General features: G+C 43.9%; 14 protein-coding genes, 3 long non-coding RNA genes and 1 pseudogene across 87 annotated transcripts in view; 11 read left to right on the plus strand and 7 right to left on the minus strand.

Annotated features, from left to right (window-relative positions):
* The first annotated feature begins 10,823 nt into the window (after positions 1-10,823).
* On the plus strand, positions 10,824-81,488 carry WNT5B (Wnt family member 5B). Of its 2 annotated transcripts, none has more exons than XM_080593417.1 (5): positions 10,824-11,072; positions 65,697-65,845; positions 66,492-66,739; positions 72,643-72,935; positions 80,942-81,488. In XM_080593417.1, exons 1-5 carry the CDS (start codon positions 11,067-11,069, stop codon positions 81,398-81,400), a joined length of 1,155 nt encoding a protein of 384 aa, XP_080449543.1. In that variant the 5' UTR covers positions 10,824-11,066; the 3' UTR covers positions 81,401-81,488. The 2 variants fall into 2 exon arrangements, with proteins under 2 accessions (XP_080449543.1, XP_080449544.1); XM_080593418.1 differs by lacking the exon at positions 10,824-11,072 and adding an exon at positions 63,461-64,830.
* On the plus strand, positions 11,102-44,622 carry LOC308195641. Of its 2 annotated transcripts, none has more exons than XR_013951688.1 (2): positions 11,102-21,861; positions 21,978-44,622. It is a non-coding gene; the product is annotated as an uncharacterized lncRNA (long non-coding RNA). The 2 variants fall into 2 exon arrangements; XR_013951689.1 differs by having other exon boundaries at positions 11,102-21,287.
* On the minus strand, positions 44,699-46,570 carry FBXL14 (F-box and leucine rich repeat protein 14; the record flags this gene model as incomplete). Its single annotated transcript, XM_080593407.1, has 1 exon — positions 44,699-46,570. One exon carries the CDS (start codon positions 46,568-46,570, stop codon positions 45,368-45,370), a length of 1,203 nt encoding a protein of 400 aa, XP_080449533.1. The 3' UTR covers positions 44,699-45,367.
* Positions 81,489-90,136: 8,648 nt separating the features above from the next.
* ADIPOR2 (adiponectin receptor 2) lies at positions 90,137-135,769 on the plus strand. Of its 4 annotated transcripts, none has more exons than XM_080576103.1 (8): positions 90,139-90,292; positions 112,353-112,588; positions 125,924-126,043; positions 127,895-128,066; positions 128,707-128,893; positions 129,967-130,154; positions 131,386-131,579; positions 133,044-135,769. In XM_080576103.1, the coding sequence occupies exons 2-8, from the start codon at positions 112,421-112,423 to the stop codon at positions 133,173-133,175; spliced, it is 1,161 nt and encodes a 386-aa protein (XP_080432229.1). In that variant the 5' UTR covers positions 90,139-90,292; positions 112,353-112,420; the 3' UTR covers positions 133,176-135,769. The 4 variants fall into 4 exon arrangements, with proteins under 4 accessions (XP_080432232.1, XP_080432229.1, XP_080432230.1 ...); XM_080576104.1 differs by lacking the exon at positions 90,139-90,292 and adding an exon at positions 90,371-90,570; XM_080576105.1 differs by lacking the exon at positions 90,139-90,292 and adding an exon at positions 91,152-91,302.
* Positions 135,770-139,877: 4,108 nt separating this feature from the next.
* On the minus strand, positions 139,878-260,526 carry CACNA2D4 (calcium voltage-gated channel auxiliary subunit alpha2delta 4; the record flags this gene model as incomplete). Its single annotated transcript, XM_080576086.1, has 39 exons — positions 139,878-140,016; positions 140,403-140,485; positions 140,920-141,032; positions 143,099-143,216; positions 147,708-147,728; positions 149,015-149,070; positions 150,101-150,153; positions 151,993-152,068; positions 152,757-152,827; positions 156,060-156,122; positions 157,003-157,047; positions 158,389-158,403; positions 159,515-159,576; positions 202,324-202,404; positions 205,354-205,481; positions 207,174-207,269; positions 208,142-208,235; positions 210,085-210,182; positions 211,660-211,705; positions 211,841-211,908; positions 212,554-212,615; positions 216,566-216,637; positions 219,967-220,053; positions 221,456-221,530; positions 223,636-223,716; positions 224,814-224,891; positions 227,521-227,654; positions 229,549-229,627; positions 230,681-230,794; positions 239,997-240,086; positions 241,244-241,318; positions 242,851-243,001; positions 243,606-243,666; positions 244,164-244,295; positions 246,478-246,640; positions 248,360-248,419; positions 249,892-250,008; positions 255,620-255,701; positions 260,420-260,526. 39 exons carry the CDS (start codon positions 260,524-260,526, stop codon positions 139,930-139,932), a joined length of 3,294 nt encoding a protein of 1,097 aa, XP_080432212.1. The 3' UTR covers positions 139,878-139,929.
* On the plus strand, positions 145,237-147,316 carry LOC308187780 (annotated as a pseudogene). Its single transcript has one exon. The product of its transcript is annotated as an uncharacterized misc_RNA (transcript).
* Positions 161,767-183,397, plus strand: LRTM2 (leucine rich repeats and transmembrane domains 2). Of its 4 annotated transcripts, XM_080576109.1 has the most exons (6): positions 161,767-163,619; positions 163,719-164,475; positions 174,858-174,988; positions 176,429-176,591; positions 180,259-180,849; positions 182,700-183,397. In XM_080576109.1, the coding sequence occupies exons 4-6, from the start codon at positions 176,525-176,527 to the stop codon at positions 183,152-183,154; spliced, it is 1,113 nt and encodes a 370-aa protein (XP_080432235.1). In that variant the 5' UTR covers positions 161,767-163,619; positions 163,719-164,475; positions 174,858-174,988; positions 176,429-176,524; the 3' UTR covers positions 183,155-183,397. The 4 variants fall into 4 exon arrangements, with proteins under 4 accessions (XP_080432235.1, XP_080432233.1, XP_080432236.1 ...); XM_080576107.1 differs by having other exon boundaries at positions 161,767-164,475; XM_080576108.1 differs by lacking the exons at positions 161,767-163,619; positions 163,719-164,475 and adding an exon at positions 168,998-174,378.
* On the plus strand, positions 205,894-209,035 carry LOC308187789. Its single transcript, XR_013944907.1, has 2 exons — positions 205,894-205,972; positions 206,334-209,035. It is a non-coding gene; the product is annotated as an uncharacterized lncRNA (long non-coding RNA).
* Positions 260,527-275,894: 15,368 nt separating the features above from the next.
* DCP1B (decapping mRNA 1B) lies at positions 275,895-320,425 on the minus strand. 2 transcript variants are annotated; one of them, XM_080576093.1, is made up of 9 exons: positions 319,675-320,109; positions 319,557-319,597; positions 317,105-317,232; positions 297,179-297,245; positions 294,750-294,885; positions 287,187-287,315; positions 285,601-286,440; positions 278,854-279,102; positions 275,895-277,002 (listed from the first exon to the last, which is right to left on the minus strand). In XM_080576093.1, the coding sequence occupies exons 1-9, from the start codon at positions 319,726-319,728 to the stop codon at positions 276,922-276,924; spliced, it is 1,725 nt and encodes a 574-aa protein (XP_080432219.1). In that variant the 5' UTR covers positions 319,729-320,109; the 3' UTR covers positions 275,895-276,921. The 2 variants fall into 2 exon arrangements, with proteins under 2 accessions (XP_080432219.1, XP_080432218.1); XM_080576092.1 differs by lacking the exon at positions 319,675-320,109 and adding an exon at positions 320,207-320,425 and having other exon boundaries at positions 276,046-277,002.
* CACNA1C (calcium voltage-gated channel subunit alpha1 C) lies at positions 297,254-791,751 on the plus strand. 50 transcript variants are annotated; one of them, XM_080576033.1, is made up of 50 exons: positions 297,255-306,948; positions 381,567-381,888; positions 385,298-385,403; positions 587,347-587,486; positions 595,554-595,693; positions 615,365-615,526; positions 618,014-618,210; positions 640,145-640,248; positions 646,945-647,117; positions 668,323-668,397; positions 670,403-670,493; positions 679,251-679,277; positions 681,361-681,521; positions 682,323-682,548; positions 688,727-688,934; positions 689,738-689,858; positions 691,820-691,934; positions 693,032-693,152; positions 693,272-693,341; positions 700,463-700,595; positions 701,926-702,055; positions 705,959-706,018; positions 709,789-709,895; positions 710,926-711,013; positions 711,457-711,564; positions 712,249-712,301; positions 712,409-712,555; positions 713,339-713,540; positions 714,025-714,183; positions 716,390-716,500; positions 734,169-734,252; positions 754,362-754,394; positions 757,354-757,482; positions 761,040-761,105; positions 764,594-764,685; positions 765,484-765,649; positions 766,528-766,655; positions 768,350-768,446; positions 769,759-769,861; positions 771,607-771,708; positions 773,736-773,863; positions 774,954-775,103; positions 776,127-776,479; positions 777,364-777,390; positions 778,780-778,908; positions 779,381-779,490; positions 781,442-781,545; positions 784,334-784,657; positions 784,927-785,059; positions 785,289-791,751. In XM_080576033.1, exons 1-50 carry the CDS (start codon positions 306,819-306,821, stop codon positions 785,318-785,320), a joined length of 6,477 nt encoding a protein of 2,158 aa, XP_080432159.1. In that variant the 5' UTR covers positions 297,255-306,818; the 3' UTR covers positions 785,321-791,751. The 50 variants fall into 50 exon arrangements, with proteins under 50 accessions (XP_080432185.1, XP_080432148.1, XP_080432159.1 ...); XM_080576040.1 differs by lacking the exon at positions 297,255-306,948 and adding exons at positions 350,472-352,157; positions 365,949-366,092 and having other exon boundaries at positions 784,927-791,751; XM_080576059.1 differs by lacking the exons at positions 705,959-706,018; positions 734,169-734,252 and adding exons at positions 706,155-706,214; positions 733,462-733,545 and having other exon boundaries at positions 297,254-306,948; positions 784,927-791,751.
* Positions 791,752-792,441: 690 nt separating this feature from the next.
* Positions 792,442-813,048, plus strand: IL17RA (interleukin 17 receptor A). 2 transcript variants are annotated; one of them, XM_080576087.1, is made up of 13 exons: positions 792,442-792,656; positions 797,824-797,848; positions 800,043-800,189; positions 801,425-801,549; positions 802,674-802,800; positions 804,724-804,771; positions 804,863-805,020; positions 806,145-806,222; positions 806,652-806,727; positions 806,813-806,827; positions 807,699-807,800; positions 808,891-808,932; positions 809,484-813,048. In XM_080576087.1, the coding sequence occupies exons 1-13, from the start codon at positions 792,531-792,533 to the stop codon at positions 810,995-810,997; spliced, it is 2,583 nt and encodes an 860-aa protein (XP_080432213.1). In that variant the 5' UTR covers positions 792,442-792,530; the 3' UTR covers positions 810,998-813,048. The 2 variants fall into 2 exon arrangements, with proteins under 2 accessions (XP_080432213.1, XP_080432214.1); XM_080576088.1 differs by having other exon boundaries at positions 809,487-813,048.
* An 818-nt stretch (positions 813,049-813,866) lies between these two features.
* On the minus strand, positions 813,867-818,399 carry TMEM121B (transmembrane protein 121B). Its single transcript, XM_080576096.1, has one exon. The coding sequence runs from the start codon at positions 818,382-818,384 to the stop codon at positions 816,837-816,839; it is 1,548 nt and encodes a 515-aa protein (XP_080432222.1). The 5' UTR covers positions 818,385-818,399; the 3' UTR covers positions 813,867-816,836.
* Positions 818,400-821,425: 3,026 nt separating this feature from the next.
* LOC308187788 lies at positions 821,426-838,156 on the plus strand. Of its 2 annotated transcripts, none has more exons than XR_013944905.1 (2): positions 821,426-821,586; positions 835,762-838,156. It is a non-coding gene; the product is annotated as an uncharacterized lncRNA (long non-coding RNA). The 2 variants fall into 2 exon arrangements; XR_013944906.1 differs by lacking the exon at positions 821,426-821,586 and adding an exon at positions 831,187-832,079.
* On the minus strand, positions 824,565-833,375 carry HDHD5 (haloacid dehalogenase like hydrolase domain containing 5). Of its 2 annotated transcripts, none has more exons than XM_080576101.1 (8): positions 833,245-833,375; positions 832,885-833,085; positions 832,678-832,790; positions 831,051-831,180; positions 830,566-830,599; positions 829,994-830,168; positions 829,501-829,689; positions 824,565-828,928 (listed from the first exon to the last, which is right to left on the minus strand). In XM_080576101.1, exons 1-8 carry the CDS (start codon positions 833,338-833,340, stop codon positions 828,583-828,585), a joined length of 1,284 nt encoding a protein of 427 aa, XP_080432227.1. In that variant the 5' UTR covers positions 833,341-833,375; the 3' UTR covers positions 824,565-828,582. The 2 variants fall into 2 exon arrangements, with proteins under 2 accessions (XP_080432227.1, XP_080432228.1); XM_080576102.1 differs by having other exon boundaries at positions 831,087-831,180; positions 833,245-833,369.
* Positions 838,157-841,077: 2,921 nt separating the features above from the next.
* On the minus strand, positions 841,078-859,206 carry ADA2 (adenosine deaminase 2). Of its 2 annotated transcripts, none has more exons than XM_080576095.1 (10): positions 858,756-859,206; positions 857,463-857,788; positions 854,452-854,677; positions 847,681-847,891; positions 846,017-846,144; positions 844,820-844,910; positions 844,354-844,462; positions 843,423-843,580; positions 842,357-842,559; positions 841,078-841,473 (listed from the first exon to the last, which is right to left on the minus strand). In XM_080576095.1, the coding sequence occupies exons 2-10, from the start codon at positions 857,773-857,775 to the stop codon at positions 841,365-841,367; spliced, it is 1,548 nt and encodes a 515-aa protein (XP_080432221.1). In that variant the 5' UTR covers positions 857,776-857,788; positions 858,756-859,206; the 3' UTR covers positions 841,078-841,364. The 2 variants fall into 2 exon arrangements, with proteins under 2 accessions (XP_080432221.1, XP_080432220.1); XM_080576094.1 differs by having other exon boundaries at positions 858,760-859,201.
* Positions 859,207-869,212: 10,006 nt separating this feature from the next.
* On the plus strand, positions 869,213-875,684 carry LOC308187782 (uncharacterized protein). 7 transcript variants are annotated; one of them, XR_013944899.1, is made up of 6 exons: positions 869,394-869,517; positions 869,914-870,021; positions 870,326-870,445; positions 873,000-873,096; positions 873,186-874,150; positions 874,475-875,684. XR_013944899.1 is itself a non-coding variant. In XM_080576114.1 (5 exons), the coding sequence occupies exons 1-5, from the start codon at positions 869,476-869,478 to the stop codon at positions 873,395-873,397; spliced, it is 579 nt and encodes a 192-aa protein (XP_080432240.1). In that variant the 5' UTR covers positions 869,394-869,475; the 3' UTR covers positions 873,398-875,684. The 7 variants fall into 7 exon arrangements, 1 of the variants encoding a protein (XP_080432240.1); XM_080576114.1 differs by having other exon boundaries at positions 873,186-875,684; XR_013944898.1 differs by lacking the exons at positions 869,394-869,517; positions 870,326-870,445 and adding an exon at positions 869,266-869,376 and having other exon boundaries at positions 873,186-875,684.
* Positions 875,685-877,431: 1,747 nt separating this feature from the next.
* On the plus strand, positions 877,432-978,509 carry CECR2 (CECR2 histone acetyl-lysine reader). Of its 2 annotated transcripts, XM_080579628.1 has the most exons (19): positions 877,432-877,988; positions 925,166-925,260; positions 945,867-946,050; positions 946,781-946,920; positions 947,404-947,508; positions 948,165-948,214; positions 950,619-950,788; positions 951,506-951,583; positions 956,361-956,517; positions 960,685-960,814; positions 961,105-961,142; positions 961,244-961,335; positions 961,607-961,733; positions 963,144-963,577; positions 964,800-964,928; positions 965,152-965,962; positions 968,076-969,459; positions 970,361-970,466; positions 970,728-978,509. In XM_080579628.1, exons 1-19 carry the CDS (start codon positions 877,797-877,799, stop codon positions 970,731-970,733), a joined length of 4,428 nt encoding a protein of 1,475 aa, XP_080435754.1. In that variant the 5' UTR covers positions 877,432-877,796; the 3' UTR covers positions 970,734-978,509. The 2 variants fall into 2 exon arrangements, with proteins under 2 accessions (XP_080435754.1, XP_080435755.1); XM_080579629.1 differs by lacking the exon at positions 951,506-951,583 and having other exon boundaries at positions 877,433-877,988.
* A 10,469-nt stretch (positions 978,510-988,978) lies between these two features.
* Positions 988,979-997,541, minus strand: part of ATP6V1E1 (ATPase H+ transporting V1 subunit E1) — an 11,154-nt gene continuing 2,591 nt past the window's right edge. Inside the window, exons 2-9 of the mRNA XM_080600606.1 lie at positions 997,089-997,154; positions 995,493-995,602; positions 994,937-995,003; positions 993,015-993,104; positions 991,720-991,788; positions 991,146-991,240; positions 990,177-990,264; positions 988,979-989,589 (exon numbers count right to left, since the gene is read on the minus strand). Coding sequence (XP_080456732.1) covers positions 989,527-989,589; positions 990,177-990,264; positions 991,146-991,240; positions 991,720-991,788; positions 993,015-993,104; positions 994,937-995,003; positions 995,493-995,602; positions 997,089-997,154 — 648 coding nt within the window. The 3' untranslated portion in view covers positions 988,979-989,526. The remainder of the gene's footprint in view (positions 989,590-990,176; positions 990,265-991,145; positions 991,241-991,719; positions 991,789-993,014; positions 993,105-994,936; positions 995,004-995,492; positions 995,603-997,088; positions 997,155-997,541) is intronic.

Raw genomic sequence — 997,541 nt, forward strand, 5'->3', positions numbered from 1 at the left:
CTGTGCTTCAGTGCTTATCTCCTCCTCTTGGCAGAGGTGTCTGACCCTTCTCCACCAAACACCTAGCAGGGATGTGCAAGGCTGCAAAGCCCTCCACAACTCAGCAGTGCTTGTGAGCAGCCCTGATTCTGCCTCCACGCATGGGCACCTCCCCACCTGATGGGTCTTTGAGAGTGAATTGCCTCCACCTGTTTCCAATGGGTCTGGTAACTGAAATCCTCCTCTAGCAGATCAGGTGTTTGAGTCTTGCTAGGGAGGCAAGGACTTAAAGGGAGAGTTGACTTGATGTTAGTGTGGTGGTAGTGATGTGCTTTCTCTGGTTTTCCTTACTGGCTTTTAAATGCATTGCCTTTCTCAGCCAGGCTATTCCAGGTTACTCCATCCTCCTACAGAGTCCTGCATAAGATATGTGAGGCTCTGCCTGCTGGAGTGACCACTGTCCCACAGAAGGGGCAAATTTTTGCATCTGCTTCTACACTGCTGCTGGTAGGAGCAGTGGTATGTTCTATCAGGTGTTTAATGACTTGGAGGACATGTGAAATACATGCACGTGTGACTTAAAGCCTGAGTGTGGAGTGCAGAAGGAGGTAAGTGATTTCAGCATCTTATTTTTCGGTCCTTGTTTGACTTTAGTCTGCAGTTCAAGCCACTGTGGTTTGGATTAATTTACCATTAATAGTTTCTATTAGTATTTTGGTGGTGGTAATCATTAAAGTTTGAGCAAGCAAAGCGTGGCTACCAAGGTTACCTGGAATTATTGCTATGTTGAAATCAGGAGTATGTTGTACTGATACCTTTGACTGCTGTAAAGTAGCACACTTCAGCTTCAGGGATGTTTTCCCAGTCCAAGCAGCAGCTGTGTGAGGTTGTTTTCACAGGCACTGGGGCTCAGCAGCACCCATCCGTGGCACCCACCGGAGTCAAGGTATGCTTGGCTGTTCACAGGGAAGGCGCTTTGTGTGTTGCTTACTGTGGATAAGATCAAATGTGAACGCACAATAAAACTATCACTCCACCTGGACCAGGCAGCCTGCAACCTGAGCGTTATCAGCAGTTGCTTGATATTTAATAGTAGACACTTCCAGCTGTAGCAGAAAACACCACAATTTTTACCAGAATGTAAAAATCATTGCTCTCTTCTCCTCTTAGAAAACATAGCATTGTGTTGGGTTATTGTGGGTGGGGATTGATCCAAAGCTCTGGCCAGAGAGTGCAGTTAGTGGCTGGTTTTGCCTGTCCTGGGCAGAGCACACCCAGAGAAGACTGGCTTCATCAAAGTTCAGTGCTCAGTACAGGACAGGAATCTTTACTGAAGACAGGAGTGAGATTGCTTGGCCCTCCTTTAGCTTCTTCTTTTTTGTTGTTGTTAAGTGGGGTGGGTTGTTTTTTTTTGGTTTTGTTTTTTTTAAATACTTTGCTACCACCTCAGTTGCATTATGCTACAGAGATATTAATGGGCTTGTGTGGGGCATGGCTCTGTTCCCAAGATGTCCTATTCACTGTGCTTGGCGTGACTGGTGAGTACTGGTGTTTTTGCAGAGTCTCAGGGCTCCCAGAGATGTAAAATGAACCGGGATAAGCAGGAAGTCATGCTGTTACCTTGATTCTCTGCATATGAGTGGGTCCTACAACAGAGGATTGTATGGACAAACGAATCTCCACTGAGAATGATATATGACCGTGGCAAGGTCTTTCTGCTACTCAGCAAGTGAGGAGAGGACAATGGTAGCTGGCAGCTACTGTTCAGGCTGACGTACTTGACTTAGATTAGCACTGGGGTAAGAGCATGCATTCTGCCAATTACTGAAGCTCAGCTAACTTGCAGCAATTTGTGAAGGGGCAGTAACTCAACTGCTTGCATTGTCTGCTCAGATGACAGGCTAGCAAAATGCTCTAAGGCGGTGGCTTCCAACTCTTCAGTACTGTCAGCTTTTGGTGTGTCTCAGAAAACAGCACTTATTTTTTATCTTAAGTTTAACAGTTTTGAATTTTAAAATGGAGGGGTTTGCCGGTTGCTTTCGAAGTTATCGGATGGGCATGACAAATAGAGGAGCTGCTGCCCCCCAGCAAATGGTGCTGCTGGTGGTTGAAGTGAAAACAGGAACCAAACTGCTCAGCCCTCTCTGGTTTCTGCAAACTCTTCTGTGACCTTTTTTTTTTAGTTATATAGTGCTGTAAGGCCCCTATTTTTTCTAATGATTTTAGAGGTGTGAGGCATTGTTCTGAGCAGACATAAAAGAAACTGGCCTTTGAAGTTCTCCATCACGGTTATGACGTTGTGCACCACAATCTGTACTTCCTACCAGCGCCTTCCAAAGGGTCCTCCTGTGTTAGTTTGGCAGGAACACCTCAAACCCAGAGCAGGTCCTTTGCTGGACTGGGGTGCAGCAGCTTGGAGTCAGCCCAAGAAAACAGGGATTTGTCAGCAAAACACAACAAGTTCAGAGCTTCCATGGGGAATCTGCATCCGCCACCAACCCTGTGCCTTCAGACCCCTGCCACCTGTTTGTACGCCCACAGCTCTTCACCACCCAGCCTGTGAGCCCAGGAGAGGCAGAGGAGCACCAGTGGCAGGACCGAGTGTTTTGCTATGCAGTCGGTGTCAGACATGGAGCTCCTGGTGCCACATCAGCCCCTGCAACCTTCCCTGGCCTGTGAGTGACCCAAGTGGGGCGTAATGACTTCAAGGTGGCAGTGAAAGGCTGATCCGCGCCCTTATGGTTGGAGGCTTTAATTTGATCCCATTGTGCATGAAGTGATGACTCCTGAAAACAACAGTGGCAGCACAATTATTTATGTTCATCTGTCACAAGAGTAGATCAAAGCTATCTATAGAGCTGCAGACAAATATCACCGCGGATGACCCAGAGGCTTCCTTTGTGTGAGGTGACAGACTGGAGCGTGACTTCATTGGGAAATCAGTCTTAGACCCACACAGCAAAGTCATCCCAGCTAATGCTGACCCAGAGCTTTTCTTTGCACTCGCTCACAGCTGAGTAGCGACAGGGGTTAGAGACGATGACGCCAACTTTCCCTGTTTTTGTTTTTCTGGTAAGAGACCTTGTTCAGCACAACAATATCGCTTGTGCTCATCATTACGTGTGCAATCTTAAGATGATATCTCGGCAAGTTCAGACGCGATGGAGACCTTTGAGCTGCGTGGCGTGTTGCAGCCTGGCACTATGCAGCGAGTCTGTAAGGGATCATCTGGGAACCTCTGACCGTGTGAAGAGTAAGGGGAGCAGCAATAGCTTTGTGCCCAGCTTAGAGCCAGGCATGACCAGGTTCCTGCCTCTCAGGTGTCTCAAAGCACATCCTCACCAAAATGCTGACACCACTAACTGCCGACATCTTCTCAGTAAGGAAGAGCCAAGGAAATTGAAGAGGATAGAGAGCAAATCAACAGAAGCACTTGAAGGTCACTTTCCCTCCTTGCCTTTGCTAGGGTTCTGTCCACACATACCATCTGCAAGTCAGGCAATGAAAAGGTGACTGATCCTTGGAGTATCGCTTCCATGTGCTTGGAAAGGTTCCTGTAACCCTCTGACAATGAGTGATGCAGTCACCCCTGCAGCCCAATTTTATACATTCATTAAATGTCAATAGAGATGGATCTGGGCCCTCTGCACCACCCAAAAGCCCATTCACTCTTTATAGGTCTTTGTGTACAGGTTATTCATGCTTCTATAAAATGGATGATATACCAGCCAAAAGTTGAAAGTGTTGAATGTGATGTGACGATCTTTCGTGATGCTTGGTTCCTCAAAAGACAGCCCCAGTGCCCCGCAAGGGAAAGAAGGTCCCCATCTGCATGTACCAAAAAATTAAAGAAAAATTCCAGCTCTCATGGCTGGAGAGAGGCAAAGAAAAACGGAGCTTCAGTGAACTTGAAAGCCTCAGAAACAAGAATCAAATCCACCAAACAAAAAGCCTCCCAAGTGAAAACAAGATCTTGTGCATGTGAGCAAGCATCATGTTTTGGGGCATGAATCACAAGATTTTCTTTTTTTTCCTCTTTGGCAGGTGTATATAATTACAGTCCCAGGATCTGTTGAAGTATTTAGTGATTTTGGCTCAACTTCAGATGCCATGACTTGTGTTAGCCAGTAGGTGTTCTGTGCATCCTGGAAGATCAGTGCCTCAAGCTGCAAATTCATTCATGACTTTCTTGAGGAAGTTGACCAGAGAAAATATGGAACACAAAAACAATTAAACTTAAACTACATGGGGCAACTCTGTCTTTAGTTTTACCCTTACAAGCATAAATGACTGCAATCTGAGCTGGAACTTGTCTTATGTCTTTAGTTCATTGAGTGCATAAATATACACCGTGGGCACTATTTTTCTGACTGAGCCCTTGAAATGTGCCAGGGAGCACCAGTATCTGCGTGCGGCCCTTTGTCTAGTGCCTGGGCCCTCAGACCACAGTCAACATAACATCTGAGTGCCTATGAAGAGAACCATCTTCTGCCACGTGGTTTCTTCTCCTTGTATCTTGTGGCTGCACTGCTGCTTCAGTTGTTATATCACACAAAATAGACAGACAAGGAAACTTTAATGCTGATGTTTGTGTAAGCCCAATATTACCAATGCTATGCATACTTGTTTAAAAACCACTGTGTCTAAGAATTGTTTTTATGTTCCCCTTGGGCTGAGCTGTGAAGGTGAGACTATTAACCAAAGGCATGTGTTATCAAAGGGTGCTCTGGAGCCAACAGAATGCAATGATTTTCACACAAAGGCTTTATTGTCATTTGTTTGGTTTGCAAGCAGCCAAACCAGCAGCTACAAAGATCATCCCAAGCCTCGCTTACACTCTTCAGCTCATCTCAGGGTTTTGTGGGACCCAGAAATAAAAGCAGGAAGGGTGCTGTGGTTTTGCTGGCTCTAAATAGCGCTTGTCCTGAGGCTGTATGAGCTCTACCCATGGGCAGTTGTGCACCCAGGATACACACATCGTGTCCCTAGCAGCCACCCCCTGCACCACCACCCCAAGTTACCCTCCTGCAGGGTGATGCTTCCCACCCTGAGCAGGCACTGCCTGCTTCCCCAGCACCCCAGTGGCACCGGTCGCACCCTCCTGGCTTGATGCTGTCAGCACATTCCTGGTCACCTGCCCAGCCAGGAGCGTGTTGCCTGCCCCAAAAGCCAGTTTGCATCACCCCATGCCAGCAGCGGCGTGGAGAGGCTCTCAGCAAGGTGAAGGGGAGGATGAGGATGCCCACTGACCTTGTACACACACAGCTGAAGCAATGGGGAGGTCCCTGTGGAAAGGAAACCTCCATGGGGCATCAGACCCATGACAGGTAGACCCAGGGATAGATAGACCCAGGGATAAGGCTGGGTACAGCTGCTGTGAGCTGTGACATGGGGCTTGGGGCCTGGGCAGGGAGAAGGGGCTGCCCCTGTTAGCCCCGACCTCTGCCGCTACCCACTGATGTGAGCCCCTCTGTTGTCTCTGACAGGGCCCCACGTGTCCTTTCCCCCAAACCGGCAGTGAATGCTCAGCTGTTTGGGGACATCTTCTTGCCACATCCATGGGACATCAGCATCGTGGCACTGATCTGGATGGAGGGCCTGGTGGGGTGGCCACTCCCTGGGGTTGCTGCTGTTGTGGCAAAGTGATGCTTGCTCCCCCTGCACCTCCTGCATGCCCCGGTCTGCACACGCATGTGTGCACACCCACGTGCATGGACATGTGTACATGCACACACATGCACTGCTGCCCCTGCTGAAGCCATTGGCACGGTTGCTGTCACAGACCACGTTTAATTATGCTGTGGAGCTTGTTACCACAGGAAGCAGCTGGGGCCAAGAATTAAGTAAGACTTGAGGAAGGGATTGGCCATTCGAACAGACAACAAGAATATCCAGAGTTGTCATAATTCATGCCGATAAAAATTTTGGAAAGGATGCACAACTCTTCGCCTCGGGGTCTAAGCCAAGTAGAAGAGACTGGGAGACTTGGTCCGAGAGGAGGGGGCCGGGGGCAGATTACCTCACTGTCTGGCTATGGCCGTGGCCATGGCCTCACGCCTCCACTAACCACGTAGCCCCGGGCCCCCAGCACGGGCTCGGTGCCCCACGGTGGCCCTGGGGGCACCTGCCACCCCCCGTGTGCCATCCCACAGCTGGGGCCTGCCCCACATCCCTGCCCGAGCAGGCAGTGGGAGCTGGCAGGCCCGGTGTGGGGAGCTGGCGCCCGTGGTCACACGAGCCGGGGCTCCTGGCCGGGGGCTGCCAAGGGGGGCAGTTACACTTTAACTTGCCGAGCCCACGGAGCCCGCTGTCGGGAGCGCCTGTCTAATGATTAAAGCGCTAAACGAGGAGGCATGAACTCTGCGTGCTCTCCCCAGCCTTGCTGCCGGGTTACGTGGAGCCAGGCAAGTCAGGCCTTCGCCGCAGCCGCCAGGTCCAGCTGGTTATGACCGCATCCTTTAAATCCTTGTGTTTGGCAGAGGGTGTCTCACTATTTGATTTCTAGGTATTTAAGACCTAATAAACGTCTCAGTTCGCCCCTTCGTCCAGGGACCAGGGGAAGAAGAGAAAGGAGCCAAAAGGAGAAGGGCTGCAGCTGTAGGAGAAAGCCCTGATGCCCTGACTTCTCCTCCAGCCTGTGGAGCTCGACGTTGCGAAACGCAGCTCTGGACACTCAGAGACATTGTGGACACCTGAGGGGCGCACCGTGATGTGTGTTCAAGGACTCCCCGGGACCCCACTATCACACTGCCGAGGTGAGGAAAGGCAAATTTGCAGCAGTTGCTGCGTTACTCTTTGTGCCCTGCGCTGGTGGAGGGGAAGAGCACGCTGAGTGTCCACCTCCGAAGGCAGCAGCTGCTGTCCATCCTGCAGAGCCCCTGTTCAGCTCCCACCTCTTCTCAGCTGTGTGTCCCTGAGTCCAGGATGGATTTTACTTGGTGATGTCAGGCCAGATGAATCCTGGTTTAATTGACCGTGGGTGAAATCGTGCTTTGATGGTTAATGTTATACTTGAGGCTGGGAAAACTACTGCACGATCATAGCAATTAGAGCTGGAAATGATTCAAGTCATCTAATTTATTTCCTCTCTCCCCCCTCATTGTCTCTCCCAGGGACGGGGGCAGTAATGTTCCCAACAATGTGTCCCCCCCGTGCCTTGTCCGGTCCTGTCTCACTGACTCAAGGAGCCTCCAGAGCATCCACGTGTCCCCGGGGGGACGATTCCGCAGCTTGAAAGACGTCAACATGAGGAAATGTTTCAGAAGTTTAGCCTATATTTCCTTTTGTGGACTGCCACAAATTCTCAGGTCGTGAGCTTTATGCCTCCGGGAAACTGGCTGCTTCCCATGAGGGCAGTGCCTGGGAATAAGGTGGTGGTTTTCTTCGGGGTTTGCAGGGGCAGGTAGAGAACATGGGGTGGTTCAATGAAGGTTTTCACACCTGCGAGGCAGGTCAGATCAGGTAACTCATCTGGAATAAGCCCTCCTTTGGCAGGAGCTGGAGATATATTTTTTTTCCGTTTCCAGATTTCTATTCCATGAATTCCACCTTGACTCATAAAAATCTCACTGCAGGAAACTTGTTCAGCTCCTCTGAACAAATTCACCTCCTTTGACTTGCTCCTACTGCTTCCACTGATGCTACCCCAGGAGAGTGGGGCGAATGTTAATTAAAGGGCAGAAAGTGTCCAGTCCATCCCAATGAAAGAAGCGTAGAAAGGAGAAGCAGCTACTCCTTGAAAAGTGCCACAGGATGGGCATCAGCTTGGTCTTCACTCTGTCCTGCCTGCAGAGAGGACACAGGACCTTCTGCCTAGGGGGAAGCTGGTTGTGAAGAGGCAACAGGGACAGAAGAAAATTCCCAAGGGATAAGGGCTTATGAGCACCATAAATGCTAGACTACACCTACATCAAAAGAAAGTTGGAGCCATGTTGCTTATTTTCTGGTGATAAGGTCTCCAGCTTCTGAATTGCAGTCATTCTGCAGGGCTGTGCCATTAACAGAGAGGGACCTACGTGCATTTTAAATCACTCTTCTCCTCTGCCAACCGAGCTGAGGATGTCCACATCTCAAGCTGTTCCAGCACCTCCCTGCCCTCCTCCTGCTCACCAACAGCGGAGGTCAGCCAGGTGAGAGACACGACACCCGCTGCTGTAGGAGAAGAGAAAGAGTGTTGTGAGGGTGACCGGAGCCGTAGCAGCGCTTGTGGTGTCCAGGGAGCTGCGTGGGTTAAGGTACTTTTCGCAAATGCTCAGATGTAAGAGCTTCCCTGGGCGTGCTGTGACACCGTCTCCCACCAATATTAGTCACATCTGAGACTCTGGTCATAAAGTCCAAACCGCAACCAGCTCCAGTTGTGGACACGGCTCATTATTAAATCAGTGAGGCTTAATCATATCAGGACATCTTGCAGAGAACATCTGGACGACATCTTCAGCAACTGAGGCTAGACAGGGGCCCCTCCTACCGGCAGCTATTGCCCCCGGTACCTCGTGAGGATCAGCTCTGGCCAGGAACAAGTGCCTCTTTCCTCTTCTATCCTCCTAGGATAAACTATGATTAGATATTCAAGGGTTGGTGTTTTTGTGGAGGATAAAGAAGACTTTTGGGGAAAAACAGATGAAAAATAGACAACTATCTGTTCTCCTGGAAATAAAATTAGCAGAGTGATTTCAGCAGAGAAGACAAGGTGAGGTAAAGCAGTAAGTGACCTGCTGTCCTCACCCAGCCCCACAGGGAGCTGTGACCAATTCATCCATGATTTTTGCCCTCAGCCCTGGCAGAGAGGGATGCCAGGTGTCCCCCCCCTTTCTGAGTCCCCCAAGACAGGCCACACACCTCATTGCTGCTGGCTGGGGACCTCTTTCCTTTCTTCCAGCCCTTCACATAGTCAGCCAGGGGCCTGCTTTTGAGCCGCACAGCTTTTGAGGCACACACACCCCCAGCTGTCCCTCCTGCCCTTCCTGGCACCCAGCACCGCCACCAGGCTGCCACACGCCTACGTGCCCTCCTGCTCTTCTCGTCCCACCAAAGCAGGCGTGGAGACAATGAGGATGGAGTAAAACTGCAAGAAGTCCCATCCTCCTCATGGACTGGACTGAAATCAGCATGGTCTTGCAATAAATCAAGATCTTTCTGAATAACCCATGTAGCTCCTAGCTGCAGGTTTCAAGGAGCACATCTATCCAGTCCTGCCTGTCCGTCTCTGTCGCTGGTCCTGCAGCAGCTCTGCCCTCCCCCTCTGTAACCCTGAGGCATCTCTGGGTGTGAAGCAGTGCCGGCCCCAGGATTCCCGTGGCCTTGTACCAGACGGTGCCGATGAGGACCTCAGGCCTTCTAACCCACTGTGGCTAGCTGTCCCTTGTAAGGCCAAAACCAGGAAAGCACATCACTCGACAGTGTGTCACCAAGCCCCGTGTTGTGATGCTCCTCCTCATGCCACCAGGTGCCCAAAAGAGGACCCTGGTGTTTGCTGGTTCCCCACAGGAGCACCCTGCACCTGCCCTGCAAAGCCTGAACATGCAAGCTAAAAGCTCAGCAGACAAGCATCACAAAGCAGCTTTACCTTGGAGGGAGAAAAGCTGGCACCTAAAATTTCCTGCAGCCAGCTGCAATTTTGGGATGGCATTTCCCCTCTAATTAGTTGGTATTTGCTATACCAACTATTATCTTCCTGGTTACGTAGTGCTGGGGACAATGGTTCCTTATTTCCTACCACAAACACCAGGTTGCTATTTACCTCCAGCTGTACCTCCTCTATCCCCTGCTCACATTAAAGGGAAGTATCACTAATGACTACCGTGATGGGAAACACTGCAATAGCAGGTTGTAAATTAAGACACTGAGAGCCTTCAATTAGTTGCACCGGGCATCCTGGAGTCAAACCCTCACCTGCTCCTCTAAACACGCTCACACAGTGTTTCCACTCCGAACACCAAGGGATGCTCAGAGCTGGCTGCAAAGAGATGCTCACCTACGGGTATGCGCCTCGAGCTGCGCCGACTGTCGCAGCCTGGCCCAAATTAGAGGAGCTCCAGCGGGCCAGCTGCCTCCCAGATGTAGCCCCGACACCCGTCCCTCCGTACGCCTGCGGAGGAGCAGCGAGGCGGGGGCTGGCTGCTCCTCACACTTTGCACCAGGCTCCGCAGCTCCAGACCTCGGGTTGCAGACGCCGTGGGGGCCAGAGATGGGGACCCCAACTCAACAAGTGCAAATCGTGGCTTCGTGCACGGCTGCGGAGCTGCCGCCCGGCTCACGTCAACCCTGCCCGTGTGCGTGTGCTGCTCCCCAGGCCGCCCCGAGGGCTGGGCACCGCTCTCCCCCACCAGTGTCAGTGTGCACCCATCCTGCCCGTGCCCCTGCGGCTTCTCCCCGCTTCTCTCCTCCAGGAGAAGCGGGAGCAGGACCCGGCTGTGAACCCACCGAGTTTTACGGGATCAGGGGGAGGCAGAGCCCCCGCCGCGATTCCCGGTGGTGTGAGCCAGCCCCACGGAGACCCCCCCCCCGAAATCCGCTCTCCTCCTGCCTCCAGCGGCCTCTCCACCAGCACCCGGGCTCCTCCTCGCCCCCTTCCCCACCCGCGCCGACCCTCGGGGAAGCAGCGGCGGCAGCAGCAGCGAGCCACCTCCCCTCGTCCCCTCGCCCTTTGGCAACCCCATTGCTCCGTGATCCACCCCCCCGGAGCCCCCCGACGGCAGCAGCCCCCCGGACCGGCCCCGGCGAGCCCCCTCCCGGCGGCGGGGCGGGCGCAGGGCGCGGGGGGCGGGCGCGGGGCGGGGGGGAGGCGGAGCGGAGGCGGCCGGAGCCCCCGGGATCCGCCGGCACCTCCCGGGCCCGGCACTCGCCGCCGCCGCCAACTTCGGCCGGGAGGCGCCCTCGGAGCCGCGGCAGCCCGGCACCGGGAGCCTGCCCTATCCCGAAACCGCCGCCTCCGCCTCCGTCCTTCCTTCCTTCCCCGCTCCCCTCCCGCAGCCGCCGGCGGGGGGCTCGGCGCGGCGCGGGGCCGCGGCCCCCGGGGCAGGTGCGTCCCCTCGCGGTGTCCGGGGGGCGCCGAGCCCCGTGCCCACCTGCCGCCGCCGCCCGGGGACATGCAGGTAGGGAGGGGGCGGCCCCGGCCGGCGGGGGGCGGCGGGGGGCTCCGAGGAGGGCCCGGCGCGGTGGTCCCCGCGACCCCCGCCGCGGCTCCGCGCAGCGCCCGGTGAAGGGGACGGGGCCGTCGGGGGGCGGCGAGGGGAGAGCGGGGAGCGGGTCGGGGACGCTGGTGGGGCTCCGGGAGCCCCTCGGCTCGGCCTGGAGGGTCGGGAGAAGGTGCTCGGGGGGCTCGGAGGGGTTCCCGTGGTGGGACGGGGCTGGTGCGGCGGTGGGGGGAGCTCCGGGCCTCGCCCTGGCACGAGGGAGGCTGCTGTGGCGTGAGGGATGCTCCTCGGCGTGGCAGCCGCGGCCGTGCTAAGGCAGATGGTCCTCTGACGTGAGAGGAGAGGCTCTGGCAAAGCATATGCTGCCCCGGTAAGACGGACCTTGCTGGCGGGTGAGGGTCTGCTCTCTCCCCGGGGTGGGCACCAGCTGCCCTGCGAGCCCCCGAGCCCCCTGCCCGTGCTGTCGGTCTCGCCCCAAACCTGCTGTGTGGCACCCGCACGGGTGCTGGCACGGCAGAAGGTGCTCGTGCACCCAGAGACACAGGCGAGCAGCGACGGCCTGCCTGGTCCCACGGTACGGGGGCGCGAGCATCCCCGCTGTACCCATAACAAACATCGTGTTTCGTGAAACTCGTTTTCTTTTTTTTTTATTTTCTGGGAATTATGGTGCAATACTTCCCTTAGCGGTACCGGCAGAAGAACTTCCCCAAACATATTGTCGTGTGCTGTGACACGCTTTGTTACCTCGTGTTTTCCCTCTGCCACCAGTTGAGCATCCCTGTCCGTCTCTCTATCCAACTTTTTCCTTCCACTTAATGCCTTCCTGCATGCACTCTCCAGCGTGTGTTCATCGCCACTCTTGCTCTGCTTTCTGCACACATATACTCACCTGTTCATCTTTTTTTTCATGACAGAGCAGTGCTGTTGCTCACCCGTGTGCCAGCATCTGTGTTCTTGCTTCATTTTCTTCGTAGCCAGAAACTCTGGTGCACACACATCACGTTCGTGGTTTGCACGTTTCTCATAATGTGCTTTACCACACTTCACCAGCACGTGGGGACTGCCTTTTTGCACCAATGCCTCCTCTGCTGACTACATATCAAGTGCTCTTTCCCTGTGCTCTTTATTTGGGCTCAGGTATCTCCTTCCTTTACGCTCATCTTCTTTGTGTCTGCCTGTTCTGCGCCCTTTACCCCATCTGGTACGTGCATGTTACGAGGGTCTTCCCCATCCTTCTCCCCAGGCCTCAGGTCTGCAGGGGGGCACCAGCACTCACACCTGAGCCTGGCGTTGCCCTCCCTTCCCACATTCGCCACGGTGCACCAGCACGCGGTCTGAAGCAAGCCCTTTTTCCCGTGGTGGCAGTTTTAACACACAGGTGCGCTCCTGTCTTGTGTCGCATGCACCGTGTTTTAAAAGCAGAACAAAATTTGGTACATGCTCTTCTTCCCAAGAGAGAAAGAAGAGGATTCTCCTCTTCACACGAGGGACAGACTCCTCTTAAACCAATGTCCCATCCATGGGCACACGGATTTGTAGGTGAAGTTTGGGTGCTGAAGGAGTTCAGGTGGAATTTTTTTACTCCTAGTGTACGCCGTATGGAATAAGTTACCACGTGTGGCAGTAAAGCCAGCCCGAGCACTCTTTTTTTCCTTCTTGAAAGAAATTAGCCAAGTATATGAAGGGAAAAGCATGAGGCTCAACTGCCAGCTGAGGGTAGGAGGCAGAGTTGGACAGGAGAGCTGGCCGCGGCCCAGCCATGGATTTCCTGTGCTCCCAGGCTCCATCCCTCACTCGCGTTTCTGTGCCCAGGAGTGTCGGCGAGAGATTCCTCCTTTTTGGAAACGAGTCCCTCCCCAGCTCATTCGGTGACTTGGGGAATGTTTCATCTCTCCTCCTGGTAGCTTTAAGCAGCCCTTTTGTCCTTTCCTCTGTCTCTATTGTACGTAAAACTAACATGCCTCCGTTCGGGGCATGTTGAAGCTGAAATCGTTGCTGTGGGATCCCAGCACCAAGAAGTCTTCTTTCTCAGCCCCTTCCCTCCCAGTCTGCAAGAACTCGTGAGAGCAGTTGAAAAAAAATTGAAGTCTTGAAAGAGCTGGGTCTGAAAAGTTGGGTTTTCTTGATTTATTGCTTTTAGGGAGTAAGGTATGCCCCTTTTCAAGAGGACATACCTCTCTTGAAAAGTCTTTTCAAGGCTTATTCTACAAAGGCCAGAAACATAACTGTTTAAGAAAAAATGGAAATTCTCGTGTACTGAAGTTTCCAGGAGTTTGGGCTATTAGCGAGCAACCAAATGTTGTGAAATTTACACAACAAATAAATCAGCACAGTCACCTTTAATGCTATTTGTCCTTTTCTCTAGCCCAGTGGGCCTCTGTGTTTCTGGACTGCTTCAGATCTCGAGTCTTTTGTCCTGAAGTTGTTGGGCTTGGGTTTCAAGGCGTGCAGGGAATCCAGTCTTTTCTGAAGACTGCATGATTGCTCATCTAAATGAATATAAATTGTTTCTATTCATAAGATCTTTTTCCTAATGGCTGATCAAAGTTCAAGTGAAAAGCATTTCATCATTTCAAAACTAATTGGACACACACACAATAAGTGTTTCAGAGAGACTTTTAAGCACAGTACTTTTAAAATCAGGATGCAGATAGCCAAGGCATGTTGTCATGTAAGACCGCACAGTCCATGATTTGCTTCCATTTTTACAGAGAAAGGGGTGTTAGCTTGATGGAAAAAGGAACACAGGTCCATTAAAGTTAAAGGCAGTGCAGACGGGAGTCATGGGAATTGTTCCTGGGCAGGAAACAATCCTTTCTAATGGCAGACCTAAGGAATGTGGGCCTAGGAAGCGTTTTAGAAAGAGCCGAGCGGTGGCTCGGTGCGGTACCTGGGTGCTTTCAGTGGTGGGAGGTAGCTGGTACTTGGAGAGCTCTTTCGATTCAAGAAGAGAACTGCACAAAACCAGCATGTTGCTGGCATTTAAGCAATATACGTTCGTGTTAGCAGTAGGCAACGTTTTTAACAGCGGGGTGATCAGCCATTGGAACCAACTACCAAAAGAAGCGTTAGCTTCTCCAGCTCTTAAAACCCTCAGATAAAGACCGACCGTCTCTTTGGAAAACACGCTTTACTTGCGTGTGAGTTGTGGGGCTGGCTGCAGAGATAACTGGATGAAACACACGTACAGAGCCACGGGCGGCACCGGGCCCTGCGATCCGCTGCCCCTTCCAAGCCTTGGCTTGCAAATCGACGAGGCTTACGCAAACCTTCCTCCGCTGTGAGGGAGGTAGAGCAACAGGGTCATTGAAAGCAGATTGCCACTTTGCAGCACAGCTGCTTCACAAAGTAGGGATGCTCCCGTGTCCCTTGTAATTACGCAGCCTTTCTTCGCAGAAGCACTTTGCAAGCTGAGACCATTGTACGGCGCAGCCTGCCCTTCTGTGGGGATCCTTCACTTGTCCTTGGACGCTGTAAAACACGCTGTGAAGCCTGATGGCTTGCAGCGAGGCTGCAGACAGCCTGGGGAAGGCAGTGCTGTGTATCCCCTCGAGCCCTCCGGGCCGGGAAGACTCAAGTTAAAATTTGGCTGAGTTTGCAAGACTTTAACTCCTTCTTCTTTCATTAAGTGTCACAAGCAATTGCAAAGCCTCTTCTGTCATGCCTTTTTCCCTCAGAAAGGTAGCTCGGCAGGGCTCTGGCACCTGGATGACTACACCAGCCCTGTGGCCCCCTGGCTTCTCCTTGGGTGTTCTCTGGTGCCTTCCCTGTGTGCGCAGCCCCAGCTCTCCTCCGTTGGTACCCAGCTTGTGGGGCTGTGGCTCCACAGCTCAGGCTGCAATTGTGCACGCTTCCCAGCACGGCTGCCCAGCTTCCCTGGGGAAACAGCATCCATGCCAGCAGTGCTCCTACACCTGCACGTCCAGGCAGCCCATGTGGAGGAGCCCCCGTCTGTGGTTGCAGCCCCCCGGCAGGGTTATTGGGGTGTCCTCCCTGGGGCCGGGCAAAGACGGGCAGTAGGAGCTCTGTGATGAACCCTGCCTCTTCCCCTCGGTCTGTTTACCTGTCTAAATTTAACTCCCCAGCCAGCTGCATCCCTCCTAAGCCGACCTGTTCTCTTGTGGCTGAGCTGTGGGTCTGGCTCGTGCTGCAGCGTTTCCTGGCGGCCTCGGGCTGGCGGTTTGCTGCTCAGTCCCTCTCTCCAGCAGACGCTGGTTCTCTCGAGGTCCTGGGCAAGCCAGTCCTCCCTGCTCCTGGTTTTATTTTTAATTCTGGCTGTGCAGAAAGCACCTCAGAGCCCTCGGGGCTGGAGGGTCTCTTGCTCTGTCATATCTAGATGCTCTGTTGATGCTGCGGTGGGCTTTGGGAAATCTCCCCTTGTTCCATTGCTGCCCACAGCCGTTTTCATTCTAGCTGTGGTTGTTCCCAGCATGCTGAAGGGCTCCGTGGCCATCTCTAGAGCGACAGTGCCTCTTTTGGCCCCCGTCGGGACCGAGACGGGTGGTCAGTCGGTCCTTCCTGGTGGATGCATCTCCCTTATTTTGCTTGGTACAGAACTGGGCTTCCCTGGGCTGGCGTTGGTCCCAGTTTGTTTGGGAACCTACTGATGTGCACCTCTGCTTCAAAGGAGCTGGCGAGAGGGCAAAGCTGAGGAGAGGAAGCGTTCCTATTTCTGTCAGGCTGGGCAGAATTAACTTTCTGTAGAGTTTCAGAGCTTGGTACAGTAAATATGGCCTGACCTGGCAGCCTTATTCATCTAAATGAAAACGGCAGGATCAGACCATTAGCGTCCTGCATAACCCTGCAAGAGACCCCTAATTGATCTCTGCTTTTCCAGGCATGCCTGGTTGTCGTGCAGTTAATGCTGTGGTCTACCACATGAGAGAGATGGTTTGAATCCTGGCCTCCTCTGTCACTCTTTGAGCTAACCCGGTGGCCTTCTGTTTAATGCTCTTGTATTCAGAAGAAAGGTATTGAAGGCCAAGGTTTCCAGCAGTGACTAGTGATTTGGGGTATCCGACTTGAAACGCTGTCAAAGGTCCCGATTTTTCTTCCGAGGCTCAGCTGTTTCTGATGCTTGGGCATGCTTAAGGAGTCAGGGATTGATTGCTCAAAGTGGCGAGTCAGTTCTGCAAAGCTTTGTCTCAGGTTCTGGAGTGGCATTAAGAAAAACAAAATTAGATAAGATAACTCTTTAGGTAACTAGCAGGGATACACAGATGGGGTAAATCATCCCAGAGTGAGCAGCAGTTCATGGCCAGAGAGCTTGTGGCACAGTTGTGTACAGACTTGAAAAAAGAGTTCTGGGTGTAATCTTTGGCTTTCAGTAGGTCATACGAAGGGTTTGATAGTTTTTCTCTTTGGGAAAGAAAAGGAGACCAGCATTGTATCTCTGTGTGTGTGTGTATGTATATATATATATATATATATATATATATATGTATATTTATATATATATATTATAATATTAAAATATATATACAGTGTAAGTTTTAATTTGTTTGAAGGATTTGGGGAAAATATAATGTGCTTTCTCTAAATCTTCTCCCATCTCAATTGGATGTGGAGACTGTGGATGGTCTCAATTGGATGTGGTTGGGTGGAGCATGTGTTTGGGGTTTATTTTAGTCATTAAGGGCAGAGGGTTAACAAAAGTCATACCAATACTGGTATTTCAGTGGTCTCCCTAAATTTATCTTCCAATTGTTCTCTGTTCAGTTTCTTGGCTGTTTCAGCATCATTGTTTCACTGAGTCCCAAAGCATTGTAGCACCTCTATTATGTGCAAGTCAGTTTGAAAGCAAATAAACTGAGAATATCCCTCGCTTAGTTGTTAAAACCTCTCTGAGCTTTGGTACACATCAAAGAATGTCGAGAAAAACATGTGAGCCCAAATATGTCTTCATTAACAGAATCTTTTCCGGAAAACGTTGTTTTGTGGCTGTCAGGTTCACTAGTCTCTGAGGTGCTCCTAAGTACTCCAGAGTTGGCTGTAGTCAGAAAAAAATGATACTGTGCGAAAGAAAATGAAGGTGTTAAGGTGGTTTGGTTTTGTTTTGCTTTTTACAGATTGAGCAGTATAGAAATTTCCTGATTATATTCTGTGGTCCAGATTTGCTATAATTATTGTAAATATCAGAGCTGGCAGAATGCCAGAGTTTTGTTTAGAAAATAAGTTGCCATTATCATTTCTGTGTCACAATTGGGAGGGTTTGAGTATCCTGTGACCGTCACCACCGTTGATTCTGCCCATCTTTGGATGCTGAAAAACTAGCTGGAATCCTACTGTCGTGCATCGAGGCGATATTCATGGGGTAGCCCCATCACCCTGCTTGCTGTAGTGGAGGCTTCAGGGTTTGAACCACATTTGAACTGTTGCTTCTTGTTCAAGCGCAGGGTGTGTACAGACCAGGTTTCTCCCTGACATCTGCAGCCCTGTGTGTGACTGCAGCTGTTGTTCCACCTGCGGAGACTTCGCTGCCCGCCACGCAGGTAGCGCCGCGTTAGTGCTTGCGTGAATTATGACCAATTGCCTGTCATGACTTCTCCTCTGTTTTTCTAACTATTCCCCATTTCCACCCATTCTTAACAAGCTTTTTGGGAGTTTTGCCAAAGGACAAAATGAACTTCTAATAATTCTTTATTAATGGCAAGAAAGTTTTCAGCTGGGTGAGCTCGGTGAGTGCAGCGCTGTTTATGTGCAGTTTTTACTGGAGCTGCTCGGGCTCTTTCAGCATCTCTGGTGCTTTCCAGGGAGTCTGCGCAATCCTGAAAGACTCGAGAGCTGGCTGTCTTCTCCACAGCACGCTGAGATGATCTACGAGTCTGCGTTTCTGCATAACTACAGTTGTACTCCAACATCATAATAACCCGCTGCACATAATAGCCACTTTTTTTTTTTTTTTTTTTTTTTTACTACAAGACATGTAAAACTTCTGTATTTTCTAAGAAAATGGCACCATTTTAGGTCAGACCTGCCTAGATGGAACAATAGACTCCGATCAGCCTCTGTGTGAATTTGACTGCTTTTGTTAGGTCCCGTTCATGGCAGAGCAGCACCAGCACTGGTGACATGGGAGAAACAACACCTCCTGCTGTGGCCTTGCTGGGATCTCTGTCAGAATAATGGTGTTAACTGGGGTGTACAGAGGCATGGGACTTTTTTTTTCTTCTTCCTTCATGACCTAATGAAGTTTTATGGGGTAAACTTGATAGTCTGGACCAGGCCATAGTATAAATGCTAGGTGACGCTTCAAGTCGAGCATAAAACGCAGCTATGAGCAATAAGAAAGGTGGTTATGTATGTTTAGACAAAGTTAGCTTGTTAGTTAAGCCTAACTTTGGCTTATGGACAAGGTCAAAGTAGGAAATCTATTTTAAATATGTTAGAGATAAGGCTCTGTCAGTTCCTTGCCACTTTCGGTAAACCTTCTTGAGATCTGGGCTGGTGAACCTTGTGGTTCATGCAATCCTTCCTGAGATGGACAAATTGAAGGTGCCGCTCACCATCACAGGATGGAGGGATAAACAGCTTTGCCTGGCACCTGTACAAGCTCCTGCACCTCCATGATGTAACATGGAAGATGATCCTCTTATTTCCCAGCTGGTCTAGTAACTCATTCTCCCACCTGGTAAAAGGTGGTGATCTTCAGTGGGCCCCAACCCCTGTTCGGGTTATCCATTGGGCCTGTGTGCAAGAGGACATTTTTATGCCTGCCGTCAGGGCATGCTGGAGTTGGGCCAGGGATGGAGAAGTCCCAGGAGGAGGATATATTCCTGTGGGATTGCAAGAGCTCAGAACCATTGCCCGTTCCCAAGTCACGAACTGTCATCCAGAAGGTCCATCAACGTAACAGATGCTGGTCTGATGTTGAAAGCCACAGAGTCACCTTCACATGTTTGGTCTCAGGCAGTCACCATTCCCTGTTTGGTCTCAGGCAGATGCTGCTGCCCTGCTGAGCACTGTCGATCTCCTGCTAACTGAGCCTTGCTTATCCTGTCAGCTCCTCTGCCCAAGTGGGCAGGAGCCTTTGGCTTTTACTGCCAACAGTGTTAAATTCATCACTTGATCCTCTCACTCTTTCCTTAGTAGTGCTTTCTCTCAATACACCTCTGCATCATTCTAGCTGCACTTCCAGACTGTCTTGATCCCATGTAATTTGAAATCCTGTGTCTGTGACTGGTTGCTGTGAATTGACGCTCTGTGTGGCTTTTACGCAGTACAGACTTGGTGTTCATGCCCATCATCCCATTTGTCAGAAGCAGCAGACATTAGTGGTGTGGGTGCCTTTCTGGTCAAACTTCACAACCCTGTGTTGGTGATACACTGCTTTCTCTTATTGTCCCGACTTCCACAGAAAACAATGGTTGGTTATTTCTGCATGGGGCAGAAATCACTGTTGGTTGTATGTATGCTTAGAGATGTCTTCAGACAGAATGAACACATCAGAAATGTTCTGGATTTTTAGAGCTTTTCCTTGTGTTTGTATGCAAAGAATTAATATTAAATAAATAACAAATGATTAGAGGTAATTTCTGGAGTCCCATTTGCCTTTTCCTTTCCAAAGTTTCACAGTACGGACCATTGGAAAGTGGTCTGTAATCCAGTATGCTGAATAAGAAGTGGAGCTCTGTAGGGCATCTAGGAGTATCCTCAGACCCCACCCATCATCTGTGTGTAGAAGTGGGTTTCTGTTTGTCCAGTGCCCATCCAACACCATGGACCTTTTCCTTGAAATCAAAATCTGCAATTGCTCTGTAATATTTTGGAGCATAATGTTCCTAAACAAGTCTGGGTGAAGGTGTGCCATTTCCTGAGCTTCTGTGAGGTACCTCTGGTTCCTGGTGTGTCCCCAGAGTGAATATGCCCGCTGGGACCTCCATATGCATGGAGCAAATGCCCAGTCCTCAGGCAGCAACACAAATACGGAGCAGGCAAAGTAAAGAAGCTTTCATTAGAAAACATGCTTAGGTATAAAATAAAATTTCCAGAAGAAAAACATATTTTTCCATAGTGATGTTTCAAAACTTAATGATTTCTGTTTCCAATTGACATTCAGACTTAAAATGATATTTAAGTTGAAACCTGAAACAAGAGTTTAAATTTCAGGTCAACACACTGAAATCTCTTGTTTTGGATCAACATTTCATGTTGAATGTTTTGTTTCTATCAATAACATGTTGTTTTTTTCCGCCGCATTTTCAATTCAAAAGCATTTGGAATTGTTCATGGCATGAAATATTATAATATTTTGACCTTTCATCTCTTTTTGGGATGAAGGCAAATGTTGAAATCCCAGGCCTTCTTGGGGAACAGAGATTCCATTCTCTGACCAGATCCACAAAAGTGTATTTCCACTGGTTTTGCTGGCTGGCTACTTCAATACTTTGTGTGTGATGACTTGTAATTCACTGCAGATTGAATCTGCAGTGCGTCCACATGGCTGATCTGGAGAGTCTGAGGGCAGTTAATCTTCCTTGCTCCGTTTTGTGCTTTCAAATTAATATCCAGATTTCTTGCCCAAGATAAATTTTCCTTTCTAACCAGTGTTTGGTAGATCAGTGCAGTTTCCTGATACACAATCCATGCACAAAGTAGGACTCTGATGCTCTCTCAGTGCAGCTACGAGCTCTATGAAATCAGGATGTTTTAAAATTTGAGACAGCTTCTTGGTTGTCTATTGTTTGCAATCTTGCAAGCTGCCATATATCTTTCTGCTCAGAAGTTACTTTTTCCCCTTCCCACCACTATGGGGAACATTTTCCTGCCGGGCTCTGCGCGCTGTGTCTCTGAAGCAGTTTTATGGTGTTCCTCAGAAGCATGCTTTTGTAAAGTTGCCTCAAAGCATAATCCAGAGAGAGCCTCAGAACCAAGAAATGTTGTTTTTTTGGTTTTTTTTTTTTTTTTCTGTTTGGCTTTGAGGTGTTATCTCCACTCTTCCAAAATGCAATTGGCTCCATCTACATCCCTAAGCTGTTTTGTTTGGAGCAAAGAGAGCTCAGAAAATCAGGGGAGGCCACACACATAAACAACTGTGTGTGAAATCAATTAGTCTAAACGAGCAGGAGATGTATTCCTGAAGGAGAAAAGAGCGGTTCTCACAGCAGCTTCCCCTGTGTATTGCCTTGGCGGGCCTGCTACAAACATTACATCACTGGAACAATGATGAGCTAGGTGAACATTTTAAACTTTTCTTGTGATCTTGGCCAGTATTTACAGGGGTGTTTGATTGTGTTTGAAGACTCTTCTGTGCCCTTTGAGAATATTTTAACGGAGGAATTTAATAACGGAAATTCTCATAGAAACCACGTTAACATGCTAAAGCAAACGTTACTGAAGGGACCTAACTGTTGATATCTTAAATTGCAATGTTTGCATCTGAAATTTGAGTCTAGGAATGGCACTCATCCATTCTGGGATAGGAATCCATGTCTGTTTTTCTGGTGTATTCAGTTATCAGAAAGTTTCAGCAGTGTGCACACAAACAATCTATGGGAAAAAATTACTTGCAAGAGTTCTCATAAACAAGTGTTTATCTCAAATTAGAGGAAAAAAACTTGTACTGCTTCTTAAAAATCTGGGAAGAAAAAGAAGTTTCCTCAAGTTGTGTGTTTCAAACTACTGTTCCTCTCTTCGGTTGCACGACTTTGAAACAGGACACCGATGTGGAAGGATTTCTAAACCTGGTTAACTCTTGGATCGTTGTCATGTATAGTGCGAGTGCCCAACTTTCCCTGCCAGAGGAGAGGTATTCATGTCTCAGCATATTGTGGTCCTTTGCTCTAGGATACCCAAGGGTCAGTGATTAAGATCACATCCCAGTTCCTCTCTGCACCTCTTTAAATAAGTCTTCTTTCTTTGCAGGCTGGCCTGGGGCAGAGATAACTTGTCCTAGGAGCAAAAAGCTATGTTCAGCCATTGTTGACTGAAGGAAGGCCATGGAAAGGAGCCCCCAGCAGAGCACTGTTTAAGGGAAAGGAAAGAAAGACTGGGAAATCTAGGAGACAGCTACTCTACTCAACCTCTTAAGTTGTCACAGGAGAGGATGAAGCAGTTCAACTCTGAAAAATCTTTTTATCTTTATGCTTGTGGTGTCATTCAGACATTTAAGACTTTTCATGGCCATGAATGTTCCCTGGCCCTATCCACCTCCCATCTGGGGCTGAAGAAAATAAGATAAATGACTTTGCGTTTTGCACTGAGGTCTCCCTAATGAATCACTCTCTGCTTAGTCCAACCCTGAACTGAAAGTCCCTCTTTAAACAAAAAAAGGATCTCAAAGGCTTACAGAAAAACCACCCATGTTAGGGAAAGCTGCAGGGTAAGGGTTTTGACTGGGTTCTCCTGTCTACGCAAACTGGGAGTGAAGTTTTGGCCTAATTTCTTGTTTAATTTCTAATATGTAATAATAGATTATTGTCCTGATTTGAAAAGAAAGTCCTTTACAGCTAAGGTTTTGGTGTCTGATTTTGTCTGATTTGGTGTCAGATTAGTTTGAGGCCAAGAGATTTACTAGTGTAGAAGTCAAGAAGACACCATGGGCTACTGCACTGCAGCTGGGAGCCCTTCTTGAGAGGGCAAAGAGCTGTCCCTATAGCTCATAGGGCAGGAGGGGGTCACCATATATGACATGTTGTTGCCAAATCCCAGTGGTTGGTGGATGCTTATGAGTAGCCACTGCCTTTTATCGCTCTGACCACCTTCACATGTTTTAGTGGCTACCTGATTTGCCCAAGGAGATCACCTCTTGGGGTCCTCAGGGCAAAAGTGGGCTTCCTAGAGCTAAGCTGTCTTTGTGACCACAGAAGGAGAGACCACCACAGCCCTTTGGTCACCCCCAGAAGCATCTCTCCAGGGAGGTGTCTGCTGAAAGGCAGAGTCACTTGCAAGTTAGCCAGCTATACACCGCTGAAATCCATCTTCCTCAGGCAGTTCTGTAGGTTCCAAAGCAACCAGTGTGCTTCTTCAGGCACCTAAATATCGCTGTTAAAGTGGTTTATTGTCCCTTGGTTTCACACCTATGAAAGGGGAGTCCCAGCATGCTGCTTCTGTGATGCCCATGTGGTCCTTACTCCCTTTTCTCTTGCAGCAAGCTTGAGAAGCAAGTGTAGATGGTGGTCTTGTCCCCTGTGTTCCTTCTTCTTGTGGGAAACACAAAGAACGTTCAACCGCACAAATAAATTCAACTGCTAATTTCCAGGGCCTAATTACACTTCTTGGGTTTGCTGCCTGACCTGAAAATAAAACGCCTCTTCCAAAGTTGTTTTATTTTGTTTTGTTTTAGCAAAGCAAATAAACAAAAGTCACGCTACCGAGTGCAGAGGATGGCTTGCGCGGTTCATTTGCCTTTCTTCCTGCCTGGGTTCTGCTCGGCCAGTTGTGCCCCAAGCTGCGCTTTGGGAGGGGCATCCCACGCTAAATATATCCGCGCTGCCTGTGAAATGCAGTATGGGGCACTGCGTCATTTGGTGGAGTTTACTTGGAAACTAAGGTGGGAAGCCAGCTTTTATTTTCAGCCTTGGGTCAGATGCATTGGTCAGTTGTCTCACCCGGAATTTTAGTCTCGATCAGGAGCTTGTCCTTGTAAAAGAGATACAGAACCAGCTCTCTAAATAAAAAAACAAGCTAATTGCAGCAACAAAATAACATTGGAGCAACCGTATTTTTCTTGTTCAGCAACCAGATTTAAGATCCAAGAGCTTCTTTGGATAGGTCACATTAAAACAAACAAAAAAATCATAGCTCAAATATCATAGTTTACTGAGTAGAGGAGTTGGTGTAATGCTGAACGCTCTAAATATATCAGGAAGGACTCCAGCTCTGGCAGCACACCGACAAGTGAAGTCTTGAGCTTTTGATAATGTTAGGTCAGAAATACATACCTACAAGAAAATACATGATGAACAGATTCAACTTGGCATCTAAAGAGGGTTCAGATTTGCAATTTCTAGTTCTGACTTTTGGCTTGTCTTTCTTCCATGCTTCCAGAGTGTGGAAACACCAAGGTGCAGGTCCAGCACCTGAACTAGCTTTGGTGCATTTGCCCTCAGCAAGGCAAATGTAGCATTGGTGACACAAATCTGCTGGGGACTCTTGGGGACTTGCCCAGGCAAGTAGGAAGGTGGAAACCCTCACTGTCTGTCCAGAGCTAGCCAGGAGCTCCTGCCTGCATGTGTAACACGTGGCAATCAATCTCTGGCTGACGTATATATTTTTCTCTCTCTTGCCTATGCCGTTATAAATGAGAGGAAAGTCAGTGTCCGTATACGGCTGTCTTACTAAAATAGGAGATAAGTGGACTGTTCAGTTATATTTTTCCAGCAGGATAATGATGAAGTAACTCCTGTCTTGTGCTTTATAGTGCCTGGCACACTGGGGCCTAGGGACATTCCTACAGTGTGAGCTGTGCTTTGAAGCCCAAGGCCATTCAGCTCTACCTATGTAGGGCACCGAGCATGCTGGGGTCCTGACCTGCAGCGAGGGATACCCCATCTCCCTGATGTGCATTTCATGCCAATGACAATAAAATCTTCCTGATTTCTCTGGGAGGATTCAGTTGTGAGGATGAGGGCTGGGATTTCTGGGGTATGTCCCTGGCTCTGTGACTTCTGCTAAGATGGAGTGCCTCTTTTCCTTCATGGGCTTCACCTGGCACTAATGGCTGTGGGCAGCAGGGAGGGCAGAGGATTACTACTACCACCCAAGCCTGCCCAGGTGTAGTTTATCCTCTCTGTAACAGAGGAGTGCTGAGAGAACAGTTGAGAAATACTTCTCTTCAGGTTTTGTTGTGGGTTCTTTGTCTGTCCTGCTTTTATGGCTGCCCAATGTTCCCTAGGAAGGAAGTAGGTAAATGAACAGTCCTAGCAGATATTATGGTAGATATCTGACAGCTTTATGTTTCTTCAGATTTCTTGTGCTTTGTTCAAATCTGCATGGCTTCTGAGGCCTTGCTGTATCAGGGAAGGGCAGGGCTGGGGGTAGAGGGTTTCCTGGCAGTGGCAGGGGGAAGTCACAAGCAGCTGTCCCGTGGCCGTGTGCTCCACCTGCTGCACCACGGGCTGTGGTGTGGGCTGAATACTCATGTTTTTTGTTCAATGGTTATGTGGAAAGTAAGCCTGTCTGCGCAGTGTGTCAGAAAGTTACGTTTATTTGGTGAGGAGGTACATATTGGATAGTGTCTGCGTCTCTCTAGTCCACCTCAGGTTATTAACTAAGCCATAATAACGTGTAATTAACCCTTCAAAAATAAGCACTGCTCCTGTATGAAGCTTGCTCCCTTCCCTCTTTCCCCCTTAAGCCCTTCTCCCTACCCTTGTAACCCTTCAGGACAACTGGCTGTGTCCCCCCGCTATCTAGTAGCGGTGGGCAGGCCGAGGCCTCGGTGTCTGGTTTGTGAAGAGGCAGCCGTGGCTTTGTCCTGAATCCTGCCTGTGGACAGCAGCATCGGCTGAATCCGCTGGCATGCCTGTGTGGAGGGCAGGGTGTGTGAGCACACTGAGAGATAACGCCGTGCTCCGAGGGCAGGGCGTTGTGTCCTGACAGAAAATCTGCTGATGCTCCAGCAGGAGAGACTGAGGGTGGCTCTTGGAGCACTGAAGGGTTTTGGTTGGTGCTTTGGTACGTCAGTGCTGCCACAGGGGCAAGAAACATCCTGCGAAGGGCAGCCAGTCTGGAGATTTTGAGTTCCCAAACTGCAGGGTCCCAGTGTGCCAGAGGATGTGGTGGGCAGGAGAAACTCACATCTGCTCCTATCCGCCAGTTCCACTGCCCATTGTGAGTGTGAATGTAAAACAGCGGGGTAGATGCTGGCAGCCTGGCTCTCCCTTTGCCTTCTGTGTGGCTCTCGTGTTTCCGTGCCTTTGAAAGAACATCTGACAAGTCGGGGTTGCAGTTTTTGGGAGCGGTCTGGCTTTAAAGCAGCAATTCATTCGGCTGTGCCAGTGGGAGTAAGCATGAGCTTCTCCTCAGTTTGCAGACATTTAGTGCCAGGGGATGAGGAGGGGGGTGAAGGAAGGAAAAGCAGTCTTGGGCTGGAAAGAGCAGGGACAGAGGAGGAAAAGAACAGGGAGAGGGGAGGTGGTAACCCACCTGGGATGTGGCACATGGGAAGGGTGCAGGTTTGGTCATCCCTCTCCTCATACCTACACCATGCTGGCAGGCTGTGGTGGTGACCCCAGTGTGAAGTCCCATGTAACCAACAGGCAGTGCTTTTGTGGGGAAGGAGGGAATGAGATAAGACAGATGGTTAACCCCACTGCTATGAGCTCTTCTCAGTTGTCACCTACCTCCTGTTCTGTATTTTCTCACCCATACTTACCTGAGGGCTGTCATCTCTTTAACTAAAACAGGGCTTTGCTCATATTCTGTTTACTAAAGCTGCAAAGAAACCCTATAGCTGCAGAAGGCAGAGCAGGAGATATTTTATATTTCCCTCATCAGTACTGAACCAGTGTTCCGGGAAAATGGAAAAAAAAAACGGGTGTTGTGTCATGGGAGAAAGTCTTATTTAGGGGATATAAAACTTTGTGTGCAACCAATGAAGGTCTCCTGGCACTCCTGCTAATCCTGCCCAGGTCTTGCTGTGGTGCACGTAATGCAAAACATATAATAATTCCTTCTGTAGCTTCAGTCAATTTTTTTTGTTTGTTTCCTGAACTGGTGTGCTGTGTTCATGTGTCCTGCTCCAGCAGTCCTACCTTAACGGCTTGACTGGTTTGCTGGGTGGTTTGGAGCCTTTTGATGGAAGGCGCTATTTAATTATCAGCGGTGTTATGTTCCCAGAGTTCACTACATGAAAGGAAAATACCGGCAGTCTGTAATTAATCTAAGCTAATGTGCCACTGTTTACACTCCATCTCCCAAACCAGACAGATGTAAGAAGACACCCAGCCTTCATCTGGGATCCTCCCAGGTTATTTCTGAGCTATCTTTGGAGAACCGCCGTGAACATATCTGCCCACCCCACAAGTCCCTCAGAAATGAGTACCTTTAAATTTTTTGAAGGAATGAGTGGGAGACTTTGTTCTCTAGTGGGGAACAGGGTTTAATGCCTTTTCGTTTGCATTACCACAGCTGACATTGGCTGGCATGGCGCTGGAGTACAGAACCTCTCCAGAAGTCGTGAATTTTGCAGCGTGAAAGGGTCTGATGTAATAGGCGTTGCTTCCTCCATCGCTCCCCTGGCTCTAGGCGACTAGAAGGCTGCTGAGCATGGGGATGTGCTGGCTCTCTGTGGGTGCAAGACGTGTGATTCTCTGCTAGCCTGGCCTTTGGTTTTAAAATAAAATATCATATGTTCGTTTCCGGTCACTCTGCTACAAATATTTAGCAGAAAAAGGTGACGAAAATGCTTAGAGCTGTGGAGAGACTGAAAAGATTATGCATCTGTAGTTAGAGTGAAGGGTAATAAAAAGCAACGTGACAGACATATATAAACTTAGAAGTACAGAGAAGTAAACCAGGCATTCCTGTGTGTACTTTTACATAGTACAAGGTTTTCAATTGAAACAAAACATCTGACATAGGTGAAACTTACTTTTTTCTTGCAGCACATAAATAATTGAGAGCAAGAATTTAGTAGAATTCGGAAAGGATTAGACATTCATATGGATAAGACTCTTACAGTTTATGAATTTTACTCTAGCTGTTTCAGAAGGTATCAGGCCTCCTGTTCCTGGACAGTCTTCCAGCTGTAGTTGGTTTAACTGGCTCCATCGTGTGTCGAACCTTCCTTTGTCTGACAGTGGACGCTAGTTCAGAGTCTTGCATTCCCGAGCATCTCCGCATCAAACGGTCACTATAAATGTGGCTGGAATCAGAGGTGACCACGAGTTTCTAATCACCTGAAGGCTGATATGCAGCACATGAGGATGTTGTTTTTCGCAGACCATAGATTTGAGATGATAATTATCCACCATGTCAAACCACCAACTCACTTGGCTCCGCTACCTCTTTGCCCGTCATCCATCCCAGTGCTGCAGGGGATAGGTGACCTCTGCAGATCTGAGGCGCAGCAGAAAACTTGATGACAGCAGAACCTATGCGTTCCCCTCCTCTTGGGGGATGATGCATTTCAGGTGTTCCATCAGCACCTTTTGTCAGCAAGCTGTTTCATTCAGACTGAAACGAGCTGTAAGCAACTTAATCATGTAGCAAAGGCTCTCCCCGGGTTTACCTTTTTGTTATGTCTTTGGGCTCTGTGTCTGATGCACAGTGACTTATACTGCTGCAGATATACCGGTGCAGAGTAGTCCCCGCAGTGCTGCTGCACGGGGCACTGTGTACAGGGGGACACTCGGGGTAGGCTCATGCTTCCACGCCCCAACCTTTTGCTGGTTTAGCCCAAGTAGCCTGCTGGCATGGCTGGCCTGGAGGGAAGAAAGCTTTGTAATATCCAGCAGAGGGTGCTGATAAACAGCCTGAGCAATCGGGTACCTCTGCACACTGGTTCTCCTGCATCTGAGCCCCAGTTTTGGGTGGGTGCATCCAGGCTAGCAGGTGGAGTGGGCCAGTGGGAGCAGGGCTGCAGAGTGAAATGGTTGGTGCCAAAGACCTGGCAACTGCACAGCAGCACAGTGAAGTGAGGGGCTCCTGTTTTGGTCTGGCTCCGTTCTGGTCCTATGGGTATGGAGGAGGTGTGTGAGGTGTCCTCCTGGAGCATGTTTGCCAGTTCGGTTTGATCTGAAGGGAATCCAGTTTGCCAGCTCGAAGGCTGCTCCAAGTTGCAGATCAACGCATGGGTAGTGGGAATGATGGAGGACTGAATTAGGAAGTGAATCCTGGTTTGAACTAGGCTACTGGCGTGCTCGTGGCTGTCTCGCTGTTGGTAGAGGTCAGGTCTGCTATGGAGTCCCCACCTCCAGCGTCAGGCTGACCCTTTTTGAAATGCAGGTGACTGCAGATACTCCATCTGATCTCCATTCAGTGCAGTCTGCAGCCCCTGAGTTTTTGAACCAAGTTTATGCCTGAACTGAACTCAAACTCTCCAAGTGCATCTCAGTCAAAGCTTCCAAGTTTGATCAGATCTTGCCGTTCAAGCCACAAGGTATTACGCAAAACTGTAACTTGGTCCCAGCTGTGCTCAGAAGGGTCACAAACCTTTCAGTGAACCTGGGCTGAGTTTGTGCCAAATCCCCAAACCAGGTGTATTTTTCATGTGCTTTTAGGACTGTGTGTTGTAAATGTCACGTGGCTCTGAAATTTAGTCCACAGAGCAAATGTAGTATGTGATCGGGGCACTGGGATCAGGGAAGAAGAGGAAGAATTCTTCTTCAGGTAATTATAGGCAGCTGAGTTGCCTGTGGACAAAAATGCTGCTAATGCTCAGCACCTTTAGAGTACTTACTTGCCTCGTAGTGCAGGCATCCCTGAAGTCCTGTACATCAAAGGGTGTAATACCAGTCCGGTCTGTAATCCAGCACACTCTTGCATTATACAAAGATCATAGGTCACAATTACATCAAATGCAGAAAACTTCACTGCTGTCTTTAGAAATCTCTTATTTTCCCTAACGCCTTTTCTACTGGAAAAAATCCCAGAATATTTAATAAACGTACCTAATTAACAGTACCATCTTGCATAACTCATCCTTAATGTCTCTTACATGGAGTTTTCCATCAGTAGCTCTCAAAACACTTTACAGAAGAGATTCTTCTCACGATGCCTGTTTTATAAGTGGGGAAAACAAGGTAGAAGGGCAAGGTAGAAGGGCAAGGTTATGTGGCCAACCAAAGGTGGGGTCTGCAATAAAATTTCAGGTTCTTAGTTCTGTGCTCTGTTGGAACTGCTTCTCCAACCGCTGAAGTGCCTTTGGGTCTGGGTGAAACACAGCAGCCATTGAAACAATTTGGGACAGAAAGTGGAGGGAGGCAGAAATGCAATTATGCGCATAGGAGCGGTCACGTAGCCAAATGCCAATGTTTGTGTAAAGCGACGTGTTGTCTTTAATAACCGCAAGTGTGGTCAGGCACCCATTTATTTCCTCTGAAAGACAACACGCCGAGCGGGTCAGCGCCCTCTGGCATTATGCTGAAACACTGGGGCAGTGTTGACTCAGAGGAAAGAGTTACACTGACTAAGTCACCCGCATCGCTTCCTGAGGGACCCTGGGTTTTCCTGGGAGTATCGGCGAGACCCAGCACTGCCGTCCTGGTGAGATCAGATGAGCTCGTGACCTGAAGTGGTCTGGCTGCAGTTAAACGGAAAGAGATGCTGAAAAAAAGCACAGCTCGTTTTAAGGGCTAGAAGGGTGTTGGTGTCATCCCCCCTCCCCTTTTTTTTTTGGTAAGATCTGTAATTCAAGATGAAATCACTTAAAAAAAAAAAAAAAAAAAGCCTTCTCTAACTAACTTGGTAATAATAGTATGGTTTTAAAAGTACTTGTTTAGCCAATGCTGACTATATGCTTACACAGCTACCTCTGGCCTGGGAAAGATGAAAACCACAATGGCTAAGTATAGAGGCCTCTAAAATATCTTCACGTATACAGTGCCTGAATACACAAACAGCACTGTTCTCTTCTGTCTACAGGAGCAATATTTTCCATAGGGTCTGTATTGACAGAGGTTTCCCCCAGAATTATGCTTATTTATTAAAACAAAATCCTGTAGAACTACATCCATGTGCTGAACCCCATTTCACAACCACCTTCAATCTGATACAAGGAATGTAATCTCTTCCTGAAGAAAAGTAAGCGCTTTTTTTTTTTTTTTCATTCTGTGGTGGAGGCAGGCTCCTGAGTAGGAATTGGGTTTTGTTTTTTCTTGTTTTGTTTTTAACAAGAGTGGGGAACTATTGCCTGGATTTCAGCCTTGGCTCCTGAGAACAGCTGGTGCATGGTGGAGAGAAATTCTCCCATCCTTGAAGCATGGTGGGATCCACAGGGCTGCAGTGGATGCTGGATGCATGGAGACGATGCATTTGCCTTTGCAAAGAAAGCATGTCTGTACGCAGTGTGAAGCTTGCCGCTGGGATAAATTCCTGCTTGCATTTAGTATTTTGCAGCCTGTTTTCTGGAGTACAAATCTGTGTCTCTTGTGGAGGCTGATCCCTCGCTGCTGTGTGCCTTTCTTTAGGTCTTTGACTTAAACTGCCACGGTTGCTTTTGGGCAGTTGTGGGCAACGCAGCTTTCTGTTCCTCCTCTGTGAGTGTTATACCTCAAATATGTTCCTGCTGATTCCCAGCTGTGGGCTAGTTTTATACTGACACAACATATTCTTGTGTAAATGACAGATTTCTCTGAGCTGGGGTTAGCACCCCTCGGTTTGCACGTAGCTGTAGGCAGTGCGTGACATTGTTCTGGTGGGAGCGACATCCCGTCTGAGGCAGGAGGTGGTAGGAGTGGCACACTGAATGCATGCCCAAATTATGTGCTCCAGGGAGCAACACCTGGTTTGTGAGACATGTGCAGATGTTGCGTAGGTGGTCCTCAGATGCCTGGAGATTTTCCTATCATTTCTACCGTGATTATCTATTCTGGCTCCAGATCACTTGCTGGCATACTAGCAACACTGGAAGCCCCCCAGCTTTCATAATAATAAGAACTTGTCCTTCCTTTTTGGGTAAAGCAGCTTCTTCAAATGTTTGTAACAATACGCAGCTGAATATATAGACAGTTCTTTCAACACAGAAGCCCCGTCTGACACAATTTGTCTGCAGTTACAGCACTCAAGCTGTGTTTTGAAATACTTATTTCTACAAGGACCATTCTTCAGGGAAATGGTGTGGAAGGGGAACAGAAATGAACATGCCCCAGGACCTCCTCCAGGGCTGTTGGGAGGTTCTGACAACTTTCTGAAGTTGTGTCCTGGGCACGGGGATACCGGTGATTATATTTGAGTTGTCTCTGATGGCTTCCTTGCAGAGATCTGAAGTAATTTTTTTTTCTTTTTTTGAACTTTACAGTTCTCATAGATACATGGTGGTACTCTCAATCTATGCACGAAGCAGCTGAGGTGCAGCCAGGTGGCAAGACTTCCCTGCAGTCAGGCAGTGAGCTTGGAGCAGAATCTACAGTCTTATTTTTCCTCAGAGGTGCAAGTCACCAGGAGCTCCTGTGGCACTCTAGCATCTCTGAACACTTAGACTTTGAAAAATTCAAGCCATGAGCCCCTTCACTTACCTCACTCCACTGCTGCTGATGCCTAGTGCATTCCATAGCTACATGTGAGGGCAATACACAGTTCAAGACGTGCGGTTGTAAGTTCCTGGGTAAGCAACAACACTTCTGTATGGTATGTACTGTACTGTATGGTAGCCCAGTACCTCTGTTCTGCTGCACTAGCGATGAGACTGGAGATGCAATTGTGTCTTGACAATAGTGGTGATAGCACAAGCAGCAAACAGGTACCAGTCTGTGTGCTGTACCTCCTTAGAGCACGGTGACAGTCAGCACATCCTCTCTGCTGAGAGCTGGAAAGGAATTTTTTGCCCCCTTCTTTAGGACTGCAGGACATCCTATAATGGTAAGAGAACTGGCAAGAGCCTGTAAAGCTCAAAGTCTGTAATGCTCGTGGTAAGACAGTTTTGGTGCTGTGTACAACTCCAGTGGTTTTAGTCATCATGGCCCATCAGTCTTCTCTTTTCATTTATGTTATAGAGCTACCCTAGGAAAGTAAGTTCCTTCAACTTTAAACAGCTGTATGTGACATGCTGGTTATCTTCAGTTTTTACTGAACTGAGCACATCATCTCGTAACCACTAGCAGCCCCTGGGCAGGGGACAGAAATACTGTCTCTGGTGATTCCTGTGGAGACCACCGCAGTTAGATTAGTGGGGAGCGGTATGAGAGATCACCGAAAAGAAAGATAAAGGAGCAAGGCTTGCAGGAATCTGTAAGAGAAGGTAGTAGGAATGCTGGGATGGAGGGGGAATACTGAGTTACCAACATGTAGTAGGAATCTTTAACAATTTGCAATGGCAAATTGTGTCTTTATAACATCTTTATATAATAATACAGTAATATATGAAATCTTTGCAACACCCCTGTGAGGAAGTCACTTTACATTGTTGGGATTCTGGATTTGGAAAGACTGTAATAGTTTCCAGACATGTTTATCATATATCTAAAGATCTACCTGTGTAACGTAACACAATAATTAGGCTCTTTGCAAGGCAGACCCAGCACAGAGGTGAAGCATGTTGCATTTGAAGTGCATCAGCAGACAGCTGAGAAGGGAAGGGAGTAGTGTGCAAGACTGTAAGAGGCTTCTCTAAACAGAAAGAGTGGTAAAGTCTTTTCTGTTGTCAATTGTGGAAAGCATTTAAAAATAAATAGAGCTTAATCTGCAGGAAAAATGAAAGACTTAAGATGGGCTTGGAGAAGAATTATTAGAAGGAAACTGGAAGTGGTTAGGTAGGGGGCTGCAGGCTGTGCCTCGACAGCAGAGTTTTAGGAACAGGTGAGATAAACTTTGTTAGGAATGATCCAAGTATACTTGATCCTGCCTCCGCGCAGGATGTTGGACAGTGATCTCTGGAAGTCCGCTGTGTTTCAGTGACCCTGTAAGGAGGGCTTTCTAAGGTTATCCGTGGACAACGGGCTGTGTATAAATAGACTGGGAACTCCAGGAGGAAGGCTTGCCTGTGGTGCTTAGAGCAGCAGGCTGGGCGAAAGATTCACCTTTTAGGGAGTAGTAGAAGATGGCTGTCTTGTGGTGTTATGCCTGGCGTTCAATTCATTGGGGTAAGAACCAGAGCCGATTCCTTACCTGACCTTACTTTTCTAGTAAACCTAGTGAATCATACAGGTCACATACTATACTAGTAGCTACTGGTGATTCTGGATTCCTTATCTTTGGATGTTGAAGCTGTCAAGCTGTCTTGAAGAGTGGACTCATCTGTCTTCTGAAAGTTAGACACATACGGACTATCTTGAAGCACATCAGCCTTAATGAGCAATTTTGAAAATGCTAGGCCATTAGCCTTTTTCTTTATCTTACCATCTTGAAACTCTTCACAAAAACAGTATCTGTGTGGATAGAGAGAAGGAGAGGGAGGTGAGAGACCTCATCCAAGAAAAAAAATAAAAAGGCAAAACAAATGACATTTAGGCAGTATTCAAAATTGCAAAATCAAAATCCCCAGCTTAGGCACCACCTAGCTCCTGGGGGCATCTAAATTCCACAAATGCCTCATTTGCCTTTTCCTCTGTGTTTGTTTGTCTGTCTGTTTTTTATTTTAACGCCCCTCGGGTGCTGAGAGTGTTGTACTTAACGTGCCTGCCCAAAACTGCTTGGGTCTGATCATGATCCAGGAGGAGAACACCCTGGCCCCTCAGCCTCCCCAGGCATTTTCAGAGCACACCTAGCACACATGGATGTGATAAGATCTGAGACAGTGGCGGCTGCAGCTTTGTACTGAAACATCTTATGTACCAACCAAATGGTTGGAAGGCTCAGGGATCAGAACTTGCTTCTGTTTCGCTCAACAGCTGCCTTACGCAACGCCCAGAAAGGTTTCCACAAGGACAGACTGAGAGTAAATGTTCACGGTCTGCAGCCATTCCTTTCCTTGTGTACTCTTCTTGCCACGAATCCCAAATGACCATCTGTACCGCAACGTGGCTTAGAGGGGAAAGATAAAGAGTGGCCCTTTCTCCTGGCCCTTGCCTGAGGGCCAGTGCTTAGTACCTTCTCTGGGAGGTGTAGGTTTGGAGTGCCACAGACGGAGGAAGGAATTAAAGCAGGTCTCCTGCTTCCTTAGGCTATTGTTTAAAAGCAGGGCGCACTGCTGCTTCCTCCGGGTTTGTTTTGTTTGCTTGTACACAGGTGTGAGCGCAGCAATTTGACAGCAGAGGAGAAGCACCTAATTGCATTGGTTTGGATCGCGTGTGAGCGAAGGCACTTGCCCAGAGCTACCGGGAAGGTACATTGCTCCTCAGGCAGGAGAGCCGGCAGCGCTTCTCCTCTGGCTGCCCCACGCTGAGTGTGCTGACAAGTGGCTCAGTGCCCAGCAAGAAGTTGTTTTGGAGCCTCTGAAGTGTCTGGCTTGTGTGTCAGCTGTGAAAGCACCAAGGACCCTAACCCTGGGTCCCACCCTTGGAGCAAGGCTCTGGAAAGCTGGGTGTTGCAGTGCACGCATCTTCAGTGCCAAGTCTTTTTTGGAACTTGTCTTAAGTAACTTGTGCAAGACCTCCTGCATAATGGGTTTGCAGAGCCAACGCCTAGCCTTTACAGCCTGTCCAGAGGACCATATCACTGCCTGCTCTTTGTTGTTTTTTTCTTTTTGTTTGTTTGTTTGTTTTCAGTTCAGCGAGGCTCGCAGAACTGAAATCGGTTGCTTTTTCTTGAGCTGTTAAAAAAAAAACAAAAACTTTTTGTGTGCAGTGTTGCTTCTGTGAAAAAGAATTTCTGTTAGGTGCACAGCGCAGGAGCAGGACTCTGAGCCTGGGGTCTGGCTGTAGGACTGGGAGGAGGCTTGCTGCTGATATGAGCGGTGGTGGTTTCTCTGGATCCAGCTGCAGTGGTTTGGTTTCTGGCTGAGTCTGTCTGAAAGCGGCACAGACCAAAACACAAAGAGAGGGAGGGTCGTAAGTCCCCCCATTCTCTCCTGATAATCCCTTAAAAAATAATTGCAGGCCTAAACCTCTGGCCTCCAGCAAATTTTCCACTCGATTAGAGGCTTTTGTGAAGCTGGGGAAAGGGACACGCAGACTTGCACATTGTGCCGCTGCCCGAAACTTCCAGCTGGGATTTTTTCCATCAAAAGGGGATTTTAGTAAAACCATTATAAGGGGCTTAGTCACAGAAAAGCAGTTGAGCTGAGACAGGGGTAGATTAGCTTTAACATGCTTGTTTTTGGCACTAGGGACAGGGTGGAAGTTACACCCAGCCGCTCACATGCAGCCTCCCCCTGTCTGTCTGAGCTCCTGGCAGGTGTGTGAGGGAGATGTCATCCCGGCACGCCGCGTCCAAATGGACGGAGACAAGGGGAAGGGAGCCAACAGCCCAAACGCAAGTTCTCGCGCAGTGTGGTCTAGGTCTCTAAACCAAAAGCTGCTGCCATTTGATCGGTCTTTGGTGTGGTCTGTGCAAGTGTGCTAATGGACAGGTGCCCCTAGGGATGGAAAATGGTGATGGGCAATACCATTTGCAGCCTTAAGGACCATGTCCTGCCTGTGCCTTTGATCCGCATGGGTGGTCCCTCTGAGTCACTGCAGAGACAGTTGTGGTGAAGATGTAGATAGAGCAGCTGGTACCGCTGCAATCCGAGCTGTACCTGTTGTTGTGACTAGACGTCTGCCTTCAGGACTGTCAAGGCACCGCTTCTTGTCAGCTCTGTCTTTGTTTTGTGAGCCGAGCTGTTGCCTGAAATAAAAGCTGCAATGACTGAAGAATCTGAAGAGAGGGATATTTTGCCGGAGTAGTTCCTGTTGCTGGGAGCTCTTCTACAACCTACGTTCATACATCAGCACTTCTGGGGCTCTGGGTGGCAGACCCTGTTATGAGAACATTAGAAAGGTGCCATGTGCACGTAGTGTTCTGTCCTCATTCTCCCTCTCCAGAGCTACGTTAGGCTGGAAAGCTCATTTCAGGCTTTGCTTCTCCAAGTGCCAGGAGCGAGCAGAACTGGAGGCAGAGAGTGGACACCAGATGTTGTTTGGCCACTCGCTGATTTGGGACATTACCTTAGTCAAGTTGCTTCCACCCCTCCTTCCCATTAGTGACTATACTTCCTTTTCTGATGTCTGTGCATGGCGTGAGCCATGCAGAAGCTAATTACTTATTCTAGTAAATTATTGGCTACAGCTGTTTCTGAAAGTGACACCATAACTCTATCTGTAGCAGCAGTGTTAGAAGTGGGAGGGTGAAAAAAAAAAAAGCAGTTTAGGTCCTAAAAAGGTCATGTGCGTACAGCCCTTGATACCTTAATCACTAAGGAGGTAAGCCACTGAGCAACTGCCAACAGCATAACCAAGCCCTGCACTGAACTAAAATAATCCAACCATTATTTTGATCCTAATCTGTTCGTATTCCCATACTTGCACACTTTATAAAAATAATCATAATTTTCTTAGTGTGAAGCTACAGAGGTCAAGAGATGCAGACTGTCCTGGGTGGTGCTTTAGACAGTGCTACACTAGACCTGGAGCCAGCGAGGAGGCTCGCTGGTGGCTTGTGCTGTGGCAGAGCCTCCAGCCTGGCTGGGATGGGGCGAGGTGGTGCTGGTTCTGAACCAGGCCGGGCTTTTGCTGTGGAAATTAGTTTTTTTCCAGCAGCAGCCAACCCGGGCCCGGACACACAGGACTCATACAGGGGCAAGGTGTGCTGGTGGTTGACCTGGCGGCTGTCTCCACAGGAGCTGCGGCTTCCCATTTGGTTTAAGGTGTAAACCCACAGCAGCCTCATCTGCTGGAGGCGCACGCCGCAGCTCTCGCTGGAACGAACCCCGGGGAAATCAAGGGTTGGTGACAACGATGACAAACTCCGTTTCGTGGCAGAGTGGCGCCCTGATGGCGGCCATCTCACCCACAGCACCGGTCATGCCCACACGGCTACCGGGCTGTCCGGCGGGCACCCTCAGCCCGCGGGGAGCCGCAGGTGGCTCCCAGGCGGCAGGCGTCCCCTCAGAGGGGACAACGCGTCCCTGACACCTTCAGCCTGCCGCGGTCACGCGCGGGCTTTGTCCGCGCTTGGCACCCCACCCGCGCTGGGGAGCGGCTTCGCCAGCGTGTGCTAGTTAATTAATTAATTAATTAAGCTGCGAGGCGCGGGGAGCCGCGGGGGCCTCGCCCGCGGGCCCACGAGCCGAGGGGCGGCCGGGCGGGCCGAGGAGGGCGGCACTCGGCGGGCAATGCTGCCGCCTGGCGGGGCGGCGCCGCGCCTGCAGCCGGTGGCGGCCGGGGGTGGCCGTGAGGCGGCGGCGGGTTTGAGCCCCGAGCTGGGGCCCTGCCCTGCTGCCTGAGCCGTCCGAGAGCCGCCTCGGTGGGGGCAGCCCCCCCAGGGCCGCCTGGCTGCCCCAGGTGGCCGAGGCACGGGTGTCCGCGGCGTGTCCCCGCGCTGAGGGGGCTCGCTGCGCAGGGAGGGTTGTGCTGAGGTGGGGACAGCGCACGGCCACCTGGCAGGGCATCTGAGAAGAGGCTAGGGCCTGGAGGGGCTTGTCCCAAAGCTCTGGAGAAAAGCATGTCTGTAGCATGGGCTGCCTTTAGTTTTCTGGATTATCGTTTCATCCCATCTGCTTTACTGGGTGTTTGCCAGGGGAGCGGCGCCATCGCTGCCACCGCGCCTAGGGATCGGTGGCACGTAGGGCGCCGTGGGCAAACTGCCGAAGGTTTGCCGGAGCGGGCTTTCCTGAGCAGCAGGCGTCACATCTCGGACGCCGCCACGAGCCCGGAGGAGAGGAGGAAGCCAGCTCCCCGGTGGCACGAGCAGCCTTACGGGACTTCCCTTTGACATGTGGCAGGGGGAATTTATAGCGCTGAAGGATGCGTGTGCTTTACTCTGAAGCTGGGGCGCCGGGAGTGCAACTGTAGCTGTCATGAAAGGAGATAATGGCAGGTTTTTATTGCTGCTGAGTGCTTGGCGTTTTAGTTCACTGAACAAGAAGAGAGGCCGCTGGCTACATAGCTGTGATCGGTGTGGCCTCGTAGTGCTGTCTGTATTCCTTTGGTGCCAACCTGCCAGACCGCTTAGGTTACCTGGGGGTTGTAAAGTTTGGGCGCTTGGGGAAAAGGGGAGGAAGAGGGTGAACCTCAGATAGAAAGATTTTATTTATAGGGTTTTGTTGGGTTTTGTTGTTGTTTGTTTATTTATTTTTTAAGCTTGGAGGGGGCAGGGGGAATTGTTTCATCTTCAAATCCTGGAGACACAAGAATCAAGGGGAGGAAAATGACAAGGAATTGCCATTTCTAAATCTGACCGCCTTATTTTCTATAGCAGAACAGGAGCTTGGTTTATGTCTCAGAAACCCTCTTATGGAAATACGTGCTTGGAGCACATGTCCCTGATATTAAACTTCTGACACCCCTTCCAAAACACACCCAAGATTTGAGGAAGTCTTTTAGGAAAATCCCATTTCCGTTCGTCGTTCTGTCGCAAGGACAGATCGGACTCAGATCTTTTGAAATCTTTGCAGTGCTGTTTCAGGTTGGACTGGCATTTAGCTAATGCGTTTGGTAGATTTAATTAAAGAGGGGGAGAAGCACTTGTGTCACTGCCAAACGTGGCTGGAATCTAAGTTCTGGCATAGGAGCCCGGCAAACCCTCTCCAGCTCTTTATTTCATGCAGCTTAGGGCTGGGGAATTCAGTGGGACGGCCTTTCTGGCTGGCCGCAGCAGGGAGCATTATGCAACCCGACCAGCAGCTCTGGCATGGTGCCTCGCTGATGTCCTTAGGGGTCCTCGAACACAGCCAGAGCCACCCAGTTGGGTTTATCGATTATCTGTTCTCCACAGAAGGCGCTGTTAAATTGCTGCTGGCTGAAATACTGGGATTTAAGGTAGAGGATCAAGATAGAGAAGACAAAGAGTCTGCTTTGCTAGAAGCAACCCGTGCACATATGTAGAGATGCCGGCAGACTCAGGGGACGCTTACCTTTGAGCTGTTAAGGGCAGCCTCTGTGAACTTCTAGCTTTGGTTCCAAAAACTTTGGGTGTCTCGGTCACCCAGCTCTCAGTTTAACTCTTCCCTGACAGTCCAAGGGCAGGTTCAGTAGCTATATTTGCATGGAGACAACCTCTTGTCCTAGCACAGACCCCAGGCAGTTTGCATTACACCTGTCCCCAGTCCCCTATGATTTATTAACGGGGAGACAAAGGACCCCAGAATCACCGCAACAAATGGATTCAGCCGAAACTGTAGCGTGGGGCGGGAGGGTGTAAAACGTATAAATCTTCCACGCACAGGCCTCCCATATGCTAGTCCAAGGGCAGTAGGACCCAGGTGGAGCCTCCTTTTCCTCCCCATCTCCCCCTCCCCACATGTGGCCTTGGAGGATGGACAGGAGAGGAGCCAGCCACAGGCTCTGGCCAGGGGCGCAGCTGCTGCAGCAAGCAGAGACCCCACGAACACCAGCGCTTCGCTGCAGCTCATGAGCCAGCATCCTCTGCTGCCAGCCTGTGCCCATCTCCCCTCCATGTCGCGCCTGCTCCACTTTCTGCCACCACCTTGCAAGCGTGGCTCCTCTGCTCCCCGGAGCCGTGGTGCTCGGAGCAGGCTGGCCCCGTTTCAACGCCCAGCTTGCACAGCTGTAGGTGCTCCAGGGCAGGGCCGGCCGCCTCAACCAGCGAGGCTGGCTGCGCTGGCAGCGCTTTCGCTGGGCTCAGCATCGCGGCAGGCAGGGGCCAAAGGGTTGGGGCAGGCAGGGCAAAGCCGGTGGGGCTCTGAGGAGCGTGGGGGCACTGTGAGCACGGCGACACAGACGGGAGACTTCCAGCTCGCTTCCAAATAGCGTTTTTATGGCTTTCTACCTCGGTTGCCAACTGAGTCGTGTTCAAAACTTCAAGAGTGGCTGGAGAGTGAGAATTAAGTTTCCTTGTTACCCTAAGGAGTCATATGGTAATTGGTCTATGGTTGTTGGCAATGGATTATTTATTTTAAGAAACCCTTCTCTTCACTAGTAAACACATGCATTCTTCCAGCTCTGGCCTCGCCAGACAGTAAGGCTGCATCTGTGCCCGAGGAAGTGTCATTCCCGGGCACCAGAGCACGGCAGTCCATGAGGAGCACTTGCTCCTTCTGCGGGAACAGCCCGTGGTGTCTCAGCGCTGGGCCTCAGGGAGGCTTCGGTTTCAGCAGTGTCCTTAGGCTTGGCTTCCGTTTAAATAGCATACTGAGCCATGTGGGCAATGTTTTGGGCTGTTTGTTTTTTTTTTCTTTTTTTTCTTTTTTTTTTTTTTTAAGTGGGGAAAGGAAGTTTGGTTGTTTCTTGTTTGTTTTGTTTTTAGGGAAGGAAAAAACCAAACTGTCCTATTTCTGATTACAGAACTCAATTATTAGGCATTTTTGACATGGATATCCAACCCATGTGAACATGGTCCTTAATAAGGAGATAGCGTTTTCGGTCAAATCCAGCAGAAACAAACCATACAGGGGATCTGTCGTGAGAGCTCTATCATTCTCCATCCCTCGACAGAACTGCTGACTTCCCCTATTAGAATTTAAATTTCAGAGGTAGTGGGAACCTGATCTTGAATTCCTGTTGTTTATAGTGCTCGTACATCCTCTTTTTCAGTCAAGAAGTTACTGTAGACTTTTTTTTCTTAACGCAGGAAAGAAAGACCCCACACCTCCCTGCAAGTGAAGGAAGATGGATATAGTGTCAGGCTCAATTAGATCCAATTGTGGTGGCTTTCCCTACAGCGAACAATGCAGCTTTTGTGATGAACTCCCAGCAGAAAGCTTGGAAGTTGGGGGGGGGGGGGGAACAACAACAACATCCCCCCCAAAGCCCAAATCTCAAGATAGCCTAGGTGCCAGCCCTTCTCCTCAGGGTGGGGAGGAGACAGTGCGCAGCTGTGGCCCCCTTAAAAAGAAATGATTTTCCCCTTTGAAATGAGGCACCGGCACACGAGGGGAGAGAGAGGTGGCTAGAGCTGGAGACAAAGAAGTGCGTACAGTCCAGCCTCAGCCAAAAGTGTCTGCGGACGAGGAGGTTGGCACGGAGGCCAGGCCGGCCCTGGAGGCGCAGGGGACCTCCTCTGGTGGGGCGGCCGACCCACCTGGAGCAGCACCCGATGCGCCGGGGCTGCCGGAGCGAGCCGGATAGCGCAGAGGGAACAAAGTGGCCTGCTCAGTGCTGGAAGTGCTTAAAATGCAAATGTACAGGAACTTCAGACCATCCCCCTCCCTCCTCGGCATAGAGGAAAGCAGCTTAAATACAGCCAGGCCTGGAGAGGAATGTTAAAAAGAGGGGAAGAATCACCCTCCTCCTTTCCATAGGGACCCTCACACGGCAAGATTCAGTATGCATGACTGAACAAGCAAGCAAGGACAGCTCCTCTTTTAACTTTCCTGAACAATGGCTCCAGCTTCTTCCACCATTTCGCATTCTGTCTACCCCAACTCCTCCTTTTAAGAAAGGAAGGGGGCAGCGGGGGAGAGAAAGCCCTGCTGCAGGACTTAGAGGGAGAAAAGCTTTGTTTCGTGCCCTATAAACACCGCTTAAGCTCCATCTCAAACAACAATAAAAAACCCACATCGTGGAAGTCTAAAAGGGACCCTGTCAGGTTAAAAGTCATACATTAAAGAGAAAGATTATGGTATAGTACAAAGGATACCTTAGGTTTTTTTTTCTTTTAACATCCCCACTTTACTTTCTCTTTACTTTCATCTTTGCTTGGGCAATGGAAACCAACCGAGCCATTTCAGATTTCCCAGGTTCTCGTGCGCTTGCGAGAGCAGAGTTTTAGGTGGTTGTCATCGCTGGGAAGTGTTTTTATTGATGGCTCTTCCACAGGGGATGGCGAGGGTGGGCCTCAATGTAGGCACAAAAAACCTCTGCCATCTTCCTGGAGCTTTAAAGAATTAACAAACCTAGTCCTTCTGCTCCCCCTTCCAAATGTCAGGCTTCCCCTACCACAAAATATTTAATTCGCTTGACAGCAAACTTCAGCACGTGCAGCTTGTCCGACCTCAGACGGAGCAGACGCCTCACACCGAGCAGTCCTACTCGGTTTCTCTCTAGATGCTGAACGCTCCCGCAGACAGCGCTGGTCCTACCAAAACCCTTCCCTAGAAACTTTTAATTATGATGTTACTCAACATCCTGCACAGGAGGGACCAGACTCTCCACTTCCTTTCCCTCAGCGGTCACTCACTGAACTGAGAGCAGCCCCAACCCCTCTGCACAAGCTGCGCAGCACGCTTACCGAAACCAAGACAGGTCGATACCTCTTCAAAAAGCACAGACAACACAGATACGGCTTTTTTTTTCAAAAACATACTTCATATTTCCTCTTTTATTATATAAATATCAGTTTAACCTTTTACTGTAAGAATATAAAATGTTTTAAGAGGATCTTTGTTATTTTTATACAAATTCACAAACAGTACAATTAATCCATAGGGGTCTCTGGGTTTGCGTTAACTCCGTGGTCTGGCCTGTTACTGTGGAGGATTTGAGATTTTGAACACACAAGAAAAAAAAAAGCCAAGATATTTTTCTTAAAAAAAAAATAAAACAAAAAAACTTACTCTTCCTCTTTAAAATAATAATAAAAAAAAAAATCTAAAGAACCAGCTCCATTTTATTGACAGAACAGAGATAAGACAGATGAACTTCAGTCTCCTCCCCTTCACATTACAGCCTCGGGGCCTGCAGGCCTGCTCTGCTCCTCTCTCCACTCACAAACAGGAAGCCTCACATAGTGACCTTTTGTAGGTGATTTGGGAGGGGAGGGGGAAATATTTGCATATATCTATATATATAAATTTTTTTTTAAAACCAACTTGCATTTTTACACATTTCCGTTAACAGTAGCCCAATCCTCAGCATGGATTCTCACGTTACATGTTTGTGCTAGAAGAGTAAAAAATGCAGATGCACAGTTTGGGTCCCCGATCCCCAGTGAAGAGGGACGGAGAGGCACAACCAGAATGTGAGGGTGGGACACAGCAGGGTAAGCTTAAAAGCAAACAAAAATTAAAAAAAAAAAGGGGGGGGGGAGAGAAAAAGAAGAACAAACCCAAGGGGCATTATTCCAGTCTAGGCACAAAAATGTTTCAGTCTCAAAATCTCTTTCCTGTAAGAATTCCAGGGTTTTTGAGGAGAAAAAAAAAAGTAACAAATTAAAACGAGGTAGCCAGACATCATATATATATTTATATATATAGAATATATTCAGCAGAAAAAAAATGTACTTAAAAATCCACAAGAACAGCAACTTCAAATGTCTTTAAAAATAAAACCATGTGAGAAAACGAATACTGTAAAGAGGAGAATGAATGAGGAAAACTGGGATCAGTTACAGGATATAAGCAAGGGATAGATGGGAGAGTAAGAGGCTGTTTTTGTAGCAGTAATTTTTTTTATGCATTTCAAAATAAAAACAGGTCACAGTATCTCAAATGAAGCAGAAATGAAGCTGGAGATTCTTCCTTAAGTCCCCTGGGCCGAGGGCAGCTAGCCACCCCTTCCACCCACTCGCCCCCAGTCGAAGAAGAGGAATGGATATGTAGCTGGATATGTCTATCCCTGTTGCCAAGAAGAAGGAGGGGAGAAAGAGAGAGAGAATGATGAAAGGGAAGACGAGTCTCTCGGTAACTCTCAGTGTCCCCCAGTACATGGGAAGGTCTAAGAGACCGGGGCCTGTGTCCAGTCCCTACAGAAACAGGAGTAGGAGGAAATGGTATCTTCCTCTCCAGTACAGAGAGATGGGGAGAAAGAACAGAGTGCCTAGGCTTCTCCCTTCACCATAGTGCAGGATGACATGGAAACATAGTGACAAAAGGAGAGGTTGTAGCTATCCCTATTCTCAGTGCAGTGGAGAACTGGAGTAGTGGGAAACTGTATCCACCCACAGCAGAGAATAACACAGAACTGGAGATTAAAAACAGACCAAAAAAAAAAAATCAATGTACCTAGGGAGCAGTATTTCTGTCACAATTCCCAGTTGATGGGGGAGGGGCAAGCGCAGAGGTGGAATGGTTGTTGTTTTTTTTTTTTTGGTGGGGATTTTAGCTTTTTTTTTCCTTTTAAAAAACAGAACCAAAAGCAAAAGCTGTGTCTGTGCCCAGTGCAGGACGACTGGGTGGCCGGGTATATTAGTGTAGCTAGGAAGCCTTTTCTGCTGTTGTTTGTTCCCATCTCCATTCCCACTCTCCTTTACATAAACCAAAAATAAGCTATTCTCAATACATGGCAGAACAAGGGTCTCAATCTTTATCCATCCTTAGTGCACGAGGGGATGGAATCAGGGAGTGGGGATAAAGAGGGGTGTCTCTAGCCCCAGTGCATAAGTGTGGGCTTCTACCTCTTCTGTAGGAGAGGATGCTGGGGGGTGGGTGTGGGGGAGCTCTGTTTCCCCACTGTGGAGCTGGAGGCACGACCTGGAAAAAGGAGAGGTGCTCTCTCTCTTTCCTCCTGCCCCCCCTCTTCCTCTTCCTCCAGAGCAAGGGTCATTAGGCAGCAGAGAAGGGTCAAGGACATATACTCTTTCTCCGTGTTCCTCCCTCCAGTGCCAGGGTGCGTGGGTAGCATGGCTCTGTGCGTGCCCCTCTCTCTCTTTCTCTCCTCCGTTGCAGCAGTCAGTCAGTCAGTCAGTCTGTCCGTGAGTCCCTCCAGAGGAGACGGAGGTCTCGGGGCACCCCCCTCCTCTCACCTGACCTTCTCGCTCTCAGTCATTTCCCAAAGTCCCAGGTTGAGCACCTTGAGGCAGGGCAGCTGGGTGATGCGCTCCAAGCCCCGCTTGGTGATGCGGGTGCAGCCGTAGAGATCGATGCCCGTCAGCTGGCTGAGGTGTTCGGCGATGAGCTCCAGGCCCTTGTCGGTGATGCGGACGCACTGGCCGATGTTGAGGGTGCGGAGCCCGTGCATCTGTCGCACCATGCGGTTGATGCCCTCGTCGCTGATGTGGCAGGAGCAGAGGGAGAGGGAGCGCAGGCCGTCCAGGCCCTGTGCGATGTAGGCCAGGCTCTGGTCCCCCACCTTGTCGCAGAAGGAGACGTCGAGGCCGGACAGCCGCAGGCTGCCCATGGCCAGGTGCATGATGCCCGTGTCGCTGATGTTGTCGCAGGAGCGCAGGTTGAGGCTGCGCAGGCTGCTCATGTGCGACAGGTGCAGCAGCCCCGCGTCCGAGATGCCGCCGCAGAAGCTGAGGTTGAGCTGGCGGAGGCGGCCCAGCCCGCGGGCCAGGTGCTTGAGCGAGAGGTCGCTGAGCTTCTGGCAGTCCTGCAGCGTGAGCTGCTCCAGGCCCAGGCAGCCCTCGGCCGCGCTGCGCGTCATGCCCGCCAGGTGCCCGATGCCCACGTCGGAGAGGTGCCGGCAGGAGCGCAGGTTGAGGCTCTTGAGGCGCTGCAGCCCCCAGGCGATGAGGAGCAGCCCGGTGTTGGTGATGTTGCTGCAGCCCCCCAGCTCCAGCACCTCCAGCCCCTTCAGGTACTGGGCGATGCGGCCCAGGCTGCTGTCCGTGATCTGCTTGCAGAGGCTCAGGTTGAGCGAGCGCAGGGAGCTGATCTCCGCCACGAAGGCGTGGCCCAGCCCGTTGTCGGTGAGGTTGTAGCAGCCGCTGAGGTTGAGGCTCTCGATGTCGGCCATGCCCTGGATCACGTAGCTCAGGCTGCGCCGCAGCGACAGGATCTGCACCCGCCGGATGCCCCGCGCCGCCAGGCTGGGGAAGAGCGACGGGTTGGCGCGGCGCAGGTGCAGCTTGGCCTCCACGCCCCGCCACACGGAGCGGTGGTAGGCGGCGTCCCGCCAGGCCGTGCACACCTGCGCCGCGCGGCCCTTGTCGCGCACCTCCAGGTACCCGAAGATCATGGCCAGCAGCTCGGGGAACAGGCACGAGATGTGCGTTTCCATCGCCCGCCCGCGCCCGCCCGGCCGCCCCCGCCGGCGCCGCGCTCCGCCGCCGGGCCCGGCCCGCTTCCGCTCGGGGCCCGCCCGCCTTCCGCTGCGCTCCGCTCTCCTCCTCCTCCTCCTCCTCCTCGCCGCCGCCGCCCTCACATCGCCGGCCCGGGCGGCGCGGCCCGGCCCGCGGGAGACGCTGCTGCGCGGCCCGGCCCGGCCCTGCGCCCTGCGGCCGCCTCTACCGCCGCGCCGGGCGGGCCGCGCTGCTGCTGCCGCCGCGCCGCTGCTGCTGCTGCTGGTGGTGGTGGTGCCGCCGCGCCGCGCCGTGCCGCATCGTGCCGCCTCCCGGCGGGCGGGCCCCCGCGCTCCGTCCCCGGCGCCGGCCGCCGAGCCCCGCCGCCTCCCTTTGTCTCCGCGCTGCCGCCGCTCACAGCCCGCGGCCCCGGGCCGCCCGCATCCCGCGGAGGAGGCAGCGAGGCGGGGAGGGGAGGAGAGAGGCTGGGCAGCGGCACGGCTCGGCGCGGCCCGGCACGGCCCCGCCCCGCCGCTCCGGTACCGACTCCGCCGCTCCGGGCCCGGCCTCCGCCTGCTCCGCTGCGCCGCGCCGCGCTCCGCCGCTCGCTGCTGGGCCCCGGCGCCGCGCTCCGGCCGGGAGGGAGGGGGGAGGAGGAGGAGGAGGAGGAGGAGGAGGAGGAGGAGGAGGAGGAGGAGGAGGAGCCGGCGCTCCCCGCGCCCCTTGCGCAATGGTACGGTCCGGAACACTCCGAGCCGTCGCCCCGGCAACAGCGCGGCCCGGCCGCTGCGCCCCCCCCTCCCCGCCGTTAACCGTTGCGGCGCCGCCCGGCGCACAAAATGGAGGCGCTCCCCCCCCCCCCCCCCCGCCCCTCAGGGGTGTGTGGCTGTGAGGGGACCGGGGGAGCTTGGTGTGGGGGGGGGGGGGTTGGTGGCCCGGCTGCTGCGGCCTCCGCGGAAATGGGAAAGCTTGCGAAAATGGCTGTCGGGTGACGGTCTGCTGCGGCTGGAAGCGGTTGAAGGGCTCGCGTAAACGGGGCGACTTCAGGGAGTTGCAGCAGTGTCAGGGGAGAAGTGTCTGAACCTGCAGCCTCGAGTGGTGGCAGCCCCGTGTGCCCGGCCCTGGGCACCGCCGCAGGAGCGTAAAATGTGGGTCGGGTGCTGCTACAGACCGGGTAAGGCTTTACAGGACAGTATTAGGAGGAGCGGTGCTATGCCAAAGAACTTGCGTGCCCAAGAACAGTAAAGAAAAAAATAAAATTTGTATTTGTTCAACACTGCAGGTTGCATCTTTAATAATGTTTGGATTACCAAAATACTCAAATCAGCCTAGTTACCAGCATGTTTTCTCTACCAAGACTTTGACTAACCTGAAAGAACGTGCTCGTCATCTAAATCTATCTGCCACAGAAACACCTGCGGCTCCATCTTCACACAGATCCCACATTAGTAGACTCTGTTGACCACCTAGAGGTTAACTGCTTTGTTTTCATTCTGCCTTCTTTCCTTTCTGCTTTAAGTTGGAGGCCACAAGAGTTGAAGGACGGCTAGGCCGTGATCCGGCAGCGAGATCCCACTGCGTATAAGCATCGCCACTGACATTAGGCTGTGGTTTGGCAACGCACGCGATCCAGCGGCAGAACTCCCGAGTATTGGCTCAAAGACACTCTGGCCACATGATGCAAAGTGCTGACCTGGTACTCATTCACTCTGCCTGCTCAAGTCAGTTCACAAAGTTTTTGACAGGTTAACATTTTACTAGCAGACTTTATGCTGGATCAGGTATCGCTGTACACAACTCCAGCCAGATCAGGTATCGTCTGCACCCCTGCAGCTGGCATAAAGCCAGCATAAAATTGGCGCTGGCTCCATATCGTGTGCTCTGGCTCGTTCAGCAGAAGTGTGATCATGTGCCTTGGCCTGATCCCGATCAAATTTGTACTCCTGGGTGATCCAGCGAAGTGTAGGTCTGGTTTTAATGATCACAGAGACACGGCTCCACACAGACACTGCACCAGGTATCACCTGATAGGAGTTTATCTTCGTGGTGTTATTTATATATTTTTGCACTGTCAAGGGTGGTGGTTAACCACCGGGTTAGTATGAAAATTATTAGGTGAGTATTGCTGAGCAGCAGGACGGTAAATCTCAAACATTAAAAGGGAATTTTTGCATCCCAAAAGGGAAAATTTAGGTAAAGTGAGGAGCAGGCGAGAGGTGCGGCGTGTGCTGCACCTCATGGGCTGCGTGGGGCTGACACGGGGGGAGTCATTCAGCTGAAGATGGGGATTGCTCGCAAGAAGGATGAGTCCTGTGGAGATCAAGCAACACGTGAAAAGAAAGCAGCACAAAGGTGGTGTTGGTATCTCTCAGTGATTGGTGCATTACTCATAACTGGCAAAGCTACAAGCAAGTTATACAAGTCATTCCGAGAGAGAGCTAATGAAGTCTTTTACCGTATTATCCCGAATTTGGTTGCAGAATCTTAGCATGGAAGTAATGCTGTATTTCCCATCTCTTAACCTTTTACTTTGAAACCACATTTGGGGGAAGCGGGGAAGGGCATACTGTAAGGCATAAAAGTTAACGCAAAGTACTTTTTTCTTTATATCTTACCGTGTTGTGTCTTTAAGTGCCTGTTGTGCGTAACCAGCAAGGATTAGAAATAGATGACGCGTTTTTTGGAGACCCTGAAGTTCCCTTTCTCACGTTATACTTCAAGTGCCTTTGCCTCCCTGTGAGCAGTTAAGATTTACGTGTTAAATGGAATTGCCCTGGAATTTGGATTCCTAATCCTAATCTACATTTTTTGGGGGGGAAGGAAGACAAAATATTTTTCTAGTAGATTTTTGTATGCTTTCTCTAAGTGACAGATGTTTGGAAACAGAGACATAGAAAGAAAAGTAAAAGTACATGAAAAGGGGCAATTTATCATATGATTGTTCAGTTGATTTTGCATTTCCAGGAGTAAAGAAATAAGTGCCATGTTTATCGTGGTCTCATGGTACAAATAGGAGGTGGTAATCAGCATGTGATAAACTGCATTTTATTAAAAATCTCTGCCTGCCTCATACGCGCTCTGACAGCTAATCTGTCCCGCTGGAACCATGTCTGACATTCCAGCCCCTTGAGCAGCTCCCAGCAGCCGCTTTCTCTTTTTGAAAGCACTTGCCAGATAAATGTTTCATTCTTTTTTTCCCCAATTACACCGGTGTTCAGTGGAGGCTGGACAGTTTTCCTTGGCGTTGATTCAGGAGGATCTGCATAACTCACTTGTGGCTTCAATGACTGGGAGCAATCGGTGCCGATAAAGCTGCACCATCGTCTGTCCCGTATCTTTGATTGCATGGTTGGCGATAACGTCCACCAGGGCTTTCTGCAGTTCCCATCTCAGTGTCTCTCTACTTGTTTCTTTTGCTTCCCAGTTCGCAGGATGGCATTTTTTTTCTGTTCTGCACCTAGCTGAAATTGATCATTTAAGAGACAACAAATACATATTCCTTCTCTCTCCTTCTTTTTCTTCTGCCACCCTATTCCACACGCTTTGTGCATTTTTACAACTTCATCCACAGAATGGAAAACTTGTGAATTTATTCACAGGAATCATGTGGCATTTGGCTTTTCCTTACCAATCAGTGATGGCCACTGGGACTGCAGGAGAGAAATGACACAAAACTGCTTAAACAGTAAGGCCCAGGGTCTGCTAGCCCTTCTCCGGGGCTAGCAGGTAGGAGCTCCAAGGTGATTCAAGGCAAGTAGGAGCCCCAAGGTATCCTTTATTCATGCCGGTGGCTTTGGAGATCTAGGCTGTCATTTAAAATGGCTGTGCTTTACTTCCCACCCTTGAAAAAAAAACGAGGCATGGATGGCCTCAGCCTCTATCGTTTTGTTGCAGAAGTTGCAGGCTTGTGCTGTTTGGGGTGTAGCCTGATAAAATCCGTTAGCTAATTTCCTGTGACTGGCAGGCGCTGGGTTTTTCAGTCTTTTTGTCCAGCCCACCGCTACACTTACTTCTCAGTTTAAAGTGTTTCTCCACAGCCCAAGCTACAGGGGGGAAATTTCTTCTTTCCAAAAAAAATTTGTACCTGGCTTAACAAGTAGTTCAGCTGATGCTGGTTTGGGACCGGTTCAAGTTCTAATGTCACTGGTTCACTGTCAAATGTCCAGGTGGCTGCAGTTGTCCTTCACAAGTTGGTTTCCAAAACCTCTTCAGATTTGAAGTGTGTCCACAAAAATCAGCTAAGCCTGGGACAACCCGTTGTCTTAAACTGGGTTAAAGTTGATCTAGTGGAACTTCTTAAGAGTTCATTTGGAAAATGTCTTTGTTACAAGGATAAGATCAAACCCATCCTTTTGCACTGCTGATAACTAAACCATGATACTCCGGCTCAGCAAAATGAGGGTGCCAGCTCGCCGTGGAGAGAACATGCTGCTGTCAGTGTTACACGCCGAGTCAGGCTGGTTGCTGCTACAGAGCCCTTCTGCACTTAGCAAAGTGTCAGAAAAGTAGGTGGGTGACTTAGAGGTTCCTTTCCTTTCTTGAACGTGAAGCAAAAACGATCCCCTAGAACTCTTCTGTGATATAACCAGTAATTACATGACAAAGACCTCTATTAAGACTTGCACATTTAAATGTAGGCAGAGCACGTGTAATGTGCACACTTGAGATACGTAAGTATATATAAATATATTACTGTACTCATACACACGTTTATAAATCAGGATGGGGCTGTTAGTGAATGGATTCCCTTTGGGATAAAGAAAGTGTAACTAGTTAAGGGGTTATGTAGAACTTGTAGCATTAGGATCCGCTTGCATTGCAGGGCTTTTTTGTGAAGCTTGGGTCATAATGAAGCTTCCCCTAAAAACAATTTTAAAACAATGTTTTTACTGTACAATTGTCGTGTCTCTGATATGGTGAGGTGCTATATGAGTCTGCATTTTAGGATTACATGGTTCCTCCTGCACAGGGTAATTCTGCTCTGCCATGTATTTTCTGGTGTCGGGGATGGCTACACCAAAATACAGTGTGCTGTCAATATGTGGTTAGGTGCCAGGGCAGAATTCAAAGTTGTCTTCGTGCAAACACCAGCTGTGAATTTGAGCCTATGGGATTAGTTTTTTTTTTATTATTATTTAGGTTTTGATTTTACTTGTTAGGCAGTAGCCAACAAGAATATAACTGTGCTCATATGGGGAGGAACGCTCAGAGGATATAAAGCATGGGATTTCTGGATTATATTCCCAGTTTTTCATTAAAGTATAAATGAAAGGATTGCATGAAGAAGCAAAATAATTATGGTCCAGGCAGTTGCACTCGAATGTCGTGTACCTGTCGTGCACGTCTCATCTGCCCTCGTGTGACAGGGCTGCCTGGTGGTTGGAGGAAGCGGCTGGGGCGCTGGCCACAGCTCCGCCACGCATGTCACACCCTGAGTAGCTGCTACGCACCTCGGTACACGGCGGTTAAATCATCAAAGGGAAAGTGCTCTGGGAGGGCAGGATGTAAAATCTCAAACCTCAACACTTCCAGTTCCTTGCACTGGGTGCTGTTGCAAGTGCTGGGCTTTGTCGTTCCTTTATTAGCAGTACCAAAGACGATCAATATGGCAGAAAGTATCCGATGTGATCATTATTATTAAAAGCAGTGGCAGAAAAACAAAGAGGCCTTTCAGGTAGTACTTGCTTTCGTAAGCCATTCCTGGGGATTGAACTCTGAGACCTCTACAACTGGAGCTAAGCCGGCAGCCCCCGCAGCCACAGCGCAGACGTGCACGTCCAATGTGCTGCGCTGTACCTGTTACAGCAGCGCGCTTGTGAAGCCTCCCCCTGACAGCCCTTTTGTCCAAAACCCAGCAGAGAAGGCCGAGTGCTGTGTGACTCTGCTGACATCCAGCACACGCAGCCTGGGACGGAGGAAACGCTCCGGCTGCTGGCAGAGATGGGAGAAAAGTGGGTGCAACCCAACAGGTTTGCACACAGCCAGGGCAGAGGCAGCAGCACTAGCCAGCTTGTAAGCAAGGGTTATGTGGCCATCAGGGAGGCTGGGAGCTGGTTCCCCCCATCAAAAGCTCCAAGGAAGGGAAGGCATCGATACCTGGGCCGGTCCCTCTCCAGGGGCACCTGGGAGCAAGGTCCAGGGAAGAGTAATGTATGTTCTTGCGACAGGCTTAGAGGTAACCTCACAAGAAGGTAAGCTCGGCCTGGGGAAGGTACGCCTGTAGCTGTACGGTTCTTAAAACACGTTGTTTCTGTACCCAGGGATTACTGCAGTGTTGATTTTAACTGTTAACTCCTCCCTCTCTGGACTGCGGCCACCAGCACATTTTCAGGTAGTAAATAGCCTTCTAAAATTGGCAGTTCACTAGAATTGGACAAAGTTATGTCACCTGCCCTACAAGCATTGGCTCTGAAGTAAGGTTTTGGAGGAAAACTGAAAAATAGGGTAGTACTGTTTTGGAAAAATGCTGTGAAAATCAGAGTCACAATGTTAGCCCCGCATAGAACAGAAACTGCAGGTGAGAGTTACAAAATAAAATTTCATACGGAATGCAGGAGAAAGGTGAAAAATAATGTTTTATACAGAATGAAGGATTCGTATTAGTCCTGGCCAAAGGAAAGTTACTTTAATATCATATTCCTAGAAGTAAAAGTGCAGAAACTGTTGGTGCTAAATTTGCCTGATTTTCTGAAAGTTTTTTTTTTTTTTTTTCCTGCAACCCCAGTAGATACACAGAGAAGTGGTAGCAAAAGGAGGTGCCTTTCAGAACCTGCATTCACTCTCGCTTCCACCCCTGGGTACGTGCAGACACTCTAAAAACTCATTCAAGCCACTAGAATTACCAAAACGCATTATCTAGCAGTGCATGACAAAAAATCTTGAAAATCGTCTCTGCAAAAGTGTGGGGGTGAAATTAAGGGGAGACATGAGCAGGTTGGGGGGAATGTATGGAGTTCATGGTTTTGGAGGTGGAAAATCAACGGGTAAAGCAAAGTCTGTTTTTTTTTACCTGTTCTTCCAACTTGTTTCTGTACCATTCAGAAAAACACCAGAATCCTTGGCCTACCATATATTCATTCTGTATTAATTAATCGTCTATGTAGCCAGACTCTGTCATATACAATGAGAACACAACTTTCTTTAATCCAGATGGTTCCCCATTAAAAAAAAAAAAAAAAGTACGTGCACAGGAGAACACAAGTTAGAAATACTGCTTTTAGTCCTTTTTTTTTTCCAGCATACAAGTGGACTGAATTATGTGGAAAAGGAGCTTTCTTTCCACTATTTCACCCCTGAGATCTACTATTTTCCTAGTCTTGTTGGTGTTGTTGTTCCATGCTTTTTGCCAGCAAACCCAGGCTGTATTCTTTACGTTCCTCTTGGAACAGGGAATCTTTTCGTCTGAAGATTATTCCTTAATGCCCTGAAGCAGGAAACATAAACAAAAAAAAATCTTTAGATATATTGAAACCTGTGAAAATATTTATAGAATGGCAATGGTTGCCAGGACGTGGGAAGCAGCAGGTAACTAAATAATACTCCTTTGCATATCCACAGTGCCTTTCGTTTGGCAGGCTCGGAGCTCTATGTAAGCGCTTAGTACCTTGAGTTTCGTCGTGTTTCTGGCTGCTCTGAGCCAGTTTTAGTCCCGTTGCATCTGCGGCGAAACGGAGGCCCCAAAGGTATCTCCACGTGGATGGGAGGTGCGTACCTGCTTGCTTGGGTGCTGGGTGTTTGGGCTCGCGCTGCCTGGCGTTAAGTGCCCAGAATTACAGGCACGAGATCAGGTTTTGGAAATCCAGGCCCCAGCTTCACGTGCTTTGCTCCTCGCAGGACCAGGGCTCCAGCCCAGATCTGCTGGCTGCCGACCCAGCGCCGAGCTGCAGGGCTGGTCCTTCGCTGGGTTTCAGTGGATCCTAGAGAGCGCTGGCATTTTAGCAAGTCAGCTGGCAGCCTTGCCGTGTTTTGTTTCGAATGGTTCACATTCTTCCATCTAATTCCCACACTGAAAATTTCCAGCTTCCTATTTTCCCCTAGCTGTCCCAGCAAGACGTATTGAATATGCAGATGTGATGGCACACACTCACACACGTGCTTTTCCTGAAGCAACCCCTCAAAGTTTGTTCTGCATGTTTGTTTTACTCCAGTTCCTCTAATCCCCAAAGTGACATTAAACAGATTTTTTTGTTTAACCTTTGTATGAAATGCTCGTTCTCCCTTTATTTGCAAGTATATGCGTTTTTTTTGTTCTGTTCCCTTGTGCGTGGAGGAGACACTGCGTAAATGAAAACATATTATAATTGCTATGCACCACACATAAATTTCTTTTCAAACATCTCCCATGCATGTTTTCTCTTGAACATATTTGTGAACGTGCACATCACTATATTTTCAGACACATTCACATACTAAATAACTCTGCTTTCGATGTATAAGTGTTTAGCAATATAAGGGCCACTCACTCAGAGCCATTGAAATGCATTTCAAAGGCTGTGAGCTCTTTGGAAAAGCAGGGCCAGTGGCAGAGGAGCTGGGGATGCTGGTAGGCCATCTGATAGTGATGAATCTCTCCGTACAAACACGGCACTGGGCTTGACCGAAGAACTACACCCTGTCAGCACGAGTGAAGTAAAGACAATCAGAAAGCTGGCTTCTGCTGGAAGCGAGGAAGTTATTTTGCTGCAACAGCATAAATCCTTAATAGGATTTCTTGCTTTCCCTGCAATATAGAGACTCAGGCAATTCCTTTTCTCCTCCTACGCCCTGCCCACCGCAGGGGTGGGTGCGTATGTCCTCATTCACCAGCTTTCTGTGGCCCACGCCTGCCAACGAGCATACAAGACAGCACACACATCACATCAGCCTCCCGTGCAATGCGGCGTGCTCTCCTCACCCGCAGGACAAGCAGCCCTTACCTTCTCTGCAAATGCTCCGTTTTTTTGCAGAACGCACTGCAAGGACGTCGTATTTGTCCAACAAAAGCAAGATTGCATTCCTGATGAAAGCCGTTCCACCTATAGTACTGTGAATGTCCTTTTGTATGGTAGGATAAAAGAGGCGGTTTTAGTTTTCTCTCTTTGAATGGCAATTGGAAGGCCTAAACCCACTTAATTTCTCCTGTTGGGTATATGCTTTCCTTTTAGCTTGAAGGAAAGAGCAAGCACATTCCTTTCGTTGGAAAAAGCTGTCACCTATAGACTGTTCTCTTGCATTTGGAAAGTTCTGCGAGGGGTGTCTCTGTGAATATGGGGTCGATAATAACTGTTTACATGGTGTCGCTGAAGGATCTTTAAAGGTACTAGAGCCTGTAGTGTATCACAGCATCCACAGGCAATATCACGATACTGGTCTGAAAGAAATCTACCTCCCCTTGGTCAATGAGGAGAGCGCATTTCGGAGTTGCAGTTAGTTAGAACCAAAACGGCATGGCTGAGCAGGTCAGCAGCAGAGCTGGGAGGACGAGGTCCCGACCTGGCCCCGTGGGCACCAGCCTCAGGGCCTGGGCCCCACCTCTCCAGCCCAGCCGAGCTCCAGACGGAGCCACCACGGTGAGGGCTGCTCGTGCCAAAGTGTGGGCTCTGTACGTGCTCCCTGCTGGAAATGCCACTGCTTTCCAGTTCAGTGCCGCACATTAGGCGGTCACAAGCACCATTAGCGTACGGGTGTGACGCAGCCTTGACGTGACCGGGAGGGGAGGCAGGCTGTCCCAAGGGACCCGGCCTGATGGCTGCGGGAGAGGACTTCAGCCTCCTCCTTCCAAGCTTGGTCTGCTTCTGAAGACCCTGACAAAGGAAGGCCCCCCTTCCCTCTGATAAATCGGCACATAATCATGTAAACACGTGGATTTTCACTGTGAATGATAACCATGCAGTAGTAGCTTGTTGCCTTCTACCAGTATGATCCCAAGAGCTGGTGACAGCCACGTGCCATCTGACGCTCTAGTGGTGTGGTCATTCACAGATGACATCGACCCACATTGCATCGAAAGAAGCAGTCCTGCCCTCCTTCAACTCTTGATAGCAAACTGTGTTGGAAAGCCAGTTGGTGGTACAAGAGAAAGATCCAGGTGCCTTTCTTAAGTTTGCAGGATCACAGCCATCCAGGCAGGGCGTCCTTCTCCAGCCCAGCCACAGCTGCTGCAGGCAGGGTGACTTGGAGTTCAGGATGTCAAGGACTGCTAAGTGTGGGTGCTGCGGATTAGATGCTCAGAGCAGCCTAGGGTCAAATTCCCCGGGGTACATCCTGCACAGCACTTTCTGAGAAGATGAGGTGTTAGATAAGCACCCACGTTTTCCAGAGGATTTAACCCTTGGAGTTTTGGTTCTGGTGGTTTATGGCAATTTTTTTGTGTCAAAAGCAGGAAAGGGAAGGCTCAGTTTTCCACAGGCACTTCTGAAATCGGATTCCTCATTTTGAAGCTGAGCTTTTGGGAGGATAAAGCCCCCACCAGTGGAGTGCAGGATGTGCAAAGGGTAGCGCTGCGCTCAGAAACACTCAGGATGGGTGGAGAGCCAGCCTGGTGGCAACTCATGCTGGCTTTTTTGTTGATACAAAGCAAGTTTTTGCTTTTGATAGCCCTGCTGGGCCAGCAGAGCTGTGGGAGGAGAAGACCGGTTCTGCTCTAGTGTCTGTACCAGCAGCAAAAATGTCACATTGCAGTTCATGCTGAGGAGAGAAGCAGAAAGAAAAAAAAAAAACACATAGCTTTTTTTGGAAAGCTTTTGGATAGCTTTGGCAGTTAAAATATCTATATAATATGCTTTGAAAACTGAGTCAAATTCAAAGTCATTGAAAAGGAATAAACTCGAGTAAAGTGCACCAGTGGTTTTGGTTACTTTTCCAGTTCTGTTCTCTTTCTTGCTCAGGAAAGGATTTACAAAGCAGCAAATGCTAGTTGCTACACTGGAAACCTCGTCTGTTCCAAGTAGGTGATTTTACAGCAGCGCCTTCCAGTTGAATGCTTTGTTACTATTTTTTTAAGATTTATATTTAATTATTTTTTGTTGGTGGTGTTTACTATCATGTTCTTGCACATCAGGCCTAGGACAGATACCACAAAGGGCTTTGGTAGCAATATTGGGCTAAGTAGCTCCCGTCCAAGATGCTGGTGCTCAGCCTCTCTGCAGTGCCCTTTCCAAAGGCACTCGGTTGTGCCTCAGCCTGGCTGTGTGCTGTGAAATTGGTCAGGGATTGGAGCCACAATCCCCAAACCTCCAAGGAATACAGCTGTCCTTGCAGTCTCGGCACGGCTCCATGCGAGTACATTGGGTGACAGTGGCACTGTCACCGTTCAGGCCCCCAGCCACACATTCCTGCCCCACTCTGTCAACCAGCCAAGGCAATTAAATTAAGTAAAAAACAGTGTTTTCTTTCTGTAAGTTCAGTTCTGGACCTTTTTAATGCCCTGTCCTTGCTCACTGTGGGGCAGATGAAAATCAGTACCGGTACAGGAACAGGGGCAGGCAGACGGGAGCCTGGGACTAGTGCTGATGTAGATCTGTGTATATAACTGCAGATCTGCTTCTATCTGCTTATGCCATCTCCTTGGAAGAGCAGTGTCCTGCGGCACAGGGCTGGGATGAACTCCCGGAGGTGGGAGAGAGGTATTTATTGCCCCGGTAATGCCGCCAGCAGGACCATATTGTCAGGCTGCAGCCTCAGTCTTGGCGTACTGAGCTTGAAGGGACGAGCTGGCACACGAACAAATGGGTGTGAGCTGACCGTGAATACATTCAGACTGGAAACTGGAGAAGGAGTCACAGCTTTTTCGCATGGTGAGATTGCAGACAGGGACCCCACATAAAACAAGCAGCTTTCAGGATGCTCAAAAGGTTTGTATTATGGGATCACACAATGTATTCCCAAAAAGAGGCACAGCTCCTTGTTCCCAATATCCACTTAAAGTGGAAAAAAAAAGTAAAAAAAAAAAAAAAGTAGTGATTTAGCTCAACAGTTTAATTAAATCAGTGCAGATCTTACTTTTGAAGGCTATGTTTATGGTTTAAAGGGTAACTAACCTACACAACATTGATGTACTGATACAACTTTTTCAGATTAAGTTTGCATGAATGCACATTTTGCTGAGCGTTTTTATCTGCAAACTCTTTCTTTAAGAAGGTAATGATGTTAAAATAGCATTTTAGAAACAGTCCTAGACACGACACTTTTTTTTTCCTGCAGTTAGAATTGTACATGTGTGACTGGTGCTAAAATAATGGTGAGATATAAAATGATCTTTACCATACAAATGTATATGCAGTCTAGTCTATTTCTGAGACAGTTTGAGCAGGTTTAGCTTAAATCTGTTGCATCCAGAATTAACAGGATACCCTGGATGGAAATGTGATGTAGAGAAGATAGATACATTCTGAAATTGGTTAAATTGGTGTAATCTTCTGATATAGATAGTGCTTTGTATATAGTTTCAGCATTTTCTGCATTTTTTTTAATACTCAAACTTAATAAGCATGCTTGGAAAATGTTTTTTTCTTTGTTTTGGAAACAGCGATAACTAAGTAGATGATTCAGTTCACTGGGACATTATTCCCAAAATGTTTTGTTTATTACTTGTGGCTTTGAATGCACTGCACTTGAGCAGGAACAATGATTAATTGAGGGCTGAAGTATCTGGTGGTCTGAGGAATGGAAAAAGAAAGTATATTTTAATGTTGCCCCTGGTTCAGCAGAAGGGGTAGGTGTGTGCTCACCTCTAGGCGCCTGGTTTAAAGCTTTGCTGAATGGAGATAAATCTGCACCAGACAGACTGGTTTGAACCTCTTAGCCAGCCCTTCCTGCACCTCTTTTGCCCCTCATATAAGCTAAGGGAAAAAATAGTGTCTGCTAGTGCTGTGGGGTCTAATATGTGGTGCCTGGCAGTTCTAGAGTGGAGGAAGAGCTGATCATTAATATTATTCTCATTAGACTGGACTTTATAAGAACATCTTTGAAGATGAATAGGAAGGAGAGAGAAATTAAATCTGATTAGAATTTATTCCATGGCTTACTGTTTCCTTTGGAAAGGTGTATATCAAGCTTCACTGGTAATGATTTAATAAAAGGGGCTGACAGGAGGCTGTTGATCCAAGTCGGATGGATCCGGTCCCTGTGACCTATGTTGAGGTCCAGGGCTGAGCAGTAACTGTGTTTTCCCCTGGCCTTTCACTCCGAGGCAGCTGAGAACCACTGCAGCAGCAGCTGATCTGTGTTTTAAATTCTCAACTGCCTTTGCCAGTTAATGTAATTATTCCAGAGCGTGGGACAAACTGAAAAGGAAAATATACTCGGAGCAAAAACGAGGTCCAGACCTGTGGGATGCAGAGACATAGATCCTTTTGGGAGGGACTGGGGGAGCTACACACCGCCTTGGGGAGGGTGAAGGGTGCTCTGGGCTTCGCAAGGTCAGGGTGAGGAGGAAAATACTTAAAGTCACCCAGCTGTTGCCTTCCCCTGGCCTGTTCTGAAACCTCCGCAGAGAGGTGGCTTTGACTTGTCTTGCCATTCACTGCTATGTTGCTCATGCTGATGGAGAACTTTGTCCTGTTGTCCTGCCTGACTTTCAAGAAGGACCAACATACCTGTTTGTGGGTACCATAATCTGAGCCCAGACCTCTCTGCTCTCTTGCAGATCCTGCAGCCGTCACCAGCTCCCCGAGCTGGCCCCTGGCAAACAAATAAAGGAGGGATGCACTTTCCTCTCTTTGCTTGCCTCATGTCTTCTTCCATCTAAGATGGCTAATGCTCCATGTAAATTGAACGCTTGTGGAAGGTGTTGTTGGTTGGATGGCCGCAGAGGTTGGACTCCTTCATTCCTAGAAGCCTGCAGAGCTGGAGAGCACCAGTGTGAGCTTCCTCACCCTGCCTGGGCATCCTCACCCAGGCCTCCTGGGTCTGCTCCGAGGAGCCTGGGGAGCTCTGAGGGAGAAATTATATATTTGTACGAATTAAGGAGCTGAGATGGGGTGTCTATCTGGCAAGTAAACAGTGACATCGCGTGCATGGTAAATAAGCCATGGAACAGCCAAGCCAAGATAATGCTTGCTCTACTTTATTTAAATACATGCATTTGTAAGATTATGGCTATGTGTAGTGGAGCTTGTCTAATTTCATACAGGCTTGTCCATGTAAATAAATGACAGTAGGAAGGTTTTGGTTTGACATCAAAGGCTGCAGCACTATACACCCTGGGATTGTAATAGTCATGGGAACAAAAAGGGCAAAATTTGGGCCAAACCCAGTCTCAGGCACGAGGCATTACAGCAGAGTGAAGCTGATCTTGCTTCAGCACAGGCAGCTGCTGCGGGTGCTCCACAGGTTGTGGCTGAGTCTCCTGCACCTTCCTGTGGACCACCGGGTGCAGGTCTCCGGCAGCCAGGCTGGCTCAGCACGGGGACTTCGCCTCTCTAAGAGTACAGAACCACCTTGGGAGATAGGACGTTCATGTCCCGGCTTATCCTTGGATTTTGCCCCTTTTTTGTAGCAGGTGTGACGGTCTTGCTCCAGGTGAGCTCGTTGCCTGGTGTGTGAAGTATTGTGGGGTGAGCGGCAGCGTTCATAAGGATTTACATATGCTCTGTCTATTTTGCTAATGAGAAGCTGTTTTATTTGTAGAATCACCATCCTTTTAAATATGGTTTCAAATGGTAGAAAGATTTAACATCTGGCCTCTTCTGTTGTTTTTAGTACTTCTGCTTTTCTTGCTGCCTTCCTCCCTTCTTGCTCTCCTTGGTCCGGCCCTTCAGGGACGGCTGTCGCCGGGGCTGCTGAGACTGGCAGGTATATCTTGGCGTTTGTGCTCTACACGGCGCGGTGGCAGTGGGACCGAATGTCATTGGCCAGGGGAGGAATGGAAAAATGAAAGAGCAAGGTAGCGGTGAAAGGAAATCTGGATCTGTCAGCAAGGGTGACAGGTGATGAGATGCAGAAGAAGGTAGCACATGAGCACATCAGAAGATAAAACTGAGCTCATAAAGACCAAAAGAAACAAGCGGGACATAGACAGGAATAATCTGCCCTTCCAGCGGAGACAGACAGTGTGCAACAAGTCAATGTCAAGACAAAGAGGCAGGCCTGAAGGACTGATGTGCTGGGATGCTTTGAGGAGGTTTTATCACACCACCTGTAACGCCCCAGCTGGGCCTGGGCCTGCGGAGGTGACTCTAACTTCTGGTTTTAGTAATAATCGTGATACAAATGAAATAGCACATTTAGGTCAGGAAATGTGGAAGAAATCAGCATGGTGGCACAGTGCTAAGGGTCAGCAGCAGGGGAGCAGCACAATCCCAAACAAGCGTGGGGTGGGGGATGAAAGATGGTGTGGGCTCCTGGGTGAAGGCTGCAATTTAGCTTCAAGGGATTTCTTTTAAAAAAAAAAACAAAAAACTACACTCCCTTTGAAACTGGTTGAGCTGAATGGGCAGGTGTGTGACATTAATGAGATTCCTGAAGTCTTAGTAAGAACTGTGGTTAAAACCAAGCCTGGCTGCCAGAAGCAGACGTGTGGTAGGGCAGTACGGTGCATCTCTCAGTGCTGTCAACGCGCGAGTCAGAGGGCAGGGACTGACACATGTAAACCCTCCTTCCTGGGAATGGTTCCCTACGCATCTCTACTGAGATTACTGAGAGTATTACTGAGAGTAGAGGAGACTCTACTTAAGTGAATATTTTTCCCATCTTGAGTAAGTGCCTTATGTCAGTCTAGAGGGAGAGAGCAGTAAATGTTTCTGGATGCACTGGATGTTGCAAGGCATGAGAAACAGGCATTGAACCACAGTCAAGTTGCAAAAATAAACAGGAACTTGAAAGAGGCTCTTGATCATAACAGGAAGAATGCATGTCCAGTTCTCCCCAGTCTGGGAGAAACTGGACCAGATGCAGAAATGGTGAGCGTTTAAGTTGCATGGAAAGAGACTTACATTTTCCTTCAACTCTCCTTACGGCACTCAGTAAAGGTCTGTGTCGCACTTGGGGACATCCCAAACGTTTAAAAAACAGTAAGTATAGGACAAGGAGTTTGCGTGAATAACTCTCCGTTTCCAATTTATCGGGGCTGTCTTCCAGCCAGGGTTCAACTTTTTCACAGTCTGCCAAATCTTTGGGAATGATCTCATGGACACGACCTCCCCTTCTTTCCTGGAGCCTTGCAGCTTCGCTCCGGCGCACGCGGCATGAACCGCGTTGGGAAAGTGGCAATTGTTCTCCAGCCGCATCAGCGTGACTTTGAAAACTCGATGTGCAAACTTCACACACGGTTGTCACCTCTGAAAACTGGGGCACTAATTTTCGGCAGCACAGGAGACAGTTGCCTAGGGCAGCAGGGGCTTGAATGCTGCAGGGTGCCAGGGCTTTGCTGAGATGCAGGCTTGCTGCCGCTGCTGCTTGCTCTGAGAGGGGATCATCAGACCTTTACCCTGAGGGCTGAGGTTCATGTCCCCTCTGCGGGTGACAGCTCCCTGTTTGATGATCCTCAGTGCTCTGGGTGCAAGCACCAGATGCAGAGTGGGTTCGCCACCACCTTTGAGTGTGCCAGCCCTCCCCCCCCGAAAGAGTGGGATGAGGCCTTTTTCAGCAGAAGCAATAGCAGCCAGTGGTTTTGGAGTCATAGCCTTCTTCCCCTGAACCCCCGAGTCCTGCTGGCCCTCCCAGCACCCCAGGCAGTCGTGGAGGATCACCACCCTCTCCTGGCCAGCACTTTGCTGACCTTCTCCATCTCAGCCCCCCAGCAGCCCCCTGCCCCTCAGCCCTCTTCTGCGCAATATTTCACCGACGTCGCCCACCCAGCCTTGCTTTGGCAAACACCCTTGCCAAAGCTGTTTGAGTCAGCCCTGCTTTGGGGCTTGAAATGTAACTCAGGCCTTTTATTTATAAAACCAAAATCTCATTTTAAAGACTTGCAGGGCGGGTAGAAACAAAAAGTTGTGAGGTAGGGGGATCAATGGCATTCTTCAGACCACCGGCCGAATACTTTGCAGCTTTTGGTTTTGGTTTGGAAGTTGCTGGCTGAGGCAAAACGCCTGCAACAACACCTCACCTGCTATTACCACTTTATCTGGAGTCATAAACACAGTCAGTGAAGAAATTATTTCCAGGACCTTGAAGACGACTCACTTCCGTAATCCACAGCCACTCTCGCCAGCGGCAGACTTGAGCTGGAATTCAGTTTCAGACATTTTCCACTGAAGCATCTCCTTCAGTTGCCGCCTTTGACAGGATATTAGCTTGGCTGGATAAGTGATCTTATCCAGTACAGCAATTTTTGTGTCTCGTGTTTCAAGATAAGATGAAAATGTGCCTTGCTTGTGCTTGTTGGTGGTCGGGGCACTGCTAGTAGTATTCACAGTGCTTAGCTGTCATTAATCATCAGCTGCCTTTGAATATTAATAACTGAGATATTTATTTAATGCTGTGTGTTTCTAGACCAGGCTCCACGTGAGCATCTCACAGGCTTTACTGAAGGGGGGGGGTTCCAGTTCCATGACGCCTCGGTGCCGTGGGCTGACCGTGGCAGCTGATGGCACATCCACGTTGTGCTCCGTGAGGATCGGGAAGCACATCGGCAGGTGCCATGTGGCATTCCTGCCCGGCAGGGACACGGGACGCCTTGCTGCTCCTCACTCCTTTCTCAGTACCCACGAGGAGACGTGGTGAGGGCGAAGCTCGGAGGTACGCCTCTCCCATCATGTCATTCATTTACATGGTGCGTGCCTTGTATATGTGTGTGAGACAGTGAGGTCTTTTTCTGTTGTTTTGTTTTGTTTTTCACCCTAATCCTTCCTTCTGGCTGTGTTGAAATGGAAAGGTGGCACGTGCTCTTCTCTGCCAGCGAAAAGATTTTCTGTATCTGAGGCTGGCTTGGAAATTCTTTAGGTGACATCACGCCGTGTCTGTGCAGACTCATTGTTTGTCATGGAAAAGCCATTCATCCATACACAACTTCCTTCCTCCCCAGACTCCCAGAGATAAACTTTCCATTCTGCCTATTCCCTATAGAAACAGACCCCAAACACGTATGCGTGGCTATGCACACACACACCTCGCCATCCCTCCGTCACGCTCAGGGGTGTGGGAGGAGGGAGAGGGAGGCTACGGAAGATGTGAATAAAGTCACCCTGTTTTCCTCAGACGTGGATCCTGCTGTGCCCGAGCGGCAAAGCTCCCCTCCCGTGGAGGCAGCGGGTCACACAAGGCTTTTTTTGTCCTGCGGCTCATTCTGGCGCTCGCGGCCGCACATCTGCCTGCCAGGTGAGGCGGCCACCAGCTGCAGGTACAGCACATCTGGACGGGGCCGGCAGCGGAGCGTGCTGCAAACAAACACCGCGATTTCACCGTGGCGGGCGCGAGGAATTCGATAGAAAATATACTTCGGCGGCCTGAGCTGCCGAGTCTGGTGATTCACGTCTCGGGCGGTGTTTATGAGGCGAAATGAAGGAAAGGGCTGGGTGCTGCTCGCCGCTCTCGGGCCACGCGGGAGGGGACCCCCGGGGGCCCCCGCGTCCAGCCTGCCTGTGGGGTCACCACGGCGGGGGGAGGCCGCGTGGGGATGGAGCGGGTGCAGCTGCGTCCCTCGCGGTCCCCGGTGGGATGAGTGGAGAGGGGCGTCGGGGCGAGGGGAGCCTTTGAAGCCTTCCTCTCGCCCACCTCCCCAGCCCCTTCAGCCATCAGGCGGAGCTGCCAGCCCCCGGCTGATGACCCCCCCCTGCCCGGGGGGCGCGGGGCTGAGGGTGGGCTGCTTTTGAAGGCCACTTCGGGGCGCCGTGTGCGTGTGTGTGTGTGTAGGGGGGCGACATTTCCGAGCCGCCCCCTGCATTACAAAGGCGGCGGAGCCGCTTTGATGCGCCCCGACGGCTCCACGCACACCTGCCGCCGAGGGGCACCGGGGGGGGGGGGGCACATCAAAGCCGGGCACCCCCCTCCCCCCCAAAAAAAATAACCCCCAAACCCCACACATCTCCCCCCCGCCCCGCACGGCCCCGGCTCCTCGGGGGCTGCCGTCGCGGGGGCGCGGCCGGGGGAGGGGGCGGCGGGGCGGGCCGGGGGGCGGCCGCCGGCGGCAGGGGGCCGTGCTCGCCGCGCCCCCGCCGCACGCAGGCCCCGCTGCAGGGCTTCTCCTCGGCTCCTCTCCCTCCGCAGGGCGCCCCGTCCCGGCGGCAGGCTCCGCGGGGGCCGCCCCAGAGCCGCCGGAGCCCCCCGCAGCCCACCATGACGGGGCCGAGGCTGGCGCTCGCCGCCGCGCTCCTCTGCAGCTGCACCTCGCCGGTGGCCGACGCCAGCTCCTGGTGGTGAGTTTTGGGGCGCCGGGCAGCCCCGAAAAGCCTTTGTCCCGGGCTGGGGGCCGGGGAGGGGGCCGGTCCGGGGAGGGGGCTTGGCTGGGGAAGTTGGCTGCTTGCTCCGTCCCGGGCTTCTTTCGCTGCTGCTCGCTTCTTGCGAGGTCCCCCCCTCCCTCTCCTGCCCCTTCCCTGGTTTTTGGGGAGGTGGGACGCGGCCCCTCTCCCGCAGGAGTTTCAAGGGGGGCTTTGTGCGGGGCTCTGGGTGAGGGGGGAGGCGTAAGGAGAGGCTGGGTAAGGTTTCCGATCCGCTGCCAAAAGCGGCCGCGGAGCCCCTTCCCCTAAACAGCGGGAACCTCCCCGTGCTGGAGGCATCGCCCATCGGCGGTCCCGCACGAAGCAGCAGCCCGCTTTCTCCTCCTGCGGAGAAAGAGACGAGCTTTCCCTCTGCTCCCACTCCCCATCCCGGGTGGTTAAATTCGGGTTTCGAAGGAGCCCCGTTCCTCCCGCCCGAGCCCTGGAAAGGGCTCGTGTCTGGCCGAGCACCGAGGGAGGGAGGCAGCTGACAGGCGAAACGCGTCCGGCCTTCGGGAGCGAGGCCGGGGAAAGGTGCTCGGGCCTCCCGCGGCAGCCCCTGTTGGATGCTCTTCTCTCCTCGCAGGTCTTTGGCCATGAACCCCATCCAGAGGCCCGAGATGTACATCATCGGCGCTCAGCCCGTCTGCAGCCAGCTGCCGGGGCTCTCCCCCGGGCAGCGCAAGCTGTGCCAGCTCTACCAGGAGCACATGGTGTTCATCGGCGAGGGGGCCCGCAGCGCCATCAAGGAGTGCCAGTACCAGTTCCGGCAGCGCAGGTGGAACTGCAGCACGGTGGACAACACCTCCGTCTTCGGGCGGGTCATGAAGATAGGTAGGAGCACCCAGCGTGGGGCAGCAGCGGTGGGGGCACGCTGGGTGTCCCCCTGCGGCTTTCTGCCTTCCTTCAAATGTGTGTTTGGGAGCCAAGCCCCGTTAGCGCTGCTCCTAAAACTCCCTTTAATGAGCTTTTCCATCCCCTGGTGCTGCCCGCACCTGAGTGGAGGCAGCAGCGCACCTGAACCGCAGCTGGGGCAGGGGGCATCCCCCTGGGGGGGCCGTGGGGAGGTCAGGACGAGGGGGCTGCTTTTGTTCCGTGTGCTTGCTTAGAGGTAGGGAGGGAAGAAGCTGGAGCCAGGAACAATGGACCCATGTTATCGTTCCCAGCATCTGGAGTGCCCTTGGACAGGGAATGCAGCCCTGAGATGTGGGAAATATGGACTCCCTGGCTTGGGATCTCCCCCCTCCTCCCTTTTCTTCTGTTTTCTGTGTAAACCGAAGGGATTTTTATAATTCCTGCCCTGCTGGCCAAAAGAGGCGCATTGACAGGCCATTGCTGCACTTGAATTGAGGTGTGACCTAGCCGCATTGTCCCAGCTCCTTTTGAAATGCAATCATCTGATGGCAAGAAACTGAGAAATCCGGGCTCGGTTTGATGTGTCCGACAGCCAGGACAATAAAGAAAAGGTGTTAAAACAGCCGCTTACACACACACACGCACACGCACCAGCCTTTGTGTGGTGGGGTTTTGTTTCCCACCCACAAAGCTCTCAATGAAGAATCCAGGGCCAGCACTATTCCTCATTTGTAAGGTCGGGGAAAACACTTAATAGGGGATGGAAAAAGACCTCCTGCGGCCCCAGCTGCCCCCAGCGTTGCTTACACCTTTCTGGCCTCACTCTCAAAAAGCTGCACGGGGAGCAGAACACCAGGAGATGCATCTTTAATGCCTCTGGGGTGTCAAGGCAATAGGGCACTGGGGTAACTGAGTCCTGTGATCGCTTCCATTCACTCCTGAAATTATGTGGCATCATCCTGGAGAATTTCAGGGACTTTTCTGCACGTGCTGCTCTGTCTCTCAGAATCCCTAATCCAGCCCATCAGAGCCATTCAATTCCTCCCTTTCTGCCCATCTGTCCGGCTCACACCCCAACAAATCCCTGCTTCCCTGGGATGCTCCCTTGGGAAATGCTGTTTCCTGACAGATACTTTCAGCTGCTGATGCACATCCAAGGCATCTGCGCATCCTTGATCTCTTGCTCTCTGATACCAAGAGTGGTGGCCAGATGAGGCTCTGTGCAATCCCAGGCTGTTAAAACTCGTGCTTCAGGGTACAAACACTGAAACTTCAGCCACCAAAGGAAAAGGACAGCAAATACCTCTCCATCTCTCCCTTCTGGCGTCCCTCCCTCCCTCCCATGTAACTTAACATCCCAAAGAATGGGGCACAATTCAGATTCCCAAAGAGATCCTAGTGATCCCACAAGGATGCATGAAAAGAGCAAACCTCATCCTCTTCTTAAGTACCTTCCTGCAGCCCCAGCTCGGTCAAGTGGGTAAGTCCAAACCTGAAAAAAGAAAAAAAAGAAGTGTGATCTGAAGGGAAAATAAAGATCAGAGCTGGAGGATGAAAAGCAGCCAGGAAGGATCAGCGGGTGTATGAGAAGAAGGGAAGAGCATGGATATTAGAAGACAGATGATACTTCCTTTTTAAAACTAATTTGATGCCGTTAGCTTAAATTGAGAGTAGATTTGGGGTTTGATGAGGAAAGAGGCGTTGTGGTTATGTGGTGGTTGTGTCCAGTAGTCCTGCTGTTTGGTTTGTGTGTGTACACGCCTGTTAGGAGTACTGTTGGACCTCTGGTAGGGATCTGCTGATGGTGGTGTCTGTGAGGCGATGGCTTGTGGTTGCCCCTGTTCAAAAACCTATCCTAGCAAGGAGTTTTGAATCTGGCTCCTCTAGACCCCCTACTTTGATCAGTCAGAGCACATTCAGAAGGTGATGTTTGTTCTCCAGTGCAAGAGAATTGTCACCAAAGGTGGCCTGGAGTGTTACAGGGCTTATGAAGTACACCGCTGTTGTCTAAGTCGGCGATAAGGTGCTGCAGAGGGGGATGCCGCCTCCGGTTTTACTTTTTGTGAGTTTGTAATGAGGCAGTGGTCATCACTTCAGCAAGTCCGTTTTCCATGCTAGAGAAGAAAAACCCTCTCAGTCTCTCAGGTCATGTCAGCTATAAAGTCATTCTTCCCCGGGTTCATTCACACCGTGTGCCTGTCTCTTGTTTTCAACCCCTAAGCCCCAGTTCTGGACCACAGCCCTCTTGCTGTACGCTGTGCCAGCAGCACGAGAAGGGTCTGGAGACCAGAATATCTGCGAGAGTGCAAAGGCATGCCAGAGAGACGTGTTGGGGGGGGGAAGGAGATAAGGACCCAGAAGGTGTGTAGTGTGCCAACAACCTTAGGCTGCCCACCCACTGATGCAGGCATGGCATATGTTACGTGATTTCTTGAGCTGCTCTAGATTATGGGAGGGGAGGAGAACCTGCCCTGGCCAAGTCCAAAGCCTGGGAGAAATTCGGGAGAGCGTTCTCTCAGAAACCTAGATGATTCGTTTCCTTTCCACCTCACAGAGCTTGGCTCAGCTCAGAAGCGGGAGACCTGCTTGGTCTGTGTTTAATCATTACACCTTCATTTTGTGCGTTTTATAGAGGTGAGGCAGGCCAATGGTAGAAAAATTTTGCACGGGCATCTGTAGCACAGAAGTCAGCTTCTTTTTAACAGATATTTCCTAGTGTTTGTATTATCGTGAGAATTGCCCTTAGCTTTTGGACATGCCCTCTGCCTTATTCAATAACAATACCTGCTGATGTACAAAAATTATCCTTCTGAAGTTGCTTCTTGCCCTGTCAATACGGATTTTAGACCGAGTATGTGTGTATATATACATCTGTAAGTTACATACAGATACAGTCCTAAATTCTATGCTTACGTGGGAGAAGACAGAGCATCCAAAAAGGTAGTGTTAGTATTTTCTTGGGGGAGAAGAGAATATACAGCCTGTAATTTCCTTCAGCACAATCCTAAGTGCAAGACTGGGGTTTCCAGGTTAGTCCAGTCCTTTCTGGAGCCAAAGATTTTTATCTCTTCTGCCTTTTCAAATGCAAAAAGGAGAAAAGGAGTCTTAAAAGATGAGAACAAAGAGAAATACTTTTCCTCCAGACAGGAAAACTTTAGGGAATTAAAAAAAAATAATTTGAAACTACATTTTTTCCATTGAAAAAAAAGTTAGAGCAACACATCTTTATCTCTTTCCCTTTGGTCTCCCCTCTGGGGTCAGTCCTCCCCTTTCCTTCTCCCAGCTCTGGAAGGTCAAGTGGCTGGGTGGATGCCCGGCCGGCGGCAGGCGGAGGAGGGCAGCAGAGCCCCGCGCTCAGCCCCACCGCCAGCCTCCCACACCTGGCAGCACCAGGGCTGCAGCCCCCCCGGGGCATCGCCACCCCCCCAGGGCACCCACCACACAGGAGACCTTCGCTGTGACCGCAAGGTTAGGGAAAAACACAGCACTGAGATGACAGCGTAGCGGTGTGGAAGTGGGGTGAGTTTTGAGAAGTTGAGCTAACATCCTAACACTTTTTCAAGGCTGGATGTGTGGTGGGAGAGCAGAGACAAGACAGTGAGGGATCTAACCGAAAGCTAGGATGTGTCAGCCCACAGTTGCCAGCTACAAATTTGCTTTGTATTAGCATGGGATTCCATACACACATCCGATCCTGCCTCCCAAACCAGAAGTACATCAGCTGAGCACCGTGGTTTGTTCCGCTTCGAGCGCAGCGAGGAAGGAAAACCACTGCTGCTCGTTTCAGCCTCTCCCACCGCCAGCCTGAACCCCTTACGCAGACCCAGGGACTGCAGGCAGGGTTGTGGTGCTGCTGCGTCTGAAACACGGAGGTGGTTAAAGCACGGGCAGTGAAAGTGCAGATCCAGCCTCCACGTCTGGTACGGGAATCGCAAGCAAGCTGTGAGGATCCTAAGCACCTGGAGTCGTGCAGTCTCTCTGAACAAAGTGCAACCCTGGGAGCTCCTCTGTGTGATTCAGGTCAAGTCAGTATGAAGGCTGGTACGGCCACAGGGCTCCCGCCACATGGGCACAGGCCAGTAGTGGTAAAGTGCACATTGGGTGTTACCTTAGCACTGCATGTAATGTGCAAAAACTCGACACTGTTTGCTGCAGAAGGACCACACGTCCCCTCTGAGCTGAATTATCTTGACTAGGAGTCACTCCTCTTTACTTCTTGGACCAGGAAGGTTCTGGGGGCATAGTCCTCTTCCTTATGACCTGCTAGGGAGGCCCTCCCTTCTATGCTGTGTGCCCCCTGGCATTTTATCAGTCCTCGTGCACATGGCAGAAGCCCTTAGCATACAGCCCTCATTTAGGGAAAAATAAATAAACCACAAGTTGTTCTGCAAGGTGGGTGCCATTCACAGCCTTGCCTTTGTCTTGGGTCATTACCGCTAAGCTGGTGATAAGCTGCTAATAATTGCAGGTTGTCGGCACATGCAAATTGGAACAGGAGCATACCAAAAGCATCAGCTGGGTCCTGCTGGGTGAGCTGGCATTGAGCACTGGTGACAAACTGTTCTTGGGGCATCTGCCCTCTGAAGTCAGCCTAATTTGCTCGAGAGCATCCAAAGGTCACCTCTTGCTGGGATTTGGTGTTATGTAGCTCTTCAGGATTGGGCTGCTTATTCCAGTGAAGCTTTGGCAGTTGTTTCCTTTATCACCTGGAAGTGTGGTGACGCACACGATGACTCTGGAGGTGTTGGTTTAGGTATTTATTACAGCATGTGGTGATAGTGCAGGTGTGGGTTGCCTCCCCCCTCTCCAGCCGGGGCACTGTGCTGCACGCTTGGCCTCGTGCCACGTTCTCGGCTAAGCTGGTGCCCTGGTCAGGCTGGGGCTGAACCAGGAACGGAGCAGGAGACCTGCTCCAGCTGCTCGGCTTGGCCTCCGAGCAGGGCAGCCTCTCATACACGTGCAAGCGGAAAGTCTTTTCATTTATTACTGGCTACATGGGAAAGTTTTACTCCTTCCAGCGCTGCGGTTCTGTAGGTGTCGGGAGAGCCTCTGCCTTGGCGTTTTAGTGTAAAAATGGTTTCCTTCAGTTTATCTTGAATCAAGTCTCAGCTGGACATATTTAACCCAAGTGAAACTAGTTGAAGGTGAGGTGCCCATAAAAAGCACTTGTCCCAGTTGGATTGAAACAGTTATAGAGAGGTATCTGGCTGGCGGGGAACGCTCCCCTTGCACTGCTCCAACCTCACCAGTTGTTCTCGACGATTTTTGGCAGGTTCAGTGGCAGCAGTTGTATTTTCAGCAAATGAATAACCCTCTTGTTGCTTGAGAGGTTCCTCCGGGTTAGAATCGGAGCATGCTGAAGGGTTGACCTGAGGCAGAAAAGGGAAAGAGGCTGAGCAGTCCTTGCCAATGGTGGTGCTGTTTCTTTTGGGCAAGGCTCAGGGCTTCCAAGGCTCTTAAATGGACAAACATAAAATTAAAAAAAATAATAACCTTTGAGGAGCAGCACCTAAAAATTCACGGAGAACATGTTCTTCCCAAGGATACTTCTCCAGGCCATATCAGGAATCTCAGCCCCTTCCCTGGTGTGTGTCAGAATTGGTTTTTGATCTTGGTCACACACAAACTGCCAGCACTGGGCAGGCAATTGCCTGGGGCTGTTACTGTGGAATGAAAACAAAAGAGAGATGTGTTACGGCAGTTCCCCCTCTACCAGAGCAGGGTGGTTCTCCTGTGCTTGGCCACCCAGTTAGTTTTAATGCACTTTCTCAGGGCACAGCACTTCCCACTGTCCTGAGCCTGCTTGGTTACATCTTATAGCGCGTTTTGTTTGCTAGAAGGGATTCGCCTGTTATTAATTTCCTCCTCACGTCCTCTTGCAGGTAGCCGAGAGACTGCTTTCACCTACGCCGTCAGTGCTGCCGGGGTGGTGAACGCCATCAGCCGGGCTTGCCGCGAAGGAGAGCTCTCCAGCTGTGGCTGCAGCCGGACTGCCCGGCCCAAGGACTTGCCCCGAGACTGGCTGTGGGGTGGCTGCGGGGATAACGTGGAGTACGGGTACCGCTTCGCCAAGGAGTTTGTGGATGCCAAGGAGCGGGAGAAGAACTACGTGAGAGGCTCAGAGGAGCAGGCGCGCATGCTGATGAACTTGCAGAACAACGAGGCTGGTCGCAGGGTAAGACGAACGCTGACCCTTCCCTGTTTCTGAGGGGCAGATGCAGAGGTTGTGAGGGAGCTGGATGTCACGTTCCTTGGAGGTTTGGTGAGGGACAGTCCAGACGTGCCCCAGTAACTCCCTTGAAACAGTGTATGGTCTCATTTCCTCTGTTTTTACGGATAGCACAGACAACGCACAATATGATGTTCCAGCTCTAAAGGCTGGCTTCCATTGACAGCTAAAGCCAGTGAGTTTGGGGTCTTTTGAGATACTGGATGGCACGTGTGCAGACATGTAAGCCCTTACTGAATAAACCAGGTGCTCTAACAGCCCACTTCCCAGGTCTAAGTCTCAGAAATGTGCTTCCCAGAGCTGCCAACAGGACAGGGTGATGGTAAAGAGGACAGTCTGTTGGCATGTGGAGTTTTTTTCTACTGCCATCATTAAGATTTTGGGGAATATAAGGCAAACATTGAATCAAGCTGCCTGGCTGTCTCTTAAACTTACACCTTGCTTAGACACCTTGATATTGGGCAAAATAAATAATTTGCACCAAGGCAACAGACCTTTTCTGAGAAGATGCATGGTTTTGATCTGCAGACCTCTAGAGGTGGAGAAATCCATCACCTCTTTTTGTAGCATGCTACTGTCATTAGTCACCCTCACTCTTTCAACAATGTGCATCATTGTAATTTAAATTTATCCAGCATCAGCTTCCAGTCAGTTCTTTTTCTGACTTTTACAGATAGATTGAAAAACCCCTTAGTAAACAGAATCTCCTCTCCATAGAAATATTTAGCTACTGCGGTTTATTCACCACTCTTTGTTTTGACAAACTAAGTTGAGAACTTAAGTGTTTCTAGCTTGCAGATGTTTTCAACAGTCATCAAACCATTTTTGCATCACTTCAGCGTACCCTTTCCAGTTCCCGTATCCCTTAAAATTCAGGTACTAAAATTACCTGTCGAGTTCTGGTATTGGTCTCACTGATGCTGTAAACATAGGTGAAGTTGTCCCCTTGTAATGCATTCAGTGTCTGTGCATCTGCTTTTCATGCAATTCCTCCTTCGGTGATTAATAGCCTGGAAGGTGTAGCATCATTCATATGCCGTACAACTCTATAACCCTGCTTCTTTCCAAATGTAGGAAGAAATGCCTGAATGTTTTTGCTTTCTTCCCAGAATGTTTAAGAATTTTATCGTTCCTCTCTAGTAGCAAGCTTTTCTAAAGTTAATTTTGTTTCTAATCCATATTAAAAAATCCTATTAGATGTAGTTAGCCTTGCTCTTTTACACATTCTTAACTAATATCCTTAGTTTCCTTAGCAATTTTATGCCATTTCGAACTTCTAATTGTTACTGAATTATCTTCCCCTTTCCCATTCATGTGTTGCTTTTCTGCATATAATTTCAGCTTCCTTTTACCACCAGATATGTTTGCTCTGGTTTTTGATTGTGGAATTGATGTGTCAGGTTGAGGCTCTGCACGTACTCCATACTCCTTTTGCAAACTCAGACTGAGGTAAACTTGCAGGAGGTGGAAAATGGTGGACTTGAAAGCTCTGGAACTCAGTGGTTTTTGGTTAGGGTATTTATGTATTTATTTATTTAGGCTTGGGAGGGCAGAGGGTCAGCGTTTGCTTAGAAAGGATGACCGTCCCTCCATGGAGTAGTAGCCTAAATGGGACGTTCTTCGCCACATTACGTACTTTGAACATCTTGTATATCTGGAGTCATGAACTTGGATTACTACAAATCCAAGTCCTGTGTAAAATAGGAAGTGAATGTGTTACCAGCATTTTTATCAGCTGGCCCTATGGCCTTGAGAGAACCACAGACAGAAAATGACCAATAGTTTGATGGACGGCTGAACTGTAGCAACGTCTTAATTAGAAGATCAAGTTAGAAGATAGTTGCTCTGCAGCGTGGCTAAAACGTCACCATGTCGTGTTATTCTTGTTATACGGGGAAGAAACCGAGCTGTGAGTTCTAACTATGGCATGGTTTTAGATGGAAGAAAGCTTTGTCCTTTTTTAGGGATGCAGCTAAAACCAGTTCTGTCCTGCCTTTACGACAGTGCAGAAAGTTGAATAAGCTGTGCTTGGAGTGCTACAGTGCACATGCTTCTCTGGGCTCTGCAGATGAGACCCTCAAGGTGATTTCTTTGTCTCCAGTTAGTGCAGGACCTGGACAAAAGCTTTTCTAAGGGCCCAGCAAAAGACAATGTTATTTCAAGGTTGGTTTTGGTAGACGCTGAGAACAGATGGCCTTAGAAAATAACCTTAGATTAGGTGAACAGAAGTCATTTTAGATTAAATTGAATGGAACTCTAAACCAGTGTGTAATTAAGCTTGTGGATTAACAAACTCTGATAAACTAAGGGAGCCGGTTAGTAAACTCAGCTGAGGAGCTCAATGTGGAGGAGGTCTGGAACTTTTTCAAGTCAAAGATGCTAAAGCCATTACAATTCTGCATGCCAAGCAAGAGGAAAAAGCTTGTAGGAAGAATATCCAGACCTCACTGAATGAATAACTACCACAGAGAAGCTATTAGGAATAGACTGAGAGCTTACTAAGAATGGGAAAAAAAAAGAACCGATAGCAAATAAATAACAAAACGCTCTGTCTTAGAGTTCAAGAAGCGTAAAGATGAAGTGAGAACAGTAAAAAGCAAGCTGAGTCAGACCTTGCAAAGGGTAGTAACAGAAATAGCAAAAGTTTTTTTTAACTTAGTGAATTGGAAAAGATGGGAAGAGAAGAGACTGCTATTCACTGAGAATGGGGCTGAGTTTAAAGACAGAGTAGTTTTGGTCCCTGAAGTAAAGGAGTGCTTTACCTGGGGCTTCAAGGCAGAATGGGGTGTTGCTCATGCCATATGTCTGCTGCACAGCGGAGATGTCTTCTGTCCTCAGCACTCCTGCCTAGGGGAGTCGATGGTTGCGGTGTAGATTTGTAAATCCCCCTGGGACTGTATTTTTGGGGAAAGCCAGGCACGGTGCTCTGGGGGCAGGCAGTGGCTGATGATGCTGGTACCCTGTGGAGGTGAGGAAGGCTTGAGGAGGCAGCTGTTGTGTTCAGACAGGTAGAGAAAGAGGAGCTGAGCAGCGAGTACTGAAGTTTGGGGCCAGGAGACCTGGGATGGGTGGGATTGTGCAGGGGGCTGCTGACAGAGAGGTGTTTAGGATTGGATTGAATGATTCAGATGGGAGTCAAATGGTGGCAGCAAAGGTTTGGAAGAATGGAGGGCTCTGGAGTAAGTGGCTTTGGAGTGGGTTGAGTGGGTGAGGAATTGGGGGTAGTGAGAAATGGAGATGCTGGGATCAGGAAAGGAGATGAATATGAATCGACCTGGCCTGAGGCAGCTCTGAGATGGCACTGCTACAGGTTCCAGGGCTGTCTGGTCAGGATCATATTTGGCCAGTACAGGGCAGCCTTTGCTCTTGTCTCTTAAAAATATGTTGACATGGCAGTGAAGGGAAATTGAAATTATTGCCACCAAGATGGAAGCAAAAATCAGGAAGCCTGAAGCCCCCAAATCACAGGGAGTGCTCATTTTTTTTCTCTGGCTCTCTGAAAGAGCTGGCACCTGGCAGCACAGGCAGTGTGACCTTGGCAGCATTTACAGGAGGACGTGGGGGAAAGGACATCTCAGGCAAAAAGGAAAACAATCTGACAAGAATTTCTCAAAGGTTGATCACTTGGTCATTTAGAACATCACTGATTTCCTGAAAGGCAAAACAGATCCAATAGGTCTCGTTTAGATGAACTTCTGTGAGACAATTCATGTATTTCCCACGTGGAAACACATGGTTAAATTGGAAAAGATAAGGAAAAATACGGCAACTGTGGGATGAATGAGAAACTGGTTTAAGGGAAGATGTCAGTAAGTTGTGTGAAAGGATGCATATTGATCTTGACAGAGCTTAATTAGCAGAATTCTTCAAGGACTTGCTTGAAGGCCAGTGCTTAATATTTTTGTTTCTTGGCCTTGACACAGGAGTTGGAATGGGCCGATGAAATTTGCTGCTGACGGTGCAGAGGTGGCAGGTATTATGAATATAGAGGAGAATCTAAATTTTGTACAGCACCTAGTGACATCCAATAAAACAACATTAAGACCGTCATTTCAAGGTCTTGTATGCAAAACGTTTTTAGTCATTAGGAAATAAGTAGAAAAGAGTTGGATGCAGCAGCCAGCTGCAGATGTAATGTGGCTCATAAGGTGGCAAATATCCTGGAATGTACTAGGGAAAGTCTTTTTGAAAGACATAGGGGAATATTAATGCCATTGTTTTAAGATCTTGTAAGGCCCCAAAATATTGTGTGCTCTCATATTCCCAAGCAAAATGACCTCAGACTAGAAAAGGGTTGTTTTGATTGACCCAAGGGATAGGAATCTTTTCCTAAGAAAGCAGGCTAGAATAGCTTGCCATGTTTAGCCTAGCAAAGTGAAAGCTGAGAGAGGATGTGACTGATGTCTGTATTAGTGGGAGAAATAATAGGGAAGGAAAAGTACTTTTTAAGCAAAAGGCCAATTTGGCACAATGGCAAATGGGCATAAAGTGAATACATTTAGGCTGGGAATTAGAAAAAGATACTTTATCATTGAAACAGTGATCAGAATAATGGTGCCTGAAAACCAAATTGCTTTTAAAAGGGCACTCAATACTTTTAAGGAAAACATTACTTGAAGTGGTGCCTACAATAGCAAGAGATCGTACTTAGTAACCAAGAAGGCCCCGTCTAGTCCTACATTCCTAAATGTTAAGTTTTCACTTCTGAGATTCTGGTTTTGGGAGTAGGAAGATGCATGTGTAACTCCGTACTCCTGAAACCGGTGCTGCAAGAAAGGGGTGAGGGAAGGAGACACAGCAGTGAGCATTTGCTAAGTGACCACCAGCTGCTGTCCCTCGTGCAGCCTTGCCCTGACTTCCTGGCCAGTGTTTGAGTTGACGATGTCTTCTGATTTTTGGCAGGTGCCCCCAGTCGGTTTCATCTAGGTGAGATGGTTCTCCTTGAACCCAGAGGAGCTTTAATGGCAGGAGAGAAGATTGTCCCTGCTCTCAGTGCTTCTTGGAAGGAGCCGACAGGGCTCGGAAGCAAGCTGAGCCCTTGTAGCTTTCAGGCACTCCTGACCCCATCACCCTTTCACTCCACGTCGCAGTCCTTGTAGTAGTGCTCCTGGCTTTATAGCCCTTGTTTATTTACCTTGGCTGTTATCTCAATATGCTCTTTCCTTCCATCTGTCTCTTTTTTTCCAGTTGGGCTCCACTACCCTCTCTTCTTTCCCCCGCGTTCCTTATCTGTTGCCCTTGTCTGGCGGGCTGTGGCGGTCAGTCCTTCCGCGCTATTTACCCAGTCAGCATATGGCAGGCCTCAGTCATCAGTCACTCAGCCCAGTGCCAGAAAAGCCTGGAAGGGGGTCTGGCTAATTGACCACATAGGAATTCCCCATTAATTCTCTTCCCGTTCCCATTCTTGCGAGAAAAGAATTGGAAGAGAACTTGGGCTTATGGGAGAGGGCTTTAAGCCTTTCCATTAGAGGCATTTTCAACCTGCTTAAGTGGCACAGCCATCGATCAGGCCCTGCCTTCAGAACTACACGTGGGGTCTGTTATTCTTTACCTTGACCCTCGCCCAGTCAGAAAGGAGTTCTCCGGTTTCCTCCGCTTTCTCCCCATCCAGGCAGCCGAGGGGGAGAGCCGTGTAGAGGGTAAAGCTGCGGTTACCTCCGCGGGACGTTGATAGTGGGAGCTGTGGGGGGCTGAGCGGCACCATGCTTACCTGTGATAACTGGTAGGGCTCGCGTTCCCCCGCACGGCTATTACCCACATGGGCCAGATGTTTTGAGCATCAGTTGCTTAAAGCCAAGCCAGAGTGAACTCAGTCCCATGACATTAGCTGAGAGGGATCGAGTTGCAGTGTTTTTCTAAAGGAACAAAGCCCAGGATTAGGAAGAATCATAATACTTTATAAAAACATATGCAAGGGCAAGGGAGGCATGAGTGGCCTGGGATTTGACAGAACCATAACCGAAAAGTGCTAACACAAGCTTATAACGAGCAGGCTGGCAATGCAGCGAGGATATAGTAAGTGTCTGGGCCTCGGGAAATTCAGCTGTAGCTCTGTCTGGTGGTAGTACAGCAGGAGTCCTTAAGTAACGGCGTGGTTGGTCCTCTGCAACTACAGTTCAGTCCAAGGCGAGCGCTTAACTCCCAGCCTGTAGCTGTTACACTGTGCTGTGAGGCATTGCCTCAGTAAATTGAGCTCCAAGGAGCAGAACTAAAGCTTCTCTGTTTTAAGGACTCAGCCCATTGACTTCCTTGGGAGCTGGGTTGGCCTCCATGTGATTTAGCCATTAAGCCCAATTGAATCTTCACTAGCTGTCAAAAGCACTAGGTGTTTGTTAGACCGGGAGCAACCAGTTGTTTCAGGAGAACTCTGACCTCTCCCTGCTGGTCCAGAATGCAGTCATACGCAGAAGGTTTTGTTTGTAGGATTGCCTTAATCACCCACTCCTTGGCAAGTGAATGCAGAGAGCTGGGAAACTTTCTTTGGTGTCAATGAGTGAGACAGAAAAGGAGCTTCAGTCTTTGGCTATCTTTTTTTCAGCAGAAAGCCTGCTAGATGTATTGCCGTCTCCTTCAAAACATCCTTATTTTTCTCACGTTTCTTGATCACCCCACCCCAGATACAGCTGGCGCTAATTTTGCAGCCGATGCCAAATAGCTCTGTTTGGCATGTGGGATCTGGCAGAGACGCTGCCCTGCAAACGTGCAAGAGGCAGGATGGCCATGGGAGAGCAGATGTGAGCCTCATACGTAAAGCATAAAGAGCTCTGGAAGTCAAATGCTGTAACACTTGGTAGCTCTGATTGAATGTGGGTGCCAGCTCTTCACTTTGTAAACTCTGGAAGTTCCTGTTGGTGCTGACAGGATCTCACATAGTCTGTAGTGTGGAACCTGTATCTGAAATTAATGGAAAGAACAAACCTGACCTGCACTTCAGTTTGTTTTCGTAGGTTTTGAGCTTTGTTGTTCTAAAATGTTTTTTTATTTTCTCTCTCTCCTACCAGCTAGTGCGGGAGGAAGGACTGTTTTCCTTTACATTGCATACTTGCTCTACTGAGGGTTTAACACTCATTAGCCTGAATTCTTGAGACTCTGTTAATTTTGGTTTTCTGCCTTGCTGCACGAGATGCTGCCTTTTCAGGGGTATGATGCATCTACAGCTCCCATAAACCTCTTGAAAACGGAGCTTAAAGTATCTCAGAAAAAGATGGCAGTGAAAGGTTGTGTTTGCTTTTTGGACTTGTATGTCCTCCTGTGTAGCGCTGGTGGTTGTAGTGTAGTGGAGTATGTGGACACGAGATGGCGCAGATTTGCAGCCAGGGCTTGCTTCTCAAGCAGAGGGACCGAAGAGCTGTGAGTGGCCCTGTGTCCGTGTGAAGGCGTTCATCTCTCACACCTCCACTGCCATCTCTGCTCCTTGCTCTTTGAAAAACAAGGACTCCCCTGGGAACCGCAGGAGAAAAGATCCTCGGCAGAGAGAGGGGGAAAGGCTCCATGGATTTGTTTCAAAAGGATGCAGATGTATTTCTAGAGCGATAGCATCAGTTCCTGTTTTAGCTGACAGGAAATGAACAGGTTCCCAGGTGTTCCCTTGTATCAGCTATGAGGGGAAAAACATGCAGTGTGGTGGTCCATGAGATGTGGGGAATTTCCAGAAACACAAGTATAGGGCTTTCCTGTTCCTGGCCGTGCCATCAAGCTAGCAATCTGCCAAAGGAAAAGGTGGGGGAGTTCTGGTTAGAGGCAATGTGACCACACATAGAAATATTTAGCAAACGGGATCGCAGCAGGAGGAAGAGGAGACTTTTGTCTGTGCTGAAGGGCGAAACAACAGAAATGGGGGGATAATCAAAGCAGTTATGAAAATGTGCTGATGAATTCGTTATAATGAATGCCAGCTGCCGGCGTAGCGCGAATGAATGCAGCGTTGCCTGACCGCGCTCCTTTCCCCGCAGGCAGTGTACAAGCTGGCGGACGTGGCCTGCAAGTGCCACGGCGTGTCAGGCTCCTGCAGCCTCAAGACCTGCTGGCTGCAGCTGGCCGACTTCCGCAAGGTGGGCGACCTGCTGAAGGAGAAGTACGACAGCGCCGCCGCCATGCGGATCAGTCGCAAGGGCAAGCTGGAGCTGGTGAACAACCGCTTCAACATGCCTACGCAGGAGGACCTGGTCTACGTCGACCCCAGCCCGGACTATTGCCTGCGCAACGAGACCACCGGCTCGCTGGGCACTCAGGGCCGCCTGTGCAACAAGACCTCGGAGGGCATGGATGGGTGCGAGCTGATGTGCTGCGGACGGGGCTACGACCAGTTCAAGAGTGTCCAGGTGGAGCGCTGCCACTGCAAGTTCCATTGGTGCTGTTACGTCAAGTGTAAAAAGTGCACAGAGATCGTTGACCAGTACGTCTGTAAATGAAAAGAGCCACCAAAGCAACAAATCTATATTATATAAATCTATATAGATATATTTTATATTTGTATAAATAAACAGATGATGATAATAATTAAAGAAGCTTATTTAAGAGACATTTTGGTTTTGAAATTTCCCCCCTCAGGCCGGCAGGTTTGCCATCCCTCCCATTCTGCTGGGGAGTTTGTCTTTCAGTGCATCTCCCCTTGGAGGCTTCAGGCAGGGCAGAGAGGCTAAGGAGGTGCTGACAAATCGAACTCCCCCTGCACACACATGTGCACACACACACACACACACACATACCACCGCCATTTCATTACAGACACAAAATCAGCAGGAAGGAGAAGGGTGGGTGCTCTCTGCTATCTAGGCATTGCATCTCAGTATTTTGTGTTGTTACTGGACATCTTAGATTACAGCCAGGCATGGCAGACCTGGCAATCTGAGTTTCAAGCCCTGCTGCCCCACTAAACCCACTGGGGATTTTGGAAACAATTCTTGATCCTCTGAAGGGCTTTGTCACATGAGAGGGAAAGTTAGCCAAGGCTCATGCACAAGAATACAGCTTAAAATGCAGAGTCTTGTAAACCATTCCTGGATGCTGGACAGCCAGCAACGTGGTGGTGGAAGGTTTGCATGCTGCTGTGAGGAAGGACGGTGTGATCTGTGGCTGGCTGGCGCACAGCCTGGGAGTCCACCTGAAGCCATCCCCTAGCTCCTTGGTGCCGCCTGGACAAAGGGGAAATCTGTCCAGCTCAGTCTACATGGCTATATACAAGAGGGAGAACATTTTCTCCTTTAATCCCATGCTGAAACTTAACTTGTCATTGTAGAGGAGAAGCTGCTGGTGCCCAGGGACATTTGTGAAGGAAATATACTTCGTATTTTTTCAGTGGTCAGGAGTTTTGCACGTGCATGACTGCATAAGCACGCCTCGTGCTGCTGCCGTCCTTCCTCTTTGAAGTGGATGCGGTGCTCACCTTGTTCGGTTCTGTTAAATCCTCCTCACCGCCGTCCCAGATGTATAGTTTTTCTTTAACATTAAACACCCCTCCATGAGATTTCTTTCCCTCTGTTGCTTGTGTATATGTGTATTTTTGTTTTATTCTTTTGGGGAGTCTTTTATTTTGCTGCTTTGTATTTCAGAGTCTGGAGGCCATGCTCTTCCCCAGTATAAACTATCCGCAGTTAAGTATGATCCCAGAATGTGGGCATATGGCCGCCAACGGGAGTCTTTTCTGTGCTTTTCGTTGGTACTGTGAGGGTATAATAAAATCATAGTAGGGCAGAAGCCATCACCAAAGCCTGCTAATCAGTGTTACCACTTTGGAATTTCAGCAGAATCCAATTCATAAAGCAGGGAACAAATGCTGTTCCTAGCACAAGACGTTTCCTGCGCCTCTCAGCATCTGCAGAGTTCATTTGCAGTCAGAGAACAATCAAGAGAAGCCAGTCCCAAAAATACAAGAGTTTGCTAATGTACACCCTCTTTCTTACTGACATTCCAAGGTGTTTTTTTTTTTAACTGTAAATTTTAAAATGCACAAAATATGCCAATAAGCAAAGAGGCAGTCATGAAGATTATTATTTTTATATTAAACCTCTGTTTCTTATAAAGCATTGCAGTTTTACAGATTCCACCATTTCAACCACCAGAGAAGAATTTATATGTACCTTTCATACTTCAAATATTTGAGGACTCCAGAAAAGCACAAGGAAGAAAAATTATGTTTAATAATTAGGAGCTGTTGTTTTTTTAAACCAATGTGTCCAGTTTTTATTTTATTTTTTTTACTCCAACAGGCAATATATTTGCTGGCATCCCAGAATGCAGTTTCTTGGAATATAAACAGTGGCTTAGATTTATTTTATTATATAAAATCCAAAGCCAGTGGTATTGTAATTCAAAGTAACGGAAATAGTTTTCCATGCATGGAAAAAATGTGAGTGAAATGGCCTGATCCAACTCCCATTAAACTTCAGTGGGAGCTGGACTGAGCCCAAGATCAGATCAAATGTGTGAGCTATTCACTCCTGGGATACTATACGTTTCTAGCCCAGTAATAAAACTTGCTCTACCTTGGATACATCTAAAAGGACCTTTCCTCCCACCACCCTCACCTCATGTTCTTGTCCATCCTCATTGCATCAGTCCTTAAAGGTGTCAGCTATTTGTATATGGCACCCTTAGGCATTGTTAACGTGTCTAATAATTCAAAATGATTTCATTTGGCCTTCCCAATAAAGACCACACGTTTAAGGGAGTCCCAAATCTCCTTGCAGTTTGGCACCACAATTAATATTGTGGGTGTAAACAACTTTGGGAGCGGAAAAGTTGGCATTGTTAAGGCTGCTATTCATCTGGGTGTCCCTGGACATGTCCTTCTTTTTCCACCTAAAATTTTGTCTGGATAGAAAAAAAGATGATTTTGGCTATTTGTCCCAGAACTCTGGATCTCTTGCAGCCTGCCTGGAGCCAGTAGCTCCTACTGGACAGGGGCTATATATCAATACAGGAGAAGTGACTATCAATTCCTCTCTCCCACACACTTTATTTATTTATTTATTTTTTACAAGATCTAGCTTTCAGTCTTCTCAACTTTCTGTCTGTTTTGTATCAAAAAATGTGATTGCACTATGCTCTAGCTTAAACCTTGATTTGTATGGCACCCACACATCCGAGAACCTCCTTAGGGTGGCAGTAAGTATAAAATAAGTCAGAGCACGGCCAGTTGGGTTTGATGCAAAGCCAGAGAAAGTCAAAGAGAAGACTCTGGCAAAACTGCTGCTTTACCATGAGAGTTAAAAAGTGGTGGGTTTGAAGCTGTGTATTGTTAGATACACAAAGCGGTAGGGGGATGTGGGGATGGGGAGCTAAGCTTGATTGTGAGCTCTGCCAATTGCCTGCTCTGTAATCTTCAACACGTTACTTAATTTATTTGCATTTTAGTCTCCAACCTCCTCCTATATAAAAACAGGAGCGGAACACCTCCTTTTTCTGTAAAACTCTTTGAGAAATACAGATGAATAAAGGTAATTGAAGGCCTACTCCATACACTCACTAACTCTGGCAGTCAGTACGTCCCCACGGTGAAGTGATACGGTCAGTCCTGGACGAAGAGGCTCGGCGGCACCCAAAAGGTCGATGTGCAGAGGTGATTGTTGGGGGGCTCTGTGGGAACCCCCAGAGAGGAAAGGCACAGTTTCACAAAAGAGAGGTGAAAAAACTCAGGACTTGTTTATTTACGGCTATTGAATGTCCTGTAGTAAGGGTAAGGCTTAGGGAAGGCAGCCTGGTTTCTGAATCAAATACCCGTCTACTTAAATTCTATTTGCAGTTTCATATGGATAAGACATTCAAACAATATGCTGTTTTATAGCGTGTGCTGGTTACTGACTGCCACATTCCAACCCTGAAGTCACTGCACTTCAAGGCTGATAGAAATGACCACCCGTAAGTCGTGTAAAACTAAAATATTTTGGAGTTAAAGGCACTATGCAAATATACGGTTATTGCAAGTCAGTGCACATCAGCTCCTAAACGGAGCAGAACAGGATGCAAATCTGTCATCATTTTCCAACTGGTTAGTAATATATAAGTTATAAAGTGAATGAATGAGGCCTTAGTATACTCTGCTGCAAGGTAAGCTAAGCAATAGCTGACCCCAGAACAAACGGAAACTTTCATTTGATAGTAATTATAGCAAAAAGGTAATGGCAGGGCTGTGAGAAAAATTAAATGCACCTTTTAACACCACTAAGGCCGAGGTTGTTTGCATTGTTTGGAAGTTCCTATTCTTTGTCTCCAAGATGTCGAACAGAGAGACTGCTGCCTTTGCAGCTCAGGAAACAGCAATGTTGAACCCAGACGTGTCGTTCAAGTGTACCTCGTGCTGCCTATGTGGACCCAAGCTTTATAGCCCTGACAAAGCACAAATGAAGCAGATCTTGGTCGCTCATACAATCAAACATGCAAGGGTTTCTCTCTGCTCACTTGACCCTGTCCGGGGAGAAGCCTAGTAGGTTTGAATTACGCTGTGGGAGCAGTTCCTAATCACCTGTGGCTACAGAAATACAGACAGTATTTTCATCAGCTGACACATACACAGAACATCCCAAGGAGGCCTTGGGAAATGCCTTCCAGCAGCTAAAGGGCATTTCTCAAGTGTCTGTCACAAGGTTGTCCAGAGCCAGCTGCATATATGGGCATTCATTGTCATTTGTTTAGCTTGTTTAACTACATTAACTATATTCAGCTTAAATAGTTTCTAGAAGGTATTCTAGGAAATAAAGTTCACCGAATGGCAGGCTCTGAAGGACCTGTCGTGTAACAGACGGGGCAGATGTGAACATAATACTGTTCCCACCAAAGGGAACACTTCTCATCAAAGGTAGACTCTAGCTATATCAGAACTATGGGACCCGGGGGTGCATGAACCTCCTTGGTCCAGATGTGTATCCTGGCCATGCCCTCCTTGCCAGGGCCGTGTGGGCACCAAAGCCTCGTGCACAAAGACTGATGGATGCACAGACCATTGAGCGTGTAGCCTGTCCCAGCTCCAGCACGGATAGCTGGTGGATTAGGGACGAGGCCGTTCCGTGAGCATGCCAGCTCTGAAGTGTAAATATAACCAACCTCAAAGATAAGCAAAACAGATTTCTGTGGCCAACAGGACACATACCAGAAGGGACAAAAGGAATCATGATCAGCCGTTGTAAATCCCAAAATAACAATAATAAAAGCCCACAGCGTAATACAATGATCACAGTATGCTCATGCCTTCCTGCCGAATTCCCCATTGTCAATCTTCTGCAGGGCCTGAAGCTGTTACTATTCCCTCTTCTTTCTTAGCTCTGTTTAAATGACAGTTGAAATCTATTTTTGCATTAGGATACAAAAGGGCACGACCTACTCATAGAATTTCCTCAAAGAAAGAACGAGGGAACAAACAGTAGGGTCAGGAGTTCTCCTGCCTCTGTGAGATGGGAGAAGCTGTTTCTCTATTTTTTCCCCATGCTGGTGGGCAGCCATGAAATGGAGCAGCAGATACTGCCCTGTGCTAGGGTAAACCAGCCCTCTCCAGGGCATTTGAGCTTTCTATAAGACCTAAAGGATTTAAAGGATCTATTTGTCTAGTTGGACTTTGCCACCTGTCCTCTACAAAGAGTCAGAATTTCCTTGCAAAATGGAAAGCCAAAATAATTTTTAAGCCTTTTTTTTTTTCCCTCTGAGCAGATGTAACACTCTGCAGCCATGTCTCTCCATCACGAGCATCCCTAGAAGAAATGCTCCCCAGTGAAGTACTGATCTCTGAGCACTGCCTCAGCCTCAGGGAGCGCAGTGAGAGAGTGCCTGCAGCCCTCTTTTGATGTGATGTGACGTGATGGGAGGCCAAATTGTCACAGATGCAGTTCCAGCTGGTGATGCCAGAGTCACTTGGACCCAGGTCTTTCATATGGCCAGCGAGGCAGCGAGGCATCTGCCCTGGACACCTTGGGCACCCTGGGGGTTCACCTGAAGGTACTCCTGGGGCTAGTGATGCCAGCAGTTCTGTACTGCACCAGCAGAGAGCAGGGCTACCCACTGGCACACCTACGCCAAGGCATCCCCGTAGCACGTATAACAAGGGGAATGTTACGAAAACGTTTTTTTCCTTGATTTATTTCCATTGTTTTATAACTTCATTTTGGAAGAACACCATAGATAGGCTTATCTTAAGGAGCTTGTTTTTTACATTTGAGAGAGAGACCGGCTTTAATTTTTCCTTCCCAATAGGGAGTACATGTTGGGAGGTCTCAACAGTGCTTAGGAAGGCACTGGGAAGCCTCTAAGACATCAGTTTTCTCTCTCTCTCTTTTTTTTTTTTTTTTTTTTTTCTTGGTAGAGTACCATTACTGGTTGCAACAGTGGCTCTTCGGACTTTTTAGGAAGGCGTCACTGCTGCCACCTTCTTTTACCCTCACTCCTGCTCCACCACTCTTGCTTCCCTCCTCACTGAGGGAGTTTATTAATTGGGCCAGAATCCATCCCTCTCTTCTTTGCATTTCATTTTTAAAATTATTCTCCTTGCATGGGTTGGGAATGGTGGGCTGGATTTAGACCATGCTCAGACAGCAGGCTACCCCACCTGAGATGGCCCAGTGGTGCTTCAGGGGCCCTGTTAACCTGGAGGGAGAAGCGTGACACTCAGGCTGGCCACAAAAATGTCACAGTTACCTCTCCATGCTGTGTGCCCAAAGGTAGCCAGGTCTGATGGTCCCGTGGTGCTGCCAACAGCCGTCATGCTGGCCGTTTTGAACTTGGCTCCTGCAGCAAGCACCACCCTTCGGCACTGTGCCACAGCATGCAATGAGCATGCCCTCGTGCTTTGAGAGGGGAAGGAAGATCTGATAGCTAATTAATTGTCGTAAGGAAATGCAAAGAGAATGAGCAGGCACAGCTTCACTGGGGGATGGGGAGATTGTGACACCTGCCCCCCACCCCGGGCCTTGTTGTCCCCATTAGCGCTGCCCCACGCCGGTGTCACACGGATGCAGCCCGCCTGGGGAATTCAGACAGCAGCCTCTCAAATATGTTTGCCAATAGATGAAGCAGTTTAAAGGCTTGCAGAAATAAGGCATATCCTGTAAAAAAAAAAATGTACAGGCTCTTCCGCACCCTAGGGCAGTTTTATTCTGAATCACGATTTGTCTTCGGCTGTTACCAGAGTGCCACATAGTTGTGTCAGTCTCCTGCATGACGGCCGGAGCATCGTGATCAGGGCAGGATGAGCAGGGTGGGGCATCACCATGCAAGGGCCCATCGCAGTTACGCCTTTCAGGGGAAAACAGAAGCAAAACCAAACCAAAGCAACGGAGGTGGGGTGGACCCAGTGTCGCTTACTGAATGACACAGGCACTGTGCTAGAGCTGACTGTAGCCCCTGCCTGGCTCACAGCCTGCAGGAGCTGCCCAAATAGCCGGTACCTTTCTCTGGCTGAGAAAACACCTAGGTGAGGGTTTTAGAGCGGCAGCCGCTCTGCAATTCACCGTGGTTATTCTGGCCGGTCTGAGTTTCATTTACCACAGGCAAATTTGTTCCCTCTTGCTCAAGAACAATAACAGCGTTAACTAATGACCTGCCAACTTTCACAAAGTGCAAGACTGCGTAGTTAGGACTAAAACAGTCAGAGGAGGAATTAAGGTGGTGAACATTTTATATTAATGCTGTGAGTTCTAGGAATTATCTATAAATGCCCAAGAAGTGCATAACTCAATTTTTAAAAATGTGTCTTTCCAAACGAGTAGTTTGCCCTGTATGGCAGAGCACAGCTTTGCTTTTTGATTTACAGGCTTTTGAACCAGAATAAACCACTTTAATTCAGTTTATTTAATATTTAATGAAACAGTGTTCCTATCTCAATTTCCCTCTTAACTGGCTGAGTACGCATTAAGTTATGCTGACAGGAAATGACAGATGAAAATGACATGTAGTTTTTACATACATTTTTAGTCGCTGGAGCTCAAAATATTTTAAAATCATTAGCGCCATTTTACAGATGAAATACTGAAACACGGGGCAGGAAATGCTTCATCTGACAGGCAGGGGTGGAGCCAGGAGCAGGCTCTGCAGCTGCTGCTTGCTGTTGTGCAGCCCTAGGGCTGTCAAAATACATTCTGATTGATGATAGAAACTCTAAATACATGCAATAGTGCCATTTTGGTGCTCAGTAACTGCCCAGATGCCTTACAGTCCCTCAAGATTTTAATGAATGTGTGAGTTGGGAAATATTTTAAAGGAGGCAATAGGGAATCATGTTTTTGTAAACAAGGTTTTAAGGAATGGGCGATATTTATTTTATGTTGGTAGGCATTTGGGGCCAAAGTGTTTCACATACTAATTTATGGGGATAATTTTGCTTCCATTAACTATCTTGTTTACACTCAATTGTTTGCGATTAAATTTCTGGGTGTGGATCGGAGTTTATAGGAGCACGCCTCTGAGGATCACTGAAGCGAGTGGAGCCACAGAAATTACAGCTAGATGAGTCCTGCCAGATCATCCAATTGTTCTCTTTGACAACGCAAGATCATCCTCTGGCAGGCCTAGTGCTTTGACCAGTCTGGACGTAAAACATTCAGGCTTAGGGTTTCCACTATTTTCCCCAAGGACTAAGCAGTTATCTTAACATGGGTTTTCCTGCTATTCCGCCTGTACTTCCCATCACCTAACAAAGACACCTCGTGTCAGGCATGCCAGCACCACCACAACAGCCAGGCTTTCCAGAAGCCTCCAGGAACCAGCACCACGTTTAGTTGCGTGTTTGGTGCGCTAGCGGCTGCGGGTGCACGCGGTGCTGTGGTGGCACTTGTTCAGCACTGAACCCACACCTAGCCCGGGTTCCCTTGGAGGAAGGCGCCCCAGAAATGCTCCCACCACGCCTCTCTTTTAACTTTCTCCGCGCCCGGTGGGACCCGTCGCAGGCCCCTTTCCGCCCCACCACGGGGCAGGGCTGCGTGGCCGGGGGGTTTCTGTGGCAAAGCCCCCGCGGCAGCTGTGACAGGAGGCGGCCCCCCCGCCCCGCCCCGCCCAACCGCCCTGCCATAGCAACGGCGCGAGCGGCGAACGGAACCCCGCCGCGACGTCACCGCCCCCCCCCGCCAATCAGAGCCGCGTCCCTCCGCCGCCCCTCGGCCGAGCGCCTACATTTCCCGGCATGCCCCGCGGCCGGTCCAAGCTCCCCCCCCCTCCGGTCCTTCCGGCGCGCGGGGCGCGTCCCGCATTGGCGGCGGCGGCCTCGTGCGATGCTGACGCCGTAGGGCCGGGAGGAGGCGGCGGGGCCGGGGCCGGGGCCGGGGCCGGGGCCGGGGGGCGGCGGCAGCGGGGGCCGCGGGCGGGCGGGCGCCGGCCGTTGCCAGGTGAGCGGCGGGGAGACACGGGACGGGCCCGGGGGGGCGGCGGCTGGGCCCCGGGACCCCCTCAGTTACCCCTCGGTCCCCCCTCGGTCCCCCCTCGGTCTCCTTCAGTCCCCCCTCGGTCCCCTTTCGGTCCCTTCTCGGTCCCCTCCCGGCCGGGGCCGCTCGGCGAGGCGGGTCTGAGGCCGCGGGAGGGCTGCGGGCCCGGTAGGGGTGCGGGAGGCTCGCCCTGCCTGCGCAGTGATACAAGCCCTAGAGGCCAGCCCGAGCGCGGATCCCGGGTGAGAGCGGGTTAAATAAAGTTTCTCGCAAGTTTTTTCGCTCCAGGAGGCGATGGGGCGCTCGTCCCCAGTGTGCTCGGGACAAACGAGGGTGTTGGAGGGTATGGGAGGCAACCGGGAGACAACAAGATGGGACAGCTGCTGTTTGTGGCGAGCTTCGTGGGCGGCGTGTTGGTTTCTTCTTGTGGCTGTTTTACTCCTAATTAAAACCTTTGGCGGTTGGTTTAGTGCCTTTAGTGGGTGGCTGTGTTGGTGTATGTGTGCGAAAACCCTTAACATTAAACTTCAATGTCTTTGACATAAGGTCATTGTAACTCAGCGTAAGGTAACGTGCACCTGTCACACAGCAGAAAAACTTGTAGATATTGTTCCTTATCTAAAGATACTTTTCAGTCCTAGCGCTGCGTGGAAGCTCTTCAGGTGGTTGAACTGTCTCATAACCGTAAATATTTCGTTTATTTCTTAAAACAGGCCAGGTTTTATAAAGTCGGACAGGTCCTCTGGGCATAATCTGGTTTCCAAGAGTTGAGGTCCCAACATGTAATTTAAACTCTCGCTTTCCCTCCCTTGCTGTAGTTGATGTCAGGGAGTGTTAAGTATCCAGGCTGTGTGCTGGCTGTGCTCCTCGCCTCTCCTGGAGGTCGCAGAACTGCGCCACGCAACCACCCGCCTCTTTGGAGTTCTGCTGTGAGATCCGTCGGCTTCCAGGGGCCGTTCTGTGGCGTTTCAGAAGTGAGACACTGTCTTTTTTAACGAGACTACTGCAAATTTGGGCGGTAGCTGCTGCAGCAGAGGAAAATATCTTTATGACTGACAGAGCTAGGTGTTGTGTCACGGAATTAGGGTGCAGCGCGGTCATAAAGCACAGCCTGTTTTCTTTTCTTATCTTCAGCTTGGAACTGTTATTCTTTATGCAGAAAGGGAAGTGATCGTATTTTGGGTTTTTTTCTTTTCCTGTAGGGGTACCAGCCAGTTCCAGTTACGATGATGTTAGGCTGTGGTTCTTGCTTCACAGAGAAACCTGTTATGTATGCAAACTTCAGCTGTACCGTGACACCTCATCCTGTGTGAGGACTGCGAGTGGGGGTTAGCAGACAACTTGAAAAGAAGCTTGTTGTTGTGCTGGAAGTGTAACGTTAGGTGATTATATGGAAGCAACTCCCTTGTCTGAGCTGACAACTAAATATTGTTAAAAAGCCCGTGGATAAGGCTGTTGGCAGCTTCATAGTGAAAACTTGTGAGAACAGTCACTAGTGCAGAAGCTGAATCAGAGCTGGTGATGGCAGAGTTAAAAGCTGCTTCCAGACTTTGCCCAAGTTTTCAAAATCATGCTTTCTGTGTATGTATCAGATATGAAAACATAATCTAGCGTGAAGGAAGAGAGTATATTTTGGCATAGTTCTTAACAAAGCCTTTCATGGTGAATATTCCTTCAACAGATTTTTATTTATGATGCGTATGTTCTCAATAACAAACGTAAAATGTGTAAGTATAGGAGCTTATACTCTGTCAGGTCTTTAACTGAGCCAAACAAAGGGCTCTCCCCACCCCTGTCTTTGCACCGGTGGAGTGGTGTCGGTGCCATTGAACTGGTGGCCTCACTGCAAGTCTGCCCAAGTGCCTTGTGAGCCGTGGTTTGGGCACTTGTGGGTGAGGTTCGGACTTGAAGCCTGACTCCTGGATGCAGGATGGAAAGGCTGGGCTTTGAAAAGCCTGTGCTCGCTCTAGGCGAGCGGTTCTGTTGATTTGTCATGAAGGAAAATTAATGGGAATTGGCAGGGCATGTAATGCCAGTGATGTTAACGCTTGGATCTCTGTTGCCATCTTATGCTTTCAGTTGAAGGTTCAAGGAGCTGTGTCAAGCTTTCCCGTACAAAGATGCTCAATGTGAGGCAGTTAAAATTTTGCAAGTTTTACAGGTTTCTGGTTGTGTAACTGTATTGTCCGAGATGCTGTGCAAAGAAACCAGGCTTGCTTTCGTCAGTGGAGATGTTGTCTGTACATGAGGAAAATCTTGATTAGGAAACTTCAGGCGGTTGTTGGATTATTATGCTGTTATGCCATCGTCAATTCAAACGCTTAAATAGCAGTAGTTCTGAAATGGAAATAGCAATTCTGAGTATTTATGGTCTGAAAGTGTCTATGTCTGAGTCATTCAGTGAATTTTCTGGCAGACAGTGTTGGTAGATTTTAAGACGTTCTTACACAAGATAATGGTAGTGATTGCAAAAAAGTATTTAGGACAGAGTTTACAGGGAAGGCTATTACTTTGAATTGTATTATCTTCTGATAAATCTTGTTTTTAACAAGCGCCCATCCTTTCTGCAACACGTTGTGTTTCACTGGTTGCACCGAGCGTAGTGACTGGCTGCCTTTGCTTTTTAAAGCAATACATTTGTCAAGAGAAGTCCAACAAAGAAGTTGGTTTGTAAAAAGCAGGAATCCAGTGACAAACTTAGCACTAGTTTTGCTTCTGCAGAAAACAGGCTTCTGAAAATATCTTTAACTTCTGCTTGCTTATTTGAGTATGTTCCGACTACCAGAACACTTTTTTTTTCTTATTCTTAGAAGTAGGATGCTGCAGGTCAAGATGTAAAATAATAAAAAGCAGAAGTTATTTCCACGTAGTTCTGTTGCAGTACTTTGAAAAAAATAACCTTCTATGTGTGGCAATAGCTTGGTGTATAAGCTTCAGACTTATACCATTAGGTAATTGTAAACCTGAGCCGGACTTCATCTTGCCCAGTGAGTACATATGCTTTCTGGAAAGTTTGTCTGATTGTTTTGATGTAAAAATGCTCATCTTAGCCCAGTTTGAAGACAAACGTCAAGGTTTCCTTTCAGGGCTCAGTGACAGTCTCTTTGAATGCAAGCAGCTGCTCTCCCCTTCGCAGGGTGGCAGTTGGGGTGGCGATAAGCAGGCAGCCTCTCTTGGGGAAGGAGGTGCTGCAGCTTACACCGCTGTGCTTTGTTGGAGAAGTAGCAAATAACTCGAAGCGAGGAAGTGTGGGCAAAATTAACGTGTTTGGAATTTGGAAGAGGAAATACATGTTTAATACCAGTTTGTCATCTGGTTTGATATGATTTCAGTTATAACTTCTTTTGAATTTTCACCCCCGTATGGAACTACCTGTCCCTCGCTGTTTTTTTTTTAAGTGGCATCTGTTTGAGTCGTGATATGGTCAGGGTAGGAAGTATTTTGTAGCCTTTTCAGTGTGTGTGCATATTAACGATCTCTTGAGCAGATGAAATATGTTGTAGGGGTGACAGGTATAAATTAAGTTAATATTTGATTTGTTGCATGTAGTCACGATTACTCTTGTATTCCAGTGTCACAGACCTCTGCTGCCCCGTTAGTGGAGGAGGGGGTCTCTTTTCCTGGCCTCAGCTCTCTTTGGCCTTACGTGAGATGTATTCCCGCCACGCTGCTTCAGGACTTCATTGCTGCAGACTTGCTTGCAGAAAGGTGTCTTCAAAGGTGTAGGTAGGAATAAGGCTCACAGGACATGTAATTGTCAGTGCAGAAAACTTGCAGCATGGTTCAGCTGGATTTCATTAGCTGGGAAAATGCAATGGAGTCTGCTGGGGTGTGCCAGCTGCTGTTGCTCTGAACAGGACTAATTAAGCTCTTGTGAGAACAGAAAATAGGCACTATTAACAGGAAGAAAGTGTTGGAATAGGCAGTGCTGTAATCATCAGCTCTCAGATACCTTTAGATAGCAGTAAGCAAGACGGCAGACAATTTACTGGCAGAGTGGGCTGGAAGTCCGTTCTGAATACCTAAAGTGGGTATTGCAGTGTTTGGGGGGCAGATCTAAGCACCCTGTGAGCCTCTGCGGGGTGCTGCTGTGGGGAAAGCTACTTCCTTTTTTTTGCCCTTCCTTACTCTCTCCTTCCTGGCAGGGCTTTAGCTCAAAGCAGTTAGCGCTCATGGTGCTTCATGTGATGTTGAAAGCTGAACGTACGCTCGATACAGGTGTTGTAATGTTACAGCGTTGCCTACGGTTGTTGTCTTTGCAACGTGAATTGTTGTTTTGCTGAATGCAGTCCTGATCATTTGCATATAGTCAAAGGCACGGTTAGATTGACTTACAGGTACATGAAAGCTGTTTTTAATACATTTTTCACTCCATTCACCCCCCTCTCTTAACCAAATTAAGTGCTATTTTCCCCAGCCTGTTCAGTTCCATTTGATTAGGGGATTGCAGCGACTGCTGTTCATTGTTTGAAGGGAAGGTCAGTTGTGCTGCCCTGTTTAGGTCTAGAAGATAGCAGCTTTTATGCTATAGATTCAGTTAGGTGATCACTGGATACGTTGAGCAGGTCTGGTGCAGTTTTTAGTGAAGGGTCATTTTGTTGGTGGGAGTCTTTTGTGGGCTTCTGTTTCAATGACGGCATTCTGGTGAGGTTGCTGTTCTAGCTCTTTGCTTGTGGATATGCCTGGTGCTTGACGAGTGCAATTTCCTCAAAATGTTGCTGTGTGAGATTTAGTAAATGGGATGTTTATGGATATCTGAATAAACAGTCAAGCTTTTTGGAGGGAACGTACCACAAACCTTCATGCTGTATGAAACTTTTTCTTGATGTAGTTGTGCAAACTTTGATTTCTCGTACAAACTGCTTGGTGGGCGATGCTGTTCTGGGACCCATCGCCATAATAGGACCTCAAGCCAACACGTCTGTATGCTGTTCCCGAGTTTTTGAAAAATGGAGAACTTGTGATGAAAATGGAATAATCAAACTCAGGCAGTAAAAGCAGTCTTCTGAGGGCGAATGCACCTCTGGCTTCTTAGATTTCATCTGAGTGATAAAACTCCTGCCTCCACTAGATGTACTGATACCTGCCTCCCAGTCTGCAGTGGGAGCTGCTCTGAAAAGCCACGCGATGCAGAGTTCAGTTAGCGGTCTTGAGGGCATTGGCAAGCTTGTACCTTCAGGAGAAGTGATTTCGCTTTTGGATCGAGGAGGTGGATACCTAGTAGGACTTGAGCTGAAGTGCCACTGAACGCGCACTCCAGCTTCTCTCAGCGGGCAGCTGAGGCATGCTCTTGTTGTGAGAAATACCTCGCTGTGTTTCCTAGCGGGCTGCTCCGTGACCCTCGCTGGTTGCCCTTGCCTGGCGTAAAGTGAAGGATGTTCTTCTCTCTGTGTCCCCCCGCCTCTCTCCTCTAATGCTTTGTCTCATCCTCCTCAGCTGATGGAATTTGTGGGCAGGTATTATGTAGGCAAGTGCTAGAGCTGTGGGGTAAGGTCGTGGTGGTGGAGCCTGGTGCTTCCCGGCATTTGGGGATGTGACAGAACAGTGTGTTTTGCAAGCAGTGGTTTTATTTGCTTTCGTTTAAGCGATTGTTTATGTCTCCTTATATATTCCGGAGAACAACATTATAGCTTTGCAAGGTCGATAACAGCAATATTGTGCTGTTCTTGGTATTAATCTTTTAGGCAGTTTTTAATGGAATGTGACTGTAGAAATAAAAAGAAGGGCCTATTCATAATTATCGTTAAAGTAGCTATGTGATGAAGTGCCAGCTGTTGGCTTTCTGCCTGCTGTACCTTCAGTGGGGAACAAAATGGATTGTTTTCCAAGGTGGATGTGCTGAGAGTTGAGGAAAAACATAACAAAGTCAACAAAAGCTTTACATAGTGGCTTTCTGACCTTTATGTGGTCTGAGCTAAGAGGAGAATGCTGAAAAAGGCTTGTGTCCTCATGCACTTAAGCATGGACATGAAGATTAACGGCTCTTTGACTTCCTGCTCTGTGACCTTTTTAATAAATGGCAACCATATTAATTCTGCAGCGTTATAGAAATAGTTCAATAATGAGTGGGTTATAAAAATCGTTCCTTTTTGTGGACTTCACTAATGCAGCGAAGGAAATTGCTGGGTCGCTTAGATTTGATTTTGTAAGATATTTATTAGGATTTTTTTCATAGCTGCCTTGGCGTTCTTGTATCAACTGGGACTATAAAGAGGGAAGATCGATAATTAAACGTTAGATTTTTGTAACCAGAAGGATGTAATGGTTGATTCAGTAAGCAAAGATGTAGTGCTAAAATAACTGAGAGAAAAAAACGCCTCTCTTCTAATTTGGACTTGGTTCTATACTCTGAAGTTTAAAGGCAGGGTGTTCCCTGTGCCCTGCCATAAAGGCAAACTCAGAATTTCAGGTTGAGCTGATCCTTGACGGAGAGCAAGAGAGGCTGGCCAAGTTTCACAGCACTTGCAGAAATGTTTCTGTCCAAAATATCTAAGCAGCGCGTGATGCTGTTGAAAATGCCAGTTATGTCAACTGATTTGGAAGGACTCCAGCGTGCGGGTCAGTGTGGGGGAAAGGAGATGACACAAGACCGTCTGAGGTGATACTGAAAAACAAACCTAAAAAAACTCAGGTAAGGTCAGGGCTGATGTAAAAGTACTGCCCTGCGTGGCTGTAAGTAACCAGGTCTGCTTTGGATTTTGAGCAGCAGAGTCTTGAAGTGCTGTGGGACGGGTGGTACAAGATGCTCTCAGAAGGACGTTGGTTTCTCATTCTTCTGTGTAGGCCATTTCCAGCTGACTTTTTCTGTACTGGTTAAGCGGTTCAAAGCAGCCCCTTGTTACACATCACAGTAAAGTCATTGTGAAAAACAAAGCATGATCACAGAACTCATGACTGTTTTCCTCTGAAAACTAATGTCTTGGCTCTGTTTCAATAGTTCATTATTATGTAAGTGCCTGAGGGCTTGTGTGCCTGCAAGACTCACATGAATGTTTTGTGCAGGCTAAGGTCATCCTTGAAAAGGTACAATTCCGCATTGCTGTGCCTTTAGCAGTCCGTGCTGTGTGTGCAGTAGTGAGATTTCAGGTGGCACTAAAAGAGCTACCTTTTGGGAGGCTTTATTCTATGGAGGGATTGAAACCCCCTTCAGACTCGGTACTCCCTTCTTGTAGGTGCTGGTCTGAGCTAACAGGATGTATTGAACGCTTTCTCATTTCAAGCCAAAGGGACTCCTGAATTAGATAATAATTTAAGCTATGTTTTTGTTCTAAATGAACACTGAAGCATATTGTTACAGCACTCAAAGTCACAGGTGACAGTGGTGGTATTTGGGGTTGACCAAAGCATAGCTGCATAACTCCTGTTGTAGAATGACATTTAGTCATACCAGTGATGGCGTAATTGCAAATTACTGGCACTTAAAATTAATTTCTAGGCAGCCATAAAAAGGAAAGGTGCAGAAGATATGCATTACTGCTGCTTGCATTTGTGAGGCTGCTTCTTCAGGGGATGTGACAGATAATAGAGGAGCTGTGTCAGCACGTGGTGTGGCTGGCCACCCAGGTGCTAAGCTGACATGCAGGATGTATTCACTAAAGCTGCCTCTCGTCAGTGACTGTCCAACGCTCTCTGCCTCTGAACTTCTGGTTGGACCGTGCTGAAGACCGTGGATCATCTCGTAAGTGGTCTAGAGAGTTGATTGCACTAGGAGGCAAGTGGTCTGTAGTGAAACCAATTCTGCTTTCCGTGTGAAATATTGAAGGAAGCCATGCGATGTGAAGGCTTTAAACAAGCTGCTGGGGATTAAACTTTGTGCAGGCATAGGACCAGCACTTACTGAACATACTGTAATAAGTGTAATGTTTGAGCCAGCTTTTCTGTTCTGTGTACGATGTGAAGTATGGGTGAAGTAGGTTGGATTAACTCATAAACATTCCCTCCTCTGCTGGAGCGCAATGAATGTCAGTTTGAAGCTGGCTTGGGAGTGCTGTGTGCTTTACAACTCCAGTGACACAAGATGCTAAGATAAACTCAGACTTCATTTAGTGATGTTTTTAGGCTCTAACAACATGCCATCAAACAAAGCAGAGAAGAATGGAAGTGAATTACAGGAAAAGCCTTGTGCATTCCTCGCTGTTTTCATGCTGCAGAATTTGTCATAGATCTCTCCCAAGCTATGATTTCAAACTCCCATGTGGGCTAAAAGCAGTGTTGCATAGGGTTTGGTAAAACTCCTTTCTGTCTCATTTTGTGACCTGAAACAGGCTGACATGTGGTTTAATGTAATTGACAGTAATAAATCAGTTTTAACAAGTACTAGTTTAGCAAAAAGTTTGGATAAAATGATAGTTACACTGAACATTTTATGGAGAATGCTGTATCTGAGATGGTGAAAAATTTCTTGCTTTCCTTGGTTTTGTGCTGATGTGTGTGTATACTTATTTAGCCGTAACTCTAGACAATGTTATTTAAGTCAAAGTTGTTATCGTGGTTGGCAAGCCTACAAAAAAAGAAAGGATTTTAATGTAAACAGAATGCATGTGTTTCATTATCCAGTGTAAATGTTTGATAGCTGCTCTGCAGCACACACAACCTAAGGATTTTTTCCTAAGTGTAAACTTGTTTAGGTTTAAGTTAACTTGGAGAGACAGCCTTCATGTTGCTTTCACATCCTTCTTGTAGGAATTTCTGACTGTAACCCACCCCAGCTTGAATACAAAGGCCAAGAACCAGTGACAAATCTGAGGTGAGAGAAACTGATCTATGCTTCCTCATAGGTAGCACAGCTGTTTGTCAGACGGCAGCAACAAATTTGAGATCAGGAATACTGGGTGCTACACTCGTGTTTTGAGCAAATGTGTTTTAGTGCTGTGTGTTACCCCACAACAAAGGTGTCAGATCTTTTTGTTTCATTGTGTTAAGTTGTATTTCTCAGGACTGAGGCTTGCAAGAAATGTGTACATGTTCTGAAATGAGGTGACTTTTAATAGAACAAGTTTGGCTTATAATGTGGAGTTGATAGCTGAGGTGAATGCTAGGTATGTGTATGAGAGTATAAACCAGTCAGAGGTCTTGAATTAGCCACTCTTTTCCATTTCAGGAGGGAAACTGCAGCGATGTGTCAGATACTTGGTGGGGTGTTGAGTTCTTGTATTTTTGTTTTCTTTTACCTTAAACCTTTGCTCCCACTTTGAGTGGCCATGGAAATCGGTGACATCAAATTACAGAGTGACAGTGTGCACACTATTCATTGAAGTTAAAAAATCACAATTAGGTGACTGTCTAATCTGCATAAAAGAATCAAAATCGGGGCACGTTGAGTGTTTTGATTCGAGTCTCTGGAAGAAGGTGAGTCATTCCAATGAAACTTGGAATTCCAGGATAGCTATAATGTAAGCCAGGCTGGGTCAAACCAGAAATCCCTCTGCCTCAGGATCCTACCTTGCCTGCGGAGCTGCTGCTTAAGCTTCTCAACTGTGAGCCTCTCCTCCCACCCGCTTGCATGTAGCCTAAGCATGCCTCTAACCTGTGCTGCGGAAACATCTCTGCAAGCTCATGCTCTGCTTGCTTGGTTTTCTTGCACTCGTGTCCCACCTATGCCCAAAGCAACAAGACCTCCTGCTTGGAGGGGGGAGACAAGAAACTTTGGGCTGGCCTGTGTGCAGCAGCTTCTCACCTTCACTGGAGATGAGTTGCGGGTGGTGCTACGGGTGTGTTTGTGGTACGGTTCACTTGGTGCACCTCCCTGCTGCAGTAAGAAGTCCTGGCAAGCCTGCCTCTTACTGAGGGTTTGACTGCACTTTGTCCGTAACCTTTTCATTTATACCTTTCGTGTCTGAAGCCCAGCCAAGTCGTAGGATCGCCTCCTGGTCCCAGCCAAGCTGACCACTTAGGGGTGAAGGAGGAAATTTGGCAAATGAGATTCTGGCAGCTATAGGGTTTTTCTGTTCCTTCGTCCTCTTAACATCTCTGGCCAGAACATCGTAGGATAGTGCCTGCTGGTTCCTTGGATGCCTTTGGGGAGCTATTGATATTGGTAGGGTGCTCTGCCCGGTGTCCCTGAGAAATTTCCTGTTTGACCCTCATCCTTTCTTCAGTGGGGTTTTTAATTTCCTGTTTTGTAATCATTTGATTTCTTCCTATTTTGTTGTTGTGTGGTGGTGGTTTTGTTATTGTTGTTTGGTTTTTGTTTTAAATTAGGCCCCTTCCTGTTCTTTCACAGGGAGAGCTCTAAGGTTTTAGTAAGCATGCCCATTCCCAAAAAAAGAAAATAGCTTCTAAACATGAATATAAAAACAGTGCGTAGAAAACATGCACTGACATGGAGGGACTTCTGGAGCTAGTGGCGACTTCACGTGCTTAACAACCCCTTGATGGATTTGACCAGTCTGCTGATGAATCCAATTCTGGAGCAGGGATTTCAAAGGTTTACCCATTTGCTGCACCAAGAACAGCTTTCTGTGTTTGAGGTTGCCATGTGCTAACTCTGTGACCTTTGCTTGTCTACAGAAAATACTTGGTGTTTTGGATGGTGCCGGTGGTGTTGTAGACGTGAAGATTGAGAAAGCTTGCACTGTGTTGCAATCTTACTGTGCTTTTGAGTGGTCAGCACTGGTTTTAAAATAAAACTTTCCGTGCTATTGCAGAGCAAGTCCTCTCCCAAAGTGTTTACCAAATGTATAAAATGTGATGCAAAAACATTTGAGCTATTGCCGGTTAGCTAGGACATGATAAAAATAGATTTCAGATTTTGTATTTCATACGTGCAAGGCTTGTGTCACTTCTTACTCCTGTTTCCCTAGCTACAACTGCTTGCTTGTCTATGTGGGTCAGAGCATGACTGTTTATCAGGGCAGGTCGGTTGTCATCCAGGATTTTACTTCTGTTCTGATATTACTAAATTCACAACGTGGTTTGCTGACTCTCTTAGGATTTGCATGTCTCTCAGTGCCTACTTTTTCCCCTGAAAGCATCCATAAAACTACTGTCAATGCTGTTGATATGATAAGAACCCTTCGTACCTTTCCTAACAGTATCCCTGGAGACTTTAGAAGTGGATGAGGCAGTTTATCTTCTTTTTTTATACCTGACCCCCCTATATGGAGTTCTTGGCTGGGTTTCCATGTATGTCTCTGGCACACTGACTAGCGTTTGGATCCTCTGTGTAGCACTCAGCCTCTAGTGAGAAGCTTGGCCTGCGTTCTGTCGGTATTGATGATGGCTGGCTGGCTGTATTGCCTTTCAGTCGCAGCTGTGGATGCTGTAGTTAGTCTTTGCATCAAAATTATATTAAATGCCTTATTTCTCTTTTGGAAAGATACCAAGCTTATACTGGAATGGGATCCCTCTTTTAGGTGTTGAGCCAGTATCCAGTACTTGCACCACTTTCCAAAACAGTTTATCTGAATAGTTCCATGTGTATTAATACCCCGGACAGATGCAGTTGGGCTAGAGTAAGAGTACCTTCAGTGGGTATTGAAAAACTAGGACAAATAACTATTCAGTAGTTTGCTGACCCAGTTCTTGCTCTCTGTGTGTGTTCCTCCTTTCTGGGCCTTGTCCAGAAAATCAACCCAAATTCCTACCCTTCCTATTCTTAAGAGTTTGTTTTTGTCAACTTGGCCACGTTTCCTTCCTTTTCATAGGGTTTCTTAAAGAAATTGGGTGTCTGCCGTGTTGTCTAGAACTTCTTTCTGAAATTAGAAAGTGCAGATAGTCAGTGACTGCTTAGCTCACTGTTTTTTGTGTTTAGGTGCTGTCATTGGAATACATACAAATGTGTGGAAGGGCCTTTGGTACAAAACATTGCCTGGGTCACTCTGGTACAAGGATTTCCCTGTGGGGTTAGGGTATTACAGTTTCAGATGGCCCACTTCGGTGCTTTTCCTGGGGCTCTTTTGGGCTTTGTTATTATATTGTAGTTCTGTAGTGCTTTAAAGACAACTAATGCTCTGCAGAATTGCAAATGGGAGAAGGAATGGAGGACTCCACCCTCATTGGTACATCCTTGTTTATGGGCAAAGAGGAAGCTGTGTGTGTGTAAGTAAAGCCAAGAATGTGTTAGTAGTTTAATGGAAATAATCTTAACAGTCTGACTCAAGATTCATTAGTCTAGATAGATTTCTTAAAGAAGGAAGAACAGTGAAGGAAGAATACTTAGCTACAGGAAAAAGTTGTCAAATGTGGAAACGGGGCTATTTTTTTTCTCCTTCTCTGGTTTCTGCCACTTCTCTGTTATGCTCATGCTTGCACTGCTCCCCTGAGCCTTAATGCCCACAGCTCTGGGCTGCTGGAGAGGATACCACGAAGTCATCAGCTTCCGGAGTCCTCTGCTGGGAGGACTATGGTGTTGCCTGTTTCTTCTTCCTACCTCTAAGATCCACTTGGGGTTATTTTCTATATGTTTGCTAGCATGGTTTTACACCTTTTTCTTCACTGGCCTGCGTGTCTCGGTTGCATCTAAATTTACTGTATATGGTGCCCCTTCTGTGTGTTAGTTCCTGTTTCTTTGTAGCCCCTAAAGCTGGTTTTGTGCAGCTTCAGGTCTGCCTTTTTTAACTGACCTTTAGAGAGTTGTTTATAGCTGGGGGTCTTCGGTGGCAAGCCTGTGCCCTATCTCTTATCCTGTGCCTGTGTTTCTCTACACTGCATCCTGTCTGTCCTGCTCACAGCCTCTGCTGTCATGCTTGTCCTGCATTTCTGTACGTCCGTGTAAATAACTCTACAGACAATAACTGCTTGTTACTGCTCTCAGTTAAAAACTGCGTTTTTATCACACAAAGATGAGCAAAAGGAACATGTACTAGCCTTAGTCAGTTAGTGAACTTGCTGTCCCAGCTACCAAGTAAACGAAGCTATGAGGCAGGACAGGTAGGGCTAGGGCTAAGCTGCACAGCCGCACGTCCCCCCTTCTGACATCCTCAGGCTGCTGTCTATTGCTCACGCATCCCGCCAGGGCATTGCATGCCCTCCTGTGCCATAGGGCTCCCGGTCGGGGCCTGGTAAGGGGTCATGGAGGCAGTCTATTTTCCATTGTCTCTTGCCTTGTGAAGACCTGTGTTGGTCTGAGGGCGGCCCGTAGCACTTTACTGTGATTTATAGGTCTCATTACTTAGCATGAGGTGCTTCAGGTAATAGTTTTGTGAGTTGCAATTACAGTAATGCCATGTTCTGTCCGCAGCAAGGACAGCCTGGTTGTCTTAACTCCAACTTCTCTGTTTTATGTGAAATTTATTTCATTTTTATTTTAAAGTAATACATTTTTATTACTGTAAATACTAGCTACTTCCTCTGAGAATTTTTTTTCTTAACCTCACAACAGAAGATATAGATTCAGTGACAACAGGGAGGTGTCTACTGTAGGTAGATTTGACAGAACAAAATTTTCTTTATTTTGCTTTAATGGTGCTGATTGTCATCCATGCAGTGTTACTCATCTTACTAAACAAGTAACGGAGCTCTGTGAAAGGGTGGTTTGCAATTACCTACTCTGATGTGTGGACCGTGTATTTTTCATTATATAGATCTGAAGCGCTCCATATCACCAGAGCTTACCAGCAGCACTTTTTCTTTTGTGAGTTGAAAGAGACTTGGATTTTTTTCCTGCCCTGTATGGCTATCTGGGTGTATCAGTAAGTGATGTTACGTCACATCTAATGTGTCTACTCCCCAGTGCTTCCTGGTTACCTGAAAATTAGCTTAGAGCATGTTCATGGTTTCAAACTTAAAATTTATGTTAGTGTAGCTCTGCTGATTAGACTGCAGACCACAGCTGTACTAGCAAAAACCTCTATGGCGAATACAGTTATACCAGCTAAAATTCTTATGCCAAGATGGTAAAACAAACCACAGCAAGATGAGGTTTTGTGAGACTGCATTAGTTTAGATCCTGACAATGTGTTTTGAGTTCAAGCTCCATCTCTACTTTAAGGCCTTGCACATATTCAAATAATAATTTTGATTCTTAGAGTTTTAGCAGTAATCTCATGGAGTATCATAAGTAAACTGTGGTCTTTTGCTCTCTCTCTCCTTAGTTATAGGACAGTAGAAAATAATAAATGATTAACTTAACCTTTCTGCTTTTGAATTATATCAGTGGTGTATTGGGATGTTAGTGTCCCTGGTCTTGTTCTGAAATTTGAGATGATGTCCTGCATTTCTTTCCTGGTAATAATTTTCATCTGAAAGAGTGCTACTAGATAATAGAGTGTACTGAAGGTTCACTTAAGCTTATTTCTTAACTCTCAGCTGTGATGATCTTCTCAGAAAACAGGCTGCGTTCTCTGTCTGTTGCATTAAGTACCTTAAGGTACATAATTAATGAGTAACTTCACCTGGTCTTGGCTAGAACTTTGCCTATTTGACTAAGTCTGCTTCTAATTGATGCAAATTAGGTGCAGTCTAGTTGCAGTAGATCTTTTTTTTCTTGGGTTCTTGGTTGTTAAGAAAGTGTCTGCAAAAAATGGTGTGCTGCTTTTTTGATCTTAGACTGATTCGGTTCTGTGGGTAAGGAGGCTGGTTATTCCTGCGGTGTTCTCCTAACTTTTTTGCTGTGGAAAAGTAGCAGATTTTTAGCATTGTTTTACTTTTTGCAAAACTACATTATATTTTTAAAGGGTGATGAGTATGTGCTGTTTTCAGCTGAAGAAATGCCATTGTTGAACATAAGCAAATAAGTAAGGTTTTTCATATTTTTTTTAAATCCAGGAATGCGAACATGTTTTGTAGACCAAAGCAGTCAACTTCAAAAAAAAACGCCGATGAGCAAGCTCACAACACCATGAGAAAGCCTATCGAGGTGGTCAGCAAAACTGGAGAGCAGCTGCTTCCAAGAACTGGGAAGAGTGGTGGTCAGCATTTTGCAAGCCAGCTTTTGAGGTCCTGACCAATATATTAAAATGGGTAGCCTTGGTCAAGTGTCTGGTTTGCTGTGCAGCTGGCCAACAGGTTATAGTAAAGATTGTGGTTTGTGTGTATATGACAATTAAATGGTTTGGTCAACAGGTAGCATTTTCCTAATCAGTTACAGACTGACAGCTGCCTATAAAACACAGATTTAACATCCTTGGTGCCTGGTCTTAAATGTGTCCTGCTTGGAGTGTGCAGCCTGAAACACGTGTATTCCTCTTGCTTTGTAAAAGCAAGGTGGTAGTGTTTAGTTTTGTACAGTTGCTCCAGGCGTTAGTGTGTTTGCTCGAGTTGTGAAGGATCTCGGTTCAATTTCTGGAGATTGAAACCCACGTGTGCTGGGAGGAGAGCGTTGTACCTGGCAGGGTGGAGAAGTGTTTGCTCTCGGGATTGCTGCTGCTGATCTGGGCCATTTACGTTCTCATGCAACATCATCCCCTCTGTAGAGGGGAGAAATGAATGTCACTTAAGCTTACTACTAGTATAGCTGTGGATTCTAGTGCCTGCTCCAAAGACATTTTTTTTTCATAGTCACCCAACAGCTTTTCTGTGAATTGGGTGTCCGTGATGCAGGAGTTCAAAGGCTGTAGTCTAGATCTTTGCTGAAGATGAAAAGTTGTGTCTAATTTCAGTCTTCCACCTGTAGACAGCCTGCGATCCCAAGTGTTACTAACGAAAACCAAGTGCATCTTTTTACTGTGGGCAACTGTGAAGCAAGTTGGTGTGTGTTTGTAAGATGTCTTCAGAATAAAATCATAAAAGGGCACAAAGACTGAATGTTTTTTCCCGTGGAGAAACTAAACCATTTAACAGAAAATGAAACAAAAGCGATTTTTCCAGGCCTGGGCTGTGGCTTTTTGTGGAATGCAATGTGAAAAGAACTTGAACTTCTGTTCCTCATTTTATGGAGCTTTTGTGACAATTTTCTTGGCTTTGGTTTATTGAAGAGTCAAACAAATTTACAGCAGCCATCCTGTCTGTAACAACTGGACCCTGTGCGCTGGGGGTGGGCCAACCTCTGACATAACACTTTAACCCAGTTACAAAACCGGGGCCCAATTCGCAGTACAAATTGGGCAAACGTTGTAAGGTTGTAATAGGATCTGCTGAAATGGATGCGTTTAGTTAATGTAGGCAGGCTCTTGGCTTGTTCCCTTTCTTTGGATCCAAATGCATCAGAATGTGCTTGATTGTTTGCCTCTGCAGCCTGCTGTGAAATAGCTTAGGCCACAGTGTCCAGTGACAGTTTACAAGTCACAAAGACGGCTTTTTGGCCACTGACCCTCGGCGGGAGTCTAATCTTTGTGTTGTAGATGCCCCTTTATCTAGGGAAGTTGCATCTAAGAGAAGAGGAGTTGAATTGCCTCCTCATTGTCACTTTTGAAGATGACCCCCAAAGAACTTTTACAGCCTGATTCTTACATTTCTTTCAGGGTACATTAAGAAAACAAGGTTTCCTGTGATTTTTTTCTTCATTCCTCTCATTCATATGCGCCTTTGTTTGGTTTATTTTAAACCTTGTATTTCAGGAGAATATTTGGAAGGCTGCAGATCTTTACTCCTTAATTGAAAAAGACATGGCTCATCATCAAAAGGCTTTTTATTTTTTTAAAGGAAGGGATAAGAATAAAAAAAAATTCTTTATTTCAAGTAATACTCTTGGATCTTTCAATATTACTGCTCGTAAACTTTCTAGTCATGGTCTTCCAAGGGGCAATTCACAAATCTGCTTAAAATGTATGGAATTTGTATCTCTTCTGCTTTGCTCTATCCATGACAAAGAAAGCAGCCAACCAGTGGATACCCCGTACAGTTAGTAAGTGACCCAGCGTGGGTTTGCTAGGCCACACATATGGGTGAAGCTCAACAACAGCAATTCATCTGACACAGATCTTTTCTGACTTCCTCTCCCTCTCCCCCTTTCCTAGATTGTGTGCTTTCACCTCCACCAAAAGAAAAACCCATGCACAACCAACCGAAAAATCCTACAACCCTAAACAAAAAACATGCCAGCAGTTCACTGTTGATAAACCCAGCTGAGTGCTGGTGCTGGGAAGTGAGGGAACCTGCTGTATGACTTGGGTGATAGGGTGATGCCAGTGTCACCTGAGAGTAATTTAAGCCATTGTGTGATGCTGCTACTGAGTGCTGTTGGTGTTGCTGCATCCTTTGGGAGGGGCTACTCCTGTCAGAACCTCTCTAGCAGGTTATAGCTTTCTTGACATACTGCATTTATACTGTTTTATTTAGTGTACCATATTGCAGTTAAAATAGCCAGAATCAGCTATATTATAGGCAGAAATCCCCTCTGTTCCCCCTTGTAAGCTGTGTTCTTAGCACAGTCTGCCCATAGGTTGTACTGGAAGCACTTTGCCTTTTGTATCTGTGCTAACAGTTCTGGAAGTGGGCTTGGACCTATTTTTTTGTCAGGGCCTAGACTGAACAATTTAGGATTTGCAAGGTTAGTCAGCCCATAGATGGTTTGCTGTTCAATTAGCTGTGCCACGTTGCTGCTGTGGATGTAGCTAACCAAGTAGCGATGTTCTTGTAGCCGTGACGGTACAGGGACGCAGGCGAGGCCAAGTTTGTAGGTTGAAATAGCACCTTGTATGAGACTTTTCATGCGCTTAAGCCCTTCTTTAAAGATCAATTGATGTTGTGAGTAGTGGTGTAGCCTGAGATTTCATGGTGACCTTTCATTCTTTTAATAACTAAGCTCTGTTGGGGATAATGAACTAATATTATGAAGATTAGTCCTGTGTTGCTCATTAAACATTGCTCATGCTAGTCTAAGGGTTGGCTGGAAGAGGACGAGCAAGGAAAGAACATAGAGTGGATGTCACCGCCTTCCCAAACAGGAAGGCTTCTATCAGGCTCTTGATCAATGAGAGAGGAATGGAGAGGGATGACATTTTCCTTGTTTCAAATACTAGCTATAGACAGAATGAAATGGCTTGTAAGGGATTTCTGTGCTGTTTATAGGAGGAACATGCTGGGAGGAGCTGCATGTTGGAGAGGTTGTTTTGCCTTGGTAGTGGGAGGTAATGTGACCATCTGGGGACTGTTTAAGAGATCTGTAACTCCTTGTGATAACATTTAGCTACAAAACTGCCCTTAGAGTGTTTGCTTGCTACCATGTGGTGGTGTTCAGCTTAGGTAAAAAGCCAATCCTTGTGCCAGGCAAAGTTTGGGAGCTTATAAGGGCTGTATGACTTATCTTGGGGAAGGTTAGTAAGCTGTCACAGGCTTTTCTCTTGGGAATATCCAGGAAGGGCTTACAAAGAACAGCATCATCATCCTGTGGCACTCAGGCTTGTGTAACTACTCTTTCCTCGTCATCTTGAGGAGTAAGGCAGCGTCCTCAATATGCTCTGTAGCTCTGGATGTTGACGACTCTGCCATTGCACAACTGCGGTGAGCTGCTGCAATAGATTTGCCTTCTGAATTTGTTTCCAGAATGATGACAAGTTTCTGTCTCCAGCCTGAAACTGGTGCTGACTGTTGTTGCTGTAGGGATGACCTCTTTTGAGCTGGGGAGGAGTGAGCAGCTGGGAGTGATAACCACTTGGGCTATTATGGCTTGGTGGTGGCAGCAGCAGCGTACTGAGGCAACGGACTAGTGGAGTGCTGCGTTTTGCTTTAGAGCTTAGGGTAGTATTAAAGTCTTAAGTCCTTTCTAAAAGCTGACTTTGCCTTTAGAAGTCTTGTATATTTTAAAGGAAGTAATATATATACACACCAAACTCTGTAGATGCTTTTCTCAGCTGATCTGAAATGCAGCAGGAACTGACTAATTGATCTAGATGCTGATATTATGCTTATTATATATGCAGTCATTAAGTAGTTTTAATTGTACCTGGCAACTTCCTTTTTAAATAGGAGCTAATTTTAATGAATATTTTTAAGTTGTTGCATGCTGCAAAAAAATTGAAGGCCTTATATTTGAGACTTAAGATCTCAAACACAAAACAACCTCTTCCAGCACCTTGAGTATTCTATAGTTTTGTCTTTTTTTTTTTGATTTTCTTTTTATGAACTGCCCAGTCTGAGAGGCAGAATGGAACAACATGCTGCCTTCATTCATTCACAGTGTTCTACCTGTCATTTTCTGGCTGGGTGCTGCTGACCCCCCTCAGACTTCATGCTTAGACTTGCTATTTTTCTTAGGGAAAAAGTCATCCCAGGCATTCAAACCTTTCACTGAGCCATGGAGTCATAGAAATGCCAACAGAGATTGAAGACTGTTTATGCCTTTCTTGTTTATAATCTCAGCTTGCCTTCCTTCACCTGTAAACCAATAGTTTTTGGCTGTTAGCACTCTTCCGTTTGCAATTCCATGTTGCACTCAGGTACTTGTTTTTGTTTTTTGTAGTACAGGTTCTGAAGGGACTAAAAACTAGCAGTGATGGGTTTGGACTATTGTTTGACTAGCTTGCTCTGCATACCCAGTAAGGCCAAGCATATTCAGCACTGAAATGACACTGCATCAAGGGCAACGTGGAAGCAGCTTAGTTGGACTGAGCAAGTCCACTGTAATGCTGAGACACGATGACTTCTATTCACGTGAAGCTCTACAGTTCATCCCTCCTGCTGAATGCAAATCTCCCCAGCAGGAGGTGAAACGCATCTTTTATTTTTAACCCTAGTGATCGCTTGGCAGCGAGTGCTGGTTAAGTAAGTCTTCAAGGCCTGAGTTAGGCTGTCTCTTGGAATCCTTACATCTTCTTGTATTAGAAGAACCTTTCGTAAGTACGTTGGCCAAGCGTGGCTAAGCCTGCTGTGTTGATTGGTGTGCCTTTGAGCGTTGCTCCCGCAATGTCATAGAGGTGTAGGCGAAGTAAGGACATGCTCTTAGGCAATATAGCAGGTAATGCAGCACGCTGGTGGTTCTATTGCTTAAAGCTGGTAGAAGGAAAAACTAGTATAACTTGCTGGTTAAATGGCTAATGCAAATTGAATAGTTTGAAACCAGCTGTGGTCTACCTGTTTGAAGTGCTGTGTGGAACTCAGGCAGGGGTGCGTGTGTGCCCGTTTGTTTGCAGATGGCCATTTCCTTTTGTAGACTTTTTTGCTTTAGCTACGGCTTCAGTGGTACAGAGTACTGTACTGAAATTAATCTCTTAAGTTACCTTTTAAATTTAGCTACCCAGTAAATTTCACTTTTAAAATGTAGCTCTTATTGCATACTCTTCTCTCTTTCTACCCTAGATCAGTTTTGGCAAACTGCAGTGTGACGATGTCCCCGTGTTTCTCGCATAAAAATAGAATTGTGAATTGGCTGCTTGAAGCATCACAAAAGATTTCAGTTGTTCTGTAGCTGGCTAAATATTTGTTCTTGTTCTTAAAATCCACGTGCTCAAATTCTTCATAGGGCTTCCTATATAACGTTGTTAAAGCCTTGGCTTAATTCTCATGGGGTGAGAAGTCCCGTGGCTCTCGAGTTTACCAAGCAAACAGATGTGACCGTTTTAGGTGTTAGCTCTCCGATGGAGGTTACGGACCCTGTAGCGGAGCTAGCAGAAAGGTGGGCACGCCATCTGCTCTGCTGGCACCCTGTGAGCTCCCCTTCCTGGGTGACGAAGGCAGCATGCCGTGCTGCCCTCCGACAGCTGAGCTGTGCCGCGGCTCTGCAGGCTGTTACCTGCTCATTAGCAGCTCTCTCCCCTGGAGACTGCCAGGCAGCTGCAGGGATGTAAGGTTACAAAGTGCTACAGCAGAATTAACTATAGCATGTTTGACAGAGCTGAGAATTATCTTGCCGTGGTCGTATGTAAATGAGATTGATCCCTTAGAGGAAGGGGGTACTTGGTTTATTGGCTTTTTGGAGGTGACATTTTACTACAAGACAGCCAGTATCAACCCCCCAGCTTATCTTTTTAATTTGTTCTCCATTCTGACAAAGTTCAGCATCTTTTATTGAATGCCAAAATTCCAGTCTAATTATGCACTCTGGCAAGGTAGAGCTTGTTAGATGGGTTATCTTAATGTTACATTAGTCACGTCTAAGTACTTAAATGCTACAATAATAGAATGATACCAAGTGAGTATTAGTACAAAACGAATAGTTTCTGATTCAAAGTGACTCTGCAGTCTCAGCGGAGCACTAACTCATCCTGCTGGTTTCTGGCATTCTGATTGCAAAGTGCCCTGGCTGCTGTGCCTCCCAAGACAGCCAGCGCCACTTTTGGCTGGCTGCTGAAGTGACTGCCATGCAGTGATGTACCAGATAAATAGGTAACCAATAATGCTCTTAGACAAGGGCTCAGATTAACAGGCTGGTATCAGGTAGTTTTCTGCAATTTTAATTAAATCCTTGGCACCTTGAGTTAAATTTAACCCATATTCTTGTTGCGGTTTATAAATAAATTTATAAAATATAGTTTTTTTTCTGAGTAGATAGTATGACTTGTGGTTTTCTGGGGGAATTTATCGGTTTCCAATAGGTGGGATGGGATGGGATGAATGGTGTCTAAAGCTTTCTGGCGTAATTCCTTGTACAGGTAAAGGTACAGACCCACTCCTAGCAGTAACTGTGAACGTGTTAGTTTAAGCAATGGGAACAACATATTCACTGTGTGTACTACTGCCCTTCTTTCAGTCTGGCTATAGCTAGTTGTTCCTTGAGCTCTGCTTGCTTGCTACCAACCACGCAGCTATACCAGTACTTAATGTCCTGATTTTAGTGAAACCTAGCCCAGATGATTTGAAATGAGTCTCATAGCCACAAAAAGCTGATGGCTCTAGAATGCCTGTGACAAGTAATTTATTTATAAATAGTATCAACAGTCCAGTGTTTGCAAGTTAGTAAAAATAAAAATAATTTGTAAAAACACTATTGTGCTTTTGTGAATTTACTGTGAATCTCTGGAGCTCACTCTGTCATCTTTCAAAGGTGTGCTTAATTTGTGTTAGGATACTGAAGTGTTAGTGGTCACAAGATGAGAATTCACTTTACAGCAGCATAAAAGTCTAGATAGATGGTTTTGTGGGGATTTGGGCACATGTAAAGGCAATCATCGTAGCTGTCTGTCAGCTTTTCGGCATGGTCTTCTTCCAGCCAGTTTTTATGATCTCCATTGTAACTTCAGTTTAGTTATACGAACTGTTTGTCTTTCAGCGTCAGCACATCATCAGCCGAACTGAATCAAGAGGAGGCAGAATATTTGAGACGGCTCCCAGCATCTCATGAATGAACTAACGGAACTCGATAATGCTGGTTCTCCAGAGCCGGTTCTACGGCTCAGAAAGGGACACATGTCTGACTCGACAACAACCCAGGCAGCCTTTGAAGATGACAGCTCTGAGCAGAGGCTTCTTTTAGTGGAGCCACCTTTGTCTTCTGACCAGGAAAATGTAAGTTATGTGACTGTCTGTTAGGTTTGCTGAGATAAATGAGTTTTGATACAAGTGCTTCATTGCTTTAAGTTGCAGGACTCTGAACAGAGAGTTTACAACCACTTTATGCCTGTTAATTGTAGTAAAACTAGAAGGATGCCAGAAATACTCAGCTGAACGCATGAGAATTTAGGTGACAAGCCTGGGCATAAGTGTAAGTTTAGCAGCTTTGTGTTGCGTATTCTTGCCTCAAAGAACGGAGGTCATACTAGTTTGCTCTCTGCTGAGATGCTGCTTATATCAACAGATTTTTGTTCTGCAATTGCCAGTTAATTGCAAGTGAAAGGCGAAGATAATATTGACTCTAGCTGAATATAATCTGAACCTTGACTAATTGCTATCCTCTTGGGGATTAGGGTAGAAAAATCTGCTTGCAAGCAATCTTGTTGGAGGAATGACTGTACTGGATTAGACCAAAACTCCAAAGTGCTTACTATCCTGTCTCTGACAATAGCCATTAACAGACTTCTAAGGAGAGTACAAGGATAGAGAAGCATGCAGTGTTACTCCCCAAGGACGCTCTCCCAGCTTTTAGCAATAGGATGTTTGCAGATTTTCTGAGCCAGTGGCAATGTTTTTGAATTTTCGGTGCGTGAGCCTTTGGAAAACTTAGTAGCCACAGCATCCTGTGGAAAGGCATTCCACAGCTTAATTAAATGTTGTAGGAAGGTAATATCCGAGTGTTGGACAGAAGTACCTTCTGGTTAGAGAGTTTCAGAACCGTAATTAGTGCTTCTCCCAGGATATATACAGATGAATATCGGGTCAGTTAAGTAGAAGAGGCATTCATCTTGGACTTACTATTACACTTATCGTGGCTTAATGAGCTGACAGTATTGGTTTAGTTACAGCAACTGTGTGCTGTTTAGCCAGCAGCAAAAACATGCTGATGCTACGTAACAGTCTTCAAGGCAGAATAGTTGGGCTGTTGCTGTAACTGCATTTGCCACAGATTCTGTTTGTGTGCATGGACCGCAATCATGGTTTAGTTGACATGGTAAGTCTGTGTTAGGCTGTCTCAACGTTAGTAGTCTGAGAGCCCGTACTGAATTGAGCTTAAGGTGTCTGTGTAATGAAAGCCAGGTATTCATGGCCAAGAAGCTGAGTCAATGGTTGTACAGTGCAATAACTTCTACAGACCATTCTCAGTATCATGATAAAAGGAAATAAACAGTCTTTGTATTATGTGGAAATGTATAATATGCAAAGTGTTAGTCAATAGTTGAATTTGCTAAGGTTAGAAAGGAAAAGTTGAGCTGTGCTAGCAGGTATCTTGAACAGATGTACATTTCTCTTACAAAGTGTTTGGTATCATCCTTCGTGAAGTCTGTTTTCATTCTTATCTCTGACTTTCCTGATTGAATAATATGAGTTACCTGGAGATGGAATAGACAAATGTGAAAGTGCAGTCTGCAATTCATTCAGTACATTTGCTTAGCTAAATAGAAAGTATTTCAATGAGTAAGTATTCATTTTTTTTTTTTTAGAATTTGAAGTAAAATGGTTGAAGTACTTTCATTCTCTCCTCTACTTTTTCAGGCATTCTTAGTATGATTTTGTCCTTATGACAAAAGTATATGCTGCTTTTGTTTTAGTTCACTAGGAATATTTAGCTTTTTTGTTTGCTGTCTTTCCTCTTTCCCAGTCTCTTAAAATGCTGCCACAGAAATCTGTTTTTGCCTCTTGGACCTGGCTATTCTGTCTTGAACTGCAACACTTTCTCTGCCCTGTATGGCCTAAATTTTATTTTTATATATATAAATATACCTTTTTTCAGCTTGAAGCTGTATTCCTGTTCTTTGTGACTTCTTGCTTTTAGAACTGTGGTGTCTTTTAGACTTTTTTTCCCTTTTAAAAAACTGTATACTTGACGCTTCAGATGGAGCATCCCAAAACTCTCTGCTATCAAATGTACCAATGTTAGCTTGCCAAATGGCCCTTATTATGTGACAAACTGCAGTGTTCTAAATAATCTGGAAAATGCATTGTGCTATGTATCTTCCTCTGTCTTCAAAAGCTGTTGTTCAACACAGCTGTTACTCAGAAGCACTGATGTACAAGCTAGGATTTACTTTTTCCACTCTACTGTACCTTCTGGCTATGTGAAACTCTTTTAGAGAGGACTTCAAAAAGATGAGCCTCTTTAAAACCAGAGGAAAATCTAGTTTAGAGAACAGAACTGTAAGGTTACTGCTCTGCTGTAGATGGAATAGTAACCCATAAGGGTTACAGGCACATAAGCTAAATACAGCCTTATAAAGGGACTCAAGTGGTGCCCAATATGTTAGTATTTTAATTGCCAAATACTTTCTGCTTCGATGTGGTTGCAGCAGTCTAGGAATTCCTATGCTGTTGAAGGAGAGTGGATGAGAGCTATATAGCATGTTCATCAGAACATCCATTGTATTTTAAATGTATCTACTTATGACAAGCTAATGATATTGGCTTTCTTTAATACTGCCTTGCAGGTGTATATTAACCGTTATATTTCCTTAAAATTTACTGGGCATAAAGCTTGAGGCACTAATGTAAAATACTTGTATTTTTGTCCTGTGATTAAAATTATATTGTTTCCTTTTTCTGTTGCTTGAATGCTAACTGTTGATCCTGTTAGCCTATTTATTTCACTGCAGCTCTGTTATTTATGTTAAATCCGCCACAAACTCTCCTACAGGATTCCATTTCTTCTGCCTACTTGCATATTCACTTTGTACTCCACTCGTAGGAGGAAACTATCTGAGCTCATAAGAGGTGGTAATTGCTTTTAATGAATTATTTTAGTAGTCTTTCCTTAGAAAAGGAGGTTTATGGATGCATGTCATGTATTTTGTGCAGAATTACTTTCCTACCTCCTCCACGGCTTGCAGTGTCTGTCTCTTTATAATTTTGATGGTCCAAAATATTGGTCCTCTTTAGAATGAAGCATCTTTATGGAAAAAAAATAGGTGGTCTTGCGAATTCTGACATAGTCCTAAAAGCTTTTCTTGAGGCTTTGGTACCGGCAGATGTACCTGGGTGGCTGCGTGGCTGTGAACTGAAATAGTACTAAAGATCCTGCTTCCTGTAAATCATGGCATTCACTGAGAACATGTAGCAAAGATTTATCACTGTACTGAGCATGCCTACCCAAAATAATAGTAAAACAGCTGCATCCTTTTACCAGTGCTGTAAATCTGCCAGTTTTATAGTGATGCTTACAAGAAGATATGGATCATATAAAATTAATATTCTTTACACAAGAACCTCTTAGTCTCCTTCATCCATAGTTCTGTTCTCTCCTAGAGTGCTTACATGTTCATAGATTATCTATTCTTTGAAACAGATACTTGAAAGGGCGGTAAACTTCTCACTAACTTGTTTAAACGTGCAATTAGTATAGTGCAGATGAGTGGTGTATGCTCTGTACCTTTGAAAAATAGTGACTGTACCTGAATGTTAAGGATTTGGTGGTGAGAAGAGGATCAGGCAAGCTGCAATAAGCCTTCTCTTCCTTTCAGCAATGCAAAATTTTTGCATGTGCTCTGTGTGTGTGCAACGAAAGCATTTTTCAGCAGGTGCTTCCCTCTTGTCGCATGCTGGATTGCCTAGCCTTCCTGACAGCATCTTTTCTCCTTTCCTAGTGTGTGTTTCAACTGCCTGTGTAATTCCAGCAGTGATAGTTCCTAAAGAAATCCCTCTTACTGTGGCTTTGTTACGCTGATGTAATCAAATATGGGTGACTTTTTATAACCTGATGAATGGGCTCTTTATGCAGCCCTAGAAACCTGTGCTTGACTTTCTCCTTTTCTACTATAATCTGTCAGTGACAGGAGGTGAACAGAAGAACCATTTTCTCTGCCTTTATTCCATCCATCAGGCTTTCATGTTCCTGAACGTTGCTCCCTTTCAGGCAGTTGGGCTGTGTTGTGCGGTTGTGCTGTGCAGCGCAGAAATGTACTCTTGAAGTTAGGACACAATGCCCTGAAGTGTTTGATAACAAACAGTAAGGGTTTGGGAGGAGGTATGCATAGCTCTCAAATCATCTAAATGGGCAGAAGAAACTTGGGCAAATAATCGTCTGTATTGCTTCTCAGGGAGCATGGGTTTTGGCTTCAAGTGGAACTTACTTGACCCCTGACAAATTCACGGTACCAGCATGTGGCTACAGGAGCCTTTCCAGGGTGTAAAGACTGAAGTGAAGGAGGAAGACAGAAGGATATACCAGGTTTTCCGGGTATAAAAGAAAAGGTTTAGAATAATTGGAAGGTGAGCAAATAACTTGGGGTTTTAACTTGAATTGCAGAACTTAGAGCTTTTTCTGTTAAAGAAGTGTATTATCTACAAAAATAGACTACAAAAATAGTTTCGGTTAGTGACAAAACCATGCATGCATATTCATGGAATTGTTAACTTGTCTTTATGATGGATGCTAGTTGAGTGAAAATGATTCAGATAGTCTTGCAGGCCGAAGCTAGTCTTAAGAGTAGTCTTTCTGGAACTACATTCATAAATTCTGACTGCCTTAACTTTTTTTTTCCTTTATAGACTTGCTTGCAACTTTGCTCAATTTGAAACCACTTTATTTTCCCTCTAGCATTTACTGTTGTTACTTGGAGTTATGATTAAAAACTTGGCTGCTGCTTCTGCCTTTGCTTTCTTCCTGCATTGTGCTACAGGTTTTGTTGTTAGAGATCGTATTTTGAGTGTGTATGGGAGAGGCCTGGCATAATAGAATTTGAGGTCCTACCAAAATGTTTCTTTCAAAACAGATCATACTCAAAATTTCTCATTCTGCAGATTTCTTTGACTTCTCGTGTATGTCCATTTTTGCAGCTCTTGGGTAGGAATGCTGCTGTTTGAAAGCACGTGAATTGGCATTTTATTTCAGGTCAAAAGATCTTAACGTCTGAATTCTCCTTCAGTTGCTGTTCTAAGCACTGGAAGTAATGCATATTTTGCTCAGACTGCTAGTCACTGAAGCAAGTACTTGAATCTAGTATCTGTCCCTACAAATATGCCCTTTTTTGTACAGCAAAACACTTCTGGATATACAGAGCGGAGTATCTCCGAGTATCCCTGTTTGAACAGTATGAAGACATGCGATGCATCTATGGAGATGGTTTCCAGGCACCACAGGCTTGAATTGGTTGGATGCTGATGTATCCTTCACTGAGAGTTACTAATGGGCCTGGTTTATTAACAGGCTTTTAGAGCTTGAGTGTCGGCAGGGGGAAGAAAAAAATAGAAATGTTGACTTAGTCAACCATGAGTAGACAGGTTTCTGCCCAGAAGGCTGGTAACACGGGAAAGAGCCTTGACCGTGTGCCTGCCCTATCTTCCAGAAAACTCTCGTGAGTTGTCGAGAAGGTTGCAGTAGGTTATGCTAGCTGGGTTCAACTGTCTCCTTCTAGTCTGGGGAGCCTTAGCTCTTTGAGAGGGGGAGTACTGGCGCTCTGCTGAGTTTGCTGCCTGTCAGCTGGGATTGGAACCATTGCTTGCTGTGTCGTGTGTTGAAACTAGGAGAGGGAGGGAGGGAGTGGTTTTATTTATAATTCACTGGTACAGCTGCTTTCCTGGACAAAGGTTAGATTCCACAGTTTTTCCCTTTGTTCTCAGGGAGATTGTATCTGCCTGACTTGGGCAGTAATGGGGGAAGTGGCAGCCCTTCAGAGTGATAGAAGAGAAAATAGTATTGTACTGGTGGCTTAAAACCTGCATCTTAAAACCTGACAACTGTTTTAAATTGCTTGACTTTACTTTTCTGTTAAGTTCAGCAATACACTTTCAGTCGTTTTTTTTCCTGGTAAGCCCAGCACATTTGTTTTCTTTTTTCCTGCTGTCAGGATTAACATGATAAAGGAGCAGAAAATGGCACACAAGAATCCTCTGCAGTAGATACAATTTTTGCAGGCTTTTTTGTGAAGCGTACTGATGAGGAGGTGTGGGCACTGAGGTCTTTGGTCCATGTCAAGTACTGAGCGTTGATATAAAATCAGTAGTTGCTAGAGCTTATACATTCAACAAATCCTATTCATCTGAAGATATTTAATGAGGGAGCTAGTTCGAATAAGGGTGTGCTTGCTGAAGCCACTGTGACTTTGTCCTGTTTGCTAAACAAGTGTTAAATGTTGGTGCTTGTTTTTAATAGGTGCCAGCAAGCAGTCACCCATGACCAATTGTATAAAACTGTTTCCAAGTGCTATATTAAATGGAGTGTAGCTTTTATAGGAAGGTGACCCACAAAGGAAAAATACCAAACTACAGGAACCTCCAATTTAATATTTTGACCAGTAGTCTGCAAGGGTCTTTGGCACAGAGCTAATGAATGACTTTTTTTTGGTTCTGTGACAGCAAAAACAGCTTAGAGGGTGATGGTGGTTAGCCTTTTTGGAAACTTTGTTGTGTGGATGTTTACAACCCTGCCAGATAAAGAGAGATGCAAACTCTAAATGACAAAGCAGTTTTAAAATAACCTGGTAGGTACAAAAGCTAAGGGAAGTCAGGGAAAAGTGCTGTGCTTTTCCAGTTAATTACTTATAATCCAAAGAACATAAGCTGACAAAACTCTGAAAAATGTGCAGCAGCTTTTTTAGGAGAAATTGCGTGGCACTGCCTATCGCTGCTTTCCCCTTTCAAAAGGCCAGTTGGTAAAAGGTCAGCTGACGGGACAGGCACACAGGAGTTGCTGAAGAAAGCAGTCTGGGTAACTGAAAAAAATGTTACAGGGCTGTGATCAGAAAAAAAATAGCTTTTTTTATTATAGCCTTCAACATATCTTGGCCATTATGCTTAATGCTCTCGAGTTACTGAATCTGGCATGTTGCCCCAAGAAACATTAAATGACTTGAATGTCATGTTAAACACTATTAATCATTCATCCGATGAGATCAAGATAAACAAGAGCGAGATCTCCAAGTTCATGTCTAGACTTTGTGACTTCAGTTTAATATAGGAGATAACAGTGGTATTGTAAATGAGGCAATGTATGTTTTCTGACTTTATTTTAAGAAGAGAATTGTATAGAAGTACTGAGTTGTATAATGTCCCATGACTGAGTGTTACTCAAGATGTTTGCTTTTTTTTAATTGTCTTGCTCATGATACAATGGTGTGTTCATACTGAGGCAGGGTTCTGGCTGGACACAGATCAAGAAGAGTGTAGGGGAGCATCTATCAGCTGTTGAACGAAGCAACAAGAACTTTAAAACAGATTCAGACAGCATTGTGCCTTGGAAATTCCTGTGATAGTAGTTTTAGGGCACCAGTGACATCTCGATAATGAACTGACATAACAAACAATTGAGCTTTGAGACATGGGTTTTCGTTAGCTCCAGACCTTAATACCTGCACATTAAGGTATGTGTGCAGCCCTCAAGTAGCTGAGGGGTGACTTTGTCTGAAGAGGAACCTGTCACAGCAGAGTCCAGCCCTTTCCAGGGTCTTGGTGACTTGTATTGCAATTATTAGTATTGCTGCTTAATAAACAAACAAACAAAAAAACAATTAAAGCCATCAAATTTCTCAAAGTGCAGTCACAAAAGCTGCTGGAAGTTTTGAGAATATAACAGCCTGTGGAAGTGGGTATTAGTTTAACTTTCTGTAATCCATGCTTACCTAGGTTCTTATGCTTCTTTCTAAACTGGTTAACAGCACAGGAGGGAATGGAAATCATCTGGCATTCAACTAATATGTATTGAACTGAAATATGGCCATGAATATATTCAACAGAAGGTATTTTTTAGTGGATCTTGGCAAAATGTTGTTGCTGCACTAGCTTGAACTCCTTAAATCTCTTGGTTATCTGGATCAACTTAATTATCTAATGAGAAGCTCACCTAGAAAAAATGTGAGCAATTTCTGCCAGATTAATATTGGATCAGCAAATCAACCCAAGGGTCAGAGGAGTGCCAGAAGCAGTGTAATGGGAGATGGAGGTGAGGGGGATCATCACTTTTGGTAGAAAAAGTTTTTTTTTGTTGCTTTAAGTCTGACTTGTTTCAGTTTGCACACTCTAATGAACAGATTGAGGTTTTTCTAGCAAAATTAAGTCTAAAGTGGTGAACAAGAGCTTTCTTGTCACCTGTGCAAGGTAGTAGACGTGTAAATTCTCAAACTTTCAGTAAATCTTTAAACAGACGTTAAGAAACTACAGACCTCACTAAGCTATACTTTTACCACTTGAAGTCTGGAGAACACAACTTTCTCAAAAGTAGGTAAAGGGTTTCTGAAATCTTCTACCATTGCAGCTTGACTTCTGACAGGCTTTCCTGTAGTGAGTGTATTAATAAACAAAGTATCTGGTAACAGTTATGAAGGGGATAGTACAGAAAATGTTAATCTGTGTGAGAAGGATAAGCTGTTGTAGTAGACAAGAAGTATATTGACTTTACCAGAGCAGGTTTTACTATGTTTCTCTGTCTGTAACAAGATCTTTGGCTATGTGAACTGCCTTTTGGAAGGTGTTCAGGCAACAGATTCTTGTCCTTAATGTAAACTTCTTTTAAAAAACAAACAAGCAACTTTGTGCTAGGGCTACAGAAGAATAAGATTTTGATGTTAAAATAAACTTACTTCAGGATAGGCACTGTGCATTTGAGCTCTTAGTGAGGTTTCTTGCTCTTGTTTGCTCCGCTGCTCTAAGTCTTGTTTTTAGCACTAAGCCTTTTCCATCCCTAGCAAAGCACTTTGAAATTCTTGTTTAGAAGATGATCTGTCTCTGGAAGTGTGCTGCCTCGGCTTCTGGACAAAGCAGTATAATCAAATCTAATTTCCACCTCTTTCTTTTGCCTTCTTGTCCATCACTGCTATCACAAAAAGAATCTGGAAAGCTTCCCAAAATAAAGTGCATATGGATAAACCAGTAAAACCTTTTTCTTCCAACCATTGTCACTCATCCTTCAATTTTAGTTTATTTTCTGGTTCAATTTATTCAGCTCAGGATGCATTTAGACTTCCGTTACATAATTTATGTATCATTAGGTATCTGTACTATGTAGGTAGGTTTAACACTATGAATTTGCAAAGGTGGTCATTTTAAAATTGGAAGGATTGCTTAGTATTTTCATAGAAGTAAGTGTCTGGGCCCTCTCAAGTGTAAGTATACAGAAGCCATGATTTCAGATTTGTGTGAAAGACTGATTCTAGGCATTGCTGTGCATGTGTGGCAGAAGAATGACAGCTGATAATTACTCATTCCAAGAGATTGAGGGGTTTTGTTTCAAAATCAAATATTTCCAAATGCTCTAAAGACTTCACAGAATTACTTACTTAAAGACTTGCTTCTTTTAAGAGCATTCTCAACTTTTGACTAAGTTAGACAATGCAAAAAAGCATCTGAAATGTCACCCAACTAGAAATCCTCCTAAGCAACAACCTGGAAGGTACAAAGGCAAAAATGATTCTACACGTACTTGCTTCAGGTTATACCATACTGCATTAAGAAAGCTTTTGTTCTGGGTTCTTGTATAATGTAAGGTGTCAGGCAGGTGGGATTATTTACCTATTGTTTTCTCCAGTTTTAAAATAGTGATTCGGTGGGCAGAATTTAGAAGTAGTTGAAAACGGGTCCTAAAGCATATGCTTGCTTATGTTATGTTCTAGAAGTATTTTTGAATTTCTGATATGGTCTAAAGTTATTTTTGCATTTCTGATACGGTCAGCCAAAGGAGAGAAAACATGGAAATCATAAGATACAAAGGAGCTCATCCTGTTGGAAACCTTGCAACGATAAGCCCTCTGAACAGAGAAATTGTATCGTTTTCTTCAGTTGCTGTCTGAAGAATGAAAGGTCAATAGACTCCTTCAGACTTCCAGATGAAAACTGGCGTTGGTGTTGCACTCCAACTATACATTTCCAGCTTCCAAAAAGTGCAGTTTGCTGTTCTTCCTAATGGCACATGGGGGGGAAGGAGTTGAGAGAGGACAGATGTTCCAGAACAGACCTCATTTTTCTTCCTTACCAAGAAAAGGACTAAGAAGCTGAGCTTTAGCTTTTTCCTTGAATGCTAATTTTGCAGCTTAATGGCAGGAAGGAGATAGTAAAATCAATTCCATTTTCTGGCAGTAATCTGGACTGTATATATATGATACGAATTCTTTTATCACTAAAAAGCTCACTAATGATTTGTTTGTAGGCATGTTGCCAAAATGCAAAGATTTTGGACTAGTTCATAAATAGCTGTGCTCTTCGAGCTTTACAGTCTGTTCAAATTAAACCTTCCCATCATTCTAGAAATGTGAGTATATGGAGAGGGGGAAATGAACATTTTTTTGGCTTTGAGTCACTGGACAGACTGCAATGAATACAGGCTTTGATTCAGTAAGGGAATGGACCTTTTTTCCTTTAGTCCACCCGGTTTTGTAAGTTGAGGATTATTAACTCGATCACTCCGTTCCAGCTGGTCATTGTGTGGTGCTGGGGGAGAGACTTTTAGGGCAGCTGAAGCCATACTAGTGCTTCTTGTATCAAGTGCCTCGGGCCGTGGATACCAGCCTTGCTTTTCTATAAGGGATTTTCTTGGAACCTGAAGATTTCTTTGATTTGTAAGATTTCACAGGTTATCATAATGAACATCTAATCCAGACCTTGAGTAAATTATTTACGATGTTGAAACTGAGAACCCTAACAGAAGAGCTCCATCAGCTGAGAAAGCCAGTAGGACTGGCAGTGTGGGAAATACGTCTTTGAGTCAGAATGAAACCAAATTTGTTTTTTAATAATATGCTATCTAGCCCAACAGGATTTGTGCCTGTTTTAGAAGGGTATTAAATGTGATTGCATCCATATTGCCTGATGGCTTTCTTACTAGAATTAATGGCATAATCTAGGCAGTGGGAGTATATCTACTGCTGCTTTATACTGCTCTAGGATTTGCCTAAAGCTGATCAATATTTATATCAATCATTTGGTATAAGATAAGAATCATATGATATAAAATTGTCCAGACTTGCTCAGAGGTGGTATTGGCTGGAATGATAAATGAAGGTAAGTAAACAGTAAAAGTGACATGGCTTTATGTGCAAAGATTCATTTAGTCAATGGAGCTGTTCCAATGTGGACAAACGGGAAGTCATACACAGCATACAAAGGATGTATACTACGTATTATATAGTAGAGATCTGTGTTCTGGATAAACAAAACTGTGTTAAGAATGATGTGTTCAGGGGACCTCTTTGAAAGATGAAGCTTCAGTGGCTGCTGCGTTGCTCGTGTCCCAATACCCCATGCTGGTGGGGATATGAGCAAGTAATAGCATGTTATTCCTCCCTCTGGGGGTGGGGGAGAGAGAAAATCGAAGACTCTCAATAGCTTTCTGTAGGTTTAAAGAAGTCCTATTTATTAAAAAAATAAAATTTTAAGAGGCTTACTCAGTTTGCTCGTTGATGGAAATAGTTAAGAATGCCTTACTCTAAGAAGTGTAATGTGTGACAAATGCACACCAAGATCTCTTCACTCAAAACTCAGGATGCTGACTTTAGTGTTACTGGTAATAATTCATTGGTTGTGTGAGGTTATATACTAGATTCCCAGTCACTTTAGACTGCATTATTGATAACGAAATGTTTATCGTGATATGGGAATAGGAGGGAAAATAAGTGTTTAGTTTGTGGTATAGGGGAGGCCAGTCTCCATAGGGGCTGTGGGGCCTTTTTGGCTTGATCATAAGATGTGGTGGCTTTCTACGTCAAGCCTGAAGTGTACAAAAGGCTCATTCTCTCTTTTCTGGCTTTTCTTGTTTACCTTGGAAGCTGGAGCGTTGAATGGAATCTTTGATGGGCTGTGAGCATTGATGAGCAAACAAGAGTGTAGGACTATCCCATCCCCACCCAAAAAAAAGAAAACTATAGTGCATCAGATGTTGTGACAAGTCAACATAGGGTAGAAAATTACTATACTGAATAACTCTTTCCCATATAGTTATTAATAGCATGTATCGACTGACTATCTAGGCTTGGTGGTTTTGTTTGTTTTCACAAATCTCGTGGTATGCCTTCGGGATATTCCATGAGCCATCGATGTGCCCTTGTGGGCAGGAAGGCTGATGGTATTCTGGGGTGCATTAGGAAGAGTGTTGCCAGCAGGTTGAGAGGGGTTATCCTCCCCCTCCACTCAGCCCTGGTGAGGCCACCTCTGGAGTCCTGCATCCAGCTCTGGGTTCCCTGGTACAAGAGAGACCTGGAGCTCCTGGAGAGAGTCTGGTGGAGGACTATGAAGAGGATTAGCAGGCTGGAGCATCTCTCTTAGGAGGAAAGGCTGAGAGAGCTGGGCCTGTTTAGCTTGGAGAAAAAGAAGGCTGAGAGGGGATGTTACCAATGTACGCAAATATTTGAAGGGAGGGTGTCAAGAGGATGGGGCTGGACTCTTTTCAGTGGAGCCGAGCAACAGGACAAGAGGCAGTGGGCACAAACTGAAAACAAACTGAAACACAGGAAGGTCCTTCTGATTATGAGGAAAAACTTCTTTACTGTGAGGGTGACACAGCACTGGCACAGGTTGCCCAGAGAGGTTGTGAAGCCTCCTTTTCTGGAGATACTCAAAACCCACCTAGAGATGATCCTGTGCAACGTGCACTAGGTGACCCTGCTTGAGCAGGGGGGTTGGATCAGATGATCTCCAGAGGTCCCTTCAACCTCAACCGTTCTGTGATACGGATGTTGTGTATTCCTCTTTAATTTTGCTTAAAACTTGGTCTGTTATTGCATTTATTTGATAACTTGCCTTTGCATAACTGGCAGAAGTAGCTTAGTAGTTTCTAGAATACCTTGAATTTCAGACAAACGAGTAAATGTCCATTGCTGGATTATGAGCTGAACAGAAGTTTCAGTTAAACAGAATAGATCTTCAGATTCAAACTAAAAACTGAAGTAAAAACATTTATAGCAAGGTAAATGGATTCCTTTCCTTGCCTTGCTTTTATTATCTTAAAATGCCAGATATGTTATAGTGGTATTAAGGCAGATGTAGCAGCATTGAAACATAAAATAGGTAGTAATCCTTCCCTAGGGGTGGGTAGATGGCAAGCCTCAGGCTCCATATCTGGGCTTTAATGAAGCATAACTTAGAGGAACATATACTTTCACCAGGTTTGGAAGAAAGCAGTATAAAATGGATCAGGCATGTGAGTTGTTCTCAGATATATGAAAATGCAATCTTGTTTTTTTGGCTGGTTATTTTGAATTCCTTCCTCAGTGGAGGACAAGGAAACAAAACTTCTTTATTTGCCAACACCTTTAGTAATCATAGTTTTGTATGGAAAACAACACCTTTCTCTGTTCGTTTTCCCAAAAGCATTTTTTTCTTTTTTTTTCTCCCCAGAGTTCTGAAGATAGTAACCACAATGATGAGTCACCTCAAGAAGAAGAAGGATTTATGGGTATGTCACCTCTTCTACAAGCCCATCATGCTATGGAGAGAATGGAAGAATTCGTGTGTAAGGTAAGGGCATGTGGAAACTGCCAAGGTAACTTCCTTGTTCAGGAACTTCCAGTGGACAACAGACTATGCGTGCAGCAACAGTACTGCTAATGTGAGAGCAGGTACACACCATCCCTGAATGGGCATCTCTCGTTATAACTAGTAGCATTACAACTTTGTGTGATCTCAGTCTATCATAAATGAATAAATTGTAAAGCATGGAGCAATAGGGATTATAAAAGAGACTCTAAAGCTGATCATGCAACTGAGGAGCCTCTCTTGAGAAACACCTGTGAGTGCAAAGCAAAATAAAAGCCTTCTGCTTCCACTGTTTCTGGTTCAAGGCACTTTCATTTACAAGGTCATTTTTTTCCAGGCTTCTTTAGACTTGCAAATATTTTGCTTTCCTGGCACCATTTGCATCCATTGTAGAATAAGCTTTGTCCCTGACTCGAATAGAAAATGAGGATGTATTAAAACTATATATAAGTCAATCCATTGTAGATTTTGTAATTGCTGACCTTGGCTCAATTTTTGTTACTTTTTAAAGCCACAGGGTGTGGTCTGTATCAGTCCCTGGACCTCCTTTCTTGGTAAAGGAGGTGCTATCCCTTTGTATACTTATTCCTACTGGTTTTATGAACTACTTTAATATTTTTACAGAGGGACCCAAATTACTTGTGGTGTGTTTTTGTCTGCTGTGCATCTCTTTTCCTTTTTAGATGCTTTGTAGGGTGGATTGTGTAAAATTAATTCCCTCCTGCTGTTCCTACCTCAATTGAAATACTTGTTTCATAAAGTAAAACAGTTATTTTTTTCTTGCTGAATGTATGTAAGCACCTAGTCTTTAACTGGGATGGTTATTCTAAGTATTTTAGTCTTCCTTTTGTGAAGGAGTGAGGAGAATGGATTTAAAAACTCTAGGCTCTTGATGTTGAAACTGAAATAAGAATGTAGTTTTTTAAACTTAGTGTTGCAGGATTCTTCAGGCCCGCACCTGTATTACTAGCCAGACGCCAAATCCAACGAACACTGCAGAAACAACCCCGGTACATAAAGCACTTCCCCGATACCCCTCTGCTTGGCGGTGCTGCTTCTGAAGCCAAACTGAAGACTACATGTATCTTAAGTCACTGAAGCAGCGCTAACAGCCATGCACACTTACCAGCTACAAGAATAGACGTGTGCATTTACATTATCTCTTCCTTTAAAGAAGAAATCTGATGGAATTGAGAGTCATGGATCTGTTGCCCTAACTCACCTGTCACTGTTTGTTCTGGGAGTGTGGGAGAACTTTTTTTCCAACTTGGACAGGGGTTTGGACGTTTCTTGCTAGGCTCTTGCCACTTCATGTGTTCTGCCCTATGTTAGTGTTGATGGATAGACTTTTTACTAGGCTACCCCCAAATGCTAGCAGATACATAGTCAGGTTGTCTTGTGGTTCACAGGACATATTTTCACTTGTATTTATTTTTTGGAGAGAGCTAGGTGTAGGCTTCTTTAATTAAATGGAGAGGTTGATATGTGAAAATCTGCTTCATAACTGAACATGGAAATGAATTAAATGCTTTCCCTTCATTAGCAGTAAAAAAAAAAAAAAGCCCAATAGATTTGTTTTCTGAAGTACTGCAGTGCTTTTCTTTCTGATGGTGCAGCTCAACTTCATGATACTGTTTTGAATAGGGAAGTGTGACTTAACCGTTATGTTTCAAGAGTAAAGCCTTTTCCCCAGAGACATCCCATCAAACCCTTTTCAGTTTATTGCATTCCTACATTAACTCTAACACTTCTACTAATATGGGTTTTCTGACTATTTCCATGCCTTATTTGAACTCAGTTTCCTGCATTTAATCAAAACCTTCTATCCTCTAGGTATGGGAGGGCCGATGGAGAGTCATTCCCCATGATGTTCTACCTGACTGGTTGAAGGACAATGACTACCTGTTGCATGGACACAGACCACCCATGCCTTCCTTCCGGGCTTGTTTCAAGAGTATCTTCAGAATACATACAGAGACTGGTAACATCTGGACACATCTTCTAGGTATTTTCAATTTGCCTTAATGCTTTGAGAGCAAGATAGAAGGGGGCATGGGGTGGTCAGCATTATCATTCCTTTAGGAACCTGTTAAATCAGCTTGGTGTCCCTCTCCTTATTTTCTTCCACCAGGGCTGGATGGGGTTTGTTAATGCATTCAATTGTACTGAATGCCATATTTAAGGAATTTCCTGATCACTAAAAAAATTACCAGTAGATGCTCTTTATTTCCAAGAGTGTAAGTGTTAACTGAGATCCTCCTTGCCACAAGAACACACTTAAGTTGCAGCTTATATGAGTGGTTTTCAGCTTGCAAGCAGCTTTGAAGGGAAAGGATTTCTTCAAACTATACCGTTCTCATTCTGCAGCAGATTTTTTTCATTGTTTGAGAATGTGCAACTAGTTGTCAGGCATCTTGCAAAATGAGTGAAAATACGTAGTCCATGCAAGTCTGTATGGGTTCAGTTTGAGACAGATGTGGTTGGAATGCACAACTGAAGTATGGAAGAACTTTATTCTGCATGCGTGCTACTGGTTGCCATGTAGTTCCCCTCCTTCGCACTCCTGTACGTTAAAGTCATGATTTTTGAAAGAAAAGCTTTCAGTATGCACAAACCTGACACCTTTCTGCCTTATGTTTTTTCAGGATGTGTGTTCTTCCTGTGTCTGGGAATATTCTACATGTTCCGGCCAAACATGTCCTTTGTAGCACCTGTGCAGGAGAAAGTGGTTGTTGGATTGTTCTTCTTGGGAGCCATACTCTGCCTCTCCTTCTCATGGCTCTTCCACACAGTTTATTGCCACTCAGAAGGTGTTTCCCGGCTCTTCTCCAAGTAAGTGCCTAGAGGACAGAGCAAACCAAATAGGAAACAGTTGGGAAAACAGGACTGGAATTTATGCCTGGCTCCCCAGTGTAGGAGTGGTTCACTGCATGACTGCTGTGAAAATTTCGGAACAGAATTGAGCAGAGATTCACTGCAGTTTCTTCTAATTCTTTGTTTCAGCATGGGGTTTCTGTACTGTCTCTTTAGTCTTAAAACTGTTTCCTTTTCTACTGTTCAGCAGGTGCACATGCATCTTGCTGCTGTAAGTAATACACCCGGAGCTTAGTTGTAGGACTTTGGATTTTTAATGCAACTGTCACTGCTTGTCACTTCAATTATTCTGGGTATCTCTGAATCTTAAACTTTCTTATGTAAGACAGCTGTGATATGTATCAAGATATCTTGGTCTTTTGGTTTTACTACACATTCTTCCATTGACTAGCTGCTAAATATCTCTTATTTCTTAAGATTACTCAACATGGGATTATGTAATCTGCGGGACCACCTCTAAAGTAACCCAGCAGTTAAAATCCCATACTAGAGAATTAACTCAATCTTCTCTTGTATGAGCATTTTATCAGGGTGTGGTAATAAGCAGTGGCTGTGGGAATTCCTTTGTTCATTGGTGTCTAGAAAAACAGCTTGGTTGAAAAACTGACATTATTCCCCAGCGGTCACTTAAGCTGATGCCTAACAAACTCTCATTAGTCAGATTCTAAAGAGTTTGTCTTGGCTGTGCTCTCACAACATATTGTGCCCTTCTTTGTGTTCAGAGCACTTTGTGCTGCTTTTTTTCCTCACCCAAAGCTTAAATTTTGAGTTTCCTTCAAAAGGCCTTGATCTAAAGGCTGCTGTATACATTTCTGATGACTGTTCAAAACTGACCTTACGTGCTCTCAAGATGATACATTGCTGTAGGAGGGCACTGGTGGAGGAGCTGCAGTCAGGAAGTTAGTTTGCAGTAGTGAGAAGAACTTGCTTTTGTGGTGAGTAGTTGTCTGTTGGTCTGCTAGAAAGAGTGGTAGTACAGGAACTTCGAAAGGCTTACGTTTCCTGTCAAACTGATTTTTGTTTCCTTCTAGGCTGGACTATTCTGGCATTGCACTTCTCATAATGGGCAGCTTTGTACCATGGCTGTATTACTCCTTCTACTGCAACCCGCAGCCTTGCTTCATCTACTTGATTGTGATTTGTGTCCTGGGCATCGCAGCCATAATTGTCTCACAATGGGACATGTTTGCGACCCCTCAGTACCGGGGTGTAAGGGCAGGTAAGACCTGAAGTTAATTGTCTTGCTTCTTGTCTGCCTGCCTTCCTTGCTTTTTACTTGTCACTTCAAAAAACAGTCTTCTGAAGACTTAGAGATTAATTTTAGAGAGAGATAATATTCTCCGATTGGGAACTTGATGGGTTTTTTCAGTGTTGCTTATAGCCAGCTGGATGCACAGATAAGGGCTGGTGCGAGTCCTGGAAGTGCATTCCTGAAATGGACAGTAACACATGCAATGAGAAAGGTAGTATGAAGCATTTCTAGCTATACCTAGCAACTTTGCTCAAAAAATGGTTGACTGCTTGGTGTGTGTATGTGTATATTCCTTCTGCTATTTGTTTTTTTCCATAACACCAAGCTCTGACACTAGTAAATCATTCAATGATTTTTATTAATCTGAATGATTTGCCTAGGTAAAATACTTATTTAAGACCAAAAGCCTAGTTTTTCTTGTCACAGGATTGAAGGAATGAAAACAAATTTGTTTTCCTATTCTGGGGTAGGGAGTGAGAGAAAGCTATCATGGGCAGTTATGGAATATGAATACAGCTGGTTTGAATAGTAATATTTCTTGTTGCTTAATCTGAGTGTCAGTAAATCCAGTTTTCTTGGACAAGCTGTTGGTGTACCTTCTGAGAGTTCAGCCTTCTATACTTAAACCTTCTATACTTAAAATAATCAGTGGATGATGGGTCATGATTATTTTCCCCCCTATTCCCCCTCCCAACCTTTTTTCACCAAGATTTCTGTACTTGCTGATGAAATTTGAGTAAACAACATTCTCATATATGACAGGCGAGGCTCATATGATGTTTTTCTGTTTACTGGGATCATTTGCACAGAATATGATAAATAATGTCTTTGTTTCTCCTTGTTGTCCTGCTCTTGATTTGGTAAAGTGTGACATAATTCATGTAGTCTCAGTGCCCTCTACAGTCCCAGCTGTGTAACTGGTGTAATATACGTTAAAGCTGGCAGACACAATCATTAAATGAAACATTTTAATATCTGCTGGAACATTTAATTAAGTAGCTTCTGGTATATGAAAGAAATCTGTGCATTCTTTAACTTCCCTCTGTTAAAGCTACCTCAGGGACCTCCAGCTTCAAGAGTTGTCACCTTTCTTCTGCTTTGGCGAATACTGAGTTTTCCTTCCACTGCCTTTTTTTTTGTCTCCCTTCACTGCCAGTGTGTTCAAAGCTGACTCTCCCACATTTTCTTTACCTCCCAGGAGTATTTCTAGGTCTGGGTCTTAGTGGGGTTATTCCCACCCTGCACTTTGTCATCTCTGAGGGGCTCCTGAAAGCAGCCACTATGGGGCAGATAGGCTGGCTGGCACTCATGGCATGCCTGTACATCACTGGTGCTGCACTCTATGCTGCCCGCATCCCGGAGAGATTCTTCCCTGGCAAGTGTGACATCTGGGTGAGTCTACGGAATGACTGGATGAGGAGACCAATGTGAAAGCTGGTTCCCCTTGAGGCTGGAGGATGTTGTATCAGTGGTGTTTTCTTATTATTGCAAGTACTAAACAACTGCACCAGACATACAGATCTTAAGGGGCCAAACAACTGTGGGCTCTCTGAGCCCAGCTTACCTAGTGCCTCTCGTGTAGAGTTATCACAGGCTAGCTGGTCTGAGTTAACTGCTGCTATACAAGTTCAGCCCAGCACATGTGCTAGATAGCTTTAATAGGTGGATAAGAAACTTTGCAAACCTTCTTGTTTCTTTCATATCTTCACCATGTCTGGCTTCTCATTTTGTGAGGCCAGGGGAAACACTGGATAGAACCGATAAAACTTTGGAGGGGATCTCTGGCCCAGAAGAAAGAAAGGTGGTGTGGGCAAGTGGGTAGGGAGTAAAACCTGGGAGGAGGGCTAGGGTCATGAAGACTGTCATAGAGATCTGTGGGAAAGATGCGAAGAAAAATTGAGTGGAATATGAGTAGAGATGAGAGGGAGGCGGACCTTTGGGAAGAGATGTCAGGTAATTGTGCTTCCATTAAAATAGTTTAAGGCCCTTAAAGACTAGAAGTGAGAGTAAGCCCTGGGTTGTTAGTAACTTTTGCATGGCCCCAGTTTGCTAGGTGTAAACATCGGTGACTTATAATTTAAATGGCCAAACTAAACCTTGTTACAATAGTAAGATATGATCCAGGAGCACTGGTGTACCACCAGCTCTTTTCCAAGCTTCCCATGGAGCCTACAAATACACGTTTATGGAAATTTTTGGAGCATTATCCATATTGGTATGGCTTCCCTAGAACAAGGCTGTGCTTTGTCATGTAGCCCCTTCATGGTTTTCATTTTGCTGGATTACAATCAATAGCATCCTGGGCATTCATTGAGAACATCTGGTTGTTTCTATGTTTTCACATAATACCGTTTTTCTGCTCTGTTTCTTTGTGGCAGAGAAGTAAAATAATGTTCTGAAAATCTAGTTGGTAAAACTTATACCTGTGACCAGAGCAGAGTTTGTATGCGTTAGCTGTATGAAGTAGCCCTTTTTGTCAACAACCAACCAGTGTTGTTGAGGAGCTAATTAAAAAAAATAGTATTATTTTTAAGACTTTTGCCCAAAACTTTGAAGTTACTCCTGTCCCTTAACAAAGATACGCTATAGCATTTACGTAGTGTATACGTTGATTGATCAGCTGATTCAGATGACTGAAGGAAAAAGGTGTGGGGATGTGCGTGTGGAGAATTTGATCCTTTTGCTAATGGTAGGAGAGGGATGGGCTTAACACACAGCTTACTTCTGCAGCTTGTGGTTTGAGGTACTGCTACGTGTTACTGTGTACTTCAGCTGAATGTATGGCTTTTTTGGAGACAGGGTAGCCCCTAGTACTCAAAGTACCCTGGCTGAACACAAGTGTTTTGTCTTCCACAGTTCCACTCCCATCAGCTGTTCCACGTCTTTGTAGTGGCTGGCGCTTTTGTGCATTTCCACGGGGTTTCGAACCTCCAGGAGTTCCGTTTCACGGTCGGAGGAGGCTGCACAGAAGAAGAGGGGATGCAGTAAAACTAGGCTTCAGCCCAAGGTCATAACCAAAACAGCACCGCAAGCGCGGTTGAAGCATACAGGCTAGTGAAATGAATACCTAAGAAGAATCCAAGTTTCAGCTGATGGAGCACGGAGCTTCATGGGGATTCTGACTAATCAAGATAAATTCTATACCTCAAGCAATGGAATGAATCAATTTGAAGACCAGGAAATTCTGAAACCCTAATTTATTCTTGGGATCTACAGATTGAGCTACAGAGGACCCTTTCCAAATCGGCTTCTGTTCAACGCCATATTTATTTGTAGAAGTGGGGAGGGATAGCTTAGCAGTTTCCTTTTTTTTTTTAAAAAAAAAAATTGAGGTTAAATTTATATCCTCTTGGAGGGTTTGGGAGTTGATTTTAGATGCTCTTTTGGGAGAAAAGCAAATTGTAAATAAGATTTCTAACTTTCTGTTTAAATAAATTTATATAAATGTTTTAAACAATGGGTGGGGGGAAAAGGGTTTTTGTAAAGAATGCAACATGCAAGTACCACACACTGTTTCAATTTTGCACAAAATGAATGATTGCAGGAGGACCAGGTAAAATTCCCAGGAGTGAAGCATGTTGGCCCTGCGTTTTTGCCAGCATGCCCTGGGCATGCCCCTGGGCAGTGTGGGGTCCTGGCCAGCACTTGGAGTAGGCTCAGTATGTGTACACAAGGGTTGTGAAGGCTGGATTAATCATGTTGTCATTTGGGTCACAGTGTTAGCCAGTTTTACTCAAGTAACTTGAAAGATCCATCTATGCTCTGCTTAACTGTGTGGGACAACTGCCTTCCAAGCTTGCTTGGCCAATATAGTTTTGGATCTTACAGTAAGTTGTTTTGGTTCTCATCATATGAATCGGAGCATGATGGGATAACTGCACGCGAAATGGCAAAAGGTCCGACTCCATCAGTGCCTGCCTATACCCAAAGACCCCTGTTGAGTAGATGGCTGCCGTCTGAGTCCTGCCCTGTTTTGTCTGAACAAATGATGGTAATGCACTTGTCAAAAGATAGTTGAGCATGTGAGGGGAAACAGAGATGGGGTTAAGATTGACTGGAAAGAGGAAGCTGTGTGCTCCAAGGCTTGGAGTTAACAGTTACTGCAGACCTCAAGCACATTACCTTCTCATGTGTCAGGCTCCATATGCCAAGGAAGTTTTTGCAGGTTTTTCTTTTTAGGAGGAAAAATCCACAATCAGCCCAATGCAGTACCATTTTTTTTCCTTAGGTCTGCTTCCCATCTGTGCTTTAGCAATGGGACTGCTGGTATTTCTTAAACCTGAAACTAAGAGTTCAGTTGGATTGCTGTGGAGCAGACACACCTCCTATATAAGGGGAGGTATATACCCTTCTCTTGCTTAATTGATGTAGCTTGATCTTTGGAGCCTAGTCAGAAGCCAGACTGAAGGAGAATCTTTGGAGTTGTAAGATGAAACTTGAACGTTTTGTTTGTTATGGCACAGGTATTGCTTGGAGCGTTTAGTTGGAAATTCAGAGCAATTACATCTCGTGATGAGTTAAACAGCTCATAAAATGCTGTAGTTCACAAAGAAGGGAGGTAAAAGGGTTGTTTTTTTTTTAATAAAATACAAATTTGATTTTTTTGTCCTTCAAGGGGAAAAAATGTAGATTGTGAAGATCTTCTAGTATGCTGGGTATTACTGAGTGTTTCGGGGAGTTACTTTGCCTAATGGAGTCAAATAGAAGCAGAATGCCTTCGTAAAGTTGACTGGTGGATATTAAGGCTTCACCCCTCGACTGGAGTCTTTGTAAAGCCTCTGAGAGCAAGGTCGGCTGCAGAAAGAGGTGCTGCAGCAGAGTCCGTGAGCTTAGAGGGACGTGTTCTCAGTAGGATCACTACGCTGGATGCCAGTAGGGCCAGAAACAGCTTATCACGGGTCTGCGTGGTACTAAGATGAAATAAAGAGCAGTATTAGCTGGATGTAAGGGCTAGCAGCACTGGCATCCCTGACAAAGGTGTAGAGTTGCCTGGCAGGAAGCAGTCTGGTGCCTGAGGGAAGCACGGTATGGAAGCATATCCCAATCAGACCTGTCCGTACGGCGCTTTGGGATACCTCTGTAACAGTACCAGCAGAAGCGGCAGTCTCCATCCTGGATCATCCCACGTTCACTCCTTGAAGGGTGATTGTAACCTGGTCCTACACAGCACAGAACTACTACAGAAACACAGTACTCCACCTGCTATTCTTAACCCAGTCAGTCTCTCCCTTCAAGAAGTTTGTGTGTTCCAATAAAAGCAACCTAGCTGTGCACTTTTCTGTAGCTCTTGCTGAGAACTCTTCCCAGGTTGGCACCTGAATGCCTTACTCTCAGCAGTCAGAGGCTTGCTTGCTCTGTGTGCAGGTTATTGCCATAGAATAGTTAGGACCTACAGCTTCTTTCCTTCCCCATTAAATAGTGGCCTTGTTCAGTATATTTCTTTTTAAAAATTGCTTACTGTTGAAGCAATGAAGCACATTCTGGGGTTTTGATGGTTGGGGACTCCGGTGATGGTTCCATGTAAGATGGGATCTTATTACTTGCTGTATTCTTAACTTCGCTAATAAAAGAACCAAATGGAATATTGTCTAGCTTGGGTCTGTCTTTGCTCTGTGTGAAGCTTGAAAGAGTTGTGCTGGCTTTCTGCCCTCCCACTGTTTACAGGTAGAAGTCCAGAAACCAAACTGATGCCTAAGGGCGTGTTCACATAGTGCTGAACTGCTGCTCGCTGTGTGCCATCATGCCTGACAAAGATGTCCGTGGACCGTGCTGCCTTTTAGTTAGTATTAATTGGCAGAGGAGCATGATTTTTTTTCTAGTTTAGACTCTCATTTTGTGCTCTCTGGAGTCGCCAGCTATAGTACAGTACTGGCAGTGGCACGGGGGAGGGAGGTGTTACTTGGTGTGCCTGGTGCCACCATTTCATCAAGCTGCTTGTCATAAGATATCCCCTGGCACACAGCTATTCTGAACTTCCCAAGGGAAATAGCCTGGGGCAACATTTCTCATGTGAGCACCTGACAGCTTGTGAGGATGGGGTGGGGGGGTGGTGGGGGGGAAGAGCTCTCCTGGAAGGCTGGGCTGGAATTAGTGGTGCAGAGGAAATGTCTCCCAGCCTGTACCCACGTAAGGGACTGATTGTCTCCTCCTGGCACGCAGATGTGGGAAGGAGCCGTGTCTGGCTGGGGATGGAGTGAGGCCGACCAACAGCCCCGTGCCTGGAGCAGAGCCTCGTGCTCCTCCTGGTGCTCCTGAATCTCCCTTCCTCAGCTGTCAGCAAACATCTGCGAACTGCCTCAACAAGATACGCCTAATCCTCCTCTTGTGGTGGTTCACATTGAGTCTGGGCATCCACAGCGGGGCTGTTTATCAGTTACTTGACGCGAGATACATGTTTTGCAGAGGCTTGTATGAGAGCCAGCTCCAGTAAATAACCTGTGTCAGCTTGATGTCTCAGGATGGATTTTTTTTATAAAAGCAAATTCAAGGAGCGTGGAGAACTTCAGCATCAGATTACATGAGTTGGACTAAAAAAGGCTACCGCATTTGAAGATGAATTGGGTTTATTTTGTTTTCAAAAATTGGAATGATACTTGAAAGTTGCATAGGCAGTCCTAAACTTTATGCCCTACCTCTTCTGCGTGTAGTTGTGGCCATGCGTTGCCATCTCCCTGGGATCACTTGCTTCATTCACTGCAAAGGGTGAACTTGTCCTGAGCATGGACTGAAGCACTGCAATCAAGGTGAACATCTAAGGCCATTGCCTAACTTTTTAAAAGGAGCTGGAAATTAAGTTAAATGCATGGTCAGGATGAAGGAGCTGAGTTTGTTTTGGTTGAAGCTGTTAGAGGCTTCCCTGCAAAACCAAGTTTTTTTTTTTCCTTTTATTATTTTATTCCCGTGCCTGCTGTGTGCCATCAAGCAATCTGTTCGAGCCAACCTCTCCTGCTGGTCAGTACTTCTATATTTGTCTTTAGTGCTCAAGTCCCAGTTCTCAAGGCTGATCTCCAGAAGTGCTGAGCGCCAGCTGATGTGCTTTGAATAAAGTTCCCTAAAAAAAAAAAAATCAGCTCCTTCGAGGAGATCCGTAGATTGGAATTGCTACAGATGAAGGAATACCAGACTTGATCTCATGGCAGCACCACGTGTGGTCATCCTCGAGTATTTCAGCAAAGGGCAGATAGGAAAGGCGCAGCAGGATCTCCTCTGCCCAGCATCATCTGGGCAGCCTTGTGGGGCCGGTTCCTTGGTGTGGACCATCCTGTTCACCCCAGGAAGGGAGGCCTTGGGGACGGGGGCTGTTTGTGAGTGAGCAGTTACCCTGGTATACCTTGTGTGCACACAAGACTTTGCCTGCTCAGCCTTAACTCTGGTGATTCCAGAACTAGCTCAGAACTTCGCTTTTGCCTTTCTCCCCTCATGTAACGCTCGTGTTTGAACACCAGAGCTATTGCTGCTTCCGAGCCCGGAGGTGTTTGCCCTGGAGATTCAAGCTGATCTTGTTTTTTAGCAGCTTCAGCGCTGGCACATAACAACTGGGCACAGAGGCTGTAAAAACTGAACTGCTCCGGTTGTAAACGAGATGAGAAAAATCATATGCCTGGCTGTGTTCCCAGAGCAATGATGTGTTTCCCTGACAGAGGCAAATTGTTATAGGTACCTTTGTGTTTGACTCCAGCCATGCTGGACCTGTGCGCGTTCGAGTTTGCCTTGCAGCTGGTCGGAGCTGGGCTCCCCTGGAAAAAGCATCCTGGAAAATATCCTGGGGCTCTGGCCTAAGAGGTGTGCGTAAAAGCGAGCAGGGCTGTCAGATGGGTCCTTCGCCTGCCCTTCTGGCACATACCGCCCCTCGCTGCCCCCAGTCTGGGATCTGCCTGGCCCTTGCTACATACAAGCTGACTCAGGCCAGCCTGCTGGAAAGCTGCTGCTTCTCTGCCCTCTCCCAGCTGCAAACAGCTGATGTAAATGATTTTCTGTAGCATGAAGTCACCCGTGTCTGGTCATACCTGAAGGTCCAGTCACCTCCTTCACTCTATCACGAGCTTGGTAGCGTGACTCGAGGTGGGGAGCGCGTGCTGATGCTCACAGCGTCTCTCATGGCAGGTGGCAGCACCCAGATGTGGCTGCGGGCACTCGATGGGACGTTTCTCCCGTCTCCCAGTGCCGCCATGGGTTTAAGGTCAGGTCTTAAAGGCAAGCCTCCACCCTTAGTTATTAGTTAAGAAATAATGGGGTTCTCACCTCTGTCCTGTTCCCTCCAGTTAAAACCCATGCACTGTCTGAAGAAACCGAGCTGGGTGTGATTCACGCCTTTACTCTCCCAGCGCAGCTCTGTTCATGGGACCGTGTTTGCTGTGGATTAATGCACCTGAAATCAACCACGGCAGGGCAATGTGTGCTGACACAAATTTGTTAAGCTGCGTGGAGCTGGGGCCGTTATCCCTTCTGACAGCGAGGTCACCCTCGCCAAGGGCAGCAGCACCGAGCCCTGGGTAGCTGGTCCTGCCAGCAGGGAGCTGAGCCTGAGCTCTGAACAACTTGGGTTTGACAGAGCCTCTTCTCCTCCCGCACTGTCTTCATTTTCCTCGGCTGCGTCTGACTCTGATAAGGTCACTGGAGCTGCAGGATGGAAATCAAATCTCCCTCCAGAGCCTGAATCACTCCCAGTACTGCAGTCGCTCCTCTCCTCTTTGTTGTGACACCCCTCTGGGAAAGCAAAGCCAGCCACCCACTGGCCTCAGAGGGCCCCGCTAGGAGCCACTGGTAGGAGGGGCAGCGTCCCATGGCCCCAGCACACCTGGGGGTGCGTCTGGGGGTTCCTGCCCATGCAGCTCCCTCCACCTGCACCTCATTCCCGTAAGTTTGGCAGGGAGAGGGGTTCCTGGGATGTAGGGCTGCATTTAGCACCAAACGTGACGTGATGAAACTTCAGTATCTATATAAAATACACTTTTTTTTTTTTAATGAGGTGGTACGGAGCGGTTCATACAAAAAGAGAAGAAAAATGGGTGCTCCCCACCCCTTGTTCATAAAGCTCTGTGACAAAGGGCCTGTGCACCCCAGCCGGGAATGCCAGGCTCAGGGCAGGGGCTGCTCACCCCCGGACAACCACGGGCAGCCTCCCCGGGCAGGGCAGCGCTGCTCCGAGGGAACAGTGCCCATACCCGAGCTGCTCCTGCCGTGAAACCAGCAGGCAGGGGGCACCTCCTGCTGCTTCGGCAGGTCACACACAGCCCCTTTCTCAAGGCAAGCCCATGCCTGGAGATGTATCTGGATGCTGCGAGTGCAGTGTTCCCCTCAGCAGAGCTGCAGCTCCAGTCCAGCTGTGCCATCCCCCGTGGTCCAGCTGCGGGTGCAGTTAGTGCAGCTCGGGGCTGGAGCCATGTCCTGAGCCTGGGGTCCTGGTTGATGAACACCCCAAGACCAGGAGATGTTGGCCCCCACAGCTGGGTGCTCAAAATCCCGGCAGCTCTTATGAGCAGCAGCAACCAGGGTCTCTTGCCCGCCTGCTCTCCTAAGGCAAGAGCTGCCCGGCAGAGCCCTCTGCCTCACAGGGCACACTGCTCCACCATGGCCATGAGACAGGCAGGGCCACAGGGACGTGCGACACGTGTCTGAGCCGTGCTGGCCACCCCTGCTGTCCTTGGAGCTGCAGGGAGTCACACAGGGCGTCCCCAAAGGTGGCCCTGTCTCCTCTCCTCCCGCAGCCCTGTCCCTCGCCGTGTCCCTGCCGCGGGCAGTGTCACCGCAGGAGCAGTGCCAGGGGCAGGAGGAGCAGCGTCAGAGAGACAGAGAGCTCGGCAGCGCCGCCGCAGTCCTGGGCGTTTTCCTGGGGGACAGAGAAGACGAGGTATCAGCGTGCCTGCTGTCATGGTGGCATGGTGGGAGTGCCCCCCTCGCTTTTGGGAGGGAGAGCAGGGGCTGCAGAAGCTATGTAGCACAGCCTGAAGGAAGGCGTGCTGAGGGATGGTTTGAGGACACCCAAAAGCCCACCACCACTGGAGCTCAAGCCCTGCCCAGGTGTCACTAGTGTGATGTCCTCCTGTGAGGAAGCCCCTTGGGGATCCACCAGGCTGCATCTTGGGATGGGCACAAAACAGGCACGATGCATGCAGGAAGAGGGGATGGGACATGTGTGCACAGCCACGGTGCCCAGGGTCGGGGGAAGCCCAGCCCCTGTGTTCTCCCGCCTGCCACGATGCCCTGTGGCCGTACCTCGGGGTGAAACGCGTGGCACGTGTCCGGGCGCCGCCTCAGCTTCTGGGAGCGCATCCGGTCGCACTTCACGGAGGCGTTATGTGCGGGGCGGTTAAGGACACGGGCAGGGGAGAAGGAAGGGGCATGAGTGCCGCACACAGAGATGGGGCCCTGGGGCATTTCCCCTGGGGAAATGGACAGCCTCGGGGACAGGGGAGGACCGGGGCCGGGCAGCCACCTCCCTGCTGCGGTGATGCAGGTACATGGGCGGGGGATGCCGCTAAGTGCTAGAGAAAGGCAAGGAATGGCCGGCAGCTACAAATGGCAAAATAGCACGGAGCTGGGGGCTGCCCCGCGGTGGGAGGCTGGGCTCCAGCAGCAGGACTGTTGCCTCCTCTCCCTCACACTGGCTCCATTCCCCTGCCTCCTGGCTGGCCCACAAGCCGAGCTATGCCCTCCACCCCTTTCCCTGTGGGAATTACCACACGCTTTCCACCCTAGCAAACCCAGAGCCCCAGGGCAAGCAGAAGGATATATTTGACTTCTTTCGCATCCAGCAGGACAGGTGGGAAGATGTTGCAGTCGCAAGCAGCATCCGTGACGAGGAGCAGCAGGTTGCTGCTGGCAATCTGCTGTGCCACAAACATCCTGTGGAAAAAAGAGCGCACCAGAGAAATCGCAGCCCTCCCCGGCATGGCCCTGGCATTGCCTGGCCCTGTTCACCCTAGCAAATAAGGCCAAAGGAACAGAGAAGCTTGGAAGGGGGTGTCAGCAGAAGGCAGGAGAGGAGCAGTGCACACCTTCCTGTCCTCAGGAAGCACCCAGCTGGCTCGGTACAACTCTGCACAGCAGAAAAGCCAAAATCGGGACCAAAAACCCAACCAACCAAAAAAACAAGCAAAACCCAGTAGAGGCCCTCCCCAGGCACACCGGAGTGGGGCAGCACGTCTCAGAGGATCATGTGTGAGAAGGCCTGGCTTCACGTGGAGGTGTGCCAGTGCCCAGCCAACGTGTATGTACACATGTGCCTGCAGAACGTGAGGCTGTGTGCACGCTGTGATCCTCAGGGGGCAGAGTTCTGCTAAATTTCATGTTAAGTGAGAGACAAATGGAGGAGCTCGGTAACATCACGCATTACACCTGCGTGACAGGACTGGCCACCCGGTGCTTAGTCTCCCTGTAAAGCTTCAGTTTGCAGCCAACAGTCTGTCTTTCCCTTCCCCTCCCCATGAGACAAACAGAAAGGCCTGGTGATGGGCACGTGCAGGCGAGGATGTTCCTGGATGCAAGCATTTGCCCCAGGGCATCCACGTGAGGGCCTGCATGAGGGGCTGCAGGCTGTGTGGGAGCTGGAGGGCTCCTGTGGGCACGGCAGAAGGGCAGCCACGTGTTTTGGCCACGTGTGTGGCTTAGTGCATGAGTGTGCACGCACGTGTGTGTGAGTGGGCAGCTCAGGCGTGGCTCTGCACACAGGAGGCTGCTGTGCCCGTGGCCACGTGGTTGCACTCATCGTCCTGTGTCACCCCTGCCTGATGACTCATCTGTGTCTCTCCTGTTCCTGCTCTCAGCCAAGGAAGAGGGCTTCTGGATCAGGCTGCGGCTATAGAGGTTTGTGAGGCTGCCCTGACCACCCCAACCACGCTGGAGACCTGCCCTGTTTCCCTGGGTGCTCACTGCCCAGCCTCTCCTTCTAGCTTACAGGGCTCTTTGTGTTCACCTCTAGAGGTGAATACGAATCAGGCCGTGTGTCCGCTGGGGCAAGGCACCGACCTGTGCCCCGCAGCAAGGCAAGGCTGGTCTGTGCAGGGACAGTGTTAGGCACAAACAGGTCTGCCTGGGGCATGACTGCTCTGGCTCTTCCCAGAGGTTACAGCACCGACACAGCTCCCTTTGTCACCAAACCCACTCTCTGCTCTCTGACAACGCACAGCAAGGCCCATTTTTCATAAAGCAGTGCTGACTAGCACAGGCTGTTTTCTTGACCTTTAATTCTTTCCTGCAGTCGGTCCAAGACCCAAGGCAGGTAAGGCTTTTCTTTTCTTTATGAGGGATTCCAGTCAGATCTGTTTGGTCTCCTCTGTGCGGGTCTACGTAACAGCACGTTAGGAAAAGCTGGACCAGTGGAAATTTCATCCTCCTTTCACCCTTCCACGCATGATTACTGATGGTGCTACGCAACTGCTGAAAATGGCCTCTTTTCACAATGACTTTTCTGTTAGTTTTGACTGCTCGTTCTCTTAAAATGAAAACGGAAAGTAAAAAAGGTTCCCCTTGTTTTGCTTTCTTTTGGTTTAACACTTCTTTTTTTCCCCTAATCCCTCCTTTTTTTTCTGTAGAAAAACAGAAAAGAGGGAAAATAAAAAGGGGAAAGGAAAGCTGAAAGCATTGCAAAAAGGAAAATCTTCTAAGGAGAAAACTTTTGCCAGAAACGTGAAAAAACAGAAACAGCTCCTTTCTGAAATCTGCAGAATGGAAAAGAGACTTTCTTTTTTTAAACACTCTCTCCCTCCTCCTGCAGCCACCTCTGCTTATTAACAGATGGCTTTAATCCTTCCTTCTCTATCGAGAAGCTGTAACGTGGTCGTTCTCCCTTTGTGCTGCCCCCAGCCCAGGACACGGGAGGCACAGCAGCAGGTGACTCTTCCTGGGCTGTGACCAGGCTGTGGTGCCGGCGTGGCCCGGTGCCTGAATGAAAGGGAAGCTGTAATTCTTACTTTTGGCAATCTCCGCACTCGATCAGCCCGTTGGTCTCCTTGATTGCCGGCTCGTACACGAAGACGGGGTACTCCGTGTCGCAGGGCTGCAGGGTGTCGTGCTTCTTGTGCTTGTGAGCTGCGGCAGGGACAAGAACAGGCAGGGTGAGAGGACCATAACGGGGACATCTGCCCTGAGACACGGGACTTTGGCAGCGGTGACAGGGGCCCGAACAGGGGCAGGTGCTTACCAGGGCTCAGAGGAGCAAGGAGCAGCACCACGGAGCGCTGTAGTGATGCTGGCTCCCACTAGGTGGTGTGGGAAAACCAGGCTGTGCGAGGGATGCTCCTGCTGCTCCCCATCCCTTCTCCCTGCAGAAACCGGGGTGTGGGGCCGCTGGGGGGGGGTCCTACCACACCTGCTGCCTTTCGGAGTCCCTCCTGAGTCCCTCCTGCCTGCCCTGCACTGGGTCATGTATTTTTGTACACGTCAGGTCCACGCACAGGCTGGTCCTCGGTGCCTGTGGTTGGAGATCTGCACTGGTGGGGACCCCCTGTGTTCAGAGGGCACACGGAAAATCCTTCCCAGACACTACCAGTGAGGGTGCCCCCCCTCGCCGGTGAGGCCTGCCAGCCTGTCTAAAACGGGTCTGCAAATTAATGCAACCTCACGCGTTCCCACTTCTCCGTCAGCCTCCGACCTTTTCTGAGTCCTCCGACGCTTCAGAGAGATCCCATGGCAGGCAAACGGATGGGCTGAAAGCGTGTCGCATCTTTAAAAAGAAAACACTGCCAGCAGACAGGGCTGGCATGTGTCCACAGGGGAGCAGAAGGTGGCTGTGAGGGCCTGGCCGAGCCTTGGCGAGCGCGCGGGGCTGGCTGTGGCAGGGAAGGATCCTCTGCCAAGGCAGAGCCACTGCCTTGCTGCTCCCCAGTCACACTCTGTGGGGCTCCCACACTAATTTTGGGATGAGGGTGAGCTGAACTGCCTCGCTGAGCCTCCCTGGAGAAGCAAGGGCATCATTTCTAGGCGTTCAGCAAAGTCCTCCTTGCCTCGCTTGATCGGGCCAGCCGGCAATTATTTTCTGCAGTCGGAGGTAGCAAAGGCAGCTCCTGCCTCCGTGGCACACAGGGGAACGTCTCCGATCGAAATGTGAGGCTTTGTTGCTAGGGGAGAAGCGGCTGCAGTGCAGACAAGAAGCATGAGGACTGTTTCCACACCAGCTGCAGGCGCTGGGCACAAAGGCCTCACCTCACGGCCCCCAGACCCAGGGGCTGCAGCCCCCCTGACCTGGGGACCACCAGCTTGTCCCTTGCAGCTGCTGCAGGGAATACTGGTAGAAAAATGCAGCCACAGAGATTTTGATCAGTCAGTGCGTGGTAAGAAGGCATCGAGAGGGCGTCCGTGGTCCTGAGGGGTAATTGGCACCATGGTCAAGGCCTCACCAAGCGCTACGGACGCCTCTCCCCTCACAGTGCTGAAGTGCACAGGAAGAGGAAGGCACACCCCACGGAGCTCGCTGTCTGCACAATGGGGACTATGCAAGAGACAAAGGCAGGATGATTTTCCCTGGTTCTTCTCTCTGCCTTGGCAATCCAGAGATATAAGGCATTCATCAGAAGCCAGGGGCTGCAGCCCAGCCTTCCGTCTAGTGCCCTCCCCAGGTGGATGTGAAGGGGATTTAAACACCTCCCTGCAGCACAGAGCCCCTGTGGCTGTGCCTTGTGCTCTTCTCCTGACCTTTCTGAAAACATCCCCCATGAGGCAGCCTCCTATTTAAATCCTTTCAAGCTGTAGGAACCACCTCTCAGCACCATGTTTTAGTTCATTGTTCGCCAATCCAAAAGCACAGAGGGCTTGATTTCAGCATCAAGATTCAGCACTCCTCACACTATCTTCATTCATGCTCTGATGACAAAAGCTACCAGTGCTTTCCAGCTCAGAGCAGCTACTGGATGACCATAAACTGGCCAGCGAAGTTCCTGAAGGACTAAAGGCGGTTGAAGAACGGGATGGGAGCCCTTTCCTTCAGCCTTAATTCGCTGTACTAGTGGGAAAACAATGCTTTAACTCCGTAACCTGCAGCCAGACTACCACGGGTACAGCCCGTCTTAGGGACATGCGTGTGGCAAGACCCCACATCCGTCCTTGAGCCATGAGCTATCACGGTCCCGCTGTGTCAACCTCTGGAATCTCATGGTGGTGTTGACCAGGGCTGTCACAGCAGCAGACATCTTTTGAGGCAGGCTGTGGTGTTTCTTTCTCAGAAGAACAGCTGTGACGACCACAAAGGTGACCTGAGAAGGGGGGGTCTTAATGAGAAGGCAAGTGAAGAAGATGCCCAACCACCAGGGCACACCTGGAGCCTTGGCAAGCCCAGCCCCGCTCACAGGCCCGACCTACGCCAGCCCTGCTTCAGCTACCGCGCAGGACCAGGGAGGTAAGAGATGGGAAGTGCACCGGGGCTGGACCCTGCAGGGGCTCTTCAGCCCCCGGCAGTGTGGGCTGAGTCCCTAACAGGAGCTGCGTTTCTCTGCAGCCTTTCACAGACGCCAGCAATTAGGCTGGCTCTGGGTTAACCTCATCACGTGCACTACGCGGTTAAATTGGCACACGTTTCCCCTGCACAGACCATCTTAAATCAGTTTCTTGGCACAGGCTAAATGAAAATAAGCCACTTTAAAATCCCTGACTTCTGCACGGAGACAAGACCTGAGACAGAGATTATGCTTAAGCCCACTGCCACTTAATTTGCCTGGAAGCAATGCAGCTGCAGCAGTATTCGGGAGCTCAGAGGAGCCCGGCAGCATGCACACTATCAGCAGCTTGCTGGGGCTGAGCCTCTGTGCACACAGGCTGGACATCAAAACCTTATCAGCAGCTCTGAGAGTCTGGTGGTCAGGGATTAGTAAACAGTCAGAGAAGCTGATAACAAATTGCAAACTTTATAGCAAAGCGTGAGTTAATTCCTGGCTGTCATTGCTACCATCTGCACTTCCAGAAAGACTTTGTCAGACAGTTGGCAACCAATCCTTCTGAGTAGCAAAGGCAGCCGCCGCTCCTTGCTGCACACAGTGCAGCCCAGATTGTGAACTCTTTCCCACCACCATAAATCATGAATATCTGCACCGAGTCAATGGACTTACTCGGGTACGAATGAGACAAAATCTGCCACTGACAAATACAAAATGGAGATTTCAAATGACTATCCTCTGTGTGCTTTACCATGCAGTCAGAAAGAAACTTTTCTGAGCTCCAGAATTCTAGAAATATTCCTTTCTAGGCTGCGTGCCTTGGCTGGAAGTATTTCTGGCTTAATTAAAGGCCTTCAAATCTGTGGTGATGTCCATAAAAGCAGAAGCCCTTACAAACACAGAGGGGAAAGAGACGCTGAGAGCAGTGAAAAATCTGTGGCAGCAACATGTCTTCTCACCATCTCTGAGAAGCAGATTTGCATGAGGAATGCAATCTGAATCAATCGTGCCCATACTCCAGTGGCAAGCCTCACATTTCCAGAAAGCACGAGAATTTGGGAAGCAGAAATAGGACCAGTGTTGCAGAGCCGGAGGTGCACACAGCAGGGGTGAACATTAGATCCCCAACTGTTAATTCCTCTGTACATAACCTCAAATAAACATATACTTAGTTTCTCTCCCAGAAAATGTCTCCTCTCCATACGTTTTGCATTCGCCAGCCTTGGCAGGCAGTCAAGAAAATGTTAACATCCCTGGCAAAAATCTTCAGCCTGTTCTTAACAACACGTGCAACCCATTCCTTCCAGCCCCAATGGTTTCCTTCCACCCTGCCACTCCCTCCCCCACGCATGGACCCTTGTTTCTTCATCTACAGCCACACTCTCCTCCTCTTCCTCTTCTTCACACAGCAAGGCACATTCCAACTGTCTATTTCTCTATCTCTGTCTCACACATACGTCTTGCTGGGCAGAGAGCAAACCAGTGAACACGAGCTAGATATGGAAGCAGTGAGATACAAACACAGCCACAGTCTGGACTCTGTCTGGAGGGATTTCTAGCTTGCCTGCAAGAGTGGATTTATGAGCTACAGCACATACTTATCAGTTAAACTGCTTGAAAGTAATTCTGCATTATCCTGGAGCTGGGCTGGTATTCATCAGAGGGGCTAAGCCATGGGGTGTGGAAAAGAAGACTTAAATTGCCTCTGAGTATCTGAAGACAACAAGACCCAAACAGATTTTTTTGCAAGAAGGCACAAGTTGCTTTTGGTTTTGGTGTAACGCCTGAAAAGATGGGGCCAGCAGGGAGCCAGAGAGAAGGAAGAACCACGTTAGAGTGGCTAACAGCCCATCTGCGCTATAGCCACGAGTGATGGTCTTGTTTGGGCCTGCGGTCACTAAGGAGGCTGGCGTGTCCCTTCTTGTGTTGGCCTCTCAGTGACAGACCTTTAACATCACCAGCTCAGCGAACTAAACCAGCAACAGCATCTCCTGATTCCCTGCAGTGCAGGGAAATAGAGCCAGGCACTGCCGTGCAACCATGACACCCTTCTCCAAGTTCCCCGTTGTCCAAAAGGTGGAAAATTGTCGCTAGGAGTGAGCCTGGGATTTCTAGCTAGATCCTCCTCTTTTGGCTACATGGTGGTTCTACTTACAGTGATGGAAGACAGCCTTGGCTGGAGGAGCAGTATGCACACACACACAATGAAGATGGAGCCACATGACAGTTTCACACGATGGCAGCACAGCGAAGAGATGAGTTGGCACGCAGCAGCCATGGAGGTGATGCAAGAATGATGAGGAAAGCACAAAAGGAAATGGTGATGAGTAGTGTAGAAGCAAGAACCCCCTCCCTTTTTCCTCACAACTCCTCCAGCAAAAATTAAATCAAATTGCAGCCATCTAGCATCCGTAACAGCTCTCCACAGGAACACCACGTCTGTCTGTGTCCCTCCTGCACTATAGAAGAGCTGTACTTGCTCATCTATCTCTTCCTCACTGATTTCTGCATGGGGACACTCCCTTCATCCTGATACAAGTTAAAGCACCATCCAGGGCCACACAGAGGAGATCTGCAGCTTCTAGTGCCGTGTCTGGAGAGCCTCTTTGGAGGAGGTAAGTAGGATGGACAGCACCCAGACACTGCGCTGGCTCTCTGACTACAAGGACTTCTTGCTCTCTGAAAACAAGTGGTTCCCTGTTACATCAGGAGAACTTAAGGCAGAGGACTCAACCCCACTGTTAGCAGGGAAAGTTCCTCTGTGTCCACTCAAAGTACCATTAATGCTGAATAGTTAGCGAGGAAGCAATAATTGCGTCTACACTGCTACGTAGATGTGCACTCTTCACCTGTCCCTTACAGTCACCTCAGGGCCATTGATGTCCCTCGCCTGTAGGAGCATGTGCCACCACCTTCTGCCTTTCAGAGAGAGTCCAGTGGGAAAGTAAAGACCCTCAATGCGTTATTTGAGCCATCCAGCACAACTCAGTGGGATGGCTGAAGGAAAGGATGCAAGGAAGCTGTTCTCAGCTGAACCTTACAGGCTTTCTGGCTAGCTCTGCAGAGCCTGCTGCTCCAGCCCTGCTCTGTCCTGTCCCTCGGGCCATCATCATGAAAGACTGGAAGTCTTTCCAAGTGAAGGGCTTTGCGACCGATGGACACACAGGGTGGGGTGCTCGGAAAGAAAAACCTCCCCATGTTACCGCAGTTACGCTGAGGAAAGCACGCTCTGGGCTGCACAGGCTTCCCCCTGATGGCTCTGATGCTTGGGCAGCTTGAAATGGGGTTGGGAGGGAGACAGGTGGTGTTGGGACCTGGAAGCTGGCTTCCAGTGTCCACAGAGGGAGATGTGGTGGGATGGCAGCTTCTTGCACGAGGTTCGGCTTCCCCATAGAGTTTCTGCTGCCACCAGCAGCTGTGACACTCACGTGCTACGGGGTGGCTGGACTCCCGTGTACTCACCGTCTGCCAAGTTGTCTGAGTGCCAGAAGCTACTCATGTTAAACTCCAAAAGGAAACTGTCAAAAGAGCAAGAACAGAGGATGCTTTTTCAGCAGCCTGGAAGGGTGCAGGTGGCAGTGAGATGCCTCCGTGGCCTGGCAAATATCAGCTCTAAAATGTTTATTGTGGATTTTCAGGCAGTGGAAGTCTGAGATTACTTTTTTCCCCAGTTTGTTTGTTTTTTGTTTGTTTGTTTTTGTTTTTGTTTGCTCAACGTGACATAGTATGTCTCCGTATCGTGGGATCTATACTATGGAATAACTGAGTGGGCTTTTCATGAAGGGCACACTGTCTGGGTACCTCGCCAGTGAAGGGATGAACGTGGGAGCCCTGGAGGCTGAAGCTGGATCCAGTCGCTGCAGACACACCCGAGTGGGCACAGGCGGCTTGCAGGGAGCTGGCACTAGCTGCAAGCCACGCTGAATTATGCTGTGCCAATAAGCTCAAGGCCCAGGATCTGGGTCTTTTCAGCCTCTCAGGCTGAGATGCTCAGGGTCAGGGTTTCAGCCTGGGCCCAGCAAGCTGAGCAGCTTTGGTCCCAATTTGAGCTTGCTCCTAATTTGAGCTCTAACTCTTATTCCCACCCCCCCAGTTTGAGGTGAGCCTGAATCCAGAGCTTGATACAAAGCATTCCCTCTCCTCCCCTCTCTTCTCCCTTGCCTGCCACTCAGATCTGAGCTTCCTGGCTTCCTCCTGGCAGCCCTCGCCCCTGTGGAGGATTCACATATCGTGGGAGAATGAGACAGGGAGGAGGACGCAGCATGGAGGACCTGCACGGGGCCTCCAGAGACCCAAGTCCTACTTCTGACTCTGCTGCGTTGTACTGAGTGACTTCAGGTAAGTCCCAGACCCGCTCAGGGCCTCTGCCTCTGTGTTTGTGAAATGGGAATAGTAATAGCTTTCTGCCTCCCGGGAGCGAGGCACCGGGCTGAATGTCACAAAAAGGCTGACAGCAGTGTCCTATGTGGGGGCCTCTGCTCATGGCCTTCTCGGCTCTCACCCCGGCTGGTCTGAGCCTCCCAAATACCCATATCTTTTTGTACTCACATGAGGAAATCACTTATCAGCCATTTCACTGCAGCTAGAAAGGCATAAATTGGCTGGAGAACAAAAGAAGAAATGAGAAACATCATAAGGACCTGGTCAGAAACTTTACAATTGTTAGGCAGGACCCCGCGTTTCAGACCAATTCCCTCCACTACTCAGAGCTCTCCTAAAGACAGGCTGGAAATTCAAGGTCTGGGCATCACTGGAAAATGCTCAAAATACATCAAAAGCCAGCGGAGCTGCCTTGCTGCTAATAATATTTTCTCACCCCTCCCAGTCAGGGTCAGGGAGTTTATCACAAATGCGTGAAGGACTTTGAAGATGTAATTGCTTGATGAGTTCTCTCCAGTATGGATGACCTTGAGAGCTCAGAGCAGGAGAGAAATACAGCTAAATGGGACACCACCAGTGTAGGATGCTTTTATATTCCAATTGCAAGTGGTGTTTCTGGGACAAGCTACAGCATTGTCCAGGAGTTAGTGTTATCTCCTATTGATTGATTATGCTTAACTGTGCTTTCATCCAGCTTTTCCTCAAGATGGCATGACTTCTATCATTTTTCTTCTTTTCAGCTACAAATTGGAAATCCAGCATAGTCCCAGGGCCAGTTACTCAGCAGAGGATCCTGCTGGTTCTTCTCTTGGTAACCATGGCTGAGTTTCATCTCTCCCTCTCACAAATCACTACCATGTCCTCGAACCCAAAACACGTGCATCAGTCACAAGACACAAGAGAATGTTCAATTACTGCTAACTGGCTTATCTTCAACCAAAATAAGTCAGCAAATAGTAAAATGGTTGGGGATATGACTGATTTTTCCTTTCAACAATGTATATGTAAAAATGGACTTCTTCCTTTTTAAAGATTTTGTTAAGACGGTGAAGAGAGAGGTGAAGTTTGGAGGTTCACCCTTTTATTCTCTTCCCTGGTCACCTGGTTTTGGTAGCTCATATTTTTTGACTTCTTTTTTTTTTTTTTTGTTAACGAAAATTCTCAAGGATATGATCAAGCAAATATTTTAATTAATATCACATTATTTTATCTATCCAGATTCAGTATAGCCATTGCCAAAACTGACATATTGTTAAAAAATGTGAAACATTATTGAAAAGGAGTATTTGCTTGAAAATTCTTTTGCTAGAAAAAATGGTGATGTCATGCCATAAGATGTGCTTTCAGCACAACACATTTTAAAGAGTCAAAAAAAATGATCATAACAATAAGAAACAGATGTCTGTTCAGGGTTACTTTAACTAGTTTGAATTGAGCTGAGTTTTGATTAATTACTTAGGTCTGCCTGCTTGAGGTGAGGTTAGAAAGGTAGAGTGGGATTAGATTATCAGTTTGTATCAGAATAAAGAGAGGTTGTGTTTGGGTGCTGGCAAACCTTCCCCTCTGACAGTTTGTTCTCTGGGCTACCAGCTCTTCTCATCAGCTTTGACCCCTCTTTCTGTTACTCCCAGCCCACTCACGCTTCCCTCAGAGGATGACAACTTTCTCCCAGATGTTCTGTTCACTTTCAGGTCAACTCTTGGGCTGCTGAGAAAAACTATGCCCTGTGAAAGTATTTCTGCTGATTTCAGCTGCAAGCTGGTGTCACAGCTTATAGCAGAAGAAGCCTGGCATAGTATGGTTCCTGTCCTCCCCCTGGTCCTTCCAATTTTCATTAAGATCCTACAAGCCAATAGAGAGCCAAATTGGAAACCTCTGTCAGTGGCCACCACTGCCTCAGAAACCTGCCTCAGATGAGTCTGGACTTTCCCAGCATTTGAAGGCAAACAGCTATGAAGTTTTTGGGAGGAGTATGCTACACCACAGTGTTGGGGATATCCTAAAAGAAAGCCTCCACCGACAGTCCCAGCAGGGAAGGCTGTGTGCAGAGAGATACATACACTGAGCAGCGGCCGGGCACCGCTGTGGTGGTGGTAGGGTATCTTACACATCGCTTGATAGTCATACATGGTCACCCTAGGATCAAAGCAAGACAAGCAAGCAGTCAAAATTGAGCAATGCAACCACCTACGGGGCAACTACGCCAGCCTGCACTGCTTTTTCCTACTTGGGCCCAATTGTACAAAAAAATTTCTGTGTGGAAGAACTAAAGCAGTGGCCTGCTTAAATGTGTCTTGGCTGTTTGGCCAGGGCTGGACAGTGAAAAGCAAGAAATACAGGCCTTGGATTAACGTAACTGGGTCAGTACAGGAGGAAGTATGTCCCTGATTACAGGTCATAAGTAAAGCAGAGTCTGAAGCTGAAGAATTATAATTGTATCTACTTCAAGTCCCTCTAGTTCCTAATTTCAAGCCATCAAAAATCTGAACTGTCTTTTGACATGCGCTTGGGGAGTGGAGTGAGGTGACCAGAGGTATTTTAGGAGAGAGAGAAATGTTCTCAGCCAACTGCAATGCCAGCTCTGGAGGCCTCTCAGGCAGCCTCTCTTGGAAAGGCTTTCCAGCTGGGAAAAAAACAGGGTATGGGGTGACGATGGTCAAGCACATCAGGGGAGAGGGTGGGCAGCTAAAGGAGCTCTGGATGCAAAGTAAGAGCCACATGTGTCCGCTCACTCATCCTGCCCTGCTTACAGAAGGAGCCTGACATGCTCTGCCCCACACACCAGCTGAGAAAGGAGAAGCACAGAGCAGGGACCCCTGCTTACTTCTTGAACATGCCCATGTTCAACAGCTGGGTCATTACTGAGCCATCCACTGCACCAAGAAATTTTCCAGTCTGCAAACACAAGAAAGGAAAAAAAAAAAAAAAGCAAACAAAAAAAGAAGCTGTTAGGCATAAAAATTCCAATTTTAGAGTAAAATTTCTCTCCTGCTCCAGCTGATCCAGTCTGTCTAGATGCCTAATATACACCCCAAATCCTACTTACATGCCTGGATTAAAAGAGGAGTTTGTGGCCCTCTGGACCTATTTATGTTTCAGAGTCAATAACCTCAAATACAGTCCCAACCCTAGATCCAGGAACCACTGCTTTAGAGACTTCTTCAAACAAATGAGAGTTCTGGCTTTCCTGATTACTAAATCATGACAAATCCATTACAGAATTTCTCAGAATCTGCTAACTCTACTGCCTGGTTTACAAGCAAGTAAATAAAATACTCATAAATAATAAAAATTAGGATATGAGCTGCCCTCTGTCTCTTCCTGGTTCACAGCAAATAGCTCCCATATGTGACAGAACCACCCATGCAGTCTGTGGGGACGTTTTACTGTTCCACAGATAGGTCTCCAGTCATTTAGCATGCATTAGCAGATGTCAGAGGACTTCATTTTTTGAAGCAGGCCATTTCCACTAAAAAAAAGCCCAAAACCAACAAACAAAACTTAGGCAAGTTTACCTAAGATCATATGGTAATCATCTATCAGTAGCCTGGCATGGTTATGAGCCTCTTCTAACAGGCCTTAGAAGGTATTCCACTATATAAATCAGTACATAACACCAACTCCCCTTTGAGCATTTGGATTTTAATCATCCCAGACATAGCTGAAGGGGTCTGAGCAAGCACTAGCTCTTCTGACCCCTCAGACAAAGTCAGCACTTGATTTTCCACAACCTCCACTCGGCTCAGTGGGATCTTGGTCTTCTAGCTGCCACCCCGCCCCTTGTCCCTGGAGTCCCACCAGAGCAGAGCTTGTAGAAAAATCCTGTAAGATGCCCCAGGGAGAAGGCAGCAGTCCTGAAGCTTTTCAGGAGCCAGTTCCCCATCCCAAAGGGTCCCCAGCGGGCAGGGAGTGGCAATTAGCCCCATGCAGCATCATTCAGCTTTCAAGGCTATGGAACACAGGCTACTGATTTAATGCTGCTGCTGTCTCGAATTCCCTACAGGGTTTAAGAGTCTGGACACTAGTGGTGCCACTGGGAAATAAAATCAGTAATTGGATCAAGATAAAGAAGTCATTTGGGAAGAAAAGCAGTGGTGAACTCTCCAAGGTCAGGGGAGGTAACAGCTGGAGAAGATGACAGTGCTGGTGCCTGCCCAAATGTCTGATCTCAGGGGCATGTGGATAATGTTTGTAATTTACCCAAATCCACTATAATGCCATGTTTCTGCTTGTCAGATCTTTCAGAGATGGGCTTTTTGAAAAACCCATTTTTCATAAGATGCAGGAAAAATAGAACCCAGGAGGACGAACAGTAGTTGTGGTACCTAAAGGGTGCAGTTGCCTTTATCTATGGACACGTGATAGGGCTCAGTAAAGCACCTTTGAAAATGCCATGGAAGTCAGTGGACAAAACAGTGACTACTAACCCATGCTGAACACACAGCGGGACCTGGCCTCCCACAGTAGGGAGCCAATACATATTTGCAGTATTTTCCTCCCTTACTTTTCAAGTTTTATTTGCTTTTTTTTGGCACAACAAGTTGTTGACGGGGAAGCTTTACTGAAATATTCACTGTGCCAGGCAGGTCACCATCCTGCCAGAAAAGAGACTGGTTATTCCTTGCTACGTGCCCCCTTTATACGTCTATATCACCTTGCTGCTACCGTGCTGCAGATTCACTTTGTTTTGTGAGCCTCAGCAGTGCCCATTTTGGCCTCTCTGAACTTATTGTGTAGTGTCTGCAGGATTCACAGTCTCACTTGTTTCTTTTGCCAGCCTGTTATGGGTGTGCTAACCAAGATAAGTTCAGATGTGAGACTATGGGACTCGCAGATTTTAATTCTAAAAATCCTGTTTTATTCCTCTTCTTTCTTTTCTGTCCCAGCTGCTTTGAGACCAATGATGCTACTTCATGTTCCACTCTTAACTACAACCTCTTGAATAGCCTCTTGTGAGGGACCTTGCTACAGGTTTTTTGAAAAACTGCAATATGGTAGGCCATTCATTCTCTGTTATCATTTTTTGCCGACACTTTCAAAGAACTACAGCTGATAAGAAGATTTTCTACCTTTATAGAAGCTGCACTGCTTGTCCCAATCACATCCACCAGGTGTTTTATTATTTTATTTTTAATTACCATTTCAACTTGTTTGTTTCATCCTGAAGTAGGTAATTTCTAGAATCAGATGTACTGCCTTTTAGAAATATGCACACTGTATTTGTTAACTCCAGTACTACACAATTTCACTGAAATTCACACTTCCGTTAGGAACAAAATGCTTCATTTTCCATTTGTTCTGTAAGCCCATTCTTGCCATTGACATACTGCTTTGTAGTTTATGAGACTGTTCTCACATGTCACTTTTCGACATCCAAATCCATGGAATTTCATTACTTTGAAATGAACAGGTTTGTGGTGCATTTACCAGAGAGCAGAAAAGTATAGCTAAACCATGCAGTGACCGGTGTTGATTTTGCCCAAGGTGAACAGGATGTCTCAACACAAACTGCACCCCTTGAGCACTCCAGAACTGCTCATGGACGCACTGGCAGCAGGAAAAAAGGAAGCAATTTCTGTTGCTCATATTTTTATTAATATTCTGAGTAATTTTCCTTACTCATTTTACCTCCACGAGTCCACTAAATGCCCCAATTCTTTAGGTGTACTCCTGTTTCCAATTTGCTTAAATGATGCCGTTTTCACTTTTGCCTTTGGCATTTCACTGTTACCATCCCCTCTGCTTCCTTTGCTGCAGAATGACTGTTTCATCTTCACTAGGGCTCAGAAGTGCCACTTCCCTCCCTGTCCCTTTCAGATCATGCTTGCCTCCTGGGGCTGCCTCAGATCATCTTCAGTAGCATCTGCAGTGAGGGAGCGGATTTTAATTTCCTCACTTCTGATAAAAAAGATAGTATGACTAGTTCCTTCCTTATCATCGCAAACTCCTTCCTTACCTAGGATATGCTGTCACCGTGCCTGGAGGCGTCCCCTCACCACGCAGCTGAGTTTCATCGTACCCTGGCCACCTTTGTCACACGATTGGACTTGACTGGTTTTCACCAGCTCTGGTGTGTTATTCAGGCACATGCAAAGCACCCTCCCCTTCTTCTCCTATGCTCTCTTACCTCTGCAGGTCTTTTGGAAATGAGTATAAAGCCATTATTATCAATGAGGAAGCAATTCAGAACCTGTGGAGATGAAAGAGAAGCGACATCAGAGATGGCATAGTGGTGGCTTCTGCTGTGCGCTGCTGTCTGCAGGGTGAAGCGCGCGGCCTCGGCCCCGGCACTGCCACGCCTCACCCCATCACTCAGCTAACACAGGCTTTGGACCATTGATTTTTCCCTCTCTGCCTCCATTTTGAGGTATTTAGCTGTTTGTGACAGAGATGGTCTCTAGCAAACTTCAAACCATATTTAGGGAGACATCCTGCAGGCAGTGACAGGATATTTGGAGAGCACCCCTCTTTAATAATAAGTTATCAACTATTTTCCACCTTCAGGTTTCAGAGTTTTATAAACACTTATGAAATAACCCTCTCCTCTGGTGTTATCATTTTTTATTTATATATTATTTTTGGAGCAGGAATAGGAGGCACAGAATTAAATGAAAATCTTCAGGCCTCACAAGGAAAAATCAGGATCCTAGATGAACACAGGAGGATAATTCTCTGGGGGATCCCACCATCCAGGACACAGCATCTTGTGTCCTGACTACGCCTGAGACATACAGAGCAGTGGCATAAATACACGTGTCACACTGCCAGCCACTCTCTTTGGCAGACCAGAACACTGGTGGGACAGCCTTAGAAGAGATGGACTCTCCTTAGAGTCGCTGGTTGGAGTCCACACGTCCCCGCTGGGCTCAGCTGACATCTCACAGTTGACACCGCTTCTAGGGGAAGACCTAAGCTGCAGGTTTGTCTCAACAGCACAGGGTCCTACCCTAGCAGTGCAACGTTTTGAGAGATGAGGGGCAACACCTGATGTCTGGGGAGACAAAGACCTCCACCAAGCAGGTGGTCAGTCATTCCATCACAGATACGGAGAAGACATCTGGGAAACTTACGTCATCCTGACAGCTCAGTGGACAGGCACCATCCAAGGCACTGCACTGGAAAGAAAAAGCAGGAATTGAATCACGGCATGCTCTCATCTTACACGCTCCCCCTTGGGACTGCTAAGGAAAAGCACCCCATAAAGCCCTGCAAATTCGCTGGCATCTTGAACAAGACAAGAAGCAGCCCCAGGTCGGCCAGTCAGTGCCTGTGCACAGTGTCTGTGCTTGGGAAGGAAGGGGGCAGCATCCAGCTCTCCAGCTGTGCTAACAGAAGTTACTGTGCACTGGCAAGAAAACAGCATGCGTTTCAGCATCTGCTAGTATCTGGTCTGAGTACATGGCACGGTATTTTAGATCAGGATTACTCTCAGGCGGTGATTTTTTGTTGTTGCTGCTGTTGGTTTCTTTATTCTCCGGACAGCTAATGATAAAATAGGATGTGAATGGTGCTTGTGTAGCCCCAGGCACCGTCCATTTGTTTCATTTAGGATTTGGGTACCGGATTTGACATCTGTTTCACAACACTGAAGTGGGTGGGGACACGAGGGGTTAAGTGGTGAGTAACAAAGCCCTTCAGGTGCTTATTGATTTCATAATTGTTCTGGGTTTGTGGTGGCTGCGTGTGTCTGTCTCTTTGTGTTATTTCTCAATATTATTTTCCCTGGCAGCTGAGGAAAGGAAGCTGACACGGTGTTGCCGTTTCTGTACATGGGATCCCCTTCCTGCCAGAGGTTTTCCAGGGTCAGGGGAGGATGCTGATGTGTGGCACAGCCTGCCTGCTCTCCCACAAATGTCCTTTCTTTCTGCAAAACCCTCACGCAGAAGTCCCAGCCCCACTTCTGGATGATTCTGAATATGAAGAGGTGAATTTGCCATTTCAAACCACAACAGAGCCATTACTCTAAGTTAGGCTTTGTTTCTCATTTTAAGTTTTGCAGAACAAACTCAGTATTTTCAGGTTTCCATCCCTCTGCTCGATTTCGAAGGAGGGTCAAGTCTGTTTGCAGTATCGCTCACACTCCAGCTTGCTCTTTGAGGCTCGAGGGATGATGTTAAAACCCATCCCTTTGCCCACAGATGCAAGCACAGCCTCTCCCCCGCCTCTCCACAAAACAGCGTTGGGTTGTGTCTCCCTGGGCATATGCATAGCGGTGGCTCTGGACTTCATCCCCAGTGGGATCATTTCTTCAGCGAGCAGAGAAACATGGCTGCAACGAGGCAGCATTACTGCCTGGGGGGTCACACGTACAGGCTACAGCAGGCTTGGGCTGTCTCCAGTGAATGTAATCAAGGGACAGTGCCTGCACCATGCTGGCACACACACCGCACAACCACAAAGCAGAGCTGCGGCGAGGCACACCACGATGCCCCCTGTCCCAGCTTGTGCCTACTTACATCGGTGTCATTGGGCTGGGGACGGGGGAGCAGCGTGGACATCCAGAGCGGCACGGCACAGCAGGTGTGGCAGCAGGAGAGAAGAAACAAAATCTGTTAGTCACCCCCCGTCAGGCTGCGGTCACGTCCTAGGAAGCCAGGCAAGGGATTTTTTTCATACGAGCACCTCTCAGGACCGCGGTGTACAGGCACTTGGCACACAAGCCTCCTTTCAGCTTCTGTATTAAGCATCCCCAGTTTCAATTAACACCTGAAACAAGCCTGCGCGTGTGTTTGTGTGAGAACTGCCTGGGCATGGCCCTTAGGGGATTTTTATATTTAAGCTAAAAAGGAAGTCTTTTAGCTCAGGCGGTGTTTACGTGAGGTCCCTCTGCCTCCCTCCTGCCAGGCTGCCTCCTCCTGCCACCACGCTGGATGCTCCTGCTCCTCACACGTGCTCTGTGCCTCCGAGCATCCTCCTGGTCCCCTGTCTGCACAGCCCCCATCTGCTGGCAGTTCCCTCTCCTGACCGCTGAGAGCTGCTTCTGCTGTGTGCTTACTCCCACCCAAAAGCAAAACCTCTCGGGAAAGCCCCCGGGTGGTGACAGAGCAGTGTTTCACCCTTCCTGCCTCTCAGACCAGGGGGCTGCTTTAATTATTCCACTTCTCGTGGTCCACCAAGCATTCAAAATTAGCACAGCACTGAAAGTTTATCCCCGGAGCAAATCGTTTTTATTTTGGCAAGCTAGTAGCATTTCATTACCATTACCAAGATGATAAAAGAAGGCAGTAGATTTTTTTTTCCCATGTGCCCAAAATTTCAGATTTCCATGAGGTTTCTGAAAGGCTGACCGAGCACAAACATATTTCCACAATTAAATGCGTCGTATGCAGCGGAGCTAATGCCAGGCCAGGATGCTGAGACTGTCAACACAGCATTTGCGGAGCAGACTCACAGCTCACGTGGCACTAGTGCCATCGAAGGATTAGGGAAACGTGAGACTTCCGGCTAATCTACTTGAGAAATCTTTTAATATGAATTTCACTAAAGCCCTCACCAAAACGGCACCACACATGATGTAATGTAGCATCGACCTCGCTGACAAAGAGCATTAAACTGTCTCTGCGTGATCGCTGGTGCTCCTACCTGTTGCATGGCCATCCAAAACTTGCGTTGGAGTAACTCCAGCTTAATTTGCACACCCACCGCTACGGGAAATGAAAGGGGCGAGGATGAACAGAGGAATGTGCAAGAGAGAGAGAGAAAGACAAACACAAGTTAGGAAAGGAGGGGTAAATATTTGCTCGAAGTAATGGGACGGAGCTGCAATTGCGACCTGCTTCTGAGTGCAAATGCACTGCCGGGCCAGCACTGAGTCAGGCTGCCAAGTGAGAGTCAGAGGTTTGACAAGGCAGGGGGGAAGCGGGCACCGACTGTACCGAGGTGCTGACACCTCCCTCCCACTGAACACTACGGAGCTACAAACACATTAACAGCAACAGCATCACCCCCCGCACCCTCCCCCCAAAAAAAATTTACCAAAAAAACCCCAAACCCAAAAAAACACACAACAAAAGAGAGAGCATGTGAGCTTTCATCTTTGAATTTTGTGGATTTGTCCAGCCAGAACTGACTTTTTGGATCATCCCAGGCTCATCTACCCAACCCGGTATCAATCAGACAAAAGTAGGGCAGCGTGAGGAAGGGATTTGAAAACCCACTTGTCTCAAGGGGAGACCGCAGTGATTTAGGCTGCTTTTAAACCACCTCAAAAGCACAAAAATATCAATGCCCCTTGATGGGAGCACGTAGGCTAAAACTGCTCAGGTACCCCATCCAGCCTTGTGCACGCTCCTCTAAGAAAAAGTGCATGCGTTTCTTAATGAAGTGTGTCCTAATTTCTCAGCTTAATTTCTCTTCTATTCCCAGCATCGTGTTCTTGAAGCAAGACACAGCTCCACACCAGCAGGAGCCGTGCAGGGTCTCCCTGGCCGAATAACACAGCTATTCCCTGGGTCGGTTGCCTACAAGCACAGATAATAACCAGTGCAGTCGTGCGCATCCCGGTGCTGTGATGGGGAACAACGGGGCTGCGTGTCAACTAGTTGAATCAAAGAGCTTTGCAGGAATTACAGCCTCAAGCAGGACCTCGAAATAGAAAATGCAGTGGCAGTGAGGGAGAAGAGGAAGTACAGGGAGGGGAGGTTTGGGCTCTTTTTCACAGCCACCAATGCTGGGCGGGTGAAGCGTTGCTGGTTGCTGCAGATTTCCTCTGAATTAGCTTCAAAGCGGGGACGGAACCTAGCTAAGGAGCTTTTAAACCTGAACCACACTACGCACCGTGTGGGTGCTTTTAAGTCAACAGTCTGATCTGATGTTCTCAATCAGATGGATGTGAATTAAAACCGGAGTATGCAGTGGTGTACTTCCGTGCCGCACGCACAGAGAGCCTGGCACCAGCTGGGATCACAGCCATGGTACAGCAGCCCTGCCTTTTGTACCAGTGTCGGTGTCCTTCCTGTCACATTCCCATCGCTGGCATGTCTTATGAAATCCCAATCACTGGCATGTTTCTTATCCAGCCCTCCCTGCTGTAGGATGGATCTGACTGCCTGTGAGTGGGGGAAAGGAATTATTTTGTACTGCTGCCTTGCCCTAAGCCTCACAGAGCACAAACTGGACGAGACACAACGCTCACCTGAGATTCATCTGTATCTGTTTCCAGGAACCTAAAGAAAGGAGAAAGTCCAGCCCTGGTGAAGATTCATCATCTCCAGTGGGGCTATCACAGGCTATCACAGCTTGGCATGGTGCTCTCACAGACAAAGCGGCAGTCCATGACAGAAGGCAAATGGTGCTGATGCTGCTGAGACCATCTGATTTGGTACATAGCTTTAAATAAATTCACCATTGTCCTTTCCAACATCTTAAGAAAGAGCTATTCCCGTTATCACAGCAGATCACATCAGTGGGACTGAGCATTACCCAGGCCATATAGTTTTTATGAGACCTGAAGAGGAGCTGACACCTAGATAAATAACCTTGCAAAGCAGAGACTAACCGAGTGGCTCATGTTTTTGCCCAAGGGAACACCTATCCTCAAATTGATCTTCAAAGGTATCTCAGCCCCTGCTTGTCAGTCCTTGCCTCTGCCCAGCAGGCACAAGTAGCATTTGCTTAACTTGGGCAGAGCTGCCCGCAGCACGAGAAGGGAGAGTAGCTGGGGCTTGCACTGGTGGCCAGTGGCAGGGACAGAAAGCAGAGTCCCCAGTTCTCTCCTTCCTCTATCCACGTCACCCACAGCCACATCTAACCCTTCTGCGCCACCCACCAGCAAGCCTTGTCCTTTGGATGCCATCTCTGCAGCTCTAACCTCTCTGCAGGGCTTGTGCACCAGCCCTTTCCTTCCTTTGCAGCGGTCCTGCGTGCGGTTCTGGCTGCTCCTCAGGAGGCTGCGAGCACCATGCTCCTTGTGCCACTGCCCTGTCTGAAGGGGTCCTTGAAAGCAAATCTTGGGGCTGTTCTGACTTGCAGTCAAGTTTGCCTGGACAACACCCATCAGAGGGAACCGTGGCAGAAGGATTGCCCCATGCTCCTGCCTGACACCACGGCTCCTCGCCATTGAGGGGGTAAGGACTCAGAGTCTTCCGTGCATTCAGTCGACCTGAGGAAGACACATGAGCTCAGGAGAAACAGGCCATGAGCAGCCTCCCGGTGCTAGTCACAAATGGTTGGGTGCCTTCGGGCTTCTGGTGAGGATGGGGAAAAAGGAGGACAGCAACAGTTCAGTTTGAGGAAAACAATGATTGCACAGCTCAGATGAGAAGGGAGAAAACTGGAATAATCCCCCTCTGCTCCTCCAAAGTACAACTGACTGTTCATGGGCCTTTCTGCTCCCGTGGCAAAGTGTGTGCTGGAAGAGAGACCAAGGTCCATGAAATTATGAATGGCCCCAGTGTGCCGCACAGCAACAACCGTAAAGTCCTCGAGGAGACCACGGCTAATTGTTTTATTCCCACTAATGTGCAAATAACCTGTGCGACCGTAGTTCCCCAGCAAGGAAATAAAACACGAGGCCAAGCAATGCTGCGTGCCTTGCATACAGATCTGTTGCTACACCATGCAGACGAGCTACCCAGACCCGTGCACGGCTTCCCAGCAAGTGGCACCCGCTGCACTGCCGCAGCCGGCTTTCTCCGGCGTCGCCCGCTGCCATTCAGCACGGAGATAATAGCCTTCCCCTCCACCTGTTCATGCCTCCGTTGAGCATGTCTGCCTCATTAGCTCGTCCTCTGCTTGTCTCTCGTTCTGTCTGCCTTCCCTGGCTTGTCTCTTTGATTATCCATATGCTGTTCTCATAAGGAGCTTTTCTCAAGATTTAATTCTCTGGCCTGCCGCATCACACAAAGGCGTAACAAAGAGTTGCAAGATTACATCCTGTGGCCCGCTTATCAAGATGTACCTTGCCATTCAAAACCTGTTTTCATGGTGGCCGCTCTGATGTTTAAATAAAAACTGTGGTTCCAATGAAAGAACGTGCCAGAGCAGCAGCACAGCCCCGCCGGTACTTGTCGTTTGCATTCCCTGCTCCCTGTTTCTGAAATATTCCCATTTTCCTGCTCAAGCCAGCAGTGGGGCTACCCCTCTCAGTCTAAGAAGCCCGCTGAGAATGTTACTTAAAAAATAACTTTGAGACACATTAAAAATAACAAGAAGCTGAAATCCGAGGCAGCCTGCCTATGCTACTGAGCCACGCAGAAGAGGCAGCTGAAGCGGCTCAGCAAAGTGGTAATTCTTGCAAACGTTAGCTACCGAGGTCCTCAGCAAGCAGGAGAAAGGCAAGCGAGGGGTTTGAGTTCGTCAGGGCAGGCTGTGGGAGCCTGAAGGAGAGCAGGGACGCCTCGCAGAGGCAGTGGCTTGCACTGGGGTCCCTCCTGCACCCCTTCATCAGCGGGCAGTGTCACGGCGGGCAGGGGATGTCCCTGCCCCTGCGGTGAGGGGAAAGAGCGTGCGACACCCTGCACATCCTGGCTGAGCACGCTCTGCCCACCACTCACCAAGCCCAGGGGAGTAAAGCGCAGGTGTAAACGCTCCCCTCTCTCACCGTTCCCCTCACTACCACTATTCCCTGCTCCCTGCCAGCATCCCTCAAGTTCTCCCCGAATCCCCAGGGGAGCGGAGGCCGGGATGTGCTCCATCCAAGCACGGAGGTGCTACGGCAGCCGGGGCAGGGTGCATCCAGCCCGGTGGGGTGAGGTCCCCGTGTGACCCGCCCTGCCTCCTGCTCCGTCTCTGGAGCACGGATGGGAAGGGGGTCCCGCTCCCCGGCCCCACGCTTTCTCCCCTGCAGGGTTCCTCGTCCCTATAGGAAACGCGGCAGACACAGCGGCGCATCTCTTCGCCCGCCTTTCTCTCCGGGCTCATTGTGATCAGCCATCACATCAGGAGGGAGGCGGGGAGGAGGCAGTCCGGCTCGGCGGCTCCTCTCCAGCCTCAGCGCCTAGGACCAGTCTGCCTGGCGAGGGGCTGGGGCAGCTCCCCCCACCCCAGCACCTCCTCGCCCCCCTCGGTCCCCTCGACCCTCGTTCAGCGGGAGAGGGAAGGGAGCAAGGGGGGGAGGAGGGAGATGGAGAGGCTGAAGGCAAGCGACTGCTCCTTCTCCAGGATGGGGTGAGAGAGATGAAGATCTCCCGAGCCCCTTCCCCCGGCCGTTCCGGATCGGACCCTGCCCGCCTGGCGGGGTGATGCCTCGGCACTGTGGGTGCGCGTTCCCGTGCGCGCACCGCTGCCGTCGCAGATGTCCCCCCAGCCACCGCTGCCCTGCGCTCAGCCGCTCCCGCCTCTCGCTCGCCACCCCTCTCCCCCTATTTATTATTTACAGGGGATTACGGCCCCTTGCCCACGCCGCCACCTAAGCACGCAGCTCCTCGGCCCCCTGCGTGGGCCGGCCGGCTGGCCAGCGAGCCAGCGAGCTCGTGCCAACTAGAGTCCTCCGGGAGCTCGCCGGGTGACGGAGGGACTTTCTACTGGATTTGGCTTTGGGATTGTACAGGGTTCACTGGAAGAGCTGCCCATCTCACAGGAGGGTCCATCCCAGCCCGAGCACGGTAAGTAGAGCCATCTCCCCGCCGTGTTTCCACCCCAGCCCAAGTGAGAGCAGGGGGGCTGCCCGCGGGGAACCAGCAGCCTCCCTGGGGAGGACCGCGAGGTCCTCAGTGCGAGGCTGAAGGGCAGCGATCCCCCCGATGAGGCAGAGCGACCGTCCTGCCGCGGAGGCTGACGGTACTGGTCCCAGTCCAGTTTCAGGGTGGGCAGCTGGAAGCAACTTCTCCCAGTTGTGAATGGCACCGGCATCCCTCGCGTGGCTCTGACAGCTCGGGTGCAGCCTGCGGGCTACGTACGGTGTGCTGCGGTCACCAGGTACCGGGCAGGTCCCGGTGAGCCCTGTTTCTTGTGTCCCCCCTTGGTGCTGTGGGTCCAGCACAGGAGGTGCCGCTCACCCCAGCTGCGGTGGCTTGGCTGAGTATCATTTAGGTCTCAGCTGTCTCAGTAAGAGCAACCTAAAATGGAGAAGGGAATGAGGACCAAAACTGCATAGGTGACTGGTCCAGCATTCAGTAAACAGGCTTCAGGATGAGGGGGTGTGTAAACGTGTGAGAGTGCCTGTGTGTGTATATGCATGTACAATTTCACAGACAAAGCTCACAGACATCACCACAGGACATGAAGCGAAGGATGCCCTATCACAAGTGGAGCCAAAAATAAGTCCCCAAGCTGTTTCCAGAATCCCCGCAGGCTGAGCGTTTGATTTCTGAACTTTTAGGAGGAAGGGGGAAAATACAGCACAGGGAAACTTCACAGCCTTTCCCAATGTTGCCACAGAGGGCAGATCTGCCTGGGAGAAAAGAGGGAGAACTGCATACATCCCGAAGGAGCTGACGTGAAGCCTCCTACAGATTTCAGCTGAGGCGGGGAGCATATATGCGAGCGTTAGGGTGTGTGTATGTGCCTGCATATGTACGCGTGCACAGACACGTGCACACATCCATACTGCACGGGGCATCCTGCCCCCCTCCTCCCGCTGCCTGCCCAGCTCATTGCTGCCACCGCATCTCATTCTAATTGAGAGAGACGTGTAAAATCAGACCTCTCCTGGGCCGGGCAGAGAGGATGCTTGGCGTTGTCGCTACAACCAGGTCACAGCTGAGGAGCCAGGCCCCAGGACCACAATGTGCATCATCAGGTAGACCAAACACGCCAACCCCAGCTCATCCCTGCTGCGAGCTGCAGGTAGCAGGGCGCAGCATTGCTCTGCGCCGGTGCCTGATCTGCCAGTGAAGGATGGCGAGAGAAACGAAGACCTCGTTTTGACAGAAGCCGGGGCAGCTGCTCTCCAGCATGCTATCGCACCATGCTAGGAAGGAAACCCCGAAAGACAGGGGCTCCCTGAGAGGCACAGAGGGACTTGTCACAAAGCAGGGGATGTTTCCAGCAGCGGTGAGGAGGGGGTGCCTTGCCGTGATCACAGACCATTTTTCTTCTGAGCTTTGTCACTTGGGTCTTTTTCGGGGGGAGGATCTTCCTCTAACCGCTCAGGGCAAACAACATTTTCAAGGGAATTATTCCACATGAGCAAAAGGCTTGAGGGAGTTGTCTCCCCATCAGACATCAGTGCTGCCTCTCTTGGTGTAACTTGTCCTCCCGGAGAAATTATGGCAAATCTCAGCAGAGGGGCGGTTTGCAGGGAGAAAGGGGGGAAGCCCTCTTATGTAAGTTTTATACTGGATCACAGCTTCACCCTTGCCTCTAGCGAAGCAAATGCCACATGCTAGCAAGGTGTACTCACAGCTTGGGTATCTCCATCCAGCTCCCTGCCCATCCCATGGCTTTTCTAACCCTGACGCAGGAAGGGTTTTCTAAGCTCTCCAGAAGCAGAGGAGCCTGCTGGAGGCAGAAGTGTGACCCCAGCATGGCAAGGAGGGGAGATTCAGCAGCAGCACAGGGTCACGAAGGCAATTGAATGTGTTGTCTCAGAGAATGGCAGAGGCTGGAGCTGAGCAAGGGACAGCTGGGGAAAGGCTCAAGCCCATGGCAGGGTATTTCTGGGCAGGTCTTCAGTGACTCTTCCACACTTGCCTGTTGCTGACTTAAAAGAGAGACCAAGCAGCTTCCCTCACTTGCCATGTTTGGTTACAAGCAGCTGCTTACAGTGCTTGACATCTGTCCCAGTCCTGGGTGGCTCAAGCAGTAATTCAGATGACCATACTGGGATGCTCCTGGCAGCTGGGTAACGCTCAGAGTGCTACACCACGACACGTGCGCCAGTTCGCAGTGGGAAGGAGCTGGAGTCAGCACCCTGGGCTGTTTCTGTCCCTGCTGCAGGCTCTCCAGCATGAAAACATTTCGTAATGCATACCTGATTCCTGCCGTGGCTTTTCTGGCTCACAAAAATGCTTTGTGTGGCTCCGGAGACCCTAATACCAAGAAGTAGCATTTCTTTCTATATATCATTTCAAATGCAGGCTGGAAAGACTGAAGGGAAAGTTGCTTCTTTTACCTGTGAGGTGTGGGTTTATGTAAAATATGGTTTTATTCCCACTGCAAAAACAAGCACTTGAAAGTTAGGAAATGTCAGGATTCAGGGCACCATGCCGCTTGTGCTGGGTTGCAGTCCTGACTGGTTTGATCTCTCTTTATTTTCATGAGTCTGCCTCATTCAGGGCGCCAGATCCATGGTGCTCAGCGAGTGAAGCAGGGGGCTGTTATTTTTTTGGTACTGAAGCGCGTGCCTCTTTTATTTGTTTACTGCCTGTCATCCCAGCCCCGCGGGCAATACATCAGCGTGCATCGTCTTGTGGTGTTCTGAAGACATTTGCTGCTATAGTTGCCTCACAAATGATAGAGAATTTGTGCTCCTGATGAGGCAAGAGAGAGTGGTTGTTTTCCTCGCTGCTGAAGGGGAGAGAGACTTCTCCCCTCGCCAGCCAGTGAAGGAGCAGCAGGTGCAGGACTCGAGCTTGGGGCCTCTTGGCTCTCAGTGCCACTAATTCCTTCAGACCGTACCAGCTTACTGGCTAGGCTGCCAGCATTTTGGAAAACAGCTGTGAGTACTCAGCAGTTCTGGAAAATGGCCCCTAGGGTCTCGTGTTGGGCACCCGCAAAATTAGGAATGTACAGACTGTGGCCAGCTGCCAACGCTGTGGTTTAGTATCTTATGCTGACCATATAAAAATAGCCTTGTTTGTTACAACATCTTCACTGTTAGCCTGAGTATCATGTGTCGTTTGCTCTGAGGATGGCACAGGGCCCTGAGCAGTACCTGCTCGGGTAAGCAAAGGCTCTGCTGTAACGCATGAATTAAGGCTGTGTAGGTATTGCCTCACTTTTAGGTAACTGCCTTTGCAAACCTAGTGGCATATTCTTTCAGGTAGCCATCTTTTTAAAAATGAAAATAATAATTTCTTGCTTCTTTATGAATGGGAAAACAAGATACTTTCTGATATTTATACATTGCAACACCTCACAGCCACCACGGGAAGGATGAGACCTAAATTTACGTCAGGGCCATACAGGTCTGAGCTCCACGACGGGCTGCGGGTGAAGGCTGCCACCCCGACGTCAGGCCCTGGTATCACACTCCTCCTCACTCAGAGGAGGCAGGGGTGCTGCCTCTGGGTGCTCCCCAAAGTAGCGTGTGCTGCTGCTGCTGAGATTTTGTGGAGAGGAGCCTCTGTAAGGACAGAGGGTCTGCAGTGGGCCCTGCTCTGCATCCAATGATTTTGATGGGATGTGAATGTTGCCATGCCTGTACCTCCTCTGTGGCTGCAACCCCCCAGAAAACCTAAAGTCCCCTCAGATCTGAAGACATTTCCCAGGCTCAGCAAGCGCTGTAGCATGGGGCTGTGATGTGTGTGCTGGCCCAGACGCATCTGAGGATCCTGGCTGGAGCTCTGGGCTGTGATAGCTGTCACCACATCTCGTTGAGCTGTGGGCAGTGTTCCCAGCTTGTACAGAGTGTAAGCGTGTCCCAGCGAGCCTCAGGCACCCTTGGAGCTGCAGGCAGCAGACTGGACCCTGTGCAGATTGCATGGACTTTTCAGGGATGCCCCTCTTGGATGCTCTGAGAAGGTGATGGGGGATGATGGGGTAGAGGGAGAGGAGCTCCCGGCTCTCTCTGACAGGCAGCACCACGGTACTCAGGCCACAGTGGCAACCAAGTGAAACAGATCTATGCAACTCACTAGGGCAGAAAAAGAAATCAGCGAAAGGTCTCATTCAGAGTTCAGTATAAATGCATCATGTGTGAACAATGAGAGTCAGCCTTTCCTTGGGAGGTTTGCCAGGAGCCGTGTGTGTGCTGGGTCACTGATCCCCTTACGGTAAGAGCAGAGAGGATTTTTACTGCTGGCGTCCCGTGCTCTGCCCCACCACTGCACACGCACAGATGACCCCCAGCCCCTGTGAACACGCCAGGGGCACAGGCTCGTGGAGTGAGATGGCAGTGAACTTCCCTCATCCCAGTGTTTTCTACCTCCTCTCCCTCCTGCTCCAACTGCCAAGGTGGGAGGCCGCTACCCTTGCAGCCGATGGTCTGATTCTGAGGAACCAGCAGCCAGGGATGCGCAGCCAAGGTGCTGGGTGAGGAAGAGTGGGAGGGATGCTCTCGCTCAGCAGCTCAGGTGGCAGCAATCCTGCATCACGTTGGCTTCTCCACCAGGCACTATCTCAGCTCCCAGAAGCAAAAGTAACAAGAGTCAAGCACTAGGAAGGCTAGTGCTTGGGGGCCTGACACATTTCAGAAGACAGGCTATGAAAAAAGGCAAAACCAGCTCCTGGGCTACTGCATACAGGAATGGTAGCAGATAAATAGGTGTGGGACACTTCGCATGCATGGCACCACGTAGGCTTGCAGAACCTCACCTGACCGTAGGAACTAGGAGGCACAAGGAGAAAGCCCTGTGTTTGAAGCACTTTGGTCCAAATAAGACTTAACAGGTGTCTTGGCATTGATCTGGAAGACCTCTGATTTGGCACTTTGGCTGTACTGTTTGACAGATGTCTGCCTCTCCAAGGACACAACTGTGAATGGAGAGCTACTCAGCACTTGATAATGAAACTTAGATTTTCGTATCTGGCTGTTAAATCGACGCACCTCCATTTACTACTCTGAGCATGTAAATGTATCTGTCATCTCAGACTGGCTGGTACCTTCCCTGTTAGGATCTGCTGCACCCTTTGACCCTAATAAGGGATCCAAGGAGAGCACTGGGTCATCTCAAGATTTCTGAGCCCTCAGAGAACCCTTTGCGAACATGGGCCCATACTCTTCTTCTTGAACACAAACCAAAAAAAAAAAAAATCCACACAAGAAAGAGATTAATTTTGGTTCCAGAGCACCACCCAACTAAGAAGTGTGAAAAGGATCTGCGTGTGGGGCGGGGAGGGAGATGAGTACCACCGAGCTGGGATTCTCCCACCGAGCCGCCTTCTCTCCCGCAGCCTGTCCCTGGGGTACGCCACCCACCCAGCACCCAGCCACAGGGGAGGCTTGGCAGGAAGGGGGGAGCAGCATTTTAAATGCCAACAAGCTGAAGGACGCTCGTGGGGTGTAGGAGAGGGACTGGGAGCCGAACTGTGCCTCCCTCAGATGTGCTGAGCTGGGAGTGGCCGCAGTCCTTCTGCCAAGGGCTGTGTGGAAGGATTAAGGGTCTGAGCTACTGCTGGCCACGGGATTAACCCCTGTAGGAAATTAAAGTTGTAGAGAAGGCTCTTCGCAGCTGAGAGAAAAACTGGGATCTGGATTAGAATTGGCAGAGCTGGTGACAAGCCACCACCCACAGCCAACTGTTCCCGGCTGGATCAGAAAATGTTATCTCAGTCTTCATGCAGAACCCCCCTCCACATCTCACTTGGTTATCAATTTTTGCCAACAGCGTGAGAAGAACAAAAACATCACTCTGTGGCAAAAAAAAAAGAAAAAAAAAAGAAAAATAAAAGAAAGAAAAAAAAGAGGAGGAAACTGGGTAGCCAGCTCACGTGTCTCTCCTCTGAGGCCCCCTCCCACTCCCTCACCCGCTTCCCTTCTCATCTGCCTCCGTTTTGCTGAAGGAAGCAGGCACGTGGTCTGTCGCATTCAGTAATACTCAGAGAAGATGCTGGCACACACATGGCTGGATTTCTTCCTGTCAACTGCCCCCTCAGCTCTCCTCCTGCTGCTGCTCTGGGCCTCCTCCATATGCCGCGCTCTCGCTGTGCTGGGACTTTCCTGTCACTCTCGCGTTGGATATCCCGGTCTCCCCACCTGCTTCCACAGCCTCCCAAGGAATCCCACTTCTCCACAGCAATCTGGGTCTTTCCCACCAGTGCTACCCCCTGGGATGCTCTGTGCTTTCTCAGAGGCTTCCAGGAGGACGGATGCCCTTGGGATTTCCAGCCCCTCTGACCTTTCCCAGTCTTGTTATTGTATGTTGGTCAGGGAGACTGGGGATGCAAATAATGTTTCCTGGTTAAGGTACGGGATGAGGAATCAAGACACCTGGCTCCTCTCCCGATTTCGGTGCAGCCCAGTCAGGCAGCTTTGGGGAAGCCCTGCCAAAACTCCTTTATTTTGTGTAACTTTGCTAAGCCCTACAAATTTCTGCAGGATCGGAGAGCATTCTCAAGCTCATATGATTCTGCGCAAGCACTGCACTTGGCAGCTTTGAAAATCTTGAGCTGGGAACTGATGTGAGCCCACGATGAAGTATCAAGGGCTGGGCAGCTGATATTTCAGACAGCCAAATTCAGCAGTCATTTTTACTTCTAACATAGTTTACCCCTACATGAAATGGGGATAAAGTTGACCTTTCTTGGCAGCGTTTGGGGAGGGAATGTTTTTTTTTTATCACCAACCACATTTGCATTTTAGAGGTGCCTACACATTGTCATTTCAAAGATCAGAAGCTTTTTGACCCCTTCACATCCCAGAGAATAGGGTGAGGTTTATTCACACCGAGTCAGGAATGTGGCAGATTCCCTTACAACACTGAGTGGGTTTTGCATGCTTTGTACTTACTTTACAGCTTTCTGTATGAGGTGTTCTGCTTTGCTGCGATCGATTGCTGCAAGTCAGATGGCACCATTTCTTGTGCAGCTGGGTTTCTGGTGTGAACTTAAAATGTGCTTTCCATTGATTGTGACAGCACAACACTAATAAATCCTGAACACACGTGTTAATAAATCAGCAAGCATTGGAAATGAATCCCCCAGCTATTTAGCTTCCAGGCTCACTTGGGGCAGTGACACACACTGTATGTTTCTACAGTGCTGCTGAGCTTGGCTGCCACGTCTGGGTGCTTCTTTTGCAGTCCAAATAAACAACAAACGAGGAGCTACTGCTGAGACAGTGAGGTTCAGTGTGAACTCTTGTGGTCAATAATTTGCTGGACTGACCTAGGTGTGCTGAGGGACCAAGAATGGGCATCTTTTCCACGCCATCTAAACCCTTATGTGATACTGCAGAAGAGTACAACTGCCTGCTAGGGTTCATCAGCCAAGTTACTTAATGAAATTCCAGTTGCTGTAATCAGGTGACATGGCTGATGCATCTCCCTTCCCTCTGTGTACAGACTCTTGCCCTCCGAGCACTGATGTAAGAACAGACATACAACAACATACTTTAATCACTGGGCTCTGGGGTACCGCTCTCCCCCTCTATTATGGGCAACGGCAATAAAACAGGAATCCTAGAAGCAACAAGAAAAGGGGGGAAAAAGAATAATCTCCTTTAAATGTCCTCCATGCCCTCCCTTGCACTGGTGGTTTTCTGATAAAGGCTAGAGCAATTCAGCACTGGAAAGGGACTTTACCATCAGTCATCAGGGAGAGCATGGGGGAGGGATGAACGTCTGCTTGTACTCTCTCATAATTTATCACTGGCATCTGTTGCAGCCTCTGTTACCTACCCTTTTATAATATAGGTCACCCACATGCCCTGCCGATGCTAGTAAGCCAGACTGTTAAAGGAGTCTGATCCACAAGCCGTGATCCAAGCATTAGTGCAAAGGACTGGGAGAGAGAATCAGAGACAGAGGTTGCCGGCTGGTTGCTGACAGAGCCCTGCCTGTGACTGTGGCTCATCCCAGTGACACGCTGGGACAGTCACCTGGCTCCATACCTCAGTGTCCCTGCTGGGAAAATGGGATAATTTTGTCCACCTGCCTAGTGCAGAGGCACTACTGGCTACCACCGCAGCTTTACTTCTGGGGGTCATTAAACACAAAATAACAGCAGCAACACCTACAACCATGGTAAAAGCCATTTGTAAAGCAGATGGAAAGCTTTGGATAGAAGGTGTCACAGAATTTGGAAGTGTTACTAAAGCAGTATGTGGATGCAGTAAACAGTAAACCCTCCCCACCCTCTCAGCATGCTCCTTGGGACCCTACTTACGAAAGCTAAGGCTTTAGAGTGATACCGCAAACATTACTGGTGTCTGGGCAGGGAGAAGGGAAGAACACGACACTGATAGTTCCTGCTGTACCTTTTATGCCCTGGCAAGTGCTGTAGAGTCATTACAATCTTCCCAGCATCCCCCCCCCCAGTAAAGTTCCCTGTTTAAGCTAATTAGGGGAATCCTCATTAGAGTCCTCTGGGAAGTCTGACAGCAGGCCGAATGTCCAAGTGGCACTTCAGCACAGAGTATTTTTGGCCACTGAAGCCAACGGCAAGAAATGGATGATTTCATTCTGCTGCTTTGAGCTGAAACTAAAAAAGTTGTGCTTTACTGTCCTATACCAAATGGCAAGAAGAAAAGGCCATCACCAGCCCCACGGGGTACTCTGTTCATTTCTCCAGAATCTGGAAGAGAGATTCAACTCCAAGCATGTGGAAGAAAGCTCTGAACTCCGTGTCCCACGGATCATAGGGCATTCAGCTGAGAAGTTGTTCCAGGGAGAAGGAACCATCCAATAAGCCCAGAAGAAAGATTAACGCTGGGTTTGTAGAGCCCCTGGGAGAATTCAGAGCATTTGGAGCTCCAGCCCTGCGTGTTGGCATTAAGCTCCCAAACACATCAATCCCACACTAGTTCAGAATGGATGGCATGGTGCCTCTCCGCTTGGGCTGGGGCACTCCTAGGTCTGGCACAGTCCCCACTGCTGGAAATGTCCCCAGCTCTAAGGCTGAAGGCAGCCAGGCAGCTTTGGTGATGCTCTGGAAAGCTTTGGGTTGTGGGCAGGTGCTGGTTGGCCAAAGGGCTATGAGGTTCCCAGTGCTGCATTTGCATCTGGCTGGTGCTCTGCAGACCAGAAAGCATCTCTTGGACCACCTGACAACAGCTAATTAAGTCAGAATTCAAGACAAATTAGAGAAAACCTTTCTACTTCAAGGTAAAAATGCAGAAGCTCGCTGGCCCTTTCAATTCAGCGTTCAGGAACCTCCACCTATTCCAGAGCTAATGCCCTGCCACCTGAGCATATGCTAAGCTTGGAGAAGCAGGCAGTTCTGTGCAAGACATGGATCTCCATAAATATGGGTCACAAAACTCTAAAGTATGTGTGCTAGCCCAACTCTGCAGACGTATTTGTAAATGTAAGCTAGATTAGCAACTCTATCTGCATATGTGTATGACGCTACTTGGTTTTAAGCCTTAGAAGCGTGTTTGAGTGCACAAACGCGTGGATGCTATCTATGGGGCAGGGAGCGCTGTGTTTGTGTGACACGCTTTTAAAATAATCATGGGCTTATCAAGGCACCTCCATCTTTGTGCATGTTGCAGCGCAGGAGACAGCATTAAAGCCTGAACAGGTGTTAATCACTATGCACTGTAATAAATTCTAAACATAGGGAAAGGGCTTATTTATACACGTCTGTTCCTCCCACCCTGCACTCGGTGCTTGAGCCCTGGCACTGCTTCGTAGGAAGAGGCGCCTGCGAGGTACCAGGGATGAGCGCGGGAGCTGGACTCTGCCTGCCAGAGCAGAAGGGAGCAGGGGCACAAACCCTGACTCCTTCAGCACCCTCGTGCCCGGGTACGCGGGTGCTGTCCTCGGTTCCCCGGGGATGGCGTGGCAGAATCGCGCAGAGCAGCAGCAAGCGGGGGGAAAACACCAGCCCCGGGACCGAGCGGGGGCCTGGGCTGAGTGAGGGGGGATCGCAGAGGGAAGCGGTGTCACGAAGCACCCAGAGGAAGCTGTTTTTATATATATTTTTTTTCAAAAGCTTAGCCCCCCTGCTTGGAGCTCAGCCAGCTGATACAGATGGGGTGTTACAAAACAGAGCCAAAAGGCAAGAGCGCGAGGAACAGAGCTATCTATAACCCAGACAAAGTTAGATGGAGCGAAGGTGGGGAAGAGGGAAAGGCAGAGCGTGGCAGGCAGCCCCTGATGCTGAAAGCCAGGACGTGATGGTTCGGCAACAGGATTTGGAAGTGAGCGACTCCCGCTATCCAGCAGCCAGATAAGGCTCCGTGGCTGTCAGCTTAACTCTGCCGTTTATTCCTGTGCTGTAGGGAGTTAAATAGAGCACACGGAAAGCCTGCTGCCGGCAGTGAAAGTCACGCAGGGAGAGGGAAGGAAGAGGCAGTAACTGTGCAGTGCCCGGGGAGCCGGGTGGAAGTGGCAGTGGGCAGAGCCCCTCCAGGTAAGTGCTCGCGGCTTTTCTTTGCCCTTGTTGATACCGGCAGCCGGAGAGAGGAGACTTCAGGGTGGCATTCAGGGCAGAGCCATCGGTATGGGGGAGGCTGGAAGTCTCGTTCGCAGCCGGTGCGAGCACAAGCACTGAATGGGGACAGCTATTTGTTGAGGCTTCTCCTTCAGCAGGAGCTGCAGGAAGGCACCCAGCTCAGTTTTGGGAGCGGGGGGCTGCAGTGGCTGAGGGGGAGATTGGATTTGGTGCTGCGAGAGGCATGCCTCTATCTGGTGCACTGGCATTTGGGTAAATGATCTGAACAGCCTCGCAAAATGTACTAGTCCAGGCACCGAACCTGCTCATCTGTCTCACCGAGATGCTAATGTAAAAATCTCCTGGTAGTTTACCAAATAAATCAGTCACAGGAGCCTGGGGGAGGGGAGCAGCTGGCACGTGTGTGGGGAGAGCATCCCGGTGGGAGTGCAGTGCCCATCTAACATAATGGCTACGGACGCTGCCAGAGCCCCTCAGAGGGGATGGAGGATGGTTTATTTCTGTGCCCTGGTTGAAATGTGTCCATCCAGCTGCTGCTGTGAGGGTGGGTGGCATGTCAGAGACTGCCCGTGGGTCAGGAGGGTCTGTGGTGTTTCCCCTTTTCCTGCCTGCCTGTATCCAAAAGGGAAGCGGGAGGGTAGGAGGGACCTGTTGTCAGTCACTTATTGTCAGGGGAGAGTTTATGGTCTTTGGGTTTCTAATTAGACTGAGCATTTTTCCTTCTTCTAATTAAGCTGTAATTCCTCTCTTTTCAACACTCCCACTCAGTCTCCCCCGCCCCAGGTCCTCCCTTCTCCTCGGAGGCTCGCTCGCTCCTCAGCTCCTGCAGTTGCTGCAGTGCGAGATCCCCCAGCTGAAGCTGTGCTCTGCTCAGCCCTGCTCTAGGCACCACATCCATTTTACCTGGAAGCAGAGAGGGAGCACTGGTGGGAGATACGAGGGGGGGGAGAAGCGGCTTGGCAGCCGGTGGTAGCCAGACCTCCTGAGCCCGAGCGTGCGTCAGGGCGCGGGGTGCACAGGTGGCAGCAGCCTGCGTGGCAGCGAGAGGGAGCGAGCTGGAGATGGCAGCCCCGGCAGGGTCACCTCAGCCGCTCGTCAGGCTGACCTTGAGCATCAGGCTCACCGAGCTACCGCAGCAGGCTGTTCAAGCACAGGCTTGTCTCTTCGGCACATATGAGAATTAGGCCTTACTTCCGTACTGCGCGGGTAGAAGTGAATTCGTGTTGCGCCTTCATCATGCCGCGCCTCCTGCATCATCCTCCAGCTCTCCTCCCAAATGGGGATTAGGCCTCAAAGGCAAAGCTAGCTGGGGAGGGGAAAGGAGAGCACCGAGTCCAGCCCTGGATCCTGTGGGCAGGAAACTGAATCCCACCCATTCTGCTCTGCTCTTCCCTCTAGGACCAGGCAGGCAGGCTACAAGGTTCACTCCTCCGCTCTGTGGGGCCGTGCGCCAGGCTGGCTGGTGGATGTGAAGACACGCTGGAGAAGACAACAATGCTGCCTGCAACTGCCGGCCACCGGTGGAGGAGCAGGTTCCTCATGAGGTGGCAGGAGGCTTGCCGTAAGTAACGTCTACTCGGGTACTAAGTACAATGATCCTCTTTGTCAAGGGAGTGGGAAGAAAATAGGTCGCACCAGGGTTAAGAATAGGGGAGAGGGACAGCTAAGAATGGAGATGTTTGAACTAATTCCTGATTCCTTTAGAGGCCAGGCTAGCTGGGAGGGAGAGTGAGACTTTAAAGCTGAAGATGGGCTTAAAGTGGGACAGTGAGTGATGATTGCTTCTGAATTCCAGTGGGCCTGACAGGTGAGAAACAGTGAGACAGATACCACCGCACAAAGATCTACCCTGAGCGTTTCTCAGATCGGCATCATGTAAGCTGCAGCCTCCTCTCTGTGCTAGGGCTTTGCACGTAGGCTGCTGAGCAAGGCTCCCAGCTCTCCATGGCAGAAGAAGTCATGACAGATTTTCGAAGGGAATACAGGATGCAAATGCAGAATTCTCCTACTAGGCACTGCCACTTGTAGTGAAAATCAAAGAGTAAATTAAGAAGATATGCTTCAAATTACATTGTAAACCTTCAGCCTCTTCCCAGTGGACCAGGGCATCTGCTACAGCATTCCTGAGTGCAGAGCAGAACTGCTAGGGTGATAAGGGCCTTCAGGGGATGTACCCGCATTTCAGAGAAGCACCTGGGGACTACAGCAGAGGAAAGGGAGCACTCGGAGAGTGCACATCACTACTGCATGGCCAGGCAGCTGAGCAGACCTGTGGTTTCCCTTTTTCCTGCAATCCCATCAAATTTGGGGCTGCCACTGTAAGAAGCTGGGTGAATTATTTCCTTCTCCAGAAAACAGGCATTTCTGTAATCTATCCTCACAGACTGGGCTGCTGTATGAATTATTTACAATGAATGCTACTGAGTCTTGACTTAATCTGATATTCCTGGATCAGCTTTCTGCCACCTACTAGAGTCACCAAACACCACACGAAGTAACTTCATCTTCTCCTAACACAAAAACAGACACTACTCATACTTCTGCAGGGCTGGAAGAGAGCTTCAAGTTCTGCCTATTGCTTCCCTCTCTTCCTTGTAAAGCTGAATCCTCAACAGTGCAATGAATTTCTTGGTCTTAGCTCATATTCCAGAGGATGCATCTCTCACAGGGACCTAAAATAAAATCAAACATTCTCCTCTCTGTGATTTTAGTACAATATTTTCAAGAGCACAGAGCAGTATATGGGTAACAACAAGACAATTTTTGGCACATCCTTTATGGCTGCAGAAACTTGGCCTAAGTCCAGTTCCCGAACATAACCACAGCCAGATGCCTGAGACTTTGTTCCTACCCGCCACTGGTGGCACCCCACAGCCACGCAGCCGGGGGCCAGTGGCAGGTAGGTATTTTGAGAGATAAGCCCTGAACAGAATGCCACCTGTATTGCATTACACAGTCTGCTCTTGCTTTTCTCAGTATACAAAGAAGCTAAGTGTTATCTCATCATCACAGCTGTCAATCTATTATTAATACTGTACTTTTGTTAAGCATCTAGGAAAAGATGGGGTCACTCGAGTGACTCATGTCTCTCTCTCCCCTCCCCACTCTAGCTCTCATTCTTTTAATTCTTTTCCTACAACAAGAGAGCGATGTATTCTGAATGGAATTAAATATCGCCCAGCCAGCCAGTACCTGCACTGCACCAGTTCACAGGCTATCATCTGCTTTCATGGAAATCTTTGCTGTTAACCCCAACTTTTGCATGACAAGAAAGCACAGAGGTGCCCAGGATAGGGATCTCTCTTATATTTCACTATAACGATCTATAATTATCATTAAAAGAACAGATTGGCATGGCCTGGGCTGATGTACACCTGAGATCTCAATTGTAGGCCAGAAAAATCTCTTGAAGGAACTGTGAAAGATGGATGAAAAAAAAAAGGCAGAGACATTCTCTCTGAGCACTTATCCCTTGGCCCTTAATAAAGTCATATATCTCAGGATCCAAACTGTGTAGCTCTCCTTAGGCTACCAGTCCAAAAATCTGCCAATTCTCACAAGGATCACTGGGAACACAAAAAGAACTGACATAGGATGACAGGACTTGAGGCAGACTAAACTCCAGAGACAGTGGCATGAGGGAAGGGAGAAGAACCACGACTAACTGCAGAGCTGTTCCAGCCAAAGCTTCTCCACAACACGGGTCTCCACCAGCTCTCTCTCCTACGACAGTCTTTTCAGAATTCTCCTTGGGTCAAGAAATGAAACACTTGTTTATTGTTTCTTGGGGAAAAAAAAAGCAGGAATGCAGGCAGGGCAGAGGAATCTAGTTTCCAGTCCAAGAAGGAACAGCAAGACAATAAATGCATCTATTTTAGCCATGATTCACCCCTAAAGATTACCAAGACCAAATGACTGCCTTCTCTGAAGAGGAGTGATAGGGCGTGAAGCAGAGACAAGCCTACTTCAGTTTTAGTCAAATATTCAAACTCGTCATCTTAAAAAGCACAAGGGAGCTGAATTTGCTTCCCACATTGAAGCAATTAATCTCAATTCCACAAAAGGAATTAGGATGAAGGATGCAAATGTTTTACATAGTCTGCTTAAACAGAACTCCCACTCCTCTAATGACAGGAGGCACAAAGCTTGCTTTCTTGTTGCTGATGTTTCCTTGTCACAGAAAGGAAAGTTTTAAAAGCTGCTGGCTCCCAAGGAGGGTTGACAATTAGAGCCCTGACACTGCTCACAGGACCTGAACCCATGTCTGGAACAGTGATCCAGAACAGCTCTAAAAAATGCTGTCTTGTGGATTGTCCAACCTTACACTTGAGGCACTATAGGAGAAAGAGGATGTACGCTAACCCTTTTCCAAACACCCCTTTCTTCAATTACAAGCCTGCAATGTTTTCATCATTTCTCCCTTGCTATGGGTAATTTTGGGCAGAGGAGATGGTTGTGGGGCTACTGCTGTGGGACTCAGAAACTACTTTGAGAGCAATGGCAAGTACGAAGTGTTTGGTGGCTTAGGATCTCATTGGTACTTCCTAATAGCTTTCTTGATCACACCTTTGTAATGTAATCTAATTCATAAAAAAAAAAAAAAGTTTTTTGCCACAAGACCCACATAAGATGTTGTAGATATGGAGAGCAAATGATTTAGTGGCTAACTTAGACTTGAACTTGACATCACAAAGGTTGTGATCCAAGCCACAGGATTAAAACTGAGATGTTGGTTGCTTAGTTTTGATTTTTCTTAAAAGTTTTTCATTCATGTTTACTTCTTAAAAAAAATAATAGAGCTTCTTAAACACGTACTAGTGACTTGTCTCTTGACTCTGACTTTTTAGAAGTAGCTGTCCTTTATCAGAGGTGACATCTCCCACTGCTCTCTGCTCCATCCTCTTCTGACAGGATCCAACGCTCCAGCTCTGGCAGCAAAGTCATCTGGGATACACTGTCCTTACCTCTATGTGAAACTAGGAGGATATTTATTTACTTGCTCATAAAAAAAGGCTCACAGGAAACTTGTGCTCTCAGGGTGCAGGCTGGCAGTAAAAGGATCTGTCTGTGAGGAAGCTTATTTCACTCGGGGCGCTGTGGCGAAGAGTCCTCCTGTGAGGGTCGTGTTGTAGCCACAGCTGTGTGCAAAGAGGTGATGGGTGAGGATGGGAAAGCACTACTCTAACACGTGCTCTCTCTCTCCCTCTCCCCTGCTTTTCACCTACCAGTGCTCGGCTGCTGGCTGTCCCTGTGTGCTGCAGAGTCCTTCTTTGCTTGCCCTTCCTCCTGCAAGTGTAACAGCGGTAACCTGGAAGTGGACTGTAGTGGCTTGGGCCTCTCCTCCATCCCCTCAGACATCCCCACAAACACCAGGACCTTCCTCTTTCTCAACAACAAACTCAGCATCCTGCCGGGACCGGTGTTTTCCAACCTCTCTGCCCTGCAGAGGCTGGACCTATCCAACAACTTCTTGGACCAGCTCCCTCAGAACATCTTCAGCGACCTGGGGAACCTGACGGAGCTGCAGCTGAGGAACAACAGCATCCGGGCCTTGGACAAGGACCTGCTACAGCATACGGCCCTGCTGCGCCAGCTGGATCTCTCCATCAACGGCTTGGCCCAGATACCCTTGGGCCTCTTCGATGACCTGCCCGCTCTCCGCTCCCTCTCCCTCAGGTCGAACCGCCTGCAGAGCCTGGACAGGGTGACCTTTGAGCCACTGACCAGCCTGCAGCAGCTCCAAGTTGGGGATAACCCCTGGGAATGCGACTGCAATCTCCGAGACTTCAAGCACTGGATGGAGTGGTTCTCCTACCGAGGTAGGTGCTCGCGCAGCGGGAGCGGAGCTGGCAAGCGCTAGTTGTTCATGGAAAGGGAAGAAACACGGGCTGACACGTCCGGCAGATCAGGCTGACCTGAATTCCAGACCCTAGCCGAGGAGGACAGTGCTGTAAGGCTAAGAGACAGCGCAGTGCTGCTGCACTTCATACAGTAACGCTGCCAGGTCCGAGAAGCCCTCTACAGCCTCAGACTCCCCGCCTCCTTGCTTTGTTTCTAATCCCAAAGACCACTCTTTTTAAATTATTTTTTTTTGAGGGGAAAGAACTTTCCTCAAATAACTTCAAAATTTAGAAGTATAAAGTCCCCTCACCCTTTATGCCTAAAGAGAAAAAATGCTTTTCAAGCTTGGAAACAACTGTCTGGTTCTCTTCCTTGCGCTGGGGGAAATAAAAGCTGGATTTGGCTGCAAAGCATCAGGTTTGCTTTCAGCAAAAGGACCACAGGAAACAGTGCCACTTGGGAAAATATTACAACTAATATTGGCAAACCCAAACACTCAAATTAACAAGTCAGTCCCTAGGTCAGACTGGCTATAAAAGCCTTATTTCAAAACAAGCGTATTTTGACAAGTTTGTATTTCCAGCTTTCCCCTGAAGGCTAGGAAGGTACCTATCGCGGTGCAGGAATTCTGACGGACTGACACGATTTCAGGACCTGCAACTCAAAGCAAAATAGCACATTTTGCAGGAATGACGATTGAAGGCCTGACTGTCCGTCACTGCACCAATGAGTAGGAAAGGGTCTCAAATCATGTGGATAGCAGCAGTCAGCTGTCACATCCCTGCTGATCACAGCCATGCTGAGAAGAAATTATCTACGCCTATGGCTAGACTGCAGTCTGAAATATGCATGTGTGAGAGCAGAATCACACAAGGATACGAGTGCCACTTTTCTCTTTTTTTTATTTTTTTTGACTCTCATATCCCACAATCCATAAAAAGCATAGAGTTAATTTTTTTTCCCCTTTCAAAAGAAATTGCCCAAACTCACTCAAGCATTTGTTTCAACATCTGTCACTATTTCCATCGGGGGGAGGGTGGATTAGTTGTTAGAAGATGGTGCTGTGTGTCCATTGTTATTCTGAGAAGATAGAGCTCGGTCCTACCTTTTTGCTTTATTTTCTCCTTTTCTAAAATGATTCTGCTGACACTTATGTAATTCAGTAAATAGCATTAGGCTGACTTAATAGATGGTTTCAGAGGGCTTTCAGGTCTTGCCTGAAAGATGTCTACACAGGTATCATGAACCATGAGCTCTACTGTCAAGTCCCACCTAGGTAGAAGTATCCCAGCCAGCTGCCATGGTTCAAGCCATTCCAGTAATGGAGGACTAAGGCACGCAAAATGTCTCTAAATCAGGCAAAGCAATCATTTTAAAGGATACCATGTGCTCTTTCTGTCTGGTGCATGGAGGTGCAGCCATTCCTCCCTCCCTCCACCTTTCACAAGCACTGTGGATCTGGCAACACATGGAGGTCTGCAGCACTTCTTGACTTCATTCTTACCCCTGAACTCTAGAAACACCCTGTGCTAGGTCATGGCTGCCTTTTGGGGTAGGGAGAAGCTCTCTGAATACTCTTTTTACTCAATAATGCATTCACACGTGAGGCACTGGATTTATGGCTCCAAGGCTATAACAAAGCAGTTCCCCACTTGAAAATCGTAATGCTGCTGTGCCTGGCTTGTGCAAGGCAAATCCTTGCCAGGTACGAATGGAGTCATAGGAACATTTCGCACCTGAGGATCTAGCTCTGTTGTCTTTAAATGCTTTACCATAGCACTGCATCAGGATGAAGCTTGGTTCACTCCTGTTATCTCTGTTGGGACAGGTGGGAAAATCGACCAGCTGGCATGTACCCTGCCCAAGGAGCTGAAAGGGAAGGATATGCGAATGGTGCCCATGGAGATGTTTAACTACTGCTCACAGCTGGATGATGAGAACAGCTCTACTGTGCTGGACAATACTGGCCCACCCTGCACAAAAGGAAGCCCAACTCCTTCCAAATCTAAATCGGGCCCAGAACCAGAGGTGGAGCCCAGTGTGGGATGCCCTCAGAAACAGAGATATAGGCCTGTGAGCGTGCGCCGAGCTATTGGCACTGTGATCATCGCAGGCGTGGTTTGTGGCATTGTTTGCATCATGATGGTGGTGGCAGCTGCTTACGGTTGCATCTATGCCTCCCTCATGGCCAAGTATCACCGGGAGCTGAAGAAGAGGCAGCCGCTGATGGGTGACACAGAGGGGGAACATGAAGAGCAAAAACAAATCTCTTCTGTGGCATGAAACTCTTCGAGGAAGGAAGGGACAGCAATGAACAAAGGTACCTGAGAGCAGTCAAGCATGGGGTCCTCCCAAAATGCATCTTCCCAGACAAAAAGACAGACTGTGCTATTGCTCCACTCACCCAAGCAGTGCAACATGCTTCTGGGGGGTCAGGGCACCTGACTCTAATCTCTGTTCCTCTGCCCCAGGCCCATTTTGTGCCCTTTCACCCTTGGGCCCAGACAAATAAAGTAGAGTCAGACCTCGAGTGCTTGCTGTGCCTCATGCTCTCGCACAGAGCTTCCCTCACATGCCTGCTGTGGAGGCAGCTGGCACCTTCTGGGAACCTGTGTCATCCTCTCAGCTTCAGTCTTGAGTTGTCCTGTATCCTGTCAAGAGCTGTCTGCAAACAGAGAGAGCAACTCTGTGAAAGCTTGCGTGAGGAGCGGGACACCAAAAGTGTCCATGCCTCATCGGTTAGGGTAACTGCTGCTGTGTGATGGTAACTTGCTGCCCACAGTATGGCTAAGAGCACATCGGAAGGGAGGGCAGGTCCCTTGGGGGTGACAACAGGCAGAGGGAGATTTTCCTTTGCACTTTTAAAGGTGGAGATACGTACATCACTAACACGCTGCCAGAGAGCACAGTGTCCCTCTTGTTGCTCCTGGCCAACTCCAAATCTGCCAGCGGCCACATCATCCATTACAGGTGCACAGACACAGAGCCATCCTCCTGTACACGCTTCCTGACTCATTCTGATCCTAATGCACACACACGGCCTCAGCTCCACACATCCAGACACCTCATCTGTGCGTGCAGAGCCACATGTGCACATGCTGATCTGCCCTGTGCATGCAACCATGAACACATTTAGCCACTGTACCTTACTCTTATCGTAACACTGCACAGTACCTTCTGCTTCAGATGAAATACATGAACTCTACCACTGAGGAGCTAACACAAACATCTCACCATAGTGCAGAGCCAGTGGAAATGGGCAGGAGAGGACAGAGAGAGGCAGAGTTATTAAGGTTAGAGCATGAGTCAGTGGAAATGACTACACAGCATGAAAAAAACGGCATTTTTGTTATCTTTTTTATGTTTTCTGTGATAAAAAGAGAAGGTAAAGATATGAAGCCTCCATTTGGAAATGTTTGATAGGCACAGCAGATGTAGGCCATCAGGAAAGACACAGAGGAGAACATGGCTCACCAGCCTAGCTGCTGAGGGGTAGTGTGGGCCCAGGGGGAGGTGGCAGGAGAAGAAACACAGCCTGAGAGCCAGCATTGCTGGCAGAGGGGCAAGCATGGCGCACAGAGTAGGGTAATGCAGCTGGGGTGACTTCTAGAGGGTCTTGAAGTGAAGGCTGAAACCTGGACCGCAGCGTGGCACAGGTGAGAGAGCCCACGATGGGGCTGACACGGTACGCAGCACAGCCCACATACGCTCAGCTCACCACCGCTGTGCTCACTGCCATCCACAGCTGCACGAGTGTGCCCATGCACATGACTGTGCACACTGATGCTGTGATGCAGGGTGACTTTCCCCAAAACAGATTTTAAAGCCCTCAGACTGCAGTGCCTCCTATTAGTCTCAGCTCTTTTCAACCTGACAGGAAAGGAAAAAAAATAAAGAAGTTAGAGGGGAAAAAATGAAAGGAACCCAACATAAGGACTCATTTTGTATCACTGGAAGTGGGATAAAATGCTGTCTCCAGGGGAGAGCGCACATTGCCATGGTAACCTGCTCTAACCCGTCACAGTGGGTATTCCTGGGCTAGGAAGATGACACCGGAGGTCGTGCATCCGCAGTGCCTGGGGATGGTGTGATGCTTGCCGTCAGGAAACAGGCTGGCAGCGAGCCCAGCTTTGCAGGGTGCTTTGCGAGTCACCTGTGCTCAGAGGCCAGCAGGCACTGCAGGTGGACCCTGCCAGGGCACGCCACCTCTTCCTCCTGCTCCAGCTGGATCCAGAAGCCTTCGGACACCTCACGGCCCTCCTGCTCGCTGCTGCTGGACCCCTGTGGAAGCGATACACGCTGGCTCCTCACCCCTTCTGGTCCCGGACAGGTTGTTGTACTGACCCACGGGCACGCCAGCACAAGTCTTTAATCAAAGCCTGGCGTGGCAAAATCCCTCCTGGCCTACCCAGGGCCACCAGAGGCAAAGAGAGAGGATGCTCTGGACTGTTTTATCGTGACTTCCCTTTGACAGAGGGCTGCACGGGACAGAGGAGGATGTTATCAGGAAGCAGAAGACCAGGCTGCCCTGGAAGAAGGACTGGGAGAAGCAGTCCACCCACGAGTGCGTGCACACACCGCATCCCCCTCTCCCGGCACACCACTTGTGGGGAAGAGGAGGAGGAGGGGGGCTGGCAAGATGTGAGGAGGAAGGACTCTTCCCCCATGCACTGTATAGGCACTCAAACCATCCCATCTGCTGCAACCATAGCCCGCTCTGAAGGGCAGAACTGGTGCACTGCAGCCTCCTTATGTGTGTTACTGCTGCTCCACATTCCCAGCAAGCTGGGACTAGACTGCCTGCTGGATCCAAATCCCCCCACAACCTCCCTCTCAGGGGAACTTCTCCCTTTACCATACTGGACTCAGCAATCATACTTGAAATGGGACTTGAGTCAGAGCGGTATATTTATAGATCTATATTTTACTTGCATCAAATAATGGTGAAACATTGCACAAAACCAATGGGATCTATATGTGTGTGTGTGTGTGTGTGTGAGTGAGTGAGCAAGAGAGAGAGTGAGAGAGATTGTTTTTAAGGAGATAGACTAGAGGTAAAATGAGTAGGAGGGACCCAGGGGACAATGCAGGGGTTGGGGAAGGGGGAATCCTCCTGACTCCGCACCTTCCCCGTGACGACCTCCTGTCCCGACCAATTTTTCTTTGTTGCTAATAATATTTTCTATATCTTGTGTTGTGGGGCTGATGATGACCTCACCCATCCTTTCCTATTTGTTTTCATTTCTAAGGCAGAAAGTCTGGATTCATCTCAACCCTAGACAAGGGACTGCTATGTTTAGAAACCCACCCAGGAAAGAAGAAGACAGGGAAGGGGAGAAAAGAGTTGCTGAGAAACATGAAGGCTGGATGCTATGGGGAGTCCCACTGGAAAGCAAGTGGAAGGACAAGGACCTGTCCTCTTTCATGCAGAGCAGAGTAGCAGGGTTCACCGGGAAATGCCCTTTTTGTACCACTGCTGGCAAACAGGCTCTTACTCTCTTTCCTAGCACACCTGCGAAGCTGCCACCCTGCCAGCATGCACATCGGGAACACGACGCCTGACGTGGGCAGAAATGAGTGTTTCCTGCAGGATGCCAGATACAGAACGAGCCCTAGCACTCCCTGAACGCCCAGGCAACGGGTTCCCCTCTGGCATGTGGGATAGGGGCTCCCAGTGCCCCTGCAGGCATGGCTAGGCATGGGGGAACCCCCAGTAAAACCACCCTTTGCCACAGGCAGGGATACCGATGCCAAGAAGAGGTACCTGCCCTCAGGAAACGGTCTTGTGGAGCAGGCAGGTCCAACCAACAGGTCAGGGCCATGTGTCCCTTAGGCGCTGGCAAGCCCACCAGAAACACCCCTTCTGCTCCCCGCCACCCTCTGGCCCCACACACCCACCTGTGGTACAGGCAGGCACATTTCTTGCAGGGAACAGATGGCACTTGTAATTTCTTTTTCTTTTTGTTACTGTTTGAGGAAGAGCAACAAGATTTTCTAAAATGACTGAATGGAGGTTTCTTTGGCATGAGACAGATCATTTTTAAAGGTATATTATATTTCTGGCTTGTTGTTACAGAAGAATAATAAAGAATGTATTTTCCTATGCTCCTTCTTGTTTAAATGAGATCTCTGCTAGTAACTTTCCCTCTCCCCTGCTCCCTGCTAAAGCAAACACCGCAGGGATACAGCCAGCTAAATGAAAAAATTCTGAATTTCCCCATATGCCTATGCTTGCCTATACATAGTGCCTGAACGTAGAGTGAACATGCACATACACTGACAGCGTTCCCATGTGCGTGTAAGTGCCAGGCAAGCATCTGCCCGTAGTCAGGGTGAGGCTGGAGGACTAAATATGCAGTCAGTCAAGGTGAGACCCTGGATCTAGAAACACACAGGCACGGCTCCAGGGACACAGCCAGGCAAGGGCGATTGTGTAACAAGGATAAGATACTGTGGCAATCAGCTCATTACATAAAAGTAGAAAGGGCCAAATTAATCCCTAGTGTAAGAATGCGGAAGCCAATGGAGTTATATTCAGGTCATATTTGATTCCAAAAGCTTTTTTTTTTATTATTTTTTTAATTAGAGCATAACGTTCAATAAAACTTGCTGTAACAAATAGTGAGTGATGGGTTCCTACCTCTCCAGATTTCTTACCCTCCTGAGCAAGGTTATTTTAAAATGAGTGGAAATCTCTATCTAATCCTATTGCACCCACAAGTACACAAGCTGTCACCCCTAGAGCTAAATGAGTCTCTCCACCAGCTGTTCACTAGCTAGGTTTATCACACGCAGCTAAGATGTTTAAATTCCCTACTCGTCCACTCCCAGTGTTATCCACACACAATTCATCACATACTATTCCTGCGAGAAGAAGCTCATCCTGAGGCACGTGGAGTCACAAAAGATGTTAAACCCCACCGCAAGCAAACCCTTGTGCCACCACACTCGTGCTGTTATATTCAGCCACATTGCTATGCTCAGCCTGATCTTCAGAGAGAAACCGGGAACAGAACCCCGATACTCCTCATCTGGTAGCAGCTGAGGCATCTCTCCTGCTGAAAAGGTATGTGCCGTGAGAGAATCACCCCTGTTGTTTAACAGTATGGTGTCTATGACGCATAGTTTAATCTAATTTTACCGTGCAGGTACAGGAGCGCACACAGATACCACTAAGCAGTTCATATAATACCAGAAATGTAGAGCTGAAAAGGCAAAGCCAACATACTCATCTGATGACTCCAGGCTTTTTTGGTTCACAGATCATCTGGGAGCAGCCTATGATTTTCTGCAATTTGATTATCTTTCATTTGGCAAATCTATTTGCCCCCTATACATATCTACTCACACACACATATAATTTAATATAGATAAACATGCAATTATGTATATGCATATATAAAATACATGGAAAATATATAAAATAGAATTCCGTCTCAGTATCTTGATCATCGGCAGCTTGATCTGGAGGCTTGCACAGCGCTTGCTAGCACTGATTGGGAGCACAGGTCAGAGGGTCAGTTTCTCTCTACTGATTAGATAAGGGCAAGTCCTAGCATGGGATTTCTGAAGACTGAAAAGCTTTCCCTTGGAGAACACTGTGTAATGCAGACAAAGGATAAGCATCCCCTGATGATTAGACTTACAGAACACAGTTGAAGTAAATAAAAAATTTCCTGTGTCATTTTTGGGGAGCTTCCCACAACAGTAGCAGCCCTAGAAAGACAGGGACAAGGCAGCATCCTCACAGCTTTTCTCCCTTTAGAAGGTGGGAGAGAAGAAACCAAAGGGATAGACCTCTCCTTCCCATGGTGGCACAGTGACGCTGCCAGGCAGAAGCCACTTGCAGGGCACCTGGAGCCAAGGAGAAAGCAAAGAGTGATGCTAAGAATAACAACCTGTCTTGCACGGAGCTTCTGAGCCAGGACAACGTGCAACTCCTTGCTCGGGGCGCTAGGTCGAGATCTGGCCCTTCAACATTTGCTTTTTCTGTGCTCTAACTTGGGAATAAACTTGTTTGCTAGAACATCTGCAGAAAGTCAACATGTAAAGGGCACAGAAAGAGTGACAAATGTAGGTATTTCATTTGAGAAAAAATGCACAGACGATACACTGAGATATTCACCCAGCTCTGCATAAAGCTCAAGGGAAATATCCAGAGTAACAACAATGCTTTGCATTTCTATAGTGCTTGCCTTTGGCAGCTCTCTGGGAGCTTGCAAACATTGTATGAATTCACAGAGGCAGAGATTCAGAGAGTATAAAGGCCAGAAGGGACTTTAGATCATCCAGTCTGACCTTCTGTGTATTGCACGCTACTGGGAAAGTGTGCAGAAAAGAACCACAAACGTTATTTGAGGGTGGCAGAAAATGCCTTGCTGTGAAAGGCTTAAAGAGCTCGATTTGTTTAGCTTATGAAACAGAAAATAGAGAAGTTATCCTGTATGAAGTCCAACAGTGTGTGTTTACATGCAGCTAAGTCGAATTTTCCAGAAAGGCATCTACATTTGATTTGAAAACATGCAAGAGATGAAAAAATAAAGCCCTCTTCCTTTGGTACCTTACTACAGTAACTACTCATGCTCATTGTTAGCATTCATGCTGAATATCTCACTTGAATCTGCTTGGTTTCAGTTTCCTGTCATAGGTTTTTGTTATGCTTCTCTCTGGTAGATTAAAAAACATATGTTTAGTAACCAGCACCTCTCCCTGTGAAGGTACTTTATACACTAATCAAATCACCTTCCAATCCTCTTTTTGGTAGGATAAGCAGATTTTCATTAAGTTCATTTTCACTATAAAGCACTTCCTCAGCTCTGGAACAATACCGTAGCCCTGTGTTGCACTGTTTCCAATTTTTCCCCCTTTTAAAAGTACGCTCCTCACCCATTAAAATCTGTGACCTGTCTTGCAGATAATACATAGCTATTGCCACACAATAGTAAATATCACCTTTCCCTACACCTACCCACCAGCCATGTCTCACAACACACTTGCTAGGCTATGTGAGCATTATTCCTACTTTAAAGATGCCAGCAGAAGGAAAAGCTACTGCAAAACCCTGTAAGTCATTTTGAGGGAGCTAGTTAATTGTAAACTGGTTCTGATCCCACTCGCAACCACCTTTATTGTAGCATAGATTCACAAAACTCTCCAGATTTCTACAATTCTTGGCAAGAGGAAGACCTAGCTTTTTATCTAAACCGATGGTCCCCCTCCAGCAGTCCCCACTTTCTCATTCACTCCTGGTCTCATATGATACCTTTCAGATCTCTCCCACTGGACATAAATGTCTTTGATCCCCCGGTTACTCCTCCTCCCTCCCGCTGATTTTCACTCTCTTGTGACTGATCATCCCCTTTCAGCGACTGCCTCTGACCAGCTGCTTTTCAGATTCGCCCTTCTCTGATCTCCTCAACTGTCACTTCTCAGCTGCCACACACACGCCAGCCCCCACATCCCCATCTGCTTTTTAAAGGCTTGTTATCATAAGCTGGGGCTTCTCCGCTCCCTCCTTTTTACCCTGCAAAACCCAAATCAATCAAGAGAAACCATCACGCTGTCAAAGGCTGAGGGAGGGTTTTAGGTCAGCCCCGTCCAACCTGCGACCTTCCTGGCACTGTGCTGTGGCCTCCAGCTGCATTAGCAGGAGTATTTTTATTCAATCATGACCAAAATCATGGAATACGTGAATTATATGGCAAAAAAGCCCAGCCTGGTACCCGAAGGGAGGGCTGTGGTGAACGGGGAGTACCACGAGTGACTGTCCCGTGGCTCGCATGCTTGCTTGTGTCTGTGTTGCTGAATGGTGAGACAAAGGACTTCAGCTGGTCTTCAGTGACAGAGAAGGGGCTGCAAGCTAACGTAGTCTTACCTCTCCATTATAAGCACCATCACCCTCTTACAGACTTTTCAAGCTTCACATTAAACCCATGTGGCTTTTTACCTCTGATTCTGTCTGGAAAGCTGTTCTAAAGCTATATTATCCTAATGGCTAGAAACCCTCCACGAGTTTTCCACCCTAAATAATTTCATGGCTTATCTATACCACACTGTTTTCATACTAGCAGTGCCCTTTAGTTTAAATGTTTCCTCCAGGATGCATTTACTACATCTGCTGAAGCCCTGGTTCCACTTGGTTAAACAAGCTGGGCTGTCACAGGCCACTCTCATGAAGACAGGCTTCCCTTTCCTCTCCTTCTGTCTGTACCTGTCTGAGCCTGTACTCCTCTGGCCGAATTGTAACAAACCAGAGAGGTCTCACAGGGCTTTGGGCAGTAGCACTAATACTTGAGTTACTTCCCATTGGAAATAACTCACCAGGTGCATTCTAGGATAACCTTTCCTTCTTCCACAACTGCATCACTTGCCATCATCCTTCTATGACCAAGTGACGCGCTTGGTGGATGAGGGAAAGGCTGTGGACGTGGTCTACCTTGACCTCAGTAAGGCTTTTGACACCGTTCCCCACAACATTCTCCTCAAGAAACTGGCTGCTCGGGGCTTGGACTGGCGTACACTTCGCTGGGTTAGAAACTGGCTGGATGGCCGGGCCCAGAGAGTTGTGGTGAATGGAGTCAAATCTGGTTGGAGGCTGGTCACTAATGGTGTCCCCCAGGGCTCGGTACTGGGGCCGGTCCTCTTTAATATCTTTATTGATGATCTGGATGAGGGCGTCCAGTGCACCCTCAGTAAGTTTGCAGATGACACCAAGCTAAGTGCGTGTGTCGATCTGCTCGAGGGCAGGAAGGCTCTGCAGGAGGATCTGGATAGGCTGGAGCGATGGGCTGAGGTCAACTGCATGAAGTTCAACAAGGCCAAGTGCCGGGTCCTGCACCTGGGCTGCAACAACCCCAAGCAGAGCTACAGGCTGGGAGATGAGTGGCTGGAAAGCTGCCTGGCCGAGAAGGACCTGGGAGTATTGGTGGATAGTCGGCTGAATATGAGCCAGCAGTGTGCTCAGGTGGCCAAGAAGGCCAACGGCATCCTGGCCTGTATAAGAAGCAGTGTGGCCAGCAGGTCGAGGGAAGTGATTGTGCCCCTGTACTCGGCTCTGGTGAGGCCGCACCTCGAGTACTGTGTTCAGTTTTGGGCCCCTCACTACAGGAAGGACATGGACGTGCTCGAGCGAGTCCAGAGAAGGGCGACCAAGCTTGTGAGGGGTCTGGAGAACAAGTCTTACGAGGAGCGGCTGAGGGAGCTGGGCTTGTTCAGCCTGGAGAAGAGGAGGCTCAGGGGCGACCTTATCGCTCTCTACAGTTACCTGAAAGGAGGCTGTAGAGAGGTGGGGGTTGGTCTATTCTCCCACGTGCCTGGTGACAGGACGAGGGGGAATGGGCTAAAGTTGCGACAGGGGAGTTTTAGGTTGGATGTTAGGAAGTACTTCTTTACCGAAAGGGTTATTAAGCATTGGAACGGGCTGCCCAGGGAGGTGGTGGAGTCACCATCCCTGGAGGTCTTTAAAAGACGTTTAGATGTAGAGCTTAGGGATATGGTTTAGTGGAGTACTTAGTGTTAGGTCGGAGGTTGGACTCGATGATCTTGAGGTCTCTTCCAACCTAGAGAAATCTGTGAATCTGTGAATCCTACCATCAGCTAATAAAGTTCTCAGCATTTTTCCTTTCAGCTTTCTAAGGACATATTTACCAACTCTTTCCTGAAGAGTTTTTTTTTTTTTTTTTAAATCCTCAATTTGGAAGACAGATCCTCAGAACACGAACTTTTGAGAGCCAAAGGTTGTTGATGAACAGGGTTGAGAACAGCAGGACATTGCTGAGCCCTGGCTAAAGCTGCTGGGAGCCACCAAGTCTGCCTGGTTGCCTTCTGGCAAGGATCTCAGATCTTGTGGTAGGCAAAGGTTCCCTAATTTTTTTTGTGGGCATCAGGGGGCAAACACAGCATAAACTGAGGATCCTTACTGAGACTTGTCAAAATGGACCCAGCAGTTCCCAGAAGACAAGGGCTGCCTCTAGTCCTGCTTGCTGTGCTCTCTGCCAGATCTTAGAGAGTTCCCAGCTCACGGATTTCTAATATTAGTTCTCAAGCATATGACCTTGTCTGTCGTACTACTGAAATTCATTCTGTTTCTGGTACTCCTGCCAAGGTCAAATAAGGCTTTCTCTATGACATCCTGGTCCTTCCCTGTACTAGCAATGCCTTCTAGTGTTGAGTCTTTGGGACACTTCCTCACTACCTACTCCTATTAGTGTCAGGGTCTCAGGTTAATGCTGGCAAAGACTAATACCACGGCTGAACACGGGGGAGTGCTACAAGTAATCTTGTGCTAGATGGACAGGTGATCTTGCTGTTGCCATCATTCCAGACTCAATTCTACCTCTCTGTCCCTTACAGCTCCTCTGTCTTTCCTTATCTTCTCTAGTTTAACAAATTCTTTCTTATGGGGCACCATATCAAGTGCCTTACTGATACACAAAGATAAGACCTTCGAAATTTCTTATGCCTTCCAGGGAAACAATCATCTGAAAGGAAGCTAATGGGTTAGTCTGGCATGAGCTAGCATTGTTGAACACATATTGCCTGACTGCCTTTTCCCCTAACCACATGATAATAATTGCACTTTCCTTCCAGATTTCCTCTAAAGCACTACAAACATTACAGAGGTCACACTTACAGGTCTGAGACCGACAAACTTACTTCTCCCCCTTCCTTAATCCTGACTGCTGAATTTTCACTTTTCCAGCCGACATGGAGTCACAACTGTGGACAGAGTTGAAAAAAATCACCCTTGCTATAAGCCTGTGTTTCCATATGCCAGTTCTGCCAGGGAGAGAGAGCATCCAGGCCCCAGCACTGAGAGCACTAAGCAGCTTGAGCGGCTTGTTTCCAGCACTCAGACTGCTTCTTTCCCCAAGGACGATACTGCTGTCCTTATCAATAACTCGGGTGCAGAGCCCTTTTGGGTTTTGGCTCAATCTATAGTCTCCTTAATCACCCAGAAGCGGCCCCACTTCTTACTCTCTTTTTCTTTAAATAGCTGAAGAATCTTTTGCTGTTTGTTTTAATCTGCTTTGCAAGGTCTAACTCAGCTTGATTTGTAAGCAATCTTCACTTTATCCCTACATTTCCCGACCTCTTAGACACAGCTTTCTTCGCTGTCTCTTCTTTTTTCCATTCCACATAGGCTCTTCTGCAGAGCCAGCTTAAGCCGCCTAAGCAGTTGCCTGTGGTGGCAGACGGATGGAGGGCAGCAAAACCAGGCGCTGCCATTTGCTGACTCTTCCCAGAGACGTGGGCTCCACAGTGTCCCGGAAAGCAGGCCAGCTCCCTCCCCGCACCCCAGACATTGCACTGCTGCCTCTTGCAGCAGTGCCAGGAGCCAGGGGCAGACCGCCCCTCCTCACCCTCCGGGAGAGGCTGTCTACAGCCGGCCTATCTCCTGCCCACCCCACCGCCCTCCTCTGCCTCCTTGCTGCCTCAGGAAGGCCAGGCCCTTCCCAGGGCCTCCAGAGAAGAGCTCCCACCCAAGCTCTCCTGCAGACTCTCTCCTTTCCTCTCACACCCTCCAGGCCTCACCACCCAACGCTGGGCCCGTACCCACTGCATTCAGCACCTCCACCGCCCCTAGTGAGCCCTTGTACGGGGCAAGGACAGGCAGAGAAAAAGAGAATTGCTGCCAGTAAAGCCTCTCTACAGACTGAGACTGTAGTGTAACTGCATTAGGGAGGAATGAGGAATATTTTGGGGAACGTTATCAGGAATATTCCTGCGATGAAGCCCTAAGCAAATCAGTCTGGCCTCCTAGTTGACCCTGCTTTGAGCAGGAGGTTGACTAGAGACCTCCTGAGGTGCCTTCCAGCCTGAAGTATCCTATGATCCTGCAAATGGGACTTCTGTATCCCAGTGAGAGAAACAGAAGAAAAAGGTCTTATGAGGGAAAAGGCCTGGCAGCGGGAGTCTCATTACATAGCCTTGTGGTGGGGAGATTTGTACCTTAAGGGGATGGCGCAGCAGAAAAGGAATTTAGGAAGGAAATAGGCTGAGTTTGGTGGTAAAAGTCATACATCTTAGGAATAGACTGGAAATGCCTCAGACCTGCTAAGTTTCCATGTTTATCAACCCACAATGCTTGTTTGCTTGTGCCTTGGCTGAAATTAAGCCAAATCACCTCACAAAGTATTTCTTATAACCTGCTGTACTGTATTTACCACCCTCATTCCCCACATTCACAGACCGCTTCTGTGACCCTTTTAGCATCTTCTCACACGACTGTGCTCCTCTGCTGAACTACAGGCCCTAACACAGCTCATGGCATCAAGTCACGAATGTGCCAAAGCTATGATCCTTGCATGGGTAACACCACTTCACTCCAAGCACATTAGATGTGCAGACATGGGTTGTTGTGGGGGGATAGGGGTGAGTGAGGCAAAGCGCTGGCCTTGCACTCACACAGAGATTCCGGTTTGCACCCTACTTGGTCAGAGGTGTTAATGTCCCTTGCTTGGTAGCCTCTGCATCTTCACACAGCTCTGAATGAGAGGCCCTGGCCCATCCATGACCTGACGGACTGCTGCCACCCATCTCTGCACACCTGCATCTACTACACACCAGGTACACTTCCACATCCACATGGATTACTGATGTACATACCTCTGTGTACACACAGAAAACGTGTGCAAGTACGTAGCCCCACCACAGGCAAGTATATATGCAAATCACTCCATGAATATAAGCATCTGTGCATGCTCATAGCTATATGTGCAGACAGGTATCGCAACCACACAACACGCTGCAGAGAAACTGTTTGCATATGCAAAAGCACACACATATGCACAAATTCCCTCGCACATTGCGCATCTCCACATATTCTACGTGCGAGATGCTCCCACGGGCTCACGTGGCCCTGGGCAGAGATATAGGTCCCTGATGATCCTGGCTAGGTAGGAGTTAATGCAAGAGAGGATGGGAAAGAAATTAAAAGCAAAAAAAAAAAAAAAAGTTGAAAACCCAGCACATGATTCTTCTCCTATCACATCTGTGAATCCTGGAGCGCGAGAGTAATTGTCTGCAATGAGTCAGACCAAAAGGCACAAGGAAATGGTTGCTATGGCAACTCTCGCACTGCTCTAATTCGGCTCAGAATTAAAATGATATCAAATAATTTGCAAGCAAAGGGAACACGGCGAAGGCGCCGGGTGCCAATCTAAAAATCCAGCTATATGCAAGCCTCTCCTGAGTCAGTGTCAAGGGCTCTCTTCCCTTCAAGCGTGACAACCATGGCAATCAGAGGAGCTACAGAGGCGGGGGTGATGGATAACCTTAGGCTAGAAGATTTCTGCTACACACAGGCAAGAACAGGCTCCTGGGCTGGAGCTCCAGCCTGGAACAGGCTCCACAGCTGGGGTCATTTGAGGGCTGGATGTCCCAGAAGGGCTTATTCCCAAGGCAACAGGCAATGTCCACTCACACCGGGAGGCACAATCCCTGCACTGAAGATCTCAAAATCTATGCAGAGAACATATACAGCATAGAGGAAAAGGAAATTGCTGATGGATGCCCAGCCAGAGTAGGCAGAATGCTATGGAAAATGTCCCACATTACTATTTTTTGCATTCTTCTGAGGATAAAATAAAGATATTTGGTCCCACTGGCATACTGTTTATGTGCAGAGATGTGGAGTTTTGTAGGCAGATGCTTCTCTTTCTGCCTGTTCACTGATCTGGCTGGAAGATAACTAGCTCTGAGCACGGAACTATGCGGTTCCAGCACTGATTCCAAACCTTGGCAAAAAGCTGACTTTGTAAGAACAGTCCCCATGAAAAATAAGGCAATCACCTTACTTTTGTCTGGCTCATACAGTAGCTGGGGTCTGCCCCAGGAACATTGAGACCCCAGCCTTTTTGTTTACAGGTCTCTTTGCACAAGGGCAAGGAAGCAATGTGAATGGAGAGAGACTGGTTTTGGCACACCAGTGGCACTGTGTGAGGTTCATAACCTGGCCTGCAGAGGACTGGATCAACTCTTAGACCAGTCAAGTGTGTACTCACAGCCTACAGATGGATGTCGTGACAGCGGGAGAAGGCACAGCTGCTGGTAGTACCAAAATCCTGAGTGTTTCTGCCTGAGTGCCTCTGACACTTTTTATGACTGGGCTCCAAGGTACTGCCCCCTCAGATGTCTCTTGGTTTGTTAGATCAAAGGGATGCCTGAGCAACTGCTTGGGCTTCAGGGATTGCCAGGAGGGAATGACATTAGGCAGCAACCAGAAGTAGCAGGTAACGGGCTGAAAATGAGCTAGGTCTTCCTTCTTTCTACCCATTCTACCACTGGATGCAAGGGAGATCACGCCCCTTCCATAAAGGCACCCAGGTGATGCCCTGGGAGCTTGCAGAAGTTTCTTGCAAAGTTCCTGCATTGGGAGGATGTTGGCACAACATCCAGCATTAAAAGAGGGACAGCGTTCCTTCTGTATATGGCAGCACACCCTCAAGAGATCAGCTGCTCTCAGATTTTGTATAGGCAATATCATGCTGGCTTTCAAGCCAGTGTAGTAAAATAAATTTAATTCTCTAGCTTGGATGCAACTATTCCAGTGTAAAAGGTGCTCATGTTATTTCAGCTTATTTCCATGCATTTTACATTGCTTTTACAGGTGCAACTGTCACTTTCTGGAGAGGAATAGAGAGGAGGTTGAAATGTTTTATCCACCCAAACAACAAAACCGTAGGAATACAGAATTGTGTGTAGATTAGTTTGAAAAGATGCCACAGCAACAGAACTGCTGAAAAAGACACCTGCATCTCTTCTGTCTGCTTGCTGGTAACAGACAGCAGGTAGCCAAAACTGGAGACCAAGGAAGAGGATGGAGAGACGTCAAGCTGGCCAGTAAACGGTTTTCAAATGAGGAGCTTCCGTCAGACTGACAAAGGTTGGATTTTAGCCAGCAGTCTAATGGCAAAATTACTTTCCATTATCCATTTTCAGATTGGCTGATTTCAAATACTTCTGAAAAAAAAAGTCTAAGCTTTTTTGGAAATCTGCTCCTGCTGTGAGTACAGAGTTCTTCTGAAAATACTGGCCTTAATACTGTCCTTACTCAATGTCCCCAAGCCCTCTCTGTACAGTAGGAAAGATACTTCTCTTCTTTCACCCTTCTTTGGGCTTGTCTTGGGCTCTCCCCATACACATCTGGATATACTGCTGTCATCATGGGGTAACAATTTTGGAGTGGTCCAATCGTTGTAAATAAGAAGTAAAATTAACTTTGAATATAAACAGAAGAGAGTGGTAGTGTATAAAATAAACCTGGATCTCCCAAGTGCCTGTTTGGATGACCTATTTGTTTTATCAGGCACGTTGGAGCCTGTGCATGCCATGCCCCGTGGTTTGCTGGTATCGGCCATCTCCTGTCCCTGAGACAGCAGCAGTGACAAGGAACCTCACAGAAAAGAACGCCCTACCTGTCCCTGGTCTGACCAGCAGCCAGCCGGCTACCACATAACTCAAACAGGGAGAAGGTCAGGCAATAAAAGAGACGTCATACCCTGCCCAAAGTGACAGCTAAACTCCTGTGCAGATTCCAGCAGTTTCACTGGGGCCTTAAATCACTAAAAGCTTCTGTCAGCAACTACATGTGATTTCTGCAGCGCACCCCCTGAGGACCATAAAGCCCCAGGCTACTGACTCAGTGGAGGGAGCAGATGACAGTGCTATCTGGGGCAGGACTTGGCTTGCAGAGAGTACCATTGCAATTCCTTATTTTTCATTTCCAACGAAGTTAGCGCTAGAGAAAGGCACTGGACTGACATCCCAGGAGAATAGCTGCAAGCTAATTAATTATAATTAATCATCCAGGCATTACTTAATGTTTGCATAGAGCTTTGAACTGCCAAAGCACAATATAGCAGGTAGATAATATTAACTCAAAGTAACAGCTATAGCATCAGATTTGCCTGCGTGGCTTCCCCAAAGCCCCAGCAGCTCTGCGAGCACCCCAACTCAGCGTGCACAAGCAGCTCCGTGGCGTCCTCTGCGGGTTCCTCCAACCCTCCAAAAGTCTGCACGATGCCCTGGCTGCAGGGGCTTAGGCTGGGCCATGCCAGGCCTCCGGGATGACGGAGGCCCCCGTGCCCCCCCTCCATTGCTGCCCTCAGCCCTCCAGGCCGGTTGCTCTCTAATCCCAGCTGACGTCTCCCTTGCTGTCTGACAGAGCCCAGGCCTATGTCATCCTCCTGGCCGCTTGGTTTTTGGAGCTTGCCTTTCTCCGCCTTGGCCGGGGACTGCCATTCAGCTGCCAGAACGAAAGGGGCCCTGTCACCGGCGTCCTCCTGGCAGGGGCACGGGGGGTGCCCCCTCCCCACGGGCAGAGCTGTAAATCCTAGAGCTTAATTCTTCACTGCATGCATAGCGAACATTTCAGAGTGCTTACAAATTCCCCCCAAGCACCATCAAGTCAAGCAACTGACAGTAACAATCAGTGGCAGAATGACAGGCCAGTTCATTCAAATTACACTTTTATAGGGGCACTTAAAAAACCTTCTGCTGTCCCCCCTTTACAGAACTGTGACAGCATTTATCCAGAAACTGCAAGCCTACCCAGGTATTTGGCTTCCTATGAACCTGTGCTGGGAATCAAGCCGATTTCTGGTAGTATCCCAACTCTAAATGAACACGATTATCATGCCCTCTGAGGGCTGATGCCATCCAAATAACAACAATAATAATAACAATCTGCATCCCATTCTGCTCTGATTGCCTCTTGCTGTGTCTCCATTCACTCCCCTTCCTTCGCCTCTCTCCTGTACCTAGCATGGGGGTAGGATGGTATTGCAGCACTGCCCACCATCATTTGAGCTGCAGCCTATACCAGCGGGTAAAGTCCCCCAGAACCAGGTCCTAGCTACTCACCATGATTACGTTAGTGTGAGGGGGATGAAGAGAGGCCTTCATCTTTCCTCTTATAGTTGTTACCCTCAAGATCAAATAGTATTGCAATAGGTAGCATGAACACAATATATTTCTTTTAATGGCTACTGCTATTATGAAAGATTCCGATGATGAACCTTGTCACTACTAAAAAGTCACTACTAAAAAAATGCAAAAGGTAATATAGATACAGAACCACTTTACTCCCTGATGCCCCAAAACCAAGTTGTAAATGTACGTCCCAATCCAGCAGATGGGATGTACCTCAGCAAACCCTTCCACTCCCACTGAAGTCAAGAGGGGCTACAGCTGGGGCCTTGAAGGATTTTGGACCCTTTGGGAGAAATTAGTTCTCTTAGTGTTGTCATGCAGCCCATATTTTGGATGAAACATGAGTATTTTTCATCAACATATAAGAAACAGAGAATGGAGAACACCCAGTTGAATGTATCACGTGTGGAAACAAGCAGAAAATGCTTATGGTCAAGTCACCTAGCATGCCGACTAGCGACAGAGGCCATGGTACCTCTAAGGAATGAAAGCAATTGAGAATTCATTTCTCTCAGCTTCTGTGGTTACATGTGAGGAAACTGGTTTGTTCTATATAATTTCCACAAATGACAGAAACTTTACTTTAATACCACTGTTTTGACAGGATTTTTCCCTATCCTCTGCTGCTTTTCCCACCCTCATCTTCCTACAGCAGAGGATTCTGCCCCTTCACAGCATGTCCACACAGAGTCTATTCCGCATTCAGCATAACTGAGAGGGTGGAAATCTCCACAGGGGTTTTGAAAAGTGCTGCCGACAGAAGAAAAATAGCTCCATCAGGGGCAGCTCCTCCTGTCACTTGTTCTTGCTCCAGCTCTTCCACACAGAAGTTTCCTTCCTTGTATTTATGCTGAGTGCCGAATCAACTGTTTGTGTGCCTCTGCTCTAACTCACAGCTCAGGAAAGGAAACAAAAAGAATCATGAAAAATGATTTTTTTTTTAAAAAAGTGTTTGTTTCTCCTCCCAAATCGATGCCCAGAAAAATGCCCCAGTGTTGCATAGTCTCAATGCTATTTCGTTCTCGTAACAGTGCCAGCTAGTATCAGTTCTGGGGGCAGTTTCTGTGACCCAAGCACCTACTTTAAATGAACTGTACAGAAACCTCTTCTATTTCACACGGGTCCCTGGACAGGCTTCACTTCACAATAAATCTGATTGGATTTGAAAAGGTGTTATAGCAGTTAAAAGCACTATTATATATCACCACTCCCTCAGTTTGTAAGTACTCTCTCAATCCCCAGGTGATACATAGCACCACTCTCAACTGGAACTTATTGAAAGCCTGGAAATTAAAGAATGGTTCATCAGATGAAGTTAAATTGCTGTAGTTTAACTGAACAGTAGATTGAAGACCATCCATTGTGTCTTACCTAGCCTAGGTAAAAGCAGCGGCTGACTGTGATCTGAAGGTATCTGTAATATGACCTTCTCTCTACTGGATATTTCTTTAGCAATTGGCATAACCTCATGCTGAGATAAACATTGCACAGTTTTTCTTTAGAGAACATCTATTGTAATGCTACTCAGTATAGAAGAAAAGTCTGAAACTGATTTTACTGTTAAGAATTAAAAGACAGATTCCCACATAACTGGAAATTCAAAGTTGTTGTTCAGCATCTGCTGTATGCAGTCATTCCTTCCACCGGATGGGACTCCATTAACACTAACCATTCCTTCACAGGTAGCTTTGCATCTCTGCATGTTTCTGCTAATAACTGCTCCATTATCTGTTCTGCCAACCTATTCCCTTACTGTTTCCACATCTAAAAAACAAAATCCACTCACATTTAGCTACATTTTTGTTCACACCAGTACTCTTACACAGTGATTTTAGCTTGGGTATGAAGCCAACACTATTGATTAAAGTTGCTTTGTTTTGTTAAATGGGTACTCTGATTCACTTCTGAGTTTATTGTACTGTTGTAAAGCCTGAAGCAATTGCTACTGAAAATGGTAAAGTTTCAAAAGCTTTGAGGTTCAGAGGGAAACAATGTCCCCTACAAGTATTCCAAAAGTAGACGCAGAGTCTGGTGAAGGTCTGTTAAACAGGGTTCAAAGCTCAGATGCAAAGAAAAGTTTACAAATCTGTATGTACGAGTTGGAAATCCAGCAGCAAACCCACTTCACCAGCAAAAGTTATTTTTCAATGGAGAAAACAACAGAGATGCAGGAATGTGCTGTTCTTCCAAAACCAAAAGTGCGTCCTGAAAGTGGTTCAAAACCTGCATTGACTTCTTAACCAACTCATGCTCCAAGGAAATAGGCAGTCTCAATCCACAGAAATCACTTGTGCTGAAGATGGAAAGCTTGCATTCAAACAGCCCATTTCCCTTACAAAGGCATGTCAGCCATTTAGTACCTTTTCCAATGTTCTCTGTTTTGCCTATTTTTCAACATGACAATCTATTGTGGCTCCCATCACCTTCTTTGAATGACAATCTAACAGCTCTCAACTCCCACTCTCAATATAAGACGCTACCATTTCATTCAAGATAAAAGAAAAACCAGAATTTCCTACCTGCAGCAATACCCATCTTCCCATCCACAGATACAGCCACTGCTGTGCTCACTGTCACCACTTTTGGAAGGCCTCCTCCCTCTGTCAAGACACAAAACCAGCAGGCTTGGTTAGTTTACATGCAGCAGGATTCACATCCAGATCAGTGCATACTTATGCCTCAGCCCTGAAGGATCCAAGAATTCGGAAGACTGCATCTTTCAAACCAATAAGCAGCCTAAAAGGCTAATGAGTAGACTTGTTTCTCTCATGATGAAAGTAGCATCCTTGGCATAAAATATAGAGGACTGGCCTCCTGCGTTTTGGGCAGGTAGAACTCCTCTTAGGCTGGAAGATCACTTTGCTTCACTCACCAGCTAAACTCTGTAGGCAGAGAAGCAAGACAGGGAATTCTGGCATTGACCCTTGCACAACAAAGGCCAGGCTAATGCCCAGCTCTGTTGCCCAAGTCAGGCTACCACTACAAACTGGAGACAGACACGATACTCACGGGTACTTCCAGAGTGCACTCCATTTTAAAAACAAAGTCTTCTGGGATAGATTCAGCTACCTAAACTTTGTTATGCCCAAGGGCATCCCTTTTATCATTTAGCTGCTGCTTCAAGTGTCCCTGTAGGTCCTGTGTCACATTTGCCAGCCCCACGCAGATCTTTTGGATCCAACAAGGCATTTAAAATAGCACAAGTGGATAGATTTAAGCAACTGAACCCCACTTGCTGTCTTTGCTAGTGCAGTTGTTTCATCCTGCAATTGCCCATGTTACATTAAATAATAATAATACAGAAATGGAAAGTGATTAGATTAGCTTCAGCTGGAGCACCTCTTTTGAAACTGCCAGGGGACAGTTTGAAGGTCAGCACAATCAATTTAGCCTACAACTGACTCCTTGCTTGCATGCTGTATGGAAAACTCTTGCTCAGACGGATGGATCAGGGATTCTTTCCTCTCCCAGAGCTACAGCATTTTGTTACTGTTTTCCACTTCTGCCGTCATCACTCTTTTTGGTACCCAGCATGTCCCGAGCATGATTCAGTGGCTACTGCAGTTTAGCCTGGAGTCTCTCTTTTTTTTTTTTTGGACTGAAGCCAGATTACCTTGCTCAAGGATGTCAGAACTAGTAAAGCCCTTGTGAAACAAATACCCAGCCAACTTATGCTCACATGTCTTGAGCCTGATCCTGCCTTTATGGTGAACCCCAAATTTCTTGCTCACCCCTATGATGAGACAAATAAGCAAAATGCACATATTGTCCCTTAGAAAAACAAAGGAACAAACAAACCCAGCACACACAAAAAAAACACAACAAACATCACATGACACATCTGGACTGCATGAACAGTTTTATTTGACTTGCAGAGCTTTCCTTTCTGTCGTCTTCTCTCTGGGACTTTTGGACACTGGATGGAGGTACTCTGAATAAATTTTTCTGATGACCTGCAGCCATTCCCTGCTGGACTCCTCACCAGCAGGGAGGTCTTTGGGCTCTTCCCTCTTATGTGACAAGAAGAGCATCGGCAATGAACCCCCCGTCACCGTGGGCATACACTGGCTCATGCGGAAAGCATGGAAGGGGTACTTTGGCATCTAATCAGCAAGAACTTCTTAAGAAACTGGGTGGCCTGTTCTGACCAAAAGGTGAGGCACCTCTGCTTCTAAGGATGTCAAGTGAAGGGCTCAGAGTCTGCTCTGACAGTGGAGCACAGTGGCTCAGAGGAACTGAATGTTATTTCCAGGCACTTCACAGCCATCTTGTATGATCTCATGAATCAGTCTCACTAAGCCCAGCTGCTCACACCTAAAGAGACTAATAATCTCCTGTACATTTTAGAGAATAAGGTCTTCTGAGGCAGGCATTACTTCTTATATAGTGCCTGGAGGGTTTCCCGGCAAATGGGGTCCTGGACTTGATTGAAGTTCCTGACCAATAGCAATGTCACACAAAAAACATAGACAGCTTTTATTCTGCCTTTATCTATGCAAAACTACCTGCGACTGCAAATAAAGCCACATCAAGCCACAATCCCAATGTTTAGCCAGCAGTGACTACTAGGGCCTGGATAACAGCTATCCTAGGGAGTCCCACAGGGTGTTCCTGCCTGTTTTTCTAAACTGTATTCCAAAGAGCAAATGCTGTTGCGTGCAGGGGAGTAAAAGGTCTCTCCTGCCATGCCTCCTCCTCCTCCTCTTTCTTCACTTGCCATTTGAGGGAGATGTAAGGGTGCTGTGCAGAGAGAGAGGCTTTGGTGGAAGGTTTCAAGTACTTTCTCTTCCCATCCCTCCCTCTTTACATCCTGGTTCATCTCCAGCCTCCCAGTCTGGTTTTCTCTTTGCTACTTGCTTTCCCACCCACCAGCCTCCCACCACTGTGCCACAAAAAGCTTTAACAGCTAAAGTGCGGAGCTCCGTGACAGAGCCTGAGTGCTAGGGGCCAGGGAGGGCACAGAGGGGATTTCGCCTTCTGTGTAGGAGTCTCACAACAGGGTCTTGTTTTGATTTTTTTTTTTCTTTCTAGGCTCTTCTGCTCTCTTCCAGCCTTTGAGGAAGTCCTGGCAGGCTCTGCAAGCTCACAGGAACCAACACCCTAAGCAAGAGACACTGAAAAGCCAATCTTTGCTTTTTCTCTTGTGTTTGAGCTCCTTTGCTAAGGAGGAAATGCCATATTTTAGTAGTGTGATGGAAAGAACATAGGGCACCAATGAGACACCCTCACCGAGAGAAAACTGCGGATAAACACTCCTCCCTTTTCCCTAACAAACCCATCCTTTCCTGTCATGGAAATCAGTGATGTAAAAAAATGACATCCTCTAAAGTCACTTCTTCCTGAGTCCCTGCTGACTCATCAGACCTGACTGTGAGTCTGATGGTTCTGTCCCTCTGCCTTTACGCAGGGTATACCAAATGCCATGAGGCTGGACCTCAGTAATTCCCACTGTGCAAGAGTGGCAATAAAGGGATTGGGATAAGCGTGGCATTGGAAGCTATACGGGAAAAACTTTCTCTTCTCTCCTCTCGTGTTCAGGCTGAGGTTACCTGAATCATCTTCTGAAACTATGCTGTAGATGAAGCTCCCAGGGGGGTACTCAGCTGCCCGGCGATACCACAGAGGGAAGTGGTCCATGGTGAAGATACTCTCCTTGTCCTTTCGAGTCAGAAATTTCCTGCCAGAAGAAAGCAGAGAGCAGCTTTTTGCACAGGGCAGCTCTCCTCGGGGCTACGCTGCAGGCAGCCCCCCCGGGCTGGACACCCCCTGGAGGCACCTCAGCACCTGCCGCTTCCCCTGCAGGGAACATCTAACCACATCTAACCCACAAAGGCAGGAGCCAAGTTTCCCGCTGATAACCGCTGGGGCGCCTCAGCCTCCCCTCAGGCAATTTACAGCGAGGGAGAACCCCCCCCCCCCGCCCCCTTGAGCCGCCATTTTCTGTTAGCACCCCCGCCGCCCCGGGGCCGCCGCGGCCGCCGCTCCGCCGCCGGCTGCCCGCCAGGTGCCGCTGTTGCCCAGGCCGAGGCCCTCGGCGCCGCCGTCGCCACCGCCCCCACGGCGGCCCCGAGGCCGGGCGAGGGGAGGTCGGGGCCCCGCGGGGAGCCCCACGGCCCCCGGGCTTGGTGGCTGCGGAGGGCGTCCGGGGGCTCCGAGGCACGGGAAGAGGTGTCCCCCCCCCCGTCGCTCTCTCCTCCGGGGTGCACCCACGGGTTATGCTGCGAGGGCACGGGGCAGCGCTGGGAGTGAAGAAGGAGACGCTAAGGGCACGGGCAGCCTTCCTGGCTGACACACCCCCTTCGTTTTCAGGCTCTCCTTTTGCTATGTGTTTTAACATAACAATAATTACTCATTTATGCAGTTCCTTCCTTTCAGGAGATTCCAAAAGTGCCTCTCCTGTGACAAGCAGGGATCTGTCATTGAAATGTAGTGACTGCAACCATTCAAAAGCACTGAACAACACTGTGTGGGGTAGGGAGTCATCATGTTAGCTTCCTTTAGCACGTGTTTTTTTCTTCCTTGTCACCAGATCCTGGCTGTGCTGAGCTATCCAAGACTTCCTCAGAAACATGAAGACTGTGGCTGTCAGGGTGTGCTCATCAGGCACAATGGAGCTCTCTGCCTTGAATATGCAATTTGTATTTGGAGAACTGGGAGACAGTGAAACACCTACCAAAAAGCTGAGGACCACCACCATCCTGTTTTGTTCCATCTGCTGCTGATGCCTTTGCAGCCTGTCCTTTTTTACAGAAGCTTGGACCAGCCTGCATGTTCAAAACTCAACTAAAATGAAAACTGTGCCCTTTCCACGTCAAAAACCTCCTCTGAATATGTACTTTTGCCTTTAGGGAGAGGACAAGAGAATGAATCATATGTGACAGATGTCAGTCACATCACTTAATGCATCACTGGAAGGCACTGGGATACTATGATGGGAGCAATGTAAGAGTCAGAACAGAATAAAACTGGGAGAGAGGAGGTGAGACAGAAAGATCAAACCTAGCCAAGCCGGAACATAACCGGGGCACTGGAGTGCAGAGCCTTTACACTGCAAAATGGTCCAGGGGATATAGAGTAATTGTGGACATTTCCTCTCTTAGCTGGCTGAATTCGGGCCATAATCAAAGTTCTTCATTTTACAGTGAAATTAATGCACTTTGGGACAGTATTTCAGGAAAAAGTCAAGAGGACCAGGGCAACACAAAGGGCCCCTTCCCTGCCTGCATAAATCAGCACCCAACCCACCAAGGTCTTGCTCCTTTCCTTTCTGTTTCTGCATCCCCAAATACATTGCTAAGCCTGGTGGTGCTTTCATGCTGCCCCTTCAGAGACACTGAGAGAAATCCCTTAATGTGGATTAGGGACTTACCTGTTGGAAAGTTTCTCAGAGCCCACATACAGGGCACTCCTCATGAGTCCAGCTCGAGTGCCCAGAAATGCCATCTCGACCCCTGCCTCAGTCTCCCTGTGGAACAGAAATATATGAGCAGAAGCAAACAGTTCTTAGAAGAGCCATCCTTCTGCCCGAGTGAGGACCTTAGGCTTAGACCTGTGCCTAGATTGACACCTTTGAAATTTGCTCATTGCTTTCTTTTGAAAGGAGGATGTGAGCTGTTCTCCTCTTGCTAGCCCTGCTCTAGGCTGCCTGCACGTAGGCTGAAGCGAGGGAGAGGGACCGCAGGGAGAATATCTGTCTCAAGCAAGCACAGGATGGGCAGGGTAACAGACTGACTCTGTAGATTGATTTGGATGTGCCTTGCTGGAGTTACTAAGGGCACAGATGGGAGAGCTACATGGTAGAGAGTCTGCTGCAGCGTGGTGGTATGGCACAAACTTAAAGTAAGAGGTGTGTGTTGGTGTTGGCTGTTTAAGGGTGTGTGCACTGGTATTTGGGTATCCTAGCATGATTGCTCCTGGCTCAAGCTCCATTAGTAGTAGGGATACTGGTAACTGAAACAGGGACAGGATTCCCATAGACACACATCTGTGAAAGTTGCATGTCATCTGCTGAAAGAAGATCTTTGTTCACTGAATCACTGCTGACCTCCAGTGGAATTCAAACATGGGTGGCATTAATATTCTGTTACCAAAAAAAACCCTCACCAAGCTAAAGGCTTACCTGAGGAGGCCCAACCTGCTGGAGTCCACTCCTGAGAGACACTTTTTGAGCTATCTATAAAGCTATTTAGCTATTTCTAACAGAATTCTAAGCTATTTCTGAAGTTTCTTATATACTTTGAAAGAATCCAGGACTTTTTCAGCCATTACGTAAGCCCATAGCATCTGGAAATGCAGCTTCAGTGGTGTTTTACCCATACTTGCTTCTCATAGACTTACATGGACATATTGAGGGCTAGTGTTGTCCAGTAGGCTTCCATGGGTGCAGTGACCACGGCATCAAACAGCACTTCCTGGACCAACTCCTCATCACCTAAGGAGGAAGGAGAACAAGAATCAGGAGAGAAATACGTATGTCCCACTAGATGTCTTAGATACGGAGCATCTGCCTGGACCAGGGCACTGGGGCTACATGGCACAAAGAGAGACCACCCCTTGCAGGGCCGAGAACACGACCTGCCATCCTGGATGGAGGAGAGCAGAGGAAGAGATGTAACAGCTAAGATCGCAACAATGGTTCCCCTGTAAGCTCAGTGGAAGGATTTAGGTTTGAAGGTGTCGGCAAATGAGAGGCTTTCAAATGAAGTTACTCATCAGACTTTTGCTCCAGCCTTCTTGATTGAACAGTCTATCTATAGCCATTGCCTCAGATCCCTCCCTTGACCTTTCTTCTGGGTGCCCCATAGTGAGGATACCAGCTACCCCATTCCACTCAAGGAGCTTTCTTCAAAGCCCCTGGTGACTTCTTGATGGCCTCTACTCTGTTTACCTTTCTCGAGATACCATCCTGTGCTAAATGGCATACTCAAAAATCCCCCTTACTCAACCTGCTTCATTTCTATACCACCCTGTTTCCGTTTGTCTCATGCTGTGAGAATGCAGTGGCTGTCATACTGCAGATAGGGATTAATGCATGTTGCAGGCCCTTTCAGTGCTGTTCTAGGCAGAGCCATCCCATCTGTTTCAGTGTTTCTGGCCCTGGTTTCTGGGTTGAGGCCCCAGGTATCACCTAATCCCAACTTCCTTTTGCCTTTATTTGTCACAGCTGTCAGGATCCCTTTCTCCGTCCTTGCTATCATTCAGAACTCAGAACCAGAGGTCACCAGCAGATCTTTCCTTCCTCAGGCCCTGTATGCCTAGGATGTGTCCTAATTCTATTTCTTTTTCCTCCACAGCACTTAAAATCTGCGTGGTTCTCCTAGTCAGCTCTTCCAAAACTTTCTTTCTCCTTCCTGTCTTCTTCAACTGCTACAACTCTTTTCAGCCTTTTCAAAACTCAGCCAGGAGTGGTCTGTTCACATGGTATAATAAAGAAGCAATTATCGGATTACATTTGTTTTTAGTTTTAAGAGATCCAAATCCTTGTGTCAGAGGTTTCTGAAGCATTATACACAAAATCTTGATTCAGCACTTGGCACAGCTAAGAAGGCTGAAGCCATGGAGAGTGAGGTGAACCTAAGGACATCCTAAAGCTAAATTCCTGCAGGGAGTTCCCATGCACAGCTGCCCACCTCTGCCCCTCAACAGAGGTCCCGCTCTGTAGTGGTGCTGTATCAGCTGCTTGTATGCCTACACTTCACCTGGAGAGTGGGACCTGCTGCAAGGGGTGAGTAGGGAGGATAATCATTCTGTAGCATTTTTTCTCCCCCCCCCCACCCCCCAAATAAAAAATCAATTACTGATTGTCTTTGGAAAACAGAATTAATAACCTTTTTGTGAAAGAATCCATCTGTCTACATGGCACAGTGCAGCCCACGGAGGATGCTAGCTGGGGCCCTGGGGAGCAGAATTGTGACGGCAGCTTTCTGCCTCCTCCTGCCATCCTCTAGCCCAGCTGGTCGGTCTGTCTTAAGCATGGTGTGCAGCCCCCACCACACCCCATTCAAGCCTTTCGTCCTTCGCTATTTCCTGTGCTGAGACCTTCAGTGAAGTTAAGTTATGTGACAGCTTTGAAATTGAAAAAAAAATCCTCTGCTGGAGACAAGGAAGTGGATCCTCAGCTCATTTCCACCTGTGAATTAAGCTGGGTTTGAGTTCAGCCCTGCCTGTGGGAGCAGTTGCCACGGGAGCTCAGTCTGACACCAATCAGTTTCTCACAGTCCCCGCTCGCCCATGAGGTTACAGAAAACCCCAGCAGGGCCCTTCTGATGGCCAGCACTCACATTCCAGGTCAGGTTCCTCTCCCGTGAGGAAACGGATCACAGCCTCCAGCTGGCTGAGCTTCCGGTGGTCGGGATCGATGTCCGTGATGCAGTAAATCCTGGTGGGGGGAGAAGAAGCCCAAAAGGGCAAAAAGAATCACAGTCAAACGCTCCATGACAATAACAACTGCAAACAAAAATACAGTGAAAAAGCTTGGGCTGCAAAAGTTTTGCTGTTGCTGCATGCCACGGCCACACAAATCCTAACAATGTGGCTCTAAGTCAAGCCCTACCAATAACACCAAACATTAATTAATCTAACTGCTGCACTTAGTAGGGCTGCTGGTATGTTCTCCAGCTTAAGTTCACAATGCAACGTAGTTAGCATTCCCAAATCCTTTCTGCAAGGTTATCTATATTATGCACTGAGTAGTGTGTGTACCTGTGTATCTCTACACAATAACAACGTGATGCAGAGACCTGAAAAGCAGGAGGCCACATGCAATGCGAGTAACATTGGTTTGGGAGTGGAAAAAAGGAGACAGAGAAGCAATGTGAGATGAGGAATGAGCTTGCAGTATGATACGGTGTCAGCAAAAACTTTCCCAAGGGGACACAGCTGTAGGACACAGTCTGGGGAGAAATGGGAGAATGTTTTTCAAGTGTGGGTCTCTGTATGATAAAATAAACCAGTCTTCTAATCCTGCTTCAATTTTGACTGCTTCACTGTCAGGACAAGGGAGAGGAAGGGGTTATGAGAGAGAATTACATCTCATTAAGGGACTGAAAGGAATGATTTATGAGCAAGGCCTAAGAGTAATGAATATGTAAAATGTGGTAAGCTGACACCCCAAGTTAGGAGTAGAAGGAGAAGTCACTGCATGTGTCTCAAATGCTGTGCCTATGAAACTTGACAGTGTAATGAGAGGTGTGAAGGGCTGTGGGGCTTCTTGAATGTAGTTATTTTGGCTTTGATACAGGCTGGGTTCATGGGCCTGAGTGTAACTGAATGTTGGGTTCATGAAAATCCCAAACCTCACAGCAATAAATGGAAAGTGCCATGCTTTACCCTGTTTCATATCCAAACCAAGCAAAACCATAAATTATGCATGCTCTTGAAACAGCGGTCGTAAATCACCCCCATGTTCACTAGAAATTAGGTCTAGGCTCAGTTCAGAGGAATGCCAACCAAAAATAAGCTAGGATTTTAAAACATGTTTCGGTGTCTCGCTAACCTTGCTACAAAATTCACTGACAGGTCTGACATACTGTGGGTTTTGTAGCACAATTCAGAGCAACACGAGGAAGAACAAAATGAGTTTGAGTACAGAAGACTGAGAATAAATCTCAGGAGACGTTTCCTACCGGGGGATGTCCCAGGCCTTGGTGGGAACTCACAAAGGAAGAGATGGAACTGAGTTCTGGAGGTACCACTATCGTACCCTGAGGCCATCAGCTCTTTCCAGGTGCAGTCCCTGAACAGCACTGCTTTTCCTCTGGGCCACTGAGGGTGGTGAACTCGAGCAGAGCTGCTGGGAACTTTGACAAAAGCTCATGACAAAGTCCAGCGTCTTTGACAAGATTTCCTCCACTTACCATTCATTCGCTAAAGACAAGTCTGGCTGGAGCAGGTCGTGCAAACCTGAAACCAGATAATACACTGAGTATTAAATTTGGTAGCAGACAGACAGATACAGGCTGTGAAGAAGTAAAGCAGTAAGTTTCAGAGCAGCTACCTTGACCTTTGGGACAGCGGGGCTGTTCCAAATTCACCTACCTTCCTCCACAGAAGTGTTCCCCAGCAGAATGTACTCCCCGTGTCCCCTGGACAGCACAACCCCCAGGCTGCAAGCAGGAGGGAAAACAGAGGGTTTGTCAGCAAGGGGAGGTGTAATCCCAAAACACGACACTGCATTCCCTGTAGTGACAACCCTTAAAGATGTTAATTCCCTCCACAGCTATTAAAGAAAAGAACATCATCGAAAGAGGATTAAGTGAGATCTGATTGCAGCACAAGAGGCTAAGGGACCTGTCTGTAGAGCTGTGAGACGTTTTTGGTGACAACATTTTTGGCCAGAGTTGTAAGGTTCAAATCAACAATAACATGTATCAAATCTATGACAATTTCAAAACATTTTGGATGTGGAAAAAAACACAAAAAAGTTTAGCTTGATTTTTTTATGCGATGTTTTAGCATTTTCAGTTTACAATAATGTTCTGTTTAGAACCAATACCAGCATATCAAGCATTCAGTGGAAATGAAGATATCTCATTTCTCTGAAATGAAATGATGTGCTTCACCTAAGGTGTTGCTTTTGGACTCTGAACTTCAGATAAATAATTTTTTAATGATTATGGGAACAAAGAAATCAGTTATTCACACTGCTCTACTCATGAGTCACGTTTTATGACCATTTTAAAGACCATTTTCCCACCCCTGATGGCAGACTTCAGATGCATTGTATTGGTGACGTGTGAGCCCATGCTCACCTGAAGGGTGTGCCACTGATGTCCGTGAAGAAATAATCATTGGTGAGGAAGAGAACTCGTTTCTGGAATGAGAGCAGGAATAAGAGAGTGAGAGACCGTCTGACAGACCAAGGCCATAGCGGTGATGGCGACCTGGGATCTACATCCCCAGGGATAAGCAGAAGCGGGTGATCATCACCAACACTTTGCACTCATCTAGGACTGTCCAGAGACAGGAATGAATATGTGGTATTCAGCATATTCAGCAACTCATGACTTTCAGGGTCCATGCAGCCACCCTGTCTTTCCATCTAGGTCTTTGGTTAAACCTTTCGTTTCTCTAGAGGTGAGGTGGGAGGAGAGGCAGGATGGACACCCTACCCACTGCATGAGTGGGCAGCTGGGGACAGCTCTCACCACTCCTGTGGGAAATGCTGAGATTCCTGACACTTCCTTTCATGCCAAATGGGGACAAAACATTAACATATTCCAATTTTGTTAAAAAAAAAAAGAAACAATTTACATTTTCAAATGAAAAAAGTGCTGATTCAAATCCAAGACATTTTTATTCACATGAAAATATTTGTTTCAGCCTGACATTTCAACTCAAGACATTTCAGATTTTTGAAAGCTGCTTCAGAACTTCAGCTGCTTGCCAGACTGGCCTTTTCCTGTAGGAAAGTGTTGATTTCAGTGGAAATCTTTTCCAAAGGAGAAAAGTTGTTGGAAAATTTTTATTCAAGCCTTATGGCAGTATATGAACCCTAATATGTTTGAAATCCCAGCCCCAGCCTGAAAACGAGGTGAGAGGATGTGTGTGGGAGACGGAGTGAATACAGAAAGCTCACTGTTCCCCGGGGAAAGCCGTGCCTGCTCTAACCTGCTTGAGCCGTGCAGCTGCAGAAGAGGCACGATGCACAAAGGGCAAAGCCAACACCAGTTTCGCAGTGTGCCCCGAGTTAGTGCACATGGCAGATGGGAGATGGAGATGGGGTTATTGTTTGGTGAGAAGGTGGCAGGCAGCTCAGCTCCTTCTCTACCCTCTTTCCCTGCATGGCAAGTGTGTACTGCAACAACTGGAGCAGCAGGGGCTGAGTCTTTTGCTGAGCTGAGATGTACCAGCATTGCCATGGCACCCCCAAGCAATATGTCATGGTGCTGTTTTGGTGGCTGTGGGGAAGGTACAAGGGGTACTGAGCCTCCATTTCCTTGTTTCCAGAGTGATCTGCTGGGGGGGAAGGCAGGGTGAAGAAGGAGGGCTTCAGCAAGGCTTGCTCTGCTCTTCCTTTGCTCCGCACACACTGCCCCTCTTCTGTGCATGCAGCCGCTCAGCACTGGTGCTTGTGGGAGGCTGGCAGAGCTCTCCTTCTGCAGGATGGGGAAATGCACAGCCTCCCTAAGACAGCTGTAGGCATCGCCACTCATCCGTGGGAAGGGGGAGCAGCAGAGCACCCTGGAGCCAAGGAGGGCTGAGGACAGCCAGGCAGGACTGTGCCACATAGCACAGAGCGAGGGAGAAGAAGAGGACATGGGCACGCAGGGTGGCTCAGTACCAGCACCAGCGGTCTGGGAACACGTGTAGGTCAAGTGTTGGTATTGCACCTGTTCTAGGCAGCCACTCCTGACTAATGGTCTTATCACTGGTTTGCCACAGGCCTACCCATTTGTCCCCTAGCTGAAAGCAAAAGCAGGTTTTGCCACCAGATTTCTCTAATGACTGCCCTTTGTCTTTGGACTTTATTTTTCCTTCTCTATCTCACTCTGCTCTCAACACCTCCCCGAGATCAACTTGTGGAATTTCTTTTAAGTGGCTGACAGAATAATTCCTATCCGCTTCACTCAGCCCTTCTCTCTGCTGACTGCCTCATGCTCTCTGTTTCCAGGCTCTGTCAGCAATTTCTTTGTTTCGGCTCCTGCTCTGCTTCATCAGCTACCACAGTACTGGTGGGAATTGCTAAGTTTCGCTTCTTGTCCCTGCTCCGTGTGTATTCAGATAATAGTAAAATTGTGACTTGCTCAGCTTCAGTCTCCTATTATGCTTCATAAAGCTTGCAGAGTTGCAGAATAAAACAGGTAATATCTCTTACCAAGGCCACTTTTTGTTGTCTTTTTTTTCCTGGGTAGGGGAACAGAAAGATATCCCTAAAATATTGAACTAAAAAGCCATCTTTGGATGACTCAGAAGGTATGCTATTGCGGGTGCACAGAGAAAAGGTGAGAAAAGAGATTAAGTTAGAGAAATAAGCAATCTAGACTTACAAAGAATAGATCTTGCTTTTCTGACAGAATAACAAAGATAATGGATGAAGGGAATAAAGGACATGAAATGTATTTGGGTTTATATAAAGCACTTAAAACAGCTTTTCATGAAATTTTATTCTAAAGACTTAATTAATGTGGACTTAAATAAGATATGAAGTGAAACAACTGCAGTATTGAAACCAGAAAGAAGCAGTAAACAATGGTGCATCAGGAGAAAAAGATCTATTGAGAGGAACAGACAGACTGTATCTTAGGAGCCATTACGTACAGTGATGTGTAAGATAAAATAAATCATTGTTTCTCTGTATACTGAGAAAAAGTTCCAACAGCTCCAAAAATTAGAAAGATGGGACAAAAAGAAGTGAGATTCAGGTTAAAAAAAAAAAAAAAGGCAACTGGAAAAAATAGCTAAGAAACATGGAAACCTAAAAAACAGGTAAGAAACATGGAAAATGGGGGGTTGGAACTAGGTGAAGGAGGGTCGGAACTAGGTGATCGTTAAGATCCCTTCCAACCAAGCCATTTTGTGATTCTGTGAAACATAGGCAGTAATTCTGGGTCAACTGTGTGATGGAGAAAAATTTGAAGGGACAGCAGAAATGAAGTTTGGGGCTTCCTGCTCAGAAATAACCAACTGCAGAGAAAAGAAGCTCTCTACAGAACAATAGGGAAACTGTGCTCAAATAATTCAGTGAAGCTCTGGTACTTGTGTAAAAGAAATGATACAAGAGACAGAGGGAACAGAAATAATTGCTGAACTGATTGGACTGAAACGTGTGCAAGTATTTCAATTGCAGATGTTGGGGAAGGGCAAATCCATTGACAGTTAATAGTTGTAAACACCAAAAATAGAGACAGATAATTTAGTTATAAAGTCTAGCAATACAACCATCCAGGGGAAACAGAGGGGTATCTTCACTGGAAAAGAGCATAATCTCAACAGTGGCTGAGTGCTTGCTTTATTGGAATTGGTGCTGACTGTGGCTTAGCATGGGAGCAGCTCAGCCAGCCTCATGGCTGAAAAAAACCTGTCTACAAAAGATGGAAAATTTTCCTCAAATTTGGAAGACTTCTGGGCAGCTAAACTTGCAGGACTCTGGAATACTTCCTAAGAGGAAATGATGGAAGCCAAACTCTTTGAGAGAATTAAATAAACCTGAATGAAAAAGTACCAGTGAACCTAAATGTACAAGTCCATTTTGCACTGATTCCAGGGGAAGATGTATAACCCTACATTAGAGCTGGTAGGGAACCTTCAGAAGTCTCTATTTCACTAGGAGTTTCCATAAGATGCTTGTAAATATTTGCATAGAAACTTAATCCCGAACTTGGATAAAGAAAATCATTCTGACAGAGTGAAGGACAGTTTTCTTGAGTACTTTTGGGTAAGGAAAGGGAGACAAAAAAAAGCCTCCAAACCTTTCTGTCTAGATCAGCTCAACATGTCTTCCCCTGCTCTAAACTCTTGAAGATCTCAGATTCACTTCACAGCCCTATAAACAATGAACAACTTGCTTTTTGGCTTTGCCTGGACAAAGCAGGGAGCTGTGAGGCATTTCCAGCACCTTTGCACACACGGAATGCCGGTAGGTATACAGAGCACTTCTAACGACGTTCTATTTTATGCCTTTAGCACGTGTTATATATGCGGTGAAACAATAAAATCCTCACACTCTGAAATGCTGAGCATTAAAACCACATCCTTCATGGTTCTTCAGCATCCATTTCCCCTCCCCTCCCTCCATGTGACCCAAGCCTGATAATTTCTTACCCCTTTATCCACAGGGACCTTCACATCCATGGAGAGGTAGCCCGTTTCCCCATTGATCATGGCAGTTCTCAGCTGCAGAGGTGAATGAGATCAACATTAGCATCTCTGGGCAGAGCAGGACAGGAATTAATAGAGCTGCTTGACATTAATATACAGGGGCTGTGACAGGAAAGAGTGGCTGTCATTTTTTTTTTGTCTTCACAGCTCTTTCTTGCTTCTTTTAAACTGAAAACCTGTTCTCAGTGGTCAGGATCCTTGTTCAATCAGTAACATGGAATAATAATGGCTTATGCTGAAAGCTTGTTGATATGTCTTTTGAGCTAAAGGAAAGGACCTGGAAGCTATGAAATTGACAGTCCACATTTCAGACTTCACCATTTGGCAGCCAGAAAGTCATTAGCACCGTGCTCTGAGAGCCTGAAAGAAGAGACACCTGAGAAACCCGCTGGCTCCCCCAGACCGAGTACAAAGCTCTTTGGCATCTTTTAAAACTGATTTATAAATTATAGGCTGCATTCAGCACCACTTCTGAGTTCAGCAAAGCAGCTGTTTAACACAGCAAAGCAAGGCTGTGTGATAGCCAGGGAGGCTGTGAGAAGACCACTTCATTCAATTCAGGTTCCAAAGGCAAAATGTAATTTTCACAGTGACTCCCAGCCTCTTGCAAGAAAGAGCCAGGGAATTTTTCCATAAGTGCAGAGGGTTTGACTTCAGGTCCAGCCTGCCAGAGCATATCAACCTATTGCTTCAGCCTGGATAGAAAAAAAGGTGGGAAGTAGCTTATTCATTCACACAAATTGCTTCCGTACTTCCAGAGACAAGCTTCCATTCAGGTGCTGGCCAGACTCAACTGCAGTTGCTTTACAAGGCCACAGCTCTATTTCTTATGGCTGTTTGATGTGGGTTATTTACAGGCCTAGAATATAAAGCTTGTGTTTTCCAAGGCCCATGTCTTGGAAATCAAAACACTGACTAGTTCTGTAACTCCTTTCTTGCTAAAAGAGTTTGACCTCCTGCCAGAACCACGGCATGCTCTGTTCTGGTCTGAGAGCCTGCAGCAATTTCTCTGGGTTCTGGGTTTAGTTCGGTTATTGCTGTTTCGTCCATATCTTCTCGAATGCCAGCTGTCTTTCCTTGCCCCATGAGGCAGTGGAGAAGTAAACCAGCGGATATGAGATCTCCTTGGATCTCCTCACCTCCAGCTCCAGGCCTTTGCCCAGCGCTGAGGTGACAGTGTCTGTAGATCAGTGCCACAGCCCAAGCTTGCTGCTTCTTCCTTGACAGCTTCTCCTGCATGGAGAACTCAATCAGCCACAGTCCTGGTGTCTGGGAGTCCCTGTAATGCTCAGTCCTCATTATGCTGGACACTGCTGGCAGCAGCCGGCCTTCACTTTGACAAATGCCTAACCAAGTCTGGATGGAGGAGTTGTCTGCTGCTGACTCCCTTTTCCCATCCACTCGTGTGGTTTCAAACCAACACAGACATACGGTTTACCTGGGGGCTCTCATAACATCTAGGTGTTTGGCCACTCAGTCCCAACTTCCTTGCAGGCTAATTTCTTCTTCAGATGCTCTGTCAAGGCTGAAGAAACTTGTTCAGGTGTCAGCTCCCAGACTGCTGGGCAGGACCCCGCGACCCCTGTTCCCCTCACACTGAGAATAACCCTGTGTAACTTTAAAAGCAACCTCAAACTTCCTTGCTGCCCAGCTGCAAATAGCACTGTTGTACATGAATTTCTATTTTGCAGACAGTGCCGTGTTCCCTCCCTTTTTCTTTTCAGCAGCTGGCTGTATTACACATCATTAGCACTTGGGCATATTTTTCCAGTCTGATTTTGCTGCTTATCAGTGTTGCTGAGATTATACTGCAACTGATGTTGAGTCTGTCATTGATCTAATACCATAGCTGCAAATCTGAGTGTTGAAACGTTGGCATCTTTCTGCTGCAGTGGGTGTATCTTGAGAGACTCTCAACTTGCTGAAGTCACACTGCAGATATCAGTGACTGCAACCTTTCTTTCTTCTGGAAGATGCAGTACAGGAACACAAAGTGGCTTTGTTTTGTATGCCTCTTTTGATATATGTATATATTTCACTCTGGATAGTTTTATTCTGATTGCCTAAGGGCAGAAACCTTACACTGCATCATATATACATTCAGGTATCAATGCTTTTTTAAAAAATTTTGTTGTAAAATAGCAAACTGTAGAGAGGAGTATCTCTAAAAGTGTCTTCAGTGACAGAGCTGCTAGAAGACATTAGTAAACCCAGATAAAGCCATAGATAACCTGTCAAGTCCACTGCATGTAAAATCTCATATTTTTGTCTTACTTTCCACATCTCACACACAGTCCTGCTGTGCTTTCTTTCTCAGTCTGCCACCCTTCCACTTGCTGAGTTCTGCTGGCACGACCCTTTCTGCTTGCCCTGTGCTTGCGGCAGTAGCTGCTGTAATCCTCTTGCTGGGCACTTCGTTTGTCCCACCTGTTTCTGTGATATCTATAGCATCAGATCCCTTTATCTCAGCGGTCTCCCCTGTAATCCAGAAGCATGCATCCCACAGCTAATTCTGTCTTACTCCAAATTATTTTCTTACCTTAGCATCTTAAGTAGCTATTCTCTCCTAATTCTTCTGAGTAAAAGAAAGCCAGCTACAGAGAAACCTCTCTGCCTTCTCATTGTATCTGGGTACCCAGTTCTGAAACACTGCAACATGCAGCCGTTGAGGTACACGCTGTTTCTTGCTTACCACTTTTTAATAGTTTCACTTGAGAGAGTAAAAAGGGGATTTTCTATTCATTTCCCTTTGTCAGCTATTGTTTTCAGTGCTTCCAAAGATGTGCAATAAGGTGTTTCCTGGAAAACTGTTTTTATTGAGTGTCTAAGTTCCTTATGCTCTTTGTCTATTATCAGAAATGACTGCAAAGCTTAGTCTCTTTTGGAATTGCACTTTCTTTCTTGTTGCAGATCTCATTAGCTGAGTGGTTTCAGCTATATCTCACATACTACACATATGGGCAACATCATGGGATGCCTCCATACTACTGAGCTATTTTGGCTTTGTGTTAAGCTATGTCCAGAGGTGCAGCTGCTGCCACCAGCATGTGGGTCAGGTACAGACAGACCAGCTCCCTGGAGCATCCTCCGACTACTTCCTTCCTCCTGCCAGCACTTTCTCTCCCTGTTCCATGGGAAGGAAAACTGGTACAGAGAAGGAAGGCAAGCACTTTGTAGGTGAGCATCGGTCTTGTCCTCTTGTAGAATACCAGTCTCTCTTAGTCAGGGCCAGATCTGCACAGAAAAAACAGGATTGCCCCTTCCCTCCCCCTCATTCCATGAAGGCACACTTAGTAATAGAAGGAAGGGGCTACAAAAGCCTAAATTCACTTTCTGATACTCACTATTTCGTCCTGGTCTTCCCATTCCACTTCTGAGAGATCTACGCTGTTGTAGTTTGGCTTAGGCTTCAGTTTCTTTCCTTCTTTATACTGGCATTTATTAAAAAAAAAAAAAATGATAAAATAGGAAAAAGAGAAAAAAACACCCCAGTAAGTGACTAGATAACTTTTTAAATTAACCCTTTAAGAATTTAGTATTAATTTCTAATTTGAAAAATAAGGATTTTTCAGTCTCATTTATTCTCTGACTTGGAAGGAGGTTTTTTGGTGCAGATAATTTCTCAGTCCCGTGCCACATATTTCTTTATGTGAGTGGTGCGAAGCTGGGAGAGTTCAAGCGGGAAAGTTTGTTCCAGGAGCAAGGGACAAGCAGGAACATAGGTGAACTTGCAGGTAAAAGCTACAGCCTGGTTTGCGAGAATATTCAGCTAAATGTGTCAGTACAGTATGCTTACCTCCAGGAAATATTTTTTTTTTCCCCACAGCTAAGAGTGTAATCCCATTAACACTATAATACCAGCAGGAGATCTTTCCTGATGGGAATTAAGCTTTGGCTTCACTGACAAAAAGTAGGCTTTTCACCTCAGGTTAACTGATGGAAGAGAGCTATTTCCCTCTAATCTTACTGGTGAAGAAAAAAGTGTGAAGTAGACTAAGAGAGGCCAATTTCAGGTGGAGGATAAAGCAATGACCTTGCCTAGCTTTGCTTTGCCTCATCCTGGCAACATGGTGTGATCCTTCTCCTCACATAGTGAAGTAACTACCTGTGTCTGAGGTCTCTCTGTGCAAAGCTGCCTTTATGAAGACAGCTGGTGCGAAGCCCTGTGGTGGCAATTCCTCTTGCCAGTAACCACATTAACACCTATAAGCTGTGCACATGGAGATTTGTGCAGACAGGCACGTGTGTGAAACAGATGATGTATTGCATGCCCGGGTAAGAAAGCCCATAGTGTGGTTGCAGGTACGTGCAGTCTGGAGTTCCAGGTGGCACCATGAAGGAGAAACGTCCTTGTGTCCACTCTGACCCTCAAGTATTTGCAGCACACTGGTCCCTAAATTGTTTCTGACATCCCATGTTACCAGGATTTGTGTTACTCCACCTCGCTAGCCTCAAATTCCCCAAATTTCCAACACTACAGCTGCTGGGCAGCTATTACTGGGGAGATAGCCATGCTGAATCTTCCTGTAGGAGATGTGCCCGAGTGAGGGGATTTGGTTCTCCAGTGGAGCCTCACAAGCATGAGCATACATGTGTGCCCAGAATACAGCAAGTGCACAGAAACACAGCACCCACGCGCACTCCTACAGAGAAGACAGGCGGGTTACCTCCCACTTCATACACATGTATACATATATGCACCTAGGGGTGTGACATTGATTTCTCTGTCCCTCATGTTCCCAGGGCCCGTATATCAATAAAACATGAGAAATCAGGATCATCCCTAAAAGCCGGTGTTCCCAAGTCAGCAAGGATCTCCACAGCTATACGTACCAGAGGACGGAGGTCTGGGTGAGAAAGGATGTAGCCGTTGTTGGTGTTCAGAAAGGCGTATCCGTGGACACCCAGCTGGAGAAAGAGAATAATTAGCTCTGCTTTAGCTAGAAACACCGCTGTGTAGTGGGTGCTGCTGATATCCTGGCCCCATCAATATTCAGAAGTATTTTCTTTTTAAAGGTATTGACCAGCAGAAAAGAGGCTCCATCCCAACCTTTTTAACCCTGCATTTCTGGCTGCTCAGAAAAGACTGGCTGTGCTTGGGTGCACACAGGGATGGGCAGGTAGTCTGTCTCTGCACACAAGCAGGGAAAGACACCCCCTTAGAGCCTGACCAGCCTCGCTAGCAAATACCAGCAAGAAATTTCCACGAGAGCAATTGCTCAGATCAAGCCCATACATAATACAAATTCCAGCTAAAGCCTGAGTTGCTGAAAACTCATAGATAGCCTGTGCTTGCCAAAATATGAGGTGTCTCATGGAAAACAAGAACGGCTAAGTTTTCTATCTTCAAAAAAACGTAGCAACTTTATATTCCTATAGAGTCAATCCTGGAGGGATAACAACAGGGAAGCAGAGAGGTAAGTCTTTCACAGTCCGCCTGCACCTTTTTGGAGGGAATGAATTACTTATCACACATATCCCAGATCAAAACTCTGGACTTTATACAAAACATTTTTTTTTGCAATCACATAGAGCTCAGCTCAGCGTGGCAGAATGAATCCAAGGCGTTGGATCAGGACTATGGCAAACTTCCTTGTTGGCCTATTAAAGCTGAAATTTCCCAGCCCAATAAGTGGGATCATAAATGTATGAGCTCTCACGGGCTTTGGAGCTGGTCCTTTGCAGCACATATGCCAAAGGATTCAAGCTGAGAATATGAGGTTTATGAACCGGTTTGGAACTGAAAGAACTTCTGGGAAGTCATGTCCTGCCTCTGATGTAAATAAATCCTTCAAATAATTTTCTCTTCTTCCATGACACTACTTGGAGGAAAGGACAGTGTCCCTTCTTGGCTCAGAAGAAAGATTATTGTGACATGGCTTTTGAGTGACATGGGAGAAGGAAGATGAAAAGGTATTATTAGTATTCTACAGAAAATAAACGTGTATAAGAATTGAAGCTCCTAGACAAGACTCCCCCAAACCTAAACCAACTAGCTTTTGCCTGCTGAGCACTTGCACCCTGATGCTCTCGGTTCCTGGGTTGCCTGAAGGGCCATTTTCAGCAGCTACATGCAAATGGTCTGCCAATCCTGCATCCAGATCTGGAAGCACTGCAGAGATGCATAGCTTCTGACAGCACTTCCAGTCCTGCAGGTCTCTAGTGAACAGATTTTGGACAACTGCCTAACTGGTAGTTGTTTAATAGTTATTTAAGAGAAACTGAAAACTTGAAATGATGGCTCAAACTGCCTGATAACTTTGGCAATCCTCAGATGTGCTTGATGTCGCCTGGTATGGAGAGTGATTGAACAAAAGGTCACTGCACACAATTCGCAGCAGAAACCAAACTAAACAGTGCATCTCTGGGGTGTTTTCCTATGGATGAACATGAACATTTTTTTTTTTTAAGATATATTGATTACAGAGATAGAAGTAACTGTTGGACTACTTTCTGGAGAGCAAATACACTGTCTAGGTACAGCATCAGTGGGTGAGAGCCAACCTCCTGTACACTGTCCTGCCAAGAAGTCTTCATGCTGATGTGGAGAAAAAGACTTTCAGACATGGCAGAACAGTTTGGTCTCTGAAATGAATTTAGTCCTCAGTTTTTCTGCCAAGAATACTGACAGTGAAGCTTGTTTATTTTTTGCCAGCTGGTATGGCAGCTGTTGTCCACTGGGAACTGGCTATAAAACATTAATTCTTCTGAGACAGGCTATCAGATCCATCTCATCTCTGAAGGATCTAAACTGGTGACCACAAAGGCGCAAAGACTCCACGACTAGTTGTGAATCCACTGGATCATCCAGTCCTTGTGTTTCTGAAGCAGCCTAAGTGCTTCTAGTGGTGAATGATTTTGCATGTATTATATGCATCACCACATCTGACTGCCCTTGCTTTATGCTCATACTTCTTCCTACAGGAAGAGGAATGATTTTTCAGAATCATGCCCGTGGAAGAATGACTAGTGACTTTGCAGTGTAAAATAAAATTGCTTTATTTCAGTCTTACCTTATACCGTGGAGCAAGTTTTAACAACTCCCTCAGGGGCACGTCAGAGCCCACCACACCCAGCAGTATGCCGTGAGATCTCTTGAAAACAAAGGAAAACCCGTTTTCAGAAGCAAAACTTCAGTAGTGTTCTGTCTGAACACACGCTGTTAACTTCCTACTGACCTTTCTTGTGTTCTCTTTAAGCTTATGTACATTCATTCAAAACCAAATAACATACTGTTTGTGGAGAGAAGTATTTCTATCCAATACTAGTCTGCATTTTTGATAATGATTCAGAAGTAATATAAAATGACTGGCAACAAGATTTGAGGGCAAAAATCTGCATTCAGTTTGTGTAAATAACAAAAAGGACAAGGCAAGCATGCAAAGAAATTTAGCAAGTAATTGCTCACAGGACCTAGATGAAGACTTCATTCCTCATACAGCAATGGTGAGGTACCAGATGTCATTTTAAAATGATGTTGAGAAGCTAGAAATGGTACAGAGAAGACTGTCTAAAGGGTTTCAAAATCCAGAGAAAATGCCCTTATCAAAGACACCAAAAATTTTCAACCTTTTTATCTTATCAAAAGAAAGACAGGTTTGACTTTATTGAAGTGCAGAAGATGCTTCCCGGGAGAAAATACCAAGGGCTACAGGGTTTTCAATCCATCAGAGAAAGTCATTATGATAGGAAAGTGAAGCCAGACAGACTTGAAGTGGAATTTGGACACCAGTTTTTAACAGGGAGTGAGAAACCACAATGGAGAGCTCAAGGCTGGATGCCTTTCTTCAGTGACACTTTTGCCAAACACAGGTTATTGGGCTCATGAAGGACTGTCTATATGAAATGTAGAGGTCTGCAATAAAATGCACAGACTAGACAAGGTAATGATCGCTTCCAGTCTGAAACTTTATGGGTCTGTGAATTAGGCTGGGTTTGAAAATGGGAGGGATAAAAACAGGGAGAAGTGTCATATTTAAGAGGTATTTGGAAGAAATAGCATTCAGAGGAAATGGCAGGCTATCATTTCAACAGAAAAATTATCATCTGCACATCCTGTCCAAAGTCTGCCATGGTCCCTGATGGCCATGAGGTCTGTCAGAGGTGCTCTGGCTCTAATACCCCACAAAGGTCTGCTGCAGCCTTCCACCTCTGCTGGCGGGAGGCAGAGCAAAGCCCACGTTGCACTCACCGTCTCGTTCTTCTTGCTGAAGACTGGCATAGCCACCGTTGTCATGAGCAACAGACTTTGAGCCTGAGATGCAAAGAGCTGCCACAGAACAACGAGCCGTGTGTTAGCAGGTGCAATACCACAGATAACCCGAATGAAAGGCGCTGGAATTCCCAGGAAGCCCAGATGTTGGGTACAATCAGACACCTCCTCGCCTCCCACGCCCCTCTGAAAACAGATGGCAGCACTTTTCAGTACTCTGTATCCAAGAGGCTCGTAGGATGGATGCTTGCTCATGTGGGGTGATGAGGATGGGCTGAAAGCCAGTGAAATGTGTTGAGAACCTGTAGAAATGGTGGCACCATGTATACCCACCATGAGCAGGAGACATTAAAGAGCTGTTTTGAGGAGGAGACAGTAATGGGTGTGTAGACATGGGCGCTTATGCAGCAAGTGTAAAAACCACCAACACATAGAGCACAGAATGAAGAAAAACAACACAAATATGAGCAAAATCACAAACAACATATTCTATATTGCAGACACATGAATAGCACGAATGAGAAACAGCACAGGCAAATATTTAAAGGGCACAAATACACACACAGCCTGCTTATATAAACTTGTCACTCAGGCATCTAAGCATAGGAAAGACGGAGGCAAAATCATGATACAAACAGGTACAACACAGTGAGCTGTCTCTACAGCAGACACAAGACATACACATGCATTGGGGTAGCAGAGGCTCCCAGTACTGCAGATGCTCTAAAAACACACAAGAAAGGAGGTAAAACAGGCAAGACACATGCACAGAAATCTCCCAGATCTGCCTAGCATTAAAAAGGGCTTATTCCCTCAATGCCAGTAGCATCTCCCTTCCATTTCTCCTTTGGTCAAGTAAGTAGCGAGGCCAGAACTGATCTACTGTCTCCATTAGTGTGCATTCTAGGAGCCATAAAGCAGCCAGCCAATGATCTGTGCAGTTGCCTGATGGAGATTTGAGCCTGGTATCTTGAGTTATTGGTCTGGATAATTCTGAGTGGAAAATTCCCATTCACAGCAACACTCTTGCTAACACACACCAAGTACCTGTGTCCAGCATTTGCCAGACGCATGGAAGAAGAAATCCAGTGATCTAAGCTACTGCACAACACGGACACCCCTACTTTGGACCCACAGCACAGCTCTCCAGTACATCCAGCATTGCCTCTCCTCTTGCTGGTGTAAGAGGGCTCCTCGAGAGCTGCAGCCCCCTGCCCCCAGATGTACAGGCCAGCTGTGGCTGTGAGCGCTTGCACCGACACACCAACTGGCACAAGGGGAGCGGCACGCTCACAAAACACAAGAGAGCAGTTACCTCCTCGGACTGTGGCAGCTAGTGAGAGACATGGATGAACAGATGAATGAGTACATGAATGGAGGAATGAAACAAAAATGGAGAGGTTGGAGTGGAGGAAGAGAATGGCAAGCCAAGCCAAGAAGAAATGCAGCAAAAAAAAGCACAAAAAACAAATCCCTGCTGCTGCCTTGGTAAGTGTGGCACCCCACACCAGTGCCAGGGATGGCATGTTTACTACTAGAGTAAACTTGCTGGGTAGCTGGCAGCATTTCTGGAGGTTTTGCTTAGCACACTCAGGTACCAAGTTCCACCTCTTGCTTGGGACCACTCCTGCAGCAGAAGGCAACCCCACATCACCCTCACAGAGCCAGTGTGCCATGACTGCAGCCGCAATGGTCAGCCACAGCACAGAGTTTGGGGACAGCCTCTTCCCACCAGAGTCTCCTGAAAATATTTTTCCCCCCTAGGAAAGCATACAAAGTGTCAAGGTTTGTTTCTGGAATAGGGGAACCTGACTTCTGGTCAGCTCTGTCACAATTACGCGGAAACCTCTCTGTGGTGAAGATGCCAGCATACATTTCTGCAATGTAAAAGGGGATGGAGATGGAGATTGAGGAGCACCTTCTATGTGGGGAAGTGCAGGGGAAAGCACCTTCAGTGATGATCCCCTTTGTCCTTCCCCTTGTTCCTTTGGATTTCAAAGCTGCCTTGGCAATATAACACCACGATGGCACCAGTTTGTGGTCCTAAGGCCTGAAGTCTTCCCTTAGGCCAGGCAAGGGGCATTGAGAGCCCTGACTTCCTGGTCCCGTTTCCCTCCCAGGAAGCGAGATGTGCCCTTTACACAGGGGCTCTGCCCTGGGTGACCTTGCATCTTGCTAGCCCAAGGAATGAGGGAGTGACAAACTGAGACCTGTATTTCTGACTGGCACTGTGCAGTTAGCTACTGGGCTGGGAGAAATAAATCTCTGTGACCCATATCCTGAGCTGTAAATAGTCTTTCCTGTGAATAATCCTTTAGAAGGTTAGCCTCCTTTCACAGGAGTACTGCTTACGTTATGCTGTGTCTGTGTGATTAGTCCTGGGCTCCTGGGTCACTTCAGGTCCAGACCTCAGTCTACATATACATCTCAACTCCAGGAGCAAGCAGAAAAGAAATATTGCCTGTCTCAGCACAGCCAGAGACCAGTAATTTCTATCAATCAAACAGCTCCTGGTTTTACATACATTTCAGGATTTCATTTAGGTTCTGACACACACAAGACATTTAGATGGGAAGCTGGACTAAGTTATGTGCCTAACATACTAGCTGAATGCCTAACACCTTTGCCAGTTTGGCTCATAGGCCCTCCTGTTTGCTGACTAAAGACTTGTGCTGTCAGTTCTTACCGCACTGTCCATGTAGGCCTCAGTCCAAATAATGTCATGGTCGTGGTTGATGACCATGGGACGGCTGAGCACGTGCAGGTACTCCATCACGTTCTCCTGGACGTCTGCCAGCGTGGAGATCTGAGTGTAGTAGCCTTCACGGAGAAACAGAGCTGTGAGTCACTCTTCTGATATATCTCCCATATTTATAAATAAGTGTCCACACAAAGTCAGAAAATCAGGTGCCAAAGCCTGTATCTGCCCAGACGGTTTAATCTGCTCTACAAAAAGTGCCTTGATATGCTTTGTATCCACACTTTTCTATGGATACAACTTTCTGTGGAAATCTAGAGATTCAAAACACTGTCTCTGTTCTTCTCAGCACACTGGATCAATGCTCAAGACCGGCGTCTCGATATAATCACAACCATGACACACAGATGTAAAAGGCTGGTTTAGGTATTAGGCAAAAATATCCACTAACCAGGCTGCCTGTGGTCCCAAAATCCAAACATATGCAAAGTATTCTACCAGGCTGCCTGCTCACCCTGTCCAACTTCTCTTCTTGAGTTAACAGTCTAACGTACAACAAGGAGTACAACGGAAGAATGTCTTCGAGTTATCAAAAGACTGTCAACAATAGCTGCTTAACTGGTAAGAAATGTTAAAACAATGCAATGTCCCAAGGACTCTTGTCCTGCTTCTCACCAGATGGATCTGATTGGTTGCACTTGTAGCACCGAGTATGCCAGATATGTGGAAAAATGATGTTATCACTAGGAAATCACTGCCATGTGAAAAGACTCATGATTTGATAAGCCTTGTGATGTGGAAACATTTTGTGTGCTTGAAAATGAGGACTACAAGAGCTATAAAATGTGTTGAAATAGAGGAGCCAAAATCAGTGAGCCTTCCTTGGAGATCAAGTTTGCTAAGTGAGAATTCAAGTGCTAAGAGCATATTTTTTGTTCTCAAGGAGAATCCATTCTCACATTTTATGGTGAAACAACGGCACCATGAAATCCCTGTCACAAATGTTATAGCTGCATATGCTATCTGAAATCCAAGTTTTTGTTTCATCTAATAAAAAATAAAAACGTTACATGTGATTCATAGCACTAACAGATGAACCTTGGACATCCCCAGCTCATGTACACACAGGCCAGCAATTCTTGTCTGTCAAATATTTTCAGTAGCAAATGCACCAATGCCTTTCATAGTATGCTGGAGACACTGCTGAGACAGAGAGCCGATATCCCTAGCTAATCAGCCCCCAACTTCTGTCTCCCTTGCCTTGCCTTGCCTTGCCTTTCCCTGTTGAAGAAGGATACTGACAAAGGAAGCATTGCAGGTCACTGGCCATCTACAGAAGCACCAAGGCCAAGTCATGCCCAAACAGGGAAGACTCTTTTATCCCCCTCTTCTTTCACACTTGTGGACTCCGGTAGGGCTAGCTGGACTTTTAAACTGGCCCCAAATGCGTAGGGATGATTCACCTACTCTGAATGGACTTTCCCATTCATGCCAGCTACAGAGGATATTGGTTTTGGGGCAGGAATAACAAGCTGTCCTGGTACCTCAGTGAAACCACTGGCACAAAAAGAATTTGGCAGGGGTACAGGGGTTAACCCACAGACATTGTGAAAAATGCTGTAAAACCCTTAAAAAAGATGTTTGTTTTACATCTCAGCCAAAAGACATCAGGCTTGCTGACAGAGGTTTAGACAGCTTGTCAAAAGCCAGCAACTGGGACACAATAAGCACAGGGTCTTAGGTGGACTACAGCCAGCATGGATCTCAGGCACAGTGTCCCTTGGCACCAAGACAGGAAAATGTGGTGGCTCAGCACTAAGGACTTGTGTTAGTTGGACACAGGCACACTCCACACAGACTAGCAGGGCCTGCTTTTTCCCTAAGACATCTTCCAGCTGAGGGAAGCTATGCAGAAATGGGCCCCAGTTATGGTGGGGAAGACTTGGAGGGGCCCAGGGCCCTGTGGCTGCGGTCCACACGTGACGCGAGTGATTGGGGCTGATGCCAATACTGCACCTTTGTTGTTGCAGGCAATCCATTTCACGTTGGGGGCAAAAGTGACTTCCCGTCCGATGAGGTAAGTAAAAACCCGGACCTGGGAACAAAAATGCAAAGGTAGCCTCAGCAGGCCATCACGTGCTACCAAATCCTAGCGGCTGAGGTTTGACTCCCTGCCATGCGCTGGTGGTGCAGGGCAAGAGCTCTGCCTTCACGCAGAGATGGAAGCTTCTTGCTCCATTTGTTTTGCATTTTCTGGGCTGGAACTTCATTTCCAATTACAATAAGCTCGGAAAGCCAAGTAGCACCCGGGATCATCTGCATAATAAGCCAGAACTGCAAATTCTGTTTGATTTTATGATAGCAGCTCTGCCAGGCACTCAGCAACCACATGCAGAGAGGTTTATAGCTCACACGAATCCTTCACCCAGGGGAACAGCTGGCCACGTGAATCATTTAAAGCAAGCTTCACCATTTCTCATGTTTGACCAACAACAAAGGAGTGAATCCTGAAATAAACAGCTCTAACGGGCCTGCACTCTGGTCTTTCAGCAGGTTGCTTCTCTCCCTTTGTGCATTGCTGTTAGCTAGGATGAATTAAACAAATAAATCAGGAAGGTTTAGGATGAGCCCGGTCTATCCCACTTTCACAGTCTGCTCTGTTAATACAAGCCTGTAATCGCAGACCTCAAAGCAAATAGGGCTGGAAGTTACCTGGAGAGATTCTGTGGCATTCCCCTACCCACCATAAGGACTGGTAATAGCCAAACCTTTCCCAGACAGGACCAATTACACACAGTCCTGGATGGGATTAAAATTCTTTGCAGAAGTGTTTTGGTTTTGTTTTAAAATACTCAGTTCAGTCTTTATAATCTTATCAGGAGAACGCTTTGCTTGCCCACACCTGTGGCAAATGATGCGTATGAAAAACAACCTGCCCTGCCCTACAGATACCCATTTGTGATCCCAGCACCACTAAAATCACTGCAGCAGGCTCCCGCCTGGCTGCTTTTTATTGTGTTTACAGCAGGATGCATGCGGGTGCTGGATGCTCAGCTCCGCCCAGTATCCTGGCCCACCCTCTTCTACTCCCAGCATAGCAGGGTAGCATCTTTCCTCGCCCTTTCTATTTGTCACTTCCCAGACAAACCTTCCGATCTGGCCAGTTGTACTTTTCAAACACAGCTTCATAATCCTCCACGGCTCCGTCCGTGATCAGCATGATGGCTTGGTTACACAAGCCTCCTTGACCGGCGTCTCTGAACTGCAGAGTGGAAGAGCATTAGTTATCTCAGCACAGGCCCTTTCTGTGTCACTGCAACACATTTATTCATGATGGGCCAGATCCTGATTTCCTCTTGAAAATCTCACACTGTGCTCAGAAAGAGCTCTGCTTGAAAAAGGACAGTGTTTCGATGCTGCATATATTATTTTTTAATATTATTTCTACAGCCCTTCCTAGCACATGTGGACACAGGAGGCTTTACAAAAATAAAATAAGAAAAAAAGAGCTGTGGAGGAAGGGTTCGATTCCCTGCTGCCTCACAGCTTGCGCAGTCACATTCATTTATGCAAAATGGCTGTAGACTGACCATAAACACTGCCGTTCTGATTTGACAGCAATAACTGTCATTTTTTATGGCAGAAAATGCGAGAGGAGGGGGGAATCAGACTCTATTTCAAGGTAAATCCATCAATCTGTCAAAAAGAGCAGGGAAAAGCAGGAAAACATGAAAAAGGAAGGCTGCTGCCATCAGCACCGAAGTAAGTTATGAATGTATCAGACAGAAAGACCACACGCTGTAATAAGAGAGGACGTTATCTGTGCATAAGTGGCATTTAAGGTAGAGGTGTGCTGGGACTCTGGTGCAAACACCAGTGCTCTGTTTCCAAAGATGCAAGGGGAAGTTGATTGGGTGCGCTCCTAAGCGCAAGCCAGAACCAGCCTGGTTAGCTGGGAAAAACAGCCTTTGGCTGTTGCTTATCTACAGCTCCCAAACACAGAGCCTGTGCCTCTCGTGCCCTCGGGTACACTGGCTGTGGAGATCTGAGAGCCTCATGCAGCACCAGCACAGGTGTTGAATTAGCAGCCACCAGAGGAGGTAGCAGAGGGCATCAAGGAACAAAAGTGAGGACTTTGTTGTGGCTCCTAGCTCTGTGTCAGCCTGCGCTCCTTTCCCTTGCGCAGAGCCTCACTGTTTCCGTGAGCAAGGGAACGAGATGGAGAGCGTATGGGAGACTAATTGAAGGGTGACTAGGTTTACATCAAACTGCCGCAATTTTATGGGGAGAGCATAGACGTATCTTATAAATTAGCAAAAGGCTTTCAAGTGGCAAGACCAATTGCATAAAATGAAAGCAAGCACTGGACAGAACAGATGCAGGGTGTGAGCTGGGACTTATTAGGTGTTTCAGGTTTCAATTCACAAATCTCATCCGGTTTTGTAATGCTGTTAGGACAGAAGGCAAGTGTGATTGCCAACATGGATAGCACTGTGGTTCATCTGCAGATTAACGTCATAACCATTGATACCTGGAAGCCTACTGCAAGTCCAAATTTCCCCAGTCACTTCACCACTCCTATCATTACCTCTATGTTTATTCCTCTTTATAAAATAGGAGGTTCAGTGTTAATGTCACCACAATGTCTCCATCCACTGCCATTTATGTCAGCAGTCCTGCCTTCTTCAACATTACACTTACTGTCAGTGAAGTACTTGTCACTCTACTCCAATGATTATGGATTCAACAGTTTCTGTAAACCCAGTATTAGTTCACATGTATGATCCCATCCTTCCCTGTTGTATAATAATCCCATTATTTGTATCACTGACCAGAGTTAGGACAGATGATTGTGAGAGAAAAGAGTGATGCAATGTGGTCATTTCCATGTCTTTCTGTACATAGCCCCCAAAGTCTGAAATTTCCAGTGGTACAGAAAGCTTCCAAACCTTGTACCACTGAAAACAAAACAAAACAAAACAAAACAAAACAAACAAACAAACAAACAAACAAAAAGTGCCAGCTACAGGGTAGCTGGTACCCCAGGAGTGGTCAGAGCAGAAGTGTCCCCAGCTCAGCAAGGAGATTCAAGGCAGAGGCTGGGGGTGCAGAACAGGAACAAGCATAGGATGTCTTTAGGTGCAAAGGAAAGGGGAAAAACTGTTGACAGCCACGTGGGATTGTGCTACAGACCACCAGATAGGAAGATGACAAGGAGTCTCAGGTGAGCTATTCCAAGGCACATATCAGCTGTGTCCAGATTAGCAGGGAGGACAGCCTAGCTAGCATGAGCTTCCATCACAGAGGCGTAGAGTTATGGTGGTGCAGGAGGTGCTGTCAGAATGAGGTTCAAATCACAGATACGCAAACCTTGAAATTACAAAACCAGCTGTTTTCATAACAGGAACAACAGGCTGTTGCAATCTACAACATGCTTTGTTTAGGTGATTATTAAGTTAACGCTTAATTAAGGTCACCCACCATTTTATCAAACTACATAAGACATCTCTTCATGTAGCTTGCTTTAGACCTCATAATACTGAGATACTGGAAATTAGATGCTGTATCAGAACCAGCAATCTCCTAATTACAGGAGTAGATGATATTTTCAACAGGGAAAATGAGATCATCAGTGTCATAGAAATAGAGATTAAAAAGACAGATTGAGAAAACAAATGAACAAGAGGTAATCCCTGATTTTTAGGTCCTTTTGTGGCTGGCTGCAGCTGTAGCAAATGATCTGGCAGCACTCACATGAAGCTCTGAGAATAATTCTCTGCTCTGATTGAAGTCTCAGGAGCATGAAAGAAGAGCACGATGAGGAACAAGATGCCCACAGACCAGATGTCTGAAGAGGTGTGGGCTAGAGCTGCGGTTGGAAAGGAGGCAGGGAGCTGTGTATTCCCCTGTATAGCTTCAGTCGTGTTGCCAGGAGTAACAGACATGATCTAATTCATTCAGGGTCATAGTCTCTTGTACTCCCTGGTTTGCTCATTGTCATTTACATCGCAGTTTTAGCCTGGCAAAAGCAACGGTGGAGAGATACAAATGTCAGCATAGCTCTGGCATATACGCATCCTGTACCTGTCAGAGTCCTAAGGGAACAGGCTGATGGAGTTGCCAAGCCTCTTTCCATCATATTTGAAAAGTCCTGGCTGTCAGGTGAAGTCTTTGATGACTGGAAAAAGGGAAATATCACTCCTGTTTTTAAAAAGGATAGAAAGGAGGACCTGGGAAACTACAGACCAGTGAGCCTCACCTCTGTGCCTGGGAAGATCACGGAACAGATCCTCCTGGAAGCAATGTCAAGGCATGTGCAAGACAAAGGGGTGATCTGAGACAGTCAGCATGGCTTCACCAAGGGCAAATCTTGCCTGACCAATCTGGTGGCCTTCCATGATGGAGTGACTGCATCAGTCAGCGAGGGAAGACCAGCTGATGTCATCTACCTGGATTTCTGTAAGGCCTTTGACACAGTCCCACATGACATCCTGATCTCCAAATCGGAGAGAGGTGGATTTGAAGGGTGGACCATTCGGAGGATAAGGAATTGGCTTGAAGGACGCACCCAGAGAGTGGTGGTCAATGGCTCAATGTCCAGGTGGAGGCTGGTGTTGAGTGGTGTACCTCGGGTCTGTCTCGGGACTGGTACCGTTTAATATCTTTATCAACAACATTGACAGTGGGATTGAGAGCAGCCTCAGCAAGTCTGCAGGTGACACCACGCTGAGTGGTGCAGTCAATACACCAGAAGGAAGGGAAGCCATCCAAAGAGACCTGCTTGAGAAGTGGGCCCATGTAAACCTAATGAGGTTCAACAAAGCCAAGTGCAAGGTGCTGTAACTGGACCAGGGCAATCCCAGACAGGAGTACAGACTGGGAGAAGAGCTCATTGGGAGCAGCCCAGCGGAGAAGGACTTGGGCTTCTGGTGAACAAAAAGCTCAACGTGAGCCAGCAGTGTGTGCTTGCAGCCCAGAAGGCCAACTGTGTCCTGGGCTGCATCAACAGAGGGGTGGCCAGCAGGGGAGGGAGATGATTGTGTCCCTCTGCTCTGCCCTTGTGAGGCCCCACTTGGAGTACTGCATACAGGTTTGGGGTCCCCAGCACAAGAAGGATGTGGGGCTGTTGGAGTGGGTCCAGAGGAGGCCACGAAGATGATCAGAGGGCTGATGCATCTCTCCTGTGAAGACAGGCTGAGGAGTTGGTGTTGTTCAGCCTGGAGAAGACTAGGCTCTGGGGAGACCTCAATCCAGCTTTTCAATCCTTAAAGGGTGCTTATAAAAAAGACGGAGAGCAACTTTTTGCTTGGGCAAATAATGACAGGACAAGGGGGAATGGTTTCAAACTAAAAGAGGGGAGATTTAAATTAGAGGTTAGGAGGAAACTCTTCACTCAGAGGGTGGAGAGGCTCTGAAACACTTTGCCCAGAGAAGCTGTGGATGATGCTCCATCTCTGGAGGTGTTCAAGGCCAGGTTGGATAAGGCCCTTGGGCAACCTGATCTAGTGGGTGGCATCCATGCCCACAGCAGGGGGCTTGGAACTAGATGATCTTTAAGGTCCCTTCCAACCCAAGCTGTTCTATGATTCTATGATACTCACACACTGAGTGATGATGCACACACCTGTCCAGAGGACCAAGTGGCCCCCCTCCATTTCCTTTTGCCTCATTCACACAGACTTGCCTCCAGAATTTTGAGAAGTTCAAACTTAGAGACAAATATCCCCCCTATGAGAAAATTAGCAGTAGAGAAAGAAATGGAAAACCATTGAAGAAGAAATGAGAGATGACTTTAGGCAAAATGGCATAAGCTGGTATATAGGAAATTCTGCACTTTCCATATCCTGATAGATAAGCTGCAGAATCCACATCCAGAAAGATGTCAGTGGAATCAAGAAAAGACTTATAAATGTTCAGATAAAAAGCAATAAAGTGGGTAAAAAGGGCACGTTGACGGATGATAAAAAAGCACAGGGAAACTGCCAGGCAGAGATGCTTTACAACCTCCATGCTTCGTCATCAAAAGGACAATATTGTATTGGCTGGGTACAGCCTGAAATGATAAGAAACAAAGAAAAGAAAGGATTACATGAAGGATCACAAACTAGTAGGGTTAAAGAAAGTTAGTTGAGAGCATTCAGATAATCTGTGCTCAGCAAGAAGGGAAAAGAATGGCAGGAGGTGTTGCTGGACTACCTGTCTTGTGGGCTGGGACTTGATTGGGACTCTATGAGATCCCAAAGGAAAACAAGAAATCAACAGAAAGTACATTTTACAAGAAGGGAATAAACTAGATGGGTAAACTCTCCTTGAGCATCTGTGTGGTGCTAGAAGATTGACTAAGACTGTCCTCTCATGCATACACAGAGGGAATGTCCCACACAAGTTGAACATAAGAGGCTAAAAACTCCTTTGACTTCTTACATCGGACAGGTTTATTTTTTCTGTGACATCAGTTCTGCTCATGTTATGCAAATCTTTACATCTCACCAAAAGCCAGTTTGTTAACAGTTTCACCTTTTTTTTCCACCTATAGCTATTTTGGGTTGACCTAGTCATTATTAACCTCACAATTTATGTCACGTCTGAGTTCAACAGCAAGTCAAAGTACCATTAAAACAAGCTGGTGTTGAGAGCAGAAACCATTCTATGGTGGCTTCAGAGAGCAAAACCTGGGGTTTCTTTTCTTCCACAGGGTCAGAAAAACAACAGCTTTCAAATCATCTGCTTACCGAGTTGGCCATGAGAAAGGAGGACCCATGAGAGTTGCAGATTTTGTACTGCCTTACCCTAAGAAGTTCATATATAATGAATATATGAATGACTCTCCCATCTAGAATTAGGGGTGTGTGTTTGTATAGGTATGTATGTACACACTTGTATATATGGCATGTCTATAAAAATGTAAAAATATATTTACAATTTGTTTACATTGGAAAGAATAATCAGAGGCTGAAATAAGGAAGAGGAGGCTGAGCACTGGCTGGAGAGGAATACCACAGAGGCAGATCAGCTGGACATGAATTAACAATGTGACAGTGTCTGAGGAGAGGTAACTGTTGTCTTATGTTGTATTAAGAGGACTGTGGAGTGTAAGACAAGGAAAGTAATTATTCTGCTCCGCTTAGCACTTGAGAGCTCTCAGCTGCAGCACTCAGTACTGTTGGGAGCATAGCGTTTGAGGGAAGGTGGAGCAGAGCAGTGGCCAGAACAAAGGGGTATAAATCCTGCCAGAAAAGAGTGAGAGGACAAGACATGCCCAGCATATAGGAACAAAGAAGAGAGGGCAGTAGCGAGATAGACTAAAACTTGATAAACTAGAAATCTTGAAAGACTGCACTTGGCACTCGAGAATTTGGAAGTGCTTTGTGAACGTATGCTCAGCGCCATCATTTCCCTGTGATGCATATTTCATCAAAACTACTCGGTGTGTGACTAAATTGAAAAAGAGTGCAAGTGGCTTACGGAGCATGGCAGAGAGAGGCAGGGGAAGCTGGCTAGCTGTGCTCCTGGAGCTGTCATGCAGATTGCGTCAGAGATGAAAATACACCCTGCCTATCCCGGAGCATAATAGAGGAAAACAAAGACAGTGAGAGGTTGCGCTCTTCGTCAGCCCCTTTCTGCCGCTCATACCTCGCTGAATAGGTCTCTGCTGGGCTATTAATTCTACGAGCAATTGGACTAAGGAAAATTACCAGGGAAATTTTGCAGTCACTTCCATTACAGATATTATTATTGGTTGTCTGTTGTAATCAGCAAAGCCTGTTTCATCAGTGTGAGGTAGCAATTTTCATTCACTTGCGTACGCTCCCATGAACAGCAACAGGACAGTCTGTGAAGAACAGCTACGATTACAGGCTGAGAATGTGAATTTTGTCTGATGGGAAGGGGGTGGCTGATTCCTTCTCCCCACTGCCCTCCAGCCCCACTGCTGTGGGCCTTACCTGCATGGCTGCAGCAGGATCATGGGGTTGTTGCAGGACACACTGATGCAACCCCTTTTTCTCCCCTTTTACTGATAGGGATCTAACAGGCTCTAGGCGAAGATTTCAGAGAGTCCTTAAAGCATGCATGCACTTGCAAAGGGTGCCCGTCTGCCTCAAGAAGGCCAGCTGAGGTACTTGCATAGCCTGGGGTCCCCCAGCCCTCTGTGATGAGCCCTTACTAGGACACTCACAGTTTGTGAAGGATGCTGCAGGACAGCAGGGGTGCTTCTACCCCAGCATCCTCGGTGCACACTGCCTCTAGGGCTGCTGTATGTGCACTGAGACATGATCTCTGCCTCTTCTGAATGTTATTAAGGGAGACAGAAATCCTGGGATGAAGCTGAAAGTGGCTGCAGGAGGTCCTGCAGACCTTCTGCCACATGTGCAGCTCTTCCACAGCTGGTTGAAGACAAGGCTCCCAGCTGATGGCTTCTGTGGCTGTGGATTTAACCCCATGTTTGCTTAAGAGGAGGCAGCCGTGGTCCATGCTAATGAATGAGCTCCCTTCTGTCACACTGTGAGAAGGCTGCAACCAGTGTTACTGAGAAAGGAAAACTGGGCAGCGGAGATGCATAGCCCTGTTTCACACCTTTCTTTGACAACAAATTCATCTGAACCCCTATTTCATGGACATTCATGCTGCCACAAAATGGGCAACAGCACCCTTCTGCTTGCTGAGGAGCTTCTGCAGTCCTGCCTGCATGACAGTGTCAAATTCTTTAGTCACTTTAATTCAAGTCATAACAAGAGACAGCACCTCACTTTCTGAGTAATAGACAGACGGTGGTGTTTTGTGTTTTGTTTTGTTTTGTTTTTAATCACCATTGGGTGCTGTACAGTCTAGGAGAAATTTTGACCTCATTAGCTGAGGAAGAATCAACAAGGATCAAGGTAAATGATGGCTACCTAAATCGTTGACTGCATTTTTGGTGCTGAATAGAGAGGAGATCCTTCTCTACCTGCCAGCGAGTTTCTTCTCTGTTACCACCATGGAATTGTGTTGATCCACTGAGCTGCATGGACACGACTCTCTGAAGTATTTTTGTGCCACCTATGTCAGCAGAGGACTGTTTTTTCTCAGTCTTAGCTTTCCTTGTGTGTACCTTCTACTTCCCAGGGGCACGCCTGGCTCAGACTGTGACGGGTTTTGTAATGGTTCTGCCTCCTGCAGGCTTGAGGATTGCCTGCACTAGTGGGTGAGCCATACAGGCCAGGAAGGAGGCATGAATTCTCCTCATTACTGGGACCCGACCAGTGCCTGTACCAGTTGCTATTTCAGCTGAGGCAAGCGGGCTTCCTTTGGGGCTATGCTCCATCCTTCTCCACTGAGATCTTCACAGCTGTGCTGGTTGAGAGAGCCAGCAGTTGAACTGCATTAAACTTCTTTAATCTTTTGTCACTCTACATAACCAGTGGCATGTTAGACATTAAGAAACCAGTTTTCCTCTGGTGGAACAACTGTTTTAATATTCTGACTTATACTACTCAGGCCCACATTAGCTCTGCATCTTTGGTTTTGAAGATAAAATTGATCGTGCCATAAAATGCAAGGATACATTTAGATTAATCTAGCAGAAATTCTGTGGTCATCTAAGCAATTATCTTCCCCCAAAGATGTCAAACCATTACTGCTATGCAAGCTGCCACCCTATGACTGCAGTGACAATGCTACATTACTCTTCTCAAGTTGCCATTAAATCCATTATGCTTCTATTACCACTGACAAGTCAGCTCAGCCACCACCACTGCTGGGTTCAACTCTGATCATGCTTGCCCTTGTATAGATTTGGAACGCCATCACTATAGTCAATTAAACTTATAGTCTGTAAAATGAGTGAAAGTGGAGAAATTTTCCCAGGATGCCAAGTCCTCTATTACAGCAACTCTAACGTCATCCCAATCATTATGGCCACTAACATTGTACTGCACACATATTTTTTCCAGCATCCAAGGCATGGACATCTTTACGCCTACACCACTACAGATGGGTGATTGAGGAGATGGGGGCATCCAGCGACTCTCAGACCTTTTTTGTTAACATTCTTTCAGAAACAGAGTTAAGCCACCTATCTACCTCCAGGCAGAAGTCGAAATTGTTTGCATACAGCAATTAATTATTTTCAAATCTTATCACAGCCAAAATCCTCCTGGCCCACGGCAAACTGGCACAATACAGCAATAATGGTGAGGAGAGGCTGATTGCTTGGGGCCAGATGGGACCACCACAGTGGCACCCATTGATGGGGTCCCCACACCCAGAAGCGCTGCCATCCTGGGCAGGTTCAGCAGCTCCAGGGCATCGTGCACAAGCCAATACCTCCTTGACACCTGGTCACTCTTGCACACTGCTTGCCACAGGTTTGAGACCCATGAATACCACTGATGTCCCTCCTGTGGCTGTGCTAAGCCAGAAGGGGGAAAGCAGGGGTGGGCAGGGACACATGTGCCCAACGTGGGTGTTGGCACCGAGCCTCTTACCTCCCTCAGGATTTTGAATGACTCCGTCAAGGCCTTGTTCACCGTCCCCACTCCTTTTGCCTGCAATTCATCCACCAGCTGCTTGAAGTGCTGTAGCGAGAAGACAGAAAGGCAGCAGTGAGCTGCAGGCAGGGATTGTCCTTGGAGGGGGGAAAAAAGAGTGACCTGGAGAGCCTGACACATGGGCTGCCCATCCTGCACTGATCTGCTGCACTGCGATGGATGGAGATGGGGAAAGGTCAAGTGGCTGCTCTCTTGGCAGTGCCATCGAGTTGCATGCAGCCACAGGACTGCATTTCTCAGCCTGTGGGCAGTGAACCATTAGTAGTCCATGAAATATCACGCAAGGGACAAAACTATTAGAAAACAGACTTTTCCTTTTCCACCCCTTCAGGAAAACAAACAAACAAACAAAAAACAACAAAGCATATTCTTGTGCACGTGAGAGCAACAGGATGGGGAAAGAGGAAAACAAGCACTCAAATTATAAGTGGCTTTGATCTGGTTGCAAATAAAACACCGACAGAGCACACTCCGCAAGACGGACCATGTCCAAAAGGTTTGTGGATCCTCTGGGAAACACTGCAGGAGATGTCACCCTCTGAAGTCATGCTTCATGACCCAGAGCTAGGCTGGGAAATATTTGGAGAAAAAGCTGGGTTTTGAAGATGCAGAGGGATGTGTTACCTCTGTGGTATTAATACAAAGATGACAATGAAGAAAAAAGCGAAGAGTAGGAAGAGCTAAAAATACTGTTTGGCCCAGCGGGTGGTGGAGCAGTCAGATGCAGGCTGACCACCTCTGGGCTGCAGCTGCTGAGCCCTGCTGGGCCAGAGCAGCAAAGCCCCCTAATCAGAGGCTGTTTGCTGGAAACACACCCTGGAGAAGGCTCAGGCTGGGCTGAGAAGACATTCATTGGGAGAAGGCTGAGGATGCAGGGTTTCAAAGGTGGAGAGCCCTTGCCCTCTGCGCGCTGAGCCCAGTCCACTCGTGCTCGAGCAGTGATGATGCAGCACATAGCCACCAGCTAACCCTTATGTCATGACAGCTTTGTATAACCAAAGATGAACCAAGGAGCCAGCACACGACTGAACTGGTGGTGCTTGTTTCTGAAACGCAGACCCATATACCTCTAGGAGACAGCTGTTTCTTGTCCCTAGAGTTTCATGTTGCAACATCTTAAACCCACATATTTATCACATTAAGGGAGCAGACTGGATATACATCAGCAGGAGCCTGTTACTCACCTCTCTGTTATCTCTGTCTGCTTGCACCAGGATACCCTTAAAACAGGGTTCAATAAAATGAACGTAATCATTGTACTGCAAATACAAAGTGAAAAGAAAGGTGTTGTAATAGGAGAAAATTCACAAAGTGGGTTCATGTCCTAGCTGGACGTTAAGAACAGTATCAAGCGTTATTGATTTTTATAAAAGTTTCCCTTTAGAATTGTTTGTAGTGATCATGGCAAATCATATTTTTGATAAATCCCATATTTGTTTAAGTATTGTGTTAATTATAGCATTTACTGACTTCCATTTGGGCGTATCCACACATACAAAATTATTTTTTTCCATTCAGACACTCCAGAAATCTCCACACTCTACAAGTTTGTGCCCCTAGCCTTGCTTCTTAAACTGTTTGCACTTTTTTTTTTTTTTTTTGACTTCTGGAGACTTTGAATCCCTGGTCATCAGCTGAACCTTGTAAATGGTTTTGTAGCCTGATATCTGATGCCTCTGGCACACAGCTGAATAATAACATATAAAGTTACCCCACATCCACTGAACTGTGATAATCAGTGGTGTGTATGCTTCCAGCCTGATACGTACCTGAGGTAAGAGATGTCATTGTAAACCTTTTTCTCTAAGGTTCAGATGAACATGTTTTGCCATGGGCTAAGAGGGTACTGATGGTTACCGAGGCTCAGCTGATCAATAGGAGCTTAGGTCAGGCTATAACACGTCTAAGCCAGAAGGCTCTTGGTGTAACAACAGAGTGTATATTGCTTGCCTGATCTTTCTGTGATTTTTTTTTTTTTTAAACAGACCATATCTACTACTCCTTAATGAATTCCCTTCCTTTCTCTGCCAACCCAGTTCACTCCTCCATCCATCCAGACATATGAAGCCAGAGCTGTCACCGCTAGAATTTCTGAACATCTCACACAATGGGAAGTTACGAAGAAAAAATAAGCTTTGTATCTTGGTGATTGTGCCCTTGCAAACTTATATGGAAGGGCCTGAGAAAGAGGTGGTGCAAGAATTCGTTTTAAGGAGGCCAGCATACACACAGGAAAGTTTTGCTTTCTGTGGTCAGTGGTACTAGCTCTGTATGGGCAACCAACCCATCCTCATCCTGGCAGGGTTGTGAAAAGGGAGAGAGTAACACCAAGACCCCGACCCAAGACCTTTGCAGACTGACTGAACTGGATTGCAGCCTTATAGGATGCTGGGGCACAAAAAGTCATATGGCAGTGATTTTCTAACCTGGAAATATTATCCTGAGGATTGCACTCCTACTGGACCCAAGCGCAGTGTTCTGGTATTCTCTGCTAGGTGAATTTATTGGCTCAGGTGTCTCTCTATAGCACTTCGTTATCTGCTGCAGTCACATGCCTAAGCAAGCCAAAAGATGCAGCTGACACCTTCCACAGGGGGGTGAGATGACTTGACAGTCACCTTGCTGACCACACAAAGCTGACTTCCAAGGGGTAATTGGTTTTAATCCCCCATTCAACATGGGTATTATGCATTGTCATGCCACCGTAATGCCTGCAGCTTGCTAAGTGGACTGAGGGATCGATACGAGGCACAAGGAAGACAGCTCTGCACTAGGAATAGGACATACTTACTGCAATGATGTTCACAAAATCGTTTTCCCCCAGAGTATCTAAAATGGTGATGATGGTGTGTTTGGCAATGGTCATCCGCAGGCCCTTCATGCTCCCACTGACGTCCACAATGATGACGATGTCCTTGGGAGAGGTGGCTGCTTGGATGTACCTTTATAAAAGAGGAATGTGGGGAAGCACAGTGAGTGTATGAAGAGGAGGATCTCTGGGTGTACTGCTGTAACATGATGCAAGCCCCAGCATAACACATGCTGTGAGCACAGCTGTCCCACCGGGTCCAGCTGGGCACTCGATGGGGTCCTTCCCACCCACCTGCCTCTCCTGCTGGCCCCAGCCTCTCTCTTCCCACATGGACAAGAGCTGGGACAGCTGCAGACATGCTTCAAGGATCAGCCAAGAGTGACGATTGTTAACGCATCATTTAGCCGTGCAGAACAGACTGAACAAAAGCCCTGAATTTCTGTTTGAACAACCTCATCCCTCTGGCTGCAGAATTCGGATGGATAGGACAGGGGGAGGATGCACAGGTGGTGTTTTCCATGTGGCACATCAGATGCCTTATGGAAAGCTGGCACTGGCCGGTGGCAGGGCGGGTTCGCTAACTGGGTATTGCCTTTGCTTATGTACCCCTCTCCTGTCACAGGAGCAGCCTGGTGCAGTGACTGCTGGCTAGCAGCTCACCAAGTGTCACCTTGGAAAAGAGGGAGAGGGGAAGAGAGATGGGTGCTTTGGCCACGTCCCTCCGGTATGCTTACCAGCCGCGATTCCTGCAGTCGAAGGAGATGACCCCGTTCTCGTCTGGTAGCCACTTTATTCCTGAGGGGAGCAGCAAAGGGAGCAATCAGCACAGGCACAAACAGGCATTGGCTCCCTGCTGATGTATTCAAAGCACAAACAGAGCTGCATGGCTGTTGACAGTTCTCAGCAAGCTTTATTCAGTTTCTGTTAAAGAATATACCTCAGTGCTGGCTGGTGTCTCAGTATAATCTGGTAGACTTTGGGGAGCAGTTGAACTTACTATAAACGTTTTGTAACTCCCCCAATTTTTTCTCTCCCTAAGGACATCTGAGAGCATAAGGAGGCCAATGCAGAGAGAGGGATGTGCCCCACGTTCCCTGCTCAGTCGTCCCCACGTTCCCTTCCACAGCATGTGGCAGGTCACAGAGCTAGGGACCTCAGCCATCTGACAGAGGGGCCACCAGGACGCACAGCAGCTGTGGAAGATCCCCAAGCTTCCCAAGTTGGGCTTTGGCACGGCTCAGCCCCTGTCCTGCTTTGCGCTGAAGGAGTGAGGCTGATGGCTGCTCTCTTACCCGGGTAGAGCCTGAAGAAGCCCGTGGAGCTGCCGAAGTACTGCCAGGTCAGCGTGGGATCCCTTTCAAAGTTGTCCACGAAAATAGGATTCAAGGCTTCTGACATATAAACGCCGTTCAGGATGTCGGGGTCTTTGGGGGAAAAGGAGAGAAAATGGGCAAAAAAGCATGCAAAAGAGGGGAAGACACCCCCCAAACCCCTCCAAGATGGTGGGGGGAACGGGAACAAAGAAAGCTCAGGTAGGAGTACAGCCTTCTGTGGAGGTGTTTCCTCCTGTCCTGCACAAAGGTGCATCCCTTCATCATAGTGCCTCCCTTCACAGTGACTCCTGTCCCCTCAGCAGCAGCTTTCAGCTGTGGCCCCTCAGCAGCAGCTGTGGAGGGAACTGAATGCATGGTTCAAGTAGACCTTGGAGGGCAGATCATGCCTGGTGGCTACAGGTGGTCCCAGTTTGGCCACACATCATTATGCCCGATACTCTTACATCCAGGTGGAAGAAGGCTCTGAGAGACTCAGGATGACCAGCAAGCACTGAGTACAGCCGGTGCACTATGCAGGGAGGTCTGAGCTGCTGGAAGGCAGCTGCCTGACGCACCACTAAGTGGAACAGCCTTTGTATGGTGCTTAAACGTGTGCTAGTCCCCATGATGCAATTACCAAAGACAGAGGAGCCCTAGGCTTCACATGCTGTTTCTGTTTCTCCTCTTTTTCCTCATGTTTCTTCTCTGTCTGCCCTCTCCTTCACTAAGCTTGAGCTGTCCTCCCTTGCCCCTGGTCTCTTCCAAACCAATATACAGCTGCAGACTTGCATGAGCTTGTAGGAGGCAGTGTACATGCAGCGTCTGTTTTGACTCATTGCCTCAGGGGGCCAAAAACAGCAGCAGCAATAGAGAAGGGAATTATAGGAAAGTGGTCATCACAGGATTAACTGTATTAATGTCAAACGGGATGGGGCTTTGACCCACCACTTCCTGCTTAGTCACTTCAGTAAATGCAGTTTTGGTCAAAGGAAGGGCAAAACTGAGCTGTGGCTCCCCAGCGACGAGGCCAAAGTAGCCCACACAGGAATGGAGCCAAAAGAGCTGCTGAGAGCAAAGCTTGCTGCTCCCATGGCCATGCACTGCCAGACCTGCTCCCAGGAGGAGCCCCGGCACATACGCAGCCTCTGCTGCTTGCTCCGTCTCCTGTTTGTCCTCCAGCCATAGCAAGAGCAGCTGGACGGTTTGTGTCTAGCCATACAGACAAGAAATCAGATAGCAGGGCACTGCGTCCCTGCTGCCTCTGACAGCAGCCATTTGGCCACCTTTCTGTGTGTCACTGCAGGCAGCAGCCTACCTCGTTCAGCCACAGCCAGCTCTGTTGCGCACAGGGTTTTAGTGTCTGTGGCTCTCAGACCAGATAAAATTAATCTAAAATCTGGCAAGAAATAATGCTCCCTCTATTGTCCCTCTAAATAATGTACCAGTTGTGAGATCAGTCAACAGCGCCTGCCCCGTCTGGTCCTGAGGCTTATAAATGAGCTCCATCTATGAAACAAATAATATTTTTTTTTTTTGGCAGTAAAGAGCAGTAAACTTAGAGCAGTTGCAACTGACGCCTCAACCTGCAGCTTATGCAGTGCGCCCACCAGCCGAAAGAGGGGTCAGTTTCTGGTATGTGGCTGGAGCAGTGTGAATGTACAAGGGGGAGAGGACAGACTGTGTACAAGTGAGTGCCTCCCAGGCTCCTGCAGCTGCCAGAGTGCCAAAGACTTGTTGAGATAAGAAGATATCCCAGAACAGTCGTGTCCCAGCAGCAGTTGTGAGTTGCATCCCCTTGTGAATACAATCACTTGGAGCTTAGAGTGTTCCCATGAGGTGTTAGGGCCTCAGAACACAAATGTTTATTTCTCAGCTGAAATCAGTTTTATCATTAACACCTAAAGACCTTGATAGATCCGACCCTTCCTACAGAATAGTAATTTCCAATAAATTCACATCACAGTTCATTTCACAGCTCCTTTGTTTGAGTGGATGGACCCTAACAGACTATGTTGCCTGCCTAAAACAGAGGACTGTCCATCATTAGAGGTCTCCCAAGAGCAAGTTATACCTAAGCCCTGTCACAGTGATAGTCTGCAACACAGACATGATCATGCCTTGAAACAATACCTTTCCAGATCTACGTGTTTTTTTTTTCCTTTTCTTTTTTTTTTTTTTCCCTTCACTCAATTGTCTTTTTTCCTTCCCATCCTTCATTTTGGTATTATTACTCCCTGGTAGTTTCCACAGCAACATATTAGCAGTGTGAAAGTAAAGGCCAGTGGTCTATTACCTTTGTTGTAGACATTGGTGGGGAGCTGGATATCACTATATGTTGTGTTCACCAGCAGGTTATTGAAATGCTCATTTGGCTCCAGAATGAATTCATCTCCAAGCTCCACGTAATTGTCATTTTCATCCTTCTCATTAATCAGGAGGGAGTTGTAGTAATCAAACTGTTGATGAAAACAATGGGAAAGGGAAAGGCAATGAGAGAGAATAACAGACATTATTATCAGTATTACCTGGAAAAAAAAAACAAAAACCAAAACACACCAACAACACAAAAACCAAAAGAACACTTTAAACAATAAAAATGGGACATCTGGAGAATTTGGGCTTTGAATAGGATCAAGATGAGCAACAAATGATAGCCATTACCAAAGGAAAAGTGTAAAGCTGCCCAAATGATGGTTTCTGCCCAATTTCTTATTGTCAGGTACCCATGTTACTTGCAAGCATGGTCATAGCCAGCAGCCGAAGAGCCACCTAAGAGCAAAGGGACACAGTGACAGATTCCCATGGTCCCTCAGCACTATTTGAATTTCTAGCTGGAGAGGTGGAGTTGGACTTGATGATCCTTATGGGTCCCTTCCAACTTGGGATATTCTATGATTCTATGATTCTCGGTGTATCTGTCTCCTAGGTTTGCTACAGGGCATGCCTATGCTGATTCTAGTTGCCCTGTCTCTACTGTTGTCATTTACTGGAGTTAAATCCTGATGCACGTCCAGCCAGGGGTATCCCCTCACTGTGACTCCAAGCAGCAGGAGGACATCCAGAGCAAAGGATAGAGCAGAAAGTGCTCAAAGACAGCACTTTTCTCCCCTGTGAAATCCCAGTGGGGATTTACCACCTACGGATGTGTTAAGGTCTCCAGGATAGTCTCCACCGTTGGATAGCAGCTGAGTTTTAAAGTGTTTTTTATTCAGTTTACCTGAGAGAAAGTATATTTAAGGATATTCAAGCAGTAACAGTACTCAGGGGTGTGAATGGTGTGTGAATAGGGCCATGTGCCTTGACTCACACAAAACCCTTACTGTGAACACAGCTGACCCAAGTGGTATGACTATAATATGATTCTTAAACAAAGAGGTAAAAGAGGCAAAACTGATAGGTAGCTTGGTTTCAAGGATTTTCATTCCTTGCCTTTTCCAACATTGACAGCTGTACTTGGAGGGGTAGCTTGTACTTCTGCTACATGCTGGGCGTTTGTAGTATGGATAATGGACTTCATTAATCAGAGTTTTCACTCCAATTTCCTTCACGAGCAATAATCCCTTAGCTTAGTTACAAACAGTTATTAAGAGAAAGCCAATTATCTTAATTGCATGGACAGCACCGAACTGTCATCCAGTGGGAAGTCCTGATGCACGCATGTCTGCAGGGTAGAGAAAAGATGATTGGAACTGGTGAGAAATTCTTCTCACTGGGATTCACGGTTTGCTATGGGTATTTGTAACATTATGGCCTTTGCAACAGCACCTTTCTCATTGCTCATACACCCTTGATTTTTAGCTCATTCTCCAGGGAAGTAACTCAGGAGACACCAGCTAATTTGCACTAATGTGTCATGTAATAACAATGCTGGTGTGCAATAAAGGTAACGCCAATAACATCGTGCAACCCAGTGTCTTCCCAAATCCTTCCCATTCCTGAGCCAAAGGGACTAACCTCCTAGGTGTTGCTAGGCTTGGGATCTGCCAGGGGAGTTGAACTGGTTTCTAGACAAGCAGAATGTCCTGAAGACAAAGAAACCCCTAACCTGGCTCCTAGACAGAGGTTAAGCATGCCATGCCAAGTATTAGAGGTGAGAGGGTGCTTCTAGGCCAGCCTTTTGGCTGGTCCCTCTGAGGATATGAGCCATATTTTGTCACTGACAGGGATAAACTTACCTCCAGTGAGGAGTTGTACTCATGGTTCAGATCTGCATCCTCTGCTGCTTCCACCAATCGCTAATGCAAACAGATAAAGAAAGAGGAGGGTTGCTGTGGGAAGTCCCCAGAAACTTTTTCACCACTACCAGGAATTCACATAGTGAGAAGACGTGACCACCTCCCTGCACTACAACACAGTCATGGGGCTAAAAACCCTCTTTTCTACTTCCTTTCCTGGTGACCTGCCATCCTGTGCCGCAGTTTTACAACTTGGAAGGTATATTCACAACTATTTATGGCTGAGTGCATTAACACCTGCTTACCCTGGAGTCCCTAACAGGTCCCAAGCGATCTCAGGCATCACAGGACATGTACACACAAACAGAAACATGTCCAATTAGACAAACAACAGACATATCTCATTTTCCATGAGCCTTTCCAAAAAGCCATGGGAAAGGCATCCCAGACCCAGCCTGATGTCAGTATCTTGTCAAAGAAAAATGGCTTGTGGGAGTCTCAGCCTGCTTTTGTTACTGAAACACCATGACTTGATTTCATAGAGGGCTCAGCGATGCTAGGGCCATTTATAAGCTTTTACCATCTATGGGTGCCAATACAAGCACTAGTATTCTCCAGTATGATACTTCAGGGCACCAATTCTCACTTCGCACAGACTGGGGAGGAATCCAGCTACACATGCACATGCACAATTAGTGACTGTCTCAGCAAAGCTACTTTTTGTTCCTTCACAAAGGGTAAGGCAATCCAAACACTGGAAAGGCCTGGCTGTGAATTTAATGTTATGGGCCAAAGCCCTGACTCTAAATATGCCCACATTTCACTTTGAGAGTTAAATGATGTGTTTCTGGATGGCTTTTCCACATTAGATGCCTTAAACAGTCAAGGCTCTGTGACTACAGAAACAGGCTTTTTACAGTGGGTAAATACAAGGGAACATGATAGATCCTTAGATGCAAGAAGTAAGAGGGGCCGTAATGATTACCTGCTCTGGCCTCCAACACAGCAACATCCTAAGTCCACTTGCCACCTTCTCCGTGTTTCCCCCTGTATGCAGCTGGAAATCCAAGCGCCTTCCTTGCAGATCGTGTTCAGGGGCTGCAGGAATTTCCCCTGAGCCACACACACAGCCGAAACAAGCTACCAGTCTTCAATGGCCATAGGGCAAGGATGAACTTTATTCCCATTTGCAATAGGCTTGTTTTCCCCCGCTCTTTAAACAGCTACAGAATTAAACATCTTTTCTCCTAAGAGCGTTCATTCCCTCATATTCATTCCTAGACTTTGTTTTTATCTTATTTCTTACTCTGGGCTGACGGAGAAGCCAGCATTCCCTTGTCTGAACGCCCACGCCCTCCCACCAGTGTCTACTTAAAGCTCAGAAGGAGCCAGCTGCACCAGCAGGCGCTTGCTTGGGCGAGGAAGTCCTCGTGCTACCTCTGCGCCCACACGCTCCTGGTGCAGGCAGGAGGGGGTGACTGCTGTGGGGCCACCACGAGGGGACTTCCTTCCCGCAGCCCCTGTGGTCGTACCTCAACAGCTTCGACCTTCCTGCGGAGCATGCTTTCCATCTGCTCCGAGAACTTCTTCACCAGCTCCAAGCCGTCCACCTCTTTGATCTTCAGAGTCGGCTCCACGTCTTTGTACTTCTACCCAAGGGAAAGCAGAAAATCCTGCTGAGCAGGAGGCCCATAAGGAGAGGGTGAGACTGTTATTGTCAGCTGGGTATTGTCGTGGGTAAAGAAAGGTGCCTTGAAGGGTCCAGCCTGATTTACCACCTTCTCCCATCCTTGCATTTCCTCTTTTATACGCTGTAATTTGAGAGCATGCAGATCATTGACCAGAACATGAAGCATTCTAATTAAAAGCAACTGATCCAATTATGAGCTTGTGGCTTTTGAAAAAGTGGTGTACCTAGGAATTATGAGCATGGGTACTTCATGCTGTCTCCACCGGGAAAGACACCATAAGGAGGACGACCTGGATCTGATCGTTTCAGAACTGAACAGTTTCTTCTGGCCATGTTTTGTATAATGTAGGCACAAAAAACCTGAGAGTACTCCTAAACTGGATAATTGTAATTTACTTCCCTAAGCCTGCCCTTTCAAGACTGCATACAGTGATCTTTAATTCTTCTTTTTTGAAAAAAGTCCTAAGGCTAACAGGGATAAGCAGAAAGAAGGGGGCAAAAAACCTGCAATGGACACTATTTGAATAACACTAAAAAAAAAAAAAAAAGACAGAGCCTTGTCTCGCCGGCAATGAAACTGTTCAGTGGAAGTGTAGAGGCAAATGACTGGATTTCCCTGGTCCCTCATCATCACTTCTCTCTGCAGTATGTACACATCCCCTCCATCTCCATGTTGCATTAGCAGCAATCTCAGCCAGGGCTGCGCTTCTTGTGCTGGTACAAAGTGAGGAGGTGAAAAGGGTGAGGGGATGTCTGGGGCTTTAGCAGCACTTTTCAATTTAGAAGTGTGGGCGGAAGGACTTTGCATGTCTTGAGGATGAGCACACAGAGCTCCTTTTGTTCAAGCAGCTCACTGACCATCAGGGAAGGCAGCTGAGAAGCAGAGTGAAGAATGCCTTGAGGATGGGGCAGGCTGAGGATGTCAGACAGAAATAGCAGCAGCATCCAGCCTGCAGCATGCATGGCAGAGCTGCTAGCTCTGCCTGGTGTGATTAACAGCGAGGGTTTTACTGGATTAAAAATGCCAGGCCTCACATCCCCTTTGCTGCAGCTGGGTAGCTGGGACAGCAGGGGATGAGGAGGAAGAGGTCAGGATGAGCACAAAGGTTAGCCCAACCACGCTGCTGAAAGAGGGATGTGCAACAGCCCCCTGAGCGAGTGCCCTGGCTGATGACGAGACCGCAGCACACACCCCAGCTGCTGCTTGTCCCACTTAGCTCGTGTCATGGTTTCATCGGGAGGGAGGTGATCCCTGCCACGCCACACTTTAATCGGGCCCTCCTCGGGGGGAGGAGATTAATCTCTCCTGGGTGAGCTGGCGAAGGGGAGGCTACACCACTACACGCTTTACAAAGTGGCCTGCCATCGTTTACTTTGGGTCATGTCTTGAATTAAAAGAAGCAAAGCTTTTGCCTCTCAATTATTTTTAATGTGCTTTTGACACATTGACAAGTAGAGGTTAACAAGGAAAAAGCAATCACAAGCAAGCATGAACAGCCTGCTAATATCATACACATCTCAGCCCTGGGAACTAGCTAGTGCTGGGAAGATGTGGCAAAAGAAATTTTCGCTGCAAAATTTCAGTTGCCTATTGTGAGGGATAAACCAGGTTTGGGCTCAGATCCCCTTTGAGCTTTTTTCCTACAGATGATCCAGCAAGCTATTTTGTATCTGTATTACTTCCACTAAAGTCTCCTGCTATTAATGAGTATTTATTGCAAGAGTTCCTAGAGGTAGGCAACAGGATACCTGTTATTTCAGCACCGTCACCAGATGCCATGGCAGAAAGATGGCGAGCATCAACACTGACACTTGTAAACAACCAAGCACAGCCCAAGTTTAGGGCTCTGGTTATCAGATCACTGTATTTTATGGTATGGGAATCAGCCACAGGCTAGGGAGAACCAGCTGAAGAGATCTGATGTTAAAAAGGGACCAAACATGCAACTGAAATAACAGATCTTCTCACATACATCTAGCGCTTTACTCCCTTAAAAGAAGGAGGACAATTCATTACGCTTCTCCTTCCGTGGGGGTGGTAATTTAAAAGCGGAAGATCCAGAATTCAGAATCCAAAGTTTTATCTGTGAACTGAGATGTCACCAAATATATTTTCTCGTTCCCACCTCCATGAAATTAAGACCATTGAAGTATGTAGTGTTGCATTACTCACTGCTAGTGAAACTATATTAAGAGTGTGAAAGACATTCCTTTCATCTTTACCCAGAAAAATGTCTTGACTGTACTTATTTGTCTGTTCTTTGCCATGTAGTTATTTGTAGTGCTTTCTAGTAATCACACAGCTGGAGCAAAGCCCTACTGTCCTTTCTCAGCCCTATGCACCAGGGAAAGCAATTGGCACTTCAGCCTCAGGAGGAAGCAGGAGTTAATTCTCAGAAACATTTATAATACATCATTAACATAGCAGGGGAAAAATTAACTTTGGGGCCCGCCGAGGCCAATTGGTGTTTGTTTCACTCAGAGGCAAGCCAAGCCCTGGGGAGAAGAGGAGAACCACCATGGGGACCTCCTTGTGTGGCTGCAGTTGGTGGCCCCAGGTCTTTGGTGACTGGCAGCCAACAGCAGCAGCAGGACAGAGGTGAGCAGACCTAACAAGCCACAGGTTCAGGCTCTGCTTCACTCCAGCTGTGTTGCCCTCTGCTGTCCTAGAACCCATCCGACATTTTGCCACACATCCATGATCAGCAAGGCAGGCTGATATGCCAGACAGGTGCACAAGCTTGTCTTGATCCCTGCTGCACAGTGGTCAAGAGAATGCAACAAATGCTTCAGCCATCAAGTCAAAGCAACTCTTAGGCTTTTTCTACCTCTGTGAGGTTTAATTTGATGATACCTTGTCTGCTTGGGACTGAGAGCCACCGGGGGGCTTTCTCAAAACTCCCTGGCCCAGAGAACCCACCCTTGTAGATTCAAAGACAGCTGCTGGCTCACCAGGACTCTGTGAGCAATAAAACCTGGCAGGAAACGGAGTGTTTGGGTTTGCAGTGTGACATTTAGTTTCTTCTGAAGGAAAAAAAATTAACACAAAACCCCCATAGGAATCCAAACAAACTGTGTAAACCACAACAGGAAATTTATGCTAAATTAAGAGAAGGTTTACATGCAAAACATTCAGGTAACTGAGGAATTATGACTCTCGGAACAATAAACTAGTTACTTCATACCTATCAGGCACAAGGGAAACATGAAGTAAAATTTGAAAGGTACTGTTTGTTTGTGTTTTCTCAAAGAGAAAATACCCATCGATTTAAACAAGCCCCAAGGAAAGAGCTGTCTGGCACTCTGCGCTGCATTCCCCACCCCTGTGCCGGCCTGCACATACTAACCCACAAAGAAATATTTCATGTGAGCAAGAGGCAATGGCCTAAAAGTGAGAAAGGCATGTGGGGAGAAAAACCATTTGAATTTCCAGGGTGCATTTGGCTCCCCTGGCTGGACTTGTCTGTAGTCTGTGCACCAGGGCAGTGATCTCCATAAAGACATTTGGGGGTCTGCAAAGGTTCATCTGTGAGAAGCATGAGGCATGGAAAAAGTTGCCTGTTAGTAAGAGGTTAGTCTGCAGAATTGTATCAGGGGCCCAGAGGGAGCCCTTCAGGACAGTCCCTGGTTTGAGAAGCTGATTTGTGAGGTGTCCAACTCAGTGCTTGCTGAGGCTGATAGAAGGATTGAAGACGTGGGTGTTGACTGTTCCTCCCCTCTTTTCCATTATCCCATGAAAGCAGGGGGAAATGAAAGCTTAAGGAGGGGGGACTTGAAGGGTGAAAGGTAAACCTGACCTCTCTGAACTGCTTTGGCCAGGGTAGGGCAGGATGTGCATTTGGGAGATGACTCTGCTGGAGTGTAGACAGAGCTAGGCTGGATCAAGCTCATCTGTCGCCCCTGCTGGAAGTGGTGACAGTGACTCACTGGAGGACATTTTCTCTCTGAGTCATGGGTGACACTGTCCCGCTCTGTGCTTTGCACAGCCTCTGGACACCACTACCTGTCTGTGCTGCATCCAGGCCCCAAGATATGCTCTTGCAATTCAGACACCTTCAAATCTACGAGAAGGAACCTGGACTAGGGCAGGCACATGTCATTTTGTAAGGCCAAAAGATCTGTCAGGTCACCAGGGAAAATAGCTCTGCCTCAGCTCCCCTCAGGAGGAATGCTAGATTGGATTTGGCTAGATTCAGACTTCTTTTTCATCGGTTTTCTTCTCTTTCAGTGAATTACACCAAAAGCTGATAGTTATGATTATTATTATATTTTTTTCTCCAAGATCTGGTTGCCATGACTGTCACTCCTAGTGGTTCTGTACCAACCTCTACAGGTCTCCTGCAACCCCTACCTCTAAAAAAGATCAAAATCCCAAGAAACAAAGCATGCAGTGTGGTCAGAGGGAGGTAAGAGGACCCAGTGCAACATCTCCAGAGGACCAATGCAGCACAGTTATCTATCTCAACACCCACCTCTCTGTGCCATGGCTGCCATCCTCGGCCTCCACAATTAACTTTCAATGATGCCAGCATTTTCAAGCTATAACCTGTTCTCCACCTCCCCACTGACTTTTGGACCTTAAAGAACATAAACTCTTAATCTGTTAAGAACAGTACCCACAGAAATAGCGCAGACTAGCTGTATTGAAGCAGCAAGGAGAAGACAGTGACGGCAGTGTTTTTTCCACACTATCAGGTAGCACCCCTGACACCTTCCAGAAAAAAATCTGGAATCTGCAGATTTTGCTGGACAGCAAATACTGATCCAGCACCAGGCACAGATATCTGACTATCAGATAACCCTAATTTGGGTGTCTTTGTTGATTAATACAGCCTGCCGCAGCTTTGGGCAGTGATCACAAAGAGGAAAAGAGGAGCAGCCGTTCAACTCTGACTTAAGGAATCAAAGGCTACAGGGCAGATTCCCTATGGGTGCAAACAGGAAAATTTAATTAAAGTCCCTGGAGTCGCAACCCTCAGTGCTGAGAGTTTAGCACAGCAGTGTGTTTTTCAGGACATGTGCCTCAGAGACCCTGTCCAAAGGGTAGTTTTAAAGACAATTCAAAGAGAGGAAAGTGCCTTGATGAGTCACTGGAGGGAGACAGAAGAGGAAGCAGAAACAAACAAGAGTATCAGCTGGAGAGCTACAGGAGGGGACAGTGGGGTGATGACGAGCAGATGAGTGATGAGCAGGCAGAGAGGGACTGATGTGCAGTTAGGAAGGGAGGACTGAAAGGCCAGTATGAGAGGGAGTGAAGTGATCACAGGGAAAACTTGACAAGTACTGCTAATTTTTTTATTTTTTTTATTTAAACGATTGGACAATTTAGGTGGCATTTGTCCATAGCTAGTGAAGGCAGGAAAGGCATGAAGTAGATCACCCTCTCTGCAGTTCAGCATAGCTATGGGACATCTCTTATCATGGATATGAACCCATGTGGTTTTAAAAGTTAGCTAGAGAACTGCATGCTTATCTTCTTCCACCCCAGATTTTCTATGGAGGGAATTAGGTTGGAAGGCTACATGGGGAGAAGCAGCAAGGCCAGAGGAATCCTCACAGCTGTTGCCTACCTTCTGCAGCAGGAGAGATCCTGAATACTTGGTCACAATGGAGTACAGCTCCCCACCAAAGGCATCCGCCCAAGACTTCACCCTAAAAAGAGGAAAAAAGGGAAAATCAATAATAATAATTCAAAGGCAAGAGGACTGCTTACTTCTTCAGTGACAGTTCCATTTTCCTAAGTATGAAGCTTCCCATATTTCTCTGAGCCTCTACAGTGAGAATGATAACACTTTCTCTCCAGCCTGCTTGTGAGACAAGCAGTAATAGAAGCAAGAGATGGTGGTCTTGAATATTCAACCTCAAGACACTGGCCAGCAAGTAGCAGCAGGGAGATCTGCTGGTCTTGGCCACTGCCTGTTGACTCAGAGTGGAATCTGTCTCACCTAACTTTAGAGGTGTTAAGGTAAAAGTTGCACATTTAGTCTTAGATATCATCTGGTCTCCTCTGTTGTAAGTAAAGCAAAATAAATAGCTCTCTTGAGACACTTGTCTTCTCTGATTACAGACAGAACCTAGAACGAAGGGGCAGACACCAAACGTCAAGCCAGCTGAACAGAAATAAGCATCAGTGCTGAAGGAAGTTGTCAGGACTCAGCCCTGGATTCAGTTGCTAGAGCTGTGTGGGGCAGAGGCTAACGAGCCAGATGAATTCACTGCTCTCAGAGGAGATACTACAGCTTCATAATGCCAGAGGAGATTATGCACCTCCTCATTGTAAAACACTACTCACATTTGTGCCATCCTGTAAATAACTGATGATAGCAATACCACATGGAGAACATAAGGATGCTGAAGAGCAGCCTGAACACTCAGCCATCCAAATGAAAATAGATGGCTCTCATAATTGACAGAGCACTTCATCAGAAATCTGTTACATGATTCACATTAGGCAGTTCCACCTACATGCAGTTCCTTCAGCAAGGATTCACTGAGGAGAGATTTATTTAATGGAATAAATGGCCTTCTCCACTTACCAGAAAACACAACTTATTTATGGGCTGCAGAGTCTTACCTAAGGCTCTAAGTGGATGCCTCCTGGCTCCCAGCAGGCTTTAACCCCAGGGCCTGATGGTCCAGCACATCACACCATTTTTATGGCAGAATAATACACAGATATAAAGATGAGCTCCAGAGCAAAGCCAGCGCAGCAGTGGTGGAATAACCACAACAGCTAGCCTTAGCCTAGGGAAGTCTGTCTGCTTAGGGTCGTCAATTGCAAATGCAGGTTGACGGGCAGCCATGGGTTGAGATTTAGAGCCTCTGTAAGGCTTCTCTTAACAGCACTTCTCTTCACTGTCTACAAAGGGACCACAATGCAAGTAGGTGCCCTTTGTAACTATTCCTTAATTGGCAACAAGGTGTTCATTTCCAGCTGCTGAGTGTGAACGAGCACCAGCTAAAGCCAATAAGTACAACTCCATCGTTTGGACATTGTGAGATGTATCTTACTTTGACAGCCAGAGCTTTTATCTCTTCATTTCATTCTTAGAGCAAAAGGAATACAAGCATTTGGTAGGAGACTAGGATTTATTGCTGCTTATAAGACTTATTCTACCATGCCCAGAAAAAAAGAAGAGGATAACACAAAAAGACACCCCATGGGATGCTCTCCTGACTGTTGTAGTAATTGTCTTATTGCCTGAGGATCTATGAGCCAACATTAACTTGATGCCCCACCAGCAGATGGTTTTACAGCTTTTATATATGAGATATTTTGTGCTGATATTAACTAATATTCTCCAGATCTTTTCACCTTCTACTGCAGAAAGAGAGAACCTAAACATGAAGTTTGGGATAGTAATTTTTTCAGGGAGATTTATTTTGACCTGTTTTCAAAATTAAAAATAAAAAATCAGGGGTGTGTGGTCATGCCTTTTTTTGTTTTGTACTGCGTCTGTGGCCATGCATGTGACCCTCTTCCTACTACCCCTAGTAATTTTTCTACTCCACAGGGTGGAAGACTCAGAGATATTAGGTTCTGACTAGTGGGTGTAGTTGGGCAGCTGCAGCAGAACGATGCAGTTATTGAGGCAAAAGGTTTGCAATATGAGCTTAGCAATTAGTAATCAGTAGAGAAGCCAAGCACAAGGCACAGCTTCATGGAAAACCAAGCCCCACTGCTCAGGGAACTGCTTGGCTGTAAAGTCGTCAAGTCCTGGTGCCATGCAATTACATGGGATTCTCAGCTTTCATAAAAACAGGAAAGGGGGGTTTGCGTTTTAGCCTTTGAGGCTATGTCAAAAGAAGCGTAAACATGTGAATGTTGAAACACGCAGTAACTGCAGAATTCAAGGGAAAGAAAAAAAGGAAGAGTTCAGGATTGACATAATGTCTAAGCCAGTCTCCAAAGCGTTAAGTGCTAGCCTGAGCATTCAACTCAACAGTGTCGCCTGTTTGTGACTTTTTTTTTTTTTTTACATAAATGAGAGAAAAGGTCAGTCTACAATTCTGCTGACTCCATGAGCTCAGGAGCAAATGGATAGAGGTGGTTGGGGCAGCCTCAAGAAGCCGAGCCACACTGATATTCACCTCTCCCACCAGCATTTCCTGATGTGCCCAGCAGGCACAGGCTGAGCATCCAGCCCAAACCATCCTCATGACTGCAAGCAAGCCCATGCCATGGCCAGCTTATAAAAAAAGCTGTGTCTGGAAGACAAGAGGAGGTGATTTGTATGGCAAACTTGCACCCCAGAAGCATTGCTGGCAATTGACCCAGCAGAATTTTGCACCCCTGGAGTTAAAGCCAAGAGATCTTTGCAAAGACATGAATAAGTTGGTGATGAACCGAGTGAGGTGCCACAAAGCCAGGCTTAGGAGCAGAAGAGGCTGAGTTAGCTTTGTGTTACTTTACAGCGATTAGACTCAGACGGTGCTTAAAAGCTTTTAGTTTTATGTCTTCAGAATGTCCTTGTGCAATCTATGAAGCAGGTCCATTTTCTGCTGATTTACTCCCTTTGCTCCTCTGGTCAATGTGCACTTCTCCTGAAATTTTATTTGAAAAGGGCAACTTTTGTGTTGCAGTCAAATTCATGAGTGGATTTGAAACACCAGGGATTAATTCAGCTCTTGGTCTGGTTTCAGTACCAGGGGAGAAAAGCTCTTTTTCCATTGTTTATTCTTTAGTCTTGTACATGAGTAAGTTCCAGATTGTGCAAAGTGACGCAACTGTTTTCTCAGTAGTAAAGGGCTATCACATTATAACCAAACACATCAGAAAAGGATTTGGTCAGAGATTGCCTGCCTGTAATCCCTGCACTTGTATTCAGTGGCAAAAACAGCAGAAAGGACAGGCTGTCTTCTTAATGCCACAGATTTCAAGGCTAGAAGGTATTTCCATGCAGCATTTACTCTGGGCACAGAAAGTCTTTTTTTTTTTTTTTTTTCCCACAGTCTGAAATTATTAGAGATTGAATTTTATTCTACAGCTGAGGTAGTATTTTAATTTTATTCTACAATAGAGGCTGGATTTTATTCTATGAAGCAAAGAGAGAGAGGAATATATGGATCTCAAGGTCCTGTCTCCAGGCCCCGTTGAAGAGCACAGGGACACTGCTGCAGTTTGAAGGCCGTCATCCCTGGCTGCACAGAGAGGTGGAGGTGTGGGGTGGGTTGGGCACCACTCTGCACAACCTGGGCATCCCTTCTGCGAAACCCAAATGAGAAGAATTTTGCTGAGGCAGGGTTTGGTAAGGGCAGCCAAAATGAAGGTGGTGGCAAAGTGTCCTGAGAGCCCCTCGGTGCAGCGCTTGGTAATCACGTGGGCCATGCTGGTGAGCACACCTGCAAGGGTCTTACTGGTACTTTTTGAACATAAAATGCTTTCTCAAAGTGTTGACTCTGGCTCCGGAGGACTTGGGTTGGTCTAGAGGACATAGCTCTTTCTGAAACTTGATGGCAACATTGTCTCCTCCCTGCGCTATCCCCCTTCCCTGTGCAGACCAACCCATCCCAGCCCTAGAGAAGATGCCCCCCAAGCACTTTTACCAACCACCTTGCTGACGTTTTTAATCCTTACAGGATTTAACTTGCCTAAATCAGCTTAACAAGGTGAGGTTTCCACAAGCTCAGCTTGCTGGGCCCTGCTAGCCTGCTGGCGGGCTCTGAGGTGGAGCAGAGTGGCAAGACAAGGTGCCGTGGTCCCTGTCCTCTATTCAGCCTCCCCCTTTAGCATCCACTGACACGAATTAAAACACACAGATAAATACGAGTGTGTATCACGCAGGCCGCGTGTGTGCACCAGTGAACCCTTGCTTTTTTCAGCCCCCATCACAGCAGGCTAGCACAGGGATCAGTACCAGTGATATATAACAGTAAAAAGAGCTGCAGACCTTGCTCTGCACAATCTGGCTCAAGGGTTGAAGAGAAGGGTCATCGTCCTAACATGCCACACCTATGGCTCCCCAGGCCGTATCCTGGCCAGCGCTGTGTCCCCACAGGCTGCACGCCAGCACCCGCGAGAGCAGCCCTCAGCACAGGCTCTGAGGCTGCCTGTGTTTGCCTCCATGGCCGAATTACCTGGGCTGGGGGCTTGTGAACGTGCCTGTGCTCTGGCTTTGCCTTCCACCGCCCAATGCAGCAAGTGGAGCATTAAAAGATGTCCAAGTGCTCATCTAAAGCAGATGGGTGTCACTGCCCTGCTTGGCGAGTAGGGAAAATGAGGCTTCAGCGTCAGCACTGGAGCTGGGAACCGAATCCATGGCTCCTGTGCCCGTGTCCTCTCCAGGGGTCATCACTGCCACCTTTCACAATGCCTCGGGGAAATGCCAGTCCCCTCCCACCCCACGCCGAAATGCGAGGGAAGCACTCACGTCTCCAGCGGTATCTTGGTCTGGGGCCGGGTGGAGGGCAGGAGGCAGAAGAGGCAGAGCAGCAGCGTCGGGACGGCCCCGCGCCCCATCCTCCATGCGCCAACCATCAGCGAGGGGACCAGCCAGCAGGATGCGGGGGGTCTCTGCTCTTCTTGCCACCCCAGGGGGGTCCCCGCGCGGTCCCCGCCATGCTGCAGGCCCGGCACCCCGAGGAATGGCCGCACCGGGAGGCAGCTCCGTGCCCGGAGCTGCAGCGTCTACGTAATCCCCTGCCAGCCCCTTAATCCCCTGGCCGAGCAGCAGCCGCCGCAGATTTAGGGAAGTGGAGTGGGATAAAATCACCCGGGATTACTCTGATTCCTGAAGACAGGTCTCGGCTTCTCCAGCCGGAGGTCAGGGTGGCCTGGTTTAAAGGGGTTGCATCCACGCTCCTGAACCCCCCCCAACCTTTGATCTCTCCTTCCCATGCAACGGGGTGCTGAGTGCCCTGCTCGGGCACCTTGGCAGTGTCCAACACACACCCAAGACTGGTTCGTCGTCTCATGGTGTCTTGAGGCCTCATTCAGGCCAGCAGAGGGGACAGGAATTGGGCAGCAAGGAAGGACTCTGCCCATTAATCACCTCCTAATGTGAGTGATTATTTATTAATAGCCGAACCTCTTCATTTGGGCAACACTCAATTGAGATTGCCATCCCTTGATCTGTGTCTGGGGACCAATGAATTAAAGGAGGCCGACAGCTGAACTTGATGAACAACAGAGAGCAGCAAAGTGCACGCTCAGATGAGGGGCACGCTTCAAAAGCTCATTATCATCACGGGGAGTATGAATTATAAATAACTATAGATAGAGCAGTGGAAAGATTATAAATGATGAGAGCGATCTGTTGAACAGCCGGTGGCTATGTTTTCACCCGTTTGTTAGAATATCTTCCAATCACCTTTTGCACCTTTAAAAATGGTTTGTTTTATATAAAATGCAAAGCCATAATAGATTGTCAAGTTTCTGGTAAGAACGTGAATGGGTTAGCTGCCTGTCAAACTACTGAAGTAAAACCAAGACCCCTATTATAGATGTGCTACTGAGTGCAGCTTTGGTGCCACACATTAAATGGGACAATAGAAGTAGCAGAGAAAATACAGAGAAGGAAATAAAATGGTGATACATGGAATCGAGGTTAAATTGTATGATGTAGAGGCTTGAAAGCCCAGGGTGAGCAATTAAATAATTACAAGGCTGACTCACCCCAGGACAGTATGTTTTCTGCATTTATTGCAATCTTTACTCCAGACTGAGTGTCTTTTAAGTTACAATCTTGTTCAAGCACATATTGTGGGCCCGAAGGGCTGAAATTTCCAGATGATGGTCTTAAATCTGTGCTGTGCAAAGGGTTACATGGGAAGGCTGAAATGGCTCTTTTAGACCTTAAAATCTACAAAAAATCAATTTCTACACACACAAACTCACACTCTACAGACAGTGCCTTCAGGGTACCATGTGGCTGTACAGCAAATGGCATCGTTAGCAGACGAAGGTAATAGACAGACAGGTCTGGATCTTACCAATGCATTTCTCAAATGTCCTAAATGTGCTGTGGGGGCCCTGCAGTGAACAGGGGCCAGCACAGACACGGACTACCCAAGAGGACCCTGAAGATGGAGAAACATCTTCCTCCCATAAATACTCATTGCAGACAAGGGGTGTGAAGGCCTGTGAGAATGGAAGGAGCTGGTTGCTCTTCCCTGGACTGTGATCGTGCTGCTGGCACTGGGGGCCACAGAACCAGGCTTCTTTGGCTTTTCCTCCTCTTCTTCCTCCTCCTTCTCTTTCTCCTCTCTCTACATCTTGAAAAGAAAAGAAGGTTTTTCTAGGAGGGTCTATGAAGACCGACCCCTCAAGGTCTCATTTCTCATTTACCAGGATTAAAAATGAAGGGTAGAGTCCAGGCCTAACAGGACATTTTTCTGGATACTTCAGGGAGGACATGATAAAAATTCACATGCTGGAAAAAAAAAAAAAAAAGAAAAGAGACAGAGAGAGATCTGAAGGCAGGAGAATCCACATTTCAGATGGCATTTTCTCTCCACTTTGCAAGGAGCCATAAACAAATAGTTATTCTGAGTGATTTTTGCAGCATCTTTTTGCTAACCCTTCCAGTCATTTTGTGCTATTTGCAGCTGGGACCCAGTTTAATCCAGATGGGTTCTGGCAAGAGCCCTGCTCTGTGTTTGGAAAACCAAGGAGATGCAGCAACACGCTGAAGTGGGAGACCCAAATTCTTTTATTTGGATTGATCTCGTTCAATGGATATCAGTTAATGGGTGTATCTCACTTAACTCCTTAATGGTCTAAAATTGCAAGGGAATGGGATTTGAAGGTGAAATGAAAATAGCACGGAAAGCTGGAAGACACTAGGTGACCGAGAGCCCTTAATGGGATTAGTGTCTGTCGAGATGCTTCTGCAGAGCTCAGGCGCTGCAGCGTGAGCACAGCTGGAGCACAGGAAGGAGATAAGCGACAGCAGGGTCACCCTGGGAAGGAAGAAAATGAATCCTGTGAGAAAGAATGAGAGCAAATATGTAACAAGGTGTGGGGATCTGAGGAAGGTTGCAAGAGATATGGGGTGAGACAGTAGAGAAAATGAGAGCTAAATTTGCAAAACCACAGGGCAATAAAAAGTGCCAGTGTGATTTTGTGCAGTATTCACAGGCACAGGGAAGATTTACCAGCTCTGTTCATTTCTGATTTGACTGAGCCCAGTTTGGATTATCTTGTTATGAGAAGGTGCTGGCAAATGTCAGGACCAGCGAAAGAACAAATACAGTCAAAACTCTGGTGTAAGCGGTGCATGAGGACAGTTTATTAAAGACACCAGGAATCCTCATGTCCATGTACTGGTGCTTGTGTTGCCAGCTTTGTCTGACTGGAGCTGGTCACCAGACACTTCTTCCCCCTGTGCACCTCCCAGGTGGCCCATGTGGTGAGGCAGGGATGAGCCCCCATCCACTGGGCACTCTGCAGCAGTCACTTGGGGCCCACAGGGAGCAAGAATCAGGGACATTTTCTAGATATTAGGACAGGGAAGAGGGTGTAGGATGTGTGTGCTGAGTTGATTTTCATTCTGGAGACACTGGGATCTTGCTGCGTGCTTGCCACCACCTCATGCCTCAAAGCAAGTCTTCCTCCATCATCATCCTGAACATAAAGCAGCATCATTGCTTAATAATAATTGTTTGTTTTTATTTTCTATAACTTAAAGCAAGGACTGATGGGAATAAACTATGTGATCTTGCTCACAGCAGATGCATTTATCTGAGATCATAACCTCGTGCCTCTCTCTGTCTCATGGCAGGACCTCTTAGCTAAGTATCCGTGTACAAAAGCTCCTTTCTACCCTGCTCAAATATTGTGCTTGTGAAACTGCTCCCTCAGCTTGTGCTGAAGCCTGTATCCTGTTTGTGAGATACGAGGACGATGTCTCTGGCCTGCCTGAGTGGGTTTAACTGTTCTTTGGAGTGGTTTGGAAAGCAGCCGTGCAGTGTTTTGCCAGTAGCAGAGAATCTGATCTGCCTGTCCCATCAGCAGCCAGGAGGAGGGGACCCTCGCCAGAGCCAGTGGAGGAAAAGCACTTTTTTTTTGTGGTTTTACTGGCTGGCCGTGCAAATCTCTTCTGATCAGGTTTCAGAGCTGTGGAGGGTTAGTACTCGTGAGCCAAGTTTGTGGAGGTGTGGATTCAGTGGGCGAAAAGGGCTGCAGACTTGAGGCAGGCCCCCAGGCTGGGGTCTGGAGAAGCATCTCTGTCCCCATCCCCGTCCCCTCCATGTGCTGCCCTGCCTCTTGGCCAGACCACGCCAGGGCCAGCTGAGCCCCGGGGAGGTCAGCACAGTGGGGTGGTGGATGTGGGTCTCTGGTGTCTGCCCAGCTGGCGGCCTACCTGGGCGGTTTGGGAGATGGAGAGCTGGAAGCTGTGCTGGCTGGTGGTGCTGGCTGAGCCATCTTCCTGAGTGCCCCTTTCTCACTGCTCTTGATGGGAAAATGACAACCCCCTCACTCCCAGGTGTGTTCTGGGTTAAACTAGCTGCTTTTAGTACCATCTGGCTGCAGGGGAGATGCTGGATACCCTCTGACGTGGTGCGGGGAAGGGTTCCTCTGCTGTTGGAGACCAGGCTGACGAGCGACAGTGGTCACAAGGGGACCCTGATGTCCCTCCACAGAGCAGGTGCACTGATACCTCACTGAGCCCTTTGCAGAGCAGGACAGATTTACCCCTGGTGTAACCCCGGGGGTGTACAGGCAGGTATTGTATCTGATTTTCTGCATTTCATGGAGCAGCGAATAATGGATGAACGTCAGGCCTACAGAGCACCATCAGATGTCTGGCCAAACATGGCCCTTTAGACCTCCATTCCACACGGCTGCTCTGTAAATATCTGCCTGGAAGTTGTTCATCAGCAGGCTGCATGCTCTCCCTGTTGTTTATAGAAGCAGCCATGTAGGTGTCATATTAATTAATGCCTTTGGCTGGTTACTTTGCCTTTTCCTTTTTTTTTTTCTTTTTCCCCACAGCTCTTCTCTAAATTTAGACTTGTTTAAATACCCCAAGATGAAACTAGATTTAAAAAAAAAAAACAACAAAAAACCTCTGCGCAGTCTCAGTGTTCAGAGCAGCAGGACATTCAGGGCACTCAGGGAGACACCAAGGGAGAGAAATCTGGAGAAAAGGAGCACTGAAGCATCTCCCACTGTCTCTGAAGGCAGAGCAAGGCAAGAAGAAGAAGAAAGAAAAAGGAAAAAAAAAAAAGGAAGTATTAAGTGAAAGCAGATGCTCAGTTTGGGAAGAGCTGTGAGCAGACAGCAGCTTTCCAGGGTCCTGTCACAAAGGTAGCCATAGTGAGTCAGCTTTATCTTTCTCCCTCTTCTACCAAAGGGTTAAACTTAATCTTTTCCATTTCGAATCCACATGACCTGAAGGAACTTGATTAGGAGGAAGGGAAACCCCATTTTAAAAGGGTTTAAAGCCTCTCCTGGTAAAGCGACTGCGCTAGAACAGCTTTTTCGAGGGAGGAGGCTTCGCTTCCCGGGGAGCCCCAGGAACTGCGGTGCATCAAGCGACTAACCAAATGATGCCACTTAATCTGCTAATCTCCACAGCCACAAAAACACTTGACTCAGTGCGCGTCTCACAACATCCTTCATGTTGCCAAATCCTTTGTATTAAACGCATGATGCAATGACCCTGCTCAGAGGACATGCTGCAAATACCTCCTTCTCCCCACTCAGTGTGTCAATGAGGATTTGGGACTTTGCAAGGTTAACAGCACAGCGGTGTTTGGGCTAAATTAGGGTTGCTCCAGGCTGGCTAGGCTAGAAGAAAGGAGGGTCCCTCCTCTCCTTTCCTGTGTCCCCGTCAGGGTCAGCAGATGTGGGGGACAGAGATGAGTTACCTGCCCTTGTGGTCTGATGTTACCACCTCACCTATTTTCTGAAATCCTGATGAGGATTTATGAGAACGGCTGCAGGCTGCTTTGGGAGTGCAGGATGCTCACTGATTCTCTGTGCTCTTGCAGGGCTGGGGGCTGCCTCCTCACTCAGCAGGTTATCTGTGGTCACAGCCAGCAATCCACCGTGTTTTGTGTCCCTCCCTGATTTATTTGGCCTGTGTTGTCAGCTGGAGCCCTGGGCAGTGGTGTCCCTGCTCCAGCAATGGCAGCGGGTTGGGCTCGGAGCAGCAGAGCTGGGTGCAGGGCTCTGCAGACCTCTGTAGCAATTTGGGCATCAGCACCAGCCTGTCTGGGAAAATAGCATCAATAAACAGGAGCCGGCTGCCCCCCGTGTAGCATATAATGGCAACGGGCTCTGAGGCTGTGGGTTTGCACAATAAATACAGCTTCCTTGCCTGATCCCCAGAGAGCTGCAGCATGCGACCATAGCACAAATAAGGGGCAATGACTATGCAGAAAGCCTCCTTTAATTGTTTTGTAATCTTTTAAAGTTTTCTGGCAATTTTAATTTATTTTCTTTTGCTTCTGATACTGAGTGTCTGGACAGGAGCTATTGTAGAAATGTACATCAGCATGGCTGGAATATTCAGAACTCAATTAAAAATCTTAAAAGCTTGATTACTTTTTTTTTTTCCTTTCATTTTGATTTCACACAAGGGAGAAGCTTTGCCAAAATTCTAGGTCACAAATTAAAACATTTCATGCTTTTCCCCTTTGAAAACAGGACTATTTTTTTTCCCCATAAAAATCGCAGGCGATCAAGTTTTGGTGCGATTAAAGATAAAAGCTGGGCTTTGGATACATTTTACCACACGCTGATGTAAGTGTAGATAAAAACAGTCCATTCTTTCATGAATATTAATGAAAACATGTTTGTGAGTTTAGGCAGCCATCAATTGTTATTAAAAATATCCTGACAGTCTTGAGGAAGAGAAAGGCTGGGAGAAGCTTTCCGCATCGGATTAGCACCATTTCGAAGGAGCCTGCGTTTTGCTCCGCTGTTCCCCTGCAGCGAGTGGAAGGTGTTTCCCTGATTCACGACTGCTGACATGACCGGGGGGAATGGCCTTCAGCCCGTGGGACGGGGGCTTCTCTGAACCCCCGGTGACAACTCCAGTCACTTCCCGTCACCCTAAATTGCCTCCGAGCCCGTAATTAGCTCAGTCACCTGCCAGCTCTCGTAGCACACACTCACCCTTCCTTCCCTCACTGCCTGACAGCGTCTCACTCAGCGAGAGGCTTTCAAAGAGATTTTCCCCTCCACTCCAGAGGATTTAATGCTGTGAGTCTGCCCTGAGAGGATGGAGATACAAATCATGCTGAGCGCAGAAGAATCATTAAATGCCTCCCCTGATTTCCTTCAAGGAGCTCAAATTAGCTGAGGAAGCAAACCAGTGCACTCCTCGCTAGCAGTTTTTGTTGCTTTTTTAACCCCCTGGACACCGTCTGACAGCATGGGACCCCCATTGAGGGTGAGGTCTCTGCCCACAGGGGTGCTGGGCAGGCAGGAAAACACGTGCAAGAGGGAAGAGTGACTCGCCAGGACACAGACACATGTTACGAGAGCAAATCACCTCTCTCCTCCTGCCGGAACACGTAACAATGTGCAAAATCTATGTCTGAAACAATCAATTTCTAGCAGCCTCGCTTATTCTGCTTCTTCCTGCTGTTGTTGGCAGCTGGGCAGCACGTGTGACACTCGACAGAGAGGGCGGCACCGCGGCAAACCGTTTAGCTGGACTGGGGACAGGGCAGTCTGCAGCACGCTGGAGATGAGTTTGAGAAATGCATTCACTTCATGTGACAAAAAATGGATTTTAGGTTTACCAGAGCTATCGATAAATAGATAATGCATGCATAAGGAACAAAAAAGAAAATCCTTATTCCAAGCCTTGATGTCTCTCTAAAGTCATTCGCCGTTTCCTAAAGACACACTCCAACTGCCTGCCTTCTGGTTAGCACAGCACGAAGGCTGAAGCTAACATCTCTCTGAGCCAGAGGCTCCCAGGTTTCAGACCAAAGCCAGGCACAGTCGTGCCCTGGGGATTCCTGCACGGGAAATCTGATGTGCAGCAAGTAGGCAGACCCCTGCTGAAATCTCGTTAGCAATGGCTGCTTGCTGCAGCTCTACCCCCAGCTTAATTTGTCTGAGTGATGACGGAGTTAATTGGTGTTCCCGGTTTGGAGTGATTCCCTTTTCTAGCTGCAGTTTAAACCTAGGTCTGCTCTGCTTGCCAGGTCTATAAATCCACTGGAAAGAAGAAGCATTTCCTGTCTCCTCCTGTACTCCACTGTGCAGCATTACGCTCTGACAGCCACTGAGCTACTTCATGTCTGTGTAAGGGCCAAAATGTCATAGCAGGCAGCAATGAAACACGTGTGATGTTACAGCTTGCCGCCGGTAATGGTGATGGAGCACTTCTGCCCTGAAGAGGTACTAGACCACAAGGTCTTTGCCCATTTTCAAAGCACAGCATTGCGAGGGATGAAGACCACAGCCGTGATGGATGGAGCCAGCAGAGCCAGCCCGGGCACACTGGTGACTGCTGGTCTGAAGGGGCAGGTCCCCAAGGAGGCTCTCACAGGGTACATGAGAGCTGTGCTAGTTGCTGCACCTAACCGGGACCCCCAGGACACCTCACCTGGACACCTCATCAGGACACCTCACATTCCCCTTACACAGCTCATACCCCAAGCCTGCAAGCCCCAGGACGTTCAGGAGCTGCAATGCTGAGGCTGGCAGTGGCTCTGTCAGCACCAAAACTGGAGCCCTGGTGCCCCTCATCACCCCCTTGAGATGGACACAGTGCCTGGGACTCAGCAAGTCCTCTGCTGGGGCAACTCCAAACCCTGCTATTTGCAAGTCTTTGGTTTCTGGTCAGCTTTGTCCTGTCTTTAAAGTGCCGTAAGCTTTCACTTGTCATCTAGAGGTTTTCCAGAGTTGTGCTGTTTTTTTTTTTTCTTTTTTTTCTTTCTTTTTTTTTTTTCTTTTTTTTTTTTTCCGTGTGCTAATGTCTGGCTTCACATCTGCCAGCAGCTGCTTTCTCCTTGTTTGCCCAGGCAGCAACACAAAATGTGGAGGTTATTCACTTCACTTCCAAAGCCTTCCCTCTGAGGATGTCTCCAGCAGCAAGCGGCAGGCTGCTGCTCTTCCTCCTCTTGCTGACACACATATGCCGAGGGTGCTCAGCACAGGACAGAGCTCGCTGCTTTCACATGCTTCCCAAAACGCTGAGGGGAGGCCAGCGTGTTCTGAAGTACTACACACTGCTGCTCAGGTTCGGGCTAAAACATAAAAAATAACCTCATGCATCCAGTATGGAATAAGATGGAAATAGAGGAAGTATTTTAGGTTGATGCAACTAAAAATTCCCTAGGATTAATTGTGTAGGACGGTGAGGAAAGCTGACGGGGTGGAGTAGCTGCGGAGCCCTTTCCCTGCTTTTTGGCAGGGACAACAGCGATCAGCTGGGTTTAGTATGGTGCTGCACACACTAACCGAGTAGAAAATTGTTATTAGCACTAGAAAATTGCAGGTTGTGCAGATGGCTGTTCAGGGCCAATAAGCTGTGGAAACGAACACAGACACTGTGCTGGAGAGCACGCAGCCAGGCCAGTCTTTGTGCCGCAGCTCCGTGCAGACAAGGTGAACGGATGCTGTCTTCAGGAGCCGGGAGGACATTTCGTCACTCACAGGGGTTTCCAGCACTGCTGACCAGTGCTGTATGGGGCTGCCAGGCTTCTCTGAAGGCTGTGCTGGCCAATGAAAGGGTCAGCAACAGATCTCGACAGCCCGACAGTCCAACCTGTTCTGGCAAAGTTGTGTTTGTAGGGGAGCAGCTGACAGAGGGGATGCTTTTCGCTTTTCCTCTCCCCCTGAAAATGGACTTTCTGTTAACCCTGCTCTTTTCTGGAATGCCAGCAGCAATTGCTCACCTCTGGCAGGCCATCAGAAAGCCTTTAGGACTCCCATCGCGCTGCTGCAGCCATTTGGCAGAAGAAAAACATTTACAGGGAGGAAGCGCAGCAGCACCTCACAAATCACAGCGGAGGCTCCGAGACAAGAGCCGAGCGAGGAGCTGACGCCAGTGGGCCGGGAAGGACAACGGGAGCCCTGCTCTGGGTGGCCTCTGGCACAGGCTCTGCCGTGCAGCTGGGAGAGTACATCTCGGAGCAGCGGTAATTCATTTTTTGATCGATGCAGGAACTGCATGTGGAAACGCCATCGCTGCTTGGTTCACTCCTGCTGGTTGCATCAGTTCTGCCCTACAGGAGGCCACCTCAGCAGCACAAGCTACCCAGCCTGAGGGATGCTGCAGGGAAGGGGAAGGGGAAAATGTAACACCTGAACCCCCACGTGCCTTGGGGCTCAGTTTTGGCCACTGTGCTGCTGCCTCTATCTGTTCCTTGCTGTTTCCAGCTTTCCCTGCCCACACAACCTGCTGATCCCTTATGAAGAGCTGCTTCTGGGAAAGAGAGGTGTTTGGGCTAGACGTAGAGATCTCTCTGTTTGCCACAAACAATTATGGGATGCAGAAAGGAGCGAGCCCCCAGTGGTGTGCAGCTGAGTCTCTGGCTGTGTCTCTTGACTTCTTCTGCGACCACCATAAACCCATTGTAACCACTCATCACCACAATTTTAGGTGGAGATAATACTTCTTTCTCTCTTCTTTGCAAGGATAATTTGTATAAAAAGCACTTTGTGTCATCTGGCTATTTTTAGAAGAACACTCTTAGAGCAATGCTGAAGACAAACAAAATGTACGTAAGAAACAGAAATCCTTTAAAATCATCCAAGAGCTCTCATCCCAAGATGTTTAAGTGGATTATGAAATCACCACTTTTGTCATCCTCCTGAAAATGAGCAGACCACTGTGAGTTAAATATTGACCACAACTTTTGTGTCCCTCCATCCTGTACCTGACCCTGCCAATCTTCCTCATCCCACCACCTCTGTATTGAGACCTGCTCCCCCAGCACCAGTGTAATGAAACATGTTGTTATGTGTGGTGTAACAAGAAGAAATCCCAACTTTTCTCTTTCTATCACCTCCTAAACTGGTGTTTTCTCTCTGAAATCTTCTCATTTTGGTAGCTGATTTCTTCAAGGTATGCACAGCAGCACTTGCAAAGTGCCCTTCTTTGCAAAGCCTGCTCTGCTTTGACCGCCTGCTGATGGCTCAGAAGTAAGTGCTTACTCTCTTCATCTTTGGTCATCTGGCTGGTTCAGGGGACTTTACACTGAAGAACTTTCGATTGCTGGATTTAACAGCCCCCTGCAGCCAGGGATTAGCTTAGTGTCTCAGGTGTGAAAGCAGGAAGGAAAAAGGCTATCATAAGAGGATGAGACAGTGGGAACAAATGGTGAATTGTGCATATAAACACAGCTCTGAAAAGAGGTGGCAATTGCTACCTCTATTGCCAAACAGTAAGCACTAAGCATGGGATCCCAGACTTCGGCTATGATACTACACCCTGACTCATCCTCTAATTCAAACTCTCTTCAAACTCTCAGCGACAGCTCACTGCATCAGTGGGAGAGGCCAGGGAGTGCAGGATTTGCCTGGTAAGAACCCAAGGGGAGATCCTCAGGCATAACAAATAAATAATAAAAATTCTAGAGGAATGAGAACCACAGACACTTTTACTAAGTGGTAGGTCTGGGGCTACTGCTCTAAGTGGAAAGAAGGAGACCGTCAGTGAGTCAGACTGCTAAGCAGCAGTAAAAATGAAGGAAAGCAGAGCTTTTGTTCCCAGCCCAAGTAGCCCTACACTGGGAGTGCTGCCAAGAGCCTGCATGTTCCATCCTGCCTGCCTGCTACATGCCGTGTTTACAGGCAAGTGCTGGAGAAAAGCACATGGGGTAGGTTTTGAAGTGACATAATAATGGTATCCATCTCTATTTCAGTAGGTTTTGTAAGTAGATTTCAGGTACCAGGTGAAGAAATACGGCACTGATAGCCATACCCAAAGCTATTTGCAGTAAGAGAGATGCACACCAGCAGAGTTCAAGCCAAAGCACAGGAGCTCTGCACTCAGCTGATGGGCCTAAAATGCAGGGTGGTGATACCTGGGAAAGAGAAGAGTTAATAATTATGTAGGATCTAGCCACGGGTTTAGCATCCAGCTGTGTACAGGGTAGCAGCTGCAGGATGTTGTCATCGTTTCCCCTAGTTCCCTCACGGCTTGAAAGCAGGCTGCTATCTTACTGATAGTAAGGGAAATTGTGATATTTTCAATTGCTTGACTTTTGGTTAGCTACCACACAACGTGAGGTGTTTTTTTCCTGTCTCTATTGAAAATATTGTTAGTGCGCACACATTGTCATGAACTCAGAACTTACTTTGATTTTGTAGAATTTGTGCCCTAATATAAGAAGGATTTTAATCAATGCACGACCCAAATAATTTCAATTATTTGTTTATTATGTGTGACTGAGGCTGTTACTCCCAAAACCCATGTAATGACTTCCTATTGTGTATACCAGATGCTTATTCTAAATTCATTCTTTGGAAGCCTTTATGGTGTTACTCAGCTTTAAAAGTAAGAATGTAGATTACTTACAACTAGAATTCTTTCCATGAGCTAAAATGTAAAGGTGATCATATACAGGACACACTTTTTCTCAAAAACCTGTTCTTTAAAATGACCTAAAATATATATACTTTTCCCCCTTCCCCCCTTTATCTTACCACTGCTCATTTCCTGTTCGTTTCAGTAGTTTTCTCAGCCATACACACAAAAACAATCTGTTTCTTGCATTTCTCATTCACTTCCATACCAGGAAGATTTGTATCTGAACAGTCTGTTGAGGCTTGATGGTAGTCTCCATTAAATTAAACAACAACAACGAAAAATAACAAGGGAAAATTCACCCAAAAAGCTGCTGTATTGTGAGGAGAAGTAGGGGCTGGCTCAGCTGTCAGTAGTTTCAGTACAAGACAGTGGTGGTGCTGTGGAAGGTGCTTGCAGAGGCTAACTTTAGCCCACTCAATCTAATCTCCCTGGCTAAATTAGGTTTGTACTCAGGCTTGCCCTCAAGAGGATCCTGTCCTTGCACTGCCTCTACGCAGAGCCTAGAGAGTTTAGGCTTACAAACAATACTTAACCTTTGTGGAGGTATCTGCAAACACTTTCATGACTTTCACAAACAGCCAAGGTAGGGCACAACAATGAAGTCACATTTCGATCTTTGTGGCATCTTCTGAGTACCACATGAAGAGGCAAACGGCATTTAGATCAGTTTCACAGAAATTCAAATCAGTTTAAGGCAACAGAGCAGCTCAACCTTCCCACCTCACTTTCTTCTCTGCAGATCCCACTCGTTTATCCACATGCCCCACACCCACATCCTCAGACCAGTGCAGGTGCCTGTGCTGCTGCCCACTAAATCCATCTACGTTTAAACCAACCTCTGAGCACAGGGAGTCTTAACCTCAACTCTTCTGCTGCAACACATTTTACCACGTAGCTGCCTTAATCAAAACAAAAAAGGAGAAAAATAATGGAAATGGAAGGAAAGACCAGTGTGGGAGCAGGAGTAAGCAGCCAAGAGTGGGTGGCTGGGATGTGATGCCTCTTCAACAGCACAGCCAGCTTAAAGTGTTTATAAAACTACAGCCTTTGTTTCTTCAGTATCTTGCAGGACTGCATTTTGCTCCTGTTTGCACATATCAAGTTCCCTTCTGTACTCCCAACTCCACTCCATGCAGATTTATGCTCAGAGGTCAGAACAAGCCTGTTGGAGATAGCCATAACAGTTTGGAAAAGGCTGGCACTCACGAGTCTCTTAAAAGTCCTTAGTCAGGACTAGCAGTAAAGTTATTTGCATGTTGACTGAGGATTAATTTTTTAGTGCATTATTTACTTCAATGACTAGAATTTTGCCTTTACTCTAGGTTTCAGGAATCCCTCTGGGTAAAGCTGCTGCCTTCTCATAACATTTGCAACATCAGAGCCTCAAATGCTTGCTGAAAAATCTCTTTTGTCTTTTCTGTGGCAAATTTTTCCAAGTTTGCTAAAATATTAAACTATTGTTTTAATATCCTAGAGGGACAAAGATACCTAGAATACCCACTGCACTTGTGACTGAAATTCAAAGCTCAACACAACGTAAATAGGCTGTCAGAGGAGACGAAGCACCCTGCTTATTCAGCTGCATCCTGCTCCTTGAAAAATTTTATTTTGCTGTGCAATTTTAATTATCCCCTTTGCAACTACAACAAGGAAGAGAAGAGAGAGAAGCAATAGAGAGCTAATGAATAAAAATCAAATTAAGGATTTGATTTTTCTGTGAGAAGGGCCTGAGGAAAGGTTTGGATGCTTTCACTGAACATTACGGATTTCCATGATAAACACCGACAGAATTAGTTAGAGATTATGTTCCAGCATGTCATTGACTTTCTACTCCTCATCTTCTCTCTCTAGTTTAATAGGTATGGAATTTTGTAAGGAAGTGGGCAGTAGTTAAGTGGAAATACACTGAGAACCTTGATGCTGAGACTGGGATTAATGCATAAAGGTGATAAAGGTCACACTGGTATGAATCCAGTTCCCAAATGTCTCTGAAGATGCAGATTCGGCTATCTGAAATAGAAAGCTAGGCAACAAATTTGGCTTCGATTCAGCTCTTTCAATGCTCTTCCCCTTTTGATTGTTATCACAGAATTGAGAATATTTCTTTATGAGCCTGTTCTACATTCTTACCTCTGTTGTTTTTGTAAGTATGCAAGTCAACTAAAATGACATCTCCTTCACGTAGCAACTACCCTTGTAAACCTCGCAAAAAGCAAGTTTACACCACCTGAAGAATCCCAGCTACCCCTTAGAGCAGTGAGAATGTGAGAAAAACAGTTCCATCATTGTTATTCAGTGTAGCCATAACCAGAAGAGAGGGCAGCAAGTAGAAACCCTGAACTAACTTTACCCTTGTCTGCTTTAAGATATGCCTCAGCTTGTTCAGTGTAGTGCCAATACTACTGTCATCATACATGTCAAGAGTTAACAGGTATTTTTTAAAAAAATTCCTATAAGTTTTTTAAAATGACGCCTTACTCTGAAAAGCAATAAATAAGGATGTTCTTAAAACTCATGCATCAAAATAGCTTTTTTTGGTAAATAAGTGTTTCTCCCGTAAGTAGAAAACCAATCACAAACACAGTCAGAGATACTAAGGGATTATTTTTACCCGCCATTTACAAGAAGTTCTACATGTCAAATGAGGTCTTAACTATGCATCCCCATCATCTCTAAATTGTACTGTCAAATAATCCATAACCACAGACATTAGGCACGTATTTATGTATCTCAAAAACTCCTTTGTGCAGATTCCAATTTATTTCACACCAGTTCATTCAGAAGTTATTCGAATTAATTCAGTAGAATCACATAAATCATAATGGCTACAGGGCTTCCTGTCTTTAAGGCCTGCCCTTGCTGATACCCATGCAACACGTTCTTTTCACTGAATCTGAAAGAATTGTGAGCAATTTGGTTACAAACGGAACCAGAATACACCTTGCTTTCTATGAGCTACTTCAGGTAGGAAAAGTCTAGCATTATCACAGGCACGAGTCTCTTGGGATTCTTCACTTGTGTTGTATAAAGAGAGTAGTTCTTTATTATTATTATTTTTTAAAATTTAGTTTACAGGCTTTCCCAAGGAACGTGAGTAATACCACCGCCATCCCACCCTGAAAAAGGCATGATATACAGGTAATAGGGGCAACTATTTACCACCATAGTTACATATTAATTGAAACCTACATCTTAATTTACACTGAAGAACCTTTTCTTCACAGATAAAGCGAGTGAGTTGTACCTACCTAAAGCCAAGAAGAACATATACTCATTTATGCATTACATGTCAGGCTCCTGGCACCCATAAAAGAAACATCTCCTCAGCAACAACTTGGGGTTCCTAAACTGTAGTAAACTCACACTTCAGCAATAGATGTTAATAAGAATATACAGCAAATTTCTTTCAGTCATTTATTCTAATTGATTTAAGGTCTCATTAATGTCTCTTCTGCCAAGTGTAAAAACATTTCAGAGTCAAAGAAATACAAGTGATCCCAACAAATCTAAATATATAGTCCATGGTACAATAAAATAAAATCACCACATTGTAGGGATTATCCATTTTATTTTCTTTAAAAATGGGTCAATGAAATCACTGTGCTCCAGGAACGCGCTAAAAAATTAACAGGACTTTTACACCATGTAGTCTCCCCCTTAACAAAGTTGCACATTGCTTATAATAATACAGATTGGATCTAGAATAATAGAAACATGAATCCAGTGCCCCCCCCCCCCCCAAGCTATGCTGATAGCAAGTACATTCACAAACAAAACCCTCCCCCCAATTCTTTAAAACACCTGCAGAGTCCCATTTCTATGGCTAGCTAAAAATACTCTTGTTAAAATAGAAAAAGATTTTTCTACAAAAATCTGGGGAAAAGTCATGACATTTCTTCTAAATTGCTCTGCAGACAACTAAGTAAGATGACATAACAGTTTACCTACGACTTTCAGTTCCAGAATTTCACCATTTTCACTTTCCTAAAAATAGTCCAACATTGCCACCATGTGGTCAGAAATGGGCATAGTTCACTGTGAAAGTGGCGTATGACTTCTCAGAGAAAATTCATGTCAAATACCTTGTCAGTAAGTGACCATGCTATAAGTAAAAAAGGAAAGTGAATTCTGAGAACAGAGACTTTATGCAGGAAAACCAATTCTAACCATGGGCCGCTCTAAGAAAAATAATTTAAGATATTTTTTGATTAAGTCTTCAGCATTGTGACTCTCTCATCCCTGAAGGCACAATCCGTTTCTGCCCACTTCTTTCTCAGTACAGCATGTACCTGACAACAAGCAAAATCTATGTGTATGCAAAGTGCCTAAGACCACTCGTTTCTTTAAACATAGCATCACTCGAAAATTTTGAAACCTTTTTCCTGGGATTCAGGAAATAACAGAAATTTAATTTAAAAAATCATCTTTCACATAGACTTCTTCATTGCCGCCTTTCTCACACTGAAGAGATATGCTTCATAAATAATATTTAAGAAGTTGTCATCGTTCTGAAAAACAAAACACAATTGTTACTGCAAGGCAGACATCCCTGAGTATAGATTTTTGTTTTGTTCTTTTTTTTTTCCTCCAGTTTTATGTACAAAACGCCTTTCAACCTTGCTCTGTCTTAAGAAGCGACCAATAGGAAGTCTATTTCCTTTACCAAAAATATATACATGTACTATTTCCAAGACTTTGAGGAACTACATGGGTATATAAATTCTGTCGTGGCAAGCATGAATATCTCTGTAAGTAGTAATGAATACACAGAAAGCAGACATTCCAAACTCTCATTGGATTTGAGTATACTATTCTTGCATGATATTGCAGTGATTATACAACACTCTCATTTCTTCTCTTCTCATTTACCTAGGGATTTCCTTAAGTAGTTTCCCCAATTAGTTCAGCGATAATTCCAAGTATGTCTGAAGGAACAGTGAAACACCCTGGGTACACCAAATCCTACCTGAGCCAATCCTTGCACCTGGTTTAGCTCTTTTAGACTTAACTCTCCTAACTGATGCTGCTCCTTTTCCTCTGATGCTTGTTTAACTTTTGCCTTCTGAAGATCATTTTGCAAGAACTGGTCAACTCACATTAAGAGAGAAAGTCTTATGTAGCTTACATAAATATATGAAGATGATTAAAATCAAGATACCCCTTGAAGAAAATCATGAGCATCTGAGATTGTAGTTTTATACAACTGAAAATAACACCTAAACAATTGGCAATCAGCATCACATTTTTAGACTTTAAGTAATTTCCAGATAATGCAGTTAATCCTAACTATTATCAAGAACAGCAGGATCGAATATACATTTTACAAATACAGTTTCAGAATGCAGAATCTAAGTTTTCTTGACTAATTTCTTTTTTAACTTTATATATGGTTTTCCTACTATCCAGATATTCTTAGTATGTAAAGACAGGATAATGTGATATTTTTGGTTTTTAATTGCAAACTAAGAACACAGGAGAAAATGAGAAAAACCTCTGGTTTCTTAAAGATACTATTTTCTTTCTGGGTCTATAATTTAAACTGCATTTTAAGCGAGACAAATCAGAATTCCAATAAAGACTTTTATGTTAATGCCAAGCCATATAGGCACAGCTTTGGCCTACAAGTTGGACCCTTAAACCTGTGTCTCTATTCATTACGTGTTATAGCCAGTTCTTTAGCTATACAGCCTCTCCTCAACCTCTGCTCTTCAGGTATTCATCTCAGAGCAAGTCACAGAAAATAAATCATAATCATTCATACCATCTCAGAGCAGTAACAATCGTCTCCTATATGTTGACATGTTTTGTTGGATTTGAACCTGAATAACTGCAGCAAGAGGAATTTTAGCATTTGAAGTAGAGAATTATACTGAGTAGACTGAACTAGTATATTTTTAGGTTATCTAACCCATATTTTAAAGTTGCTTACACTTCCCATCTTAGTTTCTTTCACTGCTACGCTGCATCTCTGAAGTGTCTGGCAGGTAGAATAATCACCCTTTATTTATCCTTAGCTAAAAATATAACAGGTATCTCTCTGGCTCATAGGCCAGCCTTATGAAGCTTTCAGTCACTTTTATCCTTTTCCTTCAAATTTACTATCTTTCCTGATCCCCAAACTACGTTCATTAATCAAAATGCAGTTAAGCCAGCAGTGTGCAAAGAGAGGTTACTACCTCCCCTGTATATGTCATAGTGCTCCATTAACGCACAGCCGTAAGTAGCACAACTTCCAGCATATATTTTAATTATCCATTTAGCCTCTAGACAGATGGATGCAACTGATTAGGTGTCCAGGTGCTTACAGCAAAATAGGAATAAGGATTTAAAGCAAAGCAGAAGAATTCCTGGCATTTTACCTGGATCAGGTGTAAAAGTGTTTCTTGCAGCTGTATCTTTGTCATTGAGCTGCTGTTGACCACAGCTGGCTCTGGGGTTTGCAGCGGCAGGAGAAGGCTGGCTGAGCTAGCAGCAGGTTCTTGGTTTGATGCTGCTAACCGCCCACTTTCATTTGCTTTTGCTGGAGTAGGTGTGGACTGAGTGAACACCATTGGGGACATCAACAAAGTAGGAGTCACAGTGGCAGGAATGCGCTGAGGTGAGATTACCTGTCCATATAAAAATCAAGTAACCAATTAACTTATCTAATTAATTCCAAAGGAATTAAGATGATTAAAACTGCAACAGGTACAGAAATTGCTGGAGATTGGTCCAGTTACATGAAACTCTTGTTCAGGACCCCTATATGGTCCAATTCCCAATTAAAAGGTCTTCCATCCAACTCGCAGTAAAACGTAACAATGGATTCAAATATGATACAGTCTGATAGGCAAATAATCTGAGTACAGGAGCATTTTATAACAGAAATCAGGCCACTATTAAATAATCAGCATTCTTAGAAAATGCAGACGTAAAGTTTTCCACATAGGGACAGTAAGTCCTTAAGTTTGATCTTCGAGAATATGCTTGCCTACATACAAATACCAATATTAAAGACTAATCTTTGTACCCAGTACTAGAAAGCATTTGCTAACTGTAACTTTCAGATTACTTTTTATATGTGGATACACACATATGTATGTACATATAAGCACACGTATATACATACAAACACACACATGTCCTCCTTTTATATAAGGAGAGTGGAAAAGAAAACAGGTAAGTGATTTATAAGAGCTGCAGTGAGCTGGTGGCACTGTCAGAAACAAAACTGACTCCTAACCAACATTCAGCTCAGAAAGTCAAAAAGGCCCTAAAAGAGAAGGAAAACCCAGATGCTGCTGTAGTTCTGCAAGTTCTCTCTGTGTCATATCCATGCCAACCCGCAAATACAGATGTCAAAGAATTTTTATGTTTATATTCTGTGATACATCTTGCAACTCTAAAACATGCAGGACTGATCAATAGTAGCAGATATAACATATGACATAACAAAGTTTATTCACTAAGTTCGTAGATGTTGGAGCTTTCTGCATGTAACTAGTAATAAATCCTCACCTAATCAGCCATCTCCTCAGTATTCAAGTACCCAATCTTCATTTTTTTTTTGTTCCAAAGAACAAAAGGTACAAAGAAATTCCACCATGCTTGGAATTGAAGCATGATTTATTGCTGCTCCATGAAGGTAAAAGCCTATAGGAGCACTCTACTTTGTGTCCCGGATTTCAAACATTGCAAGAAAAATTAAAACTAAGGAAATAAATCTGAGGTTGATTTCCTAGGTAGGCAAAACAATGTAGTTCAATATTAAAAAACATTTTTGGGGGTAGCTCTTCTTACCCCTAGTTGAATGCTCTACATGAGACGTTTCTGAATAATATTAGTTTGGCTGCAATATAAAAGATATAAAAAGAATCAATGAGCATCAATGAGATCTCACGTTCATTTATGCTAAATTGAAGGAAGCAAAAAGACTAGGGGCCTGGAAAGACTCACGTATATAGAAAGCATGCAATATGCACCTTATGCAAAAATCTTCAAGTTCGCTTTTAAGTTAATATTTTTTCTCAAATACAGAGTACTACTTAGAAATGAAACTCTCTACCCACAGCTTTTTTTCTACCCCATGACATGCAAAATCATCAAGTCTGCCTTTCAAGTTCCTGAATGAGTTAAGATATTCCTAACTTATTGCAGGTTTGCTTCCAAAACAGTAAGGTAGTATGTACGTTTGTGCACCTATGCTTCAAAACCAATGTTCATTTTAAAAGAAAACCATCACAAGTCCATAGAGACATACTTCTGCAGAGCGAGATCTTCAGGCTGTGCACACATATTTTCCTGTAAAAGTACCCGTGGAAGACTGGCTGCTTCCAGACACTTACCGCAACACTTCTGATCTACTCATCCATGCAGCTCATGTAACTCCTCTTTAATTTACCTCAAGTGAAACTGGCAGGGTTAGCTTAAACCAGTTGATTTTTCCTAATGGGATTTAAAGAATGCGTATACAAACTGCCCTGCAAGGGTAGGAACCTCCAGCAAAGGAACGGTGCTGAGCAGCTGGAAGAGATAAGGTCTGTCTTATACTAGTGAGACAGTTTAAGACAGACTATGTCAAAGACCTAAATGACATGTCCTTTGAAATCAAAGGACACTTCTCTCTAGTCTGAGACAAATAAACAAAACCTGAGACAAACCACGTTCTTAGTACTAAATGGTTACTACTGTCAAACACACGTCTGTTAAACCACAACACATATATCAAATATTATTTGCTTTTCCTGGATAAAAACAGCTTTTTGGTAGAACTTGCCAACCATATGGAAGCTATATGGAATAAGCAATATTGCCATCTACTGGTGACACAGCTAGTGTCTACAGGTTACTGCTATACTTGGAGCATTTGCCTCAGGAGACAAATAGAAAATACAGGCGTTTTTTCAGTGCATACTATTTGGTTTTGTGTTCAAACATTAAAATGTACTTTTTTTTTTTTTTCCTAAGAGATTGTGCTCAAAGCTTCTGACACTTAACAAGCTTTTACATAAACAGGATGGTTGCTTTTTAAAGCATAAAGGCAAAATTTCAGTTCAGATTCAGAGTTCAGATCACCTTTAGTCACTTGGACAACTGATGCCCATAAGGAAATGTGGGACGCTAGAGTGACATTACTAGTGTAATTCCTATAGCAGCAAGCTCTTGCTGCATGCACTGAAAATGCTCTGTAGGAGCATATGGCCTTCAAGCCAATCTTTTAGCTTTGAGCAATTTTTCACAAGACATAACAGCCCTTCCAAAACAGTGCTGATCAACTCCTTTCTCACAGAATCTAACCCGAGTTGCTTGTGGGTTGCAGCCTCCCTGGATTACTTCCAGCTTTATCAGGTCAATACTTAAATCTCTGAGTCACTAACAACAGCGTAGCAGTCTACCACCAGTTGTGCCATAATGAAGTAAGAACAATGAAAACTGTGCAAGATAATTGTTGCAGCACATAGTATACCTTCTCTGAAGCACAAATGTTCACTACGATATGTTTGATATTCTTCATGGCTGCTGGCAGCTAGACAGAATTAGAGCTGACAAATTCTCCTAACACTATGAACTAAGAAACGCATGGATCTCCTGTAATGGAGACTGGGACCTGGTGCGTGGATCTCCTGTAATGGACACTGGGACCTGGTGCTGCTTCCCACATGTGCACAATTCCAGGCGCATCAGGTGCTCCTCTGGACCATCAGCACCCAGTGGATGCTGTGGGCCTCTCACTCGTTGTAGGGCCATTATTTAGAACTAAGAACATTTTATCTAGGAATGGTTCAGGAACTTTAAAGACAGCTGCTGTTAAAATACAGCTGACTATAATGCTAATGTTAACGTTGCTTTGTCTCTCCCAAGTATAATCCAAACAATTTTTATTGATGCTTAACTACAGAATCTTAAATTACTTTTCAAGACAAGTTTAAAATAGCTACTGTATTCCTCCTGCACACGTTTATAATCTCATGATGAAACAGCAGTTAAGATAATAGGTATCTTTGATGAGAGCATCATATCATTTTAGCTACTATGTACCATACACTTGTTCAGAGTACGTAACATACTAGGTAGAAAACACATTTTTGATGGAAAATGCTCCAAGAAATGAGATAAGTGGTAAGCAATGTAAGTGGCAAGCAATATAAGTGGCCTTCTGAAGAAAAGATAGATTTGTGTCAAGGTTATTGCAAGCACTTTTAAAACTAATTCTGATTAACATAAACTCTTAAGCACGCATGTATCTATAATCAAGATAACTTATGCTTAATACTAAGAACATGTTTAAAAGCCCATTGCAGATTAATGCTTTTTTATTGCATCCTAAGCACGCGTTACTCATCATCTGCATAAAGAATACTTCTCAGAATAGGGCTGGCACCAGAATGAATGCTTCCGAGTATTATTCCTTAGTTTGCTTTTTTTGTTGTGTGTTTTTTTTTTTTTTTTTTGTAACTGGTCTCTTCCTCTCCACGTGGGAGATCGCAGTTCTTACACCAGATGGAGATGCAGAAGCCAATTTAAAATTGGACTTGTAATGTGTCAATTGTGCAGAAGACTATTGCTTTAATTTTCTTAGCACTGCTGATGGATCTGGGATGTTCCTTTAATGTGATTTTTCCAAATAACAAAGACACTGTCCAGATACATTTCTATTCCTGTCAGACTTTTTAGAATTTGCTTTTTCTGTATGCTAAATTACAGTAAAAGATGCAATACCAAAAGATAATTACGGAGAACAAACCTTTTGCTGCATTTGTCATCAGAATTTGCTTTGATCAATTTTGCATGAGCATGTGTGGATATATTTGTGCCAACTCAATTTCACTCAAATGTCTGTCTGCAGGCATGGCAGCACTTAAAGCCTTCGGTCTACAGCGAAGATGTAATTATAAAAAGATTAATGTTGGTTTTAAAAGTTTCAAATTTTTACCTTCATTTTTTTTTCATATGGCTAATTCATTGCATTCTACAGAAATAAAGACTCATTCCTTCATTGCCAGGTTTTTGTTTTGTTTTGTTTTGGGGGTGGGTGCATTCCTTCCAGATTGCAGAGCTTTAGGTGTCCTAAACAATGCTTAGTCACACGTTCATCATTTTTATTCTATGTATTAAGTCTTACAAACAACGCTAAATATGTCAGAAAAACTGCACCTAATACTGTTTTATAGCAGCTGTGGCTGTGTCAGTAAAGTCATTCCAAGGCAATCCCAATCTTCTTGGTCTGCTCACAGCCTTGCAAAAGGGGACTAAGAGTCTCTCTATTTTTTTTACTTGTTTGTTTGCTTGTTTTTTTTTTTCCTGTTTTGTTTGTATGTGTTAAAGCAAAATTGCAGCAATAATCCCAGTGGATGATGCTTCTTCCACTGAAAATTGTTCTCTTCTCTCAAGCTATTGTTCTATTTATACTCAAGCAGTAAAATTATTGGAATTGCAGTACCAGTCAGACCTCTAATTCCCTTTCCATATTGCAACTAATGCTGGAATCAGTTTCTTTTTCAAATATACACAAAGTCATTAACCTCATCAGCATCGATATGGATTTTTCATTCGAAAGTACAACAAGATTTCTGCCACTTTTTATTCTGTGTACTGGCTTATATCCTGGCAATTGCCTCATTGCACTTTTACCTTCAAAGTAGGAATGTCTTATGCCTCCATGCTACGCATATTTACCAGTGAATCAGAAAATTTTTTTCACTTATAGCAGGCAAGTTCCATTCCCCATGAAAACAGTAGATTATTGTGACTCTGGATCCTCTTTCTTTTCCTTAGGACTCCACTGGAAAGTCAGATTACCATCCGTGAGCAACCAATCCTGAATAATTTTAGTGACTAAACCACGAAACACTCTTTCACACAGATTCAACATCATACTAGTTTAATTAAAAGAATAAAAATAATGATAGCTATTTGCTCTATCAAATTCATTTTTCCCTGACCTCTCTCATGGAATTAGAAATTTTGACCTGTCAGTGTTTGTGCTCATGTGGCCCTTAATTGTTAAATGGCTGTTTCAGCCTCCTCAGGTGTAGAATAACTTTCTACGAATAAGAAGGATATTGAAGCATTCTGTAGTTTTTCATTCCTCAGTAAAAGTAGAAGAGCAGCTTTTGAATTTTATGCTGAAAAGATGAATAGTTTATCATTTGGGTAAGTAACTTCTAGACTGCTTTACAATGTCAGACTCCAACACAACATAATGCTGTGGATAGTCTTCCACAATAAAGGAAGTTAAAAGGGGCTTGCATGTTCATCTCCCCAAAAGACATAGGAAGACATTCAAGTGTGGAAGCTCCTACAAAAAATGGAATTGTAAACAAAGATATTAGTTGTCTAGGATGGAGGACTTTGTAATTGCATTTGAGGTTCTCCTGAAAAATAGAAAAATGTACTCTTTTGAGACACAATCTCTTGTCATATCCTGATTTTTCTGTGACACCAATCTTAGGGTCACAGTCAACAGAATTCAGGGTTTTGGGGGATTTTTTTTTTTTGAAGACATTCAGATACAAGGCGACTTTTCAAAACAATACATATCAAGTGGAAAAACAAAACTACTGAATAACTTGGAGTAGCTGTTATGGTACAAGGTAATTCAGCAATATAAAAATACTTTCTAACAGTAGTTTTTTGAAGTAAGTGTCCTTTTAGCAACTGGCATACAAAGAAAAGCATACCTCCACAGAAAAACTTGACTAATTTTATAAGAAAAAACATTATTAAACCCAAAACATCACACTCAATTACCTGCAGTTACTCACAACAGCCTGAGACAAAGTATGGCAACTGAAAACTAAGCGACTTTTCGAAATATGTCTGGATAAAAAGCACACACACACACACACACAAAACAACAAACAAACAAAAACTAATTTTTGGTCATTAGTGATGTACAACAGACATACCCCTTCGTATTTGCAATAATTTACAATTAGTAAATCAGAACTTACTTGATGTTGTTCTTAAATTGTCACTTGCAAAATGAAAAATGCATGTTAGACAGCAAAATTTAGTAAGGCAGAAACATGAATATACTGGCCAAAAGAAACATAGAATAGCCTTATAAAGTTCAAGTTTAGAAAGCTGCTATTTTTTTTTTTTTAAATCTGAACTTGCTTACCTACCTGAAAGAGAGAGTTTTGTTTTTCTGTACCCGGTGCCTTTTCTATCCAGGAATCCAGTGGTTTCAGTGTACTGGTGTTCTGAGTAACAACAGGAAACTTAGCTGCCAATGTTGGTCTGCTGGATACATGCAACTGCTGTTCTTGTTGCACTATATGGAGCTTTTTCAATAGCTCTTGAGGTGATATCACCCCAGAATTGGCTGACTGATTGCCAGAGAGAGAAATTGGCTGTCTAGGAAGTTTGGGCTGTTCTTTACCAAGTGTCTGAGACTCTAAAGCCTGACCTGGCAGGGTACCATTGAAATATACCAAAGGTGGCTGGGTCATATTATTTATCTGTGCTGCTGGTGCTCCAACAGCAGCAGGAGTCCTGCTGAACACAGAAGCTGTTGAGTTCACAGATCCTGTTGCACTGGGATCCATTTTCGTCACTGAACCTGACTGACTCTGCAATTTCTGTAATAAACTCTGAGTACCAGCAGCATCCTGTACTACATGAGATGTTGCAATACCACGAGAAGTCACAGGTTGGAAAAGTCCTGTGAAAGTCTCACCCACAGGGTGGATATTGCCATTTTCACAGAGTCGGTTCTCAGGAAACTCAGCAAGTGGGTGAAGGTCTGTCCCACGCACCATAAGCTTTTGAATGGCAGGGCAAAGCTGTTTCTCTGCACAGGGAGAATGTCTGCTAGGTTCTTCGTAGGAGAGTGAACGTACCACACCCTGCCTAACAGGAAGGTTCTCTTGATGCTGTTTATTAAGAGGTTCTGAGACATCTGTTTTTTCTTGTTTTCCAAACAGCGCTGTCAAAGACAAGTGTTGTGGTTCAGGATCCACGTTCTGTGAAGGGACAAAGAAAAGAAGTAAACATAGTTGTCTCATGCATGAAAAACCACATTTAGTGGAGACAATATTTAGCCAGAAGTATTAAAGGAAAAGCCAAGAAAACTGCTCTTTTCTCCCAAGAGAACTTTTAATAGTTCTGTCACATCATAAGGGCAAGAAAACAGTTGTCAAGCTGCTAATGTGGGAGAAAACCAGTGAATCTGAAAGATAGCAGTGGTTTCACTTTAAATACCATGAAAGAGCATCTTTCCTTTCAGTCATCCATACAATATTAATAAGAGACAAAAATTTCCCCTTGTACAAAGTAGGGCCACTCTTAACGCATCTCCCTCTCACAGTTGACTGAATTCAGCTTTTAGGATTTTGCAATGTGATGCAGTTTGAAGATATATCAAAAGACTTTATTTAGATTACCTGAATTCCCTTGAAGGCAAAGAACACAAAAAATGTGGTTCAGCAATTGACCAGACCGGCTTGGGATCAAAGCAGCACCCCAACATCGAAAGACTAGTGTTTTTTCCATTGCATGAGGACAGTCTATCTGTAATTTAAGTGCTTCTACGTCAGATGGTGGGGATGGGAGCAGATTTACAAAAATAGGTTTGTTTTGCATTAAAAAAAAAATCTTTACTGTGGTTTCACCTCAAGTTCTTGCACTGACCTCCCAACCTAAGTAAGTATTCCTAGTTTACTACATGATTACAGTGACACTGGTCAGAAGACAACGCAAAACGCTTTACCTTGTTTTGCTGAGATATTCGTTGATGCTGATTTTCACTAGGCTTCACAGGAATTGGTTTGATTAGGTTGGGGTTGTTACAGATTGCAGAGGAGCTGGTTATTTGTTTTGGCTCCGAACAGGTCTTACACTGAAACAGAAAAGAAGTATTTTCTAGTTAAGTGCAACAATATTTTTTCCCTTAGTTTTCCACCACAGTAAAATCCAGACATAGTTAGGTAGTCACTAACCAAAAATAACAGTTGTAGCACTGACTATGAAGTGTTACGCCATTGAAAGAACTATATCTACAAGCTAATTTTCTAAAACCACAAAGCATATGTAAAAATAAACACTTCATTCCAAGATTTCCTGAGTATGAGGCTTCCTTTAATTTAAATCTCAGTTCTCATCTTTTGCTTTTCCTGCACTTAACACAAAATCAATCTGACAACTCAGAAACCAAGGAACCAGGCATGCTTTTCCTGCATCAGTAGTCAGCTAGTCCTTCAACAGCCTTAAGTAGTTTTGATGCATAAAGGATTTATGTGCACTCGAAGAACATTTAAAATGCTTTTTACTAAAAACTGAAATTCTAACTCAAACTCTTCTATATAAACATTCCACAATTCGGGAACTTGCATACCCACATAGAACAATAATTACACAGTTAATTAAGTGGCCAAATTGGTATGTTACCTTATTAAACATGACAGGATTAAAAACTGTATTTATAAAGTGATTGGCAGTCAGAGACAGATGAGTAAAAGTCAGGGACACGGAATGACTGATGTATGAAGAGAGAAGGGCATAATTCAGAAAGAATGTGCAGAAACACCGTATGAAAGAGAAATGGAAAACATGAATGACTAAGTCCTATTTACGCTGTAGCAAAAATAAGGATGTAGTCAATGAAAATAGAAAACAATGGGTATACAAGGAGTGCTACTGTCAATAGAAAAGAAATACTATGCTGGAAGTTGTTGTCGTTAGGTATGACTGAAACCAAGAAATGGAGAAGACCTTCTTTTTTAAAGAGTTACTTAACAAAAATCTAATACTATTTAGCAAGAATATTCACTATTAAGTAACCGAATTTGAAGGGCTCAAAATTTTATGCCTCGGGACTAATGACTGGATAAGGAATGATCAGTTCCAGTTTCACACCCCTTCCAGCTAAGAGCCCCATCCTGTGCATCACTGAACTCTGCTACGATTTGGATACAAAGCAGAGCCACTGCTGTCTGGATATAAAAACATCAGTGCCCTCTCCAGAACCTTCCGAGAAAAAATCCTTAGAATTCAAATATATTAGGTGAGAAAATAATTACTTCCTCTATTCCCCCAAATATATCAAACTTACTGTTAAATCCATTTCTAATACGTACCACAACAAAAAATACACACTGGTTCCAGGACTGTTCAGTAAAACCAAAGCTGAATCCTTGAAGGGACTCAAGGGGTGCTGTCCTGACAGGGTCCTGGGGAGGTGCTCAGTGCCTTTTTGCAACATTTGTGCTCAGGAATCCCAGGCCCTTGAGACTGGTGGGAAAGTTTGGAGTGATGAAGACTTACCCTCAGCACTGGAAGACCAGGTTAGGGAGCATGTGGAAAAACAAATAAAAAAAAGGACACAAGTCCATGGAGCCTGTAGGAATGCACCCTGAGAGCTGAGCTCGTGAGACTACTCTTGATTAGTTTTGAAAGGTAATGGTAGCTGAGGGAGGTTCCTAAGGACTGGAAGAAAGCAAGTAGTGCTCCTGTCTTCAAGGAAGGGCAAGAAAAAGAATTTGGGGAACTTCAGGCCAATTTTCCTCACTTTAATACCTGGGTAGTTGATGGAGCAAATCCTCCTGGTAGACATTTCTAACAAACACGTTAAGGACAAGAAAGTGTTTGGGATTAGCCAGCATGGATTTAGAAAGGGGAGATCACGTCTGATCAACCTGATAGCCTTCTACAGTGAGATGGACTGGCTCAGTGGATGATGGGAAAGCAGTGGATATTGTTTATCTTGACTTTGGCAAAGCCTTCAACTCTATCTCCCATAATGTACTCTAAGAAAAAATGATAAAATGCAGGTTAGATAACTGGAAAGTGAGGTGGACTGAAAACTGTCTGGTCTACTGGACTCAAGATATGTTTGACATGAAGCCCAACTGGCGGCCAGTTGCTATCATGTATCCAAGAACTCGATGCTTGGGTCCATACTGTTTAACATCATTAATGACCTAAATGATGGAAGAGAGGAGGCTTGTAGAGGACATAAAATGGGAACATACAGTTGACAGACCAGATGGTTGTGCTGCCATTCACAGGAACATCATGAATTTCAACAAAAGGAAACCAAGGAGGAATAACTCTATGCATCAGTACAGGATGGGCCTGACTGAAAAGCAATCTTTCAGGAATGTACCCAAGGCCCTTGCCAGACAACAAGTCAAACATGAGCCAGCAAAAGAAAGCCAACTGCATTCTGGGCTGCATTAAGCACAGCATTAACAGCTGGTCAAGGGAGGTGATCCTTCACCTCTACTCAGCACTGGTGTGTGCTATGTCTGCTGAGTAATGGAGTACTATGTCCAGTTCTGAGCTTTCCAAAACAAGGAGGATATACCAGCAGAAGTCCACTGAAAGGCTATGAAGTTGTTTGAGGGAGTAAAGTATCTGTCATGCCAGAAGACCCTGAGAGAGCTGGGACTGCTTAGCATCCAGGTGAGAAGACTCAGGGTATATTACTGTGTACAAAATACCTGATGGGAGGCTGTAAAGACAGCCAAGCCAGACCCTTCTGTCCACTGAGGACAAGAGGCAATAGGCAAAACACAGAACATACAAAATTCTGTTTAAACTTAAGAAAAAACTCTACTGTAAGGATGTTCAAATACTAGAACAGATGGCCCATAGAGATTGTGGATTCTCTGTCCATGGAGATACTCAACACCTGAATTAACATGGATCTGGGCAACCTGCTATAGCTGATACTGCTTTAATGCAACGGCGCTGGACAACACTGGCTCCACAAGTCCCTTCCAACCTCAGCGATTATGCCAGTCTCTGCCCAAAAATCATTTTATGGGTGTTTGATCAGTCTCAGACTTCTGCAGTGAATTTGATTCAAATTTTGCTTTTAGAAATAACTTTAACACATGCACCAGACAATCATGCCACAGGGTGGTCTGCTTTTCAATTTGAGTAAAAAACAAGCACCTGTATCTTCTTTCCAGCTGTACCCCTACTGCATAATGCAAGAAACAACCTCAAGCACTAGGTTGGAAAAAATGAGTAAAAAGTACTGACTTTGCCAGCAATGCAAAACCGAATTTCAGTTAATACAAAATCGCATATCAAGTGCTTCTTCATGGCTAATCTGAGTAGACCGCATTAAACATGAAAATATATTTAAACTCAGCTATATTTTTCTGCTCTCTGGAAAAAAAAAAACAAAGTATTTTCTTAGGTTCTTGGTTCTTCAGAGCTTACATGTTGTTATCCTTGAATTTGAGGAACTTTATTTTTTTCCTCCACCCTTTATTGTTATTTCCAGGCAGTTCGCAAGGACTCACAACAATATCAGCCTTAGTATCGAGCTTTTAGCAACTCACTAACATTTTTTTTTTAAATACACTAGGACAAATGACTGAATTATCCTTAAACCACTTTCTTACCTCACTGTCTCAGTCAATTTCTGACTGGTGACTTTTGTTGTCTCTTATTCGCTTAATGACAAATAGGCATCTTACCTAGTTAATTATCAGATGAAAGTTTTTTCATAGTTCAAATTAAGTGCTTCCTGTAGCCACTATTTGACCTATACTAGAACAAGTGGAGATCATTTTCTTTTTTTAGTTCACACATAGCCTAACTCATTATGTTGTTACATAGGACAAACACACACTTAGTAAGATTAAATCTTTTCTCTCCTGAATTTTCTCTTTCTACAGGATGCTGCCTTTTCTTCAATATGCCTCCTTCTCATTAACATTTTTCAGCATAGCTTTTTGGGGAAAAATCATATAAAGACGTATTTAAACTTCTTCAACATGACAGATAACATACTCTTGTATATTTCATTATGAGTTCAGCAGAATTTAAATGCATTAGGACCTTATTTCTCCAGGGTATTTTAATAGGCTGAATTCTTCAGAAACCATAAGTACTTTAGATGCCACTGCCATACTTTACAGGATGCCAGACCTAAAGTAATACAACTGAGGAAAGCAGTAGTAGAGTTCAACCATTAAGAACATTAAATTCTCAGCAAAATGAAAAAATACTAACTATACACAAAGGTGTATAATGAATGACTTGAACCTGACTTGGTATCATTCCCATGATTTGCTAACATGACTAACAGGCTGGCATCTGATATAGGGATGCATACTGAAGAACAGTACACACATACACTGTGCTGATTTCAAAGGAACCTGTAGCTACTAGAGCTTAAAATATAAGGTCATTTTGGCACACTAGTAGCATGGCCTAGCTGACAAATAAATTAGGCAGCATGACATTTTAGCCACTGTTGCATGGACAGATAAGGAAAGATATCATCTGCCATCATCATCAACAAACAGCAAAAAGAAGTATGAAAGAAATGTCAATATGTTCTTTAGTCCTAGAACCAGCAGAGTACTGATCAGCTAAAATACTTGATGATTACTACATCTTGCTTCACAGTTCAGTCCTTTAGTCATGTACCTTGTTCAAAGCTATGCTCCTACAAAGGATGCGTAAGAGATTAAAAGGTTTTAAGATCAAGTGAAAGAACGGCTAAGCAATATTTAAAAGACACATTTGAAGAACATTCATCATAATGAACAAAACACCACTGAGGATGTTTTAGGCAAGTCTGGTATAGTCAGAGACATTTAAGGCAAACAACTGTTCTATATTGTAAGATTTCAGTCCACCTGTACAATATGCTCAAGCTGAACAGGATGTTGCCAAAAGGAAGGACAATGGACAAGCATGGGACCAGAGCAGCACAGATTTCCTGACACAAATTCCACATCATATCCTCATGTCATGCTCTGTAGGAGAAACCTGACTGAGAAACGTGAGTTGCAAAGACCTATCAAGTACAAAAAGGAGATGCTAGAAGGCCTGATATGAGTAAAGAAGGTTAGCCAGTACTTGATAGGACTTAGTAGAGCTTTATAGATAGATGGTTATGTTGAAAGCAACATAGAGAATTTCAAAGCTGCTTGAATTCAAACGCAGTTAAGAAGCTCTGGAAATGTGGGATTTCAATCTAGGTGATCTAAAGGAGCCACATGGAAACATTATTGAACAGACAAATGAAAATGCACAAAGTGCTCTCAAAGACAGACACTGGAGAGGACAGCAACCACCTCAAAGCAAGCAGTAGCAGAAAGGATTTCCAGAGCCCTGCTTAAGTGAGACATTCAGACAAAATTCAGACTGTACAAGAATAGCAGCACACAGTCTGTGTCATCCAGCCAGAGTATGGCACAGTGCCCTCAAGAAAGAGCATCCTTCTGGGGGGGTGATAAGGTACTATCCAGTCTTTCATACAGTTAACAAACCGAAATCTAAGAGGACACCTGCCATCTTAGAAACTGTATTTCTGTTCAAGCAGGGCAGTACCACTGGAACTTTTTGCTTGAAGACAGTGAAAAAGCAGTCAACAGAAATAAACGCCCAGAGGCCATGCGTGCCCTATCAGAAATTATGTTCTTATCAAACGTCTGTGTGTCTTCAGTAATGAAGCAGGAAGCTTCAGTTACTCTGGTCTTATCAACGAGACAAAGGATGTTCCCCTAATACAACCTCTAATAGACCAAAGGACAGTGCATTAAATGGGTGATCATTAATGGACTTATCCTAGGACTTGCTAGTTGAGCAGAATCCCTTAGATGCTTCAAAATTGATGTTCTTACTTTATGGTTCGCAACACTTTAAAATATCTTATTTTATGAAGCCACACAGAATTCAAAAAGGAGAACAACATAATTCATAACTGATCTCAACACGTTAGCAGTGTAAGTTGTAAGACGTGTGCCGGCAAGGAAATACTTGTTATAAAGCAGCCAAAAAGCACGATTGCTCTGAAACATATTGACATAAAATACAAAAATGGCTGTCATCGCCTTTATTTCTCATGCCCTTCCTAGTTTTGTGTTACCAACCATACAAGAAAAAACACAAATCCAGTTCTTAAGAAGTCTGATACTCCTAGCACACATGTCCTGGACAAGGAGGAAGTTTTCCCGTTATTTCCTTAGCAATCACTCATATGCAGAAAGATTAAAGATGAGGTAATAAGCAAATTTGCTAAATATCTTATCTGCAGAAAAAAAAATCAGGAAACTATTAAACAACAGATCTTCTAGAATCTTTTCCTGTCTTGATTTGCTATGTGGTCATGTAGAAGTGGAAGGTAACTTTTTAAAAATGCACTACATCCATCTCATAGTATCTGAAGACAGCCTAATATTTTCCAGTTTTCCATTTACAGTATTTTAGGGGTATTTAATGAAATTATTTTATGAAATGTTTAAGCAATCGAATCACACTCTTAGTTCAAGATTTCATACTGGTCCAGTTTTAAAACATAACAATATACTAGGATTTGGAAGTATTTGTTGATTATAATACATTAAATCCATTGCATTATTACAGAAAATATGAAGGTCCTAGCTTCGAAAGAAGCTATACCAACGTGAAAAAGGCATACATTTCACCATAACTCAAATATTTATTATCTTTCTGAGGATCTTATTAGTAGCCACATTTCAGAAAAAATAACTTTTTCCTCTCTTTAGATTGCTTAAGACATATGTATTTCTAGCCTCAAAACACTTATGTAAGGAGCTTTATTACTGCATGACAACACATATGAAATACAGGAAACAGCAGTAGGAACCTGCAGGCTCTGAAACAATTTGCAGCATATATATGAATGGTTAAAATTATTAAGACTTTTATTCCCTAAAGTAAAGCATTTTTGATTGCTCAATAATACAGAACATTATTAGTCCATTAGTTACTTCTTTGTTTAGAAGCTTCAGAAGACCAAAGTAGCACATGGGTTGAAATCATGCTAGGTTTCAACCTTTTCATTTCCTTCCAGTAGTGTCTGAAGTAGAGAACAACCACAACAAAAATGGTAATTTCTATGTTCGATGTTTTCCCTAAGGTAAATTATTCGTGCAAACCACAGAAACTAGTAGCAGGTTTGAATACTTCGCCCAAAAAGAGGACACAACTTTCAGGTACCATTCAATAAGCAATAAGCACAGGAGCCCTAAGAGTCAAAATGAAAGCAAATTTACACTTGTTCTTACCCCCTAGCCTCCAGCAAATAATCAGTCACACACATGTTCTCCTTTAACAAGTTCTTATTGACAACATTCATTTCTTTCGAATCTTTAGAAAATTCTGACAAAAAACTTTTTATACCCGCTGCTCTTTCACAAAACAACAGATTACGCTGTCATTTTCACTGAGTAAAATTATTTTACAAAAAATCTTTTATGTTCTAAAATGTGATGCTAATTTACTCAGACTTTACAGTATCACCAAAAACAAATGTCCTCATTTTATAGATAGCAAATCTCACCTTGGTATACTCATCTTTGGCCTTGGTAAGCATCCGTAAGATATCCACTTCTTTGTTATTAGCAGAATTCATGATCATTGGGGACACTCCTGTTCCTGTGCCCTGCTGTGCTTTGAATTGTTCCTGCTGAGTTAGGCTGAAAGTAGGAGACGAGAGAAGAATATACAAGACAAAACAAAAACAACAACAACAAAAAAAAACAAACCATAAAATATAAAAAGTTTAACTACAGCTACTTTACAATAACTAAGAAAACAAAACACCCCGATTTTCACCCCACAACTATATTAACAAACAGTAAAAAAAAAAAAAAAAAAAAAAAACACTATTTAAATATCTATATCAAAAAATAATTTGACCAGGTGTGAGAAACATTTTGCCCAATCTTGAATACTCTAGGTCATAGACTAAAATTTCCATTTCTCGGTCACAATTTCTATTCCCAGAAGAAGCAGGGAATTTGTAATGTTATTCAGTTTGGCTGGTGGTGGAGGATGGCAAACACACACAAATCAGTCATTAACTACTAGCAAATGACCAATTTCCTGCCCCAGCTGTTTTATTATTATTGTAGAGTGCTGAGAATTTAGAGACACAGCCAATTGGCTGAGCGACAGGTTTTGTGCGTTTTTTTTCTTTAAATCTATATGCAACACTGCTATTATAAACCACTACACATGGTTTACAATAGCATGAACCCTCTGAAAACTAGTTTTTATTGTAGTAAATTACCAGTTTGAGAGTAGCTAATCACCACCAACTGCAACTTGAGCTAGTTAACTAAAATTAGCTGTCAAAAAAACTAGATTTCCTAGGGTTCATTGCTTATTTCTGTAAATTCATCCCCATCAATTTTTTCTTGGGTCACAACCGACTCATTTTAGAACTGCAGAACATACAGCATAAACAACAAAAAACCCCAAACAAAACCCCATCATTGTCACAGTCTCTGTTTAACAATGTTTTGTCACTGCAAAATGAAAAGCAGCGGGTAATTCTTTAAAAAGAGACAGAGAGGAAACATGACTAACTTTCCATCCAGTAGTTTGTAACAAATCCAACCTGGATCATACTGGTAGAAGAGTTAAAGCACTTTGCTATGGATCAAGATGTGTGAGGATGAGCCTTGGCTGGACTTGTACTGCAGGACATCTAAATGGGCACTTGATACTTTAGCAATCAGAATTGACGTCGCTTCCTCAGCACGCTTCTGGCTACAGAAACATTTGCTAACCAGGCTATTAAGACTGGTACAGATGACCTGAAAAGGAGAGATTCACAGCTCTGTGCCTTTGCGCTGCACTCTGTTTCTACCTAATGCTGTTGGCTTGACAGCATCAGTCTCCCACGGCTTTCCTTGGGATGGTAAAGACCTGGCTATACATCATTGTTCCTCCTATCCCTTACAAGAATTGTGACACAATGGTATGTCCAACCCTACATACCACAGACAGCTAGTAAATCTAACGTGCCCATTCCTATCATGTCCCTTTATTATATCCTCCATATTATACCTCTGAAAAAATGTAGATTGTACATGTTGATAAAACCTTCAAGATTTCAGCTCCTTCCTCCTCCAAACAAACATAAAAACCTGCAGAATGCAGTCATAAGAAAGGAATCACTGCAAACAAGTCAGTTGTTAGACCAAGCAGAGGGTAAAGCAGAAGGATGAGCCCTTGATCCTGGACATGTGGAGAAAGCAGTGGCAGTGAAAAAAATATCCATGATAACGTTCATTAAAAAACTATCCATGGTGCTGTTAGATTAAAATACAGCTGAGAGTACAGTTTTTTACGAAATGTTAATCTCTCTCTGATTTCATTGCAGAGTTAGACCTGTATAACATATATAAAATATCCTTAATATGTATATAAGAGTCATAAATTCAAAGCTAATTGAAGTCTTGCTTTATACTCCAAAACCAAGTGAATTCTATATATATTGCTAAAAAAGCAGGAAGCAGGAACTGAGCCATGGCGTAGAAAGAAGATAAACACAAACTGTATTATTGTAATATGCTTTTGTAATAGTCCATACTTACATTGATGTGAGAAGAAAAAGGTAACAGCTACATTGAAAAAGAAAATCTCCCCAACCTGAGAAACTCATTACCACCACCACCCCCCTCCCCACCTCCCAAAGAATTCAGATATCTGTTTTGTAGAGTTGGATCATCAGGAAACATATCAGTTGAACTGTTATATTATGATGTAGCTGGAAACCTGTGTAGCAAATTAGGGAAGAAGTATTGCAGTACAGTGACTTATTTCTGTATATATAAAATGCAGGTGTGTGACAATTTTACTTGCAACAAATTCTCTGAAAATAGGCTTAAAGTAGAAACCATCCTAGTAATATAATGTGCATGTATGTACAGAAATACATACATAAAAAAGCACAAAAAGTCTCGTTTACCCATCACTTACTTTTTCATGAGCTCTGCAATTCTTTGGCATTCTTCCTTATCATAAAACCAAATCCCATATATGGACACTGCAAATGCACATCAAACACAAACTATGAGAATCTTCTCAAACAGCAATTCTACCTGGTAGATATTTAAAAGTGACCTGTAAAGCAATTTTTAATTTTACTTCTGTCTTGTGTTTTCCCCTTCTAAAAACATGACAACTCAAATCCTCCAGTATAATCAAAAAAGATCAAAAGGTGTATCTCTACTGACATACGTCACCAGCTCTGAACCTTTGATACAGGCAAAGGTGTTTGATCCTTTTCTTCAAAACACTAAACCAGAGGTTTGTTTTTTGTGTGTTTTCTCCTTTAAAAACTTTACTTCTGTCAATTTTCCAGTTGTCATATCATAAGCATTGGACCCCAGTGGCTAGTGTACTACAGGCTGTGTTGCACGCAAACATAAGCAGGTAAGATTTGTTTAGTTTTCAACAACGATCAGACCTATCTTACACATCATCAAAGTTGTTACGGTAGTACAAACCAACCTCTGCCTCCTTGCAAGTTTCCTGTAATGATGTCCATTAGTTTCACCCCCAAAGAAGTAATTACCTGTAGCCAACCCCAGGATTAGAAAATCCCCATCTAAATTCAGACTTCAGAATCTGTCCTTCACAAAGGTAAGTGCCTGCAGTTTTGCCCAGCAACAACAGATTTGAATCAACCAGTAGTTCAAAATTCTCAAATGCACGCACTGCTAGTGAAACCACCATGACGGTAACAGGCATAATGCAACTGTAGTCAGTGCAGCCTCCACAAACATCATAAACAGGAAGCTTTTTTCCACTCATAACTGTATAATACAGTTCTGGTAAGATAGCCTGGGAATCAATCTGTAACACTGTCTGGCCGTATTTTCACCAATGATCCATCCACGGTTTTCAGTTTTAACCTCTCGCACAAATTTGCTGTGAAGGAGAAGGAAGAAGTGCTTACACGGTAAACATGGATCTTCCCCTCTGTACCCTGCAACCCCTCTGCAACATTGTGCAACGTCCAGGTTCCCCTTGTATGATACGGTAGCAAATGGGTAGGCACCACATTTCTCCCCTTCTTCCCCTCCTACAGCAGCAAGAGATTTCCCTTAATCTTCCTAAGATAAGGCAATTCCTAGCATGCCTTCTGGCACAGTAGGGGCTGGATTCTATTTGAAAGTGGCGTAAATGGATGGAGTATCCATTTTAAAATAATTGCAACACTGACCCTGATCATGTAACATTTCCTTTAATCACAGGAGTCCAAGAACAATCACCTCTTCTTCACTTCCAAAGAACTGAAACTATGACACACAAAGCACAAGCTGGCTTTCTTAACATCTGAAAAGAAACTGAATGTGCAGCTGTTTGCAAGACGCAAGTGTAATATTTATCTCTATCCCCCTTCAGACTTTCAGCCATGTGTTGTCTTCTATACAGCTAAAAATGGTTCAACTAACTACTTAATATAGCATCCTGGTGAAAAGCCTTAAAAAACATTTTTTCTTTTTTTTTTTGTATGCCAACACATAAAAACCCAGGACCAGCAGGGAACCTGAGATGATTACAAACTGCAACCATCAAGCTAGGAACCTGTCATGCTCTCCACTAATAAAAAACATAAATATACATAGAATACAAATTTCACTGCAAACTTCCTACCAGCATGAATACACCTTGTGTTTTATTGGTATTAAACAGATTATTTTTTTCTTCACCTTCCATCCTTAGGCTGTGTGTGACAAAAATAGAAATTCAGATCTAAGTATCATCTGTAGAGTGGTAATGGCAAACGTTTGCATGTTAAAACTGAATGATTGAACAGCAGAGGTACAAAAAGAATTCTTTCACTGCAGCACAGAAGAAATACTGTCTCACTTTTAGGCCCAGATTCAGCTATCAAGTTATCCAACAAGAGATTACTGTCAAAAACAGAGAAAGAAAGAACAAATCAAAATCAAGTATCTTCTGCTCCCCAAGTGAGCCAGCTACATGAAAAGTAGCCAACAAAACACCAGTAAGGGGAGAGAGTTTTATACTGACAAGATGGCAAGCATCTAGTCAACCACATTCAACAGTTCCCAACTCATTTCATTTACTAAAGGAAATGAGATTTAGTAATGAATTGATCCCATTAAAGGGAAAAAAAAAGGCACAAAAAGTTATGATGCTGTTAACAAGACTGAACAAAGTTATAAAGATATAATGCAGCTATCAAATCAACAAGATGTAGTTAATATTGAATTGGAGTAAGCTACATAGGTTAAATCATCTAACTGCGATCACTTAAAGAGCATCAATCTTTAGAATTTTTAGATTTTTAAACAGGTAGGCGGCTTCTGCTGGTACACATTAAAAAATTGCAGCATCCGTTCTGCTGGACCTACTGAGAAAAAGAAAAGACCAAAAGTAGGTTATACCCACGATAGTATTTTTAATCTATGCCTTCTTAACTTAAAGCATGACTTAAGGCATGCCATATTAATTTTGTACCATTCTACTCTAATGCAAATGTGATCCCTTTGTCCACAATTAAGTCTTCATAATAATGATGCAACCACAGGATGTTCCTTCCACTTTACTCAGGTTCAAGTAGCGAAGGTGGCCTGTCTGTTCAAGTTTGACATCCTGCTCTACAGGACAAAGCAAGACAGGATTGCAACAAAGGAAAAATCTGCAGTTAAGACAGCTGCATGCTATCTTAGAAAGACAAATACCATCTCTGACGCTGTCCCAGAGATATTATGCAACGATTTGCGAATTGTGAAATGTCATCTTAAGTGGCTGTCATTGAGTGTGTACATTTCATGTCCGGTTCTTGATTTGAGATCCCAGACCTGAGTGTAAGATTTGAGTGCATGACCTGCAAAAACGCCGGCTACTTATAATCACAGCTGAAGTCTGTAGGAAGTGTTTTTGAACTTATGAATGATAAATATATTGGATAAGTTACGCTGGAGTAACTTGAAGTCAGACACTCTGCATTTAACGGATCTTTGTAATTGTAACCACTCTGCTCCAGGATCCCAATTTGTAAAATGGGAAAAATAATATTTCTAATCTGAGCAAGGTGCAACAGTTCTGCTTATTTTAAGTCACCAGCTATTACATCAGTGAGTATCACACAAAACAACATGAGAAAAACAACAATGAAGAGTTCTGCCGCTCCTGCAGAACTTCTGCAGTGCCTAAAAAAGCAAGAGGTCCACACATAAGTAATGAGGAAAAGCCAGAATACCAAGTAGCCACTGTTTACCTGAATGTCATTCAGACTATTTGATGACTGAAGCAAAGACTGTACTGCAAATGATTATGAACATGTAATTAAAAATTCTATGAGGAAAAAAAAAAAAGATTGCACAAGCAACCTTATCTTTGTTCTTTGGTTGTTCAGGAGTGCTCAATTTTGCAGCCTTTTAAACACAACATTTTGCTTAGCTAAAACAAAATGCTAAGAAAAAAAATAAAATTGCATTATTTAACTGCCATATTGATAGTGATGTGATTCATCCACAGGACTGAACTTTCATGTCTCTTTTATCTCTACACTGTAGAAAGCAGAACAACACTATATATATATATGTATGTATGTATGTATTATGTATGTATGTATTTCTAAATGATGGAAATTCAGATTAGATATATCCTGTTATCTCTGGAGGTTCCCAGAGAGGAATCAAAATTTTTACGATGTCCCAGGCACAAAAATGCCAACAAACTAAAACAATGCAAGAATTTTCCAACCAACGTGAAACTGTATTATGATGTGAGCTTAACTTTTCCTAAAAAGCTGGTAAAAGAAACAAACCTGTCAAATCAATGAATACTTGCTCCTTCATTTACAGGTTGATAAAGCTTCTGATCCCATTATTTAGGTATCTTTTAACACAGACAAGGAAAAGAATGGCTTGGTCTTTACATTATTTCAAATGTTTAAAACTTAATATATGAAACAAGCAGAAAAAAAAAGCAATTAAAAAGAAAAGCATTCTGCTCAGAGACATTTTAATGCAAATAACCACATCTGGAGAGTGAAAAAAGCTGTTTTTTAGCTTTACAAGTCAAATTCAAGCAAGGAGGAACTGTTCAAGTAACTTTCTCAAAAAAAGACAAACAAAAAAAACCAACGCACATCATGTAAAAGCCCCTGAAAACCTCTTTCCCCAAAAAGGGATGGTTAGAGAGTGGGCAGGGACTGGCAACGCTAGAAGTCAAGAATAGGTTCCTCACCACCATCTGTTTAATTGTACCTGGAACTATGCCTTAAACACGTGAAACTTTTTTTTTTTTTTTAAATGGACCCTGAAATAACCTTGTGATCTTCTACAGTCATGAAAGTTGGCTGACCAATTCACAGACTTCCAGATACAGAGCCAGCAAATATTTCTGATCTCATGAGGCAAAAAGGGACAACTCCGAGACAGCGGATTGTTTATAAAATCATGTCTGCAACTCCACGGTGACAGCCTGACTTCTGGCAGATTTTAAATCAAAATATATAGGAAATGCCTTAAAAAAAAAATTAACTCTGTAGCAAACAAACAAAAAAGAGACTGTCTGACAAGAATATCCCCTAAATAGCCTCAAAGCTAAAGTTACGTTAGCCTTGCAGGAAACTTCAAGTCCCACTGATGCATTTATTTCCATAAAGCCTAACAGATGCAAGCGTCCATCGGCAGGTTATTTTTTGGAAAATATCCCAAAGGCAAACTCAATTTGCAAGATTTCCTTTAATATTACATTCTGTTGATACAACAAGAATTTTTAGTCCCTACGCAGGAATAGTGTCTATGTTATGATCCATCTAGCCTAGTGATCTTTTTCCCCCTCCACTGGTTTTCCAATTGCATGCCCTGTCATTTCATCATCAGTTCCAAATACTTTTAAAATCATGATGATGCATGATTCTGAAATTAAGACAAGACAACCCCCACAGGGGCCAGGCTATCAATTTTTAAATAACAAGTTGTTCTTAATAAATCCGCTACTGTTAAGTTGTTCGTAAGTAAAAAGTGGTTCTTATTACTGTTTCACAGTGGACTTCTAAAACATCCACATCAGACTGGATCTCCACTGCCTTTTACGACAGAAATGATTACACAGTCTCACTCAAGGAACCTAACAGCTAAGTGAAGAGATAGTAAGATAAACAAATTGTGGGTGAAAGTACCATTCATTCCATTTTTGATAAAGAAAAGTGATAGATGCTGACTTTGAGAAGTGAGGAAGTCTTTAGCAAGGCTGAAAACAAAATCCATATATCCTCAGCCAACAAAAGTATCCTTCCTGTGAAAAAACTGTCAGAGGATGGCTCAGTGGAAAGGAAGTGTAACTCCTCAAAATCTGAAACTATTACCGCTCCCAGCTTACCCTATTATCTCTGCCAATTTCTACTACAAACCATTAAAAAGGCCTTCAATGCACACTGAAATGAAATCAGGCCCTCGTCTACATGAATGATCTGAACATAATACAAAAATGACATCATGCAAATATAAGCTAAATATATATAAATAACTTCTTAGCAGAAAAGCTTACACCAACATAACACTGCCACAAATGAAAGAAGGAAAACAAGAAAACACGCTCTCTTCTTGATGCTGAGTACAAAATTATACCTCGTAGCTAAAAGCAATGAGAACACTCCACAGTCAAGGAGGCAGCGACAATGCTCTCCCCATTCTGAAGGATGAAAAAAAGCTGTCTTTTATTTTAAAGAATAGGAAGGAATTCTACCCTTGCCTTCTCGGTGTCCAGCCTTTATATTTACATCCCGCTTTTCAAGGTTAAGGAAAGTGGCAGCTTCTGTTATGTTTCTTGTCAAGTATCTGGGGTATATACATACAAACAACTTAAGACTTTTGTTGTTGCAGGTTAACAGCTAATTCCAGATCTGTAAACACACTTCTATTACTTCCCATTTCCTTATTATCATCCCCATTATCTGGGGATACAGCCTCCTCCATTGTAAATGGCATACATGATTGTGTGGTAGAGGACTCAACAGGATTTGAATATTGCAGTTCTCATTTATAATTTAGTGAAATGTAAGATTATGTTTCCAATGATTTTAAAGTGCATCTCTGACATACCTGCCATGGGTCTAAGTACATCTTTAATACCAGAGCTACAGTAAAAGTTCAAGGGCAAGCAATTTTCCAAACTCTGCTGGTGTCAATTACAGTGCATTTTTTTTTCTCCCAGTAAAAAAGAAAAAGAAGGAAAAAAAAAAGGAGGAATATTTTAGCTGTTATATATTCAGTGTTATAGCTGTATTATGTATTATAGCTGTTTATATTTAGTGTTCAATAGCACGTATTTTTTTCCTGAACTCTGTCTTTTTACTATAATCAGTCTGATGAGCTATTACTCCAAATGGTTTGATTCCAGCAAAAAGAACAACTTGAAAATGGGCTTCATGAAGAAAATAAGCAACCTCAACTATAGGTATTTGTAATTCCGACAATTGTGATCTCATCTCTTATCTCTCCACTGCATAGCTTCACATCCCAAGTAATGGAAATACATTTGCAGATCTGGAATAAGCTGTTAACCTGCAACGACAAAAATCTATGTTGTTTGAATGTATATTCACACTTGTTCTTGTAGTAAGTGACACCTAAAAATACCGTAATATTAACATAATTTAAAAAAATGTATTTTCCCATTTTTACACTCTGTACGCTCTAACATTTTGGAGACAGACAATTTCTTATTGTTTCCTACACCATCTCTTTACTACTGAAATGGTCAGAAAAAAAATGTAAAATAGGCAACTGTAAAGTGAACTACTCTTTCTGACATTTCAAATGTTTAGTTCATATTTACAGCACCGCTTACGTATTTTCTCTTGTTGATTTTCCACAGTCTCGTAACATGTTATATTAAATACATTAAAAAAATTCTTCTTCTGTTATAGTCAGATGTTACATTGACTTCATGACATCTGCTCACCTGTAGAGCGAGCTGCTGTTGGAAACTAAGTACCTATGATTTTTAGAAATACAATACAATTCCATTGGAACAGAAGGGACATTTACTGTTCTCATTAATTGCAGGTGAACAGTATTAAGTCTATTCCAATTGAGAATAGGTTCATGCTGTTAAGTTAGTTAACTTAGGTTCATGCAGGTTAAGTTTCAGTGGATAGCTGTACCTTTTATCATTCACATACTACCACTGTATTTTTACTTGCTTGAAAACTGAAGGATCATTACATTTTATCCTTTAGATTTTAATAAAAGTGTTTAAAGCATATTTTGTGACCTATTTTTTCTTGTGAAAGTTGCAACTTAGTAACTTATTTCATAAAGATTCAAATATCTTTGAGCTACCTTACTTATTTCTTTTAGTGTAATTATTTTAAAGTATTTGTATATCTTTTAAAATTAATTTTAACTACGGAAGTTAGTGTTCTGATTACTATACACATTAGCAGTTTACTGACTTTTCTTCCACCACAAGGCATTCTGTGTGTTTACTTGAACAGAGGGAGAAACAGAATGTACTTCTGAGATGAAGTGTGTCACCATGAAAATTAAATGGTAAAAAAATTTGAATGGTAAAAATTTCCTTATTTTAAAACTGTAATCCAACACATGAAAGCATCAGAAAATTTTGTATTTATCAAATTAATTTTAAATAAGAAGCTAGATGTTTCAAAATACTGAAACAGCACTGGGACATATCCTGCAATTTATGAATTGCTAACTATAGAGATACATTTCAATACATATCAAAATTTGGAGTTGTGCGCTGTGCAATTCTCATTACAACTGCATTATTCTCACACAAAGTGAAAGTGCATCGTTACATTTTGCTTCATAAGTCAGCAGTATTTTACCATATGCATGATCCTTTAGGAATAAAGCATTAGTTATCATCTTTTGCTTCCCTGTTCTCTCCCCTCCTTCCAACTCTCAGTGCAAATTTGAACCTCATTTTTTTCTTTATGATAACAACATACAAAATATTAATTTGAGGGAAGACATAAAAAAACAACAGAAGAGAGATGACAACTAAAAAAGAAGCAAAGCACTGCAAGAAGGTATGCAATACTTTACATAAAAATCCACTGTTGCTTCTTTAATTATGAAATTTCATGAACCTCTCCATTGAGAGATGCTATACATTCCCGTGAAGAAGATTTAATGCCGTATGTTGTTATGCAAATTATCTTGAAATTTTACAGAAAGGCAGTTCGTTTGACAGAGACAGAAGAATTGGTGTAGCTCATCAAACTGCAAGTCCATATCCTGTTTAAGACAATGACCAGCACCAGATGATTCACAGGAAGAAACTTCCTAGTCCCTCTATTGTTGACTTCTGACCTGAAGCATGTGTCTTATATCACTTTTTTTTTTCTTGGCTACAGGATCTCTGGCTGGTTTTATTCATATAAATAATATCTCTGCTATGCAAAAGGATTACTGAAAGAGGCTCTAAAAGACTTAAGAGTACCTGTGTCCAAAACAACAAAGCTAGCAGGTACAAACCACATTTTTTGTGGAGAAAAGAAATATATTTAAGAAATATATTATTAATATATATTTCTTATATTAATGTACTTTAAGAAATATATTATTATATGAAAACTTTATATTTTATTAAATTTTATTACAGCAAGCTCTGCACTGCAAAACCAACAACTGGGCTGCAACTATAACCATTATTTGCAGAGCAGATACCAAATATTAAGCCCAATGCTGTTAGCAGTTTCTATGCCACTTAAGACAAAAAAGCAACACTGCATTTGCAGCCCTAGTGGAATTCCACTGGAACAGTTACACTGCCTTTCCGTATGTAACACATTCCTTGTCCTTTAAAGGGTATGCTATCTTATACTTCAGAAGGATTTCTTTCTTTTTTCCTCCTGTAATTGAAGAGTATTGTTTACTGCCGATTTAAGGCTTGTTTTGATGAAGACAGAGCTGATGAGGCACTCAAGAGCTTGTCTTAAATCAATAATAGACAGAAGTGGGCAGCTTGTATATGCACTGTGGGATACACTTGTTCCATATTTATCTTTCATGTTTTGAGAGAAGGTTACAAATATTTTTATATATATACACACACACATAAAAGAGTGTGAGCGAGCAAGCTCACATTCCAAGAGAAGTTTTCTGGCTATGTCAGGACCGAAGTCCACCCCTTGCTAGACAAACCTATTTTTTTCAAACACAAGAGGATATTATCAGAGAAGTCTGTGCTGATATACAGAAACCAGAGATCGTCATGGCTCGGTGAGGTGATGAGCTGACGGGTGGATGGCGCCCATTATCGCCACTTCTCAATCCAAGTTTTCCTGAAAAACCACAGGGGGAGGAGAAGGCTCCAACTGAGCATAAAGCACAGAGGACAAGAAAGGACCAGGAGTGAAGAGCAAGGAAAGGAAGGATAATGCAAAAGATATTGCAAAGGTTTCAAAGAGCTGGAAAGTAGTTTCTAGATGAAAGGACAGAGTTGTCAGTAGTTCTGGTTTTTGGTTTTAACTTCTGTACAAGGCTATTACATAAAGTAACTGTAAAGTAAGAAACAATTGCTCAAAAGGAATTTACTTTCAGTATACATAGGAAATATACTCAAGTTCAGCGGTTTCAACGCTCCAGGGAATTTAAAAATGTTTCAAGCCTTTGTTCGGCAAGCATATCAACCACTATCCAGCCACCAGCAAGGGGAACCTGAAACGAAGTATAAGGGGAAGCTGGTGCATGAAACTCAGCTTAACTGCTTCTACATCAAACCTGGAGGTAAGACAGCATTATACATTAGTGTGCATGCAAACTGTACTGGTGTCTATCTGCTGGGACAAGTATTGCATTTCTATTTAAACAGAACAGTTCGTATAATGTATGAAATAACATCAGTAACAAACTAATAGTTGGGGATAATGTACTGTGAAGCCCTGTATGTGTTATCACACTACCGCAGGATTCAGAGAATTTTGGTAATTCTCAAATCTGTGGAGTTAAGCAGAAGGACAGCTTCTCTCGGTAGCATAACGTCTTTTGAGCATATACTGAACATTGCTTTCCCACTTGGATTTTGACAGTGGAGCAAAAAATAAAGGCACAAGAAGGCACACAGGTATAAGAAACAAGAAAGAAAAGACAAAAAGAGGCTAAGAAGTTCAGAACATACAAAAGCTCAAAATATTAAATGCATATGTGTGTGTGAAGGGACTAATTTAAAAAGGGGGTTATGTGAGTGATTTCTAAAAAGAAACTAGTTTTGCAATATTTGCAGAATAAATATGTAGGCATTCACATATATATTCACACTTGTCTGGAAACATCTAATATTTTATGCTGTACAAGAGGGTGTGTATGAAGGAGAGGGTGTACAGGTAGTCACATGAAGATAACCCTCTTTAAAAATAAAAAATCTGTTCCAACTTTAACTCCTGAGCTTTACCACATCATATGCCTATCTTATCTCGAAGAGATGTCCGGAATTGCCAGTGCTGGCAGTACACTCTCAGCAGTAAACTTCCAGACAAGCTAATACGTTGCTTATGTGCCGACATCCATAAATGGGAAGCAAAGACTGCGCTTAGCAGATATACGCAGTATTATATTCCTTCCATTCTGCTCAGAAACCCCTATACAGCTGCAGGTTGCTTGAGAGATGCCTTTAATTCTATTCCATATACTTTTCCTACCGATTCACTTGCCCAGGCTGGGATATGGTTCCACCATACTCAAAATAACTACTAGCCGCAAAAAAAACTACATAGCTTTGTTCTCTTAGCTCCTTAGGCTGTTTTTTCCTCACATGACATATATTCAAATTGAAATCCATCATTCCACATAGCTGAAAATCTGTTATAACTACTGCATTTCTTTCCCTTGTATTTTTTTTACCACCTTCATCACAACTGAAACTCATCGTTAGAGCAAAGAGATGGTTGCAGTCATCATAGTTAGAGTTACAAAATCTGCCACCCTTAGAAAATCCACTTCACAAACACGAAGCATTCTATGTCATTTGCATTTCTCAGTCAAAGATTTCCAGAACTGGGACCAAATCCTCAGGGTAGGAAGGGCGAGGAGGAAACAACAAAAGCGTTCTTTTAGGCAGGTCTGAACCGAAACCTTATATATCCGTACTGAACTGCGCGGGGCAACAAGGGACATGGATTTACTCATCAAAACTGGTGTCTTAAGATCAAGGCCTTTAATTTCCACTCAAAAACATATATTTTAATTAAAGACACACATGAAGAATAAGATTGAGCTGGGAAAAATAAAAAGGATTACTTTAGAAATACTTACCAGTACAAAGAGTTTTGCTTTAAAACAGAAAAAAAACAAAACACATCGGAATACTACAGTTCCTCCTCTTTTTTGATCTGAACTCTAAAAACTTAAATCTAAAAATCACAGAATTACACTTACTCATCACAGTAAGCACAAACAAATCTCAAGTACCCTAAAGAAGAATTAACCAATACCTGATAATCCTAAAATCTCAATCAACAATTTAGTTTGGCTGGGGCCTCCGCAGGTCAGCCGCTCCACCCTTCTGCTCAAAAGAGGGCTAAATTCAGTAAGATAAAGAGTTAGGAAAATAAAAGAAATTATGATCAACTACAAGTTACCAAACAAAAGTATATCCTACTGCACTTTTCCATTTTATTTAGTTTTACAGTGATTTGCATATATACATACCTTTCTCTACAAAAAGAAAAGATCCTGTCCCCTTCAGAAATCACATTGTGTTAAAAATCCAATCCTATTTCCAAAGAATCAAGCAGAGTTTAGTTACAGATCTCAAAACCAAACGCACTACAACATGCAAACTAACTAACTGCCAAACAAAAGATCAGGATTCCCAGTCTTAAAAATCTCCTGCCTTGAGCCAGCTTTTATAAACCAGTCTAAGAACACATAATTTCTGCATATAGGTACAAAGAAGTCACCCAGCTGAACACTAGACAGTATTTCACAGGAAAAAAGAAAACATAGCCACTATGCATCAGATAAGTAAATAACTAGAAGCAGGAAGGAATTTGCTTCAAGAAAATTTGCACGTGACAAACTATAAAATATTTAAGCTGTACGCAAACTAAAACAGGTTTTGGAAAACATGCATGCAACCCGACAAAGTTAATTGTCAGTCAATTTTATTTGCTGATTTTAGAATCAAGTCTTACTACAACATTGATGCATTTTCAGTATTTATATTTTCCTTTTAAATTTAAAAAGGAAAAGTAGTATCTGTTCTTAAGAGTATTAGGATTAAAATGTTCTCAGCAAATTTGAGGTTTCAACTAGAGGTGAATAACATCCAGGGAAGACAATCCTGACCTCTGCTGCTGTTCCTGGCTAGCTAGAGGCACGATGAATTTTTATCACGCTGATTAAAGGAGACATGGTGGAAGGGGAAGAAGGAGCAGCTACTTGTTTATTTTTGTGAGACAAAAATTTCTCCCAAGGACAGCACCTCAGGTAAAACATGTGCATTTGTATTCTGAACAAATGGCAGCGGTTGGTGCAGACAAGCTTTTAGAAAACCTTTAGCCAAATCTGGTTAGCAAGCAAACTAGCTGACAAGAACATACCTCTAATGAGGGCAGGCCCCTCTGCCAAAATTGCTTTGAATTTGTATGGTTTGAGCTTTCACTTCTCAAACACTTTTGTTCCAAACTGATAAACAGTTTTTCAAAGATTTACACTACAAAAATATTTTCTTCAGCAGAACCGACAGATTCCAGAAGGCCAGAATAATAATTCTGTAACCAAGCTTAGTCTCAACAACATTGTTTTTAAGTTATTCAGCTGTGACAGAAACATTGCATTTTGCTTACTGATGCAGTAACAGAAAGCCACAAACTATTTTTCTTTAAATCAGCAGACCACTTAGTTTAGAGGAAACTAATACAAATTGAATGAAATCAAAAACGTGTAATGGTATTTGTTTCAAAATGTCCAATGACCATTTGGAGAATAATCAGCTGAATACGTATTTCAATTTACTGTGTTCAGCTTTCTTTTCTTCCCATGATTGGACCAGATACCATATGTTGGCAGGTAGGAGACTGATAAATTAGGCTCTCTATTGTAAACTGACATTTTTACCAAAACCCAAACAGAAACTGTATTACATCGTAAAAAGAAAGCCCGAAATACCTGTTTTGCCCATCTCAATGAAAATAATTGAGCAAGTAGTTGTCTATTGATCAATACGCATAATACTGAATCTAAACATGCACATGAAGTAAATTTAACAACCAAATGCTGGCTTCGTTCTTAAAACACTTGAGAGAAGAGATTTTAAATAGCGAATTATAGAATATATAACATGGGATAGACCAACAAACAGGTTTCAGGATAAAAATAGACACTTTGGCATCTAAAAGATCTTTTTCATGCCATGTTGTTTTTATACATTGCTCAAACTATCACTGTTGTTTCCTCATTTCTCTTGAAATGTAAACTTCTTCTAACTAAGATGCTCCTTACAAGAGAAACGTTACTATTCGTGTACCTGCACGATCAATGGGTCTTCCGACATGCCCACAGAACTGCGACATTATTTAGTATATATTTATATACTATAAATAAATTATTAGAAGGGTAAACCAAAATGAACCCCTGTCAGTCTCCAAGAAGACGAGTTCTTCTATTTGCAAGTACTCTAGGATGCTGTAACAGAATCTAGAAGTGAAAAATAATAGTTTTAGAAAAATATACACCATTATCTTTTCCTAAACATTTTACAATCGTCGCCAAACATGTATTTGGAAAAATAAAATCATACATAAATAATTATGGGAAAAAATAGGAAAAAAAATACACTTAAAAACCACATAACAAACTTTAGGCTACTTCTTTGGACAACTGGGAAACTTTTCTTCCCCTCCAATCCCACCTACTGGAAGTCTCTGCAGCGTAGAAATCTGGGAAAACGATATTCCCTGTTCACGGTTCTGATGAACACAGGGTGGCAGGTTAAACTGGACAACTGAAATTAGTATGAGGTTATACACGTACCATGTGTCTAGACAGCTTTACCAAAAGCAGGCACGTCTGGGCTGCTTGCGTAGCAACTCCTGAACCTCTGCAAAAGCTCATATTCAGTAGAATGTGTCATATCTGGCTAGAAAGCTTCATTCACTTTCAGTTTTAGGAGATGATGTGATCAAAGGTCTTGTTACACATGTGGCACAGAAATGAAAAACAAGATCTATGCACAAACAGGTATAGAGCCTGGTCAGATAAAGACTATTTGTTGTGCTTTTACGCAGTTTCTTTCTCTACTTCCTGTACCATAAAAGCACCCAATTAACCTGCATCAGATTGTTGTGGTTTAACCCGGCCGGCAGCTAAGCACCACACAGCCGTTCGCTCACCCTCCCCGCTACCTCTCTGGGATGGGGGAGAGAATTAGAAAGAAATGAAAGCCTGTGGATTGAGACAAAGACAATTTATTAGGAGAGAAAAGAAAGGAAAATAATAATAATGACAGTAGTACTAATAATGATAATCTGTACAAACAAGTGATGCACAATGCAATTGCTCACCACCCGCTGACCAGCCTATCCCCAAGCAGCCGGCCCCCCCACCCCCTATTAATTGTTCAGCATGATCCCATATGGCATGGAATACCCCTTTGGCCAGTTTGGGTCAGCTGTCCTGGGTCTGTCCCCTCCCAGCTCCTGCTGCTCCCCCAGTCTGCCCGCTGGCAGGACAGAGCGAGAAGCCGAAAAGTCCTTGGCCTGGTGTAAGCACTGCTCTGCAACAATTAAAACATCAGTATGATATCAACATTCTTCTCATCCTAAATCCCAAACACAGCACCACACCAGCTACTAAGAGGACAATTAACTCTATCCTAGCCAAAACCATGACACAGATTGTTGTGAGAATTAGCATACTAGCTCCTTATAAGCTAGGATCTTGTATTTTTTTCTGTCAGCTGAAATGCACAAGGTGTACTGAGCTCTAAGATATGCAACTTAATTTTCCTCGAGCTCTCCATATCCTATAAACACGAAAAACAGCTAAGTGATGTTGATCACAGTGGTGATGAAATGATAAATCAGTCAATTCAAGAAATAATTAATCGGCCCAGTACACATTCATATACTTCTGGTACAAATACATCGTTGGAAATAGTTGCAAGTAAATTATTATACAGCTGACCATTGCTAAAGAAGAAACTGAAGTTATTTTAACCAATGTTTTACAGTTATGCATTTCTTCTGAACTATTTGATATTAACCAGTGTCAAGCTTTAAACAACAGATTCCAAACGGTGCTTTTCACAATAAATACAAGGGAATAAATATAAGGGAAAAAGTATTAATTATGTAGTTAGGATTACTTAAATATAAACCCAGGAAATTTTTTGAATTTTTAAAATCACCAGATGATTCAAAAAAGGAGAAGTACTGTCTTGGTCACACAAAGAAAGCGCCTAAAACTGCAGTTAAATACAGAAGCTTAGAGATCACATTGAAAATACTTATTTAACCGATAAGCCTTTTGTTTCTTGGTGTAATTAGACATGGATTTCTGCTGGCATTAAGCACACAGCAATTTGAGCTCCCCTCCTGGCTTTCACACAAATAACCCTAGTGCTAGCCAGACAAACACATTTCCTAAACTAAGCTTTTCTGTGAAATAGGGGATCAGTGCAAACATTAACTGGCACGGAACCCAAATCTAGCCCCAGACTGTGGGAACAGACTGTAGGTATCTGCATAAAAGGTTTTTAGGCATTATTTTGATTCTAGATTACCAAGATCATATGGAACTACAGGAGAAATATGAAGAACAATTAAGTAAAAAGATCAAATATTCCTTTTATAAGTATTCATAAAATTTACTTTTATTGTATATAGGTGAGGAAAGCTTTTCCTGTTGTAATTACGTATTGCATGCAAAGCAATCTTTGCAAAATGATACGTATAACCTGAAAAGATGCTGGTGGACTTGTCCAGTACACAAGTACCACCTTTTGCTGCTCAGAATATTTATTTTAGATTGTGTAATGTAATCAGCCACACATATTCAGCTGTACTAAAACCAAGTTGCTTTCAGCAAACATCCAGAATATGAGAACAAACAAAACACTGGGCAGAATGTCTTTACTCCTCCAAATGCTTTTTTTTTTTCTTCCCTGAAATTTACACTACCACAAAAAACAAATACAAGTCCTCTTATGTCAGAAAGCAACCATACCAGTTAGAAAAGCAGGGAAAGCTCTGTTATACCTAATTATGTTATACTTATTAATTTGTACAAAAAAATAGAGTAAGAAGTAACATCAAGCAAACAGAAAAAGATAACTACTTTCCAGATCTAGATTAAGTATTACTGGCAACCTGTCGACTGTTTTGCCACAAAAGCAGCTATTACTGAATCCTCCTTGTTAGTATCTAGAAGCGGGAAAATAAAAGCAATATTACAACATTAGTGCCTAAAAAATTTTGGGATGAAAACCCCAGAAAGAAGTCTAAGGCCTGTGTTTTGTAAAAGTGATAAACAAAAGTATAATAATGCAAAACCCAATGAAAATACTCATATAGACAGTTCAAGATAGATATTCAGCAACACGTTTGGATAAGACCCTAGTGGAAACAGATCCATAATGCTGAGGAAGTTATTTTATGTAGCAAAGGCTTTGAAATACAGGGTAAGGAAGGAAGGGCTAGAGTTATCTGCGCCTTGGTGGAGAAATCACCATGTAAATTATTTCAGTGGGCCCAGTAAACGTGAAAAAGTCAAATGAGATGGTAAATAACTTTTCTTTTATGGGTTTGTAATCCAAGTTTGCTCTGAAAACAGAGATGTTTCCATAAAAATCTATGAAAACAACAGTTTTTCCTTTGAAGTACCAAGAGCTTCATTGGAGCTGTTTTTGGAGAAATAACAATTAAGCATTTATAAGAATATTTCATGGAAATAAAATCCTTATTTAGGGGTAACACAGAACACATCGGATACTAACAAAAATCCTGAACTAGTAGATTTTTAATTTATTTATTTATTTATTTTAGGAAAGCAGATATGAATCTTCTCTTACAAAATTAAATTATCCAATTAAATTGCAGATATAGGTTTCTCCATGATTAGATGGTGCAGCTAACACTGGAAAAAACAGACATACAGGCCCAGCTGAAGACTTTTAAAACAAGAAGTACACTGGCTGAAGATCTTGTAACACCCTTTTTCATGCCTGCATTCAAGGGAATGATACAGTATAGAGTGCCACGAGGCCAAAAAGCTACTAGACCTTGTGGATGAGAGATCCTGAACTGAAAGAAAAATTCTGTTACTTTCATGCTGCTGCTGGAAAATTGTCCATGTGGGTGTTGTGAGTTAGCTGCATGGTGCAAGCTGCCTGCTGGGGTTACTTGTTTGTTCCCCTCAGTGAGGCCGGGGAGAAAATTAGAAGGGCAAAATTGAGAAAACTTATGGGTTGAGATGAAGAAAGGTTAATAGGTAAAACAAAGCAGCACACATAAGCAAATTAAAACAAGGAATTTGTTCAGTACTTCCCAGCAGCAGGGAAGTTAGCCCTTTGCATCAGGAAAGCAGGGCCACATCACGTGTAACAGCTACTTGGAAAGACAAATACTGTAGCTCCAATCATGTTTCTTCCACCCCCTTTTCTGGGGCTCTCCCCCAGCTCTTGTTGCTGAGCTTACCACCACATGCTGGGGACATCCCTCAGCCAGCTGGGGTCAGCTGTCCTGTCTGTGTCCCCCCCAGCTCCCCGTGCAGCCCCAGCACCTTGCTGGTGGGGCTGCACAAGAACAGAGGAGGCCTCGATGCTGTGCGAGTACTGCTCAGTGGTAGCTGGTGCATCCCTGTGTGATCAGCACTGTTGCAGTCGCAAATCCAAAATGCAGCACCATACCAGCTGCTATGAGGAAAATTAACTCTATTCTAGCCAAAACCAGCCCATTATCTTGGCTCCAAAGACCTCCTTTTTACCACCCTGGCTCCAGTCCTCCTGCCCCTAACTCCCCTAGTTCACTTGTTACACTTGTTGGGTTTGTTCTTTAATGCAGTCAAAATTCTTTATGGTAGCGCCTCCTAGTATAGATCTACACAGTCTCTAGCAGAAGTGAGTGTTATTTTTTCTAGGCAAAGGGGAATCTTTTGGTGTGTTTATGAACAAAGGAAGGTGTGATAAAATTCTACTGCACAGAAATGCAAAGAGGCACCAACAAACCACTCTAAATTTCATAAAGATGGACGGGCAATTAATTTTTCAAGAAAATCCATCTCTGAGTTGCCAGATGGAAATCCTACCCTAAAAGAACCACTGTCTAGACAGAAGAACCCAGAAAAAAGCTTTTTGCATTTTGCTGTCGCACAATTGGCCAAAAAGCCCCAGACGTGTTACTTGAACACAGACTTGCTGCTCAGAAGCACGTTAGTAACTGTATTTGAGACACTGCAAATCTAAATTCTGACATCTCTTATTGAACAAATGGCTCACGCTCCCACCTCCAAACACCAGATTCCTCTCCCAAATAAATCAGTTTATGTAGTATTCAGACTAAAGACTATCTTACTTCATGTCAGTATAGTTATGACAGCTTCTAATTACTCTTTATACCAATTGTCTCAACAAAAGTGAAAAATTAATAGATCAGACTTCAAAAAGCAGATATTAGTATATACATAATTCCTAAAGGAATTTCAAAATGAAGTAAAAATAAATTACATATACATAGGAAAGACTCTTCAAAAAAAGACGGGTGAAATAAGTCTCATGGTACTTAAAAATCCTAATGTCTGGTCTAGCCTAGGCTAGTTTGGACAGATCTGTATTTCTTTTCAGTTTCTTATGGATTTTCAAAGAGAGAAATTTCAATTCTTTTTCAGCCTATCTAATACTCTCAAAAATAGAAGTTTCATTTAGATTATTTAAAATGGTATCTCTATTGTTTCTACCACATAGTGTGTGTGAGCAACAGAATTCCCTCTTGATATAACTTTCCAACTCCAAATTAAGTTTATAAAATAAAAAGGTCTAGCAGATTATTAAACTGTGCTGCTTTGTATGCCATGAATTTTCTCTGCTTTTACTTCATCCAGAGGGAACACTTCTGCAACACAGTATATATACATAAAGAATTTTTGCAATCAACTTTTATGCATCAAGCACAAAGTACAAATCATACTACAGCTCTACTTCCAAGTACAGATATAAAACTGCATATTTATAAATGTTCATTCTTACATAATTGCACATTGTAATGGTGTGTGTGTTTATCTGCATGAAAAGTACAGCTTTCATGGCTTCCACTCATGTCTGAGTTTGCCTGATGCATGCTAATTCTCAGATAGAGGACAAAGACAAAACTCAAAGTAGTATCTTCATCTTTCATCAGGGTTTAAATTAGGCTCAACACTATGGCGTTGGAGTTTCCCGTAATAGTTGAGAAGTTACACACCTTCCAGTTTGCTGTAAGGACAGCATACCAGAGCTGAAGAACAAAGCAGGGTTTGAATTAGCTGCATTTGTTTAACTTTATGCAGAACAAACACTGAGATCACAAGTATTATTCTAACCTTTGGTGGATTTGCTTTATGACGAGACTTCCCAGCACTGAACAGGGTATATTCAGAACACACAGTTATCTCCCAGCCTCTACACCCATCACGTACACATGGCCATAAAAGTCCACTATTAGCCAGTTAAGTGATGAGATTACTGTTGAACACGTTCTAATACTTTCTTTTGAATAGTGATAGTTCAGGTAGCACTGAACAACTTTTTCAGCGTGTCAAAGAGGATGTATTCTTTCAATTGTAACTGTTTAACCAGCTAGTTTCAGCCCTTGAAATCTGCAGTCTCATCATTTGTACTACCTTAACCAAGAACAGACTCTGAAGAAGAGTTCACCTCTTTAGCATTTAACCCAACATATCACACACTTACATCTGGCATTTCTGTAAAGTAGAAAAGGGTCCTGCAGCTGGAAATCAAGGTCTTTAGTAATTGGTTCTGTTCGATTTTCCATGCTCAGCCTGTTCATAATTGTGAAGCCATGCCTTGGAGAAGCTGATCTGAAAATTATCAAGTAGAAATCACATCAAGTCAAGGAAAAAAAAATTACTATTTTTTGTCGTTGCATAGTTCTCCAAAATTATTTTTCTTTTCTCAGAGACACTATAAAAATCTAATTCTGTTGCCAAGGAAAGTACTATTGAGTTTCATAATCTTTCATACAATCCTTTTTAATTTTTTCAAAACCCTATACTCTACTTGAGAAACGACAGAAGCACCACGACAGTCTCACAATAGCTGCAGAGAGCATGCAGCAACTGTGACACTACCATTTGAGGTGCAATGCTTTAGCCATAGCACTAATCATATATGCCTGTCCAGTTTTTGTTTCAAGTTATAAGGCCTACAAAACTTCTGAACAGGCAAGATGTAACTAAGTGCCACTTAATTCCAGATCACTAGCACCACATTTTCCAACCACCATCTACCTGATAGTTTCCTGCTAGTGTAGAAAACAGCAATTAGTAAGATTCAGTCATGGGCAAAGAGTACAGTATTTTATTACTTCTAACGTTCAGCTAACAATTGAGAATGGTATTGAAAATCCTATTTGGGAATTACATAAGTATGTACATCATAATGCTTGTTCATGAGGGTTACACTTCAAGCCAGTTAGATGATTTTTATTAATGTGAGCTGTTAACCCTATCAGCATCCAGACAGGAAACATTACTTTCAAACAATGTTATGGCAATAAAGAAAATGATAGTTGAAATTTTGGTAATGTTGCCATCTCCAGTAATTGCGGGCTGGTGGACATCTCTACAAAATCAAAAGCACAGGGACCTGCATTAGAGGGTAGGAAGCAACATGAAATTAAACACAAGTGGGACCCTTAACAAGAATCCTTGTTTGCAACAATCAGTACTTAAAAAAAAAAGTCCACTTCCACTGGTGTTAACTCAGTGGGAAGTCTGATTTTTGACTCTTCCTCAGAATTTGCAATTTGTGATAAAATCAACTCCAGTGAAAGGGCAGCATTACTTTACATTGTCGTAACAGTAATAAGAAGTGACAAAAACACCAGTAGACTCCAACCTGCAGTCTGTTAGCAATGTTTTTTTCTACATGATTTTATGACATTGTTCAAAGCCACAGGACATAAAGTTAAAATTGATGGGGAGGGCCCTGTATAATGTTGCTCACAGCTCACAACCTGTTCTGTATAGTTGCCTACATGGCAGGAAGGGTAGCTATCTCTGGCTGTAAATGGAAACTTCCTCAACCAACAAGAATAACGATAAAAGATCACAGATACTAGAAGTGCCAGGTTACATGCTGTCACTTCTGGAGTTTTAAATCCAACATACCAGAGAAATACTACCTCTGTTTTGCAGCACGGAACTAGCTACCTCTGCCTACTGCTAGCACAGCCAGGGGCCAGTTCTTTAATTTTGTAGTGGTAATTGTAACAGCATCTTATCTCACCTTTCCATTCTTTTCCGCTTACCTAAGAGAAGCTTAGAAAAGTTATTGATGATTATTTCGACTGCTGGCACAAAAGAGCTCAAAAATATTAAAACTGGCTTTCCTACTTCACACAAAGCTCACAGTCTCTTGGGCCTCCCTGTCCATTTGTCACTTCACTTCACACATGCCTCTTGACCACTGAAAACAATCTTCTGCTTTCTCAGTTCTCCCACTGGATCCTCAAAAGCACGAACATTGAAGGATAAAATTTCTACTTCAGTGTCCCATCCGAGCAGCTAGTGCATGATCTGCTCATCAAGTCTTTTTCTGATTTTAATTTTAGTGACATGGAAATGCTAGGGTACTACCTTGGAAACCCAAACATAGGGCATGCTTTACAACAGAGGTAAATGGTAGAGTAAGTGATCAAATAAAAGCTCTGAAAAGTTACAGCCAGACCTCATGCAAAAAGCGAGCATTGAAAAAACACAGCGTGCTGGATGAAATATACACAAAAAATTAGTAATCAGAGACAAGAAATGTGAACTCCTACATATGGAGCACAATACTTCAGAAATTCTACTATTCTTTTACTTTAAGGAGTATCATTATTTATTTCACTATTTGTTTTTTTGTTTGGACACCTTAAAACTGCAAATGTCGTGTTCTATTTAAGATAGCTGTGCAGATTTCTACGGTTCACCCATATCAAGATTTAGTCTTAACCACATAAATGGTGATGCCTACTTGTGTGTGTTTTCTTCCCTGCATTTGTCTTTGCTAGTGTCAGTTTCTTTTCACCTCTGACTATGACGTGATTCAGAGCATTTTCCTTCATTCAGCCAAGCTCCGTCCCAGCTAGCTTTTCCACATCCACAGATTACTTTCAGATGTTAAAACGTAACACTCTCACCTTGTGTAAACAAACAGCGTTCCCTCCACATCTGTCTTCTCCTGAATAAAAAGACATCAAAAAAAGTTCAAGCGAGGGTTTGCCAAACATAAGCAAGCCCCCTTTTTCTTTTACTAACCCTGACAGTGTTACATCTCTCAGTGAAGCCATGAAACAAGCCCCACAGCTCCATGGGCTGGTGGTGAGCAAGCAGTGTTTGTGGGGGCCAGTTTCGTGAGGAAATGTGGACGGGATAAAGGCTGGATGATGTAAGATTAAACAGTGGGGCTGCTCTGCTGCCAGACCCCAGGAGCAGCCGGGATGTAGCCAGGTAAGGGCACAGCACATGGGTGGCAGCCAGCACCCAGCCTTCAAACCCGCAGCGCTCAACCAAGAGCCAGGTGCTGACCGCCCCTCAAGGAGACCAAGACGACCCCCCGGGCCACCTCCCCGTCAGCAGCACTTTTAATGCACACAGAGCCCGCTGGGGCACCCCAGGGTCCCTCACAAAGCCCTCACACCTCAACATGGCGGACACCCCCTCACCCCCCCCCCCACTATCCCCCCCTCCGCTGCGAGAGGGGCGGGGCCTCCCCACCCCCAGTGGGCGTGGCTCTCTCTCGCCCCGCCCCCTCCTCCCCGGGGCAGGGGGGGAGCGGCCCCCGACGTACCCACTCGTTGGCGCGGTGCCCGAAGGTGTAGAGCGCCACCTGGCTGGCCACGTCCACGATGCTGCTGATGTAGGGGTCGTGCTGCTGCAGCGCCGCCAGGCTGATGTCCAGCCCCTTGCCCAGCAGGGCGGCCCCGGACACCGCCGCCGCCATCTTGCCCCCGACAACAACACAGGGCTCCTCGTAGGCGCAGCCAATCCAGCGCCGAGGGGAGCGAGCGGAGCTCCCCTCGCCCTCCTCCTCCTCCCGCCCACAGCCGCCTCAATCGAGCGCCGAGCGCTTCGATTCGTCACGGGGGGTGCCCCGCTAGCCTGAGGGGGGAACCTTTTAATAAATATACATATACATGTATATATATTTACACACACATACATATGACATGAGCAGAGGAAACATAAACAAGTGTGCCCTGACACGGAGATACGCAAGCTGCAGAGGAACAGATGGACAGGACCACGAGTTTAGTCACCATATTTTCCTGTCAAATGTACACATTTATTATCAGTCTATCGATGCCAACAGTTTACAGCGGGTATATCAGCTTTATGTGGCGTGCAGATACGCTCAATACGTACATTTATACTTAAAGGACTTGCTTAAGAGTCCAGCCTGAACCTGCTGCGACAGCAAATATTTTTTTCACTACATGACCCATGTAGCAGTTTTGGAAGGAGTTACCACCATGTGTACCTGGAAGCAGTAGGGCAACATATTTCCCTCCAGAGATAGGATAGCCTGAAATACTAAAGGCCAATGTAATGGATGCTATTTTGCTTGTTTGCAGTATCCCATATGTGACATGTTTAAAAGGGCACTTTTGCACTCCAGGCCAGATGGAGGTTGTGGGTTAGAGTGAGCTAGCCCTGGCATCTGCTCCAAGAGCAACTGGGTCAGCCCAGATGTAAAAACTTCCAGAGTGTGAAAGTGGGGACAGAAGAGAACTGAGAGGCAGCAAGCTGGGAATACACAGTATGGGAATTCACAGTATGTAATGTAGGGACAGCGAGTCTCTTAAGTGGAGTCAGGAGCGGACATGTTCTCAGAGAGGACAGGGAGAAAATGTTGTTCTCTAGGACCCAGGAGAGAATGCGTAGGTTTTGCTGCAGCCCCAAAGGCTGCTGAAAATTGTCTTCCTAAGAACAAGGACCTACAGCTTGCCCGACAAGTATACAGCAGGAGAAGAAAACTCCTAACATACCCTCTTATAATAAGGTCTCACGCCTAGCTTGCCTTTTCTAAAGCCACCTTGTTTCAGCTGGGCCTCTAATGAAACACAGCTGTGGAGTTTGGAAGTTTTCAGGTGGTTTTGGTATAGATGTGGCAAGAAAAAGGCTCTAACCAGTTCCATTACAAAGCTCCAGCTGGCTTATCCTGTAACAACAAGGAAAATGCATAGGCCTATGGTAGACAAGGGAAACTGTTGTCCTTGGTCTGGAAAGGAACAGGGTAGGATGGCAAAAAGAGAAAAATATGTAAGTGGGAAAGATAATTCACATTGATCAAGTAGTGTACAGATGCACATTTTTTTTTTTAAATTATCATTCTTAAATAGTTTTCAGTTACCAGTTTCCAGGCACTCATAACCACATTCCTCTTCATGTGAGAGAGAGAGCCTGACTGGGTCAAGTGCATCTCCTGTGCCCTTCTCTTGACATATGAAGATTGGAGATGGTTCTGTTTCCTTGAACTCTGTGGAAAAAACAAACAAACAAACAAAAACACCTGTGAGGTTAAATATCTTGAAGTAAGCCTGACAAAAATTTTGGCTGTTTTCAGTATCCAGCTTGTGGCTTTTTTGGTACTGCCTTCCTCCTGGATTACTTTCTGACATAGCTGGGCAGACGGCTCCCCAGCCCTGCGCTTTGAGCCAGCAAACCCGTCAAGCTTCTGATCATGCCTTTGTGTATTTTGTTGCACTGTGTGGTCCTTTCTGCTGGTTCCAACTGTTTTGCTGTGTAAGTGAGCCATAATTGCTCCTTTCATTTTACCTGAAGTAAAGGTAATTAATAAAACCATTAGTTCTGGCATGCGTTATGGTACCACTTGATAGGGGACTTAAAAATTTTCCAGTGAAACAAAATCTTGTTAAATAGAGAAAGACTGTGAATTCTCACCGCATCTAAAGCTAAGGACTTTTTAGCAAAAATGTCACAGGTTGAAAAGGTTGATTCCTTAAGCTGTAGTTATTTGCTTACAGTCAGTAATTCAGTAGTCCATAATAACTATCAAAGTTAGAATGATTTTGCTGTAACTTGTTTATGAAACAAAGTCATTTTCTAGCTTTGAAAATGTCATAATTTCATGAAGTATATAATTAGAGTGTCACATTTTTGTCTCCCACCCACCTGGATAGTACTCTGTTAAAACAAACAAACAAAAAACTTTGATTTTGCCATTGTATAAAAGGGCTTTTGCGTAGGTAATATCCAAACTATTTTTAAGGCAAAATCCACACAGCATGCTGTTCTTAAGGTCTCTTTTAAGGATAAACATAAACATGCTTAGTTCAAACCTTTTTGCAAGGATTCTTCAAATAGACGTTAAGCCTTTGCTTCTCATTCAAGAACCTATGCAATTGTAAGAACTAAGGCTTGCTTCCTACAGCAAATTATTGACATTGAGGGTGTGATTTCATGTGAGTGTGTTTGGTGTCAGTGCTGGGTATACGCCACCCCTGTCCCAGGTCCCAGCCATTCATTCCTGCTATTCTGGCACCTCCGTGTGGTACTGGCCTGAGTGTGTTTGTGGCCACAGCATGAACCGGTCAGACCAGGGAAGTGAACTGATTGAAAAACAAGCCTTCATGTTGCTGCTGTGATCACAGCCTCGACTGACCGCTTTCCTGTCTGTTCACATTCAGGCCTTCCTCTGAGCAGCAATTCTTAAAATAAACAGCAGGACTCACTTGAGAAAATGTAGTGTTGAGCACTTCATTTGCTCCACTTCCTCATCTCCAGCCCCCTTGGAGTTGTTATTGCACAATAGTTGCCTTTTCCTTTTTATTCCTTCCCCAAGGCTGCCATAATTTTTTCTCGCTGTCTGGCAACAACTCTGCTGCCCCCCTGCTGGCAAGAAGGGTGCTGAGGTAGGATTGGTAGGCTCCTCTTCTGCATCAAGAACTACCTGAGGATCTTCCAGTGGATCTTCATCGGGTGCTTTCCAGTGTGCCGTCTTCCTGGGAAGAGCAGGTAGCCCTTGTGGAGCCAGGCTGATCCCGCAGCACTTGCTTACCCGTGCTCCATATACTGCTGGGGACGTGCTTGCAGCTCCGCAGCCCGGTACCCCTCACACCTGGGAACCCAGTGGTTCATGCTGGAGGCTGTCTGCACCTCTTCCCAGGCACAGTAGAAAGGTAGTCTTTTTAGCCCACATTTATTATAGGCTTTCAGAAGGTAGCTCTTGAATACTTCCCTCATGCCCAGAGGCTGAAATTTCTGATTGTATTTTTGGACCACTTTTTAACTCCAATCCTAAATGGTTTAAGCAATTTCAGTCTTTTTGTTAGCAACATATTACTTCCTAAAAGTTCCTTAATGAGCATAGGGTGTGACTACCTAGTTTCATCTGGTGCAGTTATTCAAAAAATCCATCTCTAGATTAAAATTAAATCTGGTTACTTTCATTCAGATTCAAAACAACTCTCCCTCTGCCCCCAAATAAACCCCAGCACATGTAAGCTATTAGCATGCACATCTGTGTTTGTAACATTGCTCCCTGGTGAAGTTTGTGAGACCATCTTGAGATTTCCTGCAAAATGTTAGTCCACAGAAAAATGGGATTGTATTCTTTGGCATTGTTGGTTTTGAAGTTCTGATATTATACATACTGTGCATGAAATAATTACCTATCACTTATTATGATTTTCAGTGGAAGTTTTTTGTTGTTGTTTTTCTTTTTTTTTTTTTCTGTGTCTAAGAACCTGGGTTTTTACCAAAAGCGTGTTTCTTTCTTTGACACATATTTTGCTAAGTTGTTCTGTTACCTTATTGCTGTCCTAATAAACTGATTTGATCCATCAACTTCATTCTTTACACTGCTGATTGACCAGACAAACTACCAAAATACCAATGAGGTTAGGACACACCTGCTATGCCCCATAGGTTAATAACACGTAACAGTATTTATATCTTGCCTAAGAGAATACCTTTCCAACCACATCTTTGTGGTAATCACCGTTTAATTTGGCAGAATCAAACACCTGTAGCTCTAAAAGGGTTATTTTCCAACCAGCTACAGAGAAGATGGCCTCATTTAATTAATTCCTAATATGAAAAGTTCCATTAGGTAATTACATTAAGCCAAGACCTCATTTTTACACCTCACCTGGCATAGTAGCTCTTGCCATATTAAAAAAATGGAGTCAGCAGAAGGATGTGCTTGTGTTGCTGCTGTTAAGAAGGTGGTAGTAAGCCCAAAGGAGCACTGGGGCTGGTCAGCGTGATAGAAGTGGGCAGCAAGTTTGGGAGGAGGGGAATGTGTCCTTAGCACCAAAGCATATTTTTGTGAAAGCGTGCTCTGCATCCAAATAATCTTTTTTTAAGAGTTAACTGTTGAAAAAAGAAGCTCTGAATTCCTACTATGTATTTATAGTAGTATAGCATATATGCTGCTATATGCATGTATATCTAGTAGCAACAGCTGCTATACATGTAGCTGTTGCAGTATTACTTTATGAAGGAAATTTGTGTTATTATATTGTTGGCTGGCAAAAATGTTTATGTATGTTTCATGTTAATTAAGAACATTGGTGCTTATTAAGGATTCCAATAAAGGATTTTCTAGCTTTTTTTAGATGTAGCATGGGTGAATAAAGACAGTCAGTGTTATAACACATCTGTTGTAGCTCTCTAGAAGTCAATACAAATGGTTCTATAATCACAGATCCTTAAAGCTAAAATACTTGAGCAATAAGGTAAGTCTTCTGCTTTAAGTATCCCCCCTAGTTTTCTGTGGATTTGGTAGCTGCTTGCAAAAATTCCCATAGGTAGATGCTTGTGATACTGATGCTACTGAATACCTGCTATTGCAGGTGGTAAGAGATTGTAAAGGTTCCCCAAAATGTATCTTCTGTATTTAAAATTAGGTTTAATACCTATTGTACATGTTTCATAATATGAGATCATCTGATCTATAACAGTGTGATCTTTCTACTTTGTTTACCAGTTTGGGTGATCACTTTTATTTGCTACAAGCTTTATTTGGCTGGCATATGTAAATGAGATGTTTTGAAGTAGACTTGTTTTCAAATTGAAAATTATTTTTTCTATTTTTTCTTTCATTAGGCAAGATCCACAATTACCTCTATGCTTTAAATGCAGCTACTTGCCTCTTAAAGCTAAGAATGTTTTGTTGTGATTTTATTTCTCCATTTTGTGTTGATCTGGAGTTGTGGGTATGGGAAGAAAGGCCTGTGTAGGAAAAGGAATTCACGTTTGTGTAACTGCACCAGACAATAAAACTCAGTAACATTTGAAGCGTTTCACTCGGAAACAATGAATGCAATCTATCCATTTTTTTAGGAGGGATGGATCTGGGCAAAGGCAGCTTCCAGCAGGCATCCAATAGAAGATATAAGCACTTTGAATGAGATTTTTGAAGTGGAAACTAAAGGTATTAGCGCCACAAAACTCCAGTGGGTATCTGAGTCTAGGCTTATTACACTTCTGTGAATTTGTTTCCCCTGGTGAATTCTGAGAGCTCTGAAGGTGTTTGGCAGTCCTTCTTCTACAATCTGATTTTGTCATTTTCTAGTGACGCTGTGCTATGTCTTCTGTCAGATTAAATTTAGAGGCATATTACCTTGCTTGGCAGAAATGTGAACTACAGAATTTCTCAACAAACTCCTTCCATAGGAGTAGCGAGACAGGGTTTATTTCTTCCTCTTATTTTTCCTGCTGGTTTGTGCAAATTTGTCAATTTTATTATCATCCCAAATTAATCCTGCACTGTTCAGTTGAATTTGCTTGGTGATGTATACAGGAATTGCTGTGTCATTTAAACTGTAGTAAACCTAACAAGCCCAAAAGAGATTGAGGACACCTTTGTTAGACTTCTCTAGGGTGAGCAGTCCTAACTCTCAGCCTTGCATCACAAGGGAGATTGTCCCTTGACCACCTCTGTGGCCCTCCATATGGCTCTCTCCAATATGTCCATGTCTCTCCTGTATTGAGGAGCCCAGCAGCAGACACAGAACTCCGAGAGTGGCCTTAGCAATGCTGAGTGGAGAAGGATCACCTCCCTGACCTGCTGGCAATGTCCTGCCTAATGCAGCCCAGGTTACCGCTGCTGGCTCATGTCCAGGTGGTGCCCACCAGGACCCCCAGGCCCTTTTCTGCCAAGCTGCTTTCCAGCTGGGTGGCCCCCAGCATGTCCTGGTGTCTGGGGCTGTTCCTCCCCAGGGGCAGGGCTCTGCACTTCCGCTCGTGGGACTCGATGAGCTTCTGTCAGCCCATTTCTCCTGCCTGTTGAGGTCCTTCTGGGTGGCAACAAGACCTTCTAGTGTATCAGCTGCTCCTCACAGTTTTGACATCTGGAGGAGCACTTTGCCCCATTGTGAAGGTCATTAATGAAGGTGTTAAACACCTGTTAAACCATTAGGAAACACATTTGGTCCTTGTTCTGATCAATAGGATTTTTCTTGGGGAAAAAAATGGAAAAACCAGCACATCTCTTTCTGAGTCTGAAAGAATCTTAGTCCTGAGCCCGAAGGAGAGGGGAAAGGAGAAGTTAGTGGGAGGGAGGGAGGGAGGGGGAGGAAATGTGTGAGACAGATTAGCAGACTGGATTATATAGGGGAGAGCATGATTAGAAGTAGAGATAGTACTGTGTTATTGTTGATACAGTGCCCAAGCATACAGCTGGCAGTCCCAGCTGCTAAAATGAGGGGACAGGACATGAGGGAGGAGCCGGCTGGACTATGGGAGGCAGAGCTGAGGTGGAGTGGACAGCAGGACTAGTGTGGGGGCAACAATGAAGGCGGCTTGTGGCAGGGGAGAGACAACCGAGGAAGGAAATGCAAAGGACAGAGTTGGTAAAGGTGTTGGGTTAAAAAAAAAAAAAAAAAGAAAAGGTAGGTTTAACTCTGAGTAAGAGGGATGTTTTGGGGTCTAGATGGAATGAAATGCTGAGCACAAGGATGGGTAAACAACGTGTTGTCACTACTGGAAGCTGCCCTTCTGCCATGACCATTTTTTAGGTCACTTTAATCACTGCTTGTAATATGACCTAGTTGGAAGCAGTTGCTGTTATGGAACAGGATGTATGGAGAGTCTCTCCTCACTCAGAGCTGACCAACTAGGAGACAGCTACTGCATCACGTATGTTTCTGTCTTTGTGTCTGAGTGGTTTCTGAGGGATACAGAACAACAGGCATTTGCTCTGTCAGCTTGAGGAGGAAAGGGACATAGACTTAATGGTTGTAGGAGGAGTTGGATCATCGAGAGAAATGTTGTAATGATGACTGGGGGAGCATGTCAAAGGATAAGGCCTGCTAGAAAGCCTCTCTGTCTTTCCTACTAGTTGGCAACAGTTGCCACAAGATGTAGAAGCCCCCTGCACGATGTCAGGAGACAGTTCTGCATTTTTCAAATATCATAGAGTCATTAATTCCAACTGATAAATAGCAGTTATATTATGTACTAAAAGTAGCTGTGTATCAATTCAGACTGGAATTTGAAATGTGATTAAGGATGTAAAGGGAGAAAAAAGTGGAAGATACTATGTTTAATATCATATCTTGGTTATAACTTTTTACAAAAATATATAAACAATATATAAACCAAGTTGTTTTGTCTGAATTTTAATTAGTATATTTGTGTTTTTTAATCAAAAAGAGGTGTGGGGGTAGGGGGTGTTAATTTTACCTGTCCTTAAAGCACATCAAGTAATTATATAAAGATTTTTCTGAAGTTTGATTCCTTCTAGGACTTAATTATATGCATTAAGTCCACAAATGATGACTCCAGCTTCATTTAATGTAACTATGTAAGATGGCTTGGCTTATGGGTTTTTCTTCTCACATTGCAAATCCATCTTGCTATGTTAGAATTATAATTGTGTTAAGTTTGTAGTTCCATTGATTCTCAGGTCTTAAGGTGCTGAGGAATATCATCTCTGTTCTGTGAATGAGAACACCGTATATGAGTTGCTAGAGCAACAACAACAAAAACTTGCTTCCACACTTGCCCTTTCCATATAATTGAATCTGAACAGACCTTTGATTTAAAGCAAAAATAGTAGCAATAGGATTCACAGCCTTTCTGGGCAGTCTGTTTCCGTGTTTTATCACCCTCCTAGTGAGAATTATTTTCTTTGTCTAATTGAAGTTTCCTCTTTGTGACTTGTCTGTTGCTTCTTGTCCTACTGCTCCATGCCTTTGAGAAGAAGCTGGCTCCTGCTTCTCCATATCCTTCCCTTGCGTACTTGAAGATGGTGACAAGGTTTCCCTTAATCACCTCTTCAGGCTTTAACCAGCCCAGTTCACTCAGCCTGCCCTCATATCTCTCCTGCTTCAGCCTCCTCATTTTCTTGAAGGCTCTGGACTTCCTCTGGTGTGTCAGTGTCTTTTACTGTGTCTAGTTTTGGCCTCTCCAGTTGTCTCTCAGAAAAGCTTCCCTGTGACCTGATGGCAACACTTGTGCTAATATGGTCCAGGATATCGCTGGTCTTCTTCACAGCAAGGTCCTGCTGCTTGCTTACGTTCACCTTGTTGTCTACCAGGATCTGCCAGTCCTTTCCTGCAGAACTGCTTCCCGGGCTCTTGTTCCATCCCAGAGGCAGTATTTTGAATTTGCCATTGCTGAACTGTGGCTCACGTGGTTCCTGTCAGCCCGTTTCTCCAGCCTGATGCAGTGGTTCTTCTGAACAGCAGCTCTGCCTTCCAGCACAGGCTGCTCTCCCAGTCTGGCATCTTCTACAAGGTAGCTGAGAGTGCACTCTCTGATAAACCTGATTCTTAATAAATGTGTTACACATTATTGGCCTCAATTTCAGTACCTTAGGGAAATGTGCTACTAGTTTTCCTGCTGCATTGAGCTGTAGGTCCACATTCTTATTAGTGTTCCTTTTGCCTCCCATGTGCCTTATAGCAGTCTTCATGCCCTTCACCTCTCCCACTGTTTCCAGCTGCCTCTAAACGTTGGCTTTCCTGACTCTATCCCTGCGTTCTTGGGCAATGACTGTATATTTCTCTTGAACACGCTCTTTCTGCTTCCACCCTCTGCATGCTTCCTTCCCCCCCCCCCCCCTTTTGAGCAGAGTCGTGAGCTCCTTGTTCATCCATGTTAGCTTTCTGCCACACTTGCTCAATTCCTGCCTATCAGAATGACCTGTTCCTGTGCACTGAGAAGGTTGCCCATGAGCACCAACCAACGGGCCTGGGCCACTTTGCCTTGCAAGACAGTCTCCTGCAGGATCTTGCCCAGCAGATTGATAAGCAAGCTGAAATTTCTCCTGAAATCCAGAGCTGTGATTCCACTCTGTCCCTTGCTCACTTGTTGAGGATTTCAGACTGCAGAATATCATGTTTGCTACAGCCTAGGCTGTCCTTGACCTTTCACAAGTAATGGGTTGAATGTTTGTCCTAGTCATCTCGTTGATAATCTGCATCAAGAAATTGTCATCAGGATCTTCATGTGATTATTCATGAGGAGGCTTTCATTTCATGAAATGTATAGCTCAAAATTACAGATTAAAGAAGTTTGAATAAGTCTGCAAAGCTACTGGGTAATTAGCCAGACCGAACTGTTTAAAGTTCTCCCACTCTTTATATTAATAGGAGCCACAATATTCCCATGCTGACTATGAGGGGAAAAATCGATATCAGCAAATGTACATTCATATTGATTTATCTTCCCTTTTGGTTTTCTAATTTAGTAAAGGCTACTAATGCAGCATTACATAAAGATTCTCAGGAGAGTAAAAAGGCTAATAAGATCAGGTATTGCTGTCACTTCTGTGGAAGTGAACTGACTTTACTGCTCATAGTCAACGGTTGAGTTACCCAACAAAGGAGTAACTTAGCACCTGCTTTTGAGCCATGTATCAGTAGGCATTATCCCAGGCAAGTGGACTACAAGGAGACATCCAAAAGGTGACTTTCTGGAGTGCAGACCCAGCATGCTGTTAGGATAGGAGCCTTAGAGAAGAGAGGTCCAAGGAATCAAACACTAAGATTTTTTTTTTCACATAGTGTTCTAAGAAATGTTGTACAATTATATAAATATCCTATTATACACATGTGTTCAGAGCAGTTAGTAACCCTCTTTCAACTAGATTAGAAATGTTTCTCTGGCCATGTGCTAGTTTTCATGCAAATATTTGTTTCTTCAAGATATTTTTTCATGTGTTGTATCAGGGAAAAAGGAATGCATTATGAAAATGATCAGTTTGCTTTGCTTGTTCATTCTAAACAAAGTAGAGAGAAGCAAATGAAGAAGGGGTTTGATATTTTGAGTTGAAAAATGAAGTTTACATCCCCCCGCACTCGAGAAAGTTGTTTTGTGGGGAAAAATGTCAACTATACACATGTGTTATATACTTCCAGATAAAAAATTAGGACATGATATAATGCAGACTAGCACATGTTTATAATGATGTAAAGCTTCAGGAAAAAAGCTTCTTAGATTTACTAAGTGTATACTTAACAGAGCCATATCAATTTTGTAGTGCTATTTCTTGCACTGAATATTAAATTTCCACATTCAACATTATAACTGAAATATATACTCATTTTAATGTTAAAAACTTGAAAGTATATCAAGATATAAAAGGGAATCAGCATTCACTGTATTACTACTGTACATCATCTATATATGCATTCACGATTGGAAGTATTTCCATTTTTATTTTTTATCCCTCTTTGAAGATAGGACATTCATGAGGGTACTGTTGAAAAGTAGGACATTTTCTTATCCTACCAAAGGACAAGAAAAACAGCAGATTACTGAAAAATATGACTGAATTAATTAGGTCATAAAGGCGCAGGCTCATAGAGATATTTAATGTCCCAGAAGAACAGCTGATAATCTGCAAATGACAAGTCACATTTTCAGGATGACTGTAAAAGTTGAGTTCTGTCTCCCAAACCCTGCATTCCATTTTTTTTCAATGTTTAATGAACTTGTCCATCATGATGCCATTCCAAAGAGAGAAACATGCTCTGCTAGAAATATAAAGGCAAGAAAAGTCTTTATCACACTAAAATTGATGGAGAATTCACTGTTGTTACTCAGTTTCATTAGAGGATCACGAAGATCTTGCTTATGGAGAAGGATGACATTTTGATTTGCAGTATCAGAGGATAGGGTGGCTATCTCCAAACAACCATGTCATAGTTAAAAATAATTGTATACAGACTACTTTTGCTTGGTCATCCATCAACAGAGACTGTGATGTGATGTCTGCCTGGAGCTACAATAACACTAGCTTAGTTCTGTGTGGAGATGCATCTTTTTCGTAGGGGCAGAGATTTTGCTGGAAATATGACCTCTTTGCTCAGTCCTTTGGTTCTAAAGGCAGAGAAGATAAATCAGTATCACAGAAGAAAGGGATTCCTCTGGTCCTGTCAGAAAGTAGTACTTGAACATAATATAAATATTGTAAGACATAACTCCATGGAAACAGAATTACAAGGTTACTCAGCCAAGCTTAATTCTCGTTTCTTTCATGGAGTCTTTTGGATGTAATTTTCTTGGTATGCATCTCCTAAAACATGCACACTTTCACCACCCCTAAATTAAAATATATGGAATGCTATTGCAGCATTGTTTATTAAAACAGCTGAAACATTTCTATTCATAGCACCTATTTTGCCATTTGGAAAACGGGGGTAACTGATAACAAGTGTAGGTGATTATTCTGTTATGTCAGTCCTAAAGAGAAAACACGAATAGCACCTGCACAGAATTCTGGAGCTATTCTCTCTGAGCAGAGGAATGGTAGAGATCTGCTGCTCTTCTAGGCTAGCTTCTTAGGTCAGTGACTCTTGATCTGGGATGTTTCTGGCCCCATATGTTGCTCTTTTTCCATCCTGAGCATATGGAAACCACAACTCTTTCATATAATTTTAATTTGACAAAAAATAAGTTGTATATACGACTGAAGGCCTTGAAATCTGGGCTATTCTGCTTGTTGGATTGCAAGTTCTAGCTCTGAAGCATGTATTACCCATTCTTGCTGGGAATTTATAGTATATGAATTTTTGAACATTGCAGGAAAAAGCACTTTTCAGCCTTCCCTTAGAAATGACTGATCTTTTTTTTTTCTACCCTAGAAACTTGCCGAACAAATTCAACCTGAGAAATTTAAATCTAACAGTTTAAAACTTTGCTATCAAAATCTAAAATGAATGTCTTAAGGTAGCGTTGCCTTTTTTTTTTTGTGTAGAACAGGCTTATTTTTGAATGAGAATCAAATTACAGGGAGACATTTGGTAATACCTTAGATGCTGAGTGCATAGAGTACTAGTATGGATTTTAGTTCTTTTATTACAAGATCGAAAATAATTTCACAAACATTCTCAGTGAGATGCAGAAATATTACACTCATTAATAAGTTTAAAAAAAAAAAGGTGGGAAAGAAGACACAATTATTCAATATGAATGAAGAGGCAAGATAGCTTGGAGGTTAGAGATGAAACAGTTTACCCAGTCTTCCCTGTTAACCTCTGAACTTGCAGCCGTTCCTTCTCAAAGGATCTCCAGAAAAATTTGGTAGTTCCCTATTTGTTTAGTGCTGCTGCATTAGCCACTGAAGTAAATGTGACTTCAGAAAGTTTTGAATTAGTTCTCTTACAGTTGCGATATCTTGCTTAGTGATAAGAATCTGTGTTTTTTTTCTCCCCACATGTTCCTTTCTAGGTAGTGCTGTCTATGGCCTGCCCAGAAGCCTTGCCAGTGTATCTACAAGTAGTTTAGGATATTTACTTCTAACATTTTGTGTGGTTGGTACAAGCCCATGAACACCTGTGACTTTTTTTTTGTCTGGAAAAGCACTTGTCAACACACAGACTAACTTAGAAATAGTTCTGGGTACTTCCTAATAGAGGACAGTTCTGGTGCACTTTCTTTGAATAGAATCCAATGACTGTAAGTTAATGTTATCAGAGAAAAAAGTGTATGGAGAGAATCTTTAATGTATTTTGGCCATAGACCTGCATCTTTTAGAAATAATTAAATAATAATAATAAACAAAACCTCGATACTATTTACCTTTTGCTTTTCTCTCTTATTACAATGATCAGTGCCATTATTCATTTATAATCACTTCCACCTTTTATTTCTTATGCGCTTCTTCATTCCATGTAGTTTGAAGTTATTTAACCTCCCTGCAAACATGGATTTGCCTGTGTTGGTGAAAAAGCTCTCAAGAGACTTAAAAAACATCATCTGTCTGGGCATTTTTCTGCTGGTGTTAAAATAACGAGGAAAACATCCAAAATATTTTCAGGATTCAGGAAGGCAGTATTTCACAGAAAAATAAGCTTTATTGCAAGTATACAATGCAGCTTCCCTCAATGAGATGTTAGTGATTTATTGGAATTTGTGGGGATACTATTTTTCCCAAATCATCCTTAGATGCCTTCAAAGATTTTTAGGATGTATGTTACTTTACTGAAAAATCTATTTTCTCATCATTATTCTTCTAATCTGAGGAAGGGAGGCGTACTTGCGTGGAGCTTTCCCCTGTCATTGTTTATCCAAATAGCTGGGTGATGTTAGCAAAAAGTTACAAAACTGGTAAGTCAAAACTCAGTCTCAGAGAGGAAGTGATGGATGGGAAAAGCAATACAAAGAGACTGCGGTGCTCTTTGCATCCGGTCATGAGGAAATCTGCCTGAAGACTAAGAGTGCTCGAAGCCTTGTGTACCACATTACGTTAAAGAGCCTTAAAACTTTTACAGCAAACCAAATCTCTTCCACCTGAGGTTAGCAAAAAGACTGCACGTCCTCTAGTGGAGCATAGGCTTAGCCATAGAAAGCCACATGGATGCTGTGGTCAGGTTTCAGTCCTGTAATTCTCCTTGGTGCTCTCCTTCCCCTGAAATGTAGAGACCTGGGTCTTTGGGGAGAGGAACACAGAGCACAGTGGAGAGAGAGAAGTTGACTTGATTCAGTGTTACAAGAGACTAAAAAGCTTGGGGGTGTACCTAGGCAGAGATGCAGTTAGCGAGGAGACATTGAGTGGTTCTTTTTCCCATTTCTGCACGTTTCAATATTAAAATTACCTTGCAGTGAGCAGTCTGCTTCCCAGCTTATCCCAGAGGATACCAGCTTCCACTGTGCCTCACAAAGGGAGGAGAAAGGTGCGGAGATGGTGGCACAAACATCCTTAGTGGCTCTGTGTGGTGGTTGGGGAGGAACGGGTGGAGGACATGGCAGTACCTAAGTCAAGGTGTGTCTTGAAACCAATATTTAAGGAAGAATTTGTCCTTTCTTTAGGGTACTTTGAACGTGTTTTGAACCCGGAAAGCTAAGTAAGGATAAAAATGAAAGACTAAAAAGAAAGTATACAGAAGATGCAAACATTATGGTACCTTAGTGTCAAGTACTGAAGAAACACACAAATAAAATATATCGAACATTCTTTTTTCCTTTTTTTTTTTTTTGAGGGGAAGGAGGGATGTCTAGTACATCTCTTTTATTCAAATGCACTGACTGTATTGTAAGATATACTCTGGCTTATCCTTTGGAACTTTGGCAGTTTCCATGTGTTTGGTAAGCTACAAAACGAGAAGGTGTCTGTAATAATGAAGGTCTTAAGTAATTCAGAGGTCATTGATCTTTGTCTGATTACTTAACGGTAGTTGTCACTTGGGTATTAAGGATGACCATGCTCTGCTGCCTCGCTGTTCTGTTTTTAATTGAGTAAATGATTCAGGAGCACCTTCTCTGTACTACTTGTAAGTAACTTCAATGTGTTGGCGCTTCATAGGCCAACATTATAGTTAGTGAATTCTTGAGTACCCAGTGTTTTCCCCCAGTATTTCAGCTTTTAACTCATGGCTCGGTTTGCTTGGTGATGTTTTTTTTGTTGCTGTTGTTAATTTTTTCCTGTTTGTTTGTTGTTACTGTTTTTGTTTTCCTCCATTCAGAACTGAAGATAGCTTACTTAGAGGAACATGGAGTGCATTTTTCTTTATCCAATATTCTGTGACACAGCTGTGTTGAAAGTGGTCCCCTCAGCCACATGTAACATTCAGAATAAATAATATTCAGAATAAGAATAAAAATCTTTAGTCCCACCCTGCTTATCTATGTGATTTCCAGTGGGAGATAATTCAATTGGTGACATGTTCATGATGTGCATTTTTAGTTTTTCCATGTCCAGTTTTGCCAGATGTGCAGACCATGACAGGCAAAATAGTCTTTACTTTTGTCTGAAAGAAGCTGAATTAGTCTTTGGCACTAGTTCTAATTGTTTTAAGTTACAAAACAACTCTTTTCCCTTCTTTTAACCCTATACAAAGGATGGGGCTGCTAGTGTTGCAAAATAATTGAGTCAGAGCCTGTTGCAATTGAAAGATGATTAGTTTCTTGTGTTTGTGTGTGCTCTGATGTGAATTAAACCAATCTATTATGTCTGTTTTGTGTTTTTTAGGGATGCACGATTTTTATGTGAAACTTGCAAAAGCAAGCACAGTTCACTGATGTTTATTAGTGACCTTGTCTTGTCCTTTGAATTATGGACAGTCTGCTTTGAACATGGGGAAATGCTACTAGCGGTCATTATGTGGATGTTCGTTTTTTGTAGATGTTTAACCTCTCAAAGGCTCTGCTGCGGTTATAGATGTTAAAAAAAAAAAAAAAAGATACTGAGTTATGGGTGTTTAAAGCTGAAATATTTATAGAAGCAGTTTTTATTTAAAAATAGCATTTGTGCCTGAGAAGATCAGATGTACCACTTCAGTATGAAAAACAAAACCAGATTTTACTTGATATTATTAATAGAAATTGCATGAAATTTGATAATGTAATTTAGTTAAAAATATTTTATTCCAGTCTAGGTTTTGGAGTGTTTTTGTTACTAAATGGTGTAAAAAAAAATAAAAATATAAAGATGTGATTCTTTTTAAATCTTTATAAAATCTTTATACATTTTTTATTGTGTTTATAGTTACAGGTTACAAAGACAAATTTTTGGCTTAGTGTTTACAAAAGAAGAAAATATGCTGAGTATCAGAACATATACCATAGACATTAAATCTTTCAAATTAAAACATAGGGAAGTGATATTAGAAAAATAATATTGCTTACTATGGGCAGATGGCATTGCCATCTACCACCAATGAAGTGCTCTAAATTAAGAAGAAAATATGTCTTAGAAATAGATCAAAATTTAAAACTATTATTTAAGATCGAAAATTTCCTTGATTGCCTGTAGGAGTTGTTTACGTGGACTTTTAATATTAAGGATGGATTTTGAAAATGGAAAATAACACAAGAAATCCTGAAGTCATCATGGATTTGAAGTCACTGTTGAAGTTGATTAATATTTTATCTGAATGATTGCTAAGCACTGAGGGATTGGCCCAATTCATTTTAAGATAGAGCTGTAGTATCAAAAATGTATCCAACTTTGAGTTGCTGTTCATCAGAATGGATGTTCAGTAAGTGATGACAGGAATGAAGGTCTGAGCCTTGGTATATTCTTCACATACAGCAGATGTAATGAGCAAGGCTTATACTCTAACAGGGTTTTTTTCATTTTCCCACAATTATCCATTATTAGTGTGGTTCAATCCAGAGGTGTGTTAAGGCTTCGTAGCTATCCATTATTAGTGTAGTGCAATCTAGATGTGTGTTAAGGCTTCGTAGCATAAGGTGCTGCTGATTTATGATATTAGAAATGCTTCCTGACTGAAGCAGTCGGATGCTGATGGGACTGAAAGAGTTGAAAAGAATCCTGTATTTCTCTTTTAAGGATCAGGTGAAGAACATAACATACTGTGTTTGTTTCCTGCACAATGAAAGAAACTCCTCATCCTTTGTGAAGTGTCAAATTGTGATGGGGAGTAAAGTAGATGACTGTTGTGAGTTCTGCTTTGGCTTTCCAAATACTGCCTTAGAGCATATTTTGGAGTTTAGAAGGGAAGTGCCCTTGAAGCAAAGATCCACGACCCCAAATAAAAAATTTAAATTGGAATCTGTTTTGAATAGGGTTTTTGCTCCACTTTCTTCAATATTTGAAAATATTCCCAGTATTACGATAGCACTCTCAGAAAAATTCTGAAGGAAAGAGTCTTTCTAAAACTTTAGGTACCAAGTATGGACACCAAAGCCTATCTGAATACAGAGAAATTCCCGTGTCAGGTTTCCTTAGAATGACAGAGCTCCTTGGCTCTGCAGCCCTATCCTCAAAAAGAGTGAGGCGCAGCGTTCTTGATTAGTCAAGAGAAGGCAGCATGCAACCATTAATATTAGCTGCATCACATCACACCATCTGGCTACACCAGCTTGGAAATGATGGCCTGTATTCTTTAGTCACTGCTGACAGGAAACAGCAAATTAATTGGAATTACAACTGTGATTTACCTTTTACCCCTTACTCTTGAATCTCCATCGTCTGTCATTCATTTTGTCTTTGAAAGTCTTAATACTTCTAACTGTATTGATTTATTAAGCAAAAAGAGAATATTTTGTTGTATGCTGGAGCATTAAGTATATAAAGAACAAAAATTAGTTAGATGATGATGCAGAAAATAATTTAAAAACACACACAAAAAACATAGACACCCAAGTGTTTGTCTCTTTAAACTACAGAATTGAATAAATGAATGACTTTCTTCTGTGAGGGTCCATCTAACATTTATTCTCAGAGGTAATTTATGGACACGGGAGTGTTAGCAGATAAGAGTACTGCTAGGCAGCCACCTACTCATCTGTTCATTTCCTAACACATAATCAAACTGGTACCCAGGCTTTCTTTGAAAATACATTTGATCTTACCATCATAAGTGTGGTCTTGTTATAAGCAATTTTTCCATGATCCCTGCAATTTGGTCTGGTTGAATCCGAACATGAAGAACAAGATCTTATTCACTGTCTTCATAGGTGCTGTAAATTAATAAAGCATTGCAAGGCACGGGCTAAAAGAGTTAAAATACTATATAGGGATTATGATTTGGTTTTCCACTCTAGCGTAGTCCAGCTTTTTGTTTCTCTGCTTGCTGAATTACCTGGAATTGTACTCTTGCAAAATAAGCAGTTTAGACTTATTAATCAGATGAGACTTCAAGTAGGATTTAGGGTGATACCAGGTGTAGTGAAGCTAGTGAGCAGGTTGCATTTTCTCCTGGAATAAGTACTGAGCCAACAGACCTATATGCTTTGGTTTCCTCTGTGCTCCCTAATGTGCTGCCTTTCAACTGTCATATACATCTGATAACTCAATTTATGGTCATTATAGACCTCACTGAACTTTTTAGTCAAGTTTAGAGGACCAACCTGATTTCCTGTTCTCATAATTATATTCTGACTAAATTTTTGCAATAGCTAAAGAACTTCACAAGGCATTCTCACTTCCAAGTCTCAAAGTACCATGCGGCATTAATACAAAAGGAAGCTGTAACTCAAGTGTCAGTTCTATCTTTATGACTAGTAAAATGATTTTAAACATTTTTTTGCATTTTTGAAGTTTTTTTGGATGCAAGGCACTGAATATTATTAGTGACTGTATATGACACTACTGCAGTCTATGGGAACTATGAAGTTCCCATATCATCATCTTTCATCATCTTTTTCATCTTTCTCTGAAAAACTGAGAAACCAACAACATGGGGAATCACGAGTATGTTCTTACTAGTGCCAGAACATCAGCTCAAGCTGATTGCTCCTTTGTGTCACTCTTAGGGCAGGAGCGTGATTCATCACTTCCATTTTGCTGAATACTGAAGTGCAGATGCATCTTTATGGGTTAGATTTTACTTCCGTTGAAGACTAAAAAAGGATCCTGATCTCATTTATAATAAAGTAAGTTGGGAGTCACTTGGTAGATCTGATAGACCTACGTCAGTGTCACTTTGTGTGAGCTCTTGTCACACTTGACAGCTTCACTGGAAATAGGTTTGCTCTCAGCAAGCATTTATTTAGTTCAATTGAAAAGTACATATATTTCCAACGGATTGGGGAACAAATGTGGATCCTGACTGTTATTCTCCAATAAAATATTTGCAAAATAATTTAATTGAGCATGTTTAAGCCAAGTGTTCTTCCTGTGTGAAAGTTCAGGCACAGTGTTGCTGTCGGTGAACAATCAGGCTTGACCACCAGCCCGCTTCCATTTTGACACTAATACCACCTACTATAGTGTGCTCAATCCTCCATCTTTAGAACTGCCTTGATGACTACCTTGTTTTGATATGTTAGGCCAGTTAAGCTGCAAAAATCTGGCTTAAAAATAGCGATATGATTTTAAAGTGATTTTTGAAAACTGGAGTAGCACAGAAGAAAAAAAATGTTTATATATGGTTACAGACCTATTTCTGTAGAGCTATTTCTGGTAAACTGAAGTTATCTGATACCCTAGAGTAGCATAAAAGGGAAGATTGATGTAAGTAGACAGTCATTTCTGGCTGTGGTCAGGATAATCTTACTGCCATGTCTTTGGGTCACTAGGTCATACAGGTTTTTTTCTTTAGTATTCTTTTTCTATCCACCGATTTTGAGAGCAGAATTTCCCTTCTAGCTTCTTCCTTCTTCAACTAATTAGTGTCTTTCACTTCTAGACATCAGTCAGGCTGCAAAGCAGCAGTACAGTAATGTACTGCTAAATACAGATGTACAAAATGTGAAATCTGTCAGTCCATCCCTTGGGCACCAGTCTATACCTGCTCATGTTAGAACAACAGTCACATGTCTTATTAAATCACGTACACTTTGTGCATCCCATGTACTGTGGATTTGCTCCGTTATATACTGCGTAAGCTTCGCTGGTGTGCTTGTGCTGATAAGCGCTCCTTCCTCAGGCTGCAGGGAAAACCAGCAGCCCCTGTTGTGCATGGCAGCTATTGCCATAAGCACTACAGACTTGAATGGAAGACAAATGGAATCAAAGGGACATAGTAGTCCCACAGCATTTAACTACTCATTTTCTATGTCCTCAAACTGTACCAGCCTGGAACGCGCAGGCGATACTTTTCCTTTGGGATGGACAGACAGCACTGACTCATAAAAAGTTCAGAGCACTGATAACTCCATCTTCTTCCAAAGTTCAAGCTGTGTTTCTGCAGGAGATGGCAGCAGATGATACAGTAATTGTAAAAGAGGCTCTCCTAGGAGACTGAAAAGGAAGGGGGGGGAAAAAGAAAACAAACCGCCAAACACACCCTATTTCTGCCCAACGGATGCTCAGTTAAATAGCAGAATGATCAAGACTTTGCATTATGATACAGACGGAACTGAGATTTTGATGCTTTTCTTACTTTAATGTAAGAGAAGCACCCTCCAGACTAAAGGAAGATAGTAAGGTCCAGCTGAAAGTGAATGAACCTTGTTTCACTTGTTCTTGTTTCAGAATCACAGCAAACCAATAGACATTTTGTACTGATCATGATAAAATAGACACCAGCAGTGTCTCCTTAAAAAAAAAAAAAAGGCAGTTTTACCACCTTCACTAAATAGAAAGAGAACAGTTTGTGTTGGAAGGGACCTTGGGAAGTCACCTACTCCAAGCTCCCCTCCAAAGCAGGAACCAGCTTGCTCAGGGTTTTATCCAGTTGCCTTTGAAAACTTTCAAGCATAGAGATGCTACAGCCCCTCTGAGAATCCAGTGTCTGACAGTCTTCAGGGTGGAAAAAAAGTTTACTTTCTGCTGGCTTGGACCGTGTTGTGTTTTTAGTTTATGACCGTTGTTGCTTGTGGCTAGTGTAAAGAGCCTGGCTGTGTTGCTCTGGAAATCTAGAAAAAGAAACTAAGGAACTGGATAGGGAGACTTCTTCAGGGCTTTCGTCATTCAGGAGCTACGCCCGAAATTTTCATCTTGCTTTCACTTGGTCGATCTCCTTCTGAAGTTGGAAGACTCAGACTGTCTCATAAAAGCACGAACATATGGGATATAAAGGACATCTGGAAAGGAAGCAATAGGAGAACAAAGTGGGAAATTCAACTTTTTGTTCCTGTTTTCTTTGCAACTTACTCCATGTGCAACTTCAAGCTAGACATCCCACCCCATTTGTAAGATTGCAATGATAAGCATCACCATAGTTTATCAGGTTATTGGTTTAATGCCCAAAAATCTGAATCAGGATCAAGGTCTGAATTCTTTACAAAAGTATAAGATGTGACTCCTATTTCTTTTGATTTAAAAAAACAATGTAGAAAATGGAGGAGCATGGACTGGGAAGGCGGGATAAAGGCAAGGAATGAGGTAATGCATTTACATGTGTATGTTATATATATGATTGGCATAATCTTTTAATTCTCTTTTGATTTCTATTTTCCTTAGGAATTTTTTTCCCAAGGTCTAAAAAAGGAAACTAAATAAGGACTGAAAAATTCTATGGTGCTCTGAAAAAGGTTTTGTTATGAGTAATAGCTCAAGCAGCCTTAGCTGTTCATGTAGCCTAATCTGAACCCTGCCTATTTTGATACTTTGCAGAATACTGTAGTCTTGATTAGCTGGTGAGAAGGCAACGAGTTTCACCCCCTGTGTAAAACTCTTACTATTTAAGTTCCAGCAGAAAGTGGTCTTCCTCTACCTCTTGCTTACTCTCACCCTAAAAGCACTGCTCATAGATAAACCTGCCTTCTTTTGTGTGTGTGTGTTAGGAACCTGGTCATTCTTGGTCTCATGCAGTTCTTGAGAAGCAACTCAAACTAGTGTACACATCTGATGGCATTATAAAATAACTGAACTCTTAACTATTTATATTAAGGAAATATAAATATTTCCTTCAGACCATGTGGAATTAGTGAGTGAGTGAAGATTTTAGAGAAGAGTTGTTTATTTGTTTCATTTTGCTTGTCTACATGTTTTAGCGAAGATGGGAAGAAATGAAAGGGGAGACATAAATAAACTCTTCTGCTTGCATGCTGGAAGGATCGTTTAAACAATAGTAGAACATTTTTCTCAGCTTCTAAAGTTACAGATTTTTTTGGAGAAACTGTAAACATAACAAACATCTCTTATGCTGTGTTGATTCAAAACCTACCTAACTGTGTTATTCCCCAAATCAAATAATACTCTCAACTTTGCTGCCTGGCAATCCACCTATTTTACTGCTTCTATTCCGTTAGAGTTCCGCTGGAGCTAAGGAAGCTTTGGAGGACGTATATATATACATACATACATATATACGTATATATATATTCAGGAGACCACCCATTACATATTGCTACAAACATTTGGAATATTCTGCAGCAGTCATAGAGTTTACAAACAGTGATAGCCACACAATCAATGTAAAATTAAACCCATTTGAACAACTGTTCTGTGCAAGCCCAAATCCATGCTGTTGGGGAGGATTTAATTTATGCAGTGTTCAGGAATCTTTCCAGGATGTCTTTAATATCTCTCCAGCAAGATACACTTTAAAACACTTCGTTTTACACTTTCAGAACTTCTGTAATGCTTTAATAAAGTCCCACTAAATGAGCTTTTGGATGTCCTAGGAGAACAATTAGTTAAGATGAAACCATAATGAAATGTACAGTTATATAGCTGATGATTTAACCAATTCAGTTAAGGTCTGTGTTGCATTTGCTTGTGGTGTTTTGATGATGATTTTTATGGAAATAGAGAGAGCTCTTCTGAGCAATTTATTGGAACTAATTTTGTTTTAAAGAATGGTTTGCAAGGAAAGGCTTTTGCTCACTTCAGTGCAAGGCTTAGGTAGTACTGAAATAACCCTGGACTGACTATAGTCTGTAACCATACGGTTCTGGAAAACGGGATTGAAATCTCACAGGGCTGCCTATGGAATATACCTTTAGCTTAGTGTTGTTATTCAGCTAAATGTGATTACCGATCATTTAAACAGGATGCAGTAGGAGAACTGTTTTAGATCAGGTTCAAGATTACATGAGTTAAAGGTGCCACAGTTGAAACAGACTGATTGCTGGGTGAGTTATGATTGTCTCCATTTTCGAAAGAAACAATTTTTTGGGGAAAAAAAAACACACAGAAGAACACCGCAAATGCTGCAGTATAATCGCATTCATTTACAGAACAAATTCAGACCTTCAATATAGAATAGAAAGATCAATTGTACAAAATGAAATGCTTGACATTGTATGTAAGGCCAAAATCTCAGTAACTGACTATACTAATAGATTAATCTAATCACCTTCCTTGCAGCTGATACATAAGACCATGTATTTTTAGACCATTTCATCTTGTTAGCGACTATTGAAGATCCTCCAGAATCTGTCAGAATTCCCAAGTCTTACCTTCTGCGAGTCTGTCAATGACTTCCTTTGTTTGACAAAGAAGATTTAGGAGTTCCAAAAATCTACTTTTGATGCTAAAAAGAAGGAACCTGGTGTTACAGCCTGCTCCTACGTCCCCCTTCCTTTCCCTCTCAGCTTATAACTCTTACACTTGGAATTGGTTGTACTGTCTAAATGTAATTTCTGCATTGCCTTCTTATTTTGGCTTTGTGTGGTTTTCATTGTTTAATAATTAGATCCACAGTGGTTTCAAAACACCAATGTCCTGTAATCCTTCTAGTCACTGCGAAGTATTCCTCAACAGCTTGTGTAAATTTACTCTTTGAATAATCCACCCCTTCAAAAAAAAAAAAAAGTCCTTCATATTTGCCATAGATCTCAGTTTGTGTGGAACTTGGTTATGAGTAGGATACAAAATACTCAGGAATATGTAGTTTGTAGAACTACATTAGAAAATGAAGAAAATATTACTATTCTAATCTTTGTTGTGTAAGCAATGACAATTAAGATATCATTCAAACTGTTGAGGGTGATTTTTTTCTGGCCCAAGGGTAGGCTGATTGGATTAAAAGTACATTTCTTTTTGTAGATACTATTGTAGACATTATTAGGTCATTCTTTTGTTTAACTGATGATTTTAGGCTATTATTGATGGTAATTATTTTCCTTTCTCTTTAATTTTTTATTTTAATAGCTAATAATGAACTGCTGGGTTTAAATCTTTCTATCTGTACATATCCCAATCTGGATAAACCCAGTGATTCTCTTTTACAAAATAGAAGCAGTACAACACTCTCTGTTAAATTCAAGCCTTTCCCTTAAGCTTTTATGGCACAGTTACTAACTGACCTTTTCCATTTTTGAGGAGCAGGGATGACTTCTGTATCAAAATTCTGAGGAGCTGTTAGACCTGCCTTAGTCACTAATTAGCGCTATGGCTAGATGTCTGTGATGACCATGGCATAATGAATCTTACCTTACAGAGTCACGAAAACTTTCACAAATTCTCAAGTCTGAGAAATGCAATGTATTTACATTTTGCTTCAGATAAATGTCTCCCGTTGCTTCAGTGTATTTAAGCATTTGTTTGCTGCTACACTTCAAATTGGTCCATGAATTCATTAAACACTATCCGGTAATCATTAAAGACTAATCACCTATTTACAATGATAAATGGCAAGTTCTTTCATTCCTGCAAATGGAATTAAAAAATCGCCACTGCCAAAACCTACTGAAATCATCTGTATGGATTACAGCTGAAAACTAAGATAGCTCACATGATTTGAATAAAATCCTACTTTTAGATATCCCACTTACTTTCTAGAAGCTTCTGCAGTCTAGAAAATCAAAACCTACCTAAAGATTCTCAATTTCTACGTATTTTCTACTTACCCCTCTTCTGTGTCTAATGACAATTTATTCTAATTATTAGCAACTTTCCTATCCAGTTACCAGTGTTTTCATTCTTTCCTTTATTTCCCTTTAGGTCTAATAGTTTCTGTTGTTTACCAATACTAGGCCTTAGACCATACCAATATGATGATAAATTCTCCTTTTAATATTTTGTTGTTGCTTGTTGACATTTTAATGTACATATAAAAGCTAATGACTAAAACTTCAATATGAAAGATACGGTTAAGTTTCCCAAGTTGCCTTTGAAAATCAATGTTTCTGACTAAAAAAATGTCAAAAAATCCTGTGCATATGGCACTGTTCCAGACTTTAAGAAATGAAATCATCTACAAATCTTGATCATAAACCTCCCTTTTCTCTTCCATCCCATATATATATATATATATTTTTTTTTCTTGAGGAAATTCCCTCTGTTTCAGCTAGCTTGTAGTTTTGAAAGGTCTCCAGTTTCCTGATCGCACTCTGAAATACCCCTAGACAGGACTATTAAAATTCCAATTAAAATTAAGCCACTAAAGCAAAATTTTCAGATAAATAATATTTTTAGAAATCCACACTCATAGATGTGAACATGAATTTTTTTCAGTAACAACTGGTAAAGACAAATAGAGTATGATATTCACGCTTTTAGGTGACATGGCGTTGAGAAGAATCACAAGTAGCTTTGAGAACAATTCTAAACAGAGTGGTCTTGATATAGGGGAAGAATTTGCTACCATCAGTATTTGATTTACAATAAATATGTTGTAGTCATGCAACTCCAGAACACACCCTGTGTTTCCATTATACTGTCTGTGGACCAGCAAGGTGGTGCTGTCAGAGTGACAGATGGTTGTTAAGGGTATTATACTGTTCATGCAAGGTAATTCTTTTAATGTATCCAGGACTGATCAGCCTATCATTTTAGGCTGGAGTGCTTAAAGGGTAAAGGGAACAGACACTAGATAGAATTACTAACTTGTTAACCCTTGAAAAAAGGAAGGTCAATGTCTTTGGAAAGATTGCACTGTGTTTGTATCCCATCTATTTAAACTGGTGATCAAAAAATCCCATCACTTTCAGTGCAAGAAAGTGCTGATTCTTAAGGGAAGCCATCTCTGTTAGTTGCTAGAGGTGCAAAGCCTTAAACCGGGGGGGGGAATCAGCAAGGTAGTGGAGATCTCTGGTACTGTTTCTCTGAGCTGGGCCTTCAAATGTGAAATAATTACATTTGTATTGTAAGCCTTAATACTATTTCTGGGGATAAATATGCTCATTTTCTACTCTTGAATCATTTACCTTCTTATTTTATAATAACAGGGACAACTGCCAAAATAGAGTGAACGTACTGCAATGTTAGAGCTAGATAACTTATGCAGGCCCAATGAAAACCCTAGATCATTTTAAAAGTACTGAGACTGCTGAAAAGAGCCTTTCAAATAATTTTGTAAGTTATAAAAGCAGTTCAATGCAGAGTTGTTATACATCCTTGTCTGTATTCATCCCATTACTTTCTAGCCCCAGCTTTAAATATGAGCAAGACAGGAGCTCTTCCTTTTTGCTTCAAGATGTTCTCGTCCGCAACCTGTTTGGGAGATTTCTGTTCTGAAGATGGATGTGGCTTCTGATGCTGGATTTTGAAGAAGCTGTTGTGCCCAGTGCGCACTATATATGGTTGGTTAAGAGGGAAGGAGTGCAGCATCGTACACAGAACAACAACAAAAAAATCCTCATATGCAGAATGGGTTGCTGCATGTGAACATCATGACTCTACAAATCATCTCTGACACTTTGTAACTTTAAATAGATATTTCTCAGAAATCTCTGTCTTGGTGCTTTATATGGCCCTTATTACTATTGTTCTCAATTGCAGAACAATTCTCCTCCTAGCATTCTTGTGGATCAGAGAACTAGTATCTCCGCTTTATGGCTGGCCTAAGGCCAGATGTGCATTGGATGGGTTATACAAGCTAGGGTCATCTGTGTAGAGGAAGTCCAAGAGCACAGATTCAGGCTGGTGTGAGATACTCTTGTGTCTGTTCATAACCCTATCCATCCTACCTCTAAGACTCTTGGTTGCTGTATCAGGCAAGGACTAAGATCTTTCTATCTTTCTCTTTGAGTGTGTACTGAAATATTATTGTACTGAAGTATAATACTGAAGTATTATTTCATAATTTAAGACCTCTCTCACTTGTATACCCATCTTTGGGCTGTGTTTGAGGGATCTGACTGATGAGGGCTAAATGTGCTTCCCCTTCAGAAGGCCTTAAAGCTTTTTTAGAGCATCAGTCCTCCAAAAGCAATAGGAAAGCTGCTGACTTGCTTCAGCTGTGTGCTCTGCCTTTGGAGTACTGGCCCCGAATGTACCCAGTCAGAGAACTCAGGATTCAGAGACCGTGCAGTGGAGGGCTGTTGTCTTCTCTGAAGTCTCTGAGCTGCTGCTCTGGCATCTAATGAAATCCTTTCTGCACTATTTCTAGGAAAAGGAAAGAAACAAATTTTAGGCCAATTGACTTTTCCCATTTTCTGCAGAGGAAAAAGCCTTGGGTTATATCCTGTGAGAATTATTATTAAATGTGAATTTCAGTAATATGTTAAGAAAAATCTTACAAGCACCTTTTACTTCAAATGTCTCCTCTTTACCAAACCTGTTTTCATGAACTATTTCTTAGTGTACTTTGACAGTACCAATGCTTTAGGGGAAGGCATGATGTTTGCTGTTATATCACCTGATTCTCCTTCATTAGCAGGATCCATCTTAATCCTGAAGTTTCTTTCTGCTTCTCCATATAGAAAATTATTTGCATCAGAAATGCTGAGTAAGAAAACCTCAAGTTGTAGTACAATTTTATTTATGCTGAAGAAATTAATGCTAGCTAATATTCTTGTTTCTTGTTCTATTTTTTTTTCTGGATTTGATTTTTGGTAACTGGCCCAACTGTGTCCCATTGTGAGAGCTTGGCGGAGAGAAGGAGAAAGACTGGAGAAAAAGACTTGTAGGTGGCAGGGACAGCTTGTGTATGTGGCTGCATACGTATGTGAGCTGGCATAAGGCAAGGCTATGTGGATGTTAACTGTTTAACTAATGCAGTATATAAATCCTTAGCTAGCTGAGAATGTGACCTAAGGAGGGCAAAAATATATATATATATATTTATATGTATTTACAGGTGCCCCACCGGTGTTTGATTTCTGTGCAAGAGTGATCAGCGTGAACTTGATTACTTCCCCAGAGATTATGTCCATGCAAGGGTGAATCATATAACTCTTGGTTGACTCATGGCTTGAAAAAAATGGAATTAGCACAATTCAAAATGACAAGAATTTCTGTTCACAAGGAGAAAAATAAAATGTGTATTTACACAGCAGATTTAGGTAGCGAAGGATTTGCTGTCCTTCTGTAATGGTGAAGGGAGTGTTTTTTTTTTTTTTTTTTTAACAAGAAAAAGGCAACCAGAATTGAAAATGAAATCCAATATATTGCCATTCCACCTCTAGCTGCGATCTTGCTTGATCCTGTAAGTTAAATGGAGTAAGTGCATGTGACATTACTAGAGAAAACTAGACAATAGAGAACAGAGTATTTTAATTGCTCACAGGAATTCTTCCTTCTCTGTCAGAAACAAAGCCGCGTCTCTACGTGCTGTCAATGGTAATGTGTTGTTGCCAAATTACCTTTTGGATACCATCTAAAGCAGAAGTTGTGATGGCCAGTGGTTATCAGGAACAGAAATGGCCTCTTTTTAGGACAAGTGCTTTGGTTGCATCCAGTTTTTGGTAAGTGCTTTATGCCTATTCCAGTTTCTCTTGTAGTTCCAAGTGGACTTGTGTTCTTGCTGCTTTGGCTAACTGTGTTAGGTGTTGCTGTTTTCTATTATATTTTGAGTTGCATCTGCGAGACAGCTACTTCAAAGTGGTGGAGGAAACAGTTTCGAAAAGAGACATATTTGATAAATCCCGCTGAAGTCCAGTCGTAGGGAAGGCGCTAAGCTCATTCTAAAGCAACTCTTTTGGAGAGGTATTGCCACCTTTGCAATGCTTGGAGAAAAATGATCTGTTTCTCGTGTAGGTGGGAGCGGAGACCGTGAGCAGGGGGAGAACCCCTGTGTCAAGCTGCAGACAGGGTGCTGGGTGCTCGAGGGCTCTGAGGGCTGCTCTCTTGACCCAGAAGTCAATAGCCCGGGCCCTGCAGGTGATGTGACACCCCGGGTGGTGACCCCTGGGGGACTTGGAGTGCCCTTCGCTTCTTGGGCGGCGAGCCCCGCATCTCTCCTTAACATGGCACCTCTGATTCCAGCCCTGTTGACCGGGGGCTGCCTCCTCATCCCCTTTGGTTTCGAAGAAGTCCTCTCGTCTCCCTGCAGAGGCTCCAGGCACGGCGGGCCGAACGACGGGGATAACGAAGGCGCCGGGGCGCTTCGGTGCTTCCGGCACGGCTTTTGCAAATCCTTCCCTGCTTAATCTCCTCCGACATCTGCGCATCCTCCGGGCATCTCCCCGTGCCCTCCTGCCGCTGCCCCCACCCGCTGTCGCCTGCGCCCCAGCCGGGGGTCGCCCCGTCCTCGCGGCGGCGCCCAGGAGCGGGGCCGGGGGGCGGTGGCGGTGTCGCCGCCGTGTCGCCGGGTGTCGCCGCGGCCCCGCTCCCCTCCGCTGTCCCCCCGCTCCCCCTGTGACGTCACGTCTGTGGCGGAGAGCGCGGGCTGCGCGCAATTTTGGGAAGGGGGGGCGGCGGCGGCGGCGGTGGTGGCTGCGCGCTGCCGCCGCAGCTGCAACATCTGGAAGCGTTCAGCGCGGCTGTCTGCCGGCGGGAGGCGGCGAGCAGGCAGCGGGGAGGGAGGGAGGGGAGGGAGGCAGGCAGGCAGGGGGAGAGGGAGGGAGCGAGGGAGGGAGTAAGGGGCTGGGACTGTGCTCTCTTCCTCTGCAGAAACAGCTCCCTGCCAACACAACGCGCTCAGAATGGCTTTGAAGAGGAGGAGCAGCAGCGTTTGAACATCTCTCTTTTTTTTTTTTTTTTTCTCCCCTCCTCCTTTTCTTACTCTTGTAGTTGGTGGATTTTAAAAAGACATTTAACCCTCAGAGGCTTGTCCTGGATGCTTTTGGGTTTTCTTTTCTTTCTTTCCCCCCCCGCCCCCCCTCTCTCCCGTTTCCCCCCTTCCTGTTCTTTTTTTATGGTTTAACAGCCAGAGGTGCTGTGCTAAATTCTTGGAAGGGGCCCGGATGTACTGAGGATGCATTGCAATTTCACTAAAGGAGGCAGTAGTGGAAAGGATCAGTTTTTGGTGTTTGATGCAATAATGGGAATCAGGTAATAATAAAAGGGGAAATTCTGCAGCTCCATTCTTCCTTGAATCTTACCAAGCCGATTTTCGGAGGGATTAATCTGGACTCGTTTTTAAATGGTCAATGAAAACAAGAGGATGTACATTCCCGAAGAAAACCATCAAGGTAAGCTCGAGATCCACCTCGGAGGCTCTAGCCGCCCATCTCTCCCCTACCCTTTGTCCGTGATCTTTTTCGCTTCGGCCCCGCTGCCCCCGCCGGCGGCAGGCGCGGGGCGGGCAGAGGACAGCCCTCGCCCCCCGTCCCCCTGCGGAGCACGCAGCTACCCGGGGCCGGCCGCCTTGCGGGGGGACCCCCGCGGCCCCTCGGGGGGCGGCCGTGTCACCGGGCTGAAGAAAAGTTGCTTTGAGGCGCCGCCGTCGTCTCCGGGAGGAGAGGGGCGAGCAGGGGCGGCCGTGCGCCGGGGCCGGAGGCGAAGTGCAGCTGCGGAGCCGCTCGCTCCGCCGTGCTGGAGGAAGGCGAACTCGGGGTGCAGCCGCCTTTAGGGCCGGTGCCCGCTGCCGCCGTCGGGGTCCGGCTTCCCGAGGAGCCCTTCACTGCTCTTACGCCGCGTCTAATCCCTCGCACGAAAGGAGAGGGGAAGGGGGAATTATCACGTAGCGGCAAGATGGGGATCGGAGTTGGGCTCCGCTTGGGGCAGCGGCTGCTCGCCCGGCTCCGCTCAGCACCGCCCGCATCATGGACCCCGACCCGCGCCGCTGCTCCTCGGCACCAGCGAACGTCGCCGGCTATTCCCCGTAGTACAACTTTGTTTGTCCAAACTCCAGGAGCCTCCCCGCCACCCTCCTCCGCCCAACCTCGACCTGCTGTTCCTGAAGTTATTTTTATCCCGCTAGCTACCTGCGTGCCCTCGCCCCCTCCCCTCCCCGCCAGCCCTGCCCGCACACCCACGGCGGTGTTGCGGAGCCGCCAGAGCCATTTCCTCCCCTCCCTCCGGAGGGAATGAGGTGCCGGGCCCCCACCCCATCCCATCGAGCCCCCCTCATTCCATAGGGACCCCCCCCCGGGGCCAGCTGCCCCCTCGCCGCCCCCAGCCCTCTCCTCCCGGGCAGCCTCTCACCGCTGCCGGGGCCACCTCGCCTGCCCGCAAACAGCGTTCAGCGAGAACGTGTGCCCCCCCAATTAAATACAGATTAAAACGAAAAACCCCAAGCCCGGCACTCCCACCCTAGCCACTCTGTGGAAAGAAGGTGGGAGGGGAAAGGAGGAAGCGGCCCCCGATGCAGAGTGCTCCTGCCAAGCGGGAGCAAGCCCGCAGCACATGCATTCGGCAGCCGCCACTGGACTGCTCTTCCTGGACCGGAGCTGATGAAGTGGACGAAGAGCTCAGCCTCCATAGCAATATGCCAACGCTATGGCAACCCAAATTCTGCTCCCTCCTTATCAGCTGCAGTGATTATATAATTGGAGGAACAGTTTTGCATCTGTCTCTTGATGCGGATTGTCATTTCTGCCAGGTGAAAGGGCAACTTCCAAAGCAAACAAAATCAAGCAGGTGGAAGAAAGTTCTGTTTCCTGGTGGTGCTCAGGCTGCCATGTATTTACAATCTATTTTTGTTTTGTGCAAACAGCGCTTGAAAGGTTAAATTGATCAGTAGTCAGGAAAACCTGGTGGCAAGGAGATCAGAGCAAGCCAATCAGGATGTGGAACGGAGTAATTAAAGCAACCACAGATTTCCACTTGCAAGGTGGAGATCAAAAAGATGAGCAGAAGGCAAGCCTAGGTCTGTGGTGCTGGTCTGCTCCTCGTATATGAGGGGGAGGAGTGATTTAAGATAAGTGTCTCACTCGTGCATCCTTCTCAGTTGCTGGCAGCAGGATGAATGTTCCAGGTACTACTGATGCAAGACAATTTTGTATCTGTTCTTGAACTGTGAGCGACATGGCTAGGCCTCTGCCAGCCATTGCTTTCTGCACATGTCTGTTTGTAGCTAACTGCTTATCAGGCTACCTGGGCAGTCTGATGCTCAGGAGTCTGTACTGCGGGGGGGGGGGCAAGACAGCAGTGGCTTCCCTAAAATAAATAAGATGTACTACAGACCATTATCAGACCATTATTTAGAAGGTGAGGGCTGCAGGGAGGAGGCTTGAAAATGCTTTGTTGACTCCTCAACTGCTAATATGAGTAGGCTTGTGTTATACTTGTTTTGTACTTTTTTGGGTGCTACTTAGCACACTAGAAATCTATTACACAAAAGTAAGATTTTTTTTTTTTTGGATGCTAAAATATGAGCCTGCTGTGTTTTCAGTACAGTATCATGTTACACAAAGAAAAGGGAGCTTGGAAGTATTATTTGTTGATGCTGAGATACTTTTCAACGTTTATTTTTGCTGCACAATGGAATATATTTTGATAACAATTAATTATTCATTATTACCACAGAGTATGTGTTTATCTAGAAAATGTTAAAAACAAAACCAAAAAAAATCCCACCCACCAATCCCAGAAAAAGCTTTCAAAACTAACTACATCACATTTAATGCACATATGGGACTTGGTGTAATCCTAGATGGGCGTCTTTAATGCACTCCCTCATAATATTTTGAAAAACCTGCTCCCGCAATTTAAAATGGAAAATCGGTCTGCAAAATCACGTTTCCCAGCCCTCCCGAGGGAGGGAACAGCATGAGTCAACCTGGCCTTCGGCGTGGCGAGTTTGAACCTCAGACGTCCGGCTCATCTCCAGCACCTAGCTAAAGCCCTCTGCTCGTTCTTCCAACCTTTCCTGGTGGGAGGCCGGCCCTGCCTTCGATCCGCGGGGTTTAGGGGCGCGGGGTCCCCGGGCGCTGCCTCCCCCAGGAGGTGGCGGTGCGGGGCCGCGGAGCCGGCCATGAGCCCCGCGGCGGCTGCCCGGAGGCGCGGCCGGCTCCGGGGTGCCGGCTCCCGGCGGCCGGGCGCAGCGCAGGCTGGAGCGGGCGGCGTTTTTTTGGCACGGGGCCCCGGAGCGGTGGTGGTGGTGGGGGGATCGGCCGTTCCCTCCAGCCAGCCTGCTCCGAGACGAAAGCAGCGCGACCGAGCTACCCCTTCCTTCAGTTTCAGCGAATGCCTTTGGGCTTTGTCCTTATTGCGTATTTTGAACAGATTGCTACCTGCTGCTTGTGAAAAGAACCCCCTCGGGTGTTTGTCGACCATAATTAGGTCTTCTTGCAACCTCCTTTCCTAACCCGCACGTATTTTGTTCTTGAAGTCTTCCTCTGCAAGACGCTCTCTTTGCAGTCCTCGTATCTTCCTAATTTTACAGATATGGGGCTAATTAGCATTCCCTTTATTTGTCAGAAGCCTGTTGATAGTGAGAGGGTCAAGTCACAAGCGTACTTCCTAATACGTTTTCTGACCTGAAGTGAGGGTCAAAACCATAAATATTCCCCTTAACTTTGCAGGTATAAATACACAGATGATTATGTACACTTCACTGCTGACTTCAGTTTAAGGGAAGAAATCTGTCTCATGCTGTGCTAGAAGACAAAACCCTTGTAGATACAATTTATTGGATGTTTGCTGTAATTTTATACTTTATTTTCAGAATGCCAGTTCTATTTCCTGTATTTTTCTGGGGCAATTCTTGGACATGTAGGAGAAACTGTGCTCTTTCCATGGTGACAAAGTCATCAGGTTGGCAAGCTGAATTTTCAGTTCTGAGTATTTGTGTTGTCTTCTCATTTTGCTGTAAAGGTTTATCACAGTAGGCAGTAGTTGTGGGGCATAAAGTATACTGGGAATTGATTTGAAGCAAGAAATTGGAAAACAAGGATTTGTGGTGAGAAAAAAACCCAGAACCACTCATTGGAAACTAAAATTCCAGCCCCCCTGATTTAACAATAAATGTTGGCATTTATAAAATATGATCTTCTACCTCAAAGTACTTGGAACATTCAGTGTATTAAGTGTTTAATTCAATATGATATGAAATAAAATATATAAAAATATTAAATGTAATAGATAATGTTAAATAATGGTACTTAAGTGTTCTGTATAATACAGTCCACTGCATTTACTTTGAAAGTTACCGGTAGAGACTTCAGAAAAGTATTTAAGTGCTTTCAACCATTTCCTATCCTTTAAAGTACAAGTACTTGTTAGAAACATGGTATTTGAAGTATATACTTTTGAAAGATTTTCTTTTAAATGGTCATAGGTCATGGGGGCTGATTTGGGTCAAAAGCAATGCTTTTGACTGGTTCTTCCTGAAGTTTGTGAGTTTCTCCCATCACAAGCACCTGCTTGTAAAGATCTCACTGGAGCTCTCTGTATCCTGTTCACCATTGTGAACACCCTCTTGGTTGCATATCTGCTCTGCAATCTAATATGTTTTGGGGGTTACCTCTTTATAATTCTTGTCAGCAGATGTGACGCACTCTTGCTGTGTGGAATTAATTTATTCTACCAAGATACCTACTTTGAATTATTTGATATCTATTGATATCTATTTTTTTTTTGCTTGTCTATGTTTATTCTTTTTTTCTTTTGCCTGTCTGTGTTTAGGTTTTCTCTTATTTTCTTTCAATTTTATTGAACATGAGTCTGCATACATACTTAAAATAGTATTCATCTGAATGGTAATTGCTCTTACATTTACTTCTTGTGGGCGTGTATGTGTGCAACTTGTCATCATTTGTACAGGCCAGTTGAGAATATCAATTTGCCATTTGATTTGTTACAAACTGTGTCGCTTAACCCCTTTTGGGAATTAACTCAAAGGACACACTCCCTGAAGTTCAGGAATAGCAAACTCAAGACCTCCTCTGTGCAAGTGATTCCTCTGAATTTACTGACTATCAACCAACATTAACAGATGTGACTATGTGCAGTAAAAGTCTCTCTTAAATTATTGAAAACAACAAATCAGATCAACACTGGAAAAAAGCTTTTACCGATGGCAGATATATGCTTTACAAAACATAATGTCATCAAATCATTCAAATGCCTATCTTTTTAAAGCCCGTAGACCAACTCAGTATATTTTCATTTCTCTGAAACACTGTATTTTTTATTTATATATTGGAAATAAGATGAATTTGAGAGAGAGTTTAATTAAAATGTTTATTATTGTTTCAGTTAACTGTAAGAAAACTTCTTAACTGTAAGAAAGGACAATTTTGAGCATGCAGACATGTTGATTACCCCAAATTGTTTTCCTTTCAACAAAGTTTATCTACTACCTAACATAAAATTGTTTTTTTTCCTGTTGTGACTTTTGCAAATGGAAGTTGAAAAAATAGAGTACTTATCATTTTTAGATCATTTTGAAAGTATTTGAGTAAATGAAACATTGCATGCTTATTCTACGTGAGGATTTCTTCCCCTTCCTTCTGTATGTTGGCTTTTGTTTTTTGCTTGTTTTTTTATGGAAGAGGAAGAGACAGTCAGCCTTCTGTGCAGAGGACATGTGTGATGAGCATACGGTGCTTGTGCCTGAGAACAGGTGTTTTGCAGCTGTCAGCAAGAGTTTTAGGTGGTAAAGTGGTCCTGCTGGGAGCTCTGAAATACTATGTCTTATGGTTGTAAGAGTACCAATTGTGACCTATCTTGTAAGGCTTTAATGGAATAAATGATGGTGAGGTCAATGGTATATATGAATCTTTGTCCAGAAGAATCCTTGAAATGTCATGCCCTTCTATGGGAACTGACAGAAACCAGTGATAGCAATGTAAACCTTGTTAAGAACTTGAGGGGGATCATGGTAGCTCTCTTTCACCTAGAAGAGTGCAGTTGTCTCTGTGCTATGTATAGAGATTTCCAGAACAGAAGACCTAGCCGAGTTTCTCCCAGATAGCTAAATACACAATTAATAGATTGTACTGTTTGGATTGTTGAATTTGATGCTCTGGTGGTAGTGGTGGTGGGGAAAACATGAAGAAAAAATATGTAAGGTAAAAGGTAGCAGAAGACTTGGTAGAATCAAATTTTTGTCTTGTTTTTGTCATATCAGCACTTGTCCAGATATAAAGATGAATTATTGTGATCTACAATTAAGAGATTATTAGCATGGTTCTTCCTCAAGAGAAGCTTAGATTTAGGGGAAGCTGCTGGTAATGGATTTGAAACCAATCTGCTCTGTAAAACTCCTTTCCAGTTGCCTTTCCCATAAAGGATAGTTTTGAGACACTTCCCTAACTGTTATATATTTCACTGCAAAAAATTGCATTTCTAAAGATTGGGGAATGAAGTAAAATCATAATGTAGGATGAAAGGGATCTCCAGAGGCCAGCTAGTTCAATCCCCTGCTCAAAACAGGTGTAATTATATGAGGTTGCTCCGGGCCACATCCAGCCAAGTCTTGGACATCTCAGAGCTTCTACAAATGCTCTGGGCAGCACATTCCAGTATTTAGCTGCACTTATGGTTTAAAAAATAAATAAAGTAAAGATTAAGTCTGTATATTTAAACTTTATATTTTAAGATTGAGAGCTAACTTACTTATATAAGCCAATAGTTAAACTGTAACCATGTTTTTGTGTTGAAATGGGGGACTTGAGGGGCTCTTGCTTCAATGTCTCACACCAAATTCAGAGTAGATTGTGGGCTGTTTTTTGTTGCTGTTTTTGGGGCAGAAGTCTTACGTTATTAGAGTTTACAGATCACGTGAGACAAGCCTGGAGTTTTGATCACTGAATTTGTAAGTGGGTTGTTTTCCTGCACTGGCATGAATGCGGAACTGTGGATAGACTGTGACCAGCACACACATACTGATGAGGCAGTAGAAATCTATAAATAGTTCACTTTAATGTTCCAATACTTGTTAATGCATCCAGTCAATAGATGAATCCTGCTATAACTTACAAACATGCAGCTGAATCTAACTACGTACTCTTGGGGTATATATATGTACACCAACACATAAAATCACTGTGGAAGTGATGACTGTAGGGCTTGGATTTAAAGAAAAAAAGGCAGTCCTAACTTCTATTTAGGCTCCTTTTTTTTCCTGCTGACTAAAGGAAATTGAGATAACTGTTCATGGATGTTCTAGGAGATGTTAGAAGCTTACACAGGATTCAAAGATTATGTATTTGTCAAATATTGGTAGATGACTTCAGCAATTTTCCCTCTGTGTGTGTTTAGTCCCAGATATTACATTCTAAATCTCAGTGGCTGACTGAACATGGTGAGGGGGAATAAAAGTTTTTCATCCTCGCACCTGTAAGGAAAAACAGAAATCCATAGGATTCATCAGTCTTCTGAACTGCGCGCTGACATGCTTAGCCAGCATAGCTATGAGAGTGGGAAATTCTGCCACTTTGGTGGAAGACGAGATTAAAATAAAGTCATTCTTAAGGGTGACTGGAGACTTAACGACTTTCAAACCAGACCCAGAAATGAGACTAAAAACCTGTCTAACCCTATGGGAATTTTCTTTGCATCTTGTACATAAATCTTAGAGTTAATTGTTTTAAGGAAATTATTATCTGAGTTCCATCCAACCTTAAAGGATGCTTTATCATATGTTTAAAATATCTTCTCTAGATGTCATTGTTATTTATCTTAAAATTTTCAGGTTTTCAGCCCATGATGTGGATGGTTGCCTTTGGGTATTTTGGAAAAAAACAATTAAATATGACTGAACATGACATTATAATTACAAAGTAAATATGCTCTAATTGAGTAATTAACTCAACATTTTTTCCTACAGGCATTGTAGGAATGGATTCATGTTAGTGATCAGATTTCAGATCCTTTATTCCAAATAAGGGAAAAAAGACTTGTATTGTTCAATATATCTGCATGGATGTAACACTTCTTAGGATTCCTCCACTTTTTAAATTTAATACGTATTTTTGATACATCAGATGTTTCTCTAACACTTTTTTCAGATGAACTAAGATTTTAAATATACAAAAAGACTACCTGTGCCTCTTTTCTTGCAAGTCAGTCCAACTCTGTTAGGTACCAGCTATATTCCGTTTCATGCATTATTGACAACAATAGTTATTCTGAAATTGAAACTTGTCTTAAATAATATAGGTGTTAGCAGTAGATTTCATGAATTTTAGATGCAGAAACACTACAATGGACTGTGTGAGAGGCAGTGGAATCTGGGTGAATTCAGGAATGGAGAATGATGTTTGTTGAAGATGTTGGGGTGGGGGGAAAAAAGGTTGCACTTAAATATACTGCATAGTATGTTGAACTTTGATACAGATCGTCAAATAACAGTCTTAACTTTTAGCTTCCTGACATGCAATCTCAAACTTTACTGTGATTTCTATGTTGTAGTTTTCATATAGTTTACAAAAGACCACAGTTTCTGTGCAGGCACTGCATGTAAATATTAGAAGTTTGGATTTAGTTAATTCTTAAACGATCTGATTTCCTTGGGATGAATTTAACACGTTGACAGCAAAGTTAGCAAATTAAGCTAGATAAACCCAACTGCTATTAAGGAAGCAGAGGAAATCCATAACATTCATTATTTTCCTGATTGGTGAACAAACAGACTTGTGTGTAGAGAAGAAAACTTCACCTGTGTGTTGCTATTCCTATTTGATATTTAAATTGCCTATTACTGCTGATCTTTGAATTGTGTAGGTGAACAGAGTGTTTTCAGTTGTAATTTACATTTGAGTTGGTGTCTTCAGAGAAGTAAAATACATTTGTTCATTGAAAATTAAAATTAATCGGTTTTAATTGTGATTTGAGTGGAACTGTTGTATGACTATTTGGGAGCAACAGGTACAAGTAAATTATGTGACACTTATATCACTTTCACATTGATTAAAAATTTAAGTGAAAAACCTGAGATTCATGCTCATAACATGATTTTGCTGCAGGTGGAGTTGAAACTGAGTTCATGAATTGGTGAGTGGCTTGAGTGATATAACTCTAAGGTCTTTTGTCTGTCAGATAGGATCTCACTGGCTTTGACTCAATTGCACAAATCCTGTGATTGTGCAGCGTTAGTGTTAGTAGGTGTTTGGGATGTCCTAGTACCGCACAGGGCAGCACGCTGTCTTCTGAGCTCTCGTACACATTTCTCTGTGGTCTTCTTTGAAGAGAATTGATGGTTATCTGTTAAATGGAATAGAGCTTAAATTGCATATGGGAGAATGCCAAGTTCGTGGAAAGTTCAGGAGGAACTATGTTGAATCTTAACCCTCAGTCTGGTTTTTGGATTTGTATTGAGACCAAAAGAGTAAGTTTGATTTTAATTTTGTATTTGAAAGCAAATGAAATGACATCATTGTGACAGGAATAAAGAGAGTATTTCTAGTTGATGTGGCCATTATAGCAAAAGTCAGAAATAAAAGTGGAGAGTGAAAGAATAAGATGAACAAGACTTGAAGGCTTTTATCTGCTTTAAGGCAAAGGGTGTCAAGGAAGAAAATAAGAGATGGAAACTTGTGTCCTAACTCATATGCAGTGATAAAAGCTGTTATGCATACCAGGAAGTCAGTCAGAAAATAATTAGAGGTACTTGCTACTGGCAGTTCCAAAAAAACCCAACTATTTAAATGTTTTAAAACAAAACAAGAAAAATTGGTTATCAGAAGAGTTAAGTATCGAGCTCTACAGGTGCTTGGCAGCATGTCTAGGGAAGTGTCTTAGCATGTGATCAGACCGGAATCACTTTAAAAAGGATCAGATTTTAGAATATGAGATGTTCAACACCATACTTCAAAACCCTTCTAACAGTGATAATGCAATGTCCACCATTTCTAATGAAAGACTGTGCTTAGACATCCTAAGGGCTTTCGATTTGCAATGTGAGTTACACAACTTAGAGTATTTTAATAAATATTTGACTGGAATATATATATCCTGCTAACTTAATGCAAAGCTTGTATTGAAATAAGTGCAAAGTTTTCCTTCAGATTTGATAGTACAGTTGGGCCCAGTTTTCTACCTTTTTTTCTCCCCTAGTACTTAGTGTTCTTGTTGAGAACTTCAGTCATCCTTGCTTTGCCTTGATTTTGCTCATATTTCACCAGAAACTCTTTGTGTTTTTATTTTGGGGTATGCATTTTTGAGGTTTTGTCTGCTGTGCTTTAAGGGGGCTTATCATGGAGAATGTTAGTGTATGGAATACAGAGGTGGGTTTGACTAAAAGTTGCTAAGCATTTTGGCATGAATGCTGTGGGGTCAGTGGATGCATCCAAATATGTCTGGGGAAATCCTATGTGGAGCCCATTCTACAAACATCAGAGGGCAGGAAACTTATAGCACATATCGGTGTTTTCATACTTCAGAAGGAGTGTGATGTAAGCTCACACAGATGGCTTAATATATTGGTGAATTTTATTACTCATCGTCCTATGTCAGTGTTGAAATACAAGTTTAAAATACTTTAAAGACAAAATTACTGTAGAAGATGGAAAGCCCCACTTGTCATCTTGGGATCTAAACCTCTAGTTTGTGTAGCTAGTCGTTTTAATAACAGTGATAGAAACTATCTAGGCCTGATTCCACAGCTACAAAAGACCAAACAGAAAGATTTGACAGATTGTCAGGTGCTATTTGGGAGATTAATGTAAAGACTGGAGTATGTACACTTAGAGGATCAGATTGTATTTTAATTTAGTTTTATGTTTGTTTGCAGACTTCCAGAAAGTCTATCATTTTTCCACAAAGGCTGTATTTCTTTCCTTTTGGAAGACTGGCGAAGAAATGTTTGCTTTGAAGTTATTTATCTGTGTCCTTATATATTTACATGGTTCTGATCCCTGTAGCATGAACATCTGTATTTTAAACACTCTATTACTCTTCCACACCTACCAGGCCAATAGGCTTGGAAAACTTATTTTCTTTTTCTTTATAAGCTATGTTGTGAGTAGGTGCTTATGTGAAGATATTACTTTGGGAGTCGCAGGTGAAGAAATGAATATGGCATTTAATTTTAATGAAATGGATGATATGAAACAGTGTGGTGTTACAGCTATTATCAAGCCTTGAGCAGGCATGGGCATGGTGACAGCAGGATGCTCGATCCATCTGCCTGGGTGCAGACCACGGGGAGCACCCTGTGCTCCGGTCCTCCTGGCTGCACAAGCAGGTCTGAATCTCGTGCTGTGGTCAGAACAACAGTATGCCTGTTGGTTTGTTGCACGCCTCCAGCTGGGGTGGTCAAGTACAGGGCTCCCAATGGGTGCCCCATGACTTGCATTATCCCTTTTCAGTTCTGATGACTCTCCTTTTCTCTGCCTTAGTAACTCTCTTCTCTGCTCAGTATTCTCCAGAATGAACCACCCCCATGCCCAGTTACTTTTTGTCCCCATTGGTCCCAGCTTTTCTACATCCATAACCAAGTTTGGTATGTCTTATACTGGTACCCAGTAACCCTGGCCTGATACAGCATTACCGACACATTTACCGAGACACTGTTGGCCTTTCAGTACTACTCAGAAGCTCTCCAGTACTTTCCTTTGACTAAACATGAAATTTGGTCATCTCTGACTCCATTCCCCCTTACTTGTGTGTGGAAAATTTGGCCGTTCCTTGCAATATCACTGGAAACTTTGTCCACTTCTCACTCAGATATTTGTCATGTCCAGAAGTTTCTTCTGTTGTATCCAGTAGTTTTCCCTGTCTTGTTCAGTTACCTTAGCCTCAGGCCAGGACCTAGGCCATGACATAGTCATTTTCCTGCAGCCTAATGCCAAGCATTCCGGGTAGTCTGAACTTTGGGAAGTGAGTCTTGCATATTTATATATATATATATATTTATATATATATAAAAGATTCTTGTCTGTGTACTTATGATCTTTTCCTGCTAATGCACCTTTATAGTTAAGAGACACAATGGTCATGGAAGGAAACCTGTATCTGCGGTAAATGGAAACAAATAGGCAGGACTGGAATACATGGTCAGGGAGCCTTGGATTTATGAGGAGTTAGTGCAGAGATGTCAGTGTGAGTTTTGAACTGGATACTCTATCATCAGCGTGTGTGGTGTCACAGAGGGATGCAAGCTGCAGAGATCAAGTGTGCTTCTCTCAAGCGTAGATGTCACCATGATCACGTGTGAATCTGTCAGAAGAGGGAACTGCTCTCTGGTCTCTCTCCGGAGACTCCACATGGTAGAATATGGTGCGCACACAGAAGGCTTAGTGCTAATGGCTGAGGTGAACTATGCCTCTCTTTTCCTTCCCAGCAGTACATGTGTTTATCAGTAGGCACCACTGGGGCTTGAATAGCAATCTTGCATTTCTGGTTTTATCTGCCATCTTTACATCATGTGCGATGGGACACTTGTGTTTTTGTTTTCAAACAGCTGGAAAAAAATCTCTGCTCTGGAACCATTAGAACATTGTGGAGTCGTCTGTGGTTGCACTTTGCATACATATGTGTATATATAAGCAGAAGTATAATTTGCTCAGTGGACCAGAATAAGTGATTGTGTTTGGAAGGGATCTAGCTGTTATGAATGTTCTGGAAAGAAATCAAATGATTTGAAAGAAGAGAGAAATGAGCTGTGGTCCCTGTGATCCAGGTCATCTTACAGTGGGAAGGCCTTCACTCCAGGGACTCCAAAGGTGTAGACTAAAGGCTTTTAGAGATGCATTTTCAGATTGTTATTCTTCATGTAGTAAAACTGATAATTTGGCATAGGTCTCATCTTATTTCTCTGTAGGTGTTTAAATTTTCTAGTTGGACCTAATTGTCTAGAGTCCAAGAGTAGTCAGTGGAGAGGAAGGCAGTCAGGGCCACAGAACCTTATAGATGTCTAAGATCGTTGGGGTGGATTGCTTTCTTGGGGACCCTTGACTGTATATAGAGAGATTTTATGGCTGCTAGAATAAATGCTAGATTTTGGATTGCTAGACCTAGTGAAATGAACTCCACTTTCTGCGTGTGTGTTGATTTCTAATTTTGACAGTCAACAACAAAAGTATAGTGTGGAGAAAAGAGTTATGTGCCTCCAGTTTGTTTTGATGTCACCTGTCCCTCTGGTGACCTGTGTGAGTGCAAATACATTAAACGCATATTTCCTGCATGAATGCATGCCATTATATAAAATAGATGGTTAAAGCAACGGATGATGAGAAAAACAATAACTCAGGAAAGATTCCTCATAGAAATCCAGGGAAACTGTTTTTTGAGGAGTATCTCTGTCTCCATCTGGGGTGAGAACAACCAGCTTCTCCCTAGACTGTGTAGGAGTGGAGAGTATTGTGAGCACAAATAGGTAGCCTCAGGAAGGAGACGGGACTTTCCAGGCAGTGTCAGTGAAGGATGACAAGCATGCCAGAAGACACAACATCAGAGAAATAGTGCTGTAATCAGTTCAATCTGCTTCTTCTAGCTAGCAAGTGTGGTTAACTGGGCTGACTGGAATGTACAAAATTTACAAGGAAAGATTAGCAGTTAGGTAACAGTCATGTAGAGAGAGTTTAACTCTTCGGTTTGTGTGCTTTGTGCTTTTAGGTGAACAAATAGAGCATGCCCAGTTCTGAAAGTGCCCTTTTTGAGCCTTTGCAAACTTATACAGTAAAGAGAAGATAAATTGTGGTACAAAATTCATTTGGGCTTAATGCTAGCAAACATGTTTCTGCCTGGAGTAACAGGCACAGTGTGCCAGGTCTCTGACCCAAATAAGGGGGAAAGCCCTCATCCCTCTAGCATGCATCCAGAGGAGGAATGGGAAAGGACGTTGTTCTGGTGACATAAGGAGAAAAGGTTAACCTGTCTTGGCAGCGTGAGCTTTTCTCCATCACCCCTCCTGAAAGGTGGTACACATGCTTTTTTTTTTCCCTTTTTTTTATGTAATACTTTATTATCTCAAAGAATACGCAACTTCTTGAAATTTTGTGCCCCCTCATTGCCACAAGCAGGGATATCAAGTCTTTTATGTATCATCTTATTACCTCTTCAGAGCCTCTTTCCCAGAATGTTGACTTTTATTGCATTACCCTTTGCGCGGGCTGTGTAGTGATGGAATACCTGCCCTGTCCTGGGAGAAGGGGTGTGCTGTGACAACAACGACATGTGAGGCAACAGGTATGACTTCCTGAAGGGCATCAGCAGGAAATTCTGCTCACAGAACTTGTCAACTGCGGTGTAGTAGACCAGTTCAACGTGATGCTTGCCTTTCTTCAAATAAGCTCTTTCTTGTGAGGTGCTCATAAAACAATTACCTTTTTTTAGTTCAGGTTTGAAATCTGAATTTTGAAAATGAGAAGCGAGGGGAGTTTTTTCCACAAACAGTAACAAGCAAAAAATGTAGTATTTCCTGTCAGTGGCTTCCAGTTTGGACTTTCTATAGAAATCACAAACATATGCTGTGCCTCTATGGGAAGCTATTCTGTAATTTTGCACAGGATTGTCTATGATGTTTTCTGTCATCATTTCACCATTTGCTTTTGAATGCTCTTTTACTGCCAGTGCTTGGTAATGATACAATGACTCAAAACTTGAGACAAGAGAATGTCTCAGGAAATGCATAGATTTAAGTGGGAGCAATTTGCTTAAAATATCATAACTGTTTTTGTAACACTAGTTTTCTGATTAAGCCATTGTGCTGAAAATAACTTGAAATAAGGACAACAATGGGGATCCCCAGTCTATGTGTGAAAATGTTGAATTTATCCCACTACAGGTCTCAATATGTTGCACAAGACATCATTTTACAGAAAAATGTCCAAGTGATGTATTTTAAATATCATCATAATAGTCTTGCGTTTCCTACTGCCCTTGGGCTGTCTGTAGGTAGTGGGTTTTAGGGGCAGACGGGACATCTGCCAAACTAAAGAATCTCACCCAGTGGTTTCTAAATCCTCCTGTTTAAGCATCAGTGTGGGTGTTGGAAAAATACCCAAGTCTGGCGTGGGAGACAAAGTGTATGTGACCCCCGACATTACCCAGTTTTCCGGTGTTAGGTTCCTCATTAGCAAAATATACCTTATTAGACACCTGAGTTTGCTTAGTTACAGCTATCAAATATTTAATCTATAAGTAGTTGTTTTTTTTTTTTCCCCTGTTAGGTGCAAAGGTTGTCTGGTGTCAAAAATCTTTCATGTGCTCATGCTGGGAAATTATGATCAATTTTTAAAATCATCTCTTATATAAGACTCAATGACTCATATGTCTTTAATCTCTCATTGTAAGATATTGTCCCAGTCTAAACATTCTTGTATGTCTTTTTTTCTGAGTTCTTTAAACTATTGTATTCTTTTGTTTGAGGCATGGATTCCAGAACTGGAGGCTGTACTGCTGTGTTCCACAGTAATGCTCTGGCTCTGTCTGTACAGTCCCATTACCTGGACTTTTAGGCTCTTGGGTAGGTTGAAACTCACTGGAGTCCATGTTGTCTGTGTGTTGGCTCTCTCTCATCATCACTTAGAGCCAACAAACCTCCTCTCAGGCCAAAGCAGTCGTGAAAGAGGAGCTTTGCGAAGGAAAGAGGAGAAAGAACTCGCATGCAAGCTCTGCCTCCGAACAGGGAGGGCACGATACTGATGCCAAATTCCAGAGGTTATGAGAGATGCCTATTCCTTGGTAAACAGGCTGGATGTGTTTTTTTTTGTTTACTAATGAGTGGTAAAACTGAACAATCTCATAACCAGTGTTCAGATATTATCAGAGTGAATGGCTTGTGTGAAATTTCTTGCCTTTTTTGTGATGTTGTTCCTATGAAATGCAGAGCGCCCCAAGAAAGGGATGCAAAAGCTTTAGCTTTCTTCTCCTTCAGCATGATCTGAGAACTGTCAGAAAGAGGGAGCTGGAGCAGTGATTGCAGCCCTACCTCCGTGGCAGTGCAGAAATATTGCCCACTGACTTCTAAACGAGGGTTCTACCAACTCGGTGTACATCTGCTCTTGCCACCTTTGGTCTGGTACGTGTAAATTTAATAATGATCTGCTTTTATGTAAGTGGGATTTCTTATTTTTAGAAAGAATCTATGAAGCCAGTCTCAAACATTTGTCTGCATCTACTGGAGGCAAGGTCAAAGAGAAGCTGGTTAACAATGTTTGTATAGACAGCCAGTGACATAAGAATTATTTCAGTGCTGCATCTTAATGTGAAACATAAGATGCAAGTCAGATGCTGTTTTTTTCTCATAAAGATGCATATAAAGAGTCTTGCCGATTTTCCTTTTTTTTTTTTTTTTTTTTTTTCTCCTCTCTGCAGTTGCAACTGCCTTTTAGTGCCTTATTTAGCCTGGGAATGCTCTTGAATAGCCGAGCAAGTCGAGTGCTTGTTTTTGCATCTGGATATTGCACATGCTTAGTATTCAGACTTGGAACATTCTCTGAGAGGATACCGGTAAATAAAAAAGAATGGTAGAGGAACGTTTGTATGTTAGAGATGGAAAATACTGCTTTAGATACCCAAACAATTCAATAAAATTATTTTCTAAGTGACTATAAAAATGTGGCTATAAATCTGTTAATGCTGAAATGCCTCTAGATCACAAACTCCTACTTTGAATAAAAGTGTGTTTTTTCAAATTGCCTTTCACTGTCACCCTGAAGTTGAAACAAGACATTGTTTTGCTTTGTTGCATATCGTGTTTTGTAATTGTGCAGTTAGTAATTTTCTGTAGATTTGTTGTAATGTAGGCTCCCAAGCGAAAGGTTTTTTTTTTTTTTTTCTTGCTTTGCAGAGTCCATTGCACATGGAGCATCCTCTTGAGATGCAGTGGAAGAAAGGAAATAGAATGATGTGACAGAGGCAGCATTTTTTCCTTCAGTTCACATTTTGTCTTTTTTTTTTTCATGATCTCTTTCTAGCACCTTAGTGCTGCCAATATAAAAAGAGCCCTCCTGTTGAAACGCTCGTTTTGTAAAAATTATTCAAAAATAAGGTTACATAAGTTGGAGTGCTGGAATTAGGGGGAAAAAGTGTCTATTTTCACTTGCTTAATATTGTGGATTTGGTAGAACGTTTTGTATGGTTGGTTTCAGAACTTTCCTCTACTGTTGCTTTTTTTTTCTGGTGTTTGGTCTTACTCCAAGCAGCAAGGAAAAAGCACATTTTAAAAATAGAAAAATGTGATTGTTAGAATGCTAAGATTAATAGATGAAATCAAAGTCAGTTTTGACACTTGAAATATCTTTTAACATATTTTCCTTTGTAACTGACTGCATTTCAAGAAGTGAGTGCATCTTTAATTTACTAGGATATTGCGTACATAGTCTAAAATTAGGTAAATGAAGCTTAAAATAAATTCTAAGCTTTGTCTTTCTGAAGAGCAACAAATAGTTTTTAGGGAACTCTGTTTTGTGTGGGTGCTAATGATATAATTTACAGATGTGTTTTTCACAAAGTACAGTGTTGTAGGTACATATGAAAATTAGATGCATTTTATTCTCTTAAGTTTTATGCCCAACGCCTGAGACTTCTAAAATCAGCAGTCACTTCTCAAAACTTAGACCAAACTTACTTTACCCAAGAGGATTGTGTCTGAACGTTGATTTTGCCTAAGAAGTTAATGGTGCTTAGGATCCCTCCTTTCAAATTAATGTCATCAGCTTTATGGAGAAAGCTATCTGATTCAGTATCTCCCAGAAGAGTAAGAGATGTTAAAACTATGTATGTTTTGTGGGGAAGTGTGGGTAGAATGAGAAGGTAGCCATATCCTCTGAGAGGACAACACATATGGCACTGAATAGAAAGTGAATTTGAAAACTAGGTGGCTGGATTAAACAGGAATACAAGAACGATTGATCCTATCTGTTTTGGGAGAAAAATACTTTGACACAATCTTATGCACCATATTATCTTATGATAATTCATATTATGAGTCCTTCATCTGTATCATTTGTATTATGAATCTTTGCTCATTCATGTACCTTTGATTCGGGTGGTTGCTGTGTTCTCAGCCCTTGCAACCTGTCCCACAGACTCAGAGACTGTACTAGTGCAAAATAAGGTCATGGGTAGCCACAGGGGTTGATGAAATCTGCCCACTTCAAATGAGGGGGGCAAAAAAGGAGGCAGGGCGTGGACCAGATGGCCTTCTGAGGTCCCTTTTAGCCTAAGTTGTTGTATGATAGTGTGGATTAATGGCTTCCTAATGTGGGTTTTACCACTGGGAGAGAAGGCTGGCAGGGAGTACCTATACCATGTAAAGGAAGGTCAGATGTGTGCTCTTCTTTTTACATACTTGCTAAGTCCATTCCATCAAGCTTTGACTGCTGTCTGGTTTTACACATGTGAATACTAACCCCATAAACAACAAGAGGAAGCAAAAATCTCAACCTGAAAAGCCAGAAGAATTTGCACTGTGTATGGTTTATCAGGGCTGATCTCCATTTAGTTCTGTATGCGAAAGTGTTTTTCTTTTTTTTTTTTTTTTGTCTTTATTGAAATTCGTACTTCATAGCTTAGACATCTCTATATAGGCCTATTTTTTGTGATTATATGTGTATTTTTTAGCAGTCATCCACCTGATGCAACTGGGAAGAGACTGCTATTTTGGGACTGAGAATGGTATCAGTTTATAAAGAACTAAGATTGATTTTTCTAGGATAAACAATCATTGAAACAGCAGGCTTTGAATTATTTAGATGTTACACATTTGTGTTTTCCAGACCATGTTACATGTTTTGGGCCATAATAAAAACAACAGCATACTCTTTTGCAGAAAAGCAACAATAGAGTTCCTCTGTACCTTATGCACAAGCACATGTGCATGCGTGTAACTCCCCACACATGTGGGAGTCATTTCATCTCATTTAATCCACTTAAATTTGATGTGCAATTAAAATTATATTTTCAATTAGTTGTGTACAACGTGAAAAGATTGGTACTTCCAGAGGCTGGTTTCACTTATATTTCAGAGTCTTAAGAGTGGAAGGAATGGTCCTCTGCACTGACCCCAGAGGGAGCTTAGACAAGATCACTTTTTTCCGATGGTTTGGGTGGGCGAGGCAAATCACATTAACAGTTTTCTGTATTGATTGCTATCCCACTGTGTGTTCTCAGACAAAGAATTTGGATGCCATCTAATACAGTAAAGGCTATTTTAAACCTATAAGAACCTTCTTGCTTTTTAAAACAGTTATATTTAGATTACTTGCTAAGTGAAGAGTAATCATTACTCACCAATAAGAAAATGATGAGCAGTTAAGCTGACAAGTTTGTCAGAAGAATCCACTCTACTGAGTTACAGTTAATCTCCAGAGGAATTTTACTGATGTCAAGGAAATTTTTACTGAAGATGTACTTGATCTCAACATCTTTCATGGTGGTAGCTTTAGTTTGGATGAATGGTGCAAAAAGAGGCATTTATGCAAGAAAGCTTGCTCTGATGTCCCTATTTGAGGAACTGTGCCTAAAGTTTGTCTAAACAGTATGTTGTTCCAAGAAATTTACCATGACATTGTATGCATGTTATAGCACAGGTTTTGTCCTGATAGGTACTATATAACTGCTACAAGTGAAGAACATGGCTTTTAATTTATATTCCATCTAGTGTTAGAAATGCCTTTGTGTTTTGCATTCTGTGAGAGATTGCATTATCACAGCAGAACTCCGGTTTTGTGTAAAAGTTCTTGCTCGCCATTCCTTCAAATACGTAGCTAATTGGTTCGCTCAGACTTGTTTGAGATGAATACAAAACCGTTACTAGTTTAAAAGAAAAAAAATGATCTTTACATCACTGGTCTTCCATTGCTATTTTTTAGTTTCATGAATGAGCTATGGTTGAAGGAAAAGAAAATGTTCCCTGGCTTGATTTCTGAGAACTTAATCTAGGTTCCACCAGAAGTGTGCATCAGGAAACCAAAAAGGATTATTTGTGGGTTTCTTTGCATTTTGTATACTATAGCTTAAAAGATACAAGAAAATGGAAGTCCTTCAAAGGAAATTGATCTTCCCCACCAATAAAATTATCTCCAATTTGAATTTTTTAACCAGTTGAATTGGACTTCTCTGTCTCTCTTGATATCTGTGTCAATTATCAGACTTCATATTAGACACTTGCCTTGGGGTAGAAGAAAGTAGCTTAACATTTAGTAGGCTCCTTGCTTTTTTTCCTCTTCCTCCTCCTAAAAAAGGGACCTAGCTTCTGAGTCTTTCCATGCTCTTTGAATCCATAGTCACAGAAGAGCAAAGAAGAAGCTAGATGGATTTTTGTGAGTGCTAAAAGTTTTCAAACTTGTGGTTTTCTAGATTATTCTGAGTAAAATTTGACAAGGTGCCTCTTCAGTAAAGGAGGAAAAAGAGACTGTTGCTTTGGTTTTCTTTCAGAACAGAAAGATAAAACTAGAGAATTAAAGGAAGGGGCACTTGACTGGTGAAATCTTAGATGATAGCTTGTTATCGCCCTGGTAGTTAGAAGGGGGGATAAGGGGGATTCTATCATTTGTTATAGTAGACTGAGCTGTTAAAACAAACAAGCAAAACAAAAATATTTGTCAGTAAAAAATAAATAAATTACTTTTACAACAAGTACAGGATCATGTCTCATTAAAAAAAAAAGAAACAAAAAACCACAAAAGCAAGCAAACAAACAAACAAAAACAATCTGAATTATGTTCACTGAAAAACATAGCATTTTCAAAAAGAAAAATAGTCTTTAGAGGCTTCTGTTGTCACATGGCACGTACGAGACAATTGAGTGACCAGAAGCATGGGTTTATGAAAGCCAAGTCCTGCCTGAGTGACCTGATCTCAAGGTGACTTGCTTAGTAGGTAAGAATGCTATTTACCTGGATTTTAGTAAAGTGTTTGACACCTTCCCAACAGTATTCTGCTAGAGAAACTGGCAGCTTATGCCTTGGACAGGAGTACGGTTCACTGTGTGAAGAACTCTACTCTGCGCTGGTGCGGCCTCACCTCGAGTACTGTGTGCAGTTCTGGGCACCACAGTATAAAAAGGACATGAAACTGTTGGAGAGTGTACAGAGGAGGGCTACGAAGATGGTGAAAGGCCTGGAGGGGAAGACGTACGAGGAACGGCTGAGGTCACTGGGCCTGTTCAGCCTGGAGAAGAGGAGGCTGAGGGGAGACCTCATCACAGTCTACAACTTCCTCGTAAGGGGGTGTCGAGAGGCAGGAGACCTTTTCTCCATTAACACCAGTGACAGGACCCGCGGGAACGGGGTTAAGCTGAGGCAGGGGAAATTTAGGCTTGACATCAGGAGGGGGTTCTTCACAGAGAGGGTGGTTGCACACTGGAACAGGCTCCCCAGGGAAGTGGTCACTGCACCGAGCCTGTCTGAATTTAAGAAGAGATTGGACTGTGCACTTAGTCACATGGTCTGAACTTTTGGGTAGACCTGTGCGGTATCAAGAGTTGGACTTGATGATCCTTAAGGGTCCCTTCCAACTCAGGATATTCTATGATTCTATGAACTGGCTGGATGGCCAGGCTCAAAAAGCCACAGTGAATGGAGTCCGAGCCAGCAGATGGCTGGTCACCAGTGGTGTTTTCTAGGCCTCAGTCATGGAACTGGTTTTGTTTAACATTTTCCTCAATGATCAGCATATGAGGGGATCAAATCCACCCTCAGTAAGTTTGCAGACAACATCAGGTTAGGTGAGAGTGTGGATCTGCTTGAGGGCAGGAAGGCTTTGCAGAGGGATCTGGATCGGCTGGATCAATGGGCCACATCCGAGAACAGGACCTTCAGCGAGGCTCTGTGCTGGGTTCTGTACTTGCGTCCTAACCTGATGCAGTGGTACAGGCCTGGGGAAGAATGGCAGAGGGGGACCTGGGCGTGCTGGTCAACAGCTGGCTGAATGTGAGCCAGCAGCATGCCCGGGTGGCCAAGAAGGCCAAGATTGTCCTGGCCTGCATCATCAATGGAGTGTCCAGCAGGACCAGTGAAGTAACTGTTCCTCTGTACTCAGTGCTGCTGAGGATGCACCTTGAATATTGTGTTCGGTTTCAGACCCCTCACTACAAGAAGGTTGTTGAGTTCCTCAAGCATGCATGGAGAAAGGCACTGAAGCTGGTGAAGGGACCAGAAAGCAAGATTTAATGAGTGGCTGAGGGAACTGGGGCTGCTCAGTCTGGAGAAGAGGAGGCTAAGGGGATACCTCATTGCTCTCTACAACTACCTGAATGGAGGTTGCAGTGAGGGTGTTGGTCTGTCAAATGAAAAGGATATGAAGAAATTGTCTAAGGTTGCACCACAAGAGGGTTAAGTTGGACATTAGGAAGGATTTCTTCACGGAGAGGGTGGATAGTCGGGCAGGCATTGGAATGGGCTGCCCAAGGAAGTGGTGGGGTCCTCATGCCTGGAGGTATTTAAAGACATGTGGGCATGGCACTAACAGATGTAGTTTAGTGATGGGATTTGATGGGTCTGGTTGATGGTTGGACTTTATAATCTTGAAGGTGTTTTCCAACCTAGGTGATTCTGTGATTGCTTTCTTTGAAGTAAGTAATGGAAGACTGGTGATGGTTCTGCCTACTTCATGTTTGAACATTCTACCACGGGGTTTTGAGCCCGTGTGTATTAAAGGCTCACTTTTCAAATGAAACATACTGACTGCGTGGGCCACTCCATCACAGAGGCTTGCTGAGGCCACAGTGGCCACCACTGCCCTGCCTTTGGTGCGGGCCCTATAAAACAGGACCCCTGCAGCTGGCCCACCATTCGCTGAGCATCTAGGCCCTCTGACTGCCAGCTTGTGCGGCAGGAAAGAGACTAGAAGAGCAAGGCGAGCAGCAGGCCTCCTTGGTGTGCGAGGACAGCAATGCAGTCTGGTGAAGCACCAAGAAGGAATGCACCTGACCAGAAGGAGATGTGTCGTGGGCGGAGGGATAGCACCAGCGACACAAGAGACACCAGTGCCCAAGGAACCTCTGGTGCCCAGCCCACAGACACATATAGACGGTATCACTGGCACCGCAACGATGCGGGGAACACGCCGGACTCTCAAACACCCAGTGATAGGGGGCCTGGGCCTTACCATAGGAGCAACGGTGATGTGGGGCAAAGATGGGAGCATCAGGCAGAGAGCCGCGGGGAGCAGAGGCGTGCCCATAGCCCAGAGCACAGTGTGGGACCCAGTAATGGCCGTAAGCCAGAGGGCAATGTTGGACCCATGCATGAAAATCAAGCCGACAGTGGCATGGGACCGAGGTGTGGAACTGGACGACCCCCTGGTTCGGCACCCTGGCCTAAGAACATTCCGGATGGAAAGCATCCCGTTTGGGCAGTCCCGGACAAGGACTGGCTTAGCCTTCTGCCCAACACCATGGAGCCCATGGAGCTGGATCCACCAGTTGTGGAGGAACGGATGGAAGTGAATCCACCTCTGCCAGAACAGACCTGGGACTACTGTGGCATGTCTTTGTGCTCTGCCATCTGAGAGCACCAACAGCATCGCAGGAGTGCCCAGCGAGCCCCCTACTGGTTGCTCAGGCTCCATCGCAAGCATTAGCTTGGAGCCACCAAACACCACGGACATCCTGCAGGCTTACCTGCAAGATGTCCTGGCAATAAAAAAATCTGGCTGATTCTCAGGGGTTGTGTCAGTGCTTCTTTTTTTTTTTTTTTGGGGGGGGGGGGGGGGTGGGGAATGGGCTAAAGTTGCACCAGGGGAGGTTTAGGTTGGATATTAGGAAAAACTTCTTTACCGAAAGGGTTGTTAGGCATTGGAATGGGCTGTCCAGGGAAGTGGTTGAGTCACCATCCCTGGAGGTCTTCAAAAGACATTTAGATGTAGAGCTTGGTGATATGTTATAGTGGAGGACTTGTTAGGGTTAGGTCAGAGGTTGGACTAGGTGATCTTGGAGGTCTCTTCCAACCTAGGTGATTCTGTGATTCTGTGACTGACAGAAAATAAATATTATTTCAGGTCATTGTTCTGCTGAATAAATTACTGATTTTTATAGCAATACTATAGTGAATTTCATACTTGTTCATTCATTAATCATTAGGCATAGATTGCCTCTTTTAAATGTGAATAGAAGTCGTAATTGAAAACAAAAAATACATTGTTTTGTACTCCTGGAAAAAATACTATGGTTGTACTGGAGTATGAAAGATCATATCCTTTAATTAACACTATTCCTCTTGCTGTGTTTTCTCCATCTTATCAGAAGATGGCAAATTGTATCATACAGGGAAATGATTCTGGAAAAGCCTTGCAAGCGCCTGATCAGTTTTACTAGGCATATATTTATCTTATAAGGCTGAGCTTGGCTCTCAAAATACTTCCATTCAAATCTGTCAGATTTTGTTCAAATCTGTCCAACCTCTTTCAGAGTGGTGGGTATTGTCCAGATAGCACAACTGCCTGCATAAAGGCCTGCTGGTTACAGTGGTGGCAAAGAATACTGTGCTCTGGGCTCTCCTGGGCCTCACCTGAGTTAATTATTTCCTAGCGCAAACAAGCTGTGTACCAGAAGGAACAGTTGGGTTGTTGTGCACACACATCTGCGTTAGAGTAATCTTGGAGCTCACAGTGCTTGGAGGGGAAATCATAGAAATCTCTATTCCAGTGCCCAGATCTTTTGTATGTCTAAGAGAGTGCATATCGAGGAAAGATGTTATCAGGAGGGCAGAGGGTTTCCAGTAAACTCTAGTGAAACAAGATATGTTCACATGGAAAGAATGTATATAGGGTGAATTTAGAGGGAAGAGTTGTCCTAAGATTAATCTGATGTTGACAGGGAATTATTATTGCTTATTCCCAACCTGGGAATCCATTGTGCTGGATGTTTTACCAATGTAGAATAAGCGTCTGTCCCTTTCTTGGAAAATTTATAATCTAAATAAAGTTGGCAAAGCTATAAAAATTTACCATGCAGAATCCCCAGTTAATTTCCAAGTGTAAATATTTAACCTAGAAGCATTCATTACTTGACGTGAAAGGAGCTTGTGCACTTGCTCTCTTCATTGAGATGGACTTGTTTTTTCACACTGCTGGTAGCTCACAGCATCTTTTTTACATTAATGGTGTGCAGCAAAAAGAAAGCTCAGTTTGGAGGGGGGAGATAAAGGAAAACAAAGATCTAGTTGCAAATGAAGTATGGTTCTTGAATAAGATCTTTTGTTTAGATTATAAAAAATGTTTAGTCTCAAATACAGTGAATGAACTGTCTTAAATCATGTATCCTTTGTGTGTGTTCTGAAACTCCAAAACAATTTACAGCAAAAATTCTTTAACTCTCTTATCTGGGCTAACTACTACACGCAGAATTTTAGTCTGACGTGATGTTTAAAAGTGTATGTGTATGTTATAAAGTCTGTTGTAGCAAAAACCACAGTTAAGGTTGCAATTCAGCTTTCACTGTATCTGCTATGGCTACTTGCAAATTACTTCCAAAAGATTTTTTTTTTTTTTCTGGAAAAAAAAGTCACTTTCATAGTTAACTGTCAGAATTAATGTCTTTCTTTTCTTAGCCACTGGGAAAAGAAAAAAGGCAAAATATACAAATCATCTTTTTGGGGGGTTGAATTGTGTGTGTGTGTGTAGTCTTGCATCAATGAGGAAAGCCAACAGACAATTTAATGATTTAATTTTCTGAAAAAGACTGTTTTCTCAATAAAAATAAGTTGGCTTATTTCACTTCAGGATTTTAAACTTTGTGTATGGCTAGTTATTGTGCTGAGATGCTGAAAGAATTTTAGAAAAATATGTTTGCAGAGTGAGGTCTTAAAACCAAAGAAATTAAGTTCCAGGGTTCTCCCTCTCTCTGAGGGATGAGCACACGTATAAATCTTATGGTGTGCTGACAGAGCTGTGATTACCTAAAGGTTTGAGTCAAGCAGGGTATGTTCAGAAGGTGGTGGTGGTTCTCTTTTTGATAGATAATTAATGGGGGGGAAAATACAGAAAATTTCTGTGCAAAGGCCCTTCGTCAGTCAAATTTGTGTAAGTCTAACAGGAGAAATGACTACTCACTACAAATCTTGTGATGCCAGAGGAATGGCTGGCCTGGTTTAAAAGACTTAGAGCGTGGGAGGTACTACTAGCAATCCAGGAGATCAATACATAGATGATATTGCCGCTATTGTTAGAAAGTGTTTTCCTAATGTATATCCTAATTTTTTTCTTATTGCAAAAGCCATTGCTTCTTAAGCAAGAAAACTCACTGTGAGTATAGTGATAGATTATTCCCCTTCTGTTTTTTGAAACAACATATGTATGTTTTTAAAAATATTTTTATACATATGTGTTTTATATAAAATATTTAACTTACCATGTCCTCTTCTCCATCAGTCCAAGTTCTGGCCTTCTCATTTCTGTCACTTTGCATTAGAGTTCATATTTTGGTTGATCTCATTGCTCTCTTCTAGACAGCCTGAACTGAGTCACACCCTTCCTGAAGTGTAGAACCTGAAGCTGCCCACGAAATTTCAGCTGATGCCCTGACAATGCTGAGCACAGGAAGAGAAGGATCACTTGTGTTGCATAGATTGTATACCTGCTTATATGTACTACACTGAGATGTTTGCATTTTGTGGCGAGAAAGCAGTATGACAGTATCAACTCCTGTTCTTTTTGGCATCCAATATAACCCCCAAGGCCTTTCTGAAAATAATTTGGGTAGATGATTCATTCCGCTTAAATGCACTATGTTTTCCCCTGCTGAACTCTGTGCTATTTTTAAGACTCTCCAATTCATGAAGCTTATTTTGAATTCAAATTCTGTCCTTCTGTGTATTTGCTGTACCTCCCAGCTTCACAGTTACATACACATTTAATAACACTATTCACTATTTCATCATCCAGGTCATTAATGAAAACGTTGAACAGGATTAAATCCAGGGCAGGCATTTGGATATCTCCATATGACATCCTCCAAATTAGACTATGTACCATTGGTAACTGCTCTCAGGCACCCACTGTATGGTCATTGTACTTGTACTGTAACATTTCTTTTTTTCTTACTCGTATGTTCCTAGCATCCTTGTCAAATTGTTATACAAGAGCTTATGAAATTATTAATAAAGTCAGGAGACGTGGCAACTGCTGCTTCTGTCATGCCTGTGAATTGTGTTACACTATTGTGGAAGGAGTTGGTTTCCTTTTACACAATGTGAAAATTAATGTGTATTCATGACAGATGCATGTCTGCTGCTGTTTTTTTTCCTTGTCCTCCAGGCACTTGCTAACACTTTCTACTTATTCTGTATTATTATTTATTTCTGCATGCTGAAGCTCAACTGAATATAAATTTGTGCCCCTTCCCCACTTTTTTTTTTTTCAAATGGGATTGACATTTGCCCTTTCTCAGATCTCTCCTGTACTCTGAGATGAAAACTGCAGCTAACAGCTTTGAGATTATTTCAGAAATCTTTAATATTTTAGGATGCTGTACCTAATGTACAGGCTTTCAGCTAGCATCCTAGTTATTTAAGCACTTTCTAAACTTATTCTTTCTCTTTACAGGTGGAAATTATACCTGTTTTATTTTGAAAATTAATTGTGCTAGTCACCAGCTCTTGAGCAGTCTTTTTTTTTTTCCTGTAGTGAAAATTGATGCAAAAAGGACATATAACACTTAAGCCTTATTGACATCATCTCTTGAATGCTCTCTGTCTCCATTGGTTAATGGATCAATGTTTTCCATGTTCTTTGTATTATTAACAGATGATAACATATGGTAGTTTTGTTTTTCATGTTCCTTGTTAGGCACCTCTTACCTCAGTCTCGTAAACATTTTCCCTGTGTGCTTGAGTTCGCCTTACATGATCTTTGTAGTGCTACCAGTTTCTTACTTTGTGTGTGATTGTTCTTGGTGTTCAGCTAAGATATTGATTTAACCAATTTTGTCTTTTACTGTACTCATTTTCCCTCTACTTTGGGGAAAAATACAATTGTGCAACATCATTGTTTCAAGGTTTGCATTTTTAGGATTCTGCTGTTTCTAGCGATGGAGGGACAGGGGAAAAACAGCGAAGCCACACACTGGCACTGCTCTATTTTCTTTTGAAGAATTAATCTAAGCACAAGTTTCTCTATAATAAATGTGTGGCTAAATAGATAAATACAACAAATTTACAAGTTGCAATTCCATCATGCCGTTAACTTTACCACTTCTCATAGAGAATGGTCACTGCTTAGATTTTTTTTTTCTTTAAATGCTGCTGTTAATTAATAGGTGGCATGACAGATGTACATTATTAGAATGCAAATGGCACTTAAAGGCTTTAATGGTCATCACTATTCAACATTTTGATTATTTAGTTTTAGGCTTACAGTGTCAGGCATTTTGTAGAACATGGTTCATTTCTTGTTGTATAGCAACCTTATCTGTTGCTTTTCTGACTTAATTCTGATTTTGAAAGCTGTATTTCTGTTACTTTGACATTTGAAATGGTTCTAAGTCTTTGCAGAAATTAAAGTCTATACCAAAGACCTTGGAATCTAATTTGTTCATTTATATGGACTTTTCTGTTTAATTAATATTCAAACATTTAAATTCATGATCCATAAGAGAAGTACTTGAGAGAGAAGAGTTTTGTGCACCAGCTGGACGCAGTCAATGGCACAAATTCTTGCTAAAGGTTGATAGGGATTAGCAGGGTGGTGATGTTGCATATCCCAGTGCTTAGTGAGTTATTCCCTTTGGGTGGGGGCTGAATCTCCACTTCCCATTTCTGGTCAACTTCCAGCTTCATAACTGCATAAATAAATGTGATTAAAGTGATTTAGGTATACTGAAACTTTATTTGTTGTGGAGAAATAGAATGAAGTATTTTAACTGCTACATTGCAAAATGAAATAGCAGTTCCAGTAAGTGCAGCTCTCAAGTTACAGCTGCACTACAGTTTTGTGGTGTTTTCTCCCTGCAAATTTGGCTATGCTGTCCTTGAAAATAGTTTGCTCAGTTCTTCAATGTACTTTTTGTGGAGCTGTGTGAGCTTCACTCTTTAATTTAATCCATTTCTCTAAACTGCCTGTAGATCAAGTCATTTGTCACTGCTGTTAGTTATTTAGTAGATAGTCTGTAGCCTCTGAGCTTCATAAAACAGACAGATCTTTATCAGTAATCAATATTTATAATATTTGTTGATATAAATCTGTCATTACTGGCTCATCTTTTGAAGTTAATTTGAGATAAAGCACTTTATTATGGGACTAGTGATTGTGGTAGAAGCAAAAGTAATGGAACCACCAGAAGCTGTATCCTTAACTTTGCTGGCACATCAAAGTCAAAACGCATAGACCCGTATCCTCCTGTGAAACGTAACTAATAAGCAATAGTAATGGAGAAGCTTAACATGTTCCCAAATTGCAAAAACCTCTTCATTAAGATGCAGCAGCTGTTTATTTTCAGGACCACATGGTCTAGTCAGCATGATAGTCAGCACAGTGACTATGGATCAGCAAGCTTACTTCTACTGGAAAATACACACATCTTTCTTATCTGCTCTAATGGGTTAGTATTAAAGAAGAGCTGGAGTTGGGAGAATAATTAGAGTAATTTTCCATTTATTTCTTCCCAGCCTGCCTCAGGCTAGGAAGGTCAAATGGATGCTAAAGAGGAAAACTGCATCTGAAACTAGTCTGGAAAAAAAACATGTATCCTAGGAGCAGTGCTCTGTACAATTTGCTTAGTCTTAGAAAACTAACTAAGTTTGTCTGCCAGTTGATTGCCTGCTTCATCTAGGAAATCTGCTTAGTCCGTGTGATTCTTAAAGCTATTTTTCTTCAGTTTCAAAATCTGAGACAAATTTTGAATTAACTATTTCCCATTTCTTGCTTCTTTCAGCTTTCTCTTTCACATATCAGTCATATTATTCACCAGCTTCCTTTGGCTGGTTTGCAGCTAGGAGGCTTTTCAGTGACAGAGACAAGCTCTCGATTTTCCCGCTATGCAGTGAAACTTTGACAGCCTGCAAATCTCAAGGCAGTGCCTGACATAAAATAACGTCTGACTCTATCATGTCCTTCCTTGCAATTCAGTGAGATGAACTTCAAGATCTTGCCTGCTTTCTGGGGAGGGAAATCTCTTGTAGCACTGTGGTTGTCAATCTAATTATATTTATCTTACCTGCTTTAATTCATTTGTAATGCAGTCATTGCTGTGATTTCTTGGCATTGCACATCTGGCTATAAAATATTCATCTTGGGTAGTTATTTTATTTCAAAACCTTGAAATGTTGTGCTTGTTCCCCTGGTTTTGATCATCTTTCATCCAAGAGTTTAAGGAAAGCAGATAGTCATGTATTCTTCTGTTTGCTTTGTCCACTGGTCTATAGGAGCCCATCTGATCTATCTGATAACACCATATTTCTACCTTAATGTAAAGTCAAACACAGTCAATAGTAGACTTTGAATTGCATTGAAATAAAAGGTGATCTGTCTCCTTCCCTGGCTTTCTACTATTCATCCTGTCAGTGTGCACTTTTCTGAAGTGTAGTCTCTTCTGATCAGAGGCAAGGGAAACATTCTCATTGAAGAGGCACAGGTGGCTTAATAACCGTCTTTACTGAAACAATGGAATGATTGCAGTAGCTTGAGAAGGTGCTTTTAATTTATTGCACTGTTAAGACCTTCGACGTATCATACACATCAGCTGACATATATATTCTGTTATTAAGGTTGAGAGAAAGCATATGATTGTTCAGTTTCAGCCAAAAGAGGTGCAATACATGGGGCTGCCAGGTCACAGCTTAAGAATGACAAGAGTCAATACATGCTTTTTAAGTGAGTGTTCCTCTATTGATTTTTCGGTAGTCCAGCTATCTTAAAATCAGTTTTCAGGATAAGGAATTAGTTCCAGTCTTTAAACATATGTTGGTTGGTCTAAGCTATATGTACAGCATCCTTTTAGGACATAGAAGCTGTGAACCCTGCCTTTATGTTCCAGTTACTGCTTCAGTGTTCCTTCTAGTCAGGCTTATACATACGCACTGTTTGCAGAGACAATTTCATTGTTGAAATTTCACTTTATCTTAAAGTAATATTGAAAATGTAACGTTTTTCATGATAGACTTGAGAGTATCATTTGGCTTCTTTGCCACATACCAAATAGCATAGTGTTCAATGCCTGTGTGATAGTGATGAGAACTAGCCTCACTTTTTGAGCTTTCAAATAATCTAACTTGCTGAAAGTACGGTTAAAAAATGAAAAGAGAGACGATTTCTTTTCTGTTGAAGCTCTGGAGTGTGTATTGGTTGGAGGCACTTGAACAGCAGTGCCCATTGGGTCTTGTTGGGAGACTCTTGCTAGACGAATGACTGCACAGTAGTAACTCTTTAGAATGGGGAGCTTGAATTGGAGGAGCAAACTCCTAGTAAGCAGATAACCTACACTTATCCTTAACCTCAGAGTTTGATTTTACTGATACTTATGATTTAAAAAACAAAACAAACAAAAAAGCACTGTTCTCTTTTCTGCTGTTTAGAAAAAAAATCATCACAATTTTTTTCTCCTCTCCTTTCACAGGTTCCAACTATGGGAGTCCCCGTCCAGCTCATGCCAACATGAATGCCAATGCAGCTGCAGGGCTTGCCCCAGAGCATATCCCTACTCCAGGGGCAGCTCTGTCCTGGCAAGCTGCAATTGATGCTGCCAGGCAAGCCAAATTGATGGGTAGTGCTGGCAATGCAACAATATCCACAGCTAGCTCCACGCAGAGAAAACGGCAGCAGTACGGGAAACAGAAAAAACAGGGTACCACCACAGCTACACGTCCTCCCCGGGCACTGCTGTGTTTAACACTGAAAAATCCCATCCGGAGGGCATGCATCAGCATCGTCGAATGGAAATATCCTTTTTGATGTTCGTCTTTGGAAAAACAGCAACTTGTTAGTGTGTGTCAGGTGCTATTCATAAGTATGAGGAAATCAATACATTAAGTGGAAAGGCACCACTGGGAACGTAAAGTACATGAGTAGTATCTGATATTTTAACTGAGATATTTTATGCTGGGGAAAAAATGTTTCGGACTGAAACTGTAACCATACCCATGTGTAAGAAACTGCCAGAAGCTTAAATGATAATGGTTAGGGGCTGAATTCTACTCTTTTAAAAACATGTGCCTGAAGCTTAAATCAGTGGGAGATATGTGAGGTGTCTGAAGCCAGTTAAACTAGGAAGTAGGGAAGTAGAAAATAGTGAAAAAGAAAAATAGCTAAAGTAATCCTGCCACATGCTCAAATGCAGTATGAGGCCAGATCTAGTAGGCTGAACAAGAGACAGACTGTCACAGATGATGGATGATAACCACTGACACGGAACTGCAGAAGGCAAGGGTCAGTGCTGCTTTCCTGGAAAGTCAACGAGAGTTTGGCTGTTGGCTTCATCGTGTGGAAGGAGCAAAGTCTTTTTAGTCAGCCAAGGCTGATCAACAAAAGCTGGAATTTGTGAATTTTGTGTGAAATACAAACAGAAATAAAAATATACCTCCCCTGCCTCCCCAAAGAGAAACCAAGACTGACCCTGAACAGTAATCATCAGTAAATCACAAGCTAATGGGGTTCTTCAGTAAATGGAAAAGAAAAAGTATTGTTAGGGGTAGATAAGCACTTCAGAGAAAGGCCGTACAGAACTCAGCAGTAGTTAATATGTTAAAAAATATATAAATACTAATTAAAAAAGTCATTTAAGACAATGTGATAATATTGTTCCTTTGGGAATCTGGTGGGACATTATAAAGATGTAAGCAGAATATGATCATATTAGGTCTTGCTGACATGGATATCTGTTTTCAGAAGAACTTGTTAAAAATACTCTTGTCAATTGTTAGATATCCTTAAAGTTCCTGCCTGCCTATTCCTTTCTTCTGATGCTAATTTTTAATCCCCTTGATTAAGGTTGCTACTGTTCATCCCTTTTGGCATAGCTTTCATACTTTAAGCATAAGATGATGGATGATGACTAACAGGATGAAGCTGAATATTGGTTTACTTGCCAGCACCCCAGTGACCATGTCTTTAGAGAAAGAGCAGAGTGACATTTGATAAATGAATAAGATCAGCAATGAACGATGGGGATGATGTGTTGTAAAACAGGATACAGCACTGCTGAGATCAAGAGGAGGGCCAAACAATGTGATTAAAGCAATCCAAAGATGCTGACGCTTGCATTTTTTTGTTTGTTTGGTTTTAGGTGAGTTGGTGGAAATATTTTTTCATCAGAACCTCTCATTGGACGTACAGTGTTTATAAACATGAAGCACTTCAATGACAAATAAAAATATCAAAGGGCTGTGATAAGATTTAATTTTATTCTGTACACAAACTTTTCCTAATTGCTGAAAATTACTGAGCAAAACTTAGCTTAATTTTCTGAACGTCTGAAATCTAAGCACAGTAGATATTAAATATCAAATGGCACTTCTATGGTGTTTCATACCCAAACATTATAGTGTTAAGAGCCTGAAAGTACAACTGCATGTAAGAAAAAGTGAAATGAAGTAAATACACAGGTAAATCTTTGAAAAATATGTTATTATTCTGCTGGATTTGCAGTGCACTTACAGTTTTTATATCACTGTATTTTTACAATATATAAAGAGACTAGAAGTGAAAAATAAACACAAATGCATAAACAGTAATAAGCTTATGGATAATATTCCTGTTAGGAGGAAAAAAAAATGTAGGCAAAAGGCAATTAAGAGAAAGAAAGCCTATGGACATTGAGGTCTTTATGCAGTGAGTACTGTAGATCGAACCTGAGGTATATGAGAAATCCCATTGATTTCACCTCTAATGTATCTACCCTGATCTGCAGATCTCTGAGGTTGCCCAGAATTTCCCAAGACTGTCTGTGTAGTTGTCACATTATCCTTTTATTTGTTCTGGCTTCTTATTTGACTACAGGCCATAATTGCCACAATGACACCTGAATTAATCTCCTTCTAGAAAGGATCCTACCTATTGTCTTCCTCCATGTTATTGTATATCTCATAGTATTCATGGGCTTAAGCAGGATAGTTCAGTAGGTTTTGGAAGCCTTTGGCTCTTCCACAAGTGAAATATAGAATGTATCTGAGCAGAGGTCAGGTGCCTGGGGTTTGTCTGTGTCTTGCAGTTCAGGCTGCTGGACGTCCTGATCTCCAGTTTATTCTTGCTAAAACCTGCTGAGAATGGTAGTCTGCTGACCAGAAGCATGCATACTCTGTTGACATTTGGCAATGCTGCAAAACCAATCCTGTGGTAGATAAACTCATACTCAAACACACTCTGTGTCATGGTGTGCACTACCTGGCTTTCTCCTTGTCCTCTCCTGCTTTTCATTCCCCTCCAGAGTACTGGTGAGTTATCCCAGAGCTAGCCTACAGGATATGCTTGCAGGCAAGTAAATATAGACAGACTGTAAATTTGGTCTTTAGTCTGACTGGAGATACTTCACAGCTACTAAGGTTAAGAAGTCCACAAAAAAAAAAAAAAAAAAAAAAAGGAAATACAGTGCCAGCAAACTGAATTCAGTACAAAAATGTCCTTTGATTTTTCCACAGACAGTGGGACAGCAGAGGTTGTGAAGGGTTGGTTTGTTGCACATCCCAAATATTGTTGTTGATTTTTTTTTTCCTCTACTGAAGGAGGTTGATGACAGGATGCAAACACAAGAAAAAGAAATACTACCTCAAATAATTTAAGAAAAAATAAAGTATATGTGGCTATGAACAGTATAAGCACACTTTGGATAAAACCCTTTTTATCCCCTTAAATTTTATTATTTAAATGTCTTCTAGCAGAATGTGTACATGTATTTTTGGGCCCTTGCATTTAACTTTGAGATATGAGAGAATCTGAAAAAAGTATAAGCTTCTATTAAAAATTACTTTAAGGTTTGAAAATGCAGATGGAAAAGACATGGAAAAACTAATTGTAAGAGGACAGATGACGGTCCTTCTAGAACAGGCTTCTGTTATTAAAAATAGTACAGCCACACTTGAAGGAAAATAGGGAAAATGCTATCTAAATAAATAAAAGAAGAAAAAACTTTTAAGAAATCTGTGTTTACTCTGGCACGCGACTGGCCTACACTGCTTTTGACATATTAGGAAGATTCTTGGCTGGGAGCAACTAAAAGCACTTAAAAAGGCATATGTTTCTTTTCAGAATATAAGGGGCTTGGAATGTTTTCTTTAAACAGAATTCTTATAAATCTTTTTTTTTTTTTTATTTGTGTGCACATTTCAGAACAATTTCCTTAACTCCGTTCCTCAGACCATTTGAAATAATTATTTTACTGACTATTTTTGCCAATTGTGTGGCCTTAGCTATCTATATCCCCTTTCCAGAAGATGATTCCAATGCCACCAATTCCAATCTGGTAAGTCCTTGATGGTGTCTAATCTCATTACTTTGAAAGTCCTTTTTAGAAGTCACCAGAGAGACTGTTGAAGTTACAGAATGTAAATATATCCACCAAAGATGATAACCTAATAAAGTAAAAATTGGTTTTGAGTGCTAAGTCTCCTCTATTCATGTGAGCACCTGTTTCAGTTGAGCTGGCTTTAGAAAAGATTGTTCCAAAAACTGTGCGGGTGCTGTGCGTGATGTTTTGGCTAGTGAATTCCTGCATGCTGCAAAAGTGCTTGGTAAGTTTAAACTGCAGGTGTTTGTGGAAGAAATCCTTTAATCATGGATTATATGGTGTTTTTTGTTTTATAAAGTGCTTTTGTGAAATTGATACTGTCCTCCTGTCAGGTGATGCATGGGAGCACAGCCTGATGACTAATTTCTGGGAAGTGTGTTAATGCTTGCATTTCACACTAAGACACATGTCTTGTTGAATGTTTTTTTCCCTCTTGTTGGGATAATATAGTTTTTCCTGTGTTACCATGGATGCTAACGCTGGTACTTTAGGATAGAGCATAGTATATTTACCACAGATAAAGGGGAGAGAGTGTTTGCTTTTGGCATAGTATGAAGTCATAGCAAATAATTCTGTTCAGTAAGGGCACAATGCAAAACAGTTCTGGAATGCTATTCACTGAATTAGCAGAAGACGTTTTTCTTCTCCCCAAACTTGTGAACAAATCTGCTACTTGCGCAGTTGGATCGTAATGAAAACTTACTCCCAGAGTTTAAGAGTTGGCATGCTATTTCCTGATTTAAAATGTACCTAGGCATTAGAATTTTTAGAGTAACAGAGGAGTGAGTAAGAGCCATACTTCCAATGTAGGGATAGTTGGGGTGGCTGACAGACATTATAATTGAAATGATCTATGCTGTTCTCTGTAAGAAAATAATCCGATTATATATCTCCTGAAGTTGCATAAAAGAAATTGCAAACTTCAGGACTTCTTTGGAACTTTTTTTAATCTTAGTGTAGTGCTTTTCCACTGTAACACTGTAAGGAACTTTAAAAACAGTAGCAGGAGGAGATAAGCAATTGTTAACTTTTTAAATATTCTCTATATTTACATTTAATTTCACGCCCATACTATCTTTTTACAAAGGGAATTTGTGGTTTGTTGTTTCTTTTTTGCTGCCATCTCTTTGCTAGTTTGACATAGTGTTTAACAAGGATGAACCATAGTGTGTATGTTTAGAACACTTCAGCATGGCATCTCTCAGAAATTAGTATATTTTAATAAAAACACAGTTTCAGTTGATCCTCTGGCTATACGAAGATAATATGTTGATTATTGCACATTCTATCTTACAAGGTTGAAAGAGAAAAACAAAGCAGAGTTGAAGTTTAGGGGAGCTCTAATTTGTCTTGAGTTTAATTGGGTGTGGGTATTTCCTAAGCTCAGTGACTGCTAACTAGTACTAGGTTGGAAGTATGTTCAAATAACTTCATAACTGAATGAGGTATACTGAAACTTCTCTATTACTAGAAAATATATGCAATTTGTGAGCTGAGTTGCTACTCTGAATCTGTTTTCCAAGGCATCTTTTGCATCTTTTATGTCATTTGGTCAATCTATCAAAACATCCATGTTAGTTGTGAGTTAGATTTAAAAACAAACAAAACCAAAACAGCTAGATGTTTACAATCCCAGGAGACTTTAGAAGTGTAATGGCTTTGAGGATGAGGCAGCATGGTTATCTTAGATATCTATCTAGTGTTTCATAGAAGTAAGGAGATAAGAAAGTAAAATGGGGACTCTGTTCAACTGCATTTTGTTCTTTGGATCTCAATGAAAAAGTGATTAAAAATGGCAAATGGGGTACTTAATATCAACTGGCCTAGGAGAGGTTTGCACTAGTGGAATTAAGATTCTGTTCTACGTTATAGATCAAACCCTAGAGATCTGACTGCCCACTAGCCTTTGGTCCTGTGATTTGAAAAAGGTGCAGATGACAGCTTGTAACATGGTTTGTCCAGGACATTGAATTATGCTTCATGTTCCACTGGAGTCAATTCAGCATTATCTCCTGTTAGTCCCAGCCTTTATTTTATTTTATTTTATTTTATTTTTTCCTCAGGGTGTTATATGTATTGGCAGGTATATCCTGCTGTCAGGAAGTAAAGTTTTTGAGTATATCATTCACTGCATTACCAAACTGTTCACAGGATTGCACAGTGATCAGTGAGTAAAGTACTGAGCAATAGGGAGGGAAAGCGGAGGCAAGTGGATGTGATAAAGGTTTTTTTTTTTTCTTAAAAACAAAAAAAAGTCTTGCAATGAGATGAAAGAATAGATGAAACTCAGAGTGAAAGGAAAGCTATTCTAGATGGTGAGAACTGCAGAAGAGCGAGGCCTTACTCTCAAGTAGCCAAACTACACATGGAACAGACTAGAAGGAAGCTGGGGTTGGTGATAACTTCTTCTAAATGTTGGTGCTTTTACAAAAGTTGCAAGACTATTTTTTCTACCTGTGAGCATGTATTTTGCAATCAGATGTATTTTGGTATTTTGTAGCCATGAAGTCTAGAGCTCCAAAGGCTTTAATGTGAAACAGAAATGGAGTGTGCCTGCAATGCATGCATTTGAGTTAATAGCATGCATATATGTGTGTCTTGTGCAGAAACAGGAGTTTGACAGAACATATAGCTGCCCAGAAGAAACTTTCACTTGTGTAAGAACTTGTTTCACTTCCATTTTACAATTTAATTCTTAAGCAGTAAAGCTACCACAGAAATTCCCACATCCCTGGTTTCCTGAGCCATCCCTAACTTTCTGAGACACAGAGGAACCATCTATGGAAAATATATGATGGATAGTAACTGTTTTACAAGATCTGAAAGTGACAGAACAACACTTCCCCAATAAACTGCCACTTTTCCCTTTGAGTCCAAAAGTTCCTCTTCTAAGGGTTCATCATAACTTTTCAAACAATGTTTTCTTTCAGGTCTGAGGCTAAAAAAAAAAAGTCATTTTGAATAAGCTCATTGAGTAAAGGGTGGTGAGAGAAGAGAGATTCTGAACTGAGTGGTTTGTTTTCTTTGTGTAAAAGGAGAAAAATGATAACTAAATAATGTTTTGATGAATAACTATGGTCTTTGTCAGTTTCATAGATGTTATCAGCCATTGGTCCAATGGGGCATACTTATTGCTGTATGTCTTCCATAGGAGTCTTGAAGAGACATATTCATGTGTACAAAAAAATAATCTAGGTTCATATCTCCATTTTCATAAGCCTTGTCTTTAGATGCAAGACCTGTTTGTTACTATGCCATAGTAACTTACATAAGCATTGGAACTAAGTACAGAAGTTTCCAATAAATAATCCCTTGTCTTTTGTGTTAGTGAGGAATTGCGATTAACTGTAATGCATTAAAAGTTTAGGCCAAAAAACCACACACATACTGACTGTTCTTTTGCAATCTGACTTTCCATAATAATTCCTATAAATTATCGAACCGCTTATATCAAGTTTAGGGGTGGTAGCTTAGGCTCTCATTTTCAAGATGCACATACATATACTAAAACCCAGATTTTGTATTTTTGTGCTTACTGGAGTTTTTTCTGCCACTTGCTTTAAGAAATATGTTAGAATGATATGATGTAGTAATAACAAAAGCTTGAAATTGGCTCTGGCAGTTTTTGGTTTTACTTCTACAATGTGTTGTCTGGAAAACTATTAAACTTGCAGAAATGGAGGGGAGTTGTATTAGGTGCAATGTTGTTTTGGTATTAATGAACTCTGCTGAGGTTTTGCTTAAATTTGCAAGTAGAAAAGCTCATGCATGACCCTGTGCAAATAACAATTTTGTATTCTCTTGATGCAGTCAGAAAAATTGGAGCTAGTAGGAAGGGAATTGAAGCTAGCCTGCATGAGAGGCTGTGACAGATATGGAGGCTTTCTGCTTGTTATCCCTGCAATTATGCATTAGAACAGAGATAATGTACATTTAGGAATAAAACTATAGACTGCCTGAGATAGGAAGCTGAGAGGAAAATGCCTCTGTCACTTTACTGGCAATCGCAAATGGCACAAGCCTGGTCAATGTCACAGCATGGTGATAACATAATGAGGTTAAAACCAAGGTTTACAGCACGTTCCATGGAAGGCAATTCAGTCAGTTGTTTATACATTGGATAAATAACAGGAGAAAATTCCTTGTGTGGTTTTGATAGCTCTACTTTCCCTTATCCTTATTACAGGAAGGAAATCCTGTTGTACAATATTTAAATTTTAAAAAAAAGATCTGCATTTTTATGTCAGCTTATAATTGGATGTTACCTTCAGACTAATTTGTTAAACTTGAAATAGGACCTTGTGAAAGGGAAGATGGGTTTTGTGCTTGTTTGTCAGTGCTTGTGCCAGCAGGTGTTTGTGTGAATACCTGCCTGTGGAAGGGACTTGCCTTTCAGGGAGCCGTGGCTGCTTTATTAACTGGTGACTATGGTAGTATCCAGTTGATTGGGCGATTCCTGTACAAAAAGAAAAAAAAAATAAATCTTTTTGCATTTGAAACAGACTGGCACAGTAGAAGGGCATGTGGCTAGATAGCTATTGTATTTGTAGTTAATATAACAAACATAACGGCGTAACAAACTTCAACATTTTCTGTATCAATGAGTTCTGAAGTCAGCATATTGAGCAGTTTGCTTGTAACCATTTCTCTTGTGCAAAGTCAGAAAGTGTTAGACAGCAAAATGGGGGTGAGGGATCAAGAAAAGAAGGGATGTTTTATCTGGATAAAGATAAGGAAGAATACTACTCAAAAGCTTTTGGTTCTCTTTTGTCATTGCTATCATCTTCCTGTGTGACAGTTCCCAACCAGTGAGTGATAGTAATATATAGTATAGTAATAGTATAGTATTGTATAGTAATAAAAAGTATAGTACTGTACAGTAATGAGATAAGTTCACATTAAAGGCAAGGTGCAGGATGGGGTAGACTGGATACCAAGCTAATAAGCTCTGATAGTTTTATTAGCTTGGGCCCCATGCCAGTGTTACTACAGCTGGAGGATGCTATGTAATTTGAAAAGTGAGAAGTAAGCAACAGAAGCTGGAAGGGAGGACTTGAGGAGTGTGGAAAGGGACTGGAGTGAGGAGAAGATAAGAGATCGTTCAAAAAATCATTGAGGACTTGCTCTCAAAAGATTGAGAATTGCTGTTGTGTATGATGCTAAGGAAGCTGAATACAATGGAATTTATGTTCAACATTGCGAAAAGTCCTCAGAATTCCTGTCTTTGGTAGGGGGAGGTCATCTCAACTCAGCATCCCTAGCAGCAATGAAGCACAGGGGTGGAAGAATAAGCACTGAATGTTGAGAGGAAGATATTCAAGCCCATCTGCTGGTTCTGGTATTAGCAAACTGTATGGCCTTTGGTAAATTGTGGTCTCAGTTTTCCCATCTGTAAAGAGTCGGTTACAGCTTCCACTGTGAATGTAATTAGTCAGTGCCTTACATCATCCAGACTGTTATGAGGAATGTTGTAGAAAGACTGTCAAGACAAGAAAAAAATCTGTAGCGATCTGTTCTGAGCCCATGGACTCTAATCAAAAAGGATGGGTGAAAGGTAGGACAGAGCCTTCATTTCTTTTGCACTGGGTGCAGCAAATCTTAATTTCTATGAAGTGTGTAGGACTGCGTCATCACAATTTCATCTTGTGTGATGAATTATTTGAGGGGACCTCTTCTGAATGTTTAAATCTACAGCCTTTCTATCATTCCTGACATAGTGGTGTAATTTCCTAGGCTTTGAGAGGAAGAATCTAGTAAAGCAGAGATTAACACCTCTATGTGTTATTAGCACGGCTAAAAATGTTGGATTCCCTGGGAAGACCTCTGCCACTTGAGTGGTAATTGGCAGTAGTAAGAGGTTGTTCTGTGTGGACCAGGTGAAAAAATAATTGGGAAAGCTTTCACAGGATTCAGAGATGTTTGCACACAGCAGAGGAATGCCTGGTTCTATTCCAGGGTCTGGAAGGGACTGAAGGACTTCTGCATCTTTGTAAAAGGGGCTCTTTCCAGTGCTTTTTTCCAAAAATGCTTCCTTCTGAACTTCTCCACATCTCAGTCAAATCCCAGTCTTCTGCTTCTCTTTATACCAGTGGTCCCACTGTCCTCATCCACCCTGTGCTTTTGTTATTGTTTATCAGCTCTTGATCTGCTCTGAGATCTCGCTCATCTTTGTGTCTGTTTTGTTTTTGTTTTTGGGGATGAAGTTGTCCTTTTTAAGATTCATTACCTGTGCTTTGCCAAGTTAGTTTCTTCATTCCAGTCAAACTTCCATTAGACCTGTCCCTTTTCCTATGTGCTTTTAAGTATGGTCTCCCCTCCACAGTAGTTCCATATGTTGCCCATCTTCCCATTTGATCTCAGTACCGTCCTCATCTTTGGACCCCTGACCATTTCTCTAATTAACACTGGTCTGATATTCTGTTCAGCTCTTAAGCCTCATTTCTGTAACCAAACAATCCCAGTGCTCCATCCAGCTTCCTCTTTCTCCTTTTCCAATTCCATTGTCAGCACATTGTTCTCCCAGTCTGAATCTGCCCCTGATTTGGTCTTAGCCCTTCTGCTTTTGAACTCAGCTGTGTCCTTCCCAATGATGTCTGGATGCCAGCAGCAGAAATACTCAGAGAGTGGGCCCAACTCAAAGGTTGGTTGCTTTATTCCACCTTGGTTCAGACCAGTATAGAACAGTTATTACATGAGTCCTTGTACACCTTTGTAGCCCTTGCTCAGCTCTGTGGGTGTGATGCATGCATTCTGGTCCGCAGAAGCTGTAAGATGCCAGATTAGTATTTGTAATGACAATTTAAGTGTTAAGTTTTAGCAAGTCTCTGTGAAGCCTGTGCAGATGGAGTTAAGAGCCCATCTGGCTAACCTTAAGTGGGTTGGCAAGGCAAAAGATGCAGCACTGACACAAAGGCCATTAATTTGCCAGTTCTTATGATGTTATTGCAAACTGTATGGTAACTAAAGAAAATAGGTGTTGAGGGTTTTTTTTTGACTGGGTTAGAACAATGGATATTGTTAAACTGTTTTGGCTGAAATAGTGCACAGATATTCAGCCTGAAGCAGAAACCAGCCTACAAAACTGTTGTATTAACTCTTGAGAATATCACAATTAAAAGCAGCTGAAAACAGTATCTTAATAATGGAAAGAGTTGGTTAGCCTTAACAGAAGTAATGCTAGAGATTCACCTCCATTAACATCTTCCCTATTAAAGTGTAACAGTGCCTCAATGAATCAGTAAGATACTTAGAAGTGTCATAATAGGCTTTCAGAATTAAATAATGAATTCTATATAATGCTGTAACGATTCAAGTACATTTACATTATGCAGCATATAAAGTAGTATGGAGAGGAGGTTTAAGAGGTGCAGACCAAGGCAAAAAGTGGGTTTCAGATAGGCATGTATTTATCTTTCAAATCCCCTGAGACAAAATTTGACTATTCAAAAAGGGTTGTTCTAGTTTAGAGGAGCTGCAGAGGAAGGACCTTTGTACAGACAGCTGCAAGACTGTTAGAAGAAACAGAGACTCCTATTCGCTTACAGTGGGACTATGGAAGAGAAGTGGTGGAAGAACATTTCTGTTACACAAACTGGTCCGAGTCCGTTGAAATATTCACTTGAAACAGGCTGTATGTTTTTATGTAAGATATTTTGAAATGTTAACTATGTTTTGGTTCTGATTGATGGCAAGTTTATTGGTTTAGTCCAAACAGTGATTTATCCTATTTCTCTAGACAGCCCTGATTACCAATTTTCCTTTCTTTGTGTAAGCTTTCTAAATCTGACTTATCAAGTGCATGTTCAAATTTTTTTCTTTTCCAGGTGGTAATTATTCCTGTTTATCAAACCTCAAGTTCACTGTGGGATGCCTTTTTTGTTATGCTGTTCAGGAAAGATAGGAAAAATATGGAAGCAGGCCAAATAAGAGATTTTAAGTGCTGTTGTTTTCACTGTAGTTTAATTCCTGTTCCTGCAAAAGTAACAGAGTCTTTTAAAAACAGTGGAAATTTCCAAAATGGCAGGTACTACTTGTATTGTCTTTTAGTTACAAGTATCATCATCCCTCTGCAAGTCTGTGGGATGTTAGACTTTTGTTTCTGAGTTCATCAGAATCCTATCAATGATATTGGGAAATAAGTATCTCTACCTAGAAATTCAATAGTTTTAGATTCCTTCATGTATAGTTAGTATTATACCATGGTTTGGAGTACCTCCCATTGACCTCACCGGAGTCTGCTTGACTAAGTGACCCACATCTATCCACTGATTTATTTTATGCTATTGACAAACAATTGTTGGAACCTCAGGCTTTGCTGACGTGCAAAATCATTGACTTTAAAGGTGATACTCCCTGTATTTGTGCAAACTAGAACCGCCCCCCCCCCCCCCCCCCCCAACAATTTTGCATAATTCCCTTGGCAATAAAAGAATGGATGTGCTGCTTGCCAAGAGGGCAGAATTGCCAGAAGGGAAGAAAATGTTTTGTATGTCCATCAAAGTTTTCATTGTCACTTCCTCTTAGGGACAATTCCTTCTTTTTCTCTGTCTTCTACTTCCTAAAATCTGAGGGTTCTTATGCCATAGCAGCTCTTCAGTTCTGCTGGCTGAATGGCAGCTTGTAGTCCAAAGCAAGCTAAGACCATCCTTGAATTTCACTATTGATAAATGCTGGACAATTCTGGAAATGAGTCTGTTTACATCCAATGGAACAAACTTTATTTTCTACTCAGTATTCTAACCACGAAAAGCTCATGCTTATCAATGATACTTTTCTATTAAGAATATAATGTTGGACATTCTCCAGTTAGGGGAAGATGTCCGGTAAGCAGTGGGAAATGTTCATTAACATCTCCTCAGTATGTTACATTTCTGGCAGATGCTGGAAAGCTGGCACAGCATGTTCTCCTTATGACGTCCTTAGTAAGCTGTGTTGCACCTAAACCTAGGCAAGGGAGCTAGACCAGCTGTATTTGCTTAGCTAAACCACTTGATTTGTACCTGAGAACTTATATACATGAATAGCATAAATTGATGTCTTGATCCTCACAGTGGGCTTATGCATGCAGATCTTGGTCTCTAATGCAGAATCCACTGATCCAAGGCACATACTTGTTACAGGTAAAACTGTTAGCCTCCTCTTGTTGCTGATAGTACTTAAAACAGTTGCTTTTCAGTCTCTGTAACAGTGGTGTCAACACCTTTAGCCACATGAACTAAATTTGGTGATGGCAGGAGCAGATGCTCAACTCCCATAGTATAAGCTTTCCAAAAGTGGCATGTATGTGGTTCCCCAGCTAGCTGTGTTGGCAGCTGTGCAACTGTTTTTCAGGCTGTCCTGATACACTCACATTGATGGAGAGGTTGGGGTTTTAGAATTCTTCCTTTTATGCTGGCTTGCTATTGTCTGCTGCTTGTAAAATGTATTTTTGAGGGTAGCTTATATTAGAAACTGACACAATTGTGTTTTGCATATGATTATCCTCATCTGGTATGTTGAAATGTTTTTCTAGTTAGTAACAGAGTAAGCCAATTTATTACTATTTCTCCTTGATCTGAAGCTTGATGAATGCTTTTCACATGGACATTTAAAAATATTTTGTTTCTACTACATACGCTCACACAGAAGCGGAACTTGCATGTTATTTTATTATTATTTTTTATTCATTGACAGCCACTTATAGTAGTGTTATCCTCGTGTGGCCTTGTTGTTTGTCAGAGTAACTTTAAAACAAAAACTCCTGTTTAAATGAGATTACTCAGCTGAACATGTGGCCACAAGAAATTTTTAAAGATCTGGTTTCATAATTGTTTCACAATCTAAACTTGTATTTAAAAACAAACAAACAGAAAGGTTCTCCTCATTATGGTCTTCAAGACAATGTCTGAATCTGAACAAAAGACACATCAATGCCCTTCAGGAGTGGTTGACTGAGATGAAAGTCTGCAACATAAAATAGCTTCGAAGAGAATGAACAGTTCCTATTCACCTTCTTTAGCTGTTAACACTGGATCATAACAATGACAAACTAAGATCTCAGACACAATTTTTACCACTGTATTGACAGATCTTGGGGCATTTAACTATTAAGGATTGTTTTTCTGTAGAATAAGGAATTCAGCTGCCTCCGTTCTTAAAAGTCCCTGCTGTCCGTGCAACAAAAGGAAGGAAAGAAAGGATTTCTAGCTTCCCACTCCTATCAAATGCCTCAGGTGCCTCCTGAGTCCTAGAAGCTAAATAAGCATCTGTTTATGCAAATACTGAATAATCATCTGCAGCTGTACTAACTGAACAGTACTGTATTTTCACTTGGTGTTTTCTGTAAAACCAAGCACACGAAGTAGGGAGAACAATAGGTAATAGTTGGCATGTCCATTCCACCCAGGACGGCTGGTGTACACTTGATGTTGCTTTGACTTCTACCATCAAAAAATGGATACATCTCCTTTAAAGCAAACAACTTGTATCCTAATTTTTATAAATCATTAACCATAATATGTTTTTCACTTATCCAACCCAAAATCAAAATTTAGCTGTGAATCAAGTCACCGATGTCTTTTATAGCTCTAATTTTATTTAATATTTTCACTGCATTCTACTTCTCATTTGACAATTATATAACTTTTATCAGTCTCAAGAATGTGATGGCTTCATCCTGGCATAAATACATTGTTGTTTATAGCAGTCTGAACTTCAACATTACCTTTTGTTTACTACAAGTAAGTGTGTAATACATTTTAAAACACTCTTTAAAACTACATTGCGGTTTCAGAATCATTTTTAATCTGGGATATAAATATTAACATCCAATCTATTTTGTCTCCATTTTCCATTTTTCCTATAATAAAAACCAGCACTGCAGCTACTTTATGTTCAGTCTGAAGCATCAGGCTGTTGTATGAAAGTATTTGACAGCCTACAGGGGAAAAAAGAAAAAGCAGATGAAGCAAAGTTGAGTGTTTTAGCCTTTCAGAGGCTATGAAATATGAGAATGTGTTTGAGTCATTCAGATGATCTTTCCATACTGAAATCTTATGGAGTGAATGAAAAAGAGGGGAAAAATTGCTGAAAAGTATTTGTAATTCTCAGAAGGTCTAGTTCTGCAAAGTTCTGAGTGTGTAGACAGTAGTCACCTTACAGAAGATATGGCTACATGAGGGACATAAGGTTTAAAGGTTTTAAGAGCAGGAGCCAATCTAGGGAAAATGTAATGTAGTGTATGAGAGAAGTAAGTGTTGATACTACTATGGAAATACTTCTGATAAATATCTCCTTGAATAAATTCAGTCATGGCTGACAGATCCTTTTGGAAGTGTTTACTTTTGCTTTCATATTGTGTATTGAAAAAGGATACCACAGAGATATCCTCCTTTCAAAGGAAGAGAGATCACAGTTTGTATTCAAGCTGCTGCTCATGTTCTTCTCTGCTCTATTCATCTCAGTTACTTGAGTCATTTTCCATGGTAGGCTAGTAACATTGTTGGGCTCTGGTATGAATTTATAGGAGTGTGTTTAAAACAGTCAGTGTTTTTTATGGTTAATTCCCTCCCTCTGATATCCAGGCCTGAACTGACATGGCTCCTAGCCTGTATGCCTGCTGATGCTGTTCAATAGAATACAAAGAAAGGTTTCATTGGATGATAAAGTGTGTAAGTTGTTATAGCTTTCCTTTTCTTAGAAGAATAATAATTGCCAAAGAAGGACTTCTGAATCACTGGCTCTTCAGTATGTTTTGGCTTTTTGTCAAAGCCTCTGTTGAACAAATACATTGAAATATAAGAGCTTGGTTCTGCCCTTGACAGGAGTGCTGCATCCCACTTCTGAGATCTTCCTGGGGACCAGAGTTGTGGATGTTTCTGGGTGGTGTTGATAGCAACTCACATCACTGAGAGGCTGCATAATTGTCAGAGGTATGCCTTGTCCCTGTCATTCCACATCTATAACAAAAGCACGCACTTGTACTGACACAGGCGTTCTGGGTAGCAGGCACCCGTCTGGAGGCTTCTCCCTTGTCTCTGTGTGCAGACAGAGCAGCAGCTGCATGTGTAGGAGGGGTGCCTCTTCGTCTTCCTTGCACCTTCCCTTCTGTCTCGCTGGGATGGGTAGCAGGTCCCTCTGACAGCCTGTGCAGGAGACAAGGCTGTTCAGCTTTTGAAATAGTGGCAGAGCAGGTAAGGCTTTTCGCTGTTGTCCCATGGGTGACAGTTCTAAGCTTTGATTAGGAGTGTGTTGAAAGTTGCCTGTAATCGATGCATATACGTAAATGCATATAGTCACTGAGAGCAGAGGGCTGAATGCAGAAAGCTACAACGATAACCACATTGCACTCTGTGTGCCCCTGGCTACAGAAGCTGATGTGCCTTTACCATTCCAGCCCAGAAGGGAAACCGGCCTCAGCAGAGCCTTTGGCCTTTTGGAAGAATGAAAATCCATAGGGAGCTTAACACAATTCCTCTTTCCATGATCAGCTTAAAATAAATTGGCCTATGACCTCCTGAAAGTCTGTCTGACCCTGTGGGAGTAGGTAGAGACCAAATGAACTAAACAATTGCAGGACCCAGAGGTGAGCACAAGCTCAAATTTGGAGCCAAACTCCATAGATCATAGAATCATTTAGATTGGAAAAGACATCTAAGATCATCTAGTCCAGCCTTGGTCAGGCTATATTGTAAAGTGATCAGGCTATATTGTAAAGGTGATCATCTAATCTTGATTTCCACTGATCTTATAATCTCATGTAGTGATTCACCTATCAAGAAAAGGAAAAATGTATAGCATATTTGTAAATATAACCTCAGCTCTAATTTAAAGCTGCTTAGGAATAATGTAACCTGGAGGGAAAAAAAAAAAAAAAGATAGTGGATCCTTTTAATCCCTCCATACATTGTCCTACTACTACTACAAATTTGCATCAAGAATGAAAATGTTTGCTAGCTCCATGTAAATTCTGACAGATTACACTTGAGTCATAGTTTAATTGTCTTTATGATAAGGACCATAACCTTTTCGGTAGTTTCACTATTTTTTTCCTTATACTTTTTTTTTGGGGGGGGGGGGGGGGGGGGGGGGGGGAGGGTTGGTTGTTGATTTTTGGTGGCGTTGTTATTCTTCCATGAAAAACAAATAAACAAAATAAAACCAGGGAAGAATACTGAGGAGTACTGATGAGTATTCTATCCATATTTGAAGGAAGGACATTAGATCAAATTTTCAGTGATGCTTTCACTAGCATGGCATAGAAAGTTGATAATACTTTTCTGGTTCAGTGTTTTTTCTTGGACATCCTGGAATCTTATCAACCATCTTATCCAAAAGCTTTGCCCAGATGCTTGTGATCAGCTGACCTTGCACATGATCTGGAAGCCACCCCGAAGACCTGCTGCTCTCATATGTAATGAGAGTTTGATAAGTTTGGCCTAAGTTCTTTGGTTCCAGACATATGCCTTTGCTTCTGACTATATTGAAACATATATTGTTCAATTGTTCTGAGTTCTGATAAATACTTTTAAGCTTGCATTGCTTTAGCAAAACCAGAAGCATTCAAATTGAGCTCAGTTGGTGAGTCTCATTTGAACGGCTTGCAAACAGTATGTTGTGTTTCTTCTGCTGTTTGGATACTTCTGTCATGTCTCTGCATCTTCTCTCTGCCTTACCTGCTGGAGCCCCACATTGTATAGAAATAATTATGTAGTTATTCTGTTCTGTTATCAGCAAACACATTTTAATTGGACTAGAGAGCGAGAGACTGATTGTGGCATTAAATCTGTTGTACTTACTTGTCATATTACAAATTGTTATTTTAGATCCCCTGGTCTAAATCAGAAAAGAAAGAACTGAAAGCTTGTAAACAAATCCAGATCTGGCTTCCTAAGAAGCAGATGATAATGTATCCTCCCTCATCATGCATAGGTGAGAAAAATGGTGATTGTAAAGCAAACACCAAGGGAAAAATAGCCCACAGAATAATGTACAGGGAAAAAAAAAAAAAAAGTGAATTTTAAAAAGCCCTCTTGTTATGGCTCACCAATAAGGACTGTACAAGAACTTGTTCAGGCATTTAATGCCAGAAAAATAATATGTTTGTGCTTCAGGATATTTACCATCTTTGTTAAAATTTTGAAACACTACACACAGCCCTAAATGTTTTGGAATCTAATCTCATCATGTCCATAACATGACCATGCTCGAGGTATTTACTGATGAGGCTGGATAAATCGTAGCTGAAGAGAATGCCACTTATCATGGAGCAAGTGAAAACCTGGGCATGTAGCCAGACTCTCAGGGACGATTTTGCATTGATGGCATATAGTGATTTATACTTGTCTTTGCTTCCATCACCGAGCACTAGAACAGGGAGAGGGAGGAAGGAGGAAAGTAAAAGCACTGTATGCTTATGGGGATATTATTTACTTAAAAATTAAAACCTTTTTTCTCACTATTTTCTGGAAAAAGATAGACTCTAACTTCAAATGCAGTTATAGAATCTGTTGTTATATGTGGATTAGATATGACGGTTGTGATGACTCCTCAACCTAAATTAATTTTTTCATGCTAAAATACTCATAATCCTGTGACAACAGAATCTAGTTTGTCAAGTAAGCTTAGACTACACTGCTGATAAGTAGACTTGAGTTCTTGGTGGAATTTTTCATGCTTTTCAGTGATGTTTTGTTTTAGTGAACAAATGTTCATTATTTTTTTTTCGTCCTGCTTTCAGTGAATCATAGAATAGTCTATGTTTTAAAGATGGAAAACAACAACACATAGAAGCCTTTTATGACTTTCAGTAAAGCTTTTTGTTTTGCTGGCTTATTAAAATTAGTTTTTGTACTTCCGATCTGACTGATTTGTGCAAGGAGCAGTAGTTTCCACCTTTTCCCTGTAGCCTTACAGGAAAATAGCATTCCCAGGCAAAGTTGAGTCAGGAGAGAGAAATGACTCATTCTTTGTATCATTCCCCTTTGACATTTACTTCATGAACAACCAAGAGGTTTAGTACGAAGTATGACTGTTGTATAAGAATAGAGAAAGTTTACATGAACTCAAGGGGAGAATGGAAGAAGAATTTGGATGAGAGGTCCATTGAGGGTTAATAAATAGACACACTGCATCAGGCTCAAGAAACCCCCCAAACCAAAAATAATTGAAAGCTGGGAGAGTATGTGGGAGAACTACATGCCTGTCCAGTAATTGATCTTCCTTTGGCATTTGATTATGTTCACTCTTGGAAGCATGATAGTGGATTAAATGAAACCTTGTTCAGGGGTGGGAAGCAAAACCTGAAAGTCAGAACTTTGGAATTCAAAATCCAGAAAGACGAGATTTTTTTTGATGTTTTTTGGTTGGTTTATGGTTTTGTGGTCAGTCATCTGCTGGCTTTGAGGGGAAGGAAATAAAGGAGATCAATTAATGTGTTGGGAATACCTGAGACTCATAATACTGAAAGTGTTTTTTTCAACGCTTTTTCTTGAAACTTTTTTTTTTTTTTTGTCAGTAGTCTTCTTCTTTTAGTGGATTTGATTTAAAAGAAAACAACTGAAGCTGAAGACTTACATCTTGTTATTGTAATTAAATTTAAGGAAAGTGGAAGTTTCAAGGTTTTCAGCTGAGAAGTTCACCTTGAGACAGTAATGTAGGAACAGCCAAATTCAGGTAGACATCTGAAAATACATTTTTGCCTCAAATTGCCCGTTTAGTTGGTAATAATCTTTGGCTTCATACAGATTGCATACTTGCATCTGTATGACTTTGGGAAAATCTGAAAATCTGAATTTGACTGGGTCAAGTATTCATAGTGAATTTTATTCTTTCAGAAAGGAGAACTCCTCTTAAGAACATCACTTTAGTCCCCTCTTATGGGTTTGTTAATTAGGCTGGCCATTAGAGCTGTGGCTTGTAAACCCAAAGTAATGGCGCTTACTGCTATGAAATAATGCTGTGCAGATACATTTAAGGTGCTATTTGCTATTGGCAAAATTAAATCCTGTGCTTTTCTGGACCTTTCAAGAAGCTGTCATGAATCTGGAACCCTGAAGGTGAAAGCACCCCCCAGTAGTCGTCCTGTTATAAAGAATATTCATTGCTGAGAGTTCAGTAATTGTGAAGGAGTATTCAACAAAAATTCTTCATCTCAGGGTGACAGAGAGCCAGAAGAGTGGTACTAAGCTGAGATGGCAATCCCAGCTAGAAACTGAGGGGGGGAGAGAGGTAGAAAATATCAGCATGTTGGTTTATTTGTGATATAGCTCTCTATTCAAAACATCTCTTTTGAAGTCGAATTTCGTTTTAACAGCAGTGTGAAGCAGGAGAAATTGGAGATCTGTGAAATGGTACAATGAAACTTGCACTAGAATCTTGGCAATGTAGCGTCACAAAGAAGCTGACAACTTGGCATCAGACTTTTGATACTTTTTCTATTCATGATGTCCTTCAGTAGCTTTATTTCAAGGAGTTTTCAGTGGAGAGTCATATATAAGGACTATAAAGGAGATGGCAGGGCCCAAGACATTTCAGCCTCTCTCTGGGGAAAACAAACCTAGCAGCATGGTCTAGATACTGTCCCTATTTTCATCAACTCCCTAGCAAATTTGAGTCCAGATATAAGTGTCCCAGATATTAGAAAAATGGATCTCTATAAGGCCTCAGAAACCTTATCAGAGCAGAATCCTCACAGACTTTCCAATAAAGTTCCTTGCTGGGAAACTTTCTTAGAAGACAGGTTACAGAAACAGGCAATGTTTATTACTTGGACACATTAACAACAAGTGCCATCTCTCATCACAAGTGGGTTTTCTACCCACTTTTAGCAAAGTATCTGCTTCCCTGTTAGCCTTTCCACTTTCTAAAAAAAGGAAGCAGAGCACCAGTTTGACACTTTCTAAGGTGGCTTAGCAATGTAAGGTTGTGCTGTTCCACTGCTGATGCTTCACTACTTGAAAGTTTTAGAGTGGTGCTAAATTTCAAGTGGCTGAAAAAATTGCTTTTTTCTACTTTTTTTTTTCAAGCCTTTTGAGTTGACTTTTCTAATGTTCTCCAAAAGATGGCTAGTGGTACCTGAAGATAAGTTAGGTAAAGCAGGTGTATGAATCATTTTTCCAACTGTACAGAGGAGATACTGTATCCCATGCAAATCAGGGTATGTAATAACCAGTATGTGAGTTTTGAGGTAACTGTGTTCAGTCTATATTAGTAATGAAACGGAATTTCTTTGGGCCCAAGAGCTAGCATGGGATGAGCTCTGTGGCACCTAGGCCAGTCTCCAGTGTTGTCTGAATGCTGGCTCTTTATGTTGGAAAATATCCTGCTGTGTTTTGCATTTGTTTTGGCATTTCTCAGATTCTCTAGGAAGACAGTTCAGCAAAATTACTCTGAAAGACAATAAAAAGAAGCTAAAAGGTTTTTTTGTTTTGTTTTGCCTTTTTCTTAAGCATACTAGTATATCACCCAGATGCCATTAGATTTCACACACAATGCTTTTCAAAATTGAGATCTCTTCTTTATATGCATGCTTCTGTTTTTCCAGGGTTTTATTGACTTTTGCTGTTACATTTATCTTTTGTTGATAAGGCTTCTTTTATAGACCACTAGTGGTTGCTACTGATCTCCTGAGGGTGTTCAAGTAATTTAGTGAAACTTGGAATTGCAGCTTTGAATTTCTAAAGCCAGGTGAAGCAAAACTGCTGTTTGCAATGTAATCTGTGGTTGTATCCACTTGACATCTAATTTGTCATTGTTTTCTCTATATCAGCAGATGTGGAGGGTGACTAGTATGAACCTCTTTCCAGATCTGAACTCCTGTGAACTTTTGTTAAGTTCACCTTCTAAATAGGACATGAACGTGGAAATAAGTAACGTAGGATCAAGAGGATCCTACAGTGGCTTCAGGTCACCAGATCCTCTTCCTGGACTCTATCCTAGGTGCAATTCTTATGTGAAAATGTTGATGAAACTGCTTTTTCTTTTTATTGCCTAGAAATATGAAGAGAACCTTTCTTGTTATTTCATTGCTGTTTTCACAACTCTTCCTAAGTATAATACTGGCGTTAAAACAACAACAAAAAAAAGTGATCCAGTCTCAGCTAATAAGAAAATGAGTGGTGTGCTAGCTCTTTTACCACACTTGCTTCCACTTCCAGCATTTGAGTTGGATACCTGAATTTAGGACAGATATCGACTTTTGTATGACACTTACTGCTGCATGAGAACAATTTTAACAATGTCAAGAGAAGGTCACAAAGAACATAGAAGTAAGATCTGTGAGGTATTATACTATTTTCCACTTGTAGATTTTAAGTGTATGTATCATGACAATGCCTTTGTCATTTTAATAACAGTTAATATAGTGATTTGAAGCAGTTCAGTCCTAATAGGAACGCTAATTATACATTTTTAAACAGACTTTGGTTGTACATAAAACAAAGGAGGTATAAAATGAGGATAAAAATCCTTGAGTTGAAACTTTCTGCAAAGTGATTCAAACTGATAGTCCTAATTCAACCAACACAAATAAATCCTGTAAAAACACTATCTAAATTACATGAATAATACTTATTATGTGAGAAGCATATTATGTGAGGAGTGCTGCCAACCAATTTTTAAGACTAATTTAAGACTCTAGTAGAAAATGTTTTTGTTTTTCTCTCTAAACTATGTCCTTAGAGAAATAATCGTTAGCAAAGTAAATTTTCTTTTCCTTGAAAGAATTTTATTGGATAAATTAAGGAAGCTGCATTTAATAATACTTATCTGAACTATTTTTAAGTGACATGGAACTATAACAAATAATATGAGCAACATGTACAAATACTGATTTTTGAATTGTTACCACTGAATGTGAGCGAGTCTGTAGGTTTAAGTGATATCGGTGTTTTCAGAGATGCTTTGTCCCTTCCAACTGAACCACAAGCTTAGGTATCAGTTGTCAAGGTATCGGTTCTGGTCATGCTTGCTGTTCAGGATAGCATGTCTGCATGTGCATTTGGGAGGATGGAGGAGGGCCAGGGTCCATGGTCAATGTTGTCCAATATAGTAGTGGTCTTCTTCTGACATAGGTTTCAGATTTGGAGGGGAGGGGTGGGCTGAACTTCAATAGGCTGGAATTGGTTCTAGAAGCATTTTGTGTATCTTTATGAAAATATCTTCCATACAGATCTAGATAAAGCTGTCTTCTTGGGTTTGCTATCTTAAGTAGTGCAGTCACATAGTGCACTATCACTTGAGTGGCACACAACATTTGTATTAGCAGCTCAGAGTAGTTGTCAGATTGATCTGTGCCATCTATGCCATTAGATCGCAGTAATGTTATTTAAAGAATTAAAGCTGCTAGGAGCCTTAGTGGTAGCTCAGTGCACATTGTGCTGGGCACTGCTAAGAATAAAAGATGACCTTGCCCCTTGCTTGGAAGAAGCAGTCCTGCTTAGCTGAGTTTTCTCCGGATACTAGGTTCCTTTTCTGTAATGTGAACAGAAAATGTATATATCATCACAAGCTGGTATCTGAGTATCAAGAGCTTTCTCAAACCAAGTGGCATTTATCATAGCAAATTACTGTTTTACATGTCTGTGCCTAAGAATGTGTGAGTTTACGTAGCATTTTCACTTTCTTTAACTGTGCAAAATTACCAGAACAGGAGGTGTGGGGTTAGGATTCCTCTGTCACAGCACTAGATCTATCAGTGTTATATTGATTTTTCAGCTACTTTTTTCTTATATGGTACAATTGGAAGAAGAGTGTCTGGTGGTTCTTGCATTTTTAGAACTACAATAAAGTACTGTTGCCTTGAAACAAAATATGAGAATAAGAATGTCACTGGCATTTTTTAGCTTTATAAAGTTAGTTCTGAATCAAGATTTTCATGTACATCTAATGAAAATCTAATAAAAAATGTTACGGGAAGAAATTTTTTAATAGAAAATACACAACATTACTCCAATAGTTTTAGACTGTTTCAAATGAAATAGCCTGTAGATAATGTCACTCTGTTTTGTGAAGAGAAGGAGACTGGTGCTAGTGTTATCTTTAGTCCATGCTTAATATTTTCTTCCTTTTTTTTTCATAAAAAGATGAATCCTTATTAGTTGTAATACCTAGTATTCCACAGAGAAAATTTTTTTGCCACCTATACAGCATTTCACCTTTAAATGAAAGGTAGCAGGTTGAGATTTGATGGAGGGCATTGCTTCCATGCACCGTTGGGCTTGTTGCTCCTGAGTTTCCAGCCAGTGGCAAGTGCAGTTGCTCCCATCTTGTTGTAAATAAAGCTAGCTTTGAAGTTGCTGATATGTATTTGTGGGAACCTGCTCTCCTCTGTGTTTACACATGCTTTCTCTGATGTTCAATTCTCCAATTATCAGCTGTTCTGAAAAGGTAGCACGATACCCACGGCCATTGTCATGAAGTGAGTTTTGGCAGAGATGGGCATATCTCCTTGCTTTCATCTTAGGATTTCCTTGAAGTACTCTGCAGACTTACTCAGCTTGTGTACAGATAGGACAATGTGGTAGGATTGCAGAAGAAAAAATATTGTATTTAATTTTCAGAAGAGGAATGAAGTATATTTAAAATATATACATACATATATATAAATAAAATATAAAAACAAAACTCCACTAAACTGGGATTTCGCCAATGCTTTTCTGACCCTACCCTCTGCCTGAAGTAAATGTCATGAGACTGCACTCTGTCACACTGCTAACAAGTGTGCAGAACCTTGCTTTTTTTTCTAGTCCTATCCTGTCTCACTGAGAAGGAAGGAGCATTCCCACTATAATTACCCAGTCTGCTTCCTACAAAAAACAACAACAACAACAAAAAAACCTGTTTATATTCTGTATTAAGATAGCCCATGTGCCCAAACCTCCTTAATTTTTGTGATTTAATGTTTGAGAACTAAGTCATAACTTGAACCAGCTAAGTTCCAAGAATCATGGATATAGCCATTGTATTTTGAGATTAATTTGTGAGTGGTTGTCTTGAAACTATGGCCGTTCATTTACCAGAAGTTTCTAATTTTGTAATGCTGGAATTAAAATAAATTAATAAGGGAAGCGTTCTATTTGGAGAAAAGAAAAAAAAAATGGGCAAGAAGACAGTAGTCTCTCGTTACCTTCAGATAGTTTATAGTTGCATAATAATTCCAGATTGGAGGAAGCACAGTTTCTTGTGATCTATGGGTCATGATAATTTTGTTCAAAAATAGTGAGAATTTCTCACATTAAGAGAAACATTTGTAGCTAGCAAGTTGGAATTATGTCATTGAGACAAGTTCCACCTTTATAGTGTGGCCCTTGCAGTTTTGCTTGCTCTTCCTTTTCTGACATCAAAGTAGATATTTATGTTTTAAATTCTGCATTCTATTCCTGAAAGAAAAAGTACTGAAGTCTAAGATTCAGTGATATTTGTTATTACATATTTATGTGGTATAAAGTGTTGATGTAGGAACAGGACAGAGGATGAGAACTTTCTGCTAGATGTAAAGTTATTGAAATCAAATATATATTTAAAATAAGTAATAATGCAATTTCAGTCATTGTAGTGAGTCACTGTCCTGAAGACTTTATGTTCTGACACAGTAGTGGATTAAGGCAGAAAGTCTTCCATCTTTTCTTCATGCACGACAAGTCATTTGGAAGAACTGCGCAGCTGGCAGAGAAGAGGTGTGAGCATGTCTATCTGCTTGACAGGCTTGACACTCTTCCAGCTACATTAGGTAAAATTAGCAGACTGACTAGGGGCAACTTCTAGTTTGTGCCAGGATAAAGAAGAACACCTTGAGCATGATTTATCTTATTTTTGTTTTCCACAGACTTCATAGTATATGATTGTATCAAGGGTAAATATGATTGCTAACAACACAGCTATTTTTGTTTGCTTTGTGTATGACAGTTTGCAGAAATTTATTGAACATTTATAAAGATTTAAGTTAATCTGTAGGATTTGCTGATAAAACAGTGTGGTGGCTGGACTTCAATACAATAAAATAATGACTATCACAGATTAGTTTTGCCACATATTTTGACATTAGAGGGTTGCCTGTGTGTATCAATGAAGTTCTTCTACTTCCTCCGCTTTCCCGCATGTTTACAGATTTCTACTGGCTGTGCATCAGATAGGGATTTGGTGCTTTCCTATGAAATTTCAGAAACTGGATTCTACTCAAATATAGGTTATTGGACTAGATTCGTGATTACTGTATTGGATATTACATGGGTATTTAGTTTGTCTTCTCTGACTTGCTACATATTGGCATGGTGGAGCTTTCATACTGTGGTTATGCTTGAAATTCAGTAGTCTGAATGTTGTTACCTTTGGTGTGGAATGCCAAATCTGTATTCTTCATAAACTCCTGGATGATACACATTTGTATTAAGTCCAAAAATTAAGAATACACCTAATATTGTTCATGTGCTTATATTATGCAATCTAAGAGGGATTTGTGAACTAAAGGATGGGAAGGTGGGATTTTAAAAATGAGCATAAAGTAGTGCTAAAAGTGAGTTTTAGGGTGCTTAATGAGAACATGGCAATTCCTGTGTTACCAAAGACATACTGGCTTTCTTTGCTATCCTTCCTTTGACGGAGGAGTGTGGTGGTGTCTGAATAGAAGAGCTGAAGAGGAAAATACATAATGATGTGCAATCCTATCTGAGAAGGAAAATGCTCATACTAGGTTGATTTAGAACCTAAGCCAAGTGAGGTTCTAAAAGACATTTTATTTATGTGTATTCCTTTTAAGACTCACTGAAGTTCTGAACTCCCTCATTTCCTATGGCAATGAATTCAATATTGCTGTAAAAGCTTTTATTTATTTAGTCAGACTTTTCTGCTTCACCTGTCAAATTTTCTGGCTGCATCATGAAAATAAAGGCAGATAAACTATGAAAAGCCACTTTCTTTAAAAAAAAGGAAAAAGAAATACAAATTTCAGTGGCCTTTATCCCGAAAGTTAAAGTAGCAGCTGTATGCCCAGCACTTCTGAAAATCAAACTGCTGCTTTAGATGCCTAAATATAGACTTAGAATGCTAACTTCAAGCAGTTGCTTTTCGAGTTCTTGGCTTTGGTTACTAACATCAGTGAATACAGGTAATAGCAGAAGTGTAGCACATCATGCCAGAATCCATATAATGAAAAGACTTATATGATAATACGCTAAAACCTATAATGTAATCATCAAGAAAATGTTATGATGAACCCAATATTAAATCACTGAATGATACATGAGGGTATATTTTAAGGAAACTTTTTTTTTTGTATGTGTGTGAATAACAATAAATATTTGGCTTTGGTGCACATAAAGAAAGAAGAAAGACTGGGAATAATGGAGGTAATTAGGGCATGACAGAAGCTACCAAATGGCAGCAAAATGTGCCATTTGCTTGGCCACACCACCCCATTTCAATTTGGGATGTGAAGAGGAGCTCGCCTGCCTTGGGAATCATGGCAGTGTACTGCACAGTGACACGCAACTGGCAGATGTTCTGCATGCTGTTGTCCAAACCCTCGGGGAAGTTATCTGCGGTTGTAGGAAATGGAAGAGCAGGTAGATAGCTTGATGCAGCAGTGGCTTTTACACTGGATGAATCCAGGTTTTTGCCAAATTCAACTGTCACCAGGTTTGCCTATGAAATCAAACCCTCTCCTTTCTCCCCACCTGGGGCAGCAGTGAGCAGGATCCATTTGACCTCAAGTCCTCCAGCCCATGCAGGTCCCAAGGGATACCTCCCCTCAGCTACTCTAAACTGCACTATCACCTATTTCTCTTCCCTGTGCTAATGCTGCTGCTATGTGGATCACAACCTAACTGAAGAACTGGCAGAAGAGCTGGAGATAGTAGGATGATAAGTATTTCCTATAATGATGGTAATTTTTACCAGCTCATAAAGGCAGAAATCTGTACACCAGTTCTCTTTACAGAGGGCTAAAAGTAATTTGGCTATTAAGTGAGGGGAGGTCTAATTTATTAGCAGAGGTGTTTCTATGGCAATTTACATGGTTCCATTATTGTGAGGCTTGAAGGAAAATAGTTAAAATGAGATTGAAAGTTTTATGGAAAAGCAAGAGAAATCTTCAACCATAAAATCATACTGGAGAAGGCTATTTAAATGCATTTTGCTACAAGAGTAAATTGAGTAACAAAATAGAGGTGATAAGTTTGACACAATAAATCACAGAAAAGAACTAATTCATTACAGCCAAAAAATATATATATAAATAAATAAAAAATAAAAACCACACCAAAAACACCAAACCCTTTAAATAATAGAAATTTTGTCCAAATATCATTAGAAGATGGAAACACAAGATTTGATACAACCTGAAAATAAGATTTATTAAAACATAGGAAGATAGATACAGACCATAAATGCTCTGAAGGTATGGTGCAAGATAACTGAAAGTATAAGCAGAGGCTTCTGCCCTAGTAGCAGATGACCTGGTGAATTCTTTATATTGCAAAAAACATTGAGGATTCTCGAGCATTTTTATAGAGAAACTTAGCATGGCCTCAGCTGAATATAAAACTTCTGGAATAGAGCTCATGTCTTTCTATGTATCTGCATTTTGATCAGCTCTGTGACTGATTCGGGCTTGTCCACAGTGTTTTGTGTTGGGGGTGATGGTGGTTTTCTGATTTTTAATTATCTTTTAAGTACCAATAGTAATAGCAAGCACATGGGGGGAGAGGGAATGAAAGCACTAGAATCAAATTACGTTCACAGAAACATTTTAAGCAGACGGAAAACAAGTGGAAAGACTGTATTTATATTCCAAGATCTGGGAAGATTTAGGATCTTATTTTATTTCCAGCCAATGTTTAGATCTAAAGCATGAAAGAGAATGGCAGATATGGGTGAGGAAATGTCGTGCATCCACAAAAACAATTGTGATCAAAGACTTGAACTTACCCCCACGGAAAATTCCCCCAAACTGTGTAGACTCTGAAGCTTAATCGATCTAAGGATAGAATTGCTTAAAGACCTGAAGTCTGCTTTGAGCCAAGAGCCCGTCTTTGAGTGGGAGGCTGGATCAGACGACCTCCAGAGATCCCTTCCACCCTGGATTGTTTTATGATTCTTTGATTCCCTCTAGTACATTTTACAGAAGACACAGAGGTACATTGTACTCTGGACTCCTGCCAGATGAACTCAAAGGGATGGCAGCTCCCCTGGAAATGCCTTTTTGTAAGGTACAGTGTGCCACATGTAAGCCTTCTTCTCAGGTGCTCTAGGAGTAGCGGAGGTCTCTCAGAAGTGGGCCTGAACCCCACACAAGGTGGGTAGGGGCCCAGAACGCTTGGATGTATAGCCAAGAGCCACGAAGATGTGGATATTTTCAGGAGTGAAACAAGGATGGGTGGGTTAGGATTTAGATTCCCATCTGTGACAGATGCTTTGCAAGTGAACCACTGAGCCTGTGCTCAGCAGGAGTCTTGAATGCCATTTAATCTTCCTTTATTTGGAAATTAAGTATGATGAGCTGTGTGTTTGCAATTGTCATTGTGTTCACCTACATGGGCTTTGTATCTGTTTTTGAAGAGGAAGCTAAGATGAAATCATTTTCTTTTTTGAATAGTCTGGGCAAAATTTTTTAAAGCAACCCTTGGTTTTTAATGGCACTCCATGTTCATTAGGACAATATCTAAATCTGCTTGAAACTTGGCATGTTGTAGGCCTCTCCGCATTGCTTGGTGCCTAGCAACCGTCATCAGGGCCAGTATTTTCATCCACTCTCCCTTTGAAGTGTTTTCCAGTTTCTTCTAGCTAGGGTACGAAATAAAAACCTGAGAGACACTTACCTCTGAGCGTAATGGCAATAGCTGATTTTATGTACTTCAGGGCCAGCTTGCTTGGGTAGGAAGCCCTCCAAATCATTCTTTATTATTCTAATATGATTTGGAATCCTTGAATTTAATCTCTTAGAAACCCTTCCCATGCATGTGGTAAGAAGATGCAAGAATTTTTGTACTCCGTGTCACTTAGAAAATATCACAGGTCATCTGTGGGGAGGAGGAGAAAGTGAAAAATAGTCCAAAAGGTTTATTTTCCCAAAGTTGTTCTTCAAATGTGTTATGAAGTGAAAAAAAATCATTCACTGCTTTCTAAATAAGCAAACAGCTTGCAGATACAGTTTTTCATCTCCACGCTGTTCAGACAATAATCCTATTTTCTCAATATTAATAACTGCAGGGGCTTTAAGGGAAAATCTACTCTTGCAGCAGATGTCAAACCAAAACTGCATAGCCTGGACCTTGTGTGCAGAGTACTTGCTTTCTTTGCCAGGTTTCAGTTGGAAGGTATGTTGTTAATTATTGTCCTTTTCTTCGTCTCTTGGGAAGGCATTGTGTCTGTATTACTTGGGCAGCATCGAGAGACTTGTGTATGAATTTGCAAGTGCCATTTGTCTATTGCATAAGGCTGCTTTCCTCAGTAGTGGCTTAGCATTATTATTTCTTCTGGCAGTAACGACTATGTGTTGCTTTCCTTTTAATCAAGTAGCTTTAAAATTTGACCGTCTATATTTCTAGCCATCACATTTAATTTCTTTACAGTACTGTATTCCAGCTAGTGTATACTGGAACTTGCAGTTCGCATGGGTTTTGCAGAGGTGGGTCAGGCCACACTGTAGAGCTTGCAGTTTGTTTGGACAATGACAATACTAGCTTTAATGAAAACACAATTAAGACGAGACCAGAGCTTCTGAATTCCTACTATAAGGTATTTGATTACAGTTCATGGAAAGCTAGTGAGATGAGATCCTTTCTGCCCATATGAGACTGTTATGATGATTTGTGAAGATGAAGTGGTTTACAATAAAAAAGAGTACCAATCTTGGAGCTAGATCCTCAGCCCCTGCAAACTGGTATAATGACACAGATTTTGATGGGACTAGGTTACAGCCATTTGAAAATATGGCTGTCATGTTAAAAACAAGCAACCGTGGTGAGGGTGGAGAACACCATCCCTATAAGCTCCTTTTCCCTGGGACTTGCCTTATTTTACTTCTTTTCTGTAGTCTCCCCACCTACGTAGTTGTCTTCTTTTTTAAACAGTCACACTAAGCAACAAAATCTATTTGCACAGTTACAATACATTTCAGGAGACTTTCCTCAGAGACTGGCTGATGCAGTACAAACATAAACTAAGTACAAACATAAACCTGAGTCATATGAAGTGTGCTGTTTGAGTGAAAAGATCTTCTGCAAATATTCTTTCAGACAGTGACTGAACGTAGTAGCCAAGTGGAGAATTGACATTTGTTTGCTGATTATCTCCCTTTTCCAAAACATACTCTAAACTGGGCTGCAGTATTTTTAAGCAAATTTAATGCTTGCATCTGTAAAATAAAATGCTATGTATTAAAGTTTGCCTTATTCAATGAGAAATACATGTACATTATCTATTACTGAACCTGTCTTTGATTTGCTTGCAAGCTTTGATTTGGGTTGGTCTATTGTCCTGGTCTGGGCTGCAGGGGAGAAAGAATTAAGCAGTAGAGGGGTAGGTAGGAGGTAATTCCTTTTGGCAGTTCCATACTCCTTGTATTCCTCTCTGCATGAGGAGCAAGGAGATTAATAACACGTTCAGTAGAGTATGCATGTTAAAATGATGAGTAGAAGGAAGTTTGGGGAATTCACCACACACAGCATCGTTATATTTGCTAGCCGTTTGCCTGGGCCACCTAGATTCTTGCAACAACGTGTTTATACAAAGAGGGAGGAACCAAGGCAGGAAGTGAGAATTTTGTGTTGGAAACCTCATTTTTGAGAGAGTGCCATCAGCAGCAGTGTCCTCTAACTCAGATCCACCTCGGAGAAACATGAGTTTCCAACATACAGGTTGCATAAACGTTGGGCTGGAATTTTTTAATTAGCACAGGCGTCACAATGGGCACTTCGTATAGTAAAGTATGCTACCAGTTTCTGCAGGAAAAGCTTTTCAGGTTCAGGGTGGAATCTATGGTTAAGATGAGAAAACATCTCATGCAACCATGCAATCTCACAAACGCGACCTGAAACAGCCACTGAGGGCTCAGTGTCCAGGGCGCTCACTTGAGATATTTAGATGCAAGTCTTTATACAGGTCAGCAGCTTAAGCAGTGGCTCCCCTTCCCAAAAAATGTCTCAAATACCAAATCACAGAATAGTTCCTGACTTTTTGCCTGTCAGGGCTATTCTTCTTGGTGAACAAAGTGTGACAAAATGTGAGGGTGACTGAATCTATGTTCACAGTTAGGACAACAACTGGAGAGGTGTGAAAGAGATTCAAATCTGCGCTGCAAAGAGTTCATTTACTCATTTATACGTGATGAGGCATCTCCAACAAGAAAGCCTGGGAGCAAATAATTCTATAGTCTGGTTGCTAAGACATTCTTTTTAAAAATAATTAAGGTTCACATCCATAAATAAGCAGAGTAAAGATCTGAATCAGGATTTCCCAAATCAAAGATGAATGCTGTAGTTAGCTGCAGAGCTAGTGGTTGTGCAGTGAGTGAGGGTGCTGTGTTTTTCTTGTAGTCTGAAGAATGCCCTCATCTGTAACAGTAATTTGTTTCGCTTAGTTTCTGAATGTGAAAGTTTGGAATTATTTCATGCTTAGAATCAGCCATTTGTGTCTTGATGATGCATTACATGATGGTGTTAAAGATAATAGGTGGCTCTACTCCGTCTTATATCCATGTTCTTTTGTTGCTGTTGTTTCATTATGAACCTCTGGACAAAGGATGTGCATCTATGTCCCAGACTTCTCGTAGCTGGCTTCTCCTTGCAGTTCTCCACATCAACAGTCAGAAAGAATGATGAAAGCCAGGAATAACAGCAATACTGTTCACATTATAAAACTGCCTTCATTGTTGCAAAATGCTTCAAATGTACGGCAACAGGAAAAGTTTTAGAAAAAGGCCTGTGTATGTTTCACAAGGATATTTCAATTACTTTAAGCCTTATTTAATGAACTACACTAAACTAAGTGCTTAAAAGCCATATAAATAGTCACAAAGATTGTAAGCAGCCTTTTTGAACCTAAAGCAGGCTAATGAGAAACATTGATTTAAAGGAACTGAGTAACTTTGGCTCAAATTAGTAATGAGACAAGAGAACATTTTACTGCTTCAATAGCTTGTGTGAAATGAATTGGTGGCCCCTGTCCAGTTTCTAGTAAATGTTTCGCTGCTACAGTAATAGTCTCTCTATAAATCTTCAGTAGTGCCCACATCAGAAAAGTCACCGCTAATATTTGACCATAATTGGCTGAGTGAACATGTTCACGCAGGATTGTCCTCAATGTCTTTCAAAGGAGGTTTTCTATTTTTCTTTTTTTCCTTCCCCCCCCTGCCCCCGTAATTTTGAAAAGCTTTGGCAAGGAATTTGGGGGATTTTGGTAAGTATTGCTGCAGATGTTCTTCGGGTAAAACCTTGATTTCTATTTCTGCAAAAGTTTCATTTTTGTCCAAACTAAAATTCAGTGTAAATGAAGTGGAGGAACATAGAGAAAGGCATTGTAGTATACAGTCCTGGCTTCTTCCTGTTCTAACAACAGTTGTTTCAATCATTCTTTTACTGTTGCCTCATCAATGGTATAGATGGTGCTATCAGTAGTACTTCCATTTCTGGGTGTTCACAGAAAACATTCTGCAATTTTGTACTTTGTGCTATCACTTGCTTGTGTTTTCCTTACATTTAATACAGTAAGACTTGTGCGTACTTTGTTCCGAGTTGGCTACTGCTTTAAGTTTTCCTTATGATACGTACTGTCTTGCCTGCTTTCCTATTGCTTGCCTTAGGGAATCTCCACAATATGTTCTCTTTAATGGGAGCTAGTAAGATATGTTTGGTCAAGCTGTCAGCTTGTCATTGCGGGGGGGAAGCTCTGCAGGATCTTAAAATCTGATGTCTGAGTATCAGTGTGGGTATAAGATCCACAGGACTGTGTTAACAGAGCACTTAGGACAGGCTATTACAAATAGGCCAATCAGTCCAGATAAAATTAGAACTGAATCTGTTCTTTACCAAGTCCTTGAACTAAACCTAGATCAGACTACTTTTGAAGTAACTGTCAAATCTCTCACAGATTTTAATTGGAATCACTCATTCAGGACTCTGATCTTGCAGTTTTAAGCTCTTCAAGTTAATCCTCTTTTTTATTTTCTCTCTTTTTTTTTTTTTTTTTCATTTTAATGCACTCTGCACTGCCTTGTTCTAGTGACGGATCTTTGTGCAAAATCTGCATCACGGGAGGGTAGCTATTCCAGCCAGACCAGACTGTGGAGAGACCTAAAACTTCCCCAAAGAAAAAATAAAATCAAACCAACCAAATGAAACAAAGCAGGAAGCATAAATTCCCATACTTGCTCTTGAAAGGCTTCCTTCTGTGTTAAAAGGTCAACGAGATTTGGTAAAGGTTTGGGTAATCATCCATTTGGTATACTTAACGGAACCTAAAGCCTCCAGTGGTTTGACTGTCACTGTTCAGAGTTAAAAAGACTTTCCTTGCTTGAGTGTACTATGTATATCCAGCAGCCAGTCTCTTTTTTTAGTGTGCTTCGGACACAGTAGCATGCTATTAGCATTAGCAGACAATTCTGTTAAAGGTCAGATGAAGTCGAAGAGAAGCATATCCCTCAGTGATAACAAAATAAAACCAAAGCTGATGCTTCCACAGTGCCAAGGAAAGGGCACTTTTTTTTTTTTCTTTGGTGAGCATGCATGCATGTGCATCTCGATCAGAAAGTCAATCTTTTTTTTTTTTTTTTTTAACACCATGACACTTTTCATAAAGGCTAGGTTCCACAGAGAAACATAATATTAATTCTTGAAGTGAGAATTGCTTGTTTCTCTTGAAACACTAATGAAGAAGCATCTGTGATTTACATGTGCCTAGGAAACAGTGGCAGCAAAGCCCATGATGGTTACATTTGTATAGTCTTTTTGTTTATGGCAGATTAAAAGAATAAAGCCATTGGAGGAGGTATCTGAAGGCTAAGGCATTAGAAAGGAGTTGGTTGAAATCATAGTACCTTTTGTGTGGCCTCATGCTACTTTATTTCCATATGCTGTTCAAGATAATTAATGAGTAAGACTCAGAGTGGTGTGACAGACTTGATGCTATGAATGGTACTTTGATTAGGTTATTTCAGTATTTACTATATGAACATATTTAGTCTAATTGGGGCAGTCAGGTGAAAATCGGAACAAGGAGAAAAGGGGAATTGCACAAGGGCACCCACTCCATAGCAGATACTTAAGGGCTAGATTTTGGATGGTTGTTTTCTTGCTCAATACCACTGGTCATATAGGCTTAACTGGAGTAAACCACAGCAAGCTAACTCAGTCATGTCTACTCAGTTACATTATAGCCCATAATCTGGTTACAAGAGATTCCCGTGGTTTTAAATTTATAATGAATGTAGTTGAATGAAGCCTAGGAGCTGTGCAGAAATGGAGATGAAGTGCACACCAGCTAGTTTCAAACTCAGGATTTCCTTACTTCTGTACCTACATGTCAGCATTTGAACCACAGCACAGACACATCTGGTGCAGATGCAGTTGGCTGAATGCCTAGGAACTGGGAAGGAGAACAGGTTCAGTGCAAATTCTAGGAGAAGTTCAGAAATCCCAAGGTGAATGATTGAAAATGAACTTTGGCATTAGTTCACCAGTTAGTGCAAAGTGGGGTGTTTTTTTGTTTGTTTGTTTGGTTTGTTTTGTTTTCGGACAAAAGCTCCCCCATCAGGGTCCTTCCACCTTCAGGAGGGGGTATGAGGTAACGGATGTTCATAGGAAAAGCTAAAGGAGTTTGCACTATGCGGGAGACTGGATAATGACTGGCTGGGGGAGATGGTCGCACAATGTAAGATGTGCTTTGAAAACAGACCTTGTGAAAGAACAGTGGGCAAAACTCAAAGAAGAACCATTGTAGCAGGGTGGTAACTGCATCCTGTACTCACGAGATCATAAGATGCTACCGTTCTTAACCTGAAAAGCTTGACCTTGAAAATAGAATTGCGGAATAAATTGGTTTGGTAGGGGCTTCCTTACGGTTATCTGGTCTAAGCTTCTACTCAGTCAGAAACAACTTTAAGGTTAGATTGAAGTTCCCAGTTAGATCAGATTGCTCAGGGCCATGTCCAGGGAGTTTTGATCATTTCCTAGAATGGAGATTCCACAACCTGTCAGGGCAAACTGCTCCAGTTTGACCGCATTTGTGATATAGTTTTTTTTTATTTTTTCTATTTTTTTCCCCTGCTAATATCAGGGTTGTTGTGATGAGGTTTTCTATATATGTAAAATCTGGTCTGAGCTGCATCCTGCTATAACAGAAAGAATATAAGTGCAGTCTGAAATTGTTTACAATTTATTGTAATGTCTGAACATTTCAGTACTAATTTCTTTTCATCCCATTCCAGTTTTTCTGGCAAAATGTATTTACAAAAGTAGAGGAAATACTTACATTCTAAATAGTTTTTACGCACATGACAGTCAAGAGAGAAAGCAAATGATGTGTTTGAACTGTTCAGAAATACCTAGCTTTTTCTTTCGCTCTTAGTTCCCAACATCTATTTGTTTCTTTGGGATTCCAAGATGGAAGGTATTACTTCTTACAGAAAAGCTTGGTTCTTTTTCATTAGCACCAGTTTTTAATGAACATATGAGGTCCCATGATCACAAAATTGCACTGAAAAGATGAAAAGCATCCAATGCACTTAGAATACTTAATATTTTTATGCTAATATATACCTGAAAATCACACTGTTCTCTGCAGCAACAAAGTCTAGGTAGAGAGTAAATCATCTAAATACCTTTTCAATGGGCCAGAAATGACATATCTGTATGTTTAACTCCTTTATGTAGGCAGTAAGGGGCTAGAAATTAAATTTGCAATTTTTGTTTCAGATTATTCCTATTTAACGTTTTTTAAACCAAAGGTTTTAGATGAATGTGTCACTTCCGGTTACAATCACATATAGGTAAGAAATGGTAGGGATAAAAACCACACACAACATTTATTTTATGGTTTGGATGGCTTATAACGGTGTTTCATGGTATTTTCCAGTTTCTGTGGAATGAGGAATGGAGATGTGTGTCTTCTGTATTTTGGTTTCATTAGTAAGACTCTTCTAGCCAAACAACTTTCGCTCCCTTTAGGCATCTTGATTTGACCTTGGTTTACTTGTAGTGCTGCTTAACTTGAGTTAACTTAGACAAGATCTCTCTGCTTACTTGGGTCACAACTGGAGTGAGCTCATCTAGTAGATGCTGTAGGTCTATAGGTTTCCACAAAAATGGAAAAATTTGAATGTGTTCTCCAGTATCCTCTTCTTTGCTAGTAGTGATAGCATCTCTGAGACATTAATATCTTGAGGTCAGTTTGAAGTTTTACTAGGTTTTCCGGGTCCTTTCATTTTGTGAACAAATAAGGCCAGGGTTAAAGGAGCACTGAGAGAAATCTAAACTTAGCAAAGCAATAAGAAATGCTTGCTTTTTAGACTCTTGTTTCTCATAAGGGTCTGCAAATCCCTTAAAGAGAATTGCACAAGTACTGTGAATAGGGCTGGTCGGGTCTTTTTTTTTCTTTTTTTTTTTTAATCTGTCTGAACTTGTACAAAACATTTGACACTGTCCCCCACAATATCCTTGTCTCTAAACTGGAGAGACTTGGATTTGATGGATGGAGCACCTGGTGGGTAAGGAATTGGCTGGATGGTCGCTCTCAAAGAGTTGTAGCCAATGACACAATGTGCAGGTGGAGATCAGTAACAAGTGGTGTTCCTCAGGGGTCAGTATTGGGGCCAGACCTGTTTAACATTTTGTTGGTGAAACAGACAGTGAAATTGAGTGCACCCTCAGCAAGTTTGCTGACGACACCAAGCTGTGTGGTGTAGTTGACGTGCTAGAGGGAAGGGATGCCATCCAGAGGGACCTGGAAAGGAACAGCTATGGATAAGTCCTCAGCTGAATTTAGACTATGTAGGATTAAAAACGTCTTGGTTGTGAGTAGAGCTTTCAGTTCTCACATTCTACATGTCAGAGGCATTCTCTGCCCAGTACATAGGAGGGTCTTACTGCCCTACAATTCTTGTAGCCCTACAATTCTTTTTAAATTAAAAATTGGATCTTTTGCATTTTTTAAGACAATTTAAAAAATCTTAAAAATTATACACAGCAGGAAAGACTTGTCAAAAAAAAGTCATTCTCTACAGGTGAAGCGTTGCATGTTAAAAGAAGAATATTTCACCTGAGTCAGAAAATGTTCCACAAATAGTCTGAAGGGGCCATTAGTGGCCTGTGGGATATAGTTTGCAAGTTACTGTTTTCAGTACTGGCTGTTGTAGGCTTTCTATTGGTGCTACACCCGGAGAATCAACAAGGACAGAGAGGAGGACTAGCCAGAAAACAGTTATGTGCCTGGAGTAACAGAAACTGGGAGTAATCCTATGATAAGTGCAGTTAAAATAATAAACTTTAAGAACTATCTAGCCATTAAATATGAGGTATTTACCCCCAAAAATAAATCAGATAAAATGAAACTGGGAGAGTATTCAGTATTTTCATCTGTTGTTGTTCATTCTGTTTGTATTCGATGGATATACAATAGAAATTTATGTGCCAGGTCCTGCACCTGGGGCGCAACAACCCCAAGCAGAGCTACAGGCTGGGAGATGAGTGGCTGGAAAGCTGCCTGGCCGAGAAGGACCTGGGAGTATTGGTTGATAGTCGGCTGAATATGAGCCAGCAGTGTGCCCAGGTGGCCAAGAAGGCCAACAGCATCCTGGCCTGTATAAGAAGCAGTGTGGCCAGCAGGTCTAGGGAAGTGATTGTGCCCCTGTACTCGGCTCTGGTGAGGCCGCACCTCGAGTACTGTGTTCAGTTTTGGGCCCCTCGCTACAGGAAGGACATGGACATGCTCGAGCGAGTCCAGAGAAGGGCGACCAAGCTGGTGAGGGGTCTGGAGAACAAGTCTTACGAGGAGCGGCTGAGGGAGCTGGGCTTGTTCAGCCTGGAGAAGAGGAGGCTCAGGGGCGACCTTATCACTCTCTACAGGTACCTTAAAGGAGGCTGTAGAGAGGTGGGGGTTGGTCTGTTCTCCCACGTGCCTGGTGACAGGACGAGGGGGAATGGGCGAAAGTTGCAACAGGGGAGTTTTAGGTTGGATGTTAGGAAGTACTTCTTTACCGAAAGGGTTATTAACCATTGGAACGGGCTGCCCAGGGAGGTGGTGGAGTCACCATCCCTGGAGGTCTTTAAAAGACGTTTAGATGTAGAGCTTAGTGATATGGTTTAGTGGAGTACTTAGTGTTAGGTCGGAGGTTGGACTCGATGATCTTGAGGTCTCTTCCAACCTAGAAATCTGTGATACTGTGATACTGTCGTGGACTGTTTTGCAAGGAAGGATATGAAATGTCTCTGTTGAGGACTGTAAGGTGTAGTGTGTTCAATCCAAAGAGACAATGCTGCATGTTCAATCTGTTGAAATTGGAGTCAAAACCACTTTGGAAGTAAGAGGGAGAATTATTCATTTTTAAAAGGTTGCAGGAAGTTTTGGGGGAGAAAATGACCAACATTCTTGATTGTTTATTAATTTTATACTGAATCATTAATTGAAGTGCTTAAAAGTAGTAATTAATAGAAACAAAACACCTGAGCACATCCAATCCAAAAGTTGCAGCAGCATTTCAATAGTTTCAAAAGATTCCACCACCCCTATAATATCTTTTTGGCACATTTATCCTGATTTTTCCAGTACACTGTTACAGTTACCTTTGTTTTATAAAGGTGAAATTCATGTCCTCTTAGAAGAAACAATGCAGGGCTACACCTTGTTTTTTCCAGTGCTTAAAAAAAAAAAAAATTGATGATTTTTAGTATAGGAGAGAAAGGAGAAGAAAAGGGGAAGGGAGACTGAATAGGGAAATACAAACTCTAATCGCACCTGAGTCAGTAGCATATTGTACGACCTTGCACAAAATACCTTTCAATTTCTTGTAACTCTGTATGAAGTTCTAGCTGATTTGGTCAGGAAAAAAAAGTGTAATATAGCAAGAAAAGTTATACTGAATCTGAGATGAGTTTCATGGCAGAAGAGAGAAGAACACCATGAATGACAGTTCTTTGAACTGTTTTTTTTTTAATTTTTTATTTTTAATTTTTTTTTTAAATTATTTTGCATAGGTTCTTCAAGAAAAAAAGCATCCTGTCAGTCTTCTGCTAAGTTTTGAGTTCATTGGCAAATCTTAATCAAAATTAGCATGGACACAGAGGTCTCAAAGATGTTAAGTTCCTAAAACACTTCTGAAAAAGGGGAGCTGATTAAAGGGGAGAAATCCCATTAATAGACCCACTGAGAGAACAGCAAAGACAATTCTGTTATTATCCATTGAGTTTGGCAACAGCCAGCTGGCAGTCAGTCAGCACAAGTGTACATGCACATGTGCAGTACATCAGTAAAGAGCATGTATGGCTTCAGATAAGCTCATGCTATGCCTTGCCCAAACTAAGAAATGTCAACGAGGCTTGGAGCAAACAAGGAATGCTAGAGGGAGAGTACATTGAGAACAACATGGAGAAACAATGAGAATATAGGGAGGAACAAAAGGTATTTTGCAGTTAGCTGGGATTGCAGGTTGCTGGTGAAATGCAGAAGATCTACTGCAAGTACAACGGGAAAGACGGGTTGAGTTGAGCTTCTTGCCATGGAAGTGAAGGAGGCAGAAGACATGAGGTTTAAATTTGTTGGAAGCCTATTCTGTTAATTCTCCTGCCTCAGAAGCCATTTGTGCCATTTTATGGGGGTGGGAGCAGGTTGTGCACTGCCCCTCCTTTTAGGTAGAGTTGGATATGGTAGACTCTTAGTACTTGGATTTCTGTGTGAGAGTGCTCATCCCAAAGACAGACTTGAATTTTACCGCTTTTATTTTAAAAATTATGCACATTTGCAGACTGTGTTATTGACATAGAAGTTTTTTTGTTTTTTTTTGGGGGGGGGATAATTTGGTCCTATTTTGCTTCTGATACTCAAATTTTCTTTGAAGATCATAAATTAAAGAACTATGCTATGTCAGAGACCTATGAAAAATCATAAATATCCATATCCATATATCCATGTCCCTTATGTCCTCCAGATGCTGATCAACGTCTTTTTTTTCTTTGTGCCTCTTCTTAGTTGAAGTCAAAAGATGCATCAGGCTACCTTTCTTTTCCTTTCTTTCCTTTTTAAATCTTTGAGGCCATACTTGGAAGGCCATGTTAAATTTATCGTTGGTGGTTTATTCCCTACTTAAAGTCATAACTAAAGCTGGTTAAATCTCTTACTTTCTCCCCCCAAAAGTTAGACACTTTTGGTTTTGATGCCAATTACATCACATCTTGGTTAGAATTTCAGCAAAACAGGTACAGATTAGTGTAAATTAGTGCATACGCAAGGCGTGGGAGATTTGTGATCAAGTCCTTCTGCAGATCAAAGGAGAAACAAAAGAAATCAAAACTTCAAATGTTCTCAATATGTAAATTTGTTGTTTTCCAGCCAGCCTTACCCATATTCCTTACATATAATAGAGTCTGTTTTTTGAAAGTGATGAGCCTGTTTCAATGAGTCTTGAATAATTAAAAAATAGAACAAACTCTAGAAAGTATAGATCTCTGTGTGATCTTAGTCTTTCGAAATGGTGTAGCTGGTTTTTAAAGTGCATTCTTCTCTATGTTATTGTAGCATGCCATATATAATAATTAGAGGAAAAAAATGACCGTAGCACTGTGGGTCTCAAGAAGAAGTTAGATTGAAACCATAGGATGGAGAGACAAGAGGGAGGCTGGCTGGAGGCTGGTGGGTCTCCTGGCCTCTCTTATATAGTAGCTCTTGGAAGGAAATGGAGGCAGAACTACAACTGATCAACAGGCTGATTTCCAGCCCGTCTTAGAAAACGTCCCAGAAGGTGGGATGTGTTGATTGCTGTTGAAGGACAGTAATGTTGAGTTCTCCTGTATATTTCTGAGGGAAAGACACACTTCTAAAGGGCATCTAAAATGTTCTATTTGTTCATTTAACATGAATTAAATATTTCTTCTGGAGCCTTGCATGTTCATTATGCTTGTTTTCTGCTTTCATAACTGACTCAGACCTAAAAACTTGAAAGGCTCTTTAAATTGCAGTTCTTCTCAAAAATGTGACTTTGTTTAAAAAGAAAAAAGATGTGATAGGTTGTCATGTTTCTCTCTATATAACTTCAGATCAAATATATTTAGATTACAGATATTTTTGCTGTCAGCCTTGCAGACTTGGTGAAGAAAGACAAACCTGATTCTTTCCTCCTTGCGCATCATCACCAGTAATATTCTGCAGCAAAATTTGACTCTCAGTGAAACTTATACAACCCCTTTGTCTCAGTGTAGTTTTACAGGTGCTAGGAACTGCCAGTTCTTGCACCTCAATTGAAACTTCTAAATTGATATAGAAGCCAAAATAGAACCTGTCTGACTTTGATGGACAGATTTCTTCCTCATTGATAGAAGAAAAGAAATTTAAAGCAACACCTAAGGCAATTCATTATAACAGGGTTATATAGATGGTGTTCATGTTGATAGAATTATTTTTATGGATTACTTTGTAGAGGAGAAAGCATAAAGAGATTTGTGAATCTTTCAAGTATATTTGAGTCAATTACAAGTTCTTAGTTAAAATTAGCTGCAATTCTGGGGTTCTGGGGAGGATTTTACTGTAAGTTCTAGGTTTTATTAGAGTTCAACTGGCATAAAATGCATTCACGTCTAAACGTACACAGTTTTACAGAATAAATGATTTAGATGTGTACTTTTTGGTCAGAAATGTTGATCTTCTTATCCAGTCAAGGGACAAGAGAATCTTATAACTTACTGAATTAGTTACAACTGAGCAAAAATACAGAAAAGTGAAGAAAAATGGGAAATGTAGTCTCATGGGAAGCTATTCTGAATTAGCTATTATATTTTAAATTGGCACTTTGTTCAACTGCTGCGCATAGGCAAATGGTGACATTTTAAAGAGATTTAGCTTTCTAGTGACTATATGCTCCTTTCTTCCTAACTAATGGTGTAGAGTTGGTTACATTACTTAATTGCTCAAAACAAAAATGGTCATTTGGAAGGCAATTCCAGCATAATTAGAGCATCAAAAAACCAAAACTTCTACTGTGTGTTTAAGGTGAAGTTTCTCAAACCAATGGTTTCTCGGGTACAATCTGAGATGTAATCAGTGCATCCTCCTTCTTGAGCTGCACAAGAATGTGATGCATCTTCTGTTTTTGTTACGGGTCTCAGCAGTTCTTCCTTCAGTGCACAACCTCCAAATTTCAGAATAGTAGAGAGGTGTTTGTTGTGTTTTGCATGCTTGTTTGTGTTAACTCCAGCCAGGTTCTCCACAACAGCTCGCCCCATTTGATAGCTGAACACAAAGCTTCCATTTCTCTTTTGTGGTGGAGTAGGTAAATGTTAATATTACGGCAACTCTTTTTCAAATATTTTCTGGGGTAGCTGTTGTTTCAACCATAAAATATAGAGCAGATTAAAAAGATAATAACAATATGAAGAAAAATGTTTAAAACACTTTGAGGCTAAAAGAATACATGCAGAAATCCTTGAATTTAAATGGCATTTTAATGCCTGTATTTTGGAGGTAAATTAATGATGTTTTTTTTTTTTTTTTTGAGTGTATTCCATCTGGCTAACATTCCTGGGTTGCTACTCTGTTTCCCAAGAGATTCATATGAATGTCTGATGTTTGTTTGTTACTGAAGTACCAGTTTTCTTCTGTATGAAATTCCAAAATTTGAGTAGAAAATAATTTGAAGTTGGAATATATATTCAACATTTTGAATGAATCGAACTATAGGAATATATATCCAACATTTTGAATGAATCGAACTATAGCAATTATTTCATTGTGTCAAAACATTTAGATTAAATTTGTTTCCCCTCTTGTACAGTATTTTCTAAGTATAATATATATTATTTTTACATATATGATTACAATTAACAGTTTAATATGAGCAGGAGTAGGTTAATTGCTATGTTCAACACCTGAAATGGAAAGCTTTGACAATTTTCTGTCAAAAACTTCAGTTGATACCAACAACACATCTGCAAAACATTTCTGTTTTGATAAAATTGTATTTATTCAAACGAGAACTTTCCTGTTTTTTTTTTTTTTGTTGTTGTTAGCTCTAAAATATATGGAAAGAAAGGTTTAGTATAGGTAGCAGAAGTAGTACAGCAGAAACGAAATAAGACACAATGAGAACACTTGCTGTTGGCTTTGTCCTGTTCCCTTATTTGCCATTAGTATTGCACATGCAATAAGAGATGACCTCTCCCTTCAGCCCCCAACCCTCACAGCCACCTCCATAATACCAAGAGAGTGGCCTCTGCCCTGGTGTAACTATCATTTGTTGCTGGCACTGCTCCTTGTACTTAAGGCAGTGTTCAGGCTCTCCGTTTGGGTGCTGCTAAGGAGTTTGCCATGCAAAACTCATCGGGGGAAGCATTTCCAACTAGTTAAGCCTAATGGAGACAGATGGGGTCTTGCACGTGTCACAGAGAACAGAATGCCTTTATAAAGTCATGCCACTTAGCGCTTCTCTTCAGGGGAGCTGCTAACTGGCACCTCCATATATGCACGAACTTGGCTGGGGCCAGAGAATCGCTAACTAGATTTTAGAAACAAAACTAAGTAACTCAGAGTTCAAAATAACTCTCTGGAACTTCAGAAAACATTGTGTCTCTGGAAACCGTGCCTGGATGGATACTTGTACTTCCCAAGGGGCAACGAGAGGCAAAAAAGCAAGCCAGCATTTTTGGTATTTGAATTTGTCTTCTTTAAAGGTTATCATCATGTGGGAAATTGCTTTGATTTTTTTCCCCGTTTTTCTTTTTCTTTTTTTTTCTTTTTTTTTTTTTTATTGTTTTCATCTCTCTCTAGAGCTGAAGCCCATCCGGACAAAAATCAAATTCTGGGCCGAAATCAGCAGAATTAAGATACAGTTATTTTAAGTGTTCTGTGTGTCTGGTTATGTTTGTACAAATTAATCTTATCTGATACTCAGCAAGTCAAAATATATGAAATTCAGTGATGTGTGCCAGAACACAGGGAAGAGGATAAGAATGATTCTCCTAACGAAAGGAGACATTTCAATTTTAAGTCCTTTCTGAAAACAAACAGTCACAAGAAAGAAATCCAGCTCTCATTATTTTAGCTTTCTCTCTCTCCTTTTTAAAAAAGTAACTTTTCACTCAAATTTGGCCTATTTTTATTTAGTGCCTTTTCAGGGTGTCTAAAATATATTTTTAGAATATTCTCAGTAAATCCACAGCTTCTTTATGTCACTGTTTGAAAGGTCCTTATGCACAAGGATGTTCTTCCAGTTTCTCACATCCACCAAACTACTATTAAGTGTTTATTATGACATTTTCTATTTGTCCTTGCTACCTAATATACTCTGAAGAGGATATGTTCTTTATTGAAATATGGAGAAAAAGGGGAAAATGAGAAAACCATTTTCATCATATTACAACTGATAGCAACTGACGTGCTAAGTGCTATGTTGTTCTAATCACTGGGTCATGTGCAGCATGGAGTTTAGGGGGAAAATGTTTTCTGGGCTGGGTGCTCAGAGTAGGAGAGGACAGTAATTTGATCAGGTGTTTTGCTACTACTGGATCATACAGATCTTGCGTCATCAAGATGATTTAGAAAATCATTTTATGTTGCCAAGTTATTTATTTGCAAAGAAAAAGCAACAATGTTCAAAAAACACCAATTCTTTTGTTTTATCATTTTAGACAGTGAAGGTTTGTTATTTTAATCTGATATTACTTCCTATTGTGCAATTCTGTTTAGTTTTGTCATTCCATTTCATTTTCAGTTAAAAAAGAAAAAAAGAAAAAATATATCATTCATAGTAGAAAAAAATAATGTTTCTTCAGACTTTCCATACTTACAAATGGGGGGGGAGGATCCTTTTTCAGTAAACTCAAAAGAATTGTTTATTTTATATGTAAAAATGGATTCAGACTCGATATTTCATTCTCTGTCTAGCTTTCCCTGTGAAGGGAGTCAGCTGGACAAGCAGCTTGGCCCAAGCCAGCTGTGTTTCTGCCATTGACCTCTGCCTTGAAACCTCAGAGGAACGATTCCTCAGAATTTGGTAGCACAAAACCACCCAGGTCTTGGAATCTAACAGTGAAACATTACTGGTTAGGATGAGGTTTGATTTTGATACTTCAGTTTACAGGAACTCATACAGCTTTCTCTCCTTTAAAGTACTTCCTCATGGTAAGAAAGGTGCTGCAGATTTGTCTTTCTATGTTACATTGGGGTGGGTTGTTGTAGTTTGTTTTACTTTTTGTTTATTCGTCAAGCTTTCACATGGTGACCAGGAAGTAGTAGTGAGAGCCACCTTTTGCTTTCATAGTTGTTGCTTTGACTTCTGTTGAATTTTTTTTCTCTTTGACCACCTTCCCTTCCTTGCTGATGAGGCTTCATAACATTTGCTTTCCTAAACTCTGTTCCAATTAGAATGTGGCCCACACTGCATTCCCATAATCATCAGCCTGAGAATGTCAATGTCCTTGAGTTATTCATTTGAACAGTATTCTTGGTTGCATTTTCTTTTATTTTGTGGGGTCCATATGAACTGGGATTGTTTAGGTGTAGAAATGAGATCCACCTCTCCCTGTCTCTTAACTACAGGATGCTTTTGACCCAGATGGAATAAACCAGTAGAGCTGCCATGCTTTCCAACTCTGATTAGAAGGTTTTTAATCTTTTACCTGTCAGCTTCTTAGAATATTCAGGACAATATTTCTCCTTTTCTGCTTTCATTGATTTGGACTATCTTCCCACTGTCATGATTTGGTTGTTTTTGCTGCTTAGAAAAATGTGCTAATTTCAAAAGGTGACTGAAGTCTGTGGAATATAAGCACCCTATAACTGTGGAGAACATGAGGGCGCCTCGTTATTATTTTGCACGCTGCACACAAACATCTAGGAAAACCCCGACATCTTTATTTTTAGGCCTTGCTGCTTCTCAGCCTTCTCCTCATTGCTGGCTACCTGGCAACAGCTGATCGCCATGGCAACACGGGCCTGGTGGCTGGAGCTCAGCCTGCTCAGGCTGCTCCTCCTGGTAGATGCGAGGCCGCAGGGCCCGCGGCCGCCCCACGGCACAGCGCGACTTGCTCACTTTGGGCACCTCGTCCATGCTAGAGCTGGAGGAGCAGAAAGGGAGGAGCTTGTTGCCTGGAGTTCATATTTTTGTTGGGGAATAGCGAGCTATTCCTGCAGAGTTCACCTCCTGTTTGGAGTCGTTATCCAGGCGCTCAATGTATGCATTTACTGTGCTCATTTCACAACCGGTGCCTGTTTGTGTTCCTTACTGTGCTTATTGAAAATATCTTTTCTTTTTCTTTTACTGTCTCTGGATATTTCTTTCAGCCAGAGGCATCCAATCCACAAGGCGAGAACCCGTCCTGATTATGTGCAGGTGGTCCAGGCCTGTCATTGTACCTTCTGCGAGACACTGGTGGTAGTTTTATCACTGACCATTATTTTGACCATTTAACGTAATGAGGTTGGACTAGCACAACAGGAAAGAGCTATTCATCCTTCTGTAAATTAATATGCTAGTTCATATGCTAGTCATTGTGAGTGTTTATCTCACTAAACACTCAAAACACAAAAATTACCATTTTTTGGTTTCTGGGACCTTGGCAAGACAACATGCTAGATAAAGCTTCTAGATAAAGCCTGCTTCTCTCCCCTGGATGTCGGGACATATTGCTAGCATTGCTACCAGTTTTGGATTGCTCCAACTTCCGTATCTTGGTTTTAACTCAGCGAAAAGGCTATGACTCAGGCCTGGCTGCTCTTCTTTCCAAGGTTAATGAAAATTAGAAATGATTGAACTCTTTGCATTAGAAAAAATGTATTTTTATTGCAAACCTCTTCCATGTGGCTTGAGGAGGAGGGGGTTGGATCCTGCAGGTGAATGGCTGTTTGCACAACTGGTGTCAATAGCAGAGATTCTGCTTTTATGACCACAGAATCTTCCTTGAGTACTGAGGACTTCTAGGAAGAGGATCCAACTGACCAAGAGGGTCAAAAACATTTTTTGCCAACAGACTGGCCAACCAGATGACAACTTTAAACTAAAAACCACAGGGAATGGGGGTGATGACCAACAATCAAGGGAAGTTAAGGGGTGGGCTGAGTTTGTAAGCAAAGAGTAGAGGGTTTTGCAGATAGGAGAGAGCTCTTAATCCACAAAAGTAAAGGGGGACCACCTCAAGCCTATGTGTAAAGAAGTGCCTATAAGAAACTGTTATAGGAAAAGTTTTCATGCCTTCTCTGTGAAATCAACATGACTGCCCATCTGAAGTGTCTGTCTGCTAATGCATACAGCATAGGGAACAGACAAGGAGGAGTTAGGGGTCTGTGTGCAATCGCAGGGCTACTATCTCATCTGCATCACAGACATGGTGGCATAGCTCACACAACTGCAGTGCTTCAGTGGGTGCATTCAGACTTTTTAGGATGGATGAGCAGTAAGGAGGGTAGTTGTTCTTCATTTGAGGGAGCAGTGGGAATGGATGGAGCTTAGTCTAGGAATATATGATGAGCCAGCTGTGATCTTATGGCTTGGGCTATAGGGAAACCCAATGTGGGCATCCTTTCAATAGGTGTCTGCTGCAGACAGCCTGATCAGAGCAAAGAGGTAGATGAGGTCTTCTTCAAACAACTGAAAAAAGTCTCATGTTTACAGGCCCTGGTCCTCACTGGGGAGTTAAACCAGCCCAACATCTGCAGCAAGGGTAAAAATTGAGACCACAAACCAGGAAATTTCTGGAATGCATTGGCAATAACTTACTGCCAGAGGCGGTAGCAGGAAGAACTGGTCAGGGATGTTAAAGCCGGGAGCTTCATTGGCTGCAGTGTCCATAAAGTGGTGGAGTTCAGGATTATGAGAGGAGAGAATGAGGCAAATAGCAGGATCCACAACCCTCAGTTTCAGGAGAGAACAGACTTTGGCCTGGTCAGGGATCTGCTTGGAAGAATCCCATGGGAGACAGTTCTGGGGAGCATGGGGTCCAGGAGAGCTGGTTATTTTTCCCAGGAACCACTTCTGTGAATCTCAAGAGCAATTTATCCCAATGTGCAGGATACAGAAGGTGGCAAGAGGACTGTATAGATGAACAAGGAGCTCCTGACAAATCCCAGATTTTAAAAAGAAAGCATACAAAAGGTGGAACCAGGGTCAAGTGTTCCAGGAGGACACTGTCCAAGCATGGAGAGGTGGGGTCAGGAAAGCCAAAGTCCAACTGGAGTTGAATCTGGAGAGGGAAGTGAAAGGCAACAAGTACTTCCACAGGTGTGTCAGCTGCAAAAGGAAGAAGAGGATAAATGTGGGTCCACTGCTGAATATGGTGGGTGACCTGGCTACAACGTACAGGAAGAGGCCAAGGCACTAAATTCCCTCTTTGGCTCAGTCTTTACTGGCGAGACCACCTTCAAGACTCCCAGGCTTGTGAGATTGGTGGGAAGGTCTGGAGTGATGAAGACTTATCATTAGAGAAGAATTGGGTTAGGGAGTTTTTAAAAAGGATGCAAGTCCATGGGACCTGATGGGATACACTCATGAGCTGAGGGATCTGACACTGTCACTGTGAGACCAATCGATTATCCTCAAAAGGTACTGGCAACTGGGGGAGGTTCCTGAGGACTGGAATATGCAATGCTTTGTCTTCTGTAGTGTGGAAATGGAGAGGCATAATTAGCATAATCATAGAGAAAAAGTAAATTCAAGAATGCTTTCGAACTGGTGAGAAGCTGATTTTATTTTTTTCTGAAAAACTGAACCTAAGTACTCTATGTCCAAACTGAACCAATGCTACCTACAGAAAAACAGACTTTTTTTTTTTTCTTTTCTTTCCTGGAAAGCTTGCTGGATTCAAAACTTGATTTTCCTCACATAAGTTTCCATGGGGACCAAATGACTACTCTAAACAGTCCTCATTTAAATACAATACATGCTGGTTTGCCATTCCTTGGGCTGATGTCAGCATAATCAAATCAATCAAAAAATGTATCATGACATTCTTTGGTGGTGATGTCACCACCTTTTTGAGTGTGTAAGTGAGCTGTAAAGCAAGTGTCCTTAGAGCAATGGAGCAGCCTGTCACACATATGCTAATAGTCAAACGCAGCAGGTTTGAAGTGGCACAAAGTGGGACCAGCACACAGGTACCCTCCAAAAACATTTTTGGGGGTCAAAGCCTCCGCAGTCCTGCTTTCAGAACTCAGTGGGAGACTTTGCCTTGTACTCATGAACTGAGTAAAAGCAGTGTTTCTCAGGTCCTGCTGAGCTTCCACCAGCATATTTCACCATCTTACCTGGGAAGGAAACGTGCCATTTGATATGCTATTCTTAGCTGGTAGGTCACGGATGTTTGCCTTGAAATGTCTCATCATGAGTCTAGATTGGTAGGTTCTTTATAGCTTTCCATTTTCATGTCTTAGATTTCCTCAATGTTACTATTTGTAATGTTTTAATAAAACCACTCTGAGGGTTTTGATCACGTAAAAGTGCAAAATTTTTCATTTTTACCCAACTATACCAAAATATGCGCTATTAAAACCCAGGTATGCTTCCAGTCATGTCACTTTGAGGCCTGTAGTTGCCCATAAAAGAATCATAGAATCATAGAATATCCCGAGTTGGAAGGGACCCATGAAGGATCATCAAGTCCAACTCCTGGCTCCACACAGGTCTACCCAAAAATTCAGAACATATGACTGAGAGCATTAAAAAAAAAAAAGCACTGTTGTATAATTATTTTCCATATCTGTTAATATAATAGAATATTCTGTGGCTGGTCTGGTACTGTGGTAACTGTCATCTCATAATACCTCTATTAGCAGTAGTAAAATACTTAATGCTCAATTCAGTACTTGAACTTGACTGAAATTCCTGGATTGGTGCTAAGGAGTAATGAATTGGTAGAGTACATATCCTTATTTAGATAATTTTGGGGATATCTCATTTTAACATCTGAAAGGGATTTTGAATGTGCATGCATATATATTAAAGAAATTGAGATCTAATATTGTACCATTTGATTTCCTTTTTCATCATTCATAATTCATGGATGAAATGTTCTTTTATGTTATATGTGAGATACATTGATTATGTGTCCTCACAGCTGCAGTTACTAGTTTAATTATTTTTTTTTTTAAACTAAAGATTGATATAAAACTACTGACAATGTTGATTGATATTCACTGGTTGTGAGTATAGTGTTTGGCATCAGTGAGAGTAAAACCAGTTTCTTGTTCTTGGTGGGCTTGGCATTGTTCAACCCCGTGAGTTGAAAGTATTACCTAAAGTAAAATAGTGGCTTATTTATGAGAGGTTACTTTTTAAACAAAACCTGTGAATACATGGAGTTATTTTAATTTTTTTGACTGTGTCATATAGCAATCGTTACAGTCTCATTCCATCAGAAATTTACTCTGAGTCTAGATTTTGCTGGTAGATTGCTGAGGTTCTCATGTAAGGGTTTGTGGAAGCCATAATAACCAGAAAGATTAAAACAGTTTAATTAGTACAGTAGATTTTAAAAGGCTGAATCAAATATTTATGAAGAGATTCCTTTCCTCTCTGATCCAAAAAAAAATTACATTAGAACTTGAAGCTACTGGGTGGTCTTTGCAAAGCTCAGTAATAATTTTACTGTTTGTTGATCCTATTCAGTTCACTGGAAATTTTGAAGGTTGTCGTATGTTAAAGATGTATTTCATTCCTTAGATACTACCAAGAGTCTTTCCATTTCAAGACTTAAAACCTGGGGTTATGGTTTTTGTTGCCTCTATTTCAGTTTCAGGGCTCCAGAAGTCAGCTTAAGGCCTTGTTAACACAAGGTTTGGGAATTTTAGGAGTCTTTTGATATCTGTAGAAGTTGTCACTGGAGGCCATACGTAGATAAACTTTCTGGTGGAAAAAATACATCTCTCTTTAAATATTTAAGAGCGAGGGAGCTATTGGAAATTATATATAAACAAAAGAGGTACAAAAGAAAAACCTCTATCGCTGAAATGCTCTTCCAGGGTAAGAAGTTGGCAGTACTGGGCTGCACTGTGTTCGTAGTGATAAGAGGATGACGATTGACACCTTCAGAAGATAGGGAGGAAAAGATAGGTTGCTGTGAGCTTTGGAAGAGAAACTTCTTTTAAAGTTGAGATTATTCATACAACCATCATTCTTTATTTTTGCACATAAATCAGTTTGGGGGATAAATTTTATGACATCATGTATTTTTTTTGCTGGATATAATTACCCCGGTGCCATAGTAAACCCTTTATTCTCTCAATAACATAATCCGTCCAGCAAGCTGTTGGCAGGAAGGAAGATGCTTCAGAATACATTCAAGCTACACCTCTTGTTGCAGTCATAGTATTGTTGCAGGTGACTCCTTGTAGTTCGTCGGTCCTTTGAGAACAAAAGTCTTAAGAATTTATAGAAAAAAAAATTAATACAGCTCTTACAAACAGGACTTTGGTGCTGAGAGAAAGGCCAGCTGTCCAGGTAGGCTTTTAGTAATATATTTAGTATTGTAACTGTGGATGAGCCACAGTGTGTTCTCTCTCAGCACCCTGGTTCCTGAAACTGGATGCTTGAAAAATAGGAAGAGCTGCTTCTGACTCATTTCTACAGACCTTTCTGCTAGGAGTTTGCTCTGCCAGCTACATGCAGCTTTCTACTATTTCTTTCAGAATTCCATTTTGGCCCACTCTGCCTCTCACATCCTGAAACCTCTCACCATAGCTGGGAGTTAAATACAGCTTACAAATGTACAGTGCTTTGAAACTGCAGGGGAGATCTTGGGAGAGGAGAAGTGTAAAGGACATTTTTGGGCAGAAACAGAAGGTGAGGTGCATTCCAGCAGTAACTGTGAGGGGTGTGTCTACAGGTTGGTTTTTAACCTCCTCTCAGTTGTCTGTATGCAACAAAAGAAGAAAATAAGGATACATTGGGACTGCTCTTTCTAATTCCTAATCCATTAAAGTCCCTGTGTGTGTAATTTGCCTAAAGAGAGAGCCAGTGGGCTTTTAAGATTCCAAGTACCAAAAAGAGGAATTAATACTGAAATTGTTTAGGACAACATGTCCATGCTATTCTTCATTGTAAATTACAATTACAGAAGAGAGCCTGGATCCTTTCATTTTTAACGGCGAAGGGTTGGCAGTATGTTATGTAACTTCAAATATTGCCCTTGTGCTTTCCTTGAATGTCTTACTTAAAATCCAGGAACAAAAGCATATTTAAAAAAAAATAAAATAAAAGGAAAAGAAAAGTGCTTTGCTGTGTGTGCTCTAAGTATCATCAAGCCAGACTGAATATACAACGCTGTATACTGTTGCTATCACAGATGTGTTTTTACAATCAAAAATTTCCCCTTTCACAAGATGAAAAGATATTTTCTTAATGTTCATTACAGTGTATTAAGACATTAGTGCTCAGATCGTTTCAGTGCATTAGACACAGCATTGTCATTCTTTTTTTCTCATCAGATGAAATAATCAGTTATCTGAAATTGCATTACCTTCAAATAAAACAGGGAAGAATACGGGCTCAAGCTCTGACAATCAAGGCTTGCTTTAGATAATACGGTTAACCACTTGAAATAGCAGAGTGAGACATCTGAGCCATTGCCATGCAGAAGACCGGGCGATGCTTTCGACTTGTTCTGCAGCACTCCATGCCTATTTTAAGACAAATCCTAAGGCAAAGGTCAGGCTGCTTGTGATAAACTTTCATGTTAGCTTTGGTGCATTAACAGGTGAGAGAGAGATGATGAGAAGCTGTTAAGAAAAAACAAGAATATTGTATTTTTATGAGTTTTTATATTTTGTACAGAGCCACAGCTGTTTGCAGCACTCTACAGACAAATAAAACAACAGGTCCTGACACTGAGGAGTTAAGACTACAGTGAAATGTTACACAGTAAGGGTTGACAGTATTCTCAGGGAGATTAGAAGAAAATGTTTTCACAGGAGTGAAGTATCTTGAAACATGTTTATTACACACATTTTGATGCGTATCTAATAAAATGTCAAAGAGATGCTATATTGGATACTGTAAGATCACAACTGGTGTCCCAGAATGGGGATTGTCTGAAAAATTTAGAGCCATCAGAGGTCTGAAGATTGAGAGATGAAAGGCTGGATCTAGGAGAAAACTGCAAGCACTGGGGAGGGCACAGGAAGAAAAAGACCATTGTCTGCTAATCAACAGCAAGTAAACCCAGACCAGCCATGTCGCTGAGAATTTATTGCTTGCTGCTGTCCCAATCTGAGGAAGTGGGTCTGTACCTCAGTGCCTAGTCCAAGGCTACTAGAAGACCCTCTTCACTTCCACCCTCCTATGAAGGCCTGTTTTCTCTCCCACCGTCTGCAAGCACTGGGGTAGGCTTAGGCAGGGTAGGAGAAGCAACCAAGCAGTCAGCGATGATCTGCATTCAGGCAACGGATTGAGGGAGCAGGGACCATTCAGACCATTTAGGCTGCATGGAAAGAAGCAAATGAAACAAAATGGGAGAATTTCCTAGTAACTGCCTACTAATCAAATCACACCCCCCTCAGAAAGTGCTGGGTTGGTGGAAATATCCATTTTCTTTCAGGCCACTTGAAACAGGGCCTTTCTTTGTATGCTATAACACGCAGAATTTGGCTGGAGCCTTCTGTGAGTTTTGACTTTTGACCATTTGAGCCTTCTGTGAGTTTTATGACTAAAATGAACGTACTACCTTCTCTTGTGAAGCAAGAGGACAGATTATTTTCCAAGAAAGTTTGGATTTTTACCTACTATCCAGGAGCAGAAGTAAACTCTGTTCATAGAAAAGAATCTTTTGCAGAAAGAAGATCTGCAGTTTCTTCCTCTTTGCTAACTGCAGCGCTGAATGTCTTAATGTCGTGGAAGAAGCTTTAAAGCTTCTTGGTGATGTGTAGTTTTTTTTTTTTTTTTTTTTTAATCTGAATGCATGAAGATCAAAGATTGAATTCAAGGCATTTCTGCATGGCTGCTAGAGTATGTGAAATTAGACAAGAAAGCGAGTGGATTATCACTTGGTAGAACTTTATGTACCAGGGAATTGTTAGTGTTTGTCATCTGCTTAGCGGCTCCTCTGTACTGAAATGAGAGATGGGAAATAGAGTAATGATTGTATATTGCAAATAAAATTCTGAATTCCAGTGAACTTTGAAAGGCATTGGGGACTAGCTATCAAATCTAGTTTAGTCAAAATAGAGATATTCATCAGCTTTAGGGGGCTGTGGTTAAGATGCTTTGTTTTCAGGTGGGAGTGCCAGACTGAAACAAAATAAAAACATTATAATGGATGTGCTTCTGTGCTTTTCCTGATGCATTTTCAACTCAGATCTTCTAATCTTGATTATTCTTTATCAATCTGTCCAGAGAAGCCTCCCAAAGATCTTAAGAATAAAAACATTTTTGCTTCTGTGATAAACTCAATTTTCTGAGTTAATCATTTTCACTTTTTAAAATCTTTTTGAATACATTTGGTATGTTAGATGACAGCTGGAATGCATATTATGTGCTGCGTAGAAGTGTATATTTCTTGACTAAGAATAATCAAAATTACCAAATCCATTTTATTGCATGATAACTAAAATAATTTCTCAAGAAGGCCAGTCCTTTCCTCTTTCCTCTCCAGATGCGCAGGAAAATACTTCCTCCTGTCTCAATCCTGATGTCCTTAAGCAGCTTTGACTTGGTAGTTATTTAAACAGAGACCTCACTAACTTCATTTTGATTGAAGAACGAATGGGTAAAAACATTGGGTCTTGCCCCTTCAGGCTTCTTCATGATAAATTCACAGAATGAAAGTGGTTTAGAATTAAAGAATTCTATTGGAAGGCTTTTGATGTATTTTTCATATGAAGAAGTACAGTTAGGTGTCACAGGGTCATTCCCAATAATAGTTTGCATAATAATACATAGTTTACACTTCTATAGGTCTGGTCAAGAATCATGAAGTGCTTTATGAAAAAGGCCACATACTATTATCCACACTTTGCAGGTGGGAAATTGAATTAAATAGTATTTGAAGTGCAAGTCTAAGGTCTCAAATGAAGCTGGCATATCTAAGTTCACAAATATACTTTCTTTTTCCAGTTAAACCATAAGACCATCTTGCCAATCCTTATGACACTTGTTTTTAGCACACAAACTTAAGCAGATTGCAGTGAGATTTTTCTACACTGACAGCCATTTGGGCTTTGTGGTGGCTGTTCTTAATTATGCAAATGTGCAATCATTGCACAAACTGAGATTTAGGACTAGTTGGCAATTATATCTTCTCAAAGTGCTGTTGGGCAGACGTCAATGCTTTCGGATGACTGAACAGATTCACACTTGGGTGATTTCTTGACCTCTGTATGTGGGCTTTATTTTTTTCCTTTACTGTCCTGATGGATCCTAGGTTTACTTACGAGTTTTTCAATGCATCTTTTATGAGTTTAGTATCCCCAAATACTATTAAATTTAGTAAAATTTTTGTCACTAATTTTCACAGAAGAAAATTTGCATAAATTTACCTAAGAGTGGCTGAAGCTGAATCTGTCAAGAGAAGTGAAATGCTTACTACACACTTCCACTGTCCTGCTAGGCAATTGCACAGCACTGCTGTGCAAAAACAGAGGTTTTCAAATTCAGGTTCACACTGCAATATGGAAGATCTAACTCTTCAAAGAAGCAAAAAGCTAGGAGCCAAAATCTAAGTCTAAACTCCCAGATATACCCTTTATTGAAGTCAATGGGAATGCACGAGAGCAGGTTGGACTTCCCTTCCTACCATTAGATGCATTCTTCAGCTCAGTTCTCTTCTTTCACCTGAAAACATATTATATTTCTTTTGTTTGTTTACATTTTTCCAGCTCTCTTTCTTTTGGTGGTTACTTACTGCTTTATTGCCTTCAGTTCTTTTGCGTTTGTCTTCCTTGTCCATTTAACATCATAATATCTTTGAAGCAGGGATAGTCTCATCTGATGTAGAAATATGATCTCTGAAGAGATGGAAATTGAACTTCCATAGGCACTCTCAGTGGTAAAAAGATAAAGCTCCAGGGAAAGTAATAATTCCTGCACCTTAGGTGATATGGAAAAATAGTATGCAGACTAAAACTTCCGAAAGTTTTACTTTACTCAAGAAAGACTTAAACACTTCAGGCCTGCTGCACAGGCCTAAAGTTAATCATACTCTTAAGCAATCTTCTGTATCCAGAGCACGAATTGTATTTGGTTGCTGCATGATTGTTTTTTCAAATGAAAATCTGCATTAAAACAGAAGTTTTCATCACTATTATCCTTTGTTATTTGGCAAATTGCATAGAGAAGTCACTGGAGAAATAAAAACCAAAAGGACAGGTAAAGTGGCATAACTGACAAACACCCAGAGAGCCCCACAGAGACTAAAATCTCATTAACATTCTTGTAGAACTGAACTGGCAAATCTCTGTCCTGATTTCCATTTTGCACAGAGAGAGAGCTGTCGTGTACATTGGTAACAGAGAAGAATCTCAGCCATGCAGTTTCAGTATTTTCTTTATTAACCTTTGGGAAGGTCTGTTTATGCCCTGTATTGTTCACTTGTACCCAGTAAAGTAACAGTGAGGAAATTGCTTCTTAAAAACAACAAACTTCAAGCAAGAATCAGTCCACAGTACTGTGGATGTGTTTGAAGCTGGGCAAGAACTTTGTTCTGAAGCCAAACTGAACTGTGTTTGAGCTACGCATCAATAATGGCTGTTTGATATTACCTTTGCTTTTAGTCTGTTATTTTTATTGACTTCAGAAATAGAATTATTTTACTATATAACTTACTATATAATAACTACATAATACTATGTGAGGGCTATAGGCTCAAACAACTTGATACAACAATGGTCTAATCTGGGTTAGCTAATCTGTTGGATGACATACTTTACAATGATATGATTGTAGTCAGTCATCTGCTTCACCATCCAGCTCAATTCTGCCCCTTGAATCAGGCCACAGGGCTTTGAAGTGTTAGAACAAACCAGATCGGTATGTAAAAGATCAGTGATAAACTGCATATCCAGATGATATTCAGATGTATCACAGATTTAAATTCCGTATAAATTTGGATGTAAAATATAAAATATGTATGAGGTATCCTTCCGGTCTTGTAAACACATATCACTTTGTCATTAGATAAGCATTAGCAGTCTGCATTCAACTTGGAGAACAACCTGATCTCACGTAAGATTGGTTTATTCTTAGTGAGCTGATAGCATCTGGGATTAGGCATTCTTTTTTATTCGTGGGAAACTGAAAAGAAACGCTCTTTCATCATCAGAGAGGATGGCTTCTGTGGAGCTGTATTATTACATAAACCTACCAGAAATTAATTCACAGAGGATGCCTGCAGACGACTGCCACAGGAAATGAGGTCCAATGAGACCTTCTGCATGATTCTGTCATGCTAGGGGTGCCAGGAATCAAAACCACACACAGATCTGCTTGTTGTAATGGATACAAATAGAAAATCTGCTGAACAGACCTTTAGGATTTAATATGATATCTCTAGCTTTTGTTTATCGGTTGCTCTCCAGTCTACAGGTAGTGTGTTGAAATTACTGCTATGGTAACTTAGGAACTAAAGCCAACAGAATTTGTTCTATTTTTAAGATTTCCTTTTGCCATTACCGTTCTCTTCATACTATTACCAGAGTCATATTCTGGAATTATATTAACAAATAACTACAAATAAATTAAAATTGAGTGTTTAAAGTAAAAACTAACTAATCTAAGAAATCTAAGAAACTTGACAATTTGTCTAAGAAACAGCTTGGCAAGTTAGTCCAGACAAAGAAGCTGAGGTACAGAAATGCTCACTACATGTCTCCCATGATGTACTGTTGTGACTTATTGGGAAGTAAATCAAACAAAGCAGTTTCAGGAGTCTATAGGGAGAGGACGACACAGAGACTCATATTTGTGGATCACGAGGATGTCAATAGGGACTGTATGACATGTGCCAAATGGCAGAGTTTACAGGATTGATTTGGACCGACCTTTGTTAACACAATAAGCTTAAAAGAAGCTATGTCAGTGTCTCCCTGTTTGGTACCCTTTCCTAGGAAAATAAGTAAGCATAGTTCAGAAAATTCTTTACAAAATTTTTCCAATTCCAAAAAAAAAAAAAAATATATATACTCGATAAAATTAAAAATTTGTATAATTTGGTATAGGAGATGGAAGAACTTCTGACTGTTTATTCTAACTTAACTCATCCACAAATAAAACAAGTTAAAAATATGATGACTCTCTACAAGTTGATCAAAAGAAGAGATGAATAAAACAGGAGTTAAAATGTACACAATTTTGCTAAAAATATAACCTAAACAATTACATTTTAGGAGAAAACTGATCAAGAAGAGTACTTTTAAGTGTATTTATTACTTTATAACTTAAAAATAGATGCCGATAAATTTAAACCTGCAATTTCGAGTACTGTATGCTCACATTAGCATGAAATTAAATCAGCCTTTTTCCTATCTCTATTCTGTCTATATGCTCTACAACTAGATTCTCTTAGTTAGAAATAATCCCTATCTCATAATACTTTCCTCGCTGTTGTATAAATCCTACCCCACTTCACAGTGAGGTAGAATTTGCTTTAATTCTGATCTGGGGCCACATCACTTGCTGGAGGAAGTAAGCCAATTTTATCCCCCCCCCCCCCCCCCCTTATTTTTTTTGTTTTTAATAAGCTTTCTAAAATATATCTATAAGTTTCATATCAAGACAACTCTTCTCCAATCATGCCAGCTTCATTTATCTTTGTGGATATTATATATATTTAACAACTTACATACTTTTTGATATTACATATGTCTGTAATATATTTATATATTTATGGAGATTATTTGATCTGAACTTCAGAAACAATTAGTAAAACTGGACAGAAAGAGCTGTTTCACATCCTGTGAGATGTTGAAACATTTTAGATAGTGACCCATTCCTTAGCTGGACAAGTCTTTCAAAGTGAAAAAGATGCTCCTGCTAGAGCAGCAGACAACATGCTCGCTTTCCATATAGAGGTCTGTGCTTGCAGGGAACAAAGACTTAAACCTTTGTCTCTTGTGTTCTCATTGTAGAGTCCCATTTATTTCGTATTTATCTAGATTTCTCTTACTGCCAAACTGAACTTAGTTGAGCCTTTCTATTTTTCTAGGTCAGAGAACACATCTTTTTTTGATTCAGGCATAGATGTTTGTTTGAAGTTTTGACTTCAATTTACCAATGTCTTCTGGAAGAAAAAAAAAAAAAAGCAAATCCTTCTTTAGAAAATTTTTAGCCAGCTTTCAAAGGTACTATGGTTGAAACGGCTTCTCTCTGATGACTGGAGTCAGAATTTGGACAGGATTCTTTATGTCTCAGAAGATGTTTTTCTTGTGTAATGGAGATCTTAACACCTGCCTGCCTCATAGAGAAGTTGTGAGGGTGAATGAATTTATGTTCATGACTTGCTAGGCATTCTTCCTAAAGCTAAATGCTGCCTGAGAATGAGAGTCCTGACCTTGAAATTGGATGTAGTTCTGTTAGAGGCAAAACTTACCACAGAGCAAATGTGCCAACCCTCCATTTATCACTTACCCAGCTGTTTTGCTAAATTGCAGCTCCTTTAAAATTACACTGTAATTCATCAATAATTCAGCATTGAAGTCGTACGAAGAAAACACTAGATGCCATTTTGAATAGCTCCACTATCAAATGATAAGCTATTGAGAGAAGAGAGTGGGAATACTGCTGAGATACTGTAGCTCTGTTACCACGGGAAATTCGGTTAGCATTAGGAAAAGCTACAACACGACAGGGCTCAGGAGATTGTTTCACAACAGACCTTTGGTAGACACATAACAGAACGATGGGAAGGGAGAGGGGAGCCTGTGGGGTAAATATATCGATGTGATCTTCTTGCAGCTTTGCGGGCTTATCTGGATATTTAAAGCCCACACAAGACAAGCAGATCAATGTATGAAACAGCAAATTGCGCATGAGCGCAAGGACTGGCATCCAGCCAAGCTCTGCCAACACTGCAATTAGTCAGTGTGTGCTAAACAGATGTGTGTGGCATCCCTTAAAATCAATGCTGGGCTTAACTCCTTCGGGACAGCATGCGCTGCACACAGCTTGAGCACGGGGTGCTGGCTGTCCGCATTTGTATGCACGTCTCTTACCTACTCAGTGTGTCCCCTCATCACATGATGTGCTGTAGAGGGTGGGTGCAGCTCTACATTTACTTTCTAAGTTGATGTGGTAGAGTTGTTTCAGCAGGATTTATTGCTATCTTGGAAGTCTGTCCTCTCTCCTCCTCTCTTTTTCCTATGTGTTTTACTATGCAATGAAATATTTGTATTTATGTATGTGGATACAGGCACAGATAGGGTATATGTATGCACTGATGCTGTAGTAACACCTAATGCCTAAATCAAATGCATTATATCATTGCAAATGATTTAGCTTGTACCATAATTCGTCTGCCTTCATTTTGGCTTGCACTGTAGATCTGAAGAGCTTTTAGGCATAAGAATATTTCTGAAAAACATCTCAATGTATTGTAAATTTTCTCCTAATGGAAACATGCTTGTGAGATTATGAGAGGGCTTCGGTCAAAAGTACCGTACGTTCAGAGCTCCAGCCTTTTGTGTGGCAGGAGATGAAAGATCCTTCTCACAAAGCAGCTGTCATGCAAAATATCTGCACCCAGGAACCTGCTCTCAGTTAACTCCCTGCAGTGCTGCAGAATCAGGCCGAAGGCAGAACCTGTGCAGCCTGTGGTATGCACAGGCCTGGGTACTTTGTCCAGAATTTGGGGTCTCCCAGAAGACAAAGGTGGCTTCTTCAGTCGCTTCTTCAGTCCTGGCTATGCTTGCTCATCCACTCAATCTTGGTGGCAGCAGTCTCTTGCCAGATGTATTTCTCTCCATGCCTTCCCTTGAAGTCCCTGAATTTTTAAAATATTTCTACCTGTTTTCCCCTTAGGCTTCCCACAGGATTTTCTTTTTTTTTTTTTTTTCTTTCTTTTTTTTTTTTTTCTTTCCTGCTCTAAGAGCAGAACTGCTCTTAGAGCCCCTGGTTTGGGTAACAGCTGCATTTCTTTTTCAGGACCACCTTGTAGCTCTGAAAGGAGCCACTCGGCGCAGGTGTTATTTAGCTCTTGATGGCAAAACACTCAAGCTTTGCCTTGGAGCCTCGGGACACTACCAGCATTAGATGTGGTTATTTATATACAGTAACACTGAAGACAAGCAGCCCTGTCCTGCCTAGACTATCTCTGTGATGCCAGCAGAACTAGAATCATGCTCTTATTTATAAAGTACTCTCCTTTTCTTGTTTTATTCTGTTTAAACAATGAATTGTTCATTTAAACATAAAAATTCATAACACTAAATAAATAACATAGTATTAAAATGCAAACAGATTGAAAACAAAGGCAGCATCCTGCTATCCCTGTCTCCTACACATGCACAGGCTCAGGAGGGAGGCTGGGAAACACACAGCATTAATAAACATAAGGCCAGCAGCAATCATTAAATAAATATCATTAAATAAATCCCCTTGATATTTCAAAAATGCTGGAGGCTTTTGTTTAATAAAAAATGGGTAGGAATCTAGGATAAAACGGGTGCGGTAGAGTAGTGAATTCCACTGTCAAGAAGTCAGCCGTGACAAAGTGCAGAGACCCACCGCTTCCACAGCCAGCAGCAGGGGCCCTGGCACAAGGACAGAGTCCAGGCAGCACAAAGGTTTCTCTGCTACACAGGGTTTTAGCAGTTAATGAGATCACCTTCAAGTCAAAATACCACTCCGGGCAGCCCCTGGGAAGCACTCAGGGCAGGCTAAATCTGATGGCTGAACAGAAGAACAGACGGGCTAATCTGGTACGAACAAGCTGCACGATTCGTAGCTGCTCTGCAAACAGAATTACAGCACCTCCAGCCACGTGGTGACCGAGGCACATGTTGCTGATGTGAGGTTGCCATGGGATGAGTAAGGGCACAGCACGGGCAAACTATGCAACAGAATAAACATTTTCAATCATGTATTCACATCTCTTTCCAGAAAGAGTCAAAATTGACGTCAGGATTCAGCTCACTCACTTCCAGCTTCTGTGAGATGAGATGTTGGAGGATTACAAAAGAGGGAGTCAGGAAGGGAAGTGGTAAAGCTTACTAAATTGTCTAGCTCCACACTGAAGTGCTGGCCTGATATGTTCAAATCAGCAGCAGCTTTAAAAAAAAATACCTGCTTCTACACTTGCTGAGGGCTGTAAAGGGGGAAGTATTTTCCAAATATGCACATGTGAAGGCTCTCAGGTGTTATAAATGACTCGGAAAGCAGCCTATTTAATCTAAATAGCTGACAGATCTCTGGACAATGATATATATAACAGCAGCTTGTGTAATTGCAGTGAAGCCAACTTTCAAACTAAATAGCTTGGCTAGCAACAGCTCTTTAACCACAGCAGCACAGAGTTCAGCTCAAGCTAACTGCCCGAGTGTTTGCTGAGCTTCTAAGGAAATCTTTACAGCTTGTTCTGTGTCCTGGGATTCCCCGGCTGTGCTGGTAGCAGAACAGCTGTAACCTGTGCTCAGTCACAACTCTGTGCATGTGTCTATGAGTATATCTGTGTGCATGGAAGCTACTGAAGAGATGTGTTTATCTAATTCTGAAAATGCAGTTCATATATTTAGCACCATTTAAAAGTGGTATCTCTATGTATGCTTTCATTCTCTACTGCAAAAACAAAGCAGTTTATCTTGTCCATTTCTCCTCCTCTGTAAGATAGGTTGTAATATTCTGTAGTTACCGTGAGCTGGTATGTAGTGGAAACTCAAAGTTCTTCCAAGCAAATGTGTTGCTGGTGTTCCTGGCATTGTATTGGCAATACTTGGTGATGAAGAACACTTTTTGCTCATAGATGGTGTGAATCCAGACCATCCATTTATTCTACACCTTTTACATCTAACTGACTTTTATTGTATCTGCAAAATGGAAATGCATTAAGGAACATCTCCATCTTACTTATAAGACTGATAGCCAATTTTCTATTTTATGTCTTTTGAGGATTCTTAATTGTCTTTTATAATTAGGTATTGAGAATGTAAACAGTGACATGAGATTATGAGAATCCTCTCCTCTCCTCTCCTCTCCTCTCCTCTCCTCTCCTCTCCTCTCCTCTCCTCTCCTCTCCTCTCCTCTCCTCTCCTCTCCTCTCCTCTCCTCTCCTCTCCTCTCCTCTCCTCTCCTCTCCTCTCCTCTCCTCTCCTCTCCTCTCCTCTCCTCTCCTCTCCTCTCCTCTCCTCTCCTCTCCTCTCCTCTCCTCTCCTCTCCTCTCCTCTCCTCTCCTCTCCTCTCCTCTCCTCTCTCCTCTCCTCTCCTCTCCTCTCCTCTCCTCTCCTCTCCTCTCCTCTCCTCTCCTCTCCTCTCCTCTCCTCTCCTCTCCTCTCCTCTCCTCTCCTCTCCTCTCCTCTCCTCTCCTCTCCTCTCCTCTCCTCTCCTCTCCTCTCCTCTCCTCTCCTCTCCTCTCCTCTCCTCTCCTCTCCTCTCCTCTCCTCTCCTCTCCTCTCCTCTCCTCTCCTCTCCCTCCCCTCCCCTCCCCTCCCCTCCCCTCCCCTCCCCTCCCCTCCCCTCCCCTCCCCTCCCCTCCCCTCCCCTCCCCTCCCCTCCCCTCCCCTCTCCCCTCCCCTCCCCTCCCCCATTGCTGCAGTAGTTTCCCATTTTTCCTTTTACATTGAATTTGACTTTTATAATTCCTACTTTTTGTGCAGTTCTGAATCATTTCTTAAAAAGTAAAATATTAACAAATGTAACGAATTCTCATGCCTGCAAATTATGTGGTCCCCACAGTTTTCAATGAGTCAGTAGCCATCAGGACACTACAAACATGAATCACGGTTTTTAAAGTAGAATAGTTAGTCTTCTGTAACATCTGGAGGCATCACAACCCAATCTTCCTGACTTTCCCCACAAAAATTCTACTGGCAAGATCGCATTGATGTTTTGCAAAACAACTTCACTTACCTGAACTATTCTGCAAGTCAAGGAATATTTTTTTCTTTACCCTGTGGAGCAAAATCAGGTAATAACAGAACTATCCCAAGGTATTTTTTTTTAAATGCAGATTTAATTCTATTCAGTCTCTTGGGATGCATGCAACATTTGAATTCCATGGTGGTTTGCCTTGAGCATTTCATGTGGAACAACAGTGGCTATCATTTCTCTCCCTTAGTTTTCTGAAACCCATTACACAACTGGTGGGAAACATGTCCAACCTTGCACATACTCCTAAAGCAGCAGTTGAATAAATAATTCTCATGCAGTCTGAACAGTAGATGAACTATCTACTGCAAGACTTGGATACAGGTCTTATATTCACTCTTATCCATCTCTTCTGCTTTTGAAGGACTAGCAGTCCATCGGCCTATCCTGTCTCTCCCAGTGAATCAATCATCCATGATCTGGAGCTGTAGAAAAGTGACTCAATTAGATCAGACAATATTTGGACAGCCACATGACGTCACCTTGGTCTGAAGGAAATACTCAGCTGTAGGCAGGAATGAATTTGTTCAAATAAACTTTGAATTGGACTTGAAGGGCCATAGACTGATTTTTGTCCCATGGTACTTCAAGTTGTTGCTGTTGCTTTATAAGGTATGCGGAAGCGTGCTTTGTTTGAAACTTGCCCTTCTCCCTGTGCACAGCAGCTGATTTGCATTGTAGTTATTTGTGCGTGATCAGGGAAGAGTTTGCATCCCGTAATGAATGGGCCGATGCAACGTGCAAAGCACATGCTATATATCACACTTCCTCTCCTTTGCTTTTTCCCCAAAGTTCATTGCTGCTCTAACAGCTTGGCTGTGTCTCACTGCCCTTAATAACATGCTTTAAATACAGCAGGCACTGCTTGCATCAGTAATAAGACCTCTTTTTTTTTTTTTTTTTTAAATGGGCCATTTTAATATTAGCAAGTGGCTGCTCCTGTGATGTTTTCAATATGTTGCTAATCTGTAAGTACCTGCTCCTGTCAGTAGCTGAGGGCCTCCTGCGTCGTGCGTAGTGTGCTCGGCTTCCATTGATTTCAGTGGAGGCTGAGGGTAATCAGTACCCTGCAGGACAGGCCATAAGTGAAGGCTACAGGCAACTGGAGCGCAGAAGGGTAATCACCGTGCTAATGAAAGCCATAGGTGGCTGTCTGTGAAATACAGGTTTTCGTGTTGAGTTAGTCTTGAGAGATTGAAAATAAGTTTTATTTGAAAAGAGTACTTATATACAAAAATAATAATAATAAAAAAACAGGAGAGATTGTTCAAATGTAAAGTTTCAGTTCTCAAACAGCTGTGCTAGGGCTGCTCGAAGGAAAAGTCACTGGAGTTTTAGACATAGCGAAAAGAATATTGTCCCATTGGCCAACAGAATAATTATTTCAACTGAAGTTTAAAAAGAAGTTCCACAAGCTCAGCTTGAGGCAGGATGAAAAATTTCTACCAAGACAGTTATATTTCAGTAATAAGCAGTGGAAAAAAAAAAATCTAATAAGAAGCACTTAACAGCCTTAAAATAGATATCGCTGAAAAGGATATTGCCACCTCTGATAGCTTGTTTGTCCTATGGTAGAGGAAGAGTGGGAACACACTGTAAAGATATAAATCTAACACCAGAGAGAACATTTTTAGGGTGGAACTAGAGGGTTAAATAGAGATAATGACAGGAAATTATAACAGAGTAATTTTAGACCTGAGGGGAATAGGTTGTGGAACAGAGAAATGGTGGGAACCCTATTGTTGACACATTTAAATATAGACTGGACAAAATGTTAATAAATGTACAATAGGGAACAATTTGACATTGTGCTCAAGGAGACAGAGAGGATGCAGTAATGAGTCTTTTAAAAAGGTCTGCCAGGGTCTCTTATATATTTTACTGTGAACCTTATTTTACTTTAAACATATTTATACATAACATAAATACAGCCAGATTTATCAATTTATCAAAGGAAGTTTTACACTTTTTTTTTTTTATTCATTCAAACATTACACTTTTGAGTTCAGCCCACTGTCCTTGCTTGTCTTGTAGGGCATAGGACTCTCTGCTGACTTGCACCTAGTGAATGCAGAGACAGTAGTAATTTATCTTTTTGTACCTTAAAGGCTCTAACCTGCTTGGTTTCAGTAAATCACTCAAGAAGTAGCTGCAGACAAGGGAATGGCATTCGGATATTTATTCCTCCGTATTTAAAAATCCAATGGAAGTGTGGAAAGGATGAATGCTTCTATGGAAGCAGTCAGAAGGATCCATTAGATATTAGTCTTGGTGTTTTCTGAACCTCCTCTCAGTGTTCCACAGTCAAGAGCCACCACTGCTAAGCTGTTGAAAACAATCAGCACTGTCGAAAAGGTCATTTTTAATTTGCAGGTAAGACACTGCGTGAGAGTGGTGGAGCTGCCATCTCAGGAAAAGATACATTCGGACAAATATGTTTTTTAAATGATTGAGTTGTGCTAATTTAGTTTATCCTTCGAACTCAAGCAAATCTTCAGAAAACTGTGTTTGCTTTCATATAACATGTTGAAAGATAATTAATGGTTCTTGACATTGATGTTGTAGGTCAAGTGTAAAATCTTAGTGTAAATTTACAGAAAAGTAGCTTTTAAATGGCATACAAAAATAATTTATATTGTTGATGGTTTTTTATCCTGAAGAATGTCCAGATATTTTGCAGCTACCATATATTTGACTAGGTCTCCACTTCTCACTAATAGTTATGCATTGTTCATAAATTGTTGGCATGCAAAATGCCCTCAATATCCTATAGATAAAAGAGAACTCAGTCATCATCCAGAGAGTTTGTCTGCTAATACCAAGAATGCAGCAAGAGAGACTTATGCTAAAACGAGGTTGATCCAATGAGGTTGACAAGTCTGAAAAAATATTTCTCTCTAATGTATTAGCCGCAGCTCACTAAAATTGTTTTAACTTGGGGTTTTCCTTCTTACTAGCTCTTGCTGCTCACTTTCACATCTCTGTCTTAACACATCCTTCCAGCTCTTCCCCCGTCTCCTGCTGCCACCAAGCTGGCATCTTCCTCTGGGAGGCTGCTGCATGCCTCATTGAATGTGGAACATTACAGATCATAGGTGGAGTCCACAAGTTCAAAAGAGATTATAAGGTATCCAAATTACTTTAATATCAACCAGAGTAGTGCCACCTTTCTGAAAATATGTGGCTTGGCTTTACAGTCATATGAGTTCTTGAGAGTAAATTGTAGATGATATTTGAGAACTTTGTAGCAAATCAAAGGGAATCACCTTTTTGTGATATTGTATGTTTCAAGATTTGTAGTCACAGTGCTAAAGAGGAAAATGTGTTCTCCTGTTCGTATATAACTTTCATCATCTCTAAATTATATACAGCAAAAATGTGTTCCATACATCTTTTCTCTTTCTTAAAATATTTGACTAGATTACATGGTAGGAAACCTGTTTGAAAGAAACAAGAAAAGACAAAATATTTATCAGATACGTGATAGTATGTATCTAGTATGTAGTAATCCAAGATGAAAAATAAAGAAACATAGTATTCCTCTGAGCTTATTTTTGAAGAAGCCAAGCACTGAAAATGTTCAGTGTTACAGTTCTGCTAATAGACATTCCACTGGAAGCATACTTGTAGAAACCTAACACTCTGTCTCTTATTCCATTTTCTTCTTTACAGTGCTCTTCACCTAATTTGTGGTCATACCTTTCCATGAGGGAATTTTAGATGAGATCCTATGACTAAAAATAATGGTATTGAAGAGTTTTTCCTTCTTTTAAACTGAGTTGAGCATTAATGCAGGAGTTGCTAATCCTACATGAAAAGCAGTGAATATTAAGCTTTTCTCACTTCTCATGAAGTGAGCATCCCATGCCTCAATTCCAATGTGGAAGGAACATTTTTTGTGTTGGAAGGGCTTTGGCTCTGTAAACATTTATTATACTGTCTTTTAAACAGTTAGGGTTGCAGCTGAAGTCTGTTTAAGATAATGGCTCTTCTGGATTTGTTTTCACTTGGGACATTTCAGAATTGAGGGCTGGAGGAAGATCTGCTCCACTGCTGTCATGCCTGTATGGTGCAAGTGATGCATGGAAGTGCATGTTACCCCTGCAGCAGTAAAGGCTCTTTTGTGGGTTTGTATGGGGATTTCTGCCTTGGCAAGCATGGATGGAGAGGTTACAAGGTGTGCAGTTTCACACTCACTGTAGCAAGTGTCAGGGAATCTGACAGCACGTTCTGCAATGCTTTTGATTCTTTTCTAGCTTTACATAAGGAGAGGAGAAAGGCTTGAGGATGCCTCACTGCTCAGGAGCAGTGACTGACTGCCAAGTATGAAAGTTGTGCAGGCGGGAAGAGACCTGGAGGTGAGGAGCAGTTCTGCTCTGTGGAGACATCAGGTAGAATGAGGGGAAATGTTTGGGACGGGTGAGTGTTGGCAGCTGTAGTGAAGGAAGTGCAGGAAACTGGGGACATCCTGAATTCACAGGGCACTGTATTGAACACAGCAAGACAAAATAGAAGGCTGTTCATTGCCAGATAGTGATTTCTGTAGCAGGGACAGAAACGAGTTGAGGAAAAAGCAGGAAAAATATAAAATTTATTTAATTAAAATTCTGCACTTTACATGAATTTTAAAAATGTGTGGAAGCAACTGTATAGCAGCCTATTCTTTGTGTCACCTCCTGCTCCTAGCATAATGGTCTGCTCTAGAAATGTTTTTATTAAATGACCTAGATATATTAATAATATCAATTAAAAGTAAAGGAGGGGGAATGTGACCCTATGTGTGAATTCCTTAGCTGACAGGAGGAGAGGGACAAACAAACCTACAATGGATACTCAGTTTTGCTTTCCTTTTTGATAGTGTAATTGCCATTTGTACATTCTTGTTTGAAAGAACTGCTGCTGCTCTTGAGAGCCTGGTGATAACAGGCTTTTTGTAGCACAGCACTTAGACAGATCTTTGTTGCGTTCATGTTTGCATGCTGGTCGACATTCAGTTGAGGAGACAACTTCAGTTTCTCAGAGCAAAACCACCATATCGCCCTCTCATTTGCATTCCGCATGCCATGTTTCAATTTTCCATCATTAAATAATAATTTGTAGCTATGTAGAATCTTGTATTAGGGATCTCAGAAAGCTTTATGAATTTTGTATGAATGAATGGAGCCTCGCAACATGCCTGTGAAGTGCAACTGGGTAAGAGTCATTATCTCTGGGTTATGCTGGGGCAAGATAGGACATTACAGAGCAGGCAGATTAAGGCTCTGGATTTTGCCCCCACATTGTGAAAACCCAATCTCACAGCGTAGCAATCAACTTTTGAATATGTGTATTTGCAAAAGGCTGGTACATGTACATGCAGGTAACTTGAGTGTAGTTTCAAACCTGTTTCCTTCAAGGTCACATAATGATTTTAATTGGAACAAGGAAAAGAACTGACGTCTGAAGTCTCCCTGTACTGTATTTTAAACATAGAGCTATTCATCCTGCTTGAAAGACTAAAATTAACAGGGAAGCTGATACATCCCAGTGAGGATTAATCCTACTCAGAGCTTTGTGTAGGTTTCTCTGATTTGTTTTCAGTGTTTGCTAGATATTTTTTTTTCTCACATTGTCTCTTCAGTTGGATTGTTCACTATAGAGTTAAAAATAAGTGTCAAACAATATGACTTAAAGAAAAATCCGTGTGTTTCAGAACTGTCTGCTTTCCCCAGGAAATTCTAGCCAATTAATAGAGCAGGATGAGGGATTTTGCCTAGGGAGCCATCATGAAATAAGAAGTGTGTATAAATACGTGCACAAAGAGATACATACAAACCCATTAAGACAATTTCACTTGGACAGGATCTACTTATCAGTGTGGAAATTTGTGGGGCACTGTAGAGTGTAGGCAAACACAAATTATGGGAAGGATGCTATTTTGAAAGGCTGATGAAGTTTTCCTTGTGATTTATTTATTTATTTATTTGTTGCGACTGCATCAGGAAGCCCATTGGACCATGAAACTGTCACTGGTTCAGTGTGTGCCACAGAAGTTGTGAAGCAGTTCCCCAAAACACTTACGAGGATGTTTTAATTAATTTATATACTACCATTTCTGTAATAGAAGAATTTTCCCTGTGCCATACGGCTTGAATATATCTCTCCGACAACCTTCAGTGCTAGTTTTACCTTTCTCTTTGGGGATCTGTTCTAACACCTGATTACACATAATATTAAGGCATTTTCTTATAACTAATGAGACTTCTGGCTGAGATTCAAAAACAGATTTTATGTGTTGACTTTGTACATGTTAGCCATATTGTTTCTGTGTGATCTGTAACTCTTATATGCACTGCACATTCATCTTCAAATTACCCATCCTTGTCTTAATCTCTTCCACCTAAAGGCTGGTAAGTATTCTGAGAGGCAGCTATCACAGCCAGGTCAGGTGAGGAAAAAGGCTGCTTAAAAGAAAGAGTCACCATTACAAATGCCAAACTGTTAAAGGGAATATCCTACCTTCTGAAATTTTCGGGATTACTAGTGGCAAAGGCAATAAAAATCTTCTTTAAAGCAATTTGTGAATTATTAAATAAATTTCTTTCAAACTGCGTTATTACTCATAGGAATAATATCAATCAACAGTGAGAGCTAAATTACTAGATCAGTCAGAAAATATTGTTGCAGCTGAAGAATCAATGCTAATTGAATCATTAAGGCATTATTACATGAAACACAAATAGCTCAGGATGATAACTCTTTGCTCTGCTTGATCTATAGTCTACAAAGAAGACATAATACCAACAATTGTAATGCTTGATTGTTCTACTCCTAAGCATCATATTTTCTCAATGCCGAATTTTTCTCTGTTGCTGTCATTTCAGTTGCAAATCTCCTACTAGTGAATTTAAAAATCCTAAGCTGACTTTAGGCTAATGCCATATACAGTTTCTCTGTAGGTCAGGCTTTCTACAGCCGGCCTCCTGGTGACTGCAGGGAAGTTCAGATCTGGGGACATTTTTTCTTGAACTGTTTTTGCACTTTCAAAGAGCCTTGTCAGTGCTGCCCTTACTACATTGGTTGACGCAAGGTTGGATCTGGAGGGAAATCTTTGGGCAGTCTGTAGTAACACTGACTTTGATTAAGGGAACTCAGTGCTTTGGGCCTCCTCTGCATGAGTTTTGCCCTGGTTCATTCTTCACTGACAGAGAGAAAAGTTGGCTCTTAGTGCAGAAGATGAAGAATGTGGGTGTTGCCAGTGTCCTTGGTCCCGTGGTACCACAGGATGAACAAGGATGGCGTGGTATCTTCTGTTTGCTGCCCCTGCTCTCTAACACATAAACAACTACAGTCAATTTGCTGCATCGCTGCAAATGTTTCTCTGTCCTTTAGCAGCTGTAAAATCATTGCATCATGGCTAAGGCACAGTGACAGTTACACGGACAGCCCATGGATTACACGTGTGTACGTGGGTGAGAGAGAAAGTGAGCATATGTGTGTGTTGGTGCATATATGTTGTAGTGGCAGTGAGGATAGTATTCAGGTGGGTAGATGGAAACTTGCTGGGGTAGATGGGAATAAGAGAATCCATGTGAGAAAGTGTATGAATATGTAGGTTACAGTAGGTTTGAGATGGTGTATTTGTTTTGATCTCCCTATTCCGACTTTTTTTTTTTTTAACCATGAAAAAACAACTTGAATTTAACATATGTGTTTGCAGTCATAGCAGGATGTTGATATACGGGGTATGCTTTTTCCCATCTTGTCCCAACAGCTGAACCTGCACCTTATGTGCCAAAGAGTCTTAGGGTATTCCCAGCCCCTTAATTTCTCATTCGTCTGGATCAGGAGCATCATTTTGGTGTATGGGATCATTTTTTTTTTGGCAAATTGACCTCTTCCTCACTCACCAAAAGTTTGAAGAAGTGTACGTACATATGTATGGGCCTATACGTACTGATCAGATAAAATGCTGTGTGGAACTGGAAAAAGTAAGTCAAGGAATGAGAGAACCCACCGCATATTCTTTGATTCTAAAGTCCATTGGCTACATTAAGAAGATTAATGAATAAAAGAGCTTGGTGCCAGCAAGGTCCTGAAGTGCACATTTTGTATCTGTGTTAATGTAACTTAATGGATAGAACAACACAGCTGTATCACTTTTCTGTTTTTTTTTTTTCCTTTCTTTTGAAGTAAACATTCTCTTTCATATTCATGCTGATGGCTCTGCCACAACCCTGCCAGGCAGTTTGCCTGCCTGTCCAGTGTATTAGATAGGAAATCTATAAAGCGCTTTTTTCTTTCTCCACCCTTCCCACATTTCTTCTGCTCATCAGTGCTCCAATGAGTGATCGCCAAGTTCTGTAATCACAGGAGTGTAGATGCTCATCATCTCAGACTGGTGTAATATGGAGCAAGATGCAGTGGGGAGACAGCAAAACATCATGCAATCACTTTCATTCAAGCCTAAAGATATCCAAGAATTCTGTCTTTTCTGTCCTTTCAGTGCCCCAACTTGTATAATCCAAGGCAACATAGGGTGACGAGCATACGTTCATATTTCACCCAACAAAGTTCTTAGGTTAATTACTGTTAGCAAAAGTTGGGTTTCTTTGTTAAACACAAATATTCAGGTGAAGTCACCTGTATAGTGAAACAATGACATTGTTTTAAAGTACTTACAGTTATAGAACAATATTAAAGGAGATATTTCTGGCCATATCAGTTCTTGTGGCACTTTTATTTTTATTTTTGTCTTTCTGGCTGGCCTCCCTTCACTAGTGACCTATTCCCACTTCATTCATCTAATACAGTGAGAACAATATGACTGAACTGGAAAATACACAGCCATTGGTGTATGTAACAGTGATTTGCTAGCTCACCTCTCTTGTGCATTTGTTTTGGCTTTCCAGTGAAGACCTGTCACCAGTTTCTTCAGACTCTGAAGCTTGTTTCACGGGGTTTGTGGTTAATCCTACTGACATTATTGAGTTTAATTCCATACACTTCAGTAGGTACAGGATTTGATCCACAAAGAAAGAGAGATTTTTTTAAAGTAAAAGTATACCAAGATCTCTGTCAGCTTGGTTTACAGGTGAAAAGCTCTGATATATTCAAAAATGAGTCCAAGGATAAAATGGCTAGGTGGTCATGTTCATGGATGCTGAGGAGTCTAAGAATATCATATCCAACCTCTACAGATCAAAATGCACAAATAAACAACATTTTTTCCATCATGGTTGGCTGTGACAGATCTCAAATCCCAAATTCCTGTTAGAAGCAGAATTAGTGACTTTCCTAGTCCTAAAGTTTAATTTCCCTTGCTTAAATAAAAATATTTCACAGTAGATTTTAAGAGTCGTGTCCTTGTCGTTCCCCCCCCCCCCCCCCCCCCCGCAGTGCTCCATGTTTGAATAGCATGGCTCTTAAATATTTTCCTTGTTTGTATGTGAAAAAGGAAAATCAAAACAAAACAGGAAAAATCTAATAAGAGGACTGAGATGTGCTTATCAAGAACAATGAAACTAAGTCCTACTTTGGAGCTACATCTTCAGAACATATATTTCAAATGCGACATTTAGGCCTTTCTTAATAACATTCACGTGAGAGCTGCTGGGATGATTCAGTCCTAACAGTCGGGTAATGCTAGAGATGGTCTTGCCTTCTAATGAAGTCTGACTTTGTGAACTTTATACTATTCCATTCTCCTTGCTGCCTATCTTCTGTTCAAAAGATATATTGTCTGATGATGCCAGCCTCTAGAGGTGTATGGCCTAATAGTTTGACACAGGGTTTGACACATATCTGGGTGATGGCTAACAGAGGGTGTATGAATCCAAGAAATGTTTAGAACAAGAAAAGGTCTCCTATTTCTTTCTGTTTTTACCCTGATTTCCTGAGTTTTTAATTCTGTCTCTCACTTCTCTTCCAAAAATAAATCTGGACATTTCTTCAGCTTCTGAAATGCCTTAATTTTATAGTCAACTTCCAGCAAGTAAAGTTAACTCCCTATCATGAATCCTGGACAAATTCTCAAAGAATGGAGGTGATTAAACTTCTTCAGTGTCAGATTCTCAGAATCTCCTAGACTGCAAACAGATCATCTAGGCAATCTAAATCAAACCTGTCCTGAAGCCAATCTGAGTTTCTAGGTAGGCTGAAAACAGTTGTTGAATTCTCCCACCACTTTTATGTGGGTGGGCAGCTTCTGGTCAGCTGTTCCATATGACCTTGTGTATTGTTCTTCCCTGAAAAATTTCTCCTACTGTTAAAAAGCTGTTGGCTGGGATCAATGGCAGCAACAGACTTTCTGCTCCATCTAGTGCTGGTAATCAGCTGTGTTGGGGGCTGACAAAGCCAACTTGAACCCAGTGAGTTCCCTCTGGAAAGTGCCCTTTGGATCAACAGTGTGACACTTGTTGATGATGGTTTGAGAGGAGTGTTTTGAATGGATCATGAATGGGAAATAAATTTATTGAACTGGACCTGATGATTTGGTAGTGAAAAACCCAGATCAGCTCCACTATTACAGAGAGATATTAGAAAGCGCTGACTCCCCATTTGTTTTCCAAGAGTGCCCCATTCTGCATGCAGGGGATACTGTAAGCTGTGAGTGAGCTGTGCAGCTTTGTGCCTTCCTAGCTGCAGCTGTCAAAGACAGCTCTGTTTGGTTTAGTCAGACCAACAGCTAAAAACACAACCCATCTGCAAGCTGCATCCTAAGTGCCTGACCTGCTGCTGCTGCTGGCCCCTGTCTGCAGAGGTCTGCCCAGGGGCTCAGGTGAGTAGGGAACTCCTCCATCCTCTATACATCAAACCCATCACTCAGGGTGTGTTTGCTTCCTCTATCTCCCCCTCCTGGCTCCTGCCTCCTTCTCTCAGAGTGGATGATGATGAAGAGATATGCTCTCTATGCCACCGAATCTTGGTGGTGATCTTGATAGAGAGTGTAGTAACTTTGGGGCTGCTCTAACTTGCCTCTGATAGCTCTGGCTCATAGGGACTCGCACACTATCTGGCACACAAAGTGTCACAATGATTTCCTTCCCCCCAACTTGCTGCAGCTCAGCCCCCCTCAGCCGCGGGATGGGTGGTGGATGCCAGCCAGGGCAATTCTCTGCCTGCTGTGACTTCCTCGTTTGAAGACTGTTCTCAGCAGAAGAGTGGTTTGGCGGTAGAGAATCTGTCCCAAAGCATTTACTGTGAGCTTTCCAAACCAGTTCTTTTAATGCCCACCAGGGATTGGTTAGATTCTGTTTTTTTACAGGAAGGTATGACAGCACATCATATTGATGTTGGGGCATTGAGATGCTTCATTATGCAGAGCTGCACTTGCTGTCTTTTTCCCTGAGTGAATATATAGTTGGCTAATGGTCACAGACCTCAAGCATTGCAATAGTTTTTGCTTTGCTTGAAAATGGATCCTATGATAGTATTAATTAAAACTTACAGGTTTCAATAATTTAGGTACAGATTCTGCCTTCAGCTATCTGTGTACTTCTCACAAACAAGTAAGAGCTCTGTGTTTATTTTAGATCCATCTGTCCTCATCTTCGTTTGATTTTTCAGAAATGCAACCGCTATTGAAATTCAGTGCAAAAATAAGGAAGAGAAAAATATAGAAACCTTCTTTAAAATTCAGCTCTGGATTAGGCCCTGAGTTCTCCCCTTCTCAGATTTTACCAGGGCATCCCTTACTCACAGAGGCTTAGCTCCTACAATCCTGTCTCAGGAAAGATTCAGATTTAGACTTTAACACTCCTGAGCTATTTTGAAATCCAAAAGTACCTAAAATGGCTCAGGCAGAGTCTCCATTTCAGGATAATCATCCACGCATTTTGCATTCCTCCTCAGATTGTTTATGCTGAGCATGCTCTTAATCTCACTCACTGTAGTGCCATCTTCTTTGTAGGAAATAATAAATCAGACTCGAAGCGTTCTCTCCTCTGTTCCCACCTTTAGTCCAAAGTGTGTGCAAGGGTGAGCAGACCCGGCCGTGCTGGTGCTGGAATGCCTGGAATCCCTCTGATCTCTTTCCAAGGAACATTTCTGCATGGCATGGCTGAGCAGGAAAACTTTCCTTGCCTTTGTAACAAAGCCGAAGCCCTTCCTCCACTCACGCTCCTCAATATATTTAGCTTCTAGCTGCAAGCAGAAAGTTGGGTCCTTGGTACCATAGAAACTGACAGGTGATATATGTTGCTAGTTGGCATCCTACAGAGGAAATAGATCATAACAGAAAGGTGGTGGCACTGTCTGATGAATGAGACGTGTTTTCCTTTACCGCACAGATTCTGCTGTCCACATACGGTGTATACTCTGCCTGATGAGAGTTACCAGAAACACCCAGGCTGTGCCTTTGGTCTCTGAATATTCACAAAAGGGGAGCCTGGGGCAAGGAGTCATGGCAGGTGGCACATCTTGCCCACCGCACTAAAGTCTGAAAGTAACAATGCGCTTATGCACAGTGGAAAGGCTAACTGGTTTTAGGATGTCCATCTGTTCTTCTGTGCTTAGTGAAATATTTGAGATGCTCAGGTGATGGAAAACTCAACTGATACAATTAGAAGAAAATCTAGGTCTGTTTAAGTAAAATTCAAGCGTGATGAAAATTAGGCTTCTACATCTTTCAGCATCTAGGACAGGGAGCTACTGCCTTTTAAAACCAGACTGCCTTTCTGAATATTTAAATATGACTTTAAAGCTTATTTTCTGAAACCTGGTGATTGAAGTGCATAAGGCAGTGATGCAAACTTTTGTCTTATTCCCCCTTTCAACAAAGATGGCACTACTTTCCAGCTTCTTCAGATTATCTATAATGCCCAGCAGTTTGACTTCAAAACAAATTTCCTCAACTACTTCACTGTCTTTAATATGTTAAACCTTATCATCTCCTTTATAGACATGATAATATTATTACATCTGTTTTAAGAACAATTAATAAAATGATTAGGGTGATTTGCCAAACTGCTGAAAAAGTCTGTAGCAATGCTTCAAACATCAAGAAGAAATCTGGGCTTGCAATTGTTTTTAAGTCTTTGGTTTTCTCTTGCTTTAGAGTATTCTAAAGGGTAATTATTAATTTTTTTTTTTTGAAAAAAAGTAGTATTTGTTTTATTTGGAAGACTTACAAGTGAAATTACTTTATTCCTTTGTTTTAAATTAAAATTTTCATTGTGCTTAGAAGTATAAAGGACAGGACTATTTTAGGGTTTTGTCCTTTTCCTTGCTAGCTACTGACTCCTCTTTTCAACCAAGAAACAGAGAAAATGAAAGGAAGTAGAAAATGAAGGTTACGATTCATTACTAAAGGATGGGAAACTCTCCATCTTTTAGTAATGGAAAAAAATGTAAGGTAAAATTTGAAAGGTTAGAAAATGAATTAGTTTCTCATGTGCTATTTGAATTTTTCTGATGATGAAAGTTTGAAAACATATGGAAAAGGTATATTCCTTCCTTTTTTTTTTTCTTATATTAAACTTTCTTTTCCTTATTGGGAAGCTAATTGATAGAAAAATAACCTATCACACAGTGAAAAGGCATTTCAATTCTCCAATCTTTGCAAAAGTGAAAAATACAATTATAAAGAAAATGTTTTTTCAAAACAATCACATACAAAAAAAATTAGATTTTCAACCTTCAGCCTTTTTTTCTTTTCTTAGATGAAGTCTGAGGCCTCTGTTTAAATCAAGTCAGGAAATTTAATTTTGAATTGGTGACTTCTGTTTCAGAGAGCTAAATTACCTTTCTATCAACTTTTTATATAATATTGCTTATACATATTGTAAGGTCTTAGTTTTGTTCATGTAAAGAAAGCATGGTAAATAAAAAAGTTTAGTTTTAAAGCTTTAATTTAGCTGCACTGAAAGTGGTGTCATATCCACAGATTTACTTTTGTAATGTATCTTTTAAACTAAGCAGTGTTCAGGGCAGTGAGGGACCTGATAATTATATATAGGGAATTAGTCAAGAGTCTTTACACTATATCCACAGACATATACCTACTACAAGTGTGAGTCATAGTTTGTAAGGTCACCAGAGGAAACAGTAAATGAAATAAATGATTGAAATTTTGGTCAGTATTAGCCTATAAAAAGCTAGATTTGAACCACTCCAAAATCTACTTGCATTTGTGCTGAATTCAGTAAATTGATTCAAATTTAAGAACTACAAAAAAAAAATCATAATCTTTTCAAAAGAGGTTGTATGTGTTTTGATACACAAAATGATGGAAAACTTTTCACTCAACATGAAATAAGGTTTCAGCTTTTAATTCTAGTGAAAAAAAATTTACTTACAGCTAATGTCCAAACCAAAAAAAATAGCACAAATATTTGTTTAGCTCTAAGGAAGAGTCTGATTTATTTATGAAAAATGAAAATGAAAATACCTAAATTAGGATACAAGACCAACAGTGTAACATCAGGGTCTCCAGAAACCTTTCTTCTCTGACTATTTTCTTGTTTATATTTCTTTCCTTGTTCTGGATTCCTGTGTAATTCTACATAGTTATACACATAACCAGCAGGGTAGTCGCTGGCGAAGAACCTGAAGGCATTCAGACATGTTTTTAATCACGCTGGGGGCCTCACCATTTTAATTTTGTTGCCTGTCATGGCCAGTCAGAATTTCATGGCACTGGCCAAGAATATACTGTAGTTCCAACAGCACAGACCACGTGTTAAATGAGACTCTTTGTCTCTTGTTGGTGGAAGTGGAAGGGCTATTGCACACACATAAAAAATGTGGGTTCTATTCAGCAGAAAGCATTGGTGTAACATACACATTAAGAGCCAATTAATGACAGTGTCATTATAAGCAATTTTCTTGTTGGATATCTAACACTGCTCTGTGATGGTCTTATCCTCTTAGATTATGTAGAAAAACTGATTATTCTGCTGCCAAAGGACAAAATGCTGTGGAATTTAGTCCATTTTATCTTCTGTCTCATGTGCCAGCGCCTGGCTGCCACCTCTGCTGCGATATTCGGTGCTCTGCCTGTAAGGAGTGTTTCAGAACCAACAGCATGCCCCTCTCAGCAAGCAATAAAATAGTTCCTTGGGGCTGGGGTTGCTGAGAGATAAACTGTGTGCTATTCCATCTTTAAGGGTTTAAGCTTACACACTAAAAATAATGTTAAATAAGAATCTATTACATGGAGCTTGCTGAATCATTTCCCAGAATCTTTCTGCCTGGTCATGCGTTTATATAGCTACCTGAGCACTAACTTGTCTTCTGTGCTTAGGTGTAAAAACAAAAGTTGAGGTGGGGAATGTAGGACCCATACATTCCCCCAGCATAATTTTTGTTTTATATTTGTCCATCCTCATTTACATTTTTATTGAAGAAGGTTTCTGATGGTTTCTCAGACTGATGAAGAAACTACAGATTGAGGTTCCATCTCTCTCTGATGAAGGCTATGTATTCAAACCTGGGTGTCTCCTATGCATGTGAGTGGTATAATCACAAAAATTACTGCAGGTAAGAGCTGTGTTATGTTCTGATCTGGGACAAAATAGGGAGAAATACCAGAAGTTTCCATGACATGGAATTTATACTTACCAGCTCTCCTGGTTAGCAGATAGATGAGAATGCCTCATGACATTAGAAAGAGCATAGTTATATTTGAACAAGACATAGAAATGGTCTAGGAAAAGCACGAATAATATATTGTTTAAACATCATGTACTGTAGCTAGTTTTGTTGCTCCGAAACATGGAATTTGCTACGAACTTTCAAATACTTTTTGAGTTCAATAAGAAAGCTTCAGTGCTTCTCTTAGGAGAGAGGAAAACGTTTGGTCAGAAAACTAAGGATGGATATGGAATAGCAACCCTTTCAAGAATCGAAAATTAAACATTTCTGTTCACTCTGCTCTCAGAAGGCATGTGCTCACAAACTAACAAACACTCCTTTGGGAGAGTTAGCAAATGAGGATATTTTTGTGCCAAGATATTTTTTGGCCCAGCTTCTACTTTGGCGCCTGTTTGACCCAGCAACTTAAGCTTCTTTCTGAAAAATGGAGTTTGTTAACTATATTAGAAATTGGAATCTCAGTGGGAATTTGCTACCCTAGCCACTTGTAAACAGCCTTTGTCCTTCTTACATGTCCTCCTAACCTTTGTAGAACTTATGATGTAAAGAAGTCTTCTAGCTATCAAAGAATCACAAAATGGTTTGGGTTGGACTGGACATTAAAGAGCATCTAATTCCAACCCCCTGCCATGGGCAAGGACACCTCCCACCAGACCAGGCTGCCCAAAGCCCCATCCAGCCTGGTCTTGAACACCTCCAGGGATAGGGCAGCCACAGTTTCTCTGGGCAGCCTGTGCCAGTGCCTCACTGCCCTCTGAGTGAAACATTTCTTTCTTATACCTAATCTAACTCTACCCTCTTTTAGTTTAAAGCCATCCCCCCTTGTCTTACCACTGCACTCCCGGACAAAGAGTCCCTCCCCAGCTTTCCTGCAGGCCCCTTTAGGCACTGGAAGGCCGCTGTAAGGTCTCCCCGGAGCCTTCCCTTCTCCAGGCTGAACAACCCCAGCTCCGTCAGCCTGTCTCCATAGGAGGGGTGCTCCAGCCCTCTGATCAGCCCTGTGGCCTCCTCTGGGCCCACTCCCACAGGTCCATGTCCTTCTGGTGATGGGGGTCCCAGAGCTGAACGCAGGGCTCCAGTTGGGGCCTCACAGAGCAGAGCAGAGGGGCAGAATCCCCTCCCTCGCACTGCTGGCCTCGCTGCTTTGATGCAGCCCAGGGTACGGTTGGCTTTCTGGGCTGCAAGCGTACATTGATGGCTCATGGTGAGCTTTTCATACACCAGCACCCCCAGGTCCTTCTCCTCAGGGCTGCTCTCAATCCATTCTCTGCCCAGCCTGTATTTGTACTTGGGATTGCCCTGGCACAGATGCAGGACCTTGCACTTGGCCTGGTTGAACTTCATGAAGTTCACACTAGCCCACCTCTCAAACCTGTTAAGGTCCCTCTGGAAAATGACTCATGCCCTTTCTCTGACTTTTCTTCTATTGCTACAAATAACAATAAAAGCAGTGAGATGAAAGCTGCAACAAGCTGCTGCTTTGGCCAAACAGTTTGGAAGTACTTTACCCATAGCTAATATGCACCTGGTGGTCTCTCAGTTAAACACCCCAAGCAGGGACCATAATAATAAATATGCCCAAATATGTAACGAAGAACACCACAAATTATCTTTGACCTTTATAGGATCCTGGCTATGCTGTAAGTGTATTCCCCACATCTGGAATCTGTTGGATGTTGGTCACATTGCTTTGAACCTCATCTTCCCCAGGAATTTACCACCTTCAAAAAAGCCTTCTTGAAGCTCTGGGAAAGGTAGAGAAGCAAAGGGATAGTTGTGTCTAGATGAACAGATGATGACAGAATTCAGCACCAGCGATATGGATCTCATGTCTCTCTTAGTTTTTAAGTTTCTTTGTAAGAATTAGGAGCTATTTCTGAAGAACACAGGAGGCTATGGTTGGATTTGCCACCCTGAATCAAGTTGCTGGTTCCTCTGATCTAAGACCTTTACCTGGGAGTGGCCATCATTTTGATTTATCAGAGGAACATTAAAAAATATATATATTCAGTGGTTGTGGTGGTCTTTCAGGGGTGAGGAATGGGACTCCTGTTCTCCAAAAAGCTGTATTTTGGATGCTGATATTAGCTTACATTTTTTCAGAAGTTATTAATAAACTTATCTGTCTCTACTGCATATCTTTTGGCCTCCTCTTGTTATGAATTATTTTCTCAGTTTTAATATAGAAAGAGTAAGAGAAAATACACTGAAGTTTCTTTTGATTTTACTGAATTTTAATTTTAAAATGGTGTTAGGAGTCTCATGTCTGCAGTGAGTAATACCTGTCATTGCATTATCTATTTCAAAGTTCAATGACTTGAACTGTAGATCTGGATCAGTTCAGACCAGAACTTCGGACCACTAGGCTTTCTTCCCTATAGACCTGCATCCTTTGTTCCATGCTTCTGTTTTCAGTGCTGCTCTTGACTGCAGTTTTGAACTGGTTTGACTGCCCTAAATTATCATTAAATCTCTGTATTTCCATTTCTAACTCTTATTTATGTACTAAATTGATTATTTAATGTCTAGAGACCTCCAAGCTCTTGTAGATTTCTATTTGCATTTGGTGTAGCCCAAACAACTAAGAATGGTAACACCTCTGCTGGAACCAAAGTGTAGCATAGGCTTTTACAGCTCTGTACTCTGTTACTTCACCTCTCTTTCCTCCTTCTTGGAAGGCTGCTATGGTGTTAAGTGCAAATTTCAATATAGTGTTTCTATCATAATGGTTTTCAAGATGTTATATTTTCCATGTTGTCCTGTCCTTAGTGATTTGGTTGCCCTCTAAACTGAGAATGAATCAAATGTGTTGTATTATGTATGTATTATGTATGTTGTATTATTGCAAAACTGTCCAACTGAGAAGAACCTCAGTCATTCCTGAAAATATTTTTGAGACCTCTGCAGGTCATTTGAAGGTCTAAACAGAAGTTGTTATCTGACTTCCAGAATCTCCTCAGCCAGTGCTCAGAGCCAACCTAGGACCTGCACATCACATCCACCATGCTTATAATGCTTATAGAAGAGCCAAAAAAGTGCAAGGGCTCAAGCTTTATGCTGTGTTTCTACAAAGGAATTTATCTCATTGTCCTACTCAAAATGAGTCTTTCTTGCATTAGCATTTCCAGTACTGTCTTTAATGACATTACTGCATATGAGCTGATTTTAAAAGATTTAAAAGCTCTAATTTTCAGCTGAAGTGCTTGTGTCTGTGGAAGGATGTGTTAGGCACTGTATTGTATGAATTATGATTTCTACATCCTGCAAAACCACTGTCAATCTTTTGAGAATATAAGAATACCATTTACATAAGCATTTACATAAGTCCATTCATAAACTCTGATAACAGTACTCTTGACTAATATTAAAATATACAAATAAAGCATCAGCTTGACCTCAGATTAACAAAAAATTTCCACGTTCTCTTTGTTGATCTACAAAGTATCTTAAATGAAATAATTTCATGTGTTTAATGGCAAAGAGACTTTTTTTTCCTAGATAATAGTTTTGATAGATACATCTTCCCCCTCCTCCCCCCCTCTTTTTTTTTTTTTTTTGGTAGAGACAACTCTTTTAAAATATTTTGGCAGTTAGTTACTCCCAGGACCACAAATCACTTCCGAAACTCAGCCAAATAATTTAGCTCTTACATACTGCAACATCTTAGCCCATCAGGGTTGAATGCCCTTAGCAAATATTACGGCTTTGTTGGACTGAAAAAATAAACAAGTTGGAAAACCAACAGGATTGAAAACTGCTGGATCCCAGGCTGGGAAAATAATATTCCCATTAGCATATTCATGGGACTAAAATGGTTGGTCAGACTTTCAGGTCATAAAAGTCTTTCTTTGTTGATTATAAAATGATGCAGGAGATATATTTCTGAAATTTTGTATGCATCTCTTAGATAGTACTTTTTCAGATGAAGAAATGGAACAAACAATCTGAGTTTAGTGTGTACATTGTAACAGAAAAAATGAGTGAACCGTAACTTAGGTGATGGGCTGCAGGTTTCCCATGTGATATGAATAAATCTATGCAATTGTCACAGTGTTCAGGTGTAAGTCCTTTTTTTCACAGCTATATGACTTTCTATTCACCATATCCAATCCAGTCTTAACCCCATTCTGCAACCATGTGTTGTTGTTTCTTTTCAATCCTATTAGTTTCCTTTTAATCGTTCCATTGTTCCATTTAATTGTTCCATAATTGTTACAGCCAAAAGAAAATGTGGCCCTATATTAGCATTTTGATTCAGAGAAGTGGTGTGGTTTTGAAGTCCTCTGGTTGTCCCCACTTCTCTCTAATTGGTATGTTTGTATGGTTTTGGTTCATGCCAAACAGATTCTTCTTAGAAGAAAAGCAACCCCAAGCTCGAGTCCAGGTATGTATCAAGAGGAATTCAACTCCCAATGAACGTGTGGGAGTCTGAACCAAGGATCAGTTTGCTAGAGACCTTCACATCACATATACAGTAGGGAAGGATTATTTATTTATTTATTTATTTTGATCCAGGAAAAACAGATTACATGTAATCTGAAGTAACTTTAGAACTACATATATTGGAGATGTAGGGACCTCAGTACCAACTGCTCTGCCCTACTGATCTTCTTCTGTTGAGTTAGAAAACTTTGTCATGTAGACACAGTCAAAGAAATCATTTTCTGAATCAGTGGTTTTTCAGTTTTGTTGTAAAACTATCTCCATCCATCCTCTTCTTCTTTCTACCTCAGCGTGATAGGATATTGTACTGCATTCTAGAGCTGCACTTGATGGTTGAAAGTAAAGTATGCCATAGAAGATCAAAATGGGAAATATTTTCATAGGACAATAGTCTTTCTTCCTTCCAACTCTGCAGGCAAAGAACAGTTATCAGCTGCCACTATGGAATGAAATTAAATGACATATAAAATGCTAACCTGTCTTCCTAGTGAGAGGGCTCATAGTGGTAACAAGTAATTGCTACTACTCCTGCTCTGGAAGGTCATTCAGGATTAAAATACAGATGCTCCCATCTTGTCCTTGGTGCGAGTACAGTTGCAGAATGAAGAAAAGGTAGCCTGGTTTAATGGGAGCCTGCTGCTACTGAACACCTCCTAAAGGAAATTCAGGATAATATGTTTCTGAGTGTTCTGCTACCGTGAAAAGAAGATTAAAGGATAAGTGGCTTATACTGTTACATTGACTTGAGCCTACAAAACAAGTGGCAGATTATTTTTTTTTTCTGTGGCAGTTTTGATATGTTGTTTATCGGTAGTGTGTGGCTTCCATTTGAGAATTAAAGAAATAGATGGGAAAAGGTATTTTTCCCTATAGAGAGCAACGTATTCCAGTGTGAGAAGTGTGAAAAACACAGAAATTGGTATTTCAACTAACTTGCTCCATAACTTCAGGTAAATCATACTTTCCAGAATTTTCAAATAAAGGTGCCTGAAATAAGGTAATTAAAATATTGAAGCCTGGCTAACTAAAGGAAAGGAATGAAGAAAGTTCAAAGCCATGCACACAGACAGAACATTTTCTGGCTGACAACTTCAGTTATGGGGAATCCACACTACTGGGGAGTGCTGCTTTCAGAAAAATCAGTGGCTTTATGCTGTTGTCTGCTCATGGAGGCCTTCTGAATCAGCTGTTTGAAAATCCTATTATAAGAATGCAGCATGCTTCCTATGTAAGGGATATGTGCAGAAATACCAACTTCCTAAATCCAGTTCTGTCACATAAAATTAATAGGGCTCCCATCAGCCAGGGAATGGAGGCACACCTATTTGCCCCAAATCAGTGAGGATTTACTACATAGGTAAGGGGCAATATACACAAACGACCTGTAAATGACATTGCAGAAAAGCAGTTTTATGATGTGCACCATCAGCTTCCTCTTGCTAGGATACAGGCATTTGATTTCTGTTTCTGTCTGTCTAGTTCTGCTCTGCTGGAATCCACTTATAAATACTTTTTTTTTTTTTTTTTTTTTGTGTGTGTGTGTGTGAGAGAGAGAGAGAGAGGATTTCAGAAATTGTATTTAATTAGGGTAGTTCAAATATCCACAACTTTAAAATCTGGAGGAAGAAAACTTTTTGGTTTTAGTGGAATTTCGCAGGCAGAATTTGCAGATTAATATCATGTTAAATGGACTGGCATTTTAATATTTTAAAAATGAGTGTTTGAACTGTTCTGGAGTTGAGTCCATGTAAAATGTGAGAGGCAATGTTTGATTTAGAAGGTCTTCTTCTGATGTTTACTTCTTTGAGTCTGAGCCTCTATGCTGCTTCTGTTTGCACAGTGTAAGATGTCCCCTTCAAAATGGTGTATATTGTTTTCATTCCTTATTGAACCCTGAATCATTTTAAAGAACTTTGCCTACCAGGTACAGAGACAATAATGAAAAATCATTTATGCTATTGGGAATTTCACTTTCAAGGACATGTTGTGAGAAATGAGTAAGGGCTACAAAGGTGTCCCTATAGAGATTCACTGGATTTTTTAAGAGATCCATCAAACATGTATGTGGCCTGAAATTTCAACAGAGTTGGAAGCACAGACAAAAATAACCTTTGTGTTCTTATTGGAACATCTTTACCTGTTGCTATGAAAGATTTTAATATTTTTATTAACCTCTTTAGAATTTAATAAGCATATTTTAAAGAGTACAACATATAATTTATTAACACAAAACGCTTTTTTGTCTTATTGATTCATTAATTTTCATTGTGCTGTTGAAGCTTAGATAAATAATAGCAGCAAACACTGTTGTAGCACATTTCCAGACTCATGTCAAGGTACTGAGATTGGATGTTATGAGACAAGTCTGTCAGGCAGTTCGTCCATGTGAGTTAGTGGTTTCTGTCCAGTACCAACTTTACAATAAATCACCAGCATTATTGGCACAAGAAGGTATTCTTCCTGGCAGCCTCAGAAGGGAAGGAAGAGATTTCGTAAGTAATCCCTAAATGCATCTCCCATGAGGTGCAGAAGAAACCAATTGAAAGTTGCACAAGCTTTTTGTTCAATACCTGCTCTTCATTATTCTCCAGAACTGTTGATCTTTTTCTGTTTGTTAGTTAAACTTGACTTCAACATGTAAGTAAATAGATTAATTTCATTTATTCTGGCTTTAATAGTGTCTTGTATGTCTACTAAAAGAGCAAGTACGCTGCTGTGTATGTGTGTGTGCACATTCTTCCTTGCTGTCCTGGTGGGTTCTTGGCCAACGTGCTAGAGGCTAGCGAGAAGTTTACTCCCTAGGGTAAGGATGGCACATAATTAAATGCTCATGTGCTGTCAAAATCCTGACAGTTACAAAATGCTCCAGCCAGTAACTTGTTGGAGAGCAGGCAATGAGCAAAGTGACTTCAACACACAGAAGAAATTTAGATGCCCCGCGGGAATGCTAATTCAGAGAGATAGTAACAGGGATTACTACTTGATTTATAATGTGTCTTGAAACTAGACCAAAACTGTTGCCTGTGCGTGCATGTAGGTATACAGTCAAATTCAGAAAAAGAAGACATTAACTGTCCACCATTCCTTAATGTTAACTTGTCCTCTTCCAACTTCTGCCCAAAGTGCAGTTGAATTCTTTTCTGTCTCAGGTTAAACAGTTTCTCTATGGCTTCATTTGTCCCTCTCATTTCCACCTGGTACCCTTTCTGCTTAATCTGAAAACTTCTTGAGTAAATCATTTGCAGCTGTTGTCCCAGGTGCCTCCTCCTCTCTGATAATATGTAAAACCCACTTGAGTCTTTTTTCTTTTTTTAATCTTCTCTATTCTGTAGAGAGTGCTCTCATTACAGTCTAGAAAAGTTTCTTTGCAGATAATCCTCCTGTCCTCTTTGCCACCCTGAGCTCTTTTGCTTGGATGTATCTTCCATAAATAAATGTCTCTATTCTCCTTTCCATTCCATCCTTTACATCTTCCAGTTACTGTGAAGTTCCTATGGGCCCACTTAACCTCCAGTTTGGAAAAGGAAATTGCACTTTGGCATATCAGCCTTGAAATACTGCTGATCCCTCTTTTAATTTTGGTTGTCTGACATGCTCCATGCTCATCCCTCTGCTCTTTTGCTTTGCAATGTTTCTTCTGCCACATTTTACAGAAAAGAGTCAGGAGAGGGGAGGATAATCTGTGAGTCACTTGTGCAGCGATGACTTGCAGATTTCCTTCTTTCCATCCTCACTTTTTTCATCCTGCCATTCTTTTATTTCGGTTTCTCCTTAAAAAGTAGACAATTTATTTGTAAAGTACTTTGAATGCTTCAGCTTTTATTGCAAAGCATTTTTAAAATATTATCAATATTTAGAGCAAAACTTCTCAACTTTCATCTGCAGGGCATATCTAAAGGGTTTGTTCTTTTTGTCAGAAAACAGTCTTATCACAGAGATTTTAAAGCTCGTGAAAACTCAAGGAGATTACATACCCTTTGAACTCTAAGTCTCTTCTTGGATGCCAATTGGAACTTTTTGCTTGTGTGCTTGTGCTTTTTTTTCTGTGTTGTTGAAAGTTTGTTAGATCGTGCTAGTACTGTAATATGATGATTGAGGATACTGAAAAATATTAGATTTGTTATTTGGGACCTGGGATGTCTTATTGTGCCAGTGGGTGGCTGAGTGGGGAGGTATGATTTAGTATTGCTCTGGACACTTTTGTACTGACATGACTAAGTATTCTGGAAGTCAGGCTGGGGTATACAGCTGCCTCACTGTACACTGTGTATTTATCAGTGACTGTCTAGGTGGAGAAGAGAAACTCACAAAAGAGAAATGAGAGAGAATATGATATAATTTTATTTTAATATATTTGCTGCTAGATTCTGATAGCTTTGCTTTGAATATATCTTTTGTTTTGATTTATTTTGATCTGCCTATGAATTAGTTATTGCCATATGTTCTATAAGTAGAATTGGTGTTGCTGTTCAACAGTCATCATTTGACTATAAGACTTAACAACATTTTCAGATTTTCCTCCGTGACATTTTTAGGGTAAATATGTTTTTGCAATGGCTTGGGTTATTATGTAGTCAAAGCTGCTGTCAGATAGAGCTACTCAGGCAGCTCCTCCATGGCCCGTGACATCTCATTGCTGCAGGCCTGCGACCTTCACCCAGCTCTGTGACCATCTCTCATGTTCTGATTTCAAACTTCCTCATTGCCACTGCTCCAGATATATGCACTACGTCTACCATACGTAATCTGCAAAATCCTTCTCTGTTCCTTTTACAGTTTCTCATATTGTGTCCCTAATGCTTTTCACTTCTGACCTGTGTAATAGCTTTGCTATTTGAATCTCAGGCCTTTCTTGAACAGACTTAGTCACGTGTGTCAAGTCTTGCCAAAGCTGATAACAGTCCACAGTTATAAAGCATGCAGCCCAAGCCACAGTTCCTTAGCAGAGCAATTAATGTCGTAAACCTGTGTTTCAGGCCATCTCTAAAACTCTGAATTTGTAAAATTAATAAATGGAAACTAAGATGATACCATCCTAGTCTGTCCCTTTGAAATATCCATGCAAAGTCTCTGAAGGGAAAATAACTTTTCTGGTCTTGTGATGCTTAAGCAGAAGAACAGATGAAAATCCTTTATTATTCCAATCCATCTTTTAAAACATTAAGAGTATACTATATGCCTTTTCTGGTTTCCTTCAATGGGTATAATAGTTACATGTTACGCAGGTTCTGAGTTTTCTTAAGAAATATAGGCGTAGATCTATGAGTCTGCAGATAACTGAAAACTGTAATTAAAAGCAGAAAAAGGTCAAAAAATTAATGTAGTTATTAAAATAAAGGGAATTATTTGTGGATAATCTCAACATTTAACATGTAAATGATCCTGTTTTAGTATATATATAAAAAAGGAAAGATCTTAGTAATATGGATTGGGAGTTTAAGATTGTTAAATGACTGATCTACTGGCATTTTCTCCCTCTTCAAGGGAATAGTGGAGCTTTCATAACTCATAGAGCACAAATCTGAAAGGCTGCATAAGTCTAATATTTCTTTAAGAAAGCAAGCTACGAATAATAAAGGACACATTCAACCTCCTATTTTGATTTATTTCTGAAATGTAATATATTTCATGAAATTCCATAATATGTATTGCAGTTGGAGTGAGTTACTTCGTTTTTATTTTATTTTATTTTTCTACAGATGAGGAGTATTCATCACTATTACAAAAATGAAATGTGTAACTTCTAGCTAAAGAAGCTTAGCATGTTTATGTTGCTAGCAACATGTGTTTGCGTAGAAAAAGTTGTTGAAAGCTAACCCCATACTGGGAAAATTGCTAATCTCCAAACAGAGTCATAAACAGCTTTAAATAAACAAAAAAGCAAACTGATGAAAAATTTCACTGCATGCATTTTTAAGGTCATCCCACATGTTCTAATGTAGTATTTCCTTGAACATTGGCAATGCGAATGGGCTTGAGCCTCCAAAAAGCTGCTCACTCCTGCAAAGGAATCTTCATATCCCCCACCTTGCCATGTTTGCCCCATATAATATTTTCCCAAATTAAACAGGTCAATGCCAGCGTTGCTTTTGGATTTCTCTGTTGATTTTTTCACTGATCATTCTACAAAGATATTTTGTCAGCTGTCATTTACTTGGTGAAATCTGCTTTTAGTGCAGCATCAAAAGGATTCCTACACTTAGAATTGTTTACTATAATCAAGTTATAACTTTGTCATTCTAATATACACTTCCATGTGTTATACACATATATATGTGCGCGCACTTTCAGAAGTACTGAACTACCCCTTGTATCTCCCTATTGTATTAGAATGACTTTTGATCTCTGCAGCTCCACAAGATTATTAGAAAGATGACATCTGAAATATTCTATGGTAAAAAACAGCAATAGCCAGATGGGGAATACTTCTCTGGGGCAGATTTGATGCAGGTGGGTGCCCCTCAAGCAAGAGCCCAACTCCAGTGAGAGGTTTCTTGCAGAGCGAAGAGAACCAAAACCTATGTCTCAGCAAGCCAATGGCACTGAGAGGCCTCTAGCTTAGAAACAAAACAAAGCACTGTTTGTTGTCTTCAGTAATATGATTATCCCAAAGTCATGCTGATTTGCAACTCATCGTTATGTCTTTGGGAAAAATGTGCTTGAGTTCATCCACAAGGACAGATCTGATTATTATAAAAAGACCCTTCTAGCCTTACAGTACAGAGTGAAACCCTAGCTTTGATTGAAATTGGTGGCAGGGCTGCTACTGAGTTCAGCAGCCATGGCTCCTTCATCTGAATCTATTGTCTTTACTTACCTGCATTTATACTTTAACTCCTATAAAAACAATAATGATTCCTTATGTCATAAAGGTGGAATGGCTCAATTTGTCCTCTTTAAATATTTGATCAGTTTCCACTTTATATATGTGAGGCATTAATACTTAAATACATATTTTATTATTAAAACATGTCCCCATTCCTTTTTTATATACCTAAGTCTATGTAATGATAAAACCTCCTTACATTCATGGTGAACCTTCACTTACATCTTCCCTTTCCCACTTGTTTTCATATATTTGTAAACTGTATTTTTTTAATAAGAAAGTGTATTCTGTGATGTGTTGGAAGCCCTTCCTTGTGAAGTTCTGAACCCAGGTGAGACCTGTGGGTGCTACTGTAATGTTAACAGTAATTAACAATACCATGTTTTACCAATTATTTATTTAGTTCTATACTAACGATGTTTAATATTCAGGTTATATCACTGACACTATTTCTATAAAATAGGCTAGACAAAGACATGAAACTATTAGAGAATGTCCAAAGGAAAGCTACAAAGTTGATGAAGGATCTAGAGGACAAGACGTATGAGGAGCAGCTGAGGTCCCTTGATTTGTTCAGCCTAGAGCAGAGCAGGCTGAGGGGAGGCCTCATGGCGGCCTGCAGCTCCCTCACGAGGGGAGCGGAGGGGCAGGTGCTGAGCTCTGCTCTCTGGGGACAGCGATAGGACCCGAGGAAACTGCATGGAGCTGGGGCAGGGAGGGTCAGGCTGGGTGTTAGGGAAAGGTTCTGCACCCAGAGGGTGGTCGGGCACTGGGACAGGCTCCCCAGGGCAGTGGTCATGGCACCGAGCCCACCAAGTACAAGAAGTGTTTGGATAATGCTCTCAGATACAGCATCTGTTTTTTGGGTGGTCCTCTGCAAAGCCGGGAGTTGGACTTCATGATCCTTGTGGGCCCCTTCCAACTCAGGATATTCTGTGATTCTTAGCTCTTTAGCATAAATAGAGACACTGAGTCAGAGAAATAAAAAGATGTGTTTGGTGATAGACTTAGTGATAGAGATGGATTTTCAGATCCTGTTCCTGCTTCCAGGGCTATGTTCATTCCCTTGGGCAGGCTGCAGTAGGAACCATACCCTGAGAGTTTTCCTTTTAAATGGGAAGCACTCACTTTAGAAAATGATTGTCTACTGGCCTGATGGTCTGCATCTGGTTATTAAGCTAATTAGGTTTGCCCATCCAGCATTTAGGTTACAGTAGGTCTGGAGTTTGCTCTGTGGCTTTATCTCCTCTCTTGTTAGTGCATTAAGACTGTCTTTAGATTTCTCACGTTTTAATTGTACTCAAAGAGAGCTGTTTATTTGAGGCCCCCAAATGGGTTTGTTTCCTAGTACTTTTCCTTTGTTGCATATTAACGTTTAATTAGCAAAAAGATCCTATTACCTCAGCACTAAAAGTGAGAATAGCTAAGGGACCTTCTAAATATAAAATTAGATGCACAGTCAACCCTTAATCTGACCATAATGATGTTACCTAAATATTATTATAACTCCTATCATAAACTATGATTTGATTGATTTTGAAATGTTTATACCCAGCGTGTCTGGCACAAATTGTTTTTGTGAGTATGCTAAAGTCAAAATGTCTGAACCAAAGAGACAGCTCCTCCTAACAAGCTTTATTTGGGGTTTTCTTCTGTTCAAGTAGTTGGTCTGTGATGTCTCTTCAGAAAGCGAACAGAGCTGGAATCCAAGTTGAAGCTAAACCAAGAAAAACAATTCTCTTAGCATACTTTAATCACCCTTAAATGTTCTCATGGCTCTGAGGACCATCTTTCAGTGGAATCTGTTTTTGAAGGAATAGAAGGCTTTTTGCATATGGTTCTGGAAATTGTGGGTGCATAACTAAAAGGTGGATGTAACGCAGAAATATATAGGAAAAGATATTACTTTGTTTAGTATTTGCTTTTGGGTGAAAGGCTTAAGTCAAAGTTTACAGGAAAGTTTTCACAATGGGATACATAAGGAATGGCAAAGGAAAGGGCTCCTGTTAGGTCTGTCCTTCTGTGGCTGTAAGGAGAGCTTTGCTGTTTATTACAACTATTACCACAGCAGTTTAAAAGGTTTTGGTAGCATGCCCTCTTTTTTCCACTTAGTTTTTGTTGCTAAGTTCTGTTTCTATACATGACATCTTTGTGTTTTGTTTTGTAGTATGATGTCTCAGCAGCAATATTTCATCATGGACATTTGTTTGGGTATTCACATATTAATATAGCAGTGAACATCTCACACATCCCTTTATTTCAAATTTGGGCCTGCTTTTAAAAAGTGTGATTTGAGAACACATTGTAAAGCTGATGGTATGCTATTTGATAAGACATATATCTGAAGTTTTCTGACAGTATATAAAATATGTTTGACCCAGCCTAGAAAAGAGTAAAAATTGAGATACCGTTTAACTAAAATTTTGACTACACTGTCCTTACAGCTTCCAATTTGGAATAACTCTGTTATTCTGGTTTGAACTTGGAAGCTAAAATACTTTGAAAATGACACAAGTGATTTCTTTTTGTTGTTTAGGAACAGGGTATCTCCTGAGCGGATTAGGTCTTGCAAGCAGTTGCAAATGAAAGAGGATTTCTTTGTTTCATATCTATGTATTACAACATTTCCTGCAAATATCATTTTAACAAGAAACTTGCTTTTTGAAAAACTTGTATTTTCCTTGAGAAATGTTTTACCTGTACTTCCTTTATTTTTCTTGGAAGAAAAAGTAAACAAAATGTTTTATTTTGAATCTGGTTAACCTGAAACAAAGTATTTCATTGTTTTGAATTTAACAGGAACATCTTCCTATTAAGTCTGTTCGCTGTTAAATTTCTTGAGCTGGTTTAATGCCTTATAAGAGAGATATTTGAGATAACTCCTGCCTCTCTGCTCCTGTAGAGACCAGCCTTGGTCTACAACGTATCTCCCAGCCTTTTCTCTGGTTGTATACTGAACATCCATCATGGGAGAGGTAATCCCTAGGTATGGGCTATCATGCGTGACTGAATTGAGATACCAGAAACCCATCTAAGAAGCATCTGACAAGTTGCAAGGGTTCACACTAACATTAAATGAAACTCGAAGAGTTTTTATTTCACTGGCACATGACAAACTGAAATAGTTCAATAGTTCCAAACAGTTTTTAAGATCTTCCAAGTTATCTGAAATAGTTGCTGGAAAATTTAAGTCTTACAGCCTAATGCTTCACCATGTCTTATATACTAGATTGCCTGAGAGGTGGGCTTCGGTTGTCATTCTGAGTGGACAAGAATGAAAAAAAAAAAAGAAAAAAAAAGCAAGAGAAACCACATTTCTTGGTATGAAATACTGTAATACAGACTAGAACATCTATTAGAAGACTATAAATATAATTCAAATTCCTTTGACCACCCTGCCTTGGCAGGTAGGCTGCAATTTCTGAAGCACACAATTGCTGTTAGTGTATTGATTTTTGTGGTTAGTTCAATAACTAGCTGCCCTTGGGACCTTCCTCTTTCCTCAGATATTTGCCAACATTATTTTTGTTGTGTATTAATTAAGTTCTCCCATTTATTCAACTCTTCAATGATGTTTCTGGAACAGATCTAGCTTTTCAACTAGCACCAAAAAAGAAAGATGAATGAAACTGCTAATTCCCCGAGAATACATATTTTCTGCATTTTGAGAGTTGCTTTGGGTTCTGGTCCAAAGTTAAACTGGTACTAAAGACAAGAAGTACATTCAGGGTTGGGTTTAGGGTGAAACAGTTGATATTCAAGGGTGAAAACACTGAGCATGACTTGCCATGCATTTGGCTGTCATATGCGCTAACAACTACCTCACTGTTCGTGACCCAGGTAACTCCACGTTATCCATCTGTCCTTGTCATGCTGTAGTACCACTGATGCTAGTCATAGGAGATGTCCTATGGTCCTCTGGAAAAAGGCCAAACACACCTGCTGTAAGGACAGATGGGATTAGTAGGTAACCTTCTTTAGACCCAGGGAGGTAGATTTAAGGAGAATGCTTGACAGCTTCCAGCTGAACCTAAGGCCAACCAGCTCAGGTACAGATATGTATAGCCTTCACTTTAAAACATCAGTGGATGCAGCTAGGGTGGTTCCTTTTCTAAAGCATATGAGCCAGCTTAGATGTCTTTTGCTTATCACAACATTCCTGAACTAGTTATATACTTGTCAAGTTTTCTCATCTTCCTTCAGTCTTCTATAGCTTTCATTACTGTTTTAAAATTTACCCTGTCAGTGTTAGCTGCCTTGACTCCTGCTAGCACAAAGCGCATCCTGTATATTAGTTTTGATTCTGTTTTAACAGACATGGAAAGTGATTCTCTGCTTTTCAGTTTAATTTTCCAGTTCTCTTGCATGAGCTGTTATCAAACAGTTTTCACCATCAGAGTGACATGATTCTACCCTTAGTGAACAAGGATTGTTTGCAAAAGTAGAATTTGGTGACTGTGTTCCTTTCCAAGTAGGTTATTTGGAAAACTAGAACTTTTTCTGCTTCCCTAAAGATTTAAGAAAAAAGGAACCGACTGAGAAACTCCTCAATCCACTGACAAGAAATCCGTTTGGTTTATATGTTATGTAAGGATCAGACTAAATTCAGGTGTTTGGAATGAGAATGTCCTCCTTTGGTGTAGTTTAGAAGCAATGTCCTCTTTGATATTGCTGCTCTCCAAGTGTTCAAGCTGAGCAGAAACACCTGGGAGTGGACTGCAGCTTTTCAGTTGTTTTAACTGGGCAAAAGAAGCCAAGTTATTAGCCCTCTTTATGAATGAGACAAATGAAATAGCTGCTAAAGTAAACAAAGGAGATAGCAAGGTGGAGATTTTCAAGTTGTCAGAGGGATTTGGAGTCCTAGAACAGTTGTTTTTGAAAGTCCTATGTTAAAAGCTGTCCAAAAGAAGAAAAAAAAAGGAGGGAGGAGAGAAAAAATAATTGTGTGAGAAGCCTAATCCTTCTGGCTTCACCTTTATATTCCTTCCTGCTTTAAGAGATCTTTCTTCCATTCAGATCACTGCTGTGGCAGGACAGTTGGCTTTGGAGTTAAAGCGGGATGAAGGAGTTCTCCTTCTAACCCCTCTCCCTCTGGGACCTCTTCTGGTTCATCCTCCCCTCCTGCCGCAGTGTCTCCTGGCTGGGACCTGAGCTGTTGCCTTGCAGGAGCTCCCTCCCTGTTCTATTACTAATTTGTGTGTGGAGCCCTAATTACAATTTACCAAAATGTTTTTCCATTTTCTATCTATCATGTTCTAAGTCTATAAAAGAGTGGGTGAGAAGACTTGTCAGTAAGTCACACCTCTTCCATTTTTTAAGCTATATTTTTAGTTGACTGACTCAGATGGACTTTTGCTGTCAGAACATCAAAAAAGCCTTACCCAGTGTGTGTATCTCTTTCCACGATCAGTCATTTTGAATTTGAGATTTGAGTTCATGAAGGGATGTATTTGTATCCTCAGCTTACTGATTATTTTCACCTTATGTGTTGCTTCAGTCTCCTGAAGACTGAGGGTAGAATTCACAAAGATGTGAATATAACATACTGCAGCCTTACTAGTTGCTTCTTCTAATAAATAGTTTCAGTAGGAAGCATTTGCATTATGTGGTCTGATGGCTGTTGATAGGTAACCTGAAGTTTAGTGCTGTATTGCATGTACTGATGGGTCTGTGGTCCCTGCAGTGAGACTGAAGCTTTTGATTCATTGAATCATTTATTTAGGGGTTAAAAGAACCTGCATGAGTGATAGGGCATGGAACAGAGATCAGTCTCTGCTCTTGTTTAATTGCTCTCATTATTCCTCCATGTCTAGCACATTTCATAATGCTACCGTGTTTTCTTTTGTAGGATTATGTTGCGTTCTTCAATAATTCTCTGTGTTATTGACAAACATCTGTAAATTATTTTCTCTAGCAACAATAGCTTTTTCTTATCTCTTTTACTTGCCTGCTTGCCTATACCCAGAGTCACCCATGCATTCTTACACCCACCTGCATACAGTAAAGGCACCTGCATGAGCACACAGACAATTCTTTTTGTGGATGAAACTGCTAGAAAGTCTTCCTTATCTTCACATGCCAATCATTCTGCATAATGGCATACCAGCTTTTTCAAAGATGCATCCTGAGGAGTTGCTTGAAGTCAAAGTCCAGATCTGAATACCTTGAAGCTGCAAAAAGCAAGTATTTGATCTGAAGCTTGGCAGCTAACGTGGTCTTCAAATGCAGAGGCTCAGGGTGAGGCTCTCGTCTAAGGAAGTGTTGCTTTCCAAAGTGTATGTCAGTCTTAATTTAAGCCACTTCCATTATGGTCAGAGCATCTTAAATGTTTCATGCTGTAAACATCCCTAACAGGAAACATTTCATTCCTCATTGATCTTTTCTGGCAGTTTGCTTCCTCCCTCCAGTGGAGCGAAGAAATGCACCTTTGGGTTCGCCCACTATTATATATTCGCCCACTATTATATAGCTGACTATTTCAAAGCCAGTATTGACATTACTGCATGATGCCTATCTACCTAGGATGAATTAAGGCCCGAGTGTCTGATGTCTCCTAAGCAGTTGTCCTAGAGAGGTAAAAAGCACTGACCAGGTGGTTGCAGACAGGCCTGACCCAGCTGTCCCAGGCAAGGTGGTATGAACTATATAATGTCACTACTGGGTTTGGTTCTTTGATCTAATCTCTTTGCAACATCTTGGGGAAGCCAGTGAAATTCCCCTGTCATTGTTGTTGTTGTTTGCTTGTTGGTCTTTCCTTGGTACCAGAGTCATGGCCCTGCTGCGCATTACTTTTTCTTGTTGTCATACCTGCTAAGACATGCCAGTTACCAGTCTTTGTGGCTGTCTTCATTTCACAAGGATTTTACAGGCACATCACTAGCTTTGATGTCTGATAAAATAGGAAACTGAAAGTCTGCTTGCTGCCCTCTGTGGCACAGTATTGGGAGTAGCTAAAGAACTGAAAAACGAGGGCAAAGAAACACTTCTATCTTCATTTCTGCAGTTCTAGGAATCACGGGAGGTCACGGGGTTGACCTTCAGAGGGCTGCGTTCCTTGCTAAGTTGAAATGAGCATAGGAGCTTGTGATGATTTGGCTAACGCAGGTTTCTCTACTAAGAGCAAATCCACACCGAGGAGAAGTCTCCTGCTGCAGCTCAGGCTGGGGCAGGGGTACTGCAGGCTTGTGCTGAGGACCAGGGGCTGCAGAGGTGATCTCTTTTCCCACCAGAGGTGTGTGAGAGCTGTTTCTCCCTGGGGCAGTGTGGGATATAAGGGCAGGCAGCCTCCTCCTCCTTTTTTCTGGGGACATTTCCCCTGTGAGAAGCTATGTGCTGAGTGGCAGCTCCCAGCACTCCCTGGCCCCTCTGCAGGAGCTCTGCGTGAGCTGAGTACAGCACCTGGCTGGTGATCTGCAAGCTAGGATGCTTTCTGCAGCTTGTGCTCTTCCTGTTGAGGCTGCTGATGTTTTGCCTGCTAGTTGGCGTGGACTGTTATCTGTTACGTGTATTTCTGGTGCAGATTTAGCTGTATGTTTTGTGTGCTCTGTTCTATCTACAAGTATTCCTTTGTACAGGCTGCACAGTGAATGTTAACAGCACAGCTGCTTGTGTATGCAACAAATGGGTCAGGGAGAAGACGCTGTACATACTAATGAAAGTGCTGCTTGATTTGCTGCTATCTAGTGGCTTTCATAACATCTGTTGAGCAATGTTCAGTATACTTGGTTGGAAGAACTGTAGCTGTCAAAAGGTAGTGCTAATAGGTACATCTGACCTGAAAATTATACTATAAACTGTTGGGCAGTGTGTATAGTATAGACAATTTTAATTAAACTCTGTTCAAAAGCTATGTAGCTCATTAAAATGAAGGGATGCCAAGTTGTCAACTTGCCAGTCAAACTAAAAGGGTTTCCATCTAACAAAGTGGACCTATCTGAAAAATAGGGCTTATTGAAATTCAGCGCCTTTGAATATTTATGTGCTAAATGTTTGCCCTGTGAAGAAACACCACCATGGATGGAGTTGAAGCTCTCCAGGTAAGAAAAACAATGTGAGGCAAGTACAGGCTGTATGTTAGGAGGGCCTGAGGGCAAGGGGCAGGTGGGGTGATGCACAGTGAAATGGGCTGGATGTGCAAGGTCACCACTGCGTGGATCGCTGCCAGTTTAAAGAGTTCTTTCGGACTCTAAACTTTGAGATCTCTCATGGGCATCAGGGGCTTAGTGCGGGTGTGATGGGGCTGCATACAGATATGGCTACATAATGTTGTATTTGGGTCGCTTACAGGAGTATGACAGTACTATAGATTTAAGGTAATTCCAGGGGAGTATCTGTGGCAGATGGATTTTAATGGTGGTATGGAAGTGCAAATCTAACCCATTACAAGTTATTTTCAGCTTGCTCTTTGGGTTCTGTACAAAATAACATCAAGTCTGATTTACAAAGAGGTCTAAGGAAATCAACAGCATCACTTCTGGATTTAATTAATTAGCCCATTAGTAACTGAAAACACTTTTTTTCTGTCTTACCTTTACAAACTCAAGGTTATTAATAGGTCTGATATTAACAGTGGTATCAAACTGTGACAGTTTTGATATGTTTTATCTTTACTAAACAGCTCCGAGGAAGAGTATTACTGTGTTCTGATCTTCTTAAGAGGGCGGGGCTCTAGAAAACTGTTGTGTTAGCAATAACTTGGAAGAAAAATGAAAGAGCAAAACGCCTGTTGTACTATGGTAACAGTTCTTGCTGTGGATGTTTCAAATGAAGGATATTCTCAGGTTTGCACGTTTCCACTGTCCATTTTATAAACAGCAGGAAACCAAATGATCAGAGTTGCACAGAAATGCTCTGGTTTAGTAGCCAAGTCTGTCTTTGGTGTCCTTGGTTTCTGGCCAGTACTCTGACTGCTGGACCTTTCTTTCTCTCCAGAAATACAAATACCAACCCATTTTCAGGGCTTTGGTCTGAAAATGCTGGGGCAATTTCAGGCTATCAAGAACAGCTGAAAGATTGGCCTGCTCAGCATGTGCTTGCTAGAGCCGTTACAGCTGTTAGGAACGAAATGTGAATGTGTTCCCACCTGTGTTGGAGCAGTTGTGCTCCTACCAGTGTCAACTAAAGCTGCATCCATTTTTTATTTTTTTTTCTATTTAAAAAGTTTTCTACCAGTATCTTTATTATAAGAAAGGGAGCTATTGGGAACACCAAAGGAAGTTGTTCAGTTTTAGAGTTTCCACCATTTCATCACATAATAATGTTAGGTCACATTCCATGTACTTACAAGCAAAGTCAGCTTCTCCCATGAGTTAATGTCATAACTCGTGGCTATAAGGAAGGTGATTCTTCTGCTTCCCCTCGCGTTGGAGAATCACTGCCATCTCTGAGAAGGGCCCACAAGTGGCCATGTAGGTGTACAACAGCTGGGGAATGTGAAGCAGAGATCAAGATACTGTTTTCTCATGTAGGAAGTGTTATTGAGATCACTATGTTGTGAACTTGAAGAAAGGTTGAACAAAACAGAAGAAAAAAAAAAAAAAACTCAGAACATTGAGGGGTAATGGACAGGTTGAAAGCTGTGGAAGAACTTGTTCTTTTTTTATATTAAAACACACCAAAAAAGGCAAAATTGTGGTTCCATGGTAATTGGTGGTCCTCACCAAGAAGGAAGGCCTGCTCTTTTCTTGCCTCTATATTTCTGCTATATATCTCTGTGCCAGAACTTACAGCTTTTGCAGCTCTGTGATGAGTCAGAGCAGGGTGAAAGCTAAACTTGCAGGAGAGCCAGGGCTGGTTTTCAGAGTGGATCCCTGTTCAGGTGAATGGGGAGAGTCTGGGGATGTGTGACTGGGGATCAGGAGCTAAGGGGGCAGGATTGCCCCTTTGGTTATCAGCCTGGGCTTAAATATTGGCAATAAGCTTCATGGACAAGAGTTTGAAAGCTACAGCATTTGGCCTGTTTACGGTCAAGAATTGTGCATCTCTGCAAGAAGTAGAATGCTAACCGCTCTGACTTCAGTACGTGCATTCCTCTTCCCAAAATTGCTATTCTGTCTGTATACAATAAGCTTTGCATCTCATCTTCTAGTGTTCTTACAAATACTCTTCTCTCTGAATTCAGGCAGGGAGGGCTTCAGTAATGAGTGAAATAATGATTTTTGTCTCTCATCTCTGTGTCTCAGGGGTGTTGAGATGCTGATGATTCAAGGATGCTCGGAAACTGGTGAATCTAAAGTAATGTAGACATCCAGAGTGCTCTTACAAGATGCAAGGAACCTCACTAATGCTCCTTTTGCTAATGTACGTGCAGGAAAATGCCCATTTCCCTGCCACTTCTAGCAAAGATGTAAGAGCAAAATGCTGCAGTGAGGCTGTGGGTTTTTTATTTGTTTTCATTACTGAAGACTTCGTTGCTTTTAGAAATATGCCAAAGGACACTACTACGTTATGAAATCTTATAAATAACGCTATCAATGATAATTGCAAAATAAATGAACAGTGTTCGTCACATGACGCATTAGGCTCATGTTTGTGTTAGTATTGTTTGTTTACTTAGTACCCAAGAAAATTCAAGAATTTTCCATGTGTTTCATAATGAAAGATTTGCAAAATTACAATTTAAAGTATAAATTTTGAGGCTGAAGACTTACAGTTTGACCTCACGGGCAGGTAACTCCACTGACCTCTGTGATGAAATAGTTTTGTGTATGGGTAATAAGTAGATGTAAAAGAAGAAGAAAAACTGTTATTTTGGGCTTCCTCCAATAAGAGAAACTTTATAATAAAATATCTTGTGTTGTAGGCCTGACTTTTTTTGAGATTTTTCGGAAGTTAATGAGAAGATAAAATATTTCTGTGTGCAGAATAGGATATTTTGACATAATTTTCTCTTTCAGCTATTGATGTGGCTTTTTTGTGGTGTGGCTCTTTTTTTTTTTTTGTCCAATCATTTGCTGAGTGTTTTTGCCACAAAACTGATTCTGTCTAACTTTTGTCTTCCTTGTTTTACCCCTCTTTCTTATTTCATACAAACCAGATTTAGTGGTTTCACTAGCACAACAAAAATGTGGCACACAGCTTATGTGAATAATCTTACATAAAGACATACTGTAGTCTTGGCCTTGTACCTAAATAAACTTGTGTCTTTAGTTTTGGGGGAAGGATGAACAAAATGACAAGACACAAAAATCAGTCAACTGCATACTAGTTTTCCCTGTTTAACGCGTTTGTCAAGAAGGCAGTTCCTGTTTCAAGAATGTTGCAATTGGAAGGTTTGGGGGGGAAAAAAAAAACAGTGCATGGAAAGAGGATATAGTATTTTAGCAAGCTAGAAATCAAATCTTATAGTATCATTTATGTGTCCATCAAATTCCTGTTTACTTTAAGGAAATACCAGCAGAAATTTGGAAGTGGAATAGCAGTTTGCTGGAATACAAGCATGCATCCATGCAGGCAAATATTATCAGACTCACTTTTGTTGAAAACAGTGGAGAAACTTTTAAAAGAAACTAGCTCGTTTTAAAGGAAATTAATAATTTCAAAATATCAAATATAAGTACAGTTCAAAAATCTGTTGTTGGCAGAGTATTGGGTTTTGGTTCTGTTTAATGGGACTTTTTTTTTTTTTCCTAAGTTAGAAGTACTTATGCCAGTTATGTAGATAACAAGAAAATGCTAGCACCATCTATTGGAAGAGAAATACTTCCTAAATCTATATCCTTCCCATTAATTTTTGTACAAAAGGAGTATTTGAAGCTGAAATATATCTAAACAGACAGCATTCAACAGGATATTTCATTTTGTTTGTCTTCCAATAAATAGTGATTTAATAATTAGTTGCCAGAACTGAGAAAGATGAGGGTTTCACTGCTGCAGCATGAGAGCTTTCTTATGGTAGGAATATACCCAATGCTGCTGATTATTTAGAAAATCCTTGGGCTGTGCACGCTAGTACTATAGCTATCACCTGGGGGGAGGACGTGAGGCAGTACTCAGAGCTTAGTGCATCTGTTATTTTTGACAAAATGTGCTTGTTTTTTAAATTGTTTGTGCTCATCCTTTCCTAAATAAATGGCATTTGGGGGGAAGCCTGCCTGAGCTGATTTCTTTGAAAAAACCTTTGTGCTGAGCTGGAGCTCTAGCTCTTCAGTAACTATTTTTAAAATAGAGCTCTGCTTTTCACTTTTTTAAATAGGTTATTTATCCTTCCATATACACGAACACAATTGACACGAAAGGCATAAAGAATAGTTATTTATTTCCACTCCTCCTCTCTTGCTTCTTCCCTATTAACACTATCTCCTTGGTAACACATCCCATGAATTGTTTGTGATATGCCAGTTACTGCAGTTGGTTTAGTGTCTTGCTGTTTAAATATATTTGAATTCTGTCTGTGATGTCCCACCCTAAATGGTGAACTCTTTAAAATGGATTTTTCCTTCCCTGCCTCCCATCCCACTCCATCTTTTCTGTGTTTTTTTTTCTTTCTGTTTTTGATCTTCATTGATGCCAGGTGTAACATGACCCCTGTACCTGAAATGAATGACGTTGGAGAAATTCTGGCTCAATTAATTTCAAAGATCTTTTTTATCTTTTAATCCTAATTTAATACCTAAAAATGTTCAGGTACATCTTTTTAGTATTTCTTAAGTTTACGTATAAGCATATATTCAGATGAGGTATTACTTAATATACTAAAAAAAAAGGACCATGTGCCACCTCTTTTTCTTCTGCAGAACTCTTGTGAAAGAGCCCACTGACTCTAGCTTTAAAATTCTGATAATGTATAATCAAAATCCACCTGGCTCTACCATTTTTAATAGTTACTATGGCTGAGAAGGTTTTTTCATATTCCTCGGGCTGATCGGGCATGTTTATATGTGGTACTTAGAAAACTACAGATGTCTGCTATATTACTATAATGTTTAGATTCTGTATAGGGGTACTCACAACTCATGGAAAACTATTAGGCTGTTTGGGGTGGGATGACATTAATCTCTGAATTTCTAGTGGATTTTGGTACTGGCTACTTGAAGTTATTAGTTTCATTACCAAAGAGAGAACCCTTCTAATTTCCTTGCCATAAGCAAATTGACTTGCACCCTGGAGATCCTTCTCTTTCATCTATTCGCAAGTTATCAATGGCTTCCCGAATAAACACAAGGATGTAGAAATTACATCCAGGCCCTCAAAAATGTACATTTGAAACCAGTCTTCTATGAATAACTTCTGGCTTCATTGATACAGAATTTTCTAGCAATAAGAAGCACTATGTTGGCTATAACTAAAGATGTGCCTAGTTAGCTCTGCTAAATCTATTGGTGAGCCCCTTCTTTTTGTAATGAATGTAAACAGAGAAGGGGAGACATTTTAGTTCTGATGGCTGTGGCAGATGTCTCCTTCCAGTGCACTCTGTCCAGTCATGCAAACTGGAGTTCTCAGAACTGGCTTGCAGGTCTGGATACCTCTGCAATCCAGCGCTAATGAGCTTGCAAAATTACTAGTCCTTATTAGCAGTGCTGTCTTTAATGTGTGTATTTTGATATGGAAATAATGGCAGTAATCTTAGTAAAATACATTACTATTAATCTTTGCGGAGTGACTCTCTGCAAAGTCAGAGAGTGACTCTCTAGCTGGTACAGGTTGTGAGATGCAAGGTGCTGGTCAAAAATATGCAATAGCTGGAGATGTTGCAGAGGACAATTTCCATTATTTAGTGTCGAGCTAATCCTAGTGAGATAACTAAGTACTGGCTGTGCTAGGGGAAAGAAAGCTCGACATGAATTACCCTCTAAGAGGACCTGTCTGTCTCAGGTGCTAAAAGCAGCTTAACTGCCTCTTTCCTGGGACTGTGTGTGGCTGTGTGTGCACAGACAGCTGTCACCAGGACATAAGCATTCGTGTAAGCATCTCAAATACGAATGAATAGGCGAACTCCTTTTTTCTTGTCAAGAAGATTCGATTATGTTGAGCTAGTCCATTTGTCTCACCTGATTTATTCATTGGTGATGAAACTGGCACTTTGCCTATATGTTAAGCATCCAAGAAACAGCAATAGCTTCTTGGCAAACAGATGAGGAAACCACTCCAACTCCAGTGCTAAAAGGTTGGGAGTAGTGTTGTCAGTGTTGGGTGCCTGAGAGGGTAGGTACTCATCTATGTAGATGTAAAAATATTGCTTAAGCCTTTAATGTGTAGAAATTTTCAGTATGCTTGCTTGCTTTGTCATTGTAAATCCTCTCCATGCCAGGTGGTGGTAAAATCCTTTATTCCAGTAACGTGTGCTGAACCCCCTGGAGCTTTTTCACTAAGTAATCCTTATTTTCCTATTGAAATGAAGGTTTGTTTTGGAGTTAGTAGAAACATTTGCCCCAAAAACATGGGTGATTCAGTATGCAAAGATATCAAATTATCCTTACCCTCTGTGACCAGCATGGTGGTCTATAAATGTGGGAAGCGTGGTGTGAAGAGAGCAGGATTCACAAAAAGAAGTAGGTTTTAGGTCTTGTAAGCATTCTTCTGCCACATAGCTTAGAGAATATGAGTAAACGAGTCTGAAGAAAGGTATCTAAGTAAGCTAGCAACCAGTGAAACTGCCCTTCTAAACAGCTGGGGAGCCTTAAGGCTTTTGCTGCAGCAAAGCTGGGAAGAAGAATGTCAGATTTTTTTCTTTTTAGAAGACTTTTGAGATTCATAAACCAGAATCGTGCAACTTGGCTGCTCTGAACATAGAGGAAGGAGCCTGAGTCAGTAATGTTTCCATTAGGGTGCCCCAAAACCTGTGCCAATGCTTCCTTGTGATGACTTCTGAATGGCGTGGTGATCCCCTAGCTAAGAAGGGAATGGGAGTGGAAAGAGACATGTTAGTTGCTGGGAGAACAAACGCATAATGTAATGTAAGCAAGTTGAATTCTGATTGTATTTGCAAATTTTCCGAGCTCACTTATTTCCTCTCAGTTGACATGTCTAAATTCTTAATGTCAATTACCCACAGTGATGAGGAAGGCGAGAAGGGGAAATTACCCGAGCTGTCAGCACAATGAGCTGCGCTATTGACAAGGAGCATTTACCAGGCGTGTTTAAAGGTTGTTTGCTTTATCAGCCACATTGGCTGTGTTATAAAAGAGATACAGTAATCTTTCACACAAGCTAAAACTGACAAATACAAAGCCTTTGACGGAAACAGACACTGTTATTAGGTTACACATTTGTAGCAGGATTTTCTTATTATGATATCACCTATTTCAAGAGAATAAAGACTGCCCAGGCTGCAGACTTAGATTACAGGCTTTATCCTTGCCAGGGCAGGAAGGTGGTGTGCAGAACAAGCCCGGAGTCACCGGGGCTTGGCAAAGAAGGAGCGCTGCTGTAATGGACTCTTTCAGCATGCCTTCTGGGTCTGAAAGAAATCTGACCCCGTGCATCAGTGGGAGTCCTTATCATGGTCACTCTCTCTCAGAATAAATTGCCCTCAAGGTTCAGGAGACCCTCTTGGTCCATGCTACAATTTTGTTTTTCCACAGTTAGTTGCAAGGGGAGTTATGAGTCTGGCCTGCTTATACTTTATGCGCACAAGGGATTTAGAGTGTACTGGGTTGTAGTATTTCTAAAAGTCTCATCAGACTTCTTTTCATGTTGGGCTTACTTTCAAACCTCAGCACAACTATTCAAGTTGAGCTGTCAGGTATTATATCTGAGACTACAAGCTTGACCTATCCTAAAATTTTCAGAATCCAATAGGAGACTTCCTATGGACTTGGGCAAACAGCATTAAATCTTTACCTGAAGGATGTAGCCTGCAAAAACACCTAAAATCAGCAAACTCTGTATGTTATCCATGAGTGTGGATCTTGCATATGTTTTTATACTATTCTGAGGTGTTAGGATGGGTGAAAAGGATTTACCAAGAAGCCTGAGAGGATGAGCTTACAGGGATACCATAAGATTATACTTTGCATGAGTGGCAAGTGAAAGGGCTCATCCGGGTGTCGGGGAGGATTAAAAGACCGTTAATGGTAGTGTAGAAATTGGGTCAGACAATCTGCAGCCCAGGCAACAAGGACAAGGCTTCTTGCCGCCTTTCAGCTCCAGGAACTGTCCTGAAGGTAGTGCCTTTGGAACCAGGGGTATAATGCAGGGCATATGGTTACTGGGTTTCTCAAAGTCCCATCAGTGTGTGCATGTGCAAACACATTTCCTGGTAGAAACCGCACTGTTGATGTGCAAGCAAATGCTTAACAAAGGGTGACGATGACAGCTTTGGAGGAGGCTGCTTATAAGACCAGTTAGGGGGAAATTAGAGTCAAGTCTGAAGTTGTTTCAATAAAATATATGGAAGAAATACTACTGTAAGCCACTAATGTGAACAAGAATGTTTCCCCCCTCCTTTCCACACAAACACACACACACACACAAAAAAAAAAAAAAAAGATTTCAAGCCTTATAGAGTAAAGCAGTCCTAACTGCTGTTCCATTCAACTTTCTGTTTAGAGGAATTCCCTTGTTACACAGCTATGGCTGAAGAGAATAAACTGTCTAATAAACTATCTGGTTTCTTATCCTTGGTAGCCTAAAATAGTTGCTTTTTATAAAGACTTTAAATATAAGCAGAAAGTGCCCTTTGGTTTACAAATTGTTCTCAGATTAACATTGGGACATGTCAGATAAACGACAGTTCAAAAGTTTGCCATGAATAGTTTAGGCACATCATAAAGGTAGCCAAAGCAGAGCAGCACTGGCCTGTGCAATGCAGGGAATGCAGGCAGATGATCGGAGCTCTTAAATAGTTTCTTATTTAGCTTCTGATTTTATTTTTATAGTCCCAATGGAAAAAAATAAAAATAAAAAATTGGAAGTAACACAACATCTACCTCTCAGTGCATTGGCTACAGTTGTGTCAGTGATAGCCTTTTTGTTAGCTTTAAGTTACTACTAAACTGTGGTCTCTGTGGTGCTTTTGGGCACCCCAAGTTGTCAGAGACCTGGTAGGATGTAGAGATGAGTTTCTGGCAATTAGAGATTCCTTGGAGCTGCTCACAAGGGTAGGAGATCTGTATGCATGTGTGTTCTAATTTGGGAAGTTAAATTACCCTTCTTGACTCTTTGTGGAGCTGCACCAGGGCATTGTATTCGCTGCTAGTCCTACAGCGCTGTGCCCGTACCTGTGGGGTGGTGGCAGCTTGGGTCAGGCCCCCTCTCCTCTGGCTATGTGCCCTGCCTGGGAAGACCCCTCTGCCTCCCAGAGCCCTTCTAGCAAAGAAGCTGTCGGTTCCCCTCCTCCAAGCTTTTGCTTGCTTCTCTTCCTGTGTTTGACCCTCCTATTCCCACTGCTTGTAATGCTTTCCTTAAACAAAGGCTTCTTACCAAGTGTGTGTGTGTGGGGGGGTGAGAATACAGTGTAAGAGGGAAATGCTTTTAATAACTTAAGATGTTCCAGCACACTGAACTTTCCTGAGCTTCGTAAAAACTCCTTAGCATTAGAAAGGGCACATTTCTTGAGAATCATAGTGAAATGTCTGGGGACATCGGCCTGTTCCCTATGAATGTGTCCTGGAAATTGCTCTTTCCACAGATCAAGAGTTTTGCCTTACAACCTTGCTGTTTTCTCTTCCTGTGCCTTTTGGGAGCAGAGTAGTATATTGGTTAGCTCTGTACAGGGTTAAACCATGATCACAGCCTTTGCAGCATCTCAGGTATTTCTGGAGATGATGTTAATGAGGTTATTGACCACCTTCCTGCCTCTGTGCAGCTCAGTCTGCTTTGTACCAGCTCCTCATGTATGTGCACTTAATCCCCTGTGCTACAGTCACTTTGTACCCCTGGGGTGTATGTATTTCAAGGAAGAATGCAATGATTTCTGGAAGTATGTCTTGTAAAGTAATCTAAAATCTTTGAAAGTAAAAGCTGCTGTTTACTGTACAGCAAGTGTTACCACTAACATAAAGTATTAGAAAATATTCTTTCATCTCTTTCAAAAACTACTGGTAACTCTCCTGTCTGGGCATCACATCACACCAATTTCTATGTAATACAATCCCTGTTTTCTAGAGGAATGTAAACCCTCATTATATTTTTTTCTCTTTTGTCTATGCTGTGAATCAATTCCATATGAACAGTACTTATCTGAAAGTATGCAAGATCTTCTGAGAATATCTATAAATCCTCCTCTTCCCGGCATTGCTAGTGGGGCTAGAAATAGAAACTGAGAAGGTGAGGTGTGTGGTCTACTAATGCCTTTGTCACTTTGAGAACAGTCTGCTTTGACCTGTAGGTGAGGCTACATTGTAAAACTGAAGATAGCAGTGATTTGCAGGCAGGAAAGATTTTTGTTTCATTAATGAACATATTAGACCTGTCCTTCTCAATCTGAACTCCCTTGTTTGTTTTGAAATGTGTTTGTTTGGTTATGTTTTTAACTTTGTCTAGTTTGAGTCTACAGTCTAAAAACATTCTCTCTCCATAAGATTTTGCTAGTGAGGCAATATGTGCAGGTCTGCCACAGGTGTTCAGAGCTCTGGTAACTGTGAGAGGGAATATTAGTCCATCATACTTATATTAATGGGTAGCTAGATTAAGATCAATTGAGAACACTTACTCTGACCTCCTGAATTACGTGGGCCACAGTTTCACTGAGGGAATTCCTCTATCAAGGCAACCTTAAACTAGAACATACCTTCTAGAAAATGTATCCAGGCTTGATGTATGAAGTCAAGGGACAAAGGCTATGTTATACCTCTCAGTAGTTTGCTTAAGTATTTTACTTTTTTCTTTTAAGCGTTGTTTAAAAGCTTACTGTGGTCTGACTTCTGTCATCTGCTTCTGGCCTTTAAGTGGTAGATGCAAGAGTGTCAGAAATATTCCTTTGCTTATGTTCTTTTTATAGCCTCCTCTTCTTGAAACTCTCATAAAAAGGCTGGCTTTCTCTTTCTACATCTCTGGAGCTTCTTTTTTTAGGGCAGGGGGATCCTTTATAATTTTTCTGTGTCCTTTTCAAAGTGTAGGCATCACAACTGAATGTGCAACTCTGTTAATGATCTACTTAACATTAGTCTCACAGCAGTAAAAACTCTTTCTGGCTTCTCAACATACTCTTTCCTATGTATCTGAATTTAATATTCGCTTCATCACTGGACTGCCTTGGGAGTTCATGTCCTGCTAGTCATCCAGCCGCGACCCTGGTCCTGGGTGTATGACTGGGGTTTTTGCTGTAAGGCAGCTTAAGTTGCTCCTTGGTTATTCAATTTGTGACACCGGGATTTGGGAAAACACTGGAAAGGGTTTCCAGGACATTGGTTGAATGTTATATTGAAATTGGTACCAATCTGAAATGACTGTTACTTCTTCCAGTTTCTGATTACTATTCTGTTTTTCATGTAAATGAGAAGGACTACGAAGGTGGTGAAGGGACTGGAACACAAGTCCTATTAGGAGCGGCTGAGGGAACTGGGGTTGTTTAGTCTGGGGAAGAGGAGGCTCAGGGGAGACCTTATTACTCTCCACAGCTACCTGAAAGGAAGGTGTGGGGAGCTGGGGGTCAGCCTCTTCTCACAGATAACTAGTGATAGGACTAGGGGAAATGGCCTCAAGTTGTGCCAGGGGAGGTTCAGGTTGGAAATCTGGAGAAGTTTCTTCTTAGAAAGAGCAGTCAGGCATTGGAACGGGTTGCCCAGGGAGGTGGTGGAGTCACCGTCCCCGGGGTGTTTAAGGAAAGGTGGGACGTGGTTTAGTGGGTGACATTGGTTGGACCCGATGGTCTTCGAGGTCTCTTCCAACCTTCATGATTCTGTGGTTCTAAATGACATCCATTCATGCCTGTCAGAATGCTGGTAACCTGATTCCTTTTTCTAAGTAATAATGCAACCAGAAACAATACCTCCAACTACACTGACTTTTACATCAAATTATGTCATTCGCACGGATTTTTGGCAGCTTTTCTTTTTTTTTTACTTATGATGTTGCTTCTTTTTTTGACTTTATATGGTAACACCTATTTCCTTGAGCAAGAAACATGTCCAATGGTTTCCTTTTAATCTAGCTTGTTTCATTTGTATGATCCATTAATTTGCTCTAGTAATACATTAATAAGAGAATAACTAGAAGTTCCTGTATATCTCTTCTTTCCCTAAATTTGAAATGCCTCCTTAGGGGGACTTACTGAACTTTAAGTAAATGGAATTAATCCTATTATTGTCAGGGTGGTAGATCAGACACTGAGACACAGACCTCTACCCAGCATCCTGCTTAAATCCTTCAAAATATATTTTCAAGGCTGTTACGAGGTGAAAAGAACTATAGGAAATGGGCAAACTATGCAAAGCTTTTAATGAGTTAAAATAAAACTTCAAAGAAATATTGTGAATTTGCTCACCAAAATTTTAGACCTATTTTTAGTTGTTTGAACATGTTGACTCTTACATAAGATTCATTCAGAATATATAAACTATTCAGTAAATATTCCCAAATGCGAGAGTCATATTTTCATCCATTTTGTTTCTGTCTTTCACATTCTAAAATAGGCCATGGGAGCATTTTGGATATATTTCTGTAATAGTTGCATGAAGTTCTAGCACTGATTCATAAGCCTACATCATGTATTAATAACATTGCAGGAAATCAGGACTTGGGCAAAGAGAGATGTATACCATTTGTATGTGTGTGTTTGTGTGTGTGTGCATATATATGGGTTCTGTTTCTTGATTAAATAAGTGTGTGTGTTGCTCTTTTTTTTCTTGTTTGCTACACTACAGCTACTTGATTGCCACCTTACTCCATGATGTACTTAACTGTGGATGCATCTGTGTTGTTATTGGATGCTCAGGTTCACAGACCCAAGTTGATTTTTTATCCTACTAGCCAGAGGGGCAGAGGTTGCACATGAACACAGCTTTGCACTCCTGAGGTTCTCTGCCAGTAGACAGAAAAGCTGAGCCTAATGAAACACCTGAGAGACTGTGGTCTCAAGTGCAAGGTTGAGCCTTCTGGTAACTTAATGCAACCATGTTATCTCACTATTGCTAAGAGATGTTGGGGTGCACTAATGATGCTTGACTTTGCACAAGTATAGCTAATGCTTATGTGAACATAGTTGCAGTTTCAAAAAAAAAGAACATCTTTCCATGACCACTGAAAACTAATGAACACTTAAAAGGGTATAATATATCTTAATTGGTTTGCTGCTTCTCAGGTCCTACTAATTTTAGGTATAACTGTAGTATGATCATATATACTGTTGAAGACTAAGACCCAAAGAGAATGGAGGGTGATCTGAGGAGATATGATGTTGGGACAATGGATTTCACTCTAATTGTGTTATGGAATACTGCAGTGACATTAAAATCAGCCTAGTCTATTTAGTTTTTAAAAGTGTCTTTTTGCTATAAGTTGTCCTTCACATGCAGCACTTTAGAGCATATGGAAAAAGATATTGATACCTCTCCCTCTTGTTTCCAAAAATAAAAAAATCTCAGCATCTATTTGCTAACAGCTCTGAATAATGCCAAAATAAGTCATGGGCTCTGAAGTCCGTAACTTCAGTTGGACCAGTACCTTTCCTACATGGTTGGGGCAGAGGCCCTGTGAGCGAGGTCTCGTTGCTGCAGGCTGCACGGAGGGCTGTGGCAGGGGTGCTTCAGCTGGAAATACCACCAGGATGACAGCACATTCAGAAATGGTGAGGGGGGAGTGCTGCACAACCAGACCGCCAGTGCATGGCTGCCAGCAGTGATAAGGACCAGACTAAGTGTTGAGGTAACACCGCCAGACATTGTTTTACCTGCAGGCAGTGGCTGGCTAAAGTTTGACTGGACTAGGAAATTTGAAAACAATTAGTGCAGTGAAGGGCCGTCTCCAGGTGTGTAGGGAAGGAGAAACTGCTGTCCCGGATCTGTAGTGCTAAGCGATTCACTGCTGTCTCCAGAGAGAGAAGAGGAGGTCTCAGATACTCTGCTACTTGCCTCATGTGTTGCTTCCTACAGGCAGAAATAAAAGCCAGCCTTGCATAAGTGTTTCCGAGCATTCACAGAATAAATAATAGGGAAAGGGAAGCGTTGGAGAGATTTAAAACAAAGAAAGCCTTCCCATCCTTGCCAAACTAAATAATTTTAAATAGTTTTCCTTTCAAGAAACAGGCAAAGACTGGCACCGCAAATGAACAAGTGCCTCATGAATATTAATCCCTTTTCCTATTTTCTCTCGATCTGGGGGGGTGGGGGTGGGGGGAATTGCTTCTGCTGCTCCCCCTGCCCACCTAGTCTTCACGTTGCTGCAGCTCAATGCATATATCCTGTTCGTTGGCGTCTGCATGCTTCCTGACCCGATTCTGCAAGGTACCGCAGACTATGGGAGAAGGAAAAATTATTTCCTCTTTGCTGAAGGAAATTGCTTTCTCTAACAGGAAATGTCCTTGGCTAGGTTCATAACGTCTCCTAGGTGTTGCCAGTAGTGGTCAGTGGGACTTCAGTGCTCCTAAATATTCCTGTGCCATAACCCTACTTGGGTTTGCATGTGCCTGACTTGGTGAAGTGCAATGTGATCATTACAGGGTGCACACAGGATTTAACTACTGTCACCACCACTAGGCCTGTAAATCTGCAATTAATTGTTTAGATTAATACCAAGCAAGGGAAATCAACTGTTATAAAAATAAACACTATGGAGTGGCTTTGTTCCTCTACCTGCAAGGGGCAAGTAAATTGATGTGCTATAGTGGGTCTTAACAAAAAAACCCTCTTTTTTCCCCATTACCATGATCATTCTGATTGTGCCATGCTGCAGATAGAGTGCTGAGTGTGGAAATCTGAAGCACTTCACTTCTATTTTGGAATTGAGAGATGCTCAGGCTGTGGGGTGATGTGATCTGAGGTTACTTAAGGGGGTCCAAATGGATAAAACCCACTAAAACTACTTCTACCTTAACACCAGAGAAGGCTTGCAGCCTCCCGTTACATTTCTTAAAGATGAAAGAACCTACCTGGGGACCCACACAAGCCCAGCAAGCAGCATGTTGTGCAGAGGAAGCAAAACACAGCGTTTCCACAGAAAACAAACACAGCAAGTCTTCCAGGGAAAGAAAAAGGTTAAAAATCTTAAGACACAGGATCAAATAACATCTAGTGAAAACAATGGAAAACAAATGTTGACAAAAAACAGGGCTTAGCACTAATTAGCGAACATCAGCCTGCTTCTGAAAGTCTACGTGAGGAAACATAAGCTGCTGTGTGACTCACAATATGCATCAGATGAAGCAAATTCCAAACTCATTTTGCTGGTGCCTGGAGATAAACCGTTTCAAAGACGACAGTTTTGGCAGCGGCAGCTTTAGTCACAAGCCCTCCATAAAGAAGGTGCTCCAGACAGCAGCCACCTTTTCGGAGGGTGCCGTCCCCAGAGCAAGCAGCAGCTGTGGTGCAGGTCAAAGGCTGCTTGGTGCTGCTGCTGCCCCTCCCTGCCAGGCGAGCTGCAGGGTGCCTTTGGGGGCAGAGCAGAAAGCAGCAGCCCCTTGATGCCTCTGCTGATCCCTCCTCTGCTACCTACTTCCATGGCAGATGGGAAACAATTCTTCTCTATGGATGTTGGGGAAAATGATAGGTAGAGGGGAAGAGATGAAGAAAAAATGCTAGATTGTGTGTGTACATAATACATGTGTAAATACATATACACACTTCTTTTCCCTAGGTGTTACCAATTTTTTAGGAACATGTTTTTTTGTTTTTTTTTGGGGGGGGAGGGAACTACAACTGTGCCAACATGTGATTTCATTTTGTAATCCAAAAACATGTTTCAATTTATCAATTTGAGCTACTGAAGGGAAGTAATTTGGGTCAATTTGATGTTAATTTCTGTTCATCTGAGTTTGTGTCATTCCTTGCAATTGTTCTAATTTGGGTGGCTTGTGTCCCTCTTCTCCTGCTGGGCTGGGCCTTTTCTTGGTGCTCTCTCTGTTGTGATAGCCTTTGTTTGACCACTGCAATATATTATGAGAGTCATATTCCACATCTTAAAAAAAAAAAAATCTTATTCAAAGTGTAGCTTTGAGTTTCAATACGACATTAATGTCTAAATGAAAAATATTGGCATTTCCAGTTGAAATTTTCGGGAACTTCATGTTCTACAAAATATGCATGATGTTTTGGCTTTGACTGAGCTTTGGCACAAATCTTAGATGAAAAGTGATGCTGAAATATCAGATGACAGTACTGAACTTCCCATTCCTGAACAGTTCTAGCCTTTGTTTACACTATTCCAGCCTTAGTGTACTCATGGCTCTCTGTAATGCTGGAGAGCAGACTTTCCTAATCAACTCCATCAAGACTTCAGTATGTGCAGTAACTTATATATACCTCCTACCACAACAGAAGGAAATGCGTATTGCCCAAGTAGTAGAAAGTAAATAGTAGCAGATAGCAAGCGCTGCTAGTAGTGGCATCCTCAGTTCAGTGTTACATCAGTAGCACACCCATGTAAGTGACTTAAACATAGGAGGTCTCTTTCTTCAGAAGAGAAGATTTCATAGATAACTGTTCAAATAGCTGCCTTCACTTTTCTCTCATCTCTTAAACCAAACTGCTTTTGCTTTACTTTTCTCTTTTTTTCTTCTCTCCTTTGGTAGAAATTGCATCACTTTCTCTTAATGTCTGTTTCTGTCACTCGATGTGTATTAGTGCTCCAAAGGCCCACAGAGAAGCCTTCCATACTGGAGTTGTACACCTCCCTGACTGTATTTTCCTGAATGTTTACATGTCAAATATTTCAGCCAAGGTCATTATTCTTTGCTTTAATTGCCACAGTTCATTTTAAGAAATAAGTTCTGCTCAGATGGTGCTATTTTCTGTGGCCAGTACATTTTCTACCTTCCTAATTAGACATGTAGTAGGAAAACAACATACAGCTTCTAGGTCCCATGCAAAATATCTACAAGGTGCAGCTGCAGTGAAATGTGAGATGCATATGTTGTGTTCTCAGTTTGTATTGCATCTTCTTACGTATTGATAGTCTGATTGCAGCACTCTTTTAACACTGAGATTTTCTCCTGTGGTTGTAATGCTGTACTGTGTACAATGGTCTCTTAATTGTATAGTGTAACAGCTCTAAAGAGACTTAATTGAAAATATAACTTTTCCTCAAAATCCTGACTGTCTTTTGATGCTAGTTCACAATTCAGTTGACCTATCTGAAATATAACGGAAACAGTTTAATAACAACAACAAAAAAGTCTGTTATATCTTTCAAGGCTTTTATTCCTGGTTTTCTAGAAAAATATCCTTATTTAGAACAGTTGTCCAATAATCCAAGATTGTCCAATAATCCAAGATACATTCAGCTATTCCCCTTGCCCCCTTATTTTTTTTTTCCTGAATGATTACTGCAATCCTAATCTCTTGCCTTGTCTAAACAAGCAGCAGAGCTGAGCACAGGTGCCTCTCTAACCATACACATGTGAACTTCTGTGGTTAACTCCTGCAGAGCAGAATTCAGCTGACTGTGTCTAAGATGAGAATCACCTACTTGAAAGTAGATGTCCCAAATGACCGGGTGAATCACAGGAGTGATTCTTACTTGCCACTAACTTAAAAATAATAATAATAAAAAAAAGGTTGATTGTCTCAGATGCTGACCTGTAATAAAGATGAATCCTATCCATTCTCTGCTAAAAAGCTGAGGATCTCGGGGTGCACTTTGTGTAAATCTCTTACAAGAAAGTGGAAGAATACTCTTTCCTGGAATAAAATAACTGATTGCTTATGCCAGCAAGCCTGATCGCTGGTTGAAAACACTTCCATTCAGCCTATTAAATCCCCCTCAATGGGGGACAGGGCAGAGCCCTTTGGGCTGAATACATTATAGAGCGCTTCAATTCCTCCCTGCCTGCCTGAGCACGCTGTCTGCTACTGTTGTTGCCATTTCTGCTGCAGCTTGGAGAGAGACTAAAAAAGAGAGGGCAGATGCTAGTAGGGGAAATGGCGCACACAGCATCAGCAACCATTCCCTGTATTTCCCATGTCCCCAGAAGTGGCACAGCTTTGTGACGTTGTAGGAGATATGTTTGGTAGCTGATCGTGCTTGACATAGATGGGAATAGGCTTGGGCAGGATGCATTAGATGCTATAGGAGGGAATATGGATGGAGGAGGAGTGGGTAGGGGGAAAGGGAAGGTCACCAGATCTGCACTCATGGCTGGAGGACCTTGCTGTACCCTGTGAAGTCCCTCATTTTGACAGTCACAGGGTGGTCATTGACTGGCCTTCTTTTCTGTGTAAAAGAAACAACACTTTTGAGAAAAGAGGTGACTGGATGATTGCAAATAGCCTAAGTATGAGCTTAACTCTCCATTAAGTGAAATACAGAAAACATTGACTTTCTACGGATTGCTTCTGCCCATTTCTGTGCTGCTGCAGGCTTGTGTTAGGCAGAGCAGGATGGCTTCCATTCAAATGACCTTTGACTAGTGACTCAGTTTGCAGCCATATGGATCGCTACAGCAATCAGGCTGCTTGATGAAATTCTCTTCTTCAGCTGCTGTTAAAAGTAATGGACAAAAGCTTTTGTCTCCATTTAAGTATCATTTCCCTTAAGCTGGTCATGGAGTTCTGACTTGTTTAGCAGTTTGTACTGTAGCTTCTAAAAGCATACTTGTCCATTTTTAGTTCTGAGGGTTTTCTAGAAATAGTTAAGGGGCATTGTTCAGTTACAGGAGTGTATAAAGCCACAAAAAGTCTTTGCAGGTGATGAAACAACAAAAAGAAATTGAGATCATGTAGCCATGAACAGTGTTTCTACTGTATGCCAAGACTAAGAACAGCCAACACAGCAAAGAATGAAAGAATTCTCAGAAAGAAAAAATTCTCACACTGCAAATTTTGTGCAGCTACTTATATAGATTTTTCCATTTGTTTCACAATAGCGATTATAGCTCTTGAACATTATTTTCCCTGCAACGCTATTTTTTATCTCTTTATAAGAACTCTGATCTATAGCAGAACTTCCTTAAGGACAGGCAGAATCATAACAAAACAAGACAAGACCATATGGACCCAGTCTTGAATGATAATTGTCTCTTGGAAGAAAATGACTACTCTCCGATCTTGGATGCTCGTAGTCTAATTCCACTTTGACTGAAGTCAACTGGTGGTGTTTTTTTTGTTACCCCCCCCCCCCCCCCACTGAATTCTGTGCAAGAGGAATCAGGCTCCAGATAAATGACTCTGAGGATGGAGATCAGAAGGAGTGGTTTTCTTTGGTGGGACTTCCTGAGGGTTTTTCTTTGCTCATTTTACAGTGTTGTGGGGGCTTCGGCAAAACTAAACTCAGTCTGCTGCCTAACATAGTGTTATAGTGTTACATGCTTTTTAAAAAGTGCATCGGAGCAATACATTCTCTTATAGTGACATTTAATATCTGACAGCATGGGGCTTTTTTCTTTCTTCGAAGTGTAGGCTAATTTTTCTAAAAAGGCATAAATAGTAAACAAAATAATATACATTCTAACAGCATAGTTTTGAAATTCATTTTTTATTAGAAGTAATGGGTATTTCTGGAGACTAGGTAAAAATTAATGTTTTTATATTATTATTTTTTTCCCTTTTCCCTTGAAGTTGTTAGGAGGTAAAGTATTTAAAGCTGATTAGTGCTTAGTGTATGAGTAGCTTTATGTTGCCCATATAATTAGCATATACTGTACCATTTATCTGTATTGTCAGTGTTATGCTAATTACAAGCAAAAAATTACTAATTCTTTCAGTACTTTCTCTTTGCCTACTGCAAGTGAGAGAAATGCAGATGTGTGTAGGTATAATCAAAAAGTTTTGGAATAAAAAGGCATTTTGGATTAGTGTGCTAGAAGTGCATTCAGTTTTAAAAATAACGCTGTTAAAAGGTATATTTGCTAATGTTCTTTAAAGTCAGTAAATAGTGAAACTTGTAACCCTTCCTTCTTATGGTAGTAATAGGATATAAGAAAGCTGCTTGTGTGCTATTTAAACATAGCCACCGGACTGAGGTGAAAAGGGAGATGAATATGAAAGCTGCACAACAACAAAAAGCAATGCTACCAAGAGTTTGGGATGAGAGGTAAGGCTGAATACCATTTACAGTCGAAACTTCGGTGAGGATTTCAAAATGCACTCTCTAATAAAGTGAGTGGGAACAGAGACCATGCTGCCACGTACAGAAAACAGTTGCCTCCTAAATCACCGGTGCTAAATGTTCTCTGGAGGGCTTCCATTAAGCAGCTGACCTAATATGACTTTCTTCAGCTCGTGGGACCTCGTGATACAGCGGTGTCAGGTGGGATGTCTGTAGGCTGCCGGTGGTATGCTGAGATACTGGAGTCCCTGTAACAGAGGAGGTGCAGATCAGCTCTGCAATTAAAAATCCTTTGCTGTAGGATGGTGTAGGAGAGGTTGCCAGGGCCCATGCACATGTCAGAGAGGGGCAACAGATAAGGAGCCCTTGGTCAAGAGAACAGTGTGCATGTTGCCACTGAGCCTTTTCTGCTTGTAGCCTTCATAATTTGGTATTGTTTTTGCAGTTCATACCCACACAATCAAAAGTAGTTTCTTTAGTGCTGCAGAACATAATTATAGGCCTGACAGGCTCTGACAAGTTGGTAGAGACGTTTATTCTTGCAGCCGGCAGATGCTTAAATGATTTTGTATTGGAAAATGCTGCCTGTGAAATGTTCTGTCTTAGTCTCTGTTACTAAACCCAGATTCATAATGAAGTCTAGCATCAAATATTTATGTAAAATTACTTTAATCTGTAAATAGTTTTATCTATAAAAGATAAAAACAGCTGAGAAAAATTAGTCAGGGGGGTTTCAGAAGTTTGTGTTACAAAACAATGATGTTTCCTTTTTGGTTTCTTCAATTTGTTACCCAGCTGGCACTCCACAGACAGAAGTCCACAATACCCATTGCTATACGAAAGATGTTCATGTTCCGAGGTATTAATAGCATTGTAACCTATCCCTGTTAGGGTCACTATGTATTATTAAAATCCTCTCACAAGACCATTTGGAAAAGCAGAAGGCTTTATATAATAACCATGAATCAGTCATAAATAAAACACTTTCCCACAGAGTTGTCCCCAGACCAGATTGGTTCTCATCAGGAAAAGTCAAAGCTGTGCATGCTGCCTGGTACATCTATAGTCCTCTCTACCTCCTGGTCAAAGCCATGTTACCTTTTCAAAACAAAAAGAAACAAGCAAACCATCATTTGCCATGAACAGCTTCAAATATTTGGAAAGCCACAAGGAAAAAAGAGATGGGTGTCTTCAGCTATTTCAGCTCTTACTCAGAGGTTTTGACAGTGACTGAGCTTCTTTTAATGAGTTGAGTCATTATTTGGAAGCTTTGGTAGCTGGCGGTTCATCTGCAGCATGGTTGAGTCTGAAAGTGACTGCAGCCTGGTCCTATGGAATTGCGTATTCCCTAAACATTTTAATAACGGCAAATCTCCTTGGCTCCTCTCTTTCTAGCTTACACACTCTCCAGTGAAGGGCACTGTGGAGGCCCTGCTTATCCCTGCCATGAGGGACGCATAAGTCTCAACCACTGGCTCTGCTTACAACTCTGTTTTTCTTAAGGTTTCTAAAAGTAATCCCTTGCTAGCCACTAATCTGACCTAGTTACTATAAACTGATTTCTCTAGAATGAAAGGGCCAGTCTTTCCTCTGGGACTACTGTGGTGGGACTCGCGCAGATTACTTGGGCTTTATGCTCTTATCTATTGCAGTGCAATTTGGAGACCGTCCACCTGAACATTTGTCTAGCCTATATGACCATCATGTCTGAATAACTACAAAATGTTCAAAAATTAGTACTGTCAATTCCTTTCCAGATTGAATAAGGGAACTGCTTGTTTCAGTCATAGGATTTTGTTGTCTTTTGCTCATTCGTTTGTGGTTCTGTCAGGGAAAAGTAGGTGTTGTGGGAAGGCTTGGACAAAGGGAGAAGAGCACCTCTAAGGTGGCCTAAGGAATAACTCCAAGAAGATTTGTCTTTCTGAACAGGGATGGATCTTCACCTTTATATCCAGCGTTGGGATAGGAAGCAGAGTATTGCAGGGAAGTGTCTTTGTGATTTGTGTTGCTAGTTGCTGCAGAAATCTCCAAGAAAAACATGGCAGTATCTACAGATATTTAGATATTCTCCTCTCTGAAGGGCTGAAGGTCTTATCTTTCTCTCTAGACACTTACAAAGGTGGATTTTATTATTTTTTTTTGGTTCAGTGGCTATTTGGGTGATAGTCCAGATGAGACTAAAACCCAGTTGGTAAATCCGAGGACAAATCTCTTTGAGAGGAGAGAGAGAAAAAGCTGTTTCTTACCAATGTTACTCAGTCTTGTGTAGGTTGTTCAACTGTAGGTAGCTACCATGCCTCCACATGCTGTTTTCATAGAGGCACTGAGAAAGCTGAGGGTTGGTGCTGTTTACATGTGATAAAAAGGAGTTTTAGAGCTGTGGGTTGGCTCACAGACTGCCAGCACGGCAGTGTTTGTTATCTTACCAGCTCTCCCAGCAGCTTCATACAGACAGAGGGTAATGTGGAGGAGAGATCTGATTCTTGAGGTCTCCTCTGATGAGGACTCTAAAATTGAAAGAACAATTTCCAAGATCTCTTCTGAAATGAAGACCTCTTGCTCAAGTGAAGCAAACCAATATTGCTATTGATCATTGCTAGTTCTCTCTGGCAATGGTTGTAGAGTAAGTATGAGATACAGACCTTTGTTTTCTTTAGTAAATTCTGGAAGGATTAAAGCCATCAGGCTCTCCTCTGTTGACAAATGCACTAGAGGGAAGTCTAAAACCTTCTTCCACAATAGTAATTATTTTGATTTGAGATCCTCTGTTTAGTACTTATTATTCATACAGGTCTCAAAGCTTTTAGTAGAAAAGAAATTTTGTCCCAGACTCACTTCAAGAAATCAATGCTAACACTTTTCTGCATGCTGAAAACTATCAGTAAATATGAAATAGTCCCTTGGATTGTACAGAAGGCTTTGAAAAATAAGTTGAAAAATAGTGGAGAATTACAGATCATTACTTCTTGCAGGCAGGATGAAAATGTGTAGCTGCCAGATTTGCTCTGGATTACGTGCACATTATAGAAAGGTGTTTATTCTTATGCTTTTTATTGCTACATCTATTGGTTATCTTGGAGTTGTTATATCTCTGTAGGCACTTCCAAGCTATCTCATAAAGAACATTTTTCATGCATTTGCCCTTAATATCTATGAAATTTTGCTCACAAGAACAGGACTAGGCGACTCATGAAGGAATTGAGGAATTATTGTCACATTTGCTTATGAAAACAGTTAAGATTCCCATCATTACTTACAGTATGCAGATGCTCTTGATCCTTGTGCACTATACACTAACCTCCCATGAGAATGTTTACTTACATCTGTTTGCTTACTATGCAGCTCCTTATTTCCTTTCAGAAACTTAAAAAAAAAAAAAAAAGAAAAAAAAAAGTGGCCATTTTACTGAATGTGTGCTGTATGAAAATTATTCTAGAGTCTGACAGCAGCCATCCCAAAGGCTTGCTTGGGGCTGTTGAAATGTTTCCATTTCTGATGGGAGCTGCAGCTAAACCTCTTAATGTGATAAGAGGCATTAAGAATATAAAAAGGCTCCAGCAGGTATTTAAAGCATTGGAAGGGCTGATTTTATAGCCTGTAATCACATATTTACAGTGCTTCATTACTCTAAATTAAAGGTGCGATAAGCAAAACAACAGCTACTTTCCATAGAAGTCAAGAGAGGGCTGCCTTCCTCGGCTGAGCAAGTGGCTATATTGTTCACAACAACAAGTCAGAGAAGACTTATTTGTTCCACCTTCTGGGAAAAAAAAATCAAAATAAAGGAAAGAATTGAGGAGAGATGAAAGCAGGGCAGGGAGCAAGGAAGGGAATAGGAGGAGAATGTTTATATCTTGCCAAAACTCATGTTAAGATTCCATAATTGAATCCAGCAGGTGAGGAAACATTGAAGTTGTTTTCTATTATAACATCAAGCTCCCTGCACAGCACTGACTATATCCTATCTTGTACCTTTCACTTTGCTACCAGTCTTCCACAAAAAAATGTGTAGTATGGTCAAATTACCTTAATACAGTTAATATCTGTATTTTCTAGTAAAGGAACATTTAATAATAAAGAAAATAAGATTATAATATCCTAATAAATATCCTGCGTTTAACTTCCCAAAAGCAAATTTGAAAGAATTCAATGCAAAGAATGATTTAACACTCACAGGTTTAGTACTGGGAAGTGACACAATCATTATTTGGCAATCCTGTAGCCTGTATGCACCTGTAGGTTTAGGAAGAACCCAACCAGCCCAGCCTGGAGCTGTACAACTTACCATTTTATTTTCCTCGCATCTAGAGAAATGCAGTGGGGAGTAACATGCCTGGAAACATGTTCATGTTTTTTGCTGTTGATACGGGCTACAAAGATTAGGTCCTCCACTGCATTTGAGGCTGTTTTTCTTCAGAGCTGTTGGAGGGCGTAGTCCTCCAGCTCTGGTAGAAGCTGGGAACTATTCTAGTTCCCATTGTAAAGAGCTCACACTGGGAGTAAATTATATCCCTGATGGCTGAGGACCCAAATGGATATTATGGCATCGAGAAATTGTTGAGGCAAAGGAAAAACAAGGAAGCCAGTAGTAGGAGACCAGTGCAGTGCTATAATAAGAGCCCATCATGCTGTTGTAAAGGGAGTAGATGCCCTCTTGGGATGCAAGGTCAGGACAACAGCCTGCAGTAGAAAGGAGAGCCCTTCAATTTTACCAGGCATTGGTAAGACTTCAGCTGAAATGCTGAGGCTAATGCTAGGTAGTACGTGTTAAGAAAGGTGTGAACCAACTGAGGAGGAAGAATGAATCATAGAATATCCCGAGTTGGAAGAAACCCGTAAGGATCATCAAGTCCAACTCCTGGCACCGCACAGGTCTACCCAAAAGTTTAGACCATGTGACTAAGTGCACAGTCCAATCGCTTCTTAAATTCAGACAGGCTTGGTGCAGTGACTACTTCACTGGGGAGCCTGTTCCAGTGTGCAACCACCCTCTTGGTGAAGAACCTCTTCCTGATGTCCAGCCTAAACTTCCCCTGCCTCAGCTTAACACCATTCCCGCTGGTCCTATCACTGGTGATTAAGGAGAATAGGTCCCCTGCCCCTCCACTCCCCCTCGCGAGGAAGTTGTAGACTGCGATGAGGTCCCCCCTCAGCCTCCTCTTCTCCGGGCTGAACAGGCCCAGTGACCTCAGCCGCTCCTCATATGTCTTCCCCTCCAGGCCCTTCACCATCTTTGTCGCCCTCCTCTGGACACTCTCCAACAGTTTAATGTCCTTTTTGTACTGTGGTGCCCAGAACTGCACACAGTACTCGAGGCCGCACCAGCGCAGAGTAGAGCGGGACAATCACTTCCCTTGACCGACTAGCGATGCCGTGCTTGATGCACCCCAGGATACGGTTGGCCTTTCTGGCTGCCAGGGCACACTGCTGGCTCATATTCAGCTTGCTGTCAACCACAACCCCCAGATCCCTCTCTGCGGTGCTGCTCTCCAGCGTCTCGTTGCCCAGTCTGTATGTATAGCCAAGGTTGCCCTGTCCCAGGTGCAGGACCCAGCACTTGCTTTTGTTAAACTTCATGTGGTTGGTGATCGCCCAGCTCTCCAATCTGTCCAGATCTCTCTGCAAGGCCTTTCCACCCTCATCCGAGTCCACAACTCCTCCAAGTTTGGTGTCGTCAGCAAATTTGATCAAAACACCTTCTAGTCCTACATCCAAATCATTTATAAAAACATTGAAGAGGACTGGCCCTAAAATGGAGCCTTGAGGGACCCCGCTAGTGACCATCCGCCAGCCAGATGTGGCCCCATTTACCACACCCCTTTGAGCCCTGCCCGTCAGTCAATTGCTCACCCATTGTATGACGTTTGTGTTAAGTTGTATGCTGGACATTTTGTCCAGTAGGATCCTATGGGAAACCGTGTCAAAAGCCTTGCTGAAGTCCAAAAAGATCACATCAGCTGGTTTCCCTTGATCGACTAGATGGGTGATCTTATCATAAAAGGAAATCAAATTTGTTAGGCAGGACCTACCCCTCATGAACCCATGTTGGCTGGGACCAATGACTGCATTGTCCCCCAGGTGCACTTCAATAACTTCAAGGATCATCCTCTCCATAATTTTACCAGGCACTGACGTGAGACTGACAGGCCTGTAGTTGCTAGGGTCTTCTTTCTTACCCTTCTTGAAAATTGGCACAACATTTGCCAGCTTCCAGTCCACTGGGACCTCTCCAGATTCCCAAGACCATTGAAAAATAATTGAGAGAGGTCCCGTGATGATGTCAGCCAGCTCTTTAAGCACCCTGGGATGAATCCCGTTTGGACCCATGGACTTGTATGGATCCAGGTGGAGCAGCAAATCCCGCACACGTTCAGGGTTGGTTGGGAGTTTGTCATGATCAAAGCATAACCTGTAGTTCAGGAATGTTTAGTCTAGGAAGTGCAGACTAGATATTAGGAAAGAAATTCTAACAATAAGGACGGTGAAGCTCTGAAATACATTGCCAAAGAAGGCTGTGGAGTGTCTTTCATAGGAAGGTTTCCAAAATAGACTAAGTAAATATCTGTTAGGAATGATATAAGTATATTCAATTCTCCCTTGGAACATAGGGAAGGAGTAAATTATGCTTAAAGAGATGAAATAAACTAGAGATTTTCAAACTCTGGGTCATGCTACTCTTAAATCGAAAGGAGCCATAAAGTGTTAGTAGTGGCTATATCTAATAGTGTTTGACCTTGAAATTTCTGCCCCCTATTCACATAATTGTTGTGACAGGACATGTAACCCAAAAGGGAGTTGTGCTTTTCAAAGGATGAAAATCACTGTAATAAATGGCTTTTGAAGGTTTTTCTTGGCTTTCTGATTCTGTGATCCCACAGAACTGCCACTAGAGCAACACAAAGCAAAGTGGGCAGAGCAGAGCTGAAATTCAGATTTCTATTTAGGTTAATCTGTAGCAATCATTTTTAATGGATAAAAATACATAATGGTCACTACTGTCAAAATTTAAGCTAAGTGGCCATTGGTGTTTAAAGTCGGAGTCATTTTTCTATTGCTAGTCAAAATGTCTCTCCAGAAAAATGTGCAAAAATATTGTATTTTTCTCCCTATGTAATTTTTGAAACATCTAGAAGCATTAATTCACTGCTGTAGACAAGGAACAATAATTAAATGTTCTACCTTAGAGAATTCTTTAAAAAGGCATTTGTGTAAGACAAGAGCATGGCTAAATGTAGGAAGTTTAGAAAATCTACCATGAGCAAATCTCCTTTTCATCTCAATAGTAGAGGTGGATTTCACCAGACAGGACAGTCTTTCTCCTTAGAAGGAATAATAAAGGCTGGCTAGTTCTGAAACTTGGATGCAAATGAAAGCATCTCTAGACTGCATGAGTGAGCCAAAATTAGTCAGTTCGTTCAGTAGAACAATGCCGGTGTGAGAACTTTATCTGATCACTGCCCATACCTTAGGAAAATATCATGTATTTATTTAGACCATTTAAATCTGGATTTTGTAGTAATGGCTTATCTCTATTACTATTACTAGCTTTTAACATATGACCCACAGAAGAAAATCCTGGGGAAGTGTGTGCATGTGTGGGGGGATCACTTTAATCAGAGTTTTTCTTGCTGTAATTTTGTTTCCATTGTCTCTTGTCCTGTTGTGTATCTTTGATCAAAGCTTGGCTTTGCTGTCTCTCCCCACTCCCATTGAGCGCTTGCAGATGAAGGCAGTAGCTAGATCTCGTCGCACTTCCCCACCTTTAGCTTTCTGTGGGCTGAGCAAGCCCAGTTCTGTCAGCCTCACCTCGTACATCATCTGCCCCAGCCCCCTGAGCATCGTACTAACACCCTGCTGGAATGCTTTGGTTTGTCAACACCTCTCTTGGATCTCTGGGAGGGAGCCCAAAACTGGGCGCTGTGTTCCAAATGTAGCCCCACAAGCCCTGAAAAGGGAGAAATGACTACTTCTCTCCTAATTTTTTAGCATGATTCCTCCAAAAGAGACATATAGATCACTTTGGCTTTAGTGTAGTGATTCATAACCGCTAGTAAATCACCAGCTGTGCCTGGTTGCGTGTCCAGGTAAGCAGCAGAAAGATTCTAATTCTGTAAGGTTTTCAAGGTAACTGAGCAATGGTCAGGGCTTCTTGTCAAGAGTTGCTAATTTTTGACACTAGACATTAATGTCTAGTCATCTCACCACAGGAAAAAAGAGGAAGAAAAAAAAAGAAAACCACCACTGAAATTCAGAATCTGCTTATGTTCTGCTTTCATCCTTAACAATGTACCAGTCACATTTTACATAAGGTGCATGGCTGCAACTTCTGGTGTAGTCAGAGATTTGGACTTCAGAAAGGGTGTACTGACAAGTGTCTTTTTTTTAAACAAAAAAACAAAAACAACAAGTTGTATGAAACACACAAAAGCTAATGAGAGAGTTTGCAAAAAAAAAAAACCCACACCAAATTAAATGCTATACTTAAATGCTACAAAACTTTGATGCAAATGAAGACAACAGGAGCTGTTTAATAATCTTGGGATGTGGGAAAGTCTGAACCATTGAATGTGGAAGATCTGGCCTGAGGGCTATGCACTGATTATGTTTGATATAGAACCTAGTTATAGCTATCAACATGTGAACCCCTTTAGCTGCTTTTGATTATTGTTCAGAAGAGATTCATAATTTCATAGATACATTTGAATTTTTATTACTAAAGGTGTGCTTAATTTAATTGTCTGTTTTAATACTTTTACAAAGATGTTCTCTGGAAAATCTAGTCTTCGCAACAGTGTGTTTTGTGAATATTTTGCTTTATAGTCTTAAACAGTGGTAACTACAAAGAAGACTTCATTCTAAACTAATTTTTTTTCTTTAAGAGTTCTTAAAGATTAAAATGTTTGAAATGTATGTTTTCACGTTGGCTTAGTAGAGGTGATTGACATGAGTTTTTCATGCTGAACATGTGCTTTAATAAGAAGAAGGGTCCAGGACAAGCATGCAATAGTGCAAACTGCCTCAACATAAATCACACAGAAAGTATCATTACTGGCCTAGGACGTCTGTCTCTTGCTAAGATTGCCAGGAAGAAGGCCACTTGGCAATAACGATGACTGTGATGTATGGATAAAGTCTGGTAGGAACTGAAACGAAACCAAGAATTCAACTTATTTGTTTATAGTAATACATCTTTAGACAAGCCCTTTGTAACAGAAGCCTTCGATATATGGCCCAGGCAGAAGATGATAGGAAATAGCTCAAACTTCTTCAAAATACGGTGTAAGTTGTGTTGGCAGAATGATAGTACTTCTTGCTGTTTCCAGCCATCAGTTTGTCTGTGAATAACTAATGAATGATTTTCTGTGGACCTCTGCACCTGTCTCTTTCCTATCATCTTGTCACTTCATTTGACTAATGTAAAATGGACAAATTTGATCAATAGTGCTATCTAGTAATTTCTGGAGGTACCTCGTCTTGTTTTCTTGGTTGTAATCTCCAAATTTTCTCAGCAAAAACTGTGTCTGTGTGTTGGGGGTGGGGTAGAGAGGTCTATTTGAATGTCATTTGGAAACATGGAACCCCTGGAAGTTTCAAAACATGAGATCACATGCTCAAGTTCTAACATGGACTATGACAGAATGAGCAAGATTTAACTCCCAGATTTTAATTCCTTGAGTCTCTTTGATAAAATTCTGAGTTAATTCAGCAGGATTATAGTTTCAACCTAAATTCCGTATAAAGATGATGGAAAGCTGATGTTCTAATCAACTATGAACACTCTTTATGAAGGTGACATTCTTGTCTGGGGTAGATCAGCACTCCAAGAAGGAGCACCTCATTTTTTGTTACTTGTGACATAAATACAATAACTGATGCTGTTGCCAAAGGTTCTATGTCCAAATAGCTGTCTACTTACATCTCTCAAGAGCCAGTTCAGTGGTGCACTGAATAGAAGTGATTTCAGCCTGTTAGTCAATCTCTGATAATTTTTGGCAGTTTTCGGCACTCTTTTACATTGCATTGTTGCCTAGACTTGACAGGAGTTGAGAAAGCAGTCAAAGATTGGACTAATTGGGTTGCAGAACCCTTTTCTGGCATTGAATCACCTTAATCCCTGCCAATCTTATTTCATTTTTCAGAATTCTATGGATTTTATTCCACCTTTTCTTTAATATCCATTTTCCAGCTTGCTGGCCATGCATGATCACATTCTTTCTCTTACTCTCTAGCCTAGCCTCCTTTAAAGCACTACTCCAGGGACCAGCAAAAATGGGTTGCCAGATAGAGCATTATTTCTAATTACAGCCAAAAAATAGACTCTTCAAAACAATGTGGAATTATTTTTTATAAAAGAAAGGCTTGCCCAACTGAGGCAGTCACGAGTACGAACAGTTACATTAGATAAAATAAGGAAAAGTTAAAATGACTGAAGAGTTTTTCTGCTCATTTTTTTTTTCTTGTTGTTTCTTGAGGCTACAGCTTAAAACATGATTAAAGAACTGCTGCCTGTTGAATTTTGACAGCTTTTGAAATCTCTTTTAATGCCTAAAATTTTGGTTCCCGGGACTGGCAATCTGATTGGATTCTTTGGAAGTGACTTAAATTCTTCTGCGTTCTTTCATGATTTGAAGTCATTCTCCAGCCTTCTCATCCATGAATTTGATTGCTTAGATATTGTTTGGCATTGGTAATAGTAATTTCTAAGTCAGTCGTGGGTTCTCTTTTTTTACAAGATAGGAGCATGTTAGCAGCTTCAGTATTCTTGAAACTAGTATGAGGAGGAAAAAAAAATGATGCAGGAGATCAGAAGGTAGAGATTTAAGAGTTCCTGCTGATCATGCACCCAAACTCTGGGCAGAATTCTTTCATGATATCACTTCAGAGGCAATTGCAGTTTCAATTCTGTAAAATTTCTGTCATACAGGTGGGTCACTTTTTTGTTGTTGATTAAAGTGAGAGTACTAGAAATACTAATACAAAATTATCATGCTGAAGGACAAGTTAGTTAACTATCAGTTTTGGCATCAACATCAGATTCAGGATAAAAGGTAGTCTGAATTGTCTTTTTGCCTTTCATGATGAACTTTCTTGGAAATTTTGCAGGACTGTTTTCCAGATTATGATGCTTAATTTGCTTTCATACTTTATATCATAATGGTCATATCACTTAAAAAGATTAGCAGCGAAATATACAAACTGTATAGACAGATGTTCTTTAGTGTGTTTTTCTGAAGACTTAAGTAAAGATGCTTTTCATATGTTTGAGCATTCGAACATATATTCTGAAAGACCTGTAAAAGGTACTGAGGATTTAGTGGTAGGGTAAGGTACCACTGCATTGTCAGTCCAGGCATTCTTTCTTAAACACAATCAAGTTACTTCCAGGTGTACAGGTCAAAAAGACACATAGTCATTGCTTCTTGAGATGTCTCTTCTACTGATGTTTTGAAACAATTGCAGAGGCAGTTTGAAATCTATCTTGTTTTCTAACAAAATTAATGAAATACGAGGATAGAAGCATAAAGCTCACAGTTTTGCTCATGTTTCACTGATTGCACATATTCGGAAGAAATGTGTTTATTTCTGTCTATGTTCAGTCCAGAGTCTACAGTTCCTATTTTTAGCAGCCACGCACTATTGTTAATCTGAGATTTTTGACTATCCAATGAGTCAGAAGGTCTGAGTGCCCAGAGATACATGAGTCAGACAGGCAGGAATAGTCTGTTCTTCTTCAAGACACCAGGAGACATAGATTTTAAAAGGAGGTTTCATACTTCGTGAACAATACAAATGGAAACATAATGTATAAATAGAAATCCTTTTACCCTTCACATTGGATTCTTTTCCCAGGAAACTCTTGTCCCAAAATTGCTACTTACTACGCTATTTGTATATGAGAAGGGCTAGATTGTCACCCTTCTTATTCTTTTCATATCCTTTCTCTATTGGTTAGTTAATGTATTTCTAGGACACACAATCCTCTCACTGTGACATAACTATTCCCACAGTAAAAGATGGAACACGTAAGAAGCTTAGAGAAAGGGGTGTGGGTCAGGGAGGAGAATTTCATAATCGCTTAAATTTATCTTCTGAAAAAGGGCTCTTTGGGAAGGGCAAACTCTGTTAAAGCAGCAAAGACAAAAGGGTATATGTGGTCCTCACATTTCCTTCTGCAATGTATTTCAGGTCAGCCCCAGCCTCTTAAGAGTTTACCTGAGGATGGCAGGAATGTTGAACCAGCTATAAAATTTGGTGGATTCTGAGCTGAGGATCAAGTTTAATAAGTAAATGCTAGATACAAATCCACTCTAGAATGCTTAGTGATGGAGTATCAATCCTTTGGCAGTTCAACAGTTCTGGAATGAAACAAGTATACCATTACTCAAAGGTCATTGGTTTAAAGCCACCTAAATCACAAGAGTCTAAAATTCATAGAGGTGTCATGTTTGTTCAGAGGACAACTAATTTTACATTACTGATTTTAGGTCTCGTTAGACCAATGGGGAACTCAAAAAGCATCACCTGGTTGCCTCTTGGTCAACTTTAGCAGAAGCCATAGGATAAAAATAAGTTACCCGCTCTTTGGATGAAGAAAGCAGATGAATCTCTAGGATCCAATATTTTTTTTTCCCCCAGAGTAGGTTACTAAGGGTTGCAAAAGAAAAGCATCTTCTAATATCAGTATATTTAGAGAGAAGTTCTGAAAACCTCCACATCCTCTCCACCATCCACTCCACGCTGAGTGAAAGTTTAGTATGCTCACAGTCCTCTTTGTATGTGGTTCAAGACAAGGCTCATGAAGTGATTTGTACGGTTAACTCGTGGAGCTATTACCTTTCTCTATTTAGAGAAATAGTGGCCTGTAAATGAAGCAGAACTGAATTAACTTGTGGTAAAATAGTCCAATTGTCTTTGAAAAATAAAAGCAATTGGTCTTTAATTTAATTTTTAGTTTGATGCCTGTAATGCCCCTATTACCTGTTAAGCTCTCTTAGGACTTGTGGGGTATCGTTTATTTTCAGTCAAATATTTTCCATGTGACAAGGAGATTACTAGCAAGAAAACCTGTCCTAACTGCCTGCATTTCTGGAGCTGTCTATCCTTAATGTGTTCTTCGGGAGCCATTCCTTTTCTGTCCTGTGGTCACTTGTGTGTTATTTCCAACAGTACAGTGAGCTCTGCAATCGGTAATGCAGGAATGTCCAAACTGAAAGGCTGAGATAAAGAGATTGCTCTTAACAACACAGTTGGTACATCCAAGTTTTTCACTGCTGGAGGCATCGAGATGTATGACAAAATTCATCCCAGTTTAGTATTTTCCCACATATATAACAATAGGGAACACAGATCCAGACTTCACTGGATAAGCCTCAGCTAAATTTCAATTGTCTTCCCCCTCAGCAAAAATTCTAGAAAGCATTGCCTTTGTAAAGAAGACTAATCAGAGCCAGCATTTTCAGAAAGATCTTGCTGAGTGTGCAAGTCCAACAGAAGGGTCTATACAACAGTCAGTGATGCATGTCTGTATTGTCCCCATAAATGGAACTTTTGTGCTTTGTATACACCCTTTGGCACATACATTCTGTAATATGGCATGTCTCATGAAAAGTGTCTTTAAAGATGGCAGTCATTTCAGCTTTGAGCCAATGGATGCCCATTTCTGATGACTTGTCAACATAAGCTATAAAGAGAAAGGAAATGAGCTCTGTATAAATGCATGGTCATTTCTTCAAGGAGTGGTCGATCAGTCTATCATCTCATCACAAATGTGTCATCTGACTTCACGTTCCAACACAATGAAATTGATACAAGGAATATTAGAAGTTCCCCTGGGCTTTTACACTGAGACCGGTCACATTTTTGTTTTGCTCGACACTTAATCCTCTGGTGAATTTCAAAATTGTTGCCCTCATCTGTCTACCTGTTGATGTTCTCCTGTTGATCCATCAGTCAATCTCAAACCAAAGCTATTTAAATCATAACAATGCCCATGTCAAAGACAGACTTAAGCAAAAACAAACATTTAAAGCTGGGAAAACAGTAAGAAATATTCTTTACAAGTTCTTTTGCAGAGTATCATCTTCATCCCTAAACTGTACATCTTCATAGGTGCATTAAATAAAGCTAGTAACTCTTTTAATAGTGAAATTTTATTCATAAGGTTATTTGGGAAAAAAAAAAAAAAAACTAATCTTGGATTCAGAGATAAAATTAATTTTAAATGTGATAATTTCAGGTAGAAGCAGGAAGAAAAAAAAAAAAGATTAATTTACCATTGGGTAACTAGTTTATAATACTAATATTCCAGGTCATCTGGGAATAGAAACAACACAAGTTGGTTGATATTAGATGTGTGGATAACCAGTAATCCATGGATTTGAAATACACTGAACAGTTGAGAAAAGTGTGAATGTTGTCATCTTTGTGGGATACAATTCGGAACAACTGCTCAATTTGTTGAATGAATTGTCTGTAATAATCCTGAGCAGTAATGCAGAATTGGAAAAGCAGTCAAATTGGAATCACTTTTCCAGTGAATGAGTGATCCTAAACTCACCTCTTCAAAAGAGCTATGTATTTTTGTCAGCATAGTACTGAACAAGGGCTGAGGAAGTAGTGATAGTGAGCTCAGGACTGTTGTACTTTGGAAAAACAGTATGAATGCACAGGGTTAGATGTGCAAGGGTTCTTGTTTCTATACCTGAACAAACTTCAATATTTGATATTGATGTGGCATAGCAAAAAATGGTAGGGGAACGCTTTTCAGGGGGCTAGAAGATCTTGCATATTGTGAATAAGTTCTTCAGAGAGAAAAGCTTATGGAAATGAGCCATCACTAGTTTGTACTGCACTCCCGTCAAGGCAATGACATGGACCCTTAGCTTTCATAGCCAAATGTAAATTAACAAAAGGCGGGGGGGAAGGACGGGGTGGCACAACTTAGGAGAAGTTAAAAAAATGAACATGTTAAGAGCACATCTGGAGAAAAAAAAAATGGGCATGGACTCCAACTTCTGCCATAGGGGTAGGACCTCAGGCTAGGGCTTGTTCTCTCCTCCTCTTCCTTTGGGCAGACCCTATCGGTTGGGTCCTTTGGTCTGTGGTCTATTGCACGTGTGCTGCCTGCTCCTTCAGTAGCAACCAGCCTGGATCTGTTCCAACACCCACAGATTCCCTGGACAAACTATTCTCTGTCTAAAAGGAAGAGATTGGAATCGTAATGACAGGAACCAATATATCTGCTTAAAGGAAGGATGACCTAATAGATTATTTTCAAATATTAGACAAGTAGAGGATTCCTTGCTATTAAATATTATCACTTATGTCTCTTCTCTTCTGTCCATCAAGCGTTACTTTGTGACAATCTGTAGCTCAGAGATAATTGTTAAGTTTTATTCAAATTACATTACTAACCCTGTAACTCATACTGTCTGTAATCTTAACTATCTAAAATGATTCTGTAGGAGGGATGGTTTTCCATTTAAGCCAACGTTTCCCCCCCTCCATTGTGCAAGATTTAGCACCAAATCCTAACATCAATAATTTGAGATAATCAAAGTTCTCGCTTAAAAAAAAATAAAATCGTAGTTTTCTTCTTGACTATGCTGTGCTAGTACTCTTTAGATCTGGGAAAAGTGTCTTCTGGAAGTTTCATTATCACTTGATTGATGTCAATTCAGTCTTTAAATGGAAAAGCATCTGCTTTCCATAGTTTTATCATGTAATATAACTACTTTTCCATGGTGAAAGAGATGAAAGATTTTAGAATTTACAGTTACGACCATTAATACTGTTTTCTTTTACTGGAGCTGCAGTCTGTTACATGAGAAAAAGAAGTTGTTGCTAAATTTCCTTCACTATTTGCTTGACAAAAAGTCAATAGTTTTCAGCTGGAGTTACTCCAGGTTTTTACTAATATAGACAGAATTAGAGAGAAGTGCAAATGTTTTAAGATGCAAGGTCTTCAAACCTGAAATGTAAGTTCCTGATTTTTTTCTATAATGATGATTATTAAAAACACCCTTAATAAAATAGTAGAATGGACACTAGTGAAAAGTTGATGCAAATGAGATTAGAATCAGGTGGAATGGAAATGATTCTTTCCTGTCAGATCTAAAATCTAGCTCAGGCTTAATTTATGCCTAGGTAGGAGACAAGATGATCTTTGTCATGAATATGCAAGCATTGGTTGTGAGTTAGGGAAAGCAGGAGAATGTGGATTGCTGTGGACTGTTTGGCAGCAGCTACCTTGACCATCAGAGTTGTTGGTTTGATTTCATTTCATAAGTTTGTCTAGATAGGACATATGCGTCAATGAATGAAATTATTGTTATTCAGTTGCTAATGCGGAGAGAACAAAATGGAAGCTGCAGGCAACAAGAAGAGATGTGAAAGAAGTACATTCATCATTCTACACTAGCAGAGAGGTTAGAATCAGCAAAGGTATAAGAAGTATGTCAGAAAAAAGTGAGATGAAAGCTTTCAGATCTCAAAACTGGATCGACTCTTGTAACTGTGGTTGGCTTTACCACTGATTTTGTAAAAATTAGTGGACTATATTCTGTATTTTCTTCCACTCTCAATATGCAAAGGTAAATCATAGCATTGATTTAAAAGTGAAATTTTCTTGTAAGCCTTCATAAATACCAGCATGAAACCTTGTCTAGAGCACTAAAATAATTTTATAGCAAAACCATTTAGGATAATTTGATAAGGTGCTCTGACTCCAGAAGAGTAAAAGTCCTCTCTGCATTGATTCTTAGCAGAGCTTGAATAAAAATCTTAGAAAAAGTACAAGCCTGGGGAAGAATGTGTATGGGATCTACTTATCTACCATGCTTTATTTCAGAATCCACTTCAGCGGTCTGACAGTCTGCACACATTGTTCATAAATCCTGATAGCCACATGGTCTGTATTTGTGGAGTGATTGGTACCATATGGAGAAGATTTAAAAGGATGTGCTAAATGCATAATCTCATACAGTATTTCATAACAAAAAATGTGAAGCTTTTCCAGGTAGGGAAGGAAAAGCGCTACATGAAGGTCTCGAGAATCACTGTTTTTACTCCCCTCAGCATATGAGTGTAACTTTGATAGAATTCCTTTTTATTTGGACATTTACGGACAAATTACTGTTGAAGAAAAAAATAGTAAGAACACTTTAGGATTCAACTTAATTTCGCTTATTCTTTTCCTTATGAGTAACTTTATCAAATATCTAATTTTACTTCATAGATTTTAGCTCCTGCTTCCGTATCTGATATTTGTGAGGTGTTTTTTGTATGCTTTTCAAGTAACTGATGTCCCAAATATTTGATTGCAGTGAATGCAAATATAAGAAATGGAGCTCCTAAGGAAGAACATGATCGTTTTTTCTGCAAAGCAGCTAGATACAGATCTCTTAACTTAAAGTGCTTTTTAGGTGTCCAAAAGCTTTATGTAAAGATGTATATTTAAAATTGTATTAAAACCAGGAAAGTCTAGTTGCCAGTTATATAATTAATCCACTAGATCATGGCGCCACTTAGCTCTGCTATTAAGAAATGTGTGTCTTTGTAGCCTCTCTGAAATGGGACCTCCTGATGAGATAATGTATTAGGGAACAATGATGGGTTGTTATATAATGAAACCAAACTCCCTATAATCTATGGCTGTGCTGGTTAAACAGAAAAAAATGCTGTTCAGTCTATTATTTCCAAAGGTATTATTCTGTGCTTAGTTCCTCCTTTAAAAGACAGCAAAAATAGCTTTCTAGGATCCCTTTTCCAAGGTCAACAATCTACTGCATTTGTTGTGAAAGCCTAGGTGTAAGCACAAGTAGGCAACAAGTAGATAAAAGGTTGAATTGTCAGAGAACGGAGACCAGACTTCCAAACCATACATATCTGAAAATGCAGATATGCGCCTAATGACATTTTCTGAAGTGCCTAAGGAGGCTAGGGCATGGGAGATGATGTGTGCCTTACTTGGTTAGTTGTGTCTGAAAATCTCACTTGGCACTATTAGCTCTTTGAGTCTTCTCAATAGCTTTAAAACTTTGGCTCAGGGAGCTGAAAATCTGTTTTCTCTGTTCTAGAAACCTGGCAAGTCCCGCATGCCCTGTGTGTTGGGGAAGTTCCAGTGATTTCTAACAGGCAGATTTAGTTATCTGTCCTCTTGGTTTATAGGCATGTTTTCCAGTGCAGGCCATTATGATAGCCAAGAATTCCCTCTCTTTTGTGTTTTTATAGTATCTGCTCGATGTAGTAAACCATTTTGTGAGGTACATATGTTCTCATATGAACCAATTTGCAGGCATAAGAAAATAGGATATGCTATTGGTTCTGGAAAACTGAGTTAGCAAGCATGATAAGTACATAAACTTGCTTTCACTTGATCTGCACCTCAGCAATTCACAGGGAAACTAAAACCTGGACCTTCCCAAGCTGTTCTTGCCTTGGCTCTCAGTCGAACCAGGGAGCAGTCAAAGGCAGTCTGATGTTTCCATTCGTATTCTCCAATTCTGACTTTGGTACCTGGTATAAATGGGGGGGGGGGGGCCGGGGGGGGGTGTTGTTCCCCTTATTTGTAAATCACGGATTCAATTCAGTCTTCCATTCTTACTGTGGACTTGTCAGCTAGTGTGGACTTTGTCAATGTTTGCCTGGAACTGAAGGAAGCTGCCTGATTATTTTCTTTATTCATTAATAAGGTCAGGCAATGCATGATCCTGGCCCAGGAGCACTGGTCATGGATATCCCTTTATAAAAGGGAATTATATGGATGACATGAGTGCTTAAGCACTAGAAGTAAAAGCCACAAATACGAAGGGCTAAATAATGAAGGAAAACTCAAGGACAGAAAATCATGTATTTTGGCCATCCCATGACTCTGTGGGTCAGTAGAAGTAATGCCATAATCGCAGAGGTGATGAGACAAGCCTTCAAAACCCATCATTGTGCTATGTGTCTATAATACTGAGTTATGCTTTTTCAATAAAATGTTACTGATCAAAGGAGACAAAGGAAAAGAGACAAAGTAATCCCAAGCCAACCGTACATAGAGTCTCTCTGCTACATATAGGATTTTCTAGCTGGTTGGATTCGTAGTGATGAGGACTAAAGAAAGGAAGAAAGAAGAAACTACCTAATAGCAATTATGTTTAAAACAGAGTTGGGGGTTGGAGGTGTGTGTGGAGGCTATCACAGCAATAACACCATAACATTCAAACCTAAAACCAAACATCAAACCCAGAAGAAGGCACTTGATTTGTGAGGGTTGAATGTAATTATAAAAACTTCTGATCAACTCTAGTCCTGAGATGGTAATTGTATTACCCTAGATAATGTGGCCTCAGGCAAGAAGGTAGCAAGAAGAATATCTTTTTTTTATCCCTATTTTTTAAATCAGAACATGTGCTTAAATTGGTCTTTGGGTTGTTTATAATTAAATTTTCCTGAACAATGCAGGAGTTTGCCGTTACTCAACTGTCTGTGGCATCTGTTTTTGCATACTTCAAATACAATAAAGATTGTTGTTTTTCTTTTTGGATTTCCTGTACAACAAATGTAGGGATGGATGTGGATTTACGATTAAATATGCCTTTTGGATACAGACAGCTGAAGTAAAAACTGCCTGAACCAAACTTTGCCCCGAGTTGTTCCTAGATAATCTCACTGACACTTGCAGAATTTAAGCTCAAGAACAAAACTATTCTTAATTGTCCCACGTGGTGCAGCTGTGTCTTTGAAGGAAACACTAGTTTAGCAATTTGTAGTCAAAATAACCTGTGCTTAGTACTTTCTCTCAATCTCTCTTGCTATCAAGCTCTCGGCAGTTTGTCGTGGAGTTAGTTGGTGTCAAAATATTTGATTTGCGTGTTTTTCAGCCCTCTTCTGGAACTTGAATTTTTGAACTTTTCAATAAACTGCAAGTTGCTTTAGTAACGTGAAAAAACACCCACAAAGTTGGGACACAGGACCATTAACTGCTCGAGGAGCTAAAAGCTCTTAAACGTTTTTTACGCACAAACTCATGCTGGCTTGCTGTCATAGACTCTGTTTTTTTCCTGCTGTTTTTCATAAACTTTTCCTGGTGCTTGGAAGCAAAGTCTGGTCATTCTTTTCTCAGCAAAGGCATTTAGTATCAAGATGTTTATCTTCATTTTGCTAGTCCAATAGGGCAGGGTGTGTTGTTCATTTTGCAATAACTTTATTTGAGCTTCACATGTTAAATCAACATGAGGAAAAACTGCACCATTGTATTTTAAGCAGTTCAGCAATATTGCAGCCTACTTCTTCTCTTTCTGATTTTATACAAGTCTGTAGTGAATGTGTTCTTTTAATTTATCATGTGATTCAGAGAGGAAAAAAAAAAAACACCAACGTTTTGAATGAAGCATCATTGTCATTGTTTGGGGAAAAATGCCTAATAGCAGCAAGATGCTACCACATGTTTGTTTGTTTGAATGTTTTGCTACTTATCAGAAACAGTACTATGACAGTGAAGGCAAATAATTTCTTCAAAGATACTTTATTATTTTTTTTAAGTTGGTTTTGCTGTCTTCTGCAACATCTCTTTCTAAATTTGTGCCATTATCTGGAGTATTGCTTCCTAAATTAAATATTAGATCCTAAAGAGAAAAGTTTTGACTTTATTTCATGATGGTTTTAAACTGTGAGGATGTGGAATGGGTTTCAGGATGTACCTGCAACACTTCACTCAGCACTGGCAAGCTTACCAGTAGAACTACACAGAAGATAACGTTGTCTGTATTTCAGATGTGTGGATTTTTTTTCATTGCTCTTCTGACCTTTCCATGTAAAATCGTCAAATTAGGCAGTTTCTAGGTAAAGAATCATTTAAAATGTTTTGGCTTTTCCCCAAAAAGCAAGAGATCCCTCCTCAAAAAATTCCTTTCAGGTAAGTTTAACAAATCTTTTGCAAGAAGTAAATGGAGGGTGCAGAGATACCAAACTAGGTGAGCAAGTATATTTAGTGCAAGGAGTTAAATATTGTGTGATTTTTTTTTTGTGTGTGGCTCAGAATACTGTCAGTCTCTCTTCCTCTGTGAATTCTTTGAGGGAATGTCTTTAGAAACCCAGTAATGCAATCAGAAAAACTTGTTTTTGCTTGTTTTCAGCAAAACATTTTTTGTTTCCATTGTACAGTACAAGAAATAGAACATAATTTTTTATATGAGAAACTTTCTTAAGAAAAGATTGGCCTGCTGTGATAGCTCTTGTCTCTTTCCTTTTATTCCTTATTCCTGTTTTACTATATGTCTTTGCATTTTCTCTGCTTTTACATTCCTCTTCATAATACAGGTTTCTCTTACGAGCATACATATCAATATTTCTGTCTAGGAGACTGGCCCATTAGGGTTAGAGTCACCCCCCACCCCACTTCCCATCACTTCAGTATTGCTCTGAACTTCCAGTTGTCCCCTCATTTCACATAAAGTTTTAGTTCATTTCTCAGATCCATGAGCGCTGCTACAGTTTCAATAAACCATGGAAAAAATGTGCCCATGCTGTATGTTTCTATGAAGCCTCTTTTGCTTGAGTAATGTTTTGACTATAGTCCAGTGGGTGAAGTTTAGTATGTGGATGGTGTAATAAGAACAGTTATTATTATATTCACTTTTGTGTCTCTGTGCACTGAGCTGTAGGCTGTAGAAGTCTGACTATTTCTCGTTTTTCTTATAATCAGATGCTGCAGTGCATTGCACACAGCAGCGATCCTTTCTTTTGATTTACTGCTATAAGACTTATTTCACTATATTTTTATTCCCAATTTAAAAAGAAAAAAACACTGATTTTTTGTGAACACTTTTTTCCCCACCTTTTTATTAACTCAGTGAAATCTCTCTGCCAATGCACATACAAATGGGCATTTATTTTTTGTTTTTCTGTATTAAAAAATGGTACTTCAGTGTTTTGAGAGATCAGGTTCGAATCTGATTAGGATAGTGTATGTTGCATAAAGACTTATAAGAGCTCCAAACTGCCCTGCCATGAAAGTACTTTAGGATATATTAGCCGGTCTAGATAAAAGAAGATCTAGCTGCAGTCCTCCCACAGAACTCAGATGGAACTCTTTTTGTCATTCAGAAACGTTCGACCACTTTTTTGCCGTAATGCTTCATATTTTTCATATCTCTGTGCAGAAGCATCAAGAAACCACAATAAAGACCATTCTGCCGACTCAAGAGATTATGATAAGTATCAGACATTGTGAATGCCTGTCTGAACCTTCAAGGTATTTGTGGTTTGCCCATGACTAATTTCCGGCTGGCTCTGAAGGGAGCAGCTCAGGATGACAATTTTTCTGTGGTAATGTACCTGGAGGTGGTATTTTTTCTTTTTTTAACCAAACAGACCTGCAAGAAAATTTTCTTCCCCTTTCTGGGATGACAGTTTGCAGCGCATTCCTTTGTTTTTTCTACCCAAGATGAGGGGAAGTCTGTTATTTCTCTTAGCTGATGCTGCTCATTTGCTTGCTTAAAGTGGTGATAGGGATTGCTGATGCATAATACAAGGGTCTGCTAGCTGCCCTTTTACTGTTGATACAGCTCTTAACATGTATTTAATGTAAACAGGTAAAATGTCAGAGTAACTGAAAAGGAAAGAGCAGTAAAGTCAGTAATTCTGATGGAAAAGCTGCAAGGGAAATTCTACTCTTATTCATGCCTGACCAAGCACCCAGGTGTTAGGGAGATTTCAGGTGTAAAGGGAGGCAGACCATACCTGGAGGTATTTTGTCAAAAAAAAAAAAAAGCAGGAATAGGGTCCTCTCAGAAGAGACTATAGTTGGTTGCTTCTGCCACTGATTTCCTTATGGTTGAGATCCCAAGGAACAAACTTACCTGTAATAACTTGGGAAGTTGCCTCCTTCTAAGGAGGCTAGAGTGTTTTGACAGTAGTATTTCTGAGGAATATAAAGGTATTTTGAAGACGAATAAAGAAGCATAGAAACTCAAATGGCATAAATATGGGGTTCTTGACTGGTCAAAAAACAGCTGTGGAAGTTCTGAGATTGCCTTAGGGTAAAACAAAGGTGCAGGTAGTGGGCTTTTTTGTTTGTTTGTTATGACAGCATTTGCCAATGCCAAACTCACAGTACTCTAAAGTGAACTTTCTGTCTTCAAAGTCAGTAGTGCTTTCGTCCAGCTGTTCCTGACCAGCAATTAGCACTGCATTTAGTAAGGAGAGGAGGAAATGGAGATGTGATTATTTTTTTGTTGTTGTTATTAATCTCTTTTTGGTCATTTATCTTACATCTGGAAAGTTTCCACTTCAAGAACATTCATAGTACACAAAGAACTTGCAGGCAATTCCCCACATAGCTACAGCAATTCAGGACACAGGATATTTTCAGAAGAGTATATTCGACTTTATAATATGATAAAGAAGAATGGGTAGCTATTTTCAGGGACAGGCATATTTCATCTATCTCCGTCTGTTATTTAATTCTGAGTCTCAAGAAATATTATCTACAGTACAAAATAAGACTTGATTTTTGTAGGTTCATTAGTAAAGCACAGATCCGTCCTCCCAGCCAATATTTCAACCTGTACTTCAGCCTGACGTGCTTAAATCTCTTATTAATCATTTGGGTTAGCAATTTGATTAAAGACAAACTTCACTAGCATCCTAGACAGATAAAAGGAAAGCCACACAGAATGAGAATTCACTCGTTTCATAGAACTAGGAATGTGCATCACTGAGGATAACCACTGAAACTTGCCCTGGACTTACACTGTACAGGTTGGTGAGATAAGACTACATTTAAGTGTATTTAGGCCTTGTGGTTAAACCCTGTATTTAGACCACTTGTCTCTGTACTGTGGAACCTCTTTACAGAATCTGTTCTAACATCAAAAGGCTATTCTACAGTTTTACTTTCAGTGAAGTAGTAAAAAAAAAAAAACACAAAAAAAGCCTTTGCTAAATAAATTATGCACTGAATATAATGCAGGACAGAGCATGAGCTGGAGATGGGAGTGCATTCTCACTCTGTTTGCCTTCTCTTCTCTGTGCTTCTTCTTCATAAGCTGCATCTAGCATGTTGGGATTTTTCCTCTTTTGTTCTTGCTTCTCCTTGACTAGCTGGCTGGTTTGGCATCTTATACTTGCGAGTATTTTTAGCATCTCTTGAAAAACTCTGAAATGGATTCCTGCTGCTGATCAGCCAATGCTGCGTTTGCCAGTAGTTGCCATCAAAATATCTTCTATCTGTTTCCTTGGCACTCTTTACCCACCTATTTTTTTTTTCCTTTTTGATGGTCCATAATGTTTATCTCATAGCAAGCCTTCACTCTATTTTTGAGGAAGGAGACCTATGAATTCTAGCCTGTACTCTTGGATGCCTTTTGCCCAGACTCTCGCTGTTTAAATACCTGTCAAAAACTTTAGGAGTGTGTTTCCATGGTGATTGCAACATGTTTACTGTAGTATCTGTCTTGTATTTTTCTTGTGTAAGAGGTCCCTTTCTCTCTCTGCGTGGCTTCTTGTGATACCACAGGAATGTAACCTAAACTAATTCTGATGAAATAACCTTTCTCTGTATTTAATGCAATGGGATATTTTATTTTTATTTTCAGTATAACTAAAAGTACTAGTTGTGAACAAAGATAGACTCTAGGGTGGGTTTCTTTCTTTCTTTTCTTTTATTTTTTTTTCTTTTTTTTAAGCTTACCCAGTACATCTTCTCCTGATGCAATAGCTGCCTTATATAGAAAGCCGAGTTTGCTCACTTTAAACTCTGAGAAGATGTTCTTAGTTGTTACAGGCTGTTTATTAGCAATGACAGTTTTCATATTTATTAAAACTTGCAGGATCAGTAACCTTCTACCTGGCCCCTCTCATGAAACTTGCTGGCAGGCTGGAGCAGCTGTGCAGTACTGACTCCTGCATCCCAGAGACATTTCTCGCTGAAGCTTTTGCTAGGGTAAAAACGAGCTTGAAGAACAAGCTAGCAAGTAAAAGGCAAACCTCCAAGTGCCACAAGATCAGGCTTGTGCTCTCCTTTTGTGGAGTGCTTTGGGACTGCTGCTGCGCCTGCCCAGCTTTCAGTCCACAGCACAAATGACCAGGTATCCATTTACAACTGGGTCAAATGAGGACAGTCTTTTACATGATTTCAGTAGGAGAGCTCTGCCACCTACATCCCCAAATGAACAACACGTTCTTTATTTCTTCACAACTCTTCTCAATTCCAAAGGCCAGATTTCCAACCCCCAAAATACAAGAATTGGATTTAAAACAAATTTCTGATTTAGCAGACTTTTCTGGGAAGCACTCTGCCACCCGGGGGAACAAGGCTCGTAAGGTGAGCTCTGTTCACCTTGGAGTTTTGAGACAGCATCGCAAATGCTGCATGTGGCTGTGGCAGGAATTCCCCAGGCATAGCTGAGCTTTCTCAGCATTGCCCCAGAGGATGTATGACTGTCATGTTAGAACTTCACCTGTGCCTGCTCCCTTTCACCATCTTCTGTTCATGTGGTAAAGATTTAGCTGTGTTATGTTCCTGGCTCACTAACCTGAAGCAACGGCACCTTCGCTCCACGTGTGTGTGAGCTCCAGGTTCAGCAGTAGCAGCCTCACGTGCAGAGAGCTCCAGGTTAAGGAGCGTATGTTTGTGATGCATGTGCTCAAAATAAAAAGAAAAGAAGAAAATTGAAATACCTGATATCTTGAAGTTTTCAGTCCTTGATATCACAGTGTGCAGTGGAGAGGGGGAACAGCCACTGCCTATTAACGCTGGGGAAACCAAGGCATAGAGCAGTCAAAGGGCTGACTGAGGATTCCCATTTTCACTCACCTGGGTACATGTGCAGCTGATGCCTGCTGTATCATGTCCAGCTGCTGTCACAGATTTCTGATGTTTATTTTAAACGCTTCAGTGAAACATTTTTTTTCTCCTTTTGAAGCCTATTTCTTGTCCATTCAAAACTTCTCGTGATGTCAGAGCCTTGGAAATGCAAGAGACAGAGCCACAGGGGATGCTGTTTTAGAACTGCTCAACCCCTATAATTCAGTATAAATATATAAAAATTGATTTTCTTATGTGAAAAGATAAGGCTTTTGGCTTTTCAAAAACAATCAAACAGACCTTAATAATATCCCTAGGGTTTTGTTTTCTTCTGTTTTGCTAAGCACAAGATCCCAACAAATGTATCTTCCATTTTGACAGCGCCTTTCTTTAAACAGAAACTAATTTAACTGAACTCTCAGTTAATTGGTTTAAAAATACGAAAATGCTCAACTAGGGTATGCAGTGAGCTTTTCATAGCACATCCTGGAGTCAGTTACCATGGCACTGGGAAAGATTTCGGTCTCCATGGCAACCTCAGGTCTGCTTGTCGCACCTTTTATCTTATGCAGACTGAAAGTAGCAGCTTGTGTGATCTGGAGTTAATATGTCGAGGAGGAGGCAGATATGTTACCGGAGGGGTGGTTGGTGGTTGTGTTGGGTTGTTGGTTATTTTCCCTCACGCTTTTAATTGCGGCTTATCAGGCGGCTGGCAGGAGCTGGCGGTGCTGCCTAGTGGGCATGCAGGAGGCTGGGTTCTCCGGGGGCAGGGGACGATCTCCCAGTGCCTCTCTGGGCTGCCCTTACCCTCCTGGGGAGCAGCAGGCAGAGCTGGAACCATGGCTCCACATGATTTTTGGGACCCCTTGGCAGCCGATTGCTCCAGCGGCTCATTGCTCACCCTGCGGTGTAATATTCCTTCGGGAGCTGTCTCTGTCTGTGGGTAGTGAGCACTCTGGACCCTGCTGTTATTGTCCCGGTGTGCGGCCTTGTCGCTTGGCCTTCCTCTCCCTCGTGGCTTCAGCCTCCGCCACCACTCTGAGGCGGTGTCGGTGGGTGTTTGTCTGCCGCCTCGGTGCAGTGAGGGGAGGGTTGGGGTAGCCTTGGCACTGAAGGAGGGTGAGATGAGAGAGCACTGGGGAACCCCTTTGTTTTCTGGCCCAGCTGTGCAGGCTGTGTTGTGCTTGTACAGGACCTTGTCCTTGCTTATCCCCACAGGAGCTGAGCAGGACAGACCTGTAGGCACAGCTATTGCTGTTACAGTTGGACCTCTGTAGCCGTGAAATCCAGGGCCAGAGGGAGAATCTGCCCCTTGCCTTTGTGGTCCAAGGGCTGTCTGGCCCCACAGAGCACAGGGCCTTGCCATCTGAGCAAGCCCACCACCACTGCATGCACCAGCGTCTCCGTGGGAGGCTGCCATGCCCAGGGGATGGTTATTGCAAAAGGCGGGGGGACAGAGGAAGGTCCTGGGCAGTCTGCCTCTGTTGAGGTCTTGGGTTGGTCTGGCAAAATCTGACTGGTGACATTCAGGTCCTGTTCCTGGAAAGCTCAAAAGAGTTACTGGGTGAAAATAAGCCGGGAAGCTCTGGCAATCTAGTGCTTAGAGCTTCTTCAGGTGAGCTTCCGTACCTTTGCTCCTTGTTCACCTTAGAATTGTACCAGCTGTGAGAGCAGGCTGGTGAGGAAGACTGGCAACAGAGCCAGGATTTAAGGGAATGTGTTCCAATTCCAGAACAGACCAAAAACTCACCATGATCTTCTCAGGGCTTTTGTGTGCCCTCAGGGCAGAATAGCACAGGCAACCAAAAGTTGTTTAACAGCAGTTATAGGTAGTGTGAGGTGAAGCCACTCTACTCACACTGTTGACTAAAAAAGGCCAATGCTTAACACACATTAACAGTCACTTCTGAATGGTTTATCTTACCAGGAACTTCCTTCTTCATAGTCTAATTGTGAGCTTAACTGCCTGGCTTTGAAGCAGAACGTACTATAAACTGCAGAAGCAAATAAGTTTTGATTTGATGAATAGACTTCATGAGCCTTCCTATGAAACTGCCGGCTCCGGAAATTATGGGTAGCTGATAGACAAATGAGTGTTACAATACATTTAAATACACCTCCATTTTTTATATGTATCGACTTGGATTCATGCAGCTGCCTTTTGAGACGCATTTATTCTTCCCCTCTGAGTGGGTGATTAAAAAAAAAAAAAAAACCTCAAGAGATCCATGGATTTATTCAGTAAACTCTTGTTAAATCTCATTTGGGCTATGGAGTTTTCTGCTCCCTTAATGGTGAAAGGAAAAACTTTACCCCCAGAATCAAATCTCTTCTCAATTTTGCTTCTACTTCAAGACCAATGGGATGAAAATGAGGGCATATGGAATATTTTCAGGCCTCAGAATAGATTTATATTTCATATGGACATGGGCTTTAGCTGAGTCTTATTTTATCATCTGTTCTTAACCTAATGATGAGGCCAAGGAGCAAAGTTTGGATCCAGTTTTGGAGGGGGAAAGTATGTGTTGCGATGAAGGCTGTATTTGTGATGGTGTTAAGCTTTCTGGCTAAATTTAGAAAGTCTGCTTTAAGATTCAGAAATGACATTTTTGTACAAAGCATTGATACATAAATCTGTATACTTTCTGAATATATGGATTTCATTTAGAGATTTGACAGCCAGAATTGAAAACACTTAGCTATGACAGAATATTACCCTGTTAAATATCAGCGAGAAAAGAGAAGAATTAGCAAAGATGGGAACCAGATGCAAGAGCATGCTCTGGACTGATCCCAGTGTTGGAGGGGAGTGCTTCCTCTCTCGCCCCTGCGCTGGCCCTTCTGCACCGGCGCTCAGCAGCTTCCCTGTGGCTTTCCCTGCAGACAGCTGCCCTGACAGCATCGCGGCCCTGCTGCCTCAGGAAGGAGAGCCATGAGGATCAAGGTCTTGCTTACATTTCAAATGTCGCTCTGCCCATTGTGTTGGGAGAGAAATATCTACATGTGTAAAAATCCAACAGCTTTTCAAGTTGGTCCTAACGTTGAAAGCTTCCTTGTCTGTTTTCCCGTAGTACTTGCCTTCGAGAGAGATGTCTGCCTGCTGTAAGGGGCAATTACTTGCTCTGACTGAGATGGTTTTCGGTGCTTAAAACAATGCTTAACAAGTGCCTAACAGCTCTGTGCAGTGTTTTCAGGAATCGCTCTGTAGCGACAGGGGGAAGGAACAAGCAAAGGCAGAGCATGCTCTGCTTTCTGCCTGACTTGAGATAAATGACAGTAATCACAGAGACGGTAATCTGGCCTTTTCTGCTCTGCCCACCTGCTGCTGCTGTTGCCATGCTCTGCACTCTGCTGCCATCCTCCGTGACAGCGGTGTCTCCAGCTCAGTGCTGCCGGGGATAACTTGGGGTGGCAAAACCCGTGGTCCTGTGCTGCCAGAGGGGCAAAGAGCTAGGCTGGGGGCGACGCTTGAGCTAGCAGGCAGTGCTTTAACTGCAGAGGTAGCTGGGGGTGTGGAAGGAAAGATTTTCTACCTGGAACTCTGACCCTTCGATGGGGAGAGGAAGGGGCATTGTTGCAAGTCCAGAAATATTGAAAAGTAGATTACCATAACAACCTGTGTGTTTTATTCTTATTAATAATAACTGCTAATGGTAAATTCAAGAATATGACTCCTGCTGGATGTAACAGATTGCAAAACATGGAGGGGATATGGAGACCAGGATAATGAGAGAGCAGGGTAAAGAGCTGCAAGTTGTAGGACGTGCAGGTCTCTCATAGCTCTCAGTTCATGAGCTGAATGTTGATGTAGTGTTAGGGCTAAGCAGCAGATTTTAACCATGCAGAGCTCTGGGGACGAGGCAGAAACTGTTCCTAGAGATTTGGGATGTTCCTGTCAACGGGATGTGTGAGCCCTTATACCAGAGTGCAGTGTATGTGGCCACAATTTTCTCTCATCCAGCTATTTTAGGCTGACCATCAATAGTTCAGCACAAATAAGGAGGGTTATAAGAAATATAAACACACAAGGCTTATTCTGAGGAAATACCAACCTATGTTGTTTTGTGTGTCTGTATATATACATGCATATTTATATAAAATACAGCATAAAATTGTATGCTGCCAAGATAACATCTAATCATTTTGGGCTTATTGACTCAAACATATGTCACGCAAAAGATTAATTTTCCCCTGTAGATAAACTAGAATTGACCTTAAAATGCAAAATAAAAGCAGTGGCTGTCCCTACTTATGTATCTTTAGTTTATTGTAAGAATGTATTTGTTATTATTTGGAGACTTCTGATGTGGAAGGTGCTTAGAATCTGCCATCACTGCCCATGCCTTTGGTAGGTTTCTGTAAATGGTGGTTTTTAGTCTTCCCATAGTTTCCATTGCTCTCTTTGAACTTTCTTTAATCAGACCCAATGTGGAACCCACAAATGGGCACACAACCACTTCGGTAGAATGGAAGGGTAATTATGCATGCTATCATTATTATACATCTCAATATACAAACAGTATTTTTCACCGACAGTGAAATATCGATATGTAATCTCTAAAACAGTGTTCCTACCAGTTTTATACCTATTTGCATTGAAGTCTTGCTTCCCTAGTTTTCTACGTTTATGGCACATAAAAGCACATTACGTGCATTACACAAGTGAAGTTGTACAACATCTAATGTCTTTCCTCTCTCCACAAGGCCTGTTACCATGTCCTAAAAAGAAATTAGATTGGTGTGACATGATTTTTTTCACAACCAATGCCTACTGGATGTTAGTAATTACCTCCCATATAGTTACAAATGTTTCTTAATTTGTTCCAGGAATTGAAGTTAAACTGGCTGTTTCTAATTCCCTTCCTTCTCCTTTCATGTATTTAAAAAAATAAAAGAAAGGTAAATCTGATGTCTAATGCCTTATCCATTCTCAAGGAGTTCTCAAAACAGCTGGTAAAATCTCTAGATCTCATCAGCCAAACCTTTAGGTTAGTCTGGGATGAAGCTCATTAGGTCTGAGCAATTTGGGAAAAAAAAAATTATAATGAAATTTAATTTAACTAATATTTGTTAACCTTTTTTTTTTGGGGGGGGGGGGGGGAAGGTTGTTTTCTCTATTCAAATGCTCTTGTTCTTTTGTCACTGGAATTAGAGATGATAGCCATCTCATGAAAGCTCATCTTTTGTGAAGATCAACACACAAAGCATTAAATGACTTGACCTTTCTGACATCACCCATTAATATCTTTCACTCTCAGTTTCATGTCAGACTGGTCTTGAGCCTACCTTTATTGTTAATGTCTGTATTGGATAATTTTTTGATGTGTCTTGCTGGTTACGTGCAACTTTGCACCCTGGACACTTTTTAGTGGATAATGCTCTAATACTATGTAATCTTGTTGATTTTTTTTTTTAATTTTGCTTGGAAATCTGACTTGGTTTTCACTGCTAGCTTGCTTCCTTTTCATCCTTCAGATCAGTGAAGAGTCCACAGTCTAGTCGAGGTTACTGTGTGAGTTATCTTTCCTCCACAGTGAAGCAGCTGGCACTTAAGGCCATAAGAATTATTTCATTAAAGAGCTTCCAACTCTCTTTAATGTCTTTTTCCTTAGACACACACACACACACCCCGAGGACTTTTCTGACAGTCCTCTGGGATTATAGATGTCCAGTGCCTAGAGATCTGCTCCTTTTACTTTCCTGGTGTTATTCCTTCCCATCCTAAGTTGCTAAGAGTGGAAAAATGAAGAGCTCTGAATATGTACAGCACAGCTTTTCTGTTCAAGCACCACCACCGGATTTTTCCCTGTTCCTGTGTGTTTATACAAGCTCTGTGCAGGTGTCCCAGAAGTGATGCACAAGCGGGTGGTTGATCACATCCCTTGTCTTTACCCACTGCCTTACTTTGGTGCAAGAAGCTCAGAGGCTCCTCTCCACAGGCTCCCTGGCTATTGGATGGAAAGAGGTGGGTTGTGCAAGTATGCACACATGTGTGTGACCAGAGCAGGGGGCACAGACCACCTCAAATGTGGCCTTGAGTTACCGTCTAGCCAGGGCCCCTCTGTTTTCCAGGGGATGCAAGGGGAGGCTGAATCCCAGTCCTCAAAGTTGGGCACTTTTCTGTGTGATTGCTTCCTTCCTTTCTCTCCCAAAGCACGTTTTAGCCTAATGCTGTGTGGCACTGTCTCTTTAAGGCAGAAATGGAGGACCTGCAGAGGAGAAATGTGATCTGGAAAGTCACTATGCACTCTACAATTTTCTGCACTCTGACTGATAAATTATTGTGTCTTCAGCGTGCTCTGGCATGCAGTGCAATTTGTCCGTGGAGCAGTGATGATAGGCTGTCCCGAGCTAATAATCAAGACCCCTTTGTTTGGATTCCTCAGCCTTTTAGGGAAGTCTTAAAAAAGAGTTCTTATCTCTTTGTCAGTTTTTATTCACATTTTATCATAAATGGAGCAAGCTTTTAGCCTTGAGAGTTTCACTGTGATCATGTTAAGAGGCAATCTAAGAAAAGAAAAATAATCAGCGCTGTTTGCAGCGACAGATTGTCTTTGTGCATCGCAAGAGACTACGGCTAATTGAATGTCGCATAATGCTCCGAAAAGGAAGGCTGCCTTTCCTCTCATACGTCTGAGACCGATCTTTGTGCCACCAGAGAGCAAGAGTCTGGCTTTTCCCTGGATGGAGTTCTCTCAGCCTTTCAGCAATGGCATATGTCTTCACACTGTATGTTCATGTTCTGTACCTTGTCATTGTCCCTGCACCCTGCGGTCAGTGCCATCCGGAGCAGTGTCCCAGTGCCTGTTCCACAGCCTGCTGCCCCGTCTCCTGCCCTGTCGCTTCCTCACAACACAAGCTGAAGGGCTCCTTTCAAATGAAAAATTGGCTGACAGGGTCACAGGGGCCATGCAACTAACTTGCAGAAAAAAAAATGAAGAGAATTAACTCAGCTCTTCAGTTTTAAGCCTGCATTATCAGCTACTTAAATTCGGTTGTTCATACCCAAATTATTAATGGGCAGTCTTGAGGGACCAGTGCGAGAGAGAGACGAGAGGTGGGTTGTCTCCTCTGGAGTACTTGTAAGAGCAGAATGCTTTCCATTCCTCAGTATGATCTGAAGCTTGAATGTCATCTTTCATTGCAAAATTTAAGGCTCTCTTACTGATGCTTTAATTCAGTTTTTGAGCAATTCTTTTTTTTTTTTTTTCCTTGACTTTAATAGTAGAAATACTTGGGCTTTAGCTTTCCTCTCTTCTTGCTTTGTGGATTTGGTTGGTTGTGTTAGTACAATTTAATGGCTATATTTCTAGGTAAATTATTTAAGTACCTAAATTAATAGAGAAATCAAGCTTCTCACCTACCTAGCAGTTTTAAGAAGTTTCTTAGATGATTTCAATGAAAAAAGGTTTTCAGTTTATTGGCAAAGGCCAAATTAGCAAAAACATTTTCATTTTCCAATACCTTAATCTTTTTTTTCCCTAAGTCAACAAAGCATAGGCCACCTAGACTGATGGCTTCAGCTTTGAGACATTACAGCATGTACTGTACTAATGACACCATAGTGAGATAGTCATTCATATTTCCATGAAACTGGTGTTTTTCAGATAAAGTGTTCATCAAAACTGAATCAGTTCATAGGCACAAGTTATTTTTGAATATTTTTTCTAGGCAAATATTTTTGGGGAGAGGAAAGCTTCAGAACTTCTAATACATGTATTCTGACCTTTTTTAGGTTTAAAAAATAGTGCTTTTTCATTTCAAAATGCCCTTTCCTTTGGAAAGTTAAACCAAATACCATTAAAAACTTTTCAAAACTAAAAAAATCAGAATTTGCTCTTAAGCAACTTGAACTGATTTTTTGTTTTATATATCCTCCTAGTTATCCTGGAACAGAAAATTATATTTATGTATTGCCTGGTCACTAACCAGCATGGAAGCTAGAAGCTTGCATTTAAGGACACATATTTTGGTGGGGGATATCGCAGAGAGAAGCCTGCGGTCTTTTTCTACTCGCTTATGTAACCTCGGGGGGAGACTCATTGCACAAGATAACTACTGTGGCCTTTTTGTAGTTACACAAACACAGCTAGCAACATCTTCAGAAACATTCCCAACCTTAAATCAGGAATTACGCTTGCCATAACTGCAGCACACACATTCAAGAACAATTTTCTTCCTCTCCCACGCTTTCTCATGAGATTTCATGTGTGTTCTGGGAGTGCTTATTAAGCCGTGGGCTGAGGTGGTGCACAAGTGTATTAATGTTTTGAAAAATTCCTATGGGATAGCCAAAGGAAGAGCTCAGTCTACAGAGTAACTAAGTATCAGAAAGATATGCAAATGTTTGTTGCAGAAAGCTTTTCTAGATGAACTCAGTTACCTTACAGCAAACAAGCAGCTATTTTTGCTATGCTTTCCAAAACCATGTACTTACCCAACAACATCTGCCAGAACGAAGACTAACACAGGTTCTCCAATGCACTGTGTCTAGAAGACGTGAAACTTCTTTTGCACATCAAACCAGGTTTATTCAGTCTTGTATTTTCTCACCAGTGTACGATACCCACTTTTTGTTTGAGGCCTCAGATTGCCCTGGTAGAGCTTCCTCATGCGAATGCTTACCAAGCTGCTGTATGTTGATCCTAGCACCTAAAGCCTCCTTGCTCATGTGCTCTTACTTTCCGTAACAAAAAGATACTGTTGAAGTCCCAGCATACTGCATGAAGTTTGGAGGAAGCTCCTTTCAGTCATTCCACCAACAGGGGCATAGTGATTTAATGAGCGCCCATTTTCCTTGGCCTGGGAGGCACGCAACAATATAGCTGACTCTTGGTATGTCTACACCTTCCGTGTGTCACAAATGACAGAATTAATAAGCTGTACATGGATAGATATCTTAAATGTTCACGAGGTCTCAACTCTGAAAGAGCCAAGATTGCTAATTATGTAGCTAAAGGCTGAAGTCTGTGTCCTGGAGTCATTGCGAGGATCCTGGAATTAGGATGAGGAGTGAAAATAAAGGTTGGAACAGTTTTTGTTGTTGTTGTTGTTACTGTTTTTAAAAAGGTGGTGGGGGGACAGGGAGGAAGAAGGCAGTTAACTGCTGTGAAACCCCACTTTCAAAAGCATAGTTGGAAATCATGGCTATAGATTCTAGCTTCTTGCTCACTCATCCTTGCCAAATAAGTTTGATTTATGGAATTTAGTCTGCATTTTCCTATCTACTTTAGTACATTTTCACTGATCATATGAAATTAAGACAAAATTGCAGCATCAATGGCAAGTAACAGTAGGACACACTAAGCTCCTAAGGCAATGCTTTCTGAACTGCGTTTTTTTCATGTGGTATGATGTGGAGGTTCATACTGTTCCGCCAGCTACTCTTTATCTTCACAAAGCTACTCTTTATTTCTACAGTGTAGTGCCTTCAGTGATAACCTTGATGTACTGTGTCTTTTATGTAAGAAAACTGAAACCATGTATAATATTTTCTTTTCCTGTCAAATCCATGCTGGTTGTTTTGTTTAGTTCTTCATTCAGATTCTTCTTTCTGCTTGTGTGTGAGATGTTCTGTATGTTGTGAATCTTTGTGATGGGGCAGGAACAACAGCAGATAAAGCTTTAAGCCTTCATAAAGTTAAGTTAAGGGAGCTATGGAGGTGGGTGGGTGGGTGTGGATGTCCGGGATAGCTGAAGGCATGGTAAGATGAAGGCCAAAGAGTAATATATTTAAAAGCAAGGACATGGAAGAATCCACTAGAAGTGATTTTTTTCTGATTGGGGAAGATGCTCGTTCTGAAGTCATGCGGCAGAACACTTAGAGGAGGACCTGCTGCAGTTTTTCACCTTCATATGCAATAGCACGTCTATCAACAGTACTACTTGTAGCAGGTTCCTGTCCTACTGAGGGGATCACCCAACTCAGCGTGGCAAAAATGATTTTGTTGCAGCACTTAGATTTCCAAGAGACATAAGATTAACTTGGACACAAGAATCTAGTACTGAAAAAAACAAGGCCCACGTTCGCAGTTGTTTGGCCTTGTCTACCAGGAGAAGACATCTAACTTCCCAGAGCCTATGTTTAACCATCCATAAATAAGAATAATTCTTACTCATCTTCCAGGCTGCTGAAATGTTTAATTAGCATTTCAAAAATGTTCTGGACAATGCAGATATGAGACATAGTAAAGTGCTGCTATTATTTCTTAACACTACATACATACCTTCCTTATTTCTATTTTTTGTAACTATTAAAAAAAAAATTTTCTGCAAGCTACTGAAGCCACATGCCGTTTTAGTCTGTCCTCCTATATGAACCTTCCAGCCAGAAAAAAGAACTGAGCCAGACACTGAAACGTTTGCAGACACTTTTCGGTAATCGCTGCAGTTAATAGAAACTCCAGTTGCTTGAAGAGAAGTCTCAGTTTATGGCTGCGCTTGAATTTAACGTGCCATGAAACCATTGTGACATGCACAGAGCCTGGAGCTTTTGCTGCTCAAACCTTTTCCATGAAGCTGAGAATCCTAATGAGAAATGAAGGCCCCGAGCAAAGGATCTCACAACAGGCTGTTACTGTAAACAGAGCAGAAAATGCATCCCAAGGTGAGAAATCCTCTTTAAAAGATTACTCTGCTGTGGCGGTGGAGAAGTGCCAGAGCTTCTTCTAATGACCAAATCATTTGGAGCCAGGTAGATGTCTTGGCAGCCACTATTTGATGATGATGAAGGAAAACCCCTCAGCACCTTGGACTGTTTCTGCAGCAGCGCTCTGTGACTGCTGCAAGAGCTCCAAAGAAAAGCCCTTCCTCTCCCAGAGCTTCCCTTTCCTCACAGTTTGTTTAATCCTCCCACTCGCCAACCCTTTTCCCCCCCGAAGTCCAAAGTATGCGTCAACTCATCAGTCACTGTGTGCCAGCTAACCTTTTCAGAAGTGAGCTAGGTCGGTATTAAGCAGAGGGTATTTCTGATACTGGTGGGTGTTTGGGATTAAGTTCTGGGCTCCATTTCACAGGGCACATGGTATGGAGCCACCTCGGAGGGCAGCGTGCAACCCCACAGCGGTCTCCTTCTTCTCTCTGCCTTCTGAGCAGGCAGGTGAATCCCATCACTTACCTCAGAGTCAGAGCAACCCAGCGGCACTCAGTCAAAGTCTGTTTCTGGCATTTGGGTTGTTTACAAAGAGCTTCAGTGCAACGCAGCGAAGCTTGCCTCAGTTCTTGGTTTAGGTTTCTTCACAAAGCTGGCTCTGGTCTATGGTAGACTCTTTTTAGCAGGACAACTGCTGCCAACCAAGTGTGTCGGTGGGGTAATGAACTACCTACCTCACTCCACATATTCCAGAGGGATTAACGTGAGGTCTGCGGTCAGGTTAAGGTTGAGAGGGTTACATGCAAATGGCTATTTTATATTGTGCAACGTAACAGATTATTATAATCTTCAAATAGATCTGTATAGTAGTATTGTGGAAGCTGAAATTCCCATGTAGTTACAACACGTTTCTTCTCAACGTAAAAGCAACAACTGTGGACTGTATGCAGCTGTGGATAGTGCAGGGTAGGTGAAGGTGCAGACCTGCTAACTTACCCCGAGTGCTTGCTGCTTCAAGTCAGAAATGCAGTGGATGGCTCTAGCTTTGCTAAATGAAAAGACTGAACAAACTGGGATCTATATAAAAATTTATGTATGTTTACACACAAATATATAAATCAAAGTGTGCTAAATACACATCTCTCTGTAGAGAGAGTTATGTCACATATCTGTTGTTGCCAAAACCAAGTGAACACAGTACATTTGACAATACTCTGATCATTGTCGTAATCAAATTGAGTGTAAATATTTTGGCAGAGACTCTGATTTCTGTCAACAATTATTAGTAAGAAAAAAATTTATTTGCTCTTTGACTGAAAAGCAGTTTTAATTTCTGTCACCAAATTTAGCTACTTCAGGGCATATTTTCTGTGCTAGGTGTGTTTGTGCATTACAATAGATGTGAAACTCCCAGTTCTCTGACCATACTGCTTGGCTGTTCAATGTGGAAATGGCTTTCTTGTTCTGAACCACCGAGTCACAAGAGTGGTTCAGAACCACAGAGTTCTGTAATCAGTGTCATGTTTTCCCTGGTAGGGGCAGATTTGGGAGAGAAGAGAGCCATACGTATTTGTGTCTGTGCAGAAGAGAGAAGGCGATCTGTTCTGATCACTTGGTTTTGATTTGAGCTATATGCTCATGTGCTGTTTACTTTGAATACAAATAGTAAAAGTAAAACTAAAGCTACTTGCTGACATTTCAGCTGACAAAAATTCACATTATTGGTGGTCACCTGCAGCCAGAGAAATGTCCCTATGCTCTGGGCCTTGATTTTCCCTTTTTCCACACTGTCTCTTCCAAGGCTGCTTCTCTACACTCTGTATGCAGAAATCTGGCCTTCACTGCTTTCAGTATTTAGATGATACAATCACTTCTTACATTCTCCTTCCTCAGTCTCTCGGTTGCTTGGAGAGCAAAATTGCTCCTCAAAGACGTTTGAATTACTGTTGCCTGCTATAGGTGGCTTATTGCAAGCAGAAAACAACATTCCCTCAAAATAGGAAGTTTGCAGGGTTTTTTTGTTTTGTTTTGTTTAGTTTTGTTTTTGAAAAATACAGTCTCAAAACAGACCCAAATGAATTAAAATCCCTTTACTTTAGTAGGTTATTTCTAACCCACAGAGCAAAATCTGCAGTCCCGCAATCAGTTTTACCCGAGGCTGTGGGGTCTTCAGCAACACCTTTGTCTTTCTGAGCTTAGAGCAACACATTTAGTAAATCAGATTATCCATTGGGTGGATGGAAGAACAGTTTTAGACATTGCTCTTCTGGTTTTCTCTGCTAAAGGGAGAATGGTTTGGGAGGTAGCTTTGAATACTTAGTTAAAAAAAAAAAAAAAGAAAAAAAGAGAGAGTCATGAATCGTGTCGTCATCGCTCCTGAGCAGGGTGGTTTGGGTGATTCAGGCATGTAGCTTGGCTGTCAGAAACAGCATTCTCTTGTCAGGGCCGTTCTAGCAGCTAGGCTGTCTTCTGTTTTTAGCAACACCGAGTGACAACTTGCAACAGAGTCCCTGTAATCCAGGAGGTCCTTTTAGCTTGGCTGCAAGATATGATAGGAGCTGTAGGAGTCCCTTAGGAGGGTCTTTGGGCTCATGCGCAACACAGCTTCAGAGTCTTGGGTGTGTGTGGGGGGAATGGTCTGCTAAATAGCCTTAACCCAAATGGCACGGGAACCAAAAGGGAATGAGAATACCCTTTTTCTGTTCAGTGATATGAGAGAGTTCCTTAGCAGACACGACAGGGCATACTGTGATTGAAGCTTGAAAACTACAGCAGCTTTTACAGGCAGAGCATTTCTTTTTTGCCAGTTTCTGTAACGGGAACAACCAACAGCCTCTAGATGCAGAATTGAAGTGGTAAATGATACTGCCGAATCACGTGGTAGGATATCTCCAAAAGAAAATACGCCAAATAATCGGATAGTCTATCACTTATCAGTGGAAACACAAGAACGTTGCTGATTTGGAAATCTGTATGGCGAAAACTCTGAGTTCTGGTAGCCCATCGGCTTTGTTAGCAGCAAGCACACAGCAGATGCCACGTTGTTTGTTATTGGTGACACCTTTGGAAAGCAGAGAATAGCTAACAGATTTTTTCTGTACTAGTGGGACTCAAAATCAGACTCTTGCAAGGTTTGTGATAGAAAAGTGTGTATCTGGCACATATGTAAAGAAGAGGGAGCTCTCTTTTTGTGCTGTCACTGCTACCTCATTGAGAAATGCTGACAGGCTTGGGGTGGAGGCTGCGGGGTGAGTGGAAGCGGAGGAGAGCACGAGAGCCTGAGGTGAATGAAGGAGGTAGTTGAGTAATGGGAAGGCAACCTCAGGAAAAGGGGTTTCTGGCTAAAATCTCTAGGAGAAGGAAGCAGAGAGGATGAGGTGACTGGAAAATGTCCAGGGGATTAGGGAGGTTGGGGCATTCTTAGTTATTTGTATGGCAGACTCGAGGCTTCATTAGTGATTTTGCTGCTTATTGTATTTCTTGGAGAGAGGTTAACATGCATCATTTTTTAAAACAATGAAGTGCTGGATGAATCATGTAATCAAGTGTCCTGCGCAGATGCATGTTACACAGAGCTGGCCCACATCTGCCAGCATTCTGCTTCTTTTGCTGAAATTATGCAATCGTCTGTGTGAGACTTATTTCCCAGAGTATCCTGAAAGGGGTGAGCAGTGGGGGGTTGGTTTGGATTCCTTTAGGGTTTGATTAAGCTGAGCTCATTTTCTGGGCCCCAAAACCCAGGCTGGCTCTCCATGGCATGTGGCATCACACAGCAGCGCCGTCGCTGCCAGACCCAAATAAAAAAAAATACCTTAGTTTGATGTCAGAGAGGCTTGAGCGTGGATGTCCTGGCTTAGAAGAAAGGAAGCAAATTTAACACAGTAAAGCAAGATGCTTTTCTGTGCAACATGCAATTTGACTTGTGTTACAAACAGGCAAATAGGTTAGTAAGGTAGAAAGGATTGGACTTGCATTTGAATAAAAACCGTGATTAATCTGGTTTGGGTAAGATTACAAGCAGGTCAGCTCTCTGTGTTTTAAGGAACTTTCAGCTGGCATTAGAAAGAAATCATGCATGTATGCAGCTGGTTTACAGTACTGCAATAGTCAAGGCTTTGTGGAGGTCAAGTAATTAGATGTGGATTTTCCAAAGCTCTTATTGCATTTGCACACAGGGTAGCTGACCTTGTTTTTGGAGAGTTTCTGTCTGGGTAGGTTTAATTGCTGTTCTTGCGAAAGAAAGACTGAAAGCAAAATTTGGGAATGTCTCAGACCTTCCTGACCACTGAATCCAAGTCTCCTTATGCTGCAGGCAAGCCACGTAATAATTCCTTTTATAAACTGATCCGGCTCCATGTTAAAATAGTTTTCTCTTGACAGCGCTTACTTGAGAGGCTGTCCTAGAACCTCACTTCAGTTCTGGTCAGAAATCTTTTTCTAACACCTGCTTGAAACACACGCACGTGCACAGTGTGCTTTTTGCTTAAGTCTCCTCCTTCCCTAGTATTTCCTGTGATTTGTGTATAGGCAGCAAAGCACAATATTATTACTGGCTAGCCTCAGGTGAAGAGATTACATACCAAGCTCACCCTGGCATTAGTGGAAATGCAATCCCTTATGAGAGAAAACAACGTAGCCCTGTAATTTGGAACTGTGTGTTAAAGGACTTGAAGTGGTAAAACTTCCCATGTTGATAAAAGTGGTGTTTATTTCATTCCTCTAATCAGATGTGATGAGTCACCCTCCTGTGCTAACCCAGTCCTGGGGCCTGTCAGCAGCTTCTAGGAGAGAATCGGTTTTGAAGAAATATTGTTCACTTCCATGGTGCTGCTCATCTTGCAGAGTCCTACAGCAGCTTGCAAAATGATGCTCAAACCAGACATGAGAATTATTTGTCCACTCCTGAAATGAAGCCCTGTCTCTGGGGTGGAATGCAGCACTTCTGTAGCAGAGCATTTTGTTACCACCCTGAGAATAGGAGGCAAAGATCAAATTTATCTGAAACAGCGGGGTAGACTTAGGTGTTTTGGAGGAGATGCTGGCACAGCTGGTGTACCTGCTTCTGCGTTAAAGCCTGCAAGTTTTCCGTCTCCTTTTGTCATCACTGTTAACTTTGCAGCTCCCTCAGTCATGTCTGTCATCCCTGGTGGAGCAGGAAATAGCATTAATGGCGGTGCTGGGTCTGCTTTCCTTTCCTTTTGATTAATTTAGGCTTTTGGGTTAAGTGACAGCTTTTATCACTTTCAGCAGTCACTCTTTGACAAGTTAATTTATAGATGCATTGGCATTATATGATTAGGGACAAGCACAGTAAATAAAAAATGAGAGTGGTGTATTTGGAAATTTAAACAACTCCTCCCCCCAAATTCAGTGTTCATGCTGTTTTCATATACAGGAATGTATTTTACTTGTTTGCTGAGCAATCTAATACTCACTGTACCTTTCAAGGATGACTGCTGCCATGCAAAGATGAACACAAAAGATAAGATATTAAATATCACTGTGAAATTCATTCTAAATTTCTGCAAAATCTCAGCTTACTAGATAGAAAAAAAAGAAGTTAGAGATCAAAGAGCTTTTTTTGGAGTTTCCATCTTGCACCAAGTCAGCTGATAATTAAATGTTGTGCTCTGGTTAATCAACAGTAGTTAATCTCAAGCAACCAATATAGCTATCTGAAACTCACGGCTTTCAGACTCTCACTGGGTATCTTTACCCAGCTGTGCTGAGACACAAGTACTAGTGATTGACACAGCTGCTGGAAATGGTTGGACATTTTCTGGAAGCATTTCCCTTTTATAAAGGTAATTTCAGCAAACTTGAAATGCTTCAAAGATGTGTGTTAAATCAGACAAAATAGCTAAAGCACAGAAAGAACAGAGGCAGACCATTCCAGCATTTTATTTCCAGATTTTTGGAATAGAATATTTTGATTTTCTTTTCATTTTGAGATGTTTATTTTGTTTTTAACAGCTATACTGATGTTACCCAATATAATATACAAAAAGCCAAAATTCAAATGAATGGTTTTGTTTGCTATGAAAAAAAAATGTTTTATGTGGGGAGATTCAAGGGTTTTGGGGTTCCTTGCTGCTGGTGAAGATGTGGTGAAGAAGTGTCACTGACTGGGAAGTCTTCAAGAGCTGCAGGTAGCACCAGCAGGAGCTGCTGTGTACATGTGTACAGCCCAATGGGGACAAATTGAAGGAAGCACAAGATCTACAAGGCAGTTTCTGGGGTTATATGATGTTACAGTCATTTACAAATTCACATTTGGATGTGATACCTGCTCTGGAGAGGCAGTGATGTGAAGTGCACGGGTCCCAAAGTGGTACATCTTGATAGGTATATTATAAACTAAATGCCAAGGAGAAGGAAGGGCACAGGCAGTTACCTCAGTTGTAGGTGTTGTAGGTGCACAGAGCGTGATCAGTGAATTGGCAGGTACCGGTGCCTGACAGTGGACTACTTGTGGCTCTTCAAACTCTCCCGCAGCTGCTGCTCCAGCTCTCTGACTTCCAGCCCAGGACAAGAATTAAAGATTTAGAAACTCATGGAGTTTTCAGGACTGAAACCAAAACATGCTCAAGTAGCTTATTAGCTTTTCTGGTAATATTATGACCGCATCCTGTACCTGTCCTTTCTGAAGTGACTCCCTCAAACGTCTGATTTCTTTGTACTCTAATATTCATTTTGCTCTTCGGGAGGCAAATACCAGAGCAGTGTGTGGCTCTCATGGGGGGGTCTGTTATGAGAACAAAGGTTAGGTCTTCTTGTGGTTCATGAGAGACTCCTGGAGGTGTTTCATTTCTGTCCTCACTTTTGTTTTATATGCCATACTAATTGCCTTCAGTTTGAAAAAATCTTGGGCCTTTAAGCCTGAGATAATCAGCTAGATTTCCTTATTTAATTTGATAAATGTGTATGAATTTGAATGGGGGCTTGAATAGGATAAACAAAACAAAGTAAAACAAAAAAAAATAGTGCAAGACTACTACTTATCCAAAAATATGAAGATAATGAGCTGAGACTGATATTTCAAAACAAAATATCAAGAAAGGACTGGCCAGGACACCTAAACGGCTGTACGTGCTTGTCTGCAGACAACTCCAAAGGTCATTCGGGCAGCCATACATGTATCCAGGGTTCTGCTGTTCCAACATATTTATGCTGAATCGTAAACTATCTGAATTACTATGTGAAACTCCTTGAAGATCCCTGCCAATCATAGATTCTTTTAAAAAGCATTTTTTGCTCATAGATAGCTCCAGCTGATGCAAGATTATCTCTGAGACTGAGTAACATGATATTTTAGACCTCGTTCAGAGTATCTGTAGACCTCCCCTATTCAATCTTTTTAAATAATCTGCCCCTGATTCGCAGTCACAGGACTAGGCAGCAGAATCGATTTTCTTGTTGCAGGGAAGTGCATGGTGCAGCCAGGAATTACTTAACTGGATACATATAATTTTTATTGATTGAGAAATAGGATTTTCTATGCACTGGGGTAGGAAGTCATGGTATGCAAGGCTACAGCTCACCATGGCATTTAACTCTGAGCTTCACTGAAGCTGAAGAGAGAGAAGGAATTTTGCCAAGTTAAAAAGCCCCCTGTTAGAGAAGAGGTAAATAGGTCTGATGGATAAATAACCAAAACCACAGATGTCAGGATTCAATAAGGCTGTTAAAGATGAAATACCAGGAATGTTGGTAGCTGGCCTTCTGAAGCAGAGCCTACATGCAAGGGATGGCATTGAAACTTGTCCCTTTATTCTGACTTGCTTTTTCTCTATGCATATCTTTTTAATCATACAGCATAAATTCCAGCCCAAAGCTCCCTGCCAGACTTGGTGACTTCTAGGGAACATCTGTGCAGAGACTTCCCCACGGTACATAGGGAAGGGATGAGCCCACCCGCTGTGGGGAGTCAGCGATGCCCTGCAGCGCTCTTGCAACTTCTGTCTCAGCAGCTCCGCAAGATCATCCATCCTTCCACCCCGCTGGTGGGAGGCTGTGCCTCGGCTCACAGCTGTGGCTGTGCAGGAGCTCAGCGAGGCTGCGTATCCCTGGGAATGCTTTTTCCTCTAGCACACACTTCACTGAACAGCTCTGTGCGCTAGATGCTTTGTGGTCCCAATACATCATCTCTCAGGTTAGCCAGAAGCCACGTGAGCCCTCCACTTCATCCTGGTGCACTGCAGCCCTTTCTAAGAGTTGGCTTAGCCCTCCTGCTTGGGAGATGTTGACCCCTCCAGGTTAAGCATATATTTATTCAAATTCTCAGGCACTGGTGAGTTGCAGGATGCGTTTTGGTCTTGGATTTTGTCTGCTTATCTCCAGGTTTTTGCTTCTATGCTGTTGCTGTGTGTGTTGGTTAGAGACACTCAGACACTGGGACATCCACGTTCGAGAAGAGGGTGTGGGTGTATTGACAGAAGTACCGGGAGGTACTATATATGCGAAAACCCAAGGGGCTGGAATTAAAACAAAATTGCCCCCATGAGAACAGACAAGTTGGAATGGGTGTGCTTTCTAGAAGGGTGTGCTGCGTACAGAGCAGGCATAAGGATTTCTTAACTATTTTCGCATTTCTTATTCTAATGTTCATTTTTCCTTTGTGAAGAGAGGGATTAGCTACAATTATTAACATTAAATTTATAGTGGGCATAAATTGCAATCAAATTTGTGGTTCTACAATATGTGAACTTGTGGAATTTTTGATACATTTTTAGCTGTTAATTCTTTTTCCTTTAATATGTAACCATCCCCCAAATTTAGAGAAGCCAGGACATAAAGTAAGGACATATGTTAATGTAGACCTTTCAGTCCAAGTTCATTTTTTGCTTTTGGCACTGACTTTTTCAAGTCAAATGTGCAGGTAGTTGCCAAAACTGTGCAGAATGTCAGTAGATGATCACGCTTGCAGTGCAGCGCCTGAATGCGTTTAAGTGCACGTTTGCACGTGAGGAGGCCATGGCTGTCTCTCCAGATACTAGGCAGGTGTAAACAAGGGACAGTTTCCGCATATGTGAGCTGAAAGCATCTAAAGATACTGGGAAAAGTAGTGGTTTCTTTTGAGGCTACTAGGAAATGTGATCTGAAATACCTAGTTAAGATGACAACATCGGTAAATGAAGCTCACATCTGTTGTCTATGAAAGTTCAGAAAGAACTTACTCTAGACTACTGGATCACTTTGCTTCTGCTTAGGAGGTTGTACTGAAAATCTCTATCCCCTGTTATTCTCCGTATTAAGTTTCCTTGAGCAGTGCAGAGTCAGCCACAGCAAGCAGGCTCCTGGCCTCCCCAGCTCTCAAGGAGAAGCAAGTACCAGAGCAGGCATGTGCAGGCGAGAACAGAGCAGAGGCAAAATGCCCCTTGGCTGCTCGAGGAGAGGGCTGATCCAAGAACAAAAATGAGTCCTGTCTCTTAGTTTCAGCTCCTCCTTCACTAATCAATAATTCTATGCACCTCATTTTCCCTCCCATTGACTAGATTTAAAAGATACTGTAATTTAAGAAAAGAGCCTGCTTTCTTGGGGAGCTTCTTTCCATTTCTAGTTCTGCTGCAGACTTCCTAGGGCACGTGGCTATTGAAATCCTAAAGGGAAAACTGAAGGGATTCAAACTATATTGTGAGTTTAGCATTGCTGCTTTCTTCCGGCATAGTTCTTGTATACATCATGTTTCTTCAGTTTGAGAACTGACATGGGCCTGATACATGGCAGTAGCAATTTCTCTGAAGTCGTTAGGAATTAATTATTGGTTCCCAGTAATATTCAGTCCCTGTTCTGCTGATGCCTTGTACTATATTTTAAAGAGGAACCTCATTGTGTTGTATTTGGGTATAAAATGAAAAGGATTCAAAGGCGTATTATGTGGGTTCTATAGTGCCCCTCCTCAGGATCAGATCTTCTGATCTGTAAGTGGAGAAACGTTTTTCTTTGTTTCTGACATAACAGCCAGTTCTGAAAGTGGGATCTGAGTGCCAAGCTGGGCTCTTTTTGGTTCAAGCAGAATGTATTGTTCTGAGGCACAATTAGACCTTGATTAACAGTTTAATTGCTAGTGCTCAAACTACAAAGGAATGCAGTTTCTTCTCAGGATGCAAACTAATGTCCTTCTCAGTTGTATTTTAACAAAAATATTTCATTCAGACTCATTCCATATATATTTATACTCACACATCACGCACATATTTCTGACCGCATTTCACTTTTAGGCGGCTGTTTTCCAAAGTATTTTTCTTCTTCAACTAGTCTGAGGTGTATGAAACAAGTCTCTGCAAACATCTGCTGCTACTGAAGACTTGATCACCTATAGCTTTCTTAATGTCAAATGAGATTTGAAAGTGCTTAGGGGTCTTGTAATCAGGTCAGGAATATTTATTTTTCTATTTTCTACCTGATCCTGTAGGTATACTTGAACGAGCTCTCTGTTGTGGTCCTTAATTAGGCAGATTGGCTACCGGGGCTAGAAGTGGTCTAACCACCAAAGCCACAGGACCTGCGGCTCAGTTTTAGGACACAGCTGCAGTTTCCAACCTCAGTTCCTATATAAGGAGCCTCCTTCTCTCACTTAGCAGCAATGTGTTCCCACAAGAAAATGTTTTCCTCGGTTGTTGAGCCAGCTCATGTCCACAGTCATGGCCTGGCTCTTTATCTAGGTGCAAAAGGAGGTAAGCAGTAATTTGCGTAGCCAGCAGCACTCAGCCACAGCTGAACTGTGTTTCTGAGGGTTACGCTGCATTAACTGCTGTGAGATTTCATAGATTCTGCAGTGGAAACTGAGTGGAAAATTGGTTTTGTTTGTTTTTAATATGTCTAGGTAAGTTTGGCTCTGTGCATTGGCACACTTAAACACAGCACATAGCAGTTTATCACTTATCAGGAAATGAACAGGTGCTACTTACATTGATACAAGCATCCAGGGAGAGCTCAGACATGGCTTAAAAATAAGATCTAATGCTGCTGTAAGTTGCGCTGGTGGAATATATAGGAATAAACATTGTCCAAGAGAGCTGTGTAGGAAGCCTGCCTTAGAATGGGGACACTCCTTCTCACATTTATACTAACACGTTATGTGTTGGAGGTTCATTTTTTCTCTTGTCCTAGCTATTTCAAACCAGAAATGTTCTGAGTGAGCAGACCTAAGTGCAGATGGGACATATAGGTCTATAACAATAATGTCTATGGAAAAAAAGTGAGCTATTCTAGACCCAAACAAATGAACAAGACAGATTCAAAGGGGAGCAGCTGCATGGCAAGCAGCTTCACTTATACCTTCAACAAAGATGTTTGGTATTTCATATCGGTGTTTACCAGGTCAGCAGCTTTACAGAATAGATATTTCTTGACTTCTGTGCCGTCAAAATCTAAACTTCATACTCACATGGGTTTTGATGGGTAATGATTTCAAAAGCTCTTCCACAGCGTGTTTGATGTTTGTGTGTTTGTATACATTACTAGTAGTAGCTGACTAAAGATAAAGCAGTGTCTTCTGGGGAAGCTTGTCCTTTATGCACATCAGTATTTGTGCATGCATTAACAATATACTTTTTGTCTTAATTTTATAACTCTTAGGCTATTTATGTTGCTGCGTGATCACACCTCGCCTTGGTCTAAAAGCATTAAAAATTAACTCCTACTATATTTCTCAAGACTTTGCATTCATGAATGTAGGTATTGAACAATACTTTTGATGGATCTATTTTTAAAGCGATTTTAAAATTGTGAATTTCTCTTCTCAGTAATGAAAAAAAAATCAAGTTATCTAATGCCAACAAAATCCAGACTCAGTTACCAAATCAGTGGCTGCAACTTCAACTCCAGTATGCTGCATGCAGTTTGTCTCAAAAAGAGATTGTTTTGCAGATGGAAATGATTAGCAATAAAATGTATTGTAATTTGGGAGCATGCTAAGGTTATGTAAGTTCAAAAATACACAGTAAAAACAGACCATCATTTGCCTCCTCGTAGAGCTGACCTAATTCCAAATGCGAGCTGTTCTGCATCATGTGAGCAGCTGTCCTGCCCGTTCTCTCCACTTTATCCTTTTCCTCAGACTCCTTCTACTTCTTTTTCTTCCTTTCCTTTGATCTATCAGTTCTGCCCTGTTAATGCCTGCATGTCCTATCTTAGCCTCTACTGTTCTCTTTCCATGGGAAATACTGTATTCCTGCTCCTGAGGTGGGATGCGCAGAAAATACAAATGCCTGGTCTGATTCACCCCAAAGTGCAATCCATTCTGACTAAGGGAGCAGTGGTGCTGTGCAGAGATGAGTGCACATGTATGTTGGTGTGGTGGCAGGAATGAAGGTTGCCCTTCATATTTCTTCCAGGAATGCACTGAAAGCTAGTGAATCTGTGCAGTGAGCAGGCTCAGTCAATGATAAATCATACTTTTCCCTTCCCACCCAAGTTGTAGGAAAATGGCAGGTGCTGATGCTAGAGCTGAGGAAAATCTCTTTTGCCTGGCTGTGCTGGTAGCAGCTCTTCCGTTACCCTCTGTTCAGGATAGATTCTGGGTACAAGAGTATGCATCTACCACAGGCAAAGTATGGCATTATAACATGTCCAAAAAAAACCAACAAAAAACAAACCTTTTTGAATTGGGTAACATTAGCAAAGGACATAGAAGTCTGTGTAAAGCTGCTCAGTGAAGTTTGTAGTTAATAGAAAGGATCAGTCCACTGAAAAGGGGGAAGGTGTAAGGAAATATATTTATATTGCCTTCCCGCAGTTTGCTTCATCAAACATGATTTTCTGATTGCCCTCTATGTTGACTTGTTAATGATGTACAATATCGACTGTACAGAAGAAAAAGATAAAGTAGCTTTCTCATTCAGGAAAATATGTGTGATAAACACCAGACCTCCGTATAACTGCTCTGCTTGGTCTTTAAAATCAGGAGTGGCACCAGAAAGGGATATAAGGAATAACTGTTCACCAGCTCTTCCTGTGCATAAATTGTGGAAGATGAAGGATTGTGTGAAACTAACAAGCTCAAAGCAGTCAAAAAGAGAGTTGGCTTTTAATATGCCCTGGGATTTATCTGTGGAGCTCCTTCACACAGGATGTTGTGGATACTGAGAGGCCACCAAAGGCCATTAGATGCAAACAATTATTACTTGTGGCTTGAAAGTCCCTAAGCTAAGACGGCTGCGCTACAAGCTGCACTCCACAGAGCACATCTGTGGAGGCATGCCTTTATCTTAGCTGAGCAGCAGCTGTTGGTGACCATGAGATCTAGACAGCTCTTTCACTGATCTGCAAGCTATGATGCTTGCTGTATTTGTATTTTGCTTTCTCTTTCCCAAGCCCTCAATGCTGTCACGTATTACTCCTATTATAAACAATATGAACCTGTTTGTAAAATGTAATGGCTGCTCCTGATTCAAGCCAACATTTTCATTACACATCCAACCACATCTGGCAGCTAATTGATTCAAGTGTTTGTATGCTCTTCCCTTGTTTTCAGCTACTGTGATCTTTCTGACCCACCCTTTCGGGGGTTGCCCACCTTTGTGCAGTAGTAGCTAGTGACTTCCATATAGCTTAGGCTTTTTTCTTAAAAGATTGTTGGTGAATGAGTGTTTGTCTCTGCCCCTGGTCCACACAGTCCTGGTTCTCTCCTTTTCTCACTGTGTATCTGGCTCTACCTTCTGGTCTTTGACATTCAGCCTGCAGTTCATTTGCGTAGGCTCGGGCGTGTTGTGCTATTTCAGGTGTCCAGTGTATCCTGCCTGGCCTCCAGGAGAGCTTGGCTCTTCCATAACTTCCGTGTCGTATCTGCCAGCCCAGCATGGGTGACTCAGAAAATATGAGTTTTTCATAATGTCCCTGTTCAGACAACTGAATCCCACCCTTAAAACATTTTTCTTTAGCAGTTTTTATTTTTTTCTATGTACCTCCATTACTAGTTTCTCCTTCATTCTCTTTTTCTGAATTTCTCTTCTTTTCACTTCTTATGAATCGCTCTCTGTTTCTTATTCACCCTTCTTTCATACCCTCCCCTCCCCTGATGCTGGTAATGTGGCTGTCCTCCCTTCTTCCATGCGTGCAGTTGGCTTTCTATCAGAAAATCATCTGGAGTACGGGAGGTACCTGCAGTTTGTGTGCAGAAGTCAGCAGGCAAAATGCACAGTGAGGTCTGTGTGCACGTGTGCGACCAGACACTGTTGGGAGACTGGCAGCTCCCGAGGAACTAAATTGCAGAATAAAGCAAATCGCTTCAGCTTTACCCGATTAGTTTGGACTTCTCATATGCCCACTAGCTAAGCTGCAATTGGGATAATTCATTAATGAAATCATCTTCCAATAATAGTTGTTTGTGTTGAATCAAGCGCATCTCTGTACCTCCTCCTTCTGTCTGCCTTGTGTTTAGAGGATAACACAGATGCTGTACACTGGGGCTCTTCTGAGCACCCAGATGAGCGTACAGCCCCCGTTATGGGGTGGAGGGCAAGTGAGGTGGCTGTGTCCATTGCACCCTCTGCTCAGCCCTACTGCCACGTAGGTCAGGGCAGCCAGGCTGTCCAGCAGAAGCCTGAGGCTTCCCGTGAGCATCCCCAGAAGCTGCCCCTTCCTTGCTCGCTTCCCTCCCTGGCCTCCTCCACTGGGAAGCCAAGCAGTTTCGAATCCTCATCACCAAGGAAAGAGTTAAAACGTTCAGCTGAGAGCTGGTGTGTGCGTGTAATCCCTGCACAGCCACCTACTGCCTGAGCCCCAAGGGGAAGCCTCGGGTCTCTCTCCTTATATGGGGATCTTCTTTTCGGAAGAAACCGGGCAGAAGCCGCACAGTGTCTGTGCTCAGTCTCCCTGCGAGCGCAGTGCTGTCACCTTCTGCACTAGGGCTCCGCACCGCTCAGCACAGGCTTCCCCCAGAGGCTGTGCATGTGGCATGGGGGGCTCACACCAAGGCAGCTCATGTGCTGCTGCTCCGAGTGGGAAAGCACAGTTACACAGAAACCCAGTGGGGACGAGCTTTACTTTGCAGATTTCTCCAAGACTCATAGATGACTTTCCTGTTTGAACAGGGTGGTAACACAGGCTCACCGCTCTGGCACTACTGCCCAGCATTACTCTTGTGTTCTTCCCTGATTTCTTTTTTCCTTTTCATTATTTTCCCGTGTACGTGTATGCAGAGCCAGGCATGTATGTGGTGCAGCGAGGCCAGCCGGCGCACGAGCCTGGGGGGCTCCGTGCGTGCGGGGGGCTCGGAGGATGGCTCGGATTGCCTTATAAGGGGATCTTCGTGAGGGAGTCTGGTGCTGATTCATGCCCTGGCCAACGCTTGGCCTTCAGCCTTTTACAGCCTTTTCGTTGAAAAGACTGCTGTGTTTAGCTGCTGCCACTATCTAAATCAGGCGATACGTCGTGTTTTGCCCCTGCTGCCCGCCCTGACCTGTGCAAGGCGCGTGTTGCACTGCTGGGGAGGCAGAGGAGGGGAGGCAAGGCGCGACACGGGGGTGGCTGGTGGCTGCGATCAGCCCTGCTGGCCAAAGACCTGCTCGGTCACTTCCCAGCGCCCTTCCACAGGGTAACAGAGGCAGCAGCTGCCACCTTCCTGGCCTGTCAGTCAACCCCCAGCTTCATGATGGATTTCACTGTCGGGCCTAGAGGTTGTGCCCTACTCACAGGCTGTTCTCAGAGCTCACCCTCGGCTCGCTCCCCCATCACCCTGCTCCCCTTCCTGCTGCACAGAGCGGCCACTGGCCACGTCCTGATGAGCAGCTATGGGCTGGGCTGGAGCTGGGCTTCCCCTGACAGGTCTGTGCTGGAGGGAGGCTCCTGTGGCTGCACGTTTTCAGGGTGTTCATCTTGGAGGAGCTTCGAGGAATAAAAGCAGCCTGGGTTGGTTTGCCCCACAGGCTCAGCGTGGCGGCCCCCTGACCCCATGGCATCAAGAAGGACACACGAGCACAAGTGATGTGGAGGGGAAACTGAGGATGAGCGCAGGGTAAGAAGGAAGCAAAGAGGAGCTGGCACACTGTGTGGTATCCCCATTGCCAGCACTGGACTCTGGTGTGTTAATGAGACCCCAACAGCTCAGATGCTTCCTTTTCTGTTTGTTTTACACAACAGATGTAAATAGTGCTGCTCCCTTCACCCTCCCATTCATTCAACTTCCCTGTAAAAAGCACTAAATTAAAGGAAAAGGCAAATTTTACAGACAAGAGAAAGCCTTTAAGTTCAAGGCCTGAACTTCTTTCCCCAGGAGATTGAGCTTCCTTTAAGCTGCCATAGCTTCATAGCATCCAGCAGTGGTACTTGCACATCATCACCCTGGAGGTTTAAACACTGCGTCAGAACTGCAGGTACTAGAAAGAGATCCAGTGGGATCCAGCTGCTGCACCTCTTTTCAGTCATTGAGCACTGACTTCCAACTGATGCTTTCTGTTTCTGTTGGTGATGCAATTGCTTCATCCCTTCTGAGGGACTTGAATTAATTTCTGAGGGATTGGGCTCTTCTCGTCAGCCTGTCTGTGACCCCTGACAATACTAATACTGCAAAAGCAGGCCTGATTAATCATTAGGCTTTTAAAGAAGATTTCCAAGTCTAGATGTCTGGATTATCTGCAACCACTGCTGACACTGTCAGGAGAAACTTTAGCAGAATGGGATGTGGTTGACATTCAGCTGCACTTGCAAACATACTGTCTCTCTCTATAAGAATGAGAGATTTGGGAAGTGCTCTTTAGCTACACTGAGTTTGTTTTTGCTGGTACAAAGCATAAATGACCTTATCTAAGGTCAGAAAGATTTCTGTTCCATTCTCCGGCAGATATAAAAATTCTCCAAGTATTTTAATATCTGAATGACAATGTGTTTCGTATCTCCAACCTTGGCCATGTGTACATGGTACAAGTCCTTTATTTTTACCCTTCAGGCTATAAAGCTTCCATTCATTTGAAAGGCTCTGTTAATTGCTTTTAATATAAAAATGTTTGTACTTTGGTTATTGCATTACATCAGTGCAGCTCAATGTGTCCATTCTACCATGTGACTGGTTCAGAGCTGAACACGTCTTTCATTTTCTGATTTCTCGCGTGCTTCTTAGTACCCCCTATAGTTTAGAATTACCCAAAGTACCTTTTGTTTAGAGTGAATGAGCTTTAGTTGTGATATGAGCAGACGTATGTCCCATTTATTTAAGGAGGGAATCCAGAGTGCCCAGCTTCTTGAGAGACCCTTGACTTTGATTCTTGGCTTCACCGTTGTCTAGTTCTGCACTCAGAGGAAATTATTTCAGCTGCCACTGCCTGGGTTCATTTGTCTCTGGCTCCTTGCATTTTATGTTCTTCAGATATTTGTCATCTGTTGAGTTTTCCTCCTTCAGTGTCTCTTTGCTAAGGTCTGTATAGTTAGCTCTTACTTGGTCTTTCCTTTTAAATCAGTGACATTGAGATTATATGCAATGATGTCAACAGTATTCAATAAACAATGTATAATACTTTTATAATTTGTAGGATTTCTTTAGCAGGACAAGACAAATTAACTTTCACCCTCTTTGTGTGCTAGAAAAATCTCATTCCAATGTTTTGTTTCAAAATAGAGATTCAGAGAAGTCACAGTAAGAAAAAAACTTACTAAATCATGCAAGTTTTCTGGCTCTCAGTACAGAATATTTTCCCTGCGGAGTACTTTCAAGTATTTGTCCAAAATCCTCTTAAATACTCAAAGCAATGGATCTTCTGAACTCTCTGTTAGAAGAATGCTTGATAGCATACTAGAACTACTTGTAAAGACAAATTGATGTTTCAATGCAAGTTTATCTTTTTCAAAATTAATGTCATTACTCGTAGGTTTACTACTTCTTGCACAACCCAAAGTTCCTCTCCTTTCTTGGTGTTTATAGCCTTCAAGTATTTGTCATTTCTTGTTATATTCTCCTTCTTCATTGTCTCTGAGCCAAGGTCTGTGTATTTCATTTTCTTAGCGTCTCCTTTTAAATCAGCCCCCGGATGTTCTTGTTTCTCCTCTACTTCTACGTTAGATTTTTGTTTAAGTTAATGAGATGTCTCAAAGTGAATGAAATACTCCTGAGTGTTCTAGAAATAGGGACTAAGTCTCCCTGTTCTCTGGTGTGCTGGCCCCAAGTACAAACTCATCTTAATGCATGGGCTTGAAAGAAGGTCACAAGATCCCTGAACCAATGTGTGTTTTCCCAGATATCCTATTAGAGAATTTCCCATACATATAAAATACATTGTGTAAAAAGACTCGATATCATTTTACCTTTGTTTCTGGGGAAGCCAGCACTTACGGTTTGCAAAGGTTGCTAATGTACCTGTGCATAAATTATGCATGCAGAGCAAATCTGGCATGCTGAATTTACCGTGGAGGCTCATCTGAGCTGTGTGTCACATGCTGCGTGAACGTAGTCAGCCTTTCTGTCTGCATGCATCTGTCTGGAGTTGTAGAGGTGTTTAATCACGGTTGTATCATGGGCCACCAAGACCCTAAAGAAAGCCGTACCCCAATCCTTCAGCTATGCTGGGGTTACTTTGCCTGTCTTGAGCCCTAAAGCTGTTTTTCAAGGTTACAGGAGGGGCAGTGACATTCATGCAGCATAGGCAGAAGAGAGCCTGGCAGTGATATCCCGCACTCTTGCAGTCCACAGCACCAGATATCATTCTTGCAGCCAGTCTGTGAGAGTGGCTAATGCCTTGGTATAGAGCTCATTTCAGTCTCCCATTTTCCATTTGTGCCTCCAGCCTTTAAAGCTACCTTTCTTCTCTTTTTCTGCTTTCTGACCTGACTAATGTTTTCAACCATTTTTTAGTTTATAACCATGTCGTTCTTATTAATAGGCATTTTATTTTTTTTCTGGAACAATGATGAAGATGTTAGGTAAAGAGTGGGCTAACATATTTCCCTGTAATTTCCTAGTAAGCTGAGTGTGCAAACTTGGCCTAATCATTCAAAATCTGAATGATTTTGTTCCTATCAAGACTGAAGTGAATTAATTCTGTAATATTTCCTGAGATGCTCTGTCAAATGTTTGTAACTGAGATACATCATGTATACCATATTCCCTACAGCCACTAACTTTATAGTTCTGTAAAAGATGCTCAGTTTTTTTGTGTTTTTTCTTTTTTTTTTTTTTTCAGGCAGTCTTTAGAAACCAGTGCAGCTGAAAGAGTGGTTCTATTATTCTGTAGATTAGAGCTGACTGACTGTGGTCTGCCAGCCAAGTTTTGTTTCATGTGGTCGGCAAAGAATTGTCTGGTCACAAAGTGCAGTCTCTTCCCCTAGACACTAATTTTTTTTACAGGAAGTTAGAGTACATTAAACACATTTCTTAATGTTAGTCATATGCGTAACCTGTTCTATTCGCTACAGGACTCTGATCACCAATAAAAGGGAAAGTAATCTGTATAATAGCAAGAGGAAACGGTGTTGCATCTTAATTAGTTTGCATTAAACTGTTGACCTCCCTGCAGAATGGAATATACATTCTGATAAGAAAGCTCAACATCACTTTGGCCTTTGAAGATGTACAGGGGGAGCTACAAAGGAGTTTTCCACACTTTTTATAACCACTGCTTTTGCTGGGAGTTGTTGCAATTCCCCTCCCCTGTTATGCATGGAGGGGCTTCTTCCTCCATGCATTGCGAGGCTTGCATATTTTTCTTTGGGTGCTGGAGAGCAGAGAAAACTATAACAAAGACTACCATGCTGGCCTTCTGCTAGCTGGTCTACAGATACCTCCATCCTCGAGTTCTTCTTGCTGCCTGGGTGAGATGCTGTCCTTGTCATTGTGATTTTTGCTTCCTACTGTTTTTTTTTAACACTTCCTCTTTTTACCTGAGGGGTATGTTGGCATACAGAACAAAACAGAGTAACTGGCAGTGCAGCTACATAGCTTGTGCTTTATAGCTCTGTAAGTGCAATGCACACTCCAAGGGTTTCTTGCATTCTTCTGTTTTCCTGCCCTCCCGAACAACTTGGGTGACTTGCCCACCTCTTCAGTTCTGTGACTTGCCCATCTCTTCAGTTCCCTTCTGCTGCGGGCTCAGTGCACCTTCCTGTACTCTTTCTTCCTACGTCTGTAGTTTGGCATCCTTGGTTTCCCTCAAATACCAGCTTGTTCCTTGGATTTGTCTGCACCAGGGGCTGCAGGCGCTCCGGGCTCCAGGCGCTCCTTCCTTCAGTGCAGGGGCACACAGCTCCATTTATTCCCTTCTTGTGCCCTCCATTTTTCAGCACAGGGAGGGTCATTCAACCTCTCAAGTACTGACTGGCCTTGTCCCATCTTCCTCAACTTTCCCCTTGATCCATTCTTATCATGGAGGCAAGTAAAGCCTTGCAGAAGACCAGTGCTATGATGCCCGTAAGGAAGACATGGTAAAGGGAAAGAAACGTTGGCTCTGGTGGTTCTGTGTTTTTCTGATCTGGAGACAGTTGCTGAGGCAGTAAGATGCAGGCTATAGGTATATTTCACTACACATTTTTGGCTATGACTCTTTCTCCAATATTTTTTTTTCCAGATCAATACATTTTTTCCTAAAATGCTTTCTGAAACTCTGAAATCATGTTGCGAACTCAATCAAAAGTTCCCGTACTGAAACAGGGCAGCTTGAATATGAGATTTCTTCATCCATTTTTGTCCTTCTTTCTCCCTTTTCCAGAAATTGATACAATATTTTTCAAACACTGGAAGTTTTGCTTTCTCATATCTTTCTATATGTCTGCGTTTTTTTTGGATCTGTTTGTTTGTTTGAGATTTTCACTTAAAAGTTGTTCTTCAGAATCTCACATTGCAGAACACAGATATACCTTCCTCTCCCAAGTTCATGCTTACAGTAGATATTTTATTCCATTTCATCCAAGTAGGACAGGGTATTTTTGCAAGGTCTATCTACTGCAAATGATTACCGCAAGTTTTGCCCGACTTTGTAATCCCTCGTTTTCTTCATTATATATCCTCCAAGAACTGTTAGTGAAACTCACTCTTAACTTTAGTTCTTTAAATCCCCTTTTAGGACAAAAATCAGTAAACTATTGACCTAGGACTAGTGTTGTAAAAATAAATTAGATAAGCAAAAAAAATCTTATGCCATCATAATAAATTTAGAGATGTGGAGAAAATTATTTCTTAGCATATCTTTGTCTTCCATTAAAACAAATAATGCACAAATTCTTTCACAAGTGAGGGCAGATAAGATAGCCACATAAAGAATATTTTTATATGGCTCTGACCCAGTTAGCTGTCCTCAGCTGGGAACCAGTGTGTCTTTATTTTTTACCACCCTGTGTTTTTCTGAGTAAATTTTTCACCTGCTGGTATCTCTAATTTTATATTTTTGCTCCTGTTTCTGCAATCCTAAGAGATTTATTTAGTGCACATTGGCATCCTTTCCTGTTGAACTTTTAGCTCCTGCTGAGTTCCCATTGATGGAAAGAGGCGTACTTCCCCAAGTTGTATTCAGCTAGCAGCTTCCCCGTTTGCTTAAGCTCCATGATAGAAAGAAAGTGTCATTGTCTGCTGTTTCTGCACCAGCAAGCCAGTTTCCCAGGTTACTTGTTTATACACTGTTCTTCCACTTTCCCCAACTTTCAAGGTCTTGTGCACATATTTCGCTGTGTTGTGACTTACAAGGAGTCAGTAAAGCAGGGAGATACTGGGTAACCCTTCCAGCTAACTAAGGCCACAGTGAACAATATTGAAATGATGGGTGACATTATAGGAAGGACAGAAAGGGGGCCTTATCAAGACAAGACAGAGCAAAAGCAGACCAGGAAGATGACCTCAAAACTGTTGTTGAAAAAGGACCTTGGTTTTGCTTCTGTGCTGTCTCATAAGATGCTTGCACCCCTGCCCCAGCTGGTTTCCACCCAAGTATGCGAGTCAGAGTTTGGGGAGGAGGTGATAAGTCGTACTTTCTAAAGTGCACATAGCTCTGTTTGAGCCTGGTCTCCGCTGTCTAAAGGCTGATCTGAAACCTCCTCAACATCTGACATGGCTGGATTGTCTTGGATTAATTGAGAAGAAGATGGTCACCTGCTGGCCACAGACTGGGCAAGCAGGAGTTAAGTAACTTGGCTTGTGGAATGTCCTAGATCTGTTTGAACTATCCTGAGAAAATTCTCTCTGATACAAGACTGACTGCATTCACCCAGCCACCTTGGGACAGCAAAAGGAGAACAGCGTGCCAGCATGTTCTGCCAGTGCAGCTGCTGGGTCTGTTATCTCTTGTCGTGAGGCTTGGCCTGGAGCATTCCCAGAATTAAATTGCTGGCACTTGCTGCATTAGCAAAGAGCCAAAGGAAAGTCCAGGTTGTCTCTGCTTTGTGATGCTTTGGTTAGATCACCTGAGCTCCCTCCCACCAGGCTGCACGTTAGGTCTGAAGCTCTGCATATTGTGTTTTGCTGTCCTTGCACTTGGTTGTTTTGTCCTTCCTCATGCTGACGTAAGTAAAGATCGTGGATGAACATGCTATTCTCCACGTGGGCTGCTGTATGTCAGCAGGAGCTGTGATGATAAACCAAGTTATTAGAAATAATCTGCCCGCCTGGCAGCTGCCTATTAAGAAAATGTCGGTAAGAGTATGCATGCGTGTAAGTGTAGAGAGAACAGACATGGATTTGTAGCCAGGCCACTTGGGAAGTGAGCTCACCAGCTATGACAGCCCCAGAGAGTCAGTCCAGAGGCTCCAGATCCCCCAACACACAGTTTTTGCCAACAAGTTCTGCCTAACCACCCACTGAACCTGGTGAGCCAGCTAACATGGATGCCTACTTGCACAGAAGATGCTGCAGAAAATGTGACCACAGAGCAGGAGGCCAGCCATTTCCAGCCTCCCCAGCAGTCCGTAGGTTAAGTGGGACCTCACATGTGGGACTCCACAGAGTCTCTTCTTTTAACCTTGAAAACCCACGAGCAGTGTTTCAGCTGAAAACAGAGTAAACTTTAACCCCAAGGCAAAAAACATTTTCAGGCTTGTGTGATGCCTCAGCTTGTCATGGGAAACTGCACTCCTTTGACAAATTCACCAAATTTCATGTCACTGCAAGCATCCCCCCTCCATAGTATGCAAATGACACACAGTAATCTTCTCTGGTTCATTGCTATCCCCATCTGGAAGCCATAACAACTTTAAATCCAGCTTCTTGCTTCCTTTGATGACTGACTGTCCAGAACACACTGGCTTGGAGAGGCTAAAGACAAATTAAGGAACCAAGCCCTGCCCCTTTTTAAGCTCCTTCCAGTCCAGTAGTAAGGTCACAATTGGTTTGGATTTGATTTTTATTTAAAAGCGAATTTTGAAAAACCTTTGTATCACCAAATCATAACTGCAGTGTCTATGCAGACTTAAACATGCCAAAAAATCAATTTGAAAAGAAGGATGCAGGACCAGCTTGTTTGTAAAACTAGTAACGGGGTAAGGACTTTGAGGTTTTAACACTATGAGGTTGCTGCCTCCTGTCCAGACAAGGTTAGTTGGTCTGAGGCCACCAAAGAGCTGCCTAGTGTCCCTGTATAGTGATGTGCTGGTGTATGCAACGCAGCATTGCTTCGTGACAGGTTTTGCAGAGACTGAAGGGCTGCAAAGTCACAGTCCCCAAAGCACTATGCTTAGTTGTGCAACCTTTTCCAACCCCCCGGTCTTCAGGTCCCAAGTGAAATGGATTCGAGATGAATCTATGACAGGCGACTGCATGGAAAAGACTTCTCTTATGTGTCTTTTTTTTTTTTTTTTTTGTACAAGCTGTGAGGTGTGCATATCTGAGACTGATTAAAATTTTGAAATGCTTTTGTTGCCCACATCAGAGAATGCCATTTGGCTCTCCCAGACCCAGGTTCCTGTTGTCTTTGAAGAGGCAGGGTTTAGCTTCAGAAGGAAAAGGCTGATGCACTTATCTATAAACTACTGTTTTCATCTCTATGTTAAAATACTCACACATTGCACATAGCAGCTTCATCTGCAGCTTCATATATCTTCCACTTAGTAATAACCCCAAATAACAAGTTCATAGCGTGTAAAGGTACAGAGAAATACTTTTGAGGATAACCATTGATCCAGACTGCACGACAAGCCTCGATCCAAGGGACTCTTGTTCTTTTGGGAATGGGAGGGAAAGGAGAAGTGCATTGGGCTGAATCCCAGTCCTCGGGGCATTGCTCAATGTGCATCCGTCCTTGTGTTCACTCCAGCTGTAAACAAACGGCCAGATCCAAGCGTGCTGTGCACTGCTTGGGTCTAAATGTATTCCCTGGCTGCTCCCAACCCCTATGCCTTGAGGCATGTGGTCCTTGACTGGGAAGGAAATCCAGGCTCAAGGATTGAGCTTTTGGCGTGCTCTGATGTGGACAACACAGGACCAGAAGAACGAGGCATGCTATGTAGGGCATCATGGTTTCCTTATAGCCCAGGGATGGTCAAGCCTTCTGTGCTGGATCCATCCCGCCTTCGTTGCAGCCCCATCTTTGGAGGGTACTAAGCTTCCTCTAGCTGCATCAGCAAAACCGCTTGTGTTTTGGGTCTTGCTTACCTTCTCACCAATTTTGCCCTTGCACTGGTAGATGAACCTTGAGTCAAGAAGAAATCCTACAGCCCATTGCTGGGGCAGAACTGATCTTTTCCCTTGGCATGGTATTTCCTCTGCTCCCTGAGAGGTGGGCTGCCTCTGAGCAGCCTGGGCTCAGCTGCAGTTCGCTGCAAGCTATCAGTTGGGCTGGTCCACATGGCTCCTGGTGCTATGTGGGCCGTAGCCTGCGTGTATGGACACTCTGGGGGGATGTTGGTACATCTGATATGATATCCATCTCTGGATTTTTTTGACAGGGAAGTATTCTGTGTTAATAAGGGAATGATAACTTCTGGATAGACAGCTCAGGGCCCCAGCTCTAATGCTACTGCTTTGTGTCTGTTGAATCAAGGTGACTTTATTGGAGCCTAATTCGCTTTTCAATCTCATTTCTGCTTTGCATACTCAGGGGATGCATCTGTCCTCCCTTTCCCGCCCTGGTTTAAAAAGTCTCTTATCCTATTTTGGTAGACTTCTTTTTTGCTACTAAGTGTTGAATAAAAAAAGGACTGGTTTCTCAGTGCAGAAAAAATACAACACTTCTGAAGCATTTGGGTAGCTCTTTTTTTTCTCAAAAAACTTAAAGGAGAGAACTCTTTCAGTCTGGAAACTCATTTAGAGGAAGGAAATAGAGTAAAAACTAGCAGTATTTAACAAATAAAATGATGACTCAAGTATTAGGAAACATCCTAACTGTGAGGCCTCCTGGCTTATAGAAGAGATTTGGAAGAGAAATAGTAGAAGCTCCATCTGTATAATATAACCATAATAGAATTAGACTGGACATTGCTGAGGAAAATATGCTTTAGAGCTCAGTCCTGTTCTTGCATCTGTAACTGTTAAGTTTTTTCTGACTTTCCTTTCCATGCTGTTAGTAGCTTGACTTCTGCCAAGATAAGAAGTGCATGTCTGTGTGTGGTGTTCTCTATCAAAGGAGAAAAATGGGGTTCCTTAGGGGCTAAGGATGAAAAACTGGGAAATATTTCCTTTCTTTTATATGTTCATCTCTGAAGGCATCCCACCTCCTCTTGTTCTCCCATTCTCCCCTACTCTTTGTCAACAATAGGAACAGAAATGGAAGTTTTATATATAGCATTTGTGGGGCCTCTGTGCTCGGCAGCACATTCTCTGCGGTTTTGAGGCTCAAAAACAACGGTTAATGGGGCATTGTAGAAATGTCTCTGTCCTTGGCTGCTAGTGTTAATATCTGTGAGACATCAGACTTGAGAGAAATCTACAAATCTCAAGTCATAATGACTGTAATGCCCAGGATGAAACATAAGGGACACCATGGCTATATTGATTAGAGAGAATGAGAAACGTTCTTAATGAGGTTGAAGCTTTAAAAAGTTTATATCATTAATTTTATCTCTTCCTGACTCTTGTTCACATACATCTGTTTTTGAGAGTAGTTACAGAATTGCTCTTCCTGTTCCAAAATGATTTTTTCAAATATACAAGTAGTGCTACTGCTGTGAAATGTAGTGATCCCACAGAAATGGGGGGGGGAGGAGGGGGGGCTCTGCACAAGGCAACTGTGTCATTATTTGATTCCAAGTAATTCTAAATTTTGGAGGGGTTTGCCCCAAATCTGAATGAAACTCCAGCTGTAAGCTTGCAGCTTACAGTTGTGGCTGTGCAATTCTGGCCAACCCCTTGATATCTCAAAGCTACTAGATGTATGCTTATGTGGTTTGCATACTTTAGCAGCTGTCACTACTGTAGATCTCGATGATATATGGCCTCAAGACGTTTGATCAAGTATTAGCCTTTAATATTCATTAGTCAGTTCAGATGTTCATATGACTGGGAATACCAATAACTGATCATTAGATTATGAAAATGTTACATAAACTAGGTTTTAAAACAGCTTAGGTAGTAAATGGCCAAGATGTTAATTAACCATGAGATGCCGGAACGGGCTCTGCTCTGTTTGTTACTTCACTGAAGGGTTAAAAAAAAAAAATCAAACTTGTGACAAAGTGGTGTAGGGGCCCAGAGGCTTGAGGCTCATACATCTAAGTTCACAGCACATGTGTCATTAATAAACTGTGAAGCTGTGAATTACACTGGCACGAATACCTGAGAGCAACTTTCTTTTTGCGTGATACCAAAGCATTTGTAATTCACTGGAATGCTTTGATAATAGTCTCAAGGTTAAGGCAGGATGAAGCTGATGGCAGGTTATATTTAGCCTGGGTCCTTGGCTCCAGGACTCACTGCCCTGGTGGTGCAGCTGGGCCCACCCCTAATGACCTTCAGTTGGCATTGCACGATGGATTCGTTTGGGGCACCTTTCGGAAACAGGAATTTGAGTAGGGATGAATTCTGGTGGACTAGGATGGACTTCTCTTGCATGCTTATTCTAATCTGCGTATCTAGTCATATCTCACAATTTTACCTCTGGTTTTACAGTAGTAGATTATTTTATGATAGTCCAGTTTTCTGAAGTTGTCTTTTGCTTTGGTCTGAAATACAGTAAAATTCCAGCCTGTGTAGTTTTTGGAGCAAAGTTAGAATTGTGCACTGAAGCCTAAGAAACTATAAATCAAAGAAAAAAAAACTAAAAACCCATTACTATTGTTATTAATAGGTCCTTTTATGGCAAATTCAGGGCTTGTGCACTTACTTGTTTGTAGTATGTACTAGTTTGAAATAAACACAGTTTTTAGAAAAAATAAATCTGCTAAGAGCAATGAGCAGCATAGAAGTAAGCACAAAACAGAGTGTGGTAGAGCTGGCATACCTTCTCTAAAGTTACCTTGAAAAGGAGCAAAATGGGGAAAGTTGTGTTAGTATGTGTCTGTGGGGGTGTGCCAATGTTGTTTGTTTGCTTTTAAAACAATGACCCCTCTTTTTATCCATCAATGAAGCTGGAAGCAGTGCTACTGGCAACTGTAGGAGCTGTGCTGGTTTTCTGCCCACTGGGAAGAGAAAGCAGCCTTTGGGATGGAACTCAGCTGTGGGTATCCTCCAAGCATCTCTTCTTTCTTGGTGCTCTCTTATAAAGCACCCTGGCAGGAACGTGTGTTGTTTCTTTTGCCTTGTGTGCATGCACTAAATGTTTTGCTCCTTATTTTTGCATTATTGAAGTTAATATTTCTCCTGTTGCTTTTTCCTAAGTGCTTTCATGGTCTAAGCTATGGACTACAGAGGATAGAAGGAGCTTCATCTTTGACAGAAGCCTTGCTCTGCTCTGCTCTCCCTGCAGGTGGCAGAGGTCTAAACAGCATGTTCAATTAAGTAGGAGTGACTGAGTAATGTGTTTCTCAGATGGAAAGGCTGAGGAGGCCAGAGCCTTCATACTGTATTGTTTCTGCACCATTTGTCTCATTACGTGCTGTCAGCTGTTGGAAAGGAAGGATGAGTGCCCCACGTAGGACCTGGTCCTTGGAAGTTAATAGCAATATTCAGAGGCACATCATGAGCAACCTCATATGTTGTTTTTGTTTGCTTGTTTTTAAGTTCTGCTTTATGGTCTGTGCATTTAAAAATCTGTTGGCTTGCCACTCGTGGCAGAGCAGAATTGCAGCAGTCGCACTGCAGCCTCTCTTGGGAAGGTGCCAAAAGGTGAGGGCTGTGAGCAGCTGTGTCTTGGCCTCCACCGCTCTCACCCATCCCTTCCACTCAGGCCTGCTGCTGTTTTGTGGCAACCTGTCTTGTTTGTTAGTGTCAAGAGAATCAAGCGGAGCCTTCTTGTACACAGAGCTTCTCGTGGGCTCACAAGATGAATGTTGACTTTCCAAGCGCAGCTGCTGCATACAGATCACGGGGACCGTGGAAGACCTGTTTGGATGATAGCTTGTGCCTATACCCTTGAAGGGGGAGGAAGGAGTCGGAAGCTGTTTGTGTGGGTGTTGATGGCAGACAGGTGAATTGAGTATTCTGCAAAGCCTTTAAAATGCAGCAAGGCTTTCTGTCTGTAACTGGTGTCCCTTTCTCAGCTGCTCTTTCTACATCCTAATAAGTATATCCATATCAGTTATACTAATGATAATCCACCAGAAGCTGAAAGCCTACAGTCAGGAAATTTACTTCCCCCTTCAGGGTACCATGATATAAGCAAATAATTATGTTTTTAATATTTTGGTACTGCCACCCAGAAAAATAATACTCATAAATTTCCCGACACTGAAATCAGATGCAACCCACTTAATTACTAGCAAGTAAACAGTGATTCTTCCTCCTTAAAATACCCAAACACGTTCATAATTAGCTAATTAAACTACCATATAAATGATTATTCAATATAAAAGAGTGATCAAGAGGCGGGCAGAGGAGGAAAAGCGGTGAAATCATTACCCACAGACACACTTCTTTCTCCAAGTAAGCTAGTGAATTGTTACAGGAGAGATGATGGGTGGAAAATAATAAGAACAGCAACAATAATTAACTTGACAGCAATAATTAACTTGACAATATCTGCAGTTTAAAGCCAACCAGTATGTTTGTTTTGCTGATAGAAGGCCACATGTGAGAAGATGTTTACCTCCTCCTCAGCACTTCTCCAGATGGTCCTGGCAGAAGACGGGACTGGCAGGGGACTTCTGGATTGTGCCCTCTGATAGCCTCAGTTCACTGTGTACTCTTTGGGTAAATCACATAGGCCAGAGTTTTTATAGTTCAATGCCCATTTTTAAGCAACAATTTCCACGTTTATGTGAAGCTTCTGAGTGGGCCTGAAGAACTGCAGAAAAGCTGCTCACAAAATCAGCCTTGCGATGCTATTTTCTGCTGTAGATAGAGTAGCTGCCCTAATTTGGTGCTGCTGTGGGTTGAGTGGCCCATTTAAAACATCAGTGTGGCTGATGAGCCTTTGCTCATCTGTAGCTTAGGACAGAAGAAATCCCCAGCACTCTCCCCTCTTCCCCCCCCCCTTTTTTTTTAATATAAGTTGAAAAAACTCTGAGGTTATGAAAGATCTTAACATCCTGATTAATGTGGCCATTAGAGTTGAACTACAGTTTGGTGCATCTTCTGGAAATTGGTAAAAACTAGTTTTGTGGGGTTTTTTTGTTTTTGTTTTTAAATAAAAAAGTCATCTTTCCCTGGTGACTGCGTGTCAACGCTGAGTTTTTAATGACAGTTTCTAAAGTCCAGGCAAAACACCAAACTTCTGCTGGAATTTAATCTCATATAGACAAATTAGTTCATTTGGGAACTCTTGGCATACCTAAGGAACAAGTGTTTTGCTGTAAGAAGGTCCACTAGCTTCAAAATGTTATGTACGCTTAATTTCTGTTACCATAGGCATATCTAAGGTAAATGACATGCCTTAATTTCTGCATCCTCTCTGTATTTCCACAGTCCTTTCTGCACTTGTATCTGAATATTGTCCCTCAGCTTCAAGACAGCAGTGTTTCTCTCCTCTTTCTTTGTAGGAACCAGGGATTTCAGTGTCTCCCCTCCATCATCCACCTTATATAGCAAATATCCTACACAGGCGTTCTGGTTATTTCATATTTCTTTTTTAGCCAAATAACTGTTAAAAAGCAACAAGACTAAAAGGGCTTCTTGCTAACAAGGCAAAGAAATAAAAAATTGGAAATCCTGTTCAACAGGATGAAAAATGCAGATGCCTACTGGGTTATGGAGACAAATGTCCTTCAGTAATTGTATGAGTCAGATTAATTCTTTTCCAATGTTGTAAACCACTCTGCTTTACTCTTTTTCCTTTAGCAGTTTGGCAGAGGACACAGATATCGGTTGTCTTTCCTCCCTTAAATCTAATTAATTTTTATAACGCTCCTCTGTATTTTGGTATTGGGGATGCTGCTGTTTTTACAATCTCTTGTGATGCACTAAAGTGGTAACATCTCTGGACAAGTGTTGCAGAGATGAGGTATGAGTTTTGTCCCCTTCAGATCCTGTTTTATGAGAGAACTGCATGGGGTGTGTGGGTCTTGATAGCTTGAATCAGAAAATAAATTGAAGTGAAATCGTAATTGCTGTGTGTTTTAGCTTTTCTGCCATGTCACTGAAATGTTTGTAATGTAGGAAAGGGAAAATGCATTTTTTTTAGAAACTGCTTAATGAGAAAACTGCTTGGTGGCTAAGGTAAAAAAAAAAATAGAGAAAAAAATGGAAATGAAAATGGAAAACAGCCTTTTTTTTTTCCCTCCTACTGAAGACCGTGAGAGCTACTGATAGTTCAGGATATGCTGGTAGGTGCTTTGGTGCAAACAAAGAAGTTAGGTTTCGGACAGGTGTTTTTTAAAACATTGGTTCTGATTCACTGTTGTGCCCATAGCAGCAGTAGTAATAGCATGGGAAAATGTGGCTGTGGGACTTTGGGGTCATCGCTTTTTCTGGCAATTGCTAGGCAGTCATTTGACCATAATACAGGTTAGAAGTTCAGCAGTGCTTGCATCCAAAGGTCCAGACCAGCAGATGGGAATACTTTGCTGTCTGCGTACCCTCTGCTGAAATTCTTTGCTGACGAGTAACATGATTTCATCACAGCATTTCTCTGCAAGTTAGGGAAAGAAGGTTTGAAATGAGCCATGGGGCCAGGAACAGCAGTCCATGAGTGCTGTTAAAGAAGAGCCAGAGCACCACTGATTCTCAGACCACTTGCTTTTTTTTAGGCTATATGTTTTTGTACCTTATGCTTTCCTGGTACTGTACTGTTTGGAATTTTTTTGCCTCCTTGTCAGCTTGTGGTTACACCTAAGTAATACATTTTTCCTGTAGGCCTTCATAAACAAAACAGTCTAGGGATTACAGTGTTACCATAGGTGCTTGTAGTGGTTTATCAGTGGTTTAGGAATACTGACAGTGTGTGAGAGAAGCCAAAAAAATGGCATTTAAGTAGGTGGTGATAAAGTGGGATGAAAATGAGAGAAGGCACAGGAAAGAGAACAGTATAGACAAAGACCATCAAGCACGAGGAACAAAAACAAAGAAGAGCTGAAGTAACGCAGAATTCATTTGTAAAACAGTATCCAAGTTAGGCTCTGCTTCTAGGACTTCTCCTGCTGCAGTCCTCCGTGTTGTCTTGTATCCACATCAAGCGTCTCTGGAGACAGCAAAGTCTCCTTAAAATAGGTGTCTACCCTCGGTGTGTTGCAGAATGCCATCCTCCTTTCTGGTGCAAAGCTTCCTGACTCAGTCCCTACAGTAAACTGCTTTCAGGTCTTTTGAAACCACATTCAGCTGTCAAGTGCTTCCAGGAGAAGTTGGTCAAATAGCATTTTTTTTTTCTTTAATGTATTCTTTACCTTTCTTAAGTATCCCGAACGCTAATACCCTTGCATATACTAAGCACATCTTGTTTTTCTCTTCTTCCATCTTATCTATATAGCTTTGTGATTCCTGGATATGTTTCACAACCAAGCAATCTTATTTAGATTTTTTCTTTCCCCATGAAAAAGCTAGTAATTCTTTAGAGTAGAACCCCTCAGGGTAAATTGTGTTTTCATTTACATTCATGTACCAGCACTCAGTACAATGTATCATCTGCTTCACCTTGAGACAGCTTGGCTTCCTTCTGCATGCTCTTGCAAAAGCTGTGTCTGCTGTGCTGACTGAGAGCTAACTACTGGAATGAGAGTGAAGAGAGGAGAACATATATATATTCATATAGGATGTCCCTTTCCTTATGCAATTAAAGGCCAATGCGAAAACTTCTCGTAATAGGCAGTGGAAGTTATGATTTGGTGCACAGACTGTTGTCCTCGTACACTCAAGTAGTTGTAGGAACATCTGAAAGCCGGGTATTTTTGAGGAAAGTTTGAGGTGTAGAAAGGTTGGCTACTCCAGGGTAAAATTAGAAGTGCACCATAAGACAAAAATCACTCTGAACTTAAATTAGTATAGCTGAGAAGAGACCTCCAAGTGTCCCAGCAGAGAACTCTGAATGTGAAGCCTTTCTTCCTGTTCCCTGGGGGTCTCTTTCTCATTGTGCTTTGTTTTCGCTTTCCTTTCTTCCTCCTCATTTGCCTGTATCATTTTTGTTAATCATTCTCTGGCCCTTCCTAGCTAACATCCCAAATTAATATAGTGCAATGTAAATATCATGCACATCTCTATTACTTAATAAACAAGTGTACATGTTAAATATGAGAACATGATTAAGCAACTCTGAATACATCCTGTGTCCTAGATCCTGCATGACTCATATGTCATGGCAGTTAATAACCAATCAGCCATAACTAAGGAAAGCAGGAAAACAGATAATACTGAAAAAGAGGGGACTTGGGTCTTATTTTTTTAATGGTACAGGGATTCTTTAGCATAAAAACAAAAATAGAAAAATTTGACTTTTGCATTGCATCCATGTAAAGGCCTGGGAATGCTGTGTTCCTGACAGGAAGATGGGGAGCATACAGAGGGATTAAGCAGCTCTCCGCTGGCATGCGAGCACGCCGGGCAGGCGGATGCAGCTTTTAAAGGAGGCAAAGCCACTGAATTACTCAGGGTCCAAAGGAAAGAAAGCCTTTCCAGTCAAAAATGCAGGGCCTGCGTATTTTTCTGGTAGAGGTAGGCTGTATTTATCTAGCAAGAATCCAGTCAAAACAGCATGTGCAATACTTCCAACCGATGAGGAAGAAGCTGTTGGGGTGTTCATATCACGTCTTATTAAACTGCTCTGAAAGGAAAGTTTCCAAGGGAGACCTGGGACTTCATCTTACAGAGCAGTGCCAAGGGTGTTGTATGCTCTTAGGCATTGCTCAGAGGTGAAAAGCTGTAAGAGGAAATAAAAAGTATCCATTAAAATGTATTGATGTGGATAGATTTGTATGTGTAACAGCACACACTTTTTTTTTCCTCCTTCCTAACTGGGCTGAATTTCAAAGACAGTGAAAGTCAGAAATTGATAGTACCTGTTACTCTCAGGCTCTTTTTCCTGAACACCAGCATATTCTTAAACAGCTAAGAAGAACTGCTACAGCTGCAGCATTCCTCTCAGAAATTACTGCCTTGTAAAGCACAGCCCCATAAAGATTATTTTCGGAGGCTGTAAAGCTCCCTTGGGCGAGCATGGAGCAGGAGCTGGGTGAGGGCAGGTCGCCATTTCCCCCTCCTCAGGCACCACCACTGGGTGCCAGGCCCCAGTGCTCCCCTGGTGCAGTCCTGCCTCACTGGCACAGTTATGCCATGCAGTGCTGGCCCCACGAGGCTTGCCAGGACGCGTCTCTAAGAGGTCTGGTGACCTCTTGGCATCAACAGAAAGTCAATAGTACCCCCTCTCATTTGTGACCCTGCATGGAGCTTGATCTCTGGTTCTCCTTCTCCTTAATTCGCCCACAGCGTGAATTTTTCTGATTGCTTTTGAAGAGAAGCACCAAGGCCTTAGCAGAGGGAGCTGTATTGTGCCTATTTCTCTGCAGAGACCCAGGGATGTGAGCTTTCTTTTTATTTTTTTTTTGTTTGTTTGTTTGTTTTCATTTTAGTTTTTTTGTTTGTTTGTTTGTTTGTTCTGCCTTTTGAAGAGCAAAGGCCTACCACATCACTGTAGCAATCCTTGACAGTGCACCTCATCAGGTATTGTTGTGGTTGAAACGAATCATAATTTTGCACGGGAGATTTTGGTCTCTCAGCAAAAATCCCATACAACCACAGGCAGGAGGAGCAGCAGACTGACACAGAGGGTCTGGCTCTGAACTGCACTGTGACCCTTGCAGCCCATCCGAGGCAGGGTTTGTAAATGGAGCGGCAGAGCTCTGCTGGGCCAACAAGTGCTACAGCTCCCTCCCTGGCAAGGGTAAATGGGGTTTATCTACACCTTCTGCACCCCAGCCAATATTTGGCTGTGGACTAAAGATCAGTAAGTTTTTAGCAAATGAAACTACATACCAGCTACAATATGATAAAATTATTATGCTGTCATATATCATTATCATATATTCCCCATTTTTAACCAGCAACCAGCATGGCAATGGAAGGCTGCTGGACTGTTTTTGAGAAAACAGTCAGTTGTTTTATTGGTCGTATATAATTTGCTGTTTGAGAAGGAATGTTGGTGCTTCTCATCTCTATCAGCACTGTAGTTGCACTTACAATGCCTTGGTATCCTTTGTTGTAACAATGCAAACATCACTAAAAATGTATTGGTATAGCACTATAGATCAGAATAGCTTAGAGAAGTGACCCCCAAAAAAATATTTTCAGATAATGAAGTTTCTTTGACACCTCACAAACATACCTTGGTACGTAGACTTTATCAACAGTGTGGAATAGCAGTGTATTCCCCCAGGATCCCATCCACCCCACTTGTGATTTTGTCACAAGGGTGGTAATCAGGAAGGTTCAATTTCCAAATTTGTCCTTCCGCTTTGGACAGCTTGCTTTTGGGAGACCCAAACGCCTGCAGTTTCAGCTGAACCTCTGGAAATGCTTGTATGTGAGGAAAAGTGGAATACAAAAAAAAACAACAGCAACAAATGGTAATAGGAGAGAAAGATGGCAGAAACAGGAGGTAAAATGTAGGGTGGTAGCAACTGAGGGGACAAAGAGGGGCAAAGACAGCAACATCATAGTTTTCATCCACCAGGAGTATATCAAAGATTTCCAAACATGTAGACAAAGTTTTATGCTTGTCAGAAGTTCATTTTCTCTAAATTGTTATTAGCTCACTAGCTGGTTAAGTCAACCAAGCCAGTGCACCAAGTTCCCATCCCTTGAGGCATCTTCACTCCAATTAGTCAACAAAGCACTTGGTGTCTCTGAAAAACTAAAATAAATAAATAATCAGCCTCTCCCATAATGGAACTTGAAGACCTCAAATCTTCAGATACCTTTATCCTGTGTATTTCTCAATTTTCCCAGTTATGAACTGAAGGCAGTTTCTCTCTTGCCCATGTGGTATGATTTATATTTTAATTCATTCATTACTGTCTGTGAAGTTTAGTGCAATCATTGGATGAAGGAAACTGTGTTTATGCAAGCCAGTAGTATGCTTCTTTGAAGGCTTCTCAGATCTACGGAAATCAGTAGATTCAGTGGCCTAAGCCAAATTCTCAACAACTGCTGATTTTTCTCTGCTGTTTGTAACAGGGAAACTCCAGCATTGCTCCAGAGACATAAGTAGTTCAGCAATCCACTAATCCTCAAATTTCTCTAAGTCCAAGATTAATTAAAAATATGCTCAGCAAAGCTCCTATATTTCTGCTACAGGGGCTCTGTGGACCCAAAGCAGAAGAGATCAAAAGACAACTAAACATCCACAAGGTCATGTTCCCAAAAGCCCTTCAGAGGCAGATCTACTAAGGAAGTGAACCTTCCACTATGAATATCAGCAGTCCAGATGAGAATCAGTCAGAACAATAATAATGGAGCACCTTCCCAGAGGGGGAATATCCCTCCAGTTGAATTGGCTTCTACAATGTAATCTTAGAAAATTACGAAACTACGCCATAAAAACAGAAAAGCATACTCCATTCCAGTGTGATGGCAATGGCATTTCTAAACTGATCAGCCCTGGGGAGAAGCCTGAATTCTGTTTCCCCCAAGAGAGCTATTGAGCTACTTTTTCAAATGATGACATACGGAGGCATTCCTTGAAATCCCAAATGACTAACAGATTTCTTGCATAGATCTGCTTAGTTGTAAGAGTGTCAAAGACATTTTTGAAAGGCTATTTACTCATGAATACAAGGATTGTCCCTGGTGTCTTTCTGTCCAAAACCAATAGACAGCTGCCTCCCTTATGAGACAAATCTGGCTGGGTTGCGGCCTATTAGATCCTCAGGACTGCAACATTTAAGTCTAGAAGATACTTTGAGAGGCCGTTTATTCCATTTTCTGGCACCAAAAGAAGATTTAACCTCCAGTGATTTAAACTCAATGAATTTCCTGGCCGTTGTACTCTGGCACAGCCCTATTACCAGTACTGGCATCTCAAGGAAAGGCTTCCTCGTTGTCCATCCTAAAGTTCCCTTGTCCCATTGTAAAGCCATTACTTTCTGCCGTGTGCAAAGTCAATGAAAGGAAAAGGGTTATTTGCTGCGTCTCTGCAGCAGTCTGTAGCCTTGTCTTGTCTTTTCTTCTCTATGCAGATCAGCCTCACAACAATCTTTCAGATCACTTTTCTATGCTTCACAAGGTCCCCTTGTGCTCATTGCTCTCCCCTGCACCCTCTCCAGTCCATCCCTGTATTCCTTCATTCACAGACTTTCAGCAGAACTTTCACCTCTGACTATAGCAGAAGGATTTTTTCTTGTGTCTTGTGGTTTTTACGTTTGTTTACGCATCCCAGCATGATGTGTGCTTTTATTTGTTTTGCAATAGCATGACTTTGAGTCATAGTCTGTAATCAACTGTAGCCTCTAGAGCCTTTTCTGAAGGTCTAAAGCACTACTAAGGTGATGAGACAAACTTATTCCTAGTTATCCCATCCTTTCAATCAGTTCTGGAAGACATGTGGGATAATTTAGCCCTACCACATCTGTCAAGTTATACAAGAGATTTCATTGTCATTCCTCATGTCTGTCATTAAAATTAAAAAATTCTCTTTAGTTATTTTTTATACCCTTTACCAAAGACCACTGAATTCATAGTTGCACTTGCTTCTTTTGTTTCATCTCCTTGTGAAAATGCATAGTTTGCTGTCTCACTTTGCTGCATTTCATGGGAAAGTGAAAGAAAATACATGCAAGACAGATAGTGTGCCTAGAAGATGAGTTGTGGAATGTAGCTAGTGGAGTCAAGCTCATGGGGCATGGGACAAGTCCCTGTGACATGGTATCCTACTAATGTTTTTCCTCATCTTTGTGAAGCCTGATTATCCTGTAGGGAGGGAACAGCTATAAGAGAGAGAAATAGTTTTGGAAAAATTCACTTTAGACTGTTTGACTAAAATGAAAATATTTCAGCAGAATAAAAATGTTTGTAAAACTTAATCACAAAGTCCTTTTCCATCAATAAAATATTCTATGAAAAAAAAAAAAAGGTTGCTGAATTTGGTCCTACAGCCTTTGAAGGGATCACAAGAAACTTTAGACTAGGCAATGCTTATTATCTGTACAACTTGTTCTCCTTCCATTAGTACGTTACTACTGGTACCACAGAATTTTAGTTAACACAGAATGAAATTTATATCAATTTTTTTTCACCATTTCTGTGTCTGTTCCTTTTCAGAACCTTTATGCTATTCTGTAAATAATAACAACTTATTCTATTTAATTTTAGTTTTTTGGCAGTTTCACCATTGAGTTCTCAAACATTAGCACAACGCTGCCTTAGCACAGTTTGTAGATGATTATAAGAAAACATTAAAATCCTCAAAACTATGCATTTCTATTTAATGTCTCTATAGAAGAATTTCTGGTGTTAGTGGAACAAAGACTACTTGGTTCCTGTCATGCAGACCTGCTAGAAGTTGGTGAAAATTTTGTCCAAATAAGAACTTATTTTTTAATCTGTTCCATGACAGATTTCTTAAGTGTTTACAAAATCTGTATTTTTACCCCCCACTTTCTTTTGAAAAGTGAGGTTAAGCTTATTATACGATGCACCTTAAAAGCTTTACCACACCATGCCATGCCATATCATACCATTTCTTTAAGGTATTACTTCTTCCAATATTAAATGTGTAGTTTGATTTGATGTTTTTGAATTTAAAATGTTAGTCTTTGTTTAAACACAGTAATCATTGCATGTTTGACTGGGCGATAACGGTATGATAAGAGAATAATTGTCTTAAAACAGCATCCAGGAGTTCATCCAGCTTCTGTCACTTTTGAGCTGGCAGCAATGAGCCCAACTTTAATATGCATGACCTAAAATGTACAAAAAGCAGAGTGGGGGAAGGGAGGGATAAAAAGCCAAAAAATGTCATAGGATGAGACTGTGCAGAGTCTGCAAGGCCATGAAGAGTATGTACTGAGCACAAGAGAACACTTATGCCCCACCAAAATGAGTTCCAGTGCAGGCATCGGCTGTCTTTTATTTCAGCAGTGTGATTAGGGATTTGGCCAGCAGCAAGGTAAAAGTGATGGTTTTAGTGTATTATAGATCAGTCAGAACAACTAGTAAGGATGAAAAACTTGGGAGACATTCAGTACAGCAGCCTATAACATTAATAGCATTAAAAATAATTTTCAGGCAGATCAATATGAATCCTGTTTGCTTAGAGCCTGAGGGTGGTTGAGGAGAGAGGGAGCCTTGGGAAAAGAGTAAGTGAAAACACAAAGTGTGTAACATCTTATTTTCATCAAGTGAACACAAAATCTTTGAAATCCAAGTCCATTTGGCAAAATGTTTGCCAGCCCGGAGCAGTAGTCTGTCCGACGTAGAGGAAATCTGGCTGAGTTCTTCGAGATCATTTCACTGGGAGTGACCTCCTGAGCAATGGGCTTAATAAAGATTTGCCTGTAACTGAAGAAAGGGAATTCTGGTTAGGGGTGGGATTTTAGGTTTTTCAGACAGGCCGGCTGAAACCTACTTTTCCCTTTAGACAGAGAGCCTGCAGCCTGCATTACTTGCAGGGGATAAAGCCACCCCTGAAGCCAGGGAATGTAGGAAGAGCACGCCTGTTTGCAAACTAGCCAGAAGCTAATCAAGCTGAGTTTAATTAAAGAGCATTATAGGATATTAATAACATTCCTGACCTTTCCCTGTCCAGAGTGCAATATTTTTCTCAATTTTAATTTTAAGTTTATCTACATGAGAATAAATATTTTTGTAAGGGTTTATCATAGCAAGAGAAAACATAAGTACATTGCTTGCCTCTCTTCTCAGAGCAGCATGAAAATTGGTAGCTCACTGCAGTTCTTTTCAGACTTTTCGCTTGCAAAAGATGGTACCAGTGCAGTGTTCATTCCTTATTAATGCCTGAACTTCATTAAAATCCTTTTTCCTTATTTTTAACAAACTAAATGTATTAGCATGCACTAACCCATTTCAGAGATGTTTCTCTTCTTTCCATTTTCCGTCTTGCTTTTTGCTGGTTTTCCAGTCAGACTGGTGGAAATCTGCATTCCCTGGGAAATTCTGATATTTCAAAATTTGGTTTTGCTGAATACGTGAATGACAAGTTAAAGTATTCTGTGTGTGATATTGCCCTCTTGCCCATCCTTAAAGGGAAATTCTTAGTTTTAGTGCAGAAATAACAGAGCATTACATTTAAATATTTCTATTGAAAAAAAACGTTTTAACGTTCCTTATCCATGTGTTTGGGTTTGCTGAAACAAATCCAAATACTTTGTTATGACACAACCCTGCATTAATCTGCACCCACCCAAGCACTGCTGCAAGCTGTGTGAGGGTAACCTGGTGTCCTGCCTCTGCCACAGGCTGAGGTCGCACCTGATTGCCACCTAGTCCTGGCCTAACTGGATGGAAGGTGGTGTTGCTTGGCAAGAGTATTACTTGTCCCCTTTACACCTGCAATACACGCACATGTGAGGATGAAATAAATGGTTGTCTTATAAGAAATGAAAATAAGTGCCTCAGTCTGACAGGACGGATAAGGAATCTGAATTCTGGTTCCCAGCTTCCAGGCCCTGGGCCTATCTTGACACCCGCAGCCACTACGCTGAGGGTGGGCAGAGTGGCTGGTGGCAGTCAAACCAAGGAACAGGAGAACTGGCAACGAATATCGGTTGCTTGGGCTTTTTGGTAAGCCTAAATTAGCAAAACCTGCAGGAAACTGAAGCATTTCTTTCACTTCTGGCCCAGAAGAAATCTTGCTACTATGCAGAGCTGTATAGCCTTGTGAGCTTTATCTGTTTAAAATGAAGTTCATTTCTGTTCTCTGGGTACTGCACAGGTCACAGTCATGTTTTTAATTACCAATTAGACTTCCATTAAGGAAATAAAATGAGTTTTATGTGCCGGTTGTCAAAGGTCCTTATAGGTGCCTCATTTTATGTGCCCTGTCCATTCAAGCGGCAAGCAAACGAACAGAAACTTACTCAGGGGTAGTAAACAAAACCTCAAATCCTTTGCCCCGCAGAAAGAAAGATAGAGGCTGAGACGGAGAAGCTGCAAGGACTTTTCATTTTTCATTCCCTTCAGTTGTGTTTTTCCTGTCTGCCATAAGCAGTGTGAACAGAATGTTAAATATGCCCTTAAGTTACTCATGGAAAGAAAAGGTCACACACACACACGTTCAATCTCTTTTTTTTTTCTCTCTCTCTCTATTGTGTGTCTATTGTGTGTTCATATGAATGTGCACAGAGAGACCCCAACCTCAGAGCACGATAAATTGAACTGTGGGACCCATCTATTTGCTTAGAAATTTCAAGAGGGAGAGGTTATAAATAGTCATAAATTCAATTTATTTATAAAGCATTCTCTGTCAGGCGTCACTGCACTGCACAAACAATTATAAAAGAATTGTAGTAGATTAAAAACATAAATTAGAGAATCATAAAATGCCCAAGAGTGATTGGATTAAAATGCATTTGACAGAAAGCTTTTAAAAGTGGGATTTGAGGAGCTCTTCTGGGTGGTCAGTCAGAGAAAAGTCTGTGCTCAGTGGTGTGTTCCAGCAGAGGCTCAGGGCGGGATTTCTGCAGGGGGTCCCTTGTGCCTCTGCAGTTCCTAGTCTGGGCATACAGTAGTTGGGGGTAGCTCAGAGAGGGTCTAAATCGTGCTGGATGTGGCTATGGTTTCACGTTTGCTGACATCCGTCCTCATCCTTCCCCTGCTAGCCCTGTCCTCGCCTGAAAGTACGCCCTGTGGCAAGGGCCCCCGCCAGAGGTGCACGGCACAGTGTGTGGAGGGGCCGCCCGTGCAAGGCTATTTCAGGAAGGTTTCCTGAGAAGTTAGAGAAATGGGGAATTCAGTCTGTGGATAATTACTGACTCAGCTTGTAAAAGGACAGTATTTTCCATGTTAAAATTAGTAGCAAAATTCTACCTGATTTAGTCTATATTTTAGTCTAACCTGGCATGTACTGGAATTACTCAAAATCTTGTAGGTCCATATCATTTTTAAAAAGAAAACGAAAAAAAAAAAAAGAAAAAAAAAAAGATTTCTAAGAGAAAAGATGCTTCATTAAGTTAATATCATGGAACGCAACTCCACACTACTTGTCCATGAAGGGATTATAAAAACCCTTGGCACAAAGAAAGTCTTATTTATAGGCACATTTCCAAAGGAATTCACTGTTCACATGTTGAGTTCTGTTGGAAATTCAGTCCTTCGTTCTGCAGCCCAATTTTTAGTGGGCTCTTAGAAAAGTTGCCTAGTTACAAACCTGAAGGTTCCTCAGTGTACCACTGCATGTGATAGCAGCTTAAACTTGCAAGGTAGGCAAACTGTAGTTGTGATAACGTTGATTCCAGGCAGTTAAAACATCGTCAGTCTGGCCCTGAAACCATGTGATTGACTTAAAATTAATAAATCTCTTGGGGACAGGGATTCGCCTTTGTTAAGCGTTTTTACTGCCGCAATAAAGTTTAGAAACTCATTGAAAAATAATGTGCTCAAAGCACTGATCATATAATCATGATCAGATTATGAATATAGGATGAGAAGAACTCCACACCTGTAATTTCAGGGTGTATATGGAACAAAGCAATAAGATCGTTACAACAGTCATTTCTAACATCATGTATCCTATTTCCAAAAGCAAGCATGCTCATGTATCTTGTGCTGAAAGGCCTTTTAGAAACAGTCCTAATGAGCCAATGCTGTTTTAAATGGATTTTTTTTTTAGAATCCCCCCTGAAGTGGGATGTATACTTACTGTTCTGCCTGCCAACAAAGTATTCAAAATTTAACACTAACATGGTTTTGAGCACAGGAAGGTTAGGCTAGAGGGAGCTGTGTTTTTTAAATATTAATAATAATTTTTTAAAGTTGATAAAATGGACACTGAAATGTTTTATGGCTGATAGACTTGTATATTTTATTGCACACATGAGCAAATGCAAACACCTGAGCATGTTGAATAGTCAATGTCTAACTTATCTGAGCCATTTTAGGAGCTGAATGAGACATGATATGCCTTGTGATGATCTATTAGATGTAGCTGTCATGCTGAAGCTGCTCTGATTTAAATGGATGCTTCTGGTACCCTGTCCTTAATCAGTGGTTGGTAGATGGACAATTGACTGTGGTGTTTCAAATGGCTTTTTTAACCTTGGGAAAAGGTGCCAGAATGCCTCTGAAACTGCATAAGGGAGACTAGTAAAAAGCTTTCTTCTAGGGGGTGAATTTTGTTCCTAGGCATGGTAACAGCACAACACCTAGCCAGCTTTTAATTCCTATCCAGAGATCCTAAATGAGGCTCTCACAAAAAAATGAGTCATAAACCTTATGCTGCCTTCCCTAATGTTGCTTCCCCTGGAAGGGTAATCTCTTATTGGTCTGATCAGAATATAAAGTGACAGTTCATTTCAATTTAATCAGAGCAGTGGACCAAAACAAAAGGAACTAGGACATGACTTATTTTTGACTCTTCAGAGCCTTTCAGGTTTGAATGTTTGTACATAGGTTGTCTGGATGGCTTTAATTCTTTGTTGCACCAAAATAAAACTGAGCCCATAAGGAGCATATTCTCTGGCTTTCATTCACATATAGGTAGAATGTTATTGTTCTCTTCCAGTACAAAAAAAGAAAAAATCTTGAGCAAGAAAACCCAAGAGATTTCTGCTATTGCTAGCCAAAGACCATAATGAAAAATCTTCTATTGGTTAGACATCATTTAATCAGCACCAGAGTCCAAATTTGAAGTCCAATTGAATGTGTAATCCTTTATGTGAATCCAGACAGGCATATGTCTGACAATATTGACGATAGAGAATGAGACATTCAGCTGGGAAGCACTGATGTGTGAATGGAAAGGAAATAGCTGGTTTGTTAGGTTATTTTGAGGACTAGAGATCAATTTATAATGATCGAATATGCATATAGATTCTTAGAAAACTCTAGGTTGAAAGGGACTTTGGGGGCCTGTCCAGTCCAAATTCCTGCTCAAAGCAGAGCTGTCTTCAAAAGTTGCTCAGAATCTTCTCCAGCATAAAGGCTTCAAAATCTCTCTCCTCCTATTGTGGTCCAAATAATCTTGGCATGTGAACCCCTTCAGAAATGTAGGAATCCCAATAATTACATTATTCTGTATAGCCAGAGCCTTTTTCTCCACTTCTATTAGTAAAACTGTAGGTGAAATGTTGATAAAACAGAACAATAATGGCATTTATCATCTGTATTTTGTTTTGCATTTATAAGGTACATGTGGCTCACTGAAAGGGGAAGTGTATTTGTTGCAAGTTGCCTAGCAGAGGGGAATGACCCCCTTTGACTTTGGCTTTGTATTACAATTGGATTCTGACACAAAATGTAGTTCTGCTGAACCCATATATAACTTCCATTTGATCCTAGCCAAAATTTTGTGTTAAAAAAAAAAAAGAGAGAGAGAAGAGAGAGAGAGAAAAGAGCTTTGGCTTGATCCTGAGCTTCGACTCAATCCTTCAGGCGTACGCATGAAGTATTTGTTGATTTGCCAAGGAACAGTTGGATATAGTGTATGTGGATCAGGTCTGTGATCATTCAAAACTATTAATATCCTCTCTTCTGTTGAATTCCATGGAAGTTGTTTAAGTGGATCATGGGCGTGTTGTGAATTACCAACTACTGAAGGCTGGCTTGTGCTACATACCTGTTTTATAATTGCTTATTTCAGATTAGCAAGAATTCTGCACTCATCTGGTTTATTTTTCTAACGTTGTGCATCTTTAAAGTCGCAGCAGATGACAGCATCTCCCATTTACGGCTATTAGTTGAAGATGGTATTTCTGCAGCACTCGGTATGTGTTTAACTTTGCTTGCAGAAAAGACTGTCATATAGGCACTGCCTTTGGTTGGAATGGACCGAAGACAGAGCTGATCATATTTGGAAATCTAGCCTTTCAGAAGCTGTTCTGACTTCTGATCACCAGCACAGGGGGTTATGTTTAGTGGAGTGATAACCACCAGCTTCCTTCTTCAGGCTTCTGTTGTCCTTGTCAGGTAAAATTAGATAGTGTTCTTTTGCTTGATTTTTTGGGGAGCAGGGACATTGTCTTAGGAACCACAGTATAACAGCAAAATAGGTTATGTTCAGCTATATGCTATCTTATCAGTCCTTTCTTTTTATCAAATGAATTGGAAATTATCAGTGCTTTCTGCAGTGACAGTAGTTTTCAGGAGTCAAAAAAGTCTAAACATGTTCGCTCTTTTTATTCCTTCATGTGCTTTTGTACTATTTTCGTGCATACTTAGCTGAAAATGTCTCCTGAGTAACCAGACACATTCAGAAGTAACTTGGTGTCAAGAAACCTGTCCTAACATCTTGTTTGTTGAACTGATCCCTTAAGTGCACGTATGTGGCTCTTCTCCACTGAAGGTCATATATTAATGCTAACGGTAGCCTTCAGGTCAGCATATTCACACAGCGAGGGTCTCCATAGCTCAGATGTAATGATAATTTGTAATCCAAAAACAAGGCACCTTTTATGCAAAGCCTCTGGACCATCTTTCCCAGCTCCGCAGCTCAGTCTCCCTACTTCCAATCAGCAAAAGTTTGTTTTCCCTACTAGGAAAACATCTGAGTGCTCTCAGAGCCTATTTATACAATTAATGCCAAAACATCCTATATGACAGAGGCTGTTAAAACACTGTTGTTTTCCTTGGATAACTGAGTATTTGCATTACTGAAGAAATGTATTCCGTTATGTTAGGGAAACACTGGGGAATAATAATGCAGACACTGACGTAACTTGGTCTAAGGTCAAACAGGCAGCTTTGTAAAGGTCCTAGCTGCGCAGGACTTGCTGAGCATTGCTTCAAATATATAAGATCTAGTTTTTAAAGCATGGTTTGTAGCAAGCAGAGCTGGGTGCTATCAGAGAGAGACAGCGATGTTTGAGAAAACCTGTAGTGACTGAATTTCAGGTTGCCACCTCTCTAGACTGGGGTGTATGAAATGCGAGGACATGACTGATTGGAGCCTTGAGTGACTCTTGCAAAGAAAATGTTATGACCTAGCAGTGCTGCTGTGTGGTTGGGGTTTGGAGAGCCAGGGATCAAGATAGAGCGAACGATTGTGGAGACTGTTTTTTCAGAAACAGCGCTGGTCTACTCACCCCTGTCATGACAGGAGGAAAACCTCATGGCACCCTACAGTACTTTACTGGGATTTCCTGTTCTCAGACTCCTATGAACCCAAGATGTTATTAGGTACAGTTTAAAAATTAAAAACAAAAACAAACCAATGACGTCTTCAGAAAGCACATGGGATTAGGGAGGCTTCTTACTTAATACAGTAATCCTCTTTCGGAAATATGTCTTAGAGGCTCAACAGTAAGTTACTGTTTGTTTCTCTGTTAAGAGTAAGACGATGTACAATTTGTTTCTTGGCAGTGTTAGTGCTGGCTAGTCTGTCAGCTAGGGTAGCTGATGCTCATGTCCTGTATCTCTAATGAAAAACAAAAACAAAAAGGAACGGTGGCGGAGCCAGCCCCCAAACATCTGTGTATGCTCCAGAGACAGGCCAATTTTAGAAAACTTTTGTCCCTCCTCTTCCTCCACTCATAGTTGTTTTTTGTTGTTGGTTATTTTTTTTTCTCCTTTTTGAAATGTTTTCATCACTACTGTCCAAGCAGGAAGCTCCTGCTTTGTAATTCTGCAACCTACAGTACTTTTCGTGTGTCCCAGCCACATCAGCACCGTTCCCTTCTCTAAAATATAATTGAAAAAATATTGTACCCTCTTTCGTACAGCTCCAAAATGTTTGCTCTCCTTTGATGCTGTGGTTTGGGTACAAGCTTTAAGGGGCAGAGTTGCTGGTATCTCCTTTCCTGCCCAGAAGGTAGGAGGCAGCCCTGATATTTCTTTAGCCTCATTTCTTTTGAAATGGCGCCAAACTGGTTTCTTAGAGGAGTTGGGGTCATGGACACTTTGTGATGCTGTGGGACATGAAGGGAGCCTGAAATACCTGGGCCCAGTCTGCCTAATCTGTGGGAGCAGAGCTCTGAATGAGCAGCCAGAACTGAAGAATCCCATTTAGCAGAGACGGGTCCATGGTTTTAAGGCTGCCAAGTGCTTCAGGTGTGCCTCTCATGTCTAACCTGAGGCAGGGAGCGGCTGAGTCACACCTGTAAGTTCGGCAGGCAAGGTGGCACCAGAACTGGGATGCGCCCAAGGTTCTGCGAGCCCATTGATGTTACCTCGCCGCGGAGTTCTACAGCTCTTGAGTTGTACAGTATTCGGAAGAAAGGGAACACAAATTAATTAGCAGGCTCTTCAAATTCTTCTCAATTCCAAGCAGGAATAGCTTCTTGAAATGGTCTTGGAGCAGCTGCACTGTTTAAGTTGGGCAGTATTTCTCCTTCAATTTTAGATCCTGAAATCATAATGTAAGTGCAGAAGATCATAAAATTTCTCTCCCCTGCTCAGCATTCTGTGTCTTATGTTCATTTCAGAGGCTTTTATAGAATGTTATTTTCATGGATCTTTCCACCTTAACCAGAGCATTGTAAAGACTTTATTCAAGCAGTTCATAGTTGTATATGGATATATGCATATAACTGTGTATAGATATACATACACGTGTGTAAGATTTCAGCATATTATAACCTCAATAACATGGTTCAACAAACAGTGTTATTGCAATAGCTAAACAGGAGCCTATCATCCCACAGGCATCTTCAGAGACAAAAAAGGATGAGGCTCCTAAACCCAACCAAATGGAACCTGTTAGGTGTTGAAATACTGGCTGCTGTGTGCAATATTAAATAATAATAATTAAAAAAAAAAAAAAAAAGATTTTTCGTCCAGAATTTTCCCAAGTATTTGCTTCCTTGGTCTTTTGATTGTATTACTATAGGAATTTCAATGAAATTCATGGAGCGGCAAGGCTCTTCTGGCTAGGCAGACCAGCACAGCAGGATGCTGCAGCCACAAAAGACGCAGAAACCAGAGCAGAGCACTGTCCCACAGGCACTGCAGGCTGCCTGCCTGCCTGCCCCACAGGTCGAAGCCTGGCCCCGTGTCCTGCCGTGCTGATAGAGAGGTGCGGCAGCACAAAAATGCTGCACCAAGGTTTCCCATCACACAATGATTTGGTCTGATTTTTTTTTTTTAAGAGATCTCCTGACAGCTTGGCTTACTTTAGAATGGGTGCATCGAGATTGATTGGTGGTGTTCGTTTTACTACGAGTAGTACATCACTTAGTACATGTTCAGTTGTCAGGGGCAGCGGAGGAAGTAGGGGCTGCCAGGTCAGTCCCTTCTAGGAGTATGAAAGCTCTTTTCTGCAGCCAAGCCTATGGCTGGACTACTGGATGTTAGCACTTAGATGCCAGTTCCTTAGCTAAGACACCAATGCACTTACTATAAGCAGAGCTGAGTAGTCATTAGTATTTTATGCTGTTATTTCGTTCTCTGATTTCAATGGAGAAAAATCCTTAGTGACCTGATCTATCTCTATGTGGGACAATGATGAGCAAATTCTGTATTGAGGGCATGTTCTAAAGTTTTATGACTGGATCAGATAACTACAGAACAATACTTCTTCTTTAGATATTCCCCATAGTAAACACTGGGGAATACTGCAACCATTGTGATAGCACTATGTCAGGGAAGACAGCAATATTTTAAAGCACAAGCACGTGTCTGCTACGATCAGGTGGAATTTCTCAGGCATGTAAAATAACATGTTAATGCAAACATGCCGATGAACTGGGTATTACAGTTTTTGATTAATGAGTTGTTAGCGAGATCCTGTTAATTACCTGGAGCTGAGTGGAAGAGGTTTAAATGGACAACTCAGTCAAATGATGAAATGATTTTTCATAAACCTGCACATTTGGTATTGCTGTATCATATGAAAAGTGTCATACATGCATTTAGCAGCACTTCTGGACAGAGGGAAAGGGCAACTGCAATTTGGAGCTTAAAAAAAAAAAAAGTGAGCTGCCTGATTGTCTTGCTGGGTATCCTACAAGATATGACTAAGAATGCCTCCTAGGCTGTTAAAATTTGTATTTCTTTCAGACTTTTGTTTCTTGAATGGGAATTTCTAATAACTTCTAATAACCTCAATTTAACTTTGGAGGGACCTAGTCTCCTTTAGCAGTCATCTTGTTTTCACATACTTCTTTCCCACTCAGCTTTTCACACAGCACTTTTGTAGTGATTAGCTAACGCTGCAACTTCCCTCCTACTTGGATGGAGGTCCCTACCACTTCTGCAGTGCTGCTATTCACACTCCACACTGGGGCTAAAAACCCAGAGATGAGAGACAGCGAGCCTGTGTACTGACTCCAAAGGGCTGCGTGCTTGTCCTGAATCAGACTGTACTGTCACTGGAAGTGACTTTGTTCTGATGTGCTTAATTGCAGCCCTCATTTCAGGGGGATATGTACATTTCTGATGGAATGACTAAATGCCTCTTGTGTTAGTCAGCCTGATCTGTAAACCGTTTGTCACCAATAGTCAGCCTACCTATTCCTAGCAAAAGAAAAGGGAGTCCCAAAGAAGGCAAAGTTTGACACATCCATCAGTCTCAGATGTGCCCCTCTCTATTTCTCTCTGCCCCTCTCTGCAACATTGCATCCAGCAGCGTTTGCTCTCCAGAGGTAGAAGAGGACTGGATACGGTTCATTCGCAGGGATGGCAGCAGTTGGCACTGCTCTCTGCAGAGAGCTGAGTGCTGCAACATGCCTGCAGGCCCTCTGCCCTCCTCTTTTTCACAGACTTGTGTCGTGGCCAGTCTCTGCCAGGGCAAGGGCAGCAAATTTCAGTCAAACCAAAATTTGCTGCCACTGTCCTGTCAAACTTGCTGCTGAATATGCAGGTTTGAGGAGGGAAGTCCTCTGGCAAGTCATGCATGTTAGATGTACCCAAGTGATAAGTCAGTGGGTTGGAGGCTGCATGGGTGGAATGTGAGAGAAGAAAACATCCTTGTCCGGCATTTGTAACTCAAGCTAACCATTGTCATTTTTGTTCTCTTCTCTTCTCTCCAGGAACGAGTGGAATATCTCTTTCTCATAATTTTTACAGTGGAAGCATTTTTAAAAGTAATAGCATATGGACTCCTCTTTCACCCCAACGCTTACCTCCGCAATGGCTGGAATTTACTAGATTTTATAATCGTGGTCGTAGGGTGAGTACCAGCATTTTGTCTTTGAATGCACTGCACACATGGGGACACCGGGAACCTGTGGGAGCATGAGGGTGGATGAGGGTTGGAATATTACTTCCGGGTGATGTTAGGGGTTGCTATCCATCATGACCACCACTGCTTGTCCCTACCTTGTTAACCCCCCTACAGACTTCACACCTTCTACCAAGTGTAACTGTCCAATCTAAAAATGCAGGTAACTCCCACTGGTTTTCTGCAGGTATAACTTGATTCATAAGGATTGACATTCAGTTGATGTACATTTTCTCTCTGGTATCCCTTGCTACTTAGCCTTTTCCAAGTCTTTTAGTGATTTGCGAGACATGGAAATTAAACTGCTCTTTGGTAACAGGAATAAAAACAGGAGTAGTGCAAAACTACTGGGCAAAGTAAAGTGCTTAAACATGACTGTGGTGGAAGAAAATCCCTTTTTTTTTTTTTTTTTTGCATGTCTGCGAGTATTAAGAATATCTAGGTGCGATCTTTTAATTAAGTTTAGAGTTGAATGAAAAATAAATTCTGCCATCTTACAAACTTTTCACAAAGAAGGATGAAAAATTTAAATCTCAAGTTTTCATACTCATACAGAAATAAGTTCTGTTGTTCAAGCACACTGTTCTGGTGGTGACCTCAACACTTTTGATTTTGGCCCTTTTGATGCTTTAACCTTTTTAAAGACTAATTGTACTATTGTGGATCAAATTGCCACCTTAAGATGCAACTTTCTGATCCCCTTATTCTTCTCTGTGTTTTTCAGGCTTGGCATTTAATTTATTTGAATAAAAACAAAATAAACCACCTTCTACTTTTTCTAGCCGAGGGTAAGAGAGAAACAAGGGTTTTGAATTGTGGTTGTTGAAGGGAAGGAATGAAGAATAAACTGCCCCTGAATACAAAGAGAACATGTTTTTCTTCTCCTGAGTAATTTGTCCCATCCTTCCACCACTCCATTGTTAAAACGTTTCATTGCCCACAAAAACTTTCAGTCTTTTCACCTTTTTCATAAGGAAATCCTACATCAGGTCCTAGGAAAAGCATTAAAAGGGACAGTCCCAGTGATCAACACTCCTCATAATCTCTGCCCCCAATCAAAGTCCATCTTGACTATTTTAATGATGGTCCCAAATAATTATGTCAGCAAACTTTGCTTTGTGCTACCTGTTCCCTACTGTTTTTCAGCATCTTGGGGAAAAGTGGGCAGAAGGAGAGTTTCCAGTGAGGGGAAGAGAGGACAAGTCATCTCCTACTCGGGCATAACTTTTCTGCCTGCAGCAGTATATTGTTGCCTTTGCCCTTCGTTCCTACCGACAGTCAGAGGATCCCACAGCAAATTAGTCATTAGAAATTGTTAAATCCCCAACCTCTCCACTTTCACTGTTCGATTGTGTAGCTGGTTCTGCCTTTGAAAGCCCTCAGACATGTCACCTGCTTGGGGATTGTTGCTTAAGATGAAGAAAGACTGGAAAACAGAAGTCCTATGAATATGATTGTTCCCTTTTAATTTCTATGAGAAAGACCTTTTAAAGAGCGGGCATATGTTACGTCTGCCTCTTCCATTGGAATGCAAGAGAGCAAGGCTCCAGAAATCACAGGGTGGCATTACATCTAGTTTAAGTGCAGTCCTCTTCAATTTTCCTACTAGGGCAGTTAATCAGCAAGATGATATGCAGGCTGAAATTAATTCCCCTGCCAATGATAGAAGCTGCATCTCTCAGCTTTTCTAACTGCTCTTGCCTCCAGCAGCTCTCAGTCTCTAGATGGGGAGCAAAAAACGTAACTGGGGAGGGATTACACAAGTATAATAAACATGGCCAAGACCCCAAGGTCTCTGTTAAATAGTAACAATCTCAAGTGACAGATTCCACTTCAAGGCCAGATGGGTTCCTTTGATGTTTATCTGTTTAAATTCACTCATACACTACTGCAGACTAGCTTTGTGCACTGCTTTTTCTCTCCACAACCTCTCTGCAAAATCTATGTGGCAATACCATCTGTTCCTGTTCTGCCCTGTCGTCTTTTCCCAGGGGCTGTCAGAAACCCCTCAGTGACATCATATTTAAATTTCAGCATGTTTGAATATTTTGTAAGAGAGGTAGCCCCATTAAAATAAAATAAAATAAAATAAAATAAAATAAAATAAAATAAAATAAAATAAAATAAAATAAAATAAAAGAGAGATAGAGAAGGAGAGGTGGAAGAAAAGTGCAAAAATACAGGCTCATAACGTTTTGTTGTGACACCTTTTTCTGACCATTGATGGAGTTGTTGAAGAAAGCTGAGTGATTCGGACTCAGCTGTAGCACTGGGCAGAGAGGGTTATTTGGTCTGGGAGGGAAGGGAAGATGTGGAACTAATACTGGAAGCATCAAAAATGACTGTCGTAATTGCCATTCATGCTTGTTCTGCCTTAGGCAGCACCTTCATTTTCAGTGATTGTTCTTGCTACAAAAAATAAAAAGGCTACGAGTGAAATACTTCTTTAAGTATTGTTGGAAGTTAAGGGAGGGGAAAAAAAAAAAAAAGAAAAAGACAGGTTTTATATACTTGTTTGTCTCTCAATCCACCTAGTATACACTGCTAGTATATCTAGTATACCACGTATGATGGTTCCTCTGTTCTCAACACTGGTGCGACCACAGCTTGGGTGACGTGTGTTCAGTTTTGGGCTCCTCACTGCAAGAAAGATACTGAGTTGCTGGAACATGATCAGAAAAGAGCAACAAAGCTGGTGAAAGGGCCAGAAAACAAGACATATGAGGAGTGTCTGAGAGAGATGGGGCTGTTTTGTCTGGAGGAAAGTTTGCTGAGGGGAGAATTTATTGTTCTCTACAACCACCTGAAAGGAGGTTGTAGCGAGGTGGGGGTCAGTCTCTTCTCGGGTGATAAATGATAGGACGTAAGGAAACATCTTCAAGTTGTGCCAGGGAAGGTTTAGATTGAATATTAGGAAGAATTTCTTCACAGACAAGGTGGCCTAGGGAAGTGGTGGAGTTCCCATCCTTGGAAGTATTTGGAACATGTAGATGTGATGCTTAGGGACGTGGATTGAAGGTGGAGTTGGTAATGTTAGGTAGATGGTTGGACTTGATGATCTTACAGAACTTTTCCAACCTAAATGATTCTCTGTTTAGGTCAGTTTAATATGTCTCGAAGAGATAATACAGCATAATTGGCTTCCTTGTATGTTTTAACATAAAGTGAGTAGAGTAAGAGGAACATGGTCATATATAGGGCCAAGTGTAAATTCTAGGGGAAACTGAAGACAACCGCTACATTTTCCGGAGAAAGGATGCACTTTAGACCTGCAGGCTTGTAACAGCTTATCATTCTTGCAGTGTGGGAGATCTGCTTATTCATCAGCTAAGTCTTTTAAAGCTTGATTCTAGCTTATCTTTAAATAGCCTATGACCCTGCTATAGTGGTACCATTAAATGTTGCTTTGAAGAAAAATGTCTGTGTGTGGGTATCAATCAGAGGCTCTGTGCATAAGAACATTATTAGTTAAGAGTAGAGATCACACCCATAAGCTGCCTAATGAGGCACAACCCACAGGCACTGACTATTAGTCAAATTGTTTCCTGCTTCTTTCAGTTTTACTGTTCCTCTTTTGGAAAACATAAAACTTTCAGATAAAACAGTGATGTCCTTTAACATTGGGCTGTTGAAGGAAATTTCTCGTGAGAGAAGACTAACTTGACAACGTTGTTCTAGAAGACTATATGTCTTTCCTGTCAGTGCTGTGGTTTGTCTGCCAAGTACAGTCATCCTCCAAGGACCCATAGCTTCTGCCAGAAAAAGAGGTGTCATAATTTGAAAGGCATTCTTACTTGGAAAGGTAAGCAGTGAAGGTATTTAGAAAGGATCTGAAATTAAGAACATATTGGAAAATGTGTTCAGAGTATATGTCTTTCCAAAGGCCTGTGGGGAGTTTCTAAAGGGTGGACCCAAACACTTCCACATTCATGAATCACAGGTGAACTGTAAAGCACAGTGAAAAAAAAATCACTGTACTTTACTATTTATTTATACCTATGAGGATTCATTCAGCTGTGTTTTTCTGCTGAGTTTTGGCCTTAGAAATACCAAACTCTCTGTTTCATTTTTATTTTTGGGAGGCCCTTGACAAGTTCTTTTTGATGCTATAAAAATCAGCATGCCTTCCCCACAGAGGAAATGAAGAGCTGTAGAGCAGGTTACAGCCCTGCCATGTTGCTGTTGGAATCATCTAGCAAAGAGAAAGCCTTTTAGATATTTCAGATGTCAAAAAAGAAACAGAAAAGTAAGAGCAAGAAAAACAGTGAGGCTGGCTTCATATGTCACAAGTAAATCTGAAACAAACAAACAAAACTGGACTGTGCCCGTACATGCGTTGAGTGTGACAGAAATTTTTCTGCTTTATAGCTTATGGCTGTCAAATGAATTTAGTTCAGGTGTAGTCATGTCATGGATGAAATTCAGAAATCAAAATGTTGTTAATTGTGCTTCTTCAAGGGAAAGTACTATATCCAAGTGAAAATGGGGCATTAATTTAGGCTGGCAGGATGTAGGTAGCTGGAAAGAAATATGATTGATTTCTGTGTTCTTTAAAAAAAAAAAAAAGTGAGATTTTTCAGTGGCCACAAGAGATTAACCCCCTTGCATTTTTATACCATCCAAACTTTGATTTCTGTGTGAGCACAGAATTCTCTCACACCTTGCTTGAAGCATGCATTTGAGCTAACTCACCTACCTGAGAAAAGAAAGAACAGCATTTTTCTCCACCATACCTTTTCCCAGAGGTTTTCATCAAAGAGCAGACTTTGCCATATAAATACAAAGTAGAAGGACTCTGGCCTCATATTTTATATCAGTACCTTAACATCCATCCAGCTCTTTTAGGACTGTAGAACAGTTAACTGACAAACTAGGAAGATTTTATAGAGCTTTTAGAAAGTACCAATTGTATGTGGTTGTGGGTTTTTCTCCTGAAAGAAGATGATGGAAGAGACAGTCAGAAGCCCTACCTTTCTTCTGTGTCTCATCATCTGTAGTGTTTAGGAAGAGGACTTATTTTTTCCTCTGGGTCATAACGAAGTTACTGCCAAAAAAGTATGTGGTAGATGTAAGCTATGAATCATAGATCTGCCCATGCCCTAACTCAGGAGGCAATATGGACAACAAAGTATGATAGGCAGAACGTACTGTAAATTTGAAGAGTGGAATAGAGATCCAGTAGGTCAGATTGGACACAGTGTAGACCTCAATATAAAAGGGAAAGACATGAAATACTACATAAGAGAAGCAAGAAGTTGTATTGCAATAGTACAAAAGCTGGATTAGTATAGAGGGAGATATTAACCATGGGTTAAATGCATTAAAGCAGGATTAGCAGGAGTAATGCAATTCAAGTTTAAATGTGGGTTTTTAAATGAGGAGATGCGGGAATTGATGCAAATTATTCCTGAAGGAGTAGGCAGATGACTGTGGATACCTCAAGATAGCACATTTAGCAGATTGGTACTGGAGCACACAAACAGGGTTAACTGGCCTGCAGCAGAGCTGCATTAGTCTCAGAAAGCAGGTTCCAGCTCCGCTGGAATGAGTGGCCTTTCTGGCTATGTTTCTGTTTCTCTGGAGTTAATTTAGGATATGCATAGCTTTTCCTAGGATGCAGAATTCCAGAGCAGCCAGTGATTTACTCGTTGCACTAGTGGCAGGAGAAATGTCCTTGGTGCAGGGGCAAGAGCTGCTGTTTGGTAAAACCAGGGGTCCAGTGATACTGGGGAGCAGGAGACCAGACCTTCAGTTATGCGCAAGTGCTGACTCAGTTCTTTGAGATTTTTTTTTTGTTTTCAGCATTGCAAGAGAGCTGAAAAACAGTGTAGGAAACCTTTTGCAGTGAATTCTTTTTCCTCCAGCAGATCCCAGGAGACTGGGACTGTTGTATGGGAATGTCACTCATCATCTACTATGGGAATTGTGTTGACTAGGAAGATAGAAATGTTTGAATACGAAATAGAGCACATTGCTAGAGCTTAATCACTAGTCTTCTGGAAATATATTAGGCCAAATTTGGCCTACAGTGTTTCTATTATGAAGACCAACAGAAAATTGTGACTCTGTATAATTTGTATACATAGCTCAAGGAATACGTATGTTCCAATAATTCATGTTCCTTGCCTCGGCCCTTGTTTATCTCTCTGTGATGTCTATAGTCAACTCAGTATTTCTCATAGGCTCTGTTTTTGTCTTCTCTGCATCCTGCTTCTCTGTCTGCAACACCTACAAACTCAGCATCCAACCTCCCCACACACAGTTTTTCCCACGCTTGTTACCTAGTTGTTAAATCTTTCTGCAGTGCTTGAAGTTGAGGCTTTGAATAGATTCAGATAGGAGTTCCTCAGTCACAGCTGACAAGTTTTATAAGACTCTCTATAAGAAATTAAAAAAAAATACCAACTGCTTAAGAAACTAATTTCACATTTGCACTCTACTAATCCATGTTTTTGTGTGGATTTAGTGCTGAGGAAATGTGCTGGCTTAGATGCTTCAGTAAATGAATCCTTTTTCTATCCAGGACACGCTCCCTATATTTGTGGCCCTATCAGCAGGTTTCAAGCACAGACTGCAGGGGTTGGAGCCCCTTGCAAAGCAACCAGGCAGCTCAGTCTCTGCTTTCTATGCAGTTTGGGGGCTCTTGTGGAGTCTGCCAGTTAGGGAACATGGATGATGAGATCCTGAGAGAGGCACTGCAGACTGCAGCATCTGAGAGAAATCAGCCAGTGCTGAATCCAGGGCACTCCAACCAGGCTGTTCCTTGCATCCCAGACAGCTTCAAAGTTACATCTGGTACTTCCATGGCATGCTACCGGCCACAGGGGCTCTGCCATTCGCAGGCAAGGTTTTCTACAGAGCCCCAAACATCCATTTAGGCTGGAACAGCTTTTAACCTCTACTGAATTTGGCTGGGTTCAAACTGATGACTTCAAGGCTGAAAGCAATGTCATTAGCAAATTCATGAGGAATCCGTTCTCCCCCAAAGGTACTAATGTTTTACCAGAAAAATGGAAGCTGCTTCCTGAAAGCTAACTTATTAAATCAGGTTCTTATTAACACATAGGGTGAGCCTCCAGCTCTTTCACAGAAGAATATTATCTTTCCTGCCTTGCTCTGCCTTTTCAAATATGTTCTGACTGAGACATCTTCTCCTTAAAGCAGCTACTCCTACTAGCAAGATAAAACATTAAGACTGGTATAATAAGATATTCTAATAATAAGACTCCTACAGTTTTGTGCTTTCCATAGCCACTGCATCAAGGGGTTTACAAATGGATACACAAGCACGTAATGTGAGCACACTCCCTTATCTAAACATTTGCACCTTGAAGAATCCCTGAGTTTTAAACCCAGTTCTACCTGCAGTGACCTTGGTGAATCTAAATTTCTTGTAAAATGGGTGACAGATAATTAACGATTGGGTTAACGATGAATGATGATTTTTTCCCCAAGGTGGATGGCTGGTTAATAAAGATAGCAAAGTATTGGCAGCAGAAGGGGCAAACCCTACAATTTGTGGTTTCTTGCCTTTCCACTCAACTCCCAGGGAGTATGTCCTGACTGTCTGGTAAGGGCAGCCTGGAGGCTGCCTTCAGAACCTGACCCACATGCTCTGTAGTTGGTGAGCCTTCAAACTCATCATGAAGCATGGCCAGAATGGCCATCTCAAAGCATCCAGGGCAGGGAGCACACGACTAGGTGCCACCAGGCAGGCTGGCCGCTGGGGCAGTCTATAGCTGGCTGCAAGGAGCCACTGGGCTGAAGGAGGAGCATGCTGTGTTTATGTCTGTTCCAGAAACAAGTGTTTTGCAAATGGTATAGACATCACCATTAGGCTATTGCATATGGGAAGAGTCTGTCTCTCCTCCACCATATGCGAATGTCGAGTGAGATGTGTGACACTCTTCACAGGTCTGTGAGATAGTTTGTGTGCTATGATGATGATGATCTCTGTTCCTGTTTAGCCCAAGCCTTGCTGTCTGCCTACAGCTTGTTTCCTCTTTCTTTTTACAGGCTTTTTAGTGCAATTTTAGAACAAGCAACCAAAGCAGATGGGGGGAATTCAATAGGAGGAAAAGGTGCCGGATTTGATGTTAAAGCACTGCGGGCTTTCCGAGTATTGCGTCCGTTACGGCTGGTGTCTGGAGTTCCTAGTAAGTAACATCATTGATTTTCTTATATGCATGTCTGTGGCACGGCACAGAGCAGGAGTAATTCGTGTAACAATTTTGAAGATGGCACATGATGCAGATTGTTTTTGGTGTGTGGAGGAGGCCTTTTTTCAAATGAACTTAGCTTCATGGTAAACGTGGTATTAATCAAAGGATGACCAACCCAGAGCCGAAGGGGAATGGAAGTTTTGTGCATGTCAGATGCGATTGTGCAACCTTAGTAAACAGTGGAAGTGGGAGATCCAAGGTTTTCAAGATTTCAAGCAGAAGATCCTTTAAACAATTGTGAAGTCACGGTGCGTTTTTGGTATTATAAATATTTGACCTTGATGGAAATGCTGTATGACCATTTGTGTTGATTTGGGAAGGAGAGGAGCTGTTTCATTAAAATTGCATTTTCTTTGCACGTGACGTTCTCATCAAGAGTGCTGGGAACAATTTAGAATCAACAGGACATCAGGCAATGACACAGTCATGTTCCCTGTTAGTCTTATTTTCTTAAATTATTTGTAATGCCTCAAAGAAAGCCCTTGAGCAGCTTTTGATAGTCTAATATCCATTTTCTTATTTACAGTAAAGGTATGAGTAACTGGAAGTCTGGTAATTCTATTGTGGAAGTGGAATATGGCCATCACAGTGTGGGACACTTATATTGTTTTGGCTTTGAGAGTTTTAGATGGGGCCTATTGGCTTTCCAGAGAGACAGTTAGTTGAAAGCTGTCATTGCTTTCCATGTTCATAGCAATGAGAGATGTAGTTAGCAGGAAAGGAGTTAATCTCCAGAATAGTTGTGGAGAGAGCTGTGTTTATTTTCACCTGGGGAGCCCACTAGTTTGATATCTTGAAGTACTTCTTAAAGTACTTCTAACCACAGTCATTCAAAAACCTTAAGTCAGGCTACCATACCCTCTGTGATGTTAGCTTAAAAATGATGATGTATTTGATTTTAAAAGAATTGTGAAGCACTTTGGCTTGTTTTCTGACCCAATGGATTATATCAGAGACATGTTTTCAGGCATGAAAAGAAGCAACTTTTTAAATGGACAGTGAGAATCTCTGCAGAGGAGCTGAACATTAACAAAAGTAATTAACAGCACTATTAATTGGTCTCACAAAAGAGCCATGCTTGGTAACCTGATGGAAGGCCTTAGCTTGTGCCCACTTGGGGTTGCTTTGGGCATGTAGCAAGCATTTTAAAAAAAAAAAAAAAACTTTTCCTCTGATACATAGCCACCATGATCCACACTATTCATGCCACCTGTGTTGGGGATTACTGCAGTGTTGTTTGATGCAGACAGCCATGTACCGTGCAATACCTGCAGGCAGTGCAGAATGCAGCTCTCCTTGTGGCAGGGTTTGTCTCATGAAGTGTAGTCTGCACCGGCACTGACTTAATTCCTGGCTGTAAATCAAGGTTTTGTTGTTCTTTCTAGTCCTTCTCCAGTCTAAGCCTTTTGGTATTTACAAGTTGTGTGCCCACCTAATGGTAAGGGGAAGATACTCAGATTTAAAAGTCTGTGAACTGGGGCACTCTCGGTGAGATGCTGCTGATGACGGGATGTGCTCTGAGAGTTGTTCTGGCATGGGCTGAGCTTAACTGCCCTTAAACTTCTTGTTCTCCTGGGGACATTATTTCTTCAAGACAAAGGCTTTTGTTACTTCTCTTGGAGTCTTGGGGAGGGAGCCAAATCTCACATAATTCATATCCGTATTGCTTATATGACCTCAGTCCTAGCATAAACTATCTAATGGTCCATTTGTGGCTTTTCTCATCAAGAGAAGTATTTAGTTTGCACCAAAACAGAGCCAGGGAGCCTGGTGCATGCTAACAAATACTTGCTCTAGAGAACAAGATGCCAGTCCAGTGTGAAACAGGGAAACCATCAACAGTTCCTGACAGATATCTTCTATTATAGTCTATATGTTTCTGATCAGGGACATGTTTATTGAACCAGGCTTCTTTGGGGCTGATGTGGCTTTTAGAAAGCCTGCTGAGGTCTCTAGCTAACACAGCCTCACTGTGAGTTTTTGAATTGTAAAAATGCCTGTTGATTAGCCTAGATAGATGCTATCAAATCCATATGTATTAGAGCATAACTTTTCTTATGAGGTCTTTAGATAAGACTGGCTGAGCCAACCATAAATAGTACATTGCAGGGTTACATTATTACATAACAAGTTAGCACAGAGGTTTTGGAAGCTAGATCTCTAGGTCCAATTCAAGTGCTGTCCCTGAGATATTGTCAGCATCAGTGAAAGAGTTATAAGCATTGTACTTGCTGTGTTTTGCCATCCATAAAAAATTGTCTTTTCCTTCATTTGCCTCACAAAATGTAGCAGACTTTTTCACTGTGAGGAGGCTACCTGCACAGATTTGTTCTAAAATTACATGAATGTAGCATGCACTGCAGTTTCTTATCACTTAGACTCTGTATGTGTGTGGCAACAGCATGATTAATAAGAGGGGATCCTCTGGGTCATTGGCAGCCTTCTTCTGCATGGAAAGCCCAACATCTGCTGTTTGGATTGAGGTCCAAGTCGAATTACAACTGTTTGGGGGGGAGGGGGAAATTCTGAAGAACAATGATTCTTTTAAAATAAAATTATGAAGCACATGGTGAATTTTTGCATGTAAATCTTAAGCTCATCTGTATTGGGGTTAGGAAATGGGTTGTCTGAGGTAGAGTGGAGAGATTGGATTGTGGCATGGCAGCAGAGGATGGAGTAATTTTTTTCTAAGTCAAGAAGATTTTCTGTGGTTTTTGTTTGTTTGTTTGTTGTTTGTTGTTGTTGTTGGTTGGTTGGTTGGTTGGTTGTTTTTCCTCTGGCTCAGTCCATAAGAAATAATCCAGTTTAGGAGGGACATCTTTTGTATTCAGATTGAAGCATTCAGTGACCTGTTTGAGAATAAAGAGAGTTTCCACGTAAGTGTTGCCAGAAGTGGGAGAAACAACATATGAATTGGCCTCTGAAGTAAATTACTAATGTCCATGCTTTGCAGATGGAGAAACTGAAGCAAAAGTTCAAAGTTTAACACTTTAAGTGTCTTCTAACTCTATATGCCTCATAGTGGCTACCAGTGCTAGACACCTGGGTTGACATAGGTATCTGAGAGCTTCAGATAGGTGGGTAAAGGATATTAGCATCAGAGCTAAGAATCCCTTTTCTCTAAGTCCCTTTTATGGACTGGGACTCAGCTCTTTCCGGCTGGAAAAACTCTTAGCTGCGTAGCAGAAAATTCAGGGACTGTCACACACAGGAAGTGGTTCATTTGCAAGCAGACAAGTCACTTCACCCACAAGCAGACAGGTAACAGTGCCATTGACAATCTTTAAGCTCAAATTATTCCAGGTGTCATATTAATTTAGTGCCTCCTAAAATCAAAAGGGTTTGAGGTCATGAATTCAACAAAGCCTGAAGACTGTGTCAGGATGACTGTTGTGGGGACATAAATATTCCATAATCTTCAAGAGAACAGATGACATTTTTATTCTTCTTAGTTATATGGACATTCACAAGACCACTTGTCATAAGGAAAGAGATGGACGGTTGTTTAAAACATGAGATAGACGTTTTGTACCCAGGTCACAAAAACATTTGTAGCATCATGGGAGAAGCCTGCAGGGGCACTGAATTTAGTGCCTTTGGGTTCACATTACAACTTTTAAAATTGCTGTTAAGTATCTATACATTTCCAAGAAGTGCAGCAGGGATTGATTTTTTGTTGTTGTTGTTTTTATTTTTTAAATAAGGATTTTGAGTTCCTTCCTTGAAAACCTATTTCGGAGTGAGAAGTACAGGTTTTGTTGTGACTGTGTGAGGTGTAAGGCAGGGCAGTAGGTTAGGTACTTCCCACAGTTCTCATCCCAGTGCTGGCAGTTGCTTTGTGAACAAAATAAAAATAAAAAGAGATCATTGAGCAACCTTTTTTTTTTTTTAACCCTTTTTAAAGTCATAATGCTTCTAGAAATATAATCCACATCCAGTCTGTTTAGCCTGGAATTAACATGTAAATGAATGGTGCATATTTTCAAAAGCACATGGATGATTTAGATTTCAAAGTGGTAAGTTATGTCCAAAAATTAGACATAAGCACTTTAGATCTTTGATACACAGGCCAGACTGCGCTGTTCAACTATTCTGTTACAGTCATACTAATAACATTTCTGTAGTATGTACTTTATTTCAGCATACCTCCTGTTGTACCAACACAGCCTTCTTGTTTAAAAACAAAACAAAACAAACAAACAAAAAAACACTTCACATGTGCATTGGAGCATCCATCTTAATGTGGCAGTAAGATCAATATATTGGTTTGAGAAAGGAAAGAGAAGGAAAACAATTCCCTTGATGGACATAAGTAGACAAGTGCAAAATCAGCATGTATACCAAAACTTAATCACTTAAGTGTCTTGGAAACTGTTACCCGTTATCTCCTTTGGCACAGGTAAAATATTGCAAGGCTTTTGAGGGACAGAATCAAGTCAGCCCTTTGTGGCAGGAGTTTTCTGTCGATTACTCTTCTATATCCATTTTACATTATTAAGTATTTTAAAACTTATTTTAAACATTTTGTTCTAGAGGAGGGCAAAAAGAAACATGCAATTTGGCAGTGAAGAAGCATGATCCAATTAAAAAAGAAAATCACTCCTGACTATTGGAAAGGGCAATCAGTTACTCCCACACATGCTAACTCATGCCCATTTAACTTATTAAATTCCATTTCTATCCCCTTTATTCATGCTGCTCAATTATATCACCTCATACATTCTGTTCATCCTCTTTATCTTGTACTTCATCTTCATGTAACTGCATTGTTGCCACTAGTTATTGCCTGATATCTGCCAAACTTAATTTATAAGCTCTTCTACATAAGTTGAATTTGATCAGTAAGTGTTGTGCTCCATACTTGTATTTTCAATGAGATCCTCTGCTGACCCCACCCCAATTTATGTGGGCAGAAAAACATGATATCCTTTCCAGGGCTAGAGAGGAAACTTGTTTGTTCCACTAGAACAAAAACTTCCAACTGTTCAACCATTTATTGTATTTAATTTTCTTATAGAAAGCTAAGCCTGTGAGTTACTCAAAGGCAGCATAGGTAGGTCTTTATCACCACTACTGACATGACCTGCAGTACTTACAGCGTAGCTGCAGTGATTGCAAACTGGGAAACAGAGAATATGAGTAGAAGAACCTAAGGCAGATCTTCCTCACCCTTCTCATGACAGTGCAACATCTTTCTGTCTAGGAGACAACAGCGTGTAACGGGCTTGAATATATTTTTTAGTTAAAATGAAATAAGACCAGAATTTTCATTCATGAGTGCCTAGAGATGGCTACTATTTACATGCATTTAAATAACTAACTTTGGATTGGCAAAGTCATCCAGCTGTGCTTGTTGTTAATTTGCCATATTGCTGCAGGTAGGTGAAGCAAGGAAACCCTAGAGTGACAGCACTGAATTTTTTTCCGTCTAGGTTTTTGTCTGTGTGGGACACTGCACTAAGTACATTGTGGATACTAAATTACAGTCAGTTTTGGGGGGAGAATTAAGAGAAAAAATGCTTGCATATGCTTATAAGGTATTTAGGCTATAGTCCACATTTTCCAATGAATATTATTCTTAACTCTAAAACTGGAAATATTTCTTTTTTCTGCTTTTTTAAGGAGTATGATCTAATAATTTCAAATCATAATTGAAATCCATTTGTGTGGTCTCTTAATTCAGAGATCCCACTGTCTGATAGAAAAATATGAGAGGACTTGTGGAAAAAATGTAACTTACAGGGCTTAAGACAATAAGGACAGGTCAAACCACCATGGTAGTCCTCCTCATGTAAGTCTAAGCAAATCCTCTGTCTCATGTTTGATCTTCACCCAGGAAGCTGAATTTGCTCTGGAACAGTTTATAAAAAAGGGGTTTTGTTGCTTGTTGTAAATGGAAAGACCTCTTAGTGTCATGAGCTAGAAAGTGGTTCTTGAAGGCTTAGTCTTCAGCTACACCTGGTTTGGAGGTAGTATACCTAACGAGAGGGAGAACAGGCATCATATTTTCTCTCTGCTTCAATCTTTGTAAAAATTAGTCTGTTTACAGACCAAATTGAGCTCAAGAGTAATAGAAGCAGCCTCAAAGCCATGCCAGCTGATGCGTGGAGAAGGCAATGCAAGTAAATAAGGATCAAGCATCATGCAGAGAGCACAGTTCCTGCTGCAGGCACGCTGCTACTGAACCCCCATGTTCTGCCTGTCCTGTATAAAACAGGGGGAATGGAATGGTGATTTTTAATAACCCTCAAATTCTTCCTTTCCTAGAGGAAATTCATTCCTCCTATTTGTAGCACTGTGTCAATTTGGACATGCCAACCCTCTTTTCAGGAAGGTGAGGATGGGGCATACAGCAATTCTACACATTCTTAGTTCTTTCTGTATCTCAGCATTCAGCTTGTGACATTTGTCTTATTCCATGCCCTGCACATGCCTTTCTCACCTGTGATTGCTCTTCTGCTTGAGCCTTTGATTCCCTACCCCGCCACTGAGACATCACAGCTGAATCTATTGCAATGGCTATTTTGCAGTCATTGAAATAAACACGCCCAGTGCAGTTATTCGGCTTGCATTTGTTTTTTATTTGTTTGTTTTTTTGAATGCATAATCCAGATTTTCAACTGTACTTTCTCATTGTTTTCCAGACAGCCCAAGAAAATTAACACCACTTTATATAGTTGAAGAAATAATGTAATTGAGGTAATAAACACAGAATTCAAGAAATCCAAAATGACATCTCTTTTGAGATGGCAGACATTTTTGCAATATGGCAAAGAAATGTGAGCCATTGCCTATTTCTGTATGTTGAATTGTACATAGTAAGTCTTAAGTTTTATGCAAATACTAACTAGCAGTTAGGAAGATAACTTTTTTTCAAAACATATTCTTCTGGCAAACTGAAGTTGACAGTCATCTGTTCTGCATTTATACAGTGTCACTGGTGGAGCTAGGGGCTTAAGTTCATCCTCCTGGTGCATATGAGTTTATGGTATAAATACCACATGAATGGAGAATTCTGTGTTGCCTTCAGTAGAGAGGATAAAAGATATGAGAAGTGGCCTGATCAAAGCTTCCAACACGTGAAAGGTTTGTGCATAGATACAAAGGAGTAGAGGAAGCTGGAGGAGACCGTATCCTTAGCAGTTTATTTCCACCAAAGCCAAGGTCATGATAAAAGAAACTGCTGCAAATACCTTCAGGCAAAATTTAGTTTCCAAATCTTAATTCTGTCTTAAACTTTGTTGTTGTTGCATTTAATTATGTCAGTTATTGCCAAGTCCAGTTCCTTTCTTTTCTCTTGGGCTCTAAAAGCTTTAGGAAACGTGCTGTTGTGCAGATTTCTTACATGCTCCTCCACTCTTGAACAAGGCTTCTCAACCATCTGTACCATCTCTCCAGCACATACAGCACCATGTGAGGACGAGTTGCACCACCTTTCCCATGTCATTGCCTAGCTGTTTTTAATCTCAAGTGGCCAATTTGTTGTGCTTTCATTATAAATGGGAAGGGTGTGGAGAAAAAAGCAGAGAACAGTCTGAACCAAATGTCCTCATTAAGCTTATTTCTTCACATTTAACTTAAAACTCTAGGCAGGCTTGCAAGTCCTTTATTTACTTAGGTCACCATTACTCAAGGGAGTAATCTAATTCCAGCACAGCATCTTTTATAGGTAAAGATCATTCCTGTGAGTAGGGCTTACATAATCAGGATCTAAAGCATGTTTCTTTGAGTGTTACAACCTGCAGACTGATGTAATTTTGTTATTTTTGACAGAAGAGGTTAACTCAGTGTAGGAAAAAAGGGGGTTGTCTTAGAAAAGGTTACTCACAGAAGTACAGACATCTTGTGATACAGATTTCTCTCATATTTAAGGAATGCCAATGAAAACAAGGAAATATTTATTATTTGATCTTTGCTATGCAGATCTTTTAAAAATAGCACTAACTACGAGTGTACCCAATAACTGTTAGCCTTTATCCTACCCATTACCATGTGTACTGGCATGATTATTCAGCATGTCTTCAAAACAAAAAATCCCAATACCATCAGTGTGGGACCACTACATCAGAGTGTAGGTAGTCCCTTCCAACCAAAGAAAATAAACCTCACACTGACACCAAAGACAAGGAGATAGTCAAAGAATCCTAGCTTGGCTTAGCAGGAAGTTTGTCAGAAGTGCTCTGGATGGATCAGACTCTTTCCAGCACCGCTTTTTCCTTCTTCAGGTAGTGCCCAGAGGTCTCATTCAGAATAATGGGAGTAGGGCATGTCTGTGTAAGAGTCCATGCCATCAGGATGCTTGTTCTGAAGCATCTGAAAATCTAGGAATGTCATCTATCACCTCCCAAGAACAATTTGTATTGTTTTTAAGATATGCTGTTGTCTGGATCATAAAGAAGCAGAAGTATATGTACAGGTTGTAGCTAACGGTATCAGCAGGAGTGTGTTGGGTTCCCAGTTGCTCACTTGTATTTGCTGGCTGTTGCTGTCTCCTTGAAGGGTGAGGGAAGATATTGCTGTTCCAGATCAAAATAGTAAGGATATTATCTAGCCTGTTTTCTTTTTACATTCTCTCCCTGTTGACATGTCCACCACATCTGATGTCGTCCCAAGCTTACATCAAGTGTTGTTTTATATTTTGATTCTAATTGGCTAAATTTTACATTGCTTATTCATTTAAGAACTTGTAAGGAATGGTTTGAAATCCTTTGTTCATTTTCTCTAAAATCAGTGTACATCTGTTAACTTGTAAATGAAGTTTTGGGACTTTTTAATAGACACAAAGCCTTCCCATCCTCTCGGGAAAAAAATGACTAACCCACCCAGAGTAGCATTTGTCTCAGAATTAAGGCACAAGAGTGTGTAGAAGGGTTGTTAGCTCAGGACACGAGGAGGTACATGGATGTTCCAGTGACTCTGGCATCATTTGGATTAATTCTGTTTATCCCAGCATTGTTAGATGCCTGTGGTCATTGTTGTGGTTTTCACAAAGCATTATCAACAAAGTACAGAGCAGCAGACCAAATAATTGTCTCAACCAGTGAATGCATTTTAAGTCTCTGTTTAGCCAAGGTATTTGTTTGTTGTTTTTTTTTTTCAGTGTTGATCTAGATTTATATCGATATTACCTCTTGTATAAGTGCTATCAGAGGAAAAATGTGAAAGTACACAGAACTGAGAGGAGACAAATTTGAGGAAATATTTTAAGTATTTTAATGGCTACCAGAGACCTTCCCTCTTCTCCAAAATCAGCTACTGTCTTCTGAGTTATATCTGCTTGATATTAGTGTGCTTGTTGAGTACACAGGAGTATTAGCTGTTATGAACAACTAATGAACTTTTCCATGTTTAACATGTTCACTGATAGAACAGGTAATTTCTTGTTCTGAAGGAAGCGATGGGGAAGTAACTGTTGGCCAAAGATGAACAACAGCCCACCTAGCCTGCCTAGTTTCTTAACATTCTATCAAAGTTTGGTTTCTACTGGGTAGAAGGAAAGGAGATCAGATGTCTGTCTTAATCTCCCTTTTTCCCAGAAGCAAATCCAATTCCTGTTTAACACATGTAACAATAACCTATCCCATATGTGTTTTACCCTTTGTTGCAATTATTTTTTCTGAGTTGTCTGAGTAGCTATGCCTCTTATTTTTTCAGTTTTAGATTATGTTCTCCTGGTTTGTCCTGCCACATCAATCACAATTCAGAAAACATCTGCTAGCCCTCTGCAAAGAATCTCTTTTTTCAACTTTAGTAATGCTGGAGCTGTTCAACATTTTTCCAACAGAAGCATTTTTTGACAGGAAGTAGCTCATGGAATAAAAGAAATAGAAGAAATTATCAAAGTTATATTCACATCACTTTTTCATAAAGAAAACAAAATTTAGTAAGCCTTAGAATCTCTTTAATCTCTTTAGAAATTCGACTTCATAATCAAATTACAAAACCTCCTCTGTACATTTTCTTCAACCTTTTTCTCTTTCAATCAGATATTTGCAGAGGGTGCCCCTTCTTGAAGGCAGTAGTACACTTGGAACTGGAACATAGCAAGCTATATATCTTAAAATTATCATCTGTTGTTCTGTTTTCTATTACTGTTAACACATTAAATTGGCAGTGTGGTTGATGTTTCTATCTTGTTTTGCATTGGGTGCTGGGTTTCATGATTTTTCTCTAATAACTGCCGTTCCTTGCTGTTTAGCATATTTCTGCAGCTGATATTTTCTCATAGGTTGTTACTGTACACTGGTCTTTAATGTGTATTGGAAGTTGCCAAAAGGTAAATTTCCTTTTAATCAAGTTTGATATCTTGGTCAGAATTCAAACCAATGTGTCCATGTATCCACAAAAACAAGATTTATGAAGGCCTGTTTTTTACCTAGCAGTTCAGCTGTTTAGTACAAACAGCACCCAATGAAACAGCTTAGGGTTGAGTCTCACCATTGTCTTCACAGTGGAGGTGAAAATAAATCTTTAGATTTTAGCCCATCTTTTGCTTTAACATTCTAATGTTGAGATCTTAATTGCACCTAAAATCTTTACTTCAGAGGAGGCCAAATGTCATCCAGATTTATGTTTGCAGATGTCTGTATCTATAAAGAATTTAATTTAGCCTTTTAGTTTTCACTACTCTTGCAGCAGGAGAGCCTTATGAATCCCACTTGACAGCTTATTATATGTAAAAGGAAATTCAAAATAAATAAATGTTTAGTACCAATGCATTCCAAGAATACATACACAGCTTGCACAGGAATATTTTGAATTGTGCAAGCCACAAAGAAAGTTACAAAGGAAGTAAATATCAATAAAGAACCACTCTTTTTTCTGACAAATATGTCTTTGCAAAAACTACAACCGTTAATTTTTGTGTCCAAACATACTGGATACTGGAGCTACCTAGAGAGCTGAAGGAAGTTTTGCTTATTATATCAGAAGACATTTTTTCCCCAAGGGCATTTTTATTATCTGATGCCTTCAAGCAGAATTTTAAGTCTAATCAGATTTATAAAAATCAAAAGCAGCAGTCTTTCTAGTGTAGAAAAAGAAAAAAAAAAAGCTAGATTTCTAGGTATTCTGAGATGGGGCTAATTAACAACTCAATAAATAAGTCCCTAAATCCAAACTCTCTTCTGAAAATTAGGAGGCAAATTTGTTTAGATTTGTTTGGCCATGTATTTCCAAGGATGTTATCATCATACCATGCACTTTCATTGACAGCATTTTCAGTGATTAAAAAATTGGAAACAAGTCCTTTAAGTGCATGAAGACAGTAACACAGCAGTAATCCCACTTTGTGTGGTTTGAATAATTTTTTCATTACCTGATCAAGTAACTTTCTGTTTTTTATGTTCTTCACATACTCCTGAATACTCCATATCATGGTGTTTTTGAAAATGTCATGCTATGTCTATCTAGAGCTTAGTCCCAGTGATGCTCATTAAACATTATCTCAAGTTAAGAGATGGAGTGAGTTTTCTTCTCCTGAGCTATACATCCTGATTTTGGCATTGATGATGCTGCACTTCTACATAGACAGCCATCTAAAGACAAAGCTTTGGGGTTTATTCAGCATTTTGATGGACTTTTTCTTTCACGAGAAGGTAAAACTTAGTGTAGCTCATGGTATGCCAGTTACGATAGGCTTGGAACATTTAGCTCTCACAGGGCCCCAGGAAGATCTATTTTTGTCATCAATATATTTTTCTCCAAGAAAAAAAAAAAAAAAAAGTAATGTTATAATCCCTGGATACACTTGCACTTGCAGGATTGCTGTTAACATTTGTTACCTCCCTAGCTTTTACCTTTTATAAACCTGTTCACAAATGGTAAGTTAGGAGAAGCTCAGACAGCTAAAAGAATCCTTATTATTTAGAAGACAGAAAGGATTATTTAGTGGTGGACAAAAGGGATAATGTCCACTTACCTGGGGAGCTATTAGGATAAGCAGGTAAAAATAGCACCCTTCATGGCCATGAGAATTTGGCAGCTTTGGAAAGGTAATTGTAACCTAGATTCATTAGTCCTCCACTTAAATGTTGATGTATTTACAGTTCAGACCAAAGTGCCTTGAGCCCATTTCTGTTACCACAATGCTTTAGCAGTTACAGGTGGCCGCAGTTCCTTGGTTCAAAAATTACATCCTTTAGGGCACAGTAATGTGTGTAGCTGCTATCCAGAGCTGTGCTCAAACAGCAATCATCATGCTGAAGCAAAGCTTTTTCATCATTATCTCAGATCGGAGATGTCTTAACTATTGGTGGTGTGGTTGTTTGGTTTTTTTGTTTTGGTTTGTTTTTGGTTTTGTTTTATTTTGTTGTTGTTGTTTGTTTATGTACACTAGAACAGACTTAGGCAGCACAGCTTTTTGATGCATTCATATACAAGTTTTCGCGCTGAATCCAGTGGCACAGAAATGGACCAGAATTTGCTCCTCTGCTGGAGTTTGAAAGGCTGATCTTCATCACAGCTGTGCTTGAGTGGGAAGAAATTTAAAAAGTGTAACTGTGATGGATCATTTCACTCAGAACTAGTACAATCTTCTGTCCAGACTGTCTTTGATTTTGCATAGATGTGCAGAGAGCGGGGTGAATAAAAGTTCTCCCTATTTGTGATCCCTTGTGGGGATTTAAGTATAGATAAAACCTTTACAATGAGCACATAAACAGTTTTCTTGGAGAGTCCATTATCATCCAGTCAGCAGAAAGTCAAAGATAATTCTTGGTAAAAGGTGATAGCTGATTCTTGCTGGCCTGGGGACTGCCTTTCACCTGCCTTGCTTTCAGCCTGTTTTGGGGAGTTCAAGGTAGCCTCAAAATTAACTCACAGCACTTCATTTGTGTTTTTGACCAACATGCTCTTTCTTTTGTGATGTGCAATTTTCAGTAAGCAGTTAGTTGCTGCTTTTCTCCCCATACTTCTTCTGTGTACACTGGTAACTGCATGGGAGGGACACTACAACATTTTTATTTTTGTTGTTGTTGTTGTTTTTTTTTTTTTTTTTTTTTTTTATCTTGAACATCTGTAGATCTTACATGTTCACACCCTCAGCTGAACTGAGCTAGGATCAAATGTCTGGAGAATTAAGTTTAGCTTGTAGAAGCTGACTACTATTATTGGGGCTGGAAAGATGAGCAAGGTCTTTTTTTCAGTAAGCAACTTTATAAGAAAGTGAATACTTAGAAGCTTTGAACAACAAGCTATTAAAAGTGTTAAAGCCCATGCCAGGAGGGAACGGGGATGCTTCCATGAGTGGAAGTTGAGGCTTCTTCCAGCAGAGAGGCAAAGAGCCTAAGGCAGAGTATACATTCACCCAGTCATCTTCCTCAGGCCGCCAAAAGCTGGGGCTGAAGACAAGCTGTATTGTTTGTCTAAGTTAGGTCACTCTGACAAGCTGGGGATACTGGAGATGAATTGCTTCCCAAGAGAAAAGGGTCCAGAAGGAAGAGATGGGTTTTGTTGTGGCTTTTGTTTTTGTTCTGCTATCCCTTTCTTGCCTCAAAGGACAAGGCGAGGGTAGTATTGCAAGACTTCACAAATATGTAACAATTGTGTTCACACACACATGCCCATTTGTATGAATTCCCTTTTGTGTGTGTGTGGATTTCAGTTTGTAAAGTCAATGAAAACAGTTTGAAAACAGAGCAAAGAGAACACTAGGAGCAGATGCCAAAACTTTCTTTTTCTATTAATTCCAGCACATGGTTGTGAATTATATGTTAGTATATGTTTAAATAGCATATATGTTTAAATAGCATAACCTACTCCAAAACAGTCATTGTTCCAGCTTGAAAAGTGTCTTTCCTAGGTTTTCTTTGCTACCAGCACTTTAGCTAGTGTCGTGTCTTTCCTTCCTATTCCAAGCCCTTCTTTATTATTCTTGAAATAGAAACGATGTCTGCAGCCCCAAGAACACTACACTACACCCACAGAGTTTGCCTTATCCAGCAATCTGCCACTAATATTTTGAGACTCCAGCAAGACAGGAAAGGATACCTCCTTGAATTGTTACTGTACAGTTGTCCTTAACTGAACTGTGCCATCTGAGTTCCCTTTGTAACAGTGGTGAGGAAATTCTCAATGTTTTCCCTCGTGAATCATTTCAGATGCAATTATCTCAGATATCTTGCCATGACTGTGGACCATTTTGTGAGAAAATGTCTGTCGTTTTCCAGGCTGCCTTAAAAATTGGTATAAAACCTTTCATATTTATGAATATTTAATGTTTTTCAATTTTCCTAGCCAATGCCTATGTTTATTAAATGGTAAACATCCACTTTGGGGAATACTGCTGGTTGTTACAGCTTGTGCTGTGGAAATGGAGATAACCGTGGTGGCCGTCTCCTGGCACACTGTCAGGCAAAGCTGCGCCTAGCGGGTAGGCCCGGCTGGCGACGGGGAGCAGTGCATCAACCCTGCCTCTTGAGAGTGGTTCCCAGAAGTGGTCTGACTCAGGCACTGTGCTGAGTCACAAATCCTCCCCTGCTTCCTCCTTGCTCTCAGAAAGTAGTAGTTTTCTTCTGAACTATATTAGCAGAGAAATAATTACCTCCCCCACCCTTGGCACTGGCTTAAGTACAGAAATCTGAGTGTGTGTCTCAGGAGGGAGGGGAGGGATGGATAGAATTGAAATGGATAGAATTGATGGATAGAATTGAAAGTCCCCTCCTTTCGCTTTTATTCCTGCTTATTCCCAGAAGGTCGTGTGTATGAGACTCTGCTCGTACTCCTGGGTCAGGCAACATTATGGTGTTGACAAAATATAACCTCTCAAAACCAAAGAAGGAGCAGACTCAGAATATGCTTTCTCTGACGATCTGGACTGCTAATATGACTAGAAGAAGAAACCACCCTCTCCAGCAAACCAAGTTTGATCCAAAATTAAAGGCACGTGAAAATGCAAGATAGAGCTGTGCTTGGAAAGGCCCAAATGTTTTTTCTGAGACCAACCTACCATTAGTTTCCTTGGATATGTTCCACAGTGCAACAATGCCAAGTACATTTTAGCAGCTGGGTCCAGTGCACTTTTTTGTGCCATCTTGCTGAGCATTGGTCGAAATCCAAAAAAGCTTGTAAGTACACAACGGGGTATGTAGGCAATCCCATTGCTTTAGGTGCAAACAGCTACGTGCTTACAGATAAGTGCATTCTTCAATAACTGCCTGAACTGACAAGACACCAACCAGCCTCTCACATGATTGTCTTCCTGAGAGAAAAATACAGCACCATATAATAGCTCTAAACCCCCTGCAGCATCCCTACCAGTGTATTTCCCATAGCTCTGAGAAAGATCTATGTTGCTTGGTACAAGTTCATTTCCTTCGTTCTTCCCCATCCTCCCTACTCCCCAGCTGTGCTCTAAACCTTTGGGTTGACGCAGTCCTTGAGAGGCTGAAAAGGGCTTGACCTGGCATAAAAAGCAATGCCATTCCTATGTAATAAATATTTAAAACATTTTATCAGGGTAAATAAATGCTAAATTCTGTGAGCCTAGGGAATGGCATTAACATGTTTGGCTTACTGAAACATTTATGGAGTCAATGTCAGCCAACAGAATGCAGCCAAGAAGTTTTTTTTTTTTAAAGGTAAACTGAAGTGCTTTTAAAATAAATACTAAGAGCTGTTTAAGATCTTCAATTATTAACAGAAGAAAAGCGTGGGCTGAAAAATGACAAGCAATCCCTTTTGTGGTGCTTTCCCTAACCCCTGCTCAGTTATCTCTTTGTCCAGCCCAGAGTGAGCTTCCCAAGGCAGATCCTGTGCCTTCTCAGATGTCTGGAAAGTGTCTAGCACATGGAGAGAGCTTCCACGAATGAATAAGTACGTTCAGAATGCCAAATATTTGAAAAACATTTCTTTCTATATTTACTTGCCAGGACATAAGTTCAGGGCTCTGTGTTTATGACTGACCAGCGATAGCGCTGCCAGCCTTTGTGAAGCAGTGTGAAAACACAGCCCTTCGCTCTGCTGTGGGAAGGTGGCTATTGGCATCATCTACTTGAAATCCAGAGGCCAGGTTTTGGGTCTGAGCAGGTCAGCAGGCATTCTGATTTAATTACGATTATAAGCTGCACAGCTCATTCCTAAGACTGCCAGCCTTACCTCCACAAGGGATGAAGTGCAGAAGGTGTGTCATTGTTTGTTACAGAGAGCATCAGGCCATGGGGACTGTGTTGCTGCGAACACCAATGTTAGATGCAATCTATGTGTTGCAGTGTGCAAAGACTAAGAGCATGCATGGGTTGGGACAGAGAATTCATTTCTTAGTAAGTTCAGCTGTCTTTTCTTCCTCTGCACAGGGAAAGAGCATATAGATGTGTGCAGAAGTTCTCATCATTGTTTAGAAAACGCTTTGTGACTCCATGTAAGAGGTTGATTCACCTTGATTTACCCCGACCAGAAATGAGTTTGATCAGCCACATATCTGCAGCTTAGTTCAGACACTGATCTACACCTCTCAGTTTTCAGAACACAGTTTTGTTGTGTTTTGAAGTATGTGTTTTTTATTTAAAAAAAAAAAAAAAAAAGTGTTTCTGTTCTGCCTGCCTATGGCTCTTTCCCCAGTGCTTTCATCCTCCTTCATCTGCTCTCCCTGTTCTCCTCCCTTACCACTACATAGAGATTTCTGGTTGTCCGGGCCCAGTTCCTCATGCCATTCCCTGCAACAGCTATTCTTGCAACTAGTTGCAAGTGGCTGCCTGAACTGAGAATTATGAAGCAACTTACTCGCAGCAACTACATTGCAGCAACTACATTGACTACAATGCAGCGAGCAAGGTCATGCACATCTAACCGTTGCCCTTCTACAAGTAGAATTTGGTACATCTGAGAGGGCATTCTATGGTTTCTAAAGCTGCTACACAGCTAGTGGTTTTAAGTTTAAGAAACTCTCTGAATGCTTTAATGTTAATACATGTATGCTTGCTAATTACTGGAATTATCAGGATTTGAAGCCATAGTACCTGAATCGGGTGCTGCACAGCACGCACATCAATTCATGCTAACAGTGTTCAGTAGCTCATCTCTTCTACAAGGTTGATTTATTATCCTCAAGAAGCTTTTCTTTAATTAGTCTAGCTGAAGCATCTGTAAATCTTCTGGTGGTACATGTTCCCTTGGCTGTATGAACACCTTGTCTTCTCACACTTTTGGTGCAAGCCTTTGATTTCACAGGCACTGCTTTGTTAACAGAAAGGGCATTGGTTTGTACAGATATTATCTTCTCTGGACATCTGTAGTACGATGAAGCACTTTCATGGCATGAGCAATAATGAAGCTATATTTAAAACGAGAGAGGTTTTTGTTCATCATTGTATCTGTCCTCGCTACCCTCTCGAGCGCCCTGGGTATATCCTATGATGAATATTAAATCAATTAAGTAAAATAATTAAGTGTAAATTACATAAGACCTGGTATTAGGACTCTCGACCTTGCAATCTTGGCTATGTTTTAGATTAGCAAGGTTCCTAAAATCACTAAAAATGAAGGCCTTTCTGTGCTTTTGCGTAGATTTATTTGAAGACACAAATATTTTAATCTTCAGAGTTTGGTTGTTGTTTTTTGCAGGTTCATAGACATCTGCAGTATTTTAACTTCCTTGTATTGTTTTTCATTGTCTGGGGGGAAGGTGGGACGTTGCTTTAACTTTCTGGTGAACATTACATTCTCTACTAATGTAAAGTATTGGAGAAATGTTGATGTACACTGCAGTTCATTTTCTGTATATATTTAGAATTAATAGGCTGAATGAGGTGAGCAGCTAGGGGAAAAGGTTGACTGCTTTGTGTAATCACAGCAAGATTTTTTCCCAGTGACATTACCAATTCAAAGTAAGTTCCCTGAGGTAACTGAGCAAGCAGAGCATCCTACTCTTGTATAGGATGAGTTTTGATCCTGTCAGTATTGTACTTCGTGTAAGGATCTCTTTGTGAAATCCAGAATATTTCATGTAGAATATTGCCCCCTTTGGATGTTAGCATGACCTGTTAACAGGTAGATGCACTGACTGCAGACACCTGAAAAAATGTTCTGACTGGAGGAAGCTAGTAGCCCACTTTGGATTGCTAACAGGCAGTGAATGATCTTGCTTGCCGGGGAGCTGACACCACCCTTGATTGCTTCTGTTGAGTTCCATCATGGCTGGGGACCAAACACAAAAACTCAGCCTTAGCTGTGAGCTGACGAGCGGATTGCCTGTGAGTAAAAGTGCTTGTCAAGAGACATGTCGTTCTTATTAGAAAGTATTAAGATTATTTGTAAAAAAAAAAAAAAAAAAAAAAAAAAAGAGAGAGAAAGAGAAACAGAATCTAAGATCTTAGATGATAGATTTTAAAAGTTAATTGTTATCACATACTCTCTTGGCAGAAGTATAACAGACATTTCCAACTCATGAATCACATTTTTCAAAAATCACAGCTAATATCAACTTCTCTGAGGAGATGACAGCATTTGCAGGAGACGTTAATGGCTTCTGGCTCTCAGTCATTGCGAAATCATGATCTTCTAATTGTTCTGATCTGGCTATTTGTAGACTATGGAGTTCTAGAGGTCTCTCGATATTTCCAACATTAATAACTTGCCAATGACAGTGGTTGCCATCACTGCCACCAGCAATGATAACTTTAAGACACTGTAAATGCAAATCCCTACTAAAAGCTTCTGAGGCTGGCTTTGTTATTCTGGTTGTACAAATGAGAAGAAGGAGGCAGAGAGGCACATGACTCTGCAGCTTGTGTCAACTGCATCTGAGAGTGCAGCTGCTTAGCACTTTAGCAAAGCAGGCTACGAGTCACCTTGTTTGCAAGTCACGAGGCCATGCTGAAAATGTATAGCTTGATTGTGAACAGTACTTATGTGTTAATGATATCTGTATAATAACATTTTGTTCATACCCCTTGCTGGGGACCTGGACCACCTCTGTTACAGAGTGATACCTAAATCTTGGGGCAAAAGCAGCACTGCTGGTTCTGACTCTCCCTTCGTTCAGACTGAAGTAAGATGAGGTGGATTTGAAGAGTAGAGAAATCCCAAGATGGCCACAAACTCTCAGTCAGTATGGATTTGGTGGTCTTTCAGCAGCTCAGACTCTGCCTGAGACTGGCTTCACCTCTGGAAGAACCCAGAATCAGAGCAGGGACATGACTTCAGTTTCCCATCTCTTCCCATCCTCTCCAGTGGGGCTCAGTGGCAACCCACCATTTTCCCTCTTGTATGTCTCACTGTTCTTGTCCTGCCTCAGTTCTGGTTGTTCTTTTTTTCCCCCCATGCTTTAACTCTCCCGAATACCATCTGGGAAACACCTTAGGTCAAGAACAGGCAAAGCAGCTAAGGTATTCCTTTTCCAGGGTGGTGGAATTTCAGCGGCAGGGAAAGTAATACAAGTTTTACTTTAGTCTGCAATTCAGGCTTCAGGGATAAATTTGTGAAGTGTTGGGAATCTTCTGGAGAGAAGATGCTCTGTAAATGTACATCTTTGCATCATCAAGAAAATGAGTTCAGGTGAGGAGGAACAAGTTAAAAATGGCATTATTGTGCAACTTATATTCTCTTTTAGGTACTTCCTCTAAATTTTGTTCTCTTGCTAATAAGTGCTTCTTTCTGTTCTCTCTGCAGGTCTCCAGGTGGTTTTAAACTCAATTATCAAGGCCATGGTCCCTTTGTTGCATATTGCCCTGCTGGTGCTGTTTGTCATTATTATCTATGCCATCATTGGACTGGAGTTATTCATGGGAAAGATGCATAAGACCTGCTACCATGTGCAAGGGGGGCTGATAGGTAAGAGGAATTCTCTGTGATATGGAGCCCTGTTCCTTTGCTTTCTCTCTTTCAAGTGAAGATTTTCACCAGTACAAAGCGAGTTTCAGATGTTGATGTTCTGACAGGAGGGAAGGTTTATGCAGCCATTTGACAGTCTGTATGTCCTAGTGCAAATGACAGCCAAGTATGAAACAAACAGTTATTAGGATCCTTAAGTGCAGGGAGTGGGAGAAAAAGTACTTTGGTGCTGCTGGTCTACCTGCTGCAGTGAAATGAAATCTCCAGGGTGAATGGAAATGTCCTTTCTCACAAGACTAGCTCCTTCATTGCTTGAATACTTGGTTTGTTGCCTTTAATCTCATTTCTTCTCCCAAACTTCATCCCTCTCAGTGAAAGAAAAACCATTTGAACAGCTTTCTTGGCTCACATCTGTAGTGTAGAAACAGAAGACACTGAGACATTATGCAGACACTGTGTTTGCTGGGGACATCATTGTCACTTACTCATGCCAGTGTGTGGAGAGTGATGCACTGCAGCAGCAATGGCAGAAACTGGAGGTGCTCTGCTCAAAGGCAGACAAAGACAGATGAAGACCCCTCAGGTCCAGATTTTTTAAAAAGTGATGAAGCAGCAAGATCATAAGCCCTTTGCTTAGGTGTGTATGTGAAAAGGAAGGTTGGTAACATACAAAGATTTTCTGAGGGAGACTCCAGGCACAATGGAGCATTTGTGCTAGCACAGAAGATGGGTGGCTGTTGCTCCCTGCTGTGTACCTGTTCCAGGTTTCAGTAGAGAGACTGTCTGTAACGGTGAGAGTTCAGCTTGCTCATCTTGAGCACTCAGCTTTTGGCTGGTCTGTCAAGGCTACAAGAAAAACTATCAGTTCCTGCTGAACACAGTAGTGGATTCTTTAATGTGGCCCTTTGCCACTAAAAGCCAGCCTCAGTCTCAAGCAACAATAAAGTTACGATGATTTCACCACTAGCAGACTGAGCTGGAAATGAGATGGCATCATGGAAATGATCAATGCTTATATTTTATTATTAATCCTGTACCCAAACACATCTCTGTTTTAAACCAGAATCATTATGAAGGAATATCTACTTGAGCAGCAGTACCTGTCTTTTTAAATCACAGTCTGTGACTGTCGTTAGAGGTGCTGCTAATAAGAAAACAAAAGTATATTAATAGAAAGAAAGTTTTTTCACCAATCTATCTGGAAAGAACTTTGAAATTATTCACAGAAATGATAATTCAAATTTCAAAATAATTAATTTGTGTTGTCACTCTCTCATCTAACCATCTGCTCTTTTTTTCATTTGATTTATTCAACTTGAGCAGCAATGATTCCCTGTGTGGTGGTGGGTGCCAATGTTAGGACCTAGTTGTGCTCATAATCAAGAGAATATTGTACAACAGGAAATTGCTTCAGAAGTTCTATATTTTCTGCTTTTCTAATGTTGTAAAATTTCATTTTCTAGAAACGTGAGAACTGTAGTGAATTGTCAGTCTTGTTTTACATCTTTAAAGTGTATATATCTTTCACCATACTGTCAATATTACACAACAGCATCTAATTATAATACAACTATTGCTGACATGCTTTGGTGATCAGAACTTTTGGAAACTTACTTTTTAGCCATATAGAATAAGAAAAAAAATGTAATTATCTGCTCCCCCACACATAGATACCTGCTTCTGTTATAGATGTGGCATGAGACTCTGAAGTCTGTATATCTGGAAAAAAAAAAAAAAACAACTTGTGGAGCTTTCGTGCTTATAAGAATATTTTTTTTTTGGTAGCATTTTTCATATACCAAGGCATTTAGGCAGGCTTGTTGGACAGGTTCTGAGATCTTTGGTAACACCTATACAGAATAAAGGGTGGATAATCGAGCATTAGAGTCTTATAAAGTTTCTGAGTGCTGCTGAGCTATTGATAAAATGCCACATAGCTTCTGAACTCCGAAAGAGCAGAGCTCCAGAGACTCTAAGCTGTAATTTAGCAGTGCCCAGCACCATATCATCCTATCTCCAGAGCACTGAAGCCTGTCTGCTGCAGGGGTTCGGCCTTCTTCAACAAAGTGCCAGTCAGTGCTGCAGTTCCTTTCTGAGATTAACCCAGAGGTCAGGTGACTGCAATATGAAAACACTGGTCATAACATGCAGCCTAAAGAAATGTAATAGATTTGACCTAATGTTCCCTCTCATGTTGAAAGGCATTATTTCTTCCTCCTAGGAGGGCATGTTAAAAAAATATACATTTCAGTTTTGACTGTAAAATTTGACAACATGGCCATTTTCTCTTTTCTTTACAAAAAGAAAAGCACAACAAAACATCCCTATGCCCATTAAAATTAATAGTTCCATGTGTATTTCAAGAGAAAGCTGTCAAATTCACTGCAAAATACATTTGTTAAAATCAGATATCCTTCACTTGCTTATCAGTGTGTCAAATAGCAATTAATTCTCTTCATCTCCTTTTTCTCCCTCCTCTCCTTTAAGATACACCCGCAGAAGATGATCCGTCTCCCTGTGCTCCCCAGTCTGCACATGGGCGGCAGTGTCAGAATGGCACCGAATGCAAAGCAGGCTGGGAAGGACCCAAGCACGGCATTACGAACTTTGACAATTTTGCTTTTGCCATGCTGACGGTGTTTCAGTGCATCACGATGGAGGGCTGGACAGATGTACTCTACTGGGTACGTATCCGAAAATGATAAGCTAAAAGGCATGCTCATGTGCTCCATTTGTGTTGAAACTCTGGGGCTTTAGCTTGATCTTTGTTTTTCATGCTTGTTCTAGATAGTGAAGGCATGGTTGCTAGCATGGAGCTTTAATTAACTCAGCATATTAGTGAGTGAAATGGGAGGGTTTATATGGTGCCGTTAAATGTAAACATTGACTTTCCATTGAAATTATAATGTTGAAAGATGGCACATGGCTTACTAGTTGGCACATGGCTTATTGTTTTGAAGATACGCAATGTACCTTTGTTGACCAGAATGCCATACGAAGACCCTCTCTGCAGGGGTGAACTATTCCTTACGTCTCCAGATTACTGATGTTGAAGTATTTGTAAAAGGCAACTGGGTGCTTTACCCGTGGCATTACTGTAACAAAGGCACTATGCTGATCAGCTCACAGGTCTCACAAACCCCTCTTCATGCCAGCACTACTCCTGATTATGACTTTTATCCTAACACTAATTCTTAACTCTCTCCTTACTCTGATATTAGTATAAATCTTTGTTACATCTTCAGCCAAAAGATTACATTCTTTAATCTAAATGCAGATTTTTAAATTAAATCTCATTTTGTCCTTTACACTAAAACTGGAAAATTCAATGGCTTTTGTTTCTCCCTTGTAATCCCTGACCTGTTAGGGGAATTCAGTGGCAATACAATTATACTATAGGAGTTAAAATCAGATTTGGCCTTTACCTGTAAAGCAGATATATACACTCCTGTATTCAGCTCTTGCCATCAACTTTTGCAGCAATATGTTATGGTCCAGGCATTTAATCCACATACAGCTGAGTCCTGACTGCATAAAGGTAACCGTGGACTATGACTACATCTGACAACTGGCATGTTATGACACCTGGTTCTCCAAGATGATAGGAATTCCAGTGTAAATAGAACTTGTGCTACAACGCATGATGGAGTTCAGCTGAAGACCCAAAACACGTGAAAGGGTAATCTGGACTAAAGCAGGCTTGCGTTGTTAATCAACATCAGCTTCTTTCTTAAACATGAGCCTGAAGCTGTATTCTACCCACCAGTGGGTTAGGGTTTACAAGATTTTCCTTTGAAGATTTAGCTTATCTGCAATAGATATTCTCTGTGTGGAACAGCTAACAGTTGTCTCTTTATCCTCTTAAATTTAGATTAGAACTGTGATTCTAGCTTCCTTCTAATGCCTGAGATAAAGGGCAGAGATCAAACCACAAGGAAAGTCTGAGTCTTGGAACATAAAAATTAGCTTTACTTGAAGAAAGTGTATAAATTAATAAAATAATGGAGAAGAATAGAAGTTAGGTCAGAATAGCAACTGGGCAAAACTACTCTACTGCTCTACTATGGCTATATATAATATACCTGTCTTTTTGTCACATTTAGCTCACATTCCTCCAATCTCCTAGCACCATCTGTCTTTGTGTGATTGAGAGGATTTATGGGTAGTTCAGAGGAAATAGGAGAGAGTAAAAGATATCAGAAATAAGCAAGAAAATAGCTTTGGCAGTGTATGTCATTTAGTATTGTGAAAGCTATCCACAAGTTATCATAATTTTCTCCAAGGGCATGTTTTACAAAAGACCCTGCCAATCCCTGCACTTTTGGGTCCATGTATCATTTACATGACTGGATGTGAATCATTCAGAACTCAGTTATCAGTTATCTAATAAGAGAAGCCAAAAGCATATACTCACTGCTAAATGATTTTCCACCATGACTGCTGCAGACGGTCTGATTTTTTATGGTGTCCCTGCAGCAACCTGGATTTTAGCTGTTGGATTTTGTTTGATATTTAGCCAGTTTTTTTCACTAATTTTCTGAGTGATTCTTTTTCCTTAAGAGACAATATGGTGAACTGAGACCTGGAATTAATACAAATTGATGGTCATTATTTTTAAGGGCAACCATATTGTTAGACTTTTAGGATGTGGCTTTGATAGAACACTTGCTGTGGAAACAAAAATATTTGCTATCCTCAGTTCCCAGTTATTTCTAGACAACTCTAAAAAAGCTAGAATTAATGCTGCAGACACAATTTCAGTAACAGGAAGAGTACATTTAGTTTGTGTTTTTTAAAATATATATATGCATATATATATATATATCACCTGTGTTTAAAAGCTGTGAAATACCAAGTTTGAGTAAATGCTTGAACACCTAAAATGACAGACCTACTTAAGCTGTAAATAATTCTAAGAACCTATTGTCCCATGTCACTTTTTGCCTCTTTGTTTTATATATTGACAAAGTGGATAGAAGACAGCACGGATCAGTGTTTGCCATACAGTAGAGTAGGTATCTGAGATGTGATGAGTATTTCCTTCTGCAAAGAGGTTTGTGCTACTCTGGGGGCAAATGTTGATTGGAAAGTTACTACAGGGCATGACTATGAGGAGCACTGTGGCTTTAATATTCATATGTAGAAACCATCTCTAAGCATTCACACAGCAATTTCATATGTGGATTTCTCAAACCATTTCTGATACGTTTTATACAGTACGTTTTATAGTCCATGCAAAGGGCATTCCTGCTTAAGCTAGCCAGATCAACAGAAATAATATTTCTGGATGGTAAAGAATACAAAAGATGCAGTATTTCAATTTCTGAGAGTGGATGAAAAGTTTTAGTAAGTGGGGTAGGATATAGATATGCATTTTAAACTTTGTGTGAGCCACCATTTATTTAGTGAAGCCTGATTCACTCATAAGTCTACTCCCCATCCTCTGCCTTTTTAAGCCAGTAAGAGTGGACTCATTGTAAAAACCCACTGGGGGCTGCATCTCCACAAGAGAGCAGAGATTGGAGACTATTCTATTCTCAGGTCAACAACAATTTGAAAGATCTCCTTCGTCCACAGAGCGGTCATGGAAATTAAAATGTGCTTTATTAGGAGATATATCTGCACAATTAATTAAATTAAAAATCTAGTCATATATCTCCCCTCTCCAACTGTGCCCTGAGCTAGAGAGTTGGTATAAGAAAGGGTTTCTGCAATTCATACAATTATGGGGCTGAATTTTTTGGGTGGTGATTTTCAGAAGTCATTCCTTAAACTTAATGATATAAACTACTGGATTAATATTAAAAGTTCTAAGCATTCAAATTTTGAGCTGACTGTTAGGTTCTTAGCTCTTCTGAAATTCAATTTAGACACCAAGTTTTGGATCTGATACTGCTGAGTTCAGTGTCAAATTTCCAATTTCAAAAAGTCAGGATCTCACCTTCTACATTGTAAAATCTTCATTATGCTGTCTAGATGTTCCACATGCAGTCATGTGTACAACATGAGGACTTACAGATGGCTGTTCAGGACCTTTGTGGCTGTTTTGATGGTCTTCCAAGGACATACATGTTGATGCAGGGAGTTTTCTTTGCTCCCTCCTTAAATCTGAAAATAAGACCCTGACCTAAAACTCAGTAGAACGATAGAGAAGGTTCTGGGCTGAATTACTTGGCTGGAAATGTTTATCCAATGGAGCAATTCCATTGGTTTGAACTTTTCTGTAAGTGCTTTTCAATTATATCTTCCTATTTCCTGAAATACAGCTTTTGAAAGATACCTAGATTCCTCTCAGTGAGAATGGAGGTACCTTAGAATATTGCAGCATGTTACCCTGAAAAATAAACTAGTAAAGTCATGAAACTCATGTCTGTCTTATGCCACACTTTTCAAGGTTAAGCCTGCATGTTTAAAAGTTAGAAAGCTGTATGACCTTCCACAAACCCTGGACTCTTAATCCACTGAAGTAGCATTTCAAATTTTACCTTCAGTTTTCTGCTTCCTTCTTCACGCTTCCTCTCATGTCTCCTTCAGCTTTTCACATCTGTAGTGAAGCCTGTCTCTTTCATGGAGTACTGCTTCCCAGCCTGTGATCCACATGCTAACAAAAAGATGATCAGAGACAGGAAAGCAATAAACTTTTATTCCCTAGAAGGACTTGACATCAATAAGGTCCATACACTTTCCAATCTCCTCTCTCACTCAACAGATAAGATTTGTGAGTAGATTGGCTTCTTTTGAAATGCAAAAGAAAAATGTTAGGAAAAACAGTTTGACACTTCTATAGTGTCACGTAAGACAATTGCTTATAAAGAGGCAATTTTTAAATATAAAATAACCATATTGGACAAGATGAAAATCTTTGCAAAACAACCTCATTTACTTTATGCTAAAGAAATGATCTTTGTTGAAGGAGGTGTTAAAGAAATGATCTTTGTTGAAGGAGGTGTTAAGTGTTTGTAGGAGCACATCTACTACACTGCCTCAACCTTTCGAGGCATATTTTGTCCCAATATAACTGCCGGGTGGCTTTGTCGCACATGCAGTCAGATCATAGAATCATTTGAGCTGACAGACACCTCTACACATCACGATTTTTCTTATGCATTGTTGAAAGATTGAATTTATTATTCTCAAGACCCTTCTTAAAGTGTGATCAGCCAGCCTCAACAGCTTGCTCCCCTGTGCAGGCACCAAGGCCCATTTTTGAGGACCCCTCAGTCTTGGGAGCTTTTGGCAGCAGGTGTAAAGCCAAATGTTACAAATTGAGTCATTTGGCATTTAGTAATAAGTCTCTGCTGCAGTCCGTTATTTCTTATTGTCCTGTTGACTCAGGAGAAAAATAGATCCCTGTGCAGTTTCTAACAACCTATTTAAGTATTTGTAGGCATTTGTTGTGTCCCCTTAATCTTTTTCTAATCTGAGCAGATTTGGTTCTTTCTACCTTCCCTAATGGCGCTTCCTTTTAATTATTTTTAATCAATTTGTTACTGTCCTTCAGGGAAGTTTCACTTCTGAGTTAAATACAACTTGGACTATGCCCTGTCTCTAGAAAGGCTTTTATCTTTGTGCGAAATCTGCTTTCTGCAGCTGGAGCCCTGTGACACTGCATGCAAGACTGTCTACTGCCGCCTCAATTCTAAGTGCCTGGTCTCTCCATTCCCCTGCAATTAAACAATCATATACATAAATGAAAACAGAGTACAGAGCAAACGCAAAACGCAACAGAACATTGTTGCATTGGGCTGTTCATACTGCTGGGTAATGGAGAACCTTGACGTGGGATGTTTTGCATACAGCTTGGCCATTGCACCTTGAATTCTAGGACTGAATAATTCTACTTTATCTACTCCATGATTATTAAATATTAATAATGAGCAGCCACAAGCCTGCTATCATTTCTGGAATATTGGCTTTGTCCCATGTCGTTTGTGCAACGCATCAGAATGCTTGGTTGAGTCCCTGAAAATAACATGCAGTGCCTCCAGGGACAGTTTACCTCAAGGCTCTGACTGTAAACTGAAGACTGTGGTATTATTATAGGTGGACTAGAGCCAGCTCTGGATCAGATTCAGAGCACTAACCTGTCTCTGGAATAAATGCCTGAACTGGCACATAGTAGATTGACTCCCTCAAATTTAACTGTACAATCCTTGGTAGACTTGCCCAGTCCCTAGACAAGAAAACATTTTAGTGATCTAAGATAGGGCAGCAGAGCCGCCACAGTGGACTGAGACTGAATCAGTCATAGCTTTCAGAAGCATCACATCCCCAAAGGCAGCAAAGTGTTGCATGTGCTAGATGGAGTGGGTTAGACAGGCTGTACTGGAAGACCCTTCTGTCTCTGAGAGATCATACCTCCAAGAGTCACTAAATGGAACTTGAAACTGGAGCTCATGGTCACCTTTGGTCACCATGGTCACCTTTACAATACCTGAGATTAAATTAAAATAGGAAATAAACTGGACAACAGGTATAATTTACTTTGCTGACAGCATTGAAATATCCTGAGCTTTTCTCATCCCTCCACAGCTTGTTGCAGCCAATGAGGAAGATGTGAGGAATGCAGTGATATTGCCACAAAGTGGAAGATGTTAAACGCAGAGCTGCAACCCCCAATTTTTGCCAGCTGTGTTTTTCCTTCTAACCATTTATTCTTGCAGCGCTTAGTCTTGATTTAGTAAGGCTTTCTACACAAGAGAATGATCTGATTCTAAGAATATATCTGTCTACGTTTCCATGGCGTTTATTCCCCATCCACCCCCATCCCTCCAAGAAAGTGCTCGGCTTTTATTGTTGTGGGGTTGAGGTTTTTTAATCATCTTTTTGGCAGGCTTTGGCATGGATGTGAAAAATTAACAAAGAATAAGCACGCAAGTATGAGCAACCCATCTCTGGGATTGCAGAGGTTATTTCTTCTCCTTCTGCTGTAACAGTGGTGGGTAAGGGAAGAGGGACCATGGTTCAGAGCACTGAAGGGCCACAGCACTAATGCACTAAAAAAAAAGCAGTGTCCATCCTTAATTTGCATAAATGCTGACCTGAATTTTTTTCCTTTTTCTCATGAACAATTGCACATGCAACTGTCATGGTTGCCTATACTGCTGCCTTGAACATAACAGCAGTGACTTGCTGTTTGCCACCTGCCACAAAAAATCTGCTGCTGAACATTTGCTTTATGCAAAAGGGACACTTATTTTGTGAAATGAAGTTTTCATGAGCCCTTCAGGCCTCAACTTTGGGCCTCTCAGCCCTCTTCCTCTGTATGAAAAGAAGCTATCTATTAAAAATAAACTTCTTCATGGGATGGTTAAAGGGGTGTTAGTGGAGACCTCTGCCCAGTGCTCCTGCGTGGGAAGGACCTCTTTAATTGCTCTGTCTTTCTGTTGCCCTTTCTCTATTCTTTCTTCTTTTGTTCTTCCTTAGGCTCTTTCCTAATTACTGCTATCTAATCACCACAGAGACCTTTCTTGTCTTTATTCTTTAATCTTTTATCCCAGAGCTATAAAATTAAGAGCAAAGCTACTGGGACACTTCTAAGTGTCTTAGGATTTTGAGTGCCTATGTTTGTGGGTGCACTGTTTGGGCCATACTACCAGTTTTTCAAGAACTGATGATCACTGCCTTCTGAAGTAATCATCTTCAGAGGAGTTAAGTTTGGACCCAGATCCACTAGGCAGTTTCACAAATAACAGGCTTTGGTTCATTATCTAGTCCACGGGAAAGAAAAAGAGTGGAGGATATGCCTAAGGTCAGAACACAAGTGGTGGCTCAAATACTGATGATTTATAATCCTTGAGTTTAATTTTGTTTCAACATCTTGTTTTCAAGATGTAAGGCAATACAACCACTCCTTCACCAATCTCACTGTGAAAAAATAAGTCTTTTCCTGCCTGTGCAGAGAATTGGTTAACCACTATTGTCTTTTTTTCATTGATTTCAGCGGGATTTCTGCCTAAACAGAACTTGCAGGCTCTCTGATAGGTGGTCATGATGTCATAGCATATAGTTTAGCTGCTCTCATGGCATCCTCTACAGCCACTGTCTTCAAAATTCAATTCTATGAACTGTGTTCAAATTGAAGGGCTAAAAATGTCGGACATGTTTCCCTAAAGATGTAAAGTGACCAGAATTACTAAATGAAGGGTTTGGGACTGAGTCAGGGGACTTGTTGCCACAGAACATCCCTACTGTGGATTTTTAAAGCATATCTAGAAGTCAGTCCTGGACATTGTGCTCATCTTGTCTACATGGTGTTTCTGATAAGATTCACAAGGAAAAGAGAAGGGGCAGCCTTGTCGGCTGATATACAGTTGCACCTTGTTCATATTCTCTGATAGTTGTTTCTTCAGCATACCTCTAGTGCATAAGTGGGTAGTGTGCCTATCAGATGAAGACTTATTAGCTGTGTGCTATGAGATCTAAATATCATGCATTTTATTTGAGATTTTTGGGTGTGATTTCACAACTGAAAGGTGGATTCATCATCTGAAATATAGAACGGATTTCTAGCAATATCATAAATTGGGGAACTGGCTACAAATGCAAGTGGGATACACTGATCAAGTGCAAAAAAAAGAATCAATAGTGGTGCCTCCCCTTAGTAAAGAAGGTAGTGATTATCTACAGCTTACAGTACTGTTTTTCATTATCTTTATTTTTAAGGACTTAATTGACTATGTAAATCAATGAACAGTATGTGCTCGTGTATTCCCATGCATGCAGCAATCAGTGCTGTTCTGATATACTTGTGGTAGAATTTGCTATCAGACTGCACTGAGATAAATAGAAGCCTTTCTAAAATAGCAGTACAATAAAACAGGCAGAAAATCCTTTCTGGATAATCAGCCATGCAAATGTAAATACAAAATAAACAGAGACAGGAAGGGAAAGCCCAGAATTCTAAGATGAAATGAAATCTTTAGATTTGGTAACCCACCATCATCGGGGATATTTCCATGCTTGAAATCAGCGTTTTATTCTTTTGGAGTGAATTTCCAAAGCCTTTAAAAGATGAAAAGGTTTTTAAATAACTAAGCAGCAGTAGGAGATGGAACTGCAGTAGTAGCTGTAATGAAAGAACTGTGAGCCCTGTGGCTAAATAGCCTTTGGGCTTTTGGACGACTTTTTCAAAGATCAACCTTTTCCTTTTCAAGGGGAAAAAAAAAGCTGTATGCACTTAATGTAGGAACAAGGCAACACATGCAAAGCTCTGTTACTTTTGCCTCAGGAGGCCTAAATTCAAATCCCGATTAAGTCACACAAGTCAAAATAATTTTTGGAGGTCACTACACAGCATTTCTGCAACTTGTAAATTCACCCAACAAGCTAACCCAGTCGGGTAATCAGCCACATGAGAACATGGGGAGCCTTAATGGATGATAGTTTCTGTACAGGGATCTGACTTCAGCAGAACACTGGAGACAGTTCAATAACATGAATCTCCTCTAAGTAGATCTACTGCTCAGGAGGCAAAAAGAGTAGTGCAATAAGAAGGCAAAGGTAATGCCACTGTTGATGTTAGTTGTTCAGTAGGGACGATAAGGAAAAATGGTCTGTCAGCTGCCTGTATCAACGAGCAAAATGGATCAAGAGCAGGGGCATGGCATACCAGACTCCAGGCTATGTTTGTGGAAAGTCATGGGGACCTGCCCAGTCTGGGTGTTTTATCTGTCAGAGTTCTGCCTGGGTCAGTGCATTGTCTGTTCTTTTGCAGCTGGTCTGTATGGCCCAGTCAGTCTCAATGCAGACAGAGGGTGACCTGAAACACCTTTAAAAAATAAAATAAAATAAAATAAAATAAAATAAAATAAAATAAAATAAAATAAAATAAAATAAAATAAAATAAAATAAAATAAAATAAAATAAAATAAAATAAAATAAAACAAAATAAAATAAAATAATAAAAAAATAAAATAAAATAAAATAGCAAACACAAAAAAAACACACTTTTGTTTAGAGGTGATTATTTTCATCCTCAAAATGCAACAGATCCAGTGCACTACAAAATAAGAGCTGCTTCATAACTTGGCAATAAATGAATATCAAGATTTGTCTTTGGGTAAAAACAGGCCAAAGAAAAATTTAAAACTAAAATGCATGTGTGCAAATATATAGCTGAGACGTTGCTATATAGAGGGATTTTGATTTGCAGTTAGTTGTCCGTTTGCATTTCTTTTTTGGAAGTTTGCATCGGGGTTTTTGGAAGCTGGGTTCCAAAGAATTATTGTTAGGCTGCTATCGCTGCTAGAACAGTAATTCAGAAGGGGTGAATACCCTGAAATCAGTGGGTCACTTCGTTCAACCTCCTACTTTGTTCTAGAAGCACTAGAATCAGCTCATGGCTGACACATTTTAAATGCTTTTCATTCATCTCTCTCCAGCGTTGCCCTCAAGGATGTCAGTGTGCTCTGTACACTGAAGGATGAGTTCTGATCTTCCACTGGCACAGTTTCAGTTCTCTGCTTTCAGTGAAGTTACTCTAGAATTAACACTTTGGCAAAAGAGGTCTACACATCCAAGCACAGAAACCGAGGGCTGCAAAGACAGTTATGATACAGAACACCATGAATCTGCTTGTGTTTTCTGTGCAGTGCTATAGGTTTTATTGGAAACAGTTCATGTAGCTGAAACTGGAGGGGGAACTGACATGAACTGGCCAGACCACAAACACTGATGGCCTCTTTGATAGCAAAATCCTTCTCAGGCCTGCTTTTCTGAAACTGATTCCCATCTAGCTTACTTTGTTTCTGGTATGTCAGGGTATCTGGACTGGCGGTGACCACACATGAGTCACTTTTCTATACTACTTTTCCAAAATGAACTTTAAAGAAGGAAACAGTTATAATTACTCTTTCCTAGCTAACTAGGAACAGAAGCAACCATGAGTAATCAATCATGATACCAACAGTTCTTCCTTAAGTCTCAGTGGAAGACATGGTCTGATTGATTCTAAAGTCCATGGACAAGTGATCTATGCTAAACTGAATTGAAATATATTGAAAAAAAGTTTGTTTGTTTTTGTGGTTTTCTGGTTTTGGTTGTTTGGTTTTTATTTTGCTTTTTTTTTCCCCCCTCTTTTACATATTAAACCTAGAGAAAGAGGGTAAGGTGGCGAAGGAGGAGGTTTATTGGAGCTCTGAATTAAATTGCCTTTGATGTAAGAAATTCTAGCTGTGTAAATAATGTTTGCAGTAGGAGTTCAGAATCCCTGTATTGCCAAACACTCTGCAGAGGTACATAGTACCCTCCTTTAAAAAAAAAAAAAAATTAATTAAAAGCACAGGTGGTATTATTCCACAATTATTTTTGTTTTCCCACCCTTAGTATAATTGACTACATGAATTTCCCAGTGATACTTGCACTAACAATTCAATATGCTTAGGTTATGTCAGCAAAATCCACTTTTGAGGTTGTTGACTTGCCATGGTAACCTGTGCCCCTTTGGGACATTACTGGTACTAATAGATCTTGCAACTTGGTGAAATCAAAATTAAGTAACACTGTTGTTTTCTTCAAATCAAGGGAGAGCCTAACTTTCTATTTATCTGTTTTGAAATGATAAGTGTGAAGTCAAATGCCAGCAACCTTTACCAGTAGAAAGAAGGACAGTAGATTTGTGTGAAGGCCACTTAAAATTATGGATTTAATTAAGACAGTAGTAAACAGACCCATGTCAATATTCCCCCTACCTCTTCTGCAAGCACAAACTACCATGCCATAGAAATATGGGATCAGTGAGCATTTTCAAAACAAGTAGCTTGCAGTGGAAAAAGTTCAGCTCAGTCATTGTGTACCACAGACATTTTGACCTGCTGGTATTTGAATGCAAATTTTAATTCTCTTCCCACTCTCAGACAGAGACCTCATATTTCCCATAATAGCTCAGCCTGTTAAAGAACAGCCGACTGCAAAAAACAATGTGCACCCAGACCAAAAACAGATGAAATATGAATATAGAAAGTTACCAAAGAATGAAATGATATCGTGGAGTCCAGTGGCTATACAGTGGAGGGTAAAAAATGCAGTGGAAAGATTCATTGTCAGCATTACGGTATCAGCAATCTGGGGCTAGACGATTGAAAATTGTTGCTTTTTTTATGTCTCAGACTTTATACAGCCTTTCCCAGCTGCAGAAGGGGGCATATCCATGGAAAGGTGGGGCCATAGTTAATGAGTGATGAAAATATAACTCAGTGCTGCTATAAAGAAACAAGCTTGGCATATTCTATCGGTAGCAATGCACTTCCTGCATACTATGTGCAACAAAAATAAAATACAATTTGCTTCATATTTTTTATGTTTTCTTCATTGGAGGGAGTTCATATAAAGACAAAATGCCATTCCACTGTGATTGTATACTTGCAGAGAAGTTCAAGTAGCTATTCTACATGTTTTCAGTTTGTCTGCCATCAAGCAGCTGACAGTTAGAAGGCTGTGCTTCAGGATCTCTACTCTAGCCTTGTTCTTGCACAGATTGCCATAGCCTGGTAGGGCCCTTCTGCAGGATTCCTGCTTTTACACTGACCAAGAATTTCAAGCCAGTCAAGGTGTACTTTTTTCTGGAGCGTATGCTCTTGTGACTCTGAAATTGAGCCTGGCACTGCTTTCAATTGTCTTCTTCATAGAGCAGTGTGGGAAGCCTGGTCAGTTCTGGATACTTCAATGTCTTATCAAGAAAATTGGGCAGTATAGCAGTGAATTATAGCTATACCCAAAGATTTTTTTTCTACAATGAACCATGAATTAATGTTCTTCTGGATCAGAGAAGGTGTCCTTCGGTGAGGACATCTAGACCAGATTCCACATAGTCTTTGTCAACAGGATTGAAGAGGCAACCTCTGCAGACTCCATCTTTTCATATGTCTGCTTGCTTCCCCTTCTCTCTTCTGTACTCATCTTGAATTGTTTCCCTTGATGTTTCTGTTGTCTTTATCAAGGCAGTCCTTTCTCAGTAAATGTATCCATTTAGCTCCTGTGGTGAGTTCCGAAAAAATAACTAATATTTCTGGCTCAGGGTGGAATTTCAATTTGCTCTTTCTGTCACTACACAACACACAGAACAATTGGGGAACGCAGGTGCATGTAGGAATCTTGGAACACTACATATTATTCTTCCCACTGCCATGTATGATGACTCTTGCCTACATTATTTGCTTTTATCTACAGTGACCGTATACCAGAAAAACCTGTCTGGAGCATTTTTTGCTCTGTTTTATGATCCCTGTGCACTTGTCTTCACCCAGCTCTGTCTTGCCTGTGTCCTGAAGACACTCTGCAAAAGGATTCTAGCTGTCTATTTGCACATACAAAATTTGTAAAATTCCATAATTGAGGTTAGACGGTAAGAAGAGACTTACAAGTGCTTGGAGATGACAGCTGAGCTTAAAACTTGCCTTTCCCTTAAGAACTTCAAAATAAAGCAAATGTGATTGTCAAAACAAATAATTTTTAGCATGAGCAACTGATCAAGTGCTGCTCCTTCCTTTGAGTGTCATCAGACTGAGCCTGGGATGAATACTCCAGTCTCTTCTTTGCATCCATCTGATAACATCAGCTACAAAATACAGAGTGTTTCAGAATGGTTGCAAGGAGCACCTGTGGCCTACAGTCCTTTTAAGACCATTAGAATGTCAATGCTTAGAAAGAAATTCTACCCAGAATAAGAGCAAAGGCATCTGGAGTCCTTTGCTTATATTTTATGCCATTCGTAAGAAATTTTATTCTATTGATTCCAAGCCCATAAAAGTAAGTCTAGTTCCTTTGTTTTTTCTTCCTTTTTAATATATATTTTTGCTTATTTGGGGAGGTTGTAATTTTTTCACCCCCTTCTCTCTCCTTTACCTTGAGTCAGCTCTGAGACCTTCAATTCCCACTCCTTATCACCTGTCTTTAAGACTCAGGAAGGCTTAAAGTATTTCAAGTTGACAAGATAAATGATAATACTTCTCATGATGCACTAGAATGTCTAGACTGAAATGCTTAAATCTTGTTGCTTGAACCAATGATTTTGTAATTTCTTAGTCACTGTGTACAGAAAACTTCTAATTTTATGGAGCTGTTTTCCCCTGGGAATTTCAGAAAATGAGCTCTTTATCATATATTTCTCCCAGTCCTGTGCCTCATCCCATTCAAGCAGAGCACTTATGCATATCAGTTCAATTCTGCTGGTAACAATAATATTGACCATTGGCTTTAATGGAATTACTCATATGCTGTAAATTATGCACATACACAAGTACTGGATTAAAAACCAACCAAGCAAAGACAACTAATTAGATTTCAAATATTGAAGGATCTGCGAGGTGGAATCTTCATTCTTAGGATAATAATGCAGTAAGTCTAAATCCATCTTTAAAGACATATGATGGGTAAAAATATGTGCTTTTTCTTGCTCCTTCTGTGAATGGTGAAGTCAGACAGAAACTGTATATAGACTTACTTGAGGTGTATGTATGACCAACCAGGGATTTCTAAAGCAAAAATGTGCTTTTTTCATGTCATTATTGACAAGCTGTGTATGAGCCTTAAATTATTCAGGTTCCAAGGACAATAGCAGATTCGGAATCTGTAGGATTTCAGTGCTATATAATCAATCCCACAGTTTGTCCCACAAGTTAGAAGTGCTTATGGAACTTGACATATATAGAAAGACAATTTTTGTACTGTGTCTCTTTATAATCCCTCATTCAAATCTTCTTGGGGCTTCTTTTCAGCATTAATAGTTTTGTGAAAAAGTTAGGAATTGTGAATAACAATGAGTAATTTCCTTGTTAAAAGTAATGCTAGATTAGTGTGATTTATAATAAGTTGCAAAATGCATAATTAATACATTTAGCACATTACATGGAAGAAGCAGTGTAACATACACAGGACTGGGCAACCTGACCTAGTGGGTGGCATCCCTGCCCATGGCAGGGGGGTTGGAACTGTGTGATCTTCAAGCTCCCTTCCAAACCAAGCTGTTCTGTGATTCTATGACTGTTTAGAGGTCAAAGAAGAATACAGTGTGCAGGATTTGTTACCACATCCAACCAGCAAAGCTAAATTCCTGCAAACGCAGGGGTTGGTTTGTTTGCATCACAGTCTGAATGGTCAAAGACCAATTAACTAGAAGAACATGCTCAGAAGAGCATAACCACTAAAGACCCAGTTGTCAGATGACTTAGATCTCTAATGAGACATTGAGAGAAAGGAAGGAATCAGACCTTTCACATCACAAGTCCTCAGAGTGCTCTGTCTACTAGGAAGAGCTCTTAAAGTAAAGAGAACAAGGACGTCAGAGCCAAGGTTTTCCTAAGCCTGAATCAGCTTTGCAGTTGAAAAGTTAACCAGAAAAGAAGGATTTATTGAACAAATTGTTTCTTTTTTGTTTGCTGAGCAGCCTCAAAAATCATGCTATCACCACTTACAATTGTTAGTTGGATGTTGTTAGGAGCAGTTAGCAATACCCTTTTGTTCATTTGGGATGAGAATTTTTTTTCCGCAGATATTTCTGCAGATGTGATATCTCTAGAATGAGGAAAGGTATCAAAAAGAATCTTTCAAAGTTTTGCTTCTTCACTGTATTGATTTATCTGGACACTTTCTAGCAAATCATCCTGCCTTAATTACTTCTGAAGGGTTGCATCAATTTTATCAGATCATTTTAGTTCACTGACTGGATGAATGCAAAGCATTTTAGTCAGTCAATGTCAAGTTTAAAAAAAAAAAAAAAAAGTAAACCTTTAACTATTGTGAAGCAGTATGAAAGTATAATGGAAGAAGAAGAAATAATACAAGAGTAACAGTACTTTGCTTTATGGGCCACATAGCCTTTGCCTGAGACCTAGGGTTTACTGACTACCTATAATGTAAATTCTTCTTGAATATGCTCAACGCAGCTGTAGCTGTGAAGGGTGAGGCTCCATCCTTTTTTTATTTTAATTGTTTTTGTGCTTGAATTCTGACTAAAGAAGTTTGGGGGAAACATTTTTCCCTCACAATGCAAGGCAATGCATTATCCAATAAAAAAGTTTCTAATGCTGTTTGAGCAGAGTTTAAAGTCATAGTTCCATAAGCATATGAGAATAAATTGCATTTACCTAAATATTCGCGGGAAGAGAAGGAAAGAGAGAGTGGAAAAGGGAAAAAAAATAATACAAAGCTTTTCATTTTGTAATTGATCAGTGATAAATATCTAGGTCTCATGTTAGTATGTATATACACGGTCCTTTATGTATCACCTGTTAGTAGGGTACCATTTGATCTATAATCAAAGCCGAGGAAACAACTTCTATACATCCTTAAATTCTGAAGGTGCTTAAGTACTTTTCCCAAAAGAGAGGGTTTTAAAAATGGAGGCTTCAAGCAGGAAGCTATGTTCAAAGACAGTTAAATGTTGCCTGTACCTCCTCTTCTTTCTGCTGTCTCCTTCTACACATATTCTCCAATTTTATTTCCCTTTATGATTACAAGCAATATTTAGTTTCAGCTAGAGATCTTGCTATTGGCCATAACCATTGCATATGGCTAGATAATTTCCTGAGGCAGCGAATTCCACAGATTGGATTTAGCCTGCAAAAAATAGCATTTCTACTCAAAATTTCCCAATTTACTGCCCATTAATTTTATTGAGTACTCTGCCCTTCTTGATTAATGTCACTCTGTGAAAGGTTATACACTTCATTCAGAATACTTGAAGCACTCGACTTGTATATAAAAAAAGGCGATCATAACATTCTATAGTCATTAAAAATCAATTAGCAATTTATTCAAGAAATAGAAGGCTAACCCTGGTGTCCCAGCTAACTTGCTAAGCCATTGCTCTCCAGTATTGTGCACCGAACAAGATAGACTTCAGATTTTTTCTTCAACTGTCCATTTAGTATGAGTGGCTTGCTGCTTTCCAGTGACAGCTGCCCTTCTATGATGGATTAAACTTCTGCTGTAACTTGAGCTTGTCAGTTGTTTATGAAAGACATTTGGCACAAAGTGTAAGGGTGTGGGTATGTGAATTGCCAAGTCAGCAGAATTTAGTGAATTGTGTCTTCCCCTCCTATTATCTGGATGAAAGATGTCCACTGTGTGCTTAGTGATGCTGGACCATTATATTAATAGAAAATATGCCTCTAACATTATCTTTGAACTATGATGCTAGTGTAATGAACGAGAAACTTGAAAAATGTGCCTAGCTATTGTTCCTGGGGAAAAAGAAAAAAAAAAAAAAAAAAAAAAAAAAAAACTCTAAACAACCAGAGCACCCATGTCTCATGTAGCTCCAATAATATGTCTTCACCTAGTTCTGAAGAACCACAAGATATAGGCATGAAAGTGTATTTATGGAGACATATCGACTTTTCATTCCTTGGCCCGTACTGAAACTGCTGGTTGTAATTGTGACTAACAAACAACAGAATTAAAAATCCTGGTGCTATTGCTAGGCGATTATCTGTGTCATTGAGAAAAAAGCCTTCAACTGAAGGTTGCAATGCTAAGGTCATAGCAATTAAGGATGCTTGGAAAAGAAGAGGTCTCCCACAATACACAATGTTCATCAGACTTCCTGAGATATGTTGAAATGCTTTCTCTTCATCTTGATGTTGAGCAGTTTCTTTGACTTGCAAGAAAAAGAAAAAAAAGTATCAGAATCCAATTCCTTTGGTTTGTGTGTAGTGAAGTTGTTTGTGTTTGGTGAAATTGTTTGTAGTGAAATTATTTGCTTTGTCCAGAGAGGAAAAAATGACTCCAAGTTTATTTATAACAAGGGGTATGTGTTGCAACCAATGCAATGGGAGACATGGGTTTTCCCAGAAAGACAGTTTAGCAAAACACACCAAAACAAAGACCAGGTCATGTGGCAGTTAAGTGTGTAGTGGGTATCCAACATATGACAGGCTACTTCTCAAGCTCTGACAAAAGAATAAATTGTGTATGTCCATCGCAACTTGGTTCACGGTACTTAAAGCTAATATAGTTCCTCTAATAGGAGTAATCATTGCTTCTTATGAGTATTTATTGACTGGACTCAAGGCAAAAGAATGACACAGATCCAGAAATGCTTGAAGAGAATGCCAGGTGTGTTTCTTTAATCACAGTATTTCCAAGCATAACAAGCAGGACTCTAATTATATAGCCCTGCTCAAAATATAATGTTCTAAAGATCTTCTTAATTCTGATTATGTAACTCGTTCAGAAAACAGGACACAGTCTTGTATGTCAGGGAATGCAAATCTCTGTCCTCTTATTGCAGGTGTCTAGGATGACCAGGCAGTAAATCCATTCATTAAGGCTGAGAAGTGGTGCAGAGTGTTACTGACCGTAATGGTCCCTTCTGTCACCGCAAAATTGAGAAACTATCCAAAACAATGTTAATGTTAGAGGGAAAACTTAGAAGCCCTTCAGAGAAAAATCCCATCCTGTTCCTTTCAGCCCAAGTGAGTAGGTAAACTACAGTATGAACAGGCATTTGCAAAGTGCAGTAATTTGGTCCTAGTCCCAGTCCCATCCACATGAGCCCAGAGCAAAGTTAGAGCGTTGCTGTATGAGAGGCTAAACTGGATTCTTCAGAGGCCATTTGGTCACTAAGGAGTCTCTTGAGCAAACTTCTTCCTAGAAAGGGCAGAGGTTCAGCCTAATTCAGCTTCAGTGATCTTGAGTCTGCACCTGAATACTGAGATGAGATGGTGACATTCTGTTGTACAGTACCCAGTGAGGCAAGGCAGTATCTCACTTTGTAGATTGGAAGGCTAAAGCGTAGTGAGCCAAAATGATGTCCCACAGTGCTAGAGAAGGTATGTAGCAAATCAAGAGAAGGAGTCTAAGACCCTAATCTCTGAGGTGCCCCTAAGAGATGACACATCAGCAGCGTTCAGAATTGTACCAACTTTCTCACTGTTGACAGTAGTGAGATGTAAGCGTGGAGAAGTGAGCTATAAAAGGTCAGGCAGTTTGACTCAGAAAGCAGAATTATTTCTATAAATGACCATCTGTAGATCTATACTAATGCTATGCTTCCAGCTGACCTAGCAATCATCCCACACACACTTAAATTGACACCAAGCTGAATCACCTTGACTGCCGTAACTGGAATATTGTCATTCAAATCTACACTGGCTGATAGTCTTTGTTCAGACCTGTAAATGATCTTCCTTTTCTGTTGAGATTCATATGTTTAATAATAAACACCCCAGGGAGACATAAACAGAAAAAGTGCACTCAGCAACCAGGGAGCTAAACTGGCTATCAGCAGTTGTACTGTCTATCCTAGTGATGTAACTTATAAGAGATCCCCTTTGTGTTCACTGTAGGCAATGCTACAAAAAAATATTCTATAGACCTAATTTTCTACACTCAGTAATGTGTAAATGGTAAATCTCCTTCTGATTGTCATGACCCTGTGCAGCTTCTCTATTTCAGTAGCATAATTGGGAAAAATCATCTGTACCTCCTAAGTTATGTTTGCAGTGAAAGCCTCCAGCTTCAGTCAACAGGACACATGTATGCATGCACATGTGATTAATAGCTCCTTATTTGCAGAATAATGACGTTTCCAAGAAGCGTTTTCAATGAAAGACAGATGCAAGGTTTTTAATTATAACTGTATGGGAGCATTGTTCAGTTGTGGGTAGTCTATCCTGGACTTCTAGGATACTTCCATTTTAGAGGAAGCATTTCCAGATATTTGGAAGGATAAAATCTTAGCCAAGAATTTAACGTTTCTTAAATGTTGATACGTTACTGTTACTGTTTTGAGTAAGTGTTACTTCTTTTTTCCCCAAACCTCTGCCAAGCAGCCTACCTCTCTGCATTTCTCTTGAAAATATTTTTCAAGATCAAATAGTAAACTCAGTGTGCTGTCTCCATACCAAAGCTTTTGTTTGTGTTTTTACATAGTTTATCAAATACCTAATGTTACATCAACATATAACATACATTCCTAGCACCCGTGGGTCAGTTTCACAATATTTGGAATGATCTCACCTTCTGCTAAAGAAAACAAGATGTGACAGTATCCTACATATGGAGTCCAGCAAGAAAGAGAGAGAGTAAATACTCAGCTATCTGCCAAGTACTGATGGTTTCTCTGCTCTTGAGAAGATACCACTGTCTCTGCTTGTCAGCTTACCCATTACATATATGGCTGAGCAGTAAAAAGGAGGTGAAAAATGGACCTCACAAATGTTCAGTCTGAGAAGTCCCAAATGCTCTGCTATACCAGGAAGCAGGTCTATTCTTCAGGACCAAGTTGTGCTGATGCTAGCTGATGTAATCATTATGCAATTGTGCAGGCACTGGGACTAGCCAGAGTACACTGTATTCTACTTATATACCTTACCAGACCACAGAGGAAGCTTCTTGTCATCTGGAAATTTCTTCACACCAGAGAAGTAGAAAGTTCTCTACCAGAAATTTTGGCATTTGTTATTTAAGATTCACTCATACCACAACTTCTAAAAGTTCTACTTTTCCAGCTGACTTTCCCAGATGAAGAAAAATACTGCCAATAGATAAGTGCCACATAGCTGAGACTTTTTTATCACCATCCATCATAATTAAAAGGAAGTCAAGTTGTCATTGTGCCTGCATAAATTCTTATGGCAGTTTCTCAGTCATTCTTAATCATTGTTTGTGTGGAAATTTTTATATAGATAGTTGCATTCTTTGTAGAAGAGAGAGGATGTTAAGTCCAATTTCTTGACCTCATTCCAGCTTAGGTAGTTATGCTTTGCCTGCCTGATTTATCTGCTGTGATTGTGGGTGAATATTTGCTTCCATCTTGTATCATAGTGTTTTGTTTTCTTTAATGCATTGCTGTGTTTCACAGCAGAGGTGTCTGTGGGATGGTCATGTCATGTGGGATGCAATGTGTCTTGCAAACATAAAGAATAATTAGTGATATTCCCATAATAACTGAGCAATTCTACAACAGTATTCAAAGGGAAAGTGGGTAATATACTTAGGGACTGTTAGAGAAACTCCTGAATTTCTGAAGAGAGGTGTTTCAGGTACTCTCTTCTGACTACAAAATCCATCAGTCCTGTGAGGAAGCAGCTGATGAACTGTTTTCACAGAGGTAGATTTTGAACTTCCTTTTTAATGAGTCTCCTTCAGTTAAGTTGCAGCTGAAAGAGCCCGGAGATAGAATTCTGTATTGGCCCATTGACTGTGGACTGTTGCCAGACATGGACTTTAGTGACTGTACTTTGAAAGTAAAATGGATGATGTACTTCCATCCACAAAGAACTGATTATATTAGTGTTACTCTCCTGCCTTGTCTTGCTGAAGGTCTGAAATTCCTTTCCTGAGTTGTTATGAATCTTAAGTCAGATCGCCTCCCCTAAAGTGTGTCTCAGTGCCCATGTATGGAAGAACAGTTCTTCTGTGATCACAACAAATGCTTAGATTGCAAAGACGAGAGCATTTTCCTAGAAGGAGAGAACAACATATGATAAAATTTTACAAGTGTGGAAAACAAAGGAACCTAAGTTGCTTTATGCCTTTTAGGTACTTTCAAGTCTGCAATTTAAGTTCATAAATCATTTTAGTGCTCCTGAATATGTTAACCACCATCTGTTTCTTTAATGATGCTGTGTCTGGCTCAGGAGATAAGTGTTTATGAAAAGTAATGAAGAAGGGGTTTTGGTATTTTGATACCATCATGAAAATGAGATATTGAGGTATCCAGCAACTTTCCAAAATTTTGAACTTCAGAGGACACTTCAAGATAAAATGGTGTTTATATGCTACATGCTTTTAGAATACGTAAAATATGTGCTAGTGTTGCTGTACACATAATACAGGTTCTGGTGCTAAAATAATGCTCTGCTGGCTTCATTTGCAGATTTTCATAGTAGTGTTAAAGACAGATCTATGTTCATGCCATTCAGTTTACAGTCTCAAATTCTTTGAGCATTCACTTGTGTAGGAGTCACATTTTGAAAGAGAGATTCATCCTTCAAGGAGAGAAAGGAAGTTTGTGAGAAAGCTTTAGGTCACACAATCATTCAGGTTGGAAAAGACCTCTAAGATCATCTAGTCCAGCCTTTAGATTGTCTAGTCCAACCTTTAAGTCCTGAAAGGACTTTTCTCAAAAGCATACAGCTACTGCCCTGACTGTAGAAAACTAAAGATTACCAGAGAATTGCCAGGGAAAGATAAGTATATGTCCACAGTTACCACACATTTTTCTCTGAAGTGTGTGTACCTGTGCTGCAAATGGGAAATAAATATAAGCTGACAACACACTGAGGTAATGCTTAGCAAAACCTAGCAACTTTTTCACAAGCAGAAATTACATGCACAGAGATTAGAACAGAAGTTTAGAAGTCATTGGATGGACCTTTGTGGTGCTGTGGGTAAACTCCATAAAGTGATAGTCTGCAACTTTGAGCAGTCAAAGAAGTGCCAGTACAGCACATAGTTGTACTCTCAATCTGTATTAATCACTGCCTGTAAAGAAACAGCTAGAGGAAAAAAGCAATCAAAGCAGAGGTCACACCAGAAAGAACATACAGAAACACTTGCTATGATTATGTGTAAACCAACCACAGGCTCTGTTTACAAACCTTTCCATCTGTTCCTTTGCCTAATCATTTCTGCTTTCCCTCTCTGTCTTCTAACTTTCCTTCGTCTTTCCAGATGCAGGACGCTATGGGCTATGAGTTACCATGGGTGTATTTTGTCAGTCTGGTCATCTTTGGATCCTTTTTCGTTCTAAATCTGGTTCTTGGTGTGTTGAGCGGGTAAGCTGACAGTTTTGGTGTCCTTTTTCCAATGCTACAGGGCAAGACTCCACAATAAGGGTTCTTCCCTGTCACCAGGATTCTTTTGGAGGGATTAAAAATCTGAATCCAAGGAAGCTTTCACATCAGCTCTCAAAAATCTTGACCAAATATTCAAACTTGGCAAATATTCAAACTTGGCAAATAACAATGCAGGTAACAGAATAGGTATGCTGACAAAGAAATTTAATGTCTGGGCATCCAAAATTGCTAAAGTCAACCTTCCATAAATTTTCAGAAAAATTATTATTGAAAATTTTATTGCTGGTGACTTGGGATCTCTTTGGCTGGAGCCTTGCAATGCTCAGAACCTGAGCTTGTCTCACTAATTATCATTCCACTCTTCCAGGTCAATGATGCCATAGGAAGGGACTGGCCCTGGATCTATTTTGTTACACTAATCATCATAGGGTCATTTTTTGTACTTAACTTGGTTCTCGGTGTACTTAGCGGGTAAGCAGTACCAGGAAAATGTTTTGTTATTGTTTATTTTTTAAAATTTGTATTTCTATTCCTACTCTGTTGTTACCAAAACAACGGGCAATGGTGGGTTGATCTCAGGAATCTTTATAGAAGACCTGGGCTATTGCTGTGCAAATAGCAAAACATGGCATTCCTAATGGCATGGAAAGAGTCTTTTGATTAAACCAAAGGAGGAAAAAAAAAAAGGAAAAAAAAAAAAGACAACTATGACTGTAACTTTCCTCTACCTAAAACCTCTACCTATTCTCTATGGGAAGAGGACAATACTATGTTCCACTGTTTAACTGCCTGTGGGTGAAGCATACCATTCACCACAGAAGGGGATTACAGTAAAATCTCTAGAAGAGTCATTGGGACTGAAGGAGGAATGAGAGCACGAGACAAATCCCTTCGCAGTTGTGGGATGAGATTCCTGCCAAATTATGTTTTCTCACATGAGAAATTTTCACATTGCTCAGTATCTCTAAAGCACAGCCTAATGGGAGACTATTTTCCCTGAAGAGTGTCTTGGGCACATTTCTTCTTCAATAACCACATCTTCTCTGTTGTGTGGATTACAAGCCTAAAATTATGCAGGGAGGAAAGATCATTTCTCTCTGACCTTTCCTAAGGGTGAACAGAGAAGCAGGATAATTTCTTCTAGTGTTTAAACATCCCTAAGTCATCTAGACATGTAGCTGTATTTCAGTTCTGCTGTATAACCCTCACTGTGAAGCATCATTTTGGTAGATATGATTAAAAACAATTGATATTGTCCCCTGTAGTTAAAAACTTACTGCCCCTGGGGAGCCAGATAATTAGAGGAATCAAGCCAGTCAACATTCCTCACACAATTATTTTTTTTACAGATCTCCTAGAATTAAGCTTCGAATTCCGTATTTGGGCATGACTGGGTGCCTATAGCCATTCCATGTAGATGGATAAATATGGTGTGAGGGCTTTTATGCATCCTCTTTTTCTTTGTTTCTAACATCATGCCTCTCTCAATGAGCTCTAAATGAATTTGGTCAGAGCCTGTACTCGTTGCCTCAGTGGGAAACCCTTAAATCTCCCGTCTTTTGATCATAAGAGGGGGAATATCATCTCTGAGCAGGAGGGAAGCCTTGATGCTTCACCGAAATTGTGTCCTCAGTGTTTGTGCCAACAACATAGGAAAGACAGTAGTAGAACTAGAGAAGAAAATCCTCCATTGATCATCCTGCGAAGAGAAAGATAATAGCAGATCTACAGAAGGTGTTGCCATTGTCTTCATTACTTCATTAAAGGAGACATGCAGCTAAGAAAACTGCTGCAAAGAGAAGAGTTTCCAAGCAGTAAATGGAGAAGGACAAAACCCTCAGTAATGAAGTGTCAGGCAATAGTCTGTGTTTGGATTTCTGGAGAGTGATACTCTGGGTACAATTTTAAAATGTAAGCTCCTCATTTCTCCATGCGGATGCTCAGATCAGTAGGTAAGGATGTCAGCAGTAGAGGAGGAGGATGACCAGCTGACAGTGGGTAAGCAGTCTGTTGTATCAGAAATGCAGTTGAGGACCATGTAAGACGGTGGTTGAAGATTCTGTAATATCTGATTTGATAAAACAGTGCCTGTGAGCCCAGCCTTGAGGAGTGCATATTGTTGAAGCATTGCTGATTCAATTTACCGACACCTGGATTTGTGTCTGTACATAGTGTAAATTTGCATTTCCTCTCTCTTTTGTTTTTTAACCTAAGAAAGTGTTCTGGGGCCTAGATACTCCATCTCCTGAGACACTGCAGCCAGAGCACCACAGCTAGTGGTGAGAGATGGAAACTATCTGTAGGGAGAACTGAAATCAAATATGAAGTTCACCTTGCTTAATCTGTGAGTCACTATTTCTGGCTGTGTTCACACTATTATGACAGCTGCACTGTTTCTGCAGTTTTTCTCCCAACTGGAGAAAAGTAAAAAGAAACTTAAGAATTTGCATCCATGAAAAAAAAAATAGAAATGATGGCAGAAATGTTCTAAATTTTCTTTAGGCTAAATAAGCAGTTCTTAAACAATTAACTTTCTAAAGCAATTCTAAATTCTGCTGAGTTGCAAAGTGTCTTCGCTTTGCAGATTCAGCTTTTTTTTTAATAAACTCGCTATTAGTCTGTTTTGTGTAGATGATCCACCTGTCTGTTCTATGTAGTACACAAAGCAATATTCCCGAGCATCTTTGTAGATCCATTCTGGGCACCTCTGATTTCTCCCCATTTATTTCAGGAACGTCAACAAGCATGTTGTGTAGGTAGACTTCGTCAATGACAGATTAGCTTAGTTTTTTTAATCACTTCTGAATACGTAAGTGTAATTAATTGTACTCACAAAGACACTTTGATTGCACCTGCAAAATCAAATACTGAGTTCTGCTCTGCCTCAGATCTCATCTGTAATTTGTTTTTCCTCAGGTATTTCACCCATTCATGATTCTTCTGGTGAATTTTCTAGTCAAGTGCTAAGCTAAATAGTATGACAGAGTATTAGTGTGTAGAGCTATAATCCTTTTCGTATTTTGACTGAGCACACTATAAAATCAATGTGTTCCAAAGGAAAAACCTAGTCAGCAGATAACACAGTGGACCTTCTCAAGTCTAGGCAAAAGGAGTCCATGTCACTGCTGTAAGTAGTGAAGCCACTGTTACAGGTCTTCTGAGACCAGTGACGTTCGCATCTCCTACCTGTTTCAGTTGATTAGTGAGGGGAAAAAATGGCAGTGTGTGTTTAACTTTCAGACCTGTATGTTGATGCATATAGATTCAGATTTATTTTACATTTTGCCAATCAGTGATCCAAATTCCAGGATAGAGGCCAAACAAGCAATTTCCTAGGGCAAATGGAGGGCCAGAGAACAGCCATTTCTTCTGATATGAGAGGATCCTGGAAACCCAGTTGGCTGCTTCTGATGCTGTTACTGCCAAGGAAGAGATAAGAGTGAATAGGAGGCTGTCTGTGGTTGTAGCTCCTCCTGAGGACGGCAGAAGTAGTTTTCCTGATATTTCAGGGCTCTTCTTTAGTCTTCTGTCCCCTCTTCCAACCCTTTCCATTCTTTGCTGTATCTGTCAGGGTGGATGAGTTTTGAAGCCTCGTGCTGCATTAAGCAAGAGCTTTGAACTGCTAGAATTCTGCCATTTTCCTCACTTTCCAACACTCCTCTGAATGAGAGAATTCATACTGAGATCAGATATAGACATGAATTATCTATATTTCACCACCAGGATTGGTATTTCCTTTGGCAGATGTCTTAGAGTTTCCTGGGAAAGTGAAGGAAAGTGAAGCAAACGGAGTTGGGGAAAAACAATGAGATTTCGCCAACTCGTGAACAGATGTTGTCTTGTTCACTGAAAAGAGACAGATTGCTTGGTAGTTCTGCAAGCCTCTGTTGACCTTATCCTCACATGATATTGCAATTTTTTTTTGAGAAGGCCACCTCCTGACTCAGGATAGCACTTCTATCAGAAAGCTTATTTGGTCCTTGGCCTCCCTGCTGAAACTGCAAACAATGAACATTTACTGCCAACTGTGATGGTGGCAGAGGTAATGTGCACACCTGCCGGCAGTAGGAACTGGACTGAGGTCACCAACTCATTTCACATGGGATAGTAAATGACATGGATAGTAATTCTTGATTGTGAACTACATTTGCCTGCATACAGGCTGGCATTCCACATGGGAAGTGATTGGAATTGTATTAGCAATTTCCTGAGCCACCTGTTCTCAATAGTTTAATGCTCGTAGAGTATAGAAATTAAGATAATTTAAATAAGTTGTCTTCTTTGGAGAGTCATCCAAGATCTGGAAACCCATACATTGTACAAAGGAAAGAGACAGGTGAATTCATATCATTTAGACTGGGGGATCACAGTATTTTCAGCTGTGCCATGAAAAAGCCAGGTAACAAGTTAACTTCTATGCAGACAGTCAGCATAATGACATGCTGCTAAAAGCTCATTTCAGTTTAGTCAGCTCTTCTTCCAGCCTGGGTCACATTTGAGAGGGACAGTACATGGGGCTGACAAGACCCAAGCAGGCATGCAGCTTAGATGCATCTAATATAAATGATCCAGTTCAGTGCAGGGTAGAAATTCCATTTTCTGTTAGCTGGATCATTTCGTTTTCCACACTTTGGTTTCTAAAACTGACCCTTGCAAGTTATAGCAATGCAAATACATAGTTCTCACTTGGAGTTGAAAGCCTTTTCCCTTTTAAAAATGGACCTATTTGTTGAAGATTCTAAAATACCAATTTACAAGCCAACTATTGAAATACTAGGATTTGATTTTTCAAACAGCCTTAATAGTGCATAGCTTCATTCAGTGATTTTTCTGGAGTTCATTCATTAATTTGGATAAGGTGCTATGTAAGACCCAGAGGAAAGATGTTATTGAAGCTATAAACAGAAACAATTGGAATTGATTGGATTTTTTAAAAATCTTTTGTACAGATTTTATTGTTATTGCTGGGGTCATTCTTGCCATATTTGCAGTAGCTCTTTCTCGGCCTTGTGGCTATCGGGTCCCAGGGTTGACTGTGATCTAACTTCAGGCCTGAAAACCAGTGATTCTCTTCATCATTTGCACCTTCATTATCACTATCCCATGGGACAGTCTGAAACTTCAGTAATGTGACAGAGGGTGAAGATCGCACACGCATCCTTTGTCACATAGTTTGGCTTGAAATGAAGATATCTTCCTACTTTTCCTACTTTCATTCTGCTGCTGTGCTGGTATCATGCACAGTTCGTAATATAAAAAGCCTGATCAAAAGACTGAAGTCAATGGAAATCTTTCAGCAGGTTTTGACCAGACAGAAGTACTTCACTAAACCATCACTACTGGAAATGCATCTCTGTCTCAGTTGCTTGAGAACACTTCATGTGGCACTCATTGATATTTTGATTAGGATTTTCATACTCCTGATATTGTCCCACCAAAGTTAGTGGAAGGCTTCCCATTTGTTTTTGGAGGAGCAAAACAAAGACTAATATTAGGCTTTTTTTTTTTTTTTTAATTTCACTCATTGCTGACAATCATCAGCGAGGCTAATGGATGTTGTATTTGAGAGAATGACTTTTCCTCTCATATCTAGACACAGTGGGCCATGTTATCTGCAGTGTGCACCTTGTGTAGTGATCTGCTTCAATAGATATAAGGCTTAAGTACTCTTAGTCCAGTGTTTTTCACAATCATTAAGCTTACTGTTAAAAATACAAGCATTAAAACCTGATTTAGAACCACAGGAGAATCGTTAAATGGAGGTAGATTGGCATTTCTAGAAAAAAGTAGTGCAGGATAGATGTCTGACAGATAGGAAGAAAAAGAGTCACAGTCAAAAAGAAGGCAAAGCAGACACCCTGGATCATAACTAAGCAACATTAAATTCTTGTTCCTATGCCCTCTCTTTTAAGCCCATATTCCCAATAGTGGTTTTTCATCACACAATCAAACACCTACCCTGTTTCACTTTCTGGCAGAATCTATTATTGCTCATGTTTGTCTACCCAGCTGGAGACTTGAAAACTAAGTTTCATGTCAGATAACAGGCCTGAATACTGAAAGCCTGCAATAAAACATTGAGGTCTAAATTTTCAAGTATACTGTTCAGTACTATGGGTGAAATTGCCCATAATTATCTGTGTACAGAATTGTGAGTATCATTACTTACACTTACAATTAGTACAACTTAGTTGTGATTATACCTATAATCTTAAAGACAGATTGAGACCTGACTAAAAATTAGAGCCACCATCTCACTCTCCAGATGTCAGATTATTGTCAAACAGTTCATCATTGTCTCGAATTAACCACTATCCATATAGATATTTATGGATAGCTTTTGGAGAATATCAAGTGGTAAAGAATGTTAGAAAGTGTGTGGTATTGTACAAAAACATTATATATGAGTTTTATTTTAATTATTAATCAAATGTTGAGAATGAAAGGATTAAAAAGGTAATTATGTTCTCGTAAGCATTGGTAAAAATGTGGACACTCCAGCTGTTTTACAAGTGCAAGGATACTCCTTTCATGTGTCTGTCCTGACAGAACAGAGAAAGCTGGGTGTGCTACAGAGGATATGGAGACTTTCTAGTGGAAATCAATCTAATCCATTGTTTTTCAATCTCTTCCTCTCCCTCCACCCACGTCCCGTTCCTCCCTCCCTCTTGCTAGGGAGTTTTCCAAAGAAAGAGAGAAGGCTAAGGCTCGTGGTGATTTCCAGAAGTTACGGGAAAAGCAACAGCTGGAGGAGGATTTGAAGGGATATTTAGACTGGATAACTCAAGCTGAAGACATTGACCCAGAAAATGAAGATGAAGGCATGGATGAGGAGAAGCCTCGAAACAGTAAGCAATTTTCTTCTGTCTGTCTGTCTTTCTCCGCTTTTACCAAGGGAGCCTGTGCCCACCTGCTCTAGTGCTGAGATTGCCTATAGGGCAGAACAGGTTCTTTCTGAGACTCTCACTATGCTTATACGTGATCCAAGTTTAATGCTTTTTTGGAAACAATGGAAGGGAGAAATATGTGTAAAATAATGGATATTGTTTTGCAGATCCTCAGTTTCTTGTCTATAATACTGACATTAGAACCTGATATTAAACAGGAAAAAAGATCAATACTTGCCGTTGGAAGTTCGCTACTGGGATAAGTTTTAAAATATACATGTGTCTCCTATTTGTTTATTTAATTGTAGTTCAGTGTTACAGGCTATTGACACTTGGTTAATTACTTTGAAAGCAAAAGTTTCTAGGCAAAGCAATGCTACAGTATGGGATAAGGGCCAAGTCAACCCTGTTGTACATTAAGTGCGCCATCTGTAACTCCATTGAAATCAGCGGAATTGCATTTGCTTTTGCCAGGCTGGAGTTAAGCTTTCAGGCATTTCTTGTAAGAGAAGTACCTCTTTTTATTCTGTTCTGGAGTTGAGAAGATGTTTATGCAAAGTGAGAATTCACTATCTCTTCTTATTACAAATCTTGAAGGATGATGGGTTTGAAGAAAGCAGAGATTCCTTGTGTTTCACTATCTTCATTGAATCTTCTCACTCCACCTCATCTTTTACTAGTACAGGCTCTGTATCACTTCAGAAACACCTAGCAGTTATCATTACAGGTCATGTGCTTGGGAAATGTCAGAGTTGGAACCTTTAGACAGTTATGCAGTTAAAGGACACCTATACTACTCAGCTTTCATTGCTGAAATGTGCATTATCCCAGTTTGATTTTGGAGGAGGAGACATGAAGCATTTCCCTATAGATCACCCTTCCTACCAAATAAACAAAATCTATGGGGTGCTCTGATCAGAACCATATATTCCAGCACCAGGAAGACCAGACACTGAAAAGTTATTCCTGCAGAAAAAAAGCAAGATTTCTATCAGATGCTCATGATATTTTGGAGAAGTAAGCACTACTCCCTGTAGCTGCCAGAACACTTAAGTTCTTTCAGAAAAAAAGGGAAGAAAAAAAAAATCACTTGTGGGGTCATGAATACCCCTGATACCTATGTATTTGGATTTGAGGGAGTCATTGGGGGGACTTGCTCAGACCTCCCCAGATCAGGTTACTTTTCTTTTTATGTTGGTGCCTTCAAGTGCTCATAGCTTACTTTCACAATTTAACCTCGGTAATTTGTTATTCATAGACAAAATTTGCTGCTGTGTGGCATACAATAAATGGAAGATCGTGTCTGGTGATCCCATTTCCTTTCTTTATAGGCAGAATTTCCTATTATGAAGAAAAAAAAAAAAAAAGAAAAAAAAAAGCACCACTGTAATGGACTCTGGTATCCTTATATGACATCTGAGTGGGGACGCCAATTGTCACACCACTCTACTGAAGTCACCAGGAGGCTTTCCCTTGACTTCAGCAGGAAGTTCCTAGAGACATGCCAGTTAAAAAAAAGTGTAGCCACATTGCTGAGATAGTATGATGAGAACCTGCCAAAGCTACTCGCTAATTTGAACTTTTTCCTTTTTAATTAACATGAAAATAATGCTGCTCTGGTAAAAGCGTTTTGAAATAGGTCAGATGTAGTTTCATTGTATTCATTGCAACAGGGTGGGATCAGTCCAAATTTGAGCTAACAAGCTCCTTTTCTGACTGGTGATACTAAGAACTGAAAGATAACTTATCTTCATCTTACAGTGCTTCTTCTTCAGATTAATAAAGTGAGTTTGGTAAGACAGGGTTTATAAAATCCGTAATGTTGCATCTGACAAGTTCTCAAGAGTTTCTCCCAGTCGGCTATTAACGGCAAACTAACTTTTTACCCATTTCTTCTCCAAACTGTTTATGAATGCAGTGTCTTCAGTGCTGTTGGTTCCAAGAGCCAGGTCTAAGGACAGTGATTGTTAACCAGTCCCAACCACACAGCATATCTTTCTCTCTGACATTGTTGTGGGACACTTAATCAGTTCTTGTTACATGACAGACCAGGCTTGGGAACAGACGTCTGCAGTGCCTAGTGGTATACAGCAGAATCACACCTTTGAGAGGAATGGCTCAGGATGTGAAGAAATGCTGTGGACTGATGTTGGCCATGTACAAGGGACAAAAGCCATGCTAACAGAAGTCTCTGAACAAGAGAATAGGAGAGACCAAGCAAACAGGTCACTCTATGAAGTTTATTTGCCTATTCCTCTAAAAGTTTTTTTTTGTTTTGTTTGGTTTGGTTTGTGTTCTTGTTTTGTTTTTTCTTCCATTTAGAACAGGCTGTTGATAACAATAATCTTGTGTGCGGCTTTGGGCTCTACAATATAAAAAGGATGTTAAAGTTCTTGAAATGGTCCAGAGGAGGGCACCAAAGCAGGTGAAAGGGCTGGAAGGCATGTCCTGTGAGGACACTGGGCTGTCCCATGCTCCCTGACGCTCCCTGAGGAGACGAGGCGCAGAGGGAGGCGCTGGTCTCTGCTCCCTGGGACCAAGCACAGGGCACACAGGAATGGCACAGAGCTGCCAGGGGAGGGTCAGGCAGGGCATTAGGAGAAATGTCTTTACCTTGAGGGTGGTCAAACGCTGGGACAGGATTTCTGCAGGGGTGGTTGATGCCCGAAGCCCCTCAGTGTTCAAGAGGCAATTGGGCAGTGCCCTCAATAATATGCTTTAACTTTTGGTCAGCCCTGAGGTGGTCAGGCAGGTGGACTTGATAATCTTTGTAGGTCCCTTCCAACTGAACTATTCTATAGTGTTCCATACTCTCCAGTGCTGTACCTTGACCTCCTTCCTGCCAAAGGCTTTTTTAACTATGGAAGTAAAGGATCTTTGTGCTTCCTTCCTCTGATGGGGAAGCAAACAGCCTCTAGACACGGATGGTAAAGAGCACCACCCCCTTTCCCACCCCCAGGTCCAGCCCGCCAGCCAACAAAAATACCTGGATCCATGCCCCCACCCAGCAGAGTTGAGGAGTTTTCATTCTGGCCTTTTGTATTTTTTAAACCACATTAGTTTTCTTTCCTAGTAGGCTGTTGTATTTACTCTTGCCAAATTATGGGTACCATATTGTTTAAGCTCTGTTGTATTTCTTGACAAAGCAAAATAGTTTACAGGCATCCTCTCCTAAGATGTCATGCTCACTTCATTTGTTGACATGCTTATCTGTCATGTATACCACATAGGAAGAAACTCACTGTATATTTACTGTATCTACCTATGTGGTTACATGTCTTATATGTCCTATTGCGTACAAACATACCTAACGCAGAACCATCTCAACCCACTCTGGTGCTGGAGACCAATATCTGCCTGGGATACACTGATGGAGAGCAGCACTGAAAAGGCCTATCTGCTCTCCTGAAGCTTAATTGCATTCAAGCTGTGCTGCTCTTGGGGGTTGATGGATCTGCTAGCAAATAAGGTGAAGGAGCACTGTGTAACAAATCAAATAGAAATAGAGGTCTTTTCTTTAATGGCTTCCGTTTAAGATAACGCCATAGAAAAAGTGCCATAAGTGATAAGGTATTGTTTTTATTTGTGTGTGTGTGTTTTCTGCTGTGTTGAATGTTTTGGCATTCATGCCAGCCATCAATCACCAGTAGGGGTTAGACTGCAGGATTGGTATTAATTCTCTTCCAACTACCATCTACAGAACATACTCTTGCTGAAGGAGTGCAGATGCCTCACATACAGCTTCAGTGTGGTTCTCTCTCGAGTTTTCTTCAAAGCTCACTGCCTTCTCTTTCTGGTACAATGTCCTGAGGTCCACAGCAGAGTGCTTCTTCCCCTTTCCAACACACTTTGTTCAGTGATGAATTAATCAACAGTGTTGACTTTCAAGGTATCAGCCCTGAACATTTCAAATAACATTTCACTGAAGTACATACGGCAGTTCGGTACTCCTAAAGTGGTTGTTTTAGTTCAACATACTGGAAAGGTTTGTTTCAGTTATATCACACTGATGCTCAGCAGATCTGGGTTCCAGACAGTGAATTACACCATTACTTTAAAGAAGTCATGTTAGTTTTCACTTCCTCAATTTCCCCTCGGAAGCAGGTTTTGGTTGTTTTTTTTAATAAATAATATCGTAAGAGTTCAGCATTTTAATATATACTTATTAAATTAGAGTCTCAGCTAATGTAAATCTGCAACTCTGAGAATCAGCAGTTTACACCATCTGGGCTCTGGCCCAGGTAGGCTACCTAAACTGAATCATCCCAGACACAGAGAACATATGTTTCCAGTCTCTTCTCTGCCCTTGGCTGCAGAGCCAGGTTTCGCTGTCTTCTTTCTCTGTAAAGAAGACTGACTGCCTGCCTGTCAACATGCCTCCTGTAAGACAGAGAACATGAGGCAGAAGGGAAGAGAATTGCACTTGCATCCCCTTTGGTTTGACTGCCTGTGCCAGTCTTTTGGGCATCATCAGTTGTATATTGTATATTCCACTGCTTTCCTGAAGCGGTCAAACTTTGACCCAAGTCTCATTGGGTGTTTACAGCCCTTAAAGAAATGGTCAACAAGCCCAAGTACTACAGCAGCAAGAGCCCTCGTGGAAGAAAGGATGAGAAAAGAAAATAAATGTAGCCAAGGTTGGACAATCTGTGCAGCCTTCAGCTGATGTTCTCCGTAGCAGTGGTCTTAGTGTTCTTCTGAGGCAGTTTAATACCAGTTGCCTCTCGCATTCATTGAGGAGCATTCACAGTTCAGTCTGAATTCATCCTCTGTGTTTTGGGAAGTGCATGTTTAAGGCAGTTTTTTCTTGTTATTTGAAAACATGATTTTTCCATTTTGGAAGATATGAGGTGGGAAATGTCAAAAGGCGTCTAGGGGTTGTTTGTGTTGATGGTTTTCTTCTATGCTCTTTCCCTGATGGGCCTTCTGCAAGGGAAGAAAACATTAATTTGACAGAGGATAGAAATACATGTCATGGCACAAAGCAGATACTGAATTTCAAAATTACATGATAGTGAAGAGAATCACCCCTTCTGTTGTCACAGTAACTGGGAATTTGCCCTTTTTTATTCTTCCTAAGAGTGGTCTGGAATGCATCTGTGTTGTTGTGGGCAGAAACAGGAAACCTCAATCCAACCCAGATTTTCCTCCTATTGAAGTTAATTGGCAAAATTCCCATTGACTGCATCAGGGTCAGTAAAAAGCTGTGAATGGGCAGGGAGAAGTAATTTGATGTTTCTGATTGCTCAGATTTTGCATTCCCTTTGTTTTCCTGTGCTTCAGTGCTATTTGGTGCTGCTGCCTACAATGTGAGCATGTCCACATTAACATCAAGAGAATCTCTAGTAGTAACAGCTCACTGCCTGGCCTCGGGTCTGATAGCAAAGCCATTCTGTGATTCAAGACAACTCATTCTTCTAGTTAAGTCATATCCAAGGTGGTACTGCAAATTTAAGGGCTGATTTGCAAGTAGCTTACCCTACAACAGTTCAAAGTCTAATCATACTCCAGGGCTCTATTTCAATGGGACTGATGGCTGTAGATAATCAGCTTTTCATGTAACACAGCAGTAAAAACAGTGCTAGGCGGTATGTTGCCTATCAAAACATATAGCAATACTTGAGAGAGTACATTAAATAATGAAAGGTATAGGGGAGGGAGGCTTGACTGCACATTCAGATTTATGCCTCAGCTAAAGTGGAAATAGAAAATGTACAATGGAAGGCAAAAAAAAGTACAGAAATACAGACAGGTTCTAAAATATGTAAAAAGTAGTCTGTTAAAAAAGGAAATAATATCAGTTTTCACTTTCAGAGCAGTTATTGCAACGTCTTGGTGACCTTTGGAAATATTTGTTAACATCTGAGTTCACTGCCTCTAAGGAATCAGCTGCAGCCTAATTTTTAGGTGGACCACAGATTTTGTCTTACGCCAACATTCACTGTTTCTTGTGAACAGCATTATGTTGTCACGACTAGGCAGAATTTAATCTCAGACTTGTGAGAGTGTTCCCTAGGTGAAAATGATTTTGAAACAGGGACAAAGTTTTCAGCTGCAAAGGAAAACCTTTTAGAAAAAATTGGGAGCTTATGGACAATTAGAACATTTGGAAAATCTGTGTGTTTCACAGAAAGACTTTGTGCTTCTGAAATTTGGGCCAGAAATACAGAGAACAGGAGAGCTGGTGGTTCAAACAGGAAAAAAATAAAATAAAATAAAATTGAGAACTCTAGAAATAGCAGCCTCAATAATTTCAGCCCAAACAGGGTTTTATTCCCAAGAGCTCCAACAGTAGTTTGACTCTATTACATAACAGGGATAAAAGTATGAACACCTTACTCTAAAAGTTGAGGCTTTTTAGGATTTATCTATCCAATTCCTGTTGACTTGACTTCCTTTTACAAAGTCAACTTTTAAACTATAAGGGGGCTCTACTGATTTCAGTGAGGCTATGTACTAAATAAGTCCCATTGACTTTAGTGAAAGTTCTCACTAAATCCTATGCAGCCCTTTGGAAAATATTGTGGTTTGAAGCTGTTGGCTAGGGAGAATTTTGTCTATGGATCTAATCAGGATACCAAGATAAAAGAACAACAAGTTGTTCAAATTTCACATTTAGTAATCTCATATGTCAGCTTGCTCTGTGGGTTTTGAATCTTGTGCTTAGTGTACTGACAAGGAAGTGACTTATTACTTTCAGCCTGAAAAATAACATGGTACTGTGGGATAACGTCTGAGGCAGAAAGCACATAACAGGATTTTCAGAGACCTGGTTACAGGGTAAAATTTCAGGGTGGCCTAAAAAATTCTTAGTCTGCTTTCTATGACGAAATTTAATGGGGAATTGCACAGTTAGAGAATTAACAAGGGAGATTCAGAGCGGAAAATGAGAGGGAGTATATTTACAAGATACTTATTTTAAATTCAATCTTGATCATTGTTGCCTTTTAAACTCATGTCTTCTTACTCTACAAGCAAAAAGGTGGTGTGCTGAGTTAATTTTTATGTCTTGTTTAACCAGAACACACTTGAAACACCTGAAGTTGTCTGTTGACAGTAATTCAGTTCACCCTGACTTATTCTAGTTTCACCTACAGAATTTGTCCCAGTGTATCTCACATACACATGGAAGGACATGGGCAACCACTCCTTAACAGGCATGTACAGCTTGATATTTGAGAGTATTTTTTTGCCTGTTATCAAAAAGTAGTTAAAAAAAACACAGGGTGCTCACTTGGGATTTAAGATCATCTTAGCAAAAGCTGTAAGAGGCACAGTCTGGAAAGTGAAACCTTTATCAGTTTAGTTCCTCCTAAACCAGTTGGTGATTTGACTTGTGTCATACAACCTGGTTGCATTTTGCTTTCCATGCATAAATGCAAGGAAACAAAAGTCAGTGTTGTAAAATGATTTATTATCTGTCAAAACCTCACCTAAAGAGGCAGAAAGCACAGTGTCATCTTGTTTTATCATTGTCCACTGATGTGGAAAATAATCATCTGGTAACTAGGAAAAGATTAGCTGAAGTGCCAACAATTGTGGGTATTTCACAAGGGCACCTGATAAGTGTTTCACAAGGAGTTTAGCAGCTGTGATAGATTTATTCTTTTTTACCTGGAGACGGGGACAAAAGAAGTGTTTTCTGGTGTTTGCACAAATTTGATTCTCCTAGAAAAACAAAAACAAAAAAAAAGCCCCATATACTCAACTGCAGAGGTCCAAAACCATGATTTGCTTGGGTATGAGTGACAGCAGCTCCCAGCTGTGTGCTGTGCCCAAAGCATGCACTGTAGAAAACAGTCCAAGTGGTGTTTTTGTACCTCACCATCTTTTAGAGTAGCTCAAACATTGCTCTTAATACAAATACTACTACAGTTTGCACACACTTGCTAAAAGGCCTTGTTAAATGATAAGTCAGCTTTGTATTTGTTGTGTGGAAAGAGAAGCTCAGGTTGCAAAATGGTGCATGGGTTTGTGCTTCAGATGTCAAGCTGTAGTCTATAATTAGCATGCTGCCTAGAAAAAGTTTCTGGGACATTAGTTCTCACACAAGGCTGAATCACTCCCGCGGTCTTTGGGCAAAAATCTTACTGGAGTTGCTGGGGATTTTGCCTGGGTAAGGCAAAAAGGACTTGGGTCCTAACCTGTTTTATCTGAGGTCAGTAACAAAACAGGCAAGTGTCAACACTAGAGAATAATGCCTAATATTAGGCCTTGATGCACCAGAGGCTTGTGTATGCTCACACATGGCTCTGCTGTTTCGTAACTGTCACCCACCAAAGGGAGAACATGAGATACTTCATATCTGAAATCACTTACAAGACTTGATAGTCCAGATAGTACTGTTTGCCCAGTGCATAATTCCACTGGCTAAAATACCTTTATATCTGTCATGAATTTGACCCACTGTCATTACTAGCATTTTGATTCCACAACTCTGTATATGGAAATATGGGGTCACACCCAGATAAACTTTTATATCCTGAAATGGAGAAACGACAGATATCACAAAAGAATGAGACGACATTGTGAGACTCCGTAGTGACTCCGTAGTGAGGTAATGTGGTAGCTACCTATTCAGCCCTCTAAATGACACAAGGTAATGTTGCCATTTAAAAGTAATATATATATATATGTATGCATATATATATGTATTAGGGTGACTTTACTTTCACTTTTGCTCCATGTTTCATCAATGTCACCAAAACTAGGATGTCAACATTTGACTTTTTCCCCATTGGGAAAAAAAAAAACAAACTGGGAGTAGATTTCCCTACTGACTGTCTTCACATGTTGCTTGCCTTTTCTTTTTCTTTTTCTTTTTTTCCAGTGACAAAGCAAGGAAGCTGTAGGGCCTTTATCCTTAATTGTTTTGTCTTCCTCACCATTTCCAAAAGGAGAAAGGAGAAACTTAAAAAGAAGAACAAGATTAGTTTACTGAACAAAGTGAAATTAAAACTTTGCTTTTAAGCTCTGTCTAGAAATGTTTCATCTACTAGATTGATTCTTTAAATACATATGCAGGTTTGGAGAGGGGAAAACGTTCTGGCCTGCTTCATCTAGTTAAGAGAAAAAGTCACAGAAAGGCTAAATGATGTTCTGAAGGTCACCAACCCTCTCAGTGCCAGTGCCAGTCTCTCATAGCAATGATCAGCCCTTTATACCAGAATTTTGACCTTGTATCATATCATATAAGGCATTTACAGATTTGATCAGGGTGGACACACTTTTCTTGTTTCCCTGAAAGAATGGATTGTTCAGTCTGTAAATAAATTAATCAACAGGTTTATTTTTAATTAGTAGTACAATGTAACAACCCAGCTTTTATGAAAAAGCAACATTTAGGTTCATAGTTCTGTAGATTTTGCAACTTCCCAGTTTCTCTTTCTCCCTTTCTGAAAGAAAGCTTTGATCATAAAACAAAAAGCAAGCAACTGTTTGAAATCCTTCCTCCCCTTCCTTCTCTGCTGATAGTTACTGCTGAGGGTAGGTAAATCCCATCTAACCAAATGTAATGAAGAAGCAGTTTAGCTCAAGCCTGCATTTTATGTCAAAGCACAGTATGGAGAAGACAAATTGTTGCCTTTGAATGGAGAGCAAATAGAAGAAAGAGCTGCTGGTATTCAGAAAGCCTCAGGAGAAAGCTATGGCCAGCATTACGGTCTATAATTCTGAAGTAATTTGCTCCAACATAATATCAGAAGGCCTGGTATTGTTTGGCAAAGCAGGAAAAGCATTTCCAGAAAGTAGAGCGGAGTAACTTTTCAGTCTGAGAGAGCTGGGGCAAATTCAGGTATGCGACTGACCACAGCAGCCAGCTCCTTGAGTGAAATCTAATGCCAGGAGCAGCTAACAAATCTTTTGTGTTGCTGCTGCCACTGTTGTGTGGAAGAAGGGAGGGCAATTGTGGAGAGTAATGTCCAAAACTGTGCAAATTTCTGCCTGTAGGCTCAATTTTTCTTCTTACTCCCTTACACTATCAAAAGTTACCTAAACTAGATAAGCTGCCAGGTTGCTGTAGTTCATGCCTGGGATAAAGCTCTTCCTGTCAGATCCTCTGTGACTGAAGAAGTTTTGTGGTGATATCCATGTGCTCTGCTGTCTTGCAACTGAAGATGTGGCTAATGTCGTTCAACTTCAGTTTTTCTCCCTTCCCTGAGGAGCACAAACAATGTTATGCTGAGTACTGCTAGAGCAGTGATTTGTGACCAGCTACAGCATATAGAGGCTGGCATTAATGTTGATAGGGCATTAAGTTTGTCTGCTATAAAAGCTATTTCCCTAGCAAAGACTGTTTGGTGAGATAACACCTCTGTTTTGCCTGCTGGAAGAAAGACTTACGTTGATGTAGGAATCCTCTTTAGTACTAATATGTTACAGAGAAATATCTCTTTAAAGGTATGGGTTTAGAGGGAATCCACTGTTTATATAGCTGGGGAAGACACCTTTGTGCAAATAAATTAATCTCCATCTGCCCTGTTAGGAAGCACTTCTGGAAGCTGTCAAGATTCATCCACTGACACTGGGATTCCAATTCTCATGAAGGGACATTAAAGGAAACCATCTATGAGAAAACTGCCATCACCATACCTTGTGACAGATTGTATGTGCTTTATTTCCCACAGTTAGAGAGATGTAGAAGGCATTCAGTGCCATGATTTCTACAGAAAATTTTAAGAAATATCACAAACTCCCCAAACTCCATATATGTAGAGCAAGGCCAATTTTTTAAGTAGAGGCCTAAAACATGCTCTTAAATTTTTATAAGGACACTTATAGAATAGTTTTCCAAACTGTGGAGTATTCAGCATTTCCCGCTGAAGACAGTGAGAAAGACCAGTGATGAACATTTGAAAAAAATGTTATCATCACAGATGTAGCCTTCTTCATTGAGAAAAAAGCATTAGTGAGCAGGACTGATAGCAGCTGAAACCCCAAGGACTCTATAATGTGATATAACAAACTGTCAGAAGAGAGGCTGAGGCATTTAGTAATGATGGCAGAGGGACAGGGAGCATGTGTTTGGAGTTAGGAACAACTGTTGGGGATGAGAATTAGTTGTATTACATCAGTGCCAGATGACATCAGAGCTACAGTACGCCTGACACCTTATATACACAAATAAAACTTAGGTGTCTGTACACAAATCAAAGACAGCTTTGGCTCCAAGAGCTTACAGTCTGAACAGACAAAAGGTGGTATTACAATTCCTATATTTATTTTTTTTAAACAGGAAAGCAAAGCTAGTACAGAAGGGAATGCCACTTTAGGCACTTCATGGTACCCGAGACTTTCACTGTAGACCAGCAGATAAAACACGGCATACATGAGGTGGGACATAAAAAATGCCATCCAGTGCCTGATAAGCACTGAGTGTGGTTTGTCCAATGACATATGTGAAGAAAGTACTGCTAGAAACTTCAGTATGGATCTTGTAAGCTCGGCATCCTAAAAGTGTTTTTGGTAGAGAGAAGAATGTGGTAGGACCAACTGTAGCAGAAGCTGTTCCGCTATGAGCTTTTTTCCTCAGGGTCGAAGTTCATATTCATTGGAACCTATCTACCTGTCTTTTTCTTTCCTTTTGAGTTTTATATTATAGCTTGAAGATATATGTACAGGAAGATAATTACTGAGGTCCAGACCTTGTGTTCCTTGGCCCAGACCAAGAGCTATGTGGGATGGAACTGGAAAACCTCTGAGATTCCAGGACAGGTGGGGAGAGGCAGGAGGGGCGTTGTTAGCAAAGCTTTCATGGGGAAATTGTTGTATCCTCCACCTTCCCTACCCCAACTGCAAGATAGCTCGAGCAGTCCATTGCTTCCTTAAATGGACCCACAAAAAAAAAAAAAAAAAAAAAGACAAAATTAGTAGTATTTTGCTTTAAATGGAAGTAGGGTTCGAAAGCTGACCCTGCTGTTGTGATAGCAGTGCAGTAGAGCAGCACAATGAGCTGCAGCTGACAGGCGGTCTGTGATGCGGTGATCTTCCTGCAACAGAGCACGGAGACAAGGAGGCTGGGTGACATTACACAGCTGAGCTAGTATGTACGTTACCCAATTGATAGCCAGTGCTGGCACAGCTGGGGATTGACAGTTGTGAGTGGCACCTAGCATTTCTCAGTGCTTTGGTGGGAAGCCTGGAAAGCTTGCAGCAGGACCCTGGTACAGGCACAGCTCTGACAGAGGAGCAGTCACACTCTCGCTTTGTGGCCGCTCACTTCTACTTACTGGGTGAGAAACTTCCCATCTGCTCCAGTACAGTCTGCTAATAGGGTAAAAATCTCCGGTTGTACTTGCTCCTGGGAAGAAAAGCTGGTCTCTCCATTCCAGTTATCTCATAAACAACATCAAGCCTGGAGAGGTGGCGGGGGAAGGAAAATGTTTCCAACTGGGGAACTGAACTGAAAATAGCTGTGGCAATGAGTCTGCCTGCTGATTACAGCAGCTCTTCAGTTAGCAGGACTGTGGAGATAAGTCAACAGATTAGACAACTAGCCTTTCAAATCTTGAGGCCTACATTCAAATTCAGCTTAAGGGCCCATGGGTGTTTGTAGTGCTGCTCACATCCTTATTTCCATTCACACAGTTCACAAGCCACAGCATGATGCATGCTTCTCCTTGTCTGCTTGAGGAAGGGCTGCAGTCAGATGTGTCCCTCTAAGTGCAAACTGTGGAGGTCTGCAGGGGGCCCAAGGTTAGGTATATATATACAGGTGTCACTGGAGATCAGAATGGTGGTGTTATCAACTGCATTAAAACCCAGAGGCTGAAGTAGCAAAAGGGTTAAACATCAGAGCAAGGCTGCAGTGGCAGAGCTGCATGGATCCTCACAGATGTGCTGATCAAAATCTAAGTGTATTATCTAGCTGTTTGAAGAACCAGAAGCAGAATAACAGGGCTATGCCAGGTCACGAATGACTTGTTTTAACACAGCTGTGTGAGGGAAGCTTGCATAACACCTGCCCACACTAAGCTTAACTCAAGCTGTTGTTATCAGTCCCTCACTCTCCTGCATGCTAGAAGTATTTGCAAACTAAGAATCTATTATTTCAAGGCCACTATAAACTGCCTGTTTCTTTGAATTGGGGTAATTGACCTATTCTCAATGCCCTACTCAAGAGGTGTAAAAGCTTTAATTACAGGTTTGACAAGCTGATTTTAAGGGCAAAATTCTTTAACTTGAATTCGTTGATTTTCTCCTGGCTGCACAGTAACACACAGCCTGCCCAGCTAGCATGTCTCATGCTTCTGACTCATGATATTGTGATAATAGTGTCTAGTATCAGACTAGTCATTATGTTAGCAAAAGTGTCTGAAAGAACACCACATGCAGGAGAAGCACACAAAATCACAAGCATTTTATTTACTAGGCACAGAAGACAGAAGAAATGTAACAGACCGGGGGTTAAAAACAGAATTTTATGTGCATTTCGTAATAGAAGAGGTGATTTCCATTTCAGGTCGTGGAGCTGAATAGAATCTGTCCAGTGTGATCCATGAGTACAATTCCAAGGATCCAGCGCTTTCACACAGCCCTGGCTTGAAAGTGACCTATACCTAATGTGTGTGTTGCCATACCTGTCGATCAGTGAACTGAATTGCTTGATCATTTACCATCAGGAATGCATCACCCAGGAGCCTTCTTACACATCCCACGTGAATACCGCTATTAGAAAATGCCTGCACTTGCTGAGAGTTAATCTGTCTCAGGTGTTGCATGTGCAATGGGACTGCTCAGATGGATGGGGTCTTGCTGTTCTCTAAATTTGGTAATATTAATGCTCAAATATTTTAAGTAAGTCACTCCTAAATTATGCCTTCCATCATGCAATAAGCATACGCTACTCTTCCAGCTCACAGAGCAGTATTTCAGATGAAATATTCAGTCACTTGTTCTTTCCCACAGCTTCTTCACCTATGACCCAGCCTCTGCCCAGCTGCCCTGCCTGTCCTTTGAAATAATACAATTTGCTCCTCACGTTCACTTTTCCTTTTTATTTGTGTGATATTCTGTCAACAAGGGCCAGCCTCCAGGAGCGTAGTTTCCTCCTTCTGCAGGAGGTGGTTCTCAGAGACACCTTCCTCCCCGTTGGCTCAGGCCAGGCACAATCCCTGCCTAAGCTTCCTGGCTGCAGGGTGTGGGAGCTCCCTGGGGAAAGATTTGCGTTGTGAGCCCCTGACCCGCTGAACCATCCAAGCACAAATACAGTCACCTCTGTCCTGACACATCCTCTTATGTGCTCTGGCTCACGAAGTGTAGGCCACTTGCTGAGTCTTCAGGTGTCACCCACCTTGGAATGGCTGGTGCCAGACAGGGATGTCATAAAACAGCTAGAGCTGCATCTTAGCCACTTTGAAGCTTAGCAATCGAGGTGGTGAGCAGCGCTCCCCAGAGAGTTTCTGATGACCTAAGCAGATCAGGTTAGAACTAGCTTCTGTAATTTTTTTGCGTCTCCCTGACTCTGCAGGGAAGACAGGGCTGTGAACTGAAAGAACAAAGATGCTTTTGCTGAAGTAGAGATCCTCATCAAAGTTACTGATTCACCACCCAGGTGTATGTTTGTGTGGATGGGCAGATGCAAAAGTTCCCCCATGCATAGAAGTTTAAGGAAACACATGACCTGCCTTAAAACCACATTTGTTCTTGAAGCTCATGTGCTGATAATTTTCATTTATAACAATGCTAGTGAGCAAAATATAAGTAGCTGTGTGATTATTAGATGAACAAAAGTGATCAAAGGGGGAGGGATTTTATTTTTTCAGTTGATTATACTGTCTTGAGGGCACTTTCTTTGCGGCTAATTATTTTATTTGTTTTGTTTCATCAGTCTTTGTACCACTTTCCAACACCTAGTGTGATAGTAGCTCTCATGCACCCACTTCTTAGATGGCTGCCAGACCAGACTGCAATACTAGAATCGTTTTGATTTTCAAGTGAGATGCTCCTGCTTCTTGTGTCATTGTATCATTTATGGCGTAGATTCAAGAACATTTGACGGTGCTGCTGCTTGTCCCAACTTCTTCTGTAAAAAAATTTTAAAGAATGAGAGAGATCTTGCAGAACCATTCAGAATGTGCTGTTATAATTTGTTCACCATCAAAAAATGCCATTGAAAGAGTTATATATCCTCAGTTGCCTCAGTTCCTTTTATCTTCTCTCTCCCTCTCTTTTTTCTTTTTTTTTTTTTAATTATTTTTTTTAATGAATGGCTCCAGAAGTCTATAGGGAACTAGAGTATTAGACTGACACCAGAAGCTTAGGCTATAAACCTGGCAAGTAAATGCCTTGCACTTCGGCACATTAGGTGTTGTTCCTAGCAAGACAAACAATAAAAGACATTTATCAAAAAAGAAAACAAGTTTAGGATGTCATTGGAGCACCCAGATTTAGGAGAGAGACATCTTTCAAGATCTGTTCTGGTAGCAGCTCTGTCACCCTGTGACCCGGCCCATCTGTCCTTCCTCAGCCACAGGGATTAAGCAGGTTACTTCCACAGCCCTTGCAGGCAGAAACTCTGCAGAGCAGTGAATGGGCTCCTAATGCAGACTCAGATGTTAGCTCAGCAGAACAAGCTGTTACCCAGGGAAACTGCTCATTTTGCCCTTTTTAACAGAGAGTTAGACTCCTTTCTGAAAGGTCCTACATCCTGTGCCTCTGAGACATTTGAGATACCACAGTTATGCAAAAATAACCCCTGCCCTCCATGCAGCGAAGAGCAAAGTGGATTTTAAGTTTTTCCTTTCAAGTACAGAACAGAACATGTCAGAGACTTGCAAGGCCACCTCTCATCAGGGCCAGAAGTTCACTTGTGCTCATTATGTGTCTTGTGCGAAATGTGCATTCCACTCGATGGCTGAAATGAACAAATATTTGTGGAGAGCTGTGTATTAGTGTCAATATTACTGTAAAAAAGTAGAAAGAAATGGCAGCTGTTTAAGGTAGCTGGGGTGTTTGTTGTACTAAAATAAGTCTCAGGAAAATTAAGTAGTGGCAAGGTAATGCATTCATAGGTGCGCAGTAATCTGCATGTGTTAATGACAGATCTGTTAATCACATGCCTGCACAGCTGATACAGATCTCTGTCTCCTGTTCCTCTTTGTGTATGGTATAAATTCACTTAGCCCATGACTGCATCCCCTCAACATCATGGGATGTATATGTGCCTGTGGTGACACTCCAGGAGAGGAGAACATGAGAAAGCAAGTCTCTTTATATGAAAGATATATATTGCTATTTATTATAAAATGCATAATGTATATGTGAAATGTTGGACATACAATACTCCATCTCAGTATTGGCAACATTCCTACTTCTGCTCAAGTCGGTAACCTGTGCTACACTGCATCAGTCTTCTCAGCCTGCTTTTATGACTGTAATGACAAGCCCTGTTACTACACACTAGCTGCTCCACCTTTGCTGCTGGTTTGCTGGTGTAAAGGTCTTTTTACCAAAAGCCATTCTGTTTTTGATTGAAGCAGATGCAACTGACAGACGCTCTATGGCTCTTTGTTGCTATCCTCAATTTGACCTTGTGTGAAACTGCAACTCAAGCTCTCTCCTTCTAATTGCAGTCATTTGTATGTAACCCAAAATTAGGTTATTGAAAGTGTATGTATTGCATATATTTAATGTAGTACTGTGTGCATAATACCATCTGTATGGGCATTGACCTCTGAGCCCTCCATAAGGATTTTGAAAGCATTTTCACAATTTTTCTGGATTCTTTTTTTTTGTGCTAGATTCATTGATGCATTCTGTCTGTCTTTGGGAGGTGTGTAACCACCAAGTTCCTACAGGTAGTTTAAGTTCCCTTTCCTCTTCTCTTGTAGAAGCCTTCCTATTGCAGAGCTTCTTTTCAAAACAGAAACCCCCAAAATGTTCCCCAGTCAAAAAATCAGGAAGAGATCTAGAGAAAATTATTCATTTGCCTCTGCACAGTTTATTCTCTGCATGCTGCTTCCATTTAAGAACACACTCACGGATTGTTCCCAAGACACCGTATGCATGTATCAGAATAAATTCTGTATCTAATTTAAATTAATAAATATGATGAATGAGTATAGCATTTCCAAACAGGCAATGAGAAGAGGAAAGCTAGACAATATTCACATATTAATTAAAATGAGAACTGTCCACCAAAAAAAAAAAAAGAGTCGATTGATATTCTGACAGCTGCCCATAAACTCATTCATGAAATGACAGGCATGAGAGGCACCACAGGAAGCAAGGTTCTTACTGGAGACAAAGTCATTCACTTGATGCACATTCTGTTAAAGGAAGCAGCCTGCATATTGCAATTTATTCTTGTTGTGCTTGATAGAAAGGAGAAATCTTAAATCTCAGCTGGAGAATTCACAGGACTTCTTTGCTCTTTAGATTTGCTTTATAGTTCTGCAGAGTCCCACTTGGGAGACATTAGCATCAGTAATAACTATAGTACTTAGCACCTATTGTAATGTGTTTCATCTGCAGATCTCAGAGAGGTTTGCAAGGTGAGAGCAGAATTATAATCCCCGTTTCAGAGACACTGAACAGATATGTAGAAAGGCTTGATCACATGAGCAAGGTGACACAAAAAAGTAACATCAGGTCCATCTGACTTCAAATACCAACACGGGCAAAAGGGGTGATTTAGGTCGATATTTCACAATGTCACTCAATACCAGCAGAAATTAGAGAGTTGAGGAAATTGTAGTCCAGGTGAATATATCAGAATACACAATCAAGTATATTGTTCCTTTTCTTAACCTGAAAACCCACGGCAAGTCATTTTGAATATGGATGAACACACTGTTGAGTAATCACACTGGTTTTGGTCAGGTACCTAACTAGGGGCCTACTTTAAATGCCCAGCCTGTCCATGTGGTTGAGGGAGCCATCAGTGAGCCATTCAGAAAACCTGTGATAGGAACCTCTCTGCCTCTGGAGCTTAACTCAAACAGCTAAATCAGAGATGTGAAGTCAGGCAAAGTGAATAGCCTCCAACATACCCAGTTCTAAAACTAATGACCAAGTCTGCAAAGTCATTTAGTAGTGTGCCCCATTAAAACCTGAGAAAAGTATATGCTTCATCTGTTTGTGGAACTTGCCCAGGCTTCATCTTTTCTGGGTCTTAAGTTCTCACAGTGAGGTTTATTAAACTCAGATTCAGCAACAGTGTGGCAACATTATAATCCATGGAGCTAAATCTGAATATTAAAATTACTTCCACTGGCAAGATAACAAAAGTGCCATAAAAGCAAGATGCATCAGTGGTAGTGATATTCCCGAACTGGGAGCATATATTATTCTCTAAGTGTGTAAAGCAAAAAAAAAATTTCAGGGCTACAGAGAAGGGTACTTGCTTGTGCTAGCTTTCTGCTTGAGTGTTTGGCTGTCTCTTGGCAACCTGCCATCTAATAATTTATTGCATGTCCACAGGGCACTGGTTGGAGGAGGGACATATGTTAGTGCAAGTGGAGAGCTGGTATCAAAGCTTGATGCCAGTGACATGGAACAGAGGCTCTCAAAGGGTCTTGCACATCTGTCTATCTAGCCAGTCACAGACTGCAGACTCTTTGTCCTTACTTCTGTCTGCTGGGTCTCAGAGCTAGAATTAACACAACAGGAAGCATATCTCAGATTTATTTTTAAGGAAGCAGCTAGATAGTCTTTGCTACTTCAGTTGCTGCAGGAACGCTATGTAAGTAAAATGAAATCAGAGTTTAGGCAGTCCAGGACGAAAATTCTGTATTTGGAGATGAGCCACACTGTGGAGAGATGTAAGAAGTGCAAACATTTCAGAAGCGACTGTAAAGTATAAAATATACTGGTCCTTAAGGTTTGCATTCTGTTGAAACCATGAAATACTTTCATGCTTTTAAAAGGTTGTTTCACTTCCCTTTAAAAAGAAATTGCTATACAACTTTGAGAATGTGTAATTAATGGGAGATTTCATCAACCAGAGAGAATTATGGAAGTGATGACTAAGGATAAATCCAAAAAAAAGATTGCCATGTAAGCAAAGCCTCTGTGTTTTGCCCCAGGGAAGTGCATAATATCTTCTATGGGACCTGTTCCTGTGCAGTTGGTAGCAGTTCACTGTACTGGTTTGGTTGGAGCAGGCTGCCCGCAATTTGTGCTCATTGCCCTGTTAGCTGCACTGCTACTCCTGGTGCAGCCAGGCAAAGGCAAACCACCCAGTGGAAATGTCTTCTCACTCCTTTAACAACCTGCTCTCACTTGTGCCAAGGAGTCGCCTATGTATGACGTAGGCATTTAGATGTTAACCTAATACCCTCAGGTGTTAGGTGGTCAATTGAATCGCATGCACAGGGGTAGTGTCTGTGCTGCAGTTTGGACACCGACATGCCTGCAATGCAAAGCATGTGGTAGATGGAAGATCTGTTGGTCTGCTTGAAGGCCGGGGGGGGGGGGGGGGGGGGGGTCGGCACAGAGAAACAATATGTCCTCTGCATCTGGTAGAACCCAGCCCTACGGGGACCTCTGATCTGGGCACAAGCAATAGGATTTTTGAAGATGACAGGGAACCACTTCTGTCAGAGTGCATACTTCATGGGAAAGGAGGAAAGGCACCAGGACTTCTCCCCCTGAGTCATTTGTGCCCAGGTAGGAGGAAATATGCATTTGTCTCTCTCTTGCTTTTGTCTCAGCTTCCAAAATTACAAGGAGGAAGTGGCCACTGAGATGGCATAGTCTGTATAGTATGAGCCTGAACATAACTCTGGTCTGGACTAGAGCCCACCATTTAGAAAAACATCTCTTCCTGATTAAAACATTCCTGTGGTAGATTCACCACCGGCATTCTTGGTACATGGTTGCAGTAATTAATTACCCTGACTGCAAAAAATGCCTGCCTTGTTTCTGTGCTGGAGCTGGGGTGCAGGCAGGAGGTCCGTGTCCCTGAGAACTGAATCAGGTAAGAAAGCCATATAGGCAGTATTTGGTTTACTTCATCTCATATTCAGCCCTAGTTTATACACACGTCTTCTGCAGCATCTTTTGTTTCTAGGATTTGTTAGCTGGCCTGAATGAACCTCACAGCAGCTCTGCACATGATTATCCGCTGATTTTGAAGGTGAAGTGAGGTGCCACAGAAAATTAGTGATTGCCCTGCTGAGAGCATATCACATTTGAGAATACAGTCCTAGTCTACTGTCTGTCATGACCTTTAACTTCTAGGCCATCATTCTTCTTATACGTGATACCTTAATACTTTTTATTGTCCTTAACATTTTCCATCAGTGCAGTGTAGGAAGTGCCTGGGAGTTAATGCCAGTGAGCTAGCCCAAACCACAGGAGGTGGCTCTTCAGCCTGTGTGTCACTGCACCTCTATCCCTCACCTTAATTTCGCCTTCCACAGCAGTAAGGATTAGGGAAGTGCAAAGTATGCTCTGTGACACCTTTGCACATACACCTCTGATATGTGTGGGCTGAGGACCTCCATGCATACATAATAAGCAGAGGATCAACATTAAGTAATGCCATGAAAAGCCATGCAGCAGAAGAACATCAGAGGGTAAATGCCAAATGTAAACTCAAATGGAAATCATGAGGCATAGCTGAGGTGTGTCCTAGTTTGAGTAAGGCAGGGTAAATCTGGGTGTTTGAAGGTTGTTAATCTCTACAGATGGGAAAAGACAGAAATGTGATTATTCCAACTACTTTCCTTTAGCAGCTCCATCAGTTTTGCAAGAGTTTCTTGATATTGAAAAAGTTTAGGAAAAAAAAAAAGACATATCATTCAAAAATAGGCTAGTCTAGTACGGATCAGGGGATAACTTTGGGACAAATTGTGATTGCCTTAGTCTCACTGATTTCAGTAGGTCACGCAGTCAAACAAGAAGAGTTTTGCGATTGATATCACTGGAAAAAGGATTTGACCCATAAACTTAAATTCTGCCACTTCATGTTCTCAGAAGACAAATATAAAAAATAGCAGAAAGGGAACATTATCCTCCAATGATCTGTTATAATATTTTTTACTTCCGTATACTTTTGTTTTTGATTTTGTACTTTTAATTCACATGATGAAGTTTTCAGACAGAAGTGGATGTCATGTGCAAGCTGAGTTCCTTGTTTTTTTCTTTTGCCTGTCACTGGCTGCTTGTTCTCTATTGATGTCTTGTTCCTGGTACTTGACACTGACCATCTTGTCTGTGAAAGGAAGCACTCCGTCTGGCTTGCCTGATAAGAAGAAAGGAAAGTTTGCTTGGTTTAGTCACTCCACAGAAACCCATGGTAATGTTCGACTGCAATTTGTGTCCACACTGCGTATATTTGTCTGTGTGTGTGTCTATATGTCTCTATGCAGACTGACACATAATGTATCTTTGTATACTTCTGCATGTGCGTGCCTTGCTTTTTTTATTGCTTGTGCAGTGTCCTCTTCATGCACTCAAGATAATAAGCTGTTCTGCAAATCAATCTCTTGCTAATGTCTTCAAGATTGTTTTCCATTTGCAAATAAGCTCAAATATGTCTTGAAAGTGCTTTACCTCATCTTCAAAGATGACTTGCCAAATATCAGTGTTTGGTTTTTTTTTTTTTTCTATGAAGGGCTTAATCTGGACTGAAAATTTGAATTGTGAATGTCATTTTTTCTTACAGTTTACTCTTCCATGTGCATCAAAATATTAATTCAGTTGATTTCTTAATTCATCTTTCTGAACAGATAAGGTTATTAAAACATCTAATCTTTGCAAAGAAATGAGCACCATTAGAGTACAGTATTTCATGATGTCAAGAGTGGTAGAGAGACCATTATTTCCTATGGGCTGTGTTCCTACAGAAAACTGTACAAGAGCTTTAGATTTCCAAAGATACACATCGGAAGCACTTGCATCATTGGGATGGGGTGAAGGAAAGATTTTGAGGGGCTTTTCTACCATAATGCTTTCAAAGCAGAAACCCAGGGATTTCTTAGATCTTTGGAAGAACCTTCTGATATCTTTCTAGTTTCTGAAAGAAGACCTGCACCCATGGCTCATTAAACATCAGTCCAATTGGAATGCAGAGCATATTTATTCTGTTTTGTCTCTTTTTGCACCATTGACCCCCAAATAGATATTTTCTTATTAATGAGTAACCTGTTTTGACAAGCTATTAGAAGCCTCTCCAACAGCTAATAGTGCATGCTGTCAAATCTCATCTGAGATATACATCCAGTGCAGGTCATGTTTTGCAGTCCTGTTGGGCATCTGAGAGATCTAACTCCTCCATTATTCAGTTTGAAGCAACATTTTCCATATATTTTTGTAAAATTAAAAAAAAAAAAAAAAAAAGGAGGGAAGGGAAGAGGACACGTTGTGTCCTATCCTTTCTTTTCTTCTACCTTAAGTTGAATGTTTGTGTATGAAAGGAGTTATTAAAGCTCATATAGGAGCTGGGAGCAATTCATGGAACGGAGACCATGAATCTTTGTGATCAACAGAAGCAAATAAAATATTAAGGTTTCATAAGAGAAGATAACACCTCCTTGAATTCAGATGAAGTAGGTTTGCATTCATTTCATTTGATGGCTAAGGTTGCTTTCATTTGACGGCTATTCCATGACATTTCCGCAAAAGTGTGGGAAATTCTTTCCAGATCTTGGTTGATGGGTGTCAGCATGAAATCTCTGCCACAGTCCATATTAGTTCCTTTGCTGATAATGTCTGAAAGAGTCAGAGTCTGAATTTCCCTCTTATCCCTATAGGCCCAGTTTCTAAGTGTAGGGCTAAAACACATCAATGGTAGTATATGACAGATGAGCCATCAGTATTATTTGTGGTACTTGCTATCAGGCTAACAGAAGTCTTTTGAACACCTATCACACTGGTACTTTTTATTTGCACTCCTCTCCACAAGAGATGGGGGAGGGCATTAAGGTGGCTGGGCTGGTTGCAAGTAAGGGGGAATCATCTTAAGCGTTCACTGAATCAAGCAAAAGCTTCTTTCTTGGTTTTGAAGGTTCTCTAATTTTCGGTGGTTCTCATTCATAACATTTCCAGAAGCCAACTCAGAAAGAAAATAAGCAGCTGGCTCTTCCCCTTCCTTTAGCTTTTGAGTAACCTATGTATGTTCCTAAAGTCTACCTGCCCAGCCTGGCCTGTGCAGGGAGGCAGCAGACTTGATCAGCTAATCCTCAGGAGCTGCAGCTGAGGGTCTTTTCATTACACCAGTTCCTTCACTGATGTGATTCATTAATAGATGTGTCAGGTTCTAATGGCCAACCCTCTCTTTTTCTTCCCTTTGACTCTTACAGTGAGCATGCCCACCAGTGAGACCGAGTCCGTGAACACAGACAACGTCCCTGGAGCAGATATTGAAGGCGAAAACTGCGGTGCTAGGCTAGCGTGAGTACATATACGCAGTTATATGTATGTAGGTGCTGGATTGAGCTTGGTGGGTTTAAAGCCAAGGCAAATGTCAGTCTCTTTAAGGGGGAGTACACCACAGTATGGGTGAAAGGAGAGGATGGAGAAGATCTGTTGATCCCACTTCTTATCTTAATTGCAATGTAAACTCACTCCGGAAATTAGTGGAGAGCCTCTGGGATTACATAGATACAAATAAATCATAGAATCCCCAAAATAAGAAGAGCTGGTTTTGCGTAGTAGCTAAAAGAAGAACTGATGGATAAATGTTCTTAATTTAAAATTTATCTTTAGTGATGGATAATCAAATCCAGAATATACAGACCAAGCAGTGGAATTGACTGGTATATTTTAATTTCACTAATGATTCCTCTACACTTTACGGTATCTTGTAATAGAAATACACATATGGTAACTCTCATCCTTCAGCTGAATTACACCCTTTAAGTGCTGAACACAACATCATAGTGACAAAGAAATGCATCACTGGGGAGAGAATAATGCCTCCTCAAAATCACACCATTGTTGTTAATAGACGTGCTCAAGAACATGAGATAGCAGTTATAGAAGACATTTATATTTTATGGTGTATTTTTTAACACCACAGAGAGCAAGAACAGACAAGAGGAATGCTTTCTTGCTTTTTGCATGACTTGAACAAGAATGGACCTTATGTTGCAGGGAAATATGTTAATCTCCCCAAATTTCCTTGAAAAATGGACAAAGCACTCTTCTGGAGTATTCTGGGACTCTGTCCTGTCCTTGGGTGTACTTCGAGCCCTTCAGTGTTGATTAATTAGTGAACATAAGGACATAAGAAATACTGATGCCAAAATACTATTTTGGCAGACATGTGGTCCAATGTTCAGGTCCTGACAGTGACAGGAGGGCAAGTATGCAAGCCTGATCATTTCCTGCCTTTCATTCAGCTTTTACTGCTTCTGAATTCATGCTTATCATATTAGAGATCTTAGAGGGCACACTTCTTTTTGCCTTTAGCAGCAATCTATGGACCTGTCAGCCATGGATTTATCTGAAACTACTAATGCTGCCTGCCCTCACAATCTCCTGTGGCAACAAGTTTCCAAAAGCTCACTACCTGCTGTGTAGACAAGTACTTTAGTGTATCTGTTTTAAGCTGATCTACTGCCACTTTCAGTCAATGCCCTCTCCTTCTTATACTGTGAGATCCGGTGATCAACAGTTCTGCATTCAGCTTATCTATCACTTTCATGACTTCATAAACTTTGATTGTGTCTCCCACGCACACCCCTGGCCTTCTCTACAAACTGAAGAGGAGGGGATCTTATCTGCATTACACGATGTGATATGTGAAATATGTTATAAATTCAATCTGCTTTTCTGGAAGTGTCAGCCAGTGACTTACAAACCCCAGAAGAAATTGTGACAGCTTTCCTTCACCTGCCTGCTGTTGTGTACCTGCTGAGTCTGGCATTATAGTTTAGGTTAGGAACTTTTTTCTGAAGGAGCCAGGCTAGGTCTATTGACAGCGCTAAGGCAGTTGTAACGCTCCCTTTAGCACACCACTGAGATGCCTGTGCTCTTGTCACTCTGTAGGAAGCAGTAGCTGGATATGTGACCACATCTTCCAGATGGATCTAATTTGGAGAACCATCTCTATTCTGCAGTTACAGTTCCTAACACAATGGGTCCCCTGGTGCTACACAGTGCCAACAACGTCAACTGTTACTATAAAGTTGCATATATTTTTAATATTACAGTTTGCATTCATTTAATGCCCTTAATCCCAAGGGATCCTAAAACACTTTATAAGCTGTACATGCAAGGATTATTTTCATAGTGTTAGAGTTCAGCCACCTTCAGGGTAAAATGTGACAGGTGTTTAAAAGCTTAAGGAGAAAGGACACGAGTGTACAAGGAGATGTAGAAGAAGGGTAGCTTGTTTTGCACCGGAACTGTATGGGGATTTTTGGCATGCAGAACATAATTACCTTAGCTGGAATATGGTCAAGAGAGCTGAAGTTTAACCCAACTCTAAATGTAATCATCATTTAGAATGGAGTTTACTTAAAACAGTCCAACATGTCCACAGTAAAATAACAGTACTGTGGTCTGGCACAGTGATCACCATGCCCACATTATTAGGAGAAGGGGTAGCTATGTCTCATACATTTTGGGGAAGAGGACATAGAAAGATGACAGGAAAACAGAACTTCATTTCTTCTTCCTGTGCTGTAAATCTTAAAACAGCGCCCTAAGTTTCACCAGAGCAGGATGTGTAAGATTCAGGGAGATAAACAGTTTCCTTGCCACTTTCCACTTCCATTGAGAATGGGTGGTGCATAGTAGGGAAATTGAAGTCTGTTATTGAGAAGGGTGAGTTTTTTTTTTTTGTTTTTGTTTGGTTTTTTTTTTTTTTACTCCTTACCCAAGGACCTTCAAGATCCTCAAGGCCTTACTGAGATTGCTTTTCATCTCTCAGAGATGGATGGGAGCCTTCAACCAGGAAAATGAATGACTATCATTGTATTTGAAAGTCTGGAATTAAATACAAATTTCATCAATGCTTTCTGATTTTGTGAACTTGTGGAGCTCCAAATTCTGCAGTTGTGGGTATATTCAGATGTGCCTAGCACTCTAAGGCTTGGACTCCTCTCTGTCTTGCTTGTTTAACATATCACATAGTCAGGTGGACAGAGAAATCAGCTTTCCTGGTTTCAAGAACGATTATGTCCTCCTCTTCTCACTGAGCCTTCATTTAAACCTCTCACAGGTCAATATTCTTGCTAGAACATATAAAATGTAAGCAAGGATTTCAGAAATGATTTGAATAGTATGTAACTTCAATGGAACCTGACTCAGAGCATTAGCATTTGGCCCAGTGCTTCCAATAATTCTTCAGGGTCACTTAAGGATAAGAATAGTTCATGCAGAAGTCAGTTGAACTTTTCAATTAAGTTCCTCAAGTAGTACTAGTGACTTTCAGTAAGTGTTAACAATTGTGGTCATGCCATCCTGATTTACTCTAGTTGAAGTCTAGGCCTGGACTTTTGAGCAGTCATCTGCCCTCTGGAATTTGTTTTTACAGTTGAAATAGCTAGACAAGTTTTTTGTTCAGTTGTTGAATTTCATGTATTGCAGATGAGTCTTCATTTTTACCAGCCTGCTAAAATCACCTAGTGGCCACGAGTCCCCATTGTCTCTCTCTAAACACATTTTTTCCCAGAGGGCAGAGACTGCACTGGGCAAGCTGCAACCAGACATGATTGAAGCAACAGGGAGATTTCAAGTCAAAGGTAATACATTTATTTATTTAGTGGCATCAGGCTGCTAGGGCATTTAACCGCCCTAGCACTGCCACCACCACCATGGTTACTGGCTGACCTTGCCTTTGGAACGGGCTCATGATAAAAAGTATCTAGGCGACTGAAAGAAAAAGCATTTTTAGTGAAGATAACTTAGAATTACTGGCTGTTCTTTTTGTTTGTATAAAAAGCTGTAGAGCTTTGAAAGGCTTGGTCTGTGAATGACAGAAAGATCTGCTTGAGAAGCTAGGCTCAAGCATGCCTTTTGGAAAAGGAGATCTTCCCTGACAGCCTTTCTCAGCTCCACAAAGACATATGCTATGTGAGATCAAGAGAATACCTCTCAAACACACGCTATCTCCTACTGATGAATTGTTTCAAAGAAGCTTTTATTTCTATAGTATCCATACTATAGAAACTGCCTTCATCAGCTGTGCTGTCTGGAGCAATGCCAGCCTTCAAACCAGCAGAAGGAGTTTCAGGAGGAATATAACATCTAATCTCTTTGCTTATTGTGTAAATCTGGTTTCTTAAAACTAAAACAAAAACTTCATTCCTATTCATCCCTAGTTTAATTCTGCTGCCATCAGGTGAGATGTGGCCAAGAGTAGTTCCCTTCCTAAGGTGGGTGCTACCTTTATCAGGTGTCTGAATTTGAAGGAGGTTTTGTAGGGTTCCATTGGACATTGAAAAATGTCCAAGAATATCCACAGTATATCATCCCTGTCACGATATTGCCTTGTACTGTGCTGACATCTGCCCTGTAGTAGAAACACAACAGCTTTTATCCTCAAGGCCAATGTTTGGAAGTGGAACTTATCTTAATTCTGATGTATCACAGCTCTAATAACCTGTTGCCTCCAGATACAAAGAAATGTGTTTCCTCTAAAAATATCAGTGAGATAAAGCCAGAACTAGGAGCAATGGGTTTCTGTTTACAGGATAGCTTTATACCCAAGACTTTCCAGTAGCGAGTAATTTCTCAAAACCTCTATGGTTACTGCTCAGCAGGTCTTGGATTCCTGTGGACAGGCTGTTGCTTATAATCAACAGTAATCTATTCTGTGCAGGATGGCAGTGTATATAATCTTCTAATACAACCAGAATGCTAATTTTCTAATACAGTCATACAGATCCGGAGTGCCAAAATAGAACTTGTTTTTATACATATGTACTAGCAAAAAAAAAAAAAAAAAGACCTTTGTGGAAACTAATGTTCCATGGAGCCACAGTATAAAACTGAAGCACTTGAGTTCAAAGGGAAAGACAGCTTAAAATGATCTGCTTTCACTGAAACAATAAGCCATTTGGTATTTTCACCTTGGCTGGGATTTCCATACATTTGGGGGACAGTTTGATTGTTTTTTCCACCAAAGAGAGTTAAAACAATAAAAGATGATAAAACAAAATGAACAGCCTACGCTGGCTTTTTAACTGAAAAAAAAAAGGTTATCCTTAAAATATTATGAGCAATGGAAGCCTTACCTGGCAGCTGAACCATCACTGATTTTTCACTTGATGCTTTTCTGGTAAAATAATTCCTATGCAGCTCTTGCCATAATCAACATAGGAGCCAATGGTAAAGGGGAAAGAGACAGTTTACTTGCAGGTTCACTACAGTTGCTGGTGTTTTTGACCTAAACGAGAAGATAGCCTCCTTTGAGGACCAAAGTCCCAAGCACATCAGGAGCAGTGATAAGAAAAGTCTGCCAAAAGCTCTGAAACCAGTGCTGACTTCAGCAGGAAACACACAGGATCAACTTTTGTTTGTCAGCCTTAGCTACTGTTCTCCAATTTATTTATAAGCACGGCATTTTTGATATTTACAGTCAGCTCTAGGTATGTGTCTAAAGGACAATAGCATGCCCTTGTGGAGGAGAAATTTCTTCCTGCATCAGGTGCTGTGACCAGCTTTACCTGTGACTTGCCACAGGGAGAGCTAGATTATTCACTAAATTCTGAAGTGCTGGCTTATTTTCCCAGTCTGTTTCCCAGCCCGAGAAGGCCTGATAAATATCAAAGCAGCTCAATTTTAAGACAGATAGATCCAGTTTTCTTAAGGATGTTCTGCAGATTCTTATTGCTGCTGGCTAACAACCACCTCTCTTAAAACCAGCATCACTTATTCAGGTCAGCATGTTCTTCAGTGCTTGTGCAAGAAGGGCAAGCAGAAGGATCTCAGTCCACATCAGAGCTCAAGTTCTCCAGGGCCAGTCTTCTATTCTGTTTCGCTAGAGCTTTTAATAAATGGTCAAAAATTAGAAATGGTCATTGTATGTCCCTGCGGTATTAATTGCATTGTACTGAGGAGAGCAGGTGGAAGGATGGAGGTCCATTGTTTCAGTGTGAATTGCAGAGAAGTAGCTGAGGGTAGAACTTAGCCCTAAGACTTTATTAGGATGAGAGATTATTAGGTATGCAGCATGCATTCCTGAAAATGATTCCTTTGAATGAGAATGAATTCAGAATTCCTGATTCTATGTCACTATATGCTCTTGTCCCAGGAATGTGGGGGCAGGGGGGAAGGACCCCAGGGTGGGCGTCCTCTCTTCAGAGATTCCAGCATGCTGACGAGAAGCAATGAAATAGCCTTCCATCAGCATGAAGACAGAAAGGGAAGATGGCTTTCCAAAGATCTGTTTTGTTGCTTTATCTCTCAGAATATGGGCTATCTCACTACATTTAAATTACACTGATTATCCTGAGCTTATGCTTATAAAATCTTTAAATTTCACTGTCTTATCTGTATGTGGTATATAACCAGGTAAGGCTAGAAGAGTATTTTAGAGAATTAAAGATATCTAGTCAAACGATAAAAATCTGATTTCTGTGTTTGCCTTTCTAAAACATAATCTGAGTTACATGGTCTCTATGACAAAAACATTCAATAGTGATCTGCAATAATTTTCTTATAGACTCCAATATCGTGATATTAAAAAAAAAAATTTACATTCCAGAGCAGGACACAAGTGAAGAATCTCTCCTTCTTCCAAATACATAAAGCATCCAGAATATCAGGGGTGTAAGAGATCCCTGTTTAAACCCATAGCAGAGAATCTGGTCCACCGAATCCCTGGCTAGTGCTAGTTTGGAGTGTCACAAAGAGGCCGTGTCAAGGCCCCAAATTCAGATTATTTGACTGTCTGAAAAATGTTCTAAGAACATTTTTGTATACTATGTAGTTAATACTGGTTTTGAAAGACAAAGGCTTCTTGGATCACAAGGGTCACTTGAAAAATATGTTTCAGAGTAGGGCATAATGTTGTCAAAACCAGTTATTGTACAATTCGTGTTTCCAGAATTCAAATTTGCTCTTGGATTCTGCCTCTAAATATAAATCTAATCCTCCTCCCTTGTTCTATTCTATATATACAGCACACCCACATGTGATAGAGCCTTCTGCTGTAGCAGTAAGGCGCTGGGGGGGAGGGCAGTGGTTTGTAGCTAACCTGTTGGAGCACTGAATGCACTTGGCTGCTGCTCGTAATGCTCCAAAGATAATTGTCACATGCGTGATGAGTACTACACCTGCCACATCTCTTTTTGCCAAAATAAACAAGAGATTCCTTAAATGCAACAGAGCAGGGCTCCCTTACTGGGAAACCATCAGCCAGAGAGGTCATCAGAGGACTTCACACTCCCTGTCCTTCCTTCACCTTACACTGAGCAAATCCCCCATGACATCTCTCTTGCTCTCTTTTCCTTCCCCCCAGCTTCTTCCTGTGAAAGTCCTCGCCATCTCATTTTCAGTGTCAAGCTTTCTCTGTCATTGCATTTTTTTTTCTTATTTTTTTTTCTCCTAGCCTTGTCTGATCCTTCTTTCCTGTTCCTTGTCAATCTGATCCATTACAGTAGGTAGGGCTTATTAAGCAAGACTTCTCAGTATGATGTTCGGATAGTATTAACATTAAGTATATGCTCTGTGGATGACTAGTGAAGCACCTTTAATAAAGTTCCATGGCCTCTGCAGTATAATTTAGCAGTCTGTGCAGCCAGTGCATTTCTTCTTCTCTTTTGAAGAACTTCTTGCACATGTCTGTAACCATGCTGCTGCCTATGTGTGGCTCAGACAACCTGCCTTTGACACAACAGTTCAGTGCAAAGGCTTTTTTTTTGTTTTTTGTTTGTTTGTTTGTTTGTTTGTTTTCTTTTTTTCTTGGACTATCTGCTGGTGAAATGTTTCTATCACTAAAATGTCTTCCACGTAAGGAAACTGGCCCATCATGGACTACATGTCAGTGACTGATGTCCTCAAAGAGGGACATGACCAGTTTTAAGACTGCTAGAGAAAGTTGTGTTGGATGCTTTGAGAATTACTTTCTCCTATGTCAGCTAACAGTGAATCCATTTTTAAGCCAGTACAGGAAGACCTTTGCTGACTGTTGTCAACAATCAATCACTTTCTTGCCATAGAGGGAACCTTAAGAAATGCTTCCACTCAGCAGAAATATCTTATTCATAGTCACTCTCCAGATTTTCATTTCTTTTGATTATTGATAGTGGATTTTGCAGCTTCTTAAATCAACTCTGAGTAATGTCATTGCATACACATACCTTTATTTCTCTCTGTGCACCAATGTGTGCATACCACAAGACATTTGAGGGACTTACAGGACAAGTGTTAAGCAGAGCAAGACACTTGCTTGGGAATTGGGATCTGTCCCTAGTTTTGCCTGTGACTTCTTGTGTAAGGCTAATGAGATTATTTAGGTGAATGAACCTGAGTGAATGGAATTAAATATTTAAATACATGTTTAGTGGGAACATGGCCCAGTTTTCAGGAATGCTTGTTATCCCAAATTTCATTGATAGCAACAGAATTGCTGATTGTTCAGTCCTATTTAATTTCAAGACACTTTACGCAGATAATAAGGACCAATAAATACGATCATTGGTATGTAAATATGAAATATCCACCATATACTGTTTTTCCCTCAATTGCTGGAAAAAAAAAATGAAAGCATTATTTTCCCCATGGTTTCATAATGTGCTTATATATCCTGAAGTGACAGGTGATGTGTGAAAGCAACAAGTCTGTTTGTATAAAGTCATACATATTTTAATATAAGAAAAAAAAAACTGGTGGTGAAAAGGAAAAAAAGAGAGTTATACTTGAAAAATAAACTTGGTAGCAGATGTACAATACCCCTAGCATTAGGCCAGATTTTTACCCAAGAGAAAGGCTATTTCACTAATATCTGTAAGTGGTAGAATCCCATCGTGGCATGACTCCTTCTTCATGACTCCCACCAAACAACAAGATTTAGATATCAGAGAATCCTAGCCCTGCCCAGTGCCTATATTGCCTCACAGGGGATTCAAAAGGAAAACAGCATGTATTTAAAATAAAAATTGAGCTTAACTTTGCTTCTTTCTGTCACTATTCTCATAAAAGTCTAGGAGGCATGGGACAGCTTCAGAAACTTTAATGGCAATTTTTATCTTTCAGGCATCGGATCTCCAAATCTAAGTTTAGGTAAGTAAAACTGATTTTTGTTTTCTTCCTTTCCACTGGTTTTGCTCCTTACCTTGTGAAGTGTTTATTCCTGCATCTGTTGGACACTATCTTGATTCTAGGACATGCTGTCAAACTTGGTAGATATTAGTCAATCGTCTACGAAATATCAACATGCTTTTTCTAAATATCATACTGAAATAAGGCGCAGGGACTACTGAGAATATTTTCACTCAGAAGTACCTATCTGATTGCTATCTGCACATTTTGAACCATGAAATATAAAAGCAAAGGAAAAAAAATAGTTCAACCATATAATTATACTACATTCATCAATATCAACCCTGTCAGCTCAAGGTTCTGTTTTCTACACTTTGTTCCAGTACTCTACTCTGCTTGATTGTAAATCTTTCAACTGATGAAGTTTGCATCTTCAGGTTATTTGTGAAGTGTTCCCTTTTATCATGAGGCACAATCTTGTGATGGTGATATTTCCTTCTCTGTTGACTTAAAGTTCTTAACAATGTGAAGTAGTCCTCAGGTGGTCATTTGTGGGCGTCCATTGGAAGAGTTGACTGAATACATGTAACTTGATTGTTGATGTCCAGTCCACTTCTACATCTTCGGTAGGAGCAGCTGCCCTCCTCACTCTGAATTCAGACTCAATTTTATTAAAAAAAAAAAAAAAAGTAAATAAACTTTCTCAGTAACTGGGACAAGAAAATAACTCTGTCCTTCACTTTAATTAAATAATAAACAGTAAGGTCAATTCAGGAATCCACATATGTGTACATATTGCCTATCTGCATCCCTGTGCAGAGCATTACATACATGATCACATTTGTACAATCCATGGTTTTAAAGTATTAAGTGTAAGCACAAAAAAACACTTCGATCACCACGTGGTGATGTGCATGCACACTAATGCACAAGTACACACAAGTGTGGGGGATTGCTGACGATTTAAGGCTAATGTATATGCATATGTGTTGTGACTTTTGAAAGCTGGAAGATCGTTTCTTGTCTCCAATTCACTGCAAAACACACAACCTTGATTAAATGATTGAGCTACATAGACTAGATGCCCTTACAAATTACATAGCTAAAACGGCTTGGATTTGATTATCTGTTAAAATGTTGCAAAGTTCTTGGCCAGTGTGGAACATTCACGTTGCCTGGCTTTAGTTTATCTAGATGCTGAACCCTGACATGAAGCACGGCCACAGCTTATCTCTGGAAATGATATGTAAGAGAAGACTAGCCAAGAAAAGTTCTCTCCTCCTTTGTCCTGTAATGTTGTGTATGTGTGAATCTCTATAGAGCACACACACCTATGTATATACCGTCTATATAAAAACTATTAGATTTATTATACAGTGGCAAATGTTGCCTGGAAACTGGTTGCTATGCAAGTTAAATTCTGAAGAGTAGGAGGTGTGTAATTAGCTTTAAATATCTTCTGTGGTTAGTAATTACCCTCAGAAATCAGTGACATAAGAGGACGTGTTCATGGCAGGCAAACTTTAAAAGGTTTGTTGATTAACAAATGGTATCCTTAGTTCCAGGCATGAAGGTGAGATGTTGAGGTCCCCTAAGTTTTTCTGATCAGAGTTAGCTCTGGGATTAGGCTAGGTCCTGAACCTTGCAGAGTGTTGGAAACCTTCCACAGAACTTATTTGTTCCCACCTCTCCAAGGGCTTGATCCAGAGGTCCATGGTATATAGTGGACATCTTTTAATTGACTATTCTGAGTTCAGGCCACAAGCGTTAAGTACAGGAAGAATAAAGATTTCAGTGGGAACTGGGCTAAAAGACCTCAGGATAGCCGTGATGGATATCTTAATCAGATTAAGACATTGCTTGAAGAGGTTTCTTCACCATTAAATGTTGCAAATTGGCTTAGGACTAACTTTATTCCTAAAGAAAGCATGATCACTACTGTTGACTCAGATGATAAGGATAAAACATTTCTCAGGGTGAAATCCAAAGTTATTCTCTACCAGGTTTGGACAATGAATCAAGACTAGAGTCTCCCTTGACAGAGCTTTGCAGTAGCCTAGGGTTCCCTATCTGAAAAGCACTCTTTCTTTTCTAATTTTTCAAGTCGCTACTGGCGCCGGTGGAATCGATTCTGCAGAAGAAAGTGCCGTGCCGCTGTCAAGTCCAATGTTTTCTACTGGTTGGTGATCTTCCTCGTGTTTCTTAACACCCTTACTATTGCCTCTGAACACTACAACCAGCCTGACTGGCTCACTGAGGTTCAAGGTGAGGAGAGTCTGATGGTGCTGTTTATTATGGTCAGTGTCAAGAAAGGGGGCTGAGGGAGGAGCTGGTGTGTTGGGCCACACAGTGTAAAAGGAGCATACACGGCTGCAGATAGTCCTTTTTCTGAGGAGGACCTTAACCAATACAAGAAAATATCTGCCCACATTAGGAGAGGTTTCAGGGAAAACATAAATTTCTGGTTTCTAGCCAAAGCAGTTTTCTGCTGGGTGTAGATGAAATCAGGAGTTTATGCTGAATATATATCTGCAGCTATTGGATTTCCAATTTATGGATGGCTAGTGGGAGCCACAAGTTCTCCAAGGTCTTCCCTGAAATGGTGTTTATGATAAATTCTAGCTACCAGGGAGATGTGGAAGGAAGAGAGATTTGTAAAGTTCTTCAGTCTGCAGAGCAGTTGAATCCTCACTGGAGGTGAGAGCAGCTGAAAGGCTTAATTAAGCAACAGCAGGTAGCACAGCAGCTCTTCTATTCCCGCTCCCATCTGCAGATGACAACTATGATGGTAGGTTGAGCTGGGGAAGGCATATCCCTGCCATGGAGGTTGTGTAACACATCACAGCTGTATGTGCAATACATAAGAATTGCTGTAACCATCCTTGTAAAACATTTCTGTGAATGAGCTGCCCACACTTTTGAAGTCCATCCTTTGACCCAAGCTTAGATAAGGTTGCTCTTTCAGGCTGATCCCAGAAGGGAGTTCTTACAGGCAAGGGTCAATAGTTATCTGTGATGATCCTTTAACTAAGTTTCTTCGTTCTGTTTCTGTTTGTTTTTCATGAGACACTGCCAATAAGGTGCTGCTAGCTCTTTTCACGGCAGAGATGCTGCTGAAGATGTACAGCCTTGGTCTACAGGCCTATTTTGTGTCCCTCTTCAACCGCTTTGACTGTTTCATCGTGTGTGGAGGAATCCTGGAAACGATTCTGGTTGAGACAAAGATCATGTCACCACTGGGCATTTCAGTGTTGAGATGTGTTCGGCTATTAAGAATATTTAAAATCACAAGGTACTTCTGTGCTTGTTTTGGAATGTAAGAGGGCTGCACATCATATATAGTTTCAAGTCACTCACATGGTAGCCTTTTCTTTTTCTTTTTTCTTTACTTTTTTTTTTAACATTAATTGGGTAGTGAGAGTGCTAGGTTGCTGGTTGTCATCTGAAGACCAGGGCAGGATGGGGAAGGCTGAACAGACCTGGTGTCCATGATATGAGTGGTAAGGACTGGGGAGAAGTCTGGTATAGGGTTCTGGAGACACTTGATACCATGCAGATTAACTGGAATCTGGAACAATAACATGAGCTGAGTTTGTGCTCTTAAGTTCTGTGCAAAAGACAAAGTGAAAACAAACCAACAGATAGCCTTGTGACCTTTTCTGTTGCTTTATGGTGACACTGAGGAGCCCATGCGAGCTCCAGCAGACTCAACAGTGGCCTAAGTGGGAGACAGTGTCAACACCAGCAGCAATGGGCAAAAGATGTTGCCAGCCCTTTTCCTTCAGAGAAGTCCAGCATGAAGCAGCAGCTCTACAAAGACAGACTTTTCCACACTGCAGACTCCCTTGTTTTTCCTTTTCCTTCCTCCTCTCCCTCTGCATAAAGGCACCGTGGTACCTATTTAATAGTCCTTTCTTCCTTCATGCACATACCTCCAAAACACCAGCTTGGTATGGCAGGAGTTTTTCAGCTTGAAGGGAGGTCATAAGACAGGTCAGCTCCTGACTTACCCAGATTGGAGCTCTTGGAACAAATCTGATCGTGTGGTCACTCAGAGCAGCCCAGGGCCTGCCTTTTCCCATGTGGGCACCAGTCAGCACCTTATGAAAAGCTTAACCGAGGTGGTGAAAGAGTGAGTTTTCTGCAGGCTCAGCTACAAAAATGTCCCTAGAATTGCTATAAACTCCCTCAAAGGAAATTTCTGACAAATATGAGATAGAGCATGAGAAAAAACAAGACCAGAACTGGAAGACAGTCAAGATGGCAGAGCTGTGAGGCAGAAAATACTACAGACTTGGACTTTTGCATCATACATTTGCCTTTAAAGCTTCTCTGAGCCTTGATTCTCTGGCAGGGTGGATTGTTTTCAGGGTCAGATGGCAGAGACAGAAAATCAGTTTGCAATCTCAGAGGGAGTGGCAAAAGCAAGCTTGTAAATACTAAAAGAGGGGAAAAAAAGAAAAAAAAGAAAAGAAAAAAGTGGCCTATTTAGACATGTAGTAATAGGTGAGGAAAAATGTTCCAGCTAACAAGAGTTTCCAGCAAAAGACGCATCTTTGCCCTTTCAGAAATAGTGGAGAACTCTGGTCCAGGGACTGTTTTTCCTGGATCTTTGGGTCTGAAAGCTATCGTCACCGAGTCCCAGGCCTGGTTTCTGAGGGAACTAGTAGCTGTTTCAGGCATTGGGTAATCAGATACACCCAGGGCAACATACCAATAACTATAAAAGCATAAGCTTCAACATAGCATCCTGGAGAGGTCATTGTTTTTTCAAGACATTTCTCCACTCCTACACAAAATATATAATCGTGCTAGAAGAATTAGCTAGTAGAAAGGCAAATGGTGAGAGAATATCATTAATACTTCAGGAAGCTTGATCTATTCAAATACTCAAATATTCCTAAAGCTTCTGGCAGAGATGTAATGTAGGAAACAGCCAGCAATAGGAGTAGTTATACTTACCTTCATTCTGTAGCAGATCTGAAATCCAGTTTTGCATGGAATAAAATGTTACCTGGAATATGTCTTCTAATTTGTACAGGGGCCTATGTGTAAAGCACAGTCAGAGCTGAGGAATAACTTGCAATGAATAATGTATTAATCGTATTTTGCCTTCTTTCCTGTTCCTAAAATATTGGCAAGTAGGTTGCAGTAGTCTCAGATTTATCTGTTTTTTAATTATTCATAATTTTCTCCATGATTTTTTGCCTCCGTGGGTGAAGTTCATGCTCATGTGGAAGGCCTTAGCAGAAGCCTCCAAAGCAGTACTTCAGGCCCACTCATGTCTGACTGCAGGAGAGAATATTCTGACATTAAAGTAAAACTTACACTTTTGATGTTCTCCAGTAAATTATAATCTTTTCCATTATTCACTTAGCTTTAAACACAATGGCAATTTAGTGACACTGACATCATCAATACTAGTGGAAAATGCCACCTGAGTGAAACGATAATACAGAAAGATACAGTCCTGGAAAGGTGGGAAGAATAGGAGGGATGATAGTGCAATGTTTTATGTCAGGTGTGTATTCAGGAGCAGTGACGTGGACATACAGCGGAGATGGAATTAGTGATCAGCAGCTGTGTTAAAAAGGCACAAAGCAGGGAAATTGGTGAGAGTATGTCAGTAGGTAGCCTAATCTTTATATATTTGTGCGGATTTTCCATGGTAAACACCAAGCGCAAACAAATTCTGGGTGCTTTCAGATGATACACTTCTAGGAAAAGTCCAAATACAACTCCCTAATATAAAAGAAACAAAGACACCATCAGATGAACAAAACATAATTTTAGAAACCACATTTAGAATTTCAAGAGCAAACATTTCTTCCAAGATTATAAATACTCTTTGAATCATTGTCTTGTACATTAGAGAAGCAGTCAATATAATCTATGTTTTATTCTCCCTAATTTTTACAGTGCTGTGTGGAAAATTTTCCTTTACTGAGAGAACACAAATGATTTTCTCTTTATACATAGTACTTTACTGCTTTATAAATCCTTGTATTTAGTCCTTTATACTTTGAAGATAAATCAGCTTGTTTGCAACAGTGTACTGAAAATTGTTATTTTAAAACTAAATCCTGTCACTAGATATGTCACTGTTAACTCTAGGGAGGAGAGACGGGGCACCTTTTTATGTACCTGCTTTCAAAATGGTTTTATATTGGATGAACAGTGTGGGAAGCTTTCCCACAATGAGGCTGCCAGCTGTTGCTACTGTTTTAAGCTCTGCATCTGTGATTGCCAGTATCATAAAGCCACAGTGGAAAGCAATGAAGAGGAAAAGGAAGAGAATTAAAGACAGCATTAAGGTCTAATCCAGTTCTGCAATTGATTTCTATGTGAGATGTTGAACAATCCATTTAACATTTCTGCATCTTATTTCTCCATTTTGAAACAGGGATCATAATCATGTCCTACTCACTGGGGTTTTGCAGTGCCTCATTCACTGGCATCTTGGGAGATGCTAGGAAACACATTCATTTCCCTATAGGTCTGGGGAAGCATCAGTGCTTTCTTTTTTTTTTTTAACCTCCCATTGTATGCTGCCTGGTCCAAATTCTCCAGTTCCACCCTGCAGTGCCATGAGATTTATTTTAACTGTTTTTTGTTTGTTTGTTTGTTTTCTTTGTAGTATATTAACCAAAGACAACAGAGTGGTCAGAGACTTTTTCTTTGTCTGGACTTTTACTATTCCTGACCTAAGAGCCTTGTGTTTCGTTAAGTAACCCCGGATCTCACTTTGAGGGAGTGTTCAAGTTAGCTCTGCAACCACCTAATGTTGCAGATGGTAACCTCAGTTCAGGCTTCAAGAATGCTGAGATAAGACCATCGTTATTTCCACATCCTAGTCAAGTCAAGCCTTCCTTATCTTCTCCTTTTTCCTTTTCCTCTCTCTCTTTTTTTTTCTTCCCCTTATTGGTTTGTTTACTTTTCTAATGGTGCTGTATTTCTAGGTAGCACTCAGAGCACAGATAAAACAGCACTAATCTTATCACCAGGTCATCTCAGTTAATTGCTTTAAAGTTTGTAAGTTACATAAGAAACTGAATCTCAGGTATTGAGCCATTTGTAAGAAATGCAAAGCTGATAAAAGTCTATGCAGTTGTGCTCTGAGATAGCAAGGCATTTAAGCTTTAACTGAGTCATTGAGACTATTCAGATGTGTAACAGCTTTACTGCCTCTTAAGGACACTGCTAGAAAGATCTAGAAAAATGTGTGTCCTGGCTGACATTGGAGGGCTTGAAGATGTTCTGGGCCCCATCCCTTTCTGGTTTAAGGATGCTAAATTCAGTCTAGTTTCATCAGAAATTGTTTTTCCCTTTTTCTGTATCATTTTCCCTTCCTCCCCAAGTGTGAAGCTGTAAGCATAAACACAGACACAGTGAGCTGTTACATTGCACATTTAATACAGGCCTTTGGTGGCACTGAGCCCACAGCTTCCATGCCCTTACCTTTGCTCTGTAGTTTTATATTGCTTATCTCTTTAATTGCAGTTGAACTTTAAAGCACTCTTGTTTTCTCTGAAGTGCTTCAGAAGAGAATCTGGGCTGGAGGGAGTCATCACGGTTCTCTCCGAAGTTCAGCTCTAGGAGGTGAACTAGTTGCTGAAATTCAGAGGACATGGCAGTGTCCCCTCTGTACATCAGATTGCTAGCCTTTAGAAAGTATTTGGGCCACTCAAACATTTCTGCAAGGGGACAAGGAAAACCTTACACTAACATTGTAAAAACACTAATTTAAGGGGGATTTTAAGAGACCTTGTCTCTACTGACTAAACTGCCGTCAGAAAAGACAGATCTGTATGTAAGAACTATCAGGCTTCCTCCAGGGAGTGGGAGTGTTAGATATGTCTGCCATCCTTCTTAAGTAGAGCTTATTTTTCTAAGGAAAATACGTCTAAAAATTCAGAGTCTTTTAAGGACAGAAAGGTTCATTGTTATGGGCTTTGGGAGAGGGAAGTAGAGGATATTGACCATGGTGGGATCTCATATCATGGTGGTAGGCCACAAGAGATGGTGCTGGAAGGAAAACTTAGGGATCACAAGGAAACATTACTGGCTTGTTAACCTCGTGCAAGCCACCAAAGCTTGCTAGTAATGTGCATTCAAAATCAGGTGACTGGGAGATGACTGCTAATCTTAAACCTAGTCTGAAAGCTCTGTCAGACTCAAAACTGCATACAGTAAAAGTGTTCATGACATAGTAAGCAGCAGGGTGAGAGTGGTCAAGCAGATGCAAGACTGAAGTGGAAGTTGCTCCATGGGTGATATGGTAGATTCTTCAGAAAAAATCCGGCATTTTTCCAACACATGGCTTCTGTGCTGGCTGGCAAAGAAAGCAAACGGACATGTTGAAGTAGAGCATGCTACTGGTGTCTCTTTGAACCCTTAAGTGGGACCACAAGGGCAAGAAGATCATTTCCCTGTAGCGTACATCAGCCTGATCTGGGCACAAGCCTGAATAAACTGTGGGAGAGCATGTCTTAGCCATACTCTCTCTTTAATGGAAGCTGTTCCAAAGGCAGAAGTGTCAATTGTATGTCATTTGTGTTAGGTCAAAGATCATTTTTCCTTTTCTCAGGAGCTGGTCTGAGTGGGCTTCACCTTAGTCATACACAATAAATCAATGCTAGTCCCAGAGAACAGAAGAAACATCTCCTGGTTTTGGTCATTGTGATCAGCTGGTACCTTAGTGTCCTGGGGATCCTGGAAATGTCTTGTCCAGCTGTCTTCGAATCTGGCTCTAAGCCCTTACAAAATGTTCTGCAGCCTGCCTGAGAAAGTATAATGGGTTTGGTACCCAAAAAAGCAGTGACAGTGTGCTCTTCCAACAGCAAAAGAAACTAACGTCCTTAGGCATGTGGAGTCTCCCTTTAAGGGTCCATATAAAACAAGCATTGCAGGATGTGAAGGACCTTTAGTATCTTCCTCATTCTTCTCAGTCCCACAAAGTGTTGCAACCTCTATTTGTGAGTGAGCCCAAGTGCATACTCACACCAGATTTTGGACAAGTTTGTATTTGCATCCAAACTGTTTCCCCATCTGCTCCTGCTAGTTATTACAGGCCATTCTCTGGAGTGAGGTATTCTGGCATGCCATAACATCTGTGAGTGTTGTAATGAGGTTGGTTAGAATGTAACTCACTGAAGCAGCAAGAACTAATCACTGTATATTGATATAAGATTTGCAGAGACTTAGATGGAGAGTGCTGCAATAATCTTCTGGGTGTGCGTATGGGGTGGGGGTGGAGGGAATTGTGCATGTACATGTGTGGTAGTAAAATTACTCATTAGCTGTGGTAGGTCTCATTATCTTAGGGAAGAACATCAATGATTCACTGCTTAACAGGGTGTTTGGAAATGCCTGCTTATACACAGAAGGCAGCCTGAACCAATATCCTGTGCAGGCCATGAGCACCTGTCTTAGAGTGAAGAAATTTTAACTGCCTCTATTTTCTCGACCAGATATTGGAACTCCCTGAGCAACCTTGTGGCTTCACTCCTGAATTCAGTTCGCTCCATTGCTTCCCTGTTGCTGCTCCTCTTCCTCTTCATTATCATCTTCTCACTCCTGGGGATGCAGCTCTTTGGGGGCAAGTTTAACTTTGACGAAATGCAGACCAGGAGGAGTACATTTGACAACTTCCCCCAGTCCCTCCTCACTGTGTTTCAGGTAAGAGCATAAGCAGTGCAGATGGGACCAAGACATTGTGCTTACATGGAGAGACACAGACCAGGTCCTGCACCATTCCTCTGCCACCTGGCAGTCCCAGAGACTACACCATGCTAGTAGCTCTGGGAGCATGGCACCACTCTATGTTGCCAACATGGGGATATTCCCTCCCAAAGTGGGGAAATAAGCTAAGGCCCATGTGTAGCAAGGCCACCAGGGCTTATCAGGGTCATACAAGAGAATGGCCACTGTCATGTCCCAGCGCATTTCCGGCATGCCAAAGCCCAACCCTTCATCTCCCACGGTTCTGGGGAACAAATATCTGCTCACTGCACCAGAGAAGAAATTAAACAGCTTTTAAGCTGACTGTAGTTTTGAGAGTGATCAGCCGACAGCATCAGGATCATGATTTCACGTGCAAGGTGAAAGGAAGTGTCAGGCTGTGCTGAGTGCTGTCCTCAAAGCTGTAGGTTGCACAGCTTGTCCAAAACAACAGACATGTGGGAGGGAAGTGCCTGGGAGAGGTGGGGAGACTTAAACAAAGATGTCTTGGAGAGCCATTTGGCTTCAACCATCAGTCTTCAAGGGAGCATCTCTTTTTTTTTTTTTTTAACACTTTGGGCGCCCTTTCTACATTCTCTCTTTTTGTTTTTAATTTGTTGAAAGGATACAGCCAGAGTCTCCAAACATCTTGGGGGAGGGGGTGATCTCTAGGATAGTAGATATCTTTGTGTTAATGGGGTTTTCAAATTCTCTGTGTGGTCTAACACTGTGTCCCTTATTGGTGGGAATGTGTCATTTAGATCCTGACTGGGGAGGACTGGAATTCGGTGATGTATGATGGGATCATGGCTTATGGCGGCCCCTCTTTTCCAGGAATGTTGGTCTGTATTTACTTCATCATCCTCTTCATCTGTGGAAACTGTATCCTTTGATGCTACTCTTTTCTCCAAGTGGGGCTGAATTTAAAGTCACCCTTTACTACTTTGTTGTATTAGAAAATAATGAATTTCATGCCTTACATCTTTACCTTTTCCCTAGCTCTGGATTTTGGCTTTGCACTACCAAACGTTAAACAAGTTTGTTTAATTTTAGCTAGTGCTAAGTCTTCAGGCATATAAACAGTTGCAAGAGCCAACTACATGCCAGTTCTGTATGCTAGCTTTTATTTAGTATCTTTACGTGTTTAGTGTTTTTATTTTTTATTCCCCTTAATTCACTCATAGGTCTTCCTTTCCTGCCTTCCTCATAAACTGATCTCTCTGTCTACCTGCAGTACTTACTATGTATTTTTGCTTCAATTGCCATTTCAGTAACATATTCCATGTGCTTTCATCCAAACCTTATGTGGAATAAAAATATGTATAATCTACAATATGCTATATACAAATGCTGTAATAGGAGTAACATATGTTTGACATAATAGATTTATGTGAGATCATATATTAACTCATGTATAAACGAACAAGAACCATGTTCAATTTCACTTACCGCAATCTGTGTGTTCTTCAAACAGAAAATCGTGTACTCTGTTATCTACCAGCCTGAAATAATATTAAGTAACTTCAGTTCTCTCTGGCTTCAAGGTGAAGTGAGGGCACTGTACCTAACCCAGACGTACAAAGCACATTGCACGATTAGGCTATGAGTGTCTTTTCATAGGAATTTGCATATAACATAGTGCTATGGTTCTGTTCCGTATCTGTTTGCTCCAAATTTGTTCATGTTTAGTTTCTGCTTCCCTAACAGATAGCCCTCCTGTGTCAGAGGTGACATCTCTTTTTATACCGATTCTTCTATAAAGCTACCTCGTAGTCTCAGCCCAGCTCTTCTGGCCTCTCCTCATAATTTAGATCTCTCAAACCCTGTTATGTGACATTTTAGTTGACCTGCATGCCCTCTCTTCAAAGTGAGATGGTGCAATTCCACTTATCTGAAGGTCAAGGGAGGCAGTCTGCCTGACAGCTTAAAAAAGCTACAATTTGGATCTCCTTATGAACTACAGGGGAAAATGTGAGCCAGCTTCACATGCTGGCTGACTTTTTAGCCATTAGACCTTGGATCTCAGTGAGGGCAGTGGCTATATTTCCAAGCTAAGCCTTAAACTGGAGGTTACTTAGAAGTTATCATGGTGTAATAAGACCCACTATCAAGAAATTTATAAAAGAATCTGGTGTTTAGATTTGTAACATGAGATCTGAACGATGACTGGCATGACAAGAAAGCAGTTGATTCCTTACCCTTCAGCTGCATGTGCTTGGCTGGTTTATAATGTGGCTCCCATACATGGGCTCTGTGCTAGGAGATGGCAGATTTGCCAGCTCAACGCTTTAATACTCAACTCAAATGAATTTCTTTTGGTCCCCTCAGAAATGCTATCCTTACTGTCCTTAAAACCTACCGATGACTGTGGGAAAGGTTATCATGAGGTTGTTCAACTCAAATATGTAGTCCAGAATTGGAAAACCCAGGTGCCTAATGGCATGAGGCTGTTTAGTATGAGTGCTTCAATAAAAAATTACCTGAGCCTTCAAAGATGGAAAGAATCTAGAGCTCCCCTTATCCTCAGCGGGATTTGTTGCACAAAACAGGGCTCTTTGGGGAAACCAAAAACTGAAATGTAAGTGCTTAAGTCTGGACTTGGATCTTTTCTATCAGTCATTCTGTTGTAAAATTTGGAAACCCCACATAGTGTGTTAGACATTTGGTTGGAAGGTGTAGGTTTGTGCATGCTCAATATGTGTGCTCTGAACATTTGTGTGAACTGAAAGTTTGGAAAAGCGAAGAGATCTGATGACAAGTTGCTAAAAAAAATCAATTAAGACACCTTTGGTATAATGTTGTTCTGCAGTTTTCAAAGCCTGTTTTCTTTAAGTAGCACACAGATATCCTGCTGAATGTATTTTTGGCTATTGCTGTGGACAACCTTGCTGATGCCGAGAGTTTAACATCTGCACAAAAAGAGGAGGAAGAGGAAAAAGAAAGGAAAAAGTTAGCTAGGTAAATCCATATGCATACATCTATCTACGTTCATATGCATACATTTGTACATGCATATATATACACACATTATGCACATATATATGTGCAAGTATGTACATATATGTAATATGTATAACTTTTCTGTGAATGTATATAGATTACATATATATGATTAATAAAACTATGTATAGAATTATGTAATTTTTTTTAAGTAAAAGAATTCAAACTAAAAGACAAGATGTTGTTAGGAGTTGGGAATCTCCACAGTTGCAAAGATGTGAGCAGAGGAAATGAAGGCTAGGTGACTGATGAGATTTCAGGGCATCAGTAGATAATGAGTGTGAAGTGGTTTCAGTGTGACAACCCCATTTGAATCTTCCTCTTGCCTTTTGATTGCTCAGAACCATGAGGCATATTTTCAGATTCCCATGACACAGGATTCAGAGGCTTCCTTCTCTTTTGATGTCACAAGCTAGCAAAGGACTCTGGCCAGTTCTTTTAGTGTTTCTGCAGACTCTTAGGCGACATGAGCTGGGTGTAGACCTTCTCTCTCATTCTCTGCTTGCCACAGTGGGGAAGCTTCTCCTTACTGGTTATTTCTCCTCACTTTCTTCCAGGCTGCTTGGAGGGGTTCTCTTGTGCAGATCTTTCTGCTCTGTCCTGCACACCAGTCAGGAGGGTTTCCTTCCCTGTGGAAATGCAGTGAGGGGCAAAACTTTGTAGGCAACCTAGTGGAAGTCCACAAGAGAGGGCTTGAAAATGTTTCATTCCATTGTTGCTGCATGAAAGAAGAGGAGATACCTGGTCATAGACCTAAGTATGCATATACACAAACACACAGGCACTTACTTCCACAGATGCATGCACGCACGTACACACACACACATACACACACGCCATCCAGAAAGCTATAAAATAAATGAAATTAGAGCAGTCTCTGCCTTTGCCTGCAGATGAGGACAAGGTGGAGCCACTGATATATAAGCTGGACTCAGAATGGAGGTGCCAGCCAGCTGATCGTTTTCATGGTGTGTGCTGTACTACATGAAGTTCTTGAAAGGGAAACAGCTTTTCACCTTTGTAACTGTTTGCTTTTTATCTTGTCAAATTGTTAGGACTGCTAGTCCTGAAAAGAAACAGGAGATAGAAAAAACAGCTGTGGAGGAGGAGACAAAGGAGGAGAAAATTGAGCTGAAATCAATCACTGCTGATGGAGAATCCCCGCCTGCTACCAAGGTCTGCTGCCAGCCACCACTCTCTATGCAGTGATAGCATGAACAGCTTGGGTTTCTGAGGGAATGAAAACTCTCTGCCTTGTCTGATAAAGGTTTTTTCTCTTCTTCTCTTTCTGTTAGATCAACATGGATGATTATCAGCCAAATGAAAACGAAGAAAAGAGCCCATATCCCACAACAGAAGCACCAGGTATCTCTCAGTTTCCTCTCATTCTTGATTCAAAGAATTGAAGCTCCAGTTGCTAGTGCAAATATAACCAAACTGTGGTAGCAGGCACGCTGAACGTATAATGCCTTCATGATGGGAGAAGATGATGCACTTAGAATCATAGAAAGGTTTGGGTGGAAGGGACCTTTAAAGACAGACCATCTAATTCCATCCCCCCCGCCATGGGCAGGGACACCTCCCAGTAGACCAGGTTGCCCACAGCCCCATCCAACCTGGCTGTGAATACTTCCATGGAGGGTACAACAACAACTTCTCTATGCCACCTGTTCCAGTGCCTCACCATCCTCTGAGTGAAGAATTTCTCCTAAATAACTAATCTTAATCTACCCTCTTTTAGTCTAAAACCATTCCCCCTTGTCCTATCACTACACTCCCTGACCAGGAGTCCCTCCCCAGCTTTCCTGCTGGCCCCCTTTAGGTAAAAGAAGGCTGCTATAAGGTCTCTGTGGAGCCTTCTCTTCTGCAGGCTGAACAATGCCAACTCCCTCAGCCTGTCTTAATAGGAGAGGTGCTCCAGCCTTCTGATCATCCTTATGGCCCTCCTCTGAACCCACCCCAACAGGTCCATGTCCTTCTAGTGCTGGGGGCCCTAGACCTCAATGCAGTACTCCAGGTAGGGTCTCATAAGAGTAGAGTAGAGGGGGAGAATTGCCTCCCTCAACCTGCTAGCTACACTTCACTTGCCCACGTTTCCTTCAGAATCCCTATAGGAATTAGTTGTACTTGATTTGATTCTCTGTTCAGCACGCATTACATGACTACAACTCTATTTTCAAAAAAAGTCTACTTTTTCATTACTCTGAGGTCAGGGAAGACCCACAACAGATACTTATGAAGGGAAAAGTGCTGAATGCCTTTTTGCACTTTTTTAATTAAAAAGGACAGTGTGACTATTAGTATAATTCAAAGGCATAAGCTCTTAGCCTAAAGTTGGAAAAAAATGAGCTAGAGCATTAGACTAGTTTTCAAGTCAGTTGGACCTAATTAACTTCGTCCTCAAATACTTTAAAAAAAATGATTGAAGCAATCTCAGAACATGGAGCAGTTTTTCTCTGAGAATTTTTGAAGGCTGTGTCTTTAAAATAGTGGGTAGGGGTGGAGCAGAGGAATTATAAACTAGTTAGTTCAACTTCCATTCTTGGAAAATTGTTGGAACAAATGATTAAACAAGCTATAAGACTGCAAGGTAAGAAGAAGACTAGCAGGAACATGGATTTGCCAAGAACAAATCACATCAAACCACTTTCTTCTAAAAGGGGCTGAAAAAACTTGAAGACAGGAGAGAAGTAGATATCATATGCTTTAACTTTGCTAAGGCTTCTGACTGTCTCTTATAACATTCTCATAAACCAGCTAGGAAAGCATGGCTTAGATGATTGGGAGAGAAATTGGTCAGACCCTTTATGTGGAGATTAGTGATGGCACAAGTGAGGTACTATGGCTCAAAGGCCTGTCCTGAGTTCAGTTCAGTTCAATGTTAATGACCTGAGTGATTGAAGAGGAAATATGCCTATTGCATTTGCAGATGACATGAAGCTAGGAGGGACAGGAAGCATGCTGGAGGACAGCATTAGAATTCGAAGGGCTGCTGAGGAACTGGATAAATGGTCTAAATAAAATGAAAGTACTAGGATCTACATAGGCAGGAATAAATAATTCAAAAATAAAGGATCTTAGGTGATAGTAGTAAGGTAACAGTGCTTGAGAAAAGAATCTAAATCCTGTGATCACAAGCTCAAAAGGAGTCAACAACATTTTACTGCCTTTCAAAAGGCAAACAAATATTGAGATTATAAGCGGCGAAAACAACTCTTTACTCCCTTTATGGATTTCTTCTAACAGGCCAATGAAAGCTAACCAGAGCAAAACAATTCTTTTTCTGTTAGCAATTGATAAGATCTCAACTGAGATTCTGTGTCTTATTTTGGGTGCTCTACCTAAGAGGATCATAGAATGGCTCAGGTTGGAAGGGACCTTAGACCTCGTCTAGTTCCAACCCCCCTGCTATAGTCAGGGACACCACCCACTAGATTGGTTTGCTCAGGGCCTCATCTAACCTGGTCTTGAACACCTCCACGGATGGGGCATCCACGACCTCTCTAGGCAACCTGTTCCAGTGCCTCACCACCCTCTGGGTGAAGAATTTCCTCCTAAAGAGAAGTGGGGCTGGATTGGAAAGAGTCTAACAGGTCATGGTGAATGCAATACAGGAAGGAAACAGGAACTAAGATTGAAAGAATTGTGTTTGTTTGAGTTATGAAAGACAGGAGAAATATTTTCAAATGCATAAAAGGCTGTTAGAGGCAGGAGGAAAATTATCTCCATCTCCATTGTGAATAAGAGAAGTAACAGATTAACACCTGGGGAGGATTTTCTAACAGTGAAGACTAGAAAAGATTGTGAAGAAGGTTGTGGAAACCCTGCATGTTAAGAACAGGTCAGAAGTCAAAAAATCTGCAAGAAAAGGCTTGAATATAATAGTAAGTTGATCCTAGCTTGGCAGAAGCATGAACTGGAGGGCCTTTTGTTGTCCTTTGCTGCTCTGCCCTTCTTCATTTCTATGATAATGTAACAGGCTGTAATAAGTAATAAATCACATTCTCTTCTATTGTGTGATTCCTAATAAATGTCTGTTAATAGGTCGATGTGATAGAGTGAAAAAAAGACACAATAGTTCACTTTAAATAGATGGACAAGAGTTTCAGACAGGCAAAAAGGAAAACTTCATTGAATTTGATTTTCAGTACAAAAGATCTGTGCATTTGCTATACTTGTATCGATCCATATTTGTAGCCTATTAATCAGTAACAGACTGTTTCCAATACCATGCAATACAGTTTTAGCAGTTCCTGAAGCAGATCACTGTTTTTAATCTTCCAAGCACCCCTGTAGGCACAGGGCAGTTATTGCACACCCATCCCCAGCTGCTCATGTGTTCTGGGGAGTCTTTAGTCACAAGCATAAATTAAAACAGGCTGAGGTAGTTCTGTTTCTGTTTTTCAGCTGGCTTGGATTTGCAGACCTTTATATTTTTTCAAGTGAAGATACACCCACCTGTATAGCAAATTTAAGCCTACTGATAATAGAATTACATTTTAGTTACCTTCTGTAGACAGCTTAGAAATAGCCTAGCATGACAAAAGCTGTATCTACATTTTTGTCTATTTGACAAATGCTATATCTACAATTCATGTCATCGATGTTTTATCTGCAGCCATGTGTAGGATTAGAAGGCAGAAAATTAAGTAAAGACATTTTAAAACTCCTGCCTTGCAGTACCAATCCTTGGACTGGCATATTTTTCAACAGAACCTGACATTTGAATGGATGCTCCTATCTCCTAAAGCATTATCAATGCAAAGGGACAGCATCTTGGTTTGCCTTTTTATAATGCCATTTCTAAACAGGCCCCCATGGCTGTTCCCAGAATTGTTTTTCTACTCTTTGTGAAGAGTGAAGTTACTTTTTCTCTTTTCCAACCTGAAAAGAGAACTCTGAAAACCTTTTTTTTTTCCTTTTTTTTCTTTTTTCCTGAAAATAATATCTAATGGCTCACACAATTGCCTGACCACTTCTTTCAGAGTTCACAGAAGTTACCATAAGGCTCAGATGGAGTAAAGTTTTGTAAATCACTTATTAGATACTATTTAGCATAGTCATCTACTCCATTCTGCAATATGAAGCTCAGAAACACCAAGGCCCTCTCAGAGCTGATATAGCACGTCACATCTGTCTTGCGTAGTCAGTTCTGGGGAACAAAGCTCTAAGGCTTTCTCTGGCATTAGCAAGCAAGAATTTCCCGATCCCCACATGTACCCTGTCCCTTCATCAGCTCCCCTGTGGCCACAGACCAGCCCAGAATCCTTCTGCTGATTGCTGTGCAGCCACATATGGCCCACCTGGGAAAACATTTTTTCTGCCCGTTTCCCACATGTGGATCCATTTCAACTGTTGTTGGAGGGAAACATCTCATTGCTTCTTAGATGCAGTGAGCAAGTTCTACCAATTTTCAGATTATGATTTAAACCTCCCATGGCTGTGTATCATTCCATCCCCTGAAAACAACCTTCAAACTAACCTAGGGTACAGAAACAACTGAAAAGGTCAATTTATTCGCTTTCCCTTTATTCTCTGAATCTACCCCACTCAATTTCCTATGAAGTTTCTATTGCCTCAACCAGAGTTTTCTCAGTAACCTCTTCTGACTGTATTTGCTGCATGGTGTAGCTCTTAGCCCCCAGAATACACTGTGTACTTGCAGCTCATCAGTTTACCTAGCCACTTTGCTGGAGGGAGGGACTAGTTCTTCCAGAGATTTGTGTACACTAGAAGGATTATTATGATGACATGTTTATTATAGGAAGACAGGGAGCAAGTCTTGCAGTCTGGTACAGAAACAGACAAAGAATTCAGAACGTCAGATGAAGGTAAAAGCTTGGGATGATTCATGGAAGCTTGAAGCAAAGCAATGTCCTTGCCCAAGAGTTCTGGTCTTTGTATAGTAAAAAGAAAAAAAATCCTCACCATTGAATATATCACTGATGCTGCACTGAAGCTTGTTTGTGCTTATGGCTTCACAACCAAAGGATGTAACTGTTCTAATGAAGTATAACTCAAGATGACAGTCCCAGATTTAAATTTCCTTGAACTTCAGGAGAGTTCAAAACTAGAACTGAACTTGGCAGATCACAGTCATGTTTCTTCATGATTCCATGGGAGGCTTGAATAGAAAAGTCACTTTTTAAACACTAATATCCCTTAGGTATAGAAAAAAGAGAAAAAGTGTAAGATTGCAGATAATGAGTTCCCCAACCAACATGGGAATACTGTGTTGACCTTTGCTTGTATGAATGCCGGCAACTGTGCAGCATGTTGTTTCTTTATACTGGTAGATAGCTTAGGCAGTGACCTGAGCTGAAACTGTAATCATGTTATCCTTTCTGTATTTGACCCTCAGTTTTTGATTTTTTATGTGCCCTAGACCCTACTTTATATGAAAATCATTTAGAACATTATTCTTGCTCCATAACTGAGGAACTGAATGTGTTTTCCAGTCTGAAGATAGGTGGCTGTTATAATCATTAATATATTTCTTGCTCTGTGACAGACATTAGAAAAAGAGGAGAGAAGCAATGTTCCTTATGGTCTTTATGAGGCTGATCCTTCTGCTAAGAGTCCATTTTCCTGAGGCATTTTTTCATACCCATTTGAAAAAGTTTTTTTATAAAAAAAAATAAAATAAAAAACACTTTGAGAAAAGCTTTCTTTAAGAAAAGGAGTGATCTTATAATAAATGCACAGAACTGGGACTCAGAATACTAGTCTTTTAAGTGAAAGCTCTCAAACGTCCTACATGATCATGGACATAAGTACTCCAGACTGTTAAAGAAAAGGAATGTGCTTACCTCAGTCCTTGTCAGCCCACTTTGAAATCTATAGATAAGAGGTGCAAGTGCAAAGTGTTGTAATATTATATAAATACAAGCATTAACATTAACAACATTTTTTCAAGTACTATGCACAAAACTACTTCTGAAAGAATAAAGTCTGTAGAATGGGTATTATGAAGTGTTTTAGAACATGAAATTGAGCTGTTAAAAAATGGACCTGCTTAGAAAGTCCAAACTCTGTGTACCAGATCAAACATTTATTCAAAGATCTATCAAGTGAATTTAGCTGAACTCTTGCTACCAGAAGTGTAAAGAAAGAATCCTATTTGCATGCCATAATGACATGCATTGAAAAGGCCACTTTTCTCCTGTCTCTGACATCTAGACGGGATCTATGTTGATAGACGCACCAGCATCTTTCTGATGCATCCATTACCAGAGCAAGTACCATATCCAATCCTAAAGGAATAGATTCTTTCTGGAATTTATTTCACTTCATGGAGTTAAGATAAACCTTTTTAACTAGTGTTTCCGCCTTTGCGTTGGCTGGAAGATGAATCAGTTGTATCTTACCTGTCAGGCACCCTTCTTAAAATATTTCTTCCTGTCTTGCTAATTAAATGAGAGGATTGCAAACTTCAAAATATCAAAATCCTATCACATCATTTACAAAACAGCATCTGATTTCAGCAGGTAGAAGAAATCCTCAAAGGTGGAAGGTTCTCTTTCACATGCCACTTAGCTTCCATCTCTACATTTTCTTCCTTGAGGGTACTCAGTGATGTGGCAATGGCTTCATGAAGAGCTCTTACAAAGAGGAGAAAGAAAGGTCCTGATAAGCTGGAGAAAGGGTCTGAAGAAAATAAGATGCAGTTCAATAAGGATGAGGTCAAAGTGTCACTCTTGGGAATAGTCAGCAGCACAAATGCAGGGGGAAGTGACAGGCTAGGCAACCATTCTGTGGTACAGAATCTGTGGTTCATGCAAATCAGAAACTGATGGCAAATTAATACAAGAATGTGAATAAAAGAAGTGTCCATGAAGAACATTTAAACAGGAAAACAGTATTATAAATATAAGAGGTAATTAACTCTCCTTTGCACCAGTAGGACCTCAACTGCAGGTTAATCCTGCAGACAATCCAAAGGAAAGTAGTGAGAATGATCAGAGATCTAGAAAACAAAGCACCTCAGGAAAGACTTGTTTTTGTCTAGGAACAGGAAAGCCCGGCAGAAACATAGTAATGGTCCTCAACTATGTAAAAGCCTTCTGCAAGAGGAAGGGAATTACCTCTTTTTCTGTGTCCATGAAAAAAAAATACAACAGATAATGGATTTAGACTACAGCAAGAAAAGAAAGATTAAAGTTAGTCATTAGGGGAAGCTATTTTGCAGAAGGGACGGTGAAGCATATGAGGAGATTGTTGTGAGGATATTGTGGATTTATCAGCATTGATGGTTTTGCAAACAGACTAGATCTATATTTGCCAGGATGGACGCTGGGCAGTGGATGGTGCCTTGGAGAAGGGAAGTGGACAAGGAACCTCAGGCTTTCATCATCTTATTTTGATGATTCTAAGTTTTTAGCTCTAGTTCCAACAGAAACAAATGCCACGGTACTCTATAAGGGGTAGTATTATGCATAAAATAAAAGCATTTTGTGTGAAATAAAAAATAAAGATGTTTCTTGCAGCAGAGGAAGATGAGGAAGAACCTGAGATGCCTGTTGGCCCTCGACCTCGCCCAATGTCTGAACTGCACCTCAAGGAAAAGGCTGTGCCCATGCCTGATGCCAGTGCTTTTTTCATCTTCAGTCCTAACAACAGGTATTTAAGAGGCTGCTCAGCTGCAGCAAGGAGGAGAAGAGCAGGTACCCCTTTCACAGTGGTCCCCAAAGGTTATGTTGTGCAGAGCTCCCTTCCAAAAGTTAATATCAGAGACCACCTTTGACCACTCTGTCTTTCACCCTGGCATAAAATCTCCGTGTAAGCAGAAATGTAGAAAGCACTCTGACAGCATTAAGTGGGAGGACAGGGCACCTGCAAGTCTGATTGAAGACACAAATCATCAAAGCTTTGGAAATAACAGCCTCAGAGGCAAGTCAGTAATTGGAACTACCCAACAAATTCAGGTCCAAACTGCAAGCAAGCCATCGTGCAGTCAGGCAAGCATGAGGCTGGAGCTTCTTGTCCTAATATCTTCTCAAAAAATACTCCCAGTAAGGAGTTCCTGTCTTTCTGCTTGTCACTGACCAAGAACAAGCATGCAAGAAAAGAAACGAGGAGGATAAGAGTCCATAGAACTGAGGGGAGGCTGAGAAGAATTGTCTTTCTCTCACACTCTTCCCTCAGGCTTCTCCATACAGTGTGGCTTCACATTGCCCCACTTCTCTTTCCAATACCAATGCGTGACATCAGTGCCATGAGTGGAGGGCTGAGCAGGGCCCACAAGAGAATATATTTTTTAAAGGTTCAGAAATTATCTCACTGTTCAGTGATCTGTACAGTGTCATGTATCCGAATGTCTCCCTTGGGGACTTTGCCTCCAAACAGTCTGAAAGTAAGGCAGGGCCGTAAAAGCACAGCAGAATTCAGAGCCTGTCTTCCCACAGCAGGGCTTGTGCCACTCCTTCTTGGTATGTGCAACAGGGAGAGCCTGATGATGACTGGGACTCATGGACTCTAATGTCAGCTTTGCCACCCACCCACTGTTGCTTGTTGGAAAAGTAAATTAACCTCTGCAATCATCTGTAAAATTGCTATAATAGGGGCTTGGAGGCTTAACAGCCAAAAGTAGAGGTAAATAGATTAATGAAGTGCCTCTAGAATTATCCATAGGACTGTTATAAAGTTTAACTCCTCATATCCTGCTATCATTGTATGGAAGGCACATATCTAAATCACACACCAAGCATGAGTCCTGCAGGCAGCCAGTCACCATCACTGCATGACACAGAGAGCCAAGGCTGCCCAGCACCTAGCAGGGCAAAGCAGAGCTGCCTGGGCCATTGCTCTCCCTGCTGCAGGGGCAGAGGGAAGCTGCTCTGCAGAGCAATCCTCCAGGGCCAGTCTTGCCAGCAAAAGAGGAAGAGGGAAATGTTTCCCAGGTTTTGCTGTTCTCTGAGAGATAAAGTTATGCCTCTCCTCTCTCTTTCAGGTTTCGTGTCCACTGCCATCGAATCGTTAATGATAACATTTTCACCAACCTGATCCTATTTTTCATCTTGCTCAGCAGCATCTCCCTGGCAGCTGAGGACCCCGTCCGACACCTCTCCTTTAGGAACCAAGTATGCTTACCATACTCCTTCCCTCGCTGTGTATTAGAGGCGTGGTACAAGCAGATCATGAGTCGTAGCCAGGAAAGGCAGAAAATACTGCATCAGAGGCTTTGGGAGTGATTCTCTGCCCTGATTTTTACCTTTTGTACACTGTGTGTAAAATCATTGTTTTTTGCAGGGAACATGAATCAGTGCAGAATTTGGCCTCTAGTTCGTTTCAGAAGTGTCTGTTAGGGGTAGAAGGACAGGAGACTGAAGCAAAATTATTGCTCCCTGGAATTTAAGGCATTAAAAATGGGCTGTAGAAACATTGATTGGGGTTCAAATAATTCAAATTCAGGGGATTTACAAGTTCCCTTTGGAATGTTTCCTCTCCTGCCACTTTTTTGTTTGTTTGTTTTCTTTTTGGTTTTGTTTTTTTTTCTTTTGAGCTAAAAAGCCCAAGGCCTGATTTTCTCTTTGTTCACACTGGTTGTGAATCAGGAGTAAAATTCTTGAGTTTGATGCAGTCACTTTGGAGGAAATTGGTGTCATCAAGGTTATAATCAGGCTGCTTGAGTGCAACCTGCAAAGCTATCACTGAGTTTGAGATAATCCTCAGAAAATATGCTGTGCTCCTCTCCTTGCCAGGCTGGGGGAAGAAGAGGAAGGCATTCATCACATAGATACATTCTCACCTTTTTCCTGACCATTCATATTAGCCTTTTGAAATGTTCAGTACTTAACTGCCAGTGGTAGTTTCCATTTATCTGGGGTCATACAGAAATCACAACTGCCAGCAGTCATATATGAGACTTATGACCTCTGCTGTCTGCAGTGGCATTTTGGTGCCTTTAAGCTGGAGGAACTTTCTAGGCATAAACAGTGGGCCATTTATTTACTTATTAATATTAAAACTTTAATTTAATGCTCATTGTTCTACCTAGCAGAAGAATTATGGCCTGAGCCTTCATTTAAATGCACATGTGCATGCAGAGAAGGTGCTAATGGAAGCTGATTCCTGAACGTATCTCAGCATTGCTTTGCATTTTGTCCTGAAGAAGGGTACTAAATAGTAGTCAAACGCGTCAGTAATGATCCACTTGTGCATGGCTGAGTGTGCCCACCATTTAGGGCTAAATGTATGTCAACATGTATTAGCACTGCAGAATGATGTCAGCTGGCATATGGGCTTCTGACATTCCACAGAATCTGCTGTACAATCTATAGCAGAGATATTTAAATGAGAAAAAGAAAAGAAAAGAAAAGAAAAGAAAAGAAAAGAAAAGAAAAGAAAAGAAAAGAAAAGAAAAGAAAAGAAAAGAAAAGAAAAGAAAAGAAAAGAAAAGAAAAGAAAAGAAAAGAAAAGAAAAGAAAAGAAAAGAAAAGAAAAGAAAAGAAAAGAAAAGAAAAGAAAAGAAAAGAAAAGAAAAGAAAAGAAAGAAAAGAAAGAAAAGAGTAGTGAAAACTGTGAAAGATAAAAGTGAAAGTGAAAGATAAAAGAGCTGAAACTTTGGTTCAAAGTGGCAAAGTGTTGTCTTGTGTATTTGAACCTGCTGATGTTGCACTGATGTGTTTAATTTTTACAGGTACAGGTGTTTAAAATGTATCATGCAAGGGGACACTGACAAGATGTTTGGGTTGCAAATGTTGTCTGCCTATACACTTTGACAGTAGAACAGTAAGACTGGATCCTGCTCAGTGCCTGGGAGGGAAAGCAAGCAAGATGAATACAAACACGCTGCCTTGCCCTCATGCTGGGACAACATAATCAGGCGTTCACCTTCTGTGGCCCTGTACTGCTGTTGATACAAACTGTCCCAGAGCAGGAAGACAGGAACAGAGAGAACCTCCTCCTGCAAGGGCTAGCAAAGAGGCTTGGATATTTCATCTGTCCTGGGGTGGGCTAGTGGCTGCATCTTTCCTGTGTCACACAGGGCTCAGGCAGCAAGTCTGTGGAAGTGCCTCTCCAGTCTGATCAAACAGCCTTCAAATCCCAAGCAAGACATAAAACTTTATGGTCTCACAATATTCTCCTGTTTGCATCCTGGCAAGGTGCTCTTTCATTTTAATATATTCTGGATTAAATATATATTTAGATAATAATAAGTATGCCTGCTGGTAAACAGTACCACCTGCACAGGTGGGAAGTGATCATTTCCATTAGGCGTGATTTCATCTATATGGAATGTCTTTACTAGCTGCAGCTTTGGGGCCAGATTCACCAGTATGCCGTAGCTGCTTTGCAGTGCTCTGGTGATGTAAAGCAGCTGCAGGCCCAGCTTAATCATCCACTTTAATCAAGTTTATGGCTGCTTTATGTCAATGGAGTCATGCAAAGCAGCCTTAGAGTACCCATGAATTTGGCACATACATTATAAAATTATTCCATTGATATAATAACCAAATGTCAGGACCTAGAAGGCAGCAATGCAAGGGGACATTTCCAGCTATAATGTGTGGGTATTAATATAGAATGCAACTGAGGTCTGTCCATCCTTGAAAAAGCCCTTTTTTAATTTGAAAAAAAAAAAAAATTATAGACCCTAAGCCATCCTCAAAGAAGAGAAAACAACTTCTGCGTAAGTCTTGGGGTCAAAAATCCAGCAGTAACCTAAGGGGCTTTAGGTTATGCAGCAGGAGTAAATGATATATGTCCCCATTTGACCTTCATTGTCAGCAAATCACTCTAGGTTGGGGTCATGCTTAAAGGGTGCAATATAAATTAACCCTGTAGTTTGCAATAGCTACCGATTGCCCATGGCATACCAAGCTGTAAGAATCTAGCCACCTTTGAGTTTGTATTAGAGCAAGACCATCTAGATACAATAAAGAGATGTGGGATGGGAAGGATAGTTCTGTATGTTTACTAGTATTTTAGCACTAAAGGGTTAAATTTGAAAATGATCAAGTTTCTACTGCTTCCTTATATTGGCCTTCAGGTTTAGAACTTGGTTAAGCTAAAACAACAGTAATCCAAGGGCACAATACTTTTGGTTTTAACCATTTGCGGTATAGATAACGTCAAAATGGTTTGGGATATTGGAATATATTGGTAACAAATGGAGTCCAATTCTGGTCCCAGTAGTAAGTTTAAAAGTTTCCATTTACTTTTGTGAGCTGTAGGTCAATGGGCAGTGAAAGACATCTCCATCCTTGATGCTGTTACTTAGAAAAATCACTTAACCCTTCCAGACTTGCTGTTGCCTTCTGTGACACTTTAGGGCCCCTTCTTGTGGTCTGCTATGCATGCCATAGGTATGCCCACCACTGGGTCTAAGTTCATTGGAACAAGGGGTGTTTCAGCTTGCCTGTTACACAGAATGCCAATGGAAAGATGCAAGATATAAGTTAGGCACATTTAGTGCATGATCAAATTATGGTCACTGTGATTCTGTTCAATTGGCAGAGTATTTGTTATTCATCCTAATCCAGGGCAAGTCAGGGTATAGAAAAAAATGAGCTAGAGCATCAATTTGCAGTCTGTTTTTCTTCCTTCACAAGAGACACAAAACAAGCCTGAATGGCAGTTAGTGAGAAAAAATCTCATGTTTTCCACTGAGAGACCAGATATCCTTGTATTCTCAGTTTGGAAATCTGTTTGTGAAAAAAACTTGAATTGTCTGTGCGTTATCACATTAAGAAAAAAAAAATAGAAAAAAAAATCCTATAACAACAACCAAAAGCTTGTTTTCCCTCCACAGCCTTTATGGGATTGTAACTCCGAAAAGATTTCATGTAATGTGCTGCTTGTCCTATGTGCCAGGACCTTCACTGCACTCAACAGGACGTCATTACAAAACCATTTCCTATATAGCCCTCCTTGTTCCCTTGTTAGGAGACTTGTGCATTTGATTTTGAACTGTGATTTCCCATTCTGGTGGCCAGTCACTGATCTACCCTCCCCACTCCTATTCCCTTTTGTTTTTACAGATTCTCTTTTATTTTGATATAGTTTTTACTGTCATTTTCACCATTGAAATTGCTCTGAAGGTAAAGTGCCCATCTTCTCTACCATTACCTGTTCACAAGCTTACTAGTTTTCTGCCACTATCTGTTGCTAACACACACGCCTGTTTGTTCCTGGGTCACGCTCAGTACAACTAACCCGATTGTGCTTATTTTTCAGATCCTAGGCAATGCAGACTATGTCTTCACTAGTATCTTTACATTAGAAATTATTCTTAAGGTAACCAATCTGAGCAATAAACTCATTTTCTGCTTCTTTTTTTCTTTCTTTCTTTCTTTCTTTCTTTCTTTCTTTCTTGCTTGCTTTCTCTCTCTCTCTCTCTCTCTCTCTCTCTCTCTCTTGCCCTCTCTTGCTCTCTCTTTTATTTTTTTTTAACTCCAGTATTATCTCTACACAAAAGATTGCTTATCTTTTGGTTTTATGCTTTTGGTAGTTGCTTAAAAAGAAGTCTTATGTGAAGTTTTGATATTCAGACTTATAAGGCGAATATCAACACAATGCTGTTTTAGGGGAAATGCAATGACAGGATGACAAGTAAGAGGACCAAGAAAAAGGCCTTCACTCCAGAAACTGTTCTCACTACCGTGTCTTTCCAAAACAGGACTTATTTGCTGTACAAAGAATCCCGAGCTCATGCTCCTGTTATACATGCTACAACTCAAAGAGAAGGTCTCAGTTCTGCACAAGTCATGAGGCTGGGCCAAAGAGCAGCCAATGCCTTATGGAAGGTTATAGGGTGCACAGCCAAATAGGAGCCAGGCAGTGATTCCACCAGGGAGTACAGTGCAAAAGCTCATGTTTTAGGAGCGGAGAGTTAACCAAGAATACAAATCACCGAAACATGAGGGACTGTGGCTACAAATGAATATTGCTGCACTGCCTGTTTAAAACCTGGCTTCACATTTCCCAGAAAACATGCTCTATACCAAAGGAAATGTGCAGGAGAATGTTTTAGCTCAGAAGAAAATAAAAATAGGCTGCCTCATTCTTAACTCTAATTTTCCCAAATTCGTAGCCTAATAATTTAAATAACAGTAATTGGGCAAAGTTCTGGCTTTCTAAATGCTAGGTTCATTTGGCAGCTTGTTTATTTTTCTCAGCAGGCTAGTTCTAAGTGCTGGCCTGCAGCACCTTAGAGTTGCTCAGATCTTGCAACTCAAGACCCTAATAACAGTATCCATACTGGAGGCTGGCAAGTAGGGTGGCCCCTACATATTTTTGTAGAGAGGAATGCTTTTTGACATGATTTTAAATCAGCAAAGCCATAATATTCTCCAAAGAGGTGTGCATATTATGCTGCTGTGCAGTGTGCATCTGTGTTTACACAATAAATCTGAATGTGCACACGCCAAATAGCCTATCAAAAAGGCTTGTCAAAAAAGGAAAACATCTTAACAGCAACACTTAAAACCAAAATTGCAGTTCAAGTCTTAGCTTTCTATACCAGGGCACCTTTCCACCTGTTCAAACTTACAGTAGCAATTCTGCTGCCATTGAAGCAAATGGTAACACTCCTAACGACTTTAGGGGAATCAGAACGTAACCTAACCCACTGGTGTATTGCTCTGTTTTCATCAGGGAAGCGTACTGCATAGTACCTGTTTCCGAGCTTCCTGATGCCCTCCCATTAACTTCAATGGATTTAGGTCACCACCCTTGGATTTTCTCCAAGTACAAGTGGGAGAGGAGTGCAAAGAATACTAATATTTAATAAATTCTTCTGTTCTTATCCCATCAGTTCCTGCCTCACAAGTTTCTGGGTTTCTCCAGGCCTGTTTCTCTGCTGCCTTTCATTAAGCACAATCTTTTGCACAACAGAAAAGTTGATGTAAACAGTAAGAAGCAAAAGAACAAATAACTATATGATTATCAAGACTGTAGAGAAACAAACTTATCTGCCCCCATGTTGCTGACAACACCTACAAGCCCACACTGCCATGGTGGATTCTGATGAACGTTAGCAAGGTGACCAACTTTGCAATGTTTTGAACATGCCATTGAAGATAGTTATGGTTTAGTTTTAAATGGCACCCTAAGAGTTTTGTTCAGTGTACCAGGTGGGAGGCAGACACAGGTTACATACTCTTTGAGAGTCTCTTCTTAAATAAAAAATCTCCCAACCACAGTTTGTATAGAACTTAAATTCAACAGAGCTTCCCCTCCTGATTTCAATGGTGTCTCCTTTTTTTCAAGTTTGCCATACAAAATATAATCAGTAAAGGGCATCTTTACCACCTTTGTTATGGCAAGAACCCCCCCATTCCCAAATCAAATGTGTCTATAAGTATAAATTCTAAACCAAGACGAGTTTATACTTCCTCCCCTTCTCAGTTCTGTCTGACTGATTGGTAGTTGGCTCCCTGATGTCATGGATGTTTGGTGAAAAAATTATCTGATATACCATTTGCCCTTCCACCATCCTCTGGCTACCTAATTGTCACAGGTAGGCAAGGCTGGAAGCCACTAGTAGCTATGCCATCCTGAGCTACTAGCCGGAAAACTCCCGTTTTAATTTCTAGTTCATACTTCTCAGCTGGAAGAGTCTGGTCATTGAGGAACAGTCTAATGACATCTGCTTCAGGTTACTTTAGACATCTAACTTAGATGAGATTCAGAGGACTGAATTTACAAGCCTATGTTCCTAACCCAGGTAATGAAATGAGATTAGCAGCTGGGGGAATGGGGTTTCTGCAAAGCAGTTATGTTAGATCACTTACTGATGCTAAGGTAGGTGGTAAAAATAAGATTATCACTTCTCCCTCTTTCGCCATGCCAGACTCATCTAGTCGCATTCTAAAACTGAGCTCATTCTAAAATTCAGAGTCAGGACCTTTGCTCTCCTGAGCTCAGAATTGTGACATTGTGGCTGAGACCCATTTCTGTTTATACTGGTTCTTAATCCAGTTCTGGAGCTGTGACATCCTCCTCAGCGCCAGCAAGTATTCAATAACCCTTTGTATGCAGGAGGGGCAGGACCTCCCTTGTAAAATATGTAAAATCTTTCCCTTCCTCATCTGGGTGATATTCATAATGACTATGTCCACAAAGAGGCTTCTTGGTCTCAAGGAACATTACCTTGGCTTCTGTTAGGAAAACAAAGGAGAAAATGGAACTGCTTCTAGAATAAAAAGGGAGGAAACTGTGTAGAGGTAGGAAAAAGCATATGGGATTGAGCTGAACAGAAGTAGCAAACTGAAGAGAACAGGAATTCTGCCTGATGCTTCAGTGCAGCTCTAAAGCATGAAGTCCTGGAGGGATTCTGTTCTTTCTTCAAAGAAGAAAGAGAGCTCAACTGTCCACTGCAGCCGATATAAGCATTGAAAAACATCACAAAAGAGCCCTTTTTGTTTCATGTGTTTTATTCAATTTAACTAAAGAGGCCTTTATATAATACTAGTATCATACTCACAAGTGTCCTCTGCCATTGGAAAAATGAAAAAATAAATAAATAAATGCATAGGATTGCAATGAGTAGTTTTTGCAAACACTCTTTTTGCTGCTTTACTGATTCAGTATGTTATATACTCTGTGCAGTCTAAGTGCGTATTTTTCTCACTGCACCTAGTGTTGGCTTTCCATAGTTAGGTCTTTCATAGTTATCTTACTGTCTTCTTCACTCTCTCTTCTCTCCATGGGGACTCAACTTCTCCTTTGGGGCCTGAGGGTAGATTGTCTTGTCTATGTTAGAAATACCACCCCTACCCAAATATATACTCTGAGCACAACCAGATGGGTTTGGTTTCTGAACAGATGTTAACGGCAAAGTGTGTTTGTGTCGTGTGCCTTCCTGCAGATGACCGCATACGGAGCTTTCCTCCATAAGGGCTCCTTCTGCAGAAACTATTTCAACATCTTAGACCTGCTGGTGGTCAGCGTTTCTCTCATCTCCTTTGGGATCCAGTGAGTGAGCTGTTTTCAATCGGTTGTTTTTTTGGGACAGGAGGGCTGGGCTGGGAGATGATACCTAAATCTCATTCTCTTATCTGGGTAAGATTTTTCTCATGAGCCTGGAGGTATTTTTCTCAGATGATTCAAGAGGCATTAAAATTCATTCTCATGAGGGGATGTGATAATTGGGAAATGCTATACTAATGACCTGGAGGGAACATCTTCCAGAAAGAGCAAATGAGAACAAGAAATTTGATCCACTGGGAATCATAACACTCAGCTTTGTTCCAAGATTTCTGAGTCACTTTATCAGTTCAGGACAGTTAAGTGACTTACTGTTCCTTCCCAGAGCTCTCATTACCTCTTTATAAAATGGGATGATAGTGATTTCCTACTTCCTAATATACCACAAGTCTTGGTCAATGGAAGATCATCAAGTGCTTCAAAAGCTACGTAAGAATCTGCAGAGCACTGGTGGCAGCATCAGTTGAGCCTGCTTCTGTCACTCCATTTTGTATTGGTTGATTTGCTAATTTGCTTAATAAGTTATAGGACCTACCTGGACAGTATACCTGTAATGCCTGAGTCACCTGAAGTGTCCATTCTTCTGTGAATATTTCAGCAGAGAAGCTCTCTATGAGCCCTGTCGGAAAATGTCTTGCAATGCCTACATATTGGCACAATTTCCATCAGAAAGCTATAGAATATTTGGCAACTTGCCCTGCTTATAAAAATAAATAAATAAAAATCCCTGCTCATGTTGCATTCCCTTCAGTAATACAACAGAGACGGTGAAAGCCAGGAGAATGTATACTGATGCTGCATAGATCAGGAAGCAAGACCTACGAAGGTAGCACCAGCGAGTGATTTCCTTATTCCTGAGATGCCAGAGCAAGTAGAAATGAATTTACTCTCTAGCTACCCTAAGCATCCTAAGGTTATGTAGGACTTCAGATGAGAAAGAGTGGATGAAATCCATCTGTCCTTGCAGCACACCCCCTATATTGCTGTCTGTCTCAAGCGTTCCAATACTTTCTTCCAGGTCCAGTGCCATCAATGTGGTGAAGATCCTGCGTGTTTTGCGAGTACTTAGACCACTGAGGGCCATCAACAGAGCCAAAGGGCTAAAGGTTAGAAGAGTCCCAATGCATTCTGTAAAGTATAAATCTGAGTTATTTCAGGCTGCAAGGACTTTTGCAACAGTTCAAGTAGTGTTTAAGCCTCACCACAAAGGTTATATGATGTTGTTTTCCGGGGTTACAGATGGGCTCGCAAGCCTTACTCTATTAGTTAAATTCCTTCCTGTGGGCCTGGTGGGTGCCCAACTATGTAAGACTCTGCTACTGGACCATTCAGAGAGCTAAGCGTTGGAATTTTCCTACCACTCTTTGCTTGCTTCTATAATGATAAAAGTAACAAGTTGGTTTTCTCTCCCCTTTCCTGAGACATTACTTAATGGGTAATAGTTAAATGAAATATTTGTATTTGTCATTGTAGCCTTGGGCTTCACTCCTAGCCAGAGCAGCTCAGAACAGTCCTGCAAGTTACTTTTGTTCCTATCTTCCATTTGCAGCATGTGGTCCAGTGTGTGTTTGTCGCCATCCGAACCATCGGAAACATTGTGATTGTCACAACTTTGCTGCAGTTCATGTTTGCCTGCATTGGAGTTCAGTTGTTCAAGGTAAAACCATTGGACCCGTTCATCCAACCATTACACTAAGCTGTTTTCTCGGGTGGGAAGAAAAATATGAAAAACCTTGAGGAGGGGAGATGGAATCTTCCCGTGTGAAAGGCAGTGTGGGCACCGTCGTAGTTACCTGGGCTCCTGCTACCAGGAGTTCCCCAAAACTGGATCAGGTATTTTCAGAACTGCTGTGCTTCACCTGTAACGGTAAGAAATCACCAGTAACATCAGTAAGCCTATTTTCCAAATTGCTCGTGGCATGACAAATGAAGGGGGCTGTTCTAAGGGATTGGTAATTACAGGCTGTCTACCTTCCATTTTACAGAAGATGGGGTATGCCAGCTAATTACTGGAGGTTACTCATTCACTTCCTTACATCTGCTTTTATTTCTGTGCCCTTCACCACCCTTCGGACAATTAGTGTTTGGCAGCACTCAGGGCACATGCACCTCAGGACACACACAGAAAAACACTGTGCAAGCAGATGAAAGCCTGTGCTCTTGAACTACCTAGACGTAGGCAACTCTTGATACAGTTTGTTCACATCTGCCTGCAAAAGAGCATGTAAACATACCCATAGTAGTTAAGCAAGTAGTAAGTGCAGCCACCTTGGTACATGACCTGCCCTAACCCTTGCACTGTCAGGAAAGGAGGCTTCATTCTTCTTTCTTCCTCTTCAAGGGCAAACTCTATAGCTGCACTGATAGCTCCAAGCAGACAGCAGCAGAATGCAGGTGAGTCTGACCTTTCCCACTCAGCCCCTTTCCCTGGCCACATGCTCTCAGGGCCTGGCACTGGAAGTGCAGTTCTGTCACATTCTCTCTCTCCTCTCCACCCACAGAGGGTACTACATTACATACAAGGATGGTGAGGTCAACCAGCCAATGATCCAGCCCCGGAGCTGGGAGAACAGCAAGTTTGACTTTGACAACGTCTTGACTGCCATGATGGCCCTCTTCACTGTCTCGACCTTTGAGGGCTGGCCAGAGTGAGTGCTTCTTGAGATGATGCAACACTAGTAATGTCCTCATTCATTTCAAAAGAGGAAACTCAAATGCAGAGAACAGACTTTCCCATTCTAAGTATTTAAAAAGTCTAAAACATTATATGTAGCAATAGCAGCAGCAGTCATTGTAGTACTAGGTACGTAGTAAATTCCTCAGGACCTGTAGGAATTGTGGTTCCTGTACTTGTAAGCAGTGTATAGCACTGTCTCTGGTTCTTAATAAATGATTGTCAGTAGCAGCAGTAATAACAATATTGATACAAATATTATGTATATAAAGGGATATAAAACGCCTGTCAGGCACTTACCAGTATTGCTAGGTGCTGCAGGTTTCCCCGTGGAGCCAGTGGTCCACTTTGAAATACAGCACTGCTAACTGTGCAATATGGGTAGACACAGGATATCTCACCAGGCTGTCCTCTCTTTGTCACAGGGGCTGAGGACTCCCACAGTTCCTCTCAGTCAGTGACATGGGCATGTAAGGTTATCATGGGGTTGCCCTTGAAATGGGTCACAAGGTGATGCTAACAGCAGTGTTAACAAATGTTAAAAGTGCTGAACAGGTTCAAACATATAAAGTTAATAAAAGCTGTGTTCTCTCTTTTGCAAGAGTTTATACTCAGATCAGTGCAAGTCAGTGCATCTGTGAGTGAGGTAATTTTGATACAATCCAAGAAAATCACAAAACTGAGTTTTATAACATCACCTATAAGGCCTCATGACAGCTGCAGATTTTCTCTGCATTGGGCTCCTGTTTGCTTTCAGGTTGCTGTATAGGTCCATTGATTCCCACATGGAGGATGTGGGACCCATCTATAATCACAGGGTTGAGATCTCCATCTTCTTTATTATCTACATCATCATCATTGCTTTCTTCATGATGAACATCTTCGTTGGTTTCGTCATCGTCACATTTCAGGAACAAGGAGAACAAGAATACAAGAACTGTGAGCTGGACAAGAACCAGGTAATTTACAATAACTTACTGCCACTAAGGATAGAAAATACATTGAGAATAAACATTTAAGAGAGAAATATAAACATAGAGGAACATGTGAAAGTGCCAAAAAAATATAAGCTGGCTTCACTACCATCTTTAAGAAAACTGGCTTTAAAAAAAAAAAAAAAAAAATCTTGCTGTAAGATTTGCACAAAGGACAGTATTTACTTAAAAATGTGTGCTGTCCCATTTGGTTCACTGAGATTAGATGAGAGTGACAGCACTCTGTGGTCAAAGTAAATATATATGGATCTCTAAAACAGGTAGAATATATGCATTCAGATTAGAAAGATTAGAAAATCTTCTTCCAGGCATTGTCATTTCAGAAAATAACTTGAAACACATAGGTTTTATATATATATATACTTGAAACACATTTTTTATATCTGGGAGTATCTGATCAATCCCATATTTTTTTTTGATTTTTAAACTTACCGTGCCTCTTTCACAGCGCCAGTGTGTAGAATACGCCCTGAAGGCCCGGCCCCTGCGGAGATACATCCCTAAAAACCAGTATCAGTACAAAGTTTGGTATGTGGTCAACTCCACCTATTTTGAATACCTGATGTTCGTTTTGATCCTGCTGAACACCATCTGCCTGGCCATGCAAGTAAGTAAGCAAGCAGAAAACCTCACAGGTGGTGAATTATTAGACCTAGTTGGGGGAAATATAGAAATAACAGAGGCTGAAACCTAATTTCACCTTCACACCATGTGTTGAGGGAGAGGAACATGATAAAAGGCATTGTACTGTGTTCACTCATGATGATATTTAGTTAGAATTAGGAACCTGCCTCTCCTCTTTGTGCTAAAATGTGATGCTTTCAACAATCCTGTTTATCTTGTTTTAAAACAAAATTTTAAAAAGTTATATCACTTGCAAATTCAGTGGCCTCTGTAGTAACATGTGACTTCTCAATTCTGACTTGTCTTCTATGAAATGCAAGAATAAGCCTTGAACTGTCACTCACCTAAGATCTGAATTTCAAATTTTAGCCTTTTCTATGTTAAAAAGTAGGGAGCGAATAAGTTGGCAAACAAGGCAATCAAGGAAAGTGGGAATTGAGGGTCCCTATTATCTCCATTGTTCTACATTAAGAATCATAGAAATTTGTCGAGAAAGAACCTCTAGAAGCTGTATTTTCTACTCCATCACCACAAAGTAGGATCAACTCCACCTAAAGTATTTCTTGATAGTTGTTTGCCTAACTTGCTTCATTAGTGATGCTACTGATTGCTCTACTACCCACTATACTGTGCATTCATTTTCCTTAATGTGTGAGGGGTTTCCAAATATCTAGTGGGAATCCACCAAAGAAACATCTGCAGCTGGATCTACAAGAATAGCAAATAAAGGTAGTAGATTAACATGTGCAGGTGGAAGAGCAGTAAAGGGGAATAAGACATAACCTTTACTAAGTGGTCAGTTAACAAAAAGGAAGTTTTATGTTCTTTTCAGACAGGGAATGAGCCTGTATAGACAAAAACAGTTCTGTACATTTACCCAAGCCTGTCCTTTTCTGGTTTGTACCTTCCACTCTGCCTTTGCCCTTGGTCTCTATCACCTTCCTTTTTGTTTTGAGTCAGTCCCACTCTTCTCTCAGCTGAAGCATCTGCTGCTATACTGTCATGAAGCAACAGAGGGGAACTGTTATGTTCACTTGGAAGCTTTGGAGCATGCTCAGCTGCTATGACATTGGGGCATGCACAGGGCAGATAGATCTAGAAGCTGGTGAGATGTTTGTGAGCCTACAAGCAGGACAGCATCTCCGGAGATTCTAGGAAGTCCATATCCATCCCGAGAAAAGCACAGTTTTTCAAAAACTTACACTTTGGTTCAAACTTAGAAAAGCCACATTCCAGTAAAATTCCAAGTTTTTAACCAAAGACCTGCAGGTACTAGAGTCTTTCAAGGAAAATGTCATGAGCAATTTTGAAAATTCCTCAACAATGGATTTTTTCCCTAGCCTGTCCTTCATCTGTATCTGAATTGTTTTAACTAAAGCTCTTTCAAATAAATCACCCTGATCCAATGCAGAATAGGAAAATTCAGTCCAGGTGGTTAAAACTGTCAAAATTAAGCAACTACAAACAAGGTCTTGTAATATGAACTGAAAGACAACTTCAAAATAAGGTAATCGGTCCCAAGTATAAAGATTTTGAAATAAGGATATGAAAAATGAGGTGGCAAAATCTGCAGAAGACATTATTTGAATTAATCAATAGATTACAGAGCGTAACTTCATAAGATCTTAATAAAGTTAAGTGAATGGTAGCATGATTGCAAATTTAATTCAGAGTTGGCAAATGCAAGATAATGCATATTAGAAAGATATGATGTGAGCTGTTGATGTACTTTGCAGAATCCTGAATCAAGTGCAATTATTTGGGGAGTGCCTTGGTATCATTATGAACAGCTCAGTGAAACCCCCTGTTCACTGCACAGTAGCAATCAAACAAAAAAAGTAACCCAGGTGTTAGGGAAGGGTAAGATAACAAACACAATTGGAAATTGCCTTGTACCATTATGCAGATTTATAGCCCTCAACTGGAATGATAAATGTGATTTTGGTAGCCCCCAATCAAAAACATTTTTTTTTAAAGAGAAGAGATCCAGAGTCAGATTACAAAAATGGCTAGAGGTATAGAAATGCTTATGTTTGAAGGGAGATGGGAATTCTAAATTGAAAAAACGGAGCATGCTGGGGTTTCCTTTAGATAACCTTGATGTGGAGGGAGATTAGTAGTAGTCCTGTGGATAACCAACTAGCTGGCATGTCCATTCCTCACAATGCTGCCGGGACACTGTTTTTCAGCACTACGGTCAGAGCTGCATGTTCAAGGAAGCCATGAACATCCTCAACATGCTTTTCACTGGCCTCTTCACTGTCGAGATGGTCCTGAAATTAATCGCCTTCAAACCTAAGGTAGGTGCTTTAGGTGTAGAGTTTCCCAGCCTCTGTGTGTGTGTGCATGTGTGCGGGGCAGCTGTGAGGAGAAGGAGGAGGTGAAACTCTTTGATCTCTCACCCCACCGATAAATGAGCTGGACAGTTGCTCTCTGGATTGGAGTCTCATGTGTATTTAATAATTTTTTCACTGGAGAGTAGACATGCTAAATAAATAAATAAATACGGAAAAACAGTGACACCTGCTAATAAAGAAGGTTCCTAGTTCTCTGTTTTCATTAAGTTATAATAGTGACACTATGTTTAGGCTATAACATGTTTTCCATGCTGAACATTATTCTGATGTTCTCTCTGACTTTCTTAAAATGAAATAGAAATATCATCCTATGATTAGTCTCCTGGCCTAAGTGAAGCTAATCAAGCATGACTCATTTTGGGTTATGAGCCTTCGAAAAAAATGTTTCTTCTGGGAGGACTGTGGCTTAATGCTAGTTTGAATTCCTTTAGTTTTGAATTCAAGACTTCGTTGATAATATTCAGCACCCCAGCAGGTCCTGTCTGAATGTATTGTCCTGTCCATTGGGCCATGGCATTCTGTATCTTGAAGGATATATTGAAATGTTAAGGTTGGCAAATACTGTCTGAAACATCAGTTGTGACTAAGATGTCTTTCCCATTAAACATGTAGGGTTTCATGTAGAGCTCCCAGCTCTAAACTAATATTTTTTTCATCCTCAACTCAGAAACATCGCTCTCCCATTCTACTGAACTCAGTCTTTCTCCTGTTATTTCTGTGTAGACTTTACTTCTACCTGGCCTCTCACCTTCTTCCACAGCATCTAGGAATTCTTTTAGTAGAGTCACAATTTTGTATTTTTTCCTGAACCCAGTATCTCTCTCCTTTCTGAAATGCAGTTGTCTTGAAGATTAGAAACATCTCATACTGTCCTTGTGAAGGACTGACATTTTTGTGAGATCTCAAGCACTACGCTGGGAAATTTAGAAGTATTATCATCTGTTTCAGATGGGATTTCAATATTCAGGAGGGATCTACTTTTCACTTTTGACATTTTGCGTGGTCTATTAGTGAGCAAATCTTCCGGCAGAGAAAAATATTATCTGCACATTGTATACCCACAATTGTATCTCACAGGCTTTGCAATTCTCTTCTGATTTCATGGTTCTACTTTACAAGAGATTCTTAAGTTTAAGAAAGATGAGTTTCTGTGGCAGAATTTGTTATGACCATTTAGGGAAAGAGTCCAACCACTTCAAATATTGAGCTCTGTACATATGCAGGAAAAGCTTTACCTGACATGGTTGCCTCTAGCAGTAAGGAGCTGGACTTGATGATATTGGAGGTCCCTTCTACTTCCTGTGCCTTACTTTCCCGTGTTCAATCTCCTTTTCAAGTTTTGCTGCACCACAAAGAGTTAAGCAAAATCAGCTGAGGGCAAACGTGTATCCTCCAGATAGAAAACCACTGGAACAGATTGCCTGAAGAGATTGTGGAATCTCTATTATTTGAGGTTTTAAGATTAAGTTAGCTGAACTTTTCCTTGGAATCACTTTAGGAATGTACAATCTGCCTTGGGACAGGGGGGTGGTCTAGATTATGTCACAAGATTCCTCTCAGCCCAATTTTCCATGATTTTGTAATTTCCAATTTAAATCTCCAGCTACTACAGTATAGTAAAAGTGAGTATATAAAAGAAGTTTTCCTTGTGACCAGAATAGTGGATTATTAATAAAGTCTTCTCAACTAAGTATGAGACACCAAGCTCAGATTGGGCCCTGCCCATCCTGAAAGAACAGCCACATAAAATAATAAATCTGTTTAAAACCACAGTCTGGACTGTATGCCAAAAGTAGTTCAAATCTATTTAATTAAACTGTCTTAAACTGATAGCTTAATTAAATACCTTTGGGGAAATAAACAATTTTTAAAAATGGGACCACAGGTTTTACAGGGAAGAAAAACAGGAATGAGCTTGTGAAAACAGCTAGTACAGCAAAAAGTAGTGTCACCAGTATTGTATTCACACTGGATTGTGTTGAGCACCAGTGCTTTGTGTAACTTGCCATTCAGTACAAGGATTTGGCCTGCAGCCTTCATTCCCTGCTCCATATTGACTGAACCTGCTCTCCAAAGAAGGAAATCACCTGTCTCAGAAAACTATTTGGACCAATGTGGACCAACACTTGGGGGCACAGTCTGCTCATATTTAGGCTTCCCCTTTTGGATTGAACTTGAACCTGCCTAGAATATGTTCAGATGTGGGAATCTCTCAGCAAGAAGAAAATTGTTAGCACAGCCCTCTGCTTGGCCTAACCTTGTGTCCTCCTATCACACAAGATATAAAATAACCTACCTAAATTTGCAGGTGGAGGTTGTTCCTAGGAATAACAGCTGAAAAAGTCCAGGAAGATTTCACTGTGTCACCTGGGTGAACATCACTTTGGCAGTCACCATCCCCTACCCTCCAACCAACCAAGTTCACCAAACAAAGAAATGAGATGCAAAATGGTATTTTAGTGTTTTCCAGGTACCAAATGGCAATTTCAGAATGCTGAATGCAGAAATGCAGAATCATCTGCAATTTCCAGAGCAGTAAAACACAAACCAGACTTTAAGCTCCTTTGCTCAGTTTGATTTTGTGCTCCAACATCACTTTTTTTTTCTGTCTGAAGAGTACCTAAAACGAAGAACCTGTAAGCTTGTTGTCAGTAAAACTGACAAGAAAGCAGGAAACTTAGGTAACTGAAGGTGTTGTGTTCTTGCCTTAGTGACAATGCCCAGGAGAAAGTGGCAGAACAGAGCTGAGCACAGAACTGAAGGTGGTGAACTCCACTCTATTTTCTACGATTTTGCAGTGCTTAGCCCAGCAGTGGATGCTGCAGTTAACCCTCCACTACAGCAAGCAGCACACTAACTGACTTGTAACTCTGAAGCAGCTGCCACAGAGCTTTTCTTTGCACAGTTGCTTCCTAAAGGCACCTTGGAATGAATGGTCTGCAGCAGCAATACGGGATCACATTTTTTTCCCTCTGTGCAAATTAGAACAAGCTGCTGTTTATTCATACCTTTACCACAGAGAATTGCTAAGGGAACTGGGAGAGACCTCTGGGATGCTAAGAGCTGCTACCACCCTAGCTCCTTACAGAAGTCACCATGGGGACTTGCCCATGCCCTGCCTTGGAGGGAAGCGTGGAGTTCCCAATATGCAAAATTCCTGCTTCAGGCAGTGGTGTGGTGCTCAGTATTATATAAAATAATAGCAGTTTATTGCCACTACAATGCTGCTTACTACCTGTGTAATAATGGAAGAGTTGGCAGTCTCTGAGTGCACAGATTTTTCAATGCATACAGTTTTTTTCTTTGCTCATATTCTGTGAAGAGACATGTCCTGCTTATTTGCTGCTCCTGATAGTGAAGGTGGAAAAAAGCAAATACACAGTCAGTTGCATAGACATTAAGTAGGGGCATATATCTGCCTGACTGCAAAGAATCGATTGGGATAATCCAGCCCTGCAACTAGTCGTTCTGGTAAGAGCAGAGATTTACGTATTGAAAAGCCAGCTGTAGGAATAAGGAGCCACGTCTGAGACAGGGCTCATCTTCTAACACTTAGAGAAAATATGTGAACGAGGTAGAAAGGCAGGGGTTCTCCTAACTAAACATACTGTTACTTTTGGGATTGGTTGCCCTAGTCAGCTTTTTTATTGGCCATCTTCTGTGAAGCGTTTTGGTTTGTTTAGTCTCCAGGGAGGCTGTAGAGAAGAAGGGTATGTTAGCTGTAGTAGCTATCTGTGGGTATAGGTAGCACATGCTGGGCAGGGACAAGGCCAGCCTCTGAGAGCCCACGTGTTTCTGTGTGGTGCATTTTGTGGAGGAGAGGATCAGTTCTCCCAGGTTTCTTGCAGGATAAATATAAGCACAGTATAAGACAGCTCATCTGTGTCTGCTGCAGTCTTGGCAGGAGGGTGTGCTAACAATGTGCGAGAGAGATTTGGGTTGATTAGGGCTGCTGATATAGAAAACATCTACTACATGCCCTCCATCTCCTTACAGAGTATTAATGCGCTGCTCTGAAGCAAAATTCCCAAATGGACCTGAGTGTTTGTCTTGGCTAAAGCGCATAAACTGATTCAAAAGTAGTTACTTCAAAGAGACAGTCTAGAAGCAATGCTGTTGAGCCAAGGCCTTTTGCTGCTTTGTTTTTCTAATTTTATAAATTCTCCAGCCCATCTGGTGAGCTGTTTTCCAGTTCCTGCATGGAGAAAGCTGCTGCTACTTCGTGCATTTTCCAAAGAAAACTACTGAAGGGAATGAGAGGTGCTCTGCTGTCTGGTGTGCTCACAGTTACCACTGTCCTAGCTTCTTAACAATGTCACCACAAGGCGCGGTCTACAAAGGACCAGCTGCTATACAGAACCTGCCTGGAATTTATCTTTTCAACTTACAAAAAATGACTTAAAATTCCTATTCATACGAAGCTGCACCATCTGTCAACACAAGTGCTAATATGGGGATGGATCCTCCTGCAGGAATTTCAGATCTTTCCAGCTCCCTGGAATGGGTTGTTTTACTAATGAACCGTATCTAATTTTATTTCGGGAAATATTTCATACATCCTCCTATTAGCAAGGGCAGGACTAGTAATCTGAGAGTTCTGGATTTTCTACCACTGTCTCTGTCATCTCAAAGCATAGAAGATATACCAGTGGAACTACTCCCATGCATAAAGTAAAGCACACAATCATATATTTTGTCAAATCCAGGTCTGTGTGTGGAAAGGGAATCTTGGGGATTTCCTCTTTGGAATTATGACTACCAGAGGGACTACAGATCACAAGTCTATTCCCTTTGCCAGACACTGTCAGCACCTTTCTTCCCTGGGTGTTTATGGATGTTACTTGTAAAGCAGCCTGTAACGACGCCATCTGTCCTTCCTCAGATAGTTAGCTCAGTCCTTCATTTATCACTGCTACTTTGCTCTGAATTCTTGCCATTCTTTAATGTCATTTTCCTGCAGCAGAGTTCAGAGTTCTGTGCACTGTTTCAAACAAGTTTCACATTCAGTACAAGGCACATAATCCAATGTGATCCCAGGAAGGACTATGACCCTCTGAGTTGTGGAAGTCATGAATATCAGCCATGGTTATTTCTTAGTCTCTGCTTACGGATGGATCTACCTGTCCTTAGTGTTTCCTTCTCTCCTGATGTATTTGCCGTTCTTTATTCCTCGTTAAGCACCTCTCACTCAGCATTTATCATGCATTTGATGCACGGTTATCTCTTCTCAAACCTGCACAATGACTCATCTGTTTTTGTTCCCTTTTTACTACTCCATTTCTAGTACATTTATGCTTATAAACAGACCTCTGAGCAGTCTCTCCTGAAGTCACACTGGCTGCCTGATACTACTTACATTCTTCTTTCTCACTAAGATCATAATCAGTCATTCCTTGATCAGGATAGAGGCTCCAAACAGCTGAGATTTATATTCAATCTATTTACTGCACCACTGAAACAAGGCGGGTTAATTTTGGAAATCTAATGCTTTGTGTAGTTCTACATTCTAGTACCTTTAGAAATACCCAAATAGCTTAGGATGCTGCCCCGGCACCATTCATCACAATGTTTTATTTCTCCAGCTTATATGGAGAAAACAAAGACATTCTGCACTGATATAAAAATATCAGAAAACCTGGTTACAATTACATGGACTTTTGCCCACTGCTGAAAGCACTGCAGTTCCATCCAACAGACATAGGAGTCATGTTTGGTTAAAAATCACATGGTCTAGGATGAAGTATAGTGGTATAAATTAGTAGTGTAGGTTGTGTAAATGTGTAGGTAGTATAAACAAGCCTTAATTTTTGTTGGGTTATCCACAGGCTCAGAAAAAGAGCCATGCAGATCCCACGGTGCAGGTAGCTGCCTCCCTCTCATGGGCTTCAGATACACAATTCTGGTTGTAAAAGGTCTCTTTGTAGATTTTGTCTGCTGCCTTTGGCAGGTTCATAACCTAAGTAATTGGTTTCTAATTGTTTCATCTCCTCAGCTTCAGTATTACTCTTTCTGTTTCGGGCAGCCAGCATCTAGACAGAGCATTTGCTGATTGATTCGTCTACTCAGCGCAACAGTAAGGGCAGTCTCTAACCCTGCCTCTGTTAGAGTATGAAATGGCAAAGGAAGGGGTAAGAAAGCTAATATATTTTGGGATCTGTGGTTGGGAAAAATATACCTCATTCAACAAATAGGAAGAGTGAGCTCTGTTTGATAATGATGGTAAGAAGCAGCATGGAGAGAACTAGGAATAGTCAGGTAATAATGTATGTAAACTGAAGGAAGTGAGAGAACTAAATATACAGGAAGAACAATGTCTGGGGGAAAAGGAGAGGGAAACCAAATCTGGATGGGAAGAAAAGCCATACACAGATTATGGAAAGTGGGAAAGGACAGAATATTCCTTAAGGCAGAAAGAAAAAGAAAAAAGAGGTGGAAGGAAAAAGAAAAACAAACAAATAAAAAGATCCAGACAGAGGAAGATATTAGTAAAATGGAGAAATAAATGATCGGGCAAAACAAATGGAAGGAAAAGAAGAACAGAAACAGGGATGAAAGGAAAAGTGGACATGGAAAGAGGTTTTTAAAAACGAAAAAGAGAATTAAAATCCATAGCTTTTAAGCTAATGAACATCTCTTTGTGTTTCAACATTTTATTGAAGTTCTCTGGCAGACATCCCAGGCCTCCATGTTCAAACACATCAGTATCTCAACCACAGAACCTTCCTGTGTACTGTTTCATCAAAATAATTTGCAATAAAAATCAGGTGCAGTGTATTTCCCCACTTCTCTGGAATAATCTCAGCTCTGTTGCAAAAAGTTAACAACAGCATGATTCCCCAGAAATGCTTTTCTTTTTCACCCCATTTTTTTTGTGTGTGTTTTTTTTTTTCTGGGTGAAGTCTGAATATGTTTAATATTCCTCTGCATCTTTTATATAGCCAGTAGCCCAGCTGGAATTACTGCCAGCTGCTTCAATAAACCCTGCAGCTACATGACCAGAAGTCCCTGGCATTTCTGAAATGCATCTCCAGACACTGCACAGTATGTATGCAGTCAGTCTGAGTCTCCCAAAGAACCGCTGATTCAGGCCCAAGGTTTTCAGAAATACACTAGAAAAGGGAAAAATCTTAATTCTTCATTACTTGGTCCTCTGCTTTCTCTTTACTGTGATTACTTCTCTGCCAGGATTTTCATGCATCTTGCATGGCATATATGTCACATGGAGAGCGGACCATATAGCCTTTCGTTTCTGTAGGTCTGGGAGGAAGAATGAGCCTCTTTGCTAAGTGATACTGAAAATATTGTATGTCAGAGCATCATTTTTAGGTGACTGATGTAAAGTCAAGAAATATTCGTAATAATTATTGTGGACATGGACGACAAAGTTATCTCAATCCTTTATACACATTTGTGGGTTGGAACAGAGGGTCATCAGGTAGACTTGCTTTTTGATTCTGCTTGCTTGATGGAATTTCTATCTGAATTTCATCCAAAAGAGAGAAAAGAGAGGCTCAGAAAGGAAGTGAGTCTTTTGCAGCACATTCTGTGCCACTGCCCTCTCTAAGCAGCTTGGCTTTGAGACCCTTGCAGAACGTGGAGGGGCATCCCACTAGCCCAGGGCCACAACACTGCTGTTATTCCAGGCCTTAAACTGAAACCATTCGGGAGTCTGTTATGGAGACATCTGACATGGAAGTGACATTAAAAAAAAAAGGAACCACATCCTGGTGTTTTACTGTGCTGACCCATTAAGTTAAACAGTGTACCTGATGTAACTGTAGAGCCTTAAACAACAAATTCTCCAATTTAGTACAGAAAAAGAAATTTGCATCAGAACACTCAGGGATTTGGTTGTTTTAGTAACAATTTCCACAAATGAGGAGTCAGCAAGCAAATAACTGTGAAAGTACAGCAAATCCTCATTGATACTTCCAGATTTCACTGAGTCCCTCACCAGTTCCTGAGTATGTGTGGGAGGGGAAGTCTGGCCATTCCCAACACTTCAAAGGAAAGGAAAGTAGTGTCAGACTAAAGTTTTTCTATTGTGCATATGCTTATATTCTGAGATGGCATAGGCGTGACTCCATCTAAACAAGTCATGCAGTGTGAAAACAGTTGGTAGGTGAATGTAACAGAAGAAACTAGTCTGATGATGAGAAGTGGAATTTTGCAGTAAATCCTAGCTCATACCTCTTGTGGAATCTGAGTCAGGAAGCATCCAAGTCTTCCTTCTGAGGGCTGGTTGGCATCCTGAACGAAGTATACTGGTCTCTCCAATTTCCTCCTGGAAAACGTACGTCACAGAAGGGCACCAGCAGAGTTGATCCCAGTTGGCTTCTTTGTTGCCACCCCCAAAGAAGAGGCCAAGAATGAAATAAGTGTACAGAACAAATTTCCCTCTTTGTGCAAAAAAGTGGTCCTTTCACATCATGATAGAAACAACTGATGAGGGACAAAAAGGCTATTTGATCTGCTGCTTCCCATGTTGCATTGTTTAACTGCAGGATGTTCTCTTTCTTGGAGGAGGAAGCCAACAATTCTCTGCACGCAAATAGATCCTTTAAATATTGTTTTATAGGATGTATGACGTTTCTAACACTCATCAGCTAGAGCTGTGTAATCCTCCAGCTTTCTGGAGGATCAATGGAGAATTCAGCAGGCAGAAAAAAATGTTAAAGAAACCTCATAAGAGCTTCAATGAGAGAGGACCATTTCCTTCACAGCAAATGTACCCAGAGAATTTGCATATTACTGCAACATTGTGACAGATTTATTTTCAGTCTGGCACTTGAGGGTTTTAATGTCATTATAAATGATCAAAAATAATGATATGACTGCACAATGCAACAGTGTGGGAAGTGCTGTATTAGCTATTACACTTAATTATTTAATACAGAAAATTATTCACACAGTGTTAAAAGCCCAGTGGGATGGTGCACTGGGGTCTCATTCACAACAGCACAGACAGCGTCTGCAGCAGCATGTAAGGGAACAGATCCAGGAAAAAGTGACTTGCTCTCACTCACAGAAGAAAAATCCCAATCTTCTATCGCTTCATGTAAGGTTATTTTAAAGGGTCAAAAGTTCTCATAGATGTGAATCCTCTTTTCATGTAAGAATGGTATCAGATAACAGACTGTGATGCAGCCCCTGTTAAGAACTGTTCATTGGTTTAGGAAACAACATTTCCACTGCCAAGTGGTCACTGAAATGAAGTCTAAGATGGTTGACTTCTCTGCCATCCACCTGGCTTTTGTAGGATTTTGGAGACTTTTGTTTTCTATATTCCTGTTTCCCCAAGTGTAAATGAGTGTAACCACACTCTTTCTGAAAGTTGTGATTGATGGACTACATAACTGCTCTAATCCATACAAAATCAAGCCTTTCTGAAAATGGAGATAACTTAACCTCCATTAAATTTACCTTAAAATGTATCTATATTCATCAGTCATATCTACTAGCCTGTTTCTGGAATCTATATTCATCAGTCATATCTACTAGCCTGTTTCTGGAAGACTGTGCCTTTCTTCCAGTGAGTACCCACTATCCACACAGCAACCATGGCAAAGCAGTCCATAGCCTTTTCCCGTGGTGCATACAGAAACAAGAGAAACTATTCCAAGTCCAGCCCTGTATTCAGAGTGCCTCTTCAACCAATTCCTGCCACTGTCTCATCTTCCCACACAGTAAATGGCTCTTCAGACTGAAAGATTATGTTCTTACAGGTTTTGTTTTACTTCTTTTGAATCATTCTTCCCTAAGCTGGGATGTCAGTCCTACTTTAGAAGACAGACTGGCTTAGATAGCAAAGCCTATCCTTTTGCTCTTTTCATGATACTTTTTCTTGTTGATGGTTTGGTTTATTGCCTTCAGAAGTTATTTTTTCATTCTCATTAAGACCTACTTTTTATAGACTTTGCAAAGTCTTTGAGTATTTACGACTCCTTCCTAATGGAATTTGACAGCAAAATTTTCACAGAATCCATTTTGTGATAAATGATCTGTTCAGATATAGCAAGCCATCACATTCACTTTTCAGTCTTTCCAGTAAGACTGTTATTGATTTCATTTCCTTTTGCTGAGAGCAAGTCTGGTTTTGATTGCAGGGCAGTGATTGCTAAATGATTGGTGTAATTATTGCTCCTAAGGAAAAGGGCCCAACTCCTCATAGGGTATCACTGTGCCACAACATACCTGTAGGAAAACTAAGAAAGTTTCTTTCACTTTTTCTAGGTGGCCAGCAGCATTGATAAGAGAGCTTTCTTTTATTTTGGCTTAATTTTCATGCATTTATACCAAGGAGGCCTTAGGCATTACTGTTCTGAGGCATAGCTCACTCTTTCTTCAAAGGCAGCTAAGAGCGACCCAGGTTCTTAGCTCTGACATCAAGGTCAGCTAGTTGAATCATCCAGTTTCAGCATGTTTTGCTGTTATCATTTCCTTAGGCCTTCCCAGCATGTTGCCTTGAAATATAATCTGTCCCAACAATAAGAGATGCTTCCATAATACATCATAATACGTGCTTCCATATTGCCTTCGTGCTGTTTCTGCGCCAGTCTTTGGAGGACCTGTGGCCATAACATTGCACTTTAAGCCTCCCATGTGGTTGAGTGCTGCATACTACTAGCCATTTTAGAGGAGATGAAATACAGAGAGGTGTGAGATAACTGTACCACCACATAGGTGGGAATGGAGGGGCTCAAAGGAATATCTAGAAAATACCGTTCTAGTGGAATGATCTGGGTTGCAAGATCTGGAAATGGGAATTCCCAGTTCCCAGAACAGATATGATGAAGGCCTCTCTAAGCATGTCTCTACAATATTGTTGATTATCTGTAGGTGTAGAGAGCATAAAAAAATGTTCTAACTCAAGAAATTATGTAGTTCCAGCCTCTGTAAATGTTTAAGCTTGTAAAACAGGAGTTAGGAATCTCTCTTCAGGCAATGGTGGTTTTTTATTCTTTTATTTCTTTTCTTGTTTGTGTGTGGTTGAGATATTTGTCCACTAGAAGTTGTGAGACCGATAACTCACTTTAGGACCTACAGGCTCTCACACGATAATCAGTAGGTGGTCACTTTTAACCAGTAACAAGCTACCTTAGATTTGTACCAGTGACCTTGAAATAAACATTTGGGGTCTTTATCCAGATCACAGAACCATTCAAGTCCTACCACTCCTTTGTTTCTGTCAGTGTCTAGTATGTCCAGAGAGGCTTTCAGGCACCAAGGGACACCTGTCTGCTTTTACTGACATCTTTATGTGGGAGTTGTGAGAGAGAGTATGAAACAGAGTGAGAGAGGATAAAGTTAAATATCAACGTTATTGAGCACCTATCTTGTTCTACAAGTTGGTCTTATTTTCTTATGGAATAAGCAGAGAGAGGCAGGAGACCTCTTCAGAATGAAGCAAACCTTTGGAACTGTCTGGGGAGCTGAAAAGCTCCTCTCCTTGCTCCCTGTCTGTAGAAAGATTTGATGGAGTACAAGGGAGAGTTGTGCAATTCCCTGCAGCAGTGACTCATTACAGTGACTGGTAGGTGAACTGCAGGGAGCCTGAGTCTCAGAATTAATCCGTCAATGGATGAGAGCTGATAGATAGTATGCAAATAGATGCTGTTTTCCCACAGCCTGTCAGGAGCTTCAAGCAGCTGCATCCTCCACTTTATTCCTTCTCTATTAGCTTCTGCTAATTTCTCTGATTGCTGTTACGGCTAAATGGTATCTCAGCATAACAGAACTTGCACTTGCATTATCTCCATTTGGTAGCAGCTATAGTAGGTTTGTAAGATTTCTCAGTTTATATGCGAATCTCTCCGAACTGCTGTGAGAAGGTATGCCAAAAGTCACAGTACTGTGTAAATGTCATTTGATTTTATTCTGTTTTCCAATGAAACTGTCCCTTGCAAAAATTCTTTCCAGGAAATCCTCTTTTAATGGAGTCTGAAAACTGACTCTCACAACTCCAAATAGTGTGCTGCATTTTCAGAAAAGAATTCCCATATTAAGCATCAGCCAAACTGTGGCAGTTCATCCCACTTTTCAAGTCACCAGCAAAGTCTGCTTTGGTGCCCTTTACGATCAGCAGGATATTTTTGATAAGGAATCACACTGAATATCAATCAACCCCTTTCTCTCCTTCCTATATACTCTTACTCGTTAAGATTAATGTTTCTTTTTGTCATCTGAGTATGTTGGTTCACTTCATATAAGTGGTGGCAAGGTTTGATTTCCTTTTAGGCCCTGTGGTTATCTATATGTCTCATTTTCTCTGCCTTGATACTTCCTTTCTGTATTCATACATGCATACATACATGCATGCATGCATATCTTTCCCTGTTATCCTATGACATTGTGGCACCTTCTTCCACTGGAGAGTATCTGACCCTTTCAGATGCTCTCTAGTGCATTCAGATCCCACCCAATGAATACCCTTGGCCCTTGCCGTGCTCTTCATCCTTAGAGGCTTTTCTCTCAGAGGGTTTGTGTTGTTTGTTGTTTTTTTTTAATTTTGCCAACCACTTCATAGGAGACAGAAATGAAAACCTGGGACTAAGCAGACCAATAACTCCATGTTAATTAACACAGAAATGACCCTGCAGCTCCCACAGGCCTGGATGCTCATAACCCAGCTGGTACCACAACTCAAACAGCACCCTTCCAGTGAGGGTTTCTGTGCTTCAGCACAGCTGTATAGCTCTCCAGCCACCTCCTGTACTTATTATGGGCCCCAGGTGACTCTGAGCTCAGACCTTCTGACAGGCTCCAGTGGGTGATTTTCCTTGTTGTTAATGAGGCTTCTTAGATACTGCATTTAGGATCTCATATTCGCAGAAAGTAAAAGAAATGGTCTCCAGAGATTTCAGTGGTTCCATTAGTACCAAAACAAACCCCAGCTTCTTTGATAGCTAATCTCAGTGACTAGGAAACATAAAAATGATTGGCATACTCATTCTGAAATGCTACAATGTCTGCTCCCCTCACACAAATGAGATTCCATTCCAGTCAGCTACTGCATATTTATGCTCAGCCTTTCATTAACATATGGATCATGTGATGATTCACTATTCTTTGCTACCTTTGGGGAAATAAAAAATGGAAAGAAAAAAAAAAAGTGCTCTAACGGTGGGGTTATTTCATGCTTCTTGAATATTCAATCCAATCCTCCTGGTCTCTTTCTGTCCTCCTTTCTCCCTGAAAGCTTCATAGACCTCCAGAGAACTCCCACAAGAGAGGGTGACTACCCTTCCCCAGCATGCCTCTTGGGCTGCCATAATGTGACATGAAATTATACAGCTAAATCAGGGTGAAGTGTCTCCCTTTAAGGGTAAAGTATGGTATTGCACTCTAAATTCCTGTACTGCAAAAACAAACAGTGCCATCAATTTATTTCCAGTCAGACCTCCTTCCCCTTGGGAAAAGTATACAGAACTTTCTGGTGGGAAAAATAGTTTGGAAATACAACCTCTTTACTAGAGGGAAAGCTCTCCCTTCATTCAGCTTGTCTGTCATTAGCCACCCTGGTACGCTCCAGTGAGGTACTTTGAGGTCACAAGAAGCATGTCCCCGGGCCAGGGGTGTAATTCACTCTTAATATGTGCTCATAACTCCTGACAAGATTATGAGGTCTGAATCAAACCTGAGTAATGGCCATTCGTAGGTGAATGTCTCCAAAGAGGGTAGCTTTTTAGGAAGGATTCCATTACCATTCACACAAATGAAGCATCTATGTTCTCTGTTTTCTTTAAGCTCTCTTACTGTGAATAATATCTTCCTGTTTTTCACCCTTCTGTTTGAAACAGAGGGAGCAGGTGAGGAGGAAAGGAAGGTTTTTAAATTCATGTGTTTCTTTAATCCAACACTAGCATATTGGATGTGGGGTTGAGTAAAACTGCATTCATATCCGTGGTTCCTCTTGATCATTCATCTAAGAGGTACAGGAGGAAGAGAAGAGCTCTCTGAGTCCACCTCACAGCCACACAGTAACATGCAATAGTGCTGGTCTTTCTGTGACCCCAGAGCAGGTCAGCCCATGACTTTCAAGTGAGGAGCTGGCTGATGAGACTCAGCAGAGCACCCCAGGGGGAAGAGCTCACAGTGTAAATCTGGAGAAACTCCATAGAATTTAGCAGTGACTCCAGATACTCTGTGGTCTCACAAAAGTCCAAAGCAGCTATTTGTGATAGCAATGAAAAAGGGACATTTTCTTTCCAGGCCTGAATCTCTCCTGAAATGTGCCAACTATGTTAATGCAATGTCATTGCTTCCGGTGAGGTTACATTACTGCAGCTGGGAGCAATGTTGAATTCACTGGTTGCAGTGGTCATCTGAGGACAGGATTCACTGCTGCTTGTTGCCTGGGTTTTGTACCAGCAGCAAATGCTGTTTTAACAGCAGCAATGGCTGTTGGGCTTTATGTCCAAAGTTTCTCAGTAAAAAGAAACTGTGAATTTGGTTACCCCCAAAATATTTTTTACAGTATGATGCCAATTATTATAAAAATAGTAAAAATAACCACATATCCATCACCACAAATTTTAAAGTAGAGTCGTCATTTTCATGGGCAACACATGACCAGCGTGTCTTGGATCCTCACCCTTGCAGCTGCCCAAAAGCAAACTCTGTTTTTTTGGAGTTGTTTGGGTTCCTGTTGACATCCTTAATAGTTACCAAACTGTTCAATTTGAGAAGGAAAGGGAAAGATAGCCATGCTATTCAATGCATGTATTAACTTGGCATGTAAGTGGTGCCATTGCCTTCAGCAGGAATGTGCACATGAATGGGGCAGGAGGATTGGGTCTGTTTTCTACTCCATTCTCTTTGATCCTCCGAGTGTCTTCTCTGCCAAGGTCGCATCAGGCTGCAAAGGCACTTTTTGCAACTCTGTACGATCTGTGTCTGTCCCTTATCTATTCAAAATGCGTTTGCCTCTACAATTTAATCTGCTGTTCTCTCCCTCCCCTTCCTCTTGGTGAAGTCTAATTACAGTTTTATTCCAGGTCCATCTGGTTGCTAATGATGCTGGACATCACTGCTGAATTCATTCTAATATTTGTTGTGTATTTTCTAGGCTGGACGCTGAATAATAATATTCTCTGAATTTGCTTTTGCTCCTGTTTCCTTCTTCCCTGTTGTAGCTAATTGTGTAGTAATGACTAGTCATGGGATGATTATTCCTCCCAGTGTAGATCTGCTAAGATTTGCCAATTTCAGATTGGAGGCCAAAGGGATTTTTTTTTTTTTCTGGTGTTGTGAAGACTTCAAAGTCCTTTCTGTCAGCTCCCTTCACTGCTGTGGAATCACGTGGGCAGTGGCTTTCTCTGTTTTTTTGGGGGGTTTTTTGTTTTTTTTTTTTTTCCCAGCCCCACTCAAATAACTGTGAGTCTCAAAGCATCCTGGTAGGCAGTGTTTCAGAGTTTAGAAAGACACTTTTTGCCAGTGCCTGCTCCCTATAATGGTTGAGCCTGGAGTATTTTAAGATTCCCAAGCCTGGCTTATGCAGTGCCAGTGGGATTTTTTTTCTTTTCTCCTTTTTGCTTTCTACACACTGCCTGGGAACACAGACTCACACTTTACCCATGACCTGACTCTCTGGCTAAGAATAGCAGGAGCAGTGCAACTTGGGTTCAGTCTCACTGGAGACATGCTGCAGCTGGGAAACAGAGAGGTCAGAGTAGCCCATGCTCACAAAACCAAAACACAAATGGAGCACTTACCTCCTTTTAGGATTGCAGAACAAGGGGAGAGGTTGGCACAGGTGTTCAGTGGGCCAAGACACATTTTCTTTGCTCATGACATTAAGTTAGACAGGAAGTTTACATATAGAAACTCATTTTCTAGGCTGAACAGGACTTTTTCTCAAAAGGTCCTGTATCCTTATGAATCATCCAGCCAAAAATCATGCAGGTTGGGGAAGACAAGCAGTGCTGATTAGCTTAGGACGATGAGATGTTTGAGGTAGCTCTCCAAGTAATTCTGCACGGTAACGTGAAGGTATGAGTTTAGCATGTGCTAGGAGATCTGCCGTAGCTTGTCCTACACAGCTAATGTCACAGTGATGCTGTGGCACTGTCTTTAGAGTGAGTGAGCAGGTCTCACTCTGAGCACATGTTAAAACTGACTTTGCTCCCATCCTTCCCCTTTCCTAGTGGCATGCACCATCACAGGCTACATTCACACTTTCATTTTGTGGTGCAGATATGCTTTCAGAGTAACATAAATACCAGTCCTGCTCTGCAGTTTTATGACAAAAAAAGCATTAGTAATAGAATAGCATTAGTAAACTGTTAGGCTAATGGCTGTCGTAATACTTATTGTGGCTGGGTAAAGATAAAGGTGACAACCTGTAAGGTTTAAATAGCACATCCCCAGCTTGATTGTGCCCTCTGCTCTGTCGTGCCACAGCACCTGACTGTTCTCAGCACCAGCACAGAGCAGCGTATCTGGAATGCAGACTGGTGAAATAATATTCACCCTGGCACAAGGGGAGTCTTTTTTTTTGAGAAAGCAGTATGACACCATCCCTGCCCTCTTCCCTCAGCCAAATCTAAACCAGATGTGGAAGGGAGCTATGTTGCTAGGAATCAGAGATGTCTGGAGGATCTGGACCTGCAACCCCTACTCCTGAGAGAAGCCATGCTCAAAGTGATCTACATGGTTTCCCCTTTTCCCCCATCTCAGAGTTGGAGTTGAGGGATACCTGGCCTGGGATCACGTTGCCTGGATAGGGGCTGCTCACACAAGTCAGGGATGCCAGGACTGGGCTACGGCTTGAGAAGCAGCAAGTAGACTTAAGAGGAAAACCCCTTGAGGTATCAGGGCAGTAATTCTAATGGTAATTTTGAACTGTTTTTGTCTGTCTAACATTCCTTTTTAATCCCCATCCTGCCTGCCCCTTCCTTATGTAGGGTTACTTTAGTGATCCTTGGAATGTTTTTGACTTCCTCATCGTAATTGGCAGCATTATAGACGTCATTCTCAGTGAAACTAATGTGAGTATTACTCTACCCTCCCCAGGATACCACCACCTCCTCCTCCTCTGCTGTTCCTTCTCTCTTTCTTTCTTTCTTTCTCTTTTTTTTTCTGATTTTTTTTCCCTCTAGTCATGCTTTTATTGAACTTGCCGTCGTCCTTCTCCTTCTCCCAGGGAAAAAAAAAGGAGGGGGGGAAACGCCTCCTTCTTTTTCACTTGTCATAGCTTGCCCCAAGGCTGTGACTGGTGAAAGCGCACAGAGTTTGGGGTGTGTGTGCTTTTTTTCCCTCCAAAAGGTAGACATGCTTGAGAGTAACTTTCTGACTAACCAGGCTTTTGTTGATACCCTCCATCATGTGAAACGTTACAGAGGTTTGAGCAACCAATACTGTAGAGTGGTAAGAGACTATTTAATATGCCCACGTAACCTCTTTCTTTTCTTATTTTTTTCCTCTTCTCTCCCTCTTTCATGCTTTGTTTTGTTTTGTTTTGTTTTTTATTTTAATTTATTTTACTTTTTCCTGTTTTTCCCTCTTTTCTCCCTCTCCCTTTCTCTCTCTCCCTCTCTCTCTTTCTCTCTTGCTCTTTCTCTCTCTTCCTTTCTCTCTCTTTCTCTTTCCTTGGCTTCTCTGCCACATGCAGCACTATTTCTGTGATGCATGGAATACATTTGACGCCTTGATTGTTGTGGGTAGCATTGTTGATATAGCAATCACCGAGGTGAACGTAAGTAGCTGGCGTCTGTCCATGATCGTGCCTGCTCTAACATTCATTTGTCTTTCCCGGGTTCTTTATTTTTCCTCCCCCTTCCTCCTTTCTTTTGATTTTGTTTTCAGAGGTTTTTTTGTTTAGTTTTGAAGCTCTCTCTTTTTATTTTGTTTTGTTTTGTTTTTATTCTCATTTAATTTTTGGAACGACTTAAAGGACTTTTTGACTGTTGCATCATTCTCTTCCCTTCATAATCCGCCTGGCATGAATTAAACTGTATAGCAGGAAAAGTGATGGGAAATGTGGAGCGTAAGTGAAAAAGCTATTTTTGCCATGGGAAGCTTCTAGAAAAGTCCCAGGCCAGCACTTTGGTCTACCCAGTGTTATGCTTTGCTTCCCATGGCAGTTCAATACCCTCCACCCCATAGAGATCTAAAGGTCAGTTCTTTCGAGGTGGAACTGCGGGAACCAAACCAACAATCCTCCTGGTGCCTCCTCACCCAGGCTTCCTCCAAAAGAAATAAAGACCAAATCACCTCTGTTTAAAGGATCTTGCTCATAAAGTTTAGTTTCTAATTTGGAAAAATAAAAATAAAAAATAAAATAAAAACAAAGCAGAAAGCCCAAATAAAAACAAAGTACCAGAGTTTCAGCCCAGTTTGGTTTGCTCCATCTCACGAACTCCACCAGAACAACTGATACTGATTGGCCCCAGTGGTGCCCATCTCAGCAGACAGGTGAAGGATTGAATGAGCCATGGAGACTGAAATGAACAGCTGGTGTTCAAGGGAATAAATCACATCAGGCAAGCTTTTTCCTCTTTCTTTGGAGGTGGATGGGCATAGAATTACTGAATAAATAGACAAAGGACAGGCAGGACGTACAAAGGTTCCCAAAAGAAAGACTACAAAGGACCCACTGACATTATGAGCACAGGCAAAAAAAAAATACAAAATCCAGCTTAGTAAAGACAGGAAAGTAGCAAGATTGAAAGAAAATTGCTGTAAAGATGTTAATGAAGAGCAAATCAATCATCAATTTGCAGAATGATGTTACTGTTGAATAAACATTCCATCTTGGAATTGTTGTGTACTGTAGAGGCAATCCATCACAAGCAGAAAAGTGACAGCAGTTTTCACTCAGTGCTGTCTTTAGGAGAAAATGTAGACAACAATTTGGAAAAGTCAAAATGCCTTGCTTTGAACTTCTCAAACAAAATGTTTTCCTATTTTGGTTCTACTTTAATTTCTGTTTAACTTCCTTTTTTTTTAATTCTGAAACAAAGAAATTAAATGAAATATTGAACGAATTAAATATTTAATTTGACACAGATTTTTCTTGTCTTTTGAGAGAATAGAAGATAGTTTCTAACTGTAACATTTAAATCTTATTTCTTTTTTTGCATCTCTTAAGTGTCCTACTTTCTGTTCTAATTTCACCCAGAATGTTGGAAACAATATTGGTTACCCTTTTACTAGAGAGAGATTAGGACTGGGCTAAGTTTGTAGAGGGAAATTACAATGATCAGCAGGTCAAAGTTGTTAATTTAAAAGAACAGCATAAAAGTCTTTTTATGCCACACTTGTCACAAGAAAACTAAACAGGGAACCTGCTAGTAGCCTTCAGACTGTGGAAATGTTCAGTTCTCATCCACACAGGCAGAACTGTACATGGTAGGTGAGGAAATAACTACATTTAATAGGAGATGAATGACACTAAACATCAGCAAGATTTTCCTGAGTCTCCTCATATTTGAGTCTGTAGAAAAGAATTCCAAGTAGAAAGGAGAGAAATCCTTTTGTTTTTCCAAATAAATTGGGGCCTATCATAGAATCATAGATTGGCTTGGGTTGGAAGGGACCTTAAAGATCATCTGACTCCAAGCCCTCTACCGTAGGCAGGGATGCCACCCACCAGATCAGGTTGGCCAAGGCCCCATCCAGCCTGGCCTTGAACACCTCCAGGCATGGGGCATCCACAGCTTCTCTGGGCAACCTGATGGCAGGAAAATCTAATGGACTCTTTTGAAGAAATTCACAGTAATTTTGTGTAAATTCAAGAATTTTTTATATCATGGTTTAAATCACTTTGATATACGTCCCATTAATATTCAGTCATCTGAGAGGATGACTGTCACCTTCTGCAGTTTGTGGAGAGAAATACACCTTCCCAGGCCAACTGATTCCTCCCCGTCTATGACAGGGGAAATGAATTGCTTTCTGGAGGTGCCCATCCAGTGACTCAAGATTGTCTAGGTTTGTTAGGTTTGTCTAGGCGCCCAGCTCTCAGACATTAAATTTAAGCAAGATAAGTCACACTCATGCTCGGCATGTTGTCAAGAAGGTCGCGCTGCTGCTAGTTGTGCTATGTTCACATCTTCAGTCTCCAGGGCTATCCATACTAGTGTGTTTAATTACCACTGGCAAGACTCCCTCTCTTTTCCATTCCCTGCCTAAATTCAAGTTCATGTCAACCAAAGCCCAGAATCCAGTGTCAGGTTACGGATGTCTGGGAAGAATGAGGGTGTGCCTCTGTCTAAACTCCCAATGCCTGTCTTAGTTGAGAAGGCAGCAGGAGAGGCCCTGACTCTTTTAATAGGGGTTATGAACAGCATTTCATAATGGTCCCTGTGTTTCCTCTAAAGAATCCTTTCCTTCTATACAGTTTTTACAGATTTCTGCACACGTCTTTTTGTTACCTGGCATGTTTAAATCTTCTCTTTTTATCTAGGCAAATCCTTTGCTACTAGTTTCTAACGTTTGTTACTAAAAACTTGCACAATCTTTTGATGCACTGATAAATAAGCAGCAGCTATGGATGGAGTTTGTTCTGAAATGTTTTGAAATCCCTTTGCACTTATAACCCTTATTGAATAAGAGAATGTATTGTATGTTGGTTTGTCCTGTCAGATTCCCTTCCTGCTAGCAGCACTTGATATGTTACATCTGTGGCAGATGGGCTTTGGAAGTAGCAGCCCATCTTGGATGGACAGTTGTCATCTTCCCAAGCAGTGTGAGGCAGTTTATCAGATACACTTCTCCCCTTCTCCTCAGGAGCTTGTTGCTTTCTTGCTGTTTGTGGGTTTGAGCAAACCCTGCATTGTGTTTCTGTACACTGTCTTGTCTTGTTCCAGTAGACCTGGAGTCTGGAAAAAAAAAATGCCACCAAACTCCACTAATTGGAGATGTTTAGCCTGGTCAGGTGCAGGTAAGATGTTTCTGCCCAATGCATTAGAACCTGACAGACATTTGTGGTAGTGTCCTGGAAGGTGCTGCTCTTGGAGCTAAGGGACAGCTTTCTCTGAGGTCAGTCAGCAAAGACAGAGACACCTGGCACAGGTTAGTCTGACAGGAATCTCTATGAGGTTAATCAGACGTCTGCACTAAGAGGAAGCATGCCCAGCTGGTGCTGAGCTGCCATAGCTGTAGTTGTGATGGGAACCCTGACTGACAGGCACCACGGTGTGTGCGTAGGTACGCATTCGCATCTATTGTGCAGTTCCCCTTTATTCCTTCTGACAATTATTTCTGTCTCTTGAAAAGGAATTTCCCAGACCAAAACCTTCGTTAAGATATATGTGAGTGTGCATGTGTGGGTCTTCGTGTGTGTACTCTGTTGGTTGTAGTACATATTCCTGAATGTGTCTGGATGCCTGTGTATGGGCTACAAATCCATAGGAGAGTGTACAGATATGAATATGTTTGTATGTGAGAGCGTGTGTATGCAAGCACACGTATATGTGTTGTGAGCGGTTGCTGGTGGAAACACATGAGTTGTTTTGTATATAACCAAGTGTATGAACATGTTTTCTGAGCCATTGTGGCTGTCCTAATGTGCAAGTTTGATTTGTTCATGGGCGGGTGTTTATATCTGAAAGTCTTCTGTATGCAGGCATGCTCATCTGCATGCCTGTGGGTGAGTGTAGACTTGCATGTCAAACTCAGCATATGTTTGTTAGCATGGCTGTGCATTCACACACAGTGAGAAGGCATGTATTGATCAGGCAGGTCCCCAGGTTGTCTTCAGCACTTCTGAGTCCTTTGGGGAGCTCTCACTTTTAACACCTCAATGGCGTGGAACTATGGTAAGTCCAATTGCATCACATTAGGCCCACTTGGTTACAGCAACTTGGGAACACCTCCCAGGTCCCTCCAGCCAGCCCCACAGGCACACAGAGATTCATCTCACACCACTGATAATGTGCAACACACAGGTTAAAATCTGGCAGATATGAAAATTTCAGAGAGTGATGCAGTTTCTGCCAAATTTACTTGTAAGTTGCTTTATTTTCAATCTTGCTCCATAACTGCATTTTCAGAACTTTGCTTCTCAGTAAGCATTGTGTGTCTAACTTCCTAGCCACAAAATGAAGAGTTTTGAGAATTTTCTGTAAATTAAGGGGAGGGTGTTAATCTGCTATTAAAAAAAAAAAAAAAAAAAAAAAAACAACCTGAGGCACATTACCATGCTTCAACTCTCTCTAAGTGCTAAGACCAAGCATGATGTTTGGATAATAAATTTAAAGATGATGTAATATATAGGGCCTGGGAGGTAGGGCCTGTGGGTTGCATTCCTTGGGCTCTGCCTAGATCCCTATTCCTCAGTCTCCCTATCAGTAAATTGGAGATTGTTATTATTCCCTCAGTTAAGAAAAGATTGCCATTATTGTTTCCAAAACACTTTACGTTCCTCAGAGGAAAACATTATGGTGATAAAAAATGATTACTATCTATTATAACAATAATAGGAGTGAAAATGTTACAGGAGTTGAATAAAAGACAGCAAATTTGGAATATATCATCCCAGAAGTAGCCCCAAGCACAGGCTTGCATTTCCTTCCTTTCCACATCAGCAGACACAGCCCAGAGTTCAGTACTGTGAAGCTGACTGACAGCCTGCTGTCCCCTCCTCCAGGCAAATAAAGTTTCTCATTCCAATTTGTTGTGCTGTGTCAGAGGGGGAAATCAAGTTTGATTTGTGCTCTGCACTACTGTGCCCGAAGTGATGGGAGAAAAATGACCAGACCCTGAGCCACTGAGAAAGCTGCTAGTGCAATGTCCTTCCTCTCAGCTGGAGAGAGGATCCAACACCTTTCTGGTCAATAGGGTCCTTTTTCCTTCATCCTTTCTCCTGCCAGTGTCAGACCAGACTCGCTGTGGCTGAATCTTTGTTTGCCACCAAAGCGATGCTCATAGCATCACCTGCTGAGCTGGATGGGTTCCTGTGGCCAGCTGAGTCTGCAGTGGGCAGCTCCCGTGCAGATGTGTGAGTTACAGAGGCATGGTCGGGTGGGAGCATGCGTGTCTCCAGAGCACCAGTGTGGATACCAGTGGCAGTGGGGATGTCGTGTGTTTGATTCTGTCTGTCTGTCTTGAAAGGATGTTGGGGAGGGAGGGATTGTGCCAACCTGTGAGCCTGCTGCCAAGGGGTTCTGCCAGTGCTTCTGAGTGTGTCTGCATCTATGGGTACCTCTATGTACGTCAGCTGTGTATGTCTGGGAGTGCATGAGGATGACTGAGCCAGAACATCTGGACTGGTATACATCCCACCTGTGCTACTCAGTGGCCATAAAAGTACTTGTGTGTTTTGAGTGTGTTTGTGGATGCTGGAGGATGTACAGAGGAGGATGTATGCATGACAGGTACCCAGTGTGATACAGCAGATGTGACAAGAGCCAGGGGTCAGCACAGATACAAGATCAGCACTACCAGGGATAAAGAACTGCTGACCTGTGGCTTGTGTGAAATAATGGAGTATTTCCCTGGGTACGTTGCCCTCCTGTTGAAGCAGTACGTGTTTTCTGAAGAGAGAGCATTGCATCAGGTGTCAGGTTCAATAGACGTGGTTCTATTTATTTTTTTAATGAGGTGACAGGAGGAGAAAACACGGAGGTACTATGTTGTGTGTGATCTGATCCATGGTGGTATCTGGGAGACGTAGTACCTAGGGGTTTCAGGAAATTGCAGCCCTATGAAGAAGGTTAGAGAGATCCAAAACCCTTCTTGCTGTATTTCTTCCCCTGGATAATGCTGGTCAGGTCTGTTGTGCCCAGGCCTGCTGGGTAGTAGTTTGTGCATCAGGTTCATGAGGGCTGAATACTTTATATATTGCATTTCTGTAGAAGTTTCCAAATTACTGGTAGGAAGTCATCTAAGGGCTGTAGTTTTGTTGATTGCTGAGTACTGGTGAAGTAAGGCCAGGGAGGGTGTTCAGATCCCAAGGATACTTGGAGACCTGTACATTGATTTTCCCGTTAGTCTCTTTTATTTCTGAAGTAAAACAGCTCAGGCTTAAACCAGACGCATGAGGCCTTTCCTTACAGTCATCCTGCTTTTGGTGTCAAGAGGCTTCATATGATTTGTCATGGGCTCCTGCTCCCATTCTTTGGAATATCTGACAGCCTATGTTTAAGTCTCCTTATCACCTTCTCCTGCACTCTTCCCTTTTAACCCGCCCCCCTCCTTTCTTCCTTTTCTCCCTTGCTTTCCTCTCCCTCATCTCCAGCCACACTAAACCTCACAAGTTCATTTTCACCCTCAATCAATGTGTCTGAAGGCAGAGAACCAGTGGCTTTAACCCTGCAGTCCTTATCCAGGCAGAACTGCCGCAGGGCGTTCGGCCTGCGCAAGGCCTGGAGCAGGCAGCCCCAGTGACACGGTCCTGTACACACACACACCCCGCAATGGGAGCAAGGATCGGTGGAAGGACGACATACATCTAGCCTGCACCTCAGTTGGGACTGGCATTCATCTCTGTCGCTGCGTCTGTCTGTCTGTCTTTCTGTCTCTGCCTGTCTGGTTCTCTTCGCTTCCACGCCCTTTGCTGCTCAGATTTTGGCCGTCAGCTGCCACCAGACACAAACCTTTGCAGTTCCTAGAACCTGCAAGTTCATTTGCCTTCTGGAAAAGGCAGAAAGATCTCCTTCCCTCTCTCCTTCCCTCTCTCTCTTTCCCAAATGCCATATGGGTAGCAGAGGCCTCCAAATTATGTAGCAAAGGGCTGGAGAAGCACAGCGGCTTCTTTTGACATCCGTGTTGTCATACCCTTACTGCTGCCATCCTAGAAGTTGTATGTAGTCCTGAGCTATCCCTGTGTGCGTGTATATGTATGTATATATGACCTGTTTTCTTTTGGGGAAAACTACTGATAAAATGGATTGGGGGTGGGGGGATTGGGTTTGCCTTTCTAAATGTCTGGTGGTGTTCTTTATCACTGGAGTAATGCAGGTAACACACCACTGTGGCCCCAGTTTCTCTGTGTAGGAAGCCAGGTTGAAGCATGGTTGTGAGCTGTAGCAGTGGCAAATGCTGGTGCACAATGCTTTGTTTTGCCTCCGGTGAGCATCAGGAAAGGTGCCCTCAGCTCTTCCCTAAATTAGACTTACATCAATTAAAATTTGACCACCTTCCATGTCTAGCCAACAATTCCAGTGCATGTTTTTCACCCTGTGTTGGTGAGAAAGAAGCATGGTGAGACTGTCTGACCACAACCATGTTTCAACAAGGTTATTTTGTTTTTATTTATGTATTTTTGTCATGAACATGGGGCCTTTTTTTTTTTTTCTTTGGTTTAAAAAATGTTGGTATTCTGAGTGCATTTCCAGAGTTTATAATATGATTTGCCCCTTCAAAAGACTGCTTTTGGTAACTGCATAACTTCTGTTTAAAAAAAATATATATATGTGAAATATGGGCAAAAAGATAAATATGTGTGAGTTTTTTGTAGAAAAGGGAGTAACGAATGCCAATGGCTCCTTCCTCAGTTTACCTGAGTATTCAAGCTGTTACTAGTGACTACCAATCTTAGCAATGCACAACAAGAATAAAGCATGTAGTTCCCACTTTGAAAGACTCTCCTTATGGCCCAGTTTTGAGGAAATACCTTGATACTGTGATTTCCACAAAACTTCTAGTTATACTTGCTTTAAACATTATTCCAGGTAGATGGAATAATCAGGACATATTTTAATGCTGCTTATAAGAGCAGCATAAAATTAAGTTTGCCTTGCTGTGTAAATATAACCACACACAAGCTAGTTAATTAAAATATGAGAAACAGAAGATACAGAACATAGGAGGACAAATCCTTGTAACCTAAATGTAAAAGCAGTAAAAGGAAAGTTAGATAGCCCTATAGTTGTAAGGCCTGATGCACAATCCTGTCTGGAATCTTTCTGAGTGAAAATGTTCAGAGCTCACTTTAAAATGGTGGGGCATCATGTCTCATTGTCTGCACTGGGGACTGGGTCATGCTTTTAATTACTGCAGGCTTTCACATACTCAAAACATTTGTGGGTTTTAAAGCTTTTAGGGAAGGAGTCCTGAGTTCATATTTGACTGCAAGTTAGTGTTACAATAGCAATAATAGCTAATGGTGGAACACAAAGTACTAGAGGCCTTGTCCTCTGTTGGCTCAATGGTGACATAAGTGTGTGGCACATGTATTTAAGTATAAAGAGCTCTTTAAAAAGCTATATCCAGATTTTCTGACCAATATTTATCTTTTCTTGTAATTTTTCTATCACATCACTTTAAAAAAAATCTACAATATTCTGGTATCAACATTTGCAATATGATATGCTTATATTTCATTTTCCTTTTAATGCCAGTATGTTTTTCTACAAAGCTAGTTAAAATGTTCAAAAGAAAAAAATAGTAAATAACATTAAAACTACCCCAAACTCGTTATATTTTCCGTTGGTTTGCTAGCCAGGATAAATCATTCCTTTTGCGTAGACGTTTCTTTTAACTTTGCCTGAACTCTCATAGACATTGTATCTTTCTGTGAAACCACAGAAAATCTCTGACTCCTTAGATCATCTCTTAGTATACTCATGTTATAAGCACCATAAGCTAGATGTTCAAAAAGGTGCTTGGCTGGGTTCAGACCCAGCTAGTTTTCTCATCTAAGGCAATTTCTTGAAGCAGTGAAAGATGCTTTCTGGCATTTTATTCTCCTTCTTCTAAAACCTACTTTGCTTAGAACACCCGAGGAATTTTTCAGCATTGCTGATCTGCATATATAGATTGCAGTACTAAAGGCTGCACAATCCCCTGTATTTTACTCATTCAATTTTGCTGTAAAAGCTTCTGGTTTTCATCCAATTTACAAGAGCTTTTAACATCAGTTCTCCAAGACCTCATTGCGTGCACTATCTCTTACTATTATGCATAGCTAGAGATCTGCTAACTGGTTCCAGATTGCACTGCCAGTTGCAATGAAAGCAGCAAAGGTGATGGGAGAAGGGAAAAAAAAAAAAAAAAAAAAAAAACAACACTTTATGTGTTTTCCTCTTTAACTTTCTCTTTTCCCTCATCTTTTACCCAGCTACTTTCCCAGATTTAGGTAAAATGTTGGGTAGCAGAGATCATGTTTCCCATTCTCAGGAGCACTGGGATTAGTTTTCATTAAGGCAGTAATTAGTTCCTCTCTGCCTACAGTAACAGTGATTTTCCCTGTTTTTCTTCAGCCAAGATACGATCAGTCCAGAGGAGAGAGGCTGTTGCTCCTTGTGAGGGTTTTTGTGCCAGGCACGTGGCAGCAGTTCAGCATGGTGATGGGTACTATTCTGCACACCCTAATGCCCAGATCAACAGGAATTTTTGAGGTTCCCATTATACAAAGCTGTCACTGTGCTTTTTGGCTGGTAGGCAGGAGAATGTGACCTCCCAGCCAGATTTGTAATCGAAGGTAAACATACCTAAACTAGTTTTACTCTTTCTAATGTAGACAATATAACGCTCTTTTAGCTCCAACACCCCTCCCTGCATGCTCATATGTACCAACCAGACAAACATAAGGGTGGTGTTGTTTTTTTATTTCTCACTAGACAACTGTTTTTAAAATAGCTGTGCTCTTACCTTCCCTCACTGGTCTGTTCTTCATGGGGACTGTCTGGCACAACATGCCAGCAAAATGACTTCTGCTTTATATATCTTCCTAGACATCTGCTAAATGGGACCCATTCCCAGCTGCATCCAGATGACCTAGCTGTTTACACTGGGTTGCTGCTTATGGTCAGCAGACTGATAGCCAAAAATGTGTGTCTGGCTCTAATTACTAGTAAAACTGACCATGTCGCAGAGCAGTGGTACATCCCAGCTGGTCCCATCCCAGTCTTTTGTCTCAAAATCCATTTTTAAACTGGGAGATGCCAGTCATCGGTGCTATCTGCTGAGCCTTGTCTGAGTGACTAGAAGAAAATCTGCTTCACCCAAAGCCAGTTCAAGTGTCTTCTTTTCCTAAGCTGAACAGACATGAAGGCAAAGATGCCTCAGCAGTAAAGGAGCACTTGTTAATACAAAGACACTGAAACAAATTGATATTTGGAGCTAGGGATTTTGAGTCTCATCAGTTTGCTCAGACTTGAACATAGTAAATCACATACAGTGAGCATTGCATTTCATCCAAACCATCCCTACTATTTTTTTTTAACTGACAAATTCATAAAATCAATAATCATCTATTCTTGGAAAGAGGTGCAGAACAAAAAATGTTTCTCAGTAGTTTTGTAACAGCTAGCTGCAATCTCCATATGACCACTTCTAAAATGCTCTGATAATGCCTGTGATTGGCATTTCCAATCCCAGAATGGTTCACAGGCTCTATTGTATCACACATTAACATACAGAGATCCAGTATGCCTCTGAAAGCACCACATTTCTAGGAAATTGCATGTTCTGCATCAACATTAAATAACTTTCTAATTGAAAAGGCAATGAAAAGGCACAGCCTGTGAATTAAATACTAACTGCTACAAATCTCAAATGAAAATGGTCCATAACAAACTCTCTCTTTGGGCTGCTGGTGTTTCTTTGGGCTGCTGGTGTCTCTGGCCAGCATCCCTTGAGCAGAGATTTGTTACTCAGAAGTAACAGGGGCTGCCCTTTCACCTGTATCCACTGCCTCTTGCAATGCACAGTCCTGTTGCATTTGAACAAAGGTGGATTGGGTTTTCTCCTGGTGTCAATGGGATGTGCAGTTTCTTTCAGCACATTCATCAGAGCATAACTTGGTCATTCATTTTCACCCTGCCCAAGAGCCTGTGGGCTTGCCAAAGGAAGGATCCTGGCAACAATGCAGAGTCTTGGAGCTGGTAGACTGTCTGCCTTCCTCTTCAGGAAAACCTACTCATGATCTAGTCTGCATCTGTCTCCATTAGTGCACGGAAGAGTTACCATATGAAGGAACTGGAGATTTTGCTGCAAACCACAGGTCTGCTTCTGGCCTTAACACCATCGGTGTAATTCTCCATCAGTTGCACAGGAGTTGTAAAGATGCAGCTGACTGGATTCATGCATTCCTGCCAAGCACACCTCAGTAAACCAACCCTTCATACTGAGCTTCCAGCAAACCTTTTCACAGATGGAGACCATGAAGGTCTCCTCCTTTCTGCCATCTGCAGTTGAGGCTGCCCAGAGAAACCCCCATGACACCATTATGCAGAAGGCGTCAAGTTTCAATCTGTTCTTCATCATTTCTTCTTCCTAATCCTCTTCCCACACCATGCAATCCTATCAGCTAATAAATAAATAATTAACAAATAGCTGTAGAAGAAGTGGCTCAAATGCTGAATGCACTGAAGACAAGCACAGCTGTGACAGAAGATGGACATGCTTTTAGGAATTTGCTTAATTCATCAGATCATCATCCCCCAAGGAATACGAAGTCAGTAGATGATATGCATGTTTTCAATGCTGTGGAGTGTCACAAGGTGTTGGAGACAAGGAAAGCTCCTCAGCAAATTCATCTCAGAGAAGAACTCTGCTGCTATTACCCTTTCCAAGGGAAGACGTATGAGGAATGGAAAAGGCCACATCTTTTACAGTACACAACAGCATCTCTTTAAAGTAGCTAAGACTGGTACGAATGCTTTGAACAGTCTTTTCTTTTTCAGTTCAAGATCAAAATCAGTGGCATGGTCTTACAAGACCCTTAGCAGACAAGCCATGTCAGAAAGTCCTCTCTCTACTTGCAGCCCTCTAGAGCAGCGGTGCTTTCACAGCACTGCTACAAAGAAGATGAGGTGATGGATTTATCTGGGTGTTTGGGATGGGAGAACCTGGAGATAAAATGAACTGTCCTTAGGAATGAGTCAAAACCAGAACCAGGCTGTGCTCCGTGTGGAGTAACAGCCTCAGATTTTCCTTCCTCTCTCCCAGACAATGAAAAAGAAAAAGAAAGAGAAAAAGGATCAATGTAAGAGAGAACATAGATCTTCCTAAAGAGGTGCAGGAAAAGAAGACCGTCCTTTCCATCAGAGTGATAAATTTGGTGTTTAAAAGCCATGTTAATTTTGCCATAGGAAAGATAGTGAGACCCACTGGACTACTTAGAAACAGCAATGAGGAAACCATTGGCATTGATGGTAATGGAGCAGAGGAAAGCTGGAGACCTGTGAACTCCATGTTTTCACACTTGCATTGTCTCCGTCTTGCTCAGTGGTCTGGTCTGCTCCCAAGGTCATCCCCCTCAGTCTGCTCTGGGCTGGGACAGCCTCACTGCCTTCCATGGAAACCCTCGTCCCGTGAATCAAGGATGGGGCAAATGCAAAGAATGGGAAAAGTCCACTCTGTCAAACATGGCACCTGGCCATGGTGTTCAGATCAGCAAAACCTCTCCTCAGCTGATATTCATACTGGAAAAATTTTTAAATCACTCCACCTTTAAAGTGAAAAGTAAAAAGTCCTGCACACAGCTGGCCTTTCAACATTTATTTTCATGGCTCACTATCTTCGGAGCCTTCATTATCTGTATGTTCTAGGCCTTTCTTTGACTACCTGTCCCACAAAATGCAAATAACAATACACAGGCAAGCCGCACCTGCCTCTCCGAGTCAGACCAGTCCTAGTGCCTGGAGATGAGCACTGCATCTCTGACAGTGTTTAATATCTACTTGTTTCTCAGGAACAACCCCCTAGGCCTAATTACCATAAGACTTGAACTCATCATTTACCCAGAGCTAATGAGAAGGATTATTAAAACATCCTGAAAATTAAGAATAATTTGCATAGACATACTTTACCAATTGTTCTGCTTTTCCTCTGAAAGTCATGAAAAAAATAGAGCTTTCAGCTGTATAAAAAGGGACTCTTTCATTAACGGTCCAGTAATTGTCAATCTAAGGTAATTTGCATAACCAAATTAATGCAATTGACTTCCCTTATATTTACCTTAAGCACTTGAAACCATAAGATTACTGTCTCACAATTTCATGGATATATATATGAAATTAATTAATAAGCTATTCAAATTGGTATGATTTGCATATTTGAAGCTAATTAGAAAAGCAAGCTCTAGAATTTCAAAATCTTAGAATACATAGGAAATGAAGGAAAGAAAAAAAACACACACAATAGCTGCAAGACTCGCTTGCTGTAAAAGTTACCTTGAACTTATTAACTATTTTTGGAATAGGCTTTTGTTCACTTGGAGATGCTAATATCTTCCCCAAGATCTGAGGTTTTGTGGAAACTATAATATAGTTGTATTTGCATGAACTAGCCCTGTATGAGTATTGACCCACATGGTTTAGTGCCAGCAGAAATGTAATGATAACCTTCATTGCAGATGTCATCTTTTTCCTAATTCCCACATTGTACCAAAGAAAAAATTAATCCCCTAGTGCAAGAGATCTTAGTCTCTTCTGCAGAGATGTCTGAAGCCCGTTACTTTGCTTTTCCCAGGGAAATCAGCAAGGTGTTCACCATTTGCCCCAGTAAAGGCAGTGTCATACACTATGACTCCCTGTTTTCCTGTAAGATGGTGCCCTTTTCCAATAGATGCTAAAACCAAACTTCAACTTATGGAAATTATCCAAAAACCCTCTGTTGCTTCACCCAAATTAGAGCTATGAGGAGGCTTGATTTTTTTTTGTTTGTTTCACAAAATCTCCTTGTAATTCTAATACGCTTTTCTGTTTTAAAATAGAATACAAATGAAAAATTACAAGATTTCCAGTAAAAGAACATTCCATCAGAAATAGACGGGGAAAATCAAAACATTTGTTTCAGTAAAGTAAAAACAGTTCAGTCCAGGATTGATTATTTTCATAGTTATATAACATTTCTAATTGAAATGAAAACTCAAATTGAAATGTGCGAGGATAAAATGTGAGATTGCAGTCTTACTAACATTTCTGAAATGTGGTTTTTTTTTCAAAATTGACATGTTTCTACAGAACATTTCACTTTCAGCATCGGCATTTTTCTAACAGAAAATATTTTTGTAGCAAAGAAAATAATTCTGTCTAGTTTTATTCAAAATATTCCCAGAAATTCTCAAAGAAATGCACACTTAATGGAAGAATGCAGCATTTGAACAGCTTGCCTGTTTTTTTTTTTTTCCAGCTAATAATTTGGTTTCACTGTAAGGTTGTGGGAACCGAGAATTATGCCATCTGCAATCCAATAGTATTCCTTGTCAGAGAAATACCAGATACATTTCTGCCTGGCCTTATAATAACTTCACAGACTTTGGTGGCAGGTAGTTTATCTCTAGAGTGTTTGTTAATAAAACCACACACAGCAGTGGCAGACAGATGACTCTGGGGGGGTTGTGGTAACTCCACGGTGTACTGCCAGCAGCCAGCTTGTTTTGAAACCCTAACTTTTTCTCTCTCTCCACAAAGACTTGTGTTACTCAGCCTCCTGAGGTCCTTCAGCCTTTTGACACTACAAACACAAGACAAAGTCTAGTGGCTTGTCTTTAATCACATCTCCGTGGCACTGATAAATTCTAAATCTCTCTTTCTCCTGTAGCCTAGTAAATTCTTGTTCTTCTTGAAGCTCATGGCCTTGCAGATCCTGTCTCTGCTTGTAAGTGACCCACATGAGTCAAAAAAAAATCCCCAGAATAGCAGTGCTGTTGGCTTGCAGTTGCCCTATTTGTGGCCTCTACACCCAGTCAAGATAAAAGTAGCCAACCATCTGAAACAATCCTTCAGTTCTTTCTCACTCCCTGTAGCAACAAAATCAAAGCGCTGTTGCCCACCAGCTGTTCCTAATGAAACTGCTTTTAATTCCCTCAAAATCTTATCCATGTTTGTATGATGTGGTCATGTTCACCTTGTGTCCAAGAATGTCACAGCTGCAGTATGGCTATGGTAGGCAGCAGTCTTGGAGGACTTCAAGATACAAAGAACTCGAGTGCGAAAAGACTGATATCCTAGAATGGCAAATGAGTTACACAGCACTGCAGCCTGCTCACGTGAACTCTACAGTGCATATTCTCAGAGGCATCCTTCCTGCAATAAGTAGAAAAAAACAAGAGGTAATCACCTATCACCCCCTTCCTCATTGAAGAACCAATGGACAAGCTTCCAACAGATACAGCATCTTCATGGGTAACTTTTCATTCTTCAATCATCAACACCAATCAAGGAAACAGGAGACAACTGTCACCAACAAGCAGCTACTGCAAGTGGTCTCTTAGGAGCTTCATCCACAAGCTATGCTTTCCTCAATGGAAAAATCCCATTAGCAATTGTTGGTCACAGAAGGCAACGTAAGCATCTGACCAACTTGTTTTCTTGAGGCATATGACGATGCTCTATCATATCATCGTGCTAAAGTCTTAAACAGATTTCCTCTCATCTCTTCAGATCTAAGGCTACCAGGCAACATCAGGATGTGGCCATTATAGCACTGTGTTGACTGAGACAACTGTGGCAAACAAAGCAATAGTAACTGCATTCAAGTTGCTTATGGGTTCCCTAGATCAAGCCAGGCCTAACGTTGGATTCTGCCTTGCAGGGGATTACAAAAATTACAAAAAAGGGGATTCCTTCCCACATAGAATGAGTCTTACTGGAAAGTAGGAAGTTTTACTCCTCAAAGCTGGGAGGATATTCATCATGGACTTCGTAGCATAGACTGCGACTGTGCTCAATAGATTCAGTTTGTCCTATGGTGTAAAAAATCAATACCGTCAACAGTGCTGGTAACAGGAATGCCACCTGCCTGTCATCCCAATGATAGTCAGGCTCCTACAAGTACTGAAACATACTTACTGAGCATTTAATGAGCCTCCTTGGATTTATTAATTACCAACCTAGTGCACCTTCCCTTTTTCTAGGTTCTGTTTCTCTGAAAAGACCTGTATTTGTCAGCAAACCAGCCAAAAAAAAAAAAAAAAACAGGGAGCTCAAACCTCTCAAATTGGTCCTCCATCTCTAGTGTTCCACAGGGACAAGGAGAGATTTATGCCTCTTCTCAGGATTTTTCTACTGAAAATTTCATTTGAGTTTATTAACTCACCTTATTATTATCTTCCAAATCTTGATCTATCCAGAAGATATTCTAAGTCATGGCTATTTCAAGGGAATTCAATAACACCACGATGGTACAGTCTTTGGTCTTTTTGCTTTTGTTTTTGCTTTGGTCTTTTTGCTTTTGGCTTCTGCCTTTATGGCTCTGAATGGTCAAGTTATCCCTTCTCAAAAATTTTCAGAATTTCAAAATGGATTACAGAACAGCATTTTGTAGTACAATATTGACTGTTATACGTCACCCTTAAAACATTGAAATTGGATCTCCTGAAGTGCAAATGTTATCCTCTCCTATTTTTCAAAACATTTGTGTTATATTCAGCATCTGGAAAGCCCCTAAACACAGCAGTCCTCTTACCTCTGTTAAGCAATATTTCCTTGACTTGGTGGCATGACCAGATATGACTCATATGTGAGTCAGTGTAGATATTCAGGAGACTGATGGTCCCTGTACCCAATTGGAGGTGGTATGTTCTTTGGGAGTAGCCACCAGTAAGACTCACTCCCACCTGCCCAGGTGGAGCACTCTTTATTGGTTAACCAGAGAGCAAGACTGGCAGGAAGACAAAACAGTTACCTTATTCTGAGCTGTGTCCTCTGAGGTTTTAAGTATCTGTCTCTTGAATAAGCATGTCTTCTTTCCTGGAAACCTCCTTACCTGGGATCCTGAATTCATGATAGGCATAAGCTGTACCTTTCATTTTTGTGCCTGCAGGAGCTTTAACGATGTGAACAGGTGAGCAGCAGCTCACACAGTGTGTCCGTGTGTGCTCTGACACACACTGAGCATAGTTAAAATGAGGTACATATGAGCAACAATAACCTGAGGAGCTTTCCAGACATGCTTCAGGGATCCCTCAGTCACTGTCCTACTCAATCTCTACTTTGGCTTCTAGTACCTGCTTCTCTGTTTCTTGACCTCTTCTGCTCCTTAATATCTGTTACCTTTTTAAATATGGTAACATAAAAAATTTAAAAAAAAAAAAAAAAAACAGAACTATCCTTCCTCAGATATTTCTCCTCTTACCCATCTTAACCTGTAGGTCCCCTTCTATATCAGTCTTACCATGTCCCTGGATGTGTTTGTGACATATACTTCAGGTCCCTTTCCTCTATGATAGAAATTCCTCAGAGCGTCATCTCTTGGCTGATCTCACTGTTATTGTTGTTGCCTTTTCTTAATTCAGTTTTGTGCATGCTACTCGTGCCCCAAATGACAAGAACAGGGTAGAATAGGTGAATTTCCTTGGCAGATTGAACCACATGCAGAGGAAGAGGTGATTGCAAGTAAAACAGTACAGCCAAAGCCACCTTCTGTTAAGTGGTATTGCTTCTATAAAGCCTCCTTCAAATATAATAAACAGATGAGGATTTGCTTCTGTACATTGTCCTGAGATTTGTAAAAATGGAATCCTGTCCACTTCAGGTGGACAATGGACACCGACTTCAAATCCAAGTACCTATCACCATGTCTCTATCCCTGTGAACAAATGTGACCTACAAGTTCTCAGGTGCCAGGTGCCTGTCCTTGTCCTTAAATTAGCATACCCTCATCATTTGCAATGTTACAAATTCTCAGAAAATCTAGCAATAGCTCTCTGTATTATCATTAGGAATGGCCACACTTTAAAGTCCCAGTAAGAAGTTCCCAGATAGCTGTGCTCAGGTCTGAATGGTGACTCTTTGGCACTCATGGAAAATGTAAGGACTTGGCTCCTCTTTCAGACTACTGTGGACATCAGAAAATGTATTCAGCAACCCACAAGTGGGGATTGATTCCCCTCACCCCCATGTACTCATGGACAAAATACTGTATGAGCACAAGCACATCGAGAACCTCTGCCCATTTTGCTTGACTTTGTACAGCTATCACCTGCCAACATTAGCAGAAACTTTCCTGTACTGCTTTTGAGCCTTTATTGTAGGTAGTGATATAATATGCTACATATCTGACCCATCTTGAAATATAGGCCAGTTAATTAAGGGAATAAGAGTGGAGTAAGTCAACCTCTACTTCCCTTTCTTAGCAGTGCCAAAGATTAACAGTGGTTCCTAGTTTTTCAACATGTTGCCAACTGCTCCAAGTTGAGCATCTCATATCAACAGTGTCATCTTAGCTCATTACACAGACATATTGTTTTATACAGATTTTTTTTACTGTTACATTACTATTATCCTCCCTTTCTGATGAAATACTAAGAATATCAAAGTGACAATTAAGGTATAGTATTCCACAGTAACTTACAAGACTTCTTCAAACAATCGGTCACAGATACACTGACGTTGTCAGCCAGGAAAGATCCTGAATCTTGAAAGGTGCTGAAAAATGTTTGACTTCCTTCAGTCAGCTTGAAGGAGCTTTGTACCTTGTACCAGGAAAGCAGAAACCAGCAGAATAAGGATCCTCCTTTGTTAGAAAAGGTGATTGGCAAAACTCATAGAAAGAGGAAGGGAGATGGGGCAGAGAAACACACTGATGGAAAGGAGAGGTTTGCCCAGCAACACAAAATCAAAATCTGTAAGAAACATGCCTATGGACACTGCTCCTTTACTTGGTATTCAAGCCAACACTTGCCTGAAAGTTTCTTCTGAAAAGAAAGCATAAGAGCAAACACATGAAAGAGGAGGATAAAACCAATGGAAGCTGACACTACCAACCAATGAGTTAATCCAAACAAATATTGCATGGTTAGGAATAGCTTGGGCTTTTAACTGGTCTCATTTACCTATATCACCAAATAGGCTAGCCATCCAACATACAGTTTTTATTTAGGTAGTACAGTGCCAGCTTAGTTAGTACAGTGTCCTTGGAGAGCAGAAGCACACTGCGGGAGTCCTTCATGGCACTAGAAGTGATTTTTCCCATTGGCAGGAGTACATCAGTTTCAGCTTTGGTAGCGTAGTCACAAGTAATGTCAGACCAGTTTGGCATATGACTGAGGTTTAAGCCTGAAGGATTACACTACCATTGAACTGAAGGACTCCTGATGACATTGCCTTTATTTAATTTTCAATTCTGCTTTTTAAACTTAAAGGTATTTGCTGCCTTGGGCGTTTTTAATAATTGCTTTCAGTAGTGGAAGTGGCCCCAGAAGTTGATCAGGGAGTGTCAGGCAGAGTGTTTGCAGCAACTAGACCCTTCCAGGGATGACTGGGGCTCAGTTCAGCTCCGCTTGGCCTCAAAGGATGCATCCAATGGGTCCCTGGAGCTTTGGTGTGAGGTGGGTGAAGGTAGAGCACGCTAACCAGCTTTACCAACACACTTTCCACAGCCAGTGGTGGGTATTGAAGGGTTGCCAAGAGCTGATTACACTGTCCCAGCCCATTTTCTTAGTAACAACAATGTAATCACCCAGAACAATGTGTAGAGGAATAGGGGTATATAAATAGAAAGTGTTGCTTTAGTACCAGGATATTATGGGTTTACAGATCAGATTGATGCACTAGAAGCTGGCTGCTCCCTATGCAGGCATTGCCTGGATCTGAACTGAGGAGCTAAATCAACCCCTGTACTGAACTTGGTAGTAGTGATACAAGAAACATTTTAACAGTATAAGTGCCTCCACTGCCTGGATTCCAGGATGTCTAGCGCTCAGAAGATACTGGGTCAAATTCATGTGTGGTATTAGTGGATACAGCTCACGTCACTGAATTCAGTGGGAGTTGTACCTACTAATGCCACGGCCAGCTTTGATCCTGGGCATCCCAGGGAAATGAGCCCAGCCTCTTGTGCATTTCTTTCACATTCCCTTTTGCCCTCTTCTGCCATTTTGTTGCTCCTGTGTTAGCCAAGACCTAGTTTACTAGGGCTCTTGATTGGAGACTTATTACAGCTTATTTCTGTCTGCCTTTCTTTAAAGCCAGCTGAACATACCCAATGTTCTTCCTCTATGGTAAGACCAAAAATACAGACCACCCTCCCAGCTTCTGTGACACTCTTTCTAACACACTCCTTTATTCTCTTCCCCCAATCACGAGTTCTCTCTCCAAGCCCAGCCTAGTTATTTGTGCATGAAGCTGCCATGTTGTGTATTGGTGTTTGAGTCTGGTGTTCACATGAGCTGTGAATATGCTGCACATGTGTACTTCTTGTGCATCCTGAGCTTTCCTTTGGTCAAGTTAACTGTCGTTCTGCCTTCTAATGAATCACCAAGAGAGAACCAGACCTGGTAAGATTTCTTGTTAGCAACACACTACATCACGACCAATGTGATGCTGAATGAGTTTGCAATGCGATTTCACATCCAAGCTTACAGACTAGAAAGGACTGGAACTTCAAAGCTCCTTTTCAATGAGATGTTGTCAATGTAACATTTGAGTTCATACTTTGCACAAATAAGAATAAGCTGTGCAATGGCACACACAAATTATGCTGCTTTGGTGTACAAGGCTGTTCCTAAGCTACACCAACAGCGCTGCAGTAACTCCATTCTCTGATTGCCACCTTGGAGAACTTCCCTCCTCTGGCAAAGATGTGCCTTCAAAAAGCTGGACGGAAGCCAGGAGAAAGTAAGCTACTGGGACAGTGGTTAATGTGTAGCCACCTAGTTTGAAAATGACTGTAATCTCCTGAGGCATCACTGAATATTTTTGGCTAAGAGTTTTGATGCCAGCGAGTTGCAGAGATATGTGTCAGGGAGGAATTTGTTTCACTTTGTCCACTGTGTAGACTTTGTCTATCACAGGACATTTGGAGGGCATGGGAAGTTTTCTGTGTACATCTCCTGCCTCCTCTCAGCAAGGAAAGACAAAGCAATACTAAAACATCTGTCCAGACTCATGCCCCAACTGGCTGCCATCCAAAGGGTCAAGCCCACAAGGAGAAGCAGCAGGTAGAATAAGAAAAAACTTCTTTTTTTGTCACAACCATGGCAGTAGTGATGCCCACACAATTTTTAAATTTCAACCTCAATTCTCTTTTAGGTAGTATTGGAATTTAGCTCCTTAGGGAAAGTCAAAAGGTGGCCATAAAACTTCTGTAGGCTTGGGAAAGACCTTACAGCCAGCCCTCTAGGACTGTAGTTCTGAGGTTATTAATTGCCAAGAGTTTTGATTTCTTGGTAGCTACATTCCCTCCTTTACCTCAGAACCATTCCTTCCAGTTCACTGAAGCCTCCAGACTGTTGTCCAAGTCAGAAAAATAAGAATGATGTGAGATTTAGGGAACACTCAGGCTTTTCTGTGACACAGCCTGTTCCCCTAATCTTTTTCGCCCCGCTACTGCGTGGGCAGCTAGCGTCAGCCTTTGCTGCAGACTGGAGGAAGCTACCCAAAATATCCACTGGTGATTCACATGGATAGACAGACAAACTGCAGCTGTAGTGCAGTCCTGAAGTATTACAGGCACACACATCAGCAGACAGGCCTGAGATGCAGCCGGGGCAGATGGAGCCGAACACAAACCTGCGCGTCCCAGGTTGGAAATGGGAGCACGCTCACAGCACAGGTACGCATCCTCATCTGCACAGCTGGAGCTTTAATTCCAGAAATGTACATCTGGGCAGTTTCTGTGCCTCAGATTTTATCAGAAATGCAGAGGCAGATGCAGCTTTTGCTGCCCCATGGCAGGAAATCCCAAGGGTCTGTTCTCTCTTGGTTTACACAGTGGTGAGTAGTTAACAGCAGGGGGTGATCTGCACTGTTTCTTCCTCCGAAACGTTGCTCTTTTGGTGTTTAGACTCCAACTCTGGTCTTTGCAGCCTGGGTGGGGACAGAAGGAGGCCTCTGGGCACTCCGTTGCTCCACAGGCAGGTCAAGTGGCAGGGTGACAGTGTTACCTCCCCACATGACAGAAGGTTACATTCCCACAGTGCTCCTAGCAGAAACCGCCAGCTCCACAGGCTTCGCACAGCATTTTAGGGGGTTAGTGAACTGGGAAGCATCGCATTTTCTTTGCCTTGCCTCCCCTCGAGCTAGACAGCGAGTCCTCTGCAGAGGCCCAGGTACACGGGCTGGCAGCTCAGCGTTCGGGAGGAGACTGCCTTCACATGTGTGCAGTCTGAGGAATGTCAGGGCCGGCTGCAAGCCCAAGGGAAAATGCTTAGGGACAAAGCAGATGCTGTGAGGAAAAAAAAAAAAAAGAAAAAAAACAGGCCAGAAAAAAAATAGTATTTAAAAATACCGCACGCTTGAACAGTAGCAGTGAAGCCAAAAGAAAACGTTTGTGTTTTCTCTTTAGAAAAAAAAAAGGCAGTGCACAGACTGTGGGAAGTACAAAGGGGTCATGAGAAAAGCGAAAGGCCCAGAAGCAGAGCAGCGGGAGCTGGTGACCACAGCTCAGCCCCCAGCGGCACGCCCGCGGTGGCACAGGGACAGCAGGGCTGCGGGGTCGGGGGCAGCACATGGCTGGCCCTGGTGGGGTTTCGCACCCCACAGCAGGCCTGGGACCTGCTACTGCATCCCAGCAGAGCAAGCAGCACGTGGCTGGTGCCCACAGCAGGTTCAGCAGAGCGGCTGAATCAGGGGCTTGCTGGGGTAAAACATCCAAGGCAGGTCCAAAAAGAAAGTGTCTCTCTCCTCCAGTAAAATACCAAGGAGAAATGCATCTTTCCCGTGTTAGGGGGAATGCAGAGGAGGGAGCATGATCAACACCTGATCCTTAGAAGTCCAGGCAAGCTGAAGGGAGAGGCCGATGGCCTTGGTAGCCCTTATAGGTAGCCTCACCACCGTGGGAGAGAAGGCAGGAGAGAGCGGCCTCGGCCATCCCTGGCGTGCTGGGGCAGTAAAAGGCCAGGGAGCATTACCAGGACAAGGAACAGTGCAGTGAGCTCTCGGCATAGCGTCCTCTGTGGCCCAGGGCCCTTGTTCCTCCCGTGCTGTTGTAACTCCTGCCTCTGTGACAATGGCTTCCAGAACGCAGAGGAAAACTCTCGCATCTCAATCACCTTCTTCCGACTCTTCCGCGTGATGCGTCTTGTGAAGCTCCTGAGCCGAGGGGAGGGCATCCGGACGCTGCTTTGGACCTTCATCAAGTCCTTCCAGGTATCCCTTCACTTGTTTTGGAGTAGGACATAACCCTTTCATTTTTTCCCCTCAGTTGCCCCTTGGGGAGGGTTTTCACTGACGTGGCCGCTGCCCGAGCTGAAAGGATGCTCATCAGTGCTGCACATGGCGCGAGTGAGCCGCGAGTAAACAGGGCTCAGGGTGGATGTGTTTCATCTTTAAAGCATGAGTAATTGCTTGAGACCTTCCTGAACCGCCTTGATAGTTCTGTTCAGCTCAATTACTGTCTGACTGTAACCATTCAATCTTTTTTTTTTTTTTTTCATTTGAGCTGTATTTTATATCTGTTTATTTAAGTGCAATTCACAGCTATGGGGAAGGCAAGGGCCTCAATTAAATTTCCATTAAGCCTTGTTTTGAGGCTTTCTAGTCAATATTATAGGCGTGTAGCCCCCGTGTTTTCATCAATGAAGAATTTCACCTTTTTGGCCCTAAACCTTTGGCCTTGGTAACAATGACAATTATTAAATTGCTGCTGCTTTTGCCCTGGCAGCAGGTGCATTTCAGTGCTAGGTGAAGTACCAGAGTAGATAGCAGAAGGCAAAGGAATCCAGACAAGATAAGAATCATCACCTCTGGAGATGAAACTAACACCAAGAGATAGCTAATTTCTAGAAAAAAACTGCTTCTAAACCAGCCACTAACCTGCAGAAAAATGCTAGGCAGAGATGAAGCACGGCATGTTCCTGCATTTTGCAAGTATTTGAACCAGACTCAGTGGGCCAGCACAACCTGGCCGAGAGCTGGGGCAGATCTGGAGGAGGCATCAGGAAAGGATGGCACAGTAATACAAATGGTGATCTAAACATGAGCAAAGATGTAGGGACACACCACTGTACAAAACCATGAAAGAGTGATTTGCACAACACAGCAATCTTGAAACAGCTACCACATATCCCTCAGATTCAGGCTTTAAATGGTTGATTGCATTTTTATTGACTCAAATGAGAAAGCAACTGACCAATACTTTAAAACTGGAACCTCACCAGCTATGACACAAGCTGAGACCAGAGCCTGCAGTGCTGTGGATCACCCTGACTTCTGTCTGTCAGCAGGAGCAGCGCATGTTTACACCAGGGATCAAATCTGGACCTTTTCTAGTGCAGTTCTCAGGTGTAGCTGTAGCACTGGGCTTGTGCAAATGACTTTCGTTTTGCTCACTCCTTGACTGCCAAAGGATCTGATATGGCACAGCAGTTTTCTGACACAGCTGCATCATGTGGCCATTTTTCCATTGCTCACACAGTTGCTAACTTTCAGGTTATCTGAGCAGCTGCAGTGGGAACCATTTTGTCTGCATGCATAGGAATGAGATTCCCTTGGCACAGCTCAGCATCCCCAATGCAGGGGACAGAGTCACACTTTCCAGTTCCTGCTTCCCCTCCCCATGCCCCCTGCACTTCTCCAGCCTCCTTAGCAATAGCTCGCTCTTATCCTGAGCTCAGCTTGCCAGGGCTCTTGGCTGGAGAGGATGAGATGGATGGGAAAGGGAGTGCCTGGTACTTCCCTCCAGTGACCTCCAGACCTCTTTGATTGGAGAGTCACTTTTAGGCAGGGTTGAAAGGTGGTGGGAGAAAGTATCAAGGGAGGTATCTTCCACAGCAGGGGGGAATTAAAAATAAAAAATAAAAAAGCACTGCGAGCAAGTGTCTTTTCCCTTTAAAGCCTTTAGCTGTTTATAACATGGTATTCTCTGCTTAGAGCTCCTCCTCTTGCAGATTCTGGGAGGTTGCTTTAGTAGCTAAGAATAGCCCCTGCACAGAGCTCTCAACTCAGCCACTCTCACCATGAAAATCTGGGATCCCTGCAGACTGTGTCTGGCACAAGCTCTTCTCCCGTGTCCAGGAAATGTCGTTCACACAGGGCAGCCTCATAAGCAATGGACTCATGCAGGAGTTCAGATACCATCGTAATTGCCACGTGCTCTGCGCACATAACACCCTACATGTAGCTTGCAGCACTGGTCAGAGGAGCATGTGGTGGGAAAACACTCGGCAGGGTTTCTGTCGGCAAAGAGCAGGCTGGCAAGCGGGAGGAGTAGGAAGTGAGAGGGGTGCTGAGGGCAAGGCGAGGCCGTGGGAATCAAAAGGACAGAATGGTAAAACCAGGGAAAGATGGGGCTGGAGGAGGACACTGACAGGATAGTGGAATGTGGGAGATGGGGAGCTGAAGGAGTCACAGGGAATAAGGAGCTGACATGAGTGGGAAGGTGCATCAATAGGTTGAGCAGAAAAACATGGAAAAAAAATGGAGGGCAGGAGGGAAGACGCTTTTCCAAGCCCTGTGTGAAAGACAGAACTGGTAAGGTTATGTCCTTGAGGTCCTGTCTGGACACTACCTTGGGAGCTCTACTGAGGTTCTCTGTGAATCAAGTCCCAACTAGATCATCACAGAATGAATGGAGCCCAGTTCTGAGCTAGTGCATCTCCACTGGCATTGTGGGGTAACCATGTAGATTCATCTGACCCTATAAAACACAGAGGAATCTGCCTATGGGTCTTGAGATGATTATTACAGACACTGTTTAAAGGTTTAAATTATGGCCATTTTGATATTCAGATCTCTTTGAGATGATTTCTGCATGTCTTAGTCAAATCCCCATGGTGGTCAGTGAAAATTGTCAATTTAGACATAAACTGGAAATGTATAAATAACATCATATTTTATAATAATGATGTTGTAGGTTTTTTATACTCCATGAAATGGGATGTTCAAAATCCAGACCAGGGACTGTGCTGGCATTCTCAGGATGAATACATCTGCCCATTGCCTCTGAAGTAAGGTCTGGAAATCTCTGGCCTGAGCACTATATTTCGAAAGCAACAGAGTAGAAAATTCCTTCTCAAAGACCCAAGACAGCGAGGCCCTGAGCTGTGCCCTTGATTCCTGCAAGTGGTGGAGGAAACTGATAGCACTCAACACTTTGCTGATTGCACTGGCCTCTCCCTCCTGAGGCAGCTCTGCAAATCAGGGTTCTGCATTTCCTCTTCAACAGCTGATCACAGACACTTAGTGAGTTGCAGACACCGTCACAGACACCTAACACTGAGCAGAAGACAAAGCTGATGCTGATTTAGATACTTAGGATGGCACCAGCCATTGTAGAAGCCTTGAATTTGGATCTGGGCAGCTGTTGCATTTTCAGTTTCACCAGACTGGATCCAGGAAAAACACAGTCAAAGGGCACTGCCATTTGGGACAGACTCATACCAGTTACAATAGTTTTCTCCTCATGGTAAGCAGCTGTGGACGCAGTTTCTACCCTGGCTTTCCTCACTGCCAAGGACAGGAGGGACTTGAAAGGCAGAGAGCCACAGCATCGCGAGTGGGAGCCTGGTTGGGCTGGGTGGCAGCAGGGTGGTGGCGCGGAGGGCAAGCAAATATGGGCCTGTAGAGGCATCTAGTGGCTACCTGGATGAATTACAGACTCTGCGTTTCGGTCGGTCTGCCCAGTTTTCCCAAAGCCAGGAGCAAGAACCCGGCTCCGTAATGCCAGGCTTGGTGGAGACACGATGCTCTCTTTTTTTCGTTTCTAGGCTCTCCCCTATGTGGCTCTTTTAATAGTGATGCTATTCTTCATCTACGCTGTGATCGGGATGCAGGTAAGTGATACTAAAGGTTCAACTGTGTCTTTCTCCTCCTGATAGAGTTTTGGGGGGTGATCTATAATGTCACTGATCAATGTGTGGTTATAAAGGTTTACAAGAACATTTTCTCCAAGCAAGGTAAGAAGGCAGCTACTTGGTTGGAATGCATTGTCTGCCTACGCACTGCCAAAAGGATCACAACACGCTCCAACAAAACCAAAAAAAAAAAATCGATCCATTTAATGGCAAAATACAATATGCAAGCAATAAAAGGAATATGCCAGCCCTCCATGCTCACAAAGGAACACCCAGCAGCTCTGGCAAAGGTGAATTAGTGCCTTGGTCATTGGCTTAGAAGAGTTGTTTCAGTGGGCTTGTGGCCATGCTGCAACGAACAAACCTCATTTTTCTCTTGCATCACTTTCACTGGCCTAAATCCATTTGGTTGTAAAGAGCAGCGTTTGATTTACACCCATGAAGGCAAATACAGGATCAGAACCAACGTACCAACCCTGTGTTTGTGCCAGTTCTTCAGGAAGCTGCATCAATACAATATCCTATTCAGTTTGCAAAATGAACTTGGAACCAGCCCGAGCATTCATCTGTGCAAGGAACTGATGTTGCATACAGACCACTGAAGACAGCATGCGATGCAGGCACAGTCTGTGACAGTCCTAGCCTCATTTGCTGTGCTTTTCAAACTAAGCTTCAGTTTCCACTTCTGTGTTAATCAAAGATCTCAGACAAGTCAGCCATCTGGGATGAGAGACCAAACTATAGAAAGGCAAGGCATAATTACTTCCAGAGGCCTTTATACATGACAGGCTTCTTAGTTTCACAATTCAGAAAGAATCTGTAACAAAATTCATCTCACCTCTGTGACCTTATTTTAATTTGTTTCCTGTTATTATAATCACATCTTTTCACAGACTCCATCCACCCTCCCCCAGTCTGAAAAATAAAACTAATCATTTCTTGAATTATCATAGGTTATCTCAATTGCCCCTAGTAATTACAGCTGTCATTTAATCTACTGGGCTCATTCTTTAAACTTGCTGGTTTGCCTTTAATACCTAACTTGTTCAAGTGGACAAGATCTTTACAGGATTACCTATGCTATACAGAAAATCACTTGAGATTTTTATGCTAGTGTTACGTAGCTACATAAAGCGTTAAAAATGACTTCCCAACACCTACCCAGACAGGGTTACAATGATCATGGCACTGCCAGAGCTAGATAGACTGTTCTGTAATTCTATAATTCTATCAGCAAGTTCTGAGCTGGCTATTTAATCCTTAGCAAATGCTCAAACCTCTGTTTTAACAGTCTCATCAGCCTGAAGATCATACATCTCTCCTTCACATGGATCTAGGTCACTAGATCGCTTTCTGACCTCCTGCCTTCCAACAAGAAAACCAGCTCTTCTCATCTCCTCTCTTTGCTCGTAACCCACAGGCCTGTTATTTCTATTTTTTGTCAAAATGGCATTTCAACATTTTGTGTGCTGCTCTCTTGAACCTGCAGACAGGTAGACTTCCTTCACACACAGGGACACGTAGGAAGGGAACTCCTTCCCCACTCCATTGAGCAGCTTCCTTGAAGGCTGAGAGGTACCAGATCTGATGGAATTGTAAGAATTACCCACATGAACAAGACCTTCCATTTTATCTCAGCTACTCCCCTGACTTGGAACCTAATGACATTTGAGCCTTGCTATCCAACGTGCCCAAGGGGAAAAATCCAAAGTGATGGTGACAGATGGAGCCACTAACATAATGGCTCAAGAGGCACAGGCTGAAGAGGCTATGAGAGAGGAACTTCTACCTGCAGCTCTTTGCAGCTGACTAATACAAAACATCCATGGAAGCTGTTGCTGGTACATCAAGTGTGAGGGAAGCAGCAGGGAAGAAAGGAAAAATCAGACTTCCAGCATGGGAAGTTCCCTTGCCTACGCTTGCCTGAAGTGAAAAATATGGGCTGCCTCAGCTCGAGCTGCCTCCGAGCATTTAAACTGTCCTCCTGCTCCTCCTCAGTGCAGCTGGGGCTGTCACTGCTACCCACGGCATGGGGGCGGTCGGGGCTGGGGAAGGCTCACATGTCCACGAGGAACCCCTGCAGAAAGCCTGCCACGTTCAGACCCTCCCTCCCTCTTTGCACAGGCTTCCTCTCCACATCACTGTTTGCCTTGGGGTGTTAATTATCGGTGACATTTGCTTGAAAAGAAGCTCCATGTTCTCTCAGAGCTGCTCTGTTCCTGCTGCTCATTTCGGCTATGAGATAATGGTGCTCAGTCCTTGAGATCTCTGTCACATTGCTGTCGATGGGCAATAAACAGTCCTCACCAACTGTGCTGGGCAGAGACTATTCTGCCGGGCAAGGTTTGTTAAGCTCTTAGCCCCAGTGCCCACAAGTACAAAAGTGATGTAAGATTTTTTCAAAGGAGCCTGAAACTCTGCTGCACGGGGGGCTTCGCATCTGAGGGCAGACTCTAAAAGGTCTGGCCAATGTTGCAGGCTTCATGCTGTGGATGGATGAATGAGTTGGTGCAGCAGTGGTTGGTTGGGCTTGGGAGGAAGCTGTAGGCCATTTTCGTGGCTTTAAGGAAAGCACTGTCAGATCACCATTATAATATGGAGCAGCTCAGGCATGGTGCAGAGAGAGCCCCAAGCAGGCTGAAATAGCCAGCAGAGTTTTTTCTTATGCAGTCACTAAAATTGTTACCGTCACTTTGTACCTAAGACCAAGTTCCCCACAAGGGCTGTAATTCTCAAGTTACCTTCTCTGCAAAAGCATCGCTTCTACAGCACACAAGCCACCAGTCTGCTTCACTTCCACCAGGGAGAGCCACTTCTTTCAGTCAGATTATAAAGCTTTTAAACTAGATCTTTTTAAACTAGATCTTCTCTGTCATACACCTCTTTGCTTCCAATGCTCCGTTCCCTTTTTCTCTGGACAACTCTAGTCATCATCTTCACACTGCTGCCTTCTGAGTGGCCCTGAGACACCTCCTGGTGACAAGCGTGGTTATTAGAAGGGCAGGCATTTCGATAATTTCCAGATCCAAGGCAACATACTTTACATTGTTTTGGGAAGATGCAAGGCATCACGCAGACCTCAAGGCTTTGCAGCTGTTGGTCTTCTGCTTATCATTTCCTCCTGGTGCAAACAGATAAGCAAAGAGGGAAGGAGACTTTCCTTCTGTATTCGTAGCTTCTTTCAGCTGGACCCCCTCCCCTTGTGAGTGCCTGTTAACGTAAGACCCCATATCACACATTCACAGTATATGAAATAAGGAAAGAGGCTTCTTGTAAAATATGAGTGCTTTTCTGGTGATAAAGCACAAGCAAGGGAAGCAACGGTAAATATGAAAGACAGTTTAAAATAAGAGCAGTTTCTGTTAAATGTCAGGTCTTCAAAGTCAGGGTGAGGCCAAAAGCTACAAGTAACAAGAGGTTTGGGGACTTTACAAGGCTAACCTGAAAAGACCTCTGCTTTCTGCCAGGTGTTTGGTAAAATTGCACTGAACGATACCACAGAAATCAACCGCAACAACAACTTCCAGACCTTCCCCCAAGCAGTGCTGCTGCTTTTCAGGTGGGTGTCTGACAGCTCTGCATTGTGTCAGCCCGGGAGCGTGATTCCTCTGCTCTTGGGCACAGCTTATCTCCTTCTACCGTGTCATGCTCGCGAGGTGAGTGGAAACATGTTGTCCCTTAGTAGGAGAGCCTAGGAGCCACGTCAGGTGGAACAAATAGTCCATTGAGCCTTGTGCCCTGCCACCTGATGCTGGCCAGCCCTCAGTGCCCCAGGGAGGGAGGCAAGTCCTCCCACTCAAAAGAGAGGTGGCCAGTTGTTCAGTGCTTTCAAGCGCTGATACTCACCACAAACTCCTCCTTTATTTCAAATTGAGGCAGTATGACTTCCAGCTAATTTTAGCAGGGAGGGGGGCATGAACTCCCACGCATGCTTTGGCCTAGCTCAGTTTGCACATCATCTTGCTCCAGCTGTGGCCAGGTGTGCCAGGGCCAGGGAGAGGTCCTGAAGGTGGTGAGAGGATGGCAGGGAGTTGGCGTAAATGCAACAGTCTATGCTCCTTCTTTCCATGGAGGTTTTTCTTGTAATCCGTACCCATGTCACACACATCTCAGTGACTCTGACTGGCCAGACCACAACAGCCCCAAACCCAGACTAGGCACAGTCAGTACACACCAATAATGGCAATAGAGCTAACAAAGAGGAGCAAGACATGCCAGTGAATGTCAGAGCCCGTCTGTCAGCCTGATGGGCTTGTAATCAACCTCAGTGGAGCAGGAGCAAGTTGCTAATGTGCCAGTCCCTCCCATCCTACACCAAAGGTCACTGCTGTCTTCCCTCACCCTCTGCTGTGCCCAGGTGTGCCACTGGCGAGGCCTGGCAGGAAATCATGCTGGCATGTCTCCCAGACAAGAAGTGCGACCCGGAGTCGGAGCCAGCCAACTCCACCGAAGCCGACCACTCCTGCGGCAGCAGCTTCGCCGTCTTCTACTTCATCAGCTTCTACATGCTCTGTGCCTTCCTGGTGAGTCCACCCCAGCACCCAAAACCCACCCCCCTTTACACTGCCCCCCTGCCTCAGCGCTGCACAGCAGAAGGATGGCTTCAAAGATGGGAAATCTCCCTGTGGGGCCTTCCCCAGTAGCCCCCTCTCAGTGACAACAGCCCCTCGGTCTCTGCAGCTCCTGCCTCTCCCTGCAGCTCTGGGGGATGCTCTGCTCCCAGTCCTCTGAGCACAGCAAAGGAGTGCTCTTCCCTCCTCCCCCTGAATGAGAAAACCAAATTAGCGTGTTGTGGGCTGTGCTGAGGCTAGCAACGCCTCAGCCACACTTCCCACCTTCCCTCCTACCTTCCTTCTGGCTGCTGAGCAGGTTTTTCCTCCCCTGCCAGCAGCAATGACTGTGAGAATACACATATCCCACTTGCATCTGCTCCGTGCTGGCAATGCGGCATTGCTCAGAGCGACAGCACATGCTCTGCAGCTGGCATCAGTGCCCAAAACTCTCCCAGTGAACAGCAGCAAAATTTTAAGAGTTTTCGTCTTGGGCCAGAAGAAAGGACTTTTATCCCAGTCCCACTGCCCATAGAGGATAAATCCCAGGTTCTCCCATTGCTATACCATCCTGGTGGGCAAAGACAGGTAAATAAAAAGCCACCACAGCACACCTACAGCAAACCCGGGCCTCAGCCATCTAGCTGCAAGGAGAAAAATATGACCAGCTGAGGACATCCTGCCTCTGTGATCTTCGTATTTAAACTGTGGGGCTGACATAGGGCAACAAAGAAACCACCCCCCATGACTTTCTAGTTTTATGAGTCCAAATCCGGACTCTGAACTGAGAATACGGTAAAGTATTCTGTTACCTGCCTCATCCACCAAGTCATCTTTATCCTTGTTTGCAGATCATCAATCTTTTTGTAGCTGTTATAATGGATAACTTTGATTACCTGACACGGGACTGGTCCATTTTAGGACCACACCACCTGGATGAGTTTAAAAGGATCTGGGCAGAGTATGACCCTGAAGCCAAGTAAGTAACCCAGCCTGGACAGCAGAGCCTCTCAGGAGAACAGGCCTGTTATTTTCTGTTCTCTAGATCCAGTGCAGTAAGTGCCATGTTCCTCCTGTAGGAACACCTTTTTTCTGCAAATATCTTACAATAGATACCTCCACAAAGTATTACTGGTGAATCCAGAGGCCAGCAATGCAAGGATACACACAAAAATCGCAGCATCTAGGCTGCGCTGTTACCTGGTTGGACATTGCTTCACTTTCAGTCAAGGGGAGATATAGACTGCTTAGGGAGGAGACAGGAGAAAATTTATAGAAGGAGGTTAGCAGGTTGTTTTATTGTTGCATGTCTTAGGGATATTGAATCCATTCTGTGACTCTTCTATTTGGCTTTCTACTCACAGAAGAGCTGCTGTGCTGATATCTCCATTTTGTCATGTGTCATATAGACCCATCACAACCTGCAGCTTCACATGACTGCTTTACATGCTCTGCAAGGTTATTCACATCAGCAGACTTGCAGGGATTTAAAGTTACACAAGAACAACTCACACAAGAGTTTAACTGACATCCAGTATTATATGCTCTGCTTGACACATGCTTTGGCGTAAAGTACGTTTAGATCCCTCTGACATTACAGTCTAGTTGACAATTGTAATTGCAAAGCTCCCTTCATAATGCAAAAACTGTAGAAAGAGACCTTAGCATGAATGAAAAGCAGTTAGTTCTAGTTAGTCTCTATAGTTAGTCTCTTTAGTCCTGGATCTGGAAACAGTGTCAAGGTTAATCTGGGCTCAGGCTCTGCAGTATGTGATGCCATATCACTTTATCAGAATGATACTTAAATTGAAACCCTTCTTCCCATTCAGGGTGACTGTCCAGAGAGACTTTTAATATAGATAGGGGGTAAGCACAGCATTCTAATAAATATACAGTTAAATAACAAAACAGATGCTACTATTTCTGTTGGTTTGAAGGCAAGACTGCAGTGGAGGAAGCCATATAATAGATAACCCCTCACTCCAGATAACATTCTGTTCCTTTCCATCTATAAATGTGCTCTTTTTTCCTCTTCCCCATCAGTGTCCCATGGTTGAACCCCCTCCTCCCTCCATGAGAGAATTCTTCTTTTGAGATAACCTTTACAAAATTTAAAGGAAATCCAACTGCTGCTGTCTCAGCTGAGAAACTTCAGGACTTTATTTTGCACCGGCTCCAGTGACAGCCCAAAACATAAACAAGTATCAAAAGACAGTGGCTCAGGGCTATGTGTATGGGAGGGAAAGTGGCAAGGAAAAAAAAAAAAAGACCCTTTGTACCTCTGTAACTGCCATAGCCCTATGGCCAAGAGGCAAACAAGCAGACATAGATTTTGAGAATGTCAATGGTGGGGGGACAACCCCAAAGTGTCCATTCGTGCACAGGGGAACTGCAGCATTCAAAACACCTATGTCAATTCTTGAATGTATTGACTTGTGAATCACAGACAGCTGTGATTTCTGTACTGAGCTAGTGAGTTATGTGAGTATAGGGCAAATCCTGAGGAATGCACCAAGTATAAGAGGTCTGAAATACCCTCTCAGCTATGTTCAGGTTACAGGGAGTGGCAGGCCTGGAAAGATCTAAGTGAGACTTCTAGCACTGCATTCTGCAGAGGGATCAGCAGGTCACCCTGTGGTAAGGATGCAACCCTCACTGTGCTTTCTTCCTTAGGGGGCGGATCAAGCACTTGGACGTGGTGACACTGCTCCGGCGCATTCAGCCCCCCCTGGGCTTTGGGAAGCTCTGCCCCCACCGAGTGGCTTGCAAAGTAAGGCACGCCACGGCTCGGGGAAGGCTGGGTGTCACAAGCAGTCGTGGTTGTGGTATCAAACACACATACCAAGACAAAGCAGGGTGGACAGAAATAACAGGGCAAGCAAATATATCTCTAAGATTTTCTTCTGACTAAATAGTGCACACAAAAATATCCTAGTGTGAGTAAAATATTAAAATACAGAAAGAACAAGTACACATTTTCTGTGAAAATGTCTCACTCATGTCTTCTGTTGTGAGACTCCAGCTATGAAAAAGACTCTCTCTAGTGAATAATGACATGCTTATAACCTTTACGCTTCCTTGCTTTGAAGTTCTTTGTTCACCTCCTCACAAGTCCCAGAGTTTGTATGTGACTCATGTAGTTGTTTTATCAATCTCAGAGCAAAACACAAAAACCAGGGCATATGGGGCATATACACAGAAATATGTGACTTCTGTGGTCTACTGCCGAGCCTTTTCAGTCTGCTGTCTAGGAACTGTCTGTCTGTTGCCTCAGTCTGGTTCAAACCCCACAGTCTATGAAAGCAATGATAGTGATGCGGGATGACATCCTTTCCCCACTTTAGTACAGAAGCAGGCCCATTGCGTGAACGTGGCATTAGACAGAGCTCAGACAAAATCAGCCCCTTAAAGCATAAAAGCTCAAACCAAGTCCCTGGTGTCTGTCACCTCCTGAGACAGAAGTAAGGATGTAAGATCTGGTAATGGCTACATCTTGCCTCAGGTATATGTCCTTGGTCTCAATGAAGTTCACCCCGCAGCTGCAACAGTACTGAGCACCCACTCCCTGTCCTTGGCTTTACTGAATTACTGCAAGGTGGACACAGCCCTGTATTAAAAGGGAGAGGAGGAATAGCTGGATAAAGCAGACCAGCTTTCAGGTCCAGCCAATCCCCTTTGTTCAAGGCTGCCCCCTTTTTCAGTGAAAGATTATGATTCTATATGTATTTGCAGCAGTCACATATTTAGTGCTGATGAGCCTGCAAGTGCCTTGTGAGGTATGAAAAATCAGTTTGCTCAAGTGCTTACTGGCAACTAGGAAAACAAAGGCTAGAAAGTGATAGCCACATTGAAGGAAAGAGTATCTACCAGTGGGAGAGAGACCCCAGGGCAATCTCTCACCACAGCTGGGACAAATGATGGATATGAGAAGTACTCTTAAAGTTGTGTAACCAAACCCACAGGTCACAAATGCTGAGGTGAAAGGGGTGGCAGATCTGGAGAACATTATGAGTGTGTAAGGAAGAACAAAATTGAGTCCTTGATGAAGTGTGATTGTTTTCTTTCTCCTCCTTACTCCACAGCGCCTTGTCTCCATGAATATGCCACTGAACAGTGATGGAACTGTGATGTTCAATGCCACTCTCTTTGCATTGGTCAGAACAGCACTGAGGATCAAGACAGAAGGTAACAAGCTTGCTGAGTGCACGGGTAGCTGAGTGACGTTCACACCAAAGTGTGTTGAGCTGGAATGCAACAATAAGGACATTTTGTGTAAAATGATACCAGTTATTAACATGCAGCACATGGTACAAAAATCAATGTAAAGATGTTTGGAGGAATAAAGTGTCCTAGGAAGAGAACAGTGTTTCTAGCTGAGTATCATCTAGAAAGCTGGTGCTTCTCGTGGTATCATCTCAGATTATTGATCATGTTCTTTATGATGATCTGCAAGTTAAACATTTTAGACCAACGTCCTTTGAAACGGCAATCAGGGGAAGTAAGAGGGGCAAAGAAGCTTCCCCCTGTGCAAATTGGTTCCAGAGCTGGGTGGATTTTTCGCCACTGTCACCACCAATCTTCCAGTCCATGGAAGGCAAAAGAGCTTGGACTAGGCAGCCTCACCTCACTAAAATTCTTTTTTAGAGCCAAAGAGGCTCTCCTGAGAAAGAAAGCCAACTGCAACCCCTGTAGAACATCTTGTGTCCTATGAAAAAGAGACCCAAAAAAGACAAGATTTTCTTGTTTGTCTTAGCCTCAAACTCTCAAAGTCATTCCAGTGAACTGCTGGGAAACCATCAACCTTCCTGGGAAGCCTCAAACTGCTTGCTTTCTTTCCTCTACAGGATCTTGTAAGTGGTTAGGGCAAAAGTTTGGAATTCACCCTCCTGAGTCATATTTCTGCCTTTGATGCTTTCCAGCTGTTTCATTCTCAGCAAGTTATTTAATGTCACTGTCTTCACTGCATCATATTAAGAGAGCTACTGGCATGCAGAGCTCTGTGCAGCATATTTAGGAGCCTTAGTGCTTGGGGAGCAATAAGAAAAGTTGGAGAAACAGCACCTTTGGAAGGAGAAGATAATGGTGTAGTACACCCAGAGAGAAGAGAGCTTCAAGTATAAGGGGTTTGAATGTACATAAATCAAGAAATTAAAGGTGACTAGTTTGAGAGGAAATGTACCTAGAAAGAAAGAATATAAACTGAATCTGTTTCAATCATTCACTCTCAAAGGGGTGGTGTTGCTTGATTAATAAATACCTCATTAGCTTAGAGCCCCATGGAGGAACACGTAATGTCTAAGTTCAAATGGTTATATATAAGGCTTGTTATAGCCTATGCTGTTCTTGAGAGACTAAACACAAATGTCCTGGGACAGCCCTCTGAGCAAGAGGGTGGAAGCTCTGCATGTGCCTGGCATGCCTGTGCAGACTCTCTCCAAGGAAGTCTCTAAGTACCATGTGAAGAAGTTGATGTATGCTGAGATGCAGGGATTGCGACAGGTAACTCCCAGGTCTTCAGATTTCTAGCTGCATCTTTGCCAACAATTATTTCTGTTCCCCAAGCCGTATTTTCCCATTAACTGACCCCTGTTCTCATCATATTTAACCTTCACTGGATCTCAGCTAGAATGTGTAAGTACTGGATGAGATTTTCACTTTTCAGGACAAAGTAGCACTGTAGTTGCCTAGTTTCTGGCTTCTGGAGACAAACAGTAGCACAGTCACCTTCCTACTCTGAGATGACTGTGCATATTTAGTCACTCTCTTTGTGAGGGGACTTCAGCAATGGTCTGAGTGCCTGTTTGCCCAAAACTTTCCACTACTGCAAAAGCCCTGGTATTTTCCTCCCGAGATTGCCATGCTAGACTTGCGAAATTGCTCCTCTACAGGCTCTGGCTTAATTCCTGTCTCTGATGATTTTCACCCTGCAGGTAACCTGGAGCAAGCCAATGAAGAGCTTAGAGCAATAATTAAGAAGATCTGGAAGCGCACCAGCATGAAGCTGCTGGACCAGGTGGTGCCCCCCGCAGGTGGTGAGTGCAGGATCCTGTCCCAGTCTGTGAATGTCTGTCTTTTCCCCACCTGACATGTCCTACTGCACCTCGTGAACATCAAGTAGAGTACAGGGGACAGGCTTTCTTCCACAAGCTGTTATTACCTGTTTACCTGGCTGGATGTTTCATCAGGCTGAGATCTGTTTTTGCCTGTACGAACATGTATATCATGTTCTTACTGCTGAAAAATCAGGGGAGGAAGAAAAGGTGTTTAAATAGGAGTGAGAAATCTTCATTCCTAGATCTCACCCCACTTCAGCTGTAGGATTTGTTCCCTTGGACACTACCTAGTGCCTTGTTGGGCATATATGGCATATAACTCCTTTTTTTACTCACATAACTGCTTTCTACTTGTCTAAGTAGAAATTTTCACAGTATCACAGTATCACAGATTTCTAGGTTGGAAGAGACCTCAAGATCATCGAGTCCAACCTCCGACCTAACACTAAGTACTCCACTAAACCATATCGCTAAGCTCTACATCTAAATGTCTTTTAAAGACCTCCAGGGATGGTGACTCCACCACCTCCCTGGGCAGCCCGTTCCAATGCTTAATAACCCTTTCGGTAAAGAAGTACTTCCTAACATCCAACCTAAAACTCCCCTGTCGCAACTTTCGCCCATTCCCCCTCGTCCTGTCACCAGGCATGTAGGAGAACAGACCAACCCCCACCTCTCTACAGCCTCCTTTAAGGTACCTGTAGAGAGTGATAAGGTCGCCCCTGAGCCTCCTCTTCTCCAGGCTGAACAAGCCCAGCTCCCTCAGCCGCTCCTCGTAAGACTTGTTCTCCAGACCCCTCACCAGCTTGGTCGCCCTTCTCTGGACTCGCTCGAGCATGCCCATGTCCTTCCTGTAGCGAGGGGCCCAAAACTGAACACAGTACTCGAGGTGCGGCCTCACCAGAGCCGAGTACAGGGGCACAATCACTTCCCTAGACCTGCTGGCCACACTGCTTCTTATACAGGCCAGGATGCTGTAAGATCTGTAAGATCAGGATGCTGTAAGATTTTGTAAGATACTGTCCAGCAACTAGTTACACCAGATCAGACTGGCTGAGGGTTGTCCCTTGTCTCATTGCTGTAGATTTTTACGCAGCGTCCATGGTGGGCTGTAATTACTGGGCCTGCAGGCTCCTTCTTTGCTATGCTCCTTAGAAGCCCAGATGCATGGGCATCTAGTGGGACCTTCATTGGCCTTCCAGGTTGCTCCAGGGACTGTTGCACAAAACAGCACTTGGCAGCTAGTTAACAGCCACAGCCAGATCTTGAAACCTTGCTCAGCCTCCTCTGAAGTCAGAGGACAGTATCTTATAAAATTTACAGTGGGTTTGGAGAAGCGAGGAGAGTTACCTGGATAAAAGCTGGGTGCACATTTTGGCTCATCAACTGCTTGTACTGAGTGAGAATATAGCAAGGACTGAGCAATAACTGCACTTCTGGGGAGAGGTGATCACTTCAGTCCTCTCACACCCAAGCTAGACACAACCAGACAGAATTTCAGTGCAGAGAAGGGCCAGATCACGTCTGGGGTGGATGGTCATTCAGGTGCTGTTAGTGAGACAAGAACTGGAGTATGCATTACGTGAGGCTGTCACAAGAGAATGCAGCATGCATTGACCCAGACTGGGAGGCTACTGCTATAGCAAGATCATGAGTAAACCAGCACCAGAGACTGCAAAGCTTAGAGGCATAGAGGCACTTCGCCAAAACCAAAGTGCATCCAGAGGTGCATAGCTATAGGTGTTCTCTGCCAGTGGAGCCAGTCTATCCAAATGCCACGTGTACCCCACCTCCGGACTACTTACAGCAAGCTCTGGCTGTGGAGCAATCCCTTCCTTCATTCAGCCCTGTGTACTGAAGCCATAAAAAGCAGAGAAGTACTGTGGTGCCTAGTGTTTCTGCCTTGAGTTGCAAGTCTCACATTAGCAAACACACTGCTTAAAACCATTTGCTTATTTGTTTTGTTGTGTGTTGTGTTGTTTTTTTTTTTAAATACCCCTTTCCAGATGATGAGGTGACTGTCGGGAAGTTCTACGCTACTTTCCTGATTCAAGAATATTTCCGGAAATTCAAGAAACGCAAAGAACAGGGCCTGGTGGGCAAGCCGTCCCAGCGCAATGCCCTCTCCTTACAGGTGACAGATGGGCACAGGATGGGCAGGGGTGGTACGGTTGAGGCATTTGACCCCACTTCCCTCTTAGCCATTCTGAGGGCTGCCATGGGCTATTCTCACTAGAAAGGAGCTTGTAGACTCTTTAAATTACCATTCAATCTTTTTGGATAGGTGGTTATCTGCCACGGGCCTCATCCCTTAGCTCTGGAGGTGGAAGGCACACGTGAGGTGTAGTCACTGTTTATCAATCCACTGGTAATGTTTGAAATTTGGCTTTCTTTTGGAGAGCTGGTATGAAGTGTCCATCAGACTTTTTTTTTATTACCACATTCATTTGACCCTTTCTGAGGGAGTCACTATAACAGGACCAGGGAGAGCATGTTGCCAGGAGGCAAAATCAGTTACAAAGCAAAAAGCATACCTGGATGCCAAGCCCATCAGGTGCCTGGGATCTGTTCATCACTGTGCTACAGGTTCACTGGTGGACTGCCAGGCTGTGTGAAACAATAAGAAATCCCCCCTGACTGTACAGGCTGTCCATTTCTGGCCTTCAACTGTAGAGTAAGGAAGAAGGGTGACTCTGGATTTACAGCAAGCCAAGAAGTGTTGTGACACAGGCATACAGGCTGAGGTCTCCACATACCCACAGCATACCTCCCTGGAGTGGATTCCAGTCAGTGAGGGGTTTGAGGACTGTCCAGATCCAGATGCCAGAAGTTTAGCTATGAAATATATATTTAAGATGCTGATTAAAAAGAACATATTTTTCAGAGGTGCTGAGTACATTGTTCAGCAGGAACTGTGGCTGCTCTAGGGCTTCTGGTAGTGGATCTGAGAACCCAAAGTTGAAAGCATGCAGACTTGCACAGTCAGGCCCATGGATTTATGGCTATGACCTGCTTTGAAGAAGCCGAGGGACTAGCAATGAGCATTCCTGGGTTGGATTACTAAGAGTTTTTCCCTCTCTAAACTGGAGATGAAAGAGCAGAATTTGTTAGTATTTTTCTAGGAGCTGGGGATGCTGTATTAAGTAGAAAGGCCTCCCTGTTCTTAGGAGAATAACATCGCTTTTGTTTCTCACATAACCACTCGGAGATATGAAGCTCTATAGTTTGCTGTTTTGCAGGCTGGTTTGCGCACACTTCACGACATCGGGCCAGAGATCCGACGGGCGATCTCGGGAGACCTGACAGCTGAAGAAGAGCTAGATAAGGCCATGAAAGAAGCTGTTTCTGCTGCCTCTGAAGATGATATTTTCCGGGTAGGTGCGGAACAAATTTACAAGCTGAGGCTAGATCAGTAGCTTAGCTCAAAGAGTTCTACGTTTTCTTGCATGTACTCTGTATTTCAGCTGGCCCCTCCTTCTTGTTTTCTACACCCTACTGGAAAACAGACTGTTGGAGTCAGGGTGCCAGATCCTGGGAATCTTACATGACTTTTATCCCATTTTCTTCTCAATGGATGTTTGCCCTGTATTAAACCTAAACAAAATCATAATGGCAATGGCCAAAGAGTCAGAAGAACTGCAAAGTTAAGCCATCTTCCAGTCCATAGAGCAGCAGCCAGGCACAATTCAATTTTTTATTCAGTCCTCCTTTCAGTGGCACAAGTAGTGTCCTTTCAAAAAGCACCCCAGAGCCCAACAGAGACCCTATAGTCCTGGAGGAAATTTCCAGGGCAATTGCCTAAATCTTCTCTTTCTTATTTCATTCCTGTTCCTTCTAATTGTATCCTCTGGTAATATTTCTTCTCCTTTGGCATTTCTCTCCTTCAGATCATTTACAGAAAGATGCTGTCTGTCCCTCTCATAACTCATCATCCAAACAGTAGATAACTGGCTTATTAAATCTTTCTTCATTTGTTCCTCCAGGTGATTAATAGCTTCTGGTGCTCTTCTCAAATTCCCTCTTATGTCTAGATATTGTTTTGCGACTGCACTGTGAAGACCAGAGAGCAGTAACCTCGTTCTTGTCACCTCACCCAGTCATACACTCCCAGGGCTGGTGGGAGTTATTTGGACACAATTGTCTCACCTATCCACTTGTTCATTTCTTTAAGGCCAGTCCTCTGAAATATCTTAGAAAGATGAAGCTTTCACGGCCTGCCTGTACCTAGTCTCTCTGACAGAGAAGTCTATGCACTGCATTTTCTGGCAGAGAGAGCACCAGTCCATAGTCCACACTTTTGGTTCTCACATTTTCTTTCCCTCAACAGTCTTGACAGGGAACACCCCACATACCTTTTTACTGACAAAGGGAAAAAATTGTTTGTGTTTCTCTGACAGAGAGCTGGAGGCCTGTTTGGAAACCATGTCAGCTACTACCAAAGTGATGGCAGGAGTGCATTCCCCCAGACATTCACCACCCAGCGACCTCTGCACATCAACAAGTCCGGCAACAACCAGGGAGACACTGAGTCTCCATCTCACGAGAAGCTGGTGGACTCCACCTTCACTCCCAGCAGCTACTCATCTTCAGGCTCCAATGCCAACATCAACAATGCCAACAACACTGCCCTGTGCCGCTTCCCCAGCCCACCCAGCTACCCCAGCACTGTCAGCACAGTGGAAGGCCACGGGGCCCCATTGTCACCCACCATCCGTGTGCAGGAAGCTCCTTGGAAACTACCTTCCAAAAAGTAAGCTTCACAGCAGAACGTTGGCTGAGGGACCAGGGAGGGGAACGTGCATGCAAACACCAAAGCACGGCTGCCTAGCTAAAGTCACCCACCAGATATTGCCCTGCCTGCAGCCTGGACCGAGCCTTTTGGTTCTCCACTTGTGCCAAAGCCCACGGTGTGGTAGATGCACTGACCACTGCAAAGAAGCAGCACCCTCACTGACCAGCATACTTGATTTTTTGGGGCTTTATCCTGAAAAACCTTTTATAAGGACCAAAGGAAATCTTATTTACCCTTTCTTCACCACAGGTTTTATCAACTGGTAATTGAAAGGAAAAGCAACTGCATTTCATCTCTTAAGAGCCCACTTGAGAGTTCTGTGGAAGTCAGCGTTTTTCATTTAGTGCGTCACATCCATAAGGAGGTCACATAAGGCTTTCTGGGAGAAGCGGGGCAAGGCTTTCAGACATGCAATACCACGTAAAGCAAAGAAAATCCCCTTCTCTTGACATCCTTCAGGCTGTCTACACATAGATGACTAATACAAGAGGAATATCACTTTTATCAGTATGATTTTTTTTAACCCTTTCAATAAAAGCAGGATTGAGATGGAATTTTTTTTCCAGTGCAGACAGTGAGCGATGTGAAAAGGTGGAGAAATGCTGCTCCAGGATAGGACAGAATATGGCAATTAGATGGAGGAAATTCAGTGGGTGCAGCATTACTCAAGTAAACAAACCAATAGCTTTTTTATTTCCTGCCATCGTTAGGGAGGCTGCAGGAATTGTTGATAACACCCTGTGTTATCATCTGTCCCCCACATGCTGATTCATGCTGTTGTGACCCTGTTAACATGGTGTTCTTTTCTCTCCTTGCTTCCTTGGGCATCTTCCTCGAATTAGGACGCATTACTACGAAACACTGGGACGGTATGTGTTCTCTCTCATGCTCTAACACTCTCTGGGTGTAGACCCATTGTTCGTCCCATTGAAAGTCCAAATCCCAATTAATGCTGAAGATAAGCTCTTCTTTTTGGTGTCAGTAAGCTGGAATGGAGTTTTAATGATTGCCATGACATCTCCAGGACATACTCCCAACTTAGGGCTCTTCTGCTCATTGGCAGATAGCGATGCACAGACCGTTTCTAGCTGGTTTCTTGATTTGTGGAGTTTTTTTAGAGTTTCTAGCTGGGCTCACACATCTAGGCACTCTCTGGTCACAGCACAGAGCAGTACACCCTGGCATGCTCACACAAAAATTATGTATGGTTTTGGCTAAACACAGATTGCTGAAAAGGGGGAGCTGCCATGTAGCGAGTTCTTCACCTTGCAGCTTAGCAGTTTTACTTGTCTCCCATCTCAGCAGGAAGGTCACTCCAGCACTGTCCTTCAGACTGTTTTGTACTATGCGTATACACACTCCTCCAGGTGCTTTTTTTGCCTGAAACAAATGAGAAAATAATGTTTCCTACCAGGTCCCTGAAAGATTAAAATAATAATAATAATAATAAAACTCTGTCACACTGCTTTCTTCTGTGAATGCAAGTAGCAAAATGACTCTAATACTTTCATGTCACTATTTCAAAGATTTGTGCTACCTTCAGTTTTCACTCTACTCCTCAGAAAACACAAACTCAGAATGAAGTGAATTCTGAGGGCTGAGACTTGAACCAGAGGGACAAGGAGAAGGCAACCAGGGAAATAAGGGCTGTCATGCCTAAGAGTTTGAACAGATCCTGCTGAATGCAGCAGAAGCACTCTGCAGTTATTGATGAGAAAAAAGGGACCAGAGGTGGAAAACACAGGAAGGAATGAACAGGAATGAGAGCATGAACAGGAACAGAAGGGAAAGATGGTGCAGAATAAAGGATTTGGGAGGCAGAGGCCATGCTACACAGAGCTGAGAGGGTACTATCAGTGTCATGGAAGCTTCTCTTTGAAATCTGTAACCAAGGCTTTTGCAACAAGAAAAAACAGCTGTATTTCTAAGAGCCCATCTCAGGTTTTACCTCAAGTTCACAACTTTGGGAAAGTTGGCACTGTGATGTGCACATTTATAGAGTACATATAGTCACAAATGATGGTAATATGTTTCCAGTATTGTTCAACATTGATAAGAAACTTCCTTTGAAAGAGGGCACAGGCAATGGTTGTTGCTTTTGTATTTGTGAACTCTGCAGTTCTGTTCAGTCATTGATTTTTCTATGATAGCTCTTCAACATTATAATAAACCAAGACAGATGGAACCTGTCATTCTTGTCTCTATAACAGATTTTCTTTACCATCTCTGTATCTTGACTTGTCTTTTTTGCTCATTAGCTCCAGTTCCAGAGACAGCCAGCTGGCAATTGTTTGCCAAGAGGAAGTGTCTCAGGATGAGACTTATGATGAAAATTTGAATGAAGACATTGAGTACTGTAGTGAACCAAGTCTGCTCTCTACTGAAATGTGAGATTTGCAGCTTTAGTCAAGGTGTTTGGGTGGTTCTCGAGTTAAGGGGGAGAGGTGGGAAGAGGTGACATTTCTCTACAAAAATTTCAATTATTTCAATTTATGGGATAAGGCCAGAACACTTTAGTCAGACAACTCAAATATCAGATAATAATGGGGGAAAAAAAAAAAAAAAGCAGTTCAGCCCTGAGGAAAAAAAAAAATGAAAGGGAGATCTTTTGCCTAGGATTTTGCTTCTCCTCTGAATGACACATCTAGATGTGCAGCCCCCACTCCACATTCACTTCCATGGCCTAATGTTCCCAGATCTCCTGTCTCATGGTCTCAGTTGCTTCTCCTGGACCCATTAGCAAGCTCAGTAGCTGCATCCATTTGATAGCATGATCTTCCTGGCTTTCCTGCTGGAAGAGGGGTTATTCTGTCCAACGCGAGCTGCTTTTCTAGAATCCCTGTGTTGTCTCCTTTGCAGGCTTTCATACCAAGACGATGAAAACAGACAACTTACTCCACCAGAAAACAACAAAGGAGAGGACACCCGGCACTCTCCAAAGAAAGGGTTTCTGCGCTCCTCAGCACTAGGTAACATCCCAGTGTGACATGTGGGCTGTGCTCTCCTCTGCCCTGTCTGAGTTCTCACATCCTGCTGGAGAAATCCCAGGGTGTGTGGGCCTGGGTGTTGACGCTTGCTGCATTTAGCTCATGAAACCAGGAATCCCATGGTGTGCATGCAATCCTGACCAGGCAGGTGACTCTGCTGACTTTACGCTCAGTCAGTAGATGAATCTGTGGCGGTTTGGATAATCCCTGGTTGTTTGGATAGTCCATGTGGTCTGTTTGATTAAGCCTGTGTGTTGATTAGGGGAGTTTATTAGAGCACTGTAGGCTCTCTAAACAATCACCAGGGAGTCACTGTATTGACTAGCCTTGGGTATATGGTGTTCTGTTCCGTGTGTGTTCAGCGGGGAAAAAGGAGAGGTTGTCTCTTTTGTCTGCTACAAGGAAAACAGTGAATTTCAGATTAAGTTAACATAATGCAAATTTGCTTTCTGCTCTGATTGTACCTGGAGATTTTCAAGTGTTTCAAGTGAGCAAGTATGCACAGGTGGAAACCATAAATTACAAGATTTTATGAAGGTATCAGGACAAACTTTTCATCCTTTTTCCTGGGGGGGAGAAAGAAAAAAATAAAAAAGACATTGGGGGGAAAAGCTAAAAAGAATCCTGTATATAAGGTGTTGATTTTTACCAAAAAAAACAGTGACAGTCTATGTAGTGTATTGTTTAAAGTGAGACTTGACTTAAAACCTCTTAAATCCTCTTCAAAATGCTTATACAATTGAGTATGTTAAAAGCATTTACTTCATTCCAACACTTAAAATATTAGGCAATGAGAATTCCTATATCTATCTGGAAGATCAGATTTGCAGTCAGCCCATGATACAATGCTGCATTAACTACATTTTAATGAATATTAATAGAGTGATGTAATACTTTTTTTTTTCCTCAAGATGGAGAAAATACTTTTTATCTGCATTGTAGCATCGGTTCGCTGCTCTGTAGCAGATACTTCCTCCATTCCCTGAGAGGCCCTTTTCTCAGCAAATCAATAATATACCTACTATTTTCAGAATTTGAATTTTCTTTCTTACTTTACATAAATGTCAATGGGATCAAGAAGTAGACAAAATATTTTTGTGTGCCATGCAGCTCTATCTTTAATGATGTGTTTATTTGCCCTTCTTCCGAAGAAAAGCCTCTGCAATTTTTCATAAATATACCTTGCAGTCCTTTTAAATTCCTTTATAGAGAGTACACTTCTCATAATTACAGAAGTTAAGTTTAATTTCATACCAAGCAAACAATGTGGATATTTCAATAGTTCCTCCCTTTTTTTTAAAAAATGACTTTTTAGCTTCCATTTCCAAAGTTCTGAAAGCACCACATCTGTATGTACCCAAGCCTCCATTCACCAATGAATGCAACCATTGATTAATTCACTTCCACATGATCCTGGTACAGACACAGCCTCAAAAACTGTGGTACGTCTGGCAGTTAAGGGCCCAGATCACATGCATGTGGGAGGTTGATGTCACCTGAGCAACCCAACATCTCCTCCTGCATGTTGGGTACAGCCAGGTGCAGTGCCAGAACCTCGGTTGCCCTTATAAGCCCTGCTGAGGGCTTTACCTGAACCAGAAAGGTTTGAGAACACTTTCACTGCTTAGGAGAGAAGTCAGCTGCACAATATCTGCTAGGTCCATTTTTTAAGGTAGAAAAATAAAAATCATCATCCAGAGTTTTATCTCGCAGCTTGCTTGGAAGATAGTGTTGGTTGGTCCATAATATTCAACTTTGTTTTGCAAATACAAGTACTTTGGAAAGGGCAAGGTGTCTAGGGGAAGCAGAGAGAGCTTAAAATGTGGGTGTCTTTGCTGTCTCTCCAGCAGGACTGCACTAAATGAAATTGAAGTCAGATTACCTGTAGTGTAGTATGAGTGATGGACATAGTTGTTTGTGTTTGGTGTTTCAGGTCGAAGAGCATCTTTTCACTTAGAGTGTCTGAAAAGACAGAAAAACCAGGGCGTAGACGTCTCGCAGAAGACAGTTCTGCCTTTACATCTGGTACATCATCAGGTAAGCATTAATAACATCAAAGGGCCCGGCAATGCAACTGAGAATCTACTGTCTGCCCTCCCGTTCCATCCCAGACAACCTTGAAACGCCATTTGAGATAGCTTCTCACCCATATCAAAGGTCCAGTTTTTAGAAACTGTATTTGCCATCACACTCACTCCTGATTTCAGGATTTTTATCATTCCCAGAAGAATTCTACAGGGACATGTCCTTTGGAGTTATCATTACCTGATGTCCATGAAAGAGCAAAATAGAAACCTATCTGTAGGATAAAAATAACCACTCAAATTGCAATTGCAATTGCACTCTAAAGTGCAATTACACTGGCTTTGATGGTAGTACACATATGAATAAAATGTGCAGGGTCTACTTTTATATTAATTGAAGGTAGCCAGTAACGGCAATTAATCATTTAAAAAATAGCTGATTACATGTAATTAATCTGCCTCTTAAGCCCTTTATAACTGCATCCAACAGCCTACCAAATGTATGCTTTGACACCTATCTAGATGATTAACCAGCTGTCATAGTCCAAAGTAGATTTATGTCTTCTATTTGGATGGCACCACGGTCACCATAAAAGAAACAGGTGCTATGGCAGCACCAGTCCTGCAACATGGGGCATCCTGCTCCGTGCAATCCCCCAGGGCAGGGCAGGACAGTGGCACAGGGGCAGAAAGTGCCACAGGGCAGGGGTGCTAGGAGTGAGAAGTCATAGCAGCTGGAGGAGTGAGAGATGAGCACGCCTGAGACTCTCTGCATTTTCTCACCTCCATTTTCAGCAGCAGCAGCCAGTTATACTGTAAGGATCAAGCTCCAGAAAGCTGTGATCCGCAGAGCTACAGCTGTGGCAGGGACAAGCAGTGAATGTATTGGGGCACGGGGGCTGTGAACAGCTTCCCACCCTCCCCATAGCACTAACAGCCCTCCTGAGACCTCCTGCCCTCCCACAGTAGTGCAGATAGAGGGGACATGTGCCTCCTACCCTCTCAGCCCACCCAGCTGGCAGAGTCATCTCCTTCCAACCTGTACAAAGAGGATGGAGTCACTACACCCTTCCTCATCCCACCATAAAGCCCCAAACCTAGAGGGACGGGGCTCTACCCACCCCAGCATCATTAAGCTGGACTGCAGGGTTACCCTGAAGTAGGCATCTGGCCTCTGGCCAGCAACACCCAGCAGTGTCAGTCCGTTTACAAAATCATCAGCCTACAACACTGCTTAAAATGAGGACATGAAGCAGAAAGGTTGCCTCTGCTAAGCGCGATGAATTCAGTTGCTCAGGAGAGCTTGAAGGGGTATACTCATGAAATACTCATACATAATGATATGTAAATATATGCAGCTGAAGCTTGAAGCAATATCTACGAGCTTCTTTCAGCCTCCTCAGTACTTTATATTTGGGATAAACACCTTGTATGTTTTTCTACCAACAAGCTGAAAAAGTGGTTCAGTTGTCCTGCCTGACAGATCTAAGGCTCTCCTTGAAGTCCCAGCAGTTTAAGGGATGTGCTGAGGCCATCGTAGCCTGCAGGGTGTGACTTATATAGATTAATTTTTAAGGGCTTTCTTCATCATTGAAATTTGGTAGGAGTCTGACACCTAATTCCTGAGGCAATTTTGGTGAACTTTGTTGGTGACCAACAGCTGAGTCTTTTGTTCACCTGCCACTGAAATTGTCAGCACAGCATGCTGATAGCAGTTGTACAGAATTTCAGTGGCAGATGGATTGAGCTTCACTGAACTTCAGGTATCTAAAAGTTAGCTGTCTAGTTCAACTGGTCAGCTCAGTCCACTGTGGTCAACAGGGAAATAGCATCTCCAAAAGGCAAGCGTGAGTTTTGTCTAAGTCTCATCCTCCAGATTTTCAAGTATCCAAAAGAGGCCAGAGGCTTGCTGGTATCCCTCTGCACAGTTAGCTGAGACTAAACACAGAGCTTGTAGATAGCTGAAGCTGGGGGAGACAACCAAACCCAAACAAGACGATTCTCTGCAACACATCCACATATTTTTGTGTTTTCTGTGCCTTTATTTCTTTGCTCATATTAGACAGCCATGAGCTCTGTGAGATGAGCTCCCAGCTCTGATGGCTTTGCTTACAGAACAAGGCAGCGGTTGCCATGAATGAGGCATCCAATCAGCCCTCTGCAATAAGGGGCTTCTTGAGAAATTTACGTTGTCAAAGGAGGCTGGATGACTAAGAAGTTGTGTGCATGATTTTGGGAAGGAGCGGATGGCTTAATGCATAGCCATCAGATATTGACCCTCCCACCAACAGCAGATGCCTTAAAATCCAGTGGTGGATTTACAGTTATCACCAGTTGCAGACACATCGAAAATTCACATCTGGTATCCGTTCAGGTTCTACAGCAGATACTTAGAGAAAACAGCAATTGGCAGTAAAAGCTAGCAGCATAGATGGTGGCAGGGGTGGGAGAAGGAATCACTTGAATGGCTGTTGCATCTGCTGGAGGAAAGGCAGTGTTTCTGGCAGGGCCCTGGGGAACGGGGCTGTGTCCTTCCTGCCAGGGCAGTGGGATCAGGGCTGAAGAGGCCTTGAGAGTTTTCAGCCTGGTGCTTGGCATGAGGTCAGGCATGAGCGCAGTTGACACCTTTTAAAGGCAGCCTTGCGAAATGAGTTCACGAGAAACATCTGAGGCACTCCAGGAGCTGTTTCCCAGGCCTCAAGGCCCTCCAGGCCTTTCTCGGGTCATTTCTCCATCACTTCACAGTTCCGGCCCTGCCACGGCAGCTGTCCCTCACTCGCCTTGCTCCTCTGTGTCCACAGGCGCTAGCGGTGGCCGGCCTGAGCCCCCTCCTGCAGCGAAGCCATTCCCCCACCATGTTCTCCCGGCTGTGCGCAACGCCGCCCGCCACGCCCTGCAGCCGCGGCTGGCCGCAGCAGGCCATCCCCACACTGCGTCTCGAGGGGGCAGAGTCCAGCGAGAAGCTCAACAGCAGCTTCCCATCAGTGCACTGCAGCTCCGGCTTCCCCGATGGCACCGGCTGCAGCAGCCCAAGGAGAGCCAGGCCGGTCTCCCTCACCGTCCCCAGCCAGAGCGCAGGGAGCAGCAGGCAGTTCCACGGCAGCGCCAGCAGCCTGGTGGAAGCGGTAAGGCCGCGGCAGCAGGAGGGACACGGGTGGCGTGGGGGGAAGCCCCCTCGATGCAGGGGTCTGCAGGGTGGCTGGGAGGAAGAGTAGGTAGATGAGGAGGTGGAGGAGGAGGAGAAGGAGGAGGAGGAGGAGGAGGAGGGGGAGGAGGAGGAGGGGGAGGACCACCAGGGATAACAAGGAGGGGTGCACATGACGGGGGCGCAACGGGGCCGGTGGTGCACACTGCTAACATGTCTTTGTCTCTGGTTCCCCGCCTCCTTTTGAAGGTCTTGATTTCGGAAGGACTGATGCAGTTTGCTCAAGATCCAAAATTCATTGAGGTCACAACCCAGGAGCTCGCAGACGCCTGCGACATGACGATAGAAGAGATGGAAAATGCAGCAGACAACATTCTCAATGGTAACAGCAAGCAGAGCCCCAATGGCAACCTCTTGCCTTTTGTTAACTGCAGGGACGCAGGGCAGGACAGTGCAGGCGAGGAAGAGGAAGAGGTGCAGAGCCCGGATTGTAGAAAAAGTCAGGAGGAGCTCAAGGACAGCAGGATTTATATCAGCAGCCTGTAGTTGCCAGGGCTGGAAGCGATGCTGGTTTTTTATTTGTTTCAATGTTCCTAATGGGTTTGTTTCAGAAGTGCCTCACTGTTCTCGTGACCTGGAGTAACCGGAACAGCGTTCTTCATTCATTTCTGTTGGGACGAGTCGCGGAGTTGGGTGGTGTCAGAGAGCTTTGCAGGAGCGGATATATCCCCGGCACGTGGCCGTGAAGGAAGAGCCAGGAGGAGGAGGAGGAGGAGGAGGAGGAGGAGAGGCAGCTCCCCTTTTCCCAGTCCCTGCCGCAGGACCGCCGCCTGCCCACAGGCCGGCAGGACACCGCCCCACGCCTGTACAGCTCCTTCGCACGCCCCGCGCCCGCCCCACGCACGGACTCCCAAGCCGCGCCCTCCGCCGGCTTGTGTTATTTAAACCGGGTTGGGTTGGGTTTGGTTTGGTTTTCTTTCTCCATTGGCATTCGGTAGAAGTATAAGGATAGCTGCGTTTTACCAACCATTATGTACACCGGGAGTTTGTAACTTGATTTGCTCGCGAGCGGCAGCTCCTTTTTTTGTTGTTGTTTTGTAATTTAACGGCAGTAGGCAATGCACTTGATGTAGTCTTGCACATCCGAGTGGTCGGTTTGGGTTCCTCTTAGTGCCACGCTTAGTGGCTGTGAGCGTGGGAGCAGTGCCGAGCGAGCGTGCACACGCATGTGTAAGGTCAGGCAGTTCTCCGCATCCCGGCTTGGGCTGCGGGACATCCCTACCCGGGGCCATCCGGATGCAAAAACGAGCCACTGTCTGTGCTTTGAAAGGGGAATCAGTAACTCTTTGCATTTTCTGTTCCACAAGATATGCAAAAACAATGCAATAATGTTAATTTTAAAAATACAATTGTAAGTCGTGTTGGCATTAAAACTGTATAGACAAAAAAATTACGGGGGCGGGGGGGACAAAAAAAAAAAAAAACAGAAGGCGTTACGCTTCGATATATTCCGTGTGATGTTTTATTGCATTGATAATGTTTCTGTTGAAGAAACCGTTATACTTGAATTCAGGTCAGTTTCAGTATTTTTCAAATATTTTTTTAAAATGAATTGCAATTGTGCCAAGCAAATATAATGAATCGAATTAAGTTTGTTTAAAAAGACAACAAAAACCAGAATCACTTCTTGTATATTTTGCTGCATGTCAAGTGAATCATTTCGTATTTGGAATGTGCCAAGCTTTACCTTTGAACTTTTAAGTGCTTTTCTACGTGTGGTTGGGGAAAAGGGGTACTATTTTATTTTTTTCCTTTTTTAATTTGTACAATGAACAAAGTGTACCTGGTGTAAGTAACTATTCTGCAATCCACTGACAGGTTGAACGTTACTGATTTTGCATATCTTGTGTTCATTATCCTTCCTCCTCACCCCCTTTAAACATGCACGATGACTTTATTGGTAGAGAATCTTTCTTCCTGAGACCGGGACATTTTATCCAGGCTTTGTCCTCTATCCTATTGCTCAGTCTCTCTAAAGGTCTCTTCCCACTAGAGGGTGGCAAGATCCCCAAGCCCGTTTGGCAGATCCATCCTGCATGTTCAGCTGGCACCAGCAATTCAGGGAGTGAGGAAAAATACCTGCTTTCAAATTGCTGTTATTAAATAGCTCATCCTGATGGACTAGAACAGGATCCTGGGATAAGCAAATGCAAAAAGCAGAACCGTTAGCAAAATAAAATTACCTAATTCTGGACTGAAATCACAGGGGGAGTGAGGGAGGGAGCTCTGGATTGTTGCTTAGGAAAATGGCCGACCTCAGGTCAAGATGCAGATGTGAAGTGACTTTTTTGTGGTCCCATTCCCTCTTCCCAGACCTTAGCGTCCAGGCCAGGCTCCAAGTCACAAAACATCTGATGGCACGGCGTGTCCCAGACGTATTTCCCCACCACTGAGCGTGAACCTCTACTGATTTTCCTCACGCTGGTGCATGGTCCTAACCAGTGGCAGAGGCTGAAAAACAGGGAGCTATTATTAGATTTTACGCGGCTGATTTCTGTCTAGACTACTGCTGTTTTTTCCCCCTTTTCAAGTCGTTTCACAAACTTGCAGATCAATGCTGAGTTAGGAGGTGTGACCTGACTCAGAGCTAAACTTTCGTTCCAATCTTGAGCTTCACAGATGTTTGAGAACATCATTTATTACCTATGCTGATTACATTATTTTTGTAATGCCCTTGGGTTTATTTCTTGATTCTGTTGGGGCCATAAAGCAGAAATAGTGAAACATATTTTTGACGGTGTTCTTTTTTCAGTGTTACTTTGATCTGGCCAGTAGCAGCTCAAGATGCCTCGCAAACAAATCCTTTTAAACTAGGGAAAGTTGAATCCATTTAAACAATCTGGCATCAAAGTCCTAATCCAAGACTTCCCTGGAGAAAGCAACCACCTGATGTCAGTCTGTCTCTTTTCTTTTCCATCCCTTTGAGAGCTGGCTGTTGGTAGTGCTGCAGTGCTCCAAAGCTAGCATGGCAGGAAGTAACGCTGTGCCTGGCTGTGCCTGAAAATGGAAGCAGCGTAAGGGCTCCCTTTCTCTTTTTCTTCCACTATAAAGCCCCCCGGACCCTTCCAGGAGGAGACAGGTGCTCTTCCACCTGATGAACAAAGTACAGATCTAGATTAGCAAAGGCAACGGATGTTCTGGATGTTTGATGGTGTGTGTCGTCTTTTAGGATTTTTCCTGGTGGGAAGGAAAAGGGTGGAAAGGATTACACCCCACACATTCCCCATGAAAGCTGTAACTCCCTCAGGGATGAGGGCCAGCAGTGGCCAGGGACAATCCCCGCTCCACTGGAGGATCGCTTGGGCCCTGCAGTGGGGAAAACTTGGCTAGCAGAGCATGCCGATGCCTTGTGGGTCTGAGGGACAGGTGTTCAATTCAGCAATTGCTGGTGCCAGCTGTGCAAATTCCTCTTTCCGGGGAGGGTGGCTTTTGTTTGCTTGTTTGTATTTGTTTTCCATTTGAGGTACTTCCAACGTGCACATTGTGACAGGCCTGAGCAAAGAGCTACTGCCTCCTGTAGGTGAGGTGGAGCCTGGGGACGGTGGGAAGGCCGGGGGCAGGTGCAGTTCCTGGAGTGTCCTTCCTTTCCCCGTGCCTGGGAGCCGACGGTGGGTTCGATCACTGTGCTGTGGAGGAACCGGTGGCCGAGGATTGGCATGGAAGGAAAGGAAAGAACGGGAAAATGATCTGCTGTTTGTCACTGAGCATCTCTGACTTCAAGAGTATGCTGTAGACTAAAGACGTTTCTTACAAAACAACAAACCTCCTCCCTTTATCACTCCTGCTCATTATTCCAGGCAGTACTGGGCCAGCCACACCGGGTGCATTTCTTTTTTCTTCCTTATTCTGTGTGGCTGATGTGACGGAGAAGAAAGTGGAACTCATGGTCCAGAGCTGGAGTTTTGTTATCCACAGACCTTTTCTGCATCATCTGCCTCTTTCAGCTGGACACACGAATGATGATGGTTTCAATGCTGCTGCTGCTACTGCAGGGGTCCAACCTGGTTTGTCACCCTGCCCACCACACCCCAGCACGGAGGGACAGCCAGAGAGGCGCCATGTACAGAATCGCATCTATTTCTGCTTTGTTTTCTGACTCAGAACCCTGCCCCCGATGACTATGACAACGATGATGAAAACAACAACAAAAAAAGGGCAAATGCATTTTTTACATTTCTTGATAATTTCCAAAGCAATGTATCATTGCTTTCTTTAGACTGACGCCAATATAACAGTTGTATGGGTCTCAGCCAGGCTCCTGTGTCTTTTCTGCCTGATAGTTTCAGATCGCTGTACGAAATGTATGCATGTTTGCACACAGACACAATTGCACAAGGTAGCAGCACCACGAGTATGTGGGGTTGTTGCCCTGTGCCGTAGATGAAGTTGGAGGCCTTGCTTCGTACGTCTAGATGAGAAACCCCAACCGGCGAGCTGAAGTGAGGCAGCCCCCCTGGGACAGAACTGAGTATCCTGAGATACACGCACGGTCCCGTTAGGACTGTCCTGGTGGCAGGGGCAGGGAGGGGAGAGGAAACACTGAATTGGAAATCTGGAGCTCAATGAAGTTGTTGAAATAAGCAGAATACAGTCGGGGACTTCTGGTAGTGGTGAGATTTTGTCAGTTCTGATAATGAAATTTGTAGTGCGTATGAGGAAAATATGCCTGGTCATCAGAAGCCCCAGTTCCTATCTTGCTAACACAAGGATAGAATGCACTAGCGGCCAGGGAAGTTTTGTCGATGTAAAGAATGTGGAAAACAGAACTAGGCCCAGAAAAAAAAAAAAAAAAAAAAAAAAGATTATATTTTTCTTGCATTTATTTTCTTCTCAAAAGAAGACTAAGAAATATAAATTTAAATAGCTGCACAGGGTTTATTTTCTCTTCTTTTGAATGTTGCAAAGTTATTAAAGTGTTATTCTGGGTTAGCAAGCCCAGGGCCCAAGAGGTTTCTAATGGGTTCTCAGTCTGCTCTCTGTTGCTGCTTTGCTTCTGGACAGCTGAAACCACTGTGGCCTCACTGCTACAGCACCTGAGATGGGGTGGGTGAGGGCAGAAGCACAGCAGAGGGAGATGTCCTGTACTGAAAACACTGGGCTGCAATTGCTTTCAGAGGAGTAGCATCACACTGGAATGGGGAACAAAATAAAAAATAAATAATAAAATAATTAAAAAAAAGCTCTTCTGAGATAGAATTTAGTGTTCTAGTTCAATCCTCCATTCTTCCCCTACCCCCTGTGGGGAACTTGACTTAACTGTTAACACTTGAGCATAAAAAACAGGCCTTCTTTAGGGGCATGGGGCTCGATTCAGTTGCCTAACTGTACATCTCCTGCCATTTGAGGTACCCTACAGTATTCTGCCTGGCCTGCAGCCGCAGGTCCAGAAGGACGCAGCTCTTCCCTAGGGCTGGTGTCTCGTCTATCAGCCCCACACGGGTGGCACAGACCTCAGGCGGCAGGGGACAATTAGGCAGCTTAACCAAGTCCCTTTCCAAAGGGCTAATTGAGAGGAGCAGCACCGATGGCTGAAGTAATAAGGGAATCTTCCCTAGCATTACCAAGGGCTTAGGGAGGCGTGATCAGGAGCCCACCCCCACGCCCTCATGCCGCTGTTCTCCGGTGCCACGTCGTGTGGGTAACCTCTGCAGCCCAGCCCTCGCGTCCAGGGGCTGGGGCCTGCACCCCGAGCCCCACGGGGCCGCGGTGAGCCCAGGTGTGGTTCCACCCCACCACCGATATTTTTTTTCTGCCAGTGTTCACACAGCCCCTTTCCAAAGCATTTTCCTGTTCAAGACAGACCCACAAGCTCAGACACCATTCATTAGCCTCATTGTTCGGGTGGTGAAATACCTGTGTTTTTCCATTCCGTTTTGCATTTTGTCCAGTCAGGCAAAAAGCGAGTTCTTCCCCAAACGGGCTGTAATGCTTTTAATATTTAAAGCATCCTAAGCCAGTCCGCTCCCATCTCAAGCAGGTAGACTGGCAACCAATACTACCTAAACATCATCAGCTTCATGATCGCTCACAGGAGTGATTGGTTCAGGATTCTTCAGTCTTGACAGTTTGAATGTGGGAAGATTTCAGAGGAGGAGGAGGAGTGGGATTGTAAATATCTCTGACAAACATTGCTGCATCACACACAAAAAGAGGGGGGAGATACTTTTAAAACTGCCTTAAAAATCAATTCCGAATGATGGAGTCTCCCTCCAAATGATTGCCAACCGGTAGATCAAGGGATAAGGCGCTTTGGGTGAATTCTGGCAAGAAGTGGTTGGAATCTGGTCCAAGTTTGGAAGTGAAAATATAACTTAGGAGCTGATCTCTCACTCAGTCTGACTTCACATCTGCACCAATGACTGAGCACTGCAGGATCAAAACTGTTTAAGGCATGGGGGGTGCTGTATCCGGCCTTTATCTGTACGGCACAGGTCTGGCCCAGCAAGGTACTGCACACCTCCGTTTCCCAGAGACTTCAGGGAAGATGGGGTTCCTCAGCATCTCTTCAGTTCAGGCCCTGGAGCATCATTTCCTGCTCTGATCATCAGCTATAACTGTTGATAAATATAAGTGTTTTGCCTTCATTTGAATTGCCCAGAGCTGTAAAATGACCTCTTTCAAGTATAAAGCAGTCCAGATATAAACCTCCTCTCCCACTCTTCCCTACGTCCCCTGCCCGCCCCAGCCCTCCCTTGCACCTCCACCCGAGCCCGTTCCTCTCTCAAGTCTTTACCTCCTTCCACGGTTTTATATCTAGTTTTCATGAACCCACAGAAATGCTTTTGTAAATAATGCTGTACAGTTTGTAACTGTCATGTAAGCCTGTCATCAGTGCCAGAGTCCGTCTTGCCCTCTCGCACGTTTTAAACTCAACAGAGGAAAGTTAGAGCGAATGGCCCGCAAGCAAGCTATAGGGTCATCTCTGTGTGGGACAAATGTATATTCCTGTAAGATTGCATTTTTATCTAAGGAATGATGTTATTTTAAAATTGCTAATAAATTTCTAAACAATGTCCAGATTTGTTTAGTATTGTAAATGTTATCAGAGCTCCTTTGACATTGCTCCCTTCTCTCACCGGTGGCTGCAAACTAAGTCAGCATCCTGCAGCCCCTCATTTCCCAGCGGCGGTCCCCTCGCAGTTCGTGGGGTCTCTCCGGTGTTTAAGGGGCTGCAGAACAGCCTCGGACAGTCACAGACTGTCCTGTTAAACAGTAACTTAGAAAACCCAGTCACTCTTTGTACTGTTATCACCACAAAAATGCTACCCTGCAATGATGTCTGAGGCGTGACTCACGTGTAGCCAGCTACCATTTTCTCCATAGGATTCTCTTTTTATTAAGTGCGTGCATCAAAAACAGGAATGCCTGCAGCCTAAACACAGCGCCATTAGTCCCTACATAAGCCACGAAGCTAATGGGACAATAATAAGTATTGTTATCACACATTTACTTCTCGATTGACTACATTTGCTCTCACAGCACGGTTATCGAGCAAGTGCCGGCTGAGCGCTGCATTTCCTGTCAGAGCACTGTAAATCAGACAGTACTTGGTCCAGGTACGCAGGTCGGGCCGGGCTCGGGTTGTGTGCCAGAGCCCCGCGGGGCCGCGAAGCAGCACGAGGCGAGCTCCCCGCGGCCGGGGGCGGCACGGGGCGTGCTGCGGGGCCGGCTGCGGGGCTCCCCGGCCGTCCCAGCGCCCCGCCCCGCCGCCGCGGCCCCTCCTCAGGTGAGGGCCGGCCCCGCCCCGCGCCCAGGTCGGAGCCCGGAAGCCCCGAGGCCGTGGCGGCGGGGCCATGGCGGGTGCGGGGCCGCCGCTCCTCCTGCTGCTGCTGCTGCTGCTGCTCCTCGTCCTCCCCGCGGCCGCCGCGCTGCGCCTGCTGCTGGGCGCCGCCGCGCCGCCCTTCAGCTGCTCCCAGCCGGTAAGTGCCGGGGGGCCGGGGCAAGGCCGCGCGCGGCACCGGGGGGCCGGGGGCGAGGCGCCGGGGCCGCCTCCGCGGCGAGCGGCCGGGGCTCGGCGGGGCCGGGCGCGGCGGGCTCCGAGCGGGGCTGCGGGGCGCCGCCGGGCAGCGGGAGAGGGCGCGGGGCGGCCCCCGGTGCTGCGGCCCCCCGGCAGGCGGGAGGAGGCGCTGCGGGGCGAGAGGGGAGCCGGGGAGGTGTTGGCGTGGGGAGTGAGCCCACCGAGCTGGCTGCCGGCACAGCTCGTTGCTCTGCTGGTTTTATTTCTTCCCTTTTAGCTACGGTGCCCGTGAAGAGTTCGTACAAGAGGGGAAGGTCTGCCTTTGCCTTTTTTTCCATTTTTTCCCCACTAACAGTAGCAGTGCGTACGTAAGAACTGGACAGCAAGCAGCTCGCTCCCAAGCTGGACAGCCTCCCGTGTCACCGCGCGCTGCCAGCAGTGCGGGGGGCACCGCTCAGGTGTGACTGCGTGCGTGTGTGTGTAACCCAAAGTGTTTGTTCGCTGTGGGGTGGCGGAGCTGTAAACGAGCACTGAAGCGGTGTGCTTCGTGTAGCACAGTCCGCCTGCTTTCGCTTCTTGGAAGCACTCCTAGCTCTCCTGAGAAAGGAATTTCCCCCTGTGTGAAATCGGGGTGTGCGTGGCCAGCTGCGCGAAGGAAATGTGATGCTTAGGAGCACAGACGAATCCCAGCTGGCACATCTCCCGCTTCAGAGTCCCGTACGTATGTGACGGGGTGAAGCCTGGGGCACGACTGCTGTCGGGCAGCGTGCCAGAGAAGTACCTCCCTTCCTGGTGAGCTCTGACCCGCAGGGTGCTGAGCTGACGAGCGTGTCCTGTGCCATCTGCCTGTCCTTGCAAGAGGCCAAGACCCCTCCTAAACTGTGACACTCTTCTGCTACAACCTTTTCCTGTACACATTTCCTATCCTTTGTCTACTCTGTCTGCTCTCCTAAAGTTGGGCCACGTACTTATGCTGGTTTTACCTGACCTCCCCTGTGCTGCTTTCACTCCTATTTAAAAACGCCTCTAGAAAGTGTTCCACTTCTGCAATTTTACTTTAGGCTGGGTGTTGTGCAATTACCAAGTGCAAGATCTTAGCAAATGGGAAAGAGGATATTACAAAATTGCTTAGGCATTTAACACAACAGTGGGTATCCCAAACACTGTTTGTCACATGGAGCCTGTCAGTCGCACGTCGTGGAGTTCCTGCGAGTCCCTGGTGCTTGGGCTTTGACTGACGCTGTCTTCCTGGCTGTGTTTCTTTCCCTTTTAAAGGGAACGTTAACCACTGTAGCTCAGGGAGGAGTTCACCGGTACATCACCAGCTTTCACTGAGGGAACACGGTGCCCCACACTCAGGGTGCGCTCGCAGATCAGCGGCGGTGTCAGCCAGCTGCAGTGCTCGTTATTTCAACAGGCCGCCTTCCAAAATGCAGGCGGGCGTGTGAGAAATGTGTCGGCTCAGAAAGAAACCCTCTAGCAGCTTCTCTGAAAGGACCAGCACAGCTGCAGACACACGTCGGAAAGAGTGCGATCGGCCCAAGTTGCGACAGCCGAGAGCCGTTTCCCCTTCCCTTTCTGACGGTTGCGCCCCACCCCGGGTGGCTCTGGGCCCCCTCCGGGTGGCTGCGGCGGGGGGCGGTGAGACCACTTCCTCCTGCTCCCGCTGCCTCGGGGTAGGTCAGGGCAAGCAGCAGCGGTTTTCAAGCCAAACTCTGATGTGGCAGAGGCTTTTTCGGGGCTGAGGAGTGAAAGTGCTGTGTCTGTATCAGTAGACACCTGTAACTGTAACAAAAGTAAAACAAAGTGTTCGTTAGCAGGAGCTCATCTTATTAAAACGCCAGCAGATGACCTTAATGGGCCTTATTCACTACTGCTCCATCAAACCTGCCCAGCCGTAAGGCTGAATAACACAGCTGCAAACCCAGCTCTTTCCAGTAACTGTTACTTGGATGTGTCATCTCCAGGGAGGAGGGGCTGGGTTTTCTTGCTAGGCACAGGGAAGATCAACCCACACTTAAATACCCATCTGGTTGTTCACTGTGAAGTGTTTAATCACGGTGCTCAGCCACTGGGCTGTAACCGCTTCCTGACGGGCACGCCTCACGTCCCAGAGGGATGCCGTGTTTGTAACAGCCCCGCCAGCTCTAAGGGTTTGGCGAGGTGTGTGCCTGCTTTGCTCTTGGAAGTCGGTATTGCTGGCTTGGTGGGTAGTCACTACTAGTCTAGAGAAGAATGGATGCAGCATCTTTCACGAAGATGAGTGGTGGTGATATATGTGTAAAAGACTTTTCCTGGTCCATTTTTGCAAACTTTCAAATATTTCTGGACTTCTTGGCGTAAAAAAAAGATTAGTGATCAAAGTTACCAAAACATGATAAAGAAAACCCTATTTATTTATATTTTTTTGTGAAGGAACTTCAACTTTTGAGTTTGGTTTTTATTTTGCTGAGAATATGTACGAGAGAGCATTTTTCTCCATAGTTTCTAAACTAAACAACAACAAAGCAAATAAACAAAAAAGCCACAAACCATTTTTGTAGAAGATGGTTGCCTTAAACCAATCATTTTCCAGTAATTATTAATATAATGTGTTCATGTCCTATTGATCTCTGCTGCTTTGAACCGATGAATCCGGACAGGGAAACTTCAGTAAACTTCAAATCAGCCAAGCCTCGGGAGATATGCAGAATGGCTCCTAGGTGAGAGGCAGATTTTGGGAAGCTGGAGCCCTTCCCATTCAGCAGTTGCTCTTTAAAGGAAAGTTGGATGCCTGCCCAGCTTGCTTCAGTTTCTTGCTAGTTACCACAGCATCCTGCCGGGAAATCTTGGCCTCCAATTAATTTAATTGAATTGTTATGACGTGGTGCTGTTAATCGGTTTCTCTTTTTTTTTTTTTTTCCACGTTCGTATGATCTCTGCGACATATGGCCTGTTCTTCTCTGATGTCAAAAAGAAGAAAAAGGCTTCAAAAAGTAAACAAAACAATTGTTTAGCTTTCTGTGGAAACAAGACAAGTAACTGAGAGGAGTTGACTGTGCCTGTCCTTTTCTACCAGTAATAGTTTCAGCCTCACAACCTTCTTGCTCTCATATTTATGCCTGTAGCTTTGCTTGTCGGGCCTGAAAGACAATAAGAAAATGTTGAGAAGAGAACATCTCGCTTCAGGCCTCTTCCGTAACAACATGCACAGCAAGCACACTGTGTGACTGTGGGCTTTATCTTCAACTTTTACGCAGAGCTCTGCATTTGTTGTTCCCTTTCTTCCCATTAGCTCGCCTGTCTGTTGTGTGCGGCCTGGCACACGTCTCGACTCTGTCAGTGCTTCTGACATGCTTCCACTTCTACGTGGGCGAGCAGAAAATCACCACTGCAACTTGATTTCTGTTGTATCATCTAAATTTGTGTTTGCTCAAGGAGGGAAACTAGGTTAATTGTTTCTGCTGACCACAGCTTTGTTAATGCAGCCTAAATGAGCTAGTGCATCAGATAGTGGGTCGGGTGGACCTTTACAAGGGAAAGTCAGCAATATTCTCCCCAGCACTAAGGAGGTGGCCAGTGCAAATCTAGAGGTAACTGACTTATTTTATTGCAAAACTGGCTTGTCTTTGTCTTTAGTTTCTTCCTGTTTTCTGGCTGCCATTCTCTGGAATTACATTTTCTGGTGTAAAGTTGTGTCTGCGCTGTCGCTTCATCTTCTTCTGTTCGCTCGGTTTCCTTATGCCAACGGCGAGGACCTCCTGGCTGGATTAATTATTCTTCTAGGTGTTTGGAGTTGTTGGGTCGCCCCTGTGAGGCTTTGGGGATTGGGAAGGGAGTGGGCTAACAGCTGAACTGGTGCAAGCTGCCCTGTGGAGGGAGGATCCTTTCCCCCTGTGGTGGCAAATGTGGCCAGAAAGGAAAGAGTCTCATCTATGCTGGGAACATCACTGCAAACACCCCACCTGGAACAATACACCTGCAGGGAGAGAGAATCCACTGGTGTGCTGTGCTGGTTCAGTATTCACATTGATAATGAAACAAAAAGCAGGAATCGTAACTGTTGCTTGGTTATTTGTCTTGTCTGCTAATAAACAGAGACACTGACACACAGATGAAAGCAGATACTGCTGCCCTCCAGGCAAATAATGCCTCATCATTTATGTAAGGGCCGTATCATGGTGCAGTTTACAATAACTGCTGATAACTGAAACAGCAGAAGGACAAAATGACTGAATATTAATTGTCAGTTTTTAACAGAAGTCATTAAGTTACAAACAAAAAAACATGGCTAGTAGCCCATTATTTTTGTCACCTGCCGTGGGCTCGCCCTGGATAGCCGCTCAGCCCCACAGTGGGATGGGGGACAGTCAGAGGGTTACAGCAAGAAAAATCCTGGGCTGAGATAAAAACCGATTAATTGGTAAATCAAAGCAAGCAAAGCAAAATAAGGACTTTGTTCACAAGTTTCCCCCAGCAGGCAGATGTTTATCCATTTCCAGGAAAGCACGGCCTCATCACGTGTGACAGCTACTTGGGAAGGCAGAGGCTGCGACTCTTAATTTCTGTTAAATATGCATAACCTGTTTTTCAGTGCTTCAGGGTATAAATGCTCGATGGAGGATTTCTCTGCAATGGTTAAGTGGGGTGTAATTGTAAGAGTACAGTTCAGACCAACCTGGTACCTGATATTCAAATTATCGGGTTGGCTGTGGCTGCTGTGACCTTTTGAGCATGCCAAAACCAGTTACATTCCCCCTGTGTTTCTCACAGGCTGACAGCAAGCGTGTAGATGCTCTCTGCTCTTGGCTACACGGCAGCTCCTCTGCCCAACGCAGGGCACGGTTGCAGGGCTGTCAGTGCCACCTGTCCTGGGGGTCCTGCAGCAGGCTGTGAGCCCAGATGGGGCAGGAGAAGGCGGGGGCTCTGCATGGGACCTGCTGACGCCTGGGGAGCAGGGGGAGTTGGCTGTTTGGGTGGCACACTTGTTTTATAAGCACCAGGACCTTAATGCCGCATCTGCCAGCTTTTGCTCAAGGTTTGAGAGGGAGCGTTGCTATTAAATTGTTTCTGCCACCAAACAAGCAAATTATTGTCAACCCAGTCTCTATTCTATGAGTAATATTCCTGTTTGTTTTTTTCCCCAACAGGATTTAAACTGCCTCGTAGAAAATAGTAAGTTACGTTTTTTCTTTGTTAATGTCTTCTTATCAGATCATGCTTTTTTCTTCCTTTTGCCTGGGTTCATACAGCAAGCTCTTTCTACTGAAGTTGGGGAGATGTAAAGCAACTCTGTCGCTGTCGTGCAACAGCACTGCTGTCGTGCCTGGCTTTGGGAGTTTTCAGTTTGATCCATGATCAGCTCCAGCTAAAAGAAAAATGGGAAGTTCAGTCTCTTTTCCAGGGTACGGTTGGGGTGTGTGGAAAACATACAACCCAACTCATTTAGTTTGCATTTAAAAGAAGGACAGTCCATTTGTAAAGAAATGGGAATTTTAGGACAAATTTGTCAGTATATGTTCATTACAAACTACTACGTGTATGTTAGTACTTGATGGAAAGTTAAGGTATGAACTCGAATGAAAAGAGGGTGTAAAGGGGTGCAACTGAGAGCAATGAGTAGATCGTCAGGCATGAAGCACAGTGAATTGGAAAAGGAAAGGAGTTATTGTCGGTCCTCCTGAGCGCAGGTGTCAGCGGACATACCAGGCATAAGGGGTCAAGTTTTACCAATTACACAGACCTGATACACTTCACTACATTTTTCTGTTAATGTTAAAAAAAAAAAAAAAAAGAAGAGCCTGTTCAGCATTCCTCCATTAGGTATGTGGAGGCATCAGGGGGTGCGGCAGAACTCCTTGGTGTTCTGGTATTGGCACGCGTATTTCTGGAGCCATGCTTGGCATGCCAGACCGGGGAACTGACTGCTGAAAATAACCAGATTTTAATGTTTTAGGCAGGAGAGAGGTTGGGTGGGATCGGGTTGGGTCATATTTCCCATTGGCAGCTAGATATAAGAATACAGCTTGGCAACAGCGAAGCCAAACTGCAGTTCCACCATTAAAATGCTGCCTTATTTGAGGATTTGGTTTAAATTCTGTCTCTTCATTCATATTATGTTTTTTTTCCCTGTAGGGAAAAGATTTGTTAGTGCTTAACATACTTCTCCATAAGGTACTTCAATTTTACCAGGTTTTCTCTAGATCTTCTTTGGTAAAATGAGCGTGTGAGGATTGTCTATTCCCTTAGCCTAAAGCCAGGCTGTCATGAGAACGTTTAGTGTTTGTGTGGATGCACAAAATAGCTAAAGAATTACATACAGAGCTCTGCAAAGCCTCTGTAATCATTTCACCTCTTACCTTTTTTCTTTTTTGATATATTCAGAGATGACACCTGCCTGTTCGTCTGATTCATAGATTACACAGCACAGCTCATGCTCAGTAGCTCTTCTGCTAGTCTTTCAGCAGTACCGTTATAAATAAATACTGTTATAAATTCGTGTTAGGTAGATGTGGCCTACCCTACGTGTGCTCAGATGTACACCAAGAAGTGTTTTGTCTGAATGGTCCTGTATACCAAATGACGCAGATATGTTTTTATTGACAGTTCTGCCCCTCTCCCACCCTGACAGTTATCAGATGCTCTATTATTAGGTATTTTATATTTATTTCTAGATTTATTTTTTAAATCTTTTTTTTTTAGAAAAATGCATAACGTTGGGCCTACGCTCGCCTCCACAGAGCTATTTCAAACATCCAAACAGTAATGGTTTCCCACTTGCAACTCCTCCTTGGTTTGTCAGCCTGGTTCTTCCTGTGTTTGTGCTTCACTGGTACTCAGCAGAGCTATTTTTAATGTGCTCTGGTAATAAGTGAAATGTCTGACAAAAGTCTAAGTAGATCGTGTCTGTCTAATGCCTGTCATACCTGATTTCTGATGAGATTACAGGACCTGTTTTCCCTAGTACTGTACAGACGGACATAAATCATTTTTCTGTCCAGCGGGCTCATTAGTTTAGGCGAGGTGTAACGAGCAGTCACTGGAAGGTTCTAAAAATTAATTACATTGTTTTAAAAACTGCTTCGGCATCTGACATTATCATTGGAAGGCTTGAAATTAGCACTGGTCTTCTAACACAGATCTGTTTTAGCGATGAGATATTGACTTGCTGCAGGAGACACTGAGTTCAGAACATTACAGGTAATTTATAAAGTATTTGCATGCTGAAAACTACTTTTTTGAGCAGTGAAGCAGTCTGTCGTGCAGATTTACCCTCCGTGTTGCCGTCACCAAAAGGGCAGACAATAACTGCACTTAAGCAGGCTTCCCTCTGCCCTGCTCTGAATAACAGCTTTTGCTTGTTGGGCAGGTACCTGCATAGAGAGAAGCTGGCTGCAGAATCAGACCTGGACACCTTCTGCCCCCAGCAGTCTTCGTGTCTCCTCTGAAGTTTTCCGTCAGACGGATGGAGAGCTGCTCCCCGTGCTTCGGATAGAGTGGAAAGTGGCCACCGATGGTAAGAGGTGGCTGTGGGATGTGGAGCAGAGCAATGAGGTGCGGTCTAGTAAGGACAGGGAGGAGAACTGTGATGTGAAAACTTTCACTGGTCTAGTTGTGGAAGGACAACTTTGAAATTTGGGTGTTTGGCTGCTTTGCTTTGTTTTGGTTTCGTTTGAGGAGTGGTTTTGGTTTTGTTTTTGGTTGTGTTTTGTTTTGAAGACTGAATCTGAGCTTTGAGTATGCTGGGTATTCAAGAATTGAAAATGTTCCCATGCATGTGGGATAATGACATTTAAAATGGGAAGGGCTGATAAAAACAAACTGAAGAACAGCATGTACCTTTCCCACAGTAGTAAGGGGAAAAAGGAGGTTTGCAGTGCAAGCTGTGGCCTTTCAAGGCAATAATAGTGACTGCAGCATTCTCATGCAGTTGAATTACATCTACAAACTGAACAAATGACAATTAATTTGAGAGCATGTCTATAGTAGTTTATGTGATGTTAACCCAGTGCAAGTGCCTCCCATTTAGGGCAATCTAGTCCTTGTAACTTCTAAATTTTCTATATGCGTGTATGTCTTGGTAAAGGACTAATTGTCTTATTGGAAGCTTAACAAGTACCAGTTGGTCAAGTTTTCTTACTCTCCAAATAAATTTGATGCTTTTTTGTTTATGGTGTTGTGCTTGTGTGCTCTCATCCATAATTTTTGCACTGATTCAAGACAGAATTAAGCACATTTGTTTCCTGCTTCTGCAAGACCTATGTCTGAGGGTGGTATAGAGTTGTTATCTCAGTATAGCTGTAGTAGCACAGAAGCAGGAATGACTCAGGTAACACTATCATTTGAAGTAGCCATGGTTATGAACTTTCTCATTGTTTTATTTAGTACAAACAATCCCAGTATTTGCTCTGGTGCCAAAACTGTGTAAAGCAGTGTTGAGAGGCAGAGCTAAACAGGGCACCAAACCCGTGAACTGCCAGAACATCTGGAAGATGCAGTTGCTTTCTGCTGTGCCCCTTTGTTTGCCAGGGTGGGGCTCTTGCTGTGCAGGACAACCTGTAGTGGTGTCAGTCAGCCCTGCATGCTCGCTGTTTTCATGGCCAGTTATCTCTGTGTTGGGGTTCCCAGCGCTTCAAAAGGAGTCAGACTGTGACAAGAGTAAGCACGGTGGTGGTCTCTGTGGGGGTTGCAACCTGTACATGTGCAGCTGACAGGAAAAGGAAAACTTCTCTCTCTGCCCTGTGCCTGCAGCTAGCATCCGGTACCTCCGAGGGGCAGAGCTGGCTGTGATGCAAGTGAGCAGCAATCAACAGATCTGCGCCCAGTTTGAGTTTCAGAACAAATTACCACTTCAGGTCCGTCCGGACGGAGGCCGGGTGAGTGCCAAGGACCTCAAACCACTTACTCTAGTCCAGGGCTTTGGTTCTGCTTTCCCTATTTTATAGCAAGGCTACCTTTTGTTTTTTCCATTAAGTACAGGCTGGTTAGTCAGAAGAGCTGATGTAACAATCAGGATATTGGCCTTGAGACCTGGTTTCATTTCCAGTTTGTTTTATGCTTGCATGTAACAATGTACAATCTGCCTGCTTACCTTGGTTTCTCTTTCACTTTTACCATTCTCAGGGTTTAAGTATTGTTGCTCTCGGTGCCTAGCATGTGTCACTGTTCTAGGTGTTGCTTAAAGCAAACAATTGTGGCAGTTTTTGCGTTCTGCTTAATCATCATGACACTTAACAGCCTCTGTAACTCAGTCTTTCGTTTTACTATCCTCTCTCTCATATACTCTTTTGCTGTGGAGTAAGTGTCAACCTGGTCGTTCCAGCTTATGCTCTCTTTAGGGAGAGAGCATAAGCTGGAAGGATTTATGGATGCTTAGGAAAGTGATGAGCATCCACAGCTCCCCTCATGAACAAGAGGAATTTGGAGCTGGGTCTTTACCACACGGAAGTGGATGAAGGTTGTCTTACCCGCTGGAGCCATTGCCTCTCCCAGAATTTGCACAGCACTGCTGATACGTGGAAAACAATACAAATTTAACAATATATATCTATGGAAAGGCCAAGTACAGAACAATGCATGTGCAAGTGCAATTCTAAATGCTTAGCACTTGCACAGCACGGCAAGATTTATACAGGACTAAACTTTTAGTCTCAAAACTGCATATTCTAGCCTAATCTCCTTACGTCAATTCAGAGTGTAGTTCAATGGGAACTGCATAAAGTTATTTGGCATGAGACCCTTGTATCAGCTCAGGGATTCCAAGAGATAGCTGTTTGCTTTTTTTTTTTCCCTCCTCATTCCAAACACAAGAATTTGAGACAGACCAGAGGAATGGCACATTTAATGAATTTCAGTTCCTTTTCTTTTTTTTTTACAGTCAAGCTTTAGAAAAAAGATCATATAAGATGAGGCAACACAATGCACCCCCTCAGCTGTTAATTTCAGTGCCTTGATAGCGCAGCATTTTCAGTTTACATCCTTGAATGTGTTTTGTTTTCAGTGGAATTTCACTTTTAACCGCTTTGAGGTGGAACCTGGCCAAACTTATCAAGTGACTGTCTACCACCTGCCCAAATTGAGCGTAGATGGAGACTACAATTGCAAGTCCACGTCTCTCACGATGCCTGGTAAGAGATGCTCTAGTTTTCCCGGGCCTTGAACTTAGGGCTTTGTTTGACAGTTTATGGACCTGTTTTTTTCCAGACCAAGCCCGTGAACTGTGAGCAAGTTTGGTAATAAGGTGATAATGTTATAAGAACTTGGTGTCCTTTCTGAATACTGCTGTTTTGAATGTCTGTGGTGTTAATATTTCTACAATACTCCCTTGTTTTATATCCAAAGTGCATGTATCATTTGGGCTACAAGACTGTCCTTTTTTTTTTTCTGGGATCCTGTGTCCAGCAGTTTGTCCAATCTCTACTTGGAATAAGGTGCACATGGAGGGACAATACTGTGAAGACAAGACATTTTGATCCTGTTTGACAGTAGTTCCTGCATGGAAGATACTGCTATAAAAAATGTTACGCTCTATAGAAAGCTAGACAAAGCTGTGGACTTGGGGCTCTCAATTGAGACATTGTGTTTGTAGCTCATTAAGAATTCTGCTACAGTGATGTCTAAACAGAAAGTTGTAAGTAAACCTGAAAACTAGTACAGGTGCCACGTTGAAGGGCTCTTTGAAGATAGGTTACATCTCCTGAATTTTGTTACTGAAAAGGTACAAAGATATTTGGCCTAAATGAGTAGAGTAGGGCTGTAGACTAATCTCTCATGTTCTCTGCAGACTATCATCGCTGCTTTTATTTAATTTTAAATCTTTCAGACTTGCCCCTCTGCTTGTAGAAACTGGAAGTACAGACCAAAATGTCCAAATCAGAACAAGTTAAATTCGGTTCCTAATACCAATTTTTAGGCAAGTGAATTTTGACTTCAAAGGCACAAATGGGCATGACTTACTGAGAAACTTGGTAGAGCTGACTGCCTGACCCTTTCTTGTGTATGTGAAAATTTTCTTATAACTAAAGAAGAACTTGTTTTCCCTGAAGATGCTGAGCATCTGCAGTGCCCTCTGGCTGCACTGACTACTTTATCAATACATTCAATATACAGCTTAAAAAATGTTTCATAATTTTCTTCTTGCTTATAGTTGACAACATGACTTCATTATAAAATGACAATATATGTGGTGTGTCAGTCGGTGTCAGTGGGAAAAGGAGAAGGGGACACTCAGTTTTCAGCCATCCTGTATTTTATCATACGTGGTCATACTGAGCTTTCTGGTTTTGTCCTGTGCTGCTCCTCAGAAACCTAATGCATTGTGTCAAGGTCAGCAGTGGCAAGGAGCTTTGCTGGCTAGAGCTTACCTGTGAATTACAGGGGCATGAACTTGAAAGTTGGAAACTAAGATCTGTAATGTTTTCTTTCAACTGTTTAAGCAAACCATTGTAGGGAGTTCTTTCTTTTCCTTTGTGTCCAAGCCCTGGAGGAGAGACACAGTTTAAGTTTAGACTTGTAAATCCCACATTGCTAAATGTTGAATGTGTGACTCCAGATTTGAATCTGAAAAAGGTCCCGAAGAGCAGGGCCAATCTGCTAAATTAAGCTCAGAATTGTAAATGTGAAAAAGTATTTTGGGATCAAGAAAGACTCCAACTTCATAGTTTTCCTGAGGCAGAATGCTTTTTAGAGGAAACTATGGCTGCAACACTCAGGGTCCAGAGTTCAGTATGAAGTTTTCATTCCACTGTGACTTTCTCTGTACAAGTCTTCTATTAGCAGGGCTTGTCAAATATTACTGTCTTAATAAATACTGCATGTTTTTAGACTTTTCTTATTAATATCTCTATTTAGGAAAAAAAAACAGTGGAGGGGCTAGTTTATACATTGGAAACTGATATTATTCTGCTGTAGAATTTTTCTACTTCTTTGAAACAAAGGTCTACTCATCAAGGTAGGCTCAGTTAGGTGTCTGGCTTCTGATAAGAAAATGTGTGTTTTTTCTAAATGGCAGTACAATGTTTCTGACTGGTCACTGGTGTTATGTCTTGCAGACTGCAATGACTCTCTGATGAAAAGAACCACCCCGTGTATACAGACAGGTAAGAATTTGTCTGAGCTGTGTAGTCATGAGTGCCCTGCTGAAATGCTTCTGACAGTTAAGAAACACGGGAATATCTGCACCACTTCCAGGCAGCCTGTGGGAGCCCAGGATCCAAGCTAAAAGTCTAGATGATATGACTCTGCTTGTGAGCTTTAACCCATGGATGGAGTCAACCCGATACCAAATTCATGTGACCAGTTTCCTGAATGAGAAGAAATGTAAAATGATCACACGCGAAGTCACAGAGGTAATTACCTTATAAATGATATCAATTATATCTTCTGTGGTAATTTAATCATTTCTGTAAGAGTTGCTAAACAAGGAGTTGGAGCCAAGGTGTACAAAATCTACTGAATGTACTTGAACTGCAATTTTCAAGGTGTTCTTCTCAGATTATCATCTTGCCTTTGGAAAAGGGAAATTTCTTTCAATTTGGTGGATAAAAGATCAAAAAGAGGTTCTCAAAGATATGTTTTCTAATGCATGGAGCAGTCTGTCAGCAGTGAGGTCGGATCAAGAATGAGCATTTGTAACAGGTGCTTCACTTAAACTGACAATCAATTCCTGCAGGCTTTACAGCCTGTGTTGCTGAGAAGCTCAAAGTAGATGCAGTTTGCTGACATAAAACTCCCTTTTCAGGCATCTGAGGGAGGAGGGGGATGCTGAATATTTGTTACAAGTCCCCACCCTTCCTTGGGGGAGGGCAAATAAACTGGCATTCAGCTTGATTAATCTTTCCATTCCTTCCATACTTCAGAGTTTTCGTATTCCATGTACTGATAGGTGGTGTTGTTACTGACACAAGCAGGTACTGCTGTGTGCACATTTCCCTGGCAGAGAGTAACATGCCTCATTTTTGAGTATCTCTACTAAGCATTGTAAAGAATATATTTACATTATCATTTTATTATTTTGTTATTTTGCAGGTAACAAGGACAACTTGTCCTCTGTTCAAGTGTCCAGAGGCATCAATGTTGACAGCTTTTTTAATTAAACACATGAGGAACTTTGTTAATCATACATTTACACATTTAAAACCTTAGACATTAACATTGTTAAGAAACTGTAAGCTTAACATATTTGAAGTTATGCAGTGTATAAACTTAATTGTTTCCTGTTACCTGTGCAGCCTTAGCCTGCTCTTTCACTTGCGTAACCGTATCAGTCATATGTGACACCTGCAGTGATGGTGGCCAGACCATTTATCTGTTTCATTCTTTGTGGGTCTGTCGTTGCCTTTTTTTTAAAGGGGGGGGGGGGAAATTTATGCTTCTTTGTAACACTCCATATTCTCATCTCAACTTCTTTTCTTTTTCCTGCTTTCATTCCATTTTCTTCTTCCATCTGTTAACTCACATCTGATTTCTGCAGGGCGAACTACAATCACAAGCGAATGTCACAATCAAAATGGAGAAGAACTTAAGAGCTTGCTGCAGCTATGAAGTACAGGTGGGGTCTTACTGTTGTCCCTATGTCCCTCCTTCCTCAGCAAGGCAGCGTGCAGTTTAGGAATGTTACGGTTTTGTCCAGTGTTTTGTTCTGAGATTTGGAGATTAGCCATTGTCTACATGAAGAAAATGATTTTATCAAAAAGATTTTTTTTTTGTATATAAATGTCTTCTCTGTAGATAGTGGCCTTTCTTAGTGTAGGGTTGCCAAGTCAGGGAATGGCAGGTGTGCCACCCCAGGAGCTCACTGCCTTGTTAATGTATAGTGAATAACATAAGAATTCTTGATTAATCTTGTTTTTGAAGTGGAAATGGGAATTCTGTGTACCTGTGCTAAAACACAGGGATTGCAGAGGTAAGGGGAAAATCAAGTTATAACAGAATTGCTTTTAAGAATAGCTTCTGTATTCTGAATTTATTTTGACTGCAGATTCAGCCATTCTTTGCAAACTGTGGCACAGACTGCCTGAGACACTCTACTTTCATCCCATGTACACCAGCTCCAAGTGAGTACTCCTTTTCTCTAAATTAGATTCTAATTGTTTTACAGATGAGAGCTGAATTTTTTAATGAAACTCTAATCTTTTGCAGGTACAGACCCATCAGGTAAGAAGCTCCTCCAGTACCCTGAAACTTCTCTTGCTTCTCTTTTACTGTCATATAGAGTACCAAATGATCCTCCCTGACCCAATGAGCAGGAAATGTCCCCTTGTACCACTGAGTTCAGAATGAATTGTATTAGAGATACTTCGCCATGCTTGAAGAAGGCAAGTATTTGTATGCAGCATGAATTTTTTTATGCAGCATGAATCTTAGAGAGCAATTTTTTTCAGAGGTACTTCACTTGCATAAAATTCTTTGAGAAACACTTTTGACAAGAAGAGCCTTAATATGAAACACTATCTGTCACTTTGCTTAGTGTTAAAAATTTTGCATAATATAAGGCAGCTCTTGGAGAGAATAGCTTGCATATATTCATTTTTATGAATGTCAAGATAAATCATACGCATAATGATTTAACATCTTTTTTTGGCTGCACCAAGACCTGTAAGGTGCTGGTTTTGCTAGAGATGTAAAAAGGAAAAAATACCTGAGTTTGAAAAAAAAATGCTTCACCTAAAATCATAAAAATTTTTTGAAGAAGTATTACGTGAAACAGGCAGGACATGGGCAGCATGCCTGTCAAAGCTGGATAAACACTGATTGCTGTGTACAGAGGAAGGTTATTGGTTTGTGTTTTCAATGTGTTGCACATATGGTTCTTTGTGGAGCAAGCCTGTGGTGCAGAGCATCATCATGAAAACAGGATGTCATACCACCTGCGGTATGTTGTAAGGGTGAAGTACTGGATTACCCATTGGTTTGGGCAAAGCCGTGGTCCTTCTGCCTTGGCCCCTGCTGTTCGAGAAGCTTCTGTTCCCGAGTGAAATTCATTATTTGTATAAAGCAATGTCTGAGTGCTCTTTTTGTACCACAGATGATATGATTATATGGCTCTACTGGTGTATCACTGGGATCTGTGTATTTCTTGTGGGATCAGTCATAACAGGTGTCATTTGTATGACCAAAAAGCGAGCAGGTAAGACTCATACCACCTAGAAACAAAAGACTCAGTGCTAAAAATATTTTTCCTACTTCCATAATTATTCCTCTTACTATTTTCTTCCTTGCCATTCTGATGTACTGCCACTAAAATAATGCCTATGTAAACACTTTATTCTGTTCTACATCGTGGGACTTGTAGCAGCCTAATACCATCCACCTAGTTAAGTAAAGCTGTCAGTGAATTATGCTGTCTGATACTCCGTTTTCATAAAGCTTAAGAGCTCATAAGGGAAAAATAAACCTCATAGTTCAGCCCTTTGTTTCCTGCAGATTGCTACAGATCTCCTCTCCATTTATTTTTCTTCTGCATTTTGTAAGAGTTTTGCAAGGCAGAAGCTTCCTGTTTGTCCAGAACATGGTCTTTCCCCTGTCCCCCAAAGTCTCTGCAAAATTCATTTTCATACTATTTTGAGTTTAAGTAATGTTTTTCAGTGAATGTGGAAGAAGAATAGTCACAAAGGTCACAAAGATATGCTTTGTGCAGGCTGGAAAACTGAGTGATTAAGAACTAATTCCTAGTCTTTTGTGCTGTAACTATGGGGCAGTTATCGTAGGGAAACTGTGCAACTCACAACTGCGAGTTGTGCAACTGTGCTTTTACCTGAGAGGAGTAATTGGAGATATTTTGGAAAAATTCTTAGTATAAAATCTAACTGTAACATTTAGCTGGGGACGTTTTAGTCACCTCCTTAGAGAAGCCTCTTAAGAAAAAAACTCTCTCTAAAAAAAAAAAGCCTCTTCTCTTTAACGAGAAGTAGGAGAATGTTTGGAGGTTCTGTACTTTTTGAGAGGCTGTCCAGATCTGGGGAAGATGGAGAAAATGGGTTGTGTCTGCATTCCTTCTCCTCTCCAAGGGAAAATGTAGTGAAGTAAAATTGGCTGTAGAAGAGTCTTTGTTCATTTAGTATACTTCTTATTAGGCTTCTCCCTCCCCATGTCATCTTCATCCCCATGCTACTAAAGAGTTTGGTTTTTGAATGTAACTTTTGGAAGGGGTTGTCATTTGAAGGGGCTAATTTTATTTCTTGTTTTCAGAACTGACAGTGACTTTCTCTCTCTTCCAGGACACCAGCGAGGGAAATGCAGCCACCATGATTTGCAAACTGGTAAGATGTCCTGCTTGTGTGCTATCACATGCATGTAATATATTCTGGAAGTCTTGGGCAGTTGTCTAAAAAGGGGTTCTCCTGTGTTCCTGTAGCATTGGACAGAGGATGTGGAAGTTGGAATGCTGTCTTTGGCAGATTTGAGATAATTGTTTTGTAAAGTGATGGGGTTTTTTGACACATCTGAGGCTGTACTGGCAAAAGAACCCTTGATAATCATTTAAGCAATAGGAACAGGAGATTGTTTTGGGGTGCACTCACCTCTCCAGCAGGGAACATATATTTTCAAGCCTCTTGAAGCCAGTGTGTTTTACTTTTGTGTGGTGAAATTACATGAACCACCCAAGCATTATTATAAATCATAGCTCCACTGTCTGGGCTTTAATACAAAAGTTCCGCAATAAGGCGTTGCCTGCATATGTTACTAAAATAGCTTCAAAACTGGTGGTTGCTAGAACCTTTTGTTAACATCCTCCTGTGTTGATTGCTACTGGTTTGCATCATTACAATTTCAAGAATGTGGCTGGGATTGATATTTTTCTGTCTCTCAGCAGTACCATCTACTGACCTTCCTCTGCCACCCTTAAAGCCTCGAAAAGTTTGGATTGTGTACTCTGCCGATCACCTGCTGTATGTGGATGTGGTACTGAAGTTTGCCGAGTTTCTGATGACTGTCTGTGGCACCGCTGTAGCCTTAGACCTGCTAGAAGATCATCAGATCTCAGAGTTGGGGCCGTTACCCTGGCTTACTCGACAGAAGAAGGAAATGGAAGACCTATCTTCAAAGATCATCATCTTATGCTCACGAGGCACCCAGGCCAAATGGCAGGCCATGCTTGGGAGCGTGCCGGTTTGTCTCAAGCAAGATCAGCAAAAGCCAACGGGAGATCTGTTCACCCCTGCCTTGAATTTGATCTTGCCAGATTTCAAGAAGCCAGCCTGTTTTGGAATGTATATAGTCTGCTATTTTGATGGGATAAGTAGTGAGAAGGATATACCTGATCTGTTCAACGTCACATCCAGGTACCAACTGATGGACAAGTTTGAGGATGTTTATTTTCGGATTCAGGACTTAGAGAAGTTTGAACCTGGGCGCATCCATCGAATCCAGGAAATCACAGCTGAAAATTACATTGATACCCCTAGTGGGAGGAAATTGAAAGAAGCGGTACAAAAATTCAGGAACTGGCAGATGGAACACCCAAACTGGTTTGAGGCTGAAAGCATCTGCCTGGATAATGAAGAAGAGTTGCAGTCCCTAAACAGAGAGAGCCAGGTGGATTCATTGCTAAGTGAACCAGGTGGAATTGTGAAACAGCAGCTGCACCTACGGGAGCCTGACCCTAACTGCTGTTATGTCGTCAACCTCCACATGCACGAAGGTGAGAGCAGGGGCTGTAAACTACAGCCTCAGCTTAATCTGTGTGGAGATCCAACTTCTCAGATGATGGTCATTCCTATGGATGAGGCCCCTCAAGTTCAGGTAGTGGAGCCTGTCTCTTCCATGGAAGATAAAAATATACTTGGTCATCATGTGCTGAGTAACGAGGACTGCATGGAAGGAGTTCCTCTTCTAGAGGCAAGTTTTCCAATGAGGAATAACGTCATCCTCCATGAGGACTGTGAAGTTCCAGCAAGAGATGACCAGAGTCCTGCAAACCTCTCAGGTGAACTGAGGCACCATCTGAATGGACTCATGTACTCTTTTTATCAGCAGAATGTCATTCCTTCAGATCCATCTTTCTGCCAAGAGGAGGCTGACAAGCAGCACCAGTTGGTCTTCGATGACCAGTGCAAAGACCAAAGACAGTCAGTCCAGTCAGACCAGGGCTACATCTCTAGATGTTCTCCTTTGCCTCCCGATGACCTTGTGGAGGAGGAGGATGAGGAGGAGGAAGAGGACGAGGAGGAAAACCAGGTGGCCTTTCATGAACTCTCTTCAGAGGTCTTGAACAGTCTAAAGAGCCTCCAGCAGCAGCTTTTTTTCCAGGACATTCAGCGGAGCTCTGAGTGGGGTTATCCAGCTGAGCTGATAGACATGAGCCAGTCTTCAGAGGGCTGTTAGGTTTTATCTGGGATCTGCTCCATTTGAAATGCACAGATGGAAGGTAGTACCACACACAATGCTGAAACTGCGTTTCCAGCACCATTCTTGTCCTGGTGTTACAAATGACTTGTTGGTGGGCTCTTCCTGTCTGCTACCGGGAGGCAGGATGGCCTGGCAAGTGGGCAACAATCTCTGCTTCTAATCTCTGTATGGAGAGAAGCATCAAATACTAGCCATCACTGTGAGAGAAGAGGCAGTTTACATGGAGAAATGCATTGTATTGAATCCTCACTCACTGACTGCAGAAAAATTATTGTGGTTCATCCACTTGTGCCTTCAGAACTCCCTACAACTGTACTGGTTTTATTGTGCTTGGACAGAAATCAAGGCCAGGAGTTGGAGAGTAGATTTACATAGGATGGCAAACTTTGCATTGCCAACTTAATAAATATTTTAAATATTTTGTTGTAAATACTGTGTTAAAGATCTGTGCCTTAAACTTCAGCTAGATTGGGGCTGTCTCTAAAGAATCACAGAATGGTTAAGGTTGGAAGGCACCTCTGGAGGTCTTCTGGTCCAACAGCCCTGCTCAAGCAGGGCAACCTAGTGCAGGTTGCACAGGTCCCATGTTCAGACAGCTTTTGAATATCTCCAAGAAGGGAGACTCTATAACCTCTGGGCAACCTGTCCCAGTGCTCAGTCACCTGCACAATAAAAAAGTGTTTCCTGATGTTCGGAAGGAACCTCCTGTTTTCGTGTGTGCCTGCTGTCTCTTGTCCTGTCACTGGGCACCAATGAAAAGAGCCTGGCTCTGTCTTCTTTGTACCCTTCTTTCAGGTACTTATGTATATTGATAAGATCCCCCCCAAGTCTTCTCTAGGATGAACAGTCCCAACTCTCGTCATAAGGGAGATGCTACGGGCCCTTGATCATCTTTGTGGCACTTCATTGGAATCTCTCCAATATGTCCATGTCTCTCCTGTACTGAGGAGACTGGCACTGGATAAGTGCTCAAGGTGTGGTCTCTCAAGTGCTGAGTAGAGGGAAGCTTGACCTGTTGGCAGTGCTTTGCCTAATGCAGCCCAGGATGCCATTAGCCTTCTTTGCAGCAAGGGCACGTTGCTGGCTCACGTCCAATTGGTGCCCACCAGGACCCCCAGGCCCTTTTCTGCCAAGCTGCTTTCCAGCTGGGCAGCCCCCAGCACATCCTGGTGCCTGGGGCTGTTCCTCTCCAGGGGCAGGGCTCTGCAGTTCTCCTTGTGGGACTCGATGAGCTTCTGTTGGCCCACTTCTCTAACCTGTTGAGGTCCCTCTGGGTGGCAACAAGACCTTCTGGTGTATCAGCCACTCCTCACAGTTTTGTATCATCTGTAAACTTGCCGAGGGTAAGCTTTGCCTTATCTTCCAGATCATTAATGAAAATTTTAAACAGGACTGGAGCCAGTATTGCCTCCTGGGATGCTAGGATAGGGGAATGTGTACCTTGAGCAGATACTGTTTGAGAGCAGAGATTATTACTGAGTTAGCAGTGGCTGAGCAAAAATGAGTGAGATGTTCCTTGTGTGGGTATAGACTCAAGCACGGGTATTTCAGGCTAACCATTGTGGAAACTTCTTAATAATAGACTAAGGGGTTGATCTTCCCAGAGCCGTGATGGTAACTCCCGATCTTTCAAAAAGATTGGGCTGGATGCACTAAAAAGAGTTGTTCCCTGCAAGTAATTGCACGTTGGCCCCCGTAGCATAGACTGGGCAGTGGGCTAGTCGAGGCAGGCATTTACCTTCCTTGTTACCACAGTTTCTGCAGTCCAGCCTGCTGGATAATGGTTTGAACACAAGGCCTTTCTGCCTTGCATTCAGACAAGCTTGTTGTCTTCTTGTCTATGTTTACTTGTCGAATCTTGTGAGCTTTTTTTTTATTTCAGATTTTGAAAGTCTGATCTCAGAAAATAATCTGCTCTTTTGACTTGCAACCAATATTGTATTACGCGTATTTTGTAATTGTATTTGTTTATAACTTGTGTTTTGTTTCTTAAATTAAAAACAAGAATACTTTTTGATATATTTACTTAACTACTCTCCTGTCCTCAATTCTGCCTAATTCCTTAGGTTAGTGTTTCTTCTAGAAATTTGAGACAAACCTGAGGCAGAACCAGAACTGAACCAGCTGACAAACACCAAACCGTGCCTGCAAGGTGCTTATGAATACAGCTGCAGACCTTCTTATGGGAGGGGCGTGTGTGTCCCTGCAAAATGGGTGTTACAGAAGTGGAATGTTTGTAATTTCTGTGCAGGGCTTGTCAGTGAGGCAGGGCTGTTAAGAGAGCTGGCTTTCTCTGCAGCTAAATGCCTAGAAAAACAGAGAGAGGGACAGTCTCTGCACACATCCAAACTTCAGACTCGGTGCCACCTTCATTTCCTGTCTGCACAAGACCTAATCCAGCAGGAGCTCAGCAAGTGGTAACTGTGAGCTTGGTGTTTCTCCAGTGGGAACCCATTTCTCAGATTATGTGAATAATTGTCATCTTGCTGATCCCAGTTCTTGAAATTTCTTTTATCTTACAGCAATTAGCATTTAAATATATTTTTTTTCCCATGAGCCCTTTTCAAGTGGTATTCACTTCTGTAAATCATTTAAGTAGGAAGCTCAGAAGTGTCATCTGGATTTTTTTTGCCTTTGTCATTCCCTTCTCAAGTAGTCCCTGTGGTGTTGCAGCTTTTAGGATTCGGTTTCACTTGCAAGAAGTTTGTTTGACGGAAAAATCCAGACATTATTTTAGCATTCCAATGTGAGGAAAGCAAGTAACTCTAATGCATCTGTTGGTCCCTGAACATAAAATTGAAAAGCTCAGCAAGACTCAAAGGAGGGAATAAAAGCGCAAAATCAGTCACAAGTTTCTAATTTTATTTTAACAATCTTGCTTTTTAAAAAATACAAGTTCTGATTAATGCCGGGGGATGCTAAATGTGCACTGGCCGCAGGCTTCATCTTTCATTTCATTTTTTCATTCTGGGAGTAGCCATCTCTTTTGCCAGGATAGCAAACAGCAACAAAATGCTAAAGAGCTGAGTTCTGCTACAGGCCTTGTAACAGGACTCCAAGGGACGTATGTCTTTGTGTGGCACAACCTTAGCAAAGTGTTACTGACCTGGACCAGTAATTAATGTTGGGCAGAATCTACAGTAGGTGTGCAAGGTGCGTTGGGTGAGGTATTGTTTGCACTTGGACGGTGCCACTATGCATTTCTTCTACAGACAGATCTATTTTGTGGCAGAAGGGTGTAAATGGAAGTGAGAGCTCAATTACCAAAGGGAAGGGAATTCAAAAGGTGGAGCAGGCTTATAAACAGGGCATTGCAGAGCTTTAAATGTTTCCCTGTAGTAAGTAATTGAAGTAGCAGCAGCATTGCCCTTTTAATTGCAGGGGGGGGCTTTGGTACAGCCAGCTGCTACAAGAGCTTTACACTTTCCAAACAACACATTTACAACCTAGAAACTGTGGGGCTATAGAGAACTACTTCTACAGGGGAATTTGACACAATAGAAGCATTGTTTTGTAGTGTCATCTGTCCCAGGCAAATTTTGTATCTGGAGACAAGTTTGAACTCTAATTTCAATATAGTCAAAGGTTTGAATATGCCATGGCTACGTAAGTTCCTGTTATGCCATTTTCTCACTAATGTCTTAAATGAAAAAAAAGGCACTCCCTGTTGAAACGGCAGCTTGTGCTCTATGAAGGGGCATGAAGTAAGACTCATTAGTAATTCTGCCGTGATTCTTCTAGTGTCTCAACTATGCTTATGCTTCAGTGTATTAGGGATTTCACTCACTTCTGGTGCTATCACAAACCACGTCATAGGAGCAGCAAAACATAGCTGGGGGTGAATAGCCTTTTTTGCTTCACCTTATTTTGGGCACATATTTTTATCATTATCATTCAACTGTTTGACTGAAGCAGGGAGTACTTCTAGGTGCGGGTAGCATCTCATTCTCTCTTGAACAGCACTGTAGCTCTGAGTTTTTGTTACCTGCCTAACACCGAGAAGGGAAGGTGTGAGGAAACTAGTATCTGTACAGACATAACAGACCTGTGACTACACCCCCTTTGGCCAGGAAATTAGCATCCCCTAGACACAGCTCACATCACATAGGAAAAGTTTACAGTACTTAGTTTTACAATCACAGTCACTCACAGCACCAAGATTGTCCAGACAAAAAGAAGTTACAGAAGAGATGGCCACTGGCCAAAATTCACACAACTGCCCACCCAAGGGCTCAGGTTAAAAATAAAGCACTGGTGGGAAAGTTAAGCCCAGTCTCTGCCGGCTCTCCGTTTGGCAGGGGGAGAGCAGCAAGCCGGCCCTCCTAGTTGCAGCTCTGAGCAGGACAGCACCGTCGCCTCACCTTGTCCAGCTCCCAGAGTTGGGGGAAGAGCCCCACGGCAGCCACGGTTGTGCCTGCGGGAGCTGGGAGTTGGCAAGGCTGTAAACAGGTTGTGGTGGTGGTCCTGCTCTGGGGAAGGGGGTGGGATGGGGGCTCTGTCCTGCTGAAGCTGGAGCCCTGGAAGAGGGTGGGTGTGGGCACAGAGCTCCGGGCAGGGCCTGCGGGCCTGCTGTGGGCCCTGCGCAGGAGCTGGTCGTGCTCGTGGTCCCCTTGCCATCAGGACAGCTTGAAAAAAAAGGCTCTGGACAGGAAACTGTGCCATATTTCCAACGCATGCAGCCTTGCCCGGATAACAAAATAAAAGCCTGTGAGGGACAAAGTCCTTCCTCCAAGCGTGGCCTCTGTGCTCCTGCTTCCACGCAGAATTTCAGGAGCTGCATGAGCCAGGCGGAAGAGCAGGCCTTAACCCGCACCAAACATCCATGGAGCTTAAAACCAAAGATAACGCTGTTTCTACAAGAGGTTGCCTATGATTAACTGTTGTGTGTCCCCCCCCCGCCCAAGGCCATGCACACGGAGGACAGGATGCTGGTGCGGGGGCTTTCGCCAAGGCTCATGAGCCCCTCAGAGACTCCTGTAGCGCTTTGCTCTCCGTGCTGCGAGGTGCATCGAGTGCAGGGCCACCCTGAGCAGCACCCAGCCCATGGTTTGAGAGGGGCAGCCTGCAGGCTCAGCATGCACTCAAACAGACGTGGAAAGAGGGGGCAGAGGAAATCTTTCCAGCCTTCCCGGCCTACATCAAATGAACCCCTACACTCTGCATAAAAGAAAACCGACACTGATCCCGTAAACATGCATATTCACAGAGAAATGAGAGCCCCAGCGAGTGGGTGCTGCTGTCTGAAATAAGCAGTAGGCTGCAGTAAAACCCTGTTCTCACCAGAAATAAATGTCTCGGGGGTAGTGAAATGGGGTGTGAGCCCCTGGACCTGGTCCATAGCGTGTGAAGTCAACGTAAGACGTGACAGGTTGGAGCACAGAGGTAGACTTTTCAGCTAGGAGGAAGGGTCTCCTAGGCTTGAAACGAGCAGGTTGCTTCCAGAGGCTCCCCGGCTGCTGCTTCTCCCCGACCTCCTCAGGCTCTGTATTGAAGCAGAGGTGGCGGCGCTGGGAGACCTGCTGGAACCAGGGAGCGCTTCCTTTGCCCTGCGCGCACCCCAAAGGCGCGTGGCTGTCGTTTGGGCCCCACTCGGATCCCATCACCACAGTCAGCAGGAGTTCCCAAACAAGGGGGAAAATATCCAACGGTCCCTGCCGTTGAGGGGAGGAAAGGGAAACTGGACCCCGATGGTCACGCAGCAACCCGGTGTCTTGGCGGGGGAAAGGGTGGGCTCCTCCGAGCGTCACGGAGGGGCAGGAGGCCTGGAAGAAGCCTCGTGGTGAGGAGCAGTAGCATTGTCGGCGGCGGTGGGGTCTCAGCCCTGGGCAGTGACCGCCAAGGCGTTGACATACCCGTGGGGACCCACGTCGGCGTCCGAGAGCCCGTGGGCCAGCGGGGCGGCGGCAGCGGGGGGCATGGCAGGGGCTCCGTACTTGGCGGGCGTTGGGGCGGCGGCAGGCCGCAGGAGGCAGCAGGTCTCCAGCGCCTCGAGGCCGCGGCAGGCGAGGAAGAAGAGGTTCTTGAGCATGAAGAGGGAGAGCGGCTGCTGGTAGCGCAGGAGCAGGAGGCAGCGCAGGGCCAGCAGCGGGGCGTCCAGCAGCCCGGCGGGCAGCAGCAGGTGCAGGGCGAGGCGGGCGGCTCCGGGCGGCCGGGCGGCGCTGAGCTCGTAGAGCCACAGCACCGGCGAGGCCAGGCAGAGGAAATAGACGGCGATGAGGAGGTAGCGCAGCGGGGCGGGCAGCGGCGCCGGGCGGCCGGGCTGCAGCACCAGCTCGAGCAGGGAGAAGCTGTCGAGGAGGTCGAGGCAGGTGGCGAGGAAGGCGGCGGCGGCGCGGTGCTGCGGCGGCGGCTGCGGGGGCAGCAGCAGCTGCCCGGAGCCCTCGGTGCCGATGGCCCGCAGCAGGCAGTAGAGCAGCGGGGCGGAGAGCGCCAGGGTGATGCGGAAGCCGGTGGTGCCCAGCGGCAGGCGCAGCTCGATCAGCTCCAGGATGGAGGTGCCCAGGATCAGCGCCGCCTTGGGCGTGAAGGCGATGGAGTAGATGAGCCAGGCCAGGTGCGCGTAGGCGAAGTCTCCGCCGCGGGGGGGGCCCCCGGCCCCGCGCCCCCCGGCCCCGCGGCCGCCGGGGGGGCCGTGCAGCAGCAGCGGGTGCGGCGGCGGCGGCCCGGGGGGGGGCGGCGGCGGGGGCCGCTCCCGGCGGCGCGCCCGGCTGTTGCGGCAGAAGAAGATGCCCCAGCCGGCCGCCAGCACCAGGTCGGTGGCGATCCAGCTGCACCAGTACAGGTCGGTGACGGCGATCAGGTAGAGGTCCAGCAGCGCGCCCTGCCCCAGCAGCAGCACCAGGGACAGCGCCTGGAAGCCCCAGCGCCGCCCGCCCGCCGCCCCGCCGGGCCCCAGCAGCGCCCCCGCCGCCGCCCCGCCGCCCGCCGCCCCGCCGCCTGCCGCCGCCGCCCCGTACAGCTCCGCCGCCGTCATGCCGCGGCCCGGGCTGCCGCTGCTGGTGCTGCTGCCGCTGCTGCCGCTGCTGCCGCTGCTGCTGCTGCTGCTGGGGAGCGGCGAGGCGGCGGCGGGCGGCGGGGCGGCGGGCGGCGGCACCAGGGGCTTGCTGATGCTGATGCTGTCCTCCTCCTCCTCTTCTTCCTCCTCCTCCTCCTCCTCGCCGGGGCTGCTGCGGGGGCTGCGGGGGCGGCGGGCCCGCGCCGAGCCCGAGCTCGACCCCGAGTCCCGCCGGCTGCCGCCGCTGCTGGAGCCCCCCGGGAAGAGGGGCTGCCGGTCGGCGGCGTGCGGCGGCGGCGGCGGCGGCGGCGGCTGGAAGGAGCCCGAGGAGGAGGAGACCGAGCGCTGGTTGGAGGCAGCGCGGTGCATGGTCCGAGCCGGCCCCCGAGCCGGCGCGCCGGGACCGACGGACGAGCCGCGGCCCCCGGCCCGCCCCCGGCCCGCCCCCGGCACCGGCACCGGCACCGGCACCGGCGGCGGCGGCACGGAGAGCCCGGGAGGCGGCGGGGGAGGCCGGGGGCGGCGCCGAGCCGCAACCGCAGCAGCAGCGGCAGCGGCAGCCGGAGCGGGCGTCTCCGCTGGCGGCGGGGGTGGGCTGGGGCTGGGGCTGGGGGGGCGAGGGGAGGGCGGCTGTGCGCCGGGGGGGCCAGGAGGGGAGGGGAGGAGGGGGGAGGGGGAAGGCTTCCCCTCTCCGCCTGATCTCGGAGTGCCTGCCCCAAGACCCCCGCCAGCGGAGCCCCCTGGGAGGGCCACACGCCACAGCCCCCGGCCCCCCAAAAATTGGAGGTGCTCCAGTGGCCCTGGCCTCCCTCCGTGCCTCTAAGACGAGGCCTGGTATGCACAGCCTGCAGCAGGGCACGGAGCTGAGGCTCCTCGTCCGTGGTGCTGGGTGCTGGGTGCTCGCTTTCAGTCTGCCGTGAGTAATTGAGCTTCAAAGTAAGTGGCTTTTACCGCACGGATTTCTTGAGTTCAGCCAAGCCAAGTACTGAGGGCTCTGCCCAGCTTGCCTTGATGGGGCAGTTGCTTCAAATTGATGTAAATAGCCCTCAAGTTCCTACTTTACTGAAAGCACCTCTCGGGGCCTTTACTGAACTACTAGCAGTGTCCTCGAAACAAGCTAGGGTCTGCCACAGCACCAGTACTGATGGCTTGGCACACCTCGTCCCAACGTGGCCTGGTGCTCAGCATCATCAGCCCTCACTCCTCCCTGTGCCATCACCTGTCAGCCCCGTGAAGCTTCCTGAATAAGCTGTGCCCACAAACATCGTATTAACTATGATTTCTGATAAAAAGCCAAAGTGGCTTGACTTTTGCAGGTGAATGCTAATCAAAGTGTGGGGCCGAGCAAGACCCCAGTGCTCAGTACTGGGAAAGAGCAGCCAGGACAGAAGTGACAGCCATCTAAAATGCTCTGGTGCAGGCTCCCTGAGGAGATCTGCCCTAGTAAATACCAGTGGGTGCTCTTGATGACAAATTAAAACCAGTTGGGGCTTCCGGGAGTATTGATGCTGGAAAAAAGAATGAGAAAGGGAAGGGGAGAATTTGGGGTGGGTTGACAGGAAGATTTCTTTACACAGATAATAATCAAGAGAAAAAGGAGGGAAAGAAGAAGAATCACGGCAGAAGTATTACTTTCAATGAAGACTGGAGCAAAGGGGCACAGATAAATTTGTTTTCTAATAGCATGGTCAAGACAGCAAAAAAAGAAAACCAGCTAAGATAACTGGAGGCCATGCAGCTTTGGTCTAGTTCCTTGGCAGCACAGTACAGAGGTGGTACAATCTCTAAACTGGGCCAGCAACCCTCAGGTGTTCCCATGGTCTCCCACACTTCGCTGTCCTGCTTTAAAGTCCATGCTGCCGCACCTCTGGTGCCCTTACCTGCGTGGCTGGGTCACCTGTTTTCACCTGTTTTCTGCTGTGCTCACACTGTGTTTTCAGTGCTCAGGTACACTTGCCAGGATTCATCGTTGCACCTGTGCTACTTGTGTCCATTGCATTCCTCTAACTCACCTTGTCACGGTGCATAGTGTGAGATGAGACCAAGCGTGCATGCACACGGGTGCTATTTACGAGCCCTTTCTCTCTAATTCCACATTTCTACGGGCAAATAAAAAATACTCATTTTAAGGTCAATAACTGTAGCATATCGTGTGAAATAGGAGTGTTCAAAGTAGTAGTCCAGCCTGGAGTGTGTGAGTAGGACGTTGTGCATGTAGGATGGTGCCGGGATGGAGGACGTGGGGCCTGATCCCAGCGCAGGACAAGCACGACACCCTGCTGCTGCTCGCAGAGGGCCCGGGTGCAGCAGGAGGCACCCCTGGCCTTGTAACTGTCACAAGTGTCACTGGCATTCACAGTGAGCCCAAAGAGGGCTGTCACCATTCGTTTTCCAGCAGGCAATGAACCACGTGGCCCTCTGAGCCTGAGGGCTCTCAGAGCAGGCCCCAGACAGCTCTGGGCATCACCACACGTATCTAGGCCAGGCAGCCGGTGGCCCCAGCAGGAAAACTGCTCGCTTTTGAGTGGCAGAAATAATGCAGTGCTGCTTTCAGCTGAGCAGCTTATTCTGAGGGCTTTCAATGTGCAAGAAGACAGCGAGCAGAGAGGCGCCTCTCCTTCCCTTGCCAGATACGCTCCCACCATGTTTGCACTCCGGCCCTTCAAGGTGTGTGACTTTGGAGCTGAAAGCATCACGTCTGGGCTCCAGGCACTGCAACACCAGGCACTGACTGTTTCACCTGCAAGGCTTTCTCTCTTTGAGAGACTTGCCTGCCAAAGAAGAAAATGATGTCCAAATGATTTCTCTGACTGCACTTTTTGTACAAGTGCGCAAACACCTTGCTTAGGGCTCTGTGGCTATCCTGCTATATACAGAGCATGAGTCCTGAGACCACGGGCAAAGGGGAGGTTTGCTGTCTGCACTGCTGTTCCTGGCTCAGGTAGGGACCAGTGCTGCTCTTCTGTGAGCCGTACCTGGAGCTCCCTCGCTGCGGCCATGGCTCACAGTTCGATTTGGCTCGGCCTCAGCAAGGCCATGGGGGCTTGGCAATGTCGCCAGCTGTGCCTCATCATTTTGGTTTACACCCTAGGTTCAGTGGCAGCGTAAGGTTGTGTGATCAAAGGCAGAGGGTGAAGTCAAGTTGTTACGTACTGAATCCTGGGCCTTATCTAAGGTGGGTACATTCACCTGGTCCTTCTCAGGGTAAGCCAACATTTGAGTCACTGGCATAATTAATGTGACAGGGACTGGTCAGTCTTGAAGATTAGTGTATCAGTGTTGCTTCTAACACAATTCCTATTCCACCGCAAGAAAGATTTTCAACCTCTGTGACAGGACATGGAATGAAAATTGAGCATCCCTGAGTGGGGCAGGGAGTGGGGCAGCGGGGCGCTAAGTGGGCCCACCTGGCTGAGCACCTGTATGGTGGAGGGACCTGCATCGTGTCCTCCCTGTGAGCTTGGGCCTGCTGGGCCTGGGGCTGTGGGAGCAGGGCAAGGGGTGCCTTTGGAAACAGATCTTGGGAGACTGAGGGATCCCTGCTGGACTGGATAAGGCCCCAGCATTGAAGGTAGGCAAGTGGGAAGGGGGCCCTGCAGTGAGCAGGGATGGGGGGTGCTGGCAAGGAGGGTGGGAGTTCAAGGGCTTCCTTGGGCTGAGTATGGCTTCAGCAGGGCAAACAAAACCCAAACAAAGAGAATTAAAAACAACAATAACAAAAAAAGAGCTTATTTGTGTGGAAAGAAGCAGAAATTGTGCCTGTACCTTAAAATGGGAGCGAAGAGAGAAATGTCTTCTACTTGATAAAGCACTGAAGAGCTTTTTGTAGCACACTGTAGGTTGAGATATGACAATCTGATGCTTCCCGTTTGATCCAGTTACTTAATGCAATGTGCAGCCCTTGGAAGTGTTAGCGCTTAACCATTACTGTTAAAACATTAAAAAGCTAAACTATAAATAGCTTCTACTCTTCAGCAGCTCCAAAGCTATGTTTCTGGCTTCTTTTTACATTTATGTAAATACATAGAGGTGTCTGTGTGTGTATGTATACATTTAAAGGCAAGCAGCAGACAACAGAGTTTTGTGAAATAGTTGTAGTGAGTATCTAAAATGCTCCTGGTTCTAGTTTATACTACTAGCAGAAACGAGTAGTGTGCCCTCAAAAATACCCCTGCTGGGGGAAAGACAAAAACTTCTTGAGGGCAGAACTCAAGAGTAAACAAAATAATGATTCAATTGCTTGGTAGGGGAAAAAAAAAAAAAAAGGAGTGGGGGGACAAATATGCCTGAAAGAAAGACTAGAAGCTAAAACCCTAATTATACCCTGCAGTAAGCTGTCAGAAACTGGCAGCAGTGGGAGGGAGGGAAAGAGGCAAAGCTGATTTCAGTGAGTTTGAGCATAATCTGCTGTAACCGTGGTTAAAACGCCCTTTGTGTGGGATAGGAAGGTTCTGGGATTCTCCAACACAGGCTTTGTACTGCACTGACTTAGTCTATTCAGATGTTCAGGGTTGAAGTTACAGCGAGTGTAGAGCAGTTTCACCTGGCCAGCACCAAAATTCAAAGATTCCTCAGCTTCTCCACCTCCAAACGCTGAGTCTTTGTAACTAAACTGCTGATCCAGAATTATGATTTGAGGAACACAGATACTCTTCAAAAAGGGATAAAGGTGTAACCATCTGTTACTGATAATTACATTTCAGTTCAAAGAGCTTTTGATACCAGCATAAAATGTGGAGACCTTTTTTTTTCATGCTTATTGTAGTGGGTTAGGGGTGTGAAGAGAATTTGAGGGTTGTTCTCAGTATTTTGTGCTTAATAGGTCTTAGCATACAGTGTGTATCGGAACTGGCCTTGAGGAGAAAGATCTTAGTAGTTGAACTGGTTTATTACAGTGAATCACTGAAAAAGGCATTACTTGATGGAGGCAGCTTGGTTCTGAGAGGGTGTGTAGCTGTCTTGCTGGTGTGGGGTTTTAAAGTGTTGCAGACTGGATCCATAAACATCTTTATGTTGTTTGTGTGGCTGCATAATTTGTCCATGTGGACTTGAATTTTTATAAATGAAGTTAGATTCAGTGGACAAAGGGTGTGGGCATGCCCCTGAAAGGCCAAGGTCTATGAGGAGGTAATTGCTTAGCCTGTGTTCACAGCCCACCAAAATCTACAGACTAAGCATTTCTCAGGGCTTACTCTAGTGGGTGTTTCCCACAGCATCCACCTGGGAGGCAACTCCAACTTGAACACTGCACTCAGTCCTTCCTGTTTGAGTTGTTCCTTCTTCAGTGTTTCCTAATGCCAATGTTTAACTGTGCCCTTTATGTTGGTTATGGGTGTCTGTGGGACCCTAGCTGGCAGCTAAGCTGTCTCCTTCTAGAAGGGACACCTTTGCTCTGATCTGCTCCTGTGTTTTAACAGTACAGTGATTAATAGCATGCATTGGAGAGGTTTGGATTTCGATCTCTAAACCTTGGTCTGCCCTACATTTGGTGAATGCTCCAACTACTAGAGTACTGGATAAAATGAGGGGATTGGTCCATGTTTTTTATTATTATTTATTTATTTGAAGTCCAAGCCATAGGTCGTTTCTCCAGGATGTGGACTACAACTCTATTCCTTCCCTGCTGAGAATGGGAATCCTTGTCCTGTCCCTCCACAACTGCTTTTACTGCAAGGAACCGATTGTTCCTTTCAACATCAAGTTCTCAGGGCTGTGAGTCGTGTGTGCATGTTTTGTGGTCTAATGTGCCTCCTGTGAGCAGTGAGCTTTGCAGATAAAAAAAACCTTCTGGTGGAAAAGCTCACAAGTGAACTATTGCACATCTGCAGTTTCTAGACCATTAAAGCTGATGGTTTTCACCTAGTAGGATCTTTTGTTTTCCATCTGCTGAAGTCAGTGGAACCTTTAGGCTCTAACGTGACTTTCTCTCAGTTAGTATCTGTCTCAACTTCACTCACTTTCTTCAAAAGGTACCAGAGCAGAGCTCTTGTCAAACAGGGTGGGTTTCTTAGGTGATCACAATGGGTTTAACACAGTGCCAAGGAAGCTTCTAATGGCAAGGATGGCTTTAATATGCCCTCAGGCTTTTTCTTCATCTGAAATAGCAGACAAAGTTGGTGGTATCTAGCTTGTTGCTTCCCCACCCAGTAGAAGTTATCATTACAAACAACTGGTTAGGTCAGGTCACAACTAAGTGCCTAGTGTGAAAGCACCTCATACAGGTGGCATACCAAAATTGACTGCGGAGAGTCAATCAGGCCACCACACAATGTGACATGTCCTTTCCCCCCTCCCCCCTACAGAGTAGGAATGGTCAAAGTCACGCTCATCTCATCTGAGTAAGGCAGACGTACAGTTTACAGGGAATTACAGATCAGTCCTATCAAAAGCATTGCTGGAGGGGTATCTTTCAGGGTGGTTCCCTCAAGACAATCTGATATTGCCTTGATGAACGGAACAAAAGACAGTTTGGTGCTGATAATCTTCTAGGGCAAAGGCATGAAAGAAGCCAGGACAACACTCATGAAATGCACACACCACATGCTAAAATTTATTTCAAAGAAAACCTCTTTTATTATTTTTATATGTGCTAGTTAAAAGAAGCAGCTCTGGAACTGGGTTAAACTTAATTTGAAAGGTAAAACAATCACAGCTTGTGATTTCTCTGTACCATACATAATCACCCTGCTACAGTGCACATGACATAATCTGAAACATTATCCATTTATGGGGAGTAGGGGGAGGGAAGGGCAGAAAGACACACCAGGATTAAGATTAGAAGGAAGGGTACAGTAGTGTTATGTGATTCCCTGAATGCCAGGCCAATAGTTGCATGTGCCCTGTCGAATAAAGGAATTGTCTTCTTTGTCCGCCATGTTATTACATGATGTAAAAGCTCTCTGCTTCAGATCCAAAATGAAGTCTGTGCCTCCTTCAGTTCCTCCCTGCTATTCTCAGTTGTCTCATCTTACCACATATCCCCTTTAAGCTTGACTAAAAGCGATCCATCTGTGGAAGATGGAGTTCTTAGGATCAGGACTTCACCATGTTCATTGCATAGGGTAGTGCACCATATAAATATTAAGGAATCAGGAGAACAAGTGAAGTCCGCTCTCCTTTTTGGTCCAAAAATCTGCACAGAAGTATGCTTACTCCGAACCAGAGAAATAACAGCATCTGAAATGCCACATCTGTGCAATACATGAGAAAAACGAAAGGATATGTTCCAGCCAAACTTGAAGCTAATTCCAGGAAACTGCATTTCCAAGGAAAAAGGATTTCACTGAATTCTAGCACTAGCATGTCCTGTAGATGAACTGCAGATAAGCTAGGAGCCTGCACAGCGCACTACCCCAACACTGATGGAACAGAGATCTGGCAAGCACTTTCCTCAATAAAAGTAACCACGTCGGTATCAGACAGCAGCAGGAGAACCCAGATTTCCTACTCCATCCACTGTGCCTATACAATTCCTGGGAAATGACTTTGACAAAGTGCAGTTTCAAGGGGCTGAGCAGGGGAAGAAGGGCAAGGTCTCTTGCTCAGACCAAGGGTAGCCTATCTAATTAGTGCACAGACCAACAAGCAGAGCCTTTGATACAACCTTGCTTGGTAAGAATTGGAGAAAGGCTACAAGATTTTTCTAGAATTCTTCTCTTCCCCTCCACCCAATTTCAACTTGCAAGTGAAGTATTGCTTGAATTTCCTGTCAGTGAATTTCCTCCTACACGTTTTAAAGACTCCCAGAGCACTGCTTCAACACTAACATAGTTTAAAAAAAATCTGGAGCTAACCCAAAGCAGATTCACATCAGTCAGATCTCCATCGCTACTGTTCTAAAGATGGAGGTGCCTTCTCACTCTCTGTGCAAATGCAAACCTGTTCCCTTGTTGCACAGGGCCCTACCTCCTTCCTCCTGATACCTACCCCACTTCTGGCTAAGTGCCACGCATGTTGAAAGGAGACTACAAACTGCCTGTGATTTCTCAAAATCCCTCTCTGTGTTCCTTCCACAAGCTATCACTGGCATCAGCAGCCACCAGGGTACCAGATTCCATTTGGGACAGCAATTTCGGTAGCACTACACCCCTCAGGGAACGTTGGTTCACCAGCACCTGGTCTTAATGAATAGTAAGAGAGCTCTACCAAAGGCCACTGCGCACACAGATGGACAGACATCAGTATTTCTGCAGAGAAGTACCTAACAATTGGAGGGCATGGCCAGGAGCTATCACCAGCAATCAGTTCTCTGAGGTCTACTTAATTATGGCCTAGAAGACGGTTCCCAACTGATCCTATGAAAGTTATCACCCAAATTTGCAAATATTGCAAGGAAAAGGAGCATTCTTCTTCCTGCAGTGGATATCATCTGTGAAAAGTGCAGCTGAGGGACGCAACAGTTGGTTTATGAATAAATGGGACTTGGGCCTCCAGTATTGCACAGTGGGTCCACAGCACATTTGTGACTCTGGAGATGCTCTGAAATCTAAAAGATGTCCCTAAGTTATATGCCAAGTCCTTCCCTGTATTTATACTTCTGGGAACTGTAGACAAGCCTTTGTTTTGTGCAAGATGAAGAAGTTATTTTTTCCTCTCCAATGAAAGGCAAAGGATTCAAATCTAAATTTGTGTTTCACACATTACAGCTGCTCTTAGAAGCAGCCAAATGATTCTTGTCCTGGTAAGACAAAGGAGAAGAATCCCAGCTAGTGAAGAGGCTCTTTTCTGTTATGATTTCACAAGAGGTAAATTCACCCCAAGAGGTATTTTTCTGCTCCTATTCAGAAAATAAAGCCTGGAGAAATAAGCCATGTAAAAGGGCCTCTCTGCCTGGGTCGCTGAGTGCACCCAGTCCCCTTCAAACACAGAGCCTGCCATAACTTAAGAAAAGAGCCTGCTCTGCAGTGTGACCTTCCTAGGAAGACACATCAGTATCAAGAGGATAGAAAGCTGCTGAAGCAGATGGATGCTGAGATTTTAAGATCTATACAGTTCTTCTGCACAGAACATTTTGCTTGTACCATGTGCTTGGAGCTGCCTGGCTAAGAAGGAAGAAGGGAAGTGAGGGCAGAGAAGGCCTATTTCTGATCTGTGTGTGGTGTGAGCTGGATATAACTAGGAACACTGACTCATTTGTGCTGGCTCCAAAGGCTTTCTACTGCATATGCAAACTGACATGTTTCTAAAATCATGATGCTCCTCTGGAATTAAGATGCTCCTTGCTAATCCAATTTTTCACATGGATTTCCCAAGCAATACTTGCTTAACTTCTTTGCATTGTCTAAAGAAACACAGGGCCTGATCTTCCTCTGGATAGCCTGAGCTAGGAAAACAGAGGCAGTAGAAGGGGCATGCCATTAGGGATATGGAAATGTTCTTCAGCAGGGAAGTCCCAGTTCATGTTAGGGGGACTCTACCTGCACGCTACAGGAAGAGGAGGGAACAGGGATCAGACCACATGGGGTATTCCAGACTTGCAAACCACATGAGGGAAGAAGGAAAAAAGAAAGTGAAGGACAGATAAATTCGTACTATCAGAGATGAAGAACGGGGATTTTGAGTTCAGGTACTGCCCTGACTTGATGATCTCCTACCTCAATCCTTGCATGCAGAGAAGGAACAAGGCTGGGCTGTGACTTGTGCTGGCTGGCCCTTGCTCTCAGGGGCCCCTCTTTGGAAGCTGTCAGCTGGAGCAGGGGGATGTCCCTTGCACCAGCTGGGGTCAGGGTGGGCGCCACAACACCCTCTTTCTTCAACACTGAGTACTAGGCAAGGACACCTCTGGAAACTCAGACTCTGCAGTGGTTTCCTCTGCTCTTGAGAACAGGCTAATGGCTCCCTAGGCAGGATGCAACACAGCAGAAGTGTTCACAAATGCCAAAGAAGGGGTGAGAATAACATGACTTCCCCTGTGGCCCTGCAGCAAGCTGCTCTGGCTACTGCTGCTTCAAGAGGCCCAGCCCCTCCGTAGCTGCTGGAGGACTGCAAAATGGGACTTTGTGTCAGACCGACAGTGATACAGCGGCAAATCCCCAAGCAAGAAGAATTTGTTAAAGTCCACAGGCACTTATTCTTTATAGAGAGAATGCTAAGACTTAAAGCCTTCCCTTGGCAGAGTGCCACCACAACACAACTTCTGGCTGGACAAATGGCACATGGTATGAATGGCACATTGACTGACGGTGGCACCATGCACAGGGAAGAGCTTCATCCCCAAATAGATTGCAAGGAAGAGGGTGGGCTTGCCTGAGCCTCACAGACAAAGTGGGGGAAAAGAAAGAACTCTCATAGCTGAACAAAACTGGGATTGCTGGGGCAAGAGTCCTCCTTGTATCCCGTTTCCGTTATGGCTCAATTTGTGATTACAGCAATTTAAGTTCACAGTTAAAAGCCTGCTGGCAAGATTGCAGAAGAGTATCAATAAAAGTGAGGGGCTTTTAGTGCTGAAACGGAGAGTTCTCCTTCATGTTGGCTAGGTTAAAAGAGCGCCCCAGGTCTCTCCCCATTCCTCCCCTCTCCGCTATATATAATTCCTGACAGTAGATCTTTAGGCACACCTGTCTCAACCCTAGCTCCAGTTCTCCTTCTTGAAAGCAAGCTGCACAGCTTCATTCACATCCTGCACAATGTATGATGCCTCCACCAGGCTGGGGTCGAAGCCGAAGTCCCGATGGCCGTGGAACACAGTCTCTGTGTTGCGCTCCTCTGGCTTACTGGGAACTTCTGCATTGTGGCGGTAGACCCCAGTGCAGACCAGAATTGACTTGCAGCTCTCCACTGCAAGGCGGTCCTCGGTTTGGGGACTGGCTGCCTGTGGGCTCCTCTTCACCCCAGCCTGGACCTGGTTCCGTTGAGCTGACTTGAGGTAGTTGTTGTAGAGGTTTGCCCCATAGACATCAGACATAGGGTTGTCCCTGGGTAAGGTCACAGCATGAAACAGACATGAGAAACCAACCCACACAACGATTTCTGGCTCTGGCAGTCTGGGAGTAAGGCAGCACTGAGGAAGGAAGGGGTACGAGATATTTGCTAACATCAGGAGAGCCACCTGGACTGGGTGGGCAGTCCACTTACTGGTGTGTCCCATTCGGCTGTGGTAAAGGCCACGTGCTTCATAAATATCTTATTTCAAAGGGAAAAGGTCACATCCAAAGCAATTTTAGCCATTACAGTCACGTATTCCCTACAATCCCAAGTGTTTGGCCTAACTGGGCCAACGGTACTACATTTGGGTCTTTTACCTTGTTCTTTAAACGAGTCATGCTACATGCACACTGCACCCCCACTAACAGCTTTGCTAGGCTGACAGTGCCCTTCAAATTAGAAGTGTAGGGTGCAAAAAGATAACATCCCCTGTTCTAAGATGTGAGGCTACACACTTAACCACGGGGATTTCAGTATTTGTTTTAGATATCCCCATTAAATAAAACCACGTAAATCAGTACGCAACTCCCTAAGCAAACCAGAAAGTAAATCAGTCTCTTACCCAATTGCATAGAGGCGTCGGATGGGAGAGTTCCAGCCCTGCTTTTTGGCTTGCTCGTTTATCAGGTATTCGGCATAGCGGTAGGTGACTGTGCTGGGTTTGCCAATCAGGGCCTCGTACTTCAGCTCCCGGCCTGTCACCTTCTTGTAGATGTTCTCCAAGCAGAGAAGGAAAGTGCCATGGCCGAACCTGCTCCAGAAAGGTCATCAGTGTCCCCAGTCACACCACGTGCATGGCAAACACTCCTCAGAGACAAGGACAATCCATCTGCTGTAACCAGGATACTGCACAGTTTGGACGTGGCATCTGCCCACAGACTCCTACACAGGCTTGCTTCTTTAAAGTTTGTCTTAGTTTCTCATGCAATTTTTGTGTTTCTGCTGCTAATTATGTCACACAGTCAGACTAACACTAAAAAAAATACTGTGTCAAAAAAGGCCATCTGCAGGAGAGCTGTACGAACCACCCTAAAATTTTTAAACGTGCTTTTTACCTGGGCATCTTGGCTTCAGCCATCCACAGGAGATCCATGTTGCAGGCAAGGACAGGCAGGTGGGGGTATGGTATTTCTTCCAGCTCTGCCCCAGGGCTCCCATTGCTCAAGAGTACGTCAATAATAAGTTGCAGGCTTGTCTCCCACCTCACTGGCTCACCAAACAGAATCACCCCTGGAAGATGTCAAGAGATGCTTGGAAACTCAGTGTCCATGTACACGACCTGCTACCAAGAGCTACCCACTACAAACCTTCTGCTGGGATGTCCTGGCTCATACAGCTACCATCAAAATGCAGCTGATGCCAAAGTGCTAGTCTGCATGGCACTGGATCACATTCACCACTGCTTCCAGATGTTGGATCACAGTACACATAAAAGCTGGCTTTGCTCTTACTGGCTTGTGCTTCACGTTGCATGAGGGCTGCCTGGCTGCCACCTGGCTGTACCCTCTGAATAAGCCACCCGCAGATACCGACGAGCTGACAGCACGTCATTAGCTCCCATCCCAGCTGGCTTGCCTTACTGTTATTTCTGCTTGCTGTTCATATGTAAACAAAGGCCACTGCTTACCTTCTATAGTGGGGAAGCCAGTGGTTGGAGGAGGCTGCCAAAAAAAAAAAAAGGAGTAGGTTAGTAATGCAAAGTCTAATGCAGTCTCCAAAACAAAACTAAAAATGCTTCCTCTGAAACTGCCAAGGCAGTCCCATAAAGGGTCAGGACAAGGCCACCTTGAATCCCAAGAAAGATTTCCCCCACATTCCCATCCCAGATTGGATTTCGCAGATCTTGCATTCCTGTCTCTCAGACCTGGAGGTGTCAACCAAGCCATTTTACCAGTCACTGCAAGGAACAGTAGTGAAACATAGGCATGGCATTAGTACACAAGGGGGAAACAGACTGCCCTTCCAGCAGGAGACAACACAGGGAACAGCAGAGAGATGCTGGCTGCACAGCACCAATCCCAGGCTCTCGCTAAAGGTCACGAGCAGCCAAAGTCTGCTCTGCGATTTTGCAGCTTCTCCACCCCATGTTGTATCCTTTAAGAAACACCACACCAGACCACTTGTTCCACCGATGTGTCGAGAAATTACCAACTCCTTTGGCCTCCGGCTCTGATCCACCATGTCTAATAGGGGATATGCCTTCCTCAGTGCCTCTATGGTGACCACATGCTTGAACCCCAGGCTATTTCAGTTCATCAAGGAATCACATGAGGTCTGTTTTTTGTTTGTTTGGTTATGTTTTGTTATTTATTTTTTTTTAAGTTACTAGCAAAGGCATCTATAGGATTAAGAAATGCTAGTCCTAGTAGCAGAGCAGTTACATAAACCCGGTAATGCATAACTTCAAGGCTTTCAATCAAACTGTAGGTTATGCTTCAACCTAAAGGTGGCCTTAAGGTTTACCAAAAAAAAAAAAAAAAAGCACAGACTGGAGTGATTTACTTTGTAATCAGGTACACCTGCAAGTAGGAAGAGCACAGAGGTGGCTCCAAGACAGAATGGATGTGCTTCAGGAGACCTTTAAGGCCAGTGCTCTAGTACTGAGGCACTGCAGGTCAGGCTTCTTGGCTAGAAGCAGAATCAGTGACGCTCTCGTCAGCTTAGCTGGTGAAAAGACAACGGTGCATGCTGGTAAAAAGACACAAGGAAAGGCTAAGTTGCATTCGCTTGCAGAACACCTTTCCATTAGCTCATCCTGCTTGTCTTGGGGAAGCACAGCAAAGCCAAAGTTCTGCACCAAATGCAGTCAGAGGTTAAGCACAAGGTGTGACTGCACACGTGTACAGAAGGGGAGGGTCTGTTCTGTGTGTTCCCTGTTCCAGTTCATTTTGTTCTCTGTGGGACCTGTTAAGCTAACTCAAAGAAGCCATTAACGCCCTCAGTTAGAGAGACAGAGCCATGATCCAAATCCACCCCTTCAGAGAAGCTAAGCAAGCAGGAGCAGGTTAGGATGAGGTTCTCCTTCCAGAGCTAACCCTGGCATCGAAGGTGATATGCCTTCAAAGGCCCAGGGAACAGGGCTGTGCAAATGAGGGGAAGCTGCCCAAAGCACTTCAGTGATGAAGCTGATGGGCTGAAATGGTGAGTAGATGCATGGGCCAAGATGCTGTAGATGTTGCAGGCAGTTCTTACCTCCTTGCAGGTATGAGCTACGTCAGACCCTTACCTTGGGAAAGCAGTATGCGTGTGGGATTGTCTTTTAAACCATGTCTGTACCGCGATGCTCTGGCTCTAATGATATTTGATTCAACTGCTTTTAAATTGCTGGGGAAAACCTTAGTTGTGGAAGTGCTGGGAGTGATCTATAATGCATTTTGCCAGAATTGGAAGGAGCATAACTTTATCTCAAGAGTGAGAGAGGCCCAAAGGCTCTGAGCCCCCTGATGACACCTTGCTAGCAAGAAGAGTAACGCAGCTCACAGGAGAGGCAATCAGCATGAGAAGTGAAACGCTGACCAAGGAAAGACAAGAAGGGACTGAGATGGAGATCGACAGTAAGTGCCTACATGTGAGCCTCTCCACACGGGTGCCTCCCAATAAGACAAGAGCGGAGGCCTTTCTGTCTCCTTGCACCTCCACAAGCTGACCAAGCAGATGTTATGTGTAGGGGCAGAGCTGGAATGGCAGCATGTAGCGGGGAAGCAGCAGCAAGAAGCAGGACAAGCACAGCAAAGGATACTTGTGGGCGTTCTCCTCCACGGGCCCCTGCCCGGCCACCAGCATGCACTTCTGGTGGAACTGGCTGAAGAGCCGCAGCGGGCTGTGGGACAGGATCACCTGCTCCGGAGACACCTGCGGGGAGAGGAGAGGAGAGGCGAGGAGAGGCTGCCGGGGGGCACGCGGGGCCGGCGTCCCCAGCCCCGAGGTCCTCCCGGGCGCCCCTCACCTGCAGCCCCAGCGCCTGGGACAGCTCTCGGGCCTTGGCCGCCCGCAGGCAGTTGCCGGCGTTGGTCAGGAAGACGACGGGCACCCGCAGCCCCCCGCCGGCGCCCGCCAGCCTCCGGAAGGCCTCCCGGGCGGCGGGCACCACCTGGCTGCCCCGCACCAGCACGCCGTCGATGTCGAAGAGGAAGCCGAAGGCCGGCGGCTGCAAGGCGAGCGGAGGAGCGCGCGGTCACCGCCAAGCCGCCATTTGCCGACCCCGGCCGCCACCCAAGCCCCAGCGGCCGCCCCGAGCCCTCCGCGGGCCCCGGGAAGGACGCGGCCGGACAGCCCGGCCCCCGCCGCCTCCTCCGCCGCCGCTCACCCGGCCCCCGGCGCTGCACCCCCGGCCGGGCGGCCCCGGTGGCCCCGCACCGCGCAGCGCCCCGCGCCCGGCCCGCAGGCAGCCGCGCAGCGCCATGCCGCCCCGCCTGGCCGCCCGCCCGCCTGCCTCCGGCACGGCACGGCTCGGCTCGGCTCGGCTCGGCACGGCGGCGGGGCACGCCGGGGCTCGTAGTTCCCGGACTACAGCTCCCGGCGGGCGCGGGGCCGGCGGGGCGGGGCGGCGGCGGACACGGCCCCGCAGTGCGGGAGGGGGCCGGGGTTGGGTGCGGTACGGGGGGGCGCGGGGGAGCCGGAGGGGCAGCCTGCGCCAGCTGTGGGAGAGGTGGGCAGAGTCACAAGGGCAGGAGGACAGCTAGAGGCTTAGGCGCCTCCACATCAATTATGCCAAGCCTCACGGTGGTTTGTCTAACCCCTTCCCGAACGCTCCAGCGATGGGAGGCTCTTGGTTTTGTTACTGAGCCTATTCCAGCGCTGTGTGGTCTGGTCCTGAGGGTTACAAAGGTTTCATTCCGCCTGAGTTCAGTCGGAGGTTGCTGCCACTTACCCTGCCTGCGGTGCACATGCAAAGAAGGAGCTCCGTGACCATTTTTTACACCTATGAGAACTGCTGCCCTGCCTTTGCTCAGTCTTTTCTATAGAAACCCAAGTCTTATGGTCTTTTGCCTACAGATCATAAAATCTTCTAAAGCCCTGATCATTTTCCTTGCTCTCCGATGATGTGTCCCAGTGGCTCCCTCTTTCTTCCAGCGTGCAACAGAAATCTCAGCGCTGAATTCTGCTGAGGCCTTTTCAAACCTGAGAAAAGCAAAAGGTTCACTCCGTGCCCGTGGAGATGAAACAATGATTGCTTGCTTTCTGGATAGGTGTAAGATTTCCCGACTCTTGCAGTGCGGCAGGTTTAACACATACAACTTTAAGCATCAATTATACAACGACTGGAATTGTGTTCATTTCCATCACCACGAATATCACTGTTGATTAGTTTTTGACCCACTTTAGCACCCAGAGCCCTTTCTGCAGCACTGTTAAAGCACTGGCAACACAGGGTTATGCATTCGTAAAGATGGTTATACCTCCTTAAGTGCCTTTGCCTTAACTGAATTGCCTACTGTTTATTTCACATCGTTTCCACAACCTGCCAGCATCGCTTTAGTTTCCTACAAGCGTTTGCAGCTCCTCCTTGCCCTGGCAAAACTTATGCCGGCCCCGGAGACATTACGGAAAGTACTCTGCTCCAGCAGCCTCTCAGCAGGCCCTGCAGCACTGGGTTTTAAAGCCACTTGCCGGAGCACAACTGCGTGTAAACGCCCCCATCGCCCGCAGAGGCCGGCAGGGGTCCCCGCTGCTCCACGGGCCCGCTGCTGTCCGGCTGGCAGAGGGCTCTCGGCACGGGGGGAGCAGGGGGGCCCTGCTGGAGGGAGGGCTTGTTCTGCTTTAAAGGGAAAAAAGGGGTGGGGGAGGATAGCGGGGAACCGGAGTGAACTTTTGGAGATCCGGTGCATGGGAGAGTTGGTTTCCCACACCCTGGCTGGGGGTGAGCTGCTGCCCCTGCTGCTGCTGTTTGGTTTGTGGGCTCTGTTTTCTTCCTGTGAATCAGCAGAAAATGTCGCTGGGGCTGCCAGCCCTCCTGGAGCACTGGGGCTGGGGTCAGCGGGGGGATTTTGCACCCACCCGGCCTCTGAGCTCCCCGCATGGGGTGACTTATGCAGCGGAGACCTGGTGGGTGAAGAGGTGCCCCCAAAGAGCGCGTGTGCCCCAGCTCCCAGGGGGCTGGCAGAGATGCCGTATTTATTTTTACGAGGAAGGCCGTCCAACAGGCTCAAGTGTTTATTTTTAAACCACCGCATAGGGAGTTTGCCAGCGGTCAGGCACAGGCTGAGCCTGGCACACGCGGCAGGAGCTGAGGGCGGCCAAGCACCGCACCCCGCAGCGCCTGCCTTGGCTGCTGAGCCCAGCACTGCCAGCACCAGCAGGCAGCCTTTAGCCCACTCGTCCCTGTGCTAAACACCCAGCCATGTCATTTTCCTTCAAGAAAGGAAAATTTCATCGGCAACGCTACTAGGTTTTGTGTGTTATACGTGCGCCTTTTGATTTCTTCTACATCACATCTGGAAACAGCTGCATCCCCTAACACCCCCAGTGCCCCAGGGACGGCCTGTCTGCCCTTCTCACACCAGTCCATGGGAGACTCTCTTTTCCTCTCTCTACCCCGACTTCAGCGTTTCCCCCACCCCCTTTCAGAGCTGGCTTTAAAGACAAGCAAAACAGCCAGTTGCCCGCAGCCTTCTCCTGTGGGTTCCTGTGTAAACTTTGCAGCTCTGTTTTCCCTGGACTCTTAGCCTTGTCATCACCCCCCCCTCCCACCCACCCCCCTTCTTGACCTTCTAACATCCCCCTCGAAAGCAGCCCTACCTTCAGTCTCTTTTCTTACTGCAGAGACTCTGGTGGCCTGAGCCAACCCTCCCCCCAGTTTATCTCTTTTCTTTCCCTGCTACAGCCTGCTAGTGGAATGATGGACAACCTAAAGGTTGAGAAAATACAGTAAAATGCCTTTCTTATCCTGTAATGACCAAGGGGGAGGACACAGCCTGATAAAAATGACAAGCCAGAAGAATTGCGAGCCAGACCCTTCACCTGCCTCTTCCTCAGCAGACAGAAAATGCTTGATCCACTTGCCGTGATTGCAACTGCTGCAAGCCCGTAAAGAAAGGAATTAAGTACTTAGCCGATTAAAGCTACGAGTTTCTGGCCAAGGAAACGTCCGTCTGCTACCTGTAAGAAGACTAATTCAGAGACTTGTAGGAGAAGAACCTAAAGCAGGCATAGCAGCAGGAGCTTCTCCAGCCTGGTGTTTTATGGCCAGATAGAGGGCTTTGCACCTGGCCTCTGCGTGGTCCCACTGCGGTGATGGAGGCTCACGTGACATATAGCCCCAGCAGCTCTCTTGGGTCTACCTCTATTTTCAACCAACTATTTTACTTCTCTGTTTTTGTTGGCGTGATTTTTGACGGCAACCTCTAGTGCTGGATCAGCCGTTTCCTGCCAGCGAATGAGCAGGAGGTAAACATTTCATTTACTGGAGTGCCCCAAAGGTGGTCTAAGCTGCTGTGGAACAAAACAGCGATGGATTTGTGACAGGGTGTGCTGCTAACAAAGCTCTGTCCACCTCCCCTTTACACAAATCAAACCTGAAGAGGCCACAGGGAGTGACTGGTGGGGGAGGGAGCAGGCATAAGGCTTGGTATGTTCCTCTGACCACTTGAAGTAAACAGTACAGAAACTTCTGGGGATTTTCTGCTCTCCTTCCTTGCTCCTGAGCCCAGATGGACACGGAAGGGGGGCTCTGTCTGCCCCATTAGCTCTTGCTCTGTTCAGTGCAGCCTCCCACCACCCTCGTGGCTGCCTCTAGACCTGTTCAGCCCAATGCCTCCCTCATCTCAGTGTTTTCAGGTTCTCTGGCTGGCCCTTTCTTCCCATGCCCACCACTAGGACGTGAGGAGCAGAGCCCCAGACTGTACCATGTAGTTAGCAGGCACTTGTCAGCTTTGAAAAGAATGGGATGGTCACACAGTATTTACTCTTCTCCTTGTTTTCCTCTGCTAAAATCATGCTAAAAGCAAGTAAAATGACCCGCAGTAATTCCTTTTAGCCATTCATGCTGTGGCTACCACAGAGATGGTACAAAGCCATAATAGGAGGAGAGGTGGCACAGGCAGATCACATCCATCTGGTGATTGCTGTATGAAACCGTGGCCCAGAGCTGAGGGCAGCTACCGTGTGGAGTGGGGAAAGGTTTCTGGGAGGGCTGTGTCACATCTCTGCCAAGTGGCCGAGGCTTAGCTCCACAGTGTGTTAGCCCTGTGGGTCAAACTGCCCTTTGCACCATGCTGCAGGCTCCCTCGTAATCATATTCCACTGGATGACATGGAACATCCCCCCCCTCCACTGCACATTCCAGAATAAAAACTTAACATGAAGTACTGGTATCCCCAGCACTTTTGCCACCCAAAAAAAAAAAAAAGAGGAGAATAATGGAACCCAATAATGGAAACAGGCTTAAAGATTTAAATAAGTCTTATGTTCTGAAGGAAATGGGGAAGAGAGCATTATATATAAAGTATTTGCACAATAAATGTGATCAGGGAACTAAGGAACTAAGGTACTGAGAGTAAGGAAATGCACTGGCCGCAAAATCCTTAAAATGTTACTGCAAGTTCTAAAAGCTGAGTCTCAGCCAAGTCCCATAGCCAAGTTTGCCCTAAGCTTTGAGGTTATCTGAATGGATTCATCTTTCTTAACTGCAGCAGTCCCTCCTTTTTTGCACACCTAGAGTTGAAGAGGTGAGGATGCAGTCTGGGTTTTGCTGTTATCACCTTCCTCTGAAATGAGTCACAGCCCTAAGAAGAGTTGATCCCTAGCTGTAAAACAGGCCAGCCTTTCCTCCTGTCTGACTCTCTACGGGCCTAAAAGTGGTTACAGCACATCTTCCAAGAGGACTCCAGGGAAGCCCCACATAAGGCAATGCCCTGTTCAAGAAGAAAAGTGAGGAAGGCTATACCAGTGGAGTCAGAGACCTCCATTCACTTTAGGTTCATACTTAAACATAATTGATCAGGATGGGAAAGTTTCTTCCGTCTGGCCAGCCCTCGTATACCTCTAGCAGAAGGGGGGTCACAAATCTGAACGTAGGCCTGTAGGGTCAGGTTTCACCTTTCTAAGGGCTTCATCCGGAGGGACCTGGACAGGCTTGAGAGGTGTGCCTGTGTGAACTTCATGAAGTTCAACCAGGCCAAGTGCAAGGTCCTGTATCTGGGCCAGGGCAATCCCAAGCACAAATACAGGCTGGGCAGAGAATGGATTGAGAGCAGCCCTAAGGAGAATGACCTAGGGGTCCTGGTGTATGAAAAGCTCACCAGGAGCTGTCAATGTATGCTTGCAGCCCAGAAAGCCGACCGTACCCTGGGCTGCATCAAAGCAGCGTGGGCAGCAGTGCAAGGGAGGGGATTCTGCCCCTCTGCTCTCCTCTGCGAGGCCCCACCTGGAGCCCTGCGTTCAGCTCTGGGGCCCCCAGCACCAGAAGGACATGGACCTGTGGGAGTGGGCCCAGGGGAGGCCACGGGGCTGATCAGAGGGCTGGAGCACCCCTCCTATGGAGACAGGCTGACGGAGCTGGGGTTGCTCAGCCTGGAGAAGGGAAGGCTCCGGGGAGACCTTACAGCGGCCTTCCAGTGCCTAAAGGCGCCTGCAGGAAAGCTGGGGAGGGACTCCTGGTCAGGGAGTGTAGTGATAGGACAGGGGGAATGGCTTTAAACTAAAAGAGGGTAGAGTTAGATGAGGTATAAGGAAGAAATGTTTCACTCAGAGGGTGGTGAGGCACTGGCACAAATTGCCCAGAGAAGCTGTGGCTGCCCCATCACTGGAGGTGTTCAAGGCCAGGTTGGATGGGGCCTTAGCCAACCTGGTTGGAGGTGCCTCGACCTATGACAAGGGGTTGGAACTAGATGATCCTTAACAGTCCCTTCCAACCCAACCCATTCTATGACTCTTCTGCAGATGTCTTCAGACCTGTACAATCTGAAACCCACAGTGACTTCTGTGCTGTAATCCCAAACATCACCCACTGGGGGTTCCAGATATTGGGCCATGTCATGTCACAGCTGCTGATGCCAAGTAGGCAAATGACCTAATGCACAACAGGCACTTTCTAGGAAGGTGATACTGGTCCCAACAAGTGTTTGGCAAATAGAGGAGCTATCCTTGCTGCTAACACTTGTAGGTAATGAGGAGGGAGAACTACAGGTAAACAATAGGCCTCCAGTGCTTCAAGCCATCAAGACACCATATGCAGGATCATCTGAAACCTTTCTAATGTGGAAGAAAAGGAAGAGGCACGGATCAACCTGTGCTAGGGAACTCAGCTCCTCCCACACCAACTCTCTAACGATTAGCTTCACCTTGGCAGCATAAAGGCTTGACTATGGGAGAAGCAACACATGGTAAATACAAGATCTTCTTCCCATCACATACAGCAGAGCTGAAATATTGGGGGGGTGGGGAGGGAACGACACTCAGAGAGACTTGGCTTTAGGTCACTGGTTAGCAGTCATCCATCCTACCTATTTGCAGCGGCTTTCCTCAGCAGGATTACACGTAAGGCATTTTGTCAGTCAGTGGTTATGGGACTGCAAGGAATGCCTACATCAGGGACTGAGCTCTGCGCACTTGAGGAGGAGAAGGAAAGGTAAGGTGAGGTGCTTTTACACTGGCTCCTCCTCCAGTATAAAGCTCATCCCACTACCAAATCTGCGTGAAGGCCCACAGAAGGCTTGCCAGCAAAGAGCAGCTGCTGGCAGATCAGAGGAAGGTGTGGGTCGTGTGGGCAGAGAGCTGGAGTGAAGGCAGCTGTAGCTGGAAGGGGCAAGCAGAGCGTGGCACTGAGTCCGAGATGTGTGACTGCCTTCTCACTTCTGCTTTCTCGGGTTTGTGTTGCTGGCTTCTGAAATCCAAACACCTTCATTTTGCTGTGTTTTTTTGTTGTTTTTGCCTGGGATAACCAGACACAAGTTTACAGGCTGTGAAATGTGGGCGATTTAACGTTGGGCACACAAGTGATGCACAGGTTGTGAAGCTTGATCCACTTCTGTAGTGAGTACGTTTGCCTCCTGCTAAGGTATTTTAACTGAGGTTGGTGGAAATAAGCACTGTGACCAGGCAGCTTGGGAAAATCAGCAGGAAACATCAAGAGAGCCAATTTGCTTAAGATGGTCAGATCAGGAAATGACAGCCCACGTTAAGAAGGGACATCTTTCAGCAAGAACTTTTGCAAGTTCTCCCTTAGCTGATGCAACCAGGGCAATTGCACTGAAGTCAGACAGGTGCTGGTCAATTCTGGCTGCGTGCTTGAGCTATGTGTGCTGATGGATTTTGCTGAATTTATTTAGCACCCCAATTAAGAATTTTTTTTATTTATTTTTAAATCTCCCTGAAATGAGATGTTTCCCTGCTGTTTTTGGGCTTGTTAAACAAGGGAATCTGCTTGTCTAGGCACTATTTATCATGCAGCTGTTGCAATACCTTTTTGTGAAAGAACTGGTAACTACAAAGGTCTGAGTAGATATATTGGACATCCATAGTGTGAGAGTAGTTCTCCGCCAAGGTGAGTGTCTGACGTGCTGAATAAGGGCACGTTTGTGTGCTGAGCTAGGCAACAAAAGCTGGTAGTGGAACCCCCTAGAATCAAAAGGTGCTTCCTATAAACAGAGAGGCCTATGTTAGCACATCCCAGGGCAGGATGAGAGCTTAATTAAGCTGGATCTGGGAAAGTAGGGAGTTTTTTTCTCTGCTGAAAAGTGTTTTAGTTTCCCTATGACCAGAGGACAGGAAAGGATTCAGCACAGGGAAGAAGAAAAAAAAAATGAGAAAAAGAAACAACTGTCATCAAATGAGGCACCTCTTTTTGGCTTTGTGATCTCTGTATGACCAAGCTTAGACAATCTGGGAACATTTGTACGGGTCCATCTGCCTGTTTCCAGCCATAGTAGGTCCTGAAATAGCAGACATCAGACCTATGACTGGTTCTTCGACCCAGCAGTGCTATTTTGGCAGCAGGCCCAGGGTTAAACATAACAAGAGTCATTTTCAGTCCTTGCTCTCCTGAAGGTCAGTGGCCCAAATGGCTGTATGTTTGTCTTAGCTGTTTCCGGACAAGGTCTGCGTTTTGTAATGATAAGGCGAAATTCAGAGATCCTCATGTTGGCAATCTCCCACTAAGTCTAATTAGAAGGCATGTTTTTCCTGAATAAGGATGTCAGGATTTGGTCATTGGCAATTTTTAATTGTTTTGACTATTCTGAGCAGCATATTCTGCTGTTGTTGTTACAAAGGCTCTCTGCTTCATTTCACCTCCAGTCCTAGACTTTCACAGGGTAATGCAGCTCATTCCTAGCTTTAAGCCTAGCTTACCTGAGTAACCCATGGCCAGATGAGACTTAGGGGTTTGTTCATCTGCTCAAGTCATATGGAAGAAGCAGGCTCCCTCTCAGCAATAAGCCTGGCTCACTCTGGCTTGCCAAATGCCTTCTGAGACGGGTCTCCTCCCTTCTAAAGCTCCCTCAAAAAGCTATCAGAGAGGTCAGCCACAAATTGGTCCCATTTTTTCTGCCAGACCTCTTTGGCCTTGGCTTTCTCATCCGGTAGCATGGCACTGTATCTGTGAGGAGGAGAAAAGCCTGTATCAGCCAGGAGACGAGGGGGCAGCTATTTCAAGATCAGTGACCACAATGAAAAGGCAGGAAGCAGCAACAGATTAACTCTTTCAGGACATACCTAGGCTGCCCAGAGTACCACCATACAAAGAGCCTTGAGCATCCCAGCGTACCAACAGCTACTGAGTCTTGCACTGTGAGAACAAAACAGCTCAGCCTCCTTAAACTGGGGGCTCGCTGAGGAGCACCGAGTGCCTAGTATAGAAGTGAAGACTCTGCTGTTGTTTGAGGTGCCCCATGGACTTGGTCCAAATAGGTAAGAAATAAGAGTTTTTGTTGTCTCCCTGGCCATGCAGGGATTTGGGATTGGCATGGGATTTGGCAAACAGTCAGAACTCTAGGAATGTGGAGAAACTCCCTGTGCACCATAGCCAAACTCTTTTGGGTCATTCATAGCTGTCTGGGTAAACAGAAAAAGTGGTTAGATGCACTAGAACTACGTGCTAGTAAATTGTTTTCCTGTGTTTCCCAAGAGGGCCATGGCAAACACCAGAAAAAGTCAAATTCGGGCAGAAGTAGGCAAATGGTATGAGGACATAACGTTTCTCTCCTATGCAGAGTCAGGCACTGGAGGCAACTTTGCAAGGGATGAAAAAGGGTGAAGAAAACTGAGACATTTGGTTAGAGAAAGGCACTTAAGGGCATGGACAGGAGAAGAATCTGGGGTCCCTGTGTCCTGCTCTCAGAGGAGACGCACACAGAGCAGTCTTTGGGTAAAGAAGCCCAGTTTATGTGGCAGAGGAGACACAAATTAGGTGGATTTTCAGAGAGCAGCCTAATGTTCCCCTTAGCATTGCTATGGCTAGATGAGAGAGATGAGGGACTTACTTTATGGAGTTGAGTGCAAGTTGTTTCAAGGTCCTCAAGTCGGCATCCATCCCTCCAATGCCCATGAACACCTCGTAGAAGTCATAAGAGACGCCCTTCGCCCCAAAGACAGAGGGATCATCGGGGCTGATCACAATGGGGTGCCCTTCAGCCATGAGGCTGGCTGCGGGGTGGCTCCTCAGGTCAGATACCAACAGCAGGACCTCAGTGGGGAAGGGCAGGAGACAACACCACGTCAGGTTATTGCCGTAGCCACGTTTGCATTACAGCACCCATCACACCGTATGCCTGCTATAGCTACCTGGGCCAGCAGGTAGTCATTAGGGGGGAAAGAGTCAGCAGAGGGCTGTTGGGAGCACATTAGGGCATATTGCTCTGAACTGGTGCAGGAGGAGCCTACTTTTCTCCACTGACTATACAAGGAGATTGGTTTCTTAAATTAATCACCTAAATCAAGGCCAGTGGTGCAAGTAACATCTGCTTATCTATAATAATTTAACCGAGCATTTCAGTAGTGGTCTCTTGTTTACATCTCTACCCTGACGCTTAGCCCAGGGCACCTGGAGCTGGTATCAGGGTTCTCTCCCTCAAGGCCCACTCCAGTGCTTCTCTGCCCCAGGGCATTTGTCCTGCTGTGCCCAGGGGACAATGTGCACCACGCTAATGTGCTGCAAAAGAGTTCCTCCTGGCTATGAGTTCTACAAAACCAAAAGGACTCTCGGTTGCCATCCCAGCTTCTCAGCCTCTGGCCCTCCTGGCTTTAAAGTATTTTCATTATGTCTCTTTAGGCACCTCCTGGCTCTGGGCCTCATCTCCACTAGGGAGGACTGCCTTCCCAGGTTTCCCTGGATAAGAATTTAAATGATTTTGAGCTAACTGGTGTTACAAGCGTTATACACGTGCAGTGTGCATCTACAGAGCAGACTGCAACGTAATGTGGTGCAAAGGAAGCTGAGCCAGCCTGGGTGCAACAAAACATCTGGCTGCCCCCCAGCTCCCTGCTGCTCCTCACTGCTAAGGCAGATCCCATTCCAATGTCCCAATCCCATAGCTTTTACCAACATACCTGGTTGGAGATGGGACAGACTTCTACAGGAATATCCCTCTTCAGAGACAATTTTTTGGCTATTGGGTGTTTAATGAGGGCAAGTCCATGTCCAATCCGACTGGTATTCAGCAGCAGAGCGTCCAGCACATTTTTGTCTACAGAGGTGCCCTGCCAGTCTGAGCAAAGACAGATGAGAATCACTGCAGTGCTATAGGGAAACACATCTTCTCAAACTGCTAAATAGTTTTGTTAATATGTGTCTCAGTTGCAAGGTAAGAAGATTGCTCGTGTTCTGAGTTCACTTTTTCAGTGAAATGGGAATCCAGATCTGCTGAGGACATTGCTCAGCACGGAGATAGCCACTCACTCACCTAGCTGTAGGTGTCTGCAGTATTGCTCTCACAGCTAAGCTAACCTTGCTGGTCTCTGCTCATAGTCAAGGGAGAGAAGTAATCATTTCTGAGGAATGGCTTGTGCTTTAGATGGAGAGGCAGCATACCTTGGAAGTGCCTGTTACTCAGCATGGCTATAAAGGGAGCCCAGGGTAACTAGTTCAGATTTAGACATTTGCTCTGTAGATGTCAAAATTTAATAAGCATAACACACTAGTCAGACATAACTGTCATGCATAGTTAAGATAAATCCCACCCATATGGACTGAACTATATATTGGGACCCACAGCAGCAACAGCTCTTGTGGCATGACTCCATATTATACATGGGGCAAAGATGCTGACCAACATGAAGCCTACACTCAGGAGCAGGGAGCAAGTAGGGGAGGTGCCATGTAGGAATTCTGCAGCAACAAGCTGATGCTGTGAGAAGCACAGGGAAAACAGACCGTGCACCCCCATCATCTTGATGTGGCCAGACTTGCTGCTTCTGTGCTTTGCAAGAGTTCACCTCCTACCTCAGTAAGCAATAACAAGCCTTGAGCCCTCGTGCTTACCGGTCTCTCCAGCATGGAAAAAGTATGGCAGTTTGACCCCCAGGGAAGATGGGATGGTCAGAGCATCCTTCAGCTCCCACAAAGAATGACCTTCATCCTCATTGCCAACCTGGGGAGGAGAAAGAGTATTTTTGAACACGCTCTGGAAGATGGTGGGTCTCACAGTGAGAAATCACTACAGAGTGCCAACTGTATTGAAAGTACAATGCCGTGTTTTGGGTGTCGGATAAGGGGATGATTATTTCAGGATGGGGTAGTGGTTTTTTATTTTATTATTATTATTATTATTATTATTATTTGTGGTTAATTACTGCCAGTAAAATCCTTAGCTAGAGGATTTTTGATTTGTTCATGCTGATTTCAGGACAGCAGCAGATGCAGCTCTGGTATAACACATGCCATATATGCATGTAGTTATATTTCACCTCTAGGGGTTAACTCAAAGCCACGGAAGAAATCCAGTTACCAGGTCGAAGCCTGCCAGGGTGTCTGGGAAGCGGGCTCTGAGTGCCATGGCAGTGACGATGGCTTCTTTAATCTGGGAAACATTCAGCATCCTAAAGAGCAAGAGAGAGAAAGCAGTGCAGAGGCTTGCATCCACAGGCCTGCCTTCTTTGGGTTTGTTTGAATTGAGAACAGGGGCCCTCAGGGTTATTTCCAAAATGCAAGTTGCTCCTGAATCTGACAGCCAGCTTCAGTTCTCCAGAGTAATGGCAGTAGAAAATTGATATTATGAAAGGAAACCCCTGAATGACCAGGAAATGCCTGGCTAGACAATTCAGTCACTTGAGGTGAGGCATGCTTGTCTAAGACTCGCTGGCTTTCCCATACACCAAGCAGGGAATGCAACAGCATGGAGAGAAAATGTTTCAATTTTTTTTCCTCTCTACCATTATGCTGAGGGGTGGGACAGCCGCTGCATTTCAATGGCGTTTTAAATTTAGCTTTCCCTCAGCTCTTGGGGGATGGACTTGAACATCACAGTGCGTTTTGCAGGCAGGCTCTGTCCATACCCAAGCCGGCCAGAGGCAAGCCAGCTCTGAACTGGAAACCACGCCGTGCCGGGCCAGAGTGAGCAAGTACTGCTGAGAGGTATGTTATATTTGCTCAGGATCACCTCACATGACTTTGTGGCATCTGGCTGACTTGGAGAGCAGCCTTGTGTCTGCCCGTGAACAGCAGCACGAACATACCGTACAAAGGCTGCCGGGGGAACGGCGTTTGCAGGGTCCCCTGAGGACCTCCGCAGTGCTCGGTGCCCACGCTCGGGAACTGCTGTCACTGCCTCGGCCCCTGCCAGGAGGGAGAGCACGTCTGGGCATGGGAGCTGGGGCAAGCAAATGCCTTCCCCTTGCTCATTCCTGCACTCAGGGGCTTAGCGTGGATGTTTGTCTCCTGGGCACGTGCCATGATCTGACCCCGGTCGTTTCACACATACGCAGATGTATATAGATGATTTCTCACCCCCAGCCTTTACCACGTGCCAGGGAAATGCTTTAGGAGTCAAAACCCCAGGTGTGATGATGTGCACAGGCATGGCTAAGCAACGGTAGTGCTTCTAGCCCACCCCTCAGAAAACTCCGCTTCTCCTGGCACCGCCTGAACACCTTTCCCACCACCACCACCGCACAGCCAGGTACGCACAGCCGTGCTCAGCCTCTACCTGTGCACTGTGAATATGATCTTTGCTCCAAGAAAGTCGGGGTGCTCCTCCACAAAGCGCTGCGTCACCTCCCGATATGTCGCCACCGACCAAGACTTATTGTGCCGAGTGCCATCCAGTTCGTACACCTGTAGGACAAAGAGCACGTGGCAAGCAGGAGTTAGAAGAGGAGTTTTGTTAGCAGGTGGGAGAAAGGAACTGAAGAAAAACTTTGGAGAAGCAGTGCTCTGCAGTCCTTTCAACGGGGCAGCAAAAGCAGTTAAAACTGTTCAGGACATGTTCCTCTTGAAGCATTTACTGGCTGGTGAGGAGCAAGGAGCAGTTTTCCTGCCTAGAAACACTGCAAGAAACAAGTTTCCCCATGCTCAGACACGGCAAGCAAGCGCTCTTGAGTATCCCAAGGAGACTGCAGCCTCTGCCTTGTGTCCATATCAGATGCTGGTGCATGTTTCCCAGCCATGTGGCTGCTCACGCATGCTGGAGAAGAACAGCCACCAGGTGTGCAAGGGCTGAGCTTCAGCTCCAGGCCAGGGCTGTGCTGTGCGACCTTCCCTCAGTCACTTAGTCTTGCCATGGTTTCCCAGTTCTCTGGCTGCAAACTGGGGAAAATAATCTGTTTTGCACACTCTGTCTCATCAGCTTACTTTGCGAGTTCCTTGCTAGCAGCGCTACACACAGGGTTTTGCCTGCAGGGTTTAGACCCTACATGACCCAGCTGATACTAACCCATGTAGGCCCTGCCTGGATCCATCACAGAGGCTGAAATCGTTCCGTCCTCTCTCCCTTTATCCTTCTCTCCTTTCTTTCCCCTTTCGCCCTCCCCCTGCACCCTCCAGCAGTCTCAGCCCACCTTCTTGCTGCCCCTGGGTGCTGCTGCCTGGCACTGCCCTTGGCTAAGCCCCTGTGCCCGATCACCTCCTGGTGTCCCCTTGCCAGCACCTGGGGCCACAGGGCAGCTGCAGATGATCGCAGGGATGTTTCCACCACTGACGCTTGTAGGAACCTGGGGCTTTGCACAGCTGAACTTGCAAACACAGCTGGGGCCAGGGTGCTTTTCAGCAATGTTTGCTGCTTTGTGCTAAATCCCAGCTTTCGTTTACTTTACTTTGGTGACCGCTTCTGGCGGGCTTTGCTGCAAGGCAAGCTTTTGCAGCACTGGTGCTGTTGTCCCAGCCTTGCAGAGCCCCCACAGCCACGCTCCCTGGCTTGGAGCAGTTAGTATAGTATGCTGGTCAGAGAAGTCATCCTGAAATAAGCTGTAGGTTTAAAACAATGCATCTGTTCCAGGATAAGTCGCTGCTCCAGGTGGGAACTTACTCCCGAGCAGGTACAGCACAACAGGTGGTTCTGGCGCAGACGGAGCTGAGGTGCATCTTCCCAACCAACAAGATTAGACACGGCTCCCAGCCAGGTGGTCCAAGGCAGTTTGTACTGGTGCCACAGTCAGTATCTTCCTTAGCCGTTAAGAACAAAGTGTCTCTTGCTTTCAAGCCCTTGAGCATGCAAATCTCCAGCAGAGACCTTTGAATACGATCAAGCTTTTCCAGCGTCCTTACAAGGCAAGGTATGCAAACATCCAAAAACTGAATTCAAGCTAGGGCTTGAGAAAAGTTTGGGAGAAATAAGGATTTAAAGGAATACTAGAGAAGCCAAAAAATACATACCGGAGGCAGGATAGCTCTTATCTCAGCATACTGTACGTTATCCTCATAGAGCTCCAGCAGCCCCTGGTAGAAGTAGGCCTTGAACACAGGTGCATAGCAGATAAGTCCAGAGGCGATGAGAAAGACTTCTTCAAACCTTTTCCAGATGAAAGTCTGGGAAGGGTAGGCCAGCTCAGGGGCATCCATCACCAGAGTCAAGTTCCTCATCAAGCTGCAGAAAAGGGTAAAAGGAAGAGGAAGAATAAGGAGAGCAAAGTTTACTGGTTTTTAGCATGCAGAAAGGCACCAGCTGGCAGCTTAGTGTTTGGTACAGAAGGAAACAGGATTCCTCAAGGTCGTTGTGAGTTTTGCTCCCAGAGGCCAAGCTTTGCAGATGTGACACTCTCCCATCTGTATGCTGTGGGGTGATGTAGGGCAGCAGTGCCCAGCTGTGCTCAAGAGGGTCGTGTTCTCTGGGGAGGACCAAGAGCAGGAGCAGAGCAGTGCCTGCCATGACAGGGGCCCAATATCTAACCCAGAGACCGATGACAGGGCAATATATAGGTGTAACGACTGGTGCAACTAGGAAGCATGCAGGTCATTTTTCTGCCACCTATATTTACTCCTCTAATGGCTGGTACAGATAATACCCGTATCCTCTGACATGTAAAAAGCCATAGACTACATGTCGAGCTACAAGGCGGGTAAGACTTGATGTTCAAAGTGCCCACCATTTTGAGGACAAAATCTTGAGAAGTAATGAGTCTTAGAAAAGCAAGCATGACGTTTTTGCATCATAAGAATTACACTCTGCTATCCAGGAGTATACTTAATCCAGAAGTAGGCTAATGCGTTACTCGTGCAGACAATATATTCTCCCAAACATTTAAAATACATCTAAGAGATTTTGACACCTGTCCCTCTGTTCACCACTAGACGATCTCCAGGAGATGCTAGGGCTACCACCAATGTGATTACTAACCTGTAACTCTCCCTGGTATCTTCATCTTGTCAAAATGTGTCATCTAACATGGGCAGAGGGGAAATGACTGAGAATCAGAAGTCTTTTCCCCCTCCCCAGTGAAACAAACCTAGCATCCTGCTTGCCTTGCTGGTAACTTTAGGTTTGTCTACTGGGAAACAGCAGGTAGGAATCGCAGGTCCTGGCTTTCTCTCACTGGGACGGAAACATGCATGTCCTTCACTGAATCTGCTGGTCTGTACGCCTCTTTAAGAAACCCAGAGAGGCAACAGGTCATTTTATCAAGCAGAGTTTCAGGCAGTCAGCAACTGCAAGACCACATGGTTGTGGGTACCGCTGCGGTGACAGCTTGTGTTCAGGACAGGGCAACCACCTGGTTGGTCTTCTGACCAGCTTTTAGCTTTTGTCCCATGCAAAGCATTGCCTCTGGCAGCAGCTCTCCTCCACTGGCCGCCCAAAGAAGGGTTTGAAATAAGTTTATCAGGCTGGGGGGCAACATCTGAATGGCAGAGCAGGGGGTGACGAACTTCGTTCCTGGGTGGACAGCCTGAAGCCACCACAGCGAGGTGTGGAGCTGGGTGCTTGCAGACAGGTGGGCTTGCCAGTCCGACCAGGCCTGACGTTTATCTAGGCTCGAAGGTTAAGCATGTTCAGATAGAAATACCTTTGGCCACACTTCATCTTTCGTCCAAGTATGTCGTTTCTCTTGATAAAGCTACTGATCTTTAATAATGTTTGGTGTTTGAAGTCTTGCCCCCCATCCTAGTGCCGTGCTTCCTCCTGCTATACGGGAGATGTGGGTTTGATTTGAGCTCTTATTATCTTGTTCCAGGAGGCTTCTGTGGATGGGATTAAAAACCTCCCTCCCACAGACTCAAAATGTGACCTGGTCCAGACCCGTAAATTAAGACATGCTGGGCAGGGACATCCCTTTTGCGTCCCTCCATCCTGACCATGCCATGGAGCCAGCTCCCCCAGCACCTGCTTGTGGGCTGCTGCTCCCCTCCCTGCAGGCCCTCTTCCAGCAGCTGCAGTTTCACTTCTTCTTCACTCAGCTAATTTCTTTGCTGGGAACAATTTCAGAAACAGAACTGTACATAAGCAAAGATATTTGTACCACGTTAAGGATGAGTTATTAATTGCTGGCCAGTCAGGAAATTCAGAGTTCGGGTTCCCACAGCACCTTCATCTCTGCCCTTCTGCATGTTACAAAGGGGCCTCTTCTGCAGTATCATGCGAGGCTGGGCACCCCCAGATACTGTCCAGCAAACAACGCGACCCAATGGAGAAGCTCAGCTGTGTCCAGGGAGGCACAGGGTCAATGCTCCGTGCCGCTGTGGCATGCGGCATCTCATCTGCATCGCGGCATGGGGAGGGACACCGGAGGATCACCCCAGAAACCAGGAATGCAAGAGCCAGGGGCACCTCTAAGGAGCTTATTTACCAGTGGCCCCCAGCGAGAGGGTGTGCTGGAGGAAATCTGGCGTGGGAAGAGCCCGGCTCCGCGGCAAGCCCCTAGGAAAACAGATGCAGCAGTGCCACCTGAGCCAACCATCCCGCCCAGCTCGCCCCAGCCCTGGCCGAAGGGGAGCTCCCCGCCACTGCTCGCCCCAGCCCGCGGCACCACAGGAGGAACCTCCCTGCAGATCGGATCAAAAGGCCACACAAGCCCATGCTCGCCGCCACACACAGCTTCGCCTCAGATAAGAAACAGCATCCAGAGGGGATCCCAGCACTTTTCTCCTGGTATCCTTCAACAAGGAGCGTGCACGCTGCTCCATGCCCTGTTTTAAACTCGAGCCGTATGAACACAAGGTTGTTAACCTAGCCCGTGCTCTTGGGCTAGATACAGCAATAAATCCACACACCACCGTGCTCCTAAAAGCACATAAATCAAATAACATTTTTTTATAATCTCCTTTCCTTTAAGACTGATTATTGATCCCTATAACTGTCGGAGATTTATTGTGTAGCGGTGATCCAGCCTTGATAACCTGATAATCTCCTAAGGGCTCAGGCTGGTAATTTTTTTGCCACGAGGAGGTCATGCAGATGAAGCAAAGCTTCATAAAGGCATTTCTGCTTATTTTCTGGAATGGGCCCTAGCCAGTGATCAGGTGCAGACTACAAATAGCCTTCCATGTCATGTCATATATGCAGTGAACAATGCTATTGCAATGCGTATGCCCAAAGGGGCACAACGAAAACAACCAGCTAAGGATTATTTATTTTCAGCCATGTTTTTGCTTTTCTCTTTTCCAGCTTTCTTTTCTCTTTTGCTTTCTCGCACAATATAATGCGAAAGTGAACGGTTTCTTGTCTTGTTTTTACAGAGTATCTTTTTCCTGCTTCTTTTCCTATCCTCTATGGGTAATTATACCCCGCTCCTCACCATAGTATCTGAATGTCTTCCAGTGGTGCATTAAATAGTGTGACTAACATCTGTCACATGTGGTTCATTCGCTTTCTCTCTCTCTCTCTTCCCCTATTCTCCTCCCCAAGGGGAGACTTGTAGAGGGAGTGGAGCGCTTTGTTTCTGTACTGGGGTTTTTAATATATTTTGCGCAATGTGCCTACTGCCCTATTTTCCCATTAGATAAGGCAGTCGGAGGACAGGGAGGGGAAGGTGATGGAGGTCCACTGGTGCCTGGGGACTCAGCCAGCCGCAGTGTCAGCTCGCTCGCAGATGACTTCATCCTTGCGACAAGGAGCGCTGCCACCGTGGGAGCTGTGCTGCGGGGCATGGCCTCCATCCCCGGGCAATCGGGGCAGGGGTGGTTTTACAAATATCTGGAATGTCAGCACTGCTTCCCTTAAATATCGGGGGTCATGCTTATTGGGAGTCGTTGCTTTAGAGGCTCTGGCAATTATGTTGCTCCTTGAGGAAAAAAATGGCATTCTTCTGTATCTTAATTGTTGGCCAAGTAAATAAGTGAGGATTTATTTTTTTTTAAACTCTCAAAGCAAAGTTCCCTGCCTTTCTCTGTCTTCTAACCCATGGTCTCTTGACTCTCCTAATAGCATCCTTTTGGAAGCTTACCAGTAAGAGGATACTCCAGGGTCTTGGCGCATACAATTTGTGTTTTGGATATGAATGATAAAACCTTCTTTTGAGGCAAATGAACAAAAAGACTTACTTCCAACACATGCACTCACGTATACATATAAATGTGTGTGTATATGTATATATATATAAATATACGAACAGCAAAAACGTGATGTGGTTATCTCCCTCCCTCTTGCCTTCCCAGTCAGGAACATGGTAAGGTAAGAGAGGTGCAGCCCCTGGGAAACAGTTTCATTGTTCTCTTCGTGTTTGCTGATCCACGCTATCCTGTTTGAGAACCCTTCCCTGCAGCCATACTCCCTTGATACTTCCTTGAAACCACCCAACTATCCATCCGTTCCTCCCTCTGACATCTGCTTTCTCTCAGCTTGTCAGTGCTCAAGGGCAAAGAGGAGTGCAGGAAAAGAGGTAGCCTGGGATGCACATGTTCAAGAGACTGGGAGAGTTTCCAGAAACTGAGAAGCAGAACAGATTGGGGCCGATTCCTGGCTAGAGACCTATTTCCAGGCAGCCAAAAAACATTCCTAACCCTTAGACTAGTACCCAGGGATTAGATGAAAATAGGAGGGGAAGAGCCTCAACATGGCTGGTGTTCCTGTGTTTGCACATTATGTGCAATGACTCCTCTGCAATTTTGTGGTGAGCACAAAAGGGCAAGGAATGAAGGACAATATAAGTAGGTAAGTCTGAGCACCCAGGATGTAAGAGATCTAGGTTTGTACTTGGCTCTGGAACTCATTTGCTGAGGAAAATCCATTCATTGGTCTTTGCCTCAGTTTCTCCTTCAGCCCTTTGTAAGATCTTTGAAGCTGTGTCTGTGTTGTGTCTCAGAAGTCCTGCTCTGACTTGTGGCATCATCTGATAAGTAGCACAAAAGAAGAGGAATGGGATAACAATGCTTCTGAGAACTCATGTTCCCAAATAGGACTATTGGGAACAAAACCACGCACAGCCCCACCCTCACAGGAGTACAGGTTGCCATGGCCTCTAGCCTCAGCCAGGAGGGGATGTCACACTACATAAATACAACTAAAACCAAATACAGTGATGGGTTGCTCCTGACAAGGGCCTCAAATGCCCAGTGCAATTGCTTGTGCTTTAAGAAAGTGAAGCTGTTTCAACATCTAATCTCTTGCACATTATTTATGGGTCTCTTGGTGGGGCTGAAGAATGCTGGTGCCATGGTCTTTCCTCATCGCTCCCAGTAGAAATGGAAGGGAGATAATGGGGAACCGGTTTTCTCTTTGAAAGAAGTGGGTAAGTGACTTCTCGCTGGATCTTATTTCTTCCATCCCATGTCAGAGCAACAGTGCCTGAGGGTATGAAAGGCTGGGAGCCCTGGGCCTGGCACTGCCTTCTCCTTCCCTTCTGGAAGTGCTCAGACCTCTGCAGGGAAGGAGCGGTGGGTGCTCTGGGTGTGCCCTCGCAGGGCAGAGCTCCCCTTGCTGTTGTCGGGCTGGGAAGGCCACACCATGCCAACGATCTGACGGCTCCTCAGCTTCCCAGCCCGACCTCCTTCCTAGATCTGCAGGGCGCGGAGCCCAGACTGCGTCCATGTGCAGGCGGTACCAGAGATAAGAGGTCTTTATTTAGAGACACATGCACACGCTCTCACTGCAGAGCACCATAGCCCAAACCATGAAGTTTCTCTTAGGAAATGCCACAATTAGGGTCGCCCTCGCCACCTTCATCCCGCCTTCTCCGTGTGTGTTGGCGTCGTGACACTGATTTAACTACATTACACCACATGCTATTTTTTTTTTCCACAGGACCCCAGCCCCCCGGAGCTCAGCAGACAGTGGTACTTTCTGAACAGATCACAACTCAATATTTTTCTTTGTCCTCATCACTCAGTGTCTGACTTCATGCATTATTTAGTGCATGCTATCAAGCCCCCGAACACAACGCAGAACCACACGCTTCCCCCTGGCCTTTCAGCAGGGCTTTGTCACGGGATGAATGGCCCCTGGACAGGGAGATAGGGCTTGGTCTTCCTGTCACCACCGTCTGGAGGGGGAGCCAAGCTTTTCCCACCCACCTGCAAGTAATTAAATGCTGGGTGGCTGCTGGGCAGCCAGCTAACACCTGGTCCTGATAAAAGGCTGCCAGCAGTTGAGGTAGGAGCTGCCTGCAGGGAGGGAGCTCCTGCAGGATGGAGGGTGATGCCTTGGGGAGCAGTCTGGGGTGTGAGCTCCTAGGTGGCTATGGGAGGTCTGCCCCGTAGGGAGAGAAGCTCTGTTAGTTGGTGAGTGTGAAGGAGGGTGCCAGGCTGAGATGTGCCCCCCCGCTTTCTTGGGGGCAATCCTCAGCCCCTGGTGCCTGAGGTCCCTGTTGAGAAAGAAGGTCAGGTAGCTGAGGAATTCACATCCCGTTCTTCATTGCCTCAACGGATGAGGCAAGGCCTTTTGCCATACAACCCTGTCCCATGCTGGGAGCACATCCAGCCTGGGTGCTGAGGAAGGGTGGGGCAGGTCATGTAATACAGCTTGAACCACTGTCTTCAGCATGTCTGTGCTATGGACCGCAGTAAACCTAAATGCTGGCAGCCTCTAATTCTGGTGTACTTAATGCTACAACCTTCAAGTTCTTACATTGCTATTTGCTTGCTCTGTATGCACAGCTTTAAAAGGAGCTCCCTGCTTCCAGAGCAGCAAGCAAATGGGGGAGTTGGACCAGAACAGTCCTGCTGGCCTGGCAGTGCTATCACAGAGTGTTGGCAGGCTCACACCTCATGCTCACTCACCTGTTATCAAACTCAGTCACGTTGTGCAGCTGTTTTCGGTAAGTCTCTAGCAAAACCCACTCGGAGCACTGGGATGGCACTGGATGAGGAGGGTGAGGCCTGGAAAACCGAAAACGAACAGTGCCTGTGCGGGTGAAGCACACGTAGCAATCCGGGAGGTAGGTGGCATTGTACACCAGCCAGTCCACACTCAGCATGGCATAGTCGTGCAGGTGTAAGACAGCACCTGGGGAGAGGAGAACCAATCCTATTGAGACAAGGCAGTTGGAGCAGAAAGGAGGTTTAATGTGATGAGAGCTTGAGTTTGCCCAGCCAGGGGAATCTGGAGATGCTTCCAGGTGGCTGTGACTGACCTTTCCCAGCAGAGACTGCCTCCCTGTGCTGGGGATGTGGCCCCTCTGCACGAAGCGTGGGGCAAGCAGAGCATTACGGCTCCCTGGGAGCAAAAGGGGAATCAATAGGGATCTCTGCTTCCTGCTGGGATGGGAAATGCTCTTTCAGACTGGTGTTCCTGAGAGCTGGCTCAGGCCACCCTGATTTAAAGAGGTGCTCTCACAGAGGGCAGCAGTCTACAAGGTGGGCCTGGGGCAAGCCTCTGCATCTTAGCTGGCTTGTTCCCAGCCTCAGCTCTTGCATCTGGTCTGCATGTCTTCCTTCCTCTCTGAAACTGTGGCATACACCAAAATCACAGACCATGCCACAGTGGGGGACTGTGGTCAGATAGAGAAGTAGCACCCACCTCTCTCTCTTACCAAATGCATGTTTACTTAAATTTTGCAACTGTTGCTGGCCAGCACCGTGGGCTTTTGGGATGCTCTGCTATTGTGTGGTGTGTTGGCCAGCCTTCCTGGCATAGGAAGCTTCTGCATGCTCACCTTCCTCAGCCCATCCTTTCATTTTGGTGAAATCCTTTTTTGCAGAGATTTTTTTATGCTATTGGTGCTTGAACTAAATTTCTCCTTTGTAAAGGAAAGAAGTTGAGAACTCAAGCCTATGTGCTTTATTAGTCTAAGGGACATGTCATAATCTAAATAGTTTTAATGCCCTTAGGTGTAAAGGGAGAATATGACTAGCAGGAACAATAAGTGCTGATATGCATATGACAAGACTCTAATCTACAGGAGACTAATATATATTATAGTGTCTATAATATCTCACTATAGAGGGTCTGACAGCTAAGGTGCTGAGCAACTGTAAATACTGCTCTGACCAGAGCAGGAGTGACAGAACGGGCATGCCACAGTTGTCTGGTTTCTCCTGCCACTTGCAATATGGCCCTTTTTCCTTTGTGAGGAGCAGTAGAAATGGCAATAGTGCTTGAAACCAACAGTAATCCCTAGGAGCTGTGATCAAGACTGAGGTCCTACTCAAGCAATTATAAGGACGTGATCTTGGCCGTAGAAGCCTACGGTGCTTGCAAAGATTCTGAGAACTATTTTACTGTATTCTGGGTTGAAAGGTGTTAAATTTTTGCTTTGATTCCTCCTTAGTATCAAAGATATCCCATTTGAGGCAAAGAGGGGACTACTTTTCAATTCCTTACTACTCAGCAATGAAGGGATATGGGCAACTCTGATATCCCAATCACATATGGTAACTGTTCAGGAGCTGCAGGTCAAGGAGCCTCATCCCACACTGGAAACTGGGATGGAAAAGCTGGGTGGTAAGCAGGACAGCTCTTATGCGCTGGTGTCACAGCCTGGCAAACGGAAAGATTTGGCAGTCAGCTTCACCATGCAAGAGTTTTTCAAGTGAGTCACCAATCTGTTTCCAGGCAGCAAGGTCATGGGCCTCAGCATCTAAAAAGGGACCAACTGGAAAGGTGGATATATTGTTCAGCCATATGGAGGTATGGACAACTTTCACTGCAACTGTCTCTTACATTCAGTTAAAGAAGGCACCTTGTTCAATGCTTCTGTCTGAACCAGAGATGCAGAGGGAGAAAGCAGCCAGCTAGGAGTCAATGACTTTCTCCAGCAATCACCTCAACCTCTCCACTGAACTGTTAGCAGCTCAGACATGGAGACATTGGGCTTGCTGCTGCTACCCAGTTTAGGTGGTTTGGATTTGCACTTGCCTAAAGTATCCTCTCTTCTCCCCCTTTCCAGTGCAACCCAGAGAACTGAGCCTTTGAATGCTGCTGTGTCCCAGGCTGCTTGTCAGAGGATGCACAGTACAGCATGTTGAAGGTACTGGACAATCTCATGCTGTTATCAAAGGTAAATGGTTCCAAAATGCATTTAAAACTAGTGTGTGCTGCAGAGTACAAAGAGACTCTTCTGGTATAAGGCACGGCAGCCCGTCATCACAGGGCATGCTGAATGATGAGGGAGAGGCAAGGTCTCAAAACTAAAGACAAAAGGACTAACGTCTGCCTTTATAAGCAGAAGTCTCATGCAAGTGCACAGAGCAGAGCCTGGTTAAGAAAGCTTATTGTATTCTCATAGTCTTTTGTGTTGTATTCTATGGGTCACATAACACAGGCTCTGACTTGCATTCAACAAGTAAAAATCGTGCAGTATAAGAGGCAGCACCTTCCTCTTCTAGTGCCTGCAGTCTTTCGGGTGTGTACGGAACCACCTGCAGAAAAACATGTTGGGGTATATGGCACTTCCTGCTGAGATGTGGGATAAGGTAAGGTTGTTAGCATGGCTGTGGCGCATGTGGATAAAGGAAAGGCCCTGGCTAAAACATGCTGAACAAACATGGATCTCTGTGGTGTCTTGTCTTCACCTCCTCTGCGCTTGCCTCACTTTTCAAAGGCTGAAAGATCCACGTTGCAGGTCACACTAAATGTACAATTGCTGGAAACGTGTATTCACCCAGCCCACACCCCTCTTCCTCTCTCCCCCTGCCCCCAGCTGACAGGCAGGGCTCTTCCTGCGACCCAGCCGGCACTACTCCCAGTTCATGAGCTTGCCTGCAGAGGTCTGCTGCACCTTGCTCTGGCGTAGAAAGCAAAAGGCAAGAGGAGGGTGAGTAAGACGAGCAACTGTTAAGCCAACGCCTACCTTTTGGCATGTGCTTCAAGATGCTGAACACCGTGCTCTGGTCAATGAGGCTTTTTGCACGAAAGAAGTGCATGCTTGGTGGGAACTGCCCCACATTCATGGCTGCTGCAACCTCCTTCCTCTTGAGGCTGACAAGCTTTGTGCTGAGCTGCTGCTCCTGTTTGCTCAGCACCAAATTGCCACCTGTCTGGTGGGCTTTCTCCTCCTCCATCAGGGAGTCTCGGTTCTCCCTGAGCGGGGTTGGAAGGCAGAGGGAAGCCAAATTCAGGAGAAGGCATGCCAACCTTATGCTTTGCCCAGATGGAGGCTTCATCTTGTAGCTGCACCTGGTGCATGTGGGGAGGGAAATCAGTGTGTTAGCATAAGCCAGGAGGTGACATCTTCCCAGTGACCCACTGGGACATAAAACTGCTGGCCTAGCCTGCAAAAGTGGGTTAACTGGGTGCTCAATTGAGGGAGCATCTGGTGGTGATGTCTGCTATACACAGCGTCTGTATTCACACCCCAGTGATGCTGTTTGCGTGGAGCAAGGTTGTGGGCAGGGTGAGAAGAAAACCAGGGTGAGGTCCCTGGTTCAGGCTGTCAGCAGGTCACACAGAGCTGCGGGGTGGGGAAGGTCTAACCCTGGAGCTGGGGATAGCTGAGGTCAGGACTCTGGCTTGCAACCTGGGATGGAGCCACCTCAGAGCAAGGGGTACTGGTGGCAGTAATGCTAGCACCTTGCCAGTGCCCGATAAGGGGAAGCGAGGCCACAGTGCTCAAGGTGAGCCTGTGATCCCATGGGGTGCACAAAACTGTAGGGCTGATCTCTGCTATTGAGAGAAGACCTTGTTGCACCCTTACAGTATACTCCAGCTATCGGAGGGGTTAATCTGCAGGCAGAAAGCCCCACTGCAGCCACAGAGGCATGTCCCTTCCTTGCAGTCCCGGAAGAAAGGGAGAATATGGGAGCAGTAAGGGATCACAGGAGGCAGGCACATGTGAACTTGGAGAGCTCTGCGCTTCCCAAAAAAGCACAGCTGCAACATAATCCTGCAATGCCAGGCATCAGTGACCCTCCACGCCCATCCCTCCAGACCAAAGCAGGCTGGAAAAGTCTGAATGTTTTGGAGCAGTTCTGCATGTATCCCACATCATCTCCCCGCTTGCACGCATGCCCCCTGCTCCCAGCCTCTCCCGCTGGGATGCCTCCGTCCCGAGGTGCCGGGGGAGAAATCTGCTGGGCCTGGCTCTGAACCGAGAGCAACGGCCACCCCGAAAGGCATTATCTTGTCCCTGGGCAGGCTGACTCACTCACAGACAGCTCTCCTGCTCCTCACATCCAGCGTGCAGGCAGCAGGGCAGGGTTATCGTCTCTCCGGCCAGCCGGCGCGGCCGCGATAAGCAGCGGGCTGCGTCCCGGCGAGGCACCGCGCAGAAAGTTCCTCTTCCTGTGCTGCAGTTTCAGCTTGCTCAGCTTTTATTTACCCGCGCCCCACCCGCCGTCTCCCTGCTGCTTCATGAATATATAAAGAGGAGGGAGGCCGCGGGGAGGCCAGCAGAAAGCGGGGCGCAGGCGTGCGGCAGGCCAAGGCAGCGGGGTTGCCCACCAAGCCCCTCCAGCTGCTGCAACGGTGGGCTCATTAACCCCTCCCTACCGAGCGAGCGGGGCTGGCCTGGGCAGACCCTCTGCACGCCATGAAATGCCTCCATGGCTTTTAAATATCCTTGTAGAAACTCTTGGCCACCCATGTCCACCCATGTCCACTGGGCTGCTCCAGCTTGGCTTGCCTGACCTGATGCAGAGCGCCACACATGTAGTGCCAACAGCACTGCAAGCTGTACTTAATGCTTTTTTTAACTGAAAAAAAGTTATATAGATATTTGTAAAGGTAGTTATAAGTCATTTTGCCTGCTCTCTGCCAGCTGTGCAAAGCAGGCTGGCCTCAGCCCAACCGGACTCACCAGGGCTGCATTTGGCATGCAGGCTGGGGGGCTACGTCAGGTCGGGGGGTGTATGCGCTGATTTTTTGAAAAATCCCAACAAATATTGTGATTTCACCGTTTTATTTCTCACAGTTGAATGGACTGAGCTTTAAAGTTATTTGAAACAGATGTTACATAAAGAGCTTCCAGTGGAGAACAAAGTCCACTTGGTTTAATTTAATCCAAATTCTATCTATTTTAATTTTTTAGTAATAAGAGAAAGATCTTGTAAGTCAAGAACTATTGAAAACAACCTGCAGCAATCAGATACACTGGTTCCAAGGCATAGAAAGTCAAATCTGGTCAATAACACGTGCCATTCTATCAGCTGGGACCACTGCAATGGATTGAGTCACGGGGTGCACAGGTGCCCCAGCACCCTGGTGGGATGCCCACGATCTCTGCCTGCCCCTTCCGATCTGCTCACCTTTTGCTGTCATCAACATCATCCCTGGTGGTAAATAAAATAATAATAATAATAAAATAAAAATTAAAAAAACACCACAGGGTTGGCTGCTTCTGTCCACGAGGTCAGAGTTTTGGCATGTCCAGAGGATGGCTGTGGGGTACCCCCTCCAGCAGGACAGGATTTTTCTGGAGCCCAGAGTTGCTGCTGCTCTCCAAGGGAGACAGAGGAGCAGCAAGACAGCCCAGCCACGCGATGCTCTGCAGCCACCATCAGCTGATTTAAACAACCCAAGGGTGAGAGGTTTGGGGAGAGAGGGCAGGGCAAAGGACAGGGAGTGGGAAGGGATGGTTTGGCAGGGACAAGTGTTCTGCCTGTAAATGCCTTAGAGGAACAATATAAAGGAAGGAAGGGAATTGCTCAAATTATCTCAGAGCAGTAAAGCTTGGAGTTGGGGCCATAAAACTAAATTCAGGCTAGGCAGCTGGAAAGCTGTCTCTGCAGTGAGAAAGCAGGCACTGGAGACAGGTTGCAGGGGAAGAGCACGGAGAAGGGTTAAAATGCCGTGCGAAGGGCCTTAAGGAGCAGTTGATAGCTGGGCGGTAGTCTTAGAAATGCCTGCCAGGGCCTCAGACATTTGCTTGTTTTGCAGCAGAGGCTCATCCTGTCAAAGCAAGTTTGAGAAACAAAACTGAGGTCCGGTGCTAGAACACTTCTTTAATGGGCCTTTGCCACGTAAGCAGCCGCAGCCACTGCCAGGAGAGTGCTGCACAGATGTTGGAGCACTGCACCGAGGAATAAGAAGGTGCTCGGGATGCTTCGCTCAGCCTCCCTGGGAACCAAGACGTGGTGGGGGAAGGCTTGTCCCGTGTGAAGGTGGGTTCAAAAGCCCCTCTCAAAGCTGCTGTGGGTATGGCAGTGTGAGATGCAGGCACGCTGCTCCTTAATGCCCAGCTGCACATCAGGTGCATGCGGGGCTTTAATTAGCCGGGGGCCACCACGCAGCGCTCGCAGTAAGTTCTCCCTGGTGCAGTTTCAGTTCTGTACTCCAACCAGTTTCTTTTAAACCTCCTGAGTGTCTTTGTCGCTCTCCTCCCCCGTGTCTCTCCACACTCCCTCCTGCACCCTCGCAGCCGTTTGCACATCTGGCTGCCTGCTCCCACCCTTCAGACCCTCGGGTGCAGGCAGAGGGGAAGGACCACAGGCAGCAGCAGTGCTGAGCTTGTGGACTCGTGCTTCTCGCTCCATCTTCCAGCTCAGCACATCACACAGTGCTTTGCAGCATCCTGTGAAGTTCACCCTTCTGCTTGCTGTGTGCCACTGCAGTTACCTTCCCCAAATTAAGGTCCTACAACACATTTAGGTGATTTCAAAAGCTACAGTAGTGACAAATCCAGCCAAGGAGCGGACCAAGGGCAGCGCAGACACAGCTGTTTCCTGTGTGGGCAACACGTTTTGCGCAAGCCAGATCCAAAACAGGGAGCATATCTGATAGCCCAGAGGGTCAGGGTGCCTCACAGCTCCTTAGGCTTCCTGAGCTTGCTGACATCGAAGCTGTGTGCTGGAAATATCACTGTAAGGCCAGAGAGAGGAGGTCAGAGCCGAGAGATGCGCTCCCAGCTCTCCAGTTAGATATCCTTTCTGTGCCAGCTGCCTCGTTTGTAAAAAGGGAGCAGTCAGCTCCCTAGCTACCCTGCTTGATCACAGCACTGATTACTTACAGTATCTGTTGGTGAAATAGCCGCACTCCTGCAGCCAGCGGCCAGATGACCGCAGTTTTAAAGCCAGTAGGCACGATGGTCTGTCTGTAATTCTGAATGAAAACTGTGCAGTGGGGCGAGGAGGTAGAAGATGGCTGTGTGTGAGCAGACAGTGCTGAAGGGGGGCAGCCTGTGCTGCTGGCACCCTGTCCTCCCTGCTAGAGCTGGGTGAGCGCACGGGACAGTCCCTGCTCCCAGCACATGGTCTCCAGCCCCCAGCTGATGCCTGTGAATGCTCGTGACATGCAAAAGTGCTAAGTGCTATAAATTGTTATTAAGAATAGACCAGCCCAGATTGTTTGGGATGATTAAAACCTCCCCACTGGCCTGCTAAATAACCTCAGCTTTGGTCTGGCTGGGCACATGTTGGTATTTGTTTTTTATTTGCCTTTTTTCTTCCCCTTTGTGCCCAGCCAGGCAAAAATATGGGCCATTTACCAGCCAAGCGAGGAGGTCAGTTGGAGACCTGCAGCAGAGGGGAAGCTGGGCTGCTGTGGGTCATGCTGGTAGCATTGCTCCCCAGCCTACAGCCAAACTCGGCTCACCCACGAGGTGTGCCATCCGCATTCAGGAACTTGCTTTCCCCTTAGCTGCTCAGCCATGCCTCTGTCCATCTGTCCTTCCTTCCTCCTTGGCTACATCCGCAGCTCTCTGATGATTTAAAACGAGTAAGACTCTCAAGATGCCCCAAGAGCTGGATCTGGTAATGGGGAGAGCCAGGGAAAGAGCTCAGCTCCCAGGTTACCAATGAATCATGTGGGGAGTGGAGTCATTGATTTGCAATCACTGCCTGCCTCCCAAATAGAATAGCCGTGAATTCCTCTGACCAGCGAGTGAGACGAGGAGCTCTGGGCTATTCCCAGCACAGGCACAAGAATTCAGCTCTTGGTCCCAAGAGCAGGTCTCACAGCTCCGGCAGCCCCACGGCTCTACCCATGCTAGCAAGTGAAGCTGGCAGCACTCTCCTGCAGTAGCCTGCACGCAGGCCGGCCTGGCACTGCGCTGCTGCTGAGCTGGGCTCTCCAATAAAGAGTCTCTTATTTGGATTCTCTCCCTCTCCTACCTGTTAGGAGCAGAAATGAGTGCAGACCAAGCAATGGAAACATCCTGGGTTACCAAGGGTACGCCGGCTTTCCTGCCTGCCTTGGGGTGTCTGTCCATCACCAGGCTGTGTTGCCTCCCACAGATCAGCTTGGTTTTGAGGGGGCTAGCCCTACAACAACACACAGGGCAAATTTTTTTTCCTAAAAGCCATAGTCCATCCCCTCACTCCCTGCCTCCTACTCAATCCACATGGCTTCCCAAACCAGGGCCTGCTCTCTTCTCTGCCTCTCCCTCTCATCAACCACCCGAAGCAAACCATACCTCTGCCCAGACTCATCATCCTGCCCTGTGCCACAGGAAGCCTTCATGCCATAGTGCAGAGGAGCTGAGTTTGTCCCTGGTCATTCTGCTACTGTCAGTGTCACCTTGGCCAGGACACCCAGCGTCTCCACAGCCTCAACCATCTCCTCATCTCACTGTCTCTCAGTTTCTCTGCATCCACATCACCTGTGTTGCTCCACCATTAAGTGGACTCCAAGCCTGATCAGTAAGAAACAAAAGGCCTTGGCCATGACACACCCTTGGTTTCTTTTCCTCCTGCGCATGAGGCAAGCAAGACCACATCTAGAGCAGGTGTATATTGCAAAACTAACAGCAGTGAGGAGCTCCTGAGTTAAAGTCTGAGTGCTCTCCCCAAAGTGTCTGTCTTGTAGCCAAGCTTTGTCCTGCCTAGGCAATCCTCCAGACTTTATTAAAGCCTCAAGATGTCAAAACAAGGCTTCTGCCTCACTCCCTTTGGAAATAGCTCCATATACCCTCACAGCAAATGCAGACGCTGGCCTCAAGCCAGCTAGTGCTAGCAGCACTGGCGTAAAACATCACCCCCCAGGGCATTTATCCAGCTTCCTAGGCAGGGCAGCACCACACAGTGATCCATATTGCTGTCTCGAACAGCAGCAGCTGAGCACCAGAGCTGAAATCAAGGCAAGGGGTGCTCACCATGGCAGTCGTCACCTGTGCAGGGCACACACAGGCCCAGCTGCTCAGGATCAGTACAGAAAAAGCTCAGGGCATTTCCTGAATGCCTATACTTGTTCGTCCTGTTCTTCAGAGGTGTTGCGGCCCAGCTCATAGCACTTTGCTATCCCCTGGCAACTCCCAGCCCCGTCCTGCAGGTACAATAGGTGCAATCTTACCTTGTCCTAAGTTGCTACATCACCCTGCCATACACTTGCTCACTGAGGCACCACAGCACTGCCAGCACCACCACAGTGAGCAGAGAAGACCTCCATGCTCCCATCCTGGCTAAGGCAAAAAGAAGGGCATGAAGCCCACAGTCACTTCTGGAAGCCCATTAGCAGCAAGACGCAACATTACCGCTGACCTCACAAAATAAGGCACAGACAGAGGCTTTGAGGATATGTTGTGCTGGGTCTTCAAACAGCCCGTGCCTTCGGGTAGGCAAGGGGATACAGCCGGGTCTCTCCCTACCCTGGGAGCAGACACCCTGGGAGTCTCACTACCAGCTCTCGGAGTGGCTCCTGTCTGAGGAAGACACCGTACGACAGTGCTGGGTTTGTGCTGCTACAAGCCCCGCTGGCTACCCTGGCTCATTAGCTGCAGGAGGATACATGGCTGTAGGGACCGATCCCTCTGGCTTATCCTGGCGTCCCACTCTACATCCAGCATAGCCCCTCCAGAGGGATGTGGCGGGAGCTCTGGGGAGCCATTACCACATGCATTACGATATGTGAGAGCAGCTTCCTTCGTATCCTGACAGACAGGCCCTCTGCTGAGGGCAGCTCTACCACTCACAGAGCCTGGAGCTGAGGACAACACCGAGGCAGGCCCAGGGCGGTGGCCACACGGGTGAAGGCAGAGTCCCACCGAACCCGAGCACGAAGAGTAGAGCAGGTCTGGTGACCGCAGCCACCTCCAGCCAAGGGTGCTGTCATCACCAGGCAAGTCCCTGATGACAAGATGGATCCCAGCTTGGGTCAGGGGTTCACATCCACTCTGCGTAAGGGTCCATGGCACAGGCATGGCTGCAACACAGCTGCAACATAGCCCAGGTGGGGACCAAGCCGAGACCATCAGCTTGAAAGGGAGCAGCAGGACAGGCCCTCAGCAGGGCTTTTGAAGAGAGCTCTTAAGGAAGACCAGACACCTACACCATTACCTAGGCCAGCCCTGAGCCTGTTGCCCTGCCACTCGCTGCCACGTTGCGCCATCCTGCACAAAGCAGGTATAGATGTCAGGAGTTCATGCATCTGCTGACTGTCTCCAAACCCAAGCACCACACCACCACAAATGCCCATGATAGCAGCAATGGGCAGTTTTAATGAAATGCCCCAGCAGCAGCTCACTGCCTGGCTGGAATGGGGCCATGCTGTAACCAGGCTTTGCACGGCACCCTCCTCTTCGGTTCTGCCTTCCTGAACAGCACCGGACCCTGCTGTAATGCAACCTGAGGCAAACCACACAGCAAAAACTGGGGATGTTGGTTTTATCAAGCCTTGCTTCTGATTTTTTAACCTCTTGTTTTTGATCTGGGAGTAGGTACCATTTAAAGCTGGCTGTCATTTCTTTTCCATGTCTGTGGGATTTTAGCAGCTTAGAGCACTAGTTGCCTGCCCCTTTGTGGGATTTTAGCAGCTTAGAGCACTAGTTGCCTGCCCCTTTGTGCAAGGCAGAGATAAAGCCTGGGTAACACTGATGCTGCCTCCCTATCTCCTCCTGAAGGCAGAGGGCAGTGGAGGGAGGGGTGGGTTGTAGCCTTGCAACAAGCACTGGGTCCTCACTGTGGCGCCTTCTGTAGCAATGAGGTTCTCTGCTGCTCTAAAGATCTCGCTAGAATGGCAAGTTGCTGCAGAAAAAGGGAGTGAGCACAGAAACTGACAATAGCGTAAAAATATCCATGTTTTAGCAAAGTTTTGAAGCAGTGCTAGGGACAGAAAGCAGCGTAGTGCATAGAGAGGAACTGTGTTTTAGCATGTGCATGCATGCACCTCCTTATGCTAAAACAGTGTTCCTGATTTCACTGTAAACCAAGCTGAACTTCTACCTGATTCCAGTGATTCTGACAGTTTCTGTTTATTCTTCCTATTGTGAGCTGGACCAGGACCAGGCCCTCTCTGAACCTCTCTCAGATGCTTAAAGCCCACTTATAGGAGGAGGCAGGAAGGTTAAACAGAATTCAGCTCATTCTCAGTCACTCTCTGAGTAGAAGAGGTGCAAGCAGCCACCAGCGGCCTTTTTGGACTCTTCTCTAGGGCCGAGGTAAAGATGTATCAAGGCAGGGACATAGGAGGGACATCAGTGTGAGAAGTTCAAAGATCTGAGCTCCAGTTGCCAGCACAGGGACTGGGGCCAACGGGGATACGCTGGGGACCATCGGGCTCTCCAGCTGTGTGCCACCTCCTAGGTCCGTGGTGGAAATCAGTCAGCGAAGCTCAAGGGGGCACACCTGAAGCAAAAACCCCGCTGCCTATGCTGAGGAGGCAGGACAAGTCCAGTGTAGAGATGACATTGTAATTAAAACTTAATAAAAAGTGGCATTTATCGATGAGTTGTATTAACCTTGTCTAAAGCCATTTGGACAAATTAATGCTCTGTGTGGTATTTCCCTGCCACATGAAAAGCAGCAAGGCACAAAAGAGATCAATACCGCTGGCCACCTGTCAGAGTGCGCCTTCACCTGCATCCTCCTCCCCAGTGCCTTCAGTCCCTACAGCCACCACGGGGCTGGCCGAGTGGTTGGGTGGGGGACAAGTGGGCAGCTCAAAAGGAAGGTGCAGGGTGGACAAGGGCGATGTGGACTAAGAATAGTAGAAGCAGACGAACTTTGGGCTTTGGGTTGGATCACATCGACTCTTCCTCTCCTCCAGCACTTTATTTTTGCCAGAGGTCAGCATGGCAGTCAGGGACAGAAAAGCTTCCTGCAACTAGGAGCAAGGAAGCACGCCTGCTGAAGAAAAACTGCCCCGAATCCACAGCTTTGATAAGCAGGGCTTGCATCACTAGAAGCTTTTGTTGCTTTAATTATAGCTTTTAATATGGCCTGTAAAAGTGTTTTCTGAATCTAAGAAAGACTCTTAGAGACTAAGACTCTCAGTCTCCATCGTACATGGGAGAGGCAAGATCCATGGGCAAACTGGGAGCAGTGTGAAAGAATATTGCCTTTTATTGTTCTGCTATTATTTCTAACATAATTGAGCATCTCTGGATTTCACGCAATGAAAAAGGGAGATGAGTTTTCAATGATTTTTTTCAAGCTGCTCATTCTTTTATGGAGTTTTATCAAACTGCAGCCACAGAGAAGGGACTTTGATGCAGCTATGGCTGGGGAGGAAAATGCCTTTGTTTTTACTGCATGGTTATACTTCTTATTTGTATTCAGAGTTACAAATACTCTGTCTCAGGACAAAAGTAAGTTCCTGATGCTTTCCCCCTTCCTACATCTCAGTTTTGCCTGGTCCCCCTCACAAAAGCAACACCAGTGTAAGAGGTTAATATGAAGGGTGTCTAGCAAAATCTGCCACGCTGATAAAGACATGTGAAGCGGAAAACCCTACTAAAGTCTCAGGCCTCTCGTTTATTTTGCAGGGTTGCAAAACACAAGAATTGAGGAAATGTGGTCCAGAGTAACTGAGAGGCAGATGTGGAACCCCGGGATGCCAGTGCTACAGACTCGCTTTTCAGGCGAGAACAATACTTTAAAATGAAAAATTCATTACCCAGATCTGTGAAAAGCAAATGAAGCTCAGCCTTTCCTAACCTTGACATTTTCCAGACTGCTGGCCAAATCCACGGGTAGGACACAGGCACATCCCCCGCCCCCATCCTTCAAAGGGATAGCTGGTGACAAGGAATGACTTTCAGATGTGACTTAACTTCTCTGAACCGGTCGTGACACCACCGCGTCCCAGCACACAAAGTACTATGCATCCACACCTCTAATTGCCAGACCTGGAGGTAAAGCTTTGCTGCTCCGAGCGTGCGTTCCCTGAAGACAGAGAGCAGAAAAGGAGTGGGTGAAAGCAGAGGGCAACCACAGTCAGTGCATTCCGCAGAAGACCATTTGCATGTTGCCAGTTGCAACCCCACGTATCCACCCTATTTTTGCAGCCAGGTTCTGCTTGCTGCCTCAGGGGTGTTCTTTGGCCCTGTCCCCTCAGCTCTGCGTGCAACCTGAAGGTTTCTGCCAAAGGACCTTGGCGTGCAGGCCACCTTTCAAATGCTCGCTTCCCCGCTGGGTAGAGGCTCTGCAGATGGTGAGGATGGAGGCTGCGAGCCTCTCGGCTCCAAAGAGCTCCGGTGAGTGGTATTCCCCGAGCCCTGCTGATGAAAGGCACAGATGTGCCTGCAGAGGAGCAGCTCTCTGTGTGCGCCGTGGTCCCCAGAGCCCTCTTCAGCTGGTTTGATGTCTAAGTGGAAGGGAAGAAAATAAGCTGACAGTGGGGTTACCACCCGGATGATTTGCTGAATTGATTAGCTGCTTCTTTCCAGGGCTCACACCCAGACAAACAGCAGCCTCGCTGGGGCTCGCAGGCCAAGTAATGACCTGGGCGAGGAGCGCTCTGGAGAAGGACCGGTGTAATGATGTGCTGCTTCCCTGGGCAAGAAACAAAGGAAAAGCCTGGGGAAAACAACGCACAGGAAAGTAAACACCAGCGAGAACGAGGCAAGGGAAAATGCAGCTCGTGCAAGACAGAGCCAAAACAAGCACCCTCCAGCAGCAGCTGGTTTGGACTCCAGTTTGTGTGTCAGGGGCTGGGCAGGCAAGGAAGGAGAGCCCAGCTGCAGGTGTATGCACACCCCATCCCTCTGTCTGTCTGTCTTTCTGTCCGGGGTGTGCAAACGGGATAGAGACAGGGCAGGGGTGCTGACCCCAGCAGCCGTATCAGGGCTTGCTGGGCATCGCTCTCTGTTTTTGGGGGGCAGGCTCTGCTTTCACAGGTAGGAAGTGTCCTGCTATGGCTGGTGGGCAGCTGCACTGCAGGCAGGTGGCTGGGTGACGCTCCTCCCGGCCTGCCTGCTCTTTGGGACCTGAAAGTGCCCTAAGCAAAGGCTGAGCTTGGGGTGCCTCTGGGCACAGAGGGGGTGGCCACCAGCTGGTGGAGGTGACAGCGGGGCGGCTCAGCCAGACACCGCAGAGGTGATAAAAAGGAGAGTTTGGGGAGTGGGGAGACGTAGGCTAGACTCCAAAGGATTGTGCTTATTTGGATCAGATACCGAGCATCTAACGTGTAAGGGGAGCAAATGGCCCAGCCTACCTAATCTTGTGCTCCTGCCTCCTCCTGAAACCCCAGAACAATGCAGATTAGGAGAGGGAGGGAGAGAAGGGTGCTGTGGAGCCTCATCTCATTGCTCTTTCCCATCTGTGCTGTGCTACTCCTGCCAGAGGTTTTTATTTGACCAAAGGAGGAAAGAAAAAAAAAAAGCTGGAAATAAAACCCACACACTATATTCCCTCTGCAAGTGCCCCACGCCTAGAAGTGCAGTCTGCTGCTCTCAGCGCCTCTAATTAGCTAAGCAAGGCAAGTGCTCATTAGCCCCACCTGGGTCACTCTGCAACTGGGAAAGCAGAGCATTAACCCCCACAAGGCTGCAGAATAAAGAGGCGGGGGGCATGGCTGTGCTGGGGCTGGCTATCCAGGCAGCCTGGCCCTGAAGCAGGGTGCCTTTGGCAGCGGCTCTGCTGGGAGGGCTGTTGGCATGGCGAGCATGCTTTCCCTGGGTAGTGTCTCTGGCTGTGGGGAAGATCTGGGAGGGGAGAGATGCGTTACAGTAGTGCTAAGCACAGTGCTGTGATTTCAGCAGCCCAGAGTGTTTCTGCATGCGAACAGAGGGAGGCTCTGGCGCGGTGGGGACAGCCACGGTAGCAAACTTCAGTTTGGCACTGATTGGATGTTTTGTAGCTGTAACTTCAGGGAGCCAGCTGCTGGCTTAATAATAATCATAAAATCTTAGATACATTTTTGTTAATGTTAGGTCACAAGGGGTAAGTGACCACCAAAACTATTCCCTGTGCTATCACACAAGCATTTCTCTCCCCCTGTGTCACAGCTTCTCTTGGATGAGGCGCTTCCAGCTGAGCCCAGGGAGCGGGGTGCTGCACATATGTGCAAGACGAATCAATCACTGCCCCAGACAGCTCATAGCCTTTAAGTAAAGGCATTTGTACATGAGATTTACCCTGCCTGCCCATTCTGAGTCAGTAGGAGAGTAGAAATAAGCCTATGGTTCCTCATCCAGCAAAGGTCATTGTTTTTAGGAAATTGGTGCTAAACCACAGAAGGCATCCATCTGGGAAAGGACAGGAGAGGAATGGGAGCAACTCCTGTGGCTGCAGACCAGAGGTGGTGATGCGTGCGAAATGGCAGTAAGTGCTGAAAACATTGCTGCTCTCCCTGGCCCTGCTCCCTGGTACAAAGAAACAGCATGGGGCATGGCAGCTGCAGCAGATAAGGATGCGGGGAAAGGATGGAGAGGGGCTTAAAATCCCTCATGAGGGATGAGAGAAGCGCTGCCTGCCTCTGTGCCCACCAGCCTGCAGGCAGGAGGAGGACAGGGAGGAGAAAGGTAGTGATAGAGTCTGGCATGGAAAACACGCGTCCCATGACTGGTAATTATACTGGGAATACCAACTATATGCTGTTCTGCCTCCCCTTCATCCTTTGCAATGGGTGCTGACGAGCCCGGGAGATGCCCCCGAGTTCCCCAGGGTGGGATCCACAACTGGCTGGAAGTGCTCCAGCAAGGAACCGGTAATGAGGCCACCGACATCCAAAGCACAGCTATTAGAGGTACGGATCCACTTCACACAGTGAAGCAATTCTTGCAGTGGACAGTGTCGTATCGGGCAGGTTGTCACAGCACGTGCTGCCTCTGTCTGTAGTCTGCCTGCAGCAGCTAAGGGCATTTAACACAGACCTGTTAATAAAACTGCAGGTAGCTGTAGCTAATGTTAGTATCTTCATTTCACAGACAGTGGTCTTGGGGAACAGAGATCACTTGTACTAACAGTTTGGATTACATAACCTGACAGGATTAAAAAAGGGTTTAACACTTATACTCTTGTATTTTTTCCTCAGCTGGATCAAAGGAATTAATCTGGCTGGTTCTGTTTTATTTCAAGTCATCCTTCCCTTTCTCTCTGCTTGTTAGTCTTCCCTACCGTGGTCTTCAAAGTCTGGGTTGGGAACGCTGCAGGGGAATTCTGGCTGTCACTTTGGTTTATATGTAATATTACTGTTGTAATGGTATCTGAATGTTTTGCTAAATGGATTCTTGCTTGTTTTTGCTTTTAACCTTACTGCTGTAATGCTGCTTCACAACAACAGTACCTGTCTCTTGTGGGGAAAGAAAAATTAGTTGAGAAAAGCCCTTGCTCTGGTAAGGTGTGGGTAGAGTTGTGATGGGTATTTAGAAACTCTATTTACATCAGAAAGAGAGGGGAGGGCAAGGAAAGCAAAAGTGAAGATCTGCCTCTCTAACCAAAGAGGCTCCTCAGGAAACGGTGGCCTCCCGTGGGGCCCCTTTCTGAGGCCTTGGAAAGCCGAGCACACGACCAGAAATCATTTAGGTGGTCGCCTCAGCCTACAGCTCATGGGCAAGGCGTTGCTTGCAGCCACGGGGCTGAGAGCAGAGCACAAGACAGCTGAATGCCCCGTGTGGCTGGCAGCTGGGCAGTGCCTCTTGCAGGTGATGCTTACAAAGAGCAGGGTGGCTTTTGCTTCTCTGCTGTCTGTGGAGCTTTGCCCGGAGGAGCAGCAGGATGGGAAGGTCTTGTGGTGTGCAGGCTGTGCACCATACATCTCCCCACAGAGGTGAGAAGAAAGGTGCTATGCTGTGTCTCCCTTGCGTCGGCAGGGGTGCTCTCCCACCTGGCTGTGGCTGTTTGCCCAAATCCTGTTCAGACAGGTCTGTCCTGTCCACCTCGATGCTGCTGGTTTGAACTGGGTTGGTGACTAAGAGGGATGACCAAGAGCCGTCACTGTGTGGCCTGTGTTGAAGGTGTTTTTTTGTGGCTATTGGAGCCAAAACCTTGCACAAGCACACACAAAACCCTACCAGTGGCCCAAGCACCTCAGATTCAGCGTTAGCTGGCAGGTGCACGTACAGTGCAGTGGTGCCAAGAGGAAGGGTGAGCCAGGGGACCTGGGGAGCCAGTAGCACCCCATGTGGCCATTGGCACCGCTCAGCACACCCCGTCCCCTGCAGGGATGGGAGCAGCCACGCTGCCCTGCACCCCCAGGCATGCCCCACCCTCACCAGACACAGGTGCTCCTGTTTCAGCTGTGTTTATGCTGGGTGAGTTTAATTGCACGTACTGAATTGAGCAAACTGGTAAAAGTGCAGCTGAAACTGGTTCGAGAGCATCTACATCAGGGATCTGGAAATAACTCAATTTTGCTGTATGCCAGGGAAAGTTTTCTCCAAGTGGGACAGGCTTCAAACCAATGGCATTGCTGGGAATGTCAGCTCCCTGTATTTAAAGAGAAATGGGATTAAGTCTCTCCATCGTACCTAGAATAATAATGTTTAGTGTATAAATAGCATTTTATAATTTCAAAGCAATAAACACTAAGATACCATGGTAATGAGAGCTGACGAGGCATTACCATTAACTAATTAAGCCTCGCAACTTCCCTGAGGTATCTAAATGTGATGGTTCCCATTTTATAGACAAGGAAAATCTATCTGAATTGATTTACTCCAAGGCACAGAGCAATCCCGAGAAAGAGCTGGAATCACAGCTCAGCACTGCTGATGCCTGGATGGTGGCTCTGTCCTCCGTGAGGCTCTGCCTTGTTTCCAGGAAGTGTAACCTCGCATCCCGTTCTTAGTAGGATTTAGAAATGAAGTGTTTTTAATTTTTGTTGACTGCTATGGAAGGAGTGGGGCATCCCTGCCTCCCTAGCCAAATTCAGTAGCAACAGGCAGAGGTACCGGTCAGGCTAGGGATGGATGCAGGTGAAGTTGCAGCAACTTGGCATCCAGGAGCTGCGCTCACCACAGAAGCAGTGAAGCAGGAAAAGCAGCTGACAGGTGGGCGCCAAACACAGTGCTGGAGAGAGCTGCCTTGGCTTAAACCATCCCGTGTCCTGCCTTTCCAGCCCCCACAAGGGTTGCAGCAATTTCTTTGCAGGTGCTCGCCCCCCTTTTTAGTTTGCACAGCCTTAGCTGTTTGTATCAACACTGGACCTGGCCCAGAAACCTCTGTGGGAAGCAGCACGTCTGCAACACTGGGGCTGAACGGGAGCCCTCTCGCTTTGCACAGGTAGGTGCCGAACAAAACTTTTAGTAGCTCTGAGATTAGCTGGTGTAGATAAGAAATCGAGGTTTCCTTCATATCAGGTCTTTGGGTCCCGACTGGAGAAGACTGTCTGTGACAAAGCAAATTTCAGCAGCACCGCCAGAGCTGCTTTGATAACTCAAACCCCCATCCAAGAAGGTGTTGAGACAGAGAACCCAGTGGTTACAGGTTGCAAGCAAACTGTTCCCTTAATGCCCCTAAAGAAACACAGGCTTTCTCTCCTGCAGTGAGTGATGAGGAGCTTGTCCTGGCAGAGCACTGCCTTGCCATGAAGCACCCTCTGCACCTCATCCTGGGACTTCTCTTCGTGCCTGCCTGTTGCACCTGTGAGCCCCTTGCCAGGCATTTGGAGGCCAGCTGTAGGGACCAGCACCGGAGCACACAGCATGCACAGCAGTGCCACTGCCGACTGCGATTACCATACCCGTTTGTGCTGTAGCACCACTGCCTGCCAAATAGCTGCAGACTGCAGGAGTGGAGACAGCGGGGATGGAGGGCCTCAAAAGCACTTGGGTTCGTGTGTCCTGCACTGTGCTTCCTGCAAGGACCACCTGCTCCCCGTCTCGCTCTGTGGCTGCAGGAGCAGCCAGCACCCAGCTCAGCCCCATGCCAGATGCGTGCACGGGTGCCCTGCAGCATCTGTGCACCCAGCCGACCCCAAACAAACACAGCTGGAGCCCCCAGTGCTGCTCCTGGAGGAAGATCGGGAAAGGTCCAGGTTCCCCAGCTCTAAATCCACCGCCACAGATTATCCTGCTCCTGTCGATTGCTCTCCAGGGGACAAAACATCAAGTTACAACCTGTGGTTTTCAGCCCCAATGGATTAAGAGCAGAAAATGTGTTGAGACCTAAGGCTTAGATCTCCGGGTTTGATACGCAGCTCAGCAAAGCATACAGGGGAGCAGCCTTGGTGGAAGATGCTTTGCCACATCAGTGCCGGCCAAATTCCCAGCAAGCAGATGCTTTTCAACTACCTAAGAGAGACATCGTAAGCCGAAAGTGGCACAATGCTGCTAATTTTCTGCCTAAACCTCCGGTGCTGTGTGTGACTGCTGTAGCGCTCAGGGAAAGGGTGGCTGCTCTTCAGTAGTAAGTGGTATTGCTCACACTTTCCAACAGTTTGCTTAGCCAAAAGTACTGCTGGTGTGTCATGAAGTAACTGCCTGGGACACTGCAAGGAGCACCGATGGCAGTAAGTGTAATAAGCAGTAATGCCGGGTTGTCACTTACAGCAACTTGCAGCATTCCCACTGCTTCCAAGCCCCGAGTGGTTGCGAGCACAAATTGCCACGCTGCCTCCAAACCGTGCAGCAGGCACAGAGACCCCTTCCCATGTAGCTCCTCCCGCAGCATTTACTGCTGCTTCCCTTCCCTTGGCTTTCGTGCGTCTTGTCTCAGCCTCCTGTGGGCCGCTGCTGTCCTTTACCCATAAAATCACAAGCAGAGGCTTAAAATAAGTAAGAAATAAGAAACCCAGCATGGTTTTCTTCTCTCTTTTCTCCTGCTTTACTTACAGGAGGACAAGTTTCTCATCTGCTTTCGCACCTTTCCTGCGCTCCTCCAGCTGCCTCTATGACCCCAGCCCCAGCACTACCCAGGAAAACCCCTGCCCTCATTTTCACTGTGCATGCCTCGATCTCCTTGACTTGCTGCCTGGGTCAGATCAAGGGATAAAAGGCAGCCCCCTGCTGCTAAGCACTCCCCTTCAGCTGCAGTCTTTGCTCTGCTCAGGGAGGCTTTGCAAGTGCTACACAAACCATGAAATCCCTCAGCTGAGGAGGCCTTCAAAAGGGAAAGAGGAACTTCAAAACGGATGAAAATGGGAAGAATCCTAACAGGTAGAAGCAGCTTGAGGTGAATGTAGGAGACTAAATCAGTACTTAACTCAGAGAGCGGAAAGAAGCCAAGGTGCTAGACTACTGAGGGCGCAAGCAATGGAGCTCTAAAATTCAGAGGTGCTACAGAAGGGAGCTGAAGCAATTCTCACAGAGAAGCGCAGGAGTCCTGTTTTGAAGGAATGTTGGGTGTGATCTGTTCTTTGTTTCCCCTGAATTATGAACTCCTGAAGCTTCTGGGAACATGCTCCCAGTGAGGATAGGGTCTAAGGTATGGCTGGTCCTTCTGCAAGTGCTTTAGAGTCCTCGTGAGGGAGGACTGCAGGTCTTCCTCTATCTTGGTTGTAAAAACCTAGTCAGTGGGGCTTCAGCTTCAAGCTGTGACATGGAAATGCCAGCAAGAGTTTTCTTTGTTTTAAGAAGAGATCCTTATTAACAGTAATGTCACTTTGGCTGCCTTGCAACTGACCTGTACTGTCAGTAATCCATTCTCTTCCAGAGGCAGGCTATGAGAAATGTACCTGTTGTTAACCAAGTTTTACATTTCATCTTTGCTAAATTAGACACATCATTCAGGTCTTTTGGGAGGAGCATTCCTTTTTGGAGAGCATTCCTCCCTTCTTTTAGCTTCCAGGTGACAGGTTTTGTCCAACAGGAATGTGAACATTTGGTCCCTCTATCTCCTACAATATTTTTATTTGGTTTTGGCACCTGGAATTTGGCATTTTTTCTTAAGGAAATGAGCTCAGACACCCAGAGATGATCTCAAACAGCAAAAACATGAGGCTTTAATTTGGACCACCAGCCTCCCAGAATGGCTGTATGTGGTGCAAGCACTCAATTTATAGCCTGGTTGGGAGCAAAGGAAGAGAAGAGACAAGGGGAGGAGAGCATGTATGGAGGGAAGCAAGCAGTCAGGACTGGATATTGAGCCGAATAATCAGTGAGTAGGTGACATCTCACCAATAGCCTAGAAAAATAATGGTCGAGAGGAAGAATATAGCATGCTGGGAAAGGACGGTGTTTCGAGTATGCTGTTTTGTTTGGTTATGAACAGGAAACTCAGCCAGAAGTGGCATGGAAGGGGAGAAGCACACGGATTTGTGAATGGAGATATTTATTAAAGAGGAGGAAAAGCTGTATTGTACTCACCAGGTCTTTTGCCTTCTGTTGAATAGCAGTCAGAGAGCAAAGATTGTAGTGTTTGAATAATAAATTCAGGGAAGTGCTTTAAAAACAGTGCAAGAATCTGGCAATGTTAAGTTACTTTAAGTGATCTTGGGCAGCTCCCAGCATCCTTGCATAAAAAGAATAGTTTCAGAGAAAGCACAGCCTGTCAGAAGTAATAGGGACGATAGAGGGAGCCAAATTAATTCAAAAAAAAAAAAAAAATAGGACTGTAGCCTTTCAGATGAAACGAGAGACTAGGAGACTTCATTAAGGTTCACAAAATTCTTAACGGGCTAGAGAGTGGGGATACTACAAAGCTGTTTGACCCAGTGTCAAGAACAAGCAGCGATGCAGCAGTAAGATAAGCCACGGCTGGGCGCTGCAGGAATTCGGGGAGGAATGTCAGGGAGCGAGCAAAGGCAACACAAACTCCCCTTACATGGCAATAGGACAAAAAAGCTTGCTCCGTGGGAGAACCAGGCATTTATTTACACGGCAAGCAATGCTGCAGAGCGCTGTGGCTGGCCCAGAGGAAGCTGTGCCTGAGGATTTGTCACTCGCAGATTTCTGGCATTTTGCAGGGCTCCTCCTATGTGGTGTTACAGTGCTGTAAGTCAGCCTGCACGCCGTTCCTCAGCAGTGTTGCAGCTGGAGCTGCTGCACTGCCTGTGGGATCAGGCGCTGCCTTGCTCAGCATCAGGTCTCAGAGTCACCGTGCCTGCGAGAGTCAGGCTTTTGGTGTAACGTATGGCACCCCGTACAAAAAAAATTGCTCTGTCAGAAATTTAGGTAGTTCTGGGGAAACAGGCACAGGTGTTGTACTTAGGTAAGTAACGCACGGACGTCCCGTTTAACGCGACCATGGTGTTAAATAACGCATAGGTGTCCCATTTAATGCGACCATGGTGTTCCTGCTGCCCGTACCCACGCCTCATCCGTCCCTGAGCGCTGCTAGTCCCCCAGCCTCAATGAAGCCTCGTGCTAACAAACACTCGTGCTAATTACACCCCAACACACCGTGCTAATTACATGCAGTACAACCATTTCCTTGCACCGTTTCAGACGTGCTCCCTCCCAGTCCCACAGAGTGCCCCTCACCCCGCCGTACACCGCTATGGGGCTGCCCGCCCCCCCCCCCCCCCCCCCCGAGCAGCGCGGCCCCTCATTAATCGCCCCCTCAATGAGCCCTTCCCGCCAGCCCCGCCGCCACGTGCTGCCGGCACCCGCCGAAGCCCCGCCCACCCCGTGTTAGCCACGCCCCCTGTGGGCGTGGCCTGGCGGGCGCGGGTGCCCTGTTGTTGTGATGAGCGCCGGCCCCGCCCCCTCCTCGTGCGCTGCCCCCCCTTGGCCACGCCCCCGCCCCTCCGCGCCCCCCTCGCCCCGCCCCCCGGGCCAGCGCCGCCTTCCCATTGGCTCACCCCGCGCGAGGCCCCGCCCCCTCCCCGCGCCCATCTGCTCCCGGCGGCGCGGCGGCCGCCTGCAGGGCGCGGGCGGGCGGCGGCGGAGGATGGGACCGCGGAGTGGCGGCCGCCCGCGGCAGGGGCAGCAGCAGCAGCAGCGCCGGCGCCAGCACCACCATCAGCAGCAGCGCTACCCGCAGCAGTACCCGCAGCAGCAGCGCCCCCGCCGGCCCTAGCGCCCCCGCCCCGCGCGCGGGCGGCAGCGAGGGGGCAGCGCGGTGCCGCCGGGGGGCGGCCGCTGAGCGGCGTGGCGCCGGGGGGCGGGCGGAGCGCGGCGCGGCTCAGCTCAGCTCAGCCCAGCGCAGCGCCGAGCGGCGGCGGCGGCACGCAGCCGGCCGCCGAGCCAGGCAGCGGCAGGCAGCGGGCGGCCGAGATGTGCCCGGAGGAGGACGGCGGCTGCGGTGGCGGAGGAGGAGGAGGCGGAGGCGGCGGTGTGGCCGGTACCGGCGGCTCGGAGGCGGCGGTGGCGCTGGACGAGCTCCGCTCGTGGTGGGAAGTGCCGGCCATCGCGCACTTCTGCTCGCTTTTCCGCACCGCCTTCCGCCTGCCCGACTTCGAGATAGAGGTGAGACCCCGCCGCCCGGCCCCCCCCGGGGGGACCCGTCCCGTTCCCGTGCCGCAACTCCGCAAACTTTCCCCGAGCCCCCCCGCCCGGTGCCGGTGCCGGCGGGGCCGCATTGTTCCGCCGGGCACCCGGCCGCACAAAGCTGGGGTTGTCCCCGTGCCCGGAGGGGGGTCCCCGTGCCCGGCCCCAAACGTTGGAGAGGGGAGGAGGGCACGGCACGGTGCCCCCCCCCGCCCCAACCTCCCCGGGGTCCCCCCGGTGCGGGGGGGCCGTGCCCTTTGTTGGGGCCGGGGTCCCCGCCTGGCTGCGCTTTGTGCCGGGGGCTCGGGCACCTCGCCCGCCCTCCGCCCCGAGGGGCCGGCGCGTTTTGGGGCGCTTTTGCGCGTTTTTCCTCCCCAACTTTCGTACGCGAGTGCGTGTTTTTGTTTTGCTGGGATGGTGGCTGTTAATTTCTGCGCGTGTGGGTACGCGCGCCGCGAGTGTTTTCTGCTCCGGCTGCAAATGTTACCAACAAAGTGCGTCCCGGTAGTGGGAAATCTTTTGTGCTGGCTGTGAAAAGCTATTCTTGCCGGCACATTGGCAATAAACCGGGTGAATAACATGGTGGCGTGTGTTTTTTAAGACAGTAATTGCCCCCTGAATGCGAATTCCAAAGATGCTTAAAAGTTCAATAGGATGTGCGAAGCCCTAAAGAGCAAAACTCCTGGAGCAGGATGTGAATTTCTGAAGAGGGGGAATCCCTTATGCGGTGCGAAATCTTGAAAGGGGATAAGGTCTCTCAATGATGCAACTTCTTGCGAAAGGGAACTCCCCTCCCCCTCCTATTGATGCAAACCCATTAAAGGGGGAGGCTCTCCGGGCCCAGCAGCGCAAAGTCTTGAAGGAACCTGAATTTACAATGATAAAAGGGCCGAGGCACTAGCCTTTCACCTTTGGAGGCAATTAGCATCTGGCTTGCTTCACAGGCGAAGTAAATGTGGGCTCCCCTTTGGTTCCTGGAGCATGCTTAGGACGGGGGAGTTGCCATCGCTTGGAACAAATTGTGCCTGCTTTTTGGGGGACGAGGAGTGGGCGCAGGTTGGCACCGGGGTGTTGCAGAGCATAACTGGCCCACCAACAACATCGCCAGAACCCACGCCTGCGATGACCTGCGGTGGTTTGCACAAACAGGCTTTAAAAGATGGGATTTTTGCGAGGGACAGTGGAAACCACGGTTAAAATCGGGATACGCTGTGAGAGGAGAGATTCAGCTGTCGGAAGCTGGCGTCTAAAGGCACGGGGAGTGAATCTCCCTCTTCCCCACATGCCGCCAGCAGCCCACCATGGGCGGCTTTAGGACTTGCTCTTCCTCGAAGTTCACCATCTTGTTGCCTCTTCCAGTCCCATCCGTGGCTTCGGGGATATGGGAGCAGCACGCTGCACAGAGAGCGTACACCAACAGTTCGTGGCGTGAAACCGGTGGCCAGCAAAGGGACTTATAATGCTTCTTGTTTGTTTGTTTGCTTTTCTCTGAGAGCGCTGCTGTGGGAGACTTTTGGTTTGTACTTTACTCAGCTGCGGAAAGGAGGCTCCCCACTCGGTTTCGGGGCTGGGGACGCTGGTGTCTGAGATGGGCTTTGCGTTGTGGGGTGCCCGAATGAAATGGAGGTGGCCGTTCTGGGCATTTAGGGAATGCTACAGCTTGCTGGAAAACAAAACGGCCAGCCAACAGGCTTCAAGCTGTGCTCGTGTGCACAAATGGAGTTTTCTTGGTTTATCTTTGGTTCTTGAGGAGACCGCTTGTGGCTGAAGGGAAGTGGTTTGAGACATTGCTGCCCCTTCCCTCAAAAGATACCGTCCCCCAAGGGCAACCGAGGGGTGCAAGCCCTGGTCTGCTTTAATGCCAAGTAAAACAGGTGGCTTGAGCAAGCCTGTTTTCTATGTTGAACTGGAAATGGAAAGCTCACGCAGCTGGGGGTTTCGTCTGAAGGGTGCTGATGCTCAGACCGCTGGAGGTTCATGGCAAATGCTTGTCTGACGGTGTCCCTCATCTCTAATGACTTATCAATGGGTGCTGTCAGCTCTTGCTGATGGTGGGAGGGCTGAGCTCTCCTCTCTAGTTAAAACCTGCTTGGTGGATCTGTTTTTTGCCGATATTACTGTATCTCAGGTGGCTTTGGTTCTGAACTCTTAAAACATTATTGCAAAGGCAAAAGTTTTAAACAAACCCTGATTTGTTTGTAACAAGTATCCCCTGCCCACCTGGTTGCGCTGATGTTAGTACGCTGTAAGAGTGTCTCTGCCCCAATCACGGCAGTCCCCAGAGCAGACAAAACCTGATCTTCCATATGTTTAAAAAAAATAAAAAGAAGCTGTAGCTAATTTTTCTTCTTTCTTCCCTCTCTCTGATTTCTCTTCTGGTAGGTCTGCCCATATTTTGTTGCAAGGCTCGGTAATGATAGGCCATCTGGACCCATCCCTCTCATACCAAGCAGATTTGCCTGTGGTATTTGAGAAGTTTGGGGACTTCAGTACAGTGAGGCAGAGCGGAGCTCTTTCTTCTTTTTTTTTCCTTTTTAAACGCAGCCCTTTTGCCCTACACTTATTGGTCCGAAAGAAAGTGAAGCTTCCAGATGTGGGCTGCCATCCGCAGCTGCACGCAGCAGAAACCTGGGAAGCAGATGTTTTGTTTTTCTTTTCCCCTGGACCAGCGAGCGGCCAGGGAAGGGGTGTCCAAAACTCGAATAAAGGAGCGCATCCATCAGGCCGGGTGCTGGGCATTGTTCTGGGGAGGGGGTGGGCGCAGGCGGCCCCCATGCTGGCTCCGGCAGATGCAGGCGCCTGGCGAGGAGGCGCGGGGCTCCTGCGCTTTTCAAACCTCGGCCGCAGCGGTGGGCTGGGGAGGGGGCAGCCGACACCGGGTCAAAAGTTCAGTGGGACAGCCGCGAGCACACGCGTGTGTGCCAGGACGTGGCTGGGTCCACCCATGGGTCTGCACGGGTGGCAGAGAGTGCTGCTGTCGTCAGACTCGTTTTTTAAAGTCTCCCCCCACCGCCACCCCCTTAAATGGCCGCCGTGTCAGCCATCTGCCATGCAAAACTTCCACACCGCTTCAAAAGTGGACTTTTTGCCGTGCTGCTTCGGTTGTGGTTTCCTTCTCAGTGCCTTGGAAACCTAGATGGGGTGGGTTTGTCCTTACCTGCTCCAACAGTGCTCCAGCTGGGAGAGGGTCTGTTCATACCGGGCATTTTTTAAAAAATACATTTATTTCGTATGGCCTGCCCTGTTGGGCAGAAAGGATGCTTTCCACAGTCAGGTCGGTGCATGTGATGATAGGAAGTGTTTTGTTTTCCTCTTCAAGACTAGGCTGTAATGCGGGACACCTCTCGTGACAAAGCGTCTCCTGGACGCGTGCCCTTCCCTCTGTGACAGAAATATCATCCTGGCAGCTGCAGGGATTGTTTGGGTAGAAAAATATTAGGAGAAAATTTAATGTTTTCAACCGTGTTTCAGCACAACTTAAAGAACAAGAGAACTGGAGAGCAGCCAGCGTGGCGCGGCCACCCAGCTCTCTGGCATGTGCTCCTGGGAGCTCTGGGCTAAAACATTTGGGAACTTCTGCCTGGGTAGGTCGAGGGGAGGTGACTTTTGAGAACGTGCTTGAAAATAGTCAAAACATTGTTGTTAACTCAGTTTATTTGGAAAAGGGGAAAAGCCACATTACGTAGGGAAAACATAAATCTTTTCCTGTGGTTTTTAAAAGCGGCTTTGGGCAAATTGCCTCTGCTGCTAACTTCGCTGTGGCTCTAAGATGCTTTTCCTCTTTTCCTCTCCCTTCCTTATGCTTCAGGCTCTAGCTCTACCTTCAGCTACGCTCCTGCTGCCCAAAGACAGGGCACTGCTGCTATTGCACACCTTTTTCTTCCTACAGTGCAGTATCCGCACACCTTTTTTTTTCCTACAGCGCAGTATCTGCCATACCAGCCCATGAACAGGCTCTTTCTGTCGGGGAATATGATGTGGTTGTTACAAACCAGTGGCTACTACTGCTCCCGTGGGTCCCCAGGGGGAGGAGGAAGAGTGTGGAGAGAAGGGGGATCTGTGCTGCTGCCTGCAGGCTGTGTGAAGGAGTAAGCACAGAACAGGGGATTTCTTTTACCCCTGCAAACCAGGCAGAGCTTGGAAAGCCAAAAACTTTTAACTCACTAACCTTTAGGTGCACTCAAATTTTAGCGCTTTGGAAAATGTGCCCTTTTTTCCTAGTGGGGAGAGGATGGCCAAGTGCACTTTGACCTCTGCTGTCCTGTTTTGTTAGGTCCTACTGAAACTTCTCTGGAGCCCCTTGCTTTCTGTCCTCTGTGTGGGTCCCTTGAGATCCATGGCACCAACTGCACAGCCTTCCTCTTCTGTCAGTGGTGTGTATGGAGTCAACTGTGTATGCACTGTGCTACCGAAACCGAGTGCTAAGCCTTTGCTCCTCGGTGGCTATTCTGGCCCAGTACTGCCTTGTTCTTTGTGTTACAGTAGCACCTACAGAACCTACTGTTGCCTTATGTCATATGATGGCTGAGATGGCCGGGTAGTTTCTGATCGGGAGAATTTAGGATCTAATTAAGATAAATGTGACAAGTAGGTGTAACAAGCTGACTAAAATGTAAGTGAATTTGTGTAGGTCAGCTCTACTTGTACAAGGTAAGTCCGAGCTAGTTTAAGCACCTTTTCTGTAGAGTATTTCAGGCATCAGGATGTGCCTCTTGCCATCTGCCCATCAGTGGTAGGCATCTTAGAAATTTGAGTATCAAGTGGAAAAAATGAATGAAATGCACGGTGAGTACTGTTTTTATTGTTCTTCCTACCTGTCCCATTGACGTTTGGTTTTGATGACTCTGCAACATCTCATCCCTCTTACCGCATCTCTTCCAGCAGCAGCTCTTACGTTGCTGGTCTTGGCTTTTGCTGCCTTACTTATTCTGTTCATAATAGAATCATTAGCACTCTGAATGTCAGTATTGGGCTCTAGAGTTCATTGAGATTAATGGAGGGGGAGGCAGAGAGATACTTCTCAGAGCTGTTGTTTCAAGTGGTCTGCAAATTGGAAAGCATTATATCAGTTTACATTTCAAATGCAAGTCACATTTTTCACAACTGTAGATCTTGAACTTTTTAACAAGTGTTTACATTTTGTATAATGAGACTCTACTATAATTGGATACAAAAAAGAGGAATAGGTGGTTTAGGAGGCTGATACGTGAGTTAAAACATTATCTTAAGCCCCTGAAAAGAAATGAGAAGTGACTGGGCACGGAAAAAAGGGTGTCTGAACAATGGGTAAGGAAGGTTATTTTGACAGCAACATTTTGAATGGATCTGATAGGTGACAGGGAAGTCAGAGAACGACTGTAGCAGTCGAAGGCAGAGAGAAAGAGGAAGTGAGTATAAATTTCGGAGATTTGGATAGAGTACGTAGAGTTTGATAATCACAGATTTTCTACGGTGTTGTTAGTTGGAGGCAACTAACTACCTCTTCCATCAACACCGCTGACTGGAAATTGTATCTGTTAGCTGAAATGTTTGTGTGCCCACAAGTTAAATGGTTTAAGCTGAATTTGTTTTAAAACCAATTTAAGATAATCTGGTGTAAATCTTTCCCTGCTAGAAAAAAAAAATATGCTCTGTGTAGTAGCTTAAATCTGACTTAGCGGTTTGCTTTGTTTACAGAGTCATGACTACCACAAACCTGTACCAATTTAATGAAGCTGATGTAAACTTCTGCATACCGCATCTAAATTAGGCCTCGAGTTTGTGCTTTTTGGAATTTGCTCCAACTAAACCAGCTAAAAGTAACACCTTAAAAGTGTTGCAGCTTTATGTGTAGACCTGCTTAACTGTGGTCTTTCTCTCCCTACAAATAATACCGCAGAGCTGTGCCATTCTGCCCCTGGCATCTGTTAAGTGCCTGCATGAAGGGTGAAGAATTAACTTTTGTAATGGCAATGGATGCTTTCATAGACTTCTTTCAGGCAAAATCTCTGCAAGAAAAGGGCTGGGGAGAAACAACAACAGCCAGGGAGTTAAAAGTTCCTGAATTAAAAGTTTATAGTTTAAGTCTTATTGTAGGTATTTATGAAAATTAATTTTTCCCTTCGTTACCAGCAGAAACAGCATCTGCTGTGATGGCGAGAACAATGCAGCCCAGTGATTCCTCCTTCCTTACAGTAGAGAATCCTGTTAAACACACAACACTGTGCCTTAGAGTGTATCCTTTCAGCAGGCTTGTTCCTTTTAATGGGTGCCCATTCCTGGGGTCTCCATTGTTTCACCAACAATGGCACTGGGGGCAGCTGATTTGGTTGACAGAAAATGTGTTAATTTAACAGATCTATTCCCTTTAGCAAGTCTCCTTCCTATTGTGTCCCAGTTCTCCCCAGTTCCTTGGAAGGAGGGCTGGGCTAGCAGGCTCTGCGAGGTTGAGTATTCCTGCAATTAGGAGGGGTTTGCAGCCTTTTGTGTGAGGAGGAGAAAACAGCTGAGAGGGAAAAGTGATTTTAGTGCATTTTGCTTGTTTCCAGGATATGTGTTTTTACTGTGTTTTCATGCACTTTGCGTATGTGTGTGCTTTTAAGTTGGCCTTTATGGGGGACGGGGGAGTAGTTCGACACTACAGGCCTACTGCAGCCCAGGTCTTTGCTTTGTGAGCGCTGCTCAGAGGTGGCCCAACAGCCACACGCGGCAGGCAACTCCTTTACAAACTCTTTACATTTTATAAATGCCTAGCTGAAATGCCAGCCTTCCACTCAATAAAAAACAATGCTGCTAGTATACTCCATGGTAGCGAATACCGAAAGATGTGAGCCACAAGAGGTATGTTTTAGACCACCTCTGTTGTGGGACCAGCCACCAGTTTAACACCATCTTAAGGGTGGTTTGAACAGCACAACCTCTTCATGCTAGGTGTACTTAAACTGGTTCAGCTCTTAACTGTGTTGAAGTAGTGACTTAGTGACAGGGTGGTGAGGCCTTTGGTTTGTAGCTGCTGTGGTTCAGCTGGTGCGCTAGGCCCTGCAGGAAGGACGGCATGGGCACCGCTAAGGCAGCCATGGGACCTGAAGCTTTGGTGCCGTGGGCTTCTGCTGCCAGAAGGGAGATCCTGCTGCCTTTCAAGCTCTTGCCCTAGCACTGCTTCTGGTGCTGTGGCTCTCCGGTGCTCTGGAATGATACTGGGGCACAGCAGCAGCAAGCGGGACCTCATGGTTTTGGTGGCCATCAGCTGCCAAGGTGGATCCACCACGGCTCTTAAAACTGCAGCCTTAGCTTAGTTTTGTCCTGGGGCTGGTGATGCAGAAGGATCATTGGACAGTCTTTTTCCTCCTCTTTGGTAAAGCCGTTAGATAGTTCTCTGGCTCTTTCCAGTGAAGCCTGCTCTAAAGGAGATAGAGCTTTGTGCAGCCAAAGGACTGGAAGGCAAAGCTGGCTTCTTCATTTCTGGTGAACCCTGTACTCAGCAAGTTGTGGCAGCAAAAAATATTTATATATCCATAACACAAAGCAAAGACCTTTTTCTTTCTTGTTTGGGTTTTCTGTTTGTTTGTTTTAGGAGGCAAAGGGTAAGAGTTTAATTTAAGAGCTTGACTCTTAATAGAGCTTGTCATTGTTGCTAATATAAAACAAATGATGAGCATGGGAGAGGAGTGAAAGGCTCCCTCTTCTGGTGTGCTTTGAAGGTTCAAACACAAAAAACTAAGGAAGAAAGCCCAGTAAGCAAGACCCCTGCCATGTTTTCTGTGGTATTTTAAGACCTCACTTGGGCCTAACCCTTGCTGAATTAGGCCCACTATATAGCTTGCATCAAGACACCCGAATAAGTAATAAGGGCACTGTAAAAGGGAAAGGCAAATTACATTGCACTTAAAAGTAAAATCTGTCATGGTTTCATACAGGTTCCCAGTCTGGACAGCCTCGTATGTCCCCACAACTAACTTTTTCCGATGCTCTTCTTTGCTTTTCCTCTCTTCCATTGCTTTCCTGTAAAGCTCATTACTCATCCCATGCAACTCACCTGTTAGCCAAGCCCTGAGCAGCCAAGCGGGCTTGTACATGTGTTTGGGGTGATTGCGCAGGGGATAGATATGGTGAGCAACCTGTATAGAAACTGTGTTCAAGAATTCTGCACTCCCATCACTCATAGCTGAGTCAGACGAATTCAGAAGTTATTAATGGCTGGTGGATGGAGAAATGTGCCCAGGCAGTAATACTTTGGGATTTTTAGACAAGCTTTCTGAAAATCTTGACATAAAGTCTAGTGTTGAGTACCTTTGAAATTTGAAGGATTTCAGGGGGTTAGAGAATGGACTTTGTATTGTTTTTCTATTTTTGTGTTGTTCAGTGGATGGCCATTTTCACTGTTTTGTTAGTGTGGGCTCACACATGGTGTCTGTTAAAAGCTGATGATGTGAATTCTCAAGCATTTGTCCCTTATTCTTCACTGATGATGGTAAAATGGCTCACTGGGGTTAAAAAATAATAATAAAAAAAATAATGAACAGCTTTCCTTTGAATTATGTTTAACTGGAGTCAGTTCCCCAAGGTGGTTTGGTGCATAGCCCTGCAAAGGGTTGCACCAGCAGGGCTGAAGCAGTGGCACAGGAATGGAAACAGGCAGTGGGGAGGGGAAGGGCTTTTTATAGCTGACCCTTCTGCTGAAAGCAATGCTTATCACCCTGCAGTCAGGGGTAGCAGGTGGAGCGAAACTGCACAGGTAGCAAGAGGTCACGCAGCAAGGGGGGCACCTGGGGAAGAGCCCTGACAAGCCTCTGTGAAAGGTTTCGGGGGTTGGTTTTGGCACTAAATGAAAGCTTGCTGTATTTCTTTTCTAACCAGAATGTTAACTTAAAAAAAAGGTTAAGTTAAAAGTTGATGGTGGTTTTTTGTTCCTTCTAAAGTCAGACCTGACCATGCAGTTGAAATCAGTTGATTTAATCTCAGTGTAGCTGACTGTAGCGCACAAAAACAATCATGAAAAGTTTGTCTGATAGTCCTTCTTAGAAATTCAGGTTTTTCTTTTTTTAAAAAAGAAACACAAACCACACTTGATTTTCCCCCCCAAAGTTTCTCTTAAGCACTGGTCATCCAGCATATGCAGGCATCTATCCATCGGGATTTGCTTGCCCATGCTGAAGGAGCCTGATTGTAGGACAGGGCAGCCGTGTAGAATAAACACGGAATAGCAGTCTCGGTTTCTTTTCTTTCAGCCTGATACAAGGTGCCGAGGCACAGAAGACTATTTTGCCCTTAAGATAATTGTGTGTTGGAGAGGATCAAAGGGCTTGAGGGGTTTTTTGGTTGAAAGGGGATTTTCTCCATGGACAGCTGCAGTAGTGCATTAGTACCGCAATGGATTATCTTTCCATGATCTGTAGGATCTCAACCAGCTATCGGGGGCCCCACTGAAGGCTGTTGCTTGGGGGAGGCAGAGTGAAAGTCTCCTGTAACAGGGAGACCTGCAGTGCCGGGGAGCTCGGAGCACTCGACTCCCCCCGCCCCGGCAGGGTGGTGCTGGATATTCTTAGACTGCAGATAGTGTTGTGGAGCATGGAGAAAGGGAGCACAGTGCTTGGTTATGATTAACTGCAGCTGATGCCCTACATCCACCCTGCTCTCCGATGGAAGTGCTTATTAAGGAATGTGAGAAGGGAGCCGATTCCAGCTGCTGCGGTGTCCTGTAAAGGGCAATGTGTAATTTGGGAGGGTGTTACGAGTCCCTCGGTGGAACAAACCACTCGCTGTAGTAAGTGTCTGACCTGCCAAACGCCTGGACTTTCTCATTTTGGGGAGTTTTGGATGGCGGCTGATCCGCAAATAGCCATGGCGTTGCAAGGGAGTCCCTTCATGTGTGTGGTTGGGTATCTGCACCCTGCTGCTTGCGGCCCAACCGTGGCAAGGGTGGCGAGAGGGGCTGGTACAGGGGCTCGGTGCTATCGGAGGTGGAGATCAGGTCACACTGTGCTGCCCCACTCCAGCGCTGGGGGACCAGGGCTGGAATGTGCCCCGCCACCGGCTGCCAGGGAACGCTGGTCCCCAGGTGGCTGCTGCAGTTGCTTGTGCTTCAGTCGGGCTCAAATTGCATCTGTGCACTGGTTAATAAGTGGTAAAGCGGGACCGCCTCGGCAGGCCCTGTCGCGTGTGTTTCCTGAGGTAGCAGGACCTCAGGAATACGAGGGTAATGATGGTATCTTGCTAGCCAACAAACTTCCCCCCTCAGCATCTTCAGAAATTTTGGCTAACGTTAATGACACAAGTTTTATCTCTTTGTAGCTAGCAAAGCATGAGCCAGGAGGATCCCAGCTTTGGATTTCAGGGCTTTTTTTTTTTTTCAGAATGGGTATTTAGGAAAACTTGTCTTTTGGTAATTGCAAGCGGGACTGGTTTCAGAATTAAAGGATCGCCATATGATGTTGTTGTTTTTCCTCAGAGAAGTAACTACAATTTATAATCACTGCCTAGTCTGTAGCCAGTTGGCAGGAAGGCTGTTTTGAAGGGATTGATTATTAGTGGATGCTTCATTGTGCTGTCCAAGCCTGAATTTCTTGATCTAACCAGTTTCCTTCACTTGGAATGGCTGCAGTCAGCAGAGAGGAGAGAAGGAGATGCGTCTTCCCATTTGGCAGTCCTATTTCTTGTTCGTGGGATATGCTCGGGAAAAAAGGGTCAACAAAAAGTGTCAACACTTCAGCGTTCTCATAGAAAGCCAGCTGTCTAGCTGGCTGTCTGGAGACTGCCTGCAATTTTTCTGCTCCCTCTTGGGATTCTCTCTGTAAGCACATTCATTTTCGGTGTGGTGGCTTAACAAAACTATTGCTGCTTGGCGTGAGCATTCTGGAGGCTGTGTTTCTTTTCCTGGGAAGTGCGCCGGGAGAAGGCAAGTGTCACCAGGAAGGTGATCTTGCTCTCAGAAATGAGGATGCTCCCCCTGCAAAGCAAAGGCGTGCTGGCAGCTGTGACAATATTAGCTGAGTTAGCATTTAAACTGGCAGCAGAGGACATGCAGAAGTACACTTGCAGCAGCGTAGGCTTGAGCTTGGACAGCATCGTCTGCTGGGCTCCTCGGGTAAATACTCGGGTGGGTTGGTCGTGCTGAACCACATCCTGCTGCAACTACTGTGATAAACCTGGGCGTCTAATTAAAAGTTAGCATGGGCACAGCTGTGCTACTCCAGTCCAGTAGAGTGGAAGGGGTTTGAGCAGGAGCTGGAGTGCAGGGGGCCATTCCAGAAAGTGTTGTTTTGGGCTTGGGCTGCTCAACATGGCTCAGTGCTGTAGCTGGGCTGCTGGCACCGCGGAGAGGCTGAGCCGCAGCAGTTGGGAGAGGACAGCTGAGCTAATACGTGAGAAGCAGAGGGGTCGGAGACTCCATGCCAGGTCTTGGGAGTACGATCCTAACCCTCTACTTCTCCTCCTGTCCTCCCCCACCTCCCTCCTCTCGGGCTGTGTGGAAGTGTCCCAGTTCTTGCAGCTGTGTTAATTGTAATGGGTCATTTAGTCCTGAAATCCCTGTTTAAAAGGGGCAAGTCCTTGCCTCGTGTGACAGCTGCCGCCTTGCACTTTTCCCCAGGCTGGAAATAACTGCATATGACACAGGAGCAGAGAGCGGCGTGGGGGAGGGAGGGAGGAGGCTTTCTGGCTTCCTCTTAGTGCTATAATGGCTTTGCTGTGTGACTCTTTTCCCATGTGGACCATAGCAGAGTCATGCCCCACATATTTAGCAGATCTCTCGGTTGGCAGTGCCTAGGCGTTATGCGAACGGCCTTGCGCTCTCCGGGCTCTTGGTTCCTGACCAACTGGGGTATTCTTGGGCATCGGGGAGCGTGAGGGAAGGGGCGCGTGGTGGTGATGCTGGACACTTGCCTGGACCATCAGGGAGCCTCTCTGGAGCAAATGTGCTCGCCTGTCTGGAAGGGAGAGCTGTGCTATATTCCTTGCAAAGGCAGAGGCGAGAGGGGGAAGGCGGAAGGGTTTTCCATCTCCCTGCTCCCATCCCCTCCCCAAAATCCAAAAGCCTGGAGCCCATGGAAACCTGGCCAGCTTTTCCTTCTAGCTGAAGGGCTGTCTCCTGATTGGAATGACAGCTTTGAACTGGAAGACATTATTTCATTAGCGTGCTAATCAGATACAGAAATTACCTGATTGGCTACTTAATAATTAAATGAAGTTGCCTGTAATTCTTTGAGCACACAGAGAACTAATTAAATTAACCCTTCACTGCCCTGCATGCCTGGGGTGCACTTGTGTGAAATGGAGAGGGCAGCTTCTCCAATGGGGGGACTGTGAGCAGAAGGGGGAAATGGCTGTGATGCAGTCAGTGCTGGACAGCCAAGGTGGTCCTTTCTTATCAATAGCCTTGCAAAGAGAAGATGATAGGCAGTTTTACCCTCCAGTTTAGTTGGGGCTTGGTCTACTGGGTCGGTGATCCGTTTGTATGTACGGCAGTGTTCTTCTGAAAGGTCTTAACCCCAAACAGACCAAAGAACACACTGGGTTTATGGAAGCCGGTGCCCAGGCATGCTTTGTAAACCAGCCACAGCTTTGTCTCACCTGACTAAGAGCAAAGGATCAGTGACAAATGGTGCACTTTGCAGTCCTTTAGGAGAAACAGTCAAGTAGAGATCAGAAGATGGTCTCCTGCACCTCCAAAGTGGTCCTCCCCCCCACTGACGTGCAGCCCCAAGCAAGCCAGGTATCTCATGCATTTGACAGGATTCCACTAACTAAACTTGTTGTTGGTCAACTATTGTTCTCTACCTCTTCAGTGGATGCTTGAAGAACTGCACTTTGCTCAAGTTTACAGGAATACAAGCAAGCGTATCTCCTATTGTTTGAGGAGAATGCAGTCATATTAGTACCACAATTTTATTGAAGATTTAAAAATGAATGTGCAAAGAGTAGTAAAGAGAGTTTCCCTGCATTTTCCAACCCCAATGCAGAACCTGAGCTCTCAGCTTCTGTAATGCCAGTGGTGTGGCACAGTTTGAAATTTATAGTGAAATGCTAATGTTTTATAACTATTGCCTATACTTGTGAGAATATTGCTATACCATTAAATACTGATTGTTTCATTACTAGGGTGAATAGTGAACACCAATAATAATTTTTTGTTTCAGTTTGTAGCCCTGAATGCTAGGTTGGTGCAGCAGGAAAGCCACCTTATAGTAACGCAGTGCTGCTCCCTTACTGCTGTCGCCTTCTAGACTCTACCCATACATGTTAAAATGGAACTGTCAAATTAAGCACATTTCACTGTCATCCAAGACTTAACTTGGCAGTAAAAAGCCCTTGGACCTTCTGGCCCAAGTTAACCATGGCTGGCTTCAGCTACCCCAGTAAAGAATCGCTGCTCTTCCATTCGGGGCACGTAGGATGGCTTTTCCCTTACCTATAGTCCCCATTGCTGGACTTGTCCTCTTCCTCTCCCCTGGTGGTAGCGGTGGTGCCCTCAGAGTTGTCCAGTTCTCGGTGGAAGGATAAATATCTGAGGCACTGTTTTGTCCTTAAAACCTGGCTTCCACACGACAGGCAGCCTGAAATGCCTGTGAAAGCAGGTCAGGAGACAGAAGAAAACAGGGATGGTGCAAAACAAAAGGACAGCTTTTGGGGTAATTAGATGGTTGCGATGACCTGTCCGGTAGGGAGCATTTGTTTGTGAGAAATGATCCCCCCCCACGTTGACTATCTGCAAGTTTGGGTATGCTGACATGGTTTGAAAGAAGATCAGAGTAAGCCAAGAGAACGGCTACAGAGCCTGGAGATAGCACGTCCCTATTATCAGATCCCTGATACTCCCCTTTCACAGCAGGCTGTCAGACCTGCCTGCCTCTCGGGCTGACCTCTCCTGTCCTTTCCGTGCACCCCACACCATCCAGAGGAGACCCCAACCCCCAGTATCCACCTCTTACTCTTTGCCTGGGTCCCTGGAAGTTGTGGGCAGGCATAGGAAGGAAAAGTGTGGGTTCTGGGGGAGGTGGGGAAAGAGTGTGTTAGCACATTGTGGGGTCAGACTTGAGCCCAGCTGCAGAAACCGTTTAGGTTTTAGTGTTATTAATATTTGATGTCTTTCTGTTGTAAAAGAGCAGTGAGTAAGGCTAGAGGGTCTGTGCCTGGTCTGTTGTTGCAAAAAAATATATATATTTTCTGAGGAGATCTTCTGAAACAAAGAATATTCTGGTGTGTGGTAGAAGTGGCCATTTAAATGCATCTAACCATAAAGATATTGCCTGCCAGCAATTTTGATACCAGTCCTTGAGGCATCCTCATGTGGGGAAAATCCTGCTCTACCGGGCAGAGCCTGAATGCCAGAGATTTGGTTTGGGGATGGAGCTCAGGGAGGCTTTTTACCTCTTCTGTCCTCCTCTTTGTTTTTGTTTATGGGTTTACAAAGTCGGATTAGCATTTCAATGTTGTACCTCTGAGGCAAAGGCCCTTGGGGTGTGGTGGAAGGCCGGGGAGCTGAGCTGGTTTGAGATTACTGGTCTGTCCTAGCAGAGGTACTTCCCTGGATCTGGTGAGGAGCAAAGCCCGAGGCCTTGTCTGTGTTGGGAATGTGCCCAAATTGCAGCCATCAATCCAGCTGCACTGATGCAAAGTCTTAGGGTAGATGGGCAATGTCACCCTGAACTGTAATTAGCCTTATTCTCAGGCAAGGATAACTTACTGTTTTAAAAGGTAGAACAAGTTTTGAGTGGGGAAAAAAAAAAAGGCTCTGATCCAGAATCTGCTGATTTAGTAGAAGATATTACCTCTCCACAGACTTGCCTTTGCTTTAATCCTTGGAATCTCCCATCCACGATCCTATTACTTTAATAAAACAAGATATTGAGTATAACAGATTTTGTCCCTTTCTGCTCTTTGTGAGGCATAATGCTGCACAGTGGTGCAAATCTGGAGTAAGTCCAATAGTTTCAAGCTGATGTACTCCAGATTCATGCTGTAATTGCAGAAAACAGCCTCTCATCTGAAGCTGAATTTTATCTTTGATATCCCATTTGCTAACTAGAGATGACTTCTGCTTGATGTGGTACCCAATCCGTACACTGAATACGGAGTGCTGTAGAAACAGTACTGTATGGCCCTGTAATGCAAGGCAGTTGCGTGTGGTTGAACTTGCAAATATAAGTTTACATAAGAAGCTTAAAGAGGATGACTTACAGGCAAGTAATTTCTTATGCTTATTGCTTCTTTATTCGGCAGAAGAAAATTTAAATCTTCCCATTTGTTTGATTAGATTGGTCATGTGGCTTTTTTCCCACCTCTTTGAAGGGGGAACTGTGTCTTTGGTGAAAAGTCCATCTCAGAAAAATTCTTTAGCTTGTAGCTATTAGCACAAAAAAAGTTTCAAGTCTGAGTAAAAAAAAGTTTCTGCAAACTAGTTTTGCTTTCTTCGTTGTCCGAAGTCAACTCCCAAGTTTTTATTCCAGTATGCGATCTTATAACTGCTAATACTGTGTGCTGCCTCTCTCTTGGTGGTAGAGCACTGGGTATACCTTGATTCCTCTCTTCCCTCCACATTGCTGTTTGTCTGCTGTCTGCCAGAGAAGTCGTTCAGGGTGCCAATATGTTAAGCTCCTGAGAGAATGGGGCGAGCTGCGATGGAGGTATTGTTCTGCTGGAAGGTGCTAATTGGCGCTATCAGCCACTTGTTTGATTTCTAGACAATTGCAGCAGTGCTTGAAGCTGTGCCTGGGCTAAACAAATGGTAGGGGCTCTGCTAGTTCCACCATCTTCTCCTGAGCATGCATCTCCCCTCTACCACCCTCCAATAAAAATTAAAAAAAAATTGAGCAGCGCTGCACATGGTTGAGCCAGGAGGATGAACCTGGATGCTGAGGAGTTGGCTGCACGATAGTTATAGCTTCGCTTGTGAACCCTGGCCTGCCTAGCCTGGTGGCTTGCCAAGGGCAGGGTGAGGAGCGCAGGATGGCTAGGCGATGCTGAACTGCCTGGGGATGTTTCTGGCTTCCTTAGAAGCAGAGGAGCAAATGTACTAGGGTGATGTTTCCTTCTGTGACGTTTCCTGGCTAATGGACAGATGCTTGACATTATCTAGGGCAGAGCCCTTCTGTGGGAGAAATACCCAGCTGCCGAATACAACCTCTTATTTGTACTCTGGGACTCCTGCCCAGAGTGAGGGCCAGCAAGAGTCTCTGTGCACCCTGCAGGAAGGGTGTACAGGCCTGACGTGTGTCCCCAGAAGAGTAACTTGCTCTTCCTCCACTGAAGAGGAGGAATCCTGTCCCCTGCTGGCCTTTCTGTCAGACATAGCTGGGACCACCCTGATCTTCCAGATGTGTTTCTTACTTTCCAGTTACAAAAACAAGCAGGATGGGGAGTACCATGTGCTGCAGCTTGGGTCTGTTTCAGCCTGGGTACATTTGTGCCTTTCCTCCATCAAAAGGTCCAAGGTGTGTTGGACATTACTGAGCCATACTTCTGTCTGAACCTCCTAGCACTCATATAGACATGCGCATCCAACTCCAAATGCTTGTTCATCACACTCCTTGTCGTGATGGAGTGTACTATTGTCACACTGGTGTCCTACCCTGGGTGTAACGGCTGTGCTTGTCGCTTGGCCTTAACCCTTTGTGGTGTGCCTCTGGCTTTGTGCTATGTCACTCGTGGAGCATGGAGAACAGAGAGCGGAGGCAGCTGAGCAAGGAAGGGGTGATGCTAAATGGAGACTGAGATGTTGAAGGTGTAAATAATCTGTGAAGAGCATTATGACTGGAAAGCCTGTCAAGATGACTTCAGGAAAGACTGATAAGGGAACTCCAATGTAGAATCATAAGAAATACATAGTCAGAAAGGATATCTGGAAGTCTGTACTGTAACCTTCTGCTTGGATCAAGACTGTTGCCAACAGTAGATCAGGTTAACTGTGGCCTGGAGGATACATAATGCTTTTCTCTGTTCTTTTCCCTTCTCCCACCTCCCCAAAAAGAGAGCAGAATTGTCACAATTGTTTTAAAAGAACATTTAGCAAGGCATGGTCTAAAACTAGCTAAACAATGCTAAGGTTCAGGTTGGGCTGGGGAGGAGCTGGGAGACAAGGGTTTTTAGTTCTGAGGTGGTGGTACACCTTTGACTGGTGATTCTTGAAACTTGCCTCAGACTGGAACTGGTAATAAGGGGCAGTTGGAAACTGCCAGTTCTCTTTCTCATTCTGTAGGGAATAGCTTGTTTTTGAGGGACGGTTGTTGCCTGTGCATTGATACCTCACTTCAGGAGTCATCATGCAAGCACTCAAAATGGGACCTGTGGGTAAGGAGCACATGAAACAGCAGCTGTCACCTTGCTAGAAACAACTTAGACTAGACAGGAAGATTTTTATTTTATTTATTTTTTAATTGAGAACAGATAGCCCAGGAGTTCTGGCTGTTGATTTTTAGTCCTTGCATCCCTAGTGGGACCTCTTAGGTGTGTACAAATATTTGCGGGGCCACACTCAAATGAGTCAGGGAGCTGATTTGGCTAGTAAATTTTAAATAAATAAATAATCCACTCAACTCCCCTTCCCTCCAGTTTATTTTTCACCTGGGTTAGTTTTATGAGCTGACTTATAGAGTGGCCCAGCAAACAGTTGTGCCAGCCGTGGCATGGTGTAGGATTTGGACTAAGTGGTGGGGATGAGAAAATGAGCAAGAATAACTTAGTGTTGAAAGTGGACTGTCATGTCAGACTGATTGTGCAGGGTTTCGTCATTGTCAGTGGAGAGAAATTGATCTTTGAGAAATGAGAGGAGTCTATTTTAGACTAGAATGAATCACTCTGAAGGTGTTTCTGCGTGGATGATGGAGAGGAACTGAGTGAGCCAGCTCACACAAGACACCAAACTTAAACCTTGCTTTTTGATTCTGTTTTAAAAATGAAAATATCAGCATGTCTAATTAATGTCCATAATGCTTCTCCTTCACTGCTGTTGCAAGTATAGAAAATGTCACCAGCTAGAAACAGAATCCCAAACTTCTAACAGGGCAGGTGCAAGCAATATTGAAACCATGAAAATCCAACTGCTAACTATAACATGATGCACTAACTGTTAGCTCTCGGGGGGGGGGGGTGGAGAAAGTCTCTTAACTACTTGCCTTTGGGTAGGCTGCCCATAAAATGGAGCTGTTCCTGCATGCTTTTCAGTGTTTGTGTCCTGTAGTGAGTGCTTCAAAGAGCAATATTCTCTGCTTGCCTGCTAATGTAATTTGTACTTGAGCTCAAGTGGTAGCAGTGGTAGAGAAGGTGTCTGTTTCAAAACGCTGCTGTGACTCAATAGTGAGGGTTTTATTGTGCATTATTGTTTTCTGTGTTGAATCTGATGCTAAACGATTACAAATTCAATTACTTGACAGGAAACTATAGATTTACAGTTGCCTGTGCAACCTTTAATCCATCGCCTTGTACCTGCAGATGATGATCGTTTTTAATTACAGGGTCACATGCTTTTTCCATGGGAGAATGGCAGCGCTCACTTTGTAGGACAGATGGTGCTGAGAGTATAAATCAAGGCTGAGCACTGAATGAAGCTGTTAGCTATATGGTTCTCACCTCATTTACTGAAGAAGTTTGAAGGTGGGCAGGAAATGAGAGACTGGGGCTGCTACAGGAAAAGAAAGGGCTGTCTTTTGGTTAAGTGCACGTGTAGTGCCGTGGCAAAGCAGCCTTGAGGTCCTTGGCTCTCCCCTCTTTTATTCTTGCTCCTCATCCAAGAGATTACATCCCCTTTTTGTCCACCAGTTTTACTTTGTGGGGCTGTGCTTATGAAGTGGGGAAAAAAATAATTCAGGTTTCAAGCTAAATTCCTGTTTGATTGTTCTTTAACTGGAATATTTCTGGTGGTCTGTTTTAGTCTTACAATGAAGCCCTCAAAGGAATGGAAGAGGCATAAAGGAATAAGGGAGGGTTTTGCTGACAGAAGCATACTGATGTTCAGTCTCAGCACTCATCTCCGTTGCAGGGACCCAGACTGACTTCTGAGTCTGGCTTTGTGCCCAGTTTTCTGACAAGAAACCTTCATTTGCCCTACTTCACACTCTTGAAGGTGTATTCCCACTACATGTATTTGGTGGCAGTGCTCTCTGAAGCAGCTTTGGATGTGCGCTTCCACCCCAGCCGTGGTAACTCTGCTGTTTACCAAGATCTTGTGAGAGCTGGGAGAGAATAGGGGGCGCCCAGAGAGGCTGGCAAGGGGTCCCAGGTGGCATCATGGATGTGCTCTGCAGGTTACAGCATCAGCTGAAGGCAGGACAAAGACTCCTCCACCCCCAGCTGTGCTGCAGAAGTTTGGGGCTGTGGTTCCCTCTGCACAGGGCATGGCTTTTGTTTGCTGAATTAGCCAGTGTTTATGCCCGCTGAAGAACAACAGTGGGTACCTGCCAGTACAAAGCTGAACTGGTGAGACCTGTTTATTTAAAATGGCAGAGTGAGTTTATGCCAGGTAGTGCTCGCTGGCATTTAAGGTTCAGCATTAAACTCTCTGAAGCTGTATTAATGTTGTAGCTTTAGAAAGCACTGAGGTCTTGCTGCTGAAGTTGGTAACGATAGCCAGATGCCACAGGAAAGAGCCTGCCCGTAGCACAGGTCCTCCTGGCAGCTTTGGTCAGGGTGCCTGTCTCTTCCTTACTTTCCCTGTGTCTGGGGTATACTGCTACCTTCCCACGCTCTCGCAGTCCTGAGAAGACCAACAGTTTAAAGTCTGTGCTGTTCTAAATCCTGCCATCAAACCCCCACGCATGGGGTTTTAGGGACTCTTTGGGGCTGAAGGAATGAGGACCAATCTCAAATTGAGGTGCAGCTGATGGATGTTTAAGTTGAGCGGTGAATTTTGCAAGCAATTGGTCGTTATCTTTTTTGATTTCTCATCCGTCAAATCAGGTTAAAAATCATTAACTTGTAAATAGGTTGAGAAAAGAGTTCATGCTCATTTGATTGAGATGCTATGTGGAGGAACACCACAGGAAAAGGTCTATGAAGCGATTAATAGCTTATTTGGTGGCAGGGCTTGTAGTAAATTAGACATAGGGATACATAAAGAATGAGAAGGATAAAAATCAATATTGAACAGCTGTCTCTCCTTCCTAGTCACACTCTCCCATGTACTGAATGAAGTGCAATGGAGAAGTATGTGATTACTCATTTAATAGCTGTTATAAAGGGTATAAATAATGGGGCAGACCTCAGGTTGTTTCTGCAGTCCTAAATGTAGGATTTGCTTCACACACTGTCACCTGAACTGCTGTGGAGGGGCAAAAGCCTGCAGGGATGATGTGAAAGTAATAGTAATAAGTGAGGCTGTATGGCAATGTAAAAAACCAAAAATACTCCAGTTAACAATGAGTTAAGAGTGAAATGCAGCTTAGGGTGTGCTCATTTAGGTGAGGAAAGGAGGGAACAGGGGAAAAATAATCATTAAAGCTACTGGAATTGGTAGAGAATGAGAATGGAGGGAATTACTCTGCATATCACTGATCTAGACATCATACTGATTATAGATCTGAACTGTCCTGCTTTCTGATCATGTGATAACCAAAAGACTCAGAATTATAGAATATGCAGCAGTGATTCAGAAGACAGATGGCTTTATTTTTCTGATAGGCATACCTCAGACCTAACTTTTTCTCTTTAATAACCGTTGTAGTCTTAATAGGTCTGCGGTTTGGAAAAATGCAAATTTCTGTATGCCTGATGAGGCAGGCTGTGTGGAGTGGATGTTCTCAACAAGCTGGCTGGTGCTGGAGCTGCTCTGTCTCCTTGGAATAATAGAATCTGGGAACAATTAAGAGGCAGCGTAATCAGTTCCTGGGGGCAGGAGCATACCCTCTTGCTTTTCAGCATTCCCTTGGCTGACTCATGAACTCTGTTGATTGACTTGGGAAGCAAATGAATCCAGCTCTCCTCCGCAAGAAAGAGTTATGGTGGCAAGGTGGTGAGAGGAATACATCAGATCTTGGGCAGCTCCTGCTCTCTCTTCTGTGAAATGTGTGGAATTTACAATGGCTACTTAGCTACTAAGGAAGTAAGATTATTTTTTTTTGGCCTTGAAGATTTTGTCAAGCCTTTAAATTAAGGACAACAGTAAGCTATAGCTGGGAAATACTGATGCTCGAGCACAGAGGGCAATCTTGGCAGTTTGCTAGAAAACAAACTGTAACTAACTACTACAGTTGTCCAAAAATGAATGCAGCCATAAGGTTTGTGAGCACTTCATATGCATTTTGTTGTAAGGACAGGAACGGTTTGTTTGGATTCATGGCTTTTTGGGCACCGCTCTCCTTATACATCTGTTTGCAGGCAGGTAATGATGAACTCTGTTTCGGGATACAGGTAGATGTCCCTGGTTTAATGCACTTCTGTCTTTCCATGTTTCCTTCCTCCCAGGAATGCTGTGGGTGTTGGTGGCTGGTTAATGAGTGCAGGCAGGGTCTGGGAGCTGGGCAGGGCTCTCTTTTGGCAGGTGAGGTGTGGTGCTGTGCCGAGGGGTTACGTGACCCCTGCCGCAGGCTTCCTGTGTGACCTTGGGCAGTTCGCAATGCAAACCAGATCATCTGCCTTCCAGTCCTACATGTGTAAAACACAAGAGCTTTTACAGCTCAAGAATGCTCGAAGCATCATTTTTTTTCTTTAGCGTTACTTAGTTCTTCTGCCAGACGTCTCTTCTTTTTTCCTTTAAAAAAAAAAGAAAAGTATTTTGATGATACCGTTTAGAAAGTTGCTCATCTCTCAGGCGCATGGGAGGAGAGAGAGGGGATAAAAGCCTGCAGTAGTCCTAAGCGCACTCAAGGAAGAGATGAGCTGCATGGGCAGGACTTGCCTTTAACCAAATTTGGCTTACGATATCTTACATTCAGGGATGAGAAAAGGGCCAGTGGTAAATCTTAACTCCCAGAGCCTGAGCGAGCTGGTGACAGGAGAGACTGCGGGTCTGGGAGGGGGGCGAAGAGACAAGCACATGGAAAATAAACTCCTGCTCCCTCGAAAACATGCATGCGGAATGATAGCAGGGTGGGCGTGGGGGCGTGCAAGCAAGTAACATCCCAGAAGCTGGAAGAATAAAATGAAAAGGCAGCAGGATCAGCACGCAGATGAAAGGCAGCCCCTTTAACATTTGCTCCTGGACTCCGGCAACTCTCAGCAGTTGGCTGGAGACTAAGCTGGACGGTCCTGTGGAGCTTCAACAAAGGGACGAAACAAACCCCCGTCCCCCGGGGCCCCCCTCCCCGACAACGCGTGAAACAACTTGATAAATGATTGCTCTGTCAAGGGACGCGGGGATGGAGACGTCTGGGAGCGCAGGGGGAATGCGTCCAATTCAGGCGCGCGGGGAGCTCGGGCTGGGAGAGGGGAGAAGAAAGGGGCGGCGGGATCGGGGACGGTGTGCTGCTGTCTCGGGGACAGCGACATCGATAAGTATGCAGGGGCTGGTGGCCCTCGGAGGGCTGCGGTCCCTGGCAGAGTGAGGGGCTGCGGGAGGGCTCCAGCCCCCTCTGCCTCCTGTAATGGGGGTGGCAGGAAGCATAGGCCCCCCCCCAGCCTGGCTGATAGCATTGAAAGCTAGAGAAACAGGAGCCCAGGGCCTGGCGCTATTCAAGGGAACATTAATTACCCTAAAACAAAACCAAGAGGAGCTCGCAGCTGGGGCCCAACACTTCACATTCCCCTCCCTCCCCTGCTGCTCCTCCGGGGTACATGTGCGCCTGGGTACGTGTGCGCCAGCCGTCGGTGTGGCCTCCTCACTCGGGCCTGCAGCACCCTCAGCGCCCAGCCCACGGGGATTTCGGAGGTGTGGATGTCTCCCAAGAAAGAAGCTGAATGCCACTACCACAAAAAGAGACAGTGGCCCACCGAGGGTTTGATTTACTACATCGTATTTCTGTGGGAAATCATGGCAGCTGGAGCCTAAGCGTGGTCCAGGGGCTGCCGCAGGGAAGCTAGGCTCGGGTGGCGTGTCCTGACAAGGAGCGGGCAGAGGGGACACGTCAGCGAGCCCTGCTGGATGCCAGCAGGCATTCGGCAGCAGTGGCTGTGGTGTTTTGTCCCTCCCCGCTGTGGGACTGGAGCAGAGGACTTAATTTAGAGCGGTCCCGAGCTGCTGGTTAGCAAGCGCTTGATCCAGGAGGCAGCTGCTGCTACCACTTGCAAGGTGACCCGGAGCTCTGCTCCAGCCTGTCCCAGGCCACCGGCCGCGAGCACCAGTTGCCAGGAATAGAGAACACAGCCACGCTTATAAATAAAATGGGTTTGGGGTGTACTTCTGCCTCCAGCTGATGGAGGGGAAGGGCCTGGGTTCCTGAGAACTGAAGGCTGAGTTTTGTTCTTGTTCTGGCTATTGAGTTACTGTCACCCATCCAAGCAGAAGCTGGCCCCACGTCTCGCTCTTGCGGCAAGTTGGCAGTGCGTGTTATCAAAAGGAACTAAAATGTGGAGGCTGCTTGTGAGGAGGGTATTTAGAAAAGACTCACCTATGGTGGAAGCATTGCATTCATTTAGGCTGCTAACCCTCTGACTTGGCAGTAAAGGTAGAGGCTAAATAACTTGAGTGCTCAAAGCCTCCCAGCACTTCCCCATATTCATCTTGTGTCTACAGAAAATTAACAAATTCTCCCTCAGGTTATAGGGAAATGATTTTGGAACAGCAGCATGTATGGCATAAGATCTGTGAGAGGTGCCCCTGCAAGAATCCAGCAATTTGTGTGTAACCTTGCAGGGTAGCCACTTGCTCATTTTGGGTTAAGCGAAGTAATGTTCAGCTGATATAAGTAAGGACCTATTTATAGTGTTGAGTGAACTGGTTTCTGGTGCAAGCAATGTTGCAGATTAGGAAGATAGATGATAGGGAATTAGTCAACTCTTTTAATGCTCTGCCTAGCAGAAAGGAGGAACTGCTGATGACAGTGTCTCCTCAGTCCTGCAAAGACCATCATCACTTTGGTTTGTTATAGAGAAGATCATCAGCCCTGGTAGCATCCTCGGACTTCACTTTTGGAAAGAGGGTGCAGTTTGCCAACCTTGCCTTGTATTAGAAAAACCCAGTGTGTAGAAAGGCTGTGCTGTTTGAGTTGTTATTGGGAAAGGAGGGGTAAATAGGAAGAGGTTTCATGTAATAATGTCTCTATTTTCTTTCTCTATACTTCAGTTTATTTCTTGTGGGCCTGAAACATTGGTAATTAATAGGGGGGAACACAACGGTGAATAACAGTACAAGCAAGACAGAGAGCAATGTTCTTCATGATCATTTGTACCGCGTTGCAGCACCTGAGTTATAAAAGTGTAACACCAGAAATTTTTTAGAATGTAGACCTTTTCTTGCCATTCAGTAAGGAACAAATCTTGTTTTTTTTTTCAAGTGAGTTCAACAGTCAGGAACGCAGGCAACCTATTTGTTTTTTTCATTGACTGGAGGTTCCCAGTTCATATAGGGCTCTACTATCACCATGCAACACTTCACCTTTTTCACCAGCAGCTTTGTCTAATGTTCGGGCAGTAACCTTCTACAGAGGGCCAGAGAGGACAGCTGAATGCAGTGATTTCTTTTCAAGCCCATGCAATATTTTACCAGAAGTTGTAGACTTAGTGGTAGGGTTTTTTTGTTTTGTTTTGTTTTTTAAGGAAGTAATTTCCTACACAAAAGGGAAGTATTTTTTCATGCAAGACATGATTAAACTGGAATTCATTGCCACAGGATGTTGTGGATGCCAGAAGTCTAGATAGGTTCAAAAAGCAATTAAACAAATTCATGGAAGAGAAGTTCATCGAGGGCAATTAAACACAAAGATACAATCTCTGGCACAGGAAGTCTTAAGCCACAGCTTGCTGGAAGCTGGTGGGGGGGGGAGCCTTATGGTATGCTTGTACCATTCTTACGCACCCTCCAAGTATTTGCTGCTAGTCACTGTCTAAGACAGGATATTTGGCTACATGAACCTTTGGTCTGACTCAGTGGCAGTGTATCTGCTGTGCTGTAGACGAATCATGCAGTGCTACATTTTTACTAAGGAAACGCTAACAGCTTGTAGGGATTCATGTGTCCCTCTGGAGTCTTCCAGCAAGCAGAATCAGGGCAAGGTCTTCTGGTGACAGAGCTGCCCTCACAAGGAAGGGAGGCAGAGAGCAAGGGGAGCAGTGGGAAGGGAAGTAAAATAAAATGGGCTGCTCAACCCCTGTCCTGCTGCCACATCACGTGCTACGCAAAGTGCGCGTGGTATGGTGTTTGTGGACGGGCTGCAGACACTTCATGTGCTTCCAGAAAATGCGTGTCTGCGTGAGTCCCGTCTTCCAGTAACCTGCCCTCGTCTGCCAACTGCTTTCTCTGGTATGTTCGAAGCACAAGCAGTGCCTTTTATAATGGACTTAAAATGAGACTTAATGTTGATTAATAGTATGTAGATAGATAAAGTAATTCTTCAGATGGAAAATAACTTGGCTTGTAGCCTTTCCTTTAGTTTTATGCTTCGTGCAGTTTCCTTTGGTCCAGAAATGTAAGTAAAGCAGTGTTAATATGACATTGTATTTAGTGCTGTCATTTAAGGTAGATAATGCATGCTACTTTGTTACTGGAAAGCATTTGTTTTGTCTCAATGTTGCCTAATTTATATTGAACTGAAAAAGCAATAACCAAAAAAACTCAGGTTCTCCCTCCCTACCCTGGCAAACCTGTAATTGTAACCAAGCTGCACTGTGAGAGGATATACATCAGGGTGCCACAGGGATGACAATTAGTTTTTCTTAAATTTACTAATGATTCAGAGAAGGAAACTGACAGTGTATTAATCAAATTCATGGATGTTTAAAATGCTGAAGGAGTATTACTCAGAAGTGTAAGAGCTTAGAAATTAAAAATTTTTTTAGAAAATTTTTTTTAGAAATTGTTTTTAAAAAAAAGATAAAATTAAAAGTAATTCAAGTTGGAAAGTCTGTGCTACTTGGATATAAATAATCTAAACCAGAGCAAGTTGGTGGGGATATTCAACAAATGAGAACAAGTGTGCCACGTCCTGTGACTTTTATCCAAAATCTCTCAGTACTTACTATTTTACTTGAAATTTCATTTCTTGAAGATGCTTTGAAAATATGATTTAAATCTGTCTCTAGTGTAGAGAATCAAAATTAACCCAGTGTTTATCATTAAAAGATTAAAAAAAAAATCTTGTGAATCTAATAGGTCATGTTTGTTGTGGGCCTGACAGTTTTATTTTTGAATGTTTTAGAGCAGTAAAGCAGACCAGCAGCTCAAGATAGGCTGTAACAGCACAATATGTTGCATGATGTTTTAATCTTAAATATTTGTTAATACAAAGGAAAGCTACTGGCTGCATATAAAGGAATATTATACCGTAAAACTTGTTTAAGACTGGCAGTAACCCCTGTCCTTTTCTGTGACTACACCTGTGTGTGATGTGCCTGTTTCTGAACATTAATATCAAAAATTTAAAAGTTCACTGGAAGTCATAGGGTATTAAAAATAATAATAATAGAAGAATGATCCTACTGTAGAGAAAGATTGTAAGGCTCTGATATATTCAGTGCTTACCTGTATGTAAAGGACACACCAAGGGAGCCAAGCAAATTGGGTGATGGAAATCATAGGCTGAGCTGAAAGTGGGGGAAAAGTGATTCTGAACACAAGGAAGTGCTCCTAAGCAGATACAGGAAGCTCGATACGTGTAATAGGCAAATAGTTAGAGAAGTAACAGAGAATATCCCCCAAATGGACCAGGGTTAGAAATGGGATCTCATATGCCTTCTGTCTCTCTGAATTTTATGCATAATAAAGTGAGTTGGAAAGCAGGGGATGGTTAGTGTTAGGAACCAGCAGTGTGTTCATCTCAGCAGCCATCAGGATTATTTGACAAAGTAGAAGAGTGGGCACACTTTGGCCATGCCTTCTTTTGACAGAAGTGGACTAAGTACTAAACAAGTGACTTGGGATTTACCGGAAGGTGTGAGAAGGGATTAGATGGCCAATGTCTAGTGATCTTCCTGTGTGAGATAGTCCTTCGTGTTTGTTGTGAAGGATGCAGGCTAGCTTTCTCCTTGCCTAAACTCGTGTGATGTGGGCCACGTTAGTCACCTGCGGGGCAGAAAAACAGCCCTCCCTGCTGCCCTAGGCAGCCCGTCACCCCTTCAGCACTGTGACAATGTCCACTCCAAATTTTGTCCGTGCATGGTGCAGTTCAGCAACAGCTGCTTCAAAGTCCTCTTGTTGATCTGAATGAATGTGCAGGTATAGGCAAGACCTAGGCAAAAAAAAAAAAAAAGCCTCCTACTTGGCTTGGATGTAAGTGTGGGTGACAGCAGAAAGAGTTAATGTCACCTCCTACCAGTCTAGAGAAGGCTGAAGGTTTTGGACATGAAATGCTCCATTTCTCAGCATTTTTTTGGCTATTCTTTTGGTGACTTAAACCATCTTTTCCTTGAATGCTGCTCACACAATGAAGTTAAAATCACGTCTTCTGCATTTCCTTCCTCTTTCACGTTGAGGTACTTTCATGTCCAGGATTTGTCTGCCTCCTCGCATTGAACCTTCTAAGCAGGTTCTGGAAGAGACCACTGGCCCAGCTTGTTCTCGTTTCCTGTCCTGAGTAATGCCTAATATTAGATACCTCGTCTTTGTGGGATTTTATCTTCCTTCCAAGGGGGAAAGCTACAGAATTCTCTACTCCAATTGCTGGCATTGTTGATGTTTTGTGGTTTTTGATCTTACTGAGGTTATTGCTTCAGTAAGTACCCTGCAGAGAAGAGTTCTGTCTGTATGGGTGCAGCAGTATTTTCTTCGATCACTTTTAAATCTATTGTCTCTTATTTAGTTGGACAACTGCTTGCTCCTGTCTTATTGGGAGAAAAAGGGGGGTGGGAATGGAGAATAAGTGCATCCAGATGGCTTTCTTTGCCTGCTTTATGTATTGTATGCTTGGACCATTTCACCTCTTACTTATCACCCTCGAACATAGCCCAGAAATTTGAAAATCATTAGGGTTCTTATTCAGTAACCTTCTTCTGTGGATTGTAGGCCATCCAAATTCACTAGAGTCCAGCAGGTCTGTTTTGTAATGCATGTATTTTGTAAATACATCCTTAAACAAGTTCCTTTCTGGGGCTCTAATTTTTGTCAGCTCTTTCTGAAATTCTGATATTTTGTTTCATTACAAAGACAAAGGGATTGAATGTAATGTTTGAGACTGAAATTGTTTTCCATATTATTCTTTATTTCTCTCTAATACAAAACTACACATCTGGTCTGTGGTTTTGACAATGGCTGGACACTAAGCAGATGTTTTCCCTGTGTTGTCCACGAGAGCACTTAGATCTTTCTCCGAATGGTTGCAATTAATGTAGAACCCATCCGTGTCTACAATTATCTCAAACTCTTCTTGCCAATTTGCATAACCTTGCACTTGTATATACTAAAATTTATTTGCTCTAACTTGGGTAGATCTTTCAGATTCTCTTTCACAATTCTCTCTGCTTTTAACTAGCGTAGAGCAGTATTGTCAACATTTCTTTTTCCCTGTTTCATATTGTGCCCCTTTCCAGATCATTTAATATATTAAATGTTGATCATAGTATCCGCCCCTGGGACTTCCCCCATTAACCCTCTTGAAAACTGGCCATTTATTCATGCTGTTCGTTTTTTCTAAATTAGCTTTAATCTATTGACAGATGTTTACCTCTCACCCCATGACTAGTTTCCTTAATAGGCTCTGGTGATTAATATTACCAAAGGCTTTTTGAAAATTCAAATTAATTATATCTACCGGTTTTCCTCTAACTGGTCTTGATACTCCCTACAGAAAATATGGAGGTACCTATTTTTCTTATGTAAATGCCATGCTAATCTGGGCCTCCTGTATCACATTAATATAACTGTTATAACTACCCAGTCGAGCCATTTTACCAGGTGCTAAAGTAGGGTTTATAAGTGTCCATAATTCCCAAGTTCACTGTTGCTTTTTATTCGTGAACTTGTAGCGTTGCCTTGCCCTGCAGCTTTGCCACCTCCTATTTAATTTTAACGATCGGGCTACCAGCAAAATATGTAACATGCCGCTTCGCTCTTATGTTGCTTGAAAGCCAGGCAAGTGCTACCTGGGCCAGTTTGTTTCCAATTTAAATTAATTTTATGTGACTCCAGGCAGCAGAGGCAGGCTGCCCTGTGTGCTTACAGCGCCTGCTCTACAACCCCTGGCTGCAGGCGCCTGCTGTAGTAGTGGGGAGAGCCAGGGCATGCGGCACCGGCGGGTTCTGCATCCCACCCTGACCTGTGGGGCTCAGCCAGCGCCGCCTTCCTCTGAAGGTACTCACTCTGGATACGCTTTAAAAAGGCGCTCTGAGTATCCTTATAACCCCTTCACATCTTCACGCTTTTGGGAAGCATAAGCAGTTTTGTTAAAATTGTAGGGTTTTTTTCTAATTTAAACAAGCAAGCAGTAAATCTTCATTTAAATATGATTTTAATGTGTTTTTTTACCATTTACGTTAGTCAAAGATCCATTATCTCCAGATCTTGCTAAGAACTGCAGATTTATAGCCCAATTCAGGCTTTATATAAAACTCAATTTTTTTCTTTATACATGTTTAAGCAATTTATGGCGTTAATGTACAGTTACTTGGATTCATTTTAATAGCTTAAGTTACAAAATCAGAACCATTTCTTCATATTTATAGCATAGACCATTTGTTTGTGATCTGTATGGAAGTGCTGTTGGGTAAAATTGGAATGAAAAGGATGGCGTTGGAGTTAGCAAGCTGACCTGCTTGCTTTTGGATCCTCTGGACCTTCAGATCTGTAGGAAGCCAACATCTCAGCATCTCACATAAAGTTTTTACTCAGAAATCGGAAGAAAGCAGTAAGTTTTCAGCTTGCAGCTCAGTGCTCTCCTGTGCATTTGGTGTGGTGCCTGGGTTGGAGTTAGCACCGGTGCCACCCGGCACCTGCTCCCATGCACTGTGCTGGTTTGCCACCATTGACCACGAGTTGGGTGGAGAAAGGCTGATCCATTTGTGAAGGAGCACAGCCAAGAAAACTCAACCAGCCGATGAGTTTTAGGATCAAAGAAATGGCTGATCTGCTGTGTTGCACCAAGTTACGGGGAGGAGCTGCTGCAGAGCTGCCAACAAGCCGAAAGGCGGGACACCGGCAGGGAAGGTGGCACCAGCCTGGCAATGTTGCCATCAAGTTACATGTGAAACTTCATCCATGGTGAGGGGAATCAGCAGAAATGAAGAAATGTACTCTGCTGCTCGCAAATGGGGTCCATGCGTGTTAAGGTTCAGTTATCCAGTTGGGAAGATCTGGTCAGGGGTCTTCTCCTGTGTTCCCTGCCAGCGTGGGAGTCTTTTTGTGCCTCTTGGCAAATACTTCTTTTGTCTGTTTTTAAATATAATCTAGATGATTGGTAAAGTTGGGGAAAGCCTCATTCTTACTGTTTAGTAGTCATTTCAAGTTTCATTTTAGATAATAATGGTTTTAAAGATATTACTGTATCTTATGTGTTTGAGTGTAGTGCTTCAGCAGATTAAAAGACTATTGTTGATTTTTATAAACTTACACCAGTGTTGCTATCCCAAGTCAGAGTCTATTTATATTTCCTTTAATGATATGGTTAATATTCAAATGACTTAAAGCTTATATTCTAGATTGTACGGGGTGAGGAGGAATAACCAGAAAGCTTTGAAAATGTTAGGCAGAGCATTGTTTCTTTATTGCTATGTACTCAAGGGCATCTTGAGTGTAGACTTGGATGTTACAGTACTTGTCACATTATGCCCAAGCATCCTATTCATCTCCCACTCTTGTGCTGTCACACTGACTCCTTCCCATTGTTTGCAGTGTTGTTTTTCAGAGGCATTGCAAACTTTTCAGCTCCATAAACAGGCTTTCAGTGTCTTATAATTTAACTGGATTCAATATCCCATCCCCTCATACTTCAGGAGGTGTAATTTCCCTGAGCTGACACCTTGAGATGCCCTTATTTCCCCTGTCCTTCCACCCCTTGTGGTTGCATCCCATGCTGCACATGGTCCCTGTAGCCGGTGAGACAAGGTCCTGGGAATGCGAGCGCTCAGTATTTGCTATCCCAGCTATGCTCCTTCAGACACTACAGTGCCTCTCAGATGTTTAAAAAATTCAGCCTCGCAGCTTTCCTCTGCATTAAGAAAATATTTTCTTAGTTTTATGGAACAACAAAGTGAAATACCCAATATCATGAAGGAAGTCTGTGGCGCAGCTGGGAAATGAACTCTGATCTCTCTGTGCCTGTCCAGTACCTTAATTACATGATCATCTCCACTGCCTCATCTGAAATTCGTCTCTTGAAGTTGAACAAGCGTGTCAAACTGCATTTTTCATCTTTCTCTCGTCTCTGCTTATAGCTTGAGGCATTGGAGAAGAGTAGAGTTTTTACATGTTGGGAGTCTTCTTCAATACTGTTCTTTTATCCCCTCTTTTTTTTCCCCTCTACTTGCTTACATCCCAAGTCATGTGAAATCAAATCTCTATTCCCTTCTACATCTGAAAGGAATTTTTCTATGTTCATATATACACTTGCCATGAAAAGTTTCATCCCTATTAAAACTGTATTCCTACAGTTTTAATAGGGATGAAACTTTTCATGGCAAGTATTCCTACAGTTTTAATGCCATAACAAGATTTTTTAGGACCTTCACATTATTTCCTCCTCTGTGACATTCAACTCGAGGCAGCCAGTGTTTTCTGCATTTGCCATTTAAATCACATTTTTTCCTGCTGGAACTTTGCTATGCCCAGCCTGATTCTGCATGGAATACAAACCCTTTTCTGCCTTGTGCACAAGAATGGATGTGCAGGGTTAGATCAAAGGTCTGTCTAGCCCAGCATCCTGTCTCCTGTTGTACAGCGGATACCCAGAGAAGAGTGTCAGAGTAGGGCAATTGAGCAATGATACTTCCCTAGACTGTGCTCTCAGCCTGTGGCTCATATTTGCAGCTCAGCAACTGCCTTTTGTATTTAACAGTCCTTGATGGATTTCTTTTTTTATTCTGATAATTTTCCTGTTTCTTCTGTGAAAGCAAATACACTTCTAGCATCCATAATATTCCATGGCAAAGAAACAGATGGTTTATTGCTCATCCAAAGTGTCTCTCTTTTACCTGATAATTTCATCTGATGTCTGTCCATTCATTTTTCAGAAGGGACTACAAGCATTCATTCTCAATGCCATTTCTGGTTTTATAATCTTTCATTGTTTTGTGTAATTGTTTTTCCTGCAGAAGCTTTCATGCCTTTGATCGCTGTTGCTGCCCTGCTCTAGCTCTTCCAGTTCTTTTTTTTCCAAATGCGGGGACAAGAACTGCATGTGGTGTTCAAGGTGTAGGATACACTCTGTTTATACGGAGGTATAATGCTATTTTACAAGTCTTTCCTAGGCTTGCCTATTATTATTATTTCATTTTTGACAGCTTCCACTCTATTGCCCCTTTCAGAGTTATGCACACTGTTGCCCAAGCTGCATCTCTGCTGAGCATTTCTCATGCACTTTCGCCTATGATCTGGACTCAGCGTTACTCTTGCTTCTCCCTTTTTATGCTTCTACTGTTATCTGAAAGAGCTTCCTTCCTCCATTGCTTCTACCCACCTTGATCTCTAAATTCCTGCCAGATTCATACTACTACAAAGCCATTCAAAAGCATCTGCTGTCTTTTTTTTCCCCTTATCTAGTGTACCAGCACTGTCAGGCAACTTTCTATTATGCTGGAAATAAAAAATGCCTCCAAGATTTGTGCCAAGCTCACAGAATGAAAATCCACATATGTATATCCAATCCACTCTTCTTTCTCCTTTTCCTCTTCACCATCTGTCTTCTAATCTGGTTTCTGTGTGCATTAAGGTATAATTTTACACCAGTGCAGATAATTTCATGTTTAGCTCCAGTTTGCACTGTTTAAGTGTCTTATATTAACAGAACTTAACCTGATCACAGTGTGAGTAACATCCCAAGGAAAGCAATACCGCAGGTTTTTAAGAAACAGTCCAGGGAAGTCTGGGGCCTCCTGTGTTCCTGTCTGGGAGTTTTTGGATAGAAATCACTCAGATGGTCTGTGTAACTTATGCATAATAAGCCTGTTCCTTGTCTGCGTTGGACCCGCCGCGCCACTGATGTGCAGATGTACAGCGTGTTTGCCTTCCAGACGCGCTTGATTGTATGTAGGCTCTGCGAGTGGCAAACACACACAGTGCTGGAGAGGTACCAAGTGCATCATGTTTGCTGCCTACGTTGTACGTTTTGTCAGCTCAGAAGTGTTTGTCCAGGGTTGTCTTGGAGGAGTGGTGCTGGCTGGGTCTGTTGTAAAGGAATCTGCAATCGGGTGCCTTTCTGCACTAGTCCTGTATTGCCACATCTTTTAAACACAAGCAGGGAATTGCAGGGGAGCTCTGCTCACAGCAGTATAACCTGTAGTTGCTATATCCCCATTACAGTGGCAAAACTACTCTGATTCCTTCCCTCTGTCCTCAAAAGTGTAGCATCCCTTACAGTTTCAACAAAAAGGGTTTTCTATGGGCTCTAAGTGCTTGCAAAATTGGGTTTTGTGTTTAGGTGCTCCCTTGTGGACTTTGGACTTTGGTTGGAGCTGGCAGCGTGCATTCTGCAGGTGCGGTGAGGCAGGATCAGTGTCCTTTTCCCCTGTCCTCCATGACCAGCAAGCTCAGCTGTGGCGCAGTTTGGCAGGTCAGCAGTATTTCAGGCGCCCTGGTTGTGGGCGATGACTGGCTGCGAGGCTGCATCGTTACATTTACATTTAGAGATGTGATTCATAGAAAAGTCCAAATCAGATGTCTTCCCCTAATGTATAGCTTCATTCCATGTACCGTAGTCCGTTGGAATAAATGTTAGCTGAGCTAAATGAAACTGAATTAGAAGCAGATTAATGCTGCGATGGTCAGAAGTCTGGTCTGAGAGCTGTTAGACACAGTTTTACAGCTCTGCGTTGGGCCTCCTGTGTGATCTTGGGCAAGTCACTTATCTGTGAGAAGCCCACATGGTGGTTGTGAGCTTACATACTGTAAAGATACATGAAGTCCTCTTGTACATGTGTTACCAGGCTTATATGGAGTTGAAGACCAAGCTAACAAATTCAGCCCTTTGTCAGCTTTTCTGTGTCCCAAATAATATTTATTGGTGGGGGCAAATAAATAAATAAAATCCTATTTAATCATATCTCACTAAAATGCTTGCGAATGTTGTACCTGAGTATCTGATGTTACAGGTAAATTATCTGTTGAATCTAATGTTTACGATTGTATTGGTAGTGGGATCTGCCTCTAGTACGTGTGGTGCAGAGCCATTCTGATGTTAAGAAAGGAACAGAAACAATTGGTAACCTCTGCAGGTTTAACAAAACTCCCATAACACTCTTACATCTGAGTCGTTGGGGCACCATTTCCTTGGATAGCTCCCTTTTAAGATAGCTTTAAGATACGAAATCGCAGCAAGGAAGTCCGAAGACTGGTGATGCAGTTGACATGCTCATCCTTCACCCCCCCCGGCCCCTCCCCAGGAGCTGGGACTCCTGCTTTCTGCTATTGTGAGAATTAATCCTTCAGTGTTCCTCACTGCTTTACCTTCCACATAGCCAATAAGCACACAGGGGCTGGAAGGTTGGGTGTGTGTCTGAAAGAAAGAATAGCACCGCATCTGCTTTAGCTCTTCTTCAAGTGCTGCTAGGAGGAAAAAAAGTTTGTTTTTTGATTGTAAAACAGCTGTGATACCTCAGTTTACACAAAAATTAGTCTGGTTTTTGGGGGATTTTAATTTCTTAGGTCTATGGGCTGGGGGAAGCAAATTCTTTGCATCCGAGATAGGAATCAGTACAGAAACAGTTCTGGATGCTGTTCCTTGACTGCTGGCTGTGGATATGCTCCTGTGTTGATTAAGGCTGCCCACAGTAAATGCATACAAGGGATTTTTATTCCCAAAACTTATTTCAGAGGAACAGGAAGTGACATTTTGTTGCTGTGGTTTGATAACTTTCTTCTGTACGAATCATCCTGCAACGAGCAAATTTTGTGGTCTGTGGAGTACAATGTGATTTCTTCCACCCAATTGAAAGAGAAAAAGCAAAGGAAAGTGGCATGGAAGTTATCGAGTTAAAATGGCTTCCTGAGACTTCTGTATCTTTCTGAAGGGAGAAGAGGTAAGAGCAGTCATTGGAGCTTGTGTTGCTAAAGGTTTACTGGTGAGGCTGATTTACAAGAGATGCAAAGCCCATCAGCAGCGGGATTGGATTTACCCATCACCTCACTGGGCTTCAGTCCTCTGGGGCTGACCAAGTCACAGTCACCTGTGCCTATGGGCAAGTAGATATTTTAAATGCTAGCAGCATACAAATGCATTGATCAAAATGTTGATGTATGCAGAATACAGGTGTAGTCAGTCTTGAAAGATGTGAGTCTTTCAGATGCTTTCAGATGTTGTGGTGTGTAGCACAAGTAAAGCTCTGTGCATGCCCTCCTTTAAGGAGTTTTAAAGGAGCTTTCTTTTAAGGAAATCATAGGATTCCTTTATACCAAAGTGTTTGCTACGCACTCTATCATATTTCAGTCAATCCCAGCTCATGCAGCATACAGTCTAATTTTAAACAAGCAAGGTAGTGTGACAATGTGACAAAGTTAGAGTATTTATGTGGACCAGCTTTATGAATGGCTTAGACTCCCATGTTTTATTTAAGAGTTTAAATGACACAAATGTATCAAAGCCACAATACAAAGAGTATGTGGCTATGGAAGTTTGGGGGAGGAATGTTATGTGCCTTCTGCAAGGATACTCTAAACCAGTACTGATTTTCATAGTGGACATGCCTGAGATGAATTTATTCTCCAAAACTTAGTGATTGGTATTCCATGTGCTGAATGCTCTGCTTCATCTTGCACTTCTTGGTATTTTTCTGTATGTTTCCTTTGAAACTCCTGATTTTTAAAAAATTGAATTTTTTGCCTTCTTAAGCTGTTTGTAATGTGCTCGCAGTGAAATCTGGTCCCACAGAGGAAGGCTGTTCTCTGAGAGTTGCTTGGCCAGCATTGCTTTCTCTGGACTATGAATTTTTGTTCCCCAGTTTTGCTCCCTTTGAGTATCTCCTTTGGATGGAAGTGCTGAACAGGATGAGATTGCTGAAAGATCTTAATTTTTTAATGTTGAAATTTTGGATTCTTGAGTGTATGAGCTGCCTGGTGCAGCTGGTCCTCGCTGTTATCTGTGGGACTTGCTGTTTGGAGAGTTTGGAGCAAGCCTGTATAAAAGAGAACCTGCCATCCTCTCTTGGTTAGGGAGATCTGTGAATAGTTAAGCTGGTTCTCGTTGTCTTACAAATGTTAAGCCTCATGGGAGACTTAGGTATTTGTCCCTATTTTGTGTGTATTGAAATACAGCAGAGAATAGTCAAGTGGGTTGCCTGAAGTCACCCAGCCTGACAAAGATGGGAATAGGTTTCCTGGCTCCCAGTACTGTACTTTAAACCACAAGATTAGTCTTTTTTGAAAAGGATAATCTGTATGTTCAAAGAAGGCTTTATAAAGCTCCCATTAACCCTGGTGCCGTACCTAGTGAAGAATCTAATTTATGTTCTGGCAAATGAAAGCAGTTTCGAAGACCTTAGTGCTGCAGGTCACCGTCAGACCTTCAAGGTCTGTTGCCACTAGTTTAATTTTTCTCCTGCTTGGATTTGCCTCTGTCTATCGTTTCTGAGAAAGGAGGAAAAAGCTGTACTCATGGGGAAAGATTTCCAGAGATGTCCAGTTGCAGATAACCGAGAACAAGGTCCACATGTGTTTTTTTTGCTATGCCTAGTTAATATACAGAATGGCTGATGATTCCATTCCTTCCTTGAAAGAAAGAGATATGTACCAGCAAAGCTCTTTTTATTGTATTTTATCACTCAGTCGAGATCTGAAGATCTGAATTCCAGTAGCCAGTGACTGGAAATGTCCTTTCAAACCAAAATGTTGAACTTCAGGGTTTACCCCTGAGTCCTAGAGCTACCTTATCTGAACACACTGCAGAGAGGAAAAGAAATTTCAGTATCATTCTGTTATCTCCATCGAACACAGCGTATTTGAGAAGTAGCAGTACGTTAATCTCAGCATTGCTTTTACTCAAAGATTGCAAGTGTTTTACAGGGTTGGGTAAAGATTATCCAGCCTTTTGGTTGAGGGGGAGGAGAGAGACAGACAGACAAGTTTAGCTCTCATCACTGAATGCATGAAGTGAGAATAAGGGCCAGGGCTTTCCTGATCCCATCCTCTACTAATAACACTTTTACAAGCTGGTTATGTAATTATCTGTTACCGTTGTTTTTCCCTGCTTCAGGCAGATCAGCTATTTCATCCAACTGAAGCGTTTTGCGCGGATCTTTGGATAATCCAGTGTCATCACTGAATTTCAGGAACAAAGCTGGCTATTAGGTGTAAAAGAGATAACAGACCGTTGTTTCATTTTTAAAAATGTGATGGAACAAGTCTGCATTTTTCTTCTTACTCTGAATGCGAAGAAAGAATTTGGGAGAGGAGAAACGTACTCTGAAATACAGTCTGTAGGATAAGTGTTACAGCGATAGACATAGTTTCTTGTGCATCTGGGCAATAGTTTACTGTCCTCTCAAATTATGACACTATTTGGCACTGTTTATAATATGTGTTTTAATAGTGTAGTTAGTGTTAACATTTATGTACATAATTATTACTAACATTAGCAACAATTTGCCATTTCTGGCTAGTAACAATTACTACATAAATAGCCAAGTGTTTGTAACAGCCTGCAAATTTATTGGCTGTAAATGCAGCATCAAGTTGAGCTAGAGAGGAATTCCTGTATGGCGTGTATGTTGAAGACAATATTCATCCTGTGCGCTGGAAAGGCAGAGCTACAAACACTCCATCACCTCTTTATAGAGCAGCAGTGCCAGATGTGGAGTAAAACATGGAGCGTCCGTCCCCTGAAGGCACGATGGGCTCTGTTTCGTTGCCCTCGGCAAACACGAACCTGAGCTGGGCTCCTTCCAGACCTGGTAGTTCATTGCCACCTCTGGCCAAGGGGCGATGGTCGGGGTGGTTGCGCTTCTCCCGTCTGTACTAGCGTTGAGTTATTCGGAGTATGTGGCAAGAAACAGCTGTTGAGACTTTCCACTTAAAACCTCTGCATGCTCCCAGCTTTTGGCTTTGTTTTTCCAAGCAGGCCCTTCTCCCTCCTGCCTCTCCCCCGCCTGCGCGAGTGGGATGTGAATTCCTGTGGGTCCGGGGCTCTCGTCTCATCTGCTCTCGGCAGCCGCCCTGGTCACTAGGCAACGCTGCTGGGTCCCCCTGGGTTTTTCACCAGCATCCTCTGGAAGACGAGGGCTCAGTGGAGCAGGGCAGGTCTCTGTGCTGAGCAGGAGTGCCCGGGGAGCGTGGGATTCCCGTCAGAGCTGGGCGGCCGGCTGGGAGCGAATGCTGGATGGGGGCTAGGTACCGGCTGCTGGGGAGGGATGCTTTGAGCTTTAAAAGCTCTGAGGGTGCTTTTCCTCATGTCTGATGGAATACAGTTTTTGGACAGGACTGAAGTTTATGAGGACTGAAAGAGGTAACTTCTTGTATTTATGTTGATGCTGGGTTCTGCGGCACCATGCGTTACGAAGATGGCAAAGACAGCGCTGCGTGAGGAGCTGTGACTCACACTGCGATATTTAACAGGCTTGGAACACCATTTCCTGTGACAAGCCTATCCCCAGGAGCATATAGCTCTCATTCAGACAGTAGCATCTGTGTTCCTTACAATAATAATAATAATAATAAAAATGTATAAAAGCCATTAATTTTTATTGAAGTGTGTCTGCACTGTGCAAGCCTGGAAGAAACTCCTGGATTCTGACAGACAAGCAAGGTGCTGGTTTTGGCTATCCAGAGTAGTGTAGGCTGTTATCTAAGAGTACAAACGTGGACTGTTTGTTCCATTTCCACAAGCTGATAAGCCAAGGAATAGATGTGTATTTTTAAAGCTTATTCTTAGACTTGAGACTAGGCCTGTTGCAAACAGGCAGTTTATACATCTGGGTGGCTAGCTGACCACATCATCAGGATGGATATCAGTTGGCAGCTATTTTCTATTTTTGCCATTTTTTCTTTGCTTAATGAATAACAAAATGCTGGAACTTGGATTTCAGCATACCACCACTGTGAGATTCATCTCTCAACCACGTGCACTGGTAGAAATCCACAAAGTACCTGTGTGTCGCTGCAGGCTCTCTCCAGCTTTTCTTTTGTTTGACCCGGAGCGAGGAGGAAGAATTTTTCGTGCCGATAGCACTTTAAGGCCAATCTCCCCGCTGAGCCACAAGCCAGGGTTTGTTTGCGATGGGTACTCTGTGGACTGCACTCAGCGCAGCAGCTGAAGGGGAGTCAGAAGAATGGCTGGCCGGGGAGATCAGATTAAAGAGAAAAGCAAGGCTTTACAGCCTTTTTTTATCTTAATGCATTTCACTGTTTCATCCCGCTTTTTCAGGCAAGGGTGAGCAGGAACCTTTTCCCCATTCAAAAGCCAGGCTGTCATTTTCAGTAGAGGGGTGAAAGGGTTGGGAGGGAATCACCTGAATTCTTAGAGGATGATCTGTGCTTTTTGCTTGTTTCAGCACACAAGAAAATAGGTGGTTTTTTTCATGATGTGCTTATCTAGCAGCAGCTAATAGCATCCTGGCGGGTGGGGGGAGCCATGTGAGTGCCGGAGCATCACTCTTCACTGTTACAGGAAAACTTTGATGGCGCGAGTGCAAAACAGCTGCATAGCTTGAATGCCATGCATTAGCAGCGCGTGCTGGCAAAGAGCAAATTGCCTGGGAGTTTTGGAAAGTTGTGCACTAGAAAAGTGGAGGTTGGCCTTAAATGCCTCAGTCTAGAGGTATTGAAAGTGGCAAAAATTCCCTTTAAAAAGTTATTTTCCCAGTCAGTCTTGACATCTTTGCAGAAACTTTCACCAAGCAATCCATTCCAGATTTTGGCGTTCATCCTTTCTCTTCCCTGTGCTCATGCTGAGCAGATGAGCGCAATGGCCAGACCTAAAATGAAGAGCATCTACAGTCTGATCTCATCCTCCCTTGTTGCCTTTGGCTGGAGAAGAGGAGGAGCTTTGAAATCGGATTATTACTTCGAGCCTCTTGGCTTTGGAGCTACAGACTGTTCACCACGTTGCCAATGGGCTTAAAAGCTTAGCAGAACTCCCACTAGGTGCCCAGGAAGCCTCTTACCCTAGGAGACGGTGACATCGCAGGATCAGCTGTTCTTTATTTATCGTGCGGCAGAATCGTCCGGGGAGGTGCCATAGCCAGCCTGGCGTTGTTGTTTCCAGAAACAATGTCAAGAGCAGGTAGCTGTGCTGGCGTTGTTCCTGCCTACCTGATTTCACTCAGCCAAGGCGCAATGTCAGTTACTAAAATTTTTAGTCTTCAGCCACTGGAAGTACTTAGTAAATGGGGACACTAAATCCAGCATTTATGGAGAGAGGGGGTCAGGGGTGTCTAAAACATCCTATTTGGGGGGAATTCTAAGCCTAAAATGGTAAAGTCTACAAGTAAGTTAGCAATCTGAATGCATGTTATTCCATACCTGTGCAGCTACCAGGAGAGAGTCTTTAGGCACTAATAAATGGTACCTTTCTTACAGAGAGGCAAACAGGATGCAATTTGAGTGGACTTGGTTTCCTCTCATGCTGTTGTGTTTGGAGGTTATTTTCAGCTAGAGGAGCTGAACTTGTGGCTTGGGCAGTAGTGGTCAGCTACGATGTGAGAGCGTTTTGTGTTGTGTGGGGTTTTCTTGGTGGTTGTTCCTGTTGTGTTTTGTTTGAGGGCATGACCCCAGTACTGTTCCCATAAAGGCACAGATCTCTGGTTAGAAATTTAAGCATGCTGGTGTTGAGCTTGCTTTTCTTAATTGCCCTTCATGGGCCTCTTGGAAGTCTTCTGTGGGGTCTGCAAACCACAGGCTGGTGACCATTTGTTCTACTGAGGCTGAAATTTGTCTCTCCACAATGCTAAAGCCAGTTTGGTGCCCTGTGTGATGCTTGCCCCTCAGCCAGCATAACTGGCTTATGGTAAATGATGTAGATTATCTGCTCTGAGGGAAGAGGGGATTATTTTGAAAAGGAGAAATGATCCTGTGGAGGAAAATAGCACAATCTCCAAATGTGTTGGCTGCTAATACAACTGATCAAAAAGAAAAATGGCAGTGGCATCAAGTGTCAGACCTTATGGGTTCTCTTTTAGCTTTGCTGCTGAATGAAATGTGTCCCTGCTAAGGACACTGGGCTTTGTGTTAGTTTCTCCATCTGTAAAATTGCTCTGTATGTGGGTGTGTGCCTCCCTTTCCTTCACAGGTGCTGTAAAGCTTTATTAAATGTTTTTGAAATGCTTTGATGCTCTAGGATGAAAGCTACTCTGGAGGCATAAAGTACTAATGTGTAACTATTAAGCAGAAACTAATCACTTGTTACTTCAGACCTTCAGATGTACCCTGTCCATCTGAAACGGTACTTCGTAGGGGGAAGAAACTGAATGAGCAGCAGTTTTACATCATATAAGTGCTTACAGTGCATAAAACTCATAACGAATGTAGTTCTTGTCCCAAATCAGTTACCCTGCAGGCAAGGTGAGCTAGGAGGAGAGGAAAGTGTTATTATTAACAGTAGGCTGCTGGGTTGTGAGGGAGACAGGACTGATCATTCTGAAATCTCTTTTCAGTACAGTTTAGCCACCCAGCGTGAGCTGTTCGTATTTGTTTGTATTGCACAGCAGTGAAAAATCCCAGTTGCAGAGCAAGCTGCAGTGTGCTGTGCAAACAGGGGAGGGTCCCAGTCCCCAAGGGGGATCAGAGGCAAGCAGGTTGACACAGAGTACAAGATGACACCACCATTCTGGGGCTGCGGGATAGATGATAGCTCAGTGGTCTCGGGTCACCAGCACTCTAGTGCTCATCCCAGATTTTTAAGCATCCTGATAGAAAGGCTAAAGGACAAAACAAGGGTATGTCTGAAAACCAAACCTAGACAGCTGTAGCCTAACCAAATATGCTCATCAGAATTGGAAAGGGGTTGTATTTTGAAACCTCCTTGGGCTGAAGTGAAGGGAATTCAGTGTTTGTGCAGCCCTGTCCTTAGCCAAAGGGAGCTGTTAGGGGAAGGAAGATTATGGCTACCTACTGCCCTGCCAGCACCCTGGGATTTGGTCTTTGCAGGGAGCCGTAATGTGGAGACAATACGAGAAATTCTCCGTGGCTTTCTGTTTATAACCATCTCCCTAGTATAAAGCTGTCATCTCACACCTCTGCTTGGCCCTGGCGTAACATTATGCTCCTATTTACAAGGGCCTTGAAATAGCCTTCAAAGCCTGCTTACAGAAAGGCGAGGGAGGGATGTAGAGAGGCCTCTGAAGGCACTGGCAGACATTAAGGACTGACCTAAGAAAGAGGAAAACGAAAGACCTTTGCTGCGCCTGTCTTCCCCTCCCTAAATGATAGTCCCTTTCTAGCAGGGCAGCTCTTCTCAATCAGGTGTGTGCTTTTCACTATGATGTCTCAGATAAGAGGCTGCTTGCAGTGCCAAGTATCGTTGAATCCCCTCACCTTGCACCCCTGAAGTTACCATAGAAGACCAGCTTGGCTTGTGGTCCCCTGGGGACAAGTAGAAGATGTTTCCTTGAGGAGAGCTGCCAACCCTCTCCCCAAGGTACAAATACAGACTGGAGGAGCCAGAGGCACTTTTTGCTCAGGAAGCCGTATAGCCCCAGGACATCGCACATAAAAGGAGCCTTGCAGGTTTCTGCAGCGTCTTTGTCCCCAGGACTGGTGAGGCTGGGAGTATAATCTCTCAAATACTTGAATAACGGATGGTGCCTCCAACCAGCTGCTGAAATTAAGATAATGTGGCTGGGAGACTCCATCAAGACCAGAAACCGTAGCTGCTTTACTGCAGCCATCTAAACCCACCGCTGTGTGCACTCCTGGGACAGAGTGCAACACCCTCTCTGTTTGTCACCTCAGGCTGGGAGCCTCAATAGGGTCCGTATTTTGAGCACTATTTCCATACAACGGCAGCAATCACATCCAAGGAGTGCATGGTACTGGGCTGCAGAAAAGGATCTGGCTGCAGGGGGGGGGGGTTAGGTAGGCTGAGTACATTGCGGGGACCAAGCACCACGGATAGACCAACAGGCTTGCTATGGGGCTGACGCAGCAAGCAGCCTGTGGTGTAGCTGAAGCCTGTCACCTCAGCCTTGGGACTGCATCCTAGTTGTTGTTGCGTTGACCTCTTGCCGCCATTTCAGGCGGATCAGTTGGGTGCCCTTCGCACCAAAAGGAGGGCATCATGCTCTTCTCTTTGGGATGCCTTGAGGATGGACAGTCAGTCCCTCCCGGAGCCCCTGCATCTTGAGCTGCTGCTTCTTCAGGGACAGTAGGGACACGTGGCGCTTGTTGGAAGTGCTTCAGACCTGCAGCTGACTTCTCATCTCCTTGCACCATCTAGGTTACTGTACCCTTCTTCTTTTCACACTTTCTGAAAGCCATGAATTTGCCAGACTCTTGCCTGGGTACCTGCCCTCGTTAATTATCTGTGAGGGGAAAAGGATGTCCTGGCTTCATTTAGCAGCAATGCAGAAATTTCAGCACGTGAGCTGGGGCTGTCTCAGCACGGCCCACACGGGTGGCTTTCGGCGATCTGCTAAACCCCTCAGCAAAAGCTTGTTGAGTCACTTGGGAGCATTGCCGTGGAAAGCTGATAATGGCAGCCGTATAGGAATAGAGCTGAGGGGATTGGGCTTTTAAACTGGTGGCTAACTTGGACGAGGCTTAGCCATGCTTAAACTGTTTATGTCCATCAGATCCAGCCATGGATGATTCAGCTCCAGCACAGAGCTGAAACCCGTGGCCCTGCACCTCCATGCCCAGCTGTGCCGCGACACGTGCTGGACCTCCCTGTGATTTTGGAGCCTGTTTTCTGAAACCAGGGCCGGGAGCTCGGTGAGGCCATCCCTCCCCAGCGTGCCGGGAGCTGGAGCCCACCCTGCCGGCTCCTTTCCCAGGGAGCAGAGGGACGGGTTCGTGGCCTCTTGCCCGGCCCGGCTCACCCTGCTGTGGGCCAGCGCTCCTCCCGGGCGAGGGGGTCACCCTTGCTCCTGCGGCCGCCTTTTCCCAACAGCCATTGCATGACTCAGAGGGGATTTAGTCGGGGCTGGGGGAGGGAAAGACGTTAAACAGGCTTTTCCCTAATGAGGTGTGACGCCAGCTGGAGAGGGGGAGAATCCTGCTTTTCTCCTGTCTGTTGCTCTCTCCAGCTATGGGAGGAGGAGGAGGAGATGTGTCCCCCCCTTCCTCCGCTGATTTGCTGCCTCTTCTGTTTCCTTTCTGTTCTGTCCCCAAAGCGTTTTGGCAAGGTTCAGATTTCTGCGCTCACAGCTCAGTGCTCAAAGAGAAAGGGGAAAAACAAAAGGGTTGCAGGCGCCGGGGGGAGGGATGGTGGCGGGGAGGAAGCCCAGGCGCTCGCCCGGGCCTGGCCAGAGTGCAGGGACTGGCGCCCAGGGGCAGGCCTTGCCCTCAGGACCTGGGGCTTGGTGGCCTTTTTCTCCTGGGAGTCCTTTGCCCACCTCTGCTCCATGCCACTCTGCTGGCTGCTGTTGGAGGGAGGACTGGAAAAACAAGGTTTATCCCTCCTCCTCCACAATCTGGGCTGCGAACCCAAGAGGATCCCAACTCTTTGTTCATGGTCCTGAGATGCTGAGGTCTGCATCGTGTCATGCTCTCCAGCATTCCCACAGCACCCTGGGCATGTGGGAAAAGTTCAGCATTTAGACCTTTTTGGGGTAGAAAGCCAGAGAAATGCGTGCGGATAGAAAATGGTGGCACTGGCTCTGATTTGAATGGAACCAATGGACCCATCGCTGGGAAACGGAAGCACCTCTCTGCTCCTGTCCTATCATAAGTAGCAACCCAAGAGAAGTAGACGAAAGCTTCACAGGACGTTGTGTCAGCACCATTTTCTAAGACAATTAACCACCGCAGCCAAATAATGACCCAGAGGTGGCCGAGGGGAGGCAGCTGAGGCCGCTCCACCCTGTGTGTCCATCCTTGCCCAGCGCCTGAGGCATGTCCCCTATCTCCCCGAGCGACCTGCAGGCTCCCAAAATGTAAAGGTCACCCCCGGGCCTGGAAAACAATCATTGGTGATACAGGGCTATCTGAGGGGATTGTGGCTGCTGTTTAATGAGTGCTAGTCAAACAGCAGGCTGAAAGGGCTCACGGGAAGCAATTTAAATATCCCTTCGTACAAAAGGCTGTCACATCCTGGCAAAGGCAGGCTGGTGACTGACGGCTTTAGTGCACAAATGTACTGTGGGTGAGGGAAAGGGGGAGGGATATCCTGAACTGGAGGCTTACTGTTTTCCCCTTTATTGTGTTTCCTTGTATGTCATTTTGCACAAGTTCATTGTGATAACTTATTTGAACATAACCAGGGATGCTTTAGCACATCATATACCTTTTTTCCCCCTCTGTCGGGTATATTTTGTTAGAGTGCAGATGACCACCGAAGTCCTTTACAAACAAAAGAAGTCAATGCCTCCAAAATACTATCTGCTTACCAAGTGAATTCACTTGGTAATTATTATTTACATAGCATGATTGCTGTTTGTATAGCAATAACATCACTCTACCTAAGTGATGGCAAGCAGTAACTATAGTTTTTGCGTTAACTTCTCATTAGGCGGGGTAGTCATCTCAAGGCCAGAACTGAGATTTTGGGGACTTTTCCTACCTCTGTGGCAGAGATGCTGTGTCAGGCTTGGGTTGCCCCTTGTCCTTTCTCTGCCTTAAGTTTTCCCTTATAATAGATATGTTTAATACATTCTTCACAGGGCAGGTGCCAGGCTTCTGGTTACGAATTGCTCTGGGTACTATGCGAGAGGTAAATAAGAGTGTTGTTGATAATGAAAATATGCCATTAATATGTTTCCAATAAAAAAAACTACAAGCAGCATTTAATCTGCAATCTATTATCAATAATTTTATTACTGCAGTTACTGCGGTCTAATAAAAAAGCACTTTCCCTTCTTTATTGGGTAAGTGCCAAAACGTTTATCCTTTATTCTCTGGCCATTAACCTTTATTCTGTAGCCATTAGCTTAGCCGTTTGTGTAACAGTCTGTGGAGTAACATTCAAGTAGGAATTTGTATTCAATCCATTATTTACTCTGAAACCCAAAAAGAATAGCTTCTTATGGCTATGTTATTTATCCATATTAAATCTTATTATGAAGGTAACTGCTGATGATCACACTTACAGGCAGTGGATTTTCCTACCGTGAGTGCTTCTTCTTGAATATGAATGAAACTGTAGCTAATCTATGAGCATTATGAAAAATGAAAAGCTTGAAATTGCTAACTGAAAAACACAAACTTTGCACAACTTTGAACAACTACATTTCAGAAATTTATCCTTTTTATTGATGAGTTTCTGCATCACACCTTTATACAAACTCTGTTATGCTGAAATAAGCTGTAATACTCTTGCTCTGTGAAGGGTTGAGGCTTTGGGGCCAGGTCATGAGGTCTGACATCCCTCCACCCTTTCTTTCTCCCTTATTGAAAAAAAAAATGAAGAGAAATAAGTTAAAAGCAGGCAATTTTGATTATTTCTTTGAGGCATTTGCTTGCTAGCTTTCACCCATTTCTGCATACCCATCTAAATTTGTGCTTCTCTGTGTAGTGGCTTTTTGGGTTGCGCTTTCTGAGCAAATCTTTTAAATGAACTCACTAGTTGTAGTAAGTGGAAAACAAAGGAGAATGAAACTGTTGGTTCCTGCCTGTCAGCTGAACACAGCAGAAATCATGGGTTTCTTATTAGGTTATAGTATCTTAACCTCACTGAACCATATTTTTCTGTTTACGGACAAAAGCTGGAGTGTGTTATTCAGTAAAAGCTTTTCAAGGTCTCCCCATAAACTCTTGTGGCGAGGAGGTAATAGCAGTATTTTTAATGATGGGGAAGGTCGGCTTACCCAGCATACGCCCTGCTGCTGTGCGTGTACTTTAGGCCGCTTGGCTCTTTTTGGTCCTAATAAACTAAGAGCATATTCTAAGGAATTAGTTTGATGGGTGGCATTTTTTTTCTCTCCTTTCTGCTCATTAGGAACTGGAAGCTGCTCTTCACAGGGATGATGTGGAGTTTATCAGCGACCTGATCGCCTGCCTTCTTCAAGGTTGCTATCAGCGCAGGGACATCACGTGAGTAACCTCGCTCTGTGGCTTAAGCGCTTTGCAAGGGGAGCTAATTAACACAGTCGTGGGGATGTTTCACAGCTTTGGAGTGATGACATAGCAGTGATCGGCAGTCACCAGCAATCAGGCCAGATTCTTTACTAAGTGGAAGGGAATTCCAGCTCTTCCTAGGCTGAGTTGCAGTTTTTCGATTTTACAGACGCGTTGTTAAGCAAACTTCTTCTTTGAGAAAAAAAAAAATTTCATATCTCATGCAAATCTATTTGATGCTCTGATGTAGCACTAAAGCATACGGAGAACATTCACAACTGCTCTTATGCTCTGAACTCTATTTGGTCAATTTAGTGATGCCACAGTAAGAGTTTAAATTATCATGTGTCTTCAACAATTTATATATGTTGTGTAGAATAACACTTGCTGCTGTGCAGCCACCTCGTGCAGCAGTGCTTCCACTTGCGTGGAAGTTGTCTCTGCTTTACAGAGAGACAACTGTAGTTTTTTTCTTGGAAATAAGAGAAGCATTGAAAACAGTTCAGTTGCAGGATGTTGGAAAGTGCTTTGACATGTTCTCTTGATGTTTCAACATTCAGAGACACTTTGTTAGTGTCCACCTAAGTAGTTTCCAAAATGAGACATTTGTAGAACATCATTCTTTAGAGGGTCACTGCTCACACAGTGCAATGTGCTTCCAGTGATGATAAAGGCCTGTTGCAGTGCTTTTTATTTGTTCTTCTGTGAATCATGTTAATAGCAAAGCATAACTGGGGAGATGAAGACAGCTTGGCAACAGTTGCTGTTGCTTAGAAGAGGTGTTAAGCAATTCTGCTGTGTAACATTCCTCTGTTGTGCAGGGCTTAGGCTGGTACGTAGATGTAACCATAGGTGCTTGCACTGAAAATGCAATTTGGAATTAACTGATGATATTGAACCAAAAAAGATATATATCTGCCAATTAAGTAGTTTCTCTTGCATTGATGTGTTGACAGTCATCCTGAGTGTATATCAGGGCCTGAACCAGGCAGCTGCACTGCATTTAGTGTCTGTGAATGAAATTGATGTGATGAGAAGCTTGATTGTAAAGTGATGTATCATGATATATACAATCATGTATATGCCTTCTTCATTGAGATAGCTACAGAGCAATACAAACCTGCTTATAAACATGCCGAGTTTGTTTCTTCACACTGGAAACACCAGAAAGGTAGTGGTTTAAGTGTTTTCCCAACCTTAACCAGCCAGCTCACCCTTGTAGAAGCAGAGGAAGATTTGTATTTGAATTTGATAAGTTCGGCATTATCAGGTTCTCCTTAACTCTTGAGATTTAGGACTGTCCATTTAGCAGTTGCACTGTTTAATTGCCTCCCCTTTCTCAGCTGTTTTAATTAAGAAAAATCAGGCATGAATCATGAGTGAGTTGTTAGGCATTAGCAAGTTGTTTGTCTTTTGGGGAAGTTTGCACATGTACACATGCGTATGCGCTCATGCAGAGTAACATGACTCACCCAGCAGCTCAGCAGTGTGTAGTTATTCAATATTGTGTGTAGGTCCCAGTTAGTGTGTGTGTAAATACAGCCTTGGTTAACAATGAGGTGCAAAAGATGCAAGGAGATAATGTCATTGCAGAAGGAAGAGATGGTAACCCAAGCGTGTTTCTGTGCAGCCTAGGCAGTGTGTGTGCAGCATAGCTAGGTACCCGCGGAGCTGGTGCTCCATGTCTGTCAAGTATGAGAGGTGCTGTATAGGGGATGGAGCAGTGCAGAGTTACAGAGAACTTATGCCTTACCCAAAAAGTTGTGCTAGGGAAAGCATGAGGGTCCCTGAAGGCGAAACCAGCAAAAGCCTTTCAACAGCACCTCCTGCAGAAGGGGACAAACCCATGGTTGGGGGAATAATGAGAAGAGTATTTTCCCCAGAGGAGATGGGAACAGAGCACAGCAGGAGCAGTGTGGTAGGAATGGCTGAAGGAATGTATTAAGAAAACTGTCTGGAGCTACTGGGACTCTGGGGAGGTGGGTTTGGAAGCCCTGAGATGGAAGCAATAGGGGGGGTACCTGGAAACAGAAGGAAAGGTATCGTATGCAGAGGGATGTTATGAAAGAAGTAGTATTAAGATTTGGTCTGAATCTTAATCCTAGTCTAGTTAGTCTAAGCTTAGACTAATTGTTAGTCAGAAATCTGTAGATAAATGAAAGTGAAAATGATGGTGTGGTTATGCTTCTCAGAAACATACTTATCCAGCTGTTTATTTCATGCTTACACAACCAGCTATGGAGTATTTATCCAAAATAAATGTGCATTTTTAAAGCCTAAAATTCTCACTGTTCCTTACACATTTATTTCTAATACCTTTGTTCCCTCTATGCTGAGCTCAAGAGCCTTGGCTCGTGTACAGCTTTCCTACTCTCAAATTTGTCCTCCTTTAATGGTAAGCAGTTGCGCCTCTAACTGAGCTTCGAGTGAGTGCTCAGTGGACAAGGATGTGCAAATGTAAGAGGCAGAATTTGTGTGGAAGATGAGTTTAAATCTGGCTTTTTTTAGATGGGCCAGGACTCAATGTATTTTTCTGTTGCAAACGGTAGGTATTTGTCTTGCGTGGGAAAAATCAGCAATCTCACAGAACATCACAGTGGCATTACAAGAGCAATTTCTACAGTCATTTGTGCTCTGTATCCTTACGCTGAGGCTGTGAGCTGTTAACCTCTAGGCTGTAAACTTTGTTCCTTGTTGCACCTAGGAGGGGAAACTAGGAGCTTGTTCTCATTCTTGGTTTTGGGCTGGGGCACTGAGGCTCAAGCACAAGATGCTTAATATAACTTCCATATAAAATACAGTTTAGCTACTTCTCAGAGGGTTTTTGAGTTTTAATTAGTTTTGTGTAGTGTCTTACCTCTTTGATGACCAAAATGTTATCTGTCTATGCTTTCTCACAGTCTGTCTGAGGGTAGATTGCAGTTCTTGTCACATCTGTTTTGACGGCATGCAGAACTTACGGCTGAGCTGGGTTGCCTGGCTTTAATCATGCATCATAAAGGGGTATAAAACTGTCACATACCTTTGCTAATTATAATGTGCTCTCAAGTAATTTTGGAAGTAGAACCTAGCTGTGAGAGCCCTTCTAATACACAATTTAACATACTTTAATTTGATTTGCTTATTACTTGGAAAAAAATATTAATAATTCTATAGGGTTCTGTGATTCTTGGTTTTGAAGTAGAGCAGTGTAGTCTGCAGCTTTGCCTTGGTTTTGATATTCTTTGACAGACTTTTTAAAAAGGAATTACATACAAGAGACACTTCTTTACCTTGCTTGATGGTTAAGGAGTCTTGACTGTCTGCTTAGAGCTTTATTTGAGTTATGGATATCTGCTTTTAACTACTGAGATTCCTTAATGAGATGCCACATGTTGTCCTCCAAATTGTTACTTATCATAACGATAGCAGCTAGGAGCACCCTTTGTTGACCTGATTCTTGGTGTGTTAAGCACTATAGAAGTACAGAACCAAAAAGATGGTAGTCTGCGTTTCTGGTTTCCCGCATCTTTTAGCGATGACCCAGTGGCTGTTCTTGTCTGGCACCGGGTGGTCAGAGGACTTGGCCAGAACAGTTTCCCTTTTGCTCTCTTCTCTTCATTCCGATCCAAATAATTTTGTGCCGTGATCTTCAGCTTTTGTTATTTTTTAAATGTCCTTCATAGGATTCATATACCATCCATAGCATTTAACTACTAACCATGTAATAACTAATACCCTTGAAGCATTTCTACAATCCCTCTGCTCAGTTTTATGCTATAGGCACAATTTGGTTTGATGTCAGTGAGTTTACCTGTACATTTTTCCAACCTCTAGCTCTTAAGCACAGACTTTGAAGCGTCTGTTTTCTTTTAATTGTTTCAAAATGCAGCTGCCTGGAAAGTGGAGAGTGACAAGGGAGAGAAGTCTCTATAGAATTTTGGGTTTATACACAAATTTTTTAAGCAGTTTGAAAAAACACTCATGCTTGCTTCAGAATCTCTCTGATATAAATTGGGCAGCTGCATAGTCCCTAGGGGCTGCCACTTTAATTCCAGCAGGAAATGCGACTTGATGACTTGTATCAAGACAGGAAGATCAGAGCTTCAGCTAACGGCAAAGGCCACAGCAGGAGCCTTCTGCAGCTGTTTTTAAGTAAGAAGTGATGGTGTGACATGGATGTGTACACTCAGCTAAAATAATCCAGAAAAGCTCCTGCTGTTCAGCATGTCTTTGGGTGAAACTCATTCTTCACCGCTCTGTTATTGTATTTTTGCTATTTTTTAGTGTGATGGCATAAAAAGTTTCAGTGACTTTATCATACTTCTCATTGGGAAATGTTTTGTATGCTGCTATTGTCTCTTGAAAAAACATTTTAATTACTTTTTGTTATAACATGTTTTACTTCTTATTTTTTCAACATGGACAAAGGTGCCAGAAAGTAAGGAACAAAACAATCTCTCTTCTCTTGCATATGCCCCATGAGACTTTGATTCTTTTATCTCAGGAGATTGGCCCATCGCTGTAGCTGAAAACTGTCTAATTGACTTTCATGGCATCACAGAAGGCATTTGCTTACTTGGGAACCTCAATTATTTTTTTTCTTGCCATTTCTTCCCTGGGATTTTTTCTTCCCAAGTGGACCATCTCTTTTGTGCCTACCTTAGGCTCTTTCTGGATCCGTAAACTAACCTTGCAGTCTTTGGCCTGTAGTTTGTGCTTGTTTTGCTCTAATGTAAATACCAAGAGGACATTCCTTAACTCCTTCCCCGCCCCCATTTGACTTAATTATTTCTCTCCTATCCTTAGTTCTGGTGTTGAGAAATATTCCCAGTGTGACCTCTGAAGAACTGTATTCCCTATCTGTTGAATTGCCAATCCAGAATACTGCCTCTATTCTGCTTACTTTCTAATGCTTGTTCACTAATCACTCATTTGAGTGATCATTAGAAAGAGAGAAGGGATAATCTGAAATCTGCCAACCTGTCCAGGCAGAATGCCTGTTTTTGAGGACTGTGTTTAAAGCTCTGACTATTTCGCTTCTTGCTTCTACTTCGTCACTTTTGCCCATCCTTGTTCTTTATTCTGTGTGCACTGTGTCTTTCAAGGGTATTTTGAGGATTACCCCAGGTCTTTTGTTTTGGTAAAAGTGCCCTCAATAGAATGGTTAACATCTTGAAGTTGTCTTTCTGCAGATGACTCTGAGTTGCATCTTTTCAAGAACTGCCGTGTATTGATCTGCTGTAGGGAATAACGTTGCAGGTTAACTGGGATAGCTGGCAGACCAGTGACAGATTTTCAGTTTCATGGATACTGGGGTGAAGCAGGCTGCAGAAATACCTGAGCTAAGGTACCGTGACAGTCTGACCGAATCCAACACTTTAGTCAGTGCCATAGCATCTGGGGCAGACAGCCTGAGCTCCATCACAGCAGACCCGGGGGGCAATACCTTTTGGGAAGAGTTTTAAGATCCAACACTTGTGCTTGTGCCAGTGACCTTGATTATAACTGTTTCAGTGGCCCAGTCACAAGCCACCTCACTAACTCAGAATCATATTCATGAATGCTAAGTGAATATCAACAAGATCAGCATTATTTACAGTCTGACTTTTAACAAGTGCTGCCTTGCATACATCATGGAGATTGGTGGATGGCCCCTCGAATCGACCCAGTATCATCAGTGCAGGAGATATCTTGAGGGGGCAAGGGAGATGAAGTGGCTACATTGCTCATCTTGAATCTAATATTAATATTTATTATAATAATAGCCAAGCCATGCAAGGTGAGCCTTTTAAAGGGTAAAAAGTGAAAATGAGGCAGCTGGCAGGTGTTGGGAAAGGAAAGATGAGATTACAGCAGTAAAATAACACGGTCATTCAGAGATTAATGAGTAGCACAGTGGAATAAAATTATACAGTTCAAGTATAAATAAAGCTAAGTAAATGTCTTTGATCCTCAGATGGATAGAATGAATCTTTAAAGAAGAATTTGAAGAAAAGTTGGTGGCATGTTCTGGAAGTGCTATTCCATAGGTGGGGGGGAGAATAAAGAATGAAAATGGAATAAAAGACAGTGTTGTGTGTGCGAAAGCTCTCTGTTATTGTCAGGGTGGATGGATGGATGAGAGACAAATAGATTGGATAGCTGGGGAGAGGGAGTTATGCAGAACATTGACTGGAAGGAATATGTGGCTAAACTTAAAAGGATGAATAAAGAACAGTCAGTGAAGAGTCTTGGAGACTGCAATGATGTCATCATGCTGCTGTCATTGTTTGAAATATGAAATGGACAGCTGTATGTTTAAGTTCTTGATGCTGCAAACTAAATACCCTTGACAAGAGGAAGAAAGCAATGACAAAAGGAAATTGAGAGAGCATGTGAAAACAACTGCTGCTTAGGCAGAAGGGAAAAGACAAAAAGAATAATGGAAAAAGAGGGGCAAGATGTGGAAGTCTTCTCCATGTGAAACCTTTGCCCTTGCTTTGTGCACAGGTGTTTTTGCAGACCACCTCCCAGTACCTCAGCCAGGTTCTGAAACCAATCTTTAGCCCAAGGTTGAATATTGGAGGAGTTCTGAGATTATTTTCTTGGAGGCTTTTAACCTCAGTGAGCTTGATGAGCAGCTGGGGTGGGTGTTGCCTAGCTGTGAAGCTGCTACAGTGATTTGATGTCACATCAAGTCTCTGTTCCAAGTCATCTACGCTTTTAGTTTTCTCATTTTATCTTCCATCCTTACTCAGTTCTCTTCTGGCTCAAGCAGTGTAGTAGCTGAAACTTTGGAGAAAAGAAGAGGAAAAACCCATTCTGAAGCAAATCCTGAACGGGTTTTCTTGAGGACCCACTTGTTTATCTGTAAAAGCTTGTTGTTACTCATTGTCCCCCAAAATACTTAATCTGTTTGGCTGGTTCTAGGAAATGAATTTGTTAAGCTTGTTTGCTACAAGGCAACCCCATGCTTGGTAATTTTGCCCCAAAAGAGACTCTTTTCTCCTACATTAAGCATATTTTTCTATGAGCAGCAAGGCAAATAATGATTTGTTTCCTATGGACTTGTGCCATAATACACACGTGTCCTATTTCCCTATCGTCATCATCACAATAACTCCAGCTTCTTCCCCCCAGTGCTCCATCATCACTGTAACACCCTAAGGTCCTCTCTACAACCCCTAAACGATAAGAAGAGCTTATGGTGCAGCAGTACTGTTGTGTTTCCTTATGGCTATGAATTGGGAGCATGCTTTCTGTTGACGGGCACTAAGAATAAACAATGCAGCATTAAGCTGGCTTCATTTGTTCTTTAAGGATCCAGGAATGAATAGTAAGTAATGATCCTCTTACAGTCTGAATGTGGAGCACAGTGAGCCTTATTCTTATTTGCTCTTTCAGAATATAGGAGATGTATTTGGGTTGGTCTTAAGTTAATCAGCTCCAGCTCCAAGGAGTTGATCTGCATTTCTTTGCAAAGAGTGTCACCATCAAATAACAGTTGTAGAAAGAAAGAAGTATACAGATAAAAAGTAGCAAGCACAAACTGAAGCATGGTTAGGTGCAGGTGAAGGTAATTGGTAGGAGAAGAGAAATCACAAATGGACCAAAGCCTTTGCTGTCATATCAAGTGAGCAGGTGAAAGTCAGGTTTTAGGTATGTTCCTTTATCCTGGACCATCCAGAAGGCTGTGTTCATCCCTCCTGAGATAGAAACTACTATGGCTTAATCTTCATAACCTCTGGAGTTGGAGTGGCTTGTTGTTGGGCGTACGCAGTGTGTGGTTGGTTGTCAAGATCAAACACAGTAAGACACAAAAAGGAGGAAATAACTTGATGCCTTAAGAGTCAAGGCATGCACGTGAAAGCAGTGCAGTAAGAGCAGACTGTAACAGCAATTCTCACATGTAATTGTGTCTGTGTGGCAGCAGAGATCCTTCCCTTAAGGACTGAGCATCTCTTCCAAGTCAGCTTGGTATGCTCTGGCTATACACCCAGGATATGTGAGTCAAAGCCTGCCTTAGCAGGACCCTTCAAGGTGGTAGCTGTCAGGCTGCATCTTACCAGGCCTCCCATTCCACCCCAGCATTATCCATCACCCCAACACTGATGGACAGAGCTAGCTTTCTCCAAGGTACTTGTTGTTTGCCTCTTGAGCACCCAGATCCTTCTCTCTCCCTTTTTATTGTATGTAATAACTATAAATAATTCTTGGGTTGATTAATAAATGATTCTAACGCTGGTTCGTTCTTTCCCTTTTTTCTTTTTGATCCCTCAAGGGACTGTTTTGTTATTCAAAGCCCAAGGTGCTTGACAGAGAAGCAATGCAGAAGCCCCCAGGCATCAAACACTGTCCTGGTGGTGGCATCACTTTTGCCTATAAGTGATTCCCATCCTCAGTGTCTGATAAGCTGCACAGAGAAGAATGCAGCATTCCGAATTCCTGGGGGGTGCTGGGAGGCATCCATCCATGCTGAGACTGGAGGAGTTTCTCTCTCACCTGCTGCTTCAGGGCCTTTCAGGATCAGAAGTTCACTCTGCTTAGGGACCTTTCTGCCTTTGTCTGACTCCCTTTTAAAAACAAACAAAAAAAAATCTGGCCTAGTATCTGCAAAAGGAAGGTACCTTCCTTTGTTACTTTGTGCTCAAAAATGTCCAGGTCAGACAGTTTTGTTTCAAAGCCTAGGAATTGCTCCTTAAGCTCTAAGACCGACCCTGGGAATTGCTGTGTCTCAGATTTATTGCTTCGTGTGTGCGCGCTCTGAGGAGAACCTAGGTTCTTTTGCTTTTCAGTTGCATCCAAAAGTGACATAATTTACTGATACCATTAAGTCTGTCAGTGTCATCAAGCCTACTGCCTGCTGATACGCCTGTAAAGTCTCCAATTTGGCATCAGTATTGCTTAATCTTCTTTTGGTGATCTAATGTTTCACCAGGAGCCCAGCTGTGCCCTACGGATTAGTGCATTCTCTCTTCAGCTCACTCTCCTACTCTGTACCTCTGCCTTGTGCACCAGTGTCACTAACCTCAGCATTGGTCATTGTGATTTCGCAGCACCATTACCTTCCTGTCCGTCAGTACCAGTATATGCACCAGTGCCTTCAGTACGCATCCTGGTGCTGATGCTGTGCCTCTGGACATCTCTTCTTCCTCCTGCCGTTCTGTTACTCATATTCTGATTTTGAGCCTGGCAGAAAACTCTGCACTTCAGGGTCTCAGGGGATTCTTGCTACTTTATCCTACCACACTGTCAGGGAAAAATTATGTTACTAGTCTAGCTGCAGTGATGGATCTGTTCAGGTGGGGAAGCATTGGGTTCTGGTTCTCTTCATCTCTCCAACCCTATTTGCTAGCATACCAGGGAATTAATTGCTTAATGAAAGCCATTTTCCCGGGCCCTTTCCCAGCCAAGATCAATGTCATCACATAGTAAGAGATGACATACACTTAGACATCTCCCTTGGGATATTCCTCAGTATTACATGCCACCTGAACAACAAACTTCCTTCAGGCACAATACAAAGAAATTTTCAATTCTGTCATTAACTTGCTATAGGCGCTTGGGCTGAGATAACTTCTTTCCTTGGTCCTTTTCCACTTTGAACACAATGCGGGATGGTAACCCCCCTGTTCTAGTATCAGCTCTGCCTCCCTTTCTGGGTAAAGCTTCAGTAACTGATATAGCCTCTTTCTTGGGCTCCCTTGGCTAAACAGATTGATTCTTTAAGGCTGGTAAAGTGCATCAGACGCTGTTGGGGGTGTGCATCTTGTCGTCTTCCCTGTGACTGATGGACTGTCCATCAAAGTGAGCATCCCATGTTATTCAACGACTAGTATCCTGCCTCTGTCAATTACTAGATTTATTTTTTTTGGCAGCTGTTGTTTTATAATATCCAGTGCTCATTTCCGGGAATGATCTTTGCTCTTAGTGCAAACCCTGATAAAGAAGCAGAAACCTTTCATTGCTTGGCAGGCACTCAAGTCTTCCTCCCTCTCAGACAGGCAGGATATCTGACAGACCATCTTACCAGGAGTTTTCTGAAGGTTCCTAGGACTTTCCAGATGCACATTATTTTAGAATTTCAGCCATGTTTCAAGGAAATGAGATCTGTATTTTTGGGTGGTAGGGAAATGCGTATTAGTGGCTGATTACAGAGTTGATTTCCTTTTTGGAGTTTAAACCTCTCTTTGCTCCTCTCATGGGTTGTACATCATCATGCTTGAATGCAACTGACTTGACTTGTTATTGCACCTTTTGACTAATAGTTTCAGGGTAGTATCTTAAAGGTAAACTTGAATCAACTGCGAAGTACAGAATATATGTAGGGTTAGTATGCTAGCAAAGCTGGGCAGGTGAGTTTAGACATGCCTTTGGGTTGAACATAGTCATCCTGAATCAAACCCAGCAATACCTGTGGAAAATAGCATAATCACACTTGACCATGTTTATGCAGTTGTTACAATTAAGGAAAAATAATATTTTAAAAACTGTCACAAATTATCTCTTTGTATTCAGTTACGGTCAATAATACTTTCTGTCCATAGCTCTATGCCAAAATCCTGCATAAGTTGAGAGCACAAATTTTCCCTTTGTGGAAGACTGTGCAGAGACTCACTGAGTCTGAGTGAAGGGTTGAGCTGGCAGTGAAAAATAGTCATTATGTTTTATTTTCTCATTAATATTCTCTTACTCTGTCTAGGCAGTGTACACATCTTCCTGCTCATCCCCTCTGCCTCCAGGACTTTCTCTTCCTTTGCCACCATATGCTTTTAGTTGTTGCTTGGGGTGTTCCTGGCTGCTCTGGTTTTGTTGTTGTTCATGTTTGTATTTCTTCCCTTCCCTAACCAAACAACAAAAACGTGCAAGCAACCCTTGCTTATACTTTAAAACTCAAATGCAGTCCCCCCACAGCCAGTGTGCATCTAGTTAGCCATACATGTCTTCCTCATCCTCCAAATACTGTGTAATCCACTGGAATTGGCAAATCCAACCAATCTGTCCTTCAGTGTTTCACATCTTCAAACCAATTGCTTTCTTTCTGTGGCTTACTTGACCAAATAGGCTGCTGTTCTCTTGAGGCAGGGGAATGGGTGCTGGGCATCTAGTCATTTCTTCCTGATATTTTTGGTGTGGAGAGGGTGAGCAACAAGGATGCAGGTAAGGAGCAGCTTGGCATAGGTGGAATAAGAGTTGTCAGTGCCTTTGGATTGTGTTTCCTTCACCAAAAATCACTTTCACCTTCTCACTTGGAAGGAGGAGCTGGGGGGAGATAGAGCATGCCTCTTTGTTGCCTCCCTGTACCTTGAGATGTTAGAGGTAGGACAACTACACATAATGCTTGTGGCCCCTCCTGCTGCTCCTGGGGTTGGCAATGAAAATAGAGCAGTCCTGGCTCACAGGAGGGTGCTTGGAGCCGCTGCAAGCAGGGAGACGGAAAATGGCAGGACAGTTCAAAGTAACAGGTATGTGTGATTTCTCCTGCCGGTGCTGCCTTTCTCTCTCACAGCCCAATTAACAGGGGTCACAGAGCACTGATTAGCTGCCTTGGCGGTTTGTGAACATAAAGCAGTGAGAAATCCAGGGTGAATGGGGGAAAGAAGATCAAATAGACACTTATCTCAGCACTCCTGCCTGTCCCAGCATTTGCCAGCCGAAGGGAAGGGCCATTTCAGAGCTCGCTGATATGGGACAGCATTATATCAGCTCCAGTATCTCTGCTGCTTTTCTGTCTCCCCTCAGCAAAACAACAAGCAAGTCACTCTCGGCCATTGTGTTGCGCATAGGGTGGCTGCTAGATAAAGGCAGAATCACGGGAAAAGCATGGACTGTAGACAGCTGAGGAGCATGCCTTATTGCTGCATTGGCTTGTGAGATGAGTTCAGTTCTTAGATCTGGCTTCTTTTTTGAGGGATGGACCTACTGCCTCATGGTTCTCACATGAGGGGAAGGTGGGTCTGTATGAGATGGAAGGCAGCACACATTGTCTCACAGCAGGTAAGGGACATCTCCATCTAATCCATGTGTTGGTGAGCGTAGTGCTAAAGAGGCCAAGCTGGAAATTTCCCTGGTTGCTCAGTTTCCCTGTCATGGCTGTGAGGAGAAGTCTGTACATGCAGACCTGGAACCTCCCTGAAGGGTGAACAGCTGGGGTGACCTTGTGGCTTCTCCTTCTTTCTTTGTGCTCCCCTTTTTGAGGGGGTAGCAAAGCAACGCTTCCACTTCTGCTGTCATATCCAGGTTAAGTGGCTGCACTTGCTTCTGTCAAGCCAGCACATGCTCCTGTGGTGTGATCCCTTATTAGACTAGACAGCCCACATCAGCTCTCCATTCTCTCAGCCTCCCTGGAGACACTGCCTCGCTCCATAGCTGTTCCTATTCTGCTTCTCTGTGGGATACAGCATATCTGCCAGCTCCCCTTCCAGCTTCCCCAGTGTTAATTCTATGGAAGATTGCTCAGAGTAAGATGGAGGAAGATGAGGAGCAGGATTGGAGTACTCGTAGCTGCTGACAGCTTTTTCTTTTTTTTTCTGAGCATATTCTTTCTTCTCCTGAATGTGAATAGCTTAGGAGTTCACCTGGGCAGACGGTGAATTCCATAGCATCCAACCACATCAATTAGATATCCTTATTAAGATCAAGCAGCCCTTCTGCTGGAGAACCTCCTGTCCTAGCTTTGTGTTGTCACGTTGGAGGAAAGGTCCTAAATTACACGAGAACCGTGATGTCACCTCTAGGCATTTCTTCAGCCTGTTCATGGTGGTGGTCTCAGTGCCACGTTTGAGCAGGTTGTGAGATGGACAGGTGAGTGGCAGGGCGTGCTGAGTTTATTCTGCTGTCCTCTATTTTTGTGGAAAGTTGAGCTGTATCTTTTGGTGATGTGGAAACCTCCGATCACTCATACTTCAGACTGCCCAATACAGAGTTAAACCAGACTACTTCAGAGAAGAGCTGCTGCTACATAGTGTTTACTAACCAGCTATTTTTTGTCATTGTGGTTTGAGACAAAATTGTGGTTTTAATGTAGAAAGAATGTCTTCCCATGTTCAGCAAGGACAGAGACCAGTGTGTTTAGAGCTCAGTGCAATCCATACTCCGATTCTTCGGTATTTTTTCTTCTCTCCCTCACTGCCAATGCTCCTGAATGGCCACACAGGTAAGCCGCAGAATTGCTCAAGGTTTGGGCAGTGTGTGCATTCAGAAAACTAGCTCTAGCTGAAAGTAAGCAGAGGAGGCAAGCCTATACACGCCTGTGATGGCCTCGTACTCCAGCAATCTCTGCTCTCTTTTTGACTGCAGGAGAAGAAACTTCACTCTGGAGGTTTGATCAGTCCAGTTTGATTTATTTTATTTTTTCCTGTTTTGTGGTCTTATTCAGGGCCCATTAATGTAAACTGTCCTCCTTTTGTTCACAGCCCCTTGTAGGTCAGCTGGTTTTCTCAAGGCGTGACTCAAGAGGACGCTGAAAAAAGCAGGGCAAGGCTGGGTGTTTGTTTCCTCTGTCCCAGGGGTTCTGCCAGGCTTGGACCTTGCTGAGGTCTGCCACAGGTTTGGTGGGGCCACGAGTTACTCCTTCCCTGGCTGGAATTCATGAGGTCTGTCCCCACCAGCAATGCAGAAAGCCACTGGTTGGATTGGAAACGAAACATGGATGAAAGCTTGAGGTCGTGGGTCCTGGGACTCCATCTCCTCGGTCACTTTGCTCTGCTGTGGTGAAACATTTTGAGGAGAGGCCTTTCAAGGTGCTTATTGCCCTTGAGTGTCTGCCAGTCTGATTGCCCTGGTGACAAGTTGGCCCATGGACTGAGGAGTATGTGCCTTATTTTGGCTTGCACACCTTCCAAGTGAGCTGCACACAGAGGGCTTGGAAGGAAATAGGGAAAAAAGGGTTGGATAAGGTATATTCCCTACCCAGAAGGATGAGGTAGTATCTTTTTTCCCCTCTGCATCATGCCTGACTTAGTTTCTGAGTAAGGTAAATGGTTTGAAGGTAAAGTACAAACCGGTCCATAAGCCTTCCTCCCCCACCTCAGATAAGAAAGCTCATTAATACAGTAAAAAAAAAGTCTCCATTGTTACATGAGAGCTCAAGGTCAGGCTGGTAGTAGTAACTCATATTGCTTCTGAGGTCAGCCTAAGCTTTCTCTTTCTGACAAGCCAGGATAGATTGATCTTGGGGGCCCTTACATTATTTTTTCTTCTGAAATAGGCTTTGCTTCTCCTGACCCTGTTAATGATGTTTGACTGAGGTCATCCCAGCAAACCCTGAATCCTTCCCATTACCTTCTAGTGGGCTTGCCTTTGTGCCGAAGCATTGTATGCTTGTTAAGAATTAAGCTTTCCCAATCTCTACTGTAGCAAAGAAACTGTCTTCACTGGAGAGGGGGGAATATCCTGAATGCCATCTGTCAGTTAGTGCTCTCATTAACACCTGAGTGACTCCCAACACCAAGCTGGTGCCTTCTTGCCAATTCAGAACTTAAAAGGTGCCAGCCCATAAGGTGAAATATCTTCAGTCCATAAAATTAATTCTGTGATAAAACGTCTGTTCTGATGAGACCTTGATTTTTTTGTTGTTTCTTTTAACTAGAGGAGATCACAGAGGCAAAAACAGTTCTCTTGTGCAGTGTGAATTAGATACGCTATAAGTCTTTTTTCACGTATTACTGAGACCCTTATAAGCACTGGTTATGCTGGGTGGCTGAGGGAATCCAAGCCTTTTTCAGCTTTTAAAGCTTTTATAGGATAAATGTATCACCTCTATTATTTTTCGTACTGGCAAACTCTGTAAAGGGAACTACAAGAGTAATTCTATTCCCGTTCAAATAAATAGTCTTTCAGAGAAAGGTTGAGCTCTCCCAGTCTTGTTTTCCATTTCCCTCCCACGTACTACTTTGAAAATACCTTAGGTAGAAGGTGGAGGTGGCCTATTATTGTTCCTGCTCCCTCTCCTCCTCTGGTTTGGTCAGGGTTCTTGGTTTTAATCTCAGTGCAGAACAATGCACTGTCTGGGATAAGACGTAGGTCAGGCTTGCCATTTTCCCAGCAGTTTTAGCTCAAGAGTGTTCCAGTATTTACTCTTCCGTTGCATTTTGTAAATTAAATGAAACGAAACTTAAAACACTGTCAACATGATAGATACTCTTGCTAGTGGGTCCAGGCAATTATATGGCATCTGAACTTTCAGAAGGCTTATCTGTGTGTGCCAGCAGTATCTGAGCATCGGTGAGAGATTTTTGTCTCCAGTGTTTTCAGCTCTTTATCCTAATGTTTCTTTCTATCCAATATTTGCTCTCACGGGGTCGGGGATTTTGTTGGGTTTTCTTTTGGTTTCTTTTTGTTTTTTAGTGTTTTCTTTTTTTGTTTTGTTTTTTAATTGAAGTGGTATGGGGGGGAGCTTGTAACAAAATTGGCAGCAGTAGACCGCGTAGGGAAGTATGCTGTGACAGTAATTCCATACTTGGGCCATGGCACCCTGCCTGCGGGAAGTGCAGATTGACACAGGGACTCTCTTACTGAATCAGTGTTTGTTTTTGCTTTTGTTTTTTTGGCTTGATTTTGTTTACAGTTTCCCAGCCAAGATTTGATGTACTTTGGAGACTTCAAAACTAAAAGCACAAGTGACTTTGCTTCCTTTCAGCATGAGGATTGAAAAAAAAAAAAAAAGCAACAAACAAGCAAGTGTGCATGCGTGCATGTGCGTAGCTGTAGCCCTAACTGTACTGGCTTCACTCAGGAGGAATTCCACGTCGCGTTTGCCCTACAGGGCATCTGTGGGGCTGGAGTCCCTGCGTGCAGCTGTCTTCTCCCAACAGAGCTCACCAGAAGCTCCGAACAATTTTTTCTTACGTATCTCGTCAACCCCGTGAAGTTTTCATTCTCTTTCAGCAGCCTCCAAAGGAGGCCCTCGGGGAGGCATGTAAGCACCAGGACGGGGGCTTGCTCCATGCGCTGGCCTCGCTTTTCAGAACATGGCCCAGAGCAGCAAAACCCCGTGCGGTGGGAAGGGTGCCTCCGAGAGCAGGGCAAGCCACAGAGACAGGCTGCCGAACTGGGACGGCCAGGGGGGAGGAGTCCCCAGCTCCCCTTCCCCGGAGCGCAGAGAAACCTCCCTCTTCGGAGAGGCAGCCGGTCGGCAGATGGTCGGGCTGCGGCGCTGGGCTCTCGGGGGGTGTATAATTTCTCCGACTGTTCTGGACGCTGATACCCATGTTGGGGAGGAGCCCCTCCTTAGCCTTGCTCTCGCCGTCTTTATGCCCTGATTTTTTTGCAGCTGCTGCTAAAGATCACAGGCAACTTGAGCTGCAGCCTCGCCAGTACTCTCGTGGATTGTCGGCAGTTATTTCTCCCCTTTGACACTGATGTGCTAGGTCGTGTCCTTCCCTGTGTCCCAGATTTCCTTTCGTATGTGTAGAGGTCCACAATGTATGATAAAAACTTTCAACTACAGGTACAATTCAGCTTGAGCCCCTTGAAAATCATTGCAAAAAAGGTAGGGACCTATGACAACAGCCCAGTGGTTTCACAGTCAGGAATGAAAATTACGTCAGGTTCATGAGAGAAATCAGCTGCATCCACTCAGATGTATTGCATAGATGATACATATTTACCATCCCACCACTTCCCCACTGCAGTTATCCAAATTGCTTACTGTGTTGGGTGGCAACTGCAAAGCAGGGGATGCAGTGACAAGTGAGGTTAACGTTGCCTTGTTTTCTGAAACATTAAAGGTGCAGAGAGAGGCTAGTGATGTTGGGATGGGGAGAATACCTCTCTGGGGGAAGGAAGAAATTTCAGTCACAGACTGTTCTGAAGTAACTCTTCCGACCTCTTGTAGGTGATTTCTCTAATAGTTTTCCTTTGCTAATGAGCTGTATGGAAGATTATAATTGCTGTGTGGCAGGGGAAGAGAGAAGGGGGAGAAACAGTGGCAGTCATTGTGGGCCATGGTCTCTCAAGTAGTTTCTAGGAACTCCAATTTACTTCAGGGAAGAGTTGATTTTCCTTTGGATGTGTTTCCTGAGACAGAATGTGTGCATGCACCAACCCATTCCTCCGTGTGATTTGTGGAGAAAAGATATTGCTCGTTTAACATTGCTTTTGTTGGTTGAATCTTGTTAAAAGTCCCAGTGATGCTGAGAACCCTGGGAGAAGAGATACCTCTGTCTCATCTCAGCGATCTCCTCCCTGCCTTCTTGTTTCCTATAAAAAGGTTCTTGGAGGTTCTCAACTGCAGCAGAGACTCTGTGGGACTTGCCAAATATGCAGGTGTGTCACTGTCTTTTTTGAGAGCTTGAAAAATAGTATTTGACAGCCTGCATCCACGTCATTCCGCTCCAGGACCCTGTCTGTCTGGTTCTTGGTTTTAGATTTTATGGCTAATGCTAAACAATTAGTCGCAAGCATTTCTGCTTTGTATGGGGAAGAACCCCAAGGGCAGAGTTCTCACAGTTTGCTATGCTTCCTGTAGATTTTCTCCTCCAAACCAGGGGGTCTGTTTCAGAAACCCTTTTCAAAGGGAAATTTAATAGAGGCTAGCCAAATGAGACTAACCGTAGGTGTGGCAGAGAGGTTGAAGACGAGCACCCCACATTTGTCTGGAGAAAAGAAGCCAGCCCCCATGAAGAGTGAAAATATAAATTGGGTAAGATTGAGAGTGATTGGGAATGCCTTGAGACATCTGGTTCCCATCTCTGGTTCTCATTTCTATCCTTATTCAAAGCGACAAATGCACAGTAGCAGTCTTTGAAAATTGATGGGGGTAGGAACTCAAAGTACTCTTGAGAACAGAGCTTGTAATGTATCGGACACTGGGTGGATGGCGGAAATTTCTAGTGTTAGCCACTTATGTGAAAGTCAAACTCAAACCAAATTGGTTAAGTCAACAGAGCCTGTCCCCAGGGGAAATGAGAGTTACATAGGCAAAGATTTCAGATGATCTTCTGGAATTGAGGGGCTTCCTGGATCAGTTTTCTTTGAGAGTAGTTGAAATGGTAGAGCAAGATCAGTGAACTCATGCAAGTGGTAAGAGTATCTGTCTGATGCATACCTTTCCCCTGTTTTTTGTGGAAAAAGATTTAGCCAGAAGTCTAACAGGTCAAAGCTTTGTTCCCTTTGTTGCTTCTTCCTGGCATCCCATGTCACCACTAGTTTTTCAGGATCCTAGGAAAACTGTTTTTGCAGTCTGTTTTATTGGAAATAAACACTCTGTATCAGATCTGGCGAAATGAGCTCAGGGTGCTGTAACTCAGATGCTGTTGGAGATACTACATACCCTTTCCACAGTGGGCTAAGCATCTGAGTATGGGTGTTGGCCTTCTTTCAGGAAAGGATATTCTCACTGTTTCTGTTCTGAAAGCTTGAGTCAAATGTGTCTTTATACATATACACGATGGTTTCAGTAAATATTTTGTATTTAAGCTCTCTGTGATCAAGTAGCACTCCCAAAGACAAAAAGATTATACAGAGAATCTAGTATCACACTTTTTGCCAAGTTGAAGTCATTGGCAAGTTGGATTAGATCTTGAGGTATGAGGAAGTCACTGTGGAAATGCACAGCAACTTAAGGTAGATGCGTTGTGCATTGAATATTTCATTTGAAAAAGTATAGTTTCTGTATTTTTTCCCTAAAATTATTACTTGAGACAGCACAGAAATCATTTCACGGAGCAGTCCTCTTTATTGTGTTGACCGAACATTGTGAATTGTTTCAAGTTGCATTTGATTGCTAATATTAGTGGGGCAAAACAATGACACTTGGAAATACCAATGATCTGCTCGTGTCGTGCAGAAAAGAACAAACTCCAGGCTGTAAAAGGCACTAGATTCAGGTACATTTGAGCATCTGTTGTTAAATACAACCAGGGGGTGATAAAACTCATCCGGTGAGAGGAGTTAGCTCTGAGAGGTAAGCTTCCATTTGACGTCAGAAAGAAGCAGGTTGGTGGGGAGCAATCTGCGGGGTGGTAACATCAACTTCTCTCCATCTGAGGAGGAAGGGAAACGCTGCCAGGTGGACGTGGCTTGAGGAATCATGTGGCATCTGTTCCCTCGTTCTTGCAGTCTCACTGTCCAGTCGTGGTCCTTGTAAAGGAAGTCCAGTCTTTACCAAACGTGTGAACCCCCCTGTCTAATAGCTAACTTCATATTGACTTTGACGATCTTCTTCCAATTGGATCGTGCTCCTCTATCTCTTTGTTTAAAAATAATAGCTTTTGTAGTAGTTAGCAATTTCTCAGGCAAATGCAATTCTGTAGTGCTGGCACAGTTCCATTAATCATATAGAGTAATCAGTTTGTGCCAAAAACCTATCAAGTTGAGCTGCCTTTTTGAGAGCTGGTGGGAATGTGTACCCAGTGGTGTTCTTGCCGGCATATGGACTTCCCGTGTGTGCAGGAATGGCTGGGGTATGGGGGGGGTCCCCTTCTCTGTGCTCAGGGCACAGTGCTAGCAGACTAAAAGAGACTGGAAAGTCTCAGGTGTCAAAGTCATATGGAAAGATCTTGGCATAAAATTTTATGTTTAGGGACACATTTTATGTTTAGGGACGCATATCCCCAGCCCTTTTTCATACACTCCCCTGAAACTTTCAGCAGTCAGAATAAGCTCTCCATAAAATATAGGCAGGAGCTCTTTTAGCCTTAAGCTCCACCAGCAATTTGATATATGTCAGATAGGAACATTTATCCTCAGCGTCAGATGAGAGTAAGAAATATGTGTTTCTTTGGGTTATGTGGTGAACTGCTGGCAAAGAAAAGAGGATTTAATGTGGCCCAGCTGGCAAATGAGAGAGACCATTTTAGTGGTAGTGCTGAAGAGCTCAAATGGTCGATTTGATAACCTGGGAGACTTGAGAGAAGAGAGCCCTCTAGGCTGAACCCTGCTCAGGAGGTCCACTCGTGTTGGAAGCAAGCCTTGTTGTGTAGCAGGGCCCGAGCCGAGTGCATTAACTGTGCAGTTGTCCTGCCAGAGCCACAGGTGGTGGAATGGGCAGAAAGCGTCAGCACATTTGGGGACCAAGGGTGGGGGGAACAGGGGCCGCTACAGGAGTGTGGGAAGCATATGGTAATGGAACAGGGAGGAAGTGGTGGTGGCAGAGAAGATCAGCTACAAGAAGTTTCAAACCAGTGAACTAGCGCATGGAAAATTATTGAAGAGGGAAAGGGAGGAGCAGGGCTTAGCAATGGTAGATGTGAGGAGCAAATGGAAAGGTGAAGATGAGGGTATCTGCATGAGATGGAGAGTGGCAGAAGGGGATTGGACTCATGCGCTTCGTTGCATCCTGGTTTAGCAAAGGGTTGATGTTGGTGCTAGCACAAGGCAGGGCCTGCAGGGACGGAAAGAGGTTGGGGTGGGATCATGTTTAGTTTGTTCTTTCAGCTTGGAAAGAAATAATAGTCATCGAGTCCCGCAAGCTAAGCTGTCTGTGTATAATGTGAAATCCCATGGTGTTGCAACTAGATCGCTCTGTCTTGAAAACCTGAGTTACAGAGCTGCAGTTAACTGTAACCATCGTAGGGCACACTTCTCCTTCAAGCGCTACCTGTCTCTGCAGTGCATGTGTTCGAGTTGCTCCAGGCAAACTACAGTGAGTGTGTGTGGGCATTTGTTTCCTTGGTCAGATCCCAGACGTTTCACAGCTACCTGGAGGACATCATCAACTACCGCTGGGAGCTGGAGGAGGGGAAACCCAACCCGCTGCGGGAGTCCACCTTCCAGGAGCTGCCCCTGCGCACCCGGGTCGAGATCCTGCACCGCCTCTGCGACTACCGGCTCGATGCAGATGATGTCTTCGACCTCCTCAAGGTGTGTTGGGCAGCTGGAGAAAAACATGGGGCTGCAGGAGCTGGGCCAGATTAGGGAATCTTCTTGAGAAGGGAGAGGATGCCACTGTTAAGTGAATTTTTAGGCCAGGTACTTGGTGGTGCTGTAGGGCAGTGGTTCCCCATCTCGTTCCCCAACCCTTACCTTGCAGGTGAACCAAGGCAAACATGCAGGACTGCTCCCAGGGCTCTTGTTCTACAGGGATGTGTTTGTAATACAAGTAAATTGGCTTCGTTGGCTACTCTTCCTGAGAAGACTGAATTTGGAGATGCTCCAACTGCGATGGCAGGGCTGGGAGAGCTGGGGCTGTGCCGCTGAGGGATGGTGTGAGATGAAAGGATGGGGCTGAAGTGCACCGGGGGCTGGGGGAAGGGTGGTGGGGAGGGGGAGGGAGCTTCTCAGGGCTGTGCGTGACTGTCGCCAGAGCTAATTAGACCTTCGCTGTCAGGAGCACCAGAGATGAAATGTTAAAACGAGGGAGGCCATTCAAATTAGAGATGCCAATCTCAATCCCTCCTTAGACGGAGAGCGAACGTTGCCTTCCCCCTGGAGTAACATTTTCCCAGATCGGCCTGGAGGAGCAGCTGTACTGCTGTTGTGGCATGGTGGGAGGGAGGGAGGTGTTTGCGGAGGGGTGTCATCATGTTTTGTGTGACAATGTGGCCGCTTTTCAACTTGTCACTGTCTGGCGGGGGGCTCCCCATGGGCACAGGGCTTGGACGCCGACAGCCTCCGTGTGGAGCCGCTGGGCGAGGACAGCAGCGGTGCCCTGTACTGGTACTTCTACGGCACGCGGATGTACAAGGAGGACCCGGTGCAGGCGAAAACTAACGGAGAGCTGGCTCCAGACAGGTAACAGCCCCTCAAATGCCCCTGTTGCCCAAGCAGGGGCATGGTGGGGGGGGGCGGCGAGGCCAGCCTGACCGGAGGGGACTCCGCCTGACTGCTGTTGTCCCGGGGGGGCGGCTGGGAACGAGAGGCCGCGGCGGTGCGGGGTGAGAGCGAAGTTGCCAGGCAGACTGCGAGCTGCCCCGCGTGGCGCATTGTGCCGGAGCCAGCCTGCAGCCTTTGTGGCACCAGGAGAGCCTGCTGCGGAGCGATGCTGCCTGCCCCACCGCATTCCTCGCTGTCTGCCCCGCACCACGCCGGCGGCTCCCAGAGCAGGCTCCCAGCAAGGGGGAAGCCCTCATCTTCTCCCCTCCCTCCCCGTATGATATAATCCCTCCTTCGGTTTGGTTCCTAGCAGCTGTTCCGATTTCCCTGCCCTTCTCCCTCCCTGCCAGCCGCGGTTCCTGTGCTCAGTAGATATTTCATGGTGGTTTTGCTGTTTCGCAGGGGGTGTGGGGGGCAGACAAACACCCCAAACGTTCCTGGGAAAACAGGCAAGAGACGAGGACGACCCCCTAAGCGGAAAAAACTACTGGAGGAAAATTTGCTGAGGTATGGAAAGGTGGTTCCTGCAAGAGACATAGGATGCGTGTGTTCCCAGAGGGAAGTCTCTCTGATATTTCTCGCAATTAATAATATAATGTGCTTCTGGGGTTCCCCCAGTAAGTATGTATATATCATGCAGCCATAATTTCAATGCATCTCTGAAGTGAAGCAAGCTTGGGCTTGGTAGGTGCTTTGATCGCTCTCCAAAGAAAATTCTGACTGAGATGGATGCCAAGCTTGGTGAAACACTGGGTATCACTCTTCCAACTGCCTCACTTGATGCAGTTCCTCTGTGCAGTGCTAGGGGATACGCTCCTGATAAAAGAGTGCTTTCAGTGTGCAGCGCTTGAAGCCAAAATCTTGGCTGCTTGAGTCAGTATAGATTTTGGGATAATTCCCATGAGAATTGAGATACTGTCCTTGCCAAATTCTAGCCTGCATCCTTCACTTCTTAAAACTTTATGAAGCTATGGCAAATATGTGTGTTTGTATGTACATATATATATATATATATATGTGTACGTACATAAATATAATGGATGGGCTTTTTGCATGTTTTTTGTGTGCACTGATTGCTGTATCCCCATTCTTCTCCAAAGTGTCTTGTTTTCGGTGATGTGAAGTATTGTATTTATTGTATCACTTCTATTTCTTTTTGGTAGGGAGAAGGCAGAAGAGAACATGCTAATCCGTGAGACTCAGATAAGAAATGGTAAAGAGATTTTCTGGGGTCAGGGTTGATATTATCAGCTAACACAACTCCGAAATTATCAAAGCTCAGGGAGTTGCCTTTCTCAGGAAAGGGAGAGTCCGTCTGTCAGTGGTCCAGCTGAGTCTGGAAGGAGGTGTTAGTGTTACAGGCTGCCCTGCAGCTGGGAGCCTGGGCACCTGCCTGCTTCCTATCTTATCCTGGATTAGTTTGGGATGAACAAACGCAACATATTGGGTTACACGAAGCCTTAGGGGCCCACCTACTCACTGAAGTTGATAGAAATGGGTTGTGAATGGCCCTCGCTTCTCTGGGGGGGAGTTGAACACAAGCCCCTGTTTGTAGCAGGCACATTTTTTCTTTCATGCCGCATGCACAGGCTGGGAAGAGAGCTGGGTCAGTGATGTCAAGATAGGGAAGGACCTTTCTGATTCTCCTCACCTCTCCCTCCAGTGTCTGTTGGCTGAGCTTGGTGCTGTGTAAATGACGACTTAGGGATACCCACCTTAAGGGTTAATGAGGCAAGCAGGAAAAGAGAGTTGGCAACATAATGTGCAACTGAGTCCGAGGGGGCCAGGGCTCATTTGTCATACATGCGAATCCCTTGGCTTCCACATAACTCACGGGCTCAGCCTGCCCATTCCTCCACAATAAAAGGCAACTGTGGCATTGTCTTTCCCGTGCCTCGTTCCCTTCTGCCTTTGTGCTCAGATTTCCTGGCTGCTGCTCTGGAGTTGGGAGGCAGAGCTGCAGCTACGCGCGTGAGACACTGGGTTTTATCAGATCATTGTTTTCTAGCAAATTGTGCCGCTTCAGCTGTGGAGTAATCTTCTGGTGGCACAAAGCAGTGTATTAGTCCTGGCTGCTTTTGAAGCCAGTCAGCCACAGGCAGCTGGCAGGGGAAGGGAAAAAGAAGGGGCAGGCTTCAGGGCAGCGTGCAGGTGAGCTCCCCACTGCAGGGTTAGCTGCGGTAGCTTGAGATGTCACAGCCCCTAGCCATCCGCTGCCTCCTTCAGCCAAAGGAGACAGCATCACAGAGCCAGGGCGACAGAAGCTATAGCACATGGTTTGCTGCTTTGCCCTCTCTGGTCCCTGGTATGTTAACATGAGCTGCAGCCGATGGCAGGTTAAGCTGTCTTCTGGCCTGTGACCTGCAGCTACCACGGCACTGAGGTTCCCGACCAAGGGCAGGTGGCCGGAGCGAGGCTGCAGCTCTCCGTCCTTCCTGGGGCAACCTGATAGCTCACATGCAGGAGCCACTGGTAGCTCAAATCCACAGAGGGCCTGGGATCGTGTTCAGAGAGAGAGGAGCTGTGTTCTTTCGCTTGTTTTTATTTTTCATTGTTAATTTTCTTGAAAATGTGGTGAGAAGCTGCATGTCATTTGCTGTTGGGGGGGGGGGGGGCATTGCTTTTTTCCAGTAGACAGTGGTTAGCCTGACTTTTCTTGAGGCAGCTGAGAACCCCTCAACCCAAAAGGATTTGAGCCAACGTCTTCCCCTCTCCAAAAGTGAGCCACAAGCTCTCTGCTTAGAGAGCATCCTGGGGCAAAAGCATGCAAGTTGCAACTGATGAGGCTTCTATGCTCTGTGTAAACATTTGTGCAGCAGGAACCGCGTTCCCTCTTTCCAGGTGGGTGTTCCAACCACCATGCGAGAGAGCCTTTCCTTCACCATTAATATTCAAATGTTTCACACAAAGCGGAACAGCTCTGAATGTCTTGGTAGTTAGGACATGCTTCAGAGTGGTGGGAGATCTGCTTCAGATCCAGCTCTGGATCAAGCAGGGATGGGATGTGAACTTTTGCAACTTCCCCAGCATCTGGCAGCCCGATGAACCCCATCCTTCACTTCCTCTTCAGTTCTTTCAAGTGCCTGCAAACAAAATGTTTCATTTGGGTAGAATGGAAGGTTTTATTCACCGCAGCAAAGGTTTGCAGTACTAAAAAAAAAAAAAAGTATTTTTTCAAATAATGTTCATTTTCATTGTTTTTATTCTGCTGCCAGACTAAATCAGACATTTGCATTGCCCTATGTCCTGCTCTGGCTGACAGCCTCCATTACAAGAAACAAATCCGTCTGGTACATCATAACTGGAGTGGAGGGTTATTGCAGCGATGTCACACCACCTTTACTTCTTCACCTATGTAATTCCTCTGTCTTGGCATCACTTTCAGTGTCACCAGGGGAAGTAACCATACTTGTAGTAGCTTGAGAGTTTTGGGTCTCTAGCAGTGCAGTTTTTAGGCACACTGACAGTGCTTCCCCTGCTAGAGCATGTTTCCCATAACAGTGACCATGGGCAGTATCTTTTCCTCTTCCCAAGCCCTGAGGGCAGGAGAAGAGAAGGGATAAAGAAAAGTTTAGTCATAACTGCTGTGGAGATAACATCCTTTCATGTTGTTGAAGGGTCCCAAGGGCCAGGCCGTGGGACATGGTGGCTGCTGTGTCAGACGGAAGAGGAGTGGAGGCAGGTCACAGAGAGCTTCAGAGAGAGGACTTCCCTTAGAGAGCGGCAGCTCTACAAACTCTTGAGTGAAGACTTCCTGCCGGAGATCTGCAACATGATTGCACAGAAGGTGAGGAGACATGACATCCTGTTTACCTCTGTTTGACTGCTTCCAAGAGCATGGACATTTGCTGATTGAAGGAGAGCTAAATCTGAGCAGCTATCACCCCCTCCTGCTCCCCTCTCCAACCTGCAAGTGCCCTGGATGCAAGGGCTGTCTAGCTTACGCATGGGGAGAAGGATTCTCCCCATGGAATGGTAGGGCTAGAGATCTGGTTGGTGATTGCACGGTAGGATGGCTGAAGGGGTTACTGTCTTCATCCATGTTGTGTGTCCCTTTTTTGCTAGCAGGGAAACTGTCTGCTTCTGAACTGCTGCGATTTACTGCCTGGCTTTTCTATGCAAGCTGCCTCTGATTTCAATTCTACTGCAGTTTCTCGGCTGGCTCTGCTAAAGGGGCAGTTGCTGCTTTAGCTGTCCTAGCTAAGTCTGCTTGAGATGGTATGTCAGAGCCCTTAGACTCCAAAGGGTGTTGTCCATCAAAGGAACATTTTCAGGTGGGACAGCAGGAACAGGATGCTTCGTCTGGATGGCTTTGTAAAATGGGCTCTGCAGTCAGCGTGATATTCTTGGACTGAGTTCAGTTTGTTTGTTTGCTGCCCTTGTAAAGCTAATAGGGATTTCATGGTCACTTCTAGCCCCCAGAGTTTCTCCTGCCACTATCACCGATGTGCCCTAATTTCCTCCACTCTCTTTTTCCTTCCCTCAATTCTCAACCCTGTTTCAGGAGAAGCGTCTGCAGCGGACAGAGTTTTCTCCCAGGTGGATGTCTGACCATCAGCCCATCAAACCAATCAAGCAGGAGGTGAGGGGGGGTGCGAGGGGGAGGACAACGGAGGGAGGCGAGAGCAGATGCCTCCTGGGGGAAAAAATAAACCGCAGCATCGCTATTCAGTGGGAAGGAGTAGTTTGAAAGTGCTTGTGCTGAAAGAGAGATGGGTGGTAATGCCCGTCAAATGCAGGCTGACACTCAGGGTTTCTATGGCGAGCAGGGAGGTGCTGCCCTCTGGATCGCAGAGGTAACCGGCCTTGCCGCAGACGCTGGTGCAGCTGCATATGGAAATCTGTACTCAGCCTGGGGAATTCCACTTCAATGAAAGTGCTGGCACATTCGAGGCAGTTCAAAGAAAAGTTGAAGAAGGATGAGAGGGCTAGGAGAACTGGCTTACAAAGGGAAATGACAGAAATTCAGCCAAGGGGAAAACGTGAGGCTGCAAACACATGAGGGTGTAGATAGTGCAGAGAGAGAGAAGAACGACTTGATGTAGTACAGAGCTGAGCTAGGAGGGGGTCAGATGGAAATGGAAGTCACAATTTAGGCTGCTTAAAGAAATGCTCATCAAACTGTAGTATTGTCTGCTAAAACAGCCCCTCCGTGCCTCCTCACCCTCATCTTCTCTCTACCCCATTGGTGTAAAAGCGCTGCTGCTTGCGGGTCTGTGCAGTGAACCAGACCCAGAAAAACGGCTAGAGTTAAATATAACCCTTTTCTTTGGTCAGTTATTTTTAACATAGATCAGTTTTCCGATCCAGTTCACCACACAGCCCCCAACAGTCACGTTGGCACAGCCAGGGGCATGGTGCGGTGGAGATGGGGGTTCTTTGAACTGGCAACTGCTACCCAAAGAAATTGGTCAGGCAACACAGGATTAGCTCTAGAGGAAAAAATGGCTTGATTCTATCAGGCCATGGCATAATCCCTCACTGCAGATGTAATGAAAACAGTTACCTGTTGTTTTGTCCCAGAATGTTGTCAAACCCTGGGAAATTGAACTGCAGGGAATATTCCACGTGAGTCAGGGGTTCCTGCAAAACAAAGGAGAAAGTACAGTTCCCCACAATAAACACGATTACTTAAAATACATAGAGGAAGGAAGAGCCTCTCATCATGCTGCAGATAAAAGCCTGCAGAGAGGAAAATAAGACCCTGGCGATGGTCAGTTTGGGGCCAGCGCTGCCCTCTGCAAAGCCCACCGTCCAGGAAGCGCAGGGCCACGTGTTTGTTCACAGGCAGCAGAAATCCCAGGGGAGGAGGGGAGTGGGAAACACATGGAGCCTGAATGATGCTAATCAGTACCGCAGGTGCTCCAGGTCTGCGGAGGCACAGGGCTGTTAATTGCTGCCTGTGGGCCAGTGAAATGTTTTCCAGTGAGCGGGGGGCCCTCCTGGCTCCTGCTGCAGTGGGGAGTGGGGACTCAGCCAGCATGAGGATGGGGAATCTCTGGGCGGTTGTGCCGGCTACCCAGCGGGATGCAGCACGCAGGGGAGCCAGCGATGGTGCCAGGCATCTGATGGCTTGTTGGCTGAGCGAGGGGTGGGCAGCAGGCAAGCCTCAGGGAGAAAACTGCCTCCCGTGCAGGGGTGACCCCTGCCTCCCGGCCCCATTAGATGGATGCCGCGTCGGTCCGAGATGCAACTGCTCTGTAGGCTCCTAATCCTGTGGGGGATTTCTCAACAGGTGGTTCAGATTAGCTCCTCATTAAAGAGCCGCCTGAGCAGCACCCTCATTAGGGCAGTGCTGCGGAAACCGGAGCAGGGAAGGTTTGGAGGGCGAGGGGCCAGGGCGCCCGTGCCTCCTGCTCCTGAAGTCTGATACTCGCTGTCTGAGAGCAAAGTAAAAAGCAGAAATTTGGCCCTTTTGGGGTCCGGGGGGAGGCAGCAATGTTGTGTCCTGGAGTGCTCTCTGGCGGAGGGAAGGAGGTGGTGGTCACAGAAGTGAGAGTTGGTTTGCTTGTTTTTGGCTTTTTTCATGCAAGTGGGAATGAAGCCGGAGAAATGTTCTCTTTGCTGCTTCTTCATTCAAGAAGGAAGTTTAACTTGTGTTGGTTTCTTGCTTTTGTTGTGCCAATGGGTGTCTGCTTCCATCACGTCTAGTAGGAGTTTGAAACTTGCTATCTATCTTTTGTTTGTGTTTGTTTATTTTTTAACCCTGAGATGAACACCCTCAGCTCCAATGGGCTTTAATTGTGACAGCAGCAACAAGCAGTAGGTCCCTCTGAAATTCAGGCTGTTTCTGTGTCTGACGTGTCTTGAAGAATCCACCCAGCATTGCCACTGCCCTGCAAGCACCACAGTGAGCAAATGCAGTTGTTATGGGCATCTGCTGCAGTCTGTGGTTTCTGCCTTTCCCTTTTCCTTCTCTTCCTAGATTTGTCAGGTTGACATTCTCTCCTTTGCTAAAATCGTCTCATTGCCTTGTCAGCATGATATTTGTGAAGGGTTGATGCGGAACATGCTATGGATTCTGTCTTGCGCCGTTACAGTATATATGGGGTGCTCGATGCACCCAGTAGGCTTGGAGAGGTCCTGGTGTGACCACTGTGACTTGGGTGTTGTGTTCGTGTTTATGTAGGTCGTGAGTGGTGGATGCTGCATGAATCTAAGGGAAGGGGAGGTCTTACCTGTGCGCCAACGTTTGCACAAATCAGTGTGGCATGTCAGGTTGGCTTAGATCTACTGGCTGGAGAGTCCAAAGGCTGATGGTCACATCCTCAATTAAATCTCTAGTGTGCTGCTGACTTCTGAGGGCTGGTTCCTGCTCACCTCTTTCTCTTCCTGTTGATGGTTTTGTTTGGTTTCTATTGCAATTTAAAGATTGGACAAGAAAGTTAGGACAAAAGATGTTTAAAGACTGTCAGGATCAGGCCTGAAAAGAAGTTTGTAGCGCATGAGTAGAAAATAAGATAGGAAAGGGATATGAAAAAGAATAAAGAGCAAAAATGTAGAACCCAATTCTTTAAGTTGTTCTCTTCTTCTACTCGACATACCAGTGTCAGTCCTGGGCATCCTGGTGCTTAGATATTGATTAGTTGAAGGAAATATCTGAGAAAGACAACTGGAATGATTAGGGAGCTGCAAGGATTGTTTTATAAGGAAACATTTAACCTAATTACAGAAACAGAAGATTTGTGCAAGTGTCTGAGGAAGCCCATAAACATTGGAATGTGGCTGAAGAAGAGGGGAATTTATGCTGAACTAGAAAAGAGTAACTAGGAATAATTGGATGGAATGAGGGGATGAAAAATTAACTTCAGGCTGAATGTGAGGAGATGCTGGCTAACCTAAAGGAGTGTGGACTTGCAGAATGGTTTCCCTAGGAAAGCAGTGGAACCATTAAGTACTAATAGTTGGCAAAGAACTAAGGAAAAGAACATAGGCAGAGTTCCCTTGTGGTGACATCATGCTGTGGCTTTCACCTAAAAAGATGGCACAGAATAGGTGCTTTTGCTGTCCAGTCTGTCTCTAAAGGCAGGATATGGACTTGATATTGTGAAGAATCCTATAGCGCTCCCTTGGGCACTTTTCTGTAGCTGCTGGTGGTTGAAGTGTAATTCTCTTAATGTATTTTTGCTGCTGAGGACAGGACAATAATGTGGTGCTTGTCCACGGAGAGCTGCAGGGGCAGATTGTAGGGCAGCATTGTGTAGGGGAAGGAAAGGCAGAGAGGGAATGAATATGCAGTAAAACCAGACAACATTTTTAGGCTTTTATCAAAACACCCCGAGGTTCCCCTTCTAGACAACAAAACAAGGACAAAATAGTAATCATAGTGCCAGATTTTTTCTGGGGATTAATAATAGGCCTAGGGAAGTTGATGGTCTGAGCAGCAGCCAGGGGACCCCAGCTGATTGCTAATCCTCAGGAAATACCTTCTGCTTAAGTGGTGGTTGCCGGTTAGTCCCTGAAATGAAGGTGGACAAAACTGTATGCACATTGTTCTTTTCTGGTCAGTATTCCCTGCTGATAAAGCACACATACCTTGATCCTGCAGAAGTCAAAGAGGTGGGAGTAGATGGCTGATTCATTTGTCTTATAATTAAATTAAGCCAATAAAGGTAATTTCACACTGCCATATACATACCTCTCACTTTATTGGAGAAACAGGAGCAGGCAATTCCTGGTCTGAGAAGTGTGCAGTCTAAGTGGGATCAAACACAGCCTTACAGCCTGCTGGGCGTGGGGAGGTAAGGAAGTGGGGCAATAAAGAGCCAGGCGTACTTGAATGAGAAAGCTGGCCAGGGGACCCAGCAGGAAACAAACAAATGACTGAGAGCTAGTTCATGGGAGATTAGCTCATAGAAATATGGTGGGCCTTAGTTTGAATGGGAAAGAAAAACACTCCAAATGATACCTTGACGTAAGGCTGTACTGGTCTCCTTTTCTATCCTAAGTACCGGGTATTTTATAGCAGAGCCAGGTTCAGCAGAGTAGTTCTTTCTGCTTGCACTTGTAACTCGGGACTTAGCTAGCTGGAAGGGGTGTAGGTGTTGCATAGGGGTGACAACAGCCAGATTCCTTTGCCCAGAAGGGAAGTCCATGTGGTACACCCCTCGTGGAGCAGCAGTTTGCCTAACCAATCACTTCTCCTTCCTTTGCCTTTCAATCAGTAGGGTTTCATTGCTTGGCAAGTAACTTTCCTTTACATGTTGCTTATTATCTGAGAAATCATATGTACATCTTTGCTGTTCCAGCCATTCACTGTAGGTATGCCTTAATACTTGCACAAAGTAAACCTGCCTCTGAATAAACCAGACTTGAATAAGCCAGTGCATTACAGTTTTTTGTGCACCGTTTTGTCACAGGTAAACCCGAATGTGCTCAGTTCGATGGAGAAGCAGAGGCGCAGGGAGGAAGAGGAGGAGCGCCAAATCCTTATAGCAGTGCAGAAGAGGGAGCAGGAGCAGCTGCTAAAGGAGGAGAGAAAAAGAGAGATGGAGGAGAAGGTCAAAGCAGTGGAAGGTATGTGCAGCCAGTGTGAAGCAGAGGTGGGAGATTTCAAAGCTGAGTCTGAGATCTTGAATTAAGATCTGCTATTTGCATCCCTCCCCTGTCAGGCAAGCTAATGGGAATAACTCTTCTTGGACTTGGCTTAGATAAATTGGCCTGACTGTATTTTCTTTTTGCCTTGTCCACCTCTCTGTGTTGATGGCTGTTCTCTAGTGTTCCCTTCGGTTTTGTCGTCTTCCTCAAGTCGTACTCATTTTTTCCTTGCCGTAGCTGTATTTTTCTCCTGCTATCCGTATTGTTCCTTAGTTTCCTTCTTTTGTCTCCTTACTGGGGTTCTCATAGATTTCCCTCTGCGCGGGATTAGCTGGCTTAACTCTTACTGAATAGTATTTGGTCCTTTTGGCCTACTGCATGATGAAAGAAGGATTCCTTTCAGGGAGAAAGGGAAGGGGACAACATGGGAGTAGTGAGTAGTATTTTTATATCGCTCCGGACCTCATCAGCTGGAGAACTAAAGGTGAGGGAACCAGACTAAATAGAGCACTGGCAGGCAGCAAATTCAAGTTTTGGCCTTGTTTTTTCATGTTTTTAAGTTTAACACAAATATAGGCTGTTCTGCAAGAAACAATGGTCTTGCATTTAATACGTAAGTCTGAAACACAGACTGGAGACATTCAGCCTGTACATGTAGGTACTGGTGTCTCATATCTAACCACCACCTCTCTTAGCCTCCCTTACAGGGATTTCTTTATTTGCTGCTTTTGCCACAGTGGCTGGCTGGGCTGTTGCAGCTCCAGGGAAACGCTGAATATGGTCAGAAAACTGTTCTCACAATGCATGGCAGTATCGCTATTGTGAATCCTTAGGTGGAGAAAGAATCAGAAAAGGAGGGGGGGAAAAAAGGAGTTCATGCAAACCCTGTAAACTTTCCAAGATGAAACAAGTCTGCTACCAGATGTCTGGTAGCAGACCAGATGTTATCTAAGAATAGTTTCTTTTACCTGCTTAATTTCTAACCTTTTGAAAATCCAATTACTTGCTTGGCCTTTGGATATTTCTGGTTGCGGGTCTTGGCTAATCTGGTACTTTAAACTCAGAATCATCCAGCTTCCAGGTCTGCTACAGATATCTGTATCACCTTGGCAAATTGCATATTCTCTGTGCTTTAACTCTCCATCTGTATAGACAAAATTAATCTTCAAGATCCAGAAGAGTTGCAAAGATAAATCTAGTATTCAGAGTTGGTCAGGTATTGTTTTGATAAAAGCCTTGTCATTTACCTTTGGGGTAAATACAATAACTATGTCATCTGATACAAACATACCAGAGCTGCTCAAAAAACTGGCATGGGGTTGGGCAATAAGCTGTTTTAAGCCATTTTGCATACATTAGTGCTTTTCTTGGCAGGCATGCTTTTATTTTGGTTTGAGCAGTTTCTTTCAATTTACTTCAAACTTGTTCCCAGTCAGTTTAGGCTAAGTCAAGAGAAGTCTGCTTTTAAACTGGTGCAAAAGCTGTTTGGAAAGTTTATTTGAATGGATGATCTGTTCTGTTAAATCAGTGCTACATTTTTCATCCATAGAAACAGCAGCTATCTGGGTAAGATTTTGGCTTCTTAACCATCTTTCCTTATTGCTTAATGGGTCTATGACTGTCAAGCACACCCTCTAACACCCTCTGTTAACACTTACTGTGATAGTTCTTATGACGGACAGAAAGTGATTTGAAAATGAAGTCATTTGTTTTGGTTGGTTCAGACTTGTTAAGGCTGGACATCCATTGACAGATTTTTAGGGTAACAAAGACTTTCCTGTATTTTGCCTTCTGCTTAGGATTTAACAATTTTGTAAGGTGTTCTGTCAAGGGGTAATATGAAACACAGGGTGGAATATCTGTGCTCTTTGTGACTTCATCAGCACTTCACCTGCATCTTGGTTTTGGACTGTATGCCTGTTTTTAGATCACATTCCTCTTTCCAGTGTGGGATTTCACTTTCCTTCACTCCCACGCACACCCCAGTTAGGGACCCTCCTGCTGGGCCCATCTGGACTTTCCTGAATTTACAAGTTAAAGCAGCTTTCTAGATTTCTTCCAGAACAGCAGGTTAGAATCTTCCAGTTCTCTTCCAGGTGCTGTTGTAACATTACCTCTCACATACATGACTTTCTATCTGTTTGAGGTACTCTTTAGGGCATTGGTTAGCATTTGGTATTTGGTGGCCTCTCAATCCAGGCCAACAGCATGGCAGCAAACTCTACCTTTAACATGCTGTATTAATTACTCCCTGTGGTACTGGGACCTGTCATAAATCCCGACTGAGCTCCAGCCTGGTAATGGGGTAGCACTTTGCAATTCCTGTCAGTTTACCATGTCAGATGCTTGGCAGGCATTGGTGGATTTCTAATATCCACGTGACCTTACCTCTTGGTTGCTGTTGGCATGATATTTTCCTTTTGTTGCCCAAGTCATTACCATATGTGTTTCTCAGCTTTTTCATTTAGGCATCCATAACAATGTCATCTAAGTAAGGTTAATTTTACTAAAGAAGCATGCGATACTGAACTGTGCTTGGACTGACTGATAATCTCCGCTAACTGTAGTTTGATTTTAGACTTCTCCTTATTAAATGGTGTAACAGATGCTGATAGATTCTGTACGATATCTTAAATGAAAGTCCTGTCCTCCCAACTTCAGTGCTGTCTGGAGTCTTGCAACAGAAAATTTGGACTTTTTTTTTTTTACCAATCTTTGATATATCTGGCCGTGGACCTCTCTGGAAAACATACATCTTGTAGCTATTCCTAAACAATATCCATTATCCTATTAGAGCATGCTTTCAGATGTGGATGTTGTTCCTGGAGTAAAACCATGACTTGCAGTGGTGCCATTGGTGACTCTGACATCTCAGATTCCTTTCCAGAAGAGAAATCCATCACTTTTTTTGACTGGGCATGAGGTGTGGCTGTCAACTCTTCTTCAGAGAAGGAGTACCTGCATTTTCCTCAGTACCTACAGGAGAAGCACGGAAGGCTTTATTTAGCAGCAGAATGTCTATTTGAGTGGTGATTCTCTTGTGAGAGTCAAGACTAAATGCATACAGATAGGGTCATCCTGGAGATGCTCATTCCTAGTTTTCTTGTGCTCCTACTCCTCATCACAGGCTTTCTTTTGACTGGCAGAGTAGGAGAGCATATTAATACTGTTCTTCCAGATCAGGTACTTCTCAATTCCACATCATTGTCCAGAGATGGAGCCTCTGTTAGAGGATTTTGGCCAAGTCTCTCCAATCTTTCTTTCACTTGGGTGTTTCCCTGGTGTGGCTCTGTGGCCAATTTCCTGGGTTGTTACACCTGTGACATCTCTCCTTGAGCTGCATTTTCACAGAATTCTGCTTCAACAGAAAGTTGGTACAGGTGTTTAGCAAGTCAAATGAATTCAGATTTCCTATAACAAAAAGGAAATGAGGTTCATAAGAGTCCATAAACTTTCTATTATGAAGCAATCTGTTAGCCAGCTGTCTGGTTGCAACCCACAGGTTATATTACTAACGTTGCTTCTTCCTGTCTCTCACCTCTTAAACCAAAGCTGTCCCAGTGGCCCTCCTGTGTGGTAGCTTGCTCTCTGGCTGCTGGCCGTGAAGGCCTACCTGAACAATCTTCCCAAAGCTAGCTGTGGTGATGGAGGATATTACTGACCCCAACTACTCGTTGCCACCCAGCTGGTAAAAGTTCACCCTTCCTTCAGCACTGTTCTTCATCAACCTCAGTGCAAAACCAGCTGCCATGAGTTCACCTGGCTGAGGAATTATTGTGCCTTTTTGACAGCATGGGGACTGGTGGCAAGCAGATAAAGGATGGTAATTTAATAAGTCATGTCTTTCCATTTAACTGATCTATGCCTTGGTCTTTGCTTTGAACTTCTCTCTTTGTACCAAACTGTGGTCAAGAATTTGTCTGAAAGCTGGCATGGGGAGCGTCTGCATCACAGTAATGTTCCAAAATCACTGATGGATTAGTCAAGGGAAAATGAAGAGGTGTGTTTGTTGTGTGTGCTCAGATCCTCTGCTTCTTTACAGAGAGTTCTTGAGAGCTGCAGGAGCTGTCTGAATTTTCTCTGCAAGACGTTGTTGACAAGGAGTGCTGAATGGCTTTTTCTGCTTGTCTCCCCTTCCTGCTGCAGAGCGAGCCAGGAGGAGGAAGCTTCGTGAAGAGCGGGCCTGGCTGCTGGCACAGGGGAAGGAGCTGCCCCCTGAGCTTTCCCACTTGGATCCCAGTTCCCCTACCAGGGAAGAGCGAAGGACCAAGGATCTGTGAGTATGCAGCTGGGCACGCAGCACACCCGAGCAGTGAAGCCTTTGTGGGGAGGGGAGGAGAGGAGTGTGGTCATTCACAGGAATGAGGAGGGATAAGTGAGGTTGGAGAGCTGCAAGGAGTAAGCTGAGAAACATCTGGATTTGGTCCACGCTAGAGGGGTGTTTGTGATGAGGCCTGTTTGTTAACTTTGTGGCACTGCATGTGGCATGGAAGGGAGGATGAGGTAAGAGGGAATGTTTTATATGTCCTAAGTCTCTGTTATTCACTGTTGTTCTTCCAATTACAGCTTTGAACTAGATGATGAGTTCACAGCCATGTACAAAGGTTAGTCCACCTGTCCCAATTTTCCTCTTTGCATGACTTCTTCAAAGTGACACAGTCCCCCAGGCATGTGTGTGTAATCACATGTCTTTTGTTGCTACCAGTTCTAGATGTGGTAAAGGCTCACAAGGACTCTTGGCCCTTCTTGGAACCTGTTGATGAATCGTATGCTCCTAACTACTACCAGATCATTAAGGTAGGGAAAGCAGCCCAGCGTGCTTGACTGATGCTCTTTGTTGGCTGGGGTGCAATTATTTGAAAGTGTTTTGAAGTTCTGTGAGCTGTGTTATCCTCACAGTCAAGCAGCAGTAGTCCCTTTGGGTGTAGGAAATGCAAGAAGAGAGGCTGCCCCTCAGGAGAGCAGCCTCTGCTCTGCATGCCTCTCTGTGAGGAAGCTAGTAATTTATGTACCTTTGTAAGTCCCATTGCTCTTGCTGTAACTCAAGGGAAGTTTTGTTGAATTTCAGGTCCCCATGGACATCTCTAGCATGGAGAAGAAGTTGAATGGAGGTCAGTACTGCACCAAGGAAGAATTCGTGGGCGATATGAAGACCATGTTCAGGAACTGTCTTAAGTACAATGGTGAAGGCAGTGGTAAGAGCAGTAAGATGCGAAGTTCATCTATTTCCAGTGCTGAGTTAAAGCAGTCACTGATCTCTACCTACTCACCAGAACTTGATTTGTGCTTACTCTCTTTCAGGATATTTTTGAGAGGCCGGAGGAAAGCTCCTGAGTAATAAGGCCTGGGGATTTAGCCAGGTTTTTAGCACAGTTGTTATGCTGATACATGTGGCCTGTCATACTAAGGGACTCCCATGTTGATAGGTGGTGAAGGCAGAACATACAAAGAGGAGAAATTCTCTTTCTTTACAAGCTCATTCCTTTGTGTGCTTGCATGCATCTGTGTTCCTTTGTCTCATGATATCTAACACATTTTGAAGAACATAAAGAGTCTGGTCAGCCCCCAGTATTTGTTGAGTACCCCCAAAAAAAGTGAAAAATGAGCCACGTCTGTAGCCTTTTAGATGGAAAATGTATCTTTTAGGTTCCTTGGCTACTGAATGAATAGCATAAACCCACAAATGGGAAACCCTGGGTTTAATTGCCACACCGATTAAAATTCTGCACGTTGCTTAGGTAAGAAGTCACTCCCCATATGGTGGGTCCCTGCTGCAAACCATGTCTCAACAGCACTGCTTTGAAAGTGAAAACAGAGCTTCTCAGCTTGTCACTGTGGGCCCTAAGTAAAAGCATTTCTGCACTGCCAGTGGGAGAACTCTGTTGTCCAAGGAACTTTTAGTTCAGTGGAAACAACTGGAAAGTCATTTGCTTCAAGCCTTTGTGATTGACACCTCTCACATGTATTTTCCTTCTTATCCATCCCAATGAAAAGTAGGAGCCCCTCTGATCAGAACTGTCCTGTGGAAATGGCACAATCGTGACCCTGGTATTTGCAGTAGCTTTTGTGTCATGGTCAGCAAGTGCTTTAAAAACTGTAAATGGATAAATGATCTTTGCTGATTTTTTTCCTCTGTCTTGTAACATACAGCAGAGATTTGAACCAGTACAGCAAAAGCCTCTTAAACAGAATCAAATAACATTGCTGGAATTTAACGTTTCTTTTCTCAGCACTGCTGGCTAACAGTGCAGGTCACACATCTCTGCAAGCAGAGGTGGTGTTTGCCGTAATGTAATTCTTGGTACTATTCTGGGATGTTAGGTTAATGCTGACTGTGCAAGCCATGCTGTTAATGGTACTTTGTCATGCCTGTGTGCCTGTCCTCTGGTGGGGTTACTGAACAAATCTGATGCTGCATTGCTTATTGAGTTTAAGAGTATAGACCAGTTGTCAACTAGTTAGGAACAAAAGTCCTCCCTGAAAAAAAAAATTGTGGGGAGAGATGATTTGCCTGTTGAAATGAGGAAAGTCTGGTGTTGCTTAACTGTTTCTCTCTGTAAGGCTCTGTCCTTGATGTTGCTGGGTGTGGTTTTTTTTGATGGCAGAATATACCAAGATGGCTTACAACTTGGAGAGGTGTTTCCACCGAGCAATGATGAAGCACTTCCCTGGGGAAGATGGAGACACAGATGAGGAGTTTTGGATCAGAGAAGACGGGAGGCGGGAGAAGAGGAGCCGGCGGGCTGGTCGCTCCAGCGCTGGCAATGTTTGGACTCGGTCACGAGACCCAGAGGGAACAGGCAAGAGGCAGCAGCGCCTGGAAAATGGAGGGAAACCTCCACCATATCGAGCTACTTCGAGGGCTCCCGCTTCCTCCTCCTCTTCCTCCTCCTCCTCCTTCTCCTCGTCCTCTGCAGAGGATCCAAGTGGCAACCCCATGCAGCCTTCTCGAGAAGTGGGCCCTTCCAATGGGCGAGGTTTCCCCCGCTCGCTGCAGTACGGCAGCATGCCCAGCCCTGTGCCACATCCCGGCCAGATGGTAAGGAGTAGTTTCTGCTGTTCATCAATCCTGCCTGTGGAGGGAGGCAGGGAGGGAAAAGGGAATTAAACTCTCTCCTGTGGAATCCCTACTTTGTGGCAAGGATTCTTTCCCAGAGATTGAGGGTCGGAGCTGTGGTTTCTCAAACTGAAACTTTTCAGCCCTTAAATTTAAACCAATACAGTTCAGTCTTACCTGGTCTTTGTGTAGTTGGCTGAGGAGACAGGATTGGAAATAACATACTCCACGTTAAGAGCAGCTGGAGCTAGAAGAGTAGCTACTTCTGTAACTGGAGGCTGTACTAGATCGCTACCACACTAGTTAGAAACGGTCTACTAACATTTTTGACAGGCAAGTACCCATGTGTGGTTGGGCAGTCCTGGCTGCCCCACTTCTTTCTTTCCCTGGAGAGAGGTACGCTATTGTGCATGTAAAGCAGTCACGTTTCCTCTTTTAACCTCCAGTTTATGATGCTGAACAAGCCAGCCTTCTTTTGTCTCAATTGTTTGCAGATGCCTGGTAACTTTGTGCCATCTGCATACTACTGCATTCTGTGCCTTGATATTTATAAAAGCAGTAAACAAAACCACACATAAGGCCACCCTGGGCTGCAGCAGTGACCTCCCTTTAGCCTGATGTTTCCTCTCCGAGGGCCACCTGTTCTGCCTCTTCTATGGGCTGTTCCTCACCCATCCTTTACAGTCTCTTCCATTTTAACCCATGATGTCTTGTGGTGTAGTGTGACAGCTGCTTTTCTGAGATCCAGGCTATTCCTCACTTTTTTAGCTGGAAATCAAACATTTTAGAGTGATTCTTGTGATGCAGATAGCAGAAGCCAGCAGGAGAGCTGGAGCCAGTAAGTGTTTTGAAAGAAGTCCAGCATGTTCCCCATTGTTCTGCTTACGTGCTCTTGTGGTTTGCTCCAAGGACAGGAATAAACCACTGTCCCCTCCAGTTGTCTTGCTTGCTTCCGAATAGCTGGGTGGTAGGTGAGTGTATCACAACCTGAGCTCAGGGATATATGATAGACTTTGGCAGGGGAGCCACGTCATCTTGTAGAAAGGCCTACAGGTTTTTCATGGTATCTCCAAAAAAAGCCTGTCTGTTCTTCTGTGTGGCTCTTTTGGTTTTGGCTTACCCCCTGCTTGAAGCAGCTCTGCTGCTTTTCTACATCTCACAGATGGGTTTATTTCTCCTTCCTTCTCCCTTCCCCGACCCCCAGAGACCAGCTGTACCAGGAACGTTTGGTCCCCTGCGCGGATCAGATCCAACAAAACTGTATGGCTCACCACGAGTGCCAGAGCCCCATCCTGGAGACCCGGTTCAGCAGCACCAGCACTTTGCCATGCAGGTAATTAACAAACAAAAGCTTCCAGATATGCTGCTGTCTGCTTTCATAACAACAAAGCAAGGCACCCAGTGCCCTGGAGGTCCCCTCTGCTCCCCATGGCGTGGGGATGCCCCGATGGCCACAGCGGTGGCATTGCCTCTCCTCAGATCAGCCTGCTGGCACACCAGTGTCAGTCTTTCCCCACCTCCCTCTCACTGCCACCCCTCTCTCTCTCCCTCCCCAGCCGGCCGTGGGACTGAGCGAGCACCGTGGGCACAGGCTGGCTGCCCCTGAGAAGCAGGTGTGTGCAGGGCCAACCCACGTCACTGGCCTCGGACCCCGTCCTGGCACCCTGCAGCTGGGGCGTGTGAGCGGCCCCCCTCCGGACACCGTCTACCCACCAGCCCAGTTCCAGCAGGGCTTCCTCCCTCCAAGGCACAACGGGCCTCCGGTGAGGCCACCAGAAGGCTCAGAGGTGCCCCCTGGACATATGTACCGGCCCTACAAGTACCTGAACCGTGGGCACCCGGCCCTGTGGAATGGCAGCCATAGTGCCGCCAGCCAGGGTGCTGTGGGGCCAGAGGAGAAGGCACCCATGGGGCCAGCGCCCTCGCTCCAGCCCCGCGCCATCAGCCATATGATGGAGCCCCGGGCCTTACGGCCTCCTCTGCCTCCCAGCCAGTGGACTGAGCAACCAAACTTCCTACCTCACGGGGTGCCTCCCTCAGGGTATATCAGACCACCCGGAAAAGCCGCAGGCCAGAGGATGCCACAGCCACCAGCTGCTCTATTCGGGGGACCGGCTCAGGTTCAGAGAGGGTGTCAGGGTGGGGACTCGATGATGGACAGCCCAGAGATGATCGCGATGCAGCAGCTGTCCTCCCGCGTGTGCCCGCCGGGCGTGCCTTACCACCCTCGCCAGCCGCCCCCGCCACACCTCCCTGGACCCTTTCCCCAGCTGGCTCACGCTGCCTCTGCCGGCATGCCACCCCCCAAGCCGGTCATGGGGAACGGGAGCTCGCAGGATCAGACCATGGAGCCGGAGAGCAACCAAGGTAACTCCCCGTGGCACTGACTAGAAGCCACCCAGAGGCTTCTCCCCAGTTCTTGCTGCTGCCGGGCTCTTTGTAGGACCTCAACAGAGAATGCAGCCATGTGCCTTGTGCCTGTCCTGAACACATCAAGGGTGCACAAGCAGCCACAGGGAGTGAGGAGCTATGCCCTGGGGTTGGGAGTTCACGCATAGTGGGTGGGTGCTTGTGAGGAGTTGGGGAACACCCCATAGTTTAGCTTTGCTGCTCCAGACTCTTGGGGTCCCGAGCTTAAGTGTGTTGCAGATGCACAAAGCCTGTATCTGCAGACGTGGCTTTATTTGGATTTGCACCACCAGAGAAGTGTGAAAGATGCTCTAACTTTCAGGCTCACTGGGGTCCATTTTAAACACTGGCTGAAGATCAGCAACAAAAACAGGTTTTATTCTAGAAAAAGATTAAATTTTTGTTTAAATAGTTGTGGGGCACATAGTTTATACACATCTTTTTTCCTTCAAATTCTAAATCAGAATATCTTTTCTGCTCCAGCCATCACTTAGATTTTTCTAAGATTTCTTCATTTCACTGTAACCTGTCAGAGGTCCTCTCCAGCCCAGTTATGCCTGCAAGTTATCAGTTTGCCTTTGGGTGCACAGTCTGTAATGCTTCTAGAACTCACTTGGATTTAATATAAAAATTGAATCTGCAAAGAGTTAGGTAAGGAGAGAAGACATTATGTGAATAAATGGTTTAAATACACTTCCTTGAATATATGTCAGTATGGCTTCTCCTCTGAAATGCACATGTGCCTTGTGAGCTTTACATCTCAAAATCTTCACAGAACAGGACTGCCAGAAAGGCACTGAAAACCCATGTCAGTTCAGATGAGATGGCAGCATGTCATGTGTGCCACCACAAGTTTCTTTCTAGTTGAATTTCATTCATTCTAGCTGGTAAACTAGAGATCAAAAAAAAAAAAAAAAACTTCAAACAAACCTAAAGTAGAGACAAAAAAAACTAGAGATCAAAAACAATTTTTTTCATTAATTTTAGCTGGTAAACTAGAGATCAAAAACCTTGTATCTTTTATCGATCCCTTGTGTGCCTTGGACTAAGAGGAAACTCTTTCCTTGTGTGGCATTGCTTAAAACTCATTATCATTTAACTGTGCTGGATATAGAACAGAGACTGCAAGAGGACGTTGAGTGATTACAGGGCAGAGTGGCCGCATCTCCAAATCACAGTTGGTTAAAATATGGCTGTGATCAGCTTCACAGTACCTTGCTATGTGGTAGTGCTTTTGCCCAACTGTGGGCAAGCAGGCTTTGTGGACCAGAAGGGGGGGCAACACAGTGTAAAGTCAAAAAAGCCCTGTCTCTTAGCTTGCTCTCGTTTGGATTCTGCAGTATTTCCCAAAGCTGCCTCTCCATGGGGCAGCCTCTGTACACCTATGTGTCAGAGCAAACCTGCATATGCCATGTTTCTCTCGTGGAAGTGGTTTGCAAACTACAGTGGGGCTGTATCTTAATGGAAATCATAAGGATTCTGTTTACATGCCCCATCTTTTTAAGAGAGGTGTGCAACCCTATGAGTAACTTTTAAAAGAGCTTTTTCAAAATATCAGCCAACTTTGCAAAGTTTGGAATTGCTATGGGTCTCTGAAAGAGCAACTCTGTGTTGGCTGTAGAAGGGGACTACAGCTCCACAAAGCCCACAGTTAGCATGATGCTTTGCTCCAGCCATCTTGTGAAGAGATCTGAGTAGAGGATGGGATGTTGTAGGCTTTGGAGTACTTCAAAGTCTTTGGAAACACTTTCTTGGTTTAGAAAGTCACTCCTCTTCCATTTGAATAGTTCAGCAAGATGGGGTACTTTCTCCATCCTTTCTCCATCCAAATGTTGGAGATTTATCAGGGCTGGGACTTTGTGTCAGCAGCCAAAGTGGAGAGAGACCCAGCATGACTGCGGCTGCTGTTCTTGCTGTCAAAAGTAGACGGTAGGAGGTTGTTTTGGCACATCTGGCTAAGCTAGCAGGAATTACTCTGGCAAATTTGCCTTGGGTGAGCATGCATGTGGGGCGGGGAGGGCTGACGTGCAAATCAAGACCAGCACCTGACGCTTCCCCCCTCTCTTTCCAGTGGAGCCACAGGCGGGCGTGGAGGAGAAGGCTCAGTGCATCGGCATTCCCGACGGGGCCTATGCCAAACTCCTACCTCATCCCAAGCCCCCCCTGCCCATGGAGTGCACCCGACATGCCTTGCCCCCAGAGGAGGGGGACGGCTCCGGCCTGAAGAGCGACCTGAAGGCAGGGCAGAGCAAAGGCGCCTGGCCGGCCGAGAGCAGCTATGCTGGCCCACAGGGCTGCGTGAGGGACCTGGCGCCCGCCTCCGAGCGAGGAGGGCCCATGCCCGAGAACGGGGCAGCGGGTGAGGGGCCGGCAGAGGGGAAGGGGCTGGCCGCCAGCCTGATGGAGAAGCCCCTCTGCGGCGGGGGGAAGGCTCTGCCCGAAGCGGCCGTGCCTTGTATGGGGCAGGGCACTGGCCTCCCTACCATGGACGCCAGCACCGTGGGGGCTGCCCCCAACCAGTTCCACCCTCTCTACATGCCTGGTCTGGAGTACCCCAATTCAGCCGCACGGTACCACATCAACCCAGGGCTGCAAGGCTTCAGCCCGGTGATGGGCGGGAAGCCTCCCCCCGTGTCCCACCCACAGCATTTTCCTTCACGGGGCTTCCAGCCGAGCAACGCCCACCCCGGGGTCTTCCCCCGCTATCGGCCCCACCAGGGCATGCCCTATCCCTACCAGCCCCAGCCTCAACCTTCCTACCACCACTACCAGCGACCGCCCTACTACGCCTGTCCGCAGGGCTACTCGGACTGGCAGAGGCCTCTGCACCCCCAGGCCAGCCCCAGTGGCCACCCGCCCCTGGCCAGACCCCCGTTCTCCGACAGGGGGAATGTGAGCAGCTTGCAGGGCTGTGAGGCACTGAGCGCTGCCCTGGCTTCTCCCAACCGCATGGACATAGCGAGTGCCAAAGAGGTTTCTCCGAGCGACGGGCAGGATCTGGGGCCTGAAGATGAGAAGTCTGAGGAATCGCAGGAGCGGCCGGAGAGTCCCAAAGAGTTCCTTGATTTGGACAACCACAACGCAGCCACAAAGAGGCAAAGCTCAGTGGCAGCGGGAGAGTTCCTCTACGGAGCTCCCCCGCCTCACCTGGGTTCGGGAATGGGATTTGGGCCATCGGCTTTCCCTCCCCACGGGGTAATGCTACAGACTGGCTCTCCCTATGCATCCCGGCATCCCGCCAGCCATTTCCAACCCAGGACATATGGATCGCCCATGAATGCCCACCTGTCTCATCATCATCCAGCCTCTGGCCAGGCCAACGGCCTCTCTCAGGAGGGACCCCTGTACCGCTGCCGGGAGGAGAACATAGGTCACTTTCAGGCCTTGCTGATGGAGCAGAGAGGCAGTGGAGGTGGCATGGGGGGGCCACCCCAGGACTTGTATAGATCATCGGGGTAAGAGCGTGTTTTCTGTGAGAAGGCAAGGTGGGAGGGGGCGATGCCTGGGTAACAATGTGTGCTGGGTATTCTTGAAAGGCCCAGGCTGAAGTCGGAGGAGCTGGCAGGTGCTATGAAAGGCTAACCGGTTACTCTTAGACTCTTGGAGTGAGAGGTCCCTTAGACCTTTCTGGGAAACAAAGAGAGTCTTGCTGCAGCTTTTTAAAACACATAATTTTAGCCATCATGGAGACCTGTTAGCCTCTCCTGTCCATCTCCACACCAGTGCTTTGTTTTATCTGGCAGTATTTTGTTAATGTGTTGTCCAGTGTTGTGCATCCCTTAATCAAAGGGTCTCATACTATTTTCTTTGCAAGAATTTTATTACATCTTTCTCATAGTGCAACAGAGTACCTAACTGAAGTGGAAGTTAGCCTCTTGTTATGAACTCCTCTACTTTAATGTCACCCTCTTCTTTCTTTGCCCTTCCTCTCTGTCTCGTATTTCCCTTAAAGAAAATCAATTCTCACAGAGATTTTGCATATTACGTTTTATTTCCAAAAGGAAAATTTTGCTACTTCAAAAATTCCCTGTTCAGACTTCATAAATGTGCTTCAGCTGTTACTGTTTTGCCATAGTTCCATCATGACTTGAGCAGTAAATCTTGTAAGGCAGACATGGAGAAAAAGGACCCAAAGGACTTTTCTCCTAGTGTTCTAGTGTTGAGGGGTTACAGCTGTGTCATTGGGGGAGGGGGACAGGAATTAAAGTTTGTGTTTGGGGGGGAAGCCTTAAAAAAGAAGACATGCAAAATGCGTACTTGTATGTGAAAGTTGTGTGTGTATGCATTCGGTCAAGTAGATGGGGTTCGCTCTTGATGTTCATACGCTAAAACTCTCTCCATTCAACCTGGCTCCAGAATGCAAATGCATCAGGCTCAAGTTGCCTTCCCGAAGATGCCTACAGCAACCATGTCCCGGGAAGATCTGACGCCACAAAAACCATCAGCGTTGCCTCTGGATCAAGTAAGGGTCGCCAAAGAGAGCAGAGCTCAGATGAGAGCCTTTTTTCTTTCTCACAGTTAAAGGAATAAAGTATTTGTTAAGAGTGGGAAGCATTGGAGGAAGCTGGGAAGTGAGCTCACTGTTAGGTAGAGGAATTGGGGATGTCTCTGTAAAACGCAACCTGGGCTGACAGCGCTAGCTTTAAAGTAATTGCATGAAATCGTGAGACTGTTCCTTCCTAAAGCTGCCAGTTAAAGTCTCCAACTCTTCTTCCTTTTCCAGAGCTAGTCCAAGGAAGGAAGGACCTCATGAAGACGAAAGCCACACGTGATTTGGACAAGGGGGAGGAGGGGCAGGCCTTCCTCCCACCCTCCCCTCACCCAAGCAGCACGTAGCTTCCCAGGTCGGTGGAGCATGGTGCCACGGCGGCTTTTGTGTTGGAAACCTGGAGCGGTGCAGGGCCCCAGCCGGCCGAGCAGCTGGCTCGCCACCACAGGGCGAGCATCGCCAAACTAGTGGCTTTCCGTGACCGGAGACTGCGTCTCGTTCAGGGTTTGAGGGATTTTTGGGGTGGGGAGGGCGGGGGTGGGGGCTGAAACTTTCATTGACTGCTAAACTCAGGTATATTTTTCAGGGTGGAAGAGGACGATGATGGAATTTTACTTGTAGTATTAACGTGTGTGTTTTGGAGCTGGATCCAGTTTACAGAATTTAACCTGTTGCCTTTTTAAATAAATTTCTGTTGTTGGTGAATGTATTGTACATAATGGGGGAGGGGGTGGGCCCAGCTTGTAGTGGGCTTAGCACTGGAGGAATCCTTAACTGTTTACAATCATATCACACTGCTGAAATCTTTCAGGATAAGGGTGAGGGTTTTGTGGGAGTGGGGAGAGGTGAGGGAACATGCAATGGATGACTTGCTGTCCTCTGCAACTGAGACACCAGCTGGTAATTGTTTGACTGAATAGCAGGAATGGCTCAGGGGCATAACATATCCTCCTCTTTCTCTTCTCTTCTTCCTCCCCCTTTCACCCCTGCCTCCACCCCTCTGGATCCAGGGCCTGAGTGCACTTCCAGCTCCCTGTCATCATAGGGGAACAAGGAAACCAGGACCAGGAATTGAAACCAGGACAGGACACTCATGGCATTGTCCCTTCTGTTAGCATAGTACCCTCCTCCCTGCCTTTCTTGTAGGAGTAATTTATGCTCTAGAAAACAGAAAATGGCACAATTGGTCATCTTAGACTTCTTTCAGTGAAACCAGTGCAGCTGGGTGTGGAGCAGCACCTGTCCAGCAGAACAAATGTGCAGATCTGTACCTCTCCCTGCCTGAGGAGGGGAACCAAGTCCCTCCTTTCTTTCTCTTTCCTTGCCTATTTTCACCTCTTAGCAGCAGCAAAGCAGAAACCACACCAGGATTCCTGACAGCTCTCAGTTGCCTGTGAAAGTAGGAGCATAAGGCTGCTTTGGGGGAATGGTTTGTTTGCTAGTGTGAGCTGTTTGTTGGCCAGCATAGTTGGGCTTGGTGTTTACAAGAAGCCAGTGATTCAGAAAGCACTGATTTTGAAATCAGATGTTGAGGTGGAATGGCTTGGGCAGTGAGTGATGAGAGAGGTGTGTGCTTGAGCTGAGTCAGTTTACCTCCATTGTTTTTGATGTTGTAGCAGCAAGTACCACGGGGCCAGTGGCGGCTTCCCTCAAAGGCAATACTCGGTTTGCAGGCACTTTTCACCAGCAGCAGCACTGCACGGGGAACCCCTCATTGACAAATCAGTTCAGTAGGCATCTCTTCTGCAGCTATTTATCCATATCTTGAAACTAGCACAGCTGAATATTCTTGGGGGAGCCGGGGTAAAGCAAGGTGGAGTTGCTACACTGTAAGACTGGGCAGCAAGGTCTGTTGGACCAGAGCCCTAGTGCAGGCTGGCTCTGGAAGGACAGCGGTGTGTATATATATAGTTAAGAAGGACGTGCCAATGTGCTGGCCATATTGTGCTTGCAGGAGCACAAGTGGCAGCAGAAGTGAGCGCGTGAGGACAAAGCAGTATGCCCTTTGGTCAGCAGTACCAGCCAGGGGAAGGTTTTATTCTCCAAGTTTCTGGAGAATTTTTGACTGTTCCGTCACCTTGGATGGTGCTGTCACCCCTATTAGCTGGATTGCACTAGCATGCACGGCCACACCACCTTTGTCCTGCTGTGTATATCGACCATGTGCTGGCACAGTTGTTCGAGCAAATGGCAGGTAGCATCTGACTGAGCCATTACTCCTTCTGTCCTCAGCTTCTGGAAACACAAAAGGCCTAGAAGATGAGAAATGATCTTTCTTGAAAAAGAAAGAGGAAAGACTGATATATTAGTGCCACCCTTACAAATGAGTCTCAGTCCCTGTTGCTACAGTTTTGCCTCTGATGAGCTATGTAGAGCCAAGGCATTTTCCAAGCCTAAGAGGAGTTAAACTTCTTCATGCTAGTCCCACAAGTGTGTTTATAAATTCACTTCTCCTTACTCACTGCTGCAGCTAGCCTGTGAACTATAGCTGCTCTCTGTTCAGTCCAGTGAGTTGCCTGGCTTAGCAGGCTCCTCCCAAAAAGACGACTTCAGCATAATGTCAATTACTTTACTAAAAGGAGATTTTTTTTCCCTGTTAGTGTTCATCACTCAGGGAACAGCTGTCACTGGTGGATTGGTATAAACTGGAATAGATAATCCTGAAGGTTATTCTTGGAGTGAGAAGCTGGTAACTGCTCTACCCGGCCAAGAACTATGCTGTGGCTGATCTGAGTTTGTCCCAGATCTGAGGGTCTACTGCTGGCTTATCAGTTGGCAGTGGATTTTCAGAGGGGCCCCAACTGCTAGGAAATGCAAGTCTGGATATTTAGCCTTTCCTTCACTGAAGCAGTAATAGGTATTTATGAAAAGGCATGCAAGTATAACTGCTATTCAGGCCAATAAACCCAGCACAAATGAGAAAACTATTGCATCTCTTTTTCAAGCAATCTTTACTTTATTTGGTTCGTTTTCATTAAAAACAGAAGAACTGTGAAATGTAGCTTGTAGCAAAGTATTCGAAATTCTGGAAATGTGAACATAGATTCTGCAAACAACCCTTGCCATACTTCAGCCTGTGTCTTCTGTATCACGGACAGCTACTCAAATATTTGAAGTGCCTTTCAGCTCGTTGTCAGCTTTGTGGAACAGGAGGTTTTGAAGCTATACAGAATGAACAAGCCAAAGCACTATTGGTCTTCAGCTGGAACCAGCACTGAAAACATGCTTCTGGTGGTCATGGCATTTGGATGAGTACCAATCCTAGATCAAAACAGGAGGAATAAGAAAGGCAGGAATTGCTTGTAGCCTGTGCAGAGAGGGTAGTAGAGTGTTAGCGATAGATACTGTGAGGATCCTACGTGGAGTATGAGATGTGAAGGTATAGTCCCTTACCTGACCTAATGGAAAGCCGGGGAGGAGGTGACTTGCAGAGGGTAGGTGAAACAGTAGTGAAACTGACTCCCTCCCCTTGGGAGGTTTTCTAGGTAAAAGGCTTTTGATGTAGTTGGTAATTCTTATTAAAGCAACTAACAAGCTGCTATTGGGAGGACACATGGTTTGTATTAGAAAAGTACTAATGTAGCGTAGGGGGAACTATGGCTGGGCTGTAGCGACATCCTGGGGACAGGGCATGCTCAGATCAAGAGCTGCTTGTGGAACCTTAGCTCTGAGTTTCCAGACGTTCAAATGCTTTGTTCATAAATGTTTTGTGGGTTTGGTTTAGTTGGTTTTGTTTGTTTGTGATTATGTGATGACATTGAGGCATCCCCCAAAAATGAGAGCTCTATCTCGCTAGGTACAATCTGAACAAACCACTGAAAATTTGCACCCCTCAAAGCCCCCAGGGACTGGGAGCAGATAGCTAAGGTAGAACAAAAGCAAAAGTACGTGGAGAGAAGCAGAAAACATGAATTTCATTGTTTATGGTTTCCTAACCTATGCTGTGCAGGACGATTTGTAGATATTGTGAAAGAGACAGGTTTAAGTAGAGATTTAGAAGAGAGGAATGGCAGCCCTTTAGGCACAGGATGGTACTTTTTTCCCATAAGTTGGTGTTACAGTGCAGGAACAAGGGAACTGCGTTTTAAAATGTCCTTGCCGATGACTGTTGTATTTGCATCACTCTCTCAAATAACATTTTAACAGAATATAGAGATATTCTGGACTCTGATTGGAACCCCTCTTTCTCATCCCCCAGCATTGTTGTAATATAGTATATTACCAGTTGGACCCTTTTCAGAAAGCATATTGAGCTAGTGACTTTGCAAAGTTTCCTTACTTTTCCCATATGGAGGATGTGTTTTGCTGTAATTATGGATATACATGTTAAACAAGGCTGTATAATAGGAAGAACAAATACGATGCCAAGCATGCCAAAAGTTCCCAATATTCCCAGCGCAGCTTTGTACTTGTCTTCTGGCTTTTCAGCCTCTCGCTCTTCCCACCACCTCTGTCTTTGCGAATGGTGTGTGGTGTTCACAGGCTCCCTGGGTGCTAGATTGTCATTATAAATGCCATTGTATAAGCTTCCCCTGGGACTCTGGTGGCTTTTGACATCTTAAGCACTACAGACCCTGGCAATTCAACTAAGTATTTTAAGAAGGTCAGTAGCTCAGGCTTCACAGTGATTTTTAGCTGTGTCCAGCAGAAGCTTGCAGTTTATAAATTCCATGGTGTGACCCACCAAACCACTTGGTAGCAGTCCAAGACACCAGTCTGCAATGAGGAGGACAAAAGAGGAAAGTAAATTTGAAGTTTCAAGGCCCAACTGGCTTGATTTGTGACTCTAAAGTACATGAAGACACTTTTCTTGGAAGAGCTTCTAATTCCTTCTCGTCTGCCAAATGCCTTTCCCATGCAGACTTTCTGAAGCAAATCTCCTGTGTATATTTTTGTAAGTGTGGTTTCTCAGGGTCTTGGAGAGCTATCAGCTTGATGTCTTATCTGAAAGCTAGTCACAGAGGCTGTCTTTCATTCTGCTGACTGAGGCGGTTTCCCTGCAGCTCCTTTCTCTTTACACCCCAACACTTCTCCATTTAAAATGAAAGCATAATTAGACAACAACCCGCATTTTTCTCTTCTGCTGATCTCTGTCAGTCTTCTGTGCATCTCTGCGTTGAGCCAGGATTATTGCTTTGCTCTCTGTGGCTTTGCTCGGTGTTTGTTTCCCAAGGAGACACCTCGGAGTTGCGCTGTGGAGTTTCGGAGAAGGTGCCACAGTACGTAAGGGGAAGCAGAGGAGTCGGCTCTGGCAGAATTCCTGTTTTGCTTTAAGGCCGGTGCTGGTGGTTGAACAGCAGGTGTGCGAGTGCCGTATCCTTTCTGCACGGCCGAGGTTGAGATAGCAGGCTATGAAAGTGGTGTTGCAGCTGCAGGCCATGTGACAAGCTTTAAGAGCATGTGCTTATTGTAACCAAGAAAGCATCTCAAACGTTGACCTTCCAGCCTTTCCCCATCTGTACCTGTTTAACATACAGATGGGGGTAGAGCACACTCTGGCTTGGCAGGACCCCTGCCGCCCATGCGGAAGGAAAACGCTTTTAACCAGCACATAATGAACTAAGCGTTCTGGTGTTCACTCTGCTGCCCACCTCCCTCCAGCACACTGCTCTGAAAAGGCGTTGGGGGGACCCTTTGGATAGGAGCTGCTGGGATGGCGAGAGCAAAGCTCAGTCTGCCCCTAGAGAAGATAATTCAGGATGGTGTATGTATTTGAACCTAGGAGGTAACATCCAAATGCTCCTTCAAAGCGCAGGAGTAGTGAGCTGTGTGATGCCATGCCCTTTTTGGCTGCTGTCCTGCCTTTGCTCACATGCAGTATTTGAGAGACCATGGAGCGCTTTGTGGTTTTACTGCAGCTGGCCTTGAATCCACTTGGGTTTTTTCTCCTTATTCTGCAATGGTGACCTAGATTTCTTTTGGAAAAAGTCTTCCTCTTTTTGAAAAGTAGGATATCAGAGGACAGTGCATCCAGGAGCCAGTGAGAGAGAGCTACATCTAGCAGTGGAAGAGGGGACGAAGGACTAATTAGGGCTAAGGAATAATTGGGATTGTCACCGGTTCTAGCAGGTGCCTCTGTTCTTTGCCTCTTTATTTGGAAACACATGGCTCACTGGCAGAAAGGTAGGAATTGGAAAAATCTAAGTAGAAGTGACACTTAGTGACGCTTCTCAGTGTGTGGGCAAAATTCCATTGCGGTGGACAAAGTTGAGCCAGGTGGCTGTGACGGGCTCCTTTGGCCTTCAGACGAGTGAGGGGCAGCAGACACCTCATGCATCGAGCACTGCCTAGCACGTCAGAGGAGCCACCTCCCCTTCCCAAGCTAGTCAGGCAGCCACAGGAGCCTGGGCCTCAACTTTTAGTCCGGAAAGTCCTCTGGTCACCCTTCGTGTCATGCGCCGACATTTCCTCTCTCCTCGCTTTCCTCTGCTCACTTTGCTGCGGTCAGTGGCTGTCAGATGCAGAGCTGAGAGCTCGCTGTCCAGGGCAGGGCAGGCGGCTGAGCTTGCCAGCTGTCTCTGCATATGCATGTAGGAGGCAGGCAGGGAGCACAGGTTGCCCTCCTTGTGACGTGAAGGTGTCCTCGGTGGCTAAGCAGCGCTCCCCTGCGTGCCCCCGGGGTTCACCGCCCTGGGATGGCGGTGTCTGTCCCCCTGCCAGCACAAGGACCTGCTCCTGGCCCTGCTGCGGGGATCCCGCGTGCAGTGGCGCTGTGGCACGGGACCCTGCCATGTCTACCTCCAAGGTGGCTTTGGTTAAAAATACACACTGTGTACAGCCCTGAAACCCGTTACCTCTCTTCCTTGCTAGCTCAACAAACACTGCTGCCTGATTTTCCTGAGCAATAATAATGTGCAGCGGTGCAGCTTCGACCTTCCCCTGCTGTGTCAGGGAGAGGATGACCATAAAATGCGCTGCGGGGCTCCCGAGTTCTCTGGGGGAGCAAGGTGCTTCCCGCTGCCTTCCCAGTGGCTGTCAGGTTGATTGAGGTGGCCAGCAGAGAGCCGGTCACTCTCCTGCGGGTGGGAAGGGAGCAAGCTGGAGCTGAGCCTTGTCCATAGCCTGGGTTCAGAGCAGGTAGGAGGGGTGGGCGCACCCTGGAGCGACTCACTGCTGTTTGACTTGGTGCTGGGCAGGAGGCAGCGGGCGCCTGTGCCACTACATCTGTTCTTCTGCAATTGGGTGATGTTGGGTGGTTGGGTTTGTTGTTTTTGTTTTGTATTATTGTAAGTTTGTAAAGAATGTAATCTGTCTGTCAGGGGCTTGAGGAGGAAATGGGGGCCTTTCTCGTTCGGGGTGAGGCTGTTCTTGCATTGCTGTGGGTTTTGTTGCTGGTGGGGAGGGGCCCAGCAGCCAAGGGGGAAAAAGCTTGACCCCAGCTTGATCGCAGCTATCCTGGGGCACCAGGAGGGTGAGCAGATGCTGCAGCACAGACGAGTCCCCCCAAGCTGTGAAAACAACCCACGCCTGCGTCCTTCGGCAGGGAGATCTGCCCTGGGGTCATCTTCTGGCTGCTGGGACGTCACGCCCGAGGGCTGGTCCTGCTCATCTTCGGCTCAGGTAGAAACCCAGCTGGCCAGATGCCCGTGCTGCTGAGCCAAGGAAAGGCCAGGTTGGGAGGCGCACATTTCTCCATGCAAGAACAAATTTGGGCTGGAGCCGCTGTCCCTGCCATCACCCTGCTCCGTGCTCTCACCCCCTGCCTCCCTCCCCGTCCTGTAGAGCACAGTGTCAGGGATCCTCTTCTCTCTCCTGCTGCTGCAAAGTTGTGTGAACTTTCCTGGTCAATACTGGAAAGGGGAATGCTATTTATTTTTATATTGTGTATATTTTGTCTTGGTCTGCTGATTACCTTTGTTCCCCAAGAGCGACAGTTACCTCAATAGTTAGTTTAATACTGTGTGTTGGGTAATTTTTTTAAAGAACTTTTTTAAAAGCTTGATCCTTGGAGGTCTGTAGATTTTATTTCCATATGAATTGGTTATTTTGTATAAAGTACATTCTTAAAATAGCGATCACCCTTGCTGTGCGTGTGTTTTCTTGTCTTTGGGATGTCCTCCCTCTTCCTTTGCAGGGGGGATCAGAGAGGGGCGGGAAGGGAACACAGAGGTCTTTTTCAGAGAGACAAAGCCCTGGGCTGTGGTCAGAGGTAGTCGGACCACCTGAAAACCATTTACAGGAGAGCACCTGGGAAGCTAATTGGGATCGTTTCCCCTTCTGAAGCACAGCTGTCTGCCTACCAGCAGCCCGGCTGTGGGAAGGAGGTGGTGTCACTGGTTTCCCACAGGTGCCCTGCGCTCACCCCCCAGCCTCTTCACTTTAATAAGGGCGACTGCCCCGGGGTGAAGCCCACGGTGTCACGCTGCTGTGAAGGACAAACTGATCGAGCCGGTGTGGTTCCCTTTTGTGCTGTTTCGGTGCCAGGCAGGGTAGGGGATGGAGGCCCTCGGGGGCTGTCAAAAGAGCGGGAAGCCGCCCGAGCCCACGGGCAGCTCTGCATCCCTATGGAGACCATTTGCTGTTTAATAAACCTCCTGTGTGAAATGTGGCAGCGGCTGCAGCCCTCTGAGCAGAGGGGCATTGAGAGCTGACCCAGCCCTTTCTCACAGGGGTTTCGGCACCAAAACCAGGACCTGGCCGTGCTGCTGCAGGCGGCTGCTGGAGGTGCTCAGGGGTGACTTGCACTTGGCCCCTGCTCAGCTGCTCCCTGAATAAGTGGCTCCGTTTTGCTGATCCAGCAGCTTTTCATCAGGGCAAAATTAATGTGATTTCTTTCAAAGTTGGTGCCAGCAAATGTGGAGCAGGGGATGGATGGCAGAAGGCGGGGGCACGGGGGCTCCCGGCGGCATGCTGTGTGCCCCCCCTGCCCTCCTGGGCTGTGGCTGGTGAAAGCTCCCTCTGTCTCCTCCCGGGCTGGTAACAGATGCTGTTGCTCACATCTTCCTCTCCTGCCAAAACAGCTTCACAGGGTAGCCAGCTTGCGCCACGGGGCCCATCTGCGCCTCCTGCGCCCAGATCCTAGGGCACCCGGGCTGCCTCTGCAAAGGGATGCTCACAAAAGACACGTGCGAGGGGGGACCCCACGCTTGCTGGCCAAACCGAGGACCTCATCTTCTTCCTGCAGCTCCTCTTTTCCCCTGTGTGCCCTAAGCAGCGAGTCAGGCTGCCAGCATTTTACGAGGACAGGAGAAAGACAAAATAAAGGGCCTGGTCAGGAGCTGATGGTGACTCCGCAGTGCATCCCCGCTCCTGGGGCAGGTCGGGGAGCGCCAGGGCTGGACTTCAGCCGTTCCTCCAGTCCCAGGAAGCGTGTGGGTTGGAGGGGGCTGGTGGCAGGGCAAGATTTCTAATCCTGGGGCGCAGCCGGCCCTGTGCGGTGCTGACACTAATTGGAACCAGTCCCGGGGGGCGGGAAGCCGCTGCGCTCACAGCGCCCTCGCAGCTACATCCAGGACAAAGCTTATCTGTGCTGGAGGAAATGCCACGTCCCAACCTTGACAAGATGCTATCAGCAGCCTGGTGGGCAGCGTCAGGCCAGCTCACTTCTCCCCCTCATTCTTCACCTTTTTTCCTATCTTCTGCTGGCCACGATTCTCCTTTCTTCTGCTCCTTCCTTCCTCCCGTGGGTCGGGAAAGCTGGCCCTGAGAAAGCTTTCCTGAGATCCTAGGATGAGGCTTGAAACTCCAGACTTCCTTTCTAGCCTCTCATTCCCCAAGAACTAGGCTGCTTCCCTCCCTTTTTGCCCAGCCATATCACGGCACCTAGCTGCCCCATGGGGGCTTGCAGTGGGGATCAGCTCAGCGCCTGCAAACAAACTCAGCTCCAGCAGAGAGCTCATGCACTGAGCTTCTATTGACGGGAGGGGGAAGCTTTGCTGGAGCTAAGGGGCCTTTGGGGTGCCTGATGGAGGAGGAGGATGTTTTGGGGAGGAGATGGAGAAAGCCCTCCTGGAGAAGAGGCGGTGGGCAGGGGCCAGGCCTGCCACGGTGTTTCCTGCCCGTGGGTGAGGCTGCTCCTCCTCTGTCAGCACCAGGCGGCCACATGTTCCCTGCCCAGCGCCTGCTGTGGTTTCTAAATTCCTTTCCCTGCGAGACTGCCAGCATGGAGGGATCGTAAAAAGTTCACCCCCCTGTCATGACTGCACGGATCCTTCCGGGGCCAGTGGGCAAAAGTTGTTTGCAATTTCCTTGGGCCGTGACCTTTGTTTTGGCCGTGGCGGAGGAGAATTGCAATCCATCACCCTGCTGCGGGCTGGGGGCAGGGGCAGGGCTCCTTCCCGCATGGCCTCGGAGGGGTAAAGCTACGGGGCACTAGCTGCTGCTGCAGACGGCGATTTTTGGCACGGGGGCTGGGGCACGATGTGCTCCTGCCCAGGGGATTTGCCAGAGTTTGCTGAAGCTGCCCTTCCTGAGAAGGCTGCAGGGCGATGGTGTGCTGGCTTGGCAGAGTGCTAGAAGACATCCTGCATGGTTTGTGCCTGCAGCCAGCATCAGGGCCGTGCTCCAGCAGGAGCGTGGGCAAAATGGGAGGTGCTGGCACCTTTATCACCTCTATGGCCCTGCTTGCCAATGGTCCCTGATATTTCCCGGCTGCATGGGCTTTTGGAAGATCCCGCACCACTACAATTCCTTAGGAAAATCAGCAGCAACCCAGCTCCACGCCCTGGGACACAGCTCCCGCAGGCGCCTGCCTCTCAGTTCAGGTTCCCAAGGGGAAATACATCCCGGCAGCACTCGCTCCCCTGCGCCAGGGTGTCCCCTTTGAAGACATACCTGCATATGAAACAGATCTCCCCCGAGGACACGCAGCCTGTGCATACCAGTCCTCCCCACTTCCCTTGGCCGTCCGCCTCCACTCCCCTGCTCTGATCTCCGCTTCCCGAGGGAAACGCGTCCTGCTGCGCTTCCCTGCCTCCGAACGCACGTTCCCTTGGGAAGCGCCTCTTTCACAAGCGTCCCTCGGTCGAGCGCTGGGAGAGCCCCTGGATTTTGAGGTCAGGAAGGAGGGTTTCAGGATTTCATCTGGTCCCATGTGTAACACCACACACAGGCTTTCAACACCCAGGCCACCTTCTTGGCCCACCCACCCGCCCAGGATGTAGGGTGCTTTTTGCCTGTGAAGAAGCCATGTGCTGACGTCCAGCCCCAGCAGACCACGGTGCAGAGCAGCTCCTCCAACTTGTGAGGGGGGAGCATGAGCCCCCTGGAAAGTCCATAGGAGACCAACCTCACCCCAAAACCCCCAGCTGTGCCCGGAGCAGGGCAGCCACTGGATTCGTCCGCTGTGTGGATCAGTGTGGTGGGGGTGGGAAAACAGAAGCAAAGCTAGATCAAACAAGCATTTTCCAGCAGCGAGAGCCCGTGGGTGTGAGACAGGTTCAGGTGGGCCTGACACCTGACTGATGGTAAGCACCACCGCCAGGGCTGGGATGCCCCTCACCGCCACAGGCCTGTCCCGGCGGCCATTTCACGCCATCTCCCTCAAGCCCAGCACTCCGGTGCCTCCTCGATGTGTCTGCTCAGAGCCCTGGCAGCCGTGGGAGCGAGGCCGGACACCGCTTTGTGCCCACCAGCACCGGCGTTTTCTCCAGGGCTGATGCCTCCTGCCTGCTTTGAAGGATCAGAAGCGTGGAGCATGGGAAACAGCCACCCTCCTGCTGTGGGTTTTCAGCCCCTTCTCCCAGTCACGCATGTCCCTGGGCCTGCCCTGTAGGCAGCTGTACGGCGGATGCCCACATGCCAGATGTCCTGGGAGATCAAAGTTGCCGCTCGCTGCAGCCTCTGTTCGCGCACACACATCCCCTCAGACTTATAACGCACGCTCTCTATCTCCTCTCCAAGATATTTCCCCTCACTCCCTTTGTTTGCTTTCCAAGCCCTGCTCCCTTTGGCGCAGCAGGAAGGCACCCTTTGCCCTGGCTGGCAGCACCCAGGGGGTGCCTCGGGGTCTTCCCTCCTGCATCCCTTCTGCATTTGCCCCTCCTTGGGCTGGGGGGTGAAGGGACCCATCGGCTCTGTGGCCTCCCTGCACCTCCCACCCCACACAGTGACCGGGAGCACCCCCCGACCTCCACCTCTGCTGATTTCTCCTCCTGGGTAATGCCCTGGCCATGGTGGAAAACGGGACCCAGCCCGGTGCCAGCCCTCGCTCCCTGCTGCTGTGTGTAGCTGGCGCTTAATGGGAAAGGGAAACACAGGATGAAAAAGGAACAATTAGTAAAGAGCAATAAAAGCGATCAGATGCAGGCAGATATGTTAGCAATATATTAAATAAGGAACAGGACCGAGCCAGATGGTTGCGCCAATTTACTTTACAGCTCCAGATGACTTAGCAAGAGGTCACTTAGTGGAGCTGAAAGACAAATGGTTCAGGCTGGATGAAAGCAAACACTTCGTGCCTTCCCACCTCATGCGTACGAGGCTGCGGGATGTCCTGCTGCAGGATGGCATTGACAAAGCCAGAGTAATAATGATTTTAATTGGTTTTAATAGGTTTGCACCTTTAGTTGCATTGCAGCGGTAGTTGCAGCTGTTCTGGGATGAAAAGAGCAGAAGTGCGAGGATTTAGACCATGAGTGATGATCATACTCTCATTCAAGAAGGATTCCTGCCGGACACAGCAGGGCAGAGCTGCCTCCGCCTGGTTTATTGCTGCAGAGGCCGTGGGTGTCCTCTGGCAGTAACCAGCTCTCGTGTGCCCATCCCTAACCTCCAGCGGGGCTGCAGGACCTGGGGAGACCTCCCCGCTCTGCTGGTGCTTGTTCTCCTGAGAAGAATGAGATTGCACAAATCTTTTTTTTTTTTTTAATTTTGTCTGTGCCATGAGTGTGCCATAGCGAGTATATGCAACGACACTTGCACAGCCACGTGGCTGGCTGCACAGGTGAGTTGTGCAGGTGGCATGTAGGGATCTTGGGCTGTGTGTAGGGCTCTTGGGGTGTCTCCTGGTTTGTGGCCCCAACAGTATCACCTGCAGTGTCTGTCTCTCTCCAGAGTACTGGATTCGTGCTGATCAGGATACGAGCACACAGGGATTATGTGGGGCTGCTGCATGCTCGGGGTGTGAGGGTCTTGTCTGTCTGGATAATGTTTAGACTTAAATAAAGAGGAAAACTTAGAAGATACACGATTAAGTAGTTTCTTTAATGACACAGGTTTAGCTAAGTGTCAACAAATGATATGATCCCAGTAGACATATTTATTATGAAGCACTTTTAGCTAGTACGTAAGTAATCTGTGGCACTCATTGCAGGACATCTGTGAAGCCATTTTGTTTGTTTGTATTTGAACAAGGCAATGCTTCTGCATTTTTAACTGCTAAAAACACTCACAGAAGTACCTCGAGCACCATGGCTTAGAGCTGATCATCACAGCTGAAGTCAGGAGGGAATTTCTTTCTGTGATGCCAAATCTCAGGACCACTTTGAGGTTGTTTTTTTCCTGTGTGCCTTTAGCCAAGAAACACCACTGCTGGGCAGCCTCGGTCTGGTGTGCATGGGTGAGAGTGTGTTTTGGGAACAGGGAACTGGGGAGCAGGGCTGGGACTGGGAGCACTGGTTGGGCAGTGGTGTCTTTGCAGCTGTCATGTACCATAGAGCACCATGTGCTCCGTGTGTTCGTGCCTGGGTTGCCCTCTGCAGACAGTTGCGACAGCAGTGCCTGGGAGAGGAGTCACAACTTGATGCCCTGCAGTTGCTTGTTCCCTGAAGAGGCTGGAAATACAGCACTCAGGATCCTGGAGGGTGAGGTGCCAGTTGCTTCGGTGTATGTGTGCGGAGACTTCCATGCGGTCACTTGGTGCTGGCACAAATCCTGCTGGTGCAGGGTGCCTCCCCACTCCCCCATCCCCATCCTGGCCAGCGATGCTACTGTTTGCCCTCACAGTATTTGGAGCCAAGAGCAGACGCACGGAATGAGTAGCTCATGAGGGACCAACCTGAACAGCATCGTTACGCAGCCTGAGCCTCTCACAAGACATCAGCCTTCAACTACTTAAAACAATGTTGGGATCCTTGATTTCTGCAGCTTTTTATTTCTATAGTGTAACATGGGTTGGGAAATTACATTTTTGGCACAGTTCAGCATGGTTTTTAACCTAAGACTGCTCATTTACAGATGTTTTTCTTACTTTCTCTAACAAAGCCAAAGCAACAGTGTGGGATGCTCTGAGAGATGCCTAGGAAGACAGATTTTGGCTTTCCCAGCCCGCTCTACCTTGGCTGAAACCAGCAGGAACCTCCCCGCTCTGGAAGGGCTGTCTTGTCACAGCCTGTTCCTGCAAACATGTTTGAGGCCCCCATTCATTTCTGCTGCACCTCTGAGCTGCCCATATCAAACAGCAAACATAGCCAAACATGGCCAAATGCTGCTGCAGCCCGCCTGGCCTCTAGCTCAGGGCTAAACACCTTTTGCCAAGTTGCCTTACTGCAGCCTCGGTCTTTCCCCCCCTCCCCAGAATAGCAGCTTAGAGCCCATTTAACCAAGGAAAATAGTTTGCTTTGAATTTTCCTCTGGGTAGTTTTATTTCCAAATGTTTCTGTTCTCATTTACGTCAGTTTCTTTGGAATTAAATAGATAATTTTCTCATAATCTCCCAGACTGGTTTAGGAACAGACTCTGGGACCGTGGAGATGCTCCAGCCTTCCTGTACTGCATGCACTATTGGTCTGTGTAAAGCCTTACCTAACACCCATCTGTTTTCCAACAGGGATGTGCATTCTCTGTTATTTATTTCCCACAGCTTGCTACCATCAGCAGACCAGGGCAGGGGCACAAGGCACCGCCCCCTTCTGCCAGCTCATCTCTGGCAGTGCACGGAGATGTCCGACCCCTGGGGACAGCGAGCACCCGAAGGGCCGCAGCCAGGCTGTCACTGCAGGACTCACCCAAAAGCTGGATTCTCAACTTCAGCTTTTAGACAGGGCTTGTTAAGGAAAACACATCCGGGCTTTCCTCTGAGACGGCCTCTCAGAAGGGTGCTGGGCACTTTACCTTCCCTTTCACCACCCGTTTTCTGGTGGGCAGCACTCACCCTGGCAGCCATCTCAGAGCTTCCTTTCAAAAGCTATAGTTCTATCATCTCTTACTGCCATAATAGATCCCGAGGCCTCAGTTCTCAGGTAGTTTCTCGTTGTTTTCCTCCAGTCTTTCTCTCACCTTGACACTTATGCACACCTCCGGGGACCATTCATACAGCGTCTCTCTCGCTGATTAACGTTAATACCTCTCAGTGTGAAAAACTAAATACTAAAAAAGGGTTGTGACTCAGATGTGCGGTAACATTTTAAGTCCTCTGCTGATCACTTAGCGTCTAACCTGCTCTTAAATTTTCCATTGCCAGCTGTGCAGAACACGTGCAACATTACCTCCTTCCCTAACTCCTTCTCCAACACTAGACAGAGCCAGCTCTGCACTCTCCATTGATTTGCAACGCTTGCTTCTGCCATCACTACTTATTCTTTTACCTGCACTCTGACTTAACTCCTCCTTTGTTCCCTGTATTTGTCCACTTTCTTAATGTGCTGATGGGGCTTGTTTACTGTACACAACTGGATTATTTTGCATGCTTATACTGAGATGGATAAAGATCAATATTCTCATTGATTTGACCAAGGTCAGCTGGTAAATCGCCACCACCAACAAAAATTGTATATCCTAATTTGTTTGCTGAAATCAGTAGTACCATTCAAATAATAAAATAGCGCTGCAGTGACACCCCAGCAGGAACTCTGAAATCCACCTGAAACGCAGCTTTTGTTTCACTTTTTATTTCTAAAAACCGGCATCCAAACACTGAAGAGAGGCTTGGACGAAGACCCAACAGGACTGCAAACTATACTAGGTAAGCCTGGTTGGACATTCCCCCTTTTCTTTAAGGTGCTAAATTTAATAACCGCCCCTATTGCTCGAGATGAAGGATAAAGATGTTCCTGCTAATGCAGACACCACTTTTTTGCAGTTGAATTCTCACGTGGTGTTATCTCAATATTAACGGTAGTCAGTGCTTTCTTGTAACACACTTGCAGGGAACTGCTGTCGCAGACAGAAGTTCTTGTCATAGCTGACATGGCTAAAGCTAAGAGTGCATGCAGTTCTGCTAACAAACTCGGTACGCATAAGTGCTTTAGTTCGGGTGGGTCGGGGGCACTAAACCACTAGTCTCAGACTTCAGATGCAATACACACAAAGTGCTCAGACCATTTCTTAAGGACCTGCTTTGAACCAGTGCTACCCACATGATTAAGTAACAAACACACTCCCCCAAACTAAAAACATTCTTACTGTTGCTAATGTTCGTATGCAAGTATGACAGTGGTTTCTTCCTCCTCTTATCTGCATAGGACAATACAAAAAGGAGATGAAAAATGAACAAAGGAAAGCACACTAAATAGAAACTCCACTATCTTCCACTGTGAGCTCCAGAGTCAGACAGTGAGTTGTTATGCGCCTTTTCAAAAACATGCAAGATGGAGGTTGGTGAAGGTCTTACTCCTTCATGAAAGAAGTAGACCATCAGACCCTGTATAAACAATCCTTTTTTGTCACTGCCAAGAATGTTTAGGTTACTGGTATCAGAGAAAGTCTTGATAATTGCTAATACATTTTTTTTCCTGAATAAAACCTACCTGAAGATCACATTTCAACATTGCCCATAACTGTGGAATAATGTACAACAAACAGAGCCATCTGTCTCTTGTGTGTGCTGACTTTTAGCTTATTCTGCCCGTGACTTCATCTACATGCATTACACTATTGCCTGTATCAGTTTTCCAAGGGAAGCAATAGCACCAGGACAACATTAAAGCTACTTTCCAGCCATGACAGCCAAATGTGGGCCATTCACTTCTTCAGAGATGATCTTGTGGACTGTTTGAAGTCTTTTCATTGAGTATTGGAGCAAATCTTTACAGTACACATCACCTGCCAGAAAGTAATAACCTCCTCTTGTCTAGCCCAGTATTTTATTTCCATACACTTCACTCTATTTCAACATTTAAAGTATTTCTTTCTAGCTCTAGCTGTGGATAAAATAAGGACCTAGATAAGTTCAAGTGCATTTTCTAAGCACTGGTAGACAGCCAATTGGTGAGGGGGATGAATCCATCCAAAAGGACTGAAACAAATCTTTTCTGAACGGTACCACATGAACCAAGAAACAAAAGAGTGAAGCATGCATGCATGAAGGCTTTTCCTCCACTACAGGTGTGACAAAACCCCAGTCCAGTACTTAGTCAGAGAGCTTGATCGCTGACATGCAAAGATGAAAGCTGTAATGGTTATCCAAGTATCTAGGAAGAGTATGCCTCTAGTCTTATATACTCATTGCCTACTCGTAGAACCATGCAACAGAAGGCACAGCACTGAAAGAATGAATACCACAACCATCTACATGGAAAACAAGTACTAAACATAAAAGTAAGGAGCAGTACAAAATAAAGAAGAATTAAAAAACAAACAAGCAAAGAAAAAAAAACAACCAACTTCCTAATGTTTCTTGTTTTGTAAGAAAAATTGAAAGCATTTCTTTCACAAAGAAATTAAGTAAGTTAGGATTCAGGATTTTCATAGCAGTCAAATCACCATTTTGAAGAAGCGTCAGTAAACGGTTTATCTAGCATTGAGTGTCTTTAACATACTTTACACGAGAGCATGCACCTCTGCTTAAGAGGAAAGGGCCTCAGGTTAAAAACACTGCATAATGCAGTGGTGCTGCAACCTGGCAAGTACTCTTCATGGCACAATATAGAATTCCTACATCACTGCGGTATTTAGAGAAGATGACTGCAACACATTCAAGCAGTAATTTGTTTGTGCAGTTTCTTATTTCCATTCAGCAAGTCTCAGAACTGAACACTAGGTGAAGAGCCAGGTACTCTGATAGATGCTTGTAGTGTGGAAAGTCACCTAGAGAATTTTTCTGTCCTACACCAGAGGAGGTGGAGACAACACTAGTCATCACTGCAGAAACAAAGGACAAGCGTTAATAAATCTTAACAGGTTAGGTAGTGAAGACAGTTGTGTTACTTAAACTTTAAGGTATTAAAGGTTAACAATTAAGAGAATAGTTTTGACAGAGTCAGCTGCTGTTCCTTGAGTCCTCAGTCATACTTACTACAGAAGTATGGTTTGGATTTTTTTTCACAGAATCAACAAACTTGTAACTGGAAATAGATTGTTGTATGTAAATAGATTGTTGGTATGAAAATAGGGCAGTTGTATTTCTCTTGTGAAAGATGATTGAGGGATCACATAGCAAAACTACTGATTCATTTTTAGGAAGACTGGAGCTCATAATAGAGTCTTATGCAAAAGGCTTGCCTCCAGTCCAACACTACTCAAGCAATTAGCTTTACAGTCTCCACAAGCTTGACTTCTAGCTTCACAGAATAGTTATTACAGAGAACCCACAAGTAGTAAGTCCTTATACACACAAGCGCACTTTTCAAAGGCTGTTGCCAATCCTCCAGAGAGAAACTACAAGGAACTCTATACACACACACATTTTTTATTTTAATAAATAAAGTTTTACAGGCTCAGGCTTTTTTTTTTTAAATCACATATACAGAACAGAAAATTGCCTGATCAAGTAACATGAATCAAACTACTAACCCTGGGAAGGAATGCATGCCCTCTGTAACTGAAGACCTTAAATGAAAAGGGATTTCCCATGGGCAGCGCAGTAATTTACGTCACAGATTGGACAACTTGAAAGAGGTGAGGCCAAAGCAAAGAGAGTGACCCTAAACGGACCACTGGTCTTTACAGGGCCACAACAGCGCAAGGAAAGCAAAGAGCCCAAATGCCTCCATTTTCTAGTGTCACTTTTGGATGAATACATGTCTTCACATCCTTTAAGCTATACATTCTAACCACAAGTGGAGAGGTTAAGCACAGCAGGTACGCAAAATTATTCCATTGAAGAAGAGATATTGGATGACACAGTAATGTTACATTTCAAGATTTCGAATTAGCAGATGCTTCTGCATCCCTTCAGTATGGCAGTGGAACAGATCCCACCTTCTCTTATAGAGGTTTAGTCCAAAAACTTCCTGTTGGCATTAGCACCAAAGAGAGCCACTCTGATTTCTGGCATCATCTGTTGAGGAAGAATACATCAGTTATATGCAATACAATTGCCGAGCATTCCTTGTTGCGGGCAGTTTGATAGCTAGACTAGTCTTCTAAACTGAGAAGTCAATTCATTTGTTTTCTGAAGCCTTTATCTGATCACATATTGCCTGCTAGTCTATAGATTAAAGGAGTACCTATACTGCATCACAAGGAAGAGATGCAAGATCTAGTAATTTCAGCTATAATACAAGGTTTCAGCCAACATTTCTAGTACTCAAGCAGGATTCAGAAATTAAAGTTAAACTCAGTATTTCAACATCTTGACTGCAGTATAGTCATCAGCATCTTTTGGTACCATAACTTCTAGAGCTTTATGCTGATGCTTAGTCCAAAAGGTATCATTTTTGGGAAAAGCCATGTTTGTTGTAGAGAAGCACAAGCAGCAGGTAATTTGTTTCTTTCCATTCAAAAGTAACTTCTTGTCACCCATACTGAAAATCTGATCCCACACACTATTGGGACTGTTACCGTGCACTGAAAACACAAGGATTTAATTACAAGACAAAACTAGCTAATTACATCTTGTTCACCTTGGTTGTGAGAAAAACTCACCTGCTGAGCTACAAGGTCCAGCCGACTTTCCAGGGTGTTAGAAACCTTAATTTTACCATCACTGTTGTAAATTTCAACTCCTCCAGCACTAGAAAGGGAAAGTAAACATAAAAGTCATGACAGCTATGATACATCTCAAAGCTATAATTTGGCAGAGACATTACCCCAAATGAGTTCTTGTAGAAAAGCCAGAGGTGTAGGTATTCATTTGTTAAATAAATAAATACATTTGATCCTGCCTTAATGAGAGTAAGCACAAAGTGATGCAGCAAAGTAGTAGTGCAGAGCATCTTCAGTTACTGGGTACCATAGCTACATACGAGGATACTCATTAGCATGATCTAAATACAAACAGTGCTATGAAATTTGTCACATCAAAACAGCTTCAGACTCTGTATTTTATTATTAATAGAACACTTTTAGATTTTGGGAAGCGAAGAAGAGTGCTAGAAGCTTTGTTTGCTTGTTCATACATAAAAAACGATCCCTGACTTTCAGAATATACAGTTTTGTTCCATGTTCTTTATCATACTATATGGAAATACAGCCTTGCAAGACCTAACAGACACAAACCCCGTCAAGTCATTATGCTGCAGCACCATACATAATTCCTTATGACTCAGTTTGCTTCCTCTTGAGACAGAAAGCAGAGCTACATTTGCATTCTCCCTCTCTAAAAAAAAACAACAGTTAGTTAAGTTTCTACACACAGTTATTGTATACTTCAATACTGTGGAACAGCTGGAGGTTGCACAAAACTTTTATTGACAGTTTTGACTGAGACAGTGCTTCTCTGGAGGAAGCTACAGAATCTGTACTTGATTAAGAGAAAGAAGTGCCAAATTCCACTAGAACAGCAGTAGACACTGCAGGGATATTACATACATAATTTTCCAAGACTGTCCTAGTAAGAGCTGTGGCTTGCAATTTAAGTTAGCACTCTCTATAAGGGACTCCCATTTTGCTTACATTTCCTCTGGCAGGAAGTTGTCTTGGTCAATGTGAATATCCACGTCCCTTTTTGTGGCATTTTTGTAGATTGGAATGCTCTTCTGTATAGCAGCCTAGGACACAAGATAAACCTCCAATTAACACTGATAAACAATAGCACATCATAAACATATTGTTTATCATTGATAAACAATAGCACAAAAATAGCACTTGGATTTGGTTGCTTATTCATTTGTAGGAATTAAAATGAAGGAATTGTTTTTTTTTTTTTTAATTAAGCAAATTTTAGTACAGCTTTTGAGCCAAAAACAATCGTTATTAATGCTGTAGCAATGTTTAAAGTTTCCTAAGTAATACCCAAGCAAGGAAATGATCCCTGACTTGAAGCACATACTTGCTGTCTTGCATTGTACCTGCAACAGAAGTGCAGCTTGAAAACATGCTTTAGCTGTTTTCCTGTCATACAGATGGGATCTGAGCAGCAAATATTTACAACCAGGTCTCAGCCTTCATGAGCAAGGATACTGTCATAATTCTAGGTGTCTTACCTTAACCATAGGGAGATCTTACCTTAACCATAGGGAGATCTTACCTTAACCATAGGGAGATCTTGTTTCCTGCACCGAACAACTATTTTGGGCTCAAGCAGCTGGTAGAATCCCTGTAAAAAAGATAACCGTTACAGTATCAGAAAACTGACATTTTAATTGTCTTAGAATTATTTAACTCCAAGAAAGGAAAGGAGCTGATCAATTTGAAAAACAAAACCTGACAATGTTAGCTCATTCTAATGAGTTCTTTGTTTGCAAGTGCACCCCATGCAGACATTCTGAGAGGATGGCAATGATATCTGGGAGAGCCTACAACTACGGATCACGTTTTTCTTGTGTTAGCTTAAAGTTTGGAATTCAAGTGCAACTAAACGTGTCTGTCACAGGAGTGAGTTGCCCAGATAATGTACATGTGTGTGTAAGGATCATTGCTGTCCAACCAGAGTGTCAGCTTGCCAGCTTTCTCATTCTTGGAGAAGACAGGCTGCAATTTCAGGTGCCTGTTCTAATAATTCCAGCCTTGCAGTTCCTGTAGCAACATGCGAGTACTACAGTGGATCAAATCTAATGAGCCAAGACACACAGCCAGCTTGCATGAACAAGACAGGTTTGTTTGATATACAGCAGCAGCAGGACAAGGAAACAAAAATACTGAATTGGAAGCACCAGCTGGAAGGGAACACTATTAAGAACACTCTGTCATTAAACTACAGACAGGAGAGTTTGTGGCTGGTTTCTGTGAGTTTATGGCAAAAGGACTTGATCATACCAGAGGGTGGCACTAGTGGTTGCACAAGTGACCCTAGCCAACACTTACTAGATTTCCAGCAGTGAAGTTCCAGAGCTAGAGGATGGACTGGTACGCAAAGCTTAGATTTATCTTTGTATGTGTCATGAATGCACACCATAATGTAGTAAATTTGTCAAAGCCAGGACTAGCTTTGCAGGTAACTACTGACTTCTAGGCTTGAAGGAACAGCTTTAGTCAAAGGTGCATTTGAGTGACTCATTCCAACTAATTACAACAGAAGTTTAAAGTGTGCATCCTAAACGTGCATGTTACAACGTATGTGTGCGCATCTGCAACCATTCTTATAATGGGAGCCAGCTGCTTGGTCTACTAGGTTCTATACCACAAAATAAACTGCAGCTTTATCTGTTCAGAATCTAAGATCAAAAGATATAGCAGAAGTGATGTTTAAAACTCAAAGATCATCCAGCAACTTTTGATCTAGATTCCAATACAACTGTAACATCTACAGTTGGTTATGTTTGAAGAAAGATGCACAGGAGGACAGAGCTGCAATCATCTATTTGGTACGATTTAAATATTTACCTGTAGAACTAGTCCATCCAGCAGTATTTGGTACCTGGCAGTATCCTTCACCACCTTGGCAAGTCTTAGCTTGGCCTCATTCAGCAAATCCTACATTCAGAAGAAAATCAGATCAGCAGAGCCCATCTGTTTGGCATTTGGTTTCATGCCTACCAACTTTCTGTACTCCTATTATAGCTATCACACCCTGCCAACACGTAAACGTACACTCCAGCTGGTGTTCATCCAAGCTAGACCTTCATCTATGTGCATGGCACAACATCCTTTCCAAACAGTTCCCCCCTCCCTGCCCTGATCCGAACCCAATACATCCAGACAACAATTCTTTCTTCATGAAAAAGGGGGACCTCAGTAGTAAAATGATGGTATTTATAACATTAATTCACACAAACTAAATATGTTATAAATGGTTGCCTAATGTAAACTAATAAAGTCGTCCAAATAACTAACCTTTTCAGCTTTGTAGTCAAGTAAAGAAATCTAACCTATCTTTACATCTAACAACATTCAGGTTTGATATTTTTAATCATAAGTAAATGCAAGTAGAAACTCAAAATTGAAAGCTTATTTTTAATTTGAAGTAGTTGTTTCTGAATGTCTTTATTCTGCAAATCAACATCAGATGGGATTGAATTTTGAAGAAATTTGAATCAACTCAGAAAGCTCCTAGAACTGAACCATAATTATAATTACTTCAGATACAGGAATTTTAAAATTTGGTATAAACCCTTCTTTACTGTCCTGTATTGTGGAGTTTAAGAGTAGATTGCATGTTAACACAATCAGCAGTAAAATATAAGACTATCACAATTCAACTTCACGGTCAAATCTAGTTATACTGTCCACCCTAGAATAACAGGGCATTTCTGGAAGTGCTCCTCTCTATTGTTCACAAAGGAGGCAAAAGATCTGATAAGGGAAGAAAGAGGTAGCAGCATGTGACTTCAAAGGTTTTAAAATAAGGAAGAGTGTTATGCATTACTCAGAAGCATGAGGTTGAGTCAGCTGATAAATGAGGAAGAGATTACCCAGCAGAGACTATCACAATAGAGTTAGCTCTTTAGCCACCCACTTTTCTTCCCACTGTAAATACAATTAAAAATTTGAAACTAGGTTTGAAGAACCAATAAACTGGCCATTTTCTTTTGCTAACTCTCCTTTTTCATAGCAGCATTGACTCAAGCAACATTACCATTTTTTTTTAATACTTGGTTTCTACAGGTCTTGCAGTTTTTCCAACAGCTCAACAGCACCATCTAGCTAAAATACAGAACACTCAAACTGTTTCTGAGACAGGATAAGAAAAGCAGTGATAGGAAACCTGCAAGCTGTATAATAAGCAAAATGAGAATACACTACACATGGTGTAAGGCTAAACTAAGACTAAATGTAGCCCGCTCTGGTAAATGATCACTCACCCTACTCATGCACACACAGATCAGTCACCCACTAAAACAAGAAGCAAACCTTTCCATATACTAGGGGCCACTAAAGGTGACAGAAAAAAAAAGTGAGTGGTGTTTTAAACCTACTTGCTTAAGCCACACCAGCTTTAATGAACAGATGTTAAATCATGCAAACAGAACTTCAAGTTCCACAAACCGTGGAAGAGGTTTCTGTTCTTTAATGAAATAAGCTACTGTCTAAATGATAGATACAACTAGTAAGTGCAATGCTCTCGGCAGAAAGCTGGATTTCCTGAAAAGAACAGGCAATAGAAACTGAAAATAAGCTAAAGCAGATTAGTAAAGCCAGACTAAATCTTTAAAGACTTTTCAGGTTAACTGGGAAAGCTAGCTAACATATGTTGAAGCAAATATTACTCAATCACAAATCATATTTTTCTTTAGAATATGGATAAGATCATTTCCCAACAGATGGTAGGAATAGAACCTCTGTGTCTTTACTACAAAGATACTCACTGCAATAAGGTCATCCCTTGCCTTGAGGACCTTCAGTCTTGCCTGATTCATCAGGTTGGACATCTGACTGCAAGTTTCATGACAAAGTTGAATCAGTCCATCAGACTTTAAATGTTGGAGTTCTGTCAGTGTTCAACTGTATATTTTACATTTAAAGATAACAATACCACCCTGTTTAATAACAAAGCCTGTTCATCCGTCTGAACCTGTTTCTGAATCCATGCAAACGATTATAATGCAGAACCCCATACTGCACTAGACCTACCAAAACTAAACCTAACACAATCATTTCTCCCACAGTAATAAACCAGGGTAGAGTTTTAGACATTAACCACACAAAGAAAAATGAAAGATTCTTTCACCACACCTCCTACCAGTTATACTATTGTAGCTCACCCTGGATAATTACTCCCCAGAAAAATTAGAACCTCACAATTAGAGCTCAATACATTAGCTACAATTTGCCCATTTGCAAGGGAAGAATGGTTTTATATGAAATTAGTAATAAGATGAGAGCTCAGGCTCTGAAGCCAACCATCTAACCTAAGTAACTTACATTTTTTTCTGCTGTTCAATTTGTTTCTCCTTCTTTTCATAATACTCCATGATTTTCAGCCTCTGTGTCTGAACAAGGCGACCCTTCTCGATGTTGAATTCTTCTTCTGCCTACAGTAAAAATTAAATAACTGAAGCGGAAATTGATTCCACGGGCTGAAAAAAACAGAATCAAATGAAATGGCCATGCTTTAAGAACGCATTTACAGATAAGGTAGGGTGATACAATTTATGGTTCCACATAAACAAAGCATTTCAACCAACATGCAAGTCAAAGGGAGTTCAGTATGTGTCCTGCTGAACTCCTGAGCTCAAACCCTGCTAAGATCCATTTTTTTCATCAGTATATCTCTGTTGATTAACACGTTTCCTTGCACTATTTATTCCTCAGGCATACAATTACAAAACAGATATAGTATGCACTGTCAGGAAATACAATTCATTCTATCCGAGCTCCAGGCATGATTTTTTTTCTTTTTAAACAGAATTAGTCTCATTTCTGTCTACAAGAGGTTCTACCTAAAATAACCCAGCCTGCGCTTGGTGTGCACAAAGTATGTTACTATAAGTAATTCTTAATTCTTACACAAGGAGACTGACAGTATAGCTATTACATTTTCATAAAACCTAGCTCATTAGCATATGAAACCACAAACACATGGGAAGTTTTCTTATTTATACTGTAGTATCCATCTCAACTTCTGACTTGTCTTTGGAGATAAACAGCAATACCTGATTTAGAACTTATTAAACAGTTTTGCTGATCAAAAAGCTGATCAAAAAATAATAGTAAAACATCTTGCTTGTACTGGACTCAGCATATATTTTAGTGTTGGTATAATGCAGATTGTTAGGGTCATAAGGCACCATTACTCCTACTTCAATGAACAACCATATTCTATCACCAGGTTAATATCAAACTCATTGTCTTGTGGTTTAGCCTAAGTGAAGAATTCCTCAAAGAGTTGCTTAAATATAAATTTATGATGTAGTTTCCCAGGACACCTACTAAAACACACCTAGAAGCAAGTCTGCAGGTAGCTACACAGGTTCAGGTACAGTTATGAAAGTGTTTACAAAACAAGCTTTCTTCAAAACAATTCAGACAGTTTAACTTTCGCCTTTTTCATTTTTGTGCATGAACGAACATTTGTGCTAGATTATTAGCATCCTCGCTTCAATTTCTTACTAATGTCTCTGCCTGACATGCTATGGAAATCAAGCAAAAATTAGAATTATAAATAGGAGGTAGGGAAAGGTGTTCCACTTACTTTAGTCTATTCACATTACCATTCAGCGCTCCTGGTTGTGTGAAAACAGTGAGTGAACTTGGATAGGAATAAATTCACATTTAAGAACCACTAAGAAAACTTGGACAAAAGAACAGATCCAACTCAGTAGTTTTGTTCCGATTTCACAGAAGTTAGCAAACATTAACTTTATTTGGTAGCACCATTTTTTGCTATATAATAACTGAATGCGAAGTAAATTGTACTTTACAGAAATGTTCTAAGACTGCTCAGACTGCAACTATTAAACCAGGATGTCAGAGGCAGTTCTCCTTTTGCACTTACTGACATTGAACTTCCATTTTTACCTTTGCATCTATTTCTTCAGCCTTTTCATTGGCTTCCTGTTCAATGAAAGCCATCATATGCTTGATCTGTAATAAGAGAGAAAAGAAAACATTTTCTGTTGGAAAGGATATTGATGGGAAGAAATATATTCCCGTTTGTATAGTAGGCCCCTCCAATTCCACTTACTAATCTATATCACAGTGTTGTTTTTCGAAGGAATTAAATTGAGCATACAGGCCAAAGAGTCACCTCTGCTTAACACAGATTCCAAGAAAATCAAATTATTATGCTGTTAAATAAGTTTCTGTGATGTTGTTTCACTGGTTTCACTAGAAAAATGTACTTAGATAAGCAAGTATAAAACAAAATTTTAAATTTATATAAGCCTGAGACTGAGTATTTTCATTCTTCACTGAATGAGGATATTTCCTCCAATAGTAAAGGAAAAAAAAAATCCTTACACAGTAAAATTA

This window comes from Anser brachyrhynchus (genome assembly GCF_964034855.1).
Source record: "Anser brachyrhynchus genome assembly, chromosome: 1".
In the NCBI taxonomy this organism is placed as follows: domain Eukaryota; kingdom Metazoa; phylum Chordata; class Aves; order Anseriformes; family Anatidae; genus Anser; species Anser brachyrhynchus.

Bases quoted from the DNA above. Each gene is read 5' to 3' on its own strand.
- WNT5B (XM_080593417.1), top strand. The intron at 65,846-66,491 runs GTGAGTTTTGGG...CTCTCCTCGCAG, and splicing joins GCCGACGCCAGCTCCTGGTG to GTCTTTGGCCATGAACCCCA. The intron at 66,740-72,642 runs GTAGGAGCACCC...GTCCTCTTGCAG, and splicing joins CGGGCGGGTCATGAAGATAG to GTAGCCGAGAGACTGCTTTC.
- ADIPOR2 (XM_080576103.1), top strand. From the start codon at position 112,421: ATGAATGAACTAACGGAACTCGATAATGCTGGTTCTCCAGAGCCGGTT. The intron at 126,044-127,894 runs GTAAGGGCATGT...TCTATCCTCTAG, and splicing joins TGGAAGAATTCGTGTGTAAG to GTATGGGAGGGCCGATGGAG. The intron at 128,067-128,706 runs GTATTTTCAATT...ATGTTTTTTCAG, and splicing joins CATCTGGACACATCTTCTAG to GATGTGTGTTCTTCCTGTGT.
- LRTM2 (XM_080576107.1), top strand. From the start codon at position 176,525: ATGCTGCCTGCAACTGCCGGCCACCGGTGGAGGAGCAGGTTCCTCATG. The intron at 176,592-180,258 runs GTAAGTAACGTC...TTCACCTACCAG, and splicing joins GAGGTGGCAGGAGGCTTGCC to TGCTCGGCTGCTGGCTGTCC. The intron at 180,850-182,699 runs GTAGGTGCTCGC...CTGTTGGGACAG, and splicing joins GGAGTGGTTCTCCTACCGAG to GTGGGAAAATCGACCAGCTG.
- CACNA1C (XM_080576053.1), top strand. From the start codon at position 306,819: ATGTTTCAAGCCTTTGTTCGGCAAGCATATCAACCACTATCCAGCCAC. The intron at 778,909-779,380 runs GTGAGATTTGCA...TCTCCTTTGCAG, and splicing joins AGTCTGCTCTCTACTGAAAT to GCTTTCATACCAAGACGATG. The intron at 779,491-781,441 runs GTAACATCCCAG...TTGGTGTTTCAG, and splicing joins TCTGCGCTCCTCAGCACTAG to GTCGAAGAGCATCTTTTCAC.
- DCP1B (XM_080576092.1), bottom strand. From the start codon at position 320,359: ATGGCGGCGGCGGTGTCCGGGGCCGCCCTGCTGGGCAAGGGGCTGGAC. The intron at 294,886-297,178 runs GTAAGTGATGGG...TCCTACTTTCAG, and splicing joins ATTGCAGAGCTCATGAAAAA to CCTAACTCAGCAGGAACAAT. The intron at 277,003-278,853 runs GTAAAATGCCAG...TTTGTTTTTCAG, and splicing joins CACTTTTACACCTGATCCAG to AACGATGACAACTTCTTAAA.
- IL17RA (XM_080576087.1), top strand. From the start codon at position 792,531: ATGGCGGGTGCGGGGCCGCCGCTCCTCCTGCTGCTGCTGCTGCTGCTG. The intron at 805,021-806,144 runs GTAATTACCTTA...TGATTTCTGCAG, and splicing joins TCACACGCGAAGTCACAGAG to GGCGAACTACAATCACAAGC. The intron at 806,223-806,651 runs GTGGGGTCTTAC...TTTTGACTGCAG, and splicing joins GCTGCAGCTATGAAGTACAG to ATTCAGCCATTCTTTGCAAA.
- TMEM121B (XM_080576096.1), bottom strand. From the start codon at position 818,384: ATGCACCGCGCTGCCTCCAACCAGCGCTCGGTCTCCTCCTCCTCGGGC.
- HDHD5 (XM_080576101.1), bottom strand. From the start codon at position 833,340: ATGGCGCTGCGCGGCTGCCTGCGGGCCGGGCGCGGGGCGCTGCGCGGT. The intron at 832,791-832,884 runs GTGAGGGGCGCC...CTCTCCCCGCAG, and splicing joins CCCAGGCGCTGGGGCTGCAG to GTGTCTCCGGAGCAGGTGAT. The intron at 831,181-832,677 runs GTATCCTTTGCT...GAACTGAAATAG, and splicing joins GTGGAGGAGAACGCCCACAA to CCTGGGGTTCAAGCATGTGG.
- ADA2 (XM_080576095.1), bottom strand. From the start codon at position 857,775: ATGAAGCCTCCATCTGGGCAAAGCATAAGGTTGGCATGCCTTCTCCTG. The intron at 854,678-857,462 runs GTAGGCGTTGGC...TCCTCTCCCCAG, and splicing joins CTTGAAGCACATGCCAAAAG to GTGCTGTCTTACACCTGCAC. The intron at 841,474-842,356 runs GTAAGTCCCTCA...TCCTCCTCACAG, and splicing joins CTTGCACTCAACTCCATAAA to ATACAGTGCCATGCTACCGG.
- LOC308187782 (XM_080576114.1), top strand. From the start codon at position 869,476: ATGCGAACAGAGGGAGGCTCTGGCGCGGTGGGGACAGCCACG. The intron at 870,022-870,325 runs GTAAGTGCTGAA...CCTTTGCAATGG, and splicing joins GTGATGCGTGCGAAATGGCA to GTGCTGACGAGCCCGGGAGA. The intron at 873,097-873,185 runs GTGTTGAGACAG...TCTCTCCTGCAG, and splicing joins TCAAACCCCCATCCAAGAAG to TGAGTGATGAGGAGCTTGTC.
- CECR2 (XM_080579628.1), top strand. From the start codon at position 877,797: ATGTGCCCGGAGGAGGACGGCGGCTGCGGTGGCGGAGGAGGAGGAGGC. The intron at 946,051-946,780 runs GTGTGTTGGGCA...CCATGGGCACAG, and splicing joins ATGTCTTCGACCTCCTCAAG to GGCTTGGACGCCGACAGCCT. The intron at 956,518-960,684 runs GTATGTGCAGCC...TTCCTGCTGCAG, and splicing joins GAAGGTCAAAGCAGTGGAAG to AGCGAGCCAGGAGGAGGAAG.